The 1,153,433-nt window shown below is 44.0% G+C and overlaps 2 protein-coding genes, 3 non-coding genes and 3 pseudogenes across 5 annotated transcripts; 3 read left to right on the top strand and 5 right to left on the bottom strand.

Moving 5' to 3' along the window:
• Positions 1–122,044: 122,044 nt before the first annotated feature.
• Positions 122,045–122,119, top strand: Trnas-cga (transfer RNA serine (anticodon CGA)). Its single transcript has one exon. It is a non-coding gene; the product is annotated as a tRNA-Ser (tRNA).
• Positions 122,120–358,930: 236,811 nt separating this feature from the next.
• LOC126109840 (solute carrier family 46 member 3-like) lies at positions 358,931–971,377 on the bottom strand. The gene is made up of 9 exons (XM_049914899.1): positions 971,111–971,377; positions 769,616–769,899; positions 640,108–640,309; positions 558,784–559,018; positions 416,329–416,430; positions 385,403–385,540; positions 379,686–379,769; positions 368,943–369,099; positions 358,931–359,780 (listed from the first exon to the last, which is right to left on the bottom strand). Exons 1-9 carry the CDS (start codon positions 971,375–971,377, stop codon positions 359,471–359,473), a joined length of 1,779 nt encoding a protein of 592 aa, XP_049770856.1. The 3' UTR covers positions 358,931–359,470.
• On the bottom strand, positions 518,938–519,012 carry Trnat-ugu (transfer RNA threonine (anticodon UGU)). The gene has a single exon. It is a non-coding gene; the product is annotated as a tRNA-Thr (tRNA).
• On the bottom strand, positions 734,390–734,507 carry LOC126109987 (5S ribosomal RNA; annotated as a pseudogene).
• On the bottom strand, positions 736,001–736,118 carry LOC126109982 (5S ribosomal RNA; annotated as a pseudogene).
• Positions 748,165–748,239, top strand: Trnat-ugu (transfer RNA threonine (anticodon UGU)). The gene has a single exon. It is a non-coding gene; the product is annotated as a tRNA-Thr (tRNA).
• LOC126109990 (5S ribosomal RNA) lies at positions 842,052–842,169 on the bottom strand (annotated as a pseudogene).
• A 135,537-nt stretch (positions 971,378–1,106,914) lies between the features above and the next one.
• On the top strand, positions 1,106,915–1,110,332 carry LOC126109839 (uncharacterized). The gene is made up of 4 exons (XM_049914898.1): positions 1,106,915–1,107,661; positions 1,107,764–1,107,880; positions 1,108,613–1,109,388; positions 1,110,142–1,110,332. The coding sequence occupies exons 1-4, from the start codon at positions 1,107,585–1,107,587 to the stop codon at positions 1,110,330–1,110,332; spliced, it is 1,161 nt and encodes a 386-aa protein (XP_049770855.1). The 5' UTR covers positions 1,106,915–1,107,584.
• The last annotated feature ends 43,101 nt before the right edge of the window (positions 1,110,333–1,153,433 follow it).

Below are 1,153,433 nucleotides of genomic sequence, written 5' to 3'. Positions count from 1 at the left end.
TTAGGTTGTGTGGTAAGCGCATTTTCTCGTTTTGGCAAAGATAGTTCGCTGCGATGGACTGTCTGCGGTCAAACAAGTGACTTCTTCCGAGCGCAGAGCGACGCTGCGGTGCGTGAAATGCGCTCGTTCCGAAACGGCAACCTTACAGGTGATTGGAAGAAAAAGACTGAGTAACCAACGAAGCGGTAACGTTCTTCCAGTAGGAGTTTGAAATCTAGAAAAGGAATTAAAGTTCTGGTAGATGACATACGAAGTGTACTGCTTGCCAATCATATTGTAATTCTGTAGAATCGGAATAACTTGGAACATCAGGTGAGCGTAATGGACTTAATCTTGGAACGAGGTAATCCAATCCAGTCGAATCTAATCGGATGATAGGGACTGAGTTAGATTAAGTGATGAGACACTGTAAACAGTACTTTTGTTTTTGGGTCAGCAAAACAACTGACAGCCGCAAGGCTCTGAGCACCATGGGACTTAACTTCTGAGGTCATCAGTCCCCTAGAACTTAGAACTACTTAAACCTAACTAACCTAAGGACATCACACTCATCCATTCCCGAGGCAGGATTCGAACCTGCGACCGTAGCGGCTGACAGCTGCAGAAGTATAGAGATTATAAAAATGTAGGTTAGCAATTAGGAAAAGCTTTTGAGAAAAAGAGAATTTGAACATCACCAATACATATACGAATGTTCCAGTACAATAAACAATAAGAATCAATAAACATAACATACTGCAGATCAGAAAAACATCAATTGTTGCGCAACATGAATTTGTATCTCGAAATTACTTCGGATATTCTGGAACAAAAATTCTCCATTTGTAACTCTCCTAAATCAGAAAAATAGCATTTTACGTCAACATAGATACATCAGTTACACCACAGTGCTAATTAATGGGACTCAGATAGATATTCAAGAAATTCATCAGGCCTTAAACAGTCTATGTCTGAAAATCAAATTCGCGATGGAGAAAGACGCACAATGTCATACGTGTTTGGACCTCACGATTAGGAGAAAGGATGCCTACCTCAAATTGGACATTTATAGAAAGCCTACTTCCTTGGACTGTATCATAAATGCAAATTCCTGCAGCCTAATGTCACAAATACTCGCATATTTTAGCTCCATGCTTAACAGACTGCAAAATCGACCACCAGAAGCGCAGATAATTCAAAAAGACATGGACACACTCCAATACATGGCGCAAGTCTCGACCCTAATATCTTCACTGGGTTATACAGTAAATACATGACACGCAAACCCAACACAGTACGTAGAGAAATACGACCAATCAAAGCAACAATATCTGGAAAGAAAACAAAATGCATATCTACTGCTTATGGGTCCAGTCTCGAACAAAGTTAACGCATTATCAGACCTCAAATATAAAGCTAGCTTTCCGGGCCACTAACAACCTGAAACTGCGATCAGGTTAACACAAAACCACCAATCTACGCTAACCTGGTATATTCGAAATCGCATGTAACAACTGTAATAATTACTGCAAGGAGGGTAGAAACTATCACACGGTCTAAAAAACACATTCGAAATAGCGATAAGAAGCGATCAAAATTTTTTCTCCATCTAAAAGGCAGTCAACACACGTTAGATACGACTAAACATGAATTGCAGGTACTTCAATAAAATCCCGAGAGGTCCTGCCATAAACATTCTCGAGGAACCTGAAACTTTGGAACACATAAGAAATTAACTACAAGACGTACTGAACTAACAGATGGATCCTAAACATAAATATTATTTTAAAAAATGTACTGAAATACTCGAAAAAGAAAACGCATTGCACAGCGAAAGATGACTCACACTAAGATAGAACCTTAATATCGTTGCTCAGTCAAATACTCTGGAATCATATGTCACAGTGTCAATGAAGTACGTACGAGAATAGTCAATTTTTTGTAAATGATGTGAAAGTAGAAGTTGTAACATTATGTGATTGTCTTATCATTTTAAATCATTCACTAATCGAGCAGTCGCTCGGCAACAGCTACAGTTAGCAAATAATGTTGCGAGAATGTAAAAGGTGAACGACCTGTGACGTAACTTGTTTATTGTCGAAGCGCTGTCAGAGATGCAGTGAGTTATTGACTTTGAAAACCGCGGCGCGAAAAACGGACAGAAGAAGAACACTTTTATTCCATTTTTTTTTGGAGGTACGAGATATTCTCGATGAACAGTTACTCATTCTTCTCTTGTCTCTTGTGTCGGACGCGCATGTCTTGCCGCCGTATTATTATTGTTAAAAATAATATTGTTCTAGTGTAAAGTAAATGTTTAATACTAAAAGTGCCTAGCAGTAGATTTATTGTGCGACGTTAAGAGAAGTGCCAGTCAAAACGGCATCCATGTTAAATCCTTCATTGCAGTGTAAGTTCGTCTATTAATTGCCATAAATTCAGACTTAAATGGAACTGGTGTATGGACTATTTATTTAATATAGAATCTATGTCTCACTCCTTCATGAAGTTATTTAATTTTCTTTATGTGTCTGCCAAATAGAGTGTTCACAGTCACGAATTCTTTCGTCGAGTTCGGACGGAAGTTGCATGCGGTGAAATATTTTCTCCGCGCCATATTCTACTGGTAAATGCATGATAAACTACGGTCCCTTAGGAAATTCATGTTGAGCTATCCAAAAATAATTATATTTTAAATAGGCATTTACTCTCCTCTGCAATGCAACTTCCGACTGATGAGACGATCAAACAAGAAAGAGCCGCACGCAGTCGGTGTTCGCAAATATGTTTCCACCGCTGATTATAGCTATATGTTACAGCACAAAAGTAAACATATTGTTATAATTAGCGACTACGAACGGGGACATTTATAACTGTATGTTTATGTATACACATTACGTAAACATATCGTTATAAAGTCAACAAGAGCATAGGCGTCAAATAAAAAACACCTACCTGATAAACACCTATAATAAGTTATTATTATTCAACGATCGCTGTAAAAATAGACTACTACGAACGTACGGCAACCGTATGTACTTGTGCAACCAAATAATGTATATACTGTTTGTATAAGTGTCTATACTTCGTAAACATATGACATCGTAGTTGCCAAACTGTCAGTTTACTGGCCTAACAAATTAATTACTACCCTAATTCACAAATCGAAATATTCACCAGTCGATATATACGAGGGGAAGTCAATCATTATCCGCATAGTAGTTATAAAATTTTATTGTAATCAAATAGGAAACTTACAAGAACAACATTTTTCAACATAGTCTTCTTGCGTTTCAAAGCATTTGGTCCATCGTTGTACAAGCTTCCCGATGCCCTCATAAAAGAAGGTTCTCGGTTGAGCTGCGAGCCAGAAATGCACCGCTGCTTTCACTGTTTCGTCTGAGTGATTTTTAACTGCTGCAGCGTGGAAGAAGGGGCTAGCATGGTCCAGACTGCACGTAAACTGGAGAAAAGAGCAGTGGAGAATTGTCGTACTTTCAGATGAAAGCCAGTTTTCCATGATGCGTGACAGACCACAGCTCGTCATGTGTGAACCCACTGAAATGATGGACCCTGACTGCCTTTATGCTAATCACGAAACATGCTCAATCGGTACTGGCGTGGGGAGCAACGACGTATCGAAGTGTTGGATGGCTCATTTCTTTCCAGCGAACAATGAACAGTGATCAGTGCGAAGCTGTGGCACGGAGCCCACTGATGTTCAGTGCACGTGATCGTTTTCCAGATGAGCAACAGATTTTCGAACGGGATATGTCTCCATGCCACACGTCAAAACACGCGGTCTTAGGTTATTTTATGTTTGAAATACAATTTCCAAGGTTACAGCGGTTACGTGTCGTGCAAATCTATCATTTCAGATTCGTTCTGTCATAGCTGAATTGGGTATCATAGAACTTCCGCGGCTGGGAAATTTGGCAGATCTTAATCCAGTTGAGGATTTGTGGTGAATGGTTGGGAAAGCGGTTCAGAAGAAGCAGGCTGCAACAAAAGAGGAGCCGTTGGAGGTGACTGTGAAAGTCAGCCCCATTAAATTGACGTCGGTACCATTAGAAAATTGATCGACTCCATGCGTGGGAGAGTGAGCGCTGTTTAAAGAGTCCAGGTGGTCCCAACAAAATACTAAGAGTCCTCAGTAATGCTTTTGTGATGTTCAATATTTTGCGCTCTGACCAATGTAAATGGAAATTTCATCAAAACATTTAATAGTAAACTCCTGTATCATTAGTAACATGGCATGTCATTGTACAGATATGTGCGTAGTGTTCACATATTTCCATGAATTAAAATATTAGAAACAATCTTGCCCTTTATTGTAATGTTGCTGAAGTCTGGTTTCGCAGGTTATGGTTGTGGAGGGGGCCGTAATCAGTTACTGTCAGTTGCACAAAACACACATTTTTTATTTTCGTAAGAACCATTTAATTACACATTGCCTTAAAAGGATCAAAATGAAACAATATGAATGAAGGCCTAGTTATGAAAACTTGAGATACCTCATGGGCTAAAGACCCAAAACCACACCAAAACATGAACGGCTGAAGGCCTGAGCACAATTTATAAAAAAATTGCTTTAAAGAATACACCCGGCTGAAGGCCTTACTTAAAAAAATATTTCGCGTAAATAGTCGGCTGAAGGCCACACACAAGACGTTGAACAACTCAGGGCTCATGGCCTGGATAACAAGAATTTAAGATAGAATAAACTTTCAAAGTTTAGTTTTTAAACAAATCAATCTTCAAATTTTAAGTTGGCTGAAGCCCTTATTTTAAAATTAAAATGAACTAAATTAATAGACAGCTGAAGGCCCCGTACAGTACTTCCTTTTGTGTCCCATCAACTGATGTTAGTGGGGTTCTTTGTCGGCGCGTTTCATCATTGTGGCACGGGGCTTGGTCCTCAAACGAAAATAAGCTTAGGGCCAGAAAACCAATCCAGACGGCTCGGACGGCCTCCTCACGCCCTTCGCGGCGTGAGGAGGTCATTTTGGCCAGGCTGCGGATTGGGCATTGCCGATTTAGCCACCGCTAGCTGTTGTCCGGTGACCCCGCCCCGCAGCGCCCCTGTGGTCATCCGTTGATGGTGCGCCATGTTTTATTTTATTGTCCTGTCCCTGATTTATTCACTCTCGTGTTGTCCTGTGTGTGCCGTCTACCTTACAGGAACTTTTAGCTGATGACGCTCGAGAAGCTGCTAGTAGTGTCCTTCGTTTTATTACACTGACGGACTTGTCCAAAAAGATCTAACTGTTTTATTTTGTTTCTCTGCGTCTTTGTAAGTACTTTCTGATGTTGCCCCCTTGTGTTTTTCTACCCTGTTAGTGCACTTAAGTTTGTGACTGGGCGCTAATGACCTTAGCAGTTGGACGCCAAAAAAACAAAAAAAAATTCAGGGACGGCTGGAGGACCAACCAACAACCTAATCAATTCCATCCGACCACGGGCACGGCAACGGAAAGTATCAGCCGTGGACGAGGATACCAGCAGCATTACGTCTTCAAATATTGGCGTCTAAAAACAGCCAAGCCAAACAACCACTCTAAGAAAAAAATATGAACAAACAACTGACGGAGGCAAGCCAGCAACTCTTTAAGGTAGTAACTCAGGGAGAAATAAGACGCCACTCGATTGTGACAAAATGCCAAACGGCATCAACATGAGCTGGCCACAGCTCAGTTGCCTCTCACTTGTAGACTTGCCTTCTTTAACATATCTTTCGAATCTCAAACACGAAGGAGCTTTTAAAAATTATGTACCAAAATTCTAAAAATTCTACAGGAACAATAGTGTAGACAATATGTACGTAACTAGCAATCCACGCTCAGTGTTCTATTGCAACATAAAAATATATAATGGAAAAGTCACCCCCATTATACCGCATGTCACTTGGTAATGAAAATTTAGCCAAAGCAGATTTCTGGAGAAAGTGAAAGAAATAAAAGTTAAAATCAGATAGCACCGAATCTGGACACTCGTTATTAAAAATATCAATAATTTATTTGACCCGCTAGAAAGTACGAGGTGCATTCAAGTTCTAAGGCCTCCGATTTGTTTTCTCCGGACTGGAAAGAGATAGAAACATGCCCATTGTTTTAAAATGAGGCCGCGTTCATTGTCAATACGTCCCAGAGATAGCAGCACCATACGGCAGATGGAATTTTACCGCCAGCAGCGAGAATGACAACTGTTTTAAATACTAAAAATGGCGACGTTTCCCTTACTTGAACAGCGTACAATCATTCGTTTTCTGAATTTGCGTGGTGTGAAACCAATTTAAATTCATCGACAGTTGACAGTGGTGATGGAGTTATGGATGTGTCGAAAGTGCGTTCGTGGGTGCGACAGTTTAATGAAGGCAGAACATCGTGTGAGAACAAACCGAAACAACCTCGGGCTCGCACAAGCCGGTCTGACGACATGATCGAGAAAGTGGAGAGAATTGTTTTGGGAGATCGACAAACGACTGTTGAACAGATCGCCTCCAGAGTTGGCATTTCTGTGGGTTCTGTGCACACAATCCTGCATGACGACCTGAAAATGCGAAAAGTGTCATCCAGGTGGGTGCCACGAATGCTGACGGACGACCACACGGCTGCCCGTGTCGCATGTTGCCGAGCAATGTTGACGCGCAACGACAGCACGAATGGGACTTTCTTTTCGTCAGTTGTGACAATGGATGAGACGTGGATGCCATTTGTCAATCCAGAAACAAAGCGCCAGTCAGCTCAATGGAAGCACACACATTCACCGCCACCAAAAAAATTTCGGGTAACCGCCAGTGCTGAAAAAATGATGGTGTCCATGTTCTGGGACAGCGAGGGCGTAATACTTACCCATTGCGTTGCAAAGGGCACTACAGTAACAGGTGCATCCTACGAAAATGTTTTGAAGAACAAATTTCTTCCTGCACTGCAACAAAAACGTCCGGGAAGGGCTGTACGTGTGCTGCTTCACCAAGACAACGCACCCGCATATCGAGCTAACGTTACGCAACAGTTTCTTCGTGATAACAACTTTGAAGTGATTCCTCATGCTCCCTACTCACCTGACCTGGCTCCTAGTGACTTTTGACTTTTTCCAACAATGAAAGACACTCTCTGTGGCCGCACATTTACCAGCCGTGCTGCTATTGCCTCAGCGATTTTCCAGTGGTCAAAACAGACTCCTAAAGAAGCCTTCGCCGCTGCCATGGAATCATGGCGTCAGCGTCGTGAAAAATGTGTACGTCTGTAGGGCGATTACGTCGAGAAGTAACGCCAGTTTCATCGATTTCGGGTGAGTAGTTAAGTAGAAAAAAAAAAAAATCGGAGGCCTTAGAACTTGAATGCACCTCGTATTTTCTGGCAGTACACTGCCTGACAAAAATGTGAAGCACCGATAAGAGACGGAGGAAGCTAAATGAAACTTCATATGTTAAGAGGATATTGTTGAGTATCGAGTTAAAATTTACAAAGAACTTGACAGAATGAGACATTTTATGAGTATGACGTCGCACTTCTGCCGGGTCTGGGAACATGCACTGATTCGCTTGGGAAGCGTGTCACGAAGGCGTTGTTTCCACTCCTGTAACAAGCTGGTCCACAACTGTTGTGGCTGGTCCTTGGTTTCCTGGATGCTGGCAATGAGACGACGTCCGAGCTGGTCGCTCACATGTTTTGTCGCGTACAGAACAGGGAATCTTTCTGGTCTACGTCTACATCTAAATCTACATAAACACTCTGCAAATCACATTTAAGTGCCTGGAAGAGGGTTGATCGAACCACCTTCAAAATTCTCGATTATTCCAATCTCGTATAGCGTGCGGAAAGAACGAACACCTATACCTTTCCGCACGAGCTGTGATTTCCCTTATTTTATCGTGGTGATCATTTCTCCCTATGTAGGTCGGTGTCAACAAAATATTTTCGTATTCGGAGGAGAAATTTCGCTGAGCGTGGAATTTTGTGAGAAGATTCCGTCGCAGCGAAAAACGCCTTTCTTTTAATGATGTCCAGCCCAAATCCTGTATCATTTCTGTGACACTCTCTCCCCTATTTCGCGATAATACAAAACGTGCTGCCTTTCCTGGAACTTTTTCGATGTAATCCGTAAGTTCTATCTCGTAAGGATCCCACACCGTGCAGCAGAATTCTAAAAGAGGACGGAGAAGCGTAGGCAGTCTCCTTAGTAGGTCTGTTACATTTTCTAAGTGTCCTGCCAGTAAAACGCAGTCTTGGGTTACCCTTCCCCACAACATTTTCTGTGTGTTCCTTCCAATTGGAAGAATGGGTCACCACCATACTCGCAGACGACGGTGATCTGGGATAGTGCAGAGATGCGATTCGTCGCTGAACATAGTGCGACACCATTCATCAACAGTCCAGTCAACAGTCATGGCACCAAATCAAAACACAACAGTGTTGTTCGTAATTGTAATTCCTAGGTATTTAGTTCAATTTACGGTCTTTATGTTGCTGTTGTTGTGGTCTTCAGCCCAGAGACTGGTTTGATGCACTGCATGCCCTCAGGAAAATTGACGGCTGTAGTTTCCCCTTGCTTTCAGCCGTTCGCAGTACCAGCACAGCAAGGCCGTTTTGGTTAGTGTTACAAGGCCAGACTGTTGCCCCAGCAAATTCTGAAAAGGCTGCTGCCCCTCTTCAGGAACCACATGTTTGTTTGGCCTTTATATTTGACTGATTTATCGTGTAACCGAAGTCCGAGTTCCTTTTAGCACTCATGTGGTTGACCTCACACTTTTCGTTATTTATGGTCACCTGCCACTTTTCGCACCATTCAGATATCTTCTCTAAATCGATTTGCAGTTTGTTTTGTTCTTCTGATGACTTTATTAGTCGATAAAAGAGAGCGTCATCTGCAAACAACCTAAGACGGCTGCTCAGATTGTCTCCCAAATCGTTTATACAGATAATGAACAGCAAAGGTCCTATAACACTACCTTGGGGAATGCCAGAAATCACCTCTGTTTTACTCGATGACTTTCCATCAGTTACTACGAACTGTAACGTCTCTTACAGGAAATCGCAAATCCAGTCACATAACTGAGACGATATTCCATAAGAACGCAATTTCACTACGAGCCGCTTGCATGGTACAGTGTCGAAACCTAAGTACCTCCACATCACGCAGACACCTCATAGACATGTGCCACATGCGGACTAGTGTTGTCCTGTTGAAAAATGGCACCAAGATACTGCCACACGATAGTGACAGTAACAGACCACTGTGTCCTCAGTCTCTTCAAACCATTGGAAGAATGGGTCACCACCATGCTCGCAGGCGACGGTGATCTGGGATAGTGCAGAGATGCGATTCGTCGCTGAACATAGTGCGACACCATTCATCAACAGTCCAGTCAACAGTCATGGCACCAAATCAAAACACAACAGTGTGTTGTGCTTAGAGCTGTAAAACTACAACAGGCTATCATAAGTATGGGTAGACTACGGTAGTCTTCCTAGTAGCTTTGCTCAGTTTAGGTAATGCCTGTGTCACCTGTACGTTACATACCTATGGGGTACCGTTTTCTTTATGCATGCGATCAGTGTCTTACTATATTCCCCTAAAAACCGGAAACGGTGAACCACCTAGAAACTGAGTGGGGATATGTAAAGTGCTCGATAGCCTACGCAACATTATTGTTCTGCATAGCTCTGCTTTTCTTTTCATCAGTCTACTGACTGCTTTGATGCGGCCCGCCACGAATTCCTCTCCTGTGCCAACCTCTTCATCTCCGAGCAGCACTTGCAGCCTACGCCCTCAGTTATTTACCTGACGTATTCCAATCTCTGTGTTCCTCTACAGTTTTTGCCCTCTACAGCTCCCTCTAGTACCATGGAAGTCATTCCCTCATGTCTTAGCAGATGTCCTATCATCCTGTCCCTTCTCCTTATCAGTGTTTTCCACATATTCCTTTCCTCTCCGATTCTGCGTAGAACCTTCTCATTCCTTACCTTATCAGTCCACCTAATTTTCAACATTCGTCTATAGCACCACATCTCAAATGCTTCGATTCTCTTCTGTTCCGGTTTTCCCACAGTCCATGTTTCACTACCATACAATGTTGTACTCCAGACGTACATCCTCAGAAATTTCTTCCTCAAATTAAGGCCGGTATTTGATATTAGTAGACTTCTCTTGGCCAGAAATGCCTTTTTTGCCATAGCGAGTCTGCTTTTGATGTCCTCCTTGTTCCGTCCGTCATTGATTAATTTACTGCCTAGGTAGCAGAATTCCTTAACTTCATTGACTTCGTGACCATCAATCCTGATGTTAAGTTTCTCGCTGTTCTCATTTCTACTGCTTCTCATTACCTCCGTCTTTCTCCGATTTACTCTCAAACCATACTGTGTACTCAATTAGACTGTTCATTCCGTTCAGCAGATCATATAATTCTTCTTCACCTTCATATAGATAGCAATGTAATCAGCGAATCTTATCACTGATATCCTTTCACCTTCAATTTTAATTCCAATCCTCAACTTTTCTTTTATTTCCATTATTGCTTCTTCGATGTGCAGATTGAACAGTAGGGGAGAAAAACTACAGCCTTGTCTTACACCCTTCTAAATACGAGCACTTCGTTCTTGATCGTCCACTCTTATTATTCCCTCTTGGTTGTTGTACATATTGTATATGACCCGTCTCTCCCTATAGCTTACCCCTATTTTTCTCAGAATCTCGAACAGCTTGCACCATTTTATATTGTCGAACGCTTTTTCCAGGTCGACAAATCCTATGAAAGTGTCTTGATTTTTCTTTAGCCTTGATTCCATTATTAGCCGTAACGTCAGAATTGCCTCTCCCCCCCCCCCCCCCCCCTTTACTTTTCCTAAAGCCAAACTGATCGTCACCTAGCGCATTCTCAATTTTCTTTTCCATTCTTCTGTATATTATTCTTGTAGGCAGCTTCGATGCATGAGCTGTTAAGCTGATTGTGTGATAATGCTCGCACTTGTCAGCTCTTGCCGTTGTAGCGGGACTTTGAATCGCCGCGCTACACTCGTTCCCTTAGATAAAAAATATCCCGTCGCAGCGGTATGAGCGCTCGACGGCAGAGAAACTACTAATATTGTAGCTTTTTTTGTTTCCTATTCGTTTCTTAATTGTCTCTTGATACCCGAAGCTTAAGGCAGACGTGATCTGATGAAGACGTTAAAAAAAACTTATTAGCTAGTCTTGATCTGATTTTAATGTGTATACATATTGTGGAAAATGTTAAGAAATTCGGAGGATGGAAGTGGCAAAGTAAATTAAATTGCATAAGTATCAAGATGATTTTAATTGGTATAAATTAGTGATTCCTGGACTATTGCAAGATTTCGGAGCAGACTTTTCACGCAGAAATGAAGGAGATTTTTGAAGACCTGGACGCCGCCCGAAAGATGACAAGTAAACCTGGTAAAGGATGATCTCTCATCTACGCCACTTCCCCCTGTCAGTTACATTCTGTTATTCTCTGTTTCTTTTCAGTAAGTTTTGTAGTGGAAATTGGTTTAACTTTTGCTCAAAAACGCCACAAGGACCACCCCAACTATAGCTTTTCTGTAATACGAAGTCCGATTTGCTTTTCATTCTTTCCCTTTTTTCACGGTCATTTACAATTTTAAAACCCCCTTTTTTATTCACAATTTTTTCCCACCATGGTCAACCTTTTCTTTTCTTCTCTTTCTCCTTTTCCTTTTTTATTAACCACTACACCGTCTTCGGAATTGTGTGGATGATGCTTTTCCGAAAGTCAGACAGTAAGTCGCCAGACTCATACATTCTACACACCAACGTCAATAGTCGTTTTGTTGCCTCTTATCCCAATGATTTTAGAAATTCTGATCGAATTTAATCTATACCTTCTGCCTTATTCTGATTCTAACATTGGATTCCACATCTCTTCTAAATCGACTCCTCTTTCTTCTTTATGACGTCAGACAGATCTTCCCCCTCATAGAGGCTTTCAATGTATTCTTTCCACCTATCCGCTCTCTCCTCTGCTTTTAACAGTGGAATTCCCGTTGCAATCTTGTTGTTACCACCCTTCCTTTTAACTTCACCAAAGGTCGTTTTGACTTTCCTGTATGCTGAGTCTGTCCTTCCGACAATCGTTTCTCTTTCGATGTCTTCACATTTTTCCTGCAGCCATTTCGTCTTAGCTTCCATGCACTTCCTATTTATTTAATTCCTCAGCGACATGTATTTCTGTATTCGTGAGTTTGGTTCAAATGGCTCTGAGCACTATGGGACTTAAGTTCTGAGGTCATCAGTCCCCTAGAACTTAGAACTACTTGAACATAACTAACCTAAGGGCATCACACACATCCATGCCCGAGGCAGGATTCGAACCTGAGTACAAAAGAACAACAATAATTATATATGTATTTCATGTATTGTGCATGTAAACTTCACTTCTATAAGAAATTATTGCTTTTGCTACATAAGAGCCCAGAAGCTAACGTGATCGTCTAATTTTGATTACCTTTAAAATGAAATCTGTATTCTGTGAGGCTATAAAATGCCAACGGACTTACTGCAGTGGCAAGACTTTTTCCTGTCAGACCACCGAAGCTAAGCGCTGTCGGGCTCGGCTAGCTCTCAGATGGGTCACCGTCTGGATCTGCCGAGCGCTGTTGGCAAGCGGGGTGCACTCAGCCCTTGTGGGGCAAATTGAGGAGCTACTCGATTGAGGAGTAGCGGCTCCGGTCTCGTAAACTGACATCGGCTAGGAGTGTGGTGTGCTGACCACGTGCCCCTTCACAACTGCATCCTGTGGCGCCTATAGGCTTAGGATGACACGGCGGCCGGTCGGTACCGTTGGGCCTGTTTGCACGGTGTTTGTAAGGACATAAAATACACACTGAACTAACAACGAATGACATTCAGTTCTATTTATGTGAAAAAAAGAGAAAAGTCGTCAGAGCCGTTGTTTTCGTATAGCGCAACTGTAGTTGGGCTGTTAACGGCAAGATACACATAGATTAGATTAGATTAGATTAGATTAATCCTAGTTCCTTGGATCATGAATACGATATTTCGTAATGATGTGGAACGAGTCGAATTTTCCAATACATGACATAATTAGGTTAATTTAACAACATACTTAAGTTAATATGACAACTTTATTCTTTTGTGTGTTTTTTTATTTTTCTTTATTTTTTATTTTTATTTTTTTATTTTTATTTTTTTTATTTTTTAATATTTTTTTTTCTTAATTTATATCTAAAAATTCCTCTATGGAGTAGAAGGAGTTGTCATTCAGAAATTCTTTTAATTTCTTCTTAAATACTTGTTGGTTATCTGTCAGACTTTTGATACTATTTGGTAAGTGACCAAAGACTTTAGTGCCAGTATAATTCACCCCTTTCTGTGCCAAAGTTAGATTTAATCTTGAATAGTGAAGATCGTCCTTTCTCCTAGTATTGTAGTTATGCACACTGCTATTACTTTTGAATTGGGTTTGGTTGTTAATCACAAATTTCATAAGAGAGTATATATACTGAGAAGCTACTGTGAATATCCCTAGATCCTTAAATAAATGTCTGCAGGATGATCTTGGGTGGACTCCAGCTATTATTCTGATTACACGCTTTTGTGCAATAAATACTTTATTCCTCAGTGATGAATTACCCCAAAATATGATGCCATATGAAAGCAATGAGTGAAAATAGGCGTAGTAAGCTAATTTACTAAGATGTTTATCACCAAAATTTGCAATGACCCTTATTGCATAAGTAGCTGAGCTCAAACGTTTCAGCAGATCATCAATGTGTTTCTTCCAGTTTAATCTCTCATCAATGGACATACCTAAAAATTTGGAATATTCTACCTTAGCTATATGCTTCTGATTAAGGTCTATATTTATTAATGGCGTCATACCATTCACTGTACGGAACTGTATGTACTGTGTCTTATCAAAATTCAGTGAGAGTCCATTTACAAGGAACCACTTAGTAATTTTCTGAAAGACAGTATTGACAATTTCATCAGATAATTCTTGTTTCTCAGGTGTGATTACTATACTTGTATCATCAGCAAAGAGAACTAACTTTGCCTCTTCATGAATATAGAATGGCAAGTCATTAATATATAATAAGAACAATAAAGGACCCAAGACTGACCCTTGTGGAACCCCATTCTTGATAGTTCCCCAGTTTGAGGAATGTGCTGATCTTTGCATGTTACGAGAACTACTTATTTCAACTTTCTGCACTCTTCCAGTTAGGTACGAATTAAACCATTTGTGCACTGTCCCACTCATGCCACAATACTTGAGCTTGTCTAGCAGAATTTCATGATTTACACAATCAAAAGCCTTTGAGAGATCACAAAAAATCCCAATGGGTGGTTTTCGGTTATTCAGATCATTCAAAATTTGACTGGTGAAAGCATATATGGCATTTTCTGTTGAAAAACCTTTCTGGAAACCAAACTGACATTTTGTTAGTACTTCATTTTTACAGATATGTGAAGCTACTCTTGAATACATTACTTTCTCAAAAATTTTGGATAAAGCTGTTAGAAGGGAGATTGGACGGTAATTGTTGACATCAGATCTATCCCCCTTTTTATGCAAAGGTATAACAATAGCATATTTCAGTCTATCAGGGAAAATGCCCTGTTCCAGAGAGCTATTACACAGGTGGCTGAGAATCTTACTTATCTGTTGAGAACAAGCTTTTAGTATTTTGCTGGAAATGCCAGCAGGGTAATTCCCTGTTCCAGCTGCTCCTAGACTCCGACCGTTTGTGTGTGTGTAGGGGGGGAGGGGGAGGGGGGCAGAGAATGCCGCATGAGGTCTATTGCTGGTTCTCGGAAGCCAGACACGGATCTTAAGAGGTGACGTGTTCACTGCAAAATTCGAAGATGCTCTCTTGTGGTGGTCGGACGTGACCGATTGTAGTCTTGACGAGTGTGTCTCTCCTAGGTCCCCATCCTAACACACATATCCTATCAGGTTCGCGCCAAAAACGTTCGGTTAACAAACTCGTAGATTACGAGCCTATGCTACTTTCAATGAATGCTTGGAGTGTGTACTTATCTTGTTGATTTCGACGACTTTTCTGCAGCAATTCAATGTTAACTGGGGTGCATAATATCAATTACTTCACTGCAGAAATCCCAAGAGTCAGTGTCTAGAGCCGATAATATTAAATAATTTACACCAACACAAAAATGTCTGCATTTTGTGTTAATCTTTCTATTGCTCCAGAACACTCGTAGGATGCACAGTGTAACTGTTCTTTAGAGAGACTGGAGTAAATTCTCTAATACGAAATGACCTAAGAGCCAAAAAACGGTAGTAGTATTTCGAAGTAATAGTTAATTAAAATTTTACAAAGTGTAGATACTCGAAATAGAGTAACGTAAAGTAGTACAAAGGGAATCCAAGGAAGACATAAAAGAGCTGCGCTTTGTTTGAATGTAATATATACACTACTGGTCATGAAAATTGCTACACCACGAAGACGACGCGCAACGGACGCGAAATTTAACCGACAGGAAGAAGATGCTGTGATATTCAAATGATTAGCTTTCCAGAGCATTCACACAAGGTTGGCGCCGGTGGCGACACCTACAACGTGCTGACATGAGGAAAGTTTCCAACCGATTTCTCATACACAAACAGCAGTTGACCGGCGTTGCCTGGTGAAACGTTTTTGTGATGCCTCGTGTAAGGAGGAGAAATGCGTACCATCACGTTTCCGACTTTGATAAAGGTCGGTTGTAGCCTATCGCGATTGCGGTTTATCGTATCGCGACATTGCTGCTCGCGTTGGTCGAGATCCAATGACTGTTAGCAGAATACGGAATCGGTGGGTTCAGGAGGGTAATACGGAACGCCGTCCTGGATCCCAACGGCCTCGTATCAATAGCAGTCGGGATGACAGGCATCCTATCCGCTTGGCTGTAACAGATCGTGCAGCCACGTCTCGATCCCTGAGTCAACAGATGGGGACGTTGGCAAGACAACAACCATCTGCACGAACAGTTCGACGTCGTTTGCGGCAGCACGGACTATCAGCTCGGAGACCGTGGCTGCAATTGCCCTTGACGCTGCATCACAGACAGGAGCGCCTGCGGTGGTGTACTCACCGACGAACCTGGGTGCACGAATGGCAAAACGTCAGTTTTTCGGATGAATCTAGGTTCTGTTTACAGCATCATGATGGTCGCATCCGTGTTTGGTGACATCGCGGTGAACGCACATTGGAAGCGTGTATTCTTCATCGCCATACTGGCATATCACCCGGCGTGATGGTATGGGGGTGCCGTTGGTTACACGTCTCGGTCACCTCTTGTTCGCACTGACGGCACTTTGAACAGTGGACGTTACATTTCAGATGTGTTACGACCCGTGGCTCTACCCTTCATTCGATCCCCGCGAAACCCTACATTTCAGCAGGATAATCCACGACCGCATGTTGCAGGTCCTGTACGGGCCTTTCTGGATACAGAAAACGTTCGACTGCTGTCCTGGCCAACACATTCTCCAGATCTCTCACCAATTGAAAACGTCTGGTCAATGGTGGCCGAACAACTGGCTCGTCACAATACGCCAGTCACTACTCTTGATGAACTGTGGTATAGTGTTGAAGCTGCACGGGCAGCTGTACCTGTACACGCCATCCAAGCTCTGTTTGACTCAATGGCCAGGCGTATCAAGGCCGTTATTGCGGCCAGAGGTGGTTGTTCTGGATACTGATTTCTCAACATCTATGCACCCAAATTGCGTGAAAGTGTAATCACATGTCAGTTCTAATATAATATATTTGTCCAATGAATACCCGTTTATCATCTGCATTTCTTCTTGGTGTAGGAATTTTAACGGCCAGTACTGTATATATCAATGCGCAGCATTGTTAGGTCAGATTTCGAGTTTATGTTTTCAGCGGTGGCGAGTGTGCTCGCAGTTCTTCTGTGGTTGTCCGAATTTTGGGATTAGAAGCCTAATTAAATTGCATTCTTAGAACTGGATTAGACATTGGAGTGGTGGAGAATAGATTATTTTGTGATAATTTCAGAGACAGACTCAATTAGAGGTTATCGGGTGTACGAACATTGATTTTCAAGAAAATGTTGATTGTACGTGTTAAACGAAACGCTACGATCGTGTACTTACGATTGTGAAGAGATTTATTGACAATAAGGAAACTTTTATGTTGAATTAGGACTTAATTAGCTGTATGCAAATTATTAAAGAGTATTGGGACCGAAAATAGTTTGCACCTTTTCAAACATAGTGCCCTTTAAAAGATTAAACTTGTGCTGAACAGATATTGAAAGGATTCGACCCCTTAATTAATATCGTGCCGTGAGAATTGACAAGCTTGGACACTGTAAGGCCCCTCGACATATTTATAATTTATCCGAAATTGATGGCAAAGGACAGTTTCATGGGAAATCATATCTTTGGTGATAGGTACACGAAAGAATGTGGTATGGACTGACTGTTATCATACCTAAACAATATACGCTAGGATTAACTTTTCTTTCATTGATCCCCCAGTGCTATCTCTCATTAATTTAAGAACTCAATTGTATCAATGAAACAGAAATGTACAAGACCCTCCCAGTGTTTATTAAATTGCATAATCAGCTAGTACATAGACAATAATATCGGTGAACATTCAAGGGTTATTGAAGGTAGCTGATAAACTTTTTACAAACATATTTAATTGGACTCAACGAATAGATACACACTGCTAAAGTAACTAAATCAAATTACTCAGGGAAACAAATTAGTAGAAATAGGCTGGAACTCAATTGATATCTTACTCCAGTGTAATAAAAAACAAAACTGTATCTGTCGTGGTTCAAAGTGTATGAATTATCTCTGGAAAAACGCGATCAATTTTCAACTGATAGTTGACACGACTAGGTTCACAACGTGACTCAGAGATGTTTTATGCCCGACGCACACGGCAGGGAATGGTTCTTAACTAGCCGGGACAATATACAGTGTGTTACAATAAGGTACGGCCAAACTTTCAGGAAACATTCCTCACACACAAAGAAAGAAAATATGTTATGTGGACGTATGTCCGGAAACGCTTACTTTCCATGTCAGAGCTCATTTTATTACTTCTCTTCAAATCACATTAATCATGGAATGGAAACACACAGCAACAGAACGTACCACCGTGACTTCAAACACTTTGTTACAGGAAATGTTCAAAATGTCCTCCGTTAGCGAGGATACATGCATCCACCCTCCGTCGCATGGAATCTCTGATGCGCTGATGCAGCCCTGGAGAATGGCGAATTGTATCACAGCCGTCCACAATACGAGCACGAAGAGTCTCTACATTTGGTACCGGGGTTGCGTAGACAAGAGCTTTCAAATGCCCCCATAAATGAAAGTCAAGAGGGTTGAGGTCAGGAGAGCGTGGAGGCCGCGGAATTGGTCCGCCTCTACCAATCCATCGGTTACCGAATCTGTTGTTGAGAAGCGTACGAACACTTCGACTGAAATTTGCAGGAGCTCCATCGTGCATGAACCACATGTGTCGTACTTGTAAAGGCACATGTTCTAGCAGCACAGGTAGAGTATCCCGTATGAAATCATGATAACGTGCTCCATTGAGCGTAGGTGGAAGAACATGGGGCCCAATCGAGACATCACCAACAATGCCTAACCAAACGTTCACAGAAAATCTGTGTTGACGACGTGATTCCACAATTGCCTGCGGATTCTCGTCAGCCCACACATGTTGATTGTGAAAATTTACAATTTGATCACGTTGGAATGAAGCCTCATCCGTAAAGAGAACATTTGCACTGAAATGAGGATTGACACATTGTCGGATGAACCATTCGCAGAAGTGTACCCGTGGAGGCCATTCAGCTGCTGATAGTGCCTGCACACGCTGTACACGGTACGGAAACAACTGGTTCTCCCGTAGCACTCTCCATACAGTGACGTGGTCAACGTTACCTTGTACAGCAGCAACTTCTCTGACGCTGACATTAGGGTTATCGTCAACTGCACGTTGAATTGCCTCGTCCATTGCAGGTGTCCTCGTCGTTCTAGGTCTTCCCCAGTCGCGAGTCATAGTCTGGAATGTTCTGTGCTCCCTAAGACGCCGATCAATTGCTTCGAACGTCTTCCTGTCGGGACACCTTCGTTCTGGAAATCTGTCTCGATACAAACGTACCGCGCCACGGCTATTGCCCCGTGCTAATCCGTACATCAAATGGGCATCTGCCAACTCCGCATTTGTAAACATTGCACTGACTGCAAAACCACGTTCGTGATGAACACTAACCTGTTGATGCTACATACTGATGTGGTTGATGCTAGTACTGTAGAGCTATGAGTCGCACGTCAACACAAGCACCGAAGTCAACATTACCTTCGTTCAATCGGGCCAACTGGCGGTGAATCGAGGAAGTACAGTACGTACTGACGAAACTAAAATGAGCTCTAACGTGGAAATTAAGCGTTTCCGGACAAATGTCCACATAACATCTTTTCTTTCATGTGTGGAATGTTTCCTGAAAGTTTGGCCGTACCTTTTTGTAACACCCTGTATACACAAACTTTTGAGATCAGCTCCGCTGCGAGGGGGGGTGGGGGGGGGGAAGGGGGGGATTAGTTGGGGATGGGGCGGGGGGAACGTCGAAGCGATATCTGTGCTGTCGCGACGACGGAGGGTGTGCGGGCGTAACAGCTCAAAGAAACTAACTTTACAGATCATGTACTCGATCTAACCGGAAGCAACTGCTACCCTGCTGCGACCCTACTACCAGTACTCCCGAGCTCTTAGGCTCACCGCTTATATACTTTCTTAACAGTACAAGTTCTTTGTAACTATTGTTCGGCAAAGCCACATTAGTTGACTTGGAATTAAAATCGGTTGCTTCATAACGCTGCAGTTATGAATATAACAAATGGCTGATACAACAAATGTGATTCCAAAAATTGCTTTTCAAATTTAGTATCAAAATTCTGCTTGAGAAATGCGACTAACGACGCTTGATACAAAACAATTAATATGTACCTAATTACAAGAGAAATTTTGATGCCAACATACACTCCTGGAAGTGGAAAAAAGAACACATTGACACCGGTGTGTCAGACCCACCATACTTGCTCCGGACACTGCGAGAGGGCTGTACAAGCAATGATCACACGCACGGCACAGCGGACACACCAGGAACCGCGGTGTTGGCCGTCGAATGGCGCTGGCTGCGCAGCATTTGTGCACCGCCGCCGTCAGTGTCAGCCAGTTTGCCGTGGCATACGGAGCTCCATCGCAGTCTTTAACACTGGTAGCATGCCGCGACAGCGTGGACGTGAACCGTATGTGCAGTTGACGGACTTTGAGCGAGGGCGTATAGTGGGCATGCGGGAGGCCGGGTGGACGTACCGCTGAATTGCTCAACACGTGGGGCGTGAGGTCTCCACAGTACATCGATGTTGTCGCCAGTGGTCGGCGGAAGGTGCACGTGCCCGTCGACCTGGGACCGGACCGCAGCGACGCACGGATGCACGCCAAGACCGTAGGATCCTACGCAGTGCCGTAGGGGACCGCACCGCCACTTCCCAGCAAATTAGGGACACTGTTGCTCCTGGGGTATCGGCGAGGACCATTTGCAACCGTCTCCATGAAGCTGGGCTACGGTCCCACACACCGTTAGGCCGTCTTCCGCTCACGCTCCAACATCGTGCAGCCCGCCTCCAGTGGTGTCGCGACAGGCGTGAATGGAGGGACGAATGGAGACGTGTCGTCTTCAGCGATGAGAGTCGCTTCTGCCTTGGTGCCAATGATGGTCGTATGCGTGTTTGGCGCCGTGCAGGTGAGCGCCACAATCAGGACTGCATACGACCGAGGCACACAGGGCCAACACCCGGCATCATGGTGTGGGGAGCGATCTCCTACACTGGCCGTACACCACTGGTGATCGTCGAGGGGACACTGAATAGTGCACGGTACATCCAAACCGTCATCGAACCCATCGTTCTACCATTCCTAGACCGGCAAGGGAACTTGCTGTTCCAACAGGACAATGCACGTCCGCATGTATCCCGTGCCACCCAACGTGCTCTAGAAGGTGTAAGTCAACTACCCTGGCCAGAAAGATCTCCCCATTGAGCATGTTTGGGACTGGATGAAGCGTCGTCTCACGCGGTCTGCACGTCCAGCACGAACGCTGGTCCAACTGAGGCGCCAGGTGGAAATGACATGGCAAGCCGTTCCACAGGACTACATCCAGCATCTCTACGATCGTCTCCATGGGAGAATAGCAGCCTGCATTGCTGCGAAAGGTGGATATACACTGTACTAGTGCCGACATTGTGCATGCTCTGTTGCCTGTGTCTATGTGCCTGTGGTTCTGTTAGTGTGATCATGTGATGTATCTGACCCCAGGAACGTGTCAATAAAGTTTTCCCTTCCTGGGACAATGAATTCACGGTGTTCTTATTTCAATTTCCAGGAGTGTATTTTGGAGTACTTTACATAACGCGGAAACAATTCTTGAGGTTCAAATTTTGCGTAATACTGTCGTTTAAACCAAATGATAGAAATAATAGTTTATCACAGGAAGTTCTCGCACTTGTAATTACGGAACCAATTACAATGAACCTAAATAGAGTTTTTGGCCGGCCGGGATGGCCGAGCGGTTCTAGGCGCTACAGTCTGCAACCGCGCGATCGCTACGGTCGCAGATTCGAATCCTGCCTCGGGCATGGGTGTGTGTGATGTCCTTAGGTTAGTTAGGTTTAAGTAGTTCTAAGTTCTAGGGGAATGATGACCTCAGATGTTAAGTCCCATTGTGCTCAGAGCCATTTGAACCATTTTTGAGTTTTTGTAGAAAAGTAGTCTCAGTTAGGCAGACATCTACCCAAAACATTATTTTTCACGTTTTACGAAATAATCGAATTTTGACAATCAGTTCCCCATTTAACAACTGGACTGAATTTAACACTAATGCGATTCTTGTTCGATAGTCACACAAGCGAAATAATCACTTTTTCCCGGTAAATTTCGTAAAACTGATGATTCCATTAAAATACTTTTCCACTAATTCAAGATTGCTGTTATTTGTATTTAAATGAGCGGTTGTTGGCTAAATGAGTGTGTTAAATTTGGTATATCTTATGGACGCTACCTGATACGACGTAGAATTTTTAAAGTTCTATTTTATCATTTGCCATACTGTGAAATATATACCGCATAATACGTGATAGCATGGTTCCGAATACTTCATATAAGGGCCCCCATAGTACCGGGTGATCAAAAAGTCAGTATAAATTTGAACACAGTAAATCACGGAATAATGTAGATAGAGAAGCACAAATTGACACACATGCTTGGAATGACATGGGGTTTTATTACAACCAAAATAATACAAAATTCAAAAAATGTGCGACAGATGGCGCGTCATCTGATCAGAATAGCAACAATTAGCATAACAGAGTAAGACAAAACAAAGATGATGTTCTTTACAGGAAATGCTCAATATGTCCACCATCATTGCTCAACAATAGCTGTAGTCGAGGAATAATGTTGTGAACAGCACTGTAAAGCATGTCCGGAGTTGTGGTGAGGCATTGGCGTCGGATGTTGTCTTTCAGCATCCCTAGAGATGTCGGTCGATCACGATACGCTTGCGACTTCAGGTAACCCCAAAGCCAATAATCGTACGGACTGAGGTCTGGGGACCTGGGAGGCCAAGCATGACGAAAGTGGCGGCTGAGCACACGATCATCACCAAACGACGCGCGCAAGAGATGTATGGGGTGTTTTTTGTGGTTCTAATAAAACCCCATGTCATTCCAAGTATGTGTTTGAATTTTTACCTCTCTATCTACATTATTCCTTGGTTTATTCAGTTTTCAGATTTATACTGACTTTTTGATCACCCGGTATGTCCTATCACACTATGCAGTCTAAGATCGGCCCACTGTCACATACGAACCCCGCAAAAATTTGGATATCACACGATTCGAACAGTCGGCGAAATGGACTCTCACAATGATGGCCGTTCCAGGCTGCCACGTGCTGATAACACATCTCCTCTTCACAGTGACCACTCAGCATCTTAAGTTGTTCACCATTTATTGAGATACCAGCCTTGTTTACAAAACTATACACGAAAAACAATTACACACTCTGGTGGCCGTTTTGCACGGTAGCGTGCGCATGTACGAAGTTAGGTTGACATAAGACCATATTTTCTATCTGCTTCACTTTTTGTCAGACAGAGCATTTATGGTCACCTACATCTATACTGTGAAAGTAGCCTTACGGTGTGTGGTGGAGGGTACGTGTAGTATGACTGTCGTTCATCTCACACCATCTCACCCCTGCCCCCTCCCCCTTTTCCCCGTATCATTCGCGAAAGGAGCGCACTAAGAACGAAAGTTTTTAGCCTCCGTTTTTTTCCTTTTCTTTTGAGTCATCAGTCTTCTGACTGGTTTGACCCACCACCAATGCCTCTTGTATGCCAACCTCTTCATCTGAGAGTAGCACTTCCAAACTACGTCCTCAATTATTTAATGGATGTATTCCAGTCTCTGTCCTCCTCTACAGTTTTTGCTTTCTACAGCTCCCTCTGCCACCATGGAAGTCATTCCCTGACGTCTTAACAGATGACCTGTTATCCCGTCCTTTCTCGTTGTCAGCGTTTTCCACATATCCCAGTCATCTCTGATTATGCTCGGAACCTCTTCGTACCTTACAACATCAGCCCCAATAATTTTCAACATTCGTCTGTAACAGCACATCTCAAATGCTTTGATTCTCTCCTGTTCTGATTTTCCCACAGTCGAAGTTTCACTGTCGCCTAACGTTGTGTGCTCCAAACGCAGATTCTCAGAAATTTCTTCCTGAAATTAAGGCCTATGTTCGATACTAATAGACATTTCTTGGCCAGGAATTCCAATTTTGCCGTTGTTATTCTGTTTTTGATGTCCACCTTCCTCCGTACGTCATTGGATCTTTTACTGTCCATGTAACAGAATTCATTCACTTAGTGACCATCAATCCACTTTTTAAGTTTCTCGCTGTTCTCGTTTCTGCTAGTTATCATTATCTTCGTCTTTTTTTAGATTTACTCTTAGTCCATATTCTGTACTCATTAGATGTTCATTAAATTCAGCAGATCATGTAATTCTTCTTCACTTCCACTCAGCCATGTCATCAGCAAATCGTATCATTGACATCCTTTCACCTTGAACTTAAGTTCTACTCTTGAACCTTTCTTTTATTTCCATCATTGCTTCTTCGACGTACAGGTTGAACAGTAGGGACGAAAGACTATACCCTTTTTAATTCAAGCACTTCGTTCTTGGTCGTCCACGATTATTATTGGCTCTTGGCTCTTGTACATATTATACACTACCCACCTCACCTCATATCTACGCGAAACAACTTGCCCCCTTTTAACAGCCGTGTACCGCAAGTCTCTAGAAGAACGGAAGGTTCCAAATGATTCGAAAAGAGCACAGGTAGTCCCAGTCTTCAAGAAGAGACGTCGAGCAGATGCGCAAAACTGTAGACCTATATCTCTGACATCGATCTGTTTTAGAATTTTAGAATATGTTTTTTGCTCGCGTATCATGTCTTTTCTGGAAACCCAGAATCTACTCTGTAGGAATCAACATGGATTCCGGAAACAGCGATCGTGTGAGACCCAACTCGCATTATTTGTTCATGAGACACAAAAAATTTTAGATACAGGCTCCCAGGTAGATGCAATTTTCCTTGACTTCCGGAAGGCGTTCGATACAGTTCCGCACTGTCACATGATAAACAAAGTAAGAGCCTACGGAATATCAGACCAGCTGTGTGGCTGGATTGAAGAGTTTTTAGCAAACAGAACAGAGCATGTTGTTCTCAATGGAGAGACGTCTACAGACGTTAAAGTAACCTCTGGCGTGCCACAGGGGAGTGTTATGGGACCATTGCTTTTCACAATATATATAAATGACCTACTAGATAATGTCGAAAGTTCCATGCGGCTTTTCGCGGATGATGCTGTAGTATACAGAGACGTTGCAGCATTAGAAAATTGCAGCAAAATGCAGGAAGATCTGCAGCGGATAGGCACTTGGTGCAGGAAGTGGCAACTGATCCTTAACATAGACAAGTGTAATGTATTGCGATTACATAGAAAGAAGGATCCTTTATTGTATGATTATATGATAGCGGAACAAACACTGGTAGCAGTTACTTCTGTAAAATATCTGGGAGTGTGCGTGCGGAAAGATCTGAAGTGGAATGATCATATAAAATCAATTGTTGGTAAGCCGGGTACCAGGTTGAGATTCATTGGGAGAGTCCTTAGAAAATGTAGTCCATCAACAAAGGAGGTGGGTTACAAAACACTCGTTCGACCTATACTTGAGTACTGCTCATCAGTGTGGGATCCGTACCAAGTCGGGTTGACAGAGGAGATAGAGAAGATCCAAAGAAGAGCGGCGCGTTTCGTCACAGGGTTATTTGGTAAGCGTGATAGCGTTACGAAGATGTTTAGCAAACTCGAGTGGCAGAGTCTGCAAGAGAGGCGCTCTGCATCGCGGTGTAGCTTGCTGTTCAGGTTTCGAGAGGGTGCGTTTCTGGATGAGGTATCGAATATATTGCTTCCCCCTACTTATACCTCCCGAGGAGATCACGAATGTAAAATTAGAGAGGTTAGAGCGCGCACGGAGGCTTTCAGACAGTCGTTCTTCCCGCGAACCGTACGCGACTGGAACAGGAAAGGGAGGTAATGACAGTGGCACGTTAAGTGCCCTCCGCCACACACCGCTGGGTGGCTTGCGGAGTATAAATGTAGATGTAGATATCCTACTCATATTTTTCTCAGAATTTCGAACGTCTTGTAACATTTAACATTGTCGAAGGCTTTTTCCTGGTCGACAAATCCTTTGAACGTGTCTCAATTTTTCTTTAGCCTTGCTTTTATTATCAACCGCAATGTCAGAACTGCCTCCCTGGCACCTTCACCTTTCATAAAGCCAAACTGAACGTCGTCCAACACAGCCTCAATTCTCTTCTCCATTCCTCTGCATATTATTCTCGTCAGCACCTTAGATGCGTGAGTTGTTTAGCTGATTGTGCGATACTTCTCGCTGTTGGTAGCTCCTGCAGTCTTCGGAATTGCGTGAATGATATTTTTCCAAAAGTCGGATGGTAAGTCGCCAGACTCATACATTCTACAAACCAACTTGAATAGTCGTTTTGTTGCCACTTCCCGCAATAATTTTAGAAATTCTGATGGAATGTTATCTATCCTTTGCCTTATTTTCTCTTAAGTCCTCCAAAGTTCTATTAAATTCTGATTCTAATGCTGGATTCCCTAACTCTTCTAAATCGACTCATTTTTGTTCTTCTATCACATCAGACAAATCTCCTCCTCGTACGGGCCTTCAATGTTCTCTTTCCGCCTACCCGTTCTCTCCTCTGCATTGGTGTTGAGGCACATGGAAACTATTTTTCACTCATACTGTAACTGTGGCTGCATGGTACAGCGCGTGTTAGACCACACCCTCTGTAACAAAGTAATGGTGGAAAAAATCACCCTGTATGTCTTTTATGGTGGTAGAACAGTGATCTCTCAGAAGGAGCCATGTTGGCATGTACCCCAAGTGATCTAGCAAAAGCTAGGAATGTCCAAGCCAGAATGGCCACATAGAGCAAAGTACACTCCTGGAAATTGAAATAAGAACACCGTGAATTCATTGTCCCAGGAAGGGGAAACTTTATTGACACATTCCTGGGGTCAGATACATCACATGATCACACTGACAGAACCACAGGCACATAGACACAGGCAACAGAGCATGCACAATGTCGGCACTAGTACAGTGTATATCCACCTTTCGCAGCAATGCAGGCTGCTATTCTCCCATGGAGACGATCGTAGAGATGCTGGATGTAGTCCTGTGGAACGGCTTGCCATGCCATTTCCACCTGGCGCCTCAGTTGGACCAGCGTTCGTGCTGGACGTGCAGACCGCGTGAGACGACGCTTCATCCAGTCCCAAACATGCTCAATGGGGGACAGATCCGGAGATCTTGCTGGCCAGGGTAGTTGACTTACACCTTCTAGAGCACGTTGGGTGGCACGGGATACATGCGGACGTGCATTGTCCTGTTGGAACAGCAAGTTCCCTTGCCGGTCTAGGAATGGTAGAACGATGGGTTCGATGACGGTTTGGATGTACCGTGCACTATTCAGTGTCCCCTCGACGATCACCAGTGGTGTACGGCCAGTGTAGGAGATCGCTCCCCACACCATGATGCCGGGTGTTGGCCCTGTGTGCCTCGGTCGTATGCAGTCCTGATTGTGGCGCTCACCTGCACGGCGCCAAACACGCATACGACCATCATTGGCACCAAGGCAGAAGCGACTCTCATCGCTGAAGACGACACGTCTCCATTCGTCCCTCCATTCACGCCTGTCGCGACACCACTGGAGGCGGGCTGCACGATGTTGGGGCGTGAGCGGAAGACGGCCTAACGGTGTGCGGGACCGTAGCCCAGCTTCATGGAGACGGTTGCGAATGGTCCTCGCCGATACCCCAGGAGCAACAGTGTCCCTAATTTGCTGGGAAGTGGCGGTGCGGTCCCCTACGGCACTGCGTAGGATCCTACGGTCTTGGCGTGCATCCGTGCGTCGCTGCGGTCCGGTCCCAGGTCGACGGGCACGTGCACCTTCCACCGACCACTGGCGACAACATCGATGTACTGTGGAGACCTCACGCCCCACGTGTTGAGCAATTCGGCGGTACGTCCACCCGGCCTCCCGCATGCCCACTATACGCCCTCGCTCAAAGTCCGTCAACTGCACATACGGTTCACGTCCACGCTGTCGCGGCATGCTACCAGTGTTAAAGACTGCGATGGAGCTCCGTATGCCACGGCAAACTGGCTGACACTGACGGCGGCGGTGCACAAATGCTGCGCAGCTAGCGCCATTCGACGGCCAACACCGCGGTTCCTGGTGTGTCCACTGTGCCGTGCGTGTGATCATTGCTTGTACAGCCCTCTCGCAGTGTCCGGAGCAAGTATGGTGGGTCTGCCACACCGGTGTCAATGTGTTCTTTTTTCCATTTCCAGGACTGTATGTACTCCCAAATATGAGGGGCTTGTCGTAACGACTGCGCTGCCTCACTGTATTGGTCCCTATTGTACAATGTTCTTACACACTGTTTGTTCGAGATAATTTAAAATATAAAATATATTTTTGGAATTCATTACTGCACACACTGATACTTGCTGGTGGCTCCGAGACCATCAGCAACTGATTTCAGGCTTGCAGACATGCAACTATGTGTCGTGCTTGTCTTCACGTCAGTGCAAATGAAAATCTGTATCACCATCTTTTCATGTTGATTGAAAATTTGAACTCAGACGACTGATAAGACATTACTGTCATACACTGTAGACCCTGGCACATACTTTTCTTGTAACAGCATTACATTGTGAACATGTACTGTAATGTGACGTGGTACTGAAGTTATCTCCTTTCATTATTAGCCACGCCTGATCCTCTACGTAAGCTTGAATTGTGTATTATGCATTATTTTTGAAGAATGTCTTGAGTTTCTTTTTGAGTATAGGTGTTTTGGTAATATTTTTCACCTCCTTGGAAAATTCATTACATAACTTTATTGTCTTATGGAAAATGCTGTTTCCAGATTTTTGTTTCTGTTTCTGCTTCGTAAGTGTAAGTCGATACTTGCTCTTGTCTCATGTTTCTGTACCGAACTTTATAATCTGGTAGATGTACTTGCAGGAACGATACTCAGATTTTTAAATACACTCTTAACTCAAAAAATGACGCACCGTGAAGGAATTATCGGAATGGACGGAAATCAGTAGATGTAATGTACATGTATAGACAAACAAATGATTACAATTTCAGAAAGATTGGATGATTTATTAAAAAGAAAGAGATTCAGAAATGGAGCAAGCCAATAATGCTTTGGTCCACCTCTGGCCATTATGGAAGCAGTTGTTTGGTTTGGCAATGGCTCTAAGCACTGTGAGACTTAACATCTGAGGTCATCGGTCCCCTAAGAACTACTTAAACCCAACTAACCTAAGGACATCACACACATCTATGCCCGAGGCCGGATTCGAACCTGCGACCGTAGCGGTCGCGCGGTTCCAGACTGAAGCGCCTAGAAACGCTCGGCCACTCCCGCCGGCTGGTTTGGCATAGATTGGTAGACCTACTGGATGTCCTTCTGAGGGATATTGTGCCCAATTCTGTCCAGTTGGCACGTTAGTTTTCCAAATGTTCTCAACTGTGGGGAAATCCGCCGACCTCGCTCGCTTGGACAGAGGTGCGCCAACGCATCATGGACTTGCTCAGTTTGTGAAGCTTTTTCTTTTGAATAAATCATCCAGTCTTTCTGAAATTGTAATCATTTGTTTGTCTATACATGTACATCCCATCTACCGATTTCCGTCCATTTGGATAATTCCTTCGTGGTGCGTCATTTTCTTGTCTCGCTATTTAAAAATCGAGTGTCCTTCCTGCACAAAGTACCGGGTAATCAAAAAGTCAGTATAAATTTGAAAACTGAATAAATCACAGAATAATGTAGATAGAGAGGTACAAATGGACACGCATGCTTGGAATGACACGGGGTTTTATTAGAACCAACAAAATACAAAAGTTCAAAAAATGTCCGACAGATAGCGGTTCATCTGATCAGAATAGCAATAATTAGCATAACAAAGTAAGACAAAGCAAAGATGATGTTCTTCACAGGAAATGCTCAATATGTCCACCATCATTGCTCAACAATAGCTGTAGTCGAGGAATAATGTTGTGAACAGCACTGTAAAGCATGTCCGGAGTTGTGCTGAGGCATTGGCGTCGGATGTTGTCTTTCAGCATCCCTAGAGATGTCGGTCGATCACGATACACTTGCGACTTCAGGTAACCCCAGAGCCAATAATCGCACGGACTGAGGTCTGGGGACCTGGGAGGCCAAGCATGACGAAAGTGGCGTCTGAGCACACGATCATCACCAAACGACGCGCGCAAGAGATCTTTCACGCGTCTAGGAATATGGAGTGGAGCGCCATACTGCATAAACATCGTACGTTCCAGCAGGTGTTTATCAGCCAGGCTGGGGATAATGTGATTCTGTAACATATCGGCGTACCTCTCACCCGTCACGGTAGCAGTTTTGCTGTCCAGCGCCATCTGTCGGACATTTTGTGAACTTTGCTCTTTTTTTGTTCTAATAAAACCCCATGTCATTCCAAGCATGTGTGTCAATTTTTACCTCTCTATCTACATTATTCCGTGGTTTATTAAGTTTTCAAATTTATACTCACTTTTTGATCACCCTGTACATCTACCAATCTGATGTACAACTCAAGAAAAAGATTACAAAATATTTCAGTGATAGTTGTATACAGAATGACGGAACAAGAGCAGGGTGGTGTTTGGCAAGCGCGAAGGCGAGCAGTAGAAACTCTCGCCCTGTCGGGGTGGACGTTATCGTGCTGAAATATAAGCCCAGGATGCCTTACCATGAAAGGCAACAGAACGGCGCCTATAAAATAGTCGAATTACCCCTGTGCTGTAATCGTGCTTTGGATGACAACCAAAGCTGTCCTGCTACGAAGCAAAGTGGCACCCCCGACCATCTCTCTTGGTCTTTGGGCTGTGTGGCTGGCGACAGTGAGGTTAGTATCCCACTATTGTCTGCCGAGCGGTTCTAGGCGCTACAGTTTGGAACCGCACGACCGCTACGGTCGCAGGTTCGAAACCTGCCTCGGGCATGGATGTGTGTGATGTCCTTAGGTTACTTAGCTTTAACTAGTTCTAAGTTCTAGGGGACTGATGACCTTAGAATTTAAGTCCCATTGTGCTCAGAGCCATTTGAACCATTTTGAACCCACTATTGTCTGAGACGTCTTCAAATGGTTCAAATGGCTCTGAGCACTATGGGACTTAACATCTATGGTCATCACTCCCCTAGAACTTAGAACTACTTAAACCTAACTAACTAACCTAAGGACATCACACAACACCCAGTCATCACGAGGCAGAGAAAATCCCTGACACCGCCGGGAATCGAACCCGGGAACCCGGGCGCGGGATGAGACGTCTTCGGACCCCTTGGTTGTAATCCGCGGTATCGTTACGACACAGCTGTACGTCGACGATATTTTACTCCACGTTTTCTTTCTTCATGGCAAGACATCCTGGGATTACATTTCGGCAAGATTGTGCCCACCCACACACTGAATCTCTACTGCTTGTCTTACCTTGGCCATCAAGGTCGCTAGATGGCCCCCTCCCCTCCCCCAAATCGAGATATTTTGGACCATTATGAGTAGGGCCATCCAGTCAACTTGGGATTTTGACGATCTAACGGGGCAATTGGGCAGAATTACATCGAACTTCTCAGAACACCAAGCCCAACAGCGGGTTGCCTAGGGGTCAAAGATGGGCCAACGCGGTTTTGACTTGCTCAGTTTTTGAAGCTCTTTCTCTTGAGTAAATCACCAAATTTTTCCGAAAAAAATGGTTCAAATGGCTCTCAGCACTATGGCAGTTAACATCTGAGGTAATCAACTACTTAAACCTAACTAACCTAAGGACATCACACACACATCCATGCCCGAGGCAAGATTAGAACCTGCGACCGTAGCGGTCGCGCGGTTCCAGACTGAAGCACCTAGAACCGCTCGGCCACATCGGCTGTCAATATTTCAGATACTGTAATCATCTTTTTGTGTGCACATTTACATCACAGTACCGTTTTCCGTGACATTCGGATAATTTCTTCGTGATGTGTCAGTTCCCCCCCCCCCCCTCTCCCCCCTCCCTGCGCAGTTCTTTACAATGAGCCATGCTAGTACTAATAGGATTTAGTCTTACAGTCCTTCTGTGCTATTTAAAAATTGTGTCGATGTCTTGTATTTTCAATCCCCATTACTTACGATACCAAGATGAATCATCATAGCGAAAGGTGAAAGAAAACTAAGGGAAATATGCCAAACTTGCAGCGATGGATGCCCCCAATGGGTGGAACACCATCATCACCGCTTCCTCACCACCGTCACGAATTCGCCCCTTTTAATAGCGACATTTTGGGTTCCGTGTGTTAGGAAGTCCTGGATTTGGGCACAAGCGATTCCATCCCAAACTCTTTGCTGGTGTTTATTTGACCTCTAGCTGCCCAACTGTTTCTCTTCCTCGCCATCTGTGCGCTTGTGGTATTAAAAAAACCCTGGGTTCTCAGCTACTCGAGTGACGCACGTTTTTGCTCCGACGCTGCGAACTGGACGAGGAATTTGGATGGTTCGTCATGCGTGAAGACCGAGGTACACAGCCATCGCTGTTGGTGCTCGCCACGTCACCAGACTGGCTCATGGCACGCCGGACAACAGCCGGTCGCCATGAATCACACTGCAGCGGCAACCCGGAGGATTTTACCGTCACATTTTCTGTGACTCAAGAGGAAATTAGGGACAAGGGCGCACTCGGCAAAATGACGCGTCAGTTGCCCGAAGGACACGTGAACGTACGGAAAACGTCCTCTCGCTGCTTTCTCACTCGTGCAGAGGTCAGTGTGATGTTCTGTTGGCGACTCTGGATTTTACTTGCCAACTCTGTGTTTGCTGTCTGTCGTAGCAGCTTTCATACATGAGTCACATTACCGTAGCCGAACAAATTATTTACCAGTTGTGTCTCTTCCATTTCCTTTAACGAAGATAACATTTAGATGTACACTACTGGCCATTAAAATTGCTAGACCACGAAGATGACATGCTACAGACGTGAAATTTAACCTACAGGAAGAAGATGCTGTGATATGCAAATGATTAGCTTTTCAGAGCATTGACACAAGGTTGGCGCCGGTGGAGACACCTACAACGTGCTGCCATGCGGAAAGATTCCAACCGATTTCTCATACACAAGCAGCAGTTGACCGGCGTTGCCTGGTGAAACGTTGTTGTGATGTTTCGTGTAAGGAGGAGAAATGCGTACCATCACGTTTCCGACTTTGATAAAGGTCGGATTTTAGCCCATCGCGTTTGCGGTTTATCGTATCGCGACATTGCTGCTCGCGCTGGTCGAGATCCAATGACTGTTAGAAGAATATGGAATCGGTGGGTTCAGGAGGGTAAGACGGAACGCCGTGCTGGATCCCAACGGCCTCGTATCACTAGCAGTCGAGATGACAGGCATCTTATTCGCATGGCTGTAGCGGATCGTGCAGCCACGTCTCGATCCCTGAGTCAATAGATGGGGACGTTTGCAAGACAACAACCATCTGCACGAACAGTTCGACGACATTTGCAGCAGCACGGACTATCAGCTCGGAGACCATGGCTGCGGTTACTCTTGACGCTGCATCACAAACAGGAGCGTCTGCGATGGTGTACTCAACGATGAACCTGGGTGCACAAATGGCAAAATGTCATTGTTTCGTATGAGTCCAGGTTCTGTTTACAGCATCATGATGGTCGCATCCGTGTTTGGTGACATCGCGGTGAACCCTTTATGCATGTATTCGTCATCGCCATACTGGCGTATCACCCAGCGTGATGGTATGGGGTGCCATTGGTTACACGTCTTGTTCGCATTGATGGCACTTTGGACGTTACGTTTCAGATGTGTTACGACCCGTGGCTCTACCCTTCATTCGATCCCTACGAAACGCTACATTTCAGCAGGATAATGTACGACCGCATGTTGCAGGTCCTGTACGGGCCTTTCTGGATACAGAAAATGTTCGACTGCTGCCCTGGCCAGCACTTTCTCCAGATCTCTTACCAACTGAAAAGTCTGGTCCAATGGTGGCCGAGCAACTGGCTCGTCACAATAAGCCAGTCACTACCCTTGATGAACTGTGGTATCGTGTCGAAGCTGCATGGGCAGCTGTACCTGTACACGCCATCCAAGCTCTGTTTGACTCAATGCCCAGGTGTATCAAGGCCGCCATTACGGCCAGAGATGGTTATTCTGGGTACTGATTTCTCAGGATCTATGCACCCAAACTGCGTGAAAATGTAATCACATGTCAATTCTAGTATAATATATTCGTCCAATGAATACCCGTTTATCATCTGCATTTCTTCTTGGTGTAGCAATTCTAATGCCGAGTAGCGTATTTTACAAAACATTACTTTTTCTACTTTTCAACATAATCCCCTCGAACTTTTATGCACTTGTTCCAACGGGGTACAAGATTTTTTTATTCCGGATGCAAGAACTCTTTAGCTTGATATTTGAACCAATTTCCCACAAACCTTTTCACGTCCTCGTTGTCATGGAACCTCTTCCCACGTTATGCCGTCTTCAGTGCACCAAGCAAATGGAAATCACTAAGTGCTAAATCACGTCTGTAATGGGAATGAGGCCGTACTTCCCAGCGCATTTTGTTGATGGTTTCATGGGCTAGTTGACCAATATGAGCACGTGCGTTGTCTTGCTGGAGAATTACACCTCTCCTATGAGTTCCACGACGTCTCTCTCTCTCTCAGCTGGCTTCACCATATTGAAGCGCAAATCCGAGTAGTATTGCCTTTTCATTGTACGCTGCTCTTCGAGATAATCACAAAAAACTGGACCTTCAGCATCCTAAAACACCGTCAACATGAATTTTTCTGTTGATGCTTGGGTTTTAAAATTTTTCTTGACAGGTGAGTTAATGTGCTTCCGCTCCATGCTTTGTCTCTCTGATTCTGGCTCATAATAGTGAATCCAAGTTTCATCACCAGCTAAAATTTTGTTCAGGAAGTGCTCAGATCCTCTTTTATAACGTTCCTTTAGCTCTGTGCACACTCTAAACCTGGTTTTCTCCTCCGCGTCAACTCCGTTTGGATCCATCTTGCACATTTTTTGCGGTACTTCAGCTTGTTACAGATAAAGTTATGAACTGTACTAGTACTAACTTGAACCTTATCAACTATTATTTCCACAATCACACGACGGTCGGGCCGAATGATGTCATCAATTCGATTTTCAAGTGAGGGAGTTGAAACTGCAACTGCTCGGCCAGAACGGTGTTCATCAGTCTCTGAGTCGCGACCATTTTTGAACTGCTCTACGCACTTGTAGAAATTTGCACGATTCATGCAACCTTCGCCATAAACTTTAGACATTCTACAATATATATTCACTGGTTTCTCGCCTTCAGCAAGTGAAAAACGAACAACATAACGTTGTTCAACTAATGTGGACGTTTCAAGCGAAATTTTTCATTAAAAATATATCACTTTTTCAAACCAACAGCTCAATTCATGGAATCAATACTAGAAATAAGAATAATCTTCACAAGGATTTAAAGTCACTTAGTCTTGTACAAAAAGGTGTGCACTGTTCAGGAACACACATTTTCAATAACTTGCCAGCAGCCATAAAAAGCTTAACAACCAATGAAATTCAGTTTAAGAGAAGCCTAAAGGATTTATTGGTGGCCAACTCCTTCTACTCCGTTGATGAATTTCTTAGTAAAACCAACTGATTTGTATATAAGTACTACATAACTTCTGCACAATTTCAGTGCAGTAATGTGTTCACTGAAAATTTATGTGTCTGTGTCTGTGTGTGTGTGTGTGTGTGTGTGTGTGTGTGTGTGTGTGTGTAAGTATAATCTAACTTCTGCACCATTTCAGTGCAGTAATGTGTTCATTGTAAATAAGTATTACAGTAGTATTACATGTTTATTACCTTATAAATAAATAAAAAACTTTTTTATTTTAAATCCAGTGCATTATTATTTGTAAAATGACTCTTAGTGTTCATTAAAAAATGACGATCATTCCACTTGGGACCTGTGGAATGGTACATTAGCTTATTTGTTTTAGTTGTAAATATCTGTCACGTATTGTTGTTTTTCTGACATGTTCCACATCCTGGAGGACCTCCTCACTACGGATCAATTGGAATGAAAGTAAATCTAATCTAATCTAATCGCCATCTTGAAATGTATTTTTGAGGTTCTAAACAAAACAATGTTGATACATTAGCTGATCAGGGTTCATCCCAGTGATGCGAACTTAAAGCCACAAGAGCACCAAACTTACCCTACTAACAGCTTTTTCCCCAGACCAATTTGTCTCTTTAATTAGTGAATGACCCTCACATATATAGACGGTTCATCCATTCCGAGAATCCGGAAGTTCGACGATTTTTGCCTGTTATCGATCTGGCAAGATGTCTGTCCCAATGATTCCAAGACTTTCCTGAATATTTTAATTTCAAGTTGGACGTCAAATAATAAACGAATAAAGAAATTTTTTCGTGTTATGTAATTACGAATTAACGATTTTGTCATTTTTTTCCCTTTACTTGTACCGTGAACCGTTGCTTCTTGGTAAATTTCGTGATTGTACGTCAACGGGAAGTACCCTATTGGTTTTAATGAGTAATTTTGGGAGTATCAGAATATGTTACATAGACGACTGTATCTTTTGACTGCTTGGACTTAGAACTAGAGTTTATTATACCCCCAAGGAATCATAGATCGTAGTATGTATCATAAATTTAACTTGATACGTCAACCCGTTGCCGAGGAAAAGTCGATTTAAGAGGGGAAACCACATTAGGAGGTTCAAAAAATCCGATTTTTTTAATTGGATAAATCGTTCACGTAACTATCCAAGAATACGCTGTCAAAATTTCAAGGCGAAATTCGCATTCGTTTAGATTTTATGAGTATAGAACCCGACGTACAGAAGGAAGTTCTTCCAATATAAAAAGATTTATCAGGGGATGAGTTACGGGGGAGATGTTTATGTGGCCACACACAAAATGCGAATGAAAGTTTTGATTCCACTATTTGGCGATTAGCTCCTAAATACTTTCGCTCCGGACTAAAAGTCATTGAATTGGCATCGTTTTTAGCAGCGGGCTTACTCAATGAAGGAAATTCGTCCCTTGTGATGGTCATGAACGAGGCAAGAATTGTGGTAAGCGCGCAAAGCTTCAATTATGCCGAACAAATGGATAAGCAGCGCGTGAGCCGGCAGAATAGACTTAGTTCATTGGAATCGAAGGAAGATCGGAAAGCTCGGAAAGCACTGCTGCAAGCGCGAAACGAAGCCTGTGAGGAAGAAGAAGGATTACTATATGGTGCTGGAATCGCAGATTAATCGGCATGCATTTTATGTTATTGTTAACTTCCTTGAATTTCTAATGTCCGATAATTTATTTTTCAAACGCGTTTATCTCGAAATGACTTTTTTTTACGTTTGCGTGCAGTCTAACTCAAAAAGTATAGAACTGATCATTATCATAACTGACAGGTGATTCTTTATAAAATTACGAATTATATGAACCACTTGTGAGATGACATCATCATTGTAAGGGTATTTTTCTTTGTTTAATTAGAGAAAAAAGATCGTGAAAATCGAAGTAAATTGTTCCAACGCCTGAAAAATTTTTAATTTTCACCTGCATTGAGGTTCATAATCTTCCAAAATAAGTGATCAATATAAAATCAAAAATTTTTGATTTCAGATGAAAATCGGAACTGCTACACTGCACGCAATTGGAGAACTGTAGCCTACTCACAACGTTCAGCGGACATCACAGCCTCATTTTGTTATTCTTGCCCGAAATTATTAAAAAAATTGCAAAAACTGTTCAAAATATGAATGAAATGATGTCAAAATTTGATTAAATTCTAATTAATTCTCCCCACCCAAAAAACCCCAAAAAATCAGACTTCTGATAACAAATGACAAAAAAATTCTTTTGTGTGATATAATTACAGATTAATAATTTTCGGTTTTTTTCCTTTGATTGTACTGTGAAATCTGCTTCGTGGCAGATTTTATGATTCTACGTCAACGGAAAGTACCCTATTGTTTCTGAAGAGTGAGTTTTCGAGTATCAAAATATCTGACACAAGTGGCCGTATCTTTTGATTGCATTGACTTCAAAGATTCCATTTTCTACACTGCCAAGGCACTGTAGATTTTAGAATGTGACATAAGTTTCGACTTGATGAGTCTATTGTTGCTGAGAAAAAGCGTTTTTCACAATCAGACAGACAACGGGCAACAAAAGTGATTCTATAAGGATTTCGTTTTTACCGACTGAGGTCCGGAACTCTAGAAATGTAGTTCTAAATAAGGCTCGAGCGAAATGCCGAAATAAGGGACCTAAATAAAAAATGCGAGAAAAAATTAACAGATCAGTATAAAAGTCGTATCTGGGGCCCTAGACCCGGCATCTGGTTGGATCAGAATATTGTACTGTTACTGCCGCCGGTAACAAAACGACGTGAATCCAAGGGGAAAAAAAGTTATACGAGGGAACTTAAAAAAGTAAATTACATGTTATTATAGTACGTCAAGTAACTTTTTCGATATGCTGCACTAGACTTGTAAGTGATACAGGTATATGACACCAGTGCTCTTGTTCTAAAAAAAAAGTTTGGGGATACAGTAATATCACGCTAGGTATAACGCAGCGACAGTAACTAAAGTTTCCAAGAAATCTGATTATTTATTTGACTATAAATTACTTTGTAATTAACGTTAATAGCATAATGACAGATTCGAACTGACATCAGTTATGGCTGTTATAGTCTTCATGCTTTCTTACACGCTAGGTATAACGCAGCGACAGTAACTAAAGTTTCCAAGAAATCTGATTATTTATTTGACTGTAAATTACTTTGTAATTAACATTAATAGCATAATGACAGATTCGAACTGACATCAGTTATGGCTGTTATAGTCTTCATGCTTTCTTACTTTATTCTTGTTATCGGTCGCAAGATGTCTTCCTTACACAAACCATGAGCATAGCGCTCAGGCTGAAAAAAAAGTAAACGTATTTGCTGTCACCTCCTGTTCATATGAAATATGCTGGTGTAAGCGTTTTACGACTGTTCTCTTTGGCTCAAAGTAGGATTTGTGCAGTAGCTTCTTTCTCTATGTTTAAATATCTTTCTCCGGAAAGAAACCATCTCTTCTTGTTTTGAATCACGTGGAGATTGTGGTGTCACAGCCAGACACCACACTTGATAGGTGGTAGCCTTTAAATCGGCCGCGGTCCGTGTCGCCACTGTCAGTGATTGCAGACCGAGCGCCGCCACACGGCAGGTCTAGTGAGACTTCCTAGCTCTCGGCCCAGTTGTACAGCCGACTTTGCTAGCGATGGTTCACTGACAAAATACGCTCTCATTTGCCGAGACGATAGTTAGCATAGCCTCCAGCTACGTCATTTGCTACGACCTAGCAAGGCGCCATTACCAGTTACTATTGATGCTGTAAAACATGTACCGCCAAGAGCGATGATCACCATTTATGGATTAAAGTTAAGTATTCCAGCAGCTACTTACGTTTTTTGCTAAAGTCTAATTTCCTTGTCCTGTTCCAGACCTCACGCCAGCCTGCGTGAGCTAAAACGCGTGCCTTTCGGCTTCCTCTCATACCGGGTTGGCTCTCTTGTCAATCCACAACAGAGATGATAAGGTAACAGAACGTTGTGCAATGTTGATGTCTTCTTTCTTTCTGTCTACGCACAAATTTTCTACTTATTTACAGATTTTGCAACAAAGTTTTCTATTTGATACTATTTATTCGATTTGCTTATTGCAAGTCCACAGTTCTTGATGATTATTTGACTTCCTACCATACACACGCCCTTTCACTGTATTTTCAGACGTGGCTTCAGTATTCAGATTTACATTTTCACTTCTGTCATCCACTAACAAAGCAGAAATTCCTGACTTTTTCTCGCAAAACATTTACTGGCAAGTTTTAGTATTTCGATGGAGGAGAACAACTGAAATACATGATGCAACACAAATCGCAACACCGAAGAATAATTAATGTAGAGTGATAAAATTTCGGAAATCACTTGTCTAGGTAAGACATTTTAGTGATCGAGATTGCAAGATCGCTGGCAAATATAAGCGCGAGATAAGCCACTGCAAATGTGAAATGCTGGTACATTAATAACCGGTGTGACCGTCAGAATGTTGAGTTAAAAGCATGAAAAAGGTCACGTATTGTGTTGTAGAGGTGCCGGATGTCAGTTTGTGGGATCGAGTTCCATGACTGTTGCACTTGGTCGGTGAATGTAGGGACGGTTAATGCTGTCTGCGGATGATTCTGGAGTTCTCGTCCGCTGATGATCGACTGGAGACAGATCTGGTGATCGATCGGGCAAAAACTTGTCGATACTCTGTAAAGCGGGCTGGTTTGCAAGAGCGCTGTATGACAAAGAGTTATCCTGTTGGAAACCACCGCCTGAAATGAAACTTCCTGGCAGATTAAAACTGTGTGCCGGACCGAGACTCAAACTCGGATCTTTGCCTTTCGCGGGCAAGTGCTCTGTGAGGACGGGGCGTGAGTCATGCTTGGGTAGCTCAGTTGGTAGAGCACTGGCCCGCAAAAGGCAAAACGTCCCGAGTTCGAGTCTCGGTCCGGCACACAGTTTTTGTGGTGTCACCGCCAGACACCACACTTGCTAGGTGGTAGCTTTAAATCGGCCGCGGTCCATTAGTACATGTCGGACCCGCGTGTCGCCACTGTCAGTAATTGCAGACCGAGCGCCACCACACGGCAGGTCTAGAGAGACGTACTAGCACTCGCCCCAGTTGTACGACGACTTTGCTAGCGACTACACTGACGAAGCCTTTCTCTCATTTGCCGAGAGAGTTAGAATAGCCTTCAGCTAAGTCCATGGCTACGACCTAGCAAGGCGCCATTAACCATTTCTAGAGAGAGTCTCACTTGTATCACCAAGAATGCTATATACAAATGATGGAGTAAAGTTAAGTATTACCGCAGCTACGTACTTTTCTTTATAGCATTCAATACGTATCCTGTTCCAGACCTCACGCCCGTCTGCGTTAGATTATAGCGTGCATTTCGGCCTCCTCTATCTACAAGGTGTTGGCACATTTGCCAACACATCAGTTTTCATCTGCAAGGAGGTTTCATATCAGCGCACACTCCGCTGCAGAGTGAAAATCTTATTCTGGACCCCCTGAAGTGTTGTTCACACAACACAACAGGTCGAATCATCAGATTGACGTACAGGTTTCCACTCAGGTGGCGAGGGATAACGACGAGAGCGCTCCTGCTGTCATACGAAATCGCACCACAGACCGTGACTCCAAGTGTAGGCTCAGTGTGTATAGCAACAGATGGGTTGATTGCAGACCCACAAATGGCCTGTTTCTAACCAACACACGGTCATCACTGGCAAGGAAGCTGCACTGGCTTTGATCTGCCAACACGACAACCCTCCACCCTGCCCTCCAACCAGCTCTCGCTTGACACCGTTGACGTCGCAGATGGTGGTGGTTTGGGGTCAGTCGAATGCACGCAGCTCGGAGTCTGGCTCGGAGCTGTCCCTGGACGTGTAACAGTTGGTTGTGTCACTCAGGTGCCAGCTGCTGCTCAAACTGCTGCCGCAGATGCCGTACGATATGCTACAGCCACACGCCAACACTCTTTCCTTGCCACTCGATAGAGGTACGTGGCCGTCCGGAGCCCGGACTTCTTGCGACCTGACATTCTGGTGGCCACCGCTGCCAGCAAAAATGTACAGTGGCTGCACTGCTGCCAAGTCATTCTGCAGTATCGCAGAAGCAAGATCCAGCTTCTCATAGAACTATTACAGGACGTCGTTCAATTTCAGTGAGATGTTGATAATGGCATCTTTGTCGCATTAAAGGCGTTCTTGATTAATATACCACGTCCAGTCTGAAAGGTGACTAACGCTGGCAAACGTTACAGCGTCTCTAGAAGAGCGTAGCGTTCCAAAGCATTGGAAAAGGGCACAGGTCATCCCCGTTTTCAAGAAGGGACGTCGAACAGACCTATATCTCTAACGTCGATCAGTTGTAGAATTTTGGAATACGTATTATGTTCGAGTATAATACTTTTCAGGAGACTAGAAATCTACTCTGTAGGAATCAGCATGGGTTTCGAAAAAGACGGTCGTGTGAAACCCAGCTCGCGCTATTCGCCCACCAGACTCAGAGGGCCATAGGCACGGGTTCACAGGTAGATGCCGTGTTTCTTGACTTCCGCAAGGCGTTCGATACAGTTCCCCACAGTCGTTTAATGAACAAAGTAAGAGCATATGGACTATCAGAGCAATTGCGTGATTGGATTGAGGAGTTCCTAGATAACAGGACGCAGCATGTTATTCTCAATGGAGAGAAGTCTTCCGAAGTAAGAGTGATTTCAGGTGTGCCGCAGGGGAGTGTCGTAGGACCGTTGCTATTCACAATATACATAAATGACCTGGTGGATGACATCGGAAGTTCACTGAGGCTTTTTGCAGATGATGCTGTGGTGTATAGAGAGGTTGTAACAATGGAAAATTGTACTGAAATGCAGGAGGATCTGCAGCGAATTGACACATGGTGCAGGGAATGGCAATTGAATCTCAATGTAGACAAGTGTAATGTGCTGCGAATACACAGAAAGATAGATCCTTTATCGTTTAGCTACAAAATAGCAGGTCAGCAACTGGAAGCAGTTAATACCATAAATTATGTGGGAGTACGCATTAGGAGTGATTTAAAATGGAATGGTCATATAATGTTGATCGTCGGTAAAGCAGATGCCAGACTGAGATTCATTGGAAGAATCCTAAGGAAATGCAATCCGAAAACAAAGGAAGTAGGTTACAGTACGCTTGTTCGCCCACTGCTTGAATACTGCTCAGCAGTGTGGGATCCGTACCAGATAGGGTTGATAGAAGAGATAGAGAAGATCCAACGGAGAGCAGCGCGCTTCGTTACAGGGTCATTTAGTAATAGCGAAAGCGTTACGGAGATGATAGATGAACTCCAGTGGAAGACTTTGCAGGAGAGACGCTCAGTAGCTCGGTACGGGCTTCTGTCAAAGTTTCGAGAACATACCCTCACCGAAGAGTCAAGCAGTATATTGCTCCCTCCTACGTATATCTCGCGAAGAGACCGTGAGGATAAAATCAGAGAGATTAGAGCCCACACAGAGGCATACCGACAATCCATCTTTCCACGAACAATACGAGACTGGAATAGAAGGGAGAACCGATAGAGGTACTCAAGGTACCCTCCGCCACACACCGTCAGGTGGCTTGCGGAGTATGGATGTAGATGTAGCGTGTATTTAAAGCATACTTGATTTACATCCTCATACGCTACTGGTGTGAATGGCGCGAAATTTGAATAGAGATCACCCTTCAGACGTAGAAACACGCCTACTAACTTTCATTTATGGCGCAAAAGTCTTGGCGTTGCGATTTTTTTCCGTCACTCTCCATATCCTCTTCTCCCTTCTCTTCGTCCATCTCCTCTTCCTTCCCCTCTCTCTCATCTCTTTCTGCGTATCTCAACCTCCCATCCATTTATCTCCACCTCTTCCTCCCGACTCTTTCTGCCTAACTCCTCTTTCGCCTTGTTTATGTCCATTTCACCTCCCTGACAGTCCATCGACTCTTGCCCCTCTCTCTTGCCTTCAGCCGTCTTTATCGTTATTGACAACGAATACTTGACTGGGAACTGAAGTCGCTTAACATGAATGGGTAAATCAGATGGGATCTTTGGTATACGGGCTACGAGAGATTCCTCCCCAGCTGCTGGCTGTGTGGGGATAGCAGCTCCAGTGACAGTATTTCGCGTACTTCCAATCTGCAAGCGGGAAAGATTACAAAGTTTCGGAAGATTCAGATTTCATAGTAGTATTCTAATCATATACCGATAAGTCCTAAATATGAGTTTCATGTTTACTGTTGAAGCTGACTGCGAGTAACGAGACAATGCAGCATACAGTTATGAACACAATGTTGTTTGAAATCATGCAGGGTGCTCCGGATACCTCTTCTGCTGTCTTTTTATGCAATCGCCAATGTAGTTCTGGCCTTCATAAACCACGGTCAAGATTTTCATATTCTGTCGCTCGCTATGCGTCACGTGTTAGTCCTACAGAAAAAATGAGTAGGACCGTCTTGTAGGAAATACACTCCTGGAAATGGAAAAAAGAACACATTGACACCGGTGTGTCAGACCCACCATACTTACTCCGGACACTGTGAGAGGGCTGTACAAGCAATGATCACACGCACGGCACAGCGGACACACCAGGAACCGCGGTGTTGGCCGTAGAATGGCGCTAGCTGCGCAGCATTTGTGCACCGCCGCCGTCAGTGTCAGCCAGTTTGCCGTGGCATACGGAGCTCCATCGCAGTCTTTAACACTGGTAGCATGCCGCGACAGCGTGGACGTGAACCGTATGTGCAGTTGACGGACTTTGAGCGAGGGCGTATAGTGGGCATGCGGGAGGCCGGGTGGACGTACCGCCGAATTGCTCAACACGTGGGGCGTGAGGTCTCCACAGTACATCGATGTTGTCGCCAGTGGTCGGCGGAAGATGCACGTGCCCGTCGACCTGGGACCGGACCGCAGCGACGCACGGATGCACGCCAAGACCGTAGGATCCTACGCAGTGCCGTAGAGGACCGCACCGCCACTTCACAGCAAATTAGGGACACTGTTGCTCCTGGGGTATCGGCGAGGACAATTCGCAACCGTCTCCATGAAGCTGGGCTACGGTCCCGCACACCGTTAGGCCGTCTTCCGCTCACGCCCCAACATCGTGCAGCCCGCCTCCAGTGGTGTCGCGACAGGCGTGAATGGAGGGACGAATGGAGACGTGTCGTCTTCAGCGATGAGAGTCGCTTCTGCCTTGGTGCCAATGATGGTCGTATGCGTGTTTGGCGCCGTGCAGGTGAGCGCCACAATCAGGACTGCATACGACCGAGGCACACAGGGCCAACACCCGGCATCATGGTGTGGGGAGCGATCTCCTACACTGGCCGTACACCACTGGTGATCGTCGAGGGGACACTGAATAGTGCACGGTACATCCAAACCGTCATCGAACCCATCGTTCTACCATTCCTAGACCGGCAAGGGAACTTGCTGTTCCAACAGGACAATGCACGTCCGCATGTATCCCGTGCCACCCAACGTGCTCTAGAAGGTGTAAGTCAACTACCCTGGCCAGCAAGATCTCCGGATCTGTCCCCCATTGAGCATGTTTGGGACTGGATGAAGCGTCGTCTCACGCGGTCTGCACGTCCAGCACGAACGCTGGTCCAACTGAGGCGCCAGGTGGAAATGGCATGGCAAGCCGTTCCACAGGACTACATCCAGCATCTCTACGATCGTCTCCATGGGAGAATAGCAGCCTGCATTGCTGCGAAAGGTGGATATACACTGTACTAGTGCCGACATTGTGCATGCTCTGTTGCCTGTGTCTATGTGCCTGTGGTTCGGTCAGTGTGATCATGTGATGTATCTGACCCCAGGAATGTGTCAATAAAGTTTCCCCTTCCTGGGACAATGAATTCACGGTGTTCTTATTTCAATTTCCAGGAGTGTATACAGGGTGGTCCAAAAGTCCGGAAACACCCTCATAAAATTCAAATGGAGTAGCAAACAAGGAAGCAGAGTCCCCACATTCGAGGAACGGGAAGGGGGAAACGTTATAGGCTATGCCACCAACATGGCGGCCATCTTGAAGGCCGCCATCTTGGATTCAACTCCAAAATTTCAGATGGGAATAGGGTCATGTGACATATCAAACAGATAGAGAATTTCACCACAAAAACAATGCCGTTGTTATTTTAGACATAGCGTTATTCATTCTCGGATTATAGCCAGTTACATGTGGCAGCGGTGGGACGCTCTGCAGCATGTGTGTTATGTGCTGAAGAGACATTACGCCGAAGTTACACAGTCCCGAGAGATCATCAACAGTCATAGAAATGGATCGATATGTTGTCCATTATGTTGGCTTGTTAATGCTATCTTCTGAACCCAGTCCTGATGAACTTTGACCAACACATCTGGCTGAATTTGACCACACGCATCAACAATGCGCTGCTTTAGATGATGCAAATCCCGTATTTTCACAGAATAGACCATCGCTTTGACATGACCCCAAAGATAAAAATCCAACAGAGTCAAATCTGGTGAATGTGGAAGCCACTCCCTGTGACCAATCCACTTTTGAGGGAACTGCACATCCAGGTATGCTCGCTGCTTTGACATGACCCCAAAGATAAAAATCCAACGGAGTCAAATCTGGTGAATGTGGAAGCCACTCCCTATGACCAATCCACTTTTGAGGGAACTGCACATCCAGGTATGCTCGCACATTGTGCCCATAATGTGGTGGGGCTCAACATGATGGAAGAATTCCGGAAATATCCCGTCCTCCGTTAACAACAAGGGAAACACTTCTTCATCCAATAACCTCAGATAACCGTTGATTAAAACGTTATCATGAGTGAATGATATCTAACAGTTAAACACATGTAACATATCAGGCTTGGGATAGTCACTTTGCACCGTTTCAGACTCCATTTTATGACTTCTCAGTACGTAATACTCACGCTGCCGAGCGTCCCAGTGCTGCCCCAAGTAATTGGCTATAACCCGAGAATGAATAAAGCTGTGTTTAAAATAACAACGGCATTGTTTTTCTGGTGAAAATCTCTATCTGTTTGGTATGTCACATGAGCACATTCCCATTTGAAATTTTGGAGTTGAATCCAAGATGGCGGCTTTCAAGATGGCCGCCATGTTGGTGGCATACCCTACAAAGTCTCCCCCTTCCCGTTCCTCGTGTGTAGGGACTCTGTTTCCTTGTTTGCTACTCCATTTGGATTTTATCAGGGTGTTTCCGGGCTTTTGGACCACCCTGTAATGTATTTGAACTTTGTACTGGGTGACGTTTTGGTTATAGACCGTAGTTTTGGAGTTATTCAAGGGAAACGTACATAACGAATGAAACGTGACCCCTTATGCCCCTTCCAATTTGTATTTAACATTGTATTTTGCTGTATTCCTCCTCTATTCCGAATTCGCGTATTCGGTTTTCATTTACGTGGCCGTGACTTTGAATAACTTATCATTTTACACGTAATATTTGTCGTTCTTTTCAAATATTAAATCAGTATGAGGGTTCACATGAAAAAATACATGTATAACCTTAACTCCCAAATCACCTTGAAAATTACATTCAAGTTCACGGTCGTTAGTAGCAGTGTATGGACCTCTTCGTCACATATAACTTTTGTCTAAAACATTTGCTGTATCTCATATCCGTCCAAGTTGTTCCCCATTATAGAATACAACGGTTCACCCTGTGTGTGACATTTATTGAATCATATAAACGTAAGTGCGCTTATACAGGGTGATTCAAAAAGAATACCACAACTTTAAAAATGTGTATTTAGTGAAAGAAACATAATATAACCTTCTGTTATACATCATTACAAAGAGTATTTGAAAAGGTTTTTTTTTCACTCAAAAACAAGTTCAGAGATGTTCAATATGGCCCCCTCCAGACACTCGAGCAATATCAACCGGATACTCCAACTCGTTCCACACTCTCTGTAGCATATCAGGCGTAACAGTTTGGATAGCTGCTGTTATTTCTCGTTTCAAATCATCAATGGTGGCTGGGAGAGGTGGCCGAAACACCATATCCTTAACATACCCCCATAAGAAAAAATCGCGGGGGGTAAGATCAGGGCTTCTTGGAGGCCAGTGATGAAGTGCTCTGTCACGGGCTGCCTGGCGGCCGATCCATCGCCTCGGGTAGTTGACGTTCAGGTTTCATAACTAACCTTTTTCGTAGGACTCCCCATATAGTTGATTGTGGAATTTGCAGCTCTCTGCTAGGTCTGCAAGTCGATTTTCCTGGGCTGCGAACAAATGCTTGCTGGATGCGTGCTACATTTTCATCACTTGTTCTCGGCCGTCCAGAACTTTTCCCTTTGCACAAACACCCATTCTCTGTAAACTGTTTATACCAACGTTTAATACACCACCTATCAGGAGGTTTAACACCATACTTTGTTCGAAATGCACGCTGAACAACTGTCGTCGATTCACTTCTGCCGTACTCAATAACACAAGAAGCTTTCTGTTGAGCAGTCGCCATCTTAGCATCAACTGACGCTGACGCCTAGTCAACAGCGCCTCAAGCGAACAAATGTACAACTAAATGAAACTTTATAGCTCCCTTAATTCGCCGACAGATAGTGCTTAGCTCTGCCTTTTGTCGTTGCAGAGTTTTAAATTCTTTAAGTTGTGGTATTCTTTTTGAATCACCCTGTATAATGTTGTAAAATATACACGCGCCATTCTTTTAAGTACGGGAAAACATCTGTCCCTACGGGTATCCGTGTCGCGGCCATACCATCAACTATACATTAGCGCTGCCTTCTGTGTCGTCCTATGACCGCACACGAGTCAGTTGCACTTATGCTGAGTCAGCGTCAGTTGGGCGCAATACTTTGTATCAATCGTGTTCTGGCAGATGCAAATTATGCTGTCTGTAGTTTTGTATCCAGTTTGTGATGTACACCCGTTTTTCATTGTGTGTCTCTTCTTTCATACTGAACAATCGCAAAATGCCGAAACGTGCGAGGAAGAAAGGAAATAAATATTTTGTGATCAAGCCGAGAGTTTCATTATGAGAAAAGTTTCCGAGTTAATGTCCCTTTCTGATATCAGGAAGAGCGTTTCCCAAGGGGTAGTGTGGGCTGCCACTCCTTGCACAACTACAGTAAACAAGTGTACATTCAAAGTGATTAACGCACTGAAATATTGTACATGGCTATTACAAATGACTGAAGTGATTTCATAATTTAACTACAGCTCCATTCATTGACATATGGTCAAGACACACTACAGATACGTAGAAAAACTCATAAAGTTTTGTCCGGCTGAAGCCGCACTTCAGGTTTCTGCCTGCAGAGCGCTCCAGAGCGCAGTGAGACAAAATGGCGACAGGAGCCGAGAAAGCGTATGTCGTGCTTGAAATGCACTCAACATCAGTCAGTCACAACAGTGCAACGACACTTCAGGACGAAGTTCAACAAAGATCCACCAACTGCTAACTCCATTCGGCGATGGTATGCGCAGTTTAAAGCTTCTGGACGCCTCTGTAAGGGGAAATCAACGGGTCGGCCTGCAGTGAGCGAAGAAACGGTTGAAAGCGTGCGGGCAAGTTTCACACGTAGCCCGCGGAAAATTGGCTCATGCCACAACTGGAGACCGACAGCGCCGACTTCATCTTTCAACAGGATGGTGCTCCACCGCACTTCCATCATGATGTTCGGCATTTCTTAAACAGGAGATTGGAAAACCGATGGATCGTTCGTGGTGGAGATCATGATCAACAATTCATGTCATAGCCTCCACGCTCTCCCGACTTAACCCCATGCGATTTCTTTCTGTGGGGTTATGGGAAAGATTCAGTGTTTAAACCTCCTCTACCAAGAAACGTGCCAGAACTGCGAGCTCGCATCAACGATGTTTTCGAACTCATTGATGGGGACATGCTGCGCTAAGTGTGGGAGGAACTTGATTATCGGCTTGATGTCTGCCGAATCACTAAAGGGGCACATATCGAACATTTGTGAATGCCTAAAAAAACTTTTTGAGTTTTTGTATGTGTGTGCAAAGCATTGTGAAAATATGTCAAATAATAAAGTTATTGTAGAGCTGTGAAATAGCTTCAATCATTTGTAATAATCCTGTATATGCTTGACATCACTCAAGTGTGGGGGGCGACCTATACTAATATGAAACGGAGATCTAACAACTTAAATAGCCAATTTCACTAATTATATTCATAATGACCGGTTTCGGAAAATCTAGGATGCCATCGTAGGATCCTAATCAAACACACATCAATGAATGTCCCTCGTATGTACAATATATCATGTCCAGTCGTTACACGTCTTACAGGAACATAGAGAAAGTAAGAAATCGGCATGTCAGTAATAAAACAAGATTTACATAAAATATGATGCATGTTATACCGACTACCCAAGCCCATATTCATACAACAGATAAAAGAATAGTCCTCTTACATACACTCCCAGACAATGGACGTGATCCAGTGACAAACCGAACTTACATGAACGTCTAACCACTTTACGTATGGCTCAAAATGTGTTGGCACGAATGTGTTATTTTTAACTTTCCCGAGTTTGATTAAACTGTTAAGTCTGTCTATAGAGGAAGGTGTCAGTGATACAGATCAAGGAACAAACGAAAAAACGACGATTTGACATTAGCCAGTGATCACATTTCTGCTATCGAACAAGAGTGTCATTCAGAGGGAGAACTTCAGGAAAGTTGTGATGGGGATCTGTCTCTTTCTTCAACGAAATACTTAAAGTGTCTGTTAAACTCGAATGTGTTCTGAGTGGTGATTAAAATGTAGTTCCCAGCAATGTCAATTTGACAGCCTTCCATTTTGTACCTGTCGGATGGAATTTTTATGCGCAAATTTAAACCTTTGAATTTAGTTTTATTTGGAAATGGAGATGGTACAGTTTTTCGGAATGTAAAATTCCGTACTCTAACAGTCTATTTTGTGTACTGTTTAAAAGAACCACGCAAAATTATGTTCTTTTGCGTGATAAATAGTAAAATGGTCCAAGTTTTGTTTAGTGGAATAAAATAAATTAGAAAATTTAAACAACATTTAAATAATTATAAAAATAAATGTTATATAGCATAAATTAAAAACTTCAGATGATTCTTGACTTAAATCTCGGTTTAAACATAAGGGCCCCAGTGACCCCACCTCGTGTAATACGTTACAGAAAAGTCACCTCGCGAGTTAAGGGATTTTCCTAACACCACGATCTCGAATAACAATGAAAATTGTCTTGATATCTTTATCCGTTTTCAAGATACTGGGGTTCAACGTTACCATACATGCACACGTATAACACGCACGTAAAATCCAGTGTGATGCGAAAACGTAATTTATAAAGTGATGTAGCACGGACAAATATGTTGTGAAGTGTCTCCATTATCACTTGCAATCCTATGTTGTAGCGCTGAAGCACATTCAAAATTTTTTGCACGTAAAATCCTGTCGGAGGTGTAAAATTAGTTTTACGATATCTCGGTTTTATGTAAGTAAACTATCTAAATGTTCCTGAGCAGCACATTTGTTTACATATTACTTGAACGCCCTGCTGCAGCAGGGGAAAGTATAAAACCGGCGGAAAAATGATCCTATCGGAGAATAAAAGATGCGAATGTGTTTATGTTTATTTAAACCTCTGACTGAATACCAAGGGTGCCAGCTGCCTCATTTTTACCTTCGTCAGCAGCTTTAAAAATTTTCCCAAAAATTCTGGCATGTGAACATTTTCACACTTTATTATGCTGATTGAGAATAAGACGGTGACAGTGGCAAAGATTCGGAAAAGTCATAAATACTGGAATATAGTAAACAGTGGTTGTGCTATAGAAAGAGCGCAGGAGACACTGGAAGAGGGTGGCACTGTATGTGGATGTATGTGTGTGTGTGTGTGTGTTAGGGAGAGGGAGAGAGAGAGGGGAGAGGGAGGGAGAGAGAGAGAGAGAGAGAGAGAGAGAGAGAGAGAGAGAGAGAGAGAAAAGGGGGGGGGGGGGTTGGGGTGGTGGGAGAGAATGAGTCGCAGTGGAACACAGTTGAGAGTGAAGTAGGCAGTGCCAGAGGGGGAGGAACAAAGAGGAAGTGCAAAAGTGGAAGTGGGTGAGAACCAGTGATAATGAGAAGACGAGTATACACCTATTACAATAAGAACGAGGAAAGAGTGACAGTGAGAAGAGACGGCAGCACTAGGAAGGAATAAGATAGTAACAAAAAGAAAAGAGCGAGACAGTGAAATGGAGAGGAGGCAGATCGAAGTGGACTGCGGCTGTGACACAGGAGACAGTGATATTTAAAGACAGACCCAGAGAGATATGACAAATGAGGTGGGCTGAATGTATGAGTGGGAAAGGTCAAGACAGAGTGGATGGGTATGAGAGACTTACTGTGATGGACTAGTGGGTGAGAGAGAGTTACAGTTAGTCGATGTGGTGGGATTTTGGCGTGTGTCGAATGTTTTAAACGTAGCGAATATGTTGGCATGCAAAACTTTTTGGCAAGATTTAAGTGCTGAGGAACGCAGGATGAGGAAGCTGGCACATTTCACTCTGAGAGTCTTTTAAATGAGCCAGAACATATTCACATTTTCTGTGCCCCGATAGAAGAATTTTTCCGCTGATAATAATAATGATTGGACATTTTTGCTAGACACAGATTGAACGCCAGATTTACAAATATTGATATGAATAAGCGACGGCGTTCTTACGGCGAGCGATCGTTGCATAACCAAACCGACCACCTCCAGCGTATTTAGAAGTCTCAGAAATAAGGAGAGAGATGAAACATTAATAAAGAACAGGAGTAGACTCAGCACGACTAAATAAGAACATATTTGAGGTGAAATTAATTATTATTTCCCACTAAAATACAGAGATCGTTTAGTAAATTACTTTTTAATAACTGTGAGGCTCAAGCAAGAAGAAGCAAGAACACAACTTGCGCTTTTCGTATTTCTAAAGATAAGACAATGACAGTTAACGCAGATAATCATTTAGCGTTGAATTGAAGTTCGTATGATAGATACAATTTCATTGCAGACACCACAAGGACACAAAGGTTTGTTTCACTAAATAAGAATTCTAACATGTGGGAGAATATAGCCGGCCGTTGTGGCCGAGCGATTCTAGGGGCGTCAGTCCGGAACCGCGCTGCTGCTACGGTCGCAGGTTCAAATCCTGCCTCGGGCATCGATGTGTGTGATGACCTTGGGTTAGTTAGGTTTAAGTAGTTCTAAGTTCTAGGGGACTGATGACTTCAGATGTTAAGTCCCATAGTGCTCAGAGCCATTTGAACCATATGGGAGAATATATCGGGCAGAAAATGGTAATTACAGGGTTAACTTGCGAATTAATGAACTGGTGAAGTTAGGGTGCAGAAGAACAGTGTAATTTACAAGTACACTACTTAAAATTGCTACACCAAGAAGAAATGCACATGATAAACGGGTATTCATTGAACAAATATATTATACTAGAAGTCACATGTGATTACATTTTCAAGCAATTTGGGTGCATAGATCCTGAGAAATCAGTACCCAGAACAACCACCTCTGGCCGTAATAACGGCCTCGATACGCCTGGGCATTGAGTCAAACAGAGCTTGGAAGGCGTGTACAGGTACAGCTGCCCATGCAGCTTCAACACGATACCACAGTTCATCAAGAGTAGTGACTGGCGTATTGTGACGAGCCAGTTGCTCGGCCACCATTGACCAGACGTTTTCAATTAATGAGAGATCTGGAGAATGTGCTGGCCAGGGCAGCAGTCGAACATTTTCTGTACCCAGAAAGGCCCGTACAGGACCTGCAACATGCGGTCGTGCATTATCCTGCTGAAATGTAGGGTTTCGCAGGCATCGAATGAAGGGTACAGTCACGGGCCGTAACACATCTGAAATGTAACGTCCACTGTTCAAAGTGCTGTCAATTTGAACAAGAGGTGACCGAGGCGTGTAACCAATGCCACCCCATATCATCACGCCGGGTGATGCTCCACTATGGCGATGACGAATACACGCCTCCAATGTGCGTTCACCGCGATGTCGCTAAGCACGGATGTGACCATTGTGATGCTGTAAACAGAACCTGGATTCATCCGAAAAAATGACGTTTTGCCTTTCGTGCACCCAGGTTCGTCGTTGAGTACACCATCGCAGGCGCTCCTGTCTGTGATACAGCGTCAAGGGTAACCGCAGCCACTGTCTCCGAGCTGATAGTCCATTCTGCTGCAAACGTCGTCGAAATGTTCGCGCAGATGGATGTCTTGCAAACGTCCCCATTTGTTAACTCAGGGATCGAAACGTGGCTGCACGATCCGTTACAGCCGTGCGGATCAGATGCCTGTCATCTCGACTGCTAGTGATACGAGGCTGTTGGGATCCAGCACGGCGTTCCGTATTACCCTCCTGAACCCACCGCTTCCATATTCTGCTAACAGTCATTGGATCTCGACCAACGCGAGCAGCAATGTCGCGATACGATAAACAGAAATCGTGATAGGCTACAATCCGACCTTTATCAAAGTCGGAAACGTGATGGTATGCATTTCTCCTCCTTACATGAGGCATCACAACAGCGTTTCATCAGGAAACGCTGGTCAACTGCTGTTTGTGTATGAGAAATCGGCTGGAAACTTTCCTCATGTCAGCACGTTGTAGGTGTCCCCACCGGCGCCAACCTTGTGTGGATGCTGTGAAAAGCTAGTCATTTGCATATCACAGCATGTTCTTCCTGTCGGTTAAATTTCGCGTCTGTAGCACGTCATCTTCGTGGAGTAGCAATTTTAATGGCCAGTAGTGTAGCTTATGCATAGGACTTTACCGTGGTGACGATGAATGAACATCGTGGCGGAGTATCTCACCTTCCGTCCGAACAACACCTCAGAATAACAATAGAAACAACATTACAGATCACTGAGAAACATTGTCGCCAGTGGACTGAGCTGTTTGTAAGGCACATGAATTTATAGATGCCTCACACTTCTTTTCCCTATATATTCCGAATCAATTCAAAATGTGCACAAAGACGTGATATTTTCACGTAAGGGGGACGCGAAAGAGATGAGTCGTTACCTAACCTGACTACAACGATGGTTCTCAGTTGCAAGAAAGCTACTGCAACGCTTGTGCTTTTCTACGGTCCCACCATGATACCGAACTGTGCGACCATTTTAGAGTTAGACAAACGTCTGCAGAACAGTTTCGTAGTGCCTGTTGCTCCAGGCAAAGGACAAGACGAAAGTGTCTTTATAGTGCGAATTGAATTTGCTGTGAAGCGTTGTCATTGGCCGGTGCCCGTAGAAGCTTTTAGCCCGTGGTAAGCGCACCTTCTCGTTTTGGCAAAGACAGCTCGCTCTGCCGACTCCCTATTGATTGTCTGCAGTTCTCTAGCGTTGCGACTCTACTACACACATCATTGTAACACCAACTGAATAGCAGACATTACGACGCTATCTACCAGTTGATTTATGTAGGATATATCTTATACAACATCCTCATAACATTCCGTTAGGGTACTGAGAAAGTTAGTCTTACACATACAACGGAAAATAGATCAGATTGGGGGAAGGAATTAAAATTTTCTGAGTGGTTAGAGAAACGTGTTTTCCACCTACTTTGAATAATACGTATTTAGATGATTTAGTTGAAAACTGCGTCCAACAAAGGCCTGGTGTGACATTAGCAGGAAGGATAATGACGTGTATGAGATTTCTTGAAGATATGGTATTACTGCATAAGTAGTAATGAAAAGACAGTGAACAATTTGTTAAAATGAGCACCAGCAGTTTGGAATATGGAATGGGGATAAATGTGAAGAATACTAAGGCAATGATTTTCACAAGGCAGTAAATAACATAAAAGTGAAAATTTGTGATGAGTTATTGGAACAAGTGTATAAGGTCAGGTGCCCATAGTGGAATTGCCGTAATAAGACCCTTGACAGCTGGTTGCACTGTTGACAGCTTTTAACGATGAAGACCAAACAGCGAAAACAATAGTCGTCTATAGAGCGACAGCAATAACAGGTTGATACATATACACAAAGAAATGTATGCAAAATGGCGTTGATATGAAATGTCTTCGCAGTTGCGGGGAGATATTTTATTTAAAACTTGCTTGCCCATTGTTGGCGAATAAATACCATATTTATTGTAATGCCTGTGTTATTCCGAATTACCACGCATGCATGTCCGAAGAAACATTGCGTTGTAATTCGGAATGACACAGGCACTGCAGTATGGTACGATTGGTTGAACTGGATGTGCAAAGCAGCTGTGCCAAGCGCACTGCAACTGCTGGGAACGTTCTGTAACCGAGTTGTCAAATAACCAGTCGCAAGAGATGTAATCATGAAATAAAAACGTCGATAGCTGTAGCAAAAGAAATGTTTCACAGAACGAGCGTTTTCTGTGGTCCATTATGTAAACACACAAGGATTACATCAGAGGAATACTTCGTATGGAGCACTACCCAGAATTATGACGAATATAGACTGTGATGGAGAGAAAAAGACATGTTTAGTCCCTTTTGGACGAGAGTAAAAAGTGTGAGATGGGCAGATGAAATAAGGAATAAGGTTATGCCACTCTGGCTGAATGAGAAATGACAAATAATGGAAACATTTAAGAGGAAGAAAAATAATTGGCTAGGACACTGGCTAAGTATTAACTGCAAGATACAGGATGGATCAGAAGAAACACTGATTCGAAATGTGACCAGAAGAAGAAAAAATACCAGCTATTCTTACTTTATTTGTATACTAGACTTCTACCTATGATTTTGCCCATGTATGTGATTGATACATGTACTCCCCCTCTTTGTGTACACCTCTTCCTTCCCCTGTCTATGCACCTCATTCTCACATCTCTGTCAATCTTCTTTTCTCCTCTCTCTGTCTCTTCATGTCCTCCTCTTCTTCATTTGTCGACTTCCTCCACACCCTCTCCCTGATTGCATGTTCCTCTCCCCTCCTCTGACCAAGCCTCCTACGCCTCTCTCTTTTCATCTCTCCCCCAATTTCCTTTTTAACCTCCCCACTGCCCCTCTCCACCTTCCACCTGACTCATGACTCTCCTACTCTTGCCATCTCTCTGTTCATCGCCTACTCCATCCAACTCAACCTATCCCCAGCCATGCTGATCTTCACATGTACAATTCAATAAAGCAGGCCCATACCACTCCCACAATATCCTTGCCGTGAAGTGCAGGGTACACAACAGGGGCTTCAAAACCATTTATTTACCTCTGATATACTGGCTAAAATGAAACACAGGTCAATGAAGCAAGTTGTTAATACTCCAACAAATGGCATCTGTCACGCAGGGCAGTCTACATGTCAGGACCCAGAAAAAACTTTTCTTGCCCCTGACAATTAGGCTCCACTGCAAAGAAGGTTGATTTGGCAGGCAAGTACTGTATCCACATAACTTACCTGTTGTGCAACACAGGCTGTATGGCAGGAAAAAAAAAAAAAACACAAACTTTTCTCCAGTCCCAGTCCTATTATTTGAGCTAGGCAGTTATAAAGCCCACAGTGCGGATACTCATGACGCCTAGGTTGCTGTGACGAATTTGACTGTAATCAGTCCTGGGGTTAGGAAGAAGATTATGTTTATACAGAAATACACTCTGCTTTATGTGTATAACAGATTTTGTTGATTCACCCAGTTCTTATCTCAAAATGGCTTAGGATTTGTCTCCATAATACACACATGAGGAGTATGTAAGTATGTGTTTGTGATGATAGGACTGTCTATGGGTGTGGTCTCATTCAAGATACCATCCTATCATTTACCTTAAATGATGTAGGAAAATCATGCAAAATACAAACCAGGATGGCCAGACAGAGCAAATTATATCCTCCCAAATATGACATTCTTGTTGTAACAACCGGACTCTCTCATTCACTCATTCAGTTGGTCCGTATTGTACGGTGTTCTTTGATTTACACAGTGTTTACTCGAGATAACTTAAAATGTAAATCATATTTTAGCACTTGGCCACTGCACACACTGACACCTGCTAGTAGCTCCTAGACCATGAACATCCTGCTACACCCCTTGTTCTGACACCAATGTTTCCAGACGACTGACTCCAGGCTTCAAAACATGCTTTCAATACATGTTCACGTATTCCCATCAGCCACCCGAAAAACAGAGTCGCCATCTCCCCATGCTGAGTGAAAATTTGAGCTCCAGTGACTGATAAGATATTATTGTCATGCATTGTAGATCTCGGCACATGGTTTTGTTGTAAAAGCATTACATTGTGATCATATATTCTAAAGTGACAGTGTAACGTAGCCTTCCTCTCAATATTGGGCGCCCCTGTTCGTCTCAGTAAGCTTGAATTGTGTAGTATGCATAACTTTTGATGAACTTCTTAATGCCTTTTTGAGTAGGTGTATTTTGTCAATATCTTTCACCTCCTGGGGCCATTTATTATACAATTTGATTCTCTCATGGAAAATGCTGTTTAGGAGCTTGTTGTTTCTGTTTCTCCTTGGTACGTGTAAGTCCAAACTTGCTCTAGTTCCATGATTCTGTATAGAACTATTAGTGAAAGAAATACTTTGTAATCTTTTTTTAATCAGACTGATAGATGTCCTTCGTGCAGGAAGGATACTCTGATTTTTTAAATGGACTCTAAGATAAAAAAAGGGTGCACCACAAAGGAATTATCCCAATGGACGGAAATCGGTAGTTGTGATGTACATGTATAGAAAAACAAATGATTACAATATGAGGAAGTTTGGATGATTTCTTCCAGAGAAATAACTTCACAAATTGAGCAAGTCAAAAACGCGTTGGTCCACCTCTGGCCCTTAGGCAACCGGCTGTTCGTCTTGGTATACTGAGTTGTTGGACGGCCTACTGAGGAATATCGTGCCAAATACTGTTCAACTGGATCGCCAGATCGTCAAAATCCGGACTTGGTTGGAGCGCCCAACTCATAATGCTCTAAAACATCTCGATTGGGGAGACATCTGGCGACCTTGATGGCCAAGGTAGGGTTCGGCAAGCACGAAGACAAGCTCTTTCTCTTGAATAAATCACCCAATTTTTCGGCAACTGCAACAATTTAGGGGGAAAATAAGCTGAAGATATCAACTGAAGTTTGTGTTGGGGAGGGTGTTTGAGTCGGGTAGTTTGTGCAGCAATGTTGCCCATACTGCTGCGGTGGTGAGATGGTCAACATTTCTGTTTAGTCAACAAGAAGACCTATGTTCGCGTCCCAGCTGTGGCACAAATTATAATTCATTCCTTCAACTTCCATCACTATCGTAGGAACTGTAATTATTTGTTTGTCTGATTCATTTGAATCACAGTATCGATTTTCGTCGTATTCGGATAATTCCTCCGTCGTGTATCGGTTCTCTCTCTCTCTCTCTCTCTCTCTCCCTCCCTCCCTGTCTCTACCCTCACTCGCGCATGTTCTCTCTCTCTCTCTCTCTCTCTCTCTCTCTCTCTCTCTCTCTCCCCCCTCTCTCCCCCCCCCCTCTCTCTCTCTCTCTCTGTCTCTACCCTCACTCGCGCGTGTTCTTTCTTTCTCTCTCTCTCTCTCTCTCTCTCTCTCTTTCTCCCCCTGTCTCTACCCTCACTCGCGCGTGTTCTCTCTCTCTCTCTCTCTCTCTCTCTCTCTCTCTCTCTCTCCCTGTCTCTACCCTCACTCGCGCGTGTTCTCTCTCTCTCTCTCTCTCTCTCTCTCTCTCTCTCTCTCTCTCTCTCTCTCTCCCCTGTCTCTACCCTCACTCGCGCGTGTTCTCTCTCTCTCTCTCTCTCTCTCTCTCTCTCTCTCTCTCTCTCTCTCCCCCCCTCGTCTCTACCCTCACTCGCGCATGTTCTCTCTCTCTCTCTCTCTCTCTCTCTCTCTCTCTCTCTCTCTCTCTCTCTCCCCCCCTGTCTCTACCCTCACTCGCGCGTGTTCTCTCTCTCTCTCTCTCTCTCTCTCTCTCTCTCTCTCTCTCCCCCCCCCCCCTGTCTCTACCCTCACTCGCGCGTGTTCTCTCTTTCTTTCTTTCTTTCTTTCTCTCTCTCTCTCTCTCTCTCTCTCTCTGTCTCCCCCCCCCCTGTCTCTACCCTCACTCGCGCGTGTTCTCTCTCCGTCTCTCTCTCTATCTGTCTGTCTCCCTCCCTCTCTTTCTCTCTCAGTGCAGTTCTTTGCAATGAGCCAGGCTAATACTGCTAGTTTAATTTTTACGGTCCTTTCCTGCAGTTTAAAAACTGTGTCGAAATTGTGGCGAAAGAATGACAGAAAACTAAGGGGAGTAATCTCAGGTTGCAGCGATGGACGCGCCTAGTGGACACAACACTGTCATCATCTGCACCCTGTAATGGTACTTGAATTACGTAACCATTACGGCACCTCAACTCAACCTCACGATAACAGCAATATTCTACTGTGTTTCTGTAAAATAGTTGATATATTTCTGTGACAACATTCAGATTTGATTTCATTAATGTAGAGTTACTTCGATACATCGACATGTATATACTGCAATGATATTATTCTTATGTGTATTCTTTCTTTTGTCATTATGATCTTTGACGTACTTGTAACTCTGATTTTTGGGCGCGTAAGCGGTTATTAGAGAGTCAAATTTTGGTCGTCATGTTGAAAAGACGCAAATTGTAGTCAGTTTATGAAATGTGAACTTTAACAGTGAGGAAGATATTTTCAACTATGTTTTATATTGTGAAGTGATGTTTTGGAACGAGTTACGTGATATTGCAACAAAAGTAATAAAAATGAAGTGTAACTTAAATTCGGAGTGCTGACTACTTTTTTACATCACCATTGTCCTAACTTGCAAAGGTTTAATCTTCAGGAATGGTTTACGAAACATATCTATAAAACTTTTGAATATCGCAGAATAACACCTAGGCCTCTTTGCATCCGAGCTTGGAATCGTCACTACCTAGATTTTCGACGATTGAGCCATGAGTTCACAACGAGACCAGCGTGGGAAACACGAAAAGATGAGTGTCTAGTTCATCCATTATTTCAAGAAATGACTTTATTAACTGTGCTCTAATGACACCTGCCACATAATATAACTTTGTTGTTGCCCGAAAATGTAATATTTAGCAGCATGAGCAACACTACAATCATAATTAATTTTTGACCTTCGTTGTGGTAGGGTGGTTAGAACCCCTATCCTTCCAATATCGACATGTTGGGTTCCGTGTGTTAAGAAGTCCTGGAGCCGGGAACAAGCGATTCCATCCCAAACTTTTTGTTGTGTGTTTATTTGACTTCAAGCTGCCCATCTGTTTTGCTTCCTCGCCAGCTGTGAGCTTCGAGTGCGCGGAAAAACGCAAGCTGCTTAGATCTTTGAGTGACGCACGTTTTTGCTCCGACGGTGCAGGGCTGTTCCGTGGCGAGCGAATTGGACGAGGAATTTGGATGGTTCGTCATGCGTGAAGACCGAGGTACACAGCCATCGCTGTTGGTGTCCGCCACGTCACCAAACTGCCTCATGATACGCTGGACAACAGCCGCTCGCTATGATTCACTGCAGCGATAACCCGATGTATTTTACCGTCACATTTTCTGTGACTCAAGAGGAATTTCACGACAAGGGTGCCCTAAGGACACGTGAACGTACGGAAAACGTCCTCACGCTGCCGCTAGAGCATCTTCTTCAGGGTGCACCCTCTTCCGCTGGTTTGTCGGAGTACTTGCAGGATACCCCTGCATTGCCTCCATATCTTCTCTTCGACGAATTGCAATTGATTCTTCACTTTTGGTTGTTGTCATCTCGTTGCCCTTCTCAGGATTTGTTGGCTTCTGTGTTGCCCGCGTGTGCGGACAACGGTGCTGGTTTCTCATTTGTGGAGAGGTCAGTGTGATGTGATCGATTTTACCTGGGATCTCTGTATTTTCTACCTGTTCTAGCTGCTTTAATACACGAGTCACATTACCGTACTTGAACAAATTATTTAGCAGTTGTGTCGGTTCTCTTTCCTAAAACGAACATAGCATTTACACATCAAAAGTTTTGCATCACCCCAGTTCCTAGGACACCTGAAGACAGACGTTGACTGTATCGCAGACACAGTCCCTTTGACTGTTCAAAGATGTCACTAAACCCGCCCAAAGACGTAAACAACCATGCATGAGCAGCGCCTATTCGACGGAGGGGGTCCGATAGCCGATCAGTTCCAGCCATTCCACCAGGAAGGAGGTACACGGCTCGTGTTGTCTGTAGTTCAACCATGCCTAGACGGTCAATACCGCGGTTCGATCGCATTCGCAATTGCTGCTTTGTGCTAGGAAGGGCTCTCAACAAGGGAATTGTCCGAGCGTCTCGGAGTGAACCAAAGCGATGTTGTTCGGACATGGAGGAGATACAGAGAGATAGGATCTGTCGATGAAATGCCTCGTTCAGCCCGCTCAAGAGCTACTCCTGCAGTGGATGACCGCTACCTACGGATTATGGCTCGGAGTAACCCTGACAGCAACGCCACCATGTTAAATAATGCTTTTCGTGCAGCCACAGGACGTCGTGTTACACTCAAACTGTTCGCAGTAGGCTGCAAGATGTGAAACTATGGCGAGGTCCATCTTTGCAACCACGACACCGTGCAGCGCGGTACAGATGGGCCCAACAACATCAAAAATGGTTCAAATGGCTCTGAGCACTATGGGACTTAACTTCTAAGGTCATCAGTCCCCTAGAACTTAGAAGTACTTAAACCTAACTAACCTAAGGACATCACACACATCCATGCCCGAGGCAGGAGTCGAACCTGCGACCGTAGCAGCCGCGCGGTTCCAGACTGTAGCGCCTTTAACCGCTTGGCCACCACGGCCGGCGGCCCAACAACATGCCGAATGGACCGCTCAGGACTGGCATCATGTTCTCTTCACCGATGAGTGTCGCATAGGCCTTGGAGGCCTATGAGCGAGTGCAGCAAGGTGGGGGTTCCCTGTTGTTTTGGGGTGACATTATGTAAGGCCGACCTACGCCGGTGGTGGACGTAGAAGGCGCCATAACGGCTGTACGGTACGTGAATGCTATCCTCCGATCGATAGCGCAACGATATCGGCAGCATACTGGCGAGGCATTCATGGACGACGATTCGCGCCCCGATCGTGCACATCTTGTGAATCACTTCCTTCAGGATAGCGACATCGCTCGACTAGAGCGGCCAGCCATTCTCTAGCACTTAGGCGCCGACGCCCGTAAAAATACGGGCGTGCGCGACCTGCCCGAAAGTCCGGCGCCCGTAATTTTACGGGCACGTGTTATCGTTCTTCCCCTTCTTTCCTTTGTGTGTTCTTACGGCTGCCGCTTGTCTGGGATGCGCTGCACGGACTGTAGTTCGAGTATTGGTCACTAGATAGTGCGGGCATGCTGTGGAAGGGCGTGCTTCCCTTTTTATTTGTCGGGTTTTGTGAGCAGCGATTTTTTCCCGCGCGGTCTCAGTGGCGTCGACATGCCGAAGGGTGGCTTGACGGACTAAGGAATTGATCGCGAGTTATATCGTGGTTTAGAAGAAATTGACATTGATTTGTCAGAGGAAGATATTGTAGATGACTCTGATGATGATGTGGACTATGTTCAAGAAGAAGTTTCTGGCAGTTCAGGTAAAGAATTCTGACAACAAAAACATCTATAATTTTTGCTCAGATTTTCACTGAAAAAACTCTCAGTACGTAATTATGATTTTATTTGCAAATACTACTCTTCTGATAGACTGACAAGGGAACCTCCCCATCGCACCCCCCTCAGATTTAGTTATAAGTTGTCACAGTGGATAGGCCTTGAAAAACTGAACACAGATCAATCGAGAAAACAGGAAGAAGTTGTGTGGAACTACGAAAAAATAAGCAAAGTATACAAACTGAGTAGTCTGTGTGTAAGATAGGCAACACAAAGACAGTCTGAGGCCAGGAGCGCCGTGGTCCCGTGGTTAGCGTAAGAAGCTGTGGAACGAGAGGTCCTTGGTTCAAGTCTTCCCTCGAAGGAAAAGTTTAATTTTTTTATTTCCGCAGTTACGATCTGTCCGTTCGTTCATTGACGTCTCTGTTCACTGTAATAAGTTTAGTGTCTGTGTTTTGCGACCGCACCGCAAAACCGTGCGATTAGTAGACGAAAGGACGTGCCTCTCCCATGGGAACCGAAAACATTTGATCGCAAGGTCATAGGTCAACCGATTCCTCCACAGGAAAACACGTCTGATATATTCTATACGACACTGGTGACGGCATGTGCGTCACATGACAGGAATATATTGTCGACCCACCTAACTTGTACACTTGGCGAATGGGTAAAGAGATTCTTCTACCTTGACCGATTTACGTTTTCTTGTGGATGTGATAATCACTCCCAAAAAAGTGATGAAAACATAAGAGTTTGTCACATAAACTGCAACAAATGAGTGCAACAATTTCACAGTTTTCCCTGTGCTCTGTCAAAAAATATGTTTTTAACTTTTTCAAATTTTTCCGTGTGTAGACCGTCAAATCCTGCATATGTCCAAGCAAATCTGAACATGTCCTGGAATTCTGGAGAGCGAAGTTGATTGTGTGTGAGTGCCTGAAGTTTGATAATTGTCTGAAAATAAAAAATTTAAATTTTGGAAGACTTGAACCAAAGACCAATCGTTTCACAGCTGCTCACGTTAACCACAGGACCACGGCGCTACTAGGCTGATACTTTCCTTAATGTTGCCTATCTTCAGCATGGACTACTCAGTTTGTATATTTTGCTTATTTTTTTCGTAGTTCCACACAACTTCTTCCTGTTTTCTCGGTTGATCAGTTTTTCAAGGCCTATCCACTGTGCCAACTTATAACTAAATCTGAGGGGGGTGCGATGGGGAGGTTCCCTCGTGAGAAGAGGAGGGCAGGTGTCCAAGCACTTCAGCAGCAAGTAATCCCGTCGATATTATGCCTGAAGAACGAGCGAGACTGACGGCGAAGGGGAAGCCGAGACGTGCGCGCCGCACCGATTCTGAGGAAGGTTGGACGACTACTGATCGTGCACCAGACATCGATCTATTCTCAGGACAATTTGGAATATGCAATGTTGTCAGTTTAGACCAGAACAGTGCACCTCTAGAATTTTTTTCATGTTTCCTGACAGACAGTATGATGAAACATATAAAGGAACAAACTAATCTGTATGCGCAACAATGCATCAGGAAATTATGAAGCACAAATTCCCTTTCACCCACCTGCTCATTATCAAAGTGGAAAGGAGTTACACTTACGGAAATAAGGAAGTTTCTGGCAAAGTGTGCCGAAAAGACACAAGCAACCAGTGTAGTGAATGTAAAGTAGCCTTGTGCAAATTGCCACGCTTCATAATTTACCACACAAAGAGCAAACTTGCGTCCTAAAATAGTTACAGGAGGTTACTGTAGATACGAGATATTGTATCCATCATAATTACAATTTTTGTGTAAAAATAAAAAAATTTCCTTCTAGAAAATACAGTGAATATACCTTTCACCCTTAGAATTTGAAAGAGAGTATTCCAGTCAACATTGTCAAATAGAATAGAAGCTTTCGAAATGTGGTGCTACAGAAGAATGCTGAAGGTTAAATGGGTAGATCACATAACTAATGAGGAGGTATTGAATAGGACTGGGGAGAAGAGAAGTTTGTGGCACAACTTGACCAGAAGAAGGGATCGGTTGGTAGGACATGTTCTGAGGCATCAAGGGATCACCAATTTAGTATTGGAGGGCAGCGTGGAGGGTAAAAATCGTAGGGGGAGACCAAGAGATGAATACACTAAGCAGATTCACAAGGATGTAGGTTGTAGTAGGTACTGGGAGATGAAGAAGCTTGCACAGGATAGAGTAGCATGGAGAGCTGCATCAAACCAGTCTCAGGACTGAAGACCACAACAACAACATACCTTTCATCAATTTTTCCTTTTTTCTAAAACAATGTTATAATAATAACGCTTGTCAAAAGTATGTATTAATTCAAGAGAAAGGTATTATATATGGTTTTAACCAAGAAAGTCTAGGTTTTTCAATAAGAGTAATTTTATTGCTATAACTGAAACCTTTCATGAGTTGTAGTAGATTAAAGTACGTTACAATCAGCCAGTCTTTATGGTAGACACCCGCGCGCAATGGCTCAGGACCCAAAGTGCTAGACATGAACCCTGGGATAGATTGAAAAGGGCTGTTTATGGACGACGTGGCCCACAAAGCGCTCTCAAGGATCTACGCCGAATCCCCGTTGAGGAGTGGAACAATCTGGGCCAACAGCGCCTCAATGAACTTGTGGGTAGTATGCCACGACGAATACAGGCATGCATCAAAGGAAGAGGACGTGCTACTGGGTATTAGAGGTACCGGTGTGTACAGCAATCTGGACCACCACCTCTGAAGGTCTCGCTGTTTGGTCGTACAACATGCAATTTGTGGTTTTCATGAGCGATAAAAAGGGCGGAAATGATGTTTATGTTGATCTCTATTCCAATTTCAGGGATTTTCTCTGCCTCGTGATGACTGGGTGTTGTGTGATGTCCTTAGGTTAGTTAGGTTTAAGTAGTTCTAAGTTCTAGGGGACTGATGACCATAGATGTTAAGTCCCATAGTGCTCAGAGCCATTTGAACTATTTGAACTATTCCAATTTCCTGTACAGGTTCCGGAACTATCGGAACCGAGGTCATGAATAATTGTTTTTGATGTGTGCACTTAGAACTATTTAAGATCGCATGCGAGCCATTCAATTCAATAAATATTGCGCAGATGCGAGTGAGATTCGCACATCGAGTGTCCCGTACAAACTTAGTTTTATATATACAGAGTGGTCCATTGGTAGTGACCGGGCCAAATATCTCACGAAATAAGCATCAAACGAAAAAACTACAAAGAACGAAACTTCTCTAGCTTTAAGAGGGCAAACCAGATGGCGCTACGGTTGGCCTGCTAGATGGCGCTGCCACAGGCCAAACGGATACCAACTGCGTTTTTTTAAATTACATATTCGTGTAGTACGTAAAGAAATAGGAATGTTTCAGTTGGACCACTTTTTTCGCTTTGTGTTAGATGGCGCTGTAATAGAAACATATGGCTCACAGTTTTAGACGAACAGTTGGTAACAGGTAGGTTTTTTAAATTGAAATACAGAACGTAAGTACGTTTGAACATTTTATTTCGGTTGTTGCTATGGTGTCACCGCCAGACACCACACTTGCTGGGTGGTAGCCTTTAAATCGGCGGCGGTCCGTTAGTATACGTCGGACCCGCGTGTCGCCACTATCAGTGATTGCAGACCGAGCGCCGCCACACGGCAGCTCTAGAGAGACTCCCTAGTACTCGCCCCAGTTGTACAGCCGACTTTGCTAGCGACGGGTCACTGTCTACATACGCTCTCATTTGCAGAGACGACAGTTTAGCATAGCCTTCAGCTACGTCATTTGCTACGACCTAGCAAGGCGCCATATTCAGTTACTATGAATGTATTCTGAACAGACAATAATGTGAATCATGTGCCGTCAAGAGCGACGTTCATCATTAATGGATTAAAGTTAAGTATCAAACTAATTACGTCAGAAGAATTCAAACTATTTACGTCAGAAGAATTCTAATTCCTTGTCATGTTCCAGACCCCACATCAGTATAGTCCTTCCCTCGTCACGCTAGCCTGCGTGAGCTAAAACGCGCGCATTTCGGCCTCCACTAGTAACACGGTGTTGGCTCTTCTGCCAACACAACAGTTCCAATGTGATACATGTACCTTTGTGAACTTATCATTTGTGAGAACGGATGCTGTTACATCGTCATTGCCTGTAAATACCACAGGTTGGTTGCAGCCATCACTGGCACCCAGGCATCAGAAAACACAACAGGCCTCCATTCTTCCCACCAATGAGCTCTCGCTTGACACAAGTGAAGTGGCAAATGGATGTTGTTTTCGGGTCAGTCGAATGCACGTTACGTGGCGTCTGGTTGTGAGCTTTACTTGAACTAACCGATTTGTAACGTAAAGTAATCGATCATTGGGTCATTATGCTGCACGAAATACTGGCACAGATGCAGTAGGATGCGGCAGAGCCATACGGAAACACAATGCTACAGGGTGTTTCAAAAACGACCGGTATATTTGAAACGGCAATACAAACTAAACGAGCAGCGATAGAAATACACCGTTTGTTGCAATATGCTTGGGACAACAGTACATTTTCAGGCAGACAAACTTTCGGAATTACAGTAGTTACAATTTTCAACAACAGATGGCGCTGCAGTCTGGGAAACTCTATAGTACGATATTTTCCACATATCCACCATGCGTAGCAATAATATGGCGTAGTCTCTGAATGAAATTACCCCAAACCTTTGACAACGTGTCTGGCGGAATGGCTTCACATGCAGATGAGATATACTGCTTCAGCTGTTCAATTGTTTCTGGATTCTGGCGGTACACCTGGCCTTTCAAGCGTCCCCACAGAAAGAAGTCACAGGGGTTCATGTCTGGCGAATAGGGAGGCCAATCCACGCCGCCTTCTGTATGTTTCGGATAGCCCAAAGCAATCACACGATCATCGAAATATTCATTCAGGAAATTAAAGACGTCGGCCGTGCGATGTGGCCGGGCACCATCTTGCATAAACCACGAGGTGTTTGCAGTGTCGTCTAAGGCAGTTTGTACCGCCACAAATTCACGAAGAATGTCCAGATAGCGTGATGCAGTAATCGTTTCGGATCTGAAAAATGGGCCAATGATTCCTTTGGAAGAAATGGCGGCCCAGACCAGTACTTTTTGAGGATGCAGGGACGATGGGACTGCAACATGCGGCTTTTCGGTTCCCTATATGCGCCAGTTCTGTTTATTGACGAAGCCGTCCAGGTAAAAATAAGCTTCGTCAGTAAACCAAATGATGCCCACATGCATATCGCCGTCATCAATCCTGTGCACTATATCGTTAGCGAATGTCTCTCGTGCAGCAACGGTAGCGGCGCTGAGGGGTTGCCACGTTTGAATTTTGTACGGATAGAGGTGTAAACTCTGGCGCACGAGACGATACGTGGACGTTGGCGTCATTTGGAGCGCAGCTGCAACACGGCGAATGGAAACCTGAGGCCGCTGTCGGATCACCTGCTGCACTAGCTGCGCGTTGCCCTCTGTGGTTGCCGTACGCGGTCGCCCTACCTTTCCAGCACGTTCATCCTTCACGTTCCCAGTCCGTTGAAATTTTTCAAACAGATCCTTTATTGTATCGCTTTTCGGTCCTTTGGTTACATTAAACCTCCGTTGAAAACTTCGTCTTGTTCCAACAACACTGTGTTCTAGGCGGTGGAATTCCAACACCAGAAAAATCCTCTGTTCTAAGGAATAAACCATGTTGTCTACAGCACACTTGCACGTTGTGAACAGCACACGCTTACAGCAGAAAGACGACGTACAGAATGGCGCACCCACAGACTGCGTTGTCTTCTATATCTTTCACATCACTTGCAGCGCCATCTGTTGTTGAAAATTGTAACTACTGTAATTTCGAAAGTTTGTCTGCCTGAAAATGTACTGTTGTCCCAAGCATATTGCAACAAACGGTGTATTTCTATCGCTGCTCGTTTAGTTTTTATTGCCGTTTCAAATATACCGGTCATTTTTGAAACACCCTGTATTTCCACTTGGTAGCGCAAGGTGGCCGTCCGCCTCGCGACCGTACATTCATATGTCCAGCAACCATGTACAGTGGCTACATTCCTGCCAGATCTTTCTTACACGGCCTTGTTCAAACATAGTGAGGTGTTCATAATGGCATCTTTGTCGCCTTAAAGGCGTTCTTGACATAAACTTACCAAGTCCAATCTGAAAGGTGACTAACGCTCACAAACGTTATAGCCTGTACTTAAAGGAAAACTGATATACATCCAGATAGTGCCACTATCATGCAAATGGTGCGAAATCTGAATAGAGATCATCTTTCGGATGTAGCATCACGCCTACTAACTTTCATTTACGGCGCAAAAGTCTTGGCGTTGCGATTTCTTTCCCGTTCGTTATTTTGCTGCTCACATTACCTTAACCTCTAAGCTTACTTGCAACAAGAAGCTGGGCACACAGTGCAATGACGCATACTAGCAACAGTCAGTGAATAACGTAGTACGTCGTGTCCCGTGTGACGGATCAGTCCCAGAACAAGAATGTAGATTCACTGGCTGGCCGCCAGCGATCCAGTTGTCGAGGACAGTCGCCTGCTTCTTCGAAACAGTTAAATCTTTCGGATTTCCCACCACAGCAGAATTACGATCATTCATAGAGCAATAATCAACATGAAAAAAATAGAGCAAATCCGATTTACATTCGTGAAATTAATCGTTGGCAAAGGTTTTAGTTCTCCAACGCCGTAAAGAAGTTACTTTGCGGGCAGGAAAGTTTATGCGTTCCCGTCCCCTAGTGTTCCCCCCAGAAAAAGAGCGTTGCATGTCTCTGTTTTTGAACATAGTCTCCTTAAACAATAGTTGGAACTTTCTAGGCGGCCGCGGTGGTCAAGCGGCTCTAGGCGCTCAGTCCGGAACCGCGCGACTGCTACGGTCGCACGTTCGAATCCTGCCTCGGGCATGGATGTGTGTGATGTCGTTAGGTTAGTTAGGTTTAACTAGTTCTAAGTTCTAGGGGACTAATGACCACCGATGTTAAGTCCCATAGTGCTCAGAGGCATTTGAACCATTATTTGAACTTTCTACAAATCGTTCAAGTACTCCTCGAAAGTAGAAATTCGCTCCTTGGTCGCGCAACCATTCGAGAACCACTCTGTGAATGTCGACACTGTTGGGAAGTCTCTCCTCCCCGGCATGAAGGTAGAAGCCGCATGCAGAAACATCTGGGCTTCCTGATCAGCATCAGGGACGTCTGTGCGGCCCTTGCTCAAACTGCTAGCATCATTTCACAACTGCTGGATGCGATATAGGATTTGGAATTACACGGCTAAATCTGTGTAGAATTTCGGTTTTGATCACAGGAAATCTACTGTTCCCCTTGCTTCAACTTCGGGGTACGTTCCCAGTCGGTCTACTGCCGTGAAACACGTACATTCTCCTGCCAATGCGCAACTACTGTTGAGTAATGGTCTTAGGGAGGGCCGAAAAGTGTAGCTTAACTTTGTGAAGACCTTACGTAGCTCATCGCGCGCTCCTAAGGCTCGGCAACTGAGCACAGTTATTGTGAAGTAAATAGAGCACATTATCACGTCATTTAATTAGGAAAATAAAGCATCAATCTATCATTTTAAACGCAATATCTTCTTGCAACAATTTTGCAGGCGCTGTACCCCGTAGAACTAACTTCTCATCAGTCTAAAAACATTAATAACCATCTGAAAGGGCAATAATTCGTATTTGCTAAATACTGGGATATTATAAGTAAACTTTCCCTATTAAACACGTTGTTGTTGTTGTTGTTGTTGTGGTCTTCAGTCCATTGATGCAGCTCTCCATGCTACGCTATCCTGTGCAAGCTGCTTCATCTCCCAGTACCTACTGCAGCCTACATCCTTCTGAATCTGCTTAGTGTATTCATCTCTTGGTCTCCCACTACGATTTTTACCCTCCACGCTGCCCTCCAGTACTAAATTGGTGATCCCCTGATGCCTCAGAACACGTCCTACTAACCGATCCCTTCTTCTAGTCAAGTTGTGCCACAAACTCCTCTTCCCCTCAATCCTATTCAATACCTCCTCATTAGTTATCTGATCTACCCATCTAATCTTCAGCATTCTTCTGTAGCACCACATTTCGAAAGCTTCTATTCTCTTCTTGTCCAAACTATTTATCGTCCATGTTTCACTTCCATACATGGCTACACTCCATACAAATACTTTCAGAAACGACTTCCTTAAACTTAAATCTATACTCGAGGTTAACAAATTTCTCTTCTTCACAAACGCTTTCCTTGCCATTGCCAGCCTACAATTGATATCCTCTCTACTTCCACCATCATCAGTTATTTTGCTCCCCAAATAGGAAAACTCCTTTACTGCAATAAGTGCCTCAGTTCCTAATCTAATTCCCTCAGCATCACCCGACTTAATTCGACTACATTCCATTATCTTTGTTGATGTTCATCTTATATCCTCCTTTCAAGACACTTTCCATTACGTTCAGCTGCTCTTCCAGGTCCGTTGCTGTGTCTGACAGAATTACAATGTCATCGGCGAACATTAAAAAAATGGATCTAACCACTATGCGACTTAACTTCTGAGGTGATCAGTCCTCTAGAACTTAGAACTACTTAAACCTAACTAACCTAAGGACATCACACACATCCATGCCCGAGGCAGGATTCGAACCTGCGACCGGAGCGGTCGGTCGGCTCCAAAGTGTAGCGCCTAGCACCGCACGGCCACTCCCGCCGGCCGAACCTCAAACGTTTTATTTCTTCTCCATGGATTTTAATACCTGCTCCTAATTTTTCTTTTGTTTCCTTTACTGCTTGTTCAATATGCAGATTGAATAACATCGGGGAGAGGCTACAACCCTGTCTCACTCTCTTCCCAACCGGCGCTTCCCTTTCATACCCCTCAACTCTTATAACTGCCATCTGGTTTCTGTACAAATTGTAAACAGTTTTTCGCTCCCTGTATTTTACCCCTGCCACCTTCAGAATTTTGTAAGAGAGTATTCCAGTCAACATTGTCAAAATCTTTCTCTAGCCTACAAATGCTAGAAACGTAGGTTTACCTTTTATTAATCTAGCTTCTAAGATAAGTCTTAGCGTCAGTATTGCTGACGTGTTCCAATATTTCTACGGAATCTAAACTGATCTTCCCCGAGGTCGGCTTCTACCAGTTTTTCCATTCGTCTGTAAAGAATTCGAGTTAGTATTTTGCAGGCGTGACTTATTAAACTGATAGTTCGGTAATTTTCACTCGTTATAACACGGATATTAATTAATGTGCAAGAACGAAACTTGGTAGCATTAATGTCCATAGTATGGGGTACGTACACCAACCAGTTCCAACTATGGCCACCAGGTGCCGTGATCAGTTGACGTCATTCATAGTCTCTCACACCTGACCAGTCTCAGTGTACTTGTTGACATCCCCACATGAGCTTCGACAAAAGGAGCAGGACGTTACTGGTGAATCAGTGTTACCAAATCAACAGTAATGCTGCAGCTGCACTTTGAGAATATCGCCGGATGGAAAGATTGCGGAAGGGTCGTCTTTCTCCACCTGCTGTTCGAAGCATGATGAAGAAGTTCTAATCAACTGGAGAACTGGGCATCGCCCCTGGAAGAGGTCAACGACCAGTTGTACCACAGGTGGTTGATGCAATCGCTGTCGCTATGGCAGACAACGCTGCGGGCAATTCGCGATGGTCAGGCAGTGCGCGTGCTGTGTCCCTACGGTTGAACATTCCGTGGTCCACTGTACGGAAGGTGCTTCGCACCATTCTCAGATGGTGTCCATACAAGATCCATATAGTACTGCAGCTTGCACCACAGGACGTGCAAGAAAATGTTGACTTCGGTCTCCACTTTCTCGCAAGGATTGAATCTGTCAAATGCTGGCGCTGGACCATCCTACAGACAGATGAAGCTCATTTTTCTCTGACAGGTGCAGCGAACATACAATTTCTGTGTATGAAGTTGCTCTGTGTGGTGAAAGTGTCACCACGTGGTGAGGCTTCACGGCTGTGTTCACCACTGGCCCACTGTTCTCTGAACAGGTTGGTACTCGAGGACCAAAGACGCGCAGTGTGACTCGCCAGGGTTACTGCGATATGCTTCGCCAGTCTGTCATACCCGCCCTACAGGAAAGAGATGCATTGAACTCAACAGTTCTTATACAGTATGGGGCCCCATCGCACATTGCCCGTGATGTTCACCTACTTCTCCGAAACACATTTGGAGATGATTGAATTAGCAGCGAATCGTTTTCAAGTGCTTGGCTGCTACGATCACCTCATCTCATTCCCTGTGATTTCTGGTTGTGAGGCCAACCTGAAGGACAGGGTTTACCTGGGGAACATTCACGCATGTGGTGATCTGAAGCACAGCATGTGAAGAGAGGTAGCCGGCATACCTACGAACATGCATCGCTCTGCTGTGCAGAGTTCTGTCCTTCGCTTTCAGACTCTTCTGGGCGCCGTATTGAGCCCCTTTTGTACCAGTAATGGTGTCTGTGTGGGTGTCTATTAAACTGGGGACCTCTAAATGAAGAAGAGGTTTCGTCCCGCCATGGCCCTCAGTGGTTCACAACCGCACAACAGGCTACAGCAGTCCACCCACCCCACCGCCGCCCCGCACTGGGTTATTCTGTGGTTCCGCCGCCAGTAGACCGCCCCCCCCCCCATCCTTCCTCCCCCTGGCTACGTCTCATACCAGACGAGTGTAACCCCAAATATTTGCGTAGTAGTGTAATTATGGTGTACATGTACGTGGAGACAGTGTTTGCACAGCAATCGCCGACATTAACTGAAGCGGAATAAGGGGAACCAGCCCGCATTCTCCGAGACAGATGGAAAACCACCTTAAAGACCATCCACAGGGTGGACGGCACGCTAAACGTCGACACTAATCCGCCAGGCGGATTGGTGCCAGGGACCAGCACGCCTTTCCGCTCGGCTAGCAGGGCAGGCTATCAGTAATGGTACCGGTATGTAACGCTATTTTGCAGCGTACCAGCACATTGAAATTATTTGGGTTGAACTGATTCTGCATTATTTCTCTCCCCATATCCTTACCATATCCTGAAAGACTGGAAGCGAGGTGTAGCAAAGCTAATGCAGTGAGCGCTCAGCTACGATCTACTCTCTTCTGCAAGAAGGTAGTCAGTACCAAGACTAAGTTACTTGTGCACCGTTCAATCTTTCGACCAACTTTGTTGTATGGGAGCGAAAGCTGGGTGGATTCAGGTTACCTTATCAACAAGGTTGAGGTTACGGATATGAAAGTAGCTAGGATGATTGCAAGTACTAGTAGATGGGAACAATGGCAGGAGGGTGTCCACAATGAGGAAATCAAAGAAAAACTGGGAATGAACTCTACAGATGCAGCAGTCAGGGCGAACAGGCTTAGATGGTGGGGTCATGTTACACGCATGGGAGAAGCAAGGTTACCCAAGAGACTCATGGATTCAGCAGTAGAGGGTAGGAGGAGTCGGGGCAGACCGAGGAGAAGGTACCTGGATTCGGTTAAGAATGATTTTGAAGTAATAGGTTTAACATCAGAAGAGGCACCAATGTTAGCACTGAATAGGGGATCATGGAGGAACTGTATAAGGGGGGCTATGCTCCAGACTGAACGCTGAAAGGCATAATCAGTCTTAAATGATGATGATGGTGTGTGAGGAATGTTTCCTGAAAGTTTGGCCGTACCTTTTTGTAACACCCTGTATATTAATTTTATTTCAACAACAGCGTTACTACTGTGAAAACCTTCGAATTGTTAGGTATTCAGTTGTTAGGCAATCGCTTGCCCCCACATCAATCGCACATAAGCGTGTCAAATACGCGCCGCCACAATCAGCGCTAGAGGCTCGGAGAGACACGCGGGGGGACAGTTCCAGTTTGAGGTGCCAAAGCTGCCCGCCTGAGCCGCGCTGCACCAGCCGACAACAGCCCGCTTGGACCTCCCTCTACAATTTTGACCCTCCTCCATCACACCTTCCCCCACTACCCTTTCATTGCTACTGTAGAGTCTTCCACAACCGGCGCTACGTTGATGACTAATTTTTGTTAGGTTTAGAACTGTATACCCGTGACACATTTTGTGTAGCTTCTTGTCTTTCACTATTGTGAAATTTGACTGTTGAATGTGGGTTGAAGACTATTGTTTAGGAGTGAATTTCACGTGTGTGGGTCTGGCAGAAGCGCCGACAATAAGCAGGTAAGCACTATTTGGGTCTGCAGGACCCACAGTAGCGCTTGCGATTTCTGTTTTTGTAACACAAATACGATTTTAGCACACGTAGGTTGTGCTGAAGCCGGCCGGTGTGGCGAGCGGTTCTAGGCACTTCAGTCCACAACCGCGCTGCTGCTACGGTCCTAGGTTCGAATCCTGCCTCGGGCATGGATGTGTGTGATGTCCTTAGGTTAGTTAGTTTAAGTAGTTCTAAGTTCTAGGGGACTGCCGACCTCAGATGTTAAGGCGAATGGGGTGGCCTGCCTGTTCTCCAGACCTAAACCCCATCGAGCACGTCTGGGATGCTCTCGGTCGGCGTATCATTGCACGTCTTCAAACCCCTACGACACTTCAGGAGCTCCGACAGTCACTGGTGCAAGAATGGGAGGCTATATGCCAGCAGCTGCTCGACCACCTGATCCAGAGTATGACAACCCGTTGTGCGGCCTGTGTACGTGTGCATGGTGATCATATCCCATACCGATGTCGGAGTACATGAACAGGAAACAGTGGCGTTTTGCAGCACATGTGTTTCGGGACGGTTTTCTCAACTTATCACCAATACCGTGGACTTACATATCTGTGTCGTGTGTGTTCCCTGTGTGGCTATGCTATCAGCGCCAGTTTTGTGTAGTGCCACGTTGTGTGGCATCACATTCTGCAATTATCCTTGATTTATGAACATGAGTGTATAAATACATGCGGTAGTCAATAGGTAATGCAAGACTTTTTTTCTGAAAGCAGGTTGGGTGTATTCAGGATTGCAATACACCCTATTATTCCTCACTCTTTTACTAAAAACCTCTCTGTTCAATGCCACGGCCTTATGACACCTTACTGGAAGGTCCTGTATGCGCGCGAGGTACCACTCTACTGGTAGATGCCGGAGCCAACGTCTGGCTGCAGGGAGAACCTCCTCATCATCCACGTACTGCTTCCCACGGAATGCATCGTTCATTGGGACAAACAGATGGAAGTGGGAAGGTGTGAGATCCGGGCTGTAGCGTGGGTGAGCAAGAACAGCGCAGTGAAGTTTTGTGTGCTCCTCTCGGGTGCGTAAACGTGTGTAAGGCCTTGCGTTGTCATGTGGGAGGAGAAGTTCCTTTGCGCTTTTGTTGCTACGAACACCCTGAAGTCGTTTCCTCGGTTTCCTGAGTGTAGCAGAATACACTTCACAGTTGATCGTTGCAGCAAGAGGAGGGACATCAAAAAGGATAACCTCGTCAAATTTCCAGAAGACCGTAGCCATAGCATTAGTGGCTGAGGGCGTAACTTTCAACGTTATGTTCTTTGGAGGGGATGTCAGGAGGTGATGTCAGTATGGATTGCAATTTTGTTTCCGGTTTGAAGTGATGAACCCATGTGTCGTCGCCTGTGGCGATCTTTAACAAAAACAAATGTCGCGATCAGTGTCGTAACGCGCAAGTAGTTCTACACAGGTAGTCCTTCGATGTTTTTCACGGTCATCTGTTAGGCGGCGAAGAACGCAACGGGCACTGAGCACCTCAAGAGGTGGACCAGGGTGTCAGCACTACCGCCAGTTGGGCAGCGACGTGTTTGACTGCGACCAGTGGACCACCTCGAATGAGAGTGTCCGCACGTTCCAACACTGCCCGAGCCACAGCTGTGGGCGGCCAGCCAGCATGAGGGGCACCGGACAGGTTTGCGCGACCTTGCTGCGATGATAACAGACGCCGCGCCCAACGACTCGCCGCGCTTTTGTTCGCTGCCAGGTCTGCATACATATCCTGCAAGCGGCTGTGGATATCTGCAGTGGTCTGGTTTTCCGACTGAAAGATGTTGGGGATATTACCGATGCAACAAGACGTCGGCTGCGACGTCGACCACTGGAGTGCTACCAAGCGGGCGTACGGACCCACCCAGCAAGATGGCGTGAGGCCGTCGCACTCAACGGAAATTATGTTGAAAAATAGTGTTTTGTAGCCAAAGAGTAGTATTGGAATCCTGAATAAGACCCATGTTCTTTCAGAAAAAAGTATTTATTACTTATTGCACGCCGCTCGTATTTACACTACTGGCCATTAAAATTGCTACACCAAGAACAAGTGCAGATGATAAACGAGTATTCATTGGTCAAATATGTTATACTAGAACTGACATGTGATTACATTTTCACGCAATTTGGTGCATAGATCCTGAGAAATCAGTACCCAGAACAACCACCTCTGGCAGTAATAACGGACTTGATACGCCTGGGCATTGAGTCAAACAGGCCTTGGATGGCGCGTACAGGTACAGCTGCCCATGCAGCTTCAACACGATACCACAGTTCATCAAGAGTAGTGACTGGCGTATTGTGACGAGCCAGCTGATCGGCCGCCATTGGGCAGACGTTGTCAATTGGTGAGAGATCTGGAGAATGTACTGGCCAGGGCAGCAGTCGAACATTTTCTGTACCCAGAAAGGCCCGTACAGGACCTGCAACATGCGGTCGTGCATTATCCTGCTGAAATGTAGGGTTTCGCAGGGATCGAATGAAGGGTAGAGCCACGGGTCGTAACACATCTGAAATGTAACGTCCACTGTTCAAAGTGCCGTCAGTGTGAACAAGAGGTGACCGAGGCGTGTAACCAATGCCACCCCATACCATCACGCCGGGTGATGCTCCACTATGGCGATGACGAATACACGCTTCCAATGTGCGTTCACCGCGATGTCGCCAAGCACGGATGTGACCATTGTGATGCTGTAAACAGAACCTGGATTCATCCGAATAAATGACATTTTGCCATTCGTGCACCCAGCTTCATCGTTGACTACACCATCGCAGGCGCTCCTGTCTGTAATGCAGCGTCAAGGGTAACCGCAGCCACTGTCTATGAGCTGATAGTCCGTGCTGTTGCAAATGTCGTCGAACTGTTCGTGCAGATGGTTGTTGTCTTGCAAACTCAGGGATCGAGACGTGGCTGCACGATCCGTTACAGCCATGCGGACAAGATGCCTGTTATCTGGACTGCTAGAGATACGAGGCCGTTGGGATTCAGCACGGCGATCCGTATTACCCTCCTAAACCCACCGATTCCACATTCTGCTAACAGTCATTGGATCTCGACCAACGCGAGCAGCAATGTCGCGATACGATAAACCGCAATCGCGATAGGCTACAATCCGACCTTTATCAAAGTCATCGGAAACGTGATGGTACGCATTTCTCCTCCTTACACGACGCATCGCAACAACGTTTCAGCAGGCAACGCCGGTCAACTGCTGTTTGTGTATGAGGAATCGGTTGGAAATTTTTCTCATGTCAGCACGTCGCAGGTGTCGCCACCGGCGACAACCTTGTGTGAATGTTCTTCAAAGCTAATCATTTGCATATCACAACATATTCTTCTTGTCGGTTAAATTTCGCGTCTGTAGCACATGTTCGTGGTGTAGAAATTTTAATGACCAGTAGTCTATGTTGAAAAATAGGGTTTTGTAGCCAAAGGGTAGGAAACAACATGGTATATTGGAATCCTGAATTAGACCTATGTTCTTTCAGAAAAAGATTATTCTATTACTTATTGAACGCCGCTCGTATTTATAATATATAAAGTTTAGTCCTCTCCCTATTACAATTTGCCAAGAATGAATTCAATTAATTTTAGTAATTTTTCTATATACAAAAACTGTTGTGCAGTGCTACTGTCTGATGTTCTCAATTACGTCCAGCATGCTGTCATTGTGCCTGCTGTTTGTATATTTCACTCACTCAGTGTTTTATATGTTTATCCGTGTGTTTCATGCAAAACTTGTCAAGAATGCATCTCATGTGCAATTTTGTAAACCGTGTTCGGGTTACAATAATGTGTCCCTATTCTTTGACAGGCGCCACCATCAGCAACCTCTTAGAGCACGTGAACGGCGTAGGCACCTTCTTTACAGACAGTTCTGGTTGTGGGCACATCTGGAAACCAGGTGATGTGCTACCACACTTATTGAGTTCATGGCCAGTCTTCTACTTATATAACAAGATTACATTTATGGTGGTAGTTGTGGTCTTCAGTCCTGAGACTGGTTTGATGCAGCTTTCCATGCTAATCTATCCTGCGCGAGCCTCTTCTTCTCACAGAAACTACTGCAAACCTACCTCCCGAATCTTGCTTAGTGTATTGATCTCTTGGACTCGAGTTTTTACCTTCCACTCCTCTCTGCAGTCGTAAATCCGTGATCCTTTGATATCTCAGAATGTGTCCTCTCAACCGATTCATTCTCCTAGTCAGGTTGTGCCAAAAAATTCTTTTCTCCCCACTTCTATTCGGTACCGCCTCATTAGTTGCGTGATCGTCTCACCTAATCTAAAGCACTCTTTTGTAGTACCGCAGATCAAAAGCTATTTTCTTCTTGTCTGAACTGTTTATCTCCATGTTCCACTTTGATACATGGCTAGACAAATACAGGGTGTTTCAAAAATGACCGGTATATTTGAAACGGCAATAAAAACTAAACGAGCAGCGATAGAAATACACCGTTCGTTGCAATATACTTGGGACAACAGTACATTTTCAGGCAGACAAACTTTCGAAATTACAGTAGTTACAATTTTCAACAACAGATGGCACTGCAGTCTGGGAAACTCTATAGTACGATATTTTCCACATATCCACCATGCGTTGCAATAATATGGCGTAGTCTCTGAATGAAATTACCCGAAACCTTTGACAACGTGTCTGGCGGAATGGCTTCACATGCAGATGAGATGTACTGCTTCAGCTGTTCAATTGTTTCTGGATTCTGGTGGTACACCTGGTCTTTCACGTGTCCCCACAGAAAGAAGTCACAGGGGTTCATGTCTGGCGAATAGGGAGGCCAATCCACGCCGCCTCCTCTATGTTTCGGATAGCCCAAAGCAATCACAGGATCATCGATATACTCGTTCAGGAAATTAAAGACGGTGGCCGTGCGATGTGGCCGGGCACCATCTTGCATAAACCACGAGGTGTTCGCAGTGTCGTCTAAGGCAGTTTGTACCACGAAGAATGTCCAGATAGCGTGATGCAGTAATCGTTTCGGATCTGAAAAATGGGCCAACGTTTCCTTTGGAAGAAATGGCGGCCCAGACCAGTACTTTTTGAGGATGCAGGGACGATGGGACTGCAACATGGGGCTTTTCGGTTCCCCATATGCGCCAGTTCTGTTTATTGACGGAGCCGTCCAGGTAAAAATAAGCTTCGTCATTAAACCAAATGCTGCCAACATGCATATCGCCGTCATCAATCCTGTGCACTATATCGTTAGCGAATGTCTCTCGTGCAGCAATGGTAGCGGCGCTGAGGGGTTGCCGCGTTTGAATTTTGTACGGATAGAGGTGTAAACTCTGGCGCACGAGACGATACGTGGACGTTGGCGTCATTTGGACCGCAGCTGCAACACGGCGAACGGAAACCCGAGGTCGCTGTCGGATCACCTGCTGCACTAGCTGCGCGTTGCCCTCTGTGGTTGCCATACGCGGTCGCCCTACCTTTCCGGCACGTTCATCCGTCACGTTCCCAGTCCGTTGAAATTTTTCAAACAGATCCTTTATTGTATCGCTTTTCGGTCCTTGGGTTACATTAAACCTCCGTTGAAAACTTTGTCTTGTTGCAACAACACTGTGTTCTAGGCGGTGGAATTCCAACACCAGAAAAATCCTCTGTTGTAAGGAATAAACCATGTTGTCCACAGCACACTTGCACGTTGTGAACAGCACACGCTTACAGCAGAAAGACGACGTACAGAATGGCGCACCCACAGACTGCGTTGTCTTCTATATCTTTCACATCACTTGCAGCGCCATCTGTTGTTGAAAATTGTAACTACTGTAATTTCGAAAGTTTGTCTGCCTGAAAATGTACTGTTGTCCCAAGCATATTGCAACAAACGGTGTATTTCTATCGCTGCTCGTTTAGTTTTTATTGCCGTTTCAAATATACCGGTCATTTTTGAAACACCCTGTACCTTCAGGAAAGACTTCCTAACTCTGAATATATTTGATGGAAGAAATATCTCTTCTTTCATTGCCAGTCCACATTTTATACACTCTATACTTTGGCCATCATCAGTTATTTTGCTTCCCAAATAGCAAAACTCATGTACTACTTTAAGTATCTCGTTTCCTAATCTAATTCCCTCAGCATCGCCTGATTTAATTTGACTGCATCCCACTATCGTTGTTTTGCTTTTGTTCGTGTTCATCTTATATCCTCCTTTCAAGACGCTGCCATTCCATTCAATTGTTCTTCCAAGACCTCTACTGTTTCTCACAGTCAGTGAGCGAGGTGGCGCTGTGGTTAGCACACTGGACTTGGTTCAATGCCGCGTCCGGCCACCCTATTTAGGTTTTCCATGATTTCCTTAAATCGCTCCAGGTAACTTCCAGGATGGTTCCTTTGAAAGGGCACAGCCGACTTCCTTCCCTGTGCTTCCCTAATCCGATGAGACCGATGACCTCGCTGTGGTCTGTTCTCCTAAACAACCCAACCCAACCCAACCCGATCTCACAGCCGCGCGGGGTAGCCGCGTGGTCTTAGGCGCCTTGTCGCGGATCGAGCAGCTCTCTCCGTCCGAGGTTCAAGTCCTCCCTCGCGCATGGGTGTATGTGATGTGCTTAGTCTACCTTATCTTAAGCTAGATTAAGTACTGTGTAAGCTTAGGGACCGATGACCTCAGCAGTTTGGTCCCATAGAGCTTCCCACAAATTTCCAAATTTTACTGTCTCTCACAGAAATATAGTGTCATCGGCAAACCTCAAGTTTTTTTCTTCTTTCTCAACTTTAAATCCTATTCCAAATCTCTGTGGTTTCGTCCCTCTCTCTCCGTAACTGCCGTTTGGTTTCTGTACGAGTTGGAAATAGCCTTTCGCTCCCTGTATTTTACCCCTGCTATCTTCCAAATTTCTAAGAGAATACTCCATTCAACGTTGTCAAAAGCTTCCTGCTGTAAACATAGTTTCGCCTTTCCTTAACCTTTCTTCTAAGTCGCAGGGTCAGTTTTGTCTTGCGTGTTCCTACATTTCTTCGGAATCCAAACCATTCTTCCTCAAGGTATCCTTCTGTTAGTTTTTCCATACTTTTGTAAAGAATTCGTGTTAGTATTTTGCAATCATGACTTATTAACCTTCTAGATCGGTAATATTTGCACTTGTCAGCACTGATTTTTTTTGCAGTTGGTTTTTTTTTTGTATTTCGCCTGTGTCATACTTCTTGCACACCAGATGGAAGACATTTCTCATGGCTGGCTCTCCGAAGTCTGTATTTTTCGCGTAGGGTCGTCTGCTACAGGGGCTTTCTTTCGACTTTGGTCTTTCAGTGCTCCGTCAAATGTTTATGGTACGTCATCTGTTTTTGTTGTGTGTATTAGTGTTGTAGAGACTAAGAGGATATTTTAATCCGATTCTCTAAAGCTTATTGCTATGTACTGTAACCTCTGTTGTATTTTATGCCTCAGGCTGATTTGATGGTGGACAAGCAGTCCGAAGCGTCTCATCACTAAATAAATATTCTTCCTGTGTAACTTACGATGGCTTTCATAACGGTTTCTGTCTGAACTCTTATTTTGATAGAAATGGCCCGGAGAGCCAGTGGCCACTGCTAGGTCTGCATTTACATCTACACCTGTGTCTGTACAGATACTCGGAAATCGCACAGTACGGCGGGTGGCGGAGGGTACTTCGTACCACTACTAGACATTTCTTTCGTGTTCCACTCGCAAACAGAGCGAGGGAAAAACGACTGTCCGTAAGAGTCCGTATTTCTCGTAGTTCATCTTCGAGCTCTGTACCGGCATTGTTTGTTGGAAACAGTAGAATCTTTGTGCTGTCAAATTCAAATGCCGGTTCTCTAAATTATTTCAATAGTGTTCCTTGAAAGAAAACGTCGCCTTTGCTCCAGGGATTCCCATCTGAGTTCCTGAAGCATCTCCGTACTATCTGTGTGTTGTTAGAACCTACCAGTAACAAATCTAGCAGCCCGCCTCTGATTTGCTTTCATGTCTTCCTTTAATCCGACCTGGTCAGATCCCAAATACTCGAGCAGTACTCAAGAGTAGGTCGCACTTGCTTCCTGTAACACACACTCCGTCATCAGGCCACAAGTGGTCCATCGGGAACATCTGACAGCCGTGTCATCCTCAGATGAAGATGCGGATAGGAGGGGCGTGTGGTCAGCACACCGCTCTCCCGGTCGTTATGATGGTTCTCTTTGACCAGAGCCGCTACCATTCGGTCGAGGAGCTCCTCAATTGGCATCACGAGGCTGAGTGCACCACGAAAAATGGCAACAGTGCATGGCGACTGGACGGTCACCCATCCAAGTGCCGGCCGCGCCCGACAGCGGTTAACTTCGGTGATCTCTCGGGAACCGGTGCATACACTGCGGCAAGGCCGTTGCCACGCGTCCTGTAAGCAGATCCCTTTGCAGTTGCGCTCCCAGCGTAGCGTGGTCTGGCTTAAGACTCCTGTAACCTGAGCTGAACTGTATGCCATGTTTTCTCCAAACTATATGTTTAAAAGTGTATGTTTTCTCCAAAGTATATTCATAGTTGTTTAAGTATCTGTCACGATGCGAGTGGAAATTTCCAATTTAATATATGGAAGAATTCGTCGTAAATATGGATGGTTGTTCGGATATGAACTGCACTAGCTACTGCAAAAATGGTTTCCGCGTGTTTAGATTTCCAACTGATCCCGAACGAAGAAGATGGGCCATAAAATGCCGCAGAGACAACTAGCAACCAGGACCTGGCGATCAATTGTGTATTGTAGGTATACGTTTAAAAAAGTAGTTATAAATATGAAACGAATAATGTACAACTGCGTTTCTTCTCTCAGCTGAAAACTATACTGGAATAGTTCATCTCAGTTCTTAGATTCAAAGGATATTTCCGCATCTGTCAGTGTAGAGGAATCTATTCTGATGCATTTATACTTCGTCATCATAAAATACGTACACAAACTGAATAATACTATCATTTCTTAAAAAGATACAGTAGCACGAATGATAATCAAGATTAAGCTTATCCATTATGCACATTTTACAACCCATGACTATTAATTGTCGTTTGACTAGGGCCTCCCGTCGGGTAGACCGTTCGCCGGGTGCAAGTCTTTCCATTTGACGCCACTTCGGCGACTTGCACGTCTATGGGGATGAAATCATGATGATTAGGATAACACAACACCCTAAGCGGAGAAAATCTCCGACCCAGCCTGGAATCGAACCCGGGCCCTTAGGATTGACATTCTGTCGCGCTGACCACTCAGCTACCGGGGGCGGACGACTATTAATTGAATGAATACATAAAACTGCAAGAAGTCACTTTTTTAAATAGCTATTTATTATTCCATGAACCGGTTTTCGAACCTTTTCAGCATCTTCAGATGGTTTTCTGAAAGCTACATCACTATTTCTAGTATAATTCTGGGTGCTGGCTCTGTGACAAGAGGATGGGACATGCTTTAATGTATCGCCATGAGTACTGTTTATCTGTCGATATGGATGCAAAATTTTAGTGGTGTACTTACTGCGACAGTATTGGCGGCTTTTTTCTGTTAGTGTTCATCTGTCTGCTTCAATTTCGAAGGCCAGTTGGTACATCATTTCACACACTTTTACACAATCTTTACTCACTTGCTCTGTGACAGCGAAACTTTGGTAGCATCCAGAATGTGCTATAGAGCTCTTACTTGTAACAACGTTCAAGGTGTATTTATAGCGAATCGATAATTGTTAGGGAACCTGCACAACTGACATAAGCTATCTTGAAGTACGCAAAATGAATATTGGTTACATGATAGATGAAACTATTAATAAAAATTCGTTTCACTGAAACATGAAACTATACTTTCCCACCTCTGTACAAAAAATTCCGCATTTCTTAAAGTACCTCCTTATATTCAAAAAACAAACCGCATTTTTGGAAGTGCCTATACATTGAGATGAGAAAAGTCACGGGATACATCCCAATATTCTGTTACGTCACATGGACTGTACAAGTCGTTGGAAGTTGTAACGGTTCACGTTGAATGTTACTTAACTTTCTTCAGCCTGGTGCATTGATGAATGAATGCGAAATTTTCATGCTTCACAAAATTTATTCACATTAATTGACATCCGAACTGCACACTCGTCATGTAAACAGAACACGGACAGGCTACACTGATCTCTTTGACTTCCAAAAGTAACTTCAAAACTGACGAAATAAATCTCGGGTGAACAGCCTGGTATGAGTGTGCATAGGACACTCATACCAGGCTGATCACCCGAGATTTATTTCGTCATAAAATACGCCTGGAGAAATTGAAGAATCACAACTTCAAAACTGACTCCTCGCAGCGTCACAGCATCGCTTTACATAGAATTTTAACAATAACTTCCAAAATAAAGCATTATTAATTTTGTAAAACTTTGATGTTAGAAAAAAAATTTACAAAACCTAAAGAAACTGATGTTACAGTCGAGTAAGGTATAAAATACAATATTCAATGACAATATTTCATACTAATACCTTTAGTTTTCCCTAAGAAAATCATTCTGAACTTTAATTAAAATAATGTTCCTCATACTTTTTAGTTACGTAATTAATTAGAGTTAGGATTTGGTTACTAATATTCAATGGTAGTGCAGAGCTCGTGCTTTCTCCGATTACATACAAAAGGTCTCAAATTCTGGAAACTAGAAAACTGTGAGATGCAAACAATTGGAGACTTAATTAGAAATGCAATTACAAAAAATACTAATTACAGAGGAAGATATAAAAATAAATAACAAATGAAAATACATCGCTTGGTAATAACTTCCAAGCCATTTCTCAAGATAGTGAGGTGCTCCGTTACTGGATTTTTATATTACCATTCTGTTAATTATTTCAATTTTTATTTGTGTATTATGTTTGCTGGAATACTCTCTTTCAAATTCTAAAGCTGGCAGAGGTAAAACACAGGGAGCGAAAGGCTATTTACAATTTCTACAGAAACCAGATGGTAGTTATAAGAGTCGAGGGACATGAAAGGGAAGCAGAGGTTGGAAATGGAGTGAGACAGGGTTGTAGCCTCTCCCCGATGTTATTCAATATGTATATTGAGCAAGCAGTAAAGGAAATTTGGAGTAGGTAATAAAACCCATCGAGAAGAAACAAAAACTTTGAGGTTCGCCAATGACATTGTAATTCTGTCAGAGACAGCAAAGGACTTGGAAGAGCAGCTGAACGGAATGGACAGTGTCTTGAAACGAGAATATAAGACGAACATCAACAAAAGCAAAACGGGGATAATGGAATGTAGTCGAATTAAGTCGGGTGACGCTGAGGGAATTAGATTAGGAAATGAGACACTTAAAGTAGTAAAGGAGTTTTGCTATTTGGGGAGCAAAATAACTCATGATGGTCGAACTAGAGAGGATATAAAATGTAGACTGGCAATGGCAAGGAAAGCGTTTCTGAAGAAGAGGAATTTGTTACCGTCGAGTATAGATTTAAGTGTCAGGAAGTCGTTTCTGAAAGTATTTGTATGGAGTGTAGCCATGTATGGAATTGAAACATGGACAATAAATAGTTTCGACAAGAAGAGAATAGAAGCTTTCAATATGTGGTGCTACAGAAGAGTGCTGAAGATTAGATCGGTAGACCAAATAACTAATGAGGAGGTATTGAATAGAATTGGGGGGAACAGGAGTTTGTGGCACAACTTGACAAGAAGAAGGGACCGGTTGGTTGGACGTGTTCTGAGGCATCAAGGGATCACAAATTTAGCATTGGAGGGCAGCGTAGAGGGTAAAAATCGTAGAGGCAGGCCAAGAGATGAATACACTAAGCAGACTCAGAAGGACGTAGGCTGCAGTAGGTACTGGGAGATGAAGGAGCTTGCACAGGATAGAGTAGCATGGAGAGCTGCATCAAACCAGTCTCAGGACTGAAGACCACAACAACAACAACAATTAGAAGCATTGGTTCCTTATGCCAACATCTCCGCAGTCTCTAGTTATTTATTTCTAAGCACTCATTACTTCAGTTTCTTGATTAGTTACTTAATTTAGTATATGTGCATAATTTTACCAGTGACAACAATCCACCGATAATCATGACAACGTACGTCTTCCCAGAACATTCCTTATTCTTTCGCTATGAATATCAAGTTTTTTATCAAATAGGACGGAAATGATATATATAAAGACATACATACAGGGCGTTAGGAAGCACTGAACCGTCCGATAACTATGCGGATGCGTAAAAAAGGTGGTATCGGTCATTTCATATGAGTCCTGGGGGAGGCTGTACCGTTATAAAGTCCCCTGTAGAAAACACACGGCGCGCTTCCTCTATGTTGTCGTTGTGATCTTCAGTCCTGAGACTGGTTTGATGCAGCTCTCCATGCTATTCTATCCAGTGCAAGCTTCTTCATCTCCCAGTACCTACTGCAACCTACATCCTTCTGAATCTGCTTAGTGTATTCATCTCTTGGTCTCCCTCTACGATTTTTACTCTCCACGCTGCCCTCCAGTACTAAATTGGTGTTCCCTTGATGCCTCAGAATATGTCCTACCAACCCATCCCTTCTCCCCAATTCTATTCAATACCTCCTCATCAGTTATATGACCTACCCATCAAATCTTCAGCATTCTTCTGTAGCACCACATTTCGAAAGCTTCTATTCTCTTCTTGTCCAAACTATTTATCGTCCATGTTTCACTTCCTTACATGGATACACTCCATACAAATACTTTCAGAAACGACTTCCTGCCACTTAAATCTATACTCGATGTTACCAAATTTCTCTTCTTCAGAAACGCATCCTTGCCATTGCCAGTCTACATTTTATATCCTCTCTACTTCGAGCATCGTCAGTTATTTTGCTCCCCAAATAGCAAAACTCCTTTACTACTTTAAGTGTCTCATTTCCTAATCTCTCAGCATCACCCGATTTAATTCGACTACATTCCATTATCCTCATTTTGCTTTTGTTGATGTTAATCTTATACCCTCCTTTCAAGACACTGTCCATTCCGTTCAACTGATCTTCCAAGTCCTTTGCTGTCTCTGACAGAATTACAATGTCATCGGCGAACCTCAAAGTTTTTATTTCTTCTCCATGGATTTTAATACCTACTCGGAACTTTTCTTTTGTTTCCTTTACTGCATGCGCAATATACAGATTGAATAACATCGGGAAAGGCTACAACCATGTCTCACTCCCTTCCCAACAACTGCTTCCCTTTCATGTCCCTCGACTCTTATAACTGCCATCTGGTTTCTGTACAAATTGTAAATAGCTTTTCGGTTCCTGTACTTTACCCCTGCCACCTTCAGAATTTGGAAGAGAGTATTCCACTCAACATTGTCAAAAGCTTTCTCTAAGTCTACAAATGCTAGAAACGTAGGTTTGCCTTTCCTTAATCTTTCTTCTAAGATAAGTGGTAGGGTCAGTATTGCCTCACGTGTTCCAACATTACTACGGAATCCTCTATAGGCTTCCATAATTGTGGATGTGTTGCCGCTGCAGGATTTTATGCGCGAACTGACGTGTCGATTACGTCACATCAATGCTCGATGGCTATCTGGATGGCCAAATCATTCTCTCGAACTGTCTGCAACGTTCTTTAAACCTTTCGTGAACAATTGTGGTCCGGTGACATGGTGCATTGTCATCCATAAAAATTCGATAGTCATTTGGGCACAGGAAGACCTTGAATGCCTGGGAAAGGTCTCCAAGCAGACGAACATAACCGTTCAATGATCGGTTCAGTTGGACCAGAGGACTCAATCCATTCCCTGTAAACACAGACCACACCATTATGGAGCCACCAGCAGCTTGTACTTGATCTCGTTAACAATCTGGATCCATTACTTCGTGGGGTCTGTGACACACTCGAACCCTACCATCAGCTGCAATTTGATCTGACCAGGACACAGTTTTCCAGTCGTTTAGGGTCCAACCGATACGGTCGCGAGGCCAGAAGAGCCGCTGCAAGCGATGTCGTGCTGTAAGCAAAGGAACTCGCATCTACATCTACATTTATACTCCGGAAGCCACCCAACGGTGTGTGGCGGAGGGCACTTTACGTGCCACTGTCATTACCTCCCTTTCCTGTTCCAGTCGCGTATGGTTCGCGGGAAGAACGACTGCCGGAAGGCCTCTCCAATTTTACATTCGTGATCTCCTCGGGAGGTATAAGTAGGGGGAAGCAACATATTCGATACCTCATCCAGAAACGCACCCTCTCGGAACCTGGAAAGCAACCTACACCGCGATGCAGAGCGCCTCTCTTGCAGAGTCTGCCACTCGAGTTTGTTAAACGTCTCCGTAACGCTACCACGATTACCAAATAACCCTGTGACAAAACGGGCCGCTCTTCTTTGGATCTTCTCTATCTACTCTGTGAACCCGACCTGGTACGGATCCCACACTGATGTGCAATACTCAAGTATAGGTCGAACGAGTGTTTTGTAAGCCACCTCCTTTGTTGATGGACTGCATTTTCTAAGGACTCTCCCAATGAATCTCAACCTGGTACCCTCCTTATCAACAATTTATTTTATATGATCATTCAAATTGTTCCGCACGCATACTCCCGGATATTTTAGAGAAGTAACTGCTACCAGTGTTTGTTCCGCTATCATATAATCATACAATAGAGGATCCTTCTTTCTATGTATTCGCAATACATTACATTAGTCTATATTAAGGGTCAGTTGCCACTCCCTGCACCAAGTGCCTATCCGCTGCAGATCTTCCTGCATTTCGCTACAATTTTCTAAGGCTGCAAGTTCTCTGTATACTACAGCATCATCCGCGAAAAGCCGCATGGAACTTCCGACACTATCTACTAGGTCATTTATATATATTGTGAAAAGCAATGGTCCCATAACACTCCCCTGTGGCACGCCAGAGGTTACTTTAACGTCTGTAGACGTCTCTCCATTGAGAACAACTTGCATCCGCCATCTGCTGTCGCACTCTCCTAACGGTACGTTCGTCATATGTCCCGTATTGATTTCTGCAGTTATTCCACGCAGTGTTTCTTGTCTGTTAGCACCGACAACTCTTCGCTAACGCTGCTGCTCTCGGTCGTTGACTGACTGCATTGTCCGGGTGAGCGGCAATGTCTGAGACTTGGTGTTCTCGGCACACTCTTTGACTCTCGGAATATTGAATTCCCAAACGATTTCCTAAATGGAGTACGCCACGCATCTAGCTCCAACTATCAATGCGCGTTCAAAGTCTTCATTCCCATCGTGTTGCCGGACTCAAGTCGGAAGCCTTACCGCGTGAATCACCTGAGTACAGCTGACACCTCCACCACTGCACTGTCTTTTTATACCGTATCTACGCCAGACAACAGCCTTCTGTGTATGCGCCTATCGCTGTCCTACGATTTTTGTCAGCTCAGTGTATACGGGCGGGAACTAATAAATACGTACACGTTGTTACTGCGTAACACCCGTATCTGGAGAAACTTGAGCGAGTTCTTACCTCATCACTTTCAATATTTACGAACTACCACGCAACTTCCGAGTCTACATTTCTATAGACGTGTAATATTAAGTTTCAATTTTTCTATTACATGAAACGAAGCTGAGTAATTTCAGGTGTGCCGCAGGGGAGTGTCGTGGAACCTTTGCTGTTCACGATACAGGGTGAAAAGTATTTAAGCCGACAAATTCTGGGAGGTTGTAGGGGACATCAAAACAAATATTTTCCCTAATGTCATTTTTTCCTGTGAGGTGTATTTAAACCGGCAGAGGAAGATTTCTCTGGCGGCAAATTAATTAAACCAACCAACACTCTGCCTCTGCCAATCCACGTTTCTGGGAACCGTCGGTCCAGGAATCGACGCACACGACGTCTGAAATGTGCCGGCGCCCAGTCATGCTGGAACCACATGCGTTGTCTTCCAGCAATTGTGGCAATGCTCTGGCGAGAAAATTGTAGTAATGCCTTCCATTTAATGGCCTAGGTAGCAGATACGGCCCAATTAAACAGTCCCCAACAACACCGACCCACACATCAACGAAGAACCGCACTTGATGGGCGCTAGTAACTGTGGCATGTGGGTTATCCTCACTCCAAACATCCGAATTGTGCATGTTGAAGACTCCATCACGCCCGAACGTTGCTTCCTCGGTAAACAACACAGAGGATGGAAATGTAGGATGCATTTCACACTGTTCCAGGTACCACTGCGAAAACTGTGCTCTGGGTGGATAATCAACTGGTTCCAGGTTGTGGACACGCTGTAAGTGAAATGGACGTAACAATTGCTCTCGAAGGACTGTTCTTACACTCGTCTGATTCGTCCCCATTTTACGTGCAATTTCAAGAGTGCTGATTGAAGGATCTCGCTCCACATGCTGCAAGACAGCTTCCTCAAATTGCAGCGTTCTTACCGTGCGACGGCGTCCCTGTCCAGGTAATCTGCTAAATGACGTCTCACGCAGACGTTGGTACACAGAAGCAAAGGTCGTATGATGGGGCGATTAGGATATTGTTGTTGGTAAACCCGCTGTGCAGCTCGTCCGTTGTGGTGCGCTACGTAGTACGCACCAACCATATCAGTGTACTCACTGCAGGTGTATCGCTCCATTAGTAAACAGAGACAACGCACTACTGTACTGGTGGACAGCAGTTGCCTACAACTGAAGATCATAATACGCCCTCTAACAACTGAAGATCGTAATACAGCCTCCACCGGTTTAAATAATCCTCATAGGAAAAAATGAGATTAGGGAAAAATATTTGTTTCGATGTCCCCTACAACCTCTCAGAGTTTGTCGGTTTAAATACTTTTCACCCTGTATATATATATGTAAATGACCTTGCGGATAACATCGGAAGTTCACTGAGGCTTTTTGCGGATGATGCTGTAGTATATCGAGAGGTTGTAACAATGGAAAATTGTACTGAAATGCAGGAGGATCTGCAACGAACTGACGCATGGTGCAGGGAATGGCAATTGTACCTCAATGTAGACAAGTGTAATGTGCTGCGAATACGTAGAAAGAAAGATCCCTTATCATTTAGGTACAATATAGCAGGTCAGCAACTGGAAGCAGTTAATTCCATAAATTGTCTGGGAGTAGGCATTAGGAGTGATTTGAAATGGAATGACCATATAAAGTTGATCGTCGGTAAAGCAGATGCCAGACTGAGATTCATTGGAAGAATCCTAAGAAAATGCAATCCGAAAACAAAGGAAGTAGGTTACAGTACGCTTGTTCGCCCACTGCTCGAATACTGCTCAGCAGTGTGGGATCCGTACGAGATATGGTTCATAGAAGAGATAGAGAAGATCCAACGGAGAGCAGCGCGCTTCGTTACAGGATCATTTAGTAATCGCGAAAGCGTTACAGAGATGACAGATAAAGTCCAGTGGAAGACTCTGCAGGAGAGACGCTCAGTAGCTAGGTACGGGCTTTTGTTGAAGTTGCGAGAGCATACCTTCACCAACGAGTCAAGCAGTATATGGCTCCCTCCTACGTACATCTCGCGAAGAGACCATGAGGATAAAATCAGAGAGATTAGAGCCCACACAGAGTCATACCGACAATCCTTCTTTCCACGAACAATACGAGACTGGAATAGAAGGGAGAACCGATAGCGGTACTCAAGGTACCCTCCGCCCCACACCGCCAGGTGGCTTGCGGAGTATGGATGTAGATGAACGGCGTTCTGAACACCTGTATACACATTTATTACTCTTCGGAACACTTTATACCTGCAGGATTTTAATATTTTATAAGAAATAAATTGCGAAAGTTGTGTGAGAATGTTGCCCACGTACAAGGTAAACATCGCCAAATCCTCAGAGTTGGGGAAAACATTGTAAGACTTTCATACGTTTTGTGCCATTGTAAATAATTCACTTCTACTGTACAGGTACGAAGATGAACGAGTGCGCTACAAGAGTAGTGAATAAGATCCTTGCGTCTGCGTTTATCTGTGTTTCCTTTATTCGCCAGTCAGTTGTTCAACTCTGGGGCATTCTTATTTGAAGCATAGTAGAGAGCAGTTGAGGTTTCAGGAGAGGTGGTGCGAGATTCGTGAATCTGAGACAAATTACGTGGGATACTTCATTATTAAGAAAAAAACTTCTTTTTTAACATATGCTATTGACCAAACGGCAGTCATAATAGTCGAGGGGGCACGAAAGGGAAGCAGTGTTTGGGAAGGGAGTGAGACTGGGTTGTAGCTTCTCCCCGATGTTATTCAATCTGTATATTGAGCAAGCAGTAAAGGAAACAACGGAGTAGGTATTACAATCCGTGGAGAAGAAATAAAAACTTTGAGGTTCGCCGATGACATCGTAATTCTGTCAGAGACAGGAAAGGACTTGGAAGATCAGTTGAACGGAATGGACAGTGTCTTGAAAAGAGGATATAAGATGAACATCAACAAAAGCAAAACGAGGATAATGCAATGTAGTCGAATTAAGTCGGGTGATGCTGAGGGAATTAGATTAGGAAATGAGCACTTAAAGTAGTAAAGGAGTTTTGCTATTTGGGGAGCAAAATAACTGATGATGGTCGAAGTAGAGAGGATATAAAATGTAGACTGGCAATGGCAAGGAAAGCGTTTCTGAAGAAGATAAATTTGTTAACATCGAGTATAGATTTAAGTGTCAGGAAGTCGTTTCTGAAAGTATTTGTATGGAGTGTAGCCATGTATGGAACTGAAACATGGACAATAAATACTTTCGACAAGAAGAGAATAGAAGCTTTCAAAATGTGGTGCTACAGAAGAATGCTGAAGATTAAATCGGTATACCAAATAACTAATGAGGAGGTATTGAATAGAATTGGGGGGAACAGGAGCTTGTGGCACAACGTGACAAGAAGAAGGGACCGGTTGGTTGGACGTGTTCTCAGGCATCAAGGGATCACAAATTTAGCATTGGAGGGCAGCGTGGAGGGTAAAAATCGTAGAGGGAGACCAAGAGACGAATACACTAAGCAGATTCAGAAGGATGTAGGTTGCAGTAGGTACTGGGAGATGAAGAAGCTTGCTCAGGATAGATTAGCATGGAGAGCTGCATCAAACCAGTCTCAGGACTGAAGACCACAACAACAACATTGACTGTTTTGATACAGAGGATTTTTTTGCAGGAATTTTTCAAGGTAATCAAGGCATTAACAAGAATCAAGTATTTGTTAGTCGAAAGAAATCTTTGCCCGTCAGATAACTCGTAATAGTCATGATTAGTGTTAATTTCGTTTCGTTGTTTTGATTATGTCACAAATAATGGAATTAGTGTAAATGTCTCCAATTTTTGTACTGAGAGAATTTCGTAACTGTTATGGTCTTCTTACGCTGTACTGTCTTTTTCATCAGTAATCAGAGTTTATTTTTTCAAAACCATTTTTCTTGAAAGTAAAACGCATTTCATTCATTCTTAGCAAAGTTTTGAATATTTTTTTCGTGTGTGTGTTGCACCTTACGTTACGCGAAGAACAGATTGTTTCTGACAGGTATAAAGAAGTTTTGTAGTGATTAGTTTATATTTTCTTTAACTGCTGCACCTGCTGATTTATATTTGCTTTCGAGACACAAAACAACATGCTTATCACCAGGTAAATTAATTCTATTTCAGGGCAGATCTTCTTTGAATTCTTTTGAGGGAACAGTATATGTTCACAATTTGCAGATGTTGTGCTAAGTAAGCAGATTAATTTACTATGTATAGTGTAGGTAATCACAAACTTATTTTCCTACCGATTAGAGCAGTATTTTATTTTTGTGGATACTCAAAGTCAGATATTGCGCTTCACGTTCCTCAACTTTATATTGTATTTCAGTATTGAGTTTACAGTTAAATAGTTTTCACTGAACACACAACTAGTTCCTTTTGCCACTTAATTAGATTCATTACTTCAGTTGCAGTATTTAATTAAGTTTAATGTTTTCATTCACTACGGTCTTAACGTGCGCAACATAGAGCCAATCAAAAGTCAGTATTGCTCAGCAGCGGAACACCATATCTGAGATCTAAAGCATATGTTACACGAAGAGAAAGATGTGAAAAAAGAATCTTCAGTACTTTCATATATAGATATAATGTTTATAGAAAGCTTGTAAGATGCCGGACGATTCAGCCCAGTTTATGTATAAACTGCGTGCTTATGGAATAGCGTCTCACCTACGCGACTGAATTCGTGATTTCCTGTCAGGGAGGACACAGTTAGTTGTAATTAACGAAAAGTCATCGAGTAAAACAGAAGTGATTTGTGGCGTTCCCCAAGGTAGTGTCACAGGCCCTCTACTGCTCAGAAGATCAAAAGAAATTGCAAAACTATTTAGATAAGATATCAGTGTGGTGCGAAAATTGACCCTGAATAATTAAGAAAAGAGAAACCAGATGGTTGAGAAGGGAGTGAGACAGGGTTGTAGCCTCTCCCCGATGTTATTCAATCTGTATATTGAGCAAGCAGTAAAGGAAACAAAAGAAAAATTTGGAGTTGGTATTAAAACCCATCGAGAAGAAATAAAAACTTTGAAGTTCGCCGATGACATTGTAATTCTGTCAGAGACACCAAAGAACTTGGAAGAGCAGTAGAACGGAATGGACATTGTCTTGAAAGGGGGGTATAAGATGAACATCAACAAAAGCAAAACGAGGATAATGAAATGTAGTCGAATTAAGTCGGGTGATGCTGAGGGAATTATATTAGGAAATGAGACACTTAAAGTAGTAAAGGAGTTTTGCTATTTGGGGAGCAAAATAAGTGATGATGCTCGAAGTAGAGAGGATATAAAATGTAGCCTGGCAATGGCAAAGATGCGTTTCTGTAGAAGAGAAATTTGTTAACATCGAGTATAGATTTAAGTGGCAGGAAGTCCTTTCTGAAAGTATTTGTATGGAGTGTCGTCATGTGTGGAAGTGAAACATGGACGATAAATAGTTTAGACAAGAAGAGAATAGAAGCTTTCGAAATGTGGTGCTACAGAAGAATGGTGAAGATTAGATGGGTAGATCACATAACTGATGAGGAGATATTGAATAGAATTGGGGAGAAGAGGATTTTGTGGCACAACTTGACTAGAAGAAGGGATCGGGTGGTAGGACATGTTCTGAGGCATCAAGGGATCACCAATTTAATACTGGAGGGCAGCGTGGAGGGTAAAAATCGTAGAGGGAGAGAGGGAGAACAAGAGATCAATACGCTAAACAGATTCAGAAGGATGTAGGTTGCAGTAGGTATTGGGAGATGAAGAAGCTTGGATAGGATAGAGTAGCATGGAGAGCTGCATCAGGACTAAAGACGACAACAACAAAAACAACAATGAAAATTGTGAGGTGATCCACAAGAGTGCTGTAAGGAATCCGTTAAACTTCGGTTATGCGATAAAGAAATCTAGAGGCTGTAAATTTTACTAAATATCTAGATATTACAATTACGAACAATTTATATTGAAAGGAACACAATGAAAATGTTGTAGGGAAGGCGAACCAAAGACTGCGTTTCATTGGCAGGACACTTAGAAAATGTAACAGATCTACTAAAGAGACTGCCTACACTACACTTGTCCATCCTCTTTTGCAGTACCGCTGCGCGGTGTGGGATCTTTACTGGATAGGATTAACGGAGTACTTCGTTTAGTATTATCGAGAAATACAGGAGAGTATCACAGACATGGTACATGATTTGAAGTGGATGAATTTAAAAGAAAGGCGTTTCTCGTCGTGGTGGGATGTTATTACGAAATTTGAGTCGCTATCTTTTTCCTCAGAATGCGAAAATGATAAAACAAGGGAAATCAGACCTCGCACGAAAACATTTAAGCGTTCGTCATTTCCGCGCTCAGTTCGAGAGTGGAACAACAGCGTGTGTGTGTGTGTGTGTGTGTGTGTGTGTGTGTGTGTGTGTGTGTGTGTGTGAGTGTTGGGGCTTATGGGCGCTCAACGTCGAGGTCATCAGCGCCCTGACACACATTAAAGGGAACGAATGTGGGCAGACCTAATAAAACTGAGGCACACACGCAAAGATAGCACGAAAAGAAGGAAAATGCTACATAAGAAAGTAAAACGTAAGGAAAGGGAAAACGTAGCAATATGGAACAACACAGATTGTGTAAATAGTTCGGTAAACCCTCTGCCACGCACTTAAATGTGATTTGCACAGTAGCTATGTCAATGTAGATGTATAGCTCTGTTGTGGCTTGGTCGGTTCGCCAATACGAGATGACCGACGCTCCCAAAGAGAAGAACGCGACGCCTGATCCCGGTGGCCCCTGATGACGGAGCCGACAGCAAAACAAGGCGACCGCCTCCGCCTCCGTCTCTCCCAGGGCTGATAAGCGGCCCGGCCTTTGATGTCCGGGGGCTCGCCTGGGTGGGTCCGCGGGTCAACAGGTCAGCCCCGCTGTGCGCAGTGCTCGAGGCTCAACGCTCAAGGCTCACGAGGCGGCGGGGCCCTGCCGTCTGAACCGGGGGCTCGCCGGCCACGTGATCTGGCGACCGTGCCAGGACACCAAACCGTCAGCTGCCCCATCACCACGCCGTGCTCGTCGTCGGCACGCTGGACACCCCCGGAGGCATCACCACGAAACAACGCCGCCACTGGCCCCACAAGTGACTTCTCATGAAATTACGTGCCTGTCGAGTACCGTCTCAGATCAACACGGCCTGCGCGCATACTGATGGCCGGGTCTGTATCGGAACGAACCTGTTAAGCAGTCTTCAGCTATACGAACTTCACGAGTTTTAGAGCTGAGACCGCGTAGGGATTCTCGTGCTTTCCTCTTCTACATGTCCTTGTAATGAAAGTATGGAAATTTATATCATTGCGTAAAGTAAATGAACAAAACTGCCCTATGTTATTTAAAGATGTAGAATTATTTTGACGATTTGCCTTAAATACGCGTTTCTAGACTTGAATACAAACTTTAATTTTAAATTCTGTCTTTTACCTCAGGATCTACGCTTTCTTGCAGTAAAAATATCGGCAATATGCAATAACAAGCAGACGTTTTTGGTTTTAAATAAAGCAGCTGGAGATACTACAGAATTTGAGAAGTTGTTTCCCTCGTTATTTTCGTAAATTTTCCTCTCCACTTCAAAATTTGCGGATTTCTCACGAAACTCAAATCATTCGACGAAATCTAGCACCGCCTGACATAATGTTTGATAAATCAAAACACCCGAAAAAAATATCTTATTTCCCTGTTTCTCCAGAACTTTAGAACCGTAAATAGTAAAAGATTGTTTCTCCTATATCGTTGATTGAAATTCGTGTCTCAGAGTGCTGTTAATTTAATCATAATGCACTTACCTCGAAATTCTGCTTTCTACACTGCTTAATCAGTCGAGCACTGAATTCATTAAAGCAATTTTCTAAGGTAGTTTACTCAAATTAAAATTAATTCCGAATTGCTGCACATCTAAAACTAAACAAAATCATTCTGTAGCTCTTCCAAATAAAATTACTGGAAACTCAATAATCTGGTAGGTATGATAAGGAATACTAAACATTTTCGAGCCGCACTAATTAATATAACTATTCTGTGTGACAATAGTTGCAAATATGAGAGACATTTCACAGCCAGCTTCGTATTAACCTCGTATCAATGGTCCAGAATTAAGAAACAAATGATACTGGTACATGATACATAACTGCTTTTAAAAACAATTGGCAAATGTGGTGCAATGGAAACAAATAACACGCTACAAATTTTTTGTCATTTACTTACCCTTGAATGATGCGTAGACACAAATTCCTGTCTGGGAATAGCTGCAATCCAGCGATTTCTCAACTTCACACATTTGGGAAATCTAAACGTGTGGACTTTCATGCCTTTTTGGGATTTATAATTTCCCTGGCAAAAGGGAACGCAGCACTTGTATCCCATACTTCGAAGAACTGTAGGCGAATACTGTATGAAACCTATATCACTTTCACGTGGCACACACTTCCAACACAACACACACGCCAACAGGACTGCCGACTGAAGATAAGATGGCCAACAGTCTGTGACGTCACGTGCCAATATGGCCGCTGTGCGTAGGCCTTGTATCGAGAAGGCTTTGCTCAGATGCGCTACTGGAACCGCGATTTCCTGCCAGAAAGGACTATTTTTTTTTAATTTTTTGGCTTTTGGGCACTCATCCATGTCAATAACAGTGTCAGTTATGATGATAATACCAACGTAAGGATAACACAACAGTCAGTCCGTGAGTGAAGAAAGTCTCCGGCCCAGCTGGGAACTGAAACCAGGCCCAACCCCCTTAGCAGTCCGCAGTCCTGGCCGCACAGCCCAGCTATCGAGGTGCAGAAGGGCGCGGTTCTTGGTGAATGACCAATTTGAAGTGGGACAAGCACGTAATGGCAGTTGTGGGGAAGGCGGATAGTCGTCTTCGGTTCATTGGTAGAATTTTGGGAAGATGTGGCTCATCTGTAAAGGAGACCGCTCATAAAACACTAATACGACATATTCTTGAGTACTGTTCGAGCGTTTGGGATCCCTATCAGGTCGGAGTGAGGGAGGACATAGAAGCAATTCAGAGGCGGGCTGCTAGATTTGTTACTGGTAGGTTTGGTCATCACGCGAGTGTTACGGAAATGCTTCAGGAACTCGGGTGGGAGTCTCTGGAGGAAAGGAGGCGTTCTTTTCGTGAATCGCTACTGAGGAAATTTAGAGAACCAGCATTTGAGGCTGACCGCAGTACAATTTTACTGCCGCCAACTTACATTTCGCGGAAAGACCATAAAGATAAGATAAGAGAGATTAGGGCTCGTTCAGAGGCATATAGCCAGTCATTTTTCGCTCGTCCTGTTTGGGAGTGAAACAGGGAGAGAAGATGCTAGTTGCGGTACGAGGTACCCTCCGCCACGCACCGTATAGTGGATTGCGAAGTATGTATGTAGATGTAGAATGTCTTGACTAAAACACACGTAAATTCCGGCGTTCCTCAAGGAAGGCTTATAGGCCCCCTGCTGTTCCTAACCATCATAAACGATTTAGGACACAATCTGAGCAGCACTCTTGCTATTCGGTTGTTTGCAGACGATGCTGTCATTTACCATGTTCTGATCAGATGATCAGGACAATTGCAAAACGATTTAGACATATGCGTATGATGCGAAAAGTGGCAGTTGACTTCAAAAATGGCTCTGAGGACTATGGGACTTAACATCTGTGGTCATCAGTCCCCTAGAACTTAGAACTACTTAAACCTAACTAACCTAAGGACATCACACACATCCATGCCCGAGGCAGGATTCGAACCTGCGACCGTAGCAGTCTCGCGGTTCCGGACTGAGCGCCTAGAACCGCTAGACCACCGCGGCCGGCGGCAGTTGACTCTAAATAATGAAAAGTGTGAAAATCATCCAGATCAGTACCAAAAGGAATCCGCTAAATCTCGGTTACACTATAAATCACACAAATCTAAACGTTCTAAATTGAACTAGACACTTAGCAATTACACTTATGAATAACTTGAATTGAAACGATCAAAGCAAACCAAAAACTGCCATTTATTGGTAAAACATCTTCATCTACGTGACCACTCTGCTATTCACAATAAAGTGCCTGGAAGAGGGTTCAATGAACCACCTTCAAGCTGTCTCTCTACCGTTCCACTCTCGAACGGCGCGTGGGAAAAACGATCACTTAAATTTTCCCGTACGAGCCCTGATTTCTCTTATTTTACACTCCTGGAAATTGAAATAAGAACACCGTGAATTCATTGTCCCAGGAAGGGGAAACTTTATTGACACATTCCTGGGGTCAGATACATCACATGATCACACTGACAGAACCACAGGCACATAGACACAGGCAACAGAGCATGCACAATGTCGCCACTAGTACAGTGTATATCCACCTTTCGCAGCAATGCAGGCTGCTATTCTCCCATGGAGACGATCGTAGAGATGCTGGATGTAGTCCTGTGGAACGGCTTGCCATGCCATTTCCACCTGGCGCCTCAGTTGGACCAGCGTTCGTGCTGGACGTGCAGACCGCGTGAGACGACGCTTCATCCAGTCCCAAACATGCTCAATGGGGGATAGATCCGGAGATCTTGCTGGCCAGGGTAGTTGACTTACACCTTCTAGAGCACGTTGGGTGGCACGGGATACATGCGGACGTGCATTGTCCTGTTGGAACAGCAAGTTCCCTTGCCGGTCTGGGAATGGTAGAACGATGGGTTCGATGACGATTTGGATGTACCGTGCACTATTCAGTGTCCCCTCGACGATCACCAGTGGTGTACGGCCAGTGTAGGAGATCGCACCCCACACCATGATGCCGGGTGTTGGCCCTGTGTGCCTCGGTCGTATGCAGTCCTGATTTTGGCGCTCACCTGCACGGCGCCAAACACGCATACGACCATCATTGGCACCAAGGCAGAAGCGACTCTCATCGCTCAAGACGACACGTCTCCATTCGTCCCTCCATTCACGCCTGTCGCGACACCACTGGAGGCGGGCTGCACGATGTTGGGGCGTGAGCGGAAGACGGCCTAACGGTGTGCGGGACCGTAGCCCAGCTTCATGTAGACGGTTGCGAATGGTCCTCGCCGATACCCCAGGAGCAACAGTGTCCCTAATTTGCTGGGAAGTGGCGGTGCGGTCCCCTACGGCACTGCGTAGGATCCTACGGTCTTGGCGTGCATCCGTGCGTCGCTGCGGTCCAGTCCCAGGTCGACGGGCACGTGCACCTTCCGCCGACCACTGGCGACAACATCGATGTACTGTGGAGACCTCACGCCCCACGTGTTGAGCAATTCGGCGGTACGTCCACCCGGCCTCCCGCATGCCCACTATAAGCCCTCGCTCAAAGTCCGTCAACTGCACATACGGTTCACGTCCACGCTGTCGCGGCATGCTACCAGTGTTAAAGACTGCGATGGAGCTCCGTATGCCACGGCAAACTGGCTGACACTGACGGCGGCGGTGCACAAATGCTGCGCAGCTAGCGCCATTCGACGGCCAACACCGCGGTTCCTGGTGTGTCCGCTGTGCCGTGCGTGTGATCATTCCTTGTACAGCCCTCTCGCAGTGTCCGGAGCAAGTATGGTGGGTCTGACACACCGGTGTCAATGTGTTCTGTTTTCCATTTCCAGGAGTGTATCATGATGATCATTTCTCCCTATGTAGGTTGGTGCCAACAGAATGTTTTCGCAATCGGAGGAGAAAACTGGTGATTGAAATTTCATGAGAAGATACCGTCGCAACGAAAAACGCCTTTGTTTTAATGATTGCCACTCCAATTCACGTATCATGTCTGTGGCACTATCTCCCCTACTTCGCGATAATACAAAACGTTATCTATGTGATCGTTACAATTTAGGTTATTTGTGATTGTAATCCATAAGAATTTAGTTGCATTTTCAGCCTTCAGATTTGCGTGGCTTATCGCGTAACCCAAATTCAGCGGATTTCTTTTAGTATTGATCTGAGTAGCTTCACAGTTTTCCTTATTCATGACTACTTTTCGCAAGAACAGATAACTTATCTAAATCATTTCGTAATTCGTTTTGTTCATCTGACAGCTTTAAAAGACGGTAGATGACAGCATCATCTGCAAAAAAACCAAGAAGGCTACTCAGATTGTCTCCCGTGTCTTTAATATAGATGAGGAACAACAGAGGGCCTAATAACACTTCCTTGGGGGATGCCGGATATTACTTCTGTTTTACTCGGCGACTTTCCGTCTATTACTACGAACTGTGACGTTTCTGACAGGAAATCACGAATCCAGTCCACAACTGAGGTGATATTCCATAGGCACGCAGTTTGGTTAGAAGACGCTTGAGGAACTTCTCGAAATCTAAAAATATGGAATCAATTTGACATCCCCTGTCGATAGCACTCATTACTTCATGAGTATAAAGAGCTAGTTGTGTTTCAGAAGAGCGATATTTTCTGAATCCGTGCTGACTATATGTCAATAAATCGTTTTCTTCGAGGTAATTCATAATGTTCGAACACAGTATATGTTCCAAAACCCTACTGCAAACCGACGTTAGTGATATGGGCCTGTAATTCAGCGGATTATTCCCACTTCCCTTGTTGGGTATTGGTGTAACTTAAGCAATTTTCCAGTGTTTAGGTACGGATCTTGAAACGTCCCCTTTGAAAAATTATACACGACTGTGCTTAAACTGACACACAATATTTTTAGCGCAACGCAATCTGACTTTCAAAAATCCCTACAAAGGAATGGCCCTGACTAACATTAACCTGTACCTTTCGCAAATCACTTACCTCACAAAAATCTTCGTTACTCGAACTACTGCAATACAGCGAGCGCCACTACTGCCAGCTAAATAAAAGATTCAAACTACGGAAGGCACTAACTACTGATAGGAATAGTTAGCAAATGACAGATTTTGATAGAGAACAAACAATGTATTTACCTTAATAATCATAATATATATAGCAGTTCATGACAAATTTCAAAACTCCGCCATCTCTCCCCCCACATCCACCACTGCTGGCGGCTCACCTCCAACTGCGCAACGCTACGTGCTGTTCACATCTAGCTGCCGCTGCCCAACACTACAATGGCAGACAACAATGCAAACTAGCCACAGACTGCACACAACACAGCCAGTGATTTTCATATAGAGCGCTACGTAACGTTGCCAATAAGAAAACATAAACAGCCTACTTACAACCTTTCTGTGAGCGAGCAGTTGTATATAATTGCTAAATATGGAGCTATTGTATCAGCATACTCTGAAAGGAACCTGACTGGTATACGGTCTGGACCGGAGGCCTCGTCTTTATTAAGTGATTTAAGCTGCTTTGCGACACCGAGGATATCTATTTCTATGTTTCTCATCTTGGCAGTTGTTCTTGATTGGAATTGAGGAATATTTACTTCGTCTTCTTTGGTGAAGGAGTTTCGGAAAACCGTGCTTAATAACTCTGCTTTGGTGGCACTGTCATCAGTGGCTTCACCGTTGTTATCGCGCAGTGAATGTGTTGATTGCGTCTTGCCACTGGTGTGCTTTATGTATGACCGGAATCTCTTTGGGTCTTCTGCCAGATTCCGAGTTTCGTTGTGGAAATTATTGAAAGCATCTCGCATTGAAGTACGCGCTATATTTGGAATATCTGCAAAACTTTGCCAATCTTTAGAAAATGTAGCAGGTCTATTAAAGACATTGCTTAAACTAGGCTTGTCCAAAACAAAACGGCAGCTCGTTTTGTATTAACGCTAAATAGCGGAGAGAGCGTCACGTATACGATCTGTGAATTCGGGCGGGACTAATTAAAACGAAGGCGTTTTCCGCTGCGGCGGGACATTCTGTTGAAATTTCAATCACCTTCTTTCTCCTCAGAGTGTGAAAATATAATAAGACAAATCAGAGATCGTACGGAAAGATTTAAGCGTTAGTTTTGCCCGCGTACTGTTCAGCAGTGGAACGGTAGAGAAATAGCTTGAATGTGGTTCGATGAAACCTCAGCCACACATATAATTGTGAATACCAGAGTAATCATGTGCATGTACATGTAGATGGTGCTGGTTACGAGTTCGAGACAGGAGAACAGCCACAAGATTAATCGGGAATGGCATATCCAGTTGAAGCAAATCGCTGATATGATCCTGTAGGTCTCTACGAATGACGTGACTGCGGAACAAATGGGAGTCGATGTGGAAGACACAAGGAATCCAGTATTAGAGACTTTGTGCTGAAATAGTACTGAAGTGTAGGTGACACTACTTCGGAATTTTTGAAGTCATTGGGGCAACTAAATACCTAGAGAGTATTGAAAATGGTGCCTGGGATCTGTGACTCTGGATGCGTATATTACAAATATCGTAGAGACAATTCCAGAGGTAGAAAGCGGAGAGAAGTGCGAACACTGTAGTACAATCAGATTAACATCTCATGCATCCAAGTTGCTGACAAGATGGTGGTGGTGGTTAGTTAAACGTCCCGTCGACAACGAGGTCATTAGTGACGGAGCGCAAGCTCGGGTTAGGGAAGGATTGGGAAGGAAATCGGCCGTGCCCTTTCAAAGGAACCATCCCGGCATTTGCCTGAAACGATTTAGGGAAATCACGGAAAACCTAAATCAGGATGGCCGGAGACGGGATTGAACCGTCGTCCTCCCGAATGCGAGTCCAATGTGCTAACCACTGCGCCACCTCGCTCGGTGCTGCTAACAAGAATAATATACAGAGGAGAAATTGAGGATCAGATAGATTACGATCTGTTTGGTTTTAGGAAAGGTAACGGCACAAGACAGACAGGTGCGATGTACGTTTGATAATGGAAGCAAGACCAAGAAACATTCATTCATAGGATTTGTCGCCCTGTAAAAATGGTGCAATATGTTTGAAATTCCGAGAAATTCTGATAAGCCATAGAGAAAGACGGTAATATGCAATATGTACAAGAGTGAAGAGGGAAGAGTGAGTAGCGAAGCTCAATAACGAAGTACTCGTATTGAAAATGTTGACCGAGCGAGGTGGGGCAGCGGTTAGCAGACTGGACTCTGATTCGGGAGGACGAGAGTTCAAACCCACGCCTGGCCATCATAATTTGGGTTTCCCCTGATTTCCCTAAATAGTTTCAGGGACGGTTCCTTTGAAATGGTACGGTCGACTTGCTTCCCCATCATTCCCTAATCCGATGGGACCGATGACCTGGCTGTTTGGTCCCCACCCTCCAAATCAAAGAACCAACCAAAAAGGTTGTAAGTTAGGGATTCAGTCCTTTGCCCTACTGTTCAACTAATGCAGTGAAGTAGTTATGACGCAAATAAAACTAAGGTTCTAGAGCCCGACAAAAAATTCAGGGTGAAAAAATGTTGAGGATAAGATTTCTTGCTGACATTGTTGACCTCAGTATCCGTACTCAATGTGAAGAAGAATGTTGCATGGGAGGAACACTATCATGACAAGAGAATGTGGACTGAGGGCAAGCCGAAGAGAGAGGAAAGTAATGAGGAGTAGCGATGTTAACATCAAAATTACGGACCACGAAGTATACAAAGTTAGGTAATTCTGCTACCCTGGACACAAAATAACGGACTAACCAAAGACATAAAAACAAGATTAGCATAGGAAAAGGAGTCTGCTAGCATCGAACATCGGCTTAATTTGAGGAGGAAATTTCCGAGATTGTGTCTGTGGAGGACAATATTGTATGGTAGTGAATCATGGACTTTTGTAAAATCGGAAAAAGAACAGAATAAAAGCATTTGAGATGAATGTTGAAAATTAAGTGGTCTGGAAAGGTAAGGAAGGTGGAGGTACCGCGCATAATCGGAGAGGAAAGGCATACATAGAAGACAGTACAAGAAGAAGGGACTGGATGGTAGGACACCGGTTAAGACATCAGCGAATAACTTCCATGGTACTAGAGGGAACTGTAGAGGGTAAAAACTGTAGGGAGACACAGAAATTGGAATACATTCAGCAAGTAATTGACGAATAACATATGTTTTAGTGTATAGTCGCAGTAGTTTTTTTTTATTTTACATACTGCAAACAGTACCATTCTGGGGCCAACCTACGATCAAAAAATTCAATACGTATTATTTCCTTGATGTCCATTTCTGTGCTGTTGTCGCTTGTGAACGTAAACGAGAATGTTTTATTTGAACATTCTAACTGACCGGACGCTGCCTTCCCTTCTACACCTTGGTCATCGGTATTCGTGTTCAAGGAGACAACGGCAATGTTCACAGGGCAACCCAGGACGCGTTCCTTCTTTCCTCGCAAAATGGAGGTCTGCAGTTATTTCATACTCTCCACATACCGTCCGCTGGATCACCTACCAACACAGTTTACAAATAATATGTGTTTCAGCCTACATCCGTAATTTATTTTCCTTCCGGTACTGGTTACTGGTTTCGGCACAAACAACCATCCTCAGGCCATCGCGTGATCAAACATTTCCAGAACATACACTACTGGCTATTAAAATTGCTACAACACGAAGATGACGTGCTACAGACGATACATTTAACCGACAGGAAGAAGATGCTGTGATATGCAAATGATTAGCTTTTCAGAGAATTTAAACAAAGTTGCCGCCGGTGGCGACACCTACAACGTGCTTACAGGACGAATGTTTCCAACCGATTTCTCATACATAAACAGCAGTTGACCGGCGTTGCATGGTGAAACGTTGTTGTGATAAATAGTGTAAGGAGGAGAAATGCGTACCATCACGTTTCCGACTTTGATAAAGGTCGGATTGTAGCCTATCGCCATGGCGGTTCATCGTATCGCGACATTGCTGCTCGCGTTGGTCGAGATCCAATGACTGTTAGCGGAATATGGAATCGGTGGGTTCAGGAGGGTAATACGGAACGCCGTGCTGGATCCCAACAGTATCGTATCACTAGCTGTCGAGATGACAGGCATCTTATCCGCATGGCTGTAACGGATCGCGCGGCCACGTCTCGATCCCTGAGTCAACAGATGGGGACGTTTGCAAGACAACAACCATCTCCACGAACAGTATGACGAAGTTTGCGGCAGCATGGACTATCAGCTCGAAGACCGTGGCTGCGGCTACCCTTGACGCTGCATAACAGACAGGAGCGCCTGCGATGGTGTACTACGACGAACCTGGGTGCACGAATGCCAAAACGTCATTTTTTCGGATGAATCCAGGTTCTGTTTACAGCATCATGATGGTGGCATCCGTGTTTGGCGACATCGCGGTGAAAGCACATTGGAAGCGTGTATTCGTCATCGCCATACTGGCGTGTCACTCGGCGTGATGATATGTGTTACCATTGGGTACACGTCTCGGTCACCTCTTGTTCGCATTGACGGCACTTTGAACAGTGGACGTTACATTTCAGATGTGTTACGACCCATGGCTCTACCCTTCATTCGATCCCTGCGAAACCCTACATTTCAGCAGGATAATGCACGACCGCATGTTGCAGATCCTGTACGGGCCTTTTTGGATATAGAAAATGTTCGACTGCTGCTGTCCTCAGCACATTCTCTAGATCTCTCACCAATTGACAACGTCTGGTCAATGGTGGCCGAGAACTGGCTCGTCACTATACGCCAGTAACTACTGTTGATGAACTGTGCTAACGTGTTGAAGCTGCACGGGCAGCTGTACCTGTACACGCTATCCAAGCTCTCTTTGCCCAGGCATATCAAGGCCGATATTACGGCCAGAGTCGGTTGTTATGGGCACTGATTTCTCAGGATCTACGCACCCATACTGCGTGAAAATGTAATCACCTATCAGTTCTAGTATAATATATATTGTCCAATGAATACCCGTTTATCATCTGCATTTCTTCTTGGTGTAGGAATTTTAATGGCCTGTAGTGTTCTTAAACCTAACTAACCTAAGGACATCACACACATCCATGCCCGAGGCAGGATTAGAACCTGCGTCCGTAGCGGTCGCGCGGTTCCAGACTGTAGCGCCTAGAACCGCTCGGCCACACCGGCCGGCTCGAAATAGCAAACTACGAAAAATCTCAATTTGGTTGCAAGGATTGTAGACGCTCATGTGTATCTATACTTCATCTACACACATTTTACAATAGAACTGGAGCGATGCGGAGTCAAAACACAAAACAAACCGAACAGGGAAACCAGGAGAGGAGAAGCCGAATGAAATCAGATGGGAACATACAAAACAAAGAAAAACACTTATCATCGGAAAAAATTAAATTATACAACACCTTGCCGACGGAAAAGCAAGATTCAACATGTTGGCGAAGAGGTCGCGATATGGAGGTATTCGCAAGCATGTCCAATAGGCAGTGTTCATGTTCTGCATGACGTTCATGTGATCTTCCACCTCGGCTTCTACAACATAACGAACGAACTGTCCCAGCAACCACATAACGGTATGGGTTTTCGACCGTGGAAAGAAAGAAGAATCTGGGCGCAATGCGATGTCCGTAGTGTATGCAGTCTCAGAAGATGGAGTAAGGAAGGCCAATTGTGTCCTGATCCAAAACCAGTTTGCCTTATGACCTCCACAAGTAAGGCGATGTCGTATCGTATCTGTAGACGTACAACGACTACATGAACCGGTGTCGCTAAGCTCAATACGGAAAAGTCGGCCGTTCGTTGGAATCATGTTATTTACTACTTTATACAACGAAGACGCTATGCGCATCGGCAAAATCGGAAGGCTGATATTGAACCAAATGTCTTCCAGGTTGTTTGCGGCGATTCTCTTTCAACAGGTTTCGGGCAAGGCACTGCTCCCCACTGAGCCTGTAGGAATTTCATGGTGAGTACAGGTCCCCATACGATGCCATGCCCCCAAAATCTCACCGCAACATAGATGTCACGAATGTGTTTTAACTTATAATTTATGCAACCAATGTGGTGTCACCGCCAGACACCACACTTGCTAGGTGGTAGCCTTTAAATCGGCCGCGGTCCGCTAGTATACGTCGGACCCGCGTGTCGCCACTGTCAGTGATTGCAGACCGAGCGCCGCCAAACGGCAGGTCTAGAGAGACTTCCTAGCACTCGCCCCAGTTGTACAGCCGACTTTGCTAGAGATGGTTCACTGACAAATTACGCTCTCATTTGCCGAGACGATAGTTAGCATAGCCTTCAGCTACGTCATTTGCTACGACCTAGCAAGGCGCCATTACCAGTTACTATTTATCTTGTGATGCATGTACCGTCAGACCGATGTTCTCCAATTATGGATTAAAGTTAAGTATTCCATCAGCTACGTACTTTATTTGCTACTATAAATTCCCTTAACTGTTCCAGACCTCACGCCAGCCTGCGTGAGCTTAAACGCGTGTCTTTCGGCTGCCGGTCATAGTGGCTTGGCTGTCTTGCCAAGTCACAACAACCAACATCAATAGGGGGTTCAAGACTAGCAGGGCGGACACAGAGAAATAAATGAGACGTGAATGTGTGAGTTTCGTGAATCATCGTCGAAACAGTACGACGCACATTTAGCATCTGCGCCATCCTTCGTTTATCAGTCAGGTCCAGCCCACCAAAAGAACGAAGCTTCGTGATCACCTCATACCGTAAGCGAAATATTTGTCTCTCCCATAAGAAACGACCAGACTATTGTACTTTTTCGCCATCATCGAGGAAAGCCGATAACCTTCAGCCACGTAATAAGGTTTGCATAAGACATATGTATTCAGGATTTGGACTTTCTGGAGTAGAGTAAGAGAACGCCTTTCATGCTCTAATACCGCTCCCTGAATTCTTTCCGTAACGGACTTCCAGTTGAGCGCAACCATTTTGAGAGGACAACGATCAATGATGATACGGAGAGACTTACGCCGATCCACCGCAGTAGCCCACGGAACAACCGCGTCATCAAAACCTCGCAAGGGAAGAAAAAAATGGTTCAAATGGCTCTGAGTACTATGGGACTTAACATCTATGGTCGTCAGTCCCCTAGAACGTAGAACTACTTAAACCTAACTAACCTAAGGACATCACACAACACCCAGCCATCACGAGGCAGAGAAAATCCCTGACCCCGCCGGGAATCGAACCCGGGAACCCGGGCGTGGGAAGCGAGAACGCTACCGCACGACCACGAGCTGCGGGCCGCAAGGGAAGAAGCCTGCATTTACCTTCATTACGTTTTGCACCTGAACTCCGACAAAAATCACCGATTACTGCCTTCAATCGAGGTATCTCATCAGGACTGCACCGGAAATCCATCACGTCATCCGTGTACGCACGAACAGCTGTAGTCCCGCCGGAAAGAGTCCAACCTGTCAGCTGAGATTCTAGCATCCGAAGTAGGGGCTCCAGAGACAACACAAACGAAGTCATTGGCAGCGGAGTTCCTTGAGGCACTCCCCGACGGATATTTATTGAGGGCGTCAGTTGGCCATTAACAACCACCGAAGCCGATATACCCGTAAACACATTTGAGAGCTCTCGCCGCGTGTCAACAGTGAAACCGACTGTCTCCAGAATCCGAAGCAGAAAGTCGTGATTAACACTATCAAGAACTTGGAAGAGCAGTTGAACGGAATGGATAGTGTCTTGAAAGGAGGATATAAGATGAACATCAACGAAAGCAAAACGAGGATAATGGAATGTAGTCGAATTAAGTCGGGTGATGCTGAGGGAATTAGATTAGGAAATGAAACACCTAAAGTAGTAAAGGAGTTTTGCTATTTGGGGAGGAAAATAACTTATGATGGTCGAAGTAGAGAGGATATAAAACGTAGACTCGCTATGGCAAGGAAAGCGTTTCTGAAGAAGCGGTCGGTTGGTAGGATATGTTCTGAGGCATCAAGGGATCACGAATTTAGTATTGGAGGGCAGCGTGGAGGGTAAAAATCGTAGAGGGAGACCAAGAGATGAATACACTAAGCATATTCAGAATTATGGAGGTTGCAATAGGTACTGGGAGATGAAGAAGGTTGCACAGGATAGAGTAGCATGGAGAGCTGCATCAAACCAGTCTCAGGAATGAAGACCACAACAACAACAACAACACTATGAAATGCCTTATCGAAGTCTAGAAAAGCAAGGATACAAGAAACGGACGTTACAGCAGCAACCGAAACCACGTCACGACACTCGACTGTACGGGTGAGAATGTTACGACCATGTATGCAGCTTTGATGTTTTGGAACAATCGTCTCGATCAGAGCCGACATCCTACTATTAAATGCCCTCGCCACAGTCTTATAATCAGTTTAGCAAAGTAATTGCGAGAAAGCTATCAGGGGCAGCCGGTCCAGTGCGTTTCGGGATTAAAACAATTTTTTCCAACTTTGAACGAGGTCGGTAGTAATCTACCCTGCAACACTTCATTCAAAAGGGAGTTAAAGGTAGCACCCAACAACGACCAAAAGCGCACGTAAAATTCTTTGGGAAGTCCATCTAGACACTGAGACTTTTGAGAAGGCGATCCCACAATATGTTCAGGTGTAATTGTCGTATCTAAGATGCTGACAAGTGGGGTTGGGTTGTGTGGGGAAGGAGACCAGACAGCGAGGTTGGTTCAAATGGCTCTGAGCACTTTGGGACTTAACATCTATGGTCATCAGTCCCCTAGAACTTAGAACTACTTAAACCTAACTAACCTAAGGACATTAGACAACACCCAGTCGTCACGAGGCAGAGAAAATCCCTGACCCCGCCGGGAAACGAACCCGGGAACCCGGGCGCGGCAAGCGAGAACGCTACCGCACGATCACGAGCTGCGGACGAGACAGCGAGGTCATCGGTCTCATCGGATTAGGGAAGGACGGGGAAGGAAGTCGGTCGTGGCCTTTCAGAGGAACCATCCCGGCATTTGCCTGGAGTGATTTAGAGAAATCACGGAAAACCTAAATCAGGACGGCCGGACGCGGGATTGAACCGTCGTCCTCCCGAATGCGATTCCAGTGTCTAACCACTGCGCCACCTCGCTCGGTGCTGACAAGTGGGTCGGAAAAGGTTTCATTGTAGTAGATGTCCACATAGTACTGGTGTAGGATACACACTACATCAGCTTGCGCCATTACGATACGTCCATCATTTGTCGTGAGAGAATGAATACAAGCTGTAATGTCTCTTGCAGCGGTCTCTCCGTGATATTTTCAGAAATTTTATAAATTATATAACTCAGTACATATCTCGAAATATCTCTTCTTATCTTACCGATTATCAATGCAAAGTAGTTTCAAGCCCAATTATTCCTTGGAGCGTCCATTTACTCCATGGAATAGCTTCTCTGCTATCTATGTTTTCTCTTAGGAAAAGGAATAGAGACTTCTTGCCGATTAGTCGTGAAAGAAGGAGGATGTTTATGTATGTATTGTTGAGCTAGTCGCCATCTTGATGAGATTCTGTATGAGAAGGAATTTAATACATGAACTAAACTAAAGTAAGTGTGTTCGCGTATTATTTAACTGATTACTACTGGCAGGGTCTGCTTACTACGCTGTGTTGCACTGGATCAGTGGGGAACGTCTGATTTACACTGGACGAACCTGCCGTTTTGTATGCTCAAGATATCCAGTTACTTCAAATAAATAGGCTAACACGGTCTTACCAGCAGATCTCCGGTCTTCCCCATGTGATCACCGGAAGTTAATAATTATTACAAATGTTTCCAGGAGATCGACTGACAATGTTCGTCGCACCGAGACTTCGAAATTACTTCACTGCCTTATGGAATTTAAGTTAAGCTTAATTTAATCAGGATAGAACAGTATTGAACTGTGTGAATGTGATAAGCCTGCTTTGTCAATGAAAATCCCCTTAATATACGCATGTTTTTACTATCCTGATCAGTGAAGCTAAATCAGGCCGGTGTGAGAGAGGTTTTTAAATTTTAGATCCCATACAAAATTATATTAAAAAGCGCTTCGGTGACGGGTCTGATGCCGAAGCAAATGATATAAGGAAGTCAGTCCTTCGGTCACCAATGAACTCGGCTTAGATCGGATTTTCAGACTTTCCATTTGTATTCTCTTCGAGGTCAACAGTTTTGCTTTTACACGCATAACATTCGCAATTCGCAGAGGGGCGTGATCCGAAGCAGCATAAAGTTCACGTAGGATGGAACAGTTATATTCATAAGTTCTCCGAAAATGTAGCGCTTTGGCAGCACAGAAAAATATCGCAGTTTGCCTGAGGCTCGGTTTTGCTAGCTGTGTCCACCAGTCAAGGGTGGAACAGTATTTCTCAGTTGGCCGTGGAGTACGCTTCCACACGACTCGCATCACGTCATCGAGAGAAGGGTCAGCTAGGTCAGCGACGTTTAACATCCACGTAGGGCGAAACAATTTGAGTGGTTGCCGTTCAAGACAGTTGTGGCCACAGTACAGTGATCCGTAAAGGAAGTTGGGATGACTTCAACATTAAGAACACTATCGCTCAGGCAGACTGATAAGTAAAATCTATCTAACCTACTAGTAGAAGTCGCAAAAATTGGGTAAATTTAAGTAACGTCGGGTATTTACATATCCAGACGTCTTTTAGGCGTAAAGAGCGGACCAATTCATGTAATTCACGACAGAAATTAAAATTTGGAAACTGATCCACAGGAAGCGGAATTGTAATAGTACAATTCTCAAGGCTGTCGATTCAACTGAGTACCTGGGTATTAAAATTACGAACAACTTCAGTTGGAAAGACCACACAGATAATATTGTGCGGAAGGCGAGCCAAAGGTTGCGTTTCATTGGCAGGACACTTAGAAGATGCAGCAAGTCCACTAAAGAGACAGCTTACACTACACTCGTTCGTCCTCTGTTAGAATATTGCTGCGCGGTGTGGGATCCTTACCAGGTGGGATTGACGGAGGACATCTAAAAGGTGCAAAAAAGGGCAGCTCGTTTTGTATTATCACGTAATAGGGGAGAGAGTGTGGCAGATATGATACGCGAGTTGGGATGGAAGTCATTAAAGCAAAGACGTTTTTCGTCGCGGCGAGATCTATTTACGATATTTCAGTCACCAACTTTCTCTTCCGAATGCGAAAATATTTAGTTGAGCCAAACCTACATAGGTAGGAATGATCGTCAAAATAAAATAAGAGAAATCAGAGCTCGAACACAAAGGTTTAGGTGTTCGTTTTTCCCGCGCGCTGTTCGGGAGTGGAATGGTAGAGAGATAGTACGATTGTGGTTCGATGAACCCTTTGCCAAGCACTTAAATGTGAATTGCAGAGTAATCATGTAGATATAGATGTAGACGCAATACGCAGTTAAAACCACCACCCAACAGAATACCCGGAGGACTCTTACGCAACAGATAAACAATACCCTCTTTATAAAAACGCGAACGATCCACTGCGCTACCAGTAACGGAAGGAGGCATATAAAAGAACGAAGGTAAGGTTAAAAAGTTTACAACCTCTGCCCCTGCCAGAATCTAACATTTTCATGTCAGCAATAGGAATGCCTTCGCTAAAAAATAAGGCGGTCCCCGTAGAATATTCGGGCGCTACGTTAAAGAGTATGCGGAAACCAGGTTAGGAGAAATTACTAAATAACACCTCCTGTAAGAACACTATGTCCGCACATGAATCATAAAGGAACTGACGCAGCGAAGCCAATCGCAATTCTGATTCCACACCATTAACATTTAAGGAATGGAACTTGTAGGCTTGGGTCATTGGTCACAGCTAGACAGCGATGTACGGAAGCTCCGAGTGGAATTAGGTCCAGAGCTGAGCGTCAAGGTCCACTGCGGAGTCCACAGACGAATCAGACATCGGGGGACCAGAAGCCCCAACACTGCATTTGTTTTCTTAGATTTCTTACGTACCACCGCACGGTCAGGTTGTATACGCTGCTTCTGTCGGCTACGTGGCATGGCGGACTCTGCATACGGAGGTGTGGGAGGGGTCATAGGCACAGCCTCTTGCCCATCAGAACAAGGGTCACGTACTGCAAAGGCGGAAGCATTCTGTGGAACTGCCAATGCAACAGCTGATACTTGGTCGCTACTTTTTTTCTCCTTAGGGGTTGTTGTAGGCGGCAAATTCGGGAAACTGTCGGCGTATCAGGACATTGTATCGTCTGAGACTGTAACGGTGCCCACGAAGGGGGGGGGGGGGGGGGGCACCGCTCCCCTCCACACAGGCAGTTCAGAAGGAGCCACTTTGAGAGCAGGAGGGAAGCTGCCCATTTATTTCGTGAAATTTTTTAAGAAAAGTTAATAGAAGAGTCCCCCCCCCCCCCCATGATCCATGGACCTTGCCGTTGGTGGGGAGGCTTGCGTGCCTCAGCGATACAGATGGCCGTACCGTAGGTGCAACCACAACGGAGGGGTATCTGTTGAGAGGCCAGACAAACGTGTGGTTCCTGAAGAGGAGCAGCAGCCTTTTCAGTTGTTGCAGGGGCAACAGTCTGGATGATTGACTGATCTGGCCTTGTAACACCAAAACGGCCTTACTGTGCTGGTACTGCGAACGGCTGAAAGCAAGGGGAAACTACGGCCGTAATTTTTCCCGAGGGCATGCACCTTTACTGTATGAGTAGCATGGAGAGCTGCATCAAACCAGTCTCAGGACTGAAGACTACAACAACAGAAGAGTAAAACTGGGTCGACAGAAGCGTCCGATCCCACGCGTCGGCTTTGACCCGTGACGTAAGGGTGTTGTCTTGTGTGACGTCATGACGGCGCGGAGTTTGGGTTGCGAGTGTGGCGTGTTTGTAGATGTCGTCGTGTTGTGGTTTGTTGTGCTCTCTGGTGGTATGTTCAGGGTTTTCGTTCGTGTTGTGTTATGGGCTCAGTTTGCTTTTGCTCATTGTGCAGAATTGTTCGAGTGTCGGCTGTGTTTGTAGTGGAATTCGTTTCAGTGAGTTAACGATTTTGTGTGGAGGTCAATTTAGTGTTGTTCGCTGTACATGTTGTGGTAATTTTAGCAAAATTAATCAGTTGTTGTTTTCATTAAGGAATGGATATGACGGATAAAATTAACAGTGCGCAGGTCAAGGGAAGTGTTCGATCCCAATGTGTGGCTGTGTATGTTGATATTGGTATCGGGAGATGTTTTTGAGCTATATAGGCCAAGGGAAGTCTTTGATCCTAATTTATGGGATCGGGAGCTGCTGTTCAGCTATGTAGGTCAAGGGAAGTGTCCGATTCCAGATCATATTGTGTTTAGGGAGTTTTGTGATGCCGGTTTTTTTCGTCGTTTTGTGTGGTTTTGTGTGGGGGTGGGTGTGTAAATTTGTTTACAATTAGTTTGCCCCCACCCAGAAACACCCCGTTTCCCGCGCTTGTACCGTTAGTGTCATTAGGCTTTTTGTGGAAAGTGTGTGTGTTTGTTTCTCGATGTATTTTCGTCCTCGTAACGTGTACGTACCGACTTTATATGCGCCATATTGGAATTGTGGTTTATGGTCGTTTCCGCCATATTTGTGACGTCATGGGTCAAAGCAGACGGGCGGGATCGGACGCTTCCGTATTGCCCATTCCGCGAAATGTAAGTTGGCGGCAGTAAAATTGTACTGCAGTCAGCTTCAAATGCCGGTGCTCTAAATTTCCTCAGTAGCGATTCACGAAAAGAACGCCTCCTTTCCTCCAGAGACTCCCACCCGAGTTCCTGAAGCATTTCCGTAACACTCGCGTGATGACCAAACCTACCAGTAAGAAATCTAGCAGCCCGGTTCTGAATTGCTTCTATGTCCTCCCTCAATCCGGCCTGATAGGGATCCCAAACGCTCGAGCAGTACTCAAGAATAGGTCGTATTAGTGTTTTATAAGCGGTCTCCTTTACAGATGACGCACATCTTCCCAAAATTCTACCAATGAACCGACGACTATCCGCCATCCCCACAACTGCCATTACATGCTTGTCCCACTTCATATCGCTGTGCAATGTTACGCCCAAATATTTAATCGACGTGACTGTGTCAAGCGCTACACTACTAATGGAGTATTAAAACATTACGGGATTCTTTTTCCTGGTCACCTGCATTAATTTATATTTATCTACATTTAGAGTTGGCTGCCATTCTTTGCACCAATCACAAATTTTGTGCGAGACAGGGACTAGAATCCGAATTTCGTGCTTATGGCAAGCTGTCGCCTTACCAAACATGAAGCGGATTCGTAAATTTCACGTAAAACACGTACTCGTCTCCGTCAAAATAAGCACCGTATCAGAGTTCACATGAATTTTATCGACTAGCCAATCGCGGATTTCTAGGGACCCGGGCTGCACATGCCGCTTTGATTTATCAGAAGTGAAGCTCACAGTACCTTTCCGAGGAATACACGTGGGAACCATGGTATCCGTAGCGGAGCTGCCGACCGCCGCCAGTAGACGGAACACAGGCAGGCAGTAAAGGCGGAGCAGAGGCGCTGCGACTCACTCGGCAGACGGAACAGCACTAACGAGGAAAACTGCACACAAGCGACGCTGCGGCAGGTGAAGTAAACAAGAACCACCCCGCTCGGCGCTCGAAGCGGCGCTAATGTTCTGGAAATGTTTGATCACAGGATGGCTGAGGATCGTTCTGCGTGCCGAAACCAGTAACCAGTACCGGAGGGGAAAAGAAATTTCGAGTGTAGACTAAAACGTGTATTATTGGTAAAGTGTGTTGGCCGCTGATCCAGCCGACGGTATGTGGAGAGCATGAAATAGAATTTTGCGAGAATGGTGACCAATGTTTCAGTTGGTGTTGCACTTAATCGCAGCTCAGACTGCGCGGTTCAGTATTCTTCAAGAAACATCTTGGGATCCCTGTGAGCACGGCGGTTGTCTTCTTGAAAGACAAAAGCTTGCACAGAATAGCGATGAGCGAGGTGTTGAAGGAAAGGCAGCGTCTGGTCAACGAGAATGTTCAAGTAAAACATTCTCGTTTACGTTCACAAGCGACAACAGCACACAAATGGGCATCGAGGAAATAATAGCAGAAGGAATGAAATGCGTGTATCCCCTCAGGAGTACGCTCGGCTCAAAACCAGTTTCAGCGAATACTAACAACGCAACCTCCCCATCCCTCCCCCCCCCCCCCCCCCCCACTGAGATTTAGTTATAAGTTAGCACAGTGGATAGGCCTTGAAAAACTGAACACAGATCAATCGAGAAAACAGGAAGAAGTTGTGTGGAACTATGAAAAAAATAAGCAAAATATACAAAGTGAGTAGTCCGTGGGCAACATATGCAACATCAAGGACAATGTGAGCTCAGGAGCGCCGTGGTCCCGTGGTTAGAGTGAGCAAATGCGGATCCTACGTTCAAATCTTGCTTCGAGCGAAACTTTTATTTTATTTATTTTCACAAAGTTAGTATCTGTACGTTCGTTCATTCACGGCTCTGTTCACTGTAATAAGCTTAGTGTCTGTGTTTTGCGACCGCACCGCAAAACCGTGCGATTAGTAGACGAAAGGACATGCCTCTCCAATGAGAACCGAATACATTTGATCGCAACGTCATAGGTCAACCGATTCCTCCACAGGAAAACACGTCTGATTTATTCTATACGACACTGGTGACGGCATGTGCGTCATATGACAGGAATATGTTGCCGACCCACCTATTTTGTACACTTGGCGAATGGGTAAAAAGATTCTTCTACCCTGCCCGATTTAGGTTTTCTTGTGGATGTGATAATAACTCCCAAAAAAGTGATGAATTTTGTAGAGCGAAGTTGATTATATAAAAAATTAAACTTTCCACTCGAGGGAAGTCTTGAACCTAGGACCTCTCGTTCTGCAGCCGCTCACGCTAACCACGGGACCACGGCGCTCCGGAGCTTATAGTCTTCTAGATGTTGCCTATCTTGGACATGGACTACTCAGTTTGTATACTTTGCTTATCTTTTTCATAGTTCCACACAACTTCTTCCTGTTTTCTCGATTGAGAGGGGTGCGATGGGGAGGTTCCCTCGTAAGATGAAAATGTGGGAGTATAACACAGTGATATTCCCAGCATCAGTGTAAGTTTCGGAAAGCTGGAGCATGACGAAACGAGAAAATACGATACTATAGTGTCTGTGTTGTTCGAAAGTACGGTCCAATGTTCTTTTGCACGTAGAAGGGTCCCCTATGCAATAGGCACTGCGGTGACTAAAAATGGTTCAAACGCCTCTGAGCACTATGGGACTCAACATCTGAGGTCATCAGTCACCTACACTTAGAACTAATTAAACCTAACTAACCTAAGGACAGCACACACATCCATGCCCGAGGCAGGATTCGAACGTGTGACCGTAGTGGTTGCGCGGTTCCAGACCGAAGCTCCTAGACCCGCTCGGCCACAGCAGCCGGCTTGCGGTGACTACAGCCGTTATGAAATAAATGAATTGTATTCGCGGGTGGGAATGTGGACAGCGATCATGCGTATAGTGGAATGACGACAATAAAAATTTGTGCCAGACCGGGCCTCGAATCCGGATTTTCTGCTTATCGCAAGGTGTCGCCTTCTATTTGGCTAATCGAGCACACGTGACTGCCAGACACAACTTTCCACATGTCGTCAACCATGTGTCTCCAACCTGTGCTCGTACAACCATTATGGATAACCCATACAAGGCGAGATATTTTAATTGAAAGTCATTGCATGCATGTACGCATGTACGGATGAACATTGCATCATACACTACTGGCCATTAAAATTGCAACACCACGAAGATGACGTGCTACAGATGCGAAATTTAACCGACACGAAGACGATGCTGTGATATGCAAATGATTAGCTTTTCAGACCATTCACACAAGGTTGGCGCCGGTGGCGACGCCTACAACCTGCTGATATGACGAAAGTTTCCAACCGATTTCTCATACACAAACAGCAGTTGACCGGCGTTGGCTGGTGAAATGTTGTTGTCATGCCTAGCATCACGTTTCCGACTTTGATAAAGGTCGGATTGTAGAATGTCGCGATTGCGGTTTATCGTATCGCGACAATGCTGCTCGCGTCGGTCGAGATCCAATGACTGTTAGCAGAATATAGAACCGGTGGGTTCAGGAGGGTAGTACGGAACGCCGTGCTGGATCGCAACGGCCTCGTGTCACTAGCAGTCGAGATGACAGGCATCTTATCCGCATGGCTGTAACGGATCGTGGAGCCACGTCTCGATCCCTGAGTCAACAGATGTGGACGTTTGCAAGACAACAACCATCTGTACGAACAGTTCGACGACGTTTGCAGCACCATGGACTATCAGCTGCGGTTACCCTTGATGCTGCATCACAGACAGGAACGCCTGCGATGGTGTACTCAGCTACGAACCTGGGTGCACGAATGGCAAAACGTCAGCTTTACGGATGAATCCAGGTTCTGTTTACAGAATCATTATGGTGGCATCCGAGTTTGGCGACATCGCGGTGAACACACATTGGAAGCGTGCATTCGTCATCGCCATACTGGCGTATCACCCGGCGTGATGGTAATTGGTGCCATTGGTTACACGTGTCGGTCACATCTTGTTGACGGCACTTTGAACAGTGGACGTCACACTCCAGATGTGGTACGACCCCTGGATCTACTCTTCATTCGATCCCTGCGAAACCCTACATTTCAGCAGGATAATGCACGACCGCATGTTGCAGGTCCTGTACGGGCCTTTCTGGATAAAGAAAATGTTCGACTGCTGCCCCGGCCAGCACGTTCTCCAGATCTCTCATCAATTGAAAACGTCTGGTCAATGATGGCCGAGCAACTGGCTCGTCACAATACGCCAGTCACTACTCTTGATGAACTGTGGTATCGTGTTGAAGCTTCACGGGCAGCTGTACCTGTACACGCCATCCAAGCTCTGTTTGACTCAATGCCCAGGCGTATCGAGGCCGTTATTACGGCCAGAGGTGGTTGTTCTGGGTACTGATTTCTCAGGATCTGTGCACCCAAACTGAGTGAAAATGTAATCACATGTCAGTTCTAGTACAATATATTTGTCCAATGAATATCCGTTTATCATCTGCATTTCTTCTTGGTGTAGCAATTTTAATGGCCAGTAGTGTAATTCGGAATAACACAGAATCGTTTTTATCCGCAGACACCGGGCAGGCGACTTTGTAGTATAATGTCTCGGCTATACGGGGACATACATAATGGCTGTACGAGTGCAGTCTGTCGACATATACTTGACCACATATGGAAGTTTTCCTCTGGCCATGGAGTGTCCTCGGCTAGCCGAATGGTAACTTGACCACTCGCGATAAGTAGGAAATCCGGGTTTTAGTCCTTTACAACTTTTCATTGTTGTCATACCATTATACAGCACCTTCCCGCGAAAGGCAAAGGTTCCGAGTTCGAATCTCGGTCCGGCAGACAGTGTTAATCTGCCAGGAAGTTTCATAACAGCGCACACTCCACTGCAGAGTGAAAATCTCATTCTGGAAACACCCACACAGGCTGTGGCTAAGCCATGTCTCGGCTATATCCTTTCTTCCAGGAGTGCTAGTTCTGCAAGGTTCGCAGAAGAGCTTCTGTAAAGTTTGGAAGGTAGGGGGCGAGGTACTGGCGGAAGTAAAGCTGTGAGGACGGGGCGTGAGTCGTGCTTGGGTAGCTCAGTTGGTAGAGCACTTGCCCGCGAAAGGCAAAGGTCCCGAGTTCGAGTCTCGGTCCGGCGCACAGTTTTAATCTGCCAGGAAGTTTCATACAGCTAATGGTTTTCCATATTGGCAACCCAGAGTGCGTTTCATGTGGGCGAAAAAAGGGAAAAATATCTATTAACGTTTAAAAGAAAAGTAAAGAGGAAGAGAAGAGAATCGATCTTTGATAAAGGAAATGGGGGAGGAGAAACGACGACGAAATCTACAATCCCACTCGTACAAAAGCTCGCGGCGGGGCGCGTTTTGATTTGTGGCGTAACTGTTTGTTCACTGCTATCTCTCGTCGTACTGTGCACTATGCAAGTTCCCCCTACCTCAGTACGGCGTGTGATCACCACCCCGTTTCTCTGCATTCGTAGACACTGTCCAGACGGCGTTAAAAGCAGCGCTGAGGAAAAACATCGTCAATACTTACGTTTGCAAAGTCCGCGTAAACTCTGGTAGCAAACTATTCTGTAATATACTATAACAAACGATAGCATCATCTCTTTAGAAAAGTATCAAAATTCTGCAACAAGTTCTGTTTTCCTTTAGGTTCAAAATAAAATTGCCATCAGCCCGTATTTACTTAACAAATAATATCACTGTCCTCAGCTCACAGTTCAGACATCCCACTACACACACAAGGCAGCCAGGAATGTACTTAAGTCCAACCGGAATTATTACGCGATTTATAGTCATTATAGATTAAGGGAAGGCAAACCTACGTTTCTAGCATTTGTAGACTTAGAGAAAGCTTTTGACAATGTTAACAGCCGGCTGAGGTGGCCGTGCGGTTCTAGGCGCTACAGTCTGGAACCGAGCGGCCGCTACGGTCGCAGGTTCGAATCCTGCCTCGGGCATGGATGTGTGTGATGTTCTTAGGTTAGTTAGGTTTAATTAGTTCTAAGTTCTAGGCGACTCATGACCTCAGAAGTTAAGTCGCATAGTGCTCAGAGCCATTTGAACCATTTTGAACAATGTTGACTGGAATACTCTCTTTCAAATTGTGAAGGTGGCAGGGGTAAAATACAGGGAGTGAAAGGCTATTTATAATTTGTACAGAAACCAGATGGCAGCTATAAGAGTCGAAGGACATGATAGGGAAGCAGTGGTTGGAAAGGGAGTGAGACAGGGTTGTAGCCTCTCCCCGATGTTATTCAATATGTTTATTGAGCAAGCAGTAAAGGAAACAAAAGAAAAATTCGGAGTAGGATTGAAAATCCATGGAGAAGAAATAAAAATTGTGAGGTTCGCCGATGACATTGCAATTCTGTCAGAGACAGGAAAGGACCTGGAAGAGCAGGTGAACGGAATGGACAGTGTCTTGAAAGGAGGATATAAGATGAACATCAGCGAAAGCAAAACGAAGATAATGAAATGTAGTCGAATTAAATCGGGTGATGCTGAAGGAATTAGATTAAGAAATGAGACACTTCAAGTAGTACAGGAGTTTTCCTATTTGGGGAGCAAAATAACTGATGATGGTCGAAGTAGAGAGGATATCAAATGTAGGCTGGCAATGGCAAGGAAAGCGTTTCTGAAGAAGAGAAATTTGTTAACATCGAGTATAGAGTTAAGTGTCAGGAAGTCGTTTCTGGAAGTATTTGTATGGAGTGTAGCCATGTATGGAAGTGAAACGTGGACGATAAACAGTTTGGACAAGAAGAGAATAGAAGCTTTCGAAATGTGGTGCTACAGAAGAATGCTGAAGATTAGATGGGTAGATCACATAACTAATGAGGAGGTATTGAATAGAATTGGGGAGAAGAGGAGTTTGTGCGACATCTTGACTAAAAGAAGGGATCGGTTGGTAGGGCATATTCTGAGGCATCAAGGGATCACTAATTTAGTATTGGAGGGCAGCGTGGAGGGTAAAAATCGTAGAGGGAGATCAAGAGATGAATACACTATGCAGATTCGGAAGGATGTATTTTGCAGTAGGTACTGGGAGATAAAGAAGCTTGCACAGGATAGAGTGGCATGGAGAGCTGCATCAAACCAGTCTCAGGACTGAAGACCACAACAACAACAACAACAACAGTCATTACTCTGCTACAATGTGCGAGTTTCACATTCGGTCCTTTTTCAGTGGACACCTAATACAGAAATTGTTCGCCAAATATTCTATAGACGAATATTAAACATGCTACGCGGAATTTACAAAGGCCGAAAGTTCACACGCAGATCTCTTTCCAACAAAACAATCCACAAGCACAAACTTCACAAAACTGTCCGTAAATGCAACTGCTATTACGGCCATACAATGTGGACGCTAGAAGCCAATTATTTCTTCATTTCACACATAATAAAGACGGAAGCGTTCAACGTGACCTGCACCTCCGATAGCTGACTAGCGATTCCTGAATGCTGCTCCTTCCACAGCCAATAACTACGTGGCAATGTGCGGGAACTGCTTGTCTGGTTGGTTGTTCAAAATGACAAGCCAATCAAAACAATCCTTCGAGAACATTCTCACGCTATAACTGTCATCACTATTCACAGAAGCATTTACGTCACTTCATCACCCAAACATTAATAAAATGTTTAACAAAACCAAACGAGCCAGCCGCTGCGGCCGAACGGTTCTTGGCGCTTCAGTCCGGAACCGCGCTGCTGCTACTGTCGCTGGTTCGAATTCTGCCTTGAGCATGGATGTGGGTGAAGCCCTTTGGTTAGTTAGGTTTAAGTAGTTCTAAGGGACTGAGATGCGCGAGATTAGCCGAGCGGTCTTAGGCGCTGCAGTCATGGACTGTGCGGCTGGTCCCGGCGGAGTTTCGAGTCCTCCCTCAGGCATGGGTGTGTGTGTTTGTACTTAGGATAATTTAGGTTAAGTAGTGTGTACGCTTGGGACTGATGACCTCAGCAGTCAAGTCCCATACGATTTCACACACATTTCAACCGTTTTTTCTAGGGGACTGATGACCTCAGATGTTGAGTCCCATAGTGCTTGGAGCAATTTGAATTTGAAAACCAAACGAAAAGAAAACTAATCTTGTAATAACTTTAGAAAACTATTACTCTGCAAATGACTATTCTGGCTGCCTTCTTACAAAACCAAGTACCCTTGGACATACGTCATCAGCACGGTAGGCAAATTACATTTTTCATTGCAACTTACTTGCTTAACCCTTCCCCATGACATACTTACGTAATGTTTAACATGAGATAATACTGAATTTTTTTTTGTATGTCCCAGTTACACACTCTCACTCATTCTCCTTTAGTCGCACAAGAACACATTAAATAAATACTGATCTTTTCTGAATTTTATATTATGAAAACGGAAAATTGTTAACGTTTTTAATTATGAAAATTCAAACCAATTGACCTAGCATTTTGTTAACTTCAGTAATGGTTCCAAATGATACCAAAAGACAAAGTGTTATGAATCCCGTTGTGGCCGAGTGGTTCTAGGCTCTTCAGTCTGGAAGCGCGCGACCGATGCGGACGCAGGTTCGAATCCTGCCTCGGGCATGGATGTGTGTGATGTCCTTAGGTTAATTAGGTTTAAATAACTCTGTTCTAGCGGACTGATGACCTCAGATGTTAAGTTCCATAGTGCTCGGAGCCATTTGAACCATTTGTTATGAATCCTAACTGACATTAATTTTAAAAGTGTCGGTTTGGGGTATCTACATCTACATCTACATAAATATTCCGCAATCCACCAGACGGTGCGTGGCGGAGGGTAGCTCGTACCACAACTAGCATCTTCTCTCCCTGTTCCACTCCCAAACAGAACGAGCGAAAACTGACTGCCTATATGCCTCTGTACGAGCCCTAATCTCTCTTATCTTATCTTTGTGGTCTTTCCGCGAAATGTAAGTTGGCAGCAGTAAAATTGTACTGCAGTCAGCCTCAAATGCTGGTTCTCTAAATTTCCTCAGCAGCGAATCACAAAAAGAACGCCTCCTTTCCTCTAAGAGACTCCCACCCGAGTTCCTGAAGCATTTCCGTAACACTCGCGTGATTGTCAAACCTACCAGTAACAAATCTAGCAGCCCGCCTCTGAATTGCTTCTATGTCCTCCCTCAATCCGACCTGATAGGGATTTTAGGTAATTTCCTCTATCTGTGAAAGTATGTCAGCTAGAAAGTTGAGATTTTTACACAATCTCCTTTTTGATAACAAAGGGCAGTATATTGACTTTTAACTAAATTGAATAATATTTTATAAAGTTTATTTAGATTCTTATGGGCTTGAATATTCTGTCGCTCGAATTGACACAGGTACCGCTTCCCTCGTCTAGGCTAGCGACAGGTGCGAGTGAGTCACGCTAAGATACAAGCGGTTGTTCCTGTCACCGCCAACGGCTCCAAAGCTACGAGCCGTACTGCAAAGTAGTGCAATAAATGCTATTGCATATTGACTCTGCGGCTGGTCCCGGCAGAGGTTCGAGTCCTCCCTCGGGCATGGGAGTGTGTGTTTGTCCTTAGGATACTTTAGGTTAAGTAGTGTGTAAGCTTAGGGACTGAAGACCTTCGCAGTTAAGTCCCATAAGATTTCACACACATTCGAACATTGAACATATTGACTCGCGACGTTACAAGCTGAAGAGCAGAAGAATCCAGTGGGGGGACCATGTAGCCAGTATGCCAGAAGAAAGAACGGGGAAGAAGGTGAAGGGGAAACCAGGTACCAGACGCCCGTTAGGATGACCGAGGCAGTGCGGGGTGGACTATCTGGCGAAGGACGTGGCAGCGCTGGGAACTGAAGACAGCTGGACGAATCGAGCACAGAGAAAAAAGGGGAGAGACAGTCTCCGTAAGAGCGTGCAAAAATTTAACGGGACGTAAAGACTGCTCCACTGAAGAATTTGAGGTAGCGAACCTGGGGTCATAAAAGCCAGCCTAAGGAGATAACAGGAATAAAATCACATTACCCATGGAGTCGACCACAAAGGTACCGCGAACTTCATGTCAGCCAAAGGTGTTCTGTAGGATTCAGGTCAGGACTCTGTGCAGGCCAGTCCGTTACAGGGGTGTTATTGTCGTGTGACCTCTCCACCACAGGCCGTACACTATTGTTGAGTGGTACTTAAGATAGGTAAATAAATCAGTGAAGTAGATATTTGAAAATAAATGAAAAACTTAGTTTAGTTTAGAAGAGTTACACACTGGCAAACAGAGGGCAGAGCAGCAGTGGCAACGGCCGGTGCTCGCAAGTCAGCAAGCACGTTCAGGAGAAGCCATCGCCCTGCCCACATAAGCGGAAGCTGTCTATTCAGCCCGACTGGCTCACGTGTTTCTCAATTGTCACATGTGATCAAAGGCCCTCGCCTACATTCCAAGAGCCAAATTAAGAAGATTCTTCGAGAAGCTAGAAGCTTTTCAGTGAGACAGAAGAGGCAATGACCGTGAAGTCATTCACATTCAGTGAACTGAAGTGAATAAATACGTGGGACACAGGGGGGGCCAACAGTAGTTTTCAGTTCAGTTTCGGTGCTGAAAACCGTCATGCAAGAAGAGACTACATCACTGACAGACGCACCAAGTCCGCCGCTGTAATGGAATACCAAGCAGCAGCCTCGCCGCCAGAAGACAGAACTTAGAAGGTATTTGAAGACTGATTTTTACGTACCCGGGTGACTCGTGAGGTAGGGAAAAAGACGGCCTCACATCAGCAGTCACCTGTGAGCTGGGATGAAGATCTGACAGCCGAAGACTGGCAAGCGGGAGTCCGTTGTTCGAGTCCGGGACACTGGCCTTCCCCCGCCGCGCCGCGCCGCTCCGTTGGCCGACGCACAACACACGCGGCCGCTTGGAGAAGAGAAACACTGGGACGCCACATCCAAGGCATCAACATCCGATTCGCCACTTCGTTCTCAATAATTAAAAGGGCCACCTCACGATGCGCGTCTCCAGTCAACTGGGCAAAACAGCGGCACGAGATACACACCGCCAGGCGTAATCAGACGCCGCAGCTCACGCAGCAGAGGCTTCGCAAACGACACAGCTGCCGCTCTCCCAGCCAGAACAGTCCAGTAAGGAAACAGTTGTACAAATCTTTCAATAAAAGTTATCTTATGTAAAATGCTGTTTCATTCTACCTCATACCCGAGCCAAGGAAGAACCAACCCTGCCCACATGTTGTTAAGAGAGAAAAAGTGATTTATTTAGTGTTTTTCACCCTGACATGATGCTTTAGAATCAAATGCCCTTTGCAGTAATGCTCACCCTGACAATTGACTAACATCAAAACAGGTTACCCAGTTATAACCGGCTGGAGTGGCCAAGCAGTTCTAGGCGCTTCAATCTGGAACTGCGTGACAGCTACGGTCGCAGGTTCGAATCCTGCCTCGGGCATGGATGTGTGTGATGTCCTTAGCTTAGTTAGGTTTAAGTAGTTCTAAGTTCTAGGGGACTGATGACCACAGCAGTTAAGTTCAAAAATGGTTCAAGTGGCTCTGAGCACTATGGGACTTAACATCTATGGCCATCAGTCCCCTAGAACTTAGAACTACGTAAACCTAACTAACCTAAGGACAGCACACAACACCCAGTCATCACGAGGCAGAGAAAATCCCTGACCCCGGCGGGAATCGAACCCGGGAACCCGGGCGTGGGAAGCGAGAACGCTACCGCACGACCACGAGCTGCGGAAAGCAGTTAAGTCCCATAGTGCTCAGAGCCATTTGAACCATTTTCCTCGAAGATGTTGAAAGATGCAATCGCCATCCCCGAATTTACATTAGTTACGGTTATCTGCAAGTACTATTACTGATGCACTGAACGTACCATTTGCACTGTATCTTGCAAAATTTATCTACATTAGTTACGGTTAACTGCAAGTACTATTACCGACGAACTGAATGTACCACTTGTAGTGTATCTCACAAAATCTGCTGAAACTGACCTCAATGCAAGCATGATATCTGCGAATCCTGATAAATATCCCTGGTGTGTTTCGAATCACATCACATGCAGCTACAGTTCTGACAATAGGTATCCGCTGGGGTCTCATACACAGGTGACTTTAATCCCCAGAAAGGAAATAATCGAGGGGGTTCAGATCAGGTGACCCGCTGCCCACGGAATAGGACCTCACCTTTTCATCCATCGACTAGGCAATACTGCCCCAGTACTGCTCCATCGTATTGTACTGTACTTCTCCGAATAGTACTGAGTAATGAATGGGTTGATGTTCATTCATAGCACGTTCCGTCATAGGACAATGTAAATACGATACAATACCTTATGGACAAGTCAAGAAAACTTGCATCACGACTTCCTGGTAATGAAGGTCCTTCTCCTTGTTTTCCTGCAGGAAATAAAGAATGTACATGTAAATAAACAGCACAGTATGTGTGCACTTGTACGCTTGTTAGTTGTAAATAAGCTGGCAAACAGTAAGGCGGTAGAAAAGTTTACTACCATATCTCCTTAAGCTGGCTTTTCCAACCGCAGGTTGCCAACCTCAGATTGTTGAGTGAAGCATTCTTTATGCCCTGTTACATTTTTTCACGCCCTTACGTGGAAATGGAAATGAGAGTTTGGCGTCATTGGCCGGGAGGCCCCTTGCGGGGCAAGTCCAGCCGCCTTGGTGCAGCTCTTACTACATTCGACGACACATTGGGCGACGTGCGCACCTGATGGGGATGCAATGATGATGAAGACAACACGACACCCAGTTGCTGAGCGGAGAAAATCCTCGACCCAGCCGGGAATCGGACCCGGTCCCGTAGGACGGCAATCTGTAATGCTTACCACTCAGCTACCGGGGCGGACACGCTCTTCCGTAAACACCCTGTATGTACATGTGTATGTATGTTGCTTACGGCATGAAGAACACCATCGGAACATCACAGAACGTCCTCTGTCCTGAATTTCGCCCTCCACACACTGCGCCTTGAACATCTCACTGTGCTGTCGGTGCTCTCGAAGTCTCGTATCGTTTCCAAACGTGCAAAATCCCCACCCGTTGAGGAACACAGCATCCCCCAGTCAGCTAGTGTGCAGTTTAGCCCACGGAGTCGACCACAAAGGTACCGCAAACTTCATGTCAGCCAAAGGTGTTCCATAGCATTCAGGTCAGGACTCTGTACAGGCCAGTCCATTACAGGGATGTTATCGCCGTGTAACAACTCCGCCACAGGCCGCGCACTATGGACAGGTGCTCCATCGTGTTGAAAGATGCAATCGCCATCCCCGAATTGCTCTTCAACAGTGGGAAGCGAGAAGGTCCTTAAAACATCAAATGGTTCAAATGGCTCAGAGCACTATGGGACTTAACATGTGAGGTCATTAGTCCCCTAGAACTTAGAACTAGTTAAACCTAACTAACCTAAGGACATCACACACATCCATGCCCGAGGCAGGATTCGAACCTGCGACCGTAGCGGTCTCGCGGTTCCAGACTGCAGCGTCTAGAACCGCACGGCCACTTCGGCCGGCTCTTAAAACATCAACGTAGGCCTGTGCTGTGACAGTGCCACACAAAACAACAAGAGGTGCAAGCCCGCGCCATGAGAAACACGACAACACCATAACACCACCGCCTCCGAACTGTGCTCTCGGCACTACACACGCTGGCACATGACGTTCACCAGGCATTCGCCATACGCTCACCCTGCCGTCGGATCGCCACACTGTGTACCGTGATTCGTCACTCCACACAATGTTTTTCCACTGTTCACTCGTCCAATTGTTACGCTCCTTACACAAGCGAGGCATCATTTTAGCATTTACCGGCGTGATGTGTGGCTTATGAGCAGCCGCTCGACCATGAAATCCAAGTTTTCTCACCTACAGCCTGACTGCCGTAGCACTTGCAATGGATCCTGATGCAGTTTGGAATTCCTGTGTGATGGTCTGGATACATGTCTGTGTATTACACATTACGACTCTCTTCAACTGTCGGCGGTGTCTTTCAGTCAACAGAAAAGGTCGGCCTGCATGCTTTTATGCTGTACGTGCCCCTTCACGTTTCCACTTCACTATCACATCGGAAACAGTGGACCCAGGGATGTTTCAGAGTGTGCAAATCTCGCCTACAGACGTATGCCACAAGTGACACCTTATCACATGACCACGTTCGAAGTGCGTGAGCTCCGCGGAGCTCCCCATTCTGCCCTATCACGATGTCTGATGACTACTGAGGTCGCTGATATGCAGTACCTGGCAGTAGGTGGTGTGGTGTCACCGCCAGACACCACACTTGCTAGGTGGTAGCCTTTAAATCGGCCGCGGTCCGTTAATATATGTCGGACCCGCGTGTCGCCACTGTCAGTGATTGCAGACCGAGCGCCTCCACACGGCAGGTCTGGAGAGACTTCCTAGCACTCGCCCCAGTTGTACAGCCGACTTTGCTAGCGATGGTTCACTGACAAAATACGCTCTCATTTGCCGAGACGATAGGTAGCATAGCCCTCAGCTACGTCATTTGCTACGACCTAGCAAGGCGCCATTACCAGTTACTATTGATATTATGAGTCATGTACAGTCAAGAGCGACGCTCACCTTTTATGGATTAAAGTTAAGTACTCCACCAGCTACGTCCGTTTTTTTCTGAAGTCTAATTTCCTTGACCTGTTCCAGACCTCACGCCAGCCTGCGTGAGCTAAAACGCGTGCCTTTCGGCTTCCTCTAGTAACACAGTGTTGGCTCTCCTGCCATCCACAACAGGTGGCAGCACAATGCACCTAACGTGAAAAACGTATGGTTTTGGGGGTGTCCGGATACTTTTGATCATATGGTGTATTTTCATAGTGATGCACAACAGTTGGCAGCACCAGCGCGGGTGAAAAGATCGAGCATTCACAAATGTGTACCTCAGGTTTCCATTTGAAGAAAATGCGTCTTTTACAAGGAAGACGCGTGCGCAAGAGATGTGAACACGAAATGGGCCGATACTGGTGGGGGTAAATTCAACAAGGAAGGTTGGGCGACTTCGTTACAGTTAATAACGAAAGAGGAACATTTGACAATGTTATTCAATCTGTATATTGAACAAGCAGTAAAGGAAACAAAAGAAAAATTCGGAGTAGGTATTAAAATCCATGGAGAAGAAATAAAAACTTTGAGGTTCGCCGATGACATTGTAATGCTGTCAGAGACAGCAAAGGACTTGGAAGAGCAGTTGAACGGAATGGATGGTGTCTTGAAGGGAGGATATAAGATGAACATCAACAAAAGCAAAACGAGGATAATGGAATGTAGTCGAATTAAGTCGGGTGATGTTGAGGGTATCAGATTAGGAAATGAGACACTTAAAGTAGTAAAGGAGTTTTGCTATTTGGGGAGCAAAATAACTGATGATGGTCGAAGTAGAGAGGATATAAAATGTAGACTGGCAATGGCAAGGAAAGCCTTTCTGAAGAAGAGAAATTTGTTAACATCGAGTATAGATTTAAGTGTCAGGAAGTCATTTCTGAAAGTATTTGTATGGAGTGTAGCCATGTATGGAAGTGAAACATGGACGGTAAATAGTTTCGACATGAAGAGAATAGAAGCTTTCGAAATGTGGTGCTACAGAAGAATGGTGAAGATTAGATGGGTAGATCACATAACTAATGAGGAGGTGTTGAACGGGATTGGGGATAAGAGAAGCCTGTGGCACAACTTGACCAGAAGAAGGGATCGGTTGGTAGGACATGTTCTGAAGCATCAAGGGATCACCAATTTAGTACTGGAGGGCAGCGTGGAGGGTAAACATCGTAGGGGGAGACCAAGAGATGAATACACTAAGCAGATTCAGAAGGATGTATGCTGCAGTAGGTACTGGGAGATGAAGAAGCTTGCACAGGATAGGGTAGCATGGAGAGCTGCATCAAACCAGTCTCAGGACTGAAGACCACAACAACAAGAACTATTTGGGAGTGCGACAGAAAAGGAAATGGCTAGTAGTGGTACAGTACACCCTCCGTCACGCACTGTAGGGTGGCTCACGGGTATCTATGTATATGCAGATATGAGGTAGAAGGTACGGGAAAACCAGGAGGTTGAACAGGTAGAGAGAGTAACTGCGAAAGAGGCGGCTACACAAATGGAAATAATGGGAAAATACCAGGGCCTGGAACTAGTGAGATATGGCTCAAGCATTCTATATAATTATTTAAGACAGTTATTTAAAATGTATGCGGGATGGGGAGAACGTATCTAAGCCCCATACACAGAAAATGAATCAAAAAAGTATGTAGCAGTCATCGTGGCGTAAGTGTCAGAAGTACAATTAGCAGGCTGCACGGGACGATGTCAAAATCAGGAATGGAGAAGTTTGTAAATGAAGTGGAAGATCAAAGTGGCTCAATAAGATGATTTGGAAATTTGTGGTAATTTCTATGGGACCAAACTGCTGAGGTTATCGGTCCCTAGCCTTACCCACTACTTAATCTAACTTAAACAAACTTACGCTAAGGACAACACACAGACACCCATGCCCGAGGGAGGACTCGAACCTCCGACGGCAGCAGCCGCGCGAACGGTGGCAAGGCGCCTTAGACCGCACGGCTACCACCCGCGGCTTTCGAGGAAGAAGGAGAAGAAGAAGAAGAAGATGATGATGATACTAGAATGTAGACTTTCACGGCCGGAAATGTCATGTCCATTATAAATATCCGGGTTGTTATGCCGTGGTTCCTATTTGAAGAAAACGCCTACGGCAGCGCCATCTAGCGGGCCAACCATAGCGTCATCTGGTTTCCCCCTTCAAGCGAGACGAGTTTCGTTCTTTGTAGTTTTTTTGTTCGACGCTTATTTCGTGAGATATTTGGCCCGGTCACGATCGATGGACCACCCTGTATAGACGTTGTCGAACGCAGCGCCGGATTCTGCCTCTTTACATCTCTCTGTATTTGAATACACATGGCTATACCAGTTTCTTTGTCGCTTCATTGTAGAAGTAAGGAAAGTTAGAATCCCGCAAGTTGATAGCTGAGACTGTGAGGGCATTGTGACGCAACAGGCGAGGTCGCCGGTGCGATTCCCGATCAGGTACACAGTTCCAGCCTGTGTTTAATCGCGTCGCTCCTGTCACGTGCAAGTTGCGGCACGTGCTGAGTGAATACAGCTGCTTTAGCGCCGCCGTCTGCCGCACCAGAGCTGACTGACGTAACTCGATGGCCCGCTGCCAGACCATGCGCGCGCTACCGCCTCTGTGTACTCCCGACCTGCCCTCCGGGACAATGTCCTCGGCCCTGAAGAAGCCAGATCCGGGTAACGCAGCCGGATCGATGCTCAGTGCTGGTGAGTAAGTCTATGTCACACTGTCACCTACTCTGGACTGCTGGCAGGCCCCGATCTCGGGGCGGGGGGGGGGGGGGGGGGGGGGAGGAGGTTGGGTTGCTGCAAACCGTGATACCTGCGTCGGTTGGGAAACCCTTGGAGAAACCCTTGTCTCACAAACCGCCTGGCATCCAGCACACGTTGGTCTGTCGATTATCACTTGGTTCACATGGCTCTGACAAGGGAACCTCCCCATCGCACCCCCCTCAGATTATGTTATAAGTTGGCACAGTGGATAGGCCTTCAAAAACTGAACTCAGATCAATCGAGAAAACAGGAAAAAGCTGTGTCGAACTATGAAAAAAAATAAGCAAAATATACGAACTGAGTACTCCATGCCCATGATAGGCCACATCAAGGATAGTGTGAGCTCAGGATCGCCGTGGTCCCGTGGTTAGCGTGAGCAACTGCGGAACGAGAGGTCCTCCGTTCAAGTCTTTCGTCGAGTGAAAAGTTTAATATTTTCAGACAATTATTATCTGTCCTAAACGATGACTAACTGAAACCCTCAGCTGCCGACATGTGTTGTTTATATACCTCGATGTGAACAGCTGAAAATGTGTGCCCCGACCGGGATCTCCTGCTTACATGGCAGACGCTCTATCCACCTGAGCCACCGAGGACACAGATGAATAGTGCGACTGCAGGGACTTATCCCTTGCACGCTTCCCGTGAGACTCCGGGTTCGAGTCCCGGTCGGGGCACACATTTTCAGCTGTTCACATCGAGATATATGAACAACACCTGTCGGCAGCTGAGGGTTTCAGTTAGTCATCATTTATTCCAGGGAAAAGCTACACGGTCATCTACAGTATCTGCTCTTTCGAGAACAGTTACTGTCTTCATATAGATATATTATCTGTCCGTCCGTCCGATGCGAGGTAACTGCGCCGTAGTATGGGGACGCTACACCTAAACAAACACCGAAACACACGACGTCAGTCGACTACAGCGCACGGAAGAGAGAGTATTCCTGCTAACGAGGCTCCCTGGCTGGCAGTTGACTGTTCGCTACTTTGGACGAGAGTGCATTAAATACGGGAAATGTATCCCGTGGGCAATATGAATCCAGCAAATATAGCTCGCGGTCGCAAAACACAGACACTAAACTTATTACAGTGAACAGAGACGTCAATGAACGAATGGACAGATCATAACTTTGCGAAAATAAAGAAAGTAAACTTCTCACTCGAGGGAAGACTTCAACCAAGGACCTCTCGTACCGCAGTTGCTCACACTAACCACGGGACCACGGCGCTTCTGATCTCACACTATCCTTGATGTTGCTTATCTTGCGCGTGGACTACTCAGTTTGTATATTGTGCTTATTTTTTTCATAGTTCCACACAACTTCTTCCTGTTTTCTCGATTGATCTGTGTTCAGTTTTTCAAGGCCTATCCACTGTACCAACTTATAACTAAATCTGAGGGGGGTGCGATGGGGAGGTTCCCTTGTGAGTACTATGGGACTTAACATCTGAGGTCATCAGTCCCCTAGAACTTAGAACTACTTAAACCTAACTAACCTGAGGACATCACACACATCCATGCCCGAGGCAGGATTCGAACCTGCGACCGTAGCGGTCGCGTGGTTCCAGACTCAAGCGCCTAGAACCACTCGGCCACACCGACCGGCTGTAGATTATCCATATTGTTTTGTAACGCATCCCTCTTGGCTTTTGAACATTTTTCAACACATTGTGACTTGATTTCTGAACGAATCTTAAGGGGGGTAGGACGTCAAACGGGCCGACTTGAAGCAGGAGAGGCACCACAGGACATTTTATTTTCTACTGTCTATACTTTTACTTACTTACTTACTTACTAACTTACTTACTCACTGGTCATACCGGACGCGAGAGTCCAGCAACAACGTATTTTCGCCACCTGTCCCTGTCTTGGGCTATTTCCTTCCATTCACCTTCAATACCTAGGCTCCTCAAATCAGCCTTCACATTCTCCTCCCACCTACGCCTCGGTCTCCCCACAGGACGTTTTCCCTCTAGGTGCCCTACCAGTACTCTGCGCGCTGCCCTGCCCTCATCCATTCGAGCTACGTGACCCGCCCATCGCAGCCTACGTGATTTAACAATATTGATTATGTCAGGGCTTGAACAGACTTCGTGAACCTCTTCGTTTTGCAGTTTTCGCCACTCTCCGCTAATGTCATCCCTTTTTGCACCGAAAATTTTCCTCAAATTTTTGTTTTCAAGTACTCGAAAGGGCTTTTCATTTTGCACAGTGAGAGACCCAGTCTCACACCCATACAGCATAACTGGTAGAATAATAGTTTTGTATATTCTAATCTTTAAATTCCTAGACAATATCAGTGATGAAAGTAATCTATTCAGTGAGAAGTAGCACGCATTTCCCGCCCGTAATCTCTTCTTCAGTTCGGATTCAATAGATACTTAAATGTGTTCACTTTTTGAAACTGCATGTCTCCAACTCTTAACATTTCCTGATCTACTGCTACTATACTTTTACAAATTAATTCATAAAACTTTGTCAGTATGACCAGGAAGGATTCAGGATTCACACTGATAGGAGTGGAAGTGCAAAAACATAACAAAACAATTTTTTTTAGATATAAAACTTCATCTGTTTTCACTTACTGTTGGCTGCCTTTCTTCCTATAGGTACATTTTTTTTCACAAGCAAGAGAGATTGATGAATTTTGCATAGCATACAGACCATACTTACAGGTGTATGAAACTCTAGAATTTTCCAAATCTATTAAAAACTGTGGTAAAAATTGAGATAATTAACTGCAAAATTTGATTTTTTTCTAAACATAAACTTTAAAACGTAACAGATCATTCATTTTTTCATAAAATAAATAGATTCTAGAGGGTCAGACACCTGTAAGTATGGTTTGTATGCTGTGCAAAATTCATCGAACAGTCTCTCTTACTTAGGAAGAAAAGTGTACCTATAGCAACAAATGCAGCCAAAAGTAAGCGAAAAAATGATGAAATTTCACATGTAAAAAAAAATATTTTGTTATGGTTTTGAACTTTCGCTGTTACGAGTACGAATCCTGAATCCTTCCTGGTCATGCTGACAAAGTTTTATGAATTTACTTGTGGAAGTATAGACAGTGGGAATTAAAATGTCCTGTGGTGCCTCTCCTGCTCCAAGTCGGCCCGTTTGACGTCCCGCCCCCCTTAAGATGATTTTTGAATGCGTGCATAGTGCGCGCGACGTCTCTGCCAGGGGAATCCCCATCACATCCAGAAATAAAAAACTTTCCCGTAGAGAGAAGGGGGCGTGGCTGTACAAGCCGAGACGAATAAACACGAACGGGTGAATGACAATCGCTGTTTGTTTAAGCGCTTGGCTGGATGTGCGAATGATCGGCATTGTTTTAATCATTAGCGAAATCAGAATGGAAATAAACGACACACAGGAATAACTGGTAAGTACGAGGTGCATTCAAGTTCTAAGGCCTCCGATTTGTTTTCTCCGGACTGGAAAGAGATAGAAACATGCGCATTGTTTTAAAATGAGGCCGCGTTCATTGTCAATACGTCCCAGAGATGGCAGCACTGTGCGGCAGATGGAATTTTAGCGCCAGTGGCGACAATGAGAACTGTTTTAAATACTTAAAATGGCGACGTTTTCCTTACTTGAACAGTGTGCAATCATTCGTTTTCTGAATTTGCGTGGTGTGAAACCAATTGAAATTCATCGACAGTTGAAGGAGACATGTGGTGATGTAGTTACGGATGTGTCGAAAGTGCGTTCGTGGGTGTGACAGTTTAATGAAGGCAGAACATCGTGTGACAACAAACCAAAACAACCTCGGGCTCGCACAAGCCGGTATGACGACACGATCGAGAAAGTGGAGAGAATTGTTTTGGGGGATCGCCGAATGACTGTTGAACAGATCGCCTCCAGAGTTGGCATTTCTGTGGGTTCTGTGCACACAATCCTGCATGATGACCTGAAAATGCGAAAAGTGTCATCCAGCCACGAATGCTGACGGACGACCACACGGCTGCCCGTGTGGCACGTTGCCGAGCAATGTTGACGCGCAATTACAGCACGAATGGGACTTTCTTTTCGTCGGTTGAGACAATGGATGAGACGTGGATGCCATTTTGCAATCCAGAAACAATGCGCCAGTCAGCTCAATGGAAGCACACAGATTCAACGCCACCAAAAAAATTTCAGGTAACCGCCAGTGCTGAAGAAATGATGGTGTCCATGTTCTGGGACAGCGAGGGCGTAATCCTTACCCATTGCGTTCCAAAGGGCACTACGGTAACAGGTGCATCCTACGAAAATGTTTTGAAGAACAAATTCCTTCCTGCACTGCAACAAAAACGTCCGGGAAGGGCTGCCTCACCAAGACAACGCACCCGCACATCGAGCTAACGTTACGCAACAGTTTCTTCGTGATAAACAACTTTGAAGTGATTCCTCGTGCTCCCTACTCACCTGACCTGGCTCCTAGTGACTTTTGGCTTTTTCCAACAATGAAAGACACTCTCCGTGGCCGTACATTCACCAGCCGTGCTGCTATTGCCTCAGCGATTTTCCAGTGGTCAAAACAGACTCCTAAAGAAGCCTTCGCCGCTGCCATGGAATCATGGCGTCAGCGTTGTGAAAAATGTGTACGTCTGCAGGGCGATTACGTCGAGAAGTAACGCCAGTTTCATCGATTTCGGGTGAGTAGTTAATTAGAAAAAAAATCGGAGGCCTTAGAACTTGAATGCACCTCGTAAGATTACATATTATCTTCTGTAATTTTCACAGAAAATTTTTGCCAGGGCGTTACACTACTAAGGACCAGTTGTATAGTCCCCCGTTAGCAGCCGCTTAAGTTCGGTTCTCGGAATAGCGCGGAAAACGCGTTGTTCGAACCGGTAATTCTGGCAGGGTTAGTGAAGTTAGCTGGAGAATAAGCTGACGGAGGCAGGAATGATTATAGAACTAGTGATGACAAGATTGTTTGTTAGAACTAGAAGAGAAAGGAATGGAGACTTCGAACGTGGTCAGGTGTCACTTGTATCATATTTGTAATCATCCCGAGGTCCACTATTTCCGATGTGATAATGAAGTGGAAACGTGAAGGGACACGTACATCACGAAAGCGTACAGGCCGACCTCGTCTGTTGACTGACAGTTGAAGAGGGTCGTAATTTGTAATAGGCAGACATCTATCCAGACCATCACACAGGAATGGGCTTGGAATTAACGCTTGATTAGGTATACAAACAATTCCGAAGACTCCGAACCTATGGCAAATGCGACGCAAAACCGTTTGCATAGGAACAGTGGAAACACCGGTGGTTCTCCATCGATATGGTTTGCATTTGATGTCCTGAGTTTCATACTACATATCGAGACGTGAGTTTATCACGTGTGTTCTACATCTACATCTACATCTACATCCATACTCCGCAAGCCTCCTGACGGTGTGTGGCGGAGGGTACCTTCAGTACCTCTTTCGGTTCTCCCTTCTATTCCAGTCTCATATTGTTCGTGGAAAGAAGGATTGTCAGTATGCCTCTGTGTGGGCTCTAATCTCTCTGATTTTATCCTCATGGTCTCTTCGCGAGATATACGTAGGAGGGAGCAATATACTGCTTGACTCTTCGGTGAAGGTATGTTCTCGAAACTTTGACAAAAGCCCGTACCGAGCTACTGCAACATTCTTTGAGTGAACATGGCTATGTTCTGCTACTTGCAGCCATTCATGGACTTCGTGCTCCATAAAAGTGATGAAATTCTTATGGATCACCATGCGTCGTGTCTCCAGGCTACAGTTGTTTGCGACTGGTTTGAAGATCATTCTGGAGCGAACGATCTGGTCACGCAGATGACCCGACATGAATCTCACAGGAGATTTATGGGACATAATAGAGATGTCAGTTGGTGCATAAACTCCTGCACCGGCGACATTTTCGCAGTTATGGACGAATATGGAGGCAGCGCGGCATAAAATTTCTGCAAGGGGCTTCCAACGGCTTGTTGACGTCCGACAGTGTATCAGGAGGTGTTCGATGATCTTAGTCACCTCATTGTATACAACGTAGCGAGACCCCGATTCGGGTGCATAGGCATGTTGAGCTGACACACACACAATGGTTACGGTTACTACAAGCCATACTACAAGTAGGGAAACAGGGCCAAATTTCTAGTAGTTTACTGTCGAGTTGCGATTTTCACACACGAATATTTTAGTCATATCTTACAGAAACTAACAGTACGGCAATAAACAGCCTTTCAAAACACACCGCTAACGGCAATCAAGTAATTTACAGCGTTGCAACAGTTCAAAAATTTCTTTTAAAAACGGAAGTCAAGTCATTTATAGCAATACAACAGTTTAAAATTAAAAAAAAAAAACACAGAAGCTAACAGTACGGCAATAAACAACCTTTCAAAACACACCGCTAACGGCAATCGAGTAATTTATAGCAATACCACAATTTAAAAAATTTAAAGAACATTAGTAAACAGGCTACTAAAGTAAATACACAACTTCGTTAATAAAGTACGTTGAGTTAGTGAAGCTGCCAACACCGCCATTAAAAAAATCAAAGGTATCAGCAAACACACTATTAATGGCAATAAAGGAGTGGAGGAATTTAAAAGTTTTTAAACAAAACTGTCCTGGAATATCATCAGAACATAACAGATGTGACGGACCCGTGTAAGGCGGCCACAAATCACCCACTCGGGGATGCTCAGGCTGCGCAGAATACTGAGCAATTTAAATACGCGCGTAAACACAGTTGCCACTCTCAGGCTGGTCACTGCACCGACTTTTAGCCAGCGAAAACTTGTAATAAGATGGCTTACCTTGCTGACAGAATTAGAGCTAACCTCGTGCAAGGAAAGATTACACCACACAGTCCTGAATGAGCGACCACATGATCAACCAACAAGCACGAATTTACTCATAACCCACGATAGAATAGCGAAACAATTAAACTGCCAAAACTACACCTCCCATCGGGCAGTAACGAGAGGAGGAGGAAAGATCACTGTCTCCAATTACAGCGTTGCCAGGGACAGCAAACCCAGTCGCCGGAGGCCACAAGGCAGAAGAGACGCTGGTTACACAAAATTAATACTTAATGATTAAACCTTCCACGAACTTAAATTGCAATTACGCTCGAACAGGCAGCACACGACCTCCGATGGCCAGGATCCACACATCCGACCGCCCACGCGTCGCCAGCGTACCCGACACGCCACGGTCACGTGACAACACGCTCTGTCACCGGAGTTCACGTCTTCCCTGCAACGTTGACGGGCAGTGAGCGCTCCTTCGTGTTACGTGTCTCCTTTTTAAACTCCAGTGTTGAAACGGAGGACTTAAAGAAGCTTGTTAACGTCCCACCGAGGCGAAATGAACAGCAACTACCCGTGGGGCGATTCTGTATCCAACCAACACGCGGGGAGCTCTTCCGTCAACTCGACCCGCTCCGTTACACACAACCGACATACATGACGTGGCGACTCGGTACAACCGACCACGCCTGCTTCGCGCTGGAGAGCCACACTGCCCTCCCGTCTCACCATACTCTCTCTCTCTGCGCGCAGATATCGATAGCAGAGGGAAAAGACAACCAAGCAGCCACTTAATGAGAGACAACATATCAAACAAACATGTCAGGGGAAGAAAAGGAAAACCAATGCAGTCTAAACACAACGTGTAGCATGAGTCGATACACCGCTCATTTATATTACTCTATCTCGTAAATTAAACAACATAAGGTTAAAGCTTTGGCCTCAGAAGATTTTGTATTATTCATTCATTGTGAGGAAATGCATATATTCTAACAACAGCGATGAAGCATGGCTAATGAAAAACAAGAAAGAAAAAGATGTTAGCGTCGCAGCCTCTAGACTGCGGGGTCCTGGCTTCGATTCTCGGCAGGGTTTGTAATTTTCTTCACTGGAGGACTGGGTGTTTGTGTTGTCCTCATCATTTCATCTCATTCTCATCGTTGCGCAAGTCACAACATCTTATGACAAGTTCCAACTGGAGGTTCTCTACCTGCACATCTTCCTTCACTGTATGTTCGTCGTAACCTCACGTCACCTATCATTTTAATTCTCATTCTATCTCTTCCGCTCGTTCCTTCCACTTTTCCCTCTACAATTCTTTGTTGCAGACTATTCCTTGGCAGTATACGTCCCAGCCAAGAATTTGTCCTCTTTCTGATCACTTCAAATAATCTCCTTTTTTCCCCCTACTTTCTTCATTACTTCATGTCTTAGTTACTCAGTCTACTTCACCTTAAGCGTTTTTCTCCATAGCCACATTTCAAAACTTTCTCTATATCTTACTTCCTTCTTTTTAACAGTCCATGATTCGCCACTGTATAGCATTGCGCTCTATACATTTATCAAATATTTTTCTCAGCTACATTGGAATTCTTCAGGATGCGAGTAACTGCTTAACCTTTTCAAATGATCTCTTTCCCATAGATACGTTTCTCCTCTTCTGTACACCTTCCATTCCATGTCATTAAGCTTCCCAGGTCCAGAAAAAGTTTTACTTGTTCCATCTTTTTTTCCGTCTATGAAAATGTTAACCGGAACTTCCTTCTTGCAAATGGTCATTACTTTTGCCTTTCTTGTGTTTATCTTCATTCTATACTCCTCGCCTCTTGTTGCAATACTCTTCAGCATCTTCTCCAGCTCCTCTTCTGATTCCAGTAACACTGCTTCACCATACTTGTATTTTATAGTGTTCATCCTTTCTCCGCGAATTATAATGCCTCTTGCATTCTGTATGGCCTTACCTATCAGTTCCTCTCCGCATTTGTTGAATAGCTTCGGCGATGGTGAACATCCTTGTCTTACATCACTTGCAATGCTTATCTCTTTCGTCTTCTCATTACCTACTTCGTAGTGTACACATTCAGTATAGTCTCCTTTATTAGCCTTCTATCTTGACAGTCTACACGCTGTCTATTGCCCAGTAATACCATACGACTATTTCATTTCATTTTGTGGTAACAGTAAGGCCAGTGTAAACATTTCTAGCCCGGAAAAGTAATGCTGCAAGTATTGCCAGCAAACAGTGGCCGAAAATTATGGCGCCCCAAACTTGTATATGAAATTTACCCAATGTAATGTAACTATGTGTACCGTAGGTCTCTAGAAGAGCGTAGCGTTCCAAAGGATTGGAAAAGGGCACAGGTCATCCCCGTCTTCAAGAAGGACGTCGAACAGGTGTGCAGAACTATAGACCTATATCTCTAACGTCGATCAACTGTAGAATTTTGGAATACGTATTATGTTCGAGTATAATGACTTCTCTGGAGACTACAAATCTACTCTGTAGGAATCAGCATGGGTTTCGAAAAAGATGGTCGTGTGAAACCCAGCTCGCACTATTCGTCCACGAGACTCAGAGGGCCATAGACACGGATTCACAGGTAGATGCCGTGTTTCTTGACTTCCGCAAGGCGTTCGATACAGTTCCCCACAGTCGTTTAATGAACAAAATAAGAGCATATGGACTATCAGACCAATTGTGTGATTGGATTGAAGAGTTCCTAGATAACAGAACGCAGCATGTCATTCTCAATGGAGAGAAGTCTTCCGAAGTAAGAGTGATTTCAGGTGTGCCACAGGGGAGTGTCGTAGGACCGGTGCTATTCACAATATACATAAATGACCTTGTGGATGACATCTGAAGTTCACTGAGGCTTTTTGCAGATGATGCTGTGGTGTATCGAGAGGTTGTAACAATGGAAAATTCTACTGAAATGCAGGAGGATCTGCAGCGAATCGACGCGTGGTGCAGGGAATGGCAATTGAATATCAATGTAGACAAGTGTAATATGCTGCGAATACACAGAAAGATAGATCCCTTATCATTTAGCTACAAAATAGCAGGTCAGCAACTGGAAGAAGTTCAAAAATGGCTCTGAGCACTATGGGACTCAACATCTTAGCTCATAAGTCCCCGAGAACTTAGAACTACTTAAACCTAACTAACCTAAGGACATCACACACACCCATGCCCGAGGCAGGATTCGAACCTGCGACCGTAGCAGTCCCGCGGTTCCGGACTGCAGCGCCAGAACCGCAGGACCACCGCGGCCGGCTGGAAGAAGTTAATTCCATAAATTATCTGGGAGTACGCATTAGGAGTGATCTAAAATGGAATGATCATATAAAGTTGATCGTCGGTAAAGCAGACGCCATTCGAAGAATCCTAAGGAAATGCAATCCGAAAACAAAGGAAGTAGGTTACAAATGGTTCAAATGGCTCTGAGCACTATGGGACTTAACATCTATGGTCATCAGTCCCCTAGAACTTAGAACTACTTAAACCTAACTAACCTAAGGACAGCACACAACACCCAGCCATCACGAGGCAGAGAAAATCCCTCACCCCGCCGGGAATCGAACCCGGGAACCCGGGCGTGGGAAGCGAGAACGCTACCGCACGACCACGAGATGCGGGCAAAGTAGGTTACAGTAACAAAGGAAGTAGGTTACAGTACGCTTGTTCGCCCACTGCTTGAATACTGCTCAGCAGTGTGGGATCCGTACCAGATAGGGTTGATAGAAGAGAGAGAGAAGATCCAACGGAGAGCAGCGCGCTTCGTTACAGGATCATTTAGTAATCGCGAAAGCGTTACGGAGATGATAGATGAACTCCAGTGGAAGACTCTGCAGGAGAGACGCTCAGTAGCTCGGTACGGGCTTTTGTCAAAGTTTCGAGAACATACCTTCACCGAAGAGTCAAGCAGTATATTGCTCCCTCCTACGTATATCTCGCGAAGAGACCATGAGGGTAAAATCGGAGAGAATAGAGCCCACACAGAAGCATACCGACAATCCTTCTTTCCACGAACAACACGAGACTGGAATAGAAGGGAGAACCGGTAGAGGTACTCAAGGTACCCTCCGCCACACACCGTCGGGTGGCTTTGGAGTATGGATGTAGATGTAGATGTATGCCAGACACAATAATTATACAAAAATCATAAAGCCTAATTAGTATAAATAACCGTGAAACAAGAGCGCCGATGTCTTTTCTTTTTGCTCTGCTCTCTTCCTCTTTTCTTTCTGCCATTCTGCTTGTCTCTCTCGGTTAGCTTGATTCGTATTACACAATTCATTCTGTGGACTCGATGAAATAATCATAGGAGATCTTTCCTGGACTGTTACTTCATTATTTGCAACTGGAACTGTTATCAGAATACCAAGTGGCTGCATTTCATTATCGCGCGGTTTATGTGGAGGATATTTTGTTTCAAATTTTAGGCTGTTTGGAACGGTGTAAGTTGACTTTTGAGTCTTACACTGTTAAAGTTTAACCATATTTCAGTTATAAACCTGTCCTCCCTTTACAGATCCGTTATTTTTCTTAAATACGCAAGCATTTCCATTTGTTATTATAGTTTGCGTGCGCCATTTCATACGTCGTAGCCTTTTGTTTGTGAAATACGATAGATCCTGCAATCATTTCAATATTACGAATTCCGATAATCATTTTAATACTAATTTCTGAAAGCAAACACATTTAAATTCACGGTAATAACAAATTTTACCAAAAGATTTACTCTCCAAGAGAAAACTGTCAACCGTTGCTACTTTCAGAAGAAACTGTATTACCTTTCATAAAAGTTCTGAATTAAGTGAGTCATTTAACGAAAGAGGCTCCAGTTTCTTTTAACGTTGCCGCCATTGCTTTTCATTTTAAAATAAAAATAATTCACACAGCGAAATTGCCTTCCACATTAATTGCAAGTAAAATAATTAAATCCCAATCAACGAGAGGTGACGTTAAACAATGTTGCCGTACATGTGCCTTTCGTGTAGCACAACAATGTGGGTAGATATCGTCGGCAACATGCAATTCTTATGAGGCGTCTAAACGTGTGTTTAATTGAGGAAACTTGGCTGCGTGATTCAGTTGTCCCTACCGACGTTGTTTTATGCAACGGACGATGTTGTATCTGCTCTTCATAAACCACTTGAGAGATTTTCATATTCTCTCGCTCGTTACGTGCAAACTGAGAGACTTACAGAAAGAAAATGAGAGGGACCATTTCGTAGGAAATTAAATATAGTTAAAGTTAGTACTGAGATACGTTTTCGCTGGAGACCACGGTTTTCGAGTTATTCGAGCAAAACTTACAAAAGTGCCTTCAAAAAGACCTCTCCCCCCCCAAGTCATCACTCAGCAGTTGGGATTTCTAGTTGTTCGTAGCGCTCTCTCTCACAAATACACAAAAATTTCCGATTACACAAAGTATTCCCGATATTTGATCTTTTTCGGTTTCTATTGATTGAGGTGTTACGCCACCAACATAGCAAGCTATTTCGTTGAAATTGTTGGTTTAAACTTTCCCGTGGGGGTAATGAAAGGAAAATGAGTTTTGTAAACATTACGCTAAAAGTACACTACTGGCCATTAAAATTGCTACACCACGTAGATGACGAGCTACAGACGCGAAATTTAACCGACAGGAAGAAGATGCTGTGATATGCAAATGATTGGCTTTTCAGAGCATTCACACAAGGTTGGCGCCGGTGGCGACACCTACAACGTGCTGACATGAGGAAAGTTTCCACCCGATTTCTCATACACAAACAGCATTTGACCGTCGTTGCCTGGTGAAACGTTGTTATGATGCCTCGTGTAAGGAGGAGAAATGCGTACCATCACGTTTCCGACTTTGATAAAGGTCGGATTATAGCCTATCGCGATTGCGGTTTATCGTATCGCGACATTGCTCCTCGCGTTGGTCCAATGACTGGTAGCAGAATATGGAATTGGTGCGTTCAGAAGGGTAATACGGAACGCCGTGCTGGATCCCAAGGGCCTCGTATCACTAGCAATCGAGATGACAGGCATCTTATACGCACGGCTGTAACGGATCGTGCAGCCACGTCTCGATCCCTGAGTCAACAGATGGGTACGTTTACAAGACAAAAACCATCTGCACGAACAGTTCGACGACGTTTGCAGCAGCATGGACTATCAGCTCGGAGACCATGGCTGCGGTTACCCTTGACGCTGCATCACAGACAGGAGCGCCTGCGATGCTGTACTCGACGACGAACCTGGGTGCATGAATGGCAAAACGTCATTTTTTCGGATTAATCCAGGTTCTGTTTACAGCATCGTGATGGTCGCATCCGTATTTCGCGACATCGCTGTGAACGCACATTGGAAGCGTGTATTCGTCATCGCCATACTGGCGTATCACACGGCATGATAGTACGGGGTGCCATTGGTTACACGTCTCGGTCACCTCTTGTTCGCATTGACGGCACTTTGAACAGTGGACGTTACATTTCAGATGTGTTACGACCCGTGGCTCTACCGTTCATTCGATCCCTGTGAAAACCTACATTTCAGCAGGATAACGCACGACCGCATGTTGCAGGTCCTGTATGGGCCTTTCCGGATAAAGAAAATGTTCGACTGCTGCCCTGGCCAGCACATTCTCCAGATCTCTCACCAATTGAAAACGTCTGGTCAATGGTGGCCGAGCAACTGGCTCGTCACAATACCCCATTCACTACTCTTGATGAACTGTGGTATCGTGTTGAAGCTTCATGGGCAGCTGTACCTGTACACGCCATCCAAGCTCAGTTTGACTCAATGCCCAGGCGTATCGAGGCCGTTATTACGGCCAGAGGTAGTTGTTCCGGGTACTGATTTCTCAGGATCTATGCACCCAAATTGCGTGAAAATGTAATGACATGTCAGTTCTAGTATAATATATTTGTCCAATGAATACCCGTTTATCATCTGCATTTCTTCTTGGTGTAGCAATTTTAATGGCCAGTAGTGTAATAGAACCCAGTATGTTGTCGTCGACGGCGAATATTCTTGAGAGACAACGGCATCAGGAGTGCCCCAGGAAACTGTGATAAGGCCACGGTTTTCGAGCTATTCGAAGAAAACTTACAAAAGTACCTTCAAACACACCTCCTCCTCCTCCTCCCCCCCCCCCCCCCCCACCGTAAGTCATTACACACCAGTCAGGATTACTAGTTGTTCGTGGCGCTCTCTCCCACAAATGCACAAAGATATGCGCGATATTTGATCTTTTTCGGTTTCTATTGATTGTGGTGTTACGCCACCAACGTTGAAATTGTTAGTTTAAACTTGCCCGTGGGGGTAATGAAAGGAAAATGAGTTTTGTAAACATTACGCTAAAAGTACACTACTGGCCATTAAAATTGCTACAATACGAAGATGACGTGCATGCGCGTTTCCGACTTTGATAAAGGTCGGATTGTAGCCTATCGCGATTGCGGTTTATCGTGTCGCGACATTGCTGCCCGCGTTGGTCAAGATCCAATGACTGTTATCAGAATATGGAATCGGTGGGTTCAGGAGGGTAACACGGAACGCCGTGCTGGATCCCAACGGCCTCGTATCACTAGCAGTCGAGATGGCAGGCATCTTATCTGCATGGCTTTAACGGATCGTGCAGCCACTTCTCGATACCTGAGTCAACAGATGGGGACGTTTGCAAGACAACAACCATCTGCACGAACAGTTCGACGACGTTTGCAGCAGCACGGACTATCAGCTCGGAGACCATGGCCGCGGTTACCCTTGACGCTGCATTACAGACAGGAGCGCCTGCGATGGTGTACTCGACGACGAACCTGGTTGCACGAATGGCAAAAAGTCATTTTTTCGGATGAATCCAGGTTCTGTTTACAGCATCGTGTTGGTCGCATCCGTGTTTGGCGACATCGCGGTGAACGCACATTGGAAGCGTGTATCTGTCAGCGCCATACTGGCGTATCACCCGGCGTGATGGTATGGGGTGCCATTGGTTACACGTCTCGGTCACCTCTTGTTCGCATCGACGTCACTTTGAACAGTGGACGTTACATTTCAGATGTGCTACGACCCTTCATTCGATCCCTACTAAACCCTACATTTTAGAAGGATAATGCACGACCGCATGTTGCAGGTCTACTGCTGCCCTGGCCGGCACATTCTCCGGATCTCTCACCAATTGAAAACGTCTGGTCAATGGTGGCCGAGCAATTGGCTCGCCACAATACGCCAGTCACCACACTTGATGAACTGTGGTATCGCGTTGGAGCTGCATGGGCAGCTGTACCTGTACACGACATCCAAGCTGTGTTTGACTCAATGCCCAGGCGTATCAAGGGCGTTATTACGGCCAGAGGTGGTTGTTCTAGGTACCGATTTCTCAGGATCTATGCACCCAAATTGCGTGAAAATGTAATCACATGTCAGTTCTAGTATAATATATTTGTCCAATGAATACCCGTTTATCACCTGCATTTCTTCTTGGTGTAGCAATTTTAATGGCCAGTAGTGTAATTATGTTGACAATTCCATCCAAATTGAACCCTTACAAGCACATTAGTTTTGTAGTTAGAAGAGATGATGAATAAAACGATTTAATTCTTTCCAGAATGAGAGCTTCTGTAACGTTTGGAAGGTAGGAGACGAGATACTGGCAGAAGTAAAGCTGTGAGCACGGGGCGTGAGTCGTGCTTGGGTAGCTGAGGTGGTAGAGCACTTGCCCGCGAAAGGCAAAGGTCCCGAGTTCGACTCTCGGTCCGACACACAGTTTTAATCTGCCAGGAAGTTTGACGTAATCGTTTATTGTATGTTGTTAAAATTCACAAGAATGTTAGGTAAAATTTACGCTAACGTCAATTTTACAGTTTGTAAGTGCTCGACCAACGGGATGATGTAATAAGGCCCGTCAATCAATACCAAAAAAGGTCGAACGTGGGACATAATTCGTACAGTCCCAAATGTTCTTTCAATGGTAGGAGGGAGTCCCGTGAGCAACATACTACAAGTTCTGAGTAGTGGGGGCTGAATGTGGGAGTGGGGGTGCGTCTGAAGATCGCTTTTGTACTTTCTTCTTGAATAACTGGAGAAGTGTGGCGTCTAGCGAAAATGTATCTCAGCACAAAATTTAACTACACAAAAATTCCAGCAAAGAGGTCTTGTTAATTTTTTTTTTTGTAGGACTAATAATTTGCGCGTAGAGCGAGAGAATATAAGAATCTCTCTAGTGGAGTGTGAGGACCGGATGTAATATTGCAGGTTGCATAAAAGAACATTAGTATGGGCAGGATGGTTATGATTAATTTTTCGCTACGTGAGCGAGTGTAGACTCTAACAATACCACCACTTGCAAAGTAGGTTAGAAATCAGATTAATAATGTTGCTCACGCAGCATGTGTTCGCTTTATCGGGTAACAACAAAGTTATTGACTGTGGTTGGCATCGTCAGAATGGAAATAATGAAGTCACTGTAAAAAACTCATTAATTTTGGCACTTATCTTGAATGGATTCCCTCGTAGATTTCGTCGAAGTTGTTATGGCTCACCTTGCTGATTCTAGGGTGATCCCACTTTGACTGCTAGAAAGCCCAGATCTGTATTTTAGCAATATTTGAAGACCTAACAAATGCGTTTCTCAGGAATTTCTTAATGATCACACAATCCCAGATGAGAACAATGTTACGGTAGAAATAATTTTTGACTTGTTGTTCACGATCCACATTTTTATTAAACATTTTGTAAATTCACATATACTTCTTAATTGTCACATCATCAAGAAAACAGTTTTGTATCAATCTTCATATATTTAATTTCCACTTTAACCAAACACAAGACTTGAATGTTCTTTTACAAAGCGAAATAACAACTAAACTTCTGCAAAGTGAAACAAAGACTGCCCTGTGCGCATTCGCGCCAAAACGGTTACAAGTAAGTCAAAGATTATGACAGTCTCACAGAAATAAATACACACCAGAACCATATCACTGTAATATATCGATACATCGGAGTACATATACATTAATAAAACCAAATGTGAATATTGTCACAAAAATATGTCTGTTACTTCGCAGAAAAGTAGTACGATATTACTGGTATCGAGAACTGGGGTTGGAGTGCCGTAATGGTCAGGTAGATAAACAACCATTACAAGATGGAAAACCATTTACTGTATGGGTACCCAGCTTCATAGGCATGCTAGTCTGACTCTGCGCTGCAAGATTTGCGTTATAAGTAGTGCTCCTGTCACGACTTGCCTTTGGGCGCCGGTACTGATACGGTGACGTAGGATTAAAACACAAGCGTCAGCTGGAGACAGTCAACATGGGACTGGATAATATCAGCAGGTCCTTGCTGGTAAAGCTGTTTCATCAAAGCAACGGAGACAGTGTTGCTCTTCGTAAGTATCGATGTTCTGCTCGTGACACATTTGGAGAAAACCACATCAGGGTAGTCAATCGTTCCAAACTACGTGGCCACCGAGATCACCAGATTCGAACCCGTGTGATTTGTGGCTGTGGGCTTACCTGAGGGACAGGCTTTATCCATGGAACACTAACACACGTTGGAACTTGAAGACCAGGTGGCCAACATCCCACCTGAGATGATTCGGGCAGCTGTAAAGCAATGTCTAGTCTGCTTCCAGGCTGTCGTGGATGCAAATATTCGTCGCACTGAGCAACGTTTGTAACCTGAAACTTAAACATGGTACGCAATTAAGAAATGTTACATCGTCATGCGGAAAGTCCAATGTGTTTCTTTCAGTGGTCTGCTCTACATCTACATACATACTCCGCAATCCACCATACGGTGCGTGGCGGAGGGTACCTCGTACTACAACTAGCATCTTCTCTCCCTGTTCCACTCCCAAACGGAACGAGGGAAAAATGACTGCCTATATGCCTCTGTACGAGCCCTAATCTCTCTTATCTTTGTGGTCTCCCCGCGAAATATAAGTTGGCGGCAGTAAAACTGTACTGCAGTCAGCCTCAAATGCTGGTTCTCTAAATTTCCTCAGTAGCGATTCACGAAAAGAACGCCTCCTTTCCTCCAGAGACTCCCACCCGAGTTCCTGAAGCATTTCCGTAACACTCGCGTGATGATCAAACCTACCAGTAACAAATCTAGCAGCCCGCCTCTGAATTGCTTCTATGTCCTCACTCAATCCGACATGATAGGGATCCCAAACGCTCGAGCAGTACTCAAAAATAGGTCGTATTAGTGTTTTATAAGCGGTCTCCTTTACAGATGAACCACATCTTCCCAAAATTCTACCAAAGAACCGAAGACGACCATCCGCCTTCCCCACAACTGCCATTACATGCTTGTCCCACTTCATATCGGTCTGCTATGTTACGCCCCAATATTTAATCGACGTGACTGTGTCAAGCGCTACACTACTAATGGAGTATTCAAACATTACGGGATTCGTTTTCCTATTCATCTGCATTAATTTACATTTATCTATATTTAGAGTCAGCTGCCATTCTTTACACCAATCACAAATCCTGTCTAAGTCATCTTGCATCCTCCTACAGTCACTCAACGACGACACCTTGCCGTACACCACAGCATCATCAGGAAACAGACGCACATTGCTATCCACTTTATCCAAAATACCATTTATGTAGATAGAAAACAACAGCGGACCTACCACACTTCCCTGGGGCAGTCCAGATGATACCCTCACCTCCGATGTACACTCACCATCGAGGACAGCGTACTGGGTTCTAGTACTTTAGAAGTCTCTTCCACATGTCCCGCCGGCCGGAGTGGCCGTGCGGTTCTGGGCGCTACAGTCTGGAGCCGAGCGATCGCAACGGTCGCAGGTTCGAATCCTGCCTCGGGCATGGATGTGTGTGACGTCCTTAGGTTAGTTAGGTTTAATTAGTTTTAAGTTCTAGGCAACTGATGACCTTAGAAGTTAAGTCGCATAGTGCTCAGAGACATTTGAACCACCACATGTCCCCACAAATGTTTCCACAAAGTTTCACTATCCTGAGATCACTCTCAAGTTGCGAAAGAATAATTATAACCGCTATGTTTCGCCCTCGTAGAGAGCGCGGATACAGCACGGAAAGGCGTTTAGCCGTTCATCCCACCCTTCATATCCAATTGGAGCGGCAAGAAGGTCTAACACGTGTTATCATGCTAAGTACCCTCAGCCAAGCACTCCCCCGTGGTCTGGAGAGCGTGCAGGCTACGCCGCTTCATGCTGAAGCCATTAGAATCTCTGCACTTCTGATGACGCGACCTTGGATGTAGCTGAACCATCAAGCTGCGTTACATCGCATCACTCGGTATCGGTAGAGGCCTATATTTAACGTCGCACGTGTTGATAGCAAGCGATCGGTGCGTGGGTGGGTAATCACTGTCGAGTGAGCTAGTGCAGCGCAGCTAGAAACACAGGATGTGACGTGTGCCGTGAGCTGGGAGCTAAAATTAATCGGTAAACAGAAGACACCGTACATTTCCGCCAAACCAACAGCCACTCCGTAAAGTGCATTTCTGCTCACGAAGGACGCAATGCACCACGTGTACTTAATTGCCCCCGATTTCAGTGCGTGTGACCACACTCACGAACTTGACGCGAGGGCATATACGGAGAGTGCAAAGACCGACTGCACCAGAGAGCCCGCCAGTGCTGTGGTGTCGTTCTGTTCCCGTATTAGATTTAAGTTCCTTTCGTCACACTGTAGCGACGACTTATAATCTGACTTCACTTTACAACCTCAGTTCTCATGCGGCGAGTGGTAACACAACAAAAACGCCGTAAATTCTCAATTTACTACTGCAATCTTACCCTCCCACACATCACTATTAATTTTTCCTGTCTCTTCAAAAGTTTCGAAAGCTTCGAGAGGCGTAAGATATACAGAAGAAAATCTTTTTACTCATCTTCATTTTCTCTTGTTGTTGGCTCCAGCTTTTGCGTCTAGGGGTACATTCTTGCGGCTGAAATTTAGCTTCAACGTTGTGGGTTGCTGATGACTAAATAACTGATGAAGATTTGCCTGTATATTTATTGAATCTTATTCTTTCTCGCATTATTAAACATCACATCGTGTTTACAATTTCCACTTCTATCACACCACAAATTACATTATTAATGACAGAATCAAAAACGAGTCCGATTCCATCAGAATCTTATTCTTTCTCGCATTATTAAACATCACATCGTGTTTACAATTTCCACTTCTATCACACCACAAATTACATTATTAATGACAGAATCAAAAACGAGTCCGATTCCATCCTTCCATCCTTCCATCCTTCCATCCTTACATTCTGCGGTACTGACAGTATTCCAAAGAGTTTACAAAGCAAAACAGTTCACAAACTTTCTTGAGAAAAGAAGAATCATCACCAAGTTATACCATTATTTTATAAATGAATTCATAAATAAATTTAATAATTAGCGTTAGATTGTGCAATTAATAATACGAATTTTAAATGTGGCAGATATTTCGTAGTTTCAAATGCTTTTAATAGAAGAGTAATTTTAACTGCGTACACAGGTTTCGTACATATTAATTGTAACAAATTAATTTCTTTTTTATACATTTTAGCCTAAAATATAATACAGTGTATACAAAATCAAATGAAATTCTTTCAGTGAAACATCCGAGATAATGTTCATTTATACGATATTCGAGATAAATCCTGGTATCTGCTATTTCTATATAAAAAAGTTTATGTTTGAAGAGGGTGTCCTATTACACTACCGTATAATAATTTGATTTGAATACTTGACTGTTGTTCAATTCTGATGAGATGAGAACGGAGTTTCTTTCAACTGGTATTAGTTAAAAGCCAAAACCATCGGGAAATTCAAAAACATCACAATGTTTCACTGTATACAGATAATACTTCGTTGAGTCCTAATATGGCAGAATGTTGTAATTTACGCTACTGGCCATTAAAATTGCTACACCAAGAAGAATTGCATATGATAAACGGATATTCATTGGACAAATATATTATACTAGAGCTGACATGTGATTAAATTTTCACGTACTTTGGGTGCATAGATCCTGGGAAATCAGTACCCAGAACACCTCTGGCCGTAATAACGGCCTCAATACGCCTGGGCATTGAGTCAGAGCTTGGATGGCGTGTACAGGTACAGCTGCCCATGCAGCTTCAACACGATACCACAGTTCATCAAGAGTAGTGACTGGCGTATTGTGACGAGCCAGTTTCGGCCACCATTGACCATACGTATTCAGTAGGTGAGAGATCTGGAGAATGTGCTGGCCATGGCAGCAGTCGAACATTTTCTTTATCCAGGGATTGAGACGTGGCTGCACGATCCGTTACAGCCGTGCGGATAAGATGCCTGTCATTTCGACTGCAAGTGATTTCGAGGCCGTTGGGATCCAGCACGGCGTTCCGTATTACCCTCCTGAAAAGTCATTGGATCTCGACCAACGCGAGCAGCAATGTCGCGATACGATAAACCGCAATCACGATAGGCCACAATCCGACCTTTATCGAAGTTGGAAACGTGATGGTACGCATTTCTCCTCCTTACACGAAGCATCACAACAACGTTTCACCAGGCAACGCCGGTCAACTGCTGTTTGTGTACGAGAAATCGGTTGGAAACTTCTCTCATGTCAGCACGTTGTAGATGTCACCAGCGACGCCAACCTTGTGTGAATGCTCTGAAAAGCTAATCACTTGCATATCACAGCAGCTTCTGCCAATCGGTTAAATTTCGCGTCTGTAGCACGTCATCTTCTTGGTGTAGCAATTTTAATGGCCAATTTTATACACAGCAACATATTATGTAACATGTGCCAAAAGCAAAATCATAGCGATCTGTTTTTCATGGTAAACTTTTTAGAATTTCGCGCAGTATCTTACTTCCATGTAAATATCACAAAAACTATGACCATTAACGAAATTATGGGCATATCATAATGAACCTGACATATAAAGCCACAAGTAAAGTAAAAATGAATTTTTTTACATCTAATTGTTTCTATAAAATCGTTTCAGATGTATTGCAGGGCGTGCGTCTCGATGCTGTCATCGCCTACTGGCCGAAAGGCGGCAGACACTGTCGACCTCCCCTTCCGAACAAACTCTTCCAGTGCTTTGGAGGAAAAGTCGTCGCTGTGCGTCGGCCAACTTCATTCTATGCGTGTTGTGTCACTGCATGTGGCGGTGATCGTTAACTTCATCAAGAGTACTGGTCACAATCTGTAGGTTTTAATGGTGTATGTCAATTATAAATATGTCTTGCTGATGAAGATATTTCAGAATAGGTGTGAATTGTACGCCAAGACACTTTTAATTATTTTTCAATTCAATTCAATTTTTAAAACATTAAGTACAAAACTGTAAGAGTTAAGCTTTTTATTCTTGTAAATATGCATTTCTGTATTTGTTTATTCAATTATGTGTACATTGTCATTGTGTTGCCGATGGCTAAATTGATGTGTGCATTGTCATTGTGTTGCCGATGGCTAAATTTAGAACACACTCAAAGGCCAAATTAAAAAATAAAAAAAAAATGTGGCGGTGACTGTGGTAGTGGTTGTTGCATCGTGTCATTGCTAGTTTAAAGTACTTGTAAGGGCTTATCATTTGCTATGATAACAAAATCACACTTCGAAAAGGAAGGAGAAATCAGTAGGCCAAGAACCGAACGGCGCAAAAAAAAAAGTAGTTAAACAGAAAGCAATAGAGGCTGTCACATCTAAACAACGCCATGTAGAAGCCGTTCGTGAAAGACTTACAATTCGACGTTCGCAGCAAAGTCGACCGAAAGGATGTAAAAGTCCAAATAAGTTTCCAACCTTTTCCTACTAACCCCTGTTCGCTGGGACAGGAGAGAGATCGATAGAGATAGATGTATATAGAGAAATAGAGAGATGCCGGAGGGTGGGGGTGGCGCGTGTCTTCGATGCCCAACAGCCAATAGCTTGCGGAATTCTCGGGTTTCCGCCCGAGTCACGTCATAAGTTCTCCACGACATTTCGGCAAACGAACTCGTTGACATCTTCAGGGATTCCTGGTGGCAGTAGTCATCAGGAATCACCGGTAAATGGCAACGAATCTGGGCGGACACCCGAGAATTCTGGAAGTTGGAAATACGCCAGGGAAACGTCAGATTGACTTCCGGAAGGCGTTCGATACAGTTCCGCACTGTCGCCTGATAAACAAAGTAAGAGCCTACGGAATATCAGACCAGCTGTGTGGCTGGATTGAAGAGTTTTTAACAAACAGAACACAGCATGTTGTTATCAATGGAGAGACGTCTACAGACGCTAAAGTAACCTCTCGCGTGCCACAGGGGAGTGTTATGGGACCATTGCTTTTCACAATATATGTAAATGACCTAGTAGATAGTGTCGGAAGTTCCATGTGGCTTTTCGCGGATGATGCTGTAGTATACAGAGAAGTTGCAGCATTAGAAAATTGTAGCGAAATGCAGGAAGATCTGCAGCGGATAGGCACTTGGTGCAGGGAGTACCAACTGACCCTTAACATAGACAAATGTAATGTATTGCGAATACATAGAAAGAAGGATCCTTTATTGTATGATTATATGATAGCGGAACAAACACTGGTAGCAGTTACTTGTGTAAAATATCTGGGAGCATGCGTGCGGAACGATTTGAAGTGGAATGATCATATTAAATTAATTGTTGATAAGGCGGGTACCAGGTTGAGATTCATTGGGAGAGTCCTTAGAAAATGTAGTCCATCAACAAAGGAGGTGGCTTACAAAACACTCGTTCGACCTATACTTGTGTACTGCTCATCAGTGTGGGATCCGTACCAGATCGGGTTGACGGAGGAGATAGAGAAGATCCAAAGAAGAGCGGTGCGTTTCGTCACAGGGTTATTTGGTAACCGTGAGATGTTTAACAAACCCAAGTGGCAGACTCTACAAGAGAGGCACTCTGCATCGCGGTGTAGCTTGCTCGTCAGGTTTCGAGAGGGTGCGTTTCTGGATGAGGTATCGAATATATTGCTTCCCCCTACTTATACCTCCCGAGCAGATCACGAATGTAAAATTAGAGAGATTAGAGCGCGCACGGAGGCTTTCAGACAGTCGCTCTTCCCGCGAACCATACGCGACTGGAACAGGAAAGGGAGGTAATGACAGTGGCACGTAAAGTGCCCTTCGCCACACACCGTTGGGTGGCTTCCGGAGTATAAATGTAGATGTAGATGTAGATCGCGTAACAGCTAAGAGCTGTTGAATGGCCGCCCTGTATGCATGCAACGTCTCGGCCGTGTTGGCTGAGTTTCAGAGTGACCTCGTCTCAGCTGTTCAGATATATCAGATGGCACAGTTGCGTAGCATCGCAGCTGGTTTTTGCCCCAGCAAAGCCGTCGGCTGTTGAGGAAGATGTCAGCCATGTTCCTCCGTACGGGGAATTACGTATGCGCGTGTGTGAACTTTCCTTGTGGTAGCCCCATCACTTCTACGCATCGTCTGACGTGCTACTTTGTAGTGGGGGTGGGGGGAGGGGAGGGGTGACTTCAGATGTCTCAGAATGGTTCGATGTGGCCTACCACGACTTCCTCTAACTTACTGGTCCCCAGTCAGATTTAGAATTTCTAACTTATATTCGTTACACGAAATAAAAGTTTGAGGTCTAGTTGTTCTTTGGTGAGAAAAATATGAGACTTAGCAGAGCAGTTTCCTGACCTGATATCACAGATCCATTTGGTTTATCTTGTAGGTATTTTCACACTCTTGAATAAGTTGAACTTGCGTTTGCAAGGTTCCGGAAACAGAAAGCTTTGCAAATACATTTGACTTTAAAGATAAGCTCCATGACTTTATTTGCAAACTTCAATACGGATAACGGAAATTGACGAAAATATTTGTCCGCTTTCGCGACATTCGAAGTACTCGAACATACAAGAAAGCATCAAGAGACATCTGCAAATGTTGACTGAACAATTCAGTTATTGGTTCAAATGGCTCTGAGCACTATGGGACTTAACATCTGTGGTCATCAGTCCCCTAGAACTTAGAACTACTTAAACCTAACCAAACTAAGGACATCACACACATCCATGCCCGAGGCAGGATTCGAACCTGCGACCGTAGCAGTCGCGCGGTTACGGACTGAGCGCCTGGAACCGCTAGACTACCGCGGCCGGCAATTCAATTATTACTTTCCGGAGTATAATAAAACACAAGGTAAAGTTGACCAACCACTGATTCTCGATCCTTTTAGCACTAATGCTGGAAAAGTTGCAGTAGAAACCCAGGGACAGCTCACTGAATTCCAAAACGATAAAAACCGTAAGGATGCATTTGACTGTGATTCTCTCGAGCAGGTTAGGTGTAAACAGTCAATGCCGTCAACTAAAATTCGAGGAAATCGCCTTGCGCTATCTCATGCTTCTCTCCAAAACTTATTTATCCGAACCAGGGTTTTCTGCTTTGCTGGTAATTTCAAAACCAGGTCCAGTACGTGACTGAAAGTAAGTGATGGTATGCGTGTAACTTTGAACAACAATATCAGCCCCACGACTAGAAAAACCTGTACAAAAGACGCAAGTTCAAAAAGCACATTGACGCAAATCGAATTTAATTTTCTACTACAATGATGTGTATTCTATTATAATAGTACTGCTAAAGCATATTATTTTTGAGTTTAACGAATATGTTAAAACTTTTGATTAACGTTTATTTTAGACCGAAACAACTTACCTTGTGGTCCCTGCTAACAACAATCATAGTGGTCGTCGGGCGAAAAGAATGTTGGGAAACACTGCTCTACCTCTGATGTGCCAATTTCTTCACCTACATCTACATCTACATTTACATGCATACTCCGCAAGCCACCTGACGGTGTGTGGCGGAGGGTACCTTGGGTACCTCTAGCGGTTCTCCCTTCTATTCCAGTCTCGTATTGTTAGTGGAAAGAAGAATTGTCGGTATGCCTCTGGGTGGGCTCTGATATCTATGATTTTATCGTCATGGTCTCTTCGCGAGATATACGTAGGAGGGAGCAATATACTGCTTGACTTCTCGGTGAAGGTATGTTCTCGAAATTTTAACAAAAGCCCGTACCGAGCTTCTGAGCGTCTCTCTTGCAGAGTCTTCCACTGGAGTTTATGTATCATCTCCGTAACGCTTTCGCGATTACTAAATGATCCTGTAACGAAGCGCGCTGCTCTCCGTTGGATCTTCTCTATCTCTTCTATCCACCCTATCTGGTACGGATCCCACACCGGTGAGCAGTATTCAAGCAGTGGGCGAACAAGCGTACTGTAACCTACTTCCTTTCTTTTCGGATTGCATTTCCTTAGGACTCGTCCAATGAATCTCAGTCTGGCATTTGCCTTACCGACAATTAACTTTAAATGGTCATTCTATTTTAAATCACTCCTAATGCGTACTCCCAGATAATTTATGGAATTAACTGCTTCCAGTTGCTGACCTGCTATATTGTAGCTAAATGATAAAGGATCTTTCTTTCTATGTATTCGCAGCACATTACACTTGTCTACATTGAGATTCAATTGCCATTCCTTGCACCATGCGTCAATTCGTTGCAGTACAATCTTCCATTAACTCAGAAGAGCCTACTGATTACTACAGATACCTCGCAAATTTCTAGTACGAGGTGCATTCAAGTTCTAAGGCCTCCGATTTTTTTTCTAATTAGCTACTCACCCGAAATCGATGAAACTGGCGTTATTTCTCGACGTAATCGCCCTGCAGACGTACACATTTTTCACAACGCTGACGCCATGATTCCACGGCAGTGGCGAAGGCTTCATTAGGAGTCTGTTTCGACCACTGGAAAATCGCTGAGGCAATAGCAGCACGGCTGGTGAATGTGCGGCCACGGAGACTGTCTTTCATTGTTGGAAAAAGCCAAAAGTCACTAGGAGCCAGGTCAGGTGAGCAGGAAGCATGAGGAGTCACTTCAAAGTTGTTATCACGAAGAAACTGTTGCGTAACGTTAGCTCGATGTGTGGGTGCGTTGTCTTGGTGAAACAGCACACACGCAGCCCTTCCCGGACGTTTTTGTTGCAGTGCAGGAAGGATATTGTTCTTCAAAACATTTTTGTAGGATGCACCTGTTACCGTAGTGTCCTTTGGAACGCAATGGGTAATGATTACACCCTCGCTGTCCCAGTACATGGACATTATCATTTTTTCAGCACTGGCGGTTACCCGAAATTTTTTTGGTGGCGGTGAATCTGTGTGCTTCCATTGAGCTGACTGGCGCTTTGTTTCTGGATTGAAAAATGGCATCCACGTCTCATCCATTGTCACAACCAACGAAAAGAAAGTCCCGTTCGTGCTGTCGTTGCGCGTCAACATTGCTCGGCAACATGCCAGACGGGCAGCCGTGTGGTCGTCTGTCAGCATTCGTGGCACCCACCTGGATGACACCTTTCGCATTTTCAGGTCGTCATGCAGGATTGTGTGCACAGAACCCACAGAAATGCCAGCTCTGGAGGCGATCTGTTCAACAGTCATTCGGCGATCCCCCAAAACAATTCTCTCCACTTTCTCGGTCATGTTGCAGACCGGCTTGTGCGAGCCTGAGGTTGTTTTGGTTTGTTGTCACACGGTGTTCTGCCTTCATTAAACTGTCGCACCCACGAACGCACTTTTGACAGATCCGTAACTCCATCACCACATGTCTCCTTCAACTGTCGATGAATTTCAATTGGTTTCACACCACGCAAATTCAGAAAACGAATGATTGCACGCTGTTCAAATAAGGAAAACGTCGCCATTTTAAGTATTTAAAACAGTTCTCATTCTCGCCGCTGGCGGTAAAATTCCATGTGCCGTACGGTGCTGCCATCTCTGGGACGTATTGACAACGAACGCAGCCTCATTTTAAAACAATGCGCATGTTTCTATCTCTTTCCAGTCCGGAGAAAAAATATCAGAGGCCTTAGAACTTGAATGCACCTCGTATATGGCTAGACAGCAAACGACAGAAGTGGGAGTTACAGATGTGCGAGAGTTTACAAAAATAGCGGTTTTGACGCGGATCGGGCGAGGCATCGGGCATTGATGTTGTAGTTTCGTGGCAGCGGCTGATGCAGTGGAAAGAGAACAGTCGCTGGGTGGAGTCCCTGTACGCTAACTTTTTTGTTTTAAATTTCTACTTTACATTTATACACATACAAAGCGGAAGGTGCGTGGCCAGACTAAGGCCTTTATTACGATCGCGAAATACGATATATAATGTCTGCTCCTTGACCAAGAGCGACTGCGGAAAAAGAGGCCGAAAACAGAGAAGACAACACCGTGGTGCCCTTGTTGTTGTTGCGTTCTCCAGTCCGGGGACTAGTTTCATGCAGCTCTGCACGCTATTTAATATATCCAGTGCAGAAGCTTTCGTCTCAGCATACCTATTAGAACCCACAGCTGATAACTCAGTATGTGCCTGCATACTGAGGAGACAAAAGCCGTGGCATACTTCCTAACATCAGGTCGCACCTCCTTTCATCCGGCGTATTGCAACAACTCGACGTGTCGTGGACTGAACGAGTCCCCTGCAGCAATATTGAGCCTTGCTGTTTCTATACTCATCCATTACTGAGAAAGTGTTGTCAGTGCAACATTTCGTGCACGAACTCAACTCTCATAAATGTTCGATGGCATTCGTGTCGGCCGATCTGGAAGAGTGACGGAGGTGGGGGAGGGGGGGTGGGGGAGGGGGGGGGGTGGAACCCCAGCATTTCGCCAGACCGCCGGCCGCGGTGGCCATTCGGTTCTACGCGCTCAGTCCGGAACCGCGCGACTGCTACGGTCGCAGGTTCGATTCCTGCCTCAGGCATGGATGTGTGTGTTGTCCTTAGGTTAGTTAGGTTTAAGTAGTTCTAAGTTCCAGGGGACTGATGACCACAGATGTTAAGTCCCATAGTGCTCAGAGCCATTTGAACCATTTTCCAATGCACTGATACCCGTTTACTGGACCCCTCGCACACTTACATTGACGATGAGATACAGACATTGGGTCCAGATTAAATACAACAATCTCCATGATGACTTCTCTCCAAGAGAGTAATGTCGTTACGTTCACCACATGGTAACTCTCCTGGGAGTTTTGTAGCTTGTTTCCGATGCACCAATACATGTTAACTACATTCCTCACAAGTTTACTGTTGTGTTGGCAGAAGAGCCAACACCGTGTTACTAGAGGAGGCCGAAATGCACGCGTATTAGCTCACGCAGGCTGGCGTGAGGAGGGAAGGACTATACTGACGTGAGGTCTGGAACACGACAAGGAATTAGAATTCAGAAAGCGGATGTAATTAGTTTGATACTTAACTTTAATCCATTAATGATGAACGTCGCTCTTGACAGTACATGATTCACAATATTATCAGTTCGGAATACATTCTTGGAGAATATGGCGCCTTCCTAGGTCGTAGCAAATGACATAGCTGAAGGCTATGTTAAACTGTCGTCTCTGTAAATAAGAGCATCTGTAGACAGTGAACCATCGCTAGCAAAGTCGTCTGTACAACTGGGACGAGTGCTAGGGAGTCTCTCTAAACTAGACCTGCCGTGTGGCGGCTATCGGTCTGCAATCACTGACAGTGGCGACACGCGGGTCAGACGTATACTAACGGACCGCAGCCGATTTAAAGGCTACCACCTAGCTAGTGTAGTGTCTGGCGGTGACACCACATTTACATTGACGATGCGACAAAGAAATTTCGTCGCGATTGAATACTACTGTCTCCATGATTACATCACTCCAAGCGACTAATGTGGCTATGGTCACTGCATGGTATCTCTCATGGGAGTTATGTAGCTTGTTTCCAATGCATTAATACCCGTTTACTGGATCTGTCGCTCATTTACATTGACGATACGACACAGATATAAAATCGCGGTGGAATACTAATGTCTCCATGGAGACATTTGCACAAGCGAATAAAGTGGCTACGGGCATCGTATGGAACTTCTCCTGGGAAACTTGCAGCTTGTTTCGGATGTACCAATACAACTTCACCACACGCCTCCCACACTTACTTTACGACTTAGAATTTGCGTCGCGATTAAATACTACAGTCTCCATGACGGCCTCTCTCCATGCAACTAATATGGCTATCGTCACCACATGGAACCTCTCCTGGGAGTTTCGTAGCTCGATATTTATTTGACAACACCTGTTTACTGCATTGCTCAATTACATTGACGATGGGACACAGAAATTGCGTGGCGCTAGAATAGTACAGTTTCATGATTACTTTTCTCCAAGCGACAAATCTGGCTATAGTCACCGCAGGAAACCTCTACTGGGAGTTCTTTAGCTTGTTTCCGATGCACTAATATAGGATCACTGCATACCTTGCACACATTCACTGACTACGCGACACAGAAATACCGTCGCGATTGAATAGATCACTCTCCAACAGACTTCTCTGTAAGCGTCTAATGCAGTAACGGTCACCGAATGGACATTCACCTGGGAGTAAAGTTTCTTGTTTCCGACGCAAAACTGACTATTAAGTGTAGCCCTCGCACTATCGTAGTGACGATGGAAGACACAAATTGCGTCGGGATTCGGTACATCAGTCTACAGCCGAATTCCCTCAAAGCTACTAAAGCAGCCACAGTCACCGAATGGACAATCTCCTGCATCCGATGGATAACTGACAGTTAATTGTAACCTTCGCACTCTCATAATGAGGATGGACCACGCCAATTGCGTCGTGATTCAATACATCAGTCTCTAGCCCAATTCCCTCCAAGCTCCTACCACAGCCACGGTCACCGGCTGGACGTTTTCCTGGGAGAAATTTCTTGTTTCCGATGCGAAACTGAAGCTGACAGTTAATTGTAACCCTCACAGCCTCATAAAGACGATGCAACATACAAATCGGGTCGCAATTTAATACATCAGTTTCCAGCCGAATTGTCTCCAAGCTACCAACGCAGGACGGCCACAGAATGGACATTCTCGTGGGAGTAAATTTCTTGATTCCAATGCAAATTTGACAGTTATTTCTAACCCTCACAGCCTCATAAAGAGGATGGAACATACAAATCGCGTCGCAATTTAATACATCAGTCTCCAGCCGAATTCTCTCCAAGCTACTAACGCAGGATGGCCACCAAATGGACGTTCTCGTGGGAGTAAATTTCTTGATTCCAATGCAAATTTGACAGTTATTTCTAATCCTCACAGCCTCATAAAGAGGGTGGAACATACAAATCGCGTCGCAATTTAATACATCAGTCTCCAGCCGAATTCTCTCCAAGCTACTAACGCAGGACGGCCACCGAATGGACGATCTTGTGGAAGTAAATTTCTTGATTGTAATTCCAATTTGACAGTTAATTGTAACCCTCACAGCCTCATAAAGAGGACGCAACATACAAATAGCGTCGTAATTTAAAACATCAGTGTCCAGCCGAATTCTATCCAAGTACTAACGCAGGACGGCCACCAAATTGACGTTCTCGTGGGAGTAAATTTCTTGATTCGAATGCAAATTTGACAGTTAAATGTAACTCTCACAGCCTCATAAATAGGATGGAACATACAAATCGCGTCACAATTTAATACATCAGTGTCCACCAGAATTCTCTCCAAGCTACTAACGCAGGACGGCCACCGAACGGACGTTCGCGTCTGAGTAAATTTCTTGATTCCAATGCAAATTTGACAGTTATTTCTAATCCTCACAGCCTCATAAAGAGGGTGGAACATACAAATCGCGTCGCAATTTAATACATCAGTCTCCAGCCGAATTCTCTCAAAGCTACTAACGCAGGATGACCACCGAATGGACGTTCTCGTGGGAGTAAATTTCTTGATTCCAATGCAAATTTGACAGTTAATTGTAACCCTCACAGCCTCATAAAGAGGATGGATCATACAAATCGCGTCGCAATTTAATACATCATTCTCCAGCCGAATTCTCTCGAAGCTACTAACGCAGGATGACCACCGAATGGACGTTCTCGTGGGAATAAATTTCTTGATTCCAATGCAAATTTGACAGTTATTTCTAACCCTCACAGCCTCATAAAGTGGGTGGAACATACAAATCGCGTCGCAATTTAATACATCAGTGTCCAGCCGAATTCTCTCCAAGCTACTAACGGAGGACATCCACCGACTTGACGTTCTCCTGGGAGTAAATTTCTTGATTCCGATGCAAATTTGACAGTTATTTCTAACCCTCGCTCCCTCATAAAGTGGATGAAACATACAAATCGCGTCGCTATTTAATACATCACTCACCAGTCGAATTCTCTCCAAGCTACTAACGCAGGACGGCCACCGAATGGACGTACTCGTGGGAGTAAATTTCTTGATTCCAATGGAAATTTGAAAGTTATTTTGAAACGTCCCCTTAGAACAATTATACACGACTGTGCTTAAACTGACACAATATTTTTAGCGCAACGCAATCTGACTTTCAAAAATCCCTACAAAAGAATGGCCCTGTCTAACATCAACCTATACGTTTCACAAATCACTTACCTCACCAGAAATCTTCCTTACTCGAACTACTGCAATACAGCGAGCGACACTACTGCCAGCTAAATAAAAGATTCAAACTACGGAAGGCACTAACTACTGATAGGGATAGTTAGCAAATGAAAGATTTTAATAGAGAACAAACAATGTATTTACCTTAATATCATCAAATGTCATAATATACGTAATTTCAAAACTCCGCCATTTCCTTCCACACATCCACCACTGCTGGCGGCTCACCTCTAACGGCGCAACGCTACGCGCTGTTATCATCCAGCTGCCCAACAGTACAATGGCTGACAACAATGCAAACTGGACACAGACTGCACACAGCAGAGCCAGTGATTTTCATACAGAGCGCTACGTAACGTTGCCAATAAGAAAACATAAACAGCCTACTTACATAGCCCCCATGTTCCCCACAAAAAATTTTACAAATTGTTTTGGGCAGTGGCCAATAATGATTTGATAAAATTTTTCCTAATTACAATAATAAAGATATCAAATGCACACACTTATTTATACAATGTTGGTCAAAAGCTAAAATTTTCGAACAGTCCATAAAGACAGTCCAGATTGTTCATCACAGTAAAATTTCACTGTTATTTTTTTTCAAAGTCTGAGCAGTAAAACACAATGCTCACGGAAGTAGTGGATTTCCATGCAGTCTTGAGGAAGTAGTGTTGTCCTTCTAACTGAAAGACAGTGCTGACTCTTGACATGCTGACAGATAATGGGCTACAACAGAGCAAACCCACAGCAGAGTCATTCGATGTTTTGAAGAAGATTGGTAGGTAGGTCATCACAGAGCAGACCCACTGTAGTCCTGGTAGAGAGTATGGTATTGGTGGGCCACCAGAGGTGCAGACCCACTGCAGTCATTGTAGAAATAATGGTATTGGTGGGTCGTCAAAGGTGTAGACCAACTGTAGTCCTTGTAGAAATGATGGTATTGGTGGGTCATCAAAGATGCAGACCCACTGTCGTCCTTGTAGAGATGGCCAGCAGCCATCTGTTGTGACTGCAGGTGCACAATCACCATCGAAGACTCTTGCAGAGAAGATAGCAAGTCCATAAACCACCACTTGTGCACTCACAAAAAATTTGTTTGAAATGTCCTTAGAGCCATCAATGCTGTTAACTAGTCCCTTGCTGAATTATTAACACACGTGCAAATACTAACAGTCCCAACTTCTCACATATTGTCCATATACTATGACCAACAGAAACGTGTGCAGTGAAATGTAACTTACAAGTTACTTAATTGGATGAACCGGTGTCAATTACAATTTTATAACATAAGAATACAATAACAAAGGTACAAAATACATCATTAAAACATAACAATACAGATAACATTTGTAGTAATACAGGTTTTACAAAAGAATAGAAATAGACATATACATCAGTGTTACAGGAATTATGACATAAGTAAATACATAAAAGATCAGAATAATTATTGAAACATCAACTTTACACATGAGCATTAAAACAAAACAGAATAAATAATGTCTAAACATCTTTACAAAGATAATAACATACACTCCTGGAAATTGAAATAAGAACACCGTGAATCCATTGTCCCAGGAAGGGGAAACTTTATTGACACATTCCTGGGGTCAGATACATCACATGGTCACACTGACAGAACCACAGGCACATAGACACAGGCAACAGAGCATGCACAATGTCGGCACTAGTACAGTGTATATCCACCTTTCGCAGCAATGCAGGCTGCTATTCTCCCATGGAGACGATCGTAGAGATGCTGGATGTAGTCCTGTGGAACGGCTTGCAATGCCATTTCCACCTGGCACCTCAGTTGGACCAGCGTTCGTGCTGGACGTGCAGACCGCGTGAGACGACGCTTCATCCAGTCCCAAACATGCTCAATGGGGGACAGATCTGGAGATCTTGCTGGCCAGGGTAGTTGACTTACACCTTCTAGAGCACGTTGGGTCGCACGGGATACATGCGGACGTGCATTGTCCTGTTGGAACAGCAAGTTCCCTTGCCGGTCTAGGAATGGTAGAATGATGGGTTCGATGACGGTTTGGATGTACCGTGCACTATTCAGTGTCCCCTCGATGATCACCAGTGGTGTACGGCCAGTGTAGGAGATCGCTCCCCACACCATGATGCCGGGTGTTGGCCCTGTGTGCCTCGGTCGTATGCAGTCCTGATTGTGGCGCTCACCTGCACGGCGCCAAACACGCATACGACCGTCATTGGCACCAAGGCAGAAGCGACTCTCATCGCTGAAGACGACATGTCTCCATTCGTCCTTCCATTCACACCTGTCGCGACACCACTGGAGGCGGGCTGCACGATGTTGGGGCGTGAGCGGAAGACGGCCTAACGGTGTGCGGGACTGTAGCCCAGCTTCATGGAGACGGTGGCGAATGGTCCTGGCCGATATCCCAGGAGCAACAGTGTCCCTAATTTGGTGGGAAGTGGCGGTGCGGTCCCCTACGGCACTGCGTAGGATCCTACGGTCTTGGCGTGCATCCGTGCGTCGCTGCGGTCCGGTCCCAGGTCGACGGGCACGTGCACCTTCCGCCGACCACTGGCGACAACATCGATGTACTGTGGAGACCTCACGCCCCACGTGTTGAGCAATTCGGCGGTACGTCCACCCGGCCTCCCGCATGCCCACTATACGCCCTCGCTCAAAGTCCGTCAACTGCACATACGGTTCACGTCCACGCTGTCGTGGCATGCTACCAGTGTTAAAGACTGCGATGGAGCTCCGTATGCCACGGCAAACTGGCTGACACTGACGGCGGCGGTGCACAAATGCTGCGCAGCTAGCGCCATTCGACGGCCAACACCGCGGTTCCTGGTGTGTCCGCTGTGCCGTGCGTGTGATCATTGCTTGTACAGCCCTCTCGCAGTGTCCGGAGCAAGTATGGTGGTTCTGACACACCGGTGTCAATGTGTTCTTTTTTCCATTTCCAGGAGTGTATTATCAGAAAAATTCTACAACATAGCTCTCATCAGCTAAACACATAAAGACAAATAAACAAGGGTACATAAACATATAGCGGAACAATACAAGGAAAGGACAGGGTTTGTTTTACTGCAGTATTTTGCAAACAAAACTTTCTTTACTTCTCGGAGATCTCCCTTCGTTCTTCATAATTTCCAAAAGTCCTATCTATACCTGCTTTCTGTACTTTTCTCGTATAGCCTCTCAGTGCATTTCTTCAAATTCATCGCAACTCATTCTCTTATAGGCTACCCCCTCTTAAGCTAACTTAAATCTACTGAGCTCAGATGCTAAACTAAGGGACAAGGCAATGCAGCAGCATAAAACAATTAACACAAACATCAATGACAAAAAATTCCAATTGGCAAAGTAAGCAACAATATTACAACTAATATGCAATGAGCAGCAAACAAGAAAAATAAATCAGTAATAAACTGGCTTAGCAGAGTAACACAAAGTCAAATTCAGCAACACTATGCCTGGCAAACAGCAGTAACTTATACCTAAACATGACATAGCTCAAGCAGAAAAAATATTACAGTCAAAACAACAATGCAGATAAGGAAAATGTATATTCATATTTTAATGTCTATGTAATTAAAGTGGTGCACCAGAACTTATTCTACGAAAAATATTACCAAGTAGTTGAAAAGAAAATTATGTATGCAAGTCCTGTGAAGGGAAATGTCTTTTTGTGCTCCTTCGTTTTTTTTTATTTTTAAGTTATTGTTTACTGGATCTGTAGGCATAAAATATCTATATTAGTACATTCATAAAATTTTATTTTAAACAATGCTGCAGTGCAGCTAGAAACTAGATATTAAATGAAATAAGCAACTATGTACAAAGGAAGGCATGAAACATCATTCATTAGCCATATGGCATTTCATAAGGTAGTAAAAAAATCTCTCAACTCTTGTAGAAAGATACTTGTCATAATCAGGTGTGCAGATGTAAGAATGTTTCCAAGTAATGACCATGTCGTATTTGCGGTGCTTTCTATAAAGGAATGTCAATAGCAAGGATAAGGCCCCCCCTTTTTTTTTCTACCTGTGCCTCTACAAAGGCTTTCACTAATGGCTTTTTTTTTCAGGCGTCTGACACAGCTGGGTGCCCACGACGCATTACGTGCAGGTGGTAACTTAACTTTCTTACGGAAATATTTACGACAGCCGTTTCCGCTACAGTGACAGTCTCATATAAAAATATTTCACAGGTCAAGAATTTACGTTGCAAATGTGTAGAAACAAAATCCCATAAATATAACAGTGTCCAAAAAGTTTTCCTCGGCATTGTGATACATTCGCGCATTTACACACATTTCATAACTCTTAAAGTACGATTCTTGGTTTCCAACATCCTTTTTCACAAGTCAGAGTCCCTAACCACTACTCCTTATTCCTTACCTTATTACACATATACATATTCATCAACACGTTTTCAACAATTCATCATAATAAATACATATCAAATAAACATTCCTCAACAGCATAATACACATCGTCGTCATAATAATAACATCAAAACACCTCAGTCAAATCTCAAAAACGTCGTAGCTTTCTGCAATAATTTCAAAACCTAAAGAAAATTCTCTGCTCATTTCAATAGTGTCATCTACCTCAAACGTACTTTAAAAATCATGATCTCATACCAGATACATCATTCAAAGCTCTCATAATATCACAATGGTTCTGAAAGATATGAAGGGTTCACACAGTACAGACAAAATACAATTTCATAAATGTGAAGTTATCCAGCTGCGTAATTGCATAAATATCTGTCACTGACATAGTAAAAAAGTTTATCTCTCTCAGTTAAATGATCAGATAGCTGTGTAATTCTGTGTTAGAGAAATATGGTACCTTTTGAATGCATTACGGGAACAGCAGCGATCAATGTCTTATAAATAACTACTATTAAAAACAGTCTTGATCACGATTTATTTAACAAGGTGACCGGTTTCGACCACTACTGTGGTCATCTTCAGACCATTGAGTAGAAACCTCTTTCTCTTGGAGAATCACTACTCAAACAGAAAGAGGTTCCTACTCAATGGTCTGAAGATGACCACAGTAGTGGTCGAAACCGGTCACCTTGTTAAATAAATCGTGATCAAGACTGTTTTTAATAGTAGTTAAATATGGTACCGATGTGTAAAGTTGTATAAGCAAATACCATATTAGCTAGGGCTCCTTGTGCTTGCCACACACATGGTACACAAAGTAAGTGTGCACCCCCCTGTATGTCCCAAAAACCTCACCTTTGACCTACCGAATTCAGACTTTTCCAAGTTAACTGTAATTCCAGATTCTGCAAAAATACGTAACAAACTGTTGAGGATGCGATTATGTTGTTCCCATGAATCTTCTGCTATTAGAATATCGTCCACACATAAGGTGATGTGACGTTTTAAGAACTCAGGTATTATGGAATTTAGTCCGCGAATGAATGCTGCCGAAGAAATGTTTAAACCAAAAGGAAGTTTCCGAAACTGATAACAAACGCCGAAACAAAGGAAAGCTGTGTATTTTCTACATTCTGGATGAAGTTCGATCTGATAGAAGCTGGATCTGAGATCAATGGAAGACAACACTTTTACACCATTAAAATTTTGAAGAAGTTCTTCCAACGTTTGCGGCCTGTCTGTTTCAGGAATAATGATAGTATTGATTTGTCTCGAATCTAAGACAAGCCTGATCGATCCATTTTTCTTCTCAACAACATGTAATGGATTGTTGTATGAGCTTACTGCAGGCTCAATAATTCCCTCGTCAAGCATAGATTGTATTTCTGTTCTAACACGGTCCCCAAGTACTTGAAAAGAAAATTATGTATGCAGTTATTGTTATCAGTCCTTTCTTATTGTTCTTTCCATTCCAAGAGCTCCTTTTTCGAAGAATGTGGATCATAAAATAATTATTTAATAGATCTGTTGACAGAAAGTGTTCACATTAGCAAATGCATCTAAGTTTAATTTATAAAACTAATGCTGCAACACAGCTGGAAAACAGATATCAAATGAAATAAGCAACTATGAAAGGCAAAGCATAAAAATATCATTCAATAGTCTGTGACATTTCATAAATTAGTAGAAATTCTCTCGTAGAATGATGCTTGTCATAATCAGGTGTGCAGCTGTAAGTATCTTTCCAAGTAATGAGCGTGTCGTATTTGCGATGCTTTCTCTAAAGGAATGTCAATGGCGAGGATAATGGCCTCTTTTTTTTTTCTCCACCTGCACCTCTGAAAGGCACTAATGGCTTTTTTCCAGGCGTTTGTCACGCAGCTGGGTGCCCACGACGCATTATGTGCAGGTGGTCACTTAACTTTCTTACGGAAATATTTACGACAGCAGTTTCCGCTACAGTGACAGTCTCATATACAAAATTTCACGGGTCGAGAATTTGCGTTGCAAATGTGTAGAAACAAAATCTTATGAATATAACAGTGTCCAAAAAATTTTTGCCGGCATTGTGATACATTTACGCATTTACACACATTTCATAACTCTTACAAGTACGATTCTTGGTTTCCAACAACCTTTTTCGCAAATCAGAGTCCCTAACCACTACTCATTATTCCTTACCTTATTACACATATATGTATTCATCGACACTCTTCAATATTTCATCATTATAAATATGTAGCATAATCAAATAACTCATATAGCCTCAGCCTATTAATCATAAACATACCTCAGCAGCATAATACACATCGTCGTCGTAATAATAACATCATAACACCTCAGTCAAATCTCAAAATCGTCGTAGCTTCCTCCAATAATTAAAAAAAAATCTCTGCTCATGTCAAAAGTGTCACCTCCCTCAAACGTACTTTAAAAATCATGATCTCATACCAAATACATAATTCAAAGCTCTCATAGTATCACAATGGTTCTGAAAAGATATGAACAGTTCACAAAGTACAGACAAAATACAATTTCATAAGTGTGAAGTTATCCAACTGTGTAGTTGCATAAACATCTGTCACTGACGTAGTAAAAAAAGTTTATCTCTCAGTTAAATGATCAGGTGGCTGTGTAATTCTGTGTTGGAGAAATATGGTACCGATGTGTAAAGTTGTATAAGCAAATACCATATTAGCTAGGGCTCCTTGTGCTTGCCAAACACATGGTACACAAAGTAAGCGTGTACCCCCCTGAGGATTAATGTAATTAGACCTTCAGGTGTTACAGGTTACAGCAATGGAATGAAATGTATCACGGAAAACCTTTGTACCATTGTACTTCAAATATCTTTAAAAATAAATGTTTTAAGTACAAAATTAATCACTAAAATACGTGTACTGTAGCGCTAAACTGTGCGTCTTGTTGTAAGATAATCTCTGTGGAAGTGTCATAGTTATCGTCCTCCGAAAGCTAAGTTCTGCAGAAGTCAATGTACTTACCTCATGATACACAAAAGTGAAATGCTTTGCGTATAGATATCTTAGTTATTACGCTTATTGTTGTGATGAAGAAATTACTGTGCTGTAACGTATTGTTGTGCTACGGAAAAGGCTGTCACATTGTAGCTATACCACAAAAGTTACTACTAAAACATGTTTTACTTTCCAGAATAATACAGAAAAACTGTGCAGATATGAAACAGATACACCGCAAAAGCAACATTGTAAATTGTTACTCATTAGTAGCGTCGTGATAAAATCGTGTAGCTGTCACATAAACTAACCACTGTCTCATCTGGTATCTCACAGAAAGTACTTTAAATCCAGAATGTATTTTCAAGTAAACCAATATGTTGCATTAAAATCTCGTTAGCAGTACAGGTACATGTTCTAAGTATGTCAGCCTTATGGTCATTACGTAATCGTGCAACTAACAAGCAAGAATGTACACACATAATAACACTTTGTCATCTGTTCACAATAACAATGCATTCGTAATTTCTGTTTAAATAATTTCTCTTGGTTCTTGACTGGATATTTAACTTCAAACATTGTTGCATGGTAACAGTTTCTAAGTCTGACAATGCATACTAGAAATGTGAAGTGAAACGTTTTATGGGAAAGACAAAGTTAAAAAGCAGATTATCTTTCAATAAACGGTTTTACATGTGAAATGTTGTGTAAACCTTTACTCTTCCTAGTACGCACAGTTTCAACTCTAACGCAATTATCATGTGGTATCCGTCAGTAAAGAATACTGGAATTTTTCTCAAGGTTAGCGTCTATGTTATTTTTCTCTGAGCCAGCCGGCGCACGCAGCTGCCTGCAGTGCGAGTCATTGTCTGTTCCTTGGTTGGCGCGCGTCGTTATTGGGATTAGGAGACATAACTTCTACAAATTCGCCTTGAAGAGAGGGCCCTGCTCTGTTTGAATCTCGTGAGTTCTGACGAAATTCAGGTCTGTCGTTTTGTCGGTAGTTTACATAGTTTCCTGTTTGTCGGTCATGTGGTGGAGAATTTCTCCCGGAATCGTAACTGCGCGCTGAACTGTTGCAACTGAAGTTATTCCGTCTCCCTTGATAATAATTGTTCTGGTTGCCAAATTGTCTGTTTCTATGAGTGTCTCTGCCATATTCATTACTATGGAAATGCGATCTCTCTCTGTAACTATTACTCTGCCAGTGGTTGTCATACGGGTGGTGTCTCTTTTGGTCACGATTTACGTTGTAAGAATAGACTTGTCGTGTCCTGTTATTGTTTCTGTCGTCACGGAATTGTGACGGATGTGCCCTGTAGTGATTGTTTTCCCGTTTTCGCATCCCGCGACTGTCTGTGTCAATTTCTAATTCTTGTAAGAGTCCCTGAAAAGCTTCAATGTCGTCTTTGCAACGTCCTGCTAAAATAATATGTCTCCAATGTTCAGGCAGTTTGATTAAGCAAATGCGGATGAGATCTGAGGGGCTGTATGGGTTTCAAAGATACTGATTCTTGTGCAACATGTCTTCAAAATATTTCACAAGACTGGAAAATTCAGATTGTTCGAAATGTTTCATCATTATGATGCTATGTTTTACTCGGTCTTGTGTAGCTTGAGACCAATATGCTGAGAGGAAGGCATGATAAAATTCTCCTTCACTGTGACAATCGTGAATGACCGATCGCATTCTTACAGCTGGTTCATTCTCCAAGTAGCCACACATAAATTCTAACCTGTGCTCCAATGACCAGTTGGGAGGGAAACAATGAGAGAATTGATGGAGCCACGCTTGTGGATGAATGTCGTTGGCAGAATTCTTAAACGTTTTGAATTTACATGTAGTAATGAACAGCTTATAGTCAAAATCATCGTGTCGGCGAGTAGCATATCGGTCATCGTTATGTCGTGTCGGCGGTTCCATCTCAAAATTCGGTGTACCTTGCCAATTTATTTCATAATTTCCGAAGTGCCCTGAATTATTATTTTGTGGCTGTTCCGTATTTCTATGTTCCTATTCCCGTATTGGAGCGCGAGTGGCCTCTGAAATACGTAATTCTTGTATTACCTGCGTCAACTGATCTTGTACTTCCAGGATTCCTCTTTTGTACTGTGTATTGATTTGATTTTGATTTTGTTTGAAATTTCTAATTTGTTCATACTCTTCTGTGTCAGTGAAGGCTACAGGTCTTGTGTCATTCAGATCATCATCTACCTTTGTAGATAAGTTAGTGACCTGATCCGAAAGTTCGGCTACTTTCTCCGATAGTGAACACATTTCCTCTGTGTTTTTCTGAACCAAGTTTCAGAGTGTCCATTTGTGTTGAAATCGAATCTACTGTGTCCTTTAAGTTTTCCTGAGTTTTTGCAAGTTGCGTAACCAAATCGGTAGATGCAACTGAGTCAATTTTAGCCCACAAGGTCTCATGATTTTCATGAACAATTGTATGCAGTTCTTTTATGGCTGCTTCGTGATTCTGTAATGCATTTTCGTGCCGCGAAAAAATAGGTTGAAAATGCTCACAAATTTGTGTTTTTACGTCATTACAGACTTTTTGACATTTCGATTCAATGTTATGTAACTCAGTAGTTAAATAATCACGTGTTTGTTCAAGTGTGGTGTCTAACTTCCGAAGATTTTGTTCCATTATGTCTAACTTTTGAAGATTTTGTTCCATTGTGTCTAACTTTTGAAGCTTTTGCTGTGATTGTCTCTGATTTTGTTCCATTGTGTCTAACTTTAGAAGATTGTGTTCCATTGTGTCTAACGTTTGAAGATTTTGTCCCATTTGTTGCATTAATTGTAATAACAATGCATTAATGTCTGGAATCTGTTCCTCTACGCTTTTCGGCAGTGCATTTGCACCAGCAACATTCACATTTTGACAAGCAGAAAATGTATCTTGACTCATTTGAGAAAACGGTGAGGACGCAAAACCTGAATCTACAGTATTTGCAAATTTGTGTCCTATCATTTCGGATTCCTGAGGCAAGCTGTTGCCGAGCGATCGATCAATAATGCTTCCCTGTTCACTAATTGTTTCACTGCCTACGCCACTGTTTGCCGCCCGCTCCATTTCCCTATGCACAGTTACCAAATTACTATGTTAAACATTAGTTAATTCATTACATGGTGGCGCTAACACACTACTTTCGTCTTCACTGTCATTTCTCAGTTTACTTTGGAGCCTAGTATTACGTTTTTCACAAGCCGTTATTGTCACAATATTTCACACAACAACACAGAAAAACACAATTTGAAGAGCAAAAATAGGGGAATACATTAACATAGCACTGAAAATAATATCTAGTTAATTGCAAGCGCAGCTGCGAAATACTTGGTGCAAAACTACATGCATGCCACAACCGTTTTACTGTACAACAATGAAAGACTGCAACTACAAAGGAGATTCTCTCTACAATTACGCGCTAACAATAAACAAAATCTACACTAATTACACAAACTACAAGAAAAAATCAGAAGATTCCAGTGAGGTATCCTCGGCTAAGGGTCGACATATCAAACGTCCCCTTAGAACAATTATACACGACTGTGCTTAAACTGACACAATATTTTTAGCGCAACGCAATCTGACTTTCAAAAATCCCTACAAAAGAATGGCCCTGACTAACATTAACATATACGTTTCACAAATAACTTACCTCACCAAAAATCTATCATACTCGAACTACTGCAATACAGCGAGCGCCACTACTGCCAGCTAAATAAAAGATTCAAACTACAAAAGGCAGTAACTACTGATAGGGATAGTTAGCAAATGAAAGATTTTAATAGAGAACAAACAATGTATTTACCTTAATATCATCAAAAGTCATAATATATGTAATTTCAAAACTCCGCCATTTCCTACCACACATCCACCACTGCTGGCGGCTCACCTCTAACTGCGCAACGCTACGCGCTGTTAACATCCAGCTGCCCAACACTACAATGGCTGACAACAATGCAAACTGGACACAGACTGCACACAGCAGAGCCAGTGATTATCATACAGAGCGCTACGTAACGTTGCCAATAAGAAAACTTAAACAGCCTACTTACAATTTCTAAACCTCACTGCCTCATACAGAGGACGGAACATAAGAATCGCGTCGCAACTTAATATACCTGTGTACAGCCAAATTCTCTCCAAGCTACTAACACAGGACGGCCACCGAATGGACGTTCTTGTGGGAGTAAAATTCTTGATTGCAATGCAAATTTGGCAGTTTATTGTAACCCTCACAACCTCATAAAGAGGATGGAACATACAAATCGCGTCACAATACTACAGTGTCCAGCCGAATTATCTCAAAGCTACTAACGCACCCACAGTCACCGAATGGACGTTCTCCTGCATCAGATGCATATCTCACAGTTTATTGTAACCCTCGCACTCTCATAATGAGGATGGACCACGAAAATTGCGTCGTGATTCAATACGTCAGTCTATAGCCAAATTCCCTCCAAGCTCCTACCACAGCCACGGTAACCGGCTCGACGTTTTCCTGGGAGAAATTTCTTAATTCCGATGCGAAACTGAAGCTGACAGTTAATTGTAACCCTCACAGCCTCATAATGAGGATGCAACATACAAATCGGGTCGCAGTTTAATACATGAGTGTCCAGCCGAATTCTCTCCAAGCTACTAACACAAGACGGCCACCGAATAGACGTTCTCGTGGGAGTAAAATTCTTGATTCCAATGCAAATTTGACAGTTATATCTAACCCTCACAGCATCATAAAGAGGATGCAACAAACAAATGGCGTCGTAATGTAATACATCAGTGTCCAGTCGAATTCTCTCGAAGCTACTAACGCAGGACGGCCACCGAATTGACGTTTTCGTGGGAGTAAATTTCTTGATTCCAATGCAAATTTGACAGTTATTTCTACCCTTACAGCCTCATAAAGAGGATGCAACATACAAATCGCGTCGCAATTTAATACATTAGTGTCCATCCAAATTCTCTCCAAGCTACTAACGCAGGACAGGCACCGAATGGACGTTCTTGTGGGAGTAAATTTCTTGATTCCAATGCACAATGTGACAGTTATTTCTAACCTTTACAGCGTCATAAAGACGATCCAACATACAAATCGCGTAGCAATATAATACATCAGTGTCCAGCCGAATTCACACCAAGCTAGTAACGCAGGACGGTCATCGAATGGACGTTCTCGTGGGAGGAAATTTCTTGATTCCAATGCAAATTTAACAGTTATTTCTAACCCTCACAATCTCATAAAGACGATGAACATACAAATCGCATCGCAATTTAATACATCAGTGTCGAGCCAAATTCTCTCCAAGCTACTAACGCAGGACGGTCACCGAATGAACGTTCTTGTGGAATTAAATTTCTTGATTCCAATGCAAATTTGACATTATTTCTAACCCTCACAGCCTCATAAAGAGTATGCAACATGCAAATCGCGTCGCAACTTAATACATCATTGTACAGCCAAATTCTCTCCAAGCCACTAACACAGGACAGCCACCGAATGGACGTTCTCGAGGGAGTAAATTTCTTGATTCCAATGCAAAATTGACCGTTAATTTTAACCCTCGCAGACGCATAAAGAGGATGCAACATACAAATCGCGTCGTAATTTAATACATTAGTGTCCAACCAAATTCTCTCCAAGCTACTAACGCAGGACGGCCACCGAATGGACGTTCTCGTTGGAATAAACTTCTTGATTCCAATGCAAATTTGAAAGTTATTTCTAACCCTCACAGCATCATAAAGAGGATGCAACATACAAATCGGGTCGCAATTTAATACATCAGTGTCCAGCCAAATTCTCTCCAAGCTACTACCGCCGGACGGCCTCCGAATGGACGTTCTCGTGGGAGTAAATTTCTTGATTCCAGTGCAAATTTGACAGTTATTTTCAACCCTCACAATCTCATAAAGAGGATGACCATACAAATCGTATCGCAATTTAATACATCAGTGTCGAGCCAAATTCTCTCCAAGCTACTAACGCAGGACGGCCACCCAATGATCGTTCTTGTGGAATTAAATTTCTTGATTCCAATGCAAATTTGACATTATTTCTAACCCTCACAGCCTCATAAAGAGAATGCAACATGCAAATCGCGTCGCAACTTAATACATCTTTGTACAGCCTATTTCTCTCCAAGCTACTAACGCAGGACGGCCACCGAATGGGCGTTCTCGTTGGAATAAATTTCTTGATTCCAATGCAAATTTGACAGTTATTTGTAACCTTCACAGCGTCATAAAGAGGATGGAATATACAAATCGCGTCGCAATTTAATACATCACTGTCCATTATAATTCTCTCCAAACTGCTACCGCAGGACGGCCACCGAATGTACGTTCTCGTGGGAGAAAATTTCTTGATTCTAATGCAAATTTGACAGTTATTTGTAACCTTCACTGCGTCATAAAGAGGATGGAACATACAAATCGCGTCGCAATTTAATACATCAGTGTCCAGCCGAATTCTCTCCAAGCTACTAACACAGGAAGGCGACCGAATGGACGTTCTTGTGCGAGTAAATTTCTTGATTCCAATGCAAATTTGGCAGTTATATATAACCCTCACAGCCTCATAAAGAGGATGCAACATACAAATCGCGTCGCAATTTAATACATTAGTGTCCATCCGAATTCTCTCCAAGCTACTAACGCAGGACAGGTACCGAATGGACGTTCTCGTGGGAGTACATTTCTTGATTCCAATGCAAATTTGACAGTTATTTCTAACCCTCACAGCCTCATAAAGAGGATGCAACATGCAAATCGCGTCGCAGCTTAATACATCTTTGTACAGCCTATTTCTCTCCAAGCTACTAACGCAGGACGGCCACCGAATGGGCGTTCTCGTTGGAATAAATTTCTTGATTCTAATGCAAATTTGACAGTTATTTGTAACCTTCACAGCGTCATAAAGAGGATGGAACATACAAATCGCGTCGCAATTTAATACATAAGTGTCCAGACGAATTCTCTCCAAGCTAATTATGCAGGGCGTCCACCGAATGGACGTTCTCATGGGGGTAAATTTCTTGACTCCAATGCAAATTTGACAGTTAATTGTAACCCTCACAGCCTCATAAAGAGGATGCAACATACAAATCGCGTCACATCTTAATACATCAGTGTCCAGCCGAATTCTCTACAAGCTACTAACGCAGGACAGGTACCGAATGGACGTTCTCGTGGGAGTACATTTCTTGATTCCAATGCAAATTTGACAGTTATTTCTAACTCTCACAGCCTCATAAAGAGGATGCAACATGCAAATCGCGTCGCAACTTAATACATCTGTGTACAGCCAATTTCTCTCCAAGCTACTAACACAGGACGGCCACCGAATGGACGTTCTCGTGGGAGTAATATTCTTGATTCCAATGCGAAATTGACCGTTAGTTGTAACCCTCACAGCCTCATAAAAAGGATGAAACATACAAATCGCGTCGTAATTTAATACATTAGTGTCCAAACAAATTCTCTCCAAGCTACTAACGCAGGACGGCCACCGAATGGACGTTGTCGTTGGAATAAATTTCTTGATTCCAATGCAAATTTGACAGTTATTTCTAACACTCACACTCTCATAAAGTGGATGAACATACAAATCGCGTCGCAAATTAAAACATTAGTGTCCAGGTGAATTCTCTCCAAGCTACTAACGCAGGACAGGCACCGAATGGACGTTCTCATGGGAGTAAATTTCTTGATTCCAATGCAAATGTGTCAGTTATTTCTAACCCTCACAGCGTCATAAAGAGGATGCAACATACAAATCGCGTCGCAATATAATACATAAGTGTCCAGGCGAATTCATACCAAGCTACTGACGCAGGACGGCCATCGAATGGACGGTCTCATGGGAGTAAATTTCTTGATTCCAATGCAAATTTGACAGTTATTTTAAACCCTCATAATCTCATAAAGAGGATGACCATACAAATCGCATCGCAATTTAATACATCATGGTCGGCCAAATTCTCTCCAAGCTACTAACGCAGGACGGCCACCCAATGAACGTTCTTGTGGAATTAAACTTCTTGATTCCAAAGCAAAATTGACATTATTTCTAACCCTCACAGCCTCATAAAGAGGATGGAACATACGAATCGCGTCGCAACTTAATACATCAGTTGCCAGCCGAATTCTATCCAAGCTACTAACGCAGGACTGCTACCGAATGGACGTTCTCGTGGGAGTACATTTCTTGATTAAAATGCAAATTTGACAGTTATATCTAACCATCACTGCCTCATAAAGAGGATGCAACATGCAAATCGCGTCGCAATTTAATACATCAGTGTCCAGCCGAATTCTCTACAAGTTATTAACGCAGGACGGCCACCGAATGTACGTTCTTGAGGGAGTAAATATCTTGATTCAAATGCAAATTTGACAGTTACTTCTAACCGTCACAGCCTCATAAGGAGGATGCAACACACAAATCGCGTCGCAATTTAATACATTAGTCTCCAGCCGAATTCTCTCCAAGCTACTAACACAGGACGGCCACCGAATCGACGTACTCGTGGGAGTAAATTTCTTGATTCCAATGCAAATTTGACAGTTATTTCTAACCCTTACAGCCTCATAAAGAGGATGCAACATACAAATCGCGTCGCAATTTAATACATTAGTGTCCATCCGAATTCTCTCCAAGCTACTAACGCAGGACAGGTACCGAATGGACGTTCTCGTGGGAGTACATTTCTTGATTCCAATGCAAATTTGACAGTTATTTCTAACCCTCACTGCCTCATAAAGAGGATGCAACATAAGAATCGCTTCGCATCTTAATACATCAGTGTCCAGCCGAATTCTCCCCAAGCTAATTATGCAGGACGGCCACCGAATGGACGTTCTCATGGGGGTAAATTTCTTGACTCCAATGCAAATTTGACAGTTAATTGTAACCCTCACAGCCCCATAAAGAGGATGCAACATACAAATCGCGTCACATCTTAATACATCAGTCTCCAGCCGAATTCTCTCCAAGCTACTATCAGAGGACGGCCACAGAATGGACGTTCTCGTTGGAATAAATTTCTTGATTCCAATGCAAATTTGGCAGTTATTTCTAACCCTCAGCCTCATAAAGTGGATGCAACATACAAATCGCGTGCAATTTAATACATTAGTGTCCAGCTAAATTCTCTCCAAGCTATTAACGCAGGACAGGCACCGAATGGACGTTCTCGTGGGAGTAAATTTCTTGATTCCAATGCAAATGTGACAATTATTTCTAACCCTAACAGCGTCATAAAGAGGATGCAACATACAAATCGCGTCACATCTTAATACATCAGTCTCCAGCCGAATTCTCTCCAAGCTACTAACACAGGACGGCCACCGAATGGACGTTCTCGTTGGAATAAATTTCTTGATTCCAATGCAAATTTGGCAGTTATTTCTAACCCTCACAGCCTCATAAAGTGGATGCAACATACAAATCGCGTCGCAATTTAATACATTAGTGTCCAGCTAAATTCACTCCAAGCTATTAACGCAGGACAGGCACCGAATGGACGTTCTCGTGGGAGTAAATTTCTTGATTCCAATGCAAATGTGACAGTTATTTCTAACAATAACAGCGTCATAAAGAGGATGCAACATACAAATCGCGTCACATCTTAATACATCAGTCTCCAGCCGAATTCTCTCCAAGCTACCATCACAGGACGGCCACCGAATGGACGTTCTCGTTGGAATAAATTTCTTGATTCCAATGCAAATTTGTAAGTTATTTCTAACCCTCACAGCCTCATAAAGTGGATGCAACATACAAATCGCGTCGCAATTTAATACATTAGTGTCCAGCTAAATTCTCTCCAAGCTATTAACGCAGGACAGGCACCGAATGGACGTTCTCGTGGGAGTAAATTTCTTGATTCCAATGCAAATGTGACAGTTATTTCTAACCCTAACAGCGTCATAAAGAGGATGCAACATACAAATCGCGTCACATCTTAATACATCAGTCTCCAGCCGAATTCTCTCCAAGCTACTAACACAGGACGGCCACTGAATGAACGTTCTTGTGGAATTAAATTTCTTGATTCCAATGCATATTTGACATTATTTCTAACCCTCACAGCCTCATACAGAGGATGGAACATAAGAATCGCGTTGCAACTTAATACATCTGTGTACAGCCAAATTCTCTCCAAGCTACTAACACAGGATGGCCACTGAACGGACGTTCTTGTGGGAGTAAATTTCTTGATTCCAATGCAACATTGACAGTTAATTGTAACCCTCACAGCCTCATAATGAGGATGCAACATACAAATCGCGTCGCAATTTAATACATCAGTGTCCAGCCGCATTCTCGCCAAGCTACAAGCGCAGGACGGCCACCGAATGGATGTTCTCATAAGAGTAAATTTCTTGATTCCAACCCTCACAGCCTCATAAAAAGGAAGCAACATACAAATCGCGTCGCAATTTACTACATCAGTTTCCAGCCGAATTCTATCCAAGCTACTAACGCAGGACTGCTACCGAATGCACGCTCTCGTAGGAGTAAATTTCTTGATTCCAATGCAAATTTGACATTATTTCTAACCCTCACAGCCCCATAAAGATAATGCAACATGCAAATCGCGTCGCAACTTAATACATCTTTGTACAGCCAATTTCTCTCCAAGCTACTAACACAGGACGGCCACCGAATGGACGTTCTCGTGGGAGTAAATTTCTTGATTCCAATGCGAAATTGACCGTTAATTGTAACCCTCACAGCCTCATAAAAAGGATGCAACATACAAATCGCGTCGCAAATTAATACATTAGTGTCCAGGTGAATTCTCTCCAAGCTACTAACGCAGGACAGGCACCGAATGGACGTTCTCATGGGAGTAAATTTCTTTATTCCAATGCAAATGTGTCTGTTATTTCTAACCCTCACAGCGTCATAAAGAGGATGCAACATACAAATCGCGTCGCAATATAATACATCAGTGTCCAGCCGAATTCATACCAAGCTACTGACGCAGGACGGCCATCGAATGGACGGTCTCGTGGGAGTAAATTTCTTGATTCCAATGCAAATTTGACAGTTATTTTCAACCCTCATAATCTGATAAAGAGGATGACCATACAAATCGCATCGCAATTTAATCCATCATGGTCGGCCAAATTCTCTCCAAGCTACTAACGCAGGACGGCCACCCAATGAACGTTCTTGTGGAATTAAACTTCTTGATTCCAAGGCAAAATTGACATTACTTCTAACCCTCACAGCCTCATAAAGAGGATGGAACATACGAATCGCGTCGCAACTTAATACATCATTTGCGAGCCGAATTCTATCCAAGCTACTAACGCAGGTCAGGTACCGAATGGACGTTCTCGTGGGAGTACATTTCTTGATTCCAATGCAAATTTGACAGTTATTTCTAACCCTCACTGCCTCATAAAAAGGATGCAACATAAGAATCGCTTCGCAACTTAATACATCAGTGCCCAGCCGAATTCTCTCCAAGCTAATTATGCAGGACGGCCACCGAATGGACGTTCTCATGGGGGTAAATTTCTTGACTCCAATGCAAATTTGACAGTTAATTGTAACCCTCACAGCCTCATAAAGAGGATGCAACATACAAATCGCGTCACATCTTAATACATCAGTGTCCAGCCGAATTCTCTCCAAGCTACTAACACAGGACGGCCTCCGAATGGACGCTCTCGTTGGAATAAATTTCTTGATTCCAATGCAAATTTGGCAGTTATTTCTAACCCTCACAGCCTCATAAAGTGGATGCAACATACAAATCGCGTCGCAATTTAATACATTAGTGTCCAGCTAAATTCTCTCCAAGCTATTAACGCAGGACAGGCACCGAATGGACGTTCTCGTGGGAGTAAATTTCTTGATTCCAATGCAAATGTGACAGTTATTTCTAACCCTAACAGCGTCATAAAGAGGATGCAACATGCAAATCGCGTCGCAATATAATACATCACTGTCCAGCCGAATTCACACGAAGCTACTGACGCAGGACGGTCATCGAATGGTCGTTCTCGTGGGAGTAAGTTTCTAGATTCCAATGCAAATTCGACAGTTATTTTCAACCCTCACAGTCTCATAAAGAGGATGAACATACAAATTGCATCACAATTTAATACATCAGTGTCGAGCCAAATTCCCTCCAAGCTACTAACGCAGGACGGCGACCGAATGAATGTTCTTGTGGAATTAAATTTCTTGATTCCAAAGCAAATTTGACATTATTTCTAACCCTCACAGCCTCATAAAGAGGATGCAACATGCAAATCACGTCGCAACTTAATACATCAGTGTCCAGCCGAATTCTCTGCAAGCTAATTATGCAGGACGGCCTCCGAATGGACGTTCTCATGGGGGTAAATTTCTTGATTCCAATGCAAATTTGACAGTTAATTGTAACTCTAACAGCCTCATAAAGAGGATGCAACATACAAATCGCGTCACATCTTAATACATCAGGGTCTAGCCGAATTCTCTACAAGCTATTAACGAAAGATGGCCACCGAATGGACGTTCTCGAGGGAGTAAATTTCTTGATTCAAATGCAAATTTGACAGTTATTTCTAACCGTCAGAGCCGCATAAGGAGGATGCAACATACAAACCGCTTCACAATTTAGTACATCAGAGTCCAGCCGAATTCTCTCAAAGCTACTAACACAGGACGGCCACCGAATGAACGTTGTTGTGGAATTAAATTTCTTGAGTCCAATGCATATTTGACATTATTTCTAACCCTCACAGCCTCATACAGAGAATGGAACATAAGAATCGCGTCGCAACTTAATACATCTGTGTACAGCCAAATTCTCTCCAAGCTACTAACACAGGACGGCCACCGAATGGACGTTCTTGTGGGAGTAAATTTCTTGAATTCCAATGCAAATTTGGCAGTTATATCTAACCCTCACAGGGTCATAAAGCGGTTGGAACATTCAAATCGCGTCGCAATTTAATACATCAGTCTCCAGCCGAATTCTCTCCAAGCTACTAACACAGGACGACCACCGAATGGACGTTCTCGTGGGAGTAAATTTCTTGATTCCAATGCAAATTTGACAGTTATTTCTAACCCTTACAGCCTCATAAAGAGGATGCAACATACAAATCGCGTCGGAATTTAATACATTAGTGTCCATCCGAATTCCCTCCAAGCTACTAACGCAGGACAGGCACCGAATGGACGTTCTCGTGGGAGTAAATTTCTTAATTCCAATGCAAATTTGACAGTTATTTCTAACCCTCACAGCGTCGTAAAGAGGATGCATCATACAAATCGCGTCGCAATATAATACATCAGTGTCCAGCCGAATTTACAACAAGCTACTAATGCAGGACGGTCATCGAATGGACGTTCTCGTGGGAGGAAATTTCTTGATTCCTATGCAAATTTGACGGTTATTTTTAACAATCACAATCTCATAAAGAGGATGAACATACAAATCGCATCGCAATTTAATACATCAGTGTCGAGCCAAATTCTCTCCAAGCTACTAACGCAGGACGGCCACCGAATTAACGTTCTTGTAGAATTAAATTTCTTGATTCCAATGCAAATTTGACATTATTTCTAACCCTCACATCCTCATAAAGAGTATGCAGCATGCAAATCGCGTCGCAACTTAATACATCTTTGTACAGCCAAATTCTCTCCAAGGTACTATCACATGACCGCCACCGAATGGACAATCTCGTGGGAGTAAATTTCTTGATTCCAATGCAAAATTAACCATTAATTGTAAACCTCACAGCCTCATAAAGAGGATGCAAATACAAATCGCGTCGTAATTTAATACATTAGTGTCCAACCAAATTCTCTCCAAGCTACTAACGCAGGACGGCCACCGAATGGACGTTCTTGTTGGAATAAATTTCTTGCTTCCAGTGCAAATTTGAAAGTTATTTCTAACACTCACAGCCTCATAAATAGGATGCAACATACAAATCACGTCGAAATTTGATACATCAGCCTCCAGCCGAATTCTCTCAAAGCTACTAACGCACCCACAGTCACCGAATGGATGTTCTCCTGCATCAGATGCATATCTGACAGTTAATTGTAACCCTCGCACTCTCATAATGAGGATGGACCACGAAAATTGCGTCGTGATTCAAAACATCAGTCTATAGCCAAAGTCCCTCCAAGCTACTACCACAGCTACGGTCACCGGCTGGACGTTTTTGTGGGAGAAGTTTCTTGTTTCCGACGCAAAACTGAAGCTGACAGTTAATTGTAACCCTCACACCCTCATAAAGAGGATGCAACATGAAAATCGCGTTGCAAGTTAATACATCAGTGTCCAGCCGAATTCACTCCAAGCTACTAACGCAGGAAGGCTACCGAATGGACGTTTTCGTGCAAGTAAATTTCTTGATTAAAATGCAAATTTGACAGTTATTTATAACCCTCACAGCCTCATAAAGAGGACGGAACATACAAATCGCGTCGCAATTTAATACATCAGTGTCCAGCCTAATTCTCTCTAAGCTGCTAACGCAGAATGGCCACCGAATGGACGTTCTTGTGGGAGTAAATTTCTTGATTCCAATGCAAATTTGACAGTTATTTCTAACCCTAACAGCCTCATAAAGCGGATGCAACATACAAATCGCGACGCAATTTAATACATCAGTCTCCAGCCGAATTCTCTCCAAGCTACTAACGCAGGAAGGCCACCGAATGGACGTTCTCCTGGGAGTAAAATTCCTGATACCAATGGAAATTTGTCAGTTAATTGTAACCCTCACAGCCTCATAAAGAGGATGAAACATACAAATCGCGTCGCAATTTAATACATCAGTCTCCGGTCGAATTCACTCCAAGTGACTAACGCAGGACGGCCACCAAATAGACGTTCCAGTGGGAGTAAATTTCTTGATTCCAATGCAAATTTGACAGTTAATTGTAACCTTCACAGCTTCAAACAGAGGATGGAACATACAAATCGCGTCGCAATTTAATACATCAGTGTCCAGCCGCATTCTCTCCAATCTACTAGCACAGGATGGCCACCGAATGGATGTTCTCATAGGAGTAAATTTCTTGATTCCAATGCAGATTTGACAGTGATTTGTAACCTTCACAGCGTCATAAAGAGGATCGAACATACAAATCGCGTCGCAATTTAATACATCAGTGTCCAACCGCATTCTCTCCAAGCTACTAACGCAGGACGGCCACCGGTTGGACGTTCTGGTGGGAGTAAATTTCTTGATTGCAAGGCAAATTTGACAGGTATTTCTAACCCTTACAGCCTCATAAAGACGATGAAACATACAAGTCGCGTCGCAATTTAATACATCAGTCTCCAGCCGAAATCTCTCCAAGCTACTAACGCAGGACGGCCACCGAATGGACGTTCTCGTGGGAGTAAATTTCTTGATTCCAATGCAAATTTGACAGTTAATCCTCACCCTCACAACGTCATAAAGATGATGAAACATACAAATCGCGTCGCAATTCAAAACATCAGTCTCCAGCCGAATTCTCTCCAAGCTACTAACGCAGGACGGCCACCGAATGGACGTTCTCGTGGGAGTAAATTTCTTGATTCCAATGCAAATTTGACAGTTATTTTTAACCCTAACAGCCTCATAAAGCGGATGCTACATACCAATCACGTCGCAATTTAATACATCAGTGTCCAGCCGAATTCTCTCAAAGCTACTAACGCACCCACAGTAACCGATTGGACGTTCTCCTGAATCAGATGCATAACTGACAGTTAATTGTAACCCTCGCACTCTCATAATGAAGATGGACCACGAAAATTGCATCGTGATTCTATACATCAGTCTATAGCCAAATTACCTCCAAGCTACTACCACAGCCACGGTCACCGGCTGGACGTTTTCGTGGGAGAAATTTCTTGTTTCCGATGCGAAACTGAAGTTGACAGTTATTTGTAACCCTCACAGCCTCATAAAGAGGATGCAGCATCCACATCGCGTCGCAATTTAATACATCAGTGTCCAGCCTATTTCTCTCCAGGCTACTAACGCAGGACGGCCACTGACTGGACGTTCTCGTAGGAGTAAATTTTTTGATTCCAGTACAAATTTGACACTTATTTATAACGCTAAGAGCCTCATAAAGCGGATGGAACGTACATATCGCGTCGCAACTTAGTACATCAGTGTCCAGCCGAATTCTCTCCAACCTACAAACGCAGGACGGCCACCGAATGGACGTTCTCCTGGGAGTAAAATTCCTGATACCAATGGAAATTTGTCAGTTAATTGTAACCCTCACAGCCTCATAAAGAGGATGAAACATACAAATCGCGTCGCAATTTAATACATCAGTCTCCGGTCGAATTCACTCCAAGCGACTAACGCAGGACGGCCACCGAATAGACTTTCCAGTGGGAGTAAATTTCTTGATTCCAATGCAAATTTGACAGTTAATCCTGACCCTCACAACGTCATAAAGATGATGAAACATACAAATCGCGTCGCAGTTCAAAACATCAGTCTCCAGCCGAATTCTCTCCAAGGTACTAACGTAGGACGGCCACCGAATGGACGTTATAGTGGTAGTAAATTTCTTGATTCCAATGCAAATTCGACAGTTATTTGCAACGCTCATAGCTTCATAAAGAGGATGGAACATAAAATACGCGTCGCAACTTAATACATCTGTGTCCAGCCGAATTCTCTCCAAGGTACTAACGCAGAACGGCCACCGAATGGACGTTCTCGTGGGAGTAAATTTCTTGATTCCAATGCAAATTTGACAGTTATTCTTAACCCTAACAGCCTCATAAAGCGGATGCTACATACCAATCACGTCGCAATTTAATACATCAGTTTCCAGCCGAATTCTCTCAAAGCTACTAACGCACCCACAGTAACCGATTGGACGTTCTCCTGAATCAGATGCATAACTGACAGTTAATTGTAACCCTCGCACTCTCATAATGAAGATGGACCACGAAATTTGCATCGTGATTCTATACATCAGTCTATAGCCAAATTACCTCCAAGCTACTACCACAGCCACGGTCACCGGCTGGACGTTTTCCTGGGAGAAATTTCTTGTTTCCGATGCGAAACTGAAGTTGACAGTTATTTGTAACCCTCACAGCCTCATAAAGAGGATGCAGCATCCACATCGCGTCGCAATTTAATACATCAGTGTCCAGCCTATTTCTCTCCAAGCTACTAACGCAGGACGGCCACAGACTGGACGTTCTCGTGGGAGTAAATTTTTTGATTCCAGTACAAATTTGACACTTATTTATAACGCTAAGAGCCTCATAAAGCGGATGGAACGTACAAATCGCGTCGCAACTTAGTACATCAGTGTCCAGCCGAATTCTCTCCAACCTACTAACGCAGGACGGCCACCGAATGGACGTTCTCGTGGGAGTTAATTTCTTGATTCCAATGCAAATTTCACAGGTAAACAACCAACACAGCCTCATAAAGAGCATGCAACATTGAAATCGCGTCGGAATTTAATACATTAGTGTCCAGCTGACTTCTCTCCAAGCTACTAACCTGGGACAGGCACCGAATGGATGTACTCGTGGGAGTAAATTTCTTGACTCCAATGCAAATTTGACAGTTATTTCCAAACCTCACGGCGTCATAAGGAGGATGCAACAAACAAATCGCGTCGTAATTTAATATAACAGACTCCAGCCGAATTCTCTCAAAGCTACTAACGCACCCACAGTAACCGATTGGACGTTCTCCTGAATCAGATGCATAACTGACAGTTAATTGTATCCCTCGCACTCTCATAATGAGGATGGACCACGAAAATTGCGTCGTCATTCAATACATCAGTCTACAGCCAAAATCTCTCCAAGCTACTACCACAGCCTCATTCACCGGCTGGACGTTTTCCTTGGAGAAATTTCTTGTTTCCGATGTGAAACTGAAGCTGACAGTTACTTGCAACCCTCACAGCCTCATGAAGAGGATGCAGCATACAAATCGCGTCGCAATTTAATACATCAGTGTCCACCCGAATTCACACCAAGCTACTAAAGCAGGACTGCCACGGAATGGACGTTCTTGTGGGATTAAATTTCTTGATTCCAATGCAAATTTGTCAGTTAATTGTAACCCTCACAGCCTCATGAAGAGGATGCAACATCCAAATCGCGTCGCAATTTAATACATCAGTGTCCAGCCGAATTCTCTCAAAGCTACTAACGCACCCACAGTAACCGATTGGACGTTCTCCTGAATCACATGCATAACTGACAGTTAATTGTAACCCTCGCACTCTCATAATGAAGATGGACCACGAAAATTGCATCGTGATTCTATACATCAGTCTATAGCCAAATTACCTCCAAGCTACTACCACAGCCACAGTCACCGGCTGGACGTTTTCCTGGGAGAAATTTCTTGTTTCCGATGCGAAACTGAAGTTGACAGTTATTTGTAACCCTCACAGCCTCATAAAGAGGATACAGCATCCACATCGCGTCGCAGTTTAATACATCAGTGTCCAGCCTATTTCTCTCCAGGCTACTAACGCAGGACGGCCACAGACTGGACGTTCTCGTAGGAGTAAATTTTTTGATTCCAGTACAAATTTGACACTTATTTATAACGCTAAGAGCCTCATAAAGCGGATGGAACGTACAAATCGCGTCGCAACTTAGTACATCAGTGTCCAGCCGAATTCTCTCCAACCTACAAACGCAAGACGGCCACCGAATGGACGTTCTCCTGGGAGTAAAATTCCTGATACCAATGGAAATTTGTCAGTTAATTGTAACCCTCACAGCATCATAAAGAGGATGAAACATACAAATCGCGTCGCTATTTAATACACCAGTCTCCGGTCGAATTCACTCCAAGCGACTAACGCAGGACGGCCACCGAATAGACGTTCTCGTGGGAGTAAATTTCTTGATTCCAAAGCAAATTTGACAGTTATTCTTAACCCTAACAGCCTCATAAAGCGGATGCTACATACCAATCACGTCGCAATTTAATACATCAGTGTCCAGCCGACTTCTCTCAAAGCTACTAACGCACCCACAGTAACCGATTGGACGTTCTTCTGAATCAGATGCATAACTTACAGTTAATTGTAACCCTCGCACTCTCATAATGAAGATGGACCACGAAAATTGCATCGTGATTCTATACATCAGTCTATAGCCAAATTACCTCCAAGCTACTACCACAGCCACCGGCTGGACGTTTTCCTGGGAGAAATTTCTTGTTTCCGACGCAAAACTGAAGCTGACAGTTAATTGTAACCCTCACACCCTCATAAAGAGGATGCAACATGCAAATCGCGTCGCAATTTAATACATCAGTGTCCAGCCGAATTCACTCCAAGCTACTAACGCAGGAAGGCTACCGAATGGACGTTCTTGTGCAAGTAAATTTCTTGATTAAAATGCAAATTTGACAGTTATTTATAACCCTCACCGCCTCATAAAGAGGATGGAACATACAAATCGCGTCGCAATTTAATACATCAGTGTCCAGCCTAATTCTCTCTAAGCTGCTAACGCAGAATGGCCACCGAATGGACGTTCTTGTGGGAGTAAATGTCTTGATTCCAATGCAAATTTGACAGTTATTTCTAACCCTAACAGCCTCATAAATCGGATGCAACATACAAATCGCGACGCAATTTAATACATCAGTCTCCAGCCGAATTCTCTCCAAGCTACTAACGCAGGATGGCCACCGAATGGACGTTCTCCTGGGAGTAAAATTCCTGATACCAATGGAAATTTGTCAGTTAATTGTAACCCTCACAGCCTCATAAAGAGGATGAAACATACAAATCGCGTCGCAATTTAATACATCAGTCTCCGGTCGAATTCACTCCAAGCGACTAACGCAGGACGGCCACCGAATAGACTTTCCAGTGGGAGTAAATTTCTTGATTCCAATGCAAATTTGACAGTTAATCCTGACCCTCACAACGTCATAAAGATGATGAAACATACAAATCGCGTCGCAGTTCAAAACATCAGTCTCCAGCCGAATTCTCTCCAAGGTACTAACGTAGGACGGCCACCGAATGGACGTTATAGTGGTAGTAAATTTCTTGATTCCAATGCAAATTCGACAGTTATTTGCAACGCTCATAGCTTCATAAAGAGGATGGAACATAAAATACGCGTCGCAACTTAATACATCTGTGTCCAGCCGAATTCTCTCCAAGCTACTAACGCAGAACGGCCACCGAATGGACGTTCTCGTGGGAGTAAATTTCTTGATTCCAATGCAAATTTGACAGTTATTCTTAACCCTAACAGCCTCATAAAGCGGATGCTACATACCAATCACGTCGCAATTTAATACATCAGTGTCCAGCCGAATTCTCTCAAAGCTACTAACGCACCCACAGTAACCGATTGGACGTTCTCCTGAATCAGATGCATAACTGACAGTTAATTGTAACCCTCGCACTCTCATAATGAAGATGGACCACGAAATTTGCATCGTGATTCTATACATCAGTCTATAGCCAAATTACCTCCAAGCTACTACCACAGCCACGGTCACCGGCTGGACGTTTTCCTGGGAGAAATTTCTTGTTTCCGATGCGAAACTGAAGTTGACAGTTATTTGTAACCCTCACAGCCTCATAAAGAGGATGCAGCATCCACATCGCGTCGCAATTTAATACATCAGTGTCCAGCCTATTTCTCTCCAAGCTACTAACGCAGGACGGCCACAGACTGGACGTTCTCGTGGGAGTAAATTTTTTGATTCCAGTACAAATTTGACACTTATTTATAACGCTAAGAGCCTCATAAAGCGGATGGAACGTACAAATCGCGTCGCAACTTAGTACATCAGTGTCCAGCCGAATTCTCTCAAAGCTACTAACGCAGGACGGCCACCGAATGGACGTTCTCGTGGGAGTTAATTTCTTGATTCCAATGCAAATTTCACAGGTAAACAACCAACACAGCCTCATAAAGAGCATGCAACATTGAAATCGCGTCGGAATTTAATACATTAGTGTCCAGCTGACTTCTCTCCAAGCTACTAACCTGGGACAGGCACCGAATGGATGTACTCGTGGGAGTAAATTTCTTGACTCCAATGCAAATTTGACAGTTATTTCCAAACCTCACGGCATCATAAGGAGGATGCAACAAACAAATCGCGTCGTAATTTATTATAACAGACTCCAGCCGAATTCTCTCAAAGCTACTAACGCACCCACAGTAACCGATTGGACGTTCTCCTGAATCAGATGCATAACTGACAGTTAATTGTATCCCTCGCACTCTCATAATGAGGATGGACCACGAAAATTGCGTCGTCATTCAATACATCAGTCTACAGCCAAAATCTCTCCAAGCTACTACCACAGCCTCATTCACCGGCTGGACGTTTTCCTTGGAGAAATTTCTTGTTTCCGATGTGAAACTGAAGCTGACAGTTACTTGCAACCCTCACAGCCTCATGAAGAGGATGCAGCATACAAATCGCGTCGCAATTTAATACATCAGTGTCCACCCGAATTCACACCAAGCTACTAAAGCAGGACTGCCACGGAATGGACGTTCTTGTGGGATTAAATTTCTTGATTCCAATGCAAATTTGTCAGTTAATTGTAACCCTCACAGCCTCATGAAGAGGATGCAACATCCAAATCGCGTCGCAATTTAATACATCAGTGTCCAGCCGAATTCTCTCAAAGCTACTAACGCACCCACAGTAACCGATTGGACGTTCTCCTGAATCACATGCATAACTGACAGTTAATTGTAACCCTCGCACTCTCATAATGAAGATGGACCACGAAAATTGCATCGTGATTCTATACATCAGTCTATAGCCAAATTACCTCCAAGCTACTACCACAGCCACGGTCACCGGCTGGACGTTTTCCTGGGAGAAATTTCTTGTTTCCGATGCGAAACTGAAGTTGACAGTTATTTGTAACCCTCACAGCCTCATAAAGGGGATGCAGCATCCACATCGCGTCGCAATTTAATACATCAGTGTCCAGCCTATTTCTCTCCAGGCTACTAACGCAGGACGGCCACAGACTGGACGTTCTCGTAGGAGTAAATTTTTTGATTCCAGTACAAATTTGACACTTATTTATAACGCTAAGAGCCTCATAAAGCGGATGGAACGTACAAATCGCGTCGCAACTTAGTACATCAGTGTCCAGCCGAATTCTCTCCAACCTACAAACGCAGGACGGCCACCGAATGGACGTTCTCCTGGGAGTAAAATTCCTGATACCAATGGAAATTTGTCAGTTAATTGTAACCCTCACAGCATCATAAAGAGGATGAAACATACAAATCGCGTCGCAATTTAATACACCAGTCTCCGGTCGAATTCACTCCAAGCGACTAATGCAGGACGGCCACCGAATAGACGTTCCAGTGGGAGTAAATTTCTTGATTCCAATGCAAATTTGACAGTTAATCCTGACCCTCACAACGTCATAAAGATGATGAAACATACAAATCGCGTCGCAGTTCAAAACATCAGTCTCCAGCCGAATTCTCTCCAAGGTACTAACGCAGGACGGCCACCGAATGGACGTTATAGTGGTAGTAAATTTCTTGATTCCAATGCAAATTCGACAGTTATTTGCAACGCTCATAGCTTCATAAAGAGGATGGAACATAAAATACGCGTCGCAACTTAATACATCTGTGTCCAGCCGAATTCTCTCCAAGCTACTAACGCAGAACGGCCACCGAATGGACGTTCTCGTGGGAGTAAATTTCTTGATTCCAAAGCAAATTTGACAGTTATTCTTAACCCTAACAGCCTCATAAAGCGGATGCTACATACCAATCACGTCGCAATTTAATACATCAGTGTCCAGCCGAATTCTCTCAAAGCTACTAACGCACCCACAGTAACCGATTGGACGTTCTCCTGAATCAGATGCATAACTTACAGTTAATTGTAACCCTCGCACTCTCATAATGAAGATGGACCACGAAAATTGCATCGTGATTCTATACATCAGTCTATAGCCAAATTACCTCCAAGCTACTACCACAGCCACGGTCACCGGCTGGACGTTTTCCTGGGAGAAATTTCTTGTTTCCGACGCAAAACTGAAGCTGACAGTTAATTGTAACCCTCACACCCTCATAAAGAGGATGCAACATGCAAATCGCGTCGCAATTTAATACATCAGTGTCCAGCCGAATTCACTCCAAGCTACTAACGCAGGAAGGCTACCGAATGGACGTTCTTGTGCAAGTAAATTTCTTGATTAAAATGCAAATTTGACAGTTATTTATAACCCTCACAGCCTCATAAAGAGGATGGAACATACAAATCGCGTCGCAATTTAATACATCAGTGTCCAGCCTAATTCTCTCTAAGCTGCTAACGCAGAATGGCCACCGAATGGACGTTCTTGTGGGAGTAAATGTCTTGATTCCAATGCAAATTTGACAGTTATTTCTAACCCTAACAGCCTCATAAATCGGATGCAACATACAAATCGCGACGCAATTTAATACATCAGTCTCCAGCCGAATTCTCTCCAAGCTATTAACGCAGGAAGGCCACCGAATGGACGTTCTCCTGGGAGTAAAATTCCTGATACCAATGGAAATTTGTCAGTTAATTGTAACCCTCACAGCCTCATAAAGAGGATGAAACATACAAATCGCGTCGCAATTTAATACATCAGTCTCCGGTCGAATTCACTCCAAGTGACTAACGCAGGACGGCCACCGAATAGACTTTCCAGTGGGAGTAAATTTCTTGATTCCAATGCAAATTTGACAGTTAATCCTGACCCTCACAACGTCATAAAGATGATGAAACATACAAATCGCGTCGCAGTTCAAAACATCAGTCTCCAGCCGAATTCTCTCCAAGGTACTAACGTAGGACGGCCACCGAATGGACGTTATAGTGGTAGTAAATTTCTTGATTCCAATGCAAATTCGACAGTTATTTGCAACGCTCATAGCTTCATAAAGAGGATGGAACATAAAATACGCGTCGCAACTTAATACATCTGTGTCCAGCCGAATTCTCTCCAAGCTACTAACGCAGAACGGCCACCGAATGGACGTTCTCGTGGGAGTAAATTTCTTGATTCCAATGCAAATTTGACAGTTATTCTTAACCCTAACAGCCTCATAAAGCGGATGCTACATACCAATCACGTCGCAATTTAATACATCAGTTTCCAGCCGAATTCTCTCAAAGCTACTAACGCACCAACAGTAACCGATTGGACGTTCTCCTGAATCAGATGCATAACTGACAGTTAATTGTAACCCTCGCACTCTCATAATGAAGATGGACCACGAAATTTGCATCGTGATTCTATACATCAGTCTATAGCCAAATTACCTCCAAGCTACTACCACAGCCACGGTCACCGGCTGGACGTTTTCCTGGGAGAAATTTCTTGTTTCCGATGCGAAACTGAAGTTGACAGTTATTTGTAACCCTCACAGCCTCATAAAGAGGATGCAGCATCCACATCGCGTCGCAATTTAATACATCAGTGTCCAGCCTATTTCTCTCCAAGCTACTAACGCAGGACGGCCACAGACTGGACGTTCTCGTGGGAGTAAATTTTTTGATTCCAGTACAAATTTGACACTTATTTATAACGCTAAGAGCCTCATAAAGCGGATGCAACGTACAAATCGCGTCGCAACTTATTACATCAGTGTCCAGCCGAATTCTCTCCAACCTACTAACGCAGGACGGCCACCGAATGGACGTTCTCGTGGGAGTTAATTTCTTGATTCCAATGCAAATTTCACAGGTAAACAACCAACACAGCCTCATAAAGAGCATGCAACATTGAAATCGCGTCGGAATTTAATACATTAGTGCCCAGCTGACTTCTCACCAAGCTACTAACCTGGGACAGGCACCGAATGGATGTACTCGTGGGAGTAAATTTTTTGACTCCAATGCAAATTTGACAGTTATTTCCAAACCTCACGGCGTCATAAGGAGGATGCAACAAACAAATCGCGTCGTAATTTAATATATCAGACTCCAGCCGAATTCTCTCAAAGCTACTAACGCACCCACAGTAACCGATTGGACGTTCTCCTGAATCAGATGCATAACTGACAGTTAATTGTATCCCTCGCACTCTCATAATGAGGATGGACCACGAAAATTGCGTCGTCATTCAATACATCAGTCTACAGCCAAAATCTCTCCAAGCTACTACCACAGCCTCATTCACCGGCTGGACGTTTTCCTTGGAGAAATTTCTTGTTTCCGATGTGAAACTGAAGCTGACAGTTACTTGCAACCCTCACAGCCTCATGAAGAGGATGCAGCATACAAATCGCGTCGCAATTTAATACATCAGTGTCCAGCCGAATTCACACCAAACTACTAACGCAGGACTGCCACGGAATGGACGTTCTTGTGGGATTAAATTTCTTGATTCCAATGCAAATTTGTCAGTTAATTGTAACCCTCACAGCCTCATGAAGAGGATGCAACATCCAAATCGCGTCGCAATTTAATACATCAGTGTCCAGCCGAATTCTCTCCAAGTTACTGCTGCAGGACGGCCACCGTATGGTCGTTCGCATGGGAGTAAATTTCTTGATTCCAATGCAAATTTGTCAGATAATTGTAACCCTCACAGCCTCATAATGAGGGTGGAACATACAAATCGCGTCGCAATTTAATACATCGGCCGAATTCTCTCCAAGCGACTAACGCAGGACGGCAACCAAAAAGACGTTCCATTGAAGGTAAGTTACTTGATTCCAATGCAAATTTGACAGTTAATTGTTACCTTCATAGCCTCATAAAGAGGATGCAACATACAAATCGCGTCGCAATTTAATACATCAGTGTCCAGCTGAATTCACTCCAAGCTACTAACGCTGGACGGCCACCGAATGGACGTTCTCGTGGGAGTAAATTTCTTGATTCGAATGCAAATTTGACAGTTATTTCTAACCCTCACAACCTCATAAAGTGGATGGAAAATACAAATCGCGTCGCAATTTAAAACATCAGTCTCCAGACGAATTCTCCCCAAGCTACTAACGCAGGACGGTCACCGAATGGACGTTATCGTGGGAGTAAATTTCGTGATTCCAATGCAAATTTGACAGTTAATTGTAACCCTAACAGCCTCAAGAAGAGGATGGAACATACAAATCGCGTCGCACTTTAATACATCAGTGTCCAGCCGAATTCTCCCAAGCTACTAACGAGGGACGGTCACTGAATGGACGTTCTCGTGGGAGTAAATTATTTGAATCCAATGCTAATTTACAGTTAATTGCAACCCTGACAGCCTCATAAAGAGGATGCACAAAACAAATCGCGTCGCAGTTTAATTCATCAGTGTCCAGCCGAATTCTCTTCAAGCAACTGACGGAGGACGGCCACCGAATGGACGTTCTCGTGGGAGTAAATTTCGTGATTCCAATGCAAATTTGACAGTTAATTGTAACCGTCACAGCCGCATAAAGAGGGAGGAACATACAAATCGCGTCGCAATTTCATACATCAGTGTCCAGCCGAATTCTCTCTAAGCTACTAATGCAGAACGGCCACCGAATGGACTTTCTCGTGGGAGTAAATTTCTTCATTAAAATGCAAATTTGACAGTTAAATAACCCTTACAGCCTCATAAAGAGGACGCAACATCCAAATTGCGTCGCAATTTAATACATCAGTGTACAGCAGAATTCTCTCCAAGCTACTAACGCAGGACGGCCACCGAATGGTCTTTCGCGTGGGAGTAAATTTCTTGATTCCAATGCAAATTTGACAGTTATTCCTAACCCTAACAGCCTCATAAAGAGAATGGAACATACAAATCGCGTCGCAATTTAATACATCAGTTTCCATCCGAATTCTCTCCAAGCAACTAACGCAGGAAGGCCACCGAATGGACGTTCTCCTGGGAGTAAATTTCTTGATTCCAATGCAAATTTGTCAGTTAATTGTGACCGTCGCAGCCTCATAAAGAGGGAGGAACATACAAATCGCGACGCAATTTCATACATCAGAGTCCAGCCGAATTCTCTCTAAGCTACTAATGCAGAACGGCCACCGAATGGACTTTCTCGTGGGAGTAAATTTCTTCATTAAAATGCAAATTTGACAGTTAAATAACCCTGACAGCCTCATAAAGAGGATGCAACATATAAATCGCGTCGCAATTTAATACATCAGTGTCCAGCTGAATTCTCTCCAAGCTACTAATGCAGGACGGCCACCGAATGGACGTTCACGTGGGAGTAAATTTCTAGATTCCAATGCAAATATGACAGTTAATTGTAAAACCTCATAGCCACAAAAAGAAAATGGAACATACAAATCACGTCGCAATTTAGTACATCAGTGTCCAGCCGAATTCTCTCCAAGCTGCTAACGCAGAACAGCCACCGAATGGACGTTCTCATGGGTGTAAATTTCTTCATTCCAATGCAAATTTGACAGTTATTTCTAACCATCACAGCCTCATAAAGGGGATGCAACATACTAAATGCATCGAAATTTAATACATCAATGTCCAGCCGAATACTTACCAAGCTACAAACGCAGGACGGCCATCGAATGGACGTTCTTGTGGGAGTAAATTTCTTGATTCCAATGCAAATTGACAGTTTGTTTCATCTCTACCAGTCTCATAAAAAGGATGAACATACAAATCGCATCGCAATTTAATACATCAGTGTCGAGTCAAATTCTCTCCAAGCTACTAACGCAGGACGGCCGCCAAATGAATGCTCTTGTGGAATTAAATTTGTTGATTCAATAGAAAATTTGACACTATTTCTATCTCTCACAGCCTCATTAAGAGGATGGAACATTCAAATCGCGTCGCAACTTAATACATCATCGTTCAGCCGAATTCTCTCCAAGCTACTACCACAGGACGGCCACCGAATGGGCGTTCTCGTAGGAGTAAATTTCTTGATTGCAATGCAATTTTGGCAGTTAATTGTAACCCTCACAGCCTCATGAAGAGGATTCAACATCCAAATCTCGTCGCAATTTAATACATCAGTGTCCTGCCTATTTCTCTCCAAGCTACTAACACAGGACGGCCACAGAATGGACGTTCTCCTGGGAGTAAATTTCTTGATTCCAATGCAAATTTGACAGTTAATTGTAACACTCACAGCCTCTTAAAGAGGGTGGATTATACAAATCGCGTCGCAATTTAATACATCAGTCTCCGGCCGAATTCTCTCCAAGCAACTAACGCAGGACGGCCACCGAATAGACGTTCCAGTGAGAGTAAAGTTCTTGATTCCAATGCAAATTTGACAGTTAATTGTAACCTTCACAGCCTCATAAAGAGGATGCAACACACAAATCGCGTCGCAATTTAATATATCAGTGTCCAGCTGAATTCTCTCCAAGCTACTAACGCAGGACGGCCACCGAATGGACGTTCGCGTGGGAGTAAATTTCTTGATTCCAATGCAAATTTTACAGTTATTTCTAATCCTCACAACCCCACAAAGAGGATGGAACATACAAATCGCGTCGCAATTTAATACATCTGTCTCCAGCCGAATCTTCTCCAAGCTACTAATGCAGGACGGTCACCGAATGGACGTTCTCGCGGGAGTAAATTTCTTGATTCCAATGCAAATTTGACAGTTATTTCTAATCCTCACAACCTCATAACGAGGATGGAACATACAAATCGCGTCGCAATTTAATACATCAGTGTCCAGCCGAATTCTCTCCAAGCTTCTAACGCAGTACGGCCACCGAATGGACGTTCGCGGGGTGGTAAATTCCTTGATTCCAATGCAAATATAACAGATAATTGGAACCCTCAGAGCCTCATAAATAGAATGGAATATACAAATCGCGTCACAATTTAATACATCATTGTCCAGCCGAATTCTCTCCAAGCTACTAACGTAGGACGGCCACCGATTGGCCGTTCTCGTGGGAGTAAATTTCTTGATTCCAATGCAAATTTGACAATTATTTATAACCCTCACAGCCTCATAAAGAGGTTGCAACATACAAATCGCGTCGCAATTTAATACATCAGTGTCCAGCCGAATTTCTTCAAGCTACTAACGCAGGACGGCAACCGAATGGACGTTCTCGTGGGAGTAAATTTCTTGATTACAATGCAAATTAGACAGTAATTTCTAACACTCACAGCGTCATAATGAGGATGCAACATACAAATCGCGTCGCAATTTAATACATCAGTGTCCAGCCAAATTCTCTCCAAGCTTCTAACGCAGTACGGCCACCAAATGGACGTTCTCGTGGGAGCAAATTTCTTGATTCCAATGCAAATTTGACTGTTAATTGTAACTCTCACAGCCTCATGTTGAGGATGGAACATACATATCGCGTCGCAATTTAATACACCAGTGTCCAGCCTAATTCACTAAAAGCTACTATCGCATGACGGCCACCGAATAGACGTTCTCGTGGGACTAAATTTCTTGATTACAATGCAAATTTGACAGTTCTTTCTAACCCTCACAGCCTCATAAAGAGGATGCAACGAACAAATCGGGTCGCAATTTAATACATCAGTGTCCAGCCGAATTCTCTCCAAGCTACTAAAGCAGGACGGCTACCGAATAGACATTCTAGTGTGAGTAAATTTCTAGATTCTATGGGACTCAACTGCTGTGGTCATAAGTATCCAGAACTCAGAACTACTTAAACCTAACTAACCTAAGGACATCACACACATCCATGCCCGAGGCAGGATTCGAACCTGCAAACGTAGCGGTCGTGCGGTTCCAGACTGTAGCGCCTTTAACCGCTCGGCTACTCCGGCCGGCTGGAAAATATAAATAGCGACTCAATTTAATACATCAGTGGCCAGCCGAAATCACTCCAGGCTACTAACATAGGACGGCCACCGAATGGAAGTTCTTGAGGGAGTAAATTTCTTGATTCCAATGCAAATTTGCCAGTTATTTCTAACCCTCACAGACGTTCTCGTGGGAGTAAATTTCGTGACTCCAATGCAAATTTGACAGTTATTTATAAACCTCACAGCCTCATGATGAGGATGCAACATACAAATCGCGTCGCAATTTAATACATCAGTGCCCAGCCGAATTCACTCCAAGCTACTAACACAGGACGGCCACCGAATGGTCGTTCTCGTTCGAGTAAATTTCTTGATCCCAATGCAAATTTGACAGTTTTTTCTAACCCTCACAGCCGCATAAAGAGGATGGAACATACAAATCCCGTCGCAATTTAATACATCAGTGTCCAGCCCAATACTCTCCAAGCTACTAACTCCAAACCAAATGGACGTTCTCGTGGGAGTAAATATCTTGATTCCAATGCAAATGTGAGAGTCTAATACACCTCACCGCCTCATAAAGAGGATGCAACATACAAATCGCGTCGCAATTTATTACATCAGTGTCCAGCCAAATTCACTCTAAGCTACTAACGCAGGTCGGCCACCGAATGGACGTTCTCGTTGGAGAAAATTTCTAAATTCCAATGCAAACTTGACAGTTAATTGTAACGCTCACAGCCTCATAAAGACGATGGAACATACTAATCGGGTCGCAATTTAATACATCAGTGTCCAGCCGAATTCTCTCCAAGCTACTAACACAAGACGGCCACCGAATGGACGTTCTAGTGGGAGTAGATTTCTTGATTCAAATGCAAATTTGACAGTTATTTCTAACACTCACATCCTCATAAAGAGGATGCAACGAACAAATCGCGTCGCAATTTAAAACATCAGTGTCCAGCCGAATACTCTCCAAGCTTCTACCGCAGGATGGCCACCGAATGGATGTCCTCGTGGAAGTAAATTTCTGGATTCCAATGCAAATTTTACAATTACTTCAAACACTCACAGCCTCATAATGAGGGTGCAACATACAAATCGCGTCGCAATTTAATACATCAGTGTGCAGCCGAATTCTCTCCAAGCTAATAACGCAGGACGACCACCGAATGGACGTTCTCGTGTGAGTAAATTTCTAGATTCCAATGCAAATTTGACAGTTATTTCTAACCCGCACACCCTAATAAAGAGGATGGAACATACAAATCACGTCGCAATTTAATACATCATTGTCCAGCCGAACTCTCTCCAAGCTACTAACTCAGGATGGCAACCGAATGGACGTTCTCGTGGGAGTGAATTTCTTGATTCCATTGCAAACTTGACAGATAATTGTTAACCTCACAGCCTCATAAAGAGGATGCAACATACAAATCGGGTCGCAATATAATACATCAGTGTCCAGCCGAATTTTCTCCAAGCTAATAACGCAGGACGGCCACCGAATGGACATTCTCGTGGGAGTACATTTCTGGATTCCAATGCTAATTTTTCAGTTATTTCTGACCCTCACAACCTCATAAAGATGATGAATCATACAAATCGTGTCGCTATTTAATACATCAGTCTACAGCCGATATCTCTCCAAGCTACTAACGCAGGACGGCTACCGAATGGACATTCTTGTGTGAGTAAATTTCAAAATTCCAATGGAAATATGACAGTCAATTGTAAACCTCATAGCCCCATAATGAGGATGGAACATACAAACCGCGTCGCAATTTAATACATCAGTGTCCAACCGAATTCTCTCCATGCTACTAACTCAGGATGGCCACCGAATGGACGTTCTAGTGGGAGTAGATTTCTTGATTCCAATGCAAATTTGACAGTTATTTCTAACCCTCACAGCCTCATAAAGAGGATGGAACATACAAATCGGGTCGCAATTTAATACATCAGTGTCCAACCAAATTCTCTGCAAGCTAATAACGCAGGACGACCACCGAATGGACATTCTCGTGTGAGTAAATTTCTGGATTCCAATGCAAATTTTTCAGTTATTTCTGACCCTCACAACCTCATAAAGATGATGAATCATACAAATCGTGTCGCTATTTAATACATCAGTCTCCAAATCAAATCTCTCCAAGCTACTAACGCAGGACGGCTACCGAATTGACATTCTCGTGTGAGTAAATTTCTAGATTCCATAGCAAATATGACAGTTAATTGTAAACCTCATAGCCTCATAAAGAGGATGGAACATACAAATCGCGTCGCAATTTAATACATCAGTGTCTAGCCGAATTCTCTCCAAGCTACTAACGCAGGACGGCAAATGAATAAACGTTCTCGTTGGAGTAGATTTCTTGATTCCAATGGAAATTTGACAGTTATTTCCATCCCTCACAGCCTCATAAAGAGCATGCGACCAACAAATCGAGTCGCAATTTAATACATGAGTGTCCAGCCGAATTCTCTTGCAGCTACTAACGCATAACGGCAACCGAATGGACGTTCTCGTGGGAGTAAATTCCTTGATTCGAATGCAAATTTGACAGTTAATTGTAATCCTCACAGCCTCATAAAGAGGATGCAGCATAAAAATCGTGTCGCTATTTAATACATCAGTCTCCAGGCGAAATCTCTCCAAGCTACTAACGCAGGACGGCTACCGATTGGACATTCTCGTGTGAGTAAATTTCTAGATTCCACTGCAAATATGACAGTTAATTGTAAACCTCATAGCCTCATAAAGACGATGCAACATACAAATCGGGTCGCAATTTAATACGTCAGTGTCCAGCCAAATTCTCTCCAAGCTACTAATGTAGGAGGGCCACCGAATGGACGTTCTAGTAAGAGTAGATTTCTTGATTCCAATGCAAATTTGACAGTTATTTCTAACCCTCACAGCCTCATAAACAGGATGCAACGAACAAATTGGGTCGCAATTTAATACATCAGTGTCCAGCCGAATTCTCTCCAAGCTACTAAAGCAGGACGGCTACCGTATAGACATTCTCGTGTGAGTAAATTTCTAGATTCCAATGCAAATTTGACGGTTATTTCTAGCTCTCACACCCTCATAAAGAGGATGGAACATACAAATCACGTCGCAATTTAATACATCATTGTCCAGCCGAATTCTCTCCAAGCTACTAACTCAGGATGGCAACCGAATGGACGTTCTCGTGGGAGTAAATTTCTTGATTCCAATGCAAACTTGACAGTTAATTGTAAACCTCACAGCCTCATAAAGAGGATGAAACATACAAATCGGGTCGCAATTTAATACATCAGTGTCCAGCCGAATTCTCTCCAAGCTAATAACGTAGGACGGCCACCGAATAGACATTCCCGTGCGAGTAGATTTCTTGATTCGAATGCAAATTTTTCAGTTATTTCTGACTTTCACAACCTCATAAAAATGATGAATCATACAAATCGTGTCGCTATATAATACATCAGTGTCCAGCCGAACTCTCTACAAGCTACTAACGTAGGACGGCCACCTTATGGGCGATCTAGTGGGAGTAGCTTTCTTGATTTGAATGCAAATTTGACAGTTAATTGTAATCCTCACAGCCTCATAAAGAGGATGCAGCATAAAATCGTGCCGCTATCTAATACATCAGTCTCCAGCCGAAATCTCTCCAAGCTACTAACGCAGCACGGCTACCGAATGGACATTCTCGTGTGAGTAAATTTCTAGATTCCAATGCAAATATGGCAGTTAATTGTAAACCTCATAGCCTCATAAAGAAGATGCAACATACAAATCGGGTCGCAATTTAATACATCAGTGTCCAGCCGAATTCTCTCCAAGCTACTAACGCAGGACAGCCACCGAATGGACATTCTTGTGGGAGTAAATTAGTTGATTCCATTGCAATTTTGACAGTTATTCCTGACCCTCACAATCTCATAAAGATGATGAAACATACAAGTCGCGTCGCAATTTAATACATCAGTGTCCAGCCGAATTCTCTCCAAGCTACTAATGTAGGACGGCCACCGAATGGACATTCTAGTCAGAGTAGATTTCTTGATTCCAATGCAATTTTGACAGTTAATTGTCACCCTTACAGACTCATATAGAGGATGCAACATACAAATCGCGTTGCAATTTAATACATCAGTGTCCAGCCGAATTCTCTCCAAGCTACTAACGCAGGACGGCCACCGAATGGACGTGCTCGTCGGAGTAAATTTCCTGATTCCATTGCAAATTTAACAGTTATTTCTAACCCTCAAAGCTTCATAAAGAGGATGCAACATACAAATCGCGTCGCAATTTAATACATCTTTGTCCAGCCGAATTCTCTCCAAGCTAATAACGCAGGACGGCCACCGAATTGAGGTGCTCGTGGGAGTAAATTTATTAATTCCAATGCAAATTTGACAGTTATTTCTAACCCTCAAAGCCTCATAAAGAGGATGCAACATACAAATCGCGTGGCAAATTAATACATCAGTTCCCACTCGAATTCCCTCCAAGCCACTAACGCAGGACGGAAACCGAATGGACGTGCTCGTCGGAGTAAATTTCCTGATACCAATGCAAATTTGACAGGTAATTGTCACCCTTACAGACTCATAAAGAGGATGCAACATACAAATCGCTTTGCAACTTAATACATCAGTGTCCAGCCAAATTCTCTCCAAGCTACTAACGCAGGACGGCCACCGAATGGACGTGCTCGTCGGAGTAAATTTCCTGATTCTATTGCAAATTTAACAGTTATTTCTAACCCTCAAAGCTTCATAAAGAGGATGCTGCATACAAATCGCGTCGCAATTTAATAAATCAGTGTACAGCCAAATTCTCTCCAAGCTACTAAAGCAGGACGGCCATCAAACGGAAGTACTCATGGGAGTAAATTTCCTGATACCAATGCAAATTTGACCGTTAATTGTATTCCAAACAGCCTCATAAAGAGGATGCATCGTACAAATCGCGTCGCAATTTAATACATCAGTGTCGAGACCAATTTGCTCCAAGCTACTGACGTAGGACGGCCACCGAATGGACGTGCTCATGGGAGTAAATTTCTTGATTCCAATGCAAATTTGACAGTTATTTGTAACCGTCACAGCCTGATAAAGAGGATGCAACATACAAATCGCGCCGCAATTTAATACATGAGTCTGCGACCGAATCCTATCCAAGCTACTAATGCAGGACAGCTACCGAATGGACATTCTCGTGCGAGTAAGTGTCTTGATTCGATTGCAGATTTGACAGTTATTTATAACCCTCACAGCCTCATAAAGAGGATGCAACATACAAGTCGAATCGCAATTTAATACATCAGTCTCCAGCCGAATTCTCTCCAAGCTACTAACGCAGGATGGCCACCGAATGGACGGTCTCGTGGGGGTTAATTTCTTGATTCCAGTGCCAATTTCACAATTAATTGTGACCCTCACTGCCTGATAAAGAGGATGCAACATACAAATCGCGTCGCAATTTTTATACAACAGTCTCCAGCCGAATTCATCCCTAGCAACTAATGCAGTAGGCTACCGAATGGATGTTGTCGTGAGAGTAAATTTCTTGATTCCAATGCAAATTTAACAGTAATTTCTAATCCTCACAGCCCCATAAAGAGGAAGCAACATACAAATCGCGTCGCAATTTAATACTTCAGTCTGCGACCGAATTCTCTCCAAGCTACTGTAGCAGGACAGCCACCGAATGGACGGTCTCGTGGGGGTTAATTTCTTGATTCAAATGCAAATTTGACAGTTAACTGTAACCCTCACAGCCTCATAAACAGGATGCAACATACAAATCGCGCCGCTATTTAATACATCAGTGTCCAGCCGATTTCGCTGTAAGATAGTACTGGAGGACGGCCACCGAATGGACATTCTTGTCGGAGTAAATTTCTTGGCTCCAATGCAAATTGAACAGTTACTTCTAATCATCACAGCCTCATAAAGTGGATGCAACATACAAATCGCGTCACAATTTAATACATCAGTCTCCAGCCGAATTCTGTCCAAGCTATTAACGCAGGACGGCCACCGAATGGGCGTAAGTGTCTTGATTCGATTGCAAATTTGACAGTTATTTCTAACCCTCACAGCCTCATAAAGAGGATGCAACATACAAATCGCGTAGCAATTTAATACATCAGTGTCCAGCCGAATTCTCTCCAAGCTACTAACGCAGGACGGCCACCGAATGGAAGTGCTCGTGGGTGTAAATTTCGTAATTACAATGCAAATTTGACAACTAATTGTAACGCTCACACCCTCATAAAGAGGATGCAACATGCAAATCGCGTCGCAATTTAAAACATCATTCTCCAGCCGAATTCTCTATAAGCTACTAATGCAGGAGAGACACCGCATGGACGTTCTCGTGCGAGTAAATATCTTGATTCCATTGCAAATTTAACAGTTATTTCTAACCCTCACAGCCTCATAAAGAGGACGCAACATTCAAATCGCGTCGCAATTTAATACATCAGTGTCCAGCCGAATTCTCTCCAAGCTACTAACGCAGGACAGCCACCGTATGGACGTTCTCGTGGGAGGAAATTACTTGCTTCCATTGCAAATTTCACAGTTATTTCTAACCCTCAAAGCCTCATAATGAGGATGCAACTTACAAATCACGTCGCAATTTAATACATCAGTGTCCAGGCGAATTCTCTCCAAAGCTACTACACAGGCGGCCACCGAATGAACATTCACGTGGGAGTAAAATTCTTGATTCCAATGCAAATTTTACAGATAATTGTAACCCTCACAGCCTCATAAAGAGGATGCAACATACAAATCGCGTCGCAATTTTATACATCACTGTCCAGGATAAATCTCTCCAAGCTACTAACCCAGGACGGCCACAGAATGAACATGCACGTCGGAGTAAATTTCTTAATTCCAATGCAAATTGGACAGTTAATTGTAACACTCACAGCCTCATAAAGAGGTTGCAACATACTAATCGCGTCGCAATTTAATACATGAGTGTCCAGCTGAATTCTCTAGAAGCTACTTATGCAGGACGGCCACCGAATGAACATTCTCGTGGGAGTGAATTTCTTGATTCCAATGCCAATTTGACAGTTAAGTGTAACATTCACAGCCTCATAAAGCGGATGGAACATACAAATCGCGTCGCAATTGAATACATCAGTGTCCAGCCGAATTCTCTCCAAGCTACTAACGCAGGACGGCCACCGAATTGTCGTTCTCTTGGAAGTAAATTTCTTGATTCCAATGCAAATTTCACAGTTAATTGTAACCCTCACAGCGCCATAAAGAGGATGCAACATACAAATTGCGTCGCAATCTAATACATCAGTCTCCAGCCGAATTCTCTCCAAGCTACTAACGCAGGACGGCCACCGAATGGACGTTCTCGTGGGAGTAAATTTCTTGATTCCAATGCAAATTTGACAGTGAATTGTAACCCTCACAGCCTCATAAGGAAGATGCAACATACAAATCGCGTCGCAATTTAATACATCAGTCTCCAACTGAATTCTCTCCAAGCTACTAACACTGGACGGTCACCGAATGGACGGACTCGTGGGAGTAAATTTCTGGATACCAATGCAAATTTGACCGTTAATTGTATCCCTTACAGCCTCATAAAGAGGATGCATCCAACAAATCGCGTCGCAATTTAATACATCAGTGTCCAGCCGAATTCTCTCCAAGGTACTAAACAGAACGGCCACCGAATGGACGTTCTCGTGGGAGTAATTTCTTGATTCCAATGCAAACTTGACCGTCATTTCTAAACCTCACAGCCTCATAAAGAGGATTCAACATACGAATCGCGTTGTAATTTAATACATCAGTGTCCAGCCGAATTCCCTCGAAGCTACTCACGCAGGACGGCCACCAAATAGACGCTCTTGTGGGAGCAAATTTCTTGATTGTAATGCTAATTTGACAGTTATTTCTAACCCTCACACCTCATAAAGAGGATGCAACATACAAATCGCGTCGCAATTTAATACATCAGTGTCCAGTCGAATTCTCTCCAAGCTACTAACGCAGGATGGCCACCGAATGGATGTTCTTGTGGGAGTAAATTTCTTGATTCCAATGTAAATTTGACCCTTATTTGTAACCCTTACATGTTCATGAAGAGGATGGACTATACAAATCGTGTCGCAATTTAATTCATCAGTTCCCAGCCGAATTCTCTCCAAGCTATTAACGCCGGACGTTCACCGAATGGACGTTCTCGTGGGAGTAAATTTCTTGATTCCAATGCAAATTTGACAGTTTTTTCTAAACCTCACTGCCTCATAAAGAGGATACAATATAACAATCGCGACCCAATTTAAGACATCATTGCCCAGCCGAATTCTCTCCAAGCTACTAACACAGTACGGTCACCGAATGGACATTCTCGTGGGAGAAAAATTTGTTGATTCCAATGCAAATTTGACAGTTACTTGTAACAATCATAGCCTCATAAAGAGGATGCAACATACAAATCGCGTCGCAATTTAATTCATCAGTCGCCAGTCGTATTCTCTCCAAGCTACTAATGCAGGACAGCCACCGAATGGACGTTCTTGTGGGAGTAAATTTCTTGATTCCATTGCAAATTTGACAGTTATTTGTAAGCCTCATAGCCTCATAAAGTTGATGCAACATACAAATCGGGTCGCAATTGAATACATCAGTGTCCAGCCGAATTTGCTCCAAGCTACTAACGCAGGACGGCCACTGAAAGTACGTGCTCGTGGGAGTAACTTTCTTGATTCCAATGCAAATTTGACAGTTAATTGTAACCCTCACAGCCTGATAAAGATGATGCAACATACAAATCGCGTCGCAATTTAATACATCAGTGTCCAGCCGAATTTGCTCCAAGCTACTAACGCAGGACGGCCACTGAATGGATGTGCACGTGGGAGTAAATTTCTTGATTTCAATGCAAATATGACAGTTAATTGTAACCCTCACAGCCTGATAAAGAGGATGTAACATACAAATCGCGTCGCAATTTAATACATCACTCTCCAGCCGAATTCTCTCCAAGCTACTAACGCAGGACAGCCACCGAATGGATGTGCTCGTGGGAGAAAAATTTATTAATTCCAATGCAAATTTGACAGTTAATTGTAACCCTCACAGCCTGATAAAGAGGATGCATCATACAAATCGCATAGCAATTTAATACATCAGTGTCCAGTCGAATTCTCACCAAACTACTAACACAGGACGGCCACCGAATGGACATTCTTGTGGGATTAAATTTCTTGATTCCAATACAAATTTGACAGCTATTTCTAACCCTAACAGCCTCATAAAGAAGATGGAACAAAAAAATCGCGTCGAAATTTAATACATCACTCTCCAGCCGAATTCTCTCCAAGCTACTAATGCAGGACGGCCACCGAATGGACGTTCTCGTGCGAGTAAGTGTCTTGATTCGATTGCAAATTTGACAGGTTTTTCTAACCCTCACAGCCTCATAAAGAGGATGCAACATACAAATCGCGTCGTAATTCAATACATCAGTATGCAGCCGAATTCTAACCAAGCTACGAATGCAGGACTGCCACCGAATGGACGTTCTCGTGGAAGTAAATTTCTTGATTCCAATGTAAATTTTAAAGTTATTTCTAACCCTCAAAGCCTCGTAAACAGGATGTAACATACAAGTCGCGTCGCAATTTAATACATCAGTCTCCAGCCGAATTCTCTCCAAGCTACTAACGCAGGACAGCCACCGAATGGATGTGCTCGTGGGAGAAAAATTTATTAATTCCAATGCAAATTTGACAGTTAATTGTAACCCTCACAGCCTGATAAAGAGGATGCAACATACAAATCGCGTCGCAATTTAATACATCAGTGTCCAGCCGAATTCTCTCCAAGCTACTAACGCAGGAAGGCCACCGAATGGACGTTCTCGTTGGAGTAACTCTGAGAAAAGTAACACTGAGAAAAGTAGAGAAATTAGGGACAATTTAAAGGAAGTTAGAGGTAAAGCAGAAAAAATTAATTTAGAAGACTGTGACAAAGGTATTAATGGCAGAGGCGTAATGACAACGTCTGAATTTAAAAGATTGTAGCATGTGACGGGTAGTTCATATTTTACTCGTGCTTTCTTTATCTGTTACAAAGAGTTTTTCTCTGTGATACTCCTATAGGTATTTAAGGAATTGTCAGGCCATCCTACGCTGACATTTATCTTCAGTTCTTTATTACAAAGCTTTTCGCTTCTGTACGGGCTTTTGAGCTGACGGAGGTACATTTCGAGTGTCGTGTACGAGGATTGCACAATTATAATTGCCAACACTGTTGGAACGGCGACCGGAACAGTCGCGGGGTTGAGGTGACGGAAAGCGTGGCGGGAGCCGCGAACAAAACACAACGGGAGAGGACGGACACGACCAACGAAGGACAGAACGAACAACAACAAGATCGGAAACAACGCAGTCACAAGCAAACCTAACAACCATGTCCACTCGTAACACGGAACAAGAACGTAAATAAGCCGTCTAAGGCGAGGCGATGTGTCCTGAGACGTGCGCAAGGGTAGACTGGCTGGCTGAGCGAGAGGCAAGCGCTTGAGGACTCTATGTGAGGCGCCGCTATTGGCCGCTGCAACCTCGTGTTCCACTGTCGCGCCCTCGCAGTTAAATGCGGGCCACAGCTTACGGCACGATGGTGCAGAGCAGAGTTGGGCAACACGATTCTTTTTCCCGATTCGATTCCTACGATTGAATCTCACATTGCGAATCGATTCCTACGATTCGTTCTCGATTCTTTCACGATTCATTATAGTCTGCGATGGCACGATTCTTACGGAATGCAAAAAGTTCTACATCTTACTCACAGATGGCAGGACATGTCTGAAATTGCCAATGGGGTTATAATCGAACTCTGTCATGATAGGATATGCCAGAAGTAGTTTATTTATGAGTAAACATGCATATGACGTTACAAGTGTGATTCTCGATTTATACGTGTAATGCCTTAACTGATGAAAGGTCACGTTTGATTTGACCGCATCTGTTGTTTTATTTCAGTATGCCACGAAAGAGAAATCGATTTCTGCGAAAGGTGGTGCAAAATTACATGGTATGCCAGTTTGGTTGCGTGGCTTGAACGTATCTAACTACAGACGTCTCTTTTATAGTAACAACTAAAACTATGTAGGTGAACTCAAAAAGCAAAAACCAGTCTAAATACAAAATTTCATCCAAAGAGTTAGGGCCGTTTTCGAGATAATACATAATCCAAGAGCGCTTGCTCGTGTCTCAAGAGCCGGCCACGGTGGTCTAGCGGTTCTAGGCGCCCAGTCGGGAACCGCGCGACTGCTACGGTCGCAGGTTCAAATCCTGCCTCGGGCATGGATGTGTGTGATGTCCTTAGGTTAGGTAGGTTCAAGTAGTTCTAAGTTCTAGGGGACTGATGACCACAGATGTTGAGTCCCATAGTGCTCAGAGCCATTTGAACCAATCGTGTCTCAAGAAGGTGTGTGAGTTTTGCATTGCATCTGCAACAAATAAGAGGTACGTATTTATTCATCATACTTGGATTTATTGATTTTAATCGTGTGTATTGTGAGCTGTGTACTCGCTGTATATCGTTTCTGTCATGAATAGTTCGTGTATTACTCGCACAAACTAAACTGATGTCGGCGCGGTGGCTGATGGTAGCGATAGTAAATGGGAAATGCCTTTACGCTCGTTCCCGTCAGCCACCGCCAAGTGTCAGCTTGGTTTTCACCAGTAATATTACGGCCCACGAACTTCGTTTGTTCGTTTCGAGCTTCCCTTGTTCACACCATGGAAGTAAGAATAGACCATGGAGGTAAGAATAAGGGGAGATGGCGCTACGTATCCCAGCCGTACTGCGTTTTGAAGCCATGGAGGCGTGGCTCGCTGCCATGACACTCTGACCAAAACATTGCCAGTGTGCTATAGCGCTGCGTGTATTACAGTCGCTAATTGCACCATATACGCATGTAACGTCATCAGATTGGTTATTTCAAAGTTTCTGTTTAAAATAAAATCTCGTAAAGGCGAAATTCCGCGTTTCTTCTGATTAAAAATAGTTTTTAATGTAATATTACGAATGGCTAGCCTTCAGTGTAAATAATACAATTTTGTTAATTTAGTAATAAACGTGTATCACAAACTAAATAATAGAAACTGAAAACTAAGTTAGCTATACCCTCCCTCCAAAGCCCCATAAATACATCTTGTTTGTAATACGTACTGGGACATTTCAGTTACGTTACACTACTGGGAAACACTGTTCGTTACCACCAATATTTACTGAAATACGGTACACAGAATGGCAAATCTACACAGTGTCCTGTTTAGGCCTGAACTTTACGCCAGTTAATGTAGTGTTAGCTTTTAATTTGGTACATGATGAAGACAAAGTGAGTTACTCAACACTTCGATTATCGACGATACGTACGTATTATACTGAAACGTGAACTTGAAAACTAAGAATTTAATTCTTTGAATTAACATACCTTTTGCAAATGTTTTGGGTGTGTAGGGAAAACTCATGGTACAGCATTTTCTCGGAGCCTTACTGTTGAAAGGGAATTTCGGTCTATGTCCTCTTCTCGGAAATGCTGAGAACATATAGTGCTCCATTTAGACGCACGCCAATTCTTCCTCCTCACGGCATTCTCCCACAGAGCTTTCCGACTTTCATTTTCAGGAAATCTAAAATCATACAGGAGAAAAACACGCTATAGTATAAGTACCGATGTAGCACACGTTCATTCACAATGAAGTTGTAAAATCACACTTAACGAGACAACTTACACATGAAATGTTATTCCCTTCGATTTCGCATCACAATCAGAACGATTCGTACATCCGAACACCACACAAGTCACCATAATAGCGCAAAATCCTTCGAGGGACAAGCCTATGCACACAAGCTTACAGCAGCAATGTTTTGGTCGGATTGAGATGGCTACACTCGGCTTCACATAGCTTCACAGCTGTGACGTCACGGCGTCTCCCTCTATTCTTACCTCCATGGTTCACACGCATCCTCCACTTGACTGCCATATGGCGGTCGTAATCATTCGGCACGACTCGGCATGATTCGGGAGTTGCCTTCGAAGCATAGCGTGCTAAGAATCGATGAATCGTTGGAACTTGGAATCGTCACGACTCGGAAACACGCAATCGTTCTTACGATTCTTTTGAACGAAGATTCGTCCGTATCACGATTCGATTCTTACGATTCTTTGTTTAGAGTCGTTCAAATGAACGACTCATTCACGAATCGCCACACCTCTAGTGCAGAGACCTCTAGGGGTCTTCGACGTCCATGACGTCTGGCGGGGATTCAAATTCGGCGGCGCGCGGTACCACAATCACTACCAGTAGCAATGTTTGCTATTTTGAAAGACGCAGCCAAGGTGAACCACTGCAGCGTTCTTTTGTCATCGGTTTCACAATATCCAATAAAACACTATATTTTGTGAATTATTGATATCTACCAATACCCTCAGACTTCAAGGAGAATATAATAATTCCAATCCCAAAGAAAGCAGGTGCTGACAGATGTGAAAATTACCGAACAATCAGTTTAATAAGTCACGAATGCAAAATACTAACGCGAATTCTTTACAGACGAATGGAAAAACTGGTAGAAAAAGACCTCGGGGAAAATCAGTTTGGATTCCGTAGAAATGTTGGAACACGTGAGGCAATACTGACCCTACGAATTATCATAGAAGAAAGATTAAGGAAAGGCAAACCTACGTTTCTAGCATTTGTAGACTTTGAGAAAGCGTTTGACAATGTTGACTGGAATACTTTTTTTCAAATTTGCAGGTGGCAGGGGTGAAATACAGGGAGCGAAAGGCTATTTACAATTTGTACAGAAAGCAGATGGCAGTTATAAGAGTCGAAGGACATGAGAGGGAAGCAGTGGTTGCGAAGGGAGTGAGACAGAATTGTAGCCTCTTCCCGATGTTATTCAATCTATATATTGAGCAAGCAGTAAAGGAAACGAAAGAAAAATTCGGAGTAGGAATTAAAATCCATGGAGAAGAAAGGAAAACTTTGAGGTTCGCCGATGACATTGTAATTCTGTCAGAGACAGCAAAGGACTTGGAAGAGCAGTTGAACGGAATGGACAGTGTCTTGAAAGGAGGATATAAGATGAACATCAACAAAAGCAAAACGAGGATAATGGAATGTAGTCGAATTAAGTCGGGTGATGCTGAGGGAATTGGATTACGAAATGATACGCTTAAAGTAGTAAATGACTATTGCTATTTGGGGAGCAAAATAACTGATGATGGTCGAAGTAGAGACGATATCAAATGTAGACTGGCAATGGCAAGGAAAGCGTTTCTGAAGAAGAGAAATTTGTTAACATCGAGTATAGATTTAAGTGTCAGGAAGTCGTTATTAAAAGTATTTGTATGGAGTGTAGCCATGTATGGAAGTGAAACATGGACGATAAATAGTTTGGATAGGAAGAGAATAGAAGCTTTCGAAATGTTGTGCTACAGAAGAATGCCGAAGATTAGATGGGTAGATCACATAACTAATGAGTAGGTATTGAATAGAACAGGGAGAAGAGGAATTTGTGGCACAACTTGACCAGAAGAAGGGACCGGTTGGTAGGGCATGTTCTGAGGCATCAAGGGATCACAAATTTAGCGTTGGAGGGCAGCGTGGAGGGTAAAAATCGTATAGGGAGACCAAGAGATGAATACACTAAGCAGATTCAGAAGGATGTAGGCTGCAGTAGGTACTGGGAGATGAAGAAGCTTGCACAGGATAGAGTAGCATGGAGAGCTGCATCAAACCAGTCTCAGGACTGAAGACCACAACAACAACAACTACTTATTCTATAACTTCTTCATTTATACAAAACTTTCATTATCATGTTTAATTCGTGCTTTTCGAAGCAGATTAACATGAAACTGGAACACCTACCTAATATTGTGTAGAGCTCAGGGAGCATGCAGAAGTTCCGCAACATAACGTGGCATGGACTGACTAACGTCTGAAGTAGTGCTGGAGGGAATTGACACATGAATCCTGCAGTGCTGTCCATAAATCTGTAAGACTACGAGGGGGTGGAGATCTCTTCTGAACAGCACGTTGCAAGGCATCCTAAATGTGCTCAATGATGTTCATGTCTGGGGAGTCTGGTGGCCAGCGGAAGTGTCTAAACTCAGCATAGCGTTCCTGGAGCCTCTCTGTAGCAATACCGGAAGTGTGGGGTGTCGCATTGTCCTGTTGGAATTGCTCAAGTCCGTCGGAATGCACAATGGAGATGAACGGACGCAGGTGATCAGACAGGATACTTACGTACATGTCACCTGTCAGAGTCCTACCTAGACGTATCAGGGGTCCCATATCACTCCAACTGCACGCGCCCCACACCATTACAGCTTGAACAGTCTCCTACTGAGATGCACGGTCCATGGATACATGAGGTTGTCTCCATACCTGTAAACGTTCATCTCCTCGATACAATTCGAAACGAGACTCGTCCAACCAGACAACATGTTTCGAGTCATCAACAGTCCAATGTCGATGTTGACGGGCCCAGGTGAGGCGTATAGCTTTGTGTCGTGCAGTCATCAAGCGCACACGAGCGGGCCTTCGGCTCCGAAAGCCCATATGGATGATGTTTCGTTGAATGGTTCGCACGGTGACACTTGTTGATGACCCAGCATTGAAATCTGCAGCAATTTGTGGAAGCGTTGCTATTTGAATGATTCTCTTCAGTCGTCATTGGTCCCGTTCTTGAAGGATCTTTTTCCGGGCGCAGCGATGTCGGAGATTTGATGTTTCTCCGGATTATAATACTCGTGAAATGTTCGTACTGGTAAATCCCCACTTCATCGCTACCTCAGAGATACCGTACTCAATCACCCGCGCGCCGACTATAACACAACGTTCAAACTGACTTAATTCTTGATAGCCTGCCATTGTAGCAGTACTAACCGATCTAACAACTGCTCCAGACACTTATCTTGTATAGGCGTTGCCGACCGCAGCGCCGTATTCTGCCTGTTTACATATAACTGTATTTCAATACGCATGCCTTTACCAGTTTCTTTGGCACTACAGTGTGCGCTGTGGATGTGCTAGCAGTTACATTTTTCATACACTAAGAAGAATTTCACAACGCTATACAGGGCACCTATGCCATATTACGACGGTGTGCTGAAAAGAAATGTCTTCGAATGTATCATGAGATACTCTTAAAACTCCTTATGCAACGCAACACAAACGCTATTAGCATTCTACATCGTTATTGTTCAAATTAAGGTGATTCCTGTAATCCATAGCGCGTTTATAGTCCATAGAATATGGTAGAGATTTTTAATTAAATGCAACTTTGTTAACATTCTTCATCTTTACTCTTCAGTCTACATCTTTATTTCTTAACATAGTCACCCTGGCGACGAACACATTTCTCCAACGAGAGACCAGATTGTTGACACAGTCACTGCAGAGTTTCTGGCTTTGCAGACGCAGGCACAACCTCACCTCCGCTGGCATCGCTTCATCACTATCAGAGTGAAGTCATCGAAAGTGTTCTGTGAGTTTTGGAAAAAGATAAAAATGGTATATGGCCTTGTCGGGACATTATGGAGGATGATCGATAACAGGTGAACCGAAGGTGTCGGCTTGAGGCAGATGTCGCATCCCTCATGTGTCGTCTGGAATAGTCATGCTGAAAGCTACGGTGGTCCATGTCTGGACGAACTCTTCGAATTTGCGATTTCAGTTTCCTGAGGATCTCGCAGTAGACCGACATAGTTTACTCAAGAATTCGGAAACCTCTGTCGAAGAAGATTGCAACCTGAGTCAGTAAAGCGGAAAGTTGACCGAGTAATATGCATGTAATAGTGAGAACAGTATAAAAAAATTCGAAGGTATTACTTTTGAACCTGTTTTCGTAAACGACGCGATTTCGAGAAATCTGCTGGTGCCAAACAAAGACTCATGAACAAATATGAAACTAGAACAATATCCTATGCATCTCTCTGTTGAGATTCGGTGATCTAACAATAAGAAGCCGTTCAGATCAGTCTAGCAACAACTTTTAGCGAGACGATTGTTCAAAATGCTTCAAATAGCTCTAAGCACTAAGGGACTCAACATCTGAAGTCATCAGTCCCCTAGACTTAGAACTATTTAAACCTAACTAACCTAACGACATCACACACATTCATGCCCGAGGCAGGATTCGAACCTGCGACCGTAGCAGCAGCGCGGTTCCGAACTGAAGCGCCTACAACCGCTCGGCCACAGCAGCCGGCCGAGACGGTGGCTACACCTTTAGCAATGTGTTCTTGATTCTGAACGGGATCGTAGAAATAAACTGAGTCTTCCTCCATCTAAGGAAATCAATGTCGCTAACAATGTTCTTCAGTTATAGGCATCGACATAACCTTTGTTAGCATATCAAAGTTCCGTGACTTCGTGACGCCTCCATGATATAATTCGGTCAAAAGAAGTTTCACACGACCTTCTGAAATCCTCGAGGGTGTGTCGCGAATGATATCTCAAAATTTTTATGTTAAAACTCTTACAGCTTTTTAAATAAAACAAATATTGTTAACATCTCAGTATTTTAAACATAGCTGCGCAACAGCAACGGTTCCACGTAATAAGACTAAAAACAGCCGACCAGTTTAGTCGCATGTGAGCTCTGCAACATCCATGTACTAATTTTTATTTACATGACAAACCCCATTTTCAGGGCTATATTTTATTTTGGACTAATGGATCTACGCAGATATTTGTAAAAACGACAATGATACATCATTCAATATTAATGTAATACTGCCGCCTTCTGAAGAAGACAAATTTAAATCTGTCGAAACCTAGGTAAAGATTACTTTATCCATTGCAACTGGTCGGCTGTTTTTAGTCTTATTGTTAACATCCTTCATGCCTACATATTCCCAGACCTCTACCGGTAGAACGTATTACATGGCGATGTTTTACGTCCATCTACATCTACATACATACTCCGCAATCCACCATACGGTGCGTGGCGGAGGGTACCTCGTACCACAACTAGCATCTTCTCTTCCTGTTCCACTCCCAAACAGAACGAGGGTAAAATGACTGCCTATATGCCTCTGTACGAGCCCTAATCTCTCTTATCTTATCTTTGTGGTCTTTCCGCGAAATGTAAGTTGGCAGCAGTAAAATTGTACTGCAGTCAGGCTCAAATGCTGGTTCTCTAAATTTCCTCAGTTGCGATTAACGAAAAGAACGCCTGCTTTCCTCCAGAGACTCCCACCCGAGTTCCTGAAGCATTTCCGTAACACTCACGTGACGATCAAACCTACCAGTAACAAATCTAACAGCCAGGCTCTGAATTGCTTCATGTCCTCCCTCAATCCGACCTGATAGGGATCCCAAACGCTCGAGCAGTACTCAACAACAGGTCGTATTAGTGTTTTATAAGCGGTCTCCTTTACAGATGAACCACATCTTCCCAAAATTCTACCAATGAACCGAAGACGAGTATCCGCCTTCCCCACAACTGCCATTACACGCTTGTCACACTTCATATCGTTCTGCAATGTTACGCCCAAATATTTAATCGACGTGACTGTGTCAAGCGCTACACTACTAATGGAGTATTCAAACATTACGGGATTCTTTTTCCTATTCATCTGCATTAATTTACATTTATCTATATTTAGAGTTAGCTGCCATTCTTTACACCAATCACAAATCCTGTCCGAGTCATCTTGTATCCTCCTACAGTCACTCAACGACGACACCTTGCCGTACACCACAGCATCATCAGCGAACAGCCGCACATTGCTATCCACCCTATCCAAAAGATCATTTATGTAGATAGAAAACAACAGCGGACCTACCACACTTCCCTGGGGCACTCCAGATGATAACCTCACCTCCGATGTACACTCACCATCGAGGACAGCGTACTGGGTTCTAACTACACTGAAGAGCCGAAGAAAGTGGTACAGCTGCCTAATATCGTGTAGCGCCCCCGCGAGCTCGTAGAAGTGCCGCAACACGACGTGCCACGGACTTGACTAATGTCTGAAGTACTGCTGGAGGGAACTGGCACCATGAATCGTGCAGGGCTGACGGTAAATCCATAAGAGTACGAGGGGGTGGAGATCTCTTCTGAACAGCACGTTGCAAGGCATCCCGCATATGCTGAATAATGTTCTTGTCTGGGCAGTTTGGCGGTCAGCGGAAGAACTCAGAAGTGTGTTCCTGGAGACACTCTGTAGCAATTCTGGACGTGTGGGGTGTGGCATTATCCTGCTGGAATTTACCAAGTTCGACTGCACAAGGGACATGAATGGATGCAGCTGATCAGACAGGATGCTTACGTACGTGTCACCTGTCAGAGTCGTATCTAGACGTATCAGGGGCCCCATATCATTCCAACTGCACACGCCCCACACCATTACAGAGCCTCCACCAGCTTGAACAGTTCCCTGCTGATACAATCAACGTCATGAGATTTGTCTCCATATTCGTACACATCCAAACGCTCGATATAATTTGAAACGAAACTCGCCCGACCGGGCAACATGTTTCCAGTCATCAATGTCGGTATTGACGCGCCCAGGCCAGTCGTAAAGCACCGAGTCGTGCAGTCATCGAGGGCTCAGAAGCCTATATCGATGATGTTTCGTTCAATAGTTGGTACGCTGTCACTTGATGATGGCCCAGCACTGAAATCTGCAGCAATTTCCTGAAGCGTTGCTTTTCTGTCACGCTAAATGATTCTCTACAGTCGTCGCTGGTCGCGTTCTTGCAGGATATTTGTTCGGCCTTGGCGTTGTCGGAGATTTGATATTTTACCGGTTTCTTGATATTCACGGTACACTCGTGAAATAGTCGTACGGGAAAACCCCAACTTCATCGCTACCTCCCATAGCTCGTGTGCCGACTGTAACACCACGTTCAACCTCACTTAAATCTTGATAGTCTGTCATAGTAGCAGCAGTAAGTGATCTAAAACTGTGCCAGACACTTGTTGTGTTACAAAAGGTACGGCCAAACTTTCAGGAAACATTCCTCACATACAAAGAAAGAAAATATGTTATGTGGACATGTGTCCGGAAACGCTTACTTGCCATGTTAGAGCTCATTTTATTACTTCTCTTCAAATCACATTAATCATGGAATGGAAACACACAGCAACAGAACGTACCAGCGTGACTTCAAACACTGTGTTACAGGAAATGTTCAAAATGTCCTCCGTTAGCGAGCATACGTGTATCCATCTTCTGTCGCATGGAATCCCTGATACGCTGATGCAGCCCTGGAGAATGGCGTACTGTATCACAGCCGTCCACAATACGAGCACGAAGAGTCTCTACATGTGGTACCGGGGTTGCGTAGACAAGAGCTTTCAAATGCCCCCATAAATGACAGTCAAGGGGGTTGAGGTCAGGAGAGCGTGGAGGCCACGGAATTGGTCCGCCTCTACCAATCCATCGGTCACCGAATCTGTTGTTGAGAAGCGTACGAACACTTCGACTGAAATGTGCAGGAGCTCTATCGTGCATGAACCACATGTTGTGTCGTAGTTGTAAAGGCACATGTTCTAGCAGCACAGGTAGAGTATCCCGTATGAAATCATGATAACGTGCTCCATTGAGCGTAGGTGGAAGAACGTGGGGCCCAATCCAGACATCACCAACAATGCATGCCCAAAAGTTCACAGAAAATCTGTGTCGATGACGTGATTGCACAATTGCGTGCGGATTCTCGTCAGCCCACACATGTTGATTGTGAAAATTTACAATTTGATCACGTTGGAATGAAGCCTCATCCGTAAAGAGAACATCTGCACTGAAATGAGGATTGACACATTGTTGGATGAACCATTCGCAGAAGTGTACCTTTGGAGGCCAATCAGCTGCTGATAGTGCCTGCACACGCTGTACATGGCACGGAAACAACTGGTTCTCCCGTAGCACTCTCCTTACAGTGACGTGGTCAACGTTACCTTGTACAGCAGCAACTTCTCTGACGCTGACATTAGGGTTATCGTCAACTGCACGAAGAATTGCCTCGTCCATTGCAGGTGTCCTCGTCGTTCTAGGTCTTCCCCAGTCGCGAGTCATAGGCTGGAATATTCCGTGATCCCTAAGACGCCGATCAGTTGCTTCGAACGTCTTCCTGTCGGGACACCTTCGTTCTGGAAATCTGTCTCGATACAAACGTACCGCGCCACGGCTATTGCCCCGTGCTAATCCATACATCAAATGGGCACCTGCCAACTCCGCATTTGTAAACGTTGCACTGACTGCAAAACCACGTTCGTGATGAACACTAACCTGTTGATGCTACGCACTGATGTGCTTGATGATAGTACGTAGAGCAATGAGTAGCATGTCAACACAAGCACCGAAGTCAACATTACATTCCTTCAATTGGACCAACTGCCGGTGAATCGAGGAAGTACAGTACATACTGACGAAACTAAAACGAGCTCTAACATGGAAATTAAGCGTTTCCGGACACATGTCCACATAACATCTTTTCTTTATTTGTGTGTGAGGAATGTTTCCTGAAAGTTTGGCCGTGCCTTTTTGTAACACCCTGTATAGGCGTTGCCGACCACAGCGATGTATTCTGCCTGTTTACATATCTCTGTATTTCAATACGCATGCCTATACCAGGTTCTTTGCCGCTTCAGAGTATGTAGGTGCGTGAGAAACAGCATGGTGTAATCGAGTTTCGAATTCAAGTGTTCGTCCACATATGGAGCACCTTCTTCAGCATGAAAGCTGAAACATCTGCAACAAACCGACACATTGGATCTACTGTCATCGATCATCCTTAATACAGTCCCGACTTGGGCCCATAGAACTTCCATCCGTTTACAGAATTTAAAGAACACCTTCGAGGGCTTCACTTTGACAGTGATGAAGCGATGCAAGCAGAGACGAGGCTGTTGCTCCGTCGACAAAGCCATAGAGTCTCTGGAGTGAGCCACTGCGTTCTGCGCGTGTTGTCAACATTAAACCAGGATTGTCACGTGTTTTCGGGACTTCGCTGTGCGTGTGTGCTTTCTGTAGCGTTTGAAGTTTATAATATCAAGAGATTTTGTTTTGTTTCACCGTTTGTTGATAGTGTAATAGCGATGATGAATTACTGTTATAGCTACCGATGCAAAGAAAAATATGTGAAAGGAGGGATAGTAACTTTTCATAGGTACATACCATGTAGCTCTCATTGTAGTTATCATATTAGTAAGACACACTGTATATGTTTAAAAATTTCGAGACGCATTATAATTAAGGCTTGATTCTGTAGACCTATTTTTCTACGATTTTATGACTATATAATAGATACTACGGCTCCTACAGAAGCTTACAAACAATCGCTTCCTCTCGTAAATTTCAGCAAATACTATCCTCCATGCTTTTATCAGTGACTTGTCGATTATATATATAGATTACTCAGTCTACTATTTATTTAATAAACTGGGAGCAAGTAAGTAAAATGCGTTAAATAAATACTTCAAAGTGTCACCAGTAACAAAAATTGTTCTTTAGGTCGTAAAAACGAGAAAATAAATGCGCAGAAATAGGAGAAAAAAAAGGACGAATTAGCAGGGATATAATCGCTAATGTGTGGCAAATTCGTTGTTTTTCGGACACTTGCGAAAGTATTAGCGTACTGTCAAGTCGTTTTGCAAGACTATCACTGCAAAAATGTACGTCAGGCTCTGTAGTACTATAAAGTGCCGTATCATACCGAAAACTACCAAAAATCGAGTGCATCTGAACTATGACACCCATCACAAAGAAGCAGAATGCAATATCACTTGTCCTTAAAAGTTACGTAGCTCGTTTATTCCCGATATCAATGGATACTATTAAAATGTCTGCGCAACATATATAAATAATCCACGACATGTACGAAAAGAATCCGTCTGTACTAGGCATGTAGTGACATTCTAAATATACAGGGTGCTATACGGACAAACACACGACGTCCCGACAACACGTGACCAGGCCGGCAATGTGTGTTGACAACACAAAATCTGTTCTGCGCATGTGAATGCTCACTCCAGAGATATTTACTCTATGGACAAACCCAAAGATTCTACAGTGACAGTATCAACAAAATGGCCTCTCGTTGCGAGAAATGTGTTCGTCGCCAGGGTGGCTACGTCGAGAAATAAATTTGTAAACATGTTAATAATTTTTTTTTTATTGAAATAGCTTTGATTTCACCAATTGCGACGTAATCGCGTATACAGTGATCCAATGCTGTAAAATGCTTTTTTATTCCAGTTTGTGATCACAAATCAATTCTTTAGACGATGACCGATTTCAGTCTGTAATGAGCATCCTCAGATCTAAAACATATAAATATACATCTAGTGAGCAGGGTGTCTTTTAACATAAAACAGCAATATGTATCACGATATAGTGTCATACAACCAGGGAAATGTACAGATAAAATATGGTATAACGTACCTTTTTTACACCATGTCCTAAAGTGATACGGCCATAATGGCATCGTCCAAACAAATAAATATAATCAGCATAGCATCGTCACATAGATTTAAAATATTGTGTAGAATAGGCCACATCGTCCACATAGTGATTATTGACAACTAGCTACTGAGGTACAGTAGCAGCCAGAAACCTGTTTGCCTACACCCTCCGTAGCATTCAGTAGTCGCTTTAATCCTGTAACTGATTATCTACTACCTACTCATGGAATCTACAGCCAAACTACATAATTTCATTTATTGAATGCTTATATGTTGTTTAAACGTTTTATGTGGGAGAACAGAGGGCGCTGTTCATTGATCTGTCTCTTTTTCAGCTGTGATATAGACATTTTATCTTTCATAAGCAAATTATAGGTTGCCAAAGGCTATATTAACTGTTGACCGTAAATTCACTAGTAAAAAGGGTCGGACCTATACTCTTATTAATTTTACATGGGTAACTGCATTCATCTTTTAATGTATCACAATTGGTTTCTATGATAGTCATCAATTTTAATAAGACTGCTACATGCATTTTATCTAATGTGCTTTTATCAGATTATGTTTTTGCGTAAATGATGACTACATATAAGCAAAGCCATAGGAGCGACATCTAGGAAGGATGTAGGGAAACAGGTTTCTGGATGCTACTGTACTTCAGTAGCCAGTTGGGAATAATCACTATGTGGACGATGTGGCCTATTCTACACCATATTTTAAATCTGTGTGACGATGCTGTGCTGATTATATTTATATGTTTTGACGATGCCATTCTGGCCGTATCACTTTAGGACATGGTGTAAAAGAGGTACTTCTTCTTTCGTTTCACCCTCTTTGGGGTACGCTGGATCAATCATTTCTTTGTGCGTTGTTCTTTTCTTAGGGCCCAGTATTTCTTCATTCTTTCTGATCTTGTTCTCCTCTCTTCTTCCGAGATGAAGGATTTGGACTTTTGTGTGGATTTGTCTTGGAACCTTATGTTTTCATCTTTAGTAATTAATTTAGCAGTTCGATCAATAAGTGAATTTTCTGAAATATTTAATTCCACTAGGTCTTTCTCAGTTTCTTTAAACCAGTTGGGCTTCGTTTTTCGGGTACGGAAGAAGTCAAAGATTTGTTTAGTTAATCTGTTGGAATTCATTCTGAGAAGATGACCATAAAAATTTATTCTCCTTTTTCGCATAGAATCTGAAAATTTTTCAATTTTCTTGTAGAGAGTTTCAATGTTGATGTACATAATCTTATTGTTCTGAAATTTTGGCCCAATGATTTTTCTTAAAATTTTTCTTTCCTTTACCTCAAGTTTCACCATTTGGCCTTTGAAATTCATGTTAAGTGTCTCTGCTGCATACAGTGTTTCTGGCTTAATCACTGTCTTGTAATGTGTAATTTTGGACCCCCATGAAAGGGATTTTTTGTTGTATGTATTTTTTGTTAGTTGGAAGGCCAATTCAAGTTTATTTCTTCTGGATTCCATTGCTTTGCTTTCCCCAGCATTCCAACTAAACCATTCTCCGAGATATTTGAATTCTTTTACTATTTCAATCTTCTGTTCTTGAATTTTGAGGTATTTACATGAGTGCTTGATGTTTGTCAATATCTTAGTTTTTTCAGAGGAGATGTGAAGACCAATTTTAGCTGCTTGTTTCCTTAGTTCAAGGATTTGCTCCCGTGCTTCTTCCATTGTTTCAGCAAACAGGGCCATATCATCTGCAAAAGCAATGCAATTTACTTTAAGGTTCTTCTTTTTGCAACCCAGTCTTATACCACTCTTAATATTTGTGTTCCATTCGCTGACTACTTTCTCAAGCGCACAATTGAACAGCAACGGTGAGAGCCGTTATACCATATTTTATATGTACATTTCCCTGGTTGTATGACAGTATATTGTGATACACATGGCTGTTTTATGTTAAAAGACACACTGCTCACTGTATATATTTATATGTTTTAGATCTGAGGATGGTCATTACAGACTGAAACCGGTCATCGCCCGGCCGGGGTGGCCGAGCAGTTCTAGGCGCTACAGTCTGGAACCGCGCGACCGCTACGGTCGCAGGTTCGAATCCTGCCTCGGGCATGGATGTGTGTGATGTCCTTAGGTTCGTTAGGTTCAAGTAGTTCTAAGTTCTAGGGGACTGATGACCTCAGAGGTTAAGTCCCATAGAGCCATTTGAACCATTTTGAAACCGGTCATCGTCTAAAGAATTCATTTGTGATCAGAGACTGGAATAAAAAAACATTTTAAAAAGCTTTGAATTATCAGAGAAACAATTCGGACGCATTTCTTTTCAACACGTGTTCGCACTAAATAGCCAATTGAAATATAATGGAAAGCGAAGGCAGAGCCACGGGGTAAGAGATCCGCGAAGAATTTACTCGAGGATGTCGCCGCGAAAAATAACTATGATCTCAGCTGAAGCATTGTTTATTTCGCCTAAGGTGGCGTTGATTGCACCTCCGGTTTCTCGGTTGCACATAACTGAGATCAAAGTCTGTAGTTGGATCGCGCACGTGCCCCTTCGCCTTCAGATAAAACTTCCCACGAATGCATCCGGTCTCTGTCCAAGGTCCTCGACACATGCCTACTTCTTTCGCCTTTGTGTTTACGCTTGATAACTCCCCCTGACCTGGCCGCTGTGACGTAGGTGCCACGCCCCTATCTGTCAGATCTGATCTCTGCGGACTTGGGGTCTAAAAATTGAGATTCCTTCAGCCCTCTTGCTGCGTCTACTTGTTTATCTCCTCGCTCGTTTGTTTACTCCTGTGTCTGTGTCGCAACACAAGTTCATCTACGGCCAATTACTCATCATCGGGACTGGCCCATTGGAAACATCTTTGCGTGGTGCTCAGTGGCTACCCAGTAATGGCTTCTTGGACAGGTTCTTCTTATTTTCCCTCCAAGATGAAAGTAAAAAGTCTGAAAATAGTAGGCCACTTAGACTACTTCCGGAATTTTCCAGCAGGTAACAGGGTAGGTTGTAATTTAACCCAATCCAAAAATCTCGTGAAATATTTTTTGAAACTAATTTTAAAGAAAACGCTAAAAGACAAGAATTTACTTTGTAAATATTGTGTCTAATTTTTCTTGCAGCTAAAAAACATTTGCACTTCCAGAAAGAAGCTTAAACTTGATGTATAATCGTAATGTCTGTAATGTAAAAAATGGTTCATATGGCTCTGAGCGCTATGGGACTTAACATCTGAGGTCATCAGTCCGCTAGAACTTAGAACTACTTAAACCTAACTAACCTAAGGACATCACACACACCCATGCCCGAGGCAGGATTCGAACCTGCGACCGTAGCAGCAGCGCGGTTCCGGACTGAAGCGCCTAGAACTGCTCGGCCACCGCGGCCGGCTCTGTATAGTTTAGTCCATATTTTAAGCAAGCAGAAATTTATAGACTGGTACTAATTTCTTGACTCTTTTCTCTCCCACATTATTTCTGACTTTTGACCAAACAAGCCCACAGGTATTCTCTCAATGGATGCCAAGAATTTTTAATTTTTTTGACGTGTGTTCAGTACATTTTACCTGTTATGGAAAAGAACAGAAATCCAAAGTGAACTCACCTTTATAATACGAATCTAGTGCTCGAACAAAGCATGATTTTTCACATCTACATGGTTTTAGAACGATGGGCTTAAACAAAGGATTGTGATAAGTGTGCAGGGTGCTGGCTGAAAAAAAATTGATGAATATTTATTTTGTCCATCACAGTTGCTTGAATATACGTCTACTACTGCAGTCGTTACAGGTTTCGAGCTGACACATCCATTCCCAAAATAATGCAGGAACAAATTGTACATCCGTTGAACTGAGGTGGGCATAATATAAATTTATCAAATTTTTCTCAGTATCATGAAGTTATGGACCTACCACTCCGAAGGGCATGCCTCGTATCACCAAATAAGAAAAATTAATTTGCCAATTTTTGCCTTTTTTTCATTTAGCAGTTTTTCCACTAATAAAGCAATTGTAAGAGTGGGTTAGTGCTTTCATAAATTAATCATAAGAATTTAAACTGAACTGCGTAACTGTGAATACGAAAAACTCCCATAGAAATCCAATAAAACACTGAAAACCTAATTTAACCAACATTACTTTTTTTTTTTTTTTAATGCCTGGGTTTTGCTTAATCCTGACAAGTTGGGCGAGTTGGGTTGGGTTTTTTGGGGGAAGAGACCAAACAGCGAGGTCATCGGTCTCATCCGATTAGGGAAGGACGGGGAAGGAAGTCGTCCGTGCCCTTTCGTAGGAACCACCCCGACATTTGCCTGGGGCGATTTAGGGAAATCACGGAAAACCTGAATGAGGATGGCCGGACGCGGGATTGAACCGTCGTCCTCCCGATCTTAACCCTGATGCAAGGAGTTTGCCTATTGTAGGTACAAAAGAAAGGTGCGAGCAGAGGGCAGCGGAAGAAGCAAATCTCCCTAATAAACGCGGGGCCAGAAACTTGACGTTAGCCGGCCGCGGTGGTCTAGCGGTTCTAGGCGCTCAGTCCGGAACCGCGCGACTGCTACGGTCGCAGGTTCGAATCCTGCCTCGAGCATGGATGTGTGTGATGTCCTTAGGTTAGTTAGGTTTAAGTAGTTCTAAGTTCTAGGGGACTGATGACCACAGGTGTTAAGTCCCATGGTGCTCAGAGCCATGTGAGCCAAACTTGTTATCAGAGGCGGATTTATGAAGTTTTGTGGGTGGGAGCGATTGCCTAGAAGAGAAAGAAGGCCTAGGGGTCCCCTCCCTGAAATTTGAGGACAAAAACTACTGTTTTAAGCTGTTTTTATACTTAGAAATATCAAACAATTGCGAAAATGTGTTTTATTTCAGAGAAAAAAGTTTACATTTCTTTAAATGTGTAATATTGGCTACCTTTCTCTCAGGAACTTCTTTTAATATAGTCGTTAACACACAGCAACAAGGCTTTTGTTAACATGGTGCTGATAAGCAAATTAAAAGCAAATAAACTCAAATTAGACTGAAATACTGTTAGAACTGTAGTTCTTAGTTTGTTGACAGTTGTATTTTTTCCAGTTTAGTTCATATATACTTTTTATTTTGAAAAATTATAGTTGTAAAATGTGCTCCTGTGGCAGATGAAGCCCTGCTAATATTTGGCTCCACATTTCGAACAGGAGGGGCGAACATCAGTGACTGGCACAGCTAGTACATTCTCTCGGGCACAAAAAGTAAAGTGGCTTGTGGAATACTGAATTAAGTGACTAAATCTACTGATCAAGACTGTAAATTCGCGTGCGCAGATTTCAAGTCACTAGTAACGGTAGTACATTCTCTCGGCCACACAGCATGCTACACGGAATGAACACACGGCACGTGGTCAGAGGAACTTCCATTCGTCAGCGCCGTCGACAGTAGCAACGATGCACTTTCGGACAAACGTTCATAGGACGGTGTATTGATCATTTTTACTTACGGACCGTCTGACAGCAACTGAACAAAACACAATTTTAGTGCCATACGCGTTTCGCCTTTATTTTCTGCAAGGCATCATCAGTGGCCTGGAATATGTACATATGTTTGCTATTTAATTTACATTTTTTGTCACTATACCTATAGATTATAAACAGTTCTGGTGGTTGGTATTTCCTATTAAGTAGTAATGTTTCGAACTGTACTTACACGTTTCGTGGACAATTTCTTACATATTACGCTCCTGTTGCAATTTTGGTGTTGTTGTTCTTCTTACGAATGCCAATTTGCGGTTATTGCCAACTTTCGAGTGTAATTATTGAATTATCTGTGATCTTTTCGTGTATGCATTAGTAGGATTCTGTTTAATCACTCAACAAGAGAAACTATGAACAAGAAATGAGTACAATCATACAAATAGCTAGGAACAACGTGTATGACACACATGTGGTACACAGGCTCAATAAAAACACAAATACAAAACAAACACAACTTTTCCAGAATACAAGAGAACTCACAACCTAAAATCTCACAAACACACTCAACAAACACACACAACGACAACACCACATAGAAAAGAACCAGATGGTACACCATGACCTACACACATAAACTAACACACAGAGTTGCAAACATCCTAAAGAGGTAGGGCTTCAGAATAGCATATAAGTCTGGGCAAACCCTCCAATCACAGCTAAGCCAGCCAGCTACCAAGAGGGACAAATTCCAACAATCAGGATTATATAAACTTGAATGTCAAAGTTGTGATGCAGTATGCATAGGCATGACATGCAGGGATTTTGAAACACGATACAAAGAACATATCAGATGTTGGAAGTATGAAACAAACCATTCCACACTTGCAGAACATTTAAAACACCATAACCACCATCCTACAAACATGTAACACGAAATGAAAATAGCCTAATGAGAATAAGCAACCATGACAAACAACTTATACAAACGCACGAAAATTTCCACATACAGAAAGCCATAGCAGAAAACAAACATATAATAAATGAACAAACACACATCAGCACAGGCTCCCTACTACACTTAATAAAGGAAATGATAACATAAAACAAAAAAAAAACTCTTCCCCCTTCACCTTCTGGACACACACACACACACACACACACACACACACACACACACACACACACAAATGCATACACGAACAGATCACAGATACTTCAATAATTACACTCGAATGTTTGGCAACAACTTTCGATCTTTAGCAAAAACATTTGACAGTCGGCAACAGAAACCAAACATTGCATTGAAACAAGCGTTCAATTCATAGTGCTGTGGAATGGGGAAAAAACCGCGCCAGCCCGGGTGGCCGAGCGGTTCTAGGCGCTACAGTCTGGAACCGCGAGACCGCTTCGGTCGCAGGTTCGAATCCTGCCTCGGGCGTGGATGTGTGTGATGTCCTTAGGTTAGTTAGGTTTAAGTAGTTCTAAGTTCTAGGGGACTGATGACAACTGCAGTTGAATCCCATAGTGCTCAGAGCCATTTGAACCATTTGAAAAAACCGCAAATTAGCATTCATAAGAAGAAGAACAACACCAAAAATGTAACAGGATCGTAATATGTAAGAAAGCGTCCACGCAACCTGTAAGTACAGTTCAAAACATTACTACTTAATATGAAATACCAACCACCAGAACTATATGTAGCCTATAGGTTCAGTGACAAAAATGTAAATTAAATAGCAAACATATGTACGTATTCCAGGCCACTAATGATGCCCCGCAGAAAATAAAGGCGAAACGCGTATTGCACTAAAATTGTGTTTTATTCAGTTGCTGTCAGACGGTCCATAAGTAAAAATTATCAATTTACCATAACATTACACGCAACTGAAGAAAACAGGATTACAAAAGTTGAAGATGTTCATAGGACGCTTTTTCCTCCATTTTCAGTCAGGATACCGTTCCTGCAGATTGTCAGTTTTATTAATGTTCACCCTACATGTAACACAAAAAAAAAACAAGAACTATCCGAACGGGATGGAAATCTGCAGATGTGACGTACACCTATAGACCAACAAATAATTACACTACTGCCCATTAAAATTGCTACACCACGAAGATGACGTGCTACAGACACGAAATTTAAGCGACAGGAAGGAGATGCTGTGATATGCAAATGATCAGCTTTTCAGAGCATTCACACACGGATGGCACCCGTGGCGACACCTACAACGTGCTGGCATGACCGATTTCTCATACACAAACAGCAGTTGACCGGCGTTGTCTGGTGAAACGTTGTTGTGATGACTCGTGTAAGGAGGAGAAATGCGTACCATCACGTTTCCGACTTCGATAAACGTCGAATTGTAGCCTATCGCGATTGTGTTTTATCGTATCGCGACGTTGCTGCTCGCGTTGGTCGAGATCCAATGACTGTTAACAGAATATGGTATCGGTGGGTTCAGGAGGGTAATACGGAACGCCATGCTGGATCCCAACGGCCTCGTATCAGTAGCAGTCGAGATGACAGGCGTCTTATCCGCATGGCTGTAACGGATCGTGCAGCCACGTCTCCAACCCTGAGTCAACAGATGGGAACGTTTGCAAGACAACAACCATCTGCAGGAACAGTTCGACAACGTTTGCAGCAGCACGGACTATCAGCACAGAGACCATGGCTGCGGTTACCCTTGACGCTGCATCACAGACAGGAGCGCCTGCGATGGTGTATTCGACGACGGACCTGGATGCACGAATGGAAAAATGTCATTTTTTCGGATGAATCCAGGTTCTGTTTACAGCATCATGATGGTCGCATCTGTGTTTGGCGACTTCGCGGTGAACGCACATTGGAAGCGTGTATTCGTCATCGCCATACTGGAGTACCACCCGGCGTGATGGTATGGGGTGCATTGGTTACACGTCTCGGTCACCTCTTGTTCACATTGACGGCACTTTGAAAAGTGAACGTTACATTTCAGATGTGTTACGACCGTGGCTCTACCCTTCATTCGATCGCTACTAAACCCTACATTTCAGCAGGATAATGCACGACCGCATGTTGCAGGTCCTGTACGCGCCTTTCTGGATACAGTAAGTGTTCGACTGCTGCCCTGGCCAGCACATTCTCTCACCAATTGAAAACGTCGCCACGCGGGATTAGCCGAGCAGTCTCAGGTGCTGCAGTGAGGTCGGTCCCGGCGGATATTCGAATCCTCCCTCGGGCATGGGTGTGTGTGTTAGGATAATGTAGGTTAAGTAGTGTGTAAGCTTAGGGACTGATGACTGTAGCAATTAAGTCCCATAAGATTTCACACACATTTGAACATTTTTTTTTGAAAACATCTGGTCAATGGTGGCCGAGCACCTGGCTCGTCACAATACGCCAATCACTGCTCTTGATGAACAGCGGCATCTTGTTGAATCTGCATGGGCAGCTGTACCTGTACACGCCATCCAAGCTCTGTTTGACTCAATGCCCAGGCGTATCAAGGCCGTTATTACGGCCAGAGGTGGTTGTTCTGGGTACTGATTTCTCAGGATCTAAGCACCCAAATTGCGTGAAAATGTAACCAAATGTCAGTTCTAGTATAATATATTTGTCCAATGAATACCCGTTTATCATCTGCATTTCTTCTGGGTGTAGCAATTTTAATGGCCAGTAGTGTACAATTTCAGAAAAAGTGGAGGATTTGTTAAAGAGAAATATCTTCACAAATTCAGAAAGTCGATGGCGCGTTGGTCCACCTCTGGTCGTTATGCAAGCCTTTATTCAGGCTGACATTGATTGACGCAGTTATGGATGTTATCCTGAGGGATATCTTGCCTGATTCTGTCCAGCTGGCGCGTTAGATCGTCAAAATTCCGAGCTGATTCAAGGACCCTTCCCATAATGCTCCAAACACTGTCAGTTGGGGAGAGATCCGGAGACCTGGCTGGCCGAGGTACTGTTTGGCAAGCACAGAGACAAGCTGAAGAACCTGTCGCCTTGTATGGGCGGGCGTTATCTTGCTGAAATATGATCCAGCATGAATTAGCATGAAGGGTAACAAAACGGGACGTACATCGTCGACATACAGCTGTGCTGTAAGGATGCCGCGAATGACAACCAAAGAAAAAAATAGCACTTCGGATTATCACGCCTGGTTGCCAGACTGTATGGAGAGCGATAGTCAGGTAGGTATCAGACCACTGTCCAGAAACGCTTCGCTCTGGAGCCTCATTGGCTGGAGTAGTATTGTTTTCTTCAGTGATGAGTCCCACTTGGAACGCAGCCCGACGACCAGCGATGACGTGTCTGGAGATGCTCCAGACAACTGTGGGATATCAAGCTGATGGCCATATAGGCTGACAACCAGCAGTGACAGTATGGGGTGCCACTTCATTTCAAAGCAGGACCACTTTTGGTTGTCACCGGCGGCACCCTTACAGCAGAGGGGTACATCGACGATATCCTACCCTCTGTTCTGTTGCCCTTCACGACAAGCAATCCTGGCCTTACATTTCATCAAGATAACAGCCGCCCACACACGCCAACAGTTCCTACTGCTTGTCATCGCACTTGCCATGCACCATCTAGGCCAGCTTTGTCACCGAATGTATTCCCAACTGATAACTTTTCGAGCATTGTTGACAAAGCATTCCAACCAGGTCACGATTTTGGCGATCTAACGCGCCATTTGGGCAGAATTTGGCACGATATCCGTCACAAGGGCAGCTAACAATTGTCAATTGATGTCAACCGAATAACTTCTTCCTAAAATCCGAAGTGATTAGTGAAACTGAGCAGTTCAAATTTCTAGGTGTTCAGATAGATAGCAAACTGTCGTGGAATGCCTACGTTCAGGATCTTGCCCAACGTAAAGTCCCGAGCGACTGGAAAAAAGCGCAGGTGACGCCTGTATATAAGAAGGGTAGGATCCTCAAAATTACAGACCAATATCCTTAACATCGGTTTGTTGCAGGATTCTCGAACATATTCTCAGAATACGAGGGGTGTCCAGAAAGTAAGTTACGATCGGTCGCGAAATGGAAACGACTATGAAAATCTGATAAAGCTTTGCAAAGATGTTTTGGGCAGTGTCTCTAGTACGACTCTAGGTAGAATTATGTCGCTCTTTTCATCCCGCCAAGTACGAGGGCCCGGTGAGAATTTTACCCTGAAGCTATGCAACCGACATTACATAACTGTCGTGCGGTTTCTTCTTCAAGACAATTCTCAGCCTCATTTTGCAGGGGCAATGAAGATGTTCCTGCATCGTTTCAATTGGAAATGTTTGGTTACCCACAATACAGCCCATAATTGTCTCCCACTGAGTTTCATCTCTGCTCAAACGAACCGCTGGCTATGAAGACAACATTTTGGCACAGACAACGAGCTGTAGGCCAGCGTAGAGAATTGGCCGAAAGCACTGGCGGCTGCCTTCTATGATGAGGGTATTGGAAAGCTGGTACAACGCTACGACGAATGTCTGAGTCAGAACGGCGACTACGTAGAGAAGTAGCTTAAAGGTGTAGCTAACTGTTATAAATGAAACATTTCTGATTTTCGGCCGGCCGCGGTGGTCTAGCGGTTCTGGCGCTGCAGTCCGGGACCGCAGGACTGCTACGGTCGCAGGTTCGAATCCTGCCTCGGGCATGGGTGTGTGTGATGTCCTTAGGTTAGTTAGGTTTAAGTAGTTCTAAGTTCTAGGGGACTTATGACCTAAGATGTTGAGTCCCATAGTGCTCAGAGCCATTTGAACCATTTCTGATTTTCACTGTGATTTCCATTTCGCGATCAATCGTAACTTACTTTCTGGACAGCCCTCGTATAATGAATTTCCTTGAGACAGAGAAGCTGCTGTCCATGCATCAGCACGGCTTTAGAAAGCATCGCTCCTGCGAAACGCAACTCGCCCTTTTTTCACATGATATCTTGCGAACCATGGATGAAGGGTATCAAAATGGTTCAAATGGCTCTGAGCACTATGCGACTTAACTTCTTAGGTCATCAGTCGCCTAGAACTTAGAACTACTTAAACCTAACTAACCTAAGGACATCACACACATGCATGCCCGAGGCAGGATTTGAACCTGCGACCGTAGCGGTCACGCGGTTCCAGACTGAAGCGCCTAGAACCGCACGGCCACACCTGCCGGTGCAAGGGTATCACACGGATGCCATATTCCTTGACTTCCGGAAAGCGTTTGACTCGGTGCTCCACAGCAGACTCATAACTAAGGTACAAGCATATGGGATTGGTTCCCAAATATGTGAGTGGTTCGAAGTACGTTGTCCTGGATGGTGAGTGTGCATCGGAGGTGAGGGTATCATCTGGAGTGCACCAGGGAAGTGTGGTAGGTCCGCTGTTGTTTTCTATCTACATAGGGGGGATTGCAATGTGCGGCTGTTTGCTGGTTATACTGTGGTGTACGGGAAGGTGTCGTCGTTGAGTGGCTGTAGGAGGATACAAGATGACCTGGACAGTATTTGTGAATGGTGTAAAGAATGGCAGCTAACTTTAAATATAGATAAATGTAAATTAATGCAGATGAATAGGAAAAAGAATCCTGTAATGCTTGAATACTCCGTTAGTAGTGCAGCACTTCACACAGTCACGTCTATTAAATATTTGGGCGTAACATTGCAGAGCGATATGAAGTGGGACAAGCGTGTAATGGCAGCTGTGGGGAAGGCGGATAGTCGTCTTCGGTTCATTGGTAGAATTTTGGGAAGATGTGGTTCATCTGTAGAGGAGACCGCTTATAAAACACTAATACGACCTATCCTTGAGTACTGCTCGAGCGTTTGGGATCCCTATCAGGTCGGATTGAGGGAGGACATGGAAGCAATTCAGAGGCGGGCTGCTAGATTTGTTGCTGGTAGGTTTGGTCATCTCGCGAGTGTTACGGAAATGCTTCAGGAACTCGGGTGGGAGTCTCTAGAGGAAAGGAGGCGTTCTTTTCGTGAATCGCTACTGAGGAAATTTAGAGTACCAGCATTTGAGGCTGACTGCAGTACAATTTTGCTGCCGCCAACTTACATTTCGCGGAAAGACCACAAAGGTAAGATATGAGAGATTAGTGCTCGTACAGAGGCATATAGGCAGTCATTTTTCCCTCGTTCTGTTTGGGAGTGGAACAGGGATAGAAGATGCTAGTTGTGGTATGAGGTACCCTCCGCCACGCACCGTAAGGTGGATTGAAAAGTATGTATGTAGATGTAGATGTTGTTGAAAGACTTAATACTGCCATATTTACTATTCGAACGGTATCTGAAGTGAGTGATCGTTCGACACGAAAATTTGTCTACTTTGCTTATTTTCATTCGCTTATGTCGTATGGTATTATATTTTCGGGTAACTCTTCCCATTCTAAAAGTATATTTTTGGTTCAGAAACGGGCGGTTCGGGCAATAAGTGGTGTAAGTTGTCTTGTCGACCCCTGTTCACGAGTCTGGGTATTTTGACATTGGCCTCTCAATATATATTCTTGTTAACAATATTAGCTTATTCCCAAGAATAAACAGCTTTCACTCGGTTAATACTCGGCAGAAATCAAACCTGCATTTGGATCGGACTTCCTTAACTCTTGTGCAAAAAGGTGTGCAGTATACTGCTGCATCCATTTTCTATAAGCTACCACTCGAATTCAAAAATCTCCTCAGTAATCCACGCGCTTTCAAATCGAAACTGGAGAGTTTCCTCATGGGTCACTCATTCTATTCTGTCGAGGAGTTCCTTGAAAAATTAAGCTGATTCTTATTGTATTGTTGATTGTGTTCACTTAAACTTATGGATTTTTATCTGTTATTACTTTTATGTTGTAATTTCGAGTACTGACATGTTCCAGACCTTCGAGATTTGCTCCTAAATTTGATCCTACGGAAATTGACGTGTAAATAAAAAAAATTAAATAAAAACATCAGGAGATCGAGGAGGACATGATGTTTCTGTCCCACGACATGCCCATTTGATTTTAAAGTGTTCTAACTTGCAGGGCAAAATGAGGTGGTGTCCCATTTGTTCTTGGGGGCATTTAAAGGATATAGTGTATTCGACAGGAAAGAGCTAGGGTGTCGACTATTAGAATCAGAATTTAGAAGAGTTCTGGGTGACTTGAAAACAAATAAGGAAGAAGGGATAGTTAACTTTTGATCAGAATTTCTAAAATCGTCGGGGAAAGTGGCTAGAGTACGACTATACACGTTGGGGTGTAGAATGTATGAGACTGGAGATATACCATCAGACTTTCCGAAAAAGATCCTACACACAATTCCGAAGAGAGAGCCGACAAGTGCGAGAATTATCGCATAATCAGCTTAACAGCTCATGCATGGAAGTTACTGACAGTTATAAAAGTACATAAGAAGGGAAAAGAAAATCGAGGATCTGTTAGACGACGGCGAGTTTCGCTTTAGGAAAGGCAAAGGCACCACAGAGGCAGTCCTGATGTTACGGTCGGTAATGGGAGTACGATTGAAGAAAAATCAAGACACGTTCATTGGATTTTCCGACTAGGAAAAAAGCGTTCGACAATGTAAAATGGTGCAAGATGATCGAAATTCTAAGAAAATGGGGTAAGCCATAGGGAAACGCGGGTAATATACAATATGTACAATAGGGAACAATAAGAGTGGAGGAGCCGGCCGCAGTGGTCTAGCAGTTCTGGCGCTGCAGTCCGGAACCGCGGGACTGCTACGGTCGCAGGTTCGAATCCTGCCTCGGGCATGGGTGTGTGTGATGTCCTTAGGTTAGTTAGGTTTAAGTAGTTCTAAGTTCTAGGGGACTTATGACCTAAGATGTTGAGTCCCATAGTGCTCAGAGCCATTCCAACAAGAGTGGAGGAACATGAACGAAGTTTTCTGATTAAAAAAGTGAAGAGGAATTACGTCTTCAATGAATAAACTGTCTAATAAGCACAGAATATGGACTGAGAGGAAGAAAAGCAAAAGTAACGAGAAGTAGCATGCCTGAGAACAGTGAGAAACTCAACATTAGAATTGGAGATCAAGAAATAGATGAAGTTATGGAGGTCTGATGCGGTGGAAGCAAAATAACCCATAATTTAAGCAGTAAGGGGGATATAAAAAGCAGACAAGCGCTGGTAAAAAGCACATCCTTGGTCAAGAGAAGTCCTATAAGTACCAAACATAGGTCTTAATTTGGGGAAGAAATGTCTAAGAATGGACGTTGGGAGCACAGAGTAGTGTAGTGGAAAATTTTCCAGCAAAACATTTAAAACGTTTCATAAAAATGCGCTGTATTCAACTTCAGTCAGTGTTCCATGGAAAATGAAAGTTCCAGTTAATCTGTCTGTAATTATGCCAGGAAATACGTTAATGCTGAACTCCTGTTGATGTCTTGCTTCCAAAAGTGTAATACGATTCTCATCCGCGCATTCAAGTGTATTCTGAAAATTTTGCGATCCATTCGTGGTAAACTTTGCTTCATCAGTAATTAGTACTGTAGACAGGTGTTTCGTCCTGAGAAAACATCCCCAGTAACCAAGTACAAAATACTTTCCTGAAATAGAAATCTGTTTCATTATGATGTTGCACTCTCTGAAGATGGTGTGGGTAAAGGAGTTGCTCTAGGAACATTTTCAACACTGTCATATGACTCGCCTATTCATTGTCTGCTATTTTTCTTGCACTGGCTGCCATTACAGTCCTCAATACGATGAAGTATTCGATATTCTAAGCCAGGTGGCGTTCTAACACTATTTGGTCTTCCACAATGAAACGACATTTTCTAAAAAGAGCATGTCCTCCATAAGACGTTCAAGTATTCTTTGAAAGAAGAAGGAGATTAATGTATAACGTCCCTTTGATAAACGAGGTCATTAGGGATGGATATTCTTTGAAAGGTCTTACTTTGTAATGAGGAAATCTTTCAGGATACAAACATTTGGCTACAGATGCACTGCAATTATCAAGTTCATATATCAAGTGCATGTCTACCCATGTGCTGATTAGGGTGCATTTCAGCCTGAAATGTCAGTACACTCTAGTCCTATAATTACACGGCTGAACAAACATCACGCCCATAATTTCAAGTCAGAAACAATATGTCACGGCCCAGCTGAAATCACTAAAACCATCGGCCATTGGAATGAGGCAGCCGACGTTAACGTGCACACAGACAGAATACCGAACGTCAAGAGACACAGAGCTGTTTGGGACACAGCACGAGCTGGTTAACGTGATTTTCCTCTCTCGCCACTCTGCAGTGGCTGATGTCGGCTTTATATGGCTCGCTAACCACACAATTTCTTCACGATAATGGACACACATAGAACTGCTGCCTTTTTTGGAAGTTTGTGTTGAGTTCCCATGGGACCAAACTGCTGAGGTCATCGGTCCCTGGACTTACACACTACTTAATCTAAATGTTTTTTTGGCTCTGAGAACTATGGGATTTAACATCGGAGGTCATCAGTCCCCTAGAACTTAGAACTACCTAAACCTAACTAAGCTAAGGACATCACACACATCCATGCCCGAGGCAGGATTCGAACCTGCGACCGTAGCGGTCGCGCGGTTCCAGACTGAAGTGCCTACTTAATCTAACTTGAACGAACTTACGCTAAGGAAAACTCACGCATCCATGCCCGAGGGAGGATTCGAACATCCGACGGAGGGAGCCGAATTGCTGTCTTCACCAAGTGCTAGTCATGTTCAGGTCCATCTGTGGCGAATACAAATAAAAACTTCAATATCCGTGAACATGCAATAGGACAAAAATGAAAGATACGTATTCATTCCGTAAGGACATCAGCTTGTAAAAGTTTACCCAAATCGGACAAGCTCACTCCTGACAGAGATCACACGTGTATTGACACAACATAAAATATTACAGAAATTTTTCCATTAATCTCACAGGATACTACGACAACCTCTCAGAAAACGCGAAGGTGAGGGAAAAAGAACATCTACGCAGCAGGATGGCAAGCGTCTACTGCTTCCCCCCCCCCCCCCCCCCCCCCGCCCAACACGCATCCACGCAGCGTCTAACCGAACTTCGCTATGCTGAAACCCAGCTTACAGTCTTCTAAAGGCTTTAGTTGTCGAAATGTTACTGACATTTAACCGTAACAAATCCAACGCAGAGCGATACGTTTTCATGAACCTTCAATGCGTTGTTGCCTTAAAAACGGCTTACTCTCATAATACGCGAGTTATAACGTCAAAATAACTAAATACGAAAATTCAGTAACCACCTATATGACGTTTTCCGTCATTTTATTGCAACAAATCGTACCAATAACAATTCGTTCTCAAGAAATTCAATATGGTGGTGCGAGGGAGGTGGCGCACTGGTTAGCACACTGGACTCGTATTCGGGAGGACGACGGTTCAATCCAGCGTCCGGGCATCCTGATTTAGGTTTTCCGTGATTTACCTAAATAGTTTCAGGCAGATGCCGGCATGTTTCCTTTGAAAAGGCACGGCCGACTTCCTTCCCCGTCGTTCCCTAATCCGATGAGACCGATGACCTAGCTGTTTGGTCTCTTCCCTCAAACAATCCAAAATCCACATATTCGTAGGGCGTAACGTGTAATATGAAACCCATCGTTATATGGGCTTCTAGTGAACACGTCGAATACGATATCGCGTCTTGCTTTCTGCTTCTGGCGGTGGGAGCTTTCTCACTTTCTGTTGTCTCTACTTCGCGTGGGACGTTGCCGAAATGAAACGGAACTTATTTTGTATTTCACTTGACGAAATGGCGCCACAAGAGATAGCAGGAAGTGACGTCACAAAACTCCGACAGCGCCACGTCAACGTTATCTTAGTCGTTCCGTGTGCCGCCGCCTTAACGCACGCTTGTTCGATGGCGCCCCTCTTGGGAACAGCCGATCCGATTTTTGGCGGAGGAAGAATGTTTAGTGCACACTCAACACTAGTCCAATAACAACTGTAGACTACCCTTTCTTTAATGACTGTGTTTTCAATACGTAATCCCAAAATTGTGTTGGTATCAGCATCAACAACTCAACATATTTTTAATTTACTACTTAAAGCCGTAAATTAAACTAAATACCTAATAACTTAAATTGGAAACAACACATAGGAAATATTGTGGGGAAGGCAAACCAAAAACTGCGGTTTATTGCCAGAACACTAAAAATGTATCCGATCTACTAAAGAGGCTGCCTACACTACGCTTGTCCGTCCTCTGCCGGAGTACTGCTGCGCGGTTTGGGATCCTTGTCAGGGAGGATTAACGGAGTACAGTAAGAAAGTTACAAAGAAGAGCAGCGCGTTTTCTATTATCGAGAGAGTGTTACGAACGTAACACTCGATTTGGGGCAGAATCATTAAAAAACAGTCGATTTTCGTGCGGCGGAGTCATCTCACGAAATTTGTCACCAATTCTCTCCTCCGAATGCGAAAATATTTTCTGGGTGAAAAGATCATCAAAGTTAGGTAATAAGACGTCGCACGGAAGATAATACAGATGTTCGTTTTTTCCGAGTACTATTCGAGATTCGAATAATAGAGAAGTATTCTGAAGGTGGTTCGATGAACCCTGTGCTAGGCACTTAGCGGTGATTTGCAGAGAATCCGTGTAGATGAAGATGAAACGCATGCGAAAGAGTTCTGTGCCCTGCACCTGACTTTTAACCAGCAGGAACACAATATTAAATACACTTTACAGGGAGAGTCCGAAAGGAGAATTAACTTCTTAGACTTAACAGTGAAAAGGGCAGAAAATAAGTTGAAATTCTCAATTTATCGTAAACCAACACACTCAGAAACAATAATAATGGATGCCTCCAGCCATTCAATACAACATAAAAAGACGTATTTTTTTAACTATGGTAGCCTGTCTGTATAAGCTTCCATCAGATGAAACCGATATATAACGGGAGTTATGCATCATCAATCAAATACCAGTAGCCACTCGTTTTAAGAGCAGCTTAGCTCCACAGATTCTCAAAAAAATACAAAATCGAAAAAACCTACGTTGTTGTTGTTGTGGTCTTCAGTCATGGGACTGGTTTGATGCAGCTCTCCATGCTACTCTATCTTGTGCAAGCTTCTTCATCTCCCAGTACCTACTGCAACCTACATCCTTCTGAATCTGCTTAGTGTATTCATCTCTTTGTCTCCCTCTACGATTTTTACTCTCCATGCTGCCCTCCAACGCTAAATTTGTGATACCTTGATGCCTCAGAACATTTCCTACCAACCGGTCCCTTCTTTTTGTCAACTTGTGCCACAAACTCCTCTTCTCCCCGATCCTATTCAATACTTCATCATTAGTTATGTGATCTACCCATCTGATCTTCAGCATTCTTCTGTAGCACCACATTTCGAAAGCTTCTATTCTCTTTTTGTCTAAACTATTTACCGTCCATGTTTCACTTCCATACATGGCTACACTCCATACAAATACTTTCAGAAACGACTTCCTGACACTTAAATCTATACTCGATGTTAACAAAAAGTTTATATTGATATATTACGGCCGTATTGTGTAAGATTTAACGCAAGCTTTCACTCAACATAAAAAATAGCGTTTCGAACAACAGGTCAATTAAGGTTCAAAATAAGACATAAAATAGTAAAACAGAAAAATGCTATGCAAAAATCTGTACGCACCGTATATGGATTCCAATGTGGAACATGTGATGGTTTTTATATAGACCAAACTGGTCATAATTTTATAACTAGGTACAATGGACGTATAATCTGAAACAATAAGACTGCTTTTGGCCGTCATTTGCGAAGCACGAAACGTACAGCAGGTGTTATTCACAGCAGTATGAAAATTTTGCACGTGGCACCTAAAGGTATGAAGTTAGACGTATTTGAAGACTGGCAACTATATAAAGGGAAGTCGGGCAAGTTCATGAACGGAAAGTCCGAATTTAAATGCAATAATTTTCTTGCTCTCTTTAAAAAGTTTTCCGTGCGGAATGGCTGCGCAGTTAGAGGCGCCATGTCACGGATAGCGCGGCCCCTCCGGTCCGAGGTTCGAGTCCTCCCTCGGGCATTGGTGTGTGTTGCTCTCAGCATAAGTTAGTTTAAGTAGTGTGTAAGTCTAGGGACCGATGACCTCGGCAGTTTCGTGCCTTAGGAATTCAAGGAAATTTGAACTTTTTTATGTTTCATGGTTCAGTAAAGCAGTTAGATTATGACATATCAGTACTTTACAAAACTGTGCTATAATGTTTGACACTTTTATCAGTACAATATCGATTTTTCATTTGGAACATTATCTTCTCTGAGAGACAGAAGATATGAGCACATATTACCCAACTGAAGGCGCTTGTCAAATATTTATGTAAACTACTGGCCATTACAAATACTACACCACGAAGATGACATGCTACAGACGCGAAATTTAACCGACAAGAAGAATATGCTGTGGTATGCAAAATGATCAGCTTTTCAGAGCATTCACACAAGGTTGGCGCCGCGGCGACACCTACGACTTGCTCACATGAGGAAAGTTTCCAACCGATCTCTCATACACAAACAGCAGTTGACCGTCGTTGCCTGGTGAAACGTTGTTGTGATGCCTCGTGTAAGGGGGCGAAATGCGCACCATCACGATTCCCACTTTGATAAAGGTCGGATTGTAGCCTATCGCGATTGCAGTTTATCATATCGCGACATGGCTGCTCGCGTTGGTCGAGATCCAATGACTGTTAGCAGAATACGGAATCGGTGGGTTCAGGAGGGTAATACGGAACGCCGTGCTGGATCCCAACGGCCTCGTATCACTAGCATCTTATCCGCATTGCTGTAACGGATCGTGCAGCCACGTCTCGATCCCTGAGTCAACAGATGGCGACGTTTGCAAGACAACAACCATCTGCACGAACAGTTCGAGGACGTTTGCAGCAGTACGGACTATCAGCTCGGAGACCATGGCTGCAGTTACCCTTGACGCTGCATCACAGACAGGAGCGCCTGCGATGGTGTACTCGACGACGAACCTGGGTGCACGAATGACAAAACGTCATTTTTTCGATTGAATGCAGGTTCTGTGTGTGTGTGTGTGGTTTGAGGTTTTCGGGCGCTAAACAGCGTGGTCATCAGCGCCCAAACGCATAGAAACAGGAACACATGCAGTGAAGGGACGAAGACGGACACCGAACAAGGAGAACGGCTAAAAGACACAGACCTGACACAGTTCCAAATCCTCACGGTTCTGTTTACAACATCGTGATGGTCGCATCCGTGTTTGGCGACATCGCAATGAACGCACATTGGAAGCGTGTATTCGTCATCGCCATACTGGCGTATCACTCGGCGTGATGGAATGGGGTGCCATTGGTTACACGTCTCGGTCACCTCTTGTTCGCACTGACGGCGCGTTGAACAGTGGACGTTACATTTCAGATGTGTTACGACCCGTAGCTCTACCCTTCATTCAATCCCTGCGAAACCCTACATTTAAGCAGGATAATGCACGACCGCATGTTGCACGTACTGTACGGGCCTTTCTGGGTACAGAAAATGTTCGACTGCTGCCCTGGCCAGCACATTCTCCAGATCTCTCACCAATTGAAAACGTCTCGTCAATGGTGGCCGAGCAGTTGGCTCGTCACAATACGCCAGTCACTACTCTTGATGAACTGTGGTATCGTGTTGAAGCTGCATAGGCAGCTGTACCTGGACACGCCATCCAAGCTCTGTTTGACTCAATGCCCAGGCGTATCAAGGTCGTTATTACGGCCAGAGGTGGTTGTTCTGGGTACTGATTTCTCAGGATCTATGCACCCAAATTGCGTTAAATGTAATCACATGTCAGTTCTAGTATAATATATTTGTCCAATGAATACCCGTATATCATCTGCATTTCTTCTTGGTGTAGCAATTTTATTGGCCAGTAGTGTATAAACAATGAAAGACGCCTATCGAATTTTAAAAGTATCAAGGCAATCGTAGTACAGTCAAACAATGTTATTTTCTTATGTTTATCTGATGCAAAAATACATGTATTATATGCAGTGAAACTACAAATGCAGGAATGAGAATGTCATAAAAAGAAAACAGCCACAAGTCCCACTTAGTATTTTTTATTCACCGTTTTCGCTCTTCAAGTGAACAGTAGCATCATCGAAATGCACACTGTTAAAGATAAAAACTAAGGTAACTCGGAAAACGTACACAGACATTACGTAAAGTACATATTCTGATTCCAGTATGGCAGCTTACTTTTAAAGATGAATGACAGAACTAAAGATTGCGGCTGACAGCACTTAAGATTAAACTGGCTGTACCATAGTACTTAAACTTAAGTTTAAAGTGCGGTAGTAAATGATGACGTGTAATCCATGATACACATTTCCTACAAACGTGACGTCATTTTGATGTCACGCACAATATCGACGATCGCACCATCGGCTATCGACTTTGCGACAAGGAAAAATATGAACGTTATTTCTCCTCGATTGACTCGCAACAGTTTAAGGTGTCCTCTTAGGTTTCTTCCTAACCACATACTCAGAAGTCACCACATATTCGGAAATAAAGATCCAAAATATTTGTGTAAAGGCAAAATATCAATTTTATTGCTACTAGTTTTAGTCACACCATTTACTCTTCGGTTCCGGTCTAACCACAAATTTGGGAATCGGCACACATTCGTAAATAAAGAGCGAAATATTTGTGATCAGGAAGAATACGAATTTTATTGTTCCTTGTTTATTGTTGTAGCAATTTAAACTGTCTTAACTTCACACTCGGAAATCGGTAAATATTTATTTCATCCTTTGTTATCTAATCAGACGGAATAACATCGAGTATTACAGAACATACTTGTATTACTATCACAAGAAAGTCTCAAGACGCGTTAACAGCTTTAACTAGAAAAAACAATATTTGTATGTGATCGAATACAAACAGACAACTTTCGACTCCAGTGACCACGACGTTGTCCATTATGCTCGCACTTAACCGAGTGATATTTGTCTCCTGTCTTGGTTATCATATTATCTCTTGAGGCCTTACATCGTTGATACGTCATTAAGTGACATTTAATGATAATGGTGACATGTTTGTGATAAATTTTCAATGCTCCGTTACATTGAAACGGCATACTTCAGTTTATAAAACAACCGTATTTCATGCTTGATTTGTAAATTATTGACGATAATAACTCACTCTCAAGAGAGCTCTAGTATGTGAAGATATTAACAGTCGATAAATCATTACGTGGCATTTTATTATGTAACTGTAATATATCACTTTTTTTGCAAATCCCCGGTACACGCGCATGAAGTCTTGTGAGAGGCCCGTATCAAACATTAACGAAAGTCGATACCCGTGCATGAGGTCGCCGATATTGCGTGTGACGTCAAAATGACGTTGCATTTGTGGGAAGTGTTGTGAAACAAGTATTACCCAATAATGATATTGACAGTGCCAAAGACAAAACTGATAGTACAACACTACTTGTAACGTGCATGGTGTAGTATATCCAAGATAATTTACAACTACAGAAAACGAAATTTACATTGTAATCGCCTCTTTTATGGGCGTGTTTAGGAATCTCTTATTTGTATGTATCTGCTTATCTTTAAAATAAATCTGTAGAAATTAGAATATATTTCATGGACGTCACAAGTATTTTTGTAGAGTCAATTTAATTTTTGGCGCTGTCAATTTCTCTGTTTAACACTGTACTTTAAACGTAAGTAACTATAGTACAGCCAGTTTAATCTCAAGCCAACTTTAAACGCAAGTCACCATAATGGAAACAAAATATGTCCTTTAGGAAACGTTAATGTAAGGTTTCCTAATTATGTCAATTTTTGTCTTTTACAGAGAATATTCTGATGATGCTCTTGTTCATTTGAAGAGCGAAACTTGTAAATAAAATAGCCGACTTGCGGCGGTTTTCAAAAACTTGGTTTTAACAGTCACTTAGTTTTAACAGTCGCTTCCTCTGCAGGCAGTGCCCGCTCTTGAGAAAAACAATTGCATTGCTGTAATCCCTGCGGCCGGCCGGTGTAGCCGAGTGGTTCTAGGTGCTTCAGTCTGGAACAGCGCGACCGCTACGGTCGCAGGTTCGAATCCTGCCTCGGGCATGGATGTGTGTGATGTCCTTAGGTTAGTTAGGTTTAAGTAGTTCTAAGCTCTAGGGGACTGTTGACCTCAGGTGTCAAGTCCCATAGTGCTTAGAGCAATTTGAACCATTTGTAATCCCTGCACACAAAATGTTTGAAAATGAAATGTTGTATTTCATGTTAATAACACTGTAGCTTCTGATGTAGGTAATGTTTCGAGAATGATCGAAAATGTTCGAAACTAGTCACTAGTAAAATTATTATTGGCAACTTAATAAATTACTAATAGGATTTGTTTATTTACTAGTACCATGGCAACTAAGACAAGCGTAAGAATGCTTTGACTTAACATTTCCCAAAACAAACAACGTTCGGATTGCAAAATCACTTGTAGAGCCAAGCTGGAAAAATTAAAATGAAAAGGAAAATGACAGACAACAGGAAAATGTAACTAACAAAATAAAAAAAATGACCATAGGTATAGACGAACATTTTTGCTTCTTTTAAGTCCTTTATCCACTCCCCTACCGTTTTCGTTATATTAGTTAACAGACTGCACAGTTTCCTTTGTGGGAAGGTTGTTTGACATTCTTGATCTCCCTTTTACGTTATCTTCTTTTATGTTAGTTTAGTCCCGTCCCACACTTCTTGCGGTTATCTATCAATGTTACGCCTTTATTTTCTTATTTAGGCTGTGCTAAAGAACACATCTGTTTGTGGCTGTTGTCGAAACAGGTCGTGCGAAGTCCCTTGCCTGATAGGACGCTACGTTGTCGGTCTCTAGGCGTAAAGACATTGGCTATGCGCCAAGAGGACTGTGCGAACATGGCCGATGGTATCGGGCTAAGTACACGACCGGAAAGTGCAGCGCGCGAAAGCGTCGCCGCGATAAATGGCGGATGTGGTTTCCGGTGGACACAGAGCGCTGGCCGGGCGATGTACCTGAGATACATGCAAATAAGGGCGGCGCCGACACAGAATTCGCCAACCAAAAAATAGTGTTTTACATCGTAAAATGGAGCAATATGTTTGAAATTCTCAGGAAAATACGTATAAACAGTAGAGAGTGAGGTGGTCGAATTAAACAAAAAAAGAAAAAGACCAAGTGCAGGTAGGACTCGCGCCATGAGCGTTCCATACAGATTTGGTTATGTATATAGGTAGTTTATACAGGGTGTTTCAAAAATGACCGGTATATTTGAAACGGCAATAAAAACTAAACGAGCAGCCATAGAAATACACCGTTTGTTGCAATATGCTTGGGACAACAGTACATTTTCAGGCAGACAAACTTTCGAAATTACAGTAGTTACAATTTTCAACAACAGATGGCGCTGCGGTCTGGGAAACTCTATAGTACGATATTTTCCACATATCCACCATGCGTAGCAATAATATGGCGTAGTCTCTGAATGAAATTACCCGAAACCTTTGACAACGTGTCTGGCGGAATGGCTTCACATGCAGATGAGATGTACTGCTTCAGCTGTTCAATTGTTTCTGGATTCTGGCGGTACACCTGGTCTTTCAAGTGTCCCCACAGAAAGAAGTTACTGGGGTTCATGTCTGGCGAATAGGGAGGCCAATCCACGCCGCCTCCTGTATGTTTCGGATAGCCCAAAGCAAAGACACAATCATCGAAATATTCATTCGGGAAATTAAAGACGTCGGCCGTGCGATGTGGCCGGGCACCATCTTGCATAAACCACGAGGTGTTCGCAGTGTCGTCTAAGGCAGTTTGTACTGCCACAAATTCACGAAGAATGCCAGATAGCGTGATGCAGTAATCGTTTCGGATCTGAAAAATGGGCCAGTGATTCCTTTGGAAGAAATGGCGGCCCAGACCAGTACTTTTTGAGGATGCAGGGACGACGGGACTGCAACATGGGGCTTTTCGGTTCCCCATATGCGCCAGTTCTGTTTATTGACGAAGCCGTCCAGGTAAAAATAAGCTTCGTCAGTAAACCAAATGCTGCCCACATGCATATCGCCATCATCAATCCTGTGCACTATATCGTTAGCGAATGTCTCTCGTGCAGCAACGGTAGTGGCGCTGAGGGGTTGCCGCGTTTGAATTTTGTACGGATAGAGGTGTAAACTCTGGCGCACTAGACGATACATGGACGTTGGCGTCATTTGGACCGCAGCTGCAACACGGCGAACGGAAACCCGAGGCCGCTGTGGGATCACCTGCTGCACTAGCTGCGCGTTGCCCTCTGTGGTTACCGTACGCGGTCGCCCTACCTTTCCGGCACGTTCATCCGTCAGGTTCCCAGCCCGTTGAAATTTGTCAAACAGATCCTTTATTGTATCGCTTTTCGGTCCTTTGGTTACATTAAACCTCCGTTGAAAACTTCGTCTTGTTGCAACAACACTATGTTCTAGGCGGTGGAATTCCAACACCAGAAAAATCCTCTGTTCTAAGGAATAAACCATGTTGTGTACAGCACACGCTTACAGCAGAAAGACGATGTACAGAATGGCGCACCCACAGACTGCGTTGTCTTCTATATCTTTCACATCACTTCCAACGCCATCTGTTGTTGAAAATTGTAACTACTGTAATTTCGAAAGTTTGTCCGCCTGAAAATGTACTGTTGTCCCAAGCATATTGCAACAAACGGTGTATTTCTATCGCTGCTCGTTTAGTTTTTATTGCCATTTCAAATATACCGGTCATTTTTGAAACACCCTGTACATTCTGGGACTGGAGAATTTGTCTGTTATTGATATCAATACTGAAACGTATAACGGTACTTTGCGTGCAGGCGTGTCAATTAGCATCATATTATTTAAAATCGGGGAAAAATAGCCTTCATTTTGGAAGAATTAAAAAGGGGAAAGTAATACGAAACTATAATAACTGCACAGTATTACTAAGAAGCAATATAATGAAAAGTAATAAAAAGCAAAGTAGCAAAGACCAAGCGGGACAGAAAGATATAGGGGCGCGTTTGTTTTCTAATATATATAAAAGAACATGTAACACATTATTGAGCTCTCTATCTTCAGTTACTGCGATCGGGCTAGTCGATGAAAAAGTGGTACGCGACTGCGAAATTCGTTATGGAGATTATTTAAAGACTCTCCAAGCACGTTTAAAATACATTACGTGTGACGAAGTGATCAGAGACGTTTTTGTCGGGTGAAATGAAAATGATTCCGACAACATAATTCGAACTTTGTGTTAGCTGGGAAAAATACTCTTGGGGAAACTATTATGGTTGTGGAACCCACGAAAGTTGAACGCAACGGAAAGCTATAGTTCACGTAATTCTGCATATTATAAAATTGTGAAACGCGTGTGCGCGGAACATTAAGAGAATCTCATCTTGGACGGTTGTAGGGGTAACTGATACAAACAACGCGCCAGCATAAAAATATTTTGCTTATTAACTACCAGATATTATTTAAAGGGGGACCTAAAATACTAAAAACAGTGTATACACCGTTAAATTGAACCCTGCGTGTGAAAGACAATCACATCGAACATTTCGAGAGCGAAGAATAGACATTTAAGTGCCGAATTGAGAGCCTGGGTCGTATCGATATTTGGACATTATATGACACGCATTATTCAGAACACGATATCGACCATTTTATTACTGAAAAGTAGGATAGGGTCATCACCTCCAATCCCGATTCATATTTAGTTAGTGAAAAGAAAAGTGTTAATTAACAACCTACATTTCAATTTTATCCACGATTTTGGCTTCATTACGTAGTCTTGACTACATGATAAACAATATCTGTGCTAGTTGTATACAACGTATCGCCATAATATTTAGCCAACCAATATCGTGGGACACCAAAAATGTAAATGCATGAAATTGTTCTTACATTGGATGTATAATGTGTGAGTGCGACGAACTATATTGAGAAACTGAACATCCATTACGTACTTGCCGGTACATCAGCATAGAGTTAGAATAGAATCGCTGGAACATTGCAAACCATTCAGATTAATTGAACATCTAAATACACATAATGCTGGTATCACCGGGGTGTGTTCTTTCTCCTCGCCCCCGTGGCAGTAATTGAATTAAGAGTCAGCCGCAAAGAACATTTAAATCAATTGACGACCATTGAGCTAGCGCCACGAATTTTGAAACGTCCACTGCCATGTGTGAAGGCGGGTGACACCACGAGTGCTAACGTCGATCGAGGGGTGTCGTCGCCATCGTATTGAATGACATTGAGCGGTCACAAACGTCCCCTTAGAAAAATTTATGAATTACTGTGCTGATAAACCTCTACGTTATTTGATTTTCAAACAGCTGAGCAAAACTGAACGTACTCAGACATTACTCTCTTTACTTATTCTCATCAATACTCAACTGACAAAAAATATTTTTAGCGAAACGCAATCTGACTTTCAAAAATCCCTACAAAAGAATGGCCCTGACTAACAATAACCTATACCTTTCATGAATCACTTACCTTACAAAAATCGTCGTTAGTCGAACTACTGCAATACAGCTAGCGCCAATACTGCCAGCTAAATAAAAGATTCTAACTACTGAAGGCACTAACTACTGATAGTCATAGTTAGCAAATGAAAGATTTTGATAGAGAACAAACAATGTATTTACCTTAATAGTGATCAAAAGTCGTAATATATATATATATATCAGTTCATGACATCCAGTATTAGACGTTTACTCTTTGTGGCGGACACACGTCCAGATCGTCCGCTCTTAAAATTCTGCCATCTCCATCCCAACATCCACCACTGCTGGCGGTTCACCTCCAACTGCGCAACGCTGCGCGCTGTTCACATCCAACTGCCTAACACTACAATATAGACTTGGCCACTGTTTCTATGTTTCGATACAGTGTATCGATACATGCAACTGTTTCAGTGTTTCGGAACGGCTGTGGTTTACTGTTTCGAAACAGTGGTGTTTCATTCCGCCCCTGTCTCGGATTCGATCTCGAGCGAGACACAGAAACTGTATCGTTGTTTCAAAATAAGGCTGTTTCAGTCCACCTGTGCTTGGAACGGATTAATTGTATCGAAACAGTGATGTTTCATTCCGCTCTGTGTCGGACGAGATTCGGGCTCGGCACAGGTACTGAAACACAACATACCACTTCATGAAACACTTTCAAAGAGTGTCGAAATCTTTTTGACAGGCAATAGCATGAAGCTTCAGATATCCGAAAATAAATCTTCGTTTCTAGCTGACTGTCCTATTCCGAAATGGCGTAACATCTGCTTTATAAACACTAACCAAACAATAAAACAACGCATACTATTCACATTCAAATTAATAAATATGTGAAAATCATTCAAATAAATTACACTTTTTTTATAACACACGCTTCTCTGTTCATGTACAGTAATCATATTAAGAAACGCAAGTAAGCCTACTACATTTTGAATAAAAAAAAGACGTAGAGTGACAGTTATTAGACACATACATAAATTTGATGTAGGTATAATTGCAAGCAATCTGTTTGACATATCACTGATAGTGTAATGGTGAACGGGAAGCATCGTAAATTCATAGTAACGGTTCGAAACACCTTGAAACACAATTTTTTTTTCTGTTATATTTTGTTATTTATTCGAATTATTTGGCGTTATTTGTGAGTCTATAGTCACTGTGTCTTATCCACAATGATTCCCTTTGTGTGCATGGAAATTAGCGGAATGGGTATATTAGCCATACTAATGGAATGTGGGAATCCCAGTAGCATATCTGTTGTTTCTGCAGTTTGCTCCCACCTCCAGTTCCGTTCGTGGTGGTTCTTCTGTCTTCAGCTATGGCTGTCCTCAGCCAATTGAAAAGTATGAAAGTCACACCACACGAAAGCAGTGCATTTGCTGCAGGAAATACGAAACTGCCAATACGCCTAAGTGATAGTTTCATACTTTCTACGATATGATTAGCGCTCTCGCACCTCATTTGTGTTTATATGGACATACTTATACGGTAGACGTTCAAGATGATAAAATGTGTAGGTTTATTAGATTACAAAACACAAACTGTTTCACTGTTTCGAAACAGCGTATCGAAACATTACATTGCACTGTTTCATTTGTTTCGAAACAGTTACGTGTTTCAGTTTGCCCATCTCTACTACAATAGTAAATATTCCAACAATGCAAACCAGCCACAGACTTCACACAGCACAGTCAGTGATTTTCATATAGAGCGGTACGTGGCGTTACCTACATAAAAACCTAAACAGCCTACTTACAATACTTAACAGACGACAGAAATACAGCCGAATAAGAAATGATAAGTTCTTTTCGTGTGATGTATTTACAGTTTAACAGTGTTCGGATTTTTCCCTCTACTTCTAATCTTGCTTCTTGCCAAATCTCGTAATTCTAGGTCAACGGGAAATGTCCTGTAGATTTGGATGAGTGACTGCAAACAACCTTGTAGTTAGTGCAACCACAGCTGTGAGTAGTCATCTTGGGTATTAATAATCGCGTCAGCTGTATTTAGTCCTTTATTTGATGTGGCGTTTACTGCCACGAAACCGGTAGTGACCCAATAATAAAGGACTAAATATAGGTTAAGCGATTATTAATACCCACGATTTGCGAGCATCAAAGTATGTGACATAAATGGCTGTATCTTATCGTCGCATTCACATAAAAGCTGCAGTTTTTTACACCGCCAAGGGTCTGTACATTGTAGTATGGGACATAAATTTCAACTCCACTCATCTATCCATTCCAGAGAAAAACTGAACGCAGGACAGAAACAGACGGACACAAATTAAAAAAATCGTGGGATGTAATTAGAAAATAACAATTTTCAGATTTTTTTCCCTTTACTTATGCTGTGAAATCTTGCTTCTTGCCAAATTTCAGGAGTGTAGGTCAATGGGAAGTACCAAATAGGTTTTGACGAGTGAGTTCACGAATATCAAAATATGTGACATAAATGGCCGTATCTTTGCAGCGGATTGACTTAGAAGCTTAGAATTATTACACCGCCAAAGGGCTATAGACCTGAGTATGTGACACATATTTCAGCATGGTAGCTCTACACCCGCCAGGGAAAAACGGGTCTTAACAGTCTGGACAGACAGACAAACGGATAGACAGACGGACAACAAAATTATACTATAAGGCTTTCGTGTTTACCGACTGAGGTATGGAACTCTTGAAAATGGAAATAAAATAGGTCAAATGTTTTGTGAAATTATTTGTCTAAAAGTAAGGAGAAAGATATATTGAAGAAGTATTTTACGCACCTCATTTGCTGTACGTGATTTCGAACAACAGTCAAATGCGCGTCATGTTTTTCTCTAAACTATTTTATTTCTTACTTTTAGTCAGCGCATTTCACAGAGCATTTCACCGGCTTTTCTTCATTTTTTAAGTTTTATTTTGGAGCTTTGTTCTGAAAGCTTTCCTAGCGTCTTGTGTTCTGAAAATGTCCTGAATTTAGCACATGACTCGCCTGAACACATTTTGAGAGTTAATTATCATGTTAATCTAGCGTTTGTGATGTAATGATAATTAATCGAAACCTTCAGCTGCCGACAATTGTTCAAATGTGTGTGAAATCTTATGGGACTTAACTGCTAAGGTCATCAGTCCCTAAGCTTACACACCAATTAACCTAAATTACCCTAAGAACAAACACACACACCCATGCCCGAGGGAGGACTCGAACCTCCGCCGGGACCAGCCGCACAGTCCATGAATGCAGCGCCTCAGACCGCTCGGCTAATCCCGCGCGGCTCAGCTGCCGACAGGTGTTGATATACCTCGATGTCGACAGCTGAAAATGTGTGCCCCGACCGGGACTCGAACCCGGGATCTCCTGCTTACATGGCAGAAGCTCTATGCATTTTTTTTAAAAAATCGCGTTGTGTTCGCTTTAGTTTGTTGCATCTGTTCGGGGCGGACGTCGTAAGACATCCGTTTAAGTTCGTTGTTGGTCGGTTAACTCAGTTTCTTTTATTACAGATGGCAGCTAACCCACTGACCGAACACGCTGTCCTACGGTGCCGGCTCCATCTGAGCCACCGAAGACACAGATGAATAGCGCGGCTGCAGGGACTTATCTCTTGCACGCCTTCCGTGAGACCCACATTCCCAACTGTCCACAATCTACATACGTAATGTTCCTAATAGATATTTACCCATCCACTCATTACTCTCGCCAACTAAGGTGACGATTCCCGTAAGACTTCAGGTAACCTGAACGCATTCACACAGACGAAGGTCAATGGCCGGTTAGCCTTATACTACATTACTGGCCATTTAATTGCTACACCAAGAAGAAATGCAGATGATACACGGGTATTCATTGGACAAATATATTGTACTAGAACTGACATGTGATTACATTTTCACGCAATTTGCGTGCATAGATCCTGAGAAATCAGTACCCAGAACAACCACCTCTGGCCATAATAACGGCCTTGATACGCCTGGGCATTGAGTCAAATAGAGCTTGGATGGCGTGTACAGGTACAGCTGCCATGCAGCTTCAACACGATACCACAGTTCATCAAGAGTAGTGACTGGCGTACTGTGACGAGCCAGTTACTCGGCCACCACTGAACAGACGTTTTCAATTGGTGAGAGAACTGGAGAATGTGCTGGCCAGGGCGGAAGTCGAACATTTTCTGTATCCAGAAAGGACCGTACAGGATCTGCAACATGCGGTCGTGCATTATCCTGCTGAAATTTAGTCTTTCGCAGGGATCGAATGAAGGGTAGAGCCACGGGTCGCAACACATCTGAAATGTAACGTCCACTGTTCAAAGTGCCGTCAATGCGAACAAGAGGTGACCGAGACGTGTAACCAATGGTAACCCATACCATCACGTCGGGTGATACGCTAGTATGGCGATGACGAATACACGCTTCCAATGAGCGTTCATCGCGATGTCGCCAAACACGGATGCGACCATCATGAAGCTGTAAACAGAACCTGGATTCATCCAAAAAAATGACGTTTTGCCATTCGTGCACCCAGGTTCGTCGTTGCGTACACCATCGCAGGCGGTCCTGTCTGTGATGCAGCGTCAAGGGTAACCGCAGCCGTAGTCTCCGAGCTGATAGTCCGTGCTGCTGCAAACGTCACGAACTGTTCGTGCAGATGGTTGTTGTCTTGCAAACGTTCCCATCTGTTGACTCAGGGATCGAGACGTGGCTGCACGATCCGTTACAGCCATGCGGATAAGATGCCTGTCATCTCGACTGCTAGTGATACTAGGCAGTTGGGATCCAGCAGGGCGTTCCGTATTAAACCTCGCGAACCCACCGATTCCATATTCTGTCATTGGATCTCGACCAACGCGAGCAGCAATGTCGCGATACGATAAACCGCAGTCGCGATGGGCTACAATCCGACCTTTATCAAAGTCGGAAACGTGATGGTACGCATTTGTCCTCCTTACACGAGGCATCACAACAACGTTTCACCAGGCAACGCCGGTCAACTGCTGTTTGTGTATGAGAAATCGGTTGGAAACTTTCCTCAAGTCAGCACGTTGTAGGTGTCGCCACCGGCGCCAACCTTGTGTGAATGCTCTGAAAAGCTAATCAGTTGCATATCACAGCATGTTCTTCCTGTCGGTTATTTTCGCGTCTGTAGCACGTCATCTTTGTGGTGTAGCAAATTTAATGGCCAGTAGTGTATATATGAAGATAGTAACGTTTCTCGAAAAAACAGATACCACTGATGACCGTGCAGCTTCTCTAGAATAAATAATAATTAACTGAAACTCTTAGCTGCCGACAGGTGTTGATATACTTCAATGGGGACAGGTGAAAATTGTGATGTAAATACGCAGACTGAAGGGATGAATGAAAATTTGTATCAAGGCTGGGATTCGAAGCTGGGCCTCCTGTTCACTTCAGAGATGCATCAGCCACTACGCCACCCTGGCACAGTAGTTTTGAAGAGGCTGCACGATCTAACTTAGCACGCCTGCCACCTCAATCCAGATTCCCATTCACGCCTCAGTCCACTTGCTAGTCCCACTGAACTCGAATGCTGGCCTTGGTAAAAGTTTTCATTCGTCAGTCTGCATATACACACCATAGATGTCTGAGACTTGAAAACGTCTGTTGAATCATATGTTTTCATTAGTTTACTCATTTCGAGCTCAAAGGGGCGATTTGTAGTGATTGCTTAGGAGAAGAAGAAGTTCTTAGCCGATGATGATGATGATGACTGGTTTGTCCGTCGCTCAACTGCGCGGTTATCAGCACCTGTACAAATTCCCAACGTTTGCTCAATCCAATCTCGCCACTTTCATGAATGATTATGAAATGATGAGGACAACACAAACACCCGGTCATCTCGAGGGCGGTGAAAACCCTGACCCTGCCGGCTTCCTAGCAGAGATCGCCAAAAACAACTTTATTGTAGATAACCGATTTCGGTAAAACTAAATTATCATTTTCAGATCTTCATATATGATATTATAAACTTACTGTGCCAGCTAAACACAAAATCCGTCCATTGAATTTCCAGGGCCGGCCGCGGTGGCCGAGCGGTTTTAGCCGCTTCAGTCCGGAACTGCGCTGCTGCTGCCGTCGCAGGTTCGAATCCTGCCTCGGGCATGGCTGTGTGTGATGTCCTTAGGTTAGTCAGGTTAAGTAGTTCTAAGTTCTAGGGTACTGATGACCTCAGATGTTAAGTCCCGTAGTGGTCAGAGCCATCTGAACCATCATCTGAATTTCCAGGTACATAAAACATGAAAAGAGCGACGCAATGAGGCGTCAAAATTAAAATTACTGTGTATTTCGCAATTTATCAAAATATCGTTCCCAGAACATATAACGTCATGCCTACCAGGGCGCCACAAAAGTTACCGTTGTACGTAGTAATTTTAATTTTGACCTATCAACGTCCTGCTCATGTAATGTTTTATATGCCTGAAAACTCAATGAAAGATTTTGTGTGTAGCTGCACAAGATGGTTGTAATAACCTCTATGAAGACGTGCAGGTGGTAACATAGTTTTACCACAACCGGTTACTTACTTTGTTACAGCGATATCCGCTAAGAAGTTCTTTTTCGACTATCCAACCACTTGACTAAAGCACCTATGCCTGAGTTTCAGAAGGGATACCCCGTCTCGTTCGATGCTGAAGTGCTGTTCCCATTACAGTTGGAGAGCCTCTGCAGTGATGTTCGGGTTTAGGGGAAATACCAAGTGGGCTGAGGCGTGAATGGGAATTTAGTCTGTGGACGGGAGGTGCTTCGATTCTCTGTGCAGTTGTGCAAAGCCATGGTACCGGTGTTCGTCTGCCTAGTGAGCAGGAGGCCTCGGTTCGAATCCCGGCCTTGGTACAAATTTTCCACTGTCGCTTTATACACTCCTGGAAATTGAAATAAGAACACCGTGAATTCATTGTCCCAGGAAGGGGAAACTTTATTGACACATTCCTGGGGTCAGATACATCACATGATCACACTGACAGAACCACAGGCACATAGACACAGGCAACAGAGCATGCACAATGTCGGCACTAGTACAGTGTATATCCACCTTTCGCAGCAATGCAGGCTGCTATTCTCCCATGGAGACGATCGTAGAGATGCTGGATGTAGTCCTGTGGAACGGCTTGCCATGCCATTTCCACCTGGCGCCTCAGTTGGACCAGCGTTCGTGCTGGACGTGCAGACCGCGTGAGACGACGCTTCGTGCAGTCCCAAACATGCTCAATGGGGGACAGATCCGGAGATCTTGCTGGCCAGGGTAGTTGACTTACACCTTCTAGAGCACGTTGGGTGGCACGGGATACATGCGGACGTGCATTGTCCTGTTGGAACAGCAAGTTCCCTTTCCGGTCTAGGCATGGTAGAACGATGGGTTCGATGACGGTTTGGATGTACCGTGCACTATTCAGTGTCCCCTCGACGATCACCAGTGGTGTACAGCCAGTGTAGGAGATCGCTCCCCACACCATGATGCCGGGTGTTGGCCCTGTGTGCCTCGGTCGTATGCAGTCCTGATTGTGGCGCTCACCTGCACGGCGCCAAACACGCATACGACCATCATTGGCACCGAGGCAGAAGCGACTCTCATCGCTGAAGACGACACGTCTCCATTCGTCCCTCCATTCACGCCTGTCGCGACACCACTGGAGGCGGGCTGCACGATGTTGGGGCGTGAGCGGAAGACGGCCTAACGGTGTGCGGGACCGTAGCCCAGCTTCATGGAGACGGTTGCGAATGGTCCTCGCCGATACCCCAGGAGCAACAGTGACCCTAATTTGCTGGGAAGTGGCGGTGCGGTCCCCTACGGCACTGCGTAGGATCCTACGGTCTTGGCGTGCATCCGTGCGTCGCTGCGGTCCGGTCCCAGGTCGACGGGCACGTGCACCTTCCGCCGACCACTGGCGACAACATCGATGTACTGTGGAGACCTCACGCCCCACGTGTTGAACAATTCGGCGGTACGTCCACCCGGCCTCCCACATGCCCACTATACGCCCTCGCTCAAAGTCCGTCAACTGCACATACGGTTCACGTCCACGCTGTCGCGGCATGCTACCAGTGTTAAAGACTGCGATGGAGCTCCGTATGCCACGGCAAACTGGCTGACACTGACGGCGGCGGTGCACAAATGCTGCGCAGCTAGCGCCATTCGACGGCCAACACCGCGGTTCCTGGTGTGTCCGCTGTGCTGTGCGTGTGATCATTGCTTGTACAGCCCTCTCGCAGTGTCCGGAGCAAGTATGGTGGGTCTGACACACCGGTGTCAATGTGTTCTTTTTTCCATTTCCAGGAGTGTATATACGTCCTATATGTCTGAGTCTTCAAAAGTCACTGGAACCATATAGTTTCATTTAACGTTGCTTTTTATGCACAAAACACGTTGACAAAATAAACTTTTTGACACGTCGTTGGTCTTCCTAGTGTCTGCTGCTTGCGATATGTCAAATATAGTATTTGATTCGAAAGACGCCATTTTAAAAATTAAAATAAAACACTCGACGACTACGAGTTTTAAGCATCGGTTTTATTATAGAGGTTATAATTTTGTTACGGTGTTTTCCCTAAAATTATTTCAGCCTGCGTTGCTATATCTGTCGAGCAAATTGTGAAGATGTATCTACGAAATTATTTAAAGTTATCTTTAGCTTTACGTTATAATATCGTCATGGGAGAGTTTTCTGTTTATGAATGTTGCTCTGTTATCTTTTGCGGGAGTCTTTAGCTGTATAAAAACTGATGAAATGCAATTGGGAAGAAATGTACCACACCGTTCTCTACATAGCCCTTCTGCTAACTGCTTAAGTTTCTGACGCATTCGCTTGGGGTTTTTCCCGAAATCACCTTTTCATCTGTCGATCTTGTTCCGTAAAGAGCGACATGCTGAGTTCTGCTAGGAAGTCTGGAATCGAATCGCAAATCTGGTCAGATGGTCTCAAAGTTGGCATTTTTTCACTAAATGGCACTGCAGGGGGGTGTCAGATTCCTTCCTGAAGTCGAGGAACAGAACATCAATTTGAGCGCCGACGCCTACAGCGCTATGTATCTCATGTAAAAAAATGTCGTGTGACTAGGGCCTCCCGTCGGGTAGACCGTTAGCCGGGTGCAAGTCTCCCGATTTGACGCCACATGCATCTCATAAGGCTGATACTTCACGACTTTTCCGCCCACTCCCCACCCCTTTTCCAAATTACGTGGAGGGAGCTTTGCACATAACTCGTAGCTCGTTAAGATAGTTGGGTTATATGCGCTCTTTATTTACAGTAGTACCCCATTTACACTGATGTATCTAAATCGAAAAAAGGAACAGGACTTGTAAACTTCTGTTTACTATGGAAACCGAATCAGGGGCAGTAAAATGAAAATGAGACAGATGGAAAACGTACACTGTTTTTTATTTCAAAAGTAATCGCCATAACTCTTAATACATTTATCTCATTGTGAGGCTAGATGGTCAATGCTTCCATGAAAAAAAAAGAAAATGTTTGCAGTTGCCTTTGGTACCATGATTGTACCCAAGCGTGCATCTCTACGTTTGAAGCAGAACGACGACTATGAATGCCGTTCTTGAGGGTTCTAAAAATTTGGAAATCGCATAGGGAGAATTCAGGGCAGTATTGACGATATGTAAGACCTTTCCAGCGAAACGCCTTCAGCCCACTAGAAGTAACCTGAAAAACATGTGGGCGGGCATTTTGTTGGCAGGTTGTTTCGAAAATTCTGCAGCAGTTTCGCTGGAAGCCCTTACACATTCCCCGTAATGTCCCCATCCATCCCCATGCGATTTCGAAATTTTTGGAACCCAGAAGAAAGACGTTAGTGACCGTCCAAGTGCACGCCTGGATACAATCAAGTCTTGTCTCACAGTAAGATAAATGTGTTAACAGTTATCGCGATTATCTTCGAAATAATAAACAGTTTATGTTTCGTTTCCAGTTCATTGATCCTGATATTATCAACCTGAAAAGTATTCAGCAACGTAACTATCTTGCAGTTCATCTAATCTCATTCTGGTACAGCTGTTTGACGTTTTAAAGTACGTATCACGAGATTAGTTGATTTGGCGGAAGAGACCAAACAGTGAGGTCTTTGGTTCCATCGGGTTTGGGAAGGGCGAGAAAGGAAGTCGGCTGCGCCCGTGGTGAAGGAAGAGGAAGAAGAGATGAGAGTTTAATGTCCTGTGGACAACGAGGTCATTAGGGGCGGAGCACAAGCTCGGATTCGGGGGTGGAGGGGGGGGGAATGGGGAAGGAAACCAGCAGTGCCCTTGAAACGCCTGGGGTAGAAGGACAGAGAGGATTAGGTTGTGGAAAGGGGCCAAAATATGCTGCTGTCAGTTTCACTCAATGTACAAACTTTACTCATCAACACACAATAGTATAACAAGGATGCAAAACACTTAAAACTTTAATTGACCTCCTTTGATTAACTTTAGATAGGCTGAGGGCCACACTCAAAATCCAAGACACAAGGCCTAAGCAAGAAAATGAAATAGAAGACTCTTCTGGAGGTTTCACCCAAGAATATTTTCTAAATCTTCAATCTAAACAGGCTGAAGGCCATAGCAATTTTATTTTAATGGAAATGGCTCGAGGCTGCATATTAGGCAATAAGAGTTTCAATCAACAAAAGCATAACAATCTTATTCCTTAAGGGCAAGAGAAAGACATTAATTTAAGAGAGATTAACTCAGCTGAAGGCCACACATCAAACGAATAACTAAAATCCAAACTGGGAAATTACTACATAACACACAAGGAACGGCGCTCAGATGTTTCCAAGGGTCGGCCTGGGATCGTAACGCTAACGCCCGTTTAGGTGAGACAGGCAGCGTGACCAACGACTTCTTAAGCTGGAGGCAACCCAACCGACAGACAGCCGACCGATCAATCAACCAAACCAGTTCCGCTCCACGCAACTAGCAAAACGGCCACAAGATTTCAATACACGACACACAGAATATTGGCGTCCACAACGACCAACAATGAACTACACGACGCGCTGGACAGCAACAACACAATAAGGAAAATACACTGCCTAAAATTACGTCAACGACCAGCGCATGTACGCGGAACATCAACGGCCAGAAGGCAGAAGATACCGCTGGTGACCTTCCGTAACAGGGAATAAATTAAGTTAAATTTCATAGGAAGATGGCTGGACTCTTAACCGACTTAAATACACACACGTTGTTGCTCGCTGAAATGTCCCAAAAGCGACAACCAGGATGAAACGAAGAAATATGTTGTGTACATAGTTCCACGTAGTAAGCGCGTACACAACTTTCCCACTAGAGCGCGCCCTGCTAAGCACAACAGCGCAGGCGCAGCGCTCGTCCGTCTCCGCACTACGAGATGGCGCTGCCTTAGAGACGGACCAAATTCTGCTTCCGCCGATCCACGTATTAACATGTAACGCAGCCAATGAGATTGCTGCTAACGTAGAACCTTTTCTCCTCGCGGATCACACTCGCGCAGTGGTGTGTAAAATAGTGACCACTCTGCGGAGCTACAGTTGCAAAGCACCACAGAAAACGTGAGTTCCGTTCCCAAAAATAATGAACAATTTCCTGAGACTATAATTTCGCCCACTAGTTTGACGCCGCGCTGGATTAGCCGAGCGGTCTCAGGCGTTGCAGTCATGGACTGTGCGGCTGGTCTCGACGGAGGTTCGAGTCCTCCCGCGGGCATGGGTGTGTCTGTTTGTCCTTAGGATACTTTAGGTTAAGTAGTGTGTAAGCTAAGGGACCGATGACCTTAGTAGTTAATTCTCATAAGATTTCACATACATATTTTTTTTAAACTAGTTTGACTAGTAATCAGACGGCAGATTCCGGTATTGCGCTGCGGATCTGCACATGGCTGACGTGCACAATTCAAAACTTGATTGTTTACCGAATGAGGTCGGTGACTGGCCTGATTTTCACAGAATTAGTCGGATTGCCAAAAGTATGTCATGGGAAACAATAGTGCAAAGTAAGCAATCTGTTTTAAAAAATCCGTCAGATTCCGTAACCGGTAATCGTGTAGATAATGCAACATGTCTCCGCACCACAAAACACAACACAGGTGACACCCGACGGCATCAGGTGAAAAGAATACGGAAGCGATGCTTCACATTTTCATGCAAATGATGGTTAAACAGAATAATAAAAATGATGAACGATTTTCCATCATACAAGAAATCGGGTTGGAAACAGTGATCAGTTATGAGAAATACGAGAAGAACAAGATGATACCATCAGTAAGTTCAATGAACAACTTTGCCGGCCGCTATGGCCGAACGGTTCTAGGCGCCTCAACCGGAACCGCGCTGATGCTACGGTCCGCAGGTTCGAATCCTGCCTCAGGCATGGATGCCTGTGATGTTCTAAGGTTAGTTAGGTTTAAGTGGTTCTAAGTCTAGGGGACTGATGACCTCAGATGTTAAGTCCCATAGTGCTCGGGGCCATTTGAACAACTTTCCATCATATGAGAAATATAAGTTGACACCACCACTCAGTTCAATGAACAATTTTCCACCATACATGACGAGCTTAAATCGTACACAGAATCGACTGATAACCATTTCAAACAGGTAGAAACAAACATTAAGGTCAGTGAAAAATTTAAGATATGAATGTAGTGAAACCTATAAAAGCTTACAGATTAAATCCAATAAGTTAATGAAAGAATAGATCAACAAGGTACTCGATCAGATGCACGTCTTAAAGTTCACACAGAGACCTCTGAAAAACGATACAACGACTTTCTCCGTAAACACACAGAGGAAAACAATCAGTTGTTACAGTCATTGGCAGTACAAAGACAGGAACTACAACAGCAGTTGGCCACTAGTAGAGATGGGCAAACTGAAACACGTAACTGTTTCGAAACAAATGAAACAGTACAATGTAATGTTTCGATATGCTGTTTCGTAACAGTGAAACAGTTTGTGTTTTGTAATCTAATAAACCTACGCATTTTATCATCTTGAATGTCTACTCTATAAGTATGTCCATATAAACACAAATGAGGTGCTAGAGCGCTAATCATATCGCAGAAAGTATGAAACTATCACTTAGGCGTCTTGGCAGTTTCGTATTTCCTGCAGCAAATGCGCTGCTTTCGTGTCGTGTGACTTCCATACTTTTCAATTAGCTGAGGACAGTCATAGCTGAAGACAAGAACCACCACAAACGGAACTGGAAGTGGGAGCAAACTGCAGAAACAACGGATATGCTACTGGGATTCCCATATTCTGTTAGTATGGGTAATATACCCATCCCGCTAATTTCCATTCACACAAAGCGAATCATTGTGGATAATAGGCACAGTGACTATAGATTCACAAATAATTCGAATAAATAACAAAGTATAACAGAAAAAAATTTTGTCTTTCAAGGGTTTTCGAACCGTTACTATAAATTCACCATGCTTCCCAGCATTTCCTGTTCACCATTACACTATCAGTGATACGTCAAACAGATTGCTTGCAATTATACCTATATCAAATTTATGTATATGTTTAATAACTGCCACTCTACGCCTTTTTTTATTCAAAATGTTGTAGGCTTACTTGCGTTTCTTAATGTGATTACTGTACATGAACAGAGAAGTGTATGTTATAAAAAAGTGTAATTTAACTGAATGATTTTCACATATTTATTATTTTGAATGTGAATAGTATGTGTTGTTTTATTGTTTGGTTAGTGTTTATAAAGCAGATGTTACGCCATTTCGTAATAGGACAGTCAGCTAGAAACGAAGCTTTATTTTCGGATATCTTCAGCTTCACGCTATTGCTTGTCAAAAAGATTTCGACACTCTTGAAAGTGTTTCATGAAGTGTTATGTTGTGTTTCAGTACCTGTGCCAAGCCCGAATCTCGTCCGACACAGAGCGGAATGAAACATCACTGTTTCGATACAAGCACAGGTGGACTGAAACACCCTTATTTTGGAACAACGATACAGTTTCTGTGTCTGGCTTGAGATCGAATCTGGTCCGCTTATCCGAGACAGGGGCGGAATGAAACACCACTGTTTCGAAACAGTGAACCACAGCCGTTCCGAAACATTGAAACAGCTCCATGTATCGAAACATAGAAACAGTGGCCAAGTCTAGTCACTAGTCTTACAACCCTTGTTGATGCTAGTGTAACTTCCGGTACCGATAGGGTGACTATATTTTCTTCGGAAAAAAGTGGGACTTTCATACATTTTCTTGGCCAAAAAGTGGGACCATTTTTATTTCTCGTTAAATATCACTTTTAATGCTAACATTTCTTCTTCCTCTGCAAATGTGTGTGTGTGTGTACAAAACCAAACAAAGAATGGAAAGACTGGAAAGAAGTACATTTCAAGTTTTCAGAAATTTACTTATTAAGAAATGTAACATTTGTAACACAGAATGTAGAAAGACATACAGTAATAATCACTACAAAAAAAGTTCTTAGTGAACACAAGGAATTTATGGCTTTGTGGATTCCACATTGCAATCATATTTCTTCGAAGATGAAATTTCATTCAGCAACTCAGGTTTGCGTAATAGGTATGAATAGAAGTCAGTGCAACTGTATTCACTGAAGTTTAAACAGGTCAGTAAAATATCCTTAACGCTCCTCACCGTAAATCTATTCCTCTCATCTGTCCACTGTGACGATAGTAAGCTGAAAACTCTTTCAACATTTGCATTGGGGGCAGGGAGTGAAAAGAAGTACTGCATTATATTAAGCGATTCTCTGAACTGTTCATTACACTGGCAAGATCTGAAAAACCTACACCATGTTTCATGCGCCACCAACTGATTCCATTGTTTACTTTCTGTTTCCACTTGTTGTTTTATAAATGACTGTATATGAACTATTTCGTCAAATAATAGGCTGTCATTTACTATAATGCCCTTTTCATTTATCCACATTAAAGTATTTTCAACTGCTGACCATTCTGGTGGTTCTGTGGGCATCATCCACGAGAATACAGAAAGCTATTCCCTGTAACCATGAGGATAAACAGTCTACTGAAGCATCATAAATCGTGATACAGCTATGTCAAATATCTTAACAGACTGGTCATCACAATCATTAAGCAGTTTTTTTTTACACTTAGTGGTATCAAATGTTCATGTTTCCTTCAATTTAGACTTGTCAAAGCTTTATTTAAGATTGCTAATACTTCAAATATGGAATTATTCTGTTTCTCAATGCTCAGAATGGATTGTTGGAAAACACTCATTTGTGAATGTACGAAAAGTAAATAACATTCATTTATAGGATCACTAAAAAAACTCTTTAAGATTGCAGGGCACTTTGAGTTAGACTGTGAGAAAAAGTAATATTTCAAAGGTTCGTACAGTTTCAAGATCCTTTATATGGCTGGCAACAATGACAGCCACCTTGTTTTGGAAAAGGAAAGTAAATTTTTGTAAGTGACACCAACAAATTCACAGAATTCAGTGAGTTCTTGAACACGAATAGAAAAAATATGAAAATCGTTGTACAACTTCATGACAATGCAGTCAATGTCAACAGGTAAAACATCACAAGCACTTTGAAGTGTGTTATGAACAACATGTGTTGGACAACATATGCCAACAATGTTAGAGTTTTTTAATTTTTCTTTCAGATGTGTAAAAACATTCTTACCCTCTTTCTCCATTAACCCCCCAAAATTACAGTTAGTATTGTCTGCACCAAATGCAACACGCTTTGAAATGATACTGAATGACTGTATAACATGAGAAAGATAATTAGAAATTGTTTCGGACTTTTCGTTCTGCAATTCATCAAGATCAAGCAATTTCGTCTGCAGTCCACCCTCACTTACAGAAAAATACTGAACTATCACAGGAAAAATTTTCTGATGCCCATGGTTTGCTAGCATCAGTAGATATTGAAAAGTATTTTGCACTGTTTGCAGCAGCTCTTACCTGTTTCTGGGAATGCGGAGCTATAACATTGTTGATAATTGCTTCACACTTTGTTCTTCCACACGAAACATTTTCTGCAATCTTAGAATCAGGGGAAATTTTTTTGTTCAGTTGAACACTGCAGTCCTTAGAACGATAGATTTGGTGGTGTTTAACAACATGGAATGACAGGGTTCCTTCTGCTGCAGCTACGTTTTTCTGTTCCTGTGTGTTTGAAGTTACAAAATATCTCGTCATTTTTTGCGAGGAACTTGCCGATCGAAGATTCTTCCTGTGTTTCTCTGATTCCATATGATGCTTGATATCTGCAGCACCACCGTGAGACACGGATACAGCACAGTTACATACGCTACGTTTTGCTGAACAGTCATTGTCTGTAGCAGTGAAGCAAGGAAATTTCCTCTGAAGCTCTTCCGAAAACTTTGATTTTCGTTTCGGCATCGCCATCAATTCTTTTATCTTGGCGATTCGCGCATGCCCGCCCACACGCGGGAGATTGCTGCGTTGCCAGTTGTAGGCGCTAAGAGAAGCAGCGACATAGTATAGTTCGCAAACTTACGTTTAGCGGGGAGCGCGCAGTTCATAAAGTAAAGCCACCACGGCCGCATTGACCCTTTCGCTGCTACAGAGACGTGCTCCCCGCATTCCGCGATGAGCGCGATTTTGTCATCATTGCCCTGCTCGCCTGTGCAGACACATGGTGTTTCGACTGCTTTGACCCACTTTATGATTCGATGTCACAAAAACTATTTGGCGCAAAATTTTGATTTTTGCACATATTCTTGACTGATACCTTCCCCCATAAATGACTTACTTTTGTTTCGATGTTCAACGCAGTTATTGTGCAGCATTAGATGTAGTAAACCATTGCACGAAATTTTGAAGAGTTTGCAGAGGTAAAAGTCCATAGCGTATACTTTCGGTATGGTTGATTTTAGTTGCCACTAGAAATTTAAAAAAATTACATTCAAACAAATAAAATTCATGAAGTAAGACACTTCTATTTTTTTAAAAAAAAAACGAAAATATTAAGCACTGATCAAGGATTGAACTCAGAACCTTTCGCTTAGCAGCCATACACTTTAACCATTACACTAACGTAGCACATAATTCACTAATCTCCCGGAGGACTTTAAAATTTCTTGCAAAATACCGACAAACACTGTTGGTATGATTATGAATTACGTTTCGTTGAAGTACAAAAGGAAATAAACAATTACCGCTGTTCTTCATTGCGAAAAAGCGGTTAGTGTGAATGATACAAACACCTTTCCTTGCTATCGCCTGAATTAGGAGGCTTACTGCTTGTTTGGTTTAATTAATTAATAGAATATGAAGCAATTGGTATAAAGAATGCTTTTTCCAAACTTTCTATAAAAGAAAGTCTGCTATCAAGACATTGCTTTTGTTCAATTACTTTATTTATGACTGAACGTTTCTAAAGCTGAAGACACTCGTCCATGGCCTGCACTGCAGTCGAGCTCTGGCAACGTCGTTCTCTGCTCATTGGCTGACCGTGTTTTGTGACGTCAGATGCGCAGAACGAACCTAAACTCGGCCGCCGTCATAAATGACGCGCACTTATTGTTAGCACTTCACGAAACTGATACTGAGTGCTGATAACAATGGCAAGCAAAAGCAAAGAAAATAAGAGAACGCAACAATTACAGTGCTTAAGATGTACATTATCAGGGGGTACCCAACGTACGGAATGTCAGTTTCAATTGATAGTTTATAAAATCGAACACTCAGAAAATATTTTAACCACTTCGTAAATGTCTGAAAATAATCCTTGAAAATCGGGACAAATTGCTTGTTTTAAAAAAAAAGTCGGGACAAATTTTTGAGCCTCAAAAAACGGGACAATCCCGATTAATCGAGACGTATGGTCACCCGAGGTACAGATGAGGTTAACACAATAAAGCAATCACAGAACCAAATACAGACAGACGTAACTGATTTCAAAACCACTGCTGACACACGAATCCAAGAAGTTGAAAAAAAGTGTACGGATGACATTTGGTCGTTAAGCTCCCATCCTAAAAGAGCTGGTGCATGACCCTGACACAATTAAAATAGATTTAAAAAAGATCAACAAAACTACACGCAAACTACAGAAACGAGAAGACGCTTTACATTCAAACAATTCCAGACACATTCTTACGCTCACGGAACAACGTGATGCGCTATCGGTAAGATTAGGAACACTTGAAAATCAAACCGAAAATGAATCAGACAACACAGCTCCCATTCCGTTCACCGAATCTCAAGAATACCAGTCCATGCAGCTAACATTAACCCTAGCATTACCAACGGGAGGGCCTCGTAGGCCCACTGACTCAGTTTTTCTGTGTTGTATCCACACCCTTTGATATATGAACTTGAAAGCAAAGGTAATTGTTCGTTATTGAATGTACTGTTGAGTAATTACAGAATTTCGGAATAAAAATGTAATTAAAATTCATTTACTTGATTTAATTCTCTGTGGGCCTTAGAAGCCCACCCGTTGGTAATAGCAAGGAAAGATTTACGAGGTTGAGTCGTTTCAAATTCTTACCATGAAACGAATTTTGGCATTGTTGCCTTCAGACATATTATTATGAAGCGGACCATTGTTATTTTCAGTGTTTCTGCTGCTGTTGAACCAGCAACATGAGTAGACATCGTTTACGTGATAGTTCCATTGAAAGAGTGCTAGAAGAAGTTTTGAACGAATCAGATTTAGAGGAAAGTGAAGTGGATGATGATGTGGAAGAAATTAGAACTGATTCATCGTCTGAGAATGAAGATGAGGTTGAAGCCAATCCACCAGATGATAATGATACGGAATGTGATAAATTCATTGCAAAAAGTGGACGAGAGTATATTACGAAGCCATCTCGACAATATCGGCGTTCTGTACAAAATATAGTGCGAGAAAGAATGGGGCTAGGACAACAAGGAAGAATTGCGTCTCCGAAAGAGGCTATAGAGCTCTTTTTTACACCTCAAATTATGAATCTAATAAAACTACACTCAAATGAAGAGGCTTCTCGACTAGGTATTCAGCACACAGATGAAGATGAGTTATTTTGTTATATAGGACTCTTGCTAATCATGGGTTCAAATCATGACAATAAGATACCTGTCCAAGATTTATGGTCTTTGCTTCAGGGCCGACAAGTGTACTATGGATCAATGAGTCGGACCCGATTTTTCGAATTGACTAAAATATTGAGGTTTGATGATAAGAACACAAGAGAAATTCGTCGCCAGACTGACAAGTTTGCTCCAATGAGGGAAATTTTTGAAAGCTTCAATTCTTCACTTCCATTGTATTTCATTCCTGGTCTACATACAACAGTGGACGAGATGTTGTCTTTGTTCCGTGGTCGCTGTCCATTCAAGGTGTTTCTAAAAGAAAAACCTGGAAAATACGGCATTCTAATTCGAATGCTGTCTGATTCTGAGACTAGATATGTGATCAGCATGGACATCTATACAGGCAAGTCAGGAAATACACAGCATTCAAATGGACCGATGGAAATTGTAAAGAGACTAATAAAACCTATTGAAAAATCAGGCCGTAATGTTACCACAGATCGGTACTATGCTTCAGTGGAGCTTGCTGAGACTCTATGGAATGATTTTCGCCTCACACTTGTTGGCACCCTACAGTCTAACAGACGACACATACCTGAAGGGCTGAAGACTACAACTGGCCGCAGTTTACACTCTTCCATCTTTGCTTATACTGACCCTCAGACACAGAGGCCACCAGTTACTCTTGCATCAACGCTAGTCCGCGAGAAGCCAAAACGACTGCTGTTGATGCTTTCAACTTATCACTCAGAAGGGGTGTTGAATGAAGACTCAAAAAAGACTAACATAAATCTTTTTTATAATTCTACAAAGGGAGGCGGGGACACCATAGACCAGATGGCAAGACACTACAGCACAAAGAGAGGAACAAGAAGATGGCCTTTGTCCCTCTTCTACACACTCATTGACATAGCAGCAATAAATGCATATTCACTCTTCCTCCTCAACTTTCCGAATTGGAAAAAGAATTTGCTAAACCGCAGAAGAGTTTTTATCACTAACTTAGGTCTCGAACTAATAAGATCTCAAGTAGATAAACGGGCACAAAATTTGTATGGACTTCAGAAGCCAGTAATAATGGCAATGGAAAGCATCACACAACGGAAGCTCAGCTGCTCTGTAGAACCATCATCCTCAACAGCAGAACCAGGAACACGTGGACGGTGCCACCTATGCTGCCAAGAAGCTGCATCTAAAAAGATCAAGTACAACAAGCTGGGAAAGTCAACTGTTACCTGCTCTCAGCGCCACAAACACGTCTGTGGGAAACACTGCAGGAAGACAGTGTTGTGTGAAAAATGCGTTGCAGAATGAGACAGTAAATTTTGTTTGCTTCATGTAGTGTATCGAATTAAAAAAGTCGTTTTTATAAGAAAACACTATTTTGAAACATTATTCCAAAAAATATATAAACTGAATCTCGTGATTTGTTCATTTTATTCCTATTATAATAACATCTTTTATTATCCAGTATACAAAAACAATGTCTAAGCATTTTGAATTGTTATTAGAGGTATCAGAAGTAAATAAGCTTGATTTATGATAAAATAAATTGTGGTATTGTTTATGGGCCTTTGAGGCCCCCCCGTTGGTATTACATGTAACAAAAAATACGTTGGTAATGCTAGAGTTAAACCAACATGGCGCACATAACTGTTCGCTACGTAGGAAAGTTTACATCAGGAAGTAGACAATATCAAAAATTTTCTCAATCAGTTTCAAACTAACGTGCCACAGCAACCGTCACCTACTTTTCAGCCTCACAATAATATATGAGCAGACTACAAAAGTGGGTGACTTTGATACAAGCCAGTCATCTCACAATCAGTTCTTTTACGCCGCCGAATCCTCTCAAAAACTAGAATGCGAAGGATTCAACTATAAACATTTCCTATCTGTAAACAAAGTCAAGATATTTAGAATTCCCCTTGATGGGGTGCATCAATTTTCATTTTCGCTGCCACCAAATTGTCCAGTGATACACAAGCTCGAATTTATCTGCAGCTTCTTAGAGGGAGAACCTTCGATGCTTCTGAGACCCATAGCAAGGCAGTGTCAGTCCATCGAAGAGCTCCAAAATGCATTTCTATCCGTGGTGCTACAGAGGAAAGCTGTCAGAGACAGCAAAGGACTTGGAAGAGCAGTTGAACGGAATGGACAGTGTCTTGAAAGGAGGATATAAGATGAACATCAACAAAAGCAAAACGAGGATATGGAATGTAGTCAAATTAAGTTGGGTGATGCTGAGGGAATTAGATTAGGAAATGAGACACTTAAATTAGTAAAGGAGTTTTGCTATTTGGGGAGCAAAATAACTGATGATGGTCGAAGTAGAGAGGATATAAAATGTAGACTGGCAACGGCAAGGAAAGCGTTTCTGAAGAAGAGAAATTTGTTAACGTCGAGTATAGATGTGTCACGAAGTCATTTCTGAAAGTATTTGTATGGCGTGTAGCCATGTATGGAAGTGAAACATGGACGGTAAATAGTTTGGACAGGAAGAGAATAGAAGCTTTCAAAATGTGGTGCTACAAAAGAATGTTGAAGATTAGATGGGTAGATCACATAACTAATGAGGAGGTATTGAATAGAATTGGGGAGAAGAGGAGTTTGTGGCACAACTTGACAAGAAAAAGGGACCGGTTGGTAGGATATGTTCTGAGGCATCAAGGGATCACAAATTTAGCATTCGATGGCAGCGTGGTGGGTAAAAATCGTAGAGGGAGACCAAGAGATGAATACACTAAGCAGATTCAGAAGGATGTAGGTTGCAGTAAGTACTGGGAGATGAAGAAGCTTGCACAGGAAAGGGTAGCATGGAAAGCTGCATCAAACCAGTCTCAGGACTGAAGACAACAACAACAACAACAACAACAACAACATCTGTGTATTGGTCGGAAACGACTCAGAGAGGCATTAAATACCAGCTAATTAGTTTACCCAATTTTGAACAGTCTAGTTTTCCAACTATTACCTAGTTTTTTTGAATATATGGTTCAACAAATACAGTATCTGACCGAACCGTATAGCACCGCGCTCATACAGTTATGCATCTCAAAACTTTCGCGTTCATTACGGGTTTCCCTTCTCACCGGATAACAAAAGGAAAGCATTTCAGCTTTCAGTGACTTATTACAATTATTAGAAATTAAGCACTCGGACTACTCTTTTGTCAATAAGATCTTTAATAACAGCAGTCAAGGTAATAACTCATTCGGTTACAACGAGCAATCTCGCCCATTCCATAACAAGAGAAACAAAAGATTTGATTCAGACAACGAATTTGATCAACATTTTAATAAGAGGCAACATTTTGACAACCAGTATACTCAGCAGCAGTAACCAATATCAGAATTTCGACGCCAACAATCACAGTGTCCAGTCGCAATTCGTGCCGCAGTGGCCCGAAAACATCCAACAACAATACGTTCGACAAGCGCAACCAAAGGTCAATGCGCCACCGCCCAGCTTTGCCAGGCAGCCCAGACCAGTAATTTTACGCAACCGCAAGAGAGTAACTTCTCCCACAAAAACCAGTGGTCACAGTCACCTCGAGACGATCAACAGCAAAGAAATTTTCACCACAAGCATGAAGGGATTAATCAACAATTTAAGCGTAATTTTGGCAACATCAACTTTCATCACAATCAGCCACAGCAGGCTCAGTTCATTCTTAATGAACCTAACGTTCGTTTCTATCCGCCGCGACATTCAGCAGACCATCACAACCGTTCAGTACATACACTCCTGGAAATGGAAAAAAGAACACATTGACACTGGTGTGTCAGACCCACCATACTTGCTCCGGACACTGCGAGAGGGCTGTACAAGCAATGATCACACGCATGGCACAGCGGACACACCAGGAACCGCGGTGTTGGCCGTCGAATGGCGCTAGCTGCGCAGCATTTGTGCACCGCCGCCGTCAGTGTCAGCCAGTTTGCCGTGGCATACGGAGCTCCATCGCAGTCTTTAACACTGGTAGCATGCCGCGACAGCGTGGACGTGAACCGTATGTGCAGTTGACGGACTTTGAGCGAGGGCGTATAGTGGGCATGCGGGAGGCCGGGTGGACGTACCGCCGAATTGCTCAACACGTGGGGCGTGAGGTCTCCACAGTACATCGATGTTGTCGCCAGTGGTCGGCGGAAGGTGCACGTGCCCGTCGACCTGGAACCGGACCGCAGCGACGCACGGATGCACGCCAAGACCGTAGGATCCTACGCAGTGCCGTAGGGGACCGCACCGCCACTTCCCAGCAAATTAGGGACACTGTTGCTCCTGGGGTATCGGCGAGGACCATTCGCAACCGTCTCCATGAAGCTGGGCTACGATCCCGCACACCGTTAGGCCGTCTTCCGCTCACGCCCCAACATCGTGCAGCCCGCCTCCAGTGGTGTCGCGACAGGCGTGAATGGAGGGACGAATGAAGACGTGTCGTCTTCAGCGATGAGAGTCGCTTCTGCCTTGGTGCCAATGATGGTCGTATGCGTGTTTGGCGCCGTGCAGGTGAGCGCCACAATCAGGACTGCATACGACCGAGGCACACAGGGCCAACACCCGACATCATGGTGTGGGGAGCGATCTCCTACACTGGCCGTACACCACTGGTGATCGTCGAGGGGACACTGAATAGTGCACGGTACATCCAAACCTTCATCGAACCCATCGTTCTACCATTCCTAGACCGGCAAGGGAACTTGCTGTTCCACCAGGACAATGCACATCCGCATGTATCCCGTGCCACCCAACGTGCTCTAGAAGGTGTAGGTCAACTACTCTGGCCAGCAAGATCTCCGGATCTGTCCCCCATTGAGCATGTTTGGGACTGGATGAAGCGTCGTCTCACGCGGTCTGCACGTCCAGCACGAACGCTGGTCCAACTGAGGCGCCAGGTGGAAATGGCATGGCAAGCCGTTCCACAGGACTACATCCAGCATCTCTACGATCGTCTCCATGGGAGAATAGCAGCCTGCATTGCTGCGAAAGGTGGATATAGACTGTACTAGTGCCGACATTGTGCATGCTCTGTTGCCTGTGTCTATGTGCCTATGGTTCTGTCAGTGTGATCATGTGATGTATCTGACCCCAGGAATGTGTCAATAAAGTTTCCCCTTCCTGGGACAATGAATTCACGGTGTTCTTATTTCAATTTCCAGGAGTGTATAATTGAACCAACGCAGAAATCTTCTGCCACCAATCAGCTCACTAGTGATGTATGACTAGAACATCGGAAAATGTCGAATGCAATTTTTTCAGTAGTTGCAAGGGCAACAGTCTGGATGATTGACTGATCTGGCCTTGTAACAATAACCAAAACGGCCTTGCTGCGCTGGTACTGCGAACAACTGAAAGCAAGGGGAAACTACGGCCGTAATTTTTCCCGAGGGCATGCACCTTTACTGTATAGTTAAATGATGATGGCGTCCTCTTGGGTAAAATATTCCGGAGGTAAAATAGTCCCCCATTCGGATCTCCGGGCGGGGACTACTCAAGAGGATGTCGTTATCAGGAGAAAGAAAACTGGCGTTCTACGGATCGGAGCGTGGAATGTCAGATCCCTTAATCGGGCAGGTAGGTTAGAAAATTTAAAAAGGGAAATGTATGGGTTAAAGTTAAATATAGTGGGAATTAGTGAAGTTCTGTGGCAGGAGGAACAAGACTTCTGGTCAGGTGACTACAGGGTTATAAACACTAAGTCAAATAGGGGTAATGCAGGAGTAGGTTTAATAATTAATAGGAAAATAGGAATGCGGGTAAGCTACTACAAACAGCATAGTGAACGCATTATTGTGGCCAAGATAGATACGAAGCCCACACCTACTACAGTAGTACAAGTTTATATGCCAACTAGCTCTGCAGATGACGAAGAAATTGAAGAAATGTATGATGAAATAAAAGAAATTATTCAGATAGTGAAGGGAGACGAAAATTTAATAGTCATGGGTGACTGGAATTCGAGTGTAGGAAAAGGGAGAGAAGGAAACGTAGTAGGTGAATATGGATTGGGGCTAAGAAATGAAAGAGGAAGCCGCCTGGTAGAATTTTGCACAGAGCACAACTTAATCATAGCTAACACTTGGTTTAAGAATCATGATAGAAGGTTGTATACATGGAAGAACCCAGGAGATACTAAAAGGTATCAGATAGATTATGGAATGGTAAGAGAGAGATTTAGGAACCAGGTTTTAAATTGTAAAACGTTTCCAGAGGCAGATGTGGACTCTGACCACAATCTATTGATTATGACCTGTAGATTAAAACTGAAGAAACTGCAAAAAGGTGGGAATTTAAGGAGATGGGACCTGGATAAGCTGAAAGAATCAGAGATTGTACAGAGTTTCAGGGAGAGCATTAGGCAACAATTGACAGGAATGGGGGAAAGAAATACAGTAGAAGAAGAATGGGTAGCTTTGAGGGATGAAGTAGTGAAGGCAGCAGAGGATCAAGTAGGTAAAAAGACGAGGGCTAGTAGAAATCCTTGGGTAACAGAAGAAATATTGAATTTAATTGATGAAAGGAGAAAATATAAAAATGCAGTAAATGAAGCAGGCAAAAAGAAATACAAACGTCTAAAAAATGAGATCGACAGGAAGTGCAAAATGGCTAAGCAGGGATGGCTAGAGCACAAATGTAAGGATGTAGAGGCGTATCTCACTAGGGGTAAGATAGATACTGCCTACAGGAAAATTAAAGAGACCTTTGGAGATAAGAGAACCACTTGCATGAACATCAAGAGCTCAGATGGAAACCCAGTTCTAAGCAAAGAAGGGAAAGCAGAAAGGTGGAAGGAGTATATAGAGGGTCTATACAAGGGCGATGTACTTGAGGACAATATTATGGAAATGGAAGAGGATGTAGATGAAGATGAAATAGGAGATACGATACTGCGTGAAGAGTTTGACAGAGCACTGAAAGACCTGAGTCAAAACAAGGCCCCCGGAGTAGACAACATTCCATTGGAACTACTGACGGCCTTGGGAGAGCCAGTCCTGACAAAACTCTACCATTCGGTGAGCAAGATGTATGAAACAGGCGAAATACCCTCAGACTTCAAGAAGAATATAATCATTCCAATCCCAAAGAAAGCAGGTGTTGACAGATGTGAAAATTACCGAACAATCAGTTTAATAAGCCACAGCTGCAAAATACTAACACGAATTCTTTACAGACGAATGGGAAAACTAGTAGAAGCCGACCTCGGGGAAGATCAGTTTGGATTCCGTAGAAATACTGGAACACGTGAGGCAATACTGGCCTTACGACTTATCTTAGAAGAAATATTAAGGAAAGGCAAACCTACGTTTCTAGCATTTGTAGACTTAGAGAAAGCTTTTGACAATGTTGACTGGAATACTCTCTTTCAAATTCTAAAGGTGGCAGGGGTAAAATACAGGGAGCGAAAGGCTATTTACAATTTGTACAGAAAGCAGATGGCAGTTATAAGAGTCGAGGGGCATGAAAGGGAAGCAGTGGTTGGGAAGGGAGTAAGACAGGGTTGTAGCCTCTCCCCGATGTTATTCGATCTGTATATTGAGCAAGCAGTAAAAGAAACAAAAGAAAAATTTGGAGTAGGTATTAAAATCCATGGAGAAGAAATAAAAACTTTGAGGTTTGCCGATGACATTGTAATTCTGTCAGAGACAGCAAAGGACTTGGAAGAGCAGTTGAACGGAATGGATGGTGTCTTGAAGGGAGGATATAAGATGAACATCAACAAAAGCAAAACGAGGCTAATGGAATGTAGTCGAATTAAGTCGGGTAATGTTGAGGGTATTAGGTTAGGAAATGAGACACTTAAAGTAGTAAAGGAGTTTTGCTATTTGAGGAGCAAAATAACTGATGATGGTCGAAGTAGAGAGGATATAAAATGTAGACTGGCAATGGCAAGGAAAGCGTTTCTGAAGAAGAGAATTTTGTTAACATCGAGTGTAGATTTAAGTGTCAGGAAGTCATTTCTGAAAGTATTTGTATGGAGTGTAGCCATGTATGGAAGTGAAACGTGGACGGTAAATAGTTTGGACAAGAAGAGAATAGAAGCTTTCGAAATGTGGTGCTACAGGAGAATGCTGAAGATTAGATGGGTAGATCACATAACTAATGAGGAAGTATTGAATAGGATTGGGGAGAAGAGAAGTTCGTGGCACAACTTGACCAGAAGAAGGGATCGGTTGGTAGGACATGTTCTGAGGCATCAAGGGATCACCAATTTAGTATTGGAGGGCAGCGTGGAAGGTAAAAATCGTAGGGGGAGACCAAGAGATGAATACACTAAGCAGATTCAGAAGGATGTAGGTTGCAGTAAGTACTGGGAGATGAAGAAGCTTGTACAGGATAGAGTAGCATGGAGAGCTGCATCAAACCAGTCTCAGGACTGAAGACCACAACAACAACAACAGTTGAAATTAAAATTGGGTTATATTTTTTTTTTCTGGAGTGATCAACTCTGGTTCACCAGTAACAGTGATAAATGAAACAGCATTCCAATAATGTAACGCTGATAATACCTGTCATACCTTTCCACTTAGTAAAACGAAAGTAGGAGGCGCGATCTCTAACAAGGGAGTAGATGTGAAACTGCAAACCCACCTATCTTTTATACTTGATGATCACACATTTCATGCTAATTTCTGGATCGTTCCTCTCTTAACAAACGACGCCGTCGTTGGTATGGATTTCCTTTGCGAACACAATGCTGTAATCATCTTTAAACGGTCATTGCTTATACTGAAATCCGATACGCAACAACTATCTGTCACTTTTGAGAATACTTTGTCAGCTGAGAAGCAAGATGTTAACAGAATAGAGGTCACTTCAGCATCTAAGAATACTAACCGGCGTACAACATTCTCTACAGACACGTATTTCCGTTGTAACAATTTCCCTGAGCAAGTAGATTATGACATTGAGCAGACGATCTACAGTAACGTGAATCAATGTAAAGCTTCGACCGACGAAGGACGCCTACAGTTGCAGGATATTCTTTTACAGCACTCTGAAGTACACTCATGCTCATAAATTAAGGATAATTGCAGAATGTGGTGTCACAACGTGGCACTGCACAAAACTGGCGAGAATAGCATAGGGACATAGGTAACAAAAAAATGGTTCAAATGGCTCTGAGTACTATGGGACTTAAATTCTGAGGTCATCAGTCCCCTAGAACTTAGAACTACTTAAACCTAACTAACCTAAGGACATCACACACATTCATACCCGAGGCAGGATTCGAACCTGCGACCGTAGCAGCAGCGCAGTTCCAGACTGTAGCGCCTAGAACCGCTCGGCCACTTCGGCCGGCACATAGGTAACACACACGACGCAGATCTGTAAGTCCACGGTATTGGTGATGGTGAGAAAACACATGTGCTACAAAACGCATGTACCCCGATATCAATTGGGATATGATCACCATGCATACGTACACAGGCCACACAACGTTTTGGCATACTCTGGATCAGGTGGTCGAGCAGCTGCTGGGGTATGACCTCCCATTCTTGCTCCAGTGCCTGTCGGAGCTCCTGAAGTGTCGTAGGGGTTTGAAGACGTGCAGCGACACGTCGACTGAGAGCATCCCAGACGTCCTCGATGGGGTCTAGGTCTGGAGAACAGGCAGGCCACTCCATTGGCCTGGTATCTTCTGTTACAAGGTACTCCTCCACGATGGCAGCTCGGTGGGGCCGTGCGTTATCATCCATCAGGAGGAAGGTGGGACCCACAGCACCCCTGAAAAGGCGGACATACTGGTGCAAAATGACGTCCCGATACACCTGACCTGTTACTGTTCCTCTGTCAAAGACGTCCAGGTGTGTACGTGCACCAGTCATAATCCCACCCCACACCATCAAACCACGACCTCCATGCAGGTCCCTTTCAGGAACATTAAGGGGTTGGCATCTGGTTCCTGGTTCACACCAGATGAAAACCTGGCGAGAATCACTGTTCAGACTATACCTGGGCTCGTCCGTGAACATAACCTGGGACCACTGTTCCAATGACCGTGTACTGTCTTCTTGACACCAGACTTTACGGGCTCTCCTGTGACCAGGGGTCAGTGGAATGCACCTTGCAGGTCTCCGGGCGAACAAACCGTGTCTCTTCAGTCGTCTGTAGACTGTGTGTCTGGAGACAACTGTTCCAGTGGCTGCGGTAAGGTCCCGAGCGAGGCTACCTGCAGTACTCCGTGGCCGTCTCCGGGCACTGAGATATCGGTCTTCTTGTGGTGTTGTACGCTGAGGACGTCCCGTACTGTACCGCCTGGACACGTTTCCTGTCTGCTGGAATCGTTGCCATAATCTTGAAATCACAGTTTGTGGCACACGGAGGACGCATGCTACGACCTGCTGTGTTTGACCAGCCTCCAGTCGCCCTAGTATTCTACCCCTCATAATGTCATCAATATGTGTTCTTTGAGCCATTTTCAACACATAGTCACCATTAACGTCTGAAAACGTCTGCACACTTACTCGCTGCACCGTACTCTGACATGCACCAACACACCTCTGCGTATATGGACTGCTGCCAGCGCCACCGTGCGACGACCGCAGGTCAAATGCACCGCATGGTCATAGCCCGAGGAGATTTAAACCCTCAAACAGCCCACCAGAGCATTGTTTCACCATGTATTAGCATTATCCTTAATTTATGACCGTCCGTAAGTGTATTTAATAATGTACCAGGAACCATGTTCAGCTTTGTTTACGAATTTCAAGTAAAACCGCATGTTCCACTCAAGGCAAAACATTATTCCGTTCCGTTCGTCTATCGAGATTAAGTCAAGCAAGAACTTCAGGCTACGTTAGACCAAGGTATCATTGAACCACCCTTTAATCAATATATTAATCCTCTTCACGTTGTCAACAAGAATGATGGCTCACTTCCCCTTGTGTTGGATTCACGTCAGATCAACGAAATCATCATAACTGAAACCGATCGTCCACAAACGCTGGAAGAGCTCTTGCAGAAATTTCACGGAACATCAGTCTATTCTATTCTGGACCTAAAGCCTAGATTCTGGCAAATTCATCTGCATCCTAACTGCAGAAAATACACCGCTTTCCTTTGTTTCGGTAACTGCTATCAATTTTGTAAATTGCCTTTTGGTTTAACAATCAGCTCCGCTGCTTTTATCTGTGCGATGAATACTATTCTTCCCATGAATTAAAAGACAGAATCATCACTTCATTTGACGACATTCTAATTGTAGAATCTTCTTGGTCGGAACATAATTCTGTTCTTGGAATACTATTGGGAACTTTTCTAACAGAAGGTATTACCGTGAACCTGAGTAAATCTCATTTTGGCAAGGCTTCCATTAAATTTCTAGGACACGTAATTTCAGCTGATGGCATAACGCCCGATCCCGACAAACTACAGTCCATCCTTGACATCGCAATTCCGTCTACAAAAAACAACTTCGCAGCCTTCTCGGTTTCATCAATTTTCGTCGTTTCATACACCACTCTGCGTTAGATACCGCCAGATTGGTCATCTTACTGGTAAAAACACTATCTGGTCGTTGGATGACTGGCCGTGGGATTACTTAACGCTCCACCTGACCCGACAAAGAATTTTTCGTTTGCTACAGATAGTTACAAACTGCTCTTGGTGTCCACGTATTTCAGGAAATAGAGGAAAGTGGTACAACTGTTAAGAAGAACATCGCGTTTGCTATTCCCATCCTCACATCGGCTGAGAGAAATTATTCTCTCACCGAACTCGAAACATTTTGCGTTGCTTGAGCTTTCATTAAATTTCGTAACTGTCTATACGGCAGACGCACAAGGTGAACTTTATTTACAGGAATTTGATTTTACGATTGTCCACATCACAGGAACCCAGAATACTGTAGCAGATGCGCTTTCTCGCTCACTGTGCAGTAACCAGCAATAAATCGCCGCCTATTTTTGTCAAGCTAATTTCAGCCTTCTTTTATTAAACAGGTAGTTTTTGAAAATTTTATGTCAACATCGTTAATAGACATCGCCAGACAGCAGAGCTAAGACGACGTGTGGAAAGAGATCAAACTTCAGTAACGGGTCACGAGCCAGACAACAATCAGAAATTACTGCACCGTGCACAATAATATTCTGTTTCGCCGCGCTCCTCCTGACGCCAATAATTGGACTCTGCATGCCTAGTCGAATTAAGTCGGGTGATGTTGAGGGTATTAGATTAGGAAATGAGACACTTAAAGTAGTAAAGGAGTTTTGCTATATGGGGAGCAAAATAACTGATGATGGTCGAAGTAGAGAGGATATAAAATGTAGACTGGCAATGGCAAGGAAAGCGTTTCTGAAGAAGAGAAATTTGTTAACATCGAGTATAGATTTAAATGTCAGGCAGTTGTTTCTGAAAGTATTTGTATGGAGTGTAGCCATGTATGGACGGTAAATAGTTTGGACAAGAAGAGAATAGAAGCTTTCGAAATGTGGTGCTACAGAAGAATGCTGAAGATTAGATGGGTAGATCACATAACTAATGAGGAAGTATTGAATAGGATTGGGGAGAAGAGAAGTTTGTGGCACAACTTGACCAGAAGAAGGGATCGGTTGGTTGGACATGTTCTGAGGCATCAAGGGATCACCAATTTAGTATTGGAGGGCAGCTTGGAGGGTAAAAATCGTAGGGGGAGACCAAGAGATGAATACACTAAGCAGATTCAGAAGAATGTAGGTTGCAGTAGGTACTGGGAGATGAAGAAGCTTGCACAGGATAGAGTAGCATGGAGAGCTGCATCAAACCAGTCTCAGGACTGAAGACCATAACAACAACAACAACATGCCTAAGAACCTGTCAGTAAGTTAATCTAGCATACATCCTTGAGTTACGCCCATTATGGTGATCGCAAATGCTTTTTGATATCACAACAGAACTGTTATTTCACAAACATGGAAAAACGTATTCGACGAGACTTGGCGACTTGCAAAATTTGTCAAAAAAAAAAAAAAAAAAAAAAAAAGAAAAGCTAAATCTTCTCAATATCTCACATTGCCCCTCTGTACCCCATTGTACCCATGAAAGTAAGGCATATGGCAGCTGTTTATCTGTTTGGACCCATTCCACGAACTAATAATGATTTATGTTATATTTTCGTTGCTGTAGAAATAACTTCGAAATTTGTGTCTTTCAGTGCGTTACGAAAAGCCACTGCTACAACTGTTTCTAATGCTTTTACTAAACATTTTTTGCCTCACGTTGGACATGTTCAGAAGGTAGTCTCCAGCAATTGATCTCAGTCTCGATCAGTAATATGGAAACGCACACTGCAAGCTAGGAATATTACACATATTTTTATCTCCAGATACCATGCTTCTTCCAACCAACCCATCAGAGCGCATCATGAAAGAGATTGGAAAACTTTGTCGTAACTACCGTCACAAAAAACGTATTGATTGGGACAAGCACATTTCGGATTTTGAGGACGTCATCAATTCAATACCAAATGACTCCACCATGCTTACGCCGCATCTTCTGTTGAAAAATGTAGATCCACCTAATAAAATTCGTGAAATTGTTTCTTTCTCTACTACAAGAAGATTACGTCACCATGAAATTATAGACGTCGCACTTAACAGTATAAAGCGGGCAGCGCAACGCTGCAGACGTCAACAAAAACAGGTGAGTAACCTCCAGGAATTTTGCATAGGACAGAAACTGTTGGTACGCACTCACCACATATCCAACAGAGGAAAACGTAGTTGCAGTACATTTGAACTTTTATATTGTCGACCTTTCAGGATACGTAATACTACCCATTCCAATGTGGTTCACATTGAAACTTTACGAACTAGAAAATCGCGACGTATTCATCACATCAGCAACTTCAAGCACTTATAGAATAAATTTTACTTTGGTTCATTTCACGTAGACGGTAGAATTTTTGATGTTCACGTATCACAACTGTTTATTTTTTCGCCCTTCTGCTTGCTATAATTTTTTTTCTATTTTTCAGGAACTATGCTAACTGCCGATTTTTTTCACAGATGTGCTTATTTATATTGACAGCTTTAATATATGATTATTCTTATTTACATATGAGTGTACATATAACGCAACAAAGACCTTTTTACCTGCTTATACAAATTCTTTTGGTGTCTTGTTTTCACGATTCCTTGACTATTGAACAGTTCATTGGGTGGTGACGTGTCGGCTAGGGAGAATCTTGCAGGTCGGTTCTCTTACTGTAAGTTAGGGCTTGCACAATTTTCTCTTTTCATACGGGTGTACATGAACAAAAACCGAAAGAGAGAACATTTATTTTTACATGTGTCTGCTGCAAACTGTAACTCAAACATTTTTTATACAATAAAAATTTGTGTCCTTTTTGTATATAGCCTCCATATATCTTACATTCATTTATTTATGATGCTATTTCGTCTTTACTCATACCATGTAATGTGCTTTTTTTATGATACTATGCTGAAATTTATGCTATTATCTAATGAATTATTATTACATTTTTTGTTAGGTTTGTGTCTCTTTGTATTTTATAGTGTGGCCATATATCTTATGCCCAGCCTTGTGCTCTAATTTGCAATATCTCTTGTACTTGATGATGTCACTAAATTACTTGCTTTCACGTATGTAGACTTAAGAAATCAATGTACCCTGTAACTCATGTCTATAACATGTACTCATCCATTTTGTATATTTTGCAGAACTAATGTACCAAAGTCCCGTTGCATTCAAACGAGACATTACGCTCATAAATAGAAGCACATGAAAGTGCAGGAAATGCAACACATAGAAAGCACGATATAAGCAACTTATATGGAATTCTAAACACCGTTGACACTTCTCACACTGTTTCCTCGCACGCCTTTTATAAACATTTTCCTGTTAGTGTACTAGGTAAATTAGGCAGATTGCCTATAAACATTAAGGATTGAGAATTTTTTTTCTCTGCATTTTGTGTTAGATATAAGAGTATTATCGGAATGTTGAATTAGTGTTCATGCCATGAGCTGCACTCCAGTAATGAGGATTATATTGATAATTTTTCTTAATGATATTCTATGATGCTAATATGTTTTTGTGTAAGTTGTGTCCTTTCTAGGAAAATCTGTGTACCCTTGTGCCACATAACTGGAGGTGTTTGTGGGAGACGGTCACAGAAGTTTTACACCTAAAAACATTTCTTTCATCATTCCTTTAAGATTGCTTATGATACTGCCTTCTTGTGTTATCATGCATGACTGCCCATTTTTTTTTTTTTTTTTTTTTTTTTTTTTTTTTGTTTCCAGGTTAATAATCACATTTACAGGTTCCACTATTTCTGCCATTCATCCTCATCATTGTATATTTATCTCTTGATTTCTTGGAATATGTTACACTTACCTGGTCACTAAGGCACATTGGTCTTAATACTCCTGTCTTTATGCTTGCACATACTATAATCCCATTTTTTCTTAGCTTTGGCCATGGCAGTTCTTGACTCAAGACGAATGACGTTTGATTTTTAATCACTTTCTTTACAGATAAAGTGCGCTGCCCTTATCAAGCATACCCATATCCTTCCCTGTAGATATGCACATTGTTTGAGATATAGGTCGTTTAATAGATAGTTTTATGAAGCCCTGAGGGTGTTATACAACCTCTAAATATTGTGTCTTTACTCACATGGTACCATACTTTGATTCTACACTCCTGGAAATTGAAATAAGAACACCGTGAATTCATTGTCCCAGGAAGGGGAAACTATATTGACACATTCCTGGGGTCAGATACATCACATGATCACACTGACAGAACCACAGGCACATAGACACAGGCAACAGAGCATGCACAATGTCGGCACTAGTACAGTGTATATCCACCTTTCGCAGCAATGCAGGCTGCTATTCTCCCATGGAGACGATCGTAGAGATGCTGGATGTAGTCCTGTGGAACGGCTTGCCATGCCATTTCCACCTGGAGCCTCAGTTGGACCAGCGTTCGTGCGAAGACGTGCAGACCGCGTGAGACGACGCTTCATCCAGTCCCAAACATGCTCAATGGGGGACAGATCCGGAGATCTTGCTGGCCAGGGTAGTTGACTTACACCTTCGAGAGCACGTTGGGTGGCACGGGATACATGCGGACGTGCATTGTCCTGTTGGAACAGCAAGTACCCTTGCCGGTCTAGGAATGGTAGAACGATGGGTTCGATGACGGTTTGGATGTACCGTGCACTATTCAGTGTCCCCTCGACGATCACCAGTGGTGTACGGCCAGTGTAGGAGATCGCTCCCCACACCATGATGCCGGGTGTTGGCCCTGTGTCCCTCGGTCGTATGCAGTCCTGATTGTGGCGCTCACCTGCACGGCGCCAAACACGCATACGACCATCATTGGCACCAAGGCAGAAGCGACTCTCATCGCTGAAGACGACACGTCTCCATTCGTCCCTCCATTCACGCCTGTCGCGACACCACTGGAGGCGGGCTGCACGATGTTGGGGCGTGAGCGGAAGACGGCCTAACGGTGTGCGGGACCGTAGCCCAGCTTCATGGAGACGGTTGCGAATGGTCCTCGCCGATACCCCAGGAGCAACAGTGTCCCTAATTTGCTGGGAAGTGGCGGTGCGGTCCCCTACGGCACTGCGTAGGATCCTACGGTCTTGGCGTGCATCCGTGCGTCGCTGCGGTCCGGTCCCAGGTCGACGGGCACGTGCACCTTCCGCCGACCACTGGCGACAACATCGATGTACTGTGGAGATCTCACGCCCCACGTGTTGAGCAATTCGGCGGTACGTCCACCCGGCCTCCCGCATGCCCACTATACGCCCTCGCTCAAAGTCCGTCAACTGCACACGGTTCACGTCCACGCTGTCGCGGCGTGCTACCAGTGTTAAAGACTGCGATGGAGCTCCGTATGCCACGGCAAACTGGCTGACACTGACGGCGGCGGTGCACAAATGCTGCGCAGCTAGCGCCATTCGACGGCCAACACCGCGGTTCCTGGTGTGTCCGCTGTGCCGTGCGTGTGATCATTGCTTGTACAGCCCTCTCGCAGTGTCCGGAGCAAGTATGGTGGGTCTGACACACCGGTGTCAATGTGTTCTTTTTTCCATTTCCAGGAGTGTATTTGTCTAATAGATATTCACACACGCCACACAGAGTCGTACTTTTATATTGCTATTTATGCAATTTGTTCTTATTATGAACTATTCATAGGCCTCTGAATGCCATATTAAGTTATAGGTAAAGGATATTTTATGATAATTTCTAAGCTTTGATGTTTGTGCTATGTAAAACTAATCCACCTTGAGCCACAAACATGTTTTCCGTCACATTTGCTATTAACATCAGCAATTATTTCATGTAAAAACTAGGCGAATGTCTCAAAGAACATGTTGTCACTTTTTAGTTATTAAGGTCAGCATTTATTTCTTTATAAAACGTGACCACTGCGAAATATGATGTCTGTAACATTTTATAGCTACTACAAAAAGTATTTTTGTATGTAGAAAGGCTTCTTGGCACCTCTGATTGACTTTTTTCTATGTATTTGTTTTAGTTATTAAGATTTGCGTGTATTGTAAGTACAAGGCCACCTGGAGCAATTGAACTCTTGATTGTCCTGTAACGTTTCTTATGTAATTATAGCACAATATTGCATGTACAAGGGCACTGAAAGCCACAGTATAATGTTATGAACCAGTGATGTTCTTTGTAATGTTTGGTTATTCTGTGTCTTAACCGGCAACTTGATACCACACTTTATTGAAGTTATCTTATTCAGAGTTGACCTCCATTTTTGACTATTCCCTCTGATGTAAGGCACTGTTGCTTTAATCAGTCTGTATTTTCATTAGGATACCGTATTTATTCTCAGCAGATAGATTACTCGATGCTGACGTAGGTAGAATTGGTAACATTGCACTACCTTCCCTTTGCTACTTTTTTTGCCCCTACCATTATCCACTCTCCTACCTCTGTTCATGGTACTGGAGCAATTTACTACTGGTACTCATACTTCAACATAAGTGACTATATATGTCGTTTGGATGTCAGAAGAACCTCTACTATGAAAAGCAATGATGATGATGGTCATCACGTTACTGATATTATGGTAGTCGCCAACTACAGTTGTCAGCCATCTGTTGCTGAGTACTTCTTGTGTCTCTACACGTGACTGAGGAAAATAGTACGGATCTCAAATGTCTTGGTACACTGAATGCAACCTGCATGTTGTTGAACCTGCACAAAAGAAAAAGACATGGACTTTATGATGCAATTACTTCAACATGCTCCCTTGCAAAATCCTGTACCGTTATTTTGACGATTATAATTTGCCAGCAACCTTGTTTACGAGACGATTTACTCAGATTATAACCAGATTATGGTTTATACTAATGCACCAGAGCACTTTCAATTCTTTCGAGTTTAATGATTATAGAGTTAGATAAATTTACCACACATTTCTTATACAAGGTACTTCCAAATATGTACTAAATTAGTTGAACTCCGCTGGAGGGTTGTAAAAGGAGTATACTGGGGCACACTTGTATGTGGCACGAGAGAAAGATAAGAATATTAATAAATTAAAATGAAACTAGTATACTAGAAACCAGGCTGTTCCAGCTCGTCGGCTCCGTTGTAAGCCGCGGGGCGCTCCCTGCTCCAGGCAGCCGTGTCGCTCACTGTGTCATTCAAGTGGGCCGGCACGGATGGCTGAGGCAGGCGGCAAGGCAAGCGTTCTGATGTGCCAGCTGCGTCTTACAAGATCGACACCCTCGTACTCTTAGTTCAAATGGCTCTGAGGACTATGGGACTTAACATCTGAGGTCATCAGTCCCCTAGAACTTAGAACTACTTAAACCTAACTAACTTAAGGACATCACACACATCCATGCCCCAGGCAGGATTCGAACCTGCGACCATAGCGGTCGCGCGGTTCCGGACTGAAGCGCCTAGAACCGCTCGGTCACACTGGCCGGCCGTACTCTTAGCTTCTAAGACGTGGTGACGTGCTACACCAGGAAATGCGATGTTCAGGATATAAATAAGAAACAACTGTTTTACAATAAATTGCATACTAAATTAATTCGACCTCTGTAGTTTGACATTTTCTTTTCATTACAAGATTGGAAATATCAGGCGTCAAAGTGTTCGCAGCGTTAATCCGGAGGATGGGCTTCATTGTTGCATCCTGAAGAAACGATCGTTCCTTACTTTTTACTCTTTTCATTGCTGAGGAAAGCTGCTCACAATACGTAGATCCAAACATGCACATGATTGTTGTGAAGCTTGGGAAATGTTTTTTGCTGTAATGAACGATACCATCGTGACAAATCCAACGTGTTGTAGTACCTCTCTTTCGACAAAGTTGAATTTTGGAAATGAATAATCTCCAATTGAAGTGATGATGACAAGTCATCGGGGGAATCTGAAAAAGGAGTGCTGAACACCTTAAGTTCCATTTCCAAACTAGTGAGGTCTCGGAATCGTGTTTCAAATGACGTGACGAGCTGCTTTAACTTTGCTTGGTAATCGCCGAAAGTAGCACCTTCAGGTAGTTTTAAAGAAGCGAGACGATTTAAGAACGTTAAATGTCCATTACTCATCTGCCTCTCAAATAAACGTAACTTTTCCATGAACGCTTTGATCTGGTCGTACATGTCAACGATTAGCTGCCCTTTGCCCTGCAAGTTCGGCCGCCGTATTGCAAGACCTTTTTTAGTTGACGCCACTTCGGCGACTTGCAAGTCAATGATGATGAAAGACACATAACACCCAGTCATCACGAGGTAGAGACAATCCCTGACCCCGCCGGGAATCGAACCCGGGACCCTGTGCGCGGGAAACGAGAACGCTCCCACAAGACCACGAGCTGCGGACACCTGAGAATTATAAACGAATTACAGAACACGAACTATGTTGCATGTATTGATACCCTCGGTGTGGTGTCACCGCCAGACACCACACTTGCTAGGTGGTAGCTTTTAAATCGGCCGCGGTCCGCTAGTATACGACGGACCCGCGTGTCGCCACTGTCAGTAATTGCAGACCGAGCGCCACCACACGGCAGGTCTAGAGAGACGTACTAGCACTCGCCCCAGTTGTACAGCCGACCTTGCTAGCCATGGTTCACTGAGAATTACGCTCTCATTTGCCGAGACGATAGTTAACATAGCCTGCAGCTACAGTTGCTACGACCTAGCAAGGCGCCGTATTCAATTGCTATAATACTTCTGTATCATCAAGAGCAATGTTCTACAAATGTGGATTAAAGTTAAGTATTCCAGAAGCTACGTACTTTTCTGTATAGCATTCATTATGTATCCTGTTTCAGACCTCACGCCCGCCTGCTTGAGTTTAACGCGTGCATTTCGGCCTTTCTCTAGCTATACAACACTCGGTATTACGAAATCGTTTTTAAACTTACGTCTCCTGGCATGTCGTTCTTAAGCCTGGCTACCAGTTCCCTGCGTGCAACGCCTTCTACCTGATCGTAGTGCGCTGCGTGAAGACGTGTATAATGTTACGGTATATTAATAATTTTTACTTATTTTACTAAAATTTGCGGTTTTTTTCGCCGCAAATTGGCGTTCATAAAAAGAAGAACAACACCAAAAATGCACAGGAGCGTAATATGTAGGAAATTGTCCACGCAACCTGCCACTGATGATGCCTTGCAGAAAATAAAGCCGAAACGCGTATGGCACTAAAATTGTGTTTTATTCAGTTGCTGTCAGACGGTCCATAAGTAAAAATTATTAATATACCGTAATATTACACGCAACTGAGGAAGACAGGACTATAAAAGTTGAACGTGTATAATGTCGTTGTATATTGATCCTCTTCGCAAAATTAAATACTTTATGACATACAAGACACTGCCGACGACCATCCCTCTCAATGAATAGAAAAGTATCCTCCAATAGAGGTACAGGGCTCCCGCGGCTAGTCATAGCAGTCACAGAACACGGATTATTGCGTCAGTGGCGGCTGCATGTGGCCAGGGGGCAGTCAGTTCGCTTTCCCCCTCCACGCGGGCTCCGAGCTGCCGCAGTGAGCGCTCCGGCTCCCTGGAGCTTGGTTGGAACCATGGAGGTAAGAATAAGGGGAGATGGCGCTACGTATCCCAGCCGTACTACGTTTTGAAGCCATGGGGGCGTGGCTCGCTGCCATGACACCCTGACCAAAACATTGCCAGTGTGCTATAGCGCTGCGTGTATTACAGTCGCTAATTGCACCATATACGCATGTAACGTCATCAGATTGGTTGTTTCAAAGTTTTTGTTTAAAATAAAATCTCGTAAAGGCGAAATTACGCGTTTCTTCTGATTAAAAAGAGTTTTTAATGTAACATTACGAATAGCTAGCCTTCAATGTAAACGATACAATTTTGTTAATTCAGTAATAAACGTGTATCACAAACTAAATAATAGAAACTGAAAACTAAGTTAGCTATACCCTCCCTCCAAAGCCCCATAAATACATCTTGTTTGTAATACGTACTGGGACATTTCAGTTACGTTAAACTGCTGGGAAACACTGTTCATTACCATCAATATTTACTGTAATACGGTACACAGAATGGCAAATCTACAAAGTGTCCTGTTTAGGCCTATACTTTACGCCAGTTAATGTAGTGTTAGCTTTTAATTTGGTACATGATGAAGACAAAGTGAGTTACTCAACACTTCGATTATCGACGATACGTACGTATTATACAGAAACGTGAACTTGAAAACTGAGAATTTAATTCTTTGAATTAACATACCTTTTGCAAATGTTTTGGGTATGTAGGGAAAACTGATGGTACAGCATTTTCTCGGAGCCTTACTGCTGAAAGGGAAGTTCGGTCTATGGCCTCTTCTCGGAAATGCTGAGAACATATAGTGCTCCATTTAGACGCACGCCAATTCTTCCTCCTCACGGCATTCTCCCACAGAGACTTAGAAAATCTAAAATCATACAGGAGAAAAACATGCTATAGTATAAGTACCGTTGTAGCACACGTTCATTCACAATGAAGTTGTAAAATCACACGTAACGAGACAACTTACACATGAAATGTTATTCCCTTCGATTTCGCATCACAATCAGAACTATTCGTACATCCGAACACCACACAAGTCACCATAATAGCGCAAAATCCTTCCAAAAGCGAGCGACAAGCCTATGGACACAAGCTTATAGCAGCAATGTTTTGGTCGGATTGAGATGGCTACCCTCGGCTTCACGTAGCTTCGCAGCTGTGACGTCACGGCGTCTCCCTCTATTCTTACCTCCATGGTTGGAACAGCCTGCATAAACGATGAATGTCTCTGATAGGGTCTATAATGCGTATCACTGACTGTGCGCAACCACAGAGCCAAAGATACTCTACTACTTTGTTTTGGAGTAGGTAGTTTCTGTGGTGTGCTGTGTGAAGCCACCAAGAGTTAGATTAATGCATGTATGTCAGTATTGTTGAACACGGAAGATGAAGTGTTGAGGCAAATAAGGTAAAGATGTTCAATAATTATGATTTCTTTTATTTTTTTTTGCCAGTGCGTTAATGTGGATCAGTTGGCTGATAATTTGTAATTGTTGAGTAACCCCAGAACTTACGCAAATTGTTGTTAGTGAAGGACTAGTTAAATATTTCATTTTATAACGCTTTTGAGATTTGTTAACAGATGTGTAATTTGATGATTTGGATTTATGTTGGCTTAATGAATTTAGATAATACTTGCTGTTTACATCTCATTGTTTGTGAATCAATGTTGAATAATGTAACTTCAGTTGTCAGATGTTTTAGAAAAGCCAAACTTAACTTGCAACATAATTTTGCTAAAAAAGACTGAGTGTTAGTAATTCACCATAATCAGTACCGCCTCCCAGTCCATGTCACATATTTTTTAAAGAAGTTGAATTTTCTTAAATGTTCTCGTTTATCAGCCAAATGAATTCCATGTACATTACAAGCATTATGGCCTCCATTGCACACTTCTGAGCTTGTAGCTAGCATTCATATTTTTTATGAGAGACCAGAATATGTCGCGTTCTTCCGTTTCTGCTTTGGAGGTAAGACAAATTGATTTATTTCTTATGTGAGCATGGCCTTAGGGTTCAGTCCTTAAGGAGCTGAAGGTATTTTGCAGTGAATGTATTTCTTTATTGACATTGGGAGCTGCATTGCCCAATCGATTCGTAAAGTTTGCTAACAAAAACACAGAGTAAGCACACCACTTGAAGTTACAACACGCTACACGACAATTCGAGTTCTGTATGCATTCAGGCTTCGTTCAACGTAATCGTAAAATTTTATTATTTCATTTATATTGAAGAACGTTACATGAGGATACAGCACTTTTTGCCCGGTCGGGAATCGAACCCTGCACATGCCACCGTTGCTTTCTATCCACGAACGAACGTTAAGTATCAGTTGTTTGCCCACAAGTTGAGATGTTTGCATATTTGACTGGAAAAAAATGCACCTGTCATGATTGTTGGCAACACAAGAAGAGACGTTAAAAATGAAAATTGTTTTCGATAAGTAGTTCAGTGTGCAGGTGCTAAGGCATAATGAAGCTTGCAATCATGAGACAAACAGCGAAATGATCAAAGTATAGCATTCCGAGAGGGGCAAATAATGCGTCCAGCACCAAAACTTATAACGTCTCCAAGTTGAAATAAAACAAGAGCACTGTGGCCTTAAATGACCATTGGTTCGCTAAATGAACTCAGATTTATTGTGTAAGAAAGTTTACTGGTGACATAGTTTATGTTTGACACGTCTTTTCTCTGTGTTACAGTCCAACCTAAACCGGTTGTGCCCCAGATGGCAGCGAAGGGATATAATGTTTAATAGGCATTCTGAAATATGGTGCAACCTGACGGTCTTCACTTGACGTTACAGAGACGAAGTAGATCTGTTCGTGCTGGAATCAATGGACTCCAGTAGGGAGAAACTGAACCCAGACATTGCGGCTATCAAACTGGGATCAATCCATTAGATCACTGGACCCCACAGCTGACTCACGCATGATTGCCGTATTTTACGGACTATAAGACGCACTTTTTTCTTAAGGGGCTCAAAATAATGAAAAGTTCAATTTTTACTTTTTTGCGTTTTCTGAATCTGCAGACTATTACCTTTTAATAGATATATAATTTATTCAATTCCGAAGACTAAAACTATTTTTAAATTTTTTTTAAATGTGTTCTACATGGGCGTGACCCACTGTGGCGCTGTTAAACTGCTGGCAAATGGTGTTATTATTAACGTCCGTGTTCATCAGGTACATTTTAGTGATGTGAGATAAAGTATGTGTTGTGGCTAACCTGTGATGGTTCAATATATATCGCTGGTGTGATTGTCGATTGTTTCATGTTTATTTACTCTGTCGTTATCTCGAAAATATTCGTAATTAATTCTGTTTCTTGAGTCTCTGTTTTGTTGAAGTATAATAATGAGTAAAAGTTATTAGAAATCCTATGAAGGCTTTTAAGAAAAGGAGAAATGTTGGAAAGCCAAAGGTATTGTTATTACTGTAAATAATAACATTCTAACATGGTACGAGCGATGCTTGCTTTAGACAAGGAACGCCTTCGGGCTGCAGACAGGGCTGTAAAAAGTCTAGAAATACAAGCAAGAGTAAACAGGAGGAGGAACAAGAGGAAGCTGGAGGAGGAGTTTGCAGAGAATGAAGATAATCCATCCTATGGACCTGGAATGCACTAAAAAGTTAATCCAATCTTTGTCGCTCGATTCCCAAAACTTTTATTTTCTCATACTAATTACATGTTTTCTAAGGATCTTCCAAACATATTTGTTTCAAACTTTCAGTAAATGTTACACATTACCTTCAGCATGATTTAACACAGCCTTTTTCCAAAAAACTGTATTTTTGAATATATAAATAAAAAATTGCAAAAAAATGTTGTGAATTTTCATTATAATTGAAAAAAAAAATCATCTTTAATAACAGAACTAAAATTTTGTAAAATCCCTGTGTTAAGCTGTAGCCCATATTCTAATAAATAATCTGTAAAAAGTTCAACTTCCTACCTCAAATACTTTGTGAGGAAAGATGTAATTTATAAGCGTTATTTTAACATTGCAAGTATAGGGCGTTCTGGAGCCCCTTAAAAAAAAAAAAAAACCTCCAAAATTCAAGTGCCTTTTATACTCGAAATTAATATATAAAAGTGTCCTGCGTTTGTTTTAAAATCCTCACCAATCTCAAGAATGGCCGTGTATTCGATGCTGCGGGGAACCTCTTTCTATCTAGCAACATTGCATTCAACTGGCCGCAGCAGTGCACGGATGCGACGAACGTGAGTTGCCGGCATTCACAACCTCGTTGACACTGTTTACCTCCCACCCCGCCATCACAAACCCAGAACATTGTCTAGGCTATGATGCCTCACAGCAGTCTACAGTGCCAGTGAACCTGGATTGAAAGTGATTTGTGTTATCGCTAATAGTACTATATTTTTGTTAGCAGCGAGTTTCGTAATGAGAAAAATAAAAGGTATTCGTATGATGCAGCTGTATATTGAAAGTAATAGCATCGGCAGAAGAACATGGAAACAGAGCAGCTAAAGCGGTTATTTCGGCCCTCTACCGACAGAAAAAGATCCATTCACGATTGGCGGTCTGGTTTGAACTGAAAAAAATGAGGAAGATAAATGTGCAAATAGAAGACCGGATGCAAAATGACCAAAGGTAGAATATGACGAACTGAAATAGATTCAAGGACACCGTCAAAAATGGCATTGGAATTATTACAAAAATAATTCAAATAACCCTCGTAAACTAGCACTACAGTGGAATTTAACAAACGTTAAGGATGATGGTTGGTGCCACAAATTTACGAAGCATTCGGAAAAAAAAGCAAAATATCTCAGCAAACACCACAACAGTATAAAGAGGAAATATTATCTTTCCATCGCTTTATTATTCAACATCGGAAGAAAACGAGTATGAACTAAGCCAAATAGTTGGTTCAAATGGCTCTGAGCACTATGCGAGTTAACTTCTAAGGTTATCAGTCGCCTAGAACTTAGAACTAATTAAACCTAACTAACCTAAGGACATCACACACATCCATGCCCGAGGCAGGATTCGAACCTGCGACCGTAGCGGTCGCTCGGTTCCAGACTGTAGCGCCTAGAACCGCACGGCCATACCGGCCGGCAAGCCAAATAGTGAATATGTACGAAACGCCTTTGAAATTTGTTGTACCGAGTAGTGTGTGTGTGTGTGTGTGTGTGTGTGTGTGTGTGTGTGTGTGTGTGTGTTGGGGCTTATGGGCGCTCAAAGTGGAAATCATCAGCGCCCTGACACACATTACAACGAACGAATGTGGACAGACCTAATAAAACTGAAGCACACACGCAAAGAAAGCGGGAAAAGAAGGAAAATGGTACGTAAGAAAGTAAAACGTAAGGAAAGGGAAAGGCGCCGAGTAACAGAACTGTTGCCATGAAACGTGCTGAAACTGTAAATATAAAAATAAGTGGACATGAAAAAATGCACTACACTTATCCTTTCGCATTGTGCTGATAGTACTAAACTTAAGCCAGTGATGATTTTCAAGTGCAAAACAATGCCAAAACTTTCTGAAAACCACCAGGTGTTGTTCACATACATGATAAGTGTTGGATGGACGAAGCTGGTATGAAATTATGGATTAACAGAGGGTGGGAGGGAGGGAAGGAAAGGTACCTTATTGAAGAAGAGTTCTCTTCCTGTGCTAGATCAGTATAGTAGTCATTTGAAAAAAAATCTGTGAAAGAGAAACTGAGACAGGGAAAAACAGATTTTGCTGTTGTTCCGGGAGGACCTACATCACATTTACAGCCTCCTTGAAGTCTCGATAAATAAACCATTTAAAATGTATATGAGAGAGGAACGGAAAAAATAGATGTTAGATGAAACCCACCATTAATTTACTCCGAAGGAGCTTTAAAATGATCTAAAATCAAACATGTGTCAGTGGATAAAACAGTCGTGGCCTAGAGTGAGAAAAGACATTATCGTTTAATCTTTCAAGAAGTGCGGCATAAGTAACGCTCTCGATGGCAGCGAAGACCATCTTATATTTGAAGAGGGCAACGATGACGACGAAGGAAAGAAGAAGAAAGTTCAGATGATTTTCAGGTATTTTAAAGGTAAGTTCGGTTTTAGAAACTAAGAATTTTCTTATTCTGGCTTTGCAATCTAGTAATAAAAATGGTAAAATATTATTTAAAAAAATTGCTTAAAAATTAAGGTGCATCTTATAGTCCGTAAAAAACGGTATTGTAACGGAAGATGCTCTTGGTTTACAGAATTGGTGCGGTGAAGAAAATACGGTCTCTATTAACTGGTTAATTATCAGCAAGCTTCTGATTTGGAAACTACTCTAGCTCTAAAGACGCTTCTTGCCATCACAGTTCCAATTGAAATTTTCACTGTTTCGAGATGTTTCTTAGTTGGAGAAATACTACTGCGGAGTATACCGTTACCAGATAATTCTGTTATTACTGCCATTATTGCTATTATCTTTTTTCATTCCGCTGCTGCTATACATGTGCCTGAAGGAAGTGTTTAATGCTTTTTGGTAAATTTTAGTAGGAGTCGTGCAAAAATATGTAATTATTTTGAGCGATAGATTTATATGGAATGCTTTTCCAATTAATATCGGACATATCCACTTCTTCACTGATTACATTAAAAATAAATTCTTCAAAATTAAAATTTAGAACAGTCTTGATCGCATTTTTTTTTTTTTTATTGGAGTGAGTGACCGGTTTCCTTTCATAGAGTCATCTTCAGATTCTCTAAAGATATATGGCACAAAATAGTGTAGACGTTATAATAAGCATATAAAATATATAAAAGTAAGATAAATAATAATAAATTATACCCAGAGCGGTGAATGGACACTGCCAGACGAGTTTCGTCGACCCTAGACGTTCGTGTAACTGCTGACTCGTAGAGGTAACAGGTATTAATAGGGCTGGACACACCTACCGTTCCGAGTATGACATCATATGACGCCAATCAGAAAACACGTTCATGATTACATAACTTAATACATAACTATGAAGGAACAGTTACGGTTATAATACATCATAATGCCAATTATTGATCATTATTCGTCAATGAATATAAATTATACTATTAAAACGGTTCATTGGTGTGAAATAGAGTATGCTGCCCTCTAAACTCAGAACTACAAATCTGCACCAAAGATTGTCGTTGCCCCAGCGTTTACGTGGATAATCGAGGGTTACCATGGAAATGGCGTCCTGTTCCGCTGTGGACGTGCTGTCAAAGACTGTACTATGGGGAGTTACGTCGTATGGTACGGCTATGTGCCGTAGAAATACGGTCAATTTTGCTCTCTTCTAATGTCAGCGCCATGAAAATAACTGTACTATGGCGGAACCACACTAATATTTCTGTAATAAAAAATAAATTCTTTGATGAAGACATTAGTTGAGAGAGAAAGAAAGAAGGAAGATTGGGTTTAACGTCCTGTCGACAGCGGTGTCGCCGGCCGGAGTGGCCGAGCGGTTCTAGGCGCTACAGTCTGGAGCCGCCCGACCGCTACAGTCGCAGGGTCGAATCCTGCCTCGGGCATGGATGTGTGTGATGTCCTTAGGTTAGTTAGGTTTAAGTAGTTCTGTTCTAGGGGACTGATAATCTCTGAAGTTAAGTCCCATAGTGCTCAGAGCCATTTGACAGCGGTGCCATTAGAGACGGAGCACAATCTCATATTGTGTCAAGGGTGGGGTAAAAAACCAGCCGTGCCGTTTCGAAGGAACCATTCGGCTGGAACGATTTAGAGAAATTACAGAAAACCTGAATCCGGATGGGCGAACGCGGATTTGAACCGTCGTCCTCCCGAATGCGAGCCCAGCGTGCTAACCGCTGCGCCACCTCGCTCGGTCTTGATAAGAGCGCAATGGCGCTTGTAAAATGCTAAAACTGGCGGTAAATGCCAGTTCCAAAGTCAAAACTTGTTAATGGCCTCCGTTAAATGTCACGGTCATTCTTTCGGGATGACTTGGTGGAAGTCAGCTGTTTCCAGTAGCGTAAGGAAGAAAATGTTGCAGATCAACAGTTTTCGTTGCGATAAACTCAAATTTTACCATTATGCGTTGCCTAAGTTCACGTTTCCGCGAAATTAGTTTAAGGGGCTCCGGAACGCCCTATACTTGCAATGTTAAAATAACGCTTATAAATTACATCTTTCCTCACAAAGTATTTGAGGTAGGAAGTTGAACTTTTTACAGATTATTTATTGGAATATGGGCTACAACTTGACACAGGGATTTTATAAAATTTTAGTTCTGTTATTAAAGATGATTTTTTTTCAATTGTAATGAAAATTCACAACCTTTTTTTCCCTTTTTTTTATATATTCAAAAATATAAAGTTTTTTGGAAAAAGGCTGTGTTAAATTATGCAGAAGGTACTGTGTAACATTTACTGAAAGTTTGAAACAAATATGTTTGGAAGATCCTTAGAAAACATGTAATTAGTATGAGAAAATAGAAGGTTTGGGAATCGAACGACAAAGATTGGATTAACTTTTTAGTGCATTCCAGGTCCATAGGATGGATTATCTTCATTCTCTGCAAACTCCTCCTCCAGCTTCCTCTTGTTCCTCCTCCTGTTTACTCTTGCTTGTATTTCTAGACTTTTTACAGCCCTGTCTGCAGCCCGAAGGCGTTCCTTGTCTAAAGCAAGCATCGCTCGTACCATGTTAGAATGTTATTATTTACAGTAATAACAATACCTTTGGCTTTCCAACATTTCTCCTTTTCTTAAAAGCCTTCATAGGATTTCTAATAACTTTTACTCATTATTATACTTCAACAAAACAGAGACTCAAGAAACAGAATTAATTACGAATATTTTCGAGATAACGACAGAGTAAATAAACATGAAACAATCGACAATCACACCAGCGATATATATTGAACCATCACAGGTTAGCCACAACACATACTTTATCTCACATCACTAAAATGTACCTGATGAACACGGACGTTAATAATAACACCATTTGCCAGCAGTTTAACAGCGCCACAGTGGGTCACGCCCATGTAGAACACATTTAAAAAAAATTTAAAAATAGTTTTAGTCTTCGGAATTGAATAAATTATATATCTATTAAAAGGTAATAGTCTGCAGATTCAGAAAATGCAAAAAAGTAAAAATTAAACTTTTCATGATTTTGAGCCTTTCCGGAGCACCTTAAATTTAGTATCCGCTTCAACAACGTGGAAAATAATTGCTCAGGTGCAAGACTCACACCCGACTCAGCAGCCTTGCACTTATTCGCCAACCAGAAATTCTAACTCTGTGGGAAACGAGTTTCAGTAATCTGATGTAATGAAGACTGCAAAATACGCAGTTGACTTATTTGACTCCATAGCTACACTGTAACAGTAGTTTCGTGTGCAAGCAATGCAGAAGAATTGCAGAATTTAGTAGTGCCGTGGCTTCTAGTTATGTATATTCATGTTCAGAAAGAGCTGAACACCTTGAACGACTAGAGACAGGACATTCATATTCACAGGATTTGTACATTAGTATGTTCTGCAGACGTGATTACTACTTGAACCATGTCGGGACGCATGTTCAAGGTCAACATCGATATTGCGGTGCAACACCACCTACTGGTAATATGTGCCTGCGACTCTCGTTGTCGCTGTGAACCGAAGGTAATGGATAAGCGTGACTTAAACAGACATGAAGAATGTCTCACAGACGTACCGGGTGATCAAAAAGTCAGTATAAATTTGAAAACTGAATAAATCACGGAATAATGTAGATAGAGAGGTACAAATTGACACACATGCTTGGAATGACATGGGGTTTTATTAGAACCAAAACAATACAAAAGTTCAAAAAATGTCCGACAGATGGTGTTTATCTGATCAGAATAGCAATAATTAGCATAACAAAGTAAGATAAAGCAAAGATGACGTTCTTTACAGGAAATGCTCAATATGTCCACCATCAGTCCTCAACAATAGCTGTAGTCGAGGAATAATGTTGTGAACAGCACTGTAAAGCATGTCCGGAGTTATGGTGAGGCATTAGCGTCAGATGTTGTCTCTCAGCATCCCTAGAGATGTCGGTCGATCACGATACACTTGCGACTTCAGGTAATCCCAAAGCCAATAATGGCACGGACTGAGGTCTGGGGACCTGGGAGGCCAAGCATGACGAAAGTGGCGGCTGAGCACACGGTCATCACCAAACGACGCGCGCAAGAGATCTTTCACGCGTCTGGCAATAAGGGGTGGAGCGCCATCTTGCATAAACATCGTACGTTCCAGCAGGTGTTTATCAGCCAGGCTAGGGATGATGCGATTCTGTAACATATCGGCGTACCTCTCACCCGTCATGGTAGCAGTTACAAAACCAGAATCACGCATTTCCTCGAAGACAAAAGGCCCGATGACGGTAGATGTGGTAAATCCAACCCATACCGTGACTTTCTCGTCGTGCAATGGAGTTTCCACAACAGTTCTAGGATTTTTGGTAGCCCAAATTCTGCAGTTGTGGTCGTTGACAGACCCTCGGAGCGTGAAATGGACTTCGTCGGTCCACAACACGTTACTCAACCAATCGTCATCTTCCGCCATCTTTTGAAACGCTCACACTGCAAATGCCCTCCGCTTCACTAAATCGCCAGGTAACAGTTCACGATGCCGATGGATTTTGTACGGACAGCATCGGAGGGTAGGCCTAAGTGCCAACCAAACAGTAGTGTATGGAATGCCGGTGCGACGTGCGACTGCACGAGCGCTGACTTCCCCGTGCATAGACGAACCCGCTACAGTCTCCATTTCTTCCTGAACTGTCTCAGCAGCATTACGCCTCGAGCTTGGTCGGCCACTACGCGGTCTATCGTCTAAACAACCCGTGGCTTCGAACTTGGAAATCATTCTCCCCACAGCTGCATTTGTCAACGGACCTTTACCCGTTCGAATCCCCTTCCTATGGCCATAGGGTCGTAACGCTGAACTAGCACATTCGCCATTCTCATAATACAGCTTCACTAAAAGCGCCTTTTCAGGTAACGTCAGCATGCTGCGACTGCTGGCGCATCTGATTCTCTCTGTTTTTTTTTTTTTTCTTTATTGTTATTTTCAAACCCGTACAAACAGGCAGGCTCTCAGCAGCATGTTACACCGCTCTTCAGCCATAGAGTAGATAAATAAAGAACAGAAAGAATACACAGATGTGACGTAACGGTGGGTAATAAAACAGTAGACACATAAAGACAAACACGGAGCCATTCACACTCGACGATAATCCACACTACAAACTGTCACGACTGGCGATGGCACAGGTGAACGATGGTGTGTGACGGGAACACTGAACACTAAACACGACGGCACACACGAGACACTGATGGCGATGATCTCCGGCGCGCGAATGTCCACTTAGCGTGTGCGAGTCCGGGGACCTGCCAAGAGGGGAAGAAGGGTGAGGTGGGGGAGAGGGGAGAACAAGGATGCCAATGGCTGAGGAGAAGGGGGGAAGGAGGAGAGGGACAGGGGAGGGTAAGCCCGGGGGAGGAGTGGGGAGAAATGGAGGAGGGAGGGAAGAGGGAGAGAAGGGTAGGAGGGTGCCCAAAAAAATGGAAGAGGGAGGGAGGATCAAAGTTGGTAGGAGGGGTAGATGGAGGGGAGGAGGGCATCATCAGGGAGAGGGAGCTGGCGGAAGCCACCTTGGGAGAGGGTAAGGAGGATGGAGAGATGGAGACCGGGCGGGACGTGGGAATACAGGCGCGGCAGCGGGTGGGGGTGGGAGAGGATTGGGGAGACGAGCGGGTGAGGAGGATCGAGTTTACGGGAGGTGTACAGGATCCGTATCCTTTCAAGGAAAAGGAGGAGGTGGGGGAAGGGGATGAGATCGTACAGGATCCGCGTGGGGAAGGGGAGACGGATGCGATAGGTGAGGCGGAGAGCATGACGCTCAAGGATTTGGAGGGATCTGTAAAAGGTAGGGGGGGGCGGAGATCCAAGCCCGACGGGCATAACAAAGGATAGGATGGATGAGGGATTTATAGGTGTGGAGGATGGTGGAGGGGTCCAGACCCCACTTACGGCTGGAGAGGAGCTTGAGGAGACTGAGGCGGGAGTGTGCCTTGGCTTGGATTGTCCGGAGGTGGGGAGTCCAGGAGAGGCGACGGTCGAGGGTGACGCCAAGGTACTTAAGTGGGGGTGAGGGCGATAGGACGACCATAGATGGTGAGATAGAAATCAAGGAGGCGGAAGGAAGGGGTGGTTTTGCCTACAATGATCGCCTGGGTTTTGGAGGGATTGACCTTGAGCAACCACTGGTTGCACCAAGCAGTGAACCAGTCAAGATGGGATTGGAGAAGGTGTTGGGAGCGCTGCAGGGTGGGGGCAAGGGCAAGGAAGGCGGTGTCATCGGCAAACTGGAGAAGGTGGACGGGGGGTGACGGCGGCGGCATGTCCGCCGTGTACAAAAGGTACAGAAGGGGGGAGAGGACAGAGCCTTGGGGCACACCGGCGTAGGGGAAAAAGGTGTAGGAATCTGTGTTATGGATGGTGACATAGGAAGGACGGCGGGAGAGAAAGGAGCCGATCAGACGGACGTAGTTAATGGGAAGGGCGAAGGTTTGGAGCTTGAAGAGGAGACCGGAATGCCAGACGCGGTCATAAGCACGTTCGAGGTCCAGGGAGAGGAAGATGGCAGAGCGACAGGAGTTAAGCTGGTCGGAAAGGAGATGAGTGAGGTGAAGGAGAAGGTCGTCGGAAGAGAAGGACGGCCGAAAGCCACACTGGGTAACGGGAAGGAGGCGATGCTGGCGGAGATGCTGGTGGATGTGGCGGGTGAGGATAGATTCCAGGACCTTGCTGAAGACCGAGGTAAGACGGATGGGACGGTAGGAGGGGACGGCGGACGGCGGTTTGCCAGGTTTAAGGAACATGAGGATACGGGAGGTTTTCCACAGGTAGGGGTAGTAACCGGTGGACAGGACTACATTGTAGAGCCTGGCCAGGGTGGAGAGAAAAGAGACAGGAGCTTCACGAAGGTGACGGTAGGTGACACGATCGTGACCAGGAGCGGTGTTGCGTTTTGTGCGGAGTGTAGCAAGGAGATCCTGTGTAGTGATAGGAGCATTGAGTTCCGTGTGTGCAATGTTGTCCAAGTACTGGAAACCAGGAGCGAGGGGAGGGACAGAGGTGTCAGTTCGATCGCGGATATCCGGGAAGAGGGAGTAATCGAACTGGGGATCATCGGGGATGGAAAATACATCGGAGAGGTAGGAGGCAAAGTGATTGGCCTTACTAAGGGCGTCATGGAAGGGGTGATCATCATGGAGAAGAGGATAGTAGGGGGAGGGTTTAGTTCCGGTAAGGCGACGGAAGGCTGACCAGAACTTGGACGAGTTGATAGGGAGGGTAGCATTTAAACGGGTGCATGTCTGTCGCCAGTCCCGGCGTTTCTTAGCCGCGAGCAAATTTCGAATGTGTCGCTGTAGTTGCCGGTGGCGTCGTAGTGTGTCCGGGTCACGCGTGCGGAGGAAGGCACGGTAGAGACGGCGGGATTCACGGAGGAGGAGGACGGCCTGCGGGGGTAAGGTAGGACGGTGGGGGCGGATGGCGACAGTAGGGACGTGGGCCTCCACGGCCTCAGACAAGGTCTGCTGGAGAAAGGAAGCGGCATGTGTGACATCGTCGGGGTGGTGGTAGGTGAAAGGGTGGGTATCGACCTGGGTGGAGAGGGTATCCCGGTAGGCATTCCAGTTGGCACGGGAATAGTCGTGGACGTACTTAGGGGGAGGGTCAGTACGAGGGTCGGGGCGGGGGCGACGACCGTCTGAAACGGTGAGGAGGACAGGGAGATGGTCGCTACCAATAGGCTCCAGGACATCCACCGTTATGCGGCCAAGGAGGTTGGGGGAGGAGAAGAGAACATCAGGCGTGGAGTTGGATTCGGGACGGGTGTGCTGGGGGATTCTCTCTCTCATTACAGGTCCTTTTATACGGGATTGTCATGCGCAGTCCCTGACGTTTTGCTGTCCAGCGCCATCTGTCGGACATTTTGTGAACTTTGTTTTTTCTCGGTTCTAATAAAACCCCGTGTCATTCCAAGCATGCGTGTCAATTTTTACCTCTCTATCTACATTATTACGTGGTTTCCTACATTATTGCATGGTTTACTAAGTTTTAAAATTTATACTGACTTTTTGATCACCCGGTATACGCGAACCGTATCGTCAAATCAGTGAATATGAAAGAGGGGGCATTATTGGCATGGGAGGATGTGATGCATCCATCCGGGAAATTGCTGCTCTTGTGGGACGAAGTGTATCGGCAGTGCAACGGTTGTGTGGAGAACGGTTCACGGAAGGCCGTAGAACACTACGAGATGGGTCAGGTCGCACCACCCAGACCACCCACTTGAAGATATTGACACATCATCCGAATAGCACTGCAGGGCAGATCTGCGTCCTTCTCGTCTATAGTGGAACAGTGGAACAGTGTAACACATCGTACACTATCAGGGGTGACAGTCCGTCGCTGTTTACTACGACATGGGTTACGTGGGTGTCGTCCACTTCTCCACCTACCTTTGGTGGACATGCTAGACGGCAATGGTGTATGGAACGACGTCACTGGGGACAGGAATGGCATCAGATACTGCTTTCTCACGAATACAGGTTCTGTTTGAAAATGACGACCGTATTTTGGTTCGCTGCAGGCAGGGGGAGCGGCGTCACAATAACAGCATTTCCGAAAGACATACAGCACCAACTCAAGGCCTTAGGCGTGGGTTGCTATTGGGTACAACGACAAATCACAGTTGGTGCATGGCCAGGGCACTGTGACCTGTGTGACCTACGTGAGTGACATCCTGCGGCCCGTAGCCATACCCATTGGTTCAAATGGCTCTGAGTACTATGGGATTTAACATCTGAGGTCATCGGTCCCCTAGAACTTAAAAAATTGGTTCAAATGGTTCTGAGCACTATGGGACTTAATTTCTAAGGTCATCAGTCCCCTAGAACTTAGAACTACTTAAACCTAACTAACCTAAGGACATCACACACATCCATGCCCGAGGCAGGATTCGAACCTGCGGCCGTAGCGGTCGCGCGGTTCCAGACTGAAGCGCCTAGAACCGCTCGGCCATACTGGCCGGCCAGCCATACCCTTTCTGTGCAACACCCCAGACGGCATTTTTCAGCATGACAATGCACGACCACATGTTGCTGCACGAACAAGTGCGTGCTTGGTGTCACACGACGTCAGCCTTTGCCCTGGACCACAAGATCACCGCACTTGTAGCCAATCGGAAATGTGTGGGACATGGTGAAACGATGGGTGGAGCACTGTGACCCAGTGTCAACCACCACAGGTGAACTTTGGAAGCAGGTGAATGCAGCATGGATGGCTGTACCACAGGACGCCATTCGTTCATTATACATGCCGATGCTCCCACGCATTTAACAAGTTATCAGGGCCCGTGGCGGACCCTGTGCCTACTAGGCAACGGGACACATGCTGAACCGAGGTGACTGAAATGCTAATCATTTCTGCAGAGTACACGTACTAATGTACGTGCTCTATGAATATGGACGTCCTGTCTCTAGTTCGTTCTAGGTGTTCTGCGTTTTCTTTTTTTTTTTTCGTATGGTTCAAATGACTCTGAGCACTATGGGACTTAACCTCTCAGAGGATCACTCCACTAGAACTTAGAACTACTTAAACCTAACTAACCTAAGGACATCACACACATCCATACCCGAGGCAGGATTCGAACCTGCGACCGTAGCGGTCGCGCTGTTCCAGACCGAAGCGCCTAGAACCGCTCGGCCACAAAGGCCAGCTTTTTTTAAATGTGAGTGTATGTATATGCCTGGCGTATACAGGCCTTGTGTCAATTCGGGCCGCAGTTTGTGCATTATACAGACACGATCAGTGTGCTCGGACTCCCAATTTTACTGTTTTTTTTTCACTTAAAACTGTAATTTCTGAAATAAAAACGCATACCCACACAAAAGTATAGGTTTCATATCGTTCCTCCTTTCCTTTGGGAGTTTTTTTTCAGCCAGTTTTTTCCCTTCCAACCAGCAAAATGCGGCAAAATGTGACCAATAATCGATTCACAAATCACTAGTAGGTACTGTCAAGAAGATTTCTTCTAACATTGTCCTATCTGAAGCAATTTAAAACTTGTAACGCAAGAATGTTCACAAGTTTCCCGAATAAGAAAAGCTAATTGTCCAGGTAGGAAGAGATTTAAAAACAAATCTGCGCAGTCTGGGTCATGGCGATCTTTTCGCCTCGTAGCACTGCATAAATACACTGAAGAGCCAAAGAAACTGGTGCATCTGCCTAGTACACCTGCCTAATACCATGCAGGGCCACCGCGAGCACGCAGAAGTGCCACAACACGATGTGGTATTGACTAGACTAATGTCTGAAATGGGACTGGAGTAAATTGACACCGTCAATCCTGTTGTACTGTCCATAAATCCGTAAGAGTACGAGGTGGTGGAGATCTCTATAAACAGGACGTTGCAAGGCATCCCAGATATGCTCAATAATGTCCGTGTCGGGGAAGTTTGGTGGCCAGCGGCGCCACTAGCAATTCTGGACGTGGGGGGGTGTCGCATTGTCCTGCTGGAATTGCTCAACTCCGTCGGAATGCTCGATGGACATGAATGGATGCAGGTGATCAGACAGGATGCTTACGTACGTGTCACCTGTCAGAACCGTATCTAGACGTATTAGGGATCCATTATCACTCCAACTGCACACGCCCCACACCATTACAGAGCCTCCACCAGCTTGAACAATCCTCTGCTGACATGCAAGGTCCATGGATTCATGAGGTTGTCTCCATACCAGTACATGTCCATCCGCTCGATGCAATTTGAAACGAGACTCGTCCGACTAGGCAACATGTTTCCAGTCATCAACAGTCCAATGTCGATGTTTCCGGGCCCAGGCGAGGCGTAAAGCTTTGTGTCATGCAGTCATTAATGGTACACGAGTGGGCCTTCGGCTCCGAAAGCCCATATCGATGGTGATTTGCTGAATGGTTCGCAAGCTGAGACTTGTTGATGGCCCAGCATTGAAATCTGCAGCAATTTGCGGAAAGGTTGCACTTTTGTCATGTTGAACGATTCTCTTCAGTCGCCTTGGTCCCGTTCTTGCAAGATCTTTTTCCGGCCGCAGCGATGTCGGAGATCTGATATTTTACCGGATTTCTGATGTTCGCGATACACTCGTCGCTACCTCAGAGATGCTGTGTCCCATCGCTCGTACACCGACTATAACACCACGGTCGAACTCAGTTAAATCTTGATAACTTGCAGTTGTAGCAGCAGTAACAGATCTAACAACTGCGCCAGACACTTGTCGTCTTATATAGGCGTTGCCGACCGCAGCATCGTATTTGGCCTGTTTACATATCTCTGTATTTGAATACGCTCGCTTATACCAGTTTATTTGGCGCTGCAGTGTGCGAGAATATTGCCTAAGAGGTACCATAAGTTATATTCATGTAGCTCCGGAAATCATTAGTTGAAACCCAGTTTAACATCTAAGGATACGGTACTGCTTAAAATATTAAAGATTATCAACTGAAGGGTGAGTCCATCCTCAAACTGAGGCGTATTGATGAGGGACGTTCAATTAGTATGCAACACTTTTTTTTCGGAAAGAAGATTCATTTTATTCAAGATTCCAATACAGCGTACTATTGCCCACTATTGTGGCTCTAAACCCTAGTCTTCGGCGTAATATCAGTTTGATGTGACAGCCCTACGCAACCTTACTGGGAGGGCTTATATCCCCGCACGGTACCACCCTGCTGGTCGACATCGGATCCAACGTCTTGCTGCATCAAACTTCGCGCGGAGTGTAGCCTTCATTGGCCCAAACAGATGCAAATAGAGTTCTGGGCTGTAGGATGGATGAAGAATAACAGTCCCACAAAGTTTTTTGAGCTTCCGTCGAGTGCACAGACTTTTGTGAGGCCTTCCGTTGTCATGGAGAAGTTCGTTTGCATTTCTATGGCGACGAACCAGCTGATGTAGTATCTTCAGTTTCCTGAGGGTAGATAATACACTACAGAGTTGATCTTTGCACCCTGTGGGGGGCCGGGGGCGTCAAACGGGATACCTCCTTCAGAGTCCCAGAAGACAGCCACCATGACACTACCAGCTGAGGGTGCGGCTTTGAACTTTTTTTTTTACAGAGGAGCAGTGCTTTCTTTCTAAAAAAAAAAACGTTAGAGGGTACTCCGACATTGGATATAATGCAGCGAAAATTACTGAAGCATGGGATACCACCCGTCTGCTTTTAGCCATGACGTCATCAACATATCGAAGTACAAAAAAATGGTATTGGACTCTTCAGTTGACTTTACAGCGCAAATGAAACATACAAGAGAATGTGCTATCGGACACTTCAGTTTACCTCAACTGAAGCATGCGATTCCCATCAACCCCTGAACAGTAAAAGAAAATGGTATCGTACACTTCAATTGACCTATAATACACTTCAAATGAATCAGGTGAGCCCAGTCGACCCTCCGACATGCAAAACAATACAACGAAATATTACCGATCACATATTTTAAGCTATAAAACACCATTAAAAGACACAATACAACAAAAGCCATCCACACCTATCATCAACAACAATAGAAACTACACTACAAAAATCTTTTGTAAACCTTGTTTGGCTCCAGAAATGGCATAAAGAACAACAAAACAAAGATGGCAATGAATCGTGAAGGATCATGGTAGCGGGACCGTAGAGACGTCTATCGGTAGCTCGGGTTTGAGCGTACGCGTATCGGTTTAGCACTACCATCGCCACATGCTTGTCGAACTGGTTGCCAGCGATTCAGTTGTCGAGAACGGTTGCCACACCTTCGAAATGCTTTAAACAGTCAATGACATCGCTTTTCCCACCAAAAACTGCACTGGCATCGTTCGTATTGCAATTACCAACACGAAAAAATGAAATAAAAAATTTACGTCCGTGAAATAAATCTTTGGTACACTTCCAAGTTCTCAACATCATAAAAAAATTACTTAGTCGACGAAAAAGTTTAGGGGCACGCATCCCCCAGCGTTCCCCCAGAAAAACAGCACTGCAGAGGAGAGATGGTGTGGCGCCACTCCATGGATTATCGTTTTGTTTCCAGTTCGAAGTGATGCACCCATGTTTCATCACCTGTGAAGACGTTCGACAAAAAAATTTCACGATCAGCCTCGTAACGCGCAAGCAGTTCCGCACAATTGATCCTCCGTTGCTCTTTACGGTCTTCTGTTAGGCAGCGATGAACCCAGGGAGCGCACACTTTTGAGTACCCCAACTGTTGGACTAGTGTGTCAGCGCTACCAACAGAGACGTCCAGGTGTGCAGCGCAGTGTTCGTCTGCATCCGTCGATCACTTCGGACGAGAGTGTCCACACGTTCCAACATTGCAGTAGTCATATTTTTGTGCTGCCGGCTGCCACATGGGAGATTGGACAGGTTTGCGCAATCTTGTTGCGATAATGACAGACACCTCGCCCAACGAGTCATCGTGCTTTTGTTTCCTGACAGGTCTCCGAAATTCAATGACAGCTCCGTAGTTGGACAGCAGCTCCGTTACAGACGGAATTTTGAAGGCTGCGTATATTGCTGCCACCTATCGGAACTTTGTTAAACTATAGAGACTGAAGCGGGACTATCTCCCGATATCTGACAACAAATTTTCATGTTTCTAACTGAAAGGGCTGGGGAAAAAATGTGTTGCATTACCTATTAAATGTCCCTCGCGTAATACGGAAGGTTTTGGAGTCTGTTTATCCTTGCCTTCCTCCAGCGAGCACTGGAAGTCATAGCCACAAATGTAGACAATAGTATGAATACTTTAAACGCTACAATTAACATTGTCCTCTGTTTGCAACGCTTTAAATTACGTAGAAGTGGCAAGATTCGAACTCAATTACACTAGATTATAAACTTATAGCTATAGCTGCTACGCTATCCTACCACTTACCTGCAGTTCTGTTACCGACTTGTATGCTACTGGCCATTAAAATTGCTACACCAAGAAGAAATGCAGATGATAAACGGGTATTCATTGGAAAATATTTTATACTAGAACTGACATGTGATTACATTTTCACGCAATTTGGGTGATAGACCCTTAGAAATCAGTACCTGGAACAACCACCTCTGGCCTTAAGAACAGCCTTGATACGCCTGGGCATTGAGTCAAACAGCTTGGATGGCGTGTACAGGTACAGCTGCCCATGCAGCTTCAACACTACACCACAGTTCATCAAGAGTAGTGATTGGCTTATTGTGACGAGCCAGTTGCTCGGCCACCAATGACCAGACGTTTTCAATTGGTGAGAGATCTGGCGAATGTGCTGGCCAGGGCAGCAGTCGAACATTTTCTGTATACAGAGAGGCCCGTACAGGACCTGCAACATGTCGTCATGCATTATCCTGCTGAAATGTAGGGTTTCACAGGGATGGAATGGAGGGTTGAGCCATGGGTCGTAACACATCTGAAATGTAACGTCCACTGTTCAAAGTGCCGTCAATGCGTACAAGAGGTGACTGAGACGTGTAACCATTGGCAACCCATACCATCACGCCGGGTGATACGCCAGTATGCCACACGCTTCCAATGTGCGTTCACCGCGATGTCGCCAAACACGGATGCGACCATCATGATGATGTAAACAGAACCTACATTCATCCGAAAAAATGACGTTTTGCCATTCGTGCACCCAGGTTCGTCATTGAGTACACCATCGCAGGCGCTCCTGTCTGTGATGCAGCTTCAAGGGTAACCGCAGCCACGGTCTCCGAGCTGATAGTCCGTGCTGCTGCAAACGTCGTCGAACTGTTCGTGCAGATGGTTGTTGTCTTGCAAACGTCCCCATCTCTTGACTCAGGGATCGAGACGTGGCTGCACGATCCGTTACAGCCGTGCGGACAAGACGCCTGTCATCTCGACTGCTAGTGATACGAGGCCGTTGGGATCCAGCACGGCGTTCCGTATTACCCTCCTGAACCCACCGATTCCATATTCTGCTAACTGTCATTGGATCCCGACCGACGCGAGCAGCAATGTCGCAATACGGTAAACCGCAATCGCGATAGGCTACAATCCGACCTTTATCATAGTCGGAAACGTGATGGTACGCATTTCTCCTCCTTACACGAGGCATCACAACGTTTCACCAGGCAACGCCGGTCAACTGCTGTTTGTGTATGAGAAACCGGTTGGAAACTTTCCTCATGTCAGCACGTTGTAGGTTCACCACCGGCGCCAACTTCGTGTGAATGCTCTGAAAAGCTAGTCATTTGTATATCACAGCATCTTCTTCCTGTCGGTTAAATTTCGCGTCTGTAGGATGTCATCTTCGTGGTATAGAAATTTTAGTGGCTAGTAGTGTATACTGTACGAGGGTAAATCAATTATTATCCGCCATTTAGTTATATTTTTGTTTATTTTGGTAGTACTGTCGTTTTACGTTGATGACGCATGCTTTGTTTATTTGTTATATCTTTGCAATTTTCAAGCTGCTACGTTATTTTTGTTATCGCTGCCGTGTTGTTAATCATGGCTGCTCCGCTGTCTATTTGCACCTAAGAAGAGCAATGTTCAGTGATCCGTTTTTTGTGGTCGGAAGGCGTATCAGGGGCCGAAATTCACCGAAGACCCTCGGTGCTGTATGGGAACAGTGTTTTGCCACAATGGAGTGTTTACGAATGGATTGAAAAATTCCGAAATGGTTGCACAAGTGTTACGCACGATGAAGGAGCCGGACGACCGATTACCGCCACAATTGAAGGAACCATTGAGCGTTCACGTGAAATGATTCTCTCAGACAGGCGGTTAACTATTGACTAAGTGACACATGGGCTGCAAATTAGTCACGGTTCTACCTGCGGAATCATCCACAACAGACTTGGGTTTCATATAGTTTGTGCAAGATGGGTCCCAAAACAACTCACACAGTTGCATAAACAAACGCGCATGAACATCTGCAAAAAAACATTTGGATCGCTATGGTAACGAAGGGGACAACGTCTTAGACAGGACCATTACTGGTGACAAAACATGGGCCCATCATTACGAGCCGGAGAGTAAACGGCAGAGTATGGAATGGAAAAATCCAAATTCACCGTGCAGGAAAAATTTCAAGACCCAACCGTCAGCAGGAAAATTGATGCTTACGATTTTCTGGGACGCAGAAGGTCCAGTACTGGAACATTATGGGGGAAGGGGCACAACAATAAACAGTGTACGTTACAGTGAGATGCTTACTGCCAGGCTAAAGCTTGCAATTCGAAGCAAACGCCGAGGATTGCTGTCAAAAGGTGTTGTGTTGTTGCACGACAATGCACGTCCGCATACTGCTGCCCACATTGCTGAAACGTTCCAGAAACTCAAATTTGAAGTACTGGATCATCCTCCATATAGTCCAGATTTTGCCCCTTCTGATTATCACTTGTTTGGTCCACTCAAACAGGCATTAACCGGCCATCGATTGCCTCGGACGAAGCAGTGAAAGAAGGCTTTTATGAGGGCATCAGGAAGCTTGTACAGCGATGGACCAAGTGCGTTGAAATGCAAGGAGATTATGTCGAAAAGTGATGTTCTTGTAGGTTTCCTACTTGATAACAATAACATTTTATAACTACTTTTCAGATAACAATTGACTTACCATCGTAATATGGGAGGCAACTCATTTGACTAAAATAGTCGATAACGAGACCAACGTGACTAAATAACTACACATGATGTTAAACGACAAAATACGTTTCTTCCATATTTGAAATAATATTTACGAGAAACTTATTTATAAAATCTTTTTCAAATCAGGTATTACAGAAAAAAATTGACTTCTGAGGCGAAGGAAGTGTACTCTACCTCGTGAGCACCGTCTTACTTGCGATGTGTCACAGCTCAAGACATTTGACAAAGGTCACATTCTTGCGCTTTATGATGGTTGGTTGGTTGATCTGGGGGAGGTGAGCAAACAGCGAGGTCATCGGTCCCCATCGGATGACGGGAGGATGGGGAAGGAAATCGACTGCGCCCTTTCAGAGGAACCATCCCAGTATTTGCCTGAAGCGCTAGGCGCGCTTTATAAAAGTGGGTGCTGTATCAGCCCCATTTCACATGCGCTATGGTACAGCAAGTCTAAGATTCATCACTGGGTGAAGAAGTTGGTGGATGAAGGCCACGCCAACCGTACTCGACGTCCTAGACGCCCGCAAAACTGCTACAGAGGGTCAAGACTGCAGTCACAGAGGGCCTTTCAGTACCTGAACGAAGCTGTGAAGCCACAACATACAGTGACATGTTCACCATACAGAGGAACTTAATGCGCAGTGACTGGAGGTGAAGATCCTCCCACTCAGCAATTCCGTGTGTCCGCCTCACCTGCCAGAGAAATAAAATGAGCTTCGTCCATCAGTAGGATGGTCCAGGGCCAGCCCTCGTCAACTTCAATCCTTGCAAGAAAGTGAAGAGCGAAGTCAACACGTCTTTGTGTGTCCTGTGGTGCAAGCTACTGTACGGTATGTATCTTGTACGAATACCATTTGAGAATGGTTCGAAGCACCTTCCATACAGTGGGCCACAGGATGTTGAACTGTCGTGACACAGCATGTCCACTTCTGACTTTCGAGAATTGCGTGAACCATTGTCTGCCATAGCAACAGCGATTTCATGAACCACCTGTGGTGGAACCAGTCATCGGCCTCTTCCTGGAGCAACACCCAATTCTCCAGTTGATTCAAACTTCTTCATCATACTCTGTACATCAGGTGGAGACAGAGGAACCTTCTGTAATCCTTTCAACCACCAATATTATCAAAGTGCAACTGCAGCATTACAACAGTCTCACTAACAACGCCCTGCTCCTTTTGTCCAAGCTCACATTGATATGTCAATCCAAGCTCACGTTGACATGTCAAGAAGTGCCCTGTGACTGGTGAGGTGTGTGAGACTATGAATCATGATGACTGATAATGCTATCAAATTTGGTATTCATACGATAATTAGTTTCGAAGTTATAATGTGCTAAGTAGGGAAGGTTTAAATATAATCACCCAGTATGTAACAAATGCTAAATATCTCAAAAAAATGTCTTCTCAAAGTTGTAGGTAGTATCTGCAGTAGTCCAAAAATTGCTTCACTACTCACTTTGAAACTGACAAATGAATTAATTGGCAACATGACACAGCAGTGATTACATAAGAGCTACTATAGTGCCATACACAGTTTATTATTATTATTACTATTATTATTAGTATTAGTAGAGTGGTTAGGCATAAAACATTAACAGTCTGAATTCATCCAATTTCTGCCAGTTCAGAAGTAAAGAGTGCAGCAGTGGAATGGTTTATGAACAGTAAGTGTAGCACATAAATCTGAACTTGTTTGATTTTAAATGTGGTTGCAGTGTACAGGTCAAGGAAGCGCCACAATGGAGAGGAGTAATGCAGGGGAAGCATGTTTTGTAACAAGTGTCTACCCTCACTGTGGATAGTTAGCTTTCTTATCTGAGTTGGAGTTGTGGGTGCACAATGAATTCCTTCGTAATTCTAACACACACACACACACACACACACACACACACACACACACACACACACACACAAACTAAGCATCATTGATCGTCATTTAAAAAATAAAAGTTTTGGAGAAAAGCCTTTCATTCTACAATTTAGTCAGGTACTAAAGTTAGTGTGTGGGAGGGAAGCAACAGATGGCAGAGGGGTAGGGGGACGGGGTCTAATGTCTGATTGCACTCAGGGATAATGGTGTAAGAAACATTGGGCATCACTTAGCTAGAGCCATCGAATGTTGTGTCTACTAGTGGTCTGGTAGTAAACGATGCTAAGAAGCATGTTGAAGGTTGAAGTCTATTTGTAATTCATTCTGTCTGTACACAAAAATTATATGTCTATCTGTAGCCTCACTTTATGCATCTAATGGAAGCGGAGTCATAATTTCCCCTTTTGGCACACATCTAATGGTAGGCTGGAGCAGAAATATTGTTGCAGCTGAGTTCTAGACTGGGCATCCAATTCTGAATTCTCTGATGCACCACAATCCACCCTCAACTCATCAAGTGCAGATGCTGACTATGGCCATAGGCTCCCTAGTCTCCTAGCTGTCCCCTGTGACTGCTTGTGATCTGTGGCATATGCTGTTGCTCTTATTTTGGCTAGTATAATACTCTTCATTCCTGATGTTATTCAATCTGTATATTGAGCAAGCAGTAAAGGAAACAAAAGAAAAATTTGGAGTAGGAATTAAAATCCATGGAGAAGAAATAAAAACTATGAGGTTTGCCGATGACATTGTAATTCTATCAGAGACACCAAAGGAGCTGGCCATCTGAGTCTGAATTCCCTGAATGGAGTTATGAAGGTCATGAGCTGATTGAAAGTGACACAGTAGGTATTCTGCTAGATTGCATCAGACCTGCTTGTTTTGGAGATGCTGAGTGTGGAGTATGTAAAAACTTAATAGCTGCTAATGCAAGTGTCACAAAATTTCGACACAGGGATGACAAAGTTATTTGTGCAAGGTATGGTATGAAATCTTAGAAGCCCATAATCTACAACTATGATTAAGATGTATCATAAAATGCAGTTGACTTACAGACTTTTTGTACCTATCTTATGGAAAAAGTTTGTTTCAATAAAAGAAAACGTACCTCCTTTGATGAAGATGCAAAATTAAAGGTATGAACAAGAATCTAATTCTGCTATTCCACACACTTTTAATCTCCAGAGTTTAATTGTGTACTCATATGTGTAAATGGTGACCAGCAATTGTGAAATGTGTCTCTTTTTTCTGGGAAGAATGGGAACCAATGAAATGTTGTAGGTGTGATGAAATTTTCCACCTGAATTGCACAAGTGTGCAACTAATTTTATAATTTTCTTAATACCTTAAGTCATTTTATTATAGAAATTTTTATCCTTTTTTTTGCTATCTTCTTAGAATAAAATCATTTAATTAGAACTTAAATTCGACTTTGAATTCATCCATGAAAAATTTGTATTATATTACAGGTGTGGCAAAATAGGTCAAGTGTTTAACTGAAATGATTTTATTTTATTTACTACCAAAACATGAAATTATTAATGAAAGTTACAAAACTCATACTGTCATAACATTGTGAAAACTCAGTACTAAGAAAAATCACCCAAGGTACAAATTTTACTTTTTTTATTCACTCAATGACTAGTTTTTGGCCAGGACCCATTTTCAAATCATCATAACATAGTCAAAAATGTTATCTGTTATCTCTATGCACTGTAATTGTTCGTTTGCACATTTTTGGCATGATTTTTGCGTTTTAAGAAATACCATTTTTGATTATGTTCCGATGATCTGAAAATATGTCCAGTTCTGAAACTAGTCATTGAGTGAATAAAAAAACGGGAAATTTGCATTTTTGGCTGGTTTTACATTGTACTGTTTAACAGTAGATGCTGATCTACAATTATTCCAGCATGTTGGAAGTTCATTTTAAATATTATTCTGTTAAAATTACTTATGTTATAGTATAAGCCTTAAACAGAAACAAACTGATGACAGTTATTTACAACTTTTGTATGTTCCACATTTTTCACTATAACATGTGTTTCCTCCATAGAAATGTCTTCCTCATGTGGCCAGATCGATGAATGTCCACTGGGATGCATGTATTTCAGCACAGCAGAATAATTTCCTTCATCAAATTCAAGAACTGCGAAGTACTATTTATCGGTCCTCATTTTACCACACGTATCTGACACAACCAATACAAGTTCCCCAGTGTCAATATATTTCTCTCAACTTCATGCAGAGGTTCCTTCCATGTGCCTACGGTTATCTGACTGTATTCCAAGGTAACTATGACAGACGTTTCTCCACATCATGATATGGCTCCTTTGAGAACACGTTGCACAACAGATTGAAAATATTCGAGCTTTGGCATTTTCTGTTATATCTTCATCTGAGACAGGTAACTGCACTGCAATATGCAGACAGCATAACATTGCTTCTCCAGCTCATACACCTGCAGAGATATAGCTGTCTGTGAATTGTGTCAGTAGTGCTTATGAATGTTTTGGCCTTACCATCGACATCCCAAAGACGTAGGTACTTGCATAGCCAGCTCTTGGAACTGTCTTCGTAGACTGCAGTATCTCTGTTTCCACCACATCTTTGAAACAAATAGACCACTTCCTCTATTTAGGAAGTATATTGTTCATCAGGAAAGAAAGTGGAGGACAGAATACATGCTATCCATACTGGTTTTGAACATCTCCATCAAGTACTGCTGAATGAAGATCTGACAAAATGCACCGAACTGGTGGTGAATCAACCAGTTATTGTTTCTACCCTGGTCTACTGTTGTGAATCCTGGACACCACACCACTGTGATATTAACTAACTAGAACATGTTGGCATGTCATAATGATTTTTTTTTCTCTTTCTTGGCCTGTAGAACTTGTCTTGAACAGATAGTGATGTTTTGTTGAACAGAAAACAATACTTTTAGATGAGGAAAAAACTCAGAAAAATGTTTGGACTTAAGTCTTAATAATGCTCATTTAATCTTATCCTCAGCAGTAAAAGGGAGAACATCTGTCACTCTTTGTCACTTGTTCTTCCATTGTCAGATGTTTTTATGACCTCCTTCTTGCTCGTATCTGTACAAGTATATTGTCCGTGTAAGTCTTATTGAACAATGAGTAACACTTGCTGAAATTCATTGCATTGTAATCCTTCATTTGGATGTTTTAATAGCTCATCTCATGGATCAAGCAGTCAGTTTTTGAGATCAGAATTAGCCAGCTTGGTCATGATCTGGTCTGCTACCATTGTGGGAATCTCACTAAGATAACTACTATTTATATATATTACATAGCATTGCATGTATTATCTTGATGAAGATGGATTTGCCAGTGCAAACAGAAATTTGCACACTTATAATCTTAAATTTTTTGGTCATAGAATTTTTAATCAAGCCAGTTAATTCCAAAGGTAATATATTGTGTTTTCATTAGTTAGTTACAGCATTAGAAAAAGATATTTTATCATAAAACATTTGGTATGAAAAACTTGAATACCATTTTCTGTCCCACTGATATTGCACATATTTGGTGTGATATGAAACCACAATTTGCTAATGAATCAGTCCAACTTTGGACATCATTTAATCCAAAATATTTTTCATATTTCCTACTCAGCTTAGATCACATGTAAAGGACATTACAACGTCACAAACAGAAGCTTAGATACATGAAGAACATCAAATGGGACAACTTTATATGAAATACAGCTGTTCATGAGAAGGCAAAGATGTGCAGTATAGAGGCCACTGTCATTGACTGGACGCATTGGGAATTCCATCAGATGAGAAATGACATACTTCCTCAATAACTTTTGTATGGTGAAGTGAACACAGATAGAAGACCCAATGGTGATCCTCTGAAGTGCTGTAAGGATCAATTCAAGAAGAACCTAAAGCATCTGCAGAATGACAGAAGTAATTGGTGTGCCTCAGCAGAAGACCATATTCACAGGCCCATAACTACTTCAGCTTCTATTTAACATTTTGAGCAGTAATGTCTTAAACTGGAAAATAAGAAATGTCGATGTTCAAACTTCACCAGGCCCACCCTCTTTTTGTATTTGTATTTGTAGTTTATTCGTCACATAACATACTTTTTACGGATCATCTGATCATACTGCACAGGAGACAATAATGTGGGATGCTGGTCCGTGGATGGGTATGTATGAAAAAGGGGGCAGCAGATGTGACCAGATTAGGTGAGTATAGTACGTGCATACTGGAAAAAGAGAGGAGAAACAGTAGGGATGGTGAGTGGGTTGGTAGAATGAGGAACAAGTTCATGTCCAAAGGAATGTTCAGAAAATAGCATCCAAAAATACGCAGGTGACACAGGAAGAGTAAGCCAGTCTAGGATCTAGGAGTAATGATATCAGTGGGTGACATATCAGGAAGGAGATTCCGAACCAACAATCAAGCCATTTGTTGCATATGGACGAGGCGGTTGACACAGTGTGAGTCATAAGTCAGAATGTGTGATGTGCTTTGGAAGTCAACATGTAAAACACAGGAAAGAGAAGAGAAACAAAAGGATGGACACTGAGTAAACTAATGTAGTAGAAAACAGTAACAAAGAAAAATAGCAAAGAAAAACAACAGTGAGGTACAAGATGGCCAGAGACACTGCTCATGTGTGTGTGTGTGTGTGTGTGTGTGTGTGTGTGTGTGTGTGTGTGTGTGTGTGTGTGTTTTGTCTACTTTAGAATAAGGCCTTTTGGAAAATAGCACACGTGTTTAGCAGTCTTTTTGTTGTGTCCGACTATGACTCAACATCTACACTACATGCTGAGTAGCAATCTGTACTTTTCATATTTTCATGTACCACTTCTGTAACATGTAACTATATGTATCGTATGTGCACAAAGTGCCCGTAATAAAAAAAAAAAAATAGATATGAAAAATTTCAGATTGGGGGATGAAGGGTGGGGTGGGGAGCTGTCATAAAATAATTCTTACAGTGTGAAAGCTGCACCTTACAGGCAGTTTGTTTCACAAAAATTCATTAGATTATTGAAGTGAAAGGCTGCTTTCAATATCTGTTGCCTGCTTTCATGAGGTGCTTTTGCCTGCATCAGCTTCCAGTTACCCGATTTTTCCTCGGTATCTATTTTCTGTCTGTTTTGTATTTTCAGCATTACACAATTCCAAGAGGCTGGTGCACAAAGTTGAAAGTTGTTGTTTGTTTAAAAGCTGTATTTCTTATGGTGTTAAGTTTCTTAATTTGAATTAACATATGTAGGCTGTGTTTACAAGTGGTAGATAAATTTTGCAGTGTAGGTATCGAGATAATGAATGACAGCAAAAAAAAGAGGACCTAAAATGCAGACTCCCAAAGGTGTTTCTGAAAAAGAAAAATATTTAACATCAAATATAAATTTAAGTTCATGATGAATATCAGTCAGCTACACTGCTCTTTAAATGGTTTTTGTTTTATAAATCTCTCATGATGAGCCCATTTCAGCATACTGTCATCATCAGATGCTCTGTAAATGCACAAGTGAGTGATGGTCTTGATGTAATGGTCTGTAACTCTGATCAGAAAAGTTACAATATATTCGTTTGGAGTTTTTACATTAGATGTTGCTGCATATCCTGTCTGTTTGTAGAATTATTGGCTTCTCCTCAGATGTACACTGGAGACATATATCTGACTTGATTCATTTTTTTATGTATGCTATTTTTCTCTTGACAGCTTGGATGATAGTGGGTCAGTGATATTACATGTTTATGTAGTACCTATATAACCCTGATTGTACCCAGCTACACACATCTTCATCCACAGCAAATCAGCAGCCATGAATGTCTTTCCTCATGGCTCAATAGCATGGAAATTGCATGGGGATAGATCAGAACTATATGGAGGATGTGGAAGGGCTTCCAGTGAAACTTCTGCAGTGTAATCCAAACACCCAGGAATACTGACAGATGGCATCATTCTAGTTCAGGATAATGCCTATCCACAACTGCCAATATTGTTTCAACTATGCTGCAGAAATTTTACGGGGAAGCCATTACACATACCCCATACAGTTCCAATCTCTCGCCATGTGATTCCCATATTTTTGGAGCCTAGGCATCTAATGCTCCAAAATGACTCCTTTTTCATCCCAAGAAAGAGTCAGCATAATATTCCCTGCTGATGGTTCTGTTCGAAACTTCTTTGGTTTTGGTGATGAGCAATGGCGCCATTCCTTGCTCGCTCTCTTCATTTCTGGTTGGTGAAAGTGAACCCAGGTTTTGTCCCCAGTAACAATTCTTGCAAGGAAGCCATCACCTTCTTGTTCAAAGTGCCAAAGAAGTTCTTCACAAGCATCGACACGTCATTCTCTCATCTCAAGAGTCATCTGCTGTCGCACCCATCTTGCAGACACTTTGTGAAACTGAAGCACATCATGCCCAATGTGGTGTGCTGACCCATGACTAATCTGTAAACATGCTGCAATGCCATTCAGTGTCACTTGGCAGTTTTCCTTCACTATGGCTTCAACTGATGCAGTGTTCTGTGGAGTCACAAGTCATTGTGCCTGACCTGGATGAGGAGCATCTTCCACTGAAGTCACACCATTATAAAACTTCCTGCTCCATATGCAGACTTGCTGCTGTGACAAACATGAATCACCTTCATTCGTCAATGAATTTCAATAGGTTTCACACCTTCACTACGCAAAAACCGAATAACAGAACAATGTTCTTCCCTGGTGAAATTCGCAAGTGGGGTGGCCATCTTTATACTGATACTGCGACAGGATGTGTGCATCTGCACTGTGCTACCACCTATAGGCCATTCTGCACGCTGTTTGTAGCATGCTTACCAACTTACAGGATAATGGCATGAAATTTTGATTTGTTATTACAAATTTAAGGTTTTCATTTGACTCACCTGTGTACAATAACTATGAATAAACATACACTGGAGTAGAGCTAAGAGCATGGGAATCAGTATTTGTGTCATTATCTATTTCTGAATGAAGGTATCAAGGCAGGTGTTCTGTGTAGAAGCTGTAACATTGTCTAAAAGGAATGAGTAAATGAACTGAGTTTACTCATTTAGCAGTAAATGTCTAGATGTATATTTATTTATGAATTGACAGTGATTGAAATACCAATTTCTGTGCACACATCTCAACTCCAGTGTATGTTTATTCATATTTATTGTAAGTAGTCTCCTAATAACTGTTGTACAATACAAATGTAACTGTGTCAAAACACTCATCAGAGATAACTTTTATAATTTAAGTTAAGAAATGACAGAAACTGATATGTGTTTAGTGGCATCACATGCAAAATTTTACCAATGTGCTACAATATTACAAAAATAGACAAAAAACAATGTCACAAAAATATGTTAAGATAAAAAGTAGTACTCATTCAGTGATGAAATATGAAGCCCAGACATAACCTTTATCTGCTGCAGAATTTATCTGTAACTTTGGAAGTGAAACTGTCTGCATTGGTTACCATCATTATCTCAATGGACAGCATTGAAAGACATTAATTCACTGGTCTGACATGGTATTCTGAAAAAAGGTCTTGGTCCTCTTCAAAAATGAAAAACATCTTTCAATTTCAGCAGTTGTCATCAATGTTGCTTCTACTATTTTCAGAAGTTTTGGTATCTGAGAGAAGATATCATGCAAACTGTAGTTTGAAATGAAATGGAGTAGTGATACAGCTCCAACAATATACGTGAAATGTAGTCATTGGCTCATTTCTCCAACATAATGGGAACTTGGACGGCAACATTAGACTCTCTCTCTGGGAAGTCCTCAAACTTTGATTGATCCAGCAGTACTGCTCTGTCTAGACAGTCTATGGCTTGGAAATGATCGTGGACTTCTTTGTTAATCCTACTACAGACTTCTTTTGACTGTAACTGACTGTGCGTGTTATCCAGATGAAGAATTAATTTGTGGAAGAATGCTGAATAATTTTTCTTTCAGGTAACAGTGTCAAACTACTTGACAACAAGTTTGGTTTGGTGGTGATTTTGCCAGAACCAATAAACATTCCAACAGTGAGGATTTACAGATATTTACAGTGTGCAATTTAAAATTACATCTAGGTGCTGGCCCACTAGGAACTCTTTGTGTCACCAATGCCTCTAATGTGCAAAGTCATTCTGATAACATTGAAAATAAGGCTGAAAAACCTGACAAATTTAAAAGGAACACCATAGCCAACTGATTTGTGAGGCAGTGTGTTCCCCTATTAAATTTAATTCAGGTACATAACAATGCACATAAAGAGAATTGGGATACAATGTTCTAATTTTTGTCTGCATGACACCTTTACAACCATTCATTAGAGCTGAAGCATCACATTTTTGTGTTATAATTTTTTGTTGTGTGTCTCTGAACAAAGAATCTATAACATTCAAAATACGTGTTATTAGAGCAACTGTATTATGCCAATCAAGACTGAAAAAACCCCAGAATCTTCCATATGGCACACTATAATTTTCATAACACAACACTAATACTACCAGTGTCATTTTAGAGACATCTGTTGTTTCAACTGCCATTATTGCAAAAAACTCAGTCTGTTTTATTTCTTTTGAAATAACTTCACAGCAAGTTTCCAATATGTAACTCAGCATCTCATTTTGGATTGATTTTGAAATCCCTTGCCAATGTTTCTGCCTTGTTGTGCTCTCTCAAAGCCAGTTCAACATTGTGCTGCAAGTATTTTGCACCGTTAGTGCTGGCAGGGATGACGTCACATCAGAGCATGTATACTCATACATAGACATGTACATCCCTTTTCTGAGTGGATTGTAGGGTGGCTGTAATCATTTCAGCACCAAACATTGCGGTTTCTTGTAATCGTGGAGAGAGTGCAAAAAACACGTTTCCATCTGTTTTTTGCATACCAGCATCCATTTGAGGAGAAATGACATAATTTCAATGAAATTTCTAGCTCACATTTGAACAGAAATGACATTATTTTAGTGTGATATGTATTACAATGTGCTGTAGCAGATTAGAACATAATTACTGCCTATCACAGCATGTGTTCATCTTCCTTGGGTGCTGCCTTTGGAATCAGTTGTGAGCTAGAAAATGGGCTTATTTCCAGAAAGTTAGGTCATCCAGAAATGGTAAAGTTTTCTAAAACATGACAAAAATGTATTTCATTTGGTTAGTACCATATACAGTATTTCAACTATAGTTGAATCAGTTAAAAATTTTCAGAATGGCTACAGTAAAGGGATAAGAAACAGACAGCTGCTGCCAAATGGTCAGATGTGTGCTCTACTAGATAGTAAATTGATGATAAAAAAGGTGGACACATAGAATGATAACACTATCATGATGATTATGTGCTTATAATGGTCAGACCAAGTATTATTATATCTTAAAAATTTTGAAGTGGTATGTTAGTACAGGAAAAGTTATGAGTGCTAACTATATTTGCAATCTATCTGACCTAAATTGTAGAAATGTTTTCCCCAATCTGGGTTCACAGCAATCACAGAGTTATTAAAAGAAGTCACGTTTTTTTCATAGGCTGTCTGTTGCTAGGCATAATATGTTTCATATGAAATCAAAATGCCCCTGTCATAGACCATGGACCTAGCCAAGACTGGGACACTCATGTGCCTCAATGATACAGACAGCCACAACAGAGGGGTATATCTGGGGAGACCAGCCTGGATGATTGACTGATCTGGCCTTGTAACATACCATTTATCCAAGATTGTTTCATGATACCTGATCTGAGTGAGGCAATTATTTTGGGCATGAATTAGATTGTGAAAGCTGAAGTAAGCGTTTGTTGGACTCTTGAGCTGGTATTTCATTTACTTTCAATTAGGTATGTGGTGGCATTGACCTCCGAAGTTGACATTGACCTGCAAGATAAATATTTAGAACAATCAATGAGTGTAGTCTTGAACTATTCTACAGTCTCTGGATGTTCTATTCCTATTCTTTTGTTATGTACACTCATGACTGAAGTGGTGTTTCATTGCTGTGTGTGTATTTATATCAATAATGTGGTGCAGTCTATGGCAACAATATCTGCATATTATTCAGCAGATTCGCAACTATGAACATCCCACATTTGCGGCCCTTGAAAACTGTACATACTCTACATACATCACATACACACAGCTCTGACTTCCAGCAAAGACAATGAGTATCATGGACCATCAGTGGTAACTTCCATTATATCATACATTCCTTTAAGTGTTTTTACATCTCTTGCTTATTGTTCCTCTCTTGTCTATTTTTTGTTTCAGACTATGCAGTGCTAAGTTGAACAGGACTGCTGAAAGATTATCACCATGTTTCACTCCATCTGTAAAATTAAAGCTCTTGGTCATTTTTACTTTTGTTTTTGTATCCTTCATTGTTAACTCAACCAACCTTCTTAGCGTATCACAGATGCCAAATTCTTTTGGTATTCCATACAATGCTAATCTGTGAACACAGTCAAAACCTTGCTTTAAATCAACAAACAGGAAATAGAGATCAATTCATATTCATGAAATTTCTCCGTTATTTGTCTTATAAGAAAGAACTGGACAAAAATGCCTGTATTTGTCCAAAACCACATTGGTATTCTTTGATGATATTTTCAGTGCACTTCTTTATCCTTTCATTTATTGCACCAGAAAATATCTTGTGTAGTGCATTCCATAAAGTTATGCCTCTACAATATTCACAAGTTAACTCTACCCCTTTCTTATATATAGGGCATATTAATCCAGTTTTCCAGTTATCACTCATATTTTCATTTTCCCATATGTAATTTATTAGTGCATGTATTTCACATATTAGAGGATGACTAAAAAATGTCATAAGTTCTGAGATAATTCCAGCTTCACCAGGTGCACAGATATTTTTCAATCTATATATCACTGACTGCACCTCCTGCATTGTTGATCTTTCTGCTTTTTCCCTTTCATCTTTCCTTGCATTTATATTCTCCTCCTGTTCATGTGGATCTCTTGATACCAGCTCTGAGTTGATACTAAGCATATCCTGAAAACATTCTGCCCATCTCTGCAATATTTTTTGTTCATCTCTGATTATCTTACTGTTAATGCATTTTGTGTTGGATGAAATTTTTTCTGATCTTATCTATTGCATGATAGAACTTTTTATTCTATTCCATACCTTTAGTTTGTCTATCTCTTGGAAAATTGCTTCAAGCCATTCCTCTTTTCTTTTCTTTCATGTCCTGTGAGCTTTAGACCTTAATTCTTTTTACACCTACATATTTCTTCTTGTCTCTCTCTATAGCATTCTCAATCTTGCTGAATTTTTATGCTCTATTGCTAGTCTAGATTCATCATCAAATCATTTGCTTCTTTCCTTTCTTTGTATCCCAATTCTTTCTTGTGCTGCTTCTTCTGCTACTTTCTATATTCTATTCCATCTTTCTTGATTTCCGGTTCTAGGCACTACAGTCTGGAACCGCGCGACCGCTACAGTCGCAGGTTCGAATCCTGCCTCGGGCATGGATGTGTGTGATATCCTTAGGTTAGTTAGGTTTACGTAGTTACAAGTTCTAGGGGACTGATGACCTAAGAAGTTGAGTCCCAGAGTGCTCAGAGCCATTTGAACCATTTTTTTTCTTGATTTACCATTGTTTCTTGAGAACCTGTCAGGACATCATTAATTTTTATTTGGTATTTTTTGGAATTTTGGAATCATTCAGTTTTTCTGTATTCTGATTTAATTTTTTTCACTTTCCAGTTTTATGTATTACCACCAACTTCTCCCTCTGCTTTTACAGCATAGTGGTCTGAATCATAGTTTGGACCCCTGTGGCTTCCTACATCTTTGAATGACATGGCATATTGTGTTTTTACTAACACATGGTCTATGTGATTAAAAACTCAACTTGTTCCAAGATGTAGTGTTTTGAGTGGAAAACACATACTCTTGATGAGTAAATTATCTGCAGCAGTAAACTGACATATCTCCATTCTCATTACTTTCTTCATGTAATGTGTATCTCTCTGATACTTTGCTACATTCATTTCTTCCAACCTGTGCATTAAAGTCCACCAAACTACCAGTATGTAATTGTTTTGTACTTTATTACATGTGGGTTCAAGGTATTCATAAGCTGTTCTTTTATTCTTTCTTCTGCATCCTCTGTTGGTATTTATATTGTTATTATTGTCATACTGTTATATTCCTGAAATCCCCTTTCATTCTTAGTCTGCAGAGTCTTCTGTTTATAAGTTTAAATTCTAAATGACTTTTCCTAATTTTTTTTGGTGTTATAAATCCATTCCAGATTAAGCTGTTCTTCTTTTTGCTCCATAGAATACTGAGGCATATCTATCACCCCTGTCCTTGCCAACTCACTTCCTGTAGTGCTACAGTACTGTAATAGACTTCATGATCTCCAGCTATTTTTAATTTTTCCAGGTTTCAACATTGTTCATCTATTTCAGATTACTAATGCCAATCAGAGTCATGTTCTATCTGTCCCATCCATTATTTGAAGCTCATGTTGTGGTTCTGTAATATGACATTTTTACCATCCACAGTTATTGAACCCAAGCGCAGCTAGCACCTTGGAGGACTTGGACTCTTTTTAGTTTTGCTGCCCTAGGAAGGTTGACTTCCCTATGCTTTTTGAGCCCTCCCTGCCTTACGTTGCAGGACATACTTTGTGTGGTTCCTCTGTCAAGACCACTCCACCTTGGCTGACCCTGTCAGTAGTTAAGCTATGCTATTGCCAACACAGCTCTTGACTTTGTCAGAGCACTTTTACACTCCTGTCTGGTGCTGAAGTTGCCTATGATGAAACAGCATCCCCTTAGGAGGGATAAGTATTTCATGACCATTGAAAATTTGTGCCAGATTGTGACACAAAACTGGCTGTCCCACTTTTCACATGCAGGTGCATTTCACTGAGGTGACAAAAGTTATGGAATACCTCTTAATATCGTGTCACACCTTCTTTTGCCCAGCAACTCTATGTGGTATGGACTGAACAAGTCATCAGAAGTCCCCTGCAGAAATATTAAGCCACACTGCCTCTGTAGCCATCCAGAACTGTAAAAGTGTTGCAGGTTCAGGATTCTGTGCACAAACAGACCCCTAGATTATGTACCATAAATATTTGATGAGATTCGTGTTGAGTGATCATTCACTTGAAATGTTCAGAATGTTCTTCAAACCAATCATGAACAGTAGTGGCCCAGTGACATAGCATGATGTCCATAAAAATTCAATTGTTGTTTGGGAACATAATGTCCATAAATGAGTGCATATGATCACCAAGTAGCTGAATATAACTATTTTCTGTCAATGATGGTTCAGCTGGACCAGAGGACTCAGTCCAGTCCATGTAAACACAGCCCATACCATTATGGAGCCACTACCATCTTTCACAATTAAAGTCTATGGGTTTGTGGTGTCTGAGCCACACCTGAACACTAGCATAAGCCCTTACTAACTGAAATAGGGACTCATCTGAGCAGGCTAAAGTTTTCCAGTCATCCAGCAACCAACCTTTATGGCCATGAGCCCAGGTGAGGTGCTGCAGGCAATGCTGTACTGTTAGCTAAAGGACTCTCATTGCTTGGCTACAGACGTAGCGTAGTAGTGTCAAATTTCACTGCACTATCCAATGGATACATTGATCGTATGTTCCACATTCATCTCTGTGGGTATGTCACATAGTGTTGCTCGTCTGTCACCACTGACAATGCTATGCAAACACTGCTGCTGTTGGTCATTAAGTACAGGCCATCAGCCAGTGTGTTACCATGTTGAGACGTAATGCCTGAAATTTGGTATTCACAGCACAGTCTTGGCACTGTGGTTCCCAGAATATTTTTTCAAAATGGAATGCACCTTGCATCTAGCTGCATCTGCCAAGTCTGTGAATGCCCATTGTGTGGCCATAATCCTATTGGAAAACTTTTCACATGACTCACACGAGTACAAACGGCAGCTACACAATCACTACCCTTTTATGCTTGGTGCACATGATACTACTGCCACATATGTACTTGCATATTGTTGTCACATGACTTTTGCCGCCGCAATGTACATTGCAGTTGCAGTAATGCTGGGCGCTTCACAGCGATATGATTTGGTGCCATTGTATCTTGCTTAATTTCATTTCGATTTGCACCATTCTTTGTTATTCAGTGAATGTGATGCAAATGGTATATGCGCCCCTATGGCAAGGTAAGCCATGATCTTCCATCAGATTTATTCCCCAGTGGTGCCAATTCCCACAAACACTACCTGATAAAAAGTAATCAAACACCCCTATGTAACGTGGAACTAATCACTAGATAGTAGTATTGTTTTGTCAGTAGAGAACAAGTAAGAGCAGCGACTTTCAATTGGGCCACCAGTGAATGTCACCTACGTAGAAAATACACCAGGGACATTTCAGCCTCCAAAAACTGCCCACGTTGACTGATGATGATGTCATTGTGGAGGGGAAACTTTAAGGGGCAATCACAGCTGAATGAAGATCAAACAGACCTGATGCACAGACAGACAGAGACTGTTGAGTATTACTGTGTGGTAAAAAACTGTATGAAACTGGTGGACGGAATCACTCATAAGTTCCAAAGTGCTACCAGAAGCTCAGTACCAGCAGTCCAGCTAGAAGAATGAGTGTGCATAGGACGTTAAAAAGGATGGGGTACAATGACCGAGCAGGTCCTCACAAACCATGCATTTCTGTGGTGAGTGGTAATCATTGCTCTTGTGGTGTAAAGAGCAACCCCACTGGATAGTGGATGACTGGAAATGAGTGACTTGAAGTGATGAATCGTGCTAAAGTTTGTGGCAACCTGATGGAGGTGCTTGGCTTTGGTGAATGCCTGGAAAACATTACTTGCTGTCATGTATAGTGGCAACAGTGAAGCACTGAAGAGATGGCATTAGAGTACAGATGTGTTTTTTGTGATCAGTGCATTCTCCCCTTACTGCACTCAAGAAACTTCTAAATGTGGAAAGATATGAATACATTTTACAGCATGTACTGTATAAAATCGAGTAACAGTATGGAGACGATGATTATGTCACCTTGACAATGCATCCAGCCATAAAGCAGCATCTGCAAAGAAATGGCTTGTAGGTAACGTAATTCCTCAAAAGGACTGATGTCTCCAGAACCTCAACTTCTGCACAACATAACACATTTAGAATGGGGTAGAATGTCAAATTTGATCCAGATCCCAATGACCAACATCCCTACCTTTTCTGACCTATACTCTTGAAGAGAAAAACATGACCTGTGACTGTGGAAATGTGCACTGTAACTATCGTTATATCGTGTGTTTACAAACAGAATGTGAAGAAGAATGCATGATTTCTTCATTAAAACACAATCTTATGTTAGCTAAACTATATGTAGAGAAGCTTGAATCAGTGATAGATAGTGTACAGAAGCTGGAAGAAGTGATAGACCATTCAAAGTGTAGTGAAACGGTTGTTAACAAACAAACTGGTAACTTTATTAGGCCTAAAAAGTTTTGTCGTGTTAATCGTAACAAAAACTACTTTCGTCTCCCAGAAGCAAATAAGTTTGAATTTTTAATCTGTGATGAATATGAAAGAAGTGAAAAGAGCCAAAGAAAGGAAGTACTTTCATCAAATGCAGTGACCACAAATCATTTCAGTAGGCCTACGAAGTCCTGTAATAACAAGCAAGGAAATACCAGAGAATACATGGAACATACTTATCATGCAAACAAGATAACTACCGATACAGGTAAGAAGAACAAAGAAGATATTTTCATACTTTCAGACAGTCATGGAAAGGGCTTAGCTGACATTATGTGTAACGTGCAAACTGGGTTCAAGGTTAGTGGAATAACGAAACCGGGTGCCCCTTTACGCGAAGTTTTAAAAAACTGTGAACATTCTTTGAAGCTGGGAAGCAACTGTTTAATAATAGGAAGTGCTAATGATGTTTATAGGAATGAGGGCAAACTTGCCACAAGAGCTCTAAGAAGTACGTTACAGAAAATTACAGATGTTAACTTCTTCATTGCCAGTATCCCACAAAGACATGATCTTATAAAAGAATCCTGTGTCAACAAAGAAATCACAGCTACTAATAGGCAATTTGAGAAAATCTGCCGAAGCTTCCCAAATGCCACATATGTGGATGTACCATCTACAGAGAGAAATCATTTTACCAGGCATGGGCTTCATAGAAATAAACTCGGAAAATCATTCATTAGTCGAGAAATCCTTAATGCAGTGAAGGCAGTTAAGGACAAGAATAGCATGACCATACCACTTCCACCGACCAAACACAGAAACCGAAAATTTTCAACAAAAAAATGAAACTGAATCACTGACAACAGGTCCAGCAATAGAATCTCCACTTTCCTCAAAAGCAGCTGAAATAAGTGATTCAACTAGGACACAAGTTTCCAAAGCACCTTCAGCAGAAGCAGCTACATACTATGCAACTGCATCATTAACAAGAAAAAAAATGCCTGATGTGCCAGCAGCCAATGACCTTTCATCAGTATTGGCCCCTCCTCAGTCTTCAACAGTGAAAGACTTTTCACCAGCTTCACCATCAGCAGTAACAGAAGCAAACAGAAGAAGCACGAGAGCCAGGAAACATACAACTCTGCAGGATTTTTGGTACCCGGCCTCAGTTACAAGACTAACATAAGGCAGATACCTTCAGATACGTCAACTTCCAAGTCTAAGTGGCAACAGACTCACCTCCACTGTCATCAACAGAAGAATAACTGTGCCACCAGCTCATCTAAAGGATTTTTTAGCATCAGGTCTAAAGGGAAGGATGCCACCAAGATAAGTGAAAACAAATGCCTAACAGTGTTTCACCAAAACATTCAAGCCATAAAGAACAAAGCACAACAGCTAGCAGTAGAACTGGAAACTTTTGATAGCCAAATTTTGTGTATCACTGAACACTGGTGCAAAGGGAAGGAAATTGAACACATTGCATTAGCCTCATATGACCTTGCATGTTACTATAGCAGAATCTCAATGAATAGTGGAGGTTCATGTATCTATGTAAAAAAAGGTATGTCATTTAAAGATAGATATGATCTTTTAGATCTAGGTGAGGACAAACATTTTGAACTTTCCACTGTTGAAATAATAGGACCTGGCATAGCAAAAAAATTAGTCAAATTTTGTGTGTACCGCTCTCCCAGTGGAGACACTGATATATTCTTCTCAAAACTGAATCAAAGCTTAGACAAGGTTTCTGGACCAAAAGCAGATGTAATTATCTGTGGTGACTAAAACATTAATATGATGAGGCCTGATAAGGCTAGCAACATATATGTGAATATTCTAAGCTGTTATGGAATATCCTCCCTTGTTAATTGTCCAACTAGAATAACGAAAGAATCTTCCTCATCTATAGATCGTGTAGCTATAGATAATGATAGTAAAAAATGTAATATTGTTGTCCAAAGCCTGGTCCTATCAGACCACCTCTGCCAGATCTTAAAAACTAACATTCATGTAGAAACTCCTCCTAAACTGTGTACATACAAAAGAATGTTTTCCAAATCAGCCCTGTATGAGTTTAAATCCCAGCTAGAATATGAAGATTGGGGGGGGGGGGGGGGATTCTATGCAGAAACTAATGCAAATCAGAAATTTATCAAGTTCATGTCAATTTTTAAACTCATTTGAAGAGATGTTTCGCAAAACTCTTTATCAAATTAAAACTACAAAGAGAAATCAAAGGGTGACTATAGGTATCAAAAAATCATCAGAAACTCTTAGATATCTCAACTCCATAAAAAATAATCAATCTAACCCAGAAGTTCTGCAATTCTACAAAAAATACAGGAAAATATACAGAAATGTGCTGCTAGCCGCAAAAAAAACTTTCAAGCAACAAAATATTACTTCCAGCTGAAAACAAGAGCAATGCAGCCTGGAACATCGTCAAACAGGAAACATCTAACTCTGCTAAAAAGGACCTCAATTCACATATTAAAAACAAAGATGTACCAGTAGGTAACCCTAAAAAATTAGCTGATTTTGTAAACTTATATTTCAGTAGTATTGCAAAAAAATTACAGCAGAAATTTCCAGATACGTATGATTTACCTACTCAGAACCAGCCAACAAACTCAATGGTGCTCTTGCCAACTACAGGAAGGTAAGTGGCACTAGTAGTACACCAACTAAAAAATAAAACTTCAGTAGGACTTGATGAAATCCAAGTCTGCATAATTAAAGAATGTACAGACTCCATAAAGGGCCCATTAACAGACATAATTAATGAATCTTTCGAATCTGGATACTTTCCGGAGTACCTAAAACAAGCAAAAGTTATACCTATCCTTAAAAACGGAGATGTGGAAAATGTAGAGAACTAGAGGCCGATTTCTATACTGTCTATAATTTCTAAAATAATAGAAATACTAGTCAAAAAGAGACTGCTAAATTACCTGAATAAATATAACTTTCTTTCCAATGACCAATTTGGTTTCAGGCCCAGAGAAGGCACACAATCTGCTATAGCACAGTTCACTAAAGTAATTTTAGAAGCACTGGACAAAGGTGAAAATGTAAGTGGTATCTTTTTAGACTTGTCAAAGGCCTTTGATACAGTTGACCACAAAATCTTACGTACTTCATAAATTAGGGCATATAAGAATAAGAGGTGTGACAAAGAAGTGGTTCAAATCATACTTGGAAAACAGAGTTCAACGAGATATCACAAAATGAGATTTTCACTCTGCAGCGGAGTGTGCGCTGAAATGAAACTTCCTGGCAGATTAAAACTGTGTGCCCGACCGAGACTCAAACTCGGGACCTTTGCCTTTCGCGGGCAAGTGTTCTACCAACTGAGCTACCGAAGCACGACTCACGCCCGGTACTCACAGCTTTACTTCTGCCAGTACCTCGTCTCCTACCTTCCAAACTTTACAGAAGCTCTCCTGCGAAACTTGCAGAACTAGCTCTCCTGAAAGAAAGCTGTGAGTACCGGGCATGAGTTGTGCTTCGGTAGCTCAGTTGGTAGAGCACTTTCCCGTGAAAGGCAAACGTCCCGAGTTCGAGTCTCGGTTGGGCACACAGTTTTAATCTGCCAGGAAGTTTCATATCAGCGCACACTCCGCTGCAGAGTGAAAATCTCATTCTGGAAACATCCCCCAGGCTGTGGCTAAGCCATGTCTCCGCAATATCCTTTCTTTCAGGAGTGCTAGTTCTGCAAGTTTTGCAGGAGAGCTTCTGTAAAGTTTGGAAGGTAGGAGACGAGGTACTGGCAGAAGTAAAGCTGTGAGTACCGGGTGTGAGTCGTGCTTCGGTAGCTCAGTTGGTAGAGCACTTGCCCGCAAAAGGCAAAGGTCCCGAGTTCGAGTCTCGGTTGGGCACACAGTTTTAATCTGCCAGGAAGAGATATCACAAGTTTCAAACAATTCCCTTGTAAAACACCTCTCTGAACCAGAACATGTGAATATAGGTGTCCCACAGGGAAGTGTATTACGCCCAGTATTGTTTCTTATATAGATTAACGACTTGCCACAAAGTATCAGACATGGAGAAAAAATACTTTTTGCTGATGACAGCAACATAGTAATAGCAGGTGAAAATCCAACACAACTGTCAGAAAGAGCAAAGGAGGCTCTCAATGATGTTCACAACTGGTCATTAAAAAATAAAGTAAACCTAAATGTAAAGAAAACTAACTATATTAACTTCCATTTGAACAAAAAACACAATGCCACTAGAATAAAAGTTAATAATAATGAATTAAAATGTGTAACAAGTACCAAATTCTTAGGGATGAATGTCGACAGCCAACTGAAATGGACAAACCATGTCAGCATTTTGGCAAAGAAATTATCCACAGCACGCTATGCTCTTAGAATCCTTGCACCGGTATGCAATAATACCTGCCTTAAAATAACATATTACGGATACCTACACTCAGTACTCAGCTATGGGATCATGTTTTGGGGAACAAGTGCCAGTAACATACAAACTGTGTTCAAAGTACAAAAAAGAGCCATAAGGATAGTAACAAACAGCAACAACAGGGCCCACTGTCTAGAATTATTTAGAAAGCTAAATAACTGTTTCTTGTGAGTATATCTTTCAGAACATAATGTTCATTAAGAAAAATCTCAACATGTATAACACAAACAGCCTAATACATGACCATGAAACAAGATCTTGTCACCACCTCCATCTAGATAGAAAGAACAAGGCAAAGACGCAAAAAAGTATATTTTATAATGGGGTAAAACTGTATAACAAATTACCACAGGAAATAAAATAAATAAATGAGCCTCTCACTTTCAGACAAAAGCGTAAAACCTTTTTAGTAAGTAAAAGTTGTTATACTGTAAAAGAATATTTAATGTAGATGTAGATTATTAGCAACATATGATATTATCACTAAAATATGATGTAATTATAAATGTGTGTATGACTAGTTATAAAAACTACACAAAATATGAGAAATCTGTTTCATTGTAAATGTAAATGTGTGTTCATGTATTATAAACTGACGACATCCTTACAATATATATTGCTCCATGGATGAAAAAATAAATAAATAAAAGAACATAAGAACAGGCTGCTATTCAACATTTATTTACTTCTCAAGCAAGAACTGCTACCTGTTATTATATAGCAGGTCCTACACAGTGTGATGTTACATGTTATATCATAAAAATTCAGTTTTATTACTAGTACATTTTTACGTTTGAAAATTTTTACAAAAGGATAAATTTAAAAAAAAAAACAAAAACAAATAAAAAATAAAGTACATATGCACAATTTTGTTTAAACATCTTGCTAACTTAGATAATGACAATAAATAAGATATATAATAGGTTCTGGATGAATTTTAAATTAAAATTAAAAGTGTATTTAATGAAGAAACAAGAGATGGCAATTTGACTTAGACATTATGTGTCAGTTCTTGCCTTTATATCTTCTGCGTGTATGGTTATATCTGTTACATATGTTGTCTTGACAGTGGTAATATGTAATTTAATGTATTGATTAGTTACGATATGATGTATTTCCAAATTTAAGGTAACAGTACACATTCAAAGTTGATTTAAAATGTCATATTCAGCTGCATCAGGTGTGAGGGCTCAGTAAAATTAATAGTCAGTCACATACCTGATGCAGGGAAAGAAGAATAAATGTCACATCTTCAGATAGTTTGCCATGCTGTGAAATGGTATAACAAACAGCTACAAAGAGAGCTACATTTTCATATGGATTCAATTTATTGTTGTAGAAACTTCGCTTGCTTTTGCTATGTTTGTATGTTTACTCATCTTCACTTCCTGTGTGTGATGTGGCACCTGATTCTACATCTGTGTTGTTTACTATGTACTACTGATCTGTCCGATGTGGACCTTGCCTTATTCTAGCGTATGATCTCTTCTGTTTAGGGCTCTGTATAGGGCTCACGATACTTCATCTGCAATGTTGTTTATGGAGTTCCATTCATTTTGTTGGTGTATTAACTGCCCTAAGTCCTGGTTTCTTAAACTCGGTCTTACATGTCCAAGGGCATTGCAGATGAACACTATGTGTTCAGGTGTGCCATTCTCACCACAGGCACAAGTGTGAGTCCATTTCAGGCCAAACCTGTGGAGATGCACAGGATACAGGCCACGGCCCATGAAAAAGTGCACCATGCCGCATGTGGATTTGTGTACATTAAATTCATCCACTCTCGTATACTGGGGAAGAATGAATAGACTCATCTTCTGTTATCTGTTGTGTCCCATTCTGTCTGCCATGTATCAGTTCACCACTTGTTTAATTTTCATTTGTATGTTATGTCTTGTCCAGTTATTTCTCTTATTTTGTCGCGTCTTCCTCTCTTCAGCCACTAGGCAGCTGCTGTGTGGCGAATTGTAATATCTACAGGGAAAACTCCCAGTAACATGCACAGTACCTCAATCAAAGTCATGCTGAAAGCTCCCAATATTCTGATTAGAACACTCCTCTGGCTGCACCTCACAATGGTTTTATACATACCTAAGTATAATTGATGTGCCCTAGCACTAGCCACAAAACAAGTTGTTGTTGTTGTTGTGGTCTTCAGTCCTGAGACTGGTTTGATGCAGCTCTCCATGCTACCCTATCCTGTGCAAGCTTCTTCATCTCCCAGTACCTACTGCAGCCTACATCCTTCTGAATCTGCTTAGTGTATTCATCTCTTCATCTCCCTCTACGATTTTTACCCTCCACGCTGCCCTCCAACACTAAACTGGTGATTCCTCGATGTCTCAAAACATGTCCCACCAACCGATTCCTTCTTCTAGTCAAGTTGTGCCACAAGCTCCTCTTTTCCCCAATTCTATTCAATACCTCCTCATTAGTTATGTGATCTACCCATCTAATCTTCAGCATTCTTCTGTAGCACCACATTTCAAAAGCTTCTGTTCTCTTCTTGTCTAAACTATTCATTGTCCCCGTTTCACTTCCATACATGCCTACACTCCATACAAATACTTTCAGAAATGACTTCCTGACATTTAAATCTATACTCGTCATACAAGTTATTGACTCAAAGAGTGCTGCGTAATATGTCCTCATTGTCTGGTGGAGACAGAGACACATTCAGCCCCCTTCACTGAAAGTATTTCCAGCACATTTCATGCCATTAGCATACCTCATATTAATGTCCACTAACAGGTGCCTGGATATTTTTGATCAGACAGTATGACTCGTGGTAGAGTTGAATTCTTTATTAACCATTGATGACTTGCAGCTGAATAGGTTCAGACATTAAATACATAGTTAATAACAATTTTTACATACAAATTTTTACAATTTATTTCAGTTTCTTAAATATTCTTAGAAACTACCATCACGAATGTTTTCTTTTTCTTTTCTTTTCTTTTTTTTTTTTTTCTTTCTTTTTTTCAAATAGTTCTTACTTCTTATCTCATAGAATGGGTGTTTCAGTAACCAATTATTGATGTTAGCTTTGGAAATATTTTAGGTGAGCACTAGCAGATGTTGGATGTTTATTAAAATTTTATGCATGTTATTTTGTGTAAGTTTGGAACTACAATTAGTCTGTGTCTTAGTATACTGAGATACTGTTTGCCTCTGATGTTGTGATGGTACATATGCTCTTTGGTGGGAAACTTATTATGTTGCTTTGGATACAAAAAATACTGTATAGATATGTATTAGTTGGTTTGCAACAGTCAGTAACTTGAGGTCAATAAACAGGGCTCAATAGAGTTCCTTAGGATTTACTTTGCTCATTATTCTGATTATTTTTTTTTTTAATTTTTATAATTTGAGTGACATAACTGGAAGGTCCCCATACCAGTATGCAATCTCATTAGTGACTGCATCTGTCAGTTTCCTCATGAGATAGCACACGTTTTTCTCTTGCATGTGGCTATATACATTCCAGTTTAAACTGGAATAGACATAGAAGCCTAACTGTTTTACTGATTTACTTTTTATATCTTTAGTTAACCACAGAATCACTTCCTGTGTTTTATTAGGATTACAAAGGAGCCCATTAAAAGAAAATGAGTCAATACTAGTCCTAATTTTTCCTGAGTTGCCTGATTCAATTCTGTAGTGTTGTGAAGTGTATTGCGTAGTCTCATGTCATCTGCATAACACACTACTGAATTAACTCTTACAGGGTTATGACAACAAACAGAAATGGCCCATGAACAGAGCCCTGCAGCCTTCAGTCCAAACTTTCTTCACTGCAGAGTATGGATTTATAACTGAGCAAAACCATCTCCTGTTGATTAAATAGGAATTATTAACAGCTACAGGTGGGATGCATATCCCATAAAATTCCAGTCTTGAAGTAATGTTTGTGAGTGGTAGGTGGCAACACCAGAGACAAGGTTTGAGACCAGCCTGCTCAGATGACCTGATGTTTGAGGTAGCTGCTCCCAATAAGCAGAAAATTGAAGTTTGAATACCAGTGCGATACAAGTTTTCAATACCCATTAAATAAAATGTTCTGTATATCCAAAAGGTTTGCACTGATGTCATTTCATGCCACTGCTTCTTAACTGATTTCATGCTCATCCATCCATTCCTTCTTTTTTAGTGCATTTGATTAATTTCAGTCATGTGAGTGGTTAGCATATTGTATGATTCATGTGTTCCACACCACAGTGATAGATCACAACCGTGGTCCATGGAACATTCAAAAAACTGACTAACTAATTAAACATGGAAAATCCAGAGTGGAATAACATTATGGAAAGGATAGACTGGTAATCTCCATATAGAGGAGACACTGTGTTGCAGACAGGTACACCAAAAACTGCTATAAATTTGAGCCTTCAGCCAAAAGGCGCTATTGTAAAGTAGAAAACACACACACAAACACATATATACTTACACAAGCACAACTGACATATCCATGAACATTGTCTCTGACCAATGAGGCTGGACTACCGACAGCAACGGGCAGCTGCTGCCATGAATTCTTCTCCTGCACTAATCTCTTCATCTCAAGAAGCTCTTGTACTCTATGTCCTCAATTATTTGTTGGATCTATTCCAATCTTTGTCTTCTCTTACAATTTTTTCCTCTATAGCTCCCTCTAGCACTGTGGAAGTTATTTCCTGGCCTTGTAACACATGTCCTAGCATCCTGGCCTTTCTTCTTGTCAGTCTTTCCCATATGTTCCTTCCTTCTCACATTGTGCAGAAAACCTCCTCATTCCTTATCTTGCCACTTCATCTAATTTTAAGCATTCTTCTGTGGTACCACACATCAAACACTTTGATTTTCTTCTGTTCCAGTTTAGGGCAAGTTGAAAAGAGAGAGAGAGAGAGAGAGAGAGAGAGAGAGAGAGAGAGAGAGAGAGATACTTGCATATGATAAGCCTCTCCCCTCAAAAATATTTCTGTCCTCCACACCTCCTCTGTGTTACCACAGATGATATGCCACTGATTGCATTTGCACTAAGATGGCAGTATTCGAGAGGTGCCTATTTGCTTCCACCTCCTTGGGTGAATGCATAAGTTGTAACAAATGTTCACCAACCTGCAGTCTTCTATAGTTGTTTTCCCCTGTGCAGAAAATAGCACATAGGTAATGAATCCGTAATCTTGAGGCTGTAAGAAACTCTTTGCGAGGAACTGTTATTTTAGAAATGATTAAATATCCAACCAGTTTGTTTATAATCACAGCCATTGCACAGTTTGCTGGTCGGTTACAGTACACAATTGTCACTAATAAAATCTAGCCTCATAATTCCCAAGCACTTCAACTTCAAAGATTATCTTCACAAGGGATGTCATGTATGGCAAGTTGAAAAAGAGACAGTGAGAGGGAGAGATATATGCACATATGATAACCCCTTCCCTCAAAAACATTTCTCTCCTTCATACCTCCTCTGTGTTACCACAGATGATGTGCCACTGACCTCATTTGTACTAAGATTGCAGTACACGCGAGATGCCTATTTGCTTCCATCACCCTGATGGAATGCATAAGTTCTAATAAATATTTATAAACCTGCAGTCCTCTACAGTTGTTGTCCCCTGTGCAGAAAACAGCACATAGGTTGTGAATCTGTAACCATGAGCCTATAAGAAACTCTTTGTGAGAAACTGTTATTTTACAAATGATTAAATTTACATTCAGTTTTCTCTAACTGCAAAATAATTACATCTATGATTATATAAGTTAGTCTGTAATCTGAGAATGAAAACCTGTAAAGCAGATTTGTTGTTGTTGTTGTTGTGGTCTTCAGTCCTGAGATTGGTTTGATGCAGCTCTCCATGCTACTCTATCCTGTGCAAGCTTCTTCATCTCCCAGTACCTACTGCAGCCTACATCCTTCTGAATCTGCTTAGTGTATTCATCTCTTGGTCTCCCTTTACGATGTTTACCCTCCTCGCTGCCCTCCAGCACTAAATTGGTGATCCCTTGATGCCTCAGAACATGTGCTACCAACTGGTCCCTTCTTCTAGTCAAGTTGTGCCACAAACTCCTCTTCTCCCCAATTCTATTCAGTACCTCCTCATTAGTTATGTGATCTACCCATCTAACCTTCAGCATTCTTCTGTAGCACCACATCTTGAAAGCTCTATTCTCTTCTTGTCTAAACTATTTATCATCCATGTTTCACTTCCATACATGGCTACACTCCATACAAAATACTTTCAGAAACAACTTCCTGACAATCTAAACTCGATGTTAACAAATTTCTCTTCTTCAGAAATGCTTTCCTTGCCATTGCCAGTCTACATTTGATATCTTCTCTACTTCGACCATCATCACTTATTTTGCTCCCCATATAGCAAAACTCCTTTACTACTTTAAGTGTCTCATTTCCTAATCTAATTCCCTCAGTATCACCCAACTTAATTACACTATATTCCACTATCCTTGTTTTGCTTTTGTTGCTGCTCTTCTTATACCCTTCCTTCAAGACACTGTCCATTCCGTTCAACTGCTCTTCCAAGTCCTTTTCTGTCTCTGACAGAATTACAATGTCATCGGCAAACCTCAAAGTTTTTATTTCTTCTCCATGGATTTTAATATCTACTCCAAATTTTTCTTTTGTTTCCTGTACTGCTTGCTCAATATACAGATTGAATAGCATCGGGGAAAGGCTACAACCCTGTCTCACTCCCCTCCCCAACCACTGCTTCCCTTTCGTGTCCCTTGACTCATGTAACTGCCATCTGGTTTCTGTACAAATTGTAAATAGCCTTTTGCTCCCTGTATTTTACCCCTGCCACCTTCAGAATTTGAAAGAGAGTATTCCAGTCAACTTTGTCAAAAGCTTTCTCTAAGTCTAAAAATGCTAGAAATGTAGGTTTGCCTTTCCTTCATCTTTCTTCTAGGATAAGTTGTAGGGTCAGTATTGCCTCACGTGTTCCGATATTTCTACAGAATCCAAACTGATCTTCCCCAAGGTCGGCTACTACCAGTTTTTCCATTCGTCTGTAAAGAATTCGCTTTAGTATTTTGCAGCTGTTACTTATTAAATTGATTGTTTGGTAATTTTCACATCTGTCAACACCTGCTTTCTTTGGGATTGGAATTATTATATTCTTCTTGAAGTCTGAGGGAATTTTGCCTGTCTCATACATCTTGCTCACCAGATGGTAGAGTTTTGTCAGAACTGGCTCTCTCAAGGCTGTCATTAGTTCTAATGGAATGTTATCTACTCCCGGGGCCTTGTTTCGATTCAGGTCTTTCAGTGCTCTGTAAAACTCCTCACACAATATCATATCTCCCATTTCATCTTCATCTACCTACTCTTCCATTTCCTTAATATTTTCCTCAAGAACTTCGCCCCTGTATAGACCCTCTGCTTTCCTTTCTTTGCTTAGAACTGGGTTTCCATCTGAGCTCTTGATATTCATGCAAGTGCTTCTCTTTTCTCCAAAGGTCTCTTTAATTTTCCTGTAGGCAGTATCTATCTTACCCCTCGTGAGATAAGCCTCTACATCCTTACATTTGTCCTCTAGCCATCCCTGCTTAGCCAATTTGCACTTCCTGCCAATCTCATTTTTGAGATGTTTGTATTCCTTTTTGCCTGCTTCACTTACTGCATTTTTCTATTTTCTCCTTTCATCAATTAAATTCAGTATCTCTTCTGTTACCCAAGGATTTCTACTAGCCCTCGTCTTTTTACATACTTGATTCTCTGCTGCCTTCACTATTACATTCCTCAGAGCTACCCATTCTTCTTCTACTGTATTTCTTTCCCCCATTCCTGTCAAGTGTTCCCTTATGCTCTCCCTGAAACTGTACAACCTCTGGTTCTTTCAGTTTATCCAGGTTCCATCTCCTTAAATTCCCACCTTTTTGCAGTTTCTTCAGTTTTAATCTACAGTTCATAATCAATAGAGTGTGATCAGAGTCTACATCTGCCCTTGGAACTGTATTACAATTTAAAACCTGGTTCCTAAATCTCTGTCTTACCATTATATAATCTATCTGAAACCTTCTAGTATCTCCAGGGTTCTTCCATGTATACAACCTTCTTTCATGATTCTTGAACCAAGTGTTAGCTATGAGTAAGTTATGCTCTGTCCAAAATTCTACCAGGCTGCTTTCTCTTTCATTTCTTAGCCCCAATCCATATTCACCAACTATATTTCCTTCTCTTCCTTTTCCTACTGTCGAATTCCAGTCACCCATGACTATTAAATTTTCCTCTCTCTTCTTTTATTTCATCATACATTTCCTCAATTTCATCGTTATCTGCAGAGCTAGTCGGCATATAAACTTATACTACTGTGGTAGGCCAGGGCTTTGTATTTATCTCAGCCACAATAGTGCATTCACTATGCTGTTTGTAGTAGCTTATCTGCATTCGTATTTTTTATTCATTATTAAACCTACTCCTGCATTGCCCCTATTTCATTTTGAATTTATAACCCTGTATTCACCTGACCAGAAGTCTTGTTCTTCCTGCCACCAAAGTTTACTAATTCCCGCTATATCTAACTTTAACCTATCCATTTCCCTTTTTAAATTTTCTAACCTACCTGCCTGATTAAGGGATCTGACATTCCACGCTCCAATCCGTAGAACGCCAGTTTTCTTTCTCCTGATAACGACATCCTCTTGAGTAGTCCCTGCCCGGAGATCAGAATGGGGGACTATTTTACCTCCGGAATATTTTACCCAAGAGGATGCCATCATCATTTAACCATACAGTAAAGCTGCATGCCCTCGGGAAAAATTACGGCTGTAGTTCCCCATTGCTTTCAGACATTTGCAGTACCAGCACAGCAAGGCCGTTTTGGTTAGTGTTACAAGGCCAGGTCAGTCAATCATCCAGACTGTTGCCCCTGCAACTACTGAAAAGGCTGCTGCCCCTCTTCAGGAACCACACATTTGTCTGGCCTCTCAGCAGATTGTGGCTGCACCTACGGTACGGCTATCTGTATTGTTGAGGCACGGAAGCCTCCCCATCAATGGCAAAGCCCATGGTTCGTGGGGGGGGGGGGGGGGGAAGCATATTTAATTTTTGAAAAACAGTAACAAATTACAAGTGTAGTGTAATTGTATGGCTCTTGAGAGATGATAACTAAAAATTTAGAAACATCTGAGTAAAATTTTGCTTATTTCCAAAATTGATTGTTGTCTGCAGCAACATCCTAATTTTTGGAAATCTCTGAATGAGGGAAATGAGTAATATTTCAGACTGTCATCATATTCAGCTACAAGAAGCTCTTTTTAGAGCAGTTGAGAAGGCAGCTGTGGTAAGATTACGTAATGTGGTGTGAGGTACTGATGAGAGATGGCTTGTTAGGTATGGGTATTGTGACAAAGACTGTCTAATTTGTGGTCCTTTTCCGTGACTGGCTGCTGCATTTGGAAATTGTGCACTAAAATGACATTTTTCTATTATTAATATTAGACAAGCTAAAAGTGTATTTAGTTGCATTTCATATTTATAGCATCTCTCAATAGCATGCTATCAGTCCATTATTTCACAAGTATTAATAACCAGCAGAGTAATAAACATTGCAAAACGAAAGGCAGATAAAGCACTTTGGTGATCTTCGGATTGTACCTAAATTGCATGTCCAAAATTGCATGGTGGGCAAGGTGGTTCAGCTGTAAGATCAGAGCTAGTTTGGCAGTCTTGGAGGATGGACATGTCCTCTGCCGCACTATCAGTTAAAACTTTATTAGCTATGTATGGTTATTTGGACATATAATTGAGAACAGTGGGATACTAATTTACAGAAATATGCAATTCATTAATTTGTTGAAGAATAGAAATAATTTGTGAATCTAAAAAGGAATGTAATTGTGCATTTTCTTGTGTTCTGACAAGAAGAAAAAAAAAAGCAAGTGGCATCCTGTACAACAAACTGATTGGAAATTTAATCATTTCTAAAATAACAGTTCCTTCCAGAGAGTTTCTTACAGTCTCAAGGTTACGAAGTCACAACCTACATGCTGTTTCTGTGCAGAGGACAACAACTCAAGGTTGGTGAACATTTGTTGGAAACTATGCATTCGACTCAGGGCAGTGGAAGCAAATAGGCACCTCACGTGTACCACAGTCTTACTATAAATGGCATCAGTGACATGTCATCTGTGGTAACACAGAGGAGGTATGAAGAAGAGAAATACTTTTGAGGGAAGGTATTTATCTTACGCATGTGCATATCACTTCTTCCTCTCTCGCGCTCTCTCTCTCTCTCTCTCTCTCTCTGTCTCTCTCTCTGTCTCTCTCTTTCAACTTGCCATAAGTTTTCCCACTATCTGTGATTTACTACCATGGAATGCTGTACTCTAAACATACATTTTCAGAAATTGCTTTCTCAAATTAAGGCCTATGTTTGATAACAGTGGACTTCTCTTGGCCAGAAATTTCCTGGTTGGCTGCACTAGTTTGCTTTTTAGGACCTCTTTGCTTCATCCATTGTGGGTTATTACACTTACAATGTTGCAGAATTTCTTAACTTCATCCACTTCGTGATCACCTGTTTTGATGTGTTTCTCACTGTTCTCATTTCTGGTGCCTCCCATTACCTTTGTCTTTTCCAGATTTACTCTCAGTCCATATTCTGTATTCATTAGATTGTTCATTCCATCCAACAGATATTGTAGTTCTCTTCACAGTAACTGAGGATAGCAATGTCAGCAGCATATCTCATCATTGATATCTTTTCGCTTTGAATTCTAATCCCTCTCTTGAACCTTTGTTTTATTTCCATCACTACTTCTTTGATGTGTAGACTGAACAGTAGGGCTAAAAGACTGCAGGAGGCGGTGCCACAGAACCATTCACACCACACTGAATTTACCATTGTGCTCCCTTTTAACATGCCACAGATGCCCATGATTTTAATAATACTAATAAATATATGAAATGTTTTAAATGTAGGTAATGACAATTTTTTATGTCAGAGTTTAGTATAAAGGGCGTTCAAAAAGAAACGAGCCAGAGACATAATTACAGAAACCAGTACCTATGTGTTAGAAGTATTGACTCTGGCTGTTGAGACACTTGCCCCACTGTGACACAAGGCAGTGAATGGCTGTCTCATATAAGTCCCGGGGTTGCAATGTTTCTGTAATTATGCCTCTGGCTTGTTTCTTTTCGAACGGCCCTTGTACATTGCTTTGGCATGATGTTCAAGAAATGAAATTAGATTCATGAAGATTTTGAAATGCAGCCTTACTGAGAAGTACATGTATCACACAATTTATTTAAGAAATATAACAGCAATCAAACAATGGAAAATCCTGGATGGAATGTCACAATGCCAGAGAAGGAAAGTTGCTACTCACCATATAGCGGAGATGTTGAGCCGTGATAGGCACAATAAAAAGATTCTCACAATCATAGCTTTTGGCCATTACGGCCTTAGTCAGCAGTAGACACTCATACACACATGCGCGCACACACTCGCGCAAGTGGAACTTGCACGTACGTCTGCAGTCTCGGACAGCTGAAACCACACTGCGAGCAGCAGCACCAGTGCACGATGGGAGTGGCGACTGGGTGGCAATAAGGAGGAGGCTGGGGCAGGGAGGGGGAGGACAGTGAAGTGTTGCAGTTTAGACGGAGGACAGGTGAGAAGGTGCAGAGGGGGCAGGGGGTAAGTAGTGGAAAGGAGAGAAATAAAAATAAAAATAAATTAAAAGACTGGGTGTGGCAGTGAAATGACGGCTGTGCAGTGCTGTAATGGGAACAGGGGGGGGGGGGGGGGGGGGGGCTGGATAGGTGAGGACAGTGACTAACGAATGCTGAGGCCAGGAAGGTTACCGGAATGTAGGATGTATTGCAGGGAAAGTTCCCACCTGCGCAATTCGGAAAAGCTGGTGTTGGTGGAGAGGATCTGTATGGCACAGGCTATGAAGCAGTCATTGAGATTAGGGATATCAGGTTTGGCAGCGTGTTCAGCTACAGGGTGGTCCACTTGTTTTTTTGTCACAGTTTGTTGGTGGCCATTCGTGTGGACAGACAGCTTGTTGGTTGTCGTGCCTACATAGAATGCAGCACAGTGGTTGCAGCTTAGTTTGTAGACCACATGACTGGTTTCACAGGTAGCCCTGCCTTTGATGGGATAGGTGATGTTAGAGACTGGAGTGGAGTAGGTGGTTGTAGGACAACCGACAAGCTGTCTGTCCGCATGAACGGCCACCGACAAACTGTGGCCAAAAAAACAAGTGGACCACCCTGTAGCTGAACATGCTGCCAAACGTGATATCCCTCATCTCAATGACTGCTTCACAGCCTGTGCCATATGCATCCTTCCCACCGACACCAGCTTTTCTGAACTGCGCAGGTGGGAACTTTACCTGCAATACAACCTACATTTCCGTAACCCTCCTGGCCTCAGCATTCATTAGTCACTGTCCTCACCTATCCAGCCCCCTCCCTGTTCCCATTCCAGCACTACACAGCCATTATTTCACCACCACACCCAGTCTCTTAATTTATTTTTATTTTTATTTCTCTCCTTTCCGCTACTTACCCCCTGCCCCCTCCACACCTTCTCTCCTAACCTCTGTCTAAACTGCAACACTTCACTGTCTGCCACTCCCACTGCACTATCCCTCCCCCTCCCTGCCCCTGCCTCCTCCTTACCACCACCCAGTAGCCACTCCCATCATGCAATGGTGCTGATGCTTGCAGTGTAGTTTCAGCTCTCTGAGACTGCAGATGTGTCTGCAAGTTACGCTTGCGTGAGTGTGTGTGTGTGTGTGTGTATGTGTGTCTACTGCTGACTAAGGCCGTAATGGCCAAAAGCTATGATTGTGTGAATCTTTTTATTGTGCCTATCGCAGCTCAGCATCTCCGCTATATGGTGAGTAGCAACTTTCCTGCTCTGGCATTGTGACATTCCATCCAGGATTTTCCATTGTTTGTTTGCTGTTATATTTCTTAAATAAATTGCGTGTTACATGTACTTCTCAGTAAGGCTGCATTTCAAAATCTTCATGAATCTGATTTCATTTCTTGAACATCATGCCAAAGCAATGTACAAGGGCCATTCAAAAAGAAACAAGCCAGAGGCATAATTACAGAAACATTGCAACCCCGGGACTTATATGAGACAGCCATTCACTGCCTTGTGTCACAGTGGGACAAGTGTCTCAACAGCCAGAGTCAATACTTCTAACATACAGGTACTGGTTTCTGTAATTATGTCTCCGGCTCATTTCTTTTTGAACGCCCTTTATACTAAACTCTGACATAAAAAATTGTCATTACCTACATTTAAAACATTTCATATATTTTATTAGTATTATTAAAATCATGGGCATCTGTGGCATGTTAAAAGGGAACACAATGGTAAATTCAGTGTGGTGTGAATGGGTCTGTGACACCCCTCCTGCAGTCTTTTAGCCCTACTGTTCAGTCTACACATCAAAGAAGTAGTGATGAAAATAAAACAAAGGTTCAAGAGAGGGATTAGAATTCAAAGCGAAAAGATATCAATGATGAGATACGCTGCTGACATTGCTATCCTCAGTTACTGTGAAGAGAACTACAATATCTGTAGGATGGAATGAACAATCTAATGAATACAGAATATGGACTGAGAGTAAATCTGGAAAAGACAAAGGTAATGGGAGGCACCAGAAATGAGAACAGTGAGAAACACATCAAAACAGGTGATCACGAAGTGGATGAAGTTAAGAAATTCTGCAACATTGTAAGTGTAATAACCCACAATGGATGAAGCAAAGAGGTCCTAAAAAGCAAACTAGTGCAGCCAACCAGGAAATTTCTGGCCAAGAGAAGTCCACTGTTATCAAACATAGGCCTTAATTTGAGAAAGCAATTTCTGAAAATGTATGTTTAGAGTACAGCATTCCATGGTAGTAAATCACAGATAGTAGGAAAACTTATGGCAAGTTGAAAGAGAGAGAGAGAGAGACAGACAGACAGAGAGAGAGGAAGAAGTGATATGCACATGCATAAGATAAATACCTTCCCTCAAAAGTATTTCTCTTCTTCATACCTCCTCTGTGTTACCACAGATGACGTGTCACTGATGCCATTTATAGTAAGACTGCGGTACACGTGAGGTGCCTATTTGCTTCCACTACCCTGAGTCGAATGCATAGTTTCCAACAAATGTTCACCAATCTTCAGTCTTCTATAGTTGGGCCTGTTAATGCTGACATTGGACTGTTGATGACTGAAAACATGTTTTTGGTTGCACGAGTCTGATTTCAAATTGTATCAGGCATATAGATATGGGTATGGAGAGAATATGGAGAGAATCTCATGAATCCATGGACCCTACATGTCAGCAGGGGACTGTTCAAGCTGGGGGAGGCTCTGTAATGGTGTGGGACGTGTGCAGTTGGAGTGTTATGGGACTCCTGATACCTCTAGATACGACTCTGACAGGTGACATGTATGTATTCATCCTGTCTAATGACCTGCATCCATTCATGTCCCTTGTGCAATCCGACGGACTTGGGCAGGACAATGCGACACCCCACACGTCCAGAGTTGGTACATAGTGGCTCCAGGAACACTCTTCTGAGCTTCAACACTTCTGCTGGCCACGAAACTCCCCAGATATGAACATTACTGAGCATATCTGGGATGTTTTGTAATGTGTTGTTCAAGAAGAGATATCCACCTGGACATTTATGGACAGGCCTGCTAGATTCATGGTGTCACTACTTTAGACTTTAGTCTAGTCCTTCTTGCTTGCTCGTGGGGCCCTACACGATATTCAGCAGGTGTGCCAGGTTCTTTGGCTTTTCACTGTATGACCACTCACATCTACCATGGCTACAACTGAAACTTCAGCTATGACTTCCAAAACATGTAAACATGAATTCCAACAGATGATAAAAGTAACATAGCTACCAACCTCTGTAACAACATTTGAGGCTAAGCATTGTGTCAGTTTACAGGCTACAGGTTATATACTTGACTTGTTTGTGTATGTGATTGCATATGGCAGTTTACTGATTAATTCATACCACAATGTCTTCCATTTAATTATAATGACATACTGGTATTAGCGTTTTAGATTCTAGTAAATACTCAAATTTAACAAAAAAATCTGTTTCAGGAGTTGTATGAGTTACTGAGATGGAAGGAGGTGACAGATACAATATTTTACTGACTTGCTGTTTTTAGAACAAACATCACTTTATTCCAACACAGAAATTTACATCACCATAAGTAAATATTTACAAATATACAGTCTCAAGAAAAAAGCACATTTTTAGCCAGTTACATGCAAACACTAAGTTTCAAGAAAATATATTATATAGAAGAATTTACATAATAAAGTAAACAGAGAACTGTTACATTGGAAGCATTTTGAAACATTTACACTTTTCTTTGTGCTTAACATGTATTAATAACAAAAGAACTTATGTAAATGTAGCAGTTATCACTGAAATTTTGCAAATACATAAAGTGACATAATAGTTAAATAAAGGCTTTTCCTGCAGTCTTTTCAATCCACCAACATGATACGCCAGAATGGCTATCAATTGGAAATCTAGAATAGGTTATTTTGTTTAAAAGTCCAGCATGTACTTGCTGTACACACTTTCTGGACAGCATTAAAGAACATTTCAAATGTACAATATGTTTCCAGTTTAAATATAATACTGTGTGTAGAAATCAGAAGTTTACACAGGAACATGAATTAAATTTATTTCACCACAGATTTTTTTTTCACTTTGCAAGCAGAGCTGGAGTGTGTCCATTACATGACACCTGGTAAAGCCGTAACATAGTCAGATTTTTAGGAATCTCCATGAAATATGTCCTATGTATCCTCCATACCAGTTAATAGGTCTGGGGCATCCACATTACTTTTCAAGATCAGGATTTAATATAAAATCAAAATAATAGGAAAAATTAAGTGTTTCTGTATGACAGGTCCTCAAATATCATTAACCAATATATTAAAATGTGATATATATCCAGACAGATCTCGAAGGAACTAAAATTTGGCCTGTTTAAGAGATTTATAACTACATGACCATTGAAAATTTCACAGCTAATTCATGATGTATTGCCTGATGACTTCTGAATCAGACATGAGATACAATACTTGGAATGTGGAAAAAATTCAGAAGAGCAATAGATATACCATGAAGAGTGAGAATGCCCAATATACGGTGAGAGACACCTTTAAAGAAGTAGTTTGAGGCACAATCTTTCTGTCATATGTCACCAGTGTGAAGGTACTCAATTGGTTATATACTCCAGAAAGACAACACAGATTGATCAGGAAAATCAGTGCATGCCTCAGATTTATTGAAGACAAATAGGGTCCACTAACAGCATCAGGCATTTAACAAATATTGTGCAGTTATGTTTGAATTGGCATGATGGGATTATGTGTTAACATTACCAATGGCACATAAACCAAGCTGCACACTACTTCAGAGAGAGAAATTGGCTGAGTTGAGATGTAAAGAGTGAAGCACAACATTGTTGTTGCTTACAAGCCCAGTAAGAACAGGAAAGAGGAACACTAAGGTTAAGTGGATTATTGGATTCATGTCTTACAGAGAATTAGCACAGGAAAGGAGTACCCACTGAGGTGTAACTGGACAATACCAGCACTACTATGTACAATATTTGCCCACAAACTTAACTTCACTGCACGACGAACACTGGAGTATTGTTCTTTAATGTAAGATTATCAACAAAACGGCTGTTTCTCACCAGAATTATTGTACATGTGGTTACTTTTAAATATGTTGCTTGTATCAGCCAGCATCTTATTTGCTCCTGGCTATACACCCCCCCCCTCCATTTTTTTCCACTATGAGCAGCAACAATTCATATTTGTGCAATGTCTTTTATGCTCACTCATTCAGTAGAAGCATACACCCTCAACTGACTGAACTGTACCTTGACCATACATAAACAATGTTCATTGGAGATTTTGTTTCATGAGCATTAGAATGTGCTCTAAGGCGTGCTTTGGTTCCTAATATTTTGTCTCCAGATACTGGAGACTGCTTCAGAGGCATAATAACATAATTACTCGATTTTCAAACTTTAACAAGCTTTGTAAGTTTGTACATAACCACACAACAGTTGAGTCACATCATTCAACTGCCACCAAAGACAGAATCATGCCAATGTGCATTACAGAGCTCATCCTGTGGAACTAAGGCCCAGAACTTGTCTAATTTCAGTCCTCCTCATTTCCTGGTGAAGTTGTTTTTGAATTTATATGGCCCCATCATACACATTAATATAATGATGGTTAGCCTCTGAAACAACTACAGAGATTCAGAGTTCGTGTTTCCTGGACTCATTGCATGCGCTATAAATGCTGATTTAGTCATATTTCCCTGACAACTGTCCTTGTGTTAAAGCCAAGTGTTGATGCTACTTTTGGTAGTTTCTATGCACCATTGTCTGCATGTGCAGATGATTTTGTATACTCCTTCCATGACCAATTGTGTGGGTAGGTCCTTTGTTTAAGTTTGAAAATCAAGTAACTGTCCCTTTATGCATATGGGTACATAATCAGGAGGCAAAATTCTAGGTGCAGAAATATGCCTTGGACCACAGGTCATAAACCATAAATCAAAAGGATGTAAAATCCAGCTGTGAAAGCCTGCACTGAATGATATTCATTGCACTCTTAGAATAAGCATTAGCCTCAGCATTAGTCTGATGGCAAAGAGTGTGTACTTTTAATCAATATGTTTTATCTTTGTAAATGTAGGATACCTTTAGACACCTGACAGTATGAAGAATAATTGAACAACAAGCCTTACTGAAAAATTTAGGTCACTTCAATTGGCAAATAAAAACATTCAGAAATCTACACTGAATCCTGAACCACGCATTTCCTGTTCTGCAACTGAAGAGGGAAAGATGCAGAAAGTAGACAAGGGAAGAGGAATGAAAGATGGTAGGTAAATCATAACTTCAGTCAGCATCTCGTGTTGCTGTTTTATGATATATTCCTTACGACCTACACTTCTTTCCCAATCTGGTCACATTGTTTCTAACCTGTATTTGAAAGGACACTACCTTTTAATGGTTTTGCTTTCTTATGATCTTTGGCTGAAGTGTTGTATGACAGACTTGTTATTTGTATTGAATTATACTGTTTTGTTGAATGGACCACCTAATGTAAAAACATGGAATGAACTGCAGTATATTATCCCATTCATCATAAAATTTATTTTTCCATTAATAGTTTAGTGTCTTAATCTAGTGAATCTAACATTATTTTACCATTAAAGTCTGTTTTGTGTTCAAGCTCTATTTCAATGTTAGTAGGTGGCCATAGTATAACTCAGACTTTTAAGGAATGCAACACTGTCTAAACATTGTTGCTGCAGCTACATTCAGTTCAAAAGCTGTAAATTTCAGGCACATGAATGTTTGGGGAATCTCTGGCTAATCTAAGCAGAATTTCCTGTTGCTATGCAAGAGAGTACACATTATCATGCTGTGTTTTTAATTCCTGTCTTGGTTATAGTTTCAGCCACTGCACTATAAGGTGCTTGAACAAAATAAAGAAATAATATGCATGTATTTATAATTAGCATAATCCATGAATGTATTAGCAGGTATTGTTTATATTGTTGTATACGAGCCTAGCCACTATACCTTTTTTTCATTTACATATTTCACAGCCAATTGCGTTTTGGTTTAACATGTGAACAGAATTTTGATGTTATTTTCAGCTCTTTAAGGTAAAAGAACTTTATTGTTGTAAATCCTAAACTTTATTTGTGGAAACAGTACATCTTTACAAAATACTTTTTTTAGCTCTGTATTTAATATTTTATTGCCATCAGCCCCATTTCCTTGTGAAAACGTAATGGAAAGTTTCTAATATTATTGTAAGCATTTCTTTCTTTCTAGAGCGCACAATTAATTTTCTTATATTGATATTTGCTTCTCTGGAAGAATGTGTTTGATCAAACAGAGAGAGAGAGAGAGAGAGAGAGAGAGAGAGAGAGAGAGAGAGGATTAAGATAACAGAATATCCTTGCCCCCAACTGCATTTTCGTAAGTGCCATATATCAAGAAAGTTAGATTTATTGAAACAATATGGCAGTGGAAAATCTTAGGTATTATCTAAGCAATGACTTAAGAATCTAAAGTCGCAGTTTCACTTTGTATACATAAATTGGTAAGCAGTCTAATTTTGTCATGTTATGCTCTCTTGATTTATCATTACTTGTATATATATTGTTGACAAACATTAATTGTGAGCATTGTGTTTGTTTGAGGAATGTGTGTAAAAATAAAATAGCTTTGAATACCACATATTTAACAATTATTTTATGGGAATGAGCACTGGCTGCTTTAGGAGAAAATCAGCAATGAAGTCATGGTATCATAAGGAGATTTTAAAGCTCAAATAAAATAAATTATTTCAGATAATAGAGTGAAATATCTAGCTGTGGCATAACAGCAGCTATAATAAATCTTTCCAAAGAGTGAGAAAAATGCACTTTGTTTTCTGCTGCTGTAGGGTACACATTGTCAGGGTGTTTGTAGCCTATCTGAGTCTTACAGAAGTGTCTAGTATTTTACGCAACTTACCACATTCCTATCATTTCTATGCCACTATCTCGTTAAATACTTAGAAACAATCTAGCAACTTGGCATCCAGTATGAAATACTGATGAAACACATACCACAGCTGTTGGAATACCAGATTATCTTCCACACAGAAATACTCTGGAAGAGTTTTTCTGCCTGCTTTACTAAACTGACAACTTAGTCTTTCATGGCAACATCTATATGTAAAAGACTCCCAGTATACTAGGCTTGTAAAATCAAGGTGTGATACTGAGAATCTTTCACAACATCCATTCATATTATTTTTACACATTTTTACTAATGTCAGAAATCTGCCTTCTTCCAACAAATTTTTTCACCATTGTTTCAAACAATTATGTTATCGTTTGTCAGGTCCCATTAGCGCAAAAAATAAAAGGAAGGCAGAATTAACAAGGCGTGTCATGGTGCACTGTGAAGTCCAAACTGATGAGTTACACTCTCATTGCCACTAGAGATAATGTTCTTCATAGTCGAGCTTCTCCCGGTTTTGTGTCAGAGTCTTGCTCGTATGCCGGATTTTCTACACCAAAGATCTTCCTATGAGTCAGTCCTTCTTCTGCTGCTCTTTGGTTCAGTGTGGATGCATCCACTGCTTTGCTTTCTTCTTTTGACTTGTCACTGAACCTGACAGAACCATTCCTCACCATAGGGAAGGCCAACGGGTCCGTCTTTGTTGCAGTGGCGGCAGCTTCGAGAACTGCTGTCGTCCTGGTGGCTGCATTTTCTTCTTCATCTTTCTTCCTAGCATCCTTTTTGTGGGATGCATACAGCCATCTGTAAAGAGAATGCTATGTTAAGTACAATGAGACAAACTTTTTCATAAACTGGCTTTCAGACATGTAAAACATCTAGGCATCTTACTCAGACATTGTAACAATTACAAATAAATGTGAAATTGCAACATATTTGGGGGGCAACGAGTACAATGAAATAGCTGTGACACAAATTCTATATATCTAAAAGTCTCACCTACATGTATATTTGTATCTCTCTATTAGAAACTTGAGTAACAGTTATCTTCTACCAATGTCGATACTAATAATACAACTATAAGACTATCATGTCTGTCTGTTTGAAGATATTAATGTCCAAAATAACTAGACAATATTTGATGAGATTTTCACTTATAACTTGAGCATAGCTTGGGGCATCACACAGAGTTTTTTCAACCAAAAACCACCATGTTTGTCTGTTTTCACAGATGGCTTGGGGCGACATATGGGCTTTATTTCATCAAAATCCAGTAATAACAAAAATTTAATTTAAAGTTTTGTCCATACTACTATCATAAATGCAAAAGTATATGTCTGTTATGACTAAACTGCTGAACTGATTCTGATGAAATTTTCGTATAGAGATAGCCTGAACCCTAAGGAAGAACATAGGCTGCTTTAGAATGTAGAAAATCCATCCTTAAGAGGGTGAAGTATGAAACAGAACAATTTTTTTTTACGTCAGTGAACATAAACCATGTCAAAAAATTAGTAAATTTGTTGCATAATGTATACGCTGATGATGTCCCTATTCCAGTAGGGGCTCACTCATGCCTATGGCCCTCTGTATGCATTGCCCCACAGAGACGCTGCACATGTGACTGCATTGTGCATTGGCACATCACATCATGAGCTGTGCTTACTCAAAAAGGCAGACCTATGATGGCAGCTGACAATATTGCATGTACAATAACTTACACAGTCATCATCACTCATCATAACAAAATTACTGATACATGAAACCAGCCACAGGTAACAGCTATTATGCAATAGTGTCGTTAGGTAATAAGTAAAGTCTTGATGCTCGTGGGAAGGGTATAATTCAGTATAATACAAAAAATGTAAATGATTTAGTCTATCCACAACTCAACCTTAGCGTGGGACAGAAAGCAGTGAGGTATTAAGCCAAAAAACCTTTGATCACAGCAGTGGTGAAACATTTCAATGCTTGATTGCCAAACTGAATTCTTCAAAGTTACAGCAAACATTGAATCCAGTAAGAAACAACCACATACAGATAACAATTTTAGTTGTGCAGACACTGCATGCAGACACAGTTTCAAAAAATACAATCCCTGAGGAGATTACAAAATTCATCAGGTCATCACAAAGTCATACCAACTCTGTTGGCTATGATGGCATTTTTTAGCAAAATTTTAAATTTTAAGCTATCTTTGTAGCGAATAAATGACTCAGATAGCTTAAGATTCAAAATTCTGCTAAAAATGCTATCATAGTTAATAGGATTGGTATTATTTTCTATGAGTGAATGACTCAGCCCCCATGAACTATAGACCTTACTGTTGGAGTGGAGGCTGGCCTCAGCCGTACTGTAGGTGCAACCACAACAGAGGGGTATCTGTTGAGAGGCCAGACAAATGTGTGGTTCCTGAAGAGGGACTCTTTTCTCTAGTTCCAGGGGCAACAGTCTGGATAACTCACTGATCTGGCCTTGCAACATCAACCAGTATGGCCTTGCTGTGCTGGTACTGTGAACAGCTAACAGCAAGTGGAAACTACAACTAGAATTTTTCCTGAAGGCATTTAGCTCTACTGTATGATTCAATGATCATAGCATTCTCTTCGGTAAATTATTCCAGAGGTAAAATAGTATCCCTTTTGGATCTCTGGGTGGGGACTACTCAGGAGAATGTCATCAGCAGAATGTGATCAGAGTGTGAATGTTAGATCAGGGGTAATGCAGGAGTAGATTTAATAATGAACAAAAAAAAAAATAGAAATGTGGATAAGCTACTATGAACAGAGTAGTGAACACATTACTATAGCCAAGATAGACATGAAGCCTGCACCCACCACAGCAGTACAAGTGTACATGCCAACTAGCTCCACAGATGGTGAAGAGATTGAAAAAATGTATGATGAGTGAGATGAAAGAAATTATTCAGATACTCAAGGAAGATGAAAATTTAATAGTCATGGGGAATTGGAATTTGATAGTAGGAAAAATAAGAGTGGAACAATAGTAGGTGAATACTGATTTGGGGAAAGGAATGAAAGAGTAATCTGATTGATAGAATTTTGCACAAAACATAATTTAATCATAACTAACACTTCGTTTCAGAATCATGAAAGAAAGTTGTATATATGGAAGAGACCTGGGGACACTGGAAGGTTTCAGATTAATTATATAATGGCACAACAGAAATTTCAGAACCATATTTTAAATTTTAAGATATTTCTACAGATATATGTTAACTCTGACCACAATTTATTGCTTATGAACTGTAGATTAAAACTGACAGAACAACTAAAAAGGAGGAATTTAATGAGATAGAACCTGGATAAACTGAAAGAATCAGAGGCTGTAGCATGTTTCAGAGGGAGAATTAGGGAATGATTGACAATGCTAGGGGAAAGGAATACAGTAGAAGAACAATGGGTAGATTCAAGAGATGAAACAGTGAAGGCGGCAAATGATCAAGTAGGTGAAAAGATGAGGGCTAATAGAAAGACTTGGGTAACAGAAGAGGTACTGAATTTAACTGATGAAAAGAAAAAATATAAAACAGTAAATAAAGCATGCAAAAGGGAACACAAACATCTAAAAAATTAGATCAACAGAAAGTGCAAAATGGATAAGCAGGAATGGCTAGAGGACAAATGTAAGGATTTAGGAGCATATTTAAATAGGAAAAAGACAGATATTCCTGCAGGAAAGTTAGAGAGACCTTTGGAGAAAGGAGAAGCACCTGCACGAATATCGAGAGATCACATGGAAAACTAATCCCAAGCAAAGAAGGGAAAGCAGATGGGAGTAAGGAGTATATAGAGGGTCTATACAAGAGTGAGGTATTTGAGGGCAATATTACGGAAATGGAAGCAACATCGATGAAGATGAGATGATAAATATGATACTGCAGGAAGAATTTGACAGAGCACTGAAAGACTTAAGTTGAAACAGGGCCTGGGAGTAGACAGCATTCCGCTAGAGCTACTGATGGCCTCGGGAGAGCCAGCCATGACATAACTTTATCATCTGGTGCGCAAGATGTATGAGACAGGTCAAAACCTTCAAAATTCAAGAAAAATATGATAATTCCAATTCTAGAAAAAGCGGATGCTGAAAGGTATGAAAAATTACTGAACAGTTCAGTAAGTCACAATTCAAAATACTAACATGGATTCTTTACAGAAGAATGGAAAGCTGACCTCGGGGGAGATCAGTTTGGATTCTGGAGAAATGTAAGACTATGTGAGGCAATACTGACCCTGTGACTTCCCATAGAAGATAGGCAAACCTACAATTATAGCATTTGTAGACTTAGAGAAAGCTTTTGACAATGTTGACTGGAATACTCTCTTTCAAATTCTGAAGGTGGCAGGGGTAAAATACAGGGAGCAAAAGGCTATTTACAATTTGTACAGATGCCAGATGGCAGTTATAAAAATCAAGGGGCATGAAAGGGAAGCAGTGGTTGGGAAGGGAGTGAGACAGGGTTGTAGCCTCTCCCCAATGTTATTCAATCTGTATATTGAGCAAGCAGTAAAGGAAACAAAAGAAAAGTTCAGAGTAGGTATTAAAATCCATGGAGAAGAAATAAAAACTTTGAGGTCTGCTGACGACATCGTAATTCTGTCACAGACAGCAAAGGGCTTGGAAAAACAGTTGAATGGAATGGACTGTGTCTTGAAGGGAGGATATAAGATGAACATCAACAAAAGCAAAACAAAGATAATGGAATTTAGTCGAATTAAATCAGGTGATGCTGAGAGAATTAGACTAGAAAATGAGACACTTAAAGTAGTGGATGAGTATTGCTGTTTAGAGAGCAAAATAACTGATGATGGTCGAAGTAGAGAGGATATAAAATGTAGACTGTCTATGGCAAGGAAAGCATTTCTGAAGAAGAGAAATACGTTAACATCAAGTATATGTTTAAGCATTAGGTTTTCTGAAAGTATTTGTATGTAGTGTAGCCATGTATAGAAATGAAACATGGATGATGAAAAGTGTAGACAACCAGAGAAAAGAAGTTCTTGAAATGTGGTGCTGTTGAAGAGTACATATCTACAGAGGTGTTACTGAACAGAATTGGAGAGAAAAGAAATCTGTGGCACAACCTGAGTAAAAGAAGGGCTTGGTTGGTAGGGGACATTCTGTGACATCAATGAGAGAAGTGTGGTGTGTGTGTGTGGGGGGGGGGGGGGTTTAGAACCTGTAGAGGGACACCAAAAGATGAATTTAGTGAGCACATGCAGAAGGATGTAGGTTGCAGTCATTATTCAGAGATGAAGAGACTTGCACAGGATAGAGTAACATGGAAAACTGCATCAGACAAGTCTTCAGACTAAAGACCACAAAACAACAACAAATGACTCAGGGTATATTTCCTAACTGACTTACAGATACTGTTGTAACTCTCATCTACAAAACCAGAGATAATCGAACCACCTCAAAATGCAGACCTAATTCAGGTCCTCCAATTTTCAGAGGTGTACAAGGGGTGTTTGAAAAGTCTGTGCAAACTCCAAGAGATGGCACCACAGCACGTATTGAGGTCATCTTTAGTTAATAGCATCTTTAGAAAGAATGCACACCAAGTTACAGCCATATTGGTCTATTTCTTTGTATTTCGGATTTGTGTGAATCAAGGAAGCTGAGTGATTGTCAAAAAATGGACGAAAAAGAATTTTGTATGATGATTAAGCATTACTTTATGAAAGGCAAAACGTCAGAGGAGACTAAAGAGAAGCTTGATAAACATTATGGTGACTCTGCACATACAATTAGAACAGTTTGTAAATGGTTTCAAAATTTTCGGAGTGGCCACAGGGGCAAAAGTGATGCTGAATGTTCTGGACACCCTGTGTAGGTTACGACTCCAGAAATCATTGATAAAATCCATGATATGTTGGTGGCTGACAGAAGAGTTAAAGTTTGTGAGATTGCTAGTGCTGTGGGCATCTCAAATGAATGGGTACATATTATTTTGCATAAACATTTGGATATGAGAAAGCTATCTGCAAGATGGGTTTCACAATTCCTCACATTTGACTGAAAATGGAATTGTGAGAAGTGTTGCGAGGATGGTTTGCAGCTGTTCAGGAAGAATCTGCAGGACTTTAAGCATTGTTTCGTCACTAGGATGAAACATGGATACATTACTACACTCCTGAGACCAAACAACAGTCTAAACAATGGGTTACCAATGGAGGATTTGCACCAAAAAAGGCGAAGACCATTCCTTCAGCCGGAAAGGTTATGGCAGATGACTTTTGGGATTCACAAGGGATAATCCCCATTGACTGTCTGGAAAAGGGTAAAACTATTACAGGTGAATATTAGTTATCATTATTGGACCGTTTGAAAACCGAGCTGCAAGAAAAACACCGGCGATTGGACCGCAAAAAAGTCCTTTTCCATCACGACAATGCACCAGCACACACCTCAGCTGTTGTTGTCACAAAATTAATGGAAATAAGATTCCAACTCATTTCACATCCCCTGTGTTCTCCAAACTTGGCCCCCTTGGAGTACTATTTGTTCCCCAATTTGAAGAAATGACTGGTGGGATAAAGATTTTATTCAAACGAGGAGGTGATTGCAGCAACTAATAGCTATTTCGCAGACTTGGACAATTCGTATTATTCGGAAGAAATCAACAAATTGGAGCAGCATTGGACAAAGTGTATAAGTCTAAAAGGAGATTATGTCGAAAAATTAAAAAAAAAGTTTACCCCAAACACGTAGGTAGTTTTTATTTTTGCATGGACTTCTCAAATGCCCCTTGTATGAAAAAGAGTTGTATTAACGAATACCAACTCAGTTAAATGAGCAGAATTTATTGGCTGGCACTTAGTTTGTTTCTTTGTAAGGGATTCTAAAAGAGAAGGCAGTACAAATGAAATGCTACCAGAGACAAACAAGAAAATAAATCTTGTTCAAGTATTCTGTGCCCTTGCCAGACCCATTTATTGTGTGGATCACAAAATTCTACTAAGCAAACTGAAGTGTTAAGATATTATTGACATCCCTTTTACATGGAATCACTCTTACCTTCATAATAGAAAACATAAGGTCTCACCGACAGAATGTTTCTAGGGCATGAAACTAACCTCAGAATGGGACAACGTAACATGTGAAGTACGACCAGGATTGAAACTAGGCACACTATTGTTAATCATCATCATCATCTTGGACAGTTTCCAGCCACTGGCTGGGTCTGTCGGGAACACAAGCCTCTCCATCGACACTATTGTTAATGACACACATAAATAATCCTCCAGTGACTTCAAATGATGCTTCAAAAACTGTAACATCTGCTGATGATACAAGGATGCCAATCAAGGGTCTGGACTCAACCTTACCAGGCACAGCTCAGATGAAAACTGATCAGGCATGTAAGTGATTTACAGTTAACAGATTGTTTTACTGTCATAATGGTTCAATTTCAAACAAGTGATAATGACCTGCTAGCACCTGAAATAGCCATTAATGGTCATACACTACATGAAACACATTGTGTAAAATTCCTCTGTGTCCAGTTGTATAACTAACTTAAATGGAATCAACAAAGAAATAAACTAATCAAGAAGTTCAAGCATTACTCCATTATTATTTTATTTTTATTTGTTCCTTCCTTTGTTGATCTGTCTGTGATAAGTTTACAAGGATATAGAGAGTGTCAGTTCATCTTTCTGTATGACAGTTTGTGTGATCTTTCTAAAGAAATCAGTGCATAGGTGGTAATGGTATAAAAAAGACTATGGTAATACTAGATCACATTTTCATTATACATAAATTAAACAGAGCAAGCTAAAAATTTAAAAAAATTAGTCTTAACATAATTAATAATTTTACATTTGTATAGAGCCACAGTCATAAAACTTTCTGAATAATATAACTGCCATATGACTATACAGCAAGTTTCATTTCATTTATTTATTTATAATTCATTCAGTGATGAATCAGTGCAGTATCGCCAACTGCTTGATAGTGTGTTGTGAAATAAAAGCTGTTATACAGTCAAATGGCAGTCATATCTTCCAGAAAATCTACACAATTGCCCAATTTTATATTACATTATGTCATACATATATTCTGTAATTCTAGAAAGCTTTTCCTTGTGACTAAGAAACTCATCCAAATCATAGAATGACCTTTCCAGAAGAAATTACCTCAGAAGCTCCCTGAATGCACACTTGTCCAACTTATTTTAACATATGGAGGAAGAACATTATAGACTTCTGTGCCAGTATCATGCACACTCATCTGCACCATCACCAGACTTTTACAATCATTGTGTAAATTGTGCTTTCTCCTTATACTGTATTTATGATATTCATTATTTCTTTTACAGAACTTAGTATTTTTACTTATGAAACACATACGTGAAAATATAAAATGTAACATATCCTTGAGCACCAGCTCATTTAGGATCTGTGGAGGAATATTAGCATATGAGTTCTTTTGTATATATTTTAAGTAATTTTGGTTTGTAACATTTTCCGCATTCTTGACAATCCCTTCAGCATGCATCTCTGGAATGAGCAGTGTATCAAACCTGACATGATTGCCATATTTGTATCATACTTCTGCCTTGTCACCGTAGCATCAAGCATTTCTGCTCTTATCAAGACCATGTTAAGTGGGCACCATTGTATCCAGAATGAAGAATTAATATTCCACTTTTGCAGCATAGTGTGTGCTGTTCTGAACTTTCCTGACAGATTAACCCTTAACTCACAAGGTGTGGTCTCTCATATCACAAGAAAATTTTCTATCTCACTCTCCAAGGCCAGTTGAGGTGGAATGTTTCTATCCTCCCCCTACCCTCCTTGAATTGTCAGTTGTGTTATCGGCTTCTGTGTTTTTTGTTAACATGTGTTACTGATAGGTGTTGGAGTCTTCTAGACCTTGCCTCATGAACTATGTACCTGTTTTCTTCAGTATGATACTGTGTAGCTCAAAATGTTTACAGGGTTTGATGAAATTGTTAGTCGGTCTATGGAGGAAGGTATCAGTGATATAGATCAAGAAACAAATAAAAAAGATGGTTTTACATTAGCCAGTGATTGCAGTTCTGATATTGAACAAGAGTATTAGCCAGAGGGAGAACTTCAGGAAAGTTGTGATGGGGATCTGTCTGTTTCTTCAATTAAATACTTAAAGTGTCTGTTAAAACTGAATGTCTTCTGAGTGGTGATAAAAATGTAGTTCCCAGCAATGAATGTCAATACAGACTTTCTATTTGTACGTATCAGGTGGAATTTTTATGCACAAATTTAAACCCTGGAATTTAGTTTGATTTGGAAATTTATTTGCTACAGAGACTGTATAATGTTTCAGAATGTAAAAAGCAGTGTACTAACAGTACATTTATGTGCACTATTTAAAAGAACCACACAAAATTATGTGTTTTTGTGTGATAAATAGTAAAATGCTGCGGGCTTTGTTTACTGCAATAAAATAAACTAAAAGCATTTAACCAGCACTTAAATAATTGTAAAAATAAATGTTATGTAGCATAAACTAAAAATTTCAATTGATTTTTGCCTTAGATCTCAGTTTAAATGTGGTTAACATTACAGAAAAGTCACCTCGCGAGTTAAGGGTTAAAACTGTGTGTCACCCTAGGACTTGCACCCAGAACCTTTGTTTTCCACGGGCAGTGTTCTTACCGCCTGAGCTATCAAGGCACAACTCAAGACTCACTCTCACAGTTAGATTTCTGCCAGCACTACTCTCCTAACTTCCAACCTTTCTGCACTCTTGTAATTTATACAACGAGCACCATAGTATCATGAGCACTGCTATCTAATTTGGATGGTCTTTGGAGTATGAAGACACCAAATTTTCATCCTTTGTCAAAGCGAAATGTGTGGCCTGAAACATATTGTGACTGCAGTGTACCCCAGTGTTTCCATGTTGATAGTTTATGTGAGGATTGTAGCTCTGTGAGGTAGAGCTAGGAGTACTCACAGGAAGATTGCAACAGCCGGCATGGTTAGACCTCCTCCCAATAGGAAGAAGGCCCCAGGCAGGGAGTCCATGGTGGCAGCATAGACGCTGGTGTACAGTGGGGCGTACACCAGTGGCATCAGGGCCTCACACACGCCAAACAGGGAGTTCACCTGGCCTGTAGGCAAAATAATAGCAGTCGTTAGTTGTAGCAGTAGTAATATTCACCCGTGGAACACTTTTATAAGGATGTTAGACATGTCACAGTATTAAAGATTAGGAAGCAATACAATCAAACAATGGAAAATCCAGGATGGAATGTAACAATGCGAGAGAAGGAAAGTTGCTACTTACCATACAGTGGAGATGCTGAGCCGCGATAGGCACAATAAAAAGATTCACACAATCAAAGCTTTCGTCAATTAAGGCCTTTGTCAGCAGTAGACACACATACACACACGCGCACACACACACTCACACAAGCGCAACTTGCACACACACTGTGGTCTCAGAGAGCTGAAATTACACTGCCAGCAGCAGCACCAGTGCATGATGGGAGTGGCGACTGGGTGGGGGTAAGGAGGAGGCAGGGGCAGGGAGGGGGAGGGATAATATGGTAGGGGTGGCGGACAGTGAAGTTTAGACGGAGGGTTGGAGAATTGGTGCGGAGGAGGTAAGTAGTGGAAAGGAGAGAAATAAAAATAAATTAAAAGACTGGGTGTGGTGGTGAAATGACGGCTGTGTAGTGCTGGAGTGGGAACAGGGAGGGGGCTGGATGGGTGAGGACAGTGACTAATGAAGGTTGAGGCCAGGAGGGTTATGGGAACATAGGAGGTATTGCAGGGAAAGCTCCCACCTGCGCATTGCAGAAAAGCTGGTGTCGGTGGGAAGGATCCGTATGGCACAGGCTGTGAAGCAGTCATTGAGATGAGGGGTATCATGTTTGGCACCGTGTTCAGCTACAGGACGGTCCACTTGTTTTTTGGCCACACTTTGTCGGTGGCCGTTCGTGCCCACAGACAGCTTGTCGGTTGTCGTGCCCACATAGAATGCAGCACAATGGTTGCAGCTTAGCTTGTAGATCACATGACTGGTTTCACAGGTAGCCCTGCCTTTGGTGTGATAGGTAATGTTAGTGACCGGACTGGAGTAGGTGGTGGTATGAGGATGTATGGGACAGGTCTTGCATCTTGGTCTATTACAGGGGTATGAGCCATGAGGTAGGGGATTGGGAGCAGGGGTCGTGTAAGGATGGACGAATATATTGTGTAGGTTTGGTGGACGGCAGAATACCATGGTAGGAGGGGTGGGAAGGATGGTGGGTAGGACATTTCTCATTTCAGGGCACAACGAGAGGTAATTGAAACCCTGGCGGAGAGTGTAATTCAGTTGCAGTAAAACAAAATTCATTCAATGGTAAGTCAATACACTATTACAGCCTGCTTGATAGTGTGTTGTTCCAACTCTGAAACGCAGTAAATCAGCGGTTTTGCACAGCATGGATTCAACAAATTCTCGATCGGTTTCCAGAGGTATGCAGCACGTAATTATTGTAAACTACAAGCCGGTGGTTTGCGGGTGAAGAGCTGCCACCCAGTAGTGTCCCAGATCTGTTCCAGTGGGTTCAGATTGGGAAATTTGGTGCCAAGGTATCGCCACAATTTCACTATCACACTCATCAAACCACTGTAGTACGACTTTAGCCTGCAGGAAGATGCTATCGCCTATTGGAAAGACATCAAGCATGAAGAAAAGCAGGTGGTCTGCTTTGTCTAGAACTGTCCTGTTGCCTTTTATTACTACCACAAGCCTGATGTGAGCCTAGATAAATATTCCCTATAGTATATTCCAGATGGCACAGAGTAGAATTGTAACAAATTTGCAGCTCACAAAAATTGATGTAAATTCTAGTTCATTATGTGTAAAGTGTCTAAAAAATGATGGTGACATAGACAATTTGAGCTACTCATGTGCTGTTAAAGTAAATAACTGTAAAGTTTTGTCTGCACAGGGCAATCAAAAACTCATAACAGACTCAGCATCAAAAGACAAAATAATTAAAGTGCTACAATAGGATAATGATGCCCTGTTTGTGAAAATCAATGAGTTAGAGCAAAAACTAAGTAAATGTATAACAAGTGAGAAGTAACGTACAATAGAAAGTGTGTCGAACCCAGGTAATTTAAAATTGCAAATGAAGGCAAATTCATGTTATAATATGCGGCCGGTACCAATGCCATTCAGAAACATTGCACCAGAACAAGTAAGTGTACTTCCAGATAAAGGAACAGTTCTGATGCCAGCTAGCAAAATGGCAGTGCAACACGTAAGTGTAGTTAAATACAGTGTTTACAACTAGCGAAAATGAAACTATGGTTAACACCACCATTAGTGTGCTGGAAGATAAGCACATAAACATACAAAACAAAACTATGAATTGAGGAATACAGTACAGAAGCTGAAAGTATAATAGTAAGTGACAGACAAGGCAGATATTGTGGAAATATTCTGCTGTGCATGTTTTGAGCAGTCATTTACTGGATAATGGCATATCTGGACGTGACTACTGATTTGGTGTAAAAAAAAAAAAAAAAAAAAAAAAGTTTCCCGTGATACATAGTATGTCTCTGACCTTCAGATTCTGTGATGAGCTGTGAAAGTGAAATACTTTGCAACTACTCTTGATTTTGCCATCCTTCAACCACTTTCCATTCCCACAATAGTAGCACACATTTTCCAAGATGCTTCTCCCCAGGTTTTATAACAATTCATCCAATGTCAATGAAGTTTATACCAGTGGATTAACCCAGTTGCATCCCATATTGTCACTAGAATTATTCCCTATTCATCTCTGCTCTGCTTATATACTTTGCTAAGCACATCACGTGCCAATAACACCATTAGATGGCATTCAGAGTCTCAGTGTGCAGTGGTCATACTGTTTGGCCTCATATGTGTATATACAGGCATTTAGAGAAATGCTTACAGGTGTAGGTTGACAATGCTGGGGCTAATAGCTGTGGCCTTGTAGTGGGAACCATCCTGGCATTTGCCTCACATAATCAATTGGTGCACAAGTTTGTAGCATTTTTCCCTAAGCAACAGATGCATATAACAGAGACTTTAGTCATCAATCATAGATAGATTCTCCTTCACTGTTTACAACTGTCTGCCAGTGTTGGGGCAACTTTTTGATTCTGCAAGTGTAGAAATTGTGGGGATTTAAGGTGAAGAACTAATTAAGCACTGTCTGGAGCACATTTTCATTCGTAAAGGAAGTTCCATGAAGGCTGCACAACAGAAAGCAGGAAAGGTAAAAATGTGAGGGCACAAGATAACAAGAATGAGTTGGGTGTGGAATGAATTCTCAATGCAGCTCTTTAACAGTTTTGTTCTTCTTTTTTTTTTTTTGGGGGGGGGGGGGGGGGTCTGTCTAGCAGAATTTGGACGAGCATTATCATGAAGTAGGACCACTCCATGCTATCTTCCTTGTCATTGTTTGTTCTCAGATTGTGTTTGCAAGATGTATCAGCTGTTGACAGTGAATGTCAGCAGTTATGGTTACACCTTGTGGAAGCAATTTGTAGTATACCACATCATCACCGTTCCGCCAGAAGCATTACATTATCTTTCGCAGATGTGTGCAGATCTTTGAACAGGGAGTTGCTACTTAGTTTAGGCACAATTGTTCCTCTCTTTTCCTGATGCTTGTGTAAAGACACCATTCCTCATCACCAGTAACAATACAGGATAGGAATGGTCAGTGCTGTTCACAAATCAATTATGGACTTGCAAGCACAGATGCACATATGGCCACCCACAAATTTTTGTGATTTTGGCTGGGATTATGTGGCACCCATACACCCAATTTTTGAACCTTCTCCATTGCATGCATATGTCGCACAATGATCACAGTTCAACACATCTGCACTTCTCAAGTATGCTGATGTGGATCATTTTGGATTAATGTGTTTGAACAATCTTCATCAAACTCTGAAGGTCTTCCTGCATGCGGAGAGTCACTAATGCCAAAACAATCCTCCTTAAAATGAGAAAACTGTTTTCTTGCAATGCTCTGTCTGATCCCCATACATAGCACAAATGTTTCTGGCAACCTCTGCTGCTGTCACCCCTTTATTGAACTCAAGCAGAAGAATATGTTGAAAATGTTATGATTTGTCCACTTGTCATTCCATTCATTGTCTCCAAACAACAAAATGGCAAAATGTAAACACAAACAGCAACAGTGAACTACAAATAAAAAATAACAATTGATATGTAAACTAATAGCAACTGGAATACCAACATGCACAACAAAAATGAACAATCAGTCTTTCCTTCTCACCCCATACGGTAAGTCTCCCCTGATCAGCACTTCTGGCTGACTTTCCCAAAATGTACCCCTTTTCCTAGACCTCTCCAGTCCTTTTCCTTCACCCTTGTTCCTTCCTCTTCAACCCTTCTGCCTGATGAAGGAGACTCTGCTCCGAAAGCTTGCCAGTCACGACAGTCTTTTATGTGTGTGTCCTGCCGCCGCTTGGTGAGTAGATTTTTTATCTATCTAATTAAATAATACAACATTCTTTGGTTGACACATGCTAACAAAGAAGTTACTTTATGATATGTAAAGCTTGTGCTATGCTGTTCATTCATTTTTCAATGTACATTGTTCAGACAATCATCCTAAATCAGTGTCATGATGCTGATATCTAGTACCATTTTGTGTTCAGAAGAATTTCTGTCAATCTACATTCTGGGTTGCTTTCTCACCTAGAAGTGACATCTACAATATACCCAACAGGGCAGACTGCCACACCTTAAACGTAACATTATAGAACATGTACAGCGCAATGCACAAAAAGTCTTTGTTGATCCTTTATGGACCGTGGGACAACGGCTGGCATGTATTTCTAGATACAATAATTTGCCAACAGCCATATGTATTGTGGAAATTTATTTTATGAACTTCTCATATGCTACCAGTTTTGGTGTTACATTGATGTCATCTTCAGGCCCCTGTACAATGAGTAGAACAAATGTACTATTATAAAAATATATAGAACATACATTAACAATTGACAAGTATCTATGTTAACTATGTAAGTGGCTCAAAAGGACATATTGTATATTATTAAAACTATATGTAACATTAGGGGCAAATATGTCATGCTGTTTTTAATAGTTTTAACTGTTTTACTCAGATATAGCATAATAGATGAACATATGTATACGCCATTATTCACAAAACTGCACCACACAGTTGTAATAGGCCATGCATCACAACAATCAAATGCACTGCATACAATTATTTAAAAATAATTTTTTTTAAATAATTAACTAATATAAATGAATAATAAAATAAATTAAAACACAGTAAAATGTGGCATAACCATGTCACAATACATGTTACCTATGTGTAGCCTAGGTCATATTATGTGTGGTACGATAAATAGCTGCCACAATATTAATGATAAGGAGCATAAAAAAGTTTGCCTTAAAACCCAATTGCATTCATGAATTAAACCAATGCAATCGTACTACAAAAATCATCGAACACCTGGTCCTGTAGGCACCACATTAAAACCTCTATGCAAGACCACCTCGCACTGTGTTGAGTGGATTAATGCAATGACAGTAGTTGCCTCATCTATCCATAGTGACAAAGAAGAATCTCGATCTCTGTATATCAAAAAATGTCTACCTCCGTACATATAAGTCCTATACAATTATGTTCGATTCCACTTGGTACAATCCTACATAATTGCACAGTTAGCCATTTACTCTGAGCTGGCAAGATAATGTGCAACAGGTATTAATTTTATTCTATACAGAAACTGCTTGTATTGACATAAATGTTTGACTCATAGTTTTAGTATTAGATCAGAATACCAATTAAGCATGATGTTGTTTCTGGTTGTAAAATCTTTATCTAGGCTTGTGTAATAGAGTAATACTTTTCTGAATGATATACAATTTGAAACTATAACTACTTTAAAACGTAATTCAGGAAACATTTCTTTTTTTACTTTTAGAGTAAAATAAAAGATGCAGTTTCCTGAAGTCATTTTGCTAAATTCTTGATAATGCCTCTGATACATAAGATATCCTAAAACCACTTGAGAGTCTCAGCGATGAAGATAGTATCTTGAGTTTAAAGAATGAGCTGATGAGCCGGATTTAATCCTTCTTCCATCATGTGATGGAAATGATTCTGTTTGTGACAGTGCTTCTAGTGACAATAAAAGACTCGTTAACGTCAGTGACACTGTTAAAGGAGTTCTTTCGCGGTCAAGATTTTTAATGCCCTCCCACCGCACATTAAAGAACTGGTTGGAAACATGCCAAAGTTTAAAGAAAATCTGAAGCAGTTCCTTTTAGATGAATCTTGTTACAGTATTGATGAATTTCTTAGCAAAAATGTATATAATCTCTTGTTTGTGCTTAAACCTTACTGTGTGACCTCTACAGTTGATTAATCATACTCTGTAAGTACAGTGTAACTTAATACAATACCCAAATTTAAGTATGTCTGTATATGATGCCTGTATAACTTAAGAACAATACCCAAATTTATGTATGACTGTATATTCTTTCAGATGTCCTGTATCTTAACTAATATGTAAGGGTATATGCTAAACTTCACAGTTTATTTAATCTAATGATAAGATCAATGTATCTGTGCACAAAACAATAATCTGTAAAAACCTTGACTCGTTCTATATCCAGGGATACGTTCCCATATGGATCTATGGAACATGAAATAAATAAATAAATAAAAATAAATCAATGTAAGTACAAGCCACTTCAGAAGGAAAGAGAAACAATGTTATTGAACAGCCTGTGAGAGAAAGTGACAACAAAGATAAGAAAACACCGGAAGTACCAAAGAAATATAAAAAAATACCAAGGAAGTGGACATCCAAGTGACTGATAACCATGAATAGTGGCAGTTACCATATTTACTGGAATCTAAGCCGCACTCGAATCTAAGCCGCACCTGAAAAATGAGACTCGAAATAAAGGAAAAAAAATGTCCCGAATCTAAGCCGCACCTGAAATTTGAGACTCGAAATTCAAGGGGAGAGTAAAGTTTTAGGCCGCACCTCCAAATCGAAACAAAGTTGGTCCATTGTAATATGAGACACAATTTAGGCCGAATGAATGACGATACAGCTACAGTAGTTTGGTTCGAGTGGTAAGCTTAGCAGTTAAGCTTTACCAGGTAGCCATTGCCATGCGTCAGGTGCTCTGTCCATATTTATAGCGATACCCTTCCTTTTTCACGTGTTTCGTCAGGTTTGAATTGATTGCTTATTTTTCTTTGATCTGATAAGTGCTGTTCTCTTTGTTATAGGTGTTTACGTCACTCCAAGCTGAAAATGCATTACTGTACTGTGTCACGCATTGTTTGTCGCATTCTGATAGTGCGTGTTTATGGCGTGTCGCCGGTCGCGGCATGGCTTGCTTTTGTGCACGCTACCGCCGCTTTTTTTAAAAAGAGGAATCGTCTCATTAGCGAAACAATGGCAAGAGACTGCTATTTGTTGTTACTTACACTGTTGCTTTCTTTGATAATGATCAACAAGAACCAAATAATAGACTGCGCATGATAGAACATGTTCTGAACGAGAGTTAGGCGAAAATGTTTCTCCGTTTGAAAATCTTTGCGGCCGCTTCTTAAAGTACATCAAATTCTGCACAGAAATTAGTCATCTTAGAATTAAAAATCTAGTCAGTTGCCGTGCTTCATTTCTGACAGTATCACTATTCGGCATAAGAATAATACGAATATAAACATGACACGATACGCATATTCTTCCGCGTTTGCTGTTGTCTTACTCTACTTTCGTAGTTTATTAGGCAGGCAGGATTTAAATGAGATAGCAGCAAACACGAAAGAATGCATGACAAAATGTTGATATTCATATTATTCTTATGGTGAAGAGAATACTGCATGTGATTCACATTTCATCAGGTTCCTATTAGCAACAGTCTCTTCTCACAGGTAGGAAAAAATTCAGAAAGTAGAGTTGGCCATATTGACAAACATCCCAAACAGTCTTGCATGTCGGATTTTCGTAGTACATTGAAATTCTGCTACATTCGAAGATGAACAATACGGAATTTGTATTTACTTCATTGGATAATGAATGAACGTGCAGTGGTCGAAACTCAGGGTGGAGAAAAAAAAAGCTCGTCTTCCACTTTTTTTTTTTTTTAATTTATTTACTGACGCGGAGGTTTTGGCGCCAGTATTTACCTTTGTGCCTACTAAGCATGCCTGTGTAGCGCTACATATATTCGACGGCAGAAGTTAGTTGTGGCGGCACCTACCAACATTTTTCAGAACTTCCACTTGCTTTGCACTCGATTCTAAGCCGCAGGCGGCTTTTTGGATTACAAAAACCGGAAAAAAAGTGCGGCTTAGATTCGAGTAAATACGGTAAGTAGATTTCACTGGTAAATATCAAAGCCTTTTCTTGTGGATAAAATGAAGGAGTTCATGCCAGCAGATGTAGTCAAGGAAGTTTTAAATGAAGACTTTTTGGAGTATATTTGTAAAGAGACTGTGGAAATGCTGCTCAGAAAGGATATATAGAATTTCAACTTTCAGTTGATGAGTTATACAAACATTTTGGAAATCTTCTTTCGATTTACAATCCAGCCTCTTTAAAATAATGTATTGGGAGACAACGGCAGATACTTACAGTCACCTTGTAAGCACTCAGTAGAAACAAATTCATCGCTTTCTGCATTTCAATGATAACACAACTATAGATCCAAATAACAAAGCTCAGAAAATTTATCAGCTTGTAAAAGACCTTAACATCAAGTTTCTGTTACTTGTTCGGCCACTGGGATGTTTTTTCTCTTTAGATGAAGGCATGGAACTCTATTAGGGATATAACAGGATGAAACAATTCATAAGGGGAAACCTATTCACTATGGTCACAACATCTGAGGGCTATGTTGTAAAGTTCAGTCCTTACTTTGGTGCTCATGACAAGAAGGAGGAAAAGCATTCAGAAATACTCACAGAAAATTTTTTTTTAGGTTTTCTTCCTCCTAATTATGTTTCCTTTGTTGACAACTATTTCAACTCTCTGCCACCTTTGGAATCACTAAGCAAGCATGAATTACACTGCATTTTCGCTGTCCAGAGACACAGGATTCAGAAAGCACATCTGAAAGACTTAAAAATGGAACCTCATATATCTTATCATGTTATTCAAGATGAACGCCTTATACTGTTAAGCTGGCACAAAAACAGTCAAGTGACATTAGCAACAAATCTGCAATCAATGATTGTCTTACCAAGGGGACCTGCAAGAGATGGAGTAAAGCGAAGTGAAAGCATGTAACCATGCCTCAACCAATCTTGGTACAATTATACAACAAAGGGATGGGAGGTGTTGATCTTTTCAACAAATTAAGAGGTCTATATAGAACTGGGATACACTCCAAGAAATTGTACTGCTCTCTTGTTAGATTCTGCCTCATCAGTACGTAGATGCTGTATAGAAAGTTTGTTGGAGTTTTGAAGAAGATCTCTACTGATATCAGCACTAATGGATAAACCTTGATGGGCCATGCCAAACTCCAGGGAAGGTGTACCAAATGATGTCCGCAGAGTGTTGGACACTTTGTGGACAAAATTCTAACTCAGAGGAGATGTAAAAATTGTGCAAAAATGCACAAAATTTTGTTTCATAAAGTGTAATGTTGGTCTTCACCCAGATTCTTGTTCTTTGCAATATCATAGGTAAACAATGTGCAAAATACAGAACATATTACCGAAATAATGTGATGTTGGATTTAGTCCAGTTTGTTTTTATTTTCCCTATGCCATTAATGACTGAACTGTAAATTGGAAAAACAGTAACATATAGTTTTATGAATAAAATAAGATTTAACATTGTTTTCTTGCTACATAAAATAATAAATGGTGCTGCTGAACTGTAAATGTTAATACCCATTGTATGTTTTATCATATGTGAAATATAACAGTGTAAAAATTTAAAAAAAAAAATAACATTTTAGTCATTGATACATGCTGCTTCCCTTACAAAGAACTACTTCAACTTAATTTCAATAAAAATAAAAAATAAAAATATGTTTTGGGCATTAATAGGTTAAGACAGTCATGTGAATGGTCTGTGTTGCCACACTTTTTAGTGAGAAAGTGCACTGCAATTGTAAAGCTGACTCATTTCACATCACATCATAGCAAACTGTTCCAGTTATGATCCATGTGACTTACAAATAATTAACTATGGAGATCAAAATCAGGAAAACAAAAACCAAAGATGTGCATTGACAGTACTGATAATTTCTTCACATCTTGAGAAACAATAAGGAAAGTAAAGGACTATTCTGATGTGATTCACAACACACTCAGTGAAGAACAGCTGGAAACAATATAGCATAGATATTCACTGGAAAACATAGTTGAAAGGACAGTGGAAGATAAAATTCAATGAGGGAGATCTAGAGTATGCAAAGCAGATCGATGATGTAGGTTGTAGTTTACAACAATATAGCAGAGATGCTGAGTTGTTACATTCCATCCTGGATCTTCCTTTGTGTGGCACTGAGTAGTTTATTGAGAGTGTGGTAATCCAGAAACACACAAGTTATCTGCATAATTTCATTTGAACCTAAAAGTACCTATCACATGGCTCTTTTTTATTTCTAAGCCATTATTTATTCATTGCATGTGACTATGAATGTAATGCTCAGATGCACGAGACAAGTGAAACTTACCCAACTCATCAGGTGGAACCAGTTTGGACATGATGGAGCGCATTGCGATGAATGATGTGCCATTAAGAATTTCTGCGATTGGTGCTGCAACAAAAATCATTATCATCAACACACATTGTTCAGAATGCAAGAAAATTTATGTTTAACAAACAATTGTGAACAATGAGGTGAGGGAAGGTCAACAAATTCAGCTCATTTATTTATTTGTTCGTCATGTACCATGGATCCCATCAAGATGTAGGATGTGGAATCAGCCAAGTATACACTAACACATAACAAAGACATTACAGAAACTTCAGATGTATACTGTATGTCCAATAAACTATTACTCCACTGCTTAATGCTGTTTGGGTGTAACAATATCTACTTGATTACAATGATATACTTCAAAGAAAAATTCCTACATCTATATATACAGAGTCCTGTTTATAGTACATTATTACTTGTCATACAGCTTTATGACAAACACTGGTACTTGCTAAGTAGTTAGCAGTTCTTCTAAATTACCAATATGTCAAGATGATTCTGGATTGAGTTCCAATAGGTAACAACTGTACTGGCTTTGTGCAACAAAGATGAATGTATTTCCTAGAAAAGATTTCACCTCCACCAGGTAATACAAGAAACCAGAGAATGTGCGAAGTACACACAGCAGAAAGAAAAAATAGAAGAAACGGGAAAGGCAGCAATAAAAAACACGACACAACAGAGAAGATAGCACAAAATTGCCACGTGCAAAGAACCACGTTTTAGACTGGAACATATGAAGAAAATCTATGTGAAAATGTTGTGCAATTTTTAATAATTAGGATTTTAGGACTTTACTTTTTAGTTATTGAAAGTAGAATAGTAGATTATTAGGACTAGAGTGGTTATTAAAAGTTTTTTTGACTTTTGTAAAATTTTATATTTTTTGTAAAACCTAACATCCTTTAAAAATGTAAAGAAAAAACTAAGCAGTCAAAAGAAGCTGGAGTCATACAGGTGAGGAAAAGTAATTTCAGGATTTCATGAAAGATTAGTATCTTGGTTAGTTTTCTTAATGAAAAACATAGAAAATGCATAAAAAAACTGGAAGCCTAAAAAACAGCAAGGTTTACATGGACAGCAGTCCATGACTTTGTCCAAGACGCAGTTTTTTTTTTTTGGGGGGGGGGGGGGGGGGGTTGCAGTTTCAACTGTAACTGTATTTATTCTGTAGCTCTGTTTTTCCTGGATAATTTACTCTAAAAAATGCATTAGAAGAGCACACACTGTAAATCACTGCAATAGGAAGTACTCTTACAGAGACTTGGGTCACTTTGTGACGACCTCTCCAGCTCCATGCAAGTTATATAGGCTTTTAGAGTGGACTCTTACGGCATCCACATGGTAGGAGGGAATGGGGCTGCAGTAGGCACTTACTGCTGCTGGATTCTGGAACACAGACTTTATATTCATTGAAGAAACTGCATGGATTTCTGGAAATGATTGTCTGTGATGCACTAAACTACAGGCAGTGCTTTGCTAAAACTGATCAGAAATGCAACTGTCTTCTCAGTCACATCATCATTTAGGTGCATGCCAGTTACCTGAAGAAGGGATGAAAAAGAAGGCTGAACTGTTAGATTAGAAGGGTCTGCAAGAATGATGCGGCATCACTACCCAGTTACTAATGACATAAGTGATAACAGCTGTGAGAGCCTATGTACTTATTTATTTTAAGGTTCAGACTTCCTGGCAGATTAAAACTGTGTACTGGACCAAAACTAGACCTCAGGACTTCTGCATTTTACAAGCAAGTGCTCTACCAACTGAGCTACCTGAGCATGACTCACGCCCTGTCCTCACAGCTTTACTTCCTCCAGCACCTCATCTCCTACCTTAGAAATTTCACAGATGTTTTCCTACAAAACATGCAGGACTGAAGTGCCTGGATGAAAGGATACTGTGGAGACATTACTTAGCCACAGCCTGGGGATTGTCTCAAGAATGAACTCTGCAGTTGAGTGTGCACTAATATGAAACTTTCTGGCAGATTAAAACTGTGTGCCAGACTGGGACTTGAACCCACGACCTTTGCCTTTCTTCCTCAAGGAAATCATTGAGGACAGGTCATGAGTTGTGCTTGTGTAGCTCATACACAGCACTTGTTCTTGAAATGCAAAGTTCCTGGATTTGCATCCTGGGCCAGTGCACAGTTTTAATCTGCCAGGAAGTTCCATATCGGCACACATTCTGCTGCAGAGTGAAAATTCATTTTGGATATTTTAAGATTGTTTGTTATGCCATTAGCAGTAAATTATGATGTTTCTTTTATCTTGGCATTGGTTTGAGTGCTGTCATATGATAACTATCCAAACAGATTGATGAACTGTTGGAGCCTAGCTTAAATTTTATCACTATGATTTTGATTTGTCCATAAAAATAGTTTCTTCCACATGTTGGCTCATGTGTAAATGAGTCTGAAGATATAATTGATTGGCTGTTCTAGGCGCTACAGACTGGAGCCGCGTGACCCTTACGGTCGCAGGTTCGAATCCAGCCTCAGGCGTGGATGTGTGTGATGTCCTTAGATTAGTTAGGTTTAAGTAGTTCTAAGTTCTAGGGGACTGATGACCTCAGCAGTTAAATCCCATAGTGCTCAGAGCCATTAGAACCATTTTTTTGGTTGGCTGTTGGTAGAACAAAGCACTGGCAAAAATTTTCTTGTGGCTGATTATTGATGTAGAAAACACTCTACACACATTGAAGATCGTACAGATACATCAACTGCACATGAAGTCCACTCTATGTGATCCTACATGATGTATTACATCATAAGGTGATACACTGTACTTTGATACCTGGATAATTCAGCCTGCAGAATGCATTCTTTGTAGTTAGGTGTATGAGTAAATCCTCATCTAACATGATCTGCCACTTGTGGTAGGTACAATTTATTAAATTTCAATAATGTGACAAGAAACAGCAGCAAATGTTGGTTTATTTGGATGTATTCTGTTTGGAATCACATTTAAGATAGCCTTAAGTCCATTAACACTTGTGTAGTGTTACATAAAAATCACATTTTTTGCTTACATAATAACTGTTTTGCCTTGGTTCAAAACAATACTTAACAAGCAAAACAATACTATGACAAGAACAACAACAGGTATTACTACCAAATCCACAATGAATATATCTGCAGACTGACTTCTATCAAAAAATGAATTTTAGTTAATGATCACAGACATTATTTGTTGAATTTTCTCTTTAACTTACTCTCTGTAAATTTTAATAATGGAGAATTTATGAACATACATTTATAAAACAGTTTTTTGTTGAGGTATATGATGTCAAAGTTTGTAAGAGTATTCCTGAAATATCTTGTAGATGGCATCAAAGACAAAGTTAATTCCTGTTATCCAGGTTTTAGTAGTGCTAGTAAGTTCCTTACAAGATATATGAATTGAATGGTATTGTCTGTTAGATGAGAACTTCAAACTTCATGTCCCTTCTGGTGTTATTTGAGAGGTGAAGTCTTTATGTCAGCACTGGGTTTTGCCCTCTCCCTTCTCTCATAATCATGTAACACAAATATGTGAGCCCACTAGGCCTATACACAATCATTTGTGTCAGCTACTCTCAAGACACAATTATCACATAGTACGAGGAAAAGGACAGTTGTACATGGAGGAATAAATATGAAATGAATCTACCTCTCAGGATTTCTCAGGCAACAATGCCATGCAATTTCTTTTACTAACTTAGTAATGTGTAGTACTTTTTCTCACTCTGATACTGGTACCAATAGGGGCTGTCGTGACTTCAGGAGTTGCTGAGGGTCTTGGGAAGCCTTTTTCGTGCATGACCTATCTACTGCTGCTGCAACTTGTGGAAAGTGATTGGATCTGAGACCAAAGTGCACTAACCTTATTCGGTGTTGTCTCAATAGGATGGAGGAGGACCTGGGTTCTGTCATGGTCATGGAGTGGTATTCAAACCATTCTAACACAACTGGAGGATGATAGAGTGGTGCAGTGCCTTGCTTAAAGTACAGACCAGCTGTTCAGTATGTAACACTTTGGGGCAGAGTGAATGACAATAATTACTGTTCTCTGACAGTGGGCTGGGTGATTTTCATGAATCATATCACAGTTTGGGGGAATAGTTCAAGCTTGATAGACAGTAATGGTCTGACATGCCAAAATGATTGTGTCTGGGTGGTATGTGAGATGTAATCAAAAAGCAATGGGAATTTTTTAATTTCATGGGCTTTATACATGCTTTTGAGGGCTTGGTGAATTGTTACTTTCCAAAATGATGGATCAAAGATTTTGAAGTAAATTTCTTGTTAATTCTCTGAAAACTGTATAACAGATCAGCATTTGGTGGCCAGTATATTCTAATAACTTCATGTTTAGCCTGCTTGAATAATAATAATTTATGTGGACTACAGTGCCAATCATTTCAATTCTTCCTTCTTTAGCATATTGTTCAGGAAATGCAATTCTTTCAAATCTAAGATGTACACTGAGAGGTATTGCCACACTCTCCTCTTTGTGTTGCTGCCTGCAATAACTATCTGCTGATTTGTGATACGCTGTTTCACTGTCTTTAAGTCCTGTTATTACTAGATGATGTGATGACTTGCTTATGCACAAATAATTGCAGCAATCTGAGCTTGTATCTAAGACACTGCACATATAGGAGCTTTATTCTAAGGTGTATCTTTTATTTCATAAATCACAACACTTTGGAGTAAAGTGCAGCACCACATTTGAAATGTTGACTGTGGCTTTTGGTGAATCTATAAGAGTCTACAAATGGTATAAGTGTTCCAAAGATGATTGTCCTAGTACATCAATTACTGAAGTCAGTCTGGAAGGAGTAAAGAAAATGGTTGTGGAAAATGGCCAAATCTCTAAACGGAAGGTTGCTGATGAAGTTTGCATATACTCTGCCTCATGCCAAGCAATTTATTTTTATTTTTATTTTTTTTTTAGGTTTTGGGCACGAAACATGCAGCAACCCAGTCTGTTCCAAAATTGTCAAATTTCAACCTAAAAGAATGTCACATAGATGTCTCTCAGGTATTCTTGAATGAAGTCAGCAAAGATGAAGAACTTCTACAGATGACTACGGTAGGTGACAAAAAAAATGGGTATATGGCTATCACATTGAAATCGAGGCCCTGTTTTCACAATGGAAAACGCCTGAAGAGCAGAGACTGAAAAAAATTCGAAAAGTTCAATCACATGTGAAGGTTCTTGTCACTATTTTCTTCAAGTACAATGGGATAGTGCATCAGGAGTTATATTCATATGGTGATTAAGGAATACTGTCTGCAAGTTATGTGCCATTTGTGTGAAGCAGTCTGAAGAAAACAACCAGATTTGTGGCAAAACCACTCATGGAAGTTATATCATGATAATGCTCGCACTCACACACCAATGGTTGATCTTTTTTTTTTTTTCTTTCTGGGACCGTATCTGAAGAGAGCCATAAAAGGATGTCATTTTGTCACCATCAATGAGACAAAAACAGAATTGTTTAAGGCAATAAACAACATAACAAAGAGTGAGTTCCAGAAGTGATTCCAAGATTGAAAAAACCATTGGCTCAGATGTATTGTATCTGAGGGGGATTACTCTGAAGGTGGTAAAGTTTATGATGATGAATAAATAAGGGTTCTCTAAGAAAAACAAAACTTCCCTTGACCTTTAGATCATACCTCCTAGAGTGAGTTTACTTACCCATGTAGATCATCCATGTGGTGTAACTGAAGGCGTACACGAAGCTTGAGATGATCTTGCTGGTGCATGAGAGGACTCCCACCAGGGCGTCGTCCATCTTCATTACGTGGCTGAACACACCCACTGACACCATTGTTCCTATAAAACAAACAATGTATAACATTATAGCCAACTGAAGATGACACACAAGTTTGTCTTTCCATATGTATGCCATCTCGTGCTGCTGAGAAGGCTCATACTCTTTCACATGTTAAATCAGCTGCACACCAAAGCAGCGTAACATTTCACACATTGTATTCCATGGAGATGGATCTCTTGGATGTCTAGGAAGAAGGCAGAAATGCATTTTTTACTTAAGTGTGATACAATGAAAAGACTTAAGAGGAGTTTGCAAGTCCTATGTTCCCAATGTTAAATAAGCAAAATTTATGTACCTTTATCTTTGGAATCAATAAAATTAACACTAAATTTTTAGCAGTAACATATCCTTGTTATTTATATTGACTGAAGCAGAATTAAGAAATGAAATGCAAAAGAACGACAGATATTAATTTATTAAAATATGCAAATTTTTACATTACATATTTATGCATGAAATATCTAACTTTGTGCCCATTCAAACTACTGCCATGGTTTTGCTTCAGTAGTGGTTGTAACTTATAATATACCTGCTCACAAAGATTCATGTAGTTTTTCAGATATAGGTACATTAATCTCGGTTTTCTCCAACTGTGTTACAGTTAAAGTTAAAAATAATGAAACTCAGTCATATCTCTAAATTAAGGTTCAAAAGCAAGCTGGGATCTCTTTACTTCCTCTCTAGTTCTGCCATCTGCCTCCTTAAATTCATTTTATTTACATTTTTGCATAATTAGCATTAACGTACATGAGTATAATCTGCATTTCCATAAAAGAAAAGGTTGGCCCTCAGTCTTAATGAATATACTACCAGGTCTAATTTTGTGTTTACTTTTGTGTGTGTCATCAATTTCCTAATTTATTTTGACTATTCCTAGTTAATATCTTTCGTTATAGGGTGAAATCGGTAATTGTTCTGTGACTTAGATTCTATTGTTGACTTGTAACAAATATAAATTCTGTAATAATTATAAACATTGAAAAAAGGCTCACTAGGAGTCTTAAAATATTTATTTGGCTCTATTCAAAAATATATTAGCAAAGTCAGCCATTAATTAATTCCAAAGTAATTTCCAGTTTTGTGAAAAGTATTGTTTGTATGACTGTATCTGTTAATTTCATTATTTAAACAAATAATTTGGCCTAACCATTGTAGTAGAAGGAACTGTTGAAAAGAAGGAATTTTTCTATACATTGGGTTAATTGAATGAGTTATGTTTTTATTTCTGTAAAGTAAACATCAAGATAATGTATACTTTCAGTATCTATTGTTGTGAGGACATATAAAGGCCCAATTTTTGGTCTTGGGACAGTCAGTCTAGAGTTGATTTTCAGACGAGAAACCTGTATTGGTTAGATCAACAACAATGCATCAACTTAATCGTGAGATAAGTGTAACGCAAATAGCTCATGTGTTAAAACAATGACAGTGGCTGTTCAACAGTGCCACACATACTGTATTATTCCACAAGAATTGTGTGGTTATGTTTTTACAGCTCATAGATATTCAATGGTAAATTATTGTAGCAGTTGCTGAAGTTTGCCTGCAAACTATTAATGAGGCTTATCAAAAATTAACCAATATTGAACTGGCCTAATTAACTGTGTAATATTGGGGGTGTGGGGTGTGGGGGGGTGGGGAGGGTGGGGGGGGGGGGATGGGGGGGGGTTGTGAACAGTGAAAGTAAAGAACTGTAAAATGCAACTGTGCCATTGTCAGCTACATCATTTACAGTAGACAGCATTGTGAACCTCCACCCCTGCCCAAATCATTTTTCAGCCAGTATAAAAACGCAGTTTGTCAACAGCGAGGACTATCAATGAAGAAATAAAGCAGGTGAACGTCACACCCAGAGCTACATTTACTACTGCAGTGGAAAACCTAACAACCAAAACAAATAATCTGAAACAAGACATCATGTTGTAATCACAATGGGTGCCACTGGGCTATACAAGAATGAGGGCAAGTCAGCACTCAGAGGTTACAGGAAGTTACTGTGAAAACTATTAGAACATGGCTGTCACCATAATAAATGTATCAGTTTGATATGATGTTTCTCAATGGTTATGTGTTAATAGAGGAATTTATCACTACAATTTCAAGCTTCAGAAACTGTGTTGAAAATTAAACCATGTTCACTGTTAGAGATAAGCAAAGTGAAGCATGTTATATATTCATGGAGTGAAGCAGTGAGTGAAAATTTGTATCAGGGTTGGGAAAGTAACCCGGATCTCCTCACTGCTGCCTCAGTCTACTTTAAATTCCCCCTTACTCATAAACAGGATTGCTGAGTCTCTCCATATTCTGAAATAGCACCTCAGCATCCAACAGAAATGGGAGATCCAGCCTGAAACCCAGGTGCAGGTACTTTCACAAATGAAATGACACAGTTTCAGAGACTTTGCTGGTCTCATAATTTGTACCAAGGCTGGGAATCTACACTCCTGGAAATTGAAATAAGAACACCGTGAATTCATTGTCCCAGGAAGGGGAAACTTTATTGACACATTCCTGGGGTCAGATACATCACATGATCACACTGACAGAACCACAGGCACATAGACACAGGCAACAGAGCATGCACAATGTCGGCACTAGTACAGTGTATATCCACCTTTTGCAGCAATGCAGGCTGCTATTGTCCCATGGAGACGATCGTAGAGATGCTGGATGTAGTCCTGTGGAACGGCTTGCCATGCCATTTCCACCTGGCGCCTCAGTTGGACCAGCGTTCGTGCTGGACGTGCAGACCGCGTGAGACGACGCTTCATCCAGTCCCAAACATGCTCAATGGGGGACAGATCCGGAGATCTTGCTGGCCAGGGTAGTTGACTTACACCTTCTAGAGCACGTTGGGTGGCACAGGATACATGCGGACGTGCATTGTCCTGTTGGAACAGCAAGTTCCCTTGCCGGTCTAGGAATGGTAGAACGATGGTTCGATGACGGTTTGGATGTACCGTGCACTATTCAGTGCCCCCTCGACGATCACCAGTGGTGTACGGCCAGTGTAGGAGATCGCTCCCCACACCATGATGCCAGGTGGTGGCCCTGTGTGCCTCGGTCGTATGCAGTCCTGATTGTGGCGCTCACCTGCACGGCGCCAAACACGCATACGACCATCATTGGCACCAAGGCAGAAGCGACTCTCATCGCTGAAGACGACACGTCTCTATTCGTCCCTCCATTCACGCCTGTCGCGACACCATTGGAGGCGGGCTGCATGATGTTGGGGCGTGAGCGGAAGACGGCCTAACGGTGTGCGGGACCGTAGCCCAGCTTCATGGAGACGGTTGCGAATGGTCCTCGCCGATACCCCAGGAGCAACAGTGTCCCTAATTTGCTGGGAAGTGGCGGTGCGGTCCCCTACGGCACTGCGTAGGATCCTACGGTCTTGGCGTGCATCCGTGCGTCGCTGCGGTCCGGTCCCAGGTCGACGGGCATGTGCACCTTCCGACGACCACTGGCGACAACATCGATGTACTGTGGAGACCTCACACCCCACGTGTTGAGCAATTCGGCGGTACGTCCACCCGGCCTCCCACATGCCCACTATACGCCCTCGCTCAAAGTCCGTCAACTGCACATACGGTTCACGTCCACGCTGTCGCGGCATGCTACCAGTGTTAAAGACTGCGATGGAGCTCCGTATGCCACGGCAAACTGGCTGACACTGACGGCGGCGGTGCACAAATGGTGCGCAGCTAGCGCCATTCGACGGCCAACACCGCGGTTCCTGGTGTGTCCGCTGTGCCGTGCGTGTGATCATTGCTTGTACAGCCCTCTCGCAGTGTCCGGAGCAAGTATGGTGGGCCTGACACACCGGTGTCAATGTGTTCTTTTTTCCATTTCCAGGAGTGTATATACATAAAATCGTATATGTACGAGACCAGTAAAGTCTCTGAAATTGTGTCATTTCATGTGCATAAGTACCTGTACCTAGGTTTCACGTTGGATCCCCCATTTACGTTTAATGCTGAGATACTATAACAGAACATGGAGATTCTCTGCAATTCTGTTCATTTGTAAGAGAGAATTTAAAGTAGAATGAGGCGGCTGTGAGAATTTGGATTGAGGAGGAGGCATACAAGGTGAACCCGTGCAGTTGTGCAAACTGCTGTGCCAGGGGGGCTTAGTGGCTAATGGACCTGCCTAGCAAGCAGGAGACTCGGGTTCAATTCCTGACCTTGGTACAGATTTTCACTCACTGCTTTCCACGTGGGAGAAATATATCTAAAAACAAAGATGATGTAACTTACCAAACGAAAGCGCTGGCATGTTGATAGACACACAAACAAACACAAACATACACACAAAATTCAAGCTTTTGCAACAAACAGTTGCTTCATCAGGAAAGAGGGAAGGAGAGGGAAAGACGAAAGGATGTGGGTTTTAAGGGAGAGGGTAAGGAGTCATTCCAATCCCGGGAGCGGAAAGACTTACCTTAGGGGGAAAAAAGGACATGTATACACTCGCACACACACATATCCAACTGCATATGTATGTGTATGTTTGTTTGTGTGTCTATCTACCTGCCAGCACTTTTGTTTGGTAAGTCTCAAAATCTTTGTTTTCAGATATATTTTTCCCATGTGGAATGTCCCCCCCCCCCCCCCCCCCTCTCTCTCTCTCTCTCTCTCTCTCTCTCTCTCTCTCTCTCTCTCTCTCTCTATATATATATATATATATATATATATATATATATATAGTTATAATAGAAGGAAACATTCCACGAAGGAAAAATATACTTAAAAACAAAGATGATGTGACTTACCAAATGAAAGTGCTGGCAGGTCGACAGACACACAAACGAACACAAACATACATACAAAATTCAAGCTTTCGCAACAAACTGTTGCCTCATCAGGAAAGAGGGAAGGAGAGGGAAAGACGAAAGGATGTGGGTTTTAAGGGAGAGGGTAAGGAGTCATTCCAGTCCCGGGAGCGGAAAGACTTACCTTAGGGGGAAAAAAGGACGGGTATATACTCGCACACACACACATATCCATCCACACATATACAGACACAAGCAGACATATTTGCTTGTGTCTGTATATGTGTGGATGGATATGTGTGTGTGTGCGAGTATATACCCGTCCTTTTTTCCCCCTAAGGTAAGTCTTTCCGCTCCCGGGACTGGAATGACTCCTTACCCTCTCCCTTAAAACCCACATCCTTTCGTCTTTCCCTCTCCTTCCCTCTTTCCTGATGAGGCAACAGTTTGTTGCGAAAGCTTGAATTTTGTGTGTATGTTTGTGTTCGTTTGTGTGTCTGTCGACCTGCCAGCACTTTCATTTGGTAAGTCACATCATCTTTGTTTTTAAGTATATATATATATATATGTAAGCAGCCGTTGGTTGTGAAAGCTAGAATTTTGTGTGTATGTTTGTGTTTGTTTGTGTGTCTATTGACCTGCCAGCGCTTTTGTTTGGTAAGTCTCATCATCTTTAGATATAAGCCCAGTAAACTCTATGAAATTGTGTCATTTTATTTTCAAAATGAAGTGTCAAGAACATACCAGGCATGGACATAACTTAAACAGAAATGGGATGTTCAAGTTAGTGAATCAGATAGCAAGACTTTTGTGATGAACTGCGTAAAACCAAATCATGGTAGACTATACTCAGCCAGTTTCTTAGGTGCAAAATGAAACATGAAAGTGGTGAACTAGACAGCCTGGTTGTGAAAGAACGCTTTTTACATGGTGAAAATCGTCACAGCAGTGCAGTGTGAAATACATGTATAGTAATTTCACTCATCTAAAATCCCTTATCCCAAAGTGTTGTGATCTGTGCAACAAAAGATACACTTTAGAATAAGGCACTTAAATGTGCAGTATCTTAGATACAAGCTCACATTGGTGCAAGTATTTGTGGATGAACAATTCCTCACATCTACTAGTAATAACAGGAGTAAAGGACAATGAAACAGCGTATCCCAAATCAGCAGATAGTTACTGCAGGCAGCAACACAAAGAGGCGTGGATGGCAATACCTGTTAGCACACATCTTAGACTTGAAAGAATTGCGTTTGTTGAACAATATGATAAAGAATAAACATATGGCTAGCACTGTAGACCACGTAAACAATAATTCAAGCAGATTACCAAAACACAAAGTTATTAGGATGTACTGCCCACCAAATGCTGATCTGTTATACTCTCTTGAGAAACTTAACAGGGCATTTAGGCAGATGGCCCAACTGACAATAGTATAGTTGGAGACCTAAATATTGCGATTAACATCTAGTATAATCTATGTGAAGCTGTCAGACATACTAAATTGATGGAGTCTAACAAATATAGTAAACCAAGCTGAAATGAAATAGATTTGGCAATAAACAATAAAAATGCAAAACAAAGTTAACTGCCGAAGTGTTGCTTTTCATTAGTGGAACACCATTGTCACAACATCAGCATTTTCAAAATTAAGCTATCAGAGGGAATGTGGGACGCCATTTACCAAGCTAAATGGTCAGAAAGCAAACTAAATTAAATTTATGCACCTGTTTCGAAGCATTTTGATTGCTGCTGCCCTTTTGAATAAATAACCAGGGTACTCACAAACAGCCACATTCAAAGTAACACTATATTGAAACTTCCACCTAGTCTAATTAAGTTAAAGCAACAGATGTATGATCATGAGTATATATATATATATATATATATATATATATATATATATATATATATATATATATAAAGAAACAAAATAATATAGCCGGCCGGAGTGGCAGTGTGGTTCGAGGCACTACAGTCTGGAGCCAAGCGACCGCTACGGTCGCAGGTTCGAATCCTGCCTCGGGCTTGGATGTGTGTGATGTTCTTAGGTTAGTTAGGTTTAATTAGTTCTAAGTTCTAGGGGACTGATGACCTCAGAAGTTAAGTCCCATAGTGCTCAGAGCTATTTGAACCAAAATAATATATATGAAGGAGAAGCTCAACCAGTTAGTCAACAAAGTTTAGCAGAGGCAGAACCAAGATTGCACAATCCATTTTCACTGAGGGAACTAAAAGAACTAGCACACATAACTGATGCAATTGGAAAAAAAATATCTCTTTTGAAGAGAATTTATCAATAGAAACCTCAAAGAGACTGTTGCAGAATAGAAAGAAGACAAAATCAAAGGTACCATTAAGATATTGTCAAAAGAAGAGGGAGAAGACATCACCACTGATTAAGACATTAGTTCAGAGGAAGAAGAGTTCAGTATCCAAGAATACACCACAGGATTGCCCACACCTGAGGAGGAAAGTAACTCCATTTCACCTGAAAGATTTTGTACTGATAGGATTCAGGAAAAGGGCAAAAAAATAAGCACAGGTTACTGAAATTAATAAAATTTCTTCAAGCAGTACTGTGGAGAATTCTACAAACGGACAGCATGTTCTCTGATACCATATTTATTATTTATTTATTTACACGTCAAGTTCTGTAGGACAAAATTGAGGAGCAAATCTCGTCCAAGGTCATGGAACGTGTCAGTACACGAAATTACAACATAAATGTAATAACAGATAAAAATAAAATGTTTATGAACCCGAAAAAAGTCAAGCCAGAAATTTAAGTAAATGCAATCAACAATACAACAAGAATTAGCTTAATTTTTCAAGGAACTCCTCGACAAAATAGGAGTGACCCACGAGGAAACTCTTCAGTTTCGATTTGAAAGCGCGTGGATTAATGCTAAAGTTTTTGAATTCTAGTGGTAGCTTATTGAAAATGGATGCAGCAGTATACTGCACACCTTTCTGCACAAGAGTTAAGGAAGTCCGATCCAAATGCAGGTTTGATTTACGCAAAGTATTAACTAAGTGAAAGCTGCTTGTTCTTGGGAAAAAGCTAATATTGTTAACAAGAAATGAGAGCAAGGAATATATATATTGAGACGCCAATGTCAAAATAACCAGGGGTCGACAACAGGTTCGCGAACTTACACCACCTACCGCATGTTTCTGAGCCAAAAACATCCTTTTAGAATGGGAAGAGTTACCCCAAAATATAATACCATACGGCATAAGCGAATGAAAATAAGCAAAGTAAACTAATTTTCGTGTCGAACGATCACTCACTTCTGATACCGTTCCATTTCCGCAGCTCGTGGTCTTGGGGTAGCGTTCTCATTTCCCGCGCCCGGGTTCCCGGGTTCGATTCCCAGCGGGGTCAGGGGATTTTCTTTGCCTCATGATGACTGGGTGTTGTGTGATGTCCTTAGGAGGTCTAAGTAGTTCTAAGTTCTAGGGGACTGATGACCATAGATGGTAAGTCCCATAGTGCTCAGAGTCATTTGAACCATTTTGAACCGTTCCATTAGTAAAAATGACAGCATTAAGTCGATGAACATGATCCTAAACTTGGGCTATCCACAACAGTTTACTAGTATCTGAACACCTAGAAATTTGAACTGTTCAGTTTCACTAATAATATGCTCATTCTATGAAATTAAAACGTTGGGTTTTGTTGAATTGTGTCTTAGAAAATGTAAAAACTGAGTCTTACTGTGATTTGGCGTTAGCTTATTTTTTACAAGTTATGAACTTATGTCATGAATTGCATTATTTGGAATTGAGCCAATGTCACACACAACATCCTTCACTACCAAGCTAGTGTCATAAGCAAACAGAAATATTTTAGAGTTACCCATAATACTAGAGGGAATATCATTTATATAAATAAGGAGCAGGAGCGGCCCCAACACTGATCCCTGGGGCACACCCCACTTCACGATACTCCACTCTGACCCCACATCACAGCCATTCTCAACACTGTCAATAATGATCTTTTCCTGTCTGTTGCTAAAGTAAGAGGTGAATCAATTGTGAGCTACTCCCCATATTCCCTAATGGTCCATCTTTTAGAGCAATATTTTGTGATAAACACAATCAAACGATATTAAACGAAGCAATAAGTTTACTGTTACCAGTCACCGTTTTATTTATTTCCACGACGCGTTACGAAGGTTTAAACCTCCATCATTTTGTTATTAACAATAAATAATAGTATAAATCCACCCGATGATGGAGGTTTAAACCTTTGAAACGCGTCGTGGAAATAAATAAAACGGTGACTGGTAACAGTAAACTTGTTGTTTCATTTAATGTCAATAACAGTCACGGTAAAGCCTAACCTAAAGTGTTCGCCTTTAAAGACAATCAAACGCCGTAGTATAATCAAAAAATATGCCCAGCGTTCGAAACCTTTTGTTTAATCCATCCAGTACCTCACAGAGAAAACGCAAACATTTACCGTGCGTGTGTCTGACTAGGTGACGCTACTATCGCCTGGACGGGGATATATCGATAGTGGGTCGGTGGTCATAATGCCCTGGCTGCTGCAGTCGTTGTGCAAACTTTAATGATTGCAGTGTCTGCCAGGAAGTCGGTACAAATTACTCCACTGTACGGCGGTCGGACACAGCCGTGAGCAACCACGGCGCCGGCCCCACAGCTGACGTTTCGCTCGGACGCGTCCCCAGCGGACCCTGACATCGAAGCACGGTTGCGGAGAATGCTACCCCCAAAAAACGCAGACTCACGCCGCTGCAGCTTCCTTTGTTTGCGGAAGTGGCCTTGGCAGAGTCGCTTTCGTTCCCGTTCCAGCTGGCGGGAAGGTCGGCTCCAGAAAAAAAAAAAAAAAAAAAAAAAAAAAAATACTGACAGAGCTGTTCAGAAATTAGCATCAGTCTGTCTGTCTCCCTCCATTGGGAGTGTTTGCCCCTTTTTCTGAACGAAATCTGTGTCGCGCGACAGCTGCACGAGCTAATGTCACGCTTGCGTCTACACTCTGCAAACCACTGTGGAGAGCATGGCTGAGGGTACTTCCCACTATACCAATTATCAAGCAGTCCTCGCCTCCCATTTACGTACCGAGCGCGGGAAGAATAATTGTTTGAATGCCTCTGTGTGTGAAGTAATTAATCTAATCTTGTCCTCACGATCCCTATGTGTATTTCTGGAGTCATTATTTAAAGCCGCTTCTTGAAACTTTGTAAATAGGCATTATTGGGATTGTTTATGTCTGTCTTCAGGAGTCTTCCAGTTGAGTTCTTTAACTATCTCTGTGACACTCCCACGGATCAAACAAACCTTTGACCATTCGTGCTGCCCTTCTCTGTATAAGTTCAATATCCCCTGTTATTTCGGGAGGACGACGGTTCAGTACCGCGTCCGGCCATCCCGATTTAGGTTTTCCGTGATTTTCCTAAATCGCTCCAGGCAAATGCCGGGATGGTTCCTTTCAAAGGGCAGGGCCGACTTCCTTCCCCGTCCTTCCCTCATCCGATGAGACCGATGACCTCGCTGTCTGGTCTCCTTCCCCAAAACAACCAACCAACCCTGTTATTCCCATCAGGTACGGGTTCCACGTATTTCAGCAGTATTCGCGAATGGATCGTATGAGCGACATGTAAGTAATCTCCTTTGTAGACTGATTGCACTTCCCCAGTATTCTACCAACAAACCGAAAGTCTACCACCTGCATTACCCCATCTTATGTAATCATTCCGTTTCATATCCCTACAGAGTGTTACAGCCAGGTGTGTCTACCGATTCAAACTGTAACTTACTGATATTATAGCCGTATGCTACCGATTCAAACTTTACGTACTCATATTATAGTCCTATGCTACCGATTCAAAGTGGGACTTATTGATCTTATAGTCATATGCTGCTGATTCAAACTATGACTTACTAATATTTTAGTTCTATGCTACCGATTCAAACTGTGACTTCCTGATATAGCTATATGCTACCGATTCAAACTATGACTTACTAATATTGTAGTCCTATGCTACCAATTCAAACTGAGACTTATTCATATTGCAGCCATATGCTACCGATTCAAACTGTGACTTACTAATATTATATTCCTTTGCTACCTATTCAAACTGTGACTTACTGATATGATAGCCATATGCTACCGATTCAAACTGTGACTCACTGACATTATAGTCATCTGCTATTGTCTTTTTCTTCCTTTAGTGAAGTGCACGATTTTACATTCCTGAACATTTAAAGCTTTGTTGCCAATCCTTGCAACATTTAGAAATCTTACCAAGATCTGACTGAATATTTGTGCAGCTTAATTCACTTTCTGCTTCATTATATTGGGTTAGTGCATAACTCCGTACCGTTTTTATTTTGCATGTTAGTTTTCTGAATGCTGATGGTTTATTTATCGACTGTCATTTTTATTTGTAGTTCACTGTTGTTATGTGAGTTTAAATGTTGTCATTTTGTCATTTGGAGGTAGTGAGTGGTTCAAAATGGTTCAAATGGCTCTGAGCACTATGCGACTTAACTTCTGAGGTCATCAGTCCCCTAGAACTTAGAATTACTTAAACCTAACTAAGCTAAGGACATCACACACACCCATGCAGAAGGCAGGATTCAAACCTGCGACCGCAGCGGTCGCGCGGTTCCAGACTGTAGCGCCTAGAACCGCTCGGCCAACCCAGCCGGCCCACGTAAAACAAAAAGGGGTGCAGCCCCTCCATGGAAAACACGACCACACCACAACACCACCGCCTCCGAAATTTACTGTTGGCACTACACACGCTGGCAGATGACGTTCACCGGGCATTCGCCTTACCCACACCCCGCCAACGGATCGCCACATTGTGTACGGTGATTAGTCACTCCAGAGAACGTTTTTCCACTGTTCAATGTATACGCTCCTTAGACCAAGTTAGGCGTCGTTTGGCATTTATTGGCGTGACGCGTGGCTTATGAGCAGCCGCTCGGCCTTGAAATTCAAGTTTTCTCACCTGCGACCTAAGTGTCATAGTACTTGCAGTGGATCCTGATGCAGTTTGGAATTCCTGTGTGATGGTCTGGACAGATGCCTGCCTATTACACGTTACGACCCTCTTCAACTGTCGGCGCTCTCTGCCAGTCAACAGACGAGGTCGGCCTGTACGCTTTTCTGCTGTACGTGTCCCTTCACGTTTCCAGTTCACTATCACATCGGAAACAGTGGACCTATGGATGTTTAGGAGTGTGGAAGTCTCGCGTACAGTCGTATGAGGCAAGTGACACCGAATCATCTGACCACATTCGAAGTGCGTGAGTTCCGTGGAGCGCCCCATTCTGCTCTAAACTGGTTCAAATGGCTCTGAGCACTATGGGACTTAGCATCTGAGGTCATCAGTCCCCTAGACGTAGAACTACTGGAACCTAACTAACCTAAGGACACCACCCACATCCGTGCCCGAAGCAGGATTCGAACCTGTAGCAGCAGCGCGGTTCCGGACTGAATTGAATTGCCTAGAACCGCTCGGCCACAGCGGCCGGCATTCTGCTCTCTTACGATGTTTAATGACTACTGAGGTCGCTGATATGAAGTACCTGGCAATAGTTGGCAGCATTACGCACGTAATGTGTGCGGGTGTCCGTGTAATATCTCTTTATATTCGATGAATTATTCTGATACAATTCTACCCTTGAATGACGTTTACAAATTTTCTATCTTCATACTCGCAGAATCCATGCGCAAAATAGTTTCATACAATGGCTATGCCATGAGCGCATAAGTATTCTTTGTAGTACTCTCTCTGGTGGTTGTTAGAAAAAAAAAGAGAAAGGGGGCTTCCGAGATTGTCTTCGTGCCGATTAGCATGAGCTTGGTTTGGAAGAACTGTAATCTGATTATTGAGATTTATAACAGAAGATAACTGATACGAACTGTACGATTAAAAAGGAAATATATATATAGATTGCTCCTTCATACAAAGGTGTGTATTTGACAACTGAGAGTTAATGATATTTATCGATATATTGCGTAGTTGTTAATCAGAAGGGACTTCCGAAAGACTGGATACGAACCTGCATTTAATAATCCAAGAGCTCCATTACTTCTTCGGAAGGTTAAACTTCATCAAAGCCAAATATCCGCTTGATCTGAGGTTTCCCGACTGATTATACAACGCTCCCAAAATTACGAGGCATTTTATTTGTACAGATTAGCAGACTGCCGCAAAGCACGAGCCTGCAGAGAAGAAGAATCATCGCCTGATTTCATTCTAACAAGTAAAATTTCAGAATCATTTTTGAGTGACTGAGCTATGACTGTGTTTCCTATCATGAATGATTGATTGCTCGAACGAATTGAGAGCTACAGAATTACGTAGATAGGAAAAAAAATTACATCCGGATGCTTTTGATCACATAGTGTACCATGTTCGCATCCTTTCACTACAAGGAGTATTATACAACAATGTAGTAATAATAACATGACTGCACTCGTTCATATGTCGTACCACGGAAATCATTCGTTTCAGGGACCTGTGCTGATTACGATTATTTGCTTTTTCCATTGTACTGTATTTTCCCTTTTCGTTTGTACCCGTAAATAGCGAAGCGCTCTCTGTAATGGCTGTCCCACTCGAAAGAGTTCCCACAAACATGTGTAGTAATTCCGTTGATGTTGCACCGTGTAATTTGTGACGTTTGCCCTTGGAACAGTGCACTCTCCAACATCGTTTGACGTAACAGTGTGTTTTCGCGCTTCGTATTGGCTGGAGCTCAGTACTCACAAGGGAACCTCCCCATCGCACCCCCCTCAGATTTAGTTATAAGTTGGCACAGTGGATAGGCCTTGAAAAACTGAACACAGATCGAGCGAGAAAACAGGAAGAAGTTGTGTGGCACTATGAAAAAATAAGCAAAGTATACAAACTGAGTAGTTCATGCGAAGATAGGTAACATCAAGGATAATCTGAGCTCAGGAGCGCCGTGGTCCCGTGGTTAGCGTGAGCAGCTGCGGAACGAGAGGTCCTTGGTTCAAGTCTTCCCGCAAGTGAAAAGTTTTTCTTTATTTTCGCAAAGTTATGATCTGTCCATTCGTTCATTGACGTCTCTGTTCACTGTAATAAGTTTAGTGTCTGTGTTCTGCGAGCGCACCGCAAAACCGTGCGATTAGTAGACGAAAGGACGTGCTTCTCCAATGGGAACCGAAAACATTTGATCACAAGGTCATAGGTCAACCGATTCCTCCACACGTCTGATATATTCTATACGACACTGGCGAGGGCATGTGCGTCATATGACAGGAATGTGTTGCCGACCCACCTAACTTGCACACTTGGCGAATGGGTAAAAAGATTCTTCTTAGCCGTCCGGTGTGGCCGTGCGGTTAAAGGCGCTTCAGTCTGGAACCGCGTGACCGCTACGGTCGCAGTTTCGAATCCTGCCTCGGGCATGGATGTGTGTGATGTCCTTAGGTTAGTTAGGTTTAATTAGTTCTAAGTTGTAGGCGACTGATGACCTCAGAAGTTACGTCGCATAGTGCTCAGAGCCATTTTTAAAAAGATTCTTCTACATTGCCCGATTTAGGTTTTCTTGTGGATGTGAGAATTACTCCCAAAAAGTGATGAAAACATAAGAGTTTGACACATAAACTGCAACAAATGAACCCAACAGTTTCACAGTCGCACACTTTTCCCTGTGCTCTGTCAAAACATATGTTTTTAACGTTTTCAAATTTTTCCGTGTGTAGACCGTCAAATCCTGCATATGTCCAAGCAAATCTGAACACGTCCTGGAATTTTGGAGAGCGAAGTTGATTATGTGTGAGTGCCTGAACTTTGATAATTGTCTGAAAATAAAAAATAAAATTTTACATTCGAAGGAAGAGTTGAACCAAGGACCTCTCGTTTCACAGCTGCTCACGCTAACCACGGGACCACGGCGCTCCTGAGCTCAGTTTATCCTTGATGTTGCCTGTCTTTTCATGGGGACCACGGCGCTCCTGAGCTCAGTTTATCCTTGATGTTGCCTGTCTTTTCATGGACTACTCAGTTTATATATTTTGCTTATATTCTTCATAGTTCCACACAACTTCCTCCTGTTTTCTCGATTGATCAGTGTTCAGTTTTTCAAGGCCTATCCACTGTGCCAACTTATAACTAAATCTGAGGGGGGTGCGATGGGGAGGTTCCCTTGTCAGTATTTAGTGACAATGTATCGCTATTCTTTCGAAGAGCGCGTGTTTCTTGTGAAACAATACTGGATTACTGTTTCCATTAAACATGTGAGCGAATGTTTGTTGAAAGGTTTGGTGACCAGCATATAGCACCAAACGGTGCATACAGAAGTTTTGAACGAGATGGTGAGCAGTGGAACGACGTTGGATCTTCACGGCGGGTGACGGCCACCGTTGTCGGAAAAAAGTGACAGACGTGAAATAACGATTATTGGCCTCTCCTAAAAAGTCTGTTCTACGTTAATCTTAGGAATGTGGAATATCACGGAGCACATGTCGTAGATCTACGAAGAAAACCGGCATGTATTTATGCAGATTTGCAGTTGTTCAGGAACTGAATGTCAGTGACAAAGACAAGCACATTGCATTTTGCTGTTGGTAGACTGAGGCAGCTGCTACCCCACTTTTCAATCAGTGTCTTTAACAAAAAGGAACATATTCGCATTTTCTGTGCTCCAATAGGAGCATTTTTCCGCTGGTGCACTGATGAGCCAAACATTATGATTACCCTCTTAACGGCGTGTTGGTCCACCTTTGTAACGCCGCGCGCGATTAGCCGAGCGGTCTTAGGCGCTGCATCCACGGACTGTGCGGCTGGTACCGGTGGAGGTTCGAATCCTACTTCGGGGATGGGTGTGTGTGTTTGTCCTTAGGATAATTTATGTTAAGTAGTGTGTAAGCTTAGGGACTGATGACCTTAGCAGTTGAGTCCCATAAGATTTCACACACACACCTTTGTAACGCAACGCAGAAGTGATACAGCAACTGCTGGTTATGTTCTGGAGGTGGCAGTCGATGTGGTCACGCAATTCAAGTACTTTATAGGTCGGTGCTCCCAAATGTGTTCCGTTGGTTTCAGATTAGGTGAAATTTATGGCCAAGATATCAACACTGGCGTAAAAATGATGTCTTTTATAAAGTTCTACATGACTGTGGATACCAGGCATAAAAAATTAATTCTGGCATTGTCACACGGACAGTTATCGTGCTGGAAAATGTTAGCACCACTGACATCAAGCGAGAAGGGATACAGGAGGCCCGCAATAATGTTCTACACCTGTCCTGATGCCTTTGATTACGTCCACAGTTACCATGGAGGCCGAGGGAAAATAATGCAACACTTTTTTCCTTTCCCAGTGTCACTTGGAAAAAATGCGGAATTTGTTGTAGGACAACGTGCGATATCCGCGCCTCAGCCCCTATAGTTTTATGAAGTTCCGATAGGTGGCAGCGGTATATGTAACCATGAAAATGGCATCTGTAACAAGGACAGGGCTCCCGTTGAGTTTCTTTTGAGGGACAAGCAGATTATCACAGATATTCAAAGGCGTTTGCAGAATGTCTACAGAGACCTGGTAGTGAACAAAAGCACGGGGAGTCGTTGGGCGAGGCGCCTGTCATTATTGCAACAGCGTCGCACAAGTTTGGCTGTGACTCCTGCAGTGATGGAACGTGCGGACAGTCTCATTCGAGGTGATCGATGGGTTACAGTCAAACACCTCACTGCACAACTGCACGTCGCTGTTGATAGTGCTGACACACTTCCACCACTTGGGATACTCAAAAGGCGTGCGCCAGCTAGGTTCCACGCCGCCTAACAGAAGGCCATAAAGAGCAACGAAGGACAATGTGCGGAATTGGTTGCACGTTAAGAGGCCTATTGTAACAATATTTTGTCGGACGTCGTCATAGGCGATTACACATGGGTTCGAACTGGAAACAAAACGGTAATCCATCGAGTGGCGTGACACCACCTCTGCTCCGAAGGAAAAGATCGAAGCCGTACCCTCAGCCGTGACTGTCTTCTAGGACTCTGAAGGGGTTATTCTGATGTCCCCCCTCAAGGTGCATCGATCGACTCTGAAGCGTACTGTGCTAACCCCAGGAAAATGAAGACACGAGTCTAGCCCGCTTGTTCCCACAAAAATGCAAACAGACTTCCACATCTCCATGACAACACAGGGTCTCACACACGTCTGTGCACCAAAGAGGCCCTCAGATTTCACGGGACTGTTCTTCCTCATCCACCCTACAGCCCGGCTCTCACACCTCCCGACTTCCATCTGCCTGGCCAAATAAAGGATGCACACAACGTGAAGCAGCCTGTGTATGATGGGGAGGTTATTGATGCAGGCCCTCCCAGTAAGGTGGCGTAAAGCAGTCGCATTGACCAGAGGTTGTATTGAAAAATAGGATTTTGTAGCCAAAAGAGTGGGGAATAATATGGCATATTCGCAACCCGAATAAAACCTGCCTGCTTTCAGAAAAAAATGTGGTATTTATTTAATGCCCCTCATGTATAGCATGATACTGCCCTCCACCCCTCCCCCCCCCCCCCCCTCAGCCTTCATCCGTGGTGCAGTATGTGTTCCGAGCACCTGTTCTCATGGGATAGTGGTGTATTGGAACATGGCCAGTGGCCTGATGTAACGAAAAACGTGCTTCCACCAGGCAAGGCGTTTCCATGGATGCAAAGTCCAATCTCGATCGTGTCCACTCCCGTCGTAATTGACGATATCGCTGGGTCGACATGCGTACATGTAGCGGTCATCTGCTACCTGTGTTGAACAGTGCATTCCAAAACAGTTGTGCCTGGTCAAGCATTGTTCCCTGCTGCCAGATGTGCCACAAGCTTTACATATCTAGCCTTTCTGCCTAATCGTGGTTCAGACGTCCCTCAACCACTGTGCAAGAATACATGTAATATATTCGCAGTTGTGAACAGGGACGTGCATCAGCTGTATGATGAAATGGCGACAGTGAAAATTTGTAGTGGACCAGGACTCCAACCTGCATTTCCTGCTTATCGAAAGCGTTCTTCTTACCATTAGGCTGTCTGAGCGGGATTCACGGCCAGACCCAAAACTTCCATAGGTCCTCTACCATGTGTCTGTAACCTGCACTTTTTCATCCATTATCTATATTTCAGTACAGGGGAAACATTTTAACTGAAAGCCGCTTGCCTGCCGAGTGCTGGTCGTGGACACACAGTCGATGACATACGAAGGTCCGGCCGTGGAACATGCTCAGATAGCCTAAGCTTGCGACAACTCGCGGCAAGCAGGAAACCCGGGTTCGAGTCCCAGGCGGGCACAAATTTTCACTGTCGTCATTCCATCATACAGCTGATTGTTTACCATATTCGCAACTGCGAATACATATCATGTATTTGACAACAGCTGTAGTCGCTACAGCGTCTCTTCGTTTGCACGTGCGTGCAAGTCCCAGGGAATATTGGGTCGTACTTCTGAACAACACAGGCACTGCAACGTTGCATCGTATCGTACTTTGCATAAATGCTTTCACAACTGTAGCACACGACACCTAGCTGGCTTCACACTTTCAGAAATACTCTTTATCAGGCACTGTAAGATAACAACCTGCTAATGTCAACAGACTTCCCCATTAGATGCCTGTATCGTAGCTAGAATAACTCCCCATTCGTCTCCACTTATATACTTTCCTTATGACGCCACGTACTGAAACCCCACCAGACGGGATTTAGAATCGCGATGTGTAGTGGTCACAACCTTTGATTCATCAGTGGCCATTTCCTCTTTAAGAATCGACGGGATACCCTAAACAGAAATCTTGCGATACTCAGCTTGCTCTGAAAAATTGCCAGTTTGCTTATGTGTCTCGGGTTCTTCGGCAGACGATTGTTTGGCGACGTTTCGCCGGCACGAGTGGCTGGCATTGTCAGAGCTTCACCGTCCACTGCTGATGGTAGACTGGAGTCGAGCTGGCGACCGCAGAATATACACTGACGAGCCCTGCGAGCATGCAGAAGTACTGCAACACGACGCGGCATGGCCTCGACTAATGTCTGAAGTAGTGATGGAGGGAATTGACACCATGAATCCTGCAGGGCTGTTAAAAATTCGTAAGAGGACGAGCGGGTGGAGATCTGTTCTGAACAGCACGTTGCAAGATATCCTATATATGCTCAATAATGTTCTACATCTACATCTACATTTATACTCCGCAAGCCACCCAACGGTGTGTGGCGGAGGGCACTTTACGTGCCACTGTCATTACCTCCCTTTCCTGTTCCAGTCGCGTATGGTTCGCCGGAAGAACGACTGTCTGAAAGCCTCCGTGCGCGCTCTAATCTCTCTAATTTTACATTCGTGATTTCCTCTGGAGGTATAAGAAGGGGGAAGCAATATATTCGATACCTCATCCAGAAACGCACCCTCTCGAAACCTGACGAGCAAGCTACACCGCGATGCAGAGCGCCTCTCTTGCAGAGTCTGCCACTCGAGTTTGTTAAACATCTCCGTAACGCTATCACGGTTACCAAATACCCTATGACGAAACGCGCCGCTCTTCTTTGGATCTTCTCTATCTCCTCCGTCAACCCGATCTGGTACGGATCCCACACTGATGAGCAATACTCAAGTATAGGTCGAACGAGTGTTTTGTAAGCCACCTCCTTTGTTGATTACATTTTCTAAGGACTCTCACAATGAATCTCAACCTGGTACCCGCCTTACCAACAATTAATTTTATATGATCATTCCACTTCAAATCGTTCCGCACGCATAGTCCCAGATATTTTACAGAAGTAACTGCTACCAGTGTTTGTTCCGCTATCATATAATCATACAATAAAAGATCCTTCTTTCTGTGTATTCGCAATACATTACATTTGTCTATGTTAAGGGTCAGTTGCCACTCCCTGCACCAAGTGCCTATCCGCTGCAGATCTTCCTGCATTTCGCTACAATTTTCTAATGCTGCAACTTCTCTGTATACTACAGCATCATCCGCGAAAAGCCGCATGGAACTTCCGACACTATCGACTAGGTCATTTATATGTTCATGTTCATATGTTCATGTCTTGGGAGTTTGGCGGCCAGCGGAAGTGTTTAAACTCAGAAGAGTGTTCCTAGAGCCATTCTGGACGTGTGAGGTCCCACGTTGTCTTGCTGGAATTGCCCAAGTTCGTCGAAATGGACAATGGGCATGAATGGATGCAGGTGATCAGACAGGATGCTTACGTACGTGTCACCTGTCAGAGTCGTATCTAGACATATCAAGGGTCTCATATCACTGCAACTTCACACGCCCCACACCATTACAGAGCCTCCAACACCTTGAACAGTCCCCTGTTGACATGCAGGTTCTATGGGTTCATGGGGTTGTATGGATACGCTCGATACAATTCGAAACGATACTCTTCCGATCAGGCAACATGTTTCCAGTCATCAGCAGTCCAAAGTCGGTGTTGATGGGCCCTGGGAGGCTTAAACCTTTGCGTCGTGCAGTCACCAAGGGAACAATGGGGGCTTTCGGCTCCGAAAGCCCATATCGATGATGTTTCGTTGAATGGTTCCCACGCCGACACTTGTTGATGCCGCAGCATTGAAATGTGCAGCAATTTGCAGAACGGTTGCAAAAGGCTCAAATGGCTCTAAGCACTATGGGACTTACCACCTGAGGTCATCAGTCCCCTAGACTTAGAACTACTAAAACCTAACTAACCTAAGGACATGACACACATCCATGCCGGAGGCAGGATTCGAACCTGCGACCGCAGCAGCAGCGCGGTTCCGGACTGAAGCGCCTAGAACCGCTCGGCCGAAGCGGCCGGCTGGAAGGATTGCACTTCTGTCACGTTGAACGATTCTCTTCGTGCCGTTCTTGCAGGATCTTTTTCCAGCCTCAGTGATGTCGGAGATTTGATGTTTTACCGGATTCCTTATACTCACGGTACACTCGTGAAATGGTCGTACTGGAAAATCCTCACCTTATCGCTACGTCGTCCCCCATCGCTCGTGAACCGTCTATAACACGACGTTCAACTCACTTAAATCTTGATAACATCCCATTTTTGTAGCAGTAGCTGATCTAACAATTGCGCAAGACACTTGTTGTCTTATATAGGTATTGTCGACCGCAGCGCCGTATTCTGCCTGTTGACATATCTCTGTATTTGAATACGCATGGCCGGCCACTATGGCCGAGCGGTTCTAGGCGCTTCAGTCCGGAACCGCACTGCTGTTACGCTCGCAGGTTCGAATCCTGCCTCGGGCATGGATGTGTGTGATGTCCTTAGGTTAGGTTTCAGTAGTCTAGGGGACTGATGACCTCAGATGTTAAGTCCCACAGTGGTTAGAGCCATTTGAACCATTTGAATACGCAAGGCTGTACCAGTTTCTTTGGTGCTTCAGAGTATGTACCTGCCGTGATAGAGTTCAAGGGCTTTTCCGTTGGCGCTGCCACTGTAGTTCCCCGCGCCCGAGCCAGGAAAAGAGTCATGATTAGCACGCTCGTAACGCGAGCGAGACGAATATGTGAGCCACAGCACCTCGGACGCGTGATGCAACACCCAGAAAAGCTTCTGAGAAGCAATGGGTACTCCACCGGTTGCATAAGGACTGTTACAGAATCAAACGCTCGGCGAAGTGACATATCGGAAGAAGAAATGTTTGGTACGGCCTATCTGCCATGGGTTCGCAAACTGGCGGAAAGTGTCGGTCGTATATTGCGCAAATACGACGTAAAGGGTTATTTATAAACTGACAAAGAAGGTCAAATAGTGTCTCAGATCGTCAAAGGAGATAAGGGACCTAGATGCAATGTCGGGAATATACCGCGTACCATACACATGTGGAAAAGTCTGTGTTGGAATGACTGTGTGTGACACCAGGGTCACCGCAGCACGTAAGTGGCGTTGCAGGTTGCGGCAGGTGGAGAAATCGGCTGTGGCGGAGGGCGCGGTGTGTGAGACCAACCACACACTAATATTCGTCGTGTAACGTACCCTCTCTCTCTGTTATTGTTTTTGTTTCTTTTGTTATTGTTTTTTGTTATTGTAGTTGTAGAGATATGAAATTATTGTAGCGGTTTGCTTAGTCAGCCGTACTTCGAAATTTTTTGACATTAAATGGCGCCTGAAACTTGCGTAATAAATTCTTCGCGTGAAGTGCGATTTGCGGCATAAACAAAAATTAATTGCGGAGATGCAATCCACAGAATATTAACAGAAAAGCTTTAGAACAATGCGCACGACTGACTGGACACATTCAGAGGGTACGTACATTCGCGTACGAGTGGTTGCGATTTGATGAGAAAGATGTACGAGGGCAGTTCAATAAGTAATGCAACACATTTTTTTTCTGAAACAGGGGTTGTTTTATTCAGCATTGAAATACACCAGGTTATTCCCCAATCTTTTAGCTACACAACACTATTTTTCAACGTAATCTCCATTCAATGCTACGGCCTTACGCCACCTTGAAATGAGGGCCTGTATGCCTGCACGGTACCATTCCACTGGTCGATGTCGGAGCCAACGTCGTACTGCATCAATAACTTCTTCATCATCTGCGTAGTGCCTCCCACGGATTGCGTCCTTCATTGGGCCAAACATATGGAAATCCGACGGTGCGAGATCGGGGCTGTAGGGCGCATGAGGAAGAACAGTCCACTGAAGTTTTGTGAGCTCCTCTCGGGTGCGAAGACTTGTGTGAGGTCTTGCGTTGTCATGAAGAAGGAGAAGTTCGTTCAGATTTTTGTGCCTACGAACACGCTGAAGTCGTTTCTTCAATTTCTGAAGAGTAGCACAATACACTTCAGAGTTGATCGTTTGACCATGGGGAAGGACATCGAACAGAATAACCCCTTCAGCGTCCCAGAAGACTGTAACCGTGACTTTACCGGCTGAGGGTATGGCTTTAAACTTTTTCTTGGTAGGGGAGTGGGTGTGGCGCCACTCCATTGATTGCCGTTTTGTTTCAGGTTCGAAGTGATGAACCCATGTTTCATCGCCTGTAACAATCTTTGACAAGAAATTGTCACCCCCAGCCACATGACGAGCAAGCAATTCCGCACAGATGGTTCTCCTTTGCTCTTTATGGTGTTCGGTTAGACAACGAGGGACCCAGCGGGAAGAAACCTTTGACTATCCCAACTGGTGAACAATTGTGACAGCACTACCAACAGAGATGTCAAGTTGAGCACTGAGTTGTTTGATGGCGACCCGTCGATCATCTTGAACGAGTGTGTGTTCGCACGCTCCGCCATTGCAGGAGTCACAGCTGTGCACGGCCGGCCCGCACGCGGGAGATCAGACAGTCTTGCTTGACTTTGCGGCGATGACGACACACGCTTTGCCCAACGACTCACCGTGCTTTTGTCCACTGCCAGATCACCGTAGACATTCTGCAAGCTCCTACGAATATCTGAGATGCCCTGGTTTTCCGCCAAAAGAAACTCGATCACTGCCCGTTGTTTGCAACGCACATCCGTTACAGACGTCATTTTAACAGCTCCGTACAGCGCTGCCACCTGTCGGAAGTCAATGAAACTATACGAGACGAAGCGGGAATGTTTGAAAATATTCCACAAGAAATTTCCGGTTTTTTCAACCAAAATTGGCCGAGAAAGAAAATGTGTTGCATTACTTACTGAACTGCCCTCGTATGTTAAATTTTTTTGTGTAAAATGATTACGTCGTAACACACTCGGAGATTGCGAACGTACAATCAGGGTAGAGGCACGTACTTTCTATCATCCCCCTGGCCTGGGCAAAAGAACTGCAAGTATTTAAATTTAAGAATATTTGTTTTTCAATCGGACTCCTATTTTTATACGAAAAGGAAGATTGCGGGTTCTGAATGTCTCGGCAAAAACACATCGGAATCAATCTTAGCTGCCACCAAAGGAAAATAGTGAGCACAATCACGTACCTCTATTATTGAGCAGCGCCGTCGTGAAGAAATTCGCCTCCATCTAAAATTCGCCTTCTCGAATTAACAAAATAATTTGTACTCCATTGGTATGGGATCTAGGCTTGATCTTGACAGAAATTACAAAACACATTCTTCATCATTCAACACCTTCATTTAACACACACATAGACATGAAACTATACAGTACGTCTTTACGCCAGCACATCAGAACAAAAAAGGTAGTTAATACTAGAAGTAATAAAAGAATCTCGAAATTAGTCCTTTGTCTCTCAATGATAAAAAAGTTTTTTAGGGTATTCCTCTGGTATCTTTGAGATTAAATTACAACATTTTTCAGTTCCTTTTCAGTCGATACGGAAGTTCTTGCGGTAAAAAGGGGATGTCACACCCGCTTGTTCAGGGAAGCTACAGAAATACACAGACATGACAATAGCTTCAACAAGAAAGTCTCAAGGTGAACAGATCCTGCATTTCCGTGCTGCAGCGAACAACCGTTGCAGGCAGCAAGAGAACCGCGGCGGATACAGTTAACACGGAGAAAACCCTCGGACTTCATCGCCCCAGGTACATGTAAGCCGCGACCAGGAACTCGACACTTCACCCAATTCACCCCCAGCAATGGAGGAGGGTGAAGCTCCGACAATGCCAGCCACTCGTGCTGGCGAAACGTCAGAAAAAATATTTAACATCCACCGAAGAACTCGAGACAGTAGCTGATAAGCAATTTGTCAACAAGTGGCCACGAAAACCTTAACAATTACACCTTGTTTTGTACATCCATGTGATCCATAGCGCTGTAAACAACGGTGGTGAAGTTGGTGCCGTGTTGATTGACGTTAGGAAGCCATTTAAGTCGTCTCGCATTGCCGGTTAGTGAAAAAAAAAAAGAATACAATCTTAACCGAGTATCGGACCAGATTTGCAACATAATTGGAAACTTTCTTTCAGATGGAGTTCGGCACCTCGCTCGTAACGGAACAGTATCGAGAATGTAAACATAATTTCCAGAGAACTGCAAGGAAGTGTCATTCGACTGTTACTGCTTACTATGTATACAAATGATCAGCTAGAAAATGTTCAAAAAATGTTCAAATGTGTGTGAAATCTTATGGGACTTAACTGCTAAGGTCATCAGTCCCTAAACTTACACACTACTTAACCCAAATTATCGTAAGGACAAACACACACACCCATGCCCGAGGGAGGACTAGAACCTCCGCCGGGACAAGCCGCACAGTAGAAAATGTTAGAAGCTCTTTAAGACTTCGTAGATAATGCGGTTGTCTCTAAGAAAATAGCGAAGCCAGAAGACAGCACTGATTTGTAGAATGACCTGCAGAGGATTTCTGAATGGTGCAGGCTCCAGCAATTGATCCTGAACGTAAAGAAATGCATCATATTGCAAATATATAGGAAAAGACTTACCCCAGTTCACTGCTAGTAGCGCCACGTCACCATAACGCACCTGTGCGCAGCAAACAAGTATTGCACCATAATTTAAGAATGAAATTAAAAATTAAAATTGCTTTTCCCAAGTTTGTCAGCACGTGCTTTAGTATATTAATGATTAAACCCTCAAATCTCAGATTGAACAGGTGAACGTCTTTCTCTAAATACATCGTTTTAAGAAAAAAATACGTTGCGCTAAATATCAAAGCTAGGCAGCCAAAAATTGGGCATAACGTGCAGATGTATGTCAAAATTAACTGATACAAATCTCGACGTGATTAAAGGAATATTTTGGTCATAATCCAGTTTTTGAAGAAAAATTAAAGGCGCTAAATACTAGACTTAGAAATATAAAAATTTACGTGACGCTTCAGTTCAACACAAAGCTAGTAAGTACGTGACCCCACTAAGCTACCTCTAATAGTTTTCGAGTAATTTACTGAAAACTAAATTTGGAACAAAAATATCCTTATTTGCAGTAGATTAAGTGTATGTTATATTAATGCTAGAAAGTTCTGATTACAGTACATGATGAAACCTATTAAATAACAGATCAGGAATTCGGAGCTAAAAAATCACAAAACTGAACCAATAACTCTAGGAATTAAGGTAAACTGCTTGGCTTTTGCGGATGATTTCGCAATACTTTCAGAAAACCCGACAGAAGGAGTTACTCAAATAAACATTATGGAAAAATTAGCAAACAGAACTGGTCTCAAAATTTCAGCTGAAAAACAAAATTCATGGCCAATTAAAAAAATGCACCAAAATACATAGAAACACAAATAGGTAAAATAAAGCAAGTAAATAAATTTAAATATCTTGGAGAAACTATACAACAGAATGGACTAGAAAAATCTGCAATAGATGTAAGAATTAACAAAATGGAAATATTTACAACAAGAAATGTATATCTAGAAAAACAAAACTAAAACACTACACCACAGTGGTACGACCAGAATGTTTATATGGATCTGAATGCCTAACGATGAACTATAAGATGGACGAACCAGAGGTACTGGAAAGAACGATTATTAGAAAAATAATGGGTGCAATGAAAACTGCAGATGGTTAGAAAATAAAAGGTAATGAGCAGATCTACAAAAATATAGAGAAAATATCTGAAGTAATGGCCAAACGAAGATTAACCTTTTTTGGACATCTCTATCGAATGGATGGAAAAAGATTAACAAAACAAATACTCCTATATTTCTGGAAGAAGAAATCGACAATAGCATGGATTACAGAAGTAAGTAAAGATCTTGAAAGAAACAAGATCAAAGAATCAGAAATAGCAGAAAGAAACCGTTTTAAAAAGAAAATACTAAATTTGGAAGGCTTTGGAAGCAGAAGAGATAAAAAATCGGGAACAACATGGACAGAGGAAAGGAAGAGACTTCATGGGGAGAAAATGAGGGAATACTGGAAAAAAAAAGAAACAACAACAAAGGAAGAAGAGGAACTGAAGTTGTTAACGTGATCCTAGTTGGTCAATACGATTGTAAAAAAAAAGAAATAGAGCTATAACTAGTTTCAAGGCCTGGGTGTAACTAATACCAAATAAAAGTTGTAGTTCAGAGATCATGTTCTACTGTCAGTTCCTTTCTAAAAATACTAGACAGCAAGGGTCTGATGACCTCAGAAGTTAAGGCTCATAGTGCTCAGAGCCATTTGAACCCTTTGAACTATTTATTGACGAGCTAATTTTTTTTCTGTGATTATATCCAACTTAATTGCATTCATACAAAAATTACGAAGATTTTGAATTACTACAAAACAGTGTTATAAAATGATGTGTCCGAGAAAGCGGGCATGTAGAGGCTATTACCGGGGGCGTAAAGCGGATGACAGCAGATGTTCCCTTGCCCATCGGCTGCGTCCTTATATAAATGCGCCCTGAAAGGCAGTGACTTCACTTAGCACCCAGCTATAAACGACCCACGTCAGTCAAACGCCGGAATACGCGCTGCCTCGGATGACGTCACAGGCAGGCTGTTACTAAACGCATTACTTCGCACGCAGATACCGTACGGTTCACGTCAGTCAAACGCCGGAGTACGGGATGCCTCGGATGAAGTCACAGCCAGACTGCAACTAAACTCAATGTTTTCGGTACAGATAGGAAGCGAAATTGCGAGGACTGTACACCGTCCTGGATCGCTTAGGTTTCACGGAAGCAGCTGTTAGTGTGCCGCCCGTAATGTTAACAAATCCACGTGGCAAGTCGTGACAATTATTTTCCACTTCAGTGGCGAGAAATTATTTGGATTGTTGTTGTTGTGGTCTTCAGTCCTGAGGCTGGTTTGATGCAGCTCTCCATGCTACTCTATCCTGTGCAAGCTTCTTCATCTCCCAGTACCTACTGCAACCTACAGCCTTCTGAATCTGCTTAGCGTATTCATCTCTTGGTCTCCCTCTACAATTTTTACCCTCCACGCTGCCCTCCAATACTAAATTGGTGATTCCTTGATGCCTCAGAATATGGCCCACCAACCGATTCCTTCTTCTAGTCAACCACTGCTTCCCTTTCATGCCCCTCGACTTTTATAACTGCCATCTGGTTTCTGTACAAATTGTAAATAGCCTTTCGCTCCCTGTATTTTACCCCTGCCACATTTAGAATTTCAAAGAGAGTATTCCAGTCAACATTGTCAAAAACTTTCTCTAAGTCTACAAATGCTAGAAACGTGGGTTTGCCTTCCCTTAATCTAGCTTCTAAGATATGTCGTAGGGTCAGTATTGCCTCACGTGTTCCAATAGTTCTACGGGATCCAAACTGATCTTCCCTGAGGTCGGCTTCTACCAGTTTTTCCATTCGTCTGTAAATTCGTGTTTGTATCTTGCAGCCGTGGCTTATTAAACTGATAGTTCGGTAATTTTCACATCTGTCAACACCTGCTTTCTTTGGGATTGGAATTATTTTATTCTTCTTGAAGTCTGAGGGTATTTCACCTGTCTCTCACATCTTGCTCACCAAATGGCAGAGTTTTGTCAGCACTGGCTCTCCCAAGGCTGCGAGTAGCTCTAATGGAATGTTGTCTACTCCCGGGAGTATTTGGATTATCAGCCACGTAAGGGCGCAAGACCGTTTAATGGGAACACACCATAAGATCGCCTCTGAACTGGTCATAGTGCTGTTTAGGATAGAGAGATTTATTATTAGTGTCAACATTATGAACATTTCGATGTTGTGTGTGGCAAAATTTATCAAATATGTCTACCAATTAGAAATCAAAATATTCATTTGTAATCATAGTCCTGATCACGCTGAGTAAATAGAGAATAGAAACATTTCTTTCGGTGGGCTGGACAACAATGTGGACTTGCAGACTGGAAACTATGGCCAGTATGTTCTCTTTCTCCTTCTGGCTGACCAAAAGAATAGTTTCCAGGCTCTCGTAAAAGGCGTAGAACAATATTCTAATACTTCCTATTACTTACGATTTGTTATTATGTATTATTCTTATTAACCCGCCGCCCCACAGAATGTACAGTACAATAACTAGCAGTGACCACACAAAAAAAAATAATAAAAAAAAGCAGTTCAAATGGCTCGGAGCACTATGGGACTTAACATCTGAGGTCATCAGTCCCCTAGAACTTAGAACAACTTAAACCTAACTAACCTAAGGACATCACACACATCCATGCCCGATGCAGGATTCGAACCTGCGACCGTAGCAGTCGCGCGGTTCCTTACTGAAGCGCCTAGAACCGCTCGGCCACCATGGCCGGCTAAGAAAGGCAGATTCTTCGTAGGAAGAATCTTAAGGGAATGAACTCAACGACTACAGAAGTGGCTTAGCAAGGCGCTTGTTCGAGGCGCGAGAGTGTAACAGAGATGCTCATTCCAGAAAGACACACACACACACACACGCACACACACACACACACACACACACATCTCCCAAAATGACCACAACGTGGAAATTCTAGAATTTAAAGGTAATACAGAAGCTTACTGACAATCATTCTTCCCACGCGCCTTTTGCAAATGGAATAGGGAAGGGGTGATCAATTAGTGGGATCATAAGTGCCCTCTGGCACACACCATCAGCTGGCTTGCAAAATATTGATGTACAGGGCTATTACAAATGATTCAAGCGATTTGATAAATTCACTGTAGCTCCATTCATTGACGTATGGTCACGACACACTACAGATACGTAGAAAAACTCAGTTTTGTTCGGCTGAAGCCGCACTTCAGGTTTCTGCCGCCAGAGCGCTCGAGAGCGCAGTGAGACAAAATGGCGACAGGTTCCGAGAAAGCGTATGTCGTGCTTGAAATGCACTCACATCAGTCAGTCATAACAGTGCAACGACACTTCAGGACGAAGTTCAACAAAGATCCACCAACTGCTAACTCCATTCGGCGATGCTATGCGCAGTTTAAAGCTTCTGGATGCCTCTGTAAGGGGAAATCAACGGGTCGGCCCGCAGTGAGCGAAGAAACGGTTGAACGCGTGCGGCCAAGTTTCACGCGTAGCCCGCGGAAGTCGACGAATAAAGCAAGCAGGGAGCTAAACGTACCACAGCCGACGGTTTGGAAAATCTTACGGAAAAGGCTAAAGCAGAAGCCTTACCGTTTACAATTGCTACAAGCCCTGACACCCGATGACAAAGTCAAACGCTTTGAATTTTCGGCGCGGTTGCAACAGCTCATGGAAGAGGATGCGTTCACTGCGAAACTTGTTTTCAGTGATGAAGCAACATTTTTCCTTAATGGTGAAGTGAACAGACACAATGTGCGAATCTGGGCGGTAGAGAATCCTCACGCATTCGTGCAGTAAATTCGCAATTCACCAAAAGTTAACGTGTTTTGTTCAATCTCACGGTGTAAAGTTTACGGCCCCTTTTTCTTCTGCGAAAAAAACGTTACAGGACTCGTGTATCTGGACATGCTGGAAAATTGGCTCATGCCACAACTGGAGACCGACAGCGCCGACTTCATCTTTCAACAGGATGGTGCTCAACCGCACTTCCATCACGATGTTCGGCATTTCTTAAACAGGAGATTGGAAAACCGATGGATCGGTCGTGGTGGAGATCACGATTAGCAATTCATGTCATGGCCTCCACGCTCTCCCAACTTAACCCCATGCGATTTCTTTCTGTGGGGTTATGTGAAAGATTCAGTGTTTAAACCTCCTCTACCAAGAAAGTGCCAGAACTACGAGCTCGCATCAACGATGCTTTCGAACTCATTGATGGGGACATCCTGCGCCGAGTGTGGGAGGAATTTTATTATTGGCTTGATGTCTGCCAAATCACTAAAGGGGCACATATCGAACATCTGTGAATGCCTAAAAAAACTTTTTGAGTTTTTGTATGTGTGTGCAAAGCATTGTGAAAATATCTCAAATAATAAAGTTATTGCAGAGCTGTGAAATCGCTTCAATCATTTGTAATAACCCTGTAAATGCTCATTCCTTCGAACGAGTCTCCCTCACTTTCGGCTACGAGTCCAATGACGTTTGCAACTCTTATCATAGGTATGTATCCACTTTGCATTTTTATATCTTTCCTAAAACTTGCTTTCACACGCTTTATTGTTTCTCCGACGCACAAGCTGGACACCATGAACTCGGCTTTCTTTACGCTCCATTTCCGTTACTTCTTTTTAGAGAACTTCTAACTGACACTGGATTTGCGCCTTCTTACCTATCAAGTTGGTGATCATGCTGTAGGTGGAGAAGATGCTGAAGTCGACTTCGTTCCAGTTGAAGCGGTACCTCGTGAAAAGGTACAGTACAGCCATCTCGCCTGCAACACAACGAATGAGGCAGACTTCAGAAACTGCCAGTAAACTGCAAGCGTGAAATAAATCCAATGAAGGCAATAAACATAAATGCATTACAAAATAGTGAATTATAAAGGACTGTGGGCGAGCATGTTAGGAGGGGTCGAAATTTATGTGTCGTGCATCAGGATAGTAAAGACATTGCGTTCGAGCAAAACATTTGCAAAGATGAAGTAGAATTTGGTCAGTGAATAAAACTAAAACTACACTGAAGAGCCAAAGAAACTGGCGCACCTGCCTCATATGGTGCAGGGCTCACAAGAGCAAGCTAAAGTGCCGCAGACGATGTGACATGGACTCGAATAATGTCTGAAGTAGTGTTGGAGGGAACTGACACCATGAATCCTGCGGGGCTGTCGACAAATACGGAAGAGTACGAGAGGGTAATCTCTCCCGAATAACACGTTGCAAGGCATCCCAGATATGCTCAATAATCTACATCTCCATTTATACTCCGCAAGCCACCCAACGGTGTGTGGCGGAGGGCACTTTACGTGCCACTGTCATTACCTCCCTTTCCTGTTCCAGTCGCGTATGGTTCGCGGGAAGAACGACTGCCCGAAAGCCTCCGTGCGCGCTCTAATCTCTCTAATTTTACTTTCGTGATCTCCTGGGGAGGTATAAGTAGGGGGAAGCAAAATATTCGATACCTCATCCAGAAATGCACCCTCTCGAAACCTGGACAGCAAGCTACATTGCGATGCAGAGCGCCTCTCTTGCAGAGTCTGCCACTTGAGTTTGCTAACCATCTCCGTAACGCTATCACGCTTACCAAATAACCCTGTGAAAATACGCGCCGCTCTTCTTTGGATCTTCTCTATCTCCTCTGTCAGCCTGACCAGCTACTGATCCCACACTGATGAGCAATACTCAAGTATAGGTCGAATGAGTGTTTTATAAGCCACCTCCTTTGTTGATGGACTACATTTTCTAAGGACTCGCCCAATGAATCTCAACCTGGTACCCGCCTTACCAACAATTAATTTTATACACTCCTGGAAATTGAAATAAGAACACCGTGAATTCATTGTCCCAGGAAGGGGAAACTTTATTGACACATTCCTGGGGTCAGATACATCACATGATGACACTGACAGAACCACAGGCACATAGACACAGGCAACAGAGCATGCACAATGTCGGCACTAGTACAGTGTATATCCACCTTTCGCAGCAATGCACGCTGCTATTCTCCCATGGAGACGATCGTAGAGATGCTGGATGTAGTCCTGTGGAACGGCTTGCCATGCCATTTCCACCTGGCGCCTCAGTTGGACCAGCGTTCGTGCTGGACGTGCAGACCGCGTGAGACGACGCTTCATCCAGTCCCAAACATGCTCAATGGGGGACAGATCCGGAGATCTTGCTGGCCAGGGTAGTTGACTTACACCTTCTAGAGCACGTTGGGTGACACGGGATACACGCGGACGTGCATTGTCCTGTTGGAACAGCAAGTTCCCTTGCCGGTCTAGGAATGGTAGAACGATGGGTTCGATGACGGTTTGGATGTACCGTGCACTATTCAGTGTCCCCTCGACGATCACCAGTGGTGTACGGCCAGTGTAGGAGATCGCTCCCCACACCATGATGCCGGGTGTTGGCCCTGTGTACCTCGGTCGTATGCAGTCCTGATTGTGGCGCTCACCTGCACGGCGCCAAATACGCATACGACCATCATTGGCACCAAGGCAGAAGCGACTCTCATCGCTGAAGACGACACGTCTCCATTCGTCCCTCCATTCACGCCTGTCGCGACACCACTGGAGGCGGGCTGCACGATGTTGGGGCGTGAGCGGAAGACGGCCTAACGGTGTGCGGTATCGTAGCCCAGCTTCATGGAGACGGTTGCGAATGGTCCTCGCCGATACCCCAGGAGCAACAGTGTCCCTAATTTGCTGGGAAGTGGCGGTGCGGTCCCCTACGGCACTGCGTAGGATCCTACGGTCTTGGCGTGCATCCGTGTGTCGCTGCGGTCCGGTCCCAGGTCGACGGGCACGTGCACCTTCCGCCGACCACTGGCGACAACATCGATGTACTGTGGAGACCTCACGCCCCACGTGTTGAGCAATTCGGCGGTACGTCCACCCGGCCTCCCGCATGCCCACTATACGCCCTCGCTCAAAGTCCGTCAACTGCACATACGGTTCACGTCCACGCTGTCGCGGCATGCTACCAGTGTTAAAGACTGCGATGGAGCTCCGTATGCCACGGCAAACTGGCTGACAATGACGGCGGCGGTGCACAAATGCTGCGCAGCTAGCGCCATTCGACGGCCAACACCGCGGTTCCTGGTGTGTCCGCTGTGCCGTGCGTGTGATCATTGCTTGTACAGCCCTCTCGCAGTGTCCGGAGCAAGTATGGTGGGTCTGACACACCGGTGTCAATGTGTTCTTTTTTCCATTTCCAGGAGTGTATGATCATTCCACTTCAAATCGTTCCGCACGCATACTCCCGGATATTTTACAGAAGTAACTGCTACCAGTGTTTGTTCCGCTATCATACAATCATGCAATAAAGGATCCTTCTTTCTATGTATTCGCAATACATTACATTTGTCTATGTTAAGGGTCAGTTGCCACTCCCTGCACCAAGTGCCTATCCGCTGCAGATCTTCCTGCATTTCGCTACAATTTTCTAATGCTGCAACTTCTCTGTATACTACAGCATCATCCGCGAAAAGCCGCATGGAACTTCCGACACTATCTACTGGGTCATTTATATATATTGTGAAAAGCAATGGTCCCATAACACTCCACTGTGGCACGCCAGAGGTTACTTTAACGTCTGTAGACGTCTCTCCATTGATAACAACATGCTGTGTTCTGTTTGCTAAAAACTCTTCAATGGAGCCACACAGCTGATCTGATATTCGGTAGGCTCTTACTTTGTTTATCAGGCGACAGTGCGGAACTGTATCGAACGCCTTCCGGAAGTCAAGAAAAATAGCATCTTCCTGGGAGCCTGTCTAGGGAGTTTGGTGGCTAGTGGAAGCATTTAAACTCAGATGAGTGTTCCTAGAGCCAGTCTGTAGCAATTCTGGACGTATGGGGTGTCGCATTGTCCTGCTGGAATTAGCCGAGTCCGTCGGAATGCAAAATGGACATCAGTGGATGCAGGTGATCAGACAGGATGCTGGTGTATGTGTCACCTGATATCAGGGATCCCATTTCACTCCAACTGCGCACGCTCACGTTATTACAGAGCCTCCACCAGCTTGAACAGTCCCCTGCTGACATTCAGGACCAATGGGTTCATGAGGTTGTCTCCATACCCGTCCGCGCCCATCCGCTCATCATGTAACATGTTTTCAGTCAAAGACTGAAGTCGGTGTTGATTGGCCCAGGCGAGGCGTGACGCTTTGCGTCGTGCAGTCATCAAGGCTACACGAACGGGCCTTCGGCTCCGAAGGCCCAGATCGATGATGTTTCGCACACTGACACTTGTTGATGGCCCAGCATTCAAATCTGCACTATTTTTTGGAAGGGTTGCAGTTCTGTCACGTTGAACGATTCTCTTCAGTCGTCGTTGGTCCTGTTCTTGCAGGATCTTTTCCCGGTCGCAACGATGTCGGAGAATTGATGTTTTATCGGATTCCTGATATTCACAGCACACTCGTGAAATGGTTGTACGGGAAAATTCCCACTTCATCGCTACGTCGGATGTGCTGTGTGCCATCGCTCGTGCGCCGACTGTAACACCACGTTCAAACTCACTTAAGGGAGGTAGGACGTCAAACTGGCCGACTTGGAGCAGGAGAGGCACCACAGGACATTTTAATTTCCACTGTCTATACTTTTACAAGTAAATTCATAAAACTTTGTCAGCATGACCAGGAAGGTTCAGGATTCACGCTCATAGCAGTGGAAGTTCAAAAATATAACAAAATATATTTTTTTACATGTGAAATGTCATCATTTTTTCACTTGCTATTGCCTGCATTCGTTGCTATAGGTACACTTTTTTTCATAAGTAAGGGAGCTTCTTCGATGAATTTTGCACAGCATACATCCCATACTTTCAGGTGTATGGAACTGTAGAAACTTCCAAATCTATTAAAAACTGTGCTAAAAATTGAGATAGTTAACCATAAAATTTGAGTTTTTTTCTATACATGAAGTTTAAAATTTAACAGCTCATTCATTTTTTCATTAATTAAATAAATTCTGGAGTTTCATACACCTGTAAGTATGGTCTGTATGCTGTGCAAAATTCATCGAAGAATCTCGCTTACTTGTGAAGAAAAGGGTACCTACAGGAACAAATGCAGCCAATAGTAAGTGAAAAAATGATGAAATTTCACACGTACAAAAATTATTTTGTATTACTTTTGAGCTTACATTGCTATGAGTTTGAATCCTGAATCCTTCCTGGTCGTGTTGACAAAGTTTTATGAATTTATTTGTAAAAGTATACACAGTGCAAATTAAAATGTCCTGTGTTTCCTCTCCCGCTCCAAGTCGGCCCGTTTGACGTCCTACCCCCCTTAAATCTTGATAACCTGTCATTGTAGCAGCAGTAGGCGATCTAACAACTGAGCCAGACGCTTGTTGCCTTATATAGGCGTTGCCGACCGCAGCGCCGTATTCTGCCTGTTTACTTATCTCTTTGTTTGAGTACTCATGTCTATACCAGTTCCTTTGGCGCTTCAGTGTATTAATAATACGTTAAGTTTTAGGCTTCGTCCTTATATTATGTCACGAGTTTGTTGTGACCCCTACTTTTAAAAGCAAATGGAGCATTGTCCTGCACTGATACTGCTCTTCGTAAAATACTTGCAGACTAGGGACGGTACCTTTCTGTAGTACAACTAATGTCCGAGGACAACAGCCGACAAAGTACCATACAGACAAGATGGCTCAAGTCTCGCAGACTGAATGTACACACGTGCCATCTTAACAGGCCACGCGACATGATAACAGGTACATTACTGTCTCAGCAATGCCGGGCGGAGTGACCGAGCGGTTCTAGGTGCTACAGTCCGGAACCGCGCGAACGCTATGGTCGCAGGTTTGAATCCTGCCTGGGGCATGGATGTGTGTGATAGCACCGATCGCTGTTCCCCTTTTTCTATAATAACGTAATATTCCAAAGCAACGGTAATTTAAAGAATAAAAATTACTCGTTCGTTAAAAAGAGTTTCTTTAACAACGAAAAATTTTAGCACTGCTGCTATGACTAATTTATGTTTCCGTTTTTTATCCCTTTATTAGCAAAAATTAAAACACTTGTTATAACCGAGACCAAACAAATACCGAAAAGTACCGTTTATTTAGAACTAAACTCTTACCTGTTAGGTTTAAGTAGTTTTAAGTTCTAGGGGAATGATGACCACAGCAGTCAAGTCCCATAGTGCTCAGAGCCATTTTTTTGGTCTCAGCAATGCTGTACCGATTCTTATGCCATGTGTTTTTTGCTCGTTTCTGCCGTCATTCTCATTAAAATAGCACCGATCGCTGTTCCCCTTTTTCTATAATAACGTAATATTCCAAAGCAACGGTAATTTAAAGAATAAAAATTGCTCGTTCGTTAAAAAGAGTTTCTTTAACAACGAAAACTTTTAGCACTGCTGCTATGACTAATTTATGTTTCCGTTTCTTACCCCTTTATTAGCAAAAAATAAAAACACTTGTTATAACCGAGACCAAACAAATACCGAAAAGTACCGTTTATTTAGAACTAAAATACCGGTATCGGTTTTAATCGGTTGGTTTTTCCCATAATTTTTGGACATTTGTGCTAAGTTTCTATGGGATCAAACTGCTGAGGTCATAGGTTCCTAGGCTTACACACTACTGAATCTAACTTAAACTAACTTACGCTAAGGACAGCACGCACACACACCCAGCCATGCCCGAGGGAGGACTCGAACCTCCGAACCGTGGCAAGGCGCCTGAGACCAAGCGGCTACCCTGCGCCGCGTTTCCCATCCACAGAGGTAGCCAGGAGACGAATATATCGCAAACTTCCTTCTCTGTCCTCAAATCCCAAGTATTAAAAAAAAAAAAAATTACGCTTCCACGTAGAGGGGATGACTCAATGTTCTTGCCAGTGAGTTAAATCACGAAAGATAGTGACATCTAGCAGAAAATTCCCAATCTTTGTGTACAAAACGCACATAATAGGTTGACACAGCCCTGACGCAGTGTGTTTACCCACTGGTCAACGTCCCTGCGGCAAGAATGATGGCAGGGGTGACATTTTCATTTTAACTTTAAATGCCAACATTTTTACGTTAGCCTTTACCGTGACTGTAATTGACATTAAATGAAACAACAAGTTTACCCTTACCTGTCACCGTTTCATATATTTCCACGACGCGTTTGAAAGGTTTAGACCTCCATCATCGGTTGGACTTACATTGATTAGTATGACACTTGTGTGTGTGTTGTGTTACGATGTTTTGGAGGAACTTGTGGCACTGCCTCCAGCGCTCACAGGTTCTTTTCGCTGTAGTAACACATCACATGTATACTGTCACATTTGTAAACAAATATGGCGTCTGGACTCCATATTTGACGCCATATTTGTTTACAAATGTGACAGTATACATGTGATGTGTTACTACAGCGAAAAGAACCTGTGAGCGCTGGAGGCAGTGCCACAAGTTCCTCCAAAACATCGTAACACTACACACACACACAAGTGTCATACTAACTAATGTAAATTGTGGTGGGCGTACTGTAAGACCTTCAGTACACACACCATCAGATTATTTGACTTGTCGCTCTAACGAAGTAGGCGAGTGTCAGCAATATGTCTCGTGGTCTTATCGTGGCGTGTTTATCTTCTGCCGTTAGGTCAGACGATAGAAATGCCACTTGCACGCTTAGAGGAACAGTTTGATGGTGACCAACTTTGAACAGAACTTGATTAATTTTCACACACATTTATTAAAATAATAACAAGCATAAAAATTATTTAACTTGGTTCTGGATGCTCATGACAATTGACAGTCTGAAGTTCCTTTTGCCTTGGTATGTTAATCTGATTCTCACATATCTCTGATACTTGACAAAGTGTCTATACATTTATCCTCATGGCTATCTACAGGAATATGATAATATTATTAGGCGCAGACTGATGCAGACTGACTAATCGGAGGTCTGTACACTCGTAATATCTCGTGCGTTGAGGTAGCACTGCGTGAGTGTGGTCTGCGAGGAGAAAAGGTTCTACATTAGCAGCAATCTCATTGCCAGCATTACATACACTCCTGGAAATGGAAAAAAGAACACATTGACACCGGTGTGTCAGACCCACCATACTTGCTCCGGACACTGCGATAGGGCTGTACAAGCAATGATCACACGCACGGCACAGCGGACACACCAGGAACCGCGGTGTTGGCCGTCGAATGGCGCTAGCTGCGCAGCATTTGTGCACCGCCGACGTCAGTGTCAGCCAGTTTGCCGTGGCATACGGAGCTCCATCGCAGTCTTTAACACTGGTAGCATGCCGCGACAGCGTGGACGTGAACCGTATGTGCAGTTGACGGACTTTGAGCGAGGGCGTATAGTGGGCATGCGGGAGGCCGGGTGGACGTACCGCCGAATTGCTCAACATGTGGGGCGTGAGGTCTCCACAGTACATCGATGTTATCGCCAGTGGTCGGCGGAAGGTGCACGTGCCCGTCGACCTGGGACCGGACCGCAGCGACGCACGGATGCACGCCAAGACCGTAGGATCCTACGCAGTGCCGTAGGGGACCGCACCGCCACTTCCCAGCAAATTAGGGACACTGTTGCTCCTGGGGTATCAGCGAGGACCATTCGCAACCGTCTCCATGAAGCTGGGCTACGGTCCCGCACACCGTTAGGCCGTCTTCCGCTCACGCCCCAACATCGTGCAGCCCGCCTCCAGTGGTGTCGCGACAGGCGTGAATGGAGGGACGAATGGAGACGTGTCATCTTCAGCGATGAGAGTCGCTTCTGCCTTGGTGCCAATGATGGTCGTATGCGTGTTTGGCGCCGTGCAGGTGAGCGCCACAATCAGGACTGCATACGACTGAGGCACACGGGGCCAACACCCGGAATCATGGTGTGGGGAGCGATCTCCTACACTGGCCGTACACCACTGGTGATCGTCGAGGGGACACTGAGTAGTGCACGGTACATCCAAACCGTCATCGAACCCATCGTTCTACCATTCCTAGACCGGCAAGAGAACTTGCTGTTCCAACAGGACAATGCACGTCCGCATGTATCCCGTGCCACCCAACGTGCTCTAGAAGGTGTAAGTCAACTACCCTGGCCAGCAAGATCTCTGGATCTGTCCCCCATTGAGGATGTTTGGGACTGGATGAAGCGTCGTCTACGCGGTCTGCACGTCCAGCACGAACGCTGGTCCAACTGAGGCGCCAGGTGGAAATGGCATGGCAAGCCGTTCCACAGGACTACATCCAGCATCTCTACGATCGTCTCCATGGGAGAATGGCAGCCTGCATTGCTGCGAAAGGTGGATATACACTGTACTAGTGCCGACATTGTGCATGTTCTGTTGCCTGTGTCTATGTGCCTGTGGTTCTGTGAGTGTGATCATGTGATGTATCTGACCCCAGGAATGTGTCAATAAAGTTTCCCCTTCCTGCGACAATGAATTCACGGTGTTCTTATTTCAATTTCCAGGAGTGTATTAATACGCAGATCGGCGGAAGCAGAATTTGGTCTGCCTCTAAGGCAGCGCCATCTCGTAGAGCGGAGACGGACGAGCGCTGTGCTTAGCGGGGCGCGCTCTAGTGGGAAAGGTGTGTACGCGCTGACTACGTGGAACTATGTAGACAACATAAATGCACCCGATGATGGAGGTTTAAACCTTTGAACACATCGTGGAAATAAATAAAATGGTGACAGGCAACAGTAAACTTGTTGTTTCATTTAGTGACTTTTTCAGTTGGACATACCATAAATTTGGAGCAAAAGCAACCAACTTCCTTGCACTGCACGACTGGTGCCACAGCATCCCATGCTTTGACGCCCGCACAAAAAGACAAAAATGCGGTGCTCTCAGTTATCATCTTGGGGGGGGGGGGGGAGAGGAGGGAGTTGCAGCATGGTGTGGTCTCTGTCCTCAATAAATATTGGCGCCAGCTCCTTTTCTTTTTTTTTTGTCATCTATGTTGTGACTATTTTGACACGCCACGAATTCTTCTCCTGTGCCAACATCTTCACCTCAGAGTAGCACTTGCAACCTACATCGTCAACTCAAGTATCTGCTGGTCTCTGTGTTCCTCTACAGTTTCTGTCCTCTACAGTTTCTGCCGTCTACAGCTCCCTCTAGCACCACAGAAGTCATCCCCTGATGTCTTAACAGATGATCTATCATCCTTTCCCTTCTCCTTATCAGCGTTTTCCACGTACTCCTTTCCTCTCCGATTTTGCGCAGAGCTTCCTCATTCCTTACCTTATCAGACCACCAGCTCTACCCAACAAAAGCAGGGAGTGCCCCTTTTTGCAACCGCTTAACTTTCCAGGGACGGTCGACTCTCCTAATAAGACTCACTGACAGCCTTCTGCCAACAAACGGGGACTACACACCATACTGGGAACACATTCAGTGAGAAAAACGCAAATACACTGAAATGACTCACAAGTCATGGGATACTTCCTAATACTGTGTCGACCTCCTTTTGCCCGGAGTAGTGGAGCAGTTCGACGTGACATGGACTTAAAAATTCGTCAGAACTTCGTTGCACAAATACTGAACCTTGCTGTCTCTATGTGTTACGGTCTTCAGCGGAGAGACTGGTTTGATGCAGCTCTCCATGCTACTCTATGCTGTGCAAGCTTCTTCATCTCCCAGTACCTACTGCAACCTACATCCTTCTGCATCTGCGTAGTGTATTCATCTCTTGGTCTCCCTCTACTATTCGTACCCTACACGCTGCCCTCCAATAGTAAATTGGTGATTGCTTGATGCCTCTGAACGTGTCCTACGAACCGATCCCTTCTAGTCGTGTTGTGCTACAAGTTCCTCTTCTCCCCAGTTCTATTCAGGACCTCCTCATTAGTTACGTGATCTGCCCATCTATTCTTCAGCATTCTTGTGTAGCACCACATTTCGAAAGCCTCTATTCTCTTCTTGTCTAAACTATTTATCGTCCATGTTTCACTTCCATACATGGCTACACTCCATACAAAAACTTTGAGAAAAGGTTTCCTGGCACTAAATCTATACTCGATGTTACCAAATTCTTACCGGCCGCTGTGGCCGAGCGGTTCTAGGCTTTTGAGTCCGGAACCACGCGGCTGCTACGGTCGCAGGTTCGAATCCCGCCTCGGACATCGATGTGTGTGATGTCTCTAGGTTAGTTAGGTTTAAGTAGTTCTAGGTCTAGGGGACTGATGACCTCAGATGTTAAGTCCGATAGTGCTTATGGGCATTTGAACCTATTTTTTTGAACAAATTCTTTAGACACGCTCCCCTTGCCATTGCCAGTCTACATTTTATATGCTCTCTACTTCGACCATCATCAATTATTTTACTCCCCAAATAGTAAAACCCATCTACTAGTTTTGGGTCTCATTTTATAATCTCTGTCTCTATAGCCATCTATAATTTCAAAAGGGTTGCCAGTGCAGGATTTGGTGTACGAACTGACCTGTCAATTATGTCCCATATCTGTTCGATGGGATTCATGTCTAGCATCTTAGTGGCCAAACCAGTCGCTCGAATTGTCCAGAATGTTCTTCAACAGTGGCCTGGTGACGTGGTGCATTATCATCAATAAATACTCCAACGTTGTTTGGGAACATGAATTCCATTAATGACTGAAAATGGTCTCCAAGTAGTCCTACATAACCATTTACAGTCAATGATCGGTTCAGTTGGAACAGAGGACCCAGTCCATTGCATGTAAACACAGACAAAACTACTATCGACCCACTACCAGTTTCAAAATGACTGGTTCAAATGGCTCTGAGCACTATGGGACTTAACATCTGAGGTCATCAGTCCCCCAGAACTTAGAACTACTTAAACCTAACTAACCTAAGGACATCACACAACACCCAGTCACCACTACCAGCTTGCACCGTGCCTTGTTCACAACCTGGGCCCGTGGCTTCGTGGGATCTGCGCCACACTCGAACCCTATTGCTGTGGCCTTCTCCGCCAGACATCACGGCGCCTAGAGTATCAGCAACCAAACTGACAGCCTGCAGCCGCAGGTTGCCCGCTTCGCAGGGACACCGAAGCACTACACAACCTACAGGCAATATTGATGAATGGCCACAACAACAACAACAACAACAACACAGCAAAGACACCAGCGGCCACCGGGCCACTACCGGCCCACATAAACATAAGGAAGAGGACGCTGCAGATCCCGGAACTGTTTTCACACGTCAAACCACGTGATGGAAAATAGTTCCGAGGTACCCCTCCGCCGAAGCGCTACAATGGCCGGCGCTCGGCCGCACATCGGCATTTCATCGACCGCCAGCAGACGTGGATAGCTGCCGCCCCGGCATCCCGGCTTGGATCTTCTCGCTGATCTCTGGATTAGGCTCGGTATATCGGAGAAGTCTCTGGCGGAGACTAGTAGGAAATTATTTCAGTTGTTTTCTATATTATTCTTGTATGTAGTTGTGATTCGAAGATGGATCACCGTTTTGTGTTGGTGTTATACTTGGAGAATTTGTTTAGGTTAATTGAACAGTCCAATAAATTGTTTTAGGACTTTGATCGTTAGTTTCTTCTGTTTACACAGACATAACACCTGTCATCAGCTCTTACCAACTGAACTCTGGACTCTTCTGACCAGGCCACGGTTTTCCAGCCGTCTAGGGTTCAATCGTTATGTTCACGACCCCAGAGGAGGCGCTGCAGGCTGTGTCGTTCTGTTAGCAAAAGCACCCGCGGACGTCGTCTGCTGCCGTAAACCGATTAACATCAAATTTTGCCACGTTGTTCCAATGGATACGTCCGTCGTACGTCCCACACTGATTTCTGCGGTTATTTCACGCTGAGTTGCTTGTCTCCCAGCACTGACAACTCTACGCATACGCGCTGCTCCCGGTCGATAAGCGAAAGTCGTTGGCCATTACGTTGTCCGTGGTGAGAGCTAAAGCCTGAAATTTGGTGTTTCTCCGCACACTCTTTACACTGTGGATCTCGGAATATTGAATTCTCTAATGAATTCCGGATTGGAATGTCCCACGTGTCTAGCTGCAACTACTGTTCTGCTGCCAGCATCTTTTACTTCCCGCTGTGCGGCCATAATGACCGACGGAAAGCCTTTCACACGAATCATCTGAGTAAAAATGACAGATCCACCAAGAGCTGCCCTATTATACACTACTGGCCATTAAAATTGCTACACCAAGAAGAAACGCAGATGATAAATACGTATTCATTGGACAAATATATTATACTACAACTGACATGTGATTACATTTTCATGCAGTTTGAGTGCAGTACTCCGAACAACCACCTCTGGTCGTAATAACGGCCTTGATACGTCTGGGCATTGAGTCAAACACAGCTTGGTAGCGTGTACAGGTACAGCTGCCCATGCAGCTTCAACACGATACCACAGTTCATCAAGAGTAGTGACTGGCGTATTGTCACGAGCCAGTTGCTCGGCCACCATTGACCAAAGGTTTTCAGTTGGTGAGAGATCTGGAGAATGTCCTGACCAGGGCAGCAGTCGAACATTTTCCGTATCCAGGAAGGCCTCTGCAGGACCTGCCACATGCGGTCGTGCATTATCCTGGTGAAATGTAGGGTTTCGCAGGGATGGAATGAAGGGTTGAGCTACGGGTCGTAACACATCTGAAATGTAACGTCCACTGTGCCGTCAATGTGAACAAGAGGTGACCGAGACGTCGAACCAATGGCTCCCCATACCATTATGCCGGGTGATACGCCAGTATGGCGGTGACGAAAGCGCGCTTCCAATGTGCGTTCACCGCGATGTCGCAAAACACGGAAGCGATCATCATGATGCTCTAAACAGAACCTGGATTCATCCGAAAAAATGACGTTTTGCCATTCGTGCACCCAGGTTCGTCGTCGAGTACACCATCGCAGGCGCTCCTGCCTGTGATGCAGCGTAAAGGGTAACCGCAGCCACGGTCTCCGAGCTGTTAGTCCGTGCTGCTGCAAACGTCGTCGAACTGTTCGTGTAGATGGTTGTTGTCTTACAAAGTTCCCCATCTGTTGACTCAGGGAAAGAGACGTGGCTGCACGATCCGTTACACCCATGCGGATAAGATGCCTGTCATGTCGACTGCTTGTGATACGAGGCCGTTGGGAGCCAGCCCGGCGTTCCGTATTACCCTCCTGAATCCACCGATTCCATATTATGCTAACAGTCATTGGATCTCGACCAACACGAGCAGCAATGTCGAGATACGATAAACCGCAATCGCGGTTATCAAAGTCGGAAATGTGATGGTACGCATTTCTCCTCCTTACACGAGGCATCAAAACAACGTTTCACCAGACAACGCTGGTCAATTGCTGTTTGTGTATGAGAAATCGGTTGGAAACTTTCCTCATGTCAGCACGTTGTAGGTGTCGCCACCGGTGCCAACCTTGTGTGAATGCTCTGAAAAGATAATCATTGGCATATCACAGCATCTTCTTCCTGTCGCGTCTGTAGCACGTCATCTTCGTGGTGTAGCAATTTTAATGGCCAGTAGTGTACCTACAAGAAGACGAGCCTGAGTTTACAGCAATCGTGGTCGAAGATGCGGACGTTAATTTGAAGTCGATCCCGGTTACGTTCAACATGGCTTCTTCGCTACAGGCAGCAAGCTGCAAGTTGCCCATCAACATGAGAAAGAGTCGTAATCGTTCTGACGCTAAAAAAGACAGGATTTCTTTTGTAGCACAAAGTGTGCAGCATGTGATTTATCAGATGACTGGGCACGAAAAAAAGAAAAGGCTGCACTGCACTAGTGTAACTGGACTTCCGAAGGTAATCAAGAGTCTTTTTCATGACGCTTCAAACAGTTTAGAAGCCTGTCAGAAGTTGATAATTGCTTCTTATTTATCGCTTGCTCGCTGAATGAAAATAAGTTAAGTGGTTACAGAAGCGCGCTGGCAAACGATGCCGTTCACGCACGAAGCTCCAAGGACGAACAGTCTCCGGCGCTAAATCGCCTCCCTGTTGCATCGGCCGCTCTTTATTCGGAGAGCGACTGTAGGAGATGCCGGTAGCTTATTATGCCGATATTCAGAGCATGTGAGTCGAACCGGGGCAACTTTCCCAGAGAAGGCGTGTTTATCGTGGGTACAAGATGTAGGGCGGTAGTACAGTCGTAAAATGCCAGACTACACATCGAATGACCTCGTGATCGATTCCCGTTGTACCATATGATTTTTATGTATCATATATCACTTCTTTGATCTCGGTCAATCCTCGCTGGTGTGAAAAGTGACGATTTTGAATGTGATCCAGAATCCACATTAAACTACACTACTGGGCAAATTTAACCGACAGAAAGAAGATGCTGTGATATGCAAATGATTAACTTTTCAGAGCATTCACACAAGGTTGGCGCCGGTGGCGACACCTACAACGTGCTGACATGAGGAAAGTTTCCAACCGATTTCTCATACACAAACAGCAGTTGACCGGCGTTGCCTGCTGAAACGTTGTTGTGGTGCCTCGTGTAAGGAGGACAAATGCGTACCATCACGTTTCTGACTAGTCGGATTGTAGGCTATCGCGATTGCGGTTTATCGTATTGCAACATTGCTGCTCGTGTCGGTCGAGATCCAATGACTGTTAGCAGAATATGGAATCGGTGAGTTCGGGAGGGTAATACGGAACGCCGTGTTTTAGGTAGGTTAGTACCTCCAAGTACAATTGCAGGCCAGTAATGCTTGTTTTCTCCTGGGCAGCAGGGCAAGTGTTGAAGTGTGGAAGTGTAGATGCGTGGACGCAGATAGAATGTCTATTCTTACAAGTGCAGTCCACTTAGAGGTTATGTAGTTACAGCCACGCAGAAAACACCACAAGTTTGTGACAAGACTGTTGGAGGCAGAGAAAAAAAAACCGACACGCCGATGCGTCTACGTCAAGGTACCACATATAAAAATACCTTCACGTATACCCATTGTACACTGTATATTCTTTCTCGTTATATAAAATTGATACAAAAATTGTATACTACGCTACAATGTGCTGTTTTCATTTCTTCCTCGCAATCGATTTTAACAGAAAATGCGAAAATTGTATTTATGGTTTTTCTGCTTATGCTTAGGATACTACTACGGAATTTGAATGATCCTACCCATTCACAGACTCACGCTGAACTACTGTCATGGAAGCTGCTATCCTCAGAGATCCAGCTGGAGTGGTCTCTCTCATACGTCATATACCAATGACCCCAGGCACTGTACCCACTCATTTTAAGCGACTTCAGTTGTCAACAAGGTTTTGTTTGCAGTACCAAGAAACAAGGCTGAAGCTAATGAGACAGGAGGCAAGAGGAGATGAACAGAGAGGGGAGGAGGAAATACAGGGCGAGTCACATAACGTTACCGCTGGATATATTTCGTGAACCACATCAAATACTGACGAACCGATTCCACAGACTGAGCGTGAGGAGAGGGGCTAGTGTAATTGTTTAATACAAACCATACAAAAATGCGCGGAAGTATGTTTTTTAACACAAACCTACGTTTTTTTTAAATGGAACCACGTTAGTTTTGTTAGCACATCTTAACATAGAAACAAATACGTAATCAGTGCCGTTTGTTGCATTGTAAAATGTTAATTACATCCGGAGATATTGTAACCGAAAGTTGACGCTTGAGTACCACTCCTCCGCTGTTCGATCGTATGTATCGGAGAGCACTGCAACATACATCGCGTTTCTACAGAATGATCTGCCAACGTTGCTCGAAAATGTCCCACTGGAAACGTGTCGACGTATGTGGTATCAGCATGATGGTGCACCTGCACATTCCGCAATTAACACTAGGCTGACCCTTGACAGGATGTTCGACGGGCGTTTCATAGGACGTGGAGGACGTATAAATTGGCCAGCATGTTCTCCTGATCTTACACCTCTGGATTTCTTTCTGTGGGGTACGTTAAAGGAGAATATGTACCGTGATGTGCCTACAACCCCAGAGGATATGAAACAACGTATTGTGGCAGCCTACGGCGACATTACACCAGATGTACTGCGGCGTGTACGACATTCATTACGCCAGAGATTGCAATTGTGTGCAGCAAATGATGGCCACCACATTGAACATCTATTGATCTGACATGTCGGGACACACTCTATTCCACTCCGTAACTGAAAACGGAAACCACGTGTGTACGTGTACCTCACCCCTCATGGTAATGTACATGTGCGTCAGTGAAAAAGACCAATAAAAAGGTGTTAGCATGTGGACGTAATGTGCTGTTCCAGTCTCTTCTGTACCTAAGGTCCATCACCGTTCCCTTTGGATCCGTACGTAATTCGGTGCTCTCCGATTCACACGATCGAACAGCGGAGGAGTGGTACTCAAGCGTCAACTTTAGGTTACAATATGTCCGGATGTAATTAACGTTTTACAATGCAACAAACGGCACTGATTACGTATTTGTTTATATGTTGAGATGTGCTAACAAAACTAACGGGGTTCCATTTAAAAAACGTAGGTTTGTGTTAAAAAACATACTTCCGTGCATTTTTGTATGGTTTGTATTGAACAATTACACTAGCCCCTCTCCTCACGTTCGGTCTGTGGAATCGGTTCGTCAGTATTTGATGTGGTTTAAGAAATATATCCAGCGGTAACGTTATGTGACTCACCCTGTAGAGGAGAGAGGAGGAGATGGATAGAGAGGGGGGGGGGGGGAGGTTATGGATAGAGACAGAAGAAGAAAGGCGTTAGCACGTGTATCCAATTCATATACGTATTTAGCAACTGCGAAGCATTGATGGGTTCGCTAGTAATTTGTGACCATTTCAATGCCTCATGGACAAGAAGATCGACACGTGAGACGGGAGTGGTTGATGATGCGGACCAGTTCCGTAATTAGCCACTCCGACTCGCTTCTGCATCGAGAGCAGTTGACGAAGATGTGATTAATGTCCTGGAGATCTCCACAGTCGCAATATTGCGATGGTACGAGGTAGAGCCTACAAATACGAGGGTTTGGAACTTTAATAGTGGCAACTATATATTTACAGCTCGTACAAAATAGATACGTGTTTTAGAGTTTTAATGGCCTTCAAAGTAGCCCCCAGCATTGTGTACAACCCTTAGCCAGCGATGTGGAAATCGTAGGATACTCTTAGCAGTGCCAGCTGTGTTGACAGTTCGAGCGGCGCGGTCTATTTGTAGCAGTTCTGAAGCGAATGCCGTGAAGTGTTTCCTTCAGTTTAGATATCGAGTTGAATTCACGAGGGCTTAAATCAGGGGAGTGCAGTAGGTGGTATAGCAGTTAGCAGCCCCATCAGTCAAACAAATCAGTAACAGCTTGCTCTGTACGTGCTTGAGCATTGTCCTGCAAAATGATGGCCAGGTCCTGCAGAAAGTGTCACCACTTCTGTCTCTATACTGTTCATATTTGGAACACAACCTACGACAAGCCTAGAGACAGAAGTGGTGACACTTTCTGCAGGACCTCACAATCATTTTGCAGGACAATGCTCAAGCACGTACAGAGCAAGCTGTTACTGATTTGTTTGACTGATGGGTCTGCTAACTGCTATACCACCTACTGCACTCCCCTGACTTAAGCCCTCGTGAGTTCAACTCGATTTCTAAACTGAAGGAAACACTTCACGGCATTCGCTTCAGAACTGCTACAAATTCGTCGTGCAATACACCGCGCCGCTCGAACTGTCAACACAACTGGCATTGCTAACAAGGGAACCTCCCCATCGCACCCCTCTCAGATTTAGACAGTGGTTAGGCCTTGAAAAACTGAACACAGATCAATCAAGAAAACAGGAAGAAGTTGTGTGGCGCTATGAAAAATTAAGCAAAATATACAAACTGAGTAGTCCATGCGCAAGATAGGCAACATCAAGGATGTCATGAGCTCAGGAGCTCCGTGGTCCCGTGGTTATCGTGAGCAGTTGCGGAACGAGAGGTCCTTGGTTCAAGTCTTCCCTCGAGTGAAAAGTATAATTCCTTTATTTTCGCAAAGTTATGATCTGTCCGTTCGTTCATTGTAATAAGTTTAGTGTCTGTGTTTCGCGACCGCACCGCAAAACCATGCGATTAGTAGACGAAAGGAAGTGCCTCTCCAATAGGAACCTAAACATTTGATCGCAAGGTAATAGGTCAACCGATTCCTCCACAGGAAAACACGTCTGATATATTCTATACGACACTCGTGACGGCATGTGCGTCACATGACAGGAATATGTTGTCGACCCATCTAACTTGTACACTTGGCGAATGGGTAAAAAGATTCTTCTACCTTGCCCGATTTAGGTTTTCTTGTGGATGTGACAATCACTCCCAAAAAAGTGGTGAAAACATAAGAGTTTGTCACGTAAACTGCAACAAATGAATGCAACAGTTTCACAGTCGCACAATTTTCCCTGTGCTCTGCCAAAACAATTTTTTTAACGTTTTCAAAATTTTCCGTTTAGGTGTAGTGTCCCCATGCTACGGCGCAGTTACCTCGCATCGGACGGACGGACGGACAGATAATAACTGTCTGAAAATAAAAAATTAAACTTTTCACTCGAAGTAAGACTTGAACCAAGGACCTCTCGTTCCGCAGCTGCTCACGCTAACCACGGGCCCACAGCATTCCCGAGCTCACACTCTCCCTGATATTGCCTATCTTGCTCATGGACTACTCAGTTTGTATATTTAGCTTATTTTTTTCATAGTTCCACACAACTTCTTCCTGTTTTCTCGATTGATCTGTGTTCAGTTTTTCAAGGCCTATCCACTGTGCCAGCTTATAACTAAATCTGAGGGGGGTGCGATGGGGAGGTTCCCTTGTAAGACTTCCACATCGCTGGCAACGGGTTATACACAATGCTGGTGACTACTTTGAAGGTCAGTAAAACTTTTAAACACGTATCTATTTTACCGAGCGAGGTGGCGCAGTGGCTCACAAACTGGACTTGCATTCGGGAGGACGACGGTTCAATCCCACGTCTGGCCATCCTGATTTAGGTTTTCAGTGATTTCCCGAAATTGCTCCAGGCAAATGCCGGCATGGTTCCTTTGAAAGGGCACGGCCGACTTCCTTCCCCGTCCTTCCCTAATCCGATGAGACCGATGACCTCGCTGTCTGGTCTCCTTCCCCAAAACAACCCAACCAACGTATCTATTTTGCACGAGCTGTAAATAAATAGTTGCCACTATTAAAGTTCCAACCCTCGTAGCTGTGGCTGACTTTCAAAAGCGGCAATGACCCTCACAAGCTGTCTCGTGGTCCCTGTGACGGGTACGCTGCAGTTCAGAAGCCTCTTCTCAGCATACCATTGGGCCTCCGGTAAGTGCGGATGGATTCGTCGGTATCAGGTGCCCTTGTGCAGATAAAAGTTTGCAGGATCGGAAGCGGCTACGGACGAAGCGATATCAGCGTCGTTCTACAAGGTACTCGGCGGATTTCGCAAGGAGTTGCTGTCAGCAGTCCTTCAGAGAACGGAATCTTGATGCCTGCGCTCGCCTTCCGCTAAATACACTCCTGGAAATGGAAAAAAGAACACATTGACACCGGTGTGTCAGACCCACCATACTTGCTCCGGACACTGCGAGAGGGCTATACAAGCAATGATCACACGCACGGCACAGCGGACACACCAGGAACCGCGGTGTTGGCCGTCGAATGGCGCTAGCTGCGCAGCATTTCTGCACCGCCGCCGTCAGTGTCAGCCAGTTTGCCGTGGCATACGGAGCTCCATCGCAGTCTTTAACACTGGTAGCATGCCGCGACAGCGTGGACGTGAACCGTATGTGCAGTTGACGGACTTTGAGCGAGGGCGTATAGTGGGCATGCGGGAGTCCGGGTGGACGTACCGCCGAATTGCTCAACACGTGGGGCGTGAGGTCTCCACAGTACATCGATGTTGTCGCCAGTGGTCGGCGGAAGGTGCACGTGCCCGTCGACCTGGGACCGGACCGCAGCGACGCACGGATGCACGCCAAGACCGTAGGATCCTACGCAGTGCCGTAGGGGACCGCACCGCCACTTCCCAGCAAATTAGGGACACTGTTGCTCCTGGGGTATCAGCGAGGACCATTCGCAACCGTCTCCATGAAGCTGGGCTACGGTCCGCTCACGCCCCAACATCGTGCAGCCTGCCTCCAGTGGTGTCGCGACAGGCGTGAATGGAGGGACGAATGGAGACGTGTCGTCTTCAGCGATGAGAGTCACTTCTGCCTTGGTGCCAATGATGGTCGTATGCGTGTTTGGCGCCGTGCAGGTGAGCGCCACAATCAGGACTGCATACGACCGAGGCACACAGGGCCAACACCCGGCATCATGGTGTGGGGAGCGATCTCCTACACTGGCCGTACACCACTGGTGATCGTCGAGGGGAGACTGAATAGTGCACGGTACATCCAAACCGTCATCGAACCCATCGTTCTACCATTCCTAGACCGGCAAGGGAACTTGCTGTTCCAACAGGACAATGCACGTCCGCATGTATCCCGTGCCACCCAACGTGCTCTAGAAGGTGTAAGTCAACTACCCTGGCCAGCAAGATCTCCGGATCTGTCCCCCATTGAGCATGTTTGGGACTGGATGAAGCGTCGTCTCACGCGGTCTGCACGTCCAGCACGAACGCTGGTCCAACTGAGGCGCCAGGTGGAAATGGCATGGCAAGCCGTTCCACAGGACTACATCCAGCATCTCTACGATCGTCTCCATGGGAGAATAGCAGCCTGCATTGCTGCGAAAGGTGCATATACACTGTACTAGTGGCGACATTGTGCATGCTCTGTTGCCTGTGTCTATGTGCCTGTGGTTCTGTCAGTGTGATCATGTGATGTATCTGACCCCAGGAATGTGTCAATAAAGTTTCCCCTTCCTGGGACAATGAATTCACGGTGTTCTTATTTCAATTTCCAGGAGTGTATGATGGTTAGTTTCCGTGATAAATAGCTGAAACGGATAACAACAACCTTACAGCTTACTGGACAACGCGTTTTGGGATAACCTGTACCCATAGGCATCCGCAGCAGCAGATTTGGGGGAGGGGGATTGGAGGGAAGAGGGGAACCCCGCCCCTCCCCACCCTCCTCACCAATGGGATCTGAAGTCCACAGTTTTTTTGAATACACAATTCCAATACACGTCTAGGTATTATTAATTTTTCGCGATTCCGCTACATCTACATCCATACTCTGCAATGGATACTTCCCGATGTACCATTGTTTTCCTGTTCTATTTACGTATGGAGCGTGGGAAGAGTGATTTGTCTGAATGCCTCCCCTCGTGTAATAATTATTCTACTCTTATCCTATCGATCCCTATGTGAGCAGTAGACAGGGGTTTGTAGTATATTCCTAGAATTATCAGTTAAAGCCGGTTCTATAAACTTTGGTTAGTAGAGTTTCTCGGGATAGTTTATGTCTATCTTCAAGAGTCGTCCAGTTCAGTTCCTTCAGTATTCCTATGACACTCGCCCACGGATTAAATAAACCTGTCATCATTCGTGCTGCCCTTCTCTGTATACGTTCAATGAGCCTTGTTAGTCCCTTCTGGTACGGGTCCCACACACTTGAGCAATATTCTAGGACGTTTATATTCTGACATAATTGTCGTAACGAGTGTGTCAAAATATCACTTACATGTTTATTTGACACTACTATAGTGAAGTCATAGTCAGAGAACATAATTATTTTTATTTAAAAAGAAAGGGTTACGTAACTGGTTTTAACGAACTACGTCGTCATTTCCAAATCTAAAACCTAAGTTGGAGAATAAACAGTGGGAACTATGACCGTACATCTGACAAAAATTACGAGAATAATGAGATCAGGCAACTGAGGCAAAGGTGGCACAAAACCAAGTCACTACCAGTTAGGCCCACGCTTGCCCAAACGTACATTCTACATTAGGACATGGAATGTACGCAGCAGTTTAAGGGCGCTCTTGGCTAGGGTACATTGCGACGTGACGAGAAACTCAGCCTCTTGACCCAGACGGCTTCTGTCTGCTCACACTCAGCCGAATCCCAGCGTGCAGACAACTAATGTCTGTCCATGGCAGCAGTCGGTATTGTGACGCATCGATGCCAGGTTAAGAACAAGGCGAATGAGGGGAAAACGGGTCCAGCAATCCGCCAGCTTGATTTCGGACACGAAACCAGACTTGAAACGGAGACTGCATCTGCAGCAGCTAACCTGCTAACCTACCACACAGGTTCTGCAACTGAAACGAAATCCAGTACGCCGTCCACTTGCTTTCGAATCTACGAGGTCCTCGAAGCCGGCGTGAAATGGAAACTGGATGTACAACACCCTCGCTACTCGCTGAACTCACTTAACCTGTTAAAGCAATGGTCACCACGTCCATTTATTTTACGAATGCCAACAGACCCTTTTCTTGTTACTCCTATTTTTCCTTTGGTATTCTTTTCTACATTTCCCCTTTTCCTCTTACTGTTTTGTATTACTGTGAAAACTCCTTTCTTGAGAATGAGATTTCAAGAATGGCTGTTGTCGTGGTCTTCAGTCCTGAGACTGGTTTGATGCAGCTCTCCATGCTACTCTATCCTGTGCAAGCTTCTTCATCTCCCAGTATCTACTGCAACCTACATCCTTCTGAATCTGCTTAGTGTATTCATCTCTTGGTCTCCCTCTACGATTTTTACCCTCCACACTGCCCTCCAATGCTAAATTTGTGATCCCTTGATGCCTCAAAACATGTCCTACCAACCGATCCCTTCTTCTAGTCAAGTTGTGCCACAAACTTCTCTTCTCCCCAATCCTATTCAATACCTCCTCATTAGTTACGTGATCTACCCACCTTATCTTCAGCATTCTTCTGTAGCACCACATTTCGAAAGCTTCTATTCTCTTCTTGTCCAAACTAGTCATCGTCCATGTTTCACTTCCATACATGGCTACACTCCATACAAATACTTTCAGAAACGACTTCCTGACACTTAAATCTATACTCGATGTTAACAAATTCCTCTTCTTGAGAAACGCTTTCCTTGCCATTGCCAGTCTACATTTTATATCCTCTCTACTTCGACCATCATCGGTTATTTTACTCCCTAAATAGCAAAAGTCGTTTACTACTTTAAGTGTCTCATTTCCTAATCTAATACCCTCAGCATCACCCGACTTAATTTGACTACATTCCATTATCCTCGTTTTACTTTTGTTGATGTTCATCTTATATCCTCCTTTAAAGACACTGTCCATTCCGTTCAACTGCTCTTCCAAGTCCTTTGCTGTCTCTGACAGAATTACAATGTCATCGGCGAACCTCAAAGTTTTTACTTCTTCTCCATGAATTTTAATACCTACTCCGAATTTTTCTTTTGTTTCCTTTATGGCTACGTTAAGAAATAATAACAAAAATGTGTTTGAATTCCACACAAAACGATTCAAAACGTTTTATGTAATAACAGTACGGTCCACATTAGTTACCTTCGTGATTGTCCATTAATATAGATGAAAAAATAAATCTACTTCGTAAACTACACGTCAATGAGATTAGCCCTGATACAAAGCACTGTTATATCTACGTCTTCATCCACTGAAGAGCCAAAGAAACTGGTTCACCTGCCTAATACCGTGTAGGGCCCCCGCGAGCACAACATGCCGGCCGGTGTGGCCGAGCTGTTCTAGGCGCTTCAGTCAGGAAACGCGCGACCGCTACGGTCACAGGTTCGAATGCTACCTCGGGCTTGTATGCGTTTTATGTCCTTAGGTTAGCTAGGTTTAACTAGTTCTAAGTTCTAGGGGACTCATGACCTCAGATGTTAAGTCCCATAGTGCTCAGAGCCATTTGAACCATTTGAACCGCGAGCACGCTGAACTGCCGCGACGCGGCGTGGCGTGGACTCGACTAATGTCTGAAGTAGTGCTGGAGGGAACTGATACCACGAATCCTGCACGGCTGTCCATAAACCAATAAGAGTACGAGGGGGTGGAGATCTCTTCGGAATAGCACTGCCAAGGCATCCCAGATACGTTCAAAAATGTTCATGTCTGGGGAGTTTATGGCCAGAAAAAGTGTTTAAACTCAGAAGAGTGTTCCTGGGACCACTCTCTAGCAATTCTGGACGTTTCGGATGTCGCATTGTCCTGCTGGAACTGCCCAAGTCTCTCGGAATGCACGATGTACATGACTGGATGCAGGTGGTCTGACAGGATGCTTACGTACGTGTCACCTGTCAGAGTCGTATCTAGACGTACCTGGGGTCCCATATCATTCCAACTGCATACGGCCCACACCACTACAGAGCGTCCACCAGCTTGAACAGTTCTCAGCTGACATGCTGGGTCCATGGATTCATGAGGTTGTCTCCATACCCGTACATGTCCACCCACTCGATTCAATGTGAAACGAGACTCGTCCGACCAGGCAACATCTTTTTACAGTCATCAACCGTCCAATGTCGGTGTTCACGGGCCCAGGCGAGGAGTAAAGCTTTGTGTCTTGCAGTCATCAAGGGGTACACGAGTGGGGCTTCGGCTCTGAAAGCCCATATCGATGATGTTTTGTTGAATGGTTCACACTCTGACACTTGCTGATGGCCCTTCACTGAAATCTGCAGCAATTTGCGGAAGCGTTGCACTTCTGTCACGTTGAACGATTCTCTTCAGTCTTCGTCGGTCCCGTTCTTGCAGGATCTTTTTCCAGCCGCACCGATGTCAGATTTGATGTTTTACCAGATCCCTGATATTGATGGCACATTCGTAAAATGGTCGTACTGGACAATCTCCTCTTCATAGCTGCCTCGGATATCAAAAATGGTTCAAATGGCTCTGAGCCACTATGCGACTTAACTTCTGAGGTAATCAGTCGCCTAGAACTTAGAACTAATGAAGCCTAACTAACCTAAGGACATCACACACATCCATGCCCGAGGCAGGATTCTAACCTGCGACCGTAGCGGTCGCTCGGCTCCAGACTGCAGCGCCTAGAACTGCCTCGGAAGTGCTGTGTCACATACCTCGAGCGCCGACTGTAACACCACGTGTAAACTCACTTCAATATTGATAACCTGCCACTGTAGCAGCAGTAATCAATCTAACAACTGTGTCAGACACTTGTTGTCTTATTTTTTACGTAACTGAATACTTCCCGTAAAATCGTTTCAAGAAGACCGCAGGACGTGCGTCTCGATTCTGCCATCGCCGACCTTCCGAGTGGTGGCAGATACTTTCGGCCTCCGCTACTGAACAAACGACTGAACTCACCAAGAGCTTTGGACGAAATTCGGTCTCTACCCATCGGCCACCGTTTCGTGGGCGAAATCTGCACTTCCAGAATGCTTGTTTCCGGAAAAATACCGTCGGGATACACAATAAGTCTGGAGATCGCATCGCTCTGAAATCTCTCGCTTCACGTTACGCATCGAGCGAGATGGCGCAGCGCTCAGCACACTAGACTCACATTCGGGAGGACGACGATTTAAACCCACGTCCGGTCGTCCTGATTTTGGTTTCCCGTGATTTCCCTAAATCGCTCCTGGCATATGCCGGAACGGGATTCCTTTGACAGTGCCTGGTCGATTGCGTTCCCCCTCCTTGACATAATCCGAGCTTGTGCTTGATCTCTAATGACGTCGACGTCGACGGAATATTAAACGCAGTCTCTTCCTTTTTCTTTTGCGGTACTTACGCAAACCGAGAAGAGGGCGCTTTCATTAGTCGATGTGCAGTTACGACGTCACATACCATTTTCGTCAGACTGCAGCAACGCCTACGAGAAATTGGTATGTTCCCAACTAGGAGACTAGGCCGTGGTGCTATACGTACGGGCCACACTCTAGGCATTGAAGAGGACCTGCTTCGTCACGCAGACGAGTGTTCAAAACACATAGGTCAGAGCTTATGGTGTCTGCAACACGGAAATTGCGTCGCAATAGAACAAAAAAATGGCTCTGAGCACTATGAGACTTAACATCTGAGGTCATCAGTCCCCTAGAACTTAGAACTACTTAAACGTAACTAACCTCAGGACATCACACATATCCATGCCAGAGGCAGGATTCGAACCTGCGACCGTAGCACGCAATAGAACAGGCTCCATGCCGAATTCTCTCCGAGAGATTAACGTGTCTGTGGTATCTGTACGCAACCTCACCTGGGAGTGCAATTTTTTTTCCTTATCACATACATCCGTTTACTCTAACCCTCGCACCCTCACATTTACGCAGCAACACAGAAATTGCGTCGCGATTGAACACTACAACCTCCATGCCGACTTCTCTCCAAGAGACTTTCGTTGCTGCAGTCACCAAATGGAGCCTCTCCTGGGAGTCCAGTAGTTTGTTTCCGATATATAGCAACTCAAATACTGTAACACCCGCACCAAGAAGACTGTCCAGGTTAGCCGAGAGCGCTAACGCGCTGCTTCCTGGACTCGGGTAGGCGCGCCGGCCCCGGATCGAATCCGCCTGGCGAATTACCGACGAAGGGCCAATGTACTGGCCAGCCTGGATGTGGTTTTTAGGCGGTTTTCCACATCCCACTAGGTGAATACCGGGCTGGTCCCCACGCCCCGCCTCATTTACACGACCCGCAGACATTTGAAACAAGTTCTCACTGTTTCGTGATTTACACTAGACACAGACAGCTGGGGTAAACTGATTCCATCTCGGGGGGTGGGGGGGGGGGTATGGGGTGGTGGCAGGAAGGGCATCCGACCACCCCTTCAAATTAACCTCGCCAAATCCGTTTGTAACCCTGCCGACCCTTCAAAAACTACAGGACAAAGGCAGCAGCAAAAGAAGCAGTGTGTGTGCCATGAAGCGCGAGATTTGAAAGTGGTCTCATATTCAAACTTATTTTACGTCCAAATGGCACTTCTCCAGAAATAGGCTCTTTTCTTTTTTTTTGAGTCATCACTCTTCTGATTGGTTTGATGTGGCCCGCCAACATCTTCATCGCAGAGTAGCACTTGCAACCAACGCCCTCAATTAATTGGAGTTGGAGCAAATGACCAAAGCACTAAAGGAGACTGCCAGCAAATTTGGGCTAAACATAAACGAAGCCAAGACAGAGCACCTCGTTATGACGCGTGGTCATTGTCAGACTGCTGATCAACTACAATCACTGCAGTTTGGGGACCAGTCCTAGAAGAGAGTGCAACAATTCAAATACCTAGGGGCACTTTTCACTGAGAACTCGTCATGTGAAACAAAGATCAATGCCAGAATACAAGCAGGAAATCGATCTTACCACAGCCTAGCACAACTGCTTCGGACCAGATATCTCTCCAGACAGTTCAAGATTCGACTGGACAAAACCCTGATCCAGCCTGTTGTTCTATATGGCTGTGAGACATGGAGTATCCGGAAACAGGACTTCCATAAGCTCCTCGTTTTTGAGAGAAAAGTGCTTCGGAAGATCTTCGGTCCGCTTCCAGATGCAGATACACGGGAATGGAGGATCAGACACAACCGAGAGCTTGAGGCACTACACCAGCAGCCCAACATAGCAGGAACTGTCAAAGCCAAACGAATGCATTGGCCCGGCCATGTGGCCTGGATGGAGGATCACTGATGGCCTCGGAAGTTCCTGGATTTCACACCTACAGCTAAGAGACGGCCATGGAGACCCAAGAAGCGTTGGAGGGATGGCTTCCATGAAGATTTAAACCAAGTGTCAATAGATGTGAACGGATGGCGGCTCCATCTTCCTCTACAGGTTTTAAGCCTTTACAGCTCCATCTAGTACCATCTTAACTGATGCTCTACCATCATGTCCCTTCTTCTTGTCATTGTATTCCGTATATATCTTTCCTCACCGATTCTGTGCAGAACTTCCTCATTCCTTACCGTATGTGTCCACCTAATTTTCGACATTCGCCTGTAGCACCACATCTCAAATTCTTCAGTTCTCCTCTGTTCCAGTTTTCTCAAAGTCCATGTTTCACTACCATACAATGCTGTGCTCCAAACTTAGATTCTCGGAAATTTCTTCCTCAAATTGAGGTCCCTGTTTGGCCAGGAATGCCCTTTTTCCCACTGCTAGTCTGCTTTTGATGTCCTCCTTGCTCCGTCCGCCATTGGTTATTTTACTGCCTAAGTAGCAGAATTCCTTAACTTCATCTACTCCGTGATCATCAATCCTCATGTTTATTTTCTCGCTGTTCTCGTTTCTGCTACTTCTCATTAGTTTCATCTTTCTTCGATTTACTCTCAATCCATATCTTGTACTCATCAGACTGTTCATTCTGTTCAGCAGATTCTATAATTCTTCTTCACTTTCAGTCAGAACAGAAAAGACATCATAGAATCTTAACATTGATATCCTTCGACGTTGAATTTTATTTCCTTTGTTGAACCTTTCTTTTATTTCCGTCATTGATTCTTCGATGTACATATTAAACAGTAGGGGGAAAGACTACATTCCTGTCTTACATCTGTTTTAATCCCAGCACCTCATACTTGGTCTTCCACTCTTATTAGTCCCATGTTGCCTATCTTTCTCTATAGTTTACTCATACTTTTCTCAGAATTTCGAACATCTTGCAACAATTTTACAATGTCGAACTCTTTTTCAAGGTCGAGAAACCTATGAATGTATCTTGATTCTTCTTTAGTCTTCCAGTATCAACCGTATCAACCGCAACGTCATAATTACCCCTCTGGTCCTGAGTTTTTAAGCTGATAGTTGTCGCACTTGTCGGATCTTGTAATCTTCGGAATTATGTTGGTAATACTTATCCGAATGTCAGATGGTATGCAGCCAGACTCATACATTCTATACATCAACGTGAATAGTCGTTTTGTTGCCACTTACCCCAATGATTTGAGAAATTTTGATGGTATGTTAGCTTCCCGTTCTGCTTTATAGTCTTCCAGAGATGTTTCAAATTCTGATTTTAATCCTGTATCATCTTTTGTATCGACTGCTGTTCCTCCTTCTAGCACGTCCTCAGACAATTCCCCTCCCTCATAGTGGCCTTCAATGTACTCTTTCCACCTATCCGATCTCTGCATTTGACATTAGTATTCCCACTCCCTTCTTAATGTTACCGCCCTTGCTTTTAGATCCACCGAAGGTCGTTCTGACTTTCCTATATGCTGAGTGACTCCTACCGGCAATAATTTCTTTTTCCATTTCTTCACATTTTTCACTCAACCATTTCGCCTTAGGTTTCCTACTCTTCCCATTTATTTCATTCCTAGTGACTTGTATTTCCGTATTCCTGAACTACCTTGAACGTTTTTGTACTTCCTTCTTTCGCTGATCAACTGAAATATTTCCTCTGTTGCCCATGGTCTCTTTGCAGTTATCTTCTTGGGCTCCTTATCAAAACCTTACCTGCTACATGCCCTCTACAGCCCCCAGAAGCCCGCAGTAGTAATTGTAAAACGCTGCGTATAATTCCTATTTGAAGTAAGTCCTTCTACTGAAGTACGAAGTGGTCGTACTTGTGATTAGAAAGGACGACTTGCCGCAAAGTTACTGTGCTTGGGACCGCACCTCACATTCACGCCTGCTAACCCGACATTTAGCTGCTGACTGCACGTATCTAGATCAGGCTGCAGTGAAGGGAAGTGGGGAGTGTCTCGGAAGTTCTAGACGGACGGTGAACGCAAGAATATTAAACGCATAATCGCGCCGAGAGCTGCAATTTTCCTCCGCCCTGGACAAAGGCGATCGGTTACACTAAGCAGAAGATTACCGGGCAGGCTTTCGTCCTTGTTACGATCCGTGACCAGCTGCAACCACAGCACCGCAGTTCAGACTGTGACATAAAACTCTGTAGCTTTTATAGAAAAATAGATAAACGCAGCAGGTAACTGGCTCGCAGTCTTCAAAATGGTTCAAATGGCTCTGAGCACTATGGGACTTAACATCTATGGTCATCAGTCCCCTAGAACTTAGAACTACTTAAACCTAACTAACCTAAGGACAGCACACAACACCCAGCCATCACGAGGCAGAGAAAATCCCTGACCCCGCCGGGAATCGAACCCGGGAACCCGGGCGTGGGAAGCAAGAACGCTACCGCACGACCACGAGATGCGGGCTCGCAGTCTTCGACACACAGTTTGCTGTATACAGAGGAAAATAAGTAAAGAAAGAAAATTACAAAGCAGTAGTACATTGCGACTTATTGTTCATTAACTGTGGTTCGATGGTGAAGAACAGCCCAAGTGTTGTTCAGAAATGGATAGGGGGGACTCCTACACACAAAGGCATTACGGTAGGGGCAGCTGTTACCACAGAAATAAGTTCACACGTGGAAGAGGACTCTAAATCACGACACGGCAGTGGCTCTCAATTGAAGACTGTATTTACAAACCTTTCTATCATCATTCATTAAAAAAAAAAGTTAATACATCTACACTACTGGCCATTAAAATTGCTACACCAAGAAGAAATGCAGATGATAAACGGGTATGCATTGGACAAATATATTTTACTAGACCTGACATGTGATTACATTTTCACGCAATTTGGGTGCATAGATCCCGAGAAATGAGTACCCAAAACAACCTCCTCTGGCCGTAATTACGTCGTTGATACGCCTGGGCATAGAGTCGAACAGAGCTTGGATGGCGTGTACAGGTACAGCTGCCCATGCAGCTTCAACACGTGCATTATCGTGCATTTTCCTGCTGAAATGTAGGATTTTGCAGGGATCGAATGAACGATAGAGCCACGGGTCGTAACACATCTGAAATGTAATGTCCACTGTTCAAAGTGCCGTGAAAACGAACAAGAGGTGACCGAGACATGTAACCAATGGCACCACATACAATCACGTGGGTGATACGCCAAGATGGCGATGACGAATACACGCTTCCAATGTGCGTTCACCGCGATGTAGCCACATACGGATGGGACCATCATGGTGCCGTAAACAGAACCTCGATTCATCCGAAAAAAAATGACGTTTTGCCATTCGTGCAGCCAGGTTCGTCGTTGAGTACAACATCCCACGCGCTCCATCTGTGATGCAGCGTCAAGGGTAACCGCAGCCATGGTCTCCGAGCTGATAGTCCATGCTGCTTCAAACGTCGTCGAACTGTTCGTGCAGATGGTTGTTGTATTGCAAACGTCCCCATCTGTTGACTCAGGGATCGAGACGTGGCTGCACGATCCGTTAGCCATGCGGATAAGATGCCTGTCATCTCGACTGCTAGTGATACGAGGCCGTTGGAATCCAGCGCGGCGTTCCGTATTACCCTCCTGAACCCACCGATTGCATATTCTGCTAACAGTCATAGGATCTCGTCCAACGCGAGTAGCAATGTCGCCATACGATAAACCGCAATCACGATAGGCTACAATCCGCCCTTTATCAAAGTCGGAAACGTGATGGTACGCATTTCTCCTCCTTACACGTGGCATCCCAACAACATTTCACCAGGCAACGCCGCTCAAGTGCTGTTTGTGTATGAGAATTCGGTTGGAAACTTTCCTCATGTAAGCACGTTGTAGGTGTCGTCACCGGCGCCAACCTCGTGTGAATGCTCTGAAAAGCTAATCATTTCCATATGACAGCATCTTCATCCAGTCGATTAAATTTGGCGTCAGTACCCAGTCATCTTCGTGGTGTAGCAATTTTAATGGCCAGTAGTGTATTACATTCTCATACGTCTCTTCTGTCACGCTAACAAGATCCTGTTAACAAAATTATACAAATCCCGTCTACAAGTATGATAGCAAAGTGTGTTTATTTCCAAAGTGACGACATTGATTCCCTCCCCTATTTCGTATCCGACTTTCGTCCACCTGGCCAACAGGTGCTGCTTCAAGTCATGTGGAATATGTCGCTAATGGGCTTCAAAATCACTAACATGAAGGTACTTATTATGGAGTGAAATGAAGTTCTATTACGGAGTTCAATGTGGACAGGTGTATTTAATTCTTGTAGATATGTGCAAGGATAGTCTATAGAAAAGATGGATAAAGTGGTGAATGTGCGAGAATTATCTTTGGGGAATAAGATAAAACCAGAAGAAATAAGTTACGTGCAAAACTTGCCCTCCAAAAGACACGTAGGACCGGGTCACCTCGGTATGCCTTTCTATAACAATGTGTTCAGTTTTGAAGATGCTAATGAAAGCATGAAATCAGTGTTCCTATGATTTATCACTGTTGTTTTAAAATGGGTTACTGTGTAGATAAAACGTCCGCAAATCAATACTGAATCCGCGCGGAATGGCCGCGCGGTTTGAGGCGCCAAGAAACGGATTGTGCTGCCGGAGGTTCGTCTTCCCTCGGCCATGTGTGTGTGTGTGTGTGTGTGTGTGTGTGTGTGTGTGTGTGTGTGTGTTGTTCTTAGCATAAGTTAGTTTAAGTAGTGTGTAAGTCTAGGGACCGATGACCTCAGCAGTTTGGCCCCTTAGGAATTTACACACATTTGAACTTTTTTTATTCTTTACAGAAGGAATAAAAGACGTATTCCTGTGATGTTGATTGGCGAATAGTTGGTTAAATCAAGTGGGAGATTTTGATGCCTTTAAAATCAATACTCTTCTGTTTCAATCACTTTCACTTTAAATAATAAACATTACTTATAATAATTACGAAATACAATATTCTTCATCACATTATAACGAAGAAAAATATTAAAGAATATTATGGTATGATCAAAATATTGCATTTCGTAATTATTGTAAGTACTGTTTATTATTTAGAGTGGACGTGATTGAAATAGAGGACTATTAACTCCTCGAGACACGAAAGTAATTCCTCCACTTGCAAACATCAAGGATTTTCGTAACACAGTTTCCATCATTCACAATGTGATGTACCTTTTGCATTTCTTACTTTTATGTTTTCGTTTCCCTTAAAGGCAAAGAGAAATGGTGAACCGGTAGCCCAGCGTAGAGCCTGCGCCTACCCTCATGTATTTTTGATTTTCAGTTGTTAAAAAAGATAAGATGTGTTTTCTGTTTCTCAGTTAGAGGAAGGACTTGCTCTCTGTTAGTAAGTGAGAGTAGACGCACGTTATCTTAGCGCGTAGATGTAGACCGCCATTTTGGGCTACGTAGATAAGTGAGGAGTATGTATTTTTTATGTGCATCGAACAGAAGAATATAGTATTATTTTATTAAGTGATAGATTGTATGAGTTATTATTTCAAGTAGTAATGTAGTAAGAACTGAAGCCCACCTGTGTACTTCGGAAAATTTACGAAGATCCGATTAACGCAACATGGACAGGGTCAAGATTTTGTAGGTGTATACAGCGATCGGACATAATATTATAAATATGTAAGCATAAGTATACCACGAGAGAAAGACTATTTTATTTATGTGAAACTAATATAAAAGGATTCTTTAGTCGTTTACATGCATAGCCCAGCTTATTGTTCTTGTCCGAGTGCCGAAAAAATAATCTCATTAATTCAATATATCTAAAAATCCACTCACTTTATTTTTTATTATGATATATTTCTTATTATAACAGGTAGATTCTAAAATCGGGTGCTTAATTTCACACATGCTTATTAAATATTAAGTGCCTAATTTAAAAAGAAAAACTGTTTACTGTAGTTCTTTATTTTACAAATTTGGAAATACACTCTTACATTCTGAGTTTCTCGGCACGACATCTTGCAGTGAAACAAAAGTTTCATCAGTCGCATTTGCTTGTCAGCGGAGAAGAGACTAAAACTAAAACTACAAACTGCTCCCGAACAGGCCATGAGGCCCAACGGCAACGACCGGCCGCCGTGTCCTCCTCAGCCCACAGGCGTCACTGGATGCGGATATGGAGGGGAATGTTGTCACCACACCATTCTCCCAGCCGTATGTCAGTTTACGAGACCTGAGCCGCTACTTCTCAGTCAAGTAGCTCCTCCGTTTGCCTCACTAGGGCTGAGTGCACCCCGCTTGCCAACCGCTCTCGGCAGACCGGATGGTCACCCATCCGAGTGCTAGCCCAGCCCGAGAGCGCTTAACTTCGGTGATCTGACGGGAACCACTGCGGCAAGGCGTTGGCAGGGTAGAAGAGGCAGTGCTGCCCAATTTCTCATCTACACATTTTGTTCTAATCTACAGTATCCGGTCAAAAGTTTCCGGTCCCCTGCATGTAATGCGTAATTGAGCACTAGATTTGTACTGGCTGAACCGCCAGTACAAAAAGAGGCGAGTAGTATTGCGTAGTCAGCGGGGAAGCAGGATCAGCAGAAATAGTCATGAGAGATCCGTGACCTCGAACGTGGATGTCACCTGAGTAAGAAATCCATTAAGGGCGTTTCAGACCTTCTAACGCTGACCAGATTGACTGTTGGTGGTGCACTTGTGAAATGGAAACGCGAAGAAACAACAACTGGTAAACTAAGATCGGACAGACCTAACGCACTGTTGTCCGGGGACCGTCGAGCATTGGGGACGGTGGCTGGAAAAAAATATCGGGTGAAATCAGTGGAAGAAATCACTCCTGTGTTGCAAAATGCTACCAGAAGTCCAACCAGCAAAAGCACTGAGTATAGGGAGTAAAAAAAAATGGGGTTTACAATGGCCGAGCAAATCCTCACATGCGACCCTTAAGGGTGGTTTAACAAGTGATTTGGAGTGATGAATCACGCTATACCCTATAGCAATCCAATAGAAGGGTTTGGATTTGGCTATTGCCCGGAAAACGTCACCTGACATTACGAGAAGTGCGGCGGAGAAATACGGAGTAGGTGGCGCTGCGGTATGCGGGTGTTCTTCGCGGTTAGAGTGTGATACCTTTACCGCACTCAAGAAAACTCTAAATCAGGAACGCTGTAAATTTAGTAGAGTAGAGGAACAGTTTGGGGCCGACGACCGATCAACATGGCAATGCACCCAGTCATAAAGCGCCGGCCTGTGTGGACGTGCGGTTCTAGGCGCTTCAGTCTGGAACCGCGTGACCGCTACGGTTGCAGGTTCGAATCCTGCCTCGGGCATGGATGTGTGTGGTGTCCTTAGGTTAGTTAGGTTTAAGTATTGCTAAGTTCTAGGGGACTGATGACCACAGATGTTAAGTCCCATAGTGCTCAGCGCCATTTGAACCATAAAGCAGCTTCGAAAATGTTAATAAGACAGCGTTGCACAGTCATTCCGATTCTGCCCATCTTATCAACGAACACACGGAATTAAGACTGAAGTCAAGAAATTCCCCACTGACAAAAGGAACACAACTTCAGAATTTTACTACGGGTGGGCACTGGCGTTCGCAGTGAAGACAAGAAGTCAGAAGCTGTAACCTCACACAAGATCCGACATAGTCAGCGATTTCGACCAGAGTAGAACGGTAAAGCGCCAACTCCACCGGAATCCGCACTGGGCAAGGAATATGCAGTAAATCAGAGTTTCAGTGGGGAATGCCCGAAAATCCTTCATCTTAAAAGTATGAAGCCTTAGTAAACAGCCTTCGAATGCCCAAATACCCGCTTTGCAGAGTTTCTGCAAGGATTCTACGACCTCACGCCTACTGCACTGATCAGCTGGAAAACCGTAACCAGTGTTTGTGACATATGCGTATTCATTTTTTAATTTCAAAACTCTTTTTTATCCAAATTTTACTTTGTTGTACAGTTCCTGTTCGTCTGTTAGTCGTTGTAAAACTGTATCACGTGCTTGTACATTTGAATTCATTTTTTTTAATTTATCTTTTTTGTCCTATTTTACCATGTTCGTACAGTTTCCGTTCGTCTGTATGTTATGTACCTATTATTCATGAAGGAATGTGTAATGTTCGTGCGAAAATAAATACATAATCTGTCGGGCAATGCTTCGTGGACAATAACATTCTTGAATTTGATTGGCCTGCGCAGACTCTAGACTTGAGCCCACTGGAACACTTTTGGTACTAGACAGAAAGTCAATTTTGCTCCAGACTCCAGCGTCCTAGAAAATGATCTTCTCCGGTTTCGACTCTTGAGGAAGAATGGGCTGCCATTCGTGCGCATACATATAGGCACCTCAGTGGGTCCCTGCTCCAGTTCAAGCCGCAACAAAGGCGAAGAGTGGACACATCCCGTAATAATATTTCTGATCAAATAGGGTATACGAAGGACTCCCAAAGGTTAAAAATAGTAGAAAATTGTAACAAGGCTCCCAGAGGACCAACACTTGGTGTAGGCACTATTGACTCTCAGCATAAACAAATCTATCGTATTGCGCATAAACAAACAGAAAAATTATGTCATCGTCACATACACTTACACATACAGCTCTCATACTTTGAGTAGGAAATTAGGCAGTCGAAGCTGCCATTCCGGGTCTCCAAGCCGTTCACAACATGCGACTTCACCACACAAGGCAGACATCGGAACCAGAGAAGATCCAAAGAAAAGCAACGCATTTTGCGACAGTTTCGTTTACTAAGTTCACGGATAAGCTCGGCCAACTCCAATGGCAGACGCTGTAAGGGAGGAGACGGCGTACGTTCCTAAAAAGAGTCAACTAATAAATTGCTTTCAGCTGCGTATATATGGCGAGAGAGCACGAAGGTGTGTGGGACACGTAGCCAGGAGATTGCATGTTATGTGCAGTGAGGAAGTTCTCGGCTGGATTGGAAGAGATGAGGAAATCACCATCACGACCTCATACAAGGCGCCTAGATACACGCTGACCAGTCACATCACCTGAGTAGCCACCTTCAGAAGCGACACGAGCAAGGAGAGTGTCGGCGAGGTTCTGGAAGGTACCGACAGGTCCCCAAAGATAAACTACTGCCCATTAAAATTGGTACACCAAGAAGAAATGCAGATGACAAACGGGTATTCATTGGATAAATATATTATACTAGAACTTACATGTGATTACATTTTCAAGCAATTTGGGTGCATAGGTCCTGAGAAATCAGTACCCAGAACAACCACCTCTGGCCGTAACAACGGCCTTGATACGCCTGGGCATTGAGTTGAACAGAGCTTGGATGGGGGGTACAGGTACAGCTGCCCATGCAGCTTCAACACGATACCACAGTTCATCGAGAGTACTGACAGGCGTATTGTGACGAGCCAGTTGCTCGGCCACCATTGACCAGACGTTTTCGATTGCTGAGAAAGCTGGAGAATGTGCTGGCCAGGGCAGCAGTCGAACATTTTCTGTATCCAGAAAGGCCCGTACAGGACCTGCAACATGTGGTGGTGCATTATACTGCTGAAATGTAGGGTTTCGCAGGGATCGAATGAAGGGTAGAGCCATGGGTCGTAACACATCTGAAATGTAACGTCCACTGTTCAAAGTGCCGTCAATGCGAACTACAGGTGACCGAGACGTGTAACCAATGGCACCCCGTACCATCACGTCGGGTGATACGCCAGTATGTCGATGACGAAATGTGCGTTCACCGCGATGTCGCCAAACACGGATGCGACCGTCATGATGCTCTAAACAGAACCTGGATTCATCCGAAAAAATGACGTTTTGCCAATCGTGCACCCAGGATCGTCGTTGAGTACACCATCGCAGCCGCGCCTGACCGTGATGCAGCGTTAAGGGTAACCACAGCCACGGTCTCCGAGCTGATAGTCCGTGCTGCTTCAAACGTCGTCGGACTGTTCGTGCAGATGGTTGTCGTCTTGCAAACGTCCTCATCTGTTGACTCGGAGGTCGAGACGTGGCTGCACGATCCGTTACAGCCATGCAGATAAGATGCCTGTCATCTCGACTGCTAGTGATACGAGGCCGTTGGGATCTAGCACCGTGCTACCCTCCCCCACCGATTCCATATTATGCTAACAGTCATTGGATCTCGACCAACGCACGCAGCAACGTCGCGCCGGTCGGTGTGGCCAAGCGGTTCTAGGCGCTTGAGTCGGGAACCGCGCGACCGCTACGGTCGCAGGTTCGAATCCTGCCTGGGGCATGGATATGTGTGATGGCCTTAGGGTACTTACGTTTAAGCAGTTCTAAGTTCTAGGGGACTGATAACCTCAGATGTTAAGTCCCATAGTGCTCAGAGCCATTTGAGCAACGTCGCGATACGATAAACCGCAATCGCGATAGGCTACAATCCGACCTTTATCATAGTCGGAAATGTGATAGTACGCATTTCTCCTTCTTACACGAGACATAACAGCACCGTTTCACCAGGCAACGCCGGTCAACTGCTCTTCGCGTGTGAGAAATCGGTTGGAAACTTTCCTCATGTCAGCACGTTTTAGGTGTCACCACCGTCGCCAACCTTGTGTGAATGCTCTGAAAAGCTGACCGTTTGCATATCACAACATCTTCTTCCTGTCGGTTAAATTTCACGTCTGTAGCACGTCATCGTCGTGATGCAGCAATTTTAATGGCCAGTAGCGTTCATGTGTACAGTGGGACCGTTACTGATAGATGTAATATTATAAAAATTTAGTTTTTTTGATATGTCAATTGATGTTCGCCAGTGCCTTCTGCCAGGCTGCTAGTTTAAGCTTGTAAGTCACGTTGCATTATACCGGACAGAACCATTTCGAACCTCACGTGTTGAACCATCAGCAGCTAAACTCACGTGTTGCTGATGACGTAACGCTACCGAACCACGCCTCTACAATTTGGCTGTCCAATTGGGAGGCTTGGTCACGTGGGTGAGAAGGCGCAGCCAGCCACTAGGAGCGGACACGCCGTCCGTTCTCTTCTGCTGGCAGCTTCCGGACATGGTAGACGCTGTCCTCTCCTGCTCTCTTGGGCAGCAGCCCATTCAGTTTGGGCAGATTCTCTAGGCTAACCACTTTTTACTCAAATAAACCATCATTTCTATCATAAAATGTCTAACCATCACTTCAACGCGTGCCTACTGCTTTCCCTTCCTCGCCAGACCTGACACATTAGCAGATGCTTACTTGTGTTGGTCCACTGTGCATTCCAGGATGACGAGGTTACCCAGGGAATGCGAAGAAAACATTCCACAGACTGCAACGCTCCCTCGTGGATGCAGGGTGTTTGCTTTCAGACGTTTCCCGCCCTAAACCCAGCGACCATCTGTGCGACGGAGCATAGAACGTGATCCTTCTGAAAAGACCACATGTCGCCCCTCAGCGGACGCCAGTTGCCCATCATCAGGAGTCGGCATGGATGCGTGAACCAGGCGCGTGCTGCGGAAGACCACACGCAGCAACGTCCGCCGAGGAGACTCTCGGCTCATCTGGGCGGTCGGCTGTTGAACATTTGCACGCATGAAACTTCCTGGCAGATTAAAACTGTGTGCCGGACCGAGACTCCAACTCGGGACCCTTCTGCGGGCAAGTGCTCTACCAACTGAGCTACCCAAGCGTGACTCACGCCCAGTCCTCACAGCTTTACTTCTGCCAGTATCTCGTCTCCTACCTTCCAAACTTAACAGAAGCTCTCATTCTAGTTGCACGTAATTTTACCCGTAATATTCACAGCCTTCGTTGACCCATATGATCTATGCCCTATGGTACACCACAGTTGGCGCAGATTTTGCATAGCGCCCTTTTGCAATGCCACGATATACTGTCGTGGAACGACAACCGCTTACAAATTTAGCCATTTTGGAAGTGCTTGCACCATCGGTCCGAAGGCGAATGATGATGTCCTTTTGGACGTCAGATAAACTGCTAGGTTTCTTGGTCACGACTGGCACCTATTGAAAAAACTCTAACGGAACACCATCAACATCCTGCTTCCTCATGTGTCAGCTCTCGTGCCACAAGATCCTGGTGCCATTTTTCAGCAGAACAATGCTTGTTCACACATGGCGAGAACATTATGACCCCAGATATAAACCAGTCTAGCCGGTAGCAGCGTTGCCTGGCTAGGAATGACTGCGGGCCAGACAAATGCACAGAGGATGTAGTATCAGTGGGCGAGAATGAGATTTTCACTCAGAGTGTGCGCTGATATGAAAACTTCCTGGCAGATTAAAATTGTGTGCCAGACCGAGTCTCGAACTCGGGACCTTTGCCTTTCACGGACAAGTGCTCTACCAACTGAGCTACCCAACCAGGACACACGCCCCCTCCTAACAGCTTCGCATCTTGGTAGAGCACTTGCCCGTGAAAGGCAAAGGTCCCGAGTTCGTGTCTCGGTCCGGCACACAGTTTTAATCTGCCAGGAAGTTTAATAACAGCGGGCGTTCTGTTCGTCGGTAGAGAGAGGAAGGCACGCGATCTTTGACTGAGGGCAGATTGTGATGGCCAAGAGGCTCGGCACGAGCATTTCAGAAACTGCACGACACGCTGGGTATCCGAGGAGTGCTGTGGTGAGTGTCTTCAAGGCGTGGCGAAAACGAGGTGAAATCATGTCCAGACGTTGTGGGGTTGCACAGACATCCATCACTACAGATGTCGGACGTCATATGCTGGGCAGACTGGTAAGAGAGGGCCGACGGCGAACTGTGGCGGAACTATCAGACTTCAATGCTGGGTAGAGTACAAGTGTGTCTGAATACACAGTGCACCGAATGCTCCTAACAATGGGCCAATGTTAACACCACGACATCAGCAACTATGAATGAAATGGTCATTCGAACAGAGGCACTGGACATAGTACAGCGGTAGAGCATTGCGCGGTCTGATGAATCCAGACACCTTGATCAGCCGGAACAATATGGTCACCTACCTAATAGCCGGAATGTCCAGCTTTAGTGACGCCTCGTGGCATGGAAGCAGTGATGCTTTAATAGGTCTGCACACACAAGTCATCTAATTCCTTGGAGGGGGGCGACGAGCTCTGATCCCACGTTCAGTCACATCCCAGATGTATTCGATCGGGTTCAGATCTGCTGAGTTGGTGGGGCCATCACATCAACTGGAGCTTGGTACTGTCTTCCTCGAACCACTCCCCGTCACTCAGTTGGCCTTGTGACATGGCGCATTATCTTGCTGAAAAATGTCACTGCTCTTTGGAAACAATATCGTCGGAAAGGGGTGTACATGGTCTGCAAAGCAGTGTACGATACTCGTTTGCCGTCACGGCACTTCGCACGAGGTCCACTGGATCCACGAATGGCCAGAGTACAATGTGCAGGTGTCAAGCAGCTGGGAGAGCACGAATACGTGCTCTCCCAGGGGAACAGCTGCTTGACACCTGTACTGCGGGACGGAGACATGCTGGCGACGGCTCCATTGTGTTCTGGGGAACATTCACGTGAGACTGATTGTCATTGACAAGACATCACACTCGTCCACTATCCCTGTTGGTTAGGATACTTTGTAAGACGTATGCTTTGCCGGCGATGGACGAGGCATGACAGAATCTCTGACCGCAGAGTAGTTTATCGTTAGTTGTTGCTTGTCGCTAGTCTGCGCTTGTCTGCGCGAGGGGACAGTAGTAGTCTGGTGTAGTCTGCGTGAGTCGGCGGGAGTCGGCATGCGTCGGCTGTGTGCTCTGCTCGCGACTCTGGTCAGGACTCTGGAGGATGAGTATTGTTGTAGAAGGTAAAGAAGCAGCCTTGCGCATATCTAATAATGTATGTTAATTGTCAATTAATTTGTTCCAAAAAAATGCCCCAATAATGTAAGTAGGCTGTTTATGTTTTCTTTATGTAAGTAGGCTGTTTAGATTTTATATTGGTAATGCCACGTAGCGCTCTGTATGAAAATCACTGGCTGTGCTGTGTGCAGTATGTGGCTAGTTTGCATTGTTGTCTGCCATTGTAGAGGGGCAGCTGGATGTTAACAGCGCGTAGCGTTGCGTAGTTGGAGGTGAGCCGCCAGCAGTGGTGGATGTGGGGAGAGAGATGGCGGAAGTTTTGAAATTGAACTGCTATATATATTATGATTATTAAGGTAAATACAGTGTTTGTTCTCTATTAAAATCTTTCATTTGCTAACTATCCCTATCAGTAGTTAGTGACTTCCGTAGTTTGAATCTTTTATTTAGCTGGCAGTAGTGGCGCTCGGTGTATTGCAGTAGTTCGAGTAATGAAGATTTTTGTGAGGTAAGTGATTTCTGAAAGGTGTAGTTTAATGTTACTCAGGGCCATTCTTTTGCAGGGATCTTTGATAGTCAGATTGCGTTGCGCTAAAAATATTGTGTGTCACTTTAGTGAATGTTTGAGTACGTTCAGTTTTGCTCAGCTGTTTGAAAAGCAAATAGTGTAAGAGGTTTATCAGCACAGTCGTGTATAATTGTTCTAAGGGGACGTTTCAATAATAATTTTTATAATATAAAGTAACTCTCTTAAAGAGAAGCATTCATTTCCATTTAAAGAATATTTCCCATGCATGATCATTCCTTCCAAGAATCAAATATATATATATATATATATATATATATATATATATATATATATATATATATATATATATATATATATATACGCCAGCATTGAACGAAGGTGCGTTGAAAAATATCTATTTAAGAGCAGATATAATAGCAGTTTTTATTGAGGTAAGAATTTTTGCTTTTTTTTATTCAGAATACAGGGCCGAAGGCCAGCGCTGCTGTCCTCATAATTTTATCAGGTTACTAACTTTTTTATATTATTTTGGTGTTTAGGAATTTTTCTGTTTCGAACTTGACATTAAATGAGAAAAGAATTTTTGTGGGAACATTAAATGTGAATGCATTTCTGCACACAGACTATAAATCGGAGCCAATTTTGTTCAGAGGTCACAATAATTTAAAATTCATTTAATTAGTATTTTTGTGCGGAGTTTACGCTTGGTTCATGGTTACTTATAAAAAATATTTCCGTGGGAGGTTACACTTGGTTCTTGGTTTCTTAAGAAATACTTTTTGTGGGGAGGATACAACTTTTAAGACCACTGTTGTTACGCCGTGTCACATGGCTGAAAGTGGTGTGCTATTCACTGTAGACGCGTTGCTCAGTCTGCACTGATACACCTACAAATCGCCGGCCGTGGTGTCCGAGCGGTTCTAGGCGCTACAGTCTGGAACCGCGCGACTACTACGGTCGCAGGTTCGAATCCTGCCTCGGGCACGGTTGTGTGTGATGTCCTTACGTTAATCAGGTGTAAGTAGTTCTAAGTTCTAGTGGACTGATGACCTCAGAAGTTAAGTCCCATAGTGCTGAGAGCCATTTGAACTATTTGAACACCTACAAATCGGGCTACTTGATTCACGATGTCCAAACGTGAAGCCACATTCTGCCTTTCCTCACAAAGCACTTTGGTGAATCGACCACCACTCAACACATAGAGAACAGAATCGGAGCAAGTAGAGTCTAGTGTTGGTGGTTGTATAGCTTAGGAAATCAAGGCGTCGCTGTGAGGTCAGCGCTACACCGGCTGCCTACTTTCCGTCTACAGTACCGCGAGTACGGCAAGTGTGAAAACGGCGGCGCTGCGGTTGCTTTCTGATCATCTACTCGTCCTCTCTTACTGAAATGAGCAATCCATCGTGACTTCGGCCGGAGCTGAGTGCAAGATCTTGCTGCTGTAACGTGGAACCGACAGGTCGAAAATGATCGACTGACACGATCGGAAGCCCTCTAAAGGAGCTGCGTTCTGTGAGATTTTGGAAGGGATAGAACGATAATTAAGTGATGCAGTGTATGAAATTACAATTGGAAGGGATAGAACGATAATTAAGTGATGCAGTGTATGAAATTACAAATGTACTCTACCACACCAAGAGTAGTATCTGGAATAAGTTCGGTGCTAAGCGCACACTTCAGCCCGTCACTCTAACTCTTATGTATCTTCTTACTGTTTTTTATCACTGGAAAATCGAAGGCTGAAGATCAGTGTACGATGCTGCTGCCAGCCTACCTATGTATCTATAAAGGTATGTGATGTGTTGGCAGAAGAGCCAACACCGTGTTGCTAGAGGAGGCCAAAAGGGCACGCATTAAGCTCACGCAGACTGGCGTGAGGTCTGGAACATTACAATGTAATTCATATAGCAAATAAAGTATGTAGTTGATGTAATACTTAACTTTATTCCATAATTGGTGAACATCGCTCTTTTTGGTACATTTGCTAACAATCTCAATATAAACTGGTAATGGCTCCTTGCTAGGTCGTAGCAAATGACGTAGCTGAAGGCTATGCTAACTATCATCTCGGCAAATGAGAGCGTATTTGTCAGTGTAGCATCGCTAGCAAAGTCGGCTGTACAACTGGGACGAGTGCTAGGACGTCTCACTAGACCTGCCGTGTGGCGGCGCTCGGTCTGCAATCACTGACAGTGGCGATACGCGGGTCCGACGTATACTAGCGGACCGCGGCCGATTTAAAGGCTACCACCTAGCATGTGTCGTGTCTGGCGGTGACACCACAGTATGAAAATTACAATAAAGGAAAAAAAAGCACACTTCAGACGAAAAACGTACGATGTTTATCCAGTGGAACAAAATGGCTGTTTATTCCACCTCCACTACCACAAAACGCATGTACTCTGTCAGTCGATAACACGTTACAGGACAACTTCACTGCGTTCCTACGACCAAAAAGCGCACGATTTGTTCATTCTTTTGGTTGTGGCAACTTGCGTTTATTCGTTAGTAGCGAACTGTGTAGTTTACAATTCATTTCTCTAACTTTTTCGCCCGCATCTCGTGGTCGTGCGGTAGCGTTCTCGCTTCCCACGCCCGGGTTCCCGAGTTCGATTCCCGGCGGGGTCAGGGATTTTCTCTGCCTCGTGATGGCTCGGTGTTGTGTGCTGTCCTTAGGTTAGTTAGGTTTAAGTAGTTCTAAGTACTAGGGGACTGATGACCATAGATGTTAAGTCCCATAGTGCTCAGAGCCATTTGAACCATTTTAACTTTTTCGTGGACTGCTGTAAATTTATTTTAATAAGCAATAAGCATTTAGTGAATACACTTGATGCTCATGTTTTCTGTACTTCTGGTGTTCTCATAGATTCGGTAATCAGTTGAAATTGAGTGTATGTCAACGTAATTGTCATACATTCTCCGAATAGGGGTGAAATATTGAAATAAATTGCCGCGCGGGTTAGCTGCACGGTCCTAGGTGCCTCGTCACGGTTCGCGCGGCTGTTCCTGTGAGAGGTTTGAGTCTTCCCTCGGGCACGAGTGAGTGTGTTGTCCTTAGCGTATGTTAGTTTAAGTTAGATTAAGTACAGTTTAAGCTTAATATATTTTGTGCGTGTGTGTGCATGTTGCTATGTATGTATCTGTATAAAATTGTTTCTAAGCCTGCTGCGAACTTATTTCAATATTTCATCCCTATTCGGAGAATTTATGACAATTACGCTGACACACACACACACACGATTTCGACTCCTTAACGAGTCTATGAGAACACCAGAAGAAAAGAAGACATGAGCATAAAGTGTAGCCACTAGATGCTAATTATTTGTTAAAATAAATTTACAGCAGTCTACGAAAAAGATAGAGAAATGAATTGTAAACTACAGAATTCGATTCTAACAGATAACCGCGAGTGTACATATACACTCCTGGAAATTGAAATAAGAACACCGTGAATTCATTGTCCCAGGAACGGGAAACTTTATTGACACATTCCTGGGGTCAGATACATCACATGATCACACTGACAGAACCACAGGCACATAGACACAGGCAACAGAGCATGCACAATGTCGGCACTAGTACAGTGTATATCCACCTTTCGCAGCAATGCAGGCTGCTATTCTCCCATGGAGACGATCGTAGAGATGCTGGATGTAGTCCTGTGGAACGGCTTGCCATGCCATTTCCACCTGGCGCCTCAGTTGGACCAGCGTTCGTGCTGGACGTGGAGACCGCGTGAGGCGACGCTTCATCCAGTCCCAAACATGCTCAATGGGGGACAGATCCGGAGATCTTGCTGGCCAGGGTAGTTGAGTTACACCTTCTAGAGCACGTTGGGTGGCACGGGATACACGCGGACGTGCATTGTCCTGTTGGAACAGCAAGTTCCCTTGCCGGTCTAGGAATGGTAGAACGATGGGTTCGATGACGGTTTGGATGTACCGTGCACTATTCAGTGTCCCCTCGACGATCACCAGTGGTGTACGGCCAGTGTAGGAGATCGCTCCCCACACCATGATGCCGGGTGTTGGCCCTGTGTGCCTCGGTCGTATGCAGTCCTGATTGTGGCGCTCACCTGCACGGCACCAAAGACGCATACGACCATCATTGGCACCAAGGCAGAAGCGACTCTCATCGCTGAAGACGACACGTCTCCATTCGTCCCTCTAGTCACGCCTGTCGCGACACCACTGGAGGCGGGCTGCACGATGTTGGGGCGTGAGCGGAAGACGGCCTAACGGTGTGCGGGACCGTAGCCCAGCTTCATGGAGACGGTTGCGAATGGTCCTCGCCGATACCCCAGGAGCAACAGTGTCCCTAATTTGCTGGGAAGTGGCGGTGCGGTCCCCTACGGCACTGCGTAGGATCCTACGGTCTTGGCGTGCATCCGTGCGTCGCTGCGGTCCGGTCCCAGGTCGACGGGCACGTGCACCTTCCGCCGACCACTGGCGACAACATCGATGTACTGTGGAGACCTCACGCCCCAGGTGTTGAGCAATTCGGCGGTACGTCCACCCGGCCTCCCGCATGCCCACTATACGCCCTCGCTCAAGGTCCGTCAACTGCACATACGGTTCACGTCCACGCTGTCGCGGCATGCTACCAGTGTTAAAGACTGCGATGGAGCTCCGTATGCCACGGCAAACTGGCTGACACTGACGGCGGAGGTGCACAAATGCAGCGCAGCTAGCGCCATTCGACGGCCAACACCGCGGTTCCTGGTGTGTCCGCTGTGCCGTGCGTGTGATCATTGCTTGTACAGCCCTCTCGCAGTGTCCGGAGCAAGTATGGTGGGTCTGACACACCGGTGTCAATGTGTTCTTTTTTCCATTTCCAGGAGTGTATATTACAGGCATACAATCTAAGAAAAAACGATCCACGAAGAAATTATCCAAATGGGACGGAAATCGATAGATGTGACGTAGATGTACAGAAAAACAAATGACAGCAGTTTCAGAAGAACTAGATAATTTATTCGAGAGAGAGAGAGAGAGCTTCAGAAACCGAGCAAATCAATAACGCGCTGTTCCACCTCTGGCTGGTATGCAAGCAGTTATTCGGCTTGGCATCGATGTCCCACTGAGGAACGTCACGGCAAATACTTTCCTGCTGGCGCGTTACACCGTCAAAATCCCGAGCTGGTTGGAGGGTCATGGCTATAATGCTCCGAAAGTTTTCAATTGGAGACGGATCCGGCGGTCTTGACGGAGAAGTTAGGGTTTGGCAAGCACAGAGACAAGTGTCGCCGTCTGCACGCGGGCGTTATCTTGCTGAAAGGTAAACCCTGGATGACTTGCCATCAAGGGCAACAAGTGTAGAATGTCGTAGACATACTCCTGTGGATAGCAATCGAATGGGTGGTGCTATGAAAAGAAATTGCACTGCAGACCATCATTCCTGGTTGTCAGGTATCATAACAGGCGATGGTCAAGATGATATCCCACCGTTGTCTTGGGCACCTCCAGACACGTCTTCGGCCTCGAATCTCAATGACTGGAGTAGAACTGTCTTCGGTGACGAGTCGCACTTCAAAGTGAAACCCGATGACCAGGGAGGCCTTTTGGGGTCACCAACCGTACAGCCCGACATGTAGGACCGACAGTATGGCATAACATTTCTATTCGTAACTGGACCCCTTTGGTTGTCACTCTCACAGGATAGTGGAACATCGACGATATTCTACGCCCTTATGGTAAGCCGTCCTAATATGCACACATTTCCGTTTGATTCAGACAATTCGTCACACACAGAAAGAGTGGTAGCCTGAGAACCATACGGTCACTGGTATTCATCCATTCAGAGACAACTGGAAGCTGTTTCGAATGCTAGTGGTACCGTGCACCGTTTCAGACATGGTAAGGTATTGTGTTTCAGGTGTTTTCATACATTGTCCACCCCCTGTACTTTGTCTGGTCAGCTTTTTAGAGACTGTTATGCCACAACCCTACACCGACATTCTCAAAATGGTTCAAATGGCTCTGAGCACTATGGCACTTAACATCTGAGGTCATCAGTCCCCTAGACTTAGAACTAATTAAACCTAACTAACCTAGAGACATGACATACATCCATGCCTAAGGCAGGATTCGAACCTCCGACTGCAGCAATCGCGCGGTTCTGAAGCGCCTAGAACCGCTCGGCCACAGCGGCCGGCTCGTAGTATTCCATTGGCCTCATGGGTACTCTGCAAGGGTACATTTCAGCCAAGGAGCATGCGACTATTTTGGCTGATCAGATCCATCCCATGTTACAGTGTTTGTTCTGCAATGGTGTTGCTGCGTTCCTAGACAACATGGCCCCGGCCAGGACAGGTTTTGTGAGCTTGAGAATGAACTATTGCATCCTGCCTGACCACAACAGTCACCAGATTTCTACTTTAGTAAGGCTTTATGTCCACTTTGAAGAGAGTACTGTGTGATCACTATCCACCTCTATCATTGTTACCTGAACGTCCTACTGTTTTGGAGGTATGGTGATATAAACCATGAAAACCTTACAATACCTGTATATATATCCATTCCGATACGGGTGGAAGATGTTTTGAATAGCCAACGGGTTTCCTCCAATGTACACTACTGACCATTAAAATTGCTATACCCGAAGATGACGTGCTACAGACGCGAAATTTAAGCGACAGGAATAAGATGCTGTGATATGCAAATGATTAGCTTTTCAGAGCATTCACACAAGGTTGGCGCCGGTGACGACACCTACAACGTGCTGACATGAGGAAAGCTTCCAAACGATTTGTCATACACAAACGGCAGTTGACCGGCGTTGCCTTGTGACACGTTGTTGTGATGCCTCATGTAAGGAGGAGAAATGCGTACCATCACGTTTCCGACTTTGATAAAGGTCGGATTGTAGCCTATCGCGATCGCGGTTTATCGTATCGCGACATTGCTGCTCCTGTTGGTCGAGATCCAATGACTGTTAGCAGAATATAGAATCGGTGGGTTCAGGAGGGTAATACGGAACGCCGTGCTGGATCCCAACGGCCTCGTATCACTAGCAGTCGAGATGACAGGCATCTTATGCGCACGGCTGTAACGGATCGTGCAGCCACGTCTCTATCCCTGAGTCAACAGAAGGGGAAGTTTGCAAAAACAACAACGATCTGCACGAACAGTTCGACGCCGTTGGCAGCAGCACGGACTATCAGCTCGGAGACCGTGGCTGCGGTTACCCTTGACGTTGCATCACAGACAGGAGCGCCTGCGATAGTGCGCTCAACAACGAACCTGGGTGCACGAATGGCAAAACGTCATTTTTTCGGATGAATCCAGGTTCTGTGCCAGCCAGTGTGGCCGAGCGGTTCTAGGCGCTTCAGTCTGGAACTGTGCGACTGCTACGTTCGCAGGTTCGAATCCTGCCTCGGGCATGGATGTGTCTGATGTCCTTAGGTTACTTAGGTTTAAGTATTTCTAACTTCTACGGGACTCATGACCTCAGAAATTAAGTACCATAGTGCTCAGAGCCATTTGAATTAGTGATGGGGAGCTCGTGAATGAGTCGTTCAAATGAACGCTTCACTTCAGTGAAGTGTGAACTAACCACTCAATTTCAATGAACTGGTACTTCAAACTCTTCACAGATAGCACACTACACTTTTTTCTAGTTCACTCACTCTCTTCTCCTCTCCCTCTCCCACTACATCGGCGCTACGTTACTCATTCTCCCTTCACATCAGTCCTCCCTCTGTTGCCTGTTGACGAATCGCGCGGTGTTTGTGGGGAAAGATAGATTTACGTGGGGTTGGTGAGGTGAGGGGTGAGGGGAAGGCAGCGTGAGCTGCTAAGTGCAGTGCTGACATTACTCGTGACTATTTGTGTATTCATACTTCGCGTCTACGGGTAGCCTACCGTTGGCAGCGCTTGCAGACAAATGAATATTAAAGACACAAACGAAGAGGCTGGCTGTGTGAGCACGCACAGCTAACATGAAAATAAAAGGTTTGTCAATAACACTGAAAGAGGGATTTTACCTGAAATCGTACCAATGACTACAGGTGACAGTTTACGTTTTGAATCTGGAGGGTTATTATTCTCAACAAAAATAAAATCTACAGGAAAACTTGTGAATAATTACTTAACGTAGGTATATAGACTGTGACAGTTGTAAACATACTCATTCTATTTTGGATTAATCCGTGTTTGGCGACATCGCGGTGAACGCTCATTGGAAGCGTGCATTCGTCATCGCAATACTGGCATATCACCCAGCGTGATGGTATGGGGTGCCATTGGTTACACGTCTGGGTCACCTCTAGTTCACATTGATGGCACTTTGAACAGTGGATGTTACATTTCAGATGTGTTACGACCCGTGGCTCTAGACTTCATTCGATCCCTGCGAAACCCTATATTTCAGTAGGATAATACACGACCGCATTTTGCAGGTCCTGTACGGGCCTTTCTGGATACAGAAAATGTTCGACTGCTGCCCTGGCCAGCACATTCTCCACATCGCTCACCAATTGAAAAAGCCTGGACAATGGTGGCCTAGCAACTGGCTCGTCACAATACGCCAGTCACTACTCTTGATGAACTGTGGTATCGTGTTGAAGCTGCACGGGCAGCTGTACCTGTACACGCCATCCAAGCTCTGTTTGATTCAATGCCCAAGCGTATCGAGACCGTTATTACGGCCAGAGGTGGTTGTTCTGGGTACTGATTTCTCAGGATCTATGCACCCAAATTGCGTCGAAATGTAATCACATGTCAGTTCTAGTATAAATTATTTGTCCAATGGATTCCAGTTTATCATCTGCATTTCTTCTTGGTGTAGCAACTTTAATGGCCAGCAGTGTACTTGGCACAGTGTTTTTGGTGTCTCCATATTCTTGTCCATTCCTCCGTATTTTATGCTGTGAGCTTTCCAGAGGCTGTCATCTCACAAGCCTAAACTGGCCCATTTGTCGTGGGCGTCACACCCACCCATGCGGCGCATCAAACCAGCGGCTGGTGACCCCTTCAGCGGCACGTTTATGACTGGGAACCTGTCCAGGTGAGAGTTGCGAGTCAACATCCTCCAGCTTCCTGCACTGTGAGGCCGTGCCGCGTCACCGTTACCTAACTGCTGCGAGGAAGGAAAAAGAAAATGAGTAGCCCAGGCCAGGAGGGGAACGAGGTATTGCCTCTCCGTGCCGTCGCCCGCTTCAGCCAGCGCACCAGCTGACGAGTCTCGCCTCTGGCAGTGTGCCCAGTCCGACAGTCGTAGGTTTCCGCCCAGGGCAAACCGGTCGGCACTCCGTTCCACGCTGCCCCGTTTCAGGAAACTGGTCGTCCCGGGACCGGCCCGCTACACGGCAGCGACCAGATGCCGGGCAGTCAGCCAACCAGCTGGACCTGATTTACCCTGTTGACAACCCAATACGGTCACGTGTGTGTACGCCTTAGACCTACTACAGAGGGTTTTTTTCCCTTTGGGTGACCAGTGTTTTAAGTTGTTCAATGCGGCCTGCCACGAATTCCTCTCCTATGACAATGTCTACACCTCAGTATAGGACTTGCACACGATATCCTCAATTGTTTGCTGGACATATTCCAATGTCTGTCTTCCGTTACAACATCTCCTCTCTACTACTCCAAGAAACATGACAGCTATTCCCTAAGGGCTTACGTCCTATCATCTGGTCGCTTCTCCTAATCACGGTCTAACAATACCACCACTTGCAAAGTACCAGGTGATCAAAAAGTCAGTATAAATTTAAAAACTTAATAAACCACGGAATAATGTAGATAGAGAGGTAAAAATTGACACACAAGCTTGGAATGACATGGGGTTTTATTAGAACCAATAAAAAAAACGAAGTTCACAAAATGTCCGTCAGATGGCGGTGGACAGGAAAATGTCAGTGACTGCTCATGACAATCGTCTATAAAAGGAGCTGTAATCAGAGAGAGAATCAGATGCGCCAGCAGTCGCAGCATGTTGACGTTACCTGAAAAGGCGCTTATGTTGTTGTTGTGGTCTTCAGTCCTGAGACTGGTTTGATGCAGCTCTCCATGCTACTCTATCCTGTGCAAACTTCTTCATCTCCCAGTACCTACTGCAACCTACATCCTTCTGAATCTGTTTAGTGTATTCATCTCTTGGTCTCCCTCTACGATTTTTACCCTCCACGCTGCCCTCCAATACTAAATTGGTGTTCCCTTGATGCCTCAGAACATGTCCTACCAACCGATCCCTTCTTCTAGTCAAGTTGTGCCACAAAATCCTCTTCTCCCCTATTCTATTCAATACTTCCTCATTAGTTATGTGATCTACCCATCTAATCTTCAGCATTCTTCTGTAGCACCACATTTCGAAAGCTTCTATTCTCTTCTTGTCCAAACTATTTATCGTCCATGTTTCACTTCGATACATGGCTACACTCCATACAAATACTTTTAGAAATGACTTCCTGACACTTAAATCTATACTCGATGTTAACAAATTTCTCTTCTTCAGAAACGCTTTCCTTGCCATTGCCAGTCTACGTTTTATATCCTCTCTACTTCGATAATCATCAGTAATTTTGCTTCCCAAATAGCAAAACTCCTTTACTAATTTAAGTGTCTCATTTCCTAATCTAATTCCCTCAGCATCACCCGACTTAATTCGAAACATTCCATTATCCTCGTTTTGATTTTGTTGATGTTCATCTTATACCCTCCTTTCATGACACTGTCCATTCCGTTCAACTGCTCTTCCAAGTCCTTTGCTGTCTCTGACAGAATTACAATGTCGTCGGCGAACCTCAAAGTTTTTATTTCTTCTCCTTGGATTTTAATACCTACTCCGAACTTTTCTTTTGTTTCCTTCACTGCTTGCTCAATATACAGATTGAATAGCATCGGGGATAGGCTACAACCCTGTCTCACTCCCTTCCAAACCACTGCTTCCCTTTCGTGCCCCTCGACTCTTATAACTGCCGTCTGGTTTCTGTACAAATTGTAAATAGCCTTTCGCTCCCTGTATTTTACCCCTGCCACCTTCAGGCACTTATAGTGAAGCTGTATTATCAGAATGGGGAATGTGCTAGTTCAACGTTGCGATCCTGTCGCCATAGGAAAGGGATTCCACGGGTAAATGCCCGCTGACAAATGCAGCTGTGGCGAGAATGATTTCTAAGTTCGAAACCATGGGTTGAAACAGTTCAGGAAGATAAGGAGTCTGTAGCGGGTTTGTCTATGCACGGGGAAGTCAGCTCTCGTGCAGTCGTTTGGTTGGCACTTAGGGGTACCCTCCGATGCTATCCGTACAAAATCCATTGGCATAATGAACTATTATCTAGCGATTTAGTGAAGCGGAGGGCATTTGCGGTGTGGGCGTTTCAAAAGATGGCGGGAGATGACGATTGGTTGAGTAACGTGTTGTGGACCGACGAAGCTCATTTCACGCTCCCAAGTTCTGTCAACGCCCATAACTGCAGAATTTGGGCTACCGAAATTCCTAGACATGTCGTGAAAACTCCATTTCACGACGAGAAAGTCACGGTATGGGTTGGATTTACCACATCTACCGTTATCGGGCCTTTTTTCTTGGAGGAAATGCGTGATTCTGGTTTTGTAACTGCTACCTTGACGGGCGACAGGTACGCCGATATGTTGCAGAATCGCATCATCCCCAGCCTGGCTGATAAACACCTGCTGGAACGTACGATGTTTATGCAGGATGGCGCTCCACCCCATATTCCTAGACACGTGAAAGATCTCTTGCGCGCGTCGTTTGGTGATGATCGTGTGCTCAGCCGCCACTTTCGTCATGCTTGGCCTCCCAGGTCCCCAGACCTCAGCCCGTGCGATTATTGGCTTTGGTGTTACCTGAAGTCGCAAGTGTATCGTGATCGACCGACATCTCTAGGGGTGCTGAAAGACAATATCGGACGCCAATGCCTCACCATTACTCCGGACATGCTTTACAGTGCTGTTCACAACATTATTCCTCGACTACAGCTATTGTTGAGGAACGATGGTGGACATATTGAGCATTTCCTGTAAAGAAAATCGTTTTTGCTTTCTCTTACTTTGTTATGCTACTTATTGGTATTCTGATCAGATGAAGCGCCATCTGTCGGATATTTTTTGAACTTTTGTATTCTATTGGTTCTAATAAAACCCCATGTCGTTCCAAGCATGTGTGTCAATATGTACCTCTCTGTTTACATTAATCCTTGATTTATTCAATTCTCAAATTTATACTGACTTTTTGATCACCCGGTAGGTTAGAAATCAGATTAATAATGTTGCTCACGCTGCATATGTTCGCTTTATTGGGCAACAACAAAGTTATTGACTATGGATGGTATCGTCAGAACGGAAATAATGAAGTCACTGTAAAAAAGTCATTAATTTTGGCACTTATCTCGAATGGATTCCCTCGTAGATTTCGTCGAAGTTGTTATGGCTCATCTTGTTGATTCTAGGGTGATTCCACTTTCACTGCTAGTACGTCCAGATCTGTATTTTTGCAATATTTGAAGACCTAACAAATGCGTTTTTCAGGAAATTCTTAATGGTCAAACAGTCCCAGATCAGAACAATGGTATGGTAGAAATAATTTTTGACTTGGTGTTCACGATCCACATATTTATTAAACTTCTTTTAAATTCACATATACTTCTTCTTAATTGCCACATCATCAAGAAAACAAATTGTTCAAACGGCTCTGAGCACTATGGGACTTAACTGCTGAGGTCATCAGATCCCTAGAACTTAGAACTACTTAAACCTAACTAACCTAAAGACATCACACACATCCACGCCCGAGGCAGGATTCGAACCTGCGACCGTAGCGGTCGCGCGGTTGCAGACTGTAGCGCCTAGAACCGCTCGGCCAACCCAGCCGGCATCAAGAAAACAGTTTTGTATCAATCTTCATATATTTAATTTCCACTTTAACCAGATACAAGACTTGACTGTTCTTTTACAAAGCGAAATAACAACTTAACTTATGCAATTTGTTTTCTTGATGATGTGGCAATTAAGAAGAAGTATATGTGAATTTACAAGAAGTTTAATAAAAATGTGGATCGTGAACACCAAGTCAAAGTGAAACAAAGACTGCTCTGTGCGCATTCGCGCCAAAACGGTTACAAGTAAGTCGAAGATTATGATAGTCTCACAGAAATGAATACACACAAGAACCATATCACCGTAATATATCGATACATCGGAGTACCTATACACTAATAAAACCAAATGTGAGTATTGTCACAAAAACATGTCTGTTACTTCGCAGAAAAGTAGTACGATATTACTGGTATCGAGAACTGGGGTTGGAGTGCCGTAATGGTCACGTAAATACAGAACCATTACAACGGTTTTCTACAAATTCGTTTCCTCGCAATTTTGCGCAGAACCTAATTCTTTACCTTATCAATCCATATAATTTTGAAAGTCCTTCTGTAGCACTGTATCTCAAAATGTTCGACCCACTTCGTTTCTCGCTTTCCCACAGTTTATGATTCACTTATATACAATCCTGTACTCCAAAAGCAACGGGTGTCAGGGGAATAAGGACGAATTTGAATTTTGCACAGTTTTGTCATATTACGATTGGCAGCCGTGGTTTTTTCATGTTTGACATCTGCGATCCTTCCCATTAGTTTTGTGTTGTGAGTGGTGTTGTTTTGTTTTCGTCGTGGGTCAGATAACAGGTGACCGACATATCCAAGTGATGAAAAGTTATTGCAAAAACTGTGAGAGTCTCACGGCAACCGTTGGTGAATTGGGTGTGACACTCGAATGTAGTGCTGCTCCAACCGAATCATCAGTCCGGAGGTTGATTCGGAAGCTTGAGACCACGTGTTCTATTTCAAACTTTAAGAAAACAGGAGGACAGCGTTCTGTTCGAACACAAGAAAACATTGCTGTTGTGCTTGACAATGCGACCGTAAGGCCCAGAAAATTGGTTCGCCGACGAGCTCGACAACTGAATTCATCACCGAGTTCACTGCACAAAATCCTTTCTAAAGATCTGAAAATGCAGGCGTACAAAATACAACTTTAGAAGATTTGATGCCTGCCGATCATGGAAACAGACATCGATTTACTCAGTGGGTCTTGGCTATACAGGCGGAGAACGAGAACTTCACAAAAAAGAATAATTTTTTCAGATGAGGCGCACTTCCACCTCAGTGAGTAATGTTTTTAAGTAGAAATGCAGAAATACGGGCAATGAAAATACGCGAATGACTGGAAGATGAGATGCAGCCACAACGCTCATCTGTGTGGTGTGGGTTCTGAGCCGTACTTTTTTGAAAATTACGATGGAGCTGCCGTTACCGAAACATGCTTTTTGATAGGTTTGCGGCCGGGGTGGCCGACCGGTTCTAGGCGCTACAGTCTGCAACCGCGCGACCGCTACGGTCGCAGGTTCGAATCCTGCCTCGGGCATGGAAGTGTATGATATCCTTAGGTTAGTTAGGTTTAATTAGTTCTAAGTTCTAGGCGACTGATGACCTTAGAAGTTAAGTCCCATAGTGCTCAGAGTCATTTGAGCCATTTTGATAGGTTTCTCCCTATTATTCATGAAATCGATGGTCTTTGGTTTCAAAAAGATGGTGCGACATGTCAGACACCACGTGAAACGACTGCTCTGCCGAATGAAAAATTTTCTCGAAAAATTATCTCTCTGCGTGGCAACCAGGAATGACCTGCCACATTATGCGGTCTTACGTCTTGTCACTTTTTTTGTGGGGATTTATGAAATCAAATGTGTACGTGAACAAGCCACAAACAAAACACCAATTGAAGGATGAAATTAAAAGGGTTATTAACATCGCACCACAAGACGTTCGTCAAAGTGTCGTCGAGAACTTCAGTGAACGGATTGTTCGTTGCCGCGCGGTCGTGTGTAGTCATATGGAAGATATAATTTTTCGTACATAAATGGCAGAAGTCACTTAATGTGCTTGTAAAAAATACTACATTTTTAATTAATTTTGTATGTTCTATAGTACTTTAATATTCGTCCCTACTTCCTGTACACCCTTTGCATTCTGAGAAATTTCTTCCTCAATTTAAGGCCTGGGTTTGGACAAGGCTGCCCTTTCTTGCCTAAGCTAGTCTGCTCTTTATGTCCACCTTAGTTCGTCCATAACGTGTTGTTTTGCTCCCACGGTAGCAAAATTACTTCATTTTTTCTACTATGAGTTCCCCAGTTTCGATGCTGACTATCTAACTAATCCAATTTCTGCTACTTTTCATAATTCTCTGCCGGCCGCTGTGCCCGAGCGGTTCTAGGCCGGAACTGCGCTGCTGCTACGGTGGCAAGTTCTAATCCTGCCTCGGGTGTCGATGTGTGTGATGTCTTTAGGTTAGTTAGGTTTAAGTAGTTCTAAGTTCTAGGGCACTGATGACCTCAGATGTTAAGTCCCATAGTGCTCAGAGCCATTTGAAACATTTCATAACTTTCGTCTTTGTTCAGATTACTCTCAGTTCGTAATGTCTGCTGATTAGCCTCTTCATACAACTCGAGAGCTCCTGTGATTCTTCTTCACTTTCGTTTATGATAGGAATTTGATCAGCATTTACATCCTCTCCTCTCAAATTTTAATCCCACTCTTGAACATTTCCTTCATTGCTTTTCCCGTGTGCAGCTTGAACAGTAGCGGTGATACGCTACACCCTATCTTATACGCTTTCCAATTCAAGCACTTCGGTCTTGGTCTTTCATGCCTTTCTCTTTGTTTTTTTTTATTGCAGTTATACTTCAGGTTGCACCTTACAAGTCTTTCTATATACAAGATGTTACAAAACGATACTGGCGAACTTGTAGAAGGTGCCTTGAGGAACAAATTGTGGATACGAACCCGTGTCCAGAAACATCAACAATGATTCAAATGGCTCTGAGCACTACGGGACTTAACATCTGAGGTCATCAGTCCCCTGGCTTAGAACTACACTACTGGCCATTAAAATTGCTACACCACGAAGATGACGTGCTACAGACGCGCAATTTAACCAACAGGAAGAAGATGCTGTGATATGCAAATGATTAGCTTTTCAGAGCATTCACACAAGGTTGACGCCGGTGGCGACACCTACAACGTGCTAACATAAGGAAAGTTTCCAACCGATTTCTCATACACAAACAGCAGTTGACCGGCGTTGCCCGGTGAAACGTTGTTGCGATGCCTCGTGTAAGGAGGAGAAATGCGTACCATCACGTTTCCGACTTTGATAAAGGTCGGATTGTAGCCTATCGCGATTGCGGTTTATTGTATCGCGACATTGCTGCTCGCCTTGGTCGAGATCCAATAACTGTTACCAGAATATGGAATCGGTGGGTTCAGGAGGGTAATACGAAACGCCGTGCTGGATTCCAATGGCCTCGTGTCACTAGCAGTCGAGATGACAGGCATCTTATCCGCATGGCTGTAACGGATCGTGCAGCCACGTCTCGATCCCTGAGTCACCAGAGGGGGACGATTGCAAGACAACAACCATCTGCACGAACAGTTCGACGACGTTTGCAGCAGCACGGACTATCACCTCGGAGACCACGGCTGCGGTTACCCTTGACGCTGCGTCACAGACAGGAGCGGCTGCGGTGGTGTACTCGACGACGAACCAGGGTGCACGAATGGCAAAACGTCATTTTTTCGGATGAATCCAGGTTCTGTTTACAGCATCGTGATGGTCGCATCCGTATTTGCCAACATCGCGGTGAAAGCACATTGGCAGCGTGTATTCGTCATCACCATACTGGCCTATCACCCGACGTGATGGTACGGGATGCCATTGATTACACGTCTCGGTCACCTCTTGTTCGCATTGACGGCACTTTGAACAGTGGACGTTACATTTCAGATGTGTTACGACCCGTGGCTCTACCCTTCGTTCGATCCCTGCGAAACCCTACCCTGATAGTCCATGCTGCTGCAAACGTCGTCGAACTGTTCGTGCAGATGGTTGTTGTCCGCAAACGTCCCCATCTGTTGACTCAGGGATCGAGACGTGACTGCACGATCCGTTACAGCCGTGCGGATAAGATGCCTGTCATCTCGACTGCTAGTGATACGAGGCCGTTGGGATCCAGCACGGCGATCCGTATTATCCCCCTGAACCCACCGATTGCATATTCTGCTAAAAGTCATTGGATCTCTACCGATGCGAGCACCAATGTCGCGATACAATAAACCGCAATTGCGATAGGCTACAATCCGATCTTTATCAAAGTCGGAAACGTGATGGTACGCATTTCTCCTCCTTACATGAGGCATCACAACAACGTTTCACCAGGCAACGCCGGCTACTGCTGTTTGTGTATGAGACATTGGTTGGAAACTTTCCTTATGTTAGCACGTTGTAGGTGTCGCCACCGGCGCCAACCTTGTGTGAATGCTCTGAAAAGCTAATCATTTGTATATCACAGCATCTTCTTCCTGTTGGTTAAATTGCGCGTCTGTAGCACGTCATCTTCGTGGTGTAGCAATTTTAATGGCCAGTAGTGTATACATGAGAATAAGTATGGCAGTAGGGTTCAAGCAGGACAGCTAACATTCTTCAAGAGAGCGCAGGTGTCTAGGAGAGGGGATGTAATTTGAAAATAATAAGTTGGTGATGAGTTAGATGTAGTTGCTGTTGATGGACAAACTCTTGAACCAACTCCAAGCTTGTGGCTAAACCATTTATCCTGAAAATCTTTTCTTTCACAAATGCTAGTCCCATAAGGTATACACGAGAACTTCTGTTAAGTGCGGAAAAGTAGAGATCAGCCGTTGGCAGGAATAAAGCTGTGTAGGCGGTTCGTGATTCGTCCTTGGATAGCTTAATCAAAAGATCACTTTCTCGCGAGAGGCAAAGGTCCTGGGTTCGAATCCCGGTCCCACCACGGTTCTCATTTGGCAGGAAGTTTCTAAGTAGCAGTCACTTCGCTGCAGAGAGCAAATTCATGCTGGAATTACGGAATACCTAAATACGGGGAAAGCTGGAGTCACATATGAAGCGAACTGGAGATGGGAGTATTCATGTCCTGAAGTACACCATGAAAAATAGGAGAGATCTACTTAGATCAAGGAAAAGATCTTTGTGATGGGTAAACAGAAAAAAATCTCATCCAAATATGCAAGACGTGACGATGGCGACGCCTGCATCTTTTGCGAAAGGCAGACACTGACAAATCGTATGACGACTGGCCACCGTGATGTTGGATGGCGCCCGCTGGCATTGTGGGAGCGTGACGCGGTAACAAGAGTACGTAAGCGGAGCAGACACGGACGGGCGATCAGCCTAGCCAAGATATGGGCTGCTAATTGGTAAATCCATGAGGTAAGTCACTTTGACAAAGCGCAGATTATTAAACAAAGGTTTGCATCACCCCGGTTCCCAGAACTCCCGAAGATAGACGTTGACTGTGGATATTGTATCACAGACACAGTCCCTTTGACTGTTCAGAGATGTCACTAAACCCGCCAAATGGTGTAAAGAACCACGTATGAGAAGCGCCTATTAGACGGAGGGGGTCTGACAGCCAATCAGTTCAAATGGCTCTGAGCACTATGGGGCTTAACATCTTAGGTCATCAGTCCCCTAGAACTTAGAACTACTTAAACCTAACTAACCGAAGGACATCGCACACATCCATGACCGAGGCAGGATTCGAACCGTAGCAGTCCCGCGGTTCCGGACTGAAGCGCCTAGAACAGCAGCCAATCAGTTCCAGTCATTCCACCAGGAAGGAGGTACACGGCTCGGGTTGTCTGTAGTTCAATATGGCGGTCAATACCGCGGTTATCGCGCCCGCATTTTTACTTTGTGCCAGGAAGGGCTCTCAATAAGGGATGTGTCCAGGCGTCTCGGAGTGAAGCAAAGCGATGTTGTTTGGACATGGAGGAGATACAGAGAGACAGGAACTGTCGATGACATGCCTCGCGCAGGCCGCTCAAGGACTACTACTATGGTGGATGACCGCTACCCACGAATTATGGCTCGGAGGAACCCTGACAGCAACGCCACCATGTTGAATAATGCTCTTCGTGCAGCCACAGGACGTCGTGTTATGACTCAAACCGTGCGCAATATGCTGCATGATGCGCAACTTCACTCCCGACGCACATGGCGAGGTCCATCTTTGAAGCCAAGACACCATGCAGCGCGGTACAGATGGGCCCAACAACATGCCGAATGGACTGCTCAGGATCGGCATCACGTTCTCTTCACCGATGAATGTCCCATATTCCTTCAACCAGACATTCGTCGGAAACATGTTTGGAGGCAACCCGGTCAGACTGAACGCCTTAGACAGCAAGAGGGTGCAGCAAGGTGGAGGTTCCGCGCTGTTTTGGGGTGGCATTATGTGGAGCCGACGTACGCCGCTGGTGGTCATGGAAGGCGCCGTAACGGCTGTACGTTACTAGAATGCATTCCTCTGACCGATAGTGCAACCATATCGGCAGCATATTGGCGAGGCATTCGTGTTCATGGACGAAATTTCGCACCCCCATCGTGCACATCTTGTGAATGCCTTTCTTCAGGATAACGACATCGCTCGACTAGAATCGCCAGCATGTTCTCCAGACATGAACCCTATCGAACACACCTCGGATGGATTGAATAGGGATGTTTATGGACGATGTGACCCACTAACGACTTCGCCGAATCGCCGTTGCGAAGTGGGACAATCAGGCCCAACAGTGCCTGGATGAAGTTGTGGATAGCATGCCACGACGAATTCAGGCATGCATCAATGCAAGAGGACGTGGTAATGGGGATTAGAGGTACCAGTGTGTACAGCAATCTCGACCACCAATTCTGAAGGTATCGTTGTACGGTGATACCACACGCAGTGTGTGGTTTTCATGAGCAATAAAAAGGGCGGAAATGATGTTTATGTTGATTTCTATTCCATTTTCTGTAGAGGCTCTGGAACTCTCGGAACCGAGGTGACGCAAAACTTGTTCTGATGTGTGTATTACGCATAACCTGTGCACGAGTATCTCGAAAACGGCGAAGCCTGTCGAACGTCCACGGGCTACTGTCGTGGGCATCTACGGAGAGAGGTACAGCGACAGCGAAACTACCACTAGACGCTAAGTGGATGGACGCCCACCACTTCACAGAAAGTGAAGCTCGGAGGCTCGTTTGCTGTGTAAAGTAGAATAGATGGTGATCTGAGGTCTCTCTGGCGAAAGACCACAGTGCTGGCCCACGCAGAAGTGTTTTGGATCAAATCGTTTATCGTACATCGTTGAGCACAGACCTCGGCAGCAGATCACCGCTACGTGTTCACATGTTGACCCAACCACATCATCAATTACGACTGCAATGGGCATAAGACCATCGGCATTCAACACTAGATCAATGGAATAGTGTCGGCTCTTCAGGTGAATCACATCTCTGCTACATCAGGCCGATGGTGGACTCCAGAGACGCCGCCATCGAGGTGAACGGCGGCTCTAGCCGTGCAGCGCGCCACGGACGCAGGCTGGTGGGATTTGTACGAGGTGCATTCAAGTTCTAAGGCCTCCGATTTTTTTTTCTAATTAACTACTCACCCGAAATCGATGAAACTGGCGTTACTTCTCGACGTAATCGCCCTGCAGACGTACACATTTTTCACAACGCTGACGCCATGATTCCCTGGCAGCGGCGAAGGCTTCTCTAGGAGTCTGTATTGACCACTGGAAAATCGCTGAGGCAATAGCAGCACGGCTGGTGAATGTGCGGCCACGGAGAGAGTCTTTCATTGTTGGAAAAAGCCAAAAGCCACTAGGAGCCAGGTCAGGTGAATAGGGAGCACGAGGAATCACTTCAAAGTTGTTATCACGAAGAAACTGTTGCGTAACGTTAGCTCGATGTGCGGGTACGTTGTCTCGGTGAAACAGCACACGCGCAGTCCTTCCCGGACGTTTTTGTTGCAGTGCAGGAAGGAATTTGTTCAAAACATTTTCGTAGGATGCACCTGTTACCGTAGTGCCCTTTGGAACGCAATGGGTAAGGATTACGCCCTCACTGTCCCAGAACATGGACACCATCATTTTTTCAGCACTGGCAGTTACCCGCAATTTTTTTGGTGGCGGTGAATCTGTGTGCTTCCATTGAGCTGAATGGCGCTTTGTTTCTGGATTGAAAAATGGCATCCACGTCTCATCCATTGTCACAACCGACTAAAAGAAAGTCCCATTCACGCTGTCGTTGCGCGTCAACATTGCTCGGCAACATGCCACATGGGCAGCCGTGTGGTCGTCCGTCAGCATTCGTGCCACCAACCTGGATGCCACTTTTCGCATTTTCAGGTGGTCATGCACGATTGTGTGCACAGAACCCACAGAAATGCCAACTCTGGAGGCGATCTGTTCAACAGTCATTCGGCGATCCCCCAAAACAATTCTCTCCACTTTCTCGATCATGTCGTCAGACCGACTTGTGCGAGCCTGAGATTGTTTCAGTTTGTTGTCACACGATGTTCTCCCTTCATTGAACTGTCGCACCTACGAACGCACTTTTGACACATCCGTAACTCCATCACCACATATCTCCTTCAACTGTCGATGAATTTCAATAGGTTTCACACCACGCAAATTCAAAAAACGAATGATTGCACGCTGTTCAAGTAAGGAAAATGTCGCCATTTTAAGTATTTAAAACAGTTCTCATTCTCGCCGCTGGCGGTAAAATTCCATCTGCCATACGGTGCTGCCATCTCTGGGACGTTGACAATGAACGCGGCCTCATTTTAAAACAATGTGCATGTTTCTATCTCTTTCCAGTCCGGAGAAAAAAAAATCGGAGGCCTTAGAAATTGAATGCACCTCGTATTATGCTATGGGAGAAATTTCTCCTGCGCTTCATGGGACCTGTGTTAGTAACCGAAGACACGCTGACAGCTGCAAAGCACGTGCATCCCTTCACACTTGATGTCCTCCCCGATAGCGATGGCATCTTTCAGCAGCACAGTTGCCGGTGTCTCAGAATCAGAATCGTGCTACAGTGATTTGAGGAGCATTATAGTCAATATATGTAAATTGTATGGAAGCCATTTGGGTTGCTATCGGGCGCAGTCACCGTACGCAGATCGGCAGCCCGTTATTTACGCTAATTCCGATGGTTGCAACTTTAATAGTGGCAACTATATACAGGACTATTACAAATGATTGAAGCGATTTCATAAATTCACTGTAGCTCCAGTCATTGACATATGGTCACGACACACTACAGGTACGTAGAAAAACTCATAAAGTTTTGTTCGGCTGAAGCCGCACTTCAGGTTTCTGCCGCCAGAGCGCTCGAGAGCGCAGTGAGACAAAATGGCGACAGGAGCCGAGAAAGCGTATGTCGTGCTTGAAATGCACTCACATCAGTCAGTCATAACAGTGCAACGACACTTCAGGGCGAAGTTCAACAAAGATCCACCAACTGCTGACTCCATTCGGCGATGGTATGCGCAGTTTGAAGCTTCTGGATGCCTCTGTAAGGGGAAATCGACGGGTCGGCCTGCAGTGAGCGAAGAAACGGTTGAACGCGTGCGGGCAAGTTTCACGCGTAGCCCGCGGAAGTCGACGAATAAAGCAAGCAGGGAGCTAAACGTACCACAGCCGACGGTTTGGAAAATCTTACGGAAAAGGCTAAAGCAGAAGCCTTACCGTTTCGAACTCATTGGTGGGGACATGCTGCGCCGAGTGTGGGAGGAACTTGATTATCGGCTTGATGTCTGCCGAATGACTAAAGGGGCACATATCGAACATTTGTGAATGCCTAAAAAACTTTTTGAGTTTTTGTATGTGTGTGCAAAGCATTGTGAAAATATCTCAAATAATGAAGTTATTGTAGAGCTGTGAAATCACTTCAATCATTAGTAATAACCCTGTATTTACAACTCGTACTAAATAACTACTTGATTCGAAGTTTTACTGACCATCAGAGTAGTCACCAGCATTGTGAATGCCCCTTGCCAGCGATGTGGAAGTCTTAGCAGTGCCAGTTGTGTTAACAGTTCGAGCGGCGCGGTCTATTTGTAGCAGTTCTGAAGTGAATGCCGTGAAGCGTTTCCTTCAGTTTAGAAACAGAGTTGAACTCACGAGAGCATAAGTCAGGGGAGTCCAGTAGGTGATATGGCACTTAGCAGCTCCATCAGTCAAACAAATCAGTTCTTGCACTGTACGTGCTTGAGCATTGTCCTGCAAAATGATGGTCAGGTCCTGCAGACAGTGTCATCACTTCTGTCTCTAGGCTGGTCGTAGTTTGTGTTGCAAAAATGAACAGCATACAGAAAGAAGTGATGACACTTTCTGCAAGATCTAACCATCATTTTGCAGGACAATGCTCAAGCACGTACAGTGCAAGCTGTTTCTGATTTGTTTGACTGATGGGGATGCTAAGTGCTATATCACCCACTGCACTCCCCTGATTTAAGCCCTCGTGAGTTCAATTCGAATTCTAAACTGAAGGAAACACTTCACGGCATTCGCTTCAGAACTGCTACAAATTCGTCGGGCAATAGACCGCGCCGCTCCATCTGTCAACACGACTTCCACATCGCTGCCAACGCATTATACACAATGCTGGTAACTAGTCTGAAGGTCAGTGAAACTTTGAAACACGTATCTGTTTTGTACGAGCTGTAAATAAATAGTTGCGACTATTAAAGTTCCAGCCCTCGTACATGACCTGTACGTCGGTATGTAAGGCCACATACCTCCAAAAACCTACCAGCAAACTGTCGGATCCCCGATACGCACTATCAGTGATGTATTTCGTTCCAAAGACGGACGTACAAGCCATTCAGCAGGTGGTAATAATGTTGTCGCTCATCAGTGTAAGTAAAGCATTGTTCTCCATTATTTTCGAAGCAAAAATCTGCTTCCGTCCCGGTAGATAATGAAGTATTTGTTCTGGAAACAAAGTTCTGCAGGTACACTTTGCTTTTGTTTTATTGCAAATAACCGGGATTCGAACCACCACCCACAACAGAAGCGGGGTGTTATCAAGACGTTAGCGGACAGAGCTAGAAATATTTGTGAACCTGAGTTGCTCGACGCTGAGATGGAACATCTCAACAATGCACTAATGAAGAACGGATATTCGTCTGCCGAAATAAAACGTGCGTTGAGGCAGCCACGCAGAAATCATACTGACGTACAGGCTACTGCAAAATCTAAGGTTTTCCTGCCGTTTGTTAAAAATGTAACAGAAGGAATAGGGAGGATCTTGACGAAGCGGAATATTACCGTAATTTACAAGCCCACCGGGAAGATACAGGAATACCTTAAGCCTGCCAAGGACGCTCGCAAACCATTGGAAATATCTGGAGTGTATAGTATCTCATGCAGCTGTGGTGATGTTTATGCGCGTACCACTAAAAGAACTGTTTCTAAACGTTTGGAAGAGTACAAGGGAAATTGTAGAAGAGGAGAAACGGAACGATCAGCTGTTGCGGAGCATGCTTTCCAGCCAGGGAACCACAATATTCGTTTCGAGGAGACGCAAGTACTAGCGGCCACGAGCGGATATTACGAAAGGCTCTACAGGGAGGAAATCGAAATCGCTAAACACCCAAATAATTTCAACCGAAAGGAGGAGGGCGTCAAATTAAACGGTATATGGATGCCGGTGTTAAAGAAGATGTGTACCACCCGTCCACTACTGGGTGATGGCAACGGCGATCAACGGCGACGGACAGCGGCCAATTGCACTGACGTTTTCAAAACACGTGACGTCACGCTGCGGCGCGGGGGCGCGCGGACACGGAATTTAGCGGCAGTCAGTGGCGAGGCAGTGGGTGTGTTGGACCTTCCATTGAGCTACGGACCCCCTTGAAGATGTCTTCCGCAGTCGGAGACGAAACGTTGGGAATCGCCACAGAATACATCAACCGACCACGGCATAACAGCCCGGATAATTATAATGGACATGATATTTCCGGCCGTGATAGTCTACATTTTAGTATATGACATGTGATTACAATTTCACGCAATTTGGGTGTATAGATCCTTAGAAATCAGTAACCAGAACAACCACCTCTGGTCGTAATAACGGCCTTGATACGCCTGGGCATTGAGTCAAACAGAGATTGGATTATGTGTACAGGTACAGCTGCCCATGCAGCTTCAACACGATACCACACTTCATCAAGAGTAGTGACTGGCGTATTATGACTGGCCAGGTGCTCGGCCACCATTGACCAGACGTTTTCAGTTGGTGAGGGATCTGGAGAATGTCCTGGCCAGGGCAGCATTCGAACATTTTCTGTAACCAGAAAGGCCCGTACAGGACCTGCAACATGCGGTCGTGCATTATCCTGCTGAAATGGAGGGTTTCGCAGGGATCGAATGAAGGGTAGAGCCACGGGTCGTAAAACATCTGAAATGTAACGTCCACTGTTCAAAGTGCCGTCAACGCGAACACGAGGTGACCGAGACGTGTAACCAATGGCACCCCATACCATCACGCCGGGTGATGACGAATACACGCTTCCAATGTGCGTTGACAGCGATGGCGCCAAACACGGATGTGACCATCGCGATGCTGTAAACAGAACCTGGATTCATCCGGAAAAATGACGTTTTGCCATTCGTGCACCCAGATTCTTCGTCGAGTACACCATCGCAGGCGCTCCTGTCTGTGATGCAGCGTCAAGGGTAACCGCAGCCACGGTCTCCGAGCTGATAGTCCATGCTGCTGCAAACGTCGTCGAACTGTTAGTACAGATGGTTGTTGTCTTGCAAACGTCCCCATCTGTTCCCTCGAGGATCGAGACGTGGCTGCACGATCCGTTACAGCCGTGCGGATAAGTTGCCTGTCATCTCGACTGCTAGTGATACTAGGCCGTTGGGATCCAGCACGGCGTTCCGTATTACCCTCCTGAACCCACCGATTCCATATTCTGCTTACAGTCATTGGATCTCGACCAACGCGAGAACCAATGTTGCGATACCATAAACTGCAATCGCGACAGGCTACAATACGACGTTTATCAAGGTCGGTAACGTGATAGTACGCATTTCTCCTTCTTACACGAGGCAGCACAACAACATTTCACCAGGCAACGCTGGTCAATTGCTGTTTGTGTATGAGAAATCGGTTGGAAACATTCCTCATGTCAGCACGTTGTAGGTGTCGCCACCGGCGCCAACCTTGTGTGAATGCTCTGAAAAGCTAATAATTTGCATATCACAGCATATTCTTGCTGTCGGTTAAATTTCGCGTCTGTAGCACGTCATCTTCGTGGTGTAGCAATTTTAATGGCCAGCAGTGTAATACAGTGTATATAAGCGGGACCCTAAGCCTCAGTTACAAAAGGGATCTCCACAACATCAAAAAAGTTGAAAGGAAAATCTTTCACAAAATTCTGGGCCCATAGGGCACAGACGCAGGATGTCGGCTACATTCAAACACGACAATAGAAAAATACTCCAACATGGAAACAGGCTTCCGCAAACGACGACTGAAGTTCTATGGACACATCATGAGACCCGATGACAACAGATTAAGAAAGAAAAATCTAATGTCCTCACAGAAACTAAAAACGACAAGAGTCTGTCTCGTATCCCGCCTGGAAGGCGGCAGGTGGGTCTGCTCCTGTAACCTGAATGGGTAGGCCGAATGTAGGAAGCTAGGGGGAGCAGGTGAGGCAGAGCACTGGGTACTGCAATTAACTTAGCAGAACCTTTAATAGAGAATATTAGTCACCGATATACGTAACTTTGCACGGAAGAGCACGTACATCTACATCTACATCTACATTTATACTCCGGAAGCCACCCAACGGTGTGTGGCGGAGGGCACTTTACGTGCCACTGTCATTACCTCCCTTTCCTGTTCCAGTCGCGTATGGTTCGCGGGAAGAACGACTGTCTGAAAGCCTCCGTGCGCGCTCTAATCTCTCTAATTTTACATTCGTGATCTCCTCGGGAGGTGTAAGTAGGGGGAAGCAATATATTCGATACCTCATCCAGAAACGCACCCTCTCGAAACCTGGACTGCAAGCTACACCGCGATGCAGAGCGCCTCTCTTGCAGAGTCTGCCACTTGAGTTTGCTAAACTTCTCCGTAACGCTATCACGGTTACCAAATAACCAAATAACCAAATCTACATTGGCCAGGAGTTACAAAGGCAAAATCTGTAGTAGCGCTCGCCCACTATGAAATACAAACAATGTTACTTGGTCGTCTACTCGGAATCAAATGGGCTGAATCTGGAGCGGCGCTCGTAGAGCTGCACAGCACCTGCTAGGGGGCGCTGTCGTCGGTGTCGGTCTCATAGTGCCAAGCTACGAACTACGAACTACACCTACACCGTGACATCGTAGCTATCGATACCACAGTCTGGATCAAATAAATCTAAAAAATGCCAACATTACATCCGCAGATATCGCAGATCGAAAAATCTTCAGAAAGTAGATTCTCTGCCGAGAAGTTGCACCAGAAGAAAAATCCAAAAGATCTACGATAAAACGGACGGAAGAACACCGAGCTAAACATGTTGTTCTTGTGCTCTTCAGTCCAGGGACTGCTTTGATTGAGCTCTCCATGCCGCTCTATCATGTGCAAGCTTCTTCATCTCCCAGTACCTACTGCAGCTTACATCCTTCTCAATCTGCTTAGTGTATTTATCTCTTGGTCTCCCTCTAAGATTTTTACCCTCCACGCTGCCCTCCAATACTAAATTTGTTATCCCTTGATGCCTCAGAATATGCCCTACCAACCGGTCCCTTCTACTAGTCAACTTGTGCCACAATTTTCTCTTCTCCCCAATTCTATTCAATACCTCCTCATTAGTTATGTGATCTACCCATTTAATCTTCAGCATTCTTCTGTAGCATCAGAATTCGAAAGCTTCTATTCTCTTCTTGTCCGAAATATTTATCTTCCACGTTTCACTTCTATACACGGCTACACTCCATACAAATACTTTCAGAAACGACTTCGTAACACTCAAATCTATACTCGATCTTAACAAATTTCTCCTCTTCAGAAACGCTTTCGTTGCCATTGCCAGTCTATATTGTATATCCTCTCTATTTCGACCATCATCAGTTATTTTGCTCCCCAACTAGCAAAACTCCTTTACTACTTTAAGTGTCTCATTTCCTAATCTAATTCCCTCAGCATCACCCGACTTAACTCGACCACATTCCATTATCCTTGTCTTGCTTTTGTGATGTTCATCTTACATCCTCCTATCAAGACATTGTCCTTTCCGTTCAACTGCTCTTAAGGTCCTTTGCTGTCTCTGACAGAATTACGATGTCATCGGCGAACCTCAAAGTTTTTATTTCTTCTCCACGGATTTTAATTCCTACTCACAATGATCTTTTTGTGTCCTTTACTGCTTGCTCAGTATACAGATTGAATAACATCGGGGATAGGCTACAACCCTGTCTCACTCCCTTCCCAACCACTGTTTCCCTTTCATGCCCCTCGACTCTTATAACTGCCATCTGGTTTCTGTACAAACTGTAAATAGCCTTTCGCTCCCTGTATTTTACCTCTGCCACCTTCAGAATTTGAGAGTATTGCAGTCAACATTGTCAAAACCTTGCTCTAAGTCTAGAAATGCTAGAAACATAGGTTTGCCTTTCCTTAATCTCTTTTCTAAGATAAGTCGTAGGGTCAGTATTGCTTCGCGTGTTCCAATATTTCTACAGAATGCAAACTGATGTTCCCCGAGGTTGGCTTCTACCAGTTTTTCCATTCGTCTGTAAAGAATTCGCGTTAGTATTTTGCAGCCGTGGCTTCTTAAACTGATAGTTCGGTAATTTTCAGATGGTTCAGATGGCTCTGAGCACTATGGGACTCAACATCTTAGGTCATAAGTCCCCTAGAACTTAGAACTACTTAAACCTAACTAACCTAAGGACATCACACACACCCATGCCCGAGGCAGGATTCGAACCTGCGACCGTAGCAGTCCCGCGGTTCCGGACTGCAGCGCCAGAACCGCTAGACCACCGCGGCCGGCGGTAATTTTCACATCTGTGAACACCTGCTTTCTTTGGCATTGGAATTATTATATTCTTCTTGACGTCTGAGGGAATTTCGCCTGTCTCATACATCTTGTTCACCAGAAGGTAGACTTTTGTCAGGACTGGCTCTCCCAAGGCTGTCAGAAGTTCCAATGGAATGTTGTCTACTCCCGGGGCCTTGTTTCGACTCAGGTCCTTCAGTGCTCTGTCAAACTCTTCACGCAGTATCATATCTCCCATTTCATCTTCATCTACCTCCTCTTCCATTTCCATAATATTGTCCTCAAGAACATCGCCCCTGTATAGACCCTCTATACACTCCTTCCACCTTTCTGCTTTCCCTTCTTTGCTTAGAACTGACTTTCCATCTGAGCTCTTGTTATTCATGCAAGTGGTTCTTTTTTCTCCAAACAGAACATAGAGAGGTTGAAACTATTCTGGATGGACAAGAAAAATAGCACTGATGGATCGTGGTTCACTTTGTGTAATCCTCCATGGGTCTAAACAATTTAAATAAACAAATAATAGAACAAAAACAAACTGTGACTATGAAACTTCTGTTTCCAAAACAAAAAGAGCAAGCGTTGCTATCACAGGGCCTGTGATGACCTTGTAATGGTACTTGAATTACGTACCCATTACGGCAGCTCACCTGAACCTCTCGATACCAGCAATATTCTACTGTGTTTCTGTAAAGTAGTTGACATATTTCTGAGACAACGTTCAGATTTGATTTCATTAATGTAGAAGTACTTTGATTCATCGATATGTTTATATTGCAATGATATTATTCTTGTGTGTATTCTTTCTTTTGTCACTATGATCTTTGTCGTACTTGTAACTCTGATTTTTGGGCGCGTAAGCGGTTATTAGTTTGTTAGAGAGTCGGACCTTTAGAGAGTCAAGTCATGGACGTCATGTTGGAAAGACGTATATTGTAGTCAGCTTTTAAAATGTGAACTTTAACAGTGAGGAACATGTTTTCAAGTATGTTTTGTATTGTGAAGTGATGTTTTGTGTGTTACGTGATATTGCAACAAAAGCAATTAAAAGGAAGTGTAACTTAAATTCGGAATGCTGATTACTTTTTTTACATCACCATTGTCCTGCAAAAGTGTAATTGTTGTGTACATAGTACCGTGTAGTCAGCGCGTACACAACTTTCCCACTAGAGCGCGCCCCGCTAAGCACAACAGCACAGGCGCAGCGATCGTCCATCTCCGCACTACGAGATGGCGCTGCCTTAGAGACGGACCAAATTCTGCTTCCGCCAATCCGCGTATTGATATGTAATGCAGCCAATGAGTTTGCTGCTAACGTAGAACCTTTTCTCCTCACGGATCACACTCGCGCAGTGATACCTGAACGCTCGAGGTATTATAACGAGTGTACAGACCTCCGATTAGTCAGTCTGTATTAGTCTGTACCAGTCTGCGTTTGTCTGTACCAGTCTATAGTCAAGTTTCAGTGTGCACCTAATAAGATTACCATATTCCTCTACATAGCCATGAAGATAAATGACTAGACACTTTGTCAAGTATCAGAGATACGTGAGAATAAGATTAACGTACCAATACCAAAGGAACTTCAGATTGTCAGTTGTAAACAACATCCAGACTCAAGTTACATAACGTCTCTGCTTTTTATTATTTTAATAAATGTTTGTGAAAATTAATCAAGTTCTGTTTAAAGTTGGTCACCGTCAGTCTGTTACTCTAAGCGTGAAAGTGGCATTTCTATCGTCTGACCTAACGGCAGAAGATAAACACGCCATGATAAGACCACGAGACATATTGCTGACACTCGCCTACTTCGTTAGAGCAACAACTCAAATAATCTGATGGTGTGTGCACCAAAGGTCTTGCAGTATGCACACCACAGTAATCTTCAAGAATGGTTTGTGAAACACGTCTATAAAACTTTTGAATATAGCAGATTTCGACGATGGAGCCTAGATTTTACAACAAGACCAGCGTGGGAAACACGAAAAGATGAGTTTTTAGTTTATTCATTATTACATGAAATGAGTTTATTAACTGTGCTCTAACGACACCTGCCACATAATAACTTCGTTGTTGCCCGAAAATGCAGCGTGAGCAACACCACAATCATTAATAAATTTTGACCTTTGTTGTGGTAGAGTTGTTAGAACCTGTAATTACCCTAAATGTGGACAGGACGCTGACAAAAACCTCCTCTTTTCGTTCGTCACCAGCACAGTCGAAGCGAGTTAGCAGTAATCGCGACATATTATTCTTATATAAATTAGGAGTAGTAATGGTCCCAGAACGCGACCCTGAGGAACACCTCAACGAGTCACGTTTTCCGTAGCCGCGGTCGGCGTGGCGCTGATATCGGTTCAGCCGGCGACCGCCCACGTGCAATCCGCCGCCGCCACTGCTGCTTTGCGTAATGGGAGAGTTGCGTCACGCATCCTGTGCAGAACAGAGGCACGCCTACGCCACGCTGCCCTGATTCGCGACCCCGGCCACCAGAGCGGAGGTGGCCGGTCGTAAAGGCTGCCCCTCTGCGATTACCGCCGCACGGGCAGCCAATAGCTCGGTGCGTTTCCCCGCGAGCAAGTGGGTTAGTCCTAGCTAGGAAGTCTAGAATCACTCACTTACGTGTTTCTTATATCAACTGGAAGATTACGATCGAAATTATGAACTCGGCAGATGACAGACCGTGTAGTATTACTTGTTTGCGCGTTTTACTCCATAGTGCCTAGTAAGAGATTACTAAACAGTACAGTGGCGTAAGTGAGGTAGGACGACAAACGGGCCGACTTGGAGCAGGAGAGGCACCACAGGACATTTCAATCACCATTGTATATATATTTTACAAAGAAATTCCTAAGATTATGACAGTGAACCGATAGTTCTGTACTGACAAGTTACTCTGTATCTGCAATATATGGTCTGAAAATGGGCAGCCGCGGGGGATTAGCCGAGCGGTCTAGGGCGCTGCACTCATGGACTGCGGCTGGTCCCGGCGGAGGTTCGAGTCCTCCCGCGGGCATGGATGTGTGTGATGTCCTTAGGTTAGTTACGTTTAAGTAGTTCTAAGTTATAGAGGACTAATGACCTCAGAAGTTAAGTCCCATAGTGCTCAGAGCCATCTGAACCATCATTGCCGCCCCATTCTACTTCAAATGCCTATTACACACGAACAGAAGCACATTAGCTGTTGTGGTCTTCAGTCCTGAGACTGGTTTGATGCAGCTCTCCATGCTTCTCTATCCTGTGCAAGCTTCTTCATCTCCCAGTTCCTACTGCAGCCTACATCCTTCTGAATCTGCTTTGTGTAGTCATCTCTTGGTCTCCCTCTACGATTTTTAGCCTCCACGCTGCCCTCCAATACTAAATTGGTTATCCCTTGATGCCTCAGAATATGCTCTACCAACCGATCCCCTCTTCTAGTCAAGTTCTGCCACAAACTCCTCTTCTCCCCAATTCTATTCAATACCTCCTCATTAGTTATGTGATCTACCCATCCAATCTTCACCATTCTTCTGTAGCACCACATTTCGAAAGCTTCTATCCTCTTCTTCTGTAAACTATTTATCGTCCATGTTTCACTTTCATACATGGCTACACTCCATACAATTTCAGAAACGACTTCCTGACACTTAAATCAATACTCGATGTTAACAAATTCCTCTTCTTCAGCAACGCTTTCCTTGCCATTGCCAGTCTACATTTAATATGCTCTCTATTTCGACCATCATGAGTTATTTTGCTCCCCAAATAGCAAAACTTCTTTACTACTTTAAGTGTCTCATTTCCTAATCTAATTGCCTCAGCATCACCCGACTTAATTCGACTACATTCCATTAATCCTCGCTTTGCTTTTCTTGATGAGGCACATTAGTATGGAATGTAATTAGGGGACCCAGCCTGAAATCAAGGTGCAGGTACTTATACAAATGAAATGTAAGGAGTGAAAGGGGGGGGAGGGAGGCAGTGAGAATTTGGATAGAGGAAGGAGGCGGGCCAAGATAATCCGTGTAGTTGAGTGAGCCACTGTGCCCACGTGGCTTATTTGCTAACGCACCTGTCTAATGAAGAAGAGATCCGGGTTAAAAAAAATGGTTCTGAGCACTATGGGACTTAACTTGTGAGGTCGTTAGTCCCCTAGAACTTAGAACTACATAAACCTAACTAACCTAAGAACATCACACACATCCGTGCCCGAGGCAGGATTCGAACCTGCGACTGTAGCGGTCGCGCGGTTCCAGACTGTAGCGCCTAGAACCGCTCGGCTACTCTGGCTGGCGATCTGGGTTCGATTCAAGGCATTGGTACAAATTGTCTCTCGCCAATTCTGTCTGTATACATAAAATCATATCTGTATGAGACCAGTAACGTCTCTGAAATTGTGTCATTTCATTTGTATCGTCGGGAAAACTGTCAGACTGAAGGGTGAGTATGCAAAGAAGGATCTGAAGCCATCACCAAGTTTGATGGTATCACCTTGATTTTTTCGACGTGGTAATTGAAACTTTACGACTACCCATCTTATATGCCGCTACTCACCGCTAGCTGCTCCCCATTACTCGTGCGAACGACCCCTGCCGACACGCCGGCAACCGGTCGCAATTAATCTGGGGCCATCGGCCTCGGAGCAGAACGGGTTCCGCCGGGAGTGCCGTATGAGGTGTCCCGCCGTCATAACCTGGACACGGTCCGCAGCACGCCACCTGCGTGCCGCACACCACCTGCCCGGCGCTACACGGTCCACTGGCTACCGAAACACGCAGCGAGGATCTCATTCGCCGCGGTAAACACACACTCGAAATATACAGGGTGTTACAAAAAGGTACGGCCAAACTTTCAGGAAACATTCCTCACACACAAATAAAGAAAAGATGTTATGTGGACATGTGTCCGGAAACGCTTACTCTCCATGTCAGAGCTCATTTTGTTACTTCTCTTCAAATCACATTAATCATGGAATGGAAACACACAGCAACAGAACGTACGAGCGTGAAAACACTTTGTTACAGGAAATGTTCAAAATATCTTCCGTTAGGAGGATACATGCATCCACCCTCCGTCGCATGGAATCCCTGATGCGCTGATGCAGCCCCGGAGAATGGTGTATTGTATCACAGCCGTCCACAATACGAGCACGAAGAGTATCTACGTTTGGTACAGGGGTTGCGTAGACAAGAGCTTTCAAATGCTCCCATAAATGAAAGTCGGGAGGGTTGAGGTCAAGAGAGCGTGGAGGCCACGGAATTGGTCCGCCTCTACCAATCCATCGGTCACCGCATCTGTTGTTGAGAAGCGTGCGAACACTTCGACTGAAATGTGCAGGAGCTTCATCGTGCATGAACCAGACGTTGTGTTGTAAAGGCACATGTTCTAGCATCACAGGCAGATTATCCCGAATGAAATCGTGATAACGTGCTCCATTGAGCGTAGGTGGAAGAACATGGGGCCCAATCGAGACATCACCAACAATGCCTGCCGAAACGTTCACAGAAAATCTGTGTTGATGACATGATTGCACAATTGCTTGCGGATTCTCGTCAGCCCACACATGTTGCATGTTGATTGTGAAATTTTACAATTTGATCACGTTGGATTCAAATGGTTCAAATGGCTCTGAGCACTATGGGACTTAACATCTTAGGTCATCAGTCCCCTAGAACTTAGAACTACTTAAACCTAACTAACCTAAGGACATCACACACATCCATGCCCGAGGTAGGATTCGAACCTCCGACCGTAGCAGTCCCGTGGTTCCGGACTGCAGCGCCTAGAACCGCAAGACCACCGCGGTCGGTGATCACGTTGGAATGAAGCCTCATCCGTAAAGAGAACATTTGCACTGAAATGAGGATTGGCACATTGTTGGATGAACCATCCTCATAAGTGTACCCTGGAGGCCAATCAGCTGCTGATAGTGTCTGCACACGCTGTACATGGCACGGAAACAACTGGTTCTCCCGTAGCACTCTCCATACAGTGACGTGGTCAACGTTACCTTGTGCAGCAGCAACTTCTCTGACGCTGATATTAGGGTTATCGTCAACTGCACGAAGAATTGCCTCGTCCATTGCAGGTGTCCTCGTCGTTCTAGGTCTTCCCCAGTCGCGAGTCACAGGCTGGAATGTTCCGTGCTCCCTAAGTCGCCGATCAATTGCTTCGAATGTCTTCCTACCGCGACACCTTCGTTTTGGAAATCTGTCTCGATACAAACGTACCGCGCCACGGCTATTGCCCCGTGCTAATCCGTACACCAAATTGGCATCTGCCAACTCCGCATTTGTAAACATTGCACTGACTGAAAAACCACGTTCGTGATGAACACTAACCTGTTGATGCTACGTACTGATGTGCTTGATGCTAGTACTGTAGAGCAATGAGTCGCATGTCAACACAAGCACCGAAGTCAACATTACCTTCCTTCAATTGGGTCAACTGGCGGTGAATCGAGGAAATACAGTACATACTGACGAAACTAAAATGAGCTTTAACATGGAAAGTAAGCGTTTCCGGACACATGTCCACATAACATCTTTTCTTTATTTGTGTGTGAGGAATGTTTCCTGAAAGTTTGGCAGTATCTTTTTGTAAAACCCTGTATATAGAGGGTGAGTCACCTAACGTTACCGCTGGATATATTTCGTAAACCACATCAAATACTGACGAACCGATTCCACAGACCGAACGTGAGGAGAGGGGCTAATGTAATTGGTTAATACAAACCATACAAAAATGCACGGAAGTATGTTTTTTAACACAAACCTACGTTTTTTTAAAATGGAACCACGTTAGTTCTGTTAGCACATCTGAACATATAAACAAATACGTTATCAGTGCCGTTTGTTGCATTGTAAAATGTTAATTACATCCGGAGGTATTGTAACCTAAAGTTGACGCTTGAAACCTCCGACGTTCAGTTGTGTGTTGTAACAAACACGGGCCACGGTCGGCGAGCAGCATCTGCAGGGACATGTTTACGATGACGACCGTGTTTACGAGTGTGGCTGTAGTGCACTGTTGTGGTTTGGTCTAGCTGTCGCAGTGTCCGCATGTAGCGCTTGCTGCATTCTGCATTCGTCTCCGCACGCAGACCAACTGCAGTACACCGTGTTACCAGACGTCTGTGATAGTGTAGTGTTGTAGGAACTGTGACCATGGTGTATTCGAACTCTGAAAAGGCGGAGATGATACTCATCCATGGCGAGTGTCGACGAAATGCAGCTGAAGCCTGCAGGGTGTATGCAGAACGGTACCCGGACAGAGAGCATCCAACGTGCCGCACATTGCAAAACATCTACCGCCAACTGTATGCAACAGGTATGGTCGTAGCACGCAAACGGGTCCGTAACAGGCCCGTCACAGGAGAAGCGGGTGCAGTTGGTGTGTTAGCTGCTGTTGCCATGAACCCACACATGAGTACACGGGACATTGCGAGAGCCGGTGGACTGAGTCAAAGTAGTGTCCTGCGCATACTGCATCGTCACCGCTTTCACCCGTTTCATGTGTCGCTACATCAGCAATTACATGGTGATGACTTTAATCATCGAGTGCAATTCTGTCAATGGGCATTAACAGAGAATGCGTTGCAGTTCTACCTGTTTACCGATGAAGCGGGTTTCACAAACCACGGGGCAGTGAATCTACGGAACATGCATTACTGGTCCGTGGACAATCCTCGCTGGCTCAGACAGGTAGAGCGACAGCGACCGTGGACTGTAAATGTATGGTGCGGAATCATTGGCCACCACCTCATTGGTCCTCACTTCATTGCAGGGGCCCAAACAGCTGCAACATACATCGCGTTTCTACAGAATGATCTGCCAACGTTGCTCGAAAATGTCCCACTGGAAACGCGTTGACGTATGTGGTATCAGCATGATGGTGCACCTGCACATTCCGCGATTAACACTAGGCTGACCCTTGACAGGATGTTCGACGGGCGTTTCATAGGACGTGGAGGACACATAAATTGGCCAGCCCGTTCTCCCGATCTTACACCTCTGGACTTCTTTCTGTGGGGTGTACCGTGAAGTGCCTACAACCCCAGAGGATATGAAAGAACGTATTGTGGCAGCGTGCGGCGACATTACACCAGATGTACTGCGGCGTGTACGACATTCATTACGCCAGAGATTGCAATTGTGTGCAGCAAATGATGGCCACCACATTGAACATCTATTGGCCTGACATGTCGGGACACACTATATTCCACTCCGTAATTGAAGACGGAAACCACGTGTGTACGTGTACCTGACCCCTCACGGTAATATACATGTGCGTCAGTGAAAAAGACCAATAAAAAGGTGTTAGCATGTGGACGTAACGTGCTGTTCCAGTCTCTTCTGTACCTAAGGTCCATCACCGTTCCCTTTGGATCCCTACGTAATTCAGTGCTCTCCGATACACACGATCGAACAGTGGAGGAGTGGTACTCCAGCGTCAACTTTAGGTTAGAATATCTCCGGATGTAATTAACATTTTACAATGCAACAAACGGCACTGATTCCGTATTTGTTTATATGTTCAGATGTGCTAACGAAACTAACGGGGTTCCATTTAAAAAAACGTAGGTTTGTGTTAAAAAACATACTTCCGTGCATTTTTGTATGGTTTGTATTAACCAATTACACTAGCCCCTCTCCTCACGTTCAGTCTGTATTTGATGTGGTTTACGAAATATATCCAGCGGTAATGTTAGGTGACTCACCCTGTATATATTGGCCACGACATCTTGGTAGATGATTGTTGCAGTGTCCGTGTGTTTATGGGTTGCATCTTTTCATATGACTTGTGAAGCCAGTGGCAGCAGGGCTCTCTTGTTGCAATTGTCACGGGTGTATCTGGCTGCTGAGGCAGGAGCAGTGGTAGCATTGCGAAGCTTTTTCTGCCTTAATAAGTCTAACAAGCCTACATCATGCTTCGACATTCCAGATGATATATCATCACGCCACTCTGGTCTCATACTAGCCCGTGCCTCCCATCTGTTTGTGTCGATTCCAAAGCTCTACGTATCTCTTTTACAGGAGTCCTTGAACCTCAATAGAGGACGACCTACAGGTGTTTTGGCTATAGAGATCTCTCCGAGCATCACCTCACGTGGTAATCTGTCAGGATCCATACGGTGGACGTGTCCCAGCCAGCGGAGTCGTCTCTGATTCGAGATAGCTGAGATACTGTTGCACTTAGTTTTAGATAGCACTGCTTCGTTGGTCACTCGGTCCTTCCACGTTACTCCGAGGATGGATCTCAGGCACCGCATGTGGAAAGCATTCAGGCGACGTTCTAGTTTGGCATAGGTAGTCCATGTTTCCGATGCATACAGGGTTATTACAAATGATTGAAGCGATTTCACAGCTCTACAATAACTTTATTATTTGAGATATTTTCACAATGCTTTGCACACGCGTACAAAAACTCAAAAAGTTTTTTAGGCATTCACAAATGTTCGATATGTGCCCCTTTAGTGATTCGGCAGACATCAAGCCGATAATCAAGTTCCTCCCACACTTGGCGCAGCATGTCCCAATCAATGAGTTCGAAAACATCGTTGATGCGAGCTCGCAGTTCTGGCACGTTTCTTGGTAGAGGAGGTTTAAACACTGAATCTTTCACATAACCCCACAGAAAGAAATCGCATGGGGTTAAGTCGGGAGAGCGTGGAGGCCATGGCATGAATTGCTGATCATGATCTCCACCACGACCGATCCATCGGTTTTCCAATCTCCTGTTTAAGAAATGCCGAACATCGTGATGGAAGTGCGGTGGAGCACCATCCTGTTGAAAGATGAAGTCGGCGCTGTCGGTCTCCAGTTGTGGCATGAGCCAATTTTCCAGCATGTCCAGATACACGTGTCCTGTAACGTTTTTTTCCCAGAAGAAAAAGGGGCCGTAAACTTTAAACCGTGAGATTGCACAAAACACGTTAACTTTTGGTGAATTGTGAATTTGCTGCACGAATGCGTGGGGATTCTCTACCGCCCAGATTCGCACATTGTGTCTGTTCACTTCACCATTAAGAAAAAATGTTGCTTCATCACTGAAAACAAGTTTCGCACTGAACGCATCCTCTTCCATGAGCTGTTGCAACCGTGCCGAAAATTGAAAGCGTTTGACTTTGTCATCGGGTGTCAGGGCTTGTAGCAATTGTAAACGGTAAGGCTTCTGCTTTAGCCTTTTCCGTTAGATTTTCCAAACCGTCGGCTGTTGTACGTTTAGCTCCCTGCTTGCTTTATTCGTCGACTTCCGCGGGCTACGCGTGAAACTTGCCCGCACGCGTTGACCCGTTTCTTCGCTCACTGCAGGCCGACCCGTTGATTTCCCTTTACAGAGGCATCCAGAAGCTTTAAACTCCGCATACCATCGCCGAATGGAGTTAGCAGTTAGTGGATCTTTGTTGAACTTCGCCCTGAAGTGTCGTTGCACTGTTATGACTGACTGATGTGAGTGCATTTCAAGCATGGCATACGCTTTCTCGGCTCCTGTCGCCATTTTGTCTCACTGCGCTCTCGAGCGCTCTGGCGGCAGAAACCTGAAGTGCGGCTTCAGCCGAACAAAACTTTATGAGTTTTTCTACGTATCTGTAGTGTGTCGTGACCATATGTCAATGAACGGAGCTACAGTGAATTTATGAAATCGCTTCTATCATTTGTAATAGCCCTGTACAAAAGGATGCTGAGGTCGCAAGTTTGATATGCAAGAATTCTGGTGGTCAAAGAGAGTTTGTTGTTTTTCCAAACACGTGTAGAGAGTTTGCGAAAAGTTGTCACAGCTCTTCCAATACGAGCATCAATTTCCTTGTCAACAGACATGTTTGATTCTATAGTAGATCCAAGATAGCAGAAGTTATCTACGACTTGCAAGCCAGACGGAGTGGCAGAGCGGTTCTAGGCGCTACAGTCTGGAATCGAGCGACCGCTACGGTCGCAGGTTCGAATCCTGCCTCGGGCATGGATGTGTGTGATGTCCTTAGGTTAGTTAGGTTTAAGTAGTTCTAAGTTCTAGGGGACTGATGACCACAGCAGTTAAGTCCCATAGTGTTCAAATCCATTTGAACCATTTTGTAGTATCCGTGAGGGTGCTATTCGCGTGTAGAATGGGGAATGCGCGCGGTCTGAGTTTGACCGACGGCAGGTTGTAATGACGAAGAGAATGGGAAAAACCTTTTCAGAAGCTGCGCGACTTGGCGGGTGTTCGAGCAGTGCTGTGGTGGGTGTCTTCAACACCTGGCAGAAGGAGGTGAATCCACGTCCCGAGGTCGTAGCGTTGAGTAGCCATCCGTCATTACAGATGTCGTACGTCGTAGACTGGGCAGACTGGCGTTGTTTTATTGGTCAAGTAACTTAACGGGGATGCAGCCGGGTGACGTAGTCGGCAACCACCGATATTTCTACAGGTGCACGCCACGCCATTTTCAGACAAAAGTGCCGTCTTCGTGTGAGTCACTTTTTCGTGCCTGTTACTGGTAATTTACCAGCAAATTCCTCATCCCCGATTCCTTAAATAACTGAGCTACTGTAAATAAAACTGCTTCAAACGACGGATTACTTCACAAAAGAGTTAATGTCTTAAACATTTGTCATTAATCATGCCAGAGAAAGGAAATTTAAAAAACATTTAATTATGTTCAAATGTTGTAAGAAGTTGTTAAGTGCTAGAAGAAGAAGATGGAGTTGATGTGAAAGAGATAGACTCACAGATAGACTCAGAATTGAGGCGGGGTAGGACGTGAAACGGGCCGACTTGGGCAGGAGAGTCACCACAGGACATTTTAATTTCTACTGTCTATACTTTTACAAAGAAATTCATAAAACTTTGTCACCATGACCAGGAAGGATTGAGGACTCACAGTCATCGCAGTGTAAGTTCAAAAACGTAGCAAAATACCTTTTTTTACATGTGAAATTTCATCATTTTTTCACTTATTACTGGCTGCATTTGTTGCTATAGGTACACTTTTTTCCCTAAGTAAGAGAGATTCTTCGATGAATTTTTCATAGCATACAAACAGTAGTTACAGGTGTATGAATCTCCAGGATTTTCCAAATCTACTGTGGAAAAAATTGAGATAATTAACTATAAAAGTTGAGTTTTTTTCTAAACATGAAGTTTAAAATGTAACAGTTCATTCATTTTTTCATAAATTAAATAACTTCAAGAGTTTTAAACACCTGTAACTATGGTTTGTATGCTGTGCAAAAGTCGGTTAAGAATTTCTCTTACTTAGGAAGAAAAGTGTACCTATAGCAACAAATGCAGCCAGTAACAAGTGAAAAAATGATGAAATTTCACATGTAAAAAAATGTGTTTTGTTACGTTCTTGAGCTTCCACTGCTATGAGTATGAATCCTGAATCCTTCCTGGTCATGATGTTACAGTTTTATGAATTTATTTGTAAAAGTATAGACAGTGGAAATTAAAATGTCCTGCTCCAAGTCGGCTCCTTTGACGTCCTACGCCTCTTAAAAGAGCTTCCCAATACCTGAGACCGAATACGAAAGAGTATTAGTTAACATTCCGTCGGAATTTCTAGAATCACTAGGCAGCCAAACGACTATTCAACTTAGTGTGTAGAAACTATGACATTAGCGACACATACCGTCAGACTTTCGGAAATACACTCCTGGAAATGGAAAAAAGAGCACATTGACACCGGTGTGTCAGACCCACCATACTTGCTCCGGACACTGCGAGAGGGCTGTACAAGCAATGATCACACGCACGGCACAGCGGACACACCAGGAACCGCGGTGTTGGCCGTCGAATGGCGCTAGCTGCGCAGCATTTGTGCACCGCCGCCGTCAGTGTCAGCCAGTTTGCCGTGGCATACGGAGCTCCATCGCAGTCTTTAACACTGGTAGCATGCCGCGACAGCGTGGACGTGAACCGTATGTGCAGTTGACGGACTTTGAGCGAGCGCGTATAGTGGGCATGCGGGAGGCCGGGTGGACGTACCGCCGAATTGCTCAACACGTGGGGCGTGAGGTCTCCACAGTACATCGATGTTGTCGCCAGTGGTCGGCGGAAGGTGCACGTGCCCGTCGACCTGGGACCGGACCGCAGCGACGCACGGATGCACGCCAAGACCGTAGGATCCTACGCAGTGCCGTAGGGGACCGCACCGCCACTTCCCAGCAAATTAGGGACACTGTTGCTCCTGGGGTATCGGCGAGGACCATCCGCAACCGTCTCCATGAAGCTGGGCTACGGTCCCGCACACCGTTAGGCCGTCTTCCGCTCACGCCCCAACATCGTGCAGCCCGCCTCCAGTGGTGTCGCGACAGGCGTGAATGGAGGGACGAATGGAGACGTGTCGTCTTCAGCGATGAGAGTTGCTTCTGCCTTGGTGCCAATGATGGTCGTATGCGTGTTTGGCGCCGTGCAGGTGAGCGCCACAATCAGGACTGCATACGACCGAGGCACACAGGGCCAACACCCGGCATCATGGTGTGGGGAGCGATCTCCTACACTGGCCGTACACCACTGGTGATCGTCGAGGGGACACTGAATAGTGCACGGTACATCCAAACCGTCATCGAACCCATCGTTCTATCATTCCTAGACCGGCAAGGGAACTTGCTGTTCCAACAGGACAATGCACGTCCGCATGTATCCCGTGCCACCCAACGTGCTCTAGAAGGTGTAAGTCAACTACCCTGGCCAGCGAGATCTCCGGATCTGTCCCCCATTGAGCATGTTTGGGACTGGATGAAGCGTCGTCTCACGCGGTCTGCACGTCCAGCACGAACGCTGGTCCAACTGAGGCGCCAGGTGGAAATGGCATGGCAAGCCGTTCCACAGGACTACATCCAGCATCTCTACGATCGTCTCCATGGGAGAATAGCAGCCTGCATTGCTGCGAAAGGTGGATATACACTGTACTAGTGCCGGCATTGTGCATGCTCTGTTGCCTGTGTCTATGTGCCTGTGGTTCTGTCAGTGTGATCATGTGATGTATCTGACCCCAGGAATGTGTCAATAAAGTTTCCCCTTCCTGGGACAATGAATTCACGGTGTTCTTATTTCAATTTCCAGGAGTGTACATCCGTTCAGTTCCGAAAACAGCAAGAGCAGACTAGTGCGTGAAGCTATCGTAACATCAGCTTAATTACTCGTCCGTCTAAATTGCTGACAAGAATTATGTACAGAAGACCGAAAAGGAAAATTGAGGATTTGTTAGGTGACGGACAGTCTGTTTTCAGGAAAGGTAAAAGGCACCAGAGGGGCAGCCTTCACGTTGCAACCGATAAGGCAGGCAACAATTATGGAAAATCAAGACACGTTGATGGGATTTTTCGACCTGGGAAAAGCGTTCAGCAACATGTTCGAATTTCGGAGAAAATTGCGAGTAAGTTGCAGAGGAAGACGGGTAAAAGTTAAAGCGCAACAAATATGTCTGAAAAGGTCGAGTGCAGAATCGCGGTTTGGTGGAGAGGGTCTTAGTGGTAGGTTACTATTCCAGCTGAGAACATGGGGTAAAAAGTTTTCGATTTAACCCGGACCAGCGACCGTTTATATAGCCATTCGAACATCTATCTTATTGTAGTTATGTTACAGTATATTAAGAAAGGTATGAACGACGAAGCGGAGCTGATGCACAGGCAAATTAAGTGAACCAATTAATTACCTTTGTAAAATATTTTAACTGGGCTGAAATCAATGCTGCCGGCCGGAGTGCCGTGCGGTTCTAGGCGCTACAGTTTGGAGCCGAGCGAACGCTACGGTCGCAGGTTCGAATCCTGCCTCGGGCATGGATGTGTGTGATGTCCTTAGGTTAGTTAGGTTTAATTAGTTCTAAGTTCTAGGCGACTGATGACCTCAGAAGTTAAGTCACATAGTGCTCAGAGCCATTTGAACCAAATTAATGCTCAGATAATGGCGCCATTTATATGTGTTCCGTTCGGATTTAAAACTCCACATTTGTGCGTGACTGGTCTTCAAATTTGGTCTACCGGTGCATTGTACTTTTGTCTAAGATAAATTTTAGCAGTTTTTTTAAAAATCTTGCTTCATTTGGATTTTACATGCAAAAAACGTTTTTCTAGGAGATTTTTTGATGCACCGCACTTCTGTGCTTTAAACTTGGATGACGTGGATCTAACTTTGAATGACGGTAGATAAATGGATATAGGCGGAAAAAAATCTTTTATGCAGTAATTATTATCCGCCGCCGAGGTACGATGGTTTAAACTGGAGCTAAATGTAGCACGTAAAATTTGTTCCTACATGAATTAAATGCGCAGAAACGGATTAAAGTGAATAAAACAAATACAAATGCATTATTACAATAAAATTGAAAACTCTCTTTCAAAAATCTAGCTTCATACGGATTTTATGCGCAAAAACCACGTATTTTGTGAATTTATTTTCACGCATGTGAGTTCTATATTTCAAGCTTGTGTGAATAGCTTGAAATTTTGGAAGACTGAGGCAAATACATATAATTTATGATGGTTCTGTTGTTTTGTGAAAGCTTTATACGTTGCCATGATATAGCAGTCTAAAGTTGCACACAAAGTGCACGTAAAAATCTTCTAAAACTACTATGCTATCTTGCAGAAAATTTATTTCCGAACAAGATAAGCTTAAGGACGTCGAATTTAGAGCAACATTGAAAAGTTGATAGTATTTTGACGTGAATACATCGTTTCACAGTTGTTATGCTTATTTCAGGAAATCGTATTCATCCATAATTCGGACTGGTTGTTGCAACATGTCGCGGCGGAGCAAAAATTGGGAACCAGAATGAAAAATGCAGGGGGCCCTGTATCATCGTTCGGTAAGTGGGAACCTCGAATGTTACCGCTGTTTTCTCGTAGTTCGACATAGCAGGTTTAAAGCTGATATGCTATTTGCAGCAGAGGTTCATTATATAGTTTAAGTTTGGTGTAGTATGTGACTTCCATCTAATGTGCTATGAAGACTTTATTTTTGTAGACTGCATGCATCCTCGGAGGCAATTTTCCCATGCTGAGGTTGAAAGCTGTTTTTTTTTTTTTTCAGCCACAATTTGAGACGCTGTTATCACAGTGCAGCTACGATAGATCTTTCCGCACTTGCTTTTATGGGCGTTGACATGGCGTCCTGCAACTGCTAGTTAGCCTTTTATCGTCATTTCCTCTGGCTTTTTTGTTTGTAAGATCTTTTTTTTAAATTTCGTAATTGTTTAAAGGAAGAATTGCTTCATTTTAGATTTAACCTATAGCTAATAATGGGGGTAGCAGCGACCTTGCCGCAGTGGTAACACCGGTTGCCGTCAGATCACCGAAGTTAAGCGCTGTCGGGCTTGGCCAGCACTTGGATGGGTCACCATCCGGTCTGCCGACGAGTGCTGTTGGTAAGCAGGGTTCACTCAGCCCTTGTGAGGCTAACTGAGTAGCTGCTTGGTTGAGAAGTAGCCGCTCAGTGCAGAGCATGTGCTGACCACATGGCTCTCCATATCCGGATCTGCTGAGGATGACACGGCGGTCGGTCGGTACCGTTGGGCCTTAGGCTGCGTTCACAGTGGCACCGACAACGGTCGTCAGACACCGTCGCCAGAGGTCGCCCGAATACATCGGCCGACAGCGTGGCCATAGAGCGTCCGATCTCCTCCGTTAGTTTTTGGCATGGTGAAAGAAAGTTAAGTAACGTCAGAATCTATTCTATGTATGAAGTAGGTTAGATTTTAACCTCTTAGCATGGGTGTATACCACGACGCCTCTGTGCTTGGATACGAGTGCCGCATAGCGGCTTCTGGTGTTAAAGAGTTGAGGAATGCGTGTAAACGAGCTTTCCTGTCAAGTAAAGAACGTGGCGACTACTATACAGGGCTATTACAAATGATTGAAGCGATTTCATAAATTCGCTGTAGCTCCATTCATTGACATATGGTCACGACACACTACAGATACGTAGAAAAACTCATAAAGTTTTGTTCGGCTGAAGCCGCACTTCAGGTTTCTGCCGCCAGAGCGCTCGAGAGCGCAGTGAGACAAAATGGCGACAGGAGCCGAGAAAGCGTATGTCGTGCTTGAAATGCACTCACATCAGTCAGTCATAACAGTGCAACGACACTTCAGGACGAAGTTCAACAAAGATCCACCAACTGCTAACTCCATTCGGCGATGGTATGCGCAGTTAAAAGCTTCTGGATGCCTCTGTAAGGGGAAATCAACGGGTCGGCCTTGCAGTGAGCGAAGAAACGGTTGAACGCGTGCGGGCAAGTTTCACGCGTAGCCTGCGGAAGTCGATGAATAAAGCAAGCAGGGAGCTAAACATACCACAGCCGACGGTCAACAGGATGGTGCTCCACCGCACTTCCATCATGATGTTCGGCATTTCTTAAACAGGAGATTGGAAAACCGATAGATCGGTCGTGGTGGAGATCAGGATCAGCAATTCATGTCATGGCCTCCACGCTCTCCCGACTTAACCCCATGCGATTTCTTTCTGTGGGGTTATGTGAAAGATTCATTGTTTAAACCTCCTCTACCAAGAAACGTGCCAGAACTGCGAGCTCACAACAACGATGCTTTCGAACTCATTGATGGGGACATGCTGCGCCGAGTGTGGGAGGAACTCGATTATCGGCTTGATGTCTGCCGGATCACTAAAGGTGCACATATCGAACATTTGTGAATGCCTAAAAAAACTTTTTGAGTTTTTGTACGTGTGTGCAAAGCATTGTGAAAATATCTCAAATAATAAAGTTATCGTAGAGCTGTAAAATCGCTTCAATCATTTGTAATAACCCTGTACACTGTCCTCAATTATCGCAATAACCAGCCAAGTTTTATGAATATATGGGATGACGGGAGAAACGTCCTGTTACATACTCGTGGTAATTCGCGGTGACCTTGAAAAGCCAGTTATAAAGACGGTTTCGCTGCATTTATTTAAAGCTGTGCTGACGTACGTCAGTTAACCGTCAGTGACTGTCGTTTAGCACACAAGTGAAAGACAAACATAACGTGGAGCGAAAGGTACTCTGAAAACCTAAAGCACTTAAAAGTGCGAATACGAGGGTAGGTGATTTATTATCCGCAATTTAGTTATATTTCTGTTTATTTTGGTAGTAGTGTTGGTTTACGTTGATGACGGATGGGGCCGGCCGAAGTGGCCGAGCGGTTAAAGGCGCTACAGTCTGGAACCGCCCGACCGCTACGGTCGCAGGTTCGAATCCTGCCTCGGGCATGGATGTGTGTGATGTCCTTAGGTTAGTTAGGTTTAATTAGTTCTAAGTTCTAGGCGACTGATGACCTCAGAAGCTAAGTCGCATAGTGCTCAGAGCCATTTGAACCATTTGATGACGCATGCCTTGTTTACTTATTGTTATATCTTCGCAATTTTCAAACTGCTAGGTTATTTTCGTTATCGCTGCCGTGTTGATAATCGTGGCTGCTCCGCTGTCTGTTTGCACCGAAGAAGAGCAACGTTCAGTGATCCGTGTTTTGTGGTCGGAAGGCGTATCAGGGGCCGAAATTCATCGAAGACATCCGGTACAGTAGGGGAAAAGTGTTTTGCCACAACGGAGTCTCTGGGAATGGATTGAACCATTCTGAAATTGTCGCACAAGCGTTACGCACGATGAACAAGCCGGACGGCCGTTTACTGCGACAAATGAAGAAACAATTGAGCGTCCACGTGAAATGATTCTGTGAGACAGACGATTAACTATTGACGAAGTGGCACATCGTCCGCAAATTAGTCACGGTTCTGCCTACAAAATCATCCACAACAGACCTGCGTTTCATAAACTTTGTGCAAGATGGGTCCCAAAACAACTCACACAGTTGCATAAACAAAGGCGCTTGGGCGTCTGCAAGAAACGTTTGGATGTAAAGATAATTAATATTTAAAATAATAGTGTATCTAATCCTAGTTTCTTCTTCTTCTGCTTTTACGGCCTCATTGGACCACTTCAGTCAATCATTTCTGGTCCTCTTCTTTGGTATTTTCCCCTTCCGAGTGGCCCAGTATCTCTTCATTCGTTCCGATGCTTTTCGTCGTTCCTCATCTGTAAATACCCTTTTCATTGTATGTCGTTTGTCAATTTTTGGTTTAAATCTTATTTCTGTGTCCCTCAACTTCTTTAAATTTGGCGTTTTGTTCTGCAAATCATCCAGAGTTATTTCTAGTTCTTCCATATCCTCTCTTATTTCCTTAAGCCATCCTCCTTGTTGTTTCAAATTCCAGAGTTTCTCAATAATTTTCCTTGATAATCTAGTTTCTGGTGTCCTCAGAATGTGACCACAAAAAGAGATCCTTTTCTTTCGTATAGTATCGGTGATGGGCTCCAGTTCTCTGTATACCACTTCATTTGGAACTATCCGCCATTGCCCAGCTTTTTGATATTTCTTATTTATGCTATTATTTAAATTTCACAGATTCATAAAAAGAGCTACAAATAAATTTTAACACATAGCTATGGTAACGGATGGGACAGCTTCTTAGACAGGATCATTACTGGTTACCAAACATGTATCCATCATTACGAGCCGGAGAGTAGACGGCAGAGTATGGAATGGAAACACGCAAATTCGCAGTGCAAGAAAAAGTTCAAGAGGCAATCGTCCGCAGGAAAACTGATGTTTACGGTTTTTTGGGATGCACAAGGTCCAGTACTGGAACATTATGGGGAAAGGGGCACAACGAGAAACAGTGTACGTTACAGTGAGATGCTTACTGGCAGGCTAAAAAAGCCTGAAATTCGAACCAAACGCCGAGGACTGCGGTCAAAAAGTTTTGTGTTGTTGCACGACAATGCCTGTCCGCATACTGCCGCCCACACTGCTGGAGCGCTCCAGGAACTCAAATTCGAAGTACTGGATCATCCTTCAAACAGTCTCGAACTCGCCCCCTTCTGACTATCGCTTGTTTGGTCCACTCAAACAGGCATTAAGGGGCCGTCGATTTGCCTGGGACGAAGCAGTGAAAGAAGCGGTGCATTCCTGGCTCGCAGCTCAACCGAGAACCTTCTTTTATGATGACATCAGGAAGCTTGTACAACGATGGACCAAGTGCGTTGAAACGCAAGGAGACTATGTCGAAAAGTGATGTCATTTTAAGTTACCTACTTGATTACAATAAAATTTCATAACTATTTTTCGGATAATAATTGGCTTACCCTCGTACATACCGTACACCCTACTGGCAGTAAGCAGTAATAATCATTTGTAGACAAGTAATGACAGTCTACCACAAAAAAGAATCAGTACTGTAGCTCTTCATTTGAACAAATTAATTTTTCACGTTATAATCTATGCCTAAAATCACCAATAAAGATTTTGCCTATTTGATGTTGGGAATTAGCCTGCGGCTCCAGTCCATAGATTCCCAACTATATCCCGCTTACGATATTTTCATCCTCAGGATGCCACAAACTCACTCTTTCTCCTCCTAAAGGTTTAGTATTCGACAACGTCGGTAGATTTAACCGAAGGAAAAGAACTAATCTGAATTTCACCGATTGTCGCCCGAAGTCTGTATGTTCGGGAGATATAATGGGCTGTAGTGTGATGGCGCAGGTAGTGGCGTACTGATTTGAAAAGATCGGCCGTCCCCGACCGATGTCGGTCTTCGGCGGAATCCACCGATATCGCAGCGTCTGTGGCCGCAGCATTACGAGGCCTGTTCGCACGGAGTAGTTTTGATGATGGGGCTCGAAACCGTGATAGTGAGTAGCAAGTTCTGTCATGTAAGACCTCAGTTAAGGAAAGCATTTCACAACTGTAGCGGATTTGTTTACCATGAAGAAGACGCAAAAGTACTGTGATGTGGTTAGCGTCGTTGTCCTACTTCGCTGTATTCAGCGAACTCACATGCGAGATGCATATCGACCGCTTCTTGGTGCGTAAACCTGTCCGTACTGCTGTGTATCACTACGACACTAAATTCGTCATCTTCTCGCAGATCGCAGTTCCGTTTGTTTATCATATAGCTGAGATCTTAAGACCTATCGTTATGAAAATGCCACTTCTGTACAAACCTAAATCAGGTGACCTGAAAAAATATAGCCTGGAATTTTAAAACTGGCTCTCAGAAATGTAAAGTTGAAGAATAAGCAATAACAAGACTAGCTGAGGTTGTAAAATTCCCAAAGGAATTCTCATTAAAAATCATTCATAGACGTCGTAATAAAACACATGGTCGTCAATCAGTTTAAGTACTAAAAAGGCGAGTGTATGTGTCTTCGAAATTTCATGAGACAAATTTGTTATCTCCTCTTTTTGTCCTTAAGCTTTATTAGTAGTCAACTTTAGTACTTACTTGAAAATTAAATTATTAGTCTATATTTATTTTCAGTTACTGTTAAAGTTATCTATTAAAGTCACCCTAGAGTCATAAACAATGGCCGGCCGGATTGGCCGAGCGGTTCTACGCGCTACAGTCTGGAACCGCACTAACGGTACGGTCGCAGGTTCGAATCCTGCCTCGGGCATGGATGTGTGTGATGTCCTTAGGGTAGTTAAGTTTAAGTAGTTCTAAGTTCTAGGGGACTGATGACCTCAGATGTTAAGTCCCATAGTGCTCAGAGCCATTTGAACCATTTGAACCATAAACAATGCACAACTCTCATATAACAATTGGGGTGAAGTAGACTGACGCACATTTTTATAAATTTTTCTATGTGTTAGATGCTCAATACTCATGTTCTGAGAGAATAATCAATATTTTAATTTTATTAGTTAAATAACTATTTAAGTTTTAAGTCCGAAATCGGTCAACTTCGTCCAATCTGACGGTACCGTCAACATCTGCACAGTTGTGCAGATATTGTCAGTAGAATACTTAGCTATATGAGGATAACAAATCCAACGAAATGCAAAGATACACTGAAGCGCCAAAGAAACTGGTACCGGCATGCATATTCAAAGACAGAGATATGTAAACAGGCAGAATACGGCGCTGCGGTCGGCAACGCCTATGTAAGACAACAAGTGTGTGGCGCAGCTGTTAGATCGGTTACTGCTGCTACAATGGCAGGTTATCAAGATTTGAGTGAGTTTGAACGTCGTGTTATAGTCGGCACACGAGCGATGGGACACAGCTTTTCCGAGGTATCGATGAAACGGGAATTTTCCCTTACGACCATTTCACGAGTGTACCGTGAATATCAGGAATCCTGTGAAACATCAAGTCTCCGACATCGCTGCGGCCGGAAAAACATTCTGCAAGAGCGGGAACATCGACGACTGAAGAGATTCGTTGAGCGTGACAGAAGTACAGGGTTATTACAAATGATTGAAGCGATTTCACAGCTCTACAATTACTTTATTATTTGAGATATTTTCACAGTGCTTTGCACACACATACAAAAACTCAAAAAGTTTTTTTAGTCATTCAAAAATGTTCGATATGTGCCCCTTTAGTGATTCGGCAGACATCAAGCCGATTATCAAGTTCCTCTCACACTAGGCGCAGCATGTCCCCATCAATGAGTTCGAAAGCATTGCTGATGCGAGCTCGCAGTTCTGGCACGTTTCTTGGTAGAGGAGGTTTAAACACTGAATCTTTCACATCACTATGCGTGAAACTTGCCCGCACGCGTTCAACGGTTTCTCCGTTCACTGCAGGCCGACCCGTTGATTTCCCCTTACAGAGGCATCCAGAAGCTTTAAACTGCGCATACCATCGCCGAATGGAGTTAGCAGTTGGTGGATCTTTGTTGAACTTCGCCCTGAAGTGTCGTTGCATTGTTATGACTGACTGATGTGAGTGCATTTCAAGCACAACATACGCATTCTCGGCTCCTGTCGCCATTTTGTCTCACTGCGCTCTCGAGCGCTCTGGCGGCAGAAACCTGAAGTGCGGCTTCAGCCGAACAAAACTTTATGAGTTTTTATACGTATCTGTAGTGTGTCGTGACCATATGTCAATGAATGGAGCTACAGTGAATTTATGAAATCGCTTCAGTCATTTGTAATAGCCCTGTATAACGCTTCCGCAAACAGCTGTAGACTTGAATGCTGGGCCATCAACAAGTATCAGTGTGCGAACCATTCAACGAAACATCATCGATATGGGCTTTCGGTGCTGAAGGCCCACTCGTGTACCCCTGATGGCTGCACGACACAAAGCTTTACGCCTCACCTGGGCCCGTCAGCACCGACATTGGGCTGTTGATGACCGGGAAACATGTTGCCTGGTCGGATGAGTTTCGTTTCCAGTTGTATCGAGCGGATCGACATGTACGGGTTTGGAGACAATCTCATGAATCCATGGACCCTGCATATCAGCAGGGGACTCTTCGAGCTGGTGGATGTTTTGTAAAGCTATGTAATGTGTGCAGTTGGAGTGATATGGACCGTCGATAGTTATAGATACGAGTGACTGGTGCCAAGTACGTAAGCATCCTCTCTGATCACCTGCATCCATTCGTGTCCATTGTTCATTCCGACGGACTTGAGCGATTCCAGCAGGACAATGCGACACCCCACACGTCCAGAATTGCTACAGACTGGCTCCAGGAACTCTCTTCTGAGTTTGAACACTTCCGTCAGCCACCAAACCCCCAGAATATTATTGAGCATATCTGAAATGCCGTGCAGCTTGCTGTTCAGAAGAGTTCTCCACCCTCTCGTACTCTTACGGGCTGCCCTGCAGGATTCCAGATTTCGATTCCCTCCAGTACTACTTCAGACATCAGTCGGGTCCGTGCCACGTCGTGTTGCGGCACTTCTGCGTGCTCGCGGGGGCCCTACACGATATTAGGTGTACCAGTTTCTTTCGCTCTTCATTGTACTTTTCACAATATATGCGGAGTGTTATGGGTGTAACTGCAGATATTGTGATCATAGGTACCTTACTACCTACCCCTTTCAGTGTGTTAGCTGTTTTTTCTCTGCATTTGGCTCTTCAGTGTATATGAGGATGAGAAATCAATCGAAATGCAAGTTTAAACATCCACAAAATTGTGTGGTTTACTGGAACTGCGACCTGGAACCTTTGCTGTCTTGTGGCATGCGATCCTCCAACTGAGCTATCTGAGCACAACTGATGTCCCCTCCTCACACCTTTGCTTCGACCAGTACCTCAACCTCTAAATTCATTTTAAAAGGAAGTGCAGTTACTCTATAACCAGCCAACGGAGGTCACAGGTCTCTGAAACCAATATACTGGACAAATATCTTTGAACAACCTCGGAAGTTCTGTCGAAGGTGGCCAGGTCTATCCTGTACAAAATAGCTGATTTCAGCCCGATTATCTTCATATTGGCCACACAGTTGTGTTCGGGTGTCACACTGCGAGTCTTGCCTAATCGCATGCAACTTGTCTGAAACTGTGACTGAATGAATAGGCTTGTGGGCCAGCTCCCTTTAGTCATACGGAGATCGATCTCACTCGTCTCTGTTGAGTCACTTAACCATGAAAACAGTGTCTATTGGCCAGCCATAACACATGGCTATTTTGCTAAATGGAGACAGGTTACAGGAAATAGCCTCTGGGAGTATAAGTAAGAAAGAAAGTAACATGGACGAACGGTCGAAGATTCACCTTTCGTATTAATCTATCATTTATGTGGGTTACAATGTAGAGCACTACATGCTGTGATGAGGCTAACCTTAGGGCTCCACAGACTTCTAAGCATGAGCGAACACGACACAACACTGACGCACTCATTCAGATCTGCCATTATGCTACCGAATGGCGACACTGTTCTAGTGTCTGAAAATCCGGTTTGGGCTCCTCATACTCGTCTACTTTCAGGTACAAATCTAGGAGGTTGAGTCCCAGCTTCCGAGTGGACCATCTGACGGGACCACCTTGTCCAATTCCTCAGCTGGAGTGGATGTTGTCGAGATGGCTACACACGGAAATGTGGAGGTGATCTTGAGCACCATCCTGCAGTAGCCACTCGTCTTCCAGCAGATGAGGCAGTAAGTGCAGATATGACTCACCTGTGTGTGATTGTGGAAGGAGGACTGGTCGCACGAGGTGGTCACCAGTGATCCCTTGTCCACACACCAACGTTGAACCGTTGCTGATGGTTTGAAGCTACTATATCGTGAGGATTCTCCATAGCCCACAGATGGGTGTTGTGAAAGTTGACAATACTGCCCCTTGTGAAGACAGCTCCCTCTGTGGAGAGAATGGCTAACAGAAATCCCAGCACCATGGTGGCCTGTCCAATGAACCAGCGAGAGAACCGTAGCCGCACTGGCAGCTCCATAAATAATGAGGCCTGCACGTATTATAAGTGATATGGCTGTAGTCGTGAAGAATGTTCCGTACGGTTTTCTGACTTACCCGATGGTGTTTGGCCAACTGTATGGTACTGATATATGGATCACTGAGGTGTTTTATCTCTACCCTCAAGTGGGTGTACCTCCCTTGGATAACATTTCCAGCCATATGTCCACATCACTTATTTGGCTCCTTATCCTTTCAGGGTTGGTTTCCTTCAATTTTTCCCCATTTAGCAAAATCGCCCTGCATACACCTAGCTGAATTGAGAAGCCGCACTGACTGTATTCAGTAAGATGGCTGGAATATTTTTTTACCACATAGAATGGAAGACCGTTTCTACCTTACAGTTCTTTTTCTTATAATCGACGATATGAATTGATTTTACAACAGATACTAGTCCTGTCCTAGGAGGTCGAAGGAGAAATCACTGGGGACCAAGTCGAGTAATGCATTTATGCAAATCGCGTTGGCACACCGAAAAGATGAAAAGATAAATCTGTCACGGCTGTCAGCGATGACGGCGGAGGAACTGGAAAAACCGCTATCCTCTCATCCTCTCCCTACACCACATCCTCACCGCGCCAACACTTTCCCTGTATTACACCGCGAGATACACCCAGCAGTGGACTTATTCCCGTTTGCCTAGTAACGCTAGAAACGTATTGCGAAATGCAGGAAGACATGGAGATGTGAAGCTGCCCCTCAATATAGACAAATTTAACATATACACTCCTGGAAATTGAAATAAGAACACCGTGAATTCATTGTCCCAGGAAGGGGAAACTTTATTGACACATTCCTGGGGTCAGATACATCACATGATCACACTGACAGAACCACAGGCACATAGACACAGGCAACAGAGCATGCACAATGTCGGCACTAGTACAGTGTATATCCACCTTTCGCAGCAATGCAGGCTGCTATTCTCCCATGGAGACGATCGTAGAAATGCTGGATGTAGTCCTGTGGACGTGCAGACCGCGTGAGACGACGCTTCATCCAGCCCCAAACATGCTCAATGGGGGACAGATCCGGAGATCTTGCTGGCCAGGGTAGTTGACTTACACCTTCTAGAGCACGTTGGGTGGCACGGGATACATGCGGACGTGTATTGTCCTGTTGGAACAGCAAGTTCCCTTGCCGGTCTAGGAATGGTAGAACGATGGGTTCGATGACGGTTTGGATGTACCGTGCACTATTCAGTGTCCCCTCGACGATCACCAGTGGTGTACGGCCAGTGTAGAAGATCGCTCCCCACACCATGATGCCGGGTGTTGGCCCTGTGTGCCTCGGTCGTATGCAGTCCTGATTGTGGCGCTCACCTGCACGGCGCCAAACACGCATACGACCATCATTGGCACCAAGGCAGAAGCGACTCTCATCGCTGAAGACGACACATCTCCATTCGTCCCTCCATTCACGCCTGTCGCGACACCACTGGAGGCGGGCTGCACGATGTTGGGGCGTGAGCGGAAGACGGCCTAACGGTGTGCGGGACCGTAGCCCAGCTTCATGGAGACGGTTGCGAATGGTCCTCGCCGATACCCCAGGAGCAACAGTGTCCCTAATTTGCTGGGAAGTGGCGGTGCGGTCCCCTACGGCACTGCGTAGGATCCTACGGTCTTGGCGTGCATCCGTGCGTCGCTGCGGTCCGGTCCCAGGTCGACGGGCACGTGCACCTTCCGCCGACCACTGGCGACAACATCGATGTACTGTGGAGACCTCACGCCCCACGTGTTGAGCAATTCGGCGGTACGTCCACCCGGCCTCCCGCATGCCCACTATACGCCCTCGCTCAAAGTCCGTCAACTGCACATACGGTTCACGTCCACGCTGTCGCGGCATGCTACCAGTGTTAAAGACTGCGATGGAACTCCGTATGCCACGGCAAACTGGCTGACACTGACGGCGGCGGTGCACAAATGCTGCGCAGCTAGCGCCATTCGACGGCCAACACCGCGGTTCCTGGTGTGTCCGCTGTGCCGTGCGTGTGATCATTGCTTGTACAGCACTCTCGCAGTGTCCGGAGCAAGTATGGTGGGTCTGACACACCGGTGTCAATGTGTTCTTTTTTCCATTTCCAGGAGTGTATAAATTCTGTATATGATGGTGCAAGAAAAAGGGTGTTGGTAGATCTCCTAAATTGATATGATCTGATGCAGACTGTGTTTTTTCCAACTAGAGTGCAGGGGATGAGTATCACAACCATAGACAATATTTTTATTCATTCTTCATTACTACATAGGCATTCTGTTAGTAAAATTGTGAATGGCCTTTCAGACAATGCTGCAAAAATGTCACTTATAATTTCAAACTATGTAGGAAACTTGAGCCAACAACAACAGATGAGTTTTTTAAACTTCATCAAGGAACAAGAGTGGCAGGATGTTTATAGTGGTGGTAACATAGATGCCAAATGTAATGTTTTTCTTCACATATTTCTCATGCTCTGAGAGTTGCTTTCCAGTAGAAGATTCTAAACGGGGTACCAGCTGTAAAAGGCAGCCTGGGTGGCTCATTTGTGTGATAAGGATATCATGTAGGACAAAGCGGGAATTATATCAAAATGTTAGAAGTAGTCACAATCGTGCTACAGTAGCTCATTACAAACAGTACCATAAGGTGCTTAAAAGTCAAAGGGTATGTGGTATGCAAATAGAATATCTAATTCACAGGATGAAATTAAAACCATATGGTCAGTTGTGAAGGAAGCGTCTGGTTAGCAGCACAAAATAGACGATATAAAATCAATTCGTAGCAAAAACATTTTTGTTACTGATAAACCAGACATACGTAAAGTATTTAACAATCATTTTCTGAACATTGCTGGTGAATTAAACAAAAATTTAGTTTCTACAGGGAATCATACAACTCTCTTGGCAAATGCCTTTCCGAGATTGAAATCTGGAAAACTCCTCTATGAGAGAGACAAGAGGGAGATTGAGTCAATAATCAAATCACTGAAGACCAAGGACTCCAATGGATATGATGGAGTGCCTAGTAGAATATTCAAGTACTGTGCTGCAGATGTTAGCCATGTATCTAGCCATATTTGTAACTTTTCCTTTAGGAATGGTCAGTTTCCTGAACGATTTAAGTACTCCGTAGTACATCCACTCTATGAAAAGGGAGAAGGGGATAATGTAGATAATTTTAGACCTATTTCTATGCCATCAGTGTTTGCTAAAGTTATTGAAAAGGCTGTGTGTGTAAGAATAATTGATCATTTTATATCACATGATTTGCTATCAAATGTACAATTCGCCTTTAGAAGTTGTTTAACAACTGAAAATGCTGTATTCTCTTTTCTCTGTGAGGTAGGATGGGTTAATCAAAAGGCTGCAAACGCCAGGCGTATTTTTTGATTTAACTAAGGCGTTTGATTGTGCCGATCACAAAATATTACTCCAGAAGTTGGACCATTATGGAATACGGGGAGTAGCTCACAATTTGCTCACCTCTTACTTTAGCAAAGATCATTATTCACAGCATTGAGAACGGCTGTGATGTGGGGTACAATCAAGTGGGGGATGCCCCGGGATCAGTGTTTGGGCCACTGCTGTTCCTTATTTATATAAATGATATGCCCTCTAATATTACAGGTAACTCTAAAATATTTCTGGTTGCTGATGACACTAGCTTGTAGTAAAGGATTTTGTGTGCAACACTGGCTCTGTTTCAAATAGTGCAGTTCATAGCTTGTAGTAAATAAACTAACGCTAAATCACAGTAAGACTCAGTTTTTACAGATCCTAACACAGAATTCAACAAAATCTGACGTTTTAATTTCACGGAATGGGCATATGATTAGTTAAACTTAACAGTTCAAATTTCTAGATGTTCAGATAGATAGTAAACTGTAGTGGAAAGCCCACATTTAGGATCTTAAAGACTTCATGGTGTCATTTTTACTATTCAAACGGTATCTGAAGCGAGTGATTGTTCGACACGAAAATTAGTCTATTTTGCTTATTTTCATTCGCTTATGTCGTATGGTATTACATTTTCGGGTATCTCTTCCCAGTCTAAAAGGATATTTTTGGCTCAGAAACGGGCGGTTCCGGCAATAAGTGATGTAAGTTCACGAACCTCTTCTCGACTCCTGTTCACGAGTCTGGGTATTGTGACACTGGCCTTGTTAACAATATCGACTTATTCCCAAGAATAAGCTACTTTCACTATGTTAATACTCGGCAGAAATGAAACCTGCATTTGGATCGAACTTCCTTAACTCTTATGCAGAAAGGCGTGCAGTATACTGCTGCATCCATTTTCTATAAGCTACCATAATAATTCAAAAATCTTAGGAATGATCCGCGCGCTTTCAAATCGAAACTGAAGAGTTTCCTCGCGGGTTACTCGTTTTATTCTGTCGAGGAGTTCATTGAAAAATTAAGCTGAATTTTGTTGTGTTGTTCACTGCCTTTACTGAAACTTATGGCTTGACATTTTCGAGTTCATAAACATTTTCTGATTATCTGTTATTAGTTTTATGTTGTAATTTCATGTACTGACACGTTCCATGACCTTGGAGCTTTGCTCCTCAATTTGGTTCTACGGAACTTGACGCGCAAATAAAAACAGAAAAAATAAAAACATTGCACATAAAAAAGACCTGTTACTGTATGGATTACACGACTGCAGAACAATCACTGAAAGCAGCCTCATCCATTAATTGTGTAGGAGTATGTGTACAAGGGGAGTTAAAGTGGAAAGACCGCATAAAACTAATTTCAGGTACGGCAGGTGCCAGACTGAGAATCGCTGGAAGGCAACCGATATATTTCTTTCTCCTACATACACTATCTGATAATAACAGGGTATGTCCACCCTTGCCGGCCGGTGTGGCCGAGCGGTTCTGGGCGCTTCAGTCCGGAACCGCGTGACCGCTGCGGTCGCAGGTTCGAATCCTGCCTCTGGCTTGGATGTGTCTGATGTCCTTAGGTTGGTTAGGTTTAAGTAGTTCTAAGTTCTAGGGGACTGATGACCTCAGAAGTTAAGTCCCACAGTGCTCAGAGTCATTTGAACCACTTGTCCACCCTTGGCGTTTGTGAGTGCTTGAACCCTGCTGAGGACACTTTCAATGAGGATCTGAATGTCTGTGGAAGAATGGCAACCCATTATTCCTCAAGAGTCGAAACCGATGAAGGTAGTGATTTCGGACACCGACGTTCTAACTCATGCCAAATGTATTCCTCTGGGCTGAAGTCGGGACAGAGGGCACGCCAGTCCATATCAGGAATGTCGTTGTCCACAAGCCATTGCCTCACAGATGCTGCTTTACGACAGGGTGCATTGTCATGCTGAAACAATCAGTCACAGTATCCCAACAGTTCCTCTACTGTACGCAGTATGCAACGCTATAAATTGTGTTCACATCCTTCCACCATTTAGCGTTTCCTGAAACGCAGTAAGGGGCTCACAAGCTAGCCATGGAAATCATCGGCATACCTTAATACCACCACGTCTGTGTACTTCACTGTTGGCACCACACGTGATACCAGGTAACGTTCTCCAGGAATTCGCCAAATCTAAACCTTTTCATCGGATTGACACATCATATGCTGTGATTCATCGCTCCAAATTACTTGTTTTCAGTCAACTACTATGTCTCTGTTTACCCCACCTCAAGCTTCGCTTCGCATTGACGACAGAAATGTGTGGCTTATGACGAATTGCTCGACTGTCGAACCTATTTTCTTAACCCCTTGCACACAAGCATTGTGCTGTATAGGGCTGTGAAATGAAAATGAGATAGATGGAAGAAAAGGAAGTAAACTGTTTATTATTTCAAAAGTAATTTTCATAGGCCAACGGCCTTGCTGCAGTGGTAACGTCGGTTCCTGTCAGATCACCGAAGTTAAGTGCTGTTGGTCTGGGCCAGCACTTGGATGGGTGACCATCAAGTATGCCGAGCGCTATTGGTCAGCGTGGTGCACTCAGCCCTTGTGAGGCAAACTGAGGAGCTACTTGATTGAGAAGTAGCGGCTCCGGTCTCGTAAACTGACATACGGCTCGGAGAGCGGTGTGCTGTCCACATTCCCCTCCGTATCCGCATCCAGTGACGCCTGTGGGCTGAGGATGACACGGCGGCCGGTCGGTACCATTGGGCCTTCATGGCCTGTTCGGGCGGAGTTTTTAGTCTGAGTAATCGTCAGAACTGTTGACAGATTAATCCCACTGTGAGACAACGTGGTCAATGCTTTCATGGAGATATGTCTCCAGTTGCCTATGGAACCATAATTGTACCCAGGCTTGCAACTCTTCGTGCGAAGGAAATCGACGCCCACGGATGTGTTTCTTCACGACTGCGAAAGTATGGAAATCGCATGGGGGGGGAGGGGGGGGTACTGAGATTGCATGCAGGATGGGTAAGGGCTTCCCAGCGAAACTTGTGCAGCATACTCGAACAAACCTTGCAAGACTAACTGAAACCCTCAGCTGCCGACAGGTGCTGTTGATATACCTCGATGTGGACAGCTGAAAATGTGTGCCCCGACCGGGACTCGAACCCGGGATCTCCTGCTTACATGGCAGACGCTCTATCCATCCGAGCCACCGCGGGCACAGATGAATAGCGCGACTGCAGGGACTTATCCCATGCACGCTTCCCGTGAGACTCACATTCCCAACTGTCCACAATTCTACCTTATAGACATTTGCCCACCCCCTCATTACTCGCGCACGCTTTGGCGATTGCCGTAAGAGTTTGGGCAACCTGTGCGCATTCGCACAGGTCGGCAGCTGAGGGTTTCAGTTATCATTTATTCGAGGGAAAAGCTGCACGGTCATCAACAATATTCTGTTCTTTCGGGAACAGTTACTGTCTTCATATATATAGTTAATGGCTACCCAGCCATTGACCTTCGTCTGTGCGAATCCGCACAGGTTGCCCAAACTCTTACGTGCTTCAACGACCAATCCACCTGAGATATGCTATTCAATACCGCTTCAACCACACACGAGCTATATGCCGGACATCCATCATGTTGGAAGTACATCGCCATTCTGTCATGCAGTGAAATATCTTGTAGTAACAGCGGTAGAACATTACGTAGGAAATCAGCATTCATTGCACCGTTTAGATTGCCAGCGATAAAATGGAGGCCAATTATTCTTTCTCCCATAATGCCGCACCATACATTAACCCGCCTAGGTCGCTGATGTTCCACTTGTCGCAGCCACCGTGGTATCTCCGTTGCCCAATAGTGCATATTATGCCGGTTTACGTTACCGCTGTTGGTGAATGACGCTTCGTCGCTAAACAGAACGCGTGCAAAAAATCTGTCATCGTCCCGTAATTTCTCTTGTGCCCAGTGGCAGAACTGTACAGGTCGTTCAAACTCGTCGCCATGCAATGCCTAGTGCATAGAAATAAGGTACGGGTGCAATCGATGTTGATGTAGCATTCTCAACACCGACGTTTTTGAGATTCCCGATTCTCGCGCAGTTTATCTGTTACTGACGTGCGGATTAGCCGCGGACAGCAGCTAAAACACCTACTTGGGCATCATCATTTGTTGCAGGTCGTGGTTGACGTTTCCTTAAATAACGTAACTATCCGGCGAATGGTCCGGACACTTGGATGATGTCGTCCAGGATACCGAGCAGCATACATAGCACACGCCCTTTGGGCATTTTGATCACAATAGCCAAACATCAACACGATAGCGACCTTTTCTGCAATTGGTAAACCATACATTTTAACACGAGTAATGTACCACGAAGCAAATACCATCCGCACTGGCGGAATGTTACGTGATACCACGTACTTATACGTTTGTGAATATTACAGCGCCATCTATCACAAATCGAAAAAAGTGGTCCAACTAACTCATGTTTCTTTACGTACTACACGAACATGTATTAAAAATGGGGGTTCCTATTTAAAAAACCGCAGTTGATATCCGTTTGACCTATGATAGCGCCATCTAGCGGGTCAACCATAGCGCCATCTGGTTTCCCCCTTCAAGCTAGAAAAGTTTCGTTGTTTGAAGTTTTTTCGTTTGACGCTTATTTCGTGAGATATTTGCCACGGTCACTATCAATGGACCACCCTATATACTGTAGAAGGTCAGTTACGGATTTCCTGCTTTTGGGAAGCTGTCCAGGTTTGAGTCAGACCACACTGGTGGGTTGACACAGTAAAATTGAGTATACCTAAAAGATGCTTATCGGAATTTACAAGGCATGACTGTTTAATAATAATTTGAATGGTTATTCAGTGATGAGTATTGTTGTTCATAATGTCTCTGAGCTGTGGTTGCCCTCCCCAAAAGTTGATGACGACATTGGTCCCAGCTGCCACCATCTGCAGATGCAGCTGCAGCTGCGCCCACTACACACGCCTCACAGCGTGCAGCCGTTGCTATGCAGTTCCTCGGAACACTCTCCTTGGCGACCTCCAAGTTTTTATTCCTACCCTTGACCTCTCTGCTCTCCGCTCTCATTTTGACCTCACTCCCACAATCTCCTCTCAAGACCCCATTCCCTCCTCTCACTCCCCTTCTAGACTGTCGCTTCTATTTCGTTCTTTTACCAAGCACACTGCTCTACTATCTCGATTTGTAAATCTCACTCTCACATCACCTTGCTCACCATTTCCGTATTACTGCTCTCGCTGTAGGCTACAAGCTACACTACTGGCCATTACAATTACTACACCAAGAGCAAATGCAGATGATAAACGGGTACTCATTGGACAAATATATTATACTAGAACTGACTTCTGATTACATTTTCAAGCAGTTTGGGTGCATAGATCCTGAGAAATCAGTACCCCGAACAACCGCCTCTGGCCGTAATAGCAGCCTTTATACGCCTGGCCATTGAGTCAAACAGAGCTTGGATGGCGAGTACAGGTACAGCTGCCCATGCAGCTTCAACAGGATACCACAGTTCATCAAGAGTAGTGACTGGAATATTGCGACGAGCCACTTGCTCGGCTACCATTGACCAGACGTTTTCAATTGGTGAGAGATCTGGAGAATGTGCTGCTCAGGGCGGCAGTCGAACATTTTCTGTATCCAGAAAGGACCGTACAGGACCTGCAGCATGCGGTCGTGCATTATCCTGCCGAAATGTAGGGTTCCGCAGGGATCGAATGAAGGGTAGAGCCACGAGTCGTAACACATCTGAAATGTAACGTCCAGTGTTCAAAGTGCCGCCAATGAGACGTGTAACCAATGGCACCCCATAACATCACGCCGTGTGATACGCCAGTATGGCGATGACGAATACACGCTTCCAATGTGCGTTCATCGCGATGTCACCAAACACGGATTATGATGCTGTAAACAGAACCTGGATTCATCCGAAAAAATGATGTTTTGCCATCCGTGCACCCAGCTTCGTCGTCGAGTACACCATCACAGGCGCTCCTGTCTGTGATGCAGCGTCAAGGGTAACCGCAGTCACGGCCTCCGAGCTGATAGTCCATGCTGCTTCAAACGTCGTCGAACTGTTCGTGCAGATGGTTGTCGTCTTTCAAACGTCCCCATCTGTTGACTCACGGATCGAGACGTGGCTGCATCATCCGTTCCAGCCGTGTGGATAAGATGCCTCTCATCTCGACTGCTAGTGATACGAGGCCGTTGGGATCCAGCACGGCGTTCCGTATTACCCTCCTGAACCCACCGATTCCATATTCTGCTAACAGTCATTGGATCTCGACCAGCGCGAGCAGCAATGTCGCGATACGATAAACCGCAATCGCGATAGGCTACAATCCGACCTGTATCAAAGTCGGAAACGTGATGGTACGCATTTCTCCTCCTTACACGAGGCATCACAACAACGTCTCGCCGGGCAACGCCGGTCAACTGCTGTTTGTGTATGAGAAATGGGTTGGAAACTTTCCTCATGTCAGCACGTTATAAGTGTCGCCACCGGCGCCAACCTCGTGTGAATGCTTTGAAAAGCTAATCATTTGCATATCACAGTATCTTCTTCCTGTCGGTTAAATTTCGCGTCTGTAGCACGTCATCTTCGTGGTGTAGCAATTGTAATGGCCAGTAGTGTATTTATAATGCGCCGATGATCCGAGACATTAAGACCGCTGCCCACCGTGTGGCTGATGGCCGTCTGCTGACGTAGTCGCCTTGTGACTCTCTGCAAAGCACATCTAACGACGGAGCAACAATGCTGGTGCGGAGACAAGTGTTTCGGAGCTTACCGTTCAGCCCACATTGTTGAAATGGGGTTCTGCAGCAGATGGCCCCGACGTGTCCCCAAGTCGACTCAACGCCATCGTCAGTTACGATTCCAGTGTGCACGGGGTCATCGAGATTGGATCGTGGATCAATAAAAAAGTGTGGCCGGGTCACATACAGCATGTCGCTTGTTACACCAGATCGATGATCGTTTACGGATAAGCAGTCGTCCAGGAGAACGGCATTTCGAAATGCGTACTGCGCCACGAACATAGGTCACTATGGATAATATTATGTTGTAGAGGAAATTCACATGGCAGCTGTGGCAATAACTGAGATATAATGACAGGCATAGGCTACTTGACTTACCTTAGAAGCTAGATTAAGGAAGGCCAAACCTACGTTTCTAGCATTTGTAGACTTAGAGAAAGCTTTTGACAATGTTGACTGGAACACTCTCAAATTCTGCATGGGTAAAATACAGCGAGCGAAAGGCTATTTACAATTTGTACAGAAACCAGATGGCAGTTATAAGAGTCGAGGGACATGAAAGGGAAGCAGTGGTTGGGAAGGGAGTGAGACAGGGTTGTAGCCTATCCCCGAAGTTACTCAATCTGTATATTGAGCAAGCAGTGAAGGAAACAAAAGAAAAATTCGGAGTAGGTATGAAAATCCATGGAGAAGAAATAAAAACTTTGAGGTTCGCCGATGACATTGTAATTCTGTCAGAGACAGCAAAGGACTTGCAAGAGCAGTTGAACGGAATGGACAGTGTCTTGAAAAGAGGATATAAGATGAACATCAACAAAAGCAAAACGAGGATAATGGAATGTAGTCGAATTAAGTCGGGTGATGCTGAAGGAATTAGATTAGGAAATGAAACACTTAAAGTAGTAAAGGAGTTTTGCTATTTAGGGAGTAAAATAACCGATGATGGTCGAAGTAGAGAGGATATAAAATGTAGACTGGCAATCGCAAGGAAAGCGTATCTGAAGAAGAGAAATTTGTTAACATCGAGTATAGATTTAAGTGTCAGGAAGTCGTTTCTGAAAGTATTTGTATGGAGTGTAGCCATGTATGGAAGTGAAACATGAACGATAAATAGTTTGGACAAGAAGAGGACAGAAGCTTTCGAAATGTGGTGCTACAGAAGAATGCAGAAGATTAGATGGGTAGATCACATAACTAATGAGGAAGTATTGAATAGGATTGGGGAGAAGAGAAGTTTGTGGCACAACTTGACCAGAAGAAGGGATCGGTTGGTAGGACATGTTCTGAGGCATTAAGGGATCACCAATTTAGTATTGGTGGGCAGTGTGGAGGGTAAAAATCGTAGAGGGAGACCAAGGGATGACTACACAAAGCAGATTCAGAAGGATGTAGGTTGCAGTAGGTACTGGGAGATGAAGAAGCTTGCATAGGATAGAGTAGCATGGAGAGCTGCATCAAACCAGTCTCAGGACTGAAGACCACAACAACAACAACAGGCTACTTGAGCATTATTGCGAACCATCTTTAATTGCTTTATGTCCTCCCCGAGGCCGATGGTATCTTCCAGCGCAACAACTCTCACATAGTCGGAATAACGCCACGACGGTTTCAAGAGCGTTATAGTGAACAGAAAATTGAGGATATGTAACGTGACGATCAGTGTGCTTTAGGGAGGGTAAAGGCACCACAGAAGCAGTTCTAACGTTGCAGTTTATAATGCAACCAAGACTAAAGAAAAATCAAGACACGTTCATTGGATTCGTCGACCTGGAAAAAGCGTTCGACAATGAAAAATGGTGCAAGATGTTGGAAATTTTGAGAAAAATAGTTGTCAGTTATAGGGAGAGACGGGTAATATACCATATCTACAAGTCAAGAGGGAAAAATAAGAGTGGACGAACAAGAACGAAGTCCTCGGATCAAAAATGGGGAAGGCAGGGATGTAGTCTTTCACCCCTACTGTCCAATCTGTGCATCGAAGAAACAATGACGCAAATAAAGGAAAGGTTCAGGAGTGAAATTAATATTCAAGATGAAAGAACATGAATGATACGATTCGCTGATAACATAGCTATCTGAGTGAAAGTGAAAAAGAATTACATGATCTGCTGAATGAAATGAACAGTTTAATGAGTACAGAATATGGAGTGAGAGTAAAACGAAGGAAGACGAAAGTAATGAGAAGTAGCAGAAATGAGAACAGCGAGATACTGAATACCAGGATTGATGGTCACAAAGTAGATGAAGTTAAGGAATTCTGCTACCTAGGCAGCAAAATAACCAATGACGGACGGAGAAAGGAGAACCTCGAAAGAAATCTAGCACTGACAAAAAGGGCACTTCTGGTCATGAGAAGTCTACTAGTATTAAACATAGGCGTTAATTTGTCGAAGAAATTTCTGAGAATATACCTTCGGAGTACAGCATTGTATGGTAGTGAAACATGAACTGTGGGAAACCCGGAACAGAAGATAATCGAAGCGTTTGTGATGTGAATTTTGAAAATTAGGTGGATTGATAATGTAAGGAATGGGGAGGTTCTGCGCAGAATCGGAGAGGAAAGGAATATGTGGAAAACACTGACAAGGAGAAGGAACAGGATGACAGCACTAGGGTCGGTGTCCGTTTGGGTCTGCCTATCGCTGTTAGCAAGTCGTGTGCATTCATCCCCTGTGTGGCCATTAGAGGAGCTACTTGACTGAGAAGTAGGTAACGGAAACTGAAAACGGCCGAGAGAGCGGTGAGCTGACCACGTGCCCCTCCATCCAGTGACGCATTTGCACTGAGGATGACACGGCGATCGTCGGCTGGGCGTTAAAGGTTTGTTCAGATGAAGTTCTTGCAGTCTCCAACATCATTACATGCCTATACCACTGTTGTTTGGAGTTGCTGCTTAGGTCTAAACGAGGTGACTTGATTCTGGCTTTCGTCCTTAGCTCCTCATTCCTTAACTCGTGAGTGATGGATCTAAGGAATTTGATTCCTGATGCCTGGAGTCTCCGTGACTCTTCTCTTTGTGACGGTGCATGCTTCGATAGCGTAGGTCACTATTGGCACTAAGTACCTACTGAACGTCACTAATTTTGCTTATGCTGGAATGCTGTCATTCCATAAAATGTTCCTCGCCTGATGAAAGACATCAGGGAATGACTTCCGTGGTACTAGAGGGAGCTGTAGAGGAATACTATCAGCAAATAATTGAGGACGTAAGTTGCGAGTGCTGCTGTGAGATGAAGGGGTTGGCACAGGAGAGGAATTCGTCGAGGGTCACATCAAACCAGTCAGATGACTGACGACACACAAAAGAAAAGTGAACTCAGGTTGATGTTTTGTCCACCAAATTCGTCTGATTTGAATGTGACGGAATACATCTTGGACGCTACCGGGCGCCAGCTCTGTGTCAACTACAGGTCCGTGATTTTCTGAAATTACAGGGAATGGGCACAAATACCGGTAAAAAACAAGAATACAACAGATTAAAACTGTGTGCCGGACCGAGACTCGAACTCGGGACCTTTCCCTGTCGCGGGCAAGTGCTCTACCAACTGAGCTACCCAAGCACGACTCACGCCCCGTCCTCACAGCTTTACTTCTGCCAGTAACTCTTCTCCTACCTTCCAAACTTTACAGAAGCTCTCCTGCGAACCTTGCAGAACTAGCACTCCTGAAAGAAAGGATATTGCGGAGACATGGCTTAGCTTCAGCCTAGCGGATGTTTCCAGAATGAGATTTTCACTCTGCAGCGGAGGGTGCGCTGATATGAAACTTCCTCGTAGATTAAAACTGTGTGCCGGACCGAGACTCGAACTCGGGACCTTTGCCTTTCGCGGGCAAGTGCTCTGCCAACTGAGCTACCCAAGCACGACTCACGCCCCGTCCTCACACCCTACTTCTGTCAGTACTTCTGCTGTGGCTAAACCACGTCTCCGCAATATCCTTTCTTTTAGGAGTGCTAGTCCTGCAAGTTTTGCAGGAGAGCTTTTGTAAAGTTTAGAAGGTAGGAGACGAGGTACTAGCAGAAGTAAAGCTGTGAGGACGGGGCGTGAGTCGTGCTTGGGTAGCTCAGTTGGTAGAGCAATTGCCCGCGAAAGACAACGGTCCCGAGTTCGAGTCTCGGTCCGGCACACAGTTTTAATCTGCCAGGAAGTTTAAAATAAGCGCACACTACGCTGCAGAGTGAAAAATCTCATTCTAAGAATATAACACATTACCATATCTAATACGGTATAGGAAAGGCGATGCAATTCAAAACAACTTCCAGTCTTCTAACAATGGACAAATACAGGTCCTTGTTGTCAAGCCAATCTTACAACTTCTTTTACGTTGAATAAGAAGCACACAGTTTTTTTTTATAGATTTTTGTTTGGTTCTAATTAGTTCTCACTTGATTGGACCATCTTCAGGAAACAACTGACAAGCGTCTGCGAGGGACATCAGTTCTTAAGCAACGAAACATTATAAGCTAAGATACAATCCACGTGTACAGAATGTTGTACACCAAACGTGACTTTTAACGTCGAAGTTACATTTTATACAGTTTACAATATTAACCGCAATAAATAGATATTAATATTGTCCAATGGACAATATTAAGGGCAGTAAATAAATAATGATATTGTCCATTGCGTAAAGTGTAGCTTGAACGTTAAAAAAGAAGTTTGGTGCTCAACATTCTGTGTCAATGGACTGTATATTTGCTTAAGAACTAGTGTCCCTTCCAGACACAAACCAGTTGCTTCCTGAAGATGGCCCAGTTAGGAGAAAACTAGTTAGAAATAAACGAAAATCAGTAGAACAGAAACAATTCACTTATTTTTAAACCTTAAACATGGGACTGTCCTACCAAGAAGTTGCGGGTGAATCTATAAATAACTATCTTAATCATTACTACCGCAAAACAGTGGCCCCTTCAGGTACCAACGACGGAGGTGCAAAGCCAGGTCGCAACCTTGACTCCAAAGTAGTGCAGAAAGCGCCAGTAGTACTGACATCTGGTCCTTGTAGTGGCGAGGGGAGGTGGGTCAATTAATCCTCATAAGCGCAAAACCAGTCACGCAGGATGGGCCCTGTCGCCTTGGAACACAGCATCATCGTTGGGGAACAAATATTGTACCATGCCATGGATGTGGTAAGCTGAAATGGTCACATAATACTTGGCAGTAATCCGAACATGCACAGTAACCTTGTACCCGTGGAATACCACGAATTTCGGACTTGTGTACGCCAACTCAGCTACAAATTAATTTTATCTGCTCCTGCTCCACTACCTGGCGTTGCTCTGGTACGTATTTATTCCAGTCTTCTTTCAGTCCATGTCATCTTTCTCTCTGTCTTCCTCCTTCCCTCTCTCTCTGTCCATCTCTTCACCTCCCTCTCTCTGTCCATCTCTTCACCACCCTCTCTCTGTCTATATGCTCCTCTCCTCTACACATTTCCTCCTTCCCCTATCTCTGTCCGTTTCCTACACTTCTTCTCTGCACCTAATTCCTCCTTCCTCATCGGTGTCTGTCCCGTCCCCTACCCCTCCTTCTCTCTCCATGTTATCACACTCAGCACAGTAGCAGGCAGATATTTCTTATTCCCCACAGTATTTCTGTCTAGTTTGTAACTAATATATGTACCGTACCAAATTCGTTGGAATCGTTTCGAGGGTTTACAATGAGCTTTTTACCAGTGGTTTTCCCCTCATACGGGCATGTCAAATACATTTCACATATACTTAGCACGCTGCACTCGTATTGTACGTAAATTTCACCTGCATGTCAGCAGGGGACTGTTCAAGCTGGCTGGTCGGAGTGGCCGAGCGGTTCTAGGCGCTAGAGTCTGGAACCGCGCGACCGCTACGGTCGCAGGTTCGAATCCTGCCTCGGGCATGGATGTGTGTGATGTCCTTAGGTTAGTTAGGTTTAAGTAGTTCTAAGTTCTATGGGACTGATGACCTCATCTATTGCTGCATAGCTAAGGGCCATTTGAACCATTTTGTTCAAGCTGGTGGAGGCTCTGTAATGGTGTGGGGCGTGTGCAGTTGGAGTGATACGAGGCCCCTGACACGTCTAGATACGACTCTGACATGTAACACGTAAGAAAGATTCCTGCATGGTCACCTGCATCCATTCACGTCTATTGTGCATTCCGACGGATAATTCCAGCAGGACAATGCGACGCACCACACGTAATTCCAGCAGGAACCCACACGTCCACAATTGCTACAGAGTGGGTCCAGGAACACTATTCTGAGTTTGAACATTTCCGCTGGCCACCAAACTCCCCGGACATGAGCATTATTGGGATGAAACTTCCTGGCAGATTAAAACTGTGTGCCCGACCGAGACTCGAACTCGGTCGGGCACACAGTTTTAATCTGCCAGGAAGTTTCATATCAGCGCACACTCCGCTGCAGAGTGAAAATCTCATTCTGGATTATTGGGATGCCTTGCAACACGCTGTTCAGAAGAAATCTCCACCCCGTCGTGCTCGTACGGATTTGTGGTCAGTCCCCTCCAGCACAACTTCAGACATTAGTCAACTCCATGCCACGTCGTGTTGCGGCCCTTTTGCGTGCTCGCAGGGTCCCTATACGTTATTAGGCAGGTGTACCAGTTTCTTTGGCACTTTGACTGCATTTGTCGGTATGCTATTTCATACTATTGCATATACGTTATCCACGACTATTCCAACCGATAATGTTAATTTTTCTGCAAAACTCCATCCCTTTCTACTGATTTCCACTACTGTATGAATTTATGGACTAGCACTAAGTGTGTGTGGCTGGATACCTATTTACAGTATATAGTGATATACAGAAACCTTTGTCGTCAATCAATTATGGAAAACCGTATCCAAATCCTTACAGTAGTCTTCACGTTGTAATGGTTGTTTATCTACCTGACCATTACGGCACTCCAACCCCAGTTCTCGATACCAGTAATATCTTCCTTTTTTTCTGCGAAGTAACAGACATATTTTTGTGACAATATTCACATTTGGTTTTATTAATGTATAGATACTCCGATGTATCGACATATTACGGTGATATGGTTCTTGTGTGTATTCATTTCTGTGAGACTGTCATAATCTTTGACTTACTTGCAACCGTTTTGGCGCGAATGCGCACAGACCAGTCTCTGTTTCACTTTGCAGAAGTTAAATTGTTAATTCGCTTTGTAATAGAACAGTCAAGTCTTGTGTTTTGTTAAAATGGAAATTAAATATATGAAGATTTATACAAAACTGTTTTCTTGATCATGTGACAATTAAGAAGAACTATATGTGAATTTACAAGAAGTTTAATAAAAATGTGGATCGTGAACACCAAGTCAAAAATTATTTCTACCATACCATTGTTCTGATCTGGGATTGTTTGATCATTAAGAATTTCCTGAAAAACGCATTTGTTAGGTCTTCAAATATTGCTAAAATACAGATCTGGACCTTCTAGCAGTCAAAGTGGAATCACCCTAGAATCAACAAGATGAGCCATAACAACTTCGACGAAATCTACGTGGGAATCCATTCAAGATAAGTGCCAAAATTAATGACTTTTTTTACAGTGACTTCATTATTTCCATTCTGACGATACCATCCACAGTCAATAACTTTGTTGTTGCCCGATAAAGCGAACATATGCTGCGTGAGCAACATTATTAATCTGCCAGAATGAGATTTTCACTCTGCAGCGGAGTGTACGCTGATATGAAACTTTCTGGCAGATTAAAACTGTGTGCTGGACCGAGACTCGAACTCGGGACCTTTGCCTTTCACGGGCAAGGTTGGCAGGAGAGCTTCTGTATAACTTCCTTTCAGATTAAAATCGTGTTCCGGACCGAGATCGAACTCGGGACCTTTGCCTTTCGCGGGCAAGTGCTCTACGATCTGAGCTACCGAAGCACGACTCACGCTCGGTACTCACAGCTTTTCTTCTGCCAGTACCTCGTCTTCTACCTTCCAAACTTTACAGAAGCTCTCCTGCGAACCTTGCAGAACTAGCACTCCTGAAAGAAAGGATATAGCGGAGACATGGCTTAGCCACAGCCTAGGGGATGTTTCCAGAATGAGAATTTCACACTGCAGCGGCTTGTGCGCTGATAGGAAACTTTCTGGCAGATTAAAACTGTGTGCCGGACCGAGACTCTAACTCGGGACCTTTGCCTTTCGCGGGCAAGTGCTCTACCAACTGAGCTACCCAAGCACGACTCACGCCCCGTCCTCACAGCTTTACTTCCGTCAGTACCTCGTGTCCTACCCTCGAAACTCCACACAGAACCTCATTCTAGAAACATCCCCGACGCTGTGGCTAAGCTATGTCTGCGCAATATCCTTTCTTTCAGGACTGCTAGTTCTGCAAGGTTCGTTGGAGAGCTTCTGTAAAGTTTGGAAGGTAGGAGACGAGGCACTGGCAGAAGTAAAGCTGAGAGGACGGGGCGTGAGTCGTGCTTGGGTAGCTCAGTTGGTAGAGCTCTTGCCCGCGAAAGGCGAAGGTCCCGATTTCGAGTCTCGGTCCGGTACTCAATTTTAATCTGCCAGGAAGTTTCATTATTAATCTGATTTCTAACCTACTTTGCAAGTGGTGGTATTGTTAGAACGTGCGGGCACAAAAACAAATTAACTTTAGTTAATAATTTATATCGATACTGAACACAAACAATACGTGAAATTTTGTTATTAGAAATCGTTCTTGGTGCTGCAATTTTGATGCCACGCCACGTATGTAAAAACGTCCCGTGCAAAGCCAGGGTGCACACGAAGCTATTACCTCTGCAACGACCGTGACGCCAGCTGTTACCGCACGCTGTGTAATTGAATTATCGTATCGGCGCTCTGCCATCACGGCTACCCTGTTGATCCGGGGGTTCCCGGTTCGACGCGAATAGCCGCTAAGGAGCGGTCCGCCGGGATTTCCGATACTCTGCTATGACGCTACCGCAGCACGCGGGATTCTTAGAACCGATCGATCGATAGCGCGCTGAGATAAAAGTCTTCTAATTGGGCTACCTATTTCCATTTGCTGAACGGTTCTCTCTTACGTCACAGGCGGAACTCTTTGAGATCTGCTCTTACGCAGAGGGAAAGGGAGACTTTGTTAGCGAGGTCAGAAAACCAATTACGGCAGTCGCTCGCTCCTGATAGCGGTCTAGATTCACGCCTCGCGAATCACTCTGCAAGGATTTCATCCATTCCCTCACGTTCTTACGTCGGTTCTGTCAGTCAGTTGCGATTGGAAATGTGATCTCTTCTTTTACAGGTGGCTTCCGTTTATACGTAGACTGCTGGTCATTAAAATTGCTACAGACGCAAAATTTAAGCGACAGGAAGAAGATGCTTTTCAGACCATTCACACAAGGTTGACGCCGGTGGCGACACCTACAACGTGCTGACATGAGGAATGGTTCCAACCGATTTTTCATACACATAACAGCAGTTGACCGGCGTTGGCTGGTGAAACGTTGTTGTGATGCCTCGTGTAAGGAGGAGAAATGCGTATCATCACGTTTTCGACTTTGATAATGGTCGGATTGTAGCCTATCGCGATTGCGGTTTATCGCATCGCGACATTGCTGCTCGCGTTGGTCGAGATCCGATGACTGTTAGTAGAATATGGAATCGGTGGGTTCAGGAGGGTAATACGGAACACCGTGCTGCATCCTAACGGCCTCGTATCACTAGCAGTCGAGATGACAGGCATCTTATCCGCACGGCTGTAACGGATCGTGCAGCCACGTTTCGATCCCTGAGTCAACAGATGGGGACGTTTGCAAGACAACAACCGTCTGCACGAACAGTTCGACGACGTTTGCAGCTGCATGGACTACCAGATCGGAGACCATGGCTGCGGTTACCCTTGATGCTGCATCACAGACAGGAGCGCCTGCAATGGTGTACTCGAAGACGAACCTGGCTGCGAGACTAGCAAAACGTCAATTTTTCGGATGAATCCAGGTTCTGTTTACAGCATCATGATGGTAGCATCCGTGTTTGGCGACATCGCGGTGAACGCACATTGGAAGCGTGTATTCGTCATCGGCATACTGGCGTATCACCCGGCGTGATGGTATGGGGTGCCATTGGTTACACGTCTCGGTCACCTATTGTTCGCATTGACGGCACTTTGAACAATGGACGTTACATTTCAGATGTGTTACGACCCGTGGCCCTACCCTTGATTCGATCCCTGAGAAACCCTACATTTCAGCAGGATAATGCACGACCGCATGTTGCAGGTCCTGTACGGGCCTTTCTGGATACAGAAAATGTTCGACTGCTGCCCTGGCCAGCACATTGTCCAGATCTCTGACCAACTGAGAACGTCTGGTCAATGGTGGCCGAGCAACTGGTTCGTCACAATACGTCAGTCACTACTCTTGATCAACTGTGGTATCGTGTTGAAGCTGCGTGGACAGCTGTACCTGTACTCGCCATCCAAGCTCTGTTTGACTCAATGCCCAGGCGTATCAATGCCATTAATACGGCCAGAGGTGGTTGTTCTGGGTACTGATTTCTCAGTATCTATGCAGCCAAATTGCGTGAAAATGTAATCACATGTCAGGTCTAGTATAATATATTTGTCCAATGAATACCCGTTTATCATCTGCATTTCTTCTTGGTGTAACAATTTTAATGGCCAGTAGTGTACATTGCAAGACATAAACCAGAAATACAGGCAGTCCGTAATCAAAATACTGACATTCCGAAAGTAATCCCCGATGAGATGTCCTATGAAGTCATGATAGGCATCTGGAGATGATGCCACAATACAAATGGCCACAGCTGCAGGAAGAGTAACACAAAATAAACTTGAAAAATTATTTTCACAATGACATATTTTTCCCAAGTTTTTACTTCTTTTTTATTGACTCTTTACTAATTCTCTACATGTCTATCACGACGAGCTCGTTTCGCCATTTTTGCCGTCGTCAAGTGAATATGCCATTATTGAACAATTTTTCGTAAAAATGTACGATGCAAGTATGCCGCTTACGTCTATAGTATAATATAGAATTGCATGCCTCATGTATATATGTCAGCATTTACTTCTTTGACATCTGAGTTCTTATGACCTGTACTACATATTATATTCTGGAGTGTCTTTTCGATTATCTCTCGGTGGTATTGGTAACATTCATAAATTTACGCAACACTGATGTATCTTTGAGTGTTTTCTCAAGTGATTCTTGTACGTTTACAAAAATTTTATTCGCTGAAAATCAGCGATAGTAAGTTCGTTCAAAAATAATGTAACTATACTATACTTTTCCGTTCCTCGTCTAAGGATATCTCTTTAAGAGTATTCGATTGTCTTTCACAATTCGTGAAATGTCGGAAAAGTTATCCTTTTTCTTTTAGGATGCCAATAAAGTTTGCTATTTATTTTTTATGCTTCAGTTCTGTTTATTCGTTTAGTAGTCCGTTTGGTTAGCCTTCTGTGGGTTTTGATTTCCAGTTCCTGTAGGATATTCATATATGCCGAGCGGTTCTAGGCGCTACAGTCTGGAACCACGCGAAGGCTACGGTCTCAGGTTCGAATCCTGCCTCGGGCATGGGTGTGTGTGATGTCCTTAGGTTAGTTAGGCTTAAGTAGTTGTAAGATCTAGGGAACTGATGACCTCAGAAGCTAAGTCCCATAGTGCTCAGAGCCATTTGACCCATTTGCTGCAGATGGCCGTGTGGATCAGCCGCTGGTACACTAGCCTCTGCACAGTGGTCGCTATGTGCTGCTCGATGTCCCCAGTGCAAAAGCAGCAAGTGATGAAACCTGTGCTTTGGGCTGTGTAGAGTGTCTCGTCTCGGGCGTAATGCGACGGCGGCCGTGACACACAAAATTCCTTAGGCGCGCCTTCTTGGCACCTCTATGCAGGGTAATAGCCGATCGGCTTATAGTAGGCCAACGCCTGGCTGCGGCGTCATTTGCACACTAATTGATGGGTCACCAGCTCTCGTCACACAACCGGTGCCATTTACCGGCCTACTTGGCAAAACACACACACGCACACACACACGCACACACACACACACACACACACACAAATACATGCGCGCGCGCGTGCACACGGTGATTTTGCTAACAAGGACAAACTGCAGCAAACGATTCCTGGGAAACATAGCAGCTGAAGTAATGAATTAAAATTTGTGCTAAGGCCAGGAGTTGAACCCAGGTCTTCTGCTTACAGGGATCCACTGAACCACTCTGAGACTGCGTTCTACAGATGGAAGGATTACCCAAGTCCAGTACCCTCCTAGATACAAACTTCAGTTCACACCTCATCCCATCATGTAAGCCACAATGACAGGATGGTCTAGTGGACAACACATCTGCCAAGGGAGACCCGGGTTCACGTTCCGACCTTGGCACAAATTTTATTCATTACTTCACTTTTCACTTGCGACGAAATATGTCTGTAGGAAAATATACACTGCTGGCCATCAAAATTGCTACACCACGAAGATGATCTGCTGCAGACGCGAAATTTAACCGACAGGAAGAAGATGCTGTGATATCAAATGATTACCTTTCTAGAGCATTCACACAAGGTTGGCGCCGGTGGCGACACCTACAACGTGCTGACAAGAGGAAAGTTTCCAACCGATTTCTCATACACAAACAGCAATTTACCGGCATTGCCTGATGAAACGTTGTTGTAATGCCTTGTGTAAGGAGGAGAAATGCGTACCATCACGCTTCCCACTTTGATAAATACCATCACGTTTCCCACTTTCATAAAAGTCGGATTGTAGCCTGTTGCGATTGTGGTTTATCGTATGGCGACATTGCTGCTCGCGTTGGTCGAGATCCAATGACAGTTAGCAGAATATGGAATCGGTGGGTTCAGGAGGGTAATACGGAACGCCGTGCTGGATCCCAACGGCCTCGTATCACTAGCAGTCGGGATGACAGGCATCTTATCCGCACGGCTGTAACGGATCGTGCAGCCACGTCTCGATCCCTTAGTCAACGGATGGGGACGTTTGCAAGACAACAACCATCTGCACGAACAGTTCGACGACGTTTGCAGCAGCACGGACTATCAGCTGGGATACCGTGGCTGCGGTTACCCTTGACGCTGCATCACAGACAGGAGCGCCTACGATGGTGTACTCCACGACAAATGCACGAATGGCAAAACGTCATTTTTTCGGATCAATCCAGGTTCTGTTTACAACATCACGATGGTCGCATCCGTGTTTGGCGACATCGCTGTGAACTCACATTGGAAGCGTGTATTCGTCATCGCCATACTGGCGTATCATCCGGCGTGATGGTATGCGGTGCCATTGGTTACACCTCTTCTTCGCATTGATGGCACTTTGAACAGTGGACGTTAAATTTCAGATGTGTTGCGACCCGTGGCTCTACCATTCATTCGATCTCTGCGAAAGCCTACATTTCAACAGGATAATGCACGACCGTATGTTGCAGGTTCAGTACAGGCCTTTCTGGATACAGAAAATGTGCGACTGCTGCCCTGGTCAGCACATTCTCCAGATCTCTCACCAACTGAAAACGTCTGGTCAATGGTGCCCGAGCAACTGGCTCGTCACAATACGCCAGTCACTACTCTTCATGAACTGTGGTATTGTGTTGAAGCTGCTTGGGCAGCTGTACCTATACACGCCATCCAAGCTCTGTTTGACTCAATGTCCAGGTGTATCGAGGCCGTTATTACGGCCTGAGGTGGTTGTTCTGAGTACTGATTTCTCAGGACCTATACACCCAAATTGCGTGAAAATGTAATGACATGTCAGTTCTAGTATAATATATTTGTCCAATGAATACCCATTTATCATCTGCATTTCTTCTTGGTGTAGCAATTTTAATGGCCAGTAGTGTAATTTCATCAGGTTAATAGGTCCCTAAGAAGATAGGTAGGATAAAAGGTAATTCCGACATACAGGAGATAGGCAACATAATGTGCACACCTGTACTTACTCGGGAATGGTTTATTAATAAGGGGTTGGACCTCCTTTTGCCCGTGATACAGGTGCGATTCTTCTTGGAATACTGGCATGTAATGATTGTACAGTCTCCAGTGGAATGTTATGCCACTCTTCGATAAGAACCTCTTTTAAGTCTTGTAGTAAGGAGGGAGGCGGGAATCTGCTCCGCAGTCGGTGCTCCAATACCGCCCACAAGCGTTCCATAATGTTCACGTCTGAGGACTGTGGTGGCTGGAGAAGACGCTGCAGTTCAGTTGCATGCTCCTCATACCACGACTGTACTGTCATGACTGTCTGAAGGGGTGCATTATCGTCCTGAAATATTTGATCATTATTGGGGAACAACATTTTAATCATGGAGTGCACCCGATCACCTAAAATGTTCACCTAATCGTTGGCTGTAACACGGCCTTTGAGACTATTGATGGGACAAGCAGAGTACCATGATATGGCTGCCTACGCCACTACACTTGCACCTCCATGATTAACCTTTGGAATCAGGCAAGCAAAACTGTAGGTTTCTTTTGGCTTTCTCCACACCTTAACCTGGCTCGATGTTGGAAAATTAGGAAGACTTTGACTTGTCGGACCTTATGACTTGTTTCCACAGATCAGCCGTCCAGGATTTATGCTCTTGACAACATGTTTTACGCTTGTTTGCGTTGGTTGTCGTCACTAATGGTTTCGGTATAGCAGCTTGTCCACGAATATTCGCTTTATGGAGTCCTCAGCGGACAATGCCGATAGATACAGGGTCTCGTAGGTGGCTACTGAGCTCTGCAATGACTTTAGCCGCCGCTAGGTTTGTGTTCTTTTGATTTACACGATGATGTCTTTCTATTATTTGTGTGATTGTTGAAACAGTTGCTCTTGAATCATTGCTTACTGATGCTCCAGATAATGGGTCCTCACAATGTGCCCTCTTTGGAACCCTGTCAGGTCCTTTATTGCACGTCCACTTCGGCCTCTGAATACATATACGAGGTGTGCACTGCTCGTAAACAACCTGCACTGGTGCCTAGTCCGTAATGAACACGCACAGCCCAGTGCGACGCGTGCCTCACCTGGGTTGTTGACCGTCAAACCCTACCATCCCATTACTACCTCTGTTCACATGATTTTGCCTCACGCCTATATGACTGGAAATGCATCGTGTTTGTTAACTCCACCCACAGGCTCTGGGGAGCCCATAAGTAGCGACCGACCGCCATGTCATCCTCTGCCAGTGGCATCATTGGATGCAGTTAGAACGGCATGGGGTCAGCACAAAGGCCTCTGGTCTGTTTCAGTTTTTGTGATCTGGCGCTGCTACCACTCGACCAAGTAGGTGCTCAGTTACCCTAAGCAGGCTGAGTGCAGCCTGTTCCAATCGTCCCAGCGAGTAATAATTCCTTGCAGTACCGGGAATAGACCCTGGTTCCTCCGCATGGCAGTCAGCCGTGCTGGCCACTCAGCTAGAGAGGAGGATGCATGGTGTCAGTGCTGCATGTGTTTCATAATTTATCGTGCTTGTACAATACAGTGCAGTGCGTGGCATACTGTGTTGAGAAGGTCCTCGAAGTGGCCCAAGCCGGCCGGAGTGGTCGAGGGGTTCTAGGCGCTACAGTCAGAAACCGCGCGACTGCTACGGTCGGAGGTTCGAATCCTGCTTCGGGCATGTATGTGTGTGATGTCCTTAGGTTAGTTAGGTTTAAATAGTTCTAAGTTCTAGGGGACTGATGACCTAAGAAGTTAAGTCCCATAGTGCTCAGAGCCATTTGAAGTCGCCCATTGGGCCTCCAGACATGCGTGAACATCGCTGATGCACACTTTCAAATGTGCCATCCTGCAACTGAATGGCGCCACTGGCATCACGAATGTGTTTTTCTAGTGCCAGCACATCTGGAGTGGGCTTCACACACTCACTTCTTTCATGTCAGAGTTGAGGTCTGGTGGCTGAGTGGATCGTGTTGTAAGGTGTCAGGCAAATGCAACACCTTCCATGAAAACCCTGACATGATAAGCAAATCCAGTAGTATGTCACATAGCTCCGAATAAATCGTGACATTAAATTAACCAAAGTAATACGAGGAACGAGTGAGCAAATGAAATACCACAGACTAACACAAGAATGTCTAAATGCATGTCATACCTTCTACATCTACATCTACATCTATACTCCGCGAGCCACCTTACGGTGTGTGGCGGAGGGTACTTATTGTACCACTATCTGATCCCCCCTTCCCTGTTCCATTCACGAATTGTGCGTGGGAAGAACGACTGCTTGTAAGTCTCCGTATTTGCTCTAATTTCTCGGATCTTTTCGTTGTGATCATTCCGCGAGATATATGTGGGCGGTAGTAATATGTTGCCCATCTCTTCCCGGAATGTGCTCTCTCGTAATTTCGATAATAAACCTCTCCGTATTGCGTAACGCCTTTCTTGAAGTGTCCGCCACTGGAGCTTGTTCAGCATCTCCGTAACGCTCTCGCGCTGACTAAATGTCCCCATGACGAATCGCGCTGCTTTTCGCTGGATCATGTCTATCTCTTCTATTAATCCAACCTGGTAAGGGTCCCATACTGATGAGCAATACTCAAGAATCGGACGAACAAGCGTTTTGTAAGCTACTTCTTTCGTCGATGAGTCACATTTTCTTAGAATTCTTCCTATGAATCTCAACCTGGCGCCTGCTTTTCCCACTATTTGTTTTATGTGATCATTCCACTTCAGATCGCTCCGGATAGTAACTCCTAAGTATTTTACGGTCGTTACCGCTTCCAATGATTTACCACCTATGGCATAATCGTACTGGAATGGATTTCTGCCCCTATGTATGCGCATTATATTACATTTATCTACGTTTAGGGAAAGCTGCCATCTGTCGCACCATGCATTAATCCTCTGCAGGTCTTCCTGGAGTACGTACTTATGATGTTGCTACTTTCTTGTAGACAACCGTGTCATCTGCAAATAGCCTCAGGGAGCTACCGATGTTGTCAACTAAGTCATTTATGTATATTGTAAACAATAAAGGTCCTATCACGCTTCCTTGCGGTACTCCCGAAATTACCTCTACATCTGCAGATTTTGAACCGTTAAGAATGACATGTTGTGTTCTTTCTTCTAGGAAATCCTGAATCCAATCACAAACCTGGTCCGATATTCCGTAAGCTCGTATTTTTTTCCTTCCCACCGTGAGACAGACGCAGTTCCGAGGGGAGAAACGAGAACAGAAGCCGAGAGCAGAACCGTGTTAAGCTGGAAGGCCCTAAGATAAGGGACGGACGGACACCCACGTCGCCAGCTAACTGCTAGGACCACTCCACCCGCAAGTTTTTAGCATGAAACTTTTTCGCGTCTCTGTTACATTAGGACCACCCCCCAGCCCATGTTAAAACCTGGAGCCCTCCAGAAGAACGGTATAGATCTTACGATAACACAAAAAGGGCCACACCACCCGCAAGTTTTAGCGTGAGACTTTTTCGCGTCTCTGTTACATCAGGATCACCCCCCAGCCCATGTCAAAAGATAGAGCCCTCCAGAAGAACAGTACAGATCTTACAATAACGCGTCTCTGTTACATCAGGATCACCCCCCAGCCCATGTCAAAAGATAGAGCCCTCCAGAAGAACAGTACAGATCTTACAATAACGCTAAAAGGACCACACCAGCTGCAAGTTTTAGCGTGAGACTTTTTCGCGTGTCTGTTACATTGCAAACTCTAAAAACATTGCCCCACCACGAAAAGTATAACGTTTCTCATTGGATAGACAGAATTTTTGTAGGCGGAGCTTAAGGTTAACATCGAGACCCTGATTGGTCAGATGAAAACACAGCCAGATAGTTTTTTTTTAAACCAACTTCGGTAAATTGTAGTAAGGAGAAGTTAAGAGAGAGTTGCTTCCGAGTGGGCGAGCTGGACGGAGCTGCGCCGGCCGCCGCCCCCTGACGAACACCGACAAGGTAATGAACGCACGCGATGCCGCATTTTTGAGCGCATAAGGCTTCACTCAGAACTGCAGAAGTCTCATCTGTTACATCCCCTTTTTGCGTAATACTAGTGTTGATCGTCAATTAAAGCTCATGGTGTTCACATTTGCTACTTGAATTAAAAATCTGAAACGCGATGATTTTTCTGTTATATAATTATTGAGAAGCCACATCAGCCACTGTAATTTACGACAAGTTAGATAAGTAATTAAAGATAATTGAGGGTCACTGTAGACCATTTTGATAGTTTTCTCTTTTGTGAAACTTAATTTAAACCTAGATTATCGATGTGATATGGCATAGGTCATCCTTCGATCCATTGTAGAACTTGGAAACCGATTCAGGGAATATTCGTTCACATTTTTGTTGAACGCAGTTGGTTTTTACCATCCTGTATTAAAACATTTCCTTTTATCGATAGTGCAATTTATAAACGATCTTTTGTGAGTAGAATAAAATTTCCAATGGTAAACTTAACTGCTTTTTCGACGTTATTTTACCAGCTAACTAAAAATAGGAAAGCCTTGAACCCCTTCCACTATATTTAATTAGTATTAAGATTCTTTTACAGGGAGTGCAGTGGAGCTGACGCTGAAATCATTAAGTATTTGGTTATATCATCGCTAGTCTCACTGAACTCTTCTGAATTCTACATGTCATGTGTGGTCTGGCAACAGGTCCCAGGTTCAAACTAGTCAATTCCCTAAAAAACACGCTCAGAGCGTCGTTGCGCGAAAGTGGTAGGGAGACACGATATAGAACAAACAGACACCACGCAGAATGTTTAGAGTGTGACCACCTGATCCATCCCATGGGCTGGGTTAGATCTTGTCGAGATGCCTCTGCACACTTATGCGGAAGTGGTCTGTAGCTCCATGATCTGGTGTAGCACCATTACCCTTCACATCACCAAAGGCACATCTTCCAAAAGGGGAGGCTGAGTTACAGACATGCCTTGCTTTTGAGGCATTGTGGAAGGATGATTGGTCACATATGCTTGCTATCAATAATACCTGCCCACACAATGTGGCCGGACTGGTGCTGATGGTTCACTGCCAAAATACGATGCAGATTGTCTGTTGTCTACAGGTGATTTTTGCAAAGATTGACGATATCGTATGTCATAAGGTAGCCTTGTGTCTCTACAGGGTAGTCCATTGATAGTGACCGGGCCAAATATCTCACGAAATAAGCGTCAAACGAAAAAACTACAAAGAACGAAACTCATCTAGCTTGAAGGGGGAAACCACATGGCGCTGTGGTTGGCCCGCTAGATGGCGCTGCCATAGGTCAAACGGATATCAATTGCGTTTTTTTCAAATAGGAACCCCCATTTTATTACATATTCGTGTACTGTGTAAAGAAATATGAATGTTTTAGTTGGACAACTTTTTTCGCTTTGTGATGGATGGCTCTGTAATAGTCACAAACGTATAAGTACGTGGTATCACGTAACATTCCGCCAGTGCGGACGGTATTTGCTTCGTGATACATTACCCGTGTTAAAATGGACGTTTTACCAATTGCAGAAAAGGTCGATATCGTGTTGATGTATGGCTATTGTGATCAAAATGCCCAATGGGCGTGTGCTATGTATGCTGCTCAGTATCCTGGACGACATCATACAAGTGTCCGGACCGTTCGCCGGATAGTTTACATGTGAAACGTCAACCACGGCCCGCTACAAATGATGATGCCAAAGTGGATGTTTTAGCTGCTGTCGCAGCTAACCCGCACATCAGCAGCAGACAAATTGCGCGAGAATCCGGAATCTCAAAAACGTCGGTGTTGAGAATGCTACATCACATCCATTGCGCCCGTACCATATTTCTATTCACCAGCAATTCCATGGTGACGTCTTTGAACGTCGTGCACAGTTCTGCCACTGGGCACAAGACAAATTACGGGACTTTTTGATTCTGGCTCTTAATAGTGAACTCAAGTTTCGTCACAAGATAAAATTTTGTTGAGGAAGTGCTCACCTTCTCTATCATAAAGTTCATTTAGCTCTGTGCACGCTCTCAATCTTGTTTCCTTGTGTAGCCGCGTCAACTACTTTGGGACCCATCTTGCCCATGTTTTCCGGTACTTCAGATTGTTACAGATAATGTTATGAACTGTACCAGTACTAACTTGAACCTTATCAACTATCATTTCCACCGTCACACGGCGGTCAGCACGAATAATGTGCCGTCCGCTGTGGCCGAGCGGTTCTAGGCGCTTCAGTCCGGAACCGCGCTGCTGCTATGGTCGCAGGTTCGAATCCTGCCTCTGGCATGGATGTGTGTGATGTCTTCAGGTTAGTTAGGTTAAAGTAGTTCTAAGTCTAGGGGACTGATGACCTCAAATATTAAGTCCCATAGCGCTTAGAGCCATTTGAAAGAATAATGTCATCAATTCGACTTTCAAGTGAGGGAGTTGAAACTGCAACTGATCGGCCAGAGCGGTGTCCGTCAGTCACTGAGTCGCGACCATTTTTGAACTCCCCTACGCACTTGTAAAAATTTGCACGATTCATGCAACCTTCACCAGCAACTTTAGACGTTCTATAGTATACATTCACTGGTTTCTCGCCTTCTGCAAGTAAAAAACGAATAATAGAACGTTGTTCAACTAATGTGGACATTTCAAGCGGACTCACCATCTTGAAATGTACTTTTGAGGTTACAAAGAAAACAATGTTGATACATCAGCTGATCGGGGCTTATCGCAGTGATGCCAACTTAAAGTCATAAAAGTACCGAACTCGTCTTACGAACGGTTTTTCTTCCCGGACTAATTTGTCTCTTTAATTATTAAATGACCCTCCTATATAAGGGGCGATGAAACAAGTTTGCGTTTGAGGGCGTTGCTGCAGTTTATATGCAGCTCAGCGCGATTCCGATGGTGATATATAACCACCGACCTGTAGGCACGGGATTAGTGTATATTTGTGTCTTTCCTACGTGTCTGCAGTAAATATGGAAACTTGAACTACGGCGACGTCAATACCAAATGCGCCCAAATAGGACAAACTAGCTGTTGTTCTGTTCTTGTCTACCGAAGGACAACGATAGACCGCCTTTGGAGAACTAAGAATGCGAATGGGGCAGCATGTCTGTCGTAAAGCACCGTCTGGCAGAACTGCGACAAGGTGTACCGCTGCTTAATGATGACGCACGTCCCCATATCACAAACGTCGTAACTCAGGAGAAGTTGAGACAACTCAAGCGGGATACAGTCGAGCACCCGCCCTAGAGTTCTGATCTCTCCCCATACCCCTATCACGCCTTCGGGCCCTTAAAAAAGACCTTGAAGGGTCGACGATTCCTGTTGTGCGAGGATGTCCAGCAGGAAGTTACGGGTTTCCTTCATGCAGGAATACACGGTGTTCCACCTAACGGGTAGAGGGAGAGAGACAGAGAAATAGATAGATAGATAGATAGATAGATAGATAGAGAGAGAGAGAGAGAGAGAGAGAGAGAGAGAGAGAGAGAGAGCGCTAGGGAATCGCTTAAGATAATGAATTTCTTTAGTTACCCAGGCGAATTGTGACGAACTGGTCACTAAAAGACATGTAGTCTCTTTTCTCAGCTGCATTAATTGCAATATCGGTACAAATTTTGCTTTTTCAAATCGAACTATAGAGGGTGATCCACGAAGATGTGCAAATATTTTAATATGTTATTCTACAAGTAAAACTAAAGAAAAATGTTCATATAAACATAGGTCCGCAAATGTTTAGTTACGGAGTGATGGCTAATAAAAGATTTTTTTCTGAAATTTAGCAACTTCGTTAATATGAAACGATCGCAAAACTGTACGAGGTGAAAGTAAAGCACGATTTCCAATTTATTTTGTTGTTATTGGTCTGCTGAATCAAATAAAACATGTCCCAGTCGTGTATCTGCAGTAATTTTCCACAACATCCAGAGAAACAAAGAAGTAATTTCGTAAAATTTTTAATTTATGAACTACTTGCCCTAATTTGTTTTTTAAATCCCAGACAAATGTACAAACTTTTCAACAGAAGTTATAGAGCTTTTAATTTTGGAAAAATGATTGTAATAACGTTAACTTAAACTGTATGAATGTGTCAAATAATTTGCTTTTATTAATACCGTACCACATATTACACGAACTACAACAGTTGCTACGTGGTTTTACGTAAATACACTGTTGTTATTATGTTCTTTCACTGAAAAATAAAGAAAACTAACTCGTTTCAAGATTAGGAAACGACTGAAACAAGTCACTAACGGTTGTCAACAATGACATAAACGTTTCTACATTCTTAATGGAAAGCAATCAAATTTATTTTTAGAATAATCTTTGCTTCTCTGGATGTTGTGGAAAATTACTGCAGATACCCGTGTGGGACATGTTTTATTAGATTCAGCAGACCAACAACAACAAAATAAATGGAAATCGTGCTTTACTTTAACCTCGTACAGTTTTGCGATCGCTTCGTGTTAGGGAAGTTGCTAAATTTCAGGCAAAATCATTTATTAGCCGTAACACCCTAACTAAACATTAGCGTACGTATGTTTCTATCATTTTTTTCTTTAGTTTCACTTGTAGAATAGTATATTAAAATATTTCCATATCTTTGTGAATTACCCTGCAGTTATTTCTCGTGCCACTGTTGTCGTTCTGAAAGAGACGAATTCTCTTTAGAATTCGATTAGAATTTTATGAGTAACTGCAGAGTATAGAACATAGGGTTTATCTGTTTACAACACGGTACCGACTGGTGTGTTATGAGGAAGTTCACGATTTCTTATTCAAATATCAAAAAAAGGTCTTGTCGGGTAAAGAGGAAACAGACTGTTACAACTGCCGCCATATCGGTACAAAAAGAGCAGAGAGTAAATTTAACTTCCATTCTGTCTGAATCGTTTAGATGTGTCAGTGCTGGTTTGTTGCAAACAATAAACGACTTTCACAAATCTTGAGAAACTAGATATGCTAACTTCTTATGGAGAATGCGGAAGGAAAGCGAATGGAACGGTAGGTACGTACAAATGTACACAGACAGGCAGTGTCCTACAAGAATAACAATTCAGCGAACCTGCAAAAAGTTGTTATCGGAATGGCATTGGAATGCTAAACAGAGAGAAGGAAGTCAGTCTGCAAAGACCTTCCAGTGTTATTGGAAGAGGTTCATTTAGCTACAAGGATGGGTGTATTCCGCCAGCAACATTGTCCTCCTACACAGTCTTATCGCCAGGTGGCACTCAATCTGCACCCGACAATTTCCGGAAAATGCATCACCAGAAATTGTCATATTTCGTATTCAGCAAGGTCCCTGACTGAAACGTGGAATCTGCAAAGAAAGCCGGCCGTTGTGGCCGAGCGGTTCTGGGCGCTTCAGTCTGGAACCGCGCGACCGCTACGGTCGCACGTTCGAATCCTGCCTCGGGCATGGATGTGTGTGATGTCCTTAGGTTAGGTAGGTTTAAGTAGTTCTAAGTTCTAGGGGACTGATGACCTCAGATGTTAAGTCCCATAGTGCTGACAGCCATTTGAACCATTTTTTCTGCAAAGAAAAGTAGGCACAGTAGACCAATTGATCTCGTTACAGAACGTCGACATCAGAAGAACTGCATTTGGTGTCAGGAGAATTCGAAAGGGCATTAAAGTAGAGGGTGGAACTCATAAACGTAAACTTTGAGCTAAGTAATTTGCCTTTGTTTAGCACCTTCTGAAAGTAGTTTTTTTTTTGTTTCACTCTAATATCCGTGCCTCTGTAACCAATAAAATCTGCACACATGTCATAAGGAATTCCTTACTGCAATTAGTCTATACTGCCACCTACAACAATATTTCCCGTACCTGCTGAAGTAAGCGGTATAACTCACAATTAGGCAGGCAAGGATTGCCATTCCAATGCATTTTTTGCTGACATCGTGTCTTGATAAGACAAAGCGGGGAGACATTATATGAGACATTCACACAGCTAGTGATGTGCTAGAGTAGATTTAATTCCAAAGTAAAACACAACACCCTATTCCGAAGAGAAAAGTAACTTGTACTTGCCGGCCGGGGTGGCCGAGCGGTTCTAGACGTTACAGTCTGGAACCGTGCGACCGCTATGGTCGCAGGATCGAATCCTGCTTCGGGCAGGGATGTGGGTGATGTCCTTAGGTTAGCTAGGTTTAAATAGTTCTAAGTTCTAGGGGACTGATGACCTCAGAAGTTAAGTCTCACAGTGCTCAGAGCCATTTAACCATAACTTGTACTTTACTGAATGACGCAACAACGAAACCGAGTGCCTTCAGCAGTTGTTTCTGTGACGGTAAGTAGTGCTCAGACATGCAAGAACGGAAATTATTCGACGATGGGTCACTGTGCTGCTTCGGTAGGTACGTTACACCATGTTCGATAAAGGAGATCGATACAGCCCCAGACAGCTAAGTAATGCACAAAATACGAGCGTATGAAATATCAGACCAATTGTGTTATTTGATTCTAGCAAACACAACATACCATTCTCAACGGAGAGAAGTCTTCGGGTGTAAAAGTAAATTCGGGCGTACCCCAAAGGATTGTAATAGGACTATTACACTGAAGCGCCAAAGAAACAGATGTAAACATGCGTGTTCAAATACAGCGATACGTAAACAGGCAGAATACGGCGCTGCGGTCGGCAACGCCTACACTCCTGGAAATTGAAATAAGAACACCGTGAATTCATTGTCCCAGGAAGGGGAAACTTTATTGACACATTCCTGGGGTCAGATACATCACATGATCACACTGACAGAACCACAGGCACATAGACACAGGCAACAGAGCATGCACAATGTCGGCACTAGTACAGTGTATATCCACCTTTCGCAGCAATGCAGGCTGCTATTCTCCCATGGAGACGATCGTAGAGATGCTGGATGTAGTCCTGTGGAACGGCTTGCCATGCCATTTCCACCTGGCGCCTCAGTTGGACCAGTGTTCGTGCTGGACGTGCAGACCGCGTGAAACGACGCTTCATCCAGTCCCAAACATGCTCAATGGGGGACAGATCCAGAGATCTTGCTGGCCAGAGTAGTTGACTTACACCTTCTAGAGCACGTTGGGTGGCACGGGATACATGCGGACGTGCATTGTCCTGTTGGAACAGCAAGTTCCCTTGCCGGTCTACGAATGGTAGAACGATGGGTTCGATGACGGTTTGGATGTACCTTGCACTATTCAGTGTCCCCTCGACGATCACCAGTGGTGTACGGCCAGTGTAGGAGATCGCTCCCCACACCATGATGCCGGGTGTTGGCCCTGTGTGCCTCGGTCGTATGCAGTCCTGATTGTGGCGCTCACCTGCACGGCGCCAAACACGCATACGACCATCATTGGCACCAAGGCAGAAGCGACTCTCATCGCTGAAGACGACACGTCTCCATTCGTCCCTCCATTCACGCCTGTCGCGACACCACTGGAGGCGGGCTGCACGATGTTGGGGCGTGAGCGGAAGACGGCCTGACGGTGTGCGGGACCGTAGCCCAGCTTCATGGAGACGGTTGCGAATGGTCCTCGCCGATACCCCAGGAGCAACAGTGTCCCTAATTTGCTAGGAAGTGGCGGTGCGGTCCCCTACGGCACTGCGTAGGATCCTACGGTCTTGGCGTGCATCCGTGCGTCGCTGCGGTCCGGTCCCAGGTCGACGGGCACGTGCACCTTCCGCCGACCACTGGCGACAACATCGATGTACTGTGGAGACCTCACGCCCCACGTGTTGAGCAATTCGGCGGTACGTCCACCCGGCCTCCCGCATGCCCACTATACGCCCTCGCTCAAAGTCCGTCAACTGCACATACGGTTCACGTCCACGCTGTCGCGGCATGCTACCAGTGTTAAAGACTGCGATGGAGCTCCGTATGCCACGGCAAACTGGCTGACACTGACGGCAGCGGTGCACAAATGCTGCGCAGCTAGCGCCATTCGACGGCCAACACCGCGGTTCCTGGTGTGTACGCTGTGCCGTGCGTGTGATCATTGCTTGTACAGCCCTCTCGCAGTGTCCGGAGCAAGTATGGTGGGTCTGACACACCGATGTCCATGTGTTCTTTTTTCCATTTCCAGGAGTGTATATAAGACAACAAGCGTCGGACGCGGCTGTTAGGTCGGCTACTGATGCTACAATCGCAGGTTACCAACATTTAAGTGGTGTTGTAGTCAGCGCACGAGGGATGGGATGGGACACAGCATCTCCGAGGTAGCGATGAAGTAGGGATTTTCCGTACGACCACTCCGAGAGTGTACCGAGAATATCAGGAATCCGGTAAAAACATTAAATCTCCGACATCGCTGCGGAAGGAAAAAGACCCAGAAAGAACGGGACCTACGACGACTGAGAATTGTTTAATGTGACAGAAGTGCAACCTTTCCGCAAATTGCTGCAGATTTCAATGCTGGGCCATCAAAAATTGTCAGCGTGCGAACCATTCGACGAAACATCGAGATGTGGGCTTTCGGAGCCAAAGGCACACTCTTGTAGCCTTGATGACTGCTTGCCCGGGCCCGTCAACACCGACATTGAACTCTCATGACTGGAAACATGTTGCCTCGTCAGACAAGTCTCGTATCGAATTTTTTTTTTTAAATGGCTCTGAGTACTATGGGACAAATTCTATCAGTCCCCTAGAACTTAGAACTATTTAAACCTAACTAACCCAAGGACATCGCACACATCCATGCCCGAGGCGGGATTCGAACCTGCGACCGTAGCGGTAGCGCGGTTCCAGACTGTAGCGCCTAGAAGCGCTCGGCTACCCCGAGGCATTAGGACAGTGATAGGTGGTAGTGACTATGAAAGGTGAGATGTGACCCATAGACAAATCTCCGTATGTCTTCCGCAGGTTATATGGTGATAAGTGAATTGTATCGAGTGGGTGGATGTGTACGGGTATGGTGACAAACTCATGAATCCATGGACTTTGCATGTCACTAAGGGACTGTTCAAGCTGGTGGAGGCTCTGTAATGGTGTGGGGCGTGTGTAGTTGGAGAGATGTCAGACCCGTGACACGTCTAGATAAGACTCTGACAGGTGACAGATACGTAAGCATCCTGTCTGATCATCTGCATCCATTCATGTCCATTGCGCATTCCGACAGACTTTGGTAATTCGAGCACGACAATGCGACACCTTACACGTTAAGAATTGCTACAGGGTGGCTCCAGGAACGCGCTCCTGAGTTTACTTCCGCTGGCCACCAAACTCCCCAGACATGAAATTTATTGAACGTATTTAGGATGCCTTTGAAGTGCTGTTCCGAAGAGTCGTCCACCCACTCGTAGTATTACTGATTTATGGACACCCCTGCAGGATTCATGGCTTGAGTTCCCTTTCATGGCTCCACTTCGCTCCAGCACTACTTCGAACATTAGTCGAGTCCATGTATGTCGTGTTGCGACCCTTCTGCGAGCTCACGGGGGCCCTACACGACGTTAGGCAGATGTACCAGTTTCTTTCGCTCTTCAGTGTACTTTTCACAACACGAGGTGCATTCAAGTTCTAAGGCCTCCGATTTTTTTTTCCCAATTAACTAATCACCCGAAATCGATGAAACTGGCGTTACTTCTCGACGTAATCGCCCTGCAGACGTACACGTTTTTCACAACGCTGACGCCATGATTCCATGGCAGCGGCGAAGGCTTCTTTAGGAGTCTGTTTTGACCACTGGAAAATCGCTGAGGCAATAGCAGCACGGCTGGTGAATGTGCGGCCACGGAGAGTGTCTTTCATTGTTAGAAAAAGCCAAAAGCCACTAGGAGCCAGGTCAGGTGAGTAGGGAGCGTGAGGAACCACTTCAAAGTTGTTATCACGAAGAAACTGTTGCGTAACGTTAGCTCGATATGCGGATGCGTTGCCTTGGTGAAACAGCACACGCGCAGCCCTTCCCGGACGTTTTTGTTGCAGTGCAGGAAGGAATTTGTTCTTCAAAACATTTTCGTAGAATGCACCTGTTACCGTAGTGCCCTTTGGAACGCAATGGGTAAGGATTACGCCCTCGCTGTCCCAGAACATGGACACCATCATTTTTTCAGCACTGGCAGTTACCCGAAATTTTTTTGGTGGCGGTGAATCTGCGTGCTTCCATTGAGCTGACTGGCGCTTTGTTTCTGGATTGAAAAATGGCATCCACGTCTCATCCATTGTCACAACCGACGAAAAGAAAGTCCCATTTGTGCTGTCATTGCGCGTCAAAATTGCTCGGCAACATGCCACACGGGCAGCCGTGTGGTCGTCTGTCAGCATTCGTGGCACCCACCTGGATGACACTTTTCGCATTTTCAGGTCGTCATGCAGGATTGTGTGCACAGAACCCACAGAAATGCCAACTCTGGAGGCGATCTCTTCAACAGTCATTCGGCGATCCGCCAAAACAATTCTCTCCACTTTCTCGATCGTGTCGTCAGACCGGCTTGTGCGAGCCCCAGGTTGTTTCGGTTTGTTGTCACACGATGTTCTGCCTTCGTTAAACTGTCGCACCCACAAACGCACTTTCGACACAACCATAACTCCATCACCACGTCTCCTTCAACTGTCGATGAATTTCAGTTGGTTTCACACCACGCAAATTCAGAAAACGAATGATTGCACGCTGTTCAAGTAAGGAAAACGTCGCCATTTTAAGTATTTAAAACAGTTCTCATTCTCGCCGCTGGCGGTAAAATTCCATCTGCCGTACGGTGCTGCCATCTCTGGGACGTATTGACAATGAACGCGGCCTCATTTTAAAACAATGCGCATGTTTCTATCTCTTTCTAGTCCGGAGAAAAAAAATCGGAGGCCTTAGAACTTGAATGCACCTCGTATATACGGAGTGTTACGGGTGTAATTGCAGATATTGTTATCATAGGTACCTTAATACCTACCAACTTCAGTGTGTTAGCTGTTTTTTCTTTGCATGTAACAGTCTTCCGGCAAAAATGTCACGTACTTTATTACCTGATGTTTCCTGCACGATCATAATTGCACCACTGCGTGGAGTATACTGGAAGTTGTTTTGAATGCCAACGTCTTTCCTGCACCTTATTAGGTATGCTAATGTCTTGCGTTTGTGATGTTGCCGTGCTTTTTCTACAACTCGTATTCGAGCTGTGCTAAGCCTGCATAGCCACTAATGTACGTGTACTTGCATTGTCAAGTACTCTAAAGGAGCGTGGCGAAGTGTGTTTGCGAGTGTCGCCATCGATATGCCGTACATCGAGATAATAAGGACGTTCTGTTAAAATTAAACAGATGGAAAGATAAATTTTGGTCAGTGTACAATGCTGAAACTAGAATGGAAGAGAATCTCACAGTTCACACCTTGTACAGTCGTGGACAAAACGAGCGAGACTCCGCGCCTTTTTGTTTTGCTGATCCGCACGGCTTTAAAGTCTGCTACACAGCATGACAGGCAAGGCGACGAATTGCTACCAACATACTACGCACAGGCGTGAAACTGAAAAACAATGGGCTGAACTTTGTCAGACTGTTAGCAATCATGTGTAAGACTATATTAATGCTGATTAGTGTGTTAAACACAACCATAAATGTAAGATATAAATGAAAGAAGAAACGCTAATTAGTATGAACTGTACTAATAAAAATGAATTTCTTTCACCACCAAGGGACCGTATACCGCAGGAAGTGCGATACATTTCCGCTTATTAGGTCTACCTGTACTCGAGGTAAATGGGTTTTAAGGGTTGGGTAGACAGATAACGGTCAAGAAAGTGCGACTAGTAGGGTTCCATTTTAACCGATTTAGGTGACGAAATCCTAACAACGAAAATAGCTACGACCGTTACTGAAGATGAGGGCCGCATAAATAATTCCCCCTACTCTTTATTCGAAATGTTGTAGTTGCAGTCGATACATCAGCATATTGATCGTAGCTACGCTTTCGATCCAAATCACGTTTACACGAATGCGAATAAAATACATTTGTGTATACACGTGGTAATTCAGATCCCAGTATTAATGCCACCGCGTTTTAGAAGTGCGAGCATTCCCATTGCTAGCTAGCTTAAGAAACACTTCGGCTAATGAACGTTTTCTGGCTGTGGCGAGTCTAATGGAGAATTCGAAACATTGTAGAAAACGTTTGGAGCTATGTAGCCGTTTATTTCCCGGGGTGGTGCAGAATTATTCTACTAAATTTACTCGCTAATAACAGTAATTTTTTATTTCGACAAACATCCCGAATGATTGTCACATAAGCGGTGACATAAAGGTAGAAAATTCATGTTTTTGATTCCAGAAAGCTCTATGCAACAGAAACTGCAGATCATTTTGCCATTTTCAGTGCGGAATTGCCGGATTATTCATGTGTGGGGTAATAATAGAGAGCTGTTTGCCTGGGTTGTCTGCTAGAGTAGTGAAAGGTGTTTTCGGTTCTAATCTCGATGGAGGCAGATAGACTATCAGTAAAGCAATTGTAAGAAATTCTCGTGCCCTACCCCCCTCCCCCCAATACGTTTTATTGCTACCTTTATTATGTACCGGCGCACTGTGGATGTAAATATGAACATCTTGTAGAATTTCATACTTGTTACTGCCTACTTTTTCCTCTTCTGTCAATAAATGAATTGACTTAACTGTGGCAATGAATGGTTTTTAACTGAATTTCGTTATGAATCTTCACGCATTGCTAAATTTACAAACTTTCATGGTAGGTCAGCAACAGTAATCCAGTATGACTGGTCTGAACGTTGTCACAGACCGTTTTGCGGCCGAATGCGCATAATATTTTGCTAATTCGTAACCATCTTGGGTACTTTGTCTTACTAAAATAGTTATGTTATCTCGATAAGCGGAAATTCATTTTTATTAGTACAGTTCATACTAATTAGCGTTTCTTCTTTCATTTATATCTTACATTTACGTGTTGTGTTTAACACACTAATCAGCATTGATATAGTCTTACACATGATTGCTAACAGTCTGACAAAGTTCAGCCCATAGTTTTTCAGTTTCACGCCTGTGCATAGATAGTATGTTGGTAGGACTTCGTCGCCTTGCCTGTTATGCTGTGTAGCAGACTTTAAAGCTATGCGGATCAGCATAACGAAAAGGCGAGGGGTCTCGCTAGTTTTGTCCACGACTGTACATACACATTTTGTTCAGCGTTGCATATCATTGTACTACTTTTTTCTTGTATTCCAGCAGAGGGCATTGTTTTTTTGTGTCTCTGAACACAACAAGTGCTCAATGCAGTTCAGTTCTGTTGTATTCTTATTTTATTTTTACACACCGATTTTAATTTCATTATTCTCTTTGCAGCTGTTCTGTATTAACATTATGTCTTTCTTATCTTGATGTACTGCATATGTAAGGCAGCACCTAATCTGCTTGCCCACACTCGCTTATACAAGGTATCTTGGGTATTGGTGAAGATGTTTGTATGGTTCAAATGGCTCTGAGCACAATGGGACTTAACATCTGAGGTCATCAGTCCCCTAGAACTTAGAACTACTTAAACCTAACTAACCTAAGGACAACACACACATCCATGCCCGAGGCAGGATTCGAACCCGCGACCGTAGCGGTAGCGCGGTTCCAGAATGCAGCGCCTAGAACCGTTGTTTGATGTTTGTATGTATGGTACTTTTTAATACATACAAAAATCACTGTGTCGGCTGTTTTTTCTCTGTGCCAGTCTTCCCACAGACTACTACGTGAAGTTTTTTGCATGGTCATAACTTCACACTTAAATGGATTACGCCTTTTAGTATTGACTAACCGTTTCGCGTTCACGCGACCACACTTCGTATACCTGACCTCCTGCGCATGGGAAGATAAGCATTAATGGCTCGCACTGGTTACATGTTCTTGGAGATACTAACCAACCTAAAAACATACGACTCCTAATAGGTATGATTACTGTCCTACAAATGAAGTAAGTACTGTTCAGTACACAGTCCTTAGTCACTAAATATATCTGCATATCTGGACTTGCAGCCCTAACAGCCTCCAGATATGTGACCGAGTACATAATATCGGAAGTTCCATGGGGCTGTCCGATGATGATGCTGTTATATACAGGAAAGTCACAATGATAGAAAACTGTAGCGAAATGCAGGAGACGTGCACAGCATCGACGCTTGGTGCAGGCAGTAGCAATTGACCCTCAGCATAAACAAATATAATATATTGCATATACAGAGATAGAAATACCCATTATTGTATGATTACACGACTGCAGAACAATCACTTGAAGCAGTTACTTCAATAAAATATCTAGGAGTATGCGTATGGTGCAATAAAAAGTGGAGCGACCGCACAAAATTAATCGCCGGTAAAGCAGACGTCAGACACGGCTTCGTTTGTACAATCGTCAGGGAATGTAACCCATCAACAAAGGAAGAGGCTTACAAAACATTCGTTCGTCCATTACATGAATACTGCTCGTGAGTAAAGGATCTGTACCAGATAGGACTGATGGAGGGAATAGAAAAGATCCAAAGAAGAGCTGCACGTTTCGTTACAAGTTCATTGAATAATTGCGAAAGCATCACGGAGATGCTCGGTCAATTCCAGCGGCAGACGCTGTAAGAGAGGCTTTCTGCATCGCTGTGTAGTTTACCGTTAAAGTTCCCGGATCGTTTGATTCTAGGAGAGTCACGCTCATCTCACGAAAAGGCCAAGAAGATAAAATTAGACCTTCGAGGCCATACGGAGAAGCTCAACAGCAACCATTCTCCACACGAATCTTTCCCAACTGTAACGGAAAAGGAGGGAAGTGACAGCGGTGTACGAACTACTCTCCACCACACCGTACGTTGGCTTGTGGAGTTCAGATGTAGAGGTAATAACAGAGGTGCCTCAATCATTAGTAGTATTCACATAGAATACAGATTTTTAAATCTTGTAGGACAGTGATAGGAGCTAGTGACTATGTAAGGTGAGACGTGATACACAGACGAATCTCCATACGTCGTCCGCAGGTGATATGGTTATTTGTGAGTGCGGACGTCACGCCCAGTAACGTCTCAGATTCTGTCCTTGATTCATGGACTGTTATCCTGTTGGAAGATGTCACCACAATACAGTAAGACATCAAGTATGAAAGGACACTGGTGGTCTGCAATAACGTTCACACAGCAGAAAGCAGCCATGAAACCCTCTGTTACTATCCGTATAAGCCCAGGATACTGTCCACAATAGCATTATAGTACTGCCCCCGTCCAACACTGGTCCATGGCTTGGTGCATCTTTTGAACAGACCTGTGTAATTGCTTCCCAATTACACCTACATATAGAGATTAGTTTTAGTGCTTCCATCTTGTTTTGACTGCTCCTAAAACAAGTGGTGCTACAGAAGAATGTTGAATATTATATGGAAAGACCGAGTACCTAATGAGGAGGTACTGAATGTAATTGGGGAGGCAAAAAATTTACTTCAGAGATGGCACCTATTGAGACCCACATGTGATATGTCCATTGACGGCAGATCAACTGAACCTACTGACACCAGATATCAGCTTTCACATTTGTGTGATGAGCACAAACTAAAAGTGCCCCACAACGTTCCACATTAGGACCACTTCTCTTTTTCCTTGGTACGTACCTCCTACTGAGAACTTAGAGTGATACATATTTTGGTAGCAGGTCAAATGTACCTACTGACACTAGAACCGAAACATACGACACGGTATATGATGTCATACTTGCGTAAACAAAAAGAGAACAGAACACTGACAAAATCTGTTCATATCTACATTCATCATCATCCTCATGAAGATTATCATCTGCATGCTTCCCCATTACACCTATATCTAGAGATTAGTTTAAGTACTTCCATCTGGCTTTGACTGCCCTTAAAAACTGTGGTGCTACAGAAGAATGTTGAAGATTATATGGAAAGATCGAGTACCTAATGAGGAGGTACTGAATATAATTGGGGAGACAAAATTTGTTGCACAATGTGACTAAAAGAAGAAATCGGTCGATAGGACACATTGAGACATCAAGGGATCAACAGTTTAGTACAAAAGGGTGAGCAGAGGAGATAAAATCGTAAAGGGAGAACACAAGATGAATAAAGTAAGGAGATACTGGAGGATGTGGGCTGTGGTAGTTATTAAGAGATGAAGGAGCTTGCACAAGACTAGCACCGAGATCTGAATCATACCAGTCCACACCAGTCTAGAATCTATTTAATTTATGAAAAAATGAATGAGCTGTTACGTTTTAAACTTTATGTTTAGAAAAAATCAAAGTTTGTAGTTAATTATCTCAATTTTTACCACAGTTTTAATAGATTTGGAAAATTCTAGAATTTCATACACCTGTAAGTATGGTTTGTATGCTGTGCAAAATTCATCGAACAGTCTCTCTTACTTATGAAGAAAAGTGTACCTATAGCAACAAATGCAGCCAATAGTAAGTGAAAAAATGATGAAATTACACATGTAAAAAAATTATTTTTTTATGTTTTTGAACTTCCGCTGCTACGAGTGTGAATCCTGAATCCTTCCTGGTCGTATTGACAAAGTTTTATGAATTTATTTGTAAAAGTATAGACTGTGCAAATTAAAATGTCCTGTGGTGCCTCTCCTGCTCCAAGTTTGACGTCCTACACCCCTTAAATATTAAACGTCTCTGCAGTACCCCATGAAGTGAGGGCGGGTCCCTTGGTGTTATTTATGAGGAGTAGGGTATATGCTGACCTTGAGTTTCATTCTTCTACCACGATCATCATACAAGACAAAAATTTCACTACACCACTCACTATACATATATGTAGTATTACAAATATTGTAATGGAGCATGTTGCAAATAGCGAAACAAATAATCAAAACATACTCACTGTCTGAAGGGATCGGTAGTAGGTTATATGCAACAAGTAATAATATAAGTGGTCCAAATGTAAAGCCCTATGTGATATGGATTGGTGAAAATCAGTATCTGGTATTGGAAGGCTCAGTAGATGCACTACCTAAAGTAGTCGGCAGTAGCTGATCTGCACAAAGTAACAAGACAAGTGATCCAAATGTCGAAGCTTGTGGGACGCTGTTAAGCGTTACTCACCTTGGATTGGTCAAAACTGACGTCCAGTTTGGGTAGTGTTGTGTACATAGTTCCGTGTAGTCACTGTGTACACAACTTTCCCACTAGAGCGCGCCCCGCTAATCACAACAGCGCAGGCGCAGGCGTCTCTGCACTACGAGATGGCGCTGCCTTAGAGACGGACCAAACTCTGCTTCCGCCGATCTGCGTATTAATATGTAACGCAGCCAGTGAGATTGCTGCTTACGTAAGAACCTTTTCTCCTCGCAGATCACACTAGCGCAGTGATACCTGAACGCACGAGGTATTGTAACGAGTGTACAGACCTCCGATTAGTCAGTCTGCACCAGCCTGCACCAGTCTGCGTTAGTCTGCACTAGTCTGTACGAGTTCTACATTTGTCTGTACCAGTCTATAGTCAAGTTTCAGTCTGTGCCTAATAAGATTACCATATTCCTGTACATAGCCATGAAGATAAATGTATAGACACTTTTGTCAAGTATCAGAGATATATGTGAGAATAAGATTAACGTACCAATACCAAAGGAACTTCAGATTGTCAATTGTAAACAGCATCCAGAACCAAGTTAAGTAATTTTTATGCTTGTTATTATTTTAATAAATGTGTGTGAAAATTAATCAAGTTCTGTTTAAAGTGGGTCACCATCAATCTGCTACTCTAAGCGTGCAAGTGGCATTTTTTATCGTCTGACCTAATGGCAGAAGATAAACACGCCACGATAAGACCATGAGACATATTGCTGACACTCGCCTACTTCGTTAGAGCGACAATCCAAATAATCTGATGGTGTGTGTACCGAAGGTCTTACAGTACGCACACCACAGGTAGGTTCAATAGAGTCCAAAGAAGAGGAGGAGATTCGTATTTAACGTCCTTTCAGCAAGGAGATCGTTAGAGATGGAGCACAATCTCAGATTAGGGAAGGGCAGGAAAGGGGATCGGCTGTGAACTTTCAGCATTTGGCTGACGCTATTTAAGGAAATTACGGAGAACCCAAAGCAGGATGGCTGGATACTGGTTTGAACCATTGTCCTCGCGTGCTAAGCGCTGTGCTACGTCGGTTGGTCGCTGTCTGGAGGTATCTGTGAGTCATCAGTAGGCGGTATACGCCAAATCATAATAGAAGAGGTCCAAATGTATAGCCATGGCGGACAATGTTAAGCAGTACTCACTGAGGACTGGTTAAAGCCGACATCCAGTGTTGGTGGATTCAACAGACTTGGTGTCGGATGTGGTACACTGTACACCGAGAAGCTACAAGCGGTCTGGGTACGGGAGCCTGCGGGCTCGACTCACCGTGCATGGGCCCGATGATGACGCAGCAGCAGAGCATGAGCATGGCGACGCGCATGCGCCGCTCCTTGTTGCCGTGCCGGAAGGCGACGCGGAACGTCCGCGCGACGTGTCGCACGTCCAGCAGGTCGCTGATGCCGGCCATGCACCGCCGCAGCGGGGGGCTCTTCTGCGGCGCCGTCTGCTGCTGCTGCTGTTTCTCCGGCTTCTCGTCGGCGGCCGCTGGTGTGTCGCGGGGCTGTGGGGGCGGAAGCAGGCATTCTTAGGCTACACGCGCATCAGCGATTTTTCGGTCAGCCGGTCGGTCCCGAGGGGACCTGCCCGGTATTCGTATAGCGGGATGTGGAAAACCGCCTAAAAACCACAGCCAGGCTGGCTGGCACATCAGCACTCGACTGATAGCGATCAGCGTCCGCCCCCGGTAGCCAAGTGGTACCGGCACGGCACGAACAAAAACGAACAAAATAAGATTAAAATAAAAAGTCAATGCACGTCGGCAAGGCAGCTCAGCTTGTTCGGTCAGAGAGCTGCTCGCCCTCTGTAATAAAAAAAACTGAGTAAAGGGATCAACGATCTACTTGAACGCATGTGACGTCCGCCCAGACCAAATTAAAAAAAAAAAAAAAAAGTGTGGTCAGCGCGACAGAATGCCAATCCTACGGGCCCGGGTTCGATACCCGGCTGGGTCGGAGATTTTCTTCGCTGAGGCACTGGGTGTTGTGTTGTCCTAATCATCATCATTTCATCCCCATCGACGCGCAAGTAGCTGAAGTGGCGTCAAATCGAAAGACCTGCACGTGGCGAACGGTCTACCCGACGGGAGGCCCTAGTCACACGACGATTTTTATAGCGAGCAGCGCGCTTTTGTACACCGGTCGACACATCTGCGTCCATATTACTGATTTATTAATCAGTCGGCAGAACTCTCGCAAGTAAGTGGAGAATATCACGCCGGTACCTCAACAGAAAGCTCGATTTTTCTAACAGCATTATAACACACACACACACACACACACACACACACACACACACACACTCACATACACACACACATGCACTGGACCAGGATTGGAACACATGTTTCCCACTTATGTGAGTGGTCACCTTGACTGCCTCGGACATCTGTGCACATTTCCCCCTCCAATCCGAATTCCGAGCCTGTTACTCAATACTTCTTGCCTGTGTGCATCCATACTGAAACAATGGATCATTAGTAACACACACACACACACACACACACACACACACACACACACACACACAGACACTAGGTACTGCGACTGAGAGGTTCGTGGGAGGGTTTTACATATACAGGGTGAGTCACCTAACATTACAGCTGCATATATTTCGTAAACCACATCAAATACTGACGAACCGATTCCACAGACCGAAGGTGAGGAGAGGGGCTAGTGTAATTGGTTAATACAAACCATAAAAAAATACACGGAAGTATGTTTTTAAACACAAACCTACGTTTTTTAAATGGAACCCCGTTACTTTTGTTAGCACATCTGAACATATAAACAAATACGTAATCTGTGCCGTTGGTTGCATTGTAAAATGTTAATTACATCCGGAGATATTGTAACCTAAAGTTGACGCTTGAAACCTCCGACGTTCAGTTGCGTGGTGTAACAAACAGCTGCAACATACATCGCGTTTCTACAGAATGATCTGCCAACGTTGCTCGAATATGTCCCACTGGAAACGCGTCGACGTATGTGGTATCAGCATGATGGTGCACCTGCACATTCCGCAATTAACACTAGGCTGACCCTTGACAGGATGTTCGACGGGCGTTTCATAGGACGTGGAGGACGCATAAATTGGCCAGCCCGTTCTCCTGATCTTACACCTCTGGACTTCTTTCTCTGGGGTACGTTAAAGGAGAATGTGTACCGTGATGTGCCTACAACCCCAGAGTATATGAAACAACGTATTGCGGCAGCCTGCGGCGACATTACACCAGATGTACTGCGGCGTGTAAGACATTCATTACGCCAGAGATTGCAATTGTGTGCAGCAAATGATGGCCACCACATTGAACATCTATTGGCCTGACACGTCGGGACACTGTTCTACTCCGTAATTGAAAACGGAAACCACGTGTGTACGTGTACCTCACCCCTCATGGTAATGTACATGTGCGTCAGTGAAGAAGAACAATAAAAAGGTGTTAGCATGTGGACGTAATGTGCTGTTCCAGTCTCTTCTGTACCTAAGGTCCATCACCGTTCCCTTTGGATCCCTACGTAATTCGGTGCTCTCCGATACACACGATCGAACAGCGGAGGAGTGGTACTCAAGCGTCAACTTTACGTTATAATATCTCCGGATGTAATTAACATTTTACATTGCAACGAACGCCACTGACTACGTATTTGTTTATATGATCAGATGTGCTACCAAAACTAACAGGGTTCCATTTAAAAAAAAAGGTAAGTTTGTGTTAAAAAACATACTTCCGTGCATTTTTATGGTTTGTATTAACCAATTACACTAGCCCCTCTCCTCACGTTCAGTCTGTGTAATCGATTCGTCATTATTTGATGTGGTTTACGAAATATATCCAGCGGTAATGTTAGGTGACTCACCCTGTATATAATACTGTGCTGTATATACAGGGTGTTACAAAAAGGTACGGCCAAAGCTTCAGGAAACATTCCTCATACACAAAGAAAGAAAATATGTTTTGTGGACATGTGTCTGGAAACGCTTCATTTCCATGCTAGAGCTCATTTTAGTTTCGTCAGTATGTACTGTACTTCCTCGATTCACCGCAGGTTGGCGCAATTGAAAGAAGGTAATGTTGACTTCGGTGCTTGTGTTGACATGCGACTCATTGCTCTACAGTACTGGCATCAAGCACATCAGTACGTAGCATCAACAGGTTAGTGTTCATCACGAACGTGGTTTTGCAGTCAGTGCAATGTTTACAAATGCGGAGTTGGCAGATGCCCATTTGATGTATGGATTAGCACGGGGCAATAGCCGTGGCGCGGTACGTTTGTATCGAGACAGATTTCCAGAACGAAGGTGTCCCGGTAGGAAGACGTTCGAAGCAATTGATCGGCGTCTTAGGGAGCACGGAACATTCCAGCCTATGACTCGCGACTGGGGAAGACCTAAGACACCTGCAATGGACGAGGCAATTCTTCGTGCAGTTGACGATAACTCTAATGTCAGCGTCAGAGAAGTTGCTGATGTACAAGGTAACGTTGACCACGTCACTGTATGGAGAGTGCTACGGGAGAACCAGTTGTTTCCGTACCGTCTACAGCGTGTGCAGGCACTATCAGCAGCTGATTGGCCTCCACGAGTACACTTCTGCGAATGGTTCATCCAACAATGTATCAATCCTCATTTCAGTGCAAATGTTCTCTTTACGAATAAGGCTTCATTCCAACGTGATCAAATTGTAAATTTTCACAATCAATATATGTGGGCTGACGAGAATCCGCACGCAATTGTGCAATCACGTCATCAACACAGATTTTCTGTGAACGTTTGTGCAGGCATTGTTGGTGATGTCTTGATTGGGCCCCATGTTCTTCCAGCTACGCTCAATGGAGCACGTTACCATGATTTCATACGGGATACTCTACCTGTGCTGCTAGAAGATGTGCCTTTACAAGTACGACACAACATGTGGTTCATGCACGATGGAGCTCCTGCACATTTCAGTCGAAGTGTTCTTACGCTTCTCAACAACAGATTCGGTGACCGATGGATTGGTAAAGACGGACCAATTCCATGGCCTCCACGCTCTCCTGACCTCAACCCTCTTGACTTTCATTTACGGGGGCTCTTGTCTACGCAACCCCGGCACCAAATGTAGAGACTCTTCGTGCTCGTACTGTGGACGGCTGTGATACAATACGCCATTCTCCAGGGCTGCATCAGCGCATCAGGGATTCCATGCGACGGGGGGTATCCTCGCTAACGGAGGACATTTTGAACATTTCCTGTAACAAAGTGTTTGAAGTCACGCTGGTACGTTCTGTTGCTGTGTGTTTCCATTCCATGATTAATGTGATTTGAAGAGAAGTCATAAAATGAGCTCTAACATGGGAAGTAAGCGATTCCAGTCACATGCCCACATAACATATTTTCTTTCTTTGTGTATGGGGAATGTTTCCTGAAAGTGTGGCCGTACCTTTTTGTAACACCCTGTATATTCTATCGCTTATGCCTTTATCCTGCGTAGCGCAAGGTCGGCATTGTTAGAATCGGATTTGGCAAGGTTAAGATTAAGGGGTGCCCGGATGCCCCACCTGCCGCCATCCCCGCAGCCCCCGGGATGGAATAAGGGCATCCCAGCTGCCTGCGTCTAGTGTAATCCATGGAATAGTGCGAATGTGTACAGATGTCTGTGAGTGATGTAACTGCTGTGGGACGAGGGGACCAGGCCGGTATTCACCTAGCGGGATGTGGAAAACCGCCTGAGAACCATATCCAGGCTGGCCGGCAGACCTGCCCTCGTCGTTAATCCGCCGGACTGCTTCGATCCGAGGCCGACGCGCCTGCCCAAGTGCAGGAAGCAGCGCAGTAGCACTGCCCACTCACCCTGCGGGATATGTAATTCGTGCTCCAATTGATGTAATTATTAAACCGGGCTACTACACTATTTCCTGAATGCCAAACTCTTCATAAGTGCTTTCAATAAAATGCTGTTCATGTCTGTATAATGACGTCACTTCCCATGTAATTTTCGTAAGCTTAGTTGTCCTATCGTAACAATTTTTTATGCTTTCTGTCACTCACTCTCCTCAAAATGTATATGATAAAAATGTTTGGATTTTAGCAAAAATGGTTCAAATGGCTCTGAGCACTATGGGACTTAACATCTGTGGTCATCAGTCCCTTAGAACTTAGAACTACTTAAACCTAACTAACCTAAGGACATCACACACAACCATGCCCGAGGCAGGATTCGAACCTGCGACCGGAGCGGTCACGCGGTTCCAGACTGAAGCGCCTAGACCACACGGCCACACCGGCCGGCTGATTTTAACACGTGGTACAGTTACATCAGCTGTTTCTATGGCTATAGACTGCACGGTGTATCACTGCCATCAGGGGGTAGTTTTCTCAATTTGAATTCAAACATGAATTTTGCTCTGTCAGTTGCATGTTTATCCTTTACTGGTCACACAAGTCACATATAGTATGCATACTATTTTATATATGACAACAACAAATGGCTGTTTTTACGATAGTCAAAAAATGTTCAGATGTGTGTGAAATCTTATGGGACTTAACTGCTAAGGTCATCAGTCCCTAAGCTTACACACTACTTAACCTAAATTATCCTAAGGACAAACACACACACACCCATGCCCGAGGGAGAACTCGAACCTCCGCCGGGATCAGCCGCACAGTCCTTGATTGCAGCGCCTTACACCGCTCGGCTAATCCCGAGCGGCTTACGATAGTCAGTTTCAATTATGACTAAGCCTATTGGCGGCACATCATGATCAGCATGTAAAAGGGAAGTTTGGCTTATTTTAGTAATTGATAACTTTCGGGCTCTTCGAAATGTATCATTGCCCATGTTAGGCACTTGGCCAGTTTCCCACTCTGCTATGTTTTGCATGTGGCCCTTCAGCTTGAATTTATGATAACGAGTGGAAGTAATTTTATTGCGTATTGAGCGTTTGACTTCTACCTTCCGCAATTGCTGACTATTTTATTTGCGTGCGCGCGCGCGCGCGCGCACACACACACACACACACACACACACACACACACACACATACACACACACACACCACACACAGGTGTCGCTAGAGAAGTAATGACTAACGGGCTCGGAAGCTGCAGCATTAGAAAACTGCAGAGAAATGGAGGAAGATCTGCAGCGGATAGGCACTTGATGCAGGGCGTGGCAACTGACCCTTAACATAGACAAATGTAATGTATTGCGAATACATAGAAAGAAGGATCCTTTACTGTATGATTATATGATAGCAGTTACTTGTGTAAAATATCTGGGAGTATGCGTACGGAACGATTTGAAGTGGAATGATCATATAAAATTAATTGTTGGTAAGGCGGGTGCCAGGTTGAGATTCATTGGGAGGGTCCTTAGAAAACATAGTCCATCAACAAAGGAGGTGGCTTACAGAACACTCGTTCGGTATATACTTGAGTATTGCTCATCAGTGTGGGATCCGTACCAGGTCGGGTTGACAGAGGAGATAGAGAAGATCCAAAGAAGAGCGGCGCGTTTCGTCACAGGGTTATTTGGTAAGCGTGATAGCGTTACGGAGATGTTTAGCAAACTCAAGTGGGAGAGACTGAAAGAGAGGCGCTCTGCATCGCGGTGTAGCTTGCTGTCCAGGTTTCGATAGGGTGCGTTTCTGGATGAGGTATCGAATATATTGCTTCCCCCTACTTATACCTCCCGAGGAGATCACGAATGTAAAATTGGAGAGATTAGAGCGCGCACGGAGGCTTTCAGACAGTCGTTCTTCCCGCGAACCGTACGCGACTGGAACAGGAAAGGGAGGTAATGACAGTGGCACGTAAAGTGCCCTCCGCCACACACCATTGGGTGGCTTGCGGAGTATAAATGTAGATGTAGAATTTGGGTTGGAGGGGAAGTGTGCTCGGATGGCCGAGGCGCTCAAGGAAAGTGCTCTCGTAATTGGTGAATCTGGGCTCGAGATCTGGTCTTATACAAATTTTCATCTGTTACCTCTGATACGTTAGAATGTACAAATGTGGCTATTTTCATTAAAACATTTGGATGGTAAGCTCTATAATAACCTTTGGTGTGTTTCATGGTTTTATGAGAGAAGATTGGTTCAAGTGACTCTGAGGACTATGGAGTTAACATCTGAGGTCATCAGTCCCCTAGAAGTACTGAAACCTAACTAACCTAAGGACGTCACACACATTCATGCCCGAAGCAGTATTCGAACCTGCGACAGTAGTAGTCGCGCGGTTCCAGACTGAAGCGCCTAGAACCGCTCGGCCACACTAGCCGGCTATGAGAGAAGACAATGGTAAAAAAATACGAAATAAGGGCAATATTTTTGCAGGAAACTATTTCTTGGATATTCCTGCAACTGATGGACTTGCTTCACAAGTGACTCAGAGTAATTGTAAATAGTTATCTGATCACTTTACTTCGCCAGAAGTATCTGTTCCTTGGCAGTATGACCATACATAGAAACTTTGTCAGTAACGTTTTTCTTAATATAAATGGGTAGCTCAGGCGGTGGAGCACTTGCCTGCATAGGGCAAAGGTCGCGAGTTCGAATCTCTGCGTGGCGCGCAGTTTTAATCTGCCAGGAAGTTTCATATCAGCGCACACTCCGCTGCAGAGTGAAAATTATATTTTGGCTATGTTTTTTACAACTTGCGTTTTGAAATTTTTAGTGTAAATACACATATTTCAGTACTGTGTGAACATGTACAACAAAATAATTTTTCTAACAGTTTGGTATATAATTTTAATTCACATACACTGTTGCTATGCTTAGTATAAATGTTTACATTTTTTCGCCAGACGTTGGTCTGGTGCATCTTGGCGGCAAAACGTTACACATTTCCAGCCATAATCTCCCTTCTATTTGGCGATCACTGTAACATTCCAATTTTTTTCGTACGGCGCGGGTCGTCATTCTACCAAAGAAATTAGTTTCTCGCCGGCCGGTGTGGCCGAGCGGTTGTGGGCGCTTCAGTCTGGAACTGCACGACTGCTACGGTCGCAGGTTCGAATCCTGCTTCGGACATGGGTGTGTGTGATGTCCTTAGTTTAGTTAGGTTTACGTTCTAGGGGACTGATGACCTCAGATGTTAAGGGCGGTAGGACGTCAAACGGGCCGACTTGGAGCAGGAGAGGCACCACAGGACATTTCAATTTCCACTGTCTATACTTTTACAAGTAAATTCATAAAACTTTGTCAGCGTGACCAGGAAGGATTCAGGATTCACATTCATAGCAGCGGAAGTTCAAAAACGTAACAAAATAATTTTTTGTACATGTGAAATTTCATCATTTTTTCACTTACTATTGGCTGCATTTGTTGCTATAGGTACACTTTTCTTCATAAGTAAGAGAGACTGTTCGATGAATTTTGCACAGCATACAAACCATACTTACAGGTGTATGAAACTCTAACCATACTTACAGGTGTATGAAACTCTAGAATCTATTTAATTTGTGAAAAAATCAATGAGCTGTTACGTTTTAAACTTTATGTTTCGAAAAAATTCAAATGTTGTAATTAATTATCTGAATTTTTACCACAGTTTTTAATAGATTTGGAAAATTCTAGAGTTCATACACCTGTAAGTATGGTTTGTATGCTGTGCAAAATTCATCAAAGAATCTCTCTTACTTGTGAAGAAAAATGTACCTATAGCAACAAATGCATCCAACAGTAAGTAAAAAAATGGTGAAATTTCATATCTAAAAAAAATTTATTTTGTTATGTTTTTGCACTTCCACTGCTATGAATGTGAATTCTGAATCCTTCCTGGTCATGCTGACAAAGTTTTATGAATTTATTTGTAAAAGTATAGACAGTGGAAATTAAAATGTCCTGTGGTGCCTCTCCTGCTCCAAGTCGGCCCGTTTGACGTCCTACCCTCCTTCAGGCCCACAGTGCTCAGAGCCATTTCAGCCAATTAGTTTCTCGCTATTAATACTCGTATTATACATTTTCAGAAACCTTTACAACGTGCAATAATAGGCCGAGTAAAAACAGAAAATGCGCGTAGCGGCAGGCAGGAGGCAATACTGTACGTGTCATCACCTCGGGCGAGAACTTTCTCTTGCTACTTTGTAGCGATTATGCGCCTACTTCCATATACCGTCATCGTCGTAACAAAACGGTTCTGTGGTCGGCCGTATAGAACGGTCGTTCATGCGAGCCTAGCTTTATTTACTGTGAAACTGGGTGAGTAACACGAGTAATGGTGTGAATGGAAAGAAAACGTCCACAAATGTTCCATGCCGCCGGTTCGGATGACAAATGAGGACAACATTCAAAGGTTTGTTTGTCTAGTTTGGCAGCGAACCAGTCTAAGAGTGATATTAGGAATTTCATAATTAGTGAAACTGTCACTTGATAATTTGTTTACTCTATGACAAACGTGAGAAGTAGTGCTGAATTTGCTTGGTTCGAACTTTATGTGTGCTACCCAATCTAAGTTGTGCTGTTTTAATTTAACTACCTGGAAACTCAACTTGCAATTCTGTTTCAATAACCAAAAGTTGGTTTTAATGTATGTTTTAATCTGCCTTGCCTTTCGGCTAACTGAAAACGCAAGGTTACGTTTTCCGTAATTTATAGGGTTAACAGAAAAAGTTATCAGTGTTTCTTTAGAAGAAGACTAAGAATCTGACGAGGAACCACATGGCGTTGTTCTCAAACCAGAATGTAGGGAAAGAGTAAGCAATCGACCAGATGGCAATATGCAAAATATTTTATATAGAAAGCAAAGGTTATGTTGGTTTTCTTCTGAAAATAATCAAAGGCGTTAGTTTAAAAGATCAGGTGTAATTTTTTTTAATGAAGAAGATGTTGATCCAAAGCTTTAAGCTACTTCTAGGCGTATCTACGACTTGATGCCTGTGACTGAAAGTGGTACAAAAGTATATTGATTTCATAACCCTCAATTAAATAACCTCCTCTGCAGAGTGAATAAAAACACCAAGTTCTTACCTTTTTTTTAATCACATGAAATCATGAACTAGGACCCGAAACTGTAAAGTCAGGAACGAGACCCATCATGCAATATGATTTTGATTTCCATTTTTCTTTTTAAAATTATCAGTTTCTTTTTTTTTTCTATAGGTGAAATCTGTTTCTGTTCACCTCATATCACGGTACTGTTTCTTCCGTACAGACGCTCACTGTAAAACATCCTCATCCTCATTGTGAAGATGCATCTCTCTGGTTCCCCAGTTGGAGGTATGTACCAAGTAGAAACAGAAATGGTCCAAATGTGGAACCCTGTGGAACGCTTTTGGGTGATTGATCGTAGAGCGGCTCCTTTCGATTGAGAGTCACTGACTGAACGTTTGTGTGTATGTGTGTGTGTGTGTGTGTGTGTGTGTGTGTGTGTGTGTGTAGGTGTGTATGTGAGAGAGAGAACTAGGACGCTAACGGCGTTACTGTGGCACCGCCCGTGCGCAGTGTGTTGTTGGCCCATGAATTAATGTGCAAATGATACCCCTGCCTGCCGATGGCCTTCTACAAAGCGATACGCCATCGCCCTCATTCCCTCCCCCCACCCCTTCCCCACTACTACCATTTATACATAATGTACATAAACGCGCCAAGGAAGCATGTCTCACTAAAACAAAAACGACATATCGAAATAAATGACAGGTGACAGAAAATGAAGGAAAATCGCTCATTGGAGCGACGGGGTGATATTTCCAGTATGCGAAACAACTTACTACTCTTCTGTCAGTTTTGTAACTTCGGTCCCCTGAAGGGACAAAGCGTGCTGAGTGACTGGAAAACTGCACAATTCATTCCTATTTTCACGAAGGCTCATCAAACACAAACAAACGGACACAACTATATGTCTACATCTCTGACGTCCGTTCGTTGTAGTAAAAATGGTTCAAATGGCTCTGAGCACTATGGGACTCAACATCTTAGGTCATAAGTCCCCTAGAACTTAGAACTACTTAAACCTAACTAACCTAAGGACATCACACACACCCATGCCCGAGGCAGGATTCGAACCTGCGACCGTAGCAGTCCCGCGGTTCCGAACTGCAGCGCCAGAACCGCTAGACCACCGCGGCCGGACGTTGTAGTATTTTAGTAAACATTTTTATTACATTTCTGGAGACCGAGGATATCTTCTCTAGGAATCAACATGGATTACGCAAACATCTGACAAGTGAAACATAGATCGTTATGTTCGTCCACGTGAACCTGAAGATGATAGATACCATCACCCAGGTTCATGCGGTATTCCTTGACTTCCAGAAGAATCTGGACATAGTTCGCCACAGTCGCATTATGAACAAAATATGAGCTTTCGCATTATTAGACCAATTTTTTGGTTTGAATGAAGAGTTACTTGCAATTAGAGCACAATACGTTCTACTTAATGGAAAGAAACCTTCATACGTAAAACTAATTCGGGCACACATTGATGAATAAAATGTTCTCGGATTTCCAACCGCGTCAATTAAAGACGCAGTAGGTCTCAGAACACCTTGAGTCTACGAAATACCTTGTGAGTGTGGCCAGAAGTATATCGGACAAACAGTGCGCACTGTGGAACAACGCAGGAAATAACATGAGAGGTATTACCTCCTACGCTATCCAGAGAAATCTGCGTTAGCTGAGCATGCGTTAGAAAACGGCCACCACATAAAATTTGGCGATACCTCTGTCGTGGCTCGCTCTAACGGCTTCTGGGACAGTTTAATGAAGGAAGCTATTGAAATAAAAATTGCCGCAAAAATCCTGTATAGAGGCGGTGGCTTGCAGCTCAGCGCTGCGTGGGATCCAGCGATTACGCGGTTGAAGAGGGCACATCGAACGCCGACTCAAAACATGCCCGTATATGGCAATGTCACGGGCACCAGTGACGTCACAGCCGGCAGCTAGCGTATATAAGGGCGCACCAACAGCCCACCGGCAGTCATACCACTTGACAATGGCCAAAGTGTGCTTGGACGAAAGCTCGTGTAGTTTTAAGCAATTGACGCGGTTGGAAGCCCGAGAACATTTTATTCAATGTTATCGCCGCGAGACTCTGCATTCATACACACATCGATGAAGTGTTGTAGGACTTTTATAATGCAATATACAGGGTGTAACAAAAATGTACGGCACAAATTGCACTATACCTTCCTCGGAAGTAGACGAAGAAATTATGTTAAATGACAATGGGTCTGGAAAAGCTTTGTTTCCATGTTACAACTCATTTTCTCCAACTCATTAATCATGGGAAAGAAGCACAAACAGAATGCACGAGCATACTGTGGTGTCACCGCCAGACACCACACTTGCTAGGTGGTAGCTTTAAATCGGCCGCGGTCCATTAGTACATGTCGGACCCGCGCGTCGCCACTGTCAGTAATTGCAGACCGAGCGCCACCACACGGCAGGTCTAGAGAGACGTACTAGCACTCGTCCCCAGTTGTACGACGACTTTGCTAGCGACTGCACTGACGAAGCCTTTCTCTCATTTGCCGAGAGATAGTTAGAATAGCCTTCAGCTAAGTCCATAGCTACGACCTAGCAAGGCGCCATTAACCAATTCTAGAGAGAGTCTCACTTGTATCATCAAGAATGCTGTATACAAATGATGGATTAAAGTTAAGTATTCCAGCAGCTACGTACTTTTCTTTATAGCATTCATTACGTATCCTGTTTCAGACTTAAGCAAGCCTGTGTGAATTAAACGCGTGCCTTTCGGTTACCCGTCACTGTGGACTGGCTGTCTTGTCAGTCCACAACACATACCACATGTAACTCTTCCTCACGAGAGATGTTCAATATACTCCCCGTGAGCATTGGTACAAGCTTCAACCCGCCTTCTTAGTGAATCTGGGATGCGTTGATGTATCCCTGGAATGCTGCCGTATGCTTTCGCAGCCTTCCATAAGACAGACATGGAGATTCTGAACATCTTGTACTGGGGTTCCGCACACAGGAGTTTTCAAATACAACCACAAATAAAAGTCCAGTGAGTTTAGATCCGGAGACCCTGAAGGTCAGGTAACTGGTCCATCTCTATCTCTCCATCTGTCACCGAACCTGTTTTTTTAGAAGCCGACGGACATTAATCTTCCACCTGAGCTGTTAGCAGATGAGCCTTTAGCTGTGCGACAAAACAAGGACTTGATGCACGATTGAGCACCTCCTTATTTTAATGTTGATGGCCGTCGGCCTCTAAATAACACATTCGGTGACAGATGGATAGGTAGAGATGGACCAATCACCTAGCCTCCACGCTCTCCTGACCTAAACCTACCTGATTTTTATTTTTGGAGGCATTTGAAAGCTCTTGTGTATGGAACTCCAGTACAAGATGTTAAGAGTCTTCGTGTCCATATTCTGGAAGGCTGCGAAATGATACGCAATACTCCAGAGATACATCAAAGGATCAGCGATCAGCGATCCACAACGCCAGCGAGTTGATGCATATGTTAATGCTCACGGAGGGCGTACTGAACATCGAATGTTTTTTATTCTTTAGACAATGACTGGTCTCAGTCCGTAATGATCGTCCTCAGATATTTTTTACAGATTTGGATTGAAATCGGTCATCGTCTAAAGAACTGATATTGTGATAAAAGACTGGAATAAAAAACATTTGACAGCATTGGATCACTGTTTGTATACGCGACCATGTCGCAGTTGGTGGTACTGAACATCTCCTGTAAGAAACAGTTGCATGCGGTATGCTGGAGCGTTCTCTACGTGCCTACATCCCTTATCTATATAAACGATTTGGGAGACAATCTGAGCAGCCGTCTTAGGCTATTTGCAGACGACGCTGTCTTTTATCGACTAAGAAAGTCATCAGAAGATTAAAACAAATTGCAAAACAAGTTAGGAAAGATACCTGTTGGTGCGAAAATTGGCAACTGACCCTAAATAACGAAAAGATTTAAACTTCGGTTACACGATAAATCAGTCAAATCTAAAAGCCGTAAATTCAACCAAATATCTAGGAATTACAACTACGAACAACTTAAATTGGAAGGAACACATAGATAATGTTGTGGGGAAGGCAAACCAAAGACTGCGTTTTATTGGCAGGACACTTACAAAATGTAACAGACCTACTAAGGAGACTGTCTACACTACGCTTGTCCGTCCTCTTTTAGAATACTGCTGCGCGGTGTGGGATCCTTACCAGATAGGACTGACGGAGTACATCGAAAAAGTTCAAAGAAGGGCAGCACGTTTTGAATTATAGCGAAATAGAGCAGAGAGTGTCACTAAAATAATATAGGATTTGGGGTGGACATCATTAGAACAAAGGCTTTTTCGTTGCGGCGGAATCTTCTCATGAAATTTCTCCTCCGAATGTGAAAATATTCTGGCCTACATAGCGAGAAACGGTCAGCATGATAAAATAAGGGAAATCTGAGCTCCTACGGAAATACACAGGTGTTAGTTTTTTCCGCGCGCTATACGAGATTGGAATGAGGGAGAATTGCGACGGTGGTCAGATGAACTCTCTGCCAGGCACTTAAATGTGATTTGCAGAGTAACGCTGTAGATGTAGATGTAGATTATTAATGAGTTGGAGAAAATGAGTTGTAACATGGAAACAAAGCGTTTCCACATCCATGTTCATACAACATAATTTCTTCGACTACGTGTGAAGAATTTGTCCTGCAATTTCTGCCGCACATTTTATTTTTTTAGGTCCTGTTTACAGACAGTGTTTGATTTGTGTCAGAACGCACCGGTAGTTCGTACCGAAACCTCTGACGAAGAAAACAAATTAGAACCGCAGGTTCTGAGACGTGGTACGTCAGATGTTTTGGGGGAAAAGACGTTGAGACACTTGCAGTTCGTTTTCAGTTGAACCAACAAGACACGATTAAAGCACTTCGTGACAATGTCTTTGAGAGTTGAGGGAATTTTTTGTGGAAATCGTGAAAACTAAGCAAAGTTCAAATGGTTCAAGTGGGTCTAAGCACTGTGGGACTTAACATCTGAGGTCATCAGTCCCCTAGACTTAGAACTACTTAAACCTAACTAACCTAAGGACATGACACACATCCATGCCCGAGGCAGGATTCGAACCTGCGACCGAAGCAGCAGCGCGGTTCCGGATGAAAGCGCCTAGAACCGCTCGGCCATAGCGGCCGGCCAAAGCAAAGTATGCCAACGATTAGCTTCTGCTGACAACTGCCATACAGACAGTTCCAGTGCCTTCAAGCGAATGATAACCTGATCATTGCTGACAACAGAGCCTCTTTGATGACAAAAACTGTTTCTTCACTACTATTTGTGAAGTGGAATGGCCCACCACTGACTCGATTTGACCTTTCAAAGTACGTGGAATCTTGGCTGCTTCTTGAACGACTCTCCCTTATGGACACCAGCACCAGCGAAAGCTAGAGAGAGAGATACGTTATGTACAACGAAATCCTTTCAAAGCTTTGGGCAGATATATGAATTGTAAGTTTTTTCCCTCATTTTCAAGATCTCGTATTTCAAATTTACATGTTCATCTTACTGTAATTTATTTTTTAACAATCTTTAGTTGAAAAATAATTAATAAAACATGCAATAAAAGATCGTTGGTGCACATAAAAGCTTTATTTTTTTTACCAGTACAAATGTTGTATCCACACTTTAAAATACTCAGAAAAGCGTTAGAACAGCGTTTTAAGAAGTCTAGTTTTCAAAAAACAACTCCCGAGAGGTCACAGTACAGGATTTATATATATTTTTTTTTTATTTTTATTTTTTTTATTTTTTTTATTTTTTTTTTTTTTTTTTGCAAATCAAGCTCTGTACATAAATGCCATACTGGATAATGTCTGATATTCCATGAGACTTTTCTCGGATGACGCTGTTGTGTACAGAAAAGTCATACTGCTACAAAACTGTACTGAGTTGCAGTACCTACAGAGCATCAACGCATGGTGCAGTGATTAGCAGGTAACTCTCAACATGAATGCACTGAAGCGCGAAAGGAATTGATATCGGCATGCATATTCAAATACAGAGATATGTAAACAGGCAGAATATGGCGCTGCGATCGGCAACGCCTATATAAGGCAACAAGTGTCTGGCGCAGTTGTTAGCTCGGTTACTGCTGCTACAATGACAGGTAATCAAGATTTAAGTGAGTTTGAACGTAGTGTTATAGTCGGCGCACGAACTATGGAACACAGCATCTCTGACATAGCGATGAAGTGGGGATTTTCCCGTATGACCATTTCACCAGTGTACCGTAAATATCAGGAATCAGGTAAAACATTAAAGCTACGACATCTCTGCGGCTGGAAAGAGATCCTGCAAGGACGGGGCCAACGCTGACTGAAGAAAGTCGCTCAACGTGACAGAAGTGCAACCCTTCCTGAAATTGCTGCAGATTTCAATGCCAGATCGTCAGCAAGTGTCAGTGTGCGAACCATTCAACCAGACATCATCGATATGGGCTTTCGGAGCCGGAGGTCCACTCGTGTAGCCTTACTGACTGCACGACAGAAAGCTTTATGCCTTGCCTGGGCCAATCAACACCAACATTGGACTGTCGATGACTGGAAACATGTTGCCTGGTCGGAATAGTCTCGTTTCAAATTGTATCGAGTGGATGGACGTGTACGGGTATGGAGACAACCTCACGAATCCGTGGACCCTGCATGTCTGCAGGGGACTGTTCAAGCTGGTGGAGAACCTGTTATGGATACTCTACTAATCACATTTAGGTGCCTGGCAGAGGGTTCATCGAACCACCTTCACAATTCTCTATTATTCCAATCTCGTATAGCGAGCGGTAGGATGAATAATAGAGAGCTCTTTATCTTTGTGATCGTTCCTCCCCATGTAAGTCGGTGTCAACAAAATATTTACGCATTCGGAGGAGAATGTTGGTGATTGGAATTTCGTGAGAAGATTCCATCGTAACGAAAAACGCCTTTCTTTGAATGATGTCCATCCCAAATCCTGTATCATTTCTGTGACTCTCCCATATTTCGCGATAATACAAAACGTGCTGCCTTTCTTACAACTTTTCCGATGTACTCCGTCAGTCCTATCTGGTAAGGATCCCACACCGCGCAATAGTATTCTAAAAGAGGACGGACAAGCGTAGTGTAGGCAGTCTCCTTAGTAGGTCTGTTACATTTTCTAAGTGTCCTGCCAATGAAACGCAGTCTTTGGTTAGCCTTCCCCACAACATTTTCTGTGTGTTCCTTACAATTTCAATTGTTTGTAATTGTAATTCCTAGGTATTTAGGTGAATTTACGGCTTTTAGATTAGACTCATTTGTCGTGTAACCGAAGTTTAACGCGTTCTTTTTAGCACTCATGTGAATGACCTCACACTTTTCGTTATTTAAAGTCATCTGCCACTTTACGCACCATTTCGATATTTCTTCTAAATCGTTTTGCAGTTTGTTTTGATCTTCTGATGACTTTATTAGTCGATAAACGACAGCGTCATCTGCAAACAACCGAAGACGGCTGCTCAGATTGTCTCCCAAATCGTTTATATAGATAAGGAACAGCAAACGGCCAATAACACTATCTTGGGGAACGCTAGAAATCACTCCTGTTTTACTCGATAACTTTCCGTCAATTACTACGAACTGTGACCTTTCTGACAGGAAATCACAGATCCAGTCACATAAGTGAGACGATATTCCATAAGCACGCAATTTCACTATGAGCCGCTTGTGTGGTACAGTGTCAAAAGCCTTCCGGAAATCCAGAAATACGGAATCGATCTGAAATCCCTTGTCAATAGCACTCAGCACTTCATGTGAATAAGGAGCTAGTTGTGTTATGGTGGGGGGCGCGCGCAATTGGAGTGATATGGGATCCCTGACACGTCTAGATACGATTGTGAGAGGTTACACGTACGTAACCATCTAGTCTCATCACCTGCATCCATTCATGTCCATTGTGCATTCTGACGGACTTGGGCAATTCCAGCAGGGCAATGCGAGTCCCTACACGTCCAGAATTGCTACAGAGCGGCTTCAGGAATACTCTTCTGAGTTTAAACACTTCCGCTGGCCACCAAACTCCCCAGACATCAACATTATTGAGCGTATTTGGGATGCCTAGAAACTTGCTGTTCAGAAAAGATCTCCATCCTCTCGTACTCTTGTAGATGTATGGACAGCCCTGCAGGATTCATGGTGTCAGTTCCCTTCAGCACTATTAAGAAATCTGTCGAGTTCATGGCACGTAGTGTTGCGGCATTTCTGCGTGCTCGCGGGAGCCCTAGGCGATATTCTTCAGTGTAAATGTAAAGTACTGCGTATAACTACACAGAATGACCCAGTACTGTATCATTATACGATTTTAAAATAATCGCTGAACGCAGCGACGTAGATTAAATATCTAGGTGTATGTGCAGTGGAAGCACCACGTAAGTCTAATCGCAGGTACGGCAGACGCCAGACTGAAATTCATTGGAAGAACCCTTAGGATCGTAAGGAAATAAAATACCTGCAGCCGACCTTGTGATGTCAATTCGGCGCTTTAATGCACCGTCTTCAGGCCTTCAGCTGTCAACTGATAGTTCGAGAGACGACATCCCAACTGCAGGTAGTCTGCGTAAACCAGTTATGTTGGCCACTGATGCATCGTGTGTGCGGGTGGCCCTTCACCATCAACTAAGGCCTGAAGATGGCGCACTGAAGCGCCGACACTGGTAGCCATGAAATTGACGACATCATGTAGAAGCTCCAGGCAAGTGGCCCGCCAGCATGGTGTGAGCCAAAGTACGATTATGTCTAGCCTGCATGACACACGCTACTAAACCCATCACCTGCAATCCCACGCAGGCACACTTTGAACATCTGTTGTGGCATGGGAGCGATGCATCTCTGTACTGTGTTCTGTGTCGATTTCTTGTCGTTCCACGCACACCTTCCATTTCCGTCAGTATCATGACCCTGGTAAAACATCAAATCTCCGACATCGCTGCGGCTGGAAAAAGATCCTGCAAAGACGGGGCCAACGATCGCTGAAGAAAATCGCTCAACGTGACAGAAGTTCAACCCTTCCTGAAATTGCTGCAGATTTCAATGATCGATCGTCAGCAAGTGTCAGTGTGCGAACCATTGAACGAGACACCATCGATATGGGCTTTCGGAGCCGAAGGTCCACTCGTGTAGCCTTACTGACTGCACGGCACACTCATTCAAAGGACCTTTTTTCCTCCATTTCCAATCAGGAATCCACCCGTGACCGTCCACTGTGGCCGAGCGGTTCTAGGCGCTTCAGTCCGGAACCGCGCAACTGCTGCGTCGCAGGTTCGAATCCTGCCTCGGGCATGGATGTGTGTGATTTCCTTAGGTTAGTTAGGTTTAAGTAGTTCTAAGTTAGGGAACTGATGACCTCAGATGTTAAGTCCCATAGTGCTTAGAGTCACCTTCAAAGGTCCGGCACACAGTTTTAATGTGCCAAGAAGTTTCATATCAGCGCACACTCCGCTGCAAAGTGAAAATCTCATCCTGGAATTTTCAACCTGTTCAAATTGGTTCAAGTGGCTCTAAGCACTATGGGAATTAATTTCTGAGGTCATCAGTTCCGTAGACTTAGAACTACTTAAACCTAACTAACCTAAGGACATCACACACATCCGTACCCGAGGCAGGATTCGATCCTGCGACCGTAGCGGTCGCGCGGTTCCGCACTGAAGCGCCTAGATCCGCTTGCTCACTCCGTATACAGGGGCTGCTCAGGAAGTTCGCGGGGGTTTGTACCACTCCGATATCACACGGTTTGTTTATTCACACGTCCAGACAAATGCCTCGTCGCTGGAGAACACAAGGGTACCACGAGGCAGGGTTTCGATCAAGGGCTCACACGAACTTTTTCACGAAACGAAATCGCGTGGATTAAGTGCCACTGGCAGTTTGTATGCATGACAACTCAGGTCTTCATGGAGAATTCGTCTCACTGTTCGATCAGAAATTGCAAGAGCAACTGCATGTTTGCGTGCGGATCGCTTCGGTGAATTCAAAATCGCAAGCTTCAATTTCTTAACGTTTTCTGCTGACTTTGTGGCTCTTGACGGTCCTGGCTTCTTTTCTGCACACTACCAGTATCCACAGACGTGTCCATCAACACAATAATAGATTTTTTCTAAGAAAGATGACTTGCAGCCGCGATATTAAATTGTTCCCCGAACACAGGTTCTTTCTCTTTTTCTTAGGACTACATGTCAGATTTATGAAAAGAGCCGTGAGTCCAGCAGAATTGTATCACGACGTCTTAGCTCGTTACTGGACGATTCTGTATGGTCGTCCTCTGATTTCTATAACTTCCCCATTCGAACAAAATAGTGATGCTTTGTGAGCCGTGGTAAAAATTGCTGTTTTGAAGAGCGCGCCGCAGCGCGTAGTGTGAAGCAGTCCCCTCCGTTTCTGGCGGTGGCGCCGCTGTGGCAGTCGCAGCTTTGGTGTCTCCCTCTGGTGGGAAAGGGGAAAGGTTCCCTGTTCACCGGCATTTAATGGGCGCTATGAGCTCGCCAGTCGGTGAGTCTGGGTCAGTCTCTGGTCCCCAGCTTGCAAGTCTGTCTCTCGTCCGCATTTGTTAGGCAGTTAGTGTCTGTCTGTCGTTCGGAGTGCTAGTATGTCTGTCGTTCGGATCAACTTTCAAAGCCGGCAAAATGAGAGTCTTTCCACTCCGCCAGTAAGAGAACTCAGCGAGTGGTCACCCGGTCGGGGCTGAGTTCCTGCATCTGAGGCTGCGCGTTAGGCCGCCAGTCTGCTCGAGTTGCTCAGGCAATGGTCATTGGCGGTTGGATCGATCATTTGGTCGGTCGCGCACTGAGACACGAGATGACTTGTCCGCCTTGAGCGTCGGCGCATGTGAGGTCGCCACGTGAGTCCAGTGGGCCGCGCCGTATAGCGAGGGGTGGTGGCTTCGCGGCCGACACGAGAGCAACAGGAGTCAACCCACGACGTCGGTCTGGCCGGTGCGAGCTGCGACGGCGTGAGACGGGAGATCGGCGCGCCTTCCTGCGTCCGTTGAAGCGGCTGGCAGCGGACGGTTCGGGAGAGCGTTTTGGGGGTGCTGCGCCAGGTCTTTGCCAGAAATCGCAGTTTATTGGAAGTTACGTGATTGGTTATATCTTCTTTGATTTACTCTTGTTAAATTCTACTTGTTTTCTTGGTGAGGTCACCAGCCATTTTGTTTTGGAGTCGTCCCTCCATTCTTCTCCGTTTGCCCACCCGCGGGAAGGTGGTTGTTTATAAATTGGGTGGTCCGTTTTTCCCTTGTGGAGTAGCGGCGGGTTAGAGCAAGCTGCGGTTCGGGTTGTTCGGTAATCTCCCTATCAGTCTACCGTACGTTAGTAGCTGCCTCTAACATGTTTGTCGGATTTGGTGTGTTAACGAATTTATTGCTTAGAGTGTAACGGCCTAATACCTGAAATATGTTTTGATCCTTGGAAACTTTGATATTATTGCCTATGGTCTTGAGAGGCGGTATCTGTGTACTGTAAAGCATCTTAACTATTGTTTCGCCAACTTTGTAGAATTTTATACAGGGTGTTACAAAAAAGTACGGCCAAACTTTCAGGAAACATTCCTCACACACAAATAAAGAAAAGATGTTATGTGGACATGTGTCCGGAAACGCTTAATTTCCATGTTAGAGCTCATTTTAGTTTCGTCCACCTACGCTCAATGGAGCACGTGACCATGATTTCATACGGGATACTCTACCTGTGCTGCTAGAACATGTGCCTTTACAAGTACGACACAACATGTGGTTCGTGCACGATGGAGCTCCTGCACATTTCAGTCGGTGTTCGTATGCTTCTCAACAACAGATTCCATGACCGATGGATTGGTAGAGGCGGAGCAATTCTATGGCCTGCACGCTCTCCTGACCTCAACCCTCTTGACTTTCATTTATGGGGGCATTTGAAAGCTCTTGTCTACGCAACCCCGGTACCAAATGTAGAGACTCTTCGTGCTCGTATTTTGGACGGCTGTGATAAAATACGCCATTCTCCAGGGCTGCATCAGCGCATCAGGGATTCCATGCGACGGAATGTGGATGCATGTATCCTCGCTAACGGAGGATATTTTGAACATTTCCTGTAACAAAGTGTTTTCACGCTCGTACGTTCTGTTGCTGTGTGTTTCCATTCCATGATTAATGTGATTTGAAGAGAAGTAATAAAATTAGCTCTAACATGGAAAGTAAGCGTTTCCGGACACATGTCCACATAACATATTTTCTTTCTTTGTCTGTGAGGAATGTTTCTTGAATGTTTGGCCGTACCTTTTTGTAACAGCCTGTATAAGATTATTCACGGGCTTTTATTTAAATGTTCATTTTGGTATATAAAGTTGCCACCCTTTCACCGTAAGACTTTTCTTAGAAGTTGAAATCAAGTTGCTCCTTCGGTGGCAAGGTTAATATTTTAATTGTTAGTGTTTGGTACCATTCCCATCCCTCCTACGGGGGGGCGGGGGGGGGGGGGTGCACAGTTTGTGTGCTTGTGTAAATTGTTAAAACTTTTAGTTTAAAGTTATCTGGTGTGTTGCAGATTTGGACCAGTGTAGTCTTTCAGAGGTTGTTGTTGAGCGGTCGTAACTACGGCCGTGTCAAAAGGGAGCGGGAAAGTTCTCTGCCCGAAAGCTCATACAGTCAACACTTCTTTCTGCCTCTGAATAAATTTTTTGATATTTAGAGGGTGCTTTCTGATTATAATTTTACATCTGTTTCTTTTAAAAAATGCTTTTAGGAACTGGTACAGTGAATAAAATCCCCATTTGTTAAAAGTAATTTGGTTATAATTTCATCAGTTACTCCCTGGCAACTACTTCCTTTCTTACGTAGTGTGATTAAATGTGTTTATGTTCTTGATGAATCGCCAGTAAATAAAATAAATTCTTAAGAATATTCTTTGAAAATAAATCACGGTTCACAGCTCGTGGTCTCGCGGTAGTATTCTCGCTTCCCGCGTACGGGGTCCCGGGTTCGATTGCCGGCGGGGTCAGGGATTTTCTCTGCCTCGTGATGACTGGGTGTTGTGTGTTCTTCATCATCATTTCGTCATAATTGACTCGCAAGTCGCCGAAGTGGCGTCAACTAAGGAGGACTTGCAATACGGCGGCCGAACTTCCCGCATGGGGCCTCCCGGCCGACAATGCCATACGATCATTTCATTTCATTCTTACGTCGCGTCATTCCGCAGGCGGCCGGTCACGTGAAGACGTGGCCTTCAGCGTGCAAAACCTCTGTCCAGTGTCCGGCAACAACGCGTCGCATAAGCAGAAGCGGCGCGCGACCTCCGCCGCGTAGTCACGCGTTGACATAACTCAGGCTTTTGCAGTGTAATACACGTAACCTGCGACGGCGTAATACGTAGGCGGATGTTTGGCGTCCCGCGAGTCGTCCTTTTGCGTGGAACCGAGCGGCGTACACGTACGGCACTGACCTTCGCCACTGAGGAGCGAGGCTGGCGCGTCTTCCAGTGGAGGAGGACTCGCCAGCTCCTCCTCGGCGACGTTTCTCGCAAGAGTCACCTCCATTATAGTCGCGGCCTCAATAGCGGCTGCGATCGTGAATAAAATATGTGACTCTGCTCGATGTGAGTTGCGTGCGCATCACATGCTAGGTCTAGCAGAGGAAAGTCTTTCAACACACACAGAAATTTTTGCCCGCAGAGTAATACTGTTTGCCGGCCGCGGTGGTCTAGCGGTTCTGGCGCTGCAGTCTGGAACCGCGGGACTGCTGCGGTCGCAGGTTCGAATCCTGCCTCGGGCATGGGTGTGTGTGATGTCCTTAGGTTAGTTAGGTTTAAGTAGTTCTAAGTTCTAGGGGACTTATGACCTAAAATGTTGAGTCCCATAGTGCTCAGAGCCATTTGAACCATTTAGTAATACTGTTTGGCTATGGTATGTGTTGTGTACATAGTTCCGCGTAGTCAGCGCGTACACAACTTTCCCACTAGAGCGCGCCCCGCTAAGCACAACAGCGCAGGCGCAGCGTTCGTCCGTCTCCGCGCTACGAGATGGCGCTGCCTTAGAGACGGACCAAATTCTGCTTCCGCCGATCCGCGTATTAATATGTAACGCAGCCAATGAGATCGCTGCTAACATAGAACCTTTTCTCCTCGCGGTTCACACTCGCGCAGTGATACCTGAACGCTCGAGGTATTGTAACGAGTGTACAGACCTCCGATTAGTCAGCCTGCATTTGTCTGCATTAGTCTGTACCAGTCTGTACGAGTTCTACATTTGTCTGTACCAGTCTATAGTCAAGATTCAGTCTGCACCTAATAAGATTATCATATTCCTGTACGTAGCCATGAAGAGAAATGTATAGACACTTGGTCATGTATCAGACATATATGTGAGAATAAGATTAACGTACCAAGACCAAAGGAACTTCAGATGGTCAATTGTAAATAGCATCCAGAAACAAGTTAAGTAATTTTTATACTTGTTATTATTTTAATAAATGTGTGTGAAAACTGATCAAGTTTCGTTTAAAATTGGTCACCGTCAATCTGCTGCTCTAAGCGTGCAAGTGGCATTTCTATCATCTGACCTAACGGCAGAAGATAAACACGCCACCATAAGACCATGAGACATATTGCTGACACTCGCCTACTTCGTTAGAGCGACAAGTCAAATAATCTGATGGTGTGTGTACTGAAGGTCTTACAGTACGCACACCACAGTATGTGGAACAGGAGTGGGAGATTATAAATAATTTTACTGTGGGTTGGTCAGGAAGTCACATTTCTGTATTCTCTTATTTTACACTGAAGCGCCAAAGAAACTGGTATCAGCACGTGTATTCAAATACAGAGATTTGTAAACACGCAGAAAAATAGGATAAGCAACATTATTTCTCTACTAATAACCATTTGTGTGTGTGTGTGTGTGTGTGTGTGTGTGTGTGTGTGTGTGACTAGCGGTCAACGCCTCGGAGAAACCATTCCGAGGTATTCATCGTCAGTCACATTCGGCGATGGTACTAACAAGTCTCTCCTCCATGCCATCTTCTTTATATATTCTTGTTAAAAAGAATAACAACATCTTATTTATATGTCAACCTTACATTATTCTTATTTTGAAAAGTATCAAATGGTTCAAAGGGCTCTGAGCACTATGGGACTTAACATCTGAGGTCATCAGTCCCCTAGAACTTAGAACAACTTAAACCTAACTAACCTAAGGACATCACACACATCCAGGCCCGACGCAGGATTCGAACCTGCGACCGTAGCGGTCTCGCGCTTCCAGATTGCAGCGCCTAGAACCGCACGGCCACTAGGGCCGGCCTGAAAAGTATCATTCTTTGTAAACGTTGTAGATAAAAGAAAAGTGAAAAACGAAAATTGTAAGATGTACGATCTGTTTTAAACATCAGGTAACAGCTCTATAATTTGACAATAAATAAATAAAACACGCAGAATACGGCACTGCGGTCGGCAAGGCCTGTACAAGACAAGTGTCTGGCGCAGTTGTTAGATCGGTTACTGCTGCTGCAATGGCAGGTTATCAAGATTTAAGTGAGTTTGAACGTGGTGTTATAGTCGGCACACGAGCAATGGGACACAGCATCTCCGAGGTAGCGATGAAATGGCGATTTACCAGTACGACCATCTCACGAGCGTACCGTGAATATCAGGAATCTGGTGAAACATAAAATCTACGATGTCCATGCTGCCGGGAAAAGACCCTGCACGAACGGGAAAACGATGACTGAAGAGAATTGTTCAGCTTGGCAGAAGTTCAAATGGTTCAAATGGCTCTGAGCACTATGGGACTTAACTTCTAAGGTCATCAGTCCCATAGAACTTAGAACTACTTAAACCTAACTAACCTAAGGACATCATACGCATCCATGCCCGAGGCAGGATTCGAACCTGCGACCATAGCGGTCGCGCGGTTCCAGACTGGAGCGCCTAGAACCGCTCGGCCACGCCGGCCGGCGATTGAGTGTGATTTTGCAGGTTTAGTCCTCGAAGTGTGTCAACATTTTTAGCGCGTTTGTTACATTAGTTTCTTTCAGTCCCTGTAAGGGTCTGATAACCTCACCGTTGAGCGCCCGTAAACTCTAAACACACACACACACACACACACACACACACACACACACTCACACACAGATACTGATTCGTAGAAATCGACGATGGGCATAATATCAATCAAGTTGCATTGAAGTGTAATGATGATATCAAAAACAATGCAGAAATGTTGAAATCGACAAAGTGATCGATACGTCGTAACAAACGGAACTTTATAAATAAAAACAGCAGTACTGCGTATGTGCTGCAGTATTCATTTACTTTGTTAACAGGTTTTAGGCTTACAATGTCATCATCAGACTATCTAATTGTCGTCGACAAAGAGGATACAAAACTCATCAGGTGTGGTTCAAATGGCTCTGAGCTCTATGGGATTTAGCATCTGCGGTCATCAGTCTACATCTACATCGATACTCCGCAAACCACCTGACGGTGTGTGGCGGAGGTTACCTTGAGTACCTCTATCGGTTCTCACTTCTATTCCAGCCTCGCCTTGTTCGTGGAAAGAAGGATTGTCGGTATGCCTCTGTGTGGGCTCTAATCTCTCTGATTTTATCCTCACAGTCTCTTCGCGAGATGTACGTAGGAGGGAGCAATATACTGATTGACTCCTCGGTAAAGATATATCTCGAAACTTCAACAAAAGCCCGTACCGAGCTACTGAGCGTCTCTCCTGCAGAGTCTTCCACTGGAGTTTATCTATTATCTCCGTAACGCTTTCGCGATTACTAAATTATCCTGTAACGAAGCGCGCTGCTCTCCGTTGGATCTTCTCTATCTCTTCTATCAACCCTATCTGGTACGGATCCCACACTGCTGAGCAGTATTCAAGCAGTGAGCGAACAAGCGTACTGTAACCTACTTCCTTTCTTTTCGGATGGCATTTCCTTAGGACTCTTCCAATGAATCTCAGTCTGGCATCTGCTTTACCGACTATCAACTTTATATGATCATTCCATTTTAAATCACTCATAATGCGTACTCCCAGATAATTTATCGAATTAACTGCTTCCAGTTGCTGACCTGCTATATTGTAGCTAAATGATAAGGGATCTTTCTTTCTATGTATTCGCAGCACATTACACTTGTCTACACTGAGATTCATTTGCCATTCCCTGCACCATGCGTCAATTCGCTGCAGATCCTCCTGCATTTCAGTACAATTTTCCAATGTTACAACGTCTCGATATACCACAGCATCATCCGCAAAAAGCCTCAGTGAACTTCCGATGTTAGCCACAAGGTCATTTATGTATATTGTGAATAGCAACGGTCCTACGACACTCCCCTGCGGCACACCTGAAATCACTCTCACTTCGGAAGACTTCTCTCCATTGAGAATGAAATGCTGCATTCTGTTATCTAGGAACTCTTCAATCCAATCATACAATTGGTCTGATAGTCCATATGCTCTTACTTTGTTTATTAAACGACTGTGGGAAACTGTATCGAACGCCTCGCGGAAGTCAAGGAACACGGCATCTACCTGGGAACCCGTGTCTATGGCCCTCTGAGTCTCGTGGACGAATAGCGCGAGCTGTGTTTCACACGACCGTCTTTTTCGAAACCCATGCTGATTCCTACAGAGTAGATTTCTAGTGTCAAGAAAAGTCATTATACTCGAACATAATACGTGTTCCAAAATTCTACAACTGATCGACGTTAGAGATCTAGGTCCGTTCGACGTCCCTTCTTGAAAACGGGGATGACCTGTGCCCTTTTCCAATCTTTTGGAACGCTACGGTCTTCTAGAGACCTACGGTACACCGCTGCAGGAAGGGGGGAAAGTTCCTTCGCGTACTCTGTGTAAAATCGAACTGGTATCCCATCAGGTCCAGCGGCCTTTTCTGTTTTGAGCGATTTTAATTGTTTCTCTATCCCGCTGTCGTCTATTTCGATATCTACCATTTTGTCATCTGTGCGACAATCTAGATAAGGAACTACAATGCATCTTCCTCTGTGAAACAGCTTTGGAAGAAGACATTTAGTATTTCGGCCATTAGTCTGTCATCCTCTGTTTCTGTACCATTTTGGTCACAGAGTGTCTGTTTTGATCCACCTGCCGCTTTGGCATAAGACCAAAATTTCTTAGGATTTTCTGCCAAGTCAGTACATAGAACTTTACTTTCGAATTCATTGAACGCCTTTCGCGTAGCCCTCCTCACACTACATTTCGCTTCACGTAATTTTTGTTTGTCTGCAAGGCTTTGGCTATGTTTATGTTTGCTGTGAAGTTCCCTTTGCTTCCGCAGCAGTTTTCTAACTCGGTTGTTGTACCACGGTGGCTCTTTTCCATCTCTTACGATCTTGCTTGGCACCTACTCATCTAACGCATATTGTGCGATGGTTTTGAACTTTGTCCACTGATCCTCAACACTAATTGTACTCGAGACAAAACTAGAACTTAGAACTACTTAAACCTAACTAACCTAAGGACATCACACACATCCACGACAGAGGCAGGATTCGAACCTCCGACTGTAGCAGTCGCGCGGTTCCGGACTGAAGCACCTAGAACCGCTCGGCCACAGCGGCCGGCTCGTCAGGTATATTGAAAAAGATGGTACACATCGAGAGTGAAGGTGGCTGAAATGAATGCAACTGGAAGTTACAGAACTCCGACTCCACATATGCTGAGTGTGTGCTGAGTGAGGGTCGCAGCTACCGGCCACAGCCCCATGTCTACATCTACATCTGCATCTACATTTACATCTGTATCTACATCCATACTTTACAATCCACCACAGAGGCGGCGGGTACCTTGTACCACTGGAAGTCATTCCCTTTCCCGTTCCAGTGGCAAATAGAGCGAGAGCAACTGTCTGTCTATATGACTCTGTAGGAGCCCTTTTACATTTGTGGCCCTTATGCAGAATGAAAGTTGGCGGCAGCAGAATCATTCTGCAGTCAGATGCAAATGACGGTTGTCTAAAACTTCGCAATAGTGTGCCCTGAAAAGAACGTCGCCTTCTCTCCAGGGATTTCTATTTCAGTTCCCAAAGCGTCTCCACAATATTTGCCTGTTGATCGAATCCACCAGATACAAATCTAGCAGACCCCTCTGTATTACTTCGATGTTGTTCTTAATCTGACCAAGTGAGGGTCCAAAACACTCAGGCAGAGCTCAAGAATGTCTTGCACTAGTCTTCTCTATGCAGTCTCCTTTATACACAACCCACACTTTCCTAAAATCTGTCATGTATATAATGCAGAGAGTATGTGTATATATCTGGGATATCCTCCTAAACCACTGGATCAATGTCAAACAGATTTTGCACAGAAACAGTGGGGCTCATGAGTATCAGCACTGTGGGATTTATAACTTTCTGCCTCCAATAGGAGTGGAGAAACAGACAAAAACATTTTTTCCAGCTCCTGATGTATAGGTTGCCCTGTATGACAGGTGTGTTGTGTGGAAACAGCATTGCCCTGTCTTATCAACTTGCTTTGCAGGGTAGCCTACACTGCTGCAAGGAACTCTTTTCCAGGCATCGACATACAGTCTACTCTGCATGACAGGTCTGCTCTGTTAGAGTAGTATGGCCCAGCTTTAGCGACCTGCTTTGCCTGGCAGGCTATATGTCATAGTCAAAAACATTTTCAAGTCCCTGATGTGTGGGCTGCCATGCACAATAGGGGTATGTTGTGGCGTAGTATTGACCCGATTTTGTGAGGACTGGGCATGGCAGAGACAAAGCTGAGACACAGTGGACAGGGAGAGGGGGTGAGTGGACAGAGACAGAATGTGCAGCAGGGGATGGGAGAAAGATGGGCACAGTGAGAGAGAAGGAAAGGATAGGCATGACAGAGAAATGTGAACAATGGTATGGACATAGGGACGGTTTAGGAAGAAGAGATTACAGAGAGTGGGTAGAGGAGGTGGACTGATGAGGGGGAGGAGGAGATGAAAAAGAGTTAGGAGGAGGAGATGAACTGGTAGGGGTGGGAGGATAAGGCAGACAGAGACGGTGGGAAGAAGAGATGGACACACACAGGGAGGACAGAAAGATGTGTGCAGTATATGTGTTGAATGTGTACGTGGACAAAGCTGCAGAGATAAGGCTACTTCTCTCAATAAACGAAAGAGGACTGTTCATCTTCACTACTACAGTACTTACATACACTATGTGATCAAAAGTATCCGGACATCCCCAAAAACATACGTTTTTCATATTAGGTGCATTGTGCTGCCACCTACTGCCAATTACTCCGTATCAGCGACCTCGGTAGTCATTAGATATTGCGAGAGAGCAGAATGGGGCGCACTGCAGAACTCACAGACTTCGAACGTGGTCAAGTGATTGGGTGTCACTTGTGCCATACGTCTGTACGCTAGATTTCCACACTCCTGAACATCCCTAGGTCCACTGTTTCCCATCTGACAGTGAAGTTGACACGTGAAGGGACTCATACTGCACAAAGGCGTACAGGCTGATCACGTCTGTTGGCTGACAGTGGTCACCGACAGTTGAAGAGGGTTGTAATGTGTAATAGGCAGACATCTATCCAGACCATCACACAGGAATTCGAATCTGTATCGGGATCCACTGCAAGTACTATGACAGTTAGACAGGAGGTGACAAAACTTGGATTTCATAGTCGATTGGCTGCTCATAAGCCACACATCACGCTGGTAAATACCAAACGATACCTCCCTTGGTGAAAGGAGCGTAAATATTCGACGACTGAACAGTGGAAAAACCTTGTGTGGAGTGGCCTACCACGGTACACATTGTGGCGATCCGATGGCAGGGTGTGGGTATGATGTATGCCCGATGAACGTCACCAGCCAGCGTGTATAGTGCCAAAAGAAAAATTCGGAGGTTGGTTGGTTGGTTGTTTTGGGGAAGGAGACCAGACAGCGAGGTCATCGGTCTCATCGGATTAGGGAAGGACGGGAAAGGAAGTCGGCCGTGCCCTTTGAAAGGAACCATCCCGGCATTTGCTTGGAGCGATTTAGGGAAATCGCGGAAAACCTAAATCAAGATGGCCGGACGAGGGATTGAACCGTCGTCCTCCCGAATGCGAGTCCACTGTCTAACCACTGCGCCACCTCGCTCGGTGAAAAATTCGGAGGCGGTGGTGTTATGGTGTGGTCGTGTTTTTCATGGAGGTGGCTTGCACCCCTTGTTGTTTTGCGTGGCACTGTCACAGCACAGGCCTACATTGATGTTTTAAGCACCTTCTTGCTTCCCACTATTGAAGAGCAATTCGGAGATTGCGATTGCATCTTTCAACACGATCGAGCACCTGTTCATAATGTACGGCATGTGGTGGAGTAGTTACACTGTAACATCACCCCTGTAATGGACTGGTCTGCACAGGATCCTCACCTGAATCCTATAGAACACCTCTGGGATGTTTTGGAACGCCGATTTCGTGGCAGGTCTAACTGACCGACATCGATAACTCTCCTCAGTGCACCAATCCGTGAAGAATGGGCCATTGCCTAAGAAACCTTCCAGCACCTGATTGAACGTGTACCTGCGACAGTAGAATATGTCATAAACGCTAACGGTGGGCCAACACCATACTGAATTCCACCATTACCGATGAAGGGCGCCACGAACTTGAAAGTCATTTTCAGACAGGTCTCCAGATACTTTTGATGACATAATGTATCCCTTCTGTTTCATACCGCTTTGCAACGCTCAGTCTTTATTTAATATTGAATGACCAATCACAGGTCTATACTTCTGAATTTCACTTAATCCTGACAGTTTTCTAATGCTCCTCACTTTGAATTCCATTCTATTCTACAGTTTTTCTTTTATTATATTATTTTACTGCTAATGTCTGTATACTTCACACATTCTGTTGTTACAACTGTCAATTGCCTGTTTACTCTGCTTCTGTGTTACCTTCCATATGGAACATCTCTTCAATCTATTCTTTGGTACTCGTGCCATTAATTTTATTTTATTCAGATTGATAATTTAACTGAAATTCTTAAATAGGGACTGGTTGTTCCAATTTAGTGCTAATGTTTTTCTGGTTTGCTCCCTTTATATTTAGTTGCTGTTTAACATTTTTAACTGCACAGTCATTGCACTGTCAAGGATGACGTTTCTCAATGTTTGTATCTTTCACTTGATGTGTAACTTCTTTTCCATTGTTGTTCACAAATGTTGTATCCTATTTGACGACGCTAGTTAAAGTCAGAAGATCGCCTTGCAAACCGAAAACCAGTTAATCAAATAAATTAATACTGTAGAACACCGACGATACTGTGCTTCTCATATACACTACTGGCCATTACACTACTGGCCATTAAAATTGCTACGCCACGAAGATGACGTGCTACAGACGCGAAATTTAACCGACAGGAAGAATATGCTCTGATATCCAAATGATTAGCTTCTCAGAGCATTCACACAAGGTTGGCGCCGGTGGCGACACCTACAACGTGATGACATGAGGAAAGTTTCCAACCGATTTCTCATACACAAACAGCAGTTCACCGGCGTTGCCTGGTGAAACGTTGTTGTGATGCCTCGTGTAAGGAGGAGAAATGCGTTCCATCGCGTTTCCGACTTTGGTAAAGGTCGGATTGTAGCCTATCGCGATTGCGGTTTATCTTACCGCTACATTTCTGCTCGCGTCGGTCGAGATCCAATGACTGTTAGCAGAATACGGAATCGGTGGGTTCAGGAGGGTAATACGAAACGCCGTGCTGGATCCCAATGGCCTCGTATCACTAGCAGTCGAGATGACAGGCATCTTATCCGTATGGCTGTAACGAATCGTGCAGCCACGTCTCGATCCCTGAGTCAACAGAGGGGGACGTTTGCGAGACAACAACAATCTGCACGTACAGTTCGACGACGTTTGAAGCAGCATGGACTATCAGCTCGGAGACCGTGGCTGCGGTTACCCTTGACGCAGCATCACAGACAGGAGCGCCTGCGATGGTGTACTCGACGACGAACCTGGGTGCACAAATGGGAAAACGTCATTTTTTCCGATGAATCCAGGTTCTGTTTACAGCATCATCATGGTCGCATCCGTGTTTGACGACATCGCGGTGAACGCACATCGGAAGTGTGTATTCGTTGTCGCCATACTCGCGTGTCACTCGGCGTCATATTATGGGGTGCCATTAGTTACAAGTCTCGGTCACCTCTTGTTCGCATTGACGGCACTTTGAACAGTGGACGTTACATTTCAGATGTGTTACAACCCGTGGCTCTACCCTTAATTCGATCCCTGCAAAACCGTACATTTAAGCAGGGTAATGCGCGACCGCATGTTGTAGGTCGTGTACGGGCCTTTCTGGATACAGAAAATGTTCGACTGCTGCCCTGGCCAGCACATTCTTCAGATCTCTCACCAACTGAAATCGTGGCCGAGCAACTGGCTCATTACAAATCGCCAGTCACTACTCTTGATAAACTGTGGTATCGTGTTGAAGCTGCGTGGGCAGCTGTACCTGCACACGCCATCCAAGCTCTGTTTGACTCAATGCCCAGGTGTATCAAGGCCGTTTTACGGACAGAGGTGGTTGTTCTGGGTACTGATTTCTCAGGATCTATGCACCCAAATTGCGTGAAAATGTAATGACATGTCAGTTCTAGTGTAATATATTTGTCCAACGAATAACCATTTGTCATCTGCATTTCTTCTTGGTGTAGCAATTTTAATGGCCAGTAGTGTATAATGATGAAGTTGTTCTACCATGGAGTGACGAGAGAATCAGTTAAAATGAAATAAGAAGTCGAACCCGAAGGACCTATTACTGCTCAGGAGGTGTCTTAACCATTTCTCCTATTGGGCGTCACGTCTTCCCTTATAGTCCATCCCGTTTCTTTCCAAAAATGCCTACTCTGGCTAGCCTCACACGCTATAGTCTATAAAGTCTTCTTAAAGCAGAGCATTTTTTGCTCCTCTTCGGTGTTACGCGATAATCGTGAGTCCTCTCCAAAACATCAACAAGACCCATTTCAAGACACAAACAAGATACAAGATTTTCTGAAAAACAACGGTACGACTCCTCATCCCAAAACAAGCAGAGTTCCCAAAGGAGACAAGACTCGTCTCCTCTCCTGAAAGAAATTTCTTCTGAAATGTACACTACTCCTATTCTAAAACAAAGGCTCTCTTTAAGATGCAGTTAGGCTTCTATAACAGGTAGGGATTAAAAAATTAACAAGGCTCTTCGTCTACAACAAGCAAGTCTCATGTATTAAAGCAAACAAAACACCCCTTGTAGAAAAATCTTGACACCTATCCTACAACCTTCAAGGCTCCATCTCCAGATCAGCCCAGACTTCTGTTTTAATATACATTGGCTCCCTTAAACAAAAAACATTCAGAGAACTTTTTAGCTCGAAGAACATAGTCATTGTTCATTTCCTCTCCTACTTCAAATCAGAGATTCAAGTCAACATCACTACCATACACATTTAGCTCCTTTTCGTCAGAGAAATTTACTGTGGTCCAGTTTTCCAAGGTCCAGTCTACACACATGTGAGTAACCGAACACTGTATGCGACGTATTTCTTTGTCAGCTTAAGTTTCTTATGGGAGATGTAGGTAGTGTTTGATGCGAAATATTAGTTTTAAAATCTTATTCAATTTTGGATTCAATCTCATGCCAACTCATGTTTCTTTTTCTCTTTACTAGCAATTTTATTGATAAGCACAGTCGGCGTCTTGCGTCCTTCGTACGGCACCATGTCTGAGGCCTGATATTACAGTATCACTTCAGCGTTTCGAAGTGTTTCCCACTGTTTTGTGTTCAATGAACAGCTTCCTTGGAATTTGCATATCTGAACCTCCCGCATTTTTTAGCGCTGCACCATTGCTCGTTTCCTTGGTCAAATAACCTCCTTTCTTCCCATAACCTAATACGAAACTTTTAGCTTACGTATAGTGCAATGACCTTTTACAAATACTTAAATATCATAAAAATGTCATAAAATGTCTTTATCAGCAATGACTATTCGCAATAAAAGTGAAAGTTACTGTGACTTGCTTTTACTTCAGTCCAAGGAAAAAAGACTTTATCACACTACAGCAACGTCAATAGGCACAAAATATTAGAAGAGGTACTGTTACGCCATCTAACCGTATAACGATGAGTTATTGGCACATGTCCTCCGGTCAAATTATTTACAAACTAATAAACACGGAATAGTTCAGCCACAAGGTTTTCCAATTACATGATTTCACTGAGTTTTTAAATTCTGCAATTAAAAATGTTTTTATTTTAAATCAGTTGATAAATTAACTGATTTTTTTGTCGGTACTTGACAGATCATGATGCTAATATTAAAGGAAAAACGCTTCCTAAAGCTCTGCAAAATTATATTCATTTGGTGACCAATCGGCTATCGGCTTTCGGCTTCTCAGGCCATCTGTATGTGACAGCTGAATGTCGCAAACACAGATAAGCGTGATGTGAGGCTTGCACAGATATTATTTGTACACAGGATCTTCGACCATAGATATTAGTAGACTGGCCTTGCTGTGCAGAAGCTAAGGGGCTGGTGTGGCTCCAACATAAACCACGTGACTGTTGGCAAAACGTGGCGGGATTTCAAATCAGTGGTGTGCCATCCTATGTTTGTATCGGGATTTCCCCACATTTCTCAATTGACCGCCAAACGCTTCCAACAAAAGTTACTTTTTTATTTGTGAAAAATTATGCCAGAACTACATTTGACCTGGATTTGTTCACAGTACCACTTATAAAATGTAACAAATACATCGATCGTCACTCTGGTGGGCAGCGGGACGAAATTACTATAAACTATCCATTAAATTAAAATGTCGTTAAAATTCTTTTAAACAGTAAGAGTGGGCTCGTGTCAAAGCTTTAAACATTGGATTCGCCGCGTTTTGAGCTCTAGTTACTTATAAAAGAAAATGGGCTGTGGGAATTGTCAACTATAGGTGTCAAAATTGTTGACTTTAGGAGCAGGTCCATTTTAGAGTATCAATTTTAGGTGCACGTCAAAGGTTCAGTTCCCACTATTTTTACAAAAGTTTAAACTATCAGTTTAAAAAAAAGTGATATTTTAGATGAAAGGTGAGACTTTGAAGTTTCAGAAAATAATTTTGGAGCCTAGTTTTAAAAATGACAGACACTGTAAATACAAATTATAGATATACATTGTAAATAATAACTAACCTATCAAAACACTTCTCCGCGAAGTGCTTCAAGCAAAGGCGCATATGTGCAGATGGCTTAAAGTTTTTCTGTTTCAGGGCCTGTATCCAAAGCTGCCTTCGGCTTTCATCCTTAGAGAACCTATGAGTAGGAACGAGAAACAGTTACACTTACTTCTGTAACCGACTTATCACAGATACTTTCGAAAATGTAATATGAGTCTCACTTTACAGGCATCACTTTCAACACTTTAATTTACGTGATACTGTACTTCAAGTGCAAAAAACATATAAAAGTCACTTCAGCAGATTTCAATAAACGCATCTGCACTATCATAGAAACACTTACACGTGAAATATAATGCTATATCCCCCGACAAAACGCTGAGTACAGCCATAAGCGCAACACGGAACAACCATGTTTTGCCAACATTCACGTGATTTCAGCCCAGAGATGTTGGAGCCACGAAAATGACGTCAGGGCCAGTCTATTATATTTATGGTCGAAGCAGAGGATACAAAACTGACAGACTGTTTACCACAGTCTATCACTAATAGTCGCGACATTCCGTCTCTTTTTTGTTACCTACTGCGATTTCAGCGCTCCAAGCAGCCAGGAAGTTACACTACTGAGTTCGGCGAAATCTTGTGAAAGCTTACATTGGTCTGTAGAATGGTTTTTACAAACTAGAGCGTCTGTAGAGCAATAAATTGAAGCTACGACAACACGAAGTAGCCACATCTGTTGTTTTAGGTTTCCTAATGAGTCTAGGAGGTGTCAACCGCTGCAATACACAACAGTTTATTTACGATTCTCTTGTAATATACAGATATTTACCGGAGAATGTCGTGTTCTTTAAAAATAAAAAAAAAGTTGCTAGTAAACTGCAGAAGACTTGACCTTTAGCAGAAATGCGTCGTATACCTTCTCTAACACGTTTTCTTCAGAACATAGAAAACGTGTGTGGAATGAAATACCTATGTTATTTAACGCAGTACATAAAGTACTACAACTGTAGCTGAACCGGAAAGCCACACAGACACGATGATAAAAGAATAACAGCAATAAAACTGTTTCCCAACAGAGAAAAAACCAATTCCACTTTTGTTGCTTCATCTGTGTCACAGACAGCGATAATCTTCAACACATTCGCTTTTGAAGCAATAGTAATAACAATCACGATAATATTTGTGTATTAGAAAGCAGAGGGAAGTGTAAGACCTCGCGAAACATTACGTTCCCTACAAAATTGGCCGGCCGGAGTGGCCGTGCGGTTCTAGGCGCTACAGTCTGGAGCCGAGCGACCGCTACGGTCGCAGGTTCGAATCCTGCCTCGGGCATGGATGTGTATGATGTCCTTAGGTTGGTTAGGTTTAATTAGTTCTAAGTTCTAGGCGACTGATGACCTCAGAAGTCGCATAGTGCTCAGAGCCATTTGAACCATTTTTGAACCTACAAAATCGTCAAGGAAAGTGCTAGTCATAATAAGAACAGACAAAAAAAGAAATATATTCGTCTGATGCTTGAAATATATGTTTATATATTTGTATATGTATGGAATGAGTTGCAGTTACATACATTTTCGCAAGTATTTCTTCATCATTAAATTGTAGCTTATGTCATTTAACCAGGGAGTTTCGTCTGTTAGAATGTAATTCATAATCACTCGTATCTTGATAATTTGCTAATGCTTGGAAAGCAGGAATGTAATAACTATTTCTCTAATTGACTAGAAAATTATTAAGTACAAAGTTTGATTTTACGCCTGCTTTCTCGCCGCTTGGGGCGCTAGTGTCAAACCAACTGCCAGGCAGTAAAAGTTTTCGCAGGAGTGAGTGTCGCGACTGTATATTTTAGACGCTGGTGTTTACACTGGAAACTATTACAATAATTACATTAACTAAAAAAGAGGATAAACACAGATTTTATGTGGAGATATACTTAAGAAATGATGAGAAATAAGAAGCATTTAGAGTTTGAATCTAGTATTTCTAACGAAAACTGAATTTAACAAAGGGTAAACTGGAAACTGAGTCTGTCATGTATTTGTTGATTTTCAGTAGGCTCATATTTCTGTTTTTCTTGACGGAATGTAAAAACTTCACATTTTAAATCACATGGATGGCTTTCTGCTAAAAGCTGGTCAGCAAAGATCGAATTTTCTTCCACAATTGCTAGCTTCTCTCGCGTTTGCGTAGCCTAATTGCCACAAGTCTGCCTGACTGGCCAGTATACACTTGTTTACTCCGCTTGCGAGCGATGTTGTATGTAACACTCTGTGACAATGGTTGCAATTTGTCTTAACTACTGAATAAAATTTTTGATATGCAATTGTCATTATAAATGCAGGTCTTTAGTTGCGAGACTTTGACTTTTTTGCAGGATTGATGATGATGATGATGATGTTTGGTTTGTGGGGCGTTCAACAGCGTGGTCATCAGCGCCCGTACAAGGTCCCAGTTTTTTCACAGTCCAATTTTATGCGCAATCAGATCCAGCCACTGTTACAAAAGACGATGATGATGAGGAAGTGATGAAGATAACACAAACACGCAGTCCACAGGCAGAGAAAATCTCCAACTCGGCCGGGAATCGAACCCGGGACCCCATGTTGCAAGAAAGACGACGATGATGAGGAAATGATGAGGATAACACAAACACCTAGTCGGCAGGCAGAGAAAATCTCTCAACACGGCCGGGAATCGAACCCGGGACCCCATGTTGCAGGATTTTCTGAAATGTTTCCAGTATATGGAATCTTGCACGAGGCTTGGAACTACTGAGTAATTGCTAATGGGAGGTGTATAGAAATGGTGTAATTTTATTCATTTTCTTTTTTCATAGAATACTAGCAATCAGGGCAGAGCTATAGCCGTTGCTAAAAGCTATTTGTTTGAAGGATTTGTAGTTCTGTTTCAAAAGCTGATTTGGGTGGTGGAACAGATATGAGGCGATGCATCACTGAATGGTAAGCTGAATGTTTGTGGCTGTGTGAATGCTGGGAGCTTGCAGGGATTACTCGATCAGTAACCACTTTTTTCTGTAAATGATAAATACACTCCTGGAAATTGAAATAAGAACACCGTGAATTCATTGTCCCAGGAAGGGGAAACTTTATTGACACATTCCTGGGGTCAGATACATCACATGATCACACTGACAGAACCACAGGCACATAGACACAGGCAACAGAGCACGCACAATGTCGGCACTAGTACAGTGTATATCCACCTTTCGCAGCAATGCAGGCTGCTATTCTCCCATGGAGACGATCGTAGAGATGCTGGATGTAGTCCTGTGGAACGGCTTGCCGTGCCATTTCCACCTGGCGCCTCAGTTGGACCAGCGTTCGTGCTGGACGTGCAGACCGCGTGAGACGACGCTTCATCCAGTCCCAAACATGCTCAATGGGGGAGATCTTGCTGGCCAGGGTAGTTGACTTACACCTTCTAGAGCACGTTGGGTGGCACGGGATACATGCGGACGTGCATTGTCCTGTTGAAACAGCAAGTTCCCTTGCCGGTCTAGGAATGGTAGAACGATGGGTTCGATGACGGTTTGGATGTACCGTGCACTATTCAGTGTCCCCTCGACGATCACCAGTGGTGTACGGCCAGTGTAGGAGATCGCTCCCCACACCATGATGCCGGGTGTTGGCCCTGTGTGCCTCGGTCGTATGCAGTCCTGATTGTGGCGCTCACCTGCACGGCGCCAAACACGCATACGACCATCATTGGCACCAAGGCAGAAGCGACTCTAATCGCTGAAGACGACACGTCTCCATTCGTCCCTCCATTCACGCCTGTCGCGACACCACTGGAGGCGGGCTGCGCGATGTTGGGGCGTGAGCGGAAGACGGCCTAACGGTGTGCGGGACCGTAGCCCAGCTTCATGGAGACGGTTGCGAATGGTCCTCGCCGATACCCCAGGAGCAACAGTGTCCCTAATTTGCTGGGAAGTGGCGGTGCGGTCCCCTACGGCACTGCGTAGGATCCTACGGTCTTGGCGTGCATCCGTGCGTCGCTGCGGTCCGGTCCCAGGTCGACGGGCACGTGCACCTTCCGCCGACCACTGGCGACAACATCGATGTACTGTGGAGACCTCACGCCCCACGTGTTGAGCAATTCGGCGGTACGTCCACCCGGCCTCCCGCATGCCCACTATACGCCCTCGCTCAAAGTCCGTCAACTGCACATACGGTTCACGTCCACGCTGTCGCGGCATGCTACCAGTGTTAAAGACTGCGATGGAGCTCCGTATGCCACGGCAAACTGGCTGACACTGACGGCGGCGGTGCACAAATGCTGCGCAGCTAGCGCCATTCGACGGCCAACACCGCGGTTCCTGGCGTGTTCGCTGTGCCGTGCGTGTGATCATTGCTTGTACAGCCCTCTCGCAGTGTCCGGAGCAAGTATGGTGGGTCTGACACACCGGTGTCAATGTGTTCTTTTTTCCATTTCCAGGAGTGTATGTGTGTTCTTGTACTAATGTCTACACTAAGATCAATAAATTTAAATAATTTGTTGGTAATAAGACTAAAAACAGCCGACCAGTTGCAATAGATAAAGAAATCTTTACCTAGGTTTCGGCAGATTTAAATCTGTCTTCCTCAGAAGGCGGCAATTTTACATAAATATGGAATGATGTATCATCGTCGTTTTTACAAATATCTGCAAATTAAAATGTAGCCCTGAAAATAGGGTTTGTCATGTAAATAAAATTAGTACATGGATGTAGCAGAGCTCACAAGTATGTGAGTCGCTTGTGAGCTCTGCTACATCCATGTACTAATTTTATTTACATGACAAACCCTATTTTCAGGGCTATATTTTAATTTGGACTAATGGATCTATGCAGATATTTGTAAAAACGACGATGATACATCATTCCATATTTATGAAAAATTGCCGCCTTCTGAGGATGACAGATTTAAATCTGCCGAAACCTAGGTAAAGATTTCTTTATCCATTCCAACTGGTCGGCTGTTTTTAGTCTTATTACGTGGAACCGTTGCTGTTGCGCAGCTATGTTTAAAATACTAATTTGATGGTGGTTGTAACTGATCTACGATTAGAAAAATACCAAGATTCAAGCAAAACATTGAATAAAGTGGACTGTAACTAGAAAATATTGCGATTCAATGAAGTGAGGATGTTTTTCTGGACCGCAGTGTACACGAGAAGACTGAAAACCTGATACAGAAATCAGAACAGAAAAAAAGGTACAGAAGGAAATGGAAAGAGAACGGAAAAAATGGAGGATGACAGACTATCAAAAAAATGCTGTACGGATACAGACCAATAGAAGGCAGAAAAATAGGGAGAAACAATACAAGAAGGGTAGAAGGACGGATCCCCAAAATTACAGACCAATATCGTTAACATCCGTTTGTTGCAGGATTCTCGAACATATTCTCCGTTCGAATATAATGAATTTCCTTGAGACAGAGAAGTTGCTGTCCATGCATCAGCACGGCTTTAGAAAGCATCGCTCCTGCGAAACGCAACTCGCCCTTTTTTCACATGATATCTTGCGAACCATGGATGAAGGGTATCAGATGGATGCCATATTCCTTGACTTCCGGAAAGCGTTTGACTCGGTGCCCCACTGCAGAATCCTAAGGTACGAGCATACGGGATCGGTTCCCAAGTATGTGAATGGCTCGAAGACTTCTTAAGTAATAGAACCCAGTACGTTGTCCTCGATGGTGAGTGTTCATCGGAGGTGAGGGTATCATCTGGAGTGCCCCAGGGAAGTGTGGTAGGTCCGCTGTTGTTTTCTATCTACATAAATGATCTTTTGGATGGGGTGGATAGCAACGTGCGGCTGTTTGCTGATGATGCTGTGGTGTACGGGGAGGTGTCGTCGTTGAGTGACTGTAGGAGGATACAAGATGACTTGGACAGGATTTGTGATTGATGTAAAGAATGGTAGCTAACTCTAAATATAGATAAATGTAAATTAATGCAGATGAATAGGAAAAAGAATCCCGTAATGTTTGAATACTCCATTAGTAGTGTAGCGCTTGACACAGTCATGTCGATTAAATATTTGGGCGTAACATTGCAGAGCGATATGAAGTGGGACAAGCATGTAATGGCAGTTGTGGGGAAGGCGGATAGCCGTCTTCGGTTCATTGGTAGAATTTTGGGAAGATGTGGTTTATCTGTAAATGAGACCGCTTATAAAACACTAATACGACCTATTCTTGAGTACTGCTCGAGCGTTTGGGATCCCTATCAGGTCGGATTGAGTGAGGACATAGAAGCAATTCAGAAGCGGGCTGCTAGATTTGTTACTGGTAGGTTTGATCATCACGCGAGTGTTACGCAAATGCTTCAGGAACTCGGGTGGGAGTCTCTGGAGGAAAGGAGGCGTTCTTTTCGTGAATCGCTTCTGAGGAGAATTAGAGAACCAGCATTTGAGGCTGACTGCAGTACAATTTTACTGCCGCCAACTTATATTTCGCGGAAAGACCACAAAGATAAGAGAGATCAGGGCTCATACAGAGGCATATAGGCAGTCATTTTTCCCTCGTTCTGTTTGGGAGTGGAATAGGGAGAGAAGATGCTAGTTGTGGTACGAGGTACCCTCTGCCACGCACCGTATGGTGGATTGCGGAGTATGTACGTATATGTAGATGTAACCAATACAAGGTGTAATAGGCAAACATTAGTACGCTCAGATATTGATGATGTTGATTTCTGTATGGCTAGGCAGTACTGTTGTTCGGGTTATATTGCTAGCTAATGGTTTTTTTGTACGTGATTTTACCTGACCTGCTATGAGGTTCCAAGGGAACCTTTTGAAACCGCAGGTGGCGAGAATCCTTTGTCGCTACTGTTATTTTATTCTGTGCCCTTTTTTTGCCTGTGGTGCAATCTGCGTCGCTGTTTGTAAAACCGGGGTTCGCCGTACCCGGTCAAGGTCTGGGCAAGATTGCTAATGACGCAACATAAACGCGTTGAAAAGCCGGACGAAAGGCGTGCAATAGAAGTCGCTCCACAATAAAACTGTTGGAGGCACAGCCTGGAGCCACGCCCAGAACTAGGTCAACGACCTATGCAGTCGGAAGCTCAGCAGAAAAAGTCTGCATTTGCGTCTACACCTGCGTCTACATGGTTACGCTGCAGTTTAAGTGACTGGCTGAGGGTTCACCGAACCACCTTTCAGCTAATTCTCTACAGTGACCAGTGACCCGTGCGTCGGCTCTCAACATACATCGCGCTGTAAAGATTGTTCTGAGTCCTTCCATTACATCGTTAATTGATTCTTTCATATTTATCATTATGCTGCGTACGATTCTGGTGAGATTCCCCTCTGGCGGCGTGACTGGTCTTCTCGATCTTCGAGTCGTTGCTTCCTGTTAGCCTTGTGCATGTAGGTAAGAATAGAGGGAGACGCCGTGACGTCACAGCTGCGAAGCTATGTGAAGCCGAGGGTAGCCATCTCAATCCGACCAAAACATTGCTGCTGTAAGCTTCTGTGCATAGGCTTGTCGCTCGCTTTTGGAAGGATTTTGCGCTATTATGGTGACTTGTGTGGTGTTCGGATGTACGAATCGTTCTGATTTTGATGCGAAATCGAAGGGAATAACATTTCATGTGTAAGTTGTCTCGTTAAGTGTGATTTTACAACTTCATTGTGAACGAACGTGTGCTACATCGGTACTTGTACTATAGCGTATTTTTCTCCTGTATGATTTTAGATTTCCTAAAAATGAAAGTCGGAAAGCTCTGTGGGAGAATGCCGTGAGAAGGAAGAATTGGCGTGCATCTAAATGGAGCTCTGTATGTTCTCAGCATTTTCGAGAAGAGGACATAGACCGAACTTCCCTTTCAACAGTAAGGCTGCGTGAAAATGCTGTACCATCAGTTTTGCCTACACACCCAAAACATTTGCAAAATGTATGTTAATTCAAAGTATTAAATTCTTAGTTTTCAAGTTCACATTTCAGTATAATACGTACGTATCGTCGATAATCGAAGTGTTGAGTAACTCACTTTGTCTTCATCATGTACCAAATTAAAAGCTAACACTACATTAACTGGCGTAAAGTATAGGCCTAAACAGGACACTGTGTAGATTTGCCATTCTCTGTACCGTATTTCAGTAAATATTGGTGGTAATGAACAGTGTTTCCCAGTAGTGTAACGTAACTGAAATGTTCCAGTACGTATTACAAACAAGATGTATTTATGGGGCTTTGGAGGGAGGGTATAGCTAACTTAGTTTTCAGTTACTATTATTTAGTTTGTGATACACGTTTATTACTGAATTAACAAAATTGTATCGTTTACATTGAAGACTAGCTATTCGTAATGTTACATTAAAAACTATTTTTAATCAGAAGAAACGCGGAATTTCGCCTTTACGAGATTTTATTTTAAACAAAAACTTTGAAACAACCAATCTGATGACGTTACATGCGTGTATGGTGCAATGAGCGACTGTAATACACGCAGCGCTATAGCACACTGGCAATGTTTTGGTCAGAGTGTCATGGCAGCGAGCCACGCCCCCATGGCTACAAAACGTAGTACGGCTGGGATACGTAGCGCCATCTCGCCTTATTCTTACCTCCATGGCCTTGCGTAAGGGAATAAGATCTTTGGTGGGATGGCCGGTTGGTTGCCTATCGGTGGCGAGTCGGTCGGTCGGTTTTTAAAATCGGGATTTAAAGATTGTCGTCCGAGGGGACCGCGGCGTGGCGTGGCGGTGGAGAGTTGGCTGTTGTTCCACGAAGCCGCGTGGTCTGTCCTGGCGGTGCGAGACGAGTGGGACGAGTTGACGGGACGAGGCTGTACGCTCTCGCTGTGAACACCCGGGGGCCACGGCTGTGGTTCCGAGTCACCACTTGGTGGGGTCGGCAACGGATGTCTTTAAATTGTCCGTCTGGAGGCGGGAATGATGGACTAGTAACTCGCCTAACCTGAGGAGTGGTATTTCGCTGCCGTGGGTGCAGAGAAGACGAGGGCTCCGGTGACAGAGCGCGTGGCTGCGTGACTGTGCCCAGTTGGGTACGCTGGCGACGTGGACACGGTCGGGTGTGAGGAACTTTTACATCGGAGTTCACCTGCTGTTTCTCTGATAAATTGCAAGTTAAGTTGGTTAAAGGTTTAAATGTCAACTGAAGGATTTTGGCCGGCCAGAGTGGCCGTGCGGTTCTAGGCGCTACAGTCTGGAGCCGAGTGACCGCTACGGTCGCCGGTTCGAATCCTGCCTCGGGCATCGATGTGTGTGATGTCCTTAGGGCAGTTAAGTTTAAGTAGTTCTAAGATCTAGGGGACTGATGACCTCTGAAGTTAAGTCGCATAGCGCTCGGAGCCATTTGAAGTATTTTGGTTTGTACAACCAACGTCTTTTCTGCCTTGTGGCCTCCCGCGTTCGGGTTTCCTATCCCTGTCGTCGGCGTATTTTTAGACAGCGATCTTTTCCGCTTCTTATTCTACATCTACATTTATACTCCGCAAGCCACCCAACGGTGTGTGGCGGAGGGCACTTTACGTGCCACTGTCATTACCTCCCTTTCCTGTTCCAGTCGCGTATGCCTCGCGGGAAGAACGACTGCCGGAAAGCCTCCGTGCGCGCTCGAATCTCTCTAATTTTACATTCGTGATCCCCTCGGGAGGTATAAGTAGGGGGTAGCAATATATTCATTACCTCATCCAGAAACGCACCCTCTCGAAACCTGGCGAGCAAGCTACACCGCGATGCAGAGCGCCTCTCTTGCAGAGTCTGCCACTTGAGTTTGTTAAACATCTCCGTAACGCTATCACGGTTACCAAATAACCCTGTGACGAAACGCGCCGCTCTTCTTTGGATCTTCTCTATCTCCTCCGTCAACCCGATCTGGTGCGGATCCCACACTGATGAGCAATACTCAAGTATAGGTCGAACGAGTGTTTTGTAAGCCACGTCCTTTGTTGATGGACTACATTTTCTAAGGACTCTTCCAATGAATCTCAACCTGGTACCCGCCTTACGAACAATTAATGTTATACGATCATTCCACTTCAAATCGTTCCGCACGCATACTCCCAGATATTTTACAGAAGTAACTGCTACCAGTGTCCGTTCCGCTATCATATAATCATACAATAAAGGATCCTTCTTTCTATGTATTCGCAATACATTACATTTGTCTATGTTAAGGGTCAGTTGCCACTCCCTGCACCAAGTGCCTATCCGCTGCAGATCTTCCTGCATTTCGCTACAATTTTCTAATGCTGCAACTTCTCTGTATACTACAGCACCATCCGCGAAAAGCCGCATGGAACTTCCGACACTATCTACTAGGTCATTTATATATATTGTGAAAAGCAATGGTCCCATAACACTCCCCTGTGGCACGCCAGAGGTAACTTTAACGTCTGTAGACGTCTCTCCGTTGATAACAACATGCTGTGTTCTGTTTGCTAAAAACTCTTCAATCCAACCACACAGCTGGTCTGATATTCCGTAGGCTCTTACTTTGTTTATCAGGCGACAGTGCAGAACTGTATCGAACGCCTTCCGGAAGTCAAGAAAAATAGCATCTACCTGGGAGCCTGTATCTAATATTTTCTGGGTCTCATGAACAAATAGAGCGAGTTGGGTCTCACACGATCGCTGTTTCCGGAATCCATGTTGATTCCTACATAGTAGATTCTGAGTTTCCAAAAACGACATGATACTCGAGCAAAAAACATGTTCTAAAATTCTACAACAGATCGACGTCAGAGATATAGGTCTATAGTTTTGCGCACCTGCTCGACGACCCTTCTTGAAGACTGGGACTACCTGTGCTCTTTTCCAATCATTTGGAACCTTCCGTTCCTCTAGAGACTTGCGGTACACGGCTGTTAGAAGGGGGGCAAGTTCTTTCGCGTACTCTGTGTAGAATCGAACTGGTATCCCGTCAGGTCCAGTGGACTTTCCTCTGTTGAGTGATTCCAGTTGCTTTTCTATTCCTTGGACACTTATTTCGATGTCAGCCATTTTTTCGTTTGTGCGAGGATTTAGAGAAGGGACTGCAGTGCGGTCTTCCTCTGTGAAACAGCTTTGGAAAAAGGTGTTTAGTATTTCAGCTTTACGTTTGTCATCCTCTGTTTCAATGCCATCATCATCCCGGAGTGTCTGGACATGCTGTTTCGAGCCACTTACTGATTTAACGTAAGACCAGAACTTCCTAGGATTTTCTGTCTAGTCGGTACCTAGTATTTTACTTTCGAATTCACTAAACGCTTCACGCATAGCCCTCCTTACGCTAACTTTGACATCGTTTAGCTTCTGTTTGTCTGAGAGGTTTTGGCTGCGTTTAAATTTGGAGTGAAGCTCTCTTTGCTTTCGCAGTAATTTCCTAACTTTGTTGTTGTACCACGGTGGGTTTTTCCCGTCCCTCACAGTTTTACTCGGCACGTACCTGTCTAAAACGCATTTTACGATTGCCTTGAACTTTTTCCATAAACACTCAACATTGTCAGTGTCGGAACAGAAATTTTCGTTTTGATCTGTTAGGTAGTCTGAAATCTGCCTTCTATTACTCTTGCTAAACAGATAAACCTTCCTCCCTTTTTTTTATATTCCTATTAACTTCCATATTCAGGGATGCTGCAACGGGCTTATGATCACTGATTCCCTGTTCTGCGCTTACAGAGTCGAAAAGTTCGGGCTGTTTGTTATCAGTAGGTCCAAGATGTTATCTCCACGAGTCGGTTCTCTGTTTAATTGCTCGAGGTAATTTTCGGATAGTGCACTCAGTATAATGTCACTCGATGCTCTGTCCCTACCACCCGTCCTAAACATCTGAGTGTCCCAGTCTATATCTGGTAAATTGAAATCTCCACCTAAGACTATAACATGCTGAGAAAATTTATGTGAAATGTATTCCAAATTTTCTCTCAGCTGTTCTGCCACTAATGCTGCTGAGTCGGGGGGTCGGTAAAAGGAGCCAATTATTAACCTAGCTCGGTTGTTGAGTGTAACCTCCACCCATAATAATTCACAGGAACTATCCACTTCTACTTCACTACAGGATAAACTACTACTAACAGCGATGAACACTCCACCACCGGTTGCATGCAATCTATCCTTTCTAAACACCGTCTGTGCCTTTGTAAAAATTTCGGCAGAATTTATCTCTGGCTTCAGCCAGCTTTCTGTACCTATAACGATTTCAGCTTCGGTGCTTTCTATCAGCGCTTGAAGTTCCGGTACTTTACCAAAGCAGCTTCGACAGTTTACAATTACAATACCGATTGTTGCATGGTCCCCGCATGTCCTGACTTTGCCCCACACCCGTTGAGGCTGTTGCCCTTTCTGTACTTGCCCGAGGCCATCTAACCTAAAAAACCGCCCAGCCCACGCCACACAACCCCTGCTACCCGTGTAGCCGCTTGTTGCGTGTAGTGGACTCCTGACCTATCCAGCGGAACCCGAAACCCCACCACCCTATGGCGCAAGTCGAGGAATCTGCAGCCCACACGGTCGCAGAACCGTCTCAGCCTCTGATTCAGACCCTCCACTCGGCTCTGTACCAAAGGTCCGTAGTCAGTTCTGTCGACGATGCTGCAGATGGTGAGCTCTGCTTTCATCCCGCTAGCGAGACTGGCAGTCCTCACCAAATCAGATAGCCGCTGGAAGCCAGAGAGGATTTCCTCCGATCCATAGCGACACACACCACTGGTGCCGACATGAGCGACCACCTGCAGATGGGTGCACCCTGTACCCTTCATGGCATCCGGAAGGACCCTTTCCACATCTGGAATGACTCCCCCCGGTATGCACACGGAGTGCACTTTGGTTTTCTTCCCCTCCCTTGCTGCCATATCCCTAAGGGGCCCCATTACGCGCCTGACGTTGGAGCTCCCAACTACCAGTAAACCCACCCTCTGTGACCGCCCGGATCTTGCAGACTGAGGGGCAACCTCTGGAACAGGACAAGCAGCCATGTCAGGCCGAAGATCAGTATCAGCCTGAGACAGAGCCTGAAACCGGTTCGTCAGACAAACTGGAGAGGCCTTCCGCTCAGCCCTCCGGAATGTCTTTCGCCCCCTCCCACACCTTGAGACGACCTCCCACTCTACCACAGGTGAGGGATCAGCCTCAATGCGGGCAGTATCCCGGGCAACCACAGCCGTAGTCCGATCGGGGGATGCGTGGGACGAGCTGGCTGTCCCCGACAAACCCCCATCCGGACCCCCCAGTGATGACCATTGGCGACAGCCTAAAGCTGTGTGACCGAAGCCAACACTGCCTGAAGCTGGGAGCGAAGGGATGCCAACTCAGCCTGCATCCGAACACAGCAGTTGCAGTCCCTATCCATGCTAAAAACTGTTGTGCAAAGAACGTCTGAACTAATCTACAGAGAGCGCAAACAAATCGACACAAAATTTAAACGGTTATTAAAATACAAGATTGCCTAGTAAATGCAGTAATGCTGCCACTTGTGCACTGCTGACACACTGCTCGGCGGCGGAAGGAGACTACGCGATTTTACACTATTCAGGTACTAAAACGCGATGCTACTACTCTCAAATACTATAATACGCCCGAAATTTATGAATTAAACAATGCAAGTACCAAAAACATGCAAAGTGTGTACTGTCCGGTACGAAGTATATTTTTGGGCAGTGATTATTGTTTTAGATTACATTTTTTCTGCCTTGTGGCCTCCTGCGTTCGGATTTCCTGTCCCTGTCGCCAGTGTAATTACAGCTAGTGATCTTTTGGCTCCTTATTAGAACTGCCTGGGAACCGGCAGGGGACTGGGTGTTGCGTGTCTTTCATCATCATTGACCCGCAAGTCGCTGAAGTGGTGTGAACTAAGGAGGACTTGCAATACCACGGCCGAACTTCCCCCGCATGAGGCCTCCCGGCCAACAATGCCATACGATCATTTCATTTCAGTCATCGTCCAGTTTCGGAAACAACCAGTTTTGTAACATAGAAATATACTATTGACAACCGTGTTTATATCATAGAAAAGTGGGCCGCAAACTGATGTGTGGGATATAGGATGAAACACACTGACTTTAGGTGAATCTCGTACATGCACATTGTGTGCATGTGGGTGTTATAGGTCCCGGATTCGAATACTGTGTTTGCTTACTTTCCAGCTGAAGTGGAAAGTCGGTTCATCACTCAACACGACGCACTGTGCAAAAGTGTTATCACTGTCAGTAGCATTCTAAAGCTCGACAGAAACTGCTACATCTGGATTTGTAGAGCCCGTAACGGCTGTAAGTGGCACAGCTTGATAACCATCTGACGTCTCGAAACTAGCCGAATTCTCGTTGTGGCCAGTTGTAACCCCGACTGGCACATTTTGTGGGGCTGCGTTGGAAATCGGTTTGAATTCTTGCGAGACTTTCGTGGGAAACACGAGGGCGGCCAGGACTCTTTCCTTGTGGGTTGGGGAACGTCCTCCAAAAGACTGAATATTCGAAGCGTTAGATCAAGGAAGGGATTTGTCAGGGAAGCCGAGCTAAAAATTTGGGCTAAATCATCTAAAGGTGACTACCATGGTCAGATAAATTCAGGAAATTTTTAAAGGTGGTTTTCAAGCATGGTGTTCCCGAAACTTCGTCCGAAGTCGGTAATTGTGATGGACAACGCTCCATACCATAACAGACAGGTTGAGAAAACACCCACACGGTATGGCACGAAAGTGACGATGTTGGAATGGCTTCAGAATAGGCGTGTCACCTGTAATGAGAGCATGAGAAAGCAGGTTCTGTTCGCTTTAATACAAGAGCATAGATCTGCTAAAAAAAAACATATGTTATTGACGAAATGGCGAAAGAGAAAGGCCACACGGTTGTACGCTTGCCTCCCTACAATTGTGATTTGAGTGCGGTGGAACTGGCATGGACGAAATTAAAGCGGTTGTTTAGGGAGCGCAACATTTCAGGGTGGTGGTGATGATTAGTGTTTAACGTCCCGTCGACAACGAGGTCATTAGAGACGGAGCGCAAGCTCGGGTTAGGGAAGGATTGGGAAGGAAATCGGCCGTGCCCTTTCAAAGGAACCATCCCGGCATTTGCCTGAAACGATTTAGGGAAATCACGGAAAACCTAAATCAGGATGGCTGGAGACGGGATTGAACCGTCGTCCTCCCGAATGCACATTTCAGGGGACATGTCGAAAGTTAACCTTTTTGCGACAGCAAGTGAATCCCTTTTGTCTGTAACTGCCGATGACTGGGAAGGGTACTGCAGGAGGATCCAACAACTTACTAGAAGAAGAATACTGGAGGCGTGATGGTGGTGTTGAACTAGCAATAGACGATATCATTATTAGCACTGCCGAAACGGACAGTAGCGGCGAACATGAAGCACACACAGGAGTACAACGAAAGTGATTCTGAGTGATGTATTTGAGGGTACAATACAGCGTAACAATTGTCAATAAATTTTCCAAATTTATTCCTTCTCTTTTTATTGGTACAATGTAAGTTTTTCTACTAGTTCTGTGTCCGCAGCTCGTGGTCGTGCGGTAGCGTTCTCACTTCCCACGCCCGGGTTCCCGGGTTCGATTCCCGGCGGGGTCAGGGATTTTCTCTGCCTCGTGATGACTGGGTGTTGTGTGATGTCCTCAGGTTAGTTAGGTTTAAGTAGTTCTAAGTTCTAGGGGACTGATGACCATAGATGTTAAGTCCCATAGTGCTCACAAGGGAACCTCCCCATCACACCCCCCTCAGATTTAGTTATAAGTTGGCACAGTGGATAGGTCTTGAAAAACTGAACACAGATCAATCGAAAAAACAGGAAGAAGTTGTATGGAACTATGAAAAAAAAACCAAAATATTCAAACTGATTAGTCCATGCGCATGATAGGCAACATCAAGAAAGGTGTGAATTCAGGAGCGCCGTGGTCCCGTGGTTAGCATGAGCGACTGCGGAACGAGAGGTCCTTGGTTCAAGTGTTCTCTCGAGTGAGAAGTTTACTTTCTCTATTTTCGCAAAGTTATGATCTGTTCGTTCGTTCATTGACGTCTCTGTTCACTGTAATAAGTTTAGTGTCTGTGTTTTGCGACCGCGCCGAAAAACCGTGCGATTAGTAGACGGAAGGACGTGCCTCTCCAGTGGGAACCTCGTTATTGAACTCGCGAGCTGTATTTGCTGGATTCATATTGCCCACGGAATACATCTCACGTAATTAATGCACTCTCGTCCAAAGTAGCGAACAGTCAACTGCCAGCCAGGGAGCCTCGTTAGCAGGAATACTCTCTCTTCCGTGCGCTGTAGTCGACTGACGTCGTGTTTCGATGTTTGTTTAGGTGTGGCGTCCCCACACTACGGCGCAGTTACCTCGCATCGGACGGACGGACGGACAGATAATAATTGTCTGAAAATAAAATTTAAAAATTTCAAGATAATAATTGTCTGAAAATAAAAGAGTTAAACTTCTCACTCGAGGGAAGACTTGAACCAAGGACCTCTCATACCGCAGCTGCTCACGCTAACCACTGGAACACGGCGCTCCTGAGCTTACTCTATCCTTCATGTTTCCTATCTTGTGCATGGACTACTCATTTTGTATATTTTGCTTATTTTTTTCATAGTTCCACACAACTTCTTCCTGTTTTCTCGATTGATCTGTGTTCAATTTTTCAAGGCCTATCCACTGTGCCAACTTATAACTAAATCTGAGGGGGGTGCGATGGGGAGGTTCCCTTGTCAGAGCCATTTCAACCAATTCTACTAGTTCTGTATAATGCCAAACTGTGCAAGAGAATTGGTACGAAATTAGTAGCAATAGGCAGTAGCGTCCAATATGAAACTTTCGATTTCACTTCATAGCGGCCAACCGTCGAAATTGCAATAATGGGCTTTACGCATAAATAATTTCACATATCCGGCAACCATTTATTATGCCGCTGTCCGCTTTTGCGCTAGTTTATGCGCAACATTAACAGTTGCTGCTGCGGCTAATAGATGGCATTGTGTATACCTCTTGGAGCACAACTTTTATGTGGACGCCAGAGTGTTGCCAGCACTGTGTAACGTTAGCGCGACTTATTACCCCGCCATTGCTATGTGCCGCCCCCTCAGAGTTAGTAAGCAAGCAGTACATACGTATCTTCTTTCTAGAGTCTGTCGATACCATCTGCGAACGTTCTAACCATTCGGAGGATCAGTTTTGTACAACCTGAACTGCCTTTTTCAACTCGAGAACACAAAGTGGGTTTTACTGAGGAGTAGCCATTCGGAACATGTGACGCTAAACCTATACTCCGTTCATCGTAAGAACAAACCTGATATAAGCATTACGCCATATATTCTTTGCCGTTTGCTTGAATCTCTTTGGATTTCGTTTCATGCGGAACGGAAGCCAAGTTGTGGCCAGTACAGTCAAGTACGATCATAACCATAAGTTTTATGCTGCGTTACACGCAGCTAGACTGAGCGATAATAGCCGCCCGGGGTAGGCGTGCGGTTTAAGGCGCCTTGTCACGATTCGTGCGGCTGCCCCAGTCGGAGGTTCGATCCTCGCTCGGGCATGGGTGTGTGTGTTGTCCTTAGCGCGAGGTAAGTTGCGTGTAAGCATACGGACCGCAGACCTCAGCAGTTTGGTCCCATAGAACTTACCACTAATTTCCAAATTTTGAGCGATAATCTGCGGGACATCAGCTTTCCCGGCGCATTAAACTTGGACTGCACTGGCCAACCGGCGGTCTAGCCTGCAATGACGTGAGCAGTGGCAGTTCAGACGTAAAAAGAGACCGGCAAAGAAACAATATAGCCTCGAACGTTATTTAATGTTTAAAGAGAATGAAATAATATTCTGCAGAAATCCAGCACTACCGCGCGCTTCTTAGGTGATCAGACGGAAAGCATAAACTGTTCTCATTCTCACCTGACATAGTATTCTAATTACAAACAAGTGATAAAAAAATGGTTCAAATGGCTCTGAGCACTATGGGACTTAACTTCTGAGGTCATCAGTCCCCTAGAACTTAGAACTACTTAAACCTAACTAACCTAAGGACATCACACACATCCATGCCCGAGGCAGGAATCGAACCTGCGACCGTAGCGGTCGAGCGGTTCCAGACTGAAGTGCCTAGAACCGCTCGGCCACTTAGGCCGGCTCAAGTGATGAAAATTCTTAACTTAAGCACAGGGTAATTTTTCTCAGCGAGCTATGGGAGCTGCAAATGCAAAGCTATTGAAGGTATTGCAGTTAGTCGTCTTGTCATCTCTTAGCACCCGCCTTATTGGAATCCGAGAAATACATTTCAGTACTGCAACTGTCATCTGCTACGTTGATAACGAGCCGATAAACAACAGAACCCACGAAAGAAGGGTTATAAATAAAGTAACGGATCAGATTGGAAAGATTTTCAGTAAATATTATTAGACCTGTTTTTAGACCAACGAAGAAAATTTGTCATGTTCTCCGGTCTGTAAAAGATAAACGCGCTCCTCTATCAGCCAGTGGCGTATATAAAATTCCGTGTACATGTGGAAAATTTTATATTGGAACAACAAAAAGAAGCGTAAATACACGGTTAAAAGAACACAGAAGTCTTTGCCGCTTAGGAAAAGCAAATAAATCGTCTGTAGCAGAACACGCTTTTCAGTCAGGAAATCATCAAGTGAAGTTTTCCGAAACAAAAATTTTATCTACAACGACGAACTATTACCCACGGCTTTGTAGAGAAGCAATTGAAATATATAAACATAGGGATAATTTTAATCGGAAAGAAGAGACCATGAAACTTAGTGATATTTGGACAGTACCACTACAGAATTGCTAGACAGTTTTATCCGTGACGAGATCACGATCGATAGTTAAGTTTTATCTCTGACAAAGATTATCTGTGCATATCACGTGTAACTCTGGCCACGCCCACTTTCTACGATATATAAGTCGCTCTCAGACGTCCGACCCGTCAGTCGGCAAGACTCCCCGGAGGAGAAACACCCCTCTGAAGATGTCCAGCGCAGCTCTGGACGAAACGTTAGGAGCTGAAGAGTTTCATGGACCACGACCTTACATCCTGGAAGGTTTACCAGAAGATATAGAACCCACGAAGCCACCCAGTCGCGGCGTTTTCTCTTCTTCTTTTACGACGTGTCCTTCTATATCCCGCCAGCGTTCGGCAGTGCCGTGTGAGAAAGTTGTGTGCGTTAGTTCCAGTACGTGTGGCAGCTTAACAGTCTTGTTATTTCTCGGGCCAGATCCCGTAACTTGGCTCCAGATCAGTTCTGTTGGGTTCATACTGTAATGTCACAGTGGCAATTGTAAAAATGCAGCATTTATATGGTGTGCTCGATGCTGTGAAAGTAGCCGGCCGCTGTGACCGAGCGGTTCCAGACGCTTCAGTCTGGAACCGCGCGACCGCTACGGTCGCAGGTTCGAATCCTGCCTCGAGCATGGATGTGTGTGATGTCCCTAGGTTAGTTAGGTTTAAGTAGTTCTAAGTTCTAGAGGACTGATGACCTCTTATGTTAAGTCCCATAGCGCTCAGAGCAATTTTTTTGTGAAAATGATTGTTTTTCATGTTTCTACGACACATATCTACATCTGTGGTATAAAACAATGGACACAGTCCAAAAAAGAGCATTTAGTTCTTCATTTTTGCCTTAAAAATTAAAGTACTATGTTTTCTTAATTTAAACAACCTTTATTAAGAGTCTTTCATAAAATACCGATAGCTGAGAATTTATATTTGAAACGAAAAAAGGAATTTCGCATGCAATATGTAATTAAAAACAAGATCACGTGCATTATTCATAAGAAATGGTAATGAATTTTACAATTACGAAATGTAAGTATTTCAAATTGAACAATAAAAAAACTGACGCCAGCTAGGTTTGAACCAGTGAACCATTTCCTGGAGAGAGTTCTCAGGCTATTATGTTACCAACTCCGCTATGCACGAACGATTATTTCTGTTTTCAGTGTGTTTAATGGAGCAGCTTTGAAAACTTCAAAGCGGATTATTTCTGTAAATTTATGACAAAAATTAAGAACAACCTATTTCTCGGCATTCATTAACCGTGTTCCACATGCGTATTTCACTACGGAACAGGAAGCAGCCTCAGGAATTTCCATACTGCGTATTGATAGCACGACAATCACACACAACAGTGCAGAGGCTGTGACAATACATTTTGAAATAAAAACTACGTTGCAAAAATGTTATTCAGAAAAACGTTGATGGCTGTTAATTCATTTGAATATCTTAACCTTTTATTTAACGTAACTTAGCAATGATATATCTAATACGTGAGTAGGACCTACTTCCAAGAGTGCAACCGCACCAATGTACGTTTGCCACAGCTTCCGACCAATCATCGCGTATGTGTTTGTTTGCATCAAGTTTATTCTTACGATCAACAGAGTATAGCAAACAGAAGAGAACCGACATCTAGTGGCAATGGATATAAACTAAACGATGTTTTCGTTCCTCAATAAACCGAGCCGTGGCGCAGCGATCAATTGTTTCGGCAACATAATACTCTGTAAACCTATAGTCTTTTTGAAAGACTGTAAATACGTGTAACCGGATGAACTTTTATTAAGTTTACAATGTTATTTGGCAGTCTACAAATTTTATTATTACAAATAACGTAATTTACTATCGACTAATAACTGATAATAAAGTGATACTGAAAATGTATGCTTGTCCGAGATTCGAGAAATCCCTCATACCTGGAAGGAGCACGTAGCGACTTGTTACCTCCACGTTTATGAGTGGCACAGACGGATTTCGAAAGATGTACAATTAATCGTCACTTTCCACGTTACAAGTTACGGGATGGTATTTTTCGTAAAAACATGGAAACCGTAAAGTTAAATGGCACCAGCTGCACTGCATAAATACTATGTTTCTGCATACGCAAGGTCTTTTGAGGTTTGCCGTGGGGAAACAAACCTCGTTAACATTTTCAAAAACCTCGCTTTCAGACGATAATCTGGAAGCAAACCATGCAGAACGCACCATTTCCTAAAAATATCGGCGCTACTAATTGGTCATGCAGTATCGACTGTATTTTAATAGCGTCTTCACGAGAAACAATTTCTCGTTCTCTTTCGATTAAATACGAACGATTTTGAAGGCACGGACAAGCATACATTTTCCCTCGTATCACTTTACTCATTCGGTCGTTTACTAGTCGACAGTAAATTATATTATTTGTGATAATAAAATTTTCTAGACTGCCAAATAACATTGTAAATTTAATAAAAGTTCATCCGATTACACGTATTTTTCCCATTACATCAATTCTAATATAAATAGTAAAGAAAATTACAGTGTTGAAAATAAAAAAAAAAACTGACGAACGGGACTCGTTCCAGCGACCCAATCGTTACGGGGCTTGAACGCTAACCAGTTTTTTTTGTTTTTTTTGTTTTTTCTTCGGTATAGTTCGTTGCGTTTGGTCTGGGCGGACGTCACAAGACATCCGTTCAAGTTGCTCGTTCATTCCTCGACTCAGTTTTATTATTATTATTATTATTATTATTATTATTATTACAGAGAGCACGCAGCCCTCTGACAGAACACGCTGAGCTACCGTGCCGGCATATAAATAGGAAAGAAAATGACTGTTGAAAATAAAAAAAAAACTGCCTAACGGGACTCGATCCAGTGACCCAATGGTTACGGAGCTTGAACGCTAACCAATCGGCTGCCGCCGGTAGATGATTAAAATGGCCACGCACAGGTATATATTGGACGACCGAAATTATCTTCCGATTTTCTCAATAATGCTTGAGAAGTAAGCGCTACTGCTTACGCCTTTTGTTGTCCTGATGGGGTACTACGAGTGTACGAAGTTTGAAGTAAATCCGCGTTCCAAACGCCGTGGCCTCAACTTGTAAGACTGAGGTGAATAAGCAACTGCGCCGAGCGTAGTTATCAGGTAGTGAAGAAGAAGGGTCATTAGTCTGCTAATTTACAACACGTCCCACTGTTCTGCATGATTTGGAGGTCAGTGCAGCGTGCAGCGTGCCCTTGCTGCAGATGGAAACGGTCGTACGTTATACACGCGTCTCTTTCTTAGTTTTCCATGCGTAGAGTAGAAATCGACTTATGTAAAGCCCGGCAGTAGCGAATGATCCGGTTGTCCTCAGCGCCTACGACCCACTAATCCCCTTACCCCTGCGAAAGTAGCGATTTTACAAACTCGCGATTGCGTAATGGTTTCCCTCTGTCAGCACAGTAATTTCGCCAGGGCATTATATCACCACATCAACATCTGCAGAACCGGTTGATGGATTACAGGTAACGAACTTTCTACTTATTTTAGTCATTTTCATGTAATAATTAGTGTTTCGAAAGCATTTCAGTTCTAGCTGCTGTGCTGAAATTTTTATCACTTCATTCTAGCATTTAGAAAGCAATTCAAACCTTATGCGCTGCCTTATTACCTGTAAGTATTCACAATGACGGAGCAGCTTAATTAGCATTCTTCCAAACACTTGTTTACTACGGATATCCAGCACAAGGAACTTCAAAGCGGTTGGAAAGAAGTTACTCCGGGTTTTATTCGCGCAAGCGGCTTTTATAGGACCATTTAATTTTATTACATCACCCTCTTTTATGCTGTATCTTTTACTTTGTTTTGTGTTGTAATTCGACTCCACCCTAATCTTTTAGGCTGGACGTTTTAACGTGTTGCAGAGTGGCTGGCTCGTCCTATTATTTTCGTGATCAGCCAGCCACAGTCCTCTGCTGTGCAGTTTTAATTCCTTCTGCCTTTGTCCTCTATGTAGTTTTTGTTGCTGTGCTCCGTTTTCCGTGTTGTCTTACCATTGCCCATGGGGCTTTTCTTCCCCAGGAATTTTTATTTTAGTGCTTCGCCTGACTGGTGGATGGCTTCACTGTGCTCTGTGTTTTTATGAAGCAAGGGACCGATGACCTTTGCAGTTTGGTCCCTGTAATCTTTAAACCAACCAACAGCTATTTTTGTTGTCCATCTACGATGTGCTTTCAATAAGTAATGCAATACGTTCTTGAAACTTCCTGGCATATTAAAACTGTGCTCCGGACCGAGACTCGAACTCGGGACCATTACCTTTCGCGGGCAAGTGCTCCACCAACTGAGCTGCCCAAGCACTACTCACGCCCCGTCCTCACAGCTTTACTTCTGCCAGTATCTCGTCTCCTACCTTCCAAACTTCCAACAGAAGCTCTCCTGCGACCCTTGCAGAACCAGCACTCCTGAAAGAAAGGATATTGCAGAGACATGGCTTAGCCACAGCTTGGGGGATGTTTCCAGAATGAGACTTTCACTCTGCAGCGGAGTGTGCGCTGATATGAAACTTCCTGGCAGATTAAAACTGTGTGCCGGACCGAGACTCGAACTCGGGACCTTTACCTTTCGCGGGCAAATGCTCTACCAACTGAGCCAGTTTTAATGTTCGAGTCTCAGTCCGGTACACAGTTTTAATCTGCCAGGAAGTTTCATATCAGCGAACACTCCGCTGCAGAGTGAAAATGTCATTCTGCAATACATTCTTTCTTAAGCATGTTGGTTTCATTCAGGATTCCCAGTGCCCCATTATTTCCCACTCTTTCCGCTGCAAAACCCTGTTTTTCAACGCAATCTCCGTGCAGTGCGACGTCCTTGATGATGATGATGATGATGATGATGATGATGATGAAATGATGAGGACAACACAAACACCCAGTTCCCTGGCAGACAAAATTCCCAATCCAGCCGGGAATCGAATCCAGGACCCCGCGATCCACAGGCATCAATGCTAGCGACTAGACCACGAGCTGCGGAGATTAGGTTATATTAGACTAGATTAGTTTTTCGTTCTATAGATCCGTGTTGAGGACATCCTCGTGGATGTGGAACATGTCCTCCTCCTTTTTTTTTTTTTTAAAGCTGAAATAACAATACTAATAGTATGAATATATACAGCATTTGTTTCTATTAAAAAATTCGTCAATGGAGTAGAAGGAGTTGGCCACTAGTAAGTCTTTCAGGCTCCTTTTAAACTGATCTTTATTTGTAACTAAATTTTTTATGTTTGCTGGCAAATTATTGAAGATGTCTGCTCCTGAGTAGTGGACCCCTTTTTCAACTAAAGTAAGTGCTTTTAAGTCCTTGTGCAGATCATTTTTGTTCCTGGTATTGTATTTATGAACTGAGCTGTTTGTTGGAAAAAGAGATATATTATTTAGGGCAAATTTCATTAAGGAGTAAATATACTGAGGCAGTTGTTAATATACCTAGTTCTTTGAAGAGGTTTCTACAGGACGTCCGTGAATTTACTCCAGAAATAATACGTATTACACGCTCTTGGACTCTGAAAACTTTCGTTTGACTTGAAGAGTTACTGCGACGGCAGAACGCCACCTTAGTGGGAGAGCCTGTATGCCCGCATAGTATCACTCTTCTGGTCGATGTCGGAGCCAGCGACTTGTTGCAGCGATAACCTCCCTATTATCTACGTACTGCTTCCCGCTGAATGCATCCTTCACTGGGCCAAACAGATGGAAGTCGGAAGGTGCGAGATCTGGGCTGTAGCATGGGTGAGAAACAACAGTACGCCGACTGGTGGACAAGTGTGCCAGCACTACCAACAGATACGACCAGTTGGGCAGCGACGTGTTTCGGGTTGTTATCCGTCGATCACCTCGAATGAGAGTGTCCACACGTTCCAACACTGTAGGTTTGCGCGACCTTTTTGCGGTGATGACAGACGTCTCGCCCAACGACTCACCGTGCTTTTGTTCACGTATTCCAAGCACCTGTGACTGTTTTTCGTCAAAGCAAACTCACTGACATCTCTCTGCTTGAGACGCAACTCCATTAGACAACATTTGAAGACCAAGTATAGCCTCAACAGGAATTGAAGCTTCATGTAATTGTAGGCGTGAAGCGGGAAGGTTCTGCGGTGTCACACATGAAATCGCCCATTTTTTCAACCGAAATTGGTCAAGAAAAAAAATGTTTTGCATTACTTACACATCGTTCCTTGTATATCGCATGTACGACATCGCCGATAGCAAAAAAAATGAAGCATCTCAAGATCGCATGTCAATGTAACTTTGTACACGTACACTCCCCTAACATTGGAATTCTCTGTGAAATGTGACTCTGCCACCAGACAGCATTAGTGTTCTGCGTGTTCATTTTTGCTACACGTCCTGATAGGATGTACACTACTGGCCATGGAAATTGCTACACCATGAAGATGACGTGCTACATACGAAAATTTAACCGACAGGAAGAAGATGCTGTGATATGCAAATGATTAGCTTTTCACAGCAGTCACACAAGGTTCGCGCCGGTGGCGACATTTACAACGTCATGGCATGAGGAAATTTTCCTACCGATTACTCACACACAAACAGCACCTGACCGGCGATGCCTGGTGAAACGTCGTTGTGATGCCTCGTGTAAAGAGAAGAAATCCGTATTATCACGTTTCCGACTTTGATAAAGGGTGGATTGTAGCCTATCGCGATTGCGGTTTATCGTATCGCGACATTGCTGCTCGCGTTGATCCAGATCCAATGACTGTTAGCAGAATATGGAATCGGTGGGTTCAGGAGGGTAATACGGAACGCCGTGCTGGATCCCAACGGCCTCGTATCACTAGCAGTAGAGATGACAGGCATCTTATCCGCATAGCTATAGCGGAGCGTGCAGCCACGTGTCGATCTATGAGTCAACAGATGGGAACGTTTGCAAGACAACAACCATCTGACGAAGACTTCGACGACGTTTGCAGCAGCATGGACTATCAGCTCGGAATCCGTGGCTGCGGTTACCCTTGACGCTGCATCACAGACAAGAGCGCCTGCGATGGTGTACTCAACGACGAACCTGGGAGCACGAATGGCAAAACGTCATTTTTTCGGATGAATCCACGTTCTGTTTACAGCATCCTGACGGTCGCATCCGTGTGTGGAGACATAGCGTCGAACGCACATTGGAAGCGTGTATTCGTCATCGCCATATTGGCGCATCACATGCGCGATGGTTTGGGGTGCCACTGGCTACACGTCTCGGTCACATCTCATTGACTGCACTTTGAACAGTGCACGTTACATTTCAGATGTGTTACGACCTGTGCCTCTATCCTTCATTCGATCCCTGCGAAACCCTACATTTCAGCAGGATAATGCACGACTGCATGTTGCAGATCCTGTACGGGCCCTTCTGGGTACAGAAAATGTTCGACTGCTGCCCTGGCCAGCACATCCTCCAGATCTCTCACCAACTGAAAACTTCTGGTCAATGGTGGCCGAGCAACTGGCTCGTCACAGTACGTCAGTGAGTACTCTTCATGAACTGTGGTATCGTGTTGGAGCTGCATGGTCAGCTGTACCTGTACACGCCATCCAAGCTCAGTTTGACTCAATGCCCAGGCGTATCAAGGCCGTTATTACGGCCAGAGGTGGTTGTTCTGGGTACTGATATCTCAGGATCTATGCACACAAATTGCGTGAAAATGTAATCACATGTCAGTTCTAGTATAATATGGTTCAAATGACTCTGAGCACTATGGGACTTAACATCTGTAGTCATCAGTCCCCTAGAACTTAGAACTACTTAAACCTAACTAACCTAAGGACATCACACACATCCATGCCCGAGGCAGGATTCGAACCTGCGACCGTAGCGGTCACGCGGTTCCAGACTGAAGCGCCTAGAACCGCACGGCCACACCGGACGGCTCTAGTATAATATATTTGCTCAATGAATACCCGTTGATCATCTGCATTTCTTCTTGGTGTAGCAATTTTAATGGGCAGTAATGTATTAGCGTCGTGAAGAACATCATATGTTGACTGATCGCTGTAAAGGACACGCAGGCGCCACGTACCCTTGTGAGACAGCGTTATCAGCACCTGACAAAGCTTCAAAGGAGCTCCATTTTGGGTCTACATTTGGAAAGTTAGTCGAATTTTTTCCAAATCTGTGGTGCATTCAGATGTGATAGCGGACCGATGTTGGACTGCATGGGAAGTTCGTGTACTCATACTCGTCGGCAAGGTTCCAGTCCGCCATGTTTGCCCACCAAAAGGGACGATCGCCGTATTGTGCACCAAGAACATCGTAACCCCTTCACACACCGATCTGGCAGAACATTATGACCAACTACATAATATCCGGTACGTCGTCCTTTGTGCATGGATAACAGCAGCGATGTATCGTGGCAGGGAAGCCATGAGGCCTTGGTAGATAGCTGGAGGGAGTTTGTAGCACGTCTGCACACACAAGTCGCCCAATACCCGCAAATTCCGGGGAGAGGGACGATGAGCTCTGACATCACGTTCAATCGCATCGTAGGAGAAAAACCAAAAGAATGCAATGCCTTTTAAACATTTGTAAATACTATCCGAATAAACACGTTGTCATACTTGTGATTGCGCAGCCAAGTTGAGTTAGTAAGGGCGATAAAAAGCTGTGTATTACACCGCCTACATATGGCAATGCGCAAACACTGATAATAAAGCGCGACATTTGCAGCCTCGCATGATGGTGCTTTTGTCGTATGTGTTTGCGGGGGAGGGGGGGGGGAAAGGTGATGCCCTCTCGCGTGTCAACAGCACCTGATGGCACATTCGACAGAGTTTTTTTTTTTTTCTGTGGTTGTGCTTACCGGCTAGGAGAATAGCGGATGGCAATGGCAGATGCCTTTTTGAGAAGAATTTTTTACCACACTTAGGTTTTTCTCGTGTGGATGGAACATTTACTGAATATTTTTAAACTGGCAAGATATTTTTTGCAACCAAAGTCCCAATTGTAATCCGTACGCTTCAATTTTTGAAGATCGTTCAAACGTTACTTCAAAAAACCTCAGATTGTTTGCTATTTCAGAGCAATCCCATTTATAGTAAAACTACTTGTAACTTCCATTTAAAGGTTATTTAGGAACCCCTCATTACCACGCTTCTTTAAAGAACCGGACTCCCATCATATCGCCTTAAGGGGAGGTTTACTTTCTTTTGGTTCAAAAAATCGATTTTTTTTTTTAAATTGCATTTTTGGATCAATGAAAGTGTTTAGAATCCACCCCTGAAACGCTTTTTCCGAATACGCAACGGAAATGTTTCTTACCCGCGGTTGAACAAAAAATTGCACCTGCCTCAAATCGGCCTTTTTCACGCACCAGTTTTTTTCTTTCGGAGGACGAGTTATTGTACCGGTGCTTGGGAGGAAACACACACAAAATTCGAATGAAAGTTTGAACGCGTGTGTTTGGAAGTTAGCCCCCAAGCATTTGCACTCTGGTGTGAAGACTGTGTAGATAGCGACTTTCCGGCAGTGAGCAGCTTCAACGAAGGGTATTCAGCAATTCTGAAGACCGTGACAACGGTGGACGTCACCCTTGGACTCTATTCGACGCAGTTCGCCAAGCATTCGGACGACCACCGGATTCGAGCGGCCGAAAACCGCTTGTCACCGGCCGTACGAGCGGCTCTGGAGCAGCGCAGGATGGCCCAGATCGAGCAGAACACCCTCTATGAGGAAGAGGAAGGACAAGTTTTGGACCCGGAATAGCAGATTGAACGTACGTTGCATAATAATTGCATTTATATGTAGTCAAAACTTCGAACGCGTTTTTCTCGAAATGACTTTTTTTTTTATCGCGTGATATCTTCTGTATCACCACATTTCAATAGCTTCTATTCTCTTCTTGTCCAAACTATTTACTGTACATGTTTCACTTCCATACATGGCTACACTCCATACAAATACTTTCAGAAATGACTTCCTGACACTTAAATCTATACTCGATGTTAACAAATTTCTCTTCTTCAGAAACGCTTTCCTTGCCATTGCCAGTCTACATTTTATATCCTCTCTACTTCGACCATCATCAGTTATTTTGCTCCCCAAATAGCAAAACTCCTTTACTACTTTAAGTGTCTCATTTCCTAATCTAATACCCTCAACATCACCCGACTTAATTCGACTAAATTCCATTATCCTCGTTTTGTTTTTGTTGATGTTCACGTTATATCCTCCCTTCAAGACACCATCCATTCCGTTCAACTGCTCTTCCAAGTCCTTTGCTGTCTCTGACAGAATTACAATGTCATCAGCGAACCTCAAAGTTTTTATTTCTTCTCCATGGATTTTAATACCTACTCCGAATTTTTCTTTTATTTCCTTTACTGCTTGCTAAATATACAGATTGAATAACATCGGGGAAAGGCTACAACCCTGTCTTACTCCCTTCCCAAAAACTGCTTCCCTTTCATGTCCCTCGGCTCTTATAACTGCCAACTGGTTTCTGTACAATTTTGTAAATAGCCTTTCGCTCCCTGTATTTTACCCCAGCCACCTTTAGAATTTGAAAGAGAGTATTCCAGTCAACATTTTTTCAAAAGCTTTCTCTAAGTCTACAAATGCTAGAAACGTAGGTTTGCCTTTCCTTAATCTTTCTTCTAAGATAAGTCGTAAGGTCAGTATTGCCTCACGTGTTCCAGTATTTCTACGGAATCCAAACTGATCTTCCCCGAGGTCGGCTTCTACTAGTTTTTCCATTCGTCTGTAAAGAATTCGTCTTAGTATTTTGCAGCTGTGGCTTATTAAACTGATAGTTCGGTAATTTTCACATCTGTCAACGCCTGCTTTCTTTGGGATTGGAAATATTATATTCTTCTTGAAGTCTGAGGGAATTTCGCCTGTTTCATACATCTTGCTCACCAGATGGTAGAGTTTTGTCTTGACCAGAAGAAGGGATCGGTTGGTAGGACATGTTCTGAGGCATCAAGGGATCACCAATTTAGTATTGGAGGGCAGCGTGGAGGGTAAAAATCGTAGGGGGAGACCAAGACATGAATACACTAAGCAGATTCAGAAGGATGTAGGTTGCAGTAGGTACTGGGAGATGAAGAAGCTCGCACAGTATAGAGTAGCATGGAGAGCTGCGTCAAACCAGTCTCAGGACTGAAGACCACAACAACAACAATGGTAACTTATAGCTAACTAAATTGTCTAGGTGTTGTACCACTTCTATTCTGATCCATCAACCATAAATATTTCTGCTTGGCCGACGAAGTTGAAAAATCGATGAAAAAACCCTATATTTTTTTAAATGGCGGCCATTTTGTGGAGGTCTACAGCGAAATTTTGTTTCGTTCCGACGCCACTTCAGCGTTTGCTCTTCGACATTTCCGGTCCAAAAAATTTCAGTTTGTAGAGGAAATATCGATAAACATTTTGACCAAATTTGGCATTGATATTGTAACACATCCCGATAAAATAATTCTCAAAGAACATGCTTTTTCGAGCCAAATATAGTAAACCAACCCTTAGCTCCTGTGCAATGATATAATAACTGTTGTAGGTACACTCTGTGATACATGTGGGTACCGCCTGCAAAGCGTGCTGCGAATAGAGTTAGTAGTAAAGAAATGATAAAGCGTCGTGTGTGATGATGAAATTTTACCACATGAACAGCGAAAATATAGTAAGCGATACACTTTTTTCCTTTCAGTATGTGGGTGGGGGGGGGGAGGGAGGCGGGGGGTATCAGCGAAAAAAAGTTTCATAAAGGTTTGAGATTAAGTGTGGAGTTGTCTTGGAAGTTGCTAAGAGCTTTCATTCTGAAATACAGGATAAATATAGTCTGCGTCTCCGAGAGTTGCAGTGCCTCAAGACACACACACGGTTTCTAACTATGATATTTGACTTACGTGTTAAACCGTTACCGTAATAAATAAATTAAGACCACATTTAAAATTTTTAGTATATCTATCTTGTCTACATGTTGCTTCCATTTCTGCTCATATGCCGATTCCTAATGTTATTGCCAATATTTTGAGGACATTTTTAACATCTTCGTTTCTTATTCTATCTTCTAGCTTACATCCTTTAACTGCTCTCAGAAATTTCATTTCTGATATCACTGTTAGACTGATATGTCTTCCTCGTTTCCTGTCCAAACATCAGATCTGTAAAGTAACACTGTAACAGTTAGAATTTCAGTTGCATTTCTTTAGTTGTCTTTTTGTGCCATGTTCTTTTCATTGTTCCACAGATATCCTGAAATTTTGCCGTTTTATACTTTATATCTTTATCATAATGAAAAGAAATGTCACAGCTCAGGTAGTTAAAATGACGTATTTGCTCTATGATTTTGTTTTCTGTCAGTGACTTTGAGCGCAGGTATTGTTTCCCTTGGAATGCCACTACTTTTGTCTTTTCTATAGATACCTTGAAATTGTTACTTTGGCCAGTTTGGTGTGATATAAAAACGTTTCTCTTGAGTTCTTTTTCTGGAATGGTTATTGTATTCTGGTCGTTAGCATATATTAATATTTTTTATAATGCTCCTTATTTAGCCTGTCCTTCGTTCTTTTCTGTTTCCTCGTTTCAATTTTTAATCAACTCATTTATATACAAATTGAATAAAATTGATTGACTGCAACCTTCTTTAACTCCTTGGTTTGTTAAAAATGCCATCCTTGCTTATTTCATTGCACATTCAGTTTAATTGCGTCAGCTCCTCATAGGCCGTATCAAGCATCATGCAATTCCATTTTTTGTAATATTAAACAGATTTTTGTCCTCCTGAACGTGTGAAACGTCTTGATATAGTCGATAAAAGCTATATTTATTTATTATTAAATTTTCTTTCGTTATTTATCAATATCTTCAAAGTAAATATGTTGTATGTCCAAACCTAAATCGACTCAGGTCTTCAATTAAAATTGTTTCGGCTGTTGATGTAATCTTCCCGCCCGCATCTCGTGGTCGTGCGGTAGCGTTCTCGCTTCCCACGCCCGGGTTCCCGGGTTCGATTCCCGACGGGGTCAGGGATTTTCTCTGCCTCGTGATGACTGGGTGTTGTGTGCTGTCCTTAGGTTAGTTAGGTTTAAGTAGTTCTAAGTTGTAGGGGACTGATGACCATAGCTGTTAAGTCCCATAGTGCTCAGAGCCATTTGAACCATTTTTTTAATCTTCCAGTTAAAGACTTTTCATGTACTTATACCCCTCTGATCAGTAGAGTCTCCATTTTCTTTTTTAAGAACGATGTATACGATAACTGTTGACGAGATATCCAGTATTCTCTATTTCTCTTGGCATAAGTTTAGAAAATATAAAACGCTTTCCTATAGGAGAATTCAGCATCACATTAATAAAAATACGACAAAATGGAATACGGTAATGGGTAAAGGAATGAATGGGGAAGTACTAGGGTAAGTCAATTATTATCCGTAAAGAAGTTGTAAAATTTTATTGTAATTAAATAGGAAACTTACAAGAATATCATCTTTTGACATACTCTCTTTACAGTGGCTCGGTATTCATGTCGGGAACAAGTCGAGATGGTGTTTCTGTCCGGCAAGGCAGATGGAAACAGTCGAGAGGCAGCAAAGCTAAACCAAAACAAGTACCTCCACAGACACCAACCATATCGTACAACATTTCAAGCGCCTTTTGGGCGTACGCGTGATCGTGGATACTTTTAGACAGTCAAACATGCAGGGAGGCAGCGGGCTGTGTGTACATCGAATCTGGAGGACTAGATCCTACAGGACATAGAGACGAACCCCAGTACAAGCTCCAGGCAAGTGGCCGGCCACCGTGGTACAAGCCAAAGTATGATTATGTGCATACAGCATGGGAGCCGCCACTACCCCTATCACCCGCAACGAGTGCAAGGATTATCAACTGCGGATTTCCCGCTAAGGCAAGGATTTTGTCGATGGTTTTTGCACCAGACTACCACAATTTTGGGATTTCTGTCATAAATCGTCTCTACTGATGAAGCAGCCTTTACCGGAACTCGCATCATCAGTCAGCATAACCGTCATCTGTGGTCCACGGACAACCCTCGGGGAGTGGCTGAAGCGTCTCATCAGCATCAGTGTGTGGGCAGGGATTCTTTTCGACCACACGCCTGGACCTGTTGTTATTCCACAACGCCTCAACGGAGGAATGTACCTGCACTTCCCGTGCATTACTCCGCCTAGACTGCCTAAGAAAGTGCCTTTGGCAATACGACTGGTTGTGTGATTTCTGGATGACGGAGCTCCGCCCTGCATCCGCATTACAGTTCGGCGACACCTCAACGACGTCTTCCTCAGGTGTTGGATAGGACGTGGAGACGCCGTAGCATAGCCCGCTAGATCACCGGACTTAAACCCCCTGGATTTCTGCCTCTGGGTGCATCTGAAAAACGTTGTCTATGCTGAATCAACTTCCTGATGTTAAGACCCTTCTCCAGCGTGTTCACAACGGCTGTGATGCTATTCGGAGAGAGGCCGGAACGTGCGAAAGATTTGTCGTCGTTGCATGCATTTTCGGACTATATTCAGAGATATTTTTTCATCAATTTCGGGTCAGGAAACCACCCCTGTAGTTTGTCGGTTTCATTAATGTTTACCCTGTGTACAGGGTGGTCCATTGATCGTGACCGGGCCAAATATCTCACGAAATAAGCGTCAAACGAAAAAACTACAAAGAAAGAAACTTGTCTAGCATGAAGGGGGAAATCAGATGCCGCTATGGTTGGCCCGCTAGAGGGCGCTGCCGTAAGTCAAACGGATATAAACTGCGGTTTTTTTTAAAATAGGAACCCCCATTTTTATTATATATTCGTGTAGTACGTAAAGAAATATGAATGTTTTAGTTTCACCACTTTTTCGCTACACGTTCACTGAGGGTATTGTACAACAGACACAGTCCGTTTGACTGTTGAGATGTCGCCAATCCGCCCCTCCCCCACCCCCACCGCTCCTCGCCCAAAGATGTGAAGAACCATGCCCGAGCAGCGGCTATTACACGGAGGGGGTCCGACAGCCGATCAGTTCCAGTCATTCCATCAGGAGGGAGGTACACCACGGCTCGTGTTGTCTGTAGTTCAACCATGCCTAGACAGTCAGTACCACGGTTCTATCGCATCCGCATTGTTACTTTATGCCAGGAAGGGAAGTGTTCAAACGTCTCAGAGTGAACCGAAGCGATGTTGTTCGGACGTGGAGGAGATACAGAGAGACAGGAACTGTCGATGTCATGCCTCGCTCACGACACCCAAGAGCTACTACTACAGTGGATGACCGCTACCTAACCATTATGGCTCGAACGAACCCTGTCAGCAAAGCCACCATGTTGAATAATGCTTTTCGTGCAGCCACAGGACGTCGTGTTACGACTCAAACTGCGCGCAATAGGCTGCGTGATGCGCAACTTCACTTCCGACGTCCATGGCGAGGTCCATCTTTGCAACCACGACACCGTGCAGCGCGGTACAGATGGGCCCAACAAAATGGCTAATGAACCGCTCAGGATTGGCATCATGTTCTGTTCACCGATGAGTGTCGCATATGTCTTCAACTAGACAATCGTCGGAGACGTGTCTGGAGGCAAACCGGTCAAGATGAACGCCTTAGACACACTGTCAGCAAGGTAGATGTTCCTTAAAGTTCTGGGGTGGCATTATGTGGGGCCAACGTACGCCGCTGGTGGTCATGGAAGCCGCCGTAGCGGCTGTACGATGCATGAAAGCCATCCTCCGACAGATAGTGCAACCATATAGGCAGCATGTGGCCAAGGCATTCCTCTTCATGGACGACAATTCGCGCCCCCATCGTGCACACCTTGTGAATGACTTCTTTCAGGATAACGGCATCGCTCGACTAGAGTGGCCAGCATGTTATCCAGACATGAACCCTATCCAACATGCCTGGAATAGATTGAAGACGGCTGTTTATGGACGATGTGACCCACCAACCACTCTGAGGGATCTAAGAAGAATCGCTGTTGAGCAGTGGGACAGTCTGGACCAACACTGCCTTGATGAACTTGTGGATAGTATGCCACGACAAATAGAAGCATGCATCAATGCAAGAGGACGTGCTACTGGGTATCAAAGGTACCGGTGTGTACAGCAATCTGGACCACCACCTCTGAAGGTCTTGCTGTATGGTGGTACAACATGCAATGTGCGGTTTTCATGAGCAATAAAAAGGGCGAAAAGGATGTTGATCTCTATTCCAATTTTCTGTGGAGATTCCGGAACTCTCGGATTCCAGGTGATGCAAAACTTTTTTTGGTGTGTGTAGTTCCCTCATATGTACCATTTACTGATGTTTAGAAAGTTAATTGTAGTGTGTTTATCTTTTTTAAGCTTTCCATCCTTTTAATCACATACCAATAAGAACATCTTGCACCTGAGGATGGCATTCTTTAAATACTTTTGTACCTTGCTGTTTTGCCATAATAAATAAAATTTCAAAAGCGGCAGAATTCAAACAACTCTTTCCTATACATTACAGTATGACGATGGTGATTATGGGTCTAAAGAGACTAAGCGTCTGTGATGAAGAGTCTCTTATCGACACCACCTCACCCCTCCCCCGAGGACGGAATGAATACATCTTTCTGCGTGTAGAGCAGGGATTCCCAAAATGTGTTCTGCGGAAAGTGAATAAGGCCCCCGCAAACAAGTATTCATATCAAAATCTTAAACAACTGTGTAAATCTGGAAGAGGTTGAAAAAATTAGCCAACGAGTCGCAAACGAAAGATTTATCAGTCCTTGATCTAGGTTTCTATATTCCTAAAAATATCTTCTTCAGAACGAGTGGGACTTGTTATAGCACATGAGACAAAAGCCTTTGTTTCGGGCATGATGTAAACTTAACTTATGCAAATCTTTTAACCTGTGACACCTGTAATAATTTTATGTTGACAAAAACCTCTACCACTGGGGATTTATCAGTCAGCATTCATTCTGAAGTACGCTAAACGCAATCCGGCTGCTATCTGAAGACACGGTTTGGATTAATTCTTGTTTTTGTCAATTTTATATGCGACAAGTGCCGTTCAGTTTCATCTAATCTGATGTACCATCATGTGATGCAACAAGGCCCACTCGTTCTGAAGAAGATATTTTTTTAAATATCGAAACCTAGGTCAAGGGCTTGTTTTGCAGCTGGTTGGCTGATTTTTCCGACATTTGACTCTACTAAGTATTTTTATTCTATTATGGTGTCTGTGTTATTAGTTGTGACCTAAATTTTAAGTAATCACTGAATAATACAGATTACTCCCACTTTTTAAAATAATTATTGACCTTCAAAATTAACCGAGGTGTTCCGCCAAAGTGCCAGGAGCGTCAAAGTGTTCCGGCAGAGGAGAAGTTTTGGAAGCTCCGGTCTAGAGTAAATTTCATGTGCATGGGTGAGAAAGCATTGTGTACCGGGTGATCAAAAAGTCAGTATAAATTTGAAAATTCAATAAATCACGGAATAATGTAGATAGAGACATACAAATTGACACAAATGCTTGGAATGACATGGGGTCTGTATTAGAACCAAAAAAAATACAAAAGTTCAAAAAATGTCCGACAGATGGCGCTTCATCTGGTCAGAATAGCATAACAAAGTAAGACAAAGCAAAGATGATGTTTTTTACAGGATATGCTCAAAATGTTCACCATCATTCCTCAACAATAGCTGTAGTCGGGGAATAATGTTGTGAAAAGCATTGTAAAGCACGTCCGGAGTTATGGTGACGCATTGGCGCCGGATGTTGTCTTTCAGCATCCCTAGAGATGTCGGTCGATCACGATACACTTGCGACTTCAGGTAACCCCAAAGCCAATAATCGCACGGACTGAGGTCTGGGGACCTGGGAGGCCAAGCATGACGAAAGTGGCGGCTGAGCACACGATCATCACCAAACGACGCGCCCAAGAGATTTTTCACGCGTCTAGCAATATGGAGTGGTTCTAATAAAACCCCGTGTCATTCCAAGCAAGTGTGTCAATTTTTACCTCTCTATCTACATTATTCCGTGGTTTATTCAGTTTTCAAATTTATACTGACTTTTTGATCACCCGGTATATCTGAGCGCCGGACGTGGGCTCCTGCCCGGTATTTACCTTTTGAGATGTGGAAAACAGCCTAAAAACCACATCCAAAATAGCGGATCCCGCAGCCCTTGCCGATAAACCGCGAGATGGACTCGATCAGGGTGAGGCTGACCCTCCCGTATCCCGGAAGCATGACGTTAGTGCGTTCGGGTATCCGGTCGTGTGCACTGGTGCAGTAAACACTGCATGTGTGGCGCTCAGAACCGCGTCCCCCTGTGCTCTAGTTACGTGGCGACAGGTGTGGCAGAGAACGTGGCAGCCCCGCAGCGGAACACTTTCCTGAGAGATTCCGCGGAGATTGGCGGCGCCGGGATGTGAAGCCGGATCCGGCTCGCAGAGGCTAACCCGACGCCTTTCACTGCCGCTGGGGCGATCGGTCGCTTTCACTCGGCACAGATCCACCAAGGCCTTGGGCGCGCGTAGGAGGAGACGAAGCCGTACACTCCTGCCGAGGCAGCGACCGAAGACAGTCTTAGGTTCGATTACCAATGGCCGCAGCCAAACAACAAGAAACTTTGTGGTGTAAGGCGCGCCGTACTGGGATGATTTGAGAAAAATGTACTGCTCCTAACAAATACACTACTGGCCATCAAAACTGCTACACCACGAAGATGACGTGCTACAGACGCGAAACTTAACCGACAGGAAGGAGATGCTGTGATATGCAAATGATTAGCTTTTCAAAGCATTCACACAAGGTTGGCGCCGGTGGCGACACCTACAACATGGTGTCGTGAGGAAAGTTTCCAACTGACTTCTCGTACACAAACGGCAGTTGACCGGCGTTGCCTGGTGAAACGTTGTTGTGATGCCTCGTGCAGGAGGAGAAATGCGTAACATCACGTTTCCGACTTTGATAAAGGTCGGATCGTAGCCTATCGCGACATTGCTGCTCGCGTTGGTCGACATCCAATCGTTAGCAGAATATGGAATCGGCGGGTTCCGGAGGGTAATATGGAACGCCGTGCTGGATCCCAACGGCCTCGTATCACTAGCAGTCGAGATGACAGGCATCTTATCCGCACGGCTGTAACGGATCGTGTAGCCACGTCTCGTTCCCTGTGTCAACAGATGGGGATGTTTGCAAGACAACAACCATCTGCACGAACAGTTTGACGACGTTTGCAGCAGCATGGACTATCAGCTCGGAGACCGTGGCTGCGGTTACCCTTTGACGCTGCATCACAGACAAGAGCGCAAGAATGCACGAATGGCAAAACGTCATTTTCTCGGATGAATCCAGGTTCTGTTCACAGCATCATGATGGCCGCATCCGTGTTTGGCGACATCGCCGTGAACGCACATTGGAGGCGTGTATTCGTCATCACCATACTGACGTATCACCCGGCGTGAAGGTACAGGGTGCCATTGGTTACACGTCTCGGTTACCTCTTGTTCGCATTGACGGCACTTTGAACAGTGGACGTTACATTGCAGATGTGTTATGACCCGTGGTTCTACCCTTCATTCGATCGCTGCGAAACCCTACATTTCAGCAGGATAATGCACGACCGCATGTTGCAGGTCCTGTACGCGCCTTTCTGGATCTCTTACCAATTGAAAACGTCTGGTCAATGGTGACCGAGCAACTGGCTCGTCACTACTCTTGATGAACTGTAGTATCGTGTTGAAGCTGCATGGGCTATGTCCCACAGCAAAGTCCGCGTTCTTTCAACCAAAATTTAGCCGAGAAAAAAAGTGTTGCATTACTTACTGAACGCCCCTAGTATCATTTGTCACAAGTGAAAACTGTGTGCTGGATCGGAAGTCGAACCAGCAAGATGTTACTGAACAAAATACGAGCTTACTGTTTTCAGTCCGAAGAGTCGTTTGATGCAGCTCTCCATGCTACTCTGTCCGGTGCGAACCTCTTCACCTCACAACAGCTACTGCAACCTACGTCCTTCTCAATCTGCCTAGTGTATTCATCTTTTGGTCTTCCTCAACAATTTTTACTCCCACTAAATTCGTGATCCCTGATGCCTCAGAACGTGTTCTGCCAACCGATCCCTCCTTCTAGTGAAGTTGTGCCACAAATTTCTAGCCTCCTCAGTTCTATTCACTACTTCCTCATTCGTTACCAAATGCCTCTTTTTCATGTACGCTTTTCTTGCTATTGCCATTCTGCCCATCATATCCTCTCAATTTCGGCCATCGTCAGTTATTTTCTCCGTCCAAATAGCAAAACTACACTCCTGGAAATTGAAATAAGAACACCGTGAATTCATTGTCCCAGGAAGGGGAAACTTTATTGACACATTCCTGGGGTCAGATACATCACATGATCACACTGACAGAACCACAGGCACATAGACACAGGCAACAGAGCATGCACAATGTCGGCACTAGTACAGTGTATATCCACCTTTCGCAGCAATGCAGGCTGCTATTCTCCCATGGAGACGATCGTAGAGATGCTGGATGTAGTCCTGTGGAACGGCTTGCCATGCCATTTCCACCTGGCGCCTCAGTTGGACCAGCGTTCGTGCTGGACGTGCAGACAGCGTGAGACGACGCTTCATCCAGTCCCAAACATGCTCAATGGGGGACAGATCCGGAGATCTTGCTGGCCAGGGTAGTTGACTTACACCTTCTAGAGCACGTTGGGTGGCACGGGATACATGCGGACGTGCATTGTCCTGTTGGAACCACAAGTTCCCTTGCCGGTCTAGGAATGGTAGAACGATGGGTTCGATGACGGTTTGGATGTACCGTGCACTATTCAGTGTTCCCTCGACGATCACCAGTGGTGTACGGCCAGTGTAGGAGATCGCTCCCCACACCATGATGCCGGGTGTTGGCCCTGTGTGCCTCGGTCGTATGCAGACCTGCTTGTGGCGCTCACCTGCACGGCGCCAAACACGCATACGACCATCATTGGCACCAAGGCAGAAGCGACTCTCATCGCTGAAGACGACACGTCTCCATTCGTCCCTCCATTCACGCCTGTCGCGACACCACTGGAGGCGGGCTGCACGATGTTGGGGCGTGAGCGGAAGACGGCCTAACGGTGTGCGGGACCGTAGCCCAGCTTCATGGAGACGGTTGCGAATGGTCCTCGCCGATACCCCAGGAGCAACAGTGTCCCTAATTTGCTGGGAATTGGCGGTGCGGTCCCCTACGGCACTGCGTAGGATCCTACGGTCTTGGCGTGCATCCGTGCGTCGCTGCGGTCCGGTCCCAGGTCGACGGGCACGTGCACCTTCCGCCGACCACTGGCGACAACATCGATGTACTGTGGAGACCTCACGCCCCACGTGTTGAGCAATTCGGCGGTACGTCCACCCGGCCTCCCGCATGGCCACTATACGCCGTCGCTCAAAGTCCGTCAACTGCACATACGGTTCACGTCCACGCTGTCGCGGCATGCTACCAGTGTTAAAGACTGCGATGTAGCTCCGTATGCCACGGCAAACTGGCTGACACTGACGGCGGCGGTGCACAAATGCTGCGCAGCTAGCGCCATTCGACGGCCAACACCGCGGTTCCTGGTGTGTCCGCTGTGCCGTGCGTGTGATCATTGCTTGTACAGCCCTCTCGCAGTGTCCGGAGCAAGTATGGTGGGTCTGACACACCGGTGTCAATGTGTTCTTTTTTCCATTTCCAGGAGTGTACTACTATTACTGTCTCATTTGCTTCGCCTGATCTAATTCGACTACATTCCACTGCCATTGTTTTATATTTGTTGTTGTTCATCTGATAATCTCTTTAAGATGCGTTTCCAGTCAGTTCAATTGCTCTTCCAGTTTCTTTGCTGCCGTTGACAGTATTATTTCTTCGTGAGTTCTACTTTCTTTTCCAAATATCTCTTTGATTACCTTCACTGATTGCTCAATGCGCCAATTGAATAACATCGGAGATATGTAACATCCCTGTCTCATTCACTTCTCAACCATTGCACCCTTTTCATATCTTTCAACTCTTATAATTACGGTCTGGCTTCCGTATAATTTGGAAGTGACGTTTCGCTTGCTGTAACGGACAGTAAAACGAAAACGAGGCAAATGGAAAAAGACGTAAGTAAACTGTTTATTATTTCAAAATAATGACTGTTACTGTTAAGCCGTTTATTCCATTGTGACGCAAGACGGTCAGTTCACTCATGGAAAAATGTTGCCGGTTGACTACGGATCAGCATTGTGGGTAAAATCTTCTCAGGTATTGTTGAAAGGAAAGTGCGAGTATTACTTGAGGACCAATTGGATGAAAATCAGTGTGGGTTTAGGCCTCTTAGAGGTTGTCAGGACCAGATCTTTAGCTTACGGCAAATAATGGAGAAGTGTTATGAGTGGAACACGGAATTGTATCTATGCTTTATAGATCTAGAAAAGGCATATGACCGGGTTCCTAGGAGGAAGTTATTGTCTGTTCTACAAGATTATGGAATAGAAGGCAAACCTTTGCAAGCAATTAAAGTTCTTTACATGGATAGTCAGGCAGCAGTTAGAGTTGACGGTAAGTTGAGTTCATGGTTCAGAGTAGTTTCAGGGGTAAGACAAGGCTGCAACCTGTCTCCACTGTTGTTCATATTATTTATGGATCATATGTGAAAACAATAGACTGGCTGGGTGAGATTAAGATATGTGAACAGAAAATAAGCAGTCTTGCATATGCGGACGACTTAGTTGTGATGTCAGATTCGATTGAAAGTTTGCAAAGTAATATTTCAGAGCTAGATCAGAAATGTAAGGACTATGGTATGACGATTAGCATCTCCAAAACGAAAGTAATGTCAGTGGGAAAGAAATATAAACGGATTGAGTGCCAAATAGGAGGAACAAAGTTAGAACAGGTGGACGGTTTCAAGTACTTAGGATGCATATTCTCACAGGATGGCAACATAGTGAAAGAACTGGAAGCCAGGTGTAGCAAAGCTAATGCAGTGAGCGCTCAGCTACGATCTACTCTCTTCTGCAAGAAGGAAGTCAGTACCAAGACTAAGTTATCTGTGCACCGTTCAATCTTTCGACCAACTTTGTTGTATGGGAGCGAAAGCTGGGTGGATTCAGGTTACCTTATCAACAAGGTTGAGGTTACGGATATGAAAGTAGCTAGAATGATTGCAGCTACTAGTAGATGGGAACAATGGCAGGAGGTTGTCCACAATGAGGAAACCAAAGAAAACCTGGGAATGAACTCTATAGATGTAGCAGTCAGGGCGAACAGGCTTAGATGGTGGGGTCATGTTACACGCATGGGAGAAGCAAGGTTACCCAAGAGACTCATGGATTCAGCAGTAGAGGGTAGGAGGAGTCGGGGTAGACCGAGGAGAAGATACCTGGATTCGGTTAAGAATGATTTTGAAGTAATAGGTTTAACATCAGAAGAGGCACCAATGTTAGCACTGAATAGGGGATCATGGAGGAATTGTATAAGGGGGGCTATGCTCCAGACTGAACGCTGAAAGGCATAATCAGTCTTAAATGATGATGATGATTGACTACGGAAAAATTATTGACCAAGCCGTGTACCTCATCGTCCGAAGCAAATCGACAGCACGAATATCTTTCTTCAGGGTTCCAAAGATATGGAAGTGGCATGGGGAGAATTGCGACTGTACGGTGGACGTGTAAGGGCTTCCCAGCGTAACTTCTGCAGCTTAATCATAAAAACCTTGGCAGCCTGTGGGCGGACATTATCCTGTAACAGGAAGATTCCGCCTTACCTACGCGTTTGGACTCAATGGTTCGCTCCAATTTTTACAAAGTGTCCCCGAACCGCTGTGCGTTAATTGTGGCATCGTGCTTCTGAAACTCAATGAGCAGCGGGTAGCGACAGGAAAACCCCATCAGTTAAAACGAATATTGGAATTTTAGTTTTGAGTAACCAGTATTTTTCAGTATTTGTTTGATCTCGGTTGTAACAGGTGTTTATTTTTTACTAATAACCGGCTAAGAAATAGAAATATCAGTGATCCATAGTGCTAAAATTTTTGGTTTTTAAATAAACCTTCTTTAAAATACGTGTAGCTCTTGTTCGTAGAATTTACATTGTTTGGAATATTGCGTTATTATAGAAAATGTCGACCGAAGAGAGCATAAACACGTGGCATGAGAATACTGTACTTATTACCATGTGGTAGCTTCAGTCCGGAACCGCGCTGCTGTTACGGTCGCAGGTTCGAATCCTGCCTCGGTCATGGATGTGTGTGATGTCCTTAGGTTAGTTAACTTTAAGCAGTTCTAAGTCTAGGGGACTGATGACCTCAGATGTAAGTCCCATAGTAGTTAGAGCCATTTGAACCATGTGGTATGGCCTATTAAATGGTACGCATGTACATGCAGTGAAAGACTTACCACTTGTGGCCTATACGGAATTTTCTCGCTTTCGTCATCAGACATCAGTTGTATTACAGAAGGGCTATATAACTTGTCTGGAAGTATTTTACGAAGTGCGGTATCAGTGAAGACGATGTTCCATTTGTTTTAGAAGATTAAATCCGTCATGAGCCACAGCAAACTTTCGACATCATATAAGGAGGAAAAAAAAACTTAAAACTTCATTCATACGAGTTCAGAATAAAAATAGTAGCTGATCTGAGGCCTGTGTCTACGTAACGTGGCTTCATCTGCTTGTAGCCTTCGGAACCGGACAAGTTATCAGGAAAAATTGAGTTCTTCAACCTGAGTCTTCACATTTCACCACTGACTGTTCGCAATAAGCAAACAGTTGTAGAGTCCTAGATGAAAACACGATTTATGAGCAGAGTTTAAAAAAGATTAGAACCAAAAGGAGAATACTGGAGACTTTTTTCGTAGTACTCAATTGTTTATCATTTGCCTATTTAATATTTTGATTCTACATATCTTGAAACTGAGAGAGTTAAATTGATTCAACCTTTGTTTTTATTAGAGGAAATAATTGGACTAAAAAACTGGTAATAGGCTATTTCGCAAACCGGTTAGTTTGAGCAGTGTTAACACTAAGGTTAAACTGGCGTTGAAAAAAAGAAATAAATAAATAAAACAAAAGGTCATCGTGACTTCTCAGGATGTGGCGTGACTGTTGTTTTGACTATGCTGTAGAAACTTGGCTGGGAATCCCTTACACTAAGTCCCGACCTCTCCTCGTGCGATTTCCATATTTTTGGAGCCCTGAAGAAAGACATTCGTGGTCCTCGATTTCCTTTGGACCAAGAGGTGCACGTTTGGGTATAATATTGCTTCTTTTGGCAACCGCCAACATTTTTCCGTAGGAGGCATTGACCGCCTTCTTGCACAGCGTGATAAATGTGTTAACAATTACGGCGATTACTTTTGAAATAATAAACTATTTACTGTCTTTCCATCTTTATCGTTTCCATTGAACTGCCACTTTTATATTTTAGCCCTGCTATCTTCACAATTTCGAAGAGTTTAATCCACTCACTGTTGCCAAAGGTTTCTCTAAACTTGTAAATGTTATAAACGGAATTTTGTCTTCCATCAGCCTGCCTTCTAAGGTGAACCATAAGCTTAGTATTCCCTTGCGCGTTGCTACATTTCTCTGGAACCGAAGCTGTCTTCCCTAAGATCGACATTTACAAGTTTTCTCCATTTCTCTGCAAATAATTCATGTCAGTATTATCCAGACATTAAATCGTCAGCATCTGCCTGCTTTGGAATTAGAATTGTGTTAGATTCTACTTGAAGTCTGAAGGTATTTTGCTTAAAGCTTGCACACCAAGAGGAAGCGTTTTGGCTCTGAGCACTATGGGACTTAACTTCTGAGGTCATCAGTCCCGTGGACTTAGAACTACTTAAACCTAACTAACCTAAGGACATCACACACATCCATGCCCGAGGCAGGATTCGAACCTGCGACCGTAGCGGTCGCGCGGCTCCAGACTGTAGCGCCTAGAACCGCTCGGCCACTTCGACCGGCGGAAGTGTTTTGTTATGGGTGTCTACCCCAAGGATATCAGCAATTCTGAGAGCTTTATGTCCTCTCCAGGGACATTGTTTTCAATTAGGGCTTTCTTTGCTCTAGGAAGTTCTTTTCGCAGTTTGATATCTCCGTTTCTCTTTTGATTTAATTAATTTTTGTAACACTTCTTTTAGTTTCATTTCCCTCCATCGTCCAGCGCACCAAATACTGGAGCAAATATGCGGTTACGTTCGGGACTTCCTTGCACACATAACTCAACATGTCGTTCTTAACGCAACAAAATCAACATATGTGAAGGTAAGTTCAGAAGTGTCCCAGGAGAGAATGATAGGGCCGTTTTTACACAGCGCATCACAATTAAAGGATCAATTTGGGTGCACAGATCCTGAGAAATTAGTACCCAGAACAACCACCTCTGGCCGTAATAACGGTCTTGATACTCCTGGGCTTAGACAATGTCAGGCCACTGTGTTGGCAAAACGACAGACAAGGGTCGGTCGGGCCTGAAAGAACAGCCAAAGTCAAAGTCAAAAGTGGCACTTAATGTGCGCCGGCCGAAGCAGCCGTGCGGTTCTTGGCACTGCAGTCTGGAACCGGGCGACCGCTACGGTCGCAGGTTCGAATCTTGCCTCGGGCACGGATGTGTGTGATGTCCTTAGGTTAGTTAGGTTTAAGTAGTTCTACTAATGAGCTCAGAAGTTGAGTCCCATAGTGCTCAGAGCCATTTGAACCATTTGAACTTAATGTGCCAGACGTTTCCTGGTGCGTGATAATTACTATGCCATGTACGAGCATATCAGACTGGAAGATGTTCACTGCTAACTGGTGCAGACAGTGGGGGCTGACCTTGTCGTGTATGAAGAAGAATCCGTAGGTGATGCTGGAGGTGTAGATGCAGGCGGAGGTGAGGAAGACGCCGTAGAAGCCGATGGCCCTGAGGAGGACCCCGGACAGCGCCATGCCGATGGGAACGCCCAGCATCAGGCAGACGTTGACCACGCCGATGCGAAGCGTCCGCTCCTCCGGAGTCGTCACGTCCCCCATGTAGCTGCGAACACACACCAGCACAGGGGCACCGGTCAGTACACGGGGGTACACTGAACAGCTGCAGAGTACTGCACAACACAGCCATCAATACGTCTATTCTTTGTAAGACATTAAAAGCGTGGGGCAAACTGGATTCTAGATGAGGACATGCCCCTCATAAGGGCAATGCCATACATGGTGAAAAGTATTTAAACCGGCAAACTCTGGGAGGTTGTAGGGGACATCTGTGGTGAGTGTACTGTAAGACCTTCGGTACACACACCATCAGGATATTTGACTTGTCGCTCTAACGAAGTAGGCGAGTGTCAGCAATATGTCTCGTGGTCTTATCGTGGCGTGTTTATCTTCTGCCGTTAGGTCAGACGATAGAAATGCCACTTGCATGCTTAGAGTAGCAGATTGACGGTGCCCAACTTTAAACAGAACTTGATTAATTTTCACACACATTTATTAAAATAATAACAATCATAAACCTTACTTAACTTGATTCTGGATGCTATTTACAATTGACAATCTGATGTTCCTTTGGTCTTGATACGTTAATCTTATTAGGTGTTTGTATCATTCTCACTAACCGCTTTTTCGCAATAAAGAACAGCTGTAATTGTTTATTTCCTATTGTACTTCCCCCCCCCCCCCCATGAACCATGGACCTTGCCGTTGGTGGGGAGGCTTGCGTGCCTCAGCGATACAGATGGCCGTACCACAGGTACAACCACAACGGAGGGGTATCTGTTGAGAGGCCAGACAAACGTGTGGTTCCTGAAGAGGGGCAACAGCCTTTTCAGTAGTTGCAAGGGCAACAGTCTGGATGATTGACTGATCTGGCCTTGTAACAATAACCAAAACGGCATTGCTGTCCTGGTACTGCGAACGGCTGAAAGCAAGGGGAAACTACGGCCGTAATTTTTCCCGAGGGCATGCAGCTTTACTGTATGATTAAATGATGATGGCGTCCTCTTGGGTAAAATATTCCGGAGGTAAAATAGTCCCCCATTCGGATCTCCGGGTGGGGACTACTCAAGAGGATGTCGTTATCAGAAGAAAGAAAACTGGCGTCCTACGGATCGGAGCGTGGAATGTCAGATCCCTTAATCGGGCAGGTAGGTTAGAAAATTTAAAAAGGGGAATGGATAGGTTAAAGTTAGATATAGTGGGAATTAGTGAAGTTCGGTGGCAGGAGGAACAAGACTTCTGGTCAGGTGACTACAGGGTTATAAACACAAAGTCAAATAGGGGTAATGCAGGAGTAGGTTTAATAATGAATAGGAAAATAGGAATGCTGGTAAGCTACTACAAACAGCATAGTGAACGCATTATTTTGGCCAAGATAGACACGAAGCCCACGTCTACTACAGTAGTACAAATTTATATGCCAACTAGCTCTGCAGATGACGAAGAAATTGAAGAAATGTATGATGATATAAAAGAAATTATTCAGATAGTGAAGGGAGACGAAAATTTAATAGTCATGGGTGACTGGAATTCGAGTGTAGGAAAAGGGAGAGAAGGAAACGTAGTAGGTGAATATGGATTGGGGCTAAGAAATGAAAGAGGAAGCCGCCTGGTAGAATTTTGCACAGAGCACAACTTAATTAGAGCTAACCCTTGGTTTAAGAATCATGATAGAAGGTTGTATACATGGAAGAACCCTGGAGATACTAAAAGGTATCAGATAGATTATATAATGGTAAGACAGAGATTTAGGAACCAGGTTTTAAATTGTAAGACATTTCCAGGGGCAGATGTGGACTCTGACCACAATCTATTGGTTATGACCTGTAGATTGAAACTGAAGAAACTGCAAAAAGGTGGGAATTTAAGGAGATGGGACCTGGGTAAACTGAAAGAACCAGAGGTTGTACAGAGTTTTAGGGAGAGCATAAGAGAACAATTGACAGGAATGGGGGAAAGAAATACAGTAGAAGAAGAATGGGTAGCTTTGAGGGATGAAGTAGTGAAGGCAGCAGAGGATCAAGTAGGTAAAAAGACCAGGGCTCTTAGAAATCCTTGGGTAACAGAAGAAATATTGAATTTAATTGATGAAAGGAGAAAATATAAAAAGGCAGTTAATGAAGCAGGCAAAAAGGAATACAAACCTCTCAAAAATGAGATCGACAGGAAGTGGAAAATGGCTAAGCAAGGATGGCTAGAGGACAAATGTAAGGATGTAGAGGCTTATCTCACTAGGGGTAAGATAGATACTGGCTACAGGAAAATTAAAGAGACCTTTGGAGATAAGAGAACCACTTGCATGAACATCAAGAGCTCAGATGGAAACCCAGTTCTAAGCAAAGAAGGGAAAGCAGAAAGGTGGAAGGAGTATATAGAGGGTCTATACAAGGGCGATTTACTTGAGGACAGTATTATGGAAATGTAAGAGGATGTAGATGAAGATGAAATGGGAGATACAATACTGCGTGAAGAGTTTGACAGAGCACTGAAAGAACTGAGTCGAAGCAAGGCCCCCGGAGTAGACAACATTCCATTGGAACTACTGACGGCCTTGGGAGAGCCAGTCCTGACAAAACTCTACCATCTGGTGACCAAGATGTATGAAACAGGCGAAATACCCTCAGACTTCAAGAAGAATATAATCATTCCAATCCCAAAGAAAGCAGGTGTTGACAGATGTGAAAATTACCGAACAATCAGTTTAATAAGCCACAGCTGCAAAGTACTAACGCGAACTCTTTACAGACGAATGGAAAAACTAGTAGAAGCCGACCTCGGGGAAGATCAGTTTGGATTCCGTAGAAATACTGGAACACGTGAGGCAATACTGACCTTACGACTTATCTTAGAAGAAAGATTAAGGAAAGGCAAACCTACGTTTCTAGCATTTGTAGACTTAGAGAAAGCTTTTGACAATGTTGACTGGAATATTCTCTTTCAAATTCTAAAGGTGGCAGGGGTAAAATACAGGGAGCGAAAGGCTTTTTACAGTTTGTACAGAAACCAGATGGCAGTTATAAGAGCCGAGGGGCATGAAAGGGAAGCAGTGGTTGGGAAAGGAGTAAGACAGGGTTGTAGCCTCTCCCCGATGTTATTCAATCTGTATATTGAGCAAGCAGTAAAGGAAACAAAAGAAAAATTCGGAGTAGGTATTAAAATCCATGGAGAAGAAATAAATCCTTGAGGTTTGCCGATGACACTGTAATTCTGTCAGAGACAGCAAAGAACCTGGAAGAGCAGTTGAACGGAATGGACAGTGTCTTGAAAGGAGGATATAAGATGAACATCAACAAAAGCAAAACGAGGATAATGGAATGTAGTCGAATTAAGTCGGGTGATGCTGAGGGAATTAGATTAGGAAATGAGACACTTAAAGTAGTAAAGGAGTTTTGCTATTTGGGGAGCAAAATAACTGATGATGGTCGAAGTAGAGAGGATATAAAATGTAGACTGGCAATGGCAAGGAAAGCGTTTCTGAAGAAGAGAAATTGTTAACATCGAGTATAGATTTAAGTGTCAGGAAGTCATTTCTGAAAGTATTTGTATGGAGTGTAGCCATGTATGGAAGTGAAACATGGACGGTAAATAGTTTAGACAAGAAGAGAATAGAAGCTTTCGAAATGTGGTGCTACAGAAGAATGCTGAAGATTAGATGGGTAGATCACATAACTAATGAGGAAGTATTGAATAGGATTGGGGAGAAGAGAAGTTGGTGGCACAACTTGACCAGAAGAAGGGATCGGTTGGTAGGACATGTTCTGAGGCATCAAGGGATCACCAATTTAGTATTGGAGGGCAGCGTGGAGGGTAAAAATCGTAGGCGGAGACCAAGAGATGAATACACTAAGCAGATTCAGAAGGATGTAGGTTGCAGTAGGTACTGGGAGATGAAGAAGCTTGCACAGGATAGAGTAGCATGGCGAGCTGCATCAAACCAGTCTCAGGACTGAAGACCACAACAAGAAGATATTGTACTTCGACGAAACGTGAATAATTCATAGTCATACCAACAGTGTTTGTCGATATTTTGCGTGGTATTTTAAAGTCCTACGGGATATCTATTGAATGATTAGCTGCGTTAGCGTAATGGTTAAAGTGTACGGCTGCTAAGTGGAAGGTTCTGTGTTCAAACCTTGTTCGGTGCTTAATATTTTGTTTATTTAAAAACAATATCGAAGTGTCTTACTTCATGAATTATATTCGTCTGAATGAAATTTTTTGAAATTTCTAGTGGCAACTAAAATCGACCATACAGAAAGTATACGCTATGAACTTTTACCTCTGCAAAATTTCGTGCAATGGTTTACTACATCTAATGCTGCACAATAACTGCGTTGAACATCGAAACAAAATTAAGTCATTTATGGGGGGGGGGGGGGGGGGGAGGTATCAGTCAAGAAGATGTGTAAAAATCAAGTTTTTGGGCTAAATAGTTTTTGTGAAATCGAATGATAAAGTGTGTCAAAGTAGTCGGAACACCATGTGTCTGCACAGGCGAGCAGTGCAGAGATGACAAAATCGCGCACAGCGCGGAATGCGGGGGTGCTTGTAGCAGCGAAAGGGTTAGTGCGGCCGTAGTGGCTTTACTTTATGAACTGGGCGGTCGCCCCTAAACGTAAGTTTGCGGACTATACTATGTCGCCGCTTCTCTAGGCGCGTACAACTGGCAGCGCAGCAATCTCCCGCGTATGGGCGGGTATGCGCGAACCGCCAAGATAAAAGAATTGAACTATAATGGAGCGATACACCTGCAGTGAGTACACTGATATGGTTGGTGCGTACTACGTAGCGAACCACAACGGACGAGCTGCACAGCGGGTTTATCAACAACAACATCCTAATCGCCGTATCCCGCATAATACGACCTTTGCTGCTGTGTACCAACGTCTGCGTGAGACCGGGTCATTTAGCAGATTACCTGGACAGGGACGCCGTCGCACGGTAAGAACGCTGCAATTTGAGGAAGCTGTCTTGCAGCATGTGGAGCGGGATCCTTCAATCGGCACTCGTGCAATTGCACGTAACATGTGGACCAATCAGACGAATGTAAGAACAGTCTTTCGAGAGCAATTGTTACGTCCATTTCACTTACAGCGTGTCCACAACCTGGAACCAGTTGATTATCCACCCATAGCACAGTTTTCGCAGTGGTACATGGAACAGTGTGAAATGCATCCTACATTTCCATCCTCTGTGTTGAAACTTCCTGGCAGATTAAAACTGTGTGCCCGACCGAGACTCGAACTCGGGACCTTTGCCTTTCGCGGGCAAGTGCTCTACCATCTGAGCTACCGAAGCACGACTCAAGCCCGGTACCCACAGCTTTACTTCTGCCAGTATCTCGTCTCCTACCTCATTCTGGATCCTCTGTGTTGTTTACCGATGAAGCAACATTCGGGCGTGATGGAGTCTTCAACATGCACAATCCGCATGTTTGGAGTGAGGACAACCCACACGCCACAGTTACTAGCGCTCATCAAGTGCGGTTCTTCGTTAATGCGTGGATCGGTGTTGTTGGGGACTGTTTAATTGGGCCGTATCTGCTACCTAGGCCATTAAATGGAACGCATTTTTACAATTTTCTCGCGAGAGCATTGCCAGAATTGCTGGAAGACAACGCATGTGGTTCCAACATGACGGGGCGCCGGCACATTTCAGACGTCGTGTGCGTCGATTCCTGGACCGACAGTTCCGAGAAAAGTGGACTGGCAGAGGTGGTCCTGTACCGTGGCCTGCTCGGTCCCCAGATATTTCCCCTGTGGACTATTTTGTGTGGGGAGAGATGCGCAACCTTATTTACGCAACTCCTGTTGCGTCAGAAGAGGATCTGGTTGCCCAGATAGTATCAGAAGCAGGAACAATTCAGATTACTCCTGGGGTTTTTGCCCGTGTCAGACAGAACATGATCCGACGGTGTAATCTTTGTTTACGTGTCAATGGAGGCATTTCTGCAAATCTACTGTAATTGAAATTGGGTTGTCTTGATGTGTTGTCTCTCGGTCTTAAAAAATGGAAAATTGTTTGTTGGTTTAATTAATTTGCCGCCAGAGAAATATTCCTCTACCGGTTTAAATACTCCTCATAGGAAAAAATGACATTAGGGAAAAATATTTGTTTTCATGTCCCGTACAACCTCCCAGAGTTTGTCGGTTTAAATACTTTTCACCCTGTAGAGAGAGAACAAGTGCTGCGATGGGGGTAGCACTTCACCACCCGTTGCTGCAGAGAGAGAGACAGCCTTAGCCACTTGGGAATGCAATATGAACAATAGCCTATTGCTGTATCGTGATTTATTCTCTTCCTCTAGCTTAAAAGCTAGAGGACCCTGCCCTCGTTTCCGTCAATCACATGCCAACGCTCAACCCCCGCACCAACGCATCTCAGGTCACCCTCCCCGCCACCACACAAAGCTCCCTCTCCCGTTCCTCCCCCCCCCCCACCCCCCTCCCACACAATTTCCACCCCTGCCGAAACACCCAAAGGCTTCCATCCCTCTTAACACGACACATCTGATACGAGGGTAATCCCAAAAGTAAGGTCTCCTATTTCTATAAGTACATAGAGGACAAATGTAAGGATGTAGGGGCTTATCTCACTAGGGGTAAGATAGATACTGCCTACAGAAAAATTAAAGAGACCTTTGGAGAAAAGAGAACCAATTGCATGAATATCAAGAACTCAGATGGAAACCCAGTTCTATACAAACAAGGGAAATCAGAAAGGTGGAAGGAGTATATAGAGGGTCTATACAGGGGCGATGTTCTTGAGGACAATATTATGGAAATGGAAGAGGATGAAGATGAAGATGAAATGGGAGATATGACACTGTGTGAAGAGTTTCACAGAGCACTGAAAGACCTAAGTCGAAACAAGGCCCCGGGAGTAGACAATATTCCATTGGAACTACTGACGGCCTTGGGAGAGCCAGTCCTGACAAAACTCTACCATCTGGTGAGCAAGATGTATGAAACAGGCGACATACCCTCAGACTTCAAGAAGAATATAATAATTCCAATCCCAAAGAAAACAGGTGTTGACAGATGTGAAAATAACCGAACTATCAGTTTAATAAGTCACAGCTGCAAAATACTAACGCGAACTGTTTACAGACGAATGGAAAAACTGGTAGAAGCCGACGTCGGGGAAGATCAGTTTGCATTCCGTAGAAATGTTGGAACACGTGAGGCAATACTGACCCTACGACTTATCTTACAAGAAAGATTAAGGAAAGGCAAACCTACGTTTCTGGCGTTTCTAGACTTAGAGAAAGCTTTTGACAATGTTGATTGGAATGCTCTCTTTCAAATTCTGAAGGTGGCAGTGGTAAAATACAGGGAGCGAATGGCTATTTACAATTTGTACAGAAACCAGATGGCAGTTATAAGAGTCGAGGGACATGAAAGGGAAGCAGTGATTGGGAAGGGAGTGAGACAGGGTTGTAGCCTCTCCCCGATGCTATTCAATCTGTATATTGAGCAACCAGTAAAAAAAAAAAAGTTCTGAGTAGGCATTAAAATCCATGGAGAACAAATAAAAACTTTGAGGTTCGCCGATGACATTGTAAGGACTTGGATGAGCAGTTGAACGGAATGGATACTGTCTTGAAAGGAGAGTATAAGATGAGCATCAACAAAAGCGAAACGAGGATAATGCAATGTAGTCGAATTAAATCGGGTGATGCTGAGGGAATTAGATTAGGAAATGAGACACTTAAAGTACTAAAGCAGTTTTGCTATTTGGGGAGCAAAATAACTGATGATGGTCGAAGTAGAGAGGATATAAAATGTAGACTGGCAATGGCAAGGAAAACGTTTCTGAAGAAGAGAAATTTGTTAACATCGAGTATAGATTTAAGTGTCAGGAAGTCGTTTCTGAAAGTATTTGTACGGAGTGTGGCCATGTATGGAAGTGAAACATGGACGATAAATAGTTTAGACAAGAAGAGAGTAGAAGCTTTCGAAATGTGGTGCTGCAGAAGAATGCTGAAGATTAGGTGGGTAGATCACATAACTAATGAGGAGGTATTGAATAGAATTTGGGAGAAGAGAAATTTGTGGCACAACTTGACTAGAAGAAGGGATCGGTTGGTAGGACATCTTCTGAGGCATCAAGGGATCACCAATTTAGTATTGGAGGGCAGCGTGGAGGGTAAAAATCGTAGAGGGAGACCAAGAGATGAATACACTAAGATGCTTCAGAAGGATGTAGGCTGCAATAGGTACTGGGAGATGAAGAAGCTTGCGCAGGATAGAGTAGCATGGAGTGCTGTATGAAACCAGTCCCTGGAGTGAAGACCACAACAACAACAACATAGACCTGTTTATTTCTACAATGGTTTACATCAGCTTACAGCTTGGACATTTAGCTGTTTTTCGACATAATCACAATTTCTGGCGATGCATTTTTGTAGACACTGTGGCAGTTTTTGTATGCCCACGTCATACAAGCTCGCTACCGTGCTGTTCAGAAAGTTATGAACCTCTTCTTTCACCTCGTTGTCGGAGCCCAGTCGCTTTCCGGCCAAATGTTCTTTTAAGGGGGGTAGGACGTCAAATGGGCCAACTTGGAGCATGAAAGGCATCACAGAACATTTTAATTTCCACTGTCTATACTTTTACATACAAATTCATAAAACTTTGCCAGCATGACCAGGAAGGATTCACAATTCACACTCATAGCAGTGGAAGTTCGAAAACAAAAAAAAGGTTTTTTTTTACATGTAAAAATTTCATCATTTTTTTCACTTACTAATGGCAGTATTTGTTGCTGTAGGTGCACTCTTCTTCATAAGTAAGAGAGATTCTTCGATGAATTTTGCACAGCATACAAACCATACTTAAAGGTGTATGAAAGTCTAGAATTTTCCAAACCTATTAAAAACTGTGGGAAAAATTGACATAATTAACTACAAAATTTGTGTTTTTTCTACACATGAAGTTTAAAATATAACAGTTCATTCGTTTTTTCATAAATTCATACACCTGTGAGTATGGTATGTATGCTGTGCAAAATTCATCGAAGAATCTCTCTAACTTATGAGGAAAAGTGTACCTATAGCAACAATTGCAGTCATTAATAAGTGAAAAAAATGATGAAGTTTTGCAGGTAAAAAAAATTATTTTGTTATGTTTTCGAACTTCCATTGCAATGAGTGTGAATCCTGAATCCTTCCTGGTGATGCTGACAAAGTTTTATGAATTTATTTGTAAAAGTATAGACACTGGAAATTACAACGTCCTGTGATGCCTCTCATCCTCCAAGTCGGCCCGTTTGACGTCCTACCCCCCTTAACCTAGGGAACAGGTGACAGTCACTGGGCGCCAAGTCAGGACTATAGGGTGGGTGGGTGATTATGTTCCACTGAAACTGCTGCAGGAGAGCAACGGTTTGCTGAACGATGTGCGGGCGAGCGTTGTCATGGAGAGTGTGTACGCCCTTGCTCAACATTCCTCTTCTCCGGTTCTGAATTGCCCGTTTGAGTTTTTTCAGAGTCTCACATTACCTGTCAGCGTAAATTGTGGTACCAGCGATTCAGCTCCGACCAGGAGGTGAAAGAAGAGGTTCATAACTTTCTGAACAGCATGGCGGGGAGTTGGTATGACATGGGCATACAAAAACTGCCACAGCGTCTGTGGATGACATCGGAAGTTCACTGAGGCTTTTTGCGGATGATGCTGTGGTATATCGAGAGGTTGTAACATTGGAAAATTGTACTGAAATGCAGGAGGATCTGCAGCGAATTGACACATGGTGCAGGGAATGGCAATTGAATCTCAATGTAGACAAGTGTAGTGTGCTGCGAATACAAAGAAAGAAAGATCCTTTATGATTTAGCTACAATATAGCAAGTCAGCAACTGGAAGCAGTTAATTCCATAAATTATCTGGGAGTACGCATTAGGAGTGATTTAAAATGGAATGATCATATAAAATTGATCGTCGGTAAAACAGATGCCAGACTGAGATTCATTGGCAGAATCCTAAGGAAATGCAATCCGAAAACAAAGGAAGTAGATTACAGTACACTTGTTCGCCCACTGCTTGAATACTGCTCACCGGTGTGGGATCCGTACCAGATAGGTTTGATAGAAGAGATAGAGGAGATCGCGAAAGCGTTACGGAGATGATAGATAAACTCCAGTGGAAGACTCTGCAGGAGAGACGCTCAGTAGCTCGGTACGGGCTTTTGTTGACGTTTCGAGAACATACCTTCACCGACGAGTCAAGCAGTATATTCTCCCTCCTACGTATATCTCGCGAAGAGACTATGAGGATAAAATCAGAGAGATCAGAGCCCACACAGAGGCATTCTGACAATCCTTCTTTCCACGAACAATACGAGACTGGAACATAAGGGAGAACCGATAGAGGTACTCAAAGTACCCTCCGCCACACACCATCAGGTGGCTTGTAGATGAAACAAGTATTTATCTATCCTTGGGGACCATGTCCACCCCTAGATGCGGTTTGTTTTTGCTTGGTACGATGGCATCTACCAGCAGGACAACGCAACGTGTCATACAGCTCACAGTGTACATATGAGTTCGAAGAGCACTAGGGTGACTTTACCGTACTCCCCTGGCCACCAAACTTGCCAGATTTGAAACCAGTAAAGAATACGTGGGACCGCCTCGATCGGGCTGTACATGCCAGGGATCCTCAACCGAGATACCTACCTCCCTGTGGCACTGGAGTCTACATGGCTCCTCATCCCAGATCTTCTAGAACGTCGCTATCTCTCTTCCTGCACGTCTTGCAGCAGTTCGCGGTCCGAAAGGTGGCTATCCAGGCTTATGTCAGGTGGTAAAATTAATGTAGTGGACAGTGCATTTCGTGACTGTGCAGTGAGCAGATCCCGACTCTGTGATCTGGTTCTCTTTTGCTAATGCATACTTTGACCCGTTGGGCATAGCCGAAGGTTCCTGTTCGGAAGACAGTGAATGATATAATGAGTTGAACGAATGAATAAATAGTGAGATCGTCACCCAGCACGACTTGCGACTCGGTTCTGAAAATGTACCAGATTAGTAAAGGTTTTCATTAGACACGAAACGTTTCGTCAGTCTTATTGTAAGTGCTAGAGTAAGGAAAAAAAAACATCGATGACGTTCATAGCATTGCATCTCAGTCTGGAAAACAGCCAAAACATCCCTCTTTCTTCGTTAGCTAATCGGAATTGGGCATTTCGCGTTTGTGTCTGCGGGAAACGATACACCGCACTTATCTACAGGGTGTTTCAAAAATGACCGGTATATTTGAAACGGCAATACAAACTAAACGAGCAGCGATAGAAATACACCGTTCGTTGCAATATGCTTGGGACAACAGTACATTTTCATGCAGACAAACTTTCGAAATTACAGTAGTTACAATTGTCAACAACAGATGGCGCTGCGGTCTGGGAAACTCTATAGTACGATATTTTCCACATATCCACCATGCGTAGCAATAATATGGCATAGTCTCTGAATGAAATTACCCGAAACCTTTGACAACGTGTCTGGCGGAATGGCTTCACATGCAGATGAGATGTACTGCTTCAGCTGTTCAATTGTTTCTGGATTCTGGCGGTACACCTGGTCTTTCAAGTGTCCCCACAGAAAGAAGTCACAGGGGTTCATGTCTGGCGAATAGGGAGGCCAATCCACGCCGCCTCCTGTATGTTTCGGATAGCCCAAAGCAATCACACGATCATCGAAATATTCTTTCAGGAAATTAAAGACGTCGGCCGTGCGATGTGGCTGGGCACCATCTTGCATAAACCACGAGGTGTTCGCAGTGTCGTCTAAGGCAGTTTGTACCGCCACAAATTCACGAAGAATGTCCAGATAGCGTGATGCAGTAATCGTTTTGGATCTGAAAAATGGGCCAATGATTCCTTTGGAAGAAATGGCGGCCCAGACCAGTACTTTTTGAGGATGCAGGGACGATGGGACTGCAACATGGGGCTTTTCGGTTCCCCATATGCGCCAGTTCTGTTTATTGACGAAGCCGTCCAGGTAAAAATAAGCTTCGTCAGTAAACCAAATGCTGCCCACATGCATATCGCCGTTATCAATCCTGTGTACTATATCGTTAGCGAATGTCTCTCGTGCAGCAATGGTACCGGCGCTGAGGGGTTGCCGCGTTTGAATTTTGTACGGATCGAGGTGTAAACTCTGGCGCACGAGACGATACGTGGACGTTGGCGTCATTTGGACCGCAGCTGCAACACGGCGAACGGAAACCCGAGGCCGCTGTCGGATCACCTGCTGCACTAGCTGCGCGTTGCCCTCTGTGGTTGCCGTACGCGGTCGCCCTACCTTTCCAGCACGTTCATCCGTCACGTTCCCAGTCTGTTGAAATTTTTCCAAACAGATCCTTCATTGTATTGCTTTTCGGTCCTTTGGTTACATTAAACCTCCGTTGAAAACTTCGTCTTGTTGCAACAACACTGTGTTCTAGGCGGTGGAATTCCAACACCAGAAAAATCCTCTGTTCTAAGGAATAAACCATGTTGTCCACAGCACACTTGCACGTTGTGAACAGCACACGCTTACAGCAGAAAGACGACGTACAGAATGGCGCACCCACAGACTGCGTTGTCTTCTATATCTTTCACATCACTTGCAGCGCCATCTGTTGGTGAAAATTGTAACTAGTGTAATTTCGAAAGTTTGTCCGCCTGAAAATGTACTGTTGTCCGAAGCATATTGCAACAAACGGTGTATTTCTATCGCTGCTCGTTTAGTTTTTATTGCCGTTTCAAATATACCGGTCATTTTTGAAACACCCTGTATATCTACATGGATACTCTTAAAATCACATTTAAGTGCTTGGCAGAGGGTTCATCGAAACACCTTCACAATTCTCTATTATTCCAGTCCCGTACAGCGCGCGGGAAGAATGAACACGTATGTCTTTCCGTACGAGCTCTTATTTCCCTTATTTTATCATATTGATCATTTCTCCCTATGTAGGTCGGTGTCAAAAAAATATTTTCGCATTCTACGGAGAAAGTTGGTGATTGGAATTTCGTGAGAAGATTCCGTCGCAACGGAAAAGGCCTTTCTTTTAATGATGTCCAGTCCAAATCCTGTGTCCTTTCTGTTACACTCTCCCATATTTCGCGAAAATGCAAAACGTGCTCCCTTTCTGTGAATTTTTCCGATCTACTCCACCAGTCCTATCTGGTAAGGATCCCACACCGCGCAGCAGTATTCTAAAGCGCAGTGTAGGCAGTCTCCTTAGTAGGTCTGTTACATTTTCTAAGTGTCTTGCCAATAAAACGCAGCCTTTGCTTAGCCTTCCTCACAACATTTTCTGTCTGTTCCTTCCAATTTAAGTTGTTCGTAATTGTAATACCTAAGTATTTAGTTGAATTTACGGCTTTTACATTACACTGATTTACCGTGTAACAGAAGTTTAACGAGTTCCTTTTAGCACTCATGTGGATGACCTCACACTTTTCGTTATTTAGGGTCAACTGCCACTTTTGGCACCATTCAGATATTTTTTTCTAAATCGTTCTGCAGTTTGTTTTGATCTTCTGATGAATTTATTAGTCGATAAACGACAGCGTCATCTGCAAACAAGCGAAGACGGTTGCCCTTCTTCTAGTCAAGTTGTGCCACAAATTTCTCTTCTCTCCAATTCCATTCAATACCTCCTCGTTAGTTATGTCATCTACCCATCTAATATAGATAGAACTAACGTACAGCAAAGAGCCTATAACACTACCTTGGGGAACGCCACAAATGACTTTCCCTCAGTTACTACGAACTGTGACCTCTCTGACAGGAAATCACAAATCCAGTCTCATAACTGAGACGATATTCCATAAACAGGCAATTTCATTACAAGCCGCTTGTGTGGTACAGTGTCAAAAGCCTTCCGGAAATCCTGAAATACGGAATCGATCTGAAATCCCTTGTCGATAGCACTCAACACTTCATGTCAATAAAGGGCGAGTTGTGTTTCAGAGGAACGATGTTTTCTAAACCCTTGCTGACTCTGTTCTTACCGCAAGAATGAGTGCACTTTAAACACTGTCACACTGATAGAAAAAGTTTAGTGGGAGTTTGCGGGCGACGCAGATGATTATGACGTACAAGTATAATGGCTGCTGCGTGTGATCGATCGTAATGACGAGGATGTTTAATTTCGTGTCCCACATTACGCGGAATGCATTTTTTTGTCAGTGAACTACAATTGTTTCTCCTCTGTGGGGGGCAATGTTAGAATGTATGTAGCAGCAAGAAAGAAAAACAGTTAGGTTGCTAAAACAGTGGCGGAACATCAGAGTAACTGAATAACGGCGTGCACAACTTAGAAGGCGCTACAAATGTAATTTCAACAGTTGTCATTCACGGGAGGATGCATGCAATATAGCGTGACATTTACGATCCTGCCGCTCTGTATTTATTTGCACGCCGCTAGTCTAGCAACCGTCGAAGTCGTTTTTGAGGCAAGAATGCCGTCCTGTGTTTGCTGCGTTTATAACTGTTGTTGCGGACTTCTCCCTGGGGACTGGTTTGATGCAGCGGTCTACACTGCTCTGCAAACCTCTCCATCTGCTGCGTTCTGTATCTGTTTGAACCTGTTTACTGTACTCAAGGCTTGCTCTTTATACAATTTTTACTTCTCACACTTTCTGCAATTGCCAAATCATTGCTCTTGATAGCTCAGACAGTATGCTGACAGCTACCCCTTCATTTAAACTTATAAACTTACATGGATTGATGACCTGCAGCCGTATAGAACGAAATTAGAATTATATTAATACCTTCAGCGGCTAACGGGTGTTGATATATATCAACGGGGACACGTGAAAATATGTGACCCGACCGCGACTCGAACCCGGGATCTCCTGTCCCCGTTGATATACAGGGTGATTCAAAAATAATACCACAACTTTAAAAATGTGTATTTAATTAAAGAAACATAATATAACCTTCTGTTATACATCATTACAAAGAGTATTTAAAAACGTTTTTTTTCACTCAGAAACAAGTTCAGAGATGTTCAATATGGCCCTCTCCAGACACTCGAGCAATATCAACCCGATACTCCGACTCGTTCCACACTCTCTGTAGCATATCAGGCGTAACAGTTTGGATAGCTGCTGTTATTTCTCGTTTCAAATCATCAATGGTGGCTGGGAGAGGTGGCCGAAACACCATATCCTTAACATACCCCCATAAGAAAAAATCGCAGGGGGTAAGATCAGGGCTTCTTGGAGGCCAGTGATGAAATGCTCTGTCACGGGCTGCCTGGCAGCCGATCCATCGCCTCGGGTAGTTGACGTTCAGGTAGTTACGGACAGATAAGTGCCAATGTAGTGGCGCTCCATCCTGCTGAAATATGAAGTGTTGTGCTTCTTGTTCGAGCTGAGGGAACAGCCAATTCTCTAACATCTCCAAATACAGTAGTCCAGTTACAGTAGCACCTTCGAAGAAAAAGGGACCAAAAACGTTATTGGCTGAAATGGCACAGAAAACGTTCACCTTAGGCGAGTCACGTTCATACTGAGTTGTTTCCCGCGGATTCTCAGTGCCCCATATACAGACATTGTGACGGTTGACTTTCCCGTTAGTGTGGAAAGTTGCTTCATCACTAAACACAATCTTTGAAACGAAAGATTCATCTGTTTCCATTTGAGCAAGGATAAAATCACAGAAATCGATTCTTTTAATCTTATCAGCTGCAGACAGAGCTTGAACCAATTTCAGACGATAAGGTTTCATAACTAACCTTTTTCGTAGGACTCTCCATACAGTTGATTCTGGAATTTGCAGCTCTCTGCTAGCTCTGCGAGTCGATTTCCCTGGGCTGCGAACACATGCTTGCTGGATGCGTGCTACATTTTCATCACTCGTTCTCGGCCGTCCAGAACTTTTCCCTTTGCACAAACACCCATTCTCTGTAAACTGTTTATACCAACGCTTAATACACCACCTATCAGGAGGTTTAGCACCATACTTCGTTCGAAATACACGCTGAAAACTGTCGTCGATTCACTTCTGCCGTACTCAATAACACAAAAAGCTTTCTGTTGAGCGGTCGCCATCTTAGTATCAACTGACGCTGACGCCTAGTCAACAGCGCCTCAAGCGAACAAATGTACAACTAAATGAAACTTTATAGCTCCATTAATTCGCCGACAGATAGTGCTTAGCTCTGCCTTTTGTCGTTGCAGAGTTTTAAATTCCTAAAGTTGTGGTATTCTTTTTGAATCACCCTGTATATCAACGCCCATTAGCAGCTTAAGGTGTTCATATCATTCTAATTACCCCTTCATTTAGCGAACTTGTGCTATACGCTTCTCGAGTTACATTTACGAAAAATATTGCAACACCAAAAAATAGTTAATGCACAGCAATGAAATTTCGGGATTATTTTAGTCTAGGTATCATACTGTAGTCATTAACGTGGCAGTATCACAGGTTAATGTAACAGCGAGATAAGCCATTGCAAAAGTGATATACTGGTACGAGGGTTATTCGGAAAGAAAGGACCGATAGGCCGCGAAATGGAAACCACAGTGAAAATCAAAACCTCCACTACTGGCCATTAAAATTGCTACACCACGACCATGACGTGCTACAGACGCGGAATTTAACAGACAGGAAGAAGATGCTGTGATATGCAAATGATTAGCTTTTCACAGCATTCACACACGGTTGGCGCCAGTGGCGACACCTACAACGTGCTGACATGAGGAAAGTTTCCAACCGATTTCTCGTACACAAACAGCAGTTGACCTGCGTTGCCTGGTGAAACGTTGTTGTGATGCCTCGTGTAAGGAAGAGAAATGCGTACCATCACGTTTCCGACTTTGATAAAGGTCGGATTGTAGCCTATCGCGATTGCGGTTTATCGTATCGCGTCATTGCTGCTCGCGTTGGTCGAGATCCAATGACTGTTAGTAGAATATGGAATCGGTGGGTTCAGTAGGGTAATACGGAACGCCATGCTGGATCCCAACGGCCTCGTATCACTAGCAGTCGAGATGACAGGCATCTTATCCGCACCGCTGTAACGGATCGTGCAGCCACGTCTCGATCCCTGAGTCTACAGATGGGGACGTTTGCAAGACAACAACCATCTGCACGAACAGTTCGACGACATTTGCAGCAGCACGGGCTATCAGCTCGGAGACCACGGCCGCTGTTACTCTTCACGTAGCATCACAGACAGGAGAGCCTGCGATGGTGTACTCAACGACGAACCTGGGTGCACGAATGGCAAATGGACATTTTTTCGGATGAATCCAAGTTCTGTTTACAGCATCACGATGGTCGCATCCGTGTTTGGCGACATCATGGTGAACGCACATTGGAAGCGTGCATTCGTCATCGTGATACTGGCGTATCACCCGGCGTGATGGTAAGGGGTGCCATTGGTTACACGTCTCGGTCACTTCATTGAACAGTAGACGTTACATTTCAGATGTGTTACGACCCGTGGCTCTACCCCTCATTCGATCCCTGTGAAACCCTACATTTCAGCAGGATAATGTAGGACCGCATGTTGCAGGTCCTGTGGGGCCTTTCTGGATACAGAAAATGTTCGACTGCTGCCCTTGCCAGCACATTCTCCAGATCTCTCACCAATTGAAAACGTATGGTCAATGGTGACCAAGCAATTGGCTCGTCACAATACGTCAGTCACTACTGTTGATGAACTGTGGTATCATGTTGAAGCTGCATGGGCAGCTGTACCTGTACACGGCATCCAAGTTCTGTTTGACTCAATGCACAGGTGCTTGTTCTGGATACTGATTTCTCAGGATCTATGCACTCAAACTGCGTGAAACTGTAATCATGTCAGTTGTGGTATAGTATATTTGTCCAATGAATACCCGTTTATCATCTGCAATTCTTCTTGGTGTAGCAATTTTAACGACCAGTAGTGTATTTGGAACAGTCAGCTACACCTTCCAGCTACTTCTTTACACAGTCCCCACTGAGACATAGACATTTGTCGTAGCGTTGTACCAACTTTTCAATCCCCTCGTTGCAGAAAACAGCCGCCAGTGCTTTTCGACAATTTTCTACTCTGGACTGCAGCTCGTTGCCTGTTTCAAAATATTATTTTGATAGCCAGCGGTTCATTTGAGCAGAGATGAACCTCAGGTGTAGCCAATTACGGGCTCTATTGTGGGTGACCAAACACTTCCCATAGAAAACGCTGCAGGAGCGTCTTCATTGCCTCTGCAGAGTGCGGCCGAGAATTGTCGTGTAGAGCGAACCGCGTGACAGTTGTGTTATGTGGATTGCATAGCTTCAGGCGAAATCTTTCGCCCAGCCCTCGTACTTGGCGGGAAACGCAAATTTCTGGCCATCTTCACGTTCTCACTGCGAGCTCAGAACTGAAAAAAGCGACATGATGCGATCGATGGGCGTACTAGACACAGTGCCCAACGAATCTGTGCAAAGCTTCATCAGATTTTCACAGTAATTTCCATTTTGCGACCGATCGTTCCGTACTTTCCGAATAACCCTCGTACATTAATAACCGATGTAAACGCCAGAATATTGAAAGCGAGCATGGAAACGAGCATGTGTTGTGTTGTACAGGTGCCTGATATCAGTTTGCGGGATGGATTTCAGTGCTTGTTGCTCTTGGTCAGACAATTCAGGGACCCTTAATTTATACAATGAGGGCTTTCATGACCGGATGGTAGTGTTGTTGATAATTCTTCAGGGTTATATGGCCGCGGTCCATGGATTTCTTCTACTCCTAACGTTTCGTCCAATACTACGTTGGACATCTTCAGAGGTATGGCTGGTCCTGCTGAGTCCTGCCATACCTCTGAAGATGTCCAACGTAGAATTGGACGAAACGTTAGGAACAGTAGAATTCCATGGACCACGGCCATATAACCCTGAAGAATTATCAACAATGGTTAATTCACTTTGTGGATGACACTGGAGTTGTCGTCCAATGATGTCCCATATGTGCTCGATTGGAGACAGGTCTGGTGATCGAGCAGACCAAGGCGACATGCTGACACTCTGTAGAGCATCTTGGGTTACGACAGCCGTACGTGGGTGAATGTTATCGTGCTGGAAAACACTCCCTGAAATGCTGGACGGCACAACCGGTCGAATCAGCAGATTGAAGCAGATTTTGCAGCCAGGACACGTAGGATAACTACAGGAGAGCTCCTATTGTCATAATTAATAGCACCCAAAACCAACTCCAGTGTGTCTACCACTCAGAGAGACTGGTTGCAGGGCCTCAACTAGACTCCTGCTAATCAGTAGTCGGCCACCACGGGCACTGAGGCAGAACCAGCATTCCAGGGTCAGAGATTTTTCACCTGCCTCGAGATGACTAGGTGTTTGTGTTGTCCTTATTATTTCATCATCATATATGAAATTGGCGGGATTGGACTGAGCAAAGGTTGCGAATTGGTTGTTGTTGTTGTGGTCTTCAGTCCTGAGACTGGTTTGATGCAGCTCTCCATGCTACTCTGTCCTGTGGAAGCTTCTTCATCTCCCAGTACCTACTGCAACCTACATCCTTCTGAATCTGTTTAGTGTATTCATCTCTTGGTCTCCCTCTACGATTTTTACTCTCCACGCTGCCCTCCAATACTAAACTGGTGATCCCTTGATCCTACCAACCGATCCCTTCTTCTGGTCACGTTGTGCCACAAACTTCTCTTCTCCCCAATCCTATTCAATACTTCCTCATTAGTTATGTGATCTACCCATCTAATCTTCAGCATTCTTCTGTAACACCACATTTCGAATGCTTCTGTTCTCTTCTTGTCCAAACTATTTATAGTCCACGTTTCATTTCCATACATGGCTACACTCCATACAAATACTTTTCAGAAACGACTTCCTGACACTTAAATCTATACTCGATGTTAAAAACTTTCTCTTCTTCAGAAACGCTTTCCTTGCCATTGCCAGTCTACATTTTGTATCTTCTCTACTTCGACCATCATCAGTTATTTTGCTCACCAAATAGCAAAACTCCTTTACTGCTTTAAGTGTCTCATATCATGTGATGCTGATAATGCTGATAACGGGGTCTTAAAAGGCATTTCTGACGAACGTCACACCACTCTCAAAAATAACTAACGCTCACGGCCTTCACAGTGGGTATTTAAAGCACATCTGATTTGCATCCTCGTACTGGCGCGAAATGTGAATAGACGCTATCTTTCAGATGTAGAAACACACCAACCAAGTTTATGTCGCCCAACTCCTTGGTATTGCGATTTTTTTCGTCAGTTTATCTCACAGTTAAATTTGTCTTGTTTTCTTGTCAGACTTGACCGTTTACGAATCTTTTATGCAGTAATAGACAGTTTTAACGGCCTAATTTTCCAACATCCAAAAAATAATATTGTTTTGGGTAGGAGTGCTAGTCTGGAAGGTAAACAGAACAGCTACATGGGGAATTACGAAAACAAGTGATAGACACTGGAAGGTAGAAGCTTTAGGGCGGGGGGGGGGGGGGGGGGGCTGAGGAGAGACTGAGGCATGCAGGTAGAGCTCAAAAGATGAGAGGGAAGGTGGCAGAAGCCTTGGATTCTAGTCCCTACCCAGCAACAGTTTTAGATCGTCAGTCAATTTCTAGCATCGCTGCTACTGGGTGACTATAATTAAATTTGCAGTTTCAGAACGCTGTGAGAAAGAGAGGCGGTGCTCAGAACCACGCCAAATTTCAACGGAATTTTACCGAAGAAGGGGAAACGTAATGAAAAATAAAAACTAACGGAAATCTTAGGTGCTGTAAACGGCGGAATATGTTGAGTTGGCAGAAGAGCCAACACCGTGTTACTAGTGGAGGCCGAAATGCACGCGTTTTAGCTCACGCAGGCTGGCGTGAGGAGGAAAGGACTATACTGACGTGAGGTCTGGAACATGACAAGGAATTAGAATTCAGAAAGCGGACGTAGCTAGTTGATACTTAACTTTAATCCATTTATGATGAACGTCGCTCTTGACGGTACATGATTCACAATATCTGTTCGGAATACATTCGTAATAATTGAATATGGCGCCTTGCTGGGTCGTAGCAAATGACGTAGCTGAAGGCTATGCTAAACTGTTGTCGTTGCAAATGAGAGCGTATGTAGTCAGTGAACCGTCGCTAGCAAAGTCGGCTGTAGAACTGGGGCGAGTGCTAGGGAGTCTCTCTAGACTAGACCTGCCGTGTGGCTGCGCTCGGTCTGCAATCACTGATAGTGGCGACACGCGGGTCCGACGTATACTAACGGACCGCGGCCGATTTAAAGGCTACCACCTAGCAAGTGTGGTGTCTGGCCGTGACACCACAGAATACGCAAAGCGAAAGACACGAGGTACACGGCTGTTCCTTCAGTCTGCCTCAGGACAATAAAAAATCGATATCATTGTTACTAATTCTGCAGATTTTCGCCTCAGAACAATTAAAAACCGATTCTTCGCATCCGATTATTGTCGGCGCCGTCGTTAAAAATTTCACCGAATGTTGTCTGGACGTTTTTATTTTGTGAGTAAGTCCTCCCATCGATAATTTCTTTTTCGGTTTCTTCACATTTCTCCTGCAGTCTTTCTCCTTCAGGCCCGCAGAGCTCCCAGACTACGGGAAAATTGGTTCCTACTTCTCACCCACTACTCCGCCTTCCTTTCTAAGACTTTTATTCGGTCTCTTGTTGACCAGTGCGATGTCGCACTTGAGAATAGCAAAATGAAAGGCCAAGTTTTAAATTTCGCGTTCAAGATATCGTTGACGATGGAGAATCATACTAACGTACCGTTATTTGACTATCGGACAGATTCGCATACGGGCGACTTACTAATAAGCGTCCCTGGCGTAGAGAAACAACTGAAAAATTTGAGAGCAAATGAGTCACCAGGTCCGGATGGAACCATAGTTCGATTTTTACAAAAAGTACTCTAAGGCATTGGCCCCTCACCTAGCTTCCATTTGTCGTCATTCTCTCGCCCACAACAAAGACCCAAGAGACTGAAAAAAAAAGAAAAGCGCAGATGACTCCTGTATATAAGAATGGTACAGGAACGGACCGCAGATTTACAGACCAATATTCCTATCTTTGGTTTTCTGCAGAATCCTTGAACATGTTCTCAGTTCGAAATATAATAAATTTTCTTGAGACTGAGAAGCTTATGTCCACGAATCAGCATAATTTTAGAAAGCATCGGTCGTGCGAAACTCAGCTTGCTCTTCCTCACATGATATACTGCGAACTATGGCCGTAGTGGCCGAGCGGTTCTAGCCGCTACAGTCTGGACCCGCGCGACCGCTGCGGTCGCAGGTTCGAATCCTGCCTCGGGCATGGATGAGTGTGATGTCCTTAGGTTAGTTAGGTTTAAGTAGTTGTAAGTTCTAGGGTACTGATGACCGCACAAGTCCCATAGTGCTCGGAGCCATATGAACCATTTTTTTGAACTATGGACCAAGGGCAACAGGTAGATACCATATTTCTAGATTTGCGGAAAGCACTTGACACGGTGTCCCACTTAACGGAGGTACGAGCATATGGAATAAATTGGCAGATATGTGGGTAGCCCCAAGACTTCTTAAATGATTGCATCCAGTATGTTCTCGACGGCTAGTGTTCATCGGAGGCAAGGGTGTGGTCAGGAGTGCCGCAGGGAAGTGTGACAGGACCGGTGTTATTTTCTGTACACATAAATGATTTGGCAGGCAGGGTGGGCACCAATCTGCGGTTCTTTCCTGATGATGCTTTGAAGAACGAGAAAGTGTCGAATGATTGTAGGAACATACAAGACGACTTAGAAAAGTTTCTAGCTCGTGTGATGAACGGCAGCCAGACCTAAATATGGAGAAACGTAAGTTAATGCGGATGAGTAGGAAAAACAAACCGGAAATGTTCGGATACAGAATGCCGCGCAGGATTAGCCGAGCGGTCTTGGGCGCTGCAGTCATGGACTGTGCGGCTGGTCCCGGCGGAGGTTCGAGTCCTCCCTCGGGCATGAGTGTGTGTGTTTGTCCTTAGTATAATTTAGGTTAAGTAGTGTGTAAGCTTAGGGACTGATGACCTTAGCAGTTACGTCCCATTAGATTTCACACACATTTGAACTATTTTTTTTATACAGAATAAGTGGTATACTGTTTGAGACAGTCATGTCGTCAGGGCATAACATTGCAAAGCGTTACGAAATGGAATCACCATATGAGGACTGGGGTAGGGAAGGCGAATGGCCAATTTCGGGTTATAGGGAGAGTTGGGAAAATGTGGTTTATCTGTAAAGGAGACCGCTACAGGAGGCTGAAGCAACCAGTTATTGATACTGCTCAAGTGTGTGGGATCTGTACCAGGTCAGATTGAGGGACAACATCGAAGCAATTCAGAGACGGGCTGATAAAGTTGTTGGCGGCAAGTTCGAACAAGACGTAAGTGTTACGGAGATGATTCGGGAACTCAAATGGGAACCCCTAGGTGGAAGGCGACATTCTTTACGAGGGACACTATTTAGAAAATTTAGAGAACCGGCATTTGAAGCTGACTGCAGAACGATTCTACTGCCGCCAACATAACATTGCGCGTAACGATCATGAAGATGCGAGAAATTAGGGCTCATACGGAGGGATGTAGATAGTCGTTTTTCCCTCGCTCTATTTGCGAGCGGAACAGGATACCCTCCTCCACGCACCGCACGGTCGATTGCGGAGTATCTATGTAGATGTAAATCTAGATTCCAAATACTCACACAAATATGTTGTCGGCAAATGAACCTGTATGGTAGCAGACATTTTTTCAAGTCTCAAACGTCTAAGACGTAGGCCTATACAGGGTGTTACAAAAAGGTACGGCCAAACTTTCAGGAAACATTCCTCACAGACAAAGAAAGAAAATATGTTATGTGGAGATGTGTCCGGAAACGCTTACTTTCCATGTTAGAGCTCATTTTATTACTTCAAATCACATTAATCATGGAATGGAAACACACAGCAACACAACGTACCAGCGTGACTTCAAACACTTTGTTACAGGAAATGTTCAAAATGTCCTCCGTTAGCGAGGATACATGCATCCACCCTCCTCCGCCGCATGGAATCCCTGATGCGCTCATGCAGCCCTGGAGAATGGCGTATTCTATCACAGCCGTCCAAAATTCGAGCACGAAGAGTCTCTACATTTTGTACCGGGGTTGCGTAGACGAGAGCTTTCAAATGCCCCCATAAATGAAAGTCAAGAGGCTTGAGGTCAGGAGAGCGTGGAGGCCACGGAATTGGCCCGCCTCTACCAATCCATCAGTCACTGAAGCTGTTGTTGAGAAGCGTACGAACACTTCGACTGAAATGTGCAGGAGCTCCATCGTGCACTAACCACATGTTGTGTCGTACTTGTAAAGGCACATGTTCTAGCAGCACAGGTAGAGTATATCGTATGAAATCGTGATAACGTGCTCCATTCAGCGTAGGTGGAAGAACACGGGGCCCAATCGAGACATCACCAACAATGCCTGCCCAAACGTTCACAGAAAATCTGTGTCGATCACGTGATTGCACAATTGCGTGCGGATTCTCGTCAGCCCACACATGTTGACTGTGAAAAGTTACAATTTGATCACGTTGGAATGAAGCCTCATCCGTAAAGAGAACATTTGCACTGAAATGAGGATTGACAGATTGTCGGATGAACCATTCGCAGAAGTGTACCCGTGGAGGCCAATCAGGTGCTGATAGTGATTGCACACGCTGTACGTGGTACGGAATCAACTGGTTCTCCCGTAGCAGTCTCCATAGAGTGACGTGGTCAACGTTACCTTGTACAGCAGCAACTTCTCTGACGCTGACATTAGGGTTATCGTCAACTGCACGAAGAATTGCCTCGTCCATTACAGGTGTCCTCGTCGTTCTAGGTCTTCCCCAGTCGCGAGTCATAGGCTGGAATGTTCCGTGCTCCCTAAGACGCCGATCAATTGCTTCGAACGTCTTCCTGCCGGACACCTTCGTTCTGGAAATCTGTCTCGATACAAACGTACCGCGTCACGGCTATTGCCCCATGCTAATCCGTACATCAAATGGGCATCTGCCAACTCCGCATTTGTAAACATTGCACTGACTACAAAACCACGTTCGTGATGAACACTAACCTGTTGATGCTACGTACTGATGTGCTTGATGCTAGTACTGTAGAGCAATGAGTCGCATGTCAACGCAAGCACCGAAGTCAACATTACCTTCCTTCAATTGGACCAACTGGCGGTGAATCGAAATGGTTCAAATGGCTCTGAGCACTATGGGACTTAACATCTATGGTCATCAGTCCCCTAGAACTTAGAACTACTTAAACCTAACTAACCTAAGGACAGCACACAACACCCAGTCATCACGAGGCAGGGAAAATCCCTGACCCCGCCGGGAATCGAAGCCGGGAACCCGGGCGTGGGAAGCGAGAACGCTACCGCACGACAACGAGCTGCGGACGGTGAATCGAGGAAGTACAGTACATACGGACGAAACTAAAACGAGCTCTAACATGGAAATTAAGCGTTTCCAGACACATGTCCACATAACATCTTTTGTTTATTTGTGTGTAAGGAATGTTTCCTGAAAGTTTGGCCATACCTTTTTGTAACACCCTGTATTATCGAGACTGAAGCAACGAATGAAAATTTGTACCAATGCCGGCATTCGAACTTGGGTCTCCTGCTCTCTGAGCAGATGTGTTGGCCACTACGCCATGCTGGCTCAGTGGCTTTGCACAACTGCACGAACGACCCCCGCGCGATCCTCTCCTTCCCCCCTCCCCACCCCCCACCACCCTCCACAAATTCCCATTGACGCCTCAGCCAACTTGGTATTCCCCCTAAAACTCGAACAGCACTGCAGACGATCTCCAGCTATATTGGAGTAGGAGAATTACCAAGTGGATTTTCCCACAGTCCATGTTTGACTACCATACGATGCTGTGCTGCAAACGTACATTCTTAGAAATTTCTTCCTCAAGTTGAGGCCTATGTTTCACGTCAGTACACTTCGCTTGACCGGAAATGCTCTCTTTGCTTGTGCCAGTCTGCTTTTTGTGTTCTCTTTGCTCATCCGTCACTGGTTATTTTTCTTCCAAGGAAGCGGAATACACTTACTTGTCTTCTTCGTGATAGCCAGTTTCGACGACAAGTTTCTCGCTGTTCTCATTTCTGCTATTTCTCATTACTATTCCGTTTTTCCGGTTTACCCTCCACCCATATTCTGTACTCATTAGACTGCCCGATTTTTGCGACAGATCCTATAATTCGTCTTCGAAAATGGTTCAAATGGCTCTGAGCACTATTGGACTCAACATCTGTGGTGGCTAAATGGCTCTGAGCACTATGGGACTAAACATCTATGGTCATCAGTCCCCTAGAACTCAGAACTACTTAAACCTAACTAACCTAAGGACCTCACACAACACCCAGCCATCACGAGGCAGAGAAAATCCCTGACCCCGCCGGGAATCGAACCCGGGAACCCGGGCGTGGGAAGCAAGAACGCTACCGCACGACCACGAGCTGCGGACAATTCGTCTTCATTTCCACTGAGGACAACAATGTCATCCGCGAATCTCATTGCCGATATCCTTTCACCGTGAATTGTAATCCTATTCTCGATCCTTTCATTTACTGACGTCATTGCTTCTTCGACGTAGAAATCGAACAGTAGGGGTGAAATACTGAGAACTTCGTTCTTGGTCTTCGAATCTTATTGTTCCATCTTGGTTCTTGTACATCATCCGTCTTTCCCTACAGCTTACAGAACTTCGAACATCTTGCACCATTTTACACTGTTGAACCCTTTCTGTAGGTCGACGTATGCTCTGAACGTGTTTTGATTTTTCTTCAGCCTCGCTCTGATTATAAAGCTCAGCGTCATGACGGCCTGTCTGGTCCTTGACCTTTCTAAAGCCAAACTGATCGTCATCTAATTGATCGCCTTCTTGTCCAGTCTTTTGTCAATTATTCTTGTCAGAAACATGGATGCATGAGCGGTTACACTGATTCTGCGACAGTTTTTGCACTTATATGCTCTTGTGTCTTTGCAGTTCAATGGATATTTTTCCATATGTCTCATGGTACGTCGCCAGACTCCGATTCTACACAGCAACTTGCTAAGTCGATTGGTTCCCAATTACCCCAATAATTTTAGAAATTCTGATGGAATTTTATCTACGTCTTCTGCCTTATTTAATCTCAGGTCTTCCGAAACTCTCCTAAATCCTGTCTCTAATAAGTTATCTCCTATATCTTCCGTATCAACTGGAATTTCTTTTTCTATTTCCTGATCAGACAATTCCTTCAGCTCTTATGTTTTCAATGTACTCCTCTACTCCGGGAAATCCCATTGCACTATGAATGTTGCCGCCCATGCTTTTAATTTCACCGAAGGCTGTACGCTGAATTAGTGCTTCCTACGATCATTTATTTTTCGAGTTCTTCACATTTCACCTACAGCCATTTCGCTTTCACTTCCAAGCTTTTCCTATTTACTTCATTCCCAACGGATTTATATTTCTGTGTTTCTATCTTCCCCTGAAAACCTTTCTATCGCCTATGCATTGATATCCCTCTCTGCAATTAATTTTTTATACCAAGGTATTAGGTATTAGTTGACCGTTTCCGGTTGTGGCTCGGCACTATTGTTGTGACTGAATAGCATGTTTTCTTCGTTTTGTGAACTGCAGATATTTACATTTATGAGCATTAAAATCAAGTTGCCAACTTTTGCACCTGTTTTAAGACTTATTAAGGATTCAATGAATGTTGCTATAGCGTTTTTTAAAAATAGTGCTTCATTCTACATAGCTACAACATTATCTGCAAAAAATCTGGGATTACTATTAAAACTGTCAGGTCATTAACATACAACACAGACAACAATGCCCCACATGAAGTTACTTCTATATCTGTCTATGATTCTCCATCCGACATAAAATGTTCCATGCTCGCTATCACTAAATTCTCAGTCCAGTCCCAAATTTCGCTCAGGACCACATATGACGGTACTGTAGTTTCTACACGCTGGTGTGACCCCGTGTCTCGTGCTCTTTGGAAGCGGAGCAATATTGCACGTAATGGCCTGCCCCTACCCTTGGCTTTCAGGACATTATGTAGGTAAAACGAAATGTGGTTTCGCATTAAACTGGTTTTTTTTTTCGGAATTTATGTTGGTAAAACATTCTCTTCGAGCGAGATATGTTCGCGGAATCGGGGCATACGGAATACATAAAATTTTGAATGGGCATTCGACCACGTATGAATCGATTTATCCAGTAAGATGCAAATGTGTTGAAGAAGTTGGAAAAACGTTTCATGCTCACGTATTGACGATGTCGCAACGTACGAGGATTATTCGGAAAGTAGGGAACGATCGGTCGCGAAATGGAAAGTACAGTGAAAATCTGATGAAGCTTTGCACAGATGCATTGCACACTGTGTCTAGTATGCCCGTCGATCGCATCATGTCGCTCATTTCAATTTTGAGCTCACAGTGAGAACGTAAAGATGGCCAGAAATTAGCATCTCCCGCAAAGTATGACGGCCTGATGAAGGATTTCGCCTGAAGCTATGCAATCCACATAACACAACTGTCACGCGGTTCGCTCTACACGACAGTTCTCGGCCGCACTCTGCAGGGGCAATGAAGACGCTACTGCAGCGATTTCGATGGGAAGTGTTTGATCACCCACAATACAGCCCATAATTGGCTACACCTGAAGTTCATCTCTGCTCAAATGAACCGCTGGCTATGAAAACAATATTTTGACACAGGCAACGAGCTGCAGTTCGGAGTAGAAAATTGTCGGAAGGCACTGACGGCTGTCTTCTGTAACGAGGGGATTGAAAAGTTGGTACAACGCTACGGCAAATGTCTATGTCTCAGTGAGGACTGTGTAAAGAAGTAGCTGGAAGGTGTTGCTGACTGTTGAAAATGAAACAGTTTTGATTTTCACTGTGGTGTCTATTTCGTGAACTATAATGGTGGTGGTGGTGGTGGTGGTGGCGGTTAGTGTTTAACGTCCCATCGACAACGAGGTCATTAGAGACGGAGCGCAAGCTCGGGTTAGGGAAGGATTGGGAAGGAAATCGGCCGTGCCCTTTCAAAGGAACCATCCCGGCATTTGCCTGAAACGATTTAGGGAAATCACAGAAAACCTAAATGAGGATGGCCAGAGATGGGATTGAACCGTCGTCCTCCCGAATGCGAGTCCAGTGTGCTAACCACTGCGCCACCTCGCTCGGTCGCGAATTATAGTTCCTCACTTTCCGCATAGTCCTCTCATGTTGGGCGTACATGCACAAACCATGACAAATAATTATGAACTACATTTTTAGAATGGCAGGCGCGTGGCCCACAAGATGTGGGATTCACATAGCAAAATTATAAACGTTGTGCCAGATGATGGTCTCAAGGTGAAGACTAGTTGCAGGTTAATAAATGAGTATCTGTGAGCAGCACGTGGCTACTTCATCTACTAACCTACACTTAAGTCGTACTGGTGTTTCCTCATCTCTGGGAATTCAGCAAAGAACTGCCGCGGCTCATCTGCCACACATTCTGCTCGCTAGACGCTCCGCCCACCTCCATTACGTTCTCGTTATCGTCGTAATTACCCCATCCACTGTAGTCTGTAGCCTAATCGGTTTTATTTTATGTCTCTTCTAGTACCTGCTAACGCGGCGCAGCTGCTCGCAAAGAAGCCCCCAGTTTTTTCAGGGGTTTCGCTTTACAGCTCCGTGATTGCCTTACTAAACGTTCACGCAAATCAGTTGCTGGTTGCCTATCTCGCGGATTGCAGGGGCAACAAATATTTGATTTCAGTGTTTCGGGTGATTACTGACCGAATTTGAAAATTCGACAGGCCGTCATAATCTACTCATTCTACATTTACATCTACATCTACGTGATTACTCTGCTATTCACAATTTAAGTGGCTGGCAGAGGGTTCAATGAACCACCTTCAAGCTGTCTCTCTACCGTTCCACTCTCGAACCGCGCGCGGGAAAAACGAACACTTAAATTTTTCTCTGCGAGCTCTGATTTCTCTTATTTTATCGTGATAATGATTTCTCCCTATGTAGGTGGGTGCCAACAGAATGTTTTCGCAATCGAAGGAGAAAACTGGTGATTGAAATTTCATGAGAAGATCCTATCGCAACGAAAAACACCTTTCTTTTAATAATTGCCACTCCAGTTCACTTATAATGTCTCTGGCACTATCTCCCCTACTTCGCGATAATACAAAACGAGCCACCCTTCTTTGAACTTTTTCAATATCATCCGTCAGTCCCACCTGATACGGATCCCACATCGCACAGCAATACTCCAGAATAGGGCGGACAAGCGTGGTGTAAGCAGTCTCTTTAGTAGACCTGTTGCACCTTCTTAAGTGTTTTGCCGATGAATCGCAGTCTTTGGTTTGCTCTACCCACAACATTATCTATGTGATAGTTCGAATTTAGGTTATTTGTAATTGCAATCCCTAAGTACTTGGATTTACAGCCCTCAGCTTTGTGTGACTTACCGCGTAATCGAAATTTAGCTGATTTCTTTTGCTACACACGTGAATAACTTCACACTTTTCTTTATTCAGGATCAATGGGCACTTTTCGCACCATGCAGATATCTTATCCAAATCATTCTGCAATTCGTTTTGGTCATCTGATGACTTTATAAGGCGGTAAATCACAGCATCATCTGCAAACAATCTAAGACTGCTGCTCGGATTGTCCGCTGTGTCATTAACATAGATCAGGAACAACAGAGGGCCTATAACACTTCCTTGGGGAATACCGGATATTACTTCTGATTTACTCGACGACTTTCCGTCTATTCCTTCGAACTGTGAACTTTCTGACAGGAAATCAGGAATCCAGTCGCACAACTGAGGCGATACTCCGTAGGCACGCAGTTTGGTTAGAAGACGCGCATGAGGAACGGTGTCGAAAACCTTCTGAAAATCTAAAAATATTGAGTTAATTTGACATCCCCTGTCGATAGCACTCATTACTTCATGAGTATAAAGAGCTAGTTGTGTTTCACAAGAACGATATTTTCTGAATTCGTGCTGACTATGTGTCAGTAAATCGTTTTCTTCAAGGTACTTCATAATGTTAGAATGCAGTTCGAAAACCGTACTGCAAATCGACGTTAGTGATATGGGCCTGTAATTCAGCGGATTACTCCTACTTCCCTTCTTGGGTATTGGTGTGACTTGAGCAACTTTCCAGTCTTTAGGTACGGAACTTTCTGTGAGCGAGCGGTTGTATATAATTACTAAATATGGAGCTATTGTATCAGCATACTCTGAAAGGAACCTGACTGGTACACAATCTGCACCGGAGGCCTTGCTTTTATTAAGTGATTTAAGCTGCTTTGCAACACCGAGCATATCTTCTTCTATGTTTCTCATCTTCGCAGTTGTTCTTGATTGGAATTCGGGAATATTTACTTCGTCTTATTTGGTGAAGGAGTTTCGGAAAACCGTGTATAATAACTCTGCTTTGGTGGCACTGTCATCAGTGACTTCACCGCTGTTATCGCGCAGTGAAGATATTGGTTGCGTCTTGCCACTGGTGTGCTTTATGTATGATCACAATATCTTTGGGTTTTCTGCCAGATTCCGAGACAGAGTTGCGTTTTGGAAATTATTGAAAGCATCTCGCATTGAAGCACGCGCTATATTTCGAATTTCTGAAAAACTTTGCCAATGTTCGGGATCTTGCGTTCTTTTAAATGTGGCATGCTTTTCCGTTGCTTCTTCAACAACGATCTTACCCGTTTTGTCTACCATGGGGGATCAGTACCATCACTTATTAATTCATGTGGTATATATCTCTCAATTGCCGTCGATACTACCTCTTTGAAATCATTTCACATCTTTTCTACGCTTACGTAATCAGATGGAATGGAGTGGAGACTGTCTCTTAAAAAGGCGTTAAGAGCATTTTTATCAGCTTTTTAAAATAGATATACTTTGCGTTTCTTTTTGATGGTTGGGGGTGTTACGGCATTCAACCTAGCAGCAACTGTCTTTTGCTCGCTAATACCTGCATTCGTCATGATACTCCCTATTTGTCCAGGAGTATTTGTTGCTAAGAGGTCAAATATGCTTTCGCAGTCATTTACACTTCGAGTAGGCTCATGAACTAATTGTTCGAAACAATTTTCTGAGAAGGCATTCAGTACAATTTCGGATGCCGTTTGTGCCTGCCGCCAGCTTTAAACGTGTAATTTTTCCAGCGTATCGAGGGTAAACTGAAGTCGCCACCGACTATAATTGTATGAGCGGTGTACTTATTTGAAATGAGACTCAGGTTTTCTTTGAACTGTTCAGCAACTATATCTTCTGAGTCGGGTGGTCGGTAAAACAATCCAATTAATAGTTAGTCCGATTGTCAAGTATAGCTCCTACCCATACTATTTCGGAGGAACTGTTTACTTAAATTTCACTACAAGGCAAACTACTTCTGACAGCAATAAATACTCCACCACCAACAGTATTTAATCTATCCTTTCTGAACACTGTTAGATAGTTTGAATTCAGAGTCATAGTTTTGCATTGGAGGTTTAAAAGAAGCATTACAATTAGAAACTGTGTATATGTTTTGAGATAGCATAATCGACGGCGCGCAAATAGACGGCTTATATTCATGCAGTGTTGAGACCACTTAACGATTTGCAACAAGCTACATACATTATTCGGATGTTTTACTAAAGTTTCTATCGCCAATATCCCCCTCCTCTCTCCCCCCCCCCCCCTCACACACACACAAAATCATGGAAGGAAAAAAGTTCTTCGCTTACTGTTAGTTCGGTGCAGCCGTTCGTACTGTTTTTATTTTGCATGTTGGTATACCGATTTCTATGGGTTTACTTATCGATTGTCATCTTTTGTTTGTAGTTCACTGATGCTACTTGAGTCTACATATCGTCATTTTGTGATTTGGAGATAGTGGGTCGAGCTGTGGACGCTAGAAGAAGAAGTACCAAGTGGAGAGGAAACATTTGCGACACATTCTTCTGTTTGACTTCAGTAGAAGGGTAACAGCAGGCAGAATCATTAGCGTCATGTATGGGGATAATGCCATTAAGAGGGGCTTTTGAAAAAAAACGTGCAAAGTCCGAGAGATGGCACAACCAGCGCGTATCGAGGTCATGTGTAGTTAGTAACATCTTTAGAAAGAACGCACACCAAGTTTCAGCCATATTGGTCTATTTCTTTGTGTTTGGCATTCGTGTGAATCAAGGAAGTCGAGTGATTGTCAAAAAATGGACGAAAAAGAATTTCGTGTGGTGATTAAACATTACTTTATGAAAGGCTAAACACCTCAGGAGACTAAAGAGAAGCTTGATAAACATTACGGTGACTCTGCACCTTCGATTAGAACAGTTTATAAGTAGTTTCAAAATTTTCAGAGTGGCCATTGGGGAGAAGTGATGCTGAACGTTCTGGACGCCCTGTGGAGGTTAAGACTGCAGAAATCATTGATAAAAATCCATGACATGGTGATGGATGACAGAAGAGTTAAGGTGCGTGAGACTGATAGTGCGGTGGGCATGTCGAATGAACGGGTAGATAATATTTTGCATAAACATTTGGACATGAGAAAGCTATCCACAAGATGGGTTACGCGATTGCTCCCGCTTGACCAAAAACGGAATCGTGGGAAGTGTTGCAAGGATGTTTTGCAGCTGTTCAGGAGGAATCCGCAGGACTTTAAGCGTCGTTTCATCACTGTGGATGGAACTTGCATACGTTACTATACTCCTGAGACCAAACGACAATCTAAACAATGGCTTTCCAAGGGAGAATCTGCACCAAAAATGTCCGAAGACAATTCCATCGGCCGGAAAGCTTATGGCGACTGTCTTTTGGGATTCGCAAGGGATAAACCCCATCGACTATGGCTCTAAGTACTATGGGACTTAACATCTGAGGTCATGTCCCCTAGAACTTAGAACTACTTAAACCTAACTAACCGAAGGACATGACACACATCCACGCCCGAGGCAGGATTCGAACCTGCGACCGTAGCGGTCGTGCCGTTCCAGACTGAAGCGCCTCATCAACTATCTGGAAAAGGGTAAAACTATTACAGGTGCATATTATTCATCTTTATTGGACCGTTTGAAAACCGAGCTGCAAGAAAAGCGTCGGTGATTGGACGGCAAACAAGTTCTTTTCCATCAGCACAATGCGCCAGCACACACCTCGGCAGTTGTGGTCGCAAAATGGTTGGAAGCAGGATTCCAACTCGCTTCACATCCCCCCTATTCTCCAGACTTGACTCCCTCGGACTGCTATTTGTTCCCCAGTTTGAAGAAATGGCTGGCGGGACAAAGATTTTATTCAGACGAGAATGTGATTTCAGGAACCACTAGCTATTTTGCAGACATGGACAATTCCTATTATTCGGAAGGTATCAACAAATTACAACAGCGTTGGACGAACTGTATAAGTCTAACAGGAGACTACGTCGCAAAATTAAAAAGGTTTACCTCAAACACGTAAGTAGTTTTTATTTTTGCACTGACTTTTCAAACGCCCCTCGTAGAGCATGGCAAGACAATGGTTTTCTCGTTTTAAGAAGGATCGTTTTGACATTAGCGGCTCTCCCCACATTCAGGAAGACCTTCAGTGTTTGATGAAGATCATTTAAATTCATTAATTCACAATGATCGCCGTCAGTGTACACGGAATCTGGCAAATGTGATGAGCTGCGATTATACCACCATCGTGTGTCGCTTGTATGCAACGGGCAAGGTTCAAAAGTGCTCCTCCAGGAGACCAAACACTCTTCTGCTTTGATGGGGTATAGCTCCGTCTTCCATGAACCGCATCTAGTCGAAATCAGGGTCACTTTGCATAATGGGGATGAAATCAACTTCCAAAACCTTCGCGTACCTTAGGTAGTCACCGTGCCATCAAGGAATATCGCACTGATTATTCCGTGACTGGACACCGCACACCACACGGTCAGCTACTGAGAGTGGAGGGACTTCTCGATCGCGAAATGCGGTCCCTCAGTCCCCCAAACGCGCCCGGTCCGCTTATTGACGAACCCATCTAAATGAAAGTGGGCTTCGTCGCTAAACAAAATGATACTACGAGGGTCACTCCAAAAGAAATGCACACAATTTTTTTTAATCCATCTTCTATTCTACATGTTTGAAAGTTTTACAGTGTGTAGATACATCCTTTACGAACAATATTTTCATTTCTCCACATAATTTCCGTCCCTCTCAACTGCCTTACGCCATCTTGGAACCAGCGATTGTATACCCGCACGGTAAAATTCTGGACCAATCTGTTGGAGCCACTGTTTGGCAGCGTGTACAAGGGAGTCATCATCTTCAAACCTTGTTCCACGAAGGGCGTCTTTCAGTTCCCCAAAGAGATGATAGACACAAGGAACCAAGTAAGGACTGTAAGGCGGGTGTTTGTGTTGTCCATCCGAGTTTTTTGATCGCTTCCATGGGTTTTTGACTGACATGTGGCCGTGCATTGTCGTGCAACAGCAAAACATCCTGCTTTTGCCGATGTTGTCGAACGCGCCTCAGTCGAACTTGATGTTTCTCCAGTGTCTTCACACATGCATCAGAATTTATGGTGGTTCCACTTGGCATGATGTCCACAATCAAGAGCCCTTCGGAATCGAAAAACACCGCAGCCGTAACTTTTCCAGCAGAAGGTGTGGTTTTGAATTTTTTTTTTTCTTGGGTGAATTTGCACGATGCCACTCCATTGATTGCCTCTTCGTCTCTGGTGAAAAATGATGGAGCCATGTTCCATCACCTGTCACAATTCTTCCAAGAAATTCATCTCCACCATTCTCGTACTGTCCCAAAAGTTCCTGGCATACCGTTTTTCTTGCTTCTTTGTGAGCCACTGTCAACATCCTGGGAACCCACCTGGCACAAACCTTTTTTAGCGCCAACACTTTCAGTAATCTGCAAACACTTCCTTCCCCTATCCCAACGTAGCGTGACAATTCGTTCACTGTGATGCGTCTGTCAGCAGTCACAAATTCGTTAACTCTCTGCACATTGTCTGGAGTGTGTGCAGTACGAGGCCTGCTGCTGCGAGGACAATCCTCAATATTGCCGTGCCCGCTTTCATCGCGTAACCTGCTTGCCCACCGACTAACTGTACTGCGATCGACAGCAGCATCTCCAAAACAACGTCTTGTGGCTGTTTCCCACTGTCTCGTTTTCACAGCACAGGATTTCTATGACAGCACGCTGCTTCTGACGAACGTCAAGTGTAGCAGCCATCTTGAAGACATGCTGTGACGGCGCCACTCACGGGAACAGGTTGAACTAAGTCTGAGTACAAGCGGAAAGGATGTATCTACACACAGTAAAACTTTCACACATGCAGAATGAGAACTGTATTTGTACAAAAATTGTGTGCATTTCTTTTGGAGTGACCCTCGTAATTCCCATTCTTTCCAGCGGCCAACTGCACAGTTTGAGCGTCGTAACAAACCGTTCTGAAATTATGACGATTTTATTTCATATAGTTCAATAACTGTCACTCTCTACGTAACAACCGAGGAGGACCGATCAGAATGGGAGAGAGCATGTGCTACAGACAGGCCGTAAATGAAGGAGGAAGCCCTTTAATCTGCAGCAATGAATAGTAAACACATAGCGGATGAGATTCATCGTGAGTAGCGAAACTTGGCGGCAGTGGAAATTCCCTGTGTAGTCGTGTGGAGAATGTGTATGTGCATGTATGTGTACGAAACGATGAGGTCTCGGAGATTCCCAAGGGCAAACGACGTAGCCTATTGTCTGCGCTGACTCTTGAAGAAGACACACGCTATCACGGACGCGGATCTTCGGCAGACACTCCATTCTCTGGCGAGGAAAACCGCTGACTCACTATGGATTTTATTGTACACTGCGTGATATTGTGATCCGTCGCTTTTCCGTGCGTTGCCCTGAAGATAAAACCGCAGTTTTATAAATAAACGAACGCTGGGTTGCAAGCTAAGTTCACAGGAGAATATAGAGGCCTATATAAAAGAATGCAATCAATTCTTCAGATCGCTGTAGACACTGTAGGACAGATGTTCCCAAATTTACTGAGACCATCAGCTCTGACTGCATTCAGATAATAATTAGTAGGCGGCCGTTGTGGCCGAGCGGTTCGAGGCACTTCAGTCTGGACCCGCGCGACCGCTATGGTCGCAGGTTCGAATCCTGCCTCGGGCATGGATGTGTGTGATGTCCGTAGGTTATTTAGGTTTAAGTGGTTCTAAGTTCTAGGGGACTGATGACCTCAGATGTTAAGTCCCATAGTGCTCAGAGCCATTTGAGCCAATAATTAGTACCAACAGAAGCTCTCCTGCGAAAGTTTGGAAGGTAGGAGACGAGGTGCTGTCAGAAGTAAAGCTGTGAGGACGGGGCGTGAGTCGTGCTTGGGTAGCTCAGTTGGTAGAGCACTTGCCCGCGAAAGGCAAAGGTCCCGAGTTCGAGTCTCAGTCCGGCACACAGTTTTAATCTGACGGGAACTTTCATATCAGCGTACATTGCGCTGCAGGGTGAAAATCTCATTTTGGGTGGGGCTCAGTGAAGTGAAAAGGAGAGGAGACAAGGATTTCTCGCAAAATGACTATAGGGTAACATCAGCAGCAGCAAAAAATGTTGTAATGGGAGCAGGATTCGTTATGAATACGAAAGTAAGGCAGAGAATGTGGTACTGTGAACAGTTTGGTGATAGGATTGTTCTCATCAGAATCGACAGCAAATCAACATCGGCAACGATAGTTCACGTGTCCAGGCAGAGGTTGCAAGCTGAAGATGAAGAGGCAGAGAAAGTATATGAGGATACTGAACAAATAATGCAATACGTAAAGGGAGATGAAAACCTACTAGCCTTGGAGGAGTAGAATGCAGTTGTAGGGGAAGAAGAAGAAGAAGAAGAAGAAGAAATGGTGACAGGAGATTATGGGCTTCGTGTTAGGAATGAAAGAAGAGAAAGAGAAATTCAATTCTGTAATAAAATCCAGCTAGTAACAGCCAATACTCTCTTCAAGAATCGCAAGCGGAGGAGGTTGTACGTGGGCTGTTTAGGTTTTTATGTTGGTAATGCCACGTAGCGCTCTATATGAAAATCACTGACTGTGCTGTCTGAAGTCTGTGGCTGGTTTGCATTGTTGGAATATTTGATATTGTTGTGTTGGGCAGTTGGATGTGAACAGCGCGTAGCGTTGCGCAGTTGGAGGTGAGCCGCCAGCAGTGGTGGATGTGGGGAGAGAGATGCCGGAATTTTGAGAGCGGACGATCTGGACGTGTGTCCATCAGAAAGAGTAAATTTGTAATATTGGATATCATGAACTGATATATATATATATATATATATGATGACTTTTGAACATTATTAAGGTAAATACATTGATTGTTCTCTATCAAAATCTTTCATTTGCTAACTATGCCTATCAGTAGTTAGTGCCTTCAGCTGTATTGCAGTAACGAAGATTTTTGTGAGGTAAGTGATTCATGAAAGGTACAGGTTAGTGTTAGTCAAGGCCATTCTTTTGTAGGGATTATTGAAAGTCAGATTGCGTTGCGCTAAAAATATTGTGTGTCGGTTTAGTGTTGATCAGAATAAGTAATGAGAGAAATGTCTGAGTACGTACAGTTCTGCTCAGCTATTTGAAAATCAAATGACGTAAGAGGTTTATCAGCAATGTAATTCATAAATTTTTCTAAGGGGACGTTTGATAAGGTATACTTGGAAAAGGCCGGGTGATACGGGAAGTTCAGTTAGATTACATCATGGTCAGAAAGGGATACCGAAATCAGATACTGCATGTAAGGCATACCTAAGAGCAGATATAGATTCAGATCAGAATTTGGTAATCACAAACAGTAGGCTTTTAAGGGACTAATTAGGATTAATCAATGCGCAAAGAAGTGGAATACGGAAGTACCAAGGAATGAAGTGGCATCTTTGAAGTTCTCTAAGAGTCGAGATACTGCGATAATGAACAGCTCAGTAGGCAGTTAAGTTGAAGAGGAATGGACATATCAAATGTGACAATCACAGAAGTCGGGCAGAAAAACATAGATACAGAGAAGATAACGGGGAGGAAATCATGGATGACAGAAGAAACACTTCAGCTGATCGATGAAAGAAGGAAATACAAAAATGTTCAGGGATATTCAAGAATACATAAATTCACGTCACTTAGCAATAAAATAATATGAAGTGCGGGGAAGCTATGAGAAAATGACTATATATAATGTGATGAGAGCACTGAAGCAGCATGTAGAAAAGTCAAAACAACCTGTGTTGCAGTTAAGAGCATTGACAGTAACTTTAAGAGTGCAGTGGGAACTGCATTGTCAAACGCAGAGGTGAGAGCGGATAGGTGGAAACAGTACACTGAAGGCCTCTTAGAGGGGAAGATTTACCTGATGATGTGATAGAAGTAGTACAGGAGTCGATAGGGAAGAGGTAGGCGGATGTAGTATAAGAATCAGAGTTAGAAGAGCTCTGGAAGATTTAAAATCAGATAAGGCAGATGGGATGGATGGCATGCCATCGGAATTTCTAAAATAACAGGTTGCGTAGTCGATTTTCTACATATTATGTTCCTGTTTCTTTCTTAGTACCGCTCCTCTATTTTAATTGCCACTTGGGATTTCTTCCACATTTCCCTGTGCTAGGAACTGAACACTCGTTTTGATGCAATTTTTTGTTTCTTGTTGCCGACTGTCAGATATTTTTACCAAAGATGGAATGTTATGGCCGACTTTCGGGTGTAATTTTTGAAGCATTTGTGATCTGTTTGTGCGTGTGTGTGAGTGTGTGTGTTTTCTTGTGTGAAATAATATTTATATTGGTAAGCTTTTTATTTATTTTTGTTTTTCGAGAGAGAGAGAGGGACGATTTCTATTTTATGCTTCCATTTATTAAGTTTCGTAGGGAGCCTGTGTTGACATGTTTTTTTTCAGCGATTGCTTTCTCATTGTAAACGTTTTATTGCATTAGTTTATTCTCAATATTTTCATTTCTTGTTCAATGATGGTGATTATGATGCTTTAAATGTTCTGGAAATGCGGAATGGTTTGTTTCGTCTATCTATCTATCTATATCCGAATCCCGCTCCAGCTACTGCCGGGTCTGGGTGCTGACGAGTCCTCTCCATTTGGCTCGGTCCTCCCACCACTTTTCTTCCTCTACTTGCTGCCAGGTCACACCTCTCCTTTCAACAGATATTCTCACTCCCATTTTCCATCGTGTTCTTGGGCGCCCTCTAGGTCGTTTCCCATCCATCTTTAGTTCTTCCATAATTTTGGGGAGTCTCTGCCCATGCATCCTCTTAACATGCCCATACCATCTTAATCTCTTTCTTTCAATTTCTTCTCTCATACTTTCTTGTTTGAGGTCTTTTCTAATCTCTACATTCCTTACTCTGTCCATTCTTGTTTTTCCCTTTACTGCTCTGAGAAATTTCATTTCCCCTGCTTGCAGTCTGCTCCAGTCCCTTTCTTTCATTGTCCATGTTTCTCCACCATAGGTGACAATAGGGAAGTAATAATTCTTATACATCAGGAGTTTTGCTCTTTCTGGCACTTCATTATTCCAAATCAGATGTTTTATTGTTTGGTAGAAATTGCCTCCCTTCTGTAACCTCCTATTAATTTCGTTAGTTATTCTTCCATCCCTAGATATTTCACTCCCTAAATAAGTGAAACTTTCTACCACTTTGAGGGGTTCTCCATTCAAGGTAATATTTCCATTGATTCCTTTCTCTCTTCCAAATACCATTACTTCACTCTTATCTTTATTTATTCTTAATCCATACCTTTTCATTATTTCCTTCCACGCATCAAGCTGTAACTGTACATCTACCTCTTTATCACCCCATATTACCATATCATCTGCAAAAATCATCTTTTTGTCTTTTTCTTTTACTATATCTTTAACTGCCCTATTCATTCCCTCCATCACAACATTGAAAAGCGCAGGAGATAGAATACTTCCTTGCTTAAGTCCTTGTCTTATTTCGAAGTATTCAGAGTTCCCAAAGGTGTTCTAATTCTACAATTGTGGCCTCTGTACATTGTCTTTATAACATTAATGTATCCATCTTCTATATCTATCTTCTTCAGTTCTTCCCAGAGTCTTTCCCTGTCAACTGAGTCATATGCCTTTTCTATGTCAATAAAAACCATTATCACCCTTTTGTTATACTCCCAACTTTTTTCCATCAGTTGACGGATAGAAAATATCAGGTCGATTGTGCTCCTTCCTTTCCTAAACCCATGCTGTTCTTCACTCAGCTCCTTTTCTATCTTTTCACTTATTCGATTTAGTAAAATTCTTTCAAAAATCTTGGCTGTATGACTCATGAGGGTTATTCCTCTGTAGTTTTTACAAAGTCTTTTATTGCCTTTCTTGAAGATGGGAACAATGTCTCCTGTTCTCCAGTCGCCAGGTATTTTACTATTTCTCCACACGCTTGATAGTACTCTATACAGCCACTGCATTCCCACTGGACCTGCTGCTCTTATCATCTCCACTGATACTTCATCAGGTCCTGGGGCTTTCCCCCCATTCATCTTCTTCACAGCTTTTTCCATTTCTTCCTGTGTAATTTGTCCTAATTCTGCTTCCCAACTTCTCTCACTTTCTCCATTATTTGTTGTTTCCTCATGTACCTGGTCCTCAGCGTTTAACAGCTTCTTAAAATGTTCTTTCCAGAGATCTTTTATATTCCCTGGATCTTCAATAATGGTACCGTCCTCTGTTTCCATCTTTACTGGTACTTCAGAAGCCTTCCTTTATTTTCGTACCGTGTTTTAAAATACCTGCATGTCATGCCTACGTATACTGCATCAAAACTTTGACATTCAAGTTTATATATTCCCGATCCTTTGAATTTATCCCTCTTGGTAGTAGGTTAGCTTAGGTGTCATTGGAGGGTTTTCTCAGTCTTCTATGCTATTTGGAAGTCCTGTCTCTTTAGTACGATTGCAACTCTATGTTCTAATTTATGCTGACGCCGACCTATATAGGGAGAAACGATCACCATAATAAAATAAGGGAAATCAGAGCTCGCAGGGAAAGATATATACTACTGGCCTTTAAAATTGCTACACCAAGAAGAAAAGCAGATGATAAAGGGATATTCATTGGACAAATATATCATACTAGAACTGACATGTGGTTACATTTTCACGCAATTTGGGTGCATAGATCCTAAGATATCAGTATCCAGAACAACCACCTCTGGCAGTAATAACGGCCTTGATACGCCTGGGAATTGAGTCAAACAGAGCTTGGATGGCGTGTACAGGTACAGCTGCCCATGCAGCTTCAACACGATACCACAGTTCATCAAGAGTAGTGACTGGCGTATTGTGACGAGCCAGTTGCTCGACCGCCATTGACCAGACGTTTTCAATTGCTGAGAGACCTGGAGAATGTGCTGGCCAGGGCAGCAGTCGAACATTTTCTGTATCCAGGAAGGCCCGTACAGTACGTGCAACATGCGGTCGTGCGTTATCCTGCTGAAATGTAGGGTTTCGCAGGGATCGAATGAGGGGTAGAGCCACAGGTCGTAACACATCTGAAATGTAGCTTCCACTGAACAAAGTGCCGTCGATGTGAACAAGAGGTGACCGAGACGTGCACCCCATACCATCACGCCGTGTGATATGGCAGTACGGCGATGACGAATACACGCTTCCAATGTGCGTTCACCGCGATGTCGCCAAACACGGATGCGACCATCATGGTGCTGTAAACAGAACCTGGATTGATCCGAAAAAATGACGTATTGCCATTTGTGCACCCAGGTTCGTCGTTGAGTACACCATCGCAGGCGCTCCTGTCTGTGATGCAGCGTCAAGGGTAACCGCAGCCACAGTATCCCAGCTGATAGTCCGTGCTGCTGCAAACGTCGTCGAACTGTTCGTGCAGATGGTTGTTGTCTTGCAAACGTCCCCATGTGTTGATTCAGGGACCGAGACGTGGCTGCACGATCCGTTACAGCCATGCGCATAAGATGTCTGTCATCTCGACTGCTAGTGACACGAGTCCGTTGGGATCCAGCAGGGTGTTCCGTATTACCCTCGTGAACCCACCGATTCCATAATGTGGTAACAGTCGTTGGATCTCGACCAACGCGAGCAGCAATGTCGCGATACGATAAACCGCAATCGCGATAGGCTACAATCTGACCTTTATCAAAGTCGGAAACGTGATGGTTCGCATTTCTCCTCCTTACACGAGGCATCACAACAATGTTTCACCAGGCAACGCCGGTCATGCTGTTTGTGTATGAAAATCGGTTGGAGACTTTCCTCATGTCAGCACGTTGTAGGTGTCGCCACCGGCGCCAACCTTTTGTGAGTGCTCTGAAAAGCTAATAATTTGCATATCACAGCATCTTCTTCCTGTCGGTTAAATTTCGCGTCTGTAGTACGTCATCTTCGTGGTGTGGCAATTTTAATGGCCAGTAGTGTATAGGTGTTTTTTTCCGTGCGCTGTACGAGACTGGAGTAATAGAGAATTATTGTGGAGGTGGTTCGGTGAATGCTGTTCCAGGCACTCAAATGTGATTTTCACGGAAATCATGTAGATATAGATGTAGGAGTGTCAGACAGAGAGAGAGAGACGAGCGAAGAACAAACCTAACGCTTTTGGAATATTGCGCCTTCTTGGACAGATTTCTGCTGAGAGCCACGTCGGCTTTGGCCAGCTACTGGGTAAGCGACGCGTGGCTTGGCAGAAGTGTTCCCCCGTCCCCCTGGAGTGGGAGGGAGCCCGTTTAGCAGATGGTTGCTGCTCGATTAGGACAAGTGGCGTTTAGCCGGCAGAGGTGGACGCCGTGCCCCAGTGACCCACAACTGCGCCTCTGCCTGGATGATTGTTCATTTGGCGGGACGCTCTGCAGTACGCACGCACGTCAGTGGGACAGGCAATACCCCCATCTCCTGACGGACCGTATTTTCGCCCAGCCCACCTGGACTGCAGGAGGAACCCTACAGATCTATCGAAGCATAGCAGGCCGGCCTAAGTGGCCGAGCGATTCTAGGCGCTTCAGTCTGGAACCGCGGTCGCAAGTTCGAATCCTGCCTCGGGCATGGATTGTGATGTCCTTAGGTTCGTTAGGTTTCAGCAGTTCTAAGTTCTAGGGGACTTATGACAACAGCAGTTGAGTCCCATAGTGCTCAGAGCCATTTTGAAGCATAGCAAAACCACTTACTGAGAAATTGTGTGGAACTGAACGAGTCCCAACAAGTGCTCCAGTTTAGTGTCATGAAAATACTCAAAAAATGTAAAAAAAAAACCTTTTCTCGTATGTCTGTCTGGTCGTCTGTTAAGCCCCTTTTAAAAGAACAGGTAGAAGTATCAGTTTGAAACTGATGCCTCAGTCGGTTCCTCTGGCGGCGCAAATAATTTAAGATTCTAAGTCAACGTATCTACACCTATAGTCCGCAAGCCACCTGACGGTGTGTGGCGGAGGGTACCTTGAGTACCTCTATCGGTTCTCCCTTCCAATCCAGTCTCGTTCCTGGAAAGGAAGACTGTCGCTATGCCTCTGTGTGGGGTCTAATCTCTCTGATTTTATACTCATGGTCTCTTCGTGAGATATACGTAGGAGGGAGCAATATTCTGCCTTGACTCCTCGGTGAAAGTATGTTCTCGAAACTTCAAGAAAAGCTCGTACCGAGCTACTGAGCCGGCCGCAGTGACCGAGCGGTTCTAGGCGCTTCAATCTGGAACCGCGGTCGCAGGTTCGAGTCCTGCCTCGGGCATGGATTGTGATGTCCTTCGGTTCGTTAGGTTTCAGTAGTTCTATGTTCTGGGGGACTGATGACCTCAGATGTTAAGTCCCATAGTACTCTGAGCCATTTGAATCATTTTCAAAGTGTCTCTGAACCCTAAAAGGCACCCCGATGTCCTAGGGATAGCCAGTATATCCTGTCTCCCGTTAACCGGCGGGGCTTTGAGTAGTTCAAAGTCCCTACCTGGGCCTATATCCGGTTCTACCGTAGGACACGGGTCGATAAGTTCCATCCAAATTAGAGTTTAATAAACTCATGCTACGTTTATAAACGGTTCAAATGTCTCTGAGCACTATGGGACTTAACATCTGAGGTCATCAGTCCCATAGAACTTACAACTACTTAAAGCTAACTAACCTAAGGACATAACCATGCCCGAGGCAGGATTCGAACCTACGACCGTAGCGGTCGCGCGGTTCCAGACTGAAGCGCCTAGAACCGCTCGGCCACATGGTACGTTTTCATTCTTATGTTTCTAGCATAATGTTTTTCATATTAACCCAGTTCACTTGATATCCATCAGACATAATCTGCATAATTAAGAAAATGTTTTCGTCCGAGCCCGTCGTTGCAGCGCATATGCAACGAAGCCCGAGTCCGCTGCAGGTGTATAAGGTCCGACATGCAGGCGAGGGAGTCCGCCGCTCGTGGTCTCGCGGTAGCGTTCTCGCTTCCCGAGCACGGGGTCCCGGGTTCGATTCCCGGCGGGGTCAGGGATTTTCACCTGCCTCGAGATGACTGGGTGTTTGTGTTGTCCTCATCATTTCATCTTCATCCAGGAAAGTGGCGAAATTGGACTGAGCAAAGATTGGGAAATTGTACGGGCGCTGATAACCACGCAGTTGAGCGCCCCACAAACCAAACATCATCATCATGCAGGCGAGGGATTATTGTGAAATTCGTGTCTGTCCGAAGTACTTGGGGTAAACGCGGAAACTTAAACTCCGGCGATGTTATTGCGAAATGCGTCCGGACAGGACCAATGTGGTGTTATTCTGTTCTTGACTGCCGAAGCACAAACACCTGTACGCTCCAGCATGTCTGACGAAAAGCACAGATGTGGAATGTCGCACCAAGGTGTGCTGCTGCTTCAAAATAAAGCATGTCCCAACATCGGGAATGTCGTAACGCAGAAGTTGCGTCAAATGGGAGGCTTCGAGCACCCACCCTGTAGTGCTGATGTCCCCCATGCGATTATTACGCCTGCGGTCCCTTAAAGATGGCCTTGAAGTGTCGGACGAGGATATACAGCGGGTAGTTACGGACTTCTTCATGCAGCAGGACACGGTGTTCTACCAGATAGGTATCTTGAACCTGGTACGTCATTGGGATTGTAATGTCTCTTGCAGCGGTCTCTCCGCGATATTTTCAGAAATTTTATAAATTATATAACTCAGTACATGTCTCGAAATATCTCTTCTTATTTTACCTATTCCTAAACTTTAATATACGATAATTATCAATGCAAAGTAGTTTCAAGCCCTATTATTCCTTGAAGCGTCCATTTACTCCATGGAATAACTTCTCTGCTATCTATGTTTCCTCTTATGAAAAGAATGAAGGAGCTTGCCGATTAGCCGTGAAAGGAGGAGGATGTATATGTATGTATTGTTGAGCTAGTCGCCATCTTGATGAGATTCTGTATGAGAAGGAATTTAATACATGAACTGAACTAAAGTAAGTGTGTTCGCGTATTATTTAACTCATTATTATTATTGACAGTGTCTGCTTACTACGCTGTGTTGCACGGGATCAGTAGGGAACGTCTGATTTACACTGGACGAACCTGCCGTTTTGTATGCTCGAGATATCCAGTTTATTACTTTCAATAAATGGGCTAACACGGTCTTACCAGCAGATCTCCGGTCGTCCCCATGTGATCACCGAAAGTTAATAATTATTACAAATGTTTTTAGGACATCGACTGACAATTTTCGTCACACCGAGACTTCGAAATTGCTTCACTGCCTTATGGAATTTAAGTTAAGCTCAATTTAATCAGGACAGAACAGTATTGAACTGTGTGAATGTGATAAGCCTGCTTTGTGAATGAAAATTCCCTTAATATACGCATGTTTTTTACTATCCTGATCAGTGAAGCTAAATCAGGCCGGTGTGAGAGAGGTTTTTAAATTTTAGATCCCACAAAAAAAAAAATTAAAGGATGATTGCTTCAGTGCTCACAATGATTATGCCTGATTAGCATACCTATTCTGTGTATGGCTTTCCAACGGTAACTTTTTGATCACCGTTTATATTTTATGAATCGTTGAACCATACAGTAAATTTAATTTTCAGCCGAAATTAAGGGATTGACTAATAATTGAGTTAGCAGTCATGTCTTAATTATAGCGCATAGCTGCCTTGACGTTGAAACTGTTGGGCTGTTGCAACCGAGTATTACTATCAGTACAGCCCAAACATGCACGGTAGTACAAAAGTTACTTTCTTCTACAGGGTGTTTCAAAAAGAATATACGTTCTACAAAATATTATTTTGTCCAAACTATCCACAGCTGCGCCTCGGCGCGGCTATTGGAGAAACGAATACGTAGTCTAGTCTATATTAAGAGCTGCTAGATGTCAGTTGTCTTCTGTTTAGCTTGGTAAGCGTCATATGTTTACAAAAAGCTACGCCGCAGCAGAAATCATTTTATGTTCTCGAGTTCGCGAAGTGCAATTGCGTGATTACAGTGCAAAGACGCTTCAGGTTGACGTACCAAACTGATGCTCCGAATGGGTGGAACATTCGTAGATGGTATCGACAGTTTCTAGATACAAGATGTGTATGTAAAGGTTGAAATGGTTCTAAGCACGATGGGACTTAACATCTGACGTCATCAGTCCCCTAGACATAGAACTAATTAAACCTTACTAATCTAAGAACATCACACACATCCGTGCCCGGGGCATGATTCGAACCTGCGACCGTAGCAGCAGCGCGGTTCCGAACTGAAGCATCTAGAAGCGCTCGGCCACAGCGGCCGGCTGTATGTAAAGGAAAGAGGCCTGACCGCCCTCGTGTTCCTGAAGAAACTGTTGCACGAATTGAGACTGCTTTCCAACATAGTCCTTCAAAATCAACTCGTAGTGGCAGTCGGGAGTTACAACTGCCTACAAGAATAATTTGGCATGTTTTGAGACGTCGGTTGCCTAAGAAGCCGTACGACTTACAGCTGTTACAAGCTCTGCGCCCTGACGACAAACGCAAACGCGTGGTATTTTGTAACGAGATTCTTGATGCTATTGACAATTATTACACTTTCGCACAATGCATCGTGTTCAGTGATGAAGCGACTTTCCATGTTAGTGGTCAGGTAAACAAACAATGTTCGAATTTGGGTCCTACAGAACCCAAATGCACCCACTGAACATGTACGAGATTCGTCCAAAGTCGATGTGATTTTTGCGATATCCAAATCATCTGTTTACTGCCCATTCTTCTTTGATGAAAACACGGTTAACTGTCAGCAGTATCTGGCTATGTTACAAAACTGGTTGTTTCCGATGTTGGACGAAGACAACTTCATTTTCCACTCAGTGGAGCCGCCAAGTGCGTAAATATCTGAATGAAACTCTACCGGACCGTTGGATTGGTCGTCAAGGAGCTGGCGACTTGGCATGTCTCAGCTGGGCTCCACGGTCACCGGATTTGACACCCCCTGACTTCTTCCTGTGGGTTTTCGTCGAAGACATCGTCTATGTAACACGCTCCCACGGAACCTGGAAGAGTTGAAGAACCGGATCCGTACTGTCATAACTTCAGTGACGAAGGACATGGTTGCCCGAGTATGGGAGGGATTTGAGTATCGATGTGATATTATTCGTGTCGCTGATGGAGGACACACTGAACATCTGTATTCTGAACTTAAGAGGTTCGTAAATATGTGTGTAATGTTTTATATTCGTATGTTCTAAAGTTTAATAAATACATGCATTCGAAATACGTATATTCTTTTTGAAACACCCTGTACTACAAGAACTCCACCCGAATAGGCCACGAATGCCCAACGGTGGGCAGGCGCAGGCGCAGGCGCCTATAAATTATACGCTCTGTAGCGTAGTTCGATGACGTTTCCAGGTCTGGGTTCCTGTGTAAAACGTTATCTACTAAGTCTCCTCTAAAATCTCTAGAACTGTGTAACATGAATTGTGAAACATCCAGTATATGTAATTGCAAAACAGGTTACTTTGCTTTGTCAATTCATAATAGAACCATTACTTTCAGACCTAACCTGCACATCGGGCTACGGTACAGATGAATCTATTAACGCAGCTACATTAGATATATAGGAATAGTACGAGGGTGTGGTGAGTAGTAATGCCCCCAAATTTTTTATGTGAAATCTCTTAAAGCTTTCTAAATTAAATGAACGTGCTAACAGTCTACATCTTTATTATTCCTATCAACAAAATTAACAATCCTTAGCCGCTAGAGATGTTCAAATTGTCGTGTGTAACATGGCGGTACACTCACTCAAAGCACTCCGTTTTCAGGCCACGAGTGGCCTACCGGGACCATCCGACCGCCGTGTCATCCTCAGAGGAGGATGCGGATAGGAGGGGCGTGGGGTCAGCACACCGCTCTCCCGGTCGCTATGATGGTATTCTTGACCGAAGCCGCTACTATTCGGTCGAGTAGCTCCTCAATTGGCATCACGAGGCTGAGTGCACCCCAAAAATGGCAACAGCCCATGGCGGCCTGGATGGTCACCCATCCAAGTGCCGACCACGCCCGACAGCGCTTAACTTCGGTGATCTCACGGGAACCGGTGTACCCACTGCTGCAAGGCCGTTGCTAACATGGCGGTGCGTAACGTAACTACGTCGACGCGCGAGAAACAGCGTGATGTAATCGAGTTTCGAAGAGTTCCTTCACGCGTGGTGCACCCTTCCCCTTCAGCATAACATTCCAGACCACATACAAACACTGCGACATCTGCAGCTATCCGTCACCTTGGCTTTACTGTCATGGATCATCTTCCGTTCAGTCGCGACTTGGTCCCATTCCTTTTTCATCTTTTACAGAACAGCTTCGAACACTCCCCTTTGATAGTGATGATGCGGTGCAAGCAGATGTGAGGTTGTCGCTCGCTCAACAAATTATGTAAATTGAAAGTGGAGGCAGAGAGAAAGAAAAGGAAATGGAAAGAACTGATGATAACAACTGCGTCGGGACTTTATGCGGGAACAGCAGCTACGAGTGAAAATGTGGGCCTGAACAGGACTCGAAACCGGGATCTCCTGCTTATCGGGCAGGCACCATTATTGCACACTGTATACAGCAAATGCACGGGCTATCTCAACACGCTGCCCAGAAAACACAAAATCCTATCTTGAGCCACCTATCTACAGCTTCGTCCACGTGCTCCACGTTCGCTAATGTTAGATTACCGCTGGAGATCGAACTATATTGTACATTCGCAGTGAAGGTTGTACAGTCATTGCCAATCGAGGCAAATATGATTGTATGGTGTCTGTTCTTTTGGACATGTGACTACGCTCAGGAACAAACATAGACAAGAAGAATAAAGATGTAGAACGTTAATAACGTCTATTCTATTTAAAATTATTTTGCTTTACGTTCTATTGGACACGCTTCATAGTATATGTAGGTATAAGACATTATCGAAATAAACTCTCCAAAGCAGCTGCAGTAAGTTAACATGTTTTTTTTTTAATATTTTACACGACAGTTCTAGTTTCGGCTTATAGCTGTTATCAAGTGAACTGCGGAATACCATTAATAAGATTATCTGTACTTAAATTGTGCCTGTTTTACGTTTTATATTTGCGCTGGTGCTTAAGTCTATTTACACCTGAAAACTCAACACCGCAAACCGAAGAAAATTAAAACTGCGTTTGAAATATTACGCAAAATACCGAAAGGACGCACTATGACATTCTCTACACTACTGGCCATTAAAATTGCTACACCACGAAGATGACGTGCTACAGACGCTAAATTTAAGCGACAGGAAGAAGATGCTGAGATATGCAAATGATTAGCTTCTCAGAGCATTCACACAACGTTGGCGCCTGTGGCGACACCTACAACGTGCTGACATGAGGAAAGTTTCCAACCGATTTCTCATACAGAAACAGCAGTTGAACGGCGTTGCCTGGTGAAACATTGTTGTGATGCCTCGTCTAAGGTGGAGAAATGCGTACCATCACGTTTCCGACTGTGATAAAGGTCGGATTGTGGCCTATTGCGATTGCGGTATATCGTATCGCGACATTGCAGCTCGCGTTGGTCGAGATCCAATGACTGTTAGCAGAATATGGAATCGGTGGGTTTAGGAGGGTAATACGGAACGCCGTGGTGGATCCCAACGGCGTCGTATCACTAGCAGTCGAGATGACAGGCGTCTTATCCGCATGGCTGTAGCGGATCGTGCAGCCACGTCTCGATCCCTGAGTGAACAGATGGGGACGTTTGCAAGACAACAACCAACTGCACGAACTGTTTGCAGCAGCACGGACTATCATCTCGGAGACCGTGGCTGCGGTTACCCTTGACGCTGCATCACAGACAGTAGCGCCTGCGATGGTGTACTCGATGACGAACCTGGGTGCACGAATGGCAAAACGTCATTTCTTCAAATGAATCCATGTTCTGTTTACACCATCACGATGGTCGCATCCGTGTTTGGCGACATCGCGGTGAACGCACATTGGAAGCGTGTATTCTTCATCACCCGGCGTGACGGTATGGGGTGCCATTGGTTACACGTCTCGGTCACCTCTTGTTCGCATTGACGGCACTTTGAACAGTGGACGTTACATTTCAGATGTGTTACGACCCGTGGCCCTACCCTTCATTCGATCCCCACGAAACGCTACATTTCAGCAGGATAATGCACGACCGCATGTTGCAGGTCCTGTACGGGCCTTTCTGGATACAGAAAATGTGCGACTGCTGTCCTGACCAGCACATTCTCCAGATATCTCACCAATTGAAAACGTCTGGTCAATGGTGGCCGAGCAACTGGCTCGTCACAATACGCCAGTCACTACTCTTGATGGACTGTGGTATCGTGTAGAAGCTGCATGGGCAGCTGTACCTGTACACGCCATCCAAGCTCTGTTTGACTCAATGCCCAGGCGTATCATGGCCGTTATTACGCCTAAGGTGGTTGTTCTCGATACTGATTTCTCAGGATCTATGCATCCAAATTGCGTGATAATGTAATCACATGTCAACTCTAGTATAATATATTTGTCCAATCAATACCCGTTTATAATCTGCATTTCTTCTTGGTGTAGCAATTTTTAAAGGATAGTACTGTATTTACATTTCTTTTGTTCTGCGTTCTGTTGGACACGCTGCATAGTATATGTAAGTATAAGACATTATGGAAATAAAGGCTCCAAAGCAGCTGCAGTAACGTAACATGTTTTCAAATATTTTACACGACATTTCCTGTTTCGGCTTATTGCTGTTATCATGTTAACTGTGAAATAACATTAATAAGATTATGTTGTGTCTAGACAAGACAGTCTAGACACAAGGCGAGGTAACCGAAATGCACGCGTACACACACACCGGCTGGCGTGAGTTCTGGAACAGGATACGTATTGAATGCTATAAAGAAAAGTACGTAGCTGCGTTAATACTTAACTTTAATTCATCCTTGTTGTACATCGCTCCTGACGATACAAATGAGACACTTTAAATATGGTTAATGGCGCCTTGCTAGGTCGTAGCCATGGACTTAGCTGAAGGCTATTCTAACTGTCTCTCGGCAAATGAGAGAAAGGCTTCGTCAGTGTAGTCGCTAGCAAAGTCGTGGTACAACTGGGGCGAGTGCTAGTACGTCTCTCTAGACCTGCCATGTGGTGGCGCTCGGTCTGCAATGACTGACAGTGGCGACACGCGGGACCGCGGCCGATTTAAAGCTACCACCTAGCAAGTGTGGTGTCTGGCGGTGACACCACAGATTATCTGTACGTAAATTGTGCCTGTTTTACCTTTATATTTGCGCTGGTGCTTACGTCTATTTACACCAGAAAACTCAACATTGCAAAGCGGAGAAAATTGAAACTGCGTTTGAAATATTACGCAAAGTACCGAAAGCACTTACTATGACATTCTCGAAGAAGTGGAAAGTTATATTCATACAAAGATGTATCCACACAAAATTGTAAATTTACACACAGATTTTAAACATAAATGCTCTCTAGAAAACTTTGTTGACATAATAGAACACGAAAATACTTATAAAAATAGCAAACAAAACTTACACGGACCATAGATAAAAATATAATGGAGAATAAGAACAACGGTAGGTAACATCATCTGATGTAAGCTGTATATATTTTGTAAATATATAGCATCAGAGTAAAGAACGGTCACCACTTATTTGTATGTTTCGATAAGTAGAAGAGATATTATAGTTACCGAGATGTCTGGAAGACTTTACTATAGATGCAATATGGTCGTCATTTCCGAATAGACATTACCTTCTTGCAGCTGTTTTGGAGCATTCATTTCGATATTTAATACTCTTTCAGAGTTTTCACATAAAAAATTCTGAGTTATTACTTTTCATCACGCACTCGTATGTACTGTACACAAAATGGCATGACACAAGAAAACTACGTTGGACCTGTATTGACGCTATACGTAAATCTCTCAACCCTATAAAAAGACTTATCAGAGGACGGTATATAATATAATTGAAAACGTGATATATATGATACATTATGAGCACAACACACGACTTACATCTACAACTAAAACATACAAACAGAAACATCCTAGACGCGATCTACATATGACGCCAAAAGTGTAAGAAAAAACAGAGGGTTTGAGTTCTTCACTATAGCCGCTTCCTTTTCCTACGGCTGTGTTGTCACCGCTTGCGGTCAGCATTGGCCCACACCTGTGTGCGATTAATTTAAGAAGATTGTCTTGATTAGTTAAGAAGAGCGGGCTCCAGGTGCGGAACAGTCGTCAGAGCGGGCGTCAGATAAATTCAATGGCGGCCCCACCCAAGGAACACACACTGGCAAAGGAATTCAGCTGAGATGTTTGTTTTCCCACACCCTTCTAAAAATGAGCTTTGTGCTGAAGAGTTTTAACGCTCCATGAAAGAAATTAACAGCCTGTGGGAGCAGGACAGGGAAGAGCAAATTATCGGTATATATCTTCCCTATAGCATGCAGCGTTCTGAACAACGAAGAGCTGTATACTCGTATGTCCGCCGTTCCGCTCATTAAGCGAGAAATATGCTTGGCGGAACAGTTTTGAGTAAGGTTTTCCGCAACGGGCAAAAACTTTCTTCTGACGACTTCTAATTCATTTGGGTGGACACTTCAGTGACGCCTCTGAATCTGACTAAACTTTTGTGACAGTTAAACAGTTATTCCTCATATTTATTCGTAACGCACGACAGCATCTAAAACCAGGTAATTTATTTCGGTCTATGATGGCAATATTCTGGACTGGAGCACAAACAATATTCCAGTCCCACCGAACCAGCATATGTGAATACGATACAGCAAAAAGTAATTAGGCTAAAAAGCTTCGCCGTTTTTGTATAAAAATCTAAGCACTACATACAAACTAATCGTCCAGGCATTTGACTCTGTACATCATCATAGCATGCCTCGCCAGACCCTACCATCGCTTCTGACGGTACCTCTACCATAAAACTGACATGCTGAGTTCAGATTGCTAGGAACTCTTCAATGCAATCGATTATCCAGTCGAAAATTCTGTACGCTGCTCTCTTCTTTACTAAAAAATCGTACGAAACGGTAACGAGCCAACCGTGGAATATGTTGTTTTACCACTTTTTACGGAGTACGCTACAGATTCTAAATTTTTAACAAGCGAGCGGGGTAGGTCAGTGGTTAGCACACACTGGACTCGCATTCGGGAAGACGACCCTTCAAACCCCCGTCCGGCCATCCTGATTTAGGTTTCACATGATTTCCCTAAATCGCTTCAGGCAAATGCTGGGATGGTTCCTTTGAAAGCATGCGGCCGATTTCTTTCCCCATCCTTCCCTAATCCTATGGGACTGATGACCTCTCTGCTTGGCCCCCTCCCCCAAATCAACCAACCATTTCAACAAATTACAGAATATAGCATAGGAGTGTCGTTCAAGAAGTAGTGCAAAACATTTTTTTCTGAAAGCAATTTGGTTTTATTGAGGATTCCAGTACTCCATAATTACTCCCCACTCTCTTGGCTACAAAACCCTGTTTTTCAGCATAATTTCCGTTCAATGCGTCGATCTGACGCCACCTTACTGGCACATACACCCTCATCGTACCACTCTACTGGCCGACGTTGGAGCCAACGACTTGCTGCGTGAATAACCTCCCCATCACCCACGTACCGCTTCCCAGGGAGACAAAAGTCAGAAGGTGCGAGATCCAGGCTATAGGATGGAGGAGGAAGAACAGTTCAATGAAGTTGTGAGCTCCTCTCAGATGAGCAGATTTGTGTATGGTTTTTTGTTTTCGCGGAGAAGGAGAAGTTCGTTTTGAATTTTTGTGGCGACGAACTCGCTGAAGACGTTCCATCTATTTCCTGAAGATAGGACAATACACATCAGAGATGATCGTTGTACGAGGTGCAATCAAGTTCTAAGGCCTCCGATTTTTTTTTCTAATTAACTACTCACCCGAAATCTACGGCGTTACTTCTCGACGTAATCGCCCTGCAGACGTACACATTTTTCACAACGCTGACGCCATGATTCCATGGCAGCGGCGAAGGCTTCTTTAGGAGTCTGTTTTGACCACTGGAAAATCGCTGAGGCAATAGCAGCACGGTTAGTGAATGTGCGGCCACGGAGAGTGTCTTTCATTGTTGGAAAAAGCCAAAAGTCACTAGGAGCCAGGTCAGGTGAGTAGGGAGCATGAGGAATCACTTCAAAGTTGTTATCACGAAAAAACTATTGCGTAACGTTAGCTCGATGTGCGGGTGCGTTGTCTTGGCGAAAGAGCACACGCGCAGCCCTTCCCGGACGTTTTTGTTGCAGTGCAGGAAGGAATTTGTTCTTCAAAACATTTTCGTAGGATGTACCTGTTACCGTAGGGCCCTTTGGAACGCAATGGGTAAGGATTACGCCCTCGCTGTCCCAGAACATGGACACCATCATTTTTTCAGCACTCGCGGTTACCCGAAATGTTTTTGGTGGCGGTGAATCTGTGTGCTCCCATTGAGCTGACTGGCGCTTTGTTTCTGGATTGAAAAATGGCATCCACGTCTCATCCATTGTCACAACCGACGAAAAGAAAGTCCCATTCGTGCTGTCGTTGCGCGTCAACATTGCTCAGCAACATGCCACACGGGCAGCCGTGTGGTCGTCCGTCAGCATTCGTGGCACCCAGCTGGATGACACTTTTCAGGTCGTCATGCAGGATTGTGTGCACAGAACCCACAGAAATACCAACTCTGGAGGCGATCTGTTCAACAGTCATTCGGCGATCCCCCAAAACAATTCTCTCCACTTTCTCGATCGTGTCATCAGACCGGCTTGTGCGAGCCCGAGGTTGTTTCGGTTTGTTGTCACACGATGTTCTGCCTTCATTAAACTGTCGCAGCCACGAACGCACTTTCGGCACATCCGTAACTCCATCACCACATGTCTCCTTCAACTGTCGATGAATTTCAATTGGTTTCACACCACGCAAATTCAGAAAATGAATGACTGCACGCTGTTCAAGTAAGGAAAACGTCGCCATTTTAAGTATTTAAAACAGTTCTCATTCTCGCCGCTGGCGGTAAAATTCCATCTGCCGTATGGTGCTGCCATCTCTGGGACGTATTGACAATGAACGCGGCCTCATTTTAAAACAATGCGCATGTTTTTATATCTGTCCAGTCCGGAGAAAAAAAATCGGAGGCCTTAGAACTTGAATGCACCTCGTACCATGAGGGTGGACATCAAAAAGAATAACGCCTTCAGAGTACCAGAAGACCGTCGAAATTACTCTACCAGCTCAGGGTGCGGTTTTGAACGTATTCTTCGGTGGAGAGGTGGTACGGGGCCACTGAATGGATTGCCATTTTGTTCCCAGTTCGAAGTGATGAGCCCATGCATCAATGCCTGAAACGATGGTCGACAAAAAGTTGTAGCGCGTAAGCAATTCCACACAGATGGTTCTTTGTTGCTCTTTATCATCTTCTGTTAAGAGGCAATTAACCCATCGGGCACACAACTTTGGGTACCTGAAGTGGTGGTGTGTAAGCAATACCAACAAAGACGTTCAGTTATACAGAGAGGTGCCTCATCATGATACGTCTAACACCTCCAAAGAGAGTGTCCGCACGTTTCAACACTGCAGGATTCACACAAGTGTGCAGGCGACTGGCGTGGGGAGACTGGTCAGATTTCACGCGACCTTGTTGCCCTAAGACTCACCGTGCTTTCGTTCACTGGCAGGTCTCCGTGGACATTCTCCAAGCGCCTATGAATATGTGCGATGCTCTGAATGAAATTTTCACTCTGCAGCGGAGTGTGCGCTGTTATGAAACTTCTTGGAAGGTTAAAACTGTGTGCCGGAATGAGACTCCAAGTCGGTACCTTCGCCTTTCCCGCGCAAGTGGTCTACCATCTGAGCTACCCAAGCACGACTCACGACCCGTCCTCACAGCTCTAATTCCCGAGTTCGAGTCTCGGACCGGTACACATTCTTAATCTGCCAGGAAGTTTCATGCGATGCTCTGTTTTCTCCGCCAAAAAGGAGCCCAATTACAGCTCTCTGCTTGGCATACATCTCCGTTACAGATGCCATTTTGAAGGCTAGGTACAGCGTCGCCACCTATCGGAACTTCATAAAACTACAGGCGCAGAAGTGGGAATATTTTACGAGGTCTCAAAACAAATTCCGCATGTTTTCAACGAAATTGCCCGAGGAAAAAATTGTGTTGCATTGCGTATTTAACGCCATTCGTACCTTTCCTCAGAGTCTGCCAGTGAATGCCACACGTTATGGATATTTTTGTTGGTAGTACGACGTCTTCAGTCGCAGTATTTTATTCATCCTCTCCTACGAAGTACGTGCAGTACAGCCATAGAAACGATACGTTCTTTGAATTTTAAGTGTCCAAACCTACGCCCTTCCTATCAACTACATCCGTCTGGTGGCCTCCTTCCTCTCCCACCGCCCCTCCTATGTTACCATCCATAATGCCAATTCTCACACCTTCTACCCCTCTGCGGGTATGCCCCAGGGCTCTGTCCTCTCCCCTCTCCTCTACCTCCTGTACACGGCGGATATGCCCCAACCCCCCCCCCCCCTCCAGTACACCTCTTGCAATATGCTGATGACACCGCGTTCCTCTCCCTCGCTCCTAGCCTCCACCGGTCCCAACGCCTTCTCCAGAATCACCTTGACCTTTTTGCTGCGTAGTGTAACCAGTGGCTCCTGAAACTCAACCCTTCCAAGACCCAGGCAATCGTCGTAGGTCGTACCACTCGCTCCTTCCCGCTCCTGGGTTTCTCCCTTACTGTCTGCGCACGTCCTGTCCACCTCACCCCCACCCTCACCTACCTTGGTCTCACCATTGACCATCACCTCACCTGGATCCCTCATCTCCGCTCCATCCAATCCAAAGCCCACAACCGCCTCCGACTCCTCAAAGTCCCTCTAGATCCTTGAGTGTCATGCACTCCACCTCGCCTTCTGTATACGCCTCCCGTCCCCCACACGGATCCTCTATGATCTCATTCCTTTCCCCCATCTGCTCCTATTCCTCGAACATATCCGCATCCTCTACACCTCCCGCCGTCTTGAACCCCCTCACCCCCTGGTTGCTCCTCTCCTCTCCCATCCCCGCCCCCTGCCACGTCTTCACCATTGTGTCCCCCCTACCCTCCATCTCTACACCCTACATCTCCTTTCACAAGGTGGCTTCCATCAACTCCCCCTCCCGGATGATGCCCTCTCTCCCTCTATTTATCCCTCCTATCAACTCTGATCCTCACTCCCCCCTCCTTTCCTCTGTCCTTTTCCCAGGCTCCCTCTTCCCCCCCTTCCGTCCTGTTTTCTCCCCACTACACCTCTCCCTACCTCCCTTCCCCCCCCCCCCCCCCGAGTCCTTTTGTATTCCCCTCCTCTGCCTACCCCACTCCCTGTCGCGTCTGCCCAGCGCCTCCCACCCCTCTTATGGGTCCTTATCCTCCATCAGCTTCTTTCCCGGCTCCCCCCCCCCTTCGCTTTTACTCTCCTTTCCCCCCTTTTTTATTTTCCCATCATCTGTCCAGTTTCCCCCCACCTGCTCTCGGCTGTGGTATGTCACATTTGCCAACTTTTTAGTGCAGTGTTCCAGTGACTATTCAGTGTTGTTCGTCTTTCTCGTGTTGTGAACAGAAACCATGCTGTCGCTAGGTGTGAATTTTATGTCCTTTGCGAACAGAAACCAGACTGTCGCCGTGTTGTTTTAATTGTCTGTCTATTGTTTTACCTGTCTGCTTCGTATGTATTTTATTAGCATCATAATCCCTCTGTTCTTTGTTTTAAGTTCCACGATTTCTTTTCGCCATGTTACTCTTTAAGTCTCCGATTTTATCGCCTGTTTTTATTATTTCTTCTTTTCATCTTTCTAACACAGTCTGTAGGCTGAAGAGCGGCATACCAAGCTGCTGCCAGCCCGCCCCCTTCGGGGGGAATTGAAATTCAATAAAGAGAAAAAAAAAAAGAATTTTAAGTGCAAATGTGGAAGTTTTTCCCCAATGAAGAAGATAAAAATTTCGTGACCAAACGAATGGGATGTAACGCCTATAAAACTTCGATGTAGCGCTTGAAATCGAATAGCAACCTCGAAGCACATTATAACATAAAAGGCAAATAAAACATTGTCACTGAAAGCGTCATATTATGATAAAAAATCAATTGATGAAGTTGGTAGATTACGTAACTAATCAGGAATAGAATAGGGGAGCAAAGAAATTTCTGGCACAACCTGACTAGAAGAAGGGATCGGCTGGTGAGACTTGAAGGGATCCCCAATTTTGTACTGGAGGGACGTGTCGGGGAGGAGGCGGGGGAGGGTAAAAACCGTAATGGAAAACCAAATTACTAGCAGATGAAGACGCTTGCACAGGTTAGAGTAACTTGGAGAGCTGGATCAAACCAGTCTTTGGACTGAAGACCACAACAACAACAACAACAACAACTTAAGAAATTATAGTTTAGACATTTTATGGAACTATAAATTATGTTTTTGTGTTAACTGAGTTAAACAAAGGAACCTATCAAGATAATGTGAAATGGCGTACCGGCGTACCTCCCACCGTATTTTTACCTCCACTGCTATGTTTGATGGTGCAGATGTAGAAATTTTTAACAGCACAAAAATTTTTGAAATGGCTCTGAGCACTATGGGACTTAACATCTGAGGTCATCAGTCCCCTAGAACTACTTAAACCTAACTAACCTAAGGACATCACACACATCCATGCCCGAGGCAGGATTCGAACTTGCGACCGTAGTGGTCGCGCGGTTCCAGACTGAAGCGCCTAGAATCGTTCGGCCACTCCGGCCGGCCTTTAACGGCAGTTCGTGATGTAAAAGCCAACAAATTAAATGGGCTGTAAATCATGAATCCATACAATAATTTGTGGAATGGCAGACCATAGTTCACAAAGTGATTGGTGTTCTTCAGCCACACCTGATTGCGGTGCACCTTGCCTATTGCCAATCACAGCTGCGTCGAGGAATGCGAGCGGTGACCGTGGAACTTCCCGGATGTTCTCGCATCGCTGGCAGATGCTGCCGATTACGCTCTCACAAATATCGCCAGTCCGGTTACGTGTGATCTGTGAACGGGTGCTGTCCACCGGAACAAAAAAGAACAACGGATAGCTGACCCTGCAGTCGCTCAATGATATCTGAATGACAGCCCGCTACTAACTCACACAATATGCTGCTTGGGCAGCGAAAATGAAAACTATTGCACAACTGAAACAGCATCGATCTTGACAATGACGTCGCCCACGATTGGGTCTAGCTATTAAAACTAGAACTTCAGGAAAGATAGCATATAAAAAATTACTACACTACTGGCCATTAAAATTGCTACACCAAGAATAAATGCAGATGATAAACGGGTATTCATTGGACACATATATTATACTAGAACATGACATGCGATTACATTTTCACGCAATTTGGATGCATAGATCCTGAGAAATCATTACCAAGAACAACCACCTGCGGCCGTAATAACGGCCTCGATACGCCTGGGCATTGAGTCAAACACAGCTTAGATGGGGTGTACAGATATAGCTGCCCATGCAGTTTCAACACGATACCACAGTTCATCAAGAGTAGTGACTGGCGTATTGTGACAAGCCAGTTGCTCGGCCACCATTGACCAGATGTTTTCAGTTGGTGAAAGATCTGCAGAATGTGCTGGCCAGGGCAGCAGTCGAACATTTTCTGTATCCAGAAAGGCCCGTACAGGACCTGCAACATGCGGTCGTACATTATCCTGCTCAAGTGTAGGGTTTCGCAGGGATCGAACGAAGGGTAGAGCCACGGGTCGTAACACATCTGAAATGTAACGTCCACTGTTCAAAGTGCCGTCAATGCGAACAAGAGGTGACCGAGACGTGTAACCAATGGCAACCCATACCATCACGCCGGGTGATACGGCAGTATGGCGATGACGAATACACGCTTCCAATGTGCGTTCACCGCGACGTCACCAAACACGGATTCGACGTTCATGATGCTGTAAAAAGAACTAGGATTCATCCGAAAAAATGACGTTTTGCCATTCGTGCACCCAGGTTCGTCGTCGAGTACACCATCGCACGGGCTCCTGTCTGTGATGCAGCGTCAAGGGTAACCGCAGCCACGGTCTCCGAGCTGATAGTCGATGCTACTGCAAACGTCGTCGAACTGTTCGTGGAGATGGTTGTTGTCTTGCAAACGTCCCCATCTGTTGGCTCAGGGATCGAGACGTTGCTGCACGATCCGTTACAGCCGTGCGGATAAGATGCCTGTCATCTCGACTGCTAGTGATACGAGGCCGTTGGGATGCAGCACGGCGTTCCGTATTACCCTCCTGAACCCACTGATTCCATATTCTGCTAACATTCATTGGATCTCGACCAACGCGAGCAGCAATGTCGCGATACGATAAACCGCAATCGCGATAGGCTACAGTCGGAAACGTGATGGTACGCATTTCTCCTCCTTACACGAAGCACCACAACAACGTTTCACCAGGCAACGCCGGTCAACTGCTGTTTGCGTGTGAGAAATCGGTTGGAAACTTTCCTCGTGTCAGCACGTTGTAGGTGTCGCCGCCGGCGCCAACCGTGTGTGAATGCTCTGAAAAGCTAATCATTTGCACATCACAGCATCTTCTTCCTGTCGGTAAAATTTCGCGTCTGTAGGACGTCATCTTCGTGGTGTAGCAATTTTAATGGCCAGTAGTGTATTTTGCGTTTAACATTATACGTGGTCCAGTCATGCTGATACGACCACGGCCTATGTCCGACGTCAACGCCCAATAACCACATACAGAGCGTTGGTGTCAGCACTAGCAGTGTAGGGTATATAAAGGACGTCGGCGAAGAGGGAGGGGGGGGGGGGGGGGACAGCTTAGACGTTTTCGTAATGCGGAAATGGAGCGATTTATCTGTCGCCCAAAAGGGCATCATCCTTGGTTTTCGGACCACGATTGGCAGCATTTGCGAAATGGCTAAGTGCGTAAACTGTTCACGTGCCACCTTGATATGCCGTGCATGGCACAAAATGGCGCTACCCAAAACTGGTGCTTAGGTAAGCGTGCTGCACTACGGGCCATAGATGACAGGGCTGCACACCGGCTGGAGAGGCGTGTATGGGCGAGTAGACGCGCAACTGTTGAGCAACTTACAACCCAGATGAACCAACGGGCTACCAACAGTGTCACCTAAACGACCATTCAGCAAACGTTGCTGCCTATGAGCCTCAGCAGGAGGCACGTGGTTCGTGCACTCATGCAGCGACGAAAGCTGCAATTAGCACCAGTACTGGAACTGGAAGTCCACTGTGTGGCAAAAGGTGACCCTCTCAGATGAATCACGTTTATATGCTCCATCTGACAGATGGCCGTTGGCGTGTAGGGCGTGAAACGTCTGAAACCGAAGGGTGCATGCCGCATGCCTGATGGTCTGGGGAATGTTCCCATGGCGTTCGCTGTAAGGCACAATGGTCCAAGACAAGTATGCCTCTATCCTTGGGGGACCATGTGCATCTGTGCATGCAACTTGTTTTTTCTTTGGCAAGATGGCATCTATCGGAAGGAAAATTAGTCTCACAGCTCGAAAGTGTATGTATGTGGTTCGAAGAGCACAACCATTGACTGGGAATCAAATTCCCTGGATCGAAAGTTTGTGGAACCGCCTCGATCGGGATGTTCACACAATGGAGTCTCAACTGGGGACTCTAGTGCAGGTGGGCACAGCACTGTACTGGCATGGCTCCACATCTGTGACAGTACCTTCCAGAACCTCATTGACTCTCTTCGTGCACATCTGGGCTCCAAAAGGTGTTTATTCACTCTTCTGACAGTTCGTCACATTAATGTGACTTGACCATGTAGTAGGAAGAAAAAATGGTTCGAATGGCTCTGAGCACTATGGGACTTAACTTCTGAGGTCATCAGTCCCCTAGAACTTAGAACCACTTAAACCTAACTAAGGACATCACACACATCCATGCCCGAAGCAGGATTCGAATCTGCGACCGTAGCGGTCGCGCGGTAGTAGGAAGACTAAGTGAATAAATATGTATGTAATCGGGGTTTGGACATGGTGCAAAATTTAGTGCTCAGATCTGCCACCTCTGGCAACATAAATGGCTATGGAAATGGAAATGAGCCTGCGGCATTGTGGGCGTGGAGTCCCCCATTTGGGGAAGTTTGGCTGCCGAGGGCAAATACTAATTCCATTCGACGCCACATTGGTCGACTTGCGCGTCGCAGATGGGGATGAAATGATGAGGAGTACAACACAAAACCGAGTCCCTGAGCGGAGAAAATCTCCTAGCCCAGCCTGGAATCGAACCTGGGCCCCTCGGCGTGGCATGCCACCACACTGACCACTCAGATAATGGGGGCCGGACGTAAGTGGCTATAAATCCACTGCACACTGAACCAAACTGCGCTAGGATAACAGAACACCATCATGTGTACGTGTACCTGAGGACAGCCCAAGCGCGGTCCTACGTTATCTTGTTGGAGGTCTTAACAGGTCAGAAACGTAAAGGTTACTGTCAAAACTACCTACTGAATGCAACAGAGGCAGTCTTTTCATGAAGCCAGTGGCAGGACACATCAAAGCAGTAAGAAGACTGATGACTCAAAAAAAAAAAAAGGCCAGTGGTACTCTATATCATCATGGCACGTGCAAAACCTATATGATGATGACGAACACAATTTCGAAATGTTCCTAATCCTTGTGGGGACTCTGCACAAGGATACATCCATCTTGGTTCTGTAAGCAGAACTGCGACGTATGAAAAGACGATGCGGTGTCACTCCTGTGGCGAGTAGTGTTGTTTGGCGCCCAATTGTTGACACATCCCTCTCTGCCGCTGAGTCAAAGGGAGCCACCATAGTGGTCGCTGTGCTGAGAGATCTTTGTGCTGCATGTGTCGTCACACTGCGTGTATGGATATTTGTCTCGGTGCAACTAAGTCCATTTTGTGGATGAAAACACATAAGGTGTCTGTACAGTCCTGCACAACCAAGCGAATGGTTTGTCTATCCTCTTTCCCGCATGGGATTAGCCGAGCGGTCTGGGGCGCTGCAGTCATGGACTGTGCGGCTGGTCCCGGCGGAGGTTCGATCCTCACTCGGGCATGGGTGTGTTTGTTTGTCCTTAGGATAATTTAGGTTAAGTAGTGTGTAAGCTTAGGGACTGGTGACCTTAGCAGTTAAGTCCCATAAGATTTCACACACATTTGATCATTTTTTTATCCTCTTTGCCGCTATTACTATGGGGCCATATAGGTCATGCATAGTGTAGAGTAAGGCATCCATGAATTGATCGATTCCGTATCTACATGAAGTACATGACAGAGGGTGTTCAGTGTAGTATCACGAGTTAAGGTTGAAGCCATAAAAATTGTATATGGAGCTCAGGAAGTTCAACTGCTTCAATGACTTCGCTTGCACTGCAATTGATCTTCTCTCCACGGCCCTACATGAACCGTACATGTGGAACTGAAGAATGTCTCTGGGTTCTTGACTTAAAATATTAATTTTATGTGTAGGCCTTTGTAGGATAACTGACTTCTATATTGCCGGCCGGGATGGCCGAGCGGTTCTAGGCGCTACAGTCTGGAACCGCGCGACCGCTAGGGTCGCAGGTTCGAATTCTGCCTCGGGCATGGATGTGTGTGATGTCGTTAGGTTAGTTCTAGGGGACTGATGACCTCAGACGTTAAGTCCCATAGTGCTCAGGGCCATTTGAACCATTTTTTTCCTTCTATATTCAGGCACAGTATATGCAGGTGTATGAATTCATTGAACTAACTGCATATCTGTGCAAGTACTGCCTATCGTACTCAATGCAAAACTGACGATCTCGCATGGTTGAGTGGCCTGGTGCTAGCTACATTTCGACTTCGGCGTTTTGTGTGGCCCTAATCTGCCACAGTTATCCATCCAGGAAAAGGGGACCTGCAGTTTAAGGTAGGATCCGAACCACGTGTCGTTTATTTTAACTCCTCAAACCGTTGACAGGTAAAGTCTAGGTTAACACGAAGATTTTTCACTCTTTGTTTTTTAACCTATCCCACAATATTAAAATGTAATGAGGAAGGTAGTGTGCATAAGTATAGCAATTTTACTCGATTGGTTCCGTGTGTTTCAAACATTTTGTAGACGCCAAAATTAGCACAGGTCCGGGAACGCACCCCTGAGGTACAGAGCGGCCGGGCCTTCCCACGCTGGGCCCTCTGCCGCTGCTCGCTTCCCTCTTGGCTCGTTGTCCGTGGGCGGATGCACCACGTGTCTGCTGGTGAGAAATTCCCAACCCGAGCATCCAGCAATCTCGCAGGCTGCTTGTCATTCGGCCATAAACACCGCACTTGTCGGAAGACAATAGATCGTGGGAAAGGCGTCGTTTGGCGGCGTTGGCGGGCATTGTTTATGTGACGCGGAGTCAGTCGGATGCGACGGCAGCCTTCTCGGCAAATGTCAACATTCGTCCTCCACCACAGAAACAAGTTACCCTGCTGGTGGCTTACATCCAGTCCTCTGCCACAAAAGCAATTACGGCTGTCTCACACGGAACTACATTATCACTATCAGTATCTACATCTACATATTTGCATCTACATAGATACTCCGCAAGGCACAGTCTGGTGCGTGGTGGAGGGTACCTTGTACCACTACTAGTCATTTTCTTCTCTGTTAGAAACGCCAACAAAGCGAGGGAAAAGCGACTCTCCTCGTACATGCCTTTGTACGAGCCATACTTTCTCTGATCTTCGTGGTCCTTACGAGCAATGTACACTACTGGCTATTAAAATTGCTACACCAAGGACAAACGCAAATGATATACTGGTATTCATTGGACAAATATATTATACTAGAACTGACATGTCACTACATTTTCACGCAATTTTCGTGCATAGATCCTGAGAAATCAGTACCCAGAACAACCACCTCTGGCCATAATAACGGCCTCGATACGCCTGGGCATTGAGTCAAACAGAGCTTGGATGGCGTGTACAGGTACAGCTGCCTATGCAGCTTCAACACGATACCACAGTTCATATTGTATGGCGAATTGTGACGAACTGGTTGCTGGGCCACCATTGACCAGACGTTTTGAATTGGTGAGACATCTGGAGAATGTGCTGGCCAGAGCAGCAGTCGAACATTTTCTGTATCCAGAAAGGCCTGCAATATGCAGTCGTGCATTGTCCTGCTGAAATGTAGGGTTTCACAGGGATCGAATTAAGGGTAGAACCACGGGTCGTAACACATCTGAAATTTAACGTCCACTTTTCAAAGTGCCGTCAATGCGGACGAGAGGTGACCGAGACGTGTAACCAGTGGCACCGCATACCATCACGCCCGGTGATACGCCAGTATGGCGACGACGAATACGCTCTTCCAGTGTGCGTTCACCGCGATGTCGCCAAACACGGATGCGACTATCATGATGTTGTAAACACAACCTGGATTCATCCGAAGAAATGACGGTTTGCCATTCGTGCACCCAGGTTCGTCGTTGAGTATGCCATCGCAGGCGCTCTTGTCTGTGATGCAGCGTCAACCGTAACCGCAGCCATCGTCTCCGAGCTGATAGTCCGTGTTGCTGCAAACGTCGTCGAACTGTTCGTGCAGATGGTTGTTGTCTTGCAAACGTCCTCATCTGTTGACTCAGGGATCAAGACGTGGCTGCACGATCTTTTACAGCCTTGCGGATATGATGCCTGTCATCTCGACTGCTAGTGATACGATGCCGTTGGGATCCAGGACGGCGTTCCGTATTACCCTCCTGAACCCACCGATTCCATACTCCGCTAATACTCATTAGATCTCCGACCAACCCGAGCAGCAATGTCGCCACACGATATACCGCAATCGCGATAGGATAAAATCCGACCTTTATCAAAGTCGGAAACGTGATGGTACGCATTTCTCCTCCTTACACGAGGCATCACAACAACGTTTCACCAGGCAACGCCGGTGAACTGCTGTTTGTGTTTGCGAAATCGGTTGGAAACTCTCCTCGTGTCAGCACGTTGTAGGTGTCGCCACCGGCGCCAACCTCGTGTGAATGTTGTGAAAAGCTAATCATTTGCATATCACAGCATCTTCTTAAATTTCGCTTCTGTCGCACGTCATCTTCGTGGTGTAGCAATTTTAACGGCCAGTAGTGTTTGTTGGCGGCATTGGAATCGTTCCACAGTCAGTTTCAAACGCCGATTCTCCAAATATTGTCAGTATTGTTTCTCGAAAAGAACGTCGACTTCCGTACAGGGAATCCCATTTGAGTTCCCGAAGCATCTCCGCAACACTTGCGTATTGTTCAAACCTACCGGTAACACATCTAGCAGCCCGTCTCTGAAATGTACCGATGTCTTGCTTTAATCCGAACTGGTGAGGACCACAGCACTCGAGCAGTACTCAAGAATAGGTCACTCTAACGCCATTTATGCGGTCTCTTTTACAGATGAACCACACATTTTCAAAATTCTCCCAGTAAACGTAGGTCTATCATTCGCCTTCTCTACCTCAACCATCACATACTCGTCTCATTTCAAATCGCTTTACAACGTTACACTCAGATGTTTAAACGACTTGACGGTGTGAAACAGGACACTGAAAATACTGTATTCGATCACAACAGGATTGATTTTTCTATTCATTGTCCTCCTACAGTTACTCAACGACGACTCCTTTGCCCACACTGTCCACCAGATCATTTGTATATTATTTATTTATTTATTGGCAAATTATAGACCTGTTACCTGACTGAAAATGAAATTTTCACTCTGCAGCGGAGTGTGCGCTGATTTTGAAACTTCCTGGCAGATTAAAACTGTGTGCCGGACCGAGACTCGAACTCGGGACCTTTGCCTTTCGCGGGCAAGTGCTCTACCGACTGAGCTACCCAAGCACGATTCACGACCTGTCCTCAAAATTTTACTTCCGCCAGTACCTCGTCTCCTATCTTACCAAACTTTACAGAAGTTGGCTGTTGATATACTTTCAGGATGTGAGGTCGTGGTCAAGAACTTGGTCCTAGCTACTGTTCGTCCAGGAGTGCGCCAGGACTGCGCTGGACGAAACGTTATGGAGCAGAAAGTCTGCACATCCGGACCACGTCCTAGCATCGGAAGTATCAACAGCCATGTCACCCGGTCGTGAAAGCCTTCATTCTGTTTACAGAAGTTCTCCTGCGAAACTTGCAGGACTAGTACTACTGGAAGAAAGGATCCTTGAGTTCGTTGGTCCATTGTACTGGTGAGCGTTTTGTGTTCTTTGCTGTCGGTATTGATGTGCTTTGTGCATGTTGTGCATGTATGCTCTATAATCGATTGATGTTTTCTAGATCGTGTTGTTGGATAATTTCCGTTAATTTGTTCCAGTCTGCTTTGTGCAGCAGTAAGTGTCTGGTGTGTGATTCGTCGTTGTGTTCTTAGTGTTAGTTAGTGCGTATGTTATGACATTGTGATCGCTACTAGCTATGTTGTCGTTTGCAGTCCAGCTTGTTACATATGCTATTGCTGCATTATTAGCTAGCGTAAAGTTGACATCACTGCTCGTGCCATCGAACCCTGCATATGTCCTTCCGTGTTCATTACATGTAATTGTGTTTCTTGTATTAGGTCGGAGATTATGCATCCTCTGTTATCTGTTCTGTCTGAGTTCCAGAGGGTCAATCTGGAATTAATGTCAGCACTTATCGCTAATTTTTTGCCTCTGGCATACATTACCGGATCTCTGATGTAGTCTGGGTACAGCTGTATTTTTAATTATCTCTATGGCAACTAAGTGTTGATTGCATAACTGTGTTACCTTAATTATAAGTTCTATTTCAAAATGGTTCAACTGGCTCTGAGCACTATGGGACTTAACTTCTGAGGTCTTCAGTCCCCTAGGACTATTTAAACCTAACTAACCCAAGGACGTCACACACATCCATGCCCGAGGCAGGATTCGAACCTGCGACCGTAGCGATCGCGCAGTTCCAGACTGAAGCGCCTAGAACCGCTCGGTCACACCGGCCGGCTAAGTTCTATTTAAAATTACTATTGCAGCCCTACAGTCATTGCTGCCTGTTATTGTGGTAGCATGTTTTGATAGACATATTAGTTGCCCATTTCTATTATATGGTTCTTGTAAGCACATGATGTCTGCCTGCAAGTCTTGTGCAATTTAGTGATTTCCACGCTGACTGTCGTACTGGTTTTTTTTAAATATTATGTTGTAAGATATTCATTTTTTATCTACGTGTTATGCGTGTTTCGCGTGTACAAAACATTTACCGCCTGTCTGTGAGCAATCGAAATATGCTCGTCCGTGTGCTATGCTAGCTCTTACATTATCTATATACGGTGGTCCATTGATCGTGACCGGGCAAAATATCTCACTAAATAAGCGTCAAACGAAAAAACTACGAAAGACGAAACTCGTCTAGCTTGAAGGCGAAAACCAGATGGCGCTGCGGTTGGCCCGATAGATGGCGCTGCCATAGGTCAAACGGATATCAACTGAGATTTTTCTTAAAGAGGAAACCCCGTTTTTTATTACATATTCGTGTAGTACGTAAAGAAATATGAATGTTTTAGTTGGACCACTTTTTTCGCTTTGTGATAGGTGGCGCTGTAATAGGCACACACATATGGCTCACAATTTTAGACGAACAGTTGGTATCAGGTAGTTTTTTTAAATTAAAATACAGAACGGAGGTACGTTTGAACATTTTATTTCGGTTGTTCAAATGTGATACATGTACCTTTGTGAACTTATCATTTCTGAGAACGCATGCTGTTACACAATGATTACCTGTAAATACCACATTAATGCGATAAATGCTCAAAATGATGTCCGTCAAACTCAATGCATTTGGCAATACGTGTAACGACATTCCTCTCAACAGCGAGTAGTTCGCCTTCCGTAATGTTCGCACATGCATTGACAATGCGGTGACGCATGTTGTCAGGTGCTGTCGGTGGATCACGATAGCAAATATCCAACTTTCTCCACAGAAAGAAATCCGGGGACGTCACATCCGGTGAACGTGCGGGCCATGGTACGGTGCTTCGACGACCAATCCACCTGTCACGAAATATGCTATTCAATACCGCTTCAACCGCACGCGAGCTATGTGCCGGACATCCATCATGTTGGAAGTACATCGCCATTCTGTCATGCAGTGAAACATCGGTGGAACATTACGTAGGAAATCAGCATCCATTGCACCATTTAGATTGCCATCGATAAAATAGGGGCCAATTATACTTCGTCCCGCAATGCCGCTCCATACATTAACCCGCCAAGGTCGCTGAGGTTCCACTTGTCGCAGCCATCGTGGATTTTCCGTTGCCCAATAGTGCATATTATGACGGTTTACGTTACCGCTGTTGGTGAATGACGCTTCGTCGCTAAATAGAACGCGTGCATAAAATCTGTCATCGTCCCGTAATTTCTCTTGTGCCCAGTGGCAGAACTGTACACGACGTTCAAAGTCGTCGCCATGTAATTCCTGGTGCATAGAAATATGGTAGTGGTGCAATCGATGTTGATGTAGCATTCTCAACACCGACGTTTTTGAGATTCCCTATTCTCGCGCCGTTTGCCTGCTACTGATGTGCGGATTAGCCGCGACAGCAGCTAAAACACCTACATGGGCATCATCATTTGTTGCAGGTCGTGGTTGACGTTTCACATGTGGCTGAACACTTCCTGTTTCCTTAAATAACGTAACTATCCGGCGAAAGGTCCGGACACTTGGATGAAGTCGTCCAGGATACCGAGCAGCATTCATAGCACAGGGCTGTTGGGCATTTTGATCACAACAGCCATACATCAACACGATATCGACCTTCTCCGCAATTGGTAAACGGTCCATTTTAACACGGGTAATGTATCACGAAGCAAATACCGTCCGCACTGGCGGAATGTTACTACCACGTACTTATACGTTTGTGACTATTACAGCGCCATCGGTGGAAAAACGTGTTCCAACTAAAACATTCATATTTCTTTACGTACCACACGAATATGTAATAAAAATGGGGGTTATTATTTTAAAAAACGCAGATGATATCCGTTTGATCTATGGCAGCACCATCTAGCGGGCCAAACATAGCGTCATCTGGTTTCCCCCTCTAAGCTAGACGAGTTTCGTTCTTTGTAGTTTTTTCGTTTGATGCTTATTTCGTGAGATATTTGTCCCGGTCACGATCAATGGACCACCCTGTATACAGGGTGAGTCACTAACTACTGCCACCTAGAATAACTCCGAAAGTATGATAGTAGCTGAAAAGTTTGTGGGACAAATCTTGCATGGGACAACGGGGACCATAGTATGACGTTGGTTTTTGTTGCTAGGAGGGGTCGCGTCAGAGGAAGGTCAACTTTGTTTCCTTAAATGCGATGCTATAATTTGGTACTTCTTTTCTGATAGCGGCTATCGAGACGAATCCAATGATGCAAGGTCTTTGAAGGTCAACAAACGTCAAAAAGGTGGTTGAACGTCCATTTACTGAAGGTGTTTGAAGACATGACCACTGGTATCAGTGCAGTGCTGCAATCTTCCTATCATGGATAACTTGGTGTTCTTCGGCACTTATCGAAGCACATACTCTGACAATTCTCTCTCGTATATCGTGCAGACAGTAAATATTCGCCGAATACGACGTACCCATCTACCGTGCCATTGACATGTAAACACCATTCGACGGTTTCGCAATACAACACTAATAGGAACGTAAGACTAGTATCGTCGAGTCAGGCGAATGTGAATGACGTACTCGTTCGAGAAAAAGTCGATATGCTTCGCATTTGCGGAGAATGCTAACGAAATTCAGTGAGAGCTAGAGACTTATACGCTGGAAGATATTCTCAACGTTCTCACCCTACACGTCGTAACTTTAAATATGTGTATGGTAAAATGAGAACAATTCGATCCTTAATGCATCGGAAACATATCCGAAAAAGCAAAGTTACTAACGAGGAAACGGAAATTTGTACTTTTGCCACTGTGGTTCGAGATCCTTGTGTTAGTTCGCGTCAGATCGCAAGGGAATCTGGCATAAGCCAGAGAAGCGTTGTTCATGTTCTGCATCGCCATAGATATCTTCCTTACCATACCAGTCTCCACCAAGAATTAAGTGGTACGGATTGTGTGCGTCGCACTGAATTCAGCCGATGGGCTCAACTTCATATTCAGAGTGAGGACACATTTATTAATTTGAGGTTATTTACTGACTAGGCTACATTCACGAACTATGGAAATGTTAGTTTGCATAACATGCAGCCGGCCGGTGTGGCCGTGCGGTTCTAAGCGCGTCAGTTTGGAACCGCGTGACCGCTACGGTCGCAGGTTCGAATCCTGCCTCGGGCATGGAAGTGTGTGATGTCCTTAGGTTAGTTAGGTTTAAGTAGTTCTAAGTTCTAGGGGACTGATGACCTCAGTAGTTAGGTCCCATAGTGCTCAGAGCCATTTGAACCATAACATGCATTATTGGGCAACTGAAAATCCATGTTGGCTGCGCAAGTTGCACACCAAAAACCGTGGTCGGTGAACGTATGGTGTGGAATTCTGGAGGACACAATTATAGGCCCCTATTTCATTGAAGGGAATCTTAATGGTAGGAAGTACAACACATTCCTGCAACAAACATTAGGTCTTCATCGGCGACTCCATGGAGTGTTTCGTGCACCACGACCAAATAGTGGATAGAATTGGAAAGAAAATCAGCATTGGCCGTATTTTGTTGTTTTATTGTCTGCAGAATCGATTTTCAGTCACTTAATGACCATCCTCAGTGCTGTAATATACAATTAAAATTGGTAGGCACTGTTATCAAGCTACAACCACAAGCTTAGAGCTTGTGGTTATATCTCGAAGCTTGTGGTTATAGCTTGATTCCAGTGCCTACCACTTTTAATTGTATATTACAGCACTGAGGATGGTCACTAAGTGACTGAAAATCGATTTTGCTGACAATAAAACAACAAAATACGGCCAATGCTGATTTTCCTTCTAATTCTAAACATTAGGTCTGTTATTGGAAGAAATACCTTTAGGAACAAGGAACAGAATGTGGTATCAACACGATGGGTGTCCGGCACATTTTTCGCTGATGGCTAGAAATGAGTTGCAGAGACAATTCCCAAATCGTTGGTCTGGATGCTGAGTAAATGTGTCGTGGCCGCCTCGTTCGCCAGACTTGACGCCTCTGAATTTTTTTCTTGTGGGGATTCGAAAAAGACATTGTTTATAAAGACGTTCCAACTACACCTGAAGATATGCGAGAGAGAATTGTCAGAGTATGTGCTTCGATATGTGTCGAAGTCATAAGGAACAGCACTCAATCCTTGATAAGATTACAGCACTGCATTTATACCAATGGTCATCACTTCGAACACCTTCTGTAAATGGACGTTCATGTCACCTTTGTGACCATCGTTGACATTTACTGTTACACATCATTGGATTCGTCTCGAAAGGCGCTTTCAGAAAAAAGTACCGAACTATAGTATCCTATTTAAAAAAATTGACCTTCGTATCTCTGACGGAACCGCAACTAGCAACAAAAAAACGTCATATTGAGGCCCCCGTCGTCCTATACGACATTCGTCCCACAAACTTTTCAGATACTATCATACTTTCGGAGTTATTTTTGGTGTCAATAGTTAGTGGCTCACCCTGTATATTTTGTCCAAGTCGGATGATTCTGACCTGCAGGAGCAAGAGGTCGAGCAGAGGCTCTGGTGAAGTAGGAATATTTTCTGTCCTTAGGAGATTGTGTCTTCCTGATCAGCTACTGGAAAACAGAGGGAATCTCCCTGTGGATGGCACAATCTTAAGTAGCAACCGCTCCGCTCTCTGCAGTATCTCTTTTCTCTCTAGCCTACTTAAAAGGAACTTAAATTCTAAATAATCATAATTAGTTCGAGTATAATGACTTTTCTGGAGACTAAAAATCTACTCTTTAGGAATCAGCATGGGTTTGGAAAAGGACGATCGTGTGTAACCCAGCTCGCGCTATTCGTCCACGAGACTCAGAGGACCATAGACACGGGTTCCCAGGTAGATGCCGTGTTTCTTGACTTCCGCAACGCGTTTGATACAGTTCCCCACAGTCGTTTAATGAACAAAGTAAGAGCACATGGACTATCAGACCAATTGTGTGATTGGATTGAAGAGTTCCTACATAACAGAGCGCAGCATGCCATTCTCAATGGAGAGAAGTCTTCCGAAGTGAGAGTGATTTCAGGTGTGTCGCAGGGGAGTGTCGTAGGACCGTTGCTATTCACAATATACATAAATGACCTTGTGGATAAAATCGGAAGCTCACTGAGGGTTTTTGCGGATGATGCTGTGGTGTATCGAGAGGTTGTAACAATGGAAAATTGTACTGAAATGCAGGAGGATCTGCAGCGAATTGACGCATGGTGCAGGGAATGGCAATTTAATCTCGATGTAGACAAGTGTAATGCGCTGCGAATACGTAGAAAGGAAGATCCTTTATCGTTTAGCTACAATATAGCAGGTGAGGAACTGGAAGCAGTTAATTCCATAAAATATCTGGGAGTAGGCATTAGGAGTGATTTAAAATGGAAAGACCATATAAAATTAATCGTCGGTAAAGCAGATGCCAGACAGATTCATTAGAAGAATCATAAGGAAATTGAGTCTGAAAACAAAGGAAGTAGGTTACAGTACACTTGTTCGCCCATGCTTCAATACTGCTCACCGATGTGGAATCCGTACCAGATAGGGTTGATAGAGGGGATAGAGAAGATCCAACGGAGAGCAGCGCGCTTCGTTACAGGATCATTTAGTAATCGCGGAAGCGTTACGCAGATGATAGATAAACTCCAGTGGAAGACGCTGCAAGAGAGACGCTCAGTAGCTCGGTACGGGCTTTTGTTCAAGTTTCTAGAACAAACCTTCACCCGAGGAGTCAAGAAGTGTATTCCTCCCTCCTACGTATATCTCGCGAAGAGACCATGAGGATGAAATCAGAGATTAGAGCCCACACGGAGGGATACCGACAATCTTTCTTTCCACGAACAACACGAGACTGGAATACAAGGGAGAACCGATAGAGGTACTCAAAGTACCTTCCGCCACACACCGTCAGGTGGCTTGCGGAGTATAGATGTAGATGTAGATAGCAGCTGGCTTGCTGTCGCGCTTTCTGAGGTGGTACTAGATAGATTGTGGCCAGGTGTTGACCGCTGATTGGGAGACAATTTAAGATCTCTTTGGGATGTCACACGGTTACACTTCATCGTCGATGTATACAGAAAGTGACAGCGATCCTATCACACTTCCCTGGGGCACTCCTGACAACACCCTTGTCTGTGATGAACACCCACCGTTAGCAGCCTTCAGTGTCAAACACTTTCCGAAAATCTAGAAACATGGGATCCTGGAATTCCGTGAAGCGTTTGACACGGTACCTCCCCCCGCCACTGAAGGCTGCTAACGGGGAGTGTATCCACCATTACTAGCTAAAATTAGTTACAGAACATTACCATTCCTACTACCGATCCCATATTCTCTCGAAACCCTTTGTCTGTACAACTCTTTCCCTCTGTACAGCGTTTCAGAGCTCCATGATTATTAGGTGATCATCTCTCCCTATAGATACCGAATTACACGTTCAATATCCTCACATATTTCCACTATCTCTGCATATTTTGCTTGTAACATTGGCATGTATATCCAAACTGTAGTTGCTCAGATATTAACCCTTTCAGACCTGAGTTATTTCTGGTGGAACGAAAATTTTTCTTTCTGCTGTAATGCTCTTAGGTGATTTTTTAATGATTTTGCATGCAAGATGTATACAAGAATATGTAGGCGTTTTCAAAATATACTTCATACACTTGACTTCTTCTTCTGGATTAAAATAACTAATTTTGAAATATTCGCTGTTGTAATAAGTAAAGTGATGATTCAGTCATCGTTCAGTAATCATCATTCAAAATAACATTAATAATAATGTTCATTCACACAGTAAAATATAAATAACCAACCACTTCCTTGTATTCTGGCAGTCACAAGCTGGCGGTCACTGCTACATTGATTTGTTGATATTTTTAAAGTGAATCCCAACAGTTTGCAGTACTTGTACATGATAAGAAAATGGGGCAACCACGAATGTGTAAATAACCTTTCCACTGGAAGAATATTTATGTTTCAACTAAGAGGTAGTAAAATTTAATGTACACAATTGTGACCAAAGGGTCTGAAGGGGTTAAGGTATCAGAGATCACGCCAGCGACTGATTTTGATACTGCCTAACTAAAATGGTGTGGTTCTACACTAACTAAACAGTTTCTTCAGAATGCGGAATGATCTTTGCAGGGGACGACGTGGATCGAGATTATGTCCATTCTTGTTCTATTTGGCCCGTTGGCTTGTTGGTCTTCACCTGTAATTCGCAGGATATCATCTGTGAAACAGCGAGATTATCGGTACCATCAGCTTACGGGAGGACGGGTAAGGAAGTTGGCCGTCCCCTGTAAAAGGAACGATCCCGATATTGCGTGGACCGAATTAGGGAAATCATGGAAAACTTTAGGTTGGCCGGACGCGGGATTGAACCGTGGTCCGCCCGAATGCAAGTCCAGTGTGCTAAGCACTGCACCACCTCGCTCGGCCAAGAAGAAGGGAGAGAGTGACAGGATGTATGTTAAGACATCAGGCAATGGGTTCCATAATACTAGAGGGACCTGTAGAGGATAAAAGATGCACACACACATATTTTACATACAGGGTGTTACAAAAAGACCAAACTTTCAGGAAACATTCCTCACACACAAAGAGAGGAAATATGTTATGTCCTCATGCGTCCGGAAACGCTTGATTTCCACGTTAGAGCTCATTTCAGTTTCGTCAGTATGTACTGTACTTCCTCGATTCACCGCCATGATTTAATACGGGATACTGTACCTGTGCTGCTAGAACATGTGCCTTTACAAGTACGGCACAACATGCAGTTCACGCACGATGGAGCTCCTGCACATTTCAGTCGAAGTGTTGTTACGCTTCTCAACAACAGATTCGGTGACCGATGGATTGGTAGAGGCGGACCAATTCCATGGCCTCCACGCTCTCCTGACCTCAACCCTCTTGAATTTCATTAAGGGGGGCATTTGAATGCTCTTGTCTACGCAACCCGTAACCAAATGTAGAGACTCTTCGTGCTCGTATTGTGGACGGCTGTGATACAATACGCCATTCTCCAGGACTGCATCAGCGCATCAGCGATTCCATGCGGCGGAGGATGGATGTATGTATCCTCGCTAACGGAGGACATTTTGAACGTTTCCTGTAACAAAGTGTTTGAAGTCACGCTGGTACGTTCTGTTGCTGTGTGTTTCCACTCCATGATTAATGTGATATGAAGAGAAGTAATAAAATGAGCTCTAACATGGAAAGTAAGCGTTTCCGACGAGAGGTCCACATAACATATTTTCTCTCTTTGTGTGTGAGGAATGTTTCCTGAAGGTTTGGCCGTACCTTTTTGTAGCACCCTGTATACACAGAAAAGTCACTTCCCGAGTCTCCTTGTCCGCAGCTCGTGGTATAGTAGCTAGCGTTGCTGCTTCTGGATCCCGAGTTCGATTGCCGGCCGTGTTCGGGATTTTCTCTGCCCGGGGACTGTAAAAAAATTTGGACTCTGTACGGGCGCTGATGACCGTGCAGTTGAGCGCCCCACAAACCAAACATCATCATCATCATCACGAGTCTGGCAGTTGTGGGCAGTAACGTTGCAGTCAGACACGTTCTTCCTGGTATTGCAGCATTCAGGGAGGCTAGTGTGAAAGGAAGACAGTCATTAACTTCCGACACAGTTTCGGTATTTGCATGAATGTACCACTCCAGCCGTAGATGCTTTTGGAATATGCAGATGCGAGATTCCATCGCGTCACGCTGGCAACGCAACTGCCTCGCTGTGGGAACACGTCCACCAAGGTCCGCGGCGTGTAATGGCGAGTGTCGCAGTCACCGCTGCGGAGTGCCTGGGAAAGGTCGAGATGCACGCAGACAGTCATTCCCAGCTGTCAGTCCACCAGAGGTCGCCCGTCGCCCAATTCTGTACACGCGGCTGGCTGTTGACAGTGAGAACACCGTGGAGACTGCGTGGGAGAAACTCCAGACTGGCATAAAGCTTAGTATAAGCAGCAGCGATATGGAAACAGCCGTGCACAAAGGGACTATGGAATGTTTCCATTGCCGGCATTTGTGGCCGAGCGGTTCTAGGCGCTTCAGTTCGGAACTGCGGGACACTACGGCCGCAGGTTCGAATCCTACCTCGGCGATCTGTGTGATGTCCTTAGGTTAGTTAGGTTTAAGTAGTTCTGAGTTGTAGGGGACTGATGACCTCAGATGTTAAGTCCCATAGTGCTCAGAGCCATTTGACCCAATGCTTCCATTCAGATGTAATCACCACGCCCAATTACCCCGCTAGGAGACGAGGAAATCAATTCCTGTTTTCCCAGATGCTTCCACTGTCACACTTTCTCGTCCAATTGAAACCGACGTCCGTATATGTCTTTTTTCCAGGTCGCCAAATACGTGAAAATCTCACGGCGGAGGTTGCAGTGTTTCCGAACCAAATCGCCGAAGTCTGGCATAAGAGCAATTGGCAGTGTGCAGGTGGATGTCATACGGCTACGCGATGATTCCTGGACGTTTAGATTTCCAGATTTCCGGAAAGCATTTGACGCGGTGCCCCATTGTAGGGTAATGGAGGTACGAACATAAGGAGTAAGTTGGCAGATATGTGGGTGGCTCCAAGGGTTCTTAAACGATAGAATCCAGTACGTTGTCCTCGACGGCGAGTGTTGATCAGAGACGAGGGTATCGTCAGGAGGGTCCCAGGAAAGTGTGACAGGGCCGCTGCTGCTCTCTACGTACATAAATTATTTGGCGGAGGGGGTGGGTACCGCAGATTGATGCCGTGATGTACGTTAAGGGTCGAAGTTTGGTGATACAACAAGACTTAGACAAAACTTCTAGTTGCCGTGACGAATGGCAGCTAGTCCTAAATGTGGAAAACTGTAAGTTAATGCAGATGTGTAAGAAGATGAAATCTGTAAAGTTCTGAAACAGTACAGGGTGATTCAAAAAGAATACCACAACTTTAGGAATTTAAAATTCTGCAACGACAAAACGCAGAGCTAAGCACTATCTGTCGGCGAATTAAGGGAGCTATAAAATTTCATTTAGTTGTACATTTGTTCGCTTGAGGCGCTGTTGACTAGGCGTCAGCGTCAGTTGATGCTAAGATGGCGACCGCTCAACAGAAAGCTTTTCGTGTTATTGAGTACGGCAGAAGTGAATCGACGACAGTTGTTCAGCGTGCATTTCGAACGAAGTATGGTGTTAAACCTCCTGATAGATGGTGCATTAAACGTTGGTATAAACAGTTTACAGAGAATGGGTGTTTGTGCAAAGGGAAAAGTTCTGGACGGCCGAGAACGAGTAATGAAAATGTAGCACGCATCCAGCAAGCATTTGTTCGCAGCCCAGGAAAATCGACTCGCAGAGCTAGCGGAGAGCTGCAAATTCCACAATCAACTGTATGGAGAGTCCTACGAAAAAGGTTAGTTATGAAACCTTATCGTCTGAAATTGGTTCAAGCACTGTCTGCAGCTGATAAGATTAAAAGAATCGATTTCTGTGATTTTGTCCTTGCTCAAATGGAAACAGATGAATCTTTCGTTTCAAAGATTGTGTTTAGTGATGAAGCAACTTTCCACACTAACGGGAAAGTCAACCGTCACAATGTCTGTATATGGGGCACTGAGAATCCGCGGGAAACAACTCAGTATGAACGTGACTCGCCTAAGGTGAACGTTTTCTGTGCCATTTCAGCCAATAAAGTTTTTGGTCCCTTTCTCTTCGAAGGTGCTACTGTAACTGGACTACAGTATCTGGAGATGTTAGAGAATTGGCTGTTCCCTCAGCTCGAACAAGAAGCACAACAATTCATATTTCAGCAGGATGGAGCGCCACCACATTGGCACTTATCTGTCCGTAACTACCTGAACGTCAACTACCCGAGGCGATGGATCGGCCGCCAGGCAGCCCGTGACAGAGCACTTCATCACTGGCCTCCAAGAAGCCCTGATCTTACCCCCTGCGATTTTTTCTTATGGGGGTATGTTAAGGATATGGTGTTTCGGCCACCTCTCCCAGCCACCATTGATGATTTGAAACGAGAAATAACAGCAGCTATCCAAACTGTTACGCCTGATATGCTACAGAGAGTGTGGAACGAGTTCGAGTATCGGGTTGATATTGCTCGAGTGTCTGGAGGAGGCCATGTTGAACATCTCTGAACTTGTTTTTGAGTGAAAAAAAAACCTTTTTAAATACTCTTTGTAATGATGTATAACAGAAGGTTATATTATGTTTCTTTCATTAAATACACATTTTTAAAGTTGTGGTATTCTTTTTGAATCACCCTGTATTACAAGTGTCCTGCTTGTCAGAGTCGAGTCCTTTAAATGTCTGGACGTAACGTTGCTAAGCGATACCAGGTGGAATGAGCATGTGGGAACTGTGGTAGGGCAGGGGAATGGCCGGTTGCGGTTTATTGGAACAATTTTGGGAAAGAGTGGTTCACCTGTAAAGGAGACAGCATATAGGACGCTTGTGGGCCCTATTCTTGAGTACTGATCTAGTGTTTGGGATCTGTACTCAGATGGGAATCCCTGGAGGGAAAGCGGCGTTTCGAAGAATATTCCTGAGAAAATTTAGAGAATTGGCATTTGAAGCTGACTGCAGAACGATTCTACTGCCGCCAACATCCATTGCGCATAAGCACCACGAAAGTATGATACTCGAAATTAGGGATCATGCGGAGACACAGAGACAGTCGTTTTTCCCTCGCTGTGTTTACGAGTGGAACAGGAAAGGATGTGACAAGTAGTGGTACAGGGAACCCTCCGCCACGCACCATACGGTGGCTTGCGTAGTATCTATGCAGATGTACACTGATGCTCATAAATTAAGGATAATTGCAGAATGTGGTTCAAATGGCTCTGAGCACTATGGGACTTAACATCTGAGGCCATCAGTCCCTTAGAACTTAGAATTACTTAAACCTAACTAACCTAAGGACGTCACACACATCCATACCCGAGGCAGGATTCAAACCTGCGACCGTAGCAGGCACGCGGTTCCAGACTGAAGCGCCTAGAACCGCTCGGCCACCGCGGCCGGCGCAGAATGTAGTGCCACATAACGTGGCACTACACAAAACTGCCGCTAATAGCATAGGCACATAGGGAACACACACGACACAGATTTGTAAGTCCACGGTATTGGTGATATGTTGAGAAAACCGTCCCAAAACACATGTGCTACAAAACGCCACTGTTTCCTGCGCGTGTACCCCGACAACAATATGGGATATGATCACTATACACAAATACACAGGCCGCACAACGGGTTGGCATACTCTGGATCAGGTGGTCGAGCAGCTGCTGGGGTATAGCCTCCCATTCTTGCACCAGTGCCTGTCGGAGCTCCTGAAGTGTCCTAGGGGTTTGAAGACGTGCAGCGATACGTCGACCGAGAGTATCCCAGACGCACTCGATGGGGTTTAGGTCTGGAGAATAGGCAGGCCACTCCACTCGCCTCCTCTGTTTCAAGGCACTCCTCCACGATGGCAGCTCGGTGGGGCCGTGCGTTATCATCCATCAGGAGGAAGGTGGGACCCACTGCATCCCTGAATAGGCGGACATACTGGTGCAAAATGACGTCCCAATACACCTGACCTGTTACAGTTCGTCTGTCAAAGACGTGCAGGGGTGTACGTGCACCAATCATAATCCCACCCCACACCATCAAACCACGACATCCGTACAGGTCCCTTTCAAGGACATTAAGGGGTTGGTATATGGTTCGCGGTTCACGCCAGATGAAAACCCGGCGAGAATCACCGTTCAGACTATAACTGGACTCGTCTGTGTTCTTTACACCAGGCTTTACGGGCTCTCCTGTGACCAGGAGTCAGTGGAATGCGCCTTGCAGGTCTCCGGGCGAATAAGCCGCATCTGTTCAGTCGTCTGTAGACTGTGTGTCTGGAGACAACTGTTCCAATGGCTGCGGTAAGGTCCCGAGCAAGGCTACCTGCAGTACTCCGTGGCCGTCTGCGGGCACTGATGGTGAGATATCGGTCTTCTTGTGGTGTTGTACACTGTGGACGTCCAGTACTGTAGCGCCTGGACACGTTTCCTGTCTGCTGGAATCGTTGCCATAATGAGATCACACTTTGTAGCACACGGAGGGCCCGTGCTACGACCTGCTGTGTTTGACCAGCCTCCAGTCGCCCTAGTATTCTACCCCTCATAACGTCACCAATATGTGGTTCTTTGAGCCATTTTGAACACACAGTCATCATAAGCACGTCTGAAAACGTCTGCACACTTACTCTCTGCACCGTACTCTGACATGCACCAACACACCTCTGCGTATGTGGACTGCTGCCAGCGCCACCGTGCGACGACCGCAGGACAAATGCACCGCATGGTCATACCCCGACGTGATTTAAACCCGCAAACCGCCCACCAGGGCCTTGTTTCATCACGTATCAGCACTATCCTTAATTTTTGAGCGTGAGTGTAGATGCAGATGTAGCCTGAAGCCGACGTCCATATACGTCTTTCTCCAGGTCGCCAAAGACGTGAAAATCACATGGAGAACATTACAGTGTACCTTAACCCAATCGCTTAATCGTAGCATTCGTCCAATTGGCAGTGTGTGGGTGGATGTTATCGTGCAACAGGATAATTCTGTCCGTCAGCATTCCCGCGCGTTTTGAGTTTCTGTCGCGTCGCGCTTTCTGCAAAGTGCCTCCACTGCAGTGCTCTCTGATTGTGGTTACACGCTCGAGGAACTCAACGAGGAGTGGCCGTCTACAGTGAAGAAGAAGGTCGTCGTAAACATAACCGAAACTTGTTTCCGCAGACAATACTAGTATTGTATTAGATCCATACATATACATAGAAACAGAAGAAATTGTAAGCAATATTCTCAAAATTATCATTGACTCGTTTCCTGCGAATGGTTCCACTCTCAGTTTTAAAAAGACGCAAGATATCTAGTTCTGCACATCGAGGGGTACTACAGCAATGACAAGTGTACATCTCCGTGAGGAAATTAATAGCGTGGAACCTTCAAAATTATTGTTGTTGTTGTTGTGCTCCTCAGTCATGAGACTGGTTTTAATGCAGCTCTCCATGCTACGCCATCCTGTGCAAACTGCTTCATCTCCCAGGACGTACTGCAGCCTACATCTGAATCTGCTTAGTGTATTCATCTCTTAGTCTCCCTCTACGATTTTTACCCTCCACGCAGCCCTCCAATACTAAATTGGTGATCCCTTGATGCCTCAGAACATGTCCTACCAACCGATCCCTTCTTCTGGTCAAGTTGTGCCACAAACTTCTCTTCTCCCCAATCCTATTCAATACTTCCTCATTAGTTATGTGATCTACCCATCTAACCTTCAGCATTCTTCTGTAGCACCACATTTCGAAAGCTTCTATTCTCTTCTTGTCCAAACTATTTATCGTCCATGTTTCACTCAATACATGGCTACACTCCATACAAATACTTTCAGAGACGACTTCCTGACACTTAAATCTATACTCGATGTTGACAAACTTCTTATCTTCAGAAACGCTTTCCTTGCCATTGCCACTCTACATTTTATATCCTCTCTATTTCGACCATCATCAGACCATCTCCTTTACTGCTTTCTGATTTCCTAATCTAATACCCTCAGCATCACCCGACTTAATTCGACTACATTCCATTATTCTCGTTTTGCTTTTGCTGATGTTCATCTTATATCCTCATTTCAAGACACTGTCCATTCCGTTCAACTGCTCTTCCAAGTCCTTTGCTGTCTCTGACAGAATTACAATGTCATCGGCGAACCTCAAAGTTTTTATTTCTTCTCCATGGATTTTACTACCTACTCCGAATTTTTCTTTTGTTTCCTTTACTGCTTGCTCCATATACAGATTGAATAACATCGGGGAGAGCCTACAACCCTGTCTCACTCCCTTCCCAAAGACTGCTTCCCTTTCGTGGCCCTCGTCTCTTATAACTGTCATCTGGTTTCTGTACAAATTGTAATAGCCTTTCGCTCCCTATATTTTACCCCTGCCACCTTCAGAATTTGAAAGAGAGCATTCCAGTCAACATTGTCATAAGCTTTCTCTAAGTCTACAAATGCTAGAAACGTCGGATTGCCTTTTCTTCATCTAGCTTCTAAGATTGCTCATATTAGCCGGCGAGGAACCCAACTGATGGATGAGATTGTCAGCACTACACACAGAGACGTCCAGTTGGGTATTTTATTCAATGCCTCAAATGGCTCTGAGCACTATGGGACTTAACATCTATGGTCATCAGTCCCCTAGAATTTAGAACTACTTAAACCTAACTAACCTAAGGACATCACACACATCCATGCCCGAGGCAGGATTTTAACCTGCGACCGTAGCAGTCGCGCGGCTCCGGACTGAGCGCCTAGAACCGCTAGACCACCGCGGCCGGCCGGGCATTTTGTGTTTGACTGTGATCCATCACCGCGAACGAGAGTGTCCGCACGTTCCAACACTACAGGAGTGACAGATGAGTGCGGTCGGTCGGTACGCGGGACGCCAGACAGGTTTTCGCTGCCTTGTTGCGATGATTATAGACGTCTTGCCCAACGATTCACTCTGCTTTTGTTCTCTGCCAGGTCTCCGTAGACATTCTCGAAGCCCGTACGAATATCTGCGGTGCTCTCGTTTCCAGCGAAAAGGAACTCAGTTATATGCCTCTTCTTGAGAAACTCCTCCGTTACAGACGCCATTTTGAAGGCTAGGTATAGCGGCTACCAGTCGGAACTTCATGAAACTATAGGAGCGGAAAGCCCGCCCGGTTGGTCTAACGCGCGGCTTTCCGGACTAGGAAGGAGCGCCTGGTCCCCGGCACGAATCCGCCCGGCGGACGTGTGTCGAGGTCCGGTGAGCCGGCCAGTCTGCGGATTGTTTTTAGGCGGTTTTCCATCTCCTTTAAAATGCGGGCTGATTCCCCTTATCTTGCCTCAGCTACACCACGTCGGCGATTGCTGCGCAAACAATTTCTCCACGTTCGCGTACACCACCATTACTCTACTACGTAAACATAGGGGTTACACTGAGAGGGGCCGAACCGCGGTGTGGGGCGGCGGAGGGGTGAAGTGGACTGCGGCAGTCGTCGTGGGGTAGTGGACCACTGCGGCTGCGGCGGGGACGGAGCCTCTCCGTCGTTTCTAGGCCCCTGGTTAACATAACATAACATGGGAGCTTCCCCAGGGAAGCGTCCTGGGACCTCTGCTGTTCTTGATCTACACTCCTGGAAATGGAAAAAAGAACACATTGACATCGGTGTGTCAGACCCACCATACTTGCTCCGGACACTGCGAGAGGGCTGTACAAGCAATGATCAAACGCACGGCACAGCGGACACACCAGGAACCGCGGTGTTGGCCGTCGAATGGCGCTAGCTGCGCAGCATTTGTGCACCGCCGCCGTCAGTGTCAGCCAGTTTCCCGTGGCATACGGAGCTCCATCGCAGTCTTTAACACTGGTAGCATGCCGCGACAGCGTGGACGTGAACCGTATGTGCAGTTGACGGACTTTGAGCGAGGGCGTATAGTGGGCATGCGGGAGGCCGGGTGGACGTACCGCCGAATTGCTCAACACGTGGGGCGTGAGGTCTCCACAGTACATCGATGTTGTCGCCAGTGGTCGGCGGAAGGTGCACGTGCCCGTCGACCTGGGACCGGACCGCAGCGACGCACGGATGCACGCCAAGACCGTAGGATCCTACGCAGTGCCGTAGGGGACCGCACCGCCACTTCCCAGCAAATTAGGGACACTGTTGCTCCTGGGGTATCGGCGAGGACCATTCGCAACCGTCTCCATGAAACTGGGCTATGGTCCCGCACACCGTTAGGCCGTCTTCCGCTCACGCCCCAACATCGTGCAGCCCGCCTCCAGTGATGTCGCGACAGGCGTGAATGGAGGGACGAATGGAGACGTGTCGTCTTCAGCGATGAGAGTCGCTTCTGCCTTGGTGCCAATGATGGTCGTATGCGTGTTTGGCGCCGTGCAGGTGAGCGCCACAATCAGGACTGCATACGACCGAGGCACACAGGGCCAACACCCGGCATCATGGTGTGGGGAGCGATCTCCTACACTGGCCGTACACCACTGGTGATCGTCGAGGGGACACTGAATAGTGCACGGTACATCCAAACCGTCATCGAACCCATCGTTCTACCATTCCTAGACCGGCAAGGGAACTTGCTGTTCCAACAGGACAATGCACGTCCGCATGAATCCCGTGCCACCCAACGTGCTCTAGAAAGTGTAAGTCAACTACCCTGGCCAGCAAGATCTCCGGATCTGTCCCCCATTGAGCATGTTTGGGACTGGATGAAGCGTCGTCTCACGCGGACTGCACGTCCAGCACGAACGCTGGTCCAACTGAGGCGCCAGGTGGAAATGGCATGGCAAGCCGTTCCACAGGACTACATCCAGCATCTCTACGATCGTCTCCATGGGAGAATAGCAGCCTGCATTGCTGCGAAAGGTGGATATACACTGTACTGGTGCCGACATTGTACATGCTCTGTTGCCTGTGTCTATGTGCCTGTGGTTCTGTCAGTGTGATCATGTGATGTATCTGACCCCAGGAATGTGTCAATAAAGTTTCCCCTTCCTGGGACAATGAATTCACGGTGTTCTTATTTCAATTTCCAGTATATAAATGACCTGCGTGACAATCTGAGCAGTTCTCTTAGGTTGTTCGCAGATGATGCTGTAATTTACCGTCTAGTAAGGTCATCCGAAGACCAGTATCAGTTGCAAAGCGAATTAGAAAAGATTTCTGTGTAGTGTGCCAGGTGGCAGTTGACGCTAAATAACGAAAAGTGTGAAGTGATCCACACGAGTTCCAAAAGAAATCCGTTGGAATTCGATTACTCGATAAATAGTACAATTCTCAAGGCTGTCAATTTAACTAAGTACCTGGGTGTTAAAATTACGAACAACTTTAGTTGGAAAGACCACACAGATAATATTGTGGGGAAGGCGAGCCAAAGGTTGCGTTTCATTGGCAGGACACTTAGCAGATGCAACAAGTCCACTAAAGAGACAGCTTACACTACACTCGTTCGTCCTCTGTCAGAATATTGCTGCGCGGTGTGGGATCCTTACCAGGTGGGATTGAAGGAGGACATCGAGAGGGTGCAAAAAAGGGCAGCTCGTTTTGTATTATCACGTAATAGGGGAGAGAGTGTGGCAGATATGATACGCGAGTTGGGATGGAAGTCATTAAAGCAAAGATGTTTTTCGTCGCGGCGAGATATATTTACGAAATTTCAGTCACCACCTTTCTCTTCCGAATGCGAAAATATTTTGTTGAGCCCACCCTACATAGGTAGGAATGATCATCAAAATAAAATAAGAGAAATCAGAGCTCGAACAGAAAGGTTTAGGTGTTCGTTTTTCCCGCGCGCTGTTCAGGAGTGGAATGGTAGAGAGATAGTATGATTGTGGTTCGATGAACCCTCTGCCAAGCACTTAAATGTGAATTGCAGAGTAGTCATGTAGATGTAGATGAAACTGGAATGTTCCACGACGTCCCACAACAAGTTCTACTTTTTACAAAGTTTTCCCATGACTCATTTAACTCCACTAGCGGATGAGATACATTTTGATAAATTTCTCCCAATACACCTGACTGGACCACTCACCTCTCCTATTACCGACCTCATGTGCTTGTTCCATTCTGTATCCATTTGCTGTTTCAAGACTCTAGGACTCTGTCTGAACAGGCCTCGGAAGGTCGACCCGCACCGACCGACCGCCGTGTCACCCTCAGGCGATAGGCAACTCTGGTCCGGATATTGGTGGGCATGTGGTCAGCACACAGTTCTCCTGGCCATTTTCAGTTTCCGTGAGCGGAGCCGCTATTTGTCAGTGAAGTAGCTCCGCTTGCCAACAGCACTCGGCAGACCCGGACTGTGGCCCACCCGTGTGCTACCGACGCGTGACAGTTCTTAACTTTCGTAACTGAGCTTCTGTAAAGTTTGGAAGGTAGGAGACGAGGTACTGGTGGAAGTAAAGCTGTGAGGAGGGGGCGTGAGTCGTGCTTGGGTAGCTCAGTTGGTAGAGCACTTGCCCGCGAAAGGCAAAGGTCCCGAGTTCGAGTCTCGCTCCGGCACACAGTTTTAATCTGCAAGCAAGTTTCAACTGAATGCTGTTACCACTGTGGTAATACCGTTACCTTGTAATGTTACACCTAGACATTTAATCGAGCTGAGTGTGTCAAACAGCATACTGCCGATACTTTAGTCTAAGACTACAAGCCTATCTTCCAACCTAATCTTCTTAACTCACATTTTTCCACATTTACAGCAAGCTTTTTATGTTCTCCTCAGTATCAGAGGTGAAATTTTGTGTTCCGATAATATTTCCACTCCAGATTATTATTTTCTTGAGCGCCTCTCTAAATCAGTAAACGAAACTTAAAAACTGAACTGTCGAGACCATAGGATCATGCGAAGCCACCCGTCCGCCGTGTCGGACACCACCAGTGCCTTTTGGTATGTCCATCTTTCTGACTGCAGGATTAAGAGACTCAGACCGTTCACTTATGTAATAATTTGGAACATCTACAGCCGTCCTTACAGTGTTATTTATTGTACAGCTAATGTTACTTAAAATCCGTCTTGATTGCAAAAAAATTTTTTTTATTTATTTTTTATTATTCATATGACCGGTTTCGGTTCATTCAGAACCATCTTCAGATCTGTAAAAATAATTATACTAATTTACTATTTCACGGAGGGAAATGTTTTTCATCCCATCTAATCAACATCAAATGTACCAGAACGTACCTGATATTTCAGTTACAGGAGTAACCCGTCCAAAATATTTGGTTAAAATACACTCCTGGAAATTGAAATAAGAACACCGTGAATTCATTGTCCCAGGAAGGGGAAACTTTATTGACACATTCCTGGGGTCAGATACATCACATGATCACACTGACAGAACCACAGGCACATAGACACAGGCAACAGAGCATGCACAATGTCGGCACTAGTACAGTGTATATCCACCTTTCGCAGCAATGCAGGCTGCTATTCGCCCATGGAGACGATCGTAGAGATGCTGGATGTAGTCCTGTGGAACGGCTTGCCATGCCATTTCCACCTGGCGCCTCAGTTGGACCAGCGTTCGTGCTGGACGTGCAGACCGCGTGAGACGACGCTTCATCCAGTCCCAAACATGCTCAATGGGGGACAGATCCGGAGATCTTGCTGGCCAGGGTAGTTGACTTACACCTTCTAGAGCACGTTGGGTGGCACGGGATACATGCGGACGTGCATTGTCCTGTTGGAACAGCAAGTTCCCTTGCCGGTCTAGGAATGGTAGAACGATGGATTCGATGACGGTTTGGATGTACCGTGCACTATTCAGTGTCCCCTCGACGATCACCAGTGGTGTACGGCCAGTGTAGAAGATCGCTCCCCACACCATGATGCCGGGTGTTGGCCCTGTGTGCCTCGGTCGTATGCAGTCCTGATTGTGGCGCTCACCTGCACGGCGCCAAACACGCATACGACCATCATTGGCACCAAGGCAGAAGCGACTCTCATCGCTGAAGACGACACGTCTCCATTCGTCCTTCCATGTACGCCTGTCGTGACACCACTGGAGGCGGGCTGCACGATGTTGGGGCGTGAGCGGAAGACGGCCTAACGGTGTGCGGGACCGTAGCCCAGCTTCATGGAGACGGTTGCGAATGGTCCTCGCCGATACCCCAGGAGCAACAGTGTCCCTAATTTGCTGGGAAGTGGCGGTGCGGTCCCCTACGGCACTGCGTAGGATCCTACGGTCTTGGCGTGCATCCGTGCGTCGCTGCGGTCCGGTCCCAGGTCGACGGGCACGTGCACCTTCCGCCGACCACTGGCGACAACATCGATGTACTGTGGAGACCTCACGCCCCACGTGTTGAGCAATTCGGCGGTACGTCCACCCGGCCTCCCGCATGCCCACTATACGCCCTCGCTCAAAGTCCGTCAACTGCACATACGGTTCACGTCCACGCTGTCGCGGCATGCTACCAGTGTTAAAGACTGCGATGGAGCTCCGTATGCCACGGGAAACTGGCTGACACTGACGGCGGCGGTGTACAAATGCTGCGCAGCTAGCGCCATTCGACGGCCAACACCGCGGTTCCTGGTGTGTCCGCTGTGCCGTGCGTGTGATCATTGCTTGTACAGCCCTCTCGCAGTGTCCGGAGCAAGTATGGTGGGTCTGACACACCGGTGTCAATGTGTTCTTTTTTCCATTTCCAGCAGTGTATGTAGATGTCAAAGTTAAAATCTGTACTTGTCAGGATTAAAAAACAGTAAAATTATCGTTTTTATACGATCTAAAAGCATAGGGCGATTTATATATCTATGGTGCTGGTGTGTTTTCCTCTACGGTCTGCTTCCGTGGTTCCCGCCATTTTGGTGTTGTGCCGCGTTGCGCTCGGTCGTCTGATGTCCATCGCCGCGGGCAAGAGGGCCGCACAGGAGGGCCCCGTCAACGGCGCCAGGCGCTGCACGCGTCCTCCGGCTTCTCCACCGCGCACCATCCCTCATCCCTCGGCCCGGATCTCCACACGCAACAGTTGTCATCTCAGTAGGTCGTCATAAATGCTAAAATAGGCGTTATGATTGAATTCGTTCTGTTCGTTGAGGATTAAATCCTGATCTTTATTTTTGTGGGTGTATATTTCGATCTCTTCCAAAATGTTAAGAAACCGCCCCTTATGAGCTCTATGCAGGATTTCTAAATTGTTTTCAATATTCGTGAATGAGTGCTTTGTCGCAGCCAGATTCAGGGAGCACACCTACTCTCAAAACAAAACAGCTTTTGAGGCGCATATGGACGGGTTACTCCTGTAACTGAAATATCAGGTACGTTCTGGTACATTTGATGTTGATTAGATAGGATGAAAAACATTTGCCTCTGTGAAATAGTAAATTAGTATAATTACTTTTACAGATCTGAAGATGGTTCTGAATGAACCGAAACCGGTCATATGAATAAAAAAATTTTGCAATCAAGACGGATTTTAAGTAACATTATAAAATCACTGATTGCTGTTATCCCATGAGACATTATGTCTGTTTTTGCAAATATTGTACAGCTACTAGTTTCGGCGCTTCAATACATCATCTGCAGGCCTCAGCGTCAGTTAACGAGTGAAGATGGCGTACTGAAGCACCGTAAGTGGCAGCCATACAATAAATACACTACTGGCCATTAAAATTACTACACCACGAAATTTAACCGACAGTAAGATGATGCTGTGATATGCAAATGATTAGCTTTTCAGAGCATTCACACAAAGTTGGTGCCGGTGGCGACACCTACAACGTGCTGACATGAGGAAAGTTTCCAACCAATGTCTCATACACGAACAGAAGTTGACCGACGTTGCCTGGTGAAACGTTGTTGTGATGCCTCGTGTAAGGGGGAGAAATGCGTACCATAACGTTTCCGACTTTGATAAAGGTCGGATTATAGCCTATCGCGATTGCGGTTTATCGTATCGCGACATTGCTGCTCCCGTTGGTCGAGATCCATCGACTGCTAGCAGAATCGGTGGGTTCAGGAGGGTAATACGGAACGCCGGGCTGGATCCCAACGGCCTCGTATCACTAGGAGTCGAGATGACAGGCATCTTATCCGCACGGCTGTAACGGATCGTGCAGCCACGTCTCGATCCCTGAGTCTACAGATGGGGACGTTTGCACGACAGCAACCATCTGCACGAACAGTTCGACGACGTTTGCAGCAGCATGGAGTATCAGCTCGGACAACTGGCTGCCGTTACCCTTGACGCTGCATAACCGACAGGAGCGCCTGCGATGGTGTACTCAACGACGAACCTGGGTGCACGAATGGTAAACCGTCATTTCTTCGGATGAATCCAGGTTGTGTTTACAGCATCATGAGAGTCGCATCCGTGTTTGGCGACAGCGCGGTAAACGCAGACTGGAAACGCGTATTCGTCGTCGCAATACTGGCGTATCACCCGGCGTGATGGTATGGGGTGCCATTGGTTACACGTCTCGGTCACCTCTTGTTCGCATTGACGGCACTTTGAACAGTGGACGTTACATTCCAGATGTGTTACGGCCCGTGGCTCTATCCTCCATTCGATCCCTGCGAAACCCTGCATTTCAGCAGGATAATGCACGACCGCATGTCGCAGGTCCTGTGCGGGCCTTTCTGGATACAGAAAATGTTCGATTGTTGCCCCGGCCAGCACATTCTCCAGCTCTCTCACCAATTGGTCAATGGTGGCCGAGCAACTGGTTCGTCACAATACGGCAGTCACTACCCTTGATGAACTGTGGTATCGCGTTGAAGCTGCATGGGCAGCTGTACCTGTACACGCCATCCAAGCTCTGTTTGACTAAATGCCCAGGCGTATCAAGGCCGTTATTACGGCCAGAGGTGGTTGTTCTGGGTACTGATTTCTCAAGATCTATGCACCCAAATTGCGTGAAAATGTAATGACATATCAGTTCTAGTATAATATATTTGTCCAATGAATACCCGTTAATCATCTGCATTTCTTCTTGGTGTAGCAATTTTAATGGCCAGTAGTGTATTTATTGTACGGCTACCAGTTTCGGCGCTTCAGTGCATATCTTCAGGCCTCACCGTCAGTTAAGGTCTGAAGATGGTGTACTGAAGCACAGACACTGGTAGCCGTAAAATAAATAACATCGTGAGGACGGGTGAAGGTATTTCATTTTACTGCATCCGCCAACGGCGTCATTGGAAGCGGTATGGAGGGGCGTTAAGTGTCTGCACACGGCTATCCTGGCGGTTTGTCGGCTTCCCATACCTTGGAGCCGCTCTTTCTCTGTGTAGTAACTCCTTATCTGGCGTCACAAGGCAGTATCTAACCCGTTCCAGTCTCCCTGGCAGTACTGCTAATGGAAAGCAGAACCGCCACAGGACACTCAGGTAGAGTGGCAGCTGATCTCCACTGAAACCCTCTACGGACGAGGACGCATCTTGCGCCATTGATGGTGCAATAGGATGGTACAACTTCCTGCTCCCAAGAACAGACATGCCATCTGGTAGCAGCCTTCGTACACACAGTGACTGCAGATGGCGCAGAAAATGGCTGATGACGAACTGAGAGTGGCAGCTGCTCATTATGCAGTCATCTGCAGTAATACCTCGTCGACGTCGATGAAGTTATCTACGCTAGCCTAACAGAGGATGGTGCTGTAGGGCTTGTATTTTAAGACGTGACTACGGCGGTCGGGATTTGCACAGTCTCCCAGACAATGAACTGAGGTTGAAGGACAAAAGCTAAAAAACTGATCTCCGCCCGAATAGGCATTGGAGGCCCAACGGTACCGACCGGCCGCCGTGTCATCCTCTGACCACAGGCGTCACCGCATGCGGATATGGAGGGGCCTGTGGTCAGCACACCGCTATCTTGGCCGTTTGTCAGTTTACGAGACCGGAGCCACTACTCAGTCAAGCAGCTCCTCAGTTTGCCTCGCGAGGGCTGAGTGCACCCCGCTTGCCAACAGCGCTCGGCAGACCGGATGGTCACCCATCCAGGTGCTAGCCCAGCCCGACAGCGCTTAACTTCGATGATCTGACGGGAACTGGTGTTACCACTGCGACAAGACCGTTGGCGAGGCTGGAGGATAGGGAATAATAAAAAAATTTCTGACAATGGGCGAGACTAAATTCTTGTCACCTCTTCGTTCAGCAGGTCCAAAAATAACGAAGCAAAACAGTTATGCGAGAAAGTATCTCAGTTTCGAAGACGTGACTACGTACATTTATATAAGCCTATATTACTAATCTGCCGTATGTACAGCGCATACTTGTAATCTGATAACTAATTCTTTAATTTTCTTTAGCTTAGTTCTAACACTCAGCTTTCTAACTTGTGGAGAATACCTGTAAGCACGATATCCTCAATTATTGTTCAATTTTGTGACGCACTTTATCTGTCCTTGAAGGATTCACACATGAAAGTACGTTGACTTCGTTAAATTTATTTAGAACATGGCCAAAACAAGTTAATGTAACAACACATTTAAAGAAGCTGAAAAGTACAATAAGGGAACCATTTTTGCTCACAAGAGTTACTCTCAGCAAGAAACATATGTCGGGCTGAGCGTGTATTCTTGGTGCATCTACAACAATTTTTTGATGCAGATTTATTTCTTGTCTTTAGTTAATTGTCAAACACGTAGCATTCCCTTTATTCTGTTAAATTCATTAGAAATAGCATCAATTATTATAGTGGCATTCTTAACTATTTCCAACAAGATATTTCGGATGAAGGATGTATCTCTGATCCAGCCTTCAGTTTTTCCTCTGTGCAGGCTTCATCACACATTTTTGTAGTTCGGCAGTTATATACAAAATGTAGCCCTTCATTGTAAAAGGTAAATAAATGGTTACAGTGACAACGAATTTCTGTACTTATCCAATAATTTTTATCCGTTTAAAGTCGAGCTAAGGCATGTAAAATTCGTTCTTAAATGAATTGAATGTGCGGAGAAGGCTCAAGTCGATCATATAAGTAAAAAAATGCAATGGTACAATAAAATTGCAAACTCCCTGTCGAGAAACCTAGATTTAGTATGATTTTACGTGCAAAAAAAAAAAAAAACTTTTCTGTGACTTCGCTTTTCGTGCATGTTCTGCGTTTCAAACTTGCACGAATTTTGTAAGAAGATAGACGAATACATGTTATTAATGGCCACCCTGTTGTTTTGTGATACCTTTATCCGTTGGCACGATACACGCAACAGGCTTCGAAAGACAATACCGAAACCTATACCGGGTCAGCCGTCGCTCGAGTCAACAAAAATCCACATGGGCTGCCAGGCTATGGTAATCTAATGTCAAAACAGTGGTACAGTAAAAGTTAGGAACCGAAGCGAAAAATGATCCTATCATAGCATAAAAGAAGCAGTCCGTCTTCAGGCCACGAGTGGCCTACCGGGACCATCCGACCGCCGTGTCATCCTCAGTGGAGGATGCGGATAGGAGGGGCGTGAGGTCAGCACACCGCTCTCCCAGTCGTTATGGTGGTATTCTTGACCGAAGCCGCTACTATTCGGTCGAGTAGCTCCTCAATTGGCATCACGAGGCTGAGTGCACCCCGAAAATGGCAACAGCGCATGGCGGCCTGGATGGTCACCCATCCAAGTACCGACCACGCTCGACAGCGCTTAACTTCGGTGATCTCACGGGAACCGGTGAATCCACTGCGGCAAGGCCGTTGCCTATCATAGCATAACAAAAGCCGAATATGTCTTGGACAGAGTTTAGTATGTGAAAAAAAGGCAGCTATCTTTTCGATTTATGTGGCAGCGTCCAAGACATTTAAATCAAAACTTTTTCACATATTCGCGCTTTTTCACGAGTTGAAACTGCTTCCCCAGCCCCCAGAAAGCTATCATAGATGCAAGTTGTCGGCGCATCTGCATATTAAAATTAATAGGCTACAGTCCATGATGTTGTTGTTGTTGTTGTGGTCTTCAGTCCTGAGACTGGTTTGATGCAGCTCTCCATGCTACTCTATCCTGTGCAAGTTTCTTCATCTCCCAGTACCTACTGCAACCTACATCCTTCTGAATCTGCTTGGTGTATTCATCTCTTGGTCTCCCTCTACTATTTTTACCCTCCACGCTGCCCTCTAATACTAAATTGGTGATCCCTTGATGCCTCAGAACATGTCCTACCAACCGATCCCTTCTTCTAGTCGCGCCACAAGCTCCTCCCCAATTCTATTCAATACCTCCTCATTAGTTATATGATCTACCCATCCAATCTTAAGCATTCTTCTGTAGCACCACATTTCGAAAGCTTCTATTCTCTTCTTGTCCAAACTATTTATCGTCCACGTTTCACTTCCATACATGGCTACACTCCATACAAATACTTTCAGAAACGACTTCCTGACACATCTATACTCGATGTTAACAAATTTCTCTTCCTCAGAAGCGCTTTCCTTCCCATTGCCAGTATACATTTTATATCCTCTCTACTTCGACCATCATCAGTTATTTTGCTCCCCAAATAGCAGAACTCCTTTACTACTTTAAGTGTGTCATTTCCTAATCTAATACCCTCAGCATCACCCGACTTAATTCGACTACATTCCATTATTCTCGTTTTGCTTTTGTTGATGTTCATCTTATATCCTCCTTTCAAGACACTCCCTTCCCAACCACTGCTTCCCTTTCACGCCCCTCAACTCTTGTAACTGCCATTTGGTTTCTATACAAATTGTAAATAGCCTTTCGCTCCCTATATTTTACCCCTGCCACCTTCAGAATTTGAAAGTCCATGATGCTGTGCCCAAAATCCAGAAGATTCACCAGCCATAGAAAGCGATACATAATATCGTGTGGCTGAAGAACATAAATGTAATAGCTAGAGTTTTTCTGTGCGTATAAAGTTTGTGGCGAGGGGATTTGTTCCTGATTTCTAGATGTAGGGGAGATCGACTTTTTTTTTTCCCGAGCAACCATTTCTGCACCACACCCACCCCCTGTTACATGTATGGTGATGACTGTGGACACTAATTTATGTTCTTCTAGAGGGAGGGACGGATCCACAATAGGATGCCTCCGAGAGTAGGCATGCAACTATGATAGGAATTATCGCAGACCGGAATGTACGCATAGCAAACTTTAATGACGCATTGTGGCTTATTGCATGACGTGAAAAATGACATACTGGATGACAGGATGGCTTGAGTCGTGTTATACGACATGATACCGTGTGACATTTTACTTTACTTGACACTGTGCATCATATGACACGACATGGTTATCGATATTAACAAATAAAAAAGGGCGGATACATGAAGACGTTTTTATGTAAATGGCTTTGAAGCTGGTTCCCCTGTTTTACATCCGTAACTTTGCCCAGGACATAGCCGCTTATTTTTGTACAATAACAGATGCACCTTCCACTTTGGTCACAGATATATTTAACAATACCAAACCACAGACGGTTAGGAGGTAACTTATTGACAGTGTGGAGGGAAATACCACATGCTTGTTCCAATTTGTATCAGATAGCTAGGAGTAATTTATCTGTTGTAGAGGCTTCAGTTACAGCAGAAAGACTCTTTCCAAAACATAATGGAGTCATTTCTTTTCGAAGAAGTGGATTAAAATCAGAACATGACAACAAATAATTTTTTAGGAAATAATTTTTGGAATTTATTAATTTTTCATTCATATTATCACTATTTTGAGCCATTTTTATGCTGTCTATTTTTTTACGTGCTGTAGTATAATCAAATTCGGCTCCCTAATTTTTTTTATTAATTCATTAAACCCATTTCTCACAGTTTTAAATAACACGTGCAATTATAATCAACCTGAATTTTGAAATTAAAATTTTCCGCCAGAAGCATCGAAATATACCTTGCATTTCATTCTACACTGCTGGCCATTAAAATTGCTACACCAAGAAGAAATGCAGATGATAAACGGGTATTCATTGGACAAATATATTATACTAGAATTGACATGTGATTACATTTTCACGCTATTTGGGTGCATAGATCCTGATAAATCTCTGCCCAGAACAACCACCTCGGGTCGTAATAACGGCCTTGATACGCCTGGGCATTCAGTCAAACACAGCTTGGATGGCGTGTACAGGTACAGCTGCACATGCAGCTTCAACACCATACCACAGTTCATCAAGAGTAGTGACTGGCGTGTTGTGACGTGCCACTTGCTCGGCCACCATTGACCAGACGTTTTCAGTTGGTGAGAGATCTGGAGAATGTACTGGCCAGGGCAGCAGTCGAACATTTTTTGTGTCCATAAAGGCCCGTACAGGACCTGCGACATGCGGTCTTGCATTATCCTTCTGAAATGTAGGGTTTCGCAGGGATCGAATGAAGGGTAGAGCCACGGGTCGTAACATATCTGAAATGTAACGTCCACTGTTCAAAGTGCCGTCAATGCGAACAAGAGGTGACCGAGACGTGTAACCAATGTGCACCGCACACCGTCACGCCGGGTGATACGCCAGTATGGCGATGACGAATACACGCTTCTAATATGCGTTCACTGCGATGTCGCCAAACACGGAAGCGACCATCACGGTGCTGTAAACAGAACCTGGATTCATCCGAAAAAATGTTTTACCGCTCGTGCACCCAGGTTCGTCGTCGAGTACACCATCGCAGGCGTTCCTGTCGGTGATGCAGTGTCAAGGGTAACCGCAGCTGCTGCAAACGTCGTCGAACTGTTCGTGCAGATGGTTGTTGTCTTGCAAACGTCCCCATCAGTTGACTGAGGGATCGAGACGTGGCTGCACGATCCGTTACAGCCATGCGGATCAGATGCCTGTCATCTCTACTGCTAGTGATACCAGGCCGTTGGGATCCAGCACGGCGTTCCGTATTACCCTCGTGGACCCACCGATTCCATATTATGCTAACAGTCAATGGATCTCGACCAACGCGAGCAGCAATGTCGCGATACGATAAACCGCAATCGCGATAGGCTACAATCCGACCTTTATCAAAGTCGGAAACGTGATGGTACGCATTTCTCCTCCTTTACACGAGGCATCACAACAGCGTTTCACCAGGCAACGCCGGTCAACTGCTGTTTGTGTATGAGAAATCTGTTGGAAACTTTCCTCATGTCAGCAGGTTATAGGTGTCGCCACCGGCGCCAGCTTTGTGTGTTTTCTGTGAAAAGCTAATCATTTGCATATCAAAGCATTTTCTTCCTGTCGGTTAAATTTCGCGTCTGTAGCACGTCATCTTCGTGGTGTAGCAGTTTTAATGGCCAGTGGTGTAGTAATCTTCGATATACTGTGGAAACTTAATGCGACGACATTTGACGATCGATATTTATATTTATCGTTATTTGCGTTCCGTTGTCCCATCCCTACTTAGCGTCACTCCATAGCCACCATTATTGACGTGAAACTAAAAAATACGAATAGTCGAATTCCACGCCACGATGACGAGGCAAACGGACAGTACGACCTCCAGGCGCCGAGAAGGCCACGGGGATTGCCGAGTGCTGGCAGTTATGTTTTTGAATGGCGTGCGAAAGCATCCAACGTCTGCAAAAAATGAGACAATTTGTCACTGCCACACACCACAATGCTCCCACTCCATCCTTCACTTTTTCCTTTTTTATTTTTATGGCCTCTTGCACGTTCCCCGCTGTTTCTGATGCTCTGTTTCCCAGAATCGCTTCCCACTGAACTGGGGATACTTCCTGAACACCAGGACCTCCCCATTTTCCCAGCAGCTCGCGCGAGCTTACACCCACACACAAACACGATGAGCTGGTCGCCATCTTCCGTGCCCTAGAGTATATCCGATCCTGCTCAGGTGAGTCTTTCGTTATCTGTAGCGACTCCCTGAGTGGTCTACGAGCTATCGACCAGTGTTTTGCTCGCTCTCGTCTGGTGATGGCTGCCCAGGAGTCCCTCAATGCTCTTGCCCGTAGCGGCCGTTCTGTGGTCTTTGTGTGGACCCCAGGCCGCGTTCGGATACCCGGCTATGAAAATGTTGACCACCTTGCCAAAGAGGCCACCAGTAAACCAACCATCTCTGGACATTGGCCTCCCGGCGACTGATTTGCGGGCAGTCTTACGCCGCAAAGTTTTCGACGCCAAACAAACTCCATCCTATCAAGGAGACGACGGATGTGTGGCGGTCATCCACGCGATACTAAAATGTAGACTTTCACGGCCGGAAATATCATGTCCATTATAATTATCCGGGCTGTTATGACGTGGTCGGTTGATGAATTCTGTGTCGATTCCCAACGTTTCGTCTCCGACTGCGGGAGACATCTTCAAGGGGGTCCGTAGCTCGATGGAAGGTCCAACACACCCACTGGCTCGCTACTGACTGCCGCTAAATTCCGTGTCCGCGCGCTCCCACGCCGCGAAAATGGTAGTTTGGGCCACTCAGTATACCGCAAACCCACGCACACGGACCGTTATTCGCACCGGGATTCGAACCACCACCCACAACAGAAGCGGGGTGTTATCAAGACGTTAGCGGACAGAGCTAGAAACATTTGTGAACCTGAGTTGTTCGACGCTGAGATGGAACATCTCCACAATGCACTAATGAAGAACGGATATTCGTCCGCCGAAATAAAACGTGCGTTGAGGCAGCCACGCAGAAATCATACTGACATACAGGCTACTGCAAAATCTAAGGTTTTCCTGCCGTTTGTTAAAAATGTAACGGAAAGAATAGGGAGGATCTTGACGAAGCGGAATATTACTGTAATTTACAAGCCCACCAGGAAGATACAGGAATACCTTAAGCCTGCCTGAAGTGTCGGCAGAAGTGCCAACACTGTTTCGTTGGAGGAGACCGAAATGCACGCTAAAAGCTCACGCAGGCTGGCGTGAGGTCTGAAACAGGATACGTAATGAAGGCTATAAAGAAAAGTACGTAGCTTCTGGAATACTTAACTTTAATCCAAATTTGTAGAACATCGCTCTTGATGATACAACTAGAATCTCAATATCTATACTGGTAATGGCGCCTTGCTAGGTCGTAGCAAATGTAGCTGAAGGCTATGCTAACTATCGTCTCGGCAAATGAGAGCGTAATTCTCAGTGAACCATGGCTAGCAACGTCGGCTGTACAACTGGGGGCGAGTGCTAGTACGTCTCTCTAGACCTGCCGTGTGGTGGCGCTCGGTCTGCAATTACTGACAGTGGCGACACGCGGGTCCGACATGTACTAATGGACCGCGGCCGATTTAAAGCTACCACCTAGCAAGTGTGGTGTTTGGCGGTGACACCACACAGCCAAAGGCCGCTCGCAAACCATTGGAAAAATCTGGAGTGTGTAGGATCCCATGCAGCTGTGGTGATGTTTATGCGGGTACCACTAAAAGAACGGTTTCTAAACGTTTGGAAGAGCACAAGGGAAATTGTAGAAGAGGAGAAACGGAACGATCAGCTGTTGCGGAGCATGCTTTCCAGCCAGGAAACCATAATATTCGTTTCGAGGAGACGCAAGTACTAGCGGCCACAAGCGGATATTACGAAAGGCTCTACAGGGAGGCAGTCGAAATCGCTAAACAGCCAAATAATTTCAACCGAAAGGAGGAGGGCGTGAAATTAAACTGTATATGGATGCCGGTGTTAAAGAAGATGTGTACCACCCGCCCACTACTGGGTGATGACAACGGCGATCGACGGCGACGGACAGCGGCCAATTGCACTGACGTTTTCAAAACACGTGACCTCACGCCGCGGCGTGGGAGTGCGCGGACACGGAATTTAGCGGCAGTCAGTAGCGAGCCAGTGGGTGTGTTGGACCTTCCATCGAGCTGCAGACCCCCTTTGAAGATGTCTCCCGCAGTCGGAGACGAAACGTTGGGAATCGACACAGAATTCATCAACCGACCACGTCATAACAGCCCGGATAATTACAATTGACATCGATGCGACCCACTCGTAGGGACTCAGTAGTACTTTGTCGGCTCTGCACTGGCCACACCCGCTTGACACACAGCTATGTACTGCACCATGCTGACCTGCCTCTGTGTCGAACTTTGGGACACTGAAGGGCTATATTCTCTTTTCTCTGTGATGTACTGGATGGGCTAAACAAAAAGTTTCGAACGCTTGGCGTATTCTTTGATTTAACTAAGGCATTTGACTGTGTCTATCTCACAATATTGCTCCAGAAGTTGGACCATTACGGAATACGGGGAGTAGCTCATAATTGGTTCACCTCTTACTTTAGCAACAGGCAGCGAAAGGTCATTATTCACAATGTTGATAACGGCTGTTATGTGGGGTACTGCCAAGTGGGGGTGCCCCAGGGATCAGTGTTGGGGCCGCTCCTGTTCCTTATTTATATAAATGATATTCCCTCTAGTATTATGGGTAACTCTAAAATATTTCTGTTTGCTTATGACACTAGCTTGGTAGTAGAAGATATTGTGTGCAACATTGACTAGGTTTCAAATAGTGCAGTACATGACCTCAGTTGATGGCTTGTAGAAAATAAACTAACGTTAAATCACAGTAAGGCTCAGTTTTTTACAGTTTCTAACACACAATTCAACAAAACCTGACGTTTTACTCTCGCAGAACGGGCATATGATTAGTGAAACTGAACAGTTCAAATTACTGGGTATTCAGATAGATAGTAAGCTGTAGTGGAAAGCCCACGTTCAGGATCTTAATACCGCCATTTTTAATATTCGAACGGTATCATAAGTAAGTGATACTTCGACACGTAAATTAGTCTACTTTGCTTATTTTCATTCACTTATGTCGTATGGCATTATGTTTTGGTGTAACTCTTCCCATTCTAGAACGATATTTTTGGCTCAGAAACTGGCGGTTCGGGCAATAAGTGGTGTGAGTTCACGAACCTCTTGTCGACCTCTCTTTACGAGTCTGGGTATTTTGACATTGGCCTCTCAATATGTATACTCCGTATTGTCGTTTCTTGTTACCAATATTAGTTTATTCCCAAGAGTAAGCAGCTTTCACTCGGTTAATACTCGGCAGAAATCAAACCTCCATTTGGATCGGACTTCCTTAACTCTTGTGCAGAAAGGTGTGCAGTATACTGCTGCATCCATTGTCAATAAGCTGCCACTCGAATTCAAAAATCTTAGCAGTAATCCACGCGCTTTCAAATCGAAACTGAAGAGTTTCCTCATGGGTCACTCCTTCTATTCTGTCGAGGAGTTCCTTGAAAAAATTAAGCTGATTCTTTTGTACTGCTGATAGCGTTTACTTAAAATTATGAACAGACTTTTTTCAGGTTCATGAACATTTATTTTTATGTCTTATTACTTTTATATTGTAAGTTCATATACTGACACGTTCCATGGCCTTGGAGATTTTCTCCTCAATTTGGTCCTACGGAACTTGACGTGTAAATAAAAATGAAAATAAAGCTGTGGTTTTCAGCTGTTTATCCCTTGATTTCATGTTCATGTTAAGACGATGGATGCACAGTGAAAACAGAAATGGCGATATTCCATATGCATCTATGGTCAGTGCTCTGTAAGTACTGAATTTAGAGCTAAACTCTAAAAATGGTAATGGAAGACTTGCAGATAAAAACATTGATGAAGTTCAACATTATTAAGGAATGGCTGTAAGAAAGAAACCATACAAGAAATGAGCAGAGTAGTGTGGGCTACGTTATTGCAGAAGTAATACACTGATGATGACAATACTGTTGATGAAACTTCCAGACAGATTAAAACTGTGTACCGGACCGAGACACGAACTCGCGACCTCTGCCTTTCGCAGGCAAGTGCTCTACCAATTCTCATTCTTGAATACTATATATATGATCTTTGACCACCAAGTGCTGATTCACGGTGCAGGTATTGCAAAGCTCAGTCAGTATGTGCAGACGAACAATTCAGGTACAGAAACAGCATAGCACATGCAGTGTATAGAGACATAACTCATTCTGTCCTAATTTTCAAATGCTATTAAACCAGTGTATAGACACATAACTCATTCTGAACTACTTTTCAAATGCTTTTAAACCAGTCTACAGAGACATATGTCGTTCTGACCTATTTTTCAAATGTCTGCTTGCTCGAAACGTAAAAACCGAATCAGTCTTCCTATACTGTTACTTGGATCCTCATACCAAAAAGTTGTTTGTAACTATGACAACTCTACGTCTGGGTGTTTGTGATGCTGTGATAGCGTTTAGGAAGATGGAGCAACTTGACAGCACTCCAGGACGGAATATACGTCAAGCCTTCCAGAAAATCGATCGCTTTAGACCCATGAAAGCGAAGAGGAAGCAGAAGTAATGATTAAAGAAGCAAGAGGCAAGAAAAGGAGTTACTCAATACTTTGTAAAAATTTCCAGTGACTGTCTATCGAAGTTCCTGACATAATGGATCATGGATATTGCAGTTTTAATACTGGACGTACAGTGCGTGTGCATTCCCCTCCAGACTCTGCCGTGTATCAAAGACTGGGCGAGCAGGCGACAGGGCGCTCCGCTCCGCTCACCCGCCTCCTCCCTCGTCGCTGGACAGCACGTGCCTGTTCGGGCGCTCCTGGAATTTTGTCACTGTGGTAAACCCACACAAGTTCCGACGGCCTAATAAAACTGTTGTGGGTTGGCAGGAGAGCCAACACCGGTTTACTACAGGAAGCCGAAAGGCACGCGTTTTAGCTCACGCAGGCTGGCGTGAGGTCTGGAACAGGACAAGGGAATTAGACTTTAGAAAAAACGGACGTAGCTGTGGAATACTTTAATCCATTAATGATGAGCGTCGCTCTTGACTGCACATGATTCAGTATCAATACTAACTGGTAATGGCGCCTTGCTAGGTCGTAGCAAATGACGTAGCTGAAGGCTATGCTAACTATCGTCTCGGCAAATGAGAGCGTATGTAGACAGTGAACCATCGCTAGCAAAGTCGGCTGTACAACTGGGGCGAGTGCTAGGGAGTATCTCTAGACTAGACCTGCCGTGTGGCGGCGCTCGGTCTGCAATCACTGACAGTGGCGACACGCGGGTCCGACATATACTAGCGGACCGCGGCCGATTTAAAGGCTACCACATAGCAAGTGTGGTGTCTGGCGGTGACACCACAAGAACATCGCCGTGTTTCTTCATGCGTCATGATACAGAAGGAACCTCCTCTCGCTGTACACACTTGGCCACCAAGAGCTGCTGCAGGACGATTGATTCACGGATCCAGTTATATGGCTCCTTCCGTGTATAGCGATCTTACGACTATGACGAGTGGGGCCTAAAGATGGCATCAATGTAATGCCGAAACTGCTAGCACATCAAAGTTCATAAAATAAAATAAAGTTCTACAGATCATACGGTTGTTGGTAAATTATTGCATCAAGGAGTTCGTGTCAGCCGTCGTCCCACGATCCATAATGGATCAACAAAGATTAAACGACTGCACTGTTCTCCACAACCTCCCCCCCATCCCCCCCTCCCCCCCCCCCCTCTTCACACACACACAGACACGCGCTCTACGTAGCGTCCACCGCTATTCCTGACTCTTGCTTTGAGTGGTTACTGCACGTTGGTTCCCGCGCCCGCGTTCCCTGGTTCGATTCCCGGCGGGGTCAGAGATTTTCTCTGTCTCGTGATGACTGGGTGTTGTGTGATGTCCTTAGGTTAGTTAGGTTTAAGTAGTTCTAAGTTCTAGGGGACTGATGACCGTAGATGTTAAGTCCCATAGTGCTCAGAGCCATTTGAACCATTCTGAACTGCACGTTGACGTCGAACATACACGGTGGTCACATTAGGCTAACTGGACCGGGTAGTTTCCGAAACTTTTCTCTCTGACGTCCCCCTCCCTCACCTCCCCCCCCCACTCCCCTCGTCGGCCCCCACCAACAGATTAAAAAAAGGGCTATGGCTTAGCAAAGTTTTCGTTGTTGATGCAGTAAAACTTAAGTGTCTGGCATGATATTTGAAATTATTTCATGTTTACCATTAATTATGCTACGTCTGCCTAATGTCGTGCAGGGCCACCGCGGGCAAGCGGAAGTGCCGCAACACGACGTGGCATAGGACTCGACTAACGTCTGAAGTGGTCCTGATGTAATCTGATACCATGAATCCTGTAGCGCTCTCCATAAATCCGTAATTCCAATGTTGGTGTTGCCGGAATCAGGCGAGTCGTAAAGCTTCGTGTCGTGCAGTCATCAAGGGCACACGTGTTCCCTTCGGTTGAGAGAACTGTCTGCGATTTTTTGTTGAAACTTGGCACTCGCTTGATGACTATTTTGTTACTTATGAAACGTAGGTGTTCCCACTTAACTAAGAAAAATATGAAATGATAATTAAATGGACACGCTAGCTGCAAACAGGCGTTGATGTACTTGATTGGGGACATGTTGAAAATGTGTGCCCTGACCGGGACTCGAACCCGGGATCTGCTGCTTACATGGCAGACACTCTATCCATCTTTATTTATTTATTTATTTTTTCTCTATCCATCTTTTTTGGTTTTTTGTTTTTTTATTTATTTAGTTTTTTATTTTTTGTTTTAATTTTTATTTTTTTTTATTTTTTTAGGAAGGGAAAATAAACATTTGCTCCGATTTGTAATGAGAATAGAATGAACATAGTATATATCATTTCCAGGCTGCCGTTTCGCAATATAAAAAATGAAATGCCTTCTTGAGTTTTTTTTTTTTTTTTGCCAAGTAGTAAACAGAAAATTTTATGGTGCACAAAAGACTATCACTTCATTGTTGAAGGAAAGTTGATCCGCTGCTCTGCGAGAGAAGGAAAATGTTAAGACGAAAATAGGAAAGAAAAAATGCCTTCTGCACTGGTGAGCATCTGAATAGTATCTTAAAATTCCGACAAGAACCAAAGTCCCAGGAATCAAATAGGATTCATACACACAGGTAACTGGGAACCTCTGCTATCCAAAATATTGTATTTGAAGCATTTAACCGTTAACTATGATTTTCACCATATTTCCAAATATCCTCCTGTAGTCACAATGTTGGCTTATTTTAAAGTGTTCAATTTCTATGTAAGAATAATAGTCTAGGAAAGTAGCATGCCAATTCTACATAATAAACGACGCTGTGTGGCCCATGATCCACGTTGCAGCGTTGTTTTTTGCTCATGGGTATCTCAGTTTCTGTGGCTGAACGATCTCTAAAAGGTCTACACCACTGGCCGTCGTACGGTCTATCACTGACAATCGTTGACGGAGAAATGTTGTAATTTCTTCTGCATGTCCGCACGTGAACCTATGAATAAGCGTATCGACTCTTCCGCATGCGTCACAGTTGGGCGTTGGATGAAGGCCTATTTTATGTAGCTTTTCATTCGTTGCTACTTTATCGTTCACTGTGAGATACCAGTCGGCTATGACGGGTAATATATCGCTGTGCACATCCATCTGAGCCACCGCGGGCACAGAGGATGGTGCGCCTGCAGGGACTTTTATCCCTTCCACGCTCCCCGTGAGACCCACATTCCCAACATGTCCACACCACTACATTCGTACTGCGCCTAATAGATGTTTGCCCATCATACTCATTACTCGTGGCAGATTAATCTACCAAGTCCCGTACGAGTTCGGACATAGCGTGTGCGTTCGCACAAGAAGGTCAATGGCCGGGAACGCACACGCTATGCCCGCTATGCCCGAACTCGTACGGGACTTGGTGGATTAATCTGCCACGAGTAATGAGTATGATGGGCAAACATCCATTAGGCGCACTACGAATGTAGTGGTGTGGACATGTTGGGAATGTGGATCTCACGGGGAGCGTGCCAGAGATAAGTCCCTGCAGGCGCACTATCCTCTGTGCCCGCGGTGGCTTAGATGGATAGAGCGTCTGCCATGTAAGCAGGAGATCCCGGGTTCGAGTCCCGGTCGGGGCACACATTTTCAACATGTCCCCAATGAAGTACATCAACGCCTGTTTGCAGCTAGGGTATCCATTTAATTATAATTTCATTTCTAGCAAAGCTGCATGGTCATCCACGGTAACTGTTCTTTCGGGAACAGATACTACCGTCATATATAGTGAAGAAAAATATGCATACTGTTCATTTCTGCTCTTAACGCCTTTATAAGAGACAGTCTGCACTCCTTCCGATCTGATCATGTAACCGTAGAAAAGTTGTGGAATGATTTCAAACAGATAGTATCGACCGCAACTGAGATATACACCACAAAAATTAATAAATGATGTTACTGATCCCCCATGGTACTCAAAACGGGTCAAATCACTGTTGCAGGAGCAGGGAAAAAAGCATGCCAAACTTAAAAAATGGTTCAAATGGCTCTGAGCACTGTGGGACTTAACATCTGAGGTCATCAGTCCCCTAGAACTTAGAACTACTTAAACCTAACTAACCTAAGGACATCACACACACATCCATGCCCGAGGCAGGATTCGAGCCTGCGACCGTAGCGGTCGCGCGGTTCCTGACTGAAGCGTCTAGATCCGCTCGGCCACAGCGGCCGGCTACCAAATTTAAAAGAACGCAAAATCCCCAAGACTAGTAAAGTTTTGCAGATATTCCAAATATAGCGCGTACTTCAATGCGAGATGAATAATTTCCACAACGAAACTCTGTCTCGGAATCTGGCAGAAGACCCAAAGAGATTCTGGTTCACACATAAAGCACACCAGTGGCAAGACGCAGTCAATACATTCACCGCCCGATAACAACGGTGAACTCACTGATGACGGTGTCAGTAAAGGAAATTTATTAAACGCGGTTTTCCAAAACTCCTTCACCAAAGAAGACGAAGTAAATATTCTTGAATTCCAATCAAGAACAACTGCCAAGATGAGAAACATAGAAACAGATATCCACGGTGTCGCAAAGCAGCTTAAATCACTTAATAAAAGCAAGGCTTCCGATCCTGATTGTATACCAGTCAGGTTCCTGTCAGAGTATGCTGATACAATAGCTCCATATTTAGCAATTATGTACAACTACTCGGTCACAGAAAGATCCGTGCTTAAAGACCGGAAAGTTGCTCATGTCACACCAATACCAAAAAGGGAAGTAGGACTAATCCGCTGAATTACAGGCCCATATTACTAACGTCGATTTGTAGTAGGGTTTTGGAACATGTACTGTATTCGAACATTATGAAGTACCTCGAAGAAAACAATTTATTCACACTTAGTCAGCACGGATTAAGAAAATATCGTTCTTCCGAAACACAACTACCTCTTTATACTCGTGAAGTATCGAGTGCTATCGACCGGGGATGTCAAATTGATTCCATATTTTTAGATTTCCAGAAGTTTTTCGACACCGTTCCTCAGAAGCGTCTAACCAAAATGCGTGCCTATGGAATATCGCCTCAGTTGTGCGACTCTACGCCGGCCGCGGTGGCCGTGCGGTTCTAGGCGCTGCGGTCCGGAACCGCGGGACTGCTACGGTCGCAGGTTCGAATTCTGCCTCGTGCATGGATGTGGGTGATGTCCTTAGGATAGTTAGATTTAAGTAGTTCCAAGTTCTAGGGAACTGATGACCTAAGATGTTAAGTCCCATAGCGCTCAGAGCCATTTTGTGCGACTCTATTCGTGATTTCCTGTCATAAACGTCACAGTTCGTAGTAATAGACGTAAAGTCATCGAGTAAAACAGAAGTAATAATCGGTGTTCCTGATCTACGTTAACGACATAGGAGACAATCTGAGTAGCCCCCTTAGATTATTTTCAGATGATGCTGTCATTTACCAATTTGCCGTGTTGTAAAGTAATCAGATGACCGAAACGAATTGCAAAATGATTTAGATTTGACATCTGTATGGTGCGAAAAGTGGCAATTGACCCTGAGTAAAGAAAAGTGTGAAGTCCAAAAATGTTCACATGTGTCTGAATTCCTAAGGGAACAAACTGCTGAGGTCATCGGTCCCTAGACTTACACGCTACTTAAACTAGCTTAAGCTAACTTATGGTAAGAACAACACAAACACCCGTGCCCGAGGGGGCTCGAACCTCCGGTGGGAGAGGCGGCATCTCGTAGTCGTGCGGTAGCGTTCTCGCTTCCCACGCCCGGGTTCCCGGGTTCGATTCCCGGCGGGGTCAGGGATTTTCTCTGCCTCGTGATGGCTGGGTGTTGTGTGATGTCCTTAGGTTAGTTAGGTTTAAGTAGTTCTAAGTTCTAGGGGACTTATCACCACAGCAGTTGAGTCCCATAGTGCTCAGAGCCATTCGAACCATTTGTTAACATTATAGACTTTTAGGTGAGGAAAGATGCAAAAGATGCAAAATTTCAAATGGTTCAAATGGCTCTGAGCACTATGGGACTTAACTACTGAGATCATCAGTCCCCTAGAACTTATAACTACTTAAACCTAACTAAGGACATCACACGCATCCATGCCCGAGGCAGGATTCGCACCTGCGACCGTAGCGGTCACGCGGTTCCAGACTGAAGCGCCTATAACCGCACGGCCACAACGGCCGGCGCAAAAGATGCAATTGTGACTAATCGAGAAGGGGGTCGGAGAAATTTCAGACTGATTCTGATACTTGTTAGGGAGTGGATAAACAATTCTAGGTGTTCGGAAAACTAGACTTTTGCTGTAGATGTTATTTTCAGGGTATATGGCGAGAGTGAAGAGGAGGGAAGTTCTGTGGCATCATTTTCAAGAGCATCTCTTCTGATGTTTATTATTTCATGTGTTAAGCTGAACAGTCAGAGTAAACGCACATTTTGACAGGTAAAACGAATGAATGCAAACAGTAATTTATTTATGTAAAAATCAGGATGTGGACTATATTCTAATATACAGATACCTCATATAATGTTTATTCCACATTAAATACACTGTAGATGCCTTAACGAAAACGGGGAAAAGTGTCAGGAACATAAATTAGATTGCAGCAAGAAACAGGTACGGACAGTACGAAACTAATATTTATGTGCTCCCTCCGGATAATGGCCACAGGAACAAATTTCTTAAAACTGCCATGCTTGCGTCGCCTAGTATGGTTTTCGATACACTCGTGTTGTGGCATCAGCCGAAGAAGAGAATGAGAATTGCCGCATTCCGCACTTTTGACTTCGACGAAAGCAGCTATGCTCCGTTAGTTTAAACGTACACAAGGCAACCCAAAGTTCTTACTCATCAAGGCATTACGTGGATACAGTAAGGCTCTATCTCCAAAATGCTATTTTGGAGCAGCGACGGAAACCGTTCGCCTCGCTGCTGTAGAATGTTCCAAAGTGAACTATCATGGGACTTTCGACGCTTTTCCTGATAGCATCGAGCGACGCAATTCATCAAAATAATGGCTCTGAGCACTATGCGACTCAACTCTGAGGTCATCAGTCCCCTAGAACTTAGAACTACTTAAACCTAACTAACCTAAGGACATCACACACATCCATGCCCGAGGCAGGATTCGAACCTGCGACCGTAGTGGTCGCGCGGTTCCACACTGTAGCGCCTAGAACCGCTCGGCCACTCCGGCGCCATTCGTCACGAAGATGACGTGCTACAGACGCGAAATTTAACCGACAGGAAGAAGATGCTGTGATACGCAAACGATTAGCTTTTCAGAGCATTAACACGAGGTTCGCGCCGGTGGCGACACCTACAACGTGCTGACATGAGGAAAGATTCCAACCGATTTCTCATACACAAACAGCAGTTGGCCGGCGTTGCCTGGTGAAACGTTGTTGTGATGCCTCGTGTAAGGAGGAGAAATGCGTACCATCACGTTTCCCACTTTGATAAAGGTCGGATTGTAGCCTATCGCGATTGCGGTTTATCGCATCGCGACATTGCTGCTCGCGTTGGTCGAGATCCAACGACTGTTAGCAGAATATGGAATCGGTGGGTTCAGGACGGTAATACGGAACGCCGTACTGGATCCCAACGGCCTCGTATCACTAGCAGTCGAGATGACAGGCATCTTATCCCCATGGCTGTAACGGATCGTGCAGCCATGTCTCGATTCCTGAGTCAACAGATGGGGACGTTTGCAAGACAACAACCATCTGAACGGACAGTTCGACAACGTTTGCAGCAGCACGGACTATCAGCTCGGAGACCACGGCTGCGGTTACCCTTGACGCTGCATCACAGACAGGAGCGCCTGCGATGGTGCACTCAACGGCAAAACGTCAGTTTTTCGGATGAATCCAGGTTCTTTTTTTAGCATCATGATGGTCGCATCCGTGTTTGGCGACATCACGGTGAACGCACATTGGAAGCGTGTATTCGACATCGCCATACTGGCGTATCACCGGCGTGATGGTATGTGGTGCCATTGGTTACACGTCTCGGTCACCTCTTGTTCGCATTGACGGCACTTTGAACAGTGGACGCTACATTTCAGATGTGTTACGACCTGTGGCTCTACCCTTCATTCGATCCCTGCGAAACCCTACATTTCAACAGGATAATGCACGATCGCATCTTGCAGGTCCTGTACGGCGCTTTGTGGATACAGAAAATGTTCGACTGCTGCACTGGAAAGCACATTCTCCAAATTTGTCACCAATTGAAAACGTCTGGTCAATGTTGGCCGAGCAACTGGCTCGTCAGAATTCGCCAGTCGCTACTCTTGATGAACTGTGGTATCGTTTTGAAGCTGCATGGGCAGCTGTACCTGTACACGCCATCCAAGCTCTGTGTGACTCAATGCCCAAGCGTATCAAGGCCGTTATTACGGCCAGGGGCGGTTGTTCTGGGTACTGATTTCTCAGGATCTATGCACCCAAATTTCGTGAAAATGTAATCGTTCGTCAGTTCTAGTATAATATATTTGTTCAATGAGTAACTGTTTATCATCTGCATTTGTTCTTGGTGTAGCAATTTTAATGACCAGTTGTGTGCATGTGTTATTGTCTGCATTATTCACTGAGATGACAAGATTCATGGAATACCTCCTGATATCGCGTTGCACCTGCTTTTGCCCGGCATAGTGTCGCAACTGGACGTGGCATGGATTTAACAAGGCGTTGGAATTATTCAGATATTCTGCCTCTATAACCGTCGATAATTGCGAAACATTTGCCGATGCAGAATTTTATGTACGTATTGACGTCTCGATTACGTCCCATAAACTTTCGATGGAGTTCCTGTCGGGAGATCCGCGTGGCCAAATCATTCGCTCGAACTGTCCAGAACGTTCTTCAAACCAGTCCCGAAGAATTGTGGCCCAGTGACATGGCATCGTTGTTTGCGAACATGAAGTCCACCAATGTCTGCAAATGGTTTACAAATAGCCGAACATAACCATTTCCAGTCACTTACAGGTTCAAATGAACACACCGATATTTGACTGTATTGCCGCGTGTGGTAGCCGCGCGGTCTCAGACATCCTGTCACGGTTCGCGCGGCTCCTTCCGACGAGAGGTTCGAGTCCTCCCACGGGGCATGGGTATGTGTCTTGTTCAGCCGGCCGGAGTGGCTGAGCGGTTCTAGGCGCTACAGTCTGGAGCCGAGCGACCGCTACGGTCGCAGGTTCGAATCCTGCGTCGGGCATGGATGTGTGTGATGTCCTTAGGTTAGTCAGGTTTAAGTAGTTCTAAGTTCTAGGGGACTGATGACCTCAGAAGTTCAGTCGCATAGTGTTCAGAGCCATTTGTCTTGTTCAAATGGCTCTGAGCACCATGGGACTTAGCGTCTGAGGTCATCTGATCCTTGGACTTAGAACTACTTAAACCTAACAAACCGAAGGACATCAGACACATCCATGCCCGAGGCAGGATTCGAACCTGCGACCACAGCGGTCGCTCGGTTCCAGACTGAAGCGCCTAGAACCGCTCGATCACAGCGGCCGGCTGTGTGTGTTGTGTGGTGTCACCGCCAGACAGCACACTTGCTAGGTGGTAGCCATTAAATCGGCCGCGGTCCGTTAGTGTACGTCGGACCCGCGTGTCGCCACTATCAGTGATTGCAGACCGAGCGCCGCCACACGGCAGGTCTAGTCCAGAGAGACTCCCTAGTACTCGCCCCAGTTGTACAGCCGACTTTGCTAGCGATGGTTCACTGACTACATACGCTCTCACGTGCAGAGACGACAGTTTAACATAGCCTTCAGCTGTGTCATTTGCTACGACCTAGCATGGCGCCATATTCAGTTACTAGAAGTCATATCTTGAAGAACGTATTCTGAACAGACAATATTGTGAATCATGTACTGTCAACAACGACGTTCACCATTAATGGATTAAAGTTAAGTATCAAACTAATTACGTCCGCTTTCTGAATTCTAATTCCTTGTCATGTTCCAGACCTCGCGTCAGTATAGTCCTTCCCTCCTCACGCCAGTCTCCAAGAGCTAAGACGCGTGCATTTCGGCCTCCTCTAGTAACACGGTGTTGGCTCTTGTGCCAACACAACATGTTGTCCTTCGTGTAAGTTAGTTTAAGTTAGATCAAGTAGTGTGTAAGCTTAGAGACCGATGACCTCAGCAGTTTGGTCCCATAGTACTTACCACAAATTTCCAAATTTGACTGTATTGTTCTTTATTTAACTACGATCCAGGTTTCGGCTTTTTATGCCATTTTCAAGTGAATGGCATAAAAGACCGAAACCTGGGTCTTAAGTAAATTAGTGACAATACAGTCAAACTGCAGTGCGTTCATTTAAAAATTTTTGTAAGAATGTTGAACATGAAAAACTGTTCAATTATAGGTTCAGATGGATGAAAGGACCCACTTCATTCCGTGTAAACACACCAGCACCATTATGTAGCCATCACCAGTGTGCGCAGTGCCCAGGATCCATCGCTTAGTGCGGGTCTGCACCACACGCTATCTCTACCATCACCTCTTACCAAATAAAATCGGGAGTCATTTGACCAGGCCACGGTTTGCCAATGGTGTAGGGTCCAATCGATATGGTCACGAGCCCACAAGAGGCGCTGCACGCGATGTCGTGCTGTTAGGGAAGAGTCTCGCATCTGTGGTCTGATGTCACAGCCCATTAACGCCAAATCTCGCAGTACTGTCATTCGTCGTACATCCAACATTGATTTCTGCAGTTATGGCTCCAAGCACTATGGGACTTATCATCTCAGGTCATCAGTCCCCCAGACTTAAATCTAACTAACGTAAAGACACCAAACACATCCATGCCCGAGGCAGGATTCGAACCTGCGACCGTAGCAGCAGCGCGGTTCCAGACTGAAGCGCCTAGAACCGCTCGGTCACAGCGGCCGCATCAGCAGTTATTCCACGCAGTGTTGCTTGTCTGCTAGCACTGACAACGCAAACGGCGCTGCTGTCGGTCGCCAAGTGGAGAGCGTCGGCCACTGCGTTGCCCGTGGTGGGGTGCGACGCCAGACATGTGTGGCGTTATCGGCACGCTCCTGACACTGTGGACGAATCAATACTGACTTCCCTAACGATTTCCAAAACGGAATGTCCCATGCATGTACAGGGTGTTTCAAAAATGACCGGCATATTTGAAACGGCAATAAAAACTAAACGAGCAGCGATAGAAATACACCGTTTGTTGCAATATGCTTGGGACAACAGTACATTTTCAGGCAGACAAACTTTCGAAATTACGGTAGTTACAATTTTCAACAACAAATGGCGCAGCGGTCTGGGAAACTCTATAGTACGATATTTCCCACATATCCACCATGTGTAGCAATAATATGGCGTAGTCTCTGAATGAAATTACCCGAAACCTTTGACAACGTGTCTGGCGGAATGGCTTCACGTGCAGATGAGATGTACTGCTTCAGCTGTTCAATTGTTTCTGGATTCTGGCGGTACACCTGGTCTTTCAAGTGTCCCCACAGAAAGAAGTCACAGGGGTTCATGTCTGGCGAATAGGGAGGCCAATCCACGCCGCCTCCTGTATGTTTCGGATAGCCCAAAGCAATCACACGATCATCGAAATATTCATTCAGGAAATTAAAGACGTCGGCCGTGCGATGTGGCCGGGCACCATCTTGCGTAAACCACGAGGTGTTCGCAGTGTCGTCTAAGGCAGTTTGTACCGCCACAAATTCACGAAGAATGTCCAGATAGCGTGATGCAGTAATCGTTTCGGATCTGAAAAATGGGCCAATGATTCCTTTGGAAGAAATGGCGGCCCAGACCAGTACTTTTTGAGGATGCAGGGACGATGGGACTGCAACATGGGCCTTTTCGGTTCCCCATATGCGCCAGTTCTGTTTATTGACGAAGCTGTCCAGGTAAAAATAAGCTTCGTCAGTAAACCAAATGCTGCCCACATGCATATCGCCGTCATCAATCCTGTGCACTATATCGTTAGCGTATGTCTCTCGTGCAGCAACGGTAGCGGCGCTGAGGGGTTGCCGCGTTTGAATTTTGTACGGATAGAGGTGTAAACTCTGGTGCATGAGACGATACGTGGACGTTGGCGTCATTTGGACCGCAGCTGCAACACGGCGAACGGAAACCCGAGGCCGCTGTCGGATCACCTGCTGCACTAGCTGCGCGTTGCCCTCTGCGGTTGCCGTACGGGGTCGCCCTACCTTTCCAGCACGTTCGTCCGTCACGTTCCCAGTCCGTTGAAATTTGTCAAACAGATCCTTTATTGTATCGCTTTTCGGTCCTTTGGTTACATTAAACCTCCGTCGAAAACTTCGTCTTGTTGCAACAACACTGTGTTCTAGGCGGTGAAATTCCAACACCAGAAAAATCCTCTGTTCTAAGGAATAAACCATGTTGTCCACAGCACACTTGCACGTTGTGAACAGCACACGCTTACAGCAGAAAGACGACGTACAGAATGGCGCACCCACAGACTGCGTTGTCTTCTATATCTTTCACATCACTTGCAGCGCCATCTGTTGTTGAAAATTGTAACTACTGTAATTTCGAAAGTTTGTCCGCCTGAAAATGTACTGTTGTCCCAAGCATAATGCAACAAACGGTGTATTTCTATCGCTGCTCGTTTAGTTTTTATTGCCGTTTCAAATATACCGGTCATTTTTGAAACACCCTGTAGCTCCAACTACCACTTCCGTTCAGAGTCTGTTAATTCCCATCGAGCGGCCATAATAACGTCGGAAACCTTTTCACATGTATCGCCTGAGGACAAATAACACTTCCGCCCATGATCTGCCCTTTTATACTACCGCCACGTGTATAGCCTAGGTACATTTCGCTGCCCCATGACGTTTGGAACGCCAATGAAGTTAATACCGTGCTTCAGAAACCATATGATAACTACATAAATAGTTTTGTCTTGCTTCCGACCGTGCTGTGGCCCCCTACCCTTCATAGCTCTATGGAACGTCCCCTTTGAAAAATTATGATTGCTGTGCTGATAAACCTCTTATGTCATTTGATTTTCAAACAGCTGAGCAGAACTGAACGTACTCACACAGTTCTCTCTTTACTTATTCTGATCATCACTAAACTGACACACAATATTTTTAGCGCAAGGCAATCGGACTTTTAATAATTTCTACAAAAGAATAGGCCTGAGTAACAATAGCATATACCTTTAATGAATCACTTATCTCACATAAATCTTCATTAGTCGAACTACTGCAATACAGCGAGCGCCAATACTGCCAGCTAAACAAAAGTTTCCAACTACTGAAGGCACTAACTACTGATAGGCATAGTTAGCAAATGAAAGATCTTGATAGAGAACAAACCTTAATAATGTTCAAAAACGTTGAACGGAATGGACAGTGTGTTGAAAGGGGCATATAAGGAAAACGAGGATAATGGAATGTAGTCGGGTCATGCTGGGGGAATTAGATTAGGAAATGACACACTTAAAGTAGTAAAGGAGTTTTGCTATTTCGGGAGCAAAATAACTGATGATGGTCGAAGTAGAGAGGATATAAAATGTAGACTGGCAATGGCAAGGAAAGCGTTTCTGAAGAAGAAAAATTTGTTAACATCGAGTATAGATTTGTCAGTAAGTCGTTTCTGAAAGTATTTGTATGGAGTGTAACCATGTATGGAAGTGAAACATGGACAATAAATAGTTTGGACAAGCTTTCGAAATGTGGTGCTACAGAAGAATGCTGAAGATTAGATGGGTAGATCACATAACTAATGAGGAGGTATTGAATAGAATTGGGGAGAAGAGGAGTTTGTGGCACAACTTGACTAGAAGAAGGGGTCAGTTGGTAGGACGTGGGCTTCAGTAGGTACTGGGAGATGAAGAAGCTTGCAGGGGATAGAGTAGCATGGAGAGCTACATCAAACCAGTCTCAGGAATGAAGACCACAACAACAACAATGTTCAAAAGTCATCATATATATATATATATATATATATATATATATATATATATATATATATATATATCAATTGATGACATGCATCTTTACAAATTTCGTTTTTCTGGCTGACACACGTCCAGATCGTCCGCTCCTAAAATTCTGTCATCTCTCTCCCCACATCCACCACTGCTGGCGGCTCACTTCCAACTGTCCAACGCTACGCGCTGTTCACATCCAACTGCCCAACACTACAATACCGAATATTCCAACAATGCCAACCAGCCACAGACTGCACACAGCACAGCCAGTGATTTTCATACAGAGCGCTACGTGGCGTTACCAACATTTTATTAATTTTGCGTCACTAGCTCAACCATTCTCCTTCCTCGTAAAGTCACTTTTTATGTAACAGAGAGCGCACACTAGCAACAACCTCTTCACTGTGAATACCACACGAAACTAAAGAAAATTTGAAGTGAGAATGACAGCAACGTGACTGTGTTGACAATGCTTACAAAAATGGCTCTGAGCACTATGGGTCTTAACAGCTGTGCTCATCAGTCCCCTAGAACGTAGAACTACTTAAACCTAACTAACCTAAGGACATCACACACATCCGTGCCCGAGGCAGGACTCGAACCTGCGACCGTAGCAGTCGCGCGGTTCCGGACTGCGCGCCTAGAACCGCGAGACCACCGCGGCCGGCGACAATGCTTACAAATGGCACTCATTGTTTAGCGTTTCTCCGCTTACTGATTCTTGCAAGGTCAGTACAACGGCTTGAAAGCTCGCACGTAGTTTCGAGAACTGATGAACAGACGAATGATTCAGCAGGGAGGCGGGATGCGAAGTTTCTACTTGGCGTCGCAAGCTTCGTTATTATCTGCTAGACAACAAATAATTTCAGCACACAGGAAAATAGTGCACAAATGGAGCAAAATAGTACAGGGTGATTCAAAAAGAATACCACAACTTTAAAAATATGTATTTAATGAAAGAAACATAATATAATCTTCTGTTATACTTCATTACAAAGAGTATTTAAAAAGGTTTTTCTTCACTCAAAAACAAGTTCAGAGATGTTCAATATGGCCCCCTCCAGACACTCGAGCAATATCAACCCGATACTCCAACTCGTTCCTCACTCTCTGTAGCATATCAGGCGTAACAGTTTGGATAGCTGCTGTTATTTCTCGTTTCAAATCATCAATGGTGGCTGGGAGAGGTGGCCGAAACACGATATCCTTAACATACCCCCATAAGAAAAAATCGCAGGGGGTAAGATCAGGGCTTCTTGGAGGCCAGTGATGAAGTGCTCTGTCACGGGCTGCCTGGCGGCCGATCCATCGCCTCGGGTAGTTGACGTTCAGGTTTCATAACTAACCTTTTTCGTAGGACTCTCCATACAGTTGATTGTGGAATTTGCAGCTCTGTGCTAGCTCTGAGAGTCGATTTTCCTGGGCTGCGAACAAATGCTTGCTGGATGCGTGCTACATTTTCATCACTCGTTCTCGGCCGTCCAGAACTTTTCCCTTAGCACAAACACCCATTCTCTGTAAACTGTTTATACCAACGTTTAATACACCACCTATCAGGAGGTTTAACACCATACTTCGTTCGAAATGCACGCTGAACAACTGTCATCGATTCACTTCTGCCGTACTCAATAAAACAAAAAGCTTTCTGTTGAGCGGTCGCCATCTTAGCATCAACTGACGCTGACGGCTAGTCAAAAGCGCCTCAAGCGAACAAATGTACAACTAAATGAAACTTTATAGCTCCATTAATTCGCCAACAGATACTGCTTAGCTCTGCCTTTTGTCGTTGCAGAGTTTTAAATTCCTAAAGTTGTGGTATTCTTTTTGAATCACCCTGTATTATACAAAACAAGCAGATAATGGTATCTGCTGAATAAAAACGTATTTCCAAATTTGCTTCATGAAGTAAGCAGTCAGAAGAACGTAAGTGCCCATACGTTTTGCTGATCCGAAAATAGAGATGCACTGACTCGAGACAGAAGAACGTGAGAGCCAATACGTTTATCTGTCACTAAATTAAGCTCACAACCTGGAGATACGCAGGAGCTCATTCTCGCAACGAGAAGAGATAGAGATACGCCGTTTTGAGACAACCTGATTACCGTGGGGGCATACATTAAAACAAAAAACCGGAAATCGCATTTATGGAGATACGTTCCTCTGACTATCACACGACGATAAAAACCTAACCAGCCTACTTACAGTTCCAGAGCTCTCACTGACGTATGTCTGAAAGTGTAACACTGTGCGTGTGGTAGTGTCTGTATTTCGGACTGGACGGGTCCTGCAGTGTGGCTAGGGCTGTGCGCAGTCCCGTCACGGTCTGCAGCGCCGCGTGGGAGGCGGGGGCGGCGGAGGACCTCAATCCGCGACGGCCGGGTGCGCGCGTGGCGGATGTTGCCGACAGCGCCGGCCGCCGCTGCCTCAACCTCAACCCCACCCTCAACCTCAACCACGACGGGCTCCTCTGTTAACCGAGCAACAGTACTGCTCAGAGGGTAGCACCGGTATGTTCTCGTCGCCGTTGAGGTCTTCGGGTCAGAGGCTGGTGTGACGCCTTTAGCCTACAGCCGCTGCCCGCCCCGGGACGAAACGCACGCAGTGCTCTGAGGTGACAAAAGTCGTGGCACAGCGAGTGCACAGACACAGCTCTTTGAAGTCAGTACCGCCATTACACTGTTTATTTGCAGTGTCCCATTTATACGATCATGATTTCGGCTTCAAAGTGCCATTATCACGTGTATTAAGTGTTATACAGTGCCTAAAATGGCATACTGTCGCCCGCATCTCGTGGTCGTGCGGTAGCGTTCTCGCTTCCCACGCCCGGGTTCCCGGGTTCGATTCCCGGCGGGGTCAGGGATTTTCTCTGCCTCGTGATGGCTGGGTGTTGTGTGCTGTCCTTAGGTTAGTTAGGTTTAACTAGTTCTAAGTTCTAGGGGACTGATGACCATAGCTGTTAAGTCCCATAGTGCTCAGAGCCATTTGAACCATTTTGGCATACTGTCGTATTTAAAATACACTATTAGACACATTGTCTAAGGTTCAAAATTTCTGGTAAGAGCCTACTGTTTTCTTTTATCACTGAGTATACCATCTTGGCTGAATTCAGTGCCTACGATAGCGTACTCAGTGATAAAAGACATCAGTAGGCTTCTACCAGAAATATTGACCCTTAGACAATGTCACCTATGGTAGAGAAACATGGGCAGTGACTGAAAGGGACTGGAGCAGACTGCAAGCAGGGGAAATGAAATTTCTCAGAGCATTTAATGGAAAAACAAGAATTGACAGAGTAAGGAATGTAGAGATTAGAAAGGACCTTAAAACAAGAAAGTATGAGAGAAGAAATTGAAAAAAAAAACAGATTAAGATCGTATGGGCATGTTTAGAGGATAACATGGGTAGGGACTCCCCAAAATTATGGAAGAACTGAAGATGGATGGAAAAACCTAGAGGGCGCCCAAGAACACGGTGGAAAATGGGAGTGAGAATATCTGTGGAAAGGGGAGGTGTGACCTGGCAGCAAGTGGAGGAAGAAAAGTGGTGGAGGGACCGAGCCAAATGGAGAGGACTCGTCAACACCCAGACCCGGCATTAGCAGGAGCGGGATTCGGATATAGATAGATAGACAATGTGTCTAATAGTGTATTTTAAATACGACAGTATGCCATCTTCGGCACTGTATAACACTTAATACTTTTGATAATGGCACTTTGAAACCGAAGCCATGAACGTGTAAATGTAAGAGTGCAAATAAAAAAAAATAATGGCGGTACTGACTATGAAGAAATATATTATGACTGTGGCCCCAAATTATGAAAATATTATTTAAAAAAATGATGACATGCACTACTGGCCATGAAAACTGCTACACCAAGAACAAATGCAGACGATAAACGGGTATTCATCGGAGAAATATATTACACTACAACTGACATGTCATTACATTTTCACACAATTTGGGTGCATAGATCCTAAGAAGTCAGTACCCAGAACAACCACCTCTGGCCGTAATAACGGCCTTGATACGCCTGGGCATTGAGTCAAACAGAGCTTGGATCGCGTGTACAGGTACAGCTGCCCATACAGCTTGAAGACGATACCACAGTTCATCAAGAGTAGTGACTGGCGTATTGTGACGAGCCAGTTGCTCGACCAACATTGACCAGACGTTTTCAATTGGTGACAAATGTGAAGAATCTGTTTTCCAGGGCAGCAGTCGAACATTTTCTGTATCCACAAAGCGCCGTACAGGCTCTGCAACATGCGGTCGTGCATTATCATGTTGAAATATAGGATTTCACAGGGATGGAATGAAGGGTAGAGCCACGGGTTGTAACACATCTGAAATGTAACGTCCACTGTTCAGAGTGCCGTCAATGCGAACAAGAGGTCACCGAGATGTGTAACCAATGGCACCCCATACCATCACGCCGGGTGATGCGGCAGTATGGCGATGACGATTACACGCTTCCAAAGGGCGTTCACCGCGATGTCGCCAAACACGGATGCGACCATCATGATGCTGTAAACAGAACCTGGATTCATCCGAAAAACTGACGTTTTGCCATTCGTGCACCCAGGTTCGTCGTCGAGTACACCATCGCAGGCGCTCCTGTCTGTGATGTAGCGTCAAGGGTAACCGCAGCCACGGTCTCCGAGCTGATAGTCCATGCTGTCGCAAACGTTGTCGAAATGTTGGTGCAGATGGTTGTTGTCTTGCAAACGTCCCCATCTGTTGACTCAGGGATCGAGACGTGGCTGCACGATCCGTTACGGCCATACTGATGCCTGTCATCTCGACTGCTAGTGATACGAGGCTGTTGGGATCCATTACGGCGTTCCTTATTACATTCCTGAACCCACCGATTCCATATTCTGCTAACAGTCATTGGATCTCGACCAACGCGAGCAGCAATGTCGCGATACGATAAACCGCAATCGCGATAGGCTACAATCCGACCTTTATCAAAGCCGGAAACGTGATGGTACGCATTTCTCCTCCTTACACGAGGCATCACAACAACGTTTCACCAGGCAACGCCGGTCAACTGCTGTTTGTGTATGAGAAGTCGGTTGGAAACTTTCCTCATGTAAGCACGTTACGGTATCGCCACCGGCGCCAGCTTTGCGTGTTTGCTGTGAAAAAGCTAATCATTTCCATATCACAGCATCGTCTTCCTGTCGGTTAGATTTCGCGTCTGTAGCACGTCATCTTCGTGGTGTAGCAATTTTAATGGCCAGTAGTGTATATGGCTGGCGGTAGTATGACGTACAGAAGGTATAAAACGGCAGTACATTGGTGGAGCCAATTGTGCTAAGGAATTCATGTGAATAGGTGCCTGACGTGAATATGTCCGCACGACAGGATTTAACAGACTGAACACGGAATGGTAGTTGAAACAAGACGCACGGGACATTCCTTTTCGGAAATCGTTAGGGAATTCAATATTCTGAGATCTACGGTGTCAAGAGCGTGCCGAAAATAACATATTTCATTCATTACCATTCACCACGGACAACGCAGTGTCTCACGGCTTTCACTTAACGACCGAGAGCAGCGGCGTTTGCTTAGAGTCGTTAGTGCTAATAGACAAGCAACACGGTGCGAAATAAACACAGAAATCCATGAGGGACGTACGACGAACGTATCCGTTAGGGCAGTGCAGCGAAATATGGCGTTAATGGTCCTGTGGCAGCAGTCGACCTATGCGAGTGCCTCTGCTAACAGCAAGTCATCGTCTGCATCGCCTCTTCTGCCCTCGCCATTTTTCATTGGCAGGACGCTTTGAAAATGTGACACATGTACTAAAGAGACTACGTTCGTCCGCTTCAGAATACTGCTGCGCAGTCTGGTATCCTTACCTGACCGAACTGACGGAGTGTATCGAGAAAGTTCAAAGAAGGGCAGCACGTTTTGTATGGGGTGTACAAAAAGTCTCTCGGCAGTGCCGTATGATTGTTAGCTGCGCGTGCCGTATGGTTGTTCGCCTGCCTGAGTTACTTCCCTTCAAGGGGACTCTCCCAGCATTCCTCTGTTTCGCTTATCTCAGTCAGCGTCAGTATTAGCGTTGGTGTGTGTCGTTACGTGTTGACGTGAACGTTTTAGTTCTTTTGTTTGTTTCGTTTTTGTCACTGTTAAAATGCTAACCATTGAATAACCTGTGTTTTTAGTCGAACAGGTGTTCGAAGTTGGCTGTAAATACACAATTGCAGTTCGTCAAACATTTAATTCAGTTTTTCCGGAGACAATACTCCCACATCGCCATATTGTGCGAGATTTGATTAACAAATTTCGAAGTACGAGTTCAGTGACAGATGCACCGAGAAGTGGTCGTCCTAGCGTTTTGTCCGAGGATAAACTACTCGATATTTCCGATAAAATGTCCACGAGTCTGAACAAGTCAGTAAGAAAACTCGCCCAGGAAATCAATGTTAGTGTCTGAACGGCCCACACGGCTATAACTAATAAATAAGAACTTTTTGCCATACAAAGTGACAGTCGTGCAAGAACTGAAAAATACTAATCATGGCAAGAGACATTGTCAATGGTTCAAAAATTACGTTTAACAAAATGGAAGGGACATTCTTAATGAAACGTTTTTGACTGATGAGGCGTGGTTTCATTGATCCTGGTACATGAACTTGTAAAATACTCGTAAGTGGAGTACTGCGAAACCATTGTGTGTTCATCAGGAACCACTTCATTCCGTGAAAATAGGAGTGTGGATTGCAATTTTTAGACATCGGTTTGTCGTCCCATATTTTCCAACGAAACAATAAACGCACAACGATACTGCAGTGATATTCTGTATCCATTCATAGGAGAACTTTTGTTAACTGAAATACTTCGCTGTTATTTTCAACCGCGCATACAGCTCGCGTTTCAATGTCACTGCTTGCTGATGTTTTTGGTGATCGCATAATTTCACAGGGACTTTGGCCTCCACGATCGCCTGACCTAACACCACCTGAGTTTTTCTTCTGGGGTGCAGCGAAAGCAACTGTCTAAAAAAACCGTCCAAAATCCATCGATGAATTGAAAGCTGCAATATCCATTGTCACTGCTTCTGTTACAGCTTGTGTTTCGAAACATGATTAGACGAATTGAATTGTGTATTCAATAACAGAGGGGACACTTTCAACTTTTAATGTGAAAATTTGTAAGTAAAAATGAATATTCAGTAAATTAATAACTTGTATTTCACTGAGTTTCATTTCGGTATATTCAATGCGGCAAACGGCAAGCGCGGCTAACAATCATACGGCACTACGGAGAGACTTTTTGAACACCCCGTATTGTTGCGAAGTAGGGGAGAGAATTTCAGTGAAATGATACAGGATTTGGGGTGGATATTATTAAGACAAAGGCGTTTTTCGCTGCGACGGAATCTTCTGACGAAAGTTCGGTCACCAGCTTTCTCCTCCGAATGCTAAAATATTTTGTTGACGCCGCCCTACATCGGCAGAAGCTGTCGGCATAACGAAATAAGGGACATCACAGCTCGCACCGAAAGGTACAGATATTCGTTTTTTTTTCGTGCGCTGTACGACATCGGAATAATAGACAATTATTGGGAAGGTGGTTCGATGAACCCTCTGTCAAGCACATAAATGTGATTACTTTTGAATACGTTGTGGGAGTAAACAGTGATCAAAGTGTTACAAATATTTACTATCAAAAACAGTCTTGATAACAATTTATTTATTACGGTGTCTGGTTTCGATCACTACTGTGGTCATCTTCAGACGTACAAGTCGTATACAAAGATTTAATTAGAGGACTACATACGTTAAAGAAAATACATAAAGTTATAAAGCTATAAAACGATGAATTACCATTGAGTAGGAACCTCTTTCTGTTGGAGAATCACTACTGGAGAAACAAGTGCACGTCTTACTATATATAATGGAGGCTCCGCCCACTTCTGAAGCAATAATGTCATTACTAATCAATGGGTTATAGGTCGAATAACAACGTTAAATTTCTTAGTCATTGCGATACTGGCGCATCATCCGACGTGATAGTATGGGGTGCCATTGGTTACACGTCTCGGTCACCTCTTGTTCGCATTGACTGCACTTTGAACAGTGGATGTCACATTTGAGGTGGCTCCAAAATGGTGCGGATGTGTTTACATAGAACAGACTGGCTCTTCTGGTTCAACTGAACCGAGTAGAAATGGTTATGTTTGGCTACTTGGGGTCTGAAGCGCCTAGAACCGCTCGACGCAAAAACAACTAGAGTCATACGCGCCCTTGTCAGAAGTGTAGAAATACTTTGTGTTGTGCCTTACGGCAGGTTTTGTCATGGGGGAAGCCTCGTCAGAGAGGTCCATCACATGAGCGTCTAGGGAAGTGATTCCAGTGGCGGTTTCCCGTTGCCTTCCACTGATGAGGACAAATGCTAATGAGGACAACACCCAGTCCCTGAGCCCCATGGCGGAACAGACCGGTGCACTGACCACTCTGCTATCGGGGCAGCCAGAAGTGTAGAAGACAAAGAGAGGAGTTAAAAACGACTACACGTCAGACCCAACCGACGGAAGAGAAGACATCTGAAAACGGGGACGTGCAGAAAGATCTATAACATATGCCATACAAAAACGGAGGTCCAGAAGCCGCACTTCAGGTTTCTGCCGCCAGAGCGCTCGAGAGCGCAGTGACACAAAATGGCGACAGGAGCCGAGAAAGCGTATGTCGTGCTTGAAATGCACTCACATCAGTCAGTCATAACAGTGCAACGACACTTCAGGACGAAGTTCAACAATGATCCACCAACTGCTAACTCCATTCGGCGATGGTATGGGCAGTTTAAAGCTTCTGGATGCCTCTGTAAGGGGAATTCAACGGGTCGGCCTGCAGTGAGCGAAGAAACGGTTGAACGCGTGCGGGCAAGTTTCACGCGTAGCCCGCGGAAGTCGACGAATAAAGCAAGCAGGGAGCTAAACGTACCACAGCCGATGGTTTGGAAAATCTTACGGAAAAGGCTAAAGCAGAAGCCTTACCGTTTACAATTGCTACAAGCCCTGACACCCGATGACAAAGTCAAACGCTTTGAATTTTCGGCGCGGTTGTAACAGCTCATGGAAGAGGATGCGTTCAGTGCGAAACTTGTTTTCAGTGATGAAGCAACATTTTTTTCTTAATGGTGAAGTGGACAGACACAATGTGCGAATCTGGGCGGTAGAGAATCCTCACGCATTCGTGCAGAAAATTCGCAATTCACCAAAACTTAACGTGTTTTGTGCAATCTCACGGTCTAAAGGTTACGGCCCCTTTTTCTTCTGCGAAAAAAACGTTACAGGCCACGTGTATCTGGACATGCTGGAAAATTGGCTCATGCCACAACTGGAGACCGACAGCGCCGACTTCATCTTTCAACAGGATGGTGCGCCACCGCACTTCCATCATGATGTTCGGCATTTCTTAAACAGGAGTTTGGAAAACCGATGGATCGGTCGTGGTGGAGATCATGATCAGCAATTCATGTCACGGCCTCCACGCTCTCCCGACTTAACCCCATGCGATTTCTTTCTGTGGGGTTATGTGAAAGATTGAGTGTTTAAACCACCTCTGCCAAGAAACGTGCCAGAACTGCGAGCTCGCATCAACGATGCTTTCGAACTCATTGATGGGGACATGCTGCGCCGAGTGTGGGAGGAACTTGATTATCGGCTTGATGTCTGCCGAATCACTAAAGGGGCACATATCGAACATTTGTGAATGCCTAAAAAAACTTTGAGTTTTCGTATATATATATATGCAAGGAATGGTCCACAGTCAGGGATGTCATAGGGAATATAATTGGAAGGAAAATGTGTAGTAGACAGGGGCTCAAAAATGCATACCTTAATTGCTGTGAGCACATATCCACCAGAAGAGTTGTGTTTCATATTAGTGAAGATGAAGAAGGGCTCATAGCTCTTCACGTCTGCACTTAAGAGGCCATGTGGGCTCTACATATTTTCTTTGTTTTGCTCCATAGGACCAACTCTCAAAATATGAAAAGTAAAGAGCTTACAGCAGAGGAGATTTGTTTCATAGTATTGAAGACGAGGATTTGTTCATAGGTATCAATTTTAGAGCCCATGTTTAGTAGACATGTTTTGCGCTGAATGATTGTACCTGTCCTCTCCCCAAATTCTTTGACCTCTTGTCCTGGGAATATATATATACGGTTATACTTCCTAGCATTAGAAAGTCATGTACTCGCTCTATTTTTTATGCGGAATGATTCTATTTGTACCGGACAACAAATTCCAGTGTCGAGTCTTTAGTCCAATGGGGAGGGTGCATCGAGCCTCTGAGTGTGTAGAGATGGCGGGTTTGAAGATGACGTCAGAGGACCCGGTGGCAAGATGTGTCAGATTCCAGAATGAGATTTTCATCTGCAGCGGAATGTGCGCTGATAAGAAACTTCCTGGCAGATTAAAACTGTTTGCCCGACCGAGACTCGAACTCTGGACCTTTGTCTTTCGCGGGCAAGTGCTCTACCAACTGAGTTACCGAAGCACGACTCACGCCCGGTACTCACAGTTTTATTTCTGCCAGTACCTCGTCTCCTACCTTCCAAACTTTACAGAAGCTCTCCTGCGAACCTTGCAAAACTACCACTCCTGAAAGAAAGGATACTGGCGAGACATGGCTTAGCCACAGCCTGGGGGATGTTTCCAGAACGAGATTTTCACTCTGCAACGGAGTGCGCGCTGATATGAAACTTCCTGGCAGATTAAAACTTTTTGCCGGACCGAGACTTGAACTCGGGACCTTTGCCTTTCGCCAGCAAGTGCTCTACCAACTGAGCTACCCAAGCACGAGTCACGACCTGTTCTCACAACTTTAATTCCGTCAGTACCTCGTCTCGAAGAGCACTTGCCCGCAAAAGGCAAAGGTCCCGAGTTCGAGTCTCGGTCCGGCACACGTGTGTCAGATTGTTTATGTATATGGGGAACAAGGGCGGTACTATCCCATTTCTCTTGGGCCTGCAGACGATATCCTTACGCACTGCACTGATACACGTGTGAGCTACCGCAGAGAGTCGTGATTGGCTGAGAGGCCTACCTGAAGATGGCCATGAAGGCGGTGACCCAGCCTCCGGTGAGGGCTGGCGGCAGCGCCTCGGCCAGCGCGGCGGCCTCCACGGGCCACGAGCGGCAGTAGACGCACAGCATGAGCAGCAGCGCGCCCGCCAGCTCGCCGAACACCGGCGTCAGCATCAGCGGCTTCCGCCGGCCGTGCCGGTCCGACCACGCGCCCAGGAACAGCAGCGCCGCCGCCGGCAGCGACGCCTGCAGCACGGCGCGCCACGCCAGCACCGCCGTCACCAGCTGCTGCACCGCCGCCTCCTGCACAGCGCCGCGGGAGCGCGGGTCAGTTGGCAGTACAATGGCCGAAGGTCCATAGCAGTGCTTACAGCACACACACACACACACACACACACACACACACACACACACACACACACAGAGTGGTCCAGAGGGCACACATGTCATTGAATTATCTTCCTCCAGTACTGTCAGCTACTGCACTGCTGCCTACTACACAATACCACAGGCTACGGGCCAGTACTACCACGATAAACATACAGCAATGTTTGCAACATGCAGATGAAATGGTCCCTATGGGTCCAACTCAGTGCCCATCTAAGGCATTGTACTGCATCTACACCTACATCTTCATCTACGAGGGTCACTCCAAAAGAAGTGCACACAATTTTTCTAAAAATACAGTTTTCATTCTTATAAGGACCACAAACATAAGATACGTGAAATTAGGGCTCATATGGAGGCATATAGCTAGTAGTTTTCACTTGCTCTGTTCGCGAGTGGAACAGGATAAGACATAAGTAGTACAGGGTACCCTCTGCCACACACCATACTGTGGCTTGCGAAATATCTATGTACGAGGCTCACTCCGAAAGAAATGCACACTACTTTGTTAAAAAATCCATCTTTTATTCTACATGTGTGAAAGTTTTACAGTGTGTAGATACATCCTTCCCGCTCGTTTTCAAACTTAGTTCAACCTGTTCTCGTGAGGGGTGCCATCACAGCATGTCTTCAAGATGGCTGCTACACTTGACATTCCTCAGAAGCAACGTGCTGTGGTAGAATTCCTGTGCTGTGAAAACGGGACAGTGGGAAACATCCACAAGAGGTTGAGAAAGGTGTATGGAGATGCTGCTGTCGATCGCAGTACAGTTAGTCGGTGGGCAAGCAGGTTACGTGATGAAAGCGGGGACGGCAATATTGAGGATTGTGCTCGCAGCGGCAGGCCTCGTACTGCACACACTCCAGACAGTGTGCAGAGAGTTAACGAATTGGTGACTGCTGACAGACGCATCACAGTGAGCGAATTGTCATGCTATGTTGGGATACGGGAAGGAAGTGTTTGCAGAATATTGGAAGTGTTGGCGTTAAAAAAGGTTTATGCCAAGTGGGTTCCCAGGATGTTGACAGTCGCTCACAAAGAAACAAGAAAAACGGTATGTAGCGAACTTTTTGGAACAGTACGAGAATGGTGGAGATGAATTTCTTGCAAGAATTGTGACAGGTGATGAAACATGGCTCCATCATTTTTCACCAGAGACGAAGAAGCAATCAATGGAGTGGCATCGTGCAAATTAACCCAAGAATAAAAACATTCAGAACCATACCTCCTGCTGGAAAAGTTATGGCTACGGTGTTTTTCGATTCCAAAGGACTGTTGCTTGTGGACATCATGCCAAGTGGAACCACCACAAATTCTGATGCATATGTGACGACACTGAAAAAACTTCAATCTCGACTGAGTCGTGTTCGACCACATCGGCAAAAGCACAATGTTTTGCTGTTGCACGACAGTGCACGCCTACATGTCAGTCAAAAAACCATGGAAGCGATCTGAAAACTCGGATGGACAAACACTGAAACACCCTCCTTACAGTCCTGACCTGGCTCCATGTGACTATCATCTCTTTGGGAAACTGAAAGACTCTCTTCGTGGAACAAGGTTTGAAGATGATGACTCCCTTGTGCACGCTGGCAAACAATGGCTCCAACAGGTTGGTCCAGAATTTTACCATGCTGGTATACAGGCGCTGGTTCCAAGATGGCGTAAGGCAGCTGAGAGGGATGGAAATTATGTGGAGGGATGAAAATATTGTTCCTAAAGGATGTATCTACACACTGTAAAACTTTCAAAAATGTAGAATAAAAGATGGATTTTTAAAAAAGTAGTATGCATTTCTTTCAGAGTGACCCTCGTACATAGATATTCCGGAAGCCACCGTATGGTGTGTGGCGGAGGGTACCCTGTACTACTTATTTCTTATCCTGTTCCACTCGCAAACAGAGCAAGCGAAAAACTACTAGCTATATGCCTCCACATGAGCCCTAATTTCTCGCATCTTATCTTTGTGGTCCTTACATGCATTGCATGTTGGCATCAATAGAATCGTTTGCAAGTCAGCCTAAAATGCCAGTTCTCTAAAGTTTCTTTACTGTGTCAAGCAGGACACTAGTAACATCGTATCCGAAAATTTTAGGTTTGCTCTTCATACTCTCCCCCATTAACTTACATTTTCTCACATTGAGGGCTAGTTGTCACTCACTACACCAGCTGAAAATTTTGTCTAAGTAGTCTTGTATCTTCCTAGAGTCGCTGAACTTCGACATATTACTGCAAATCACGGCATCATTAGCCAATGACGACAGATTGCTACCCACCCTATCTGCCCGATATTTATGTGCATAGACAACAACAGCGGTCCTATCACACTTCCTTGGGGCTCTCACAGTGATACAACTGTCTCCAATGAACACTTGCCGTAGAGGACAACATACTGGGTTCTATTATTTAAGATGTCTCTGGGCCACTCACATATCTGCTATTTTATTCCTTATGCTCGTATCTTCATTAACAGTCTGCAAGAGCGCCCAAGTTAAATGCTTTCCATAAATCCAGAAATGTGGACTGTGCCTGTTGCCCTTCATTCATAGTTGTCAGTATATCATGTGAGAAAAGGGCAAGCTTAGTTTTGCATGAGCGTATCTTTCTGAAACCATGCTGATGAGTTTCTCAGTCTCAAGAAAGTTTACTATATTCGAACTGAGATTCCATCACTGTTGCAATTAGCTATTGTACTTCCACCTGTCAAAATTTGACACACAGAAAGAATGTTTCCATGTGTGTGCTACTATGTGAACATTCATGTCACTATACTAAGTTATTATAGCACTGTGACAGTCAGCTGTTGCACTGCCAACTGTACCATAAGGCCCAGGTCACAGACCAACACTGCTGGTGTCAATCTAGTACAATATCTGCAAATGTAACAGACACAAAGAATGGTCGACTGGGTCTGTTTCAGTGGACATTCATCCTATTAGACTGCATGATTCCTGTGCTGCAGCATCCAATTGCTGCACTACTTCAGGACACAGGTCAAAACCAACACTACCAGTACAAATCTAGAGCAATGTTTATGATAACGAAACAGAAGAAAATGGCCCATATCAGTCCAACCCAGTGCCCATTCATGTCATTGTACCAGGTTATTCTAGCACTGTGACAACCAGCTGTTATGTTGCTGCCACATCCTGCGTACCACAGGCCACATATCACGAACCAACACTAGTGTTACATATCTAGAGCAACGTTTCCAAAAATGTAACACACAAAAACAACAGCCCTATGGATTCAACTCAGTAGACATTCGTGGCATTGTACCACACGATTCTGATGCTGTGGCAACCAGCTTTTACACTGTCACAGGTCACATATCAATATTGTGTAGAAATCTGCAGCAATATTTGTAAAAACGTAACCCACAGAAAGAATGTTCGGTGTAGTAGCTACTCTGTAGACATTCATGTCATTAATTCAAAATACATTAACCGACTGCATCTATCTTGGCATCAGCTGTATTGGATATATATACAGGGTGTTACAAAAAGGTAAGGCCAAACTTTCAGGAAACATTCCTCACGCACAAATAAAGAGAATATGTTATGTGGACATGTGTCCGGAAACGCTTAATTTCCATGTTAGAGCTCATTTTATTACTTCTCTTCAAATCACATTAATCATGGAATGGAAACACACAGCAACAGAACGTACCAGCGTGACTTCAAACACTTTGTTACAGGAAATGTTCAAAATGTCCTCCGTTAGCGAGGATACGGGCATCCACCCTCCGTCGCATGCAATCCCTGATGCAGCCCTGGAGAATGGCGTATTGTATCACAGCCGTCCACAATACGAGCACGAAGAGTCTCTACATTTGGTACCGGGGTTGCGTAGACAAGAGCTTTCAAATGCCCCCATAAATGAAAGTCAAGAGGATTGAGGTCAGGATAGCGTGGAGGCCATGGAATTGGTCCGCCTCTACCAATCCATCGGTCACCGAATCTGTTGTTGAGAAGCGTACGAACACTTCGACTGAAATGTGCAGGAGCTCCATCGTGCATGAACCACATGTTGTGTCGTACTTGTGAAGGCACATGTTCTAGCAGCACAGGTAGAGTATCCCGTATGAAATCGTGATAACGTGCTCCATTGAGCGTAGGTGGAAGAACGTGGGGCCCAATCGAGACATCACCTACAATGCCTGCCCAAAGATTCACAGAAAATCTGTGTGGATGAGGTGATTGCACAACTGCGTGCGGATTCTCGTCAGCCCGCACATGTTGATTGTGAAAATTTACAATTTGATCACGTTGGAATGAAACCTCATCCGTAAAGAGAACATTTGCACTGAAACGAGGATTGACACATTGTCGGATGAACCATTCGCAGAAGTGTACCCGTGGAGGCCAATCAGCTGCTGACAGTGCCTGCACACGCTGTACACGGTACGGAAACAACTGGTTCTCCCGTAGCACTCTCCATACAGCGACGTGGTCAACGTTACCTTGTACAGCAGCAACTTCTCTGACGCTGACATTAGGGTTATCGTCAACTGCACGAAGAATTGCCTCGTCCATTGGAGGTGTCCTCGTCGTTCTAGGTCTTCCCCAGTCGCGAGTCATAGGCTGGAATGTTCCGTGCTCCCTAAGACACCTATCAATTGCCTCGAACGTCTTCCTGTCGGGACAACTTCGTTCTGGAAATCTGTCTCGATACAAACGTACCGCGCCACGGCTATTGCCCGTGCTAATCCGTACATCAAATGGACATCTGCCAACTCCGCATCTGTAAACATTGCACTGACTGCAAAACCACGTTCGTGATGAACACTAACCTGTTGCTGCTACGTACTGATGTTCCTGATGCTAGTACCGTAGAGCAATGAGTCGCATGTCAACACAAGCACCGAAGTCAGCATTACCTTCCTTCAATTGGGCCAACTGGCGGTGAATCGAGGAAGTACAATACATAGTGACGAAACTAAAATGAGCTCTAACATGGAAATTAAGCGTTTCCAGACACATTTCCACATAACATCTTTTCTTTATTTGTGTGTGAGGAATGTTTCCTGAAAGTTTGGCCGTGCCTTTTTGTAACACCCTGTATACCACCTATTAGTGAGACATGAAAATATGTGCTGGACTGGGACTTATACTTGGATTTTCCACTTGTCATAAGAAGTCACCTTAATCACTTAGGCTATCTATTCTTTGTACCAAGACTGACCCAAACTTTGTTATATCACGGAGTCTACATCCCTATATGACACTCCTTTACATTCATCACAGCTGGCACAAAGATATTTGCGGTCAGAAAATTTATTTGGAATTAATTTTGGATTGTTGTCAATCGTCATTAATGTCTGCTCATCCAGACAGGGAATTAAAGAGTCATGTCATTGGACCATGTCATTATAGCACTGTGACAACCAGCTGCTGTGCAGGTAACTCCTGGATAATATATGTGTATTCATAATTAATGTCTCTAACTCCTGGATACCACAGGGCACAGGTCACAGACCAGCATTAATGGTAGCACTAGATCAACATTTGTGGAAAAGCAAACGAAAGAATGGTTCCCATGAGTCCAACTAGGAGGACATTCATGGCATTGCACCATGTCATTCTAGAACTGAGACAACCAGCTGTCGTGCTGCCACATGTCACATGACACGGAGAAATACTACTGGAACCAATCTAGAGAAACGTTTACAAATATGCAACACACAGGAAAAATGATCGCTATGGGTCCAGCTTTGAGGACATTCATGGCATTTACCCCGTATTCCAGCACTATGGCAACCGGCTATCACACGGCTGCCTGCGTCACATCACAGGGCACAAGGTCAAGGACCATCATTACCTGTACAAATCCCGAACGAAAATGCAACACACAGTAAGAATTGCCAATGTGGATGCAATATGGAAGTTGCATTTAGCGGTTAGGTGTAACAGTTGTAGTACTACTTGCCTGTACTGTAATCCTCAGCAGCTTCACAGCTACCCTCAGTGTGTTATCATGGAATACTACTACTGGTACAAATGTGGAGTAATATTTGTGAAATGGATCATCCAGAAAAGATGTCTCATATGGATCCAACTCAGTGTATATGAATAACGGTGGGTCCTATGCCTTGCTAGTAGTATAGAAACCACTGCATCCTACATATCACAGGGAATAGGTCAGGTACCAATGATATCAGTATAAATTAGGAGTAATGTTGGAAAAAATGTAACTTCCAGGAGTATGGGCGTAAACAACAGGTAATATACATCATGTACAAGAATAAAGAGGAAACAACGAGAATGGAAGACTAAGACCAAAGTATTAGCGTTAGAAAGGGCCTAAGGCAGGGAATTTCTCTCCCCTAACGTTCAATCTGTACATAGAATAGACTGGAACAGCACATTACGTCCACGTGCTAACACCTTTTTGTTGGTTCTTTTCACTGACGCACATGTACATTACCATGAGGGGTGAGGTACACGTACACACGTGGTTTCCGTTATCAATTACGGAGTGGAATAGAGTGTGCCCCGACATGTCAGGCCAATAGATGTTCAATGTGGTGGCCATCATTTGCTGCACACAATTGCAATCTCTGGCGTAATGAATGTCGTACACGCCGCAGTACATCTGGTGTAATGTCGCCGCAGGCTGCCGCAATACGTTGTTTCATATCCTCTGGGGTTGTAGGCACATCACGGTACACATTCTCCTTTAACGTACCCCACAGAAAGAAGTCCAGAGGTGTAAGATTAGGAGAACGGGCTGGCCAATTTATGTGTCCTCCACGTCCTATGAAACGCCCGTAGAACATCCTGTCAAGGGTCAGCCTTGTGTTAATTACGGAATGTGCAGGTGCACCATCATGCTGATACCACTTACGTCGACGCGTTTCCAGTGGGACTCACTCTATTCCACTTTGTAATTGAAAACGGAAACCACGTTTGTACGTTTACCTCACCCCTCATGGTAATGTACATGCGCGTCAGTGAAAAAGACCAATAAAAAGGTGTTAGCATGTGGACGTAATGTGCTGTTCCAGTCTATTCTGTACCTAAGGTCCTTCAACGTTCCCTCTGGATCCCTACGCAATTCGGTGCTCTCCGATACACACGATCGAACAGCGGAGGAGTGGTACTCAAGCGTCAACTTTAGGTTACAATATCTCCGGATGTAATTAACATTTTACAATGCAACAAACGGCACTGATTACGTATTTGTTTATATGTTCAGATGTGCTAACAAAACTAACGGGGTTCCCTTCAAAAAACGTAGGTTTGTGTTAAAAAATATACTTCCGTACATTTTTTTATGGATCGTATTAACCAATTGCACTAGCCCCTCTCCTCACGTTCAGTCTGTGGAATCGATTCGTCAGTATTTGATGTGGTTTACGAAATATATCGAGCGGTAACATTAGGTGACTCACCCTGTATGTATATGGGTGTCCCATTTATCTTGACCACCCGAAATAACTGTTTGTCTAGATCCAAATTACAAAGTGTTTGAAGCAAATGTTTTTCAGCCGTCAGGGGGACATCAATCAGCGTAATTTCCTTCGTCGTTGCTTTCCTTTTTACAAACCATGAGCACTGGTACGACTTTTTTAAATGGCACCCTGTACTTTTTATTCGGTAATTCGTTTCCTCTCGTAAAGACCTATTCAAAAATGTATCACAGTGTACCATTCACTGAAACACAACGTTATAAATTACATAACCCAACATTGACTTCGAGCCCGGGATCACAAACTCTTCCACTTGCTGAAGTTGCCAGAAAACAAATTGAAACCAAGTAAAAATATAACACAGAATACAGTTTGGCTCTCCTGTACCATTGCCCAGGAGAACATTCGAACATCGAAAAAACTGGAAAATTTTTTCTATTGTGGTATTCGAATGTATACACATTGAAGAATTATTCCGAAATATATTACGTGGGAACTTCAAAAAGTAACTCTTCTGTGAGCGTTTGTAGCCGAACGTGCACGACGCACCGCGGCGTTACAGAACCGGCTGACGTAAGTCGTTATCGCTGCAATTACACCTGTTTATGCCAATTTGAGCACACGTGGTTCGCTGGAGCGTTGTTTGGGTGGTGTAACTCAAAATTTGATCTAAAGTTTCATTAGTCTCATTTCTAGGTACGCTTCAGAAACAACATAAATTATCAACTTTGCTTCAAGTTTGGCCGTATGCTTATTCAGAGTAGCCCATACTGCATTAATGCACGTGGCAAATGCCCTTCAAATCAAAATCGGCGACGAACTGCGCTGATTCTGTGAAGATAGAGGCGCCAGCGACGAAAAGGGCTTTGAGGACGAAAATGAGGGCTCATCAGGTCAAAGTAGCAGAAAGCGACCGTCCACTAAGCGAGGCGATAGTTATTATGGACCAGGAATTGATGATACCCCCTAAGTTTCAAGCTCTGCCCCTCTTTTATATGATAAATACTTGCCAAACTTTAAACTCGTTTTTCTTGACACTATGATTTTATCCATACTGGATCACAGGTCGTGGTTGTCAATTTCAATGTTAAAAAATATGTTGGCTCAACCACTTGTTTATAGTGTAAACACTAAGATTGACGCGTTTCGGAAGTCAAGCTTCCATCATCAGAATAATAAAAAGAAAAGAACCTCTTAAAACTCACTAAAATGGAACATGCACCAGGCACAATAAAATTGACGATAAAATTAAAACATCGTGGCTACTTCCCTTGTTGCAGCCGTGTCTTCCAAGGTGCATCTCTGCATTGGTGTCAAAATATAAAAATTCTAAAATGGTGTCGCCTACGGTGTTCAACATGTAACCACATGGCTCTCTCCTCTATCGTCGTAAACCGCCCGTGCGGCTTCGTTGATACCACACACCACGTAGCCAAACACGAGACTGAAACGCGAGTGAGCTCACGCGCAAGTAAACAAGGAAGTCACAGAGATGTCTATACAAACAGATAACGTATGTTCCAAGGACCTCATGAAATGGTGGTATCCTACCAATTGCTAAAAATGTAGTTACTGAAAGAAACCAGTCAAATGTTTGAAAAAGTTATTTGTATCACCAGTTCTAACAGGTTCTTTTACTTTTTATTATTCTGATGATGGAAGCTTGACTTCCGAAACGCGTCACTCTTAGTGTTTTACACTATAAACAAGTGGTTGAGCCGATATATTTTGTAACCTTGACACTATGTTCTTCGGCATGCTTGTCGTCGTTCACGCTGCAATTTTCATCCGATTTTAATGATTTTTGGTCTCACTTGAAGCAAACTGAATTCTCTTCAGTCGTCGTAGCCGATTTTCTTTTTGTTGAGCCGATTTTCTTTTTGTTGATACTCAGTATTGTTTCGTCCAAAGAAGAGAGGTCCAGAAATAGCCATTTTTTACAAATCTCTATAATTTCGCCAGAAGAATTTTTTTTTGCTAATTACTACGATGGACTAAAGCTCCATCTGTAAGAATCACGGTGTTACGTTAATTTCATGTTACAGATAACCACAACCGAAGTTACAACGACAACCGTAGACCTATCTCTTTTCAGAGCTGCCTCGGGAAAATCCCATTTTTTTTTTTTCTTTATTGTATTTCAATTCCCCATCGGGGCGGGCTGGCAGCAGCATAGGCGCTGCTCTTCAGCCGAAAGACATGGAACAAACAATAGAAGAGATTTAAAAATATACAAAGGAGAGAATATGGTGAACATAGATATAAAAAAGGAGGATCATCATGGAAGGCAATAGACAAAAAACGGGGTGACCGTAAAATGGAGATAAAAAACTGTTAAAACTGTTTAAAAGTAGCACACACAAAAAGCCACACACTGCGACAATTAAAAGAACACAAGGCACAGTATGACTGGAGCACAAAAGGTATCGACGGATGGCGTAGCACATAACAAACACTGACGACGAACCTCAAGGCAGCACACAATTAAAATCACACCTCTTGACGCACAGGAGAAACAGCACTAAACACAACGCTGACGTGGCACACTGACGATGATCAAAACAGAGGATCTGCCAGGAGCAAGGAGATGAGGGAGACCGGAAGAAGGGAGGGAGGGGAAGAGATGGGGGAGATGAGCGGGGGGCGCGCTGAAGAGGGCCAGGTAGGGAGGGACGTGGGAAGGAAAGAGGCAAGTATGGGGTGCAGCGTCTCAGGGGAGGGGGGAGGGGAAGGAGGAAAATCCGCTCTGGGAGAAGGAGGGAAGAGGAAAAAAAGGGAGCCCTGGGGAGGGGGTGAAAATCCCAATTACACAGTGTAGATATCAATATTTTTCAATACAAAATAGGAACAAAAAATGTATGCTTTATTCACTGCAGCAAACCCCTTTACTTTACTACATTCCGGTTTGAAGAAAGAAATCCTGAATTTGAGCAATATCTCCGTTCGTCACCGTGCCGTTCCCTCCTAATCTATACTATTCGATCGAAAGTATCCCGACACCTGGCTGAAAATGACTTGCAAGTTCGTGGCGCCCTCCACTGGTAATGCTGGAATTTAGTATGGTGTTGGCCGACCCTTAGCGTTGATGACAGCTCCCCACTCTCGCAGGCATACGTTCAATCAGGTGCTGCAAGGTTTCTTGGGGAATGGCAGCCCATTCTTCACGGAGTGCTGCACTGAGGAGAGGTATCGATGTCGGTCGGTGAGGCCTGGCACGAAGTCGGCGTTACAAAACATCCCAAAGGTGTTCTGTAGGATTCAGGTCAGGACTCTGTGCAGTCCACTCCATTACATGGATATTACTGTCGTGTAACCACTTTGCCACAGGCGGTGCATTATGAACAGATGCTCGATAGTGTTGAAAGAATCAGTCGCCATTCCCCAACTGCTCTTCAACAGTGGGAAGCAAGATGATGTTTAAAACATCAATTGAGGCCTGTACTGTGATAGTGCCACGCAAAACAACAAGCGGTGCAAGCCCTCTCCATGAAAAACACGACCACACCATAACACCGAATTTTACTGTTGGCACTAACACGCTGGCAGATGACGTTCACCGGGCATTCGCCATACCCACTCCCTACCATCGCATCGCCACACTGTGTACCGTGATTCGTCCCTCCACACAACGTTTTTCCACTGTTCAATAGTTCAGTGTTTACCCTCCTTACACCAAGCGAGGCATCGTTTGGCATTTACCGGCGTGCTGTGTGGCTTATGAGCAGCCGCTCGACCATGAAATCCAAGTTTTCTCATCTGCCACCTAACTGTCCTAGTGCTTGCAGTGGCTGGAATTCCTGTGTGATGGTCCGGATAGATGTCTGCCTGTTACAAATTACGACCATCTTCAACTGTCAGCGGTCTCTGTCATTAAAAGACGAGGCCAGCATGTACGCTTTTGTGCTGTACGTGTCCTTTCACGTTTCCATTTCACTATCATCTCGGAAACAGTGGATCTAGGAATGTGGAAATCTCGATACAGATGTATGACACAAGTGACACCCAGTCACCTGACCACGTTTGGAGTCCGTGAGTTCCGCGGAGCGCCCCATTCTGTTCTCTCACGATGTCCAACGACAAATGATGTTGCTGATATGGAGTAACTGGCAGTAGGTGGCAGCAAAATGTGCCTAATATGAAAAACGTATGTTTTTTGGGGTGTCCGGATACTTTCTATCAGAACAGTGCACTACACTGTAGAGCCAAAAAAAAAGTGATAAACCTGCCTAATATCGTGTAGGACCTCCGCGAGCACGCAGAAGTGCCGAAGCAGGATGCGGCATGGACTCGACTAATGTCTGAACTGCTGGAGGGAACTGACACGATGAACCTTGCAAGGCTGTCCATAAATCCGTAAGAGTGCGAGGGGGCTGGAGATCTCTTCTCAACAGCACATTGCAAGGCATCCCAGATATATTTAATAATGTCTGGGAAGTTTGGTGGCCAGCAGAAGTGTTTAAACTCAGAACAGTGTTCCTGGAGCCACTCCGTAGCAATTCTGAACGTGTGAGTTGTCGCATTGTCCTGCTGGAAATTCCCAAGACCGTCGGAATCCACAATGGACATGAACGGATGCAGGTGATTAGATAGGATGCTTACGTACGTGTCACCTGTCAGAGTCGTATTGAGACGTAGCAGGGGTCCCATATCACTCCAACTGCACACGCCCCACACCATTACAGAGCCTCCACCAGCTAGAACAGTCCCCTGCTGACGTGCAGGTTTCACAGATTCATGAGGTTGTCTTCATACCCTTACACATCCATCCGCTCGATACAATCTGAAGCGAGACTCGTCCGACCAGGCAACATGTTTCCAGTTACAACAGTCCAATATAGGTGTTGACGGGCCCAGGCGAGGATTAAAGCTTTGTGTCGTACAGTCATCACGGGTAGATGAGTGGACCTTCAGTTCGGAATGCCCGTATCGATGATGTTTCTTTGAATGGTTCGCACACTTGTTGATGGCCCAGCATTGAAATCTGCAGCAATTTGCCAAAAGGTTGCACATCTGTCGCTTTGAACGACTGTCTTCAGTCGTCGTTGGTCCCGTTCTTGCATGATCTTTTCCCTGCCGCAACGCTGTCAGAGATTTGATGTTTTACCAGATTCCTGATTTCGCAGTACACTCGCGAATTGGTCGTACGGGAAAACCCCCACTTCGTCGCTACCTCGGAGATGCTGCGTACCACTGCTCGTGCGACGTTGAAACTCAATTAAATCCTGATAACCTGCCGTTGTAGCAGCAGTAACCGATCTAACAGCTGCGCCACACACTTGTTGCCTCATGTAGGCGTTGCCGACCGCAGGACCGTAATCTGCCTGTTCACATATCTTTATATTTGAATACGCATACCCAGTGCTGTTTTTCTGGGGGAACGCTGGGGGATGCGTACCACTAAACGTTTTCGTTAACAAAGTAATTTTTTTACGATGTTGAGAACTTGGAAGAGTGCCAAAGATTTATTTCACGGACGTAAATTTTTTATTTCATTTTTTCGTGTTGGTAATTGGAATACGGAGCGATACCAGTGCAGTTTTTGGTGGGGAAAGCGACGTCATTGACTGTTTCAAGCATTTCTAAGCTGCGGCAACCGTTCTCGACAACTGAATCGCTGGCGGCCAGTGTAGTGCCCTCGCCCGCCAATAGTGGGCGATGGTACTGCTGAACGGATACGCGTACGCTAAAACGCCGAGCTCCGATAGATGTCTCTACGCGATTCATTGTCGTCTTTGTTTTGTTGTTCTTTATTCGTTAGCGCTTGCTGTTCCGTTCTTGTCGGTTGTGCGAAGTTTTACTGTGGTGTCACCGCCAGACACCACACTTGCTAGGTGGTAGCCTTTAAATCGGCCGCGGTCCGTTAGTATACGTCGGACCCGCGTGTCGCCACTATCAGTGATTGCAGACCGAGCGCCGCCACATGGCAGGTCTAGTCTAGAGAGACTCCCTAGCACTCGCCCCAGTTGTACAGCCGACTTTGCTAGCGATGGTTCACTGTATACATACGCTCTTATTTGCAGAGACGACAGTTTAGCATAGCCTTCAGCTACGTCATTTGCTACGACCTAGCTAGGCGCCATATTCAGAAATTGGAATGAATTCTGAACAGACAATATTGTGAATCACGTACCGTCAAGAGCGACGTTCATCATTAATGGATTAAAGTTAAGTATGAAACTAATTACGTCCGCTTTCAAAATTCTAATTCCTTGTCATGTTCCAGACCTCACGTCAGTATAGTCCTTCCCTCCTCACGCCAGCCTGCGTGAACTAAAACGCGTGCATTTCGGCCTCCACTAGTAACATGGTGTTGGCTCTTCTGCCAACCCAATATTTACAACGGTGTCCTGTCTTTCGTTGCAACTTGTAAGTTAAGTTGGATGTGAGAGATGAGCAGAAAACTAACTGTGCTTCGTTTGACGTGATGTCAACTGAAGTGTTCGATACCTCATTCTCTTGTATGTTTGGGTGTTTCTCCGTATCGCTTGCTTAAGTTGAGCTAAGTCAACTGAAGAATCCGATACCCATTCTTTTTAGTTCGACATTTTGATGACGTCATGGCTAAAAGCAGACGGGTGGTATCCCATGCTTCAGTTGTAAGTAGTTTTCGCTGCATTATATCCAATGTCGGAGTACCCTCAAACTGTTTTTTATAAAAAAAATCACTGGCCATACCTATACCAGTTTGACTGGCGATTCAGTGTGTTAACGGTTTCATTAGGCACTAGAGGAGTGTTGAAAATTCCTGGCAGATTAAAACTGTGTGCCGGACCGAGACTCGAACTCGGGACCTTTGCCTTTCGCGGGCAAGTGCTCTACCAACTGAGCTACCCAAGCACGACTCACGCCCCGTCCTCACAGCTTTACTTCTGCCAGTACCTCGTCTCCTACCTTCCAAACTTTGCAGAAGCTCTCCAGTTGGTAGAGCACTTGCCCGCGAAAGGCAAAGGTCCCGAGTTCGAGTCTCTGCCCAGCACACAGTTTTAATCTGCCAGGAAGTTTCATATCAGCGCACACTCCTCTGCAGAGTGGAAATCTCATTCTGGTAACAAACTGTGCTTCATTTGAGGTGACCGAGCGGGGTGGCGCAGTGGTTAGACACTGGACTCGCATTCGGGAGTACGACGGTTCAATCCCGCGTCCGACCATCCTGATTTAGGTTTTCCGTGATTTCCCTAAATCACTCCAGGCAAATGCCGGGATGGTTCCTCTGAAAGGGTACGGCCGACTTCCTTCCCAATCCTTCCCTAATCCGATGAGACCGATGACCACGCTGTCTGGTCTCCTTCCCCAAACCAACCAACCAACCATTTGAGGTGATGTCAACTGAAGTGTTCGATACCTCCTTCTCTTGTATGTTTGGGTGTTTATCGGTATCGCCTACTTCATTTGAGCTAAGTCAACTGAAGATTCCGATACCATTTTTTGTTTGTGTTACGACATGTTGATGACGTCATGGCAAAAAGCAGACGGGTGGTATCGCAGCATTATATCCATTGTCGGAGTACCCTCAAACTGTTTTTTTTTAGAAAGAAAGCACTGCGCATACCTATACCAGATTGACTGGCGCTTCAGTATGTTACCGGTTTCATTAGGCAGTAGAGGAGTGTCTATAGCCGGTGTGTGGATTGTCCTTCCGATACGAGAGTGTCCTGGGAAGGCCGCGTGTTGTGGAGTGGGTGAGGTGGCGACGGCGACCTCTGGGGCCTGAATGGGCCACCGGCTCGTTGACACCCCGGACGCACGCTGTGTCTGTGGACAGTGGACCAGGGCCACCTGGCGAGGCCGCTGCAGCCAGCAGTGGAAGAGTCGACCTTGGGGCTCCCGCTAGCGATGGCTCGCGCAGCGACAAACACGGTTTCAAACAGCGGTCTGTGGGACTGCGCTGCAGTTCGCTTTGAGGCGACAACATTATTCCCGTGCGCCGCTCGAGCCGACAGAAGGCGCTCGTCTTCTCTATGCGTGGGTGGGGAACTGGCAAAAAATTCTGGCATAAGCAGTTGTACGTTTCACTTTTGGAGACAGTTGCCTGAAGTGTACCACATTTGAGATTTTGTTTGTTTGAGCGTAAAGAATAACTTGCAGAATTAGTTCAGCCATGCCATCCTTAACAGTAGGCCAGCGGCCTTGCCGAAGTGGTAACACCTGTACCCATTAGATCATCGAAGCGCTGTCGGGCTGGGATAGCACTTGGATGGGTGACCATCCGTTCTGCTGTTGGCAAGCGAGGTGCACTCAGCCGTTGTGAGGCAAACACAGGAGCTAAACTACTGGCCATTAAAATTGCTACAAGAAGAAGAAATGCAGATGATAAACGGGTATTCATTGGACAAATATACTAGAACTGACATGTGATTACTTCACGCAATTTGGGTGCATAGATCCTGAGAAATCAGTACCCAGAACAACCACCTCTGGCCGTAATAACGGCCTTGATACACCTGGGCGTTGACTCAAACAGAGCTTGGATGGCGTGTACAGGTACAGCTGCCCATGCAGCTTCAACACGATACCACAGTTCATCACAGGCCAGTTGCTCGGCCACCATTGGACCAGACTTTTCAGTTGGTAAGAGATCTGGAGAATGTGCTGGCCAGGGCAGCAGTCGAACAGTTTCTGTATCCAGAAAGTCCCGTACAGGACCTGCAACATGCGGTCGTGCATTATCCTGCTGAAATGTAGGGTTTCGTACGGATTGAATGAAGGGTAGAGCCACGGGTCGTAACACATCTGAAATGTAACGTCCACTGTTCAAAGTCCGTCAATCCGAACAAGAGATGACCGAGACGTGTAACCAATGGCACCCCATACCATCACGCCGAGTGACACGCCAGTATGGCGATGACGAATACACGCTTCCAATGTGCGTTCACCGCGATGTCGACAAACACGGATGCGACCATCATGATGCTCTAACAGAACCTGGATTCATCCGAAAAAATGACGTTTTGCCATTCGTGCACCCAGGTTCGTCGTTGAGTACACACCATCGCAGGCACTCCTGTCTATGATGCAGCGTCGAGGGTAACCGCAGCCACGGTCTCCGAGCTGATAGTCCATGGCAAACGTCGTCGAACTGTTCGTGCAGATGGTTGTTGTCTTGCAAACGTCCCCATCTGTTGACTCAGGGATCGAGACGTGGCTGCACGATCCGTTGCAGCCATGCGGATAAGATGCCTGTCATCTCGACTGCTAGTGATACGAGGCCGTTGGGATCCAGCACGGCGTTCTGTATTACCCTCCTGAACCCACCGATTCCATATTCTGCTAACAGTCATTGGATCTTGACCATCGCGAGTAGCAGCAATGTCGCGATACGATAAACCGCAATCGCGATAGGCTACTATCCGACCTTTATCAAAGTCGGAAATGTGATGGTACGCATTTCTCCTCCTTACGCGAGGCATCACAATAACGTTTCACCAGGCAACGCCGGTCAACTGCTGTTTGTGTATGAGAAATCGGTTGGAATCTTTCCTGATGACAGCACGTTGTAGATGTCGCCACCGGCGGCAACCTTGTGTGAATGCTCTGAAAAGCTAATCGTTTGCATATCACAGCATCTTCTTCCTGTCAGTTAAATTTCGTGTCTGTAGCACGTCTTCTTCGTGGTGTAGCAATTTTAATGGTCAGTAGTGTACTTGATTGACAAGTAGCGGCTCCGGTCTCGTAAACTGTCATACGGCCGGGAGAGCAGTGTGCTGACCACATGCCCCTCCATATCACCATCCAGTGACGCCTGTAGACTGAGGAAGACACGGCGGCCGGTCGGAACAGTGGTGCCTTGTAAGGTCTGTTCGGACGGGGTTCAGTTTATCCTCAACATTAGGGTGATACAAAGACTGGAAATTCTGAGAAAATAAACACGCAACACTTAAGTTTCTTAAACATCTGCAACTGATACAATTTGTGTATCTGGTTTCTTACTTTCTACTACTAGATGCATAAACTATACCACACTATGTTCCTGATGATAATGAATTCAGGATGACCGAGCGAGGTTCCAATGGAGTTCCATTGAAGAGGACTTCCGTTCATAACCACGTCTGGCCATCCTGATTTAGGTTTTCCCTGATTTCTTTAAACACCTTCAGGCAAATGCCGGGATGGTTGCTTTAAAAGGGCACGGCCGACTTCCTTCCCCATCCTTCCCTAATGCTATGGGAATGATGACGAGTGTTTGGTTCCCCCCCCCCTCCCCCAATTCAACCAACCAATTAGGGATGGGTACCCGTTTTATTTTTTTAATTTTTTTTTCTGTAGTTACACGAATTATTGTTTGTTTTATCACGCAAACATGTTTTACGACAGCTGTGGCATCCTTCAGAAACTGGTTCAAATGGCTATGAGCACTACGGGACTTAACATCTGAGGTCAACAGTCCCCTAGAACTTAGAACTACTTAAACCTAACTAACCTAAGGACATCACACACTCTGCAGCGGAGTGTACGATGGTATGAAACTTCCTGGCAGATTAAAACTGTGTGCCGGGCCGAGACTTGAACTCGGGACCTTTGCCCTTCGCGGGCAAGTGCTCTACCAACTGAGCTACCCAAGCACGACTCATGCCCCGTCTTCACAGCTTTACTTCTGCCAGTACTTCGTCTCCTACCTTCCAAACTTTACAAAAGCTCTCCTGCGAACCTTGCAGAACTAGCACTCCTGAAAGAAAGGATATTGCGGAGACATGGCTTAGCCACAGCCTGGGGAATGTTTCCAGAATGAGATTTTCACTCTGCAGCGGAGTGTACGCTGATATGAAACTTCCTGGCAGTTTAAAACTGTGTGCCAGGCCGAGACTCGAACTCGGGGCCTTTGCCTTTCGCGGGCAAGTGCTCTACCAACTGAGCGACCCAAGCACGACTCACGCCCCGTCCTCACAGCTTTAGTTCTGCCAGTACCTCGTCTCCTACCTTCCAAATTTTGCAGAAGCTCTCCTGCGAACCTTGCAGAACTAGCACTTCTGAAAGTCATGTTGACATCTTGTCTTAATTTGGACCTGTGGTTAATTTTGGCTGGTAGCTACAGGACGCAGACAATGTGAAATAAAAGGTAAAGTGCACATAACAATTTAAATGACAACAGAATCTGATGTATCACATTGCTGAACCCACAGATGGCTTGTATGCATGTGTTTCAGGAAAGTAATAAAACACCCACTGAGCACGCCTCAACTGTGCTGAAACAAATTTGGGAGATAAAACTATAATTTGTGTACCTTCAAAATGGTGGGCGCTTAATTCATAATTATTGTTTGCAAGCAAAGGAACGGATCTCGGAACTGCAACACGATGTGTTCCCGATTTTAGGAATAAGTAGGGGAGATCAGGACAAAACGGGATAGCGATGCACAACGGGATTGTACTGTTTTCCAGACTGGAGAACCCTGCAAACTATTGCAGTAACATATGGCTATATCTCTGAATGGAAGCTGAGACGATCATTTTTATTTGGTCTGGAAAGCACCTTCGAAGTGAACTGTTGTCCTTCACGTTTAAAACTTTGTTTTTTATAGCTTTGGTGCATTTAAAAGCTAGATAACTCGTCAGTTTGTAATTACACACTCTTGCATGATATATCGTCTTAAAGAACATACCATTCGCTACTCATTAGTTACATAAAATGTTTGAATGAGTTATAATACTCAATACAAGTTGTCAGTCTTGGAGGGAATGGGAATGGGACGAAGCTAAATGAAATAGTGTTCCGTCTTCACTTTCAGTTTCTGATGCGAGTAGATTTCAAAGCGTATATTTCTTTGTTTTCTCTTGCTTTTACACGTAGTGCGAACTAACATTAGAAAGTGGGAATAGCATTTGGATATCGGATAAAAGGAAATGACAGTTTCATATGTTTTGTGTTCTGAAATGGGAGTCTTAAAAGCATATATTACGATTTAATGCATCCAAATCAACGTTGGGAATGTAGTTCGTAATGCTAAGAATAATCCCAACTATAGAAATAACCTATCAGGTGGGAAATTTGAAAATGTGTTCAGTGTTGAAAAAAGAGACGAGCTGGTAGCATACCTGAAAGCCGAGAGCTGATGAAACATCTGATTGTCAGATCGTTAGCCAATCATTTAGTCAAAGTTCACAAGTAAATGAAAAAGTAACTGTATGCACGTACCATAAAAACCTTCTTGATTAATAAAATGGCCATGAAGGCACAACACTTTGTTAAAATCTCTTTTAATTGGCGATATCCATACAGAAATCTAAGTAAACTAACCTTACACCGTTCATATCCAATCAAGCGGAACAAAGGTCATAAATCTGATAAAATGGACGTGAAGATAAGGAAGAGGCAGTGAAAATGAGAGAACAACTACGTAAGTCAAAACTACCGACTAGAATGAATACATAAAATCGGTAACTAGACCCAAGTACCGCCAGAAAACATCTTGTGTAAAAAATCAAATGGCTCTGAGCCCTATGGGACTTAACTTCTGAGGTCATCAGTCCCCTAGAACTTAGAACTACTTAAACCTAACTAACCTAAGGACATCACACACATCCATGCCTGAGGCAGCATTTGAACCTGCGACCGTAGCGGTCGCGCGGTTCCAGACTGTAGCGCCTAGAACCGCTCTGCCACACCGGCCGGCCATCTTGTGTACCTAGATGCACTATCCTCTTGGTGGAAAACTCTTCCCTGCTAACAGTTGTACCAGTTGATAATGGCAACATAGAAAAAAATGCAACAGTGCAAGGGGGTACTTATACAGCCATTTGTAAAGGCGAATGTAATGTCATGACAATGACGATGACAGCTACGACAACGACGATGACAACGATGACAATGACATCGATGATGATGGTAACTCATAACGACGATCAGTTGCTGTTGCTGATGACACTGACGATGATGACGATGACGATGACGATGATTTCGGTGACAGTGATGATGATGGTAATGAAACTGATGATGGCAAATACACTGATGATGGTCATAGTGATGGTACTGATGATGCTGACTATGACAGTGATATTGATGATGATGACAATGACACTGATGATGAAGGCAATGGCAGTGATGATGACGATGACAATGAGATGATGACACTGATGATGCCGACGATGACACTGATGATGTGGCGATGACACGATGATGGCAATGGCACTGATGATAATGATGCTGATACTGATTATGAGAACGACATTGATGACGGTAATGATACACTGATGATAATGGCAATGTCAATGATGATGATGATGATGATGATGATAATGGCACTGGTGATGACAATGAAGATAATGACACTTGATGAAGATGAGAATGAGACTCATGCTGATGACGACAGTGATGATGCAATGATGACACTGATGATCTGGTGATGACACTGATGATGATGACGATGACACTGATGATAATAACGCTGAAACTGATGATGACAATGACACTGATGATGGTAATGATACGAGACACTGATGATGATGGCAATGACAATGATGATGATGACAATGGCACTGATGATGATAATGAAGACAATGAGAGTGATGATGATGATGACAATGAGACCCATGATGATGGCACTGAAGGTACCATTGATGACACTGATGATCTAGTGATGACATTGATGATGACAATGACACTGATAATGATGGCAATGACACTGATGATCTGGTGATGACACTGATCATGATGACGATGACACTGATTATGCCAATGACACTGATGATTGTAATGATAGAAGACACTGATGATACTGATGATGATGTTAATGACTCTGATGATGGTAATGATACAAGACACTGATGATACTGATAACGGCAATGATGATGATGATAATGGCACTTGTGATGATAATGAAGACAATGACACTGTTGATGAAGATGACAATGCGACACATGATGATGATGACTCTGATGATCTGGTGATGACACTGATGATGATGGCGATGACAATTGTGAAGACGATGACGATGACGAAGACAAAGATGATGAGGTACAAGGGGTGGAGCAAACTGTCAGTGCGACTTGGCGGTAGCCGCCCGTAGTTTCGGCGAGGCAGGTATTCCGCTGGCGCCTGCAGCGTTGCGTCAGCTGACCAGCTGTGGCGGACGCTGCGCCGAGTTCAAGGCCAGCCGGCCCACACCCGCTGCGAGTCGGCCTAGCGGTCCCCTCCCGCCTGCTTCGCGGCGCTAAAGCCGGCAGTCTGGGAACAGCTCGTCCAAGGACACACCGGCGCCCAACTAGGTCGCCACATCCCGGCGTCACACCGACCGACCCTCTCAGATTCCTTTTGGTCGTCAGCCTTCACACCAGGCCGATACTGTGGCGTCGTCCGAAGACCCGTTTGCCAAAGCTAGGCTGTCACTTCTCAACGAAACCACAGAAAACGGAACTCGCCGCATTCCGCACCGACGAATGAGAACCCCCCCCCCCCCTCTCACTTCCCCCCCCCCCTACCACAATAGTTGATCTACAGGGCGGCGAACGAAATGTGTTCCCATCTTGTTTTTTAATATAAACTTTATTGTCAATACAGTCTGAAAGGAACATATACCGGGTGGTCAAAAAGTTAGTATAATTTTGAAAACTTGATAAACCACGGAATAATGTAGATAGAGAGGTAAAAATTGAGACACATAGTTGGAATCACATGGGGTTTTATCAAAACCATAAAAAAAGTTCACAAAAAGGCCGACAGATGGCGCCGGACAGCAAAACAAAAGTGACTGCTCATGAAATCGTGTATATAAGGAGCTGTAATGAGAGAGAGAATCAGATGAGCCAGCAGTCGCAGCATGTTGACGTTACGTATTGCTTTAGTCAAGCTGTATTATCAGAATGGGGAATGTGCTAGTTCAGCGTTACGATCCTATCGCCATAGGAAGGGGATTCGAACGGGTAAAGGTCCGTTGACAAATGCAGCTGTGGTGAGAGTGAGATCGAAGTTCGAAGCCACGGGTTGTTTAGACGACAGACCCCGTAGTGGCCGACCGTGCACGAGGCGTAATGCTGCTGACACAGTTCAGGAAGAATTGGAGACTGTAGCGGGTTCGTCTGTGCACGGGGAAGTCAGCGCTCGTGCAGTCGCACGTCGCACCGGCATTCCATACACCACTGTTTGGTTGACACTGAGGCGTACCATCCGATGCTGTCCGTACAAAATCCAACGGCATCCTGAACTGTTACCTGGCGATTTAGTGAAGGGGAGGGCATTTGCGGTGTGGGCGTTTCAAAAGATGGCGGAAGATGACGATTGGTTGAGTAACGTGTTGTAGACCGACGAAGCTCATTTCACGCTCCGAGGGTTTGTCAACGCCCACAACTGCAGAATTTGGACTACCGAAAATCCTAGAACTGTCGTGGAAACTCCATTGCACGACGAGAAAGTCACGGTATTACCACATCTACCGTTATCGGGCCATTTTTCTTCGAGGAAATGCGTGGTTCTGGTTTTGTAACTGCTACCGTGACGGGTGAGAGGTACGCCGATATGTTGCAGAATCGCATCATCCCCAGCCTGGCTGATAAACACCTGCTGGAACGTACGATGTTTATGCAGGATTGCGCTCCACCCATATTGCTGGACGCATGAAAGATCTCTTGCGCGCGTCGTTTGGTGAGTATCGTGTGCTCAGCCGCCATTTTCGTCATTCTTGGCCTCCCAGGTCCCCAGATCTCAGTCCGTGCGATTATTGGCTACGGGGTTGCGTGAAGTCGCAAGTGTATCGTGATCGACCGACGTCTCTAGGGATGCTGAAAGACAACATTTCTCGCCAATGCCTCACCATAGCTCCGGACATGCTTTACAGTGCTGTTCACAACATTATTCCTCGACTACAGCTATTGTTGAGGAATGATGGTGGACATATTGAGCATTTCCTGTAAAGAACATCATCTTTGCTTTGTCTTACTTTGTTATGCTAATTATTGCTATTCTGATCAGATGAAGCGCCATCTGTCGGACATATTTTGAACTTTTGTATTTTTTTGGTTCTAATAAAACCCCATGTCATTCGAAGCATGTGTGTCAATTTGTACCTCTCTATCTACATTCTTCCGTGATTTATTCAGTTTTCAAATTCATACTGACTTTTTGATCACCCGGTACTACAATGAAGAGACGTCCATGGAAATTTGTTCTAACTCAGCACATGCTCAATATGTCCACCATTTCGTTTCCTAACTTCCTTCAAACGAACACTGAAGTTAGTGATTACCCTACGGCACATGTCTTCCGTAATTTCACTGGAAGCTTGAAGAATAAGTCTTCTGAGCTCCATTAAATCACGTGGACGTTTCGGGAAAATTTTTTTCCTTTAGGTAGCCCCAAAGAAAAAAGTCACATGGATTGAGGTCTGGACTATTTGGGGGGCCAATTTTGTCCGTCATTGAAGCGACCTGGAAACCCGAGTGAAATGATCCGCATGTCGAAATGCTCGTGTAAAAACTCCAACACAGTGTTTGCAGTATGTGGACTTGCTCCATCTCGCATGAACCACTGCGTGTTGAAGGGCAAGGCAGTAGCAAGAAGCTGTGGAATGAAGCTATTGCGAAGCATGCTCATATGACGCTCGCTGTTCACAGTTTCTTCAAAGGAAAAGGGTCCAATAAGTGCGTGACTGGAAATTGCTGCCCACGCTGTAATCCTCGGAGCATAATGTTGTCGTTCGTGAAGCACTTGTGGGTTTTCAGTGGCCCAAAAGCGTACATTTTGTTTGTTAACCACACCGTCTAAATGAAAATGCGCCTCGTCTGAAAACCAAACGTTGTTGAGAGTTTCTTCCCTATCCCCCGCCCACTGAGCAAACAGTAGTCTCTGCTGTTTCTTCAGTGAGCTTCTGTGCACAGGTCACCTTGTATGGGTACATATGGAGGTCACTTTTAAGAGTGTGTTGAACGGAGCGTCTGGATATTCCCAGTTGCACTGCTGCCTTTCTACACGATTTCCCGGGACTTCTCTGTACAGCAAATCGAACCGCTTCAATATTCTCTGGCGAACAAACAGGCTTAGGCCGAGGTCGCTTCGCTTCCAATACTGTTCCTCCCTGTACAAATTTATCGTACAACCTGTGGACGGTCTTCTTGCAAGGGATCCATCGTGTGTTAAACTGTTGTCGAAAACGCCTCTGAGTCACAACAAGGCTTTTCGTTTCGTGAAAAAGTAACACAATTGCCGATCGTTGCTGTGTCGTCAGTTTTCCGTTGTCAACCACTGCTGCTTACTAGTCTCCTAGCGGCAGTATCGTGAATTACACGTCATTTCGTAACTCATTTGTTTTTCCAAGCTCTGCTGGTACTGCTGTAGAGATCCCAGCGGGATATCTAATGTGCGTCGTAAATTGTGAAAGAAAAATTGATAACACATTTCGTGCGCCACCCTGTACTTGCGGCTGTGGTCACAGAGGGGTCACATATCGCTCGATTCCGCCGACGGCCGACATCGGCCGGAGACTGCCGAATCTATGGACTGAAACCGCAGGTTTATTTGAAACCTCAAATAAGCAAAATATTGATTCGAAATTCTAAGCACAGTTTGTAACCTCAAAAAATAATTTGTTCAACTGAAAAGGGTGGCGTATCTTATATGCTTGTAGCTACTGTACTGGATCTCTTTTGTGGTAGGTTGTCATTAGTTGTCTACAAATTATTATTACTTCTTACTGGCGTTTTAGCCAGGGTAGTGATTCTATTAACATGAGGTAGTTTGTAAATTTGGTGTACGCTATACAGGGTGGCCCATTGATCGTGATAGGGCCAAATATCTCACGAAATAAGCGTCAAATAAAAAAAACTACAAACAACGAAACTCGTCTAGCTTGAAGGGGGAAACCAGATGGCGCTATGGCTGGCCCGATAGATGGCGCTGCCATAGGTCAAACGGATATCAACTGCGTTTTTTTTTTAAAATAGGAACTCCCATTTTTTTATTACATATTCGTGTAGTACGTAAGGAAATATGAATGTTTTAGTTGGACCACTTTTTTCGCTTTGTGATAGATGGTGCTGTAATAGTTACAAACATATGGCTTACAATTTTAGACGAACAGTTTTAACAGGTAGGTTTTTTAAATTAAAATACAGAACGTAGGTACGTTTGAACATTTTATTTCGGTTGTTCCAATGTGATACATGTACCTTTGTCAACTTATCATTTCTGAGAACGCATGCTGTTACAGCGTCATTACCTGTAAATACCACATTAATGCAATAAATGCTCAAAATGATCTCCGTCAACCGCAATGCATTTGGCAATACCCGTAACGACATTCCTCTTAACAGCAAGTAACAGCGCCATCTATCATAAAGCGAAAAATGTGGTCCAACTAAAACATTCATATTTCTTTACGTAGTACACGAATATCTAATAAAAATGGGGGTTGCTATTAAAAAAAAAACGTAGTTGATATCTGTTTGATCTATGGCAGCGCTATCAAGCGGGCCAACCATAGCGCCATCTGGTTTCCCCCTTCAAGCTAGACGAGTTTCGTTGTTTGCAGTTTTTTCGTTTGACGCTTATTTCGTGAGATATTTGGCCAGGTCACAATCAGTGGAAATATTTCCACTTTTAATCGCATTAGGTTTTCAGATTACCTTATGCTACACTTTATGCTTGCCTTTCACTCGCGTCGTATGTGACAATAATTGAATGTTAATCGACCTACGTCTGCGCAACTTTAAATAAATAATAAATGAAAATCGTTAGTCTGGTTTTGTTCTACAGTATTACTTTTATTGTGTTAACTGGTTTTCGGCTTACAAGACCATCTTCAGACGTATACTGAGTATTGTCACCAAAGAAGTTACAATGTTTGTAAACAACATTCCAGGAGAAGTCTATATTGAAGCAGAAACGAACACTAAATAACATATCTGACAATATGGCGGCATTGCAGTGCCAGAGATGTTATTTACGGTACGTTTCTGCTTCAATATAGGCGAGTAACTTCTTTTCCAATGTTGTTTATAAACACTGTAACTTCTTTGATGATAATACTCAGTAGCTGCCCGCCCCTGGTAGCTGAGTGGTCAGCGCGACGGAATGTCATACCTAACGACCCGGTTTCGATTCCGGGCTGGGTCGGAGATTTCTTCGCTCAGACACTGGATGTTGTCTTGTCCTCATCATCATCACTTCATCCCCATCGACGCGCAAGTCGCCGAAGTGCCGTCAACTCGAAAGACAAAACACCAGGCGAACGGTCTGTCTGACGGGAGGCCCTTGCCACACAGCATTTACATTTCAGTCAGTAACTGTCTGAAGATGGCGTTGTAAGCCGAACACGGTTAACACAATGAAAGTAATACTGTAGAACTAAGGATACCAGCGCTTTTCATTTATTGTAATGTTGTTCTACCAAGAACCGACGGAAGATTCAGTCAACATGTTTAGATAAATACATCGAAACAGAGTGTTTATAACCTGCTTTCCAAGGTCACCACGAATTACCTCGAATGTGTAACATAACGCTTCAGCCATCATACATGTAAAGGGTTATTACAAATGATTGAAGCGATTTCACAGCTCTACAGTAACTTTATTATTTGAGATAATTTCACAATGCTTTGCACACACGTACAAAAACTCAAAAAGTTTTTTTAGGCATTCACAAATGTTCGATATGTGCCCCTTTAGTGATTCGGCAGACATCAAGCCGATAATCAAGTTCCTCCCACACTCGGCGCAGCATGTCCCCATCAATGAGTTCGAAAGCATCGTTGATGCGAGCTCGCAGTTCTGGCACGTTTCTTGGTAGAGGAGGTTTAAACACTGAATCTTTCATATAACCCCATCACTTCATCACTGAAAACAAGTTTCGCACTGAACGCATCCTCTTCCATGAGCTGTTGCAACCGCGCCGAAAATTCAAAGCGTTTGACTTTGTCATCGGGTGTCAGGGCTTGTAGCAATTGTAAACGGTAATGCTTCTGCTTTAGCCTTTTCCGTAAGATTTTCCAAACCGTCGGCTGTGGTACGTTTAGCTCTGTGCTTGCTTTATTCGTCGACTTCCGCAGGCTACGCGTGAAACTTGCCCGCACGCGTTCAACCGTTTCTTCGCTCACTGCAGGCCGAACCGTTGATTTCCCCTTACAGAGGCATCCAGAAGCTTTAAACTGCGCATACCATCGCCGAATGGAGTTAGCAGTTGGTGGATCTTTGTTGAACTTCGTCCTGAAGTGTCGTTGCACTGTTATGACTGACTGATGTGAGTGCATTTCAAGCACGACATACGCTTTCTCGGCTCCTGTCGCCATTTTGTCTCACTGCGCTCTCGAGCGTTCTGGCGGCAGAAACCTGAAGTGCGGCTTCAGCCGAACAAAACTTTATGAGTTTTTCTACGTATCTGTAGTGTGTCGTGACCATATGTCAATGAATGGAGTAACAGTGAGTTTATGAAATCGCTTCAATCATTTGTAATAGCCCTGTATTCATAGAAGTTGTCTGGTTGTTCCGATAACTAAGGGCAGAGTACTCGCCACGTTCTTTGCGAGCCAGGAAAGCTCATTCACACGCATTCGGCGTCTCTTTAATAGCAGGAGCCGCAATGCAGCACTCGTATCCAAGCACAGAGGCGTCGTGATGTCCACCCAACCCTGTTGTTGTTATGGTCTTCAGTCCTGCGACTGGTTTGATGCAGCTCTCCATGCTACTATATCCTGCGCAAGCTTCTTCATCTCCCAGTACCTACTGCAGCCTACATCCTTCTGAATCTGCTTAGTGTATTCATCTCTTGGTCTCCCTCTACGATTTTTACCCTCCACGCTGCCCTCCAATGCTAAATTTGTGATCCCTTGATGCCTCAGAACATGTCCTACCAACCGGTCCCTCCTCCTTGTCAAGTTGTGCCACAAGCTCCTCTTCTCCCCAATTCTATTCAATGCTTCCTCATTAGTTATGTGATCTACCGATCTAATCTTCAGCATTCTTCTGTAGCACCACATTTCAAAAGCTTCTGTTCTCTTCTTGTGCAAACTATTTATCGTCCATGTTTCACTTGCATACATGGCTACACTCCATACAAATACTTTCAGAAACGACTTCCTGACACTTAAATCTATACTAGATGTTAACAAATTTCTCTTCTTCAGAAACAGTTTCCTTGCCATTGCCAGTCTACGTTTTATATCCTCTCTACTTCGACCATCATCAGTTATTTTGCGCCCTAAATAGCAAAACTCCTTTACTACTTTAAGTGTCTCATTTCCTAACCTAATTCCCTCAGCATCGCCCGACTTAATTCGACTACATTCCATTATCCTCGTTTTGCTTTTGTTGACGTTCATCTTATATCCTCCTTTCAAGACACTGTCCATTCCGTTCATCTGCTCTTCCAAGTCCTTTGCTGTCTCTGACAGAATTACAATGTCATCGGCGAACCTCAAAGTTTTTATTTCTGCTCCATGGATTTTAATACCTAATCCGAACTTTTCTTTTGCTTCCTTTACTGTTTGCTCAATATACAGATTGAATAACATCGGGGAGAGGCTACAACCCTGTCTCACTCCCTTCCCAACCACTGCTTCCCTTTCATGTCCCTCGACTCTTATAACTGCCATCTGGTTGGTTGGTTTGGGGGATTAAAGGGACCAGACTGCTATGGTCATCGGTCCCTTTTTCCAAAGACAAAGAACACCCACAGAGAATAAAAACGAGGAACAAAAGAGATCACAGACGATACAGGACAAGAGAAACTGAAACAAAGACAAGACAAAACGAACTAAAAGCACACAGAGTGTGACGGTGGTTGGCCGACCAGAGAAATAAAAAAGGAAAAGCCAACCACTGGAAACACATTAAAAAATCAGTTTAAAACCGGAGGCCAAAGGCCAGAATCAACACAAAACAATAAGATAAAAACAGAAACACTCAGAGTAAGGAATAAAAACCCCCTGCCCGAATAAAACGTAAAACTAAGTCAGCCATAGCCGGGTCATCTGTTAAAAGGGCAGGGAGCGAGGCAGGCAGTGCGAACGACTGCCTGAGCGCAGCTAAAAACGGACACTCCAATAAAACATGAACCACGGATAAAACGGAGCCGCAGCGACATAGAGGCGCATCCTCACGGCGCAATAAGTGGCCGTGGGTAAGCCGAGTGTGCCCAATGCGCAGCCGGCAGAGGACAACAGACTCCTTGCGAGAAACCCGCAAGGAGGAGCGCCACACACCGGTAGCCCCCTTGATGGCCCGAAGTTTGTTGCGTGAAGGCAGGGCGCGCCATTCAGTGTCCCAAAGGTCCAGAATTTTGCGGCGTAGGAACGCCCGCAAATCGGTCTCCGGGAGGCCAACGTCCAGAGGTGGTGCACTAGTCGCCTCTTTCGCCAGCCGGTCAACATTCTCGTTGCCGGGGATCCCAACATGGCCTGGGGTCCACACGAAGACCGCAGAGCGGCCGCAACGCGCAAGAGTATGCAGGGACTCATGGATAGCCATCACCAGACGGGAACGAGGAAAACACTGGTCGAGTGCTCGTAAACTGCTCAGGGAATCGCTACAGATAACGAACGACTCACCTGAGCAGGAGCGGATATACTCTAGGGCTCGAAAGATGGCGACCAGCTCAGCAGTGTAAACGCTGCAGCCAGCCGGCAAAGAACGTTGTTCGGAATGGTTCCCTAGAGTGAGCGCATACCCGACCCGACCAGCAACCATCGAGCCGTCGGTGTAAACAATGCCAGAGCCCTGATACGTGGCCAGGATGGAATAAAAGCGGCGGCGGAAGGCCTCTGGAGGGACTAAGTCCTTCGAGCCCTGTGCCAAGTCTAGCCGAAGGCAAGGGCGAGGAACGCACCACGGGGGTGTACGCAGAAGTGCCCGGAAAGGAGGTGGAACAGGGACAAGCCCAAGCCCGGAGAGAAGCTCCTTGACGCGTATGGCGATCGGACAACCCGACCGGGGCCGACGTTCCGGCAGACGGACGACTGACTGCGGGAACAGGAGACGATAGGTAGGATGCCCGGGCGAGCTTAGAACATGGGCAGCATAAGCGGCCAGCAAACGTTGGCGCCGGAACCGCAGTGGAGGGACACCTGCCTCCACGAGTAAGCTGTCCACAGGGCTGGTGCGGAAAGCACCAGTGGCAAGGCGTATCCCGCTGTGGAGGATTGGGTCCAGCACCCGCAACGCAGACGGGGATGCTGAGCCATATGCCAGGCACCCATAATCCAGACGGGACTGGATTAACGCCTGGTAGAGCCGTAACAGGGTAGAGCGGTCGGCTCCCCAGCGGGTGTGGCTCAAGCATCTCAGAGCGTTTAGATGCCGCCAACACGTCTGTTTAAGCTGCTGGATATGAGGCAGCCAAGTCAACCGGGCATCAAAAACCACCCCCAAAAACCTGTGGGTCTCCACCACAGCAAGGAGTTCGTCGGCAAGATAAAGCCGCGGCTCAGGATGGACTGTTCGGCGCCGGCAGAAATGTATAACGCGGGTCTTGGCTGCCGAAAACTGAAACCCATGCGCTACAGCCCAAGACTGCGCCTTACGGATAGCGCCCTGTAGCTGACGTTCAACAGCTGCAATGCCAGTAGAGCTGTAATAAAGGCAGAAGTCGTCAGCATACAGGGAAGCGGAGACAGAATTTCCCACGGCCGCAGCAAGCCCGTTAATGGCTATTAAAAACAGACAGACACTTAAAACAGAGCCCTGTGGCACACCGTTCTCCTGGACGTGGGAGGAACTATACGAGGCCGCGACTTGCACGCGGAAGGTACGACACGACAGAAAATTGCGGATAAAAATCGGCAGAGGACCCCGAAGACCCCATCCATGGAGCGTAGAAAGAATGTGATGACGCCACGTCGTATCGTACGCCTTCCGCATGTCGAAAAAGACAGCGACCAGGTGCTGACGGCGGGAAAAGGCAGTACGGATGGCCGACTCCAGGCTCACCAGATTGTCGGCGGCGGAGCGGCCTTTACGGAACCCACCCTGAGATGGAGCCAGAAGGCCTCGAGACTCCAGTACCCAATGCAAGCGCCGGCTCACCATCCGTTCAAGCAACTTGCAAAGAACGTTGGTGAGGCTAATGGGACGGTAGCTGTCCACCTCCAGAGGGTGCTTTCCAGGTTTCAAAACGGGGATGACAATGCCTTCCCGCCATTGCGACGGAAACTCCCCCTCGACCCAAAGACGGTTGTAAAGATCGAGAAGGCGCCGCTGGCAGTCCACTGAAAGGTGTTTCAGCATCTGACAGTGGATGCCATCTGGCCCAGGAGCGGTATCAGGGCAAGCAGCGAGGGCACTGCGAAATTCCCACTCACTAAATGGAGCATTGTAAGATTCTGGGTGGTTGGTGCGAAACGAAAGGCTCCGACGTTCCATCCGCTCTTTAATGGAGCGGAAGGCCTGGGGGTAATTCGCAGAAGCGGAACTCATAGCAAAATGCTCTGCTAAGCGATTGGCAATGACGTCGGAGTCAGTACAAACTGCTCCATTCAGTGAGAGCGCAGGGACGCTGGCAGGTGGCCGATAGCCGTAGACGCGTCGAATCTTGGCCCAGACCTGCGAAGGAGTGACATGGAGGCCAATGGTGGACACATACCGCTCCCAGCACTCCTTCTTGCCTTGGCGGCAACTGCCATCTGGTTTCTATACAAATTGTAAATAGCCTTTCGCTCCCTGTATTGTATCCTTCCCACCTTCAGAATTTGAAGGGGAGCATTCAAGTCAACATTATCAAAAGCTTTCTCTAAGTCTACAAATGCTAGAAATGTAGGTTTGCCATTCCTTAACCTTTCTTCTAAGATAAGTCGTAGAGTCAGTATTGCCTCACGTGTTCCAATATTTCGACGGAATCCAAACTGATCTTCCCCGTGGTCGGCTTCTACCAGTTTTTCCATTCGTCTGTAAAGAATTCGTGTTAGTATTTTGCAGCCGTGGCTTATTAAACTGATAGTTCGGTAATTTTCACATCTATCAACACCTGCTTTATTTGGGATTGGAATTATTATATCCTTCTTGAAGTCTGAGGGTATTTCACCTGTCTCGTACCTCTTGCTCACCAGATGGTACAGTTTTGTCAGGACTGGCTCTCCCAAGGCCGTCAGTAGTTCTAATGGAATGTTGTCTATCCCGGGGGCCTTGTTTCGACTTATGTCCTTCAGTGCTCTGCCAAACTGTTTAGGGATTGGGAATGTGTACGGACCCTGATGACCGCCCAGTTGAGCGTCCCACAAAGCAATCATCATCGTCATCATCATCATCATCATCATCATAAACTCGGGGGTTCTGAGGTTCTGAGAACAGGTGCGGCTACGACATTGCGCCAAGTACAGACGCAGCTGAAGGAGGGCCTTCGGCTGTGTGAGGTGTGGACGTAACCCACCTGTCGCTTGTGAAAACCGCGCGGCACGCACCTGCTGTTGTTGCTCCTATTGCACCGCGCTGCCGTTCCCGAACGCGTGCTCCACACAACGTTGCCGACAGCAAACGGCACGTGCTGCTGCAGCGAAAGCAGAGGCGGCGCCCGCGGCAGCAGGTTTCGCAAACGCAACCTCAATGCGTGCGGGTCGCTGGCTCGCGCCTCGGCTTCTGCGCTGAGCTGAGCTGTTTCGCGGCGCGGCGCCTCCCACACAGCCACCGGCAGCGTCGGCGGGACCGTGTGTGGGCCGGCGAGAAACTGGGCCACTCGCTCACTCCGAGTAAAACGCATCACTGTTGTTGATACAGGGCTATTAGAAACGATTGAAGCGATTTCATAAATTCACTGTAGCTCCATTCATTGACATATGGTCACGACACACTACAGATACGTAGAAAAACTCATAAAGTTTTGTTCGGCTGTAGCCGCACTTCAGGTTTCTGCCGCCAGAGCGCTCGAGAGCGCAGTGAGACAAAATGGCGACAGGAGCCGAGAAAGCGTATGTCGTGGTTGAAATGCACTCACATCAGTCAGTCATAACAGTGGAACGACACTTCAGGACCAAGTTCAACAAAGATCCACCAACTGCTAACTCCATTCGGCGACGGTATGCGCAGTTTAAAGCTTCTGGATGCCTCTGTAAGAGGAAATCAACGGGTCGGCCTGCAGTGAGCGAAGAAACGGTTGAACGCGTGCGGGCAAGTTTCACGCGTAGCCCGCGGAAGTCGACGAATAAAGCAAGCAGGGAGCTAAACGTACCACAGCCGACGGTTTGGAAAATCTTACGGAAAAGGCTAAAGCAGAAGCATTTCTTAAACAGGAGATTGGAAAACCGATGGATCGGTCGTGGTGGAGATCATGATCAACACTTCATGTCATGGCCTCCACGTTCTCCCGACTTAACCCCATGTGATTTCTTTCTGTGGGGTTATGTGAAAGATTCAGTGTTTAAACCTCCTCTACCAAGAAACGTGCCAGAACTGCGAGCTCGCATCAACGATGCTTTCGAACTCATTGATGGGGACATGCTGCGCCGAGTGTGGGAGGAACTTGATTATCGGCTTGATGTCTGCCGAATCACTAAAGGGGCACATATCGAACATTTGTGAATGCCTAAAAAAACTTTTAGAGTTTTTGTATGTGTGTGCAAACCATTGTGAAAATATCTCAAATAATAAAGTTACTGTAGAGCTGTGAAATCGCTTCAATCATTTGTAATAACCCTGTAATTCTTCCGGGTTATATGGCCGTGGTCCATGGAATACTTCTATTCCTAACGTCCAATACTACGATGGACATCCTCAGAGGTATGGCTGGTCCTCTTGAGTCCTGCCGACTGACGAGTCGGGGCGTCGGGGAGCGGCCTAAATACCGAGAAAAGTGGGCGTGGTCTAGCAGAGAGAAAACGAGTCAAAGATAAAATGTAACTATCGATAATATTCCGTCATAGATAAAGAGGTGGGAATTTGAGGAGATGGGACCTGGATAAACTGAAAGAACCAGAGGTTGCAGAGTGTTTCAGGAAAAGCATAAAGGAACAATCGACAAGAATGGGGCAAACAAATACAGTAGAAGAAGAATGGACAGCTCTGAGGGATGAAGTGGTGAAGGCAGCGAAGGATCAAGTAGATAAAAAGACGAGGGCTAGTAGAAATCCTTGGGTGACAGAATAAATACTGAATTTAATTAATGAAAGGACAAAATATAAAAATGCAATAAATGAAGCAGGCAAAAAGGAATACAAACGTCTCACAAGTGAGATCGACAGGAAGTGCAAAATGGCTAAGCAGGCATGGCTAGAGGACAAATGTAAGGATGTAGAGGCTTACTTTGCAAAAACAGACATAATGTCTTATGGGATAACATCAATCAGTGATTTTATAAAGTTACTTAAAATCCGTCTTGATTGCAAATTTTTTTTATTTTTTATTTTTTATTTTTTATTCATATGACCGGTTTCGGTTCATTCAGAACCATCTTAAGATCTGATATTTTCAGTTACAGGAGTAACCCGTCAAAATCCAGCAACTTTCACATGCTACGTCTCATGTGAAAGTTGCTGGATTTGGACGGGTTACTTCTGTAACTGAAATATCAGATCTGAAGATGGTTCTGAATGAACCGAAACCGCTCATATGAATAAAAAAAAAATTGCAATCAAGACGGATTTTAGCTAACTTTATAAGATACATACTGCCTACAGGAAAATTAGAGAGACCTTTGGAGAAAAGAGAACCACTTGTATGAATATCAAGAGCTCAGATGCAAACCCAGTTCCAAGCAAAGAAGGGAAAGCAGAAAGGTGGAAGGAGTATATAGAGGGTCTATACAAGGGCGATGTACTTGAGGACAATATTATGGAAATGGAAGAGGATGTAGATGAAGATGAAATGGGAGATATGATAGTGCGTAAAGAATTTGATAGAGCACTGAAAGACCTAAGTCTAAACAAGGCCCCGGGAGTAGACAACATTCCATTAGAGCTACTGACGGCCTTGGGAGGTTCAGTCCTGACAAAACTCTACCATCTGGTGAGCAAAATGTATGAGACAGGTGAAATACGCTCAGACTTCAAGAAGAATATAATAATTCCAATCCCAAAGAAAGCAGGCGTTGACATGTGAAAATTACCGAACAATCAGTTTAATAAGTCACGGCCGCAAAATACTGACGCGAATTCTTTACAGACGAATGGAAAAACTGGTAGAAGCCGCCCTCGGGGAAGATCAGTTTGGATTCCGTAGAAATGTTGGAATACGAAATGAGGCAATACTGACCCTACGACTTATCTTAGAAGCTAGATTAAGAAAAGGCAAACCTACGTTTCTAGCATTTGTAGACTTTCAAAAAGCTTATGACAATACTGACTGGAATAATCTCTTTCAAATTCTGAAGGTGGCAGGGGGAAAATACAGGGAGCGAAAGGCTATTTACAATTTGTACAGAAACCAGATGGCAGTTATAAGAGTCGAGGGACATGAGAGGGAAGCAGCGGTTGGGAAGGGAGTGAGACAGGGTTGTAGCCTCTCCCCGATGTTATTCAGCTGTATATTGAGCAAACAGTAAAGGAAACAAAAGAAAAGCTCGGAGTAGGTATTAAAATCCATGGAGCAGAAATAAAAACTTTGAGTTTCGCCGATGACATTGTAGTTCTGTCGGAGACAGCAAAGGACTTGGAAGAGCAGTTGAACGGAATGGACAGTGTCTTGAAAGGAGGGTATAAGATGAAAATCAACATAAGCAAAACGAAGATAATGGAATGTAGTCGAATTATGTCGGGCGATGCTGAGGGAATTAGATTAAGAAATAAGACACTTAAGGTAGTAAAGGAGTTTTGCTATTTGGGGAGCAAAGTAACTGATGATGGTCGAAGTAGACAGGATATAAAATGTAGACTGGCAATGGAAAGGAAAGTGTTTCTGAAGAAGAGAAATTTGTTAACATCGAATATAGATTTAAGTGTCAGGAAGTCGTTTCTGAAAGTATTTGTATAAAGTGTGGCCATGTATTGAAGTGAAACATGGACGATAAATAGTTTGGACAAGAAGAGAATAGCAGCTTTCGAAATGTGGTGCTACAGAAGAATGCTGAAGATTAGATGGGTAGATCACGTAACTAATGAGGAGGTATTGAATAGCATTGGGGAGAAGAGAAGTTTGTGGCACAACTTGACTAGAAGAAGGGATCGGTTGGTAGGACATGTTCTGAGGCATCAAGGGATCAGCAATTTAGTATTGGAGGGCAACGCGGAGGGAGACCAAGAGATGAATACACTAAACAGATTGAGAAGGATGAAGGCTGCAGTACGTACAGGGAGATGAAGAAGGTTGCACAGCATAGAGTAGCATGGAGAGCTGCATCAAACCAGCCTCAGGACTGAAGACCACAACAGCAACAGATAAAAATCACTTATCGATTCTGTAACGCCACTGTCCATATCTCGCTTAATTTCAAGGCCTCTTCTTTTCTATTAAAATTACCTTTATGTTTATAAATTTCAATAGCCCCCTATACAGTCGTGGACAATAGTTCGTGGTAGCACTTAAAACTGTAGTTTCAGAAAACTTAACTACATGGTCACCGGACTGAAGTGCATGTTCCGCAACATCTTTTTTTCCCAGTCGGCAAAGACTTTTATGCTCCTTTACCCTCGTATTCACACTTCTTTTCGTAGTACCAATATACACCTTGCCACAGGTACACGGAATTTTATACACACCGCTAGATGATAATGGTGGTCTTCTGTCTTTAATAGAACGAAGTACTAGTCCTATTTTTTCTGGTAGGTTTGAATACCGGTTTCACTTTATGTTTCAGAAAAATTTTGCCGTTTCGACCTGTAACCTTACTAATGAAAGGTAAAGACACCGTGTTCTTCAATTGTTGTGTACCATGCTTGTCCTTTGTCCTGCTGTAATTAGGACTTAAAACTCTATTAATTTCTTTGTTTGAGCACCCATTCTTTTCGAAGGCCTCTTTTAGATGATTCAGTTCCGTATCCAGATGTTCCGGCGTGCGAATCCGTTTTGCCCTGTCACGCTCTTTCTATTTTTCACTTTTCGGGATAAACTCGAGAGCCAAAGAAACTGGTACACCTGCCTAATACCGTGTAGCGCCCCAGCGAGCACGCAGAACTGCCGCAACACGACGTGGCATGGACCCGACTAATGTCTGAAGTAGTGCTGGAGGGAAGTGACACCGTGAATCCTGCAGGGCTGTCCATAAGTCCGTAAGAGTAGGCGGGGTTGGTGATCTCTTCTAAACAGCACGTTGCAAAGCATCCCGGATATGCTCAATAATGTTCATGTCTGGTGGCCAGCCAAAGTGTTTAAACTCAGAAGAGTACTGGAGCCACTCTGTAGCGATACTGGACGTGTGGGGTGTCGCATTGTCCTGCTGGAATTGCCCAAGTCCGTCGCAATCTACAATGAACATCAATGGATGCAGGTCGTTAGGCATGATGCCTAAGTACGTGTCACCTGTCAGAGTCGTATCTAGACGTATCAGGGTCCCCTTTCACTCTAACTGGGAGTGACACCGTGAATTGTAGAATTTTGGAACACGTATTGTGTTCGAGTTTAATGACTTTTCTGGAGACTAGAAATCTACTCTTTAGGAATCAGCATGGGTTTCGAAAAAGATGGTCATGTGAAACCCAGCTCGCGCAATTCGTCCATGAGACTCAGAGGGCCATAGACACGGGATCCCAGGTAGATGCCGTGTTTCTTGACTTCCGCAAGGCGTTCGATACAGTTCCCCACAGTCGTTTAATGAACAAAGTAAGAGCATATGGACTATCAGACCAATTGTGTGATTGGATTGAGGAGTTCCTAGATAACAGGACGCAGCATGTCATTCTCAATGGAGAGAAGTCTTCTGAAGTAAGAGTGATTTCAGGTGTGCCGCAGGGGAGTGTCATAGGACCGTTGCTATTCACAATATACATAAATGACCTTGTGGATGACATCGGAAGTTCACTGAGGCTTTTTGCGGATGATGTTGTGGTATATCGAGAGGTTGTAACAATGGAAAATTGTACTGAAATGCAGGAGGATCTGCAGCGAATTGACGCATGGTGCAGGGAATGGCAATTGAATCTCAATGTAGACAAGTGTAATGTGCTGCGAATACACAGAAAGATAGATCCTTTATCATTTAGCTACAAAATAGCAGGTCAGCAACTGAAAGCAGTTAATACCATAAATTATCTGGGAGTACGCATTAGGAGCGATTTAAAATGGAATGATCATATAAAGTTGATCGTCGGTAAAGCAGATGCCAGACTGAGATTCATTGGAAGAATCCTAAGGAAATGCAATCCGAAAACAAAGGAGGTAGGTTACAGTACGCTTGTTCGCCCACTGCTTGAATACTGCTCAGCAGTGTGGGATCCGTACCAGATAGGGTTGATAGAAGAGACAGGGAAGATCCAACAGAGAGCAGCGCGCTTCGTTACAGGATCATTTAGTAATCGCGAAAGCGTTACGGAGATGATAGATAAACTCCAGTGGAAGACTCTGCAGGAGAGACGCTCAGTAGCTCGGTACGGGCTTTCGTGAAAGTTTCGAGAACATACCTTCACCGAGGAGTCAAGCGGTATATTGCTCCGTCCTACGTATATCTCGCGAAGAGACCGTGAGGATAAAATCAGAGAGATTAGAGCCCACATAGAGGCATACCGACAATCCTTCTTTCCACGAACAATACGAGACTGGAATAGAAGGGAGAACCGATAGAGGTACTCAAGGTACCCTCCGCCACACACCGTTAGGTGGCTTGCGAAGTATGGATGTAGATGTAGATGTAGAACTGCACACACCCCACACCATTGCAGAGCCTCCGCTAGCTCGAACAGTCCCCTGCTGACATCCAGGGTCCATGGAGTCGTGAGGTTGTCTCAGTACCCGTACACGTCCATCCGCTCGATTCGTCCGACCAGGCAACATGTTTCCAGTCATCAACAGTCGAATGTCGTCGTTGACGCGCCGAGACAAGGCGTAAAGTTTTTCGTCGTCCAGTCATCAACGGTACACAAGTGTGCCTTCGGCTCCGAAACCTCATATCGATGATGTTCGTTGAATGGTTCACACACTAACACTTGTTGATGGCCCACTCGTTATTGGTTCCGTCCTTGCAGCATGTTTTTACGGCCGCAGCGATGTCGGAGATTTGATGTTTTAGCGGATTTCTGATATTCACGCACGCTTGTGAAACGCTCGTACGTGAAAATCCCCACTCCATCGCTGCCTCGGAGATGCTCTGTCCGCCGGCCTGAGTGACCGTGCGGTTCTAGGCGCTACAGTCTGGAACCGAGCGACCGCTACGGTCGCAGGTTCGAATCCTGCCTCGGGCATGGATGCGTGTGATGTCCTTAGTTTGGTTAGGTTTAAGTAGTTCTAAGTTCTAGGGGACTGATCACCTCAGAACTTGAGTCTCATAGTGCTCAGAGCCATTTGAACCATTTTGATGCTCTGTCGCATCGGTCGTGCGCCGGCTATAAATATCTATTGTAGCAGCAGTAACCGATCTAACAACTGGGCCAGACTATCGTTGTCCTACATAGACGTTGTCGTATTTTTGCCTATATACATATTTCTATATTTGAATACGCATGCCTATACCAGTTTCTGTGGCGCTTCAGTGTGTATAACATTCTCCTCTTGCATCTATTCCACACTATCGTCGTTTTGGCCTATTATTCCATTCTGAATTCATAGCTCACTAAGAATCGACTCAATTCACCGTAACTTTGCAAGCGCAGGTGACTCCCGTATATTAGTAGGGCAAAACAATGGACCGTAAAATATTTACGGACAAAAATCCTGAACATCGGTTTCCTGCAGAATTCTTGAACGTATTCTGTTCATTTGTAAGAAATGACGTTCATTAAGAAGCGCTTCTGTCCACGGAAGCATAGCTCGTACGAAACTGAGTTTACCGTTTTCTCGCACGATATCGTGCGCGTTATGGATGAAGGGAGACAAGCAGATTCCATCTTCATAGAAGTGGAACGTACATACGTACATACCTACATACATATATACACTACTGGCCATTAAAATTGCTGCACCACGTAGATGACGTGCTACAGACGCGAAATTTTACCGACAGGAATAAGATACTGTGATATGCAAATGATTAGCTTTTCAGAGCATTCACACCAAGTTGACGCCGGTGGCGACACCTACAACGTGCTGACACGAGGAAAGTTTCCAACCGATTTCTCATACACAAACAGCAGTTGACCGGCGTTGCCTGGTGAAACGTTGTTGTGATGCTTCGTGTGAGGAGTTGAAATGAGTACCATCACGTTTCCGACTTTGACAAAGGTCGGATTGTAGCCTATCGCGATTGCGGTTTAGCGTATCGCCGTGCTGGGTCCCAACGGCCCCGTACCACTAGCAGTCGAGATGACAGGCATCTTATCCGCACGGCTGTAACGGATCGTGCAGCCACGTCTCGATCCCTGAGTCAACAGATGGGGACGTTTGCAAGACAACAACCATCTGCACCAACAGTTCGACGACGTTTGCAGCAGCATGGACTATCAGCTCGGAGACCATGGCTGCGGTTACCCTTGACGCTGCATCACAGACAGGAGCGCCTGCGATGGTGTACTCGACGACGAACCTGGGTGCACGAATAGCAAAACTTCATTTGTTCGGATGATTCCAGGTTATGTTTACAGCATCATGTTGGTCGCATCCGTGTTTGGTGTCATCGCGGTGAACGCACATTGGAAGCGTGTATTCGTCATCGCCATACTGGCGTATCACCCGGCGTGATGGTATGGGGTGCCATTGGTTACACGTCTCGGTCACCTCTTGTTCGGATTGACGGCCCTATGAACAGTGGACGTTACATTTCAGATGTGTTACGACCCGTGGCTCTATCCTTCATTCGATCCCTGCGAAACCCTACATTTCAGTAGGATAATGCACGACGGCATGTTGCAGGTCCTGTACGGGCCTTTCTGGGTACAGAAAATGTTCGACTGCTGCCCTGGCCAGCACATTCTCCAGATCTCTCACTAATTCCTGTCGGTAAAATTTCGCGTCTGTAGCACGTCATCTACGTGGTGCAGCAATTTTAATGGCCAGTAGTGTATATATGTATGTAGGTATGTACGTATGTCAATGGTGGCCGAGCAACTGGCTCGTCACAATACGCCAGTCACTACTCTTGACGAACTGTGGTATCGTGTCGAAGCTGCACGGGCAGCTGTACCTGTACACGCTATCCAAGCTCTGTTTGACTCAATACCCAGGCGTATCAAGGCCGTTATTACGGCCAGAGTCGGTTGTTCTGGGTACTGATTTATCAGGATCTATGCACCCATATTGCGTGAAAATGTAATCACATGTCAGTTCTAGTATAATACACTTGTCCAATGAATACCCGTTTATCATCTGCATTTCTTCTTGGTGTAGCAATTTTAATGTCCAGTAGTGTAGGTTGAATGTGAATAAAACCGACGAAGTCCAGGGACGTATTGTTGACTAAAAATGCACCGTGTGAGGTGGCGCAGTGGTTAGCGCACTGGTCTCGCATTCGGCACGACGACGGTTCAAACCCACGCCCGGCTATCGTCATTTAGGCCTTGCATCATTTCCCTAAATGTATTTCCCTAAATCGCTTCAGACAAATGCCGGAATTGTTCCTTCCCCGTCCTTCCCTAGTCCGATGGGACCGCTGACTTCGCTGTTTGCACTCCTCTCGCAATTCATCCATCCAACCAACCAACCAACTGGAAACGGAGGTAGAACAGTCCTATGTGTTTGGAAATGTATCGCTGGATTTCCTTTCCCATCCTTCCTTAATCTGACGGAACCGATGATTTTGCTCTTTGGTCCTGTCTCCCGAATTAACCAACCAATCAAGAAACTGGATCATCATCATCATCATCATCATCATTTAAGACTGATAATGCCTTTCAGCGTTGAGTCTGGAGCATAGCCCCCCTTATACAGTTCCTCCATGATCCCCTATTCAGTGCTAACATTGGTGCCTCTTCTGATGTTAAACCTATTACTTCAAAATCATTCTTAACCGAATCCAGGTACCTTCTCCTCGGTCTGCCCCGACTCCTCCTACCCTCTACTGCTGAATCCATGAGTCTCTTGGGTAACCTTGCTTCTCCCATGCGTGTAACATGACCCCACCATCTAAGCCTGTTCGCCCTGACTGCTACATCTATAGAGTTCATTCCCAGTTTTTCTTTGATTTCCTCATTGTGGACACCCTCCTGCCATTGTTCCCATCTACTAGTACCTGCAATCATCCTAGCTGCTTTCATACCTGTAACCTCAACCTTGTTGATAAGGTAACCTGAATCCACCCAGCTTTCGCTCCCATACAACAAAGTTGTTCGAAAGATTGAACGGTGCACAGATAACTTAGTCTTGGTACTGACTTCCTTCTTGCAGAAGAGAGTAGATCGTAGCTGAGCGCTCACTGCACTAGCTTTGCTACACCTCGCTTCCAGTTCTTTCACTATGTTGCCATCCTGTGAGAATATGCATCCTAAGTACTTGAAACTGTCCACCTGTTCTAACTTTGTTCCTCCTATTTGGCAGTCAATCCGTTTATATCTCTTTCCCACTGACATTACTTTCGTCTTGGAGATGCTAATCTTCATACCATAGTCCTTACGTTTCTGATCCAGCTGTGAAATAATACTTTGCAAACTTTTAATCGAATCTGCCAAGTCATCTGCATATGCAAGACTGCTTATTTTGTGTTCACATATCTTAATCTCACCCAGCCAGTCTATTGTTTTCAACATATGATCCATAAATAATATGAACAACTGTGGAGACAGGTTGCAGCCTTGTCTTACCACTGAAACTACTCTGAACCATGAACTCAATTTACCGTCAACTGTAACTGCTGCCTGACTATCCATGTAAAGACCTTCAATTGCTTGCAAAAGTTTGCCTCGTATTCCATAATCTTGTAGAACAGACAATAACTTCCTCCTAGGAACCCGGTAATATGCCTTTTCTAGATCTATAAAGCATAGATACAATTCCCTGTTCCACTCATAACACTTCTCCATTATTTGCCGTAAGCTAAAGATCTGGTCCTGACAACCTGTAAGAGGCCTAAACCCACACTGATTTTCATCCAATTGGTCCTCAACTAATACTCGCACTTTCCTTTCAACAATACCTCAGAAGATTTTACCCACAACGCTGATTAAAGAGATACCTCTGTAGTTGTTACAATCTTTTCTGTTTCCATGTTTAAAGATTGGTGTGATTACTGCTTTTGTCCAGTCTGATGGAACGTGTCCCAACTCCCAGGCCATTTCAATTATCCTGTGTAACCATTTAAGACCCGACATTCCACTGTATTTGATGAGTTCCGACTTAATTTCACCCACCCCAGCCGCTTTATTGCACTGCAATCTATTGACCATTTTTTCCACTTCCTCAAATGTGGTCCTATTTCCATCATCATTCCTATCCCATGGAAATGAAGAAAAAAAGGTTCTATGAAGACGTGTACGGAAATGCATTGCTTCCGTAATCCGTGGGGACCGATGACATCACTCGAGCCGGCCGCTGTCGCCCTGCGGTTTTGGGCGCTTCACTCTGGAACCGCACGACCGCTACGTCGCAGGTTCGAATCCTGCCTCGGGCATGGATGTGTGTGATGTCCTTAGGTTAGCTAGGTTTAAGTAGTTCTAAGTTCTAGGGGACTGATGACCTCAGATGTTGAGTCGCATAGTGTGTAAGTAGGCTGTTTATGTTTTCTTTATGTAAGTTTGCTGTTTATGTTTTCTTATTGGCAACGTTACGTAGCGCTCTGTATGAAAATCACTGGCTGTGCTGTGTGCAGTATGTGGCTAGTTTGCATTGTTGCCTGCCATTGTTGTCATGAACTGCTATAGCTGAATGTGAACAGCGCATAGCGTTGCGCAGTTGGAGGTGAGCCGCCAGCAGTGGTGGATGTGGGGAGAGAGATGGCGGAGTTTTGATAATCTGTAAGACTGGATGTCAATTATGAATATTAAGGTAAATACATTGTTTGTTCTCTATTAATATCTTTCATTTGCTAACTATCCCTATCAGAAGTTAGTGCGTTCTGTAGTTTGAATCTTTTATTTAGCTGGCAATAGTGGCGCTCGCTGTATTGCAGTAGTTCGAGTAACGAAGATTTTTGTGAGGTAAGTGATTTGTGAAAGGTATAGTTTAATGTTACTCAGGGCCATTCTTTTGCAGGGATTTTTGATAGTCAGATTGCGTTGCACTAAAAATATTGTGTGTCAGTTTAAGCACAGTCCTGTATAAATTGTTCTAAGGGGACGTTTCATATGTCGACCCTTAGCCTAGGATACCTCACTGGAATCTTCTGATTTTTTCTTGTAGTTAGTGTAATTAGTGTAGATTTTGTTTATTGCTAGCGCGTAATTGTAGAGAGAATCTCCTTTGTAGTTGCAGCTTTTCATTGTTGCACAGTAAAACAGTTGTGGCATGCATGTAGATTTGCACCAAGTATTTCGCAGCTGCAATTAACTAGATATTATTTTCAGTGCTATGTTAATGTGTTCTCTTATTTTTGCTCTTCAAATTGTGTTTTTCTGTGTTATCGTGTGAAATATTGTCACAATAATGGCGTGTGAAAAACGTAACACTCGGCTCCAAAGTAAATTGAGAAATGACAGTGAAGACGAAAGCAGTGTGTTGGCCCCACCATGTAAGCATTATCGATCGATCGGTCGGCAACAGCTCGCCTCAGGAATCCGAAATGATAGGACACAATTTTGCAAATACTGTAGATTCAGGTTTTGCGTCCTCACCGTTTTCTCAAATAAGTCAAGACACATTTTCTGCTTGTCAAAATGTGATTGTTGCTGGTGCAAATGCACTGCCGAAAAGCGTAGAGGGACAGATTCCAGACACTAATGCATTGTTATTACAATTAATGCAACAAATGAGACAAAATCTTCAAAAGTTAGACACAATGGAACAGAATCAGAGACAAACACAGCAAAAGCTGCAAAAGTTAGACACAATGGAACAGAATCAGAGACAAACACAGCAAAAGCTGCAAAAGTTAGACACAATGGAACAAAATCAGAGACAAACACAGCAAAAGCTGCAAAAGTTAGATACAATGGAACAAAATCTTCGGAAGTTAGACACCACACTTGAACAAACACGTGAAGATTTAACTACTGAGTTACATAACATTGAATCGAAATGTCAAAAGGTCTGTAATGACGTAAAAACACAAATTTGTGAGCATTTTCAGCCTATTTTTTCGCGGCATGAAAATGCATTACAGAATCACGAAGTAGCCATAAAAGAGCTGCAAACCATTGTTCATGAAAATCATGAGACCTTGTGGGCTAAAATTGACTCAGTTGCATCTACCGATTCGGTTACGCAACTGGCAAAAACTCAGGAAAACTTAAAGAACACAGTAGATTCGATTTCAACACAAATGGACACTCTGAAACTTGGTTCAGAAAAACACACTGAGGAAATGTGTTCACTATCGGAGAAAGTAGCTGAACTTTCGGATCAGGTCACTAACTTATCTACAAAGGTAGATGATGATCTGAATGACACAAGACCCGTAGCCTTCACTGACACAGAAGAGTATGAACAAATAAGAAAATTCAAACGAAATCAAAATCAAATCAATACACAGTACAAAAGAGAAATCCGGGAAGTACAAGATCAGTTGACACAGGTAATACAAGAATTACGTATTTCAAAGGACACTCGCGCCCCAATACTGGAAGAGGGACATAGAAATACGGAAAAGCCACAATATAATAACACAGAGCATTTCGGTAATTATGAAAGGAATTGGCAAGGTGCACCGAATTTTGAGAATGGAACCGCCGACACGCCGACATGATGATTTTGACTATAAGCTGTTCATTACTACATGTAAATTCAAAACATTTAAGAATTCTGGCAACGACATTCATCCACAAGCATGGCTCCATCAATTCTCTCATTGTTTTCCTCCCAACTGGTCATTGGAGCACAGATTAGAATTTATGTGTGGCTACTTGGAGAATGAACCAGCTGTAAGAATGCGATCGGTCATTCACGATTGTCACAGTGAAGGAGAATTTTATCATGCCTTCCTCTCAGCGTATTGGTCTCAAGCTACACAAGACCGTGTAAAACATAGCATCATAATGATGAAACACTTCGAACAATCGGAATTTTCCAGTCTTGTGAAATATTTTGAAGACATGTTGCACAAGAATCAATACCTGTCAAACCCATACAGCCCCTCAGAACTCATCCGCATTTGCTTAATCAAACTGCCCGAACATTTGAGACATATTATTTTAGCAGGACGTTGCAAAGACGACATTGAAGCTTTTCAGGGACTGTTACAAGAATTAGAAATTGACACAGACAGTCGCGGGATGCGAAAACAGGAAAACAATCACTACAGGTCACATCCGTCACAATTCCGTGACGACAGAAACGATAACTGGACGCGACAAGGCTATTCTCACCACACAAATCGTGACCAAAATAGACACCACCCGTATGACAACCGTTGGCAGAGTAGTAATAATTACAGGGAAAGATCACCTCTCCGCAATAATGACTATCACAGAGACAATCAGAGAAACAGACAATATGGGAACCAAAATAATTATTATCAAGGGAGACAGAATAACTTTAGACGCAACGGTCCAGCGCGCAGTTACGATTCAGGGAGGAATTCTCCACCACATGACCGACAAGAAAGAAACTATCGAATCTACCGACATGACAACAGACGATATGATCATAACGACAGACCTGAATTGCATCAGAACTGGCGAGGTTTAAACAGAGCAGAGCACTCTCGTCACGATGAATTTGTAGAAGTTAGGTCTCCAAATCCCAATAACGGCGCGTGCCAACAACGAGGTAGCAGACAATGACTCGCACCGCAGGCACCCGCGTGCGCCGGCTGGCTCAGAGAAAAATAACATTGACGCTAACCTTGAGCAAAATTCCAGTATTCTTTACCGACGTATACCACATGTTAATTGCGTTGAAGTTGAAACTCTGCGTACTAGGAAGAGTAAAGGTTTGCACCACATTTCTCATGTAAAACCATTTATTGACAGATAATCTGCTTTTTAACTTAGTCTTTGCAATTTTCACTTCACACTACTTGTACAATTTGTCACACTGAGAAACTGTTAACATGCAACTATGTTTTAAAGCTAACTAACCATCCAGTCAAGAACATAGGTAACTTAGACAAGTAATTGTGAATGCATTGTTATTGCGAACAGACGACACAGTGTTGTTATTTATACATTCCTCCTTGTTAGTTGCATGATTACGTAACGAATATACAGCTTACATACTTAGAACATATACCAGCACTGCTAATGAAATTTTCATGCAACATTTTGGTTTGCTTGAGAGTGGATTCTGGATTTGAGGTACTTTCAGTGAGATACCAGATGAGACAGTGGTTAGTTTATGTGACAGCTACACGATTTTATCACGACGCTACTATGAGCGACAATTTACAATGTTGCTTTTGCGGTGTATCTGTTTTATATCTGCACAGTTTTTTCTGAATTCTTCTATAAAGTGAGACATGTTTTAGTGGTGACCTTTGTGCTATTTCTACAAGGAGACAGCCTTTTCCGTAGGACAACAATACGTTACAGCACAGTACTTTCCTCATCACGGCAATAAGCGTAATAACTAAGTTATCTATACGCAAAGCATTTCACTTTTGTGTATCATGAGGTAAGTACATTGACTTCTGCAGAACTTAGCTTTCGGAGGACAATAACTACGACACTTCCCAGAGATTATCTTACAGCAAGACGCATATTTAGCGCTACAGGACACGTATTTGAGTGATTAATTTTGTACTTAAAACATTTATTTTTAAAGATTTTTGAATTACAAAGAAAGTTTTCCGTGATACATTTCATTCCATTGCTGTAATCTGTAACACCTGAGGGTATAATTACAATAATCCTCAGGGGGGTACACGCCTACTATGTGTACCATGTGTGTGGCAAGCACAAGGAGCCCTAGCTAATACGGTATTTGCTTATACAACTTTACACATCGGTACCATATTTCTCTAACACACAAATTACAGCAATGGAATGAAATGTATAACGGAAAACTTTCTTTGTAATTCAAAAATCTTTAACTGAGAGAGACAAACTTTTTTATTACGTCAGTGACACATGTTTACGTAATTACACCGTTGGATTACTTCACACTTACGAAATTGTATTTTGTCTGTACTGTGTGAACTCTTCATATTTTTTGGTACCATTGTGATACTATGAGAGCTTTGAATGATGTATTTGGTATGAGATCATGATTTTTAAAGTACGTTTGAGGTAGATGACACTACTGAAATGAGCAGAGAATTTTCTTTAGGTTTTGAAACAATTGCAGAAAGCTACGACGTTTTTGAGATTTGACTGAGGTGTTATGATGTTATTTTTTTGACGATGATGTGTATTATGCTGTTGAGGTATGTTTATGTCAATAAGATGATGCTACCATATATGAGGAATGTGATTACATGTTTATATGTATATGAATAATGAATAGAAGTTAGGGACTCTTGACTTGTGAAAAAGGATGTTGGAAACCAAGAATCGTACTTTAAGAGTTATGAAATGTGTGTGTAAATGCGTGAACGTATCACAATGCCGGCGAAGAATTTTTTGGACACTGTTATATTCATAGGATTTTGTTTCTACACATTTGCAACGTAAAAATCTGTGAAATTTTTATATGAGACTGTCACTGTAGTGGAAACTGCTGTCGTAAATATTTCCATAAGAAAGTTAAATGACCACCTGCACATAATGCGTCGTGGGCATCCAGGTGTGTCAGACACCTGGAGAACAAGCCATTAGGGTGTGCCTTTCCAGAGGCACAGGTGGAAGAGAAGGAAAAAGGGAGGCCATTAAACTCGCTGTTGACATTCCTTTGTAGAGGGCATCACTAATGCGACACGCTCGTTACTTGAAAACATATGATTTTTGTAATGCGTTGTGGGCACACAGCTGTGTCAAACACCTGGAGAACAAGCCATTAGGGTGTGCCTTTCATCGCTAATGCGACACCCTCGTTACTTGAAAACATATGATTACTCGCACTTTGTGCTAATTACTGAAATGCTTATGAATTGATGGGAAATATTCGTACATCTGCACACCTGATTATGACAAGTGTCTTTCTCCTAGAGTTGAGTGCTACTGACTTACGAAATGCCACATGACTATTGAATGATATTTTTATGCTTTGCTTTTCGTAGTTGCTTATTTCATTTGATATTTGGTTTCCAGCTGTGTTGCAGCATTGCTTTTATAAAATAAAATGCATTTGCTAATGTGAACACTTTCTGTCAACAGATCTATTAAATGATAATTTTGTAATCCACATTCTTTAAAAAACGAGCACTTGGAAAGGAAAGAACAATAAGAAGGGACTAGTAACAGTAACTGGACACATAATTTTCTTTTCAAGTACATGGTAATATTTCTTTTCACAATAAGTTGTTGTGGTGCACCACTTTAATTACATAGACATTAAGATGTGAATAGACATTTCCCTTTTCTGCATTGTTGTTTTTACTGTAATATTTTTTCTGCTTGAGCTATGTCATGTTTAGGTATAAGTTACTGCTGTTTGCCAGGCATAGTGTTACTGAATTTGACTTTGTGTTACTCTTCTAAGCTTATTTTTATTGCGCATTGCCTTATATTAGTTGTAATATTGCACTTCCTTTGCTAATTTATGCTGCTAGCTTTGCCAATTTGCATTTTTTGTCATTGCTGTTTGTGATAATTTGTTATGTGATGCTGCATTGCCTCGTCCCTTTGTATATATATCTGAGCTCAGTAGATTTAAGTTAGCTTAAGAGGGGTAGACTATATAAGAAACTAACTATGATGACTTGGAAGAAATGTTTTGAGAAGCTATATGAAAATGGTTTGGGCAAAAAAAAAAGGATACTGTACAGTGGAGAAAAACTATTTTTGACAGAGGATGTGAACAGAATACAGAAAGCAGGCTTAGATAGGACTTTTGGGAATAATGATGAACGAAGGGAGATCTCCATGCAAAATACTGCAGTAAAACAAACCCTGTCCTTTCCTTTTGTGTCATCCCTCTATATGTTTGTGTACCCTTGTGTATTTGTGTTTTTCCTGTCTTTATGTGTTTAACTGATGAGAGCTATGTTGTAGACATTTTCTAATATTCTGTTATTTAATCTGTAAAGATGTTTCGACATTATTTATACTGTTTGGTTGCTCACATGTGAAGGTGATGTTTCAAACGTTCTTCTGATCTTTTATGTATGTACTTATGTCATAATTTCTGTAACACTGATGTATATGTTTATTTCTATTCTTTTGTAAAGCCTGTATTACTACAAATGTTATCTGTACTGTTATGTTTTTAATGATGTATTTTGTACCTTTGTAATTGTATTCTTATGTTATAATATTGTAATTGACACCAATTCATCTAATCAAGTAACTTGTAAGTTCCATTTCACTGCACACATTTCTGTTGGTCATAGTATATGGACAATATGTGAGAAGTAGGGACTGATAGTGTTTGCACGTGTGTTAATAATTCAGCAAGGGACTGGATAACAGCATTGCTGGTTCTAAGGACAATTAGAAAAAAAAAAAAAACTTTGTGAGTGGACAAGTGGTGGTTTATGGACTTGCTATATTCTCCGCAAGACTCTTCGATGGTGAATGTGCACCTGCACAGTCGCAACAGATGGCTGCTGGCCGTCTCCACAAGGACTGCAGTGGGTCTACACCTATGATGACTCACCAATACCACGATTTCTACAAGGACTACAGTGGGTCTGCACCTCTGGTGCCCCACCAATACCGTAATCTCTACCAGGACTACAGTGGGTCTGCTCTGTGACGACCTACCTAACAATATTCTTCTAAATGTCGACTGACTCTGCTGTGGGTTTGCTCTGTTGTGGCCCATTACCTGTCAGCATTTCAAGAGTCAGCACTGTCTTTCCGTTGGAAGGACAACACTACTTCTTCAAGACTGCATGGAAATCCACTACTTCTGTGTGCAATTTCTTTTACTAATGAGACTTTGTGAAAAACAAAAACTGTAATTACTATTATGATGAACACTCTGGACTGTCTTTATGGACTGTGAGAAAATTTTAGCTTTTGACCAACATTGTATAAATAAGTGTGTGCATTTGATATCTTTGTTATTGTAATTTTGAAAAATTTTTTCAAATCTGTATTGGCCAGTGCCCAACACCATTTGTAAAATTTTTTGTGGGGCGCATGGGGGCTATGTAAGTAGGCTGTTTATGTTTTCTTTATGTAAGTTTGCTGTTTATGTTTTCTTATTGGCAACGTTACGTAGCGCTCTGTATGAAAATCACTGGCTGTGCTGTGTGCAGTATGTGGCTAGTTTGCATTGTTGCCTGCCATTGTTGTCATGAACTGCTATAGCTGAATGTGAACAGCGCATAGCGTTGCGCAGTTGGAGGTGAGCCGCCAGCAGTGGTGGATGTGGGGAGAGAGATGGCGGAGTTTTGATAATCTGTAAGACTGGATGTCAATTATGAATATTAAGGTAAATACATTGTTTGTTCTCTATTAATATCTTTCATTTGCTAACTATCCCTATCAGTAGTTAGTGCCTTCTGTAGTTTGAATCTTTTATTTAGCTGGCAATAGTGGCGCTCGCTGTATTGCAGTAGTTCGAGTAACGAAGATTTTTGTGAGGTAAGTGATTTGTGAAAGGTATAGTTTAATGTTACTCAGGGCCATTCTTTTGCAGGGATTTTTGATAGACAGATTGCGTTGCACTAAAAATATTGTGTGTCAGTTTAAGCACAGTCCTGTATAAATTGTCCTAAGGGGACGTTTCATATGTCGACCCTTAGCCTAGGATACCTCATTGGAATCTTCTGATTTTTTCTTGTAGTTAGTGTAATTAGTGTAGATTTTGTTTATTGCTAGCGCGTAATTGTAGAGAGAATCTCCTTTGTAGTTGCAGCTTTTCATTGTTGCACAGTAAAACAGTTGTGGCATGCATGTAGATTTGCACCAAGTATTTCGCAGCTGCAATTAACTAGATATTATTTTCAGTGCTATGTTAATGTGTTCTCTTATTTTTGCTCTTCAAATTGTGTTTTTCTGTGTTATCGTGTGAAATATTGTCACAATAATGGCGTGTGAAAAACGTAACACTCGGCTCCAAAGTAAATTGAGAAATGACAGTGAAGACGAAAGCAGTGTGTTGGCCCCACCATGTAATGAATTAACTAATATTCAAAGTAGTAATTTGGTAACTGTGCATAGGGAAATGGAGCGGGCGTCAAACAATGGCGTAGAAAGTCAAACAGGTAGTGAACAGGGAAGCATTATCGATCGATCGGTCGGCAACAGCTCGCCTCAGGAATCCGAAATGATAGGACACAATTTTGCAAATACTGTAGATTCAGGTTTTGCGTCCTCACCGTTTTCTCAAATAAGTCAAGACACATTTTCTGCTTGTCAAAATGTGAATGTTGCTGGTGCAAATGCACTGCCGAAAAGCGTAGAGGGACAGATTCCAGACACTAATGCATTGTTATTACAATTAATGCAACAAATGGGACAAAATCTTCAAAAGTTAGACACAATGGAACAGAATCAGAGACAAACACAGCAAAAGCTGCAAAAGTTAGACACAATGGAACAGAATCAGAGACAAACACAGCAAAAGCTGCAAAAGTTAGACACAATGGAACAAAATCAGAGACAAACACAGCAAAAGCTGCAAAAGTTAGATACAATGGAACAAAATCTTCGGAAGTTAGACACCACACTTGAACAAACACGTGAAGATTTAACTACTGAGTTACATAACATTGAATCGAAATGTCAAAAGGTCTGTAATGACGTAAAAACACAAATTTGTGAGCATTTTCAGCCTATTTTTTCGCGGCATGAAAATGCATTACAGAATCACGAAGTAGCCATAAAAGAGCTGCAAACCATTGTTCATGAAAATCATGAGACCTTGTGGGCTAAAATTGACTCAGTTGCATCTACCGATTCGGTTACGCAACTGGCAAAAACTCAGGAAAACTTAAAGAACACAGTAGATTCGATTTCAACACAAATGGACACTCTGAAACTTGGTTCAGAAAAACACACTGAGGAAATGTGTTCACTATCGGAGAAAGTAGCTGAACTTTCGGATCAGGTCACTAACTTATCTACAAAGGTAGATGATGATCTGAATGACACAAGACCCGTAGCCTTCACTGACACAGAAGAGTATGAACAAATAAGAAAATTCAAACAAAATCAAAATCAAATCAATACACAGTACAAAAGAGAAATCCGGGAAGTACAAGATCAGTTGACACAGGTAATACAAGAATTACGTATTTCAGAGGACACTCGCGCCCCAATACTGGAAGAGGGACATAGAAATACGGAAAAGCCACAATATAATAACACAGAGCATTTCGGTAATTATGAAAGGAATTGGCAAGGTGCACCGAATTTTGAGAATGGAACCGCCGACACGCCGACATGATGATTTTGACTATAAGCTGTTCATTACTACATGTAAATTCAAAACATTTAAGAATTCTGGCAACGACATTCATCCACAAGCATGGCTCCATCAATTCTCTCATTGTTTTCCTCCCAACTGGTCATTGGAGCACAGATTAGAATTTATGTGTGGCTACTTGGAGAATGAACCAGCTGTAAGAATGCGATCGGTCATTCACGATTGTCACAGTGAAGGAGAATTTTATCATGCCTTCCTCTCAGCGTATTGGTCTCAAGCTACACAAGACCGTGTAAAACATAGCATCATAATGATGAAACACTTCGAACAATCGGAATTTTCCAGTCTTGTGAAATATTTTGAAGACATGTTGCACAAGAATCAATACCTGTCAAACCCATACAGCCCCTCAGAACTCATCCGCATTTGCTTAATCAAACTGCCCGAACATTTGAGACATATTATTTTAGCAGGACGTTGCAAAGACGACATTGAAGCTTTTCAGGGACTGTTACAAGAATTAGAAATTGACACAGACAGTCGCGGGATGCGAAAACAGGAAAACAATCACTACAGGTCACATCCGTCACAATTCCGTGACGACAGAAACGATAACTGGACGCGACAAGGCTATTCTCACCACACAAATCGTGACCAAAATAGACACCACCCGTATGACAACCGTTGGCAGAGTAGTAATAATTACAGGGAAAGATCACCTCTCCGCAATAATGACTATCACAGAGACAATCAGAGAAACAGACAATATGGGAACCAAAATAATTATTATCAAGGGAGACAGAATAACTTTAGACGCAACGGTCCAGCGCGCAGTTACGATTCAGGGAGGAATTCTCCACCACATGACCGACAAGAAAGAAACTATCGAATCTACCGACATGACGACAGACGATATGATCGTAACGACAGACCTGAATTGCATCAGAACTGGCGAGGTTTAAACAGAGCAGAGCACTCTCGTCACGATGAATTTGTAGAAGTTAGGTCTCCAAATCCCAATAACGGCGCGTGCCAACAACGAGGTAGCAGACAATGACTCGCACCGCAGGCACCCGCGTGCGCCGGCTGGCTCAGAGAAAAATAACATTGACGCTAACCTTGAGCAAAATTCCAGTATTCTTTACCGACGTATACCACATGTTAATTGCGTTGAAGTTGAAACTCTGCGTACTAGGAAGAGTAAAGGTTTGCACCACATTTCTCATGTAAAACCATTTATTGACAGATAATCTGCTTTTTAACTTAGTCTTTGCAATTTTCACTTCACGCTACTTGTACAATTTGTCACACTGAGAAACTGTTAACATGCAACTATGTTTTAAAGCTAACTAACCATCCAGTCAAGAACATAGGTAACTTAGACAAGTAATTGTGAATGCATTGTTATTGCGAACAGACGACACAGTGTTGTTATTTATACATTCCTCCTTGTTAGTTGCATGATTACGTAACGAATATACAGCTTACATACTTAGAACATATACCAGCACTGCTAATGAAATTTTCATGCAACATTTTGGTTTGCTTGAGAGTGGATTCTGGATTTGAGGTACTTTCAGTGAGATACCAGATGAGACAGTGGTTAGTTTATGTGACAGCTACACGATTTTATCATGACGCTACTATGAGCGACAATTTACAATGTTGCTTTTGCGGTGTATCTGTTTTATATCTGCACAGTTTTTTCTGAATTCTTCTATAAAGTGAGACATGTTTTAGTGGTGACCTTTGTGCTATTTCTACAAGGAGACAGCCTTTTCCGTAGGACAACAATACGTTACAGCACAGTACTTTCCTCATCACGGCAATAAGCGTAATAACTAAGTTATCTATACGCAAAGCATTTCACTTTTGTGTATCATGAGGTAAGTACATTGACTTCTGCAGAACTTAGCTTTCGGAGGACAATAACTACGACACTTCCCAGAGATTATCTTACAGCAAGACGCATATTTAGCGCTACAGGACACGTATTTGAGTGATTAATTTTGTACTTAAAACATTTATTTTTAAAGATTTTTGAATTACAAAGAAAGTTTTCCGTGATACATTTCATTCCATTGCTGTAATCTGTAACACCTGAGGGTATAATTACAATAATCCTCAGGGGGGTACACGCCTACTTTGTGTACCATGTGTGTGGCAAGCACAAGGAGCCCTAGCTAATACGGTATTTGCTTATACAACTTTACACATCGGTACCATATTTCTCTAACACACAAATTACAGCAATGGAATGAAATGTATAACGGAAAACTTTCTTTGTAATTCAAAAATCTTTAACTGAGAGAGACAAACTTTTTTATTACGTCAGTGACACATGTTTACGTAATTACACCGTTGGATTACTTCACACTTACGAAATTGTATTTTGTCTGTACTGTGTGAACTCTTCATATTTTTTGGTACCGTTGTGATACTATGAGAGCTTTGAATGATGTATTTGGTATGAGATCATGATTTTTAAAGTACGTTTGAGGTAGATGACACTACTGAAATGAGCAGAGAATTTTCTTTAGGTTTTGAAACAATTGCAGAAAGCTACGACGTTTTTGAGATTTGACTGAGGTGTTATGATGTTATTTTTTTGACGATGATGTGTATTATGCTGTTGAGGTATGTTTATGTCAATAAGATGATGCTACCATATATGAGGAATGTGATTACGTGTTTATATGTATATGAATAATGAATAGAAGTTAGGGACTCTTGACTTGTGAAAAAGGATGTTGGAAACCAAGAATCGTACTTTAAGAGTTATGAAATGTGTGTGTAAATGCGTGAACGTATCACAATGCCGGCGAAGAATTTTTTGGACACTGTTATATTCATAGGATTTTGTTTCTACACATTTGCAACGTAAAAATCTGTGAAATTTTTATATGAGACTGTCACTGTAGTGGAAACTGCTGTCGTAAATATTTCCATAAGAAAGTTAAATGACCACCTGCACATAATGCGTCGTGGGCATCCAGGTGTGTCAGACACCTGGAGAACAAGCCATTAGGGTGTGCCTTTCCAGAGGCACAGGTGGAAGAGAAGGAAAAAGGGAGGCCATTAAACTCGCTGTTGACATTCCTTTGTAGAGGGCATCACTAATGCGACACGCTCGTTACTTGAAAACATATGATTTTTGTAATGCGTTGTGGGCACACAGCTGTGTCAAACACCTGGAGAACAAGCCATTAGGGTGTGCCTTTCATCGCTAATGCGACACCCTCGTTACTTGAAAACATATGATTACTCGCACTTTGTGCTAATTACTGAAATGCTTATGAATTGATGGGAAATATTCGTACATCTGCACACCTGATTATGACAAGTGTCTTTCTCCGAGAGTTGAGTGCTACTGACTTACGAAATGCCACATGACTATTGAATGATATTTTTATGCTTTGCTTTTCGTAGTTGCTTATTTCATTTGATATTTGGTTTCCAGCTGTGTTGCAGCATTGCTTTTATAAAATAAAATGCATTTGCTAATGTGAACACTTTCTGTCAACAGATCTATTAAATGATAATTTTGTAATCCACATTCTTTAAAAAACGAGCACTTGGAAAGGAAAGAACAATAAGAAGGGACTAGTAACAGTAACTGGACACATAATTTTCTTTTCAAGTACATGGTAATATTTCTTTTCACAATAAGTTGTTGTGGTGCACCACTTTAATTACATAGACATTAAGATGTGAATAGACATTTCCCTTTTCTGCATTGTTGTTTTTACTGTAATATTTTTTCTGCTTGAGCTATGTCATGTTTAGGTATAAGTTACTGCTGTTTGCCAGGCATAGTGTTACTGAATTTGACTTTGTGTTACTCTTCTAAGCTTATTTTTATTGCGCATTGCCTTATATTAGTTGTAATATTGCACTTCCTTTGCTAATTTATGCTGCTAGCTTTGCCAATTTGCATTTTTTGTCATTGCTGTTTGTGATAATTTGTTATGTGATGCTGCATTGCCTCGTCCCTTTGTATATATATCTGAGCTCAGTAGATTTAAGTTAGCTTAAGAGGGGTAGACTATATAAGAAACTAACTATGATGACTTGGAAGAAATGTTTTGAGAAGCTATATGAAAATGGTTTGGGCAAAAAAAAAAGGATACTGTACAGTGGAGAAAAACTATTTTTGACAGAGGATGTGAACAGAATACAGAAAGCAGGCTTAGATAGGACTTTTGGGAATAATGATGAACGAAGGGAGATCTCCATGCAAAATACTGCAGTAAAACAAACCCTGTCCTTTCCTTTTGTGTCATCCCTCTATATGTTTGTGTACCCTTGTGTATTTGTGTTTTTCCTGTCTTTATGTGTTTAGCTGATGAGAGCTATGTTGTAGACATTTTCTAATATTCTGTTATTTAATCTGTAAAGATGTTTCGACATTATTTATACTGTTTGGTTGCTCACATGTGAAGGTGATGTTTCAAACGTTCTTCTGATCTTTTATGTATGTACTTATGTCATAATTTCTGTAACACTGATGTATATGTTTATTTCTATTCTTTTGTAAAGCCTGTATTACTACAAATGTTATCTGTACTGTTATGTTTTTAATGATGTATTTTGTACCTTTGTAATTGTATTCTTATGTTATAATATTGTAATTGACACCAATTCATCTAATCAAGTAACTTGTAAGTTCCATTTCACTGCACACATTTCTGTTGGTCATAGTATATGGACAATATGTGAGAAGTAGGGACTGATAGTGTTTGCACGTGTGTTAATAATTCAGCAAGGGACTGGATAACAGCATTGCTGGTTCTAAGGACAATTAGAAAAAAAAAAAAACTTTGTGAGTGGACAAGTGGTGGTTTATGGACTTGCTATATTCTCCGCAAGACTCTTCGATGGTGAATGTGCACCTGCACAGTCGCAACAGATGGCTGCTGGCCGTCTCCACAAGGACTGCAGTGGGTCTACACCTATGATGACTCACCAATACCACGATTTCTACAAGGACTACAGTGGGTCTGCACCTCTGGTGCCCCACCAATACCGTAATCTCTACCAGGACTACAGTGGGTCTGCTCTGTGACGACCTACCTAACAATATTCTTCTAAATGTCGACTGACTCTGCTGTGGGTTTGCTCTGTTGTGGCCCATTACCTGTCAGCATTTCAAGAGTCAGCACTGTCTTTCCGTTGGAAGGACAACACTACTTCTTCAAGACTGCATGGAAATCCACTACTTCTGTGTGCAATTTCTTTTACTAATGAGACTTTGTGAAAAACAAAAACTGTAATTACTATTATGATGAACACTCTGGACTGTCTTTATGGACTGTGAGAAAATTTTAGCTTTTGACCAACATTGTATAAATAAGTGTGTGCATTTGATATCTTTGTTATTGTAATTTTGAAAAATTTTTTCAAATCTGTATTGGCCAGTGCCCAACACCATTTGTAAAATTTTTTGTGGGGCGCATGGGGGCTATGTAAGTAGGCTGTTTATGTTTTCTTTATGTAAGTTTGCTGTTTATGTTTTCTTATTGGCAACGTTACGTAGCGCTCTGTATGAAAATCACTGGCTGTGCTGTGTGCAGTATGTGGCTAGTTTGCATTGTTGCCTGCCATTGTTGTCATGAACTGCTATAGCTGAATGTGAACAGCTCATAGCGTTGCGCAGTTGGAGGTGAGCCGCCAGCAGTGGTGGATGTGGGGAGAGAGATGGCGGAGTTTTGATAATCTGTAAGACTGGATGTCAATTATGAATATTAAGGTAAATACATTGTTTGTTCTCTATTAATATCTTTCATTTGCTAACTATCCCTATCAGTAGTTAGTGCCTTCTGTAGTTTGAATCTTTTATTTAGCTGGCAATAGTGGCGCTCGCTGTATTGCAGTAGTTCGAGTAACGAAGATTTTTGTGAGGTAAGTGATTTGTGAAAGGTATAGTTTAATGTTACTCAGGGCCATTCTTTTGCAGGGATTTTTGATAGTCAGATTGCGTTGCACTAAAAATATTGTGTGTCAGTTTAAGCACAGTCCTGTATAAATTGTCCTAAGGGGACGTTTCATATGTCGACCCTTAGCCTAGGATACCTCACTGGAATCTTCTGATTTTTTCTTGTAGTTAGTGTAATTAGTGTAGATTTTGTTTATTGCTAGCGCGTAATTGTAGAGAGAATCTCCTTTGTAGTTGCAGCTTTTCATTGTTGCACAGTAAAACAGTTGTGGCATGCATGTAGATTTGCACCAAGTATTTCGCAGCTGCAATTAACTAGATATTATTTTCAGTGCTATGTTAATGTGTTCTCTTATTTTTGCTCTTCAAATTGTGTTTTTCTGTGTTATCGTGTGAAATATTGTCACAATAATGGCGTGTGAAAAACGTAACACTCGGCTCCAAAGTAAATTGAGAAATGACAGTGAAGACGAAAGCAGTGTGTTGGCCCCACCATGTAATGAATTAACTAATATTCAAAGTAGTAATTTGGTAACTGTGCATAGGGAAATGGAGCGGGCGTCAAACAATGGCGTAGAAAGTCAAACAGGTAGTGAACAGGGAAGCATTATCGATCGATCGGTCGGCAACAGCTCGCCTCAGGAATCCGAAATGATAGGACACAATTTTGCAAATACTGTAGATTCAGGTTTTGCGTCCTCACCGTTTTCTCAAATAAGTCAAGACACATTTTCTGCTTGTCAAAATGTGAATGTTGCTGGTGCAAATGCACTGCCGAAAAGCGTAGAGGGACAGATTCCAGACACTAATGCATTGTTATTACAATTAATGCAACAAATGGGACAAAATCTTCAAAAGTTAGACACAATGGAACAGAATCAGAGACAAACACAGCAAAAGCTGCAAAAGTTAGACACAATGGAACAGAATCAGAGACAAACACAGCAAAAGCTGCAAAAGTTAGACACAATGGAACAAAATCAGAGACAAACACAGCAAAAGCTGCAAAAGTTAGATACAATGGAACAAAATCTTCGGAAGTTAGACACCACACTTGAACAAACACGTGAAGATTTAACTACTGAGTTACATAACATTGAATCGAAATGTCAAAAGGTCTGTAATGACGTAAAAACACAAATTTGTGAGCATTTTCAGCCTATTTTTTCGCGGCATGAAAATGCATTACAGAATCACGAAGTAGCCATAAAAGAGCTGCAAACCATTGTTCATGAAAATCATGAGACCTTGTGGGCTAAAATTGACTCAGTTGCATCTACCGATTCGGTTACGCAACTGGCAAAAACTCAGGAAAACTTAAAGAACACAGTAGATTCGATTTCAACACAAATGGACACTCTGAAACTTGGTTCAGAAAAACACACTGAGGAAATGTGTTCACTATCGGAGAAAGTAGCTGAACTTTCGGATCAGGTCACTAACTTATCTACAAAGGTAGATGATGATCTGAATGACACAAGACCCGTAGCCTTCATTGACACAGAAGAGTATGAACAAATAAGAAAATTCAAACAAAATCAAAATCAAATCAATACACAGTACAAAAGAGAAATCCGGGAAGTACAAGATCAGTTGACACAGGTAATACAAGAATTACGTATTTCAGAGGACACTCGCGCCCCAATACTGGAAGAGGGACATAGAAATACGGAAAAGCCACAATATAATAACACAGAGCATTTCGGTAATTATGAAAGGAATTGGCAAGGTGCACCGAATTTTGAGAATGGAACCGCCGACACGCCGACATGATGATTTTGACTATAAGCTGTTCATTACTACATGTAAATTCAAAACATTTAAGAATTCTGGCAACGACATTCATCCACAAGCATGGCTCCATCAATTCTCTCATTGTTTTCCTCCCAACTGGTCATTGGAGCACAGATTAGAATTTATGTGTGGCTACTTGGAGAATGAACCAGCTGTAAGAATGCGATCGGTCATTCACGATTGTCACAGTGAAGGAGAATTTTATCATGCCTTCCTCTCAGCGTATTGGTCTCAAGCTACACAAGACCGTGTAAAACATAGCATCATAATGATGAAACACTTCGAACAATCGGAATTTTCCAGTCTTGTGAAATATTTTGAAGACATGTTGCACAAGAATCAATACCTGTCAAACCCATACAGCCCCTCAGAACTCATCCGCATTTGCTTAATCAAACTGCCCGAACATTTGAGACATATTATTTTAGCAGGACGTTGCAAAGACGACATTGAAGCTTTTCAGGGACTGTTACAAGAATTAGAAATTGACACAGACAGTCGCGGGATGCGAAAACAGGAAAACAATCACTACAGGTCACATCCGTCACAATTCCGTGACGACAGAAACGATAACTGGACGCGACAAGGCTATTCTCACCACACAAATCGTGACCAAAATAGACACCACCCGTATGACAACCGTTGGCAGAGTAGTAATAATTACAGGGAAAGATCACCTCTCCGCAATAATGACTATCACAGAGACAATCAGAGAAACAGACAATATGGGAACCAAAATAATTATTATCAAGGGAGACAGAATAACTTTAGACGCAACGGTCCAGCGCGCAGTTACGATTCAGGGAGGAATTCTCCACCACATGACCGACAAGAAAGAAACTATCGAATCTACCGACATGACGACAGACGATATGATCGTAACGACAGACCTGAATTGCATCAGAACTGGCGAGGTTTAAACAGAGCAGAGCACTCTCGTCACGATGAATTTGTAGAAGTTAGGTCTCCAAATCCCAATAACAGCGCGTGCCAACAACGAGGTAGCAGACAATGACTCGCACCGCAGGCACCCGCGTGCGCCGGCTGGCTCAGAGAAAAATAACATTGACGCTAACCTTGAGCAAAATTCCAGTATTCTTTACCGACGTATACCACATGTTAATTGCGTTGAAGTTGAAACTCTGCGTACTAGGAAGAGTAAAGGTTTGCACCACATTTCTCATGTAAAACCATTTATTGACAGATAATCTGCTTTTTAACTTAGTCTTTGCAATTTTCACTTCACGCTACTTTTACAATTTGTCACACTGAGAAACTGTTAACATGCAACTATGTTTTAAAGCTAACTAACCATCCAGTCAAGAACATAGGTAACTTAGACAAGTAATTGCGAATGCATTGTTATTGCGAACAGACGACACAGTGTTGTTATTTATACATTCCTCCTTGTTAGTTGCATGATTACGTAACGAATATACAGCTTACATACTTAGAACATATACCAGCAGTGCTAATGAAATTTTCATGCAACATTTTGGTTTGCTTGAGAGTGGATTCTGGATTTGAGGTACTTTCAGTGAGATACCAGATGAGACAGTGGTTAGTTTATGTGACAGCTACACGATTTTATCACGACGCTACTATGAGCGACAATTTACAATGTTGCTTTTGCGGTGTATCTGTTTTATATCTGCACAGTTTTTTCTGAATTCTTCTATAAAGTGAGACATGTTTTAGTGGTGACCTTTGTGCTATTTCTACAAGGAGACAGCCTTTTCCGTAGGACAACAATACGTTACAGCACAGTACTTTCCTCATCACGGCAATAAGCGTAATAACTAAGTTATCTATACGCAAAGCATTTCACTTTTGTGTATCATGAGGTAAGTACATTGACTTCTGCAGAACTTAGCTTTCGGAGGACAATAACTACGACACTTCCCAGAGATTATCTTACAGCAAGACGCATATTTAGCGCTACAGGACACGTATTTGAGTGATTAATTTTGTACTTAAAACATTTATTTTTAAAGATTTTTGAATTACAAAGAAAGTTTTCCGTGATACATTTCATTCCATTGCTGTAATCTGTAACACCTGAGGGTATAATTACAATAATCCTCAGGGGGGTACACGCCTACTTTGTGTACCATGTGTGTGGCAAGCACAAGGAGCCCTAGCTAATACGGTATTTGCTTATACAACTTTACACATCGGTACCATATTTCTCTAACACACAAATTACAGCAATGGAATGAAATGTATAACGGAAAACTTTCTTTGTAATTCAAAAATCTTTAACTGAGAGAGACAAACTTTTTTATTACGTCAGTGACACATGTTTACGTAATTACACCGTTGGATTACTTCACACTTACGAAATTGTATTTTGTCTGTACTGTGTGAACTCTTCATATTTTTTGGTACCATTGTGATACTATGAGAGCTTTGAATGATGTATTTGGTATGAGATCATGATTTTTAAAGTACGTTTGAGGTAGATGACACTACTGAAATGAGCAGAGAATTTTCTTTAGGTTTTGAAACAATTGCAGAAAGCTACGACGTTTTTGAGATTTGACTGAGGTGTTATGATGTTATTTTTTTGACAATGATGTGTATTATGCTGTTGAGGTATGTTTATGTCAATAAGATGATGCTACCATATATGAGGAATGTGATTACGTGTTTATATGTATATGAATAATGAATAGAAGTTAGGGACTCTTGACTTGTGAAAAAGGATGTTGGAAACCAAGAATCGTACATTAAGAGTTATGAAATGTGTGTGTAAATGCGTGAACGTATCACAATGCCGGCGAAGAATTTTTTGGACACTGTTATATTCATAGGATTTTGTTTCTACACATTTGCAACGTAAAAATCTGTGAAATTTTTATATGAGACTGTCACTGTAGTGGAAACTGCTGTCGTAAATATTTCCATAAGAAAGTTAAATGACCACCTGCACATAATGCGTCGTGGGCATCCAGGTGTGTCAGACACCTGGAGAACAAGCCATTAGGGTGTGCCTTTCCAGAGGCACAGGTGGAAGAGAAGGAAAAAGGGAGGCCATTAAACTCGCTGTTGACATTCCTTTGTAGAGGGCATCACTAATGCGACATGCTCGTTACTTGAAAACATATGATTTTTGTAATGCGTTGTGGGCACACAGCTGTGTCAAACACCTGGAGAACAAGCCATTAGGGTGTGCCTTTCATCGCTAATGCGACACCCTCGTTACTTGAAAACATATGATTACTCGCACTTTGTGCTAATTACTGAAATGCTTATGAATTGATGGGAAATATTCGTACATCTGCACACCTGATTATGACAAGTGTCTTTCTCCTAGAGTTGAGTGCTACTGACTTACGAAATGCCACATGACTATTGAATGATATTTTTATGCTTTGCTTTTCGTAGTTGCTTATTTCATTTGATATTTGGTTTCCAGCTGTGTTGCAGCATTGCTTTTATAAAATAAAATGCATTTGCTAATGTGAACACTTTCTGTCAACAGATCTATTAAATGATAATTTTGTAATCCACATTCTTTAAAAAACGAGCACTTGGAAAGGAAAGAACAATAAGAAGGGACTAGTAACAGTAACTGGACACATAATTTTCTTTTCAAGTACATGGTAATATTTCTTTTCACAATAAGTTGTTGTGGTGCACCACTTTAATTACATAGACATTAAGATGTGAATAGACATTTCCCTTTTCTGCATTGTTGTTTTTACTGTAATATTTTTTCTGCTTGAGCTATGTCATGTTTAGGTATAAGTTACTGCTGTTTGCCAGGCATAGTGTTACTGAATTTGACTTTGTGTTACTCTTCTAAGCTTATTTTTATTGCGCATTGCCTTATATTAGTTGTAATATTGCACTTCCTTTGCTAATTTATGCTGCTAGCTTTGCCAATTTGCATTTTTTGTCATTGCTGTTTGTGATAATTTGTTATGTGATGCTGCATTGCCTCGTCCCTTTGTATATATATCTGAGCTCAGTAGATTTAAGTTAGCTTAAGAGGGGTAGACTATATAAGAAACTAACTATGATGACTTGGAAGAAATGTTTTGAGAAGCTATATGAAAATGGTTTGGGCAAAAAAAAAAGGATACTGTACAGTGGAGAAAAACTATTTTTGACAGAGGATGTGAACAGAATACAGAAAGCAGGCTTAGATAGGACTTTTGGGAATAATGATGAACGAAGGGAGATCTCCATGCAAAATACTGCAGTGAAACAAACCCTGTGCTTTCCTTTTGTGTCATCCCTCTATATGTTTGTGTACCCTTGTGTATTTGTGTTTTTCCTGTCTTTATGTGTTTAACTGATGAGAGCTATGTTGTAGACATTTTCTAATATTCTGTTATTTAATCTGTAAAGATGTTTCGACATTATTTATACTGTTTGGTTGCTCACATGTGAAGGTGATGTTTCAAACGTTCTTCTGATCTTTTATGTATGTACTTATGTCATAATTTCTGTAACACTGATGTATATGTTTATTTCTATTCTTTTGTAAAGCCTGTATTACTACAAATGTTATCTGTACTGTTATGTTTTTAATGATGTATTTTGTACCTTTGTAATTGTATTCTTATGTTATAATATTGTAATTGACACCAATTCATCTAATCAAGTAACTTGTAAGTTCCATTTCACTGCACACATTTCTGTTGGTCATAGTATATGGACAATATGTGAGAAGTAGGGACTGATAGTGTTTGCACGTGTGTTAATAATTCAGCAAGGGACTGGATAACAGCATTGCTGGTTCTAAGGACAATTAGAAAAAAAAAAAAACTTTGTGAGTGGACAAGTGGTGGTTTATGGACTTGCTATATTCTCCGCAAGACTCTTCGATGGTGAATGTGCACCTGCACAGTCGCAACAGATGGCTGCTGGCCGTCTCCACAAGGACTGCAGTGGGTCTACACCTATGATGACTCACCAATACCACGATTTCTACAAGGACTACAGTGGGTCTGCACCTCTGGTGCCCCACCAATACCGTAATCTCTACCAGGACTACAGTGGGTCTGCTCTGTGACGACCTACCTAACAATATTCTTCTAAATGTCGACTGACTCTGCTGTGGGTTTGCTCTGTTGTGGCCCATTACCTGTCAGCATTTCAAGAGTCAGCACTGTCTTTCCGTTGGAAGGACAACACTACTTCTTCAAGACTGCATGGAAATCCACTACTTCTGTGTGCAATTTCTTTTACTAATGAGACTTTGTGAAAAACAAAAACTGTAATTACTATTATGATGAACACTCTGGACTGTCTTTATGGACTGTGAGAAAATTTTAGCTTTTGACCAACATTGTATAAATAAGTGTGTGCATTTGATATCTTTGTTATTGTAATTTTGAAAAATTTTTTCAAATCTGTATTGGCCAGTGCCCAACACCATTTGTAAAATTTTTTGTGGGGCGCATGGGGGCTATGTAAGTAGACTGTTTATGTTTTCTTTATGTAAGTTTGCTGTTTATGTTTTCTTATTGGCAACGTTACGTAGCGCTCTGTATGAAAATCACTGGCTGTGCTGTGTGCAGTATGTGGCTAGTTTGCATTGTTGCCTGCCATTGTTGTCATGAACTGCTATAGCTGAATGTGAACAGCGCATAGCGTTGCGCAGTTGGAGGTGAGCCGCCAGCAGTGGTGGATGTGGGGAGAGAGATGGCGGAGTTTTGATAATCTGTAAGACTGGATGTCAATTATGAATATTAAGGTAAATACATTGTTTGTTCTCTATTAATATCTTTCATTTGCTAACTATCCCTATCAGAAGTTAGTGCGTTCTGTAGTTTGAATCTTTTATTTAGCTGGCAATAGTGGCGCTCGCTGTATTGCAGTAGTTCGAGTAACGAAGATTTTTGTGAGGTAAGTGATTTGTGAAAGGTATAGTTTAATGTTACTCAGGGCCATTCTTTTGCAGGGATTTTTGATAGTCAGATTGCGTTGCGCTAAAAATATTGTGTGTCAGTTTAAGCACAGTCTTGTATAAATTGTTCTAAGGGGACGTTTCAAGTGCTCAGAGCCTCTTACCTCACGTCTTGAAAACATTGCTGCAAATTTCTCGACAGCACAACAGCAAAGCTAGCTGGCACCGGCTAAGCTACATTTCTATCGCTAAATACTATTTACAAACTATATTCAAACTGTTGCATACCACATGGTGCAATGTGGGAGTGTGTAATGATAAATCTCCTGTAAACAGTGTGATAGGGGGAAGGGTGTAACTGTTCCTATGAAATGATATTCCAAGACAACGCTTTTAGAATGACATGCGTACTCAAAAAAAAAAAAAAAAAAAAAAAAAAAAAGTTCTCGTGATCTTCATACATAACATTGGTCTGAAAAATACAGCGTTCAACAAAGTGAACAATGATTTAAAAGGGTACAATGTTAACAGAGAATTTCTGAAAAAATCAAATAACCCAATCAGCTGAAATCTTAATGAGTAACTCAGGCAAATGGCGTGGTTTCTCTCTCAGCGCTGGCCATTGTGGCCGAGCTGTTTTAGGTGCTTCAGTCCGGAACCGCTCTGTTGCTACAGTCCCAGGTTCGAATCCTGCCTCGGGCATGGATTTGTGTGAAGTCCTTAGGTCAGTTCGGTTTAAGTAACTCTACGTCTAGGGGACTGATGACCTCAGATGTTAACTCCCATAGTGCTTAGAGCCATGTAAAACATTTTTTGTCAGCTCTGAGCAAGTGAACCTTGTTTAAAATGGCTCTGAGCACTATGGGACCCAACTGCTGTGGTCATAAGTCCCCTAGAACTTAGAATTACTTAAACCTAACTAACCTAAGGACATCACACACATCCATGCCCGAGGCAGGATTCGAACCTGCGACGTAGCGGTCGTTCGGTTCCAGACTGTAGCGCCTTTAACCGCTCGGCCACTCCGGCCGGCGAACCATGTTTACTAGCAGACAATAATCATTCCGACAAAGTAGCTGCGCAGTGCTGCAGTAGTACTACAGACTTTCTTTCCTTTTTAAAAAATAATAAAGAACAGTATACAAAATTTATATTATTTTCGCTTTTCAATCTACGCATCATAGTCATCCTTGCTTGATATATATTTCTTCAGCCGACAGATGCGATCACAAGTTCGTTCATGACCTCCCACATTTCAACTAAGAATGTAACAGACGGCGCAGAGGTAAAGACTGTGCCACGAAAAGACCAACGATTGCTTAATAGGAACATATTTTGCTCTCTCTTATGTGCACATCGATAACTTACGTAAATCGGAACCACACGCACATCTTACAATATCAGACGATGAAAAGATAGTAGGAAAAAGCATAAAGGAACCGTATTGTTCCGCATGGGAAATGGCAGTCTGGATCTCGAAGGCTGCTTTTCGTTTGCCACACTATAACAGAAGATATGTGGGCCATTTCCCGTGTGGAATAAGAACCTTCCAATATGCTACTAAGTATAAAGATAAAACTATATCGTAAAAGCACTTCGCAAAAGTACCAAAACACAAATTGGTTCCATTAGAAAGAAGGTATGCGTTCCACTTACCCAGATCGGTGTATACTGTTTACTCTGGCAACACTAACAGGTGTTTACCGCGCGCTGCATCGATAGACAATGACACAGGAATGTCTCCTAATTTCTTTGCTGCGCTCTGCAGGCAAAGAATTTGCGGTGGGAAACATGTGCTTCACATTATTGATGGGAATAACAGACCGGTTAAAACCATTACCGGTATTTTATTTCTGAGTAACCAGTGTTTTACCTGTGTTTGCTTGGTGTCTGTTAAAATAGGTGCTTTTCGTTTTTCACTAATAACCAAGAAGAAAACCGAAATATCAATTAGACATAGAAACAGTGCTAACATTTTTCGTTTTTAAACAAACATTTCTTAAAAAAAAACGGGTAATTTTTATTCGTAAAATTTGCGTTGGTTGAAGTATTGAATTATTACAGAAAGTAGGAAAAGCTATCAGTGTTATTTTAATAACGATGCCGACAGAAGTGAGCAACAAACACACGGCACAGGAAATGGTACAGCATTGCTGAGACACTCAATAACGTACTGTACCTGTTGCCGTGAGTCGTGGCTCAAAGGTACGTCTGTGCACGTGCAGTGTTGAAGACTTGCCCCACCAACAGGTCCATACGTTAGTTTCTCACCGCCGTCGCCGGAGATGCATTATACTGCGCAATGACACCAACGTAGTCTGGAAATATTTTTACGAAGTGACGTAACGATGAAGTAAAATGTTTTATTTGCTTTGAAAGATTAAAGATTTTTCTGCTATTTCCATGAAATAATGAAAGAAGGAGAAAATTATGGTAACAGTGGCGAGCGGTGTGAGGCACTGGAGTCACGGACTGTGCGGCTGGTCCCGGCGGAGGTACGAGTCCTCCCTCGGGCATGGTTGTGTGTGTTTGTCCTTAGGATAATCTAGGTTAAGTACAGGGTTATTACAAATGATTGAAGCGATTTCACAGCTCTACAATAACTTTATTATTTGAGATATTTTCACAATGCTTTGCACACACATACAAAAACTCAAAAAGCTTTTTTAGGCATTCACAAATGTTCGATATGTGCCCCTTTAGTGATCCGGCAGACATCGAGCCGATAATCAAGTTCCTTCCACACTCGGCGCAACATGTCCCCATCAATGAGTTCGAAAGCATCTTTGATGCGAGCTCGCAGTTCTGGCACGTTTCTTGGTAGAGGAGGTTTAAACACTGAATCTTTCACATAACCCCACAGAAAGAAATCGCATGGGGTTAAGTCGGGAGAGCGTGGAGGCCATGACATGAATTGCTGATCGTGATCTCCACTACGACCGATCCATCGGTTTTCCAATCTCCTGTTTAAGAAATGCCGAACATCATGATGGAAGTGCGGTGGAGCACCATCCTGTTGAAAGATGAAGTCGGCGTTGTCGGTCTCCAGTTGTGGCATGAGCCAATTTTCCAGCATGTCCAGATACACGTGTCCTGTAAGATTTTTTTCGCAGAAGAAAAAGGGGCCGTAAACTTTAAACCGTGAGATTGCACAAAACACGTTAACTTTTGGTGAATTGGGAATTTGCTGCACGAATGCGTGAGGATTCTCTACCGCCCAGATTCGCACATTGTGTCTGTTAACTTCACCATTATGAAAAAATGTTGCTTCATCACTGAAAACAAGTTTCGCACTGAACGCATCCTCTTCCGTGAGCTGTTGCAACCGCGCCGAAAATTCTAAACGTTTGACTTTGTCATCGGGTGTCAGGGCTTGTAGCAATTGTAAACGGTAAGGCTTCTGCTTTAGCCTTTTCCGTAAGATTTTCCAAACCGTCGGCTGTGGTACGTTTAGCTCCCTGCTTGCTTTATTCGTCGACTTCTGCGGGCTACGCGTGAAACTTGCCCGCACGCGTTCAACCGTTTCTTCGCTCACTGCAGGCCGACCCGTTGATTTCCCCTTACAGAGGCATCCAGAAGCTCTAAACTGCGCATACCATCGCCAAATGGAGTTAGCAGTTGGTGGATCTTTGTTGAACTTCGTCCTGAAGTGTCGTTGCACTGTTATGACTGACTGATGTGAGTGCATTTCAAGCACGACATACGCTTTCTCGGCTCCTGTCGCCATTTCGTCTCACTGCGCTCTCGAGCGCTCTGGCGGCAGAAACCTGAAGTGCGGCTTCAGCCGAACAAATCTTTATGAGTTTTTCTACGTATCTGTAGTGTGTCGTGACCATATGTCAATGAATGGAGCTACAGTGAATTTATGAAATCGCTTCAATCATTTGTAATAGCCCTGTAGTGTGTAAGCTTAGGGACTGATGACCTTAGCAGTTAAGTCCCATAAGATTTCACGCACATCTGATCACTTTTTTGAGCGGTAACAATAATAAATTAGAAAATTAACAACAATTCACATCAATTTTGTGTTACTCGGGCGTCCGGTCGCGTAGACCACTCGGCGGGTGTAAATCTTTCGAACTGACGCCACTTCGGCGACTTGCGCATCGATGGGGATGAAATTATGATGATTAGGACAACACTCAGTCCCTGAACGGAGAAAATCTCCGGCCCAGCCGAGAACCAAACCCGGACCCTTAGGACTGACGGTCTGACGCGCTGACCACTCAGATACCGGGGACGGACAATAATTCATTAACAGCAAACAATAAAATACAAAGTAGGTGATCTGTTGCTGTGTCTACATACAACGAAGAGCCAATGAAACCGGTATGAGTATTCAAACACAGAGATATGTAAACAGGCAGAATACGGAGCTGCGGTCGGCAACGCCTATATAAGACAACCAAGTGCCTGGCGCAATTGTTAGATCGGTTACTGCTGCTACACTGGAGAGTTACCAACATTTAAGTGAGTTTGAAAATTCTCTAAAAAACTAAACTAAACTCCGTCCGAACAGGGCGTGAAGGCCGAAAGATACCGACCGACCGCCGTGTCATCCTCAGACCATAGGCGTCACTCGATGCGAATATGGAGGCGCATGTGGTCACCACACCATTCTCCCGGCCGTATGTCAGTTTCCGAGACCGGAGCCGGTACTTCTCAGTCAAGTAGCTCCTCAGTTTGCCTCACAAGGGCTGAGTGCACCCCGCTTGCCAACAGCGCTCGGCAGACCGGATGGTCACCCATCCAAGTGCTAGCCCAGCCCGACAGCGCTTGACTTCGGTGATCTGACGGGAACCGGTGTTACCACTGCGGCGAGGCCGTTGCAGTGAGTTTGAACGTGACGTTATAGTCGGCGCACGAGCGATGGGTTCAAATGGTTCAAATGGCTCTGAGCACTATGGGACTTAACTTCTGAGGTCATCAGTCCACTAAAACTTAGAACTACTTAAACCTAACATACCTAAGGACATCACACACATCCATGCCCGAGGCAGGATTCGAACCTGCGACCGTAGCAGTCCCGCGGGTCCGGACTACAGCGCCTAGAACCACACGGCCACAGCGGCCGGCCGAGCGATGGGACACAGCGTCTCCGAGGTAGCGATGAAGTGGGGACTTACCCGTAGAACCATTTCAGGGGTGTACCGTGAATGTCAGGAATTCGGTAAAACATCAAATCTCCGACATCACCGCGGCCGGAGAAAGGTCCTGCACGAACGGGACGAACGACGACTGAAGAGAATCGTTCAACGTGACAGAAGTGTAACCCTTCTACAAATTGCAGCAGACTCCATTGCTGGAGCACCAATAAATGTCACCGCGCAAAGAATTCAACGAAACATTATCGATGTGGGCTTTCGGAGGCGAAGTCGCACTCGTTTACCCATGATCACTGCACGACGCAAACCTTTACCCCTCGCCTGGATCCGTCAACACCACCATTGGACTGTTGATGAGTGCCGGCTTGTGTGGCCCAGCAGTTCTAGGCGTTACAGTCTGGAACCGCGAGAACGCTACGGTCGCAGGTTCGAATCCTGCCTCGGGCATGGATGGTTAGTTAGGCTTAAGTAGTTCTAAGTCTAGGGGACTGATGAATTCAGAAGTTAAGTCCCATAGTACTCAGAGCCATTTGATTTTTGTTGATGACTGGAAACATGGTGCCTGGTTGGACGAGTCTCGCTTCAAATTGCATCGAGCGGATGGAAGTGTAGGGATACGAATCCATGGACCCTGCAAGTCAGCAGGGGTGTTCAAGCTGTTGGAAGCTCTGTAATTGAACGGCGCGTGTGCACTTGGAGTGATATGGGACCTCCCATACGTCTATATACGATTCTGACAGGTGACACGTACGTAAGCATCGTGTCTGATCCGTGCATCCATTCACGTCCATTGTGCATTCCTACGGACTTGGCCAATTCCAGCAGGGTAATCCGACACACCACACGTCCAGAATTGCTACATAGTGGCTCCAGGAACACTCTTCTGGCTTTACACCTTTCCGCTGGCCACCAAACTGCATAGGCATGAACATTATTGAGCATATTGGGATGTCTTGTGTTGTGGACTGACAAGACAGCCAGTCCACAGTGACGGGTAACCGAAAGGCACGCGTTTACACACGCCGGCTGGTGTTATGTCTGAAACAGGATACGTAATGAATGCTATAAAGAAAAGTACGTAGCTTCTGGAATACTTAACTTTAATCCATCATTTGTATACAGCGTTCTTGATGATACAAGTGAGACTCTCTCTAGATATGGGTAATGGCGCCTTGCTAGGTCGTAGCCATGGACTTAGCTGAAGGCTATTCTAACTGTCTCTCGGCAAATGACAGAAAGGCTTCGTCAGTGTAGTCGCTAGCAAAGTCGTCGTACAACTGGGGCGAGTGCTAGTCCGTCTCTCTAGAGCTGCCGTGTGGTGGCGCTCGGTCTGCGATCACTGACAGTTGCGACACGCGGGTCCGACATGTACTAATGGACCGCGGCCGATTTAAAGCTACCACCTAGCAAGTGTGGTGTCTGGCGGTGACACCACATCTTGTAAGGTGCTATTCAGAAGATATCACCACCCACTCGTACTCTTACGGATTTGTGGACAGTCCTGCAGGATTCACGTTGTCAATTGCCTCCATCACTACTTCAGAGACCGGCCGGGGTGGCCCAGAGGTTCTAGGCGCTACAGTCTGGAACCGTGCGACCGCTACGGTCGCAGGTTCGAATCCTGCCTCTGGCATGGATGTGTGTGATGTCCTTACGTTAGTTAGGTTTCAGTAGTTTTAAGTTCTAGGGGACTGATGACCACAGAAGTTAAGTCCCATAGTGCTTGGAGCCATTTGAATCATTTGAACTACTTCTGACATTAGTCGAGTCCATGCCACGTCGTGTTGCGGCCCTTCTGCGTGCTCGCGGGGGCCCTGCACGATATTAGGCAGGTGTACCAGTTTCTCTGACTCTTCTGTGTAATATACCTTTATCTAACTGTAGTCCTTCAAAAAAAGGCAAATTAACATGAAAGACCGACTTCTTCAACCTCACTCTTTAGGACTGACTATTCCTAATGCCCAAATAGTGTTATGTTCCCTGGTTACAATATGATTTTTGAGGAGAGATTCAAAAAACTCAAATCAGTAGGAGAACGCTACTGATTTTTTTGTAGCGTTCACCCACTTGCACTTTCCCAGAAAAGCGGAGAACGGTGGGCGGTTGAAGTTTTCTTCTATTTGTCTATTTAATTCGATATTCTGATTCTGTGTATCTTAAAACTGAGTCAAAATTTTTCACTCTTTGTTCGATTTCTACGTTTATTACAGCAAATAAAAGCAATAAAAATCTAAAATCTGTTATATAACCGCGATTTTACCAGTTAGATTAAAGTGGCTTAAAAAAAAAAGATGTAATCGAAAACCGTTTGTTTCAGCGATAACTGGTTCAAATGGCTCTGAGCACTATGGGATTCAACATCTTAGGTCATAAGTCCCCTAGAACTTAGAACTACTTAAACCTAACTAACCTAAGGACATCACACACACCCATGCCCGAGGCAGGATTCGAACCTGCGACCGTAGCAGTCCCGCGGTTCCGGACTGCAGCGCCATCAGCGATAACTGCCACCCCTATATTCAGACTAGTGAAGATAAACGGATGCTCATAGCTGTTGAGGTATGCGTTTTAGTGCCAATGTTTATTGAACATTTTTTTCTTATTTCGGTCCATAGTACCAGCTCCCAAAATATTGAATAATCTTATTTACACACCTGATACGGAGCTGAACTTCGACACACGCAAGAAGCAGTAAAGCAGTCCATATAAAACGTCTCTCAGAACTTCCAGATGGAAATTTTAAATTCGCAATGATGTTCTTATACTGTACGTACTGTGCCACCTTATTTGACCCCAAATGTCTAGCTCATAGTGTTATGGTTCAAATGGCTCTGAGCATTATGGGACTTAACTTCTGAGGTCATCAGTCCCCTACAACTTAGAACTACTTAAACCTAACTAACCTAAGGACATCACACACATCCATGCCCGAGGCAGGATTCGAACCTGCGACCGTAGCGGTCGCACGGTTCCAGACTGACTCCTAGAACCGCTCGGCCACACCGGCAGGCTCATAGTGTTAATTTATTCGAAATGCTTGCGTGAATACTCGAAATATGTAAAAGAAAAGGGATGATTTCCATCACGACTGCTTTAACTCTCAGAGGCCATATGTTTTCACTGGTTCGTCGTGAGCCACTTTTCATTTCACGCTACGAGGCTGCCATTCCAGGTGTCAGCAGTAATTCTTCTGTCAAGGCAAAGAGGAAGAAAGAGTTAGAGCCCACGATGTTTTATAGAGACGTTAACGTACTCTCTTACAACCTTCACACGTTGAGCAGTAACTTACACAAGACTGATGCAATCTTCTCTCACTACTGGTATTTTAGTGCGTGACCTGCCACATAAAAAGCTACTGCGTTAGCCTTTAAAAAAACGCGACGGTGGACAAGAGATGTAGTGGGCCAGCCTTACATTTATTTGCTTTAATGCTCCCTAATCTAACAGCCATATTTTAATAATTTTCATCATCGTCACATCATCATTATTAGCAACATTATCACTATCATCATCATCATCATCACATTATCATCATCGTCATATTACAGTATTGTCATCATATCATGATCTTCTTTACATCATTGTCATCATACCATAATCATCATCTGATCGTTCTTATCTTATTTGTGATCTTATCATTTTCATCTTACCACTGTCATCTTCTCATTGTCATTTTATCATCTTATTATTATCACTGTCAGCAAATCAGAATCATCATATAAACATCATTGTCATAACATAATCATTGTATTATAATGGTCATCTCCTGAAGGCGTAGTGACCTAGTTGCTACAACCATTCTCCCCTATTTTCTGTTGTCCATCTCTTGATAATTTTGGCACCACTGGTTACCTTTAATAAATCGTCGACTATTCTCTTTCTTGTCATCTCTTTGGTTTTCTCTCCCGAAATTTGTCCCTTTGTATGTGTGTTAAAAAGTTAATGTGGCTCAATAACTGCCCGGAGTGCCCCAAAAGTTTTCTTATCCTTTTATGGATATCTGTTAAAGGTTTCTCAGCTCATTTGCTTCTTTATAACATCTTCGTTGGATTTTACTTCTGTACACCTGTTGCACGTTATCCTGCTACAAAGCGACCGTTCCGTCACCTTTACGTGCTTTCTTTCTGTCTTCTATCTACACGCTGTCTTCTTTTCTATACAAAACATTTAGTTTAACAGCAGTTCTCTTCGTTCATTGAAGGCACGTTTAGTTGCAGCAATTCTTTTTCTAATTTTGATGCTGCATCTGTTGTCTGCTGTAATCAAAGTGCCTAAATAACAAAATTTATCAACCTTGTTCAATTTCATTTCTTCCGGTTAGGATGGCAAGTGTCTTCTTCATTTTTCGTTAGCTTACTTTCATAATTTTGGTTTTTTGATAACGTTATGTCCAAACTTTCTCATAATTGCATAAAATGTTCTCAGACACGAACATTATTGAGCACATCTGGGATACCTTACAACGCGCTGTTCAGAAGAGATCTCGACCCCGTCGTACTCTTACAGATTCATAGACACCCCTGCAGGATTTATGGTGTGAGTTCCCTCCAGCACTCCTTCAGTCAGTAGTTAACGATATTAGGCAGGTGTACCAGTTTCTTTGGCTCTTCAGTATATATCGACGAACTGGCAGCCCAGTAAATAACAATTTGAAAATTTAGACGACTGAAAGGTGTTTGATTTGACAATCTGTACTGAACAGCTGAAGTCCCGCGACCACCTTTTAAAATTATGGTACAGAGACCTAGTAGAAAGTGTTCCTAGGAGGGTTCCAGCCGCCATGAAGATGTAGATATGTATGTACCTTATATTAACGTCCGCCAATAGGGGCCCGGAAACCTATTCATCAAAGACAAGGCGATTGCCTCGCTATGGGAAACTGCTTAGCAGGATCAATAGCGGACACTGTTATTACCCAGCTACAAAAGACTTTGTTCGAGACGAATCAAATGGTTCAAATGGCTCTGAGCACCATGGGACTTAATTTCTGAGGTTATCAGTCCTCTAGAACTTAGAACTACTTAAACCTAACTAACCTAAGGACATCACACACACCCCTGCCCGAGGCAGGATTCGAACCAGCGACCGTAGCGGTCGCGCGGTTCCAGACTGTAGCGCCTAGAACCGTTCGGTCACGCCGGCCGGCCGAGACGAATCCAGAGATTTTGACGAATATAGTACATTACAGAAGATACGTCGATGACTCAATTATTCTTTATAGAGGTAGAAAACGCAAATAGAAGATGTGGTACAGAAGTTAAGCAGTATGCATTTCAAGATAAAATTCACGACAGAAATTGAAGTAGCCAAAAAGATAAACTTCGTAGATCTGACGATTCATAACAAAAATGGTAGACATGCGCTAGAAATATTTAGGAGACCAACATGTACGGACGTGATTATCAATGCCCACTCCAATCACCCACTACGTCCTAAACATGCATATTTTTATTCAATGTTACACAGAATAGTAAAACTTCCATTATGTCAAAGTGAAGTGAAAAAAGAACTTGACATATTAAGACAGGTCGCCCTTGCGAATGATTATGACCCAGATATAGTTAACTGCATACATAGCAAAATTAAAAAGAAGATAAAAAAGAGCGAGAAACTGAAAGTAAAACCGACATCCGAAAAGGATAGGTACGGCCCTATGAAATATACAGGCAAAACATCAGATAAAGTCGAACATACTATATTCCGAAGAATCGTGGTGAAAATTTCATTTAGGACTTCCGGTAATTTAAAAAGACTAGTGCGTCGCCGGCCGCTGTTGCCGTGCGGTTCTAGGTGCCCCAGTCTGGAACCGCACGACCGCTACGGTCGCAGGTTCGAATCCTGCCTCGGGCATGGATGTGTGTGATGCCCTTAGGTTATTTAGGTTTAAGTAGTTCTAAGTTCTAGGGGACTGATGACCTCAGATGTTAAGTCCCATAGTGCTCAGAGCCATTTGAACCATTTCAACCAGTTTGACTACGCATGATCCTGTTTTCAGTGCATGGCGCCTTTTGGTATGAAGTGTTTGTGTTTCGCATAGATTCAGTTAGATTTCTAATAAGGTGCTTAAATATTGCAGTTATTTGTAGGTTTTAATAGAAATTTTCTTTTGTATTGTTTTAGAATCTGAAGATGGTCATTGTATGGGCGAAACCGGTTACGACTGTGCCATAAGAATGTGATTGCGTCTATAAATAAACAAAAAAATTCTTACAAAATATTCACTCACTCCATTGGCAAAATGTCGTTTTTCCCAAAACCTATTCATCAGATAGCGAAGAAATTTTTCTTTCTCTAAACACAAAAATGAAAGAGAACAGGAAATCGGTAATTTTGGTACATGTACATCTCATCTACATTTATACTCCGCAAGCCACCCAACGGTGTGTGGCGGAGGGCACTTTACGTGCCACTGTCGTTGCCTCCCTTTCCTGTTCCAGTCGCGTATGGTTCGCGGGAAGAACGACTGCCGGAAAGCCTCCGTGCGCGCTCGAATCTCTCTAATTTTACATTCGTGATCTCCTCGGGAGGTATAAGTAGGGGGAAGCAATATATTCGATACCTCATCCAGAAACGCACCCTCTCGAAACCTGGACAGCAAGCTACACCGCGATGCAGAGCGCCTCTCTTGCAGAGTCTGCCACTCGAGTTTGCTAAACATCTCCGTAACGCTATCACGCTTACCAAATAACCCTGTGACGAAACATGCCGCTCTTCTTTGGATCTTCTCTATCTCCTCCGTCAACCCGACCTGGTACGGATCCCACACTGATGAGCAATATTCAAGTATAGGTTGAACGAGTGTTATGTAAGCCACCTCCTTTGTTGATGGACTACATTTTATAAGGACTCTCCCAATGAATCTCAGTCTGGCACCCGCATTACCAACAATTAATTTTATATGATCATTCCACTTCAAATCGTTCCGTACGCATGCTGCCAGATATTTTACAGAAGTAACTGCTACCAGTGTTTGTTCCACTATCATATAATCAGACAATAAAGGATCCTTCTTTCTATGTATTCGCAATACATTACATTTGTCTATGTTAAGGGTCAGTTGCCACTCCCTGCACCAAGTGCCCATCCGCTGCAGATCTTTTTGCATTTCGTTGCAATTTTCAAATGCTGCAACTTCTCTGTATACAACAGCATCATCCGCGAAAAGCCGCATGGAACTTCCGACACTTTCGCGGGCTGTACAATTACTTACTAAGCGTTTATGTAGATGTTTAGCAATACTTAGTTTGTCAGCTGTAAACAGATTATGTAATGGCCCATACGTGTACAATAAAGTTTTTGAGATTCTACAAGCGAATATAGCTTTGCAATGGGTTGCTGTTCGACCGACGTGGAAGTCGCTCGACGCTATTCTTCTAAGCTTGCTTCTGTGGTCGGCAGAGCGCAGGCGTGCACAGGCGGTATTTGGCCGTCAGCTGAGGGTAACGACGTCGCACAGTTGTCTTCATCATCGGCCACTACATCTCCCATGCGACCATTCCCAGAAGGCCGGTTACTGCTGACGTTACGGGGGTGGCTTTGTCGCGGACCCACCCTCATTCTCGTAGGTTTATGCCTCATAAAACTACGCGGAAAAGCGCTGGGCCATTGTCACACTGGAAACTATTATTTGGCGAAAAGGCTCCTACGGTTGGCTGGAATCTAAGTACTGAGAAACCACAGCGGAAGCAGTTATCGTGTATTCTGCACGTCTGTTTCCGCAAGTCAACATACGGTGAGTGAAAAACGGTTGTCGATAAGTATTTATACGAGCTCTAATTCCTCCGATTTTCTCGTTGTCGCCATATCGAGAGGCGTTTTCGGTAGGAAGAAAAATGTGACTTAACAGAAGAAGGACTTCTAACCCGAGATCGCTATAAAGAAACTTTATTGAAGGTAATCGGTTTCGGTAAAAGTCAGAAAAATGGTTCAAATGGCTCTGAGCACTATGGGACTCAACTGCTGAGGTCATTAGTCCCCTAGAACTTAGAACTAGTGAAACCTAACTAACCTAAGAACATCACAAACATCCATGCCCGAGGCAGGATTCGAACCTGCGACCGTAGCGGTCTTGCGGTTTCAGACTGCAGCGCCTTTAACCGCACGGCCACTTCGGCCGGCGGTAAAAGTCAGTTAACATCTTCAGATCTGTAATAAAATTACAAGAACTCCTACAAACTGTTGTACAAATAACGCTACATTGAGCCATTCAACCGAGCCCGACTCGGCCCTATAACGATATGTTTACGTAATGTGTATACATTTATAAATGTCCCCAAAAAATGGCTCTGAGCACTATGGGACTTAACATCTATGGTCATCAGTCCCCTAGAACTTAGAACTACTTAAACCTAACTAACCTAAGGACAGCACACAACACCCAGCCATCACGAGGCAGAGAAAATCCATGACCCCGCCGGGAATCGAACCCGACAACCCGGGCGTGGGAAGCGAGAACGCTACCGCACGACCACGAGATGCGGGCATAAATGTCCCCGTTCGTAGTCGCTACTTATAAGAATATGTTTACTTTTGTGCTGTAACATGCAGCTATAATCAGCGGTGGAAATATATTTGCGAACGCCGACCGTGTGCGGCTGTCTCTTGTTGGATCGTCTGATCAGTCGGAAGTTGCATTGCAGAGGAGACTGAATGCCTATCCAGAATATAATTATTTTTGGAAAGCTCAACATGATTTTACTAAGGCACCGTAGTTTATGATGCATTTACCAGTAGAATATGGCGCGGAGAAAATATTTCGCCGCATGCAAATTCCGTCCGGTTTCGACGAAAGAATTCGTGACTGTGAACTCACTATTTAGCAGAAACAAAGAAAAATTAAATAACTTCATGAAGGAGTGAGACATAGATTCTCTACTAAATAAATAGTCCATACACCAGTTCCATTTAACTTTGAATTTATGGCAATTAATAGATGAACTTACACTGCAATGAAGGATTTAACATGAATGCCGTTTTGACTGGCACTTCTCGTAATGAAAATAATTCCTTTGACGTTTTCACATACACGTCGCACAATAAATCTACTGCTATGCAGTATTGCACTTTTAGTATTGCACTTTTAATTTATACTAAAATAATATTATTTTTAACAATAATAATAAGGCGGCAAGACATGCGCGTCCGACACAACTTACAAGAGACAAGAGAAAATGAGTAACTGAGTAACTGTTCATCGAGAATATCTCGTACATCAAAAGAATGTGTAAAAGTATTCTTCTTCTGTCCGTTTCCCGCGCCGCGGTTTTCAAAGTCAGTAACTCACTGCATCTCTGACGGCGCTTCGACAATAAACACGTTACGTAATAGTTCGTTCACCTTTTTACATTCTCGCAACTTTATTTGCTAACTGTAGCTGTTGCCGAGATACTGCTCGATTAGTGAAGGATTTAAAATGATAAGGCAATCGCCGCGTCGGATTAGCCGAGCAGTCTAGGGCGCTGCAGTCATGGACTGTGCGGCTGGTCCCGGCGGAGGTTCGAGTCCTCCCTCGGGCATGTGTGTGTGTGTGTGTGTTTGTCCTTAGGATAATTTAGGTTAAGTAGTGTGAAAGCTTAGGGACTGATGACCTAAGCAGTTAAGTCCCATAAGATTTCACACACTACTGAACATTTGATAAGGCAATCACATAATGTTACAGGCCCCACATCATAGCCAGTCTCGACACTGTGTAGAATGACGTACTTCAGGTATGCTACAGTTCAGGGTAAAAACTCAAACACTGCACACTTCCTTCGGTCCAGGCAAATGGAGCAAATCGGCTGGTTCTTTTGCATTATTTGTGATCTCGGATAGACCTTAGGAGACGTATAAATGCACCACTTCTTCATATGATGTGCCTAGAAAAAAATATCCGGAAAAATCATGACTTGTGGCACGAAAAGTACTAGTTGTGGGGATGGTCAATTCAACTGTTTCTGTTCCTTGAAACTTTTACTGCGTGCTTTTAAATTGATGGTCCGCAGCTCGTGGTCCTGCGGTAGCGTTCTCGCTTCCCGCGCCCGGGTTCCCTGGTTCGATTCCCGGCGGGGTCAGAGATTTTCTCTGCCTCGTGATGACTGGGTTTTGTGTGATGTCCTTAGGTTAGTTAGGTTTAAGTAGTTCTAAGTTCTAGGGGACTGATGACCATAGATGATAAGTCCCATAGTGCTCAGAGCCATTTGAACCATTTTAAATTGATGCTGTCGGAAACATTGAATTTTTTTCCCACATCATTATCCGTTACCGAGATACAGCATTTCAATTTTGCCCTATATATGAACATGAAAATATGTACGTAATATCCGGTCTGAGGCGTAAATGTAGTTTTAGCTGAAGTAGTGATTACACGTATAACTGCTTCACAAATGAGCAATGAGAAAAAATGGCACAAAAAGCGTCTTAGCATACTAGAAAGAGCTTAAAAAAGGCTGTCAAAATGGTATAAAACTGGAGAGACTGCAAATTAAGTAAAATATTCATAATAACACTTTTACTCTTTTACGGGACAAATCATAAACCGGGAGTTTAGAAGAATCGCGATCTCTGAATAAATTGTCGACAAAAAAAGGTGTAGCTAAAGATTTTATTGCCGTTTATACACTGAAGAGCCAAAAAAACTGGTACACCTGTCTAATATTGTACAGAGCCCCACAAACCCTCAGAAGTGCCCCAACAGGATGTGGCAAAGACTTAACTAATGTGTAAATCAGTGCTGGAGGGAACTGACACCATGAATCCTACAGGGCTGTCCATAAATCTGTAACACTACGAGGTAGTAGAGACCTCTTCTGAACACCACATTGCAAGGTATCCCAGATATGTTCAATAGTGTTCATATCTGGGGAGTATGGTGGCCAGTGGCAGTATTTAAACTCAGAAGAGTGTTCCTGGAGCCACTCTGTAGCAATTCCGGACGTGTGGGCTGTCGCACTGTACTGCTGGAATTGCCCAACTCCGCCCAAATGCACGACGTACATGGACTGTTGTAGGTGATCAGACGGGATGCTTACGTACGTGTCTCATTTGAGAGTAGTATCTAGACGTATCAGGGGCCCCTTTCACTCCAACTACACACGCCCCATACCATTACAGAGCCTCCACCAGCTTTAACAGTCCCCTGCTGACATGCAGGGTCCATGGATTCATGAGGTATCTCCACACCCGTACACAACCATCCGCTCGATACAATCTGAAACGAGACTCGTCCGACCGTTTCCAGTTACCAACAGTCCAATGTAGGTGTTGATGGCCCCAGGCGAGGTGTAAAGCTGTGTGTCCTGCAGTCCTCAACGCTACACAAGTGGGCCTTCGGCTCCGAAAGCCCATATCGACGATGTTTCCTTGAATGGTTCGCACGCTGACACTTGTTGATCGCCCAGCAATGAAATCTGAAGAAATGTGAGGAAGGGTTGCAGTTCTGCCACGCTGAACGATTCTCTTCAATCGTCGTTGGTCCCGTGCTTGCATGATCTTTCTCCGGCAGCAGCGATGACGGAGATTTGATGTTCTACCAGATTCCTGATTTTCACGGTACTCTCGTGGAATGGTCGTACGGGAGAATCCCCACTTGATCGCTACCTCAGAGATGCTGAGTACCATGGCTCGTGCACTGACTATAGCACCACGTTCAAACTCAAGATAACCTGCCACTGTAGCAGCAGTAACCGATCTAACAACTGCGCCAGACAATTGTTGCCTTATGTAATCGTTGCCGACCGCGGCGCCGTATTCTGCCTGTTTACATATCTCTGTTTTTGAATATGCGTGCCTATACCAGTTTCTCTGGCGCTTCAGTGTAGCTATGCTGTTAGCAAGAAGGGTTCGTAAAAACCTAGCAACTTAGGCTAACACTTCTGTAATAGACGTACAGCTTCGTCTTACTCCTAGAACTTCAGCCAATAACGTGCCAAATCTTAATATTTACTGATTTTTATGTTTTAATTACATACCAATAACGGATTTTGTCTATTAGAATGTTGCACTCTTATAATCGTATTAACAACAAACGGAAATCACATTTTCAATATAGGAAACTCTGCTACACTACTGGCCATTAAAGCTGCTTCACCACGAAGTTGACGTGCTACAGACGCGAACTTCAACCGACAGGGAGAAGATGCTGTGATATGCAAATGATTAGCTTTTCAGAGCACTCGCACAAGGTTGGCGCCGGTGGCGACACCTACAACGTGCTGACATGAGGATAGTTTCGCCACCGATTTCTCATACAGAAACAGCAGTTGACCGGCGTTGCCTGGTGAAACGTTGTTGTGATGTCGCGTGTAAGGAGGAGAAATGCGTACCATCACGTTTCCGACTTTCATAAAAGTCGGATTTTAGCCTATCGGGATTGCGGTTTATCGTATCGCGACATTGCTGCTCGCGTCCGTGGAGATCCAATGACTGTTAGCAGAATATGGAATCGGTGGGTTCAGGAGCGTAATACGGAACGCCGCGCTGGATCCCAACGGCCTCGTATCTCTAGCAGTCGAGATGACAGGCATCTTATCCGCACGGCTGTAACGGATCTTGCAGCCACGTCCCGTTCCCTATGTCAACAGATGAGGACGTTTGCAAGACAACAACCAACTGCACGAACAGTTCGACGACGTTTGCACCAGCACCGACTATCAGCTTCGACGCCATGGCTGCGGTTACCCTTGACGCTCCATCACAGACAGGAGCGTCTGCGATGGTGTACTCAACGACGAACCTGGGTGCACGAATGGCAAAACGTCATTTTTTCGGCTGAATGCACGTTCTGTTTACTGCATCATGATGGTGGCATCCGTGTTTGGCGACATCGCGGTGAACGCACATTGGAAGCGTGTATTCGTCATCGCCATACTGGCGTATCACCCGCCGTGATGGTATGGGGTGTCACTGGCTACACGTCTCGCTCACGTCTTGTTCGCACTGACGGCACTTTGAACAGTGGACGTTACATTTCAGATGTGTTACGACCCGTGGCTCTACCCGTCATTCGATACCTGCCCAACCCTACATTTCAGCAGGATAATGCACGACCACCTGTTGCAGATCCTGTACGGGCCTTTCTGGATACAGAAAATGTTCGACTGCTGCCCTGGCCAGCACATTCTCCAGATCTCTCACCAATTGAAAATGTCTGGTCAATGGTGACCGAGCAACTGGCTCGTCACAATTCGCCAGTCAGTACTCTTGATGAAGTGTGGTATCGTGTTGAAGCTGCATGGGCAGCTGTACCTGTACACGCCATGCAAGCTCTGTTTGACTCAATGCCCAGGCGTATCAAGGCCGTTATTACGGCCAGAGGTGGTTGTTCTGGGTACTGATTTTTTCAGGATTTATGCACCCAAATTGCGTGAAAATGTAATCACGTGTCAGATCTAGTATAATATATTTGTCCAATGACTACCCGGTTATCATCTGCATGTCTCCTAGGTGTAGCAATTTTAATGGTTAGTAGTGTATTTTCGTACTTTTACCTTTTTCGACTTGTTAGAAAATCGTATTCGTTACGTTCTAAGGATGTGCACTACCTCCATTATACAGCGAAGGGTGATAAAATGACTCAAGTAGGAAGAGAGACGTGGGCAGATGGACCGTTGTTGTGATTTTGTAGTGGAACAACGGCGAACAAGTACTAGCATAGCCAGTGTTACCAAAAAAATGAAGCGCATATAAATGTTACTTTGTACACGTACACATCTGCAGCGGGTATGTAAATGATTATAGAGCTGCAGTTCTCTGTGCATTACTGTTGTTTGTGTTCAGCGCTGTTACCAGGCCTGGTATGGTGTGTAGGGCGCTTGAAGAGCGTCGGACGTTGGGTGATCACTGTGAATGACTCAGAGACGCCGTGCACTCGTGTGAGACAGCGCTGTCAGCGTCTGACAGGCTTTGAAGTAGGCCTCATTGCGGGTCTGTCTTTGGCTGGCTGGTGGAATCGCGCTGTATCCAGATTTGTAGGGCATGTTACCATCTGAAGATGGTAACATAGTTTTACCGAAACCGCTTATCTACAATAATTTTTTTTTAAGCTATCTCGGCCCAGAACTTCTTCTACTCCTAGGGAATCACAACAGATGACCCCTTTGACTTCAATGAGTAAATTAAAACAAATGTATTTCACTACTCCGGCTGTAACGAATGCTCTTCAAATTTCAATAATAAATCTGTCCGTGCTGCACAACACCTCTGCCGTGGGTCGTGCCACCCGATTTTGTGTGCCAGTTCAGTAACACCTCCGCGCTGACTTAAAGAAACCGCCGCTGTCTCTCGGCTACTCTCTCCCAGCACAAAAAAAGCCAGAACACGTTCGCGTGCCGAAACTTTTCGCACGGAAGACAGAATGGGGGCTGACACAGCTGGTTCCTCACTTCCGTCTTGTAAAGCGTATCGTATTCGCCGTTTGTGCTGTCCGCCAGGAGCATCTCTCCGCTGGTTTCATTCATTTCCCTGCTGAAACGACAACTCCTGGTTATACTGTACGAAAAGAATTCTGTATGTCAGTACAGTTGTCACACTTTATTTACATACTTTGACACATACACTGAACAGCCAAAGGAGCTGGCACAGGCTTGAGTATTCTAATGGTAACATATGTACACAGGCAGAATACGATTATTTAAGACAACAAGTGTCTGGTCAGTTGTTAGATCGGTTACTGCTGCTACAGTGGCAGGTTATCTTGAGTTTGAACGTAGTGCTATAGTCGGGGCGAGCCATGGTACATAGCATCTCTGAGGTAGCGATCAAGTGGGGATTCTCCCGTACGAGCATTTCACGAGTGTACCGTGAAAATCAGGAATCGGGTAAAACGTCAAATCTCTGACATTGCTGCTGCCGGAAAAAGATCCTGCAAGAACGGGACCAACGACGACTGAAGAGAATCGTTCAGCGTGGCAGAACTGCAACTTTCCTCACGTTTCTGCAGATTTCAATGCTGGGGCATCAAGAAGTGTCAGCGTGCCAACCATTCAACGAAACATAATCGATATGGGCTTTCCGAGCCGAAGGCGCACTCATGTACCCTTGATGACTACACGATACGAAGCTTTACGCCTCGTCTGGGCCCGTCAACACCGACATTAGACTGTTCATGACTGGAAACGTGTGGCCTGATCAGAGGAGTCTCGTTTAAGATTGTATCGAGCGGATGGACGTGTACGGGTGGTGAGACAACCGCACGAGTCCATGGACTCTGCATGTCAGCAGGGGACTGTTCGAGCTGGTGGAGGCTCTGCAATGGTGTGGGGCGTGGGCAGTTCGAGTGAAAGGGGCCCCTGATACGTCTAGATACGACTGTGACAGGTGACACGTACGTAAGCATTCTGTCTGATCACCTGCAACAATCGATGTGCGTTGTGCATTTGGACGGACTTGGGCAATTCCAGCAGGACAATGCGGCAGCCCACAAGTCCTCAATTCTTACGGAGTGGCTCCAGGAACACTGGCCACCAAACTCCCCAGATATGAACATTACTGAACATGTAACTCTTCAGGCTTTCCTGGCGATCTAATGACATCTTGGGTTGTCGGGTGTTCTGCCGGATATCAGCGTCGTACTTGCACGATATTTCGGTCACGTAGCTCGTGGCCTTCATCAGGTGCGACCTGAGACTGCTCCTCGAGTGGACCTGGTCCAGTATTTATGCCTATGGCCTTCCCCCTCCACCAACGGCTGCAGGCGCTTCCTCTGTGGTCCGCGCCCATTCCCTGCGACCTGCTGGAGCGTTGCTGCTCCGTTTTCCGTCCGCTGCGGTTCCAGGTGTTCCCTCTGCTGTCCGCGCCCACCAAACCCGCTCCTGGGGGTTTTATCTACGGTCTGGGGTACCGAGCGTTCCCCCTGCGGTCCGCGCCCGCTCACCACGACCTGTTGGAGCGTTGCCGCTCCGTTTTACGTCCGCTGCGGCTCTGGATGTTCCCTCTGCGGTCGGCGCCCACCAGTCCCACTTCTGGGTGTTCCATCTTCGGTCTGGTGCGCATGGCAGTCCGTCAGAGGCTCGTTTTCCATCTCCATGTCTCTGGTTCTTCTGTTTGTGTAGTGTTGCAGCTGGCCCCGTTGCTACTTTAACAATTCCAGAGCCGGATCCCAGGCTCTGCTCAGCTGGTACCCTGTGTCACGGTTCATAAGATCGTCAGCCATATTAATTTCTATCGATTCTCTTATAACACTGTCCCAAAATCTGGGTGTTTGTGCTAGAATCTTGGTATCCTCATACTTCATGGCATGATCTAGTTCTAGGCAGTGTTCAGCAATGGCTGACTTAGTCACCTGTCTTAATCTAGTGTGCCTCTGATGTTCTTTGCACCTGATCTCCACAGTTCTTGTCGTCTGACCAATGTAGGACATGCCACATTGACAAGGTATATTGTAAATCCCTGGTTTTCGTAACCCCAGGTCGTCTTTGACACTCCCCAGCAGTACCCTGATCTTGTCGGATGGACAGAAAACACACTTGATATTGTGTTTACGGAGGATCCTACTGATTCCGGCAGAAATAGAGCCAGCATAGGGCAGATATGCCACCTTCTTTGCTTCATCTTGGTCTTCTTCAGGAACCTGTGGTATAGTGGCTGAGTAAGAAAGCACGAGTAAGAAAGCATGAGTAAGAAAGCATGAGTAAGAAAGCACAGCAGATGGAAGAGACACGCACTGTGACGAATCTGAGTGGCATACAGTTTGATGGTACAACCTTAAAGGTACTCAGAAAGGGTCTCAACTTTGCTACGACCCTAGAAACGTACCCATTTCAGGTTTCGTCAGTGCAGTAGAGCAAGTTGCAGCCACACTTCCACCTAATGTGGCAGAGGACTCCGCCGAGAGACCTGCAGGGCCCTCACCAAGGCCAGGCCGCCGAAATCGAACACCACAACCGAGGAGAGGCTTGCACTCAAGAAACTATGGGAAGACAACAGCATTGTGGTACTGCCAGCAGACAAAGGGAACTCCACTGTCATCTTGCAGCGGGTGGATTATGATGAGAAAGTACGCCAACTTCTGGAGGACCCTGCATACAGAATTCTGGAGTGTGACCCCACGGACAAGGTGGCCAAGAAGACTAGTGCTCTCTTGACGGAAACAGGGATGCCCGATAACGTCATCAGACATCTACGGGAAAAAGCGCCAGTGCCACCTAGGCTGTATGGTCTGCCTAAAATAAACAAGCAGGGCGTGCCCCTACGTCCTATTGTCAGTAATATTGGGGCACCTACGTACACAACAGCCAAGTACTTGAAAGGTCTCCTGTCTCCATATGTGGGGAAATGTATTCACAACATCCGCAACTCAGAAGATTTCCTGTAACGCCTCAAGCAACTGCACATCACAGATTCGGACATCGTGGTTAGTTCAGATGTGGTATCGCTGTTCACCAGGGTCCCACTGAACGACTCACTAGAACTGATTGCAGAGAAATTTGACGGTGCTCTGTTGGACCTGTTCAGTCATACACTGACATCCACGTATTTCCTGTACAGAAACCAATATTACGAGCAAACTGAAGGTGTAGCTATGGGCAGCCCACTGTCCCCTGTGGTTGCCAACATGTTTATGGAGAGTTTTGAGGAGAGGGCATTGGAGACAGCCACATTTAAACCCACATGCTTCTTTAGGTATGTGGATGACACCTTCGTGACCTGGACACATGGGATGGACAGGCACAATGAGTTTCTTGCCATCTTAACTCATGCCACCCTAATATCAAGTTTACCATGGAACTGGAGAAGAATGGCCAGCTGCTATTTCTGGATGTACTAGTCCAGAGGAAAGCAGATGGATCAATTGGCCACAGTGTGTACCGAAATCCAACACACACTGATTTATATCTGCAGGCCAGCAGCTATCACCACCCTGCACAGAAGAATGGGGTTCTGAAGACTGGTCCACAGAGCACGTGCCCTGTCAGACCAAGAAAATCTACGTATAGAGATAGAACGTCTCAAAACAGTTTTCTCCAAGAATGCATACACGGACAGACAAATTGAGAGGGAACTCCAACCAGCCAATATACCACATGTTCCTGAAGAAGACCAAGATGAAGCAAAGAAGGTGGCATATCTGCCCTATGCTGGCTCTATTTCTGCCGGAATCAGTAGGATCCTCCGTAAACACAATATCAAGTGTGTTTTCTGTCCATCCGACAAGATCAGGGTACTGCTGGGGAGTGTCAAAGACGACCTGGGGTTACGAAAACCAGGGATTTACAATATACCTTGTCAATGTGGCATGTCCTACATTGGTCAGACGACAAGAACTGTGGAGATCAGGTGCAAAGAACATCAGAGGCACACTAGATTAAGACAGGTGACTAAGTCAGCCATTGCTGAACACTGCCTAGAACTAGATCATGCCATGAAGTATGAGGATACCAAGATTCTAGCACAAACACCCAGATTTTGGGACAGTGTTATAAGAGAATCGATAGAAATTAATATGGCTGACGTTCTTATGAACCGTGACACAGGGTACCAGCTAAGCAGAGCCTGGGATCCGGCTCTGGAATTGTTAAAGGAGCAACGGGGCCAGCTGCAACACCACACAAACAGAAGAACCAGAGACATGGAAAACGAGCCCCTGACGGACTTCCAGGCGCACCAGACCGAAGATGGAACACCCAGAAGGGGGACTGGTGGGCGCGGACCGCAGAGGGAACATTCAGAGCCGCAGCGGCAACGCTCCAACAGGTCGTGGTGAGCGGGCGCGGACCGCAGGGGGAACGCTTGGTACCCCAGGCCGTAGATGAAACCCCCAGGAGCTGGTTTGGTGGACGCGGACCGCAGAGGGAACACCTAGAACTGCAGCGGACGGAAAACGGAGCAGCAACGCTCCAGCAGGTCGCAGGGAATGGGCGCGGACCACAGAGGAAGCGCCTGCAGCCGTTGGTGGAGGGGGAAGGCCATAGGCATAAATACTAGACCAGGTCCACTAGAGGAGCAGTCTCAGGTCGCACCTGATGAAGGCCACGAGCTACGTGACCGAAATATCGTGCAAGTACCACGCTGATATCCGGCAGAACACCCGACAACCCAAGATGTCATTACTGAACATATCTGGGATACCTTGCAATGTTGTGTTCAGAAGAGATCTCCACTCCCTCGTACTCTTACGGATTTATCGACAGCCGTGCAAGGTTCATGGTGTCAATTCCATCCAGTAGCGACCGTAGCGGTCGCATGGTTCCAGAATGTTGCGCCTAGAACCGCCAGCCTCACCCTGTTTCCGCAAGACCGCTACAGTCGCAGGTTCGAATCCTGCCTCGGGCATGGATGTTTGTGATGTCCTTAGGTTAGTTAGGTTTAACTAGTTCTAAGTTCTAGGGGCTAATGTCCTCAGCAGTTGAGTCCCATAGTGCTCAGAGCCATTTGAACCCACCCTGTTTAGAGCGTCGATATGTTCAACGACGGACAGTCTTTTTCCTGCTCACTGCTGAGTCATGGAACTCCCTCAAAACTAAGGAACTGTAGAGCTGTTTCAAATAGATCCGCATCTTAAACTAAATTATCGAGTACCAGTCAAAGCACAATAAAATTTTCCTTGGCGATTCTTAGAGCTGCTTTCCTTTATACACGACATTCTACAGAGGAAACAGACATAGGAGGTATTCTGTGGGGCGATGGATAGTGCATCAGACTGCAGATAAAAGAGGACACAGGTCCGAATCCTTGAAGGGAGATATATCTTTAAAGTTTTGCAGGAAATACGAAAATGGCGTCAGGAAGAAGAAGTTGTAGCATTTGTTTGGATGCTGGGATCTATTATGTTTAGTTTCATATTAATCTCACTCTGAGCAATGGACAACTGGGGATAAACGCATGTATGTACTCTGCGTTCAAACAGTTCACTTTTTTGGAAAGCGTTTCTAGTAGTGAAGATATGACTGTACGCTCACTCTACAGTGCCGTCTAGGACAGTGAGGTTTCGTATACAGAGAGATATAAAGCGCGTACAATATGCAGGTAACACAAACGTAAGGGCTGTGCTGTTCATGAGCTTAAACCAACGTCAGTGTCTCAAGCCAGACTTGCTTCATCTTTATGAAAGGCGATGAAACTTCGAAAGTTTAAACAACAAGGATCCTAGCTCGACAGCACAAAGATAAAAAAACACTTTTTCTAATAAGGTAAAAAACGCGGTCACATTAGATAGGACATATCTGTTTGAAAGTGACGTTGCAAATGTAAGCGCATGTAAACGGCAAGGAAAAATCAATAATACTGTGTTTCTGATCGGTGTGGTTGAGTTTCGTAATTCGGACTTTGTTTTCATGTGAGAGGAATGTCCAGTCGTTTTACAAATAAATTAAAATATTCTGTAGGGCTGGATTCGAAGCAGCGATCTATGTATGTCATATTATAAAGCTCAATAGTTTACCGCGCTTCAACTGAGCTACCAAATAAGAGCACAAAAGAGGGTAAATCCACAGTTTTGACTAAAGTTTAATTTTGTTAAATGACCTACTATGAGTATAGGGACCAACTTCCGACATTATAACACAGTTGTAATACCTGAGGGCTTATATGCGTCCGACACTTTGGCCATGAATAGACAAGGTCAAGCTGAGCGGCTGGAAAAGCGAGACGGTAGGATATTACGGAAAATCCTAGATAAAGTATCGGTTGATGGACAACGGCGAATGAGAGCAAATGAGGACTTGTACAGCAAGACAGACCCTATCACAGCATCCATTAGAGAGAGACGATTGTTATTTTACGGTCATATCATGAGGATGGACGGTGACCGACTAAGAGAATATGGAGTTTCATCGAATCTAAGGAAAAAAGGCCAAGATGGTTCGAAGACAGTGAAAAAGATCTTAGGCAGATTGGTATCTCAGAGAGGGAAATCCCTGACAGAGACAAATTTGGTAGATTGGTGAGCAACTACAAAGGTTTTAAAATGGCACCAACGTCCAAAAGTCGGGGAGGACCATTACCCGAAGAGCATAAACAGGCACTTCTTGGTGGGCTCAGAAGATACTGGCACGAAGTCAAAGCTGGAACAAGAATAATACCTAGACACTAAAATGAAATTGGTTGTTACTACGCAGTCCATATGAGCTCAACACGATAATAATAAAAAATAATAATAATTCGCTTAGAGGACGGTCGCTCTGGATCCCGAAGATACTATGCTTAGTCCGTGGCGGCAGAAAGTCATGGAATGATATGCAAATGTAAAAGCCTAGAGGACATTCTCAGACTACTCGGGATAACCATGACACCACGAAAAGTACTGGAGAAGTTATGTACGGTTGCACTAGCAACGGAACCTCCCCATTGCGCCCCCCTCAGATTTAGTTATAAGTTGGCACAGTGGATAGGCCTTGAAAAACTAAAAACAGATCAATCGAGAAAACAGGAAGAAGTTGTGTGGAACTATGAAAAAAAAAAGCAAAATATACAAACTGAGTAGTCCATGCGCAGGATATGCAACATCAAGGATTACGTGAGCTCAGCAGCGCCGTGGTCCCGTGGTTAGCGTGAGCAGCTGTGGAACGAGAGGTCCGTGGTTCAAGTCATCCCTCGAGTGAAACTTTTACTTTCTTTTTTTTCGCAAACTTATGATCCGTCCGTTAGTTCATTGACGTCTCTGTTCACTGTAATAAGTTTAGTGTCTGTGTTGTGCGACCCCACCGCAAAACCGTGCGATTAGTAGACGAAAGGACGTGCCTCTCTAATGGGAACCGAAAACATTTGATCGCAAGGTCATAGGTCAACCGATTCCTCCACAGGAAAACACGTCTGGTATATTCTATACGACACTGGTGACGGCATGTGCGTCACATGACAGGAATACGTTGTCGACCCACCTAACTTGTACACTTGGCGAATGGGTAAAAAGATTCTTCTACCTTGCCCGATTTAGATTTTCTTGTGGATGTGATAATCATTCCCAAAAAAGTGATGAAAACTTAAGAGTTTGTCACATAAAGTGCAACAAATGAATGCAACAGTTTCACAGTCGCAGTTTTCCCTGTGCTCTGTCAAAACATATGTTTTTCACGTTTTCAAATTTTTCCGTGTGTAGACCGTCAAATCCTGCATATGTCCATCGGACGGACGGACGGACAGATAATAACTGTCTGAAAACAAAAAAATTAAACTTTTCACTCGAGGGGTGACTTGAACCAACGACCTCTCGTTCCGCAGCTGCTCTCGCTAACCACTTTTTTTTCCTTTTTTTGTTATCTCATTTTGTTCGTTTTTGTTCGTTCTATTTGTTCGGAGCGGACGCCCATGATGCTTATTCAAGTTCATCGTTGACGAATAACTCAGTTTTTTTTATTACAAAGGGCATCTAAACCTCTGACCGGGAGTTCAGTCTATCCTTGATGTTGCCTGTCTTGCACATGGACTACTCAGTTTGTATATTTTGCTTATTTTTTTCATAGTTCCACACAACTTCTTCCTGTTTTCTCGATTGATCTGTGTTCAGTTTTTCAAGGCCTATCCACTGTGCCAACTTATAACTAAATCTGAGGGGGGCGCGATGGGAAGGTTCCCTTGCAAGATGTTAAATCTGTTGTTTGGTAAGGGGCTAACAAATGTTCCGGCAGAGCCAGATGCAACGTGCGTGCGACTGCACTTGTGTCTGCGTGGGTGTAATTACACACTGTACCTAGGCGTGGCCTCTAGCGTCGAGTTGCAGCTGTGGCGAGGCTATCCACGCCCCACAGATTTCCATGTTATGTAAGTGCTCTATAATCTGAGCTACGATTTGAGAAAACGTGTAGCCTCTATCAATTCTACATCAAAGTGAATGTATGAAAAAATAACTGTAAGTAAAGCAGACGTCAGTCACGAGCTTGTTCTGAAGACCGCACTGCTTTAGTACGCACGGTGCTGTTGGAGATGGTATGCTTTTGCCTTCCACCTACCTTTGACCTCACTTACACAGACAAGTACTCACAGTTTAACGTGGACACATGCGCACGCTGCTACACCGCGTTTTCCAGGGTAACAGACACAGACAGGGGCGAAACAAATTTGAGTGAACCCAAGGCGCTCGGATCTCTACATCTACATTTTCATCCATACTCCGCATGCCACCTGACGGTGTGTAACGGAGGGTACCTTGAATACCTCTATCGGTTCTACCTTCTATTCCAGTCTCGTACTGTTCGTGGAAAGAAAGATTGTCGGTATGCCTCAGTGTGGCTTCTAATCTCCCTGATTTTATCCTGATAGTCTCGCGGCCTCAGTGTGGGTTCTAATCTCCCTGATTTTATCCTGATAGTCTCTTCGCGAGATATTCGTAAGAGGGAGCAATATACTGCTTGACTCTTCGGTGAAGGCATGTTCTCGAAACTTCAACAAAAGCCCGTACCGAGCTACTGAGCGTCTCTCTTGCAGAGTCTTCCACTGGAGTTAATCTATCATATCTGTAACGCTTTCGCGATTACTAAATGATCCTGTAACGAAGCGCGCTGCTCTCCGTTGGATCTTCTCTATCACTTCTATCAACCCTATCTGGTACGGATCCCACACCGGTGAGCAGTATTCAAGCAGTGGGCGAACAAGTGTACTGTAACCTACTTCCTTTGTTTTCGGACTGCATTTCCTTAGGATTCTTCCTATGAATCTCAGTCTAGCATCTGCTTTATCGACGATTAGTTTTAAATGGTCGTTCCATTTTAAATAACTCCTAATGCGTACTCCCAGATAATTTATGGAATTAACTGCTTCCAGTTGCTGACCTGCTATATTGTAGTTAAATGATAAAGGATCTTTCTTCCAATGTATTTGTTGTGTTGGCAGAAGTGCCAACACCGTGTTACTAGAGGAGGCCGAAATGCACGCGTTTTAGCTCACGCAAGCTGGCGTGAGGAGGAAAGAACTATACTGATCTGAGGTCTGGAACATGACAAGGAATTAGAATTCAGAAAGCGGACGTAATTAGTTTGATACTTAACTTTAATCAATTAATGATGAACGTCGCTTTTGACGGTACATGAGTCACAATGTTATCTGTTCAGAAGACATAGTAACTGAATATGGCGCCTTGGTAGGTCCTAGGAAATGACGTAGCTGAAGGCTATGCTAAACTGTCGTCTCTGCAAATGAGAGCGTCTGTATACAGAGAACCATCGCTAGCAAAGTCGGCTGTACAACTGGGGCGAGTGCTAGGGAGTCTCTCTAGACTAGACCTGCCGTGTGGCGGCGCTCGGTCTGCAATCACTGATATTGAACATGAAAGAAGAATAAATTGCTTATTCTTGATTAATTCTATCAACTTTTTAAATAATTAATTGGAACTTACTCTTGTCCGGGTTCTTGGTTCTTACCTGAACACTTAGCTCTAATTGCAGGTGACAGCATGCATATTGTGACTTAGTGACCTCATTTCTAAGCTCTCTTGTAGTGTACGCATTTGGCGCATAGTGGAACAAATTAACATGCCACCCAGGATATGCATTATTATACACTACTGGCCAATAAAATTGCTACACCAAGAAGAAATGCAGATGATAAACGGATATTCATTGGACAAATGTATTATACTAAAACTGACATGTGTTTACATTTTCACGCAATTTGGTGCATAGATCGTGAGAAATTAGTACCCCGAATAACCACCTCTGGCCATAATAACGGCCTTGATACGCCTGGGCATTGAGTCAGAGATTGAATGGCGTGTACAGGTACAGCTGCCCATGCATCTTCAACACGTTACTACAGTTCATCAAGAGTAGTGACTGACGTATTGTGACGAGCCAGTTGCTCGGCCACCATTGATCAGACGTTTTCAATTGGTGAGATATCTGGAGAATGTGCTGGCCAGGGCAGCAGTCGAACGTTTTCTGTTTCCAGAAGGCCCGTACAGGACCTGCAACATGCGGTCGTGCATTATCCTGCTGAGATGTAGGGTTTCGTAGGGATCGAATGAAGGGTAGAGCCGCGGGTCGTAACACATCTGAAATGTAACGTCCACTGTTCAAAGCGCCGTCAATGCGGACAAGAGGTGACCGAGACGTGTTACCAATGACACCCCATACCATCACGCCGGGTGATACGCCAGTATGGCGATAACGAATACACGCTTCCAACGTGCGTTCACCGCGATGTCGCCAAACACGGATACGACCATCATGATGCTGTAAACAGAACCTGCATTCAGCCGAAAAAATGACGTTTTGCCATTCGTGCACCAAGGTTCGTCGTCGAGTACACCATCGCAGGCGCTCCTGTCTGTGATGCAGCGTCAAGGGTAACGGAAGCCATGGTCTCCGAGCTGATAATTCATGCTGCTGCAAACGTCGTCGGACTGTTCGTGCAGATGGTTGTTGTCTTGCAAACGTCCCCATCTGTTGACTCAGGGATCGAGACGTGGCTGCACGATCCGTTACAGCCATGCGGTTAAGATGCCTGTCATCTCGACTGCTAGTGATACGAGGCCGTTGGGATCCAGCACGACGTTCCGTATTACCCTCCTGAACCCACCGATTCCATATTCTGCTAACAGTCATTGGATCTCGACCGACGCGAGCAGCAATGTCCCGATACGATAAATCGCAATCGCGATAGGTTACAATCCGACCTTTGTCAAACTCGGAAACGTGATTGTGCGCATTTCTTCTCCTTACACGAGGCGTCACAAGAACGTTTCACCAGGCAACGCCGGTCAACTGCTGTTTGTGTATGAGAAATCGTTTGGAAACGTTCCTCGTGTCAGCACGTTGTAGGTGTCGCCACCGGTGCCAACCGTGTGTGAATGCTCTGAAAAGCTAGTCATTTGCATATCACAGCATCTTCTTCCTACCGGTTAAATTTCGCGTCTGTAGCACGTCATCTTCGTGGTGTAACAATTTTAATGGCCAGTAGGGTATATCCATGCAGTCTTGGTCTCTACGTCATAACCTTGGATCCACCTCTTATCACGAGTTATGAACCCTTAGACGTCTCGTTCTCATTTGGGGGATCCTCAAGCTCTTCGAGGCGCAGGAGTTTCCGGTCGTGATTCGTGAGCGGTGGGACGAACTAGGCGGCAACGCGATGCAGTCCAAGGTGCTGTGTCATGATTCCGTGCCACGATCCAACTGAAATGTCACATTCTTCTGCAATCTCTCGAGCAGTCAGTCTTCGATTGGCACGCACAATTTCGTTGACATTCCTGACACGAGCGTCGTCGTTGGATGTCGAAGGGCGTCCTGAACGAGGGACATCTTTAACTTCCGTCCGGCCATTTTTAAAACCCTGTGAACTGTTCGTAACACCTAGTACGGGTTAAGCACTCAGCAGCGCAGATTTCCTACATCATCTGGCGCGTCTCTGTAAAGATTTTCTGGAGTTCCACGCAAATCTTAACGCAGATGCGTTGGTTCTCCAACAATGCCAAACTGTGCGATACAACGTTCTACTCAATACAACACTGAACAATAACAGATATACAAACTTCCGGCTTTTCATTAAACGTAGAGGTGTGCAGGGGTGCTAACCACATTTCGCTCCAACACGTTGGGGGGAAATTACGAATGCTCCGGAATTTTTTTCAACAGACTCCGTACAAGATGGTGTATGATGCCGAAGTAGGGGTCAACATGTCATATACGAGGTGCATTCAAGTTCTAAGGCCTCCGATTTTTTTTCTCCGGGCTGGAAAGAGATAGAAACATGCACATTGTTTTAAAAAGAGGCCGCGTTCATTGTCAATACGTCGCAGAGATGGCAGCACCGTACGGAAGATGGAATTTTACCGCCAGTGGCGAGAATGAGAACTGTTTTATATACTTAAAATGGCGACGTTTTCCTTACTTGAACAGCGTACAATCATTCGTTTTCTGAATTTGCGTGGTGTGAAACCAATTGAAATTCATCGACAGTTGAAGGAGACATGTGGTGATGGAGTTATGGAAGTGTCGAAAGTGCGTTCGTGGGTGCGAAAGTTTAATGAAGGCAGAATATGGTGTGACAACAAACCAAAACAACATCGGGCTCGCACAAGCCGGTCTGACGACACGATCGAGAAAGTGGAGAGAATTGTTTTGGGGGATCGCCGAATGACTGTTGAACAGATCGCCTCCAGAATTTGCATTTCTGTGGGTTCTGTGCACGCAATCCTGCATGACGACCTGAAAATGCAAAAAGTGTCATCCAGGTGGGTGCCACGAATGCTGACGGACGACCACACGGCTGCCCGTGTGGCATGTTGCTGAGCAATGTTGATGCGCAAAGACAGCACGAATGGGACTTTCTTTTCGTCGGTTGTGACAATGGATCAGACGTGGATGCCATTTTTCAATCCAGAAACAAAGCGCCAGTCAGCTCAATGGAAGCACATAGATTCACCGCCACCAAAAAAATTTCGGGTAACTGCCAGTGCTGAAAAAATGATGGTGTCCATGTTCTGGGACAGCGAGGGTGGAATTCTTACCCATTGCGTTCCAAAGGGCACTACGGTAACAGGTGCATCCTACGAAAATGTTTTGAAGAACAAATTCCTTCCTGCACTGCAACAAAAACGTCCGGGAAGTGCTGCGCGTGTGCTGTTTCACCGAGACAACGCACCCGCACATCGAGCTAACGTTACGCAACAGTTTCTTCGTGATAACAACTTTGAAGTGATTCCTCATGCTCCCTACTCACCTGACCTGGCTCCTAGTGACTTTTGGCTTTTTCCAACAGTGAAAGACACTCTCCGTGACCGCACATTCACCAACCGTGCTGCTATTGCCTCAGCGATTTTCCAGTGGTCAAAACAGACTCCTAAAGAAGCCTTCGCCGCTGCCATGGAATCATGGCGTCAGCGTTGTGAAAAATGTGTACGTCTGCAGGGCGATTACGTCGAGAAGTAACGCCAGTTTCATCGATTTCGGGTGAGTAGCTAATTAGAAAAAAAATCGGAGGCCTTATAACTTGAATGCACCTTGTAAAGACGTAGTTGTAGAAGCATATAGGATATTACCACATGATTCTGTACCTGAAGAATTAACAATATAATGCAAATCGATTTAATATATTACAAAATGTAAACGCTTGCCAGGCAGGATTTGGAGGCCCAACGGTACCGACCGACCGTCGTGTCATCCTTAGACCACAGGCGTCACCGGACGCGGATATGGAGGGTCATGTGGTCAGCACACCGCTCTCCCGGCCGTATGTCAGTTTGCGAGACCGGAGCCGCTACTCCTCAGTCGAGTAGCTCCTCAGTTTGCCTCACAAGGGCTGAGTGCACCCCACTTGCCAACAGCAGAATCGGGCAGTCTCCCATCCAAGTGCTAGCAAAGCCCGACAGCCATACTTTGGTGTTTCCCCTAAATGATCGCGTGTCGATATTGACAGGGGTTGCGAGGCCTCTCGATGCAAGTGTTACTGTTTGACATCACGTCGGTAACTTGAGCGTCGACGAAGATGAGATGAAATGATGAAGTCAACGCAAAGGCCTAGTCCATTGGTGAAGACCACATACAACATATGACCAACCGAGCCAGCGCGAGGCTCAAACAGCTCTATCCTATGCTCAACAGGCGTAGCACACTGAACAGAAGGGTGCCGAGGTCCATGTACATGACACTTATCCGACCCCTGATGACGTACGCAGCCCCTGTCTGGGGATACGCTGCGCCCACACGCCTGCACCGTCTGCAGCTCATACAAAACCAAGTACTCAAAATCATAAGCAATGCTCCACGATACACACGCATCGCGGACCTTCACCGGGAATACCGACTTGAGACTCTCACGGAGGTAATCCACAAACTCACCACAAGACTATACAGAAACTCCAGACATTCGCAGAACCCGTTTATTCTGAATCTGGGGAACTACGACCACAACCATAGAAGGAAACATAAAAGACCAAAAGACATACTTGTAAGGACATAACATCTATGGCCAAGCATACGCAAACATAACGGCACAGGCGAGCCCCTGTTAATCAGACGCATTTACTGGATATCCAGCTGAAATACACTGCCGAATAACTGGCACCACACAGGGAAGCCGTACCGTACACTGCATGCAGACAAGCTCTACACATCCCCCACACAGTGAGATGATCTATGGCCGATCTCCCACTACTGTATAACGATCTCGATTGTTCCAGGAATGTAGGAGCTGCAGCAACTGGGATACATCGCCATCGCTTGCCACGGTAATGATGTATGATACCTATACTAACAAATCCAACCTTGCATGAGCTATCGCAGCTAGTAAGCCACTACTGCTCTTACTACCCATCCCACTGTCGCAGAGGTTTTTCTCCCACGGCACGAGCCGTGGCACTTTTTTCCCTCTGCCCTTCAAATCGCTACCCTCACTCGCGTTTCGTCCACTATCTGTCACCTGACGGACCGTGTTAATGCGTAGCCTTACCCAGACGCACGGACAACATCACAACCGAGCATCCTGTGATCCACCTACTAGATAACTAACATGTTTACGGAGGTGACAGTAGAACTTTTGGTTTGGTCACCAAGTTGCTGCGGGCGTGGAGGGGCCCCAACTCTAATTATTATAAGGATCCGGATAGACCGGAAACCGAACCCGGGACAAAAATCCTGTTACGTGTACCTGTTGTGTTTAATAAACTTATGGAAAAACGCTACGAACTTCTGCACCAACCTGATAGATTAATGTCTGGGGAAAAGACTTGGCAAGTGTTTTATACACACTGTGGAACTCCATAGGACAGAAGGGTGGATAAGACACAAGGATGGAAAGAAGCTAGAACTTCTGAGACGTGGATGTCGGCGAGAAAGTGTAAGTAGGCTGTTTATGTTTTCTTATTGGCAACGTTACGTAGCGCTCTGTATGAAAATCACTGGCTGTGCTGTGTGCAGTCTGTGGCTAGTTTGCATTGTTGTCTGCCATTGTAGTGTCGGGCAGCTGGATGTAAACAGCGCATAGCGTTGCGCAGTTGGAGGTGAGCCGCCAGCAGTGGGGGATGTGGGGAGAGAGATGGCGGAGTTTTGAAATTTGAAACACTGGATATCATGAACTACTATATATATTATGACTGTTAAGGTAAATACATTGTTTGTTCTCTATTAACATCTTTCAATTGCTAACTATGCCTATCAGTAGTTAGTGCCTTCTGTAGTTTGAATCTTTTATTTAGCTGGCGGTAGTGCCGCTCGCTGTATTGCAGTAGTTCGAGTAACGAAGATTTTTGGTGAGATAAGTGATTTATGAAAGGTACAGGTTAATGTTAGTCAGGGCCATTCCTTTGTGGGGATTTCTGAAAGTCAGATTGCGTTGCGCTAAAAAATATTGTGTGTCAGTTTAAGCACAGTCGTATATAATTTTTCAAAGGGGACGTTTCAAAAGGATAAGCTGGATGGAAAGAGTAACGAAACAGTGTTGGTGAGAGGAGAAGTCTGCTACAGGTGATAAGAGAAAGGGAGAAGAACTGGAGGACAGATCCATAAGGATGGCAGTGCCTGCTACCGTACGTTTTGGAAGGTCTAGTTTGTGGGAGGAGATTGAGAGGAAGTGTGAGATCGAGATGATAGACGACATTTAATGGTAGCTTAAATTACGTGGACCTGAAGCTGTCACACGTTTTGGAAAGTCTACGTTCTGGGAAGAGATTGACAGGAAGTATGAGATACTGGTTGATAGAGTACATTAAACGGAAGCTGAAATTACGCGGACCTGAAGCTAATAGACGTTTTGGAAAGTGTAGTTTGTGGGAGGTGATTGAGAGGAAGTATGAGATACTGGTTGATAGAGTACATTAAAGCGAAGCTGAAACTACGCGGACCTGAAGCGAATGGCAGAAGACAGGAGAAGGCTGAGAGTTACCAAGTGACAACCTGCCTTTAGGCAGAGCACTAATATGATTTTATTCTTCATAACACCCACATGAATCAATCTTTTTTCTCGTGCCGATTGCACGATATTATGTCGAAAATTACCTTTGGTATAAGCGGTGGTCCCGAATCAGTTACCGCGTGTTTCATATCCAACAGTACGAATGGTGCTGATGAGGTCACATAATCAGAGGAGCGTAGGGGATGATGCGGGAGACCCGCATCGCCGTACTAGGCAAGATGTGGTTTGTCATTGCCTTCCTCCGACAGTAATGGGGATGAATGATGATGATGATGATGAAGACGACGAAACAACTCCCAGTGATCTTGCGGCAGGAAAAATACCTGACCCCTCCGGGAATCGAACCCGCGACCCTGTGCGCGGGAAGCGAAAACGCTACCACAAGACCACGAGCTGCGTACATAAAACAAAGAAACTCCTAAATAGTATTAAAGCGCAGAGAGCAAAACAGAGTAAACTTCTAGTACGGGTGTTACAGGTCTTTTGTGCTCCGAACTGAGGATGCAATAGAATGGCGGCGCACGGTAGCCTGAAAACCTGTTCTGAAGTAGAAGTGCACAAGACGGTCCACTACTCATTTATCGGAATGGCTGTGAAAGCCAAGGATGTCTGCCCTGTTACGGAAGACGCCAGTACCCTAGACCTTGGAACTCGGGACGCACTTCACCGCTAAATGAAGCCGTTTCAGCTAACAGGGAACCGGCCTTAATGTGCTTTCCGCATGGCCCATTTCATTCGTCATGCCTCGTACGGCAGTTTCAGGGTGTACGCTGCAGGTAGCGGAACAAGAAAATAAAACTACTAGCGAATCCATCTTGTCAAGCCCAACCACCGATTCTTTGATGGCAGACATAAGACAAAAATGGCGAAAAAATTCGAATATTGCTACTGCGAAATTTATTATATTGATTCTTTAAGAATAACATCGCAAAGTTCCGTAGTCAAATTCTTGCTAGAAATGTATTTTAAAAAAAGTCTGTTTGGAGGTCTCACTTGCCACATCCCCTATTCCTATGGTGTGATCCACACCTTCTCTACGATACGAAATTTTTTGAGCGTAAATTTTTAGTTCACCTAGTCTAAACGAACTGCAGATGAACGTGGAAGTAAAAAGAAGAAGGGAGATGACACTACAGACAGGTTGTACGTTATTTCTAAGCCATAATGGGCGCCATTTAAGCATCCCAAAACATTAGCAGATTACTGTTTACGAGAGCTTCTTGTTAATTATTTCTGTCGTGTGCGCACAGTAACTGTTATAAAAACTACAAATCAAATTACAGAGATTACATGAATAACATAGTGTCAACAATGTAGTTTCGAAAGTTTTTCTGTTCAATGCGTATTTGCTCTAGTAATACGACACAGAGTGACGTCACAGGGAAGTGTCACAGTGGACTATGGGTGTGTCAATACGGCGAATCTAATGCTTTGGGCTAGTAAAGATGGCCGACATCGACTTCAAGCTTGTGACGTAATGGTACCTCCCCTCTCTTTTTTACCTCCATCGTCTAGAGTCTACATCTACATCTACATACATACTCCGCAATCCACCATACGGTGCGTAGCGGAGGGTACCTCGTACCACAACTAACATCTTCTCTCCCTGTTCAACTCCCAAACAGAAAGAGGGAAAAATGACTGCCTATATACCTCCATCGTCTAGAGTCTACATCTACATCTACATCTACATACTCCGCAATCCACCATACGGTGCGCAGCGGAGTGTACCTCGTACCACAACTAACATCTTCTCTCCCTGTTCAACTCCCAAACAGAACGAGGGAAAAATGACTGCCTATATGCCTCTGTACGAGCCCTAATCTCTCTTATTTTATCTTTTTGGTCTTTCCGCGAAATGTAAGTTGGCGGCAGTAAAACTGAACTGCAGTCAGCCTCAAATGCTGGTTCTCTAAATTTCCTCAGTAGCGATTCACGAAAAGAACGCCTCCTTTCCTCTAGAGACTCCCACCCGAGTTCCTGAAGCATTTCCGTAACACTCGCGTGATGATCAAACCTACCAGTAACAAATCTAGCAGCCCGCCTCTGAATTGCTTCTATGTCCTCATTCAATCCGACCTGATAGGGATCCCAAACGCTCGAGCAATACTCAAGAGTAGGTCGTATTAGTGTTTTATAAGCGGTCTCCTTTACAAATGAACCACATCTTCCCAAGATTCTACCAATGAACCGAAGACGACTATCCGCCTTCCGCACAACTGCCATTACATGCTTGTCCCACTTCATATCGCTCTGCAATGTTACGCCTAAATATTTAATCGACGTGACTCTGTCAAGAGCTACACTACTAATGGAGTACTCAAACGTTACAGGATTTTTTCCCTATTCATCTGCATTAATTTACATTTATCTATATTTAGGGTTAGCTGCCATTCTTTACACCAATCACAAATCCTGTCCAAGTCATCTTGTATCCTCCTACTGTCACTCAACGACGACACCTTCCCGTACACCACAGCATCATCAGCAAACAGCCGCACATTGCTATCCACCCTATCCAAAAGATCATTTATGTAGATAGAAAACAACAGCGGACCTACCACACTTCCCTGGGGCACTCCAGATGATACCCTCACCTCCGATGAACACTCACCATCGAGGACAACGTACTGGGTTCTATTACTTAAAAAGTCAAGAGTACTGCGAGAAAGATTGCTTGTTCCTTTGTTTACAACGTGGTTTTTTTAATAGTACGCGCTACAAACTTATTTAGTTTGTAGTTTTGCATATATTAACCGGTTTTGCTCGAAATGGGTCGTAACAGTTGACGCATATTCAAAAACGGGAGGAAATGTCGAATTTAACGTGTAAAAGGCGCAGGCAATATTCTTCCACAAACTTTCCACAAATGATTATCCATGACATTTTCTTCGTGACATATCGTGGTGCAAATATTTTCAGACAGAAGCCAGTGGAAAGCTACAGATCCGCATGTTTGCCACGTCCTGTTTTAGGTGTTACAATATCAACTTCCAGGTACCTGACCAATCCTGAACTGCTTAAAAAGTGTATATATGAGAAAACACAGGATACAAATGAATGCTAAAACGACGTTATACGGATGTCTAAAAACAGTATTTGTGTCCTCAATTGTAGTCATTATAGCTCCATGTGATGCCTGTCTAGTGTTCAATAATGGACACGCAGACAGGATTAAGTGCCTCCACAGACTAAGCCCATTTCATTCGTCATGCCCCGTATGGCAGTTTCAGGGTGTACGCAGCACGTAGCGGAACAAGAAAATAAAACTACTAGCGAATCCATCTTGTCAAGCCCAACCACCCATTCTTTAAGGGCAGACATAAGACAAAACTGCGAAAAAATTCGAATTTTGCTATTTCGAAATTTATTATATTACATGTGCGTTCACGGAGAAGGTACTGAGAAGCACCGATGAAGCACGAATGGACAAAGCTCAGACTGCAGAAGAAAAAAATGTAAAAGTTGGTTAGGCAAAGAAGGCAGGGGAAGAGATGCTCTAGGAAGACGGAGAAGAGAACAAAGATTATGGACACGGACAACATTAGTCACTACAGATATGGCAACACTGTTAAAAATTGAAATATAAACTTTTAAAAAATGAATTGTCGTAAATTGACTTTTTTCTGCTATAATGCACCTTTTCTCAGGAACCAGAGAAGCTAACATCCTGAAACTTGGAGTAGTTCTTAAGAATTACTTCCTGAATAATCGTGTGCAGCACTTTTCTGTTACCTTTTCTCTGAGGAAAGTTCTCCTAAAATTTGGGATAGATAGAGCAGTCCCGGATAACACAAAATTGAAAAATTAATCTAAAAGCAGCTAGGATCTTCAATAAAAATATGCTCCACACGTTTTATTAGCCTCTTTTGCAGAGGCAAACTGTGAAATTCCAGTTTTACTGCTTAATTAGTTTACGAGAGAAGATGTATTATAGAAACTGGGGTAATTAAAAATTTAAATCCTTATAAAATGTCTGTCGATGCGCATTTATTAACAAAAACTGCACAGAATATGAAGCATTATGCTGTACATAATAGTCTCAAGTTTCACTATTTTAGCTGTAATATTTTGGAGATATATATGTTTAAGTACAAGAATGCATTTTGTCTTAAGTCTGTCCTTGAAGAATCGAACTCCCGTGTATAAAACATCCGTTTGTCTTCTGAACTATGTGTCGTACAATGATAAAATTTTTCAGGTACATTCAGTTGTATATGAAGATATTTTCTGCAAAATACGTTGCGACTAGTATTACTAGTGACGGAGTAATAAATCAAAACGTCATACTTGATGGTGAAGCTTGACTGCATGAACGGCGATACACTGTTTTCCTTTCACTATATTGAGTGTAGTGTCAATGGAAAAAAGTTTTCTACGTTTGAATTTACGTGCCCAGTTTTATTGAAAGTCGCTAAAGTGCTATCATTCGATGCTAAAACTAAACTCCTGTCCGAACAGGTCTTGGAAAGCCCATCGGTACCGACCGGCCGCCGTGTCTTCCTCAGACCACAGGAGTCAGTAGATGCGGTTACAGAGGGGCACGTGGTCAGCACACCGGTCTCCCAGCCGTATGTCAGCTGACGAGACCGGAACCGCTACTTCTCAGTCAAGCAGCTCCTCAGTTTGTCTCACAAGGGCTGAGTGCACCCCGCTTACCAACAGCGCTCGGCAGACCGGATGGTCACCCATCCGAGTGCTAGCCCAGCCCGACAGCGCTTGACTTCTGGTATCTGACGGGAACCGGTGTTCCCACTGCGGATCTGACAGTTGACCCTGAACGTAAATAAATGTAACATATTGCACATACATAGGAAAATAAAGGCACTATGTACAGCTACACTATCGATGACAAACAGCTGGAGACAGCGTCTGCTGTAAAATACCTAGGCGTAACTATCCAGAGTGACCTTAAGTGGAATGACCATATAAAACAGATAGTGGGGACAGCAGATACCAGGCTGAGATTCATCGGAAGAATCTCAAGGAAGTGTAACTCATCCACGAAATAAGGCGCTTGTTCGCCCGATTCTTGAGTACTGTTCACCTATGTGGGATCCCTATCAGGTAGGACTGATAGAGCTGACAGAGAAGATCCAACGAAGAGCGGCGCGTTTCGTCAGGGAATCGTTTAGCTGGCGAGAGAGCGCTACGGAGATGCTAAACAAACTGCACTGGCAGACGTTACAAGAGAGGTGTTGTGCATCACGGAGAGATTTACTATTGACATTTCGGGACATCACTTTTCAGGATGAGTGAGACAACATATTACTTCAACCCCCCCCCTTCCCTAATACATCTCTCGTGTAGACCACGAGGAGAAAATTAGAGTCAATACAGAGGCTCACCGACAATCATTCTTCCCACGCACTATTCGCGAGTGGGGAAGAGTTAGAGGGATCAGATAGTGGTACCGAAAGTATCCCCCGCCACACAAAGGAGTATGATGTAGATGTAGGTAAGGTTCGCAAACATTCCGCCGTTACAACCCAACATGTTCTACAAAGTGTCGAAATGTCACCTTGGCCCGTTAGATCACCAGATCTGCCTCCAATCGAGCCCGTAAGGGGAATTATCGGACGACACCTCCAGCGCCATCCACAAAGAGCATTAACAGTCCATCTTCACTTAAAACTCCCTGGCCGACAGCCCGTGGTCGATATATAAAACTCTCCCACGACGTTTCGTCTCCGACTGAGAGACATCCTCCTAGACAAGCGGCGAACTGCGAGGAGAACTCGGGGAAGCGCCGATTATACAGGCAGTGCAGAGAGCGCCACTGCCCATCACGTGACGTCGCTATGAGGCTGTCTCTGGTAATACCAACATTGTCGATTGAAAGTAATCGATCGTCAAGCTTGCGGTGCAACGCTGACATCCAAATTTTATCAAGTTTAACGCCTTCGTCTTTCCGGTTAAAATTATTACGGTAATCGCCAATGATTCCGCACCATACATTTACAGTCCACGGTCGCTGTCGCTCTGAGCCAGCGAGGATTGTCCACGGACAAGTAATGCATGTTCCATAGATTCACTGTCCCGTGGTTTGTGAAACCCGCTTCATCGGTAAACAGGTAGACCTGCAACGCATTCTCTGTTAATGCCCATTGACAGAATTGCACTCTATGATTAAAGTCATCACCATGTAATTGCTCATGTAGCGACACATGAAACGGGTGAAAGCGGTGACGATGCAGTATGCGCATGACACTACTTTGACTCAGTCCACCGGCTCTCGCAATGTCCCGTGTACTCAACCGTCAACTTTAGGTTACAATATCTCCGGATGTAATTAACATTTTACAATGCAACAAACGGCACTGATTACGAATTTGTTTATATGTTCAGATGTGCTAACAAAACTAATGGGGTTCCATTTAAAAAAACGTAGGTTTGTGTTAAAAAACATACTTCCGTGCATTTTTGTATGGTTTATATTAACCAATTACACTAGCCCCTCTCCTCACGTTCGGTCTGTGGAATCGATTCGTCAGTATTTGATGCGGTTTACGAAATATATCCAGCCGAAATGTTAGGTGACTCATATAATGTTAGGTGACTCATCCTATATATATATATATATATATATATATATATATATATATATATAGGGTGTTACAAAAAAGGCCAAACTTTCAGGAAACATTCCTCACACACAAAGGAAGAAAATATGTTATGTGGACACGTGTCCGGAAATGCTTACTTTCCATGTTAGAGCTCATTTTATTATTTCTCTTCACATTAATCATGGAATGGAAACAGACAGCAACAGAACGTACCAGCGTGACTTCAAACACTTTGTTACAGGAAATGTTCAAAATGTTCTCCGTTAGCGAGGATACATGCATCCACCCCCCTGATGCGCTGATGCACTCCTGGAGAATGGCGTATTGTATCACAGCCGTCCACAATACGAGCACGGAGAGTCTCTACATTTGGTACCGGGGTTGCGTAGACAAGAGCTTTCAAATGCCCCCATAAATGAAAGTCACGAGGGTTGAGGTCAGGAGAGCGTGGAGGCCACGGAATTGGTCCGCCTCTACCAATCCATCGGTCACCGAATCTGTTGTTGAGAAGCGTACGAACACTTCGACTGAAATGTGCAGGAGCTCCATCGTGCATGAACCACATGTTGTGTCGTACTTGCAAAGCCACATGTTCTAGCAGCATAGGTAGATTATCCCGTATGAAATCATGATAACGTGCTCCATTGAGCGTAGGTGGAAGAACATGGGGCCCAATCAAGACATCACCAACAATCCCTGCCCAAACATTCGCAGAAAATCTGTGTTGATGACGTGAAGTCAACATAACCTTCCTTCAATTGGGCCAACTGGCAGTGAATCGAGGAAGTACGGTACATACTGACGAAACTAAAATGAGCTCTAACATGGAAATTAAGCGTTTCCGGACACATGTCCACATAACATGGTAGACATGTTCCGCTACGGCTGATTTATCCGTGTGACCAAGGCCGCAATTCGTCTTATGTTCAACAATACGGGTGTTCACACTCCTACAGCTACAGCTACAAGGAATTTTATACACCCCCGATATAGCCAAAGGGTGTCATGCATCTTCTGCCGATCTTAAATATTCTTTTATTTCCCTGGTGGGTCTGAAAATTGTTTCCACCCCATACTTGCTTAACGTTTCCCCAATGCGATCTGTGACCTTACTAATGAACGGAAGAAAAACCTTGCCGTTGGGCTGTTCGTAGTTGCTCCTGATTCTCTGCCTAGAGCGAAGTGCTCGATCTATATCAATGTTCGAATAGCCATTCCTCACGAAATTTGACCGTAATGTTCAGTCACAGCTTTTAAATAAACAGATTCAGAAATTGTGTACGCCCGGTCTACCCAGGTTTTTATTACACCTCTTTCTTTGTCTAAGGTGGTGGTTTGAATATTTAAGGAGATAACGATCAGCATGTATGGCCTTCCTATTCACCTTATGGCCGAACGTTCCGTTCCCCCGAGTTACGAGGGCAGTTCAATAAGTAATGCAACACATTTTTTTTTCTGAAACAGGGGTTGTTTTATTCAGCATTGAAATGCACCAGGTTATTCCCCAATCTTTTAGCTACACAACACTATTTTCAAACGGAATCTCCATTCAATGCTACGGTCTTACGCCACCTTGAAATGAGGGCCTGTATGCCTGCACGGTACCATTCCACTGGTCGATGTCGGAGCCAACGTCGTACTGCATCAATAACTTCTTCATCATCCGCGTAGTGCCTCCCACGGATTGCGTCCTTCATTGGGCCAAACATATGGAAATCCGACGGTGCGAGATCGGGGCTGTAGGGTGCATGAGGAAGAACAGTCCACTGAAGTTTTGTGAGCTCCTCTCGGGTGCGAAGACTTGTGTGAGGTCTTGCGTTGTCATGAAGAACGAGAAGTTCGTTCAGATTTTTGTGAACAATTGTGACAGCACTACCAACAGAGATGTCAAGTTGAGCACTGAGTTGTTTGATGGTGATCCGTCGATCATCTCGAACGAGTGTGTTCGCACGCTCCGCCATTGCAGGAGTCACAGCTGTGCACGGCCGGCCCGCACGCGGGAGATCAGACAGTCTTGCTTGACCTTGCGGCGATGATGACACACGCTTTGCCCAACGACTCGCCGTGCTTTTGTCCACTGCCAGATCATCGTAGACATTCTGCAAGCGCCTATGAATATCTGAGATGCCCTGGTTTTCCGCCAAAAGAAACTCGATCACTGCCCGTTGTTTGCAACGCACATCCGTTACAGACGCCATTTTAACAGCTCCGTACAGCGCTGCCACCTGTCGGAAGTCAATGAAACTAAACGAGACGAAGCGGGAATGTTTGAAAATATTCCACAAGAAATTTCCGGTTTTTTCAACCAAAATTGGCCGAGAAAAAAAATGCGTTGCATTACTTATTGAACTGCCCTCGTATATTTGCAGTTCGCCACTTTACCTCGGAGGATGTCTCTCGCAGTCGGAGATGAATCGTCAAGGGAGAATTTTATACACCGACCACGGCATATCAGCCGGGAAGTTTTAAGTGAAATGAAATGAAATGCCGTGTGGCTAGGGCCTCCCGTCGGGTAGACAGCTCGCCTGGTGCAGATCTTTCGATTTGACGCCACTGCGGCGGCCTGCGCGTCGATGGGGATGAAATGATGATGATCAGGACAACACAACACCCAGTCCCTGAGCGGAGAAAATCTCCGTCCCAGCCGGGAATCGAACCGGGCCCTTTGCATTGACAGTCTGTCGCGCTGACCACTCTGCTATTGGGGGGCGGACTAGTTTTAAGTGAAAACAATACCGGCCGTGTCAAAGCCTACATTGTAGGCTCATTAACAGTTGATGTTTGAGTGACCAAGTGCAACAGGGATGGAACTACATCCCACAAACTGACTGCCGTCTTCTGTACAACAAAACGCGTCCACGATTGGATGCTTTCATTCAACATTCTGGCGCCTACACCAGTACTTAATAAGTCACCTAGGATAGTTTGTTTCGAGACATAAACACGTTTCCCAAATGTGTTTTTTGTATTCCGCCCTGCCTTGTATATGCCAGCGTAAGAATACACTTTAAAATGTAAGCGAACATGGCTTCAAACTGTGCATCGATGTAGTTTCTCGCTCCGTGCTAGCAGCGTACTTTACATATCGTCCGCAGATCGTGTAGAAGACGCACTAAGTCGTGCTCTCAGGAAAATCGGCGCTTGTTTCAACCAGTGGCGCATATACAGGGTGGTCCATTGACAGTGGCCGGGACAAATATCTCACGAAATAAGCATCAAACGAAAAACCGCGATGTCGCCAAACACGGATACGACCATCATGATGCTGTAAACAGAACCTGGATTCATCCGAAAAAAATGACGTTTTGCCATTCGTGCACCAAGGTTCGTCGTTAAGTACACCATCGCAGGCGCTCCTGTCTGTGATGCAGCGTCAAGGGTAACGGAAGCCACGGTCTCCGAGCTGATAATCCATGCTGCTGCAAACGTCGTCGGACTGTTCGTGCAGATGGTTGTTGTCTTGCAAACGTCCCCATCTGTTGACTCAGGGATCGAGACGTAGCTGCACGAACCATTACAGCCATGCGGATAAGATGCCTGTCAATCCGACTGCTAGTGATACGAGGCCGTTGGGATCCAGCCCGGCGTTCCGTATTACCCTCCTGAACCCACCGATTCCATATTCTGCTAACAGTCATTGGATCTCGACCGACGCGAGCAGCAATGTCGCGATACGATAAACCGCAATCGCGATAGGCTACAATCCGACCTTTGTCAAAGTCGGAAACGTGATTGTGCGCATTTCTCCTCCTTACACGAGGCGTCACAACAATGTTTCACCAGGCAACGCCGGTCAACTGCTGTTTGTGTATGATAAATCGGTTGGAAACGTTTCTCGTGTCAGCACGTTGTAGGTGTCGCCACCGGTGCCAACCGTGTGTGAATGCTCTGAAAAGCTAATCATTTGCATATCACAGCATCTTCTTCCTGTCGGTTAAATTTCGCGTCCGTAGCACGTCATCTTCGTGGTGTAACAATTTTAATGGCCAGTAGTGTATATCCATGCAATCTCGGTCTCTACACCGCAACCTTGGATCCACCTCTTATCACGAGTTATGATTCTCTAGACCCTCGTTCTAATTTGGGGGATCCACAAGCTCTTCAGAGACTCCGAGGCGCAGGAGTTTCTGATCGTGATTCGTGAGCGGTGGGACGAAATCGGCGGCAACGCGATGCAGTCCAGGGTGCTGTGACATGATTCCGTGCCACGATCCAACTGAAATGTCACATTCTTCTGCAATCTCTGGGGCAGTCAGTCTTCGATTGGCACGCACAATTTCGTTGACATTCCAGACATGAGCGTCGTCGGTGGATGTCGAAGGGCGTCCTGAACGAGGGACATCTTTAACTTCCGTCTGGCCATTTTTAAAACCCTGTGAGCTGTTCATAACACCGAGTACGGGTCAAGCACTCAGCAGCGCAGATTTCCTCCATCATCTGGCGTGTCTCTGTGAAGATTTTCTGGTGTTTCACGCAAAGCTTAACGCAGATGCGTTGGTTCTCCAACAATGCCAAACTGTGCGATACAACATTCTACTCAGCACAACACTGAACAATAACAGATATACAACAATGAAACTTCCGGCACTTCATTAAACGTAGAGGTGTGCAGGGGTGCTAACCGCATTTCGCTCCAACACACCTTGGGGTGAAATTACGAATGCTCCGGAATTTTTTTCAACAGACTTCGTACAAGATGGTGTATGATGTCGAAGTAGGGGTCAACATGTCATATACGAGGTGCATTCAAGTTCTAAGGCCTCCAATTTTTTTTCTCCGGAGTGGAAACATGCGCATTGTTTTAAAATGAGGCCGCGTTCAATGTCATTACATCCCAGAGATGGCAGCACCGTAAGGAAGATGGAATTTTACCGCCAGCGGCGAGAATGAGAACTGTTTTAAATACTTAAAATGGCGACGTTTTCCTTACTTGAACAGCGTGCAATCATTCGTTTTCTGAATTTGCGTGGTGTGAAACCAATTGAAATTCACCGACAGTTGAAGGAGACATGTGGTGATGGAGTTATGGATGTGCCGAAAGTGCATTCGTGGGTGCGACAGTTTAATGAAGGCAGAATATTGTGTGACAACAAACCGAAACAACCTTGGGCTCGCACAAGCCGGTCTGACGACACGATCGAGAAAGTGGAGAGAATTGTTTTGGGAGATCGCCGAATGACTGTTGAACAGATCGCCTCCAGAGTTGGCATTTCTGTGGGTTCTGTGCACACAATCCTGCATGACGACCTGAAAATGCAAAAAGTGTCATCCAGGTGGGCCACGAATGCTGACGGACGACCACACGGCTGCCCGTGTGGCACGTTGCTAAGCAATGTTGACGCGCAATGACAGCACGAATGGGACTTTCTTTTCGTCGGTTGTGACAATGGATGAGCAGTGGATGCCATTTTTCAATCCAGAAACAAAGCGCCAGTCAGCTCAATGGAAGCACACAGATTCACCGCCACCAAAAAAATTTTGGGTAACCGCCAGTGCTGAAAAAATGATGGTGTCCTAGTTCTGGGACAGCGAGGGCGTAATCCTTACCCATTGCGTTCCAAAGGGCACTACGGTAACAGGTGCATCCTACGAAAATATTTTGAAGAACAAATTCCTTCCTGCACTGCAACAAAAACGTCCGGGAAAGACTGCACGTGTGCTGTTTCACCAAGACAACGCACCCGCACATCGAGCTAATGTTACGCAACAGTTTCTTCGTGATAACAACTTTGAAGTGATTCCTCATGCTCCCTACTCACCTGACCTGGCTGCTAGTGACTTTTGGCTTTTTCCGACAATGAAAGACACTCTCCGTGCTGCTATTGCCTCAGCGATTTTTCAGTGGTCAAAACAGACTCCTAAAGAAGCCTTTGCCGCTGGCATGGAATCATGGCGTCAGCGTTGTGAAAAATGTGTACGTCTGCAGGGCGATTACGTCGAGAAGTAACGCCAGTTTCATCGATTTCGGGTGAGTAGTTAATTAGAAAAAAAATCGGAGGCCTTAGAACTTGAATGAACCTCGTAGCTGTAGAAGCATATAGGATATTACCACATGATTCTGTACCTGAAGAATTAACAATATAATGCAAATCGATTTAATGTATTACAAAATGTAAACGCTTGCCAGGCAGGCTTCGGAGGCACAACGGTACCGACCGACCGTCGTGTCATCCTTAGACCACAGGCGACACCGGACGCGGATATGGAGGGGCATGTGGTCAGCACACCGCTCTCCCGGCCGTAGGTCAGTTTCCGAGACCGGAGCCGCTACTTCTCGATCAAGCAGCTCCTCAGTTTGCCTCACAAGGGCTGAGTGCACCCCACTTGCCAACGGTACTTGGCAGAATCGGGCAGTCTCCCATCCAAGTGCTAGCAAAGCCCGACAGCCATACTTTGGTGTTTCCCCTAAATGATCGCGTGTCGATATTGACAGGGGGTTGCGAGGCCTCTGGATGCAAGTGTTACTGTTTAAAATCACGTCGGTAACTTGAGCGCCGACGAAGATGAGATGAAATGATGAAGTCAACGCAAAGGCCTAGTCCATGAGTGAAGACCACATACAACACATGACCAACCGAGCCAGCGCGAGGCTCAAACAGCTCTATCCTATGCTCAACAGGCGTAGCACACTGAACAGAAGGGTGTCGAGGTCCATGTACATGACACTTATCCGACCCCTGATGACGTACGCAGCCCCTGTCTGGGGATACGCTGCGCCCACACGCCTGCGCCGTCTGCAGCTCATACAAATCAAAGTACTCAAAATCATAAGCAATGCTCCACGATACACACGCATCGCGGACCTTCACCGGGAATACCGACTTGAGACTCTCACGGAGGTAATCCACAAACTCACCACAAGACTATACAGAAACTCCAGACATTCGCAGAACCCGTTTATTCTGAATCTGGGGAACTACGACCACAACCATAGACGGAAACATAAAAGACCAAAAGACATACTTGTAAGGACATAACATCTATGGCCAAGCATACGCAAACATAACGGCACAGGCGAGCCCCTGTTAATCAGACACCATTACTGGATATCCAGCTGGAATACACTGCCGAATAACTGGCACCACACAGGGAAGCCGTACCGTACACTGCATGCAAACAAGTTCCACACATCCCCCACACAGTGAGATGATCTATGGCCGATCTCCCACTACTGTATAACGATCCTGATTGTCCTAGGAATGTAGCGGCTGCAGCAACTGGGATACATCGGCATCGCTTGTCACGGTAATGATGCATGGTACCTATACTAACAAATCCAACCTCGCATGAGCTATCGCAGCTAGTAAGCCACTACTGCTCTTACTACCCATCCCACAGTCGCAGAGGTTTTTTTCCCACGGCTCGAGCCATGGCACTTTTTCCCCTCTGCTCTTCAAATCGCTACCCTCACTCGCGTTTCGTCCACTATCTATCACCTGACGGACCGTGTTAATGCGTAGTCTTACCCAGACGCGCGGACAACATCACAGCCCAGCATCCTGTGATCCACTTACTAGATAACTAACATGTTTACGGAGGTGACAGTAGAACTTTTGGTTTGGTCACCACGGATAGACCGGAAATCGAACCCGGGACAAAAGTCCTGTTACGTGTAGCTGTTGTGTTTAATAAACTTATGGAAAAACGCTACGAACTTCTGCACCAACCTGATAGATAAATGTCTGGGGAAAAGACTTGGCAAGTGTTTTATACGCACTGTGGAACTCCATAGGACAGAAGGGTGGATAAGACACAAGGATGGAAACAAGCTAGAACTTCTGAGACGTGGATGACGACGAGAAAGAATAAATTGGATGGAAAGAGTAACGAAACAGTGTTGGTGAGAGGAGAAGTCTGCTACAGGTGATAAGAGAAAGGGAGAAGAACTGGAGGATAGATTCATAAGGATGGCAGTGCCTGCTAAAGTACGTTTTGGAAGGTCTAGTTTGTGGGAGGAGATTGAGAGGAAGTATGACATAGTTGTTGATAGTGGACGTTAAAGGGAAGCTGAAACTACGCGGACCTGAAGCGAATGGCAGAAGACAGGAGAAGGCTGAGAGTTACCACGTGACAACCTGCCTTTAGGCAGACCACTAATATGGTTTTATTCTCCATAACACCCACATGAATCAATCTTTTTTCTCGTGCCGATTGCACGATATTATGTCTAAAATTACCTTTGGTATAAGCGGTGGTCCCGAATCAGTTACCGCGTGTTTCATATCCAACAGTACGAATCGTGCTGATGAGGTCACATAATCAGAGGAGCGTGGGGGATGATGCGGGAGACCCGCATCGCCGTACTAGGCAAGATGTGGTTTGCCATTGCCTTCCTCCGACAGTAATGGGGATGAATGATGATGATGAAGACGACGAAACAACTCCCAGTGATCTCGCGGCAGGAAAAATACCTGACCCCTCCGGAAATCGAACCCGGGACCCCGTGCGCGGGAAGCGAGAACGCTACCACAAGACCACGAGCTGCGTACGTCATAACAGAGAAACTCCTAAGTAGTATTAAAGCGCAGAGAGCAAAACAAACACAGTAAACCTTTAGTACGGGTGTTACGGGTCTTTTGTGCTCCGAACTAAGGATGCAATAGAATGGCGGCGCACGGTAGCCTGAAAACCTGTTCTAAAGTAGAAGTGCACAAGACGGTCCACTACTCATTTATCGGAATGGCTGTGAAAGCCAAGGATGTCTGCCCTGTTACGGAAGACGCCAGTACCCTAGACCTTGGAACTCGGGACGCACTTCACCGCTAAATGAAGCCGTTTCAGCTAACAGGGAACCGGCCTTAATGTGGTTTCCGCATGGCCCATTTCATTCGTCACGCCTCGTACGGCAGTTTCAGGGTGTACGCTGCAGGTAGCGGAACAAGAGAATAAAAGTACTAGCGAATCCATCTTGTCAAGCCCAACCACCGATTCTTTAATGGCAGACATAAGACAAAAATGGCGAAAAAATTCGAATATTGCTACTGCGAAATTTATTATATTGATTCTTTAAGAATAACATCGCAAAGTTTCGTAGTCAAATTCTTGCTAGAAATGTGTTTTAAAAAAGTCTATTTGGATGTCTCACTTGCCACATCCCCTATTCCTTCTCTAAGATACGAAATTTTTTGAGCGTAAATTTTACGTTCACCTAGTCTAAACGAACTGCACATGAGTCTTGAATGTGGAAGTAAAAAGAAGAAGGGAGATGACACTACAGACAATCTGTACGTTATTTCTAAGCCAGAATGGGCGCCATTTAAGCATCCCAAAACATTAGCAGATTACTGTTTACGAGAGCTTCTTGTTAATTATTTCTGTCGTGTGCGCACAGTAACTGTTATAAAAACTACAAATCAAATTACAGAGATTACATGAATAACATAGTGTCAACAATGCAGTTTCGAAAGGTTTTCTGTTCAATGCGTATTTGCTCTAGTAATACGACTCAGAGTGACGTCACAGGGAAGTGTCACAGCGGTGGACTATGGGTGTGTGAATACGGCGAACCTAATGCTTTGGGCTAGTAAAGATGGCCGACATCGACTTCAAGCTTCTGACGTAATGGTACCTCCCCTCTCTTTTTTACCTCCATCGTCTAGAGTCTACATCTACATCTACATCTACATACATACTCCGCAATCCACCATACGGTGCGTGGCAGAGGGTACCTCGTACCACAACTAACATCTTCTCTCCCTATTCAACTCACAAACAGAACGAGGGAAAAATGACTGCCTATATGCCTCTGTACGAGCCCTAATATCTCTTATTTTCTCTTTGTGGTCTTTCCGCGAAATGTAAGTTGGCGGCAGTAAAATTGTACTGCAGTCAGCCTCAAATGCTGGTTCTCTAAATTTCCTCAGTAGCGATTCACGAAAAGAACGCCTCCTTTCCTCCAGAGACTCCCACCCGAGTTCCTGAAGCATTTCCGTAACACTCGTGTGATGATCAAACCTACCAGTAACAAATCTAGCAGCCCGCCTCTGAATTGCATCTATGTCCTCACTCAATCCGACCTGATAGAGATCCCAAACGCTCGAGCAATACTCAAGAATAGGTCGTATTAGTGTTTTATAAGCGGTCTCCTTTACAGATGAACCACATCTTCCCAAAATTCTACCAATGAACCGAAGACGACTATCCGCCTTCCCCACAACTGCCATTACATGCTTGTCCCACTTCATATCGCTCTACAATGTTACGCCTAAATATTTAATCGACGTGACTCTGTCAAGCGCTACACTACTAATGGAGTATTCAAACATTACAGGATTATTTTTCCTATTCATCTGCATTAATTTACATTTATCTATATTTAGAGTTAGCTGCCATTCTTTACACCAATCACAAATCCTGTCCAAGTCATCTTGTATCCTCCTACAGTCACTCAACGACGACACCTTCCCGTACACCACAGCATCATCAGCAAACAGCCGCACATTGCTATCCACCCTATCCAAAAGATCATTTATGTAGATAGAAAACAACAGCGGACCTACCACACTTCCCTGGGGCACTCCAGATGATACCCTCACCTCCGATGAACACTCACCATCGAGGACAACGTACTGGGTTCTATTACTTAAAAAGTCAAGAGTACTGCGAGAAAGATTGCTTGTTCCTTTGTTTACAACGTGGTTTTTTTAATAGTACGCGCTACAAACTTATTTAGTTCGTAGTTTTGCATATATTAACCGGTTTTGCTCGAAATGGGTCGTAACAATTGACGCATATTCAAAAAAGGGAGGCAATGTCGAATTTAACGTGTAAAAGGCGCAGGCAATATTCTTCCACAAACTTTCCATAGATGATTATCCATAACATTTTCTTCGTGACATATCGTGGTGCAAATATTTTCAGACAGAAGCCAGTGCAAAGCTACAGACCCCCATGGTTTGCCACTTCCTGTTTCAGGTGTTACAATATCAACTTCCAGGTATCTGACCAATCCTGAACTGCTTAAAAAGTGTATATATGAGAAAACACAGAATACGAATGAATGCTAAAATGACGTTATACGGATGTTTAAAAACAGTATTTGTGTCCTCAATTGTAGTCATTATAGCTCCATGTGATGCCTGTCTAGTGTTCAATAATGGACACGCAGGCAGGATTAAGTGCCACCACAGACTAAGCCCATTTCATTCGTCATGCCCCGTATGGCAGTTCCAGGGCGTACGCAGCACGTAGCGGAACAAGAAAATAAAACTACTAGCGAATCCATCTTGTCAAGCCCAACCACCCATTCTTTAAGGGCAGACATAAGACAAAATTGCGAAAAAATTCGAATTTTGCTATTTCGAAATTTATTATATTACATGTGCGTTCACGGAGAAGGTACTGAGAAGCACCGATGAAGCACGAATGGACAAAGCTCAGACAGCAGAAGAAAAAAATGTAAAAGTTGGTTAGGCAAAGAAGGCAGGGGAAGAGATGCTCTAGGAAGACGAAGAAGAGAACAAAGATTATGGACACGGACAACATTAGTCACTACAGATATGGCAATACTGTTAGAAATTGAAATAAAAACCTTTAAAAATTGAATTGTCGTAAATTGACTTTTTTCTGCTATAATGCACCTTTTCTCAGGAACCAGAGAAGCTAACATCCTGAAACTTGGAGTAGTTCTTAAGAATTACTTCCTGAATAATCGTGTGCAGCACTTTTCTGTTACCTTTTCTCTGAGGAAAGTTCTCCTAAAATTTGGGATAGATAGAGCAGTCCCGGATAACACAAAATTGAAAAATTAATCTAAAAGCAGCTAGGATCTTCAATAAAAATATGTTCCACACATTTTATTAGCCTCTTTTGCAGAGGCAAACTGTGAAATTCCAGTTTTACTGCTTAATTAGTTTGCGAGAGATGGTGTATTATAGAAACTGTGGTAATTAAAAATTTAAATCCTTATAAAATGTCTGTCGATGCGCATTTATTAACAAAAACTGCACAGAATATGAAGCATTATGTTGTACATAATAGTCTCAAGTTTCACTATTTTAGCTGTAATATTTTGGAGATATATATATGTTTAAGTACAAGAATGTATTTGTCTTAAGTCTGTCCTTGAAGAATCGAACTCCCGTGTATAAAACATCCGTTTGTCTTCTGAACTATGTGTCGTACAATGATAAAATTTTTCAGGTACATTCAGTTGTATATGAAGATATTTTCTGCAAAATACGTTGCGACTAGTATTACTAGTGACGGAGTAATAAATCAAAACGTCATACTTGATGGTGAAGCTTGACTGCATGAACGGCGATAAACTGTTTTCCTTTCACTATATTGAGTGTAGTGTCAATGGAAAAAAGTTTTCTACGTTTGAATTTACGTGCCCAGTTTTATTGAAAGTCGCTAAAGTGCTATCATTCGATGCTAAAACTAAACTCCTGTCCGAACAGGTCTTGGAAAGCCCAACGGTACCGACCGGCCGTCGTGTCTTCCTCAGACCACAGGAGTCAGTGGATGCGGATACGGAGGGGCACGTGGTCAGCACACCGCTCTCCCAGGCGTAAGTCAGCTGACGAGACCGGAGCCGCTACTTCTCAGTCAAGTAGTTCCTCAGTTTGTCTCACAAGGGCTGAGTGCACCCCGCTTGCCAACAGCGCACGGCAGACCGGATAGTCACCGATCCAAGTGCTAGCCCAGCCCGACAGCGCTTGACTTCGGGCATCTGACGGGAACCGGTGTTCCCACTGCGGCTCTGACAGTTGACCCTGAACGTAAATAAATGTAACATATTGCACATACATAGGAAAATAAATGCGCTATGTACAGCTACACTATCGATGACAAACAGCTGGAGACAGCGTCTGCTGTAAAATACCTAGGCGTAACGATCCAGAGTGACCTTAAGTGGAATGACCATATAAAACAGATAGTGGGGACAGCAGATACCAGACTCAGATTAATCGGAAGAATCTCAAGGAAGTGTAACTCATCCACGAAATAAGGCGCTTGTTCGCCCGATTCTTGAGTACTGTTCACCTATGTGGGATCCCTATCAGGTAGGACTGATAGAGGTGATAGAGAAGATCCAACGAAGAGCGGCGCGTTTCGTCAGGGAATCGTTTAGCTGGCGAGAGAGCGCTACGGAGATGCTAAACAAACTGCACTGGCAGACGTTACAAGAGAGGTGTTGTGCATCACGGAGAGATTTACTATTGACATTTCGGGACATCACTTTTCAGGATGAGTGAGACAACATATTACTTCAACCCCCCCCCCTTCCCTAATACATCTCTCGTGTAGACCACGAGGAGAAAATTAGAGTCAATACAGAGGCTCACCGACAATCATTCTTCCCACGCACTATTCGCGAGTGGGGAAGAGTTAGAGGGATCAGATAGTGGTACCGAAAGTATCCCCCGCCACACAAAGGAGTATGATGTAGATGTAGGTAAGGTTCGCAAACATTCCGCCGTTGCAACCCAACATGTTCTACAAAGTGTCGAAGTGTCAGCTTGGCCTGTCAGGTCACCACACCTGTCTTCAATCGAGCCCGTAAGGGGAATCATCGGACGACACCTCCAGCGCCATCCACAAAGAGCATTAACAGTCCATCTTCACTTAAAACTTCCCGGCCGACAGCCCGTGGTCGACGTATAGAACTGTCCCATGACGTTTCGTCTCCGACTGAGAGACATCCTCCTAGACAAGCGGCGAACTGCGAGGAGAACTCGGGGAAGCGCCGATTATACAGGCAGTGCAGAGAGCGCCACTGCCCATCACGTGACGTCGCTATGAGGCTGTCTCTGGTAATACCAACATTGTCGATTGAAAGTAATCGATCGTCACGCTTGCGGTGCAACGCTGACATCCAAATTTTATCCAGTTTAACGCCTTCGTCATTCCTGTTAAAATTATTACGGTGTCTATCAATCTCGATAGCCTATATATACGGGGTGAGTCACCTAACGTTACCGCTGGATATATTTCGTAAACCACATCAAATACTGACGAATCGATTCCACAGACCGAACGTGAGGAGAGGGGCTAGTGTAATTGGTTAATACAAACCATACAAAAATGCACGGAAGTATGTTTTTTAACACAATCCTACGTTTTTTTAAATGGAACCCCGTTAGTTTTGTTAGCACATATGAACATACAAACAAATAAGTAATCAGTGCCGTTTGTTGCATTGTAAAATGTTAATTACATCCGGAGATATTGTAACCTAAATTTGACGCTTGAGTACCACTCCTCCGCTGTTCGATCGTGTGTATCGGAGAACACCGAATTACGTAGGGATCCAAACGGAACGGTGATGGACCTTAGGTACAGAAGAGACTGGAACAGCACATTACGTCCACATGTTAACACCTTTTTATTGGTCTTTTTCACTGACGCACATGTACATTACCATGAGGGGTGAGGTACACGTACACACGTGGTTTCCGTTTTCAATTACGGAGTGGAATTGAGTGTGTCCCGACATGTCAGGCCAACAGATGTTCAATGTGGTGGCCATCATTTGCTGGACACAATTGCAATCTCTGGCGTAATGAATGTCGTACACGCCGCAGTATGTCTGGTGCACATTCTCCTTTAACGTACCCCACAGAAAGAAGTCCAAAGGTGTAAGATCAGGAGAACGGGCTGGCCAATTTATGCGTCCTCCACGTCCTATGAAACGCCCGTCGAACATGTACCTCACCCCTCAGGGTAATGTACATGTGCGTCAGTGAAAAAGACCAATAAAAAGGTGTTAGCATGTGGACGTAATGTGCTGTTACAGTCTCTTCTGTACCTAAGGTCCATCACCGTTCCCTTTGGATCCCTACGTAATTCGGTGCTCTCCGATACACACGATCGAACAGCGGAGGAGTGGTACTCAAGCGTCAACTTTAGGCTACAATATCTCCGGATCTAATTAACATTTTACAATGCAACAAACGGCACTGATTACGTATTTGTTTATATGTTCAGATGTGCTAACAAAACTAACGGGGTTCCCTTTAAAAAAACGTACGTTTGTGTTAAGAAACATACTTCCGTGGATTTTTGTATGGTTTGTATTAACCAATCACACTAGCCCCTCTCCTCACGTTCGGTCTGTGGAATCGATTCGTAAGTGTTTGATGTGGTTTACGAAATATATCCACCGGTAACGTTAGGTGACTCACCCTGTATATATATATATATATATATATATATATATATATATATATATATATATATATATATATATATATATATATATAATGCACGCATAATAAAACGAGTTTTTAGATATGACGCTCGTCTCGCTGACTTTTATTTCATGATTACCTTCCTGGTGAACATGTTCTGCTACGGCTGATTTTTCCGTGTGACCACGGCCGCAATTCGTCTTATGTTCAACAATATGGGTGTTCACACTCCTACAGCTGCAGCTACAAGGAATTTTATACACCTCCGATATAGCCAAAGGGTGTCATGCATCTTCTGCCGATCATAAATATTCTTTTATTACCCTGGTGGGTCTGAAAATTGTTTCCACCCCATACTTGCTTAAAGTTTCCCCAACGCGATCTGTGACCTTACTAATGAACGGAAGAAAAACCTTGCCGTTGGGCTGTTCGTAGTTGCTCCTGATTCTCTGCCTAGAGCGAAGTGCTCGATCTATATCAAAGTTCGAATAGCCATTCCTCACGAAATTTTATCGTAATGTTCAGTCACAGCTCTTAAATAAACAGATTCACAAATTCTGTACGCCCGGTCTACCCAGGTTTCTATTCCACCTCTTTCTTTGTCTAAGGTGGTGGTTTGAAAATTTAAGCAGATAACGATCAGCATGTATGGCCTTCCTATTCACCTTATGGCCGAACGTTCCGTTCCCCCGAGTTACGAGGGCAGTTCAATAAGTAATGCAACACATTTTTTTTCTGAAACAGGGGTTGTTTTATTCAGCATTGAAATACACCAGGTTATTCCCCAATCTTTTAGCTACACAACACTATTTTTCAACGTAATCTCCATTCAATGCTACGGCCATACGCCACCTTGAAATGAAGGCCTGTACGCCTGCACGGTACCATTCCACTGGTCGATGTCGGAGCCAACGTCGTACGGCATCAATAACTTCTTCATCATCCGCGTAGTGCCTCCCACGGATTGCGTCCTTCATTGGGCCAAACATATGGAAATCCGACGGTGCGAGATCGGGGCTGTAGGGTGCATGAGGAAGAACAGTCCACCGAAGTTTTGTGAGCTCCTCTCGGGTGCGCGGACTTGTGTGAGATCTTGCGTTGTCATGAAGAAGGAGAAGTTCGTTCAGAGTTTTGTGCCTAGGAACACGCTGAAGTCGTTTCTTCAATTTCTGAAGAGTAGCACAATACACTTCAGAGTTGATCGTTTGACCACGGGGAAGGACATCGAACAGAATAATCCCTTCAGCGTCCCAGAAGACTGTAACCCTGACTTTACCGGCTGAGGGTATGGCTTTAAATTTTTTCTTGGTAGGGGAGTGGGTGTGGCGCCACTCCATTGATTGCCGTTTTGTTTCAGGTTCGAAGTGATGAACCCATGTTTCATCGCCTGTAACAATCTTTGACAAGAAATTGTCACCCTCAGCCACATGACGAGCAAGCAATTCCGCACAGATGGTTCTCCTTTGCTCTTTATGGTGTTCGGTTAGACAACGAGGGACCCAGCGGGAACAAACCTTTGAATATCCCAACTGGTGAACAATTGTGACAGCACGACCAACAGAGATGTCAAGTTGAGCACTGAGTTGTTTGATGGTGATCCGTCGATCATCTCGAACGAGTGTGTTCGCACGCTCCGCCATTGCAGGAGTCACAGCTGTGCACGGCCGGCCCGCACGCGGGAGATCAGACAGTCTTGCTTGACCTTGCGGCGATGACGACGCACGCTTTGCCCAACGACTCACCGTGCTTTTGTCCACTGCCAGATCACCGTAGACATTCTGCAAGCGCCTATGAATATCTGAGATGCCCTGGATTTCCGGCAAAAGAAACTCGATCACTGCCCGTTGTTTGCAACGCACATCCGTTACAGACGCCATTTTAACAGCTCCGTACAGCGCTGCCACCTGTCGGAAGTCAATGAAACTAAACGAGACGAAGCGGGAATGTTTGAAAATATTCCACAAGAAATTTCCGGTTTTTTCAACCAAAATTGGCCGAGAAAAAAAATGTGTTGCATTACTTATTGAACTGCCCTCGTATATTTGCAGTTCGCCACTTTACCTCGGAGGATGTCTCTCGCAGTCGGAGATGAATCGTCAAGGGAGAATTGTATACACCGACCACGGCATATCAGCCCGGAAGTTTTAAGTGAAATGAAATGAAATGTCGTGTGGCTAGGGCCTCCCGTCGGGTAGACAGCTCGCCTGGTGCAGGTCTTTCGATTTGACGCCACTGCGGCGGCCTGCGCGTCGATGGGGATGAAATGATGATGATCAGGACAACACAACACCCAGTCCCTGAGCGGAGAAAATCTCCGACCCAGCCGGGAATCGAACCGGGCCCTTTGCATTGACAGGCTGTCGCGCTGACCACTCTGCTATCGGGGGCGGACTAGTTTTAAGTGAAAACAATACCGGCCCCAAAAGCCTACATTGTAGGCTCATTAACAGTTCATGTTTGAATGACAACAGGGATGGAACTACAACCCACAAACTGACTGCCGTCTGCTGTACAACAAAACGCGTCCATGATTGGATGCTTTCATTCAACATTCTGGCGCCTACGCCAGTACTTAATAAGTCACCTGCGATAGTTTGTTTGGAGACATAAACACGTTTCCCAAATGTGTTTTTTGTATTCCGCCCTGCCTTGTATATGCCAGCGTAAGAATACACTTTAAAATTTAAGCGAACATGGCTTCAAACTGTGCATCGATGAAGTTTCTCGCTCCGTGCTGGCAGCGTACTTTACATCGCGTCCGCAGGTCGTGTAGAAGACGCCCCCCCCCCCCCATCGCACCCCCCTCCGATTTAGTTATAAGTTGGCACAGTGGATAGGCCTTGAAAAACTGAACACAGATAAATCGAGAAAACAGAAAGAAGTTCTGTGGAACTGTGAAAAAAATAAGCAAAATATACAAACTGAGTAATGCATGCGCAAGATATGCTACATTAAGGACTATCGGAACTGAGGTGTGCTGTCGTGCCGTGGTTAGCGTGATCAGCCGCGGAACGAGAGGTCCTTGGTTCATGTCTCCCCTCGAACGAAAATTTTAATTTTTTATTTTCACACAATTATCAAAGTTCAGGCACTCACACATAATCAACTTCGCTCTCCAAAATTCTAGGACATGTTTAGATTTGCTTGGACACATGCAGAATTTGACGGTCTATACACGGAAAAATTTGGTAACGTGAAAAACATATGTTTCGACAGAGCACAGGGAAAACTGCGACTATGAAACTGTTGCATTCATTTGTTGCAGTTTATGTGACAAACTCTTATGTTTTCATCACTTTCTTGGGAGTGATTATGATATCCACAAGAACACCTAAATGGGGCAAGGTAGAAGAATCTTTTCACCCATTCGCCAAGTGTACAAGTTAGGTGGGTCGACAACATATTCCTGTCATGTGAAGCACATGCCGTCACCAGTGTCGTATAGAATATATCAGACGCGTTTTCCCTGTGGAGGAATCGGTTGACCTATGACCTTGCGAGCAAATGTTTCCGGTTCCCATTGGAGAGGCACGTCCTTTCGTCTAGTAATCGCACGGTTTTGCGGTGCGGTCGCAAAACACAGACACTAAACTCATTACAGTGAACAGAGACGTCAATGAACGAACGGACAGATAATAACTTTGCGAAAATAAAGAAAGTAAACTTTTCACTCGAGGGAAGACTTGAACCATGGACCTCTCGTTCCGCAGCTGCTCACGCTAACCACGAGACCACGTCGCTCCTTAGCTCAAATACTCCTTAATGTTACCTACCTTGCACATGGACTACTCAGTTTGTATATTTTGCTTATTTTTTTTCATAGTTCCACACAACTTCTTCCTGTTTTCCCGATTGATCTGTGTTCAGTTTCTCAAGGCCTATACACTGTGCCAACTAATAGGTAAATCTGAGGGGGTTGCGATGGGGAGGTTTCGTTGTAAGTCGTGCTCTCAGGAAAATCGGCACTTGTTTCAACCAGTGGCGGATATACAGGGTGGTCCATTGACAGTGGCCGGGCCAAATATCTCACGAAATAAGCATCAAACGAAAAAACTACAAAGAACGAAAATCGTCTAGCTTGAAGGGGGATACCAGATGGCGCTATGGTTGGCCCGCTAGATGGCGCTGCCATACGTCAAACGGATATCAACTGCGTTTTTAAAATAGGAAGCCCCATTTTTATTACATATTCGTGTAGTACGCAAAGAAATATGAATGTTTTAGTTGGACCACTTCTTTCGCTTTGTGATAGATGGCGCTGTAACAGTCACAAACGTATAAGTACGTGGTATCACGTAACATTCCGCCAGTGCGGACGGTATGTGCTTCGTGATACATTACCCGTGTTAAAATGGACCGTTTACCAATTGCGGAAAAGTTCGATATCTTGTTGATGTATGCTGCTCGGTATCCTGGACGACGTCATCCAAGTGTCCGGACCGTTCGCCGGATAGTTACGTTATTTAAGGAAAGAGGAAGTGTTCAGCCACATGTGAAACGTCAGCCACGACCTGCAACAAATGATGATGCCCAACTAGGTGTTTTAGCTGCTGTCGCGGCTAATCCACACATCAGTAGCAGACAAAATGCGCGAGAACCGAGAATCTCAAAAACGTCGGTGTTGAGAATGCTACATCAAGATCGATTGCACCCGTACCATATTTTATGCACCAGGAATTGCATGGTGACGACTTTGAACGTCGTGTACAGTTCTGCCACTGCGCACAAGAGAAATTACGGGACGATGACAGATTTTTTGCACGCGTTCTGTTTAGCGACGAAGCGTCATTCACCAACAGCGGTGACGTAAACCGGCATAATATGCACTATTGGGCAACGGAAAATCTACGATGGTTGCGACAAGTGGAACATCAGCGACCTTGGTGCGGCATTATGGGAGGAAGGATAATTTGCCCCCATTTTATCGATGGCAATCCAAATGGTGCAATGTTTGCTGATTTCCTAGATAATGTTCTACCGATGTTACTGCAAGATGTTTCACTGCATGACAGAATGGCGATGTACTTCCAAAAGATGGATGTCCGGAACATAGCTCGCGCGCGGTTGAAGCGGTATTGAATAGCGTATATCATGAGAGGTGGAATGGTCGTCGAAGCACCATACAGTGGCCCGCACGTTCACCGGATCTAAGGTCCCCGGATTTCTTTCTGTGGGAAACGTTGAAGGCTATTTCCTATCGTGATCCACCGACAACGGCTGACAACATGCTTCAACGCATTTTCAATGCATGTGCGAACATTACGGAAGGCGAACTATTCGCTGTTGAGAGGAATGTCGTTACACGAATTGCCAAATGCATTGAGGTTGACGGACATCATTTTGAGCATTTATTGCATTAATGTGGTATTTACAGATAATCACGCTGTAACAACATGCGTTCTCAGAAATGATAAGTTTACAAAGGTACATGTATCACATTGGAATAACCGAAATAAAATTTTCAAATGTACTTACGTTCTGTATTTTAATTTAAAAACCTATCTGTTACCAACAGTTCCTCTAAAATTGTGAGCCATAAGTTTGTGACTATTGCAGCACCATCTATCACAAAGTGAAAAAAGTGGTCCAACTAAAACATTCATATTTCTTTACGTACTACACGAATATGTAATAAAAATCGGGGTTACTATTTTAAAAAAAACGCATTTGACATCCGTTTGACCTATGGCAGCGCCATCTAGCGGGCCAGCCATAGCGCCATCTGGTTTCCCCCTTCAAGCTGGACGAGTTTCGTTCCTTATAGTTTTTTCGTTTGACGCTCATTTCGTGAGATATTTGACCCGGTCACGATCAATGGACCACCCTGTATGTGCCCCCCTCCCCCCCCCTTCTGGAGAAGCCTCCAGCATTTCCACCCTCGCCGCCCCCGCCAGTCAGCTTGCATGCTATGTTCGTTCGTTTCTTTCGTCAGTCGACCCAACTGAATCGAGTTATCGAGCAGTTTTACTTTCACATGTAGCAGTCGCATCTGCGTCATCGTACACTCCTGGAAATGGAAAAAAGAACACATTGACACCGGTGTGTCAGACCCACCATACTTGCTCCGGACACTGCGAGAGGGCTGTACAAGCAATGATCACACGCACGGCACAGCGGACACACCAGGAACCGCGGTGTTGGCCGTCGAATGGCGCTAGCTGCGCAGCATTTGTGCACCGCCGCCGTCAGTGTCAGCCAGTTTGCCGTGGCATACGGAGCTCCATCGCAGTCTTTAACACTGGTAGCATGCCGCGACAGCGTGGATGTGAACCGTATGTGCAGTTGACGGACTTTGAGCGAGGGCGTATAGTGGGCATGCGGGAGGCCGGGTGGACGTATCGCCGAATTGCTCAACACGTGGGGCGTGAGGTCTCCACAGTACATCGATGTTGTCGCCAGTGGTCGGCGGAAGGTGCACGTGCCCGTCGACCTGGGACCGGACCGCAGCGACGCACGGATGCACGCCAAGACCGTAGGATCCTACGCAGTTCCGTAGGGACCGCACCGCCACTTCCCAGCAAATTAGGGACACTGTTGCTCCTGGGGTATCGGCGAGGACCATTCGCAACCGTCTCCATGAAGCTGGGCTACTGTCCCGCACACCGTTAGGCCGTCTTCCGCTCACGCCCCAACATCGTGCAGCCCGCCTCCAGTGGTGTCGCGACAGGCGTGAATGGAGGGACGAATGGAGACGTGTCGTCTTCAGCGATGAGAGTCGCTTCTGCCTTGGTGCCAATGACGGTCGTATGCGTGTTTGGCGCCGTGCAGGTGAGCGCCACAATCAGGACTGCATACGACCGAGGCATACAGGGCCAACACCCGGCATCATGGTGTGGGGAGCGATCTCCTACACTGGCCGTACACCACTGGTGATCGTCGAGGGGACACTGAATAGTGCACGGTACATCCAAACCGTCATCGAACCCATCGTTCTACCATTCCTAGACCGGCAAGGGAACTTGCTGTTCCAACAGGACAATGCACGTCCGCATGTATCCCGTGCCACCCAACGTGCTCTAGAAGGTGTAAGTCAACTACCCTGGCCAGCAAGATCTCCGGATCTGTCCCCCATTGAGCATGTTTGGGACTGGATGAAGCGTCGTCTCACGCGGTCTGCACGTCCAGCACGAACGCTGGTCCAACTGAGGCGCCAGGTGGAAATGGCATGGCAAGCCGTTCCACAGGACTACATCCAGCATCTCTACGATCGTCTCCATGGGAGAATAGCAGCCTGCATTGCTGCGAAAGGTGGATATACACTGTACTAGTGCCGACATTGTGCATGCTCTGTTGCCTGTGTCTATGTGCCTGTGGTTCTGTCAGTGTGATCATGTGATGTATCTGACCCCAGGAATGTGTCAATAAAGTTTCCCCTTCCTGGGACAATGAATTCACGGTGTTCTTATTTCAATTTCCAGGAGTGTATTTTGATTCGGTAGTATCGCAGGGGGAATCACTGAAAAGTAATGCCTCAGAATTTTTTATGTCCAAAATCATAAACATTTTAAAGTAAAACAAACGTTGTTAACATCCTGCACCATCATTCTTCATGTATATGTATGTACACACATCAAAAAAAGTATTCCATCACCTCGGTTCCGAGAGTTCCGGAACCTATACAGAAAATTGGAATGGAGATCAACATAAAAATCATTTCCGCCCTTTTTATTACTCATGAAACCCATACATTGCATGTTGTACCACCATATAGCGAGACCTTCAGAGGTGGTGGTCCAGATTGCTGTACACACCGGTACCTCTAATACCCAGTAGCACGTCCTCCTACATCGATGCATGCCTGTATTCGTCGTGGCATACTATCCACAAGTTCATTAAGGCACTGTTGGTCCAGATTGTCCCACTCCTCAACGGCGAGATCCCTCATTGGTTGATGGGTCACATCGTCCATAAACAGACCTTTTTTATCCATCCCAGGTATGTTCGATAGCATTCATGTCTGGAGAACATGCTGGCCACTTTAGTCGAGCGATGTCGTTATTCCGAAGGAAGTCATTCACAAGATGTGCTCGATGGGGGCGTAAATTGTTATACATGAAGACGAATACCTTGCGAATATGCTGTCGATATGGTTGCACTATCGGTCGGAGGATGGCATTCACGTATCGTACAGCCATTATGGCGCCTTCCGTGACCACCAGCGGCGTACGTCGGCCCCACATACTGCCACCCCAAAACAGCAGGGAACCTCCACCTTGCTGGACTCGCCGTAAGGCGTTCAGCGTGAATGGGTTGCCTCCATGCAAGTCTCCGACGATTGTCTGGTTGAAGACATATACGACACTCGGTAGTGAAGAGAACGTGACGCCAATCCTGAGAGGTCCATTGGGCGCGTTGTTGGACCAATCTGGTGTCGTCGTTGCGAAGATGGACTTCGCCGAGGATGTGAGTTGCACATCGTGCAGCCTATTGCGCACAGTTTGAGTCGTAACACGACGTCCTGTGGCTGCACGAAAAGCATTATTCAACATGGTGGCGTTGCTGTCAGGGTTCCCCCGGGCCATAATCCGTAGGAAGCGGTCATCCACTGCAGTAGTAGCCCTTGGGCGGCCTGAGCGAGGCATGTCCTGTCTCTCTGTATCTCCTCCATGTCCGAACAACTTCGCTTTGGATCATTCCGAGACGTCTGGACAATTCCCTTGTTGAGAGCCCTTCCTGGCACAAAAGTAACAATGCGGACGCAATCGAACCGCTGTATTGACCGTCTAGGTATGGTTGAACTACGGATAACTAGAGCCGCGTACCTCCTTCCTGGTGGAATGACTGGAACTGATCGGCTGTCGGACCCCCTCCGTCTAATAGGCGCTGCTCGTGCGTAGTTGCTTCATCTTTGGGCGGGTTTAGTGACATCTCTGAACATTCAAAGGGACTGTGTCTGTGATACAATATCCACAGTCAACGTCGACCTTGAGGAGTTCCAGGAACTATTAAGTTATGATGCTTACAGCGCCATCTATTGCTACATTTTGTAACTATTTATTTTTCTTCTGCCATACGTGTTCCCGCTTCTCCGATAATATTCCGTTGCAATTTCATGTCATTCCGACCAGTGGTGTTATTTCGACAGCGGTGCCAGGATGGCGTAGTGCTTTGTGCACCTGCCTAGGTCGCAGCAGACCCAGGTTCCAATACCGGACTTGGTTCAAATTTTCATTCGTCGCTTCGATCTGCATATATGCATCATAAATATCCAAATACTTGTAACTGGCCTAAGGCAAAAGTTCTAGTATAGCACGAAAACAATATACCGTGGTGTCCTTAAAAAGCTGCAGGTGTTTCCAGAATGAGATTTTTCACTCTGCAGCGGAGTGTGCGCTGATATGAAACTTCCTGGCAGATTAAAACTGTGTGCCGGACCGAGACTCGAACTCGGGACCTTTGCCTAGTCCTCACAGCTTTACTTCTGCCAGTACCTCGCCTCCTACCTTCCAAACTTTACAGAAGCTCTCCTGCGAACCTTGCAGAACTAGCACTCCTGAAAGACAGGATACTGCGGAGACATGGCTTAGCCACAGCCTGGGGGATGTTTCCAGAATGAGATTTTCACTCTGCAGCGGAGTGTGCGCTGATATGAAACTTCCTGACAGATTAAAACTGTGTGCCGGACCGAGTCTGGCAGAAGTAAAGCTGTGAGAACGGGGCATGAGTTGTGCTTGGGTAGCTCAGTTGGCAGAGCACTTGCTCGCGCAACGCAAAGGTCCCCAGTTCGAGTCTCGGTCCGGCACACAGTTTTAATCTGCCAGGAAGTTTCAGCTGCAGGTGTTGTTTGTAAATCCACAACTCACCTCATAAATAAGACAGTACTCCAACAAGAGAACGACCGACGACGAGTACACAAAAAATTCTCAAGGTTTGCTTATGCTCCATCGGACACCGCTTCTCCAATTATCGTCGCCAGCCACGTTGCTCGTCGATCTTAGGAGACGTCTGGTCTTAAAAGGAACGACGCGTCAGTTGCCCATAGCAACAAGTAGCACTGACCTATCGGGCCCAAGGCAGTACTCGTCGAGGTTTTGTTCTCAGACACGCCGGGCCCAGCACCGAGCAAAAGCGCGGCTACCTCAGCTGAAGGACGCAGTTAGGACATCGTACGTGAAGCCCGAGCCACCCTCCAGGACGCGGCATTTGACTGTGGGCATGACTTGCGCTTTCTGCGACAGCAAGTCGCGCTGGATAATTTGCACCTTCAGCTTTCACAGAGCGATATTACCTCACCGCGCTACGTCAAGGGGTTTTTCTGGTGCATCTGCGATGTTATATCAGTCTGGAGCATACACATGTCACGTTTTTTCTACGTAATAGGAGCCACATTCTCGGCAAGTGACCACAATCCAGTTTTGCTCGTCGGAGGACTGCGTATGTCACATTCTTGCTTACTTCTGTCGATCTGTTGGAATCACTGGCAATTTTTGCTTCCGAGATGTTGGATAGCCTGACACAATTTTTTTTCAGCAAGCGCCTTGACGAGGTTATCTACCTCTGCAAGTATTGTCCAACTTATTTCAGCAAGAGCCCATCCGTCTTGGAGGCTGAGTAGGGTCTTTTGCTGAGCAGGCAATAGAAATTGCTCAGATGACGCCGTCTTCAGCCACTTGCTGATGGGGAGAACATAGCTCAGACGCCCTCTAAACCCGCTGGGCAGAACAGATAATAGGATTGTGGAAAGGGCCGAGGGCTGAGGTCAGTTTCTCCTTCTAATTGTCATTTATTCTAATTTAATAACCTTTACAACACCAGCGGCACACGGCCGAATCTTTACCGAAAGCAACTCTTTCGCGGCTGCAGCGGATAGGCACTAGGTGCATGGAGTGGCAACTGACCCTTAACATAGACAAATGTAATCTATTGCGAATACATAGAAAGAACGATCCTTTATTGTACGATTATATGACAGCGGAACGAACACTGGTAGCAGTTACTTCTGTAAAATATCTGGGAGTATCCGTGCGGAACGATTTGAAGTGGAATGATCATATAAAATTAATTGTTGGTAAGGCGGGTGCCAGGTTGAGATTCATTGGGAGAGTCCTCAGAAAATGTAGTCCATCAACAAAGGGGGTGGCTCACAAAACACTCGTTCGACCTAGAGTATTGCTCATCAGTGTGGCATCCGTACCAGGTAGGGTTGACAGAGGAGATAGAGAAGATCCAAAGAAGAGCGGCGCGTTTCGTCACAGGGTTATTTGGTAAGCGTGATAGCGTTACGGAGATGTTTAGCAAACTCAAGTGGCAGACTCTGCAAGGGAGGCGCTCTGCATCGCGGTGTAGCTTGCTGTCCAGGTTTCGAGAGGGTGCGTTTCTGGACGAGGTATCGAATATATTGCTTCCCCCTACTTATCCCTAGCGAGGAGATCACGAATGTAAAATTAGAGAGATTAGAGCGCGCACGGAGGCTTTCCGGCAGTCGTTCTTCCCGCGAACCATTCGCGACTGGAACAGGAAAGGGAGGTAGTGACAGTGGCACGTAAAGCCCCCACCGCGACGCACCGTTGGGTGGCTTGCGGAGTATAAATGTACATGTACATATATGTAGAAGGCGTCCAACAAGAAATCTTAACAAAATGAAAATCCAATTAAGATAGCAATAAAATAATTCAAAACAACATACGCAAAATGGAAAACAATTGCTTGATCGCCACAATTAAATTCCAAAATTTTAGAATATAATACCATAGACCTCTAAAGGCAGAAGGCCAACAAGAAAACTTTAAAAAATCAAGAATTCAATTAAGATAGCAATAAAATAATTTAGAACCCAAAAGCAACATATGCAAGGTGCAACACAAATGGCTGAGGGGCACAATTAAATTTCAAAACTTCAGAATATATTACCATAGACCTTTAAAGGCAGAAGGCCAGCACATTTAACAACAAGAAATCTTAAAAATCAACAAGATGAAAGTCCGATTAAGATAGCAATAAAATAATTTAAAGGAGCAACGTATGCAAGGAGCAATACCAATGGCTGAGGGCCACAATTAAATTTCAGAATTTTAAAATATATTCCATAATCTTTAAAGGCAGAAGGCCGCAGTGTTTAAGCTTGAAAAATAATTTTAAAAATTAATTTTTCAAAACTTTAAGAAACAAAACAAAGAACCATAAGCCTAAAATTTAAAGTAGCTGACAACAGATAATTGAACACCGGTGGCACTCAGAAGGCCTCCAGGGGGTCGGTCTGCCCTCACTCACTTTGGTGAGACAGGTGGTGAGCCCAGCTACACCTGATCCGTCTACACCTGATCGTCGGAACCCAACCAGAGGACAGCCACGGACCTAGCTACACAACAACTTGCACATGAGAACTCAAACAGGCAATGTTACAAACGTGATAATCCACAATGGAATATGTGCAGGGCTATTAAAAATGATTGAAGCGATTTCATAAATTCACTGTAGCTCCATTCATTGGCATATGGTCACGACACACTACAGATACGTACAAAAACTCACAAAGTTTTGTTCGGCTAAAGCCGAACTTCAGGTTTCTGCCGCCAGAGCGCTCGAGAGCGCAGTGAGACAAGATGGCGACAGGAGCCGAGAAAGCGTATGTCGTGCTTGAAATGCACTCACATCAGTCAGTCATAACAGCGCAACGACACTTCAGGACGAAGTTCAACAAAGATCCACCAACTGCTAACTCCATTCGGCGATGGTATGCGCAGTTTAAAGCTTCTGGATGCCTCTGTAAGGGGAAATCAACGGGTCGGCCTGCAGTGAGCGAAGAAACGGTTGAACGCGTGCGGGCAAATTTCACGCGTAGCCCGAGGAAGTCGACGAATAAAGCAAGCAGGGAGCTAAACGTACCACAGCCGACGGTTTGGAAAATCTTACGGAAAAGGCTAAAGCAGAAGCCTCACCGTTTACAATTGCTACAAGCTCTGACACCCGATGACAAAGTCAAACGCTTTGAATTTTCGGCGCGGTTGCAACAGCTCATGGAAGAGGATGCGTTCAGTGCGAAACTTGTTTTCAGTGAAGAAGCAACATTTTTTCTTAATGGTGAAGTGAACAGACACAATGTGCGAATCTGGGCGGTAGAGAATCCTCACGCATTCGTGCACTAAATTCGCAATTCACCAAAAGTTAACGTGTTTTGTGCAATCTCACGGTCTAAAGTTTTCGGTCCCTTTTTCTTCCGCGAAAAAGACGTTACAGGACACGTGTATCTGGACATGCTGGAAAATTGGCTCATGCCACAACTGGAGACCGACAGCGCCGACTTCATCTTTCAACACCGCACTTCCATCACGATGTTCGGCATTTCTTAAACAGGAGATTGGAAAACCGATGGATCGGTCGTGGTGGAGATCACGATCAGCAATTCATGTCATGGCCTCCACGCTCTCCCGACTTAACCCCATGCGATTTCTTTCTGTGGGGTTATGCGAAGGATTCAGTGTTTAAACCTCCTCTACGAAGAAACGTGCCAGAACTGCGAGCTCGCATCAACGATGCTTTCGAACTCATTGATGGGGACATGCTGCGCCGAGTGTGGGAGGAACTTGATTATCGGCTTGATGTCTGCCGAATCACTAAAGGGGCACATATCGAACATTTCTGAATGCCTAAAAAAACTTTTAGAGTTTTTGTATGTGTGTGCAAAGCGTTGTGAAAATATATCATATAATAAAGTTATTGTAGAGCTGTGAAATCGCTTCAATCATTTGTAATAACCCTGTATTAGCTGTCAAAATTACACACCATGCTGGACAGCGACAACAGGTGAGGAAAGGACGCTGCCTGAAATTACGTTAGTGTCCAGGGCAGGTAACTGGAACACTAACGGCCTCTAGGCAGAAAATTCCGCTGGTACACTTGAATTTGAAACACGGTAATAGTTAAAACTTAATATCAGGATTGATGGTCACGAAGTCAATGAAGTTAAGGAATTCTGCTACTTAGGCAGTAAAATAACCAATGACGGACGGAGCAAGGAGGACATCAAAAGGAGACTCGCTATGGCAAAAAAGCCATTTCTGGCCAAGAGAAGTCTACTAATATCAAATACCGGTCTTAATTTGAGGAAGAAATTTCTGAGGATGTACGTCTGGAGTACAGCATTGTATGGTAGTGAAACATGGACTGTGGGAAAACCGGAACAGAAGAGAATCGAAGCATTTGAGATGTGGTGCTATAGACGAATGTTCAAAATTAGGTGGACTGATCAGGTAAGGAATGAGGAGGTTCTACGCAGAATCGGAGAGGAAAGGAATATGTGGAAAACACTGATAAGGAGAAGGGACAGAATGATAGGGCATCTGCTAAGACTTGAGGGAATTACTTCCATGGTACTAGAGGGAGCTGTGGAGGGCAAAAACTGTAGAGGAAGACAGAGATTGGAATAAGTCAAGCAAATAATTGAGGACGTAGGTTGCAAGTGATACTCTGAGATGAAGAGGTTAGCACAGGAAAGGAATTCGTGGCGGGCCGCATCAAACCAGTCAGTAGACCAAAAAAAGTTAACTACACTGCCTGAATTTATGTCACTGCCCAGGGCAGGTAACCAGAACACTAACGGCCACAAGACAGAAAATTCCACTGGTGCACTCGAATTGTAGTCGAGCAAAATAGTTAATTGCCCCACATGGCGTCTAAATCTCAGCAGTAGAACCACTCGGTGTTGCTCACCGGAAAACCTCCCCAACAGCGAACCACCGAAGCGAACCACCACAACGTGAATAGACGTGGCTTTGGTAGTTGAAACCACTACTCAACTCTGAAGTCCTGATTCGATTAATCACGAAGCTCGTGGCGATCGGACAGCTCCACACACGCTCCGACACTGCGGAGCGGCTGCCAGCTGCCCCAGCCGACTGCACCGCGCTGAGATAACTTCCCTCGTCAAATGGTTCAAATGGCTTTGAGCACTATGGGACTTAACTTCTGCGGTCATCAGTCCCGTAGAACTTAGAACTACTTAAACCTAACCTAACCTAAGGACATCACACACACCCATGCCCGAGGCAGGATTCCAACCTGCGACCATAGCGGTCGCGCGGTTCCAGACTATAGCGCCTAGAACCGCTCGGCCACCCCGGCCGGCCTTCCGTCGTCCACAACAACCGAGCGACCCCCTTCAGACCCCCTTGCCGGAAACTATACGCACCAAACCAAAGATGGTACACGGCGCAAATACCGATACACATCACTGCTGCCACACGGAGAAGGAAGAAGAACCATGACGCAACCGCGACAAGAGCGGGAAACCAAACACAGATAGACAGAAAAGTTGACGAAATCGCATGGTTGGGAGAGAGCACGGCTCAATAGAGAGTGCCGCAACTAGATTTCCAATAAACTTCATTCAATGAAAGAGGGGTTAAAATAAGTAAATACAGGGTGTTTCAAAAATGACCGGTATATTTGAAACGGTAATAAAAACTAAACGAGCAGCGATATAAATACACCGTTTGTTGCAATATGCTTGGGACAACAGTACATTTTCAGGCAGACAAACTTTCGAAATTACAGTAGTTTCAATTGTCAACAACAGATGGCGCTGCGGTCTGGGAACCTCTATAGTACGATATTTTCCACATATCCACCATGCGTAGCAATAATATGGCGTAGTCTCTGAATGAAATTACCCGAAACCTTTGACAACGTGTCTGGCGGAATGGCTTCACATGCAGATGAGATGTACTGCTTCAGCTGTTCCATTGTTTCTGGATTCTGGCGGTACACCTGGTCTTTCAAGTGTCCCCACAGAAAGAAGTCACAGGGGTTCATGTCTGGCGAGTAGGGAGGCCAATCCACGCCGCCTCCTGTATGTTTCGGATAGCCCAAAGTAATCACACGATCATAGAAATATTCATTCAGGAAATTAAAGACGTCGGCCGTGCGATGTGGCCGGGCACCATCTTGCATAAACGACGAGGTGTTCGGTGTCGTCTAAGGCAGTTTGTACCGCCACAAATTCACGAAAAATGTCCAGATAGCGAGATGCAGTGGTTGCCGTACGCGGTCGCCCTACCTTTCCAGCACGTTCATCCGTCACGTTCCCAGTCCGTTGAAATTTTTCAAACAGATCCTTCATTGTATCGCTTTTCGGTCCTTTGGTTACATTAAACCTCCGTTGAAAACTTCGTCTTGTTGCAACAACACTGTGTTCTAGGCGGTGGAATTCCAACACCAGAAAAATCCTCTGTTCTAAGGAATAAACCATGTTGTCCACAGCACACTTGCACGTTGTGAACAGCACACGCTTACAGCAGAAAGAGGACGTACAGAATGGCGCACCCACAGACTGCGTTGTCTTCTATATCTTTCACATCACTTGCAGCGCCATCTGTTGTTGAAAATTGTAACTACTGTAATTTCGAAAGTTTGTCTGCCTGAAAATGTACTGTTGTCCCAAGCACATTGCAACAAACGGTGTATTTCTATCGCTGCTCGTTTAGTTTTTATTGCCGTTTCAAATATACCGGTCATTTTTGAAACACCCTATAAGTACCTCAACTTAGCCGTCGTACTTAATGTTTCACCTGAAGAGCCGATACGACTCCACTGATCGACCATCGATCAAATCCTGATGGTCCTGTGATCGCTGCAATCGTAATTGACAATGTCGTTAGTCAAAATGTGAACATATAGGGATGGTCTACTGTGGAGGTCCACATTCAGCAATATACAGTACAATGAACGGTGTATTCCGAAACACTTGTGCGTGCACCAGCATTGTGCTCCTGTGGCAGAGGTGCTACAGATCGTCATCTGTCCTACTTTACAAAGCAGACAAGCAACTGAGAATGACGCTCTGTGAATATCCATGAACGTTCTACCATTCAGTGCCTATTGGTAGTTTCACTGTCCTCCTACGTCTTTTCATAGATGTTCACGACGGTAGCACATCAACATTCGACAAGCTTCGTAGTTTTCGATATAGTTGTTCACAGGCTCTGTATAATACACCACTCGCCATTACAATCGCTATACCACGAAGATGACTTGCTACAGATGCGAAATTTAAACGACAGGAAGAAGATGCTGTGATATGCAAAGGGTTAGCTTCTCAGAGCATTCACACAAGGTTGGCGCCGGTGGTGACACCTACAACTTCCTGACATGAGGAAATTTTCCAACCGATTTCTCGTACACAAACAGCAGCTGACCGGCGTTGCCTGGTGAAACGTTGTTGTGATGCCTCGTGTAAGGAGAAGAAATGCGTACCATCACGTTTCCGACTTTGTTAAAGGGCGGATTGTAGCCTATCGCGATTGTGGTTTATCGTATAGCGACATTGCTGCTCGCGTTGGTCGAGATCCAATGACTGTTACTAGAATGGGGAATCGGTGCCTTCAGGAGGGTAATACGGAACGCCGTGCTGGATCCCAACGGCCTCGTATCACTAGCAGTCGAGATGACAGGCATCTCATCCGCATGGCTGTAGCGGATCGTGCAGCGACTTCTACATCTCTGAGTCAACGGATGTGGACGTTTGCAAAGGCAACAAGCACCTGCACGAACAGTTAAACGACGTTTGCAGCAGCATGGACTATCAACTCGGAGACTGTGGCTGCGGTTACCCTTGACGCTGCATCACAGACAGGACCGCCTGCGGTGGTGTACTCGACGACGAACCTCGGTGCAAGAATGGCAAAACGTAATATTTTCGGATGAATCCAGGTTCTGTTTACAACTTTCCCGACGGTCGCATCCGTGTTTGGCGACATCGCGGTGAACGCGCATTGGAAGCGTGTATTGGTCATCGCCATACTGGCGTATCACCCGGCGGCGTGGTATGGGGTGCCATTGGTTGCACGTCTCGGTCACCTCTTGTTCGCATTGACGGCACTTTGATCGGTGGACGTTACATTTCAGATGTGTTACGACCCGTGGCTGTACGCTTCATTCGATCCCTGCGAAACCCTACATTTCACCAGGATAATGCAGGTCCTGTACGGGACTTTCTGGATACAGAAAATGTTCGACTGCTGCCCTGTCCAGCACATTCTCCAGATCTCTCACCAACTGAAAACGTCTGGTCAATGGTGGCCGAGCAACTGGCTCCTCACAATACGCCAGTCACTACTCTTGATGTACTGTGGTATCGTGTTGAAGCTGCATGGGCATCTATACCTGTACACGCCATCCAACCTGTGTTTGACTCAATGCCCAGGCGTATCGAGGCCATTATTACAGCCAGAGGTGGTTGTTCTGGGTACTGATTTCTCAGGATCTATGCACCTAAATTGAGTGCAAATGTAATCACACGTCAGTTCTAGTTTAATATATATGTCCAATGAATACCCGTTTATCATCAGCATTTCTTCTTGGTATAGGAGATGGTTCAAATGGCTCTGAGCGCTATAGGAGTTAACATCGGAGGTTATGAGTCCCCTAGAACTTAGAACTACTTAAACCTAACTAACCTAAGGGCATCACACACAACCATGCCCGAGGCAGGATTCGACACTGCTACCGTAGCGGTCGCGTGGTTCCACACTGTAGCGCCTAGAACCCCTCGGCCACTTCGGCCGGCTTGGTGTAGCAATTTTAATGACCAGTAGAGTAGCTAGCCTCAGCTGGTTCCAGCGTGTAGAATCTGATTCATCGTTGGCAAAAATTCACAACCAGTGGTGGTGACTATGTGGAAAAACGACAGTGTGCATCTGAAAGATTGCTCTATTTAGTTGTGCCGTAGTTTCCATGCATGAAAATAGGAGGCATTACTTTCAGAACGACCCTCGCATTAGTCTAGGCCGAGGCTCTTAATTACGGGTGCCGTGTGCGCTTGTACGTGGAAAGGACGAAGGTGCACGTTGGGCAATGCGGGTCGGTGAGAGCCGCAATAACCGTGCGCACAGCACGGCGCTCACAATGGGTCGTTTCACTTTGACGATCCCTGGAGCAGGAGGGACTGCCGCAGCTCGCAGGGAAAGCTACGGCAGCATGCTGGTGTCTGGAGCCACAGTATCTGCTAGCAGACAGTTCAGTTACACCCTCTTTCTTACAGATTGCCGAAAAATAGAAAATACTCGCCGGCCGCTGTGGCCGAGCGGCTCTAGGCGCTTCAAACTGGAACGGCGGGACCGCTACGGTCGCAGGTTCGAATCCTGCCTCGGGCATGGATGTGTGTGATGTCCTTATGTTAGTTAGGTTTAAGTAGTTCTAAGTTCTATGGGACTGATGACCTCACATGTTAAGTCCCATAGTGCTCTGAGCCGTTTGAACCATTTAGACAGTACTCCATAATACTGATGAAAAACAAACTTTTTGTGTCAGTTTTACACATTATTTCGAAGCTATTACAAAAATATGGAATGAAAAATTTGTTTTCTGGAAATAATTCATACCCTTTAGCAAGTGTTCCAACTGGTTGTGGAAGCATGTTTTCCAGCCTGATGTTGAACATTTCCAGAGACACGTTTTTGATATACCAACATACACTACTGGCCAATAAAACTGCTACACTAAGATCACAAACGGCTATTCACTGGACAATTATACTAGAACTCACATGTGATCACATTTTCACACAATTTGGGTGCACAGATCCTGAGAAATCAGTACCCAGAACAACAACCTCTGGCTGTAATAACGGCCTTGATACGCCTGGGCATTGGGTCAAACAGAGCTTGCATGGCGTGTACAGGTACAGATAGCTGCCCATGCAGCTTCAACACCATACCACAGTTCATCAAGGGTAGTGACTGACGTATTGTGACGAGCCAGTTGCTCGCCCACCATTGACCAGATGTTTTCAGTTGGTGAGAGATGTGCAGAATGTGCTGGCCAGGGCAGCAGTCGAACATTTTCTGTATCCAGAATGGCCCACACAGGACCTGCAACATGCGGTCGTGCATTATCCTGCTGAAATGTAGGGTTTCGCAGGGATCAAATGAAGGGTGCAGCCAGGGTCGTAACACATCCTAAATGTAACGTCCACAGTTCAAAGTGCCGTTAATACGATCAAGAGGTGACCGACACGTGTAACCAATGGCACCCTATACCATCACGCCGGGTGATACGCCAGTATGGTGATGATGAATACACGCTTCCAATGTGCGTTCACCGCGATGTCGCCAAACACGGATGCGACCGTCATGATGCTGTAAACAGAACCTGGATCCATCCGAAAAAATGACGTTTTGCCATTCGTGCACCCAGGTTCGGCGTCGAGTACACCATCACAGGCGCTCCTGTCTGTGATACAGCGTCAAGGGTAACTGCAGCCGTGGTCTCCGAGCAGATAGTCCATGCTGCTGCAAATGTCGTCTAACTGTTCGTGCAGATGGTTGTTGTCTTGCAAACTTCCCCATCTGTTGATTCAGGGATCGAGACGTGGCTGCACGATCCGTTACAGCCATGCGGGTAAGATACCTGTCATCTCGACTGCTAGTGATACGAGGCCGTTGGGATCCAGCACGGCGTTCCGTATTACCCTCCTGAAGCCACCGATTCCATATTCTGCTAACAGTCATTGGATCTCGACCTACACGAGCAGCAATGTTGCGATAGGATGAACCGCAATCGCGATAGGCTACAATCCGCCCTTTATCAAAGTCGAAACGTGACGGTACGCATTTCTCCTCCTTACTCGAGGCATCACAACAACGTTTCACCAGGCAACGCCGGTCAACTGCTGTGTGTGTATGAGAAATCGGTTGGAAAGTTTCCTCATGTCAGCGCGTTGTATGTGTCGCCACCGCCGCCGATCTTGTGTGAATGCTCTGAAAAGTAATCATGTGCATATCACAGCATCCTCTTCCTGTCGGTTAAATTTCGCGTCTGTAGCACGTCATCTTCATGGTGTAGCAATTTTACTGGCCAGTAGTGTATTTTTCTGACACATGGGAACAAAAAGAGTCTGTTAAGCATTGAATCAGGTGGGTGAGGATAATCTATAGAGCAGAAACACAAGAAGACGCGGTAGGCACTCCGAGTCATGTGCACAGCAGCACCACTGACGTCACACTGAACCCATCCAGCACTCAGTGGGCCACAACTGCCATAACATATTGTGTTCTAATTGCGTTTACGAGCGGAAACAAGACTGTTTATAGCAGTTTGAAGGTTCGTTAGTGACTAGCAACTGAGTACAGATTACACTTTAATTTTCAGCATACTGCAGGATTTTTACAGCAAGTTTTTAAGTCCAAAATAATGGTTTGCTGCATAACCGCCACTGGTGCTGACCACAACACATAACCAGGTACGTTAGAAATTAGGTCGCATACACACTGAAGCACCGTTTTCCACATCCCGCTAGGTGAATACCGGGCTGGTCCCCATGTGCCGCGTCAGTTACACGACTCGCAGACATTTGAACATGTTTACAGTATTTCATGGCTTATGCTAGATGCAGACAGCAGGGGTACACTAATTCCTTCCCGGGGGGGTACGGGGTGGCGGCAGGAACGGCATCCAGTCTCCCTCCAACACTAAAATTCGCCAAATCCATAGTAACAGGGCCGATCCCACGTTGAAGTGGGGCAAAGGCCCGAGGAAATGATGATACACTGAAGCGCCCAAGAAACGGATAGAAGCGGGGAGATATCTGAACAGACGTAATATGGCGTTGCGCTCGGTAACGCCTATATGCGACTAGTGACTGGTGCACTTGTAAAATCGGTTACTGGTGCTACAATGGCGGGCTATCAGGATTTAAGTCGGTCTCAACGTGGTGTTATAGTCGGCGCACGAGCGATGGGACACAGCATCACCGAGGTAGCGATGAAGTGGGGATTTTCCCGTACGACCATTTCACGAGTGTACCGTCAATATCAGGAATCCGGTAAAACATCAAATCTCCGACATATCTGCGACCGGAAAAAGATCCTGCAAGAATGGGACAAACGACGACTGAAGAGAATCGTTCAACGTGACAGAAGTGCAATACTTGCGCAAACTGCTGCAGATTTCGGTTCTGCGCCATCAACAAGTGTCAGCGTGCGAACCATTCCACGAAACATCATCGATATGGGCTTTCGGAGCCGAAGGCCCACTCGTGTGCCCTTGATGACTGCACGACTCAAAGCTTTACGCCTCGCCTGGGCCCGTCAACACCAGCATTGGACTGTTGATGACTGGAAACATGTTGCCTGGTCGGACGAGTCTCCTTTCAAATTGTACCGAGCGGATGGACGTGTACAGGGATGGGGACAACCTCAGGAATCCATGGACACTGAATGTCAGGAGGGGATTGTTCAATCGAGTGGAGAGTGTGCAGTTGGAGTGATATGGGACCCCTGATACGTCCAGATATGACTGTGACAGGTGACACGTACGTAAGCATCTTGACTGATCACCTGCATACATTCGTGTCAATTGTACATTCCGACAGACTTGGGCAATTCCAGCAGGACAATGCGACACTCCACACGCCCAGAATTGGTACAGAGTGGCTCCAGGAACACTATTCTGAGTTTCAACACTTCCGCTGGCCACCAAACTCCCCAGACATTAGCACTGTTGAGCATATCTGGGACTCCTTGTAAAGCCCTGTTCAGAAGAGCTCTCCACCCACTCGTACCCTTACGGACTTACGGACAGCCCTGCAGGATTCACGGTGTCTGTTCCTTCCAGCACTGCTTCAGACACTAGTCGAGTCCATGCCACGTCGTGTTGATGCCCTTCTGCGGTGTACCAGTTTCTTTGGCTCTTCAGTTAATAATGCATGTTGCGCTCTTGTGGTGATGTTTCCATACAACCTCTTAACACATAGTATTCATGTCTAATATATTTAAATATTTAAATCTATTTAAATATTTTTTTTAACACAGCGAAATATTATCCACAATTTTCACTCCCTATTTCACTCCTCTAGGTGTTGAATTTCCAGAAACAGAGGAACAAGTATCGTTTTTCTAACAGAGAAGCCAAATACCAATTTTCACAGGTTTAGCTTCGAAAATCCTTTTATAATGAAATAATTTCATGAAGCTTTTCCTCCTGTGTTTCACTCCTTTAGATGGTTGAATTTCCAAAAACACTGGCAAACTAATTTTTGTTTAGTTGTAACCGAGAAGTCGGATACCTGTTTACATAGAGGTAGCCTTAAAATGCTTATGTACTTCTTTAATGATGATTTATTTAAAAAAAATGCTTTCTCCCACTATTTTACCCTCTTGGCGGCTGAATTTCCAAAAATGTTCTGGAAAACTACTGCGGATACACGTCTGGGACATGTTTTATTACATTCACCAGACCAGTAACAACAACATAAATGGAACTCGTGCTTAACTTTAACCTCGTATAGTTTTGCGACGGCTTCATATTAGTGAAGTTGTTAAATTTCAGGCAAAATCTTTTATTGGCCGTAACTGAACATTTGTGGACCTATTTTTGTACGAACTTTTTTCTTTCGTTTTGCATGGAGAATAACATATTAAAGTATTTGCATAGGCTCGTGAATCTCCTGTATATCCGTGAGACGTGTGGTATACGTACTGTCATGCTTAAGTGGGCCAATCTTGACAATAATCACTCAATAAGGTATTAGCAACTGTGTGATATTGTTTTCCTTAAAACTGTGTGGTTTTATAGGAAGCTTCCCTTGTCTGTGAGTCACCAGGGGATCGGACGTATAGAATCTTAAAGCACACACATACTGCGTCTTCAGGCCACAAGTGGCCCATCGGGACCATCCGACCGCCGTGTCATCCTCAGCTGAGCTTAAGATGGTTTTCTTTGACCGGAGCCGCTACTATTCGGTCGAGTAGCTCCTCAATTGGCATCACGAGGCTGAGTGCACCCCGAAAAATGGCAACAGCGTATGGCGGCTTGACGGTCACCCATCAAAGTTGAAAGGTATGTGCTGAGATTCGATCAGGATAGAGCCAGTGAGAAATGTCGATAGTTCCCAACTGCAAGGTTGGACGAGTAGTAGGGGAAGGTGGGGGAATTACACGCATGTGGGTAATCCCACGCAGGCTGATTTTCGCAGTTTGAATGGCGCAAGCTGTTCCCAGTTGGTGCTACACCCTGCTGGCAGGAGTAACTACTACTACGCGGCTTACGCCAGTCATTTTCCAGTGGCATTGTTGGAGCAGTGAAGTATTGTTTATTTTCGGTGTGTCTCATGTAATTTTGGTCAGCTGTATTTTGCAAGGTAAGTGCTACTATAAGTTGCTTTCATGTAATTCTTGCATATCAGCTACTAACCATAGATGAAGCCTTTAATTTAATTGTAGGTTTGTCCCACTATTTGAATTAGCTGCCGAGTTATGCTTAGGTTAGTCATCGAACTTACAGTGGGGTAATGCCACGCAGCTGTTGAAATGCGTGGTATTCCCCCTTGCAGGTTATATTTTCAGTACTAAAGAGGTTTTTTTAAATTTCAGTTGGGTATAAATTATAAAAGAAAAAACCAGAAAGCAAAATGGACGCAAGAGGAACTTTGTAAGGCTCTTGATGCAATCAAATCTGGAAGAAAAATAAGAGAAGTAGCAAGAGCTTTCGGAATTCATGAAGCTACTCTGTGAACGAGAATGAACGTTAAAAATACCAAGGGTCCAAAACGTGGAAGAAACCCAACATTTTCGAAACAACAGGAAAATGAGATTAGGGATCATGTTATTACAATGGCCAAGCTGTTCTATGGCATTACATGCATCCAGCTGCGACAGATTGCATTTGAGTATGCAGATGCTAACAACATTGCAAACAATTTTGATAAGTCATCTAGATTAGCTGGAAAGGATTGGCTAGCTCTACTTTTAAAAATAAACCGAAGTATTAGCATGAGAAAACCTGAAGCAACTAGCATTAACAGAATACAGGCATTTATTGAAGAAGAGGTTAATGCATATTTTAAAAACTTAGAACATGTCTTTGAAAAATATAAATTTAAAGGGAGGCGAGTGTTCAATGTCGATGAAACGGGCATAAATACTGTACAAAAGCCCGAGAGAATTTTGGTTCCTAAAGGTGTTAAACAAGTAGGTGGAGCCACGTCTTGGGAAAGGGGGAAAAACGTGACTGTGATATGTTGTTTCAGTGCTGCTGGTACCTACATCCCCCCTATGTTTATCTTCTTTAGGATGTCAAATCTCTTAAGTAAAAGTGGACCAGTTGGAGTAATATATGGTTGTTCTGTCAATGGCTGGTCCAATGAGTCATTATTTTTCAAATGGGTCCAACATTTTCAGAACAATGTAAAATCAATTATTGATGACCCTGTGTTGCTGATTTTAGATAATCACATTTCACTTGATATTTTTGAATTTTGTAAAAAACATCCTATTGTCATGGTAACCACACCTCCACACACTTCTCACAAGCTTCAACCACTAGATGTTACATTCTTTTCTTCTTTGAAATCAGTCTTCAGTCGTGAATGTGACATGTATATGAAGTCACAGGTGTATCAAAAAATTACACCATATGAGTTAGCAGAACTTTTTAATAAGGCATATATTAAGGTCGCTACCACGGACGAAGGGCAGTCAGGGTTTAAGGCATGTGGGATTTGCCCTTTCAATCCAAACAAATTTCAGCATGACGACTTACAACAATGTGAGATCTTCAGAGATGTTTTCCTTGAAGATGAAGAGGTTCCGAATGCAACAAATGGAAATGAAGTGGTTGCATCTACAAACGAGCCACATATCCCGAAAAGGAGGGAAGAACAGATTCCTGGATCTTCAACAGAAGATGTTCCACTTCTAGTAGGTCTAGAAGAGGTCACAACAACATCAACTAAAAGTGCATGTGTCAAACACGTTAGCGTATTTGACATAGGCCTATCTCATGTTCCAAAACAAAAACAAGTTCTTCCTAAGGCGAAACAAGCCAAGGGAAAGCCTAAGGGAAAGTCAGTGATCCTTACAGCAACTCCATAGAAGAATAAACTGCTAACGGAGTTATCAATAAATAAACAAAAAGAAGCTGTGAAAAAGAAAGCTGAAGGAAACAAGAAAAGAAATCTTAAGGATAAAGCAGATAAGTGCAGAAACAGACATTATATAAGAAGAAACACCACCAAGAAAGTGAAAGTAGCAGCAAGGATGACCTAAAACTGGACTTGCAGAACATTTGTGATGACGATGAAATGGATGGTATTGATCCATTGGCGATTTCAGAAGATGTCCGTTTAGTTTGTGTAGAGTTTGGGAAAGATGGGGAACTATGGTACCGATGTATTTCTTGTAGCAGATGGAGTCATGAAGAATGTGTTGGCTGGAACACTCCAAAGGGTTACAAGTGCGATCTTTGCTGTATGAGAAAATGAACTCTTTTCACATCCATAAAAATGTAAAAAACGAAAATTATAAGAGATGTTTGTAGAATTACATTATTTCGTTCTTAAATATACTCTTTACTATTTGTAATGACTAATAAGAAAATAAAAATAGCAAGTATTGTACATTTTTATGGTTTGTTTGTTTTACGTGTTATTACCCAGTACTTTGCGTGTCATTACCCTCAGGGGTGGGGAATATCAAGCATTTGCACTTTTTTTTATTTTAATGTTCAAAATTAAGGTACTGTTTATAACTATTTACTGACGATTGGAATATGTGGAGAAATGTCCATTGTATGGTATGTACTTATTTTCGTAGGTTTTAATGACGTAACGAATGGTTCACATCGATTTTTCCTTAGGTTCGTGTATTTCCCCCACTCTCCGCTACATCTTCGAGTAGTAAGATCTTTGACAGCTAACAGAGCTAGGTGGACGCGGTAAAAGTTTGAGTAGTGGTGAGGAGATGCGCAGAGACAGCAGACGTGTTTGGAGTCGGAGCTAGATGCCTGCAGGAGGCAGCCGGGTCGTGACAGCATCAAAGTAAGAATTGGCGCTACGCACATAATAAGCTACATATTGAGCGAAACTCGGCACATACCTGGGGAAACTAGAAAGAATAACTAATAAAATAGGTTTTTTCTTTGGTTAAATAATATCTAAAAGCTAGATAGAAATCCCATTGTTGATGCAATAAGCGTTTTGTGAAACTTTCTCGTAAATCCATGCTATAGAAGTTTTTTTTTAGTTTTTCACATGAGCCTTAAAAGTTTGAACAATAAATATTTTTTAGATAAAATTAGAGTTTCATCTCACACCTTATGTCGTTCTCCGCATCCTGTGCTTGCATTGAACCAAAAGGTACATTAAAGTAAAGTTCCCGTGAGTAAAGCTAATAATTTCATTTATCAGAGTAAAATAATCTATATGCCATTGCACAGTTGGCAAATTATTCAGATCAGGAGAGAATTTTTATTAAGTAACGAACAGGGCCAAAGTGAGTAAAGTTATATAGAATTACAATTTTATGCTAATGCACTGCGGCTGAGTTGAATTTATGTTTTATTATCGGCTAAACAGGAAGGAGCGCACGAGCTAAGTCCACAGACGCAGTCAGATGCAGGTTGGTGACTCATTTATTTTTACCACTAAACTTTCATGCAGTCAGATGTGTATTTTGATTATTAATTTTCCAACAATATTTTCATAGAAGCCGACCTTGGGGAAGATCAGTTTGGATTCCGTAGAAATACTGGAACACGTGAGGCAATACTCACCTTACGACTTATCTTACAAGAAAGATTAAGGAAAGGCAAACCTACGTTCCTAGCATTTGTAGACTTAGAGAAAGCTTTTGACAATGTTAACTGGAATACTCTCTTTCAAATTCTAAAGGTGGCAGGGGTAAAATACAGGGAGCGAAAGGCTATTTACAATTTGTATTGAAACCAGATGGCAGTTATAAGAGTCGAGGGGCATGAAAGAGAAGCAGTGGTTGGGAAGGGAGTAAGACAGGGTTGTAGCCTCTCCCCGATGCTATTCAATCTGTATATTGAGCAAGCAGTAAAGGAAATAAAAGAAAAGTTCGGAGTAGGTATTAAAATCCATGGAGAAGAAATAAAAACTTTGAGGTTCGCCGATGACATTGTAATTCTGTCAGAGACAGCAAAGGACTTGGAAGAGCAGTTGAACGGAATGGATAGTGTCTTCAAGGGGGGATATAAGATGAACATCAACAAAAGCAAAACGAGGATAATGGAATGTGGTCGAATTAAGTCGGGTGATGTTGAGGGTATTAGATTAGGAAATGTGACACTTAAAGTAGTAAAGGAGTTTTGCTATTTGTGGAGCAAAATAACTGATGATGGTCGAAGTAGAGAGGATATAAAATGTACACTGGCAATGGCAAGGAAAGCGTTTCTGAAGAAGAGAAATTTGTTAACATCGAGTATTGATGTAAGTGTCAGGAAGTCATTTCTGAAAGTATTTGTATGGAGTGTAGCCATGTATGGAAGTGAAACATGGACGGTAAATAGTTTGGACAAGAAGAGAATAGAAGCTTTCGACATGTGGTGCTACAGAGGAATGCTTAAGATTAGATGGGTAGATCACATAACTAATGAGGAAGTATTGAATAGGATTGGGGAGAAGAGAAGTTTGTGGCACAACTTGACCAGAAGAAGTGATCGGTTGGTAGGACATGTTCTGAGGCATCAAGGGATCACCAATTTAGTATTGGAGGGCAGCGTGGAGGGTAAAAATCGTAGGGGGAGAGCAAGAGATGAATACACTAAGGAGATTCAGAAAGATGTGGGTTGCAGTAGGTACTGGGAGATGAAGAAGCTTGCACAGGATAGAGTAGCATGGAGAGCTGCATCAAACCAGTCTCAGGACTGAAGACCACAACAACAACATTTTCATGTAGTCAGATAAAGTTCAGTTCAGTTAAATACGCAGTCAGATGCAAGTTTTATTAAAGACTAAAGCAGTCACATGCAGTTCAGTCTAGTTTAAATAGAGAATTTTTATTAACAACACTTTCAAAGTGCCGACCACGCCCGACAGCGCTTAACTTTGGTGATCTCACGGGAACCGGTGTATCCACTGCGGCAAGGCCGTTGCCATAGCATCTTAGGTGAATGTTAAACAGCTCAACCGACACCACATACCACACGCGATTGCAACAGTGAGTAAGGCGGGTGTGGGGTTGGGAACTGGACGTCAGTGATAGTCGTACCAGAAGTACCTTGGCGCCACGTACCGTAAGGAGGCGTACTGAGTGTAGATGTAGATGTAGATGTAGATTTAGATAATGCATTCTCAGCCCCTAGACTGCAGCTACATACAAATACCCTTGGTTTGGTACGCGCCAGACTGCCTACGAGGCTGCAGGTGGTGGCGCTAAGAGAGACGCGTGTTTCTTATCATACATTCCGCAGTGGCAGTAAAACTGCCGTTGTAAACGCTTGCAGGCAAGAAGAGGTCTCGAAGTAATGTAAGGCGTGCTGCTACCAGCCGTTGGTATATGCAACTGTGGGACTTTAAGCCGTTCTGCAGGTAAGAATAATGGTAAACAGAATAGAGGATGATACTTCCTGGCAAATTAAAACTGTGTGCCGGACCGAGACTCGAACTCGGGCCCTTTGCCTTTCGTGGGCAAGTGCTCTACCAACTGAGCTACGACTCACACCCCGTTCTCACAGCTTTACCTCCACCAGTACCTCGTCTCCTACCTTCCAGACTTCACAGAAGCTCTACTGCGAACCTTCGTAGAGCACTTGCCCGCGAAAGGCAAAGGTCCCGAGTTCGAGTCTCGGTCCGGAACACAGTTATAATCTCCCAGGAAGTTTCATATCAGCGCACACTCCGCTGTAGAGGGAAAATTTCATTCTAGAATTGAGGATATTTTAGGTGATGCTCAATTTGGCTTTAGGAATGGTAAGGTCACGAGAGAGGTGTAACAGAAATGAGACTAGTGAGAAAATTCTGCTCTTTCAAAGGAATATAACAACAGACGAAGCGAAGAGTATACAAAGTGCAGGCTACCACAGGAAACGTTGCGATTGATAATTGAAGCACATCAAGACACTCTCATAGAATTTGTCGACCTGGAGAATGCGTTGGACAGTTCAAAGCGCTATAATAGTTCGAAATTCTGAGATATACTGAAGAGCCCCAGAAACTGATACACCTGTCTAAATTCCTGTAGGGCCCCCGCGAGCACGCAGAAGTGCCGCAGAACGACGTGGCATGGACTCGACTAGTCAAATAAAATGCCGTGTGACTAGGGCCTCCCGTCGGGTAGACCGTTCGCCGGATGCAAGTCTTTCGATTTGACGACTCTTCGGCGACATGCGCTTCGATGGAGATGAAATGATGATGATTAGGACAACACCAGTCCACGAGTGGAGAAAATCTCCAACCAGCCGGGAATCGAACCCGGGTCCCTAGGATTGACATTATGTCGCGCTGACCACTCAGCTACCAAGGGCGGACACTCGACTAGTGTCTGATGTAGTGCTGGAAGGAAGTGACTCCATGAATCCTGCTGGGCTCCCCATAAAACTGTAGGAGAACGAGGGGGTGGAGATCTCTTCCGAACAGTCCATTGCAAGGGATCCCAGATAAGCTCAATAATGTTCATGCATGGGGAGTTTGGAGACCAGTGGAAGTGTTTAAACTCAGAAAAGTGTTCATAGAGCCAATCCGTAAGAGTTCTGGACGTGTGGGGTGTTGCATTGTCCTGCTAGAATTGCCCAAGTCATGTCCAAATGGACATGAATGGATATAGATGATCAGACAGGGTGCTTATGCATGTATCACCTGTCAGAGTCGTATATAGGCGTATCAGGGGCCTCACGTCACTCCAACTGCACGCGTCCCACATCCCCACACCATTACAGGGCCTCCAGCACCTTGAACAGACCCTGCTGACACGCAGGATCCATGGATTCATGAGGTTGTCTCCATACCCATACACGTCCATCTGCTCGATACAATTTGAAACGACACTCGTCCGACCAGACAACATGTTTCCAGGCAACAACAGTCCAATGTCGGTGTTGACGGGCCTAGTCCATGCGTAAAGCTTTGTGTCGTGCAGTCATCAAGGGTACACGAGTGGACCTTCGTCTCCGAAAGCTCATATCAATGATGTTCCGTTGAATGGTTCGCACGCTGATACGTCTTGATGGCCCAACACTGAAATCTGCAGCAGTTTTCGGAAATTTTTCACTTCTGCCACTCTGAACCTCGTTGGCTGATACGTCTTGATGGCCCAACATTACATTTGTCTATGTTAAGGGTCAGTTGCCACTCCCTGCACGAAATGCCTATCCGCTGCAGATCTTCCTGCATTTCGCTACAATTTTCTAATGCTGCATCTTCTCTGTATACTACAGCATCATCCGCGAAAAGCCGCATGGAACTTCCAACACTATCTACTAGGTCATTTATATATATTGTGAAAAGCAATGGTCCCATAACACTCCCCCGTGGCACGCCAGAGGTTACTTTAACGTCTGTAGACGTCTCTCCATTGATAACAACATGCCGTGTTCTGTTTGCCAAAAACTCTTCAATCCAGCCACACAGCTGGTCTGATATTCCGTAGGCTCTTACTTTGTTTATCAGGCGACAGTGGGGAACTGTATCGAACGCCTTCTGGAAGTCAAGAAAAATAGCCTCTATCTGGGAGCCTGTATCTAATATTTTCTGGGTCTCATGAACAAATAAAGCGAGTTGGGTTTCACACGATCGCTGTTTCCGGAATCCATGTTGATTCCTACATAGTAGATTCTGAGTTTCCAAAAACGACATGATACTCGAGGAAAACACATGTTCTAAAATTCTACAACAGATCGACGTCAGAGATATAGGTCTATAGTTTTGCGCATCTGCTCGACGACCCTTCTTGAAGACTGGGACTACCTGTGCTCTTTTCCAATCATTTGGAACCTTCTGTTCCTCTAGAGACTTGCGGTACACGGCTGTTAGAAGGGGGGCAAATTCTTTCGCGTACTCTGTGTAGAATCGAATTGGTATCCCGTCAGGTCCAGTGGATTTTCCTCTGTCGAGTGATTCCAGTTGCTTTTCTATTCCTTGGACACTTATTTCGATGTCAGCCATTTTTTCGTTGGTGCGAGGATCTAGAGAAGGAACTGCAGTGCGGTCTTCCTCTGTGAAACAGCTTTGGAAAAAGGTGTTTAGTATTTCAGCTTTACGCTTGTCATCCTCTGTTTCAATGCCATCATCATCCCGGAGTGTCTGGACATGATGTTTCGAGACACTTACTGATTTAACGTAAGACCAGAACTTCCTAGGATTTTCTGTCAAGTCGCGCCTAGAACCGCACGCCTGCGCCGACTATAACACCACGTTCAAACTCAATTAATTCTTGATAAGCTGCCATTGTAGCAGCAGTAACGGACCTAACAACTGGGCCAGACACTTGTTGTCTATACAGGCGCTGCCGACCACAGCCCCGTATTCTACCTGTATTTGAGTACACATGCTTATACCAGTTTCTTTGTCGCTTCAGAGTATAAGAAATGATGAGCTTCTCCGCAGAACCGGCGAAGAAACTAACACATGAAAACAAAGAAGAAGAATTTGGATGATAGGAGATGTCTTATGACATTAATGAATGTCATGTACGTTGCCAATTATCCTCCAAAATGATGATGATGTTGGCTCAAGTGTGGATTTCGTAGCATCGAACCAGTCAGAAAGCTACGACAGGTTTCTTAACCGGGTGAACCAGTCGGTGGACTGCAGAGCAGGTGCTGGGTTGCACTGAATTCCTGCCTGAATGGCACAGTTTTTATAGCGCTCAAGTTCGTCTGCTCCCGGACATTTTACTTAAGTTGTCAGCATGTGGAAGCATTGCTCTATTTTGTTATACATTATCTCAGACACATCCTACAACTCGGCAACTTAGTGTTGTTAGACGAAAGTAAATTTCAAGAATGATTAATGTTAATTAGCCTTGTTCTTATACAGGATCTAATAAGTACAGGTATTTCTATTGGTGACTGAGGATGGTGTGCTGAATAATGTTACATCAGGATTTACGTTATTAGGACAATCAAATCTTCAGTTATTACAAGTCTTCAAGAAAGGACGTCGAACAGATGTGCAGAACTATAGACCTATATCTCTAACGTCGATCAGTTGTAGAATTTTGGAACACGTATTATGTTCGAGTATAATGACTTTTCTGGAGACTACAAATTTGCTCTGTAGGAATCAGTATGGGTTTCGAAAAAGACGAACGCGCTATTCGTCCACGAGACTCAGAGGGCCATAGACACGGGTTCACAGGTAGATGCCGTGTTTCTTGACTTCCGCAAGCCGTTCGATACAGTTCCCCACAGTCGTTTAATGAACAAAGTAAGAGCACATGGACTATCAGACCAATTGTGTGATTGGATTGAAGAGTTCCTACATAACAACGCAGCTTGTCATTCTCAATGGAGAGAAATTTTCCGAAGTAAGAGTGATTTCAGGTGTGCCGCAGGGGAGTGTCGTAGGACCGTTGCTATTCACAATATAGATAAATGACCTTGTGGATAACATCGGAAGTTCACTGAGGCTTTTTGCGGAAGGAATATAAAAAAAGGGAGGAAGGTTTATCTGTTTAGCAAGAGTAATAGAAGGCAGATTTCAGACTACCTAACAGATCAAAACGAAAATTTCTGTTCAGACACTGACAATGTTGAGTGTTTATGGAAAAAGTTCAAGGCAATCGTAAAATGCGTTTTAGACAGGTACGTGCCGAGCAAAACTGTGAGGGACGGGAAAAACCCACCGTGGTACAACAACAAAGTTAGGAAACTACTGCGAAAGCAAAGAGAGCTTCACTCCAAGTTTAAACGCAGCCAAAACCTCTCAGACAAACAGAAGCTAAACGATGTCAAAGTTAGCGTAAGGAGGGCTATGCGTGAAGCGTTCAGTGAATTCGAAAGTAAAATACTAGGTACCGACTTGACAGAAAATCCTAGGAAGTTCTGGTCTTACGTTAAATCAGTAAGTGGCTCGAAACATCATGTCCAGACACTCCGGGATGATGATGGCATTGAAACAGAGGATGACAAGCGTAAAGCTGAAATACTAAACACCTTTTTCCAAAGCTGTTTCACAGAGGAAGACCGCACTGCAGTTCCTTCTCTAAATCCTCGCACCAACGAAAAAATGGCTGACATTGAAATAAGTGTCCAAGGAATAGAAAAGCAACTGGAATCACTCAACAGAGGAAAGTCCACTGGACCTGACGGGATACCAATTCGATTCTACACAGAGTACGCGAAAGAACTTGCCCCCCTTCTAACAGCCGTGTACCGCAAGTCTCTAGAGGAACGGAAGGTTCCAAATGATTGGAAAAGAGCACAGGTGGTCCCAGTCTTCAAGAAGGGTCGTCGAGCAGATGCGCAAAACTATAGACCTATCTCTCTGACGTCGATCTGTTGTAGAATTTTAGAACATGTCTTTTGCTCGAGTATCATGTCGTTTTTGGAAACTCAGAATCTACTATGTAGGAATCAACATGGATTCCGGAAACAGCGATCGTGTGAAACCCAACTCGCTTTATTTGTTCATGAGACCCAGAAAATATTAGATACAGGCTCCCAGGTAGATGCCATTTTCCTTGACTTCCGGAAGGCGTTCGATACAGTTCCGCACTGTCGCCTGATAAACAAAGTAAGAGCCTACGGAATATCAGACCAGCTGTGTGGCTGGATTGAAGAGTTTTTAGCAAACAGAACACAGCATGTTGTTATCAATGGAGAGACATCTACAGACGTTAAAGTAACCTCTGGCGTGCCACAGGGGAGTGTTATGGGACCATTGCTTTTCACAATATATATAAATGACCTAGTAGATAGTGTCGGAAGTTCCATGCGGCTTTTCGCGGATGATGCTGTAGTATACAGAGAAGTTGCAGCATTAGAAAATTGTAGCGAAATGCAGGAAGATCTGCAGCGGATAGGCACTTGGTGCAGGGAGTGGCAACTGACCCTTAACATAGACAAATGTAATGTATTGCGAATACATAGAAAGAAGGATCCTTTATTGTATGATTATATGATAGCGGAACAAACACTGGTAGCAGTTACTTCTGTAAAATATCTGGGAGTATGCGTGCGGAACGATTTGAAGTGGAATGATCATATAAAATTAATTGTTGGTAAGGCGGGTACCAGGTTGAGATTCATTGGGAGAGTCCTTAGAAAATGTAGTCCATCAACAAAGGAGGTGGCTTACAAAACACTCGTTCGACCTATACTTGAGTATTGCTCATCAGTGTGGGATCCGTACCAGATCGGGTTGACGGAGGAGATAGAGAAGATCCAAAGAAGAGCGGCGCGTTTCGTCACAGGGTTATTTGGTAACTGTGATAGCGTTACGGAGATGTTTAACAAACTCAAGTGGCAGACTCTGCAAGAGAGGCGCTCTGCATCGCGGTGTAGCTTGCTCGCCAGGTTTCGAGAGGGTGCGTTTCTGGATGAGGTATCGAATATATTGCTTCCCCCTACTTATTCCTCCCGAGGAGATCACGAATGTAAAATTAGAGAGATTAGAGCGCGCACAGAGGCTTTCAGACAGTCGTTCTTCCCGCGAACCATACGCGACTGGAACAGGAAAGGGAGATAATGACAGTGGCACGTAAAGTGCCCTCCGCCACACACCGTTGGGTGGCTTGCGGAGTATAAATGTAGATGTAGATGTAGAAGATGCTGTGGTATATCGAGAGGCTGTAACAATGGAAAATTGTACTGAAATGCAGGAGGATTGCAGCGAATTGACGCATGGTGCAGGGAATGTCAATTGAATCTCAATGTAGACAAGTGTAATGTGGTGCGAATACATAATAAGGAAGATTCTTTATCGTTTAGCTACAATTTAGCAGGTCAGCAGCTGGAAGCAGTTAATTCCACAAGTTATCTGGGAGTAGGCAGCGGGAGTGATCTAAAATGGAATGACGATATAAAACTAATCGTCGGTACAGCAGATGCCAGACTGAGATTCATTGGAAGAATCCTAAGGAAATGCAATCCTAAAACAAAGGAAGTAGGTTACAGTACACTTGTTCGCCCACTGCTTGAATACCGCTCAGCAGTGTGGAATCCGTACCAGATAGGGTTGATAGAAGAGAGAGAAGATCCAACAGAGAACAGTGCGCTTCGTTACAGGATCATTTAGTAATCACGAAAGAGTTACGGAGATGATAGATAAAATCCAGTGGAAGACTCTGCAGGAGAGACGCTCAGTAGCTCGGTAAGGGCTTTTGTTAAAGTTTCGAGAACATACCTTCACCGAGGATTCAAGCAGTATATTGCTCCCTCCTACGTATATCTCGCCAAGAGACCATGAGGATAAAATCAGAGAGATTAGAGCCCACACAGAGGCATACCGACAATCCTTCTTTCCACGAACAATACGAGACTTGAATAGAAGGGAGAACCGATAGAGGTACTCAAGTTACCCTCCGCCACACACCGTCAGGTGGTTTGCGGAGTATGGATGTAGAGTAGATGTAGATGTATGTGTTTAGGTTGGTTAGTACCTATAAGTACATGTTACAAGTGCAACCCATTAATGTTTATTTTCTGCCGGGCAGCAGGTGATGTGTTTAAGTGTGGAGGCAAGCTGATAAAACGGGTAGTCTATACTGGCAGGAGTAGTGCAGTTAGTTGGGGAGTTACGGCTGTGCAGAAAACATCAGGTCGCAAATTTTGTGACGTGTTTGTGGGATGACAGTTCGATACAGAGAGGGAAACAAGCAACACACAGATGTGGATACATATCGAGTTACTACACAAAAATATTCGCCCTGGATAAGAAGATAAAATTACGTGAAGGCCTTCACATCCAGGGAGAGAGCTGCAGTTAATGTATAAAACTATTTACTAACGTTTCACCCCACTTGCGAAAAACTTCTCAGAGGTAACAGAGTATTTCTTTCTTCTTTATTTTGACTACGGTTTACAAGGACCATACAACCAACAACGGTTATAAAGGAAAGGAGAATAGCACGAAATGACGAAGTTAGCATATAAACACACTCTTAAAGTAAAATAAAAGCGCAGTTAGACAAACATCAGAAAGCCGACGGCAGTGATGTCAATAACATTGGAGCAGAATTACAAATACCTCTGTGCAGCACGTTATGATAAACATGCATATGCTCTTATAGAAAAGGCAAAACATTAAAGGGCAAACACCGTATATCACACAATAAGAACATCAAAAGCTGGAGAACAGCTTTGCAAATAACAACATATGACAATGTGAGATTGTAGCATACAGATAGACGTACTTAAAGAAAAACCCAAAATGACAAACACAATACAACCACCGGTATGTACAATAGTGCCAGTGAAAACCTGAAATAAAATGCACGAGAGAGCAACAATGGACAAATAGAGGTCTGTACGGAAGTTAAAATACAAAAATTACTCACATGATTATGAACTAGGCTGATACCATTTGAAAATAAAGATCTCGGCAACTCATAAACTAAATTTGGTTACGGGTGGCTTTCAAATAGTCTGCGATCAAGTTATATTTTTCAGAACGGTGGAGAAGATCAGGAACAGTGGTAGGGAGGGGGTAACCTCTAACAACGAATTTTTTATACAAGTGTGATTGCGCAGCCATGCACTCGGAACATGGCAACTGAACTGAAAGCTCAAAACGCACCGAGCTTACAAGCGCATTATGAGTTGTTTAGAGGGCTCCACCTTTCACCACGTGATGCCACATACAAAATTATTTTTTTTAAAACGTGACACCACTTTCAGTTAAAACGGTCTGATTAAAGATGGTATAGAAGTACACGAGGTTAACTGGTTCTTCTATACAAATGGTATATAAAAAGTAGTGTAACCGAAGTGTTTACTGTTATCTCCAATAGCGAGTTTCATAGAAACCCTGACAACTGGTGCTTCCCAACAAAATTATGAATGAGCCAACATTCATCATATCACATGAATCTGATTTTCTTGTCCTGCTACTGTACAGTAGCTTGATATGGTGATTTATTTATTCAAGTGGCCACAGTACAACCCATATCGGTGAATATTTTGCGGTGCTAACTGTGGGACGGAATTTTTAACACGCAATGGCTCTGAGCACTATGGGACTTAATATCTGAGGTCATCAGTCCCCTAGAACTTAGTACTACTTAAACCTAACTAACCTAAGGACATCACACACATCAATGCCCGAGGCAGGATTCGAACCCCGACCGTACCGGTCGCGCGGTTCCAGACTGTAGCGCCTAGAACCGCTCGGCCACACCGGCCGGCTAACACGCAGCATACACCAATTTGTCGCACTAGGGGCCGAATTAAAAACTAAGTGTTTGTCTATGTATGCCTACGATACATAACGATGGTACCCTCTGAATGTAGTGTTCCTGGAACCAGTGGCTTAGTTTGGGCGTTGACATGGGGAATTACAGATGTGCTCCGTGGCAGCATAAAAAACTGAATTCCAGTGCACCCTCTTAGGGGCTAAAGTTCGCAAAATCTGTTCTCAATGGGCGGGTATGATACATAACAAACGGTCCACTACAGTTTACTGTTGCTAGGACCTATGAGCTTGACTGAGAGCCCCTACACTAAAAATTAGTTTGAAATCACATTCAACTCCCTATGAAGTTGGAATCTGAAAAATCGTCCTATGGTTAGTGAGAAGAGAAAGGAAAAGGAGAGAGAGAGAGAGAGAGAGAGAGAGAGAGAGAAAGAGGCGTAAGGGAAGCATTGATAAGATTTACACGAAGCGCCAAAGAAACTGGTATAGGCATAGATACGTAAGCAGCCAGAATACGGCAACGTCTAGATAAGACAACAGGTGTCTGGCGCAGTTGTTAGATCTGTTACTGCTGCTACAATGGCAAGCTATCAAGATTTAAGTGAGTTTGATGGTGGTGTTATAGTCGGCGCACGAGCGATGGGACACAGCATCTCTAAGTAGCGATGAAGTGTGGATTTTCCCGTACGACCATTCCACGAGTGTACCGCGAATTTCGGGAATCCAGTAAAACATCAAACCCCCGACATCGGTGCGGCCAGAAAAAGATCATGCAAGAACGGGACCAACGACGACTGAAAATCGTTCAACGTGACAGAAGTGCAATCCTTCCGCAAGTTGTTGCAGATTTCAATGTTCAAAATGTTCAAATGTGCGTGAATTCCTAAGGGACCAAACTGTTGAGGTCACTAATTAGCTAACTTATGCTAAGAGCGACACACACACACGCACACCCGAGGGAGGGCTGGAACCTCCAGTGGGAGGCGCCGCGCAATCCGTGACATGGCGCCTCAAACCGCGCGGCCACTCCGCGCGGCATTTCAATGGGGGACCATCAACGTCAGCGTGTGAACCATTCAACGAAACATCATCGATATGCGCTTTCGGAGACGAAGGCCCACTCGTGTACCGTTGATGACTGCACGACACGAAGCTTCACGCCTCCCCATGGCCCGTCAACACCGACAATGGACTGTTGATGACTGGAAACAAGTTGGCTGGTCTCGTTTCAAATTATATCGAGCGGATTGTCGGGTGCGCATATGGAGAGAACCTCATGAATCCATGGACCCACCATATCAGCAACGGACTGTTTAACCCTTTCAGGGGAAGTGGTTCCGTTTGAAACCACCTACAATTTTCTCATTTCGTGGCAAAAGGGCAGTGGCTACATTTGGGACACCATTCAGCAGCCTAGTTGGTGCTGCCCTCTAGCGGCTGTCACTGGAACCGCTTCCAAATCTGTAAATATTAGCAAGTAGTGAGGCGAGTTGGATAGCCATTTTTGTACGCTGTGAGCGAACGTCTTTGTTCTCAAATTGTGACTGTATTCTTCTTTATTAGGTAACTTTTATGCATGTATTAAATGCAGAATACTGTTCTGTTTACATTAATACTATATGCACTGTAATAATAACCAAATTTATGCATTAATTTCCGTGAATGTTGTGATGGTTTGATTTGAAACCACCCAGTATGTGTTCAGTTTATGTATATTTCATTTAATTTTTACATTTTTCTGTCTCACTGTATGAAAATTAATACAATAAAAACAAGGAAAAATTAAAAATTAATTTTTTTTATTTTGCCGCAGAAAGGGTTAAGGCGATTGAGGCTTTGTAATGGCGTGGGGCTTGTGCAGCTGGAGTGACATGAGGCCCCTGATACGTCTAGATACGACTCTTTCATGTAACACGTAAGCAAGATTCCTGCATGGTCACCTGCATCCATTCACGTCCATTGTGCATTGCGACAGACTGGGGCAGTTCCAGCAGGACAATGCGACACTCCACACGTCCCGAATTGCTACAGAGTGGCTCCATGAACACTTTTGAGTTTAAACACTTCCGCTCGCCACCAATCTCCCCAGACATTAATAATATTAAGCATATCTGACATTCCTTGCATTTGCTGTTTAGAAGAGATCTCCACCCCTTCGTACTCTCACGGATTTACGGACAGCCCTCCAGGATTCATGGTGTCAGTTCCATCCAGCACTACTTGAGACGTTAGTCGAGTCCATACCACTGTCGTGTTGCGGCGCTTTGCTCGCGGGGACTCTACACCATATTAGGCGGGTGTACCACTTGCTCTGGCTTTTCAGTGTATAAGAGTTGGCGGGGCGTGTTACGCCGGAGGACATTACTCGGTTAAGAGGCAGATAAGCGGGACACGTAGTTTCCTGGAAACCAAAGAGGTTAGCTCACAGACGGTGGCCTCACGAAGCAACAGACCTCGTCGCGCACCGGAAGGCGCGCGAGTGGTATTGCGTTCAGGCAAGGCTGTTCCGAGAAGCGAGTCGCTAGAAGGCGATAGTTACTGTTGTATGTACGCAGCACTGCTTTACACTCATCCAAGAACAATGGGTCTAAGAGCTATAAGCATTACGGGACTTAACATCTCAGGTCATCAGACTTAGAACTACTTAAACCTAACTAACCTAAGGACATCACACACACCCATGCCCGAGGCAGGACTCGAGCTTGCTACCAAAGCAGCAGCGCGGTTCCGGACTGAAGCGCCTAGAACCGCTCGGCCACAGCGGCCGGGTCGCGAATAATCTGCGAGGCATCCTACACGTCTGCTCACGTCACACTGATTCATTACCTTATAGCGACAACGAGAGCAGCAGGAATATGGTGGTGTGGCGGAAGATGGTGTTGTGCCGCGATATCGGTGTTGACCTTGAACCCGTGGGCCGACATGGTTCAAATGCTAACAATTCTAAAAAAAAAAAAAAAATGGTTCAAATGGCTCTGAGCACTATGGGACTTAACTTCTGAGGTCATCACTCCCCTAGAACTTAGAACTACTTAAACCTAACTAACCTAAGGACAACATGCGGTCGTGCATTATCCTGCTGAAATGCAGGGTTGCGCAGGGATCGAATGAAGGGTACAGCCACGGGTCGTAACACATCTGAAATGAAACGTCCACTGTTCAAAGTGCCGTCAGTGCGAACAAGAGGTGACCGAGACGTGTAGCCGTGGCACCTCATACCATCACGCCGGCTGATACGCCAGTATGGCGATGACGAATACACGCTTGCAGTGTGCGTGCACCGCGATGTCGCCACACACGGATGCCACCATCATGATGCACTAAACAGAACCTGCATCCAGCCGAAAAAATGGCGTTTTGCCATTCCTGCACCCAGGTTCGTCGTTGAGTAACCCTCGCAGGCGCTCCTGTCTGTGATGGAGCGTCAAGGGTAACCGCAGCCATGGTCTCCGAGCTGAAAGTCCCTGCTGCTGCAAACGTCGTCGAACTGTTCGTGCAGGTGGTTGTTGTCTTGCAAACGTCCCCATCTGTTGACTCAGGGATCGAGACGTGGCTGCACGATACGTTACAGACATGCGGATAAGATGCCTGTCATCTCGACTGCTAGTGATACGAGGCCGTTGGGATCTAGCACGGCGTTCCGTATTACCCTCCTGAACCCACCCATTCCATATTCTGCTAACAAATGGTTCAAATGGCTCTAGAACTGCTCGGCCACACCGACCGGCGCTAACCATTTCTGCAGAACATACTAACGTACATGTCGTGTAAATATGAACGTCCTATCTCTAGTCGTTCAAGGCGTTCTGTTTCTTCTGAACAAGAGTGTACTATCACAGAAGTTGTAAAATGCTACTACCGTACGAAGGGACAGCACGCTGTTGTGGTTCAGCGACAATACAGCGACCTCGGCTGCAGAAGCGTTTCCTTTTCTGATTACCTCACACATTAGCATAAACTCGCCAAAATAAACACGAACCCTCTCACCCGAGGAGTATGCGACTAAGGTCAAGAGTGGCTGAGGCAAGCGTCCACAGGGAAGCCAGCACACGCCATTACACGATCTTACTCGTGTACGTGGCGTTCTGACTTTTCTACAGTGATCTCCAATATTACGATGTGCCTGGGAAAAAAGTAATCATCTCCATGGCAATCAGCGTTGGTTCTGCAGAACATCCACCACGCGAAATTCAGCTCGGGCTCTTGGCACACGACGTCCTCATTGCCATTCACAAACATCAGCTCGATTATGTGTCTGTATACCTTCTATAAGCTTTTCATTCTGCAGCAAACTGATATGCAGATATCGCCAAGGTCAATGAATTATACCCATTTAATAACCGCGGAAACGCCACAGAGATGCTCGTACAACTGCGGCTCGCAGACGCTGCAAGTGAGGCGTTGTGCACCGTATAGTATTTAGGGGAGAGGGTTGGACCTATTGGATAGTGTAGCTAGGAGCACTTGCTGTTTCACCATTGGTGTTCCCATCCAGCGGTACATTTCAGACTCTTGGCTAAACAGCCTTATGGTACTCTTGTTCCAAGCATGCCATTTGTTTTGACTGCGAGAAGGGAGAAGAAGTTAAATGCTGATGAGTACCTCTTTATATGGGCGAAAGTCGGTAACGGCAATTGTAAAATAAACATCAACGGTGATTGTATGATTTATTATAGACAATAAAGTGTGTTCTGTCCTTTCCTGATCTCTTTTCCTTATCTCCTTCCCTTTTTTATTAAAAAAATCTGTTCACTTTTTGATTTGGTGGCCGTGCCGCTCTTGGTTGCACGCTAGGCGGGTGACCCAGAACGGGACTTAGCCGCTGGACGAGGCTGCCGGGCAACACGGGCCCCAGTATTACATGAAGATGCGCGCACCACAGACCACCATAAACAGTTTCCGCTGTTTCCAGGGTTTCATTTCTTAATCAGTAAAAACGAAACCATTACAGGATTGGCCGTCTGTCTGCTCGACTGTTAAGAACCCTCTTTTTCAGGAACGGGTAGACGTGTCAAGCTCAAATTTATATCACATAATTATTAAGATGTAGGGCCCTCGGCAGCGTGAAAATTGCAGTCTTCTAAGTCAGTTCAGTCAAAAAATATGGCCATTTGTTCCACCATTTTGATACTCAAAAACTCAGTCAGAAAAACATAATAAGGTACTTGGGATTGACCTAGGAGTCATTAAATTTTCCGAGAAGCAAGGTTTCACAGTATAAGGGGAAAAATCCGAAGTTCTTAATTTGTACATACGTCGTACGAAAAACATATTTCATTGGCTTTTGTTATCCGGCTTCAGCTATCAAAGTAAAACATTCTACGACGTCTTGGAATCCCTAGGATGATATCTTGCCAGTATCAATGTCGATAACAGGCAAAAATTGTCAGTATCATCGATTCCCGGGATGGATTGTCTGTCTATATATACATAATTAAGTATTGTCGGAACCTCAGTACACAAGTCATAGTCGCAGCTGTTCAGTGTTTATTCTTGCAAAGAGTTTGTAAACATCACAAATTCTACATATTCAAGAGCTGAACAATACATTAAGGCTATTTGGAGAATACTGTTTCAGTTACAGAGTTTTGTGCTAAATAAAATTATATATATATATATATATATAGGGTGAGTCACCTAACGTAACCGCTGGATATATTTCGTAAACCACATCAAATACTGACGAACCGATTACACAGACCGAACGTGAGGAGAGGGGCTAGTGTAATTGGTTAATACAACCCATAAAAAAATGCACGGAAGTATGTTTTTTAACACAAACCTACGTTTTTTTAAATGCAACCCCGTTAGTTTTGTTAGCACATCTGAACATATAAACAAATACGTAATCAGTGCCGTTTGTTGCATTATAAAATGTTAATTACATCCGGAGATATTGTAAACTAAAGTTGACGCTTGAGTACCACTCCTCCGCTGTTGGATCGTGTGTATCGGAGAGCACCGAATTACGTAGGGATCCAAAGGGAACGGTGATGGACCTTAGGTACAGAAGAGACTGGAACAGCACATTACGTCCACATGCTAACACCTTTTTATTGGTCTTTTTCACTGTCGCACATGTACATTACCATGAGGGGTGAGGTACACGTACACACATGGTTTCCGTTTTCAATTACGGAGTGGAATAGAGTGTGTCCCGACATGTCAGGCCAATAGATGTTCAATGTGGTGGCCATCATTTGCTGCACACAATTGCAGTCTCTGGCGTAGTGAATGTCTTACACGCCGCAGAACATCTGGTGTAATGTCACCGCAGGCTGCCACAATACGTTGTTTCATATCCTCTGGGGTTGTAGGCACATCACGGTACACATTCTCCTTTAACGTACCCCACAGAAAGAAGTCCAGAGGTGTAAGATCAGGAGAACGGGCCGGCCAATTCATGCGTCCTCCACGTCCTATGAAACGCCCGTCGAACGTGTACCTCACCCCTCATAGTAATGTACATGTGCGTCAGTCAAAAAGATCAACAAAAAGGTGTTAGCATGTGGACGTAATGTGCTGTTCCAGTCTCTTCTGTACCTAAGGTCGATCACCGTTCCCTTTGGATCCCTACGTAATTCGGTGCTCTCCGATACACACGATCCAACAGCGGAGGAGTGGTACTCAAGCGTCAACTTTAGGTTACAATATCTCCGGATGTAATTAACATTTTACAATGCAACAAACGGCACTGATTACGTATTTGCTTATATGTTCAGATGTGCTAACAAAACTAACGGGGTTGCATTTAAAAAAACGTAGGTTTGTGTTAAAAAACATACTTCCGTGCATTTTTTTATGGTTTGTATTAACCAATTACACTAGCCCCTCTCGTCACGTTCGGTCTGTGGAATCGATTCGTCAGTGTTTGATGTTGTTTACGAAATATATCCACCGGTTATATATTAATTACATAATGTGTGGTCGATTAAGCGAACTTTGTCAATCGTCCACCATTTTGTACCTTGGAACAGAAGGTCTGATATTTACAAATGAACTGAGTTTCAGTAATCCCTCAACAATTTTCCCTGTCTCGAAAATGGACATTTGTGTTTGTTGCCAACAGCTCCTATTTCAAAACGCTTCTAGCTTGCAAAAGGTTTTCAACAGTAGTTGTTCTTAATTTGATTTCGCTTTCTGACCATTAGTGTCTAGTAGAGTAATAATGTAACACATAGACTATTAAATATACTACTGACAATACTTTTGGATTACCACTCTTTTAAATTTGAACAGGACAGTTATTCCTAGTCACACGACCACGTTCTAGCTTGGAAAAGTTTTTCGCATTTTAATAAACCTTTACTTTTCCGGAGAATTTTTTTTATAATATCGGAGAAAGACTGCAGCACATATAAAGTGAATGCTATCGTTTCAAAATGGAATAAGAAGATATATAAAACATCTATTACAGGTCTGGCTAGAGGCGGAAGTTTGAAATGTGTTCCCGCATACAGCACTCTCCCGTACCGTCAAAATTCCGAGTCCGTACTTCCGTAGAAGTGTTACGCAACATTAAGTGACTGGTGGTATGTAGACGTACATTGAGATTATTAGGAAATTGAAGTAATGTCCAAACAGGTATCGACATTTTATCCGCCTGATCGCAAGACTAGCAACTAATTCATGGCGTAGAGAGAGGCCACATGGTGCGGCTTAAGAAAGTTAAAATGCTGACACCCTGTAACTACAGAATTAATGATAGCCAGTGTCATGCATGCCATACAAATGCTTCAAATGGCTCTGAGCACTATGGGACTTAACTTCTGAGGTCATCAGTCCCCTAGAACGTAGAACTACTTAAACCTGACTAACCTAAGGACATCACACACATCCATTCCCGAGGCAGGATTCGAACCTGCGACCGTAGCGGTCGCTCGGTTCCAGACTGTAGCGCCTAGAACCGCACGGCCACTCTGGCCGCCTGCTATACAAACACTCTGCCTGGCAAAAAACAAGACTTTAGATTAACCGGTCAGAATAATGTGAAAACCGTTTCGACGTGATTTTGGACGCATTCTCAGTGCTAAAATTTATGACGGCGGCCGAGTTTAGGTTCGTTCTGCGCATGTGACGTCACAAAAGACAGTCAGCCAATGAACAGAGAACGACGTTGCCAGAGCTCGACTGCAGTGCAGAGCACGGACGAGAGTGTTGAGTTTCAGAAACGTTCAGTCATAAATAAAGTAATTGAAGAAAAGCAATGTCTTGATAGCATACTTTATTGTATAGAAAGTTTGGAAAAAGCATTCTTTATACCAATTGCTTCATATTCTGTTAATTAATTATACCAAACAAGCAACAAGCCTCCTAATTCAGGCGATAGCAAGGAAAGGTGTTTGTATCATTCTCACTAACCGCTTTTTCGCAATAAAGAACAGCGGTAATTGTTTATTTCCTATTGTACTTCGACGAAACGTGAGTAAGTCATAATCATACCAACAGTGTTTGTCGGTATTTTGCGAGATATTTTAAAGTCCTCCGGGAGATATGTTAATCGACGAGCTGCGTTAGCGTAATGGTTGAAGCCTATGGTTGCCGGGACGGTAGCTCAGCGTGTTCGGTCAGAGAGCCGGTTGGCCTCTGTAATAAAAGAACTGAGTGAAAGGATCAACAAAACGAACTCGAATGGATGTCATGTGACGTCCGCAACGACCAAACACAACGATCAACAACGAAGAAAATGCAAAAAAAAAAATAAATAAATAAATAAATAAAATAAAAAATAAAAAATAAAAAAATAAAAAATACTGTTAAGTGAAAGGTTCTGAGTTCAAACCTTGATCGGTGGCTTAATATTTTCTTTATTTAAAAAAAATATCGAAGTGTCTTACTTCATGAATTTCATTCGTTTGAATGTAATTTTTTGAAATTTTTAGTGGCGACTAAAATGGACCATACGGAAAGTATACGCTATGGACTTTTACCTATACAACTCTTCAAAATTTCGTTCAATGGTTTACTACATCTAATGCTGCACAATAACTGCGTTGAACATCGAAACAAAATTAAGTCATTTATGGGAGGGAAGCTATCAGCCAAGAAGATGTGTAAAAATCAAATTTTTCGGCCAAATAGTTTTTGTGAAATCGAATGATAAAGTGTGTCAAAGCAGTCGAAACACCGTGTGTCTGCACAGGCGAGCAGTGCAATGATGACAAAATCGCGCACAGCGCGGAATGCGGGGAGCACGTCTCTGTAGCAACGAAAGGGTCAATGCGGTCTGGTGGCTTTACTTCATAAACTGCGCACTCCCCCCCCTAAACGTAAGTTTGCGAACTATACTATGGCGCTGCTTCTCTTGGCGCGTACAACTGGCAACGCAGCAATCTCCCGCGTCTGGGCGGGCATGTGCGAACCGCCAAGATAAAAGAATTGAACTGCAGCAGACAAGCGACACTGCGCGAAATAACCCGCAGAAGTCAATGAGAGACATATGACGATCGTATCCGTTAGGACAATTTGGCAAAATGTGGCGTTAATGAACTATGGCGGCAGACGACCGACGCGAGCGTTTTTTGCTAACTGCACGATATCGACTGCAGTGCATGTCCTGGGCTCGTGACCGTATCGGTTGGACCCTAGACGGCTGGAAAACCGTCGACTCGTCTGGTGAGTACCGATTTCACTTGTCAGCTAAACCGGGTTCGATTCCCGGCGGGGTCAGGGATTTTCTCTGCCTCGTGATGGCTGGGTGTTGTGTGCTGTCCTTAGGTTCGTTAGGTTTAAGTAGTTCTAAGTTCTAGGGGACTGATGACCGTAGCAGTTAAGTCCCATAGTGCTCACAGCCATTTGAACCCCATTTTTTTGTCAGCTAAAGGTAGGGTTCTAGTGCGGCGCAGACTCCACCAAGCCATGGAGCAAGGCATTGTGCAAGCTGGTGTTGTCTCCACAGTGGTATGAGCTATGTATTAGATGCAGTGGACTGCAGCCTCTGGTCCATCTGAACTGGTCATTTACTGGAAATGGTTATTAAAATAATTGAAAAGCCACGATCGCTTCAATCGTTCATTAGATGACCGGTTTCAGCACTCTCAAGGTGCCATCATCAGATCTGAAACGTGGATTAACATTTATAAAACCATATGGACATAATGGCATATGAGACAGACCATCTGATAAAATCATTGTCAGAACCAATAAAAAATTAAAAAAATAACCTGCTCTCATGGTCGTTCTTTCGTTCGTAGATTCATCTGGTGATTTCAGTTTTATATTTTATGGAAAGAACGACCACGAGAGCAGGTTTTTATTATTTTTTATTGGTTGTGACAATGATTTTATCAGATGGTCTGCCTCGTATGCCATGATGTCCATATGGTTTTATAAATGTTAATCCACGTTTCAGATCTGATGATGGCATCTTCAGAGTGCGGCAACCGGTCATGTAATAAACGACTGAAGCGATCGTGGCTTTTCAATTATTTTATGAACAGAGTAATCGCCCCACGACACACCATGGGTTCACTGCAAAAGGGAAATGGTTATGTTCGGCTCCTTTGACACCATTTCCAATCATTCGTGCACCTCATCTCCCTATACAAAGATGGAATTTTTATAAATGACAGTGCGCCCTGTCACCAGGCCACAGTTGTGTGCGATTGGTTTGAAGAACACTTTGGACAAGTCGAGGGAATTATTATTTTTTATTGGTCGTGACAATGATTTTATGAGATGGTCTGCCTCGTATGCCATGATGTCCATATGGTTTTATAAATGTTAATCCACGTTTCAGATCTGATGATGGCATCTTCAGAGTGCGGCAACCGGTCATGTAATAAACGACTGAAGCGATCGTGGCTTTTCAATTATTTTATGAACAGAGTAATCGCCCCACGACACACCATGGGTTCACTGCAAAAGGGAAATGGTTATGTTCGGCTACTTTGACACCATTTCCAATCATTCGTGCACCTCATCTCCCTATACAAAGATGGAATTTTTATAAATGACAGTGCGCCCTGTCACCACGCCACAGTTGTGTGCGATTGGTTTGAAGAACACTTTGGACAAGTCGAGGGAATCATTAGGCCATCCAGATTGCCCGACATGAATCCCATCGAACATCTATGGGGCATAATCGAGAGGTCAATTTGTGCTCAGAATTCTACGAGGGCAACACTTTCGCAAGTATGGACCGCTATAAGGACAGCACGGGTCAATATTTCTCTGGCGGACTTCCGACTTCTTGAGTCCATACTGCTTCAAGTTGCTGCACTACGGCGAGCGGGTATTGTGAGTTATTCCATGACTTTTGTCACCTCAGTCTAAAGCTGTTGGCCAGCGGCCTTGGCACAGTGGTAGCACCGTTTCTCGTCAGATCACCGAAGTTAAGCGCCGTTGGGCTGGGCTAGCAGCTGGATGGGTGACCATCTGGTCTCCCGAGCGCTGTTGGCAAGCGGGGTGCACTCAGCCCTTGCGAGGCAAACTGAGGAGCTACTTGATTGAGGAGATGCGGCTCCAGTCTCTGAAATTGACATACGGCCGGGAGAGCGGTGTGCTGACCACATGCCTATGGGCTGAGGATGACACGGCGGCCGGTCGGTACCATTGGGTCTTCACGACCTGTTCGTCAGGAGTGTACACAGTGTAAAGCTGTTACATTCTCTCCTGAGACAAAGTGGCTCACAACTATTGTGACTGGTGGTTCATGTCATGGTTACTGGGACGGCGGTGAAGTCTGAGCTGGTCCCAAACATATACCATTGGGGATGGATCTGGGTGTCTTACAGGCCAAGGAAGTATAACTCAGTCTCAAGCAAACAGTTCGTAGAGAGACGCTCCGTGTGCGGACGAGCATTGTCCTTTGGAAAATGGCACTTTGGTACTGTCACCTGAGGGGTAACACATGATGACTTTATGTCATGGTTAATGACATTTGGATGGAGGTGAAGTCTAACCTAGTCTCACACATGTTCCATTGGGTATGCATCTGGGTGTCTTGCTGGCCACGGAAGTACAGCGCAAACAGTTCATAGAGACACGCTCCGTGTACAGATCAGCATTGTTCTGCTGAAAAACGTCACTCTGGTACTGCTACGTGAGAGGTAACGCAGAGTATCCAATGTCATACCGTTGTGTCAGCGGTGTTCCCTCAGTCGCTACCAACCCTGACCTGAAGCCATACTCTCTAGTTCCCCACGCCATCACTAACACCGACGTGCTTCACCAAAACTTTCTTAGAATGGGACATCTTTACAAGTCGCCGTCATGCTCGCCGACCATAGTTGTCCACAGTAGCACAGAAAGAAAGATCCCTTAGCATTTAGCTAGAATATAGCAGGTCAGCAACTGGAAGCAGTTATTCCATAAATTATCTGGGAGTACGCATAGGAGTAATTTAAAATGGAATGATCATATAAAGTTGATCGTCGGTAAAGCAGATGCCAGACTGAGATCCACTGGAAAAATCCTAAGGGAATGCAATCCGAAAACAAAGGAAGTAGGTTACAGTACGCTTGTTCGCCCACTGCTTGAATACTGCTCACAAGTGTGGGATCCGTACCAGATAGGGCTGATAGAAGAGATAGAGAAGATCCAACGGAGAGCAGCGCGCTTCGTTACAGGATCCTTTAGTAATCGCGAAAGCGTTACGGAGATGATAGATAAACTCCAGTGGAAGACTCTGCAGGAGAGACGCTCAGTAGCTCGGTACGGGCTTTTGTTGAAGTTTCGAGGACACACCTTCACCGAGGAGTCAAGCAGTATATTGCTCCCTCCTACGTATATCTCGCGAAGAGACCATGAGGATAAAATCAGAGAGATTAGAGCCCACACAGAGGCATACCGACAATCCTTCTTTGCACGAACAATAGGAGACTGGAATAGAAGGGAGAACCGATAGAGGTACTCAAGGTACCCTCCGCCACACACCGTCAGTTGGCTTGCGGAGTATGGATGTAGATGTAGAACCGTCATTCATCGCTGAGCACAATGCGACGTTATTCACAAGCAATTTATGCTTCCCAGATGTGGCATCTTTTCGACTGCAGCCATTTGTGTTGGACTGTTACCGGCAGCTTACACTCGCGACGGAAATCCCTTCTCCAGAGCTGTTAGTCCCAGAACAGTGGTGTGGGGAGACACCAAATGTAGCACATTGTCCATTACTTGTTCTTGTATACAGGTGCAGATGAGATTGGAAAACAGCGTTTGGCGTTATTGGCCGGAAGGGCCCTTACAGGGCAGGTCCAGCCGCCTCGGTGCAGGTCTTACTACGTTGACGCCACATTGGGCGACCCGAGGGCCGGATGGGGATGATGAAGGCCACACAACACCCAGTGCCTGAGCAGAGAAAATCCCTGACCCAGCCAGGAATCGAACCTGGGCCCATATGATGGCAATCCATCACACTGACCACTCAGCTATTGGGGCGGACACCAGTGCAGATGCAAAGGGGTTATGATATGCTTGGTGCACAGTACATTGACCTTCCATTGTGACGTCAGACGTGGTCCATTGGAACCTTCATGATGAGTATGCCTGCCCTCACTTTCCCATACTGCGATACTGACACATTCCACTATCCCATAAATCTGCATCTGTACGATTCGATCAGATGGCCAAATGCAGCCCCACCTCCCCCCCCCCCCCCCATTGAGGCCTGTTTCGAAATGTTAATCCCCTTACCCCCTTTGTGTGCTGTACAAGGACAGGTAGCAACACTAAACACTATCAGCATTAATGGACTCTACCGACCGTCCTACCTGTCACAGAGAATAGGAACTGTAGTAGTTTACACACCCATCGATGGTGTGCATGGGTGCAAAGTTACAGTACCTCGTATGTGCTTCCTATCATTGTCAGGCAGTATATAAATTGCTACCACTGGCAACATCATTCTTCGCACTTGATAATACCTCAGACACAATCTTTGCTTCCTTCATTTGACAGAAAGTGCATTGTCCGATGGTAATATGATTCAGAAGATTTGCCTGTAGCCGGCCGGAGTGGCCGTGCGGTTCTAGGCGCTACAGTCTGGAGCCGAGCGGCCGCTCCGGTCGCAGGTTCGAATCCTGCCTTGGGCATGGATGTGTCTGATGTCCTAGGCGACTGATCACCTCAGAAGTTAAGTCGCATAGTGCTCAGAGCCATTTGAACCATTTGATTTGTCTGTGGACAATGACAGGTGCTTTCTTTGCCATCCACTACCAGAGTTTTCCATAATAATGACACCTGCAGCCCTTCTGTATAATGATACATTAAGAAAATCCGCTTGATAAGGAAGCCCTACGAGTACTCAATACGTATTGTAACACCTTTTTTCTGAAAGCTAGCTGGTTTTATTCAGGATTCCAGTACACCATATTATTCCCCACTCTTTTAGACGCAAACCGCCATTTTTGAACATAATTTCCGTTCAATGTTATGGCCTTACGCCAGCTTACTGGCAAGGCATGTATGCCCGCACGGTGCCACTCTATTGCTCGGCATCGGAGCCAGCGTCTTAGTGCATCAATAATCTCCCCACCACACACGCACTGCTTCCCTTGGAGGTGCATCTTTCATTGGGTCAAACAGATGGAAATCGGAAGGTTCGAGATCCGGGCTGTAGGGTAGTTGAGGAAGAACAGTCCAATGAAGTTTTCTGAGTTCGTCCCCCATGCACAGGTTTGTGCTGTCATGGAGAAATTCGTTTGCATTTTTGTGGCGACCAACATGTTGAGGTCGTTTCTTCAATTTCCTGACAGTACACAACACACGTTAGAGTATATCGTCACACAACCAGCGAGGTTTTCTTTTTTTCTTTTTTTTTTTCTTAAATAGTTCAAATGGCTCTGAGCACTATGGGACTTAACTTCTGAGGCCATCAGTCCCCTAGATCTTAGAACTACTTAAACCTGACTACCCTAAGGACATCACACACATCCATGCCCGAGGAAGGATTCGAACCTGCGACCGTAGCGGTCACGCGGCTCCAGACTGTAGCGCCTAGAACCGCTCTGCCACTCCGGCCGGACCATGAGGGAGGACCTCGAACAGAATAACCTAAGGTCGTCGGCATGACTATCAGTTCAGACTGCCGCTTTGAACTTTTTGGTTGGTTGGTTGGTTGGTTGGTTTGGGGAAGGAGACCAGGCAGCGTGGTCATCGGTCTCATCGTAGTAGCGAAGGATGGGGAAGGAAGTCGGCCGTGTCCTTTCAGAGGAACCATCCCGGCATTTGCCTGGAGTGATTTAGGGAAATCACGGAAAACCTAAATCAGGATGGCCGGACGCGGGATTGAACCGTCGTCCTTCCGAATGAGAATCCAGTGTGAACTTTTTGTTTTGAGGAAAGGTTTTATGGCGCCATTCCATGGGTTACCGCTTTGTTTCCGAATCGAAGAAACGAACCCATATTTCGCCGCCTGTGGCGACATTCGACAACAAATTGTGACAAGCAGCCTCGTAATGCGCAAACAGTTCCTCCCAAATAGTCCTTTGTTGCTCTTTATGCTGTTCTATTAGGCGGCGGGGAATCCGGCGGATACACACTTTTCAGTGCCCCAAATGGTGGACGAGTGGGTCAGCTCTGCCAACGCAGACGTCCAGTTGTGCTGCGAGGTGTCTGACTGAGATTCGCCCATCACTTCGAGAGAGAGTGTCCGCACGTTCTAACATTTGCAGGTTTCCACAGCTGTGCGCGACCGGCTGCCACACGGGAGATGGGACAGGTTTGCACCATCTTGTTGCGATGAAGACAGACGCCTCGCCCAACGACTCGCCGTGCTTTTGTTCACTGCCATTCTGCAAGCGCCTATGAATATCTGCGATGCTCTGGTTTTCCGCCAAAAGAAACTCAATGACAGCTGTCTGCTTGGGACGCACTTCCGTTACGGACGCCATTTTTAGGGCTACGTAAAGCGCCGACAGCTATCGAAACTTAATGAAACTGTAGGGTCTGAAACGGGAATATTCCGCATGGTCCCACAACAAATTCCGCTTTTTTTTTTCAGCCGAAACTGTCCGATAAAAATGGAAAAAAATGTTCAAATTCCTAAGGGAACAAACTTCTCAGGTCATCGGTCCCTAGACTTGCACACTACTTAAACTAACTTACTCTAAGGACAATACACACACCCATGCCCGAGGGAGGACTCGATCCTCCGGCGAGAGGGGCCGCTCAGTCCGTGACATGGCGCCTCTAACCGTGCGGAAAAAGAAAATTGCCCCTTGTAATATTCCAAAATCCTGTAGTGTAAAATAATCGGGTTCAGTTACTCGTATGTTCCGTTCCACGTGTTTTATGAGGTATTCTTTGACGTGGTGTCACGTATACAGGAGCCCTATCTAGCAAAGCTATGTAGTCAAATAAGACGTGCTGAATCTTATATTATCGTTATCATTTTTGGACATGCTGCCATAAAGTTTTTATTCCGTGGGCGATTTTACGTATTGATATTCAGATCTGGAGATGGTCGTCACAGGCCGAAATCGACAGACGTTTGCTACAAATCACTTGAGTTCCAGAGAATTATAAAATAATTACCCTGCAAGGAAAAATTTTTGTGATGCGATCAATCTCCAAGTCATTCTTCCCAATATATTTCAACCCTAGAGTGACCTGGACTCGCATTCTGGAGGACGACGGTTCAATTCCGCCTCCGGCAAACCTGATTTAGCAAAATTTCGTACATGGATGCACGTTCAGAGACCGTGAATAGTTACAATTGAAAGAAAAACAGCCCTCGGTCACTATTTTTAACGAATTAACCGGCTTTCAACACCGCTAGGAGCGTCTTCCTCAGAATTTAAGCCAAAGTCCGTTTTGCAACCTGCACCACGCAAGTAACGAGCAGCCCTTAGTGGCTCGCCATCACAGTTCTTTATCTTAAATATCTTTGTGACTAATGCCCTTTTGCCAAATTTCTTATTTTATAAATGACATGTAAGTACTGCCAGTCTTTCACGATAATTCCGTACTTATTCTCTATCATATGTTTTTAATCATAATTCTGTGACCATGTTATAGAATACACACCATTCTTTGATTTAAATTCTGAGGAAGACTCTCCTAGCAGTGTTGAAACCCCGTTAATTCGTTAAAAATAGTGACCGAGGGCTGTTTTTCTTTCAATTGATCCTGAATTAGGTTTTCCGTGATTTCCGTAAATCGCTCCAGGCAACTGCCGGAATGGTTCCTTTGAGAGGGCACGGCCGACTTCCTTCCCCGTCCTTCCCTAATGCGATGAGACCGATGACTTCGCTGTCTGGTCTCCTTCCCCAAACCAACCAACCAAACCTAGACTGCCATTTCTGCGGCGTGGACTCTATGACGTGATAGCTCAGCTGGAAAGAGTACGATCGGATAATATTAAGGGTCAGGGTTAGAGACTTCGCCAAAATTACCATTTCGATTGATATCAGAGTGTTTCATCAATGCCTACACGCCATAGACGAATAACGAATCGTCTATTGTAATGAGATGATTGGTACTCTTGTCGGTACAGATTGCAGAATGTTGACAGTAAGCGAGCTATCTTGTTTCAGGAAGGTTCAACTACTTGTGAAGGAAGTGATCGACCGCTGTATTTCTTGCCTTGCGCGTCCTTGTTGCGATTCCACTGCTTTAATCATCTGACTCACCTTCGTCTTACGTCCCCAACTGGAGATTTTTATCGGCTCAATTAGGTGTCCCATTCATACCTCTTCATGCACAGTAACAATGTAAAAGAACCCCTCACCTTGGACCTCAAAAGAGAAACGAGTACAAACGCCTATGTTTTCAGTTCTTGGATACGGCGATGTTATCGCTCAAGGTCTTTCCCAGGAAACGCATGATGTTTGGGGCAGTGATGAACGCATGTGTTCGATGTGTCTGTGACTTTAGCCATTTTGCTCATCTTTGATCATGTTTGACCATATTACGTTCAGCTGTCATTGCTACGTGTGGGCATCAGCGATTACTTTCACATACTCCGTCTCATCCACCGACTTTTCAAGGTATACAGACATTCACATCTCTCAGTGACCTTAAGGCTTTTGTCGGAGTAGCACAGTAGAAACAGTTGCTCCAGTCAGAGAAAAATTCTTTCCTCCCATCCCTTCATTCAGACTCTTCTCGCTATGAGAGTACTGACGGGCGATCTGTATCTGTATCATGTAACAAGTTCCTGTAAGCCATTTGTTTATTGACAAGTCCTTTTGGACAAGACACGGGGTGTTTATTTGATCGATGTCAAATGTTTATAATGTGCGCAGTATTATCAACTTGACACCTTGTGTTCAGCGTCAAATGAACACGTTTTACTACAAAAAAGAAGAAGAAAATGTTTAAGATCTGAAGACGACAGCTAACACTGTTGTCTTGAATAAAAGAATATTTTGCGCGATCTTGGCTTTCGAGTGGTTTTTTATCAAAGCAATTTTCAGTAACAGGTTCCAGATTCTGAAATGACGTCTTTGGCTACATCATAGAACTTATTTAACGTCTCAAAAGAGAACTAATGTCGTATCTCCTAAACCAACAATTGTCTCTGGAGTTGTTTACGAAAAGCAGAATTGCCACTTGGTTGAAATGGCTCTAAGCACTATGGGACTTATTACCTGAGGTCGTCAGTCCCCTAGACTTAGAACTTCTTAAACCTAACTAACCTAAGGACATCACACACATCGATGCTCGAGGCCGGATTCGAACCTGCGACCGTAGCAGCAGCGCGGTTCCGGACTGAAGCGCCTAGAACCGCTTGGCCACAGCGCGTGAAAACAGGAAGAAGGCATACTGAAATGTGTAAAAAAGAAACCAAATACAATGAATCAACAATAGGAAGTGCAACAGCGAACGAATTTGAATAGCCGCGACATCCTGGACATGTAGTCACAGTGTTAAGTTGGGAAAGAGGAGAACTCGTTCGTGGCCCATATTTTTTTCTTCATAAAATTATGAAGTGTCCGTCCAGTCATTGATGCTGTGTTTAAACCTGAGTCTGTGTCGTCGTGTAACGCCCGTTTGCCACAGCGAGGTGTTAGGAAGGGACCTCCAAATATACGTACCTCCTATTTGTTCTACACAAGTACCTGGTGTTACAACTCAGATGTTCCATTTTGAAAGTTTTAATTCTTGAATTCCCTTGTTGTAACATAGCTTACACCCAAACGGGTCTTTTCATTTCTGTGAGAGGTGTGTGCGGGATCTCGCCTGCTCTCACATTTACTTGCGATAGTAATATATTCTTACCATATCACTCATATTCTATAACGGATGTATACTATAAGAATTGCCACGAACTGTAGAAGGAGAATGGACATATCAGTGACGAGACAGAAAATTCGTAACTTCCTGAAGATAAAAGAAAAAATGACATGGCAGGAAGGAAACTTGAACACGGATTTCCCACTTTGCAGTCCAAGACAGTGACCACATAACCGTCCAATCACGCCGCTGCGATTCTTGCAATACGCTGGATTTGCAAATCTTGATCTTGCACCCTTCACTGTTTCTATTTTTCTTTTATCCTACAGTTCAGTACACTTTCTTCCTCTTTATATGCTTGATCCGTCTTCAGTTTTTCATGGGCTATCCACTGGACCATTTTACCACTAAATGTGAAGGGGATGCGGTGGAGAGTTTCTCTTGCAAGCAGGAACTGATCGTGTCACCTCCCACGCGCATAAATCTCTTAACGGGTGTGGTGATGACTTTTGAATAGAACCACTCCATGGTCCAGTTGTAGCGGGTGTCCAGTTTCCACTTGACTGCCCCATATATTACCACTCAGATAGTCGCAAACACGTAAGACTTGTAGTAACGATGCTACCACACTCCCCTGGGACAAAGCAGACATTACCTTAGATGCCTGAAGATGACTGTCTCTAAAGATGATGCAATTATGTAAGAGCAAAATTACATCCAGTAAAAACTGCAGTATTAGCGACTAACGTCAAAAAAACATCATCAGCCTGGTGCAACGGCATCAGACAAGTTTTTAACGCAGTCGAGTGCTTCAGAAAACGTAACAGCGCGATATCCTCTGACCACAGGATTAATGAGTGCCAGTTATCCGGGCAAATAATACAACTATTTAGGAGTAGCAAAGAATAGAAATGCACCTACTTCTAAATACCCTAGAATGATATTTTCACTCTGTAGCGGAGTATGCGCTGTTATGAAACTTCCTGGCAGATAAAAACTGTGTGCCGGACCGAGACTCGAACCCGGGACCTTTGCCTTTTCGCGGGAAACTGCTCTACCGTCTGAGCTACACAAGCACGACTCCCGAGTTCGAGTCTCGGTCCGGCACACAGTTTCAATCTGCCAGCAAGTTTCTAAATACAGTGCTTGACAAAAATACAGAAGTAACCAGAGGAGATTGTCAGATCTGCAGCTGTCTTTGACTGGGAGAATGGCCACCGGACTGGATTAGTTTTGTTAATGTGTAGTGTTGTTGCGAGGCCTCAATAAGGCGTGATTGGCGTCAGATGTCGAGTGATCACTGGGGAGGGTGCGGAGGTGGCGCGTAATCTAGTGAGAAAGTTGTGGTTTTATGTATTTAGCCTGAAGTGGCGAGTGAAAATTTGTACCAAGACCTGGAGTCGAACTCAGTCCTCCTGCTTATTAGGCAGGTGCGTTACATACTGAGCCAGCTTGGCAAAGCAAATCAGACAACTACACGGATTACCCTACTCGATCCAAATTCTCGCTGCCAGCCCAGTCTACTTTGACTGCCCTCTAACACACGAACAGACGTGATTGGCGTAAGGTGTTGAGTGATCAGTGTGAAGGAGACGGGAATGTCGCATAGTCGAGTTATCAAATCGTTATCGGCACTGAAAGCTGGCTAAACCCGGAGATAAGTTCAGCCGAAATTTTTGCGAAGAACCTAACGGTGTTCCGAGAGGATAGGCTAAACACGTTTGGCGGTGGCATGTTTGGTGCTGTTAGAAGTAGATTACCTTGTCATGAAACTGAAGTACACAGTTCCTGTGAGTTATTACGGGCAGAGGTCATTCTTGGTAACTATAATGAAATGATAATGGGATCCTCTTACCGACGCCCCAATTCAGATGATACAGTTTCTGAAAGGTACAAAGAAAACTTAAGTTTCAAACACGTACCCGACGGTTATAGTTGGTGGCGACTGTAATTTACCCCCGACACGTTGGCGAAAATACATATTTAATTCCGGAGGTACGGATAAGACATCATCTGAAATTGTCCTAAACGCATTCTCTGAAAATTATTTCGAACAGTTAGTTCATGAGCGTACGCGAATAGTAAACGGTTGTTAAAACAGACTTGACCTCTTAGCAACAAATAACCCTGAGTTAATAACGAGCATCAAAATGTATACAGGGATTGGTGAAGACAGGGTTGTCGTAGCGAGACTGAATATTGTAACCTCCCCAAATCATCCAAAAATAAACCAAAAATATTCCTATTCAGAAAAACAGACAAAAATTTACTTGGCGCCTTCCTGAGAGAAAATCTCCATTCCTTTCAAATTAACAATGTAAGAGTAGTCGAGATGTGGCTTGAATTCAAATAAATAGTATCGGCAGCAACTGAGAGATTTATGCCAAATAAATTAACAAACGACGGAGCTGGCTGATCCTCCTTGGTACACAAAACGGGTCTGAACACTGTTGCAGAAACAACGAAACAAAATTGCCAAATTTAAACAGACTTAAAATCGCCAAGATTGGCGATCTTTTACAGCAGCTCAAAATTTAGCGCGGACTTCAATACAAGATGTTTATAATGGTTTCCACAACGAAACTTTGTCTCGAAACCTGGCAGAAAATTCAAAGAGTTTCTGGTCGTATGTGAAGTATCTTAGCGCCAAGACACAATCAATGTCTTTTCTGCGCCATAGGAATGGAGATACTATCGAAGACAGTGCTGCCAAAGCAGAGGTACTAAAGATAGCCTTCCGAAATGCCTTCAAAACGAAGACGAAGTAAATATTTCAGATTTCGAATCAAGAACAGCTGCCAACACAAGTAACGTAGAAGTAAATGTCCTCGGAGTAGTGCAGCAACTTAAATCATTTAATAAAAGCGTCTTCTGGTCCAGGCTGTATACCAATTGGGTTACTTTCAGAGTATGCCGATGCAATAGCTCCATACTTAACAATCATTTACAACCGTTCGCTTGACGAAAGATCCGTACCCGAAGACTGGAAAGTTGCAGAGGTCCCACCAATATTCAAGAAACGCAGTAGGAGCGATCCACTAAATTACCGGCCCACATCATTAACCTTGATGTGCAGCAGGATTTTGGAACATATATTGTGTTGAAACATTATGAATTACCTCGAAGAGAACAGTCTATTGACACACAGTCGACATGGGTTTAGAAAACACCGTTCTTGTGAAACACAACCAGCTCTTTATTCGCATGAAGTGTTAAGTGCTATTGACAAGGGATTTCAGATTTATTCTGTATTTCTGGATTTCAGAAAGGTTTTCGACACTGTACCACACAAGCGGCTCGTAGTGAAATTGCGTCCTTATGGATTATCGTCTCAGTTTTGTGACTGGATTTGTGATTTCCTGTCAGAGAGGTCACAGATCGCAGTAATTGACTGAAAGTCATCGAGTAAAACAGAAGTGATTTCTGGCGTTCTCCAACGTAGAGTTCCTTATCTATATAAACGATTCGGGAGACAATATGACCAGCCGTCTTAGATTGTTTGCAGATGAGGCTGTCGTTTATCGACTAGTAAAATACCAGAAGATCAAACGAATTGCAAAACGATTTAGAAACGATATCTGTCTGGTGCCAAAATTGCAGTTGACCCTAGATAACGGAAAGTGTGAGGTCCTCCACATGAATGCCAAAACGAATCCGTTAAACTTCAGTGACGATAAATCAGTCAGATCTAAAGGCTGTAAATTCAACTAAATAAGTAGGAATTACGATTACGAACAACTTAATTTGGAAAGAACACATAGAAAATGTTGTGGGGAAGGCAAACCAAAGACTGTGATTTATTGGCAGGACACTTAGAAAATGTAACAGATGTACTAAAGAGACAGCCTAGACTACGCTTGTCCGTCCTCTTTTAGAATACTGTTGCGCGGTGTGGGATACTTATCTGGTAGGATTGACTGAGTACATAGAAAAAGTTCAAAGAAGGGCAGCACGTTTTCTATTATCACGAAATAGGGGAGAGAGTGTCACTGAAATGATACGGGATTTGCGGAGGACATAATTAAAACAAAGGCGTTTTTCGTTGCGGAGGAAACCTTACGAAATTCCAATCAGCAACTGTCTCCTCCGAATGCGAAAATATTTTGTTGACGCCGACCTACACAGGGAGAAACCACGATAAAAATAAGGGAAAGCAGAGCTCGTACGGAAATTTGTAGGTGTTCGTTCTTTCCACGAGATTGGAATAACAGAGATTTGTGAAGGTGCTTCGATGAACCCTCTCCCAGGCACTTAAATGTGATTTTCAGAGTATCCATGTAGATGTCGATTTTATTCGTATAGACAGAAGCGGCGAGCGAAAATTTGTACCAAGGCCGGTAATCGAACCTGGGTCTCCTGCTTTCTAGGCAGGTGCGTTAGCCACTGAGCCAAGTTGGCACAGCGGTCCACACACCTCCATGGATCACGCTGGCATGCCTCTCTCCTCGATCAAAATTCTCACTGGCGCCCCAGTCCACTCTGAATTCCCCCGTGACACACGAACAGAATTGGCGAGGCTCTCCATGTTCTGGAATAGCAGCTGTGTACATAAAATCACATCAGTGTGAGGCCAGTAAAATCTCGAAATTGCGACGTTTCGTTTGTGCGGGTGAGACGGCATTATCAGCAGCTACCAGGGTTTGCCAGGGGCCAGTTTTGGGTATACATTTGGCCAGCTGGTAGAATCGTGCAAGATCTACATCTGTGGCGGAGAAAGATGTGACAATGGCCCAGAGTAGGGCTATAAGGTAATGTAAGGGCAGGCAGACTGGTCTCAAAGGTTCTGGTTGACAATGTCTGAACACAAGGGAAAATCGCCGTACTATGCACCAAGTACACTGTAACCCAATCACATCTGTGTCTGCCATCCGAGACCAAGTAATTACTCTCTGTGTCATCGGAGAACAGCGGACTAGGGGATTACCATCCCACGTGTGGGTTGCTGTTACTGTCAATGCAAACAGTTGTGGTTGGTGTGGTGCCCTGACCGGGAAACATGCGCCGATGATGAATGGCGTAGCATTGAGATCGCAATGAACCGCGGTCACGCACCACCTTGAACGACCATCGTGTACGGCGGCGACTTGGGCCGGCCAGAGACAAGGGTATCGTCAGCCGTGGAAGTTGAGTGACTGTAGGAGGATACAAGATGACGTAGACAAAATTTCTAGTTGCTGTGAGTAATGGCAGATAGCTGTAATTGTGGAAAAATACACTCCTGGAAATGGAAAAAAGAACACATTGACACCGGTGTGTCAGACCCACCATACTTGCTCCGGTCACTGCGCGAGGGCTGTACAAGCAATGATCACACGCACGGCACAGCGGACACACCAGGAACCGCGGTGTTGGCCGTCGAATGGCGCTAGCTGCGCAGCATTTGTGCACCGCCGCCGTCAGTGTCAGCCAGTTTGCCGTGGCATACGGAGCTCCATCGCAGTCTTTAACACTGGTAGCATGCCGCGACAGCGTGGACGTGAACCGTATGTGCAGTTGACGGACTTTGAGCGAGGGCGTATAGTGGGCATGCGGGAGGCCGGGTGGACGTACCGCCGAATTGCTTAACACGTGGGGCGTGAGGTCTCCATAGTACATCGATGTTGTCGCCAGTGGTCGGCGGAAGGTGCACGTGCCCGTCGACCTGGGACCGGACCGCAGCGACGCACGGATGCACGCCAAGACCGTAGGATCCTACGCAGTGCCGTAGGGGACCGCACCGCCACTTCCCAGCAAATTAGGGACACTGTTGCTCCTGGGGTATCGGCGAGGACCATTCGCAACCGTCTCCATGAAGCTGGGCTACGGTCCCGCATACCGTTAGGCCGTCTTCCGCTCACGCCCCAACATCGTGCAGCCCGCCTCCAGTGGTGTCGCGACAGGCGTGAATGGAGGGACGAATGGAGACGTGTCGTCTTCAGCGATGAGAGTCGCTTCTGCCTTGGTGCCAATCATGGTCGTATGCGTGTTTGGCGCCGTGCAGGTGAGCGCCACAATCAGGACTGCATACGACCGAGGCACACAGGGCCAACACCCGGCATCATGGTGTGGGGAGCGATCTCCTACACTGGCCGTACACCACTGGTGATCGTCGAGGGGACACTGAATAGTGCACGGTACATCCAAACCGTCATCGAACCCATCGTTCTACCATTCCTAGACCGGCAAGGGAACTTGCTGTTCCAACAGGACAATGCACGTCCGCATGTATCCCGTGTCACCCAACGTGCTCCAGAAGGTGTAAGTCAACTACCCTGGCCAGCAAGATCTCCGGATCTGTCCCCCATTGAGCATGTTTGGGACTGGATGAAGCGTCGTCTCACGCGGTCTGCACGTCCAGCACGAACGCTGGTCCAACTGAGGCGCCAGGTGGAAATGGCATGGCAAGCCGTTCCACAGGACTACATCCAGCATCTCTACGATCGTCTCCATGGGAGAATAACAGCCTGCATTGCTGCGAAAGGTGGATATACACTGTACTAGTGCCGACATTGTGCATGCTCTGTTGCCTGTGTCTATGTGCCTGTGGTTCTGTCAGTGTGATCATGTGATGTATCTGACCCCAGGAATGTGTCAATAAAGTTTCCCCTTCCTGGGACAATGAATTCACGGTGTTCTTATTTCAATTTCCAGGAGTGTATAACTTAATGCAGATGAGTACGAAAAACAACCCCGAAATTTTCGAATAGAGTTTTAGTAGTGGGAAGCTTTAGGAAAGCTAAAGGCACCAGAGAGGCAGTTCTGACGTTGCGGTTGACAATGGAAGCAAGACGAAAGAAAAATCAACTGACGTTCATAGGATTTGTCGATCTGAAAAAACCGTTCGACGATATCAAATGGTGCAAGGAGTGGGAAATTCTGAGGAAAAATAGGGGTAAGCTACAGGGAGAGAAGGATAAAATACAACATGCACAAGAGCGAAGCAAGCAGAATTTATTTTTTCTCAAGTTGATTTCATTTTTTGAACAATTTATTCTCTGAAAAATAAAAGATAAACTAACTTTCGACAAAAACGAAATGCTCGAATTAAAAAGTGTGTAAGGCAGGGGTGTAGACTTTCGCCCCTACTGCTCAATCTGTACATCGAAGAAGCAATGATGGCAGTAATAGAAAGGTTAAGGAGTGGAATTAAAATGCAAGGTGGAAGGATATCAGTGATACGATTCGCTGATGACGTTGCTATCCTTAGTGAAAGTGAAGAAGAATTACAGGATCTGCTGAATGCACAGCCTAATCAGTACACAATATGCCTTTAGAGTAAATCGAAGAAAGACGAAAGTAATTAGAAGTAGCAGGAATGAGAACAGTGAGAAACTTATCAGCACTGGTAGTCACGAAGTAGATGAAGTTCAGGAATTCTATTACCTAGGCAGCAGAATAACAAATTACAGATGAAGCAAGAAGAACATTAAAAAAATAGACTAGTACTGGGAAAAAGGGCTATCATAGCCAAGAAAAGTATATGGTTCAAATGGCTCTGAGCACTGTGGGACTTAACTTCTGAGGTCATCAGTCCCCTAGAATTTAGAACTACTTAAACCTAACTAACCTAAGGACATCACACACATCCATGCCCGAGGTAGGATTCGAACCTGCGACCGTAGCGATCACGCGGTTCCAGACTGTAGCGCCTAGAACCGCACGGCCACCCAGGCCGGCAACAAAAGTATACTAAAGTGCGCGTCATTTACGACGGCGGCCGAGTTTAAGTTCGTTCTGCGCATCTGACGTCACAAAACACAGTCAGCCAATGAACAGAGAACGACGTTGCCAGATCTCGACTGCAGAGCAGAGCACGGACGAGTGTCTCCAGTTTTATAAACGTTCAGTCATAAATAAAGTAATTGAACAAAAGCAATGTCTTGATAGCAGACTTTCTTTTATACAAAGTCTGGAAAAAGCATTCTTTCTACCAGTTGCTTCATATTCCATTAATTAATTAAACCAAACAAGCAATAAGACTCCTAAATCAGGCGATAGCAAGGAAAGGTGTTCATATCAATTTCACGAACCGCTTTTTCGCAATAAAGAACAGCGGTTATTGTTTATTTCCTATTGTACTTCGACGAAGTGCGAGTAAGTCATAGGCATACCAACAGCGTTTGTCAGAATTTTGTTAGAGTCCTTATGGAGGTACATTGCAGAACGAGCTGCGTTAGCGTAATGGTTAAGGCGTTGGGATAGCAAGTGATAGGTACAGAGTTCAAACCTTGTGTGAGGCTAAATATTTTCTTTATTTAAAAACAATATCGAAGTGTCTTACTTCACGAATTTTATTCGTTTGAATGCAATTTTTTGAAATTTATAGTGCTTTGTCTCTTCATTAACCCTTTCGCTGCTGCAGTCACGTGCTCCCTGCATTCCGCACTGCGCCAAACGTGCCCAGTGTAAATAAAACTTTTGTTACAGTCGCGAAAGAAGGAATATTTCTCAATATTACATACGACACCTATGTGGTACTTAAATTAAATGAGATATTGTTATACAGTAAATTTTAATGAAATTTAGGTATCTTGTCCACATTTCATTCTCAACATTGTGGCAACTAAAATCAACCATACGGAAAGTATACTGTATGGACTTTTACCTCTACAAACTCTTCAAAATTTAATGCTGCATAATAACTGCGTTGAACATCGAAACAAAATGAAGTCATTTATTGGGGGAAGCTATTAGTCAAGAAGATGTGTAAAAATCTAATTTTTGGGCCAAATAGTTTTTGTGGAATCGAATGATAAGAGTGTCAAAGCAGTCGGAACACCATGTGTCAGCACAGGCGAGCAGTGCAGCGACAAAATCGCGCACAGCGCGGAATGCAGGGAGCACGTCTCTGTAGCGGCGAAAGGGTTAATGCGGCTGTGGTGGCTTTACTTCATGAACTGCGCGCTCCCCCCCCCCCCCCCCCCCTAAACGTAAGCTAGCGAACTACGCTATACTATGGCGCTGCTTCTCTTGGCGCGTGCGTCGTGTGCAACTGGCAACGCAGCAATCTCCCGCGTCTGGGCGGGCATGCGCGAGCCGCCAAGATAAAAGAATTGAACTATAGTATCCAATATAGGCCTCAATTTGAGGAACAAATTTATGAGAACGTGGCTTTGGAGTACAGGACTGTATGTTAGTGAACCGTAGACTGTGCGAATCTGGAACCAGAGAGAGTCGAAGCATTTGTGATGTTTTGCTACAGAAGATTGTTGAAAGTTAGATGGACTGTTAAGGTAAGTAATGAGAAGGTTCTGCAGGGAAGCTGGGAGGAAATTAATATGTGGAAAACAAGAACAAGAAGAAGGGACAAGATGATAGGGCATCTGTTAAGACACGAGAGAATAACTTCCATGGAACTAGAGGGAGGCGTAGAGGGCAAAAACTGTAGTGGAAGACAGATCGGAATGCATGCAGCAAATAATTGAGGACGTAGGTCGCAAGACACTACGGCAAGAGCTGACAAGTGCGAGAATTATCGCACAATCAGCTGAACAGCACATGCATGGAAGCTGCTTACAAGAATAATATACAGAAGAATGGAAAAGAAAATTGAGAATGCACTAGGTGACGATCAGTTTGGCTTTAGGAAAAGTAAAGGGACGAGAGAGGCAATTCTGACGTTACGGCTAATAATGGAAGCAAGGCTAAAGAAAAATCAAGACACTTTCATAGGATTTGTCGACCTGGAAAAAGCGTTCGACAATGTAAATTGATGCAAGCTGTTCGAGATTCTGAAAAAAGTAGGGGTAAGCTATAGGGAGAGACGGGTCGTATACAATATGTACAACAACCAAGAGGGAATAATAAGAGTGGACGATCAAGAACGAAGTGCTCGTATTAAGAAGGGTGTAAGACAAGGCTGTAGCCTTTCGCCCCTACTCTTCAATCTGTACATCGAGGAAGCAATGATGGAAATAAAAGAAAGGTTCAGGAGAGGAATTAAAATACAAGGTGAAAGGATATCAATGATACGATTCGCTGATGACATTGCTATACTGAGTGAAAGTGAAGAAGAATTAAATGATCTGCTGAACGGAATGAACAATCTAATGAGTACACAGTATGGTTTGAGAGTAAATCGGAGAAAGACGAAGGTAATGAGAAGTAGTAGAAATGAGAACAGCGAGAAACTTAACATCAGGATTGATGGTCACGAAGTCAATGAAGTTAAGGAATTCTGCTACCTAGGCAGTAAAATAACCAATGACGGACGGAGCAAGGAGGACATCAAAAGCAGACTCGCTATGGCAAAAAAGGCATTTCTGGCCAAGAGAAGTCTATTAATATCAAATACCGTGCTTAATTTGAGGAAGAAATTTCTGAGGATGTACGTCTGGAGTACAGCATTGTATGGTAGCGAAACATGGACTGTGGGAAAACCGGAACAGAAGAGAATGGAAGCATTTGAGATGTGGTGCTATAGACGAATGTTGAAAATTAGGTGGACTGATAAGGTAAGGAATGAGGACGTTCTACGCAGAATCGGAGAGGAAAGGAATATGTGGAAAACACTGATAAGGAGAAGGGACAGGATGATAGGACATCTGCTAAGACATGAGGGAATGACTTCCATGGTACTAGAGGGAGCTGTAGAGGGCAAAAACTGTAGAGGAAGACAGAGATTGGAATACGTCAAGCAATAATTGTACGTTGCAAGTGCTACTCTGAGATGAAGAGGTTAGCACAGGAAAGAATTTCGTGGCGGGCCGCATCAAACCAGTCTTCTGACTGATGACTCAAAAAAAGAAAAAAAATAGTGCAGCCTACTGTTTCAGACAAAAAATGCCGAAAATGGGCTGCTGCCTCACCGGTTCAATATGTTGGCGTAATGTTACAAAATAATATGAAATGGAACGAGCACGAACGGACGTTAGTTATTGTTTGTTTATTTTACTCAGGGAAGGTGGATGGTGAGATTCTAGGAAACTTTGACTCATCAGAAAGGAAACCGGGTATGAAACACTAGCTTCACCAATTCCTAAGTACTGCTCGAATCTTTGAGACCCCACTAGGTCGCATAAAGGCGGACATCAGATTCAAAGGCGTGCTGTTAGATTTACGAGGTGCATTCAAGTTCTAAGGCCTCCGATATTTTTTCTAATTAACTACTCATCCGAAATCGATGAAACTGGCGTTACTTCTCGACGTAATCGCCCTGCAGACGTACAGATTTTTCACAACGCTGACGCGAGGATTCCATGGCAGCGGCGAAGGCTTCTTTAGGAGTCTGTTTTGACCACTGGAAAATCGCTGAGGCAATAGCAGCACGGCTGGTGAATGTGCGGCCACGGAGAGTGTCTTTCATTGTTGGAAAAAGCCAAAAGTCACTAGGAGCCAGGTCAGGTGAGTAGGGAGCATGAGGAATCACTTCAAAGTTGTTATCACGAAGAAACTGTTGCGTAACGTTAGCTCGATGTGCGGGTGCGTTGTCTCGGTGAAACAGCACACGCGCAGCCCTTCCCGGACGTTTTTGTTGCAGTGCAGGAAGGAATTTGTTCTTCAAAACATTTTCGTAGGATGCACCTGTTACCGTAGTGCCCTTGGGAACGCAATGGGTAAGGATTACGCCCTCGCTGTCCCAGAACATGGACACCATCATTTTTTCAGCACTGCAGGTTACCCGAAATTTTTTTGGTGGCGGTGAATCTGTGTGCTTCCATTGAGCTGACTGGCGCTTTGTTTCTGGATTGAAAAATGGCATCCACGTCTCATCCATTGTCACAACCGACGAAAAGAAAGTCCCACATGTGCTGTCGTTGCGCGTCAACATTGCTCGGCAACGTGCCACACGGGCAGCCGTGTGGTCGTCCGTCAGCATTCGTGGCACCCATTTGGATGACACTTTTCGCATTTTCAGGTCGTCATGCAGGATTGTGTGCACAGAACCCACAGAAACGCCAACTCAGGAGGCGATCGCTTCAACAGTCATTTGGCGATCCCCCAAAACAATTCTCTCCACTTTCTCGAGCGTGTCGTCAGACCGGCTTGTGCGAGCCCGAGGTTGTTTCGGTTTGTTGTCACACGATGTTCTGCCTTCATTAACCTGTCGCACCCACGAACACAGTTTCGACACATCCATAACTCCATCACCACATGTCTCCTTCAACTGTCGATGAATTTAAATTGGTTTCACACCACGCAAATTCAGAAAACGAATGACTGCACGCTGTTCAAGTAAGGAAAACGTCGCCATTTTAAGTATTTAAAACAGTTCTCATTCTCGCCGCTGGCGGTAAAATTCCACCTGCCGTATGGTGCTGCCATCTCTGGGACGTATTGACAATGAATGCGGCCTCATTTTAAAACAATGCGCATGTTTCTATCTCTTTCCAGTCCGGAGAAAAAATATCGGAGGCCTTAGAACTTGAATGCACCTCGTATTACCGCTAGTTCGATCAAGACGCGAGCGTTACGGAAATGCTGCGTATAGCATAGCTGAGAATCCCTGGAGGGAAAACGATGTTCTTTTCGCGAAACTGTATTGAGAATGTTTACACAGCCGGCATCTGTGGCTAACCGCAGAACGACTCTGTTGCCGCCAAAGCACATTTCGCGCAGGTACTGCAAAGAGAAGATACGAGAAATTAGGACTTCACCCTCGCTCCATTTGCGAGCGGAAGAGGAGAGGAAATGGTGAGTAGTGGTACAGGGTAGAGATGGGGGATCCGCTCTTGAACTGATTAATAGAGTTGAGTCTTTCAAAGGAGTGAACAATCATTGATTCAGAAAAAAAGAACGGTAGCTCCAAACGTTTCCCACGGCAGAGAGAGAGAGAGAGAGAGAGAGACGGAGCATATCAGCGGGGCCTCTGCTGGTCACAGCACAGTGCACGCCACACAACACAGCCAGCGCCGGCCTCTGCCCTGCTTCTACCTTGGCTGCCTGCATTGTGCAGTGCCCCATTGGATTTTGTGTTTCACATATGCGGTGCCGTCTCTGTGCATCCTATGCCGCGTGCAGTGTCTGGCGCAGCTTAACTTCGCATCGCACTCTGTCGGCGATCGTTTCAGTCGCATGTCCTGCCCTCTGGGCAGTTGATGCGAGCAACAGGACAGAGAGCCACCTAGCGGATAACATAGGAACTACTTGCAACAACCTGCTCGCAAGGGAACGGACGATTTGTCTCGGAGCGGGTGAGTTCACCGCCCCCCCCCACCCTCGGAACTCGCCCGCTCAACGCTCACCCCACCGTTCTTGACTCTAGCCAGAGCGTCGAGCAAAGCAACTCAGGTGTCACTCTGGTCTCTGCGATTTTAGCTCACGCAGTAATACAGCTCGCGACTCGACCTGGTCGACTCAGTGCTTCTGCATCGGAGTTCGTCTCTACTGGATATTGTTCTTCGTAGTAATACCGCTATGTATATTACATTATTATGTTATGTATACATCATTTGTTTTTATTTTATTTTTATTTGTTTATACTGATCAGATTAGGTTCCTGACGACTCCTCTTACTATAGGATTTTTATTATGGACACTCGAATTTACGCTTTAATTACGAGCGAACCGATAAACGTATCGCAAAATGTTATACACCAATATTTTCCTTGTTTTATTCTGCGTAAGGCTATATGCAGCACTTTCGTTTTACAGTCAAATTTATATACATTTTTTCTTATTCTGGTACGGATTTTGCGATTTTAGGCGTCTTCGGAAGGAAACGTTCACTTAAAAAATATATGGCTTGCGATGTATTTGTATGAGGTTAATGAAATTTTAATACATTATAGCCAAATATATTGTTAATGTAAATCTCAAGTTACAACATTTTCCGATCACCCAAAAAACCACGATAGTGCAAAATAAATCAATAATCAAAAACTTTGTCATATCGTGGAAATTTCAATAAACAATACAAAATTCTTACTCATTATCTGTGTTACTTCAAAATAGGATCAAATAAGATCAAAATACAGGTATGGTACTGGAATAAACCAAGTTTAAAGGGCAATGTGCCTTCCATTTATTTTCTATTGTAAATGAGTGGTGAGTCATGAAAAAGAGCTAATTCATTTCAGGGAGTGAACAATTCTGATCCGATCTCTGAAAAGAACAGCTTTGCCCATCTCTAGTACAGGGTACTGTCCGCAGTGCACCTGATGGCGGCTTGCGGAGTACATACGTTCACAAAGATGTAGATTTATCATTTTTCCTGCGTCACAAGTACACCTGCTTCACCAGAGGGATAACTTATACTCTCTGTCCCCTGTTCAAAATTTAAGTCGAGCTCATACGACACGTTTTTTTTTTAAAAAAATACGTGTTGTGGATTTACATCTCGAACCCTAGCATTCCAAACTATGTATTCAATAGTTTTTCCAGTGAATCATAGCACATTATTGATATTAGAACAAATAAGACCTCGGTCAAAAATATTAAGTCAAAATTGACCAGGTTTCGACGCTACTATGAGCGTCGTCTTCAGAATTAGACTAACTGTTCTAAAACATATTAAGTATATAATATATTAATAAAATTAAAGTTTCTGCTGACTGTAAAAAGATGCAGTACTTACAAGTCACATATTAGAAAAGATCTAAGCCTTAGCGGCTCGCCATCTTACTTACAACTATTCAAGACGTCGCCTTTCCGGCTTAGATCTTTCTTAATATGTGACTTGTCAGTACTGCATCTTTTTCCAGTCAGTACAAACTTTAATTTTATTAATGTATTATATACTTAATGTGTTTTAGAACAATTAGTCTAACTCTGAAGACGACGCTCATAGTAGCGTCGAAAACCTGGTCAGTTCTGACTTAATATTTATGACCGAGGGCTTATTTTTTCTAATATAATTCTGACACGGTCCCTGAAACTTAGCGGCTATGTTCAAAGTTGTGCGTATTATTTAGTTTATTTCAAGACTGGGGCTAAACACCTGTGGTTTGCCTGCACGGGCAGTAAGTGAGAGCGTTGTTTTGCAAAAAGAAAGAGTCGAATTTTGAAGTCTCATTGGTAGCACAGCATAGGATATCACTACAGGATACATTTCCCCAGGTACACTCCACAGGCGGATATCATACAGGTACACTGCACATAGCCTCTTTTGAAAACTCTTTCTAACACACCATCCTCATCTGCATTTTTCTTGGAAACGTGTCCAAAAGCCAACGTGACACGTCATGTTGTTTATCCCAGTTTCAGGTTTGGGTCAAAAACCATGTGGCAGAAAATCCTAAGAAATTTGGGTCTTATGTCAAAGCCGTAGGTGGATCAAAACAAAATGTCCAGACACTCTGTGACCAAAATGGTAATGAAACAGAGGATGACAGACTAAAGGCCGAAATACTAAATGTCTATTTCCAAAGTTGTTTCACAGAGGAAGATTGCACAGTAGTTCCTTCTCTAGATTGTCGCACAGATGACAAAATGGTAGATATCGAAATAGATGACACAGGGATAGAAAAACAGTTAAAGTCGCTCAAAAGTTTTTACACAGAGTACGCAAAGGAACTTGCCCCCCTTCTTGCAGCGGTGTACCGTAGGTCTCTAGAAGAGCGTAGCGTTCCAAAGGATTGGAGAAGGGCACAGGTCATCCCCGTTTTCAAGAAGGGACGTCAAACAGATGTGCAGAACTATAGACCTGTATCTCTAACGTCGATCAGTGGAACACGTATTGTGTTCGAGTATAATGACTTTTCTGGAGACTAGAAATCTACTCTGTAGGAATCAGCACGGGTTTCGAAAAAGACGGTCATGTGAAACCCAGCTCGCGCTATTCGTCCACGAGACTCAGAGGGCCATAGACACGGGTTCACAGGTAGATGCCGTCTTTCTTTACTTCCGCAAGGCGTTCGATACAGTTCCCCACAGTCGTTAAATGAACAAAGTAAGAGCATATGGACTATCAGACCAATTGTGTGATTGGATTGAGGAGTTCCTAGGTAACAGGACGCAGCATGTCATTCTCAATGGAGAGAAGTCCTCCGAAGTAAGAGTGATTTCAGGTGTGCCGCAGGGGAGTGTCGTAGGACCGTTGCTATTCACAATATACATAAATGACCTGGTGGATGACATCGGAAGTTCACTAAGGCTTTTTGCAGATGATGCTGTGGTGTATCGAGAGGTTGTAACAATGGAAAATTGTACTAAATGCAGGAGGATCTGCAGCGAATTGACGCATGGTGCAGGGAATGGCAATTGAATCTCAATGTAGACAAGTGTAATGTGCTGCGAATACACAGAAAGATAGATCCCTTATCATTTAGCTACAAAATAGCAGGTCAGCAACTGGAAGCAGTTAATACCGTAAATTATCTGGGAGTACGCATTAGGAGTGATTTAAAATGGAATGATCATATAATGTTGATCGTCGGTAAAGCAGATGCCAGACTGAGATTCATTGGAAGAATCCTAAGGAAATGCAATCCGAAAACAAAGGAAGTAGGTTACAGTACGCTTGTTCGCCCACTGCTTGAATGCTGCTCAGTGGTGTGGGATCCGTGGCAGGTGGGGTTGATAGAGGATATAGAGAAGGTCCAACGGAGAGCAGCGCGCTTCGTTACAGGATCATTTCGTAATCGCGAAAGCGTTACGGAGATGATAGATAAACTCCAGTGGAAGACTCTGCAGGAGAGACGCTCAGTAACTCGGTACGGGCTTTTGTCAAAGTTTCCAGAACATACCTTCACCGAAGAGTCAAGCAGTATATTGCTCCCTCCTACGTATATCTCGAGAAGAGACCATTAGGATAAAATCAGAGAGATTAGAGCCCACACAGAGGCATACCGACAATCCTTCTTTCCACGAAGAATACGAGACTTGAATGGAAGGGAGAACCGATAGAGGTACTCAGGGTACCCTCCGCCACACACCGTCGGGTGACTTGCGGAGAATGGATGTAGATGTAGATGTAGATGTAGATGACATGCATTGGTAGATGAATAGATGAGAGCATTACTCGTGAGAGGGAAAGGTCTAGGTGCAGTCCAGCAGGGTAGGCCTATCACTATATGATCACTATACATATGCTAAAGTCAATGGACCACCTCGTTTGGGTGTCTTATTTCCAGATTTGCGTGAAAACCATAAAACATGACTAGATAGGTGAGTAGTTGAGAGCATCACCTGTGGAAGGGAAGAGCCCAGGTTTGAGTAGCATGTTAGGTAGGTCACTATACGATCACTATAAATATCAAGTAGCCAGCGGGCGACCTTATTTGGTGTCCTTTAGTTTCACATTTGGATCAAAACTGTGAGACATGCCTGTATAAGTAAGTAGTTGAGAGCATCACCTGTGGAATGTAGGGTCCCGATTTAAGTTGAGCAGGGTAGATCTCTCACTATATGATCATTGTACATGTCCGAAAGCCAGCGGACCAGCTACTGTGGTGTCCCTTATTTCCGTATTTGAGTGAAAACCATAAAATATTCCTGGATAGGTGAGTAGATGAGACCATGACCTGTGGAAGGACAGGGTACAGGTCTGAGTCTAGCTGGTAAGGTCTGTCACTATGTGATCACTGTACATGTCCAGTAGTTGATAACCTCATTTGGAGTCTCCTAGCTTCATGTTTGGATGAAAACCGTGAGGCTTGGCTGGAAAAGTATGAAGTTGAGAGCATCATCTCTGTAGGGGCAGAGTTCATGTCTGAGTTGGGCAGGATAAGCCTATATCTATAACATCACCACATACGCCCAAAAAGAGGACCACCTTGTTTAGTGCGTCTTATTTTCAGATGTGAATGAAAACCACGAGACGTAGCTAGATACCTGACAAGGGAACCTCCCCATCGCACAGCCCTCACATTTAGTTATAAGTTGGCACAGTGGATAGGCCTTGAAAAACTGAACACAGATCAGTCGAGAAAACAGGAAGAAGTTGTGTGGAACTATGAAAAGAAATAAGCAAAATATACAAACTGAGTAGTTCATGCGCAAGATAGGCAACATCAAGGATAGTGTGAGCTCAGGAAAGCCGTGGTCCCGTGGTTTGCATGAGCCGATGCGGAAGAAGAGGTCCTTGGTTCAAGTCTTCCCTCGAGTGAAATGTTTACTTTCTTTATTTTCGCAAAGTTATGATCTATCCGTTCATTCACTGACGTCTCTGTTCACTGTAATTAGTTTAGTGTCTGCGTTTTGCGACCTCACCGCAAAACCGTGCGATTAGTAGACGAAAGGACGTGCCTCTCCAATGGGAACCGAAAACATTTGATCGCAAGGTCATAGGTCAACCGATTCCTCCATAGGAAAACACGTCTGATATATTCTAACTCGTGACGGCATGTGCGTCACATGACAGGAATATGTTGTCAACCCACACTTGGCGAATGGGTAAAAAGATTCTTCTACCTTGCCCGATTTAGGTTTTCTTGTGGATGTGATAATCACTCCCAAAAAAAGTGATGAAAACTTAAGAGTTTGTCACATAAGCTGCAACAAATGAATGCAACAGTTTCATAGTCGCAGTTTTCCCTGCGCTCTGTCAAAACATATGTTTTTAACGTTTTCAAATTGTTCCGTGTGTAGACCGTCAAATCCTGCAAATGCCCATCGGACGGACGGACGGGACAGATAATAACTGTCTGAAAACAAAAAATTAAACTTTTCACTCGAGGGGTGACTTGAACCAAGGACCTCTCGTTCCGCAGCTGCTCTCGCTAACCACTTTTTTTCCATTTTTTTTTTTTTTTTTTGTTTTCTCATTTTGTTCGTTTTCGTTCGTTCTATTTGTTCGGCGCGGACGCCCATGATACTTATTCAAGTTCATCGTTGACCGAATAACTCAGTTTTTTTTTATTACAAAGGGCATCTAAACCTCTGACCGAACACGCTGAGCTACCGTGCCGGCTAACCACGGCACCACGGCGCTCGAAAGTTCAGTCTATCCTTGATGTTGCCTGTCTTGCACATGGACTACTCAGTTTGTATATTTTGCTTATTTTTTTCATAGTTGCACACAAGTTCTTCCTGTTTTCTCGATTGATCTGTGTTCAGTTTTTCAAGGCCTATCCACTGTGCCAACTTATAACTAAATCTGAGGGGGTGCGATGGGGAGGTTCCCTTGTGAGTAGGTGGATCACCTGTGGACCCAGTTTCGAGTCTGGCAGGGTGGTACGAGGCATCGCAAGCTGCTATGGTAGGGGCGTCTAACCTGCTCCTGGTAGGCGCCGCTCTCCTTGAGGGCGAGCGCGTCACAGACGGTGTCGTTGAAGGCGAGGTTGACGGAGCAGGCCTTCTGCAGGTTGAGGTTCTGCGTGGCGAGCGACGCCAGCACGGACGGCATCACGTAGCCGGCCACCAGCGGCTCCACCGTCACGTTGGCCAGAGCCCGCCTCCACAGCGGCGCGCGCGGCTTGTCCTCCGCCTCCACCGCCGGCGACTTGCCGCCCCCGCGAATCGGCTGTCCCGTCTCTGTCATGGTTTGGCGGCGACTGGCGGCTCGCGCCGTGACGGACGGCGAAGAGCGCTACGGCACTCTGCAAGGGGGGCAGGGGGGCATTGAGGGAGGGGAACGGGGGGCGGAGGTGGGGGAATGAACCGGCGAGCGCTAGGCTGGCCCGCGCCCATCCTGCCGCCGCCGCCGCTGCGAAGGGGGCAGCCGCTCCGCGATGTAAACAAACACGCGATGACAGTTGGCGACCACGTGGGAAGCTGTGTTGCAGGTCACGTGTTTTCTCACCTGTAGTATGAACGAGGGTATCTCCAAGTACTGCCGGATTTCTCCGTTTCATATTCTGCGAATCACTGTGCAGCCTATGGTAAAGGGGGGCGCCACTGTATAAACAAACACGGATTGACAGTTGGCGACCACGTGGGAAGGCATGTTGGAGCAAACACAGATTGACAGTTGTCGACCACGTGGGGAGGCATGTTGGAGCTCTCGAATTCATTCACCTACAGTCTCAGCGATTCAAATAAGTGTATCTGTTCAGCCGTACATGCTCTGCGAACCACTGTGTAGTATATGGCAGAGGATGCTTCTTATTGAAACGCATGAAAGGGATTTCAAGAAGATTCACCCGAATTCACAATAACCGTGCAGCCGGCCGGCACGCCACGATGTAAATAAACAAGCGTGACATTTGGCAACCACATGGAAACCAGTGTGCAGCTCTCGTGTTTATTCAACTATACTACCTTCCCTTAGCTATTTGAACTGTTGTGTCTCCAGGTGCAGCCGCATTTTACTGTATATTTTCTGCGAATCACTGTTGTGTGTATGGCCTACTAAATCACGTATGTCGAATTTAACCAAGATTCATCTGAATTCATAAGACACTGTGCAGCCAGCCGGTACTCCGCGACCACGTGGGAAGCTATGTTGCAGACCACGTGTTTTCTCACCTGCAGTATGAACGAGGGTATCTCCAGGTGCTGCCGGATTTCTCCATTTCATATTCAGCGAATCACTGTGCAATCTATGGCAAAGGGGGCACCACTGCATAAACAAACACGGATTGACAGTTGGCGACCACGTGGGAAGGCATGTTGGAGCAAACACGGATTGACAGTTGGCGACCACGTGGGAAGGCATGTTGGAGCCCTCGTGTCCATTCACCTACAGTCTCAGCGATTCAGATAAGTGTATCTGTTCAGCCGTACATGCTCTGCGAACCACTGTGTAGTATACGGCAGAGGATGCTTCTTATTGAAACACATGAAAGGGATTTCACGAAGATTCAGCCGAATTCACGAGAAACGTGCAGCCGGCCGGCACTCCATGATGTAAACAAACACGCGTGACATTTGGCGACCAAAAGGAAAGCAGTGCGCAGCTCTCGTGTTTATTCAACTATACTATCTTGCCTTAGCTATTCGAACTGTTGTGTCTCCAGGTACAGCCGCATTTTACTGTACATTTTCTGCGAATCACTGTGCAGTGTATGGCCTACTAAATCACGTATGTCGTATTTAATCAAGGTTCATCCGAATTCACAAGACACAGTGCAGCCAGCCGGTACTCTGCAGTACAAACAAACACACGATTATAGATGGTGACCAGGTGAGAAGCTCTGTCGCAGGTGTTTACTCACGCATGTTATCTTGTCTCAGCGATTTGAGTAAGTGTATCTTCAGGTTGTACCGGGTGACGAAAAGTCAGTATAAATTTTAAAACTTAATAAACCACGGAATAATGTAGATAGAGGGGTAAAAATTGACACACATGCTTGGAATGACATGGGGTTTTATTAGAACCACCCCATATTGCTAGACGCGTGAAAGATCTCTTGCGCGCGTCGCTTGGTGATGATCGTGTGCTCAGCCGCCACTTCCGTCATGCTTGGCTTCCCAGGTCTCCAGACCTCAGTCCGTGCGATTGTTGGCTTTGGGGTTACCTGAAGTCGCAAGTGTATCGTGATCGACCGACATCTCTAGGGATGCTGAAAGACAATATCCGACGCCAATGCTTCACGATAACTCCGGACATGCTTTATAGTGCTGTTCACAACATTATTGCTCGACTGCAGCTATTGTTGAGGAATGATGGTGGAAATATTGAGCATTTCCTGTAAAGAACATCATCTTTCCTTTGTCTTCCTTTGTTATGCTAATTATTGCTATTCAGATCAGATGAAGCGCCATCTTTCGGACATTTTTTGAACTTTTGTAATTTTTTTTGTTCTAATAAAACCCCATGTCATTCCAAGCATGTGTGTGAATTTGTACCTCTCTATCCACATTATTCCGTGATTTATTCAGTTTTCAGATTTATACTGACTTTTTGATCACCTTGTACATTAACATTCTCTGTGAATCAGTGTGCAGTATTCGGTCGAGGCTGGTCCTTATTGAATCTCACATATGAGATTTCAGAAAGATGTAATCGCATTCTCAAAACACTGTGCATGTGGCTGGCACTCAGAGATGTAAACAAACACACGATGACATTTGGCGACCACGTGGGAAGCGACGTTCCAGGTCTCGTGTTCATTGTAATATCTTGTCTCAGTGATTTGAATAAGTGTATACCCAATGTCAGCCTAATTTGTATACTACATACTCTGCGAATCACTGCCTGGTATGTAGCAGAGAGTGCTTCTTATTGAATAGTATTCACGCGATTTCAAAAATATTCATCCGAGTTCACAAGAGACTGTGCAGCAGGTTGCACATGACATTTGACAACCACGTGCGAAGGTATATTGGAGGTCTCGTTTTTGCTCACCTACATTATCTTGTCCCAGCAATTCAGATAAGCATATCTCCAGCTGCGGCCGCACTTCTACACTACACACTTCGCGGATCGTTGTGCAGTGGAACGGAGAGGGTGCTTCTTATTGAATAATATAGAGGGAATTTTAAAGAAGATGCATCCGAATTCGCAGTACACTGTGCAGTCGACCGGCAATCCGCGATGTAAACACGCGATGACTCTGTCGCAGATTTCGTACTTACTAAACTAAAACTAAACTCCGTCCGAACAGGCCTCGGAAGACCCAACGGTTCCGACCGGCCGCCGTGTCATCCTTAGTCCACAGGCGTCACTGGATGCGGATATGGAAGGGCATGTGGTCAGCACACCGCTCACCTGGCCGTATGTCAGTTTACGAGACCGGAGCAGCAACCTCTCAATCAGGTAGCTCCTCAGTTCGCCTCACAAGGGCTGAGTGCACCCCGCTTGCCAACAGCGCTCGGCAGACCGGATGGTCACCCATCCAAGGGCTAGCCCAGCCCGACAGCGCTTAACTTCGGTGATCTGACGGGAAGCGGTGTTACCACTGTTGGCAGATTTCGTGTTTAGCCACCTATATTGTCCTCCACCAGATTCCAACAAGTGTATCTCTCGGTCAAGCCTCATTCCTATCCTGCATGCTCTGGGAATCACTGCCCAAAGAATGGGTAGGGCCACACGACTATGCAGACAAACGAGTGATGACATTTGGCGACCATGTGGATACTTCTACATCTACACTTATACTCCGCAAGCCACCCAACGGTGTGTGGCGGAGAGCACTTTACGTGCCACTAGCTCCCTTTCCTGTTCCAGCCGCGTATGGTTCGCGGGAAGAACGACTGTCTGAAAGCCTCCGTGCGCGCTCTAATCTCTCTAATTTTACATTCGTGATCTCCTCGGGAAGTATAAGTAGGAGGAAGCAATATATTCGATACCTCATCCAGAAACGCACCGTCTCGAAACCTGACGAGCAAGCTACACCGCGATGCAGAGCGCCTCTCTTGCAGAGTCTGCCACTTGAGTTTGTTAAACATCTCCGTAACGCTATCGCGGTTACCAAATAACCCTGTGACTAAACGGGCCGCTCTTGTTTGGATCTTCTCTATCTCCTCCGTCAACCCGATCTGGTACGGATCCCACACTGATGAGCAATACTCAAGTATAGGTCGAACGAGTGTTTTGTAAGCCACCTCCTTTGTTGATGGACTACATTTTCTAAGGAATCTCCCAATGAATCTCAACCTGGTACCCGCCTTACCAACAATTAATTTTATATGATCATTCCACTTCAAATCGTTCCGCACGCATACTCCCAGATATTTTACAGAAGTAACTGCTACCAGTGTTTGTTCCACTATCATATAATCATACAATAAAGGATCCTTCTTTCTATGTATTCGCAATACATTACATTTGTCTGTGTTAAGGGTCAGTTGCCACTCCCTGCACCAAGTGCCTATCCGCTGCAGATCTTCCTGCATTTCGCTACAATTTTCTAATGCTGCAACTTCTCTGTATACTACAGCATCATCCGCGAAAAGCCGCTTGGAACTTCCGACACTATCTACTAGGTCATTTATATATATTGTGAAAAGCAATGGTCTCATAACACTCCCCTGTGGCACGCCAGAGGTTACTTTAACGTCTGTAGACGTCTCTCCATTGATAACAACATGCTGTGTTCTGTTTGCTAAAAACTCTTCAATCCAGCCACACAGCTGGTCTGATATTCCGTAGGCTCTTATTTTGTTTATCAGGCGACAGTGCGGAACTGTATCGAATGCCTTCCGGAAGTCAAGAAAAATAGCATCTACCTGGGAGCCTGTATCTAATATTTTCTGGGTCTCATGAACAAATAAAGCGAGTTGGGTCTCACACGATCGCTGTTTCCGGAATCCATGTTGATTCCTACATAGTAGATTCTGGGTTTCCAAAAACGACATGATACTCGAGACGTCAGAGATATAGGTCTATAGTTTTGCGCATCTGCTCGACGACCCTTCTTGAAGACTGGGACTACCTGTGCTCTTTTCCAATCATTTGGAACCTTCCGTTCCTCTAGAGACTTGCGGTACACGGCTGTTAGAAGGGAGGCAAGTTCTTTCGCGTACTCTGTGTAGAATCGAATTGGTATCCCGTCAGGTCCAGTGGACTTTCCTCTGTTGAGTGATTCCAGTTGCTTTTCTATTCCTTGGACACTTATTTCGATGTCAGCCATTTTTTCGTTTGTGCGAGGATTTAGAGAAGGAACTACAGTGCGGTGCTCCTCTGTGAAACAGCTTTGGAAAAAGGTGTTTAGTATTTCAGCTTTACGCGTGTCATCCTCTGTTTCAATGCCTTCATCATTCCGGAGTGCCTGGATATGCTGTTTCGAGCCACTTACTGATTTAACGTAAGACCAGAACTTCCTAGGATTTTCTGTCAAGTCGGTACATAGAATTTTACTTTCGAATTCACTGAACGCTTCACGCATAGCCCTCCTTACGCTAACTTTGACATCGTTTAGCTTCTGTTTGTATGTCTGATGCGGGTGTCTTGTTTACTCATCTATAATACCCTGTCACATCGGTTCTAACAAGATTATCTCTACATGTAGCCGTTTTCTTACACTACATACTCTGCGAATCACAGTACTATGTACGGTTTTCATGCATGGACAATTTAAAATAGATTCATCCGAATCCTCAAGGCTATGTCTGCTACACGAATGAAGAGAGAATCCTTGGATCAATTTTAACTTAAAGTGAAAAGTAGAGTTTACCCTTTTTAACGCCAGCCGCAAGTTGACGGTCCATGCAATTCCCGGTAGAGGATCTAACTGGCCTGGCTAGCTCACTCGCTCCGTCACTCATTAGCAGCCGCACCTCGAGCCGGGTGCGGAGGTGGCAATGACGTAGCTATAGAAGGCGTCCCACGTTCACCTTTTCGGTAGGTGCATTTCAGTTAAATTGTTTTCATGAATAGTGCGGCACTGAACCTCCTACAGCTCAAAACACTCGACGATGTCACAAATAGTTTTTTTTTCCTTTATTGATTTTCAATTCCCCCCGAAGGGGGCGGGCCGGCAGCAGCTTACTACGCTGCTCTACAGCCTGCAGACTTTTTTTAAATAAAGGAAGGAGAAAGAAACAAGGAAAAACAGGCGATAAAATGGCGATTTAAAGTGAAAAATGGTGTAAAATTGCGGAAAGTTAAAACAGAAAGCAAAGGGGGTTGGCAATGTAGATAAAAGAAACAGGAATCAGACAAGTAACACAGTAGACACACAATTAACAAACATGGCGACAGTCTGGTTGCTGTTCGCAAGTAATAAAAAGCACACCCAGCGACAGTATGATGGCTGTTCGCTACACTTCCCAAAAGACACAACACGGAGCACGCACTGGAAAAACACACTGTAAAACACTGCACGAAAAGGCGGCACAAAGATGGCACTCCCAACCCAAGGCAGATGGGGGGGGGGACCTGGAGTAGGGGAAAAACAAGGAGGGAGGAGAGGAAAAAAACCAAAAGGGGGGGGAAACCAAGGAGGGAGAGGACTAATAAAGGGGGAGAAGGGCAGACGCGAGAGGGAATGAGAGGAGGCAGAGGAGGGAAATGTAAAAGGACGCGGGGGAGAGAACGGGGCAAAGAGAGGGGAGGTGGGGAAGAAAGAGGATGGAAGGGGGGGAGAGGGAGCCCGGGAAAAGGACAGAGGAAAGGAGGGGGAGTGAGGATCAGAGTTGATAGGAGGGATAAATGGAGGGAGAGAGGGCATCGTCCGGGAGGGGGAGTTGATGGAAGCCACCTTGGGAAAAGAGATGGAGGGTAGGGGGGACACAACGGTGAAGACGTGGCAGGGGGCGGGGATGGGAGAGGAGAGGAGCAACCAGGGGGTGAGGGGGTTCAAGGCGGCGGGAGGTGTAGAGGATGTGGATATGTTCGAGGAATAGGAGCAGATGGGGGAAAGGAATGAGATCATAGAGGATCCGCGTGGGGGACGGGAGGCGTATATGGAAGGCGAGGCGGAGTGACAAATAGTTTCAAGGCACGAGTTTTTTATGCACCGGCAAATTCGCAAGTCGACCCCGGGTACTGTGCGTTCGACGGACTTTCACATAGTTCACAGAGGCCACCCTAGAATCAGCCATTCTTCATGCGTCTGGTGTGTTTTGCAGCAACGTTTGTATTTTTAAACATACAGGGTGGTCCATTGATAGTGACCGGGCCAAATATCTCACAAAATAAGCATCAAACGAAAAAACTACAAAGAACGAAACTCGTCAAGCTTGAAGGGGGAAACCAGATGGCGCTGTGGTTGGTCCGCTGGATGGCGCTGCCATAGGTCAAACGGATATCAACTGCGTTTTTTAAAATAGGAACCCCCATCTTTTATTACATATTCGTGTAGTACGTAAAGATATATGAATGTTTTAGTAGGACCACTTCCTTCGCTTTGCTATGGCGCTGTAGTAGTCACATACGTATAAGTACATGGTATCACGTAGCATTCCGCCAGTGCGGACGGTATTTGCTTCGTGATACATTACCCGTGTTAAAATGGACTGTTTACCAATTGCGGAAAAGGTCGATATCGTGTTGGTGTATGCCTATTGTGATCAAAATGCCCAACGGGCGTGTGCTATGTATGCTGCTCGGTATCCTGGACGACATCATCCAAGTGTCCGGACCGTTCGCCGGATAGTTACGTTATTTAAGGAAACATGAACTGTCCAGCCACGTGTGAAACGTCAACCACAAACTGCAACAAATGATGATGCCCAAGTAGGTGTTTTAGCTGCTGTCGCGGTTATTCCGCACATCAGTAGCAGAAAATTGCGCGAGAATCGGGAATCTCCAAAACGTCGGCGTTGAGAATGCTACATCAACATCGATCAATTTCATGGCGAAGACTTTGAACGTCGTGTACAGTTCTGCCACTGCACACAAGAGAAATTACGGGACGATGACAGATGTTTTGCACGCGTTCTATTTACGGACGAAGCGTCATTCACCAACAGCGGTACCGTAAACCGGCATAATATGCAGTATTGGGCATCGGAAAATCCACGACGGCTGCGACAAGTGGAACATCAGCGACCTTGGCGGGTTAATGTATGGTGCGGCATTATGAGAAGAAGGATAATTGGCCTCCATTTTATCGATGGCAATCTAAATGGTGCAATGTATCTCGTACGTAATGTTCTGCCGATGTTGCTACAAGATGCTTCACTGCATCACAGAATGGCGATGTACTTCCAATATGATGGATGTTCGGCACATAGCTCGCGTGCGGTTGAAGCGGTATTGAACAGCATATTTCATGACAGGTGGATTGGTCGTCGAAGCACCATACCGTGGCCCGCACGTTCACCTTATCTGACGTACCCGGTTTTCTTTCTGTGGTGAAACTTGAAGGATATTTGCTATCGTGATCCACCGACAACGCCTGACAACATGCGTCAGCGCATTGTGAATGAATGCGCGAACATTAGGGAAGGCGAACTACTCGCTGTTGAGAGGAATGTCGTTACACGAATTGGAAATGCATTGAGATTGACGGACATCATTTTGAGCACTTATTGCATTAATGTGGTATTTACAGGTAATCACGCTGTAACAGCATGCGTTCTCAGAAGTGATAAGTTCACAAAGGTACATGTATCACATTGGAACAACTGAAATAAAATGTCGAAACTTACCTACGTTCTGTATTTTAATTTAAAAAAACCTACCGGTTACCAACTGTTCGTATAAAATTGTGAGCCATATCTTTGTGACTATTACAGCGCCATCTATCACAAAGCGAAAGTGTGGTCCAACTGAAACATTCATATTTCTTTACGTACTACACGAATATGTAATAAAAATGGGGGTTCCTATTTTAAAAAAACGGAGTTGATATCCATTTGACCTATGGCAGCACCATCTAGCGGGCCAACCACAGCGCCATCTGGTTTCCCCCTTCAAGGTAGGCAAGTTTCGTTCTTTGTAGTTTTTTCGTTTGACGCGTATTTCGTGGGATATTTGGCCCGGTCACGATCAATGGACCACCCTGTATAGGGTTAAATTCGTACAAGCCCTGTAGGACAGTGATGAACAGGAGCGTGTAGAGTTGTGTCAATCCATTCTGAGCGTGGAGATGAAGTATTTTATATTCCGGGAAACTGCAGCCACGATGTTAGGAAGAACTTCGCTCATAGATGGTAAAATTTACTATTCAGAGAATGTCGTCAATACGATAGCGAACGAAACGCAAAGAAGACGTGCTCCATTCTTTAAAATTTGCCTGCACCTAAAGAGAAAAAGAAATTATTTTAAAAAAAGAGGCCGAATTGACGGTGAAGAATTGTCACTGCTAACATGATTAGTCGCAGCACACGCAAATTAATATGTGGAAAGTATGAGGTGGGAGTCTCTTAGTAGCAGGGCAGCTCAGTGCAAGGCAAGGCAAAAGCGCCACGCATGAACAACAAAGACAGACTAACTGGCTTGCGGTACAGGAGCTATCCATGTGGCCACCGTGACGTCATACGAGGGCAGTTCAATAAGTAATGCAACACATTTTTTTTCTGAAACTGGGGTTGTTTTATTCAGCATTGAAATACACCAAGTTATTCCCCAATCTTTTAGCTACACAACACTATTTTTCAACGTAATCTCCATTCAATACTACGGCCTTACGCCACCGTGAAATGAGGGCCTGTATGTCTGCACGGAACCATTCCACTGGTCGATGTCGGAGCCAACGTCGTACTGCATCAATAACTTCTTCATCATCCGCGTAGTGCCTCCCACGGATTGCGTCCTTCATTGGGCCAAACATATGGAAATCCGACGGTGCGAGATCGGGGCTGTAGGGTGCATGAGGAAGAACAATCCACTGAAGTTTTGTGAGCTCCTCTCGGGTGCGAAGACTTGTGTGAGGTCTTGCGTTGTCATGAAGAAGGAGAAGTTCGTTCAGATTTTTGTGCCTACGAACACGCTGAAGTCGTTTCTTCAATTTCTGAAGAGTAGCACGAGTGTGTTCGCACGCTCCGCCATTGCAGGAGTCACAGCTGTGCACGGCCGGCCCGCACGCGGGAGATCAGACAGTCTTGCTTGACCTTGCGGCGATGATGACACACGCTTTGCCCAACGACTCACCGTCCTTTTGTCCACTGCCAGATCACCGTAGACATTCCGCAAGCGCCTATGAATATCTGAGATGCCCTGGTTTTCCGCCAAAAGAAACTCGATCACTGCCCGTTGTTTGCAACGCACATCCGTTACAGACGCCATTTTAACAGCTCCGTACAGCGCTGCCACCTGTCGGAAGTCAATGAAACTATACGAGACGAAGCGGGAATGTTTGAAAATATTCCACAAGAAATTTCCGGTTTTTTCAACCAGAATTGGCCGAGAAAAAAAATGTGTTGCATTACTTATTAAACTGCCCTCGTATATTCATGACTAGGAGCACTGCATCGCTACCTTTACAAGCTACAACGACGCAGAATTTTATTACATACTAGCACCTAATCATACAAACAATCAAAATTAGTCAGAATGCTATGGTTCTTTAATTCCAGTTGTTTATTCAACGTGGACTGTGCGTATTCCGTTATAAGCCTAAAAATTTCCACTTCCTGTTGTACATTCCAAATACGTCTGTTTTTCTCGTGAAATATTTTTAAATTTTCTGAAAGGCTTGTGATGCCGTGGCACTCGTCGCGTAAGTGCACTGTTGAAGCAGATCGCGGGTTAACTGAACCGCGCGTGGCTCGTGTTCGTGCCAGCTCTTGCTTAACATCCTGTTTCCGCCGTACTGCCACCTCGTTATGTTACTTTCAATTACTTGTTTCACTGACTTGCTGCTAAATTTGGCTGCTCGTTTCTCGTTGGCTGCGGTAGCCGTCTGCTGCAGCTCTCAGCTTACTTCGAATTTTGGCCAATTTTACAGTTGTGTCAAAGTTTCTGTTGGTGTGTACCACTTGGAAGTACATTTCAGTTGCATGTACTTCCAACTTATCGTGAATTTGGGGCAATTGTATACTTATTGTAGTTTATAACAAATGAAAAGCGCTAGTTTGCTTTTGTTCTACAGTATCACTTTTATTGTGCTAGCCGGTTTTTGGATTACAAGGCCGCCTTCAGACATTTACTGAGTATTGTCACCAAAGAAGTTACAATGTTTCTAAACAACATTGGAAAAGAAGTTACACATCTATATTGAAGCAGAAACGTACAGTAAATATCATGTTTCACAATGTGTTGGTAATACAGTGTAAAAAGTAAAATGTTGAACAGTAAATAAATAAAAACTGAGCAAACAGGAAAAAACTTCAACACGAAACAGGAACAGCAAGCCTACATAACACTTTACATTAACAAACAATACCAAAAAAATAAAATAAAATTAGTACTTGACAAGTTTACTTTAGGAGGTATAAAGCATGGAGAGTGATACATAAACCAATTACAAGAAGAAAGAATTATCAGTGTAACTACAGAATATATAAGGAACTTAAGCAATATCACTAAGATAAACAGAAATGAGTAAATACAGGAAAATGGAGGAGTGTGAGGGAACATACAGTAAATGAAATCTTTGACAGTGTGCTGGTACTGCATTTTTGGAGGTAAAAAGGGCTAAACAATGCACAAATACAAAAGGAAAGACATTAAAACTATACTCAAAACGGTGTCTAACTAATAGTTTGCATTAAATAAACGAAGCAGTAAAATAAAAGCAATACCTGATGAGACAACTACAAGAGGTATTAAACATGGAAAGTAATACAGCTACCAGTTAAAAGGAAGCTTCAACAATTGAAAGTATAGTCTATATAATTACATAGACAATTTCAATAAAATAAAAGAACTCAGTAAATACAGTACAATGGGGGAATATGTAGGCCCATATAGTGTTGGAAGTAGTGAAAAAAAGAGAGGATTATGTGAAGTTTAAGAGAGGAGAAGTATTAAGCTGTGTCTGGTCATTTAGGATCAGATCTGGACTGTGAGATTACTTTTAACCGGGACTTGTATTACCTTCCGTGTTTAATACCTCTTGTAGTTGTCTTATCAAGTATTGTTTTTATTTTAGTTGGTTCATCTATTTAATACAAACGGTTAGATAGGCACGGTTTTGAGTATATAGCTAATGTTTTTCCTGTTTTCTCCTTTTGCATTTGTGTATTGTTCAGCCTTTTTTACCTTTTAAAATGCAGTACCGCCACACTCGAAGCAGATTGTATTTATGGTATGTTCCCTTACACTCCTCCATTTTCCTGCATTTATTCATTTCTGTTTATCTTATTATATTGCTTAAGTTCCTCATATATTCTGTAATTATATTGGTAATTCTTTCTTCTTTTGGTTGCACGCTGTATACCTCCTAAAGCAGCCTTATCAAGCACTAATTTTATTTTATTTTATTGGTCTTGTTTGTTAATATAAACTGTTATGTAGGCTTGCTGTTCCTATTTTGTGTTAAAAGTTTTTTCCTGTTTACTCCGCTTTTATTTATTTACTGTTCAACTTTTTACGTTTTACATTGCATTATCACCACATTGTCAAAGATTATATTTACTGTACGTTTCTCCTTCAATCTAGATGTGTAACTTCTCGTTCAGTGTTGTTAACAAACATTGTAACTTTTTTGGTGACTATACTCAGTAAATGTCTGAAGACGGCCATGTAAGCCGAAAACCGGTTAACACAATGAAAGTAATTCTGTAGTACAAAAGCAGACTAGCGCTTTTCATTTGTTATAATGTTTTTTTACCAAGAACTGACGGTAGATTCTGTTAACATTATTAAGGGTTGTTGTTTGGTTGGAATATATGGCTGGGCTGCTATGTTCAAATTTTATTCCTTTCCAGTTAGTCTGTTCGAGGGACTGTGTATTTTGTGACTTAGGGGGTTTTCTTATTAAGGATTATGCATTGCCAAGCGGCATGTATTTCGGTGAATATTGTCCAGTTGTGTAACGGTTACATAAACAAGCAGTTTGTTAGTACATTTAACCGCTCTTATGGTAATTCATTTGGTAAAATTGTTTGCTGAACCTGCTTGCAGCCACGGCCAGTTGATGGGACTTTCTTGATTTTGGAAACTCTGTACTTCGGATTTTCATGTCCTGCTTTTAATGGTACAATTGTTAAAGCTGTTTTTTAAAGCAATAGAGCAATTGTTGGTACATTAAACGGCTGTTATTGTAATTCATTTGGTTGATAGAAGTATTTCCTGAACCTGCTTGCCTAGTTGTTTTTGGCAACTCTGTACTTCGATTTTCATGTTCTGCTCTTAATGGTACAACTGTTAAAGTTGTTTTTCAGAATGATTTGAGCCTGTTCAAACTTTGACGAGAATTATAATTTTTAAATTGTAGTGTTAATGTTGTTAATAAACAATAAAGTGTATCTCAGGAAACGACAGATGACAAAATATGTTGGTCCACCTTCCATGTTTTTCCCATAAAGTGATCCCAAACCTAGTTACGAGGTATCACATGTAAGTGAGACAGATAAACAGATAAAATACTATTTAGCAACAGCTACTGTGGCAGTAAATGCCCCTGGAAATGCGGGAAGGCCATGAAAGTTTGTTATACAGAAAGGTCCTTTCATCAAGTTAGTTAATTTGGTGCGTATTGGCTTATTAATGTTATCAGTTTAGATGTTAGAATTCAGAATGCCCTCGGTGGTAAATTTAAATTATTAAGCAGAGCAATCAACAAACAAATAAATTATCCCTGACTGGAATAAAGGTAATGTCAGCAGTAATGAATTAGTGATGATATGGTGTTAGATAACTGATTGTAAAGGCCTTGGCATAAACGTTTATGTCAAAACACTTCATTATGAGTCAACTACGCAAAGTCGGACATTCGCAATAGCCTTTTACAGCACATAACCTAAATTTAATGATAGGTGTTACTGGAGAAATAAAAACCTGACTTAAATTTGCTAATGCATTTTAATAATGTTTAGCGATGTGCATTGGCATTGACAACTGGCAGCAATGTAATACCGGTTGACAATCGTCAATGTGATTGCAGAGACGTGTGTGCTGCAGCTGTCTACTTGAGACTACTATTGTAGGATCTCTGGTGACGATGCTCAGTTGTCTCGTTGTTCACTGACACATCGAAATACTCCATAGTAAACTTTCTCTGTTTCAAAAATACAGGACAGGCTGATAGAGTAATTTTAATACTATGCACACAAGATGATTTCCAGCAAACAACAGGCTCGCCAAATATCCACAACGCCAGAGTTAAATTGTTTAGAAACTCCGCCCTCAAATATAAATTTTAGATTCACTTTTGAGCGCACAGAATCTGACCATACACAGTTCACCGCCTGGAATGACGACAGTTCATCTCACTCGTAATGTACAGCTTTTCTCGTAATTGCAACATTCCATCACTCTATGGCTCCTCAACTGTCCCTTTTAGCACTCTCCACCGATATAAATTTTACAAACGGACCGAAGTTCCTGTAATTACAACGAAATCACGTAATACATGGGAACAACATTACAATATAAATAATAATATTGATTCTACGTAATATGTACTTTATAATACATTATAATCCAAGGTAAGTAAAAAAAAATATTTAAAAAATACATACATACTTCATTAATGTTTTATACAACAACAATGAACAGCAGTGCTAGGTGTACTATACGAGGTGCATTCAAGTTCTAAGGCCTCCGATTTTTTTTTTCTAATTAACTACTCACCCGAAATCGATGAAACTGGCGTTACTTCTCGACGTAATCGCCCTGCAGACGTACACATTTTTCACAACGCTGACGCCATGATTCCATGGCAGCGGCGAAGGCTTCTTTAGGAGTCTGTTTTGACCACTGGAAAATCGCTGAGGCAATAGCAGCACGGCTGGTGAATGTGCGACCACGGAGTGTGTCTTTCATTGTTGGAAAAAGCCAAAAGTCACTAGGGGCCAGGTCAGGTGAGTAGGGAGCATGAGGAATCACTTCAAAGTTGTTATCACGAAGAAACTGTTGCGTAACGTTAGCTCGATGTGCGGGTGCGTTGTCTCGGTGAAACAGCACACGCGCAGCCCTTCCCGGACGTTTTTGTTGCAGTGCAGGAAGGAATTTGTTCTTCAAAACATTTTCGTAGGATGCACCTGCTACGGTAGTGCCCTTTGGAACGCAATGGGTGAGGATTACGCTCTCACTGTCCCAGAACATGGACACCATCATTTTTTCAGCACTGGCGGCTACCCGAAATTTTTTTGGTGGCGGTGAATGTGTGTGCTTCCATTGAGCTGACTGGCGCTTTGTTTCTGGATTGAAAAATGGCATCCACGTCTCATCCATTGTCACAACCGACGAAAAGAAAGTCCCATTCGTGCTGTCGTTGCGCGTCAACATTGCTCGGCAACATGCCACGCGGGCAGCCGTGTGGTCGTCCGTCAGCATTCGTGGCACCCACCTGGATGACACTTTTCGCATTTTCAGGTCGTCATGCAGGATTGTGTGCACAGAACCAACAGATATGCCAACTCTGGAGGCGATCTGTTCGACAGTAATTCGGCGATCCCCCAAAACAATTCCCTCCACTTTCTCGGTCATGTCGTCAGACCGGCTTGTGCGAGCCCGAGGTTGTTTTGGTTTGTTGTCACACGATGTTCTGCCTTCATTAAACTGTTGCACCCACGAACGCACTTTCGACACATCCATAACTCCATCACCACATGTCTCCTTCAACTGTCGATGAATTTCAATTGGTTTCACACCATGCAAATTCAGAAAACGAATGATTGCACGCTGTTCAAGTAAGGAAAACGTCCCATTTTAAGTATTTAAAACAGTTCTCATTCTCGCCGCTGGCGGTAAAATTCCATCTGCCGTATGGTGCTGCCATCTCTGGGACGTATTGACAATGAACGCGGCCTCATTTTAAAACAATGCGCATGTTTCTATCTCTTTCCAGTCCGGAGAAAAAAAATCGGAGGCCTTAGAACTTGAATGCACCTCGTACAATAACATAAAAGATGATGGTCATCAAATTGTGTCCGTGGTCTGTATCCAGTATACTATACTGCTTGGCCGTCACGGTGCCTCGTGTAGCTCCACTGGATCAATAGATACCCACATGAATGTTCACCAGAGCCTAACGGAGCCGCCGTCAGCTTGTCTCCATCCTGCGGTACAGGTGTCAAGGAGTTGTTCTCCTGGAAGACGACGGATTCGCGCTCTCCCGTCAGCATGATGAAGAAGGTATCCGAGTTCAACAGACCATGCTAATGAGCCAACATTCAGTACCAATGGTCACGTGCCCATTTCAGCCGTAATTGCCTGTGTCAGGTGTTAACACTGGCATGTGCATGGGACGTTGGCTACGGAGGCCCATCTTCAGGAGTGTTCGGTGCTCTGTGTGTTCACACACACTCGTACTCTGCCAAGCATTAAAGTTTGGCTTCAGTTCCGCCACAGTTCGCCGCCTGTCCTGCTTTATCAGTCCCCTAGCCCGCAACGTCCGGCATCTGTAATGAGGGATTGCTTCCCTGCCTCACCAGTCCGGACGTGGTTTCATCTCCGTTAGGCCACGTGTTGAAGACACTCACCACAGCGCTCCTTGGACACTCGACAAGTCGTGAAGTTTACGAAACGCTCGTGCCGAGCCTCTCGGCCATCACACTCTGCCCTCAGTCAAAACCAGATATATTGCGCACCTTCCCGATTCTACACACGGAGTTGGGTTGGGGTTGGGTTGTTTGGGGAAGGAGACCAGACAGCGAGGTCATCGGTCTCATCGGATTAGGGAGGGACGGGGAAGGAAGTCGGCCGTGCCCTTTGAAAGGAACCATCCCGGCATTTGCCTGGAGCGATTTAGGGAAATCACGGAAAACCTAAATCAGGGTGGCCGGACGCGGGATTGAACCGTCGTCCTCCTGAATGCGAGTCCTTTGTGCTAACCACTGCGCCACCTCGCTCGGTACACACGGAATCATTCCTCTCCAGATGACGTCGCTATCGACTAGATCGGTTTATATCCATAATAGGTCGGTGATCATAATGTTCTAGCTGATAAGCGAATAAAGGAAGTGGTAGCACAGTTTACTAGACGACTTCATACTTTTTAACTTACTTTTTACTGTACAGAGGCTAGGGTGATTTTAAATGTATATATGCTTTATTGTCACCGAAGAAGATGAGTTATATGTTACGTAAATTACACATTTACTTTACATATCTGTAAGAGTACATATACACACTGGACTCGCATTCGAGGGGACGATGGTTCAATCCCGCGTCCGGCCATCCTGATTTAGGGTTTCCGTGATTTCCCTAAATCAGTCCAGGCAAATGCTGGGATGGTTCCTCTGAAAGGGCACAGCCGACTTCTTTCCCCGTCCTTCCCTAATCCGATGAGACCGACGACCTCGCTGTCTGGTCTCCGTTCCCAAACAACCTGACCCAACCCAGCCCAATGACCCCAGAGTAAGAGCACATATCCTTAGCTTAAGAAACAAATATTTACTTCCTCAGAGCACAAGACGAACTTGAACAACTGCAGGGGCTAATCTATGAACTATTAACTGGTTTCATACAACAGTTACATACAGCCTAATACACAATCTGTCCAACAGACCGCATCATCTTGTGGGCAGTTTCCCAGATATGTTAGTAGTACAGTTTAAAATGCGATGCAATCGAAGAGACACCAGAAAGAACCAGATGTCAATTTTTATAAAACTCGAGAAAAAGCGATTTTAGTGTTTGAACTGTGTTTACTTCAATATACAGGGTGGTCCATTGATCGTGACGGGGCCAAATATCTCACGAAATAAGTGTCAAACGAAAAAACTACAAAGAACGAAACTTGTCTAGCTTCAAGGGGGCGCTATGGTTGGCCCTCTAGATGGCGCTGCCATAGGTCAAACGGATATAAACTACGTTTTTTTTAAAATACGAACCCCCATTTTTTATTACATATTCGTGTAGTACGTAAAGAAATATGAATGTTTTAGTCGGACCGCTTTGTGATAGATGGCGCTGTAATACTCACAAACACATGAGTCACAACTTTAGACGAGCACTTGGTAACAGGTAGGTTTTTTAAATTAAAATACGGAACGTAGGTACGTTTGAACATTTTATTTCGGTTGTTCCAATGTGATACATGTACCTTTGTGAACTTATCATTTCTGAGAACGCATGGTGTTACAGCGTGATTACCTGTAAATACCACATTAATGCAATAAGTGCTCAAAATGATGTGCGTCAACCTTAATGCATTTGCCAATACGTGTAACCACATTCCTCTCAACAGCGAGTAGTTCGCCTTCCGTAATGTTCGCACATGCATTGACATTGCGGTGACGCATGTTGTCAGGTGTTGTCGGTGGATCACGATAGCAAATATCCTTCAACTTTCCCCACAGAAAGAAATTCTGGGACGTCAGATACGGTGAACGTGCGGGCCACAGTATGATGCTTCGACGACCATCCACCTGTCATGAAATATGCTATTCAGTACCGCTTCAACCGCACGCGAGCTATGTGCCGGACATCCATCATGTTGGAAGTACATCGCCATTCTGTCATGCAGTGAAACATCTTGTAGTAACATCGGTAGAACATTACGTAGGAAATCAGCATACATTGCACCATTTAGATTATCATCGATAAAATGGGGTGTCTGCTACTGGTGTCCGGATTAACCGCGACAGCAGCTAAAACACCTACTTGGGCATCATCATTTGTTGCAGGTCGTGGTTGACGTTTCACATGTGTCTGAACACTTCCTGTTTCCTTAAATAACATAACTATACGGGGAATGGTCCGGACAATTGGATGATGTCGTCCAAGATACCGAGCAGCATACATAGCACACGCCCGTTGGGCATTTTGATCACAATAGCCATACCTCAACACGATATCGACCTTTTTCCGCAATTGGTAAACGGTCCATTTTAACAAGGGTAATGTATCACGAAGCAAATACCGTCCGCACTGGCGGAATGCTACGTGATACCACGTACTTATACGTTTGTGACTATTACAACGCCATCTATCACAAAGCGAAAAAAGTGGTCTAACTAAAACATTCATATTTCTTTACACACTACACGAATATGTAATAAAAGATGGGGGTTCCTATTTTAAAAAACGCAATTGATATCCGTTTGACCTATGGCAGCGCCATCTAGCGGGCCAACCATAGCGCCATCTGGTTTGCCCCTTCAAGCTAGACGAGTTTCGTTCTCTGTAGTTTTTTCGTTTGATGCTTATTTCGTGAGATATTTGGCCTGGTCACTATCAATAGACAACCCTGTATACGCACTTGGAAATAGCGTTAATAGCATCCGAAGTGTTCTAAAAATTTTCAAGTTTATGTTTTCCCGACTGCACAAATATTTAACAACGCAACGAGTTGATAACATGCAGCCACATCTGACATGTTCAGAAATACCACGAATGAATTATCCGAATGGAAATCGTTAGGTGTAATGTAATAAAGATTAGCGAATGATTACCATTTCAGAAAAATTGGACAATCTATTGAAATGAAAGAGCATCACAAATTGAGCAAGTCAGTTACGCATTGGTCCACCTCTGGTCCTTATGCAAGCAGCTGTTCGGCTCCGAATTGATTAACGGAATTAACGGAAGTCCTCCTGAAGGATATCGTGCCAAATTCGGCCGAACTGGCGTGTCATATCGACGAGATCCTGAACTGGTTGCAGGTCCCTGCCCACAATGTTTCAAACGTTCTCAACTGGGGAGAGATCCGATGACCTTTCTGGCCAAGCTATGGTTTGGCAACCAAGCAGCCAAGCTCTTGCCGTGTGGGGCCGGGCATTGTCTTCCCGAAATGTAATCCCAGGATGTCCTGCCATGACTAGCAACAGAAGGGGCACAGACGGTCGTCCACGTAACGCTGATGACAACCAGAGGGGTCCTGCCTGCTGTGCAACGAAATGACGACCCACACCACCACTCACAGTTGTCGGCTCGTATTACAGGCGACAGTGAGGTTGGTATCCCACCGCTACGAGGGGCGTTTACAGACACGTCTTTGGCCTGGAGCCTCATTGGCTGGAGTAGAATTGTCTTCAGGCATGGATTCCGCTTCGAACTGAGCACCGGTATGACCAGCTAAGAGGTCTGGAAACGTCCCAGACATACACTACTGGGCATTAAAATTGCTACACCAAGAAGAAATGCAGATGATAAATGGGTATTCATTGGAGAAATATGTTATACTAGAACTGACATGTGATTACATTTTCACGCAGTTTGGGTGCATAGATCCTGAGAAATCAGTATCTAGAACAACCACCTCTGGCCGTAATAACGATACCCCTGGGCATTGAGTCAAAGAGAGCATGGATGGCGTGTAGAGGTACAGCTGCCCATGCAGCTTCAACACTATAGTACTGTTCATCAAGAGTAGTGACTTGCGTATTGTGACGAGCCAGTTGCTCGGCCACCATTGAGCGGACGTTTTCAGTTGGTGAGAGATCTGGAGAATGTGCTGGCCAGGGCAGCAGTCGAACATTTTCGGTATCCAGAAAGGCCCGTACAGGACCTGCGACATGCGGTCGTGCATTATCCTGCTGAAATGTAGGGTTTCGCAGGGATTGAATGATGGGTAGAGCCACGGGTCGTAACACATCTGAAATGTAACGTCCACTATTCAAAGTGCCGTCAATGTGAGCAAGAGGTGACCGAGACGTGTAACCAGTGGCACCCCATACAATCACGCCGGGTGATACGCCAGTATGACGATGACGAATACACGCTTCCAATGTGCGTTCACCGCGATGTCGCCAAACACATATGCGATCATCATGATGCTGTAAACAGAACCTGGATTCATCCGAAAAAATAACGTTTTCCCCTTCGTGCACCCAGGTTCGTCGTCGGGTACACCATCGCAGGCGCTCCTGTCTGTGATGCAGCGTCAGAGGTAACCGCAGCGACGGCCTCCGAACTGATAGTCCGTGCTGCTGCAAACGTCGTCGAACTGTTCGTGCAGATTGTTGTCTTCTTGCAAACGTCCCCATCTGTTGACTCAGGGATCGAGACGTCGCTGCACGAACCTTTACAGCCATGCGGATAAGATGCCTGTCATCTCGACTGCTAGTGATACGAGATCTTTGGGATCCAGCACTGCGTTCCGTATTACCCTCCTGAACCTACCGATTCCATATTCTGCTAACAGTCATTGGATCTCGACCAACGCGAGCAGCAATGTCGCGATACGATAAACAGAAATCGTGATAGGCTACAATCCGACCTTTATCAAAATCGGAAACGTGATGGTACGCATTTCTCCTTACGAGGCATCATAACAACGTTTCACCAGGCAACGCCGGTCAACTGTTGTTTGTGTATGAGAAATCGGTTGGAAACTTCCCTCATGTCAGCACGTTCTAGGTGTCGCCACCGGTGCCAACCTTGTGTGAATGCTCTGAAAAGCTAATGCTTTGCTTATCACAGCATCTTCTTCCTGTCGGTTAAATTTCGCATCTGCAGCACGTAATCTTCGTGGTGTAGCAATTTTAATGGCCAGTAGTGTAGATGGCGTAGCAGCCTAACTGTCGTCCAATGTACAGCCCGACAAACAGGTGTGACGGTGTAGGGCGCCATTCCATGTCACAGCAGGACCTCTTTGTTTGTCATGAGCGGCATCATTGCAACACAGCGGTAGCTATGTATTACTGTTTATACAACAGCTTTGTATCTTCTCTGAAACAACAGCTGTGTATTTGTAGACATGCAGCATATATACATCTGAAATTCCTTCGCTTGTTTTTACTTGTGTTTACATACGTGCTGTATAATGGAATGTGTATATATGTAGATAAAGATGTCTACTCATATTGTACTTCAATCCATCTATTGACTCCTGGCAGTAATACAGGATGATCAAAAGTCAGTATAAATTTGAATCCTTAATAAACCACGGAATAATGTAGATAGAGAGGTAAAAATTGACACACACGTTGGAATGACATGGGGTTTTATTAGAACCAAGAGAAAACAAAGTTCACAAAATGTCCGACAGATGGCGCTGGACAGCAAAACGTCAGTGACTGCGCATGACAATCGTGTATAAAAGGAGCTGTAATGAGGGAGAGAATCAGATGCGCCAGCAGTCGCAGCATGTTGACATTACCTGAAAAGACGCTTTTAGTGAAGCTGTATTATCAGAATGGGGAATGTGTTAGTTCAGCGTTACGATGTTTCCGCCATAGGAAGGGAATTCGAACGGGTAAAGGTCCGTTGACAAATGCAGCTGTGGCGAGAATGATTTCGAAGTTCGATGCCACGGGTTGTTTAGACGATAGACCCTGTAGTGGCCGACCGAGCACAAGGCGTAATGCTGCTGAGACAGTTGAGGAAGAAATGGAGAATGTAGCGGGTTCGTCTATGCACGGGGAAGTCAGCGCTCGTGCAGTCGCACGTCGCACCGACATTCCATACACTACTGTTTGGTTGCCACTGAGGCGTACCCTCCCATGCTATCCGTACAAAATCCATCGGCATGGTGAACTGTTACCTGGCGATTTAGTGAAGCGGAGGGCATTTGCGATGTGGGCGTTTCAAAAGATGGCGGAAGATGACGATTGGTTGAGTAACGTGTTGTGGACCGACGAAGCTCATTTCACGCTCCGAGGGTCTGTCAGCGCCCACAACTGCAGAATTTGGGCTACCGAAAATCCTAGAACTGTCGTGGAAACTCCATTCCACGCCGAGAAAGTCACGGTATGGGTTGGATTTACCAGATATACCGTTATCGGGCCTTTTTTTTTTTTTCGACGAAATACGAGATTCTGCTTTTGTAACTGCTACCGTGACGGGTGAGAGGTAAGCTGATATGTTACGGAATCGCATCATCCCCAGCCTGGCTGATAAACACCTGCTGGAATGTACGATGTTTATGCAGGATGGCGCTCCACCCCATATTGCTAGACGCGTGAAAGATCTCTTGCGCGCGTCGTTTGGTGATGATCGTGTGCTCAGCCGCCATTTTCGTCATGCTTCGCCTCCCAGGTCCCCAGACCTGTCCATGCGATTATTGGCTACGGGGTTGCCTGAAGTCGCAAGTATATCGTGATCGACCGAAATCTCTAGGAATACTGAAAGACAACATCTCTCGCCAATGCCCCACCATAGCTCCGGACATGCTTTACAGTGCTGTTCACAACATTATTCCTCGACTACGGCTATTGTTGAGGAATGAGGGCGGACATATTGAACATTTCCTGTAAAGAACATCATCTTTTCGTTGTCTTACTTTGTTATGCTAATTATTGCTATTCTGATCAGATGAAGCGCCATCTGTCGGACATTTTTTGAATTTTTGTGTTTTTTTGGTTCTAATAAAACCCCATGTCATTCCAAGCATGTGTACCAATTTGTACCTCTCAGTCTACATTATTCCGTGATTTATTCAGTTTTCAAGTTTATACTGACTTTTTGATCAGCCGGTATATAGATAAAGATTGTATTTCAATCCATGTATCGACTACTGACAATAATGAATTATTTTTCGATTTATATTAGTTTTTGAGTTTTCGCGCACTGAAATAAAAGCCGGCCGGGGTGGCCGTGCGGTTCTAGGCGCTACAGTCTGGAACCGGGCGACCGCTACGGTCGCAGGTTCGAATCATGCCTCTGGCATGGATGTGTGTGATGTCCTTAGGTTAGTTAGGTGTAAGTAGTTCTAAGTTCTAGGCGACTGATGACCTCAGAAGTTAAGTCCCATAGTGCTCAGAGCCATTTGAACCATTTTTGAAATAAAATGACGATTGCGACTGAAGGCGGCTGTTCTCTATTTTACGAAGGTAACATAGTCACGAAAGAAACACTGACAGCATTTGGTAGAATTATGGTTAATTTTTATTCTAAGACATAATAAGGTTTCTGAGTGCTCCAGGCATAGGTGGCACGTAGGACAAGTAACTGCAGGTACGCTTCTGTACGAGACATTATGATCTGCTGTTATCTGCACCATGTGTACGGAGTATATGCCTAGAATACCCGTAATTCTGCCCTGAAAAAGTCATCTCAAAAGTTTACAAGCAGCTTTTAGCGTGATATACACCGTCGTTCTCCGACTGTCTGCCAGTTAAGATTTCTGTTACATTAACTTGCCGGTCAAAAGCAGTCAATTTTAACGCTTCAGTGGAGTCCGCGCTGATTGTGAAACTTCCTTGCAGATTAAAACTGGGACTCGAACCCACAACTTTGCCTTTCGCAGGTAAGTGCCCTACCGACTGAACATCCAAGGACGACTCACGACCTGCCTTCACAGCCTTGCTTCAGCTAGAACCTCTCTCTCTTACCTCCCAACTTTCACAGAAGTTCGCCTGCATACCTTCCGGGAGCAGCTCTGCTAGAAGAAGCCATACTGCGGAAAAGTGCTGAAACCTGGCTTCGCAGGACAGAGCGGATCAGGTTATAGTTGTGGAAAGGGGGGAAAATCAGTTACTGTGAGTTGCGCAAAACAAACTTTATTTTCCTAAAAACACTTAATCACACATGGCCTTAAAAGGACTCTAGCAATACGGCTGAAATCCTGAGCACATTAAAATTGCTTTAAGGATGTAAGTAGACTGTTTAGGTTTTTATGTTGGTAACGCCATGTAGCGCTTTATATGAAAATCACTCACTGTGCTGTGTGCAGTCTGTGGCTGGTTGGCATTGTTGAAATATTCTCTATTGTAGTGGGCAGTTGGCTGTTAACAGCGCGTAGCGTTGCGCAGTTGGAGGTGAGCCGCCGGCAGTGGTGGCTGTGGGGGGAGAGATGGCGGAGTTTTGAGAGCGGATGATCTGGACGTGTGTCCATCAGAGACAGTAAATTTGTGAGACTGGATGTCATGAACTGCTATATATTATGACTTTTGAATACTATTAAGATAAATACATTGTTTGTTCTCTATCAAAATCTTTCATTTGCTAACTATGCCTATCAGTAGTTAGTGCCTTCAGTATTTTGAGTCTTTTATTTAGCTGGCAGTACTGGCGCTCGCTGTATTGCAGTAGTTCGAGTAACGAAGATTTTTGTGAGGTAAGTGATTTGTGAAAGGTATAGGTTATTGTCAGTCAGGGCCATTCTTTTGTAGGGATTATTGAAAGTCAGATTGCGTTGCGTTAAAAATATCGTGTGTCAGTTTAGTGTTGATCAGAATAGGGAAAGAGCGAAATGTCTGATTACGTTCAGTTCTGCTCAGCTGTTTGAAAATTAAATAATGTAAGAGGTTTATCAGCACAGTAATTCATTAACTTTTCTAAGGGGAGGTTTCAAGGAATACATGCGGTTGAAGGCCTTCCTTAAAAATATTTCGCGTAAAAGCTCGGTTGAAGGCCACACACTTGACATTGAACAACTAAGGGCTTAAGGCCTGGATAACAAGAATTTTCGATAGAACAGACTTTCAAAATTTAGTTTTTAAACAAATCAATCTTCAAATTTTAATTTAAGTTTGCTGAAGGCCGTATTTTAAAATTAAAACAAACTAAATTAATAGACGGCTGAAGGCCTCGGACAGGACTTCAGATTAAAATGAAAATCACAATCCCAACACAACAGTGGTGCTCAGAAGTGTTCTAAGGGTCGGCCTGAGGAGGCAGCTCTAACGTAAAGTGAGGTGAGGTGAGACAGGCAGCCAAAAGTAAGGTTAGATAATTGAATGGGAACCCGACCCAGAGACGGCTGAAGGACAGACCAACCACCTAGTCAATTCCTTTCCGCCCGACCAACGCCATGACAACGTAAAATGACAGCGAGGACGAAGATACCAGCAGCACTACGTCTTCAATTATTGGCGTCTAAAAACAGCCAAGGCGCAATAACCACTCTAAGAAAAATAATTATGAACACCAAAGGCTGCCGAACTAACGCCGTGCCGGACTCTGCCCCAACCTACCGACTGACAACTACAGTTCACAGGCAGCATTAACGTAAACTGCTCAGTCGAAATTATACAAGCTAGACACAGGTAAAAAGACGAGGGCTAGTAGAATCCCTTGGGTAACAGAAGAAATATTGAATTTAATTGATGAAAGGAGAAAATATAAAAATGCAGTAAATGAAGCAGGCAAAAAGAAATACAAACGTGTCAAAAATGATATCGACAGGAAGTGCAAAATGGCTAAGCAGGGACGGCTAGAGGACAAGTGTAAGGATGTAGAGGCTTATCTCACTAGGGGTAAGATAGATACTGCCTACAGGAAAATTAAAGAGACCTTTGGAGAAAGGAGAACCACTTGCATGAATATCAAGAGCTCAGATGGAAACCCGGTTCTAAGCAAAGAAGGAAAAGCAGAGAGCTGGAAGAAGTATATAGAGGGTCTATACAAGGGCGATGTACTGAAGGACAATATTCCGGAAATGGAAGAGGATGTAGATGAAGATGAAATGGGAGATACGATATTGCGTGAAGAGTTTGACAGATCACTGAAAGACCTGAGTCGAAACAAGGCCTCGGGAGTAGTCAACATTCCATTAGAACTACTGACAGCCTTGGGAGAGCCAGACCTGACATCTTGCAAGATGTATGATGTATGAGACAGGCAAAATACCCTCAGACTTTAAGAAGAATATAATAATTCCAATCCAAAAGAAAGCAGGTGTTGACAGATGTGAAAATTACCGAATTATCAGTTTAATAAGTCACAGCTGCAAAATACTGACGCGAATTCTTTACAGACGAATGGAAAAACTGATAGAAGTCGACCTCGGCGAATATCAGTTAGAATTCCGTAAAAATGTTGGAGCACGTGAGGCAATACTGACCCTACGACGTATCTTAGAAGAAAGATTAAGGAAAGGCAAACCTATGTTTCTAGCACTTGTAGACTTAGAGGAAGCTTTTGACAATGATGATTGGAATACTCTCTTTCAAATTCTAAAGGTGGCAGGGGTAAAATACAGGAAGCGAAAGGCTATTTACAATTTCTACAGAAAGCAGAGGCAGTTAGAAGAGTCAAGGGGTATGAAAGGGAAGCAGTGGTTGGGAAGGGAGTGAGACAGGGTTGTAGCCTCTCCCCGATGTTATTCAAGCTGTATATTGAGCAAGCAGTAAAGGAAAGCGAAGAAATGTTCGGAGTAGGTATTAAAATCCATGGAGAAGAAATAAAAACTTTGAGGTTCGCCGATGACATTGTAATTCTATCAGAGACAGCAAAGGACTTGGAAGAGGAAATGAACGGAATGGACAGTGTCTTGAAAGAAGGATATAAGATGAATATCAACAAAAGCAAAACGAGAATAATGGAATGCAGCCGAATTAAGTCGGGTGATGTTGAGGGTATTAGATTAGGAAGTGAGACACTTAAAGTAGTAAAGGAGTTTTTCTATTTGGGGAGCAAAATAACTGATGATGGTCGAAGTAGAGAGGATATAAAATGTAGACTGGCGATGGCAAGGAAAGCGTTTCTGAAGAAGAGAAATTTGTTAACATCGAGTATAGCCTTAAGTGGCAGGAAGCGGTTTCTGAAAGTATTTGTATGGAGTACGGAAGTGAAACGTGGACGATATCTAGTTTGGACAAGAAAAGAATAGAAGCTTTCGAAATGTGGTGCTACAGAAGAATGCTGAAGGTTAGATGGGTAGATCACATAACTAATGAAGAGGTATTGAATAGAATTGGGGAGAAGAGGAGCTTGTGGCACAACTTGACTAGAAGAAGGGATCAGTTGGTAGGACATGTTCTGAGACACCGAGTGATCACCAATTCAGTATTGGAGGGCAGCGTGGAGGATAAAAATTGTAGAGGGAGACCAAGAGATGGATACACTATGCAGATTCAGAAGGATGTAGGCTGCATTAGGTACTGGGAGATGAAGAAGCTTGCACAGGATAGAGTAGCATGGAGAGCTGCATCAAACCAGTCTCAGGACTGAAGACAACAACAACAACACAGACACAGTTCCACGAAAATACTTCCACAAGAACTCGGTCAATCGTAAAAGCAATCGCTGTGGAAGAACATGGACGAATGACAAGTCAACACACACAGAGAACCGGAAGCGGTCGACGACCATATATACATCATGCGATATGAGACGAACGACCAACCAAGGTCGTCCCGACTGAAGTCATGTGTGTCAGGACCTCTCTGCAGCTGCATCCCTGACTCAACTCCATGTCCGTTCGGAACTCTGAGACACGGCGATGCGGGCACACTGGCTCTGAGCCAAGCATGCAGAGGAACACTTGCCCATTGGCCAACCGACATCTCTGCACAAGGAAGGAACCGACCAATGTCCCGGAAGATGACGAGGCCCAGAAACGGTCATGTGGTGTGCGTACTGTAAGACCTTCAGTACACACACAATCAGATTATTTGACTTGTCTCTCTAACGAAGTAGGCGAGTGTCAGCAATATGTCTCGTGGACTTATCGTGGCGTGTTTATCTTCTGCCGTTAGGTCAGACGATAGAAATGCGACTTGAACGCTTCGAGTAGCAGATTGAAGGTGACCAACTTTAAACAGAACTTGATTAATTTTCACACACGCTTATCAAAATAATAGCAAGCATAAAAATCCCTTAAGTTGATTCTGGATACTATTTACAGTTGACAATCAGAAGTTCCTTTGGTATTGGTACATTAATCTTATTCTCGCATATATCTCTGATACTTGACAAAGTGTCTATACATTTATGTTCATGGCTATGTACAGGAATATGGTAATCTTATTAAGCGCAGACTCAAATTTGACAATAGACTGGTACAGACAAATGTAGAACTCGTACAGTCTAATGTAGACCGACTAATCGGAGGTCTGTACACTCGTTACAATACCTCGCACGTTCAGGTATCACTGCGTGAGTGTGATCTGCGAGGAGAAAAGGTTCTACGTTCGCAGCAATCTCATTGGCTGCGTGACACATTAATACACGGATCGGCGCAAACAGAATTTGGTCCGTCTCTATGGCAGCGCCATCTCGTAGTGCGGAGACGGACGAGCGCTGCGCCTGCGCTGTTGTGCTTAGCGGGGCGCGCTCTAGTGGGAAAGTTGTGTACGCGCTGACTACATGGAACTATGTACACAACAGGTCAAAAGACGAAATACACATCGCCCGATGAGACGACCGAACGACCAACCAACGGTCGTCCCCACTCCAGTCTCCTTCCGTCGGACAGTACACGTGTGTCGCAAGCGGGCGGCGAGTACTGGCTGTCCGGACGTCACTGGCGCTACGTCCCGACTCAACTCCGAAAGGCCGCGGTGGCTGCAGAGATAGTGCGACAGTGTGCTCATCGATAAGAGCTGCTTCTGCCACTCACGGGCAAGCAAACCAGCAACTTACTCACGGCAGTAAATCGAATAAGAAACGAGACGGCGGCACCGCAAAGACAAGCTGTCAAGCAATAAACGGCACGAACGCAACGCGCAGACTGACGTCGGTTTGCAGTAGGATTTTGGAGCATATACTGTATCCAAACATTATGAATCACCTCGAAGGGAACGACCTATTGATACGTAATCAGCACGGTTTCGAAAAACATCGTTCTTGTGCAACGCAGCTAACTCTTTATTCGCACGAAGTAATGGCTGCTATAGACAGGGGATCTCAGGTTGATTCCGCATTTCTAGATTTCCTTAAAGCTTTTGACACCGTTCCTCACAAGCGACTTCTAATCAAGCCGCGCGCCTATGGGGTATCGTCTCAGTTGTGCGACTCGATTCGTGATTTCCTGTCAGGAACGTCGCAGTTCGTAGTAATAGACGGCAAATCATCGAGTAAAACTGAAGTGATATCAGGTGTTCCCCAGGGACGCGTCCTGGGACCTCTGCTGTTCCTGATCTATATAAATGACTTGGGTGACAATCTGAGCAGTTCTCTTAGGTTGTTCGCAGATGATGCTGTAATTTACCGTCTAGTAAGGTCATCCGAAGACCAGTATCAGTTGCAAAGCGATTTAGAAAAGATTGCTGTATGGTGTGGCAGGTGGCAGTTGACGATAAATAACGAAAAGTGTGAGGTGATCCACACGAGTTCCAAAAGAAATCAGTTGGAATTCGATTACTCGATAAATAGTACAATTCTCAAGGCTGTCAATTCAACTAAGTACAGTTGGAAAGACCACATAGATAATGTTGAGGGGAAGGCGAGCCAAAGGTTGCGTTTCATTGGCAGGACACTTAGAAGATGCAACAAGTCCACTACAGACACAGCTTACGCTACACTCGTTCGTCCTCTGTTAGAATATTGTTCCGCGGTGTGGGATCCTTACCAGGCGGGATTGACGGAGGACATCGAAAGGGTGCAAAAAAGGGCAGCTCGTTTTGCATTATCGCGTGATAGGGGAGAGAGTGTGGCAGATATGATACGCGAGTTGGGGTGGAAGTCATTAAAGCAAAGACGTTTTTCGTCTCGGCGAGATCTATTTACGAAATTTCAGTCACCAACTTTCTCTTCCGAATGCGAAAATATTTTGCTGAGCCCAACCTACGTAGGTAGGAATGATCATCAAAATAAAGTAAGAGAAATCAGAGCTCGAACAGAAAGGTTTAGGTGTTCGTTTTTCCCGCGCGCTGTTCGGGAGTGGAATGGTAGGGAGACAGTATGATTGTCGTTCGATGAACCCTCTGCCAAGCACTTAGATGTGAATTGCAGAGTAATCATGTAGATGTACATGTAGATGAAGAGCTGCTGGAGTGAGTTAGGCCGACAGATGGAGTTGGATAGCTCAGTCGCTAAGAATGTGGTGTCCATCGTCAGTATCAATACGGGCATAACTGCACTCTTGCACTCGTTGTGCCATGGGAGCAAACTGACTCCGAACTGCTTGTCAAGCCTCGAACACGTATTATGTAAGCAGAATGAGATTTTCACTCTGCAGCGCAGTGTGCGCTGATACGAAACTCGGGGCCTTTGCCTTTCGTGGGCAAGTGCTCTACCAACTGAGCTACCCAAGCACGGTAGCATGGCTTAGTTTGCAAGGTAGGAGAGGAGGTACTGGCAGAAGTACAGCTGTGAGGAGGGGGCGTGAGTCGTGCTTGGGTAGCTCAGATGGTAGAGCATTTGCCCACGAAAGGCAAAGGTCCCGAGTTCGAGTCTCGGTCGGGCACACAGTTTTAATCTGCCACGAAGTTACGTATTATGTGACTTTATTAACAATGCTTGCTGCAGACTGATATGAAAGTATACGTCGTTATGTCGTATCCCAGATACGGTCTAAGAGTGACAAATTAGCAGTCTTGGCAGATCCGTCGAGCAGCTATATATTACTCAAGATGTTTGTGGTGTAAAACTCCATGCGAGGTCTTGCATTATTCTGCTGAAATTTGCCACCTGGTGTAACAGTATCACAGCAGACAAGAGGTGAATGTTCGAAATATTTTGCCACAATGTGGACACAGGGACGCACAGTGGAGCTACGAGGATTTACAGATGAAAGTCTAGTGCGTCTGTTCACTACTTCTTGTAACTGGATTGTAGCCAGCTTGATTAACTCGCATGACGTAGATGTCGCCCAATTGATTTCTTCTCCGCCGGTGGTGAGTTGTAACGCTTCATCTGCATCTACATATACATCGATACTCCGCAAATCACTCTTAAGTGCCTGCCAGAGGGTTCATTGAACCAACTTCACAATAATTCTCTGTTATTCCATTTTCGAAGAGTGACCAAAAAAAACACCCATATCTTTCCGTGTGAGCTCCGATTTCCTTTATTTTATTATGATTATTATTTCTTCCGACGTAGGTCGGCGTCAACAAAATATTTTCCCATTCGGAGGAGAAAGTCACTGACTGAAATTTTGTGACAAGATCCCTCTGCAGGGTCAAACGCCTTTGTTTTGCTGATGTCCGCCCCAAATACCGTATCATGTCCGTGACACTCTCTCCTTACTTCTCGATAACAAAAAACGTGCTGCTTTTCTTTGTCTCGATGTACTCGGTTAACCCTATCTGGTAAGGATCCCACACCCTGCAGCAGTATTCCAAAGGAGGACGGACAAGCATAGTGTGGGCTGTCTCTTTAGTAGACCTGTTGCATCTTTTAAGTCTTCTGCCAATAAAACGCAGTCTTTGGTCGGCTTTCCCCACAACATTTTCTATGTGTTGTTTCCCATTTATCTGTAATTCCTAAGTTTTACTTGAACTTATGGTCTTCAGATTTGATTGATTCATCCTGTAACTGTAGTTTAACGGATCCCATTTAGCCCTCATATCCTCACAGTTTTCATTATTTGGAGTCAACTGCCAATTTTCACACCATACAGACATCCTTCTTAAATCGTTCGATACAGAGTGTCGAATAATCTGACAAATGGTGGGTTTTAAATGGAGAATAATAATAACCATAAAATGATAGAATGCGAACTAGTTTTGTTTCCTTTGATTAATCACAAAATTAGTAGAGAGATCTTTAGAGCCAATCTATCATTAATACTCATAACAAGATTCCCAGTCATTAATCATCACTTCCTGAGCGCCACAAAAGTCACTTAGATGTTTCACACGACCTTAGAACCCATGCGAGATCGCACAAATACGTTTTCTGAGGCTGTTTTAACAATTAATTACGTCTTTACTCGGAGCTGAAATTCAAATACTAGGTAGCGTGTTGGCAACTCGAAAACCGATCGTAGGCTGCCTCGGTTTAACACAACGTAGAACAAGTACGTCATCCGAGGCAGTTTTTAGACCAAGTGTTCCGTCTGTTCATGAGAACACATTTTATACACGGATTATGATTACCTCCTCGGAAACTGATCACAGACTGGCTAGTGAGCTATCTTAGCAGTTTTACGCTTGCTCTTTCGGGTCGCACTTGTGATTGGTCCATCCTTTCCATCAGTAGGCACTGACAGTAATTAAAATTTGTAATTAGCATTTCCTGATGAACTGAGTCATATTGAAATAATTATTGATATGTTATCACTACAAGTACCGTCTCCAGCACGGTCGGAGCTGTATATTAATATCCAAAACAGTAAATATAAATAATAGAAGATTCGCTTCTTGGCGTCCAGCGTAGTCAGTGAATCCCCACTGTGTCCCTCTGCCCCTGCCAGTAGTTCACGGCTCTCGCTCGCACGTCCGTTCCCACGCTATGTCGCCATCTGGTGCGTCGTTTCATGAGTCTGCCTTGTGATCATATCAACTCGCTAGCCTCCCGTAGCAAAATCCTCCTACAGTGGGCATTAAAACGTAGCAAGAAAAATTGTAGTAAACGCGGGAAGGGATGTGGCATACTCGCAACATTCGTGCCCTGGTCACCAGAGGAATCACAGCAGTGTTTATTATAGAGATGGGTCGAACTCGTTTATTCCCGTGAACTACTTCATTCATATCACTCGTTGCCGTGAAGCGTTCAAATGAAGTAGTTCATTCATGAAGTACGGAAGCCTGGCGAAGTTGCCCAGTTCGCCGCTCAGCCGCGGCTACGCTCGCTTCGCCTCGCTCGTACAATAAAGGTTCGTAATACTTCATAATTTTACCAACAGATGGCCAACTATGCAGTAACGTGCACGCAACGTTTTACGCTCTTACACCGTCTGAGCTAACTTAAATAGAGCATGGTCGAAGGGGACAAAGGAAAGATAAACAGAGAAGCCTGTCACATATAAAGAAGGTATTACATTTAATCTTGCTCGACATTTTCTCATGAAGCGCCCAGAAAAGTCTTTATCTGCCAAGTGAAACATTATTTGTTGTATTCATGGACTGAAAAACTAGGGCTACCAACAAAATGCAGTCCAATTTCATGTTCCTTTTAAAATTTAATCCAAAATAGAGTGAGTATGTTTACCACTGTCACAAAGTCTATATATCTACGTTAAGTAATTATTCAGAAGTTTTCCTCTAGATTTTATTTCGTTGAGAATAATATAACCCACCAAATTCAAAACGTAAACTGTCACCTGTAGTAATTGGTACTATTTCAGGTAAAATCCCTCTTTCAGTGTTATTAACAAAACTTTTATTTTCATGTTGGCTGTGCGTGCTCACACAGCCAGCCTCTTCATTTGTATCTGTAGTATTCATTTGTCCAAAAGCGCTGTCAACGGTAGGCTACCGGTAGACGCGAAGTATTTAACTGAACTGCACAAATAGTTACGGGTAATGATGTCAGCACTGCAGGAAGCAGCTGACGCTGCCTTCCCCTCGCCCCTCACCTCCACAATCCCTCGCAAACCTATAGTTTCCCACAAACGCCGCGCGATTCGTCGACAGGCAGTAGAGGGGGGACTGAAGTGAAGGGAGAATGAGTGACGTAACGCCGATGTAATGGGATGAGGGAGAGGGGAAGAGAGTGAGTGAACTTGAAGAAAGTGTGGAGTGTGTTATCTGTGAAGAGTTTGAAGTACCAGTTCATTGAAATTGAGTGGTTAGTTCACACTTCACTGGAGTGAAGCGTTCATTTGAACGACTCATTCACGAGCTCCCCATCACTAGTTCATTATTCTTTCCATATAGTGGCGAACATATCACCGCCCATCAATAGCTCCCCACATCATGACTCAAAGGGTCGCAATTTCCCGTGAATTTCATCATTCATACCGAGAGGTTGACGTCGCCTTGACAGCCTTGAGCAAAATATGAACTCCTCACTGAACACCCATTGCCTCTGTCCCACCTGTACGCACACCGCAGTACTCCCAGTTGACTGCAATGCGGTATAGGATACGTGGGAACTCGAGAGTTCACCGCCGGTTCGCATCTTCCGGTAACCTGTTAGCGACTGTTCGTGGTGGGGGACTGTCAGCCAACTATTCATCAATTTTGGGATTCCATATCCGTATTAGTGAAATTGGAACCTTAATAAGACCACTTTATTGCGCATCCGTCTGTCTGTCCCACAGTTAAAAATCTTTTTTGTCAGGAACGGATAGGCGCATCACGTTGTAACTGGTGTTACACACTAAGGTCCATGATTCCGAGGTGGTGTAAAAACGTAAGCTTTTAATTCAGTACAAAAAACGATACGGTTGATATGAAACTTCCTGGCAAATTAAAACTGTGTGCCGGACCGAGACTTGCCCGCGAAAGGCAAAGGTCCCGAGCTCGAGTCTCGGCCCGGCACACACTTTTAATCTGCCAGGAAGTTTCATATCAGCCCACATTCCGCTGCAGAGTGAAAATCTCATTCTGGAAACGATACGGCTATTTATGTCACATATTTTGATGCTCGCAAACTCAGTCATAGGGTTCTTACCGATGACCTGGAATTATGAAATTTGGCAAGAAGCGAGACTTCGCTTTACAAGTAAAGGCAGAAATTCTAAAATTGTTAATTTGTAATTAAATCACACGAAAAAACCTAAAAGTTTTTATTTCTTCTCTATGCATTTTAATACCTACTCTGAACTTTTCTTTTGTTTCCTTTACTGCTTGCTCAATATACAGATTGAATACCATCGGGGATAGGCTACAACCCTATCTCACTCCCTTCCCAACCACTGCTTCCCTTTCATGTGCCGACTCTTACAACTGCCATCTGGTTTCTGTACAAATCGTAAATAGCTTTTCGCTCCCTGTATTTAACCCCAGCCAGCTTTAGAATTTGAAAGAGAATATTCCAGTCAACATTGTCAAAAGCTTTCTCTAAGTCCACAAATGCCAGAAACGTAGGTTTGCCTTTCCTTAATCTATTTTCTAAGATAAGTCGTAGCGTCAGTATTGCCTCAGGTGTTCCAACATTTCTGCGGAATCCAAACTGATGTTCGCCGAGGACCGCTTCTATTAGTTTTTCCATTCGTCTGTAAAGAATTCGCGTTAGTATTTTGCAGCTGTGACTTGTTAAACTGATAGTTCGGTAATTTTCACATCTGTCAACACCTACTTTCTTTGGGATTGGAATTGATCAGCCATAATGGCCACATAATCTTTGACAGTAATGCGACCTCTCAGAGTAACTGTGGGGCTCATGGAATATCACGATATGGCTACCCAAATCACCACCGAACCTCCACAATGTTTCACTGTCGTGGCGTACACTCTGCCAGATATTGGAAACAGTGTGAAACAGGACTCACCTTTGCTGCATAGTCCAGTTCTTTATGCCTTCGGCAGCACGTTTTTCTGTTATGGTCATTTGCATCACTGGCGAGTGGTTCTAGAATTCCTGCTCGCCTTGCTTATAGAGGTCCTTTCGTCTTCTGGTGCTGACAGAGTTCGGGAGTGCGACATTCGGTTCTGCAGCGACTTTTGTAGCTCTTGTCCTCTTATTTGTCATCAAGCCGTCTTTAATGATCGTCGGTCACGACCATGCAAGACAAAGTCATCGGCATTGTGACGTAGCGGACGATGTTCTTCCACTCTGCCTCTATGCGGTAGTACCAGGGTCACTCCAAAACAAATGCACACTATTTTTGTAAAAATACAGTTTTCATTCTGCACGTGTGAAAGTTTTACAGTGTGTAGATACATCCTTCCTGCTTGTTTTCAAACTTAGTTCAACCTGTTCCCGTGAGTGGCGCCGTCACAGCACGTTTTCAAGATGGCTGCTACACTTGACGTTCGTCAGAAGCAACGTGCTGTCATAGAATTCCTGTGCTGTGAAAACGAGACAGTGGGAAACAGCCACAAGACGTTGTTTTGGAGATGCTGCTGTCGATCGCAGTACAGTTAGTCGGTGGGCAAGCAGGCTACGTGATGAAAGCGGGCACGGCAATATTGAGGATTGTCCTCGCAGCGGCAGGCCTCGTACTGCACACACTCCAGACAGTGTGCAGAGAGTTAACGAATTGGTGACTGCTGACAGACGCATCACAGTGAACGAATTGTCACGCTACGTTGGAACAGGGGAAGGAAGGGTTTGCAGAATACTGAAAGCGTTGGCGTTAAAAAAGGTATGTGCCTGGTGGGTTCCCAGGATGTTGACAGTGGCTCACAAAGAAACAAGAAAAACGGTATGCAGCGAACTTTTGGAACAGTACGAGAATGGTGGAGATGAATTTCTTGGAAGAATTGTGAAAGCTGATGAAATATGGCTCCATCACTTTTCACCAGAGACGAAGGGGCAATCAATGGAGTGGTATGATGCAAATTCACCCAAGAAAAAAAAAATCAAAGCCACACCCTCTGCTGGAAAAGTTATGGCTACGGTGTTTTTCGATTCCTAAGGACTCTTGCTTTTGGACATCGTGCCAAGTGGAACCACCGTACATTCTGATGCATATGTGACGACACTGAAGAAACTTCAAGCTCGACTGAGTCGTGTTCGACCACATCGGCAAGAGCAGGATGTTTTGCTGTTGGACGACAATGCACAGCCACATGTCAGTCTAAAAACCATTGAAGCGATCACAAAACTCGGATGGACAGCCCTAAAACAGCCGCCTTATAGTCCTGACCTGGCTCCATGTGACTATCATCTCTTTGGGAAACTGGAAGACTCTCTTCGTGGAACAAGGTTTGAAGATGATGACTCCCTTGTGCACGCTGCCAAACAGTGGCTCCAACAGGTTGGTCCAGAATTTTACCGTGCGGGTATACAGGCGCTGGTACCAAGATGGCGTAAGGCAGATGAGAGGAATGGAAATTATGTGGAGAAATGAAGGATGTATCTCCACACTGTAAAACTTTCAAACATCTAGAATAAAAGAGGGATTTAAAAAAATAGTGTGCGTTTCTTTCGGAGTGACCTTCGTATAAATCTTGGATATGGTGCCTCATGAAAAAGTTCGAACAAAACTGTTGTATCCTTGAGTCTCCGGTTCTAGATGTACCCTAGTCCGGTTAGTGGCTGACGCTACAGATCTTTATTTATGGAAATATCAAGTACAATCAGCTACAAATTTTACATATTCACATACACCTTTACCTTTAACCCGAATAAATACAGACTCATTCTGATTAATTTTTCTTTTGCTACGAGCATAAAAAACAAGAGGAGATGTTGAGTCATAAGCTGATTTACCAAAATCTTTATTACCAATTTCAAACATATGATAGGTACGATAGGCAATTACATCTCTATCATTAAAACTTTCAAGACCAGGTACACTAGAAACTCCGCTACCACGTCTTACTATGGCAACGGTGAACCATCCATTTCCATGTGAGAAAGTATCGTTAATATCCAAGCTAAAATTAAGAGAACATCCAAGAAATACACAAGGTCCATCGACGAGGGCGTGGGCTGCAACACTCTTCACTGGAATGCGATCCTTCTTGTGTATTTCTTGGATGTTCTTTTAATTTTAGCTCGGATATTAAATGGAAATGGATGGTTCACCGTTGCAATAGTAAGAGGCGGTAGCGGAGTTTCTAGTGTACCTGGTCTTGAAAGTTTTAATGATACAGATGTAATTGCCTATCGTACCTATCATATGTTTGAAATTGGTAATAAAGATTTTGGTAAATCAGCTGCACAGAACACTATTCTGAACACGGACTGGTACCTGCATCGTATCGAAGATATGGTGCCGTTCGTGGTCAAATAAGAGAACGCAACCTGCAGGATTGACCGCCATCTAGATTTATGTTCGAGCGTTATGTGCGTTTCTTCCGATGTTTCGGTATTTTTGTCCAGTACCTGCAGCCTGGAGCTCACTGCGACACAGACAAGGTGCTCACCGTCATCTGTGGCACGGCGACGCGTGGTAAGCTGAGACTCTTGTCAGGTTGTCGGTAAGGAGTGAAACCGAGGCGGCAGCGAGTTCTGACGGACTTCGGGCGAGAGAGTTCCGGCCTGGCGAATGGATCAGCGTAGCGGAAGGGACGTGACCAGCGCACGGCCAGCTGCCTGCCTTGAGCGTCGGGAAGCGCCCAGCCGGGGGAAAACGCCTGCACCCAGTGGAAAGCGGCGCAACTACCCACCGGTCACTACGGCTGCGTCTCAGACAGTCAGTTACTCAAACTGCAAGGAAATCGGTAATGCTGCCACCAAGTCCCCCCGCCATTCCCTGTACAGTGGTTCAAAACTGTTCAAATGGCTCTGAGCACTATGGGACTTAACATCTGTGGTCATTAGTCCCCTAGAACTTAGAACTACTTAAACCTAACTAGCCTAAGGACATCACACACATCCATGCCCGAGGCAGGATTCGAACCTGCGACCGGAGCGGTCACGCGGTTCCAGACTGAAGCGCCTAGACCGCACGGCAAAAAAAAAAAAAAAAAAAAAAAAAAAAAAAAAAAAAAAGGCTCTGAGCACTATGGGACTTAACATCTGTGGTCATCAGTCCCCTAGAACTTAGAACTACTTAAACCTAACTAGCCTAAGGACATCACACATATCCATGCCCGAGGCAGGATTCGAACCTGCGATCGTAGCGGTCACGCGGTTCCAGACTGAAGCGCCTAGACCGCACGGCCAAAAAAAAAAAAAAAATGGCTCTGAGCACTATGGGACTTAACATCTGCGGTCATCAGTCCCCTAGAACTTAGAACTACTTAAACCTAACTAACCTAAGTACATCACAAACATCCATGCCTGAGGAAGGATTGGAACCTGCGACCCGAGCGGTCGCGCGGTTCCAGACTGACGCGCCTAGACCGCACGGCCACACCGGCCGGCTACAGTGGTTCAAAAATGGCTCTGAGCACTATGGGACTTACCAGCTTAGGTCATCAGTCCCCTAGACTTAGAACTACTAAAACGTAACTAATCTAAGGACATCACAACATCCATGCCCGGGGCAGGATTCGAACCTGCGACCGTAGCGGTCGCGCGGTTTCAGACTGAAGCGCCTAGAACCGCTCGGCCACCACCCCGGCCGACCTGTGTTATTTAATGCTTGTAAAATCTGGACAGTGAACGTGTAAATGGCATTCTCAGTAGAGCAACTCATTTGAATTCTAGGCTGTGATTTACTGAGGATATTACTGTTTCTCGGGTGGGATACTATTGTAGAATACATCACTTTCTGAAAAATTTTGGAAAATGATGTCGCTAGTGAAACAGGTCGGCAATCATTGACGTACCTCTTATCACCTTTGTGTGTAGAGCGGATTGACAATGTCATGCTGCAGTCTCTCTGGAAAAATGTCCCGAATCAGTGATGCATTACATATCTCAGATAAGATAGAGCTTACTATACAGGAACAGATCTTCTGTACTCTATGGGAAACACCATCAAACACATATGAGTTTTAATTTTTGAGGGAAAATATTACTAAACTATACTCCGTCCGAACAGGCCATGAAGGACCAAAGGATATCGACCGGCCGCCGTGTCGTCCTCCCCCAGAGACGTCACTGGAAGGTCTTCCATCCAAGTGCTAGCCCAGCCCGACAGCGCTTCACTTCGGTGATCTGACGGGAACCTGTGTTACCACTGCGGCAAGGCCGTTGTCGAGGCAAAATGGACTTTCCTTCATTTTAGAGGTGACTGGCGATAGGCAAGCTAGAAAATCTGAATATGGAAGCACACCGGCCGGCGCTGTACAATGGGTTTCAGATTACACTGAAGAGCCAAAGAAACCGTTACACCTGCCTAATATCGTGTAGGGCCCACGCGAGAACGCAGAAGTGCCGCAACACGACGTCGCATGGACTCGACTAATGTCGGACGGAATGGTCGAGGGAACTGAGACCATGAAGAGTACGAGAGGTTGGAGATTCCTTCTGAACAGCACGTTCCAAGGCACCCCGATACGCTTAATAACATTCATGTCTCGGGAGTTTGGTGGCCACGGGAGTGTTAAAACTCGGAAGAGTGTTCCTGGAGCCACTCTGTAGCAATTCTGAGCGTGTGGGCTGTCGCATTGTCCTGCTGGAATTGCACAAGTCCGTCGGAATGCACACTGGACATGAATGGACGCAGGTGATCAGACACGATGCTTACGTATGTGTCACTCGTCAGAGTCGTATCTAGTCGTACCAGGGCTCCCCTATCGCTCCAAGTGCACACGCCCAACACCATTACCGACCATCCACAACCTTGATCATTCCCCTGCTGACACGTTGGTTCCATGGACTAATGAGGTTGTCTCCATACCCATACCCGTCCATCCGCTCGATACAATTTGAAACGGGAGTCGTCCGACCAGGCAACATATTTCCAGTCATCGACAGTCCAAAGTCTGTGTTGATGGGCCCAGGCGAGACATAAGCTTTGTGTCCTGAAGCCATCAAGGGTACACAAGTGCGCCTTGTCTCCGAAAGCCCATATCCACGATGTTCAGTGCCCAGCACTGAAATCTGCATTAGATTGCGGAAGGGTTGCACTTCTGTCAAGCTGAACGATACTCTTCAGTCGTCGATGTTCCGGCTCTTGCAGAATGTTTTTTCCGGCCGCAGCGATGTGAGAGACTTACGTTTCACAGGATTCCTGATGTTCACATACACTCGTGAAATGGTCGTACGGGCGGAGGTCTCTTCCTTAACACAACATTGCAAGGCATCCCATATATGCTCAATAATGTTCGTGTCTGGGGAAATTGGTGATCAGCGGAAGTGTTTAAACTCAGAAGACTGTTCGTGGAGACACTCTGTAGCAATTCTTAGCGTGTGGGCTGTGGCATTGTCCTGCTGGAACTCCACAACTCCGTCGGAATGCACAATGGAGATGAATGGATGCAGGTGATTAGACACGATGTTTACTTACGTGTCACTTGTCCGAGTCGTATCTAGTAGTATCAAGGCTTCCATATCACTCCAACTGGACACGCCCCGCACCACGCATTCGGGAGGACGACGGTTCCATCCCGCGTCCGGCCATCCTGATTTAGGTTTTCCGTGATTTCCCTAAATCGCTCCAGGCAAATGCCGGGATGGTTCCTCTGAAAGGGCACAGCCGACTTCCTTCCCCATCCTTCCCTAATCCGATGAGACCGATGACCTCGCTGTCTGGTCTGCTTCCCCAAAACCAACCTAACCAACCAGCCCCGCACCATAACAGAGCTTCCACCAGCTTGACCATTCCCCTGCTGACACGTTGGTTCCATGGACCAATGAGGTTCTCTCCGTACCCATAGCCGTCCATCCGCTTGATACAATTTGAAACGGGACTCGTCCGACCAGGCAACAGTCCAAAGTCTGTGTTGACGGGCGCAGCCAAGGTATAAAGCTTTGTAAAAGACATATTTAAGCCAGTGACTTCAACACTTTCCTTATTTCACGATTGCAATTTCGGCCTTAGGCCAAGATCAAGTGAAGATGTCATGGCTATTAGGCCATGTTAACCTAAAATGAGCTGACACATTTATATGTCGTTGCCATTACTTGATGATGGCCTAAGGCCCAAATTGCAATCGTGAAATAAAGAGTGTTACAGTTACTGGCGTAAATATCATGTATTTTATAAAGTTCTACATGACTGTGAATCCCAGGTATAAAAAGTTAAATAGAGGTTTGTGTCGTGCAGTCATCAAGGGGACACGAGTTGGCCTTGTCCCACGCTTATCGATCATGTTTCGGTGAATGGTTCGCACGCTGACACTTGTTAATTGCCCAGCACTGAAATCTGCAGCAGATTGCGAAAGGGTTGCACTTGTGTCACGCTGAACGATTCTCTTCAGCCGTCGTTGATCCGGTTCTTGCAGGATCTGTTTCCGGCACCAGCGATGTCCGAAATTTGATGCTTCACCAGATTCCTGATATTCAAGGTACACTCGTGAAATGGTCGTACTGGAAAATCCCCACTTCATCGCTACCTCGAAGATGCTGTGTTCCATCGGTCGTAAGCGACGTTCAAACTCATTTAAATCTTGATAACCTGCCACTGTAACAACTGCGCCAGACACTTGTTATTTTACACTACTGGCCATTAAAATTGTTACACCACGAAAATGACGAGCTACAGACGTGAAATTTAACCCACAGCAAGAAGATGCTGTGATATGCAAATAATTAGCTTTTCAGAGCATTCACACAAGGCTGGCGCCGGTGGCGACACGTACAACGTGCTGACATGAGGAAAGTTTCCAACCGATTTCTCATACACAAACAGCAGTTGACCGGCCTTGGCTGGTGAGACGTTGTGGTGATGGCTCGTGTAAGGAGGAGAAATGCGTATTTTACGCCTCAGGAGGTAATTACCTCCAGGACTGGAACCACTGCTATAGAAACTGCAATAGTGAAAAGCTCAGTAAGCAGCTTGGTTAAAGAGGAATGGACATCTCGAAAAAGCTCAAAGACAGACTTTGGAAAGAAAAACAGGCACACGGGGGAGAACTGTGAAGAAAACATGGGTGAGAGATGAAATACTTCAGGTGATCAGCGAAAGAAACACAAAAATGTTTAGGAAAATTCAGGAATACAGAAATACAAGTCCCTTGAGAACGAAATAAATAGGAAGTGCAAGCAAGCTAAGGCGAAATGGCTGCAGGAAAAATCTGAAGAAATCTAAGAAGTAATGACTGTAGAAAAAAAGCACTCGGCGTGTAGAAAAGTAGAAACAAACTCCACCGAAATTGGAAGAAGGGGCTGTAATACTAAGAAATAATTCAAAAGCCGAGATCGCTTAAATACTGTTTACTAAATGACCGGTTTCAAACACACTAAAGGTGCCATCATCGGATCTGCGAAGATATAACATGGGCTTACATGAGTTGCACTGTATACATTACTATTAGTACAGTACCACATACCTCAATGTAGCTTAACCGCAGCGGTCAAGTGTCAAATAGTTCTATCTTGTGATTTCGGTTTTATATATCTGATGGAACAGAATGACCATGAGAGCACTTGTTTTTTAATTTTTATTTCTGCGACAATGATTTTATATCAGCTCGTCTGCCTCATGTATCGTTATATCCAAATGATTTATACATTTTAGGCTTGGAAGAGCAGTTGAACGGAATGGACAGTGTCTTGAAGAAGGGTATAAGATCAACATCAACAAAAGCAAAACGAGGATAATGCAATGTAGTCGAATTAAGTCGGGTGATGCTGAGGGAATTGGATTAGGAAATCAGACACTTAAAGTAGTAAAGGAATTTTGCTATTTGGGGAGCAAATTAACTGATGATGCTCGAAGTAGAGAGGATATAAAATGTAGACTGAAAATGGCAAGGAAAGCGGTTCTGAAGAAGAGAAAATTGTTAACATCGAGTATTGATTTAAGTGTCAGGAAGTCGTTTCTGAAAGCATTTGTATGGAGTCTAGCCACGTATGGAAGTGAAACATGGACGATAAATAGCTTGGACGAGAAGAGAATAGAAGCTTTCGAAATGTGGTGCTACAGCAGAATGCTGAAGATTAGTTGGGTAGATCACATAACTAATGAGGAAGTATTGAATAGGATTGGGGAGAAGAGGAGTTTGTGGCACAACTTGACAAGAAGAAGGCACCGTTTGGTAGGACATGTTCTGAGGCATCAAGGGATCAGCAATTTAGTATTGGAGGGCAGCGCCGAGGGTAAAAATCGTAGAGGGAGACCAAGAGATGAATACACTAAGCAGATTCAGAAGGATGTAGGTTGCAGTAATTACTGGGAGATGAAGAAGCTTACACAGGATAGAGTAGCATGGAGAGCTGCATCAGACCAGTCTCAGGACTGAAGACCACAACAAAAAGAAGCTACATTCAGGTATGTGATTCTGTATTAACAATAATGTATATAGTATAACTCATTTAAGCCCTCCCTCAAACCTGTCATGTTATGCTTCACAGATCCGCTGATGGCACTTTTGTGTGTAGAAACCGGTTATCTAGAGAACAGTATTTAAGCGATCTTGGCTTTTGAATTATTTCTAGAACAGTGTGATCGCGCCGCAAAACATTGTGTGTCAAATGGCTCTGAGCACTATGGGACTTAACATCTGAGGTCATCAGTCCCCTAGAACTTAGAACTACTTAAACCTAACCAACCTAAGGACATCATACACATCCAGGCCCGAGGCAGGATTCGAACCTGCGACCGTAGCAGTCGCGCGGTTCCGGACCGAAGCGCCTAGAACAGCTCGGCCACCGAGGCCGGCCATTATGTGTCCACTACAAAGGTAATATTAAGACTGAAACGGGAATTACATTGCTAACAGCGAAAAGAGGGCACATAGAGATAGATAATATTCCAACGGAATTTCTAAAATCATTGCGGGAAGTGACAAAAAATCGATTATTCACATTGGAGTGTAGAATGTATGAGGCTGACGATATACCATCTCAGTAATATTATCCGCACAATTTCGAAGGTAACAGCAGTCGACAGCTGTGAGAAGTATCGCACAATCAGCTTAACAGTTCACGCATCCAAGTCGATGACAACAATACCATAATATAGAAAGGAAAAGAAAATTGAGGATCTGGTTTGGTTTTAGGAAAGGTAAAAGCACCAGAGAGGCGTTGCGGTTCATAATGAAAGCAAGACTAAAAAAAAAAATCAAAATGCGTTGTTACACTACTGGCCATTAAAATTGCTACACCAGTAAGATGACGTGCGACAGAGGCGAAATTTAACGGACAGGAATAAGATGCTGTGATATGCAAATGATTAGCTTTTCAGAGCATTCACACAAAGTTGGCGCCGGTGGCGACACCTACAACGTGCTGACATGCGGAAAGTTTCCAACCGATTTCTCATACACAAACAGCAGTTGACCGGCGTTGCCTGGTGAAACGTCGTTGTGATGCCTCGTGTAAGGAGGAGAAATGCGTACCATCACGTTTCCGCCTTTGATAAAGATCGGATTGTAGCCTATCGCGATTGCGGTTTATCGTATCGCGACGTTGCTGCTCACGTCGGTCGAGATCCAATGACTGCTAGCAGAATATGGAATCGGTGGGTTCACGAGGGTAATACGGAACGCCGTGCTGGATCCCAACGGCCTCGTATCATAAGCAGTCGAGATGACAGGCATCTTATCCGCACGGCTGTAATGGATCGTGCAAGCCACGTCTCGATCCCTGAGTCAACAGATGGGGACGTTTGCAAGACTACAACCATCTGCACGAACAGTTAGACGACGTTTGCAGCAACAGGGACTATCAGCTCGGAGACCGTGGCTTCCGTTACCCTTGACGCTGCATCACAGACAGGAGAGCCGGCGATGGTGTACTCGACGACGAACCTGGGTGCACGAAGGGCAAAACGTCACTTTTTCAGATGAATCCAGGTTGTGTTTAGAGCATCATGCTGGTCGCATCCGTGTATGGCGATATCGCGGTGAACGCACATTGGAAGCGTGTATTCGTCATCGCCATACTGGCATATCACCCGGCGTGATGGTACGAGGTGCCATTGGTTACACGTCTCGGTCACCTCTTGTTCGCACTGACGGCACTTTGAACAGTGGACGTTACATTTCAGATGTGTTACGACCCGTGGCTCCGCCCTTCATTCGAACCCTAAGAAACCCTACATTTCAGCAGGATATTGCAGGTCCTGTACGGGCCTTTCCGGATACAGAGAATGTTCGTCTGCTGCCCTGGCCAGCACATTCTCCAGATCTCTCACCAATGGAAAACGTCTGGTCAGTGGTGGCCGAGCAACTGGCTACTCACAATACGCCAGTCACTACTCTTGATGAACTGTGGTATCGTGTTGAAGCTGCATCGGCAGCTGTGCCAGTACACGCCATCCAAGCTGTGTTTGACTCAATGCCCAGGCGTATAGAGGCCGTTATTGCGGGCAGAGGTGATTGTTCTGGGTACTGATTTCTCAGGATCTATGCACCCAAATTGCGTGAAAATGTAATCACATGTCAGTTGTATTATACACTCCTGGAAATGGAAAAAAGAACACATTGACACCGGTGTGTCAGACCCATCATACTTGCTCCGGACACTGCGAAAGGGCTGTACAAGCAATGATCACACGCACGGCACAGCGGACACACCAGGAACCGCGGTGTTGGCCGTCGAATGGCGCTAGCTGCGCAGCATTTGTGCACCGCCGCCGTCAGTGTCAGCCAGTTTGCCGTGGCATACGGAGCTCCATCGCAGTCTTTAACACTGGTAGCATGCCGCGACAGCGTGGACGTGAACCGTATGTGCAGTTGACGGACTTTGAGCGAGGGCGTATAGTGGGCATGCGGGAGGCCGGGTGGACGTACCGCCGAATTGCTCAACACGTGGGGCGTGAGGTCTCCACAGTACATCGATGTTGACGCCAGTGGTCGGCGGAAGGTGCACGTGCCCGTCGACCTGGGACCGGACCGCAGCGACGCACGGATGCACGCCAAGACCGTAGGATCCTACGCAGTGCCGTAGGGGACCGCACCGCCACTTCCCAGCAAATTAGGGACACTGTTGCTCCTGGGGTATCGGCGAGGACCATTCGCAACCGTCTCCATGAAGCTGGGCTACGGTCCCGCACACCGTTAGGCCGTCTTCCGCTCACGCCCCAACATCGTGCAGCCCGCCTCCAGTGGTGTCGCGACAGGCGTGAATGGAGGGACGAATGGAGACGTGTCGTCTTCAGCGATGAGAGTCGCTTCTGCCTTGGTGCCAATGATGGTCGTATGCGTGTTTGGCGCCGTGCAGGTGAGCGCCACAATCAGGACTGCATACGACCGAGGCACACAGGGCCAACACCCGGCATCATGGTGTGGGGAGCGATCTCCTACACTGGCCGTACACCACTGGTGATCGTCGAGGGGACACTGAATAGTGCACGGTACATCCAAACCGTCATCGAACCCATCGTCCTACCATTCCTAGACCGGCAAGGGAACTTGCTGTTCCAACAGGACAATGCACGTCCGCGTGTATCCCGTGCCACCCAACGTGCTCTAGAAGGTGTAAGTCAACTACCCTGGCCAGCAAGATCTCCGGATCTGTCCCCCATTGAGCATGTTAAGGACTGGATGAAGCGTCGTCTCACGCGGTCTGCACGTCCAGCACGAACGCTGGTCCAGCTGAGGCGCCAGGTGGAAATGGCATGGCAAGCCGTTCCACAGGACTACATCCAGCATCTCTACGATCGTCTCCATGGGAGAATAGCAGCCTGCATTGCTGCGAAAGGTGGATATACACTGTACTAGTGCCGACATTGTGCATGCTCTGTTGCCTGTGTCTATGTGCCTGTGGTTCTGTCAGTGTGATCATGTGATGTATCTGACCCCAGGAATGTGTCAATAAAGTTTTCCCTTCCTGGGACAATGAATTCACGGTGTTCTTATTTCAATTTCCAGGAGTGTATATATTTGTCCAATGAATGCCCGTTTGTCATCTGCATTTGTTTTTGGTGTAGCAATTTTAATGGCCAGTAGTGTATGTTGCCGCCCTGGAAAAACCCTTCGACAACTTAAAATGGAGCAAGATGTTCGAAATTCTGAGAAAAATAGAGGAAAGTTACAGGTGAAGACGGTGATACACAGTATTTACAAGAATCACGAGGGAACAGTAACACAGGAAGACTAAAAAGGAAGTGCTCGAATTAAAAACGGTATAAGACAGTGATGGAAATAAAAGAAAGGTTCAGGAATGGAACTAAAATTGCTGAGAGAGAGAGGGGGGTGCAGGAGGTGGGGAGAGAGTGGTTCAAATGGTTCAAATGGCTCTGAGCACTATGGGACTTAACTGCTGTGGTCATGAGTCCCCTAGAACTTAGAACTACTTAAACCTAACTAACCTAAGGACAGCACACAACACCCAGCCATGACGAGGCAGAGAAAATCCCTGACCTCACCGGGAATCGAACCCGGGAACCCGGGCGTCGGAAGCGAGAACGCTACCGCACGACCACGAGATGCGGGTGGAGAGAGTGAGTGAGAGAGGCAACATATTGTGAAATACCATGAAATACCAAATGCAGTTGTGTGCTGGGATATGAAGTATTCAGTATTCAGTTTACTCTAGTAACAGTTCGTTGTTGTACTCACGTGTGTGTATCACGGGTGACGGTGCGGGGGGGGGGGGGGGGGGGAGAGGCCGAGCGGAGGTAAGTGGCCCCTGCAGTCATCAGATTTTTTGCTACAGTGACAGGAAAAACGCGCTCTTGTCACCGTCTGTAAAGCGGAGCTGTGCTTCCTTGTCGCTTGCACGGACACAGCAGTTATGGACGATTTGCGCCCGCCTAGAACGTTTCAACCAATATAGCGCGGTCAATAAATCGTGCGCGACTTAATAGACCATGGACTGAAACACGAGTCTCCCAGCTTTCGATCGCAGGTATACATAATAGTCTCAATTTGATCAGTATTGGTTAAAAACAGTCTTGGCTGCAATTGTAGTTTTTTATTTTTCAACGACGCGTTTCGCCTTATTTAGGCATCTTCAGGTTATCTTTTCTAGACGGACACGAGAGGCAACAACATCTGCATAACGCGTTCGCGTTCACAGGAGCGAGTAACAGAGTAAGATGGGTGCTCAGGTAGTGGCTACGCGACCGCGTTATGCAGATCTTGGTGCCTCTCGTGTCCGTCTAGAAAAGATAACCTCAAGATGCCTAAATAAGGCGAAACGCGTCGTTGAAAAATAAAAAAAATAAAATTGCAACCAAGACTGTTTTTAACGAATACTGTTAAGCACTGGTTTCCTCTATGGCACATATGCATTGCAAGAATTTCAATTTGATCAAATTATAGTTTCTTTATGGAATAAAATGGGGGCAGCGGAAGGAGATACAAATTTAAAAAATGAAATGACACAATAACAGAGACTTCACTGGTCTGATACATATTTAATTTTACGTATGCAGAATCAAGCAGCGAGAGAAAATTTTATGTCAAGACTGGGAATCGAACCCAGGTCGCCTGTTTAGGGGGTAGGTGGCCTACCCACTTTTTTTTTAAATTTTTTTTTGATCGTTGCGTTTGCTCTAGGCGGACGTCACAAGACATCCGTTCAAATTTATAGTTGGCTCCTTTACTGTTTTTTTTTTATTATTACAGAGGGCGAGCAGCCCTCTGACCTAACACGCTGAGCTAGCGTGCCGGCAGCACACTGAGTCACATTAGCACAGCGGTGGTTTACCCAACTGCATGGATTACCCTGGCAGTCTATATACAGGGTGTCCCAGCTATCTTGTCCACCCAAAATATCTCTGGAACAATAACATCTATTGGAAAACGACTTTCACCAGTATCAATGTAGGGCTGGGGCCCATGAATGTACATATTTGAAAACATTCTAAAACGAAAGCATATGTTTTTTTAAATGGACCTCCTGCATTTTTTCTTCAGAAATCCATAGCATGACAAAGCACATACACAATGGCGTTGATTGCATCGCAATATTCCCATTACATCCAGAGATATTGAGACGCGAAGTTGACGTTTGAAACACCCGACATGCGTTGCTAGCGCACGTCCTGAGGCTCGGGCGTGAACCCCATGCTGCCCGTAATCGCGATGTGATTGACATGCGTAATCACACTTCCATACTTATCAAGAGGTCTTAAACGAATAATACGGTATGCTGCGCGATTACGGCCAGCATGGGGTTGACGCCTGAGCCTCAGGACGTGCGCTAGCAGCGCATGTCGGGTGTTCCAAGCGTCAACTTCGCGTCTCAATATCTCGGGATGTAATGGGAATATTGCGATGCAATCAACGCCATTGTGTATGTGCTTTGTCATGCTATGGATTGCTGAAGAAAAAATATAGGAGGTCCACTTAAAAAACACATATGCTTTCGTTTTAGAATGTTTCCAAATATGTACATTCATGGGCCCCAGCAATACATTGATACCGGTGAAAGTCGTTTTCCAATAGCTGTTATTGTTCCAGAGATATTTTGGGTGGACAAGATAGCTGGGACACCCTGTATATAAAATCATACACGTATGAGACCAGTAATGTCCCTGACATTGCGTCATTTCATTTGTGTAAGTGCCTGCACGTAGGTTTCAGGCTGGATCCCCCATCGAGAAGGGAAGCGTGCCAGGCTAGCCCACGCAGTTCCCTGCACCGCTGCGCCAGTGTGGTTTAGTAGCTAACGCACCTGCCTATTAAGCAGGGGAACCGGGTTCGAGTCCCGGACTTGGTACAAATTTTCACCCGCCGCTTCACTCTATACACATAGAAAAATTTAGGCGTACTACAACTGTCTATTGCAGTAAGCAGGCTCAAATAGATGTATGTTGCCATTCGTTACGGAGAGATGAAAGGTTTACACAGGTTAGATGGTTCAAATGGCTCTGAGCACTATGGGACTTAACATGTGAGGTCATTAGTCCCCTAGAACTTAGAACTACTTAAACCTAACTAACCTAAGGACACCACACACATCCATGCCCGAGGCAGGATTCGAATCTGCGACCGTAGCGGTCGCGCGGTTCCAGACTGAAGCGCCTAGAACCGCTCGGCCACTGCGGCCGGCACACAAGTTAGAGTGTCGTGGAGAGGCGCATCAAACCGGTCTTCGGAGTCACGACTGCAACAGCATGATTGTATTGTATTGTATTGTATGTTAACTGGGTGGCTAGAAACGACGGAGAGGCTCCGTCTCCGCCGCAGCCGCAGTGGTCCACAACGCCACGACGACTACCGCAGTCCACTTCACCCCTCCGCCGCCCCACACCGAACGAAGTTATTGTGCGGTTCGGACCCCGGTGGACCCCCCCAGGGAACGTCTCACACCAGACGAGTGTCACCCCTATGTTTGCGTGGTAGAGTAATGGTGATGTACGCGTACGTGGAGAACTTGTTTGCGCAGCAATCGCCGGCATAGTGTAACTGAGGCGGTATAAGGGGAACAAGCCCACATTCGCCGAGGCAGATGGAAAACCGCCTAAAAACCGTCCACAGATTGGCCGGTTCATCGGACCTTGACACATATCCGACGGGCGGATTCGTGCCGGGGACCAGGCGCTCGTTCCCAATCCGGAAAGCCGTGCGTTAGACCGCACGGCCAACCGGGCGGACCAACAACATGAGACCCGTCTAGCGAACAACACAGTAGGAGAAGATTGCCCACTGACTCGCCAGTTTTAAACCCTGCGTTGCTACTGTATTCGTTTGTACCACCGTTGCTACGAAGGGCTCACAAACCTGACCTTCGTGTCAGTCTGATGTGTTAAGGTTGTTGTTGTTGTTGTTGTTGTTGTGGTGGTCTTCAGTCCTGAGACTGGTTTGATGCAGCTCTCCATGCTACTCTATCCTGTGCAAGCTTCTTCATCTCCCAGTACCTACTGCAACCTACATCCTTCTGAATCTGCTTAGTGTATTCATATCTTTGTCTCCCTCTACGGTTTTTACCATCCACGGAGCCGTCCAATACTAAATTGGTGATCCCTTAATGCCTCAGAATGTGCCCTGCCAACCGATCCCTTCATCTAGTAAGTTGTGCCACAAATTTCTCTTCTCTCCAATTCTATTCAATAACTCCTCATTAGTTATGTGATCTACCTATCTAATCTTCAGCATTCTTCTGTAGCACCACATTTCGAAAACTTCTATTCTCTTCTTGCCCAAACTACTTATCGTCCATGTTTCACTTCCATACATGGCTTCACTCCATACAAATACTTTCAGAAACCGCTTCCTGCCACTTAAGTCTATACTCGATGTTAACGAATTTCTCTTCTTCAGAAACGCTTTCCTTGCCATTGCCAGTCTACATTTTATATCCTCTCTACTTCGACCATCATCAGTTACTGTGCTCCCCAAATAGCGAAACTCATTTACTTCTTTAAGCGTCTCACTTCCTAACCTAATTCCCTCAGTATCACCATGTTTAATTCGACTACCTTCCATTATCCTCGTTTTGCTTTTGTTAAAGTTCATCTTATATCCTCCTTTCAAGACACTGTCCATTCCGTTCAAATGCTCTTCCAGGTCCTTTGCTGTCTCTGACAGAATTACAATGTCATCGGCGCATCTCACAGTTTTTGCTTCTTCTGTATGGATTCTAATTGCTACTCCGAATTTTTCTTGTGTTTCCTTTACTGCTTGCTCAATATACAGATTGAATAACATCAGGGATAGCCTACAACCCTGTCTCACTCCCTTCCCAACCGCTGCTTCCCTTTCATGTCCCTCGACTCTTATAACTGCTATCTGGTTTCTGTACAAATTGTAAATAGCCTTTCGCTCCCTGTATTTTACCCCTGCCGCCTTCAGAATTTGAAAGAGAGTATTCCAGTCAACATTGTCAAAAGCTTTCTCCAAGTCTACAAATGCTAGAAACGTAGGTTTGCCTTTCCTTAATCTTTCTTGTAAGATAAATCGTATGGTCAGTACTGGCTCACATGTTCCAACATTTCTACGGAATCCAAACTGATCTTCCCCGAGGTCGTCTTCTACCACTTTTTCCATTCGTCTGTAAAGAATTCGCGTTAGTATTTTGCAACCGTGATTTATTAAACTGATAGTGCGGTAATTTTCACATCTGTCAACATCTGATTTCATTGGGATTTGAATTATTATATTTCTCTTGAAGTCTGAGGGTATTTCCCCTGTCTCATACATCTTGCTCACCAGGTCATGACTGGTTCTCCCAAGGATATCAGTAGTTCTAATGAAATGTTGTTTACTCCCGGGGCCCTGTTTCGACTCAGGTCTTTCAGTGCTTTGTCAAACTCTTCAAGCAGTATCGTATCTCCCATTTCATCTTCATCTACATCCTCTTGCATTTCCATAATATCGCCCTTGTATAGACCCTCTATAGGTTGATAGGAAGCACAAAAGGCTTCACATTCACGTATGTTGTGTAGAGGCTTTGAGTTCGAGTAACTTGTCCTTTATTCTAACATTTACATACCGTGCATAACAAAAACGGTTACACAATGCGACAGTCGTGTGCCATAGCATACAAAGTAGAACAATAAAAGTTACGAAAACCAAACTCAGGTATGAACAGATAAGCAGAGAACATTTACGAAAACGTAAGTAAAGAGAGAGTCTCCACAATGTCTTTTGAATGTACTGTTTCAACATGTCGTTTTACCACACCAGGGCACTAAATGCAGTCTTTAGAAATTAAATTTCAGTGTTTTTTGAGACACAGAAACTTAGAGAATTTGTAACAAATATGTTGCGTTTTGCTGTCTTCACACCTATAGCAGTGTCCCCTCTTAGGCACCGTCCTCTGGCCCACACTCCCATCGTGTTGCTGTTCCACCCCCGCCAGTCTGTTGACAGATCTTTTGAGAGATCGGTTGATATGCTGACTGCCAGCCCTGTGTAGTAATTGGCCTCTGACAAGAGCCTTCCCAAGCGATTTCAGAAAATCTCTCCTCGTTGTCTTCCCCCGGTTGTTAGCTCTAAAGATGACGAGACTATTTTTGCCTGCTAAAATCAGTTAGCAAACGAATAAGGCCAACGACCACCTTCTAGTTGTTCTTGCTACGTCATAGGTGGCACACATCTGATCTACAAAATCTACCCCACCCCTAGTAGCATTATACAGAGTTATCATCTCCGGCTTCGTTTATTCTCCCGTTGTTGCACCTATTTTGTTGTCACGGTGCATAGTACTCATTAGAAGTAGGTACCTGTTTTTCTTTGGTACATAACTCACTAATGTGCACGTCTTCTGAAATATACTTTTAAAGTCATCTACCTTTTGTGTTCACGAATTCTGGGGGAATTTCCGTCTCGTTCTTCCTTACTGTTCCCAAAAGTGTTAATCTATGGTCTTTCAGAAGTGACAGGGCCAGTTGATAGCTCGTAAACTAATTATCCATCGTTATGTTCCTTGATGTTTTGGAAATATGATTACACAACCTTTTGACGACATCAGTTGCACGATTACTCAACTTATGCGGTCCATCTGGCTGCTCACCTAAATAAACTTCCAAATTTGACGTGTACGTCGTTCCTGCATCGTCTAGATTGAATATTTTTATTCCGTATTTGCCAGGTTTGAAAGGAATGTACATTCGAAAACTATACATCGTCCCCGAATTTGACAAGCATTTCATCTACAGTGACATATTCTCCAAGAGAATAGTGTGCTATGCAGTTTTGTTGAACAAATCAAATACAGAAATCATATGAGCGCACACTCCGGCGCAGAGTGAAAATCTGATTCTGGAAACATCTCCCAGGCTGTGGCTAAGCCATGTCTCCGCATATGCTTTCTTTCAGGAGTGCTAGTTCTGCAAGGTTCGCAGGAGAGCTTCTGTTAAGTTTGAAAAGTAGGAGACGAGATACTGGCAGAGGTAAAGTTGCGAGGACGTGGCGTGAGTGGTACCTGGGTAGCTCATTTGCTAGAGCAATTGCCCGCGAAAGGCAAAGGTCCCGAGTTCGAGTCTCGGTCCGACACACAGTTTTAATCTGCCAGGAAGTTTCAAATCAAATGCATTTCGTAAAGGAGCCAATTTATCCTCATTTCGCTTGTTGACTTATCGTCAAATCTCAGACACACTGCCAGAAAACCTGAATCCCTGCAGGGTCATTGTACAGTAGAATAGTTCCAATACTATACTATCTCTGTCCCAGAGTTCTTCTAAATTAATCCTACGAACCTTGTAGATTGCACCCATATACAAGAGACCAAGAAATGCTTCAATTTCACCTTTATCTGCCTCATGAATGAAGGTCTGAGACGAAGAGCATCTCGACTTAGCGGATTCGATACATTGGTTAGTATGTATCACTACCTCATCCATTATTTCATCCGTCAAAAACAGCCGCCATATTTCTACATCTATCCTTTTATTCTTTGCCATTCCCTCACACCGGGAATATGTGACCTCGTTCTAATACGAGAAGTTAGCACGTCTTTCATCCATTCAGTACGCTTGTCCTTACCACCAAAATATTTCTTATTATTCTGATATCTACACTGTCATCCCCACTTTCGTCGCTTTCCTTACCGTGTTCGCTATATACACTCCAGGAAATTGAAATAAGAAGACCGTGAATTCATTGTCCCAGGAAGGGGAAACTTTATTGACACATTTCTGGGGTCAGATACATCACATGATCACACTGACAGAACCACAGGCACATAGACACAGGCAACAGAGCATGCACAATGTCGGCACTAGTACAGTGTATATCCACCTTTCGCAGCAATGCAGGCTGCTATTCTCCCATGGAGACGATCGTAGAGATGCTGGATGTAGTCCTGTGGAACGGCTTGCCATGCCATTTCCACCTGGCGCCTCAGTTGGACCAGCGTTCGTGCTGGACGTGCAGACCGCGTGAGACGACGCTTCATCCAGTCCCAAACATGCTCAATGGGGAACAGATCCGGAGATCTTGCTGGCCAGGGTAGTTGACTTACACCTTCTAGAGCACGTTGGGTGGCACGGGATACATGCGGACGTGCATTGTCCTGTTGGAACAGCAAGTTCCCTTGCCGGTCTAGGAATGGTAGAACGATGGGTTCGATGACGGTTTGGATGTACCGTGCACTATTCAGTGTCCCCTCGACGATCACCAGTGGTGTACGGCCAGTGTAGGAGATCGCTCGCCACACCATGATGCCGGGTGTTGGCCCTGTGTGCCTCGGTCGTATGCAGTCCTGATTGTGGCGCTCACCTGCACGGCGCCAAACACGCATACGACTATCATTGGCACCAAGGCAGAAGCGACTCTCATCGCTGAAGACGACACGTCTCCATTCGTCCCTCCATTCACGCCTGTCGCGACACCACTGGAGGCGGGCTGCACGATGTTGGGGCGTGAGCGGAAGACGGCCTAACGGTGTGCGGGACCGTAGCCCAGCTTCATGGAGACGGTTGCGAATGGTCCTCGCCGATACCCCAGGAGCAACAGCGTCCCTAATTTGCTGGGAAGTGGCGGTGCGGTCCCCTACGGCACTGCGTAGGATCCTACGGTCTTGGCGTGCATCCGTGCGTCGCTGCGGTCCGGTCCCAGGTCGACGGGCACGTGCACCTTCCGCCGACCACTGGCGACAACATCGATGTACTGTGGAGACCTCACGCCCCACGTGTTGAGCAATTCGGCGGTATGTCCACCCGGCCTCCCGCATGCCCACTATACGCCCTCGCTCAAAGTCCGTCAACTGCACATACGGTTCACGTCCACGCTGTCGCGGCATGCTACCAGTGTTAAAGACTGCGATGGAGCTCCGTATGCCACGGCAAACTGGCTGACACTGACGGCGGCGGTGCACAAATGCTGCACAGCTAGCGCCATTCGACGGCCAACACCGCGGTTCCTGGTGTGTCCGCTGTGCCGTGCGTGTGATCATTGCTTGTACAGCCCTCTCGCAGTGTCCGGAGCAAGTATGGTGGGTCTGACACACCGGTGTCAATGTGTTCTTTTTTCCATTTCCAGGAGTGTAGTTCGACGGGTAAGTCTCCACCTTCGTCACCTGATTCGTCATTAACGACTTCATTTCGGAGTGCATTGTCACATAAATCATTTGTTACATCCATTATAGCCCTCGACTGAAATAAATAGTCTGATTCAGCAATCTGAACGTGTACTACAAACGTATTTGTATTGGGACAAAAGATACCATCAAATGGTTCAAATGCCTCCAAGCACTATGAGACTTAACAACTGAGGTAATCAGTCCTCTAGACTTAGAACTACTTAAACTTCACTAACGTAAGGACATCACACACATCCAAGCCCGAGGCAGGATTCGAACCTGCGACCGTAGCACCAGCGCGGTTCTGGATTGAAGCGCCTAGAACCGCTCGGCCACAGCGGCCGGCCAAACGATACTATCATTGCAACTCTGGGTCCTATAGCCCCAACAAGTACTCACCTACTTGCTACTGTCTGTCTGGCAGACCCAAACACGCTATGAGCGCTCCTAGACTGGACTTCCGCCGTCACTTGACGAGAAAATGGCACAGCTGTGTCAGGTAGGAAGGTACAAGGACCGCTGCTCTTGTGCAGTGTTCTCAACCAAACGAAAACGAATCGCTCACACAAGTCAGGGTCCGAGTGACCCACCAGTAGCAATGCAGGGTTAAGCGCCTTACTGACGTTCAGAGATACTTTTGGATTCGAGGAATCTGCCACGCACCTAGGTTCGGTGGATGAAGACATGTTATCAATGCAGTAACACTCAACATATTACTGCAGATACAGTGAAAGAAGTATAATAGGAACAAAAACAGGTCGCCTCTCTGTATTTCGGTTTCATATTACCTTTGCGTCCTGTGTTTGGGCAAAAGTACGGAAACAGGCCGAGAAATACATACTTGAACATAAATGCAGATTCTACATCTACATTTATACTCCGCAAGCCACCCAACGGTGTGTGGCGGAGGGCACTTTACGTGCCACTGTCATTACCTCCCTTTCCTGTTCCAGTCGCGTATGGTTCGCGGGAAGAACGACTGTCTGAAAGCCTCCGTGCGCGCTCTAATCTCTCTAATTTTACATTCGTGATCTGTTCGGGAGGTATAAGTAGGGGGAAGCAATATATTCGATACCTCATCCAGAAACGCACCCTCTCGAAACCTTGCGAGCAAGCTACACCGCGATGCAGAGCGCCTCTCTTGCAGAGAGTGCCACTTGAGTTCGCTAAACATCTCCGTAACGCTATCACGGTTACCAAATAACCCTGTGACGAAACGCGCCGCTCTTCTTTGGATCTTCTCTATCTCCTCCGTCTACCCGATCTGGTACGGATCCCACACTGATGAGCAATACTCAAGTATAGGTCGAACGAGTGTTTTGTAAGCCACCTTCTTTGTTGATGGACTACATTTTCTAAGGACTCTTCCAATGAATCTCAACCTGGTACCCGCCTTACCAACAATTAATTTTATATGATCATTCCACTGCAAATCGTTCCGCACGCATACTCCCAGATATTTTACAGAAGTAACTGCTACCAGTGTTTGTTCCGCTATCATATAATCATACAATAAAGGACCCTTCTTTCTATGTATTCGCAATACATTACATTTGTCTACGTTAAGGGTCAGTTGCCACTCCCTGCACCAAGTGCCTATCCGCTGCAGATCTTCCTGCATTTCGCTACAATTTTCTAATGCTGCAACTTCTCTGTATACTACAGCATCATCCGCGAAAAGCCGCATGGATCTTCCGACACTTTGTACTAGGTCATTTATATATATTGTGAAAAGCAATGGTCCCATAACACTCCCCTGTGGCACGCACGAGGCTACTTTAACGACTGTAGACGTCTCTCCATTGAGAACAACATGCTGTGTTCTGTTTGCTAAAAACTCTTCAATCCAGCCACACAGCTGGTCTGATATTCCGTAGGCTCTTACTTTATCAGGCGACAGTGCGGAACTGTATCGAACGCCTTCCGGAAGTCAAGGAAAATAGCATCTACCTGGGAGCCTGTATCTAATATTTTCTGGGTCTCATGAACAAATAAAGCGAGTTGGGTCTCACACGATCGCTGTTTCCGGAATCCATGTTGATTCCTACATAGTAGATTCTGGGTTTCCAAAAACGACATGATACTCGAGCAAAAAACATGTTCTAAAATTCTACAACAGATCGACGTCAGAGATATTGGTCTATAGTTTTGCGCATCTGCTCGACGACCCTTCTTGAAGACTGGGACTACCTGTGCTCTTTTCCAATCATTTGGAACCTTCCGTTCCTCTAGAGACTTACGGCACACGGCTGGATTCTAGGGAAAGCTGCAATTTGTGCTGTTGCATTGGCCCACTAACGCCACTAGCGCAATGTCCTCAACACTTAGCAAGTGTCAGCTGTAGTGAGGTAGTGTTCTGTGTAGTTGTGCGTGCATTATATCAGCGCTAAGTGATTGCGAACACGGGAAAATTGCTGCTGCTGATATGGTGGGTTCTTCCTTAAGGATACAGGGTACTTCTCCGGCTCAGTATTATGTAAAAACACCTAATTTTTCAGGCATGTATATGTTTTACACATTTTTTGTTGATGTCAGGTAATGCAGCACACTTTCTAAGCAAATCTGAACCTGATTAGGGTTATTAAAAAAGTTTACAAAGAAACTGATGCAATTTTTTATCGAAATGTTTCCTCAAATTGAGATACCATTTAATCCAATGTTATACATTTGAAGGAGACCAATTTTTTTACCAGCTATGCATGACATGATGGCTGAGGTACTAGACCTATTTAATTCCACCTATTATGTACGAAGGCAGTTCAATAAGTAATGCAACACATTTTTTTTTCTGAAACAGGGGTTGTTTTATTCAGCATTGAAATACACCAGGTTATTCCCCAATCTTTTAGCTACACAACACTATTTTTCAACGTAATCTCCATTCAATGCTACGGCCTTACGCCACCTTGAAATGAGGGCCTGTATGCCTCCACGGTACCATTCCACTGGTCGATGTCGGAGCCAACGTCGTACTGCATCAATAACTTCTTCATCATCCGCGTAGTGCCTCCCACGGATTGCGTCCTTCATTGGGCCAAACATATGGAAATCCGACGGTGCGAGATCGGCGCTGTAGGGTGCATGAGGAAGAACAGTCCACTGAAGTTTTGTGAGCTCCTCTCGGGTGCGAAGACTTGTGTGAGGGCTTGCGTTGTCATGAAGAAGGAGAAGTTCGTTCAGATTTTTGTGAACAATTGTGACAGCACTACCAACAGAGATGTCAAGTTGAGCACTGAGTTGTTTGACGGTGATCCGTCGATCATCTCGAACGAGTGTGTTCGCACGCTCCGTCATTGCAGGAGTCACAGCTGTGCACGGCCGGCCCGCACGCGGGAGATCAGACAGTCTTGCTTGACCTTGCGGCGATGATGACATACGCTTTTCCCAACGACTCACCGTGCTTTTGTCCACTGCCAGATCACCGTAGACATTCTGCAAGCGCCTATGAATATCTGAGATGCCCTGTTTTTCCGCCAAAAGAAACTCGATCACTGCCCGTTGTTTGCAACGCACATCCGTTACAGACGCCATTTTAACAGCTCCGTACAGCGCTGCCACCTGTCGGAAGTCAATGAAACTATACGAGACGAAGCGGGAATGTTTGAAAATATTCCACAAGAAATTTCCGGTTTTTTCAACCAAAATTGGCCGAGAAAAAAAATGTGTTGCATTACTTATTGAACTGCCCTCGTATATTACAAGGATAAAAAAATTAATCCCATCTTACATTTTAATTTTTATAATGTTTTTCCTAGTAAAAATGTTACTTATTCTAGAATTTAGTTGATTCTGCAATAAAGTTTAGGTCTACCGCGTAAGTATGGACTATTGCAAGACACAGAAAAAAATGAGCAATGCTTTGTAAACTTTTGGAAATATTTGTACCTGATCTCTGAAAAATACAACTTATGGGAAATTTCTAATGAAGATAAGAATCCAATTAATCTGTGCCTCAGAACACTCCTGGAACACAGTCTTCATCCTGCAGCATTTTTTCATCTTCAAGCTTCCTCTTGGCATTACTTTTAGCACTTCTTGTTTTTTTGGTAACTTGAAGAGTGAATCTTTCAACTTCGTGCACCCATTGTCTGTCACACGCAAGCAATTGATCTTCCATATTAGAGCCACATTTTATGACTAAATTTCTCAGGACTTCCAAACATATCACTGCATTTAGTACACCAATTTTTATTGTATTTAGTTTTACAAGAACATTTTTGAGTAATATTTCCCATATGCATTTGTACTCTGAGTGCCCCATGAAGACATTTACTAAGCAAACCAGGGTCACTCAGGTTTCTAAAAATTGGTTTTATTTTATTCATAACAGGCTCAGGAAGAGAATGCCGATGATGGTATATTTGACCACTTTCTTTTGATTTTGGTAATCACACCAAGAATCTGCTCCTTTAGGGAAAAGTCTGTGAACAGGTTGGTTATCTGTGGAGAACTTATGAAAGTAGGTGACCCATACAGCTTTTCTCATTGCTGTAACATCATTCAGAGGTGCAGTTCGTCTAATGGCCAGTCCATAATAACTTTGAAGGAGGTATATTTCAGTTTCTGTCAATCTGCCTCGACCAGACAGAGATTTTCCATAAGCAACTTTTCTTTCATTTCTCTTCGTAGCTTCCTCAATCTAGGACCCATCCTCCGTCGCACATGTCCACATCACTCCAGTTTTGTAACCAAGGTATCAGCATAAACACTCAACTCATCAACTTTATTGAAAGCTTTAGAGTTCCCATCAACTAGTTTGTTGTAAACTCCTGGAAATGGAAAAAAGAACACATTGACACCGGTGTGTCAGACCCACCATACTTGCTCCGGACACTACGAGAGGGCTGTACAAGCAATGATCACACGCACGGCACAGCGGACACACCAGGAACCGCGGTGTTGGCCGTCGAATGGCGCTAGCTGCGCAGCATTTGTGCACCGCCGCCGTCAGTGTCAGCCAGTTTGCCGTGGCATACGGAGCTCCATCGCAGTCTTTAACACTGGTAGCATGCCGCGACAGCGTGGACGTGAACCGTATGTGCAGTTGACGGACTTTGAGCGAGGGCGTATAGTGGGCATGCGGGAGGCCGGGTGGACGTACCGCCGAATTGCTCAACACGTGGGGCGTGAGGTCTCCACAGTACATCGATGTTGACGCCAGTGGTCGGCGGAAGGTGCACGTGCCCGTCGACCTGGGACCGGACCGCAGCGACGCACGGATGCACGCCAAGACCGTAGGATCCTACGCAGTGCCGTAGGGGACCGCACCGCCACTTCCCAGCAAATTAGGGACACTGTTGCTCCTGGGGTATCGGCGAGGACCATTCGCAACCGTCTCCATGAAGCTGGGCTACGGTCCCGCACACCGTTAGGCCGTCTTCCGCTCACGCCCCAACATCGTGCAGCCCGCCTCCAGTGGTGTCGCGACAGGCGTGAATGGAGGGACGAATGGAGACCTGTCGTCTTCAGCGATGAGAGTCGCTTCTGCCTTGGTGCCAATGATGGTCGTATGCGTGTTTGGCGCCGTGCAGGTGAGCGCCACAATCAGGACTGCATACGACCGAGGCACACAGGGCCAACACCCGGCATCATGGTGTGGCGAGCGATCTCCTACACTGGCCGTACACCACTGGTGATCGTCGAGGGGACACTGAATAGTGCACGGTACATCCAAACCGTCATCGAACCCATCGTTCTACCATTCCTAGACCGGCAAGGGAACTTGCTGTTCCAACAGGACAATGCACGTCCGCATGTATCCCGTGCCACCCAACGTGCTCTAGAAGGTGTAAGTCAACTACCCTGGCCAGCAAGATCTCCGGATCTGTCCCCCATTGAGCATGTTTGGGACCGGATGAAGCGTCGTCTCACGCGGTCTGCACGTCCAGCACGAACGCTGGTCCAACTGAGGCGCCAGGTGGAAATGGCATGGCAAGCCGTTCCACAGGACTACATCCAGCATCTATACGATCGTCTCCATGGGAGAATAGCAGCCTGCATTGCTGCGAAAGGTGGATATACACTGTACTAGTGCCGACATTGTGCATGCTCTGTTGCCTGTGTCTATGTGCCTGTGGTTCTGTCAGTGTGATCATGTGATGTATCTGACCGCAGGAATGTGTCAATAAAGTTTCCTCTTCCTGGGACAATGAATTCACGGTGTTCTTATTTCAATTTCCAGGAGTGTATATCCAACGTTATAAACGGGCACCATCACACTCTATACCTCTACTGTAACCATCATAATTCTTAGAACACAGATGTACAATATGTCCTTCAGTGTTACCATGGCAGTTGTGGTAGTACGTAGATAAGCACTCAGTATCAACAACTTTTCCTTCCTTCAGAGAAGTATCACTTACAACACCATTCAAGTAACCATATGCTCGACGTTGCCACGTCCGATCAAGTGCAACAGCAATGTCCCTGGTTCCTCTAATATTTACAGTTTCTTCTACTGCTCATTTCATAGATACTTTAGACACAAATGTCAAGGCACCTAGAAGTACTTTTATGTACTTGCAGAACCTACTGGGAGGAGGAGGAAGGTCCATGAAACCACAAAACGGTTGAACAGCCTTTTTTTCCTTTTCCTATTACACGCATTGCATGCACTAACTTCAAATTCACATCATACGAATTGTGCACAATGTTCTAAGTCACTTTCGAGGTAGATTTATTGCAGGATCCACACAGAACAACTAATTCTGACGCTAAACCCTTCCTGTTACTTTGCTGTTCAGTTATTTCCAGACGCCCTACACCGTCTCATTGTTTACATTTCGACACATCCTTTATCAAAGAAGATAATATTCCCACACCAACAACAACAAATCCACTCCAAACAGCATCATTCTTAACACATAAATTTGAATCACCAGGAAGTGTGCCACATGGGAGTTTCTTCCCTGAAGAACTGATACATAGGTTACTTTCAACGGTGTGGCTTGCTTTGATTCTGAACTGGTTACCACGGAATTTCTTTTTATTGATTTTCTTGATGCGTGGCATACTTCGTATTTACTGCACACTAAAGGATATGAACTTCCACAAATATATTTTGTGGTGTCACCGCCAGACACGACACTTGCTAGGTGGCAGCCTTTAAATCGGCCGCGGTCCGTTAGTATACGCCGGACCCGCGTGTCGCCACTATCAGTGATTGCAGACCGAGCGCCGCCACACGGCAGGTCTAGAGAGACTCCCTAGCACTCACCCCAGTTGTACAAGCGACTTTGCTAGAGATGGTTCACTGACTACATACCCTCTCATTTGCCGACACGACAGTTTAGCATAGCCTTCAGCTACGTCATTTGCTACGACCTAGCAAGGCGCCATATTCTTCAAGAATGTATTCCGAACTGATAATATTGTGAATCATGTACCGTCAAGAGCGACGTTCATCATTAATGGATTAAAGTTAAGTATCAAACTAATTACGTCCGCTTTCTGATTTCTCATTCCTTGTCATGTTCCAGACCTCACGTCAGTATAGTTCTTCCCTTCCTTCACGCAAGCCTGCGTGAGCTAAAACGCGTGCATTTCGACCTCCATTCCTAACACGGTGTTGGCTCTTCTGCCAACACAACATATGTAGCACTTGGGTAACAAACGTTCAGTACACGTGAACAAACTGCTTTAGCGAAACAAAAGTAAATAAAGCTAATCATTTACAGACACTAAAAACCTGCACTGTTGCCAACATACACAATGTATCATACGTATAATCGCTGGAAACAGAAAGTTCACAGTTCTTTTCGAAATAATACTGGTTTCTGTAACCGAAATAAAGGGGGCGTGGCGGCATTCATGACTGTAACTTTAAAATGTCGTAGACATAGGTTATTTTTTCATTTGAAACCCTATAATGTGTCGATCAATGTAAACAGTTAAGACTATAGCATTTAATAAAGTCACAAAAAAGCTTCCATTTTTCCACAATTTATAAGTACCCTGTATCCTTAACCAAGGCAGCCGAAGTGTTTGGTGTTTCAGGAGACGCCGTATCGGAGATTTGTACCGCATATACGGAAAGCAGGAGAACACCATCCTCTATGTGTGAGTTGACGGATCGTGACAGACGGTCAATGAGGACGAGTGTGAACAAAAATAACGCGACGGCAGTCGCTGAAGTCCATGCAGAACTGAACGTCGCATTCGCGTCTCCTGTCGGCAGCGAGTGAACAGGAAGTGAGGTCAGTAAGTAAGCAACTGCAGATGAGTTTTCGTAACAACTCATAAGTGATGCAAGTGCCCGTAACAGGAAAACGTGGTGAAGCAGGCAATAAAACCTGGACTGTGCAGCAATGGAGAAAAGACCGAGTCTTGTTTCACACTGAATTATATATGAATTACTTCGAGGAAAACGGTCTATTGATGAACAGTCAACACGGATTTAGACTGTATCGTTCTTGTGAAACAGAACTATTCTTTACTCACAAACGAAGTGTTGAGTGCCATTGACAAGGGATTTCAAATTGATTTAATATTTCTAGATTTCTGGAAGGATTTTTGACACCGTAGCACACAAGCGGCTTGTAGTGAAATTGCGTGCTTATGGAATATCGCCTCACTTATGTTACTGCGTGGAAGTAAGAGTAGAGGGAGACGCCGTGACGTCACAGCTGCGAAGCTATGTGAAGCCGAGGGTAGCCATCTCAATCCGAGCAAAACATTGCTGCTGTAAGCTTGTGTGCATAGGCTTGTCGCTCGCTTTTGGAAGGATTTTGCGCTATTATGGTGACTTGTGTGGTGTTCGGATGTACGAATCGTTCTGATTGTGATGCGAAATCGAAGGGAATAACATTTCATGTGTAAGTTGTCTCGTCAAGTGTGATTTTACAACTTCATTGTGAATGAACGTGTGCTACATCGGTACTTGTACTATAGCGTGTTTTTCTCCTGTATGATTTTAGATTTCCTAAAAATCAAAGTCGGAAAGCTCTGTGGGAGAATGCCGTGAGGAGGAAGAATTGGCGTGCGTCTAAATGGAGCGCTATATATGTTCTCAGCATTTCCGAGAAGAGAAGATAGACCGAACTTTCCTTTCAACAGTAAGGCTCCGAGAAAATTCTGTACCATCAGTTTTCCCTACACACCCAAAACATTTCCAAAAGGTATGTTAATTCAAAAAATTAAATTCTTAGTTTTCAAGTTCACGTTTCAGTATAATACGTACGTATCGTCGATAATCGAAGTGTTGAGTAACTCACTTTGTCTTTATCATGTACCAAATTAAAAGCTAACACTACATTAACGGGCGTAAAGTATAGGCCTAAACAGGACACTGTGTAGATTTGCCATTCTATGTACCGTATTTCAGTAAATATTGGTGGTAATGAACAGTGTTTTCCAGTAGTGTAACGTAACTGGAATATCCCAGTACGTATTACAAACAAGATGTATTTATGGGGCTTTGGAGGGAGGGTATAACTAACTTAGTTTTCAGTTTCTATTATTTACTTTGTGATACACGTTTATTACTGAATTAACAAAATTGTATCGTTTACATTGAAGGCTAGCTATTCGTAATATTACATTAAAAACTATTTTTAATCAGAAGAAACGCGGAATTTCGCCTTTACGACATTTTATTTTAAACAGAAACTTTGAAACAACCAATCTGATGACGTTACATGCGTATATGGTGCAATTAGCGACTGTAATACACGCACCGCTATAGCACACTGGCAATGTTTTGGTAAGAGTGTCATGGCAGCGAGCCACGCCCCCATGGCTTCAAAACGTAGTACGGCTGGGATACGTAGCACCATCTCCCCTTATTCTTACCTCCATGTGTTACTGCATTCGTGGTTTCCTGTCAGAGAGGTCATACAGTTCGTAGTAACTGAGGGAAAGTCATCGAGTACAACAGATGTGATTTCTGGCGTTCCTCAAGGTAGTGTTGCACCCACCCTCTTGTTCATTACCTATAAAAACGATTTGGGAGACAACCTGAGCAGCCGTCTTAGGTTGTTTGCTGATGGCGCTGCCGCTTATCGTCTAGTAAAGCCATCAGAAGATCAAAATAAACTGCAAAACCGTTTACAAAAGATATCTCTATGGTGTGAAAATTGGCAGTTGACGCTAAACAATGAAAAGAGTGAGGTCATCCACGTGAGCGCTAAATGGAATCCGTTAAACTTCGGTTACACGAAAATCAGTCTACCCTAAAGGCCGTAAATTCAAGTAAATCCCTAGTAATTACAATTACGAACAACTTACACTCCTGGCCATTAAAATTGCTACACCACGAACTTTACGTGCTACAGACGCGACATTTAACCGACAGGAAGAAGATGCTGTGATAAGCAAATGATTAGCTTTCCAGAGCATTCACACAAGGTTCGCGCCGGTGGCGACGCCTACAACGTGCTGACATTAGGGAAAGTTCCCAACCGATTTCTCATACACAAACAACAGTTGACCGACGTTGCCTGGTGAAACGTTGTTGTGATGCCTCGTGTAAGGAGGAGAAATGTGTACCATCATGTTTCCGACTTTGATAAAGGTCGGATTGTAGCCTATCGCGATTGCGGTTTCTCGTATCGCGACATTGCTGCTCGTGTTGATCGAGATCCGATTGTTCGCAGAATATGGAATCGGTGGGTTCAGGAGGGTAATACGGAACGCCGTGCTGGATCCCTAAGGCCTCGTATCACTAGCAGTCGAGATGACAGGCATCTTATCCGCATGGCTGTAACGGATCGTACAGCCACGTCTCGATCCCTGAGTCAACAGATGGGGACGTTTGCAAGACAACAACCATCTGCACGAACAGTTCGACGACGTTTGCAGCAGCACGGACTATCAGCTCGGAGACCATGGCTGCTGTTACCCTAGACGCTGCATCACAGACAGGAGCGCCTGTGATGGTGTACTCAACGACGAACCTGGGTGCACGAAGGGCAAAACGTCATTTTTTCGGGTGAATCCAGGTTCTGTTTACAGCATCATGATGGTCGCATCCGTGTCTGGCGACATAGCGGTGAACGCACATTGGAAGCGTGTATTCGTCATCGCCATACTGGCGTATTACCCGGCGTGATGGCATGGGGATGCCATTGGTTACACGTCTCGGTCACCTCTTGTCCGCATTGACGGCACTTTGAACAGTGGACGTTACATTTCAGATGTGTTACGATCCGTGGCTCTACCCTTCATTCGAAATACAAAGGTCACTCCAAAAGAAATGCACACTATTTTTGTTAAAATACAGTTTTCATTCTGCATGTGTGAAAGTTTTATTGTGTGTAGATACATCCTTCCCGCTTGTCTTCAAACTTAGTTCAACCTGTTCCCGTGAGTGGCGCCGTCACAGCATGTCTTCAAGATGGCTGCTACAGTTCACGTTCGTCAGAAGCAACGTGCTGTCATAGAAATCCTGTACTGTGAAAACGAGACAGTGGGAAACATTCACAAGAGGTTGAGAAAGGTGTATGGAGATGCTGCTGTCGATCGCAGTACAGTTCGTCGGTGGGCAAGCAGGTTGCGTGATGAAAGCGGGCACGGCAATATTGAGGATTGTCCTCGCAGCGGCAGGCTTCGTACTGCACACACTCCAGACAATGTGCAGAGAGTTTACGAATTGGTGACTGCTGACAGACGCATCACAGTGAACGAATTGTCACGCTACGTTGGGATAGGGGAAGGAAGCGTTTGCAGAATACTGAAAGTGTTGGCGCTAAAAAAGGTTTGTGCCAGGTGGGTTCCCAGGATGTTGACAGTGGCTCACAAAGAAACAAGAAAAACGGTATGCAACGAACTTTTGCAACAGTACGAGAATGGTGGAGATGAATTTCTTGGAAGAATTGTGACAGGTGATGGAACATGGCTCCATCATTTTTCACCAGAGACGAAGAGGCAATCAACGGAGTGGCATCATGAAAATTCAGCCCAGAAAAAAAAATTCTAAACCACACTCTCCGCTGGAAAAGTTATGGCTATGGTGTTTTTCGATTCCAAAGGACTCTTGCTTGTGGACATTGTGCCAAGTAGAACCAACATAAATTCTGATGCATATGTGGCGACACTGAAGAAACTGTTCGTGCAGATGGTTGTTGTCTTGCAAACGTGCCCATCTGTTGACTCAGGGATCGAGTCGTGTTCGACTAACATCGGCAAAAGCAGGATGTTTTGCTGTGTCACGACAATGCACGGCTACATGTCAGTCAAGAAACCGTGGAAGCGATCACAAAACTCGGATGGACAACACTAAAACACCCACCTTACAGTCCTGACCTGGCTCCATGTGTCTATCACCTCTTTGGGAAACTGAAAGACTCTCTTCGTGGAACAAGGTGTGAATATATATAATAAGATGGTATCTGTTCTTTCTGACATGTCCGAAAGAACAGATACCATCTTAGTATATATATAGTTAAGGCTCACAGGTGACCTGACCATCTTCTTCTTCTGTGCGAATGCACAAACAGTGCCCGAACGCTTACGGGAATCGGCAACGCGCCGCGAGTAATGAGTATAATGGGCTAGGGCACTACGAATGTAGTGCGGGACAATACGTTGAGAATGTGGGTTTCGCGGGAGGCGAGCCAGAGATAAATCCCTGCAGCCGCGCTATCCTCTGTGTCCTCTGTGGCTCAGATGGGCAGAACGTCTGCCATGTAAGCAGGAGATCCCGGGTTCGAGTGCCGGTCGGGGCACACATTTTCATCTGTCACCGTTGACGTATGTCAACGCCCGTAAGCAGTTAAGGGTGTTCATTTCATTGTAACAAGGTTTGAAGATGATGAATCCCTTGTGCCCTCTGCCAAACAGTGGCTCCAACATGTTGGTCCATAATTTTGCCGTGCGGGTATACAGGTGCTGGTTCCAAGATGGCGTAAGGCAGTTGAGAGGGATGGGAATTATGTGGAGAAATGAAAATATTGCTCCTAAAGAATGTGTGTACACACTGTAAAACTGTCAAACACGTAGAATAAAAAATTGATTTAAAAAAAATAGTGTGCATTTGTTTTGGAGTGATTCTTGTAGGTACTTAAAGTACCCTCCGGTACAGAAGGAAATGTGGCTTACGGAGTGTAGACGAAGATGCAAATACAGACAGAAATAAACCTTGTACTCGAAATCAGCAGGTTCTCATTTTGGGTGTCCCCAAGGGCCCAACTCCTATTCTAATGCTCACCCACATCGCAGGCCATCATTCCTTCTCTCAATTGCGGTTGCCGTGATCAGCGCAGTTATTGTATCCAACAACAAGAGTATTCAGCAGAATATAAACTTGTTGGCAAGTAAAGTGTTCGGCACAGCAGAACAGATTTTATACGCTTATACGGTGTCACCCTCCATTCGTCACTGTTAAGCAGGAGTTCGTGCTGAGAAACAGAGGGCTCGTTAAGGCAGCAAGTGGAACAAACAGGAGGGACATTAAGACGTAAACGTAAAAAGCGCCTGGCGGCGTTAAGAGCCGCTCAATGGCGGGTAATGATTACAAGGCTCAAGTGGCGAACGAGTAAATCTGGGCATGAAGGTAAGTGCAGAGAAATCCGAAACAGCGCTCAGTTCAAGGGTCCCGACTGCCGCGGCACACAAAACCTGAAGGCGACGTGTCGAAACGAGGCGTAGAGCAGCCGCGAGACACGGCAGCCGCAGCGGGGCGTCTACGTCTGCGTCAGTGTGGCCCGGCGAGCGCGGGGAAACGCCCAACCGCAGGCGTCCTAGCTATCTGAGTGAGACGCCAACCGAGGAAATTGTTCTCCCAGAGCAGAATTAGACACGGTCGTGCGGAATTCTGAGTTGACTACGTATAACAGTGGTTCCAACATTGATCCTCCTGCGACACTCGTCTCTGCTAGGGAGTTACCGCAGAGGCTCCTAATCGCTTCAAGGAAAGCTAGTACAGGGTTATTACAAATGATTGAAGCAATTTCACAGCTCTACAATAACTTTATTATTTGAGATATTTTCAAAATGCTTTGCACACACATACAAAAACTCAAAAAGTTTTTTTAGGCATTCACAAATGTTCGAAATGTGCCCCTTTAGTAATTCGGCAGACATCAAGCCGATAATCAAGTTCCTTCCACACTCGGCGCAGCATGTCCCCATCAATGAGTTCGAAAGCATCGTTGATGCGAGCTCGCAGTTCTGGCACGTTTCTTGGTAGAGGAGGCTTAAACACTGAATCTTTCACATAACCCCACAGAAAGAAATCGCATGGGGTTAAGTCGGGAGAGCGTGGAGGCCATGACATGAATTGCTGATCATGATCTCCACCACGACCGATCCATCGGTTTTCCAATCTCCTGCCGAACATCATGATGGAAGTGCGGTGGAGCACCATCCTGTTGAAAGATGAAGTCGGCGCTGTCGATCTCCAGATGTGGCATGAGCCAATTTTCCGCGGGCTACGCGTGAAACTTGGCACCACGCGTTCAACCGTTTCTTCGCTCACTGCAGGCCGACCCGTTGATTTCCCCTTACAGAGGCATCCAGAAGCTTTAAACTGCGCATACCATCGCCGAATGGAGTTAGCAGTTGGTGGATCTTTGTTGAACTTCGTCCTGAAGTGTCGTTGCACTGTTATGACTGACTGATGTGAGTGCATTTCAAGCACAACATACGCTTTCTCGGCTCCTGTCGCCATTTTGTCTCACTGCGCTCTCGAGAGCTCTGACGGCAGAAACCTGAAGTGCGGCTTCAGCCGAACAAAACTTTATGAGTTTTTCTACGTATCTGTAGTGTGTCGTGACCATATGTCAATCAATGGAGCTACAATGAATTTATGAAATCATTTGTAATAACCCTGTATATGAGGTCTACTCAAAGAATTCCAGAACATTGGTAATTTCGCGCTAATGGTGCTAATAAAAGAAGATTCGCTGATGGCGCTTCCAGAGATTTGACTTTGAGGGATTAGTTCATCAGGAATTCCTGCCACAGGGACGTACTGCGACGCGTGCGAGAAAATGTGAGGTGAAAACGACTTGAAATGTGGCGGGACAAATCATGGCTCTTGCATCACGATAACGCACTCGCACATTCATCCCTATTGGTACGTGACAATTGCATAAAAAACGAAATCACTGTCCTGCCTCATGCTCGTGTCTGTATCTAGTGGAAAGACAAAGGTCCTGCCAAGTCCTTGGTCATTGCGCCACATTTTGAGGAATATACTTGAAATACCTTTGTGCTGGCCACCTCGGAGAGTTCTGACACTTTCTGCAGCGTATTTTTAGTCGTCATTCAATATTTTATCAACAATTGGGCAGAAGCAGTAGTTTATTGACGCCTATGTTAATTCCGGTTTACAGAAAACCGGCATGGTGAGATTGTGTGTGTAGAAATACTCTGTTGTTGTGAATTCAGAGACTGGTTTGATGCAGCTCTCCATGCTACTCTATCCTGTGTAAGACTCTTCATCTCTCAATAGCTATTGCAACTTACATCCTTCTGAATCTGCTTAACGTATTAATGTCTTGGTCTCCCTCTACGATTTTTACCCTCCTCGCTTCCCTCCAGTACTAAAACGGTGATCCCTTTATGCCTCAGAACGTTTTCTACCAAACGATCCCTTCTTCTTGTCAAGTTGTGCCACAAATTCCTCTTGTCCCCAATTCTATTCACTACCTCCTCATTAGTTATGTGACCTACCCATCTAATCTTCAGCATTCTTCTGTAGCACCACATTTCGAACGCTTCTATTCTCTTCGTGTCCAAACTATTTATCGTCCATGTTTCACTTCCATACATGGCTAAACTCCATACAAATACTTTCACAAACGACTTCCTGACATTTAAATCTATACTCGATGTTATCAAATTTCTCTTCTTCAGAAACGCTTTCCGTGCCGTTCCCAGTCTGCATTTTATATCCTCTATACTTCGACCATCATCAGTTATTTTGCTCCCCAAATAGCGAAACTCCTTTACTACTTTAAGTGTCTCATTTCCTAATCTAATACCCTCAACATCACCCGACTTAATTCGACTACATTCCATTATCCTCGTTTTGCTTTTGTTGATGTTCATCTCATGTCCTCCTTTCAAGACACTGTCCATTCCGTTCAACTGCTCTTCCAAATCCTTTGCTGTCTCTGACAGAATTACAATGTCATCAGCAAACCTCAAAGTTTTTATTTCTTCTCCATGAATTTCAATTCCTACTCCGAATTTTTCTCTTGTTTCCTTTACTGCTTGCTCAATATACAGGTTGAACAACATCAGGGAGAGGCTACAATCCTGTCTCACTCCCTTCCCAACCACTGCTTCTCTTTCATGTCCCTCGATTCTTATAACTGCCATCTGCTTTCTGTACAAATTGTAAATAGCCTTTCGCTCCCTGTATTTTATCCCTGCCACCTTCAGAATCTGAAACAGAGTATTCCAGTCAACATTGTCAAAAGTTTTCTCTAAATCTACAAATGCTAGAAATGCAGGTTTGCCTTTCCTTTACCTGTCTTCTAAGATAAATTCTTCACGCAGTATAATATCTCCCATTTTGTCTTCATGTACGTCCTCCTCCATTTCCATAATATTGCCCTCAAGTACATCGCCCTTGTATAGACCCTTTATATACTACTTCCACCTTTCTGCTTTCCCTTCTTTGCTTAGGACTGGTTTTCCATATGAGCTCTTGATTTTCATTCAAGTGGCTCTCTTTTCTCCTAAGGTCTCTTTAATTTTCCTGTAGGCAGTATCTATCTTAACCCTAGTGATGCATGCCTCTACATCCTCATATTTGTCTTCTAGCCATCCCTGCTTAGCCATTTTGAATTTCCTCATCTTTGAGACATTTCCTCATTTTTGAGACGTTTGTATTCCTTTTCACCTGCTTCATTTTCTGCATTTTTATATATCCCTTCTGTTACCCATGGACCTGTGCTAGCCCTCTTCTTTTTACCCAGTTGATCATCTACTGCATTCACTATTTCATCTCTCAAAGCTACCCATTCTTCTTCTGCTGTATTTCTTTCCCCTTTTCTTGTCTATCGTTCCATAATGATGTCTCTGAAACTCCATTAACCTCTGTTTTTTTTTTAGTTTATCCAGGTCCCATCTCCTTAAAATCCTACCTTTTTGCTGTTTCTTCAGCTTCAATCTACAGTTCATAACCAATACATTGTGTACAATACTAAGTCTCTGACTTACCATTATACATACATCGAAAAAAGTTTTGCATCACCTCGGTTCCGAGAGTTCCGAAACCTATAAAAAAAAATTGGAATACAGATCAACGTAAACGTTATTTCCGCCCTTTTTATTGCTCATGAAAACAACACATTGCATGTTGCACCACCATACAGCGAGACCTTCAGAGGTGATGGTCCAGATTTCTGTATACACCGGTACCTCTAATACCCAGTAGCACGTCCACTTGCGTTGATGCATGCCTGTGTTCATCGTGGCATACTATCCACAAGTTTATCAAGGTACTGTTGGTCCAGGTTGTCCCACTCCTCAACGGCGATTCGGCGTAGATCCCTGAGAGTGGGTGGTGGGTCACGTCCTTAAACAACCCTTCACATTCTATCCTAGACATGTTCGATAGGGTTCATGTCAGGAGAACATGCTGGCCACTCTAGTCGAGCGATGTCGTTATCCTGAAAGAAATCATTCATAAGATGTGCACGATGAGGGCGTTAATTGTCGTCCATCAAGGCGAATACCTCGCCAAGATGCTGTCGATATGGTTGCGCTATCGGTCGGTGGATGGCATTTACGCATGGCAAAGCCGTTACGGCGCCCTCCATGACCACCAGCGGCGTACGTCGGCCCCACATAATGCCACCCCAAAACAGCAAGCAACCTCCACCTTGCTGCAGTCTCTGGACAGTGTGTCTAAGGCGTTCAGCCTGACTGTGTTGCCTCCAAACACGTCTCCGACGATTGTCTGGTTGAAGGCATATGCGACACTCATCGGTGAAGAGAACGTGATGCAAATTCTGAGTGGTCTATTCGGCATGTCGTTGGGCCCATCTGAACCGCGCTGCATGATGTAGTGGTTGCAATGATGGACCTCGCCGTGGACGTCGGGAGTGAAGTTGCGCATCATGCAGGCTATTGCGCACAATTTCAGTCGAAACACGAAATCCTGTGGCTGAACGAAAAGCATTACTCAACATGGTGGCGTTGCTGTCAGGGTTCCTCCGAGTCATAATCCGTAGGTAGAGGTCATCCACTGAAGTAGTAGCCCTTTGGTGGCCTGAGCGAGGCATGTCATCGACAGTTCCTGTCTCTCTGTATCTCCTCCATGTCCGAACAACATCGCTTTGGTTCACTCCGAGACGTCTGGACACTTCCCTTGTTGAGAGCCCTTCCTGGCACAATGTAGACGCGATCAAACCGCAGTATTGACCGTCTAGGCACGGTTGAACTGCAGACAACACGAGCCGTGTAGCTCCTTCCTGGTGGAATGACTGGAACTGATCGGCTGTCGGACCCCCCCCCCCCCCCCCGTCTAATATGCGCTACTCATGCATGCTTGTTTATATCTTTGAGCGGGTTTAGTGACATCTCTGAACAATCAAATGGACTGTGTCTGTGATTACAATATCCACAGTCAACGTCTGTTTTAAGAAGTTGTGGGAACTGGGGTGGTGCAAGACTTCTTTTATGTGTATGTAGCCTATCTGAAACATTCCAGTGTCTCGAGGCCTGTTCCACGTTAAACCTTCTTTCATGATTCTTAAACCAAGTGTTAGATATGATTAAGTTATGCTCCGTACAAAATTCTACCAGGCGGCTTCCGCTTTCATTCCTTCCCCCAGTCCATATTCATCTGCTAATTCTCCTTTTCCTCTTTTTTCTACAATCGCATTCCAGTCCCTCATGAGTACTAAATTTTCATCTCTCTTTACTATCTGAATAATATCTTTTATCCCATCATAAATTTCTTCAACTTCTTCATCATATGCGGAGCTAGTTGGTATATAAGCTTATACTACTGTGATAGGCGTGGGCTTCGAGTCTATGTTGGCTACAATAATGTGATGACTTTGCGGTTCGTAGTAGCTTACCCGCGCTCCAATTTATTTACTCAATGTTAAACCCACTCCTGCATTGCCCCTATTCGATTTTATTTTTATGACCCTGTATTTACCTGAGCAGAGGTCTTGTTCCCCCTGCCACTGAATTTCACTAATACCCATTATATCTAACTTAAACCTATCCATATCCCTTTTTAAATTTTCTATCTGCCCGACTAAGGGATCTGACATTACACGCTCCAATACATAGGACGCCAGTTTTGTTTCTCCTAATAACGACGTCATCCTGAGTAGTCCCCGGCCGGAGATCCGAACGGGGGACTATTTTACCTGTGGAATATTTTACCTAATAGGACACCAGCATCATTTAACCATAAAGCCGTATGCTCTCGGGAAACATTACGGCTCTAGCTTCGCCTTCGTTTCAGCTGCTTGCAGTACCAGCACAGCAAGGCCGTTTCGGTTGATGTTGCAAGGCCAGGTCAGACAATCATCCAGACTGTCGCCCCTGCAACTACTGAAAAGGCTGTGTATAGCTGAGGCACGCAAGCCTCTCCACCAACGGCAACGTCCATGGTTCATAGGGTGGGGGGAGAAATACTCTATCTGGTGAAAACTATTCACATACATATCAGGGAACATCAATGCGGGATGTGTCGAATCTTCGTCTTTATGGCGGCCTGAAGTCTGCTGGGGACACTTCCACTGAGCTTTCTGAATGTCTACGGAGAAATGAGACCCCACTATTCCTCAACAGCTGAAACCAGATAAGCTGGGATCTGGAGTGCAGTCAACGTCCCATCTGAAGGTGTTCATCGGGCTGAGGTTGGTACTTTGGGTAGGCCACTCCTTTTTAAAAATCTTATGTCCACAAAACATTGCACCAGTTTGACTGAACACTTTTTTGAAGTTCTGAGATGAAAAAATAAAGAACACCACACACACACACACACACACACACACACACACACACACGGCAGTAACTAGACGGAAACAAGCTCTCCGTTTTACAGATATGAGGTGTTTACTCCTTGTGCACTGCGGTTACAAAAGTCACGGGATACTTGCTAATATCGAGTTAGACCTCCTTTTGTCCGGGGTAGTGTCGCAACTAGAACAACATCGCTTTTGTTCACTCCGAGACGCCTGGACACTTCCCTTGTTGAGAGCCCTTCCTGGCACAATGCAGACGCGATCAAACCGCGGTATTGACCGTCTAGGCATGGTTGAACTGCAGACAACACAAGCCGTGTACCTCCTTCCTGGTGGAATAACTTACTACACGACTGAATATGTACTTATTCAACAGCAGTTCCTGAAAAGGAATAAAAATATGCATAATTTCCAACGACGCAAAACCGAAGTGACCTTCATCACAGCAAAAATCAAGAAAAACTCCGTGTTCAGTGTAAACTGAGCGTCATTTTAAACGTGAACAGCTGACTGATGATGAACTTGTACGACTAAAACTGTCAACGGCGCTATTCATTCTTAATAAAGCAGCGTTATCGACAGTACAGTAACTAGCTGCTACTTTAATTTCTTTATAAAAAAATTTCTGAGACCAGAGCTGCTACTTCTCAGTCAAGTAGCTCCTCAGTTTGCCTCACAAGGGCTGAGTGAGTGCACCCCGCTTGCCAACAGCGCTCGGCAGACCGCACGGTCACCCATCCAAGTGCTAGCCCAGCCGGACTTCTTTTGCTGTACAGATTCTGCTTCTCTACTGACAACACGCTGTACTCCCTGCTTCCCTTTATACTGACAGGTCTGCATCTCGTGACATCTAGTGGTCAATCCGGCACTACAAAGTGTCGTCAGCGATTCTTCTGGTCAGGTAGCAGACAGATTAATTCTTATTAATCATTATAATTTGCAGCTCCTCGAGTTCGCCCTGTTTGCGGTTAAAATTGTTGGATGTGAGGTCCGCCAGTTACGCAAAACACGGCTCCTTCACAGTATGCAAACATGTTTCGGCACATCAGTGGGTTTCCATTTTTATTTATTCTGTAATGTCAACATTTTTGCTAAATGATTATAAAATTATATGCATGTTTAGTTCAAACAGTAGATCGTTTCTTTTTGTAAATACCTTTACATTTGGTGTGCATGAATTTTCTGAATCACTTGTGTGTTAATTACTACAGGCAGCTTGTCATCTGCAACCAAACGATGTTCAAATGGTTCAAATGGCTCTGAGCACTATGGGACTTGACATCTATGGTCATCAGTCCCCTAGAACTTAGAACTACTTTAACCTAACTAACCTAAGGACAGCACACAACACCAAGCCATCACGAGGCAGAGAAAATCCCTGACCCCGCCATGAATCGAACCCGGGAACCCGGGCATGGGAAGCGAGAACGCTACCGCACGACCACAAGATGCGGGCCCAAACGATGTTGATGAGAAAGTTTTGTGCTGGGGTTAACCGATCATCTAGAATGTATTTTAGATTGTCGCGATGTTTTCTCGCCTATATTCGTTTTTACTTACGTTTTGCCGCGCGGCATTAGCCGAGCGGTCTAGGGCGCTGCAGTCATGTACTGTGCAGCTGGTCCCGACGGAGGTTCGAGTCCTTCCTCGGGTATGGGTGTGTGTGTTTGTCCTTAGGATAATTTAGGTTAAGTAGTTTGTAAGCTTAGGTACTGATCACCTTAGCAGTTAAGTCCCATAAGATTTCACACACATTTACTTACGTTTTCGTATGGCATTGTCCGCATCATGCTGAGGTGTTGGGGTGCACACGTAACTATGACAAGTATTTTCCACAAATAACGTACTAAAACACTTTTCACTTCACCAGAACACAGTGTGATTGCGGTTTGTTGTGTGTCCCAGCCCAGTCAGTGTTCATTTGTTCACCAGAGAGTTCGGCGCCAAATTTGAATTTTGTTTGCATTTTATCTTTGTGTGTGTGTATGTGTGTGTGTCTCTGTGTGTGTTTTCAGTGCTCTTCCTAGCTGTGTGTGTTGGCAGCTTGTAAGCTAAGGAGCGCACTGAAAACACACACACACACACACACACACACACACACACATATATATATATATATATATATATATATATATATATATATATATCGGGGCGGTTAGTAGACCCGCAACGGAGCGCCTCCCCAGGTGGCGGATAGGGGAATGCCTCCTAGATATAGGCGGTACCGAGGAAATGAAATACTCGGGGCGGACCAAAACTGCTAGTAGCGTCTGTTCCCACAGTGGGCGGCTACAAAAGGCGTCTGCTCCACACGTCAGTGGCGGCCTCAACCAACCTCCTGATCTGGAAAGTCAGGTTGTACTCGGCAGCATGCCATACATCCAACTACTAAACGTCATGATGGTACAACGAGAAAAATCTCACTACCCCGGGCCCCAGTCAATAGACTGGGATCGTCGTGAGCATCGGATTCCGGGGGGCTCACGGACATCGTGAGAAGAATCGGAGCTTCTCAAACTCCCTCAAGACCAAACGCAAACACTACATCGGCACACTCAACGTGAACACACTGATGAAGACAGGAAGATGAAACAACTCACAGACACTCTCGAAAAATTTCAAATCAAACTATGTGCACTGCAAGAAACACGATTCACAGACGAAGACCATTTCAACACGGAGAATTTCAGAATATACAAAGGAAAACCATCGAGACAACTGAAAAACCTAAGACTTTTTGGCACAGGATTTGCAGTACACAGGTCCATCACGGACAGCATAATCGACTGTTCGTCACCAAACGAAAGAATCAGCACCTTCACAGTGAAATCAGCCAATAAATCCTACACAATAATCAACGCACATGCACCCACTAATGACTACAACAGGAAAAACCCGGACGAAATTGATGACTTTGGACGACAATGGAAGAAACTACCAGGTAAATTCCTGCACACAGAGTCAAAATAATACTGGGAGACTTCAACGCTAAACTCGGAAAAGAAAAGATATACAGACATATCACAGGAAAACATACTCCACACAAGGACACCAACAAAAACGGAAAACATCTGATAGACTTTTGCAAAAGCCACGACCTCGCCATTATGTCAAAAAAATTCAAGAAACCAACACGAAAACTTACCACATGGAAATTCCCCACCGGAAAGCAAGAACTACAAATCGACCACGTAATAGTGCAGAAAGACTCACAAAAAGAAATTTTGAACATAGACACCTGTAAAGGCTACTTCGAGTCAGACCACCACCTACTACAGATCAGGATTCTTTTGCCCAAGAAAAAGCTCCAGAAGAACAAAATTATTAGACCAGATCCAGAATACGTTACTTTAAACCAGACACAAATATTACACAAAATTAAAATGGAGAAAACGACAGACTGGACACAACTTTCACGAAGAATCCGAGAGGCCATGAAACTAGCACAAGCACCACGCACACGGAAACACCGTTGGTGGAACCACACATGTGACCAAGCTATTGACCAACGAATCTGTGCATGGAAAAAATTTAGTAGCCATAAATCCCAAGAGAATTGGATGAACTTCTTGAAAACACAGAAGCAATCAAGCAAAATCATTTGCAGTGAAAAACGACAGTATGACAAACGGCGACTGACAGAGATCGAATCGGACTTCATGAAGAACAATACAAGAAACTTCTACAGAACGTTCAGAGAAAATATGACTGGATATCGACCACCCAACTTGTGCTTCAGAAGACCGGATGGAACCCTAGAAACCAATACCAAAAACAATTGTGACATTCTGGCAAAGTACTTTGAAAAACTGCTCATCACGGACCCCCCTATGGAAGAAATGATGACAAAAACCAGCACATACAATCCAGATAGTGAACCTCCAACTCTAGAAGAAGTTAAAGAAATAATCAAGTCACTCAAGAATCGTAGAGCACCAGGAGAAGATGGCATCATTGCGGAAATCTGGAAGTTACAAGACCCAGAACTCACCAAAGACATCCACAGGATCTTGGAAGACATCTGGAAGACCATGAAAATTCTTGACGACTAGAAAACTGCCCTGATACACCCACTACACAAAAAAGGTGACAAGACTGACCCGAACAACTACAGAGGAAAATCCCTACTACCGGTCACATACAAGATCCTATCTAAAGCTTTACTGAAGAGACTAGAATGCCAGACCGACCACTTGATTGGGGAATACCAAGCAGGCTTCCGTAAAGGGCGGTCCTTTGCGGAACAAATTTGGAACCTGAAAATGATTTTACAACACAAACAGAACCTGATCATTACCTTTGTTGACTTCAAAACGGCGTACGGCTCTATCGACCGGAAAACTCTCTTCAAAATTCTAGCAGAATACAAAGTAGACAACAAAACACGGGCTATCATAGAGCAAACTTTAACCAACACGACCTCCAAAGTAAAGTTCTGTGGGGAACTATCAGAGCCCTTTCAAATTCGCACAGGTGTCCGACAAGGCGATGGCCTCTCACCTCTCCTTTTCAATCTGGTGTTAGATAAGGTCATAAAAGAATGGGAAACATCACAACAGGGGATAACCTTAGGAAACCTACAGGTTAAATGCCTGGCTTTTGCAGACGATTTGGCGATTGTCACGAAAGGTGTAAAGGAAACAAAAGACGCTATTGAAAAACTGCACGAAATCGCTTCCAAAACTGGACTACAGATCTCTTACGAAAAGACACAGTTTATGAGCACAAAGAAACTCTCATCTCTGAACACAAAGTATGGCACGATTTACAAAACGGCAAACTTCAAATACCTCCGTGAAACACTACAAATGAGTGGACATAACAGAGACTCAAACGAAGAAAGAAAGACTAAACTGGACAAGGCATACAAAGTAGTGTGGAATCATTACAACAAGAAGTATATCTCACAAAAAGCCAAATTACGCCATTGCGACACGGTGGTGCTCCCCGAGGCACTATATGCAGCAGAGACCACACTAATCCTAGGGCATACACGTATCAGACAATTAGAAAAAGTAGAACGGAAAATACTTAGGAAAGTATTTGGCGTAACTAACAACAATGGAATATGGATCAAGAAACCTACAGAGGAACTGTACAAACATACGGAGACAATCACAGAAAAGATTAGAAAACGCAGACTACAATTCTATGGACACCTATACAGAATGCCATCACACAGGCTGACCAAACAAATCTTTGACTGGGTAACCACTAGAAACAACAAATGGGTGGCAGAGGTAGAGAACGACCTGAACCAACTCAACATAACAGGAGACACAATAAACGACAGAATAAAGTTCAGAAACATCATTACGAAAAGTAAACTACATGAGATACAATGTGACAAACGAACAGGCATAAAATGGACCGAAGAACGCAAGCAAGATCACAGCCAGAAGATGAAAGAAATATGGGCAACCAAAAAGGCAATCAAGATGAAGCCGAAGACACAAAGCCGACAAAAAGCATGGACAGAGGACCGGAAACAGAAACACAGCGAGCGAATGAGGGAAGTTCGGGCAGCAAGGAAGGCAGCAAAAGGAACTGGCCATGTAGTTTAGTCCAAATGCGCTCTTTAAGGGCAAAACACCAATAATAATAATAATAAATATATATAAAATGCAAGCAAAATTCAAATTTGGCGCCGAACACTCTGGTGAACAAATGAACACTGACTGGGCTGGGACACACAACAAACCGCAATCACACTGTGTTCTGGTGAAGCGAAAAGTGTTTTAGTACGTTATTTGTGGAAAATACTTGTCATAGTTACGTGTGCACCCCAACACCTCAGCATGATGCGGACAATGGAAGTGCTTGCCACACGAAAACATGACAAGCTACCTGATCCAGAAAATTCATGCACGCCAAATATAAAGGTATTTACAAAAAGACATTATCTATTGTTTGAACTAAAGATACACATAATTTTATAACCATATAACAAAAATGTTGACATTACAGAATCAATAAAAAAATGGAAACCCGCTGATGATCGCACAGTGGCGCCGAAACATGTTTGGATGCTGAGAAAAAAACGGTGTTTTGCATAACTGGTGGACCTCACATCCAAGAAGATTATTAATTCTTTTATAAAGAAGTGAATATAGCAGCTAGTTACTGTCGATAACGCTACTTTATTAAGAATGAATAGCGCCATTGACGACTTTAGACGTACAAGTTCATCAACAGTCCTCTGTCCACGTTTAAAATGTTTACACTAAACATGGAATTATTCATGATTTTTGCTGTGATGAAGGTCACTTCGATTTTGGCCTCATTGGAAATCACGCATATTTTTATTGCGCCAGGGACTGCTGTTTAATAAGTACATATTTAGTCGTGTAGTAAGTTAGAAAAATGGTTCAAATGGCTTTGAGCACTATGGGACTTAACATCTGAAGTCATCAGTCCCCTAGAACTTAGAACTACTTAAACCTAACCAACCTAAGGACATCACACACATGCATGCCCGAGGCAGGATTTGAACCTGCGACCGCAGCGGTCGCGCGGTTCCCGACTGAAGCGCCTAGGACCGCTCGGCCTCACCTGCCGGCGGTAAGTTTGACTGAACAGTTTTTTGAAGTTCTGAGATGAGAAAATAAAGACCACCACACACACACACACACACACACACACACACACACACACACACACACACACACACATGCCAGTAACTGGACGGAAACAAGCTCTCCGTTACAGATATTAGGCGTTTACTCCTTGTGCACTGAGGTTATAAAAGTCACTGGATACTTGCTAATATCGAGTTAGACCTCCGTTTGTCCGGGGTAGTGTCGCAACTAGATGTGGCATGGATTAAGTCTTTGCAATTCCCTGCAGTAATATCGATTTATGCTGCCTGTATAGCCGTCCATAATCGCGAAAGTGTTGCCGGTTCAGGATTTTGTGCAGGAACTGACCTCTCTATTATTTCTGATAAATGTTTGATGGGATGCACACCGAGCGATCTGGCTGGCCAAGCCATTCAGTCGAATTGTTCAGAATGTTCTTCAAACCAATCGCGAACAACTGTGGGACAGTGACATCGTGCGTTGTCATCCAGAAAACTTCCATCGTGGTTGGGGACATGAGTCACATAAATGACTACAAATGCTCTTCAAATAGCCGAACATCCAAAGGGCTCATTCCATTCCATGCAAACACAACCCACACAATTAAGGAACAACGACCTGCCTGCACATCGCCATGTTGACAACTTGTGTCCATGGCTTTTTCTGTGTCATCCGTCAGTCCTATCTGGTAAGGATCCCACACCGCGCAGCAGTATTCTAAGAGGGGACGGACAAGCGCAGTGTAGGCAGTCTCCTTAGTAGGTCTGTTACATTTTATAAGTGTCCTGCCAATAAAACGCAGCCTTTGGTTAGCCTTCCTCACAACATTTGCTATGTGTTCCTTCCAATTTAAGTTGTCGTAATTGTAATTCCTAGGTATTTAGTTGAATTTGCGGCCTTTATATTTGACTGATTTATCATGTAACCGAAGTTTAACGGATTCGTTTAGCACTCATGCGGAAGACCTCACACTTTTCGTTGTTTAGGGTCAACTGCCCATTTTTGCACCATACATATACCCTTCCTAAATCGATTTGCAGTTTATTTTGATCTTCTGATGACTTTATTAGTCGATAAACGACGGCGTCATCTGCAAACAACCTAAGAAGGCTGCTCAGATTGTCTCACAAACAGTTTGTACTAATAATGTACAGCAAAGGGCCTATAACACTACCTTTGGGAACGCCAGAAATCGCTTCTGTTTTACTCGATGACTTTCCGTCAATTACTACGAATTGTGACCTCTCTGACAGGAAATCACAAATCGAGTCACATAACTGAGACGATGTTCCATAGGCAAGCAGTTTCACTACAAGCCGCTTGCGTGGTACAGTGTCAAAAGCCTTCTGGAAATCTAGAAACACGGAATCAATTTGAAATCCCTTGTCAATAGAACTCAACACTTCGTGTGAGCAAAGACCTAGTTGTGTTTCATAAAAACCAAGTTTTCTACATTCGTGCTGACTGTTTGTCAATAGACCGTTCTCTTCGAGGTAATTCATAATGTTCGAACAGAATATATGTTCCAAAATGCTGCTGCATATTGACGTTAATGATATCGGCCTCTAATTTAGTGGATTACTCCTACATGTGGCAGATACTGAAATAAAGGGTCGCAGAGTAGAAAAATCAACGAAAGTGTGCGATAGTGGATGGGAAACTGATCCGGATGAGATAACCTGCGAGGTTGTACCGAGGTTAAGCGGAAGACCTTGGTCCACTGCTATTAGCAGTTTATTGTAGGTCAGTAGAGCAATGCAGCGTACCTAGCGCCTGGAATAAAAGCGCACGCCAACGCCGTCTCCAAGAGCTAACGTCGGACAGAGCACGGAAATTATAAGCCTGTACTGCTGAAGGCAATTTGCGCTATAATTATGGAACATATTTTCTTCTCACACATTATGAGGGTTATGGAAGATGGAAATCTCTTGTATAAAAATCAACCTAGATGCTACAAATAAAGATCTTGCAAAAGTCAGCTCGCCGTGTTGAAAAGGGGCGCAGTTGAAAAAAAGGCGCTCAGGTTGTTGCCGTATTGTAAGACACCACGTTGTTCTCCTGGTTTAACTGACAAAGGGGACCCTCAATACTGTAAATCACGGATTTTGATGAGATTCAACTATGTTGTAGAGGCACTTACCTTGAGAACCTGGCTATCCTGTATTTTAGCGACGAACCCTGGTTTTTGAGAAAATCGATTTTGACGTTCATTGCGCGATGTGTATATCCGTAACAGTACACGCATTTCTGGCAAGTCAGCGTAACGCAGCGGCAAAGGTTCACGGCTACCACCCTGGAGGTACCGTGTTCGAAACCTGCTCATATATTTTTTTTTTTTCAAAATCGATTGAGAAATTCAATTTCATTTCAAAGAATATCAACAAACAGTGTAAGGTGTGCGAAATTATAAAGATGTATTACACCCCCGCCGGCGAAACATTGCACTTGACAGTTCGCTTTTTGTCTAGTTAGGTTGGCTATACTGTAATAGCGATGTTGCAACAGCAACCTCTATACACACAGCAGACGATACAGTTTTCCGTCCCGTCTCGTAAATGCAAGCGATTGAGCAATTACAGTGTATATAAAAACTCGTTTTTAGTTGTACTACAATGACAGCAACCGTATAATAATTCATGCAAAAACATAACAATGCGCACCCTTTCGATAACGGAGCAAAGAAATACAAAAAAACAAGCATCTGACGACTGGTACTTTAAAATCAATAATGTACGTAGTTTACAAAATAAATAATAACCGAGATTGCAATAAATAACCAATATTAGTAATTTTTCACTCACCAATTTACAGCGATAATGGCGCAATTCCATCCAGCTCGTCATCGTCACTGTTGTCCGATTCATCGCCAAAACCGTCTTCATCGTCGTCATCAGCAAGACAAATCATTAATTGTTCATGGCCACTGATAATGCCTTCTATTGTCTGTGCTGCTCGTATGTTTCTCGACGTGCTCTACTTTTTTTTCTCCATGAGGCTGCATCCACAGTCACAAGAGCTTCACGCAACAGCTTTTCCACCTCTGTTATTGTAAAGGACTTGTTGTTGTTCCTTACATACATTTTACATCACTCCATATTAACTCAATAGGGTTGAAATGGCAGTGATATGGTGGCAGCCTTATTACAGTATGACCCTGCTCCTTGGCAATTTCGTCTACTACATATGTAGGTGTCGTGGGCTTATTTTCTTTAACAAGAGAATATAACAGAACCCTTGTCATACTCATATCTGCTGCAATATTTCGAGCCTTTAACCACTGCACCATAACTTCTTTCCGATCATTTGTGGTTGGGGCTTTGTTCTGTATCACCGAATGATATGGAGCATTGTCCATTACAATTGTTGTAGGGACAGGAAATTGTTTTAAAAGGTTCCTGAACCACTCAACAAATCGTGTGTGATCCATATCTTCATGGTAATCACCAGTCTTTTTTTATCTAAAAACTAAAAGTGCGTCAGGGACAAAACCACTGGAGGTGCCTGCATGGACCACAATTAATCTAGCTCCTCTTCCCGTCGGCTGATGGCCGCTACTGCTGGGTGTGTTATCCGTCCAACATTTACTGATAGCTTCCCCGGCATTAACCCACGTTTCGTCTAGCCAAATTAGGGAATGAATGTCTCTGCCCACAATTTTGTGCAAGAAAATGCTACGAGCGGTAACAATATGTGCCCTCTCTAACAGTACTTTGCGTCCGTCTAGCGTTTTGTCACGGAAACCCATGTTTTTAGCACAATTTTTAGTGAATTTTTATCACCCCTGAAGAGTTCACTTTCTTTTAAAGAGATTAATAACTCAGCTACAGTCGGACACTCTTTTCTGCTGTAGTAAGCATAAACATGCCTACGAATTGCATCAGTGTGGAAAGAATCTGTGATAGAACTAGGTCGCTTTCTCTTCTTTCCCGGGGTTGACAAAAATGTAATATTTGATCCAGACAGCTCGGAATCATTACGGCTCACTTCAGTATCTTCCAAGTTTTGTAGTAATACTCCCTTACTTACTATGGTTCTTGCACTAATACCAAGAGATTTCGACGTACGTTCCACCACTTTGTCGGCAGGAATTGATGGGTGTCCATGAATGCTTACGTAGTTTTTCTGCTGCTCGTAAAACTCACGAGTTCTGCGTAGTAACTCCAGTGCCTGGCTGTCTAGCGGCACCCCTCGACGCAAAGGATTGTCACTAGGTGAACGAAGTCTTTTCGGTGGCATTTTCCAAGTATGTACACACACAACGTAACAAAAGTCACAACGATATAGCACACAGTACAACGAAAACACGCGGTAAACAACATACAATTCACGTTGTATACACATTCACTAAACAAAGCCGGCAACGCGGGAACTTTGACGTCACAGCACGTGAGTAACAGCTGTTCTCACTGCGCTGTGATTGGCTGGCGCCCCACGCTGAACGCCTAGCGCCTATCGTTCTTCACTTGTTACTCTGTTACGCTGCCAACTTCATACGCAAACGTCAAGTGCAATGTTTCAGAGGCCCGGGTATAAGTTATTAATTTTTTGAAATATTCATTCCATTTGTGGTTCGCAGTTGGAGTTCCAAATGTTCACACAACGTTACTCCTTGTATTACCTGAAATCGATCTCCACCCATTATCGTCCCTTCGCCCGTGAATAGCGTTAGCCATAATGGGAACCCTAGCTCCTAGGCCAACGAGGATGCGAATTGCATTCGTTTGCGTTCGCATCTAACTACAGCGTCACATGTACGCAAAGCGCCTCTAGTGCCGTATGTTAGAAATATTCTGTAAAATAAAAGAATCAAGTGTTTCTGCAGTAGTGCAGCCAGAAGAAGATCCACAAGTAGAGAAGGAAGAATCAAAAGGGGAAATCACAAATGCCATTAAATACGCCGAAAATCTACTCCGCGATTTGAATCTCGTAACCAATATACAGCCGAGCGTGATCTCTGAAAAATTCCGTTGCAGTTGCCGATGAGATCTGTATCGCAATACAGGATCTCTTGGTCGAAAGACAGATCATTATTGATGATGAATTAATAGATTTCAACGAAGAAGATGAATTCGGAGAATATGATTCCAATCACAAACGGAATGAATATTTGAAAAAAAATAATAACTGAATATATCTTTGTAATTTCGCACACCTTACACTCTTTGTTGATGTTCTTTGAAATAAAATTGAAAAATTCGGTCGATTTGAAAAAAAAAAGCCTTCGTACACGAGCAGAATTCGAACATTGTACCGTCAGCGCGGTAGACGTGAACATTTACCGCTGCGCTACGCTGACTTGCTCTAAACATTTGAAATGTTACGGGTATACAAATCGCGCGATGAACTTCAAAATCGATTTTCTCAAAAACCAAGGCCCGTCGCTAAAAAAACGGGTAGCCAGGTACTCAGGGTAAGTGAATCTACAACATATTTGAAGCGCATCAATATCCGTGATTTATAGAATGGAGGGTTCCCTTTGTGTTTTCTTTCTTTCTATAAATATCCGCTGTTCGGAATATCGTACAATGATAAATTTATGTTTTGCAGTGTATATTAATTACAGAATGAGGACGGGTGGTGAGTTGTTGTTGGGTAGCTCAGTCAGTAGACCACTTGCCAGTGAAAGGTAAAGGTCTCGAGTTCGAGTCTCGGTTCGGCACGCAATTGAAATATACCAGAAAGTTTCTTACGTTAACTGTAGCTCCACTCGTAATTATTCTGTTACATGGGTTTTACGGTGCCTGAGCGAGTTGTGGCGACAGCAGAGCCACCTACCAGGAAGAACCTGCACTACGTGACGGTTGCCGGCAGACAGCTGAAAAACTGCGGCCATTCACGGCGAAGGTTTTTGTTACTATAGCTACTGCCATGATTTAAAATTTGTCCGTAATAACATGTCGATGTAAGTTTTTATCTTGTGTGGGAAGTCGAAGCCACAATTGAGAATTCTGTGATGCATAAGACTGCATCCATATTCATGCGTGGGAATATGATGTAACGAACGAGTTTCCAATCTCAGCTTACACGTAGCGTTTGAGAACGGTTGACAGAATATCAGACAATGTCATATTAGACGATGTTATATCTTAGATGGCAACGCGTGAAGAGGGAAAGCTTATTTATGATTTTTGTTTTCTCATAGAGGAGCTTAGTCTGAACGTGTTTCTATGCTTTTGACTCAACCCCATGACGTTCAAAAAAATGGTTCAAATGGCTCGGAGCACTATGGGACTTAACATCTATGGTCATCAGTCCCCTAGAACTACTTAAACCTAACTAACCTAAGGACAGCACACAACACCCAGCCATCACGAGGCAGAGAAAATCCCTGACCCCGCCGGGAATCGAACCCGGGAACCCGGGCGTGGGAAGCGAGAACGCTACCGCACGACCACGAGATGCGGGCCCATGACGTTCAGCGTACAAGTTTTGATAAAAGAAATGTCTCGTGGTCCAAGATGAGGGTTCTTATTTTTTATACGGGAACAATAGCTGTTCTTACCAAAATTGCAACTTTTAAATTCGAAAAACTTAACTGGATGTAAGTATAACTTCAGATCCTGCAAACTACTCAAGAACATAGCTAAGAGGAAGTCAGTCAAACGAGAAATAAATTTTGGGATAATAAATCATAGGCTCTTTCTTCAAAAATATCTCTAATGCAAATGGCTGCCCTATGATATTTCAGTATCAATAATACGAGAGCAGCTAACCACACAATAAACAAACAAAAAAGACATTATTTTCTTATTTTAAAAAAAATCAAACATCTATCTTGTCATTTCATACAAAATCAAAGGTGTTAAACAGTTAATAACGACACATTAATATTTGAGTGCGCCGTAATAGTAGCTTATAACACTGTAAAACCAGCAATAGGTCAAGAATCGCTTAGAATGTATTAATCTGATTACATTTACGATTTTACAAATGAAAACACAGTTTGTTGCAGGGTGTGAGGCGTCTTAATTTTCTTTGTTTAATTTGTGCGATTAACTAGTTTCGATACTATGTCGTTTTTGAAGCACAGGCATGATATCAACTTACGTACGTCACGTCGTACGTTCATCTTATACTTCCACACACAACACACACACACACACACACACACACACACACAATATATGTATATAATATGCAGGATCTTAAGTTATACTCTCAAGTTCTTCGACATTATATGTTGCAATTTTGGTAAGAATCGCTACTGTTCCTGTATAAAAGTTTGCAACACGTTACCTTGGACCACGAGATATTTCTTTTATGAGTATTGCATGCAGTCATATTTATACCAATCATGAAAGATAATTAAATTGGCATAGGAACAAAGAAAAAGAAATTTCTCTAAAACAATTACAGTCTCCTTTATATATGTACTTTAAAAATATATGTATGACTTTTGCAACTCCTGCTCAAAAAAAAAAAAAAAAGGAACATGCTCCTAAAAACCTGAAAAACTATTTTCAAATTGTTTTATGATCATTATGAGTGCTCATAGGATCAACGACGTACACAGTATAAAATACCATTAACAAATCCTCTATAAAATAATATATAAACACCATACAACATCTAGGGGTAGCGTCTTTGATTCATAATCAAAACGTCTTCGGTCCTGGGTTCGAATCCGGTCACTGCTTAAATTTTGATTAATAATCAGTACTGGTGGCCCGAAGACTTCCGGCATAAGAAGTCAGCCTCATTCTACCAACGGCCTTGTCAAAGAGGGCGGAGGAGCGGATAGAGGTTCAGGGCACTCTCTTGTCCTAGGGGTGGGAAATTGCCCCTAAAGGCGGAAGAATCAGCAATGATCAACGACATGAGGATGCAGAAGGCAATGGAAACCACTGCATTAAAGATACGTAACGTGTATCCAGAGGACATGTGGCCTGTAATTGAAGAAGTGTCATGATGATCTCTCCATTGGCAAAAGATTTCGGAATAGTCCCCCATTGGGACCTCCGGGAGGGGACTGCCAAGGGGGAGGTTACCATGAGAAAAAGACTGAATAATCTACGAAAGGATAACGTTCTACGAGTCGGGGCGTGGAATGTCAGAAGTTTGATCGTGGTAGGGAAACTAGAAAATCTGAAAAGGGAAATGCAAAGGCTCAATCTAGATATAGTAGGGGTCAGTGAAGTGAAGTGGAAAGGAGACAAGGATTTCAGGTCAGATGAGTATAGCGTAATATCAACAGCAGCAGAAAATGGTATAACGGGAGTAGGATTCGTTATGAATAGGAAGGTAGGTCAGAGAGTGTGTTACTGTGAACAATTCAGCGATAGGGTTGTTGTTATCAGAATCGATAGCAAACCAACAGCGACAACGATAGCTCAGGTATACATGCCGACGCCGCAAACTGAAGATGAAAAGATAGAGAAAGTGTATGAGGATATTGAAAGGGTAATGCAGTATGTAAAGGGGGACGAAAATCTAATAGTCATGGGCGACTGGAATACAGTTGTAGGGGAAGGAGTAGAAGAAAAGGTTACAGGAGAATATGGGCTTGGGACAAGGAATGAAAGAGGAGAAAGACTAATTGAGTTCAGTAACAAGTTTCAGCTAGTAATAGCGAGTACCCAGTTCAATAATCACAAGAGGAGGAGGTATACTTGGAAAAGGCCGGGTGATACGGGAAGATTTCAGTTAGATTACATCTTGGTCAGACAGAGGTTCTGTAATCAGATAGTGGATTGTAAGGCGTACCCAGGAGCAGATATAGACTCAGATCACAATATAGTAGTGATGAAGAGTAGGCTGAAGTTCAAGACATTAGTCAGGAAGAATCAATACACAAAGAAGTGGGATACGGAAGCACTAAGGAATGACGAGATACGCTTGATGTTCTCTAACGCTATAGATACAGCAATAAGGAATAGCGCAGTAGGCAGTACAGTTGAAGAGGAATGGACATCTCTAAAAAGGGCCATCACAGAAGTTGGGAAGGCAAACACAGGTACAAAGAAGGCAGCTGCGAAGAAACCATGGGTAACAGAAGAAATACTTCAGTTGATCGATGAAAGGAGGAAGTACAAAAATGTTCCGGGAATCTCAGGAATGCAGAAATACAAGTCGATCAGGAATGAAATAATTAGGAAGTGCAGGGAAGCTAAGGCGAAATGGCTGCAGGAAGAATGTGATCGAAAAAGAAAGAAGGAATACAGACTCAGCGTACAGGAAAGTCAAAATAATCTTCGGTCACATTAAAAACAAGGGTGGTAACATTAAGAGTGCGACGGAAATTCCACTGTTAAATGCAGAGCAGAGAGCGGATAGGTGGAAAGAATACATTGAGAGCCTCTATGAGGGGGAATATTTGTCTGATATGATAGAGGAAGAAACAGGAGTCAATTTAGAAGAGATAGGGAATCCAGATCTAGAATCAGAATTTAAAAGAGCTTTGGAGGACTTACGGTCAAATAAGGCAGAAGGGATAGATAACATTCCATCAGAATTTGTAAAACCATTGGGGGGGAAGTGGCAAAAAAACGACTATTCACGTTGGTCTGTAGAATATCATCTGACTTCCACACAATTCCGAAGACGGCAAGAGCTGACAAGTGCGAGAATTATCGCACAATCAGCTTAACAGCTCATGCATCGAAGCTGCTGACAAGAATAATATACAGAAGAATGGGAAAGAAAATTGAGGGTGCGCTAGGTGACGATCAGTTTGGCTTTAGGAAAAGTAAAGGGACGAGAGAGGCAATTCTGACGTTGCTGTTTATAATGGAAGCAAGGCTAAAGAAAAATCAAGACACTTTCATAGGATTTGTCCACCTGGAAAAAGCGTTCCACAATGTAAAATTATGCAAGATGTTCGAAAATCTGTGAAACGTAGGGATAATCTACAGTGAGAGACGGGTCATATACAACAAGTACAACAGCCAAGAGGGAATAATAAGAGTGGATGACCAAGAACGAAGTGCTCATATTAAGAAGGGTGTGTGTCAAGGATGTAGACCCTACCTTCCAATCTGTACGTAGAGGAATTAATGATGGAAATAAAAGAAGTCTTCAGCAGTGGAATTAAAATACAAGGTGAAAGGATATCAATGATACGATTCGCTGAAGACATTGCTATCCTGAGTGAAAGTGAAGAAGAATTAAATGATCGGCTGAACGGAATGAACAGTCTAATGAATACACAGTACGGTCTGAGAGTAAATCGAAGAAAGACGAAGGTAATGAGATGTACTAGAAATGAGATCAACGTGAAAATTAACATCAGGAGTGATGGTCAGGAAGTAGAGAAAGTAAAGGAATTCTGCTACCTAGGCAGTAAAATAACCAAAGTTGGACGGAGCAAGGAGGACATCAAAAGGTGACTGTTGTTGTTGTGGTCTTCAGTCCAGAGACTGGTTTGATGCAGCTCTCCCTGCTACTCTATCCTGTGCAAGCTGCTTCATCTTCCAGTACCTACTGCAGTCTACAGCCTTCTGAATCTGTTTAGTGTATTCATCTCTTGGTCTCCCTCTACGATTTTTACCCTCCACGCTGCCCTCGATGTCTCAGAACACGTCCTGCCAACCGATCCCTTCTTCTAGTCAAGTTGTGCCACAAACTTCTCTTCTCCCCAATCCTATTCAATACATCCTCATTAGTTATGTGATCTACCCATCTTCAGCATTCTTCTGTAGCATCACATTTCGAAAGCTTCTATTCTCTTCTTGTCCAAACTATTTATCGTCCAGGTTTCACTTTCATACATGGCTACACTCCATACAAATACTTTCAGAAACGACTTCCTGGCACTTAAATCTATACTCGATGTTAACAAATTTCTCTTCTTCAGAAACGCTTTCCTTGCCATTGCCAGTCTACATTTTATGGCCTCTCTACTTCGACCATCATCAGTTATTTTGCTCCCCAAATAGCGAAACTTCTTTACTACTTTAAGTGTCTCATTTCCTAATCTAATTCCCCCAGCATCAGTCGATTTAATTCGACTACATTCCATTATCTTCGTTTTGCTTTTGTTGATGTTCATATTATATCTTCCTTCCAAGACACTGTCCATTCCGTTCAACTTCTCTTTCAGGTCCTCTACTGTCTCTGACAGAATCAGAGTGTCATCGGCGAACCATGAAATTTTTATTTCTTCTCCATGGATTTTAATACCTACTCCGTATTTTTCTTTTGTTTCCTTTACTGCTTGCTCAGATTGAATGACATGGTGGATAGGCTACAACCCTGTCTCACTCCTTCCCAACCACTGCTTCCCTTTCATGGCCCTCGACTCTTATAACTGCCATCTTGTTTACGCACAAACTGTAAATAGCCTTCCGCTCCCTGTATTTTACCCCTGCCACCTCCAGAATTCTAAAGAGGGTATTCCAATGAACATTGTCAAAAGCTTTCTCTAAGTCTACAAATGCTAGAAACGTAGGTTTGCCTTTCCTTAATCTATTTTCTAAGATAAGTCGTAGGGTCAGTATTGCCTCATGTGTTCCAACATTTCTACGGAATCCAAACTCATCTTCCCCGAGGTCGGCTTCTACCACTTTTTCCATTGGTCTGTAAACAATTCGTGTTAGTATTTTGCAGCCGTGGCTTATTAAACTGATAGTTGGGTAGTTTTCACATATGTCAACGCCTGCTTTCTTTGGGATTGGAATTATTAGATTCTTCTTGAAGTCTGAGGGTATTTCGCCTGTCTCATACATCTTGCTCACTAGATGGTAGAGTTTTGTTAGGCCTGGCTCTCCCAAGGCTGTCATTAGTTCTAATGGGATGTTGTCTACTCCCGGGGGCTTGTTTCGACTCAGGTCTTTCAGTGCTCTGTCAAACTCTTCACGCAGTATCATATCTCCTATTTCATATCCATCTACATTGTCTTCCATTTCTATAATATTTTCCTCAAGAACATCGCCCTTGTAATGACCCTCTATATACTACTTCCACCTTTCTGGTTTCCCTTCTTTGCTTAGTACCGGGTTTCCATCTGAGCTCTTGATATTCATGCAAGTGGTTCTCTTTTCTCCAAAGGTCTCTTTAATTTTCCTGTAGGCAGTATCTATCTTACCCCTAGTGAGATAAGCTTCTACATCCTTACATTTGTCCTCTAGCCATCCCTGCTTAGCCATTTTGCACTTCCTGTCGATCTCATTTTTGAGACATTTGTATTTCTTTTTGCCTGCTTCATTTATTGCATTTTTGTATTTTCTCCTTTCATCAATTAAATTCAATATTTCTTCTGTTACCCAAGGATTTCTATTAGCCCTCTTCTTATTATCAATTTATCCTCTGCTACCTTCACTATTTCATCTCTCGAAGATACCCATTCTTCCAAAAGCTGACTAACACTGGCAAAAAGGGCATTTCTGGCCAAGAGAAGTCTACTAATATCAAGCAACGTCCTTAATTTGAGGAAGAAATTTCTCAGAATATAGGTCTGGAATACAGGTAGTGAAACATGGACAGTGGGAAAACCGGAACAGAAAAGAACCGAAGCATTTGAGATGTGGTGCTACAGACGAATGTTGAAAATTAGGTGGACTGGTAAGGTATGGAAAGAGGAGGTTCTACGCAGAATCGGAGAGGAAAGGAAAATGTGGAAAACACTGGTAAGGAGAAGGGACAGGATGATAGGACATCTGCTAAGACATGAGGGAATGACTTCCATGGTACTAAAGTGAGCTGTAAAGGGCAAAAACTCTAGGGGAAGACAGAGATTGCAATACTTCAAGCAAATAATTGAGGACGTAGGTTGCAAGTGCTACTCTGAGATGAAGAGGTTAGCACAGGAAAGGAATTCGTGGCGGGCCGCATCAAACCAGTCAGAAGACTGATGACAAAAAAACAGCATCTTGAGATATGATTTGCTCTTATGTTACATTCACTCATGCAACCAGCCCATAATGCTTCCGTCTTACAAGGGAACCTCTCCATCGCACCCCCCTCAGATTTAGTTGTAAGTTGGCACAGTGGATAAGCCTTGAAAAACTGAACACAGATAAATAGAGAAAACAGGAAGTAGTTGTGTGGAACTATGAAAAAAATAAGCAAAATGTACAAACTGAGTAGTCCATGTGCAAGATAGGCAACATCTAGGACAATGTAAGCTCAGGAACGCCGTGGTCCCGTGGTTAGTGTGAGCAGCTGCGGAACGAGAGATCCTTAGTTCAAGTCTTCCCTCGAGTGAAAAGTTTACTTTCTTTATTTTTGCAAAGTTATGATCTGTCCGTTCGTTCATTGACGTCTCAGTTCACTGTAATAAGTTTAGTGTCTGTGTTTTGCGACCGCACCGCAAAACTATGCGATTAGTAGACGAAAAGACGTGCCTCTCCAATGGGAACCGAAAACATTTGATCGCTGGGTAATAGGTCAACCGATTCCTCCACAGGAAAACACGTCTGATATATTCTATACGACACTGGTGACGGCATGTGCGTCACATGACAGGAATATGTTGTTGACCCACCTAACTTGTACACTTGGCGAATGGTAAAAAGATTCTTCTACCTTGTCTGATTTAGGTTTTCATGTGGATGTGGTAATCACTCCCAAAAAGTGATGAAAAAATAAGGGTTTGTCCCTCGCTTTTTTTTTTTTTTTTTTTGTTCATCAGTCTACTGACTGATTTGATGTGGCCCGCCACGAATTCCTCAGAGTAGCACTTGCAACCTACGTCCTCAATTATTTGCTTGACGTATTCCAATCTCTGGCTTACTCTACAGTTTTTGCCCTTTACAGCTCCCTCTAGTACCATGGAAGTCATTCCCTCATGTCTTAGCAGATGTCCTATCATCCTATCCCTTCTCCTTATCAGTGTTTTCCACATATTCCTTTCCTCTCCGATTCTGCGTAGAACCTCCTCATTCCTTACCTTATCAGTCCACCTAATTTTCAACATCATCTATAGCACCACATCTCAAATGCTTCGATTCTCTTCTGTTCCGGTTTTCCCACAGTCCATGTTTCACTACCATACAATGCCAGACGTACATCCTCAGAAGTTTCTTCCTCAAATTAAGGCCGGTATTTGATATTAGTAGACTTCTCTTGGCCAGAAATGCCTTTTTTGCCATAGCGAGTCTGCTTTTGATGTCCTCCTTGCTCCGTCCGTCATTGGTTGTTTTACTGCCTAGGTAGCAAAATTCCTTAACTTCATTGACTTCGTGACCATCAATCCTGATGTTAAGTTTCTCGCTGTTCTCATTCCTACTACTTCTCATTACCTTCGTCTTTCTCCGATTTACTCTCAAACCATATTGTGTACTCATTAGACTGTTCATTCCGTTCAGCAGATCATTTAATTCTTCTTCACTTTCACTCAGGATAGCAATGTCATCAGCGAATCGTATCATTGATATCCTTTCACCTTGTATTTTAATTCCATTCCTGAACCTTTTTTTTATTTCCGTCATTGCTTCCTCGATGTACAGATTGAAGAGTAGGGGCGAAAGGCTACAGCCTTGTCTTACACCCTTCTTAATTAGAGCACTTCGTTCTTGATCGTCCACTCTTATTATTCCCTCATGGTTGTTGTACATATTGTATATGACCCGTCTCTCCCTATAGCTTACCCCCACTTTTTCAAAATCTCTAACAGCTTGCACCATTTTATATTGTCGAACGCTTTTTCCAGGTCGACAAATCCTATGAAAGTGTCCTGATTTTTCTTTAGCCTTGTTTCCATTATTAGCCGTAACGTCAGAATTGCCTCTCTCGTCCCTTTACTTTTCCTAAAGCCAAACTGATCTTCACCTAGCGCATTCTCAATTTTCTTTTCCATTCTACAGTGTATTATTCTTGTAAGCAGCTTCGATGCATGAGCTGTTAAGCTGATTGTGCGATAATTCTCGCACTTGTCAGCTATTGTCACATACACCGAAAATAAAAAATTAAACTTTCACTCGAGGGAAGACTTGAACCGAGGACCTCTTGTTCCGTAACTGCTCACACTAACCACGGGACCACGGCGCTCATGAGCTTACACTGTCCTTGATGTTGCTTATCTTGCGCATGGACTACTCAGTTTGTATATTTTGATTTTTTTTCATAGTTCCACACAACTCCTTCCTGTTTTCTCGATTGATCTGTGTTCAGTTTTTCAAGCCCTATCCACTGTGCCAACTTATAACTGAATCTGAGGTGGGTGCGATGGGGAGGTTCCCTAGTTAGATACCTGAAAATGATGAAAGGCCGAAGTCGTAGAATTTTACATGAAATAAAGAAAATGTTAGCTGAAGGCATTACAAAACATATAGTTATTGTATCGTCAGTTTATAAACATTGACTGTTTAATCTGAAATATTCTTGGCTTATCTGAGGTATGGCGGTCAATATTATCATGAAGTTTCAGACATTTCTTGACGTTCTGAAAAAACGGGTCTTATGTCGGGTCTTCGCATGAGTCTCGCACGATATGTCTTGATGTCTGATCTTGACATTTCAAGATCTTAAAACCGGCTGAGAACTTTTTCATTATAAATTTGAAAGCTGGGTTGTAATATTACATTGGAAAACATCGTGCGAGAACGACGCGAACATGGGGCAGGAGTCCCGTTTTTACGTAATGTCAACAGATCGCCGGGAAAGTCTGAAGAATTACATTTGAGTTTTTGTTTAAAATCCGGGTAATTTGTTTTCGCCAGAGATAATAAGTATTTTTGTGCAGTTGAGTGATATAGACTAAAAATGGTTCAAATGGCTCTGAGCACTATGGGACTTAACTTCTGGGGTCATCAGTCCCCTAGAACTACTTAAACCTAACTAACCTAACGACATCACACACATCCATGCCCGAGGCAGGATTCGAACCTGCGACCGTATTAGTCGCACGATTCCAAACTGTAGCGTGTAGAATCGCTCAGCTACCCAGGCCGGCGAGTATAGACTCTGAAACGTAATATCCAACTTTCATATTAAATGGAGAGCAGGTTAAAATTTTAGCACTGAACTGTTTAGAATGCTCTAACTACAGAATACTTTAGTATCAGTTATCAGTCTGAACTGATTTCCTATCACCAATCAAATAAACTCCATTTTATCTCTTGCGTATTTTTTTAGAAAACAAAGATAACTTAAATTTTTCATTAGCGTCAATTTGAATCTCGTATTTCTTTATTTTCGTAAAATGACATTACTTTTTCCACTACCACTTTTTCAAAGATTCTCTTCACAAAATTTTCACTAAATTTCAATCTCCAACGTTCTCCTACAAATGTGAAAATATTTAGTTGGCGCCCACCTACACAAGGATATATGATCACTGTTGTGCAGTAAGAGAAATCAGAGGTCACACGGAATAGTTTAAGTGAGTGTTCTTCCCGCGCAATGTTAGAGTGGAACTGTAGAGAAAAAGTGTGAAAGTGGTTCGATGAACCCTATGCGAAGCACTTAAGTGTGAATTGCACAGTAGTCATGTACTTGTAGACTGCAATTCTTGACATTTCAAGATCTTAAAACCGGCTTAAAACTTTTTTCCATTAGAAATTTGAAAGCTGGACTGTAATATTTCTTTGGAACGTTGGCCGCTGATTCTTCTGTGGGTGTGCATCTTCGACCATAAATATAATAGACTGACCCTGACGTCATTTTCGTGGCTCCAACATCTCTGGGCTAAAGTCACGTGAATGTTGGCAAAACATGGTTGTTTCGTGTTGCGCTTATGGCTGTACTCAGCGTTTTGTCGGGGAAAATGACATTACATTTCACGTGTGTTTCTATGACAGTGCAGATGTGTTTATTGAAATCTGCTGAAGTGATTTTTATATGTTTTTTTACACTTGAAATAGAGTATCACGTAAATTAAAGTGTTGAAAGTGATGCTGTAAAGTCAGACTCATATTAAATTTTGGAAAGTATCTGTGATAATTCGGTTACAGAAGTAAATATAACTGTTTCTCGTTCCTACTCATATGTTTCCTTAAGGATGAAAACCGAAGGCAGCTTTGGATACAGGCCCTGAAACGAAAAAACTTTAAGCCATCGGCATCGCCGCTTTGTATGTACAAGTGAGATTATAATAAGGTAAGAGCACCTATAGTCGACACTTTAAGAGAATTTTTTTTCTACCTTCTAATACTATCAAATAAATGTAGGCTCCAAAATTATTTTCTGAAACTTCAAAGTCTAACCTTTCATCTAAAAAATCATTTTTTTTTAAACTGATAGTTTAAACTTTTGTAAAAATAGTAGGAACTGAATCTTTGAAGTGCACCTAAAATTGATGCTCTAAAATGGACCTGCTCCTAAAGTCGACAATTTTGGCACCTATAGTTGACATAATTCCCATATCCCATTTTCTTTTATTAAGTGACCAGAGCTCAAAACGCGGCTAATCCAATATTTAAAGTTTTGACACGAGCCCACTCTTAGTGTTTAAAAGAATTTTTACGACATTTTACTCTAATTGATAGTTTATAGAAATTTCGTCCCGCTGCCCACCAGAGGGGCGTTCCATGTATTTGTTAGATTCTATAAATGATACTGTGGGCAAATCCAGGTCAAATGTAGTTCTGCCATAATTTTTCGCAAATAAAAAAGGAAGCGTTTGACAGTCAATTGAGAAATGTGGGTAAAATACGATACAAACATAGGATGGCAGACCGCTGATCTGAAATCCCGCCACGTTTTGCCAACAGTCACGTGGTTTATGTTGGAGCCACAGCAGCCCTATAGCTTCTGCACAGCAAGGCCAGTCTACTAGTATCTATGGTCAAAGGTGTGCATACACAAACGTTGGAGCCTGAGATATTATTATCGCGAGTGGCAGCGAGCGAATAGTTGTTGAGAGTAGTCGGAAGCAGCTTGTGGTGGAGAGAAGTCGCGTGTCGTGAGAGTTCGCTACTTTTCGTGACCGTGCTAGTAGCGCCGGAGGAGACTTAGGTATTAATTGAGGATTTTTGATAATTTGCCTTTTTATTACACATAGTTGTTGCTTGCTTACGCACTGGAGAGATTTTGACACATTTGTGTGTGCAATACATTCAGTGTAATATTGGTATCTTTGTTGCGACCAGATACGTGAGTATTGATTGTAGACATTGTGGAATAATTGCTAAGCATACAGTCGAGGAAAAGGAAAGTTTTTTTTTCTTTTTTGCACCGCTTAAGGCTCGTTGACCAAACCGCACATGATCACTCAATTTCTATATAAAAAGATGCAGTAGCTGTATCAGTTGTGACCATGAATTGCACTCTGCATGGATCGCAGTATTCTTTTTGAATTAGTTTAGCATGTTGCTGGATGCAGCACATTCACGCAGTTTCAGCGGCAAGACGATGTAAGTTGTCTGTCGCGTGCAGGAGCATTATGGTATTAATTGTTAGGAGGTGTCCGAAAATATTTTCGTAATCGCGATCAGATACAAGAGAATTTGATTTTCTTGATTTAGAGGAAGAGTAATACATTTATGTTTTCTTTTTCTCAATCAGAATACTAGTATTGTCAGAGATGTAGCTTTACACGTTTCCCTACATGTTTCACGAGAAAAATGATAATTACAAATATCCAGTTTCAGCGGCAAGACGATGTAAGTTGTCTGTCGCGTGCAGGAGCATTATGGTCTTAATTGTTAGGAGGTGTCAGAAAATATTTTCGTAATGGCGATCAGATACAAGAGAATTTGATTTTCTTGATTTAGAGGAAGAGTAATAAATTTCTGTTTTCTTTTTCTCAATCAGAATACTAGTATTGTCAGAGATGTAGCTTTACACGTTTCCCTACATGTTTCACGAGAAAAATGATAATTACAAATATCCAGTTTCAGCGGCAAGACGATGTAAGTTGTCTGTCGCGTGCAGGAGCATTATGGTCTTAATTGTTAGGAGGTGTCAGAAAATATTTTCGTAATGGCGATCAGATACAAGAGAATTTGATTTTCTTGATTTAGAGGAAGAGTAAGAAATTTATGTTTTCCTTTTCTCAATCAGAATACTAGTATTGTCAGAGATGTAGCTTTACACGTTTCCCTACATGTTTCACGAGAAAAATGATAATTACAAATATCCAGTTTCAGCGGCAAGACGATGTAAGTTGTCTGTCGCGTGCAGGAGCATTATGGTATTAATTGTTAGGAGGTGTCAGAAAATATTTTCGTAATCGCGATCAGATACAAGAGAATTTGATTTTCTTGATTTAGAGGAAGAGTAATAAATTGCTCTTTTCGTTTTCTCAATCAGAATACTAGTATTGTCAGAGATGTAGCTTTACACGTTTCCCTACATGTTTCACGAGAAAAATGATAATTACAAATATCCAGTTTCAGCGGCAAGACGATTTAAGTAGTCTGTCGCGTGCAGGAGCATTATGGTATTAATTGTTAGGAGGTGTCAGAAAATATTTTCGTAATGGCGATCAGATACAAGAGAGTCCGCCGCTCGTGGTCTCGCGGTAGCGTTCTCGCTTCCCAAGCACGGGGTCCCGGGTTCGATTCCCGGCGGGGTCAGGGATTTTCACCTGCCTCGAGATGACTGGGTGTTTGTGTTGTCCTCATCATTTCATCATCATCCCGGAAAGTGGCGAAATTGGACTGAGCAAAGATTGGGTAATTGTACGGGCGCTGATAACCACGCAGTTGAGCGCCCCATAAACCAAACATCCTCATCATCAGATACAAGAGAATTTGATTTTCTTGATTTAGAGGAAGAGTAATAAATTGCTGTTTTCGTTTTCTCAATCAGAATACTAGTATTGTCAGAGATGTAGCTTTACACGTTTCCCTACATGTTTCACGAGAAAAATGATAATTACAAATATCCAGTTTCAGCGGCAAGACGATGTAAGTTGTCTGTCGCGTGCAGGAGCATTATGGTATTAATTGTTAGGAGGTGTCAGAAAATATTTTCGTAATCGCGATCAGATACAAGAGAATTTGATTTTCTTGATTTAGAGGAAGAGTAATAAATTGCTCTTTTCGTTTTCTCAATCAGAATACTAGAATTGTCAGAGATGTAGCTTTACACGTTTCCCTACATGTTTCACCAGAAAAACGATAATTACAAATATCCAGTTTCAGCGGCAAGACGATGTAAGTTGTCTGTCGCGTGCAGGAGCATTATGGTATTAATTGTTGGGAGGTGTCAGAAAATATTTTCGTAATCGCGATCAGATACAAGAGAATTTGATTTTCTTGATTTAGAGGAAGAGTAATACATTTCTGTTTTCTTTTTCTCAATCAGAATACTAGTATTGTCAGAGATGTAGCTTTACACGTTTCCCTACATGTTTCACGAGAAAAATGATAATTACAAATATCCAGATTCAGCGGCAAGACGATGTAAGTTGTCTGTCGCGTGCAGGAGCATTATGGTATTAATTGTTGGGAGGTGTCAGAAAATATTTTCGTAATCGCGATCAGATACAAGAGAATTTGATTTTCTTGATTTAGAGGAAGAGTAATACATTTCTGTTTTCTTTTTCTCAATCAGAATACTAGTATTGTCAGAGATGTAGCTTTACACGTTTCCCTACATGTTTCACGAGAAAAATGATAATTACAAATATCCAGATTCAGCGGCAAGACGATGTAAGTTGTCTGTCGCGTGCAGGAGCATTATGGTATTAATTGTTGGGAGGTGTCAGAAAATATTTTCGTAATCGCGATCAGATACAAGAGAATTTGATTTTCTTGATTTAGAGGAAGAGTAATACATTTCTGTTTTCTTTTTCTCAATCAGAATACTAGTATTGTCAGAGATGTAGCTTTACACGTTTCCCTACATGTTTCACGAGAAAAATGATAATTACAAATATCCAGATTCAGCGGCAAGACGATGTATGTTGTCTGTCGCGTGCAGGAGCATTATGGTATTAATTGTTAGGAGGTGTCAGAAAATATTTTCGTAATCGCGATCAGATACAAGAGAATTTGATTTTCTTGATTTAGAGGAAGAGTAATAAATTGCTCTTTTCGTTTTCTCAATCAGAATACTAGTATTGTCAGAGATGTAGCTTTACACGTTTCCCTACATGTTTCACGAGAAAAATGATAATTACAAATATCCAGATTCAGCGGCAAGACGATGTATGTTGTCTGTCGCGTGCAGGAGCATTATGGTATTAATTGTTAGGAGGTGTCAGAAAATATTTTCGTAATGGCGATCAGATACAAGAGAGTCCGCCGCTCGTGGTCTCGCGGTAGCGTTCTCGCTTCCCAAGCACGGGGTCCCGGGTTCGATTCCCGGCGGGGTCAGGGATTTTCACCTGCCTCGAGATGACTGGGTGTTTGTGTTGTCCTCATCATTTCATCATCATCCCGGAAAGTGGCGAAATTGGACTGAGCAAAGATTGGGTAATTGTACGGGCGCTGATAACCACGCAGTTGAGCGCCCCATAAACCAAACATCCTCATCATCAGATACAAGAGAATTTGATTTTCTTGATTTAGAGGAAGAGTAATAAATTGCTGTTTTCGTTTTCTCAATCAGAATACTAGTATTGTCAGAGATGTAGCTTTACACGTTTCCCTACATGTTTCACGAGAAAAATGATAATTACAAATATCCAGTTTCAGCGGCAAGACGATGTAAGTTGTCTGTCGCGTGCAGGAGCATTATGGTATTAATTGTTAGGAGGTGTCAGAAAATATTTTCGTAATCGCGATCAGATACAAGAGAATTTGATTTTCTTGATTTAGAGGAAGAGTAATAAATTGCTCTTTTCGTTTTCTCAATCAGAATACTAGAATTGTCAGAGATGTAGCTTTACACGTTTCCCTACATGTTTCACGAGAAAAATGATAATTACAAATATCCAGTTTCAGCGGCAAGACGATGTAAGTTGTCTGTCGCGTGCAGGAGCATTGTGGTATTAATTGTTAGGAGGTGTCAGAAAATATTTTCGTAATGGCGATCAGATACAAGAGAATTTGATTTTCTTGATTTAGAGGAAGAGTAATAAATTTATGTTTTCGTTTTCTCAATCAGAATACTAGTATTGTCAGAGATGTAGCTTTACACGTTTCCCTACATGTTTCACGAGAAAAACGATAATTACAAATATCCAGTTTCAGCGGCAAGACGAAGTAATTTGTCTGTCGCGTGCAGGAGCATTATGGTATTAATTGTTAGGAGGTGTCAGAAAATATTTTCGTAATGGCGATCAGCTACAAGAGAATTTGATTTTCTTGATTTAGAGGAAGAGTAATAAATTTATGTTTTCTTTTTCTCAATCAGAATACTAGTATTGTCAGAGATGTAGCTTTACACGTTTCCCTACATGTTTCACGAGAAAAATGATAATTACAAATATCCAGATTCAGCGGCAAGACGATGTATGTTGTCTGTCGCGTGCAGGAGCATTATGGTATTAATTGTTAGGAGGTGTCAGAAAATATTTTCGTAATCGCGATCAGATACAAGAGAATTTGATTTTCTTGATTTAGAGGAAGAGTAATAAATTGCTCTTTTCGTTTTCTCAATCAGAATACTAGAATTGTCAGAGATGTAGCTTTACACGTTTCCCTACATGTTTCACGAGAAAAATGATAATTACAAATATCCAGTTTCAGCGGCAAGACGATGTAAGTTGTCTGTCGCGTGCAGGAGCATTGTGGTATTAATTGTTAGGAGGTGTCAGAAAATATTTTCGTAATGGCGATCAGATACAAGAGAATTTGATTTTCTTGATTTAGAGGAAGAGTAATAAATTTATGTTTTCGTTTTCTCAATCAGAATACTAGTATTGTCAGAGATGTAGCTTTACACGTTTCCCTACATGTTTCACGAGAAAAACGATAATTACAAATATCCAGTTTCAGCGGCAAGACGAAGTAATTTGTCTGTCGCGTGCAGGAGCATTATGGTATTAATTGTTAGGAGGTGTCAGAAAATATTTTCGTAATGGCGATCAGATACAAGAGAATTTGATTTTCTTGATTTAGAGGAAGAGTAATAAATTTATGTTTTCTTTTTCTCAATCAGAATACTAGTATTGTCAGAGATGTAGCTTTACACGTTTCCCTACATGTTTCACGAGAAAAACGATAATTACAAATATCCAGTTTCAGCGGCAAGACGATGTAAGTTGTCTGTCGCGTGCAGGAGCATTATGGTATTAATTGTTAGGAGGTGTCAGAAAATATTTTGGTAATGGCGATCAGATACAAGAGAATTTGATTTTCTTGATTTAGAGGAAGAGTAATAAATTTATGTTTTCTTTTTCTCAATCAGAATACTAGTATTGTCAGAGATGTAGCTTTACACGTTTCCCTACATGTTTCACGAGAAAAACGATAGTTACAAATATCCAGTTTCAGCGGCAAGACGATGTAAGCTGTCTGTCGCGTGCAGGAGCATTATGGTATTAATTGTTAGGAGGTGTCAGAAAATATTTTCGTAATGGCGATCAGATACAAGAGAATTTGATTTTCTTGATTTAGAGGAAGAGTAATAAATTTATGTTTTCTTTTTCTCAATCAGAATACTAGTATTGTCAGAGATGTAGCTTTACACGTTTCCCTACATGTTTCACGAGAAAAACGATAATTACAAATATCCAGTTTCAGCGGCAAGACGATGTAAGTTGTCTGTCGCGTGCAGGAGCATTATGGTATTAATTGTTAGGAGGTGTCAGAAAATATTTTGGTAATGGCGATCAGATACAAGAGAATTTGATTTTCTTGATTTAGAGGAAGAGTAATAAATTTATGTTTTCTTTTTCTCAATCAGAATACTAGTATTGTCAGAGATGTAGCTTTACACGTTTCCCTACATGTTTCACGAGAAAAATGATAATTACAAATATCCAGTTTCAGCGGCAAGACGAAGTAATTTGTCTGTCGCGTGCAGGAGCATTATGGTATTAATTGTTAGGAGGTGTCAGAAAATATTTTCGTAATGGCGATCAGATACAAGAGAATTTGATTTTCTTGATTTAGAGGAAGAGTAATAAATTTATGTTTTCGTTTTCTCAATCAGAATACTAGTATTGTCAGAGATGTAGCTTTACACGTTTCCCTACATGTTTCACGAGAAAAATGATAATTACAAATATCCAGTTTCAGCGGCAAGACGAAGTAATTTGTCTGTCGCGTGCAGGAGCATTATGGTATTAATTGTTAGGAGGTGTCAGAAAATATTTTCGTAATGGCGATCAGATACAAGAGAATTTGATTTTCTTGATTTAGAGGAAGAGTAATAAATTTATGTTTTCGTTTTCTCAATCAGAATACTAGTATTGTCAGAGATGTAGCTTTACACGTTTCCCTACATGTTTCACGAGAAAAATGATAATTACAAATATCCAGTTTCAGCGGCAAGACGAAGTAATTTGTCTGTCGCGTGCAGGAGCATTATGGTATTAATTGTTAGGAGGTGTCAGAAAATATTTTCGTAATGGCGATCAGATACAAGAGAATTTGATTTTCTTGATTTAGAGGAAGAGTAATAAATTTATGTTTTCGTTTTCTCAATCAGAATACTAGTATTGTCAGAGATGTAGCTTTACACGTTTCCCTACATGTTTCACGAGAAAAATGATAATTACAAATATCCAGTTTCAGCGGCAAGACGAAGTAATTTGTCTGTCGCGTGCAGGAGCATTATGGTATTAATTGTTAGGAGGTGTCAGAAAATATTTTCGTAATGGCGATCAGATACAAGAGAATTTGATTTTCTTGATTTAGAGGAAGAGTAATAAATTTATGTTTTCTTTTTCTCAATCAGAATACTAGTATTGTCAGAGATGTAGCTTTACACGTTTCCCTACATGTTTCACGAGAAAAATGATAATTACAAATATCCAGTTTCAGCGGCAAGACGATGTAAGTTGTCTGTCGCGTGCAGGAGCATTATGGTATTAATTGTTAGGAGGTGTCAGAAAATATTTTCGTAATGGCGATCAGATACAAGAGAATTTGATTTTCTTGATTTAGAGGAAGAGTAATAAATTTATGTTTTCGTTTTCTCAATCAGAATACTAGTATTGTCAGAGATGTAGCTTTACACGTTTCCCTACATGTTTCACGAGAAAAACGATAATTACAAATATCCAGTTTCAGCGGCAAGACGATGTAAGTTGTCTGTCGCGTGCAGGAGCATTATGGTATTAATTGTTAGGAGGTGTCAGAAAATATTTTCGTAATGGCGATCAGATACAAGAGAATTTGATTTTCTTGATTTAGAGGAAGAGTAATAAATTTATGTTTTCTTTTTCTCAATCAGAATACTAGTATTGTCAGAGATGTAGCTTTACACGTTTCCCTACATGTTTCACGAGAAAAATGATAATTACAAATATCCAGTTTCAGCGGCAAGACGAAGTAATTTGTCTGTCGCGTGCAGGAGCATTATGGTATTAATTGTTAGGAGGTGTCAGAAAATATTTTCGTAATGGCGATCAGATACAAGAGAATTTGATTTTCTTGATTTAGAGGAAGAGTAATAAATTTATGTTTTCTTTTTCTCAATCAGAATACTAGTATTGTCAGAGATGTAGCTTTACACGTTTCCCTACATGTTTCACGAGAAAAACGATAATTACAAATATCCAGTTTCAGCGGCAAGACGATGTAAGTTGTCTGTCGCGTGCAGGAGCATTATGGTATTAATTGTTAGGAGGTGTCAGAAAATATTTTGGTAATGGCGATCAGATACAAGAGAATTTGATTTTCTTGATTTAGAGGAAGAGTAATAAATTTATGTTTTCTTTTTCTCAATCAGAATACTAGTATTGTCAGAGATGTAGCTTTACACGTTTCCCTACATGTTTCACGAGAAAAACGATAGTTACAAATATCCAGTTTCAGCGGCAAGACGATGTAAGCTGTCTGTCGCGTGCAGGAGCATTATGGTATTAATTGTTAGGAGGTGTCAGAAAATATTTTCGTAATGGCGATCAGATACAAGAGAATTTGATTTTCTTGATTTAGAGGAAGAGTAATAAATTTATGTTTTCTTTTTCTCAATCAGAATACTAGTATTGTCAGAGATGTAGCTTTACACGTTTCCCTACATGTTTCACGAGAAAAACGATAATTACAAATATCCAGTTTCAGCGGCAAGACGATGTAAGTTGTCTGTCGCGTGCAGGAGCATTATGGTATTAATTGTTAGGAGGTGTCAGAAAATATTTTGGTAATGGCGATCAGATACAAGAGAATTTGATTTTCTTGATTTAGAGGAAGAGTAATAAATTTATGTTTTCTTTTTCTCAATCAGAATACTAGTATTGTCAGAGATGTAGCTTTACACGTTTCCCTACATGTTTCACGAGAAAAATGATAATTACAAATATCCAGTTTCAGCGGCAAGACGAAGTAATTTGTCTGTCGCGTGCAGGAGCATTATGGTATTAATTGTTAGGAGGTGTCATAAAATATTTTCGTAATGGCGATCAGATACAAGAGAATTTGATTTTCTTGATTTAGAGGAAGAGTAATAAATTTATGTTTTCGTTTTCTCAATCAGAATACTAGTATTGTCAGAGATGTAGCTTTACACGTTTCCCTACATGTTTCACGAGAAAAATGATAATTACAAATATCCAGTTTCAGCGGCAAGACGATGTAAGTTGTCTGTCGCGTGCAGGAGCATTATGGTATTAATTGTTAGGAGGTGTCAGAAAATATTTTGGTAATGGCGATCAGATACAAGAGAATTTGATTTTCTTGATTTAGAGGAAGAGTAATAAATTTATGTTTTTGTTTTCTCAATCAGAATACTAGTATTGTCAGAGATGTAGCTTTACACGTTTCCCTACATGTTTCACGAGAAAAATGATAATTAGAAATATCTTAATTAAACAACTTTCGAATTATATCTCTCTTTCCTTACTTATTGTTAATAAAAATAGGTATAGCAGGAGCTTGGCGCTCTCCGCATCTTTTGTTTTCAGCAGAGAAGCAGTATCAGCAAGTGGTTCAGTCCGGAGAGCTCAATGAATCAGAACGGGGATTAGTCATTGGATGTCGCCTGAGTAACAGGGACGTTCCACCTTTCTAACGTAGCCCAGCTCGACTGCTTGTGATGTAACTTCAGAGCCAAAGAAGCTGGTATATCGTGTAGGGCCTCCGCGAGCACGCAGAAGTGCCGCAACACGACGTGGCATGGACTCGACCGATGTCTGAAGTAGTGCTGGAGGGGACTGACACCTTGAATCCTGCAGGCCTGTCCAGAGTACGATGGGGTGGAGATCTCATCTGAATAGCACGTTGCAAGGCATCCTAGGTATGGTCAATAATGTTCATGTCTGGGAAGTCTGGTGACCAGTGAAAGTGTTTAAGCTCAGAAGAGTATTCCCAGAGCCAGTCTGTAGCAATTCTGGATGTATGGGGTGTTGTGTTGTCCTGCTGGAATTGTCCGTCTGAATGCACAATGGACACGAATGGATGCAGGCGATCAGACCGGATGCTAACCTTCGTGTCATCTGTCAGACTCGTATGTAGACGTATCAGGGGGCCCATATCACTCCAACTGCGCACGCCCCACACCATTAGAGAGCCTCCAGCAGTTTCAACAGTCCCCTGATGACATACAGGTTGTTTCCATACCCGTACACGTCCATCCGCTCGATACAATCTGAAACGAGGCAATCGGACCAGGCAACATGTTTCCAGTCATCAACAGTCCGATGTTGACGGGCCAGGGCATAAAGCTTTGTGCAGTCATCAAGGGTACAATCGGACCAGGCAACATGTTTCCAGTCATCAACAGTCCAATGTTGACGGGCCCAGGCATAAAGCTTTGTGCAGTCATCAAGGGTACACGAGTGGGCCTTCGGCTCCGAAAGAGCCCATATCAATGACGTTTCGTGGAATGGTCCGCACGCTGACGCTCGTTGAAGACCTAGAAGTGAAATCTACATCAGTTTGGGTAAGGGTTGCACTTCTGTCACATTGAGCTATTCTCTTGAGTCGTCGCTGGTCCCGCTCTTGCAGGACCTTTTTCCGGCCGCAGCGATGCAGGAGATTTGATGTTTTACCGGATTCCTGATATTCACCGTACACTCGTGAAATGGTCGTACGGCAAAATCTCCACTTCATCGCTACCTCAGAGATGCTGTGTCCCATCGCTCGTGCGCCGACCATAAAACCACGTTGAAACTCGCTTAAATCTTGATAACCTGCCGTTGTAGCAGGAGTAACCGATCTAACAACTGCGCCAGACACTTGTTGTCTTATGTAGGTGTTGCCGACCGCAGCGCCGATTTTGCTTAGTTACATATTTCTGTATTTAAATATGCATGGCTGTACCAGTTTCTTTGTCGCTTCAGTTTAAGACCTGATGTGCTGACGGGCGGGGGTCGTCGAGCTTCGCTCAGGGCGCTAGTAAGAAATCGCATTAAATCAGCGGAAGGAATCACTCATGAATTCCAAACTGTTACCTGCAGTCCACCTAGTGCAAAGAGTGTGCGTAGGTAGTTAAAAAGTATGAGATCCAATGGTCAAGCAGCTCCTCATAAGCCACACATAACCCTGAGCGACGCTCCAGATGCTCCATACAGCGATCCTACTGGACAGTGGCTGACTGACGAGTGGTTTGGAGTGATGAGTTGTGAGTGACAATCCAGTGGAAGAGGTTGGAAAAATTTTGGAGGGCATTACCTACCATCTTCTGTACAGCATTTGGACGGGTCACCATCCAGGTCTGCCAAGTGCGGAGGAAATTGTGTTATGATGTGGGTGTGTTTGTCGTGGTTAGAATGTGATCCCCTTATTTGCACTTGAGAAAACTAAGCGCAGAAGGAGACGAACACATTTGATAGGAACGGTTCAGAAACGCTGATCGTAGGAGCATAACAGTCCACCATAGCATAAAGCTGTATCTGTGTGGCAATGTTGTTGCTGAAATGTCCAGATTCCCAATGGAACTCCTTTTGGGTGAGTTACAAGGTCTACTTCGCTCCAGAGCCTAGCGTCCAACTTGACTACCATCTCTGGTTCCAGTTCTTGCGGAAGAACAGCTTCAGTTTCCTCCACAAACATTCAGACACCTCACTGAACCTCTTCCCACCTGAGTTCAGTCAGACGAAGAGTGGACACACTCCTTATTCATGTTGACTGATAGACGTCTGGATGCCAATGGCTTTGCCTCAGTGGTAACGCCGGTTTCCGCCAGATCACCAAAGTTAAATGCTGTCAGGCTTAGCTAGCGTTTGGATGGGTCACCATCCAGGTCTGTCGAGTGCTGTTGGCAAGCGTGGTGGACTCAGCACTTGTAAGGCCAATGGAGGACCTACTTGACTGAGAGGCAGCGGTACCAGTGAGGGAAACTGACAACAGCTGGGAGAGCGGTGCGCTGATTACACGCCCCTCCATACCTGCATCTGTTGATGCCTAAGACCTGAGGATGACACAGCATCCAATCGGCATGGTTGGGTTTTCACGGCCTGTCTGGATGGTGTTTCATAATTTTTTAGATGTCCGGATACTTTGGAACAAGATGAAAAAATTTGGGTCAAATGGCTTTGAGCACTACAGGACTTAACATCTGAGATCATCAGTCCCCTAGAACTACTTAAACCTAACTAAGGACATCACACACATCCATGCCCGAGGCAGGATTCGAACCTGCGACCGTAGCGGTCGCGCGGTTCCAGACTGAACCGCCTAGAACCGTTAGGCCACAGCGGCCGGCTGCAAGATGAAAGAAACAAAAAATAAACTCGGGCATTTGTTTGTGTGGATAAGGGAGAGAAACTACAAAAAAATGTTTCAAATGGCTCTGAGCACTATGGGACTCAACATCTTAGGTCATAAGTCCCCTAGAACTTAGAACTACTTAAACCTAACTAACCTAAGAACATCACACACACCCATGCCCGAGGCAGGATTCGCACCTGCGACCGTAGCAGTCCCGTGGTTCCAGACTGCAGCGCCAGAACCGCTAGACCACCGCGGCCGGCAGAGAAACTACAAGCGACTTAGATGATATAACATTGTCATTGCAGTACTTGAAGCAGCTCTGTAGTTATTGTTTCTCTAGAATCATAATTCCCTTAGCAAAGTAGTACGGTCACATTTCGTACCAAAATCTGACACTTCCTCTTGAAGTTGCTGACAAAAATTCCTTCTGCACAGCGGAATGTGAATTACTTAAGCGAGAAGATAGCATTCGAATGGCGCAGCAGTAAAAATGTTGTACACGGTGGAGAGCCGGAAGCCGTCAAGTTCGAAAAGCATTTAACCTCCGCCATTAAAATTCCTTTGTTCATTGTTGACAGTGAGCACAAAAACAATCCAAAGATTATGGGAGACAGACCCTCTGTTCACCTGCTGACTAATAACTGAGCGAGTCGCCAAACGGTCGTTTTACAGCCTTTTAAATTTATTAACAGTCAGTAATTCGTAGCTTGACCTCCCATGAAAGACTAAAGGTGTAGACAGCTGTTTTACACTATAGGAAATACTGCAACCACCCACAAGTCTTCTGAAATGATTTCATTGTACCATTACTAGCTTCAGGGCTGTACCCATCGTCAGACGAAAGCATTCACTTCTTTGCAAGATTTTCATTTCTGCTTAAAAATAACAACGTTTTTGCGATGCATAGTTTACAGAAGACTTTACATTTGCGTCGTAAAATATGATAAAGTTTCGTGATATCATAGTTTTACACCTATTCACCGATGAGCCGAAACATTACGACCACCTGTTGTTCCACTTTCCAAACACACTAGAACAGAAATTCTGGTTTGCATGGATTCTACAAGTCCTTGTCAGGATGCCAGAAGCATATGGCGCCAATATGTCTACCTACAGGTCACGCAATTCCCCTAAATTATGGGGTGGTGGTTTACAGCCAGGCAACTCGCACCTGATACCTGTTCCAGTGGGCACAGATCAGACACATTTTCTGGTCAAGACATCAATGTGAGTTCACCATAATGGCCCTCTGACCACTGCAGCACGATTATGACCTTGAAATACGGTCAGTTATCCTACTGGAAGATGTCATCCCATAGTGGGCGACTTCAGACATGAAGTGACGCACAATAATGTTCACGCAGTTCACTGCTGTCTTGATGCCTTCAATTACCACTGCAAATCCCATGGAAGCCAAACTCTGTGCACCCATAGCTTAATTCCTCCATCACCGGCCTGCATCTATGGCGCGGTGCGTGTTTCGTGCAGCCATTTGCCTGGATGAAGGCGTGTCCGGCTGTAACTAGAAATGCGATTCATTCGATAGGCGATCTGTTTCTTTTCATCCACGGTAAAAATTCAATGATGCTGTGCCCAGTGCAATCAGAACTGACAGTGTCGTGGGGTCAACACAGGAACACGTTGGCCTCGTATGATGTGGAGGTCCGTACTCAACAATGGCCTTTGAACGGTGTCAACTGAAACACACCAGAATTGTACTCTGTCGTTAGATCTGCCACAGATCGCTGCCTACCCTGGATCACACAGTGGGGGAACCCCCGACCTTTATGTTTTGTGACAAGACGTGGACGTCCAGTACCATATGGACTACGCGTTATTCCACCATCCAACTACTTTCCATTGGTACTCATGACAGCAGTACGTCAACAGGGGACCAGCTTCGCCGTTTCAGAGATTTCCAGTCTCAACGTCACAACAAAGCGCCCTTTATCAGAACTTCTCACATCAGTAGATTTCCGTATTTTCGCATTATTTCCTACAGTGTAATTTACAAAGACAGTTGCCGCTTTCTCTGACCAAAATGGACAAAATAACCCTGTTTTACGTTTATAGCACAACTGATATTCCAAACAACGCCTTAACTGAAACTTCCTGGCAGATTAAAACTGTGTGCCGGACCGAGACTCGAACTCGGGACCTTTGCCTTTCGCGGGTAAGTGCAAAGTTCGCAGGAGAGCTTCTGTAAAGTTTGGAAGGTAGGAGACGAGGCACTGGCAGAAGTAAAGCTGTGAGGACGGGGCGTGAGTCGTGCTTGGGTAGCTCAGATGGTAGAGCACTTGCCCGAGAAAGGCAAAGGCCCCGACTTCGAGTCTCGGTCCGGCACACAGTTTTAATCTGCCAGGAAGTTTCATATCAGCGCAAACTTCGCTGCAGAGTGAAAATCTCATTCTGGAAACTCCTTAACTGGTGGCTGAGGCAAATGAACAACAATGTTTAAAGGTAAGTTATATCGGGAGTAATGTGATCGTTTATGATTTGCCAGACGTTATATTCATTATGTGAAAGGTACGTTGGGTTTCCTTCTGAATACCATTTCACAACAGTGTGTGCGGTTGATGCTGTGTTGTGTTTTTATCGGTTCAGTGTAATATATGTTTGTTATTTTCCTTTTCGTTAGATCAGCATTTCGATTGACTTGATGTTCTCCCGCATCTTTCCCTACCTTTCACTGATCGTTACTATTTATACCTAATTAGTATGCCCAACATCTTCTGTAACCTGTTTTGACTTTGCAAGGTGGAATATCTGACATGGCTCAAGTATCTCTCTTAACATTGATGCTATTTTTTTTTTTTTTTAGTTTTCTTATATAATCAGTTGTTGTCGTCAACGTCGTAACCTTTTCTGTTATTCTTGTGGTGGTGCTTTTTGCTCTGGTGACCGGTTTGAGACAGCTTTCCAAGCTGATTTATCCTTTTGCGAGCATATTCTTCTCTCCATAAATATTGCATCCATTTGATCATGCGCTCTCCCCCAACATTCCCCTCCACAACTGAACCAGACTTTGATGCCCCAGGATGTTTTCTAGCTATCTATTCCTTCTTTTAGTCAAGCTGAACCAAAAATTCCTTTTCTACCCAATGCAGTTCAGTATCTCTTCATTATTTAAACGATCTACTCTTCAGCATTCTTGTCTAGTACCAAACTTGGAAAATAAATGTGTGTAACTGTAAAAGGCAACCAATAATAACTGGTTACGGCCCCGTCCACAATCGTAACCAAATCCTGCCTTCCACTGATTACCAGGTTTCATCCACATCTAAAAATTTATTTCTTGACATTGTCATCCTGGTGACCAACACATTTCTCCCAACCAGAGACCACTTTGTCGATATCGTTACTATAGAATGTTTGACTTTGTTGACCGAGCCACAGCAACTTGCACTGCTGCATTACTATCAAAGTGAAGTCCTTGAAGGTGTTCTTTAAATTCTGGAAACAACCGAAAATCTTATGGGACCAAGTTGGGAATGTATGTAGGATGATGGATGACGGTGAACGCGGGGTGTCGGATACTTGCAGATGTCTCAGCACTCGTGTTGTGATGTTGAAGTAGACGGCACTCCACCTGCGGAGGGAGTTCGACACATACAAAGTTTTGTGGTACTGCTTTTCAGGACTCCTTTTACTTACTCCATAGTCACTTATTTTCCCTCCTCGTCCCCCTCCCCAATAAAAAAACTCGTCTGCTACTGGCAGTGCCTCATGTCTTCATCTGATTTCCTTAGTATCACCTGATTAAACTTCGACTGCATTCCATTATTCTCGTTTTATTCTTGACCACCTTCCGAGAACACTTTCTCTTCCGTTGGACTGATCTTCCAAGTGCTTTGCCGGCTCTTGAAAAATCCTCACACATATGGAATGTGAACATTGCTTTACCAGACTGATTTTTTTATATCCTTTAAGTTTCAAGTCTATCTTATTGTTTGATGATAATGATATATTTTCTACAGCAGTATTTTACTTTTTGAAATACTAAACATTACAGTGTCAGTATAATCACGTGCTCTTAAAATTTTGATCCCATTCATGTCTGTTCCAGGATTGAGCCTAACACTTCTGCGTATGAATATTTTGTCTTCTTATGTAGTTTGGTATTTAGGAAACGTTAGTACACAGAAATATAAATATAAGAAACGCAAGATTTTTCAAGGTGTGATATGGAAACCTTTCAAAAATGCAGTATCACAATTTTGTAGTTCCGACTTTTTTTTGTATTTCGGAATCTATAGCATTACTAGAAGAAACATCTTGTTGTTGATGAAATACATAAAATGCAGATTTTGTTTCTGTAATAAACTTGGCGAGCTTGATCAGGAAACACAGTGTAATTTTGCGAGCCTAATAATGCAACCATAAAAACAGACCCGAATGTTAACGTTAATTAAAGAATTCACATTAAGTAATTATACATAACAGCTCCATTTTAAAACGGTTGTAAGTACTGTCCACAGTTACCGACTTTAATATCACTAAATCTGTAAGTAGGATGTAAATTTATATTAGGTTGGTGCATACGTTCGTATTGTTTTTGTTCTGCAAGTTGATCCTCCGGTTAATATGGGTTTATTTAGCTACTAGCTTTGCGCCTTGTGCTTTGCTCGCATGGACTGTAAGGTCTGCACAGATATTTTTGTTTGTCTTTAACGAATTGTTACGTTCACAAATTTCACATTAAGTAAGGCCATATAAGCATGGCCTTTCCCCAATGTACTTCTGGCCAAAAAGCAATTCTGGTAGCTGGGGTCAGAGGTCTTTGTTAATCTTGCCTTTTGAGTTCTTTTAGTGGTGTTTCCACAGAATCTATCATCCTCTAACACATATTACCTTAGAAGTCAAATACCAATTTTCATAGATTTTGTTTTACAAATGTTTTAATAACCAAATATTTTCATCCCCTATCTCACCCTCCTAGGGGTTGAATTCCCAAAAAGCAATGAAACACGTAATTTTTGATTTTCAAGCGAGAAGCCAAACTCCAATTTTCATAGACTTAGCTTCAAAAATGCTTTTATCATGAAATATTTCCATTAAAACCGCCATCCCTTGCTTTATCCCCTTAGGGGTTCAATTTTCCAAAAACGTTGAAACACTTATTTTTTATTTTCCGTCGAGAAACAAAGAAACCAATTTTCGTAGTTCTAGTTTCAAAATTGATTTAATACCGACATATTTTCCAAAAGCCTTTCATCTCCTATTTCATCCCCTTAGGGGCGGAATTTGGAATTATCCCTTCTTAAATGATGCTTACAGTATAAGTTTCATATCCTCTCCAAATTTCGAGTTCCTATCGTTAGTGGTTTCGGCTGGGCAATGGTGAGTCTGGCCGTATTTCACACCCATAGGAGTTGAATTTCCTAAAGCAGTGGAACTGTTATTTTTTTCAGTTTCTAACGGAGAATCAAGTCCCATATTTCATAGACTTAGCTTGAGAAATATTTGCATAATGAAATATTTCCATAAAAACTTTCATCCCCTATTTCAGCATCATATGAGTCGGATTTACAAAAAGAATTAAATACGTTCTTTATTTCTAACGGAGAAATTAAATTTGAATTTTCGCAGACTTGGATTTAAATACTCTTTATAAAGTATTTCCTACAACATTTCATTCCCTATTTAATTCCCTTGGGATGGAATTTCCAAAAATATTGAAATACGTACTTCCTTTATTTGCAACCGAGATGTCAAATATCAGTTTTCATAGAGGTAGCTTTGTTCTTTAATAATGATTTATTTAGAAAAAAACAACTTTCACCCGTCATTTCACCCCCATAGGGTTTAAATTTCCAAAAATTCTGAAGCATTTATTTCCTTATTTTTGACCGAGAAACTAAATACCAATTTTCGTAGGTCTAACTTCAAATGTCGTGCTACAGAAGAATGCTGAAGATTAGATGGGTAGATCACATAACTAATGAGGAGGTGTTGAATAGGATTGGGGAGAAGAGAAGCTTGTGGCACATCTTGACTAGAAGAAGGGATCGGTTGGTAGGACATGTTCTGAGGCATCAAGGGATTACCAATTTAGTATTGGAGGGCAGCGTGGAGGGTAAAAATCGTAGAGGGAGACCAAGAGACGAATACACCAAGCAGATTCAGAAGGATGTAGGTTGCAGTAGGTACTGGGAGATGAAGAAGCTTTCACAGGATAGAGTAGCATGGAGAGCTGCATCAAACTAGTCTCAGGACTGAAGACCACAACAACAAACAACTTCAAAATTGCCTTAACGTCGATACAGTTTCACTAAGCTTCTCACCCTCTATTTCATCGCCTTAGAGATGTAATATCGAAAAATTCCTTCTTAAACTACACCTATAATATAAGATTAACACCTTCAGTAAATTTCATGTTTCTATCCTCACCGGTTTGGGCTGGGCGATGACTTGTCAGTCAATCAGACAGTAAATTCCCTTTTATGTATAGAGAAGACAGTCATTTTTTATTTGTAGTTGACTGCTGCTATTTGAGTTTACATATTGTTATTTTATCATTAGGAGATACTGAATGGAGCTATCGATGCTAGAAAATGGAGCGCCAAGTGGAGAAATCTGAACATTTCCGACATATTCTTCTGTTCGAGTTCAGTACGGGACTGACAACAGTGGAGGCAGCCTCAAATATTTCCGCCGTGTATGGGGATAACGCCATTGGACAGAGCACTGCAAGAAAATGGTTTTCTCCTTTGAAGGGGGATCGCTCTGGCATTTGTGTTACTCCATGTCCAGCAAGACACCGTGTTACCTTTCATTAGTAAGGTTACAGATCGAATCGGCAAAATTTTGCTGAAACATAAAGTGAAACCGGTATTCAAACCTACCAGAAAAAAATAGGACAAGTACTTCGTCCTGTTAAAGATAGAAGGCCACCATTATCATCTAGCGGTGTGCATAAAATTCCATGTACCTGTGGCAAGGTCTATATTGGTACTACGAAAAGAAGTGTGAATACGAGGGTAAAGGAGCGTAAAAGTCTTTGCCGACTGGGAAAAATTAGATAAATCGGCCGTTGTGGAACATTCACTTCAGTCAGGTGCCCATGTAGTTAAGTTTCCTGAAACTACAGTTTTAAGTGCTACCACGAACTATTGTCCACGACTGTATAGGGAGGCTATTGAAATTTATAAACATGAAGATAATTTTAATAGAAAAGAAGAGGCCTTGAAATTAAGCGAGATATGGACACTGGTGTTACAGAATCGATAAGTGATTTTTATCTATGACGGACTATTATCGATAGTTACATTTTATCTTTGACTAGTTTTCTCTCTGCTAGACCACGCCCACTTTCCTCGGTATTTAGGCCGCTCTCCGACGCCCGTACTCGTCAGTCGGCAGGACTCAAAAGGACCAGACATACCTCTGAGGATTTCCAACGTAGTATTGGACGAAACGTTAGGAATAGAAGAATTCCATGGACCACGGCCATATAACCCGGAAGAATTATCAACAACAGTACCATCCGGTCGTGAGAGTCTTCCCTGTATGATCAAAAAGACTTGCGCTTATCCACATAAGCTAATACACGGAAGCGCCGAAGAAACTGGTATAGGCGCAAGTATTCAAATACAGACATATGTAAACAGACAGAATACGGCGGTGTGATCGGCAACGCCTATATAAGACAACAAGTGTGTGGCACAGTTGTTAGATCAGTTACTGCTGCTACAATGCCAGTGAGTTTGAAAGATGTGTTACAGTCGGCGCACGAGCTATGGGATACAGCATCTCCGACATAACGATCTAGTGGGGATTTTCCCGTACGACTATTTCACGAGTGTACCATGAATATCAGTAATCCGGTAACACATCAAATCTCCAATACTGCTACGGCCGGAAAAAGATCCTGCAAGAACGGGACCAACTACGACTGAAGAGAATCGTTCAACGCGACAGAAGTGCAACCCGCCCGCAAATTGCTGCTGATTTCAAAACTGGGCCATCAGCAAGTGTCGGAGTGCGAACCATTCAACGAAACTTCATCGATATCGGCTTTCGGAGCCGATGGCCCACTCGTGTACCCTTGATGACTGCAGGACACAAAGCTTTGCGCCTCGCCTGTGCCCATCAACACCGACATTGGACCGTTAATGACTGTCGTTGCCCGGTCCGACGAATTTCGTTTCAGATTGTATGAGATGGATGTCTACGGATACGGAGACAACTGCATGAATCCACGGACCCTGCATGTCGGCAGGGGACTTTTAAAGCTGTTGGAGGCTGTGTAATGGACTGGGGAGTGTACAGTTGGAGTGGTATGGGACCCCTCATTCGTCTAGATATGACTAACTGGCATGAAGGTAAGCATCGTGTCTGATCACCTGCATCCCTTCATGTCCACTGTGCATTCCGACGGACTTGGGAAATTCCAGCAGGACAATACGACACGACACACGTCCAGAATCGCTACGGAGTGGCTCCAGGGAGACTGCTCTGGGTTTAAACACATCCGTTGGCCACCAAACGCCCCAGACATGAACATTATTGAGCATATCTGGGATGCCTTGTCGCGTGCCGTTCAGAAGACATCTCCACCCCCTGGTACTCTTACGGGTTTATAGGCAGCCCTGCAGCGTTCATGGTGTCAGTCCCCTCCAGCAGAAAGTCAGACATGAGACGAGTCCATGCCACGTCGTATTGCAGCACTTCTTAGAGCTCACGGAGGCCCTACACGATATCAGGCAGGTGTACCAGTTTCTTTGGATGGTGAGAGCATTAGGCACCTGGCGCAACAGCGACGGGTGTGTACTACGAATTGCTTCCCTAAGGTGTAACCATGACTGCTGGCATTTATTGTCAACAACTGAGACTTTCAGACGTGGTCCAAGAACAGCGACCACGAAGACTGCGTGAAGTTACGCTACCCCTCGATAACGCCCCCGCCCCATTCTGTTACACTGACAGAAAACACTATGCTGGAGTTGATTGCGAAGGCATTCCACAACCACCTTATTCACCCAATCTTTCGCCCTAGGGTTTCACCTTTACCACTCTCTATCGAACAACATTCTAACTTCGTTTGCGGATGAAAATGTACTCTGAATGTTGCTAGACGAGTTCTTCGCCTGAAAATCAGCCGCTGAACAGGCTGTTGTGACTAGTGAAGTAGAATGTATAACTTACGACTCAAGTCTGAGCTACGTGTATTTGCTGTGTTTATTTAACTTATGAAAAAACGAACTTCTGCACCAACCTAATGTTTTGTCAGTTATTTCAGTAAAAACTCCTTCGTGAGTCTTTAAATAAGCATCATGGACAACGACATCGACAGTCACTGGCCATTCGCATCTGGTTTCTGCCAGTCACTGTTCATGAGCTACGCTCTAGTACCGGAATAGTTATTAGAAATTTTAATGGTCTTGATCGCAATATAATGTGGTAACAACTACATTATAACAGGTTCCGGTTGAGTAGCGACCGTGCGTAGATCATGCTTGCAGTATAATTAGTATCTAAGCACATCGTTACTCAATGTAACTTGCCAGCATTAAAAGGTTGTCAGACTATTTTTATAGCGCATAAAACTGTAGACCCAGCAGCGATAATTGATAATAATTACAGAGATAGCTGCCTCTGTATCAGAACAGTGTTCTAACATTGCTAACTGCCTCTCATGCAAGTACCCTATCTGACAAAAATGTGGAACATCGACAAGGAACAGTCATAAGCCAATGTAACTTCGTACATGAACACATAATCGGCGAATATGTGAATTATCGGAGTCGCAGTTCCCTGTGGTTGGTAGAAAGGTCACCAATACAGGGTGTTACAAAAAGCTACGGCCAAACTTTCAGGAAACATTCCTCACACACAAAGAAAGAAAATATGTTATGTGGACATGTGTCCGGAAACGCTTAGTTTCCATGTTAGAGCTCATTTTATTACTTCTCTTCAAACCACATTAATCATGGAATGGAAACACACAGCATCAGAACGTACCAGCGTGACTTCAAACACTTTGTTACAGGAAATGTTCAAAATGTTCTCCGTTAGGGAGGATACATGCATCCACGCTCCGTCGCATGGAATCCCTGATGCGCTGCTGCAGCCCTGGAGAATGGCGTATTGTATCACAGCCGTCCACAATACGAGCACGAAGAGTCTCTACATTTGGTACAGGGGTTGCGTAGACAAGAGCTTTCAAATGCCCCCCTAAATGAAAGTCAGCAGGGTTGAGGTCAGGAGAGCGTGGAGGCCATGGAATTGGTCCGCCTCTACCAATCCATCGGTCACCGAATCTGTTGTTGAGAAGCGTACGAACACTTCGACTGAAATGTGCAGGAGCTCCATCGTGCATGAACCACATGTTGTGTCGCACTTGTAAAGGCACATGTTCTAGCAGCACAGGTAGAGTGTCCCGTATGAAATCATGGCGGTGAATCGAGGAAGTACAGTACATACTGTTGTTGTTGTTGTTGTTGTTGTTGTGGTCTTCAGTCCTGAGACTGGTTTGATGCAGCTCTCCATGCTACACTATCGTGTGCAAGCTTCTTCATCTTCCAGTACCTACTGCAACCTACATCCTTCTGAATCTGCTTAGTGTATTCATCTTTTGGTCTCCCCCTACGATTTTTACCCTCCACGCTGCCCTCCAATACTAAATTGGTGATCCATTGATGCCTCAGAACATGTCCTACCAACCGATCCCTTCTTCTGGTCAAGTTCCGTCACAAACTTCTCTTCTCCCCAATCCTATTCAATACTTCCTCATTAGTTACGTGATCTACCCATCTAATCTTCAGCATTCTTCTGTAGCACCACATTTCGAAAGCTTCTATTCTCTTCTTGTCCAAACTATTTACCGTCCATGTTTCACTTCCATACATGGCTACACTCCATACAAATACTTTCAGAAATGACTTCCTGACACTTAAATCTATACTCGATGTTAACAAATTTCTCTTCTTCAGAAACGCTTTCCTTGCCATTGCCAGTCTACATTTTATATCCTCTCTACTTCGACCATCATCAGTTATTTTGCTCCCCAAATAGCAAAACTCCTTTACTACTTAAAACGTCTCATTTCGTAATCTAATTCCCTCAGCATCACCCGATTTAATTCGACTACATTCCATGATCCTCGTTTTGCTTTTGTTGATGTTCATCTTATATCCTCCCTTCAAGACACCATCCATTCCATTCAACTGCTCTTCCAAATCCTTTGCTGTCTCTGACAGAATTATAATGTCATCGGCGAACCTCAAAGTTTTTATTTCTTCTCCATGGATTGTAATACCTACTCTGAATTTTCCTTTTGCTTCGTTTACTGCTTGGTCAATATACAGATTGAATAACATCGGGGAGAGGCTACAACCCTGTCTTACTCCCTTCCCAACCACTGCTTCCCTTTCATGTCCCTCGACTCTTATAACTGCCACCTGGTTTCTGTACAAATTGCAAATAGCCTTTCGCTCCCTGTATTTTACCCCTGCCACGTTTAGAATTTGAAAGAGAGTATTCCAGTCAACATTGTCAAAAGCTTTCTCTAAGTCTACAAATGCTAGAAACGTAGGTTTGCCTTTCCTTAATGTTTTTTCTAAGATAAGTCGTAAGATCAGTATTGCCTCACGTGTTCCAACATTTCTACGGAATCTAAACTGATCTTCCCCGAGGTCGGCTTCATACTAACGAAACTAAAATGAGCTCTAACATGGAAATTAAGCGTTTCCGGACACATGTCCACATAACATCTTTTCTTTATTTGTGTGTGAGGAATGTTTCCTGAAAGTTTGGCTGTAACTTTTTGTAACAGCCTGTGTACATCAGTGTTGTTCATATTTAGAGATGGTATGAGGCCCAGTAGGGTATATAAGAGACGTACACAGCGTCAGATGTTGAGTGATCACTGTGGAGAATAGACACATACCACGTACAGATGTGAGGCAGCGTTGTCAGCATGTGACAAAGCTCGAAACAAACCTCATTGCGGGGTCTCCATTTAGCTAGCTGGCCGAATCATGCAAGATCTACCTTATTGGGGATCAGAATGTGGCAGTAGCCCGATGCTGGCAGGCATAGGAATATGAAGGCAGATATACTGCCTGTCGATGTTCCTTTCTACCACACCTGATCAGCTCAACTAAGCACCGCCGTATTGTGCACCTAGTACATTATAACCCCTTCACATCTGTCTCTGCCATCAGAGAACAAGTAACATTCTGTGTCACCCCACACCATTTGTCGAAGATCAGCAGCTGCTGGGCTACGGAATATCTGTCCCATACATAGGGCTGCCATTAACACCACAAGACTAACGGCTGCGTTTATCAGGAAGCATGAACTGCTGATGCATTGCGTCCTGGGATGGTTCCTTTGAAAGGACACAGCCGATCTTCCTCCTCATCGTACCCTAATCCAACGGGGCCAATGTCCTCACTGTTTGGTCCCCTCCTGCAAATAAACCAACAAACCAACCGACGATGGCATCCCAGTGTATTCATCTACACTCCTGGAAATGGAAAAAAGAACACATTGACACCGGTGTGTCAGACCCACCATACTTGCTCCGGACACTGCGAGAGGGCTGTACAAGCAATGATCACACGCACGGCACAGCGGACACACCAGGAACCGCGGTGTTGGCCGTCGAATGGCGCTATCTGCGCAGCATTTGTGCACCGCCGCCGTCAGTGTCAGCCAGTTTGCCGTGGCATACGGAGCTCCATCGCAGTCTTTAACACTGGTAGCATGCCGCGACAGCGTGGACGTGAACCGTATGTGCAGTTGACGGACTTTGAGCGAGGGCGTATAGTGGGCATGCGGGAGGCCGGGTGGACGTACCGCCGAATTGCTCAACACCTGGGGCGTGAGGTCTCCACAGTACATCGATGTTGTCGCCAGTGGTCGGCGGAAGGTGCACGTGCCCGTCGACCTGGGACCGGACCGCAGCGACGCACGGATGCACGCCAAGACCGTAGGATCCTACGCAGTGCCGTAGGGGACCGCACCGCCACTTCCCAGCAAATTAGGGACACTGTTGCTCCTGGGGTATCGGCGAGGACCATTCGCAACCGTCTCCATGAAGCTGGGCTACGGTCCCGCACACCGTAAGGCCGTCTTCCGCTCACGCCCCAACATCGTGCAGCCCGCCTCCAGTGGTGTCGCGACAGGCGTGAATGGAGGAACGAATGGAGACGTGTCGTCTTCAGCGATGAGAGTCGCTTCTGCCTTGGTGCCAATGATGGTCGTATGCGTGTTTGGCGCCGTGCAGGTGAGCGCCACAATCAGGACTGCATACGACCGAGGCACACAGGGCCAACACCCGCCATCATGGTGTGGGGAGCGATCTCCTACACTGGCCGTACACCACTGGTGATCGTCGAGGGGACACTGAATAGTGCACGGTACATCCAAACCGTCATCGAACCCATCGTTCTACCATTCCTAGACCGACAAGGGAACTTGCTGTTCCAACAGGACAATGCACGTCCGCATGTATCCCGTGCCACCCAACGTGCTCTAGAAGGTGTAAGTCAACTACCCTGGCCAGCAAGATCTCCTGATCTGTCCCCCATTGAGCATGTTTGGGACTGGATGAAGCGTCGTCTCACGCGGTCTGCACGTCCAGCACGAACGCTGGTGCAATTGAGGCGCCAGGTGGAAATGGCATGGCAAGCCGTTCCACAGGACTACATCCAGCATCTCTACGATCGTCTCCATGGGAGAATAGCAGCCTGCATTGCTGCGAAAGGTGGATATACACTGTACTAGTGCCGACATTGTGCATGCTCTGTTGCCTGTGTGTATGTGCCTGTGGTTCTGTCAGTGTGATCATGTGATGTACCTGACCCCAGGAATGTGTCAATAAAGTTTCCCCTTCCTGGGACAATGAATTCACGGTGTTCTTATTTCAATTTCCAGGAGTGTATGTATCGTGTTTCTGTACCACCTCCAAGTGACCATTGGCGGCGAGTATTGTCAAGACTTGGGAAGAGTCCGCTGTGCTGGCGTAAACTGTCGCCAGGACACTGGACAGCAAAGGTGAAGTGTGGAGATAGATTAGAAGGCACTCGATCAAGCGTCCCCATCACGAGAGAAGCCAAAGACACACCCACAAGCAACAAGCCGCCAACGCCCTCTCGACAGCGTGTATTTAGGCAGCCTCTGCTGACCAAAGTGCCTGACACACCCACTCAGTCATCCAGTTTGGCGTTTGTCACTTTACTCGCAGAGCGGGTTTAGGTCACCACCCTCTACAACATTTCAAATGGTTCAAATGGCTCTGAGCGCTATGCGACTTAACTTCTGAGGTCATCAGTCGCCTAGAACTTAGAACTAATTAAACCTAACTAACCTAAAGACATCACACACATCCATGCCCGAGGCAGGTTCGAACCTGCGACCGCAGCGGTGCTACAGCAGTACATAGCGACTGTAGCAGGACTAGTTTACCTCAGCCAGAATTGCACTTTGCATCAGTCTGCAAGAGGGCTATTGCTGATGAGCATGTACCACAACACATGGACTCCACTCAATTTGCGAATTTCGAGAGTTAGAGGAGCAACAAGTCTGCATTAAATTTTGCGTGAAACTCAAGAAATCCTTTACTGAGACACACCAAGCGTCTTATAACCAAACTGCGTGCCTATGGAACATCGCCTCAGTTGTGCGACTGGATTGGTGTCAGAAAGGTCACAGTTCGTAGTAATGGACGGAAAGGCATCGAGTAAAACGTAATATCCGGTGTTCCCCAAGGAAGTGTTATAGGCCCTCTATTGTTCCTGATCTATATTAACGACATAGCAGACTATCTGAGTAGCCGTCTTAGATTGTTCGCAGATGATGCTGTCATTTACCGTTTTCTAAACTCATCAGACGATCAAAACGAATTCCAAAATGATTTTGATATCTTCATGGTGAGAAACGTGGAAATTGGGCCAGAATAAAGAAAAGTGTGACGTTATTCACATGAGTACTAAAAGAAAGCCGCTAAATTTCGATTACGCGGTAAGTCACACAAAGCTGAGGGCTGTAAATTCAACTAAATACTTAGGGATTACAATTACAAATAACCTAACTTGGAACGGTCACATAGATAATGTTGTGAGTAGAGCAAACCAAAGACTGGGATTCATTGGCAGAACAATTAGAAGGTGCAACAGGTCTACTGAAGAGACTGCTTCACCAAGCTTGTCCGCCTTATTCTGGAGTATTGCTGTGCGGTGTGGGATCCGCATCAGGTGGGACTGATGGATGACATCGAAAAAGTAAAAAGAAGGGCAGTTCTTTTTGTATTATCGTGAAATAGGAGATATAGTGTCACAGACATGATACGTGTATTGGAGCGGTAATCATTAAAACAAAGGCGTTTTTCATTGCATGACGGGATCTTGTCATGAAATTTCAATCACCAGTTTTCGCCTCCAATTGCGAAAACATTCTGTTGGCACCCACCTACATAGGGAGAAATGATCATCACGATAAAATAAGAGAACTTAGGGCTCGCACAGCAAAATTTTAGAGCTCGTTTTTCCCGCGTGCCGTTCGAGAGTAGAACGGTATAGAGACAGCATGAAGGTGGTTCATTAAACCCTCCGCCAGGCACTTTATTGTGAATGGCAAAGTAATGACGCAGATGTAGAACCTGTGGATTCATTACTTTAAATGATGTATGTAATAACCACCAACTTCATCACAAAATGTGCAAGGGCGAACCATGTTTTCTCTGTGTCCCGGTAAGGTTCCACGCCCGCCTCTGATGGTGTGCTCAGTAAACTCAGGTACTGTTGCTACTGGTGCTGACTACGCAGGGGACTTTACATCACACCAGAGGAAAAAGTCAAGAGGTGTGGGTTCACGGGAGCGCACACGCCAACGAATTGGACATCTTTTCCGTTTAGTCTATGCCTGAAGCGTGTGTGAGATATGTCCTGGCGCAACGATAAAGGTGCGCTGGAGAGCCATCGTTCTGAAAACGCAAAGCAATGCACAATTGCAAAGGAAACTTACTCCTCGAGGTCACGCAAGGCAGTCTCCAGAAAGTTAAAATGTCATGCACCACTGAACATGTGGTCCATTTAGTAATCTCCATGAATTCCAGCTGAAATGTTCACTGAGAATCTCAAATGGTAACTTCCAGAAATTTGCATAGTGCTGTTGAAACTGTATTTCTCATTTCCGACTATAGATTCCTTATTGCAGAATGTTCCGAATTTCATCCTCTATAATCTTCCAAATTTTTAAAACGTCATTCTATATCACGCTGTATATTTAAACAGTATAAGCAGAGTCATTTAGTGATGATATCCGTAGGGATTATCATAATAACACAAGCTAACAAAGAAGTACTGCTGAAATAATAATTAACTACGAATTAAAAACTTATAAACGACAGAGTATAAAAATTTTAAAGTTTCAGCCTTATTCTGCACGGATTTATCTCGATAGGCTTCTGTAAGGAGCAACCGCTGTTAGTTTACTGCACTGCTACATCAAAATTCCCTACACATTTCATCTGGGCTTCCAACTTACCAAAAACACGTAAAAAAAACTTCCTCTTATGTAACGCAGACATAAGTCATCACAACAAGGTAATAAAACTGGAAGCCGTGTATTCAGGCGAAACACTGTGCATCGCCAACCACAGTCCAATCGAAAGGCTAGACATAAAAGAAAAGAAGATATTAAGAAAAATCTCTGGCTCCAGACTTCACAACAAAAAATTCATTAACATAAGAAATGAAACCTTGTGCTGATTTTCATCCGCTTGAGAATTTGGGGTAAGGTCCAACGTAAAATGAACACATTTCATAAGACAAAGACTTTTTTAATACCTGAAGATGAGAGCAACATCTGTCGAAACCGGTTGCCTTTAATTAAGAAATATTTACGCGATCTAGGCCGTTTAACATTTTTAACAATGATTTTTTGGACATGCTCAGAATGAACCCATACAGACTAAAAAAACAATTTCACTACTTACCTAACGGAAAATATATATATGTATGCAATAAAAAATGGGGATTCCTATTTAAAAAAACACAGCTGAAATATATATATATATATATATGTGTGTGTGTGTGTGTGTGTGTGTGTGTGTGTGTGTGTGTGTGTGTCCTAAGGAAATGGATAAGGACTTAAGAGAACTCTAAATCGCAGAAAATATGCGAAATATGTGCATAGATAAAAATACAACAAAATAAGCAAAGGCATGAAAGAGAGGTTCCAAGCCAAAATGAAAACCAGACGAAAATCAATAAAGTAGAAAGGAGAAGAAGCTCAGAAGGTATGAAAGAATACGTGGCTAATAGAAAGGCATAAAACACTAAAAAGTTATTTGATTTAACTAACCACAAAGCCGGATGAAACGAAAGAACAAAGAAAAGCGTTCCTCTACGTTGAAGATATTCAAATTAATGAATGTATTATTCATAAAAGGGAAGGTAGATTTGTAGAAATTAAAAGAATAAGTGCATATTGTCGGATATTACGATATTTTCTAAATTTCCTTGGTCTGCAAGAACGAAGGGTCGTAACAATCACAATACACCATTTTTGCATGGTCTAACGTTTCTCATCTCAAGATTTGACAACAGAGTCTGAAAACTTTCTTTTAAAAGCTATGAGCTTATTATCACTACGATTCTAAGTACGTTGCTGCAGATGTGAACCTAGTTGATAGTGCCTCTATGACAGACGGTTAAAACTTTTGTGAGTAATAAATTTTGTGTAATGATCATGTAGGATAAGGCACAAGAATTAATACGCTGAACTCACACTGATGTTTGGCAGTAGAACTGCATTACATCGTCTTTGATGCTGCAGGGTAAAAAGAAATACGTTCAGTCACTATAAAATTGAGAAAAAGAGAGAGCTGCTTCAGAGTACGTAGCCACTGAAATGAGAAATTGGTTTCTCGATGAAAACGCAGTGCACAAGAAATAGCCGTTCATGTCAAAGTCCAACTGGTCCCATAGTCAGAATATGGGCGTGAGGGAGCAGATGCAAGAATTAAGCATCGTCGCACTTGATAAAATCCAGATGGAGGTGGTTCGCTGTTGCCTTCCTCGGACCTGTGATGAAGTGTCAGGTTTCTACCTGGGTAGTGTCGACGATTGTGATACGTCCTTGTAGACTGTTGCGTTGTGTTTGTGTTGGCGGTGCCTGCGCCATACCTTACTCCTCTCGAATAGCATCAAGGGGGCCACGAGCTTAACGCCCCCCATCTGACAGACGGGTCACCATCGACAGTGTCAAATGCCCTCACATCACGAGACACTGCGAAAAAGTTTGAAATTTAAACCGGGACACTGGTGTAAATTCTGGTGATCAGGAAATTTACGTCTCCCTCTGCCTCCCTCTTGCCGGCTAAATAATCACGGCGAGTACACGGCAAATGCCATAACGCAATTTCCCAGCAACTTCCACTCAGTGTAAGACGAGCCAAAATAAGCGAACATGTGTCTCGACTTATCCGTAGATACTCGAACATTTCTGAGAAAACCACCATAGAAGTCGCCGACGTAATTTAGAGGGCATTTAGCGCGCTATAAGGCTGCGTTCACACTGCCGGCCGGGCCGGGCCGGGCTGACGCGTACTGTCTCGGCTCGTGCCTAGCCAGCTCAGGCCGACGTGTAGGGCATTCACACTGCGCGCCGCGCCGAGCCGGGTCGGCGGAATGGGGGAAAATCCACTTCTCCGATTTTCATGTTCTAAAAATTCTTAGAGGTATATAAGACTGCGCCACATCGTTTTATGAACTCATTTTTTCCTTAAAAGCGTAACTTACGGCGTGAAAAAAGAAAAAGTCTACTTGTGACTTCTGAAATTTTCCCGGCGTATTTCTTCTTCTAATAATTTCCGGGTATGCAGCCGGATCCCGTCGACATTCTGCCACGATATTTCGGCCCAGAGACGTCCGGCCATCATCAGGTGAGTACACAACTACTGAAGAGCCCAGGTGCAGTCGCGGTATTTATGCCGAATCTCGCGCATGTGAAATGTACTGGCATCCTACAGCGCATGCGTCAGGTGTTGACATGCGCAGCATAGCCGAGTTGTACGTGCTGCCCTCGGTGGTGGAAATAAAGGTTCATCTAGTCATTGAGTATCGAATGACACTGTCGATTCCGCTGTGATTGTGTAATTTTAATAACAGGATTCCAATTTTTATCCAGCTGAAAGCCGTTGTCACGATTTATAAGATTATTGGCAAGACGTATTTCCACTGATTCCTTGATTACGGAATCCCAAAAACCGGAAACCGGGGATAAAATTTTTGTTACATTGTATTCCATTGAATGTCCCAAAGAAATACAGTGCTCTGCTACTGCCGATTTTGACGGTTGCCGCAGACGGGTGTATCTTTCATGTTCTATACATCGTTCATGGACAGTTCTTGTCGTCTGGCCAATATATGCAGCGCCACATTCACAGGGAATTTTGTAAACGCCTGCCTTCTTCAGTTGTAAATCGTCTTTAACGGATCCAACCAGGGCCCGGTTCTTAGCTGGTGGACGAAAGATAACCTTGATTTTATTTTTCTTCAGTAATCGGCCTATTTTCGACGACACATTCCCGGCGTATGGAAGGAACGCAGTTGATTTAAAGTCATCATCTGCGTCCTCAGTGCGTTGCTTCTTGTTATGATAGTTGCGCATGGCCTTCCGTATTTGGCGAGAAGTGTAGCCATTCTCCTTGAAAACCTTCTCCAAGTGTTCTAATTCTGCGTGGAGATTTTCATCATCCGATATTATATGCGCTCGATGTATTAAGGTACTGAGAACACCGGCTGTTTGTGCTGGGTGATGGCAGCTTGACGCCTGGAGATACAGATCTGTGTGAGTCGCTTTCCTGTACACAGAATGTCCTAATGACCCATCATTTTTACGGCGTACTAGCACGTCTAGAAATGGTAAAGTGCCCTCTTTTTCAATCTCCATCGTAAATTTGATGTTCTCATGTAATGAGTTTAAGTGATGAAGGAATTTCTCCAGTTCCTGTCTGCCATGAGGCCATACAGCAAAAGTATCATCTACGTACCGCCAGAAGACCGTAGGCTTTAAAACAGCAGACTCAAGTGCTTTCTCCTCAAAGTCCTCCATAAAGAGATTAGCTACCACAGGCGACAAAGGGCTCCCCATGGCGACGCCGTCTGTTTGTTCAAAGAATTCGTCATTGAATAAAAAGTACGTTGAGGAGAGTATATGTTCAAACAAGGCCGTCATTTCTGCACTGAATAAGTTACCAATAAGATGTAATGATTCCATTAAAGGAACTTTGGTAAAAAGTGAGACCACATCAAAGCTGACTAATAAATCCGAGCTGCTAAGCTTAACATCCTTCAAGCGACTGACAAAATCCTCGGAATTACGTATATGGTGGCAACACTTACCCACATACGGCTTTAGTAACGAGGCCAGATATTTTGCTGTAGAATAGGTCGCAGCACCAATATTACTCACTATTAATCGTAGTGGGGCACCATCCTTGTGTATCTTCGGAAGACCGTAGAGTCTTGGTGGTACTGCATTGTGTGGTCTCAATCTCTTGATAACTTCTTCAGGTAGAGAACAGTCGTTCAAAAGGGTAGTAGTTTTCCTTGATATTCGGCTTGTTGGGTCCTTTTCAGTTCTACGGTACATAGAATCATTTAGCTGACAATATATCTTCTCGTTGTAGGCTTCTCTTGTCAGAAGAACTGTGGCGTTACCCTTATCCGCAGGCAGTACGACTGTGCTAGTATCTTCTCTCAGGCTGCGGAGAGCAGCTCTTTCAGCTGGCGATATGTTACTCCGTTGTGGCGCACATTTCAACAACGTTCGGCAAGATTCACGTCGAATTTCGTCTGCAGAATCCACAGGGAGACGTCTAATGGCTTCCTCAATGGAACTGATGAAATCCGTTAAAGGCAGTGAGGCAGGTGTAGGAGCGAAGTTTAAACCTTTCGCAAGCACTGACATCGTCGCATCGTCAAAAGATTTCTCCGTGAGGTTCACCACGGATCGTCCAGAGATAGCTTCTTGCGGTTTTCGTGTTAAGAGTTGGCTAAACTTCGCACTTTGTCTGTTCGTACTGTCCCTGTGAGCCCAGTCTGCCTTGGCCCAGGATACGCCGTCAATCCAGTCCCAACTAAGGGAAGAACATCTTGCTGAAATCTTCAGATGTAAATAATATAAATTCCTGGCGACAGCGTCTAACTCACGTCGCGTAAAACGGATTCGTTCTCTTACTAAAGCCAGACTCGCCTTGCGTTTTATATTGTTGGCAGCCACACTATTAATAAAATGAACAACTCTGGCGAAAGTTGGAATCAAGTTATTGTCTCTACATTTCAGTAAAAAATTTAGTGAACACAGCAACCTGGCTCTTTTCTCACGTAATTTATCCAATACGTGGATATCCTGAACCATCTCCTCCCCGTAAAGGTATTTGATGTGACTTCTGAAATTTTCCCGGCGTATTTCTTCTTCTAATAATTTCCGGGTATGCAGCCGGATCCCGTCGACATTCTGCCACGATATTTCGGCCCAGAGACGTCCGGCCATCATCAGGTGAGTACACAACTACTGAAGAGCCCAGGTGCAGTCGCGGTATTTATGCCGAATCTCGCGCATGTGAAATGTACTGGCATCCTACAGCGCATGCGTCAGGTGTTGACATGCGCAGCATAGCCGAGTTGTACGTGCTGCCCTCGGTGGTGGAAATAAAGGTTCATCTAGTCATTGAGTATCGAATGACACTGTCGATTCCGCTGTGATTGTATAATTTTAATAACAGGATTCCAATTTTTATCCAGCTGAAAGCCGTTGTCACGATTTATAAGATTATTGGCAAGACGTATTTCCACTGATTCCTTGATTACGGAATCCCAAAAACCGGAAACCGGGGATAAAATTTTTGTTACATTGTATTCCATTGAATGTCCCAAAGAAATACAGTGCTCTGCTACTGCCGATTTTGACGGTTGCCGCAGACGGGTGTATCTTTCATGTTCTATACATCGTTCATGGACAGTTCTTGTCGTCTGGCCAATATATGCAGCGCCACATTCACAGGGAATTTTGTAAACGCCTGCCTTCTTCAGTTGTAAATCATATATTGGCCAGACGACAAGAACTGTCCATGAACGATGTATAGAACATGAAAGATACACCCGTCTGCGGCAACCGTCAAAATCGGCAGTAGCAGAGCACTGTATTTCTTTGGGACATTCAATGGAATACAATGTAACAAAAATTTTATCCCCGGTTTCCGGTTTTTGGGATTCCGTAATCAAGGAATCAGTGGAAATACGTCTTGCCAATAATCTTATAAATCGTGACAACGGCTTTCAGCTGGATAAAAATTGGAATCCTGTTATTAAAATTATACAATCACAGCGGAATCGACAGTGTCATTCGATACTCAATGACTAGATGAACCTTTATTTCCACCACCGAGGGCAGCACGTACAACTCGGCTATGCTGCGCATGTCAACACCTGACGCATGCGCTGTAGGATGCCAGTACATTTCACATGCGCGAGATTCGGCATAAATACCGCGACTGCACCTGGGCTCTTCAGTAGTTGTGTACTCACCTGATGATGGCCGGACGTCTCTGGGCCGAAATATCGTGGCAGAATGTCGACGGGATCCGGCTGCATACCCGGAAATTATTAGAAAAAGTCTACTTTTCGTTTCGCGTGATTTCTTAGTTTCGTAACGCTTCCCAGCCGATTTTGAAGAAATTATGCGGCTAAAAAATCTGATTTTTGTACACGTGCTAGTGTAACTTCTTAGCTTCGTATTGAATCATTTATCTTTTCATATTTCTTAACAGTCATTGTGAAATGATGCTATTTGTCAACGTTGTGCACTTGATTTACAAATCTTGTAGTGAAAAAGTTATGTAGCGGGTAGCTTACTGTTAGATCCGTTTTAGACCATACATTGCTGCGAATGAAATGTAGCTAAAAGTACCAAAAAGTTTTTGAAATGTTAATGACACTGATATCTGTCTCTGGTCACAAGTAATGCGAGATATTCAGTGGCGTCAGTGCCGCGTCCGCAAGCCACGGAGTTCGAGCGGTTACAGCTTGGTTTAATGTAGTCATATAATGCAGGACAGAAAAAAACTAATTACTAGTGATCAGTGGTGTAAAACTAATCACAAAAACAAACTGGAGATTTGTGATACGTTTACTGCAGAAACTGAAGCGCAATTCCGTAGTCTCGTTGTCTACTTTGACAGAAAAAAAAATATGGAGAGTTAATGAAACTACTGTAGATCGACACAGATGTGCGTTTCATTGTTCTTCATTATTTTTTTCCTTCCTTGGCGGGCTGCGCTGCACCGTCAAGGTAATCCCTACTCTTTGGCTAAATGGCTGCTAGTTGCCGAAAGCCAGATAGATAAATTAAAAAAAATCCCCACCCTTCGACAGCTGACAAGCAAGTCACTAGAAAACGCAGCTGCTGTCAACAGTTGCTCGCCTTTGGCTAGTCTGTGCTGTCGTGTAGAACAATGTCTTCACTCTTTTATTGGTATTGTTTTGACTCTGCAGTAACTCGTCGAGTTTTGAAGTACAGAAGAACTAGGAGGTTATGGATTCATCCCATAAATAGCGACAGACATTTAGGAGAGTTTTTTTCTTTACATGAAGAACTTAAAAACTATCCTGAAAAATTTTATTCATATTACAGAATGAATCATAATACATTTCAGTATGTGCTGCAGAACATTCAAGACAAAATTTCGAAACAGAACACAAATTTTCGCAGAAGTATAACAGCAGAAGAAAAATTGTGTATAACGATAAGGTAAGATTCGTTAGTACACACTTTTTGGTTTGCAGTAGAACTTTGTGCAGCATTCACTACCTCCAATTAATTGTAGTCATGCTTTTGTATTTTAAATTTCACAAACGCTTACCTCTGAGGGGAAGAGAGTTTATGGGACTCCAGAGAATCATCAGTAAGTAATTAGCTTCGTCATTTTGGGTAATGTCTTGCTGTGCCTTCAACGAAGAATCGCAGATACACTCCTTCAGAATTTTCCAACTTTTTCTTCGTTTTTCTTCATGATGCAGCGCTTGGCAGTGGCGATGGTTCATCATGTGGAGCCACTGATGACCTCACAGAATTCTTTTCATTACCTTGTAAGATAGACAGACTGATATGCCCTTTGACTCAGTGGTTCTATTTCCACTGGTAAGGAACTGTGCATAGCTCTTGGAACCTAGGAAAATCATATGACAGAACAAAGCCCTAGTGGAATTGCATTTTAATATACTATTCCCTGGATCACATGACCTTATTTTGCCAAGTTATACAAGTTATTCTCTGTAACTGTCTCTCAGGTCTTTGCATTTCGATTTCATTATTTTAATTGAAATAATATAGAAGGATGCAAGAAAATGTCTCTTTAATTATTTATTGTTGTATAACTATGAAATGACATGGACTAAGTAAATATCTATTGTGCAAACAAAACTGTAAAAACTTCGCCCAACACCACACTTGAGTAACACATTTTACGATTTTTTTTCTCAGGTATCTGTCCACTGGCATCTCCTTTCATGCACTGGCATCGTCATTCCGATTAGGAGTGTCCACCGTATCAGTGTTGGTGAAAGACGTTTGTATGGCCATATGGGAGTCACTTGCTCCCATTCATTTACCAACGCCAACTGTTTCTCGATTTAAAGAAATTGCCAGTGAAATGCATACGAGATGGGGATTTCCAAACTGTGTTGGATGTATAGACGGGAAGCACATACGTGTCCAATGTCCTAAACTTTCTGGCAGCATGTTTTACAATTACAAACAGTATTATTCGATTGTACTCCAAGCAGTTGCTGATGCAAATTACAAATTTATAGCTGTGGATGTTGGTGCCTACGGTAAACAGTCTGATGCATGTGTGTTTAAAGAAAGTATGTTATATAAGAAACTTACAAATGGGGAGCTGTTATTACCGCCACCAACAAGACTTGAAGGAATGTGTCAGGAACTACCGTACGTCATTTTGGGAGATGAAGCTTACCCCTTATTAGAGAATTTGATGAGACCTTTTCCTCGGAGAAATTTGGACAACGAGAAGATTCTATACAATGATATGCATTCCAGAGCAAGAAAAGTTGTTGAATGTGCATTTGGTATAATGACCAATAAATGGAGACTACTGAGGAAGGAAATTGAAACATCCGTTGACGTAGCTGATCACATAGTCAAGTGCATTTGTCTACTTCATAATATTGTCATTGACAGAGAAGGATGCAATGTTGAAGCTGAAAAGTTTTGTAACAATGCTGATATGCAGACAGCTGGTGCCACGTTCAACAGAAATTCCACATTACGTTCGAAAACTGTCAGGAACACTTTTGTTGAATATTTCGTTAAAAATGCAACTTAAAATAATTAAAAAACCTCTCAAATAAATTTTGGAATTGAAAGTACTTTGCTATTTACTGTATTTTCTTGTATCTCATTTCACTGTAAATAAAACAAATAAAATTATAAAGAAAAATAATTTATATTTGTGCGTACTATCTGAAACACACTCCTTGGCTACTTCGTTCCATAATCTGGAAACTGCATCATTACTGTCATACTAGCCGAAATTCTGATACCAAATTGATGGACACAAGTTAATGTCATGTATATGTTATTCTGCATCCATTAAAGTAAGAACATCGCAAAAAGATGTCACAGACAACAGCTTATAGTAACGTGCCACAACATGACTTTACAATGCATTGTCATCTGGTAGGGACACATTTCCGTCCCTCAGTGACACTCATATCTGCCTCCGTTTACAAGTAAATGCGAACTATTCAGTGGCGGCAATGCCGCGATCGCTGGCAAGCTATTGTTGTAAATGCATGTAAATACGGTAGATTAAATAAATGAAATAAAAGTAATTTCGCATGTACCATCATAATAAACGTAATTTTTCCTCACTGATTGTGAAATGTGAGGTAACATCTTAAAATAAAAGACGTGTGCAGTCACACTTGTGAAGAAAGCAGAAGGGAGACGTGTGATGCGTGTACTGCAGAAGCTGTAGTGCTGCTCCACAGGCTCGCGCCTGCGGTCGGCTCGCGCCGGCAATATTAAACACTCGGAATGTCGTCGGCTCGGCTCCGGGAGGCTCACGCCGTGTCGGTGCGGCCCGGCCGCCAGTGTGAACACCGCAATTCAAAACCATGTGTTTGATATCGAAGCGGGCGGCGGCCCGGCCAGGCTCGGCTCGGCCCGGCCGGCAGTGTGAACGCAGCCTAAGATCTGCCCAACTCGTGGCATTGTGGCTGCTGTCACAGTCTCTTGCGTTCCGCATTCGAAGCCCAGTTATTGTTTTCATTCATTCTATTTTATTTTATTTTTCTCATTCATCTACTCACGTCCGCAGAAAGTTACTACAAGGTTTCTTATCAAGATTATACACATTTATAATAAAGGTGTGTATGGTATTTTCAGGGGATATTATTCTTTTAAATTAACATGTTCTTATATCTCATCCTTATATTAATTCGTACCTCTCATATTTTATTCTTCTGTTCGTTCTTCAGGAAGATTTTGTGCATTCCCTCAGATGATACCTGTGGCAGAAACATTCGAAACGTAGAAATTCCGAACACCACAAGCATCGCGCGAAGGCATGTTTACCACAGTGATATTTTTTCTTATTAATCTCATTCGGGAAAGAAATGTCATTAACATTGCTGAAGCTTTAACGCATTGGCAATAACTTAGCGATAAACAACCCATAACGGACCAGTTTTTCGAAAACCGGACATTGTAACCGATTATGAAACAAAATACACTACAGGAATTTGAGCGAATACAATTTCATATAATTGTTCCATTCATTTATTCTTTTCTTACTATTTTTTTAAAATTAATTCACCAGACATACAATTAGTAGACGAACAACGGCATTCTTGTTGTTGTTATTGTTGTTGTTGTTGCTGTCGTCTTCAGTCCTGAGACTTGTTTGATGCAGCTCTCAATACTACTCTATCCTGTGCAAGCTTCTTGATCTCCCAGTACCTACTGCAACCTACATCCTTCTGAATCTGCTTAGTGTATTCATCTCTAGGTCTCCCTCTACGATTTTTACCCTCCACGCTGCCCCCCAACACTAAATTGGTGATCCCTTGATGACTCAGAACATGTCCTACCAACCGATAGTCAAGTTGTGCCACAAATTTCTCTTCTCCCCAATTCTATTCAATACCTCCTCATTAGTTATGTGATCAACCCATCTAATCTTCTTCTATTGTCACAGAGTGATGTACTTCTCGCAAGTGAGAGACTGTTTGTTTACTCTTAGGACAATGTATCTTTGACTTGTTATATTGTATGTTCTGTGACTATGTAATAAAGTCTTGTTGGACTGCTAATCGCTGCTCTATTGTGATTCACGACATAAGAGTTTGGTGCCGAAACCCGGGAATAGACTTTGCCCGAGACAATTTCCACGATTGCCGTAGTGAACCGAATTCTGGAAGCACGTCACACGGCAATACTACGACGGGGTTTACTGCAGCGATTTGTTACACCACGCAACAAGCTCTTCGACGACAACCGCCATCATACACAGCTAAGTTCAACTGAATTATCACGCAACATGTTTTGTAGTGCCATTTGCAAAGGCAACTGATTACATTATTGCCGCTGTGTACTGCTATTGCAGCTGTTCGATTAGCGCTTTAACGAACTATCAGATCCTACGCTACGCCTGTAGATTGTTTATGACTAGTGCTGCCATCTAGCGACCATCAATTGAACTACTTCGACTAGCGATCCAAAGATAACGCCTTACTAGGACCAGCTGATCGCTAGCCGACACTGCTTTAAACTTTCGAGTAATCGGACGGAATGGACGTGCCAGACTACAAACCAGAAGCGCAATTACACTCTCTAAAGAGAAAACGTATGAGAGAAAGAGCAAACATTACGCGACTCGTGGCGGAAGTTGCAAGGTTGCCCGACACATCGGAAATCGCGGATTATAAATATTACAATGACAGATTGGGAAGCGTTCTGGACCGCCTCGTTAAATTAGATGAGGATATTCACGAGTTGTTAGACGATGGCGAATGCGAAGAAGATGTTCCTAAATGCGAAGATTATATAGACACCGCGAAACTCACAATTTCCCGATTGTCTCACGAAATAGAGAAACAGCTTGCGAAATCGGTAGCAGACATAAAGATTCCCGACAATCCGCCGGCACAATCTGTAACAATGAGTGTTCCCACAGCTTCAGTAAAACTTCCGCCGATCAAACTTGAGCCTTTTTCAGGCGATATTGAAACATGGGCGCGATTCTGGGAGCAGTTTGAGCAGTCGGTTGACAAAGATCCGACGGTAACTACAATCAATAAACACATTTTTCTTCGCGGCTATCTCTCGGGAGAACCAAAGCATTTAGTGGACGGTATTGCGGTGATGGCCGAGACGTACGCAGAAACGAAGATGATTCTCCGAGCGCGTTATGGCAACAAGGATCGAATAATTCAAGCCCACTTAGATCATTTCGAAGCCATAACACCAATTAAGCTGTCCACCCCAGAGGAACTTAATTCAACATTCATTGAATGCCAGCGACGTATTCAAGCTCTCCGGGCACTTGGGGAAGACGTGAACGGATACGGTCGAGTCCTCGCGCCGAAAATTTTACGCGCCTTTCCGGATGACATATGCCGCCGCTGGATAATTCACGCCAAGCGTACAGGAATATCCGAAGGGGACATTTTGCAACTGATGGAGTTTCTGAACGAGGAAGTCGACGGGGCGCTTACCACGCAGAAGATACGCGGTGAATTTTCAAGCACTTCTAGTAACGGTAACCTTCCCACAGCGTCCACACTTCACGTACACGCGAAATCTAAAGGATCGACTCCGAAGGATACCAGCGTAAAGGAACCATTCTGCGTCTTTTGTGAATCTGACGGTCATCGGGCACAAGACTGTAAGAAGATCTTACGCGTTAATGATCGAATAGATAAATTGAAACTAGCAAACAGATGCTTTCTTTGTCTTCAACGTGGCCACAAAGTGTCAAATTGCAAAAAGAAAGAAAAGGCTCGGTGTGTTAACTGTAAAAGACTGCATCATAAGTCCATTTGTGAGGAACGAAAGGATATTAGGGGTCCTGCGGGTCAGACAAACGTTACCTCCGTGGGAAAGGTATCTGTCGCTCCTCACGGATATACGTACCTTCAGACAGCTCAAGTATGCGTCTCAGGACCTACAGGATTGAGCAGGACAATGCGATGTCTACTGGACGCAGGTAGTCAGTCCAGCTTCATAGCAAAATCGCTGATTGATGATCTGAAACTGCAAACGGTAGACCGACAAGAACTAACCGTTTGTTCCTTTGAATCAAACCCTACACGCCCACGCCACCGCAGGCTTGTTCAGTTTAATATGAAGGGGCTTTGGCAGAATTCTTCAGTGCCACTTACTGCCTTCGAAAGTACTCACGTTATTTCTCACCAGCCTTCAGTTCCACAACATATAAAGAGTTTACCGGATGCCCGTAAGATTACGCTAGCAGATCCGAAAACCGATTCAACAGAAGAGCTTCCCGTGGAGATTCTTGTAGGAGGCGATTTTTATTGGAAGATAGTGAAGCACAATTCGCCCATACGCATCTCTGAAACCTTAGTGTTAGTTCCTTCTCTGTTTGGGTGGATACTTAGTGGTAACAAGTCACAAGCTTGTGTGCGTGCAACCGTGGTAAATTTTGCTCAGACTGACCGATCTCCTCTGCACTCTGACAATGATTTCAGACGCTTTTGGGACTTGGAAACTATAGGGATTACTACCGATCAGGATCTACCTGTGAACAACAAGGATACGAGACTTCTTGAAGAGTTTAGAGCATCTTTCTCTATAAAGGATCATCGAGCAGTCGTTACACTTCCCAAAATGCAACATAAAGTGCTTTCGAGTAACAGACCTATCGCGGAAAAACGATTCAAGCACCTCAGGGAAAGATTTCAACGTCAAGAGACATTCAAGCAAATGTATTTCGATCTTATGCTAGACTACATTACGAAGGGGCAAGTAGAGGTCGCTCCCACCCCACTCTCAGGAAAGGAGCTATTTTATCTCTCTCATCATGCAGTGAGGAAGGAGAAATACGGAACAACTAAGTGGAGAATAGTCTTTGACGCCTCATCTCACGAAAACAATGCACCTTCTCTGAATGAGGTATTAGAAGTAGGACCGAACCTATTACCAGAGATTCTGGAAATTTTACTGCGTTTCCGATTATATTCTACGGCTATCGTCGCGGACATCACACAAGCTTTCCTTCAATTAACCTTGAGCGAAAAGGACAAAGACTTGACCAGATTTTTCTGGTTCAAAATTAGCCAGGATCAAACAGGAAATCTTCAAACGACGGACGAACTAACAGAATACCGTTTTAACAGACTCCCATTCGGCCTGACCTGCAGCCCATTTTTACTTTCTGCAACACTAAGAGAACTTGCCGACAAGTGTATGACAGCATTTCCCACCGTAGCGCCACTTATAAACAAGACTGCATACATGGACGACTTTGTGATCTCAGTAGAAGGTGGTAATTTGGTTATAACTATATACTATGAACTTGTAACCCTAATGAAACTGATCAGTCTCCCCTTATCAAAATGGGCTACCAACTGTAAACAACTCCACACTGTCTGGAGGGCAGAAGGTCGAGAACTCCACACCCAGTTTTAGGCGTAGACTGGAACACCGCAGGTGTCTACCTCTGTATCGATCCTAGCGAAATCATCAGAAGGTCGTCAGAAGAACCAGCCACCAAACGACTCCTTTTACAATGTACGGCTAAATTCTATGACCCACTCGGACTGTTTTCCCCAGTTTCTCTTGTTGGGAAATTGCTATTCCAGGACACATGGTCTTGGATGATGACGTCGTAACCCATTTAGTCTGCAGCAAGAACAGACTTGCTCCTATTAAGAAGGTGACATTGCCTCGACTCGAACTTTTAGCAGCAGTAGTTGGGACCAGACTATTGTGTTACTTTTGCCGTGCAACAGACTTTAAAATTGCCCATGCGATATTGTGGACAGATTCTACAATAACACTAAGTTGGATTCGCTGTGATCCTAACAGATGGAAGACCTTCGTTTGTAATCGGGTAACTGAGATACAAACACACACGACTCCCACGCAATGGAAACACTGCCCAGGACCAGACAACCCTGCTGACCACCTCTCACGTGGACTCCTCGGCTACCAAATGAATTCTCTGGATATTTGGTGGCATGGGCCGCCTTGGCTTACACGCCCTCGATGTCACAGAGTGATGTACTTCTCGCAAGTGAGAGACTGTTTGTTTACTCTTAGGACAATGTATCTTTGACTTGTTATATTGTATGTTCTGTGACTATGTAATAAAGTGTTGTTGGACTGCTAATCGCTGCTCTATTGTGATTCACGACATCTGTAGCACCACATTTCGAAAGCTTCTATTCTCTTCTTGTCCAAACTATTTATCGTCCATGTTTCACTTCCATACATGGCTACACTCCATACAAATACTTTCGTAAACGACTTCCTGACACTTAAATCTATACTCAATGTTAACAAATTTCTCTTCTTCATAAACGCTCACACAGTAAAGCTGCATGCCCTCGGCTGTAGTTTCCCCTTGCTTTCAGCCGTTCGCAGTACCAGCACAGCAAGGCCGTTTTGGTTAGTGTTGCAAGGCCAGATCAGTCAGTCATCCAGACTGTTGCCCCTGCAACTACTGAAAAGGCTGCTGCCCCTCTTCAGGAACCACACGTTTGTCTGGCCTCTCAAGAGACACCCCTCCATTGTGGTTGCACCTACGGTACGGCTATCTGTATCGCTGAGGCACGCAAGCCTCCCCACCAACGACAAGGTCCATGGTTCATGGGGTTCACATTAGCATACACAGGATAATATTTGTGTAGTATCTTCCACCGGTTGCTTAGCTAAATGAGGAAAGAGTCTGGTTTCGAATATGGGGCGCCTTGCGAAGCCTTGATGCTAGGCCACTGTGCCACAGTTTCGGTTGAACTATTTACTCGCTAAAAGCCGTCTAAAGAACGCTGGAAACTCTGAGGGTCGTTTCCTCACAAACGGCCGAGTATCTACGGATAAGCGGAGACTCATGTTCGCTTATTTTGGCTTCTCTTTCACTGAGCGAAGTTTTTGGGAAATCGGTTATACCACTAGGCGTGTTCTCCTCGACGGAGTGAAAATTTTGCAACAGCAGGATTCGAACCAGGGTACCTCTGCGTCGAGTGCCACCACACAGTTGTTGCTGTTGTGGTCTTCAGTTCAGAGACTGTTTTGATGCAGCTCTCCGGGCTACCCTATCCTGTGCAACCTTCTTCATTTCCGAGTAACCACTGCTAGTGTTTCATCTCTTGGTCTCCCTCTACGATTTTTAACCTCCGCAAATCCCTCCAGTGCTAAACTGATGATACCTTGATGTCTCAGAACGTGTCCTGCCAACCGATCCCTTCTTTTAGTCAAAAGCACTCCGTCTTCAGGCCACGAGTGGCCTACCGGGACCATCCGACCGCCGTGTCATCCTCAAACTGCGTCACAAGTTCCTCTTCTCCATCACCGCACAGGAGGAGGCGGATATAGCAATCCATACCCGCTGTTAAATATTTCTCCTTCATTCTACGAGTGTATCCTTCGATTCGAGATGACTTTCTTTCACACTGGCAAATCATTGGCAGAGGTGAGGGAAGGAATAAGTGTTAGAGAAAGCAACCATGGGATCATCTGTACATCGAACACTATAATTTTGAATTTGTAATTCGATACTTAACCACCGAGTTAATGAAAAAAAACATAATTAGTTTCCAGAATTACTGTTGATTAAAAATTTCTCGCAACATTGATGATAATACTGAAAAAATCGGAAACGTAAAAACGCAAAATCAAAGGCGTTTAGACACTACAGAACGGGGCACAAGACAAAAACCTAGCTGTGAAATGTGACAGAACGAAGCAATGCTGCCTAATGACTTTGTACAGCATAACTGAAATGGATAAAACTGAAGACGGTGAATGGGAAAGGGATATTTTTGAAAAGAAAACAAAAGGGAAAGGAAAAATAAGCCTAAACTTCCTGTCGACAACCAAGTAAGTAGGAAAAAATCTCTAGTTCCGACAGGACAAGGATGGGGAGAAATTATTTCCAAACGAACTATGCTGGATATCCCACTAGGGGATTTACGGGTAATACGGAAAGCCTGAACTTGCAAGTTCCGACGGGTCATTGAACCTCAGGCCTCCAGAATGATGAGTTCAGTACTACCGTTCTGAAGAGTTCATGTTGTCAGTTTTGTCGACATATACTGTTTATATGACAGGACTCGAATAAACCTGATGGAAAGAGCAACTGAACGGCTGTTTGAGTGATGTCGGTTCTTGTATATTGTTTACAAGTCGACCTGCAAAAATACTGCGAGATTGCTAAGAAGTTTAATTTCCGATTTTTCTTACGGCAGGCAGTTCATACCTAAAAATAATTTTTCGTTCATTGATGAAGATCTTCAGAAGACAGCACCGATATATACAAGAAGAAAAATTAATTGCTGCTTTCAGTTGCGTGGTAGGTGGCTAGTGAGTTTCTATATGAATCAGCGGACATACGTATTTAATGAAACTATGAATAACAATATCTCCCACATTCTGAATGTAAATAAATAATAAACAAAACAAGAGAAATGTAGTCGATCACATCTCATCTCTATCATAGTCACTGGCCTTTGGTGCTTTAATGTATCAGTAAATGCTAGTTATTGTCATACGCAGAATGGGAAACTATCTTACTTTAGCGTGTGTAGGTACTGAAGCAAGCAATGATTTCTACGATTACAGATAACAACGCGCGTAGTGTGCTCCTAAAAGGAAAGCCATTGGGCACTGCCATTCTTCATAATTTAGCGTCACTATATTGCTATTTTTGACGCCATGCAAAGACGATCAAAAAATAGCCTTTGCAGCAACATCGGAAAATTACTAACAGACATACAGACATTCGATTCGATTATCGATATACGTTCGGCGGCTGTGACATCGTGACGACTTCCCTGGAGTTTAATTATCCCAAGAGCCGGATTCCATGCTTTGTCCAAATTAAAACCATTATCTCTATTTATTAAATTATTAGCTAATGTAATTTCTATAGCGTCCTTGAAGACAGATTTCCAAAAGGTGTATATTAAAATCTTCACATCACTGTATTTCATGGAGAGCCCTGTATGAATACAATGTTCGGCCACAACTCACTTGCTGGCTGTGTTAACCATGTGCATGTTCGATGCTACACACACCTCTCATCAACAGAGCGTGTTGTTTCACATATGTATGACTTCTCACAATTTCCACAAGCAATCTGATAAACACCCGCTTTACGAAGTGTAAATCGTCCTTCACAGAGCCAAGTGAAGCTGCAATCTTCGTGGGGAGCCGGAAGATCAACATAACAAAGTGTTTGTCAAGAATACGACCTATTTTTGAGGAAAGAGCACCCATATAATGCAAAAACACAGTAGATCTGAAGGAATTACTATCTTTTTCCCCATCACTTACCTGGATTCTAGGTTTTGCATTAAATGCCCTACGAATTTGTTGAGGAGAAAATCCATTCGATTTAAAAATGCTCTTGAGGTATGCGAGCTCTTCTTGCAAATTATTTTTATGGGATATACAGTGCGCCCGATGCACTAAGGTCTTAAGGACTCCTATGGCCTGTGAAGGGTGATGGCAGCTACTGGTATTAAAATCGCTTGACCACGAAGATGTGCTGCAGACGCGAAATTTAACCGACAGGAAGAAGATGCTGTAATATGCAAATGATTAGCTTTTCAGAACATTCACACAAGGTTGGTGCCGGTGGCGACACCTACAACGTGCTGACATCAGAAAAGTTTCCAGTCGATTTCTCATACACAAACAGCAGTTAACCGGCGTTGCCTGGTGAAACGTTGTTGTGATGCATCGTGTAAGGAGAAGAAATGCGTACCATCACGTTTCCGACTTTGATAAAGGTCGGATTGTAGCCTATCGCGATTACGGTTTATCGTATCGCGACATTGCTGCTCGCATTGGTCGAGATCCAATGACTGTTAGCAGAATATGGAATCGGAGGGTTCAGGAGGGTAATACGGAACGCCGTGCTGGATCCCAACAGCCTCGTGTCACTAGCAATCGACAGGCATCTTATCCGCACGGCTGTAACGGATCACGCAGACACGTCTCGATCCCTGAGTCAACAGATGGGAACGTTTGCAAGACAACAACCATGTGCACGAACAGTTCGACGACGTTTGCAGCAGCATGGACTACCAGCTCGGATACCGTAGCTGTTGTTACCCTTGACGCTGCATCACAGACAGGAGCACCTGCGATAGTGTACTCAACGACGAACCTGGGTGCACGAATGGCAAGACGTCATTTTTTCGGATGAATCCAGGTTCTGTTTGCAGCATCATGATAGTCGCATCCGTGTTTGGCGACATGGCGGTGAACGCACATTGGAAGCGTATATTCGTCATTGCCATACTGGCGTATCACCCGGCGTGATGGTACGGGGTGCCATTGGTTACACGTCTCGGTCACCTCTTGTTCCCATTGACGGCGCTTTGAACAGTGGACGTTACATTTCAGATGTGTTACGACCCGTGGCTCTACCCTTCATTCGAACCTTGCGAAACCTTACATTTCAGCAGGATAATGCACGACCGCATGTTGCAGGTCCTATACGGGCCTTTCTGGATACAGAAAATGTTCGACTGCTGCCCTGGCCAGCACATTCTCCAGATCTCTCACCAATGGAAAACGTCTGGTCAATGGTGGCCGAGCAACTGTCTCGTCACAATACGCCAGTGACTACTCTTGATGAACTGTAGTATCGTGTTGAAGCTGCATGGGCAGCTGTACTGTACACGCCATCCAAGCTCAATGCCCAGGCGTATGAAACTGTTATTACGGCTAGAGGTGGTTTTCTGGGTACTGACTTCTCAGAATCTATGCACCGAAATTGCGTGAAAATGTAATCACATGTCAGTTCTAGTATAATATATTTGTGCAATAAATACCCGTTTATCATGTGCATTTCTTCTTGGTGTAGCAATTTTAATGGCCAGTAGTGTATGTCAGGTAGATTTTTGTTTTGTTTTGTTATGGTTTTAGGGCGTAAAACTGCTACGGTAATTAGCGTTCGGTGTGTGACTTAGGAAAAGTTAAAAAGCGATACTGGAAACCAGCAGAAATGGGAACCAAACTCAAAAAATTCGAGAAACGAAAATAGAAGGAAAGCTTAAAAAACCACTATAGAAGAGAGTTGGTTGTCCCTAAAAAGAGATTCAAATGACGTCAGTTCACTGGCTCTAATAAACTCGAGAACGCGATCGGCTGAGCGCGTGTCATCTGCTAAAATCGACGATATATCAGGCGACAGCTGTAGACGGGCGCGTAACGGAGTAAAATAGGGGCACTCAATTAAAAGGTATCTTACCGTCCACAGCTGAGAGCAGTGGGGACAGAGTGGGGGAGGATCGCCGCTTAAAAGATGTCGATGGCTAAAAAGACAGTGCCCTATCCGGAGTCTAGTTAAAATTACCTCCTCCCGACGACGCGTTCAGGAGGAAGAGGTCCAAGCACAGGGAAGAGCTTTCACATCCCGCAATTTATTATTGGCAAGTGTCGACCAATGTGCGTGCCAGAGAAGAGTAACACGACGACATAAAACACTCCACAGATCGGCGAAGGGAATCGTGCGAATAGCTGGCCGAAGAAGAGAGACTGTAGCCTTGGCCGCTATATCGGCCGCCTCATTTCCACAGACACCAACGTGTCCTGCGATCCAGAGGAACGCCACAGAGACGCCCCCCAAGTGGAGCAAGTGGAGGCAGTCCTGAATCCGGTGGACCAGAGGGTGGACAGGGTAGAGAGCTTGGAGATTTGAGGAGAAAGCTGAGACAGTCTGAGCAGATAACGTACTGTATCCGCTGATGGCGGCGGATGTAGTGGACAGTCTGGAGAACAGCGTAAAGCTCCGCAGTATAAACCGAACACTGGTCGGGAAGCCGAAATCTATTTGGGGTGGCGCCAACAATATAGGCACTCCCTACACCTAACGATGTTTTCGAGCCATCAGTGTAAATAAATGTGGCTTCCTTCGTTTGCGCACATAGAGCAGCAAATGCCCGACGATAAACAAGTAAAGGGGTACCATCCTTGGGAAATTGACAAAGGTCACAGAGCAGGCAGATCCGGGGACGGAGCCAAGGCGGTGCTGTACGCCAAGTTGTCAAGAAGGTTTTAGGAAAGCGGAAGGAAAGAGAATGGAGCATTGGTGGAAGCGGACTCCCGGTGGTAGTCGAGAGGAAGGGCGGCCTGCATACCCTAAATCCAACGAGGCGTCGAAAAAAATGTCATGGGCCGGATTAGCAGGCATGGAAGACAGATGGCTAGCATAACGACTCAGAAAGACAGCTAGCCGATTGGACAGCGGAGGTTCAGCAGTCTCAGCATAAAGGCTTTCCACAGGGCTGGTGTAAAAAGCTCCAGACACTAAACGTAATCCACGGTGCTGGATAGAGTCGAGACGCCGAAGAATAGACAGCCGAGCAGAGGAGTAAACTATGCTTCCATAGTCCAATTTCGAGCGCAGTTAAGCCGCGATAAAGACGGAGAAGGACCACTCGGTCCGCTCCCCAGGAGGTACCATTCAGGACACAGAGGGTGTTGAGGGATCGCAGACAGCGAGCCGGAAGATAGGAAACGTGGGAGGACCAGCACAGTTTTCCGTCATACATAAGACCTCAGAATTTAGCGACGTCCGAAAGCGGTAGGTTGACAGGTACTAGTTGTAAGGAAGGTGGAAGAAACTCCGTACGACGCCAAAAATTAACACAAACGGTCTTACTGGGAGAAAGGGATGCTCCAAGAGTGGAGGCGATCGAGACATCCTTGAAGACGTCGTTCAAGAAGGCTGGTCCGTTGAGAGCTGTAGTAGATCGCAAAATCGTCCACAAAGAGGGAGCCCGAGACATCAGGAAGGAGACAATCCATAATTGGATTGATGGCAATGGCAAACAGTACAACACTCAGCACGGAGCCCTGGGGTACCCCGTTTTCTTGGGAGAAAGTACGGGAGAGAGTAGTGTTCACCCGCACCCTAAATGTGCGCTCTGCCATAAATTCGCGAAGAAAAAGGGGCAGCCGACCTCGAAAGCCCCAATAGAACAGTGTGCGGAGGATGCCTGTCCTCCAACAGGTATCGTATGCTCTCTCCAGATCAAAAAATATTGCTACTGTTTGGCGTTTCCGGAGAAAATTGTTCATGATATAAGTGGAGAAAATGGCTCTGAGCACTATGGGACTCAACTGCTGTGGTCATAAGTCCCCTAGAACTTAGAACTACTTAAACCTAACTAACGTAAGGACAGCACACAACACCCAGCCATCACGAGGCAGAGAAAATCCCTGACCCCCGCCGGGAATCGAACCCGGGAACCCGGGCGTGAGAAGCGAGAACGCTACCGCACGACCACGAGATGCGGGCACTTATAAGTGGAGAGAGCAACAAGATGGTCAACTGCAGAACGATGCTTTCGGAAACCGCATTGGGCAGGCGTTAAAAGACTGCGGGACTCCAGCCACCAAGCTAAACGGCAATTCACCATACGCTCCAAAACCTTACAGACACTACTCGTGAGAGAAATGGGGCGATAGCTAGAGGGGAGATTTTCGTCCTTTCCAGGTTTCGGAACAGGAACGATGATAGCTTCCCGCCATCGCGTGGGAAAAGTACTGTCGGTCCAAATTCGATTATAAAGGCGAAGGAGGTAACGCAGACTATGGATTAATAAATGCAGCAACATTTGGATGTGGATACCATCCGTTCCTGGGGCGGAGGAGCGAGAAGAAGAGAGTGCATGTTAGAGTTCCCGCATGGAGAAAACAGTATTATAGCTTTCGCGATTTTGAGAGGAGAAAGCAAGAGGTTGCACTTCCGCTGCACGTTTCTTCGGGAGAAACGCTGGCGGGTAATTTGAAGAGCTCGAAAACTCAGCAAAGTGTTGACCCAATGAGTCAGAAATTGCGACGGGGTCCACTAACGTATCACACGCGACAGCGAGCCCAGAGACGGCATCGAGCACGGAACTGCTTATAGCGGATACAGTTGGCCAAAGTAGGATGGTGGCGGAAAACGCGAAGAGCACGTCGCCGCTCACGTATTGCGTCACGGCATGCCTCGTTCCACCTTGGAACTGGGGGGCGCCGGGGCAATTCGGAGGTGCGTGGTATTGAACGTTCCGCAGCTGTAAGAATAACGTCGGTAATATGTGTGACCTCTGCGTCGACGCTAGGAAAGTGACGGTCATCGAATGTCGCTAGAGAAGAAAATAGTGTCCAATCGGCTTGGGCAAACTTCCAGCGTCGCAGGCGCATATATGGCTGTTGAGGCTGCAGTCTAAGGACACATGGAAAGTGGTCACTCGAGTGTCTATCATCAAGGGTGAACCATTCGAAGTGCCGAGCTAGCGGAACAGTACCGACCGCAAGGTCCAAATGAGATAAATTTGTCGTGGAGGCAGACAAAAATGTAGGGACCCCAGTGTTGAGGCAAACTAGATCCGCTTGGTGGAAGATGTCTAGCAATAGTGAGCCACGTGGACAAGGATATGGAGATCCCCAAAGCAGGTGGTGGGCATTGAAGTCCTCCACAAGCAAATAGGGGGGTGGAAGCTGACCAAGAAGATGAACATCAGCTCGTGCCATTGATGTGGACGATGGAATGTATACAGTACAAAGAAGTTGTATCCAGAAAGGGAAAGACGGACAGCGACAGCTTGGAAGGAGGTGTTTAAGGGGATTGGGTGATAATGCAGAGTATCATGGAGAAGAATCATGAGTCCTCCATGGGCTGGAGTGCCTTCAACAGAGGGAAGATCAAATTGGACGGACTGAAAATGGGGGGAGAACAAAGCAGTCGTGGGGACACAGCTTTGTTTCCTGAAGACAGGAGATGACCGGCGAGTAGGATCGTAAGAGGATCTACAATTCATCCCGATTGTCTCGAATGCCGCGGATATTCCTGTGGATAATGGACATAGGGTGACCAGAATATGGAGGAATATAACCAAGGTTGCCGTCAACTCAACGACTGCTCAGAGCTTGCGACCGACAGCGTGGAACGGCATTCAGCCGAAGGCAGAAGTTCCTGATCCATAGGTTGGTCAGGAGCAGCCCCTGCCACCAGCGATCGGCCGGTTGACCGGCCACCAGCAGTGCGCCTCGGCGACACAGAAGACGGCCGAGGGCGATTTCCGCCAGGTGGTGCTGTAGATGGGACACGCCTTGGTGGAGAAGGAAATGAACTGGGTTTCTTTGTAGCCTTCTTGGAAATATGATGTTTAGATGAAGGAGGAACCGATGGTTGTGAAGTTGGGGTACGTAAAAAATCTTCACGAGTATGCTCTTTTTTGGAAGTCTTGGTGTCTGACTTTTGGGCTCGAGATTTAGCAGAACCCGATGAAGGGTGAGCCATAGAGTGGGCAGGCGAAAGTGGTGAGGTTGAACGGGCGATCTTCGCACTGGCCGATCTGACGACCGTGGCACTAAAGGTGAGGTCGCAAGTCTGCGTGGCCGCCTCCTTTGTTGGCCGAGGAGAAGCAAGGACAGTGCTGTATTTTCCCGTCTGAGGCAAGGTGGGCTTGCGACTGGCGAATAATTTTCGAGCAGAAAAGGTCGACACGTTTTCCTTCACTCTTATTTCCTGGATGAGCTTTTCGTCCTTAAAAACGGGGCAATCTCGAGAGGAAGCAGCGTGGTCACCCATACAGTTGATGCAATGAGGCGATGGAGGTGGACAAGCACCCTCATGGACATCCTTGCCACACGTAACACATTTGGCCGGATTGGAACAGGACTGGCTGGTGTGATTGAACCGCTGACACCAATAGCAACGCGTAGGGTTTGGGACGTAAGGGCGAACGGAAATTATTTCATAGCCCGCTTTTATGTTCGATGGGAGTTGACATTGTCAAATGTCAAGAAGACAGTACAGGTTGGAATGATGTTCGTGTCAAACCTTTTCATGACTCTATGAACAGCCGTTACGCCCTGGTCAGACAGGTAGTGTTGAATTTCCTCGTCGGACAGTCCGTCGAGGGAGCGTGTATAAACGACCCCACGTGAGGAATTTAAAGTGCGGTGCACTTCAACCCGGACAGGGAAGGTGTGGAGCAGTGAAGTACGCGGCAATTTTTGTGCCTGGAGGGCACTGACTGTTTCTAACAACAAGGTGCCATTCCGTAAACTGGAACAAGACTTTACAGGACCTGCAAATGCGTCGACACCTTTCTGAATAATGAAAGGGTTGACCGTGGAGAAGTCGTGACCTTCGTCAGACCGAGAAACAACAAGGAACTGTGGCAACGATGGAAGAACCGTCTGTGGCTGAGACTCAGTATACTTACGCTTGTGAGCAGACATAGTGGAAGGTGAGGAAACCATTGCGGAAGAATCCCCCACGATTACCGGCGTCTCCAATGGCGCACTCCTCCCTTTTGGGGGCCCTCTCTGAGGGCACTCCCGCCTTAGGTGATTGTTCACACCTCAGGTCACACCTCCTGAGAAACGGACGGAGGGACCAATCGGCACTTTCAGAAGGTATCAGCTCGGGTAATCACCCCTCCCTGGGCCTGGCCGTTACCAGGGGCTATGTACGTGTCCTACCTGTCTACCCGGGGGCGGGCAATTACGCGTTACCCCGTCACTGGCTACACATGGAAATGCGTGGGTCGGCCTTCAGACACGCAAAGGGAGGAAAAAAGAGAAAGGGAAAAACAAAGGGAAAGGAAAGAATAGAGGTCTCAAACGCCACAGCAGAGAAAAGTGCAAAGAGAAGAGGTAAGGACAAGAGAAGGACAAAGGAAGGACAAGACTTGCAATCGAAGAAAGCAAAGAATGTGTCACATATTCGAGCGTCCGTTTCCGGACGTAGGCACAAAACGTACTCCCAGAGGGGGAGAAAGGGAAGGAAAGAGGCGGAGGTGGGGGGGGGGCGAAGATGGGGGATGGGGAAGGATGGGAAAGGGAAGGTATGGAGCCCGGAAAAAAAGGCCATATTAGCTGGGGGTCCCGTGCTCGCTACGCACGTATCCACAAAAGAGTTGTGGACCCCCTGGGGGGATGTCTGGTAGAGGCAGTTGTTAAACCAGCAACCACTCAATTCAAAAGACGCTTTAAATTTAAACATGCCCAGTGGGACAATTTCACCAGAGAACTTGACAAAGAGGTACAGAAGCTAGAAGCGAGCCCCGAAAAATTTGACACGTTTATTGAATTACTTAGAACTGTCTTACGCAAAAGCGTCCTCTGAGGTTGTGGAGCTAAGTATATACCTGGCCTCGACGAAAAGCCAAAGGTTCTCCTCGAACGCTACCAACAGCTCACTGAAGGAAATCCATTTTCAGAAGAAGCAAGCGCAGCGGGAAAAGAAATCTTCCGGGCTATATCAGACTCAAGAAGAGCGAAATGGCGTAACTTAATCACAAGCCTAGGCATGAAACAGAATAGACGAAAGGCCTGGCAATTTCTTGAAAACATCAATAATGATCCCCCCCCCCAAACTAACATTCAGAATTCGTATAAGGTCACACTAAATCAAATAGCACATCAGCTCCTACTCAATGGCAAAACCAACAGCAAATATACAACAAAGCAGCTCCGGAGATTCAGTCACCAAGAAGACTATCTAGGAACTCCCTTTACCCCGGAAGAAACAATCTCTCTAATGAAGAACTATGAATGTGATGGATTAGATAATCCACACCCAGAGCAAATAAAAATATTCGGACCCACTACCAGAAGGTGGTTATTAGATATGATAAACAAATACGTCCTGTAAACGAAGATCCCCAACATCTGGCAGAAGACAAAGATAGCAGCTATACCAAAATATGGAAAGAGCCCCAAAGATCCCAAAACTTTTCAGCTCTACGAAGTACTAGAAACAATCATCCTCAGCCGCATCACCGCACATTTAGACTAGAATATTATCGAAGAGCAAGCAGATTTCTGCCCTGCAAGGTCATGCTGTGGGCAAATTTTGAACCTTACGCAACACATACACTACTGGCCATTAAAATTGCTACACCAAGAAGAAATGCAGATGATAAACGGCTATTCATTGGACAAATATATCATACTAGAACTGACATGAGGTTACACTTTCACGCAATTTGGGTGCATAGATCCTGAGAAATCAGTATACAGAACAACCACCTCTGGCCGAAATAACGGCGTTGCTACGCCTGGGCATTGGGTCAAACAGAGCTTGGATGGCGTGTACAGGTACAGCTGCCCATGCAGCTTCAACACGATACCACAGTTCATCAAGAGTAGTGACTGGCGTATTGTGACAAGCCAGTTGCTCGGCCACCATTGGCCAGACGTTTTCCATTGGTGAGAGATCTGGAGAATGTGCTGGCAAGGGCAGCAGTCGAACATTTTCTGTATCCAGGAAGACCCGTACAGGATCTGCAAAGTGCGGTCGTGCATTATCCTGCTGAAATGTAGGGTTTCGCAGGGATCGAATGAAGCGTAGAGCCACGGGTCGTAATACATCTGAAACGTAACGTCCACTGTTCAAAGTGCCGTCAATGCGAACAAGAGGTGACCGAGACGTGTAACCAATGGCACTCCATACCATCACGACGGGTGATACGCCAGTATGGCAATGACGAATATACGCTTCCAATGTGCGTTCACCGCGATGTCGCCAAACACGGATGCGATCATCAAGATGCTGTAAACAGAACCTGGATTCATCCGAAAAAATGACGTTTTGCCATTCGTGCACCCAGGTTCGTCGTCGAGTACACCACCGCAGGCGCTCCTGTCAGTGATGCAGCGTCAAGGGTAATCGCAGCCACGGTCTCCGAGCTGATAGTCCGTGCTGCTGCTAACGTCGTCGAACTGTTCGTGCAGATGCTTGTTGTCTTGCAAACGTCCCCGTCTGTCGACTCAGGGATCGAGACGTGGCTGCACGATCCGTTACAGCCGTGCGGATAAGATGCCTGTCATCTCGACTTCTAGTGATACGAGGCCGTTGGGATCCAGCACGGCGTTCCGTATTACCCTCCTGAACCCACCGATTACATATTATGCTAACAGTCATTCGATCTCGACCAACGCGAGCAGCAGTGTCGCGATACGATAAACTGCAATCGCGATATGCTGAATTCCGACCTTTCTCAAAGTCCGAAAAATGATGGTACCCATTTCTCCTCCTTACATGAGGCATCACAACAACGTTTCACCAGCCAACGCCGGTCAACTGCTGTTTGTGTATGAGAAGTCGGTTGGAAACTTTCCTCTTGTCAGCACGTAGTAGGTGTCGCCACCGGCGCCAACCTTGTGTGAATGCTCTGGAATGCTAATCATTTGCATATCACAGCATCTTCTTCGTGTCGGTTAAATTACGCGTCTGCAGCACGTCATCTTCGTGGTGTAGCAATTTTAATGACCAATAGTGTAGAAGATGACTACGGAAACAAATCACAGGTGTAGCTTCTAGCGACCTTACAGACGTGTATGACACCATTGACCATAATAAATTAATACCAAAAATATGTAACACCACGAAGGATTACCGACAGGTGCAATTCATCCAGTGTCTGCTGCAGAACAAACGCTACTTTGTTACGCTGCAGACAAAGACACAGCAAAATGGACTGCCCCAGGGTAGCGTCCTTGCCCCACTGATATACAACGACTACACCAATTACCAGCCGATTAGTACAGATGCTCGCTCCTTCATCTACGCAGATGATACAGTCTTCCTTGCTCAGGGCAAAACGTCTGAGGAGGTGGAAAAAAAAACTGACGACAGTGCTTGGGAATCTATCTGAGTACTATGACCATAACAACCTAAAGGAAACCCAGCAAAAACCCAGGTCTGCGCAGTATAGAGGCCAGGAGAAACTTCAACGTAACCTGGGTAACCTGAGTCGAAACAAGGCCCTGGGAGTAGACAACATTGCATTAGAACTTCTGACGGTCTTGGGAGAGCCAGTCCTGACAAAACTCTACCATCTGGTGAGCAAGATGTATGAAACAGGCGAAATACCCTCAGACTAACAAGAAGAATATAATAATTCCAATCCCAAAGAAAGCAGGTGTTGATAGATGTGAAAATTAACGAACTATCAGTTTAATAAGTCACAATTGCAAAATACTAAAGCGAATTCTTTACAGACGAATGGGGAAGATCAGTTTGGATTCCGTAGAAATAATGGAACACGTGAGGCAATAGTGACCTTACGACTTATCTTAGAAGAAAGATTAAGGAAAGGCAAACATACGTTTCTAGCATTTGTAGACTTAGAGAAAGCTTTTGACAATGTTGACTGGAATACTCTCATTCAAATACTAAAGGTGGCAGGTGTAAAATACAGGGAGCGAAAGGCTATTTACAATTTGTACAGAAACCAGATGGCAGTTATAAGAGTCGAGGGACATCAAAGGGAAGCAGTGCTTGGGAAGGGAGTGAGACAGGGTTGTAGCCTCTCCTCGATGTTATTCAATCTGTATATTGAGCAAGCAGTAAAGGAAACAAAAGAAAAATTTGGAGTAAGTATTAAAATCCAGGGAGAAGAAATAAAAACTTTGAGGTTCACCGATGACATTGTAATTCTGTGAGAAACAGCAAAGGACTTGGAAGAGCAGTTGAACGGAATGGACCATGTCTTGAAAGGAGGATATAAGATGAATATCAACAAAAGCAAAACGAGGATAATAGAATGTAGTCGAATTAATCGGGTGATGTTGAGGGAATTAGATTAGGAAATGAGACACTTAAAGTAGTAAAGGAGTTTTGCTATTTCGGGAGCAAAATAACTGATGATGGTCGAAGTAGAGAGGATATAAAATGTAGACTGGCAATGGCAAGGAAAGCGTTTGTGAAGAGGAAAAATTTCTTAACTTGGAGTATAGATTTAAATGTCAGAAAGTCGTTTCTGAAAGTATTTGTATGGAGTGTAGCCATATATGGAAATGAAACGTGGACGATACATAGTTTGGACAAGAAGAGAATAGAAGCTTTCGAAATGTGGTGCTTCAGAACAATGCTGAAGATTAGATGGGTAGATCACATAACTAATGAGGAGGTATTGAATAGAATTGGAGAGGAGTTTGTGACAGAACTTGACAAGAAGAAGGGACCGGTTGGTAGGACATGTTCTGAGGCATCAAGGGATCACAAATTTAGCATTGGAGTGTAGCCTGGAGGGTAAAAATCGTAGAGGAAGACCAAGAGATGAATACACTAAGCAGATTCAGAAGGATGTAAGCTGCAGTAGGTACTGGGAGATGAAGAAGCTGGCACAGGATAGAGTAGCATGGAGAGCTGCATCAAACCAGTCTCGGGACTGCAGACCACAAAAACAACAACCTGGAGGGGAGAGCTCCTCTCTCATTGCGACACACAAAACACTTTGGAGTGAAACTCGACCGTGTTCTCACCTTCAAGGGTCACTGTTCAGACACAAGGATAAAAGTGAGTTCCAGGAACATTATCATCCGCAGGCTTACAAAGAGTAGATGGGGAGGTCAGCCCACAGTTCTCCGAATGTCGTCTCTAGCGTTATGCTTCTCCGCTTCGGAGTACTCGACACCTGTGTGGCAAATGTCCACCCATGTAAAACAAGCAAATATAGCTGTGAATGAGACAGGGCGCATGATAATAGGCTGCTACCATCCACATCACGCAAACCAGCCGTACCCCCTTATGGGCGTACTCCCCACAGACATCAGAAGCAGAACAGCTGTAGAAATCGAGAAACAAAAACAAGAAACAGATTCCAGTTGTTGTGTTGGCAGAAGAGCCAACACCATGTTATGAGTGGGGGCGAAAGGCACGCGTTTTATCTCAAGCAGGCTGGCGTGAGGAGGGAAGAACTCTACTGACGTGAGGTCTGGAACATGACTAGGAATGAGAATTCAGAAAGCGGACGTAATTACTTTGATACTTAACTTTAATCCATTAATGATGAACGTTGCTCTTGACGGTACATGATTCACAATATGGCGCCTTGCTAGGTCGTAGCAAATGACGTAGCTGAAGGCTATGCTAAACTGTCGTCTCTGCAAATGTGAGCGTATGTAGACAGTGAACCATCGCTAGCAAAGTCGGCTGTCCAACTGGGGCGAGTGCTAGTGAGTCTCTCTAGACTAGACCTGCCGTGTGGCGGCGCTCGGTCAGCAATCACTGATAGTGGCGACACGCGGGTCCGACGTATACTAACGGACCGCGGCCGATTTAAAGGCTACCACCTAGCAAGTTAGATGTCTGGCGGTGACACCACACCAGTCATCCAATATTTGGACACTATCCAGAATCTAAAAGACTTAAATCATGGATGAGTTTTCTGCTGATCCAATCCCTTTACCGCCTAAAGCACGAAACTCGGAACCAGAAGGACCAGGGAAGAACCTGTAGCCGGCTTCGAAGTTCCGTACACGATCTGGAAAGCCTTACACAGATTACGACCTGGTGTATCACGATGCAAATTAAACCTGGAGAAATGGAGCTATATCAGTACAAATGGCTCTGAGCACTATGGAACTCAACATGTTAGGTCATCAGTCCCTTAGAACTTAGAACTACTTAAACCTAACTAACCTAAGGACATCACACACATCCACGTCCGAGGCAGGATTCATATCTGCGACCGTAGCGGCCGCACGGTACCGGACTGTAGCGCCTAGAACCGCATGACCAGACCGGCCGGCTATATATCAGTAAAGAAGTGCAGTGCGAATGTGGAGAACTGCAAGACCCACATCTACTTGTCTGCAGGAAGTTTTACCAACCTTGCACGATACAAGAGCTACTAACAGCAAATGACACGGTCGTACGTACTGCAATGTACTGGACTTCACATGGGATATAAAGATTGTAATCCCAAACTATCATACCAGCTGTTTTAAATGAACATTTTTTTTCTCTGTTTTTATATTTTACTTTATTTAATCTTCACTTCTCTTACTACCATGTGTAGTATTGATTTATGTTTTATATTTTCTCTTTATTGTAACCGTATCGTCGGCCAGCGAGAAGGAACAATGTGTGTAAGTAGGCTGTTTATGTTTTCTTTATGTAAGTAGGCTGTTTATGTTTTCTTATTGGCAACGTTACGTAGCGCTCTGTATGAAAATCACTGGCTGTGCTGTGTGCAGCCTGTGGCTAGTTAGCATTGTTGTCTGCCATTGTAGTGTTAGGCAGCGGCAGCTGGATGTGAACAGCGCGTAGCGTTGCGCAGTTGGAGGTGAGCCGCCAGCAGTGGTGGATGTGAGGAGAGAGATGGCGGAGTTTTTAAATTACATGTATTATGACTTTTGATGATATTAAGGTAAATACAGTGTTTGTTCTCTATTAAAATCTTTCATTTGCTAACTATCCCTATCAGTAGTTAGTGCCTTCCGTCGTTTGAATCTTTTATTTAGCTGGCAGTAGTGGCGCTCGCTGTATTGCAGCAGTTCGAGTAACGGAGATTTTTGGTGAAGTAAGTGATTTGTGAAAGGTATAGGTTAATGTTAGTCAGGGCCATTCTTTTGTAGGGATCTTTGATAGATTGCGTTGCGCTAAAAATATTGTGTGTCACTTTAGTGAATGTTTGAGTACGTTCAGTTTTGCTCAGCTGTTTGAAAAGCAAATAGTGTAAGAGGTTTATTAGCACAGTCGTGTATAAATTGTTCTAAGGGGACGTTTCATGTGTTAGTACGTTACGGAAAAACGCCGAATCTAAAGCTGATTTGCGAAGAGAAAAGAATAAAATAGTACAAGAGAAAATAGTTTATAGTCTGTAATAGAAACAAATGTACAGTGATAGTTGTAACTTAGATCGTCTCGTTGGTTCTGAATAAGATCCATTAGAAATTGCTACTACAAATCCAAAACTACAAAAAAAGTCATTAAAGGCTCGAGTTCTTTATCCAAATTGTCAGCTTCTAGTCATGTTTCTAAAAGTAACATTTATTTCGATTCATGGGAAAATGTACATAGAAAAGGTAATTGTTGCATACTGTGGACAAAAAGTAGTCGGATGTGTAATTATTATTATTGCTTCATTTTTAATAAATTCCATACTCATCGTATTCATTGTTTATAAATATTGGATCTCGCCTTATACACCATTTTCTACATTCACTATGTTTACATGAGGTACCGATTCCACAATCCTGTTTTTGATTGGTCACATAAACACTCCACAACTAGAAAATGACAGAACAATTAGAAATACCTCACAACTGGTAGAATATATAATAGACATTAAAATCCTTTTTAGATGTTCTGCAGCACTATGCATTTCTCACAATACACTTTTATGCACACCACTGAATTCTGTTTGTTTTCGTATTTCAAGTACGTGTTGCTGTTTGTATGTTGTAGTGTTGCCAACATAACCTTTCCACTATTACGAATATTCTTTTTTAAATTAGATTATTGTATGTGTATAATTTTATTTAAGTATGTTTCTGTGTGTTTATATACTGCGTAAGAATAGCGAAGGAATAGCGATGGAGAATTTTTTTTTGGGGGGGGGGGGTTAGGGGGGAGGAGAAACCATGATGAGTGGAGATAATTATATAGCAGTGTGACGCAGAGGAAGGTGAGGAGCGAGAGGTGAAATTAAACTGTGAGTGGGAGGAAGGGCGTTGTGGGAGAGAGGAAGGGTGTGAAAGATGGAAAAGGCTCTTTTCTTTTTCATATGATTTCATCAATTATTCTACATAGAGCCTGGTTTCCAATATTTATCTTGTCATTGAGCAACTGTTTATTTTGTGTTAACGCTTTTTGTATGTGGAAATTTTCTTGGAAATGAAGGAGGTGTCTGTCTTTACTGATTTTTATGATATTCATATCGTTTTCAATATTGCTTGGTCTACAGTGTTCGTCTTTCAGATGATCCGCAAATGTTGAATGACTTGTACTGTATTTTAATGCACTGTTGTGTTCTTTGTATCTTGTATCAAATGTCCTGTCAGCAATTCCAATGTATATCTCCTCACAATCTCTGCAACTGAGCTGATAGATACCACATTGTTGGTATCTGATTAGTTTTGATTTTAGTTTTGGGATGGGCATTTGTATGGAATTGTCTGTTTTGTAAGCAATGTTTATGCCTTATTTTTTGAATATGTTTCCTATTTTATGAGTGAACTTGTTGTGGTAAGTCATTGTTAGCCCATTTTTGTTGTAATACAAGTTGTACAAGTTAGTGTGGCTTGGTTAGTTTTCTTCCTTATTTGTCCCTTTATTTTTTTGTTTAATTTGTCTACCATTGTTTTTTTGAGTCCACTTTTAATGCTATTTGTTTTATAATTGCTAACTCTTTTTGGTAATTATAAATGTTTTGGGGGATCCTGTTCAACCTGTTTAACATGTATCTGATTGCTGCTTGTTTGTAGTTCTGTAGGTGGTTTCAAGTTGCATCTAAGATAATGTCACTTGTTGTGGGTTTTCTCTCTATGTTGAATGAGTACTTGTTATTGTCTTTTCTTATCGTTATGTCTAAAACATTGAGAGTGTTTCTTGTTCTTCTTCTCCTGTGAACTTTATGTTTCTGTGTACAGTATTTATGTCACTGTGTACTTGCTGTATTCTGTTTTTAGGTTCATCTACCATGCGTATTATGTCATCCATGTATCTGTACCAGTAGATGATGATGTAACTTTTCTTTGTTATTATGTCTTCAAATATTAGTTTTTCTATGTGTTTCATGAAAATGTTTTCTAAGCTTCCTCAGATAGGTGAACCCATGGGTGAACCTTCTTGTATGTAGTATTCTTGTTGAATTCAAGATAATTTTCTTGTGTTAATAACAGTAATAATTTTGTGGCTCCGCCTGTGCGTTCATGAGGTAGCTGGTTGTAAGTTTTCAGGTTTTCTTCAGTTATTTTTATGGTTTCATTAACAGGGATGCAACTGTACCTATTTTCTGTGTCTAAAACAGAAAAAGAACGAAGTGCTAACAGACGGCAATTTCCGATGTAAGCGAGAAAGCAGCCGAAAAATCACCATAAGTACAAACCAACCTATTTTTAACCAACTTTTTTTCGATATAAAAGTAAATCAAAATGTAAATAAACTTAATTACAGACCACTGATGATGCTTTACCTCAATAAAGCTAAACGCGTATGGTGAAAAAAATCACGCATTTCTGTAGTTGGAACGACGGACCAAAAATACGCTCGTGAACTCCACAATCGATTCTGGAAATCCGCTTCTGGCTGCCAGTTTTCCATTTTCCACTCGATTTTCGCTCCCACGTAAACGCGCAACTGTTTTTGAAACGTGCTTGGATTGTCAGGTTACGTCTTGTTTTCAAAATTTCGGCTAATATGGACGGAGCGACTTACTGTGCTGAGAAGGAGACGCAGAAATATTAGACTGAACACGAAACAGTAATATTTCAGTGAAGAGAAATAGCTATTGTATTGACTAAATCAGAAATTGAAATAGTTGTTTTCCAGACGCCATATTTCACTGGGCTAGCAAATGCTCTTCGGACTTTCACATGTAAACACGGCAGCGAGAAACGGTTTACGAAATTCGGTTTTCGACTTTCGCAAGCCGTTCCGCATGTAAACGTAGAAAATCATTATTTAATTTCGACATCAGGCCACGTCGATGTGTTTAGATCTGTTATTATTGGGTATCGATATGCAAATGTTCATGTGAAAACTGAAAGCATTTTACAACATGACACATTCCCAAGGTGAACAAAATTAACGAAAGTGGTTAGTACGAATAGATATTTACACTACTGGCCATTAAAACTGCTACACCACGAAGATGACGAATTTAACCGACAGGAAGAAGATGCTGTGATATGCAAATGATTAGCTTTCCAGAGCATTCACACAAGGTTCGCGCCGGTGGAGACACCTACAACGTCCTGACATGAGGAAAGTTTCCAACCGATTTCTCATACACAAACAAAAGTTGATCGGCATTGACTGGTGAAACGTTGTTGTGATGCCTCGTGTAAGGAGGAGAAATGCGTACCATCACGTTTCCGACTTTGATAAAGGTCAGATTGTAGCCTATCGCGATTGCGGTTTATCGCGTCTCGACATTGCTGCTCTGTTTACAGCATCATGATGGGCACATCCGTGTTTGTCGACATCGCGGTGAACGCACATTGGAAGCGTGTATTCGTCATCACCCGGCATGATGGTATGGGGTGCCATTGGTTACACGTCTCGGTCACCTCTTGTTCGCATTGACGGCACTTTGAACAGTGGACGTTACATTTCAGATGTGTTACGACCCGTGGCTCTACCCTTCATTCGATCCCTGCGAGACCCTACATTTCAGCAGGATAATGCACGGCCGCATGTTGCAGGTCCTGTACGGGCCTTTTTGGATACAGAAAATGTTCGACTGCTGCCCTGGCCAGCACATTCTCCAGATCTCTCACCAATTGAAAACGTCTGGTGAATGGCGGCCGAGCAACTGGCTTGTCACAATACGCCGGTCACTACTCATGATGAACTGTGGTATCGTGTTGAAGCTGCATGGGGCAGCTGTACCTGCACACGCCATCCAAGTTCTGTTTGGCTCAATGCCCAGACGAATCAAGGCAGTTATTACGGCCAGAGGTGGTTGTTCTGGGTACTGATTTCTCTGGATCTATGCACACGAATTGCGGAAAATGTAATCACGTGTTAGTTCTAGTATAAAATATTTGTCCAATGAATACCCGTTTATCAACTACATATCTTCTTGGTGTAGCAATTTTAATGACCAGCAGTGTATTTCACAGAATCAGTAAGGAACATACCAATCCTTCGTAGGTGGCATATGGAGATGTTAATAAATACACTGCCGAAATTCTTCCAATCCATGTGTCGCATACAGCAAACCAGTGCTTAACAGTATTGGTTAAAAACAATCTTGGTTGCAATATTTTATTTTTCAACAAAGCGTTTCGCCTTATTTAGGCATCTTCAGGTTATCTTTTCTAGATGGACACGAGAGGCACCAAAGTCTGCATAACGCGTTCCCGTTCACAGGTGCGCACCTATGAATGAGAACGCGTTATGCAGACTTTGGTGCCTCTCGCGTCCTTTTAGAAAAGATAACCTGAAGATGCCTAAATAAGGCGAAACGCGTCGTCGAAAAATAAAAAATTGCAACCAAGACTGTTTTTAACCAATATTTTTAACCAAAACTACACAGCCATAGCCGGCTAGAGTGGCCAAGCGGTTCTAGGCGCTACAGTGAGGAACCGCGCGACTTCTACGGTCGCAGGTTCGAATCCTACCTTGGGCATGGATGTGTGTGATGTCCTTAGGTTAGTGACGTTTATGTAGTTATAAGTTCTAGGGGACTGATGACGTCAGAAGTTAAGTCCCATAGTGCTCAGAGCCATTTGAACTATTTTTACACAGCCATAAACAACATTTCATAGTGAGACTGGCTGTTCAATTTACTGTTGGTTTCCTTGTGAACATGACAAATGTACAATATACAAGATTAGAAAAATACAAACTCTCCGAACTTCATCTTATGCGTATTTTGGGTAGTAAATGAACTTCGAATAATGAAAATCTCTGCAACGTTACGCACTTGGTGTAGTCGTTTTTATCATTGTATTTTTTACAGACTTACTTTCCCTTAAGCTTTCATTCTATTCTCTAACTACACACTAACTTCCTCCATGGTATCCCGCCAATTTTCCGTTTCTTATCCCCATTCTTCAGTTGTACCTCTTTCTCCAGAGTAAAAATCAGCATCTCCAAATGTCTTCTTTTTGATGTAACGCGGCATACCCCAGCTTTTCATGTCCTCCACTACTGAGTTCATTCTTCTCCTAGCCATGTCCTGCTTCAAACCAAAAGCAACTATGAACATCACATAATCACATCTACTAAACTGTATCTGCTACATTAATCCCGCCGGCCGCAGTGGCCGAGCGGTTCTAGGCGCTACAGTCGTAGGTTCGTTTACTGCCTCGGGCATGGATGTGTGTGATGTCCTTAGGTTGGTTAGGTTTAAGTAGTTCTAAGTTCTACGGGACTGATGACCTCAGATTTTAAGTCACATAGTCCTCAGAGCTATTTGAACCATACATTAATCCCAGATTACGCCGAATTGAGTGAACATATCTTCGACCATCAATATCATAGACTGGCCCTGACGTCATTTTCGTGGCTCCAACATCTCTGGGCTCAAGTCACGTGAATGTTGGCAAAACATGGTTGTTTCGTGTTGCGCTTATGGCTGTACTCAGCGTTTTGTCGGGGGAAATGGCATTACATTTCACGTGTGTTTCTATGATAATGCAGATGCGTTTTTTGAAATCTGCTGAAGTGACTTTCATATGTTTTTTACACTTGAAATAGAGTATCACGTAAGTTAAAGTGTTGAAAGTGATGCCTGTAAAGTCAGACTGATATTACATTTTGGAAAGTATCTGTGATAACTCGGTTACAGAAATAAGTATAACTGTTTCTCGTTCCTACTCATAGGTTCTCTAAGGATGAAAACCGAAGGCAGCTTTGGATACAGGCCCTGAAACGGAAAAACTTTAAGCCATCTGCACATAGGCGCCTTTTTGTATACACAAGTGAGATTATAATAAGGTAAGAGCACCTATAGTCGACACATGAAGAGCATTTTTTTTTTCTACCTTCTAATACTATTAAATAAATGTAGGTTCCAAAATTATTTTCTGAAACTTCAGAGTCTCACCTTTCATCTAAAATATCATTTTTTTTAAACTGATAGTTTAAACTTTTGTAAAAATAGTAGGAACTGAACCTTTGAAGTGCACCTAAAATTGATACTCTGAAATGGACATGCTCCTAAAGTCGACAATTTTGGGACCTATAGTTGACATAATTCCCATATCCCATTTTCTTTTATAAGTGACTAGAGCTCAAAACGCGGCGAATCCAATAATTAAAGTTTTCACACGAGCCCACTCTTACTGTTTAAAAGAATTTTAACGACATTTTACTTTAACTGATAGTTTATAGTAATTTAGTCCCACTGCCCACAAGAGGGGCCTTCGATATATTTTTTAGATTTTATAAATGGTACTGTGAACAAATCCAGGTCAAATGTAGTTCTGACATAATTTTTCGCAAATAAAAAAGTAATTTCTGTTGGAAGCGTTTGGCAGTCAATTGAGAAATGTGGGTAAAATACGATACAAACACAGGATGGCAGACCGCTCATTTGAAATCCCGCCACGTTTTGCCAACAGTCACGTGGTTTATGTTGGAGCCACACCAGCCCTACAGCTTCTGCACAGCAAGGCCGGTCTACTAGTATCTATGGTCGAAGGAACATACTTACCGCTTCCAAATTATTCGATTTTCATCTGTTAGTATGTACTCTGACCGGCGTATTGTGGCCGTCCTTTTTCCGTTGTTGGAGTGTTTCACTAAGTCGATATAGACAGCAACACGAAACAGTATATATTTTCACTACTTACTTTCTTCTTATTGTTCTCAGTTATCTTATGAGTTATGTGTACTGACCTGTAATGAGGAACTGTTAAGTAAATTGATGCTATTATTTTGTGTTGCAGTGTTGTTCGCAACGTACCTGTGTATATTATCGTTATGTTTCTGGAAGTTCAGGCTCAGTAGAAAAAAACGATATATGTAAAAAGTTTTAAGGTGACCCAGACATAACTGCATGCTTGACAAGCACGGTTGCGCAAGCATGCTTGCCCAAGCTTGCTTGATGGTGTGTAGGCAAGCAGTAGTACTGTACAGGCAGCTAGATGCTTGATCAAATTTCGATTATGCATGCTTGTGCATGCCTTCAAGCGTGTGTATGCTTGAGCGTGTGTACCAGGAATAAGGAAGCTTATGCAAGCATTTGTCATTGTCTGGCTTGATTTAATTCTCATTTGGTTCTTTTAAGTAACATTCTTTATAAAGGTCATACTGTACTGTAGGCCAAGTCAAAGAACACAATAGTATAATGGAGAAAAATAGAAGAAAATGAACAGTACGGTGAAATAGTTTCCATTTAGTATCTACCCCGAATAGTTGACATGGGGATAATGTTTTGGTTTCTTTAACCATTCTTTATTCCACGTATCACGTTTCTTTTATCGTAACACAAGCAAAAAGGTTGCCAAAGCCAGCGCATTGTAGTCTGAGTAAGCTCTACATTCTCTGATAAACAAACTAGTGCTTGCACAAGCAGGCTTTGTCAGTTGGCCTCTGGACCACATGGTGAATACACTGGATGGACCTACTGCCTCAAATTGTTTAAATACAGACTGCCTGCAAAATACTTATGTCCATCCTTTTCAGCAGCCCAGCAAAAGCTGAGTCCTGTTCCTGCCAATTCCTAGGAAGAGGTGGTGGTCGGATGACATAGGTTAGTGAAGTTAGCCCAAGTGGTCTTTCTTCCTGCCATTTTCTTAAGTTAGTGGAGGTAGCTCAAATGCCCTTTTTCCCCACCAAAATTTGAACTTCCTCCCATTTTCCTAGGGAGGGTCGAGGGAGGAGGGTTGACGGGGAGGGGGAGGGGCAGGGGCAAAGAAGGGTAGGTGGTTAGGTTAGTCTAGGTAGTGCAATTGACCTACTTTCCTGCCAAAATTAGAACTTCCCACTATGACGTCATTACGATGTTGCCACACCTAACGCCGCAACCTTGGATCTGCCATATTGAATAAATTTGACCAGACTCTCTTTGTCCTACTACTTGCACACACACCATTATTGAGTCACCATCACTTTGCACAATGCCTTGTTGAAACCGTCTGTAGGTTGCGCGAACGTACTTGTCGAGCATGCAGTTGCGTGTCTGGTCGCTTTTACGAACGAAAAGGAGACAATTGACGAACGAGTGGGTTCAAGCAGACTGAGATGTGTAAGACGGGAAATGGCGAATACGGAGCAGTTGTGAGAAAAGTCTGTTAGTTTGTGAAGAGAAGAGTTGTTTGTGTGAAAAATAAGAAGCAGTTTGCTGAACACTGTTTCATCGTGATGTACACTGACAATGAGCAGCCAACAAAACTAAATTCTTGTGATATGTAAGACGAGCTAGTGGGTGTGAACTTTGTTGTTTCGGTATATTGATAATTTTTACTTATTGACCGTCTGACAGCAACTGAATAAAACACAATTTTAGTGCCACACGGGTCAGACGGTCCACAAGTAAAAATTATCAATATACCGTAATACTACACGCAACTGAGGAAGACAAGACCACAAAAGTTGATTTTGTTGTTTCGCGTTACTGACGAGTAGAAATATGACTGATCTCATTCAGCACATCGAACTGTCTTTTGCTTTGCTTTGTACAAAACTGCGTTTAGAAGTGTGAGGGTCAGGTGTCCAGCATTCCGTTTTGACTGCAATATTAAACCGATTGCTGCTGACATTGTTAAAGTCAGTCCCATATTCAGCCTCAAAACAGAGTTTATTTCCTTAACGTTTTTTGCTGCTAATCGAAGTTACGAGTCAGTCGTAAAAATTTTAATTTAGGTTTTGTCATTATTTCAATAATTATCAAGATCGTCATCGCCATCTTGTAGAAGTTCAGCGGTCTTCGAGAAAAGCAGACGTCAGATCCGGAACACATCTCTCACGACAGCGGAAACACACGTTAAACAAGTGAATACATCAAACCCTTCGACCACAGATACTAGTAGACCGGCCTTGCTGTGCAGAAGCTGTAGGGCTGGTGTGGCTCCAACATAAACCACGTGACTGTTGGCAAAACGTGGCGGGATTTCAAATGAGCGGTCTGCCATCCTGTGTTTGTGATGATGATGATGATGATGATGTTTGGTTTGTGGGGCGCTCAACTGCGTGGTTATCAGCGCCCGTACAATTTCCCAACCTTTGCTCAGTCCAATTTCGCCACTGTCCTGGATGATGATGAAATGATGAGGACATCACAAACACCCAGTCATCTCGAGGCAGGTGAAAATCCCTGATCCCGCCGGGAATCGAACCCGGGACCCCGTGTCCTGTGTTTGTATCGTATTTTACCCACATTTGTCAATTGACTGCCAAACGCTTCCAACAAAAATTACTTTTTTATTTGCGAAAAATTATGTCAGAACTACATTTGACCTGGATTTGTTCACAGTACCATTTATAAAGTCTAACAAATACATCGAACGCCCCCCTGGTGGACAGCGAGACGAAATTACTATAAACTATCAATTAAAGTAAAATGTCGTTAAAATTCTTTTAAACAGTAAGAGTGGGCTTCTGTCAAAACTTTAAATATTGGATTCGCCGCGTTTTGAGCTCTGGTCACTTACAAAAGAAAATGGGATATGGGAATTATGTCAACTATAGGTCCCAAAATTGTCGACTTTAGGAGCAGGTCCATTTTAGAGTATCAATTTTAGGTGCACTTCAAAGGTTCAGTTCCTACTATTTTTACAAAAGTTTAAACTATCAGTTTAAAAAAAAATATTTTAGATGAAAGGTGTGACTTTGAAGTTCCAGAAAATAATTTTGGAGCCCACATTTATTTAATAGTATTAGAAGGTAGAAAAAAATTCTCTTCAAGTGTCGACTATAGGTGCTCTTACCTTATTATAATCTCACTTGCATATACAAAACGGCGCCTATGTGCAGATGGCTTAAAGTTTTTCCGTTTCAGGGCCTGTATCCAAAGCTGTCTTCGGTTTTCATCCTTAGGGAACCTATGAGTAGGAACGAGAAACACTTATACTTACTTCTGTAACCAAATTATCACAGATACTTTCCAAAATGTAATATGACTGACTTTACAGGCATCACTTTCAACACTTTAATTTACGTGATACTCTATTTCAAGTGTAAAAAACATATAAAAGTAACTTCAGCAGATTTCAATAAACGCATCTGCATTATCATAGAAACACACGTGAAATGTAATGCCATTTCCCCCGACAAAACGCTGAGTACAGCTATAAGCGCAACACGAAACAACCATGTTTTGCCAACATTCACGTGACTTCAGCCGAGAGATGTTGGAGCCACGAAAATGACGTCAGGGCCAGTCTATGATATTTATGGTCGAAAATCAAACCTGACTGCGTTTGTATCACGTAACAACAAATTCATTATCCTGACTGTAGATGCACTGAGACCAACTGCACAGACGGTGATAGTGATTCTCGTAAAAAATACGTAACAATGTTATCTGCCTGTCAGCTGCGTTTAGCGGCACATACTTTTCTCTCGTAGTGACAACCTCACAATCAGATGATATAACCGGAACTATGCTTACCTCTGCAGTTTTGCGGTAATTTCCAATAATGTTTGCCGATGATACATGTATAGCTGTCACACCCAACAGACAAGAATTAACTGATGAAATTGTAAACTAAGCTTTTCAGAAAATCATGAAGTGGTTCTGTGCAAATGGGCTCTCATTAAACTTTGACAAAACACAGTATATACAGTTCCACATAGTAAGTGGAATGACACCATTAATAAATATAGGCTTCGATCAGAAATCGGTAGCTAAGGTAGAATATTCAAAATTTGTAGGTGTACACATTGATGAGGCCGAGCGGTTCTAGGCGCTACAGTCTGGAACCGCGAGACCGCTACGGTCGCAGGTTCGAATCCTGCCTCGGGCGTGGATGTTTGTGATGTCACTAGGTTAGTTAGGTTTACGTAGTTCTAAGTCTAGGGGACTGATGAGCTCAGATATAAACTCCCAGAAGGCTCAGAGCCATTTGAATAATTTTGAACCATTGATGAGGGGTTTAACTGGAAGAAACACACTGAAGATCTGCTGAAACGTTTGAGTTCAGCTACTTATGCTATTAGGGTAATTGCAAATTTTGGCGATGTACATCTCAGTAAATTAGCTTACTACGTCTATTTTCGTTCTCTGCTTTCGTATGGCATCATATTCTGGGGTAACGCATCGTTGAGTAGAAGACTGTTCATTGCACAAAAGCATGTAATCTGAATAATTGCTGGAGCTCTTCCAAGATCATCCTGCAGACACCTATTTAAAGAGTTAGGGATCTTTACTGTAGCCTCACAATATATATATATATATATATATATTCACTTATGAAATTTGTTATTAACAATCCGGACCGGACGAATTCAAAAGTAATAGCAGTGTACATGGCTACAAGAGTAGGAGAAAGGATGGTCTTCACTACTCAAGGTTAAATCTAACTTTGCCTCACAAGGGGGTAAATTATGCTGCCACAAAAGTCTTTGGTCACGTACCTAATAGCATCAAAAGCCTGACAGTTAGCCATATAGCATTTAAAAGAAATTTATTTCTGAATGGCAACTCCTTCTACTCATTAGATGAATTTTTAGATATAGTAAGAGGGTAATTTCCCCACCCCCAACCAAAAAAAAAACTATTAATTGTCATGTAATATTTTGTGTAACGTAATATCTTGTATAGACACCTTTTATTAGCCTGACTCGTTCCACATCATTACGAAGTGTCGTATTCATGATCTATGGAACAAGTACTAATCTAATCTAACCTGTCGGAGCCGACTGGACCGAAACGATAGATACCAAACGCGCGATTCTGAATCTATCACGCCACTGCGGTGGCGGGCGTTATGATGAATTATTTGTAAGCTGCAAGGGAAACCTACATGATTTATGTTCAAAAATAGTGCAAATGGCTCTGAGCACTATGGGACTTAACATCTGAGGTCATCAGTCCCCTAGAACTTAGAACTACTTAAACCTAACTAACCTAAGGACAACACACACATCCATGCCCGAGGCAGGATTCGAACCTGCGACCGCAGCTGTCGTGTGGTTCCAGACTGAAGCGCCTAGAACCGCTCGGTCACACCGGCCGGCCTGATTTATGTCCGTAGCGAGTTGGAATGTCTGCAGTAGTAGACGTTTCTTCGGCCCGTTGCCTCAACAGAAAGAATCTAATTCCATTCTTACGTAATGTAGAAAATTGTTTGAATTTTTGTCGTAAATATGAACTAATACCGGATGAGGAAAGGAGGGAATGTGTTGACTGCGGTGGGGTTAAGTCTATAAAAGTTCGTTTGAAGAGTTCTGATGGTGAAATACTTTTACAATTTCATTGTGGAATCTGTGGTAAAGGAACGAATATCAGGAAGAATACATGGTTTTGACTATTCAAAATCATCGCTCCAGACCAGCATAATTCTTGTATTTTGCTAGATTAAGGACTGCATCCTGTAAGCAACAGCATCGGAAACTGACTTATCTACCAAAACCGTGTGCGACTACTTCGGGTTTTGCAGAGAAGTGTATTATGTAATAGTGACTAACGACATTGTACAGATAGGTGGACCAAATAAAGTTGTTGAAAGAGACCAACTCTATTTGTTTCAGTATCTGTGTTTCCATAACTTGCGGTTGCAAGGAAAAGTTGGCGCATATGACACTCTACATAAATTTTTGCATGACATAGTCAAGGTTTTGGCAAAAAGGGAATAAATGCTTCCCGCAGCATACACATCAAATCCACTTACTCATGACGACAACATCGACGGCGTGTGAGGTAAGTCATTTCCTTTGCAATAACAAGTATTTTAGTCAACGTTCTTCTTTTGTCGTTGCGGTAGTGACCACCATAAACACTGTTCATAACGCCCACCACCGCAGTCGCATGATCGATTTAGAATCGCACGTTCGATGTCTACCGTTTGGAGCCCGCGGCTTCGATAGGCAAACATTCTAGGGAATTACCGGTTTTGCATTGAGTAATATCTTCTTTCTTCCTTGTTCGTCACACTTGACGTTGCATAATATCTTCTTCCTTCCTTTTTTGTCATACTTGACATTACGAGAATTATTAAGTTAAATGCGTTTTGAGAGAGCTGCAGATGAGATTAAAAGAGTATAGTAATTTCCTCATGTAATCAAAGTTAAAGGTGACCTCGTTGTGAAGCGTAACAGATTTTTGTGTCGTTGACAGCTGTTTCAAGTTGCTACTAGTTACATACAAAGGTACTATTAACTTCCACTGCAAACAACTGAGACTTGGTTATTATGAGTGATCAGAACTTTTCCTCCACTTATCTGCCTACGCACGTCGGCAAAACTATTCTGCTGACTTATTCTCTCCATCATCATTCCAGGAAACATGTTTGAGAAACTTTCCCATGCATTTAATATCGCACTTTACTGTTAACACATAGCAGTTATCACTACAGCTGAAGCCAAAATATTTTGTGTATTTTATCTGTTCGATATGTTTTGTTGTATTCTGTGTTTTGCAAATATGGGTGTATCTGTCGGCCGGGGTGGCCGAGCGGTTCTAGGCGCTACAGTCTGGAACCGCGTGACCGCTACGGTCGCAGGTTCGAATCCTGCCTCGGGCATGGATATGTGTGATGGCCTTAGGTTAGTTAGGTTTAAGTAGTTCTAAGTTCTAGGGGACTGATGACCTCAGAAGTTAAGTCCCATAGTGCTCAGAGCCATCTGAACCTTTTCTTTTGTGGGAGTATCTGTGTGGCGCGTGGATTATATCAGTCAGGTGAAAAGATATCAGCTGGCTCGATGAAACACATTCGGTCAGGTTAGAAGATTTCTGCAATTAATAGATTTTGAGAGAAGAGGCGTAGCATTTCAAATAATATTTAGATAGCCAGGTGGTGTGGCGACAGTATACTGTACTCTGTGAACCCAACCTCACATTCCGTGTGGGAAGACTGCAGGATACCTAAATATTGGATCAGTACAGTGACAGTATATTGTATGCCCATCAAATGTTAACAAACTACTGGAAATTTCATAAAACTGTATTAAGCTGCGATTTTATCCATATTGGTTGAGAGGTCGTGGTTGTGAATGTCAATGTTAAAAAATATATCGGCTCAACCACTTGTTTATAATGTAAAACACTAAGACTGACGCATTTCGGAAGTCAAGCTTCCATCATCATAATAATAAAAAGTAAAAGAACCTGTTAAAACTTGTTAAAATGGAACATGCACCAGACACAATAAAACTGATAATAAATTTAAAACATCGTGACTACTTCCCTTGTTGCAGCCGTGTCTTCCAAGGTGCATCTCCACATAGTCGTCAAAATATAAAAAACTCAAAAATGGTGTCGCCTATGGTGTTCAACATCTAACCACATGGCTCTCTCCTCTATCGACGTAAACCGCTCGTGCGTCTTCGTTGATACCACACACCACGTAGCCAAACACGACACTGAAACGCGAGTGAGTAAACAAGGAAGTCACAGAGATGTCTATACAAACAGATAACATATACATGTTCCAAGGACCTCATGAAATGGTGGTATCCTGCCTATTGCTAAATATGTAGTTACTAAAAGAAACCAGTGAAATGTTTGAAAAAGTTATTTGTATTGCCAGTTACCTGTTCATTCAGTGTGTTCTGATTATCCATGCTATGTATCGTAATTTCCAGCTGTTCTAGTAGATCCATCGTTTTGCCTTTGTCCTGTCTATGTAAAATAAAGAGATCCTGATCTATTCCCAACATGGGGTGTCTCGTTTCCCAAATATGCGTGGCTACAGCTGACTTTTCGAAATTATTAAGCCGGAAAGCATCGCTATGTTCTTTGTAACGTACTTTAAAGGACCTACCAGTTTCGCCTACATAGCTTGCCTTGCACGTGTTACACTGAATTTTATAGACCCCAGCTCTCTCATATTTATCGCTTTCCTGCTGCAAATTATTTCTTAATTTAAACCGCAGCGTATTATTGGTCTGAAGAGCGGTATCCACTTTAAAAGGTTTGAAAATGTTAGCCACTTTTTGCGAAATATCACCGAAGTATGGTATTGTGACTCTCGTAATATTATTTGCGGTATTCTTCCTTCCATTAGCGAGTTTTAACAGGTTGTTTTACTTTTTATTATTCTGATGAAGGAAGCTTGACTTCCGAAACGCGTCAATCTTAGTGTGGTTGAGACGATAAATTTTTTAACATTGTCTTAAGCTGAGTCGTAGTAGTTGTTCAGTCAGCAACCGGAAAAGTGAGACAGACAGGAATTTTTAGCACAGATCCAAATTTTGTTACAGATAATTTGTGAAAATCAAAACTCTTTTTGCCCACGGTACGCCGTTTGATTTGTTACAACTAGCTGAATATTTACTTCAATATTTATTCTGTATTACTAGCAGAATGTTGCGTATTGCCCTCTGCGGCGTAGTGATCTGCACACAGTTTATCTTCAAACACATATTTTTCGTTCTAGATTCATGATCCCAAGTTGAAATATTGTCAAGCAGATTACAGATCATATTGGCCTTGCTTCCCACAACTTTTGCGTAAGCTATGCCGGTTTTTGTTGTTATTATTAACTTACATCCATCGTGTCCATCTTGTCCAGCACTGTTCTTATTTTATAAATTTATGAACAAAGGACAGCCTAGATCAGGTAATTTGTTTTCTTCTAATTTTCTGTTTCTTTCGAATTATGCCATCCACAGACCTAAAACATGGAGAAGTTCGTAGCTACCACAAGTATCAGCTGGTGCACGTCCTCGTAACTAACTTTCAGTCGTTCGTGACACATTAGCAAGTGAGTCATTACTAGGACAGATATTATCGGAATCGTGCATGTAGTAGAATTGTAAGGATTACAGCTTCAGTACAACAGCCAGCCAAAAACTGTGATGTAAAAAAAAACCAGTCACATCTAATCAGTACCAACTTCAGAATTTTAAAAATCCATCCACTTAGAGACTTGGATGCTAGAATCTTGCTTTGTGCTCGTTGCTTGCTCGGTGCTGTAACACAAACAAGAAATTGTCTTCCCCTTTTTAGAGAAACGAAAACGGAATACATTTGATAACTACAGAGAGAGAAATTTGATAGACACAGCTTATATGCTACAATGACTCAAGTGCGTACATGCTGCAAGCGCAAAAGGTGTATAACATCTAAAATGGTTAATAGAGAAAGGTGCGAATTTAATACGGAAACGCATGCACCCTTTATAAATTACGTACAATCCTTCGACTGTGCAAATGACAAATACTATGGCGTATTACGGAAATGAGGCTGTACACGCTTGATTCTGAATGATATGCTCACAGACGCGAAAATAATGAATAAAAGAGGTGCAAGAAATTAAGATATGATATCCGTGAAGTAGGGAGTCAGACAAAGATGCAGCTCATCACCGAAATTATTTAATATGTACACTGCCGACGTCTTAAGGAGGTGGAAACATGACGTACATCCTGCGTTACAGATATCACAACATAGAACTGTAAACACCTCCCTTTCGTGGACTATCAGTTTTTTATTTATGAAAAGAAATTACAATGCGCTATACGTAAGTGGCACCTGCTGGGCAAAGAATGCAATATGGGTATCTCAATAAAATTACCCTTCCAACTCAATGAGCACATGTATAACAAAGTCCCCCTCATGGATTACAAAAATAAGACACACACGGTAATAAACGCGGAAGCCCTATATGCAGCTGGAATACTACCCATCACCAACCATTGTCCAACTGAAAGGCTGCGAATCACCGAAAGAAAAACATTAAGAAAAATACTAGACCCCCCCAAATACCATATCAAACTAATCCAGGTAAGAAACGAAACCGAACCGAAGAGCCGAAAAATTCTCAGACAGAATATAGGAATTGATTTATGATCGACACAGCCTCAGAATGGATACGTATGGACCAACCGAAATTTGACTACTTCTGCAACAAAAAAACTGAACCAAATTGGTTTAAACACAGCGAGCGACACACACACACACACACGCACACACACACACACACACACACACACAGAGAGTGAGAGTGGTGGAAGGGTGGGGGGAAGTTTCCAAGTAGAAGACCAAACCAAACCAAACCAAACCAAACCAAACCAAACAATCCAAGCTTCTGAAGAACTAAACAATACTGGGCCAATAGGAAGGCACAGAACATTGAAAAGTAATTGATGTAACGTACCCCAAAATCGGGTGAAAGGAAAGAAGAAGGAAATGGAGGTAATAGCATTTTAAAGGAGTTGCGCTAGTTATACCTAAAATTGTTATCAATAGCAGAGTAACTAAGCAAGTTAATATCTTTAATTACCTAAAGACACAAACACAGTAACCATCCTCAGTTTTACTACGCATGTGACACTATTAACAGAACGTTGAAGACTGGAATTAGAAACGGAACAAAGGCAAAGTTGTATTAAACTGTGGTTGTTACATCTATGTTGTATGAGTGTATCTTCGGTTAGTGAGATTTACAAGAACAGTAAAAGGTGGCACACGCCAATACCGGATTAAGAATGAACGTAACAAAGAAGAACTGAGTGTTGAAGCGATAAACAACACAATAAAGAAGTATAGAAAAAAATATATACAGAACGCCAGAAGGAAAACTAACAAAACAGCTGTGGAGGCACAATCCGAGAGGAAGAGAAAACGCTGATAGGCACAAAATAATACAGACTCACTGACTTTTGAAGACGGAACATGCAGGTAGCCTATTCCATGGAAGTGAAGATGATAGTGTCGAATACCTACAAAAATTGTTTAATTTAGAGCACCAAACAATTAACAAGCAAAAAGCAAGGTTTCAGCATGGACGCTTCTATGAACCTCTTTTTTTGTAAAATGAAGAAACGGAAAAAAGGATAAAAGGGACCTAGAAAAATCCGAAATAAACGGATATCACGACGGACACCAAGAGTTACCAGAATATTGAAACACGTAAAATGCGATAAAAATGGAAGGGAGAAAAATCGCGTATTGCCTGGACTTAGTTACATAAATTCCATGAAAACCGACTCCCAGCTCTGCGCAACCGCGACCGCAAACAGGAAAACTATGGAACAGCAATTATTACCCACGAGTACTTTTTATTATTACAATTTTGATGGAACTTTAAGTGTTCCTAAATAGGTCGCGCACACAGTAAAAGATTGTGGATTAAGCAACTGTTGTGCAGTTTCCTCATTTTGCACTCGCACTTATTCCATAAGCAGAACTTCTAAGAATCATATAAAGATTCAGTATTTTTTTTAAATTTTTTTTTTTAAATTTGAGACCGGTAATGGTTATGTGTGAGTAAAATTTTTATACCCTACCTTTGGCTGTTTGTTGTATTTCAGTTGTATGCTTTACCATTTCACGTGATCATTGTTGTATAGTCGCGAACAATAATTAATATATCTGACGGTAATAGAATCAAAAGATGGTCATTACATTGCCGTGTACTGAATTTCCGATGCACAATTGGTTGTAACAAGTAGTGATATTTCCGTTTCAGGCACTGTAGCTTTATCAGGCACCACAACTTCGGTCATTTTATAGGGAAGTATGAAGGGTGTTACCACGGACTTGACCTAAATTATCTCAGAAATCATTGATCTTTCCTTCGTGGCCGGCAGCAGTCATTAAGAATTTTTGGAAAAAAATTTCAGCCGTATGACTGTTAATTGTTCATTTATTTTATACGATCGCAATTTTGTCTTTATTGCCATTCTCAAGTGCATGATGAAATATTACAATATGTCTGATCTGCCTGTGGCATGTCATTGTCAAAAAATTTTCTGGCCTTAAGGACCAGTGTGAGAAAGTATGAGTACATATCGAAAATACGTAATATGGCTGACATTGTGCACATTGAAAAACAATTAATATACAGTACGATGTATTTAACAGCTGATACATTCTCCAGTCCTGCATTCGTCACTTACGTACATCATGCATCTGAGAATGGCCATAAAGCCGAAATCATTATCATGTAAAATTAATTAACAATTAACAGTAAAATCATCGAAATTTGTTCCAAAAAGAAAAATTTCTCACAAATAATCGTTTGTACACATACGTGGCAAAATGGGCACTGTAACATCATTTCATTAGTTATGAACGTTGTCAGTTTACATAACCCACTAAGCCGGCCGCTGTGACCGAGCGGTTCTAGGCCCTTCAGTCTGGAACTGCGCGACTGCTACGGCCGCAGGTTCGAATCCTGCCTCGGGCGTGGATGTGTGTGATGTCCTTAGGTTAGTTAGGTTTAAGTAGTTCTAAGTTGTAGGGGACGGATGACCTCCGTTGTAAAGTCCCATAGTGCTCAGAGCCATTTGAACCATAACCAACTAAGACTTTAGGATTTTTTATTTAACTAGGGCGAGGTAGACTCTAAAAAATTCAACAAGCAGAACAAAATTTTAGATTGATCTAACAAGGGAACCTCCCCATCGCACCCCCCTCAGATTTAGTTATAAGTTGGCACAGTGGATAGGCCTTGAAAAACTGAACACAGTTAAATCGAGAAAACAGGGGGAAGTTGTGTGGAACTATGAAAAAAATAAGCAAAATATACAAACTGAGTAGTCCATGGACAAGATAGGCAACACTAAGGAAGAGTGTGAGCTCAGGAGCGCCGTGGTCCCGTGGTTAGCTTGAGCAGCTGCGGAACGAGAGGTCCTCACCAAACCGGAATTTGCCTGTTTTATCGATTGATCTGTGTTCAGTTTTTCAAGGCCTATCCACTGTGCCAACTTATAACTAAATCTGAGGGGGGTGCGATGGGGAGGTTCCCTTGTAAGGATGACTCGGTAATGAGCCGAAGCCAGTAATCAAGTAAAGACAATTTGCGAACTTGACGCAGGCTTTTATCCACACATGTTGTAAATGTATCGCTGAGAGACGAGGTGCTTTGGCCTGGAATGTAAGAAACGTCGGTGAGAAACTTTATAATTTGGTCTACTGACGATACAAATCCAATTAGAACAACTGTTAAACAATTTTATTTACGTGTACAGACTGCACTACGTGCAACATTCGTCACAATGGTACAAGTTTTCGCAGTCCAATTTCTACGAAAGCACGGCATCACTGGGCAAAGTTCTTTCGTAAACGCCAGTGTCGTACAAAAACGAAAGATCACCTTACTGAGTATTTCATAAGAAACCGCTGTTTTTACAGTTCGCAGGTTTTCATCAACCATTTTCAATGGATAAAATTTAATTCCGATGTCGGTCTAACGGTGCCGTAGGCGATGAACTTTACGATTCGTTAAGCGTTAAAGATCCAGTTTTTGGCAGTAACTTCACAATGTGCTCGCAAGGTACTTTAAGGCAATTCACGACTCGTTCCACTGCAGTAGGTACGAGCAGTTCACAGGCGTCGTAAGAACCCTCTTCCACCGCAGAGGCACTCGCGGCCGGTGCTGACCTCGAAGATCTCGACGTCGACGGTGCACGTGGAGGACGAGGCGGCGCCGCAGCGACGGTAATGGGTCGCCGAAGAAGCCAGCCACCGGTGCTTGCAGAATTCTAGCCGCGCCTCCGTCAAGGTCATCGTCAAGCTGACGCGAGACTTCCCGGTCCACGCGCAGAAGCGCAGGTACGACCGCTGGCTGT

Source organism: Schistocerca cancellata, chromosome 12 (genome assembly GCF_023864275.1).
Source record: "Schistocerca cancellata isolate TAMUIC-IGC-003103 chromosome 12, iqSchCanc2.1, whole genome shotgun sequence".
Classification (NCBI taxonomy): domain Eukaryota; kingdom Metazoa; phylum Arthropoda; class Insecta; order Orthoptera; family Acrididae; genus Schistocerca; species Schistocerca cancellata.
The sequence above is the reverse complement of the archived record's forward strand: the minus strand, read 5'-3'. Positions and strand labels throughout refer to the sequence as shown.

Coding starts and splice junctions, on each gene's coding strand:
- LOC126109840 (XM_049914899.1), bottom strand. CDS start 971,377: ATGACAGAGACGGGACAGCCGATTCGCGGGGGCGGCAAGTCGCCGGCG. Junction 416,431..558,783: donor CATCATCGGGCCCATGCACG/GTGAGTCGAGCC, acceptor GTTGTGTTGCAG/GCGAGATGGCTGTACTGTAC. Junction 379,770..385,402: donor CACATGGATGATCTACATGG/GTAAGTAAACTC, acceptor TTTTTGTTGCAG/CACCAATCGCAGAAATTCTT.
- LOC126109839 (XM_049914898.1), top strand. CDS start 1,107,585: ATGTCTTCACTCTTTTATTGGTATTGTTTTGACTCTGCAGTAACTCGT. Junction 1,107,881..1,108,612: donor AAATTGTGTATAACGATAAG/GTAAGATTCGTT, acceptor TTTTTTTCTCAG/GTATCTGTCCACTGGCATCT. Junction 1,109,389..1,110,141: donor TGCTGATATGCAGACAGCTG/GTGCCACGTTCA, acceptor GCTGCTCCACAG/GCTCGCGCCTGCGGTCGGCT.